Source organism: Podarcis raffonei, chromosome 8 (assembly GCF_027172205.1).
Source record: "Podarcis raffonei isolate rPodRaf1 chromosome 8, rPodRaf1.pri, whole genome shotgun sequence".
NCBI lineage: Eukaryota > Metazoa > Chordata > Lepidosauria > Squamata > Lacertidae > Podarcis > Podarcis raffonei.
The window spans coordinates 48,106,629-49,217,787 of NC_070609.1; the positions used below are offsets into that span (position 1 = coordinate 48,106,629).

General features: G+C 46.8%; 29 protein-coding genes, 4 long non-coding RNA genes and 2 other non-coding genes across 103 annotated transcripts; 12 read left to right on the forward strand and 23 right to left on the reverse strand.

The window, feature by feature from the left end:
• Window positions 1-50,928: 50,928 nt before the first annotated feature.
• LOC128419320 (uncharacterized) lies at window positions 50,929-114,310 on the forward strand. The gene is made up of 3 exons (XR_008331835.1): window positions 50,929-51,301; window positions 113,330-113,649; window positions 114,214-114,310. It is a non-coding gene; the product is annotated as an uncharacterized LOC128419320 (long non-coding RNA).
• An 83,148-nt stretch (window positions 114,311-197,458) lies between these two features.
• On the reverse strand, window positions 197,459-203,882 carry LOC128419319 (uncharacterized). The gene is made up of 2 exons (XR_008331834.1): window positions 203,281-203,882; window positions 197,459-197,797 (listed from the first exon to the last, which is right to left on the reverse strand). It is a non-coding gene; the product is annotated as an uncharacterized LOC128419319 (long non-coding RNA).
• A 147-nt stretch (window positions 203,883-204,029) lies between these two features.
• Window positions 204,030-459,832, forward strand: ZFHX3 (zinc finger homeobox 3). Of its 11 annotated transcripts, none has more exons than XM_053399816.1 (14): window positions 204,030-204,044; window positions 212,035-212,146; window positions 217,786-217,856; window positions 274,607-274,929; window positions 347,599-350,321; window positions 355,175-355,671; window positions 371,348-371,422; window positions 382,685-382,916; window positions 419,909-420,022; window positions 432,401-432,531; window positions 432,854-433,054; window positions 440,160-440,262; window positions 441,206-446,725; window positions 455,589-459,832. In XM_053399816.1, exons 5-14 carry the CDS (start codon window positions 347,645-347,647, stop codon window positions 457,166-457,168), a joined length of 11,130 nt encoding a protein of 3,709 aa, XP_053255791.1. In that variant the 5' UTR covers window positions 204,030-204,044; window positions 212,035-212,146; window positions 217,786-217,856; window positions 274,607-274,929; window positions 347,599-347,644; the 3' UTR covers window positions 457,169-459,832. The 11 variants fall into 11 exon arrangements, with proteins under 11 accessions (XP_053255791.1, XP_053255789.1, XP_053255790.1 ...); XM_053399814.1 differs by lacking the exon at window positions 204,030-204,044 and adding an exon at window positions 209,539-209,641; XM_053399815.1 differs by lacking the exons at window positions 204,030-204,044; window positions 217,786-217,856 and adding an exon at window positions 209,539-209,641.
• Window positions 455,183-455,258, reverse strand: TRNAN-AUU (transfer RNA asparagine (anticodon AUU)). The gene has a single exon. It is a non-coding gene; the product is annotated as a tRNA-Asn (tRNA).
• A 12,744-nt stretch (window positions 459,833-472,576) lies between the features above and the next one.
• LOC128419329 (uncharacterized) lies at window positions 472,577-477,531 on the reverse strand. The gene is made up of 3 exons (XR_008331837.1): window positions 477,127-477,531; window positions 476,804-477,071; window positions 472,577-475,807 (listed from the first exon to the last, which is right to left on the reverse strand). It is a non-coding gene; the product is annotated as an uncharacterized LOC128419329 (long non-coding RNA).
• A 477-nt stretch (window positions 477,532-478,008) lies between these two features.
• On the forward strand, window positions 478,009-563,243 carry PMFBP1 (polyamine modulated factor 1 binding protein 1). 9 transcript variants are annotated; one of them, XM_053399843.1, is made up of 38 exons: window positions 478,021-478,162; window positions 478,361-478,488; window positions 490,633-490,767; window positions 521,114-521,181; window positions 528,549-528,681; window positions 533,757-533,903; window positions 538,546-538,629; window positions 538,920-539,066; window positions 540,675-540,758; window positions 541,076-541,168; window positions 543,633-543,716; window positions 550,295-550,441; window positions 550,934-551,005; window positions 552,144-552,311; window positions 552,636-552,698; window positions 552,904-553,071; window positions 553,264-553,347; window positions 553,860-554,027; window positions 554,360-554,602; window positions 554,685-554,906; window positions 554,996-555,226; window positions 555,306-555,428; window positions 555,532-555,658; window positions 555,769-555,905; window positions 556,009-556,255; window positions 556,494-556,683; window positions 556,967-557,120; window positions 557,228-557,395; window positions 557,473-557,640; window positions 557,727-557,894; window positions 557,972-558,118; window positions 558,209-558,376; window positions 558,477-558,539; window positions 559,692-559,801; window positions 559,925-559,999; window positions 560,264-560,357; window positions 561,933-562,003; window positions 562,945-563,243. In XM_053399843.1, the coding sequence occupies exons 1-38, from the start codon at window positions 478,126-478,128 to the stop codon at window positions 563,003-563,005; spliced, it is 4,977 nt and encodes a 1,658-aa protein (XP_053255818.1). In that variant the 5' UTR covers window positions 478,021-478,125; the 3' UTR covers window positions 563,006-563,243. The 9 variants fall into 9 exon arrangements, 8 of the variants coding, with proteins under 8 accessions (XP_053255824.1, XP_053255825.1, XP_053255821.1 ...); XM_053399849.1 differs by lacking the exon at window positions 557,727-557,894 and having other exon boundaries at window positions 478,020-478,162; XM_053399850.1 differs by lacking the exon at window positions 553,860-554,027 and having other exon boundaries at window positions 478,020-478,162.
• A 172-nt stretch (window positions 563,244-563,415) lies between these two features.
• On the reverse strand, window positions 563,416-575,869 carry DHX38 (DEAH-box helicase 38). 4 transcript variants are annotated; one of them, XM_053399853.1, is made up of 27 exons: window positions 575,768-575,869; window positions 575,168-575,507; window positions 574,835-575,022; window positions 574,625-574,741; window positions 574,235-574,400; window positions 573,990-574,108; window positions 573,826-573,902; window positions 573,325-573,480; window positions 573,043-573,204; window positions 572,832-572,939; window positions 572,264-572,385; window positions 572,024-572,161; window positions 571,693-571,879; window positions 571,298-571,483; window positions 568,741-568,881; window positions 568,524-568,634; window positions 568,320-568,436; window positions 567,436-567,543; window positions 567,240-567,352; window positions 566,861-567,069; window positions 566,115-566,269; window positions 565,838-565,993; window positions 565,613-565,747; window positions 564,549-564,674; window positions 564,315-564,410; window positions 563,711-563,832; window positions 563,416-563,617 (listed from the first exon to the last, which is right to left on the reverse strand). In XM_053399853.1, the coding sequence occupies exons 2-27, from the start codon at window positions 575,494-575,496 to the stop codon at window positions 563,533-563,535; spliced, it is 3,729 nt and encodes a 1,242-aa protein (XP_053255828.1). In that variant the 5' UTR covers window positions 575,497-575,507; window positions 575,768-575,869; the 3' UTR covers window positions 563,416-563,532. The 4 variants fall into 4 exon arrangements, with proteins under 4 accessions (XP_053255828.1, XP_053255826.1, XP_053255829.1 ...); XM_053399851.1 differs by having other exon boundaries at window positions 575,168-575,856; XM_053399854.1 differs by lacking the exon at window positions 574,625-574,741 and having other exon boundaries at window positions 575,168-575,856.
• A 1,916-nt stretch (window positions 575,870-577,785) lies between these two features.
• Window positions 577,786-585,541, reverse strand: DHODH (dihydroorotate dehydrogenase (quinone)). Of its 5 annotated transcripts, none has more exons than XM_053399861.1 (10): window positions 585,319-585,541; window positions 583,120-583,208; window positions 582,698-582,910; window positions 582,299-582,498; window positions 582,083-582,165; window positions 581,477-581,664; window positions 580,790-580,903; window positions 580,064-580,217; window positions 579,816-579,975; window positions 577,786-577,993 (listed from the first exon to the last, which is right to left on the reverse strand). In XM_053399861.1, exons 1-10 carry the CDS (start codon window positions 585,461-585,463, stop codon window positions 577,939-577,941), a joined length of 1,401 nt encoding a protein of 466 aa, XP_053255836.1. In that variant the 5' UTR covers window positions 585,464-585,541; the 3' UTR covers window positions 577,786-577,938. The 5 variants fall into 5 exon arrangements, with proteins under 5 accessions (XP_053255836.1, XP_053255840.1, XP_053255839.1 ...); XM_053399865.1 differs by lacking the exon at window positions 585,319-585,541 and adding an exon at window positions 584,092-585,226; XM_053399864.1 differs by lacking the exons at window positions 583,120-583,208; window positions 585,319-585,541 and adding an exon at window positions 584,092-585,226.
• Window positions 585,542-588,190: 2,649 nt separating this feature from the next.
• On the forward strand, window positions 588,191-593,146 carry TERF2 (telomeric repeat binding factor 2). The gene is made up of 5 exons (XM_053399870.1): window positions 588,191-588,295; window positions 589,536-589,904; window positions 590,565-590,641; window positions 591,545-591,603; window positions 592,287-593,146. Exons 2-5 carry the CDS (start codon window positions 589,552-589,554, stop codon window positions 592,443-592,445), a joined length of 648 nt encoding a protein of 215 aa, XP_053255845.1. The 5' UTR covers window positions 588,191-588,295; window positions 589,536-589,551; the 3' UTR covers window positions 592,446-593,146.
• Window positions 593,147-595,835: 2,689 nt separating this feature from the next.
• Window positions 595,836-601,032, forward strand: TMED6 (transmembrane p24 trafficking protein 6). Its single transcript, XM_053399869.1, has 4 exons — window positions 595,836-597,215; window positions 599,060-599,186; window positions 600,018-600,169; window positions 600,524-601,032. Exons 1-4 carry the CDS (start codon window positions 596,901-596,903, stop codon window positions 600,755-600,757), a joined length of 828 nt encoding a protein of 275 aa, XP_053255844.1. The 5' UTR covers window positions 595,836-596,900; the 3' UTR covers window positions 600,758-601,032.
• Window positions 601,033-601,511: 479 nt separating this feature from the next.
• On the reverse strand, window positions 601,512-604,244 carry NIP7 (nucleolar pre-rRNA processing protein NIP7). 2 transcript variants are annotated; one of them, XM_053399871.1, is made up of 5 exons: window positions 604,086-604,239; window positions 603,318-603,404; window positions 602,422-602,560; window positions 601,849-601,989; window positions 601,512-601,733 (listed from the first exon to the last, which is right to left on the reverse strand). In XM_053399871.1, exons 1-5 carry the CDS (start codon window positions 604,139-604,141, stop codon window positions 601,614-601,616), a joined length of 543 nt encoding a protein of 180 aa, XP_053255846.1. In that variant the 5' UTR covers window positions 604,142-604,239; the 3' UTR covers window positions 601,512-601,613. The 2 variants fall into 2 exon arrangements, with proteins under 2 accessions (XP_053255846.1, XP_053255848.1); XM_053399873.1 differs by lacking the exon at window positions 603,318-603,404 and having other exon boundaries at window positions 604,086-604,244.
• A 110-nt stretch (window positions 604,245-604,354) lies between these two features.
• Window positions 604,355-612,474, forward strand: COG8 (component of oligomeric golgi complex 8). 4 transcript variants are annotated; one of them, XM_053399859.1, is made up of 6 exons: window positions 604,355-604,838; window positions 605,032-605,239; window positions 606,214-607,047; window positions 607,706-607,874; window positions 608,170-608,370; window positions 612,076-612,474. In XM_053399859.1, the coding sequence occupies exons 1-6, from the start codon at window positions 604,486-604,488 to the stop codon at window positions 612,219-612,221; spliced, it is 1,911 nt and encodes a 636-aa protein (XP_053255834.1). In that variant the 5' UTR covers window positions 604,355-604,485; the 3' UTR covers window positions 612,222-612,474. The 4 variants fall into 4 exon arrangements, with proteins under 4 accessions (XP_053255834.1, XP_053255831.1, XP_053255832.1 ...); XM_053399856.1 differs by lacking the exon at window positions 612,076-612,474 and having other exon boundaries at window positions 604,398-604,838; window positions 608,170-608,695; XM_053399857.1 differs by lacking the exons at window positions 604,355-604,838; window positions 605,032-605,239; window positions 606,214-607,047; window positions 607,706-607,874; window positions 608,170-608,370 and adding exons at window positions 609,927-610,025; window positions 610,803-611,395 and having other exon boundaries at window positions 612,064-612,474.
• A 2,023-nt stretch (window positions 612,475-614,497) lies between these two features.
• Window positions 614,498-622,563, reverse strand: VPS4A (vacuolar protein sorting 4 homolog A). Of its 2 annotated transcripts, none has more exons than XM_053399866.1 (11): window positions 622,296-622,563; window positions 619,958-620,069; window positions 618,973-619,120; window positions 618,259-618,320; window positions 617,966-618,085; window positions 617,724-617,880; window positions 617,183-617,331; window positions 616,978-617,059; window positions 616,083-616,302; window positions 615,189-615,329; window positions 614,498-614,947 (listed from the first exon to the last, which is right to left on the reverse strand). In XM_053399866.1, exons 1-11 carry the CDS (start codon window positions 622,314-622,316, stop codon window positions 614,846-614,848), a joined length of 1,314 nt encoding a protein of 437 aa, XP_053255841.1. In that variant the 5' UTR covers window positions 622,317-622,563; the 3' UTR covers window positions 614,498-614,845. The 2 variants fall into 2 exon arrangements, with proteins under 2 accessions (XP_053255841.1, XP_053255843.1); XM_053399868.1 differs by lacking the exon at window positions 622,296-622,563 and adding an exon at window positions 622,055-622,169.
• A 5,876-nt stretch (window positions 622,564-628,439) lies between these two features.
• Window positions 628,440-660,768, reverse strand: SNTB2 (syntrophin beta 2). Its single transcript, XM_053399890.1, has 7 exons — window positions 660,029-660,768; window positions 643,560-643,773; window positions 637,647-637,857; window positions 635,324-635,466; window positions 634,288-634,484; window positions 631,613-631,797; window positions 628,440-631,191 (listed from the first exon to the last, which is right to left on the reverse strand). Exons 1-7 carry the CDS (start codon window positions 660,648-660,650, stop codon window positions 631,099-631,101), a joined length of 1,665 nt encoding a protein of 554 aa, XP_053255865.1. The 5' UTR covers window positions 660,651-660,768; the 3' UTR covers window positions 628,440-631,098.
• Window positions 660,769-667,293: 6,525 nt separating this feature from the next.
• On the reverse strand, window positions 667,294-684,379 carry UTP4 (UTP4 small subunit processome component). The gene is made up of 16 exons (XM_053399886.1): window positions 684,125-684,379; window positions 683,330-683,521; window positions 681,763-681,847; window positions 680,887-680,976; window positions 679,860-680,074; window positions 678,961-679,132; window positions 677,970-678,061; window positions 677,697-677,793; window positions 677,407-677,471; window positions 676,533-676,655; window positions 675,648-675,807; window positions 675,359-675,465; window positions 675,022-675,117; window positions 673,625-673,810; window positions 672,171-672,278; window positions 667,294-668,537 (listed from the first exon to the last, which is right to left on the reverse strand). Exons 1-16 carry the CDS (start codon window positions 684,284-684,286, stop codon window positions 668,421-668,423), a joined length of 2,067 nt encoding a protein of 688 aa, XP_053255861.1. The 5' UTR covers window positions 684,287-684,379; the 3' UTR covers window positions 667,294-668,420.
• An 11-nt stretch (window positions 684,380-684,390) lies between these two features.
• Window positions 684,391-686,708, forward strand: CHTF8 (chromosome transmission fidelity factor 8). Of its 3 annotated transcripts, none has more exons than XM_053399901.1 (4): window positions 684,391-684,462; window positions 684,974-685,011; window positions 685,114-685,231; window positions 685,351-686,708. In XM_053399901.1, the coding sequence occupies exons 2-4, from the start codon at window positions 684,989-684,991 to the stop codon at window positions 685,561-685,563; spliced, it is 354 nt and encodes a 117-aa protein (XP_053255876.1). In that variant the 5' UTR covers window positions 684,391-684,462; window positions 684,974-684,988; the 3' UTR covers window positions 685,564-686,708. The 3 variants fall into 3 exon arrangements, with proteins under 3 accessions (XP_053255876.1, XP_053255875.1, XP_053255874.1); XM_053399900.1 differs by lacking the exon at window positions 684,391-684,462 and adding an exon at window positions 684,481-684,596; XM_053399899.1 differs by lacking the exon at window positions 684,391-684,462 and adding an exon at window positions 684,675-684,840.
• Window positions 686,709-690,010: 3,302 nt separating this feature from the next.
• HAS3 (hyaluronan synthase 3) lies at window positions 690,011-706,358 on the reverse strand. Of its 3 annotated transcripts, none has more exons than XM_053399888.1 (4): window positions 704,566-706,358; window positions 695,251-695,871; window positions 692,603-692,704; window positions 690,011-692,267 (listed from the first exon to the last, which is right to left on the reverse strand). In XM_053399888.1, the coding sequence occupies exons 2-4, from the start codon at window positions 695,869-695,871 to the stop codon at window positions 691,344-691,346; spliced, it is 1,647 nt and encodes a 548-aa protein (XP_053255863.1). In that variant the 5' UTR covers window positions 704,566-706,358; the 3' UTR covers window positions 690,011-691,343. The 3 variants fall into 3 exon arrangements, with proteins under 3 accessions (XP_053255863.1, XP_053255862.1, XP_053255864.1); XM_053399887.1 differs by having other exon boundaries at window positions 702,897-706,358; XM_053399889.1 differs by lacking the exon at window positions 704,566-706,358 and adding an exon at window positions 697,656-697,816.
• Window positions 706,359-707,483: 1,125 nt separating this feature from the next.
• On the reverse strand, window positions 707,484-755,997 carry TANGO6 (transport and golgi organization 6 homolog). 6 transcript variants are annotated; one of them, XM_053399874.1, is made up of 18 exons: window positions 755,903-755,997; window positions 753,722-754,377; window positions 751,797-751,913; window positions 751,545-751,695; window positions 749,851-749,990; window positions 748,580-748,745; window positions 747,723-747,805; window positions 744,527-744,639; window positions 742,917-743,093; window positions 740,477-740,603; window positions 737,818-738,012; window positions 735,962-736,099; window positions 734,553-735,065; window positions 733,497-733,554; window positions 722,896-723,048; window positions 715,073-715,224; window positions 711,760-711,873; window positions 707,484-708,001 (listed from the first exon to the last, which is right to left on the reverse strand). In XM_053399874.1, exons 1-18 carry the CDS (start codon window positions 755,976-755,978, stop codon window positions 707,825-707,827), a joined length of 3,306 nt encoding a protein of 1,101 aa, XP_053255849.1. In that variant the 5' UTR covers window positions 755,979-755,997; the 3' UTR covers window positions 707,484-707,824. The 6 variants fall into 6 exon arrangements, with proteins under 6 accessions (XP_053255849.1, XP_053255851.1, XP_053255850.1 ...); XM_053399876.1 differs by lacking the exon at window positions 742,917-743,093; XM_053399875.1 differs by lacking the exon at window positions 711,760-711,873.
• An 82-nt stretch (window positions 755,998-756,079) lies between these two features.
• On the forward strand, window positions 756,080-758,404 carry LOC128419343 (uncharacterized). Of its 2 annotated transcripts, none has more exons than XR_008331839.1 (3): window positions 756,080-756,173; window positions 756,988-757,080; window positions 757,798-758,404. It is a non-coding gene; the product is annotated as an uncharacterized LOC128419343 (long non-coding RNA). The 2 variants fall into 2 exon arrangements; XR_008331838.1 differs by having other exon boundaries at window positions 756,149-756,314.
• Window positions 758,405-759,759: 1,355 nt separating this feature from the next.
• CDH1 (cadherin 1) lies at window positions 759,760-794,522 on the reverse strand. The gene is made up of 16 exons (XM_053399880.1): window positions 794,334-794,522; window positions 792,970-793,087; window positions 771,322-771,548; window positions 771,015-771,158; window positions 770,382-770,537; window positions 768,978-769,122; window positions 767,910-768,085; window positions 767,449-767,577; window positions 767,037-767,222; window positions 766,640-766,884; window positions 764,705-764,847; window positions 763,921-764,142; window positions 762,934-763,155; window positions 761,788-761,918; window positions 760,754-760,897; window positions 759,760-760,052 (listed from the first exon to the last, which is right to left on the reverse strand). Exons 1-16 carry the CDS (start codon window positions 794,397-794,399, stop codon window positions 759,840-759,842), a joined length of 2,667 nt encoding a protein of 888 aa, XP_053255855.1. The 5' UTR covers window positions 794,400-794,522; the 3' UTR covers window positions 759,760-759,839.
• Window positions 794,523-804,746: 10,224 nt separating this feature from the next.
• On the reverse strand, window positions 804,747-827,981 carry LOC128419333 (B-cadherin-like). The gene is made up of 16 exons (XM_053399881.1): window positions 827,740-827,981; window positions 827,428-827,542; window positions 817,213-817,433; window positions 816,093-816,239; window positions 815,691-815,846; window positions 815,181-815,325; window positions 813,456-813,631; window positions 812,607-812,735; window positions 811,970-812,155; window positions 811,113-811,357; window positions 810,007-810,149; window positions 808,590-808,814; window positions 807,908-808,126; window positions 807,113-807,243; window positions 806,543-806,689; window positions 804,747-805,761 (listed from the first exon to the last, which is right to left on the reverse strand). The coding sequence occupies exons 1-16, from the start codon at window positions 827,788-827,790 to the stop codon at window positions 805,552-805,554; spliced, it is 2,646 nt and encodes an 881-aa protein (XP_053255856.1). The 5' UTR covers window positions 827,791-827,981; the 3' UTR covers window positions 804,747-805,551.
• Window positions 827,982-841,367: 13,386 nt separating this feature from the next.
• On the forward strand, window positions 841,368-848,087 carry LOC128419340 (cadherin-1-like). Its single transcript, XM_053399898.1, has 9 exons — window positions 841,368-841,475; window positions 842,588-842,734; window positions 842,930-843,073; window positions 843,579-843,723; window positions 844,138-844,313; window positions 845,113-845,196; window positions 846,988-847,130; window positions 847,215-847,353; window positions 847,821-848,087. Exons 1-9 carry the CDS (start codon window positions 841,425-841,427, stop codon window positions 847,905-847,907), a joined length of 1,116 nt encoding a protein of 371 aa, XP_053255873.1. The 5' UTR covers window positions 841,368-841,424; the 3' UTR covers window positions 847,908-848,087.
• Window positions 848,088-848,514: 427 nt separating this feature from the next.
• GAS8 (growth arrest specific 8) lies at window positions 848,515-859,461 on the reverse strand. 4 transcript variants are annotated; one of them, XM_053399891.1, is made up of 11 exons: window positions 859,351-859,461; window positions 858,718-858,816; window positions 857,501-857,698; window positions 856,692-856,898; window positions 856,432-856,486; window positions 855,465-855,670; window positions 854,707-854,874; window positions 853,806-853,892; window positions 852,031-852,240; window positions 849,449-849,514; window positions 848,515-848,853 (listed from the first exon to the last, which is right to left on the reverse strand). In XM_053399891.1, the coding sequence occupies exons 1-11, from the start codon at window positions 859,351-859,353 to the stop codon at window positions 848,704-848,706; spliced, it is 1,449 nt and encodes a 482-aa protein (XP_053255866.1). In that variant the 5' UTR covers window positions 859,354-859,461; the 3' UTR covers window positions 848,515-848,703. The 4 variants fall into 4 exon arrangements, with proteins under 4 accessions (XP_053255866.1, XP_053255868.1, XP_053255867.1 ...); XM_053399893.1 differs by lacking the exon at window positions 859,351-859,461 and adding an exon at window positions 859,115-859,341; XM_053399892.1 differs by lacking the exon at window positions 859,351-859,461 and adding an exon at window positions 859,037-859,341.
• Window positions 859,462-862,534: 3,073 nt separating this feature from the next.
• On the forward strand, window positions 862,535-878,397 carry DBNDD1 (dysbindin domain containing 1). Of its 6 annotated transcripts, none has more exons than XM_053399905.1 (5): window positions 862,560-862,838; window positions 870,737-870,889; window positions 871,315-871,461; window positions 874,628-874,814; window positions 874,913-875,549. In XM_053399905.1, exons 1-4 carry the CDS (start codon window positions 862,808-862,810, stop codon window positions 874,789-874,791), a joined length of 495 nt encoding a protein of 164 aa, XP_053255880.1. In that variant the 5' UTR covers window positions 862,560-862,807; the 3' UTR covers window positions 874,792-874,814; window positions 874,913-875,549. The 6 variants fall into 6 exon arrangements, with proteins under 6 accessions (XP_053255883.1, XP_053255882.1, XP_053255881.1 ...); XM_053399904.1 differs by lacking the exon at window positions 874,913-875,549 and adding an exon at window positions 877,078-878,397 and having other exon boundaries at window positions 862,561-862,838; XM_053399908.1 differs by lacking the exons at window positions 874,628-874,814; window positions 874,913-875,549 and adding an exon at window positions 872,328-874,327 and having other exon boundaries at window positions 862,535-862,838; window positions 871,315-871,455.
• A 1,153-nt stretch (window positions 878,398-879,550) lies between these two features.
• Window positions 879,551-893,957, reverse strand: LOC128419334 (AFG3-like protein 1). 3 transcript variants are annotated; one of them, XM_053399882.1, is made up of 17 exons: window positions 893,811-893,957; window positions 892,848-892,914; window positions 892,323-892,382; window positions 891,832-891,947; window positions 891,537-891,686; window positions 891,081-891,149; window positions 890,718-890,842; window positions 890,351-890,621; window positions 889,891-890,028; window positions 889,322-889,475; window positions 888,513-888,620; window positions 887,734-887,859; window positions 886,595-886,705; window positions 884,832-884,947; window positions 883,165-883,365; window positions 882,002-882,196; window positions 879,551-881,305 (listed from the first exon to the last, which is right to left on the reverse strand). In XM_053399882.1, exons 1-17 carry the CDS (start codon window positions 893,940-893,942, stop codon window positions 881,099-881,101), a joined length of 2,346 nt encoding a protein of 781 aa, XP_053255857.1. In that variant the 5' UTR covers window positions 893,943-893,957; the 3' UTR covers window positions 879,551-881,098. The 3 variants fall into 3 exon arrangements, with proteins under 3 accessions (XP_053255857.1, XP_053255859.1, XP_053255858.1); XM_053399884.1 differs by lacking the exon at window positions 893,811-893,957 and adding an exon at window positions 893,447-893,564; XM_053399883.1 differs by lacking the exon at window positions 889,891-890,028.
• Window positions 893,958-895,881: 1,924 nt separating this feature from the next.
• Window positions 895,882-907,779, reverse strand: DEF8 (differentially expressed in FDCP 8 homolog). 2 transcript variants are annotated; one of them, XM_053399896.1, is made up of 12 exons: window positions 907,644-907,779; window positions 904,106-904,240; window positions 903,037-903,137; window positions 902,577-902,726; window positions 901,668-901,809; window positions 900,667-900,831; window positions 899,288-899,415; window positions 899,029-899,142; window positions 898,750-898,830; window positions 898,158-898,298; window positions 896,935-897,044; window positions 895,882-896,804 (listed from the first exon to the last, which is right to left on the reverse strand). In XM_053399896.1, exons 2-12 carry the CDS (start codon window positions 904,227-904,229, stop codon window positions 896,702-896,704), a joined length of 1,359 nt encoding a protein of 452 aa, XP_053255871.1. In that variant the 5' UTR covers window positions 904,230-904,240; window positions 907,644-907,779; the 3' UTR covers window positions 895,882-896,701. The 2 variants fall into 2 exon arrangements, with proteins under 2 accessions (XP_053255871.1, XP_053255872.1); XM_053399897.1 differs by lacking the exon at window positions 899,029-899,142.
• Window positions 907,780-911,419: 3,640 nt separating this feature from the next.
• TUBB3 (tubulin beta 3 class III) lies at window positions 911,420-928,116 on the reverse strand. Its single transcript, XM_053401917.1, has 7 exons — window positions 927,161-928,116; window positions 926,158-926,180; window positions 923,363-923,548; window positions 919,353-919,567; window positions 914,634-914,742; window positions 913,609-913,719; window positions 911,420-912,862 (listed from the first exon to the last, which is right to left on the reverse strand). Exons 1-7 carry the CDS (start codon window positions 928,099-928,101, stop codon window positions 911,787-911,789), a joined length of 2,661 nt encoding a protein of 886 aa, XP_053257892.1. The 5' UTR covers window positions 928,102-928,116; the 3' UTR covers window positions 911,420-911,786.
• Window positions 928,117-934,977: 6,861 nt separating this feature from the next.
• TCF25 (transcription factor 25) lies at window positions 934,978-954,031 on the reverse strand. Its single transcript, XM_053399910.1, has 18 exons — window positions 953,745-954,031; window positions 952,052-952,201; window positions 951,552-951,626; window positions 951,008-951,141; window positions 948,389-948,454; window positions 946,512-946,594; window positions 945,493-945,623; window positions 942,535-942,634; window positions 941,139-941,232; window positions 940,820-940,912; window positions 940,410-940,515; window positions 939,849-940,008; window positions 939,086-939,173; window positions 938,298-938,456; window positions 937,780-937,870; window positions 936,786-936,865; window positions 935,695-935,767; window positions 934,978-935,216 (listed from the first exon to the last, which is right to left on the reverse strand). The coding sequence occupies exons 1-18, from the start codon at window positions 953,958-953,960 to the stop codon at window positions 935,052-935,054; spliced, it is 2,064 nt and encodes a 687-aa protein (XP_053255885.1). The 5' UTR covers window positions 953,961-954,031; the 3' UTR covers window positions 934,978-935,051.
• A 1,307-nt stretch (window positions 954,032-955,338) lies between these two features.
• SPIRE2 (spire type actin nucleation factor 2) lies at window positions 955,339-982,198 on the reverse strand. Of its 3 annotated transcripts, none has more exons than XM_053399913.1 (15): window positions 981,673-982,198; window positions 971,979-972,016; window positions 969,858-970,214; window positions 966,961-967,044; window positions 966,367-966,531; window positions 965,686-965,772; window positions 964,777-964,900; window positions 963,377-963,549; window positions 962,308-962,521; window positions 961,889-962,031; window positions 960,820-960,957; window positions 960,628-960,695; window positions 960,491-960,518; window positions 960,003-960,118; window positions 955,339-958,895 (listed from the first exon to the last, which is right to left on the reverse strand). In XM_053399913.1, exons 1-15 carry the CDS (start codon window positions 982,010-982,012, stop codon window positions 958,691-958,693), a joined length of 2,280 nt encoding a protein of 759 aa, XP_053255888.1. In that variant the 5' UTR covers window positions 982,013-982,198; the 3' UTR covers window positions 955,339-958,690. The 3 variants fall into 3 exon arrangements, with proteins under 3 accessions (XP_053255888.1, XP_053255887.1, XP_053255886.1); XM_053399912.1 differs by having other exon boundaries at window positions 962,347-962,521; window positions 981,673-982,125; XM_053399911.1 differs by having other exon boundaries at window positions 960,820-960,954; window positions 981,673-982,125.
• Window positions 982,199-996,233: 14,035 nt separating this feature from the next.
• FANCA (FA complementation group A) lies at window positions 996,234-1,034,656 on the forward strand. Of its 6 annotated transcripts, none has more exons than XM_053399914.1 (43): window positions 996,234-996,342; window positions 997,847-997,956; window positions 999,017-999,095; window positions 999,499-999,632; window positions 1,000,402-1,000,497; window positions 1,001,397-1,001,470; window positions 1,001,739-1,001,851; window positions 1,002,737-1,002,819; window positions 1,003,559-1,003,592; window positions 1,004,647-1,004,713; window positions 1,006,572-1,006,684; window positions 1,008,235-1,008,311; window positions 1,009,199-1,009,340; window positions 1,010,961-1,011,094; window positions 1,012,283-1,012,393; window positions 1,012,650-1,012,745; window positions 1,012,996-1,013,055; window positions 1,015,416-1,015,504; window positions 1,016,492-1,016,552; window positions 1,016,779-1,016,828; window positions 1,017,485-1,017,561; window positions 1,019,532-1,019,642; window positions 1,020,510-1,020,652; window positions 1,020,909-1,020,979; window positions 1,021,089-1,021,188; window positions 1,021,571-1,021,770; window positions 1,021,932-1,022,028; window positions 1,022,493-1,022,669; window positions 1,023,135-1,023,208; window positions 1,024,311-1,024,442; window positions 1,024,951-1,025,041; window positions 1,026,097-1,026,269; window positions 1,027,016-1,027,121; window positions 1,027,681-1,027,740; window positions 1,028,550-1,028,654; window positions 1,029,295-1,029,407; window positions 1,029,686-1,029,827; window positions 1,029,986-1,030,048; window positions 1,030,540-1,030,645; window positions 1,030,854-1,030,929; window positions 1,032,086-1,032,227; window positions 1,033,217-1,033,309; window positions 1,034,381-1,034,656. In XM_053399914.1, exons 1-43 carry the CDS (start codon window positions 996,306-996,308, stop codon window positions 1,034,480-1,034,482), a joined length of 4,314 nt encoding a protein of 1,437 aa, XP_053255889.1. In that variant the 5' UTR covers window positions 996,234-996,305; the 3' UTR covers window positions 1,034,483-1,034,656. The 6 variants fall into 6 exon arrangements, with proteins under 6 accessions (XP_053255889.1, XP_053255891.1, XP_053255894.1 ...); XM_053399916.1 differs by having other exon boundaries at window positions 1,019,535-1,019,642; XM_053399917.1 differs by lacking the exon at window positions 996,234-996,342 and adding an exon at window positions 998,866-998,911 and having other exon boundaries at window positions 997,896-997,956.
• Window positions 1,034,579-1,047,449, reverse strand: ZNF276 (zinc finger protein 276). 3 transcript variants are annotated; one of them, XM_053399927.1, is made up of 11 exons: window positions 1,047,188-1,047,449; window positions 1,043,557-1,043,866; window positions 1,043,139-1,043,194; window positions 1,041,339-1,041,848; window positions 1,040,323-1,040,401; window positions 1,039,093-1,039,170; window positions 1,038,335-1,038,448; window positions 1,038,164-1,038,239; window positions 1,037,535-1,037,652; window positions 1,036,450-1,036,549; window positions 1,034,579-1,035,379 (listed from the first exon to the last, which is right to left on the reverse strand). In XM_053399927.1, exons 1-11 carry the CDS (start codon window positions 1,047,387-1,047,389, stop codon window positions 1,035,082-1,035,084), a joined length of 1,941 nt encoding a protein of 646 aa, XP_053255902.1. In that variant the 5' UTR covers window positions 1,047,390-1,047,449; the 3' UTR covers window positions 1,034,579-1,035,081. The 3 variants fall into 3 exon arrangements, with proteins under 3 accessions (XP_053255902.1, XP_053255903.1, XP_053255904.1); XM_053399928.1 differs by having other exon boundaries at window positions 1,041,339-1,041,845; window positions 1,047,188-1,047,448; XM_053399929.1 differs by lacking the exon at window positions 1,047,188-1,047,449 and adding an exon at window positions 1,044,817-1,044,841.
• Window positions 1,047,450-1,047,551: 102 nt separating this feature from the next.
• On the forward strand, window positions 1,047,552-1,069,594 carry VPS9D1 (VPS9 domain containing 1). Of its 5 annotated transcripts, none has more exons than XM_053399924.1 (15): window positions 1,047,552-1,047,678; window positions 1,051,623-1,051,698; window positions 1,052,395-1,052,487; window positions 1,052,746-1,052,908; window positions 1,053,076-1,053,187; window positions 1,054,172-1,054,234; window positions 1,056,555-1,056,607; window positions 1,056,730-1,056,817; window positions 1,057,498-1,057,583; window positions 1,059,735-1,060,243; window positions 1,062,181-1,062,310; window positions 1,063,177-1,063,385; window positions 1,063,859-1,063,943; window positions 1,065,462-1,065,566; window positions 1,067,896-1,069,594. In XM_053399924.1, the coding sequence occupies exons 3-15, from the start codon at window positions 1,052,409-1,052,411 to the stop codon at window positions 1,067,987-1,067,989; spliced, it is 1,776 nt and encodes a 591-aa protein (XP_053255899.1). In that variant the 5' UTR covers window positions 1,047,552-1,047,678; window positions 1,051,623-1,051,698; window positions 1,052,395-1,052,408; the 3' UTR covers window positions 1,067,990-1,069,594. The 5 variants fall into 5 exon arrangements, with proteins under 5 accessions (XP_053255899.1, XP_053255898.1, XP_053255897.1 ...); XM_053399923.1 differs by lacking the exon at window positions 1,047,552-1,047,678 and adding an exon at window positions 1,047,685-1,048,260; XM_053399922.1 differs by lacking the exons at window positions 1,047,552-1,047,678; window positions 1,067,896-1,069,594 and adding exons at window positions 1,049,485-1,049,698; window positions 1,066,948-1,067,151.
• A 2,426-nt stretch (window positions 1,069,595-1,072,020) lies between these two features.
• LOC128419351 (uncharacterized) lies at window positions 1,072,021-1,079,487 on the reverse strand. The gene is made up of 6 exons (XM_053399930.1): window positions 1,077,906-1,079,487; window positions 1,077,288-1,077,395; window positions 1,075,656-1,075,795; window positions 1,074,494-1,074,590; window positions 1,073,557-1,073,681; window positions 1,072,021-1,072,481 (listed from the first exon to the last, which is right to left on the reverse strand). Exons 1-6 carry the CDS (start codon window positions 1,077,988-1,077,990, stop codon window positions 1,072,305-1,072,307), a joined length of 732 nt encoding a protein of 243 aa, XP_053255905.1. The 5' UTR covers window positions 1,077,991-1,079,487; the 3' UTR covers window positions 1,072,021-1,072,304.
• Window positions 1,079,488-1,082,929: 3,442 nt separating this feature from the next.
• On the reverse strand, window positions 1,082,930-1,106,990 carry FBXO31 (F-box protein 31). Of its 5 annotated transcripts, XM_053399931.1 has the most exons (10): window positions 1,106,434-1,106,969; window positions 1,095,725-1,095,796; window positions 1,094,953-1,095,039; window positions 1,089,623-1,089,699; window positions 1,089,348-1,089,515; window positions 1,089,121-1,089,195; window positions 1,087,234-1,087,343; window positions 1,086,192-1,086,345; window positions 1,085,256-1,085,644; window positions 1,082,930-1,084,583 (listed from the first exon to the last, which is right to left on the reverse strand). In XM_053399931.1, exons 1-10 carry the CDS (start codon window positions 1,106,810-1,106,812, stop codon window positions 1,084,361-1,084,363), a joined length of 1,734 nt encoding a protein of 577 aa, XP_053255906.1. In that variant the 5' UTR covers window positions 1,106,813-1,106,969; the 3' UTR covers window positions 1,082,930-1,084,360. The 5 variants fall into 5 exon arrangements, with proteins under 5 accessions (XP_053255906.1, XP_053255909.1, XP_053255907.1 ...); XM_053399934.1 differs by lacking the exon at window positions 1,089,348-1,089,515 and having other exon boundaries at window positions 1,106,434-1,106,990; XM_053399932.1 differs by lacking the exon at window positions 1,094,953-1,095,039 and having other exon boundaries at window positions 1,106,434-1,106,959.
• A 1,021-nt stretch (window positions 1,106,991-1,108,011) lies between these two features.
• On the reverse strand, window positions 1,108,012-1,108,084 carry TRNAM-CAU (transfer RNA methionine (anticodon CAU)). The gene has a single exon. It is a non-coding gene; the product is annotated as a tRNA-Met (tRNA).
• Between the last annotated feature and the right edge of the window lie 3,075 nt (window positions 1,108,085-1,111,159).

Below are 1,111,159 nucleotides of genomic sequence, written 5' to 3' on the forward strand. Positions count from 1 at the left end.
GACTGGAAAAATGAGAAACAAAAATAAACTGAAATGGACACATTTGCCCTTTTTTTTTTACTCTCCTAGCCAGGAGTTGCAGGCCGTAGGGGCCCTGTTCAATGTGGCTGCTCCTGCAAGGCACAAGCAGCACCGTGGGGGAAAGCATGAACCTTGCGGCGTCAGGGGCCTTGCACTGCTGGCAGGCTGATCACTTGCGTTGGGGTATGTGTGTGTGTGTGTGTGTGTGTGTGTGTGTCAGTAGTACAGCGGAGTCGTCGGCCAGAAATAAATAAATCATCTACAGGGTCTGTGCCATTCTCCAGCCGAAAAGCTTCTCTCTTTCTCCCAGCAGCAGAAGATGGCTCTTCTACTTCCTAAGGGTGCTGCTGGCAGGCAGGACACTGCAAGGAAAGAAAGCAGGCTGACAGTCCAGAGAGATCCTCCTTTGCTGGCTCCCCATTGTTCTTTTGTTTTCTGTTCCTTTTGTCATCTCATTGTTTTATTCTCTTGCTCACTTTCCCTTCTCCTTACTCTTGGAATTCTCCCTCAATGTTTTATGCTCCCCACCTGACATCTCTTCCTCATCTTCCTTCCCCAAAATCTCTCCACTTGATTTTTTTTTTATGACTTCCAAAGAAAACAATATATATATATATTAGAGAGAGAGAGACAGAGAGAGAGACAGAGAGAGAGAGGAAAGTGACATTGAAGATTCCTTTGTTCCTCCTCACCATCCCTGACACTTCTTACTTTTGTCATGTGTCAGTTCTTTGTGAGCCTATGAGCAAGGACATATTTTTAAAGGAGGAGGGGGCTTAAAAATAAAATTAGAGCCCTACAAGTAAATAAATAACTGTAGGTAATAAGTGCCTAGATACGACCCATCAGGAACGTAATAAAAGAAGTGGCCGTTGTGCAAGAAGAGCCAGCCTGGGCCACCCCTACATTTATAGAAGGTGGGGAATATTCTTGGTGCATTGGGCCCAATAACAGCAGCCAAAGAGCAACAAATAATCATTTATTTTCCTCTACAGATGTGTTGTCTCCAGCTCCCCACAAAGTTGGCGGCTGCCTCTTTGCTGTGTTTTGTTTCCATTCTAGTGATTATTTCCTTGCAATATTTATCCAGCCTTTTGTGGACAAGAGCAGCCCTGTAAATGGCCGTGAGAGAAAAATAATATGTGTGCCATTTCATGACGGGGCCAACTTTCCTCCAGTCTGCCTTGAGGACTCTGGCCAGCTAAGAGCATCCCCTGGAGAGTATCCTCCATACACCATAACAAGAAACTCTGGTTGGCACCAAAGGGGCAGCATTTGAGAAATGAAATATGTAGAAAAGAATAAATGGAGGCACAGAGGTAGGTCTGCCAGTGCCGAAGTCTAGAGGACTTTCCGGGTGCAAGCAAACCACCTCCAAAGGCCACCCTTTTCGGACAGCCTGTCAGACATTTCCAACCAAGCCAGCATTTCAGGGGATTTAACTGGTCGGCCATTTCTGTGGTTTCCTTGGAATGTTATCATTCATGCTGATCATGTTTTATAGTTTCAGATGTATTTTAGAGTTGCAGTTGTTAGCTGTATAGCGCTTACTGGAATATAAGTGGGGTAAAGTTTATATTAACCAAAGGAAACGATTCTGCAAGGCAGATATCTGGTTCTGCCCTTCTCAGAGTAAATGTTTCCTACCCACCAAAAAATCTGGCGTCATAGTTTTCTTACCCAGCGCACAACTGCTTTCAAGCGGTCTTTACGGCTGTGCTGACAGGGGCTGATAGGCGCTGTTGTCCAAACCACCTTCAGGGCACCTAGGTTGCTAATGGGAGGGGCGGGCTGTCTACCTGTTACCTGGATTGGCCTGTTCAGAGGAGACCTTTCAGGAAATCCCTTGTTCCAAGCAGGATAGTGGAACGTTGGACCTGGACTTAATAGGGGCCATACAGTTCTTTCCCCCCAAATGGAGGGTGGGAAGGTGGCAAACTGTGGGCCCTTTGAGTCTGAGTTTGAGGACAAACACGAGGGCCACGTGTGACTCCCCTGCCTCCTTCCTGGCTGCACCGTCTCTTTGGCGTGAGGCCGGCACAGATGGCGGAGACGTCATGAAGTTGCTCCCACGATGCTGGCGCTGCCTGCTGATTGTGTGCCACCCCCACTTCTCCCTACTTGAGATCTGAAGATGAGTGCTTGGAGGAAGGGGGGCAGCCACAAGCCGAAGACTGAGGAGGGCAGCCGCCCACGTGATTATTTTCCTTTGAGTAGTTCTCTTGGAGCTCAACATGCTTGGAAGGAGCTGAAAAGAGAATCTTTAGCTGAGAATTAAGAAGGAAAACACGAGGGGGGGTGTTGATGTCAGGAGCAGAACAGGATGCTTTACAAAGGGAAGTGATGCATACTCCAGTGACTTCTCTTTTACTTCACGTTTGGTGAAGGAGATTGCTAGGCTGGGCATGTCTCCAGCTAATTTTCCAGCCTTTTTGAAATGCCAAGAGCGCCTTCCCAGGGCGACGTACCTCTGCTTTCCCAGTAGATGGCATTGCTGTCTGTTCAGTAAGACCTGGCTCCTATTTTGCCTTCTGTTAGGGCTTATTTTCATTAAATGCTGGCTGTGTGTGTGTGTGTGTGTGTACACACAGCAACATGTGTGTGTTTTTTCCTTGTTACCTGTAACTGCAAGTAGTAAAAGCTACTTTTAATATCTATGCTTCATATGACACCTATATGTCATAGGAGGCCACACATGTATTCAGGCAAAGGGGTGTTTTTTGTTTTGTTTTTTTTAAAAAATTCAGGATTTGTCCACATGAGAAATGGTCTTTCCAGTGTCTTCTGTTCTGGACAGTGCTTCATGGAGTCTCTCCAGAACATGTTTCTTCCAATATGCTGTTGGGTGGACAACTCACTCGGCTTAATTCTGGAGCTTAATTTATTATATTTCAGTTTCTAAGGAGACTTTTTTTTTTAGAGCAAAGGTCAGGCAGGGGATCCAGCCAGTGACAGACTGACTCCTGAAGTGGAATCCATTTTGAAGTGCAAATTATTTGGAGGAGGGCAGCAGGGAAGTCAGTGGGGTCAAGGTCAAATTCAGGCCTCTACCAGTTGTTTCCCCCAGTTATCCCCCCCCCCCCCCGCAATACACTTTCTTGTTTCCCCTCCTCGGCTTGCAAATACCTGATAGAACTGTAAATAGAGGGGAAGTAACGCAAGAGCCGATGTTCTGAGGTAGCTTGGCTGATGCCAGATCTCTTGTGAGTTTAAACACCCATCTCCAGATGGGCTCCCCTGGGAAGGAGCAAAGAACAAATACACACCCCACAATCATGAAATACATAAACAGAAATGCTGGCCTGGCTCTCGCAATCCTGCCTGCTTGCTGCTGCCGCAACTGACTCCCCCCGCTCTTCCTCCCCCCATGTTCCTCCAGGCTTATGTGTCTCCCCCCCACTTCAATGACTGAACCTGCAGTTGATCCTTTTCAAAAACGGAGGTTAGCATAGAGGGTTGGAACAGGAAACATCTGCCAAAGGGGAGAGATGGCACCTTTGCACAAACAGGCCAAATGCTTCCCTTGATCTTCTCCGCTGTGTTTTCACCTGCATTTTCAACACTGCTATGCGTGTTTAATGTTAGTTTTGCAGCCTCTCTAAAACATGTATTTAGCTGCTGTTAATTGAGGACAGCATAAATTGGTTTCTCCAGCTTTCCGCTGAAACAAGATAGCATCCCCATATCAGGATTAAGTTTTTTCCCCTCTGTATCAAATGGCTTAAAAATACTGAACTCAATTCCTTTTGAATTAACTGAGCCTTATTTTATCCCCCCACCCTCCAATATCACCTATCACCATAGTAACCACTAGCTGTCAGTTCAGTTTCTGACATTTTTCTCATTTGCTAAGATTTCAGAATTGCCATCCTCGCTGCCAACATGTCATGAACAAGGAAAAAAAAATTGCATGAAAAATCTAATGGGTGTCTGGTCTGATTGTCCTCACTTGTGGCAGGAAAGACAAAAACTGATGAATTGTGAAATGTATTCAGAAGGATTCAAGAAAAGCAAGAAGGCGCTCGGTTCCCCCTCCCCCCTCCCCTCTGGCAACACCTCCTCGTTTTCATCTTGTTTTGCTTGATGCGCCTTACATGTTTGCCCTGACACTGGGGGTAGGTGGGTGGGTGTCAAAATTTAAGAGGAGCAGCCTTCACCATCACCCTGCTGCTGGCTTCCCTCCCCCCTCCCCCCCCCTTTTAAAAAAGTCATCATTAGAAAATAAAGTTAGCCTGATTTGTTATTTAGCAGCAGCCATTCCCACTCTATTGGTGCCCAACAAAATTTGCTCCGGTCACTGCTTACAGACAATTCTGTTGATTTTCTCAGTTTTTTAAAAAAGCTCTGTGTATTTGTATTCATCCGACAGAGGGGGAACCCCCACCTCAAGCAGAAAAAAAAGGAAATATGAAAGATGGATGACCTAGAAAGGGGCAAAAAGTACCCCTCTCTTTTTAAAAAGAGGACATTGATGAGCACTACATTCCTTCTTTAAATTCCCTCGTGTATTGTCTTTAACAGCCTGCTAAAGAGAAATCACACTTAAACCCATTTTTTAAAAGTCTCTCTCCCCCCCCACACAGAGAATGGTTCTTTAAAACCATTCTTTAAATGGTTCTTAAAAATAAAAGGGAAAGCAACTATTGTTGTGTGGTGTTTCTGTTTTTATTTTTTGCATGTACATTATTTCGATAAAATAATGAAGACTTTTCTTCCACCATCGAAATCAACACATTTGATACTGAGGAGGGATGAGGGAATCCACGTGTCCATTTTCATGCGTGGGCAGCGCTTGAGATACTACCTGTGCCTGATGCCAGCCGCCTTCCCACACTGGCGCTTCGTCCACCGTGGTGTTCGGAAATGCATCCATGTCTCCAACAACTTGTTTGGGGGACAAGTGCAATCTTATCACAGCCTCTGTGTGTTTCCCTGGCTGTCTACAAATTCTGGCTCAGCGGCAGGAACTCATTTCAGAAACATAAAACTGGCTTGATAAGCAGCTGCTGCTCAGCTTGGCTCCTTGAGGAGTCTTGGGGTTGTGATCGCCTCTGCCGAATGCCACCAAATTGTTTCTCTTTCGCATTCCAGATGCTGCTTCTGAAGCTTCAACTGTTGAAAAACATGCAAGCGGATAAAGGGGGGGGGGTTCAGTGGGGACGGGAAGACTCTGAGAAATATAGAACATTATAACAGTTTGCGGGTGCGGTGTGGGAGAGATAAAACAATTTCTTATCGTTGCTCATAATACACATGTATTCCATGTTTCCAGGTGTCGAGTAAAAGAGCAGGGGCCTGGAGACAATTCTATGAATATACAAATGTAAACATCACAAAATAAAATCCACATTGGTATTTTTGGTAATGTGAGATTGGGGTTCCAATTCGGCCACATGCTCTGATTCGCGTTGCGTTTTATTTTTCAGTGTTGACCCTGTGGCTTCTTAGTATTCTCTGAAACGGCTGAGTGCCTGCGGGGAGCCTCTCTTTGCAGCTGCCCACACCTGCATTTGTCAGATTTTGTGCCTATGTGCTTGGGATGCAGGCGGGAGGAGGAATTTGTGAGGTGTAATAATTACTCAGCTTGCCCAAAATTATCAGCGTTTTGGAATGAAAGTCAATAGTTTCTGTACAGTTCCTTGCTTTCCCTGAGACATCAAGCATGATTATTGATTGTAAACTGCCTATTTCACTTTTGGTAAAACAGATGCTGTGTTGATTTCAAGGAGCCAAGAACCTGGAAGCCTGTACACATTTCGATAAGCAGCCGCTGTATGTTACACTACAGCCGCCCCCAAACGCACAGCACGGGCAGAAGCATTTCTAGATGTCCTTCTGGGCTGTAAGATTTCCCCTAATCAGCAAGCCTTGCGAGGTTGGCCATGGCCGCCTCTGCCCTCAAGCCATCACTCCTCTGGTTAATTGTAAAAATTCCACACACTTTGGGAAATGGGAACGCATCATTTATATTCCGCTTCTGTCAGGTGTATAAATATTAAAATATATTAGCCCCAAAATGGCTGATTATCCCTCAAACATTTCGCGATAAATCTCACCTTTTTATGGTGTGGGAGGGGGCTCTCGTGCCTAAATATTTTACGATGTTTGGAAATATTCTTTAAACAACCTGGATTTATTATTAATGGTTTAAACATTTATAACAGCCTTAAAAATTCCGAGGTGCTGCTCACGTTACACTCATCTACCAAGATAAAGTTATTTTTCCATGCAAAATGTATACAGGCAACTGAGATGATAGCCATTTTCTGTGATGTGTGTGTGTGTTTGGAAAACATACCGTGTGGCTACCAGGCAGAGATCGCTTTCAAATATCGAGGTGTTCTCAACAGCAATGCAGCATTAGACATGAAGTCACACAGAAGCACTGATAGTAAATATGTTAATATCTGTGCGCGCGTTTGTGTGTACGCCTGCTTTGTATCAGCCATGCTTACGTTTCCCATTTTGTGTAGGAGCTGCACGGAGCCAGAGGCAGATGGGCCTTTTGGTGCAGATAGGAAAATAGCCTTGGTAGTTGACACCTTGCAATTTTACTGAATTTACCTTTAAATAATAATAAAAAGCCCACATTTTTTCTGTTAGGTTCCAGGGGTGGGGAGCTGGAGCAGACACATGTGTACACAATTTGTATCTCATATAGTATTCGGGACAAAGTTATGAATACATAATGCAGGCAACGGATAGAAAAGAGGGTGATACATATTTATTGACCCCCAACGTAAGTGTGTGTTTAATGAGCAAAGGGCCATCAGGCTGTGCAAAGGGAGGCAGTGTCAGACCAGGGTCTGGTAAATCTACAGTCAAATAAAATAAAATAAAAATAAAAAAAAGCTTCACCTCGCCTTGACAAGCTGACTTGGGGTTTGTGACACAGTCAGTTCATTTGATTCTCAGAACTCAGCTGGGGGTTAAATTGGAATCCAGACATCAAAGAATTCTTCCAGCAGACCCAAATTTTGCCCATATAATTTTTTTTCTTCCAGTTGTCATAATTTTAGCTAATTTCACAGTGCAATAAATTTTTTTTTTTTTTTGCCTTTGAAGTATTTCCCAAACATATAGCACCGTCGTAGGCAAAATATCACAAACTGCCTTTTGCACATACAGGTCTCTTTTCCTAGGCCTTCCTTGCTGGATGTGTGTGCACCCTGCTCTCTTCTTATGTGTCTGTCTGTGTGTGTGTGTGTGTGTGTGTGTGTGTGTTTCACACACGTGTCTGATGTTACCTGAGGATTTCAGCCCCTCAGACCACTGCATCAGCTGCATCATCATCATCATCATCATCATCTCCTCTCGGGGCCTTTCCTGGCTTTTACTTGCTCTCTCGTTGCCCCACAATTGTGGTGTCATAAACCCCTCCAGACACGTGGAGCAGCGTGTGCAGGGAATGCTCAGGCTGCGGCTTGGCTTCTTATCGAAAGGTCAGGGCTAAGGGAATACATCAGGCTGCTATTGGGGATGGTGGTCGCTTGCCATTTAGCCTCCCCGCCTTTTATCAGATCACTTTTGTAACACAGACCTAATAAAAGAAGGAACTGTTGGCAGTAGCGGGGGGTGGGTGGGACGGGGACGGATGGAGAGGAGGAACCAAAGCGGGGAGGAAATCTTGTCCTGGTTTTGCTGCCTTTCCCAGCCCTAACACTACGCAGCCCTTTCTGGTGTGCTTCTGTTCTTGCCTTTGGCCTTTTCTCTGGTTCTGCCTCCTTCACCTTTCTATCCCTTTAATTGTGCTCTTGTGTAAGAGAACTGAAATTTCATTTTGCTAAAATAATCACTCAGGAAGGGGAAAAGACACCCTCCTCTTTTATGTTGTCTTGACATTTTTGGCCAGGGCGGGCAGTGGTCTGGGAGGGGATTAACACAACGCTCTTGGTTGCGAAGCCACCATTAATATTTTCTGCGAGGCTTAGAAGGAGGGGAAAAAAGGCGACGTTCGCTGGGCAGAGGAAGTTTCCTTCTGCATATATTTTATTGTGTGGGGTTTTAAGGCGTCTTTGAGGCTGATCAACAGCCTTGCTATTGCAGAACCATTTGTATGGCTTTGAGGCTGTCCTTTAATTGGAACGCCACAGCCTGCTGGACACCCAACACAATTTAGCAAGGCCGGCAGGGCTGGGGCTGGGCTAATGTATCACTGCATTTACATTCTTTATGGAACACCCAGATGGCTTTTTAGCGGGTAAACTGGGGAGATGAAAGAGAGCAAAGCCCAGTGTCCGACGGCCATCACTTTTGAGCATGCAGGTTGGCGAAAAGGGCAGCTGAGCCGAACTGGTCACATTTCCCGTGGGGTGGGGTAGGGAGGGGGGGCAAAAGCTTGCTGAGACTCGGTTCCTGGTGGATGAATCATCTTCAGCTGGCTCTCGTGTGCCCTGCTGCCTGCCTGCCAGTTGCAATGCTTTGTGGCATTTCTCTTTTCCACGGGGGGGGGGGCAGCCCTCCCTCCCCCCAGTCCAAGCAAATTGCATCTCATTTTATGCCTGTTGATTCCTTGGGCATGAAAAAAGCTTTTTGAAATTTCAAAGCTTCCACATTCTTTTAGTTTCCAGTTTGAAAAGACAGAGGGAGGGAGGGAAGCAGGCGGGGACCTGGCCAGCCAAACGAGGGTGCCTGGCCAGAAGCTCAGCATCCTCATGGAGACACAAAAGGCATCTTTGGACCATCCCTAACTGCCTGGCTCCTTTTCGGGGGGGGGGAGCGGATGGGTGGAGGAAGCCAAGTCTGAACACTTTGAGCTCATTCAGGTAGCTGGAAATTGCCTCTCGCTTCCAGGCAGTTATTAACGGATCTATTTGAGGAGAGCCGGTGTCCCAGCTGTGGTCTTAGCACAAAATGTTTTGCTTATTACTGACTCATGGCAGGAATTTTGTGCCATTCTCCCCCCAAGTGGAGGTGTGTGTGTGTGTGTGTGTGTGTGTGTGTGTGTTGGTGGAGGGAGAGTACACCCTAGTCTGGATGGGAAGGAGGAATTGCCACGTGTCTCTTTTGTTGGAAATAAACGTTACCCTTTCCATCTTTATTACTCTGTTGCCAATTTATGTGACTATTAGCCAACCAAGGTGGATGGCGGCTGCAGAAGCGCCAAGGTGGGTCTGATGGTCCTTGTGGCTATTTCGGGCAATGTCAGAAGCACTCACACAGACATTCTTCGCCCCCCTCCTTTTTTTTTTATTGTCCTCCCAGGGAGCAGAATTTGAACTTAATATTCCATGAAATAAGCCATTGTAATCACGTTGGGTTAATAGAAGAAGTAAAATTGCCTCTCCTCTCACAAGACATTAGAGCCAGACTGCGTTATTAAAGTTTTCTTGCGGACAGGCGCTTTAAAATATAGCCTCAGTGGCTGACACAAGTCTTTTCAGCGGGGATGACAGCTTTTCAGATCTTAATAGGCTGTTCCTTTCTGGCCTGTGCGTTTTCCACATTTCTCCTTTCGGAGCCAGGCTGTGACTTGATGGCTAAAATCTGACATGTAGAAGGTGCTGTGTCTACCGCAGCAGAAGGAAAGTAAAAAAACAAAACAAAAACCCTTATTCGTCCTTAGAAAACGAGATGCCTGCACATTGGCACCAATCAGCAAACAATTAAAACTTAAGAAAAGGGTTCCTTTAAAATCACCGCCTTTGACTCATTTGACCCAAATGCCCCTTTTATCCTATTTATTTATTTATTGACACAGTCCATCTCTCCAGAGATATGGGTGGGTGCTTACAAATCTGAATGGCTTGTCTTTTTGGACAAGAACTGGCCAAATTTGTTGGCAATGTTTTGCTCCGTTGAATTTTATACTAGACTAAACGGAAACGGCAGGTGACAGATTACAGAGCAGCCTCTTTTCTCGAATGCTGTTTTAATTTCAGTTCACTGTTGAGTTTTGGGAGGCAGCAGCGAAGGAGAGAGAAAAGGAGGCTCCCGGACACACTTGGCTTTAGTTTGCGGGGTGTAATCATGTCCAGTAGAGACAGAGTGACTCTCTACTGGCAAAGAATCCTGGGAACTGTAGTTTGTCAAGGGTGCTGGGAATGGTAGCTTTCTTGGGTGCAAACTACAACATGCGGGATACTTTGGGGGAAGCCATGCGCTTTCAATGTACCGTAGTTTTGCTCCAAGCATAGGAGAAATGCAACATCCTGGAGAGGGCTGGGTGAGCCTGATGAGCTTGAGCTCTCTTCCCAAGGTAGGAAGGATAACACTCGTTCACAGGTGGTTCCTGTTGATGAGTTGCCTTCTCCTCCAAAAGAGGAGCTCCCCAAAGGCCTCCTTGTCCACTTACGTCAAGGCTTCTTCCCTGTCTGTCTGCCTGCCTGCCGTGATCATACTGTGTGCATGTTGCCCACATCAGAGCTCATACTTGTTTCTTTTGTCTCTCTGTGTGTGTCCCTGACATACTCTGTAGCCCACTTGTGCCTGGCCTTGGTCCAGCTGCTCCAAGTCCCTGCCAGGACCTGCTCTGTCTCATCTCTTAGCTGCTGCCTTAATGGTGCTAGCATTAGTCTACTGAGCCTTCACCACTTCAATCATTCATTTGTAATTTTATTTGTATGCCATTTTTCAATAAAGAGAATCATGTTCAAAGTGCCATACAACAAAGCAAACAGGAGTACATCTCAAAATCAGCCATCACAAGAACAATGGAAAAGAACATAAAAACCAACATAATAGTAAACATACAAATAATAATAGTAATAATAATAATTCAGTACTATAAATGCAACAGTATGAGGTTAACAACATTACACCTCCTGGAAATAGCAAAAATAACAATGGAGCTTGACAGTTTTACTTTGATCCTGAAAACACCTCTCCCAAGATGTACTTCCAGTTGCAATTGCCTTGGCCCCAGAACCATGGACTTCTATGCAGCAGGGGCGAGGGGTCAAGGGGAGCAGTTCTCTCCCCAGCCCCGCTCCCAGCCAAGAGTCACCATCCCCAGGTTCCCAGCTTTCTTTTCTTTTTTAAAAAAAGGACATTTCTGGCATCTGTAGAACCTGAGATACGGTGCCCAATACGCAGGCTACTATTCACATTTGTTTTGTGAGAAACTCACCTCCCACTTCAGTAGTTTAGCCCATTTGTTTGGAAAGCAGATCTAGCCAAGGTTAGAGTGAGACTCTTGCTACTAGAAGACTCTAGAGAGGGAACTTCTTGGTATGTTTGCCAAAAAAAATTCCGCTGGTGGAGAAGGCATTGCTGCTGCCGCCCACAGAAAACAATGCAGGGATTGGGGGGGGGGGGTTTAGCGCAGCTGAGCTTGGAGGCTAATGTGTGTCAGCTAAAAAACAAAAGGAGGCTGCAGAGGCTCATGATCTTTCTGACAGGTCAGATTTAAGAGAGAACAAGAGATGGTAAATGTTATAAAAATTATTCTACTAATACCAATACAGCCAAACTCCATTGTTAGTATACGCATATATATATTTTTTTTAAATGAAGAAACAAGAAACAGTGCCAAAGCAAATAGTGCCCCCTCCCCTGTCCTAAGCCCATCTCACAATTTAATTTTATTTTTTAACAGATCAAGTCGTATACATAGCTACCCTTTTCTTGAACTATTTTTTTTTACATAACATGAAGTAGTCCACACAAACACCTGAAACATCCAATTCTCTCTTTACCTAAGATGTTAACTGACAGCTTTTTATTTAATTCTTCTTGATAATTAACTTGGCTCTTTAGCATTGCTGACAACTTAATCAAGCTCAGTTGTTCCCAGATCTTTCTGGTGATATCCTGCTTTGTTAGCTCACATGTAATTGGCATAGAACAGCCTTGCAATGGTCAAAACATGTATTATCTGGATCATGTAGGAATACTATATATATATATATATATATATATATATATATATATATATATACACACACACACACACACACACACACACACACACACACACACACACACAGAGACACAGACACACACACACAATAACAAGCAGCGGTTCTAACGATAACTCAACTTGCAAAGCTTTCCCTTATGATTTTAACCACACAGTTCTAAAACCATTTTTCTTTAATACACCCCCAACACAAATGGGAGATATTTCCCTTTGTGGCTTCACAAAACCAACACTTTCCATCACCAGTGCTCCTTATCATCTTTGGGCTCCTGGGCAACTGGAGATGCCATTGGGTAGCCATCTAAATACAGTTTTCTTGGTAATTAGTTGATAGAGAAAAGGAGGATCCTGAACTGAAAAGATGACACCATACTTCTTTTGGAATATTTATTCAGAGGTCTTTATTTTCAAAGAGGTATGGATAAAAGAGTCAGCCATGCAACTTCCTGGGTAACTTTGGGCCAGTCTCTGTATTTTAGCTTAATCTAAATGGGGAGGTGGGTAGGCTTAGTCTCCCTTTAAAAAGCTGAACAACTCTTAGGGTGTCCTTGCGATGAAATAAGGTGGTAATAAAATTGTTGTTGTTGTTGCAATTGATTGATTTATACATCTAAACCACCCTCTCAAGGTAATTTACACATAAAACAATTAAAAACACAAAACAGCAGATAATTAAAACAAAACTGAAAGCCTAACAAATGGACATGCATGGTAAAAACCCATTTATACAGCTGGGAAATCCTGTCAGAACAAAAAATATTTATTATTATTATTATTATTATTTATTACATTTGTATACTATTTTTCATCTGAAGCTCTCAAGGCAGCTCACAGCATAAAATACATAATAAAACCACAAAGTACATAATAAAAACAAGGAAAAAACCAACCAATAACCCCCTCCCCCCAAAATGTATTCCAGTAGGAATGCTATTCCATAGAAGAGGGACAGCTACACTAAAGCAACTGTGACGATGAAGATCAAAATATTCCTGTACTACTTTGGGGGAAAGTTCCATGAGGTTTGCAATAACAAAAATCCAATTAAAACCAGTGTTATGGTAACATAGAAAAGGCAAAGAAAACAATAATGAAAGCAACAAGGAAACAAAACTGAACCTTACTTTTCTACCCCAGAATTTAATTGTGCAACATCAGCTGATATTAGCAGCAGTATGTCTCCCCTTCTAATTCACCAGAGGGGACCTGCTTGCAATCCTGCAACGTTATATCCTTGAAGTGACGCTGAATTGGAAGCATGATCCATAGAAGTAGGCGTGTGTCTTGCAGAGAAGGGGAAGGCCTCATTGCTCTCTGTAGAGATGACATTTTTTGGAGTGTTTCTAAGAAGTGGCTTCTGTTCTTCAGCATCTCCCTCCTGAATATTGCTAATCTTGCAGTATGGGAAACTGAAGAGGTCAGACATGTTTCCAAGTCCAGTTTCATTCTCTGATAATCTGATCCTTCTCCCAACCAGGGGAGCATCAAGTGCTAGCTTCGCCCCTTCATGTGTGAAGATGCTCACATGGGGGGCTAACGAGTCTCATCCAAAGCCACAGGAACATGGGAAGCTGCCTTAAACCGAGTCAGTCCCATCGGGAACTCAGGATAGCCTACACTGGTTGGCAGCAGCTGCTCTCTAGGTTCTCGGGCAGGCAGAGGTCGTTCCCTGTCGCACCTGGAGATGTTGCTTGGGATTGAATCTGGGTGCTCTGCCACGTCATGACAGGCTCTTCCTTAAGGTCAAACACAGCGTGTGAGGAGGACACTTTGGAGGCGGCGGAGAAGACTGTGGTAACCAACACTTAGCCAGACACTCAGCAGTTGTGCAAGGGGGATAAGTGAGAAGAGTGGTTAGCAATGAAGTCCTTCATTCTTTGAACAAGGAATGCCAGGTTGCTACTGACCTGGGACCCTTTCCATCCAGCTCCAACTCTCAGATGAATGGAAACAGGTTGTGGCAACCATCTGGTGAGAACAAATGCTTGTGTGCAGAGGCCCTCTTTTCTTCTACATGTGCCACTTCTTTGAAAACAGGTGTGGAGGCTACGCGTTAGTGGAATTAGCAGCACAGCTGACTGACATTTCTTGCCCAAGTGGCATCTGCGGGAGGAGAGAGGGATGCAGGGTTCACCAGTGGCGGCTGCCGCCTTTGAGATGAAGTAAACATAAAGCAGGCCAGAGCTCTGTTTTGGATCTCCATTCTTCCCTTTCCCTCTTCTTCTGTTTTGGTGCTAAAGTATAAGTGAGACCTCCTTACAAAGCCCCATAATGGGACTGTGAGAATTGCTAGACTAAATGAGTGGTGCCTGCTGAGTATTAGAAACATATGTTGGGAGGCCAGAGTAATTTTCCTCACAGACAAGGAATCTCAAGATGAGCTTGAACAAACATTCTGAGCCTTGCTTAAAAATATCAATAAGGCAGATATGCAGAAGAGCGTTTTCTAAAGTTGGCAGCATTAAATGCATATTCAGAATGCCCAGAAACTGGTTCTACTTCCTGGGATGTTTTATCAAAGCACAATATGTAAAAAGCAGGGGCAGGGATATATAATTTTTTTGTGACCAATTTCAGGGACTTGACAGTTTCTCAGCAGTTGGACTTTTAGAAGGGGATAGCTACTGTGTTTTGAGTCCTGAAGTTTGACTGGAGGCGAAGAGGAATGACTGTTTATTCCCCTTATTTTGCAGCAACCTGTGTTGCATCTTCAGAGGCAAGTGCAATGTTCCACAACTTCTGTCATCAGCTCCCATTTTGCTTTCAATTTTTTACGTTAGCTATCATTGCTGGCACGTTGACTATGGGCTAAAGAAGAAGCTCCTCAAATGAAAATATCATTCTTCCCCCCCCCCCCAAGCCTGCACTGAAATCACATGAATGTTTTGCAATTTTGTATATTAATAAAATCTGAAACTCTTAAATCCCACATGAGTGAAGCTATGGCATTAGTTCTTTAACTATGTGCCTTCAAACATGACAATCTGGCCTTTTCACATGGAGTCGCACAATGTGCTGTGAATTATTTTATGACAGCCAAATAATCCCACGCAGGTGACTAAAGTGCATTGAGACACTGTTCCAAAGGTTGTAATAATGCCTTCTTTTCAGAATGGAAACATGGCACTAATAGAGCCTTCGACAACCAGATACCCTCCAGCTGGTTTGGTCTACAATTCCCATCAGCCCCAGCATCATATGGCCGGGCTGGCTAGGGCTGATGGGAGTTGTAGTCTATAACAGCTGGAAGGCAGCAAACTGGTGAAGGCTGACCTCGTGCAAAAAAATGTGGCTAGAATCCTCAGGAATTCACCACAGGCTGTCTCAGATCCACAGCAGCAAAGGGTGGCGAAAAAGTTATTATTGAAATATCCTGCTAAAAGCTGCTTTTGTCATAGAATTGGATTCTTTCTTTCTTTTTCATTTTTTAGCCGTGTTAGATTAATGAGAGGCAACTCCCGAATCTGCATCTCTTTTGCTGATATTGCGTGGAAACCAACCCTGGCAATAGAGAACTCAAGGAGACTCCGGACATTGTTGCTTTGCCGGTCCTTTCCTGAACGTATTTCATTTCTGTATTATTGTATGAAAACTTAAGTTTTAATACCATACCACAGGACACTAAGGACCCTATTCAGAGACTGTTTGTGTCCCGTGGAAGGGGCTTTTAATGTACTGTAAGTCTGATTTGAAAAACCAGCCCTCCATACGACTCTCTGGCAAACGGGAACTCAGAAAATCGGGCCGTTACTGAGATGGCCTTGGCATTTGTGCCGGCTCCTTTGACGTGCCTGCCGCAAGCCCGATAGGGGCTTCATTGTGCCACTTCCACAAAGAAAGGGAACGTCGCCTCTTTTCTTCTCTCTCAGTGGCTGACATAAGAAGGTTTTCGGAACAAAGGGCAGAGTTGTGCCAAGGAGCAGTCCAAGAGGATTAGCACTTCCGAACAGCGGAAGGCCTCCCTCGCCTACCTGCCTCGTTCCTGCTCTTCACTGCATTTTTGGGTTTGGGCTTATGGCAATTTCAAGTGAATGATGCATTCATTCTCCGCACAAATCTTATTTCTAAACTCTAATTTAATAGCATTAAACCCTAAGCTGCCTTGGTTTTAAGAGATAAAACTCCAAAGTTGATAACTGCATTTAGGAATAGTTCAGGTATTGAGTTTCTAATTTGCTTCCTGAGCATGGAAATCCCTCAGATAGTCAATATTGACGACCTTTAATTGGTAGCCGGAGCCTCCCGCTGAGCAAATGTTTTTCTCTCCAGCAGAAGGAAGAGGTTCCAGGTGCTGGCAAGGCATCCTTGGCTGCAGCTACTCAGGACCACACTCTTCCAGGCAGGTCAGGCTTTGAGCAGGGCATCCCCTCTTCTGCTGCTGCTGTTGATCTTTGCTCTTGCTTCCAGGCAGAGCTGGAGGGGATTGCCCAGAGTAGGGCCAGCAGACACCACCTGCCCTGTGAGGAGAAAGAAGAGGGGAAGGGAGGCAGACACACGCATCAGGCCTGCTCCAGCCACACTGTCTCGCCGCCAGCCAACTTCAAATGCTATACCATTTGTTTTAATCCTTTAAAATTGCAAACCATCTTGGGTGCCTTTGGCAGAAAGGGGTGCATTTGGCAGAAAGGTAGTATATAAATGCAAGGGATAAATAAATGAATGCCTGCTTCTGTACAGCTAAAGGTAAAGCCAACTGCCTTCACTGCCATTCCTTGGGAATTCAACACTGATTCCCCTTTTGTAAGATGAGGAGGAAAGCCCAGCCTACAACCATAGGCTGCTTGTGGGTTTGAAGAGAGGCCTGCCTTAGCCCTGCCCTCTGGAATGTGCCAATCACTGGCCTCCCCCCTGGGTAAGTTTACTTTTGATTATCAAAGCAGCCACTCCCTTGCTAGCTCCTGATTGGCTCCCTGATTATCCCTGCCTATAAATGCTTCTGCAGACCCTCCAAGTGTCTATTTTCCAGGGACGTCCCTAATTTCAAGAAGCTGTCCCAGTTTCTGATTTGATCCCTGAATGTCCCACATTTCCTTGGGATGTCCCCATTTTCATTGGAGAAATGTTGGAGGCTATGGAGTTATCTGACGCCTGAGCTATCCGAAGGCAATCCTGTATAGGGAAGGGTTTTTTTAAAAAAAATGTTTAATGTTTTATTATGTTTTTATATATGTTGGAAGCTGCCCAGAGTGGCTGGGGCAACCCAGTAAGATGTGTGGGGTATAAATAGTAAAATTACCATTATAGAGTGGGACGTCCCTATTTTCACCAGAGAAATGTTGGAGGGTATGCTTCTGTTCCTATCCTGAGACCCTGCATTGCGCATCTTGGCTTGTGCGTGTCTTTGTAGGCTGTGGGCACTGCCAACTTTGCTGGGGTGGGTATTGTTCCTTGAGTTCTTGGATTCATAAAAGGAAACTTCTTTTAGGTGGTTCAATTCTTTTTAAGAGCCGTATTCCATCGAACTGTCTAGTTTTTATTTTATATTTTTGGTGCTGGGAGAGGACCTTTCTTCATCCATGGGATGTCTGGATTTTTTAAAAGTACTTGTATGAAACCTGCCTATAGCCCCTACCTACAAGATTTCCACTGCATCACAAATGCAGGATGATTTCCCAGCTAAAGGGATAAAGGTGTGGGGTTTGTTTTTTAATCAGAAGCAGTTGGTGGTTTTGTTGTGTGAAACCCTACCTGGATGAAACATCTTGAAGGCAGCCTTGGACAATTGTGAATATTTCTCATGAATTGGCGAGGCTTGCTCAGTTTGTATTTTCTTTTGAAAAGGTGTCAAAGGGTCATTCGGAAGTGCTGGCCACGAAGTGGCACCCCAGGGCGCAACTTGGCTGGCTGGGGTGGTAGTGGGGAGAGAATGAAATCTGTCCCTCTCCTGCCATAAACTGTGGGGTGTCCTCTATCAGAGTGAGCTCTACAGGGTCTATAGGCTTTGAAGAGCTGCAAAAACCTACCTGCCTGTCAGTATCCCTTTCTGTTAGTCCAGACATCACAAGGAGCAGCGCCGAGAAGTTAGTGCCTACCTGCAGCCGCACCTGGAAGCAAGGCCCTGACCAAGGAGAAGACCTGGCATAAGGAGCAGCCATCCAGCATCAGCCAAGGCCTGGCAATGGATGCCTGTAAAGACAGAGGGACTCTAGAGGGAGACGTAAGGGCCTTTTCCCTACCTTCAGCCATCACCGCTGTGTATATTAAACATTAGTTCCAATGAAACGTATGTGTCTGTTTCCTTTTTTCTTTCATTTTTGCTTCAGATACAAAAATGTCTTCAGGTCAGAGGACATCCACTTCCCACCAATATACAACTGATGGAAATGGGGACATTATTGGACCACTCCACCTGTTCAAGGGACACATTCTGGCATGCTAGAGCAGGCACCCCCAAACTCGACCCTCCAGCTGTTTTGGGACTACAATTCCCATCATCCCTGACCACTGGTCCTGTTAGTTAGGGATGATGGGAGTTGTAGTCCCAAAACATCGGGAGGGCCGAGTTTGGGGGTGCCTGTGCTAGAGCTATAGAGTGGGTCCTATAGCTCAGAATAGATCCACTGATGTTAATGGACATTACTCAGGTTTATTAATGTCATTCTCCTTCCCCTGGCCCCCACCTGGGAATATCCCTCATTCTCAGGTACTCCTGCTTGTTCCCAGTGGTTGCAAGGGACAAGCAAGGATGGCAGTGCCCTCCATATCCTCTTTCTGAGCCTGATATTATCTTCCCCTCCCTGGCCTCTCCTCTCCAACCCATGATGACTCAAGAAACTTTTGCCTCTTTTGCTCACATCACCTTTCCTGCCCACCATCCTGTTGGCCTGGTCATTGCTACATTATTTTAAACTCCTTTCCCTAATCCTGGAAGAATTCTGTCTGCTGTTGGACGGAATTGAAAGGCAGCAAGGCAGCGGATGGGGAGGGAAGAGGCAATCGCCTCCTTTCTGTCCCCCTCGAGCTTTTGGCTTGTGATGTCTGGAATGTCCAGAGGCCAAAGGGGAGCTGCTGTATGCAGCAGAGAGCAGCCTCCACATGCTCTCCAATTATTCCCAGCTTGGCAACTGAGGGATGCTGCCCTCTCAGCCGCCCCTGAGGGAGGGAGTGTGGCAGGGCTGGAGAGCTTGAACTGCAATTGTCTTTGTGTGTCACTCGCAATCCACAAATGGTCTCAGTGAGATTCTGCAATGCCGGCCATGGGACCTGAAATGACCTCTAGAAATGACTTGGTGGTTGTGGAGGATAGGCTTGGAAGAGGAGGAGGAGGAGGAGGAGGAGGAGGGAGCCACCTCTGCCAAAATATCCTCCTGGTGCATTTTGCTGCTGGACCTGCAAAACCACCCTCAACCAGGAGGGTTAAGAAGCAAAATCCAACTGAAGGGCATCACTAATGACTTCCAGAGTGCTGGGTGTGTTGGGGCCAAACCAGAGATGCCCATCACACGGGCTGATCTGCATCAGGACCACATAAGAGGGCAAAAGGTTGAAGCCCTCCTGTACACACACGCACCAGAGTCCCAGTCCAGATTGGACCCCTTGTCCCTACATCTGCACAACTGCTAATTGCATGAGCGACATCTTGTATAATCTGGCACAACAACAAAGCCTCTCGTAGCACCTTAAAGACTATGACCCATTTCTAATGACAGAAGATTTAATGGGCTAGGCCACAGGGGCAGGCAGAACGCAGCCATTTCACATGACGGTGACAGAGAACAGGGTGCCTTCGGGAGGCCACAGACAGCTGAGGAATCTCCTCCGAGTGACTGGATGATGTCCACCCAGCTGCTGCCAGCTTCATTTTTTATTAAAAGAGGAACGTTTCTAGTCCCGTTTTGCTGCCCCCCTCACGACAGCTTTCCTTCTCCTTAACCCTTTTTGGGGTAGCTGTTTGGCCTATCAGCAGTTGCAAGTGATAAATAGATCAATATTGGCTAATGTTATGATTCACTAGCATTTATCAGATACACTCGGAATGATTTATAGAAGACAGCATTTCAGGCCTGACCCTTGATGGTCTCCAAAAGCACTTAAAAATAAATTTACCCTGGCCTCACTCACCCCATTTCAAAAAGGGTGACAAAGATGAAGTAATTTATAAGTCACACTTTTATTAATGCTTTTAACTTTCATATACTTGGCTTTGCAGCCCTTTGAGTGGCAGAAGTGCAGCTCCTGGTTGCAGGGTAACCTCTGCTACTTTGAGGGGGCCTTTGTACAAATGATCGGCTCGTAAATAGGTGCTGTGCTCCACATTATCCCCTCGTAAATCCCCAGGCCCTTTCTGCCTTGAGAGCGAGAGAAAAAGAGAGGCTCCCACAATGAGGTTTCTGAGCTCCGGAGGGTCTGGGTTGCTGCCCTGTGGAGAAGCAGCTGGCCAGCGGATGCTCTGGTGACTGGTGCTCAATGGCTTAAGAGGGCACCCTGGGTGCTGAGTCAGTGCCAGGTGGGGAGCTGAATGGAGAAAGCAGCACCCTTGCAGGCTGGGGAGGCAGACTCACTTCACATCAAGCAAGGGAAAGTGGGCTTTGGAGCAAACTTGGGTGTCATGCTCTCAGCCTGACTACCTTGCAGGGTTGTTGTGAGGATAATGCCGTGTGGGATGGTCATCTGTGAGGGATTCTTTAGTTGTGAGGCTTGCATTGCAGGGGGTTAGACTAGATGACCGTTGAGATTTCCTTCCCACTCTACCATTCCATGGTTCTATGAATTAATCCCCACAAAAGCCTCGTGAGTAGGCTGGGCTGAGAGACTGTGCCTTAGCTTCTCAGGCCCCAGTCCAGCATGCTGACCACTATACCACCCAGGCAGGAAGAGGGTTAAGGAACTCCTCCCCAACTTATGGAATATGCAGAAATATGGCGAAACTTATGAGAAGAATAAGAAATCAAGATAACAAACTTTTTATAAAAGAATGGAAATTTGTTTAATGAATATTTACAGATAAATTGTAAATAGATAAGAACATTGGCAGCATTAGTGTAATAGCCTGCAGTTTTATAAGAGTATATATTTAAAGTAGCTGAATAAATGAGCAAATTAATTTGGATATGCAGAAGATGTTAAAAATAAATTTAAGGAACCGCAGAAAGAGGGGGAAGGAAGTCAAATTTTGAAATGTTAAAATGATTGTAAAATTAGTGAAATGTAAAAACCTGAAAAGCATATATATATATATATATATATATATATATATATATATATATATGGAACTCCTCCCCTCCCGTTGCTCTTCCACCCCGATTCCTCCTTCTGTTTTGTGTGGCCAGTATAGCTGCCATTTGTTGCCTGGAGGAGCAACCCGACATTGGGATGCCTGGCTTAAATGGAAAGCCAGAGAAATGTCTGCTCTGAGACCAAACACAAACTCTTAACTCATAACTAACCGTAATGTGGAGTTCCTTTCTGTTTGCCCATTCAAATCAATACCTTGCCGCATGTCAGAATGTTAGTTTAGTTTTTTAAAGCTGCCTGTCCTGGGGTTTCCCAGTCAATGCAGGTCCACTGTTAATAATTTGAATGATGAAGTGGACTTGCTAAGAACAACAGCCGTAAAGCAAATGGAGCTGTGGGGAGGAAGGTGGGGCAGGGCATAAATCCACATTCGCCAGATGCTCCAAATGCTCCCAGCACCAGCGTGAGTAGCCAATGCCAGGTGGAAAATGGTGGCTGCTGCCCTCAAGCAGGGGCTTCAGAGCTGCTTTTGCCTCATGCTGTTCAGAGCTGTTGGGAGGGTTGCAAAAGCCACCTCCCTACCCCGTGTGGCTTTCTACTCACCAGCCCCATCAGCCCTCTGCAAAGGTCAGCCCTCAGAGCCTGTCCCCACTTGGGGGGTTACAGGAAATCAGACAAGTCAAGCAAGTAAGCCCAGCTCTATGTGAGGGATGAGCAGGTGAAAGGCCTTCCTCTGCTTTATTTCCATCCAGTTCGAAGGCAACACTCTACCTCGTTGGGCTGCAGTGCTTGATCAATTAACCAGTTTGTTCAGACTTACCCAACCTGGCTCCCTCCAAATGTTTTGGACTACAGATTCCACCAGCCTCAGCATTACTTCTTTTTAAAAACATGTACCGTATTTTTCGCTCTATAACACGCACCAGACCATAACACGCACGTAGTTTTTAGAGGAGGAAAACAAGAAAAAAAATATTCTAAAAGAAATAGTGGATATATGATTTTTGTGGTTCATGCTGTGGCCACAGACATGTGATCTGACAGTGAGTTTGGAGTAGCCCAATGCAAAAATCCTGAGGATCCATGTGGATCCATGCTTTGTAACCATGGAGGAGGGAAGGAAGGGGAACCATGGATCCTCTGCTCACGACTGCAGCAGATCCCCCCCGCCACCCGCAGGCATTCGCTCCATAACATGCACAGACATTTCCCCTTACTTTCTAGGAGGAAAAAAGTGAGTGTTATGGTGCAAAAAATACAGTACATACTACCGTACCAAGAAAAAAACATCAAAGAGGTTTACAGCAATAGGTAAGGTAAAGTAACGTAAACGACCCCTGGACAGTTAAGTCCAGTCAAAGGCGACTTTGGGGTGTGGCACACATCTTGCTTCAGGCCGAGGGAGCCGGTGTTTGTCCACAGACAGCTTTCTGGGTCATGTGGCCAGCATGACTTGACTAAACCGCTTCTGGCACAATGGGACACCGTGACGAGTGCCGGAGTGCACAGAAATGCCGTTTACCTTCCCACCACAGCAGTACCTGTTTATCTACTTGCACTGTTGTGCTTTTGAACTGGCAGGTTGGCAAAAGCTGGGAGTGAGCAAAGGGAGCTCACCAAGTCACACAGATTCAAAACACCAAGAGCCCAAGAGGCTCAGTGGTTTAGACCACAGTGTCACCCATGGCCTTTTACAGCAATAAAAACCATACAACAAGATCATTTTTTAAAAGTTTAAAATCAATTAACCATTGTGGAAGGATGTTAATTGCCTGCACAGGCTTGGTGGAATAGAAATCTTTTCAGCCAGTATATAAAAGCTGGCACAGAAGGTGCCCCCTAAATCTCTATTGGCAGAGTATTCCACATGACTGGGCTGAGGATACTAATGGCTTGGATTCTTGTTGTTGTCAAACACAAACGAGTTAGGTGAATCTTTTGGCCAACAAACAAGCAAGCAGAGGCTCCCATTATTCTGACAGCACCATTTTTGACATGCTACTTTTTAATATAAAAGTTGCAGGTGGTAAAAAGTACCATCTCAATAGAGGTTTCCCCCCTTTTCTCTCATAGTGGAGGGAACCACCTAAAAATAGGGGAAGATTTGCTTTTTGATGCTTCCAGATGTTTTATGAGTCTGGATCCTATCATCCCTGACCTCAGGCCATGCTGACTGCTGGGAGCTGTAGTTCAGCACCCCTTTGTGCAAAGCCTGTGTTAAGATATGCGTCTAATGTGCATAAAATGTAATGTTTGTATGGGTTTGAATTTACAAAGAGAAGTTTGCATTAAGCATGGCAGGTTTCATTCTGGCAAATGTGGCAGAAAAGTTTAGATGTTTCCCTTTCAGGCTTCAGGTTAATTGATGGCTTATCCCAGAAAACAGAGCTGCAGATCTTTCACAGCAGGAAGGTGAAACCTGAGAACACACTGATGAACCAACTTAGGATATCTCTCTGGGATCAGAGAAAGCAAAGTTTAGTGGACTGTATTAAGGACTAAAAAGAAGATGGGACCACGTTACTTGCTCGTTTAACAGCAGTGTGTTACTTCGTATCTTATAACGTTTATTTGTAACTATCTTAAGACTGTTTCCAGTAAAGCTTTGAAACTCATTATTGTGGTGGAGAGCAAATTCATTTCTACTCTGCACAAGGTCCAGATCAGGGATTCCACTGTAGTCTTGTCTCTGCCTACTTCCCCCCCACTGGCCTGGGAAAATTTGACTGTGTGTCACCTCTGCCTCTCCTTCCCATCTGCAAAATGTGACCAATACCTTTCCCCTCTGCACATCAACTGCTTGCAAAGCACTTTGCAATTATTATTATTTTTTTAAAAAACACCCTAAATTTGTGTGAAGAAAAGGAAGCTGGTTGAGATGTCTTAGCCACCAATTCCTGACAATTAACAGACAATGGTTTAGACGAGGGGGGAGGTGCAGCTCTTAGGAGCCTTTTTTGTTCCATTTTTTTGGGGGGGGATGCTCATTAGGAAGTGGGCTGGGATCACAGGTCCCGGAAGCCAACTGCAATTTTGCACAGGGGAGAAACTGCATCATGACAGTATGGAAAGAAAGAAAGAACTGGTAGGGGCTGTGGTTCCCTCTTCCCTTTGGAGTGGGAGCCCGCAACAGGCTTGCTTTGTTGCTTTTTGAGCAACACACACACATGCCCCCAGAAAATGCTCTCCTCTTCTGCCTCATGCTGTGTTGGCTGCTTTGGGAACGACACAAAGGAATAGAATGAACAAGGAAATGAAAAGGTAGCAAACATTTCCCAATTTAGATTCTTGGTGGCATTTCCCAGCTCCTTCCTCAGCTGAAATTTGGGGTGTCAGCAGAAACTGGCTTGCTGGGCTCCTGTGACACACCATGGTGGGTTAGAGGCCCCTGAGTGGCTTCACCAAGATGGACTGGTGTCTTTTCCGTCTCTTGGCAGCATAAAGACATTTGAAAGGAGGCTGAGAGTGGGAGTTAAAAGCACATTTGAAGCAGAGTTACAATTCCCAGCAACCCTTCACAAACTACAGTACCCAGAATTCTTTGAGGGGGGAAAGAGTGCCTCAAGGGAGGACTTGAGGCAGACAATAGTAGCAACTAAGGACAGCTCCTCCTCCCTTCAGTTTTAACCTCCTTCATCCAGATCCCTGGGCACTGAGGCTGCAGCTAGGCTTTCTACCACCCAAGGACAGATTGCCTTCTCTTTTGCACCCTATCAGCATTCCTGGACTACACATTCAAGCACTCCCCACTCTTGATTTAACACCTATTTAAATTGCTCTGCTGCAAGGAGGCAGGCGTGAAATGCCTTTGGAGGACTTTCAGTTGGAGAACCATTTCCTGATCATGAGCAGGGGAAATGCACAGGAAAGTCCACATTTTACTGGGTTCCTGTTGCACACCAGTTCACTTGGTATTTGAACTTCCTTGTTTTCAGGAAAGGCCACAGTTCCACCATCACTCCATTGTGCATTTTGCAGTTTCAAGGCTGCATAAGCATTCCTGCACTTGCATTACTCCATCCCAGAATGTTTAGTGCAAAATAGAATCTGGCAACAGAGCTGACGCTTTGATTCCTAAAGGCTCACAGATCAGGAGAACATGGAAGAGATAGCAGTTGAAAGGTTGCAATATCAGAAGAATGCAGGTATCCCAGGAATATGCAGCATTGATTCATATTAAGAATGGCTTGTACTGTAAGCTGATTTGGGGATGGTCATGAAAAGGGCCCGATCTGCCTTCAGAGTGATAGACTTGCAATTCGCAATCTAAATTTCATTTAGCTATTTATTGCATTTATATCCACTTTTTATCCAAGGAGATCAAGGTGGTGCACATGGTTCTCTCTCTTTTCATTCAGTTCCCACAACAAACCTGTCAGTTAGCTTAGGCTGCAAGTGAGTGAGTAGGCCAAGGTGACCCAGTAAACTTCATGGCTGAGTGGGGATTTGGTGGGACGTGTGGGTTTTGGCTTGACCCTACACCTCAGCGGGGTGAGGAGAAATGCCTGGAGGAGAAATCAGCCTCGCCCTCCTTCCCTTCCCCCCAGTATAAAACTAAGAAGTGCAACCCTCGGCCTCCGAGAGGCATTCTGAGGGATGGAAGCAGCATCTTCAAGGAAGCTTGAGATCTCAGTGACTCCATGTCCTGAAGGCCCAGTCCCTGCTAGAAGAGCCTGGCTGCTCTCTCTTTGTTCCTTCCCAGCTTACATTTAAATACAATATTAGATGCCTTTTGTATTTGGCCTTTTGTGCAATGCAATGCATAATTGGATCAATGTCTGCTGAGGGAAACGTTCCTGCAGGCTTTCCCCATGGACTGGATTCCTCTCTCAGGCAAATGGGACCAGACAGGTGCCCTCCTCGCCTGTGGTGGGGAGAGAGAAAAGGAGCTGGGGAGGCAGCAACCTCTCCCCATCTGTAGTGCCTCTGGTGCTCCCACTTTTGCAGTGGTGTCTCTAGATGTGACTTGCGGTGCTTGGCACTGTGTGAGATGTGTGGTTTCTGAACCTGTGCACCCTTCCTATCACCAAGCCATGGGTGTGCTTGGCCCAGTCCTGGCCAAACAGCAGCTACGGCTGCTCACCTTGTTTTTGTTCATCATCAGAGTTCTCTTCAAATGGTTCTGGTCACATAAGTACGTAAGAAGACCCTGCTGGATTTGGCTCATGGCCCGTCTAGTTCAGGACCCAGTAGCCAACCAGATGCCTCTGGGAAACATGCAAGCAGGATCCAAGCACAAGGGCACTCTCCCCTCCAGGGGTTTCAAGAAACTGGCATTCAGAAGCATAGCTGCTTCCAACCATTGATGCAGAGCAATAGCCATCATGGCTAGTGGTCAATAGCCATGACTTTGTCTAAGCCTCTTTTAAAGTCTCCTGTGGGAATGAGTTCCATAGTTTTGTGCTGTGTGAGTAAGTACTTTCTTCACACACCCCTGCCAAAAAAAACAACAACTCGCTTCTTCCACTCTTGTAATGAATGGCAGTCCCAAGAGAGTCCCCTTCCCTCTCCTTCTCTTGCTGCTCCTGGTCATGTCATTGGGGACAGAGAAGACTCTCTGGTGCATTTGCTGTCTTGGCATTAGGACTGGTGAGTTGGGGGGGTCAGTCATTCTCAAACAGCTTCTAAAGCCAGTTTCTCTGGGCCACCTGTGTTGACCCCCACCTCTGTGACCATCAGCTGGAGCCTCCTTGGCTGCCCTTGGCTTTGGGAAGTCTCACACCAGAATTCCTTGCCCACCCCCCACCCTGTGGGGCTGCGTGAGAAAACTGTGGGCCTGGAGCGTCTTAGTGCCAGCAATGGCGGCGGCTGCCCTTGCGGGGCAACTGGGGCTGGCCTTGACGTTTCATTATGTTGATTTTTACTGGCATGAGGAGAAGTTGTGGACAAGGAGGAAAAGGAGGAAAAAAGGAGGAGGAGGAGGGGAAGCAACCCGTAAATTAAAAGAATAAGAGTATGGGCCAACAAACAGCCCCCGCGTGCCACAAACAAAGTCATTCTGATAAATACATTTGCTTTGATTTACGCTACTGTGGTAATCCTCGGAGTCATCCATTTCTTTAGTTGGTTGTTTTGTGTGGTGATGAAGGACAAAATCAATGTTAGGGCTTTTCATTCTTTTAATAAGGAGACGAGAATTCCCTCCATGTGCTCTGCCAGTCTTGGGACTTGCCTTCAGAACCCATATAGATCTGCAGCCTTGCTGGGCATCCATTGGACAGTCTTCCCTCCCTTCTTCTTCTGGAGGAGGATTTGCCTTGAAATGACTTTGGCTCATAAACCTGCTTTTCTACCGCTAACCTCTTTGCGTCCTTCATGTTTCTGTAAACAGAGTCCATAATTACAGGTCTTTGGTGATCTAATGCTTGGCCATGCTGTGTGTGTATTTGTGGGCAACTCATGATGGCAGCAAGCAAGGGAAGGTGCTGGATAATAAATATGATTTCAGACGAGGAGCAAAGAGGAACTCTGAGCAGGCTGGGAAGACAACTTGGCAGGACCTCAGGGGCACAAATATTCACCTGCCCCTCAGGATAATTTTTTAATTTTTTAATAACTGCTTCTTACCCATATATGATTACCTTAAGCCCAATTTCTAACCATCTCACAGGAAAATTAAAAAAACAACAACCCCTGAACCATGCATTGTGAAGTCTGGCTTTATCTAGTGTTGCTTATATGGACCAGGACCAGGACCAACACAACACATCTTACAGGAATGACAGCCCTTGCGGTTCAGAGAAGTTGGGTGGTCCTGGAAAGAATGGTGTTTCCATTTCTTGCTCCTGTTTGGCAGAGAGACTCTGCAAGGGTTTGTTAGCACCCTTGTCGCTTGGGGCAGAAGGAGGCCACGGCACCCCTCAAAGACCACGGCATCCCTCTGTGGCACCAAGGCCACTTGACCCCATGCTTGTGAGGTGAAGTGCGCTTGGTTCAGAACCAGTTTTTCTGGGACACCCCCCCCCCCCGTGGCCTTTAACCCAGAGAGATGAGTTTTCTCTTACTGCAAGAACAGCAGGGATAAGCCTGAATAAAATCAAACAAATGTTGATGCTGCTGGCGCTGCTGCATTATAAAGAGCCAATCTTGAGCTGTGTAACTCTTGAGTAATGGGCCTGGCCTGTGATGTCAAAAAAGTCCAAGCACCACATAAATAAGTCCAGTCACGCCCCTCCCCCCTAGAGCTCCCACCCAAAGGTCACCCCACGTTGAACCTCTGCTTGCATCTCAAATTAAGAATGTGTTCAGAGTCAAGGTTAAAGGGATGGGATCGTCTTTCAAAAGCCACATGTCACAGTCTCTGCAGAGATTGATAAAGAACATTCAAGATGGGCTATCAATTTTCACTGCCCCCCCCCCCGCCGTGCCTCTGTTGTTGTTGTTGTTGTTGTTGTTGTTGTTGTTGTTGTTGTTGTTTAACCAAAATCTGCTTGAAGATTTTGCCCCTTTGGAATAAGTAAATGCTGCATAGCCCAGCCCAAGGCAAGAGGGTTTTTCCATACACTTGAGACTTAAAGGGGCTCTGGCTGGTCAAGATGCTCATTTGCATGACAAATGCTTCTTCTGCACCTCCTTTTCTGCATGAATCTAGTAGATCATAAATACTCCCAGAGAGGCTCAAAGGCCAATTCAGCATCATGGGTGAAAAATGCCCCTTGACTTATTTCTGCTGCCTTCTTTTCTTTGAAGGAAAAAAAGGGGGGAAAGGCCCAGCCTCAAGGGAATCAGTCCCAGAGCCTTGGTGGTGGCAGCAGCTTTTAAGCCATCTTTACCCATTAGCTTGTATGTTTTGTAAACCCCTTCGAAGCCTGCTGGGCACTGAGCGGTAAATAAGAAAGATTAAAAAGCAAGCAAACTAGGGAAGAAGAAGAAGAGGAGGAGGAGTGGGAGGAGGTGGAGTTTGGACTTGATATCCCACCTTTCACTCCCCTTAAGGAGTCTCAAAGCGGCTAACATTCTCCTTTCCCTTCCTCTCCCACAACAAACACTCTGTCAGGTGAGTGAGGCTGAGAGACTTCAGAGAAGTATGACTAGCCCAAGGTCACCCAGCAGCTGCATGTGGAGGAGCGGGGACGCGAACCCGGTTCACCAGATTACGAGTCTACCACTTTTAACCACTACACCATGGGAGACCAGTGATGACGCCATGAATTGCGCCTTGAGGCAATACCTGGACTTGGACCTAATGCAAGGAAAGTTCGTAGCCCAGGATATTCCAGTCATGTTTCTCCATAGCACCAATTGTTAGATGCATTTCTTAAATCTTCTGAATGGGACAAAAGCACATCCTCACCCACACAACTTCTTGTGGCAGAGAGTGCGAGCAGAGTTTGGGCTCAGTAAGCCAGCCATTCTTTGGGGTGCAGCAGGCTGCCTGTTTGTGTGGCTCTGATGTAGCAGCCGTGGCTTTTCAACTGCCTCTCTGAGTGCTTGTGCCATCCTTTGCCATCCTGGCACCCTCCAGATGTGATTGGATTACAGCTCCGAACAACCCCAGCATCATGTGGCCATGCAGGTTGGGGATGATGGGAGTTGTAGTCCAGCAGTGCATGGAGGGCCACAAGTTGTTGAAGGCTGGTATAATCTCAGCCTCCACCTGTGGGCAACCTGCGTCCTTTGTACGTAATTAGGCCTCCAGGGACCTCCTCCCACAGGCGACTAAAACCTGGTAGGGGCCCTGTGAATCTCTGGCATTTATTGAAGGTTTAGATTTGTAGAATGCCTCCTGTGATTTGGAAATATTTATCTGGCATTGTGCCGTCTGTTTTCACTTCTAATTTCTGAGGCGATCTTTTGCAGCTTTTTGGCATCCTTTGTATTTTTTTTTAATACATTGGAATGTATATTTTAAAATGACTGCTGGGAATGCTGAGTTTAACCACTTGGGTGGAGGTTTTCAGACCGCACAGTTCCAGCTATCACTGAAAGAAGCTCTCAAACCTATTCTTACTTTATTTAAAAAAAAATTTATACCACGCTTCTAAAATGCAGGGACTCGTACAGTGGGTTGCAAATATAAGGGCACATTTCCAACCATTTGCTATTTCCAGATTCTGAAAGCCAACCATGGGCAGAACACCCACATAGGTGAGATTCAATCACATACCAGCAAATTCAGGTTTCAAAATTAAAGTTTGTCTGGCCCTTTCCACAATAAACCTGCTTCCACCCCTGCACCCCCATCAGGCTTTCTTGGGATGAGGAAAGTACCGGAAAACACACTAGAAAGTGTGGGATAGCAACTGTTTGACACAGCATTGTATAACCTCCCCACAAACAAATCAGAAGAGATGCTTAATAAATAACCAGTGATGTTGTCTAGCCTCCCATGAACTTTGTGCAAAGATGCTGAGTCAACACGTGGCCTGGAAGTGACTTGGGTTTTGTACTTTTTGTGTCTGCCCTGTTGGTGTATGTGTGTCATGGAGAGTTCTGCATCCCATCTGTCAGGGGAAGAGGGGCAAACGCTGAGCTGGGTGTGATAACTAGGCCCCGGAATGGGAAATACAGAAGAGGAAGAGCAGGAATTCTGAGCTCCTTCTCGGCACTCTTCCTCCTGCCTCAACCACCACTAAGGCTTTCCTGGTGTACGGGACTCCTGGGGCTGGTGATGTTTTGGGCTGGGTCCTGCTCGCTCCTCAGCCTCTGATTCTGCAGAAGTCGTGACATCTGTTTTGCCTTTGTTCGTGAGGCAAACAGGAGGCGGGGTGCTCTCCGTGGTCAAGGGCCAAAGTACATGTCATATTTCATTACCTTCAGTGGCTACTATAGGGAGGGCAGCTTGGAAAAGGGTTCGTTAACTCTTTAGTAGCCAGCTGCTGCTCCCGACCCTTCCTTTTCTCAATCTGCTTGCCGCTGCGTGATTGAAGAACCGGGCCTCCCTTTCCAAGCTAGGCTTCGCCTTCTTAATGTCAAGGAGGCAGAAAGTTGCTCTCGCCTGCTTTTAAGGGAGCCGCTCCGAAACATCTGGAGCCTGTTAATGAAGGCGCTTATAGGAAACCCAAAAGGGAAAGTGTGCCTAGGTTTAAGAAAACTTTCCTTTTTAGATTTTGGCAGCTGTTTGCTTTGCTTTTCCTGCTATGCATTATTGTTTGGATGTGGGGCTTTTCCAGACATTGCCTCCTCCACCTGGACTTCTGCATGATCATGGAGGCTTTGGCATCCAGTTCTTGCATGGGATCTGGGACTCTTTTCCTCCAGGAAGTGCATGTATTGTGATGATTATTAGTGGGGAAATGTGCCTTCAAGTTCCCTCTTTAGCAGAACAACTAGTAGACTGAGCACTGCAGGGTGCTGCTCATGACATCATGTTGATGTGAAGGATGGACTGAAAACCTGACCCTGGCCAGGCATGTAGGCATTCATTTTGTTCTAACCCGTGGAAATCCAGGGCTGGTTGTGGTTGTCTTTTCTTACCATTTTATCAACAAACTTTAATAGTGGACTAAAAACTGGGAAGACAAGCTTCAGCCTGGAGCAAAGTTTTATGGATGAATTATAAACCCCTAAATATGGGGGTCTGTAGTGGAAATGCTGACACAACCTTAACTCTGGCAGCCCGAGTGCCATGTGAGAATAAATGAGGCAGACCAGCAAAATGCTGCTTTTAATTTATCATTTAGCAGGAAGAAAAGGCTTGTTTACTTCATCTTCTTTTTCATCTTCTTCTCTGCTCCTAAGACTTTCAGCCATTATTTTGAAATGCATTTTATAATAAATCCACAGTGGTTGTGTTGCCTAGGGCTTTAGTGCTCTTTTAACAGAGAGACAGAGACAGAGAAAGAGAGAATTTTTAAGCTGTTCTTAAAGAACGGAAAGTAAACATCTTCTGCTGACCGATTACTTGCAACCTTGCAATGTTTTTATTACAATTGGACTTTTGCAAGATTCTGTTGGGCCCCCATCCCAACTCTAAAATTCTTAACAAATGTGTTATCCCAAATCCAGGTTTTCCCTGGTTGCATTAAAAAATGCAGGGGAGAATTCCTATCTGATCATTCTCCTCTGCACTAAAACCCCGAACTTGTCCCCTAGCCCCACACCTACAGTCTTCCTGCCTAATTCCACCCACAGTTTAAAATACTCCCACTTCCACTTTGCTCTTTCCCACACCTCACTTTCTGTGGCATGAAAACATCATTCCTGCATTTGACTTGCAGGAAACATGCTCAGTTTGTGTAGGATGTAACTTTCAGGATGTCTGCGAGCCTCTGGGAAGTGGCCTTTGGCCTTCTGTACTATCGGGACAGCAGGGCATGTAGTTGTGAAATGTGACTTCTTGTTTCTGTTTGTGCATCTTGTACTCACACCTAATAGTATCACCGGATGAAGTCCTCCTGTGAAGCCATGTTTTCAAAATACAGCCAGGCCTTGGAGGCTGCTCTGAGACTCCCTTTTAGTTGGGAGATGGTGGGGGGCGGCATGCCTCTTGCTGTCAGACTAAGCAGGCTACGCTTAAGGATCACCTGTGTGGTGCAGGCTGCAGAGCCATCCACTTCAACTTTGTATTGGAAAGATGATCACCTGGATTTTGAATCCTGTTTGTGAGAGTCCAAGAACAAACAACAATCTCTCAGATATTTTGAAAACCCAGTCGCTCCAGCACAATGGCCTCATAGGTGACCCTCCTTTTTCCTTTGGAGATGTAGCCATCTAATTTGGAAGCAATTAAGGGCCTGTCCACACTCCTGTTTGTCCTGCGCTTTCCTAGAATTTGCATTGGATCAGTAGCACTGGCCTGAAAGCTTTTCATTTAGATCCCAACACAGGAACATGAAAAACTGCTTTTTCCTGCCTGGGAATTATCACTGCCCTGAGAACAAGACGGAGGCATCTTTATTTCAGTGGTGGAGGAAGCAGAGGCAAGAGAAGGGTCTGCTTTGCATTAAGGCTGGCTGATGAAGCTTAAGCCTGCTCAGTCACTGGATGCTCTTGTGATGTGAAGCAGAGGGCTGGGCCCGGGGAAGCACAAATCTTCCTGACTTGTGCCTTCCAGTCAAGAGAAAGGGCTGCCTTTCTGGCTGCCTCTGCAGACAGCTGGCCCCCCACACCTTAAGAAGCAGAGAGGGGGCTCCAGGCAGGGATATAATAAGGGCCAGGAAAGAAGTGGCAGCATCAAAGGGATGACCTTTATTTGCAATCATAGCTGAGATTTACAGTTTATTACTGATAGCTTTTATAAAGAGCCATTCAGTTCAGAGGTGAGAGGTTTGTCATCTGGAAATGCAATTAACTTTAGCCCACATCCCAATCCCCCTGGTCTGAGCTTGAGAGCTGCACTTCAGCACTATCGGGATTCTGCTTCTAATTTCACCCACCCACTTTTGGTCCAGTGCATCCCTTGAAATTAACATGACTGCATTATTATTTGTGTCTGGGTGTGAAACGTGTCTTGCTGGGTTTTTCTTTTTCACTTTTATTTCATTATTACTTCCTGCTGATCTATAGAATCGGAGGCTTAAAGGAGCTGGTAGTGGGAATAAGGATATTTCTGGGAAGTGGGACAAAGATTAAGAGACCTTATGAAAATGCCATGTCAAAAATCAACTCCAAGAAGTGAAAACCTTGATTTTTCAGACTGTAATCCTCCAGCGACATGTAAACCAGGGTAGTCAACCTGTAGCCCTCCAGATGTTGCTCTCATCATCCCTGACTATTGGCCAGGCTGGCTGGGGCTGATGGTCCAGGGCCATCTGAGAGGTACCATATTAGCTACCCTAGGATTGAATATCTGACTCTGTGTTGCCACATTCACTAGGCCTCTAGTTAATGGCCAGTTAAGGTGGGAATAGGGGCCCCCAGCTGACATCTAGCCATGTTGTCTTGGCAGGTTCTACAGCACAGGTGGCTAATTGGTGACCTTCCAGATGTTGCTGAACAACAGTGCTTCCAGTACAAATGACCAGCTTAAAATGTAGCTAGGTTATTTCCCCCCTCAATTGGGATGGTAGCTAGCTTGGAGGGAAGCACATCAAAATGCAGTATTTCATAAGAAACTACAGGATACATGTAGATTGTGGTCAGCGTCATGTGCACACCATTCATTGTGTGGGGTGAACCCGAAGGTTTATAAACACAATGAAGACCGGATCTAAGCCAAGCTCTGTGTAAGCTTTGTGCAACAATTCAGGATGGAGAAACAGGTTGCCTGAAGGGGACGTACCACTCCCTCCCTCCATGACTAGAGGTATGCCAACATGGACATGTTTTGGACTACAGATCCCATCGGCCTCAGCATCATAGGACAGAGAGCCTGATGGGAGTTGTGGTCCTAAATATCTGGAAGGCACCAGGTTGGCAAAGACTGCCTTAGGAGAATTAGGCTGCTGAACTCTGATGCCTTTTCACAGGCACAGATGTACATCCCATGTGAAAAGACACTCTCACCTGCCCTGCACGTGTTGGCAGTCAGAGACACTCCAGATGTCGACAGGCACACAGGAAGATTTGAAACAAGAATGGTAGACATCTTTGGTGTCCCTGCAGTCTTTGTCAGAGGACTCCTAAAAAGTCTCTTTGTTTCGCAGCATCAGTTTTATAGCCCTCTCTTGCCTGTTAAGTCAGGTCTGTAGGAATTTAAGTGCCAGGCACAAAAACAAGAATTTAGTACATTTGGTTAGTTGGCTGAGGTGCTTTGAAATATAGGGCAGTATTTTTTCCACACAGTAGGCTGCTATCAGGTGGATCGGATCCAAGAGAGCAGAAACCAGGTCAAGAAGTGGTCACCTTTGCAAAACAGACGGGAGAGCGAAAGGAGGAGGGGCTCTGATTAGAGGCCAGTTTGTCATGGGATCCCCCCGCTCAGCCTGCCCTGCCTTCACCTGCTATCATTATTATGTGGCATTTTTACGAGCTTCTTTGAAGCCAGCTTTCTCAGGACTAGTGCATGCACTGCTCAGACCATTGCTGCATACGCTGGGCTCTGATGCAACAGGGATCAGAGCAGCCAACTCTCTCCCCTGGGCTGTGGGGACCAGCCAGGCAGGCAGGCAGGCGAAGAGAATGTGTTGCAGGCAGGGGCAGGGCTTGTCACTCTGATCCCGCCCCCACCCATTCCACAGATGCTCACCATCATCCATGTACAATTGTCCTGTGAGCTCCTCAGGTTCGCCAACCTTTTCAGGCTGATAGGCACATTTGGATTTTTTTAGTGAATGTTGTGAGCCCCATTCCCTCTAGTCACTTCTCTCCCCCCCCCTCCTCCATATCTCCTCACTGCAGTCGGCTTCCTTCATTCTGGTTGGCGCCTCTGCCCTTGTGGGTTCAACATATAGTCAAGGTCAGTAGCTGAGGAAAGGAGGTGGTCCTCCAAGTTGAGTTTCCCTTCACCCTCTCTGGGTGAATTGTAGAGTTGAAAGGGACCCTGAGGACCATCTCGTCCAACCCCCTGCAATGCAGGAACATGCTGCTGTCCCATATGGGGATTGAACCTGCAACCTTGGCATTTTCAGCACCACGCTCTAACCATCTGAGCTATCCAGGCTGACCGAAATAAATGAAGACAAAAGATCTGCCTTTCCACCCCAGGTAATAACAACAATGAAGCTGTAAAGCAATATGCACATTTTTACTGTTGTGGAGTGAGCCTTACGTGTCAAACAGACGTCTTGCTGCAACCAGATCAAATGCTCTTGTTCAGCTGGAGTTATTTTGAGGCACCTCCTATGGTGGCATCTCTGACAGGGACCTGGAGGCAGCATGGAGCTGCATCCTCAAAGACACCTTTCAGGGGTGGAAATGAGTGTGAAGGCAAAGGCGGGGTGCTGCTGCTGCTGCTGAAGAAGAAGCCTCAGCCATGGCAAATATTAAAAATCTGTGACTCTGCGTAGACTTGCTGGTGGGGCAGTGGGTGGGTCGTCCTTGGCATGCATTGTTGTTTTAACCAGCACATCTACTTGCTCCCAGAAAGGGAAAGCTCTTGTCCTCAAGCAGGCTGTTCCGTACAGCGAGAGGCAAACCTTTCCTGCAAAATCAAATGCTCTAATGCATCATTTGAAAGAGCTCCTTGCATGTATTGCAACTTTAATGCAATTGTAAAACCTACTTTGGCAAGGAAGCGCGTATGATTTAAAAATGGCTCTGTGCCACTTTCTGTCCTGCAGCACTGGCAGTGTTTACATTTTGGCTCTGCCCAGCAACTGGTATTCAGAGATACCAGCAGACTGCCTCCGAATGCAGAGTTTCCATACTCAGTAAGTCACCAAACTTTGCCATTCTTTGGGATGATGAGTAGTGGCCCCTGAAAATTGCATCAGGGCCTGGGGAAATCTCTCTTCATCATCTTGATCCACACTGCCCAAGTTGGGAGCTGAAGTCTTTCAATGTTTTGGAGCAATGTCAGGGTGGAAGGAGGCTCCCAGCCCAGCCATCAACTTTGCTCCTGTGTTCTGCACTTTCCTTCAGACATCAGCAGCTCTAATCCAGCAACTGCTGCAGCCAGATTTCTTTGCTTGTTCATACTTACAAATTCAGGGGTGAAACTAGGCTTTATTTTATCTGGATCACAGACCCAGTTTGGCATACACCCCACGTGTATTTGCATACAAACACAAAGAGGCTGGGAGCCTCAATGGTGCCTCTCTAGGGCACCTAGGGCACAAAAACCCGGCTAGCCCCCAAAGCTATGGCACTGACAAAGGCATGGATCTGCCTTATTATTTCCAGTTTGGCACTTAGGATTCCTGGTTCTTCTGGAGTCATATTCCTATATCTAAACAGAATTTGATGCCTTCCCCCCTGCCACCCCACCATATCTCTCCCCAACATGGGTTTGCTGTTAGTTGACAGACAGGGAGCAGAGTGTAATTATGATTAGTAAGGACGAAGAGTATTAAGCAAAGCACTTCAGGGATCAATGCAGGGCCTTCAGTTTATTATTTAACATTTTCATTAAGATCTTGGAGAAGGTGCAAATTCAAATGTGATTAATTTTGAGGTGAAGCTGCGAATGGGAGCCCCTGAGGGGATAAGAGCTGTTGGCCATGACTGAAGAAAGCACTGTGGTGGGATTCTTCTGCTCAGACTCATCCAAGCTCCTGCGCCAAGGAGGCCAGAGATGCCAAGGGCAGCCACAGAGACATCTACATTCAAAACTCTTCCTCTAGGCAAAGGGGACCCCTGCTCTTGAGCACCTCCCATGCACTAGTAGTAGTTGCAGTAGAAGCAGCAGTAGTAATAATAATACTAATAATAATACTAATAATAATAATTTATATGCCATCCATCTGACTGTGTTTCCCCAGCCACTTTGGGCAGCTTTCAACAAATTATAAAACCGCAATAAAATATCAAACATTAAAAACTTCCCTACAAAGGTCTATCTTCAGATGACTACTAAAAGTCAGATAGTTGTTTATTTCCATGACAACTGACGGAAAGGCGTTCCACAGAGTGGGCACAACTACTGAGAAGTCAGTACAGTATTTCGTTTTGCTTTGTTCTGTATTTGTTCAATTCGTTAACCTTCCCTCCTTGGTTAGGATCCCAGGGCAGTGTTCAAAAATATTGTTAATCAATTTAGCCCTAACACACCCATCACTTTAATGTGACCCAAAACCTCACCAAGCCATCTGCCCTCAAACAGCCTCTGCCTCTCTTGTAGGAGTGACAGAAGAGTTATGGATTGAAACGTCTCCAGAAACACACCAGTGAGGGTGACAACCAAACCTCCTGGCGCTCCTGGCATAGGGCATCCCAGAGGGGGGTGACACCACTGGGAAATCCCTGCTTCACATCCCTGCACAACTGGCTTCTCCACTTAATCAGACCTCACCGCCTCTGCCCTCCCCCCCCCAGCAGGTCTCAAAGCCTTGGCGGGCAGTTTGATGGCACCTATGCAAGAGAACTTTCTGGAACATTGCTGCTTTCTTCTCACATTATAACCAGGGTATATTTTTGCTTTTAAAAAGGGCAACCAGGTAGTGACTCAATCAAAAAACAAAGAACAAAACATCCCTCCCCCTTTGCTTCTAATTGCCTGGGTATCAACCTGAACCATTTGATCAGCATTCCTTCTAGTGGTGTAGCAATGAACTGCTAGGACTTTTACAAAAGCCAAGCAGGACCTGGTATGGTAGGACCTTTACATCTTATTCTGTAATGATGCCATCCTTAAAAGTCTGGCCTTTTAGGTTTGTTCACACTGCTTGCATTCCACAGGTTTCATTTTAACATAGGGTAGAACTAGCGTGAACAATTATTCATACATCATATTCTACTTTGAATTACAATCTGATACCCTGTCAATTTATTGATATAATTAAAGATGGATTAGTGGGATGGATTATGGCATTTTAAAAAAGACGTTTGGGAACTCCCTGGCTCGCTTCTCTCTCTCCATGTTCTCAGCTCACTTTTTTATTTTACTACAGGATTGTGCCTGTGAAGTCTGACTATACTTTGTATCCCTTTGGCTTCCCCGACTCTTTTCTTTCCAAAGAGCTCTTCCAAGGATGCTACTGAATAGTTTCAAAGGCCACAGAGAAAGCAAACATGCCCCATTTCACCAAAGGGCCTTGTGACATGGCAGGTCCTTGTGCCATAAATGTGCACTGTATTTCTCCTCTGTTACTCCAGGCAGCAGGCTTTTTTTTGGCTGGGATAGGTCATTGGTGGGGAACCTACTGTGGCCTTCCAGATGTTGTTGGACTTCAACTCCCATCAGTCCCAGCCAGCATGGCCAACAGCCCGGGATGATGGGAGTTAGGGCATATCTGACAACAGGGCTAGGTATAGACTCAATCTGGAACTTCTGGAGTGAACATGGGGTAAATCTGCATCCTGCAACTGCAGTCCAATGAAAGACTTCGAGACATAGCAACTTAATCTGATTTTTAGGTAGTTTAAACATTATTATCATTGCACCTTGAACTTTATAAAGTCAGCTAATTGTGCTTCCCTGCTTTACAGATTTTAAATTGCAAATCTGCATGATGGACTTTAATGGAATTGCTCCAATGTAAGTGGTTTTAGGACTGCAGTCACTTTTTTTTTTTAAAGCTGACACTGGTTATTGACATTTGTTTGTGTTTTCTTGATAAAGCAAAATAAATAAGGAACAACAGCTTACATAACACCTTCTCTTGTGCCGAATGCGCTGCGCTGAGCCTCCTGTTCTCCTTCTGCTTTCCACATAATTCCTTCCCATTGAATAGCTGCTTGAGTCTTTCCCCAGATACATTAGCCTGCATTATCCAGCTTGTAGCTCATTTTATTGCCTGTCAATATTTCCAACTTCCCTGGGTTGCTTTGTATAATTTCTTTCCTCCTTGGTATTTCTAACACTTCTGAGTTCCCCCCTCCCCCTTCCTGCTTTCCACAGACTTCCTCATTACCCTTCAGAGTGGTAATTAAATTAAAGGTGTTAACTAAGGCTCAGTCACCCTGCACCCCTTGCTGTTCATCATGATTGCTGCCTTTTGTTTTGGTGCTTTCAAAACTTGCTCACCAAGAGTGAACACCTTTCCCATTCCACTCCGGTCTAGAAAGAACATGTCCGAAATGGCAGCTGCATTTTCTTTCAGCTTCATCTCAGCAGGATGGAAGGAAACTGCCAAGCTGATATCCAGAGGCGGGTAGATAAGGGATGTGGCTTTGGGACCCAGGAACCTGAAGGAGCACCTGCACCCACCTGCCTGCCACACTACAGCCACTTTTAGAGGCCCCACATGCTTGAGGGGAGGCAAGTGGTAAAGGCCTCTTTAGTTGTGGTGCCTTGGCCATCAAGAAGTTCTCCTGGTTCCTATAGTTTCTGTCCTATAGTTTCTGTCCTTCTAGCACTAGGCAAAGGCTCCCTTTACTTTCTCAGGATTTTTGAAGTTCCTGTGATGGCCTGGGCAGGCCGGGTCGCTGGGATTGACAAGTCATCTGACCCTCACCTGAATCTCATAGCTCTCCTGTAGCTGCCTCTGATTAGTTATCATTTAACTCTTGGGGGAAAGAATTAGCACCACACGTTATGTACATGGAAGTTGCTGAACCAATTAACCAACTAGAAGGATTACTGTTAATACCACTAATTTTCCTGTAATTGCTGGGTATTGATATTGCTGGATAGTTTTGATGAACTGCAAAAGCACTTTTAGTTTGCTTTCTGTTGCCACCCTGGAACTTTTCTTTATTAGTGCCACTTTGTTTTGTATGATTCCTTGCAAATGAAGGAAAACAACTTTTCTGCTTGTATATGTTGATAATATAATTTTGGTTACTGAGGTCAAACAAGATGGTACAAAAACAAGATTGGGTGCAAGCCTGGCCAGGACATAGGTGTCCTGACTGTGACAAAGGTGACCTGTGTGCTTGCTTGCTTGATTAACAGCTGTTGGGAACTTCAAGGTCCCTGCTCTCCCTTCTTATGGTCTTTGTACTGGACCTGGAGACTCCAATAGAGAGCATTCCATGTCAAGGAAGAGGGCAAGTGGGCACTCTTTCAAATGACAGGGCAGGAGTTACACAGAGCAGGTGGTACCCATTGTATGCCTTGCTCTTCTCAGACCTGCTCTCTTTTGGCCTGTATTTTGGAGCTTTATAATTTAGGAAGACTTTGGAAGAACTGGATGACCAGTCTTATCAGTTGCTAGCGTATGAGCGGATTTTATTTGCTGCTATTCTGTGCTTCTGGTGCCAGGATGCTAGAAGTGATACAATTTATGATCTTTCTCCATTATCTGCACAGCAGGGGTGTTCAATCAACAGTGCAAAGGCTGAGTTGAAACATTACCTGCTGGTTACCTGCTTTCAGCAATAGGGGTCGCTGTTTGGTAGTACCCAGTTGGTTAGCTGTCAGATTCTAGAGCTCTCTATTGGTGGCTCTTAGGTAATTCACAAAATACAGAGTCCATTCATAAAACACAGTGTTCATTCATAAAGCAGTAACATAAATCTCCATTGCTACATATTGGGTGTATATTTCAGCTGTTGAACATACAAGTTTATGGCCATGCTGTAGTGTAGTGCTTATGTGACTGTGAATAAAAGGTGGCTGGGCTCGATGTCTCGGGGTTTGGGGGGGAAGAGGTGACAAAACTGATTTCCAATATGTACCCCACCTTCATTTCCATAACAAGTCCTTGAGTCTGTACTCTGAATGGTGACGCCAGGGACCTAGAAGGTGCAGGGCTTGTCAGTCCAGTCCCCTGCACAGTCTCATCAGGGCTGACCTTAAGAAAATTGGAGCAATTGGGTCAAATTGGGCCTCGTAGGCCGCTTCTAAGAGGGCCCCTGCACCAGGGCAATCTAGATGGATTTTATTTGTATATATAAGATTTTGCAGACTTTGGCTGTGAACTGGGGCCCTACAAAAAACAAAAAATCAAGTTGTGCCCCACTGCTTCAAATTGGGCCCCACTGGGTAACCCTAAGTCTAATAGTTGCTGGGCCTGAGTTGCCCTGCCCTTGCATGAAGTCTTGGGTTTACAATTTTGTGAGAGGGGAGACTGCCCGCTGGGGTGCGGGAGGGCTGGCGAGGCCCCCTAGATTTAGAGACCCTAGGCTTCAGCCTACTTAGCCTATACATAAATCCGGCACTGGCTATAGCCCTTGCTGGGATCCTCTTCCTCCTCTTCCTCTTCCCTGTAGTCTTGCCAGTTAATGACACTGGTAGCCTATCTCCTCTGAAGAACCTATTGGTGTATTAATTAAAAAACAAAACAGAGCTAGTTTAATATTGGCAAAACTGAACATTCTCTTTATTCGTGTTGATATATATAGATTTGTTGCACATGTAGACTCTGTCACTTTAAAACAAACAAGTGTATTTTATCACCAGAAATGAATTCCCTGTTTTGAAGGCATATTTTTTCCTGGTGGTTTTAAAAAACATTTTATTTAAAGAGAGATAGCAGAAACTGTCTAATCACAGAGATTTATCAGGGAGGCCAGAGCACTTTGGAAGGGACATCCAGCATCATTTGGAGTGCCAGATGGCAGGGCTGCCTTGACCCCCCAGGGTCAGCAGGGGATACAAGTCAACATCAAATTACCCAATTAGAGTTCCCACTGAGAATCTCTACCTGGGCAGAAAGGTGTAAAAAGAGAGAGGGAGAGAGTATTGAGATGAAGAGATTGTTGCCAAGCTTTGAAAACCATTATTCCTCAAGAAGACACTCCACGTTTTGTGTGCAACACAAAGCCCAACAGCTGGGGGGGGGAAGTATTGTGGCTTCTGCTGTGATGTGGGCCACATTCTTGAGCCAGCTAAATGACAGAGGTTATAATACATTTGTAAGGGAGCAGTTGTTGAAAGTATAAGGGAGGGTTTTAAAGCCAAGCCTCTTTGCCACTCAGGGCTGGCCTAAGAGCTTCTGGGGTCATGGATGAAAAATGAGCTCAGAGAGCTTCCTGATATTGTAAGTGACTCTGAGTATTGGCTTGTGTTTCATACAACAACTAGGAAATGGGAGCAGCAGTAGGCCCTTTGCACTACTGACACGTTCTGAAGTTGCGTTGGATATTTGCCATTGTGCTAATGAGTTTACATTATGGATGCAAATGGACCAAGCCAACAGTAAAGCATCGTGATGATTCAGTCATATTGCTGTTGCATTCAGAAGGTGGTGGAGATGCCTCAGACAGTTTGCTCCAAATAGGAATGGTGTAAGCATGTGAGAGTGAACTGGGCAGCAAAGACCACAGCTAAAGTGGTGCTGCCCCCCGCTTTTTTTGTGGAGGTGTCCCAATATGCATAATTTCTCCTTCCCTCCTCTATCCAGATTGGCGTACGGAGACCGTATTGGGGTCCAATCCAATCCAATTCTTTATTACGGTCATAGACCAGTATAAGATAAAAATACCTCCATACATAAATAAAACATGCTAGATAGACAATAGGGCAACTGCAGAAATAGAGGGTACACATACACATACTCTCAGTTACAGTAGACCAGCATAAGATAAAAACACATTAAACGTGTAAATCAAACCTTCAGTTTTAGACTTGCTGTGTGGCAATACCATCCTCTGACATATGTCAATCATAGCATATCAGGGTTGAATTCCTGACTTTCTGCCAGGGCCTGAAGTAAGTCCAGGCTGGCTTTTTCCTGAAGTTGCCACAGGTTGGGATGGCATGAGAATCCACCCTTTTGCCAGCTCAGCTCTAATTAATCCTGAGTCCTTGGGTAAACATTAGCTCTGCATGAATTGGCAGCATTAAATGATGCCACCTCTGAAGTCACTTGCCCATCAATGATTCCTTGCATTTTCTCTGGTATGTGAGCACTTTGCACTTATCTAAAGGCTACTGACAAATGACTTTAGATAATGAGTGCAAATTAATAACTACTTTTGTACGTCACAAAGGATCATAGTATCTTGATGTTATGCCCTTTGGGTTAACAGATGTGACTGGAGCCTCTTAGAGATTAATGCATAGTGTCTTGTGAGGATTAAATTGCAAAACCTCTGTTGTCTGCATATGGTGACGTCACTCTCAAGGAAAATGTACAGAGCCACACGGTGAGATGAATATTCACAAAGCACAGCTGGCAGGAGTTGGGTGGAGGATCCAAATGACCTGGGAGCCAGGAAGTTCCCCATTCAAATCTCTGCAGGTTCACTAGATGGTCTTCGGTTGTGACTAAGCTTGTGCATAGCACACGCCTCTGCAATTTGGGAACTAGGCTTTCCAGCAGGTCTGCTTTAAGAATGTTTTGAGGCAGTGGGCTTTAAGCTCTTCCACTGAGGCCCCTCTTCATGTGCCTCTCCCTCCACCAGAGGTGTAGAGACCATCTGCAGGGAGATGGGTTTTTGACACTGACACTCTGGTTTTGAAACCCTCCCCACCATAGAGGTTGCCTGGCATTTAGGAGATTTTATGGAGTAAGTTTGAATTGGCCTCTTTTAGTGGGAAGGGATGTATTAGGCCTAGTTCTTTCATATGTATGGATGTGTTTCTAGGTTTTTATTCTGTCTTGATTTCTTATATTTGGTTTAAACGTTCTTATTACACTAGCAGGGAGTGCCCTGTTCTGCCCAGGAACTTGTAGAACCCCTTCCCCCCCAAAAAAACGTGTTGTTGTTTTTAATGGATAGTGTAATTTATGAGATTGGATCCATCACTCCAGAAAATGTGCCAAAGTCACATTTTGCTCTGCCATCTTGAATCAAACAATCTCTCCTCCCCTCCTCTGCCCAGATTGGTCTTATCCGGATTAGTCTCTGATTTTTTAAATTTTATTTTGTTGTTGCCGTTCTTATGGTGGTCCAGTTATTCTTTTGATGTATTTTGGTGGATGTATGTTGTACACTGCCCTAAAATCCTTCAATAAAAGGCAGTATACAAATATTTAAAATAAAGTGAAAGATAAAATGGAACCTCCACACTCAGAGGCAGCCCATCTGCCTCTGAAGATCAGAACATGGGGGGAAACAAAAATGGAATGGTGGCTTTCTCCTTCTTTCTCTGCTTGTGAATTACGGGCCCTGGTCTGATCTGGCAAGACAATGCTCTCCTGTTTCTGGAGCGTCCAGCCGTGAGCGTCCGTGATTCTTGCAGCCTGATCTCCCTTGGCAGGCAGCCTGTGTGTGGAGAAGGTGAGCAACAGCAGAGTGGGGAGGGGGGAGGACAGTGCTGCCTGCCGAATGTGTAAATTGTGGCAAAGCAGCTTGCTGAAGGGACGAGGAAGCCTCTCCAGTTGTCCCCCTTGCTTGCTTGCCAAGCCCCTCCAAAGCAGATGCCCAGGCAGGGGGCACCAATGCAGTGGCGTCTCTCTGCTTTTCCTCCGGGCCTCTTTTCATTTCACACCCTGCAGGATTCAGTTTCACTGATTAAAGCTCCGAGTGGTTTCATGAAAACGGGCCTGTTTCTGGCACGAGCTGTTGGCATCCTGCAGGTGGCTTGTAAAACACAATCCAGGGAGCCACCTGGATTTTAGGGATGTGAGTTACCTGAGCTAAAAGGAAATTTTTCCAGCATTACGGATATTATGAGGGATTTGTTGTGGAGGCCAGAGGAGAAACCGGCTTTACAGATGTTCGGCTTTTGGGCAAATATTCTGTATCCCCCAAGTGTATGGGAACGGTCTTTCCCTTAGTGCTGGCTCCACAGGATCAATTGTACCAGGCACTGAACTTTAATGACGCTTGTCAGAGCCACTGTTTCTGTTGACATGAGTTGGGCATTTTTATTACGTGCTTCTAGGTTTGTGCAGAGTGCCTTTGCTCATTGCCATGGTAGTTCAGTCATTAGAACATGAAACTCTTAATCTCAGGGTTGTGGGTTCGAGCCTTCTGTTGAGCAAAAGATTCCTGCATTGCAGGGGGCTGGACTAGATGGCCCTCAAGGTCCCTTCCAACTCTACAATTCTATCATTTTTTGATTCTGTGCTTCGCGTCTGTAGCTCAGTGGGTAGAGCACCTGCTTTGCATGCAGAAGGCCCAGGTTTAATCCCTGGCAGCATCTCTAGGTAGGGCTGGGAACGTCCCTTGCCTGAAACCCTGGAAAGCTGCTGCTACTCGGTGCCAGCTATGAGCTTGGCACACCTATATTCTGATCCTGTATGTAACTTTCTACCACTTCAGGTTAGAGGACAGCCTGGAGCCCCAGCCCCTTCCTTCTGAAAAAGTGTTGAACTTAAGAAACTGGTAATCCATATTACTGCCTTGAAATTCTGAGCAGGGTTAGTCCTAAAGCATCCTTCAAAACCACATTTTTTAAAAATACGATGTGCAAACGTCTTTGGTGTCACATCTTCAAAGTTCCAGATTGGAGCAGGAGCTTGTTTTGTCTGCTATTCAGGCACCATCCACTTCTAAATGGGAGTCAGGAGTGCACCTACAAGCTGCACATACCCTAATTTAAAAGTATATCTCTGTGAAATGACTTTTTGGAGGCTCTTTCAGCAGTCCCTTCTCTTCCTAACGGGCCGGACACATCTCATCTCTGAAACCTTCCCTCTGTGAGTTTGGGCTTTTTCTCTCCCCCCCGTTTGGTGCCTCCTCAGAGCCACAGTCAATGCAGTTGATTGCCTAAGAATAATATAGTTACTTAAAAGAGATGACTTTGATTGTGTGTGTTTTGTTCCCATCACAATAACCCTTTGCAGGTGATTATTAAATTAGAGATCTTCTTTGTTTTTCTAACAAAAAGAGCCCCTTTTCATGTCAGCACCAATTATGAGTGGTAATTTTTCACATTTTACAAAAGAAATTTCTGTCCTACCTCCCCAAAGCCTCCCCCGCCCCAAATAAAACAGGGCTTTGACACTCAATGACAAGGAAGATATTTTTCCTTTTCTGCACACACTGTGCTTTTGAGTTTTCTTTAAAAAATCTGTTGACTCTATTGAAATGTGACAGGGCAATATTTAACCTGAATGGAGGCACGTTGACTCCTCTTATTAAAACTGACAGTTAAGGACATTTCGCTCTTTATTCCTTCTGATACATGCAGACAAGTCTTCACTGCTAACTAGTATACAAAATCAAAAACAAAAAAATACAGAGTGAGGAGATGAGTACCTTATAAACAATATATGAATGACAATTGCAAGTTTAATCTAGCAAAGAAACCTTTTTTTATCCTTTATGAAAATTAAAGCCCTTTCAAATTAGTTTGAGATATGAAGACAGGCTGACATTGTTAATTTCCAAGTATGAATCCCCTTTTCTTCGTCTCCTCTCTTTTCCAAGGGAGACGTGTGTGCTTCCCCAGAATATTCTGGGTGTTTTTGCACCAGTGCCGATAAAAAAAAAGGGACTACTATGCCTTGACTCTCATAGGGGAGGCAGGGAGGGGAGGCACTGAGTTGGGGCTTTCCCTCTCCTTGGAAGGGACGGGGTGTTCCTGATTGCATGCTGCTGGTGGTGGCCCTCCTATGAGCTGAGCATGGCTTGCAGTTAGTTCTTCAGGAAGGATGTGAGAGGTGAGCTTGTACTCTGAAGTCCCAGGCACCCCATTCTGCAGGGATGAACACCTGCGACTGAAAACACGTGGCCGTCATACTTCCTGTGGGTGCTCAGATATCTCCCAAACCTCAACAGCTGAGGTAACTGCTTCCTTTGATTTAACTTTCCTAGGCAGGGAAGGAATGTGGTGTGTGTGTCAGGAAAGCTTGGGTTATTTGCAGGCCCACAACTAATCTCTGGCTTGTCCTAAAAGCCACTTGCTATAGTTTGGCTGAGATGCTTAGCCAAAGCTGCTGTTGTCCCCACAGCTCACAAGCCCAGAGAAATGCCCAAACCTCTTTTGTCTTCTTATTGTCACAGGTCAGGAAGCTTGTGAAAGGTGTGGTAGATGCTAATTGCTAAGTCTTGCAAGAGTTACCAAGAAGGTCCAGTCCAGCTGTAGCTCAGGTGTGCAGAAGGGTTTGAACAGAGTGTGTATGTGAAGCTTAGCCAGAGACTGAGAGATCTCCAGATCCCTGGGCAGGTGGCTGATAAGCAGCAAGGCCCTCAGTCAGTTCTGTGGTGTCTCAGTTTTCTTGCCCCTCTTATAGTTCAGCTGTTGTTCCTCTGGTAGAGTTGTGGGGGAGGCAACAGATCAATGACTTCTTTCAGATCAAACTTGTTAAGGGTGATGAGTGAACTACATTTCCCAGGATTCTTAGGGGAAGTCATGTGATTTTAAATATGCTGTATGTATGGTGTGTCCTGCAGCCCTGAGATAGATCTTCACAAAAAGACTTCAAGTTTCAGAGGGTTCTACTCTGCTGCAGATTGCTGGGGGGGGGGCTTCCAGATGACCTATTTATTGAGCATTCATCCTGATTTCTTTTCAGGGAGTTTAGATGATGTTGACCAGTGCTTTTTTTCTTAAAAAATGTTTAGGGGTACTCTCATTTTCCTACTCATATTGAAATACTACCCCTCAATGAGGCCAAACTTAGATTCACAAAATGTTTATGGGTATGCGCCCCCCTGCGTCCCCCCAGAAAAAAGCACTGATGTTGACTATTTAGTGAGCCTTCAGCAAGTGTTATTGCATACTCAGGGTGTGTTTGGCTCTTGCTTAACTTCTTGCAAAAAGCCCAATATTTGGGGGAAGCGGGTTTCGTGTGAAAAATCTGCTGAACAACTATAATTTGCCTGAATTTGCCAGTATGTGACTAAATCTCACTTGAAAAAAGTGACGGTCTGGAAATACTCTGGGTACCTTATGCTGGATGCCAATTTCAGGAGGAGGCACAAGAGTCGCATGTGCATACATGACAGAACTGTTCTATTACAGAGCCGTCACAGCCCTGAGCAGCCAGCTCTGGATGACGGGCAGGAGATGTATGTTTGCATTGCTTTTCTGAAATTTTAAAAAATGATTTAACATACTGAAGATGTTATCTTTTTATTGTGCATTTTGAACTACAGTAGTCTGTTGATCCTGAATACTTATAGCTGTTAGGATTATTTATTTTCATTATTATTATTTAATTAAATGGCTGTGTTTCTCCACCCCGACTGAAATGTCTGCCTTTACTGCAATGTCCACTTTCAAAGTCCTCCTTTCCTCATGTCTAACTCCCATCCAGAGGTGTAGCTAGAAGTTGGCCAAGTTGGCCCTCCACTCTGGCTTGGAGTAGCTAGGAGCCTGCTCACCTCTTCGCATGTTCCCTGGATTGCTCCTCCAATGCTCTGGGCAGCCAAGTGGAGTACAGGTTCCTCTGGGCACCTCAGCAGATGAATCCGGTCACTGGCATGGGCCATCACAACATCCATGCAAGGCCTCCTCAGTCAATCAGCAGTGCTATTAGAAATGTGAGTGGAGTGCTCCACGGGGTGGGGCTCGGAGAGAAGAAAGATGGAGAGAATAGGTGAGAGTTGCAGGAGGAGGAAAAAGGGAGGGAGGAGACAGAAGAGAAAGCAGTGAGCGGAGGAAGACAGGCAGATAGGTGGACTGTTGGAGGAGGAGGAGGGGAGGTGGAGCAGAGCAGACCCAACACCAAGGGCCACAGAGGAAGACATCGTGAAAAGGAACAAAAGCAAACTTTTTGAGTTTCTGGTCCATGGTCCCTGCTAGCTTCGGAAGACCTGATGCAGCTCCTTGCCAAGGGCAAAAGGGAACCTAGGACTGCTCCATCACCTTCCTGTCCTCACTGGGAGGGGAACTGTGTTGTTGAATGCTTGCTATCTTTCTTAATGATGAAATGCCCTCCTCTCTAAACATACCAAGTCCCAAATCACTTTGTTACTCCTCTTGCCACTTGCTTTTATCAGGCAACTATTTGGGCCATCTCACAGGGCAGTTTTCACCAGAACCATATTTTTCTTTAAGAGCAGCAGCTGGTCCTAATTCAAGAGTGGAGCCCCTGTAAAGGTGCAAAGGGCTTTGCAGGGGGGGGGGCATGCCTGGGTCACTCCATGCTGCTGACTGGGCAGACCTGCTAGACTTCAGCTTCCAGCCTTTTGAAGGGAAAGCTCTGATAGCTGGATCCTTGAACCCCCATTTTAACTTCTTGCTCAAGGCTCCAGAATGGATATCTTGAACCATAATTCTTTAATAAGAATTGCACTTTTATAGCTCTCTTTGTACTGCTGTAAATTTGATTGGCCAGATGTTCTTAGGTTTAATAAAAGTTTTTAAACAAACCTTTGTGTTCCCCTCCCCTTAAATCTTGATTCTTGGTGAGCCAAAAACGAACAATATGCACAAGAGGCCTTCTCCCTTCTTTCTGTTTGCACTTTACAAATTGTCTGATTCCATTATGTGCCGGTAGTGTTAGCAAAACCCTTGGTGTTGCTTTGCTAGAGGGTTTTTTTGGGGGGGGGCGGGCAGCAGGTTAAGATGGGAGAGGGAAATGGTTTCTGAGGGTAGCATATCTCTAGTGTGGAGACAGTGGCCTGGAGGTGGATTGGGTGGGCCTCGGAGTGGCACAGCTGGTAATAATAATAATAATAATAATAATAATAATAATAATAATAATTTATTATTTGTACCCCACCCATCTGGCTAGGTTTCCCCAGCCACTCTGGGCGGCTTCCAACAAAGATTAAAAATACAGTAAAATGTCACACATTAAAAACTTGCCTTCAGATGTCTTTTAAATGTCAGGTACTTGTTTATCTCTTTGACATCTGATGGGAGGGTGTTCCACAGGGCGGGCACCACTACTGAGAAGACCCTCTGTCTGGTTCTCTGTAGCTTTGCTTCTCGCAGTGAGGGAACCGCCAGAAGGCCCTCGGTGCTGGACCTCAGTGTCCGCACAGAATGATGGGGGTGGAGACGCTCCTTCAGGTATACTGGGCCCAGGCTGTTTAGGGTTTTAAAGGTCAACACTAACACTTTATATTGTGCTCTGAAACGTACTGGGAGCCAATGTAGGTCTTTCAGGACCGGTGTTATATGGTCTCGGCAGCCGCCCCCAGTCACCAGTCTAGCTGCCGCATTCTGGATTAGTTGTAGTTGTAGTAGCCCCACGTAGGCCAAGAAGCCTTGAATTTCTGTCAAAAAAGCCAGTCTGAAGGTGGTGAAGTTCTTCAGAGAGTCCTTTGTGGTCACAATGGACTATCTCATTTTCTTCACCCGTGATGCTTTCCCTGAAAGATTCACTTATGGGTTTTTTTTTTCTTTCCTTCAGCTCTAATTAAAGCTTAATTTCCCATAACAACAATAAGAGTTCCCAGAATTGCATCATCTTAGTTGTGAGGTAAATATTGATTGCTGTTCATATCCACACCACACTCTTATAACTGCATTAAATATACAGAGAATGGTCACATCTAACATCCATTCCTTGACTGGAGGCTGCTGCTGCTAGTGTTTAATTGGATTAAACGCTTCCTCATCTCTTCTTTGATCAGGGTCTCTGAGTTAAATCCAGTAACTCCTCATGGGGTCCCTGGAGCCTTCCCTCACCTGGAGCCCTCTGGTTATTTTGGACTACAACTCCCAGCAGCCCCAATAAGCCAGCATGGTTGTGGGTTCAGGGCAGTATCCAAATAATTTTATTTATTTTTATTCATTAAATGTGTATAAACTGCACTTTCATATAAAGTGTCACATGGCAGCGCAGCTTTTTTTTCAGCCGGAACTCAGTTCCGGAACCTCTCAGGTGGGCACCATTGCCATTATAAGAGAACAAGAACTCAACTGTCCTGCTTTTACTGAGAGATCACATCTTAAAGAATCCGCCCCGGCTTCTGATTGGATCTGGGAGTGTCCCAGGATCCATGCGTTCTCTCTTGAGCAGCTAAGGAGGCCTGCCTATGTGGTGCTGCTCTGCCCAGAAAAGGCCTGCCCATGTAGCACTGTGGCACTCCGAGAAGGCCTGTCCTCACAGTGCTGGTCGATGGAGGCAACAGCAATGAAGAGAGAGTAAGGTAAGACAACTTCCAAAATACCAGTTGAATAAGGTTGATCTGCTTTACTGACAATGCCAGCGTAGCCTCTCCTTGAGCCTTATTAGAAATGTGCTAGAATAAACTTTGGGGAAAGAGTGTGCTCTCTGGATTTTCAAATTCATAGCTTGAGACAGTTATTGGCCTTCAATATATTCCCCATGGGCCATAGATAAAATGGAAACAGGATCATTTTGTTTTGGATCCCCAAAGGAAGCAAGGGGGAGGGGAAATCTTCTGAAAAGCATTGAGGTGTTTCCAAATAATCACATGTTTACCCAAAAAGCGCAGGGAGATTCTCCTCAGAAGGGAGATTCTCCTCAACTAGGTATAGAGCTATAAGGTGCTCAAGGGATACACTCTCTCTCTTTCCCTCTCCTTTTTATGGTTGATTGTAGGACTCTCTGGTTTAAGATACTGTGGTTGACTGTAGGACGCTTTGAAGCCCCTTGCGTTCACCCCCCCAAAGGTGCAGCCCCCCAAGTGCTTTTTTCAGGAGGAAAATGCACAAGATCACGGCTACCAAAATGGCTGCCATTCTCTCGCGATAAAAAAAATGAGATGTCCCAGTTTTTCACTTGCAGGGTATGACGTGGTGACTTCCTCATAGCTATGATGTGACACGTACAAAGACTCCTAGTTTTTTCCTGATTACTGAATGAGTTACAGTGCCAACCATTGCAAGAATTGGCTTCCCCATAGGACCTGGAGGGAAGGAAGCCCACAGGGAACCATCGAGAAAGCCGTCAGGCTGCGTCTGAGCTGAGAGCAGAGTGAACAGTGACAGGGATTTCGGTGGCAGGCCCCAAAGTGATGTCCTCCCTGCCCTATATCCTCTGCATCTCCACCCCCACTGTGGCAGCTGGCCAAATCTGGCTCAGCCGCACCAACATTGTGGATGCCCAGGCAGGCCTCTCATTATGCTACAAATTGTGTTTTGTGCCTTGTTTGAATGCTCTCGAGTTAATTTGTTTTATGTTCATGTTAAGCACCCTTGTGCCACTAACACAGAGGAAACTGCTGCTTGCAACGGCGCCTGGCCTTGTAAAAACCAGGACACTCCGAAAGTTGTTGAGCTTTTTTTTTTTTTAAGATCCAGGACAAATCGCCACCTGTGAAATCCCAGTAATGTCCAGGAAAATCCGGACATATGGCAGCCCTAGTTCTACCTTGTCTTGTGGGTATATTTTTGGATCATGATTCCTTTAAAAAACATGTTTTCTATACTTCCAGCCTTCATTGATCTCCATTAGGTTGTTGCTGTTGTTGTTGAAGCATCAACAAACTTTCCAGGTAGAGGAGGGGGAATGCCTGACTCCACTGGTGGCACAGTTTCTGTGGAGAGCCCAGCTTGCTCAAGGACTCAGCCTTATACTCTCTCACTCTGTCCTTGCTGTCCTCCTCCTTTGCTAATCCAGTGAAGCAGAAGAAGGAAAAAGCTGGAGGCATGAGCGTAGAAAGAACTGGAAATTGTTCCTAAAACACATGGGGAATCTCGCAAGTCCTTGAGAATGTTTCAGGAGGGGAACATTAACTTAGCTTACAGCATTCCCACATAAAACAAGGGGGACACAGGCAATTTTCCATCAGTGGGGTTTTTAATTTTTTGTTACTTTTCTAAGCAACAAAAAAAGACAGTACTCACAAAAAAGAAAAAATGGACATTAACAACAAAATAATATAAATACAACACAAGGAGCTATTCGTGTTAAAGTCAAAAGAAATATAAAATATCAGGAATAAATGAACTGGGTAAAATTACAAAATTGTAAAATTATAAATGGCGTATAAAAATACAACTTACATTATACAACAAAGGAAATGGGGTAGGTGAGAAGAAAGGTCTTGCCTGTTTCCAGATGCTGCCAAATAAAATAATATTTTGAAAGGATTTGCCACCCGTGTGACGGTGTTGTCCTTTATTTAACAAATAACCCCCAAATAGAAGCAAGGAGGTTTTTCAAGCATGCCCAACCTGCCTGCCTCCAGGGAGCTGCTTCCTTTTTTTACTCCTCTCGCTATATTTGAACTGCAGCAGCACGTGGGCCTCTGTTTTGTGTGCACATCTTTTTTCGGGTGTGTGTGCATGTGTTTGAACATATGTATGAATTAAGTGTAGTGGAATATTGGCTCAGCCCGGGAAACACGAGGGAGCCACATGCTCTGCCACAGCGTTGGCTGTTGCTGCACCAAAGCAAAATTCTTCTGCTACAGAAGGCAGCCTGTTTTGCAGCTGACTCATGGCAAGTTGCAGATTCTTGCAGGACAGAAGGTGCACCGACATAAAAGGATGGTGGAGATAAGTTGATTCTCCTACTGGCCTATATCACTGCTGCAAAAATTACTGCACATTTGGCAAAGAAACTAGTTTGAGCTCTGCTTCTTTGCCAGCATTTCTAGGGAGCTTGGAGGAGCTCACATTCTGATCCAGGAAACTATATACAGTAGAACTCGGCGAAAAGCAGAATTGTAGAGAAAATGAGCTTGTTTGTTTTTTGGCTATCTACTTGTTATTTCCAACTGCAGTTTATAGTAACCTCTACACTGTACATTTAAAGCACTCTTATACCGCTTTAACTGTTGGTTCTCTGCCCACAAAGAATCATGGGAACTGTGGCTTGTTAAGGGTGCTGGGAATTGCAGATCTGTGAGGGGTAAGTGATGGCTTCCAGTATTCTTTGGGGAAATCCTTGACCATTAACATCTCTGCCTGGACCAGCAACTCCACAGAGGCTTACAATGAATGTTGCCGGGCAGCAGTGAACACCAAAGGCAATGTCCTCTGGGATTCTCTTCAGGAGACACGGCAGAGGATGCTGTCCCCTGGTATGGCTAACTGCTGATTGGACTGATTCCTGTGTGAGAACCAGGAATAACCAGGAGGGTGTGAATGTGCCAAACCCAGCCTCCTGGTGAGAGGCAGAGGGATGGCAAATGGTGATCTGGTGATAGCATGAAAACTATTCATGAGTACATATGAAGGATACTTGGTGGGTGGTAATATTGTTGAGGGACTGAACAGTTACCCTGCGACCGGGGGGGGCGGTGGGATAATAGCATCATGTGCCTGAGAACAGGGGGGTGGGAAGATTAGAGTTCTAGGGAAGTGGAGGTATGGAATGTGTAGGGTATGCAATATAGAAGAGTGGGGAGTAGACACTTGACACTTGTTGCCTCTGCTCAGCCTCACTGCAACCAAAACTTCAGTAGCCATGCTGGTTTGCTCTCCCAACTGGCGGTGCTGTTACACTTGCTAGGTCAGTCCATAATAAAACAGCCTTTATCCACAATTTGATTGGGCTGATTTGGTATATATTACAGAGACTTAGGTGAGTTAGCTGGAGAGTCCTGATCATACCAAGCTTTACTTGCCTGGGCATTCAGGGCAGCACAGGTCAAGGTTGGAGGGGTGAGAAAGAGGTGTGGCAGAGACAGATCAGGGATCTTGGTGGACCATCCATCCTGCAGTCCAACCACATCCTGGATTGAGCTGGCAAGGGAGGTTTGTGGCATGATGGTGGAGAACCCCATGATATTAGTTCCAGAGGACTTCAGTAAATATTCTGTGAGTGTGCTTGCCACCCTGGGCTCTTTTGGGAGGAAGGGCAGAATATTTATTTCATTTATTTTATTTCATAAAATTTATACACCACTTAGAAGAAACAGCCTCAAAGCAGTTTGCAAAAGATAAAATGGTTAAATCAAGAAAAAGTCACAACCATACTTTAAAACATACAACAGTTAAAATACTAAAACAGGTTTTTAATATGTCAACTTTCTAAGTATCTGGGTCGACTTGTCTAAACAGGAATGTTTTTAGCAGGTGCTGAAAAGTACAGTGATATTGACTGCTTGTTCTCAATAGGCAGGGAGTTCCAAAGTGTAGGAGCTGCCACATTAAACGATTCAAGTTCTTACAAAGGCAGAATGAGTATTATGTGGCACCTGTAGTACTATCAAGCTGTTAAGGGTTTAATAATAATAATAATAATAGCCAGAGATGGGCCATCAAGGTGGAAACAGGGTGGTGATGGTCTTTCCTCAGCCCTTGACTCCTCCATTTACAGATGATGGCAGATGGGGGAAGACTGAGCAATCTTAAAGGGAGAGCTGAACTTTGCCATGCTGAGCACAACGGCAACGCTCCCCACTCGTGTCTCCCAGCAACTGGAATAATTCCCCGGCATTCTTCCTTAGATCCCGGAGCATGTTTGCAAATGCTTGTAACCAAGGTGGTGGGGGGGGGGAGAGGGGCGCTGCGTCCCTTTAAGCGCCTCCCTTCCTCCCCTCCTTCCTTCAAGTAGGGTGAGCGTGGTTTGTCTTTTTGCGACAAGTGCCCTTACAGAAAGCACCACTTGGCAACCAACTTCACAAATTCTTTCCTCTTTGCAGAGAGCAAACTTGCTGCTGTTGCTTTTCAATGAGGCCCTTTGATTGCTATTGAGCCGCTTGCACTGTTGCCAGAGGCGGCCTGGCTTTATGCAAAAGGCTGGCTAATTGTGCTACTTCCCTGGGCTGCCTTTGGAACAATGTCTCTTCCAGCTCTGAAGCAGCGGATCGCTTTTCATGCCTTAATGAGCAGAGGATCTGGGAATTAGATCCAGAGCCAATTCATGCATTAAAGTCTTTCCAGGCCCCCTAAATAAGGTTGTCTTTCAAAATTACATTTGGAATCAAAAGCAAATAGCAACTCCGAACCCCAGCAAGTGCATGCGTATGTATGTTCACTCTGTCAAGATTGGAGCCCCAGAAAAAGCCGGGCAGGATGTAGCACTGATGAATCAGGGAAAGAACACAAATTCCAAACCAGTCTGCCTACAAACTGATGGGGGTGGGTGTTAATTTTTTTTTTTAAGCAAGCATTTCTGTTTTCCTGCACACTTGAAGTAAGGACCCCTGAGTCTTTGCCAGGACACTGGGTACGTTTGGTGGCCGGTGGTAAACTGGGAGTGGAAATTCTCTTCTCTTCCCCCCACAATTGTTCTGTACACAATGGGGGAGCCACAGCTAATCTCTGCAGAGGGTGGGTGGTCTGTATTCAGAAGGGGCTTTAGAGGCAGGCTCCATCCCGCAGATCAAGGATGCTTAATAATTGTGCTCCTCTGCACCTCCACAACACACACACCCTACCCCAAAAGGCAAAGAAAAAGCCAGTGAACGTGTCGGAGGCAGAGTGCGAATGTGGAGAATGGCTGGAAAGTCTGGAAGAATCTCTGCATTAAAAGCAGAAGATACATTCAAACAAAATAGTGGGGGTCTTTACTGAGGCGGGTGGCGGCTCCCTTCTTCCTGAGATGCTTTGAAGCCTCTTCCTCACTCTTGTAACCTCCTGATTTGGCACGAACGTGGCCATTATTTCGTACGGCAAGGTGAAAATAATTTTTATTTCTTTCTCCATCACTGTCCTTTCCCCACTCAGATGATAGATTTGCCTGAGAGAAAATAATGGCCTGCCTTCAGAATCCAGCCTGGCAGTTGGGATGCAGAGAGTGAGCTGGCTGAGCAGGCGGTGGCGGGGGGGGGGGGGACAGGGACGGGGACGACGACACGTCTCTGTACCTATTATGGCAAAAATCGATAATGCTTTTTGTAAATTGCCCCTCCCAGAGGAGTTGAACAAATGCTGGAGAGAAAGGAAGCCGTCCTTCTGTGTGAAGGCGCCTCTGCGTTCGGACCAGGACAATAATTATCAGTAGCCCTCTTCTTTTGGCTTGCTTTTATTCTGAGGGCAGGCCAGGAAAGAGAAGGTCTTCCTTGCTCTTGTACTGCTTCTCTAATTGCAGCATCTGTGGGCGTCTCTAAAATAGGTGACAACCACGGCAGGCAGTTTCCAAGGGGCGCCCTGCAAATGGAAGTGGCTGGTGGTCCCAGAGGACAATCAGAGCTCTCTGATTAATTGCTTTTGACAAATGGCATTTTGATCTGAGACAGGCCAGGCCCTCCCCTCTTGCAGCAGCAAAACTTCTGCCTGCTGAATAGGAAGTCTTTCGTCTTTCCAAACTATAGAGGCAAAGGCTGTGTTTGGGTGAACACAGAAGCTACCAACAAGGTGATCCCGCCCCCAAAGATCACATGCAAAGTACTTTGAAACAGCCACAGGAAAAAGCAATATAAAAATGTTATGATTGATACACAGCACAAATGCATTGGGTGCTTGGAGAAGGCATGTGGTGAGATCAGTGGGGGTGGGACTCAGCTTGTCAATTCTGCATCCAGCAAGGATGTTGTCAGTCAGATCCTGCAGTGTGACAGCAAACTGTAGGGACCTGTAGACACCCATTTGTCAGGCCAAATTCAAATGAGCAAGGAGTCATCAAAATATGTGTGCTCAACAGAACTCTCTGAGTCTGGGGTTTTGCTCAGTTTTTCTCCATCTGTTTCCTTGTTGTTCCTTTAGTAAAAGTTTCTGTTCTCATAGACCTGTGCAGGGCTCTTAAAAATATTTATACCTAAATAACAAAATGCAGCATTTGTGATACTGCTCTGTGTGTGTGTGTGTGCTTGGGGGCGGCGGCAATGCTATATCACTGGTGGGAAGGTCTTCCTGTGGGAAATTTGTGCTAACACAGCAATTTCCTGGGTACAAGGACCTATGGGAGATGCAGTTCCCATGGTTTCTGACAACATTATTAGGACTCAAGAAAAAGAAGCACATTTCCGCTGCCCCTCAAAGAATTCTGGGCACTGTAGTTTGTGAGGAGTTGCTAGGAATTGTAACTCTGTGAGGGGTAAATTGCAGTGCCTGGAATTCTTTTAGGGAAAGAATCTACTTCAAATGTGCTTTAAAGGCAGAATGTATACACAGCCCGAATGGCAGCATCCTGATCATCTGGCTCAGAATCTCATCCTACCAGCAAGGCTGGGGAGCTGTCCACTAGGTTAGGGACCGAAGTGTTTGTGTTAGCAAGGGAACTGTCCAACTACTGAGAGAGGAGCAGTACAAGGTGTTGTATCAGCAACTGCTAGGCACCAATTTAGGAGCTTTATAGCTCTCTGTCCTCTCTCTGGGGTGTTAGTAGGGCCTTGATCCTGAGCACATGTTGGCTCTGCCTCTGTCTTGAGTAGAATGGATACCTTATCCTGTCAGACGGTACTTGACCTTTTGCTCTGGCCTTTCAGATTCACTGGGTCACTGACCTTGGAGAGTCTTAATCTGGCAGAGTAATATTAATGGTAGATTGGATTTCCTGAATCTTCAGCTTCCTCAAACATGGCAGTCTGGGTGTGCCCAATGACTCCCCTTTAGCCCCAGAGGTACAGGGCTAGTGCAGGCATCTGGACTGGTCCTGACATGGCAGTGACAGGTCACAAGGCCAGTCACAAGGCCTCATTGCCACTGCCACCAGGGAATTTTTGGAATGGTGGTGACCTTGCAAAGTCTGAAGTTGTGGTGGTTTCTTTGGGGTTAGGGAGCTCTCTTAGACCTTCCTGTTGTGCTCTCAATGACATCAAAAATTGCAACAGAATGTTAGTGGGGTGGGGGGTTTTTGGGGGGTGGGGAGAGACTTTAATTCCCACCTGTGTCAAATTAAGCCCAAATTGCCTTGTGTGAAGTGAGCCCACATTAAATTTAGATCTAGAGATCTAACCTTGCCAGGCCTTTTGGCTACAATTATGGACTCAGTCTTAAACTGGACCCTTTGCTGGCCTTGTGGCCTCCTGCTCACCCAACAGAAGTATTAGTAAGGGCAAAAGAAGGAGGAGGTTGACATGTAGCTTTATTCACCTTCTCGACTGCTCTGGGGAAAGGATGGGTGGCAGTGCAGCACTGATTGGCTGGTTCCTGTGATATCACAAGCCTACCTTACCTGGGTGACTTTTGCACTTTTGAAGTTTGGAGTGAGATGAGCACCGGCCAGGCATTTAGGTCACTGGCTGCTGCCTCTGTATTTCACATGCAAAGAGAGGAGGAGGAGGAGGAGGAAGCTGCATTCAGTACTATGTAACAGAAGGGAAAAAATGGTGACAACTGTAGGCAATCTCTGCATGTGTAATATGCCATCCTGGTGCCCTCTAAATGTTTTGGATGGCAACTCCCACCAGTACAGCACCATCCTGGGTAGGGGGCAACAGGTTGGTGGAGGTTGTGATATGCAGGCAGTATTTGGAGGCAGCCTACAGGAACTACTAGGCAGAAGTTTTTGCACACGTGATACTCTGCTCAAGCTTCAGAGAGCAACCCACTTCCCAGATCCCTGCCTGCTTCTTCTGTGGAAGGAGAGCAATAAACAAAATTTGGGTCTGGTTTCTACTTATGCTGCGCCTGTTTTCTATGCTGGTACTGAAGCAAAAAGTGATGAGTCTTCCCTATGAATAGCTGTGTTTTGCCTCCTCCTTCAAAAAGAGGGATGGGCCTAAAGACCCAAAATTATTTGTTAAAACCAATAATCATCACGTCATCTTAATGCATGCTGACCAAGTTTGAGATTTATTTTAAGAAGAAAAGAAGGGGAAAATACTTTTAGAATCCATTGATATGGCTTGTGTGTGCTGCCAGCTTTAAATAGCTAATCAGCGGATCCCGCTGGAGCCCATAAAAGAAGGTAATTGTAGGCGGTAGGTAGAAGTCTGGCACCCCAGCGTGCCACAGGTCAGGAAAGGGCAGCAAGGAAGGCAACATCCATCACGCCAAGGGCGGCATTGGCAGCGGCAGCCAGGCCTTTGCTCGCTATGGGCTTCCGCCAGCGGCCGTCATCCGTCGGAGGGGAGGAAAGCCTCTGAAACAAGGCTGTGAATTGGTTTTCATGCTTGCATTGACAGATTGGGAAAGCAGTTTGTTCTACCAAATTTAACAATGATATATCATTATCACAACTTTGGGGGAAATCTATAAAATCAATAAGTTTGTAGCCTGAACAGGATTTGTATCGCTTGCTTGCTGTGCTGGTGTCAGGCGCGGGCATATGGATTGAGTCACAGCCTGAGATCAATGGAATTTGTGGACAGTGAGCTCAATAACAAGCCCTTCTGAAAAGAAATAGATGTAAAAAGCAAATTTACTAGAGTATAAAAAAAAGAGAGAGAGAAGCTAATATCTTTTCCGTGCCTGGCTGTAAAGTGCGATGTGGCTGCCGTCAGCTGCTGCCGGCGCTCTGCAAGGCGGCTTGGGGATGTGCCTGCAATGCTGAGCAAGGCGGGCTGCCGCCAGGGCCTCCTCCTCCTCCTCCTCTGTGGGTGGATTGGGGTCTTTCTCTTTGCAGAGCTTGGACTCGGAAGGAAGCCAAGGAGGGCCCAGGTGGAGGAGGGGGAGATCGCCCTCCGCATTGTAAACTGAATAAAGGCTAAAAACAGTCAGTGTGTCTGCTGGGGAAAGACCATCGCGGCTTTATTTACTGTGCGCTGGCAGGGCTTGCTAATGGAGCAAAATAAAAAGGCATAATTAAATAGTTTAATGAATTCGCAGTTCTTTTGTTTGTGCAGGACCGGGAATGCGTGTTCCAGAAGGCCTCACAAAGAGCCTGGCTGGTAGTGAGTTAAAAGTAGGAAGTGGAGCCTTTGAAGGCATTTTTATACTTCATTATCCCAGCATGTAAAATGACTTGTACTAAACGATGGAGGGTTCCCCGCCTCCCACTCGCCATCTTTCTTTCTCTTCTTTCTTTAAACAAAGGAGAACATCAGGGGGGCTGGGACAGAGTTTCCCTTCAGTGTCCAGCCGCCCACAGATCAGCTTCCCAGCAAGCTGGTGGGTCTCTGCCGCTGCTCCAGCAATGCTAGGCTTTGGGGGGCTACTGTGAGCATGAGGGCCACCTCAGAGCCCCAGAGAGCTTGCAGGGGGAGCACGGCCTGCCTACCTCTTTAATAATAATAAAAAAGGCTTCTCTCTCCACCCCCCATGCCCCATTTCCTGTAAGCAGAGGGTGGCAGGAAAGGGCTTCTGTTTTTTTCTTGAAGAGGTGTACTCCTAGCCATGCCTTGAGCAAAGGTGGTAGAAGAGGGGGTTATTCATGGCATCTTTTGATCTCTGGGGCACCAAGTGATTATATGCACATGTGAGTGTGTAAAGAATTCAACAGAAGCAAACTCCATTTCAGATTTGGATTGGGGATACATTTTACCACTAGTCACAGTGAATGATGCATAGTCAGAAAGGCCATGTTAAGAACGTCAGAAAAGTCCTGCAGCAGCTGAATCAGGGGCCCATCTAGTCCTGCATCCTCTTCTCATATTGGCCAGCCAGATGCCTCCACTGGGAAGCCCCCAAACCAGGGCAGGAGCACAGCAGTTGTGAAATAAGGGCATCCTGTATGTCCTTTAGACCCAGTGCTCTTGTTCTCCTCCTGAATATCCCATTTTCTGTTGCGCTGGCAGGGGGGGCTTGTGGTTTCACAGGAGCAGCACCAAAGAGTACCGTAATTGAGTGAAAGGGCTGCTTGTTCATCCACCTGTGCCTACTTGCAGCCAGTGGCGTCCTTTGATTCCACCCAGATGAGCCAAAGTCTGCAAAGCAAATCACTCGCTGCCCATGACTCAAGCAAGTGAGCCAAGTTACATTCTGCGAGGATGATGCAGAAGATGCTCTCCCAGTTTCAGAGGCAAGGTTTGACAAATCAAATGCATGAGCCAAATCTGTTAAGAGCTGTGCCTTAGCAGAAAAGTGTGTGTTTTGCCCTAGCCCGGGAACCCTGGGATCAGGCTGGCCTTGTTTTGCAGAGCAATGGAGGAGCCTGGCCCACAGAGGCAGCTGCCAGCAGCAGGGGACTCCCCCTTGGGGCCCGGCAGGCCAGCCAGCGGGTCGAGTGCCATTTACAAAGCCGCCTCTATTTCTTTACAGCTTGCTGTGGCCTATAAACAACACTAACTGTTTGTTTCTTGTTAAAATTTACCTCATAAACCAATTTTACTGTGTGAGTTCAAGCCAATAATTGTTTAATCCTGCTTTTCTCATATCCATAATACATTGACTATAAACCTGAGGTTTCCACTTTATAGAATTTTCCCTTTGCTCTTTGGTGCAAGATATAGAGCCAGGCAGGCGTGTTGGCCAGAATGTTATGCAGAGGGGAGCAAAGGGGGGCTGGAGGAGGCTGGCACTCGGGAGCAGCCGAGGGGGAGGAGGAGGAGAAGGAGGACGCTATCCTAAGGACCCACCAGCCATAGGCTTCTTTGCTCCTGCATCACTTTCTGCTGCCACTGCTGCCACCTGGTAGCACAAAGAAGAGGCAAACCTGGGGAGGTGGCAATTGGCACACACCTTTGAGGGCTACCTGGTAATTTGCTGCCAATGTGGACCGAAGCTCTCTGTCATGGTGTGGGGCAGTGAAATGCTGAGGAAGTGACTCTTTACATCAAGTAGCGAGAGACAGAAAATTGATTTCTCTCTTTTGAGGTGGTGAGATGTAGACTTAGTGTGACTTTGGAGGAACAAGTCTCATCCAGTCTTCTAAAAAAAAAAAAGATATCTACTTCTGTGCTCAAAGGAAGCTTCCTCCCCTGCCCCACCCCACACTGCACTCTAGCACAGATACATGCAATACTCCTCCTGCACGGTGCTTTAAAGGAACCATTGCATTTACCGGTACTCAGGTTCCCGCTCAATGGGTTGTGGGCAAGGGTTGCTGCGGGAGGACAATTCTGAGAGAGGGAGAGGGAGAAGGGGAGCGAGAGGAGATATGCACCACTGAACCCCGGAGCAGGGAGTGCACAGCTTGCCGAAACCTTTTTCAGAATTGTAAAAGCCAGTGTTTCTGAAATATATGTTGCCAGTTTTATATTTGGCCTTTGTTTTAAAGGGAGGTAGCATACGCTATCCTGCAGTTTTATGGGGAAAGGAGGAGACCCTGTTTCTAAAGAACAATGTAAAATAAAAGTGAAACAAGTTGCTGTGAAGGTGACATAGCAGGCACAGGCCAATAGGTGCCTTCAACATTTGTGCAATTGCACTGCAGACTATTGTGCTGCTTGGCACAGTGGGGAATGCTTAAGCCTAAGTTCACACAGGTTGTTACCAGATGGGAAAGACACGTCAAAAAACAAAGAGTGAAGAATGTCGTTTTTGTGGTGGAAAGTGCAGATCCAGAAATATGTTATTCTATAGTGACACTGCCTTATGACTCCCATTCAGTGCTATGGAAGGGGGTGTAGCTCAGTGTGGCATCGGCTTTGCATGCATGCTGGGCTCAATCCCAGGCATCTTTCTTCAAAAGGATCTCTGGCGACAGATGGACTGAGAAGGACCTCTCTCTGCCTGAGCCCTGGATAGCCTCTGACACTCATTGTAGACAGTACTGAACTAGACAGGCCAGTGGTCTAGGACACTGGTAGTCAACTGGTGGTTTAGGACCCACCAGTGGGTTGTGGTCTGATCCAAGGCAGGTCACAACAGGAACACTACCCACCATGCAAGTGTACGATAAAAGATTAAGAAATGGTTCCCCAAATGCATGTTTGGGTTAAAAGTGGGTCCTGGGTTTGACAAGATTGAAGGCTACTGGTCTAGGAGGAGAAAAGGCTGCCAGCTTCATACATTCTTAAGAAATGCCTCACCTCTGATGCAGGTTTCCAATGGAAGCCTGTGGAGCTACTCTGATCACGTATTCTAATTACCTGGATTTATTCAAATCACATTCCTACAGATATAATAAGACAAAACAAGCCAACATGAATGTGCATGGTGATGCTTCACATCTGCCATATTTCAAGACTAAATGGTAAATTGAAATTGTGTTGTCCTCATATTCTGCTTATTTACGTCATTGTTTGTTTTGATTTATAATCTGCTTCCATCCACGAGGGCTGTGGGAAGGTGACAGCCTTAATGAGCACTGAATATGACAACAGAAGGCATCAATATACAAATGAGCACCACAAAATAGTTTATTACGTAGATTTAAAAGATAAAATATGCTTATCAAATGGCATTAGTAAACTGCTCAGATAAAAGTGTACTGCTTTATCTCCATGCTTGCTCAAATGCTCTAAACTGGATAATCTTGCTTTACTAGTCTTAATGAACAAGGGCTGTGTTAATTAGCTGTGGCTAGTTAGCCTCCCAAGGGCCACCTGAGCTCTTCGAGGTGGGTCTAACCAGGCACTGGATTTGATTTGACTTTGATATGATTTATTATATTTCTATGCCACTTTTCATCAAATGAACCCCAAAGCAGCTTACAAACAATAAATAATTGTAATATGAAAGAACATAATAGAACATCACAAATACAGCATAAAACTTAAAGAATAATCAACAAATCATCAGTGAAAATAATTACAATCTATAAAACTGTTAACAAAGCAACAACTAAAAAATAAGCTAAACATCACAATTAAAGCAAAAGTCCTTTTATATGAAGCTCAAGTCATCATGTTGGCTTTCCCAAGATGTATGTAGCTCATCTCGGTCAGTTGCCAGCAACATTATTTGAGAAACCTTCAGCAAGACAATTGTAGGGTAAGAGCAAGAGGAAACCCTCTGAAGGCTGAGAGGCCAGCGGGGCAGTTGACCAATGGAGCATACTGATCCCTATCTACACAGATGTGGCAGGTGCCAGAGTGTGGCGTGGACTGACTCCACCACCGCGAGACAGAGAGTCTATCAGATGATGCTTCCCTCTGCCTTGGCCATGCTTGACTTCATTTCCTTTGGAACTGGGCAGTGGAGGAGTCAGCTTGGGGCTACTTTAATTCCAGGAGAACATTGAAGTAGCTGATGAAAATGGCTGGCACCCTCTGGGAGATTTAATTGAAGGGTGGCATAAAAATACTTATTGTAAGAATAATGCAAGGAAGCATTTTATGCATACATTTAAATCCTGCTGATGTCTCACTCCTAAGCAGCAAACGAAGGCAAAGGGGAAACCAGAGCCGTCTGGATAATTCCAGGGGAGGGAAAGTGGCTGAAAGCAGCCCCTCAATGGAGGAAAAAGAGGTGCTTTTTGCCATCCCTCTCTCTGATGAGGGGTCCTTTGCTCCTTTTCAAGGTCCTAATGGCAAATAGGACTGCCGGGGGGGACGGGACACAGGTGACCCAAAGTCCCCTCCCTTTTCTGCTTTCACATCTGATGTGGATATGTTTATTTGGAACTCCAGTCGGGCACCTGCCGTGAGCCTCCTGAGGACCATAAATCTCAGTAATAATCATGAAATGATCCAGGTGGGTGCAAGGGCTCCTCTGCTCTCCATAAGCAACCCCCCCTGCATTATTTTGGCAAATAGAGACCCCCTCTTCTCTTTCCTCTCTGCTCACCCTGACCATGCCACACTCTGTGCCATGTTATTAAATTATACCCCTTGTTTAAGAGAGGACAGCGCCTTTTAATGAGTGCTTTAATGTTGGCACTGCCTGTCGCTGTCTGGGGAGCCCCTATTCTTTTCTTCCTAATGAGGAGCACCTCATTTGCACTGTTTCTAGATTTATGGAGGGACAGAAAACCCTCCAATTTATTACATCTTAAATGAACTGCTCCCAAAGCAAAAACAAAGAGGCAGTAAACTCTCCTCTCTGCGCTTTGTGGTGAGGTTTTTTATTGAACTGTGTAGCTGCGTTCTGACTACTCTCTCAACTAGGAAGAGGAAGCTGGGGCCATAATTATCTTTGGAGAACCCCACTTCCCAATAACCCTTCTGGCCCTGTCCTCTTTGGGCTATTGAACCTGTCACTTAGGATATTTTATGGCATGTGTGCGAGGGCGGTGGTGGGTTTTTTTTTTTATTTGCCTAGAAGGAAAAGAGTCCTTTTCATCTGATACTAGATTTGTGTGAGGGCAAAGCCAGTGAATTTCTTGTCATTTTTTTTCCTTTATGCACCATCTTTTGGGTAGGCTTTGGGGGCACCTTCTTCCTTAATTTTTACTATTAGTTCTACCCTGACTTTCTAAACTGTAGTCAAGGAAGGGGTTGGCTTACAGTTGTAAAAGCAACTGAAAACAATGCCACACCCATACCTACAAGAAACCCAACAGGATCTATAAACTGTAAAAACCGTAGCAACAGCAAAATGGCCACTAAAAACAACCCCCTGGGAGAAGAAGCCTGCAAAAACTAAGCTGGCTTTGCTGCCCATCATCCAGTGATCAGTGAAGAGGCCTGAGGGAGCTTGAGAATGCCCTGGCCCAAAAAGTCTGGGCACTTGTCCACCCACCACCCCTCATACAGTGGAGGAACATGGACAAGGGCAGCTTCATGAGGTGACATCTTTAGGACATGTTTGCCTCATCCCAGGGACAGTTTCCAATCTGCACTGGTTCTGCTCCCAGGTGGTTCTGCCCAGCACCATGTCCCCCACGCCAACCTGCTTGTGTCTGCTCTGTGGTATGGCCTGGACGCAACAGCTGGCAACTACACTGCTTCTTCTTCTGTGATGTAGGAACAGAGGAAGCTGCCTTATACTGAGCCAGATTCCTGGTCTATTTTTTTAGCATGGCTTTCAACATTTGAGGTGTATATTTTTAGGCAGCTAGACTGGTGACTGGGAGTGGCCGCAGAGACCACATAACACCGGTCTTGAAAGACCTACATTGGTTCCCAGTACGTTTCCGAGCACAATTCAAAGTGTTCGTGCTGACCTTTAAAGCCCTAAACGGCCTTGGTCCAGTATATCTGAAGGAGCATCTCCACCCCCATCGTTCTACCCGGACACTGAGGTCCAGCGCCGAGGGCCTTCTGGCGGTTCCCTCACTGCGAGAAGCCAAATTACAGGGAACCAGGCAGAGGGCCTTCTCGGTAGTGGCGCCCGCCCTGTGGAACACCCTCCCACCAGATGTCAAAGAGAATAACAACTACCAGACTTTCAGAAGACATCTGAAGGCAGCCCTGTTTAGGGAAGTTTTTAATGTTTGATGTATTATAGTATTTTAATATTTTTTGGGAAGCCGCCCAGAGTGGCTGGGGAAGCCCAGCCAGATGGGCGGGTTATAAATAATAAATTATTATTATTATTTATTATGATGATGATGATTTTAAGTTGTTTTTAATTGTTTTTAATATTGTGTTTTAATGTTGTAACCTGCCCTGGAACCTCATCCTCATCTACCTGGAGATGCCAACTGGGGACTGAACCTGGAACCTGCTGCATGCAAAGCTACAGTCTCTCCTCTCTCTCTAGCATTTTAAGCAGGCATCTCTGGGTAGGCCCAGCTATCCCACCATGCCTGTAGGCCAGATCAATAGTGGTGCCCTACGGCAGTGGAAATCTGTGTGGGTGGCCAGAACTGCTGCTGGGATGAACAATGCAAAGCCCTTCCTATCTTCCCTGAGCATTCCTTGAGTGGAGTTCAAGGTCCCACAGAATCTCCCATCCCACAAATGTCTGCTTGGGTTTATTCTCTTGTTTATAGTGGGGGGGCAAAGATAATTTGTGTGCACACATGTACATTTTATTGTCCGTTCTAAAAGCCATGTAAATTATTGCAGATAAATTCCACTTACAAATAATTTTTCACCTCTAATATTTTTTTCATAAATCCTAAAACCTCTATATAAAATCTCTGTTTTGCTTGAAAGAAAAGAAATTCCCACATACCAAGTCTCCTTTTTTACACTTCAGAATGTTTGCAATATCTGCAATTTTATCTTTTGAATAATAGTAATAATAATAATAATTACCTCTTATATTAAATTGTAAGATGACAGGATTCAGGATTAGATCCCACCATATTATTCTAGTGAAGGGAATTATGACAGGGGTCATTTTTTAGAATTATGGAGGAGGGCAAAAGGTCCTGGGCAGCATTAGATGGAAAGGCATTTATAATTAAAGTATAATTTAGGCCTATGATTTATAGTTTTCTCATTGAGAAGCCTGGCGCTGCAGAGAGAACAGACTGTATATTCTCCAGGTATTTTCAAGTAGCAAAACCACTCCAAATTTCTTGTTTGCTGCTCTAGGCTCCTGTGGGAAGAAGGGCAAGATGTAAATTCAACAACAACAATAAATGCAAATGTTCTGCCAGTATTTCCATCAAGCAACCTTCAACCAGGTGGCAGTTAAATTCCTAGCTCCTCCAGACACCCTGTTCATTCATCTTTCATCCTGATTTGCTTGCACAATACTTATTTAGTGGTTAGGGACTGATGCTTATTTTGTCTGATTTGTTTGCAGGGAGGTTGTTCATCAGTGAGCATCCATCCTGATTTGCTTGCGTCAACACATTTTCTAGTGAATTATTTATCCAACCCCCTACTTCTCAGTTCTTTTCCCCATCACTTTCCTAACTGCAAAAAGCCTGTTTTGATTTAAAGTTGATTTGTTGTGCTAGGGCAACAGAGCACTCTAATAAACTTTAATTGCAGAAACCTTAAGTTCCGCTATGCACTTGAATCCCTCCTGCAAAATAGCAACATTCTGAAGGTGTCTCTCTCTCCCCCCCCCCCCCCGCCAGCATTCAAGGGCTGTAGCTAGGGGGCTGCTTAAAACACTGCTTTGTTTTAAAATGGTCTCTAAAGTGCTCAGAGGTGCTTAAAACTCAGGAAAAGTGATACTGGAGCTGCATCTAGGGAGATTCAGGACAGACTAAAAGAAGCACTTCTTCAAACCGCACACAGTTAACCTATAGAACTCACTGCCACAAGACGTAGTGATGTCCACCAACTTAAACCATTTTAAAAGTGGATGAGACAGATTCTCCTTCTTGTTCAGACTGATAGCTACTAGGCTGCATCCTATTTGACAGCTTCTTCATTCTCTTTCTCACACTTCTCTCTATTACCTTATGATGAGAGGTCCTATTTAACTATCCTCTGAAAGATCAAAGGAGCAAATATGGCTGCCTTGTTCTTCTCGTTACTAGTTGAGGCTAGAACTCTGTCCAAATTATGTACGTCGTACAATTAACAAGAAGTTTATTATTTTCTTGTGTACAAGCATCTCTCTCTCTCTATGTGTGATTGCAACAAGAAGGGTCTGCTCTCTAACCAAGGTTCACTAGCTTAAACGCTGCTCACTCTGCATACCAAACAGGGCTTCAATAGGTAATTGACCCTGTTCTCCCATTAGACAGCACTTTAGCAATTGTTAAAAAGAAACATGGAAGCTTACGTTTCCACGAAGAATAAAGCATACACGTGACCACTCCATTGCATCTGGTCTTCCCCCTTCTCTCTAACAATAATGAAGAATTAATTGCTGCAAATAGAAATTTTGAGCCCTTCCAAAGGCTACGTGCCTACGTCCCTTTCCTGTGGGGTGGGTGGCTGGAGGCAGCTCCCCCCACCTCTCCACTTCTCTCTGTGGCCCCTTGGAGCCTGCATGTGTGAGGCCAATGTTAAGCAAGGGCTGGATCTGTTTTATTATGCCTTGCACAGCATGGTGAATGGAGCATTTAGAGAAACCCGAGAGGGATGAGAGGCAGGCAGGTTCTTCCGCAGAAGAGCCTTTGGCGGCCGGCTCTGCTAACGCTGCATTCACAGACCAGGAGGGCTTGTTGCTTGAGTGCACTTACTTTAGTTCCGCCTCTCGTCCAACTCCGGGAACTTGAACTTGTCATTATCAGACACGGAAGGTCAATGCATTAAGCCACTGTGTGTTGCGCCTTTCACGCAGCCTCTCTTCCCTCTTGCTGTTTATAGAAGGCTGTGGACACCGTGATACAGTCACACTTGTCATTTTTGGGTCCGGCTTTGCGCTGGGGGCTGGCTTGGAGACACTTAGTGATCCTGCACAAAGACAGACGCCTGCAGAAAGACTAATCGGAAGTGAGTCTTCTATAAATAATAAACAACAAATAGGTTCCATTTAGTCAGATTAACCCCCAAATAGGTCGTGGGCATTGTTTTCGATGCCAACACAACAACCTAGCGAAGTCCCCAGGCACAGGAGTTGATGAGCCTGTGCGGATTTTCTGGACATGGGACCCCTAAACAGCCCATGCCTAGATTTTATGACTTGAAATATTTATAGTTTGTCTTTTGAGATGCTGTTTTAACATGTTGTTTATTATTAAGCAATGTGGTCAAGAACTGTTTGCAACAGAATAAGCACCTCTTAATTTGTTCTGATGGAACTGCACGGCAGTTGAAGGTGATATTGAAACTTGCGCCATCATCAAAAGCATGGTGGTTGCAATTTTAGAATATGTTCTCTTGATATACTGTGCTTTTACTAACTTGAAAGCCTTTCAGGTAACCCCAGAGACTAACTTTCTGGAATACAACAGAACAAATTCCATGCTTGGGAGTATTAGAAAAGGGGCTGAAATGCTAGTCTCAGGGCGGCTTACTCAGGGCGGCCTAAGCTGTGTGAGCACTTTCCGTATCTCAAAAAGGATATCACATAACTGGGAAAGGTGCAGAAAACCTTCCCTAAGAGGAAAGGCTGAAACATTTGGAGCTTTTTAATTTGGGGGAGGAGGTGAAAAGAAGTTGTGTGCAAAGTTTATAAAATTCTTCAAGGTGAGGAGTCAGTAGAACAGAGAAAAGCTCCCCCCCCCCTCTTTTGACACTAGAACTCAGGGTTATACAGTGAAGTGGATGGGCAATAGATTCAGAACAGACAAAAATAATTTAGCTATTTCTTCACACAGCACATGATTGATTTTGGGAATTCACAGCCACTGGATAGCTGAATGGAGCCTTCATATTGAGAAGCAGTCTACCTCTCAATTTGCATTGCTTGGAAGAAAACAGCAAGGGATAGCTGATGCCTTCATGCTCTGCTTGCACGCTCTGTTGGTCTATCCTCTTCTTAGAGTCATAGAATTGTAGAGTTGGGGACTGCAAGGCTCATCTAGTCTCAGCCCCCAGCAATGCAGGAATCCCTGACAGATGGCCATCCAATCTCTGCTTAAGAACCTCCAATGAAGGAGAGTCCTCTACCTTCCAAGGGAGTCTGTTCCACTGTCAAACAGCTCTTATAAGAAAGTTCTTCCTCATGTTTGGTTGGAATCTCATTTCTTGAAGCCATTGGTTTGGGTCCTACCCTCCGGAGCAGCAGAAAACAAGCTTGCTCCATGTTCCATGTGACAACCCTTTAGATTTTTGAAGATGGTTATCATATATTTAAGAAAGAAATTGAATAATTGGAACATGTGTACAGGAGGGCAACTAAGATGATCAAGGGTCAGATGATCAAGGGTCTAGAAGGAACAGAAGGTCTAGAAGCCTTAGGGGGTACACTTGAAGGAACTGGGTAGGTTTAGTCTGGAAAAAAGGAGACAGAGAGGAGATATGATAGTCATCTTCAAATATCTCATGGAGAGGTTGGTGTAGGAAGTACTCAGATGGTGGTGGAGGATGGTGAGGGATGGGGGGTGTGTCAGTGCACATGAATCAGAGCAGCAGGACTCATCCCTGGAGCCAGAGGGGCCCCTGTCTCCACAAACACTCTGAGGCGTAGGAAGCAGCAGGCAGAGTACTCCAGTAGGCTGAGGTAGGCAAGGGCCCACAGCCCAGCTCACTAGACTAGATGATTAGGTGGGGCTTGCTGTCTCTGGGAGAAAGTGTGTGGTTCCTCAGCTGGAGTAGGCTTGGGACAGTTGAGGGTCACATGCCTCGTCAAGCCCAGATGCTGCAATCAGCCTGCAAAGTATAAAAGGGCAGCAGAGCCGAGGTGCTGTGTCTGCTCATGTTGCAGGGCCTCAGTTTGGATGCTCCAGGACCATGCTGCAGTTTGGACTTTGGACATGTGGCTTGATCCCAGATTGGGGACTTGACATACTGACTTGCTGCCAGGTAGGCCAAGAGTTAAGGACAGCTGTTTCGGGGGAGGTGCACCTTAACCTTAGCAGGTGACAGAACCTTGATCTCTGGCTAGGCCCCTGGTGGCTCTTCACCACTGTTATTCTTTCCTTCCCCACTTTAGTAAGGGACTGGTTGATTTTAGAGGATCTACTACTGCTGTTTACCTTTGATGTGTCTTTTCCCTTTGCTTGCTGGTTCCTTTTTTAGAAAGAGGTTTTCATGTGGTCCTTCATTTGTGATTGTGTGTTAAAATTTTAGTATAAGAACCTTTGGAGGCATGTGTGCCAGAGTAGGGGTGGGGGAAGCCCCCTACATAAAATATGATGCGACCACATTGATTGCTGCTTTCGTTATTTATCACCATCATCATTACCATCATCATTATTCAAAGGAAACATGGGGAAATGCTTGGCTTAAAGCTGTCAACGCCTTTGTCTCATTTTGCACTGCCCAAGAAATCTTAGGAAGGCAGCAGCAGCCCAGATCACCTGCAGTTTGGTGAAGGGGAGGGGTAGCTGCACAAAAGGCTGCACAAAAAGGGGTCTCTCCTTTCAACATTTCATTTTCTGGACTGATTTTGTGGGTCGGCTGTAGCAAGTTGCAAATGATGTATGAAATGAAAAATTCCTGCCCAACGCACATGGTGAATCTGGGCCGCCCCTGGGCTATTCATTTTAATATTTCCTGAGATGCAGAACCTCCCCCTTCCCATTTTTCTTTCCAAACTCCAGTGTTCCTTATCAGCAGCTGCCATTTTCCTCCTCCTGCTGCAGCCTCTTCCTCTTCCTCTTCCTCCTCCTCCTCCTCCTCCTCCTCTTCTTCCTCCTCCTCCTCCTCACAAAGGAGCAGAGCTCTTTAAACCACCTTTGCGGCAAATCTCTCTGAAGCCTGACTTCTGTTTCTGTTGCTTTCATTTGTTAACCTCCCTCTCACGAGAAAGTGTCACAATTAGGATGCACACAATTGTCATCTTGAATTAATTTCACTGCTGTGCCCTTTACTGCTGTCCGTCTGATGTGCTTTGTGGACAGCGGTGAATTCTGACTGATCTTTGTGAGCTGCAGGCCTTTGACCAAACGTGTATGTTGACTGTGTGGCTTGTGAAGCGCTTTGTTTGGAAGAAGCAACACCTGACATAGTTCACTCTCTGGGCAGTTTGCCCCTCACTTTGCCTTGCCACCTGTCCCAGTTTCTGAAAACTGTGTGAATGGTCCCACAGTTACGTTAAATGTGTCGTCCATCATGAGCATGAGTGTGCCTTGAAAATGCTGCACAGCCGTTTCTCATCATGCCAAAATATGCACACATCTACTCATGCAAACCTCTCTGTGGGTGACGGCGGTTGGTGGCCCAGGAGGCCCAAAGCAGCCTGGGCTGTTTAGAGGGGACACCATTGTCTGCTCTGTGCTTTTAATCTAGCCATAATAAGAGTGGTGTGATTATGCTCTTCCCAGCTTCCAGGCTTAGGATGCAAAGATTCCCACCCATCTTCTGCATCCTTTGCCTTTCTGCTTGATGCAAGAATGTCAAATGCTCTCCTTGAAGAGAACAAGCAAAATGGGATGGGCAGAAGAGTGGTATGCAGAAACACCTTCCCCACCCCTGCTAAAAAAAACCCAAATCTCTGGGCTGCAAGTGGGTTTCTGTGTGATTTATGATCCATAAGTGGATCGGTCTTATTAAAATCCGCAGGAGCCTTTTGTTCATTTTGTTGGTCTCTGGGCCAGGCACCACTCCTGTCTGTAGCAGGCCTGGTCTGCACAACAGAGTCCTCCCAGTGAGGTTTCGGGTGTTTGTTAAATAACACTGTGGTGGAAAGCAATTAATTATGCTGCTGAAATGCAAGGATCATTGGCAACTGTAGCAGATTTCTGCATATTAGTTTTGCTAGGCTAATTCCCTTTTGAGGGGAAGTTAGGAGGGCAGGAGAAAAGCTATTGGGGGGGGGGAATTATGAACCCTTGTTGTTCGATTCTGTTTACCTGGATAGGATCTCTTACCGTTTAGTGATGCTGGAATCCTTCAGTGCTGTAAGAAGTTATTTGTAAGCTGAATTGCTTTTCTCTTTGGAGAACGGCAGATTAAAAATGGGGAGCACTGCTTCTAAACACCCTGTGAGCCTTGGATGAAGGGTGGTATAGAAATTTAATTAGTAAAATAGCTCAACAACTTTGAGCGATCTCTTAAAAAAGGCTCCTCCCCAGGCGCTAGTGGGGATCGCTGCACCGTTGACCCAGCCCAGAGTCAAGAAATTCTGGCACTGGCCTATTTCTAGGAGGGAGCTCCTGAGCAACCTCAGGTAGGATATTGCATATTTCTGTGTTGTTTTCTTTTCCCTGTCTACCACACTAAGCTTGACTCGTGAGGGTGAGCCTCCTCCACCACAGTAGGACCTCCGCCTCCCTCTCCTGGTGCCCAAGTGGCAAGAAAACCCTGGGTATGGGGCTGTCCATGAGCCCCTTTCTACAGAGCTGCCTTTGGATTTTTGCCTTGAATGGGAAGCAACATGAAATCGTTCTCTTTCAGTGCTGCTTTGTTTTTGACCCCTTCTGCGAATTCTCAGAGGAAAGCAACATATTCCCATCTTTTATAGTAATCAAATTTATCTGGCATCTCTCGGCCTGTTGAATTACTTATGCTACAGTTGGCCAGCCTCGGGAAGGCTTTGGCTGGTTTATTTATTTATTGTTCTAAAGTGAGGGTTTTTGACATGAGGTCCCCACTCCTTCCTTGGGGAGTTCAGGGGGAAAATGGAAAGTGGTTTCTGCCATCACTGAATGGAGGCCTGTTTTTGTAAATGCAAAAGACATTTGGCTCTGGAGAGGGAAGCCAAAGCTTCCAGATCATATCCATGCAGCAGGACGGCTCCCCAAATGGTCTCGGCTTTTTCCAGAAAAAGGCCTGCGAAACAGATGTTGTTGCTGTTTAATTGCAGAGACAGAGAAATGCCCATGAAAAGGAGCTGCACATCTTCTCCACTGGCCCTCGGGGCCTAAGGCATTTTAAAGGCGTAGTCAAACCGCTCCTAATGCTTCTTTCTGTCAGCTAGTTTCCTCATACAGGAGGACCACAGAGTTTGGGTGACAGGAATTATAAGCAGAGGACATGCACAACACAGGTAGTTCTTGCTCACAATTTTTTAGCTGCGTGTTGATGTGTTTGGGGCGCTGCCCATATATAGCCAAGAGGACTTATAGAGAGAAAACAAGAGACAGGGTAAGATCTTGCATTCCCTTGCTTGGTGGAACCTCCAGTTTCAAAGGCAGTCTACCACTGAATGCAGTTGCCAAGGAGAAGCAATGGGAAAGGGCTGTGACCTTCATGTCCTGCTTGTGGGCTTCTCGGAGGCATCTGGCTAGCCACTTTGAGAAGGATGCTGGGCCCACCTTTTTGGTCTGGTCAGTCAGGGCTCTTGTGTTCTTACGCTCCCTTCTCTGCCTGTCCTGCCCTTATCTAATACTTGCATCCTGTTAAGAGGTCCAGTGTGTGGGCCCTTTCCCCACCTCCAGGATCCACCACTTCATGCAAGAACTGAAGCAAATACAAGCCAAAGAAGGTTCTTCTCAAATCCCAGAAGGGGACAGGAATTGACCTTTGTGGATTGCAGGGTTATTCAAAATTTTATGCCTCCAGTTTCCCTGCCAGGCCCAGACCTGCGCAAGCCTTAGTGGTGTGAGATGGGCCCCCTTTGGTCAGATCCAGCTTCAGGGTTCTCCTTGTGTTCTTAGGATTCCAGACAGGGGTCCTTCCCTCCCAGCTCCACCTGTAGAAGCTGAGGACTGAACCCGGGACTTTTGCATTCAAAGCAGATGCTCTACCCACCCAGCAATATTCTCTCTCCCCCCCCCCCCCATGACTTATCATAATAAAACTATGGCTCTTTTTGTGGTAGGTCTTAAATCTGGGGTGAAAGTTCAAATGTCTAATGTTGGCCATAATGATAAATGCTGACAGCTGGACAGCTGCTGTGGAAGGCTTGGCCAGATTTGACTCTACGGAGACAAAAATAGTGTCTCCATTTATTTATTTATTTTTAATGAGACCTTTATGTGAGATTCTCGTCAAACAGCATGCATTTTACGGAGTTACAAACAGAAATTTGATTCTCAGTTCATTGGTGTGGGTGGTGTGTGCCTTCAAAGATGACTTGTTCTTACAGTCCCACTTGCCTTTGGTCTTACACAAGAGGGTTCCAGCTGAAATGTTTTTGCCTGGAGTTCCTCTCCAGAACTAGGATCAGGTGGACCTGAGTTTGTCAGACAACAGCCTTTTGGCTTCCTCCCAAATGTAACATCTCCACCAGAGAGTAACATCAGCTGCCTGGAGAAGCTGAGCATAGCAGGTGGCCTAATAAGCTGGCAAAGGTCTGTCTGAAGGAGGATGTGAAGAAGGTGGACAGAACAGGGAAAAGGAGAAAGGGCAGGTTCAGCAGCTCCGCCCACAAAAGCTGTAGGCTGGAAGAGGAAGTGACTGGAGGGTGATAATGGGCTATTGGGGAAAGTGGAGAAGCAAAGCCTGGGGCAGCTGCAGCCCAAGGAGAGCCATATGTGGCCCGCTAGGGAGAGTCGACACCCACTCAAGGAGCCACATGGTTCCCATCTACCCTGCCCCGCCTGCCCCCAAGGTTTGCCGTAGCTAGAGGAGACCCTGACATAATTCTGCCTCTGGGGGTGATAATAATGAGCGACAATCAGCAAAATGTTCATGCTGTCTGTCTTTCTGGATACAGTTGCCAATGCAGCAGGATTTTATTACACAGAGAGAAATCCAGTCAATCAAATCATTGTCACTAAGGTGCTAATTACTTTCAATAAATGTATGTCACCCATTTAATGCAACGAGAGTTTAGAAAATGATACACCTTTGGTAATTACAGCAACCAAGACGTGTCCATCAATCTAATTGTTTTTATGATTCTGACTCATTTGCATCCCTTTATTTTTATTAAATGAGCTCTCAGTTATTTTGATAGATACGCTCAGTGTTAAGAAAAGGAACGGGGTATAGAGACTTGTTTCAAATTTTGTGTAAAACGGGAATGTGCACTTTGAAAATGATGTGCAAAGATGGCTGATTTATTTTTGTTGATTTTCTCAAATTTCTGCCCTGCTTCTGTCATGGAACAGAAGACAGCTGATGTAGGGCATGGCTCCCACGTGGTCCAGGCACTGACCAGACGCTGGTGGTGTCCTCCTGTGCCTTCTTCAGGCCAGACCCTGGACATGCAGAAGTACCACATGAGCAAAGGGAAGGGGGAGCCAGGAAGCCCTTCTTCCCAACCACACACACTGAAGGTTGTTTCCCATATCATTATGTGGCTGGAATTCTGAGTCTTGGAAATTCCACTGATGAATTCTGCTGCCTGCTGTGGCACTAAGCCTGTCAGTGAAGGGGCCAGAGTGCAGGCCTACCATTGCCCCATGGGCCAAAAGCTGGTAGCTTGGAGGAGCAAAAGCAGATGACCCAAAGCCTTGGTCACTCCCAAATGCTACTGCAAGAGCATTGCCCTGGCTTCCTTTGTCTTGGCCTGGGATAAAGGGGTCACAGGGGCTCTCTGTCCCTCTCTCTCACCAATCCCACGTCTCCTTTTTTTAAATGAGTGGACTGATGGGTGCCCTTTAGCTTCGTTAAATGCCTCTGTTTCTGGCAGCTAAACTTGAATTTATAGTCAGACGCGGCAGGTATGTATAATACCTGAGCACAAGTGGCAGGTGCCCTTTAGACCCCATCCCTGGGATTTAGTGTCAGCAGTTCTGTACACTTTGGTAACTGGAGGCCTGGCGCATTTGTTCCTTTCCGTCTTCAGGCTTGTAAATCCCATCAGCAGCACCGGCATCCTTCCTCTCACCAGTCCTGGAACCTCCATAACTGTGGCAATGGCAGGGCTTGTCCCTCCCTTCTGCTACCACACCATGTTGCCACTTCCTGTCTGTACCTGGGAAATGCCAGCAGGAACAAAGGAGCTCTGGGAGTTGTATTTCTGGAGAGAGCCTGTTATGGGGGGCGGGGGCACTTGTCTCTATGCCTCTTAGACTATTAGCTCTAGTGTTCCATGTGCAAGTTCTCATTCCCTCTTTTTCCAGGGCCAGGAGCTCCCAATTCAGACACAATGCTCCTGCTTTCCTTCTGAGATTGATTCCAGATAACCTGTTCATGGAGCACCCAGCCTGATATGCTTGCTCCAAGTTTGTAGGATATTCGCTGTTTGCTGAGCATTCATTTTTATTCATTTGTGGGGAGGTCTGTCCAACCATTGACATCTCATACTTTCCTGTACATTTCCACAATATTTTCCTTATTACATAAAGTCTGGTTTAAGGGGGAAGCAGGTTGGGTGCCCAAGAAAGCCAAATCCACTTTAATTATGCACCTGGAATTTGTTGCATAATTTGTTGAATCTCACTAACAGAATAGTGATTGCTTGGAAGCAACCTCACTTGGCACACACACAGGGAGGGAGGGGCGGGGCAGGGCGGGGAATGGCACTGTAGCCCATACTAGGCCCTCTGTGGACAGAAGTGTCTGGTTCCCCACCCCTCAGTTTGGGGGCATGTGCAAGGGGGACTATGGTCTTGTCTCCATTGGTATTTGTGCTACACATTGATGCTTGCTAAGGATGCCAACCCGGTAAATCACAACAGCCTGATATTCCAGTAACACTGCAGTTGACAGAACTATAAAATGAGCAAATAATCCCCTCCAAGTAATTGCAGGAATTGTCTTTCATGACTGCAGAGCTTCACTGTGCTCCCACAAAGAATATTTTCTTCTCTGCATGTTTGCAAATTGTAGCACCTCCCAGCTCCAGCCGTGTGCAAAGGCAAGCAGGGCTTTACAACCCTCCAAACGTTTGGCTCCTTCACCATCGTGACCACCAGTAACTGGTTTCTCCAGCCCTTTTCTTCTTTCAGATTGTGTTTGTGCCCAGAACAAAGCGGCAGGCACTCAAGGAGCACTGAGGTGAGGTCTTGTCTTTCCTTGCCTCGTGTCTGGTAGTCAGGCTTAGGAATGTGCTGAGATGGACCCACCTTCCCAACCCTCACTTGGCCGTGTTTGGATTTTGCAGTAATTCAAAGGAACCAACTCTTAGGACTGCTCAGCCTGTCTTTGTCACTGAAGGGAGCCCTCTTTCTTTCAAGCACCATTAAGTAGTTCTTCCATCCAGCGAATCAGGGGGTTGGGCAGTTGCCTTGCTAGATCCTGCCCCCCTTAGCGGCAAGCAAGGTCTTGTGTCTTGTGTGCACCCAGCACAGAGTATCCTGGTCCAGCAATTGAAATCTGCATGCAGAATCAATGTGATTTTTTAAAAAATCCTGATTTACCCAAGAAAGCACTTGAAGGCTTGTGTATGCTGAATGCGGGTTCTTCTGCTTAAAATATCAATATACACCAAGCTTTGACAATTAAATTGCTTGCTGGGGGTTGAACAGAATTTTGTGTGTGTGTGTGTGTGTGTAACTCAAAATCTCTCTGCTCTGCATTGTCCGCTTTGGTGCAGGGCGTGAAATAATTTTTCCATCTTTTTCCATCTCGCCCCAGCGTTCTTGGAAGGTCAGACTTTCAATTGGGCTGTTACTGTCTCGCTGCAGAGTTTCCAAGCCACGTTAATTTTTGGTCTGCCATTGATGGATGAAGCAGTTTGAATTCTGACATGCAGCAGCCTGACTTGAATGACCTGCAGAGGCCGATGTCAGCCTCTTATTTCATGCCCGTTTGTCAGGCTGGAAAAAAAACAAAGACTTTTGGAGTTGTCCTTCCTTTACCTGGGGGGAGGGGGAGGCTTACACAAAGGGGGATCTCTCCCTATCTCTGTCTCTCTCGCTCTCACTCTTGCGCTCCCCACCCCCCACGCCCGGTTTAGGATCTTTAAAAGGGACTGTGCCAGATTAAAGCTCCACATCATCCACCCCTGGAGGTATTAGAACAATTCTCAGACTTTTTCTGTGAACATCTTCTTGGATTGTTAGTGGGAAGGAAATTGCATCATGACTGAGTGATAAGGCAGGGCAGGAGGATACCACTGAGCTGGGAAAGCCCCTGGTGCCTGACCTCTTGGAGGTTTGCTTCTGAGGAATTGGACATAGTATTGCAGCCCTGTCTGGATATGTTTGTATTTGTCTGACAGTTGCTTTATTTTTAAGGAGATATGAACCTACAGTGTCCAAATCAGGACAGATGATTATTATTATTATTATTATTATTATTATTATTATTATTATTATATCCCACCTTCCTCCCAACAAAACCCAAAGGAGTCTTTTCTCATTCCTTTTGCAGTGTGACAGGGGTCATTGCTGCTTGACTATCCCTGTTCTGCAGTGGATTTTTTCTCCACAGGGAACAAATTCTTTTTTCCCCCAAAATGTGGGAGGAATGTCCTTTTTATTTTTATTTTAACATAAACCTGCAAGGTGATTTTTGGCTTTTCAGAGACACGAAGCAGATTCCCTTCCAAACATTAAACGTTCTGGTCTCCAAAGGAAAGCAAGATTACAGGTCAAATAAAAAGCAACCAAAAATCTCGCAGCAGCAGCAGTAGCAGAAGCAGCAGCAGAAGCAGCACAAAACCGGCCTAGTGAGCCTCGAAGTCTGACATGAAAGCGGAGCAGCTTTCGAGGCACAATGGAGAAGGAGATCAAGGTGTTCCAGAAAGAAAGCCAAACTGAATGGCACTTGGCAAGGTGTGAGCCTGCAGAGAAGAGCAAAGGCGAGGGCAGCCGGATGGCAAGATGCTCGCAAAATCCCCTTTTGTGCTGCCTGGATTCAGAAGTCCTGGATGTAGGGCTCTTGCACGGACCAGACTTGCCCACTTGATTGGTTGGGCAGGGCCTTTTATCTGCACCAGCCAACGTGGCTTTTTTGTAGCAGCAGCCCTGGCTCCTGCCTTGCCCATGTGGGAGGAAAGGGGGCTCCCAGCCCTCCCAGCACCTCCACAGGAAGAGCTTCAGGGCCGGGTTAAAAACTCCTCTGGTTTTTGACTGAGTCCAGTGGGGAGAAATAGCCTAAGGATTTGGAGCTGTTTTAGTTCAAGCTTCAAAAATTCCCCCTCCTAAAATCAAGGGAGAAACAGTTGCTCTCCGTTTCAGAGGACTTGACTCAATACTATTTTCTTAGCCAGGTAGCAGGTTAAGGAGCCTCCCAGTCAGCAGGAAATCTACCTGGGTCCCCAAATGGCTCCTAGCTTCCCATGTCTTTTTTTTTATAAGGAAAATGTGCTTAGATTACAACGTGTGCACCCCTGCAACACACCTGTGTATTTTCCTTGTGTCTGCATGCAGGCTTTCTTGCTTAGAGTCCCATTCCCATTCTATGACACATAGAACCCTTCACACAGTGGGAGAAAATCCCGAAAGTGAGAATTCAATACTGATTCTCAGATACAATAATTTCGTGTTGTGATGATGCACAAATGTTGCTACTATGCCCTACTAAGGTGGGGATATTTGTGCCATTACCTTCTTTATCATAACATTGTCAACTTCACATGACTTGCTGGGGAAAAGGTCTCCAGGTTCCAGAATTATATATTTTATATTAGGGCTCATCCACACTTTCTCTTGACCCTTATATTGATCATATTGTGTACTGATTAAATCCCCTGGGTCCAATAGCTTTTCTCGTCGTTCTGCAGCTGTGCCTTGTGAAAACCCGATCTTACCCGCTGAATCGGATCTTATCAGATGCGCAGAAAATCTGAAGAGAGATTTTGCTTAACAGAGTTTCAATTCAGCAGGTAAGATTGAATTTTCACAAGGCACAGCCGCAGAACAATGAGAAAAGCTCTTGGACCCGGAGAAATTAATCAGTACGCAATACAATCAAAATACAGGTCAAGTAAAAGTGTGGATGACCCCTTAGAAAGATTGGTGAAAACTCTGAAGACAGGATCAGGGGAGTCTGCAGGGAGTATCTTGGGCAGGGGAAGGAGGAGAAATGGGTCTGCTTGATCAGGCTCTGGGGTTCTAGGGCAGCGTGTGTTATATAAACCCTTGTCAAGTGCTTTCTGTTCAGGACATCCACCCAAGGTGCCCTTCCAGGGGGACAAAATTGGAGGCAGTGGGACAGGGAGAAGCTTAGCAGTTGTGGCTCACTAGGGTCTCCTGCTTTGGGGGAGAAACTGGCCAGCAGGATGAGTCTTTCACCACTGGATGGTGAGGGGCTCTTGAGCCAAAAGTGAGCATTGCTTCAGCAGCCGTGGCTCAGTGTGCAAATAGTGTCTGCAAAGGTACATAAAATATTCATATGAAATGCCAGGAAATGGAGATACATACGAAAAGCAAACTACCAGCCCTCCTCATCTCCTGTCACTGGAAGAAAAAAAAAAGTAATTCCTTTTTCTCCAAATTCTCTTTAACCCCCCCCCCAAAAAAAAAGAAATGAGAAAAAGGGAAAATGTATTTAAATAACAGTCAGGTTGTTATTTAAACTGATAACAACCAGGAAATTAAAAGTTAAGCCTCCCCGACCCTCCCTTCCTCTTTTCGGCACTTGTGCAAATCACAAAGGGACGCCGTCTCCTCCTGGCTTTCAATTTCCTGGCTGTTGTCATTTTCTGACACTGTTGTAGAAGGCAACCTTCATTCACGTGCAGTGGAGGGCACAGCACCTCTGAGTGTGTGGGGCGCTTAAAGGGGGGGCTTTAGCCCTGTTGCCAGTCTTCTGGGTTGGGGCCTTTTTGCACAAATTTGCTATCCTGGGGAAGCAACACCAAGCTCTTCAGGTGACCGAGGCTGGGTTTGTAGGTTAGCCCAGCTCCAGCCCTAGCAGAAACTACCCCTTTAGTCCTAAAGTAAAGCATAGATGTGGGTTAGCACCAGTGGAGACCACCTGCTGTTGCTCCTGGGGGACTTGGAATTGAGAGGACGGCCTGGAGCTAGAAATGGCATGCTCACCCCTGGGGAGCCAGTGAGGCGATGTAGCCCTGGGGTGCCTTGCCCTTTGTGCAACGGATAAGTACCTAAGCCGTGCTCAGGCATTTGCATGAACACACAAATTCTGCATCTTTGGGTGTTTGGCAGGAAGAGAGAACAGGGATGCTCATGCAAATCCTACACACACACACACACCCCAGCTTTGGTTTCCTAATGATTATGATTTTTATTAGGGAAATGGCATGGGGGAGGGAGTGTTAAACCACCCATTGTTCACACATTTTGGCCCTTGGAGTGATCCTAATAGTGGCACATTCCTCTGCTTGGTGTGCCTCCCCCTCCCCAGCCCAGAGGTCCAGCTGCACAGGAGAAGAAGCCTGAGCATGAGACCCACTCACATGCAGCCCGCAGCCATCAGCTCAGCCCTCTCCCGGCTGCACCTGACAGTTGGGGTGGTGAGGGAGCAGCTCCTCCATGTTTCCCTTCCTCTGGGTGGGCTGCGCTTGTTTTCCTTGGGTTCCCCCTGGGCACAGTTGTTGTTGTGTAGGCTACAAGGAGCAGCCTTTGGGTCGCGTTCTAAATTCACACCATGACGTCCCTCTTTTGGTAACAGATGACGAATGGGCTCTAATTTTTTTTCCATAACAATCCATAACTCTTCTTGTCCCAGGGCTGCTCAGCCTGGAGCCTCTCCCCCCCTCCCCTCCCTCCCTCCTCCCCATCCCCTCCCTCAGTCTATCAGCTCTCTGGCTTGTGGCAGGTGCCTCATTCTTTATTGCTTCGGAAAAACGAAGCCTCGGTTCTTATTAAGCTTGCAATATCTTAAATGAAATTCAGATTTATATGGGGAAATCGCGCTATTTGTAATATGAATCATCAACGTCAGTAATGCAATTTTAAGGAGCCGATTTCCCCTTCTAAGAATCTGTGAATCTTCATGGTTTTCCTTTTACCTGCTCTAAACAAAGGCTCGGCTGATATCACTCTTCACTGCTGTGCATAATTCCAATTCTGCAATGTGGGGGCAGAGTGGAGAAGGGGGGTGCTCCACATCTTCATTTTCTTTGCCTGTTTCTTTTTTCTGACCTGTGTGCATTTTGAACACGTGTGAGAGTTGCTTTGTGTAGATCATGGAAAGAAAGATCTGTCCACAGGTAGACAGCAACTGGGCAAGGGTTCATTTTATACCACAATCTTGTGAGCACACCCACTGTAGAATCGAAACCAGATATTTTTTCTCTTTCAAGGAACTGGGGTGCAGAATGGCTCACATTCCCACATTCCCTATGCAGATGGGCAGGTGGTGGTTGTGCTACAGTTTGCCAAAAGGAAGTGATGAGGCTGTGGGAGGGAAGGAGAGGGCAAATTCCCCTTGCAAATTGTTGCCGATTTTAAGCAGCTGGCCCACAGCACAATTTGGTCCTCAGAGATAGCCGTTCTCTGTTAATTTTGAGGCACCAGACCAGCATCCTTCTTCTTTAGGTTTCAATGAGAGGGGCAGAAATGGTATTTTATTTTATTTGTAATACATGGAGAATGGAGAGCAGCAGCCATGCCATAGGTTATCAAACCATAATGATTAGTGATACAATGAAATGAATTGGGTTTTGTTTTTGTTTTTTGCCAAATGTGTTGCAAACTCGATGAAAATGTTTCCGTTTCTGCCTTGGTGAATGTAATCAGAGAGCCCTTACTATTGCCAGTGCCTTAAGGAATGTCCAGTGAATAAATGAGTTGAAGAGGAAACAGCAAGAAGAAAGCAAATTACAGGAAGGAGGCTGCTGGGGGGGGGGATAATTTTAATTTCTTTGTGAATTTCCTTAACAATGGTGGCCTTTCCCGTTTTCCCAGCCTATGGCTTTGAAATGATAAAGCATCATAATAACAGTATGGCTGACTTTCATTGTTGCATCAGGGCCCTCTAGAGACTGGGGCATGTTTAACATTCCTTCTTCTGAAGGAGCTGATTTTATGAGCGTCTGAACTTCCTTTTGTTTTGTTCGCTTTTTTAAAAGTATGTTTCTGTTGTTCTTGATAGCTGAGACTCCCCCCCCCAAAAAAGATATTTTTTGAGTTTCAAACAGCAGAAAAAGGAAACTCAAAGGAGCTCACCCAATTCCCCATGGTATTATGTAACAAAATGACTTCAATTTATCCAGTCTTAAAAGTGGGGGCCAGATGCCTTCGTATTTTGCAATTCTTAGGGTTGATCATAACACACTGGACACGTCTTCTGTTTGTTAAGAGATTGTAAAGGATTTGTTGGTTTCATTAATCAAACATTTCATTAATCACAGATTAAAAATGTGGATTTCAAGTGGAGCTGCCTTCTGAAAATGTTCCAGCTTTGATGGCATGGTCACAAACCATCTGTATATATCTGTATAATTCAAATAATGCACTGAAGTTTATTTAGTTTGCAGAACCTTCAGTGATATTGCTAGCTTTCACCTGCCTTCAGAAATCCATTCAATCCATTAATTGGGCCACAGGCAGATCATATTTTAGGGGTTTGTGAGTGTGTGTCTCTGTGTTGGTTTCATCTCTTTCTAAACTGGTTTGTGTTTTTGCTGGGGTTATGAGTTGATTCAGTTGCATGTTCCATTGCCTGGTGGAAAAAATGGGATTGTGTTTCACTAATAAACACAGGACTAAAGATTATTTTTCCATGCTGGGCCTTTTCCTAAGTCTCCCTCTATTACAACAATTGTTTGGGGGAAATGAGCAGGGAAGACTAGGCAAGTATCTCCCTGGAGAGACAGAGACCACCAGGGACATTTCTCTACCAGGTTCCCAGCTAGTGGTGTTACAGGGCCAAGGAGGGTTACCCTCAGAAAAAGGCAGCAGCACCGCATAGGGCTGAACTGCAAGGATCTCAAAGACCAGCCTGCCTGCAGCGCAAGGGATGCAGGAGGCACAGGCATGACGCTAACAAATCACTCCTCCTAGCCCAGCCAGGCCCGACGGCAGACGAAAGCCTGGGTTGTGTGCTTGTGGATGCAGACCTCTTCGTGTGACCTTCTGCTAAATTGGATCAGGCTTTTCTTTTGTGGGCGGTGGCAGCAGAAACAACATTAAACTTGCCCATTTGATGAAACCTACACAGAGAGAGGCCATATTGGGATGCTTCTTTTTAAGAGAGCCTTTCATTGTATGCTGAATTCACGTCACCCTGTCAGTTTCCTGTATGATGGGCTTTCTACCACTATTATTTTTTTCGTATCAAATTGTAATTTTTCTGGTTCTCCATCTCCTTCCTCGTTCATTTGCCAGACCTTCCCTTGCTGCAGCCTGGGGCAGGCCTGACCCACCACCTCCATCGTAAGCTTGCAGCATTTGCAGTGCAATTCAGATTTCTAGGTTACGATTGCAAGGTAAACGGCAAAGAGGTCTTGGAAACGAGGCAATTGTGAGGGGGCACTTTTTGGCCTTGGTAGTTTCTGCTATGTGAATTACCTCCCACAGCTTTAAACAAAATGGGTGGGGGGAATCTGGCAACATGTTCTAATTAATAAAGGTATTTAAGCATCCCTTGGACCCATGCAGCGAGTCGTCTGAAGAGATGAGCTTAAAAGAAATCACATTAACACAGAGAGAAGAAAATAGTTTTTTTATACTTGATTTGCTGAGGGTTGGGGGGTTGAATGGATGCAACTAAACACGATCTGAGCTGTCACTTTGCAGCAGGGAAACAAAGATGCTGTTTTGGAATGTTACAAATGAGTCTGATGTTAGACACTCTGTAAACTGGAGCGACAGAGGGAACCATATTTGTAAGATGATTGGTTTATTAATATTTGGTAATTGGAGTCCATCATTTTTAAGGCATGGCAAACCCCAACAAACAACCTCTGCATCACATCAACCGCAGGAGCTTGTCATCTTACAGTGGGTGAGGGGCAGCGTGGGGGATCCAGGCTGTGCCTGTTTGGAGGTTTACACCCTCCTCCTCCTCCAATCCCCCACCTCATCTTTTCAAGAGAATGATTTTTCTCATAAACTAACATGTCAGACAAAGCATCTACATTAAAAAAAAAAAAAAATTTGGCGATACTCCACATGAACATTTGATGTAAACCCTGGAGGTGTATTCCCCAAGTACCTATTACCTCCGTTTTAGGGAAATTACATTAAATTATTAGTGACAAATTTACTTGTCTGCCAATGTGTTTTTCTGGAATTTTACTACAACATCAATACTTGGCTGTTTTATACGGCCCCTCATTTACCTGTCTTTGAAGGCAGTCACCCCTCTGGGAGTGCCGGCTGTCACTAGCATGCAGCTTGCAATACTCTTTCCGTTTTACATTCCCTGTTTTGAATTAGAGGGAGAAATGTGTAGGTTGCGTCAGGTCTTTCAGCTGTGGCTTGTGGCCTTCCCCTGGCTTCCTCTCATGGAAGGACCTGGATCGCTATTGGGAGGATCATGTCCTGGAGCGGAAAAATGAAGGGAGGTGATATTCCAGGAACTCCTGTGACTTTGCTTGTGCCTGAGCACACCTTCCTAGCCCAATGTCAAAATGCCAGCAGTTGAGGCAAAGGTCAGGCTGCGAGCAAAGGTCAAGTGCAGCATTTTAGAGCCCAATTAAGTTGCTATAAAGAACAAACCGTTGTTTGTGTGCTGAAAGCCTCTAGCAGAAGCTGGCCTGTAGTTTGTCCACAGGGAGACACCCTATTGTAGCCCACAAGAGGTTGCCCCCATCCGTAGCCAAATGTAATTCAGAACTGTACTATCTTCCATCTTTATGTCAAATTTAGGTTTGGATATTTTAATGCCAAACCTGTGCTTCTTCAGATCTTGCTCTTCTTTTGTATCTCCATCAACAGAACACCAGGATCACGGTCCTTGCTGGAACCTCTTCCTTCCCTCTTAACAAGCAGCCTCTTTTTAGGAGTAGGAAGAAGAAAGGTCTCCCAGAAAATACATTGGTACCATCAAGCTATCTTTAGAGGGAGAATGAACTTGGTTGGCAAATGAAGGTCATGCTAGCAGAGGCTTGGTCTTCCTTGGGGAAGTGCAGGTCTTTAACAGTGGCTCATATTAGCAAAGGTGTAACCAGTAATCAATATAGGTAAGTTGCCCTTCGTTCTGTACCAGTCCTGCTAATCTAAATGGGTTAGCAGTGGTCAAAGTGGGCTTCATCCCTTTCCTTTGTCAGAGCATGTTGTTTGCAAGTGACCAGTGTCTCCCCCCAGATTGTGAGGTCTGTAAAAGCTCTTACAGTGAGCACCCAGAGTCCTCCTCCTTTGTGCAGGTTGTTTCATTCGCATTCTCCATAGAGAAGATTGCACCGGATGAAAGTGATTGCGAACCAATCAAAAATAAGGGCAAGGTGGGTCCTCCTTCACTTAAATCTAGGCAGAATATCTCCCTAACTCCAAGCACTAAAATATGTGACTTCGCTCAGTTAAGATATTTGGAATTATTAGGACCAAATAAGAATCTGCCTGTGAGAACAAATTACAGCGGTGTCAGGATCTTGTGTCCTCCCTTTGCTGTGGTGGCTGCTCATTTTCTGCCGTTGATTGAGATGCAGGAAGACAATATCTGCTCATGGTGTCTGTGTGTTGTGTATCTGTGTACTGAGAGAGGAAGATAAATGCCTTTTCCAGGGACAAAATACATTGTCTTCTTTCTCCGCCTTCCATTTTCTGTGCATTTCACCTGGTTTTCCTCCTCCCTACACCCTCTTGGATATGGACTCAATTGTCCAATTAAGCCTGCAGCTCTTTCCCAGGCCGTCTACCTTATAAATTATGGCTAATATTATTACCCCCTCCTGATCTCCTGGTGAGGGAAAGGATGCCTTTGGCTCAGAGGAGGGAACGAAGCCCCTCTGCCTCTTGCTTGGCTCCTCACCTCTCGTGCAGCTCAAGATGGAGGGTTTATGATTAATACAGTTGATGCAGAAAATGGCCTATTGCATCATGGCTTCTCCTTCTCCTTCTTTTAAATATCTCACGCTTGCTGCACACAGTCTCTGAGCATCCGTTAGAGGGAAGTGACAGCCGGGCTGACCTTTCTCTTGGAATCACGTGTGTGTGAAAGAGAATTAGCATGATACAAGGACTGTTTAATGTGTTTTTACCTCCCCAGCTTCCCGTTTAGAGGCTGAGGCCAGCTACCTGCACCTTCAGAATTCCCTTCTAGCAAATACCGGGCCTTTACCCCTCTATCCTCTGCATGTCTCACGGTACTGTGGCCTCAAAGGACTTCCCTGGCCCATTTCATGTTCCCTAAAGGTCAAGCTAAACATTTTGCCTCCTTTTGTATCTTTGCTGACAGAGCAGGGGGTGGGTGGGAGCCCTATTCAACTGCTGTAACAATTTTTCGGCAGCCACATCGAAGGCAGTGTCAATGCAGGAAGGTGTTATGGCTTAAATTGGCTCTTTGGTGCAACTGGAGTCCATTGAGTGACAACTGTGGAAAGTCCACAAGGCTGAGTGGTGGTGTTTTTTCCAGTGCCCCCAATTAGTGCCATTAGCGAAACTCTAATACGCCTGGCGTGTACCTGCAACAGCTGTGGCTGATACAAAGCCAGCCAATCACATTATGCCCTTGTCAGCTCTCATTAGCCTGTGATCAATTTCCAGGATCTAAGGCCAACCTGAATGAAAAGTAAAAACACATTGTTACCACAAATTTCATCAAGTAAATATGCTGGATAAGGGAACAGATCAGCTGTGACCTCTTTGACATTTTCAAAATGTTTAAAAGCTGAAGTTAATACTTTCTGATGGGCTTTCATCTTGCGTTGACAATGGAGGGGCCTGGAGTGGTGACAGCCTGTGTCAAACGGGGCTGTCTTATCAAAAACAAGACCCCCTCCAGATTTTCGAAGCCAAATATTCTCATCTAAGATAATTGCATTTATATGTTTTTTGCTCTCTCGTCTCCCCACCCCCCGACATACACCTCAAAGTCTTCTGAGCAGCATCAACCTTTTCATTTGATGCTTCCCACACACACACGAAGAACAGGATTGTGTGTGTGTGTGTGTGTGAAGCATAAAAAATTAAAAGGTTTTATTGCTTAAAAGAAATGCAGACTTTTTCTGTGCCAAGCCAACCAGAAGTGAATATGGCTCAGTGTTACATTTTATCTTTGGGTGTCTGACTTGGGATTTTGTCACAGATGTTGAACGTTTCATCTTCCATGCGGGCTTTTTCAGGGATCACTCATTTGCCTGTCAACTGCTTCCTTTTCCATTTGTGTTCTTTGGTGGGGGAAGAAGACTGTGTTCTTTGCTGGGCATTACTGGTTAGAATTCCCTTCTAATCTTTGCTTCAGTGTGAATCTTTCTGTGGTTAGGGTTTACAAATTTGCTTCTCCCAGTTAATGATTGTTGTTGGCACTGGGAGATTTGCATGAACTGCAGTTCTGTGCTGGAGGACCTTAATGGGTTTGAAAGACATGCTTTTGCCTTGTATTGTGTGGAGAGGGGGATTTCCCTGGAGTCAAAGCTGGGAGAGCCTCAGATAATGCTGGGAAATTGTACTGTACTGCCCTCAATAACACTTTTGCTCCCTCCCTGTTGTTGACCACATTCATTCCGTCTTGTGTCCATTTTGCTTTCCTTTGACTATATTCTGTTTGGACAAAGTTGTTTTTTTACTCCATTTTTGCTGCATTGGAGTGACTGAATTTTTATAACAGATTAGGAAGAATGTTAAAAGATGTAGATAGAGCAGGTAGACAGGAGTTGCTACAGCTGAGTCTGGAGAGCAAATGGTACACAGGAACATAGGTAGTAGCTGCCGTAAACCAAGTCAGGCCTTTGGTCTATCTAGCTCACTATTGTCTTCACTGACTGGCAGCAGCTCTCCAGGGTTTCGGGCAGGGAGTCTCTCCCAATATTACCTGGAGGTTGAACCTGGGACCTCCTGCAAAACAGGTGATCTACCACTGAGCTGTGACCCCTTCCCCTTGTTCTGGTGAAAACCACTGTGTGTTAAAGACACAATTTCTAATAAACGGATGCATGGATTTACTATTCATTACAATATTTTTACCCTACATTTCAGTTTTCAAAACTTCCAGAGCGGCTTACAAATATGAATTGACAATTAATACAACCAAAAACTAAAACAGCAGGAGAGGAAATAATAAAACCAGCAATTGATAATGGAACTCGGAAAGGACTGAGTATTTTAAAACAGCTGGGTAAATAAATGGCATTTGTGTGGAACCTAGAAACAGAGATTTGGCACCAGCTGGAGTTTCCTTCACCTGTGTGGAGAGGTGGCCCCACATAGGCCTTTGCATGACCTAATGGTCCAGTCATTCACTGGTTGCTTTTACCCAGATACTCTTCTTTTTACCAAAAGAAGATGAATTTTCTAGGAAATGTTCTTCCATTTCTATCTCAAAGGTGTGGGGATTTCAGGAAAGCTGGAAGAAGCAAAAGTGCAATGTTGGCATAAAAGTGAGAATAACTCAGCCAGCTGGTGGTGGAGAGGTGAGCCCAAAGGCAGGCCTACCTTTGGAAGGTGTTATCAGAGTGAGCTCCCCAACCCCTCCGATTATTCCAAGTGCCCTGAATATCTATTGGAGTGTTCTGCTTAACTGCAGCTAGTTGAGGATTAGGATAATTCCATGTGGGCTGCCGGAGAACCAGGCAGAAGGGCTTGCCACTTGAAGGCCAGCCTCCGGTTCCTCCTCTCTCTAAAGTTTGGCAAACAGCTGAGATTCACTTGATCTTTGCTCTTCTCACATATTACATGTTGAGGTTTAATTTTTGGTTTAATTGATCCTCCTCTGGCAGCCTCTCCCTCCCCCAGAGTCCTCCTTCTTTTAATTCAACTTTTCAGGTTTTGCTGACAACATAGTTCACAAATTAATAGTTCCTTTAAAACCTTTGCCTCCTTTTCATTTTCTTTCAATATAGATGCCCTTTCTTCACCCTTATATTCTTCTTTTATCTTTTGTGCAATTTGGTTTTCTTTCCTTTCCCCCACTTGACTGCCTTGTCTTGTGCAACTCTTTTGACTGATTTTGGCCTCAGATTCCCATTAGTAATGAGGGGGAAATTTGATGCACTTTGTATTTGCCTAAATCTACCTAAGCCACATTTTCTGAAACAATACAGGTACTAAAACACAACCAGCCTTCAAAATTTGCACTGCTCCGAATTTTGCAGTGCAGTTTTCCAGCCAGGTAATGTGTAAAAAAAATCATATATTTATGAACGCAATATACATAATATGCATTATATTAGGTAATACTGTTACATGAAAATTTGGATATTTATCAAAATTGTACAGATATTTGTATGTTAGGAGAAATTCACACTAAAATGCTGATGAATTTTCCATGAGGTTTTTTTTAAAAAGTGGAAACTGATATGGAAATGTGGAGAACTGAATTTAAGATTGGAAAATTAGGATGAGCTTAAATCAACAGATTTGCCCACCCTGTGATTCCCACCCACCCAAATAACACATATTTATTTACATGCCAGGTGCCCCTCTGCAATCAGTTATACTTAAAAGTGTTTACTAAGAGCTGCATCACTTTGAGTTTTATGCTGTTCTCTTGAAAAGCAAAGGTGAAGCTTTTTCTATTCAGCAGCCTTCAATTTTAAATGTTTGAATTACTTTAATTTTGGACTACAAAAAAACTATAGTGCATAGAATTAAAAAGCACTTTATAAACCAAAAGCTGCTCTGGAAATGGGCAATGCTGACATTGTAATGCTGAACAGAGAAACAATGATTCCAACATTTATTTAATAGCAGTAATATTCCCCCCCCCCTAACAGGCTCAAATAAATAAAGAATTGTGCAGGTTGTCCATCTAAAAGAAATTGCTAATGTTTCTTGGACATTTCCAAGCAAAATAATCAGAACAAGTTAGCAGCTACATTTGGCCAAGGACCGAGTGCAGGATTTCCGTGTTCTCGGAAGCTGTATCGGAGGCGGTGTCCTTCACAATAGCCTCCCACAGATGTCAGGGATGGAGAAGCTGATTCAGCCTTTGACAGGCGGAGCAAAGAATGCTGTAGTATCTTTTATTTATTCAATTATCCACCTGCACATATGGGGAAATAACAGAAAGCTTCCAAAGTTCTTTTGAAATCGTGACGTAAATAAAAGCCTAAGAAATATCACAGGAGGCTGATCTGTTGCTCTCAGATCAGTCTCCGCATGTCATGCAACGGCACGAAATGGAGACCACTTTGTGCAAAGCAGATCAAGACTTCCAGGAATCTGTGCTTGCCGCCCCCCCAATTGCTTGATATCAGTTTGCACCCTGAAGATTTTACCTGTGAGGGGCCCAGTAGTTCACAAGCACCAGGCCAAATTTTGTGCTTTCTGAGGCTTGTGAATCTGAACTGCAGTCCCCCAACCCACTCCAAACAGCCAGATGTTTCTTCTGGGTGGCTGCTCCCAGACTTTGGAACTCCCTTTCTACAGATGCTGGACTAGCTCCCTCCTTGTCTTTCCATTGGCAGTTGAAGACTTTTATTCCAACAGGAACTGACTTTTTATTATTATTAAGTAAAGTGTTTCAGTAGTGCTGTTCTGTTTTTATTATCTGTCTTTTAATAGAATTGTTTTTATATCATTTTAATTCTGTTAGATTTTAATTACTTTCTAACAATTACCTTCTATATGTTAACTTTTTGGGGTTTTTTTATCAGTGCTGTTTTGATTTATGTAAGCTGCCTTGAGTTGTGGTTTGGGGAAAAGGTGGGATATAAATAAATATAGTAGTAATAATAATTGGTCAGTTTTGCTAGGCAGCAGGATCATACCTTGTTTGTCCTGTATGCCACAGAGATGACACCCTGCCTGATTCTATGTGGTTTATCAGATAGCAAGGTGTTTTCAGGTGGAGCCTTCCAAGGGAGCCACAGGTATGTGTCTCTGTGGTATTTGCCAGTAGGTACACCTTTGAGGGTTACGACCATAGAGTTAGAAGTCACTTAGAAGAGTCCAGCATCTCCCAAGGAGGCTGTAGGTTCCACTGTCAAGCCGCTTGTACAGTTTAGAAGGGGCTCCTAATGCTTAGCCCAAATCTGATTCTCTGCCATTAGTTTCACTCCTACCTTCTGAAGCTGAGAGTGGAGGGAGGAGAGTTATTATGACATACATTCTGAAAGCCAAAATAGTTCTCCTTTGCAGGGATGAGGGCTGCTAAAAATGCATTTTCAGAACAAATGCGTGAGGATTCCTGTTTTTAATTCTGAGGGATGCTTTTAAAAAAATTAAGTGCAGATTCTGCCCCCCCCCCACAAACATTGCTTCATACATGTTTGTTTTTAATATTATTATTCTATTATTCTTGTTGTTGTTGCACTGTATTATCTGCCCTTCACCTTAAGGTCCCAGGGTGGGTTGCAACAATTTAAACATAATAATATTAAAAACAGTTCTAAAACACCTTAATATTACAAAAATAAGATGGGCCCTAAAAATTTACATCTCATATGTCAACCCTCAAAGTAAAGAAGAATGTCTTCCTTGCAAGGAAAAGAACCAACAGCTTCCTAATACTATTATTTTATAGTTCTCCACGCTATATATATAGCATTGCATGCAGGATTTATATCATATCATGTTATCGTGTGTGAGGCATACACACAGTGTGCCTGTTCTATTGTGATTGCACATGGCAGGAAGTCACTGCCAAATGAGTCTACCTTCCTGACCCATGGCAAACTGCACCTGGAACTTGCAGAACTTGCCTTATACAGAGTTGGACCCCTGGTCCATTTATCTCAGTATGGTCTACACTGACTGGCAGCAATGGCTCTCCAGGGTTTCAGTCATACCTGGAAATGCGAGGGTTTTGAACCTGGGGTCTTCTGCATGCAGCTCTACCTGGGCTTTACCACTGAGCTATGACCCTTCTCAATGGATGTGACTTCCATGTAAACAATTTACATTGGAGTGAATCTGGCCAAAGAAAATCAGCACTGCTGGAAGAAGGAAGTGGTGGTGCTCTTGAAGCAAACCCTGCACTGCAGGGATTCAATTATCTATCCACTTCAGTTCTTCTCCCTGTTTTTCATTTTTCCATTCTTAAACTCTCCACATTTCTCAGCAAATCACAAAATTTGTTTCAAAAACATCCTCATGAAAGTTCTTCAGCATTTCATTGTGAATTTCTAATTTTGCATTTTTGTATGCATTTTTTACTAACGTGCATTTTTATATTATTTTTGCTAATGCATTTACCGGTACTTTTAAGCACACTTTCTCCTCAACTATGCAATTTTGTAGACACAGGTTGGGGGAGAGCTGCACTGCAAAATTCAGAGAGGTGTGAATTTCAATGGTTGGTTGTGTTTTGGTTCTCATATTATTTCAGAAACTTCAAATATAATAGATTCACCTTGAAATGTCAAATTTTTCTCCACCCCCCTCCTTATCCCTCACTCTCAAAGTGTTAATTGGGTAGATTTCCCAGGCACTGTATGCACAAACCTCCTCCCCTAAATGGGACCTCTGCAAAATTAGACCTCTGTTTCAAATGGTGCTGTGCTGGACAAGAATGGAAACCATCAAGTGTCTCATGAGGATGACCTCCCATTTAAGCTGCCCACATTTAGATGTTAAAAAGTGTTAAGAGGAGAAAATGCTTTTTTTAATTTTTAAAAGCAAGATAAGCTCTTTTAATGTGCTCTCTTAACTATTTAGCTCCTAGTGCCACTTTTTGATTGCTTCTTAGAGGAATTTCTAAAGAGCACGATCCTGGATTGACCACCTTCTGCTTGATAGTGGTGTGGACAGAAGTGCAGAAATTGCAGGTGGGATTGTGTGGAGAGAATGTTGTCCAAGAAAGGTGTGCTGGAGTAAACTCATGGCATGCAATTTGCAAAATGAGAGCAGGTGGGGGCATGATCCAGGAAGCAGTAAACAAAAAGACTCTTCTGCAACACGTTTTCCAGCAACCACATCCCTCTGTACACCTCCCACACATATCTTGCTTTCTCATTGCATCACATGGAGGTTTCGGAGAGGGTGGCATGAGAAGGCAAATTCATTATGGCTTTTGCCTTCCATCAAGGGTTTTTTGTGGTTTTTTTTTTACTGTTCTGTTCTTAAGCATTTCTGAGCTGCGCAAACATTTCCAAGCCCTTTCTTTTTCTTTCTCGGGGGTGGAAGTTTTATTGGCATTCATGGGTGGATAGAGACCTGCAGATCAATAGACACATGCTATCCAGGTAGTCAGAGAGAGATGTACACCTACAGGATATACTGTATATCACACATCCCTTAAAGATGAGCTGCACTGCTTTTTAAATAATAGATGCTTGAGAAGCCAGATTATTAACTGGAGATGTGTGCATAGATTTCAAAATCCATCCCTACAACACCTTTAAAGGGAGGCCAGTCAGAGCTTCTCCCAGTCACCTGTGGAGATTCTCATGCTAGGCTGGAGGGGGCACAGAAGAAGCCCTAGCCTGATGCAAGTGAGTGAGGAAGGGCCTTGCAAAGAAAAGCGGTTGAAGAGAAAAGAGGGCAAGCATTTTGACAGGTTTTTAAAAACAACAGTAACAGAATATTGTCCCTTGGGGGAAAATCATATATCAAAACCTATATCAGGAATAAAGAACTATCTGCACAGCTGCTTTCACCCTGAACTTGGCCTCTGACCCTGATTCTGCAATGACTTACAGCTCCTCCTCCAGTAGCAAAATTAAGCAGACATCTCTTTACAAATAGTGCCTGCTACATGCATTTCACTCCACATTTTGACTCTGCTTAGAGTGGAAATCCAGGCTAAAGTCAATATTCCATTTGTATCCCCTCTTTCTTCTACTCCGTATGTTTGTGCCAGTTGCACCCAACCCAGGCACTAACAAGACCCACACCTGCTTGGCTGTGGCCAAGACAAGACGTTGCATCCTGTGCCTTTAGGCCCCCCAACACTTCCTTAGCATGGGGATTTCTACTTTCTCTTAAGTGTCCTCTTCATGGCTGAAGGGAAAGCAGAGACGCTGGGAAGGTCTCCGATCTGAGGCCACCACCTTCTTTGCAAGACCGTTGATCTGCAAATGCCGCTTTGCTGCAATGACAACAGATCCATAATCAATTCTTACTCACTACTCAGGTCCTTGGTGGTCGTCCCAAGGCCTGGAGTGCTGGCTAAGGGGTAAATATTTGACCATGGCCATAGTGACCCTGCATTAATTAGCAGGGAAATTCAGGGCTTTACCTCTGATGGAATCACAATATTGTTTTTGCAAGTTTATGAAGGCTTGATTGATGTGAGGCCCACTGATTCTTTAAAGGATTAAATTGTATGTACAGGGCCTGCCTGTCATTCCTTAAGCAGGAACTGAAAAGAGGGGGAATGAAATAAAACAAGAGGATATATGCCTTTTAAACATGCTGATACTTCCAGGCTGACCAGGACTTTGGAAGACTTTGGAGCTGATGAAGCTAAACCATGTGTATACAGTGGTACTTCTGGTTACGTACTTAATTCGTTCCGGAGGTCCGTTCTTAACCTGAAACTGTTCTTAACCTGAAGCATGACTTAAGCTAATGGGGCCTCCCGCTGCTGCTGCGCCACTGCTGAACGATTTCTGTTCTCATCCTGAAGCAAAGTTCTTAACCCGAGATACTATTTCTGGGTTAGCGGAGTCTGTAACCTGAAGCGTATGTAACCCGAGGTACCACTGTACTTTTCTTATTTCTATATGGGACTGCCTCTTAGGCATTTGGGATTGATTGAGGAATTTCACATATTTTTCCAGCCTTGGGGAAGAGCCGTTTTGGGTGTCCTATGGCGAAGTGGTGACAGAGTGCACTTATCAGGAGCCCACCCACTCCATCTGGACAGCAACATCGTTTTCAGGAGTGCCAGAGAAACAGCCACACCTGGCCCAAGAGAGGTGCTCTGCTGGGACACCTTGCAACAACACACAAGGGGCTGAGGCCAAGCTTGCGTGTTTCAAGATGTGTCACTTTGGGCCCCTAGAGGTGCAGCCCTGTCCAGACCTACTTGGGATTAATGCAGAGAGGCTTGCTTCCAAGTAAGCAAGCCTAGGATTAGGCTGCACCACAGACTTTGTAGAACTCTTCCCACCCCACAACATGAAAGAGAGTGGGAGACAGGGTTCTCTTGCACTGAGCTCCATGTGCCTCACCTGACACTACCCCAGAGGGTATCACTGGGGGTGGGCAAATCTGTCAACTTCCATTTTTTTCATTTTCCCATTGTTTAGTTCTTTGCATCAATTGGTGATTTATTTATTTTTTAAAGAAAACAAAAATTTTCTTCAGTGAAAATTCTCGTTTTCTCATCAGGATTTTGGGAAGAATTTCTCCTGGTATGTGTATATTTTGCCTCATATACACATGTGTGCAAAGCAATTTTCTCTAATATAATGCATTTGTGTGCAGACTTCTCCCAAGTTGCACACATGACTTGGCTGCAAGGCAGCATTGCAAAATCTGGAGATTTGTGAATTTCAAAGGATGGCTGCATTTCAGGTGCTGCATTGTGTCAGAAAGCGCAGATTAAGTGGGTTTGCCTTTAAATGCAAACTGAGTTTAATTCCCCACCCCCTAGTATCAGAAGAGATTGTTTCAGTGCAACCGCCAGAAATGTCTCAAAATTTCTCATCCTGCTTCTATGATGCACCCCCCCCAGCTCTCTCCTCCTTTCTCCCTGTGCTGCTGATGCCTTCCCTTCTTTCCTCCTCCAGTCTCCTTTACCAGGCGAATCCATCCAAAGCTGAAGGAGCCGCTGGAGGGGCCTGATTGGAGGTGGGAGAGCAGAAAGGGGCATATTCTCTCCCCTTTCTATCCATGGGGCAAATGCTGTAGTTCAGTTGGTTCCCCCCACCCTGGACCTTTAGGCTTTAAAAACTATAATTTCCCTGTAAACCTGTTAAGTTGAGAAATGGCCTGTTCCTATAGAGTCCACGGCGCATAATGAATCAACCCCAATAAAAACCTAAAAGGCACAATAAAAGGAAAGCAAAACTCAGCGTGGTCCCTGCCGGAGCACTTGGCGCTTGCCTCCCCTTAAGTAGCTGTTTAAAATGTACGCCCGTCCAGGACGAGAATTACAGTGGCTTGGATTTACGGTTGCCAGGGCGCCTGCTTGGGAGCATGAGATATGGCCAGGGGTCCCCACCCGTGCCAGGGGTGAGCTCCCCCTGACTCAGGGGCAAGGGGGGGATGGGAGCTGAATGTGCCTTTAAAAGCCACTGAGGGAAAAGGGTTTGTAATAGAACAGCAAGCACATCGCTATCATGGCCTGACATTTCACCCGAAACCTATCAGAGGGAAAGGAGATGGAGACTCTGAACTGCAAGCAGAGAGAAGTGAACTTTCCAGAAGCTCCACATTTTTGGAAAGCAACAATGAGGGCAGGATCACTCTGCTTCCATTAGGCAGCCCAGCTCTCTTTGCATTTGCCGCTCTTTCTGAGCTGTACGGTGGAGCTTATTTGGGGACACACACTGCAAAAACATATTTTCCATCAGGCCTTTCACTTTTACTTATCTGTAGCCTTTTTGCATGCGTGGGATGTTTAATTCGAGGGTGGTTTTTTAAAAAATAGAATTGTATTTTACTCTTTTTTTAAACGCTATTTTCATGTATGTATGTGTTTGCTAAAATTATTGTAAGTTCCTTTGCGTTGCTGTGGCAAATTGTTGACTAATAAGTTTAATAAATAAAATAATAATAATAATAATTTAGAAAGATGTGTATAGCACCCAGCAACCTCTAGGTAGTGCATGAACAGCAGGCTGTGCTTTTTTGCTGCCCATTCCTGCAGCTGAGGGATGGCAGTGATCACCATTATCATTATGATGATGATCAGTGCACAATTGTAGAAGGAACATGGGAAAATCTGACACAGGAATGATTAAAAAGTAGCAAGATATGCATGACTTCTTAGTCACCAACACAGAATGCGACAGCCAAGAAAATCTTGGTACAGGTATGCTGAAGGAGAGGAAGAATCCTTTCCATGGTCACAGGACAAAAGAATGTTATGTTCAAAAGAGTTAGCAGGGCAAGTGGACAGGGATGTGGCCTGGCAGGGAGGAGAGGAGTTCAAGGGCAGAGTTTAGTTTAAACTCTGGTTGCCGTGTTCTCTATTTACACATTGTAAACTGCCTTGCCCCTTAGGGAACAGCAGATCATCATCATAAATAATAATATTTAATAAAAATAACTAGTACTGTATCACACACTCTGGAATATACCTATAATGGAGAGAATTACACATAATTTCAACAAGGCCTAAAACCTCCAGACACATTTTATATGATTTGGCATTCCTTTATTATATATAGAATGAAGCCATCATTTTCAACCCTTGTCACCAGCCTGGCAAATCTGGAACTATACTTGATAATCAAATAATGTTGATAGTCTTTTCATGAAGACAACATTTATTCTCACTTTTTTTCTTTTATGATTTGGACTTTATTTTAACTCACATGTAACTGTGCTTATTGTACATGCCCATTTTACAGTTTTGTTTTTCATGTTTTAATTTTCCTCTGTTATAACTGTTCTCTGCGTTTTATATAAATTGTAAAATGGAGGGGGGGAAACAGCAGCTACTAATAATTATTATTTCCTGGTGGGAGAAATGCTTTGCCAAAAGTGGTGTTTTCACCCTTAGGTAAATTGTTGTTTGATTTCACTTCCAGACAACCTGTTTACTGAGTGTTCATCCCGATTCATTTGCAGGGAGATTAAATGAGGCTGGCTATTTAATTTGTTGCTTCTCTTTCATTTGTGGGGAGATTAGATGATGTTGCATCAAAGCAAGTGTTATTCCTGCATTTTCCAGTTTGCTTTTCATTTTCCTCCTTAAAAGTCTGATCTTTGGGGAGGCTGATTTCTTGCACAAGACTTCCTGAACAACTGTAATAACGCAATCTGAATTTGCCAGTATGTGGTTGAATCACACCTGAAAACAGTGACTGGATTGTCCTCATCAAGGAGGACAATTCCGTTGGTCCAGCCTGGGCTGCATTAATGCAGATGGCTACTGTGCAGAAGGATGCAGGGCTTGCATGTGAGGTGCTCCTTGCGGAGTGTGCCCTAGGCTGGTTTAGCTGCTTGTTGCTGCCATGGGTGCTGGCAGCCGTTGCCCTTTTCTGCAGGTTTTCGTGCTAATCAGGGACCACCCTCCGCTAGCTTTATATGATGTTTAGGAAGGGAATTGCCTTTTGCATTGCAGCTGACCAGGGAAATAAGAGAATTTGCAGAAGAAGAGGAGGGAACCCCGCTGCAGACAGTATTCCCTCCTCTTTTCTGTGTCTGAATTTCTGTCTGAAGGCTGGCCATGGAAAATCAGAGAGAGAGAGAGAACTGGCAGAATCTGATGCATAAAGAGAAAGCAGAGGTTTACCATCCTGAAGAACAACAAGTGTCTTTATTGTTATGTTATTTGTGAAACCTTTGATGTGAGGTTGCTTGGCGGATGCAGTGTCAAACTTTCCCCCTTTCCTGGCAGCCAGCTTCTCGCCTGGTGCTGCTGCAAGGGGATGTTCTGGGTTCCAAATGGCAACCAGTTAATGGTGTCAGTCAGCCGAGTTGCCAGCACAGCTGCTGCTAAGAGAGGCGGCTGGGCTGCCTCTGTGCACCACATCAGGCTCCCTCTTTTTACTGTGGCTCATCTTCTTTTCTGTCTTTCTCCCTGTGAAGTGACCCCTTCAACCCTGGGCTTCTGCTGCAGCCAGCCGAGCTTTGGCCTGCTTGCCTTCTCATGAGCAGCCGCCTCTCCCGTTAGACTAAGCTTGGGATGAAACTCCAGGGGGCTTGCCCTCGAGACCATGTCGTCCACCCCGTCCATTTCCCCCTCTAATCCTTTGTGCCGATTTGGAAATCTTGTGAACCTGCTGCGGAGCCGCCTTTATGGCAGGGGAAATATTGTTCCACGCAGTTCTCTTCGTTAGATCCTCACCAACACAGCTCCCAGTCCTCCCCCTGGGAAATCTTGACCAGGAACAGGGGGCAGTTCTCTGCTTTCTCTAGATGAGAGGATAATTTTGACTTTATTTCCCCCCCTTTTCTGAAATGGTGCTTGTGGTGAGATGCGAGGAATCCATGCACGTGGAAGCAGACTTTAATAACATTTAAAAGAGTAGGCTTGTAACAGTCAGCTTAAAATAGCCCTCAGCTGAATTTTTTAAAAAAAATATTGATAACCAAATATGCAGGGAACATTAGTTACCACCCCCAATTTAATAGATTTTCAAATACACACACACACACATACACCCATCATGGGAGAAATTGCTTCTCTTATGAATCCTGTTTTTATTTTGTACAATAATAGATTTGGCAAATTGTTCTTTCTACTCCTTTTAACTGTCTGATATTTAAGCATGTGTGTAAAAAATCAGAAACGTTTTTTTTTTAAAAAATGCATTTATAATTGTTCAGAATTGCCAGTAACGTTTAATAACTATCAACAATTTCTTAATTGTTTCTTTAGAAAAGCCACCCTTCAGCATGTCAGTCTAAATAGCATCAAAAGAGGCTTTTAAAGAAATCACAAAAATTAAGCTGTTTAACATCTTTTTTCAGATAATACTGATTAGATTAGAGATAATTATTCATCTTAATTTCACTAAAGGGGAAAAAATTACTCCCTTCATTGCTTCTAAATGAAATTACAGATCAGTTTTTCTACAGACATTTCTTTAGAGGAAAAACAAAGCATGCTTACAAATGCCTTCAGAAAGGGAAGACAGACATTTATGTTTTCTCTTAGAATGTCCTTCGTTAAAATCTTCAAACTTTTTAATTCTGTTCTGATTCTTTTTCTGCCAGAAAATGCCTATATGGATGAGGAATGGCAGGTAACCACTGCACTGTTAGGACTGGTAATATTAAAACATCATATGGGCTTGCAACATGTTCTTCCAATTTCTTTCTTTTTTAAAATGTCTCCATATAGATATAAATATATAAAACCAAACCATTTAAAACTAATGGCAATTTCTGTCAATTTGCATTTCTCCCATTAATAGAAAAATGCACTCTCCTGAAAATCGGAAAGGGTTTGGCCAGCGTAAGTACTTTAAAAAAGAGTTCTTAGTTGGGGCTTTTTGTCACATTGTAAATATTTCAAATGAAGTCTTTTAACACCAGAGTGAATAAGGCAGAAAATGAACTCCCCCCCCCCTTAAGAACAGAAGGAAGGCTGCCTGCCTGCCTGTCCGTCCGTCCATCCGCCTGCCTCCTCCCTTGCTCGCTTGCAAGCGGGGATCCAGAATACAGCTGAGAAGCCGTAGGTACTATTAGGAACATTAGAGATGTCATTTTCCGCATTATTTTAATGGAAAGCTTACTTTTTGGTACAACAAGTCCTTTCTGACATGATATAAATGTTTTAAAATAAAAAGACATTGAGGGGATCAGAAAAACATTTTAGCCTTAATTATTCATAAATAGCTACCTCAACTCCATTTTCACAAAATGTCAGTTGACCAAGAAACATGCTTATTTTGCATGAGAAAAAAGAATATTTGTGCTGTAAAAGGATGCTAAATCAATGTATATTTAACTTAAAATGAAATTTGCAAATAAGAGACAACCGTCTATCACAGAAGTGCATTAGCTGGGCAGGGCAGGCCCGGCTGGTGCAGAGAAGCCAAGGTTAACCCTTTCGGGGGAGAATACCTGCAGGGCTTCCTAAAAGCTGCCTTGGGGGCAGGGCGTTTAGCAGCAAGAGCTTGAATGGCAGCAGCAGTCCTGGGTTGTGCAGAACAGCCCCATCTGGCTGCAGAGTCCCTGCCTGAAGAAGGGGGGGGTAGAATCAAGGGTCAACCAAGGGTCATCTAGTCCAACCCCCTGCAATGCAGGAAGAGGTGCGATGGGATTCCTACGCACTTCTCGTGCCCAAGGAGTGCTTTGTTCTTGTTAACTCTGTCGATTAAGGGTAATAAAAGAAGAGTTTGAGGAGTTTACAGGCGGAATGAATGTTCTTCTCGTCCTGACACACACACAGCGCCCCCTCCTCCCCCTCCCCACCCCCATCCATCTTGCGGTTTTTTTCCTCGGGACCTTCCGTGGCTGAAGTGCGTGTTTGTGTTTCCAGGTTCCGTTGGCAGACCTAATTTCAGAATCCATAATGCATGATTTTGAAACCAATTTGTTATTGTAATAAAATAATTTTCGGGATGCAGGGAGGTCCTGGAGAGGCTGGTGTTCAATTATACATGCACTGCGGCCCGGCGCCTGGGCTGCGCGCGGCGCGCAGGTGGATCTCCCGGTGACCTTGGCACCGGCGAGGGGAGCCTGGAATAACAATCAAAGTCGGGGCTGGAATTCTGGCCGTTTCCAAATATTAACAACTTCTGTCAAAGAAAGCGCTGATTTCAGCACTTATGGTAATAGCAGAGGCATCGGGATCTCTCTTTCAGAGAACCTAGAAAGGGAAGAAGCCCCGATCTTAATAGGATTAAAAGCCAGGCTCTTTCCCCCCACCCCCTTTTATTTTAAAAATGCTAATTTGTTTTCCGCGTTTTGTCCTTTCTCTCTGGCTTTGTTATTCAGGTCATCGCCAGCAACCCGATGAGCTGCCGGAAAGCAGCCCACAGGGAAGGCTTCTGTGAAAAGCCCCACAGCAGCGCCCCCCCCCCCTCCACGCTGCCCCCCCCGGCTGTTGCAGGGAGAGGTGCAGGAGCCTCCTTCCGCGCGCGCGGGCTGCTCCGCGGTTTGTTCCGCTCGCGAATTGGCGCGTTAATTAAAACAGCCTGGTCCGCCTGTGACCCATCTTAGAGAGAGATGAACTGATCTCGCCTCAGAAGTTGGGCTGTGAAATTCAAGAGTCGCCTCTTGGCACCTGCCCGTCCGTAATCTGCTTATCTGGCAGGATTTCCCGGGTGCTCCGCGGCTGCTGTCCGTGCAGAACGGGAAGCGGGCGGCGGGGGAGGGGGGAGGCAGAGCAGGGACTCTAATTCACCGTGTAATTTGTTCGGAGATTCCTTTGATAGGTCTGAAAGTGGAAGCATCCTGCCGAGGACCCAGGCCTTGCAAAGGCAAGCCACTTGGTTGCCTGCGTGGGGGGAAGCGGGGGAGGGTGTGTACAAGCCCCCCCCCCCAGCAGGACCCTCCCATGAATAGCCATCCGCCATCAGCAGAGCTCTTCTGTGAGATGGCATCTTCATTGAATGAATGAGCCGCTTGAAACGTTACTTGTATTGTGGGGGTGGGATGTTTGTCCTCAGCCCACCTCAACCCCCCCAGCTGAATGTCTGGGGTGTCTGGGTGGGGGAGAACATGCATTTCGGTGCAAGCTATTTGTTGCATCTGAGTCCTGCCCAGGCTTTGAGCCTCCCCAGCTAACCAGCGGAGCAGCCACTCCCGCCCCCCCCCCACGGCCCTTCCAAAGGCACAAAGGAGCAACCGAAGGAAGACTGAGCTCCACACAGCCAGGATGAGAAAGGATCAAAGGCAGAGAGGGATGTTTCTAATGCGTGTTAGTTGAGTTGTATACATGGTTTTCGAAGGAAAGGAACATAATGGAATTTAGTTATCTCTTCCCAGCTCCACCCCACCCACCAAAAAACCACCACTTTTCAGGCAGGGATTCTCAGGATTCCAGGCACATTTTCCTGATTTCCAAAGGGGTGTGATTTTTGGAAGCCATAACGGATCCTGGGGTTTTTTTTCCTCCTTTCCCATTCCCTACATTTAATTTTTAGATGGTTTTCCTGATATAGAAAGCAATAGATGCACATTCTTGCATGTGTGTCTCAGAGACCCTGGCCTTCCGTACAGCAGCACATTTTTCAAAAAATAAAAATAAAAAATTGCATACACTGTGGGGTGGGATGTGGGGTGTTTGCTTAGGGCAGGGGTCAGCAATATTTTTCAGCCATGGGCCGGTCCACCATGTGGTGGACTATATTTTGAAAAAAATATGAACAAATTCCTGACCCCACAAATAACCCAGAGATGCATTTTAAATAAAAGCACACATTCTACTCATGTAAAAACACACTGATTCCCGGATCGTCCGTGGGCCAGATTGAGAAGATGATTGGACCGCATCTGGCCCCCTGGCCTCAGGTTGCCTACCCTTGTCTTAGGGGGTGCTCTTGCTTCCTGCCCACTGTGGGGAGCTCTGTTTCCAGGGCTTTCTCCCAGGTGTCACATGGATCAGGGCTGTGACATGGGGGGGTGGCTTCTCAGCAGGGGGATGAACAGCAGCCCAACTATCTGGAAGGCAGCCGACAGAAGGGGCCTGGGCCAGCCAAGGTGCCGCTGTTAGCAGAGGTCCCACTGCAGAGAACAGATACCTCCAAGGCTATGATGCAGGTGTGGTTTTGCCAAAGGCCACCCTAGCAGCTCCAGTGGTCTTTGTGTTGCAAGCTCAAGGACCTCCTTTTTGGACCCAAAAACATTACCTGCTTATGCCAGGGAGGAGCTCTAGGTTGCACCTGTGTTGCCGCTGGATTATGAATCAAGCGAATATCATTCTTCTTGAACCCCTCACTTCTGTAGGAGGTCCATTCAAGAGCAATGAGTGTTCCGTAAAAAACAGAGATTCATAACATCGAGACTGACTTTGAACACCATGTTATGACATTTCAAGATTATTAGCTTGATTTCGTAACATTCCTCTGCAGTCTTCATGTACTTTGTCTCCTCCCCAACCCCCCAAGGTACCCAAGGCTGCTTGGTATTTTGCTGCAGAAATGCATCCAAAGGCTTTACAGCATCTCCGCCGTCTGCAGGAAGGATTTTCCACTTATCTGCCTGCAATGGTGTAGCAGCTTTGCTAGGGGGTGGATTCTGAAGTATCACTTAACATCAATCCATTTCCTCGAGATTCTTGATAACATGGTTTGTATTTCACCACTAATAAATAGGCCTGCAGGAATGTCAAACAGGAGCCTCTCTATTGCCCTCTCTCCCTCCCTCCCTCCCTCTCTCCCTCCCTCTCTCTTTCTCTTGGCTGAACAATCCCTTCACAATTTGGATGGCTTTGAGTGGACATTTTGCTTTTTCTTCTGACTTGAGCCTCTGGATTCTGGGGGTTCAGTTTGGAGGACTCGCCCTGTTGCTCCCCAAGGTTTGGCCACTTGTTACAGTGGCGCCTGCACCGCTGCTTCAGTGTGGCACGAACCTCTGACATGCTCATCGTATAGCTACCATTGTAGAGGAGTTTCAGCTGGGAATTTTGGTCGTAGAACCAAAGGAGAGACCTTTTCCCCGACCAACATTTGCTGGTTGTTTCACCCACTTTGAATCCCAAGCTGCAGGACTCAGCCAATTTAAACAACTTGCAGCTCATCCACACTGGAGTTTAATGTGGATTTGGAGCTACTTGTGTGTTTATTTTTTTGTGGCATTCTCCTCAGCCCCCACGAAATGCAGTGTTTTTTGATCTGATAAAGGAAGAAAATCCAATATAAAACTGCATGTTACCTGACTGTGGAGTGCATTGTGTGGATGATCACCCTCCCCCTATGTGTGGCAGGGTTTCACTGGGTGCCGTCTACTGCCACAACTCCTATTTCCATTTTGTTTCCAGCAGCCAAAAAGGTTTTTTTCCGCTGTTCGTTGCTGAAGCCACATTTGCAGTGTGCCAATTTTAAAAGCAGTTCTGCACAAAATTGCTCTTGCACAAGGCAGCTGTATTCAAAATAAAATAAAGTGTGTCCTTGCAGGTACAGGAAGTGAGAAGGGAAATAGGCAGGAAAGGAAGCAGCAGCCTTTCATGTAAGCAATTCCAAAACCTTGACTGGCTTGGAATCTCTCTCTCTCTCTAACACACATATATAATCTGGTATATCAAAAAACCTGGTTTTAATTTTTTTAAAAAGGTGTGCATGCACAGGTAAACAAATGCCTGCTTGCCTGCCCATAATGGACCTCAGGTTTCTGAAGCACAAGTATTTTTGTTATTATTCACTTTTCTTTTGTGCAAATCTAGTAGACTGAAAAACTTTTATTTTGAACCATTTATTATTTTTAAAGGTTTGCATGCATAGATAAACAAACACTTGCATGCATGCCCACAACAGACCTCAGCTTACTGGAATTTATAGTGGATGGGGGGGGGAGAACGGACAGAAAGCAGCAAGACTACATCTCATCAAGCAGCGCCCACTCCTGTGGACGGGAAACATCAATACAGATTTTGGAGGAATAAAATTGAAAGTGTGTGGACTAAGACACACAAGTACAGAGACAAAAACAGCTACCCATGGATGCCTTAGTAGGGAAACAGTCTCAGTCCCTTTTTTTGTTGTTTTTTTTTAACCCAGTCAAGCTCTTCCAAGTTGACTTTACTATGTAGAGAACCATTCACAGTCCGCCCCGGTTTGAATAAAAACCCGTCCCTCATCCTTGCAAATGAACCAAAACAGTGCTCAAGAGCGATGTGCCGCCTTAAGCCATTTGACAGCTGTTGAAACCACAAAGAGACAATAAGGGGAGGTAGGGGAGGTCAGTCTCATTGTCTCAAGAAAGGGGCCAAGGGAGTTGTATGGCTCAGCCCCCAGCCAGGGGTTGGTGGTTGGTCAGGCTGGCCTGGTGAAGAGGCTGGTTGGTCAAGAGCATGGGCCCAGGAGGGGCGCAAAAATTGCACCTCTCCACTCTGGCTTGGAGTAGCTGGGAGCCTGCCCATCTGCATGCTCCCGAGGCCACTCCTCCACTGATCCTGGGCGGCTGGCCGAGGCATGCAGGCTCCTCTGGGTACCTCGTTGGAGAAACCCAGTTCCTGGCATGTGCCATTGCAGCTGTTAGAAGTGCAAGAACCCAGTGGGGCTCCAAGGGTGCAAGGGACTGGGAGGGGTGCATAATCTGGCAGCCTTGCCCCGATTTGTGGGACTTCAAGATAGCACACAAGCCAGTTTCGTTCAGGGTTCAGGAATAATCCGATGGGATGCAGCCAATAATAAGCTTTTCATGGACGGTCTTCCGTGTCCAGAGACAGTCTATCTGTGAATACCAGATGCTGGTGACAAAGAGGCTTGTGATCTTCCAGGTGCATCATTGGAAAGCAGGTGCCTCATCCTGATCCAGAAGCGTAGTTATGGATGCTCATAGCTATTTCTAGCTTGAATTTGGCCCACTGCACAGCGTGTCCTCGCAGGCAAGCAATCTATATCCTCTATGTAAAAACAAAACAAAAACCCTCTTCCCTTTGGGTGGCAAGCAAAGGCTCCCTCCTGCTGCAGCCCCTGGGAGGGTGTGGCTCGCAAGCCACAGGGAGGTGCATTTCCCTGTGCTGCGATTGGCTGCCCGACAAGGCAGGTCAGAGGAGAACAGATTCACAAGTGAAAAGACAATTCTTGACAAGCAAGACCCAGGCACATATTGGGCTTTTCTTTCTCTGGGGAATTCAAGAGATGAAATGTCAAATGAAACAAGCCCTTTTTAATTTCTTAGATTACATCCAGCTTTTAATAATGTGGCGCCCTGGAAATGAGAACAGATAATATTTGCCTTGTAAAACAGAGCAGCCGGGTTCCTGTCAGAAGGCAAATCGCCTCCCCAGGCTTTGTTGTGGGTTTCAGCTGACAAGTTTGCGGATGCTCTGGTTTGTAAGCTAATGGGATCCAGATGTCTATCCAGTGAGGCAACTTTTGCACCGTTGTTCCTCCTACCCCCTCCTGCAGGAGGGACAGCTGTGGCCACAAAGATTCTTGACTCTTTCTCCACATTTCTGAGCATTTCAGATCACTTTTAAGCTCCTTCCTTCCTTCTTTCCTTCCTTCCTTCTGTATGGTGCTTAAAAAGGAGAAAGGAAAGCACAAGACAGCCATTTGTAATGCAGATGAGCATTCTGACCAGTTTCAGGCTTTAGATTTGCATCACAAACTCTGACTGAAGGAATAACTGCTTTAAGGCTCCCAGGATCACTGGTGGCTTGTACAAGTAACACATGGTGATGCACTGAAGGTGCATGAACTTCTTTCTCTGATTAAAATGAGTGGGTCTTGAGAGCTCTTCCCTTTGGCTGCATTGTGCCCCCCTCTGCCACTCTGGCTTCCTTGTAGCATACACAGACACAGGGCAAGGCCAAAGGTATCACTGGGGGCCAAACAGCATGCAAGAGAGGCCTGCTGCTCTGCCCTTTCTCAAATGAGGCTCAAAGTGCCCTCTCTGCTGCTCACAGCACTTTGGCCCCATGGCCCTTTGCATCTCAGCTGAAATACCAGAAGTGGGTCTAGCTGGGAGAAAAGTTCCCAGAGCGCAGGACTGGGGACAGAAATGGATGAGATGAAAGTATGGGTCTGAACCCCCACCCCCTGGCCCTTTAAACAGCACCCTCCCACCCAAAAACATACACACCTGCTTTCAACCTGCACTTGAAGACCTGGCCTTGTCCCTCTCAAGGGTTGTTTGGGCCTGATCCTAGCTGGAGTTCCACATGGAGCCTGGGAAATTGTCCCTCCAGCAAGAGGACGGAGATGGGAGCTGCCTGAGTTCCAACTGCCCAGCTTCCTAGAGGAGTCTGCTTTCTTTCTTTCACTCTTGGAGAAACCTGTTACTCAGTGGGCAATAAAACTGAAAATAAAGATCAGAGCCAGTGGAAATGTCATAATGGCAGGGGGTAGAAGCATTAGACGTTGCCCATAAAATGTGAGAGATTTAGACGTTTGCACCCCATTATTGCGCCAGAGGTCGGCTTTCTTTCTTTCTCCACCCCCCTTCTTCTCCTTCACCTTTTCCTGGTGGCAGGCTGCTTCTGCTACCCCCCCTTCTGACGCACCCCTTTCCATTTACTGCCCATAGTGATAGATTTATATTTTTGCTATGCTGCCCTCCCCATTTTTTGGAACTTAATCAGCAGCATATATTCTCCCTAACTCTGTTCCCAAACCACAGAACCACCTGGGTTAGATTCCCTCCTGCCTGCCCACCCTCACCCCTGTTAACACTTGAAGGGTACTATTGGTCTGATTTGTACATGTGACATTTAGGTGGATTTAGCCTACAACAGGTTCATATTTTAGATAGCTCTATTTTCCCCCAGCCCCCTTTGCGATGGCCTCCACCCTCCACCAAACATTTTATCCTTTGCTGTTGTCCAGCAAACCTTCTCCTTCACCCCATTTCACTGAAGGAGATTGCCTTGCCTGAGAGGAGGTAAGCCCAAATTCACAAATCCACAGTGAAATGAGTCTTTTGTAGGTTCTGCCTAGAGAGAAGTTGAAATAATAATAATAATTATTATTATTATTATTATTATTATTATTATTATTATTTTATTATTTATACCCCGCCCATCTGGCTGGGTTTCCCCAGCCACTCTGGGCAGCTTCCAACCAAATATTAAAAACAATACAGCATCAGACATTAAAAACTTCCCTAAACAGGGCTGCCTCGTAATAGTTAGGGAGAAGGCACCAAACACCCTTTTCAATAAAAAACCTATTTATGGGTCAAAAAATTTAAAGTGTCCATGATACAAAACCCAAATGTTTGGGACTGAGCCAAAAAATTAGATTCAGATTAAAAAAACAAACAAAAATTCAGATTCAGTGCAAATTCATGTTTTCTTTTTAGTGTGGGAATATCTACAACCAGTGCTTTTTTTCTAAAAAAAATGTTTAGGGATAGTCTCATTTTGACTCAAGAAAATCACCATTTTATAGTTCAAATCAGGAAAAAAAATACAGTAAATGGACAAAAGTACAAAGATTCATAAAATGTTTAGGGGTATGTGTACCCCTGTGCCCCCCCCCCCGAAAAAAGCACTGTCCACAACCAAATCCTAACCATTGCATGGGGCAGCCAGGTGGATGTGACTTGGCTCTATCATAATCACATCACTGTGAAAACAGATGGGTAGTTTTAGGGTTTCTTTCCTTCCTTCAAGTTCAGCACAACTTTTATTCCTTTTAAAACATTTTCACCACAACCTATTTCCCACTCTCCCACACACACACTCAATTTGCAATTGAAATAACGCGAGACTCTTCCGAGAGAAGTTGAAGATATTAACTATGAAATTCTGAAACAAGAGCTATATCGTCGGCTTCCCATGAAATGAGAAATATGTTCTCTTCAGCCAACTACATTTGACAGGAGGCTTTTGAAATTAACTCTATGCTCAGATGATCACTTTCCTACTATAATTATCAAGTGCAGTAATTCATAATAGGAGGTGTGTGAGTACATCATGCTTTCTTCAACACATAACACACATCTCCACCACCAATTCAGAAAGCAAAAGGGCCCACTTAAAACAAGCAGCCTCTCCAAGGGCATGTGTGTGTTTGTGTGTGCATGCGCCAGTGAGTAAGGTTTGCATTCTCATTCTCTCCAGACAAACCATCTGCTTACATATGGATGAAGTCACTTTTTGAAACACCTTTCCTCCACCTCTCTGGAGAACAATAATCACATATTCTCCCCGCTTTCGGACATGTCTGGGGAAGGCAGAAAAATGGATGGCAGGCAGGCAAAAGTCCCACTGGTGGAGAGCTCCACAATAGGCCCTTGGAAGTAACTGAAGATAACTTGTATTTTGAGTCTCAACTTCAGGCATGGTCAGGAGGGAGAGAAGTTAATGTTGTGATGATATCACACGAGCCCCTGTTACATATCCATGGGTCTAGGCCCAGGGGATATTCCTCTGGCTTTTCTTTCTTTGGGTCTCTCCTCTAATTCTTGCTCAAGGCTATTGAAGCAATTGGCTCTAAGCTCCATGAAATTTGTTTTTATGGTCTTCTAGTTGTGTTTGCTCCGATCTGAATTTTCTGCGTGTGCAATTGCCACATGAGCACCTGTACCCCTGTGTTGTTTCGGTTTTGATAGTCACAATTACAGTGGTACCTCGGGTTACATACGCTTCAGGTTACATACGCTTTAGGTTACAGACTCCGCTAACCCAGAAATATTACCTTGGGTTAAGAACTTTGCTTCAGGATGAGAACAGAAATTGTGCTCCGGCAGTGTGGTGGCAGCAGGAGGCCCCATTAGCTAAAGTGGTGCTTCAGGTTAAGAACAGTTTCAGCTTAAGAATGGACCTCCGAAACAAATTAAGTACTTAACCAGAGGTACCACTGTATTCCATCATTTGGTGTTCACACGAGAAGGTGGAGGCCAGGGTTGCTAACAGGGAAGTAAAAGGGGTACATATGTACTAAGGCCCATGCCAGCAGGGGGGTTCATACTCATAGCATTCCTTAGGGGGTGAAATAGGTAAATTGGAAATTTCTAAAGGAAGTTATAAATCAAAATGTGGAGATGGCTCTAAGGCTTTGGTACTTGACAGACATCGCCATTGCTAAGCAGTCTTAATGTTGATATTACAACCCACACCCTTTTTTCCTGGCCTGCTTGTCATCACTGGGCTGTTATTTATTAATATACTTTAACCATAAAGCAAAAATAGAAAATTATTATACACCTTACAGCTGCAGCAAGTTAAAATGCCTAGGAGGTGCTCTGGACCCCTAGGGAGCTGCTGCCCTTCAGTGTAGACAACATGGAGTTGGATGAACCTATTTGTTTGACTTGGTCTAAGACAGCCCCTCATGTTCCTCCAGACTCAACTACAGCATCTCCTGCCTGCCTGCTCATATCTGCTCCATCCACATGCATCTATTCTCCCTTACAGAGGCAGCTTCAGTTCTGACTGTGGGCTTCACTGTTATTCTCCTTTGGACTGTCCTTAACACAATCAATAAAAACAGGAATGAAAACAATTTCAAGAAGGCCTCCTCAACATGGAACAGCCCAGCCAGAGAAGGAGAGCCTTAAGTAATTGACTGACAAAGTGAGTGAAATTCAGGTGCCCAGAAACAAGGTTTCCATTTTGGAAGAAGTGGGACCACAGGAAATGACTCTTCTGCCATGAAAACATCCAAGTCTTTTCCCTTTCATGCCTTGGCCTGAAAATGGTACCAAATGAGGAGTGGCTATTAAATGGATCTACATGTAAGCATTCCAAACAAATTTCTTATCTTCTCATCTGAGAAATGGGTTGCTTTTCTCAGCTTTTTATGATTCCATGTTATGATGTGCCTGCTCCCAGGGGGAAGGCAATTTCTCTTTTCTAGAGCAGATATTATAGCCATAGCCTTAAAAAAAAAGCCTTTAAAAACTGGTGCTGTCTTTTGCAGAGGGAGGATGGCACACTGGTACCCAAAGGCTTTACACATTATACTCCAAGACAGAAACGGGAAAGGAAGGGAGCGATGGAGAAATAGAGCTGTTTTTGGTGCATTTAAGTGCTATTTATCAGAGGAGAATTGAAAGCAATACTATTAAGCACTTTTTTTGTTAACTTGAAGAAGTAAAAGGGGGAGATTGGCCAGTCCTGTTCTGCCTTTTTGTTAACCAGGCAAAGTAAAGAAATAGCCACAAAACCTTTAGAAGCATTCAAGTACCTTACTGACTTTCATCAGATGTTTGCTGCAAAAAAGAAAAAAAAGGGAGGGGGAATCGTTCTATCTTTTTATTTTTGCTTTGCTTTAATCTTATTTGATGATGTCTCAACAGGCTGGGGCATGCTTTCTCGGATGGCAATTTCACCGCACCATATGTGTCTCTCACAAGATAGCAGAGTGAAATGAGTCTTGGCAGGAAGAGAACTAAACATATCGACAAAGAAAAGGAAAAAAAATTATTTACTTAACTCCCTCTTGCCTGCCTGCATTTCCTTCCCTTCAGCTGCTTCTGCTCCCAGTCAGCCGGGTAAAGATACAGGCCTGGCTACAGCTTTGCTTTGCAGCCATCTTTGTTAGTTTTAATCCCAAACACTTGCCACAAGGCAGCATATCAGCTCGACTGAGGAGAGCTTGCTCTGTCCCAGAATACCCAGGAGGCAGTTGAGCACAATCCGGCCCTACAGCACCTCTTTGTTGCCACCCTTCCCAGTAATGAGTCTTTTCCCCCAGAATCCTTCTCTATCCCTAACCTCTGGAATACATGAGAGGTACTCTGGAAAACTCTGAGGTGCTTGGTTTGCTGTCCGTTTCCCAGATGTAAAAACTAGACCGCCTAAATCAGTCAGTTACAGATTTCTCAGAGTCCGAACATTCTAAGGAAGAGCTCCTGTTATACCATAGTAGCCAAAGACCATGTCCTCTGGTCTTGTGATGTTGTTCGTGAGGAGAGTCTTCCTTGAGGCTGCCTGTGATGGCGCTTTACTCTGAAGTGCATCAATCACCCAGTGGGGTCCTTAATTTCTGCTTCCAGCTCTCAGCAGACAGGGGGTTAATGGAGCGCGTGCGCTAAGGCGGGGGTGGTGCAAGGTCACTCAGATCTGCTTGTGCCTCACACTTGCAAGGGCTTTGAAAAGTGGAATTCATTTCTGTTTACAGCCATGTCACAGCCGTTTGTATCATACGTACCAGTATTTGTATGAGCTGGATATTTAGGAAGCAAATCGAGGCTCACTCGTGCATTTGTAGGAGAATTCTGTAAAGGGCCGAGTATTTTCCAAGCTAGATTTATCCACAACATATAGGAAAACCTTGACTAGGCCTATAATTAAAAGTACTCATCTTTTTCTTTTCTAACCATGTGAAACAATGGATGATCTTCAAGGAATCCCATCTCAATTAGCAAATGAGTGTTTCACTAGCACTTAGAAGCTACAGAGTGCCTCAGGACGATGGCAAAGGACCAAGAAACCTGGGATGTGCTTTGCAGTGGTTTTGAAAACCCTTGAAAGCTTTACGGATATTTATAGCAGTCTTGGGTGTGGCAAGAAAGACCATTGGGGGCTCAGGGCTGCTGCTGGATGCAGACAGGCTGGAGAAATGCCTCTTTGAGCAGGTAAATTTAATAATAATAATCTTTGCTAGGAGGGCAGCCCTTTGTCGCTTTCCCAAATAAGGTTCTTAAAAATTCATTTATGCAACATTTAGGCTTTCCACTTTTCTTCATTACAGAAAGTAATATTACTTTTCTCTGAGTTATTTCTAAACTCAGACATAGCTTTTTCCATGCCTGACATTTAAGCAGTCGCACATTACCTACTCCAGGGTGCCTGAAAGCAACTTTCCCCAACCTAGCATCATATGGTCATTCTGTTTTGGCGTGCTGGAGTTTGTAGTCCAAAATCTCTGGAAGGAACCAGGTTGGGAAAGGCTATCTTAAATGATTGTCTAGTGTCACCTTGCAGAACCTGGTGCAGTTGTATGTGTAAGCGTGACTAAAAACCTTTCCGAAATTCACTCAGATTGCAAAGAGTGTTTTTCTTGCATTGGTTTGGCAGTGTTCTATGTGCTATCAGAGCACTCAAAGTGCATTATGTTGGGAGCGAAAGAGATGTGACAAGCAATGAAACAAAACAGAAAATGCCCAGTTTCCACGAGTGCTAATAAATCTCAGGAAAAAGCCACTTCCAGAAATGAACTCGAATGTACACAATCCCATTGTACTATTTACCCTCTGTATCTGATCCCTGCCACAAAGTTCCCAGAGTTCAAGAAGGTGCCTTGGCTTGAAGCTTGTTCCATGGGCCTGAAACGGGGCTGCAGGATGAGGGCATTTGTAAGTGCCACCTGTGCCACTTGGACAAATTCTATCTGCCTGGCACATCTGCAGGGGGACACAGTGCCCAGATTTTATATATCTGTATGGGGGTATAAGTTAAAGTCACTTTCATTTTGGAGAGGAGGCAACTTATGAACATTTTAAATAGTAATGCACTTAAGAAAACCTGGCAATATATATTTTGTATTTTTACTCTAAGAAGAGAGAAATTCCATTATTTGCTGTGAATGAATCCTTCAGGTTTGTTATGCCAGGGTGTAAAATGTGCTTTTAGGCAAAAAAATTATCTCTAAACAGTGACAAGTACAGTGGTAGCAACTTTGTACTCTGTTAATGATTGCTCGACGTAAAGATTTATCTGTATTATCTCCTGCTGTGCAGTTCCTTGGACATCATAGGGAACTGTAATGTACAAAAGCGGGAGAGGTTGGTTTTTTTTGGGAGGGGGGGTCCTGCTGCAGAGTCACAGCTTGTTGGATCGCTGAGGTTGCCGGATTTTACCCTACAAAGAGATGACTTTACAAAAGGGTCTTCCGATCTAGTGGGGCTGCGTTTGTTCTTTCTGTTCCTGATCGCCCCCGCCCCGTGCGCGCTCCGCCTGCCTCTGGCTTTTCCTTTTCCTATGATAAAGTTCTTAATCACCTGTTCTCTCTGCAAAAGGCTGCATGGGTACACAGAGAGACAGACAGACATCAGCCATGTGAATGGGAATGCATTAGCCCAGAGGAACAATTCGCTGGGGAGAGGGCGGGATTAGGGGGTGCTTTGCTTTGCCTATCAGCCTGATTATCATTCGCATTGCAGGATAAAAGCGTCGGAAGTGATGATGCCATCGAAGAGGCATTACCAGATTCTTGGTTCGAGACATTTGCGAAAGTGAGAGAGATCACTTTGCAAAGTGCTGGAACTTGAATGGCAGGCATGAAAGGTTTCTTTCCGCTGGGGGTGCATTCCTTGGAAAGCCACAGCCCTCTCTCTCTACAGGGCAGGGAAAGGCAACACCTTCCCTTCCGAGCACTTTAATAGCCACACACTCTTGCGGTGTGATACCCCCACACGTCTGCCAAGCACATGGTTACGGCAGCCTGTGCGTTTGTTTCTGAGTGTTCAGTGGACCGGGGGGGGGACGACTGTTTGAGCCTTTCTTCCTTTCATTCAGCAAGGCAGAGTTCCCATGCTGAGGAGAGGCAGCTCTCAGGCTCTGAAAAATTGCTTCAAAACAAGGAAATGCAAAAGATTCGTGGAAAAACCCGGCTGCTGTCACTGGGGGAGGGGGGGCGACTTGCTGGTGTCCAGCGGTTTTCTGCTTGTTTTCGTCATTGCAACTTGACCCGTGGCTTAGGAGGAGGGAGCTCTGGCGAAAATGCGGAAAATAATGATTTGGATCGAGGCTGAGTTAGATGAACTTTGGTCTCATTGAAAAGTGGGGGATAAGTTGACCACAATTTACAGCACCGCTGATTCCAAGGGCTACGAAGCGCAACTAACCCAATGTAAATTGGGAGGGGGAGAATCACTAAATGAGACAGGAATGGGTTTTTTTGTGGGGTGGGGGGCTTGTCACAAATGTGACTGTCAACTAGCTGACCAGAGCGTTGCAATAGGGTGTGCTGGGTTTGGGATGGGGGAGGAAGAGGTGTTAACATTTCCCCAGTAACAAAATATTGCATGTTTTGAATTGTGGGGAAATGCCATTTCCTTGTCATCGCTGAGTAACCACGGTGCATTCAGCACACAAAAGGGGGGGAGAGGCACCATTGTGTCACGCTGAAAGTGGCTCATTTAAAACAGCCTAAATTTGAACAAGTTGGAAAGGTTACAAGCTGCCTCAGTGAGGACACGGCTGTTTCGTTAGTCAAAAGCTCTTCAGGTTTGACTGGGAGAGGGATGTTTAAATAATCAGAATTATTCTGACATTTTCTTTTGCCGTGCCACCATTAGTTACATGCTAGGTAAAAAATAATATCCTGCAGCTATTTATTCATGAAATATTTTAAATAAAGGCCAGCTTCATTTTCCAGTGAATTTTGCCAAATTCCTTAGCCATTTATTAGTGACTGTTTCTGCTAATTACTTAAATATTCGTTGCAAATCAATGTAATATTCATTACTTGGAGGGAAAATGTTTCAGAAGAGCTTTGCAAGAAATGACAATTTCTCCTAGTGTGGTCTCTGCAAAATTTGGTGTCATTTCCTGTATTAACACAGAATCAGTCAATTCTCCAGAGAGGAGGAGGCAAGGTGGTAAAACTAGGATAAAAGCTTGATAATTCAAGCAAGTACTCTGCAAAAAAAAAAAAAAAGTAGCATCCTTTTGGCTTGTGGAAAAATTGAAACAGCAAATCTTAGTGAGCACCTGGGAAGAATCTGTGCAAATACTAATATATCAGTACATGGATTAAAACACCAAAACGGTCAGATAGTCCCTGCTGCATTTTTATTATTATTTTGGACTAATTAGAGTATTGTATTTGTTCTGCTGTGCCGACGGCTATAAACGTCAACTTTTGTAATTGAAACAATTAGGATTTTAACATTTTAACTAATTCTCTCTTAGGCACTGCCTTGACATTATCGTGTCCCCCAAACCAGTTGATGGGTCTCAGATTTATTATTATTTTCTCCTCTGAAAGAATACCCACTCCTCCTTTTCCTCTTCCTCTCTTCACGCAGAATAGAAGCAACAGCCGCCAAAAGATACCCAAATGCCCGGCCTTGGATCTGGCTGGGGGAACGGAGATTGCTACGGCAAAGGCAGTTGTGTGTGTGGGGGGGGGAGCCGGCAGCTTCTGGAATTTGGCTGCGTTTGCAGCCGTGATTTCCAGGGGGCCTGTGCCAGCCACGTGGCTTTGCTTTGGCTCTGCCTAATCTCCAGTCCCGAGACATATAGTCACCCCCCCCCACCGGGGCAGGGGGCAGTCAGCAGCCATCTGTGCCATCCCAGGCAGGCCTCGTCCTGCAGCCACGTTCAAGTCCAGTGTCCGAGCTGTCCTGGGAAGTTTATCGTCCACTCCATCAAAGGGTCTAATGGTCAGGAGAGAGGTCTTGATGGGTCCCTGGTGACCCGGCATTAACAGAGTGGACTTGTTTAAGTGTTACGGAGGGTGTCTCCGAACGATCCCGACGCCAATCCCCGTTTCCTTCAATGAGCGCTCATTTGGGTCATGGCTCAATAGGACTCTCTCTCTCTCTCTGCTGACCTGGCCGAGCCTGGAAGGGCTCCTCCGGGGGCTGCCCTCCCCTCGGTGACCAGCAGACAGAAGGGCGGATCAATGCCCTCTGACAACAAACGAAACAATCGCCTCCCCCCTCCGCCCCCCCTCCCGCTCCTTCTGTCCAAGTAGCTTGGAAACGATCAAGATAAATGGTTGGGTCTGAACCTGGAGACTCCAGACCGAAGGAGCCCGAGGGCAGGCAAATCCAATTGGCTTTTGCATAACGAAAATGTGAGGTTTAGGGAGTCAATGTAGTGCAAGATTAATCCAGATTAAACTGTTTGGCGGCACTCACTCGGCTGTTCCCCCTTTTGTCCCCTGGAACGGCTGGGGGGGTGTTCTGTGTGTTCCTTCGGCTGCTCATCTGAATATGTGTGCTGTGTGTGTGTAAAGCAGAAAAGGTGTAGCAGGAGGTATTGAAACAGTAAACAATAACAATAATAACAATAATAACAATAATAATAATAATAATAATAATAATCACATTTTATTATTACCTTTTAACGGTGCGTTCAAATTTTTTCCCATTAAAAATAGTTATTTCTGTTCCCCCCTTTCCCTCCTTCTTTAAGAAATTACATTTAAAGTATTTTCCTTTCCTCCACCAGGATAGGAGCAGCTGTTTCCTTATGGAGAACTGTTCAAAGCATATACCTGTAAGTTTGTTCCTTGCTATTCCACACTGTAATAATAATTTCATTTCTCATACAAACATTATTAATTGTCAGATAGCTGTTTCAATTCTCTCTTGAATATTTTTGTTGCACAGTATTTATTTTCTATTTTGTTTTTTGCACCTAAATTTGAAAATAGAATATTTCCCTCCTCTGATCTCCTCTCTCTGCTGATCCTGCACATTTAATATTTTGGGTAAAATTCATACAAAAATGTAATCCCTTCTTGGCAAGGGGTTTCAAGAGATAATTGAAATACTTTTCTCTAAAAATGTATATATTCTGAAATAAAGTTTAAGACAGTACAGTATTAAGAAAAATAACTGCATGGAAGCCTTGTTTTAAATATGCTGACAGGCATCAAACATGTTTCTAACCCAACATCCTATGAGGAAAAAACGTGGAAATAAATTGCAGAGAAAAAGAGCCTAATAATTTTGATATTTAAGATAGTATTTTAGCAAATGTGCCATATATGAATTGGTTTGAATATGTGTGGGATCTCCCAGAGATATATGCATGGTTTAAATATTTCCTTTCTTAAGGTTCCTATATATTAATTTAGCTGTACACAAATCTGTTACAAATTTTCCTAAAGATGTTTAGAAAATGCTTAAATAGGATAATTATTTAGAACTCAATTAAATGGATTTTTAAATATAGAAATACAGTGGCATGTGTCTGTCTATTATCTATCTGCCATCTAACCAGCTAGTTCTAAAGTACTGGAAAGCAAAGAAAAACCAAGTTTAGACACAAAAGGATTTTCCCTCCTGAAAGATGGTTGCAAGGAGCTTTTACTTCCTTCTAGGTCTATCATTGTTGCTTTCTAGATTAGGTGTCCTGCATTTTCTTCTTCAAAAGAGTTGGTGCAATTAAGGTTTTTACAGAATGGGGTGCATTGGAGTGGGGGGTTTGTAAAGTATATGCCATGTATCTTGAAGCGGGGGGGGGGGATCTGATCAGTTGTTAGCAACCTGCATTTTTCTCTTATGAATATGAAATTCCTCCTCTTATGAATGAAGCATACAAGGGTCCACTTGAATATGGGTCTGCCTGTCATTTAAAGACCAGGGAACTAAAGTATGCTATCGTGCTGGCTTTACAATATAAAAGCCTCCCCTCCCACTGCCGCCACAATTCCTACATCTTTGCTGCTTATGTGAAACAGGTGCTTGCGACCCTACAGAGGGACCCCAATGGGTGCAGGTGCTTTGCCTGCCTTCAGCAGACAGCATGACCTATCCTGGGCAAGGGACAAAGTGCACATTTCAGGTGGGTTGCAGTACACAGGCAATAAAATAGCCCAAAGTAGTGATAGTCTCAAATTTGGTCCTAAACCAGGTTGTTAGTTGTTTTTTTTACAGGGTGAGGATTGGAAGCAATTCTCAAACAATTAGGAAAATATTAAAATGTGTTATGACGTATTTTCTAGGCGTGGGGTGAGATGGGGAAAGAAGCCACACACAGGGCCAGTTCACCCTCCCCAGGCCCACATCCTCTTGCCTTCCTGGCGACTGTGTGCCTCCACCGGGCTTCAGCAGAGAGCAGTACATTGACAACAGATTTCAGGGCATGGGGCAGCTTTAGGAATAAATCGGAGGAGGAGACCTGGAGCGCAGAAGCAGGAACTATGTACAGAAGGAAGCGAGGAGGGAGGGGAGGCTGCCTCCCATGAGCTCCCTGGGTTTTCTTTTCTCCTATTTGTTTTGATTAGCACTAAGAATGCCTCCTCACCCGCTGCAAATCAGACCCTTGCAAGGGGCTTAGATGGCAGTTCCCCCCTCCATTTAAAAAGGCTATATTGCACAAAACAGAGAGGGGATGAAGACAAGGGAACAAGGCAAGCAGCCTGTCAAGCAGATGCATGAAAGATGCAGGTTTTAGCATCACAATGTAGAATGCATTTTGCTTTTATGATTTGAATATGAAAAGCCCCCATTTTGCTCTCTCTCTGGCCAAACCTTTGGCCTCTCCTGGATTGTCTTCCCCCCAAAAGGAGGGGGGTTTTATATATTTTTTCCTGTGCCTTGCGTTAACAATGGAAATAGGGAGGAGGGGTGTGTGTGTGTGTGTGTGAAATGACAGAATGAGAGAGGAACACACAATAGGATGACCGTGACTTTGAACAAATAAATAAAACATGCGACTCTGGTGCTCTCTCTCTCTCCCCACCCCCCGCCCTGTTCCAACTGTGATTAAATTTGCTGTGGTCATTTCCCAAATGTCTGCCTGATGAAAATAGCACCCCTTGCCTTTTCTCACACCGTGGCTTTGAGGTAAGGCCCTTCCTGTGGCTCCCAATCTGCAGCCCTGCCAATCACACCCCCTTGCACAGACATGCATGCCTCTTTCATTAGCAGAAAATGCTTCACATTTGATTGCATCACCCCCACCCACCCCACCAGCCCCGTAACTCTAACTCGCCTCCCTTAATAAAGCAGCAGAGCCTCCTCGGCCTCTTGCCGCTCACTGTGCAGCTGTAATGGGGTTTCCTGAATGCCCCCCCTGCTCCCCACCCCCAGCTTCCCTGCAAACTGCCTGGTGTGCAATAGAAAAGAATACATTTTAATAAGCCTTGGGAGGAAGGGGGGAGAGAAAAGAAAAGAAAAGAAAAATGAGGTTTTGCTCTGCCGTCTTGTTCTTTGGAATAAGAGGAAGGTGGGCCCGTTGCAAGGCAGGGAGGGAGGGGGTATTTAATATTGCCAGAGATAATAACAACAATGTTAATATCCGGAATTTTCAATGTACCATAAGTACATTTTGTTTTTCCTTTCAGCACGATTTATAATTAAAGATTTTAATCTGGCTTCACATTGAGTTAATAAGCCCTTTGATTGATTAGGATTCATAAAATTGCCATTTCCCGCTGACGCTTTGTGTTTCGGGGGATGCTCTTTTGAAAAGCCGGGCGAAGGTGACAGGGAAGTGGCCTTTGTCTCCATCAGTTCCGGGAGCTCGGAGCCGCTTGCCTTCCGCCGGCCTCCCGGCAACATCTCCTCCTTGTGCAGACACAATTGGGGGAGCCACAGTTTTGCCATTTTGAAGGATGCTTAGAATGGGGAGGGGGACAACGGAGGAAGAGAGATCAGCATTTTGCACATCTGTGAAATCCTACATGTTACAGCAGCACTGTTCCCAAAAGAAAAGGATCCACACATGACAAAATGTGTTGTATGTGAGCTGCCTCCCACGGCCTCTTTCCTAACTGGCTTCTCTGTCCTTTGTCCACCTTCCTGCCCTCTCCTCTGAACCCCCTTCCATTTTATTTATTTATTTATTAGTGTTAGGGTGGCAGAGGGGTGATGCTCACCTAAAGAGACTACGAAATGCAACAGTCGGTATGAGGATGGGCTGCAGAAGGCACCTTAGAAAGAGCAGGCAACTGCACCGTGCGTGAGGGAGAGGGAGAAACGCGGCATCTGTATTGCAGAAGAAAAGATGCGGGGCTCGGTTTCCCTTTCCCCTCCTCGTCTTAATCAGGGCAAAAAGCGGCCCCGTTTAGACCGAGAGGAGCTGCACAATACGGACAGCGTGAGAGCAAATCCCCTTTGTGTTTGGTGCTCTGAAGGGACGCTCCATTGTTGAGCCCAGGGGCCTCTCGCAAGACCCGGCAGCAGTGCCCGGTTTGGAGCAAACGCTCGCTGGAGAAGACTCAGCTTGTCCCGCAATCAGTACAGGTCCCCCTCCTGCCTCCCTCACCCAAATTTGCTATACCCCATTTTCCTCCCATTCCCCCATTTATGATCACTTGGTCCTTTGGTGAATGAAATAATTCAGGGGTCAGAGGGGTCAGGGTGGCCAGCAGCTGAGGGGAATGTACGGAGGCCGCTGTCCGCCTGCCTGCCAGCTCCAGAACCTGGCTGGGATGAGGCTTAAATGCCACCGGAGGCAGGTTTTAGGGCTTTTGGCTTAGAACTGGATTGGTCTCAAGTGGAAAAATTACACACTTCCTCTCTCTGATTGCCAGAACATTAATATCGGCGCCTAAAGATTTCTGCTCAGATATTTTGCCTCGTCCGCCATCAGTGCCTTGGAGGGTTTTGTTTTGAGATATCTTGTACCGGCACAAATCGACAGTGATGAAAACCTTGCAATAACGCCGGCTTTTGCTTACAAATTGACAAAAATGTCCCCACCAATCCGCAGTAATTTCCTGCATCTCCATAACTGACCTCACGCATTCAGCATCCGAAGAGCTGATTGGTGGGGGTCTTAATGTGAATAATGAAGGACGCAATATTCGGTAGAAGCAGAAAAGGGGGAAGAAAAGGGGAAGGGGGTGGAGAGAATAGCACACACACGCACACGTGCAAATATAATTTCCCACTGATTAATAATCGTACCCAGCCTGACATATAATATACCTCGGCGCCATTACAGAATCGAAATAAATTTAAAGCAAATTCTCATCTTTCCCCCCCTAAAGCAGGTCATAGGCAATGACAGCTGAGCCAGAACAATCCCCGGTTCTCTGCTTTACAGCAGTGAAAGGTACCTTTGAATGGATGAGAGTCAGCATCTCTTTTTCTACCTTTAGTGCTGGCCGATCAATGCTTCATTAGGCCAAATTGTCTTTTACCCACGCAACCTTGAAAACAGACCCTTTAATTACCTGGGAGGAAGTCGGGGCCATTTGCTTGCTCTCTCTCTCCCTCACTTTCTTCTCTCTCATTCCTCCTCTCTCTTTTTCTCATTCTCTCTCTCTCCCTCTCCAGCAGTTGCAGAAGGCTCAGGGAAGTGGGGGTGGCTGGGTGGGGGTCACTTACATTTATTCACAGCCAGCCTGAGTACATCACTGCTTGATAGAGGAGCCGGAAGAAAAGAGAGTGGGGGCAGGGAGTTGTGGGGGAAGAGAGAGAGAGAGGAGTCATATCAGACCCTGAGGTGAGAGGGCAGGGGGTTCAAGTCCAGAGACTGCCGCTGCTGCTGCTACAAATGTATGGAGGGGCTCCATTGCGACAGCCAGCCAACCCGCCAGCCAACCAGGCCTCCTCCTGCCTGGCTTTGTGGCTCTGCAAGGGAGCTGTCCAGGTCCCGGAGCGGCTGCCCCTCCGTCCCAGCCAAGCAGCAGCGAAAGAGAGGCAGCCAGAAGCAGAAGCAGAAAAGCCCTTTTGGGGAGGGAGCTGGGTGGGGGACACGCCATCTGGAACGGCGTTTCAGCAAATGTAGCAATTTTGGTCCCAGCAAGGGCTGCAGAACAAAACGTGCCTAAATGCTCTCATTTATTAAGAACAGTTAAATAAAAACCCTCAGGAAAAAGAAGAAATCTTAATTCAAGGGATTACCTAGCCCATCGAGGGAGGGCACAGAGTATATATTCTGCAGGCGGGGATTTGTGCTGGCCTGATTTTGAAGGAAAATACTTGAATGAAGCCATAGCCTTTTGCAGGAGAAACGCCGGCGTGTGTCTGTCTTTCCAGGAGCCGACTTTGAACCTCGCCCTCCCCAGGCTAGCCTTCTTGGCAACCTGATTATTTAGGGTTTCAGGGCTCTCTGGCGTCCCAGGAACCCAGCCAGTCCACCACAGCCCATAATAATGGGAAGCTCATTTGATGACATCTCTCTCCCTCCTCCTCAGCATTCCTGCTGAACCACTGCTTGGCCTTTGCTGGTCCTTTAGCATTTGCCGCTTTTGATAAAATGATGGAGATATCCAAAAGCCCAGAAGGTAGAAGATAAAACATAAAAGGGTGTGTGCAGGAAATAAAAAGAAAAATGGGTGTTGTTGTTGCTACTAGTATTAGTAGCAGCAGCAGCAGCAGCAGCAGCAGCAGCTTAACAATTAATAACAACCACCACCACCACAACTACTTTAAAAAATATTATTATTGCCATCTCAAAGCAAATAATATATTGTGCATATTTTAATACTGATGCTTTGTGATGCTGTTATGCGATGCTGAAAAGTGAGGTTTCTCCCCCCTGCACCCGCCATCCCCTCCCAGGGCCTACTGGAGTTTCCTCATTCAGACTTGATATAAAAACTCCACCGATTAAAGGCTGGAGCTATGGGCAGATACCTATAGCTATTTGAGCCTGCTGTATAAAAATGAAAATGTGTAATAAAGCCCCCCTTTCACTTTCTTGCCTTCTCTCTCCCCACCCCCCGCCAGCTTACACAAACAGCCACAACACAGCTGTCACCCGCGCTGTGCAACCCCCCCTTGTGTACACCTTGGGCAGAGAAATTGACACACCAACACACACACCCCGCCACCCTGGAGCTGAGCGTCCCACGTTAAGACTGATCGGCAATAAATATCCGACCTCCCTAAATCCCATCATTTGGAAGTGATCAGGGGAGCCGCGCAGCACGGCGAGGGCTCTGCCTAATGAAGGGAGCCGTGTGATGTCATTGCATTAAGCTAAAATAACCACTGAACATGAGAACAAGAGAGATGGGCTGGCGGGGGGGGGGAGAGGCAGAGGGAGAGGCAGCGAAATAGGAGCAGGCATATTACAACTCATGTATGTGGATCACACAGCCAGATTGTGAGCAATCCCTGCGCTCTAAGTATCTTCTTAGCAGCAAAGCGCGAGGGAGGCGAGGGAGCCAGGAGCCAGCCACTGGGAGAGCGCTCCCCTCCATGCGCTGGGCCAGGGTGTCAGAGGGCGTGTGAGTGCATTTTTCATTTCTTAGCCTTTATATGGTCTGCCAAACAAATGGGATTAGAGCGATATTTACATGTGTTTGAGTAACTGTGCTGTGTATTTTTTTTCATCCTGGAGACAAGCAGGCATAACCACAGAGATAGGCGCTCTCTCCTCCTAGACGCGTTGCACATGTGCGTAAATAAGAGAGGCTGTGTGGAAATGCCTGTCCATAGGCTGACAGGACGTAGGTGAGATGGGGCAGCAGCTGCCCTCCCCACTCCTTCCGCACGGCTGGTTCATGCCCTCAAGTGGGGCAGGAGGGAGGGGCGGACAGGAGGTGGACGTGCCCTTTGGTGGGAAAGAAGTCTGGTCTTTGGGGTGTTTCTTCTGATGGAAGGGAAAGTTCTGTTCAAAATGGCAGCCTTTGCCTGACGCGCGTGAGACAAGTCTCTTTCATCTCTGAAGCCCATCCTTCATGGAGGTGCTGCTGCCGGCCATGGTTTAGATGTGCCCTTCTACATGTTTGTGTGCTTTATGGGCAGGTGATTCAGCCATGTGTGCACACTGACTGCATAGGTGTGAGATATGTACATGTTCTGTGGGGCCCACATTTTATTGAGTCTGGCCCTGTAGTCACTACAGGAAGACCAAGCCAGCAGACTCAGATTCAGGGCTTGGATTGAGCCAGTCAACATAAGGACTTTTTCTGAAGTTTTGGTGACAGGCAGTTTCAGGCCCTCATTCTCACGTTCCTGAGGCTTGTTAGAGACAAGACTTTCTAAGTGCAAAGAGTAGAGGGGCTGAATGCCCAAAGAGACAAAGCAGCACCCCAGGGCACATTACAGGCCTGCAGAAATGCCAGCTTCTAGAGTGGCTGTTGCTTTTCAAAAATACACTAAGGGTATATATAAAATTCACTAAGGGGCATGGCGCCCCAAACATTGGGAAACAAAAGTTGTAAATGTATGCTTGATTTTTGGGAGTTGGAGTGGGCTGGAGGATGGGAATGGACAACCACTGTTATGTTGGTGGGGGAGAGAAACAGAGAGAGAGAGAGAGAGAGAGAGAGAGAGAGAGAGAGAGAGAGAGAGAGCGCTGTGTAGCCAAGCTGCAAAGCTGAGAGCAGGCCAGTCATTTTCAGATTTGTACTGAACTTCTTCTGCTGCCGTTCTGCAACCTTTGCTGTCCAAAAGGATGGGGCTGTTGTGAATGGTCGCATCCTCCTTCCCTCCTGTTTCTGATGCATTTGCCCTCAAGAACACCAGAACGGGGCATACAGTTTCTGAAATGATACCTGGGTTGTGGGGTGAGGCGGCTGTTTCTCTGGTGCTGTCTGCAGGATGAAACCCATCCCATGCTGTCCTTGCATCCTCCTTGCAGTTGTGAGATTCATCCTCTGCTCTTGCCTCTCCATCATTAACACCTGCTGGAGCCCCAGCCAGTCCCATCACCTGCCGGTGTGGCTGGGGGCAGGCTGCCTGGGAACCATCGTGCAGCATCACCAGCTAAGGTCAGGGCAACTGCCTGCGCTGATGCTACTGCCTCCTTTTATGGTTTGTGTTATCGAGGAAACCGGAGAAAGCTCCGGCTTTTGATATTTTGACCCACGGTGTTGCTCGCACACTGCCTTGTGGTTTAGAGATTTAAAGAAATGGGATTGGGTGGAGGGGAGAGAGAGAAGAGTTTGCCTTAGGTGATAAACAGCAGTGTAAGGCCAGAGGCTTTATGAGGAATTGAAGGCAGGCGGGGGTGGGGGTGGGAAGAGCCGAATGCTCTGGGGGGCTTTCTTTTTATGCAGTAAAATCAGCATTATCGAGAGTAACCAGAGAAAACGAGGAAGAGAAAGCGAGAGCATAGAACCCTTTTAATACGCCCACGCAGGCACACACCAAATATTTCCTTACACGTCTGCCTACACTTGTACCTCGAAGGGCAGGAAGATCAAGAAATCATTGATATGCGTACACAGATCCAGGCAAGGAACAGATGCAGTGCTGGATTCAGGACTAGCCAGCGGTTGATTTATAAAGAACAAAATCAGCTCGCCATCTCAAATCATTCTTCTCATAGTGGGGAGCCATGGGTGGGCACCCAAGGAGGAACATCCACCCACACCCACCCACCAGGGCTTGCACTAGTCAGGAAGACCCCTCACTCCTGCACGTGCTGTTGGGTGAATGTGGATGTCAGGGGGCAGGGGAGGCCAGAGGTGCAGCCCATTGCACCATTACTCGGTGGCTTTGTTTGTTGCCATTTGGGATTGCACCCATCTGCTCCACTCTATCTCCAACCCCACCCCAAATACAACATGCAACCGATGGTTCAGTTCGAACTGGGAGCCTTTTTCACCAAAGGGTAGCAGCTGTAACCAGGCTCCCTTCACACCTGCAGTAACACCCAATTAAAAGGCTGGAACAGAGGTGGCTGAGCTCTATATCTTTAGAATCACAAATTGTAGAGTTGGAAGGGACCACGAGGATCATCTAGTCTAACCCCCTGAAATACAAGAATCTTTTGCTCAACATGGGGAGATGTGATATTATCCAGACCCCCCTCTTCTGGTTTCAAGGAACCAAGTGCTCGGGTGCACCCATCAGCTTCCACACAAAACTGATTCAGTGTGTGAGTTCACACATTCACCAACATCGCTAGACTCCTCATAATTTGATTATTCAACATGTGCTGAGTGTTGGCTGAATGTGTGCGGTGATTCTACCCATAGACATTTTCTACAGTACTGGAGGTTACTTTAGGTTCTGGATGCCTCATTTGGATGTGCAAGTTGATACTTGAGGGTGTAGCCACCAAGTGACAAATGTGGGTGCGTGAACTGACCCAGCAATTCTCTTACTGCTCTTTCAACCTAACAAGGCGGGTGGCTGTACCAGGCCTGTCAACGATGCCTTTCGAGAAATGTCACATGGTGCCGCCTTTCTTCCTTGGCTTTGAGCAATTTATTATTGCTGTTTCTCGGATGTGTCATTCATTGCAAGTTACTCTTCTGTAGTCCACTGTGAAGCGGGGGGGGGGGGGGAGTAGCAGACCCAGCAGAACACAGGCAGAGAGGGATGTCCCGGTCCTTGCAAAGCAGAAATGAAGTATTGTTTACATCTGATATGTAGTTTTACAAGTAAAGCTGCTAAACCTGGCAAGGGAGGGAGGCCAACTGGTCTCCTGGCCTGCAGGAGGGGAAGGGAAGGGTGAGAGATCCCAGAGAGCCTGGGCCAGCCCTCCCCCTCCCCTTCTTTGGCCCAGCCACCTTTCCTCTCTAGCGCTTCTGTCTAATTAATGTAAGGCCTGCTCAGGCACACCGTCCCTCATTGGGCCTGTCACTCGTTTATCATGCGACCCCCCTAGCCTTGGGTAATGACCTTGAAAGAATATATCAGCCCACGGTGGCGGGAGTGAAGAATTAAAGTGTTTCTCTGAGTGCTTATGGTCATTGCTGACAATTTATATGACACAGCTGCCCTAAGCCGTCCACACTGGCCATGGCAGGGTAATCATTTTCCAGGCAGGAAAGGATTACTGACCGGACAGGTACTGCCCATGAGCCTCTGGCCAGCTGGGCTACTGCTGGTGGGGTGGAAGAAAGCAAAGACTCAGGGCCAGGAACAGACAAACTGGGAGGGAGGTGTTGCTGGATCAAGGGGAAGGAGGCACGTTTGGGCAGGATTGTGAGGATCCCACAAGCAGCTGGGCAGGGTGGCAGATGGAGGAGAATCCAGAGCAAGTTGCCGGGGTAAGAAGGAAGGAGCTATGTCTGAAGTGCCAAAGGGGAGGGCTTATGCAGAGGCAGCAGCCACTGATTCAGGGGCCTGGGCACTCCAGAATGCACAGCCAAGAAGCTCCAGATTGCAGGACTCAAGGGATCAGGGCGCTGGGTGCGATGGGGTGATTGCCATCTTGGCAGCAAGAGGCAGCAGTAAACAGACAGCAATACAGAGGATGCTGGCAAGTTAACTACTGGGGGGGGCAGGGGAAGGTCTCCAGCTTCATCAGTTTCCCTTGGGTCAAGGAATAAATGGGGAGAGTATTTCCTTTGAGAGAACAACACCACTGGACTGAGACTTAGCGCAGTCTGCTTTTCAATGGATTGACTAAAAATTACTGACCACATTCCAAGACAGAATTTGGTGCATTTCAACCACATCATTGCATGGGACTTAAGTATGCCAGCTGCTGTTCACTCCACTGGATTGCAGAGACTGCCTTTTGTTATTTAATTCATAGGAAATTTGTAACACAGTTTTTGAATGGCAATATTCTTGTGACGTCCTCTGGCAGTTTTCCCACCACCAAGCAAGGATTTAATTAAACAATTTTGGAAATACTTTGGAGTAGGGTGACTACAATTCTGGAGGTATTTCTGGAAAGAGTGTTTTGCAGACGACATTATTGGAGACCCCAAGGTGTAATACAGTAGAGTAGTTCTGTTTATTTTATGATGAATATTTATTATTAACATTTTTTAATTTTAAAAATTTAAAATTTTTTTAAAGGCAGCAATGCTCTTTTTAAGTGTTGTCTTTAATACACAGTACTTTTGCTTCTGCTTATCAGAAGTATATTTACAGAAACAGCTGTGTTGCTAAAAATGTTGAAACTCTCATACAGACACAGGTATTTAATTGATTGACTGATTGATTTCTATCCTGCCCTTCCTTCCAAAGTATCTCAGTACAGGAAAAATAAATAAAGATAAAAATAATACTATTTTAAATTTATTATATACATATATACATATATATATATATATATATATATATATATATACATACACACACACACACATATATACACACACACACACACACACACACATGCATGCATATGTATGTGTGTATTAAACATTTCAAAACATTTTTTAAAACCCCTGAAGTCTTTCAGAACATTATATATATATAGAACATATACACACACACACACACACACACATGCATATTACACATACACACATGCATATGTATGTGTGTATTAAACATTTCAAAACATTTTTTAAAACCCCTGAAGTCTTTCAGAACATTTGGAACACCTGGAATCAAGCAATCACTTACTTCTGGTACCTTACAAAACTAAAGACCAAAAGAGTAGCATTTAAAATATCTACAGCCAAAAAGATTATGAAACCCCGATAGACAGTCTGAGAACGATGAGATGGGAGCTGAATTTCTGTTCACATTTCTGTGCTAGACTTTTTAACCAATTATTATTAGAAAATATCAAACCAGTGTATATTAAAGAGAAAAGCAATATATCATAAAGACAAGATAAAAACAATTTCCAAGTGATCAAAATGCCAGCAGTGGAGAAAAATAAAATACGGTACACTGAATTAATATGGGAAGGCCTGTACGAAAAGAATGCTTCTTTAAGTAGATGCCTACCTCATTTGCATATGTTGAAGAGGCTGCCTGCTTCCTGAGGTCCAAATCCTCTGTGTATGAGGACAGCCAGGGAGGCCTTCATGTCCTACTTGTGGTCTTTTTTAGGCTATACACTGTTGGAGGAAGATGCTGGGCAAGATGACTAAGAAGGGAGAGCTCTACATATTTTAGGAGTCTAAACCAGGCCAACAGACCCTCCATCTTCACATGCAGGCATACACCACTGAATGCCTGGTACTGCATTTTGCTTTGTCCTGCTGACAACGTAAAGATTAGACACATACATAGAAGAGGAGGAGGATACATCTATCTGTAATAATTAACCACGACATATAAGTGGAACCTCCATGTTCAGATAACTGGGGCAGAGGGGCAGCGGGCTCATCTGCTTGTGAGCTTCCCAGAGGGATCTGACTGGTTTCTGTTGGGAGCAGGGGAGTTAGGTCAGATAGGCCCTTGGTCTGCTCTGACATGGAAACTCTTCTGCTTTACACTAGAAGGAAGGTAAAGGAAAAAATGCTTGGACCCTGCCCAGCTCAACAGTGACTCAGGAAGTTAAATAATCTGAATGAGCCAATCAAGAAGAAGTTCCTGTTTCGGCCTAACCACTAGTTGGGAGTAGAAGCAGATGAAGCTACAGTGCCACCTGCTGGCCCCGGAGTAGCAGCAAGATGGTGGCTGTTGTCAGGTAAATTACAGGGCTCAGTGGTTCATGCCCCACCCCTGCTCTCACCCCCATTTTGAAAGCACAGACAGGGAAGGCGGCAGTTGTCTATGAACTTATCAGAGGATAGCGTCTGGTTCAAATTCATCACCAAGCTCCTACATCTCTTAACATGGTGGAACCAGAGCTTCAGTCTTCAGTTGTGAGACTCGGGCCATTCCTGAAGGTATGCATGGCTCTCATTCTGTGTGCAATGGCAGCAGCTGCAGATGGATGTGGTAGCAACAGAGGCTTAGTCTTGCACATGAAGGGGCTGGCAGGAGACAAACCTAGGCAGTCTTCTCCAGCCGGTCTTTGCTCATTGTCTACCTGGGTCATCATTTATTTCTCCAGGCTGCTACCTCTCCTGTCAGGAGGGATACTCAGCCGCAGTGATGTTTCCTGGGCGGAAGGATGCAAAGAGCCTTGGAGATGCCGTTGCCTTTGCAATCAGCCAAATGTCATAGTTTGCTGCCATTAATAAATACTTTTTTAAAAACAGCTGGAAGAAGGAGCTGGAGGCTGCCATATCTTTGTCCTCCAAGCATAGCTTTCTGCAGTGACATCTGCTCTCCTCTGAATAATAATAATAATAATAATAGTAGCAGCAGCAGCAGCAATATTTTTAAATGGTTTATCTTGACAATATCAGGTGCCTTCCTCCACAGCATTTGTGTGACGGAGCAATGCCTATATATATATATATATATATATATATATGTATGTATATATATTGAGCATTCTCTCCCCCCCCCACCCGCCACCCACCTCCGCCTCCCCCAGAATGTTCAGCAGAAAAGGCTTGGCTTGATTAATATTTTCCGCTGTCCGGTAACCATGGCAATTGGGTCAGCAGATATAATACTTAATTTAATCTTCCAACTGCCTCCGTGTGCATCACCAATGTCCCGAATAATAGAAAGCTTTTGCCTCTCTCCTTCGCACTCATTCTCCCCCTCCCCCCTCCCTCTTCCCTCTTTTGCTGTTGTCTTGCATATATCTTTGCCAGTGGCTCCCTCACATGACCCTAAAGGTATAAACTGTTTTCTTCGTTCGCTTTACGCAGTTTAAAAAAATAATAATTCTGGCCATCCCTCTCCCCCCCCGCCAGCTGATCCCCCACAACACACATCAGTCCAATCCCCCTCCTGCCTGCCCGCCCCACCACCAACACCACTTCTCCAGCAGCCAATCTCCACGGTATGACAAGGGGAAACGTGGGGAGATTCGGAGAGCTTTCATAGCAGCACTGTAAGGTTTATGAGCCACCCTCTCCAGCCAAATGAACCCATGTGGATTTTCCTGCCCGTTGCAAAGCTTGCATGATTGGCCAAGACGGACGCGATGGCCCGGTCTGCTCTCCAGGTGGGTCAAGCGCCTCGCTTTGTCGCCTTCGACCCCCGCTCACCTATTTCTCATTTATTTCTTGCTCTTCCTTTCCCTTTGATAATTCTCCTCTTGTATTTCTGTTTCATTTTGTTTGTTTAAGCTGCCATGTTTTGAACAGAAAATGAACCCCTTGATGGCGGGGATCTAAGGGCTGGGGAGACCTGGTTGTCTGGGCCTGGGCAGGCTTCAAGGAGGCGAGAGGAACGGGGAGAGGAAGAGGGTCTTTTATCACGTTCAAAGAATTGCTGTGAATTCCAGGAGGCAGGTGAACTGGTGGGTGCCTTCCACCATCCTTCGTGTGTCAGAATTAAAGAGGCGATTCTCCAGCTGTTGGCAAAGCTTTGGTGGGGAGGGTGTGTGTGTTGTCGGGGGGGGCCTTTGCACAGTGAAAGAGAGGCAATAGGAGAGGCTAGTTGGATCGAAGGGCAGGCCTTCATGTCCCTGAGCACATTCCTTTTAAGCAGGAGAGGAGGTGGCTATCCATTTGCTATTCGTATAGACCCCAGGCAAGAGGCCTTGCAGAGCCTGGTCACAGGGTCTCTGTGTGGCTTTGAGAATGACCTGGGTCGTTGCTGCAGATGCTATTACTTGCCCTGAACCAGAGTGGTGAGGAATTGGCTACAGCAATCGAGGCTTCTAAAGATCCCAGATCCCAGGCATCTGGGCCCACCTGACTCCCTGAGAACACAAAGTGACCCTGAGGGAACAGGCCAGGCAGGATATGGGGAGGCAAAGTCAACTTTAGGTAACCCCCGCTAAAGAGGAATTGACTGAGAAACAGATTCAAGCTGGGGAGTCGGGTCCATTTGAGGGAGGCAGAAGGTGTCATTTAGGTGTGTGTGATTCTACCTGTCTTTATAGCTGTGGATATTTGTAACGGCTCAGAGTGGTCAAAGAAGCAGCCACAACATACCAGGGGCTGCTTTGCTTCTCATTTACATTTGTAGCAATGATGCATCACAAGTCCTCCATCCTGCACTCAATAAAATTGTAGGTAGCATTGCAAACAAAAATGTATAAATTCAGAGAAATTCACACTAAAATACTGATGAATTTTCATGAGGACTTCTTTTAAAAAAATCTGCAAAAAAGGAAAAGCTGAGAGAAACCAAAATTTACAGAATCACCCATATTTCTAACCAGTGACAAATCCATCCTCTGAGCGCCCAGGATCATTTAGATTTACACCTGGTTTTGAACGATGCTCATGCAGCTACTTCTGACATTTTTCCGCTTTGCCACGTGCACCCCATTCAATCAGGAAGTGCAGCCGAGGGCCATTTGCATGGCCTGGTTTGTCCCCAATTGGTTAGGGGTCCTGCTGGCAAAACCTAGCCAGAGGCATCATCAAGGGTTTGGGCCCCTGCTAAGATGCTTCAGAAAAGGAGCTGGACTTCCATAGAAGGGCCTGGCCTCCAGCATGGTGGAGTAAGTGGTGGTGGTGGTGGTCAAATGAGTCTTTTTGGGTTTTATTACAATGAAGTAGTATATAAACACTGTATAATAAAACAAACAAACAAAATGAAGTGAGCAGGTGCTTGCTTAAATATATTCATTATACGGATTTGTCAAATTGGTACTGGTCAGAATTAAATGTGCTACTACCCTGTCAGGGGCTAAGAGAGGGAGTGCTCTTCAGGTGATGAAGTGTAAGACTCTGAAACAGAAGGGGAAGGGTATGTAGGCACCCTCTGAAGCATTCCTACCTGAGGAGCCTGCAGGGCCAGTGTCCTCCTCCTCACCCTGCAGCCAGAGGATGCCATTCTCAGGCTTGGAAGGCTCCATGGAGGACTCGTTGCAACCGGAGATTCCACTCCATTGCAGCAAGAGACTAATGGAGAGGGCTGGGCCCTTTAAGCAAAGCAGAACTTTCCAGTGCCTGCCAGGCTTGTGGTTAGGAGACAGCTGTTCTGCTGCAGCCACATAGGGCTGGGTGAGGTTCAGTTTGTTCCCTGCTGAAGCAACATAGGAGCTGTGTGGCCACAGAACCAAGCCAGAGCCCCTGCATTCAGCCAGAACCCATACCCTCCAACATTTCTCTGATGAAAATAGGGATGTTCTATTCTATTCTATTACTGTATTATTATTATTATTATTATTATTATTATTATTATTATTATTCCCCAGCCCATCTGACTGGGATGCCCCAGGCACTCTGGGCAGCTTGCAACATATATAAAAACATAATAAAACATTAAGCAGTAAAAAACTTCCTTGTACAGAGCTGCCTTCAGATGTCTACTAAAGCTTGTATAGTTCCATCTTTGTGGCTTGAGGATCACATAACTCCATACCCTCCAACATTTCTCAGATGAAAATAGGGACATCCTAAGGAAAAGTAGGACATTCCAGGGTCAAATCAGAATGGCTTCTGTAAATCCAGGACTCCCTGGAAAATAGGGACACTTGGAGGGTCTGCCCTCCTGCCTCCACTCTTGCCTTGGCCTGCTGGTATCCAGCCTGAGCCTCATCTCACCTGAGCCAAGAAGGCCCTGATGGCAAGACAAGGCTGCCTCAGGCAAGATGCAGAAGGGGGCAATGGCACTTTTAAGAGATGAGAAGCTAAGAACCTTGTGGCTCCCTGCAAAGACAAGACCACAGTTCTGAGGTCAGGCTGGAGTCCATAGCCAGGGAAATTATCCAAGGGCTGTGGGAGGAAGGAAGCAAAGGTGCTGCTATCTGAGAGGGGAGATGGCCTGATGGGGACTCAGCAAGGAGGGAGGCCCAAGTGCTTTCCAGAGATGCCCTCTGGCCAAGAAGCAACAGTTCTGGCTTTGAAGCAAGGGCAGTTGCCTGGGCCTGGGTCCAAGCCCTGCTTGATGGCTCCCAGAGCAGCCTTTGCAAGCCAGGTGGGCTTCCTCCAAATCAGTTAGCCTTGGAAGGTGCACTACATATGGAAAGAAATGAGCCCCATCCCTGCCAAACCCCAAATAGGTATTCCCCTGATTACAAGGGAGCTCTTCTTCCAAACTTTCCCTAATTAATTCTGAGCACTCATTGAGATTTTCCATTCCGTTCACAGTTTGATTCTTGCTCTGAGGTGTTTCTAATAAGTGCTGTCATAGAGTCTTCAGTAGAATTCTTTACTTTAATGGATCTTTCGAAAGTGACTCCAATTCTGTTTCATTTAGATGCTTCCTCTGATTGTCAGTTTCATCCACGCTATTGGGCTTGATTATCGACTGAGAGCTGTAAATCGCAGACACTCAGAAGGGCATCAGAGAAGGGAGAGAGAGAGAGATTTAAACTGGTTAAATGTTTCATAATGACACATTTCAGGCTTGCCAAGATGCATGCATGTTCCTTTCTAGCAGTAAATCTGATCACGGCAGGCATTCTTTCTACTCCTAAACCGGACCAACTTTGCTGTTCTGGAAACTGCTCTCTTTTTTCCTTCATGGAGGAGGAGCACAAACATTTGAAGTATGAAAGTTGGGTTTTATGGCCCAGTCCATCTTAACCTCAGGGCAGGCAGCAACCTCATATCTCCCTTCAGCTATGCCATGTTAGGAAGGTCAGTTGCTGCTGTTCCTGTCCTGTGGAAACTGGGCTTGTGCAAGCCCCTCCGAGAGTTTGTCTCCCCAGTGGAAGGGTGCCTATTCCTTTCAGATTCAGTTTTAAGACAAATGTGGCTGTTGAACTTGTGGCAAAACTCACCGTTGGGTCTGGGATTCACCCATATAAGCCATGCTGTGACCTCTTTTCCTAGATGTACAGAGGAAGGTTGTAGCTGAGTGCTGGACTGTTGGGTTTTTTTTGTACAAAGCAATCCTCCAAAGCCACACATGGCATCTTCTGCATAGCATCTGACTGGGGATGCATAGCATCTGACTAAGATACCCACCACCCACAATATTCAGCTCATAGCGCTTATGGATGCTGCCAGTGTATAGGGACATATGAAGAGCTAGTCTCTTTCCTGAGCCTGAGTTTCCAGGGAGGCAAGAAGCAGGAGGGGGCTTGTTGTCTTCATGTCCTGCTTGTGGGATTTCGAGGGTCACCCAACTGGACACTATGGAAGAGTAGCTGGACCATTTGCATGATCCAACAGGGTTGCTATTCTGTTCTTATAGGAAAGTCTATCCCTGGCAGAGGGGAGCAGAACTGAGATGCTGCGTAGACAACCACTGTCGGCAGTTCACAGCATCATCAAAAGGTGAATCTGTCTGTCTGCAGATCTGTTTAGGCCAGAGTTTTTAGCAAGCTCTGCCCAGTTTTAAAATGAAGTACAGCATCGGAACTCCTTCGTTTCCTCTTGTACAGGAGCAGGATTTGTGGGCTGTCAAGTAGCTGAATGAATACAGATGGCTGTGGCTACAAAAATTCCCAAAGGAATGTGGCAGCTCCCCCCCCAGCTCCCCCAAGGGGAAACCTGCATTAGAAAACATTTTCCCTGCTGCCATTTGCTACCAAGACTGCAAACCTGAAGGTGTTCCAGCCTGTCAGCTGCCATTCCCCACGACTGTCCCACTTGAAGCGAGACATCACAGAATTACGGAAGACATCCCAGCTTCTGATTGGATCCCAGAATGTCCTGTTTGGCTTCCACAAGATCACAGCCCTCAAAGACACTCGTTTTGGGGGCCCCCCAGTTATCTGGCTCTGAAAAGATGTAAGTTTTTCAGAGCTGTGTTCTTATGCGAGTCACGTGACTCACACGGCATACAGCCCCAAAAGACATACAGCCGGATTTTCCTCTGTGGCATGTTGGAGAGTATGCAGCTGCAAAGCATTTATGGGATAGAGTAGGAGTATCATCCAAGGCCTGGTTTGCTGCTGTTTGTGGGAGGAAGGTGTGAGCAGAGCAGTGGGGAGCTGAAATCAATCATGGCAGGCCCAGGACCTCAGAGCAGAAGAATCTAGGTCAACCATTCCTAGTGGCAATGGCTGCTGAAGAATCCCTGACTCTAGCAGGTAGGCCGAAGAGGCCAGAGAGGCAGTAGGCCGCCATCTCTGCAGTTGGTGGCTGTTGAGTCCTCCCAGCAGTCGGTTGGGCTTGAGAGAAATGCCAACCCCAGCTCATCTGCAGTTTATGAGTGCAGCACCAGCCGTGCCTCTGAATTTACAGGGGACGATAAATCAGTGGTGTGTCCTCAGCCTGTGATAGTCTGCAAAATCTAAACTAATATCTTGCTCCTTTTCTGAACAGCATCATGTTTATGGAAACTTTCCATAAATTGTGTGCCAAATGCCAGCAGCAGCACAATCCCAGAGGGATGGAGATGTACAATTGCAAAACGAATAATTAGTGGGAAATAGAAGAGAATCACTGTCATGGTGGCAGCAGCAGGCAGCGGGGAGCTGGTACTTAAGAAGACTAAACTTAGCAGTGTCAAATGGATAAGCAGATTCTCTCCACCTATGGAAATCTTTGCTGCAGTGGTGGCTCCTTTGTGACCCTTCCTCCCTAGCCAACATGTTGCTGAGGCTAATAGGAGTTGTAGTTCAAAACACCTGGAGGGCATCTCAGTTGGGTGAAACTGGTCCAGAGGTCAAGGAAAGGAGGAAGAAGAAGGAGGAGGCAGTTCAGAGAAGGTTGTCCTGAAATCCTAGAGAGGACGTGAGAAGGTTCTCCTGAGGTCGTTGCTGTGAGCTAGTCTTTCTCGAGGGCCCTCCTAGATCTGAGGGATGTTTATGACTAACTTATTCCTTCTCTTTAGTGACGTTGGGCTGATTCTCACAAGAAAGCACACAGAGGCAATGGGCATCTAGTGTCTTAAAACTGAATGTAAGAAATTCTCATTGCACCTCCCAACCTTGTTCCATCATACTTTTGCTCACCTGCACTGCCACAGAGGAGCTGGGAGTCACCGAGGGCAAGGGGATCCTGTTGACGCTTTCAAAAGAAGGATGTGAGCAGTGCTGCTTAGCATTCTGGGAAATCTTACATGTGGCCAGGACTCGGGTGGAATTTTCTCAAATGCTTCTCTTGTCTTCTTCATCTGGCTAGGCCAGGTGGCCAGGTAGATGTGGGCAGGGGAGCGTGTCTGGTATAGAGTAGCCATGCTGTTGAAGGCGCACCAGAAGGCTTGTTCAGGGGAGAGATCAGAAGCAGGAATCACCTCAGTTCACCTGCCCCACCAAGTAGCAGTGCCTTCAAGAGGCCCACAAGCAGGGATAAGTGCTCCCTGCATGTGCCTGCCAGCAAATGTTAGGAGCTGTATAGGCTAAACCCAGAGCATCTTCCACAGACCAACCATGACAAACAGCCATTGACAGATCTCCCCACTCACCCATGAATCCCTCTAATCCCCCTTTAAACCTCCCTGTTCTTTCTCTCTGTTGTAGGGCTATCACTGCATCCCACAGCAGTGGATCCCATAAATCAATTTTCACACAGCCTTGTGTGCCAAGAGCCCCCCCCCCCCGAAAACCAAGCAAATGAGAGAAAGCACAGCCTGCCATTCTGGGGAAGTCCCTGTGACAGAATACCCAGTTCTCCATCTCCTGGCCTGGCCCACAGGTCGCCTCCAGAGGCTCCCCATCCTTCTCCACCTCAGGACAGGTGGGTGGTGCTTGCCAGGAAGATGGCAGAGAGGTGCTGGTAGGCTGGGAAAGAGAAGCTTTGGTGGAAATGGGAAAGAACCCTTCAGTTAGGAGGAGGTGTGGTGGTTCCTTTGCCTGGAGGTTTGCATAAAAAGCACCCTCTCCTGCTTGGCCTCTGCTTGTGTCCCCCCCCCACCATATGTGAACAACACCATTAGCTGGGAGAACCCTTGGAGGCCCCCTCCCATCCTGCAGGCATTTGCTTTACGTAAACCAGCTAGCAAACCGCTCTCTTCGTATTGATGTAGACATTACCACAAATCGCCACTTAGGGACCTGGAAGAATTGACTCGCTGGTTTCAGATCCAATACACATAACTTGATCAGACGCAAAGTTTAAGTACACTTGGCCGGCGTGCCAACTGCGCCCGACGTGGAAAGTGGCTCCTCTGCCGGCTCCTTAAAGAGGCCCTGAGGGGAAACAATGAAAAAATAAAGATCTGGGGTTAAGACATTGACTGCGGCGGTTTCTATGATGGAGAGTTAGCATAAGTATGAAAAAGTCGAGCATTGTTGTCATTGTGTGAGTGAGCTGTTCCCTTCAACTCGTCTGCACAGCTCATGAAGCCTTCCTGGGTTTGGGATTTCGTAATCTCTTAGGGCTGCCCTGGATTCCTGCAGGAGTGGAGTGGGGAGGCTGACTGCCTGTTACCCCAGGACCTGGGGGGGTTATGGGCCCCCCATCCCCAGGCACAGTTTGTTCCTCCTCTTTCATTCCGCCACACACCCTGTGTCACTTGCAGGATTGTCCTCATGCAGACTTGGTCATCCCAGCATTGTGGGTGCCTCCCTGATTGGTTTAGTGTTGTTTAATGGCTGCTGTTGTGCTGCCTGGTTTGAAATAATAATAAACAAGAAGAAGAATGTAGAGAGGGGAAAGGAATGAGAAAGAGCTCAGGGTATGTGGAGTTCCTCTTTTAGGAAAGACAAAGTAGTGGGTGAACCAGAAACAGGATTCAGGATGAGGTGTGGCCTGTGACGGCTCTTTACACTCCTGCCCCAGACAGCCTCTGTCTTGACGCTCCTTTGAGAGGGACATCTCAGCAGCAGCAGCAGCAGCATTCTCCACATCTGCTCACCTGGTTGAGTTTCATGCACATCCACACCATACATCAGAAGCACATGGCTTCCCCCCAAGAATCATGGGAACTGTAGTTTATCCTTCACAGAACTATAATTCCCAGCACTCTTAACAAATTGCAGTTCAAAGCACAAATGTGACTGCAACAGTTCAATATTCCCAAATCCCTCATTTCCCCTTTTATTGCTGGCTCAGAGCTGCATTCATGGCATCCCCAAAACTGCCCCCCCACCCAGTGCTGATACTGTGTAGGCACAGACCCAATCATCTGGCTTCAGGCCTTTCTCTGGACACCATGCAACAAGGGAACTTTCCAGTTGCCTGGCTCCAGAGCCCTCCAGAGCCCAAAATCCAGAGCCCCCTGGCTGTGTCCTGATGCGACTGGCAATGGCCTCATGCACTTCAGAAGGAAGGAGGGAGGCCTTCCTTGGACATCTGCCTCACATCCTCTGTTCCTATTAGCTTCATCCACAAACCTGAGTGAACCTTGGGCACATCTTGCAGTTTTCTTGCAAAAGGAAACAGCATAGTTGCAGAGCAGGTGGCCTGCTGCACTATGTATGTGAAACTTCTCACATTCTCTGCTACCCCAACCCAGTAGTATGGAAAACCCTCGGGACTCGGGAGGAAAACAGTCTCAGGTGTAAACTTGGGGGGGGGGCTGGGGCTTCTTGAATGTGACATTTGGTCTCCTGGCAGGGAGATCAAAGAGGCCACTCATTTTCTGACTTGCAGTATCTGCACTGTGAGAGGGTCAGCAGCCATTGAAGATGTTGGCAGAGCATTTCAAGTTCTCAGCGGCTGGGACCTTCATCCCGGGCAGGCACATTTGGGAGCAGGCTAGGACCCCCCATTTGCAGCAGGGGAAAGAAGAAGTCATGGGTTGGGACTGTTCAAAGATGTCTAGCCCTTCAGGGACCAGGAAGCACATCCTTCCATGTTGCTGCAGGTCTCAGTCCTCACTCACAACAAAGGCGGGGGCGAAGCAGGGACAAGAACATTGTCTGGATCAGCCACTGGCACTTTGGCTCTGCTGCAACTCCATCTTCGGATTGGATTTTATATTATCCACCATGTGATCTTGCCTTGGAAAAGTCCAGCAGGGGACTGCAGACTATTTTCTTGTTACTAAACAAGGAGGCATTAACTGCACCATCTAGAAATAAAGAGAGAGATTTGGCGTGTGGGGGGGGACAGAGGCAGGCGCCTGCTCTTTTCTTCTTGCTATTATTATTTGCGACAAAGCCCCTGGTCCATTTTTCTTCATAATTTGTAGGACTCCTAATGGGAACCGCACCTCCCAATTACCATGGCTGCCAAAGGCTAATTTTGTTACCCTCAGGATCCACAATAGAGAAACTGTGTCAGCCCTTGGGAGGCATTTGCATACCCTACATCCCAAGAATGCAAAGCAGCCGCCTGGCCTCAGTGCCATGCTGCTTGTGGCAATTAAGGGTCATTAGCTGGGCTGGGCTCCCTCTCCTGCTTTCCTTCTCCTTGTTTTTGGGGATGCCTAGAAACTTCCTCATCTCCTTTGTCCGGAGCTGGTACCCAAGTGGCAACATGATGTCTGACAACTTCTCAGGACTTCATCCCTGCCTCCCCATCTTGATTCTCCTTGGACTGGTGTGTGTGGCGCAGGTGTGTGTACCTGCATTACAAACTCCTTGTGCAGTTAGCTCAGTAAGGGCTTTTCCAGCAATCTCTGCATGAGAGTCCCAGGTGGATTTGGACCTTTGCATGACTGTTTTCCCCACCCTGACAAAGTCCTCCTGATTCAGAGGCAAGAGTGTTGCATCCCTCCTGGCTGAAGGGCAAGAGCTACCTTGCTTGTCCCGTCCCCACACCTGCCTTTCTGTCTCTAGTACCTATCCATTCCACACACACCTCTTTGGGCTTCTTTACTGCCTGTTGCCTCTTTGATGGCTGGCTGGGTGCTTATGAACTGGAATATGTCCACCATCGTAACCTAAAGCCCATTAACAAAGAGCTGGACCTTTGTAGGGAGGGGCACAGCTCAGTCACACTGGCCACCCATCACATAACAAGGGGCATCATCTACCCTACAATGTGCCTGTTTCAGTGTACACACTATACCTTTAGAGCACATTTGAAACACCTTCTTTCGCTGTAGTTTATTGGCTGCAGTTGCAACCCTCTGCAAAGTGCCCCTGTGGCTAATCTGCAGCCCTCCAGATGTTGCTGAACTGCAGTGAACATGGCCCACATTTGGGGGTGATGGAACCTGTAGTCCAGGACCATTTGGAGGGTCACAGCTTAGGTGCCCCTGATGTGCCCCCTCCAGGATTTGGAGTGATGAAATGGCTGGCTGTAAAATGGTGTGAGAGGCCACTTTGAGACCATTTCTTTACTAAGGATCCATCCTGACTCATTTGCAGGCAGATTAGATGATGCTGGCCATTCAGTGAGCATTCTTTCCAGTTTGTTTGAGGGGTGGTTAGATGATGTTGCATCAAAGCAAGTGTTATCCCATACCCTTCAACATTTCTCTGATGAAAAGTGGGGTGTCCTTTTCCATCTCTTCTGACATTTCTCCGATGAAAATAGGGACGTCCTATTGGAAAAGTGGGACAGTCCAGGATCAAATCAGAAACCGTGGCGGCTTCTGTAATTCCAGGACTGTCCCTGGAAGATCGGGACATTTGGAGGGTATATTATCCCAGTGCATTTTTTCATCACTTTCCTGATTGCAAAATAAAATAAATTCTTTTGGAGAAGTGGGTTTGTTGCACAAGACCACCCAAACAGCTTTAATTGTGCAGCCTTCATTTGTTTGAATCCTACTCAAAAATCTGGAAGCGCCCTGAGTTCGTTATGTGGCTATATTCCCCAGGCCACGTCCAGGCCTATTGCCTGCATGGCTTCCTGTGCATTGCTTCCAAGAGCCAGGACTGTGCTCTTGGTGAGGGGGGAGCAAATAACAGGTATAGGATGGACACAGGAGGAGACCTGTGCCAAGTCTGGGCAATCTGAAGCCTTCCTAGTCCCCTCTGCTCCTCACTTTACCCTCTGTCGTTTACATGGAGATGACAGTTTAGCATATGCACAAATTCCTATCAGCTGCTGATTTTATTGACAATGTGGATAGATTGAAAGGCCCAAAGCTTTTTGTTGTTGTTTTGTTAAGGCAAATAAGGAAAGCAGAAATGTAAATTACATCCTCGGGTTCACATTAGAGGTTTGCAAATAATACAGGGCTAATGGTTATTGCAAAGGAAAATAGCGCCGGGATCAATATTCTATACAGTCGAATGCAGTGCCTCCCTCTCCCCTACTCTCTCTCTTCTCTCTCTCTCTCTCTCTCTCTCTCTCTCTCTCTCTCTCTCTCTCTTAATCACTTCATTGCAGAAATGGCATTGAAATCAGAAATCTCATTTTCTCCATTTGTACAAATTGAACATAAATCATGGCGAGGGAGGGGGACGTGGCAGGCAACTTTGCTCTTGGTGGGGCTGCATGGCTAATTAGCATAAGGTTAGGTGGGGAGCACATGCAGGTGGGAAAGTGAGGTTGGTGGGCCTACTGGCTTTCCCAAGCAAGTCTTCCTCTTCCCCTTTGCAAATGCCCCACTTCTCACAAAAACAAAACAGTCAGTAGCTTCTATAAGGAGCCTTAAGCCTTGGATGGGCAGCCGAGAAATGGATCAAGGAGCAATGTAGTGTTGGGGTTGAGGGCCAAAAAAATTGCATCAGAGAAATGAAGGTGACTGCTTATCTTCCAGTGATTTAGGGTGGGCTTCATGTGTGTGGGAGGGGGACGCAGCTCCCACCAACCTGTATCCCCTCAGTAGTGTTTGGCAAAAGAAACATGTGGCATGAATCCATGCATCCAGTGCCCTTTGTCTCCTCCAGTCAGTGGCAGTCAGTGAACTGGAATGGTGGTGGTGGTGAGATCATGGAATAAAGTGGCACCTGTGTCTTTTGCCCAGTAATTCTTTGGGGAGGCGGGTCTCTGGCAGCCATCCAGTGTCCCCATAAGCTGTAACCGGGCCCTTAGTCTTGCCACCTGGCAGCTGCAGGTGCACAGATGAGGGCCTCTCCTAGGCTCCAACTTCCCAACCAGACCATGCTGTGGATCGTGATTTCCAGAACTGGGTTTGAAGATTGTAGCAACAGCATGCAACACAAAGAGAAGAAAATTCTTCTGTTTGGATAATGCAGAATGGAGAACGAAAATATGAAGATCAGAAGATGAGCCTTCACCCAACATTCAAGTCTCCTCCCAGTTGCCTTTGCCTGGGGTTGGGACTGGGGGCAGGGATGGGGGCTTGACAGGCAAGAGCATTTCTTGTGTTGCCTGGAGAGCTCCTTCCCAAACCTTTGGTGGGACCTTCTCGGAAACACCAAGGCTGGTGACCAAGAGCTTTACATCTGCCGCTGCTGCTTGTGGGGCATCTTCCTAAGTGGCCTTGGAAATAATAAGTGGGGTGGGGGGAAGAGTGAAGAGGGAGGCTTGTGGGGGGAGCTAAGCAGGGCCAAAGCCGGAGGTTATCCTGCAACACCCTCTTGATGCCCTCCTGCCAAAGTGCAGCTGCTGCATTAATGCACAGACATTTGAAAGATAATCATGATTCTGTAGATCAAAGCAGCCCTTCTTCTGACAATTACAGTGAAATTGAAGCTCTCCTCCAAGAGCAACTCCAGCCCCCTCTTGTTGTGCTTCTCCCTTAAAAAAAAAAATCTTTATGAGCAAATTGGTTTTTCAGGGCTGTAGAAAGAGCCGATTGGATGCTGAATTCCACCCTCACTGCCCAGAGGTGGGATTCACAGGGTTGGATGTGTAACATCTGAAGGGCCGCCTTAAAAAAAAAAAAGATATCTAAGAATAAAAGAGAGAATAGAAGGAGAAGCTGATCAGGAATGAATAAAGTCTCCTTTTAAGCTGAAATGCACCCCCCAACCCATTTTCCCTCCAGAAAAGCCAGCCTGTAATTGCTTGCAATCACTCGGCACAAATTGTCTGCTCGTATTTGCTTTTTAATTTTGTATAATCTGGTCCATTTCGCTCTCTCTGCCTTTGAGCTTAACCTCGCTCTCCCCCTCCCCCCTCCTCCCCCCTTCCTCCTGCATGTCTTCTTTTTCTCTTGTGCTTTAATTCTTTAGTGCTGTTTAAAAATTAGTAATAATTCCCAGGGATGTTTCTATCTTTCTACTATGGAACAGCAACTTTGGAGCAAAATCCAGGGCCTTTTGAACACAGACAAGGTTGCTGTTTTGAGTATATTCATTAGGTTTTCCTTCCTTTCTTTCTTTCAGAATGCGTAAATACACAGAATGAACTCAAAGGGAGGCCTGGGATTGGTAGGGGATGGTGTGTGAGGGGGCTGTTCTTGCAATCTTTGCAGCAAAAACCAGATTATTATGAGAGAAATAAGGAAAGGTTGCTTTGATCTCTCTCTCTCTCTCTCTCTCTCTCTCTCTCTCTCTCTCTCTCTCTCTGTGTGTGTGTGTGTGTGTGTTTCTCATTGTTACCATCTTATTTCCTCCCCAGTTCGTATGTATGGTAATGGTAATATCCTCTTCTGCATAGCCAGCCACACTCCTTGCTAGTGGTGACTGAAATTAAGAGCCTACAACTCTGAGGCAGAAATGTCGGTGAATGTTTTTGATGTGATATGGGCGGGAGTGCCTTAGGGCTGGATCAGACCAAAGGCCAACCTAGTCTAGCATCCTGTTCATAGGAAGGTGCATTGTAGCTAAATGGTCAAACCTTTGCTCAGCATGCAGAAGATCCCTGGTTCAATCCACAATTGCACCACCACCAATATACAAAGGTTTATATTATTATATTATTAAATTATATGCTTCTGAAAATAATAAAATTAGAAGTGGGGAAACAATGGCACCTCCAGATAGGACTGGGAATTTCCCCTTACTTGAAACTTGGATTGCTGCTGCCAGTCAGTGTTGACAGTGCTGATCTAGATGACCTAATGGCCTGACTCAAGAGAAGGACACTTTCTCTGTTTCCTGCAGCAGTCCCTGAGAGGGAGGGGCCGAGCCCAGAGCCAGCAGGAGAGCAGACTCTGAGCTTTCTTTTCTTTTTTAAAAAGTAAATTTCTAGCCCTTGTAGAACAAATGTTATGAAGCAAGCTGTGCAGGCACTATTCCCCACCCCCCAAAGCCTCATGAAATATGAGCCTGTTCCCACTTTTCAGTGTTTGTAGGCTGTGAGTGATCACCGCTGTGATTGGCAAGTGCTACAGATAAATGCAGAGTGACCCACACATCAGAGAAGAGCACAAAGCAGCTCCAGCATGACCCAGGAAACCCCTTCTGCACACAATGGAGAAGGGACTTCCTGGGTCATTTTGAAGCTCTGTGGCTCAAACTTTTTTTTTTTTTTGCTAGATTCAAAACAACAGAGAAAGGAATGGCTGAGTCTTTTTGATGCTTTCTTCTTCTGTAACAGACAAGTAATTGTTGATCAGAGATAATAATTCAGAAATCTAGGATTTTAGTGTAGCAGTGACTAGGCAGCGGCATGTCCAGCCAAACCAAAAGGGTGCAATGAGGACAGGACTTCATGCTCTTCGTAGCACAGGATTAATTTCATGTGACACCCTGCAAATGGAAATACAAATAAAATCCATGATTAGTATATCCATATTGCACGGAGGATATTATGGTTGAGAAAGCATGGATTACATCAGCCATGCAAAATAGCTCAGAGTTGCTATACTAATATTGCTAAAGTGGGGGTGACGGGAGGATTGAGAAAGAGTAGTGCATGACAACCCTGCAGTGTTGACTAGTGTTGTTATTCAGGCTCATGGTGTGTTGGTTGTTTTTTAAGGGAAATCCAGATGTAGATGCTGATCAGTTGATTGTAGCAGCAACATGGGAGGGGGATTAATTGCTTTCCGGAGGGTAGGTTAGGGAAATTCTTGGGGGTCGATTGTTCTGGTATATACATTAATGTCAAAGCATCAAATCCTTTTTCCTAAAAAAAGTAAAATAAAAGGGCGCCTGCTTGACCTGGGCTGATGACATTGTTGTACTTATTATTATGAGATATAAATAAATAACCAAAGCAAATGCTCTTAGAATGCTTTTTAACAATTTAATCTTGAATTTATGCAAGCACGGGCAGCACCTGAGCCTTGACTGCTGTAATTCTTCAATCTCTTTTGACCCCTCCACCCCCGCCTCTGCCATCTGAAATACCAGTCCTGGTCTAGCACTGAATGTCATATTGCCAGCCTAAGATCAATGGATGCAATAGCTGCAGTAACATAACTGGTTTGGAAGCTCAAGAAATCCACTGGTATGGTTTAAGAGTTGGCAGTGGAGGAGAGCAAGGCTCTTTTACCTTCAACAGCTGTGTGGCAGGCAGAAATTCACTGTGCCCTTCTTTTCAGCATTCAGCTGATAGGGTCGCCATATTTTGAAGAGCAAAAAAAAGGACACATTTGCTGATTTCTACTTTTAAACTATGGATTGCTATGACGACTCTGCTCATGAAAAAGAGGACGTGTCCTGGAAAAAAAGAACATATGGCAACCTTATCAGGATATCTTCACAAATACACCTTAAAACACTGCTTTTTGACTTGAGCAGTGGTAATCCAGCACCTGAGGCTGTTGCAAAGGCTGCTGGCTGTTGCTGTTGAAGACTGTGGATTTGGGTGGCTTTGAATTTGGAATGGTTTACTTGATAAGGTTTAAATGTTTGTATGCTGCCTTTTGAATTTACATTTTGTTTTAATAATTTTGCTTTTAATGTTGTGTGTTGCTTGGGGAAAAATCCTTATTTTGAAAAGCAGCCTAGATTTCCCCCCCCCCGCTCCCCCCCCCATTCCTGAGAAACATCTCAAAGCAATGGGAAATAAAATCAGTAAGTGAAATATGTAGGGCTGGCCAGCTGGAGTTTCCCTTCAGTCCCTGGGGCCCTGGCTTTCAGTAAGGAGAAGGGGATCTTGGGTGAGTCTCTTGACTGACCCTCACTTTACCTTCCTTTCCAGAGTGCAGCAATGGCTGCAGAAGCCACTGGGCCAAGAGTTGGCAGTAAATGGTCCTGGTCAGCCAGAGAGCCATGGGCTGGAGGGGGGGTGCTTTGGCGCTCCTCCCCAGGGATGTTCCTTCAAAACAAATGTCTCTCCCTCAGAGCTTTTCAAAGGCCAGAAAAGTTCATTATAGTTTTAATGTGATTTGAGGGGGGAAATTGAAATAATGATTTGATATACAGACGTTGATGAAAGATGTATTTTTAAAGCAGTAAATTAAAATCTCATTAATATTTCAGTGAGAATATTTTGTGCTTCTCTGTTTCATCTCTGTTTTTGACCTATGGCTCGGAGTTCCCAGCATGAAGGCGATGGTGAAATCTGTTCACCATAAAATGTTAATTATAAGTAAATTGCAGCACAAACGTTCAATCAGCCACATTAATTCTACATAAAGTGAATTATTGTAGCAGAAAATTTTCAAATGTGACTGAATTTTGTAATCTGCTTCCCCCATCCCCTACCTTTGCTCCGAGGGCTCCACTCAGCACGGCAGAGGAGCAGCTCTTTGTGTTCCGGAGAGAGGCTGCAGCCGGCCACTGTCTCCCACTTAGGATCCGTTTAAAAATTCAGAAGTGCAGTTGGATCCATTCACACTTTGCCTCCTAAATGGTTCTTAATTACATCAAATTCGTTGTGCCCAGTGGCAAAGTGTAATGGAAATGTGAGCTGTTTAACTCTTTGCACATCCTGCCTCTCTGCCGCGTGAGACCAAGAAGGCTTAAACGGACACTCTTGAGAAGCACAAAACGTCCTTCTCTCTTTTGGGTGTTGTTGCTGGGACTGCAACAGCCCACTAAAGGCTGGGGGTTGTTGCCTGCAAAGGAGTCTCAGACGAGTACGCACAGCATCTTGTTGGGGTTTGTTCAGCATGGACCTGCAGGCTAGATTAAACCAATTAAAGGAAGAGATAAGAAGCACAGAGTGGCCGGGTGGTTGGGCCCTCTGCCCTGTTCAGGATCTCGCATCTCCCAGGAGAGGTATCTCACCTGGCTGCTGGAGGTTTCATTTTGGTTCTTCTAAACTCTGTCAGGTAGAATCCTCAGGCATTCATGGCTTGTTCTCCATCCTAACTTTTGTCAGAAGCTATTTTGACTTTCAGGTGCACAAAAAGCTTCTGCTACATTGGGTAACTTTTGCATCTGGGAGAAATTGAACAGTTTATGCCTTTATCATCCTTGGGTTCAAAACATGGCAAAACATTATCTGACCAAAAATCAATCTGCATGTTGATTTTTCATAAAGCTTGTAATCCCCAGCATTGACCAAGGGACCTGAGCCTTTGATATTGAAATGCTGGCATTCAAGTGCACAGGCAGTTTGAGTTAAGAGACATGGTACAGGAGTGTTGTAGGACTCCTTTGCTGGCCATTCTGGAGCAGCCCCCAAAGAGCTCCTGAAGGGTCGTTGAACTGTAAGTACCTCCTGATAGCCTGGGACTAGCACTAGCCGTGCACAGCCCAAGGACCAGCTCTGTGCCATAGAAAGAAGGGATCCACCTGGGGTTTTATTTATTTTGTTTCAATATGCAGCTTCCCAGATTTTGTGACTCCTCTTAAAGCCTCAGAATGACCCACTCTTTACAGCGATCTGTGTAAATTATACTTTCTTATTATTAGATGGCCATTAGAAACTGGTTTCCACAACTGCAAAAGCAGTGATGGTGGAAGAGCTGAGTGGGTGCTCTGCGTGACCATTCAATTATTTCACACTCACCTTCTCTGGAAGGCTCAAAGTGGATCCCAGTTGTTTTGACTGATACACCACAAACTGGGAGGAAGGGGGTTTGCTTCTGCATTTGGGGGCAGCCCCCATCCTTCCTGCCCTTCCCAGTCATTGTCCTGCTCAAGCCACCCTCTCCTACAGCCTCTGCTGTGAAGGTGTGAGCCCTGCTACGCTCTGGTTGACATGCCCACCGTCGTCTTCTGTTAATCTCTTTTTGTGAATTACACTTCCCCAACAATGAATTTTCTCCTTAACGAAACGTAGGGACATTACTGTCTAGAACCAACCATTTCCTGAAAAGCCACAGAATTTGATTCAAAATGGTCCCTCTTTCACGAGAGGCATGGACGCTTTCATGGTAGGCAAGGCTGGGACCTAGACACGCATGAAAGGAAGAGGAAACCTCTCCCTAACTAGTGGGTTGGAGGATTTCTAATTTGCTAATGGAAGGAGCAGCTAATCTACAAATGTATTAAGGAAGAGCCAGCAGTCCCAGAGCCCAGTGAGATAAGGTGGGAGGTTGAAATGACGAGGAAAGAGTGGGGAAGCCAGTCCCATTAAGAAAGAAGAAATGGAGTAGGACTGCCAGGTCTTTGTGGGCAGGTCAGATGGATAGCGGTGGGCAGAGGCGGAGCTAGCTGCTCTAGCACCCGGAGCGTCACACATGCTGTGCACCCAGGGGCGGGGCCATGGGGGCGGGGCAAGCATCCCTGGGGACAGAACGAGCATCCTGGGAGCAAAATGCCCATAGGGGGGTGGAGCAAACCACCCCCATGGTGGGCTGCTTCCTGGGTGGTGGCGGCGGGGTGGGGTGGGGAGCCGCACCGCTTTGCCAGCAGCCTTCCTCCCTTCCCTCTTCCTTTTGACAGCTCGGGGGAGGCTTCCCCCCCCAGGAAGCAGCCCGGGAGCAGGGGTCAACGGTGCGACTCCCAAGCCTCCCCTGAGCTGTCAAAACAAAGGGGGAAGGGGGGAAGGCCACTGGCAAGGCAGCGCAGTTCTGCCCCTTCCCCCAACGGCTCAGGGTAGGCTTGGGAGTCACAGGCTGGCAGAGTGCCAATGTCACCCCCCTCATTGATGACACCCAGGACGGACTGGCCCCACCCCCTTCCTCCACCCCTGGCGATGGGCTGGGGCTGTGCTGTTTCTCAATCCTGTGATGAAAGAGCACATTACTCCTGACTGGTTCAGTCTACAGTAGGTCCCCATAGGGATGCTTGTGGGTGCCTGTGCCTGCAGAGCAAACAACATATCTGCTCTTGCAGATAACTGTCCTGAATATGCTATGAGATATTAGCTCCTTCTTGCACAACGTAAGGCCAATGCACACGTTGAGGGTGGGGTTCCTGTTCCTAGGGAGGGAGGGAAGGACCAATTAAAGCCCTGTTCATCCTTGTTCACACAGGAGATGGGACTAAGTCCATCCCATTTCCAGTTGACTTCGTAATGGGAAACCCTTAAGGGCCCCAAGGAAATGGAAACCTCCACCAGCAGGTAGGGTTGCAAAGGCTCGGCAAATGGAAGAGAAAAATGCTGTCAAGCTGCAAATTCCAAGAGGCCTGTTTCCCAGCCAGCAGCATGATTGGCAAGAGGAATAAACACTAACTGGAGGCTTGTGTTATCAGCCTAATTGTATAATTGCATGTTACTTTCTGCGTGGTTTGATGTGCAGATCAGAGCAATGCGATGCGCCCATGTTCCGCTTGGGAATGTTGCTGTGAGGCTGAACACCAAGAAGTGGTTCAGCTGCTTCCTGAGTTCCTGCCAGGTTCACACTGGCAGGAGGGAGGGCAGTTGTAGGATAAGTTCAGCTTTTAGAGTGCAGCTCGCTTTTGTCTGTAGGCCCATCTGCTCCAATAGGAGTTTCCTCAAGGCTTCTCCCGGCTTCCCAAATTGTATGTTATCTGTGCTCTGCACAAGTGATGGTTTGAGTTTGCGTGGCTGGTGACTAGATACAGATTTGCCCTCTCACAGGGTGTTGGATGTTCCCAGACCTTCTCTGGCCGCAGCTGGGCCCTCTTTGCACTTTCCTTTCTATCAGGCCTAGAAATTTGGCCCAAGGGGGCAAAGAATGTAGCAAAATTCCCCTCTGAGCAGAGTATCTGCTTTGCCAAGCAGGCATTCACAGCCTGTAGTGCGTTTCTCCCTCTGTTTCCTAATTTGACAGCTCAGTCCTCAGCATGTTTACTCAGAAGTCCCTCTGCCTTCAATAAGATTGTGCATTTAACGTCTTAATTGCACCGATTACACTGGCATTTTCATTTATTTGTATTAATTTTTGCCAAGCTTTGCTGGTGATTTTTGCTTGTTCGTATGAATGAATTGTGACTTGCCGTTTAATGCTGTCATTACAGCATTGTTACTTATTCTAGTATAATGAATTGTTAGGAACTGAGTGTTTTTGTATTGATTATTGAAATTGTCTGTTCTGTGATTTTGTTTGTCTTGATTATTTATCCTTTTTTTGTAATGAACTTGTTAGGGGATATTGTTGCATTTCTATCTGGAGTGCAGCAATGGCAGGGAAGGGGTATATGAAAAAGCCTGGCCTGAGTTGGGACTTGTGGGTGGTGTGAACATGAAAAAAATATGTTTAGGATTGCAACCTGAACTCTCCTTCTGGTAGCTGCAATCCAGAAACCAGATTAGCAGATGCAGCCTTCAGATTTAAAGGCAATATGCCACTGAATACCACTTGCTGGTGGGAAGTGGGAGTGACAGTGGAAGGGGCCTTTAATTATGTCATGCACGTGTCATGCTTGTGGATCTCAGAGGTATCTGTGCAGTCACTGTGGAAAGCAGAAAACTAGAGCAGGAGGATCTGCCTGGCTTGGTCTGATCCAGCTGGGCCTTTCAGCTGTCCTTCTCCTTGTGAACGCACAGCGCTAAGTCCTATTTCTGTGCATGGGTTTCCTTTGCTGGATCAGGGCAACTGCATAATTCTGCTTGTGCAGCAAGAGAGAACCTTTTCTTTGGAGTGAATATCTTCTACCTGCATCATGAAAGGAACAAACAAACAAAGCAGGTCAATATGGAAATGTCTGGTTTGAAGCAATGAAGCAGTGAGTAAATGACATACTTATTTGCTGTTCTTTTATTAAAAAAAAACTTTCAGAATTTAATGAACAGCTTTAGTGATAATTAACAAATTTCCATATTCATGCTAAATCAGTATCTATAGAGATAATAGTGCCACACTTCAATATTTATGACATTTTCATAAATACAGAAAATTGGTAATTATCACAGTCGTAGAAGACACCTACTCATTAATTCTTTTCTGAAGGCAGCCATCTGCATTCTGTCTTTCTGTCTGGAGCCTCTCAGCATCCCAAACCCTCTTCCAAGACTCTTTTTCTCTCTGGCTGTGCTGGAAGGTCTTCCTGGCCTTCATCTTCCACGGCACTTATTGCTCCAGGCGCAACCGCAAATCCCACTAGGAAGTGTCAAAAGCAACACCCTCCTTCCTCTCTGAACTTTGTGTCCTTCCACTCCAAAGCTCTTACACCACTCGTTGCCAACTCTGCCACCATCGAAACCAAAAGTGTTTCCAGAGCATCATCATTGGACTGGCACAGAAGTGTCATGAAGCCTGCTATTTGTCTCAGTAAAACCATTTCTGACCCCAAGGTACTGTGCTTTTTGCTGAGGCAAGCTAGTTAATATGAAGGTTTAGAGCAGGGTTTCCCAAACTGGGGTCTCCAGCTGTTTTGGGACTACAACTCCTATCGTCCCTAGCTAGCAGGACCAGTGGTCAGGAAGGATGGGACTTGTAGTCCAAAAACAGCTGGAGGGCCAAGTTTGGGAAACCCTGGTTTAGAGGAAGCTGAAGTTCAGTATCCATCTCCCTCCTTCTGGTGTCACTATGGATGATTACATCCCTGGAAGTGAATTCCACTGGAATTTTGGGGCTGACTTCCAAGCAAGCCTAGTGACGGTGGGGGAGCAGCTCTCCTACTTTGCAGAGGATAGGTCTCTTTTTGATGGAAAGCCCAGTCCAAGCCTGGTTTAAAGATAAAGAGTCACAAGAAAGGAGAGCAGAGCAGGGGTGAGGGCTGGAAGTTTCCAGCCAGCAGTAGTGAGCAGCTCCTGGACAATAGGTTGAGCAGTCACACAGGGCCCCTGACCACAGCCTTCTTCCCCACGGTGGTGACATGTATGTATTTCTTTTGACGTCTAGCAATTATTTATGAATTTGCATCTATATATAAAAATCATCATGTGCAAATTATCTATTACCCTCTCTTTTTTATTGCTGGTGTATAAGTGGCTTAAATCCTTGGGGTGAGGCTGCAAGCTGCCTCTCTGTTTTCTTGCATATTTTGGAACTAGAGGTGACTCAGCATCTGACACTCTCTTGAGGGCTAAGTCACAAAATCTGAGGCTGATGGTTTGCAGCTGATTAGTTGATCTATAGGAGTTGTAGTAATAACAGCTGATCAGGTCGGAATGAGGAACGTTTTCCGCTGCCTATTGACAGCTGATAACTACTGACCGCTGGGCCTGACGGGGTCGCAGAGGTCAGGTCAGATCAAAGGCACTGGGGACATGAACAGCATTTCACATCCTGTAATGCAAAGTGGTCCATCGATAATGGAGGCACCTGTAGGAGCCCTCCCGCCCCCGCCCCACTTGCATTCTTGTCCTGTCTCGCACGGACACTGATTACATCCTTCAAACGTAACCTTTGAACTCCCCAAGGTTATGTCCAAGGCAGAGGCTATTCAGCTGGATGAGATCAAAGGATGCCAGGGGCTGGGGGCTTCTGGAAGGGGGCTTTCAGGACACTTTCAAATCTCTGGCCTGGGGTAGGAGCATCAGGCAGTACCAACTGGCTTGTATCCTCCAGAAAATTTCGCCCCCTCCTCTTCCTCATTCAGGACTTGCAAATGGTGTTATCAAGGGAGGGGGACCGTGTCTGCCTGCAACGTTCCCTGGAGGGAAGCCGTGTCCTCTGTTAGGCATCTACAAACCACTCTTGGCAAGCGAGCATTTAATTAAAAGCCTCTCTGAATACGGCGGCCGCGTTGGGCATTGCTTGCTGGGGGGGGGGTGCTGGTGAGTGGGTGGAGGGAGCTGCTGCTTGGGATTTGACTTCGTTGCTTGCCAGGGGGGGTCATGGGGGGGTCTTCCTCACACTGCTTTGTTCAGCTCCACCTCCTCCTGCCTGCCTGCCTGTGAGTGTTGTTAAGACAGTGGCACTTTGTCTACCTGGAATATGCAAATAGTATTCAAATTAGGCCTCCATGTACAGACTGTCAGCACATACCCCAAAGCTCCCCTCAAGCAAATGACTAATGGGAACATGTGTTCTTTCTATTTTTATAAAGCTTGGGGAATAAGGAGGGAAGGTGCTTCTCCAAAGAAAGAGTTTGTTCCAGGAACTCAGCAGCATTTACACACACACACACACACACACACACTCTCACACAAATACTGTTGGGACCCAGTTCTTTGGCTATGACTTACCCACCGTGCACTCTTGCTTCTTTGGGCACTCTTTCATGTTCATGTGCCATCCCCATGCAGGTCAATGAGAACCTTCTGGTGCATTGAAGAGGTCACTGGAGGCCTCACCCAGTTGGGCCAGTGCATTGTGCTCCTTCAGCCCTTGGAAGGCAGAAGGGCTGGCATTGGAGAGCAGCTGCCCATTCTTTTCCACAGTTTGGAATACATGTAAGAAGCAGAAGGCCTGGTTCCTGTGGTTGGCAAGCTTTCTGGAGAAGGGGGACTAACCTGTATCTTTAGCTCTGATTCGGTAATCCTTTAGTGCCACTGGGGCTGGGTGTTGCAGGTAGGAAGTGGGGTGTACGTGTTAATGGCTCACATCAAGGGGGGGGGCTTCCTCAGCCCTCATCAAAACTTGCAATGATCCAACGTGAAATATTCTGCAGTGTTTGGAGAAGGAGCAGCTCCAGGAAACACTGGCAACAAGAGATCTTCCAGCCAGTGAGAATCTTGGCTGGGTTTTGCACAAGAATCTGTGCATCAACGCCCCTCAGTGTGGCATCACCCTGCCTTCTCCACTTCCCTTGCCTGCTGATCCCTGCAGCACTTTGGAGATCAGAGCAAGTGTTGTTTTTAGCCCATGGAGAAAAGCATCTCTAGGCTGTTCTCTACTCAGCCTGCCTTTCTGTGGGGGAAGAGGGATCAGGCAGCCAGAACAAGCAGCTTGCCCTTCTTAATGCACGTGAATGCCAGGGGGGAGGATGCATTTGATAGAGAGGAGCCGTAATTAATATGGCAGAAAGAAAGTGGGGAAACAGACGGAGAGTTCAAGACCAATGTCTGTGCCTCTGACCTTGCTGGGGTCAGGAAAGGGGGAGGGCTCTGGGCATATGGAGCTTACATCTATGGGCAGCTGAAGACAATAGCCCCCATTCCCCCAGGGCTGGAGAGATCTCTGGCTGCATTGCTCCCAATGGCGGCAGGACAAAGCAAACCTACCCTCCTTCCTACCCGGCTTTTGACCGGCTTTCCTGACCTCCAATTTAGGTCTTTTCTGTGCTCTATTGAATGACTCTCTTCCCCGTTTTTGACACAGCCTTTGGGGGTTTGCTGTCCTCTCCCGTTAATGCTAACTAACGGCTGGAAAGGGAAGGCCACTGGAGCAAATGGGCCAGAGGAGCCCCTGTGGGGCAGTCTAGGGAGGCCTGGCGGGGATGCTGTCTCCTTATCTGGAGGTGCACCATAGAGCAGCCTGCACAAAGGGCTTTGACTTAAAGATGTGTTGCTCTTTGCACCTAGAAAGCAATCCCCAAAAGGCATTTCTGTAATCCAGATGACCAGCTTTAACTAAGAGATTTCATCTGATTGCAAATTGAGCATTTTCTTAACCTGTATCATGGGAAACAACCACATTCATTTCCTCTTATCAAAGGAGAATGTGTCCCCTTGTCCAAAGAATTCAAGGATTAGAGAACCTTCACACCTTATAGGAAGAGTTTCCAATGAGAAATGAGCATGCAATGATTAGCAGCACCCCTAGTGATTCATTAATCACTGACAACCATCTCCCACGGAGTCAACATCTGGTTGCATTGTTTTATTTTTGTATTTGTTTTAAAATAATTTATACCCCACTTTTTCTTCTTTAAGGAGATTAGAGCAACGTAGATGAAAAACAGTAAAGAGATATAAGCAGCACAGCTCACAGCAGCCAAAATGCACCCTCAGCTGTGCAAAAGAGAATGTGTGTCCCCTGAAAAATATTCCTCCCATTCCTGCCTAATTGAATAAAGCAAGAGAAACTTTTATTCCCGGAACCCATCTGGGTTTTCCTTCCTTGTGCAATCTCCTCCTGATGTTAAAAAATAGACAATTTGTATCCCAAGTGACATGTGGGCCCCCCCCCGGGAAAGAATTGGGCCACCTCTTCTGAACAGGTGCCTCCCAGTTTGGGGAAAATCCAGGCAACAGTTAACCTGGTGCCTAGAAATCAGAGCAGAATGTCAGGGAAGTGGAAAGTCTTATTTCAGCCCCATTCTGGCGCTGGTGCCCGTCTCCATTAAAAACCTGAAGCTGGCACCTAGGAGGAACTTGATATCTTTCCCTAACTCTGTGGGTGTCCTTTTGGGAGGGAAGAAGCTGCTTTGCGGGGGCTGCCTGTGGAGTGCTTAACTTTCTGCCTTTGAAGCTCAAAGCCCTGACAGGCACAATGCTGGCAAGAAGTCTGGGCTTCCTTCTACAAGGTATGAAAGATGGGCCTCCATTTCCATTAATGCCCACATGCTCACCCATCCTCTGCCCCTTTCCTGACTCTGGAGCGGGTGCCTCTCAGAGGCCATTTCTCCAGCTCCTCTGCTGCTGCTGCTGTCCATCAAGAACTGAGGGGAGTCCTTGGAGCAGAGGCTGAAACAGGGTCAGGAAGGTGAAAAGGCAACACTTTATCCATTAAGCAACACCAGACATTTATCTTTGTGCCAAATCAGCAAACACTAAATCATTATAGCCCAACTGAGGGATTTATTACAGAATTACAAAGATGGTAATTTATTTAAGCTCTCAGGCCAAGGACTTCTTCTCTTTTTCTCTCTGTTGATTTTTATTGGCATGGAATGTTTCATGCTGACTTTTCAATGTATATCACAACAACAGGGGTATTTAGATGATGCTCGTAAGAAGCTCTCTGTCTGACCAAGACAACGCAGACACAAAGAACCCCAGCCTGTGACTTGCTCAGTCCAAAGAACGTGGCTGTAGCTTAACTGGGCTTGTCAGCATCTTTCACTTATCCTAAGCAAGCAGAGAAACAAACGGTTTGAATGAGGTACTGCACTTCTTTAGAAAGAAAGGGGGAAAACTTCTTGTAAAATAATTTACCTCTTGTTACAGTATCAGTTTCTACCTAAAATGGCTTAAGATAAATAGCTAATCAGGAGGCTGTTTGAAAGCTGCACTTAATTTCCCATCATGGGAGATTCAGGGACTTGACTCACACTGTTGCTTTCAATTTTGACCCTGGTTGTCAGTTGATTTCCTGCTCCAAAGATACACACAGTTTAACAAGATTACATTTAATTAGGTAAATTAACAGTTATGCATGTAAGACACACAAGCAGGTTTGTTTTTCCAGTTGTACAGTGGGTGATTTGGAATAATAGCAGGTAGGAAAAGACACAAAGCAAGAGATTAGTTGGAAATGGGAAAAAAACCTGGATGCAGGTGGATTGGCAGGATAGGGCGGCATTTACAAGGTAGTTGAAAGTTGACACACCCAGCAAGTAAGTTGTGGCAGAGCAAGACTATGGCTTTTTCCAGCTCGCTCTCGCTCTCTCTCTCTCTCTCTCTCTCTCTCTCTCTCTCTCTCTCTCAGATCTATGATCTAGTCCAGGGGACTGGAAGAAGATGGATCTCCGCATATTGTTATCCTTCAACTAGTGAGCACCAGTGGAAGCAGAGGATGAGCACACTAGGAGCACATACTTGTGACAGAGAGCAAGAGGGAGAATATGGATGTGTTTGTGAGGAAGTCTGCTCTGTGTGCCTGTGGTATGTTAAAGAGAAAGAAGTGCTGCTGTGTGTGCCTATGTGAGAGTGAGATAGATGGTTTTGCTGCCGGTGTGTTTATAGTATAGTATAGTATAGTATAGTATAGTATAGTATAGTATAGTTAGTATAGTATTTTTCCCACTGAAATGGCTCGTGTAATTTAGCAAATTTGCTTTCATTAAAAACAATGAAGACATTCTAGGACTAAAATATATACATTTCAGTTTTTTAAAAAAGAGTTAAGGAGCTTACAAATTCACTTGTGCGCCAATAAGTAAGGCTCTCACCTTAACTTGTGTGACATGTAAGCAGTAAAGATGCTGTACTCTATAGTACAGATGCTTGTCTTTCACTTGCAGCAGGTTCTGTGTCCCCATGGAGTTTCTTTGGTGTTTTGGTCCAAATCCTCTGCAAGTTAGAGGACCCTAAAGATGAAGTCAGTAATGGGTCAGTCTTTAATAAAACATATGCTGGCAAATTTTAAACTTTTAATTCTGACACCCAACCTCTTGCATAGCTTATCTTAAAATACAGAACTCAGTCCTGCACATGCTTAACTCAAAACTAATAAAGTAACTATTCAAACAGAACGCCAGGCTTGGCTCTGCTTTGCTTGTAAATTCTAAACATTTAATTAATACGGCAAATGTCAATCCCTTTGCATCTCTGCGCACAATGCCAGACTTATCCACTCAGCCTTACTCATGGTAAAAGACAAACTTGTCCCACAGGAACATAGGAAGCTGCCTTATACCAAGATGGACCATTGATCCATCTAGCTCACTGACTAGTAGCAGTGACTCTCTGGGATTTCAGACATGGAGTCTTTCCCAGGTGTAGCTGGAGATGCCAGGGATTAAACCTGGGACCTTCGGCATGCAGAGCAGATGCTCTGCCACTGAGCTACGGCCCTTCCCTGTGCTGGCCTGCCACCAGTCTCATGTCATTCCCCTCCTACCATCTCTCTCTCTCTCTCTCTCTGCATCTTGCATTTGTCATTCTTGGCATCCAACTTGTTGCTACTGAATTGCTCCATTCTCTTGAACCCAAATGAAGCATAAAGGGAAATGTGTAGGAACCATTAGATGTGTTTAGAGCTTCAGTATTCCCCAACCCTGCAAAGGAAGAAGACCACTAGGGCTGAAACACCAAGGGAAAATGTGGCTGCAGTTCTGTTTTAAGTGATGGTTTCAGCTGTGAGGCAAACCTCATCAGTACCCTGGACAGCTCCATGTGAGGCTCAGGCAGGAGACTCCACATGAGCAAAGCTCGAATGTTGTTTCAGCATCTGTAACCCAGAAGCTGGCCCTTAAATATGAGCAACAGCTCTATCTCAGTTGCTAGCTCAGCGGTGAGAGGAACCTCTTCATTTAAAGGGTTTCAACCTGCTTTGACTCTGGCGGAGCAAAGGAGATAGTGGCCCAACCATGGCTCCTGAACTGGAATCCTCTGAGTCAGAGGAGGGGAATGTGATGTCCTTTGGACAGAGAGGTGCTGGCACAATGGGCTCCTCTTGCACAAGTGGTTCCTGTTAGTTACATACATCTGGGACTGGCCTGAGGGCAGTTCCCTCTCAAACTCCAGCTCCCTAGCTTCATTCCTTGAAGAGGATGACTCCAGGGTCAAGATTGGTGCATGGCTGCCTCAGTTGTAAGAGCCTTTTAGTCTCCTTTTAAGCTTAAGGCTTTGAGTAGGCAACAGGAGCAGCACTCAGTGCCCAGATGGGCTGCTATGTCCTCCCATAATGATGTGTTTGGCCACCAAATGCAGAATGATGTTTTTGGCCTGAAGCAGCTGGGATAATTTCTGTAAAACACAGAAATTAAACACACACACAAAGCAATCTTCACCTTTAGGTATGTCCCTTTCTGTTGCCTTCCAAAAATGTTATAACTTGTGCCTAAATATGAAAATAGTTTGTATTTCTTGCTCAACTTTACCCACCCTAGAAAGTGATAAAAAGTAATCTCAAAAGCTTTGAAAACAGCATTAGATGAAACCAAATATTTGAGGTGTCTGTGTCAAAGTCCTGTTGATAATCACTCTCCAGAAGCTACCATTTGCACCAGTGGGGAATTTCCTCCCAATGCAAACCACAGCCTTTGAGGAACAATTTCAACAGGACCACAATTTCAACTCCTCCACACCTGCTATCTTCAGTCCCCACAGCAGTTTGCTACCTTCATTTTTGCACATTAAATGCAAATATGCAAAAAATACTCTAGTTTGAATTCCCATTTTTTGCTCATTTTTATACCTTTAACAATTTGCCCAATAAAGTTCTTCTTTGCTTGCCTAGTTAGCAAGTTGCACTTAAATGATGCCTTATTTTGGCTTCTTGTTCTTGGTTCTTTACCTGCCCTGAGTTCCAGGTTGGGGGAAGAGCAAGATAGAAGAATATTAAGTAATCAAAATAAATAATAACATCACTTTTTTGCCAGAAGTTGTGTTGGAGGAGAGAGAGAGTTATTATTCATCCTTTGCACAATATTTCTGCTTCCTCCCTGCACCCTCATGGCTTAATATACAGAAGCAGGGACCAGTTCTCTTTTACTTTCTAAAGGACACAGGCAGATGGATGGAAGGATGGACACTGTGTCTGTTGATGGCTCCCTGTCTGTTTTCCTTTACTTCCTCCCCCACTTTCTGCCTTTCTGCTCATATCATGGGTTCCCTGTCTCTGATTATGCACTGCCTCACTTATTTTTAAGGATCTGGATCTGATCGGCCCCTTGCCCTGCTGCTTCAGAGTCTGCTGGAACATTAGCCTGTGGTTGTATGTTCGTTTCCCAGAGTAGCCTTCGCTGTCTTCTGTGAGATGCTAATGAATCTGTTTGGAAGGCTGCTAGTCACCCCTCCTACATTCATTTGGCCCTTCTTTCAATTGTGCAGTGGGATTGTCTTCCCTTTGCATCCACTTAGATGCCAGGTACAACAATAGATGCCTCTTTGCTTGGCTTCCATTCTGGCCAAGCACAGCTTAATGCAGCCAGAGCCTGTGGGAGCTTGGAAAGAGCAAGCACATTGTCAGCCTCGGCCAAATTCTGCTATCCATGCAGAAAAATTTGCTACACTTACTGGCTTTTACAGCCTGAGCGCCTGCCCTCCTTCAGCCCTTTTTCCTTGGAGGGAGCTTCCCACCCACCCGCCTTCTGGGAGAGAAGGGGGCATTTTACTCAGCTGTTTTTTGTTTTCTCAAAGCCTCTAGGGCTGACAGTGCGGGGCTGGATAAAAGCAATGCATTTTTTTTGCCACAAAGAGCAATGAAGAGGGCAATGGAAGGCCATTTGTACCATTCCCCAGGCTGTGCGGCTTTGAAAGGGAAGGTCTGGCAAGAGTCTCTACAACCCGCCAACTTGGGAGTGCAGTTCCCATTCCGCTGCTGCATGTGCTGCAGAGCATCTGTGGGCATGAATTAAAGATTAAAGGCAGCTTAACCCATCTCTCATCTCTCTCTCTCTCTCTCTCTCTCTCTCTCTCTCTCTCTCTCCTTTTTAAAGCAGTTCTTGAGTAGGGAGAAGGCCGGCAATATTATTGGGTAAGAAATCACTTATCTGAGCATGGACTGAAAATATGTTTTGCTCATCAAGAGGCCACACCTCTTGGGTTGTTTTCTCTTTGTTACAAGAACTGCTGTAAAATGGGATATGCACAGTTAATGCTGGTTGGCTCTGGTGATAACTGGATGATGGATCCTAAGGTCAAAGGCCTGAGGAGCCAGTGGTCCTAAAGAGATCAGAGGGGAGACCCTCTACCTTCTGTGGCTACAGACAGAGCTCCCTCTTAGGTGAGATAGCCAATCCAGATTTCCCACGTGGAGGGATGGGGCAGTGCAGCATGGAGCAGCTCATGTCACGGCTTCCTCACTAGGTTCCTGGGCAAAGGGCAGAGGCCCTGTGCAGGAGCCATGCTTTCCAAGTCTCCTCCTGAGTTGAGATGTGGTCCCCTCAGTCCCAGAGAGATATTGATAAACAAAGAGGGAGATTAGAGGACAGCAACAAAGGGGATTAAGAGGCCGAAGAGATTGATTTATGAGAAAAGATTAAAGGAGCTAAATACGCATAGCTTGGCAGAGAGACAACTGCAGGGAGGGCAAGGTAACTGTCTGTAAATATTGAAGGGATGCCAACCAGAGGGATGTCCGCAAATATCTGAGCAATAGGGGTGGGGGATAGGATTCCTGCAGGGCAGCTGCATCAAGAGCCCCACTGCGCACCCAAAAAGCAGCTATCTGGTCCAGAGCTTTCCAAACTTTTCATGTTGGTGACACACTTTTTAGACATGCATCATTTTGCGACACAGCAATTCAATTTTACTAGCAAACTTGGAGGTTAAACTAACCCCTTTCCAGCTCCGAGAGGAGTGCGGAGAGTGTTCACGCGACACACCTACACACTAACGTGTCACAACACACAGTTTGGAAAACTCTGATCTGGCCAGATCAGGCCTGCTGGATCTAGAAGCAGCAAAATGAACTCCCAGAGGGCTGGAACACAGAGCAACTTAGCTCTAAGGTCCTTGACAAAAGATCTAGAGAGCTGAAGTAGAAAGGGAAGAGGCACCGTTTTGTCATGTGACAAAACATTTAACTCTGGGAGTGGTGACGGGGTGGGGCAGAGTGGGGTGGGGGTAGAGGAAGATGACAAATAATCCCTTTCAACCTGTTGCTGCTTTTAACAGACCAAACAGGGAGTCCTAAGAGAGTGTAGCTGAAACTGAGCCCAAGAGCATGGTCAGCCGTGCTGTGTTGTTGCTGCTTTGTTCAGGATCAGCCAGGCATGGGCACAAAACACAAGTAGGCACAAGTGTAATTTCAGAAGGGGTTCCCATCCTGTATAATCTGCAGGCGGGATGAAGAACTCAGATTTCCCACTGGGATTAGCAAATGCTCTAGCACAGGGATTATGTTCAGCAAGTGCCTGTTGGAGATGTCCTTTGAGCAGCATCTCTGGATCAAGCTGTGTGTGTCAGAGGGGCAGCCCCATACGGCACACTCGGGCCCTTAGGGCCCCCTGGGGGAGACCCTCTTGGTTGATGCCACAGACTTCTGGAAGGGCACCTCTGTGGCCTTTGCTTCTTTCCCTCTTCCACCTGCTCCATGCCTCTTCACCCTGGCACCTTTAGTGGAAAAGCAAAGAGGCTGTTCTCAGAGAAGGGTGTGCAGCAGTAACTCTGGGAGCCAGGAGAGCACCACCCATGATTCCTTGCATGTGGTTTTGATGCTGTGCACCTATTGTTAGGAGCCACACTATGGGCCGAGCAGAGGGAGGAGAGGCACATGCATATTGCAAAGCTGGCCCCCTTCGTGTTTATGTTTCCAGGTCAGAAGTGACAGGATATAGTGGATGACCAGTCACTTAATGAACCCCTGAGGGACCAGCCTCAGTTACTAACCATTTCTCTCCAACTCCAACTCAGGCAGCAGAACTGCAGCCCACCCCCTCCTGTCTGCAGCCTCTTCTGCCTGAGCTGCCTGCTCACTCCACACAAACACACCAATTAGAGGGAAAGATAGCAATTGGCCCCTTTCTCTGGAAAGGCTCATTCAGCACTTGGCATGCCCCCATCATCAATCAATCAATCACATGCACACACATAGCCCGTTTCCTGAGGACTTGCACAGGGAACGCATGTGTGGAAAGCAAAGGGCGGAAGCATGCAAGAGGTGGACAGGTGCTCACCCTCACACAGGTGGCAAGTCTGATGAAGGGTGCCCAGAAGCAGAGACTCTTCCTGAGCCCAATCTGGAAGGGCACCCCATCTGCCTGCCCTGTGGTGTTGGCCCATCTTCAGTCTGCTCCAAGGCAAGAGCCACTGCAAATGGGCCTCAGCGGAGCAGAGGCCTGGAATCCAAGTCCAGCTCATTCATCCGTGGGCTGATTTCCCTGGCATGAGTCATTGTTCCCTCACGGCGGCTTCTGCCTCCTCCCCTCCTCCCCACCGCCCCATGTAAAGTGGGCAGGAGGGAGCTGACCTACTTGCCTGGCAGGGATGTTGTGGTGGATTAATGAGATAATGATCACAAAACACTCTCTAAACGAGGGAGATTAATACCGAATGTGGCAGGAGTCGCCTGCTGCCATATGGATGCCACTTAGCATCCCTGGAGGGAATCAGTCACAAGTTGTTTTGCATATGCAAATGGAGCTGTGATTTTCGAGGGCACTTGTCAGGCTGCGCTTCCTGCCCCTGGCGCAGAATGAGGCAAGGTTGTGGCTCTGGGTAGGTGGGTGGGTGGGGGCTCCTTTTCTGGGTTGTACCCAGAATGTGGCATGGCAAACAGGTGGTTCCACACTCCAGCTGGTGAGTGGTGAAATCAGGTGCCCCCCTTGTCCCCTGCTGGGCCATAAACCTTCACTGCCACCCTGCCAGCAGTAGACTGCTCTCTCACCTGCTGAGGTTTCTGGGTCAAAGCCAAGTCACGGGCACCCCCCCCCCCGATTCTGATGCAGTAGGGGCACCCCACTTGCTTCTCCCCTAGCTTCCTTCTAACCTGTAACTTTTGCCAAGGCTGTGGGCCTCAGGGAGGTGCCTACCATTTCCATGGATGAGGGACAGTGCAATCTCAAGATATGATCCGATCATGAGGAATTTCTGACCTGGTGCTGAGACCTAAAATCCTACATGCATCCTGGATTGGTTGGCTGGCTGCTGGTGATGGAATGGGCAGGTGAGAGGGGGCCCAGCTAAACTTCTCCTCCTCCTTCTCCTCTGACCGATCCCAGGGCTCCTCCTTCCCACTCCTCCTTCCCCCACACCATTGATAGCTCACTTATTGGTGGCCACATCCAGAGAGCAGCATCCCACAAAAGTCATCCTTCGGCCAATGTCAGAGCAATGAATGTGTCCTCCCATCAGTCAGGGTGGGAGTCGGGCACTTTTGATTCCTGCTTATGTCACTGCAGTGGGGTAGCCACTGCCTCCTCAAGCGTGGCAGGAGATGGACTCGCTGCTCCAGCACGTTACAGCTTGTCAATACCCCTGAATAAACTAATCAACCCATTTGCACCTTTATGAAAATGCATTTCAGAGTCAATGAAATCAAAGCGGCTGACATAGTTCGGAAGAGGTTAGATAGCAGGCAAGGCGGAGGACGGTGGGGGAGAGACAGTGACGGGGTAGACTCCATCTAATAAGCAGAGATGCTTCCCGCTCTGTTTTGCCAAAATGCTGAGTCCCCCTCAGCCATATTCTGGGAAGGACATGACTGGACCTCTGCAGAATTGGGGTCTGGGGTAGTTGGACAGGTTCTCATAGGAGGTCTGAGATGGCACCATGGCTGCATTTTTTTTGTATGATCTGAGATGTTGATGAACACAGAATGAATGCATTGCACCCACTATCCTGGGGAGCCAGTGTGGAATAGTGGCTGGCTAGTGGGCTGGGCTTAAGGTGACGAGGAGCCTGAGTGCCTCTGAGACTGTGTACATTTCATACATTTTAAGCACATGAATTCCCCCAAAGAACCCTGGGAATTGCAGTTTACTCCTCATGGAGCTACAATTCCCAGCACCCTTAACAAACAATAGGTCCCAGGATTTGGGGGGCAGGCATGTGCTTTTAATGTATAACGTGTATGCAGGCTAAATGATCATTCTCCCATTAAGCACCCCTGGAGGACAGCCACTCTCTCCCAGCCTAACCTACCTCACAGGGTTGTGTGTGTGGACCCTTAAAGAAAGAAGAGTAGTACTAATCCAACAGATTTTTAGTTCTTTCCAGTATTTTAGCCAAATGACTTAAAATGTAATATTTTCCACTTGGGAGCATGTGAGGGAGTGGCGGGGAGGATGGCTGTCACTGATGGTATAAAGAAGGGCCATAGTTCTTGGGTTCAGGTCTGGACTCTGTATTGATACTTGACTTCTATGCAGAGGCAGTTCCACAACATCTGGAGGGCAGCACATTGGCTACCCCTGCTCTAATATGCAGGGAATGTGTTGATCCCCTGCTCATCTCTGTGGGTCCAAATGGGAAAGCAGGACCCACCTATGGTGCCACAACACTGGCTTATGTAGCACCAAATCCCTGCACTCTTGTGAGCAACGTCTCTGAGGTTCTTCTTGCTCTGCAGCCTGTTTTAGCAAGAGCATCTCTGGGGAATGAGGCTCACTATAACACAGTTTGAGAATCCCTTATCTAAGCAGATCTATTGATGTTCTGCTGTTCATTTACTCTGTAACTCAAACATGTTTAGCTACATTTGCTATCTGAATAGGCAGTTATTGTGGGAGGGGGAGAGAGAGAGAGAGAGAAAGGGAACCACTTGCCAGCATTTGGGACCTGCCTTTACATACCTGTGCACTCTAGTCAAGAGATGAATCCAGCCAGATGACTCCCACCCCTGCCAGAGAGCCAGAGAAAGTGTGTGGGGGGGGAATGAAACCTAAGGAAGGGGACATTGACAGGCATTTTAACAAGGCAAACCCTGAATCTCTCCAAGGGACAAAGGAGGCACAGAGATTTTCCAGGGACAGTCGAAGCGGATGCTTAATGTTTACTCTGGACATCCGATTAATTGGTTAACAACAAGGGAGCTAATTGGCTTACAACAAATCAAATCTGTTGTAAGCTTACTTAATCACCACTATGTTGGCAATGGGAAGGTAATGAAGCCTTGTTTTTCCGTGTGTGTGTGTGTGTGTGTGTGTGTGTGTGTGTGTGTGTAGATTATCACACCAGCGGCCTCACAGGTTGGGAGGGAGGGACAGGGACCAACCACACAAAGCGAGGACAGGCCATCTGCCTCAGCAAACTTTGACTGGATCACAGCCAGTCTGCCAGGAGTAAAATTCCCATTTTGATGGAATTTTATTGCCACAGATTCCCTGTCCCTTAACGGTGGCTTGTTATTTCTAGCATTAGAGGGCAAGGAAGAAAATAGCCCCCAGGCGTGTGACATGATTCAGAGGACTTTAATGTCAGAAATAATGATCGTGTTCAATTGGAGCTCATTATGATGAAATGAGACCTCATTGAGCCCTCTTTTGGGGGAGCTTCTTAATGAGGTTTCTTCTCCCCCTACCCATAGGTCTGAATTACTGCTATGGGGGAGAAATGGGGGAGGTGGTGCATTTAAAGGACAAGAAATGTGAGCCGCTCGAAAATCGGAAATAATGGATTTTCCACTGTTCTCACCGAATACCTTTGTTACCTTTTGAGTTACAGAAGTATTTTGAAGCTGCTTGGAATTGTCTCTAAGGCAGCTACAGGACTCCTTTAGGGCTCTCTTTCAAGGCAAACTTTCCCTGGGATGTGCACTAGAATCCCGTTCTTTCTCCTCTGCCCCCACTCCAGGTCTGGCCAAATGCAAAAAAGCCTCTGGGGACAATGGGATCAGGAAGGGGGCCTGCTCCAGAGGGCCACTGCAATGCACAATGGAAGAGGAATCAGGCTGAGCTACCAGCTTAGCTGCAAGCACCTTGGGTGGGCTATGCTGCATAACTTTCTCATCCTGCCTCAGGGTAGTTGTGAAGATATTGGAGTCATCTATGGCAAACAGCAACAGCAATTCTATGAGGAAAGGACCACAGCTGACCATATGGGAGTCTCCAAAAGGGATGTCCATTATGGTGTGTGTGTGTGTCTGTGTGTGTCTGAGAGAGAGAGTTTTATTCATTTTACATTTTTACATTACCCCCACAGGACACGGGTGGAGCTGTGGGTTAAACCACAGAGCCTAGGACTTGCCAATCAGAAGGTCGGCAGTTCGAATCCCCGCAATGGGGTGAGCTCCCGTTGCTCGGTCCCTGCTCCTGCCAACCTAGCAGTTCAAAAGCACCTCAAAGTGCAAGTAGATAAATAGGTACTGCTCAGGTGGGAAGGTAAACGGCGTTTCCGTGCGCTGCTCTGGTTCGCCAGAAGCAGCTTAGTCCTGCTGGCCACATGACCCGGAAGCTGTACGCCGGCTCCCTCAGCCAATAAAGCAAGATGAGCGCCACAACCCCAGAGTCAGCCACGACTGGACCTAATAGTCAGTGGTCCCTTTACCTTTAAAGGAACATTTAATGAGTTTGCATGCCTTCCTCGTGCAGGGGCTGTGGTCTCTGTATCCTTCTGATTGTAGTTCATGTGCTGCTGAAGTGAGCCAACTCTGCCCTGTTATGCCTCATGGAAATCTGCCTTTTAAATAAAGTGATAATTGTGAATCCCATGCTGGGCCAAGCTTGGGTACACTCCTTTCTCCCACAAAGATTATAGGAACTTCAGTTTGTTAAGACTGCTAGGTGGTATTGTAACTCTGTAAGGGCTAAACTATAGTTCCCAGAATTCCTTTGGCGGATGTGCTTTAAATGTATTGTGTTTATGCAGCCCCAGGCACAAAGGGGCCACCCTGGTGATACCCAGCAGGGGGTTGCCAGAGTCCTTTCTGGCAGTGGGAGACTGTGGACTTTACAATTTCAGTGGCATCCTGTGCGATGCCAAAATTCAGTGCACCCCTGCCTCTCGCCTTCTGTTGTTTGTCATTGTTACAGCCAGTGCTATTTTTCTAGAAAAAGAACTCACCATGAACACCTCCCTCATTCTTTTAGAATGGCAATGGTGCCTACCAGAGAGGTGCCAGAACCCACCTGTGAGACACTGGAACTGAATTCCAGTGAGTTCCAGCTGAAAAAAAGCCCTGGTTGCAGTGCCTCCAGTAGAACCCTCCCAGCTTGCCACCCAGTGCGGGCAAACCAGCCGCACTTCCCTAAATTCACCTCTAGTCCAGGTACCAACAAACCAGCCATGTTAGGGGGGGGGGAAGCTCCTCAATCTTTTGTTCTAGTCTCAGCATGGCTGCTTCTGCCTCTGTGGTTATTCGCCAGCACAACCCCCTTTTAGGTTCTTCATGTGCAAAGCCTCCCCCCATCCTGTTATCCTGGCCTGACTGTGAGGCTCTCCCTCATCTTTCTTTCCCCCTGCACACTCCCCTATCCTATATCTATGTATTATGTTCCATTGCTTCGAAACCTTTTCTGCTTCTCCCTCCAGATTTCCAGGGAATATTTTAAAGGTGGGCATTAGCTACAGTGACCGTTCCCAGGCTCCTCCTGCCTCCCTATGTGGTGCCGCTCTGGCCTTTGGCCAGCCCAAGATTAGGGCTATAACTTCCCGGGAATAGAAATGCCAGAGACTGAGGGTAGGGGAAGGCCTGCAAAGCGCTGGGCTCAGCTAAAGCACGACATAAATAAAAATGTTTTATGTCGCAAAGGTGAGTGAACTCAGCACAATTAAAACTAACAATATCCCTGAAGAATGCCTAAGCCCCTTGGGCAGAATTACTTCCTTCTCTTCCCACTCCAGGCAGCCTTGCCTGCATCTAGCCTTCACACTAGCTGGCTGAAGGGACAATAATTTGCACAGAGGTCCAGGCTGCTCTGCAAAGAGAGCCTGGCAGACACCCTCCTTCTTTTGGCCATGTGGTTCTGCAAATAATAAGAATAAGAATAAGAATAAGAATATAGTATGCCGCTAAATATAAAAAGACAATAAAACATCAAACATTAAAAACGTTTTATGTGGGGGCCATTTTGTCATGTATGATGTTTTCTGACAAAGTCCTCCCATGTGTGTTTTATGTGTGTGGTTGTGTAGCGTGGATTCTCACCATCATCCCTAAACAGAGGCTTCCCTCCTTCTACCATCTCAGTAACTGAGGAAACACTGAGCATGCCAAGCATGTCAACCCTCATCCCCAGCCTTTTCTTTAGCTAGCAATGGTTTGCTTTTGGCTGGAAAATAACTTTTTATTACAGAAATAAGCTTTCAGGAATAATACATTTTTCCTTTTCTTAAAGGAGCAAGATTGTAATCAGTCCTCTTCATATACATCCTTGTATTCAGAGATTGTGTGCATTGTTGAAGTGTGACTGTGTGTCCATTCCCACAGCAATTTGTTTGCATTTAAAGGCAAACTTACCTAATTTGCTATTTCTACAATTAGTTGTGAATTTAGACATAACTATCCTTGTAAATTCACATTTGTCAAAAAATGTAATGTATTTCTCCAGCCAAAAATGCATATATTAGAGTCAGGTATGCATAAATGCATAGACTGAGGAAGATAACACACCAAAATGATTTATATTAGGGGAAATTGCTTTTCAAAAAATATGTATATTAGAAGACTTGCACACAAAAATGCCAATGATTATTATTTTTTAATCCACACTGATATGGAACTATGGGGAACTGAACTTAAAATGAGAAATAGAGACATAGACAGTTTCACCCATCCCTAGTTGTGAAAAACCAAAGAGAAACTTTTACTCCCTCCATTTTGCTCCTGTATTTCCACTGACCCAGCAACTTCCCTTGGACTCTGAAAATGCTTTTGGCTTCAGTTCCATTCAGCAAATTCCAGCTTAAAGGAAAACAGTGGCTACATTTATTCATGGTATCAAAATGATTCTATTATTTGGTAGACATTTCTTCACACTTCAAAATCTGTTATTTTCGATAAGTGCTGCATAATAAACTAATTGTGTAATTAGCAATGAACATGTCACCCGTAAGAGGGAAATGTCTTACTTTCAACATGAAAAACTACTTCTGTGTTTTGGTGTGTTAGTTTTAAGACTTTTGCCGACTTTAAACAAAAAACAAAAAAAAGGCACTGTTGGGTTTGGTAGATCAGATAAGACTTTAAACTATTGTAACTTCTTACGTGAGATCAGAAAGAGCTGTAGAGAGGGAGCCACAGGCTCTGCTCGGCTTTAATCAGCACAGAGAGAAGGGAGGGCTTGGGCGGCACTTCCCAACAGACCTTTACTTTGGCTGAAGGATCTTTCCCCCACTGCAACCACGAGGCAGGTACATGGAAAGGTGACCCCAACCCCTTTCTGGCCAAGGCAGTGGTTCCTCTAGAGCCGATGGAAACTCTTGCAGAGAAGGGGAGGCTTTAGCTCAGTGGCAGAGCATATGCCTTGCATCCAAAAGCTCTGGACCTCAACCCCAAACAGCACCTCTGGGCAGCAGAAGTGGGATTCTCCTCAGGCCATGCCCCATTCTCCAGGCCACACCCCTGCCCTCCTCCACACCCTCCTTGAGTACTTTTGCCTGGCTTCAGTTGTGTCCTTGGACTGCAATGCTGCCTCCTGCATATTGCCTGGATGGGGAGGTGAGTGTAGAAGCCTTGGTGTAGCTGGAATAGCGTCCATTGTACAAAGACAAGAGTCATGTCTTGGGACCAGTTTGCCTATGAGATCGCGGCACCCTACATGTGCCCACTCGACCAGACTTGGCACTACTGAAGGTGTCACATAATTCCCATTCCGCGTTTGTAAGAACCCAATCATTTAGTATGGCAGTGCCTACGCTTTGGAACTCCCTGCCTATTGAGATCAAGCAAGCACCTTCACTGTACCCTTTTTGGCACCTGCTAAAAGCATTCCTGATTAGACAAGCCTACCAAGATGCTTAGAAAGTTAAGGTAATTTTAATCTGTTTTAATATATAAACCGATGTATGTTTTATAGTAGGGTTTTAAGTTTGTTTTGATTTTACCGTTTTATCTTTCGTAAACCACTTTGAGGGTTTTTTTACAATCAAGCGGTGTGTAAACTTTATGAAATAAATAAATAGTACGACATGTCCATTGCTCTGCCTACTTTTGCACCTGGCCATTGGTCCATGGACTGTGACCCATAAGGGAACGTGGCCCCCAAGATGAAAAAGGCACCCTACCCCTCCAGGTGTGGAGAAGTCTGAGCTAGCTGGAGTGGTGATCTGACTCGGTGTGGGGCAGCTCCCAACATTCACTAGGTCCCAAGGCTCAGGTGGGCATTTGGCTGAGAGTCAAGGGTGCCTTTGCTGGGTGTCACTCAAGGCACCCAGTTTTTCGAGAACAGCTAATTGGAAAAGGGAGAAAGATCCAGAGTGGATGTGCCTGGCTTACAGAGCAGGTCATTCCTTTTAATGGTGAAAAACCATCAAACTGCTCTTCTGATGGCCAGAAAGAAGTTCAGGCCTCCCCACCCCTGCTCCCTCTGCACACACATACACTTGGTCTTGTCTTAGGGCTGCACAAAAAGGCTTACAGCCCAGCCCAGAACAGCCCCCTCATCCAGGATGCCTTCCAGAAATTCAAGGCGAGCCACGAAGGTGCCTTGAGACACTTGGCCTGTGTTTGCCACCCGGCCTCCCCTTGCAATCTGCCTCCTTGCCCCCCGCCCTCTCCTGCTTCCTTGGCATCAATGGGAACAGGCTGCAGGTCCGGTGCTTCCTTGATTGGACATCTACAGATGTCCCGCTAATAGAGTAGGAGGTCAGAAGAACAGCTGCAAGAGACTGTGTCTAATTCGCACCTTGGCACCAGCACCTTGGGGCTGACACGTCCAATTTACTGTGGCACTGTTTGACAGGTGTTGAGACCCGACAGTCACATAGAAACACACACAACTGCAGAATCAGAGAGAGGGGAAGGTGATTGAACATCCTGCAAATGAGACACCCAGGGAGAAAAAAGAAAAGCCACACACACACACAAAACAAGTCAATCGAACATCTGGGCTAATTAGCGCCTGCTGTTGCTGGCTGTGCAGCTTGCCCCTCAAGGATGCCTCGCCTTGGGGGAGTTCAAAGCATGTCAGGAGCCTCTTTGGTACCTTTTGCATGAGGAATGTGATGGCACCTGAGCACAGAGAAAGTTTATTGAGGAGGAGGAGAAGTGCCTGAATTCTCAGAGCAACATGGATACAGTTCAGGACATGTTGGCTGGAACATGTCCATGTACCACAAGGAAGTCCTTCAGACCAGCCAGAAAGCTCACAAGCAAGGGGGGGGGAGTGTCTTCCCTGGTGGTTGCCCCACAATATTTGGTATTTGGAGGGTAGGCTTCCTCTGACTTTGAGGGTTCCATAGAGCCATCCTGAGTGATGTCTAATATCCAGTATTAGACCTCTCTTCCTTGACTGTTTGTAGAGGCCTTCTCATACAATTGCTGTGCACATAGTTGTGAAAATCCCAGCAAGCAATCAGGAGGCTGTGCAGATATCAGAGAAACAAAGTGTGCTTGTCTGTCTGTGTAAGACTTCAGGCTTTGCATACCCCTGGAGCGTGCAGCAGTAGAGAGATTTGCAACAACAAAAATAAAGGAGACCACACGGACCTCTTGTGACTGTTCTGTTGAGCACCATGGAATCCGGGCTATCCTGCATTCAGCAAAGACTGTGGTGCCCTCTATGGCTGGGACATTATGGAGAAGAGCTAGCCCTCATAGGAAATGGGGGTGGTTGTTGTGTCCTGCCACTTTAACTTGCTGGGCTCCCTGTGGATTCTCCCTTGATGTATCCTTTCATGCCTGGCCTGGGATGAGGGAGCTCCCTGGCTTCGCTGGTGGGCAGAATTCTCAGTCAGCCATGGGGGTGGGAAACTGAACCCTGGGATGGTGCTACTGCTGTGTGTGCCTCTCCTCCAGCCACTTACTGTCACCTTTTCTTGGCTACTGTTTACTTAGGGCCTGTTTCTTTTCCTTCAGATTGTTGAGATGTTGCCAAAGTTCGCAATTACCTGAGTGATGCTCAGCTGCTTAATGAAGCAAACAGACCCCATAGGGGCCTTGCAAAAGTGTCATGCCCCTGGCTCCTGGGAAAGTGTCATTACCATGTTCAAGGTGCCTGAGACAGAGTAAGAGCTTACAGAGAGGGCCAGGGAGACACCCCCCCTCAACTGCTGCTACTGCCAGGAAAGCAGAAAAGGGCATTGTTTGGCTGCTGGTGGTGGGGAGCTCACAGAAACTTGAGAGACATTTGGATTGTGCTCCCAACAAAGTAATTGGAAGCCCAACAGTATTCAAATCTCAGGGGTAAGCTTGGGGAAAATAAGTTATGTTCTGATTCCTGCCCCCACCATCCAAATTCCAAGCTGAGTCAAGGTGTACCAATAGTTGCAAGGATGGCACATATGTGGTTTGTGACAGAACCAGACTCTTGCCCAAAGTAAGAATAGTCAGCCTCTTGGGAGGTGAGCTACTTGCAATGTTGTACATCCATGGGACATCAAGCAGGCAGTGCCAAACTCCAACTAAAGGAAACGACCTTCATGAAAGTGATGGTGACCTCAGGATCTGCTGGGAAATCCATGATCTGCAGAGAGAGAGGGAGAGAATGAGGAAGGTGTTTCAATGCTGCCCAGAGACACCCATTTCCTAAAGATGCCACTTGTGGGTTCAAGGCGAAATTGGAAGTTGTTCCTCATGGAATGTGCACCCCACACTCACACCTCTCAGAGATAATCCCGTCATTAAATATTTGTAGGATAACAGCAGAGGCCTAATTTAGTTTTTGTTTCTTTCTCTCTGTGGTTTAATCACAGATGAAAGAGACTAATAGCACTACAGAGCTTTCTGGTGATCAAAGGCCAATCAATCCTCTTTGTGGAGTAATTAACTATTTGCTAAACTTGCAGAATTGATTTCCATTTAGGGCTAAGAGAGGAGATTTTAAATGAAGACCGATTTACCAGGCGTGAGGACGGAAATCCCAGCTCTGATGCCAGGAGATATTCGGGGTGATGAATTGGAGCCTGCTAATTGGAGGCTGAAAAATGTAGTTGGGACCTGGCCCTACTTGCTCCAGCTTTGGGGGAAAGATGGGCAATAGGGAACGAGGCTGAGTGACCAGGGAGCGTCTGTGGGCTGCTGGAACAAGGAGGGCACAGTGTCAGGGCTCATCCACACTTTCTCTTGACCCATATTTTGACTGTATTGTGTACCAATTAATTCCCCTGAATCTGAGAACTTTTCTCAGTTGTTCCATGGCTGGGTGTGTGGACTAAGATGGCCTGGGAGACTAGGGAGGGAAGCTACATTGCACCTGTATGCATACGTTTTATTCATGTTGGATTTTGCAAGTTTGTGGCTTCTTCCTTCCTCTTTTTGCACCCTCTGCCAGCAACATGGGAAGGAGCAGATTCCAGTGGCCTAGCTTCCCCAACAAGCCTCCCTCTTCACCGGGAAATTCTGAGAAGGGAAAGGCAGCAGCTGAAGCATCTAGAGGTGGCAAGGTGGGGGCCAACTGTCCATATGCAGTGGAGGGCAGGCAGAGCCAGCCCAAGTTATTTTGACACCTGAGGCAAACCATAAATTGGTACCACCCTGCCAAGAAAGAAGGGGTGATGGAAGATCTACCCCAAGAACAAGCTGCGAATAAAGATCTGCATTGGGAACAAAGTGGGGAATCAAATCAACCTTATCTGAAGTGGGAATCAAAGGAGGGCAAAGGGGTCTGCTCTGTATTGCACTGGGTGGATGTAGAGCTCAGAAGACCCCAGTGGGCAGCCGCTTCCATTTCCTCCCCAGGGTTGGGAGGAGAGCAGCAGTACCTTCTATTTGCTGAGAGGCCTCTGTAAGGGCAACATTGGGTGAAACCTCCAGAGGGACGCCATTGAGGCTCCCAGCCTGTGTGTGTGAGTGTATACAAATGCGCATGGGGTGTGTGGCAAACTGGGTCTTTCACCTGGGTGAAATAAAGTCTAGTTTTGCCCCTGTGTTAGGTTAGCTAGTGTTGAGGACACAGCTAATGATGGACGGAGGTGCCTCAGTTGGCTATCTTGTCTGTGTCACTTTTACCTGTCTTCATTTATGAATCCAATTCTGTCCCATTTTCGTACCCACCTGCAATTCATATTTAAATGTGAATTAGATTTTATCATAATTTTTTAATTTACATAAAATGCATATCTCAATGTACAGATTTATAAATATATTTCATCCTAAAATGTATTTTGTGCCCTTTTTAACACGTTGGTTTGATATGTTTTTCGACCTGAGAATTGTACTGCAAAAATCAGAGAAGTGCAACATCCAAAGAATAATTACGTCCCAATCCATGCATTAGCCTGGAAGGTGCAAATGAGGTCCTGCATTGCAGGGGGGTGAACTAGATGGTGCTTGAAGATCCCTTCTAAATGAACAATTCTATGATGTAGAAGTTTATTTTGTTAAGATTTATATCTCACCCTTTCTCCCGAGGGGGAGACAAATGGGGACTGAATGAAAGCCTGGATAGCTCCGCTGGTAGAGTATGAAATTCTCCTCTACCTTTAGAAGCATCTCTGTATAATGAAACAAGCCAGGTCTGCTGTGACCCGTGTGCATGTGTGTGCATTTCCTTGCTGTCTATTGTGCTCTTTTTAGAGTGGTGGTTCAGTGGGGCTCAAGAGGGAAGTTCCCTTCTCCTCCACCCCAATTTGCTTGTAGGCTTCCATTAGCAAGGACCGCACAGCCCTGTGCAGAGAGGAGCGGCTGAAGCGGAGGCCGTGATACTAACCTCTTCTTTTGGCTGACCAGGAGCTTTAAATGCAGGGCCTGCCATGAACTGACTCACTGCAGTATAATTACGTTAGGGACCAATGCGGCCCGTTGGAAATCAATTCTGTTGGGCCAGCGTGTTTGTTCGGAAATCCACTCAGCCAATTCTGGAGTATATTAGGCTGCAGGCCCATTGCGGTGACCTCTCCAGGATTGGGGTTGACACCTGAACGAAGGCGTTTGTCCAGTTAAAGGACAGGGCTACCAGCACACTCTTATCTCCCCTAAATTGGATTACTCAGATCTGCTTGTTCTCTTTAAAGATAGCTACTCCAGGGTTTCCCCCCCTCTCTTCCTATCTGTCGGAGACGTTACCTAGTGATTACCATTTAGCGTGCTGTTTTTAGCTATTCCTGGACAGTTAACACTTAATGCAGCCGGCAGCAATTGCTTCCATCGACAGAACTGTGTTGTCTTCTTAGATAGGCTGTATTGTACAAGCCCATTTGGCCGCTGAGCCCTTTGTCTTTTTCTGAAGAGCAGCTTGGCTCTGGAGTGCACGGAAAGGGTGCATCTCTCTGCCAACCGTACTTTGCAGCCTGCCAACCAAAGTGCCCCCTTTTCAGGCACTTAAGTGTGTGGAATAATACTGTCTTCAAAGTTTAGCTTGCAAGCTCAGAGCTCTGAAAGAATCTCGCCAAACTAGGTGAATGGGCAGTAAAATGGCAAATGCAATTCAGTGTAAGCAAGTATAAAGCGATGCACATTGGAGCAAAAAATCCTAATTTCACAGATATGCTCATGGGGACTGAACTGGTAGTGATGACCAGCAACAAGACCTTGGGGTCATAATGGATAGCTAAAATAAGAGATGGGCTCAACCCCCCATCCCTGGAATGTCCACTGTATTGCACACTCATTATGAGTTATGCTCATGCTGCTATTAGGGCAGCTGTGTATGATCCCACTTTCAATACTATTTGCACCTGCAAAAGTTTTGGGGTGGTCATACTGTTTCATTTCCAATGAGTGCATATCCTGTAATGTCTGGCTGAAATCCCATAACTTTTTATACTGCAAAAGTTCTGGTTTATTTTTGTCCCGCTTTTGTTGCACTGCAACCCCTCCATACAACAACAATGTGGTAGCTTTGGGGAAGCACTGCAGAACAACTAATAAAGCAGAATAAATCCACCACTAATGAATGCACTATTATTGTGTCAAGGAAATGTTGCGGAAGACACCCACAATAAAACACCTGTCTGGAGGGACCCTCAGTTTGTGGCAGCTGTAAAAAAAAATGTGAATTCCCATTAGCAACCATTAAGAAAGGGATTGAAAATAAAACTGTCAATATCACAACAGTGTTATACAAATGTATGGCACAACTGGGTACAGTTCTGATTGTCTCACCTCAAAAAGAATATTGCAGAGCTGGAAAAGGTTCTGGAGAAGATTGCTTGATACAGCAGGGTTCTTTTTATGGATTCTCCTTTTGGATCTAGCATTGAGGCAGGTGGTTCCTGCACACTCTCACCCCACTCCGAAGAATGCCTGTGCTATCTACTGTGACTCAAGGGTTGTGCAGAGGTCTAAAAAACTGGCCTGTAGAAGATAAGAGTAAAGGAGAGCACGTGCACGGATACACACACACACTCACTCACTCACTATTAATTTGCAGTATATGAAATATCTTCCATCCTCTTGATTTCTGGTACTTACAAATGTGCATTAGTCTCCTGGCACTACCCATATACATGCATTGAAAACTTTTCTCCTTTTGGATCTAGCATTGAGGCAGGTGGTTCCTGCACACTCTCACCCCACTCTGAATAATGCCTGTGCTATCTACTGTAACTCAAGGGTTGTGAGGAGGTCTGAAAAACTGCCTGTAGAAGATAAGAGTAAAGGAGAGCACACGCACACACATGTGCGCCCGCGCACACTCACTCACTCACTCACTCACTCACTCACTCACTATTAATTTACAGTATATGGAATAGCTTCCATCCTCTTGATTTCTGGAATTTACAAATGTGCATTAGTCTCCTGGCACTACCCATATACATTAATTGAAAACTGCGCCCTTGCGTCAATCAGATAGCAGGTTTGTGCATGGGTGTGATATCATAGTGGAAGACTGTGAAGAGGAAGCCATACCCTTTTCTTATGTTATATTGCATATGCAGGTAAAAAAAGGTAAAGGACCCCTGGACGGTTAAGTCCCATCAAAGGCATCTATGGGGTACGGTGCTCACCTCTGCTTTCAGGCTGAGGGAACCGGCATTTGTCTACAGACAGCTTTCCGGGTCATGTGGCCAAGGATGTCCCCTTCACAACTAGTAATTGTGCCTTGACAACTGAGCAAGCCAGATTCCATTGCAAAGTCCCCCTGCCCTTCATTAGAAAAGGAACATGAACAGTAACATGGCTGGAAAGGATGAGCTGGATTCCATGCAAACGTAATCCTTCTTGTGTGGATGTATTTTGGAGAGGCAGGATACCGCCGCCACCCCCAAGCAAGGCCCTTTGCAAGTTTCACCTGCAAAACAGACTAATCATGGCTCATAGGTTACAGGTGGTAAGCAGAGGCTGCAAACACACCATACACTTAAAGCATATTTCTTCCCCCCACCCCCAAATAATAATGGGAACTGTAGTTTGTTAAGGGTGCTGGGAACTGTAGCTCTGTGATGGTTCCCAGGATTGCAAAGGGGGCAGGGGTGTGCTTTAAATGAATGGTGTGTACACAACCTTAGAATGATTGGTCTGGTCTCTATCCAGAAGTGGAAGGGGTGTGGGGGTGTAGTTAGGGAAAAGGCTCAGAGGGCACAGGTGTGGCAGGGCTGAAAAGTGATAGGGACCATTTCTGATTAGTTTTCAAGCCTGCATAGGTCCTCTGCAACAAGAGGGTATGGCCTTGGATGGCTCATGAAGGGAAGTGCCTCTGAGTCACTTTTGGTTGTTGAACACAAACAGTGCGGTCGAGAACCTTGTGGAATACAAAGACCTCTTAATCTGCAAAGCATAATTAATCCTCTTTTAGCGAGATGCACGGAAGAGCCCTGGTTGTCAATGAACTCTGTAAGCTTCCAGTGGTTGCAGCCACTGGCTCCTTCTCTTAGCACCAGCCCTGAGCCAATACCCCTGCAAAACAGATGAAATTCACAGAAGCCACAGGCCCAGAGAAAAGAGAGTCTCACAGAGCAAATATGGTGGGGTGGCAATCGTGCTTAAACACAACTGATAGCTCTGACTTTCTGCTCAGCTGCCTGCCAATATCAATGAATTTCTTTTTCCAGAGTCCCAGCACCTGCCTTCCCAGCCTCCGAGCTTGTGAAGGATCAGGGAAGCCATAAAAGCCTCAAAGCTATTTGTACTAGGCAGTTGGAATAAGCCTTGCCTGCATGTTGGAGGAGGGTTCAGGGCTTCCATTCACCTGAGCAATACTCGCTGCCTGCCCTGCTCCAAGAGGCCATTCTGCTCTCTGTTTGATTGTCTTGCAGTTCTGTGTGCCAAAGGTGCCTTTGGAGACTCAGGAAGCCTCTCTCCTCCAGGCATGACTGTGGCACCTCTTAGGAGCCTGGGCTGTCCAGGGGTCTGCCTGGGATGTTGCTCTGCCCTGGAGCCTTTCCTGGGAAACTGAATGATGGAAGGCATTGTTTGCTTCTCAGCTCCAGGGACAAGTTCCTACTCTTCTTCCAAGATTAGTCCCAAGCAACAAAGCTTGTCCTCCTAGTGCATGAAGGCTCCTCCTTTCTTTACACTTGATTTCTGCCCTTGCCAGACAGGGAAGCCCACACCTAAGTGTCTAATGCATGAGTAGTAATCATTTGCAGGTAAAGCAGCATTTTCCTGAAGGGCTCTTCAGCTTCACTACTGTATGCTGAAGGCATGGAAGCTGGGTGTGTAGAGAAAAGGGGAGAGTGGTGTATGCATGCCCAGCACGTCAACTGACATCTGCCAAGCTGTGTTAGGAATGATGAGTTGAGCTGCTTCCTGGTGGGGATTGGAGATTGTTGCTTCTTCTACCCCTTGCCTCACTCTGGCCTTGCTCTGGTTGCCCAAGTTAGAGTGGGTGAAAGCTACATGGTGCAGTTCTATATTATTTTATGTCATGGTGTGGTTGTATTCTTATTTATGACTCTTATGATATTTCTCTTGCGTTTCAAGTTTGTAAAGGTAAAGGTACCCCTGACCATTAGGTCCAGTTGTGGATGACTCTAGGGTTGCACGCTCATCTCACTCTATAGGTCAAGGGAACCAGCGTTTGTCCGCAGACACTTTCCAGGTCATGTGGCCAGCATGACTAAGCTGCTTCTGGTGAACCAGAGCAGTGCACAGAAACACCGTTAACCTTCCTGCCAGAGCGGTACCTATTTATCTACTTGCACTTAGACGTGCTTTCGAACTGCTAGGTGAGCAGGAGCTGAGACTGAACAATGGGAACTCACCCCGTCGCGGGGATTCGAACCGCCGACCTTCCGATTGGCAAGTCCTAGGCTCAGTGGTTTAGACCACAGTGCCACCCACGTTCAAGTTTGTAAGCAGCCCTAAATTTATGTGAAAAGGTGGGGCATGCAATGGCAAACAGGTAGTGGAACATGCTCCTTCTCTCCCCTCACCTTGAGATTCATCTGGTGCCAGGTGAGGACAGTTCTTTTTCCTCCAGGCCTTTGGACAGTTTGAATATATTGGAAGCCAGATGATGAATAAATTTGTTGATGTTTTTAATGGTACCTTATATTGTTGTGACTCGCCCCAGAATCATTTCTGATGAGGGGCACATTGTAAATCCCATAAATATATTAAAAATTATAATGATGGTGGTGGCATTAGGCATTTCCCAGATGGAAACAGACTGGTGTCCTTGTGATACTCCTCACCCCAAGGTTCACATACTGTAGAAGGCATTTCTCTGTCTGTTATTTATTTACTCTTCAACCTGAAGACATTTCACCCTTTTTTTTTACCCGAATAGGCAGCTGTGCGTTGGGTGGCAGGGAAGGAAGCAAGGGGAGCAATGTGGTGGCATTTTTGGGCCTTCCTTTACATGCCTTTGTATCCAGCCATCTTGCCCCTAGCCAGAGACTGAACTATTTGAGACACAGAGAATGGGAACTGATACCTAAAGAAAGCCCTTTGGGTGGGAGGGCAGTGATATAAATTTAATAAATAAGCCACCTAGAGTGGCTGAGGCAACCCAGTCAGATGGGCAGGGTACTAATAACAATAATTCATAAAATAAATATTAACAACTGCTACTAACAGCATTTTAACAAGTCAACCCCTGAATCTCTCTCCAAGGACAAAGTGGCCTCAGGGATGCCCAGGGATGGTCGGAACAGAAGTCAGGGAGATGTCCTTCCTGGGTCTTCCAGGAAAACCTCCAACAGTTCACAGGAACACAGGAAGCTGCCTTATAACAAGCCAGAATAGTGGTACCTCTAGCTCAGTATTGTCTACATCGACTGGCAGCATTGGCTCTCCAGGGTTTCAGGCAGGAGTCTTTCTCGGCCCTGCCATGAGGGACTGCACCACCTTCTGCATGCTCTGCCACTGAGTCACAGCCCTTCCCCCTTGAGTGAGTTGCATTGGGAGGCAGAGTTTAGCTGAATAGGGCAGTCCATACAGAGAACAAAGTCAGGAAGGCCTTTGCAAAAATATGAAAGTGGTCCTGGAGAGCCTCCAAGCTGACATGTAGGCCTCCCAAGCACCTCCTTTGTCACTCTTCCCTGAATCCCTTCCCTACTACAGCCAGAGGTCTCCTGTAACCCTGAGCCCCTACCCCTCCTTGCTGAAAGTCAGCCACCGGCAGCATCACACAGCCCCCTCCACTGGCCGCCTCCGCCCTTCTAGCAGGAAAGGCATAATAATAAAAAGAGCTGCCATTGGTCCCAGAAGGGCTCAGGATAATGAGTATGGAAATGCTGCATCCATAATGAACTGCGTGTAGTCTTCCAACTCACTCGTGCCGAAAATTCGCACTTGCCTTTCCCATAACTTGTCACTTGTGGGTTTTCTTATTGTTCGGTATGTAAACAAGGGCGAGGGAAGCCTTTGTTCCTTTGTGTCTGCTTAGATTTGCCCATTAATCCCAGATTCCCCCCCCTTTCCCCCCTTTCCCCACCAATGCGTGCAGGATTACACAAAGCAAAAGTCATTAATTTTTATCTCTGACTATCTGTAGGGTTTTTAATGTGGCCCGGCTTGCTTATGCACCACCAATTACATGTCATAAGTGCTTGTAGATGCTGGAGCCGTATCAGAGGCTGATGAATCACTGCCTTCCCCCAATTAGTATGCGCGGGGCTCCGTCCCTCCTGGAGCAGCTGGCATGACAATGAGGATCTGGCTCTACTGGTCAAGGCATGTGGACATGGATTTGCTTTAATTAAATGGCTAAGCACACAAGGTGCTAAGCAGCAACTCCATGATGGAGTAAAACTTGAAAATAAGGGCGAAGAAGGCCAGGAGGAGGGAGGGAGGTGGGATTGCTTAGGCACCTGTTGCAGCACCTGGAAATTCTCTGCTCCTTGCTGCCTCCTGCTCCTCATTATTTCTGTGCAAGAGAGATGCCGTTCTGGCACAAGAATGCCAAGCCAGAAAGGCCTGGGGGGCGGGGACTTGACTGATTCTCAGCAGCTTGCACCGTGGATGTTTTCACACACCTACAATCATCAGGCACAGGACTGCTTTTGTAGGCTGAAGGCACATTGGCCTCTCTGATGGATTTGCATGTTTGTTGAAAAGGCAAGCGAGCACAAGGCGACGGCAAAGAGGGTCCTTCTCCTTCCTAGGTCTTCTCTCACTTCGTAAACAACTGTTTGTGCAATTTGTCACTCTCCCCTCCATGCCCAACATGTCAGTGACAGGCAAGGGCTGAGCCCTTGGTTTTCTCGCTGCCATCAAGTAGGTGGCAATTTCTGGATTCTTAAAATCCCAGAGACACTGCAGCAGTGTGTGCCTCTTCTTGGGTGCTTTGGTCCTTCAGAACTGTCAGAAACGGCTAAAAAGCACCCTCGTTCCTCAGCAAATGAATTTCCTGTTTTGCTGAAATCTCAGGAACAGGAATCAAAGGAAGCCCCAGAGAGAAGTCTGCACAGGGATGCTTATCACAAAACCTGGTGCCAGGTTAGCATACAGTGTCATCGGTGGTGGTGTGGAAAGTATCTGCAGCCTGGGAAGCCCCAGCTACTGCATCACCTGTCCCTTTGCTTCCAGAGAAAGCAAGAGGATCAGCATATCCTCCTCTGCTCCCCTCCCCGGGCTCCTCCTCTATCTGGCCTCGCTCCTGCATGCGCCGGCACTGAGGGTGTTCTCCGGAGCGCAACCTACGACATTCTCATCATGCTAATAGTAGGCCTAAGGTATGTTGCCATGTGAACAAGTCATCACGTCTCCATAGCAACCAGCCAGATTGCCACACACCAGCCTGAGGAGTGGACTCTTCCCTTCCCCCACTTTCCAGCCTGGGCTCCCCCCTTCCTCCCCCTCCCCTTTTGTTAAATTTGCTGAAGGGCTCACAATAGGAGGATCCAGGCCTGCTTTCCAAGTAGCTTTTCATTTAACCTGTAAGTTGCTGTATAAACAGAGAGGCCAATTGGCCACTAGACTCGCTTTCAAGGAAGACTCAAGGAGGCCTTTGAACTCGAATCCCAGCATGCTTCAGCAGACCTGAGGCAGCCAGGCTGATTCTTGCTTGGCAGGGGCAAGGGGCTTTTCCACCACCCTGTAAAGGTGCAGCTGACAAGACACTCATTGGTAGGGAGAAGGCGGCTCAGCTATTGCTGGGAAATGGCATTTTTCATCCTGATTCATGATGCTCATCACATACTATTTTACCCCAGGAGGATGTGCATGTTCCCCTACAGCTTGCACTGCCATCACTATGTGCGCTGCACGTATTGGCTAGTGCCTGTGATGTCACTGACGACTAGCTGCATAATCTTCACTTCCTCCATGCCTGTGCTGTTTTGAGAACTTTTTTTTTACAAAAGTTTCCATTATTTTTTTCCATCTGCTGCTTTAAAGGCTGGGTTCTCCTTTCATTTGCACTCCAGTCGGAATGCTGATGAGGCTTTAAAATTTTTGAAACAAACCGACGAACAACAATCTGCAGACTCCAACAAGTTTCTCAAAGAACACACAGGCAATTTTGGCCATTTTGGGACAGGATATTTATTTTACTGAAATATATCTTCTCATTTATCTTTATAAATAAACTCAAAGCAGCTAACATACAAATTACAAAACATCCAAACATCAAAAATATAAATTAAGCAAGACAAAAATAGAAGACAGCAAAGCCGCAAAGTGCTTAGCAACAGGAGAAAGTGGTGAACAAAATTATCCGGAAATAGCAGTAGCAAAACAAATGTCAATAGCAAACTAGCAAAAATGATCTGAACAAGTCCAGCTGATTCCAAATGCCTTCCCACAGAGCTGACTTTTTACCTGGCACCTAAAGGCATACAATGTTTGGGTTAGGTGGGTCTCTCTGGGGAGGCTATCCCATAAGGTTGGCATCACCACTGGGAAGGCCTTGCTCCTCGTGGATACCTGCCCAGCTTCTGCCAGTGAGGGCACTGGGAGCACAATCTCAGATGTTGAATGGGTTACATGACCAACTAGCATGAGAACTGGGGTTGTACTACTTTAGCTAGATAGTAACATCTGCTCTATTTGCTTACCAACTGAAAAGACCCTTGGCAAAAGGGGCATCTTCCTAGAGAAGTGCTGAAACCCAAAGGCAAAATTATTAGCCAGGAAAAGCTAGAGTTTGTGGAAGTCTCTGGGATCATTCATGCAGCCCCTGTGCATGATGGTTCCATCAATGGCTGCATGTACATGCTGTCTGACCATTATCAGATGGCTGTGTGCTTGCTGCCCTGTATGGAATCACATTCCCCTTCAGGTGCATTAGAGGCCAGTTTGGCATATAGCAGCAATGGCACATGTTGGTGCTCAGAATAAATTAAAAGCAGCATGCCTCTGAATACCAGCTGCTGGGAATCACAAGTCGGGAGAGTGTTGCTGTTGCATTCATGCCCTGCTTGCAAGTTTCTAACTGGGCCATCTGGTTGGCCACTGTGAGAACAGGATGCTGGATTAGATTGGCCTCCTTTGACCTGCTCCATCTGCAGGCTCTCATTGTACTCCCCTTTTAGTGGCTGTAGATCACATGGTGGCAGGTCCTGCAGGCAGGGACTGTCAGAAGCCCAGTGCCACTTCGGGCCAGTGCTTTGGAGAGGTGCATGATGTGCCTTGGCCTTGGCCTGCAGCATTTTATTCTGCTACAGGCAGAACCTCCCAGCAAAGGACCCATTCCCTTCCTCAGCCACTTTCCTAATTGATTTCTGCAGGGGCTCTGAAAGTTCCATTACCCTTTTGTTTAGCTCAGGGGGCCTGACTCTGTGCAATCCATTGCTGAAACTAATTACAAGATATAATTAAACTGTGACACGAAGATATTATACCGTTAGTTTACTAATGACACCGCGAAGTTGTACTGCCAGCGCAGGACAGTGATTACGCGTCATTCATTATTTATCCTTTTGCTAAATGAGACGCTGACATTTTCAAAAATTACTTTGAGGTTTCTTAATCGTCAGCAGCAGGATGGTCTGGAAGGACCTCTCCTTCCTCTCAGTTACTTAGACAAACCTCAGAAGTATTTTTAGCACAAGCAAAATTATAAATGTAAGGGGTGGGAGGGGCAATAAGGTCTTCTCAGGCAAAGAGCCCTTGAAGTGCTGTCCCAGACTCAGGACCAGGTTGGAGCCAGAGAACTCTCCCCGTGACCTCTTAGAACTCCTGTGAACATCTTTCAGTAGCTCATCTGCTCTCTCAAAAAACATGCACATCAAGCAGCAACCATTCCAGTGGAGAAACGTTGGCAAAGGTAAAGGGACCCCTGACCATTAGGTCCAGTTGTGGCCGACTCTGGGGTTGCGGCGCTCATCTCGCTTTATTGGCTGAGGGAGCCGGCGTACAGCTTCTGGGTCATGTGGCCAGCACGACTAAGCCGCTTCTGGCAAAACCAGAGCAGCGCACGGAAACGCCATTTACCTTCCCGCCGGAGCGGTACCTATTTATCTATTTGCATTTTGACTTGCTTTCGAACTGTTAGGTTGGCAGGAGCAGGGACCGAGCAACAGGAGCTCACCCCGTCACAGGGATTCGAACTGCCAACCTTCTGATCAGCAAGTCCTAGGCTCTGTGGTTTAACCCACAGCGCCACCCGTGTCCCTGGAGAAACATTGGACTATTCATCAATTACTCCTATTCCATGGGTGTTTGTACTGTGCTATGTTCAGAGCAAACGGGTGATGCAGACCTGAGCCTCATCCCAAACAATGCATCCCTCCAGGGCAGGAACTAGCAGCAGAGAAACATATAGATACAGTTTGGGAGATGCTCCACACACCTGAGGTACCAATAGAAGACAATGCTAGGTCATTCTCTCTGCAGGACTCTTAGGCATGCAGTTAACAGTCTAGTGTTGCATCCCGTCTCATTTGACTCCTTTCGTGTTGCCTTTTCCATGGACACAACAGCACCACAGCCAACTGTGTAGCTGAATCAGGTTCCTGAGCACTCAAGGGGTTGTATCAGTGGGGATGAAATCCTGTTGCCAGGCTGGGAGAGACAGGCGTGCACCCTTGCACACTGGTGTGCAAGTACTTGAGAGGGTCTTTGTCTGCCATGCCTGTTTGGGCCACGTGGGAGGCAGTCGGGCGTGTCTGTCCTCCTGGGTTGCATTGGACTGCCCCTCCTCCCCTGAATCCTGCTGCTGTTGCCCCCAGGAACCACAAAGTATTTCTATTTTATTCCTCTTATAAATGGTTGGGAATTAGAGTTTCCTCTGCGAGCACCTGAGGCTGGGATTTGGAAGGGTCTGGTTATTTACAGTTGTTACAGCTCTGTGTATTAACCTTTCTTTATTACACTATCATTCATCACATTCTCAGAACAACAAAAGATTCATTTACTGGCTGCAATCTGATTAGTTTTTGATGCTGTCCCTCTGCCCCTACCCCCACCCCATCTCTTTCCTGGCTCATTGGGGTCAGAAAACGCTTGCCGCAAGGTGCATTTGGTCCTCTCTGGCCAGTAACCTCTCTGTAACCCCACGGGTAATGAAATCTTCTTGTTTTCATCAGAGGCGCCGCTGGATGGCTTAAGACAAGGCTTAATTTCTTCCGAGTGTAATGGCATCCCAGCATCTATAATTATGCTAGTTTCTCTCCTGTGTTGATTAAATACGATTTTCTCAGAGAACCAAATGATGAAATACTTGAGTGGAGGGTGTTAAGTCAATAGATGGGGAAATGCCCACCACAAACAAACCCCAAAGTTGAGAAACGATTGGGGCTTCTGAAAGAAACAAAGATGATTGGCTGGAGGCTGGTCCTCCTTTCTGCTTCAGGGCAAAACCACATGGACCATTGGCATCTCTGAACAGGCAAACCTGACAAAGAGGCAGCCAATGTTTTTTCTGGAGAAGTCTGTCTGACCTGTGGCCTTTATCTGTTCCCTTGAAAACCAGGGAGAAGTCAAACCCAGCTTCTCTCAAGGACAAAAGTCTTCCTGACACCATGTCCCCAGTTGCTCTGTGGAACTCCTGGCCACTAAAATGGTTAAAAGAAAAAGAAGAAAGGATTAGATACATTTATGAAGAGCAGTCTATTTATACAGAGTCAGGCTACTTAGAGTCTTACTACCAGAGGCTGTGAGGCCAACAACAGAGAACAGATTTCTCTATCATGTTCTCCTCCACGTGAACTTTCCTGTAGTGTAAACATGGGTTCTGCTGAAAACAAGAGGCTGAGCTAGGCAGAGCAGTGGCCTAGCCCCTGTTTGCTTACATAGCTGTTGTTTTTCTTACATTTTGGTATATCCCCTTGAGTGTGTACCTGTGTTAGTGTGCACTTAGTGTTTAGGGGAAAGGGTAAAACAAGTCCTCTGAACTCCTGCTCCTGACTGGCAAAGTGATTTGTGAGTAAAATTCCTTGAGAATAAAGCTAACTGCAATGCTGACTGTTCGCTTGCTTATATAGGGTGTATGGCTCATGTGGGGCAGGCACTCGATACCCAAAACCCCCAGGTGGCTGCCTGACACCAATACCCTGGCAAAGCCCCCACATGAGGTAGCTGCCATTTAAAAATTCCCACAATGCTCTAGGGTGTTGGTCAGTCCCAAGGAATATTCTGCGCCCCTTTCTTTGTTGTCCTCCACTGCCTCCAGTTCAGCTCACAGCAGGGGAGGGGTGTGTGGGTGAACCGCGGTGAGCACTTTGCCGAGGGTCTCTGAACTCTTGAGCCAGCCCCGAGGCCACCGATTATAGCAGACGCCAGTGGCAGTGTGTGGGTTGTGCCTGGCTTTGGAAAGCTGCTGTGGTTCAGAGTAATTGTAAAGCAGAATGAATGAGATGTCCAAAGCCGTTCTTCTCTCATTCAGCAGAGCTGCTCTGCACTGCCTTGAGCTGCTGGGCGAGGTGTCAGGCACACAATTCATTCCAGCTGGTGTTAAGGGATAATGAATTCTCCCTCGGCTTAATGCACTGGGCATTCCAAGCAGGCCTTCCACACCAGCATGTGGTTCACTTGGTAATTAAGGAAATTGCACTGCCAAGATCAGAAGTTTAACAAAGATAGGAGGCAGCCCTAGCAGGCAGGCTGGACCCTTCCCTGCTGGGCTAAAAGTGGCCAGTTTTGCATGGCCGGAAACAAACCTAGGGAGGAACTGAATGGGGCTGCCATTCCGACAGGGTTGGCTGGGGGCAGGCAGGGCCATTTACATGCAGCCTCCCAGGGTTCCCACACAGCCTCTCATCAATGCCTTTGGATCTCCTCCTGGGGTCAGCTGCTATTGTTCGGCATACTGGGCACGAGAGCGTTGCCTTCTCCACCCTCACCCTCTTGCTCCCTAATGAAGTCCACCGCTCTAAATATAGGTCACTGTGGGCAATTAGGCGAGAGCCACTGTTTTTGAAAGCTACTCCACAGGCAGGAAGCCCAGTTTCCAAATGAGTTATCAGGTGATATGGTGTTTGGCCTGAGCCAGCCTGATTGACAGGAGGCCTGGGTGTTCGCAGATACATTATTTAAACATGTTGAGATATAAGAGATTTTCTGCACTAATTACTTCGAAGGCTGTATTAATCACAAGACACTTTAATACCCGATCAATACAGGCATTTGTCAACGACCTTGTAAATCACCTCCACTTTCATTCTGCAGCTCGGGGGTGGAGGGACCATTTGTGGTGGGGATGGAGGCAGGCCAGGCTCTACAGTTGCAGCTACTGCAACCCCCCCACCAATGATGGGCGGGGAAGGGAACAAGTCAGCTCAGACTAGGCGGGCCACAGGGTTCCTGCCATGCATTCATAGTCTGCCCCAACTTCAGGGTTCTGTAGTGGGACAAAGGCAAGAGGTGTGAAGAAGGATCCTGTTCTGCCAGTGAACTTGGCAGCTAATTAAAGTGGATTTGGTGCATCTTTTCTGGCAGGGCTTCTGTGCCTGACATGAGAAGTTTCACCCAAGATTGAGGTTCAGCATTGGAGGCTATTCTAATCACTTAGGGACTGGGGGCTGCAACTTTCCTTCCATCTGGGCCAGCTCCACCTGTTCCTTCCATGGTGACTGTTCAGTGTCAATGAGACAAAGGTTAGTTTCAACAGAATGAGCAAGACTTTTTCAAGCATGCATCATGAGCTGGACTTCATGTAGTCCTTGTCTGCCTCAGCTATTGGCTAATGTCTGATTGCCAAATGGGGTCATTTTGCAGAGGGCAATAACCGCAGAGCTGGACAGGACCTTTGAGCCCTTATTTCTCTGTCTTTCTGTAACACCTGCAAGGCCTTTGGGTCAGCGCTTTGTCCTCTGCTTATAGCCTTTGGAGGCCAGCTCCACCCTTCAGGGCCCCAAATGCCTCCCTCTCTGCTAGAGCTATGGTAGCTGCCATTGGGTGCTGTTGTCATCCATGAAGCCGCAGGAGAAGGCTGTGCCGTGCTCTTCCTCTGCTCTCCAGCTATTTCTCCTACACTGCTTTTTTATTATTTTATTTTATTTGTGGTCCCTGTCATTCTGCTGGGGCAAAGGGGTAAAGAGATCTGACACTAAGTGCGGGAAAATGCTGTATCTGGAATCTATCTTCCAGACGGCAAAAGAATAAAAATTCATGGCAGGACAGCGGCTGCTGACACGTTCCCAAAGACATATTGCAGGTAGCGTTATTTATTGTGGCATGGAGTTCATAGAAGTGCTACCTCAAAGCACCCGGAGACATCCTAAAAAGCCCATCTCCCATCAGGTGAGGCAGATTTATGGTGGCTGCTGGCGGAGGGGGTCAGGCAGTGCTGCAGCTGCTCTCAGAGAGCCAGTCTCCCTCTTGATTGGTTCAAAGGAGGGTTTCAGCTAGTAATGCTGACCATAAAATTGCTGCCTATGATAGGGAGGAGCAGCAGGTGGGGATGATGGAGGGGTAGGAGGAGGAGGAGGAGGTCTGCAGGCAGCCTCTTCTGCCTCTTAGGACTTGATTTGCCTGATATGCGGCAAGGCAAAGGTGCAAAACTGCCCACATGCTTTGTCTGTTGTCCCTGCTACACACCCAAAGTCCACTTTCAAACTATTGGCAATCAGTTCAAAAATGTTAGCACCCTCCCAGTCTTTCTTGGGAGGTGGTCTGGGTCTAAGGCATCACCCAGGGCCCAACTGTCCACCACAGAGACTCCTTCTTGCTTGCTGGAACAATGGACTGGACACAAAGGGCTTAGTTTTGAAGCATGTGACACTGGGTTGGCATGTGCTGAGGAATACTTGTCTTCTTAAATTTATCAGATGATTTGCTAGAGTACAGGGGTCTTAAAAGCTTGACCAATATGCTTCATTGCCCTTGCAACCCTCTTTCATTTGCTAAATAGGTCTTTCTTTGTAGTCTATTACTATGCCAATAAATGTAAACAAAACAAAACCCAGAAGCAACAACATTGAGAATATATCTAAGAAAGTGATTTTCCAGTTGGGTTTCCCCCACTCCTATGAGCTTATAGTGGCACACAGTTTGTCCTCAACCTCCCACCCCACCCCCCACCATTTTAGCCTTACTACAAACCTGTAAAGGTTAGGCTTAGTGGCAAACTGAACCTGAGTCTCCATCGTCTAAGTCCAACACAACCCACTTCACTAGCCTTCACCAATCAGATGCCCTGCAGAAGTTGTTCAACTACAACTCCAGCCACCATAGGGAGTTGTAGTCATTTCGAGAGTACCAGGTTGATAAAGGTGACTGTTAATAATGGGTGAATCTGTCAGTGTTGACCTATCTCAGTTTACCAGTTTTTCAATCTTAAATTCTGTTCTTCACATTAGATTGTTATTTTTTTTAAGTCCTCACAAAATTCACCAGCAGTTTAATGCAAATTTCTCCTCACATACACATCTTTGTTTTCACTTCCCCTAGTATACACTTTCTGCACTTCCCCCATATATAGTATAATGGATTTTGTACGTTATTTTCACCACCACATGCATTTTTATGCATACTTTAGCATAGTATATGCATTTGGGTACACATTCCTTGGCTGGAGAACCACATGGCAAAATTCAGAGTAGTGTAATTTCAAAGGCTAGCTATGTTTCTATTCACATATTGCTTAGGAAAGTGTGAATTAGGTAAGTTCACCTTTAAATGGGAATTGCATTTAGCAAAGAAAATGAAGGTACATTCTTTCACCTTTGGTGGACGTGCCCTAAGATTAAGGCTTTCTGGGAAATGATCTATAACGAATTGAAAAAGGTATTTAAATATACCTTCTTGAAGAAACCAGAGGCCTTTCTCTTGGGCATGGTCGGCCAGTTGGTGTCAAAAAAGGATAGAACTTTCTTTATGTATGCTACAACAGCAGCAAGAATACTTTTTGCAAAGTACTGGAAGACGCAAGATTTACCCACTCTGGAAGAATGGCAGATGAAGATGATTGACTGCATGGGATTGGCAGAAATGACTGGCAGAATCCGTGACCAGGGAGAAGAGTCGGCGGAAGAAGATTGGAAGAAATTCAAGGACTATCTACAGAAATATTGTAAAATTAATGAATGTTGAATGATGTCGGATAGAAATCAAGGGGTTTTTAGCTTTAATGCTTTGAGATAAGGATTTGCTGAATAAATAATTTGAATTGGAATACAAGAAGGGGAGGTATGAGGAGGTCAGGGAAATATGTCATTGAAAACTAGGTATTGTGAATTTTATGTGTTTTTAAACTTTTTTGCTTTTTTCTTTTTGTTTGTATAAAAATTGGAAATTTTAATAAATATCTTTAAAAAATAAATAAATAAATGGGAATTGCATTTAATTTCTCGCCCATCTTGGGTGGCTGTACACCGGACTTGACACCAGTTATGCATCACATAACTAATTGAAAACTGCAGAATCTTGGCGCAGAGGACCCTGCCCGGCTTGCAACTAGTCTTTGCAGCCAACTGTGTCTGATTCAGGTGTGTCTCATTACCTCGTCCCCATCCTCCAGTGAGGTCTAAGCAGCCACGAAGGCTGGCAACAGCCTGTGTTTTGAAGCCCTCAACAGGCAGAAGTCATGTTGCAATAGAGGCGGTGGTCATCTTTTGCATCAGCAGGTCTCTCAACTGAATGCCAAAAGCTTGCCAGCATTTCTCCTTGCAAAGTGGGACAGGTGTGGCTGAAGTGCCTGACCCAGGCATCTTGTCACCTTCCTTCTGCACACACACTGTGTCATGGAAGAATGACCTGAAGCTGGCACCACAAGCTGAAGTTGCCACCAGACGTCTTAAATGTTAGCAAGTTGGAGAGGGGCGGGGGAGCTATGTGCTTCCTCACAAACAGTGCGGCAAATGGTCACTGTGTCCTGGACATTCTGTGGTGGTGCCTTAGTGCACTGTTGTTGACCCCAGAGCTCTAGAGCTTGCCCTCATTGACAGAGAAGGGGAGGAAGCTAAGTGAATGTTTTCACAGCCTCCTTTTTTTCTGGGCCAACTGGAGGTTATCAAGGAGGCCAGAGGCTGCCTTCGAGCTTCATAAACCTCTTAGGTTATTCGGAGTCATGATTCTCTTATTCAACTGTCTGTGCTTTTCCTTGGGACGACTAATCCCTCAGCGTGACTGGTGGAAGCCGCAGTATTGATTTCTGTGTCTCTCTAAACCTCAGTTGTGTTCGACGCTTGTTAGACATCTGAAGGAATATCCAGTGGGCTCTGGGGGCAATTTGAGAGCAGAGCTCAATAGGCGGCACTTGAGAGGAGAAGTTTCTGTAAGGTTACTGGGCGAGCCAATAGAAAGGATTATAGTGGAGAGACAGACAGAGAGAATGGGAAGAAAAGCCCCAGCCCTCAGTAGAACTCTTGAAGGGTTTAGGCTATCCTGGCACTGTTGTCTCATTCCCCTTCCATTAATAAAAGAGCACCTTCATTTATCTGGCTCAGGGGATTTGAAGGTCTGCTTAAGGACATGTCATTGCCATCACCCAGGACACGAAGGTTTTTCTCAGATACTCCTGGCATGTTCACAGAGTTCTAGGATGTCTGGGAGCTACAATGGTACTTACTGGGACATGCATGTGTGGAGGGGTGGGGGGTGGCAGTGGTGGCGCAAAGACTGACTATGGGCTGCTCCGGTTTTGCCTTCCATATCAGGAACCATGCATAGAGGCTTGTTAACCCCTGGCATTGTGAGTTGTGAGATCTCAAGGGGGCAGCTGGTTAGAGCATGGTCTGATAATGCCAATGTTGTGGGTTTGATCCTATATGGGCCACCTGTAACAGTGGGTTGGACTACAATAGATGATTCAAACTCTACAATTCTATGATTCCGTGTGCCTTGGGACAAAAGAAGCAGTGAATGCCTCTAGGGAGATACACAGTTAAGGAAACAACTGTTATTGGGTTGTTTTTGTTTATATTTTGATTATGTATTTTGTGGTTTTATATTGTGATTTAATATTGTGAATTACCCTGATACCTATGGGTAAAGGGTGGTATACAAATGTAATAATAAAATAGTATTAGCAAAGGAAACAATTGCTCGCATTTGCGTTCCCTTATTTTATTTTGCACTTAAAATTGACCTAACTCAATGCCCTGTTGATTTTTTTTTTACCATGTCTATATTTGTATTATTCAGTTGTGTGAGTCACGCTACTGCTTCTCGTCATTGTGGAAAATGACGCACCCATCCACACCCATAGGCTTTGATATCACCTTAGAGTTAGAATCATATAACTGTCGAGTTGGTAAGGGATCACAAGGGTCATCTAGTCCAACCCACTGCAGTGCAGGAATCCTGCTTACCCAGCTGCCCCTGGGTGGGTTTGAACCACCAAACTTCTGCTTAACAGCCAGGTGCACTGACCCATTATGCCACTGGGAGAGGTTGATGGGTGGTTGCAGAGGGCAACTGTCTACCTTTTTGTCTTAAAAGTCCCACCTAAGTGGTGGTGGTGACTGAATCTAGTTGGATCTGGTCTTAGGATGTGCTGGAGACTTAAGGAGAAGCCACTTAGCTTTGACTATTTTGGATTTTGGGATGTGATCTTCCTGATGTTGCTGACACCTATCTGTGTGCCACCCAAAGTCAGAGCTGGCTCCTAGTACTCAGGTTATCTTGAGTCCCCAAGAGTCTCATAATGTCACGCTGGTAATCACTTGCTCAGCCTATATAATATACATAAATAAACAGATTTTTACAAGGCCAGCATGAGCCTGCTTTACAATTGGGGCTGTGTGCTCAGGATGAGGATTTTTCTCTCTTTCTTCCCGAAGCATTACAATAAGAGTTTGTCCTGCACTTGATGCCTCTCATGACTGCTCAAACTCTGGAAATTTTTATGGCTTTCTGGCCTTCAGGAGGATGTTGAGGATAGTAGCTGGGCTGGTTTGTATACATAAGTTCAAAGAGACTTTGCCATCCATTACATTTATCCTTGGGGTTTTCCTCTGACTCCCTGCTTCTGCCTCTCTTTCTCTGCATTTTTCTTTTGCTACAGATGAAATCAAAGACAAGGAGATTATATGATCTGCCAAATCCAGAATGTTTCTAGCAAAGATGGGACTTCCATCAGTTGCAATTAGCAATCCCATTATGTGCTCTTCTAATTAATGAGTGTTATTAATCAGCAAATAGGAAAGAGTTGTGGCGGATCTTGCAGCCTGACACTTTCCCTGTGGCTTCTGTGCATCCAAAAGGTAACAACTCCTGGGCCTCTTCAATAATGTGCACTAATCATGGCTCATGTTATTTCCCTGCCCTGATTTCACCTCACTTTCTGCCATTAATAATAGATCCCTTCCTCTTCTAGCTTTACAAATGCCCGCAGGCAGGGTTTCATGCTGCCTGTCAGATCAGTATCATGTTGAACTGGGCACCAGGTTGCAGCATTTTATTTATTTAAAATATTTTAAAGCCAATTTTTACAGCCACACTTTACAAAATGAGATACATATAAAGAAGGAGACACGGGTGGAGATATAGTGGTCACGTTAGAGAAGGGTACAAATTATTCTGAACTTGCTGTTCTGAAATACACAACTACTTTGGGTCTTAGGTAAATGCAGCAGTGAAGAGAATTTCAGGCCTGCCAAAGGCCTGTAGTGAAGGAGCAAGATGTATATCAGTTAGAAGTTCTAAATTAGGGGGACAGCCAGTGAGAAGCCCTTCCTCTTGTATATGTCAAGTTAATGGCAAGCTCTCAAGAAAGACCCCTGAAACAGATATTAGTTTGTTTGTCATCCATCTGTCTCGAGAAACAACGGAGAGTGCCTCTTAAGGCGAAGCCAAATTGCTGTGGCTGCAGGGACCAGTAACTCATAACTGCTGCCTCCAATGTTGTTGTTTTTCTGCGTTAGCAGCATCAGAGGTGGATTTGGGGCAGCACAACTAGTTTCCCCACACAAAGTGCTGAGCCAAGAGAACACTTTCCTGCCTCCTTCCCAAAGCCTAGTTATTGCTCACCCAGCTTTGGGAAGGAGGCAGGAGGGCTCTAGGACCCTGCCAGCACCTTGCTTACTCAGCTTTTGGGAAAGTAGTGTGAGGGCTGTGGGGGTGTCAATTTTTTGCCTCACACAGGGCACCATATTACCAAGGCCTGCCCCTTGCAGCACTGAAGTGATCTCTCCAGGAAGCAAGATTGGGCAGTGTATATGGAGGTCCTGGGCTGCCCAGATGAAAAGACCCCCCTCTTGGCCTTGCAGATGTCATCCAAATAAAATCAGAGCAATACATTTGGCACCAGCTTGGCTGCAGGAGTTGCCGGAAGGAGGATACAAGATTTATGTAGGGTTTATTCCTTAAGCCCAGAGCTTTCCAAACTTTTCATGTTGGTGACACACTTTTTAGACATGCATCATTTCATGACACAGTAATTCAGTTTTGCTAGCAAACCAAAAGTTAATCTAATACCTTTCCAGCCCTGGGAGGAACATGGGGAGCATTCACGTTGCACACCTACACACTGCAGCCAACACGCTAACATGTCACGACACACAGTTTGGAAAGCTCTGCCTTAGCCTTTTCTTTTCCCAAAGATGTCCTACAAGGCAGTGGGTACAGATTTTTCCTCTACAGCATGTACAGTTGCTGCCTTCTTGATTGTTGGACCCACTATTGGTCTAGTACGCTCAATCCACCAGAGCTGATCTTCACATGCAGGAGAAATTCCTAACTCATCAAGGATTTGAGACATACTGGCTATCCTCACCTGGTTTGGCAGGCCAGTCACAAGTCAAACCTGAGTACAGGTTAGGGACCAAAGCTGTATAAACTACTACAGGAGAACAATGTGTCCCTCACCAGAGGTACTACCCCTCCGCTAACAAACACCCCATACACCCCAGATATTAGTTTATGGGCAGGATTATATGGATGATGGTACTACTTTAGATAGCTGGATTCCTGGTCAGGACTTTCAATTGAGCACAGAAACTTACTGGTAATCAATGCAATTTTCATGAATAGGAGCCAACTTCTGGGGGCAGAGAGGTATTTGCTCCGCCCCCCAAAAAATTGAGGGGGCAAGGCCCCCAAAGTTGATGGGCATCGCCATTCAAATTGTGTGCATGCACTGCATCATGTGATCGATTAAACAGGGCAGGGCTTACCTCCCCCCATCTTTTATTCAAGTCCCCCCCCCATTTTCATGTAACTATATCCATAACCAGTTTCACATCACTATCCAGACTGGCTGACTTCTCAACCCATAGAACCACTGTCTTTTCCATATTAAGTTTCAGTGTTTTCTTCCATATTTATCTCAGCAGTGCATTCAGACAGCTCTTCAAGAGTTCCACAGCCTCCCCTGGGATTCTTAGGTGGAAAAGAAAGGTAGAGATGTGTGCCATCTGCCTATTGATGACACTGAAGCCCAATCCGATGGATGAGTTCTCCTAGGAGCTTCATATAGATGTTGAAGAATAGGAGGAATAAGATGGACCCTGTGGCACTCCACAAACCAGAGGCAACAGGGCAGGGTACTGAACTATGTTTTGGTACTGAATTTAAAGAAGGGACTAGAGACATAATAATACTATGCCTCCTAAGCCCAGGCTTGACAGTTCAGACAGAAAGATGGTCATCAATGGTGTCAAATGCCACTGAGAGATGCAGTAAGTAAAATCAAGGTGGTTGCATTCCCACTATCCAGTTCCCTGTTCAAGACATCTATCAAGATGACCAAAGCTAGTCTGGAATTTAGCTTGGAATTCAGGCAGGAATGGAACATAACACTCCCATTTTCTTAGTATAACAGAATTAAGATGGAAAAGGGAGGACCCTTAAGCCCTAAGCAGAATTTATGTTGGAAAAGAGCCTTTCGGGTGGGGGCTCCTTCTTAGACACTTGTACATAAAAACAAGGCAAGAGGAACATCTCCAGGCTCTGGAAGAGGCCTTATGCAGGAGTACCACAAAGACTGCTTCTCGTTTCCTTTGTCCTCTCAAGATGTAGCATGGCAGGATACATTGGAAAATACACTGCTGGTCGATCAGGCACTCTATCTCAGCCAGGATCAAGAGGCAGCACTAGCTCCTCACGTAAAAAAATTAGTGGGATTTGCTGCTGCCACAACATAAATTCTCTTCTACTTGTGACCCCAGAAACCAGGATACAGACATCCAACAAATGAGAAGCCAATGGGTTTCTAGTGTGGGGAGGGCTGGATCACAATCTACACTCTACTGAGGCCAAACAAGCCGTGTCACCAAAGAGCCAAGCCTGGGGAGAAGCATCCCCAAGATGAAAGGTGGGTGCCTGGGTATGTCCTCCCCCTCTCCCCCATTAGCAGCTGGGGCTGTAGCAAGTGAGTGTAATAGGCTAACACTCTACAGCACGAATCAAAATCACACATTTGATTTGTTCACTTTGATGGCAGCGCATTCAGTCATACTCAGTTATCTTGCCAAGACTCTGATCTCCTTTAGCCAAAGGGCCCTTTAAATATCCCATTTCAAATAGGAAGGAAAAAGCGGTCTAAGGCAGCACCTCTCTTCTTTCGGCCTTATTAAGGCTCTGCTCTCTGAATTTCTATCACTCCCCTCCCCCCAGTCTTTCTGAAGGAGTTGGGTTGATTCCATACTTTTGGGACTTGGTGACATTAATGTATCTGTTTTATGTAACATGGAGTCATTATTATCTTCAGAATCCTAGATCATAAAAAAGGTATAACAAGAGGCGAGGAGGGCCCTCCCCCCTTGAAGATAATAGCAGTCCTGCTGAGGAAGAGAAGGGCAAAGGTCAAAGAGCTGCTTTCTGATTGGCTGTTCCTACTCTGCATTGACATTTCTGCAGTTTCATCGGAAATTCTAAACAATCCATGTGAAAACCGAGTGTTCTTTTCAGAATCTCTCTCTCTACACACACACACGCACGCACGCACCCCCAATAAGCCCTTAAAGTGTAATCTTGGTTCTTGGGACCTTTCTTTGTGCCTACACACTTACGCCCACCCCATGGAGAGCCCATGACTGAGCCAAATTATGGGAGCCTTCAGATGCAGATGCGGGGAGGGGCTCCTCTCCTAAGTAGCAAAGCTTAGCTCACTTTTAGAGCACCCAAAGGAGAGATTTGGCTCAGAAATTGGAAAACAGCCCTAAAAAAAATTTCTTACCAGAAAAATATAGCAAATGAAATGTAGCAATTTATCATTTTCTAGTTCTTTAGCTCTATTTATATTCCCAGCAGCTGGATAGTGGCTGGGAACACCCAAATCAATTGACTTGCTAGGCATTTAAATCCCCTTTTATCTCTCAGTTTTTCTGTCAGTAGGAGGGACAGAGCTTCAGTCTTTCCTATCTAAGTAAAACAAATGAGGAGGAAGATAGAAGGAGAACTGCAATACTCATCTATCTTTATTGGACTCCTGCCCGTCCTGCATTAAATTTATAAGAAGTTCTAAGCAATGAAGTAAACGAGATAATAATTTAAAACCATATTATAAATAAAATAATGTTTTAGGAATAAACAACAAATCTTTCCCTGACTAAAATAAAAATATATAATCAGACAGATTTTATACAGTGCTTTCCTCTTAAGTGCTCAAAGTGTCGCAATAATCCTTACAACAGGCTTGTAAGGGAGGCCTATATGTTTATTCCTATAGTATGGAAGCTTTGGAGAAACCCAGTTATTGTTTATTACATTTTTTAACTGACTTCAGTGATCTTAGGGTGGTAGTTGGCTCCCACCACATAATATTACCCTCACAACAACCTGGTGAAGTAGATTAGGCTAAGATGTGGTGAGTGACTCAGGATCAACTCAGCAAGCTTCCTGGCTGAGTGACAGATTTGAAGCTTACCAACAGTCTGAGTTGTTTCACTTTATAAGGGAATGTCTGGATCTTGTGAGAAATCCTTAGGAAATAACAGTGTGAATTGGGATGGTTAGGTGGGGTGGGAGGAAGACTCAGGGCCCAAACTGCACAGTAAAGTTGCAATCCAGTGCACACTTGGGAGCAAGTCTCATTGTTCTCATTACTCATTCCAAGTACTGTAAACACAGATTGGCTCAGACTGCAGGCCTAGTAGACAAAGTAAGCTTTAAAAATCTCTCCGAGATATACCCAGATTAAAGCTATTGTAAGGTTACACGTCCCTCACTAAATTAATTCCTAGCTAGAAGGGCAATTTCATATCTCTTTTTCCTCAAATTTTGAAAGATGGGGCCTGGTATTAGTAGGCATTCATTTATTTCTCCACTGTCCATTGGGCTCTCTCTTATTTAGGTACTGCAAATTACCACACTTTTTTTAATTAAAAAAATCCCTAAATATTTCAGAAAACTACACACACACACACACACACACACACAATGCCTTTGGCCAGACACAACTCTGTACACACCAACTGCAGAAACCATGGAGGAAGGATAGAAGAGACTGTTTGGCTCAAAGCAAGGAGAAGTAGTAGGAATAAGGCAGAAGCCATTTCTTTCTTTCCTTGTTATTAAAGATACAGATTTGCTGCTCTTTACCTTTATCAAAGGAATAAAATAACTGCAGCCATGTTATCTGTGTCAGGCTGTTGTAAAAGGCTGCTGGGATTTGAGGAATTCAAGCAAGGGAGGGGTAAATCAAACTAACAAGGCCCAGGTAAGTGGGCCACCTCTTATCTGAAACAGACATACCAGGGAGCCAATGAGAAGGAGGGTTGAAGGAGAAGAGCCAGTAGAGGCTCCCTCCCCCTTCAAGGTCCAAGAGCTGCTCTCTGAGGAGGGAGAAGTTCTCTGTCATCCTGAGGCAATTCTCTTGGTGGGGCAGGCTGGGGAGCCAGCCATCTTGGCTCCAGCCTGGCTCCAACTTCTAGGCTGCTTGGCTTAACACAGAATAGTGGCACCCGCCATAGTACGCATTAACCCTTCCTCCTCCTCGAGTCCCTCCCTCAGGCTGCTTAAGCAGATGGGAAATATGGCCGCTCTCTCACATCACCCCACACCAACTTGGTAATTATTCCGTTCAGTTCTGAGGAAACAGGACTTGTGGGGTTTGTTATTCCTGATTAATGACTCTTGGTGCCTTGTTCCATGAAGGGACTCTGCCCCCTGAAGGACACCCTGTAAAGGCCTCAAGGGACCAAAGCAAGGATAGGCAGCTGTTTGGCTATTCTGGAACCTTCCATCAGCAACAATAGCAGCAGGATGAGGAGGCGGCTGGCCACTCTCAGCTTCCAGCTAGGCCCCACAATGTGCCAGGCCTATAGGAAGCTGGGTGAGCAAGTGGGTGCTGAAGCCTACAAGTGGTAAGTAGTGGAGGAGGAAGGGGTGCCTATTTAGCACCATGAAGCATTTGGTTTCACATTTATAGGAATTGAGGACCCCATCAAATTGGCACCCCATTGATACTCCTTTCAGCACTGCTCCCCCTTTCCTGCCCTCGTATTAAGGCACTGTACAGATATTAAGAAAACAGCCTAGACCATATTCTCAGGTTTATAATATAATAGACAATTAAAAGGGGATAGGGAGGGAACAGGAAAACAATCCAAATTCCCTTTCCCGTGTTCCCTTAAAGCCAGATGAGAGAAGTGTAGATGGTCTAGTTATCAAGGAAACTGAGGAGCCAACCACTGAATTTGGGTTTGGGCTTCTTGTTTGCTTGTCATATTTATATATATATTTTAATCTGCCATTGGTGACGCTTGCAGCAAATTTAGCTGAGCAAATTATGTAGCTGAGGGAGGTGACTTTTGCACTTCAATTCTCTACTTAAACAAAAAAGGAAGTGAAAATTTAAAATGTTCAGAATAATATTCATTGGAAATTCCTGCATTTTGAGCAAAAGCACTAGTTTTGGTCTCAAAGCATGTTGATGGTTTCTAGAAAGTTGTACTGAAACTTCTCTATCGAAACAGTATTTGGCCATTCAGATAGGAGCAGTTGTCATATTAGCGTCCAACAGTATGCAGATATTTGCAGTCAAAACACCCTATGAGCAAACAAGTGCTGGCCCTTCTTAAATACTGTAAGTACAGTTGGGGGGCTGTGGCACCAAGCTGCAGCAGTTCTTGGCCTCAGGTCTCTAAAACCTTGAAACACTTTGGCTTTCCCGCAAGTGGCTGGCAATGACATTGGGAATGCCATGAACATAGTAGGGAGATGAGCCTCTCAGATACCCACCTTGGATTTAGCTAGTTGATGTATCCTATGCACACTTCCATTTGTCCTGCCACACTTCCACTTCCACTTGTACCGATTCAGCGGTAAAGAGCAGGCTTTCCTGGGGAAAGCAATGGGCCAACCAAAACTGATTGGACCCATGCCTAGAAGGCGCAGGTCAAGTAGAAAACCCTTCGGACCCATGCTTTCTAGGCCTGGGGCAAGTGGAAGTGTGGTTGAGCCCTGAGCCATGACAGGCTTCAGTCCAAAGACTGTTCTCAGATTGGATTGAATGCTATGACTAAGGGCATTTGTGCCATGGCTGTTTCCATACTGTCTGGGATTGCCAGGCTTGCTCCTTGAAGTGCTATTTTAAAAAGGGGGTACTACCATTGCAAAGTGTCTGCAGCAGAATCTTAACAAGATTGTTTCACTTTTAAGAGGAGGGAAAAAATACATTTTTGTACTTTTATTGATTTTCAATATTGTACAAAGGCAAGCCGTGTAAAGCAATAACACAGAAGAAGATACAGCCATTGAAAAACAATTACAGATCAAATGCCCAGTTCCTTTAATCAGACTGTAGAACCAACTGCTTTTGCTGGGTCAGGGAATATAAATGATACAGCCAAATGGAAGAAAAGCCAGGAGTTTAAAATCACCATGTTATCCCAAGGGGCTGTGGTGCATTCTTCATCACCACTACCCTCCCCCTATCGGATTTGCAGTTGGCTTGAATCTGCTGCATTCTTATTTTATACTTAGTTCAGACATCACAGAATGAGCAAGGGGTGGAGGCGAAGCAGTTAGCCAGATTCCCAGGTTTTGTGGAGTGTGTGTTGGGGGAGCAGTTTTAGCCAAGATGAACTTGCTACTTTTCAAACTTTTTGTATCTTTCGCAAAAGGGGGTGTCACTGTTTTGAAAGGATTTCAAGTTTGAGCAGGAAACAAGTTAAGTGTTGTACAGATGCCACTTATTAAAACAAACAAACAAACAGTTGTACGATTGTACATTTACTAATACATTATGAATTATCATCATCATAAAAAATTAGCAGTAAACTACTATTATGTAAATAAATGAACAACACATTTATCCTAGCTTTTTATAACACTTGGGTGATGTCCTTAGCAATCTAATTTGCTCTTCCACAATGTTTCCTGGAGTTATTGCAAGATTGGGTTTCTTTAGTGCAGAGCAAATTCAGAAGGACCCTATCACTTGTGGCACTCACTTTGCCAGTGGTCTTTTTGCACACTTTTAAGAAACTTCATTCTGAAATATTTGGCATTATTCGAGTTATGACCACAGGCTCTGTATTTCATAATGTGCATCCAAAAAGCTACGGTATTTTAAAAAGTAGATTAGCTGACCTAGTGAGTTATGGCAGACAAATGTGTCTCTCAGTGCTGGATTGCTCCAATTACAGAACAACGTGGAGGAGGTCCTTCCTTACCATACCTAGGCCTAATGGGAGATGTGAGTAGTTGGAGGACTCTCCCTCCCTCCAGTGGCCACTCTTCTGCACTGAGAATTCATGAGTGGAACAGTCTTTGTACTGCTTGGCGGGGTGTATGTGTGTGTCTGGCCTCAAGGGTCATTCAAAGAGCATGGGCTGTTTCATTTGCATTGCCCTCCTTTTGTATATTTATAATGTGTTCTATTTTGTCAGAAGTATTTATTCTGAATTTTTGCTCTTAACTATACTGTACAAACAAATTCAAAGGGGCAAATATAGGGACAGAGTTTATTCTTGTGTTGCACTTTCCTGAGACTTTAATGCAGCTGCCAGTTTCACATTACATTTGGGCTGCAGGGCTGTAATATGAACATTTTGGCAGACCCCTGAGTTGACTGTTGAGCATAGTGTGTGTGTGTGTGTGTGTGTGTGTTGTTGTTGTTGTTGTTGTTGTTGTGTGTTAAGCGGTGGTGGGGAAATTTGCTATCACTCATAGGCACTACATTTGTCCTTAGGCAATCTGAGATGGTGCTGGCATTTTTCAGTGATGCCACGGTGATTTCTAGCAAAAAGGAGACCACCAGCTTTGCCATTAGAAACAAAAGCCTAATGAAAGGCAAAGCAGGCGTACCACAGAGCCTTTGGCGATTAGCTGTAATTCTTGGCAGGGAATGACATGCTCTTCCTCTTGAATTAGCACAGGGCATGGAATTGGGCATGGTGCTAATTGTGATTAGACACAAACAGGCTCCTCAGTATGTGGGCATGCAGCAAGACAAAGGCAGATGCCGTGGCTTTTCAGTGTGGCCTCCTAGACAGTCTCACATACAGGACAGCTGGAAGGATGAAGAGGGGTTGGCTGCTTGTCAGTTTGCAAAGAGTTATCCTAGGAGTTGAGTACCAGTGGGGTTCTTCTGTGGCCATGCTGTCCCCTCCCTTTCTTGCCATTCATAGGATGTTGCTGGTACCCACACACTCTGTGGTCTGCATCTATCTATTCATCATGTCTTCTCTGCTGAGGGTTTTGCTTCCCTCTGCTGCAGTGTTGGTTCTCATTGTGTAGGTTGCATTTAGTTCTAGTTAGATTACTGTTGTGCTGTGTTTTAAAATCTGGTTGTAAGCTGCCTTGTGAAGATTCTGTTTCGCAAGGTGGAGTACAAATGTTTAGAATATTTTAAGATGGCTAAATATTTCCATGACACTCATCTTGGGCCTGCACACAGCTGAGTTATCCTGAAGGAACTGGATTGGGTTTAAGGATGTGGTCAGGGTTTGCTGTTTAAGTTGTCCCATCCTCTGAGAACAGCAAAAAATAAAATCAAAAACAACAACTATATTGTGTGAATTGTGCATTCAGTGTAAAGGTAGTTCTGGATTCTTGTGCCTGGGGGTGGAATTATCATTATGGAGAGATGTGAGCTGAAATTGCAAAATGGATACACAAAAAATAGATTACTTCAAGCCTTGTAATGTGAAGCAAGGGAAATGGACATGGATAGCGAGGCTATTGCCAGTTTTTCAAGATTTTCTTCCACACGCCTTACTGCAGCATGCAAAGCTAAAACAAGGAAATGTTTGACTCTTAAAAGTTGTGCATATTTTATTGGACTAGCCCACCATAGAGTACATCAGTTGTATGTTGCAGATGCCTTTTGCTGGCACAGAGCCCAGGTGCTTCTCTGCAGCTTCTATTGCTTATGTTTTTGTTGAAGACTTGTTCAATCCTCCTTGGTGCTTTTTGGAAAGTCCCAGCTTCTCTTAGCTTCCAATTGTAAATAAACACATTTTCTAGCCTCTCTGGGGCCATGGTAACTTTCAATATAACATAAAGAAATAATTTAATTTCTTAAAACCACCATGTGATTTTATAGGCCAGGCTCATAACTCTAGTATGCTTGTGGTATAAGGATCAGAAGCATACAAGGATGTCTTTGTAGCTGCTGTACTGCATACAAATATATGGAGCAGGTTGAAGGAGGCTCTGTTTCTAGCATCAGGTAGACACATCCCAGCTCTCCTTACAGCCTATCACAGGGTGAACCTGCATGTTTGGTGTAAGTGATAGCCAACATGGACTCAAATCATAGACTTATAATTTCCCAGGTTCTCTTGGGAAACTGATGGGATGGGATACAATAATTTGTAATTAAACATTGGTCAGCTGATGATACGATGTCAGTTTTGCACAGAGTACCAAAGGCTATGTCACAACCAGAACCCTATTAATATGTTACCAGGGGCGTCTTACTCATAGAGGCTAGTGGTGCAGGGCGCCATGGCGCCAAGTTCTGGAAGGCGCCAGGGAAGAGGCAGAGGCTGGATGTGGTGCCTCCCGGCATCAGCTCGCTGCCCTCGCCCACCTCTGCCATGCCGCACCCGGAGCCTCCGTCTGTCATGGCCACCGCGGCACGAAGCTGCCAGCTGAGCTGGGAGGCACTGTGTCCAGCCTCCACCTCTTCTCCGCCAGAGGAGCCGCCCTCCAGCCGCTGCCCACCTCCTCCAGCCCTGCCGGCAGCGCCGTCCTCCCTAAAAAAAGGTGGACAACTCTGGGAAACTGGGGCGGGAAGGAGCTTTGCACCATGGTGCCAGATATGCTTAAGGCGGCCCTGTATGTTACAATAAACATTAATAGAAAGAGGGGCAAGAATGTGGCTGCTCCCCTTGCTTCACTCCTGTATGCATTTGGCACCGTGTAGTTATGTCTGTTCAGTCATGAACCTTGAAAAAGTCAGTGTTCCTGATCACACATGCAGTTTGTATGTGCACCATCTCTTTCAGCTATTAGGGGCATGTTTAAGAGGTGGAATTGAGGAAGACAGTGGGTGCAATCCTGTTTCTCCTCTTGTGTGTTCATCATAACATGGGAAGATAGCTTCCGACTTATCAGGGACAGCTGGGTCTGAAAGCCTCATAACTGCTGTGGGGTGGAGCCTGGAGGAGAGATTTTTGCTCATTCTGCAACCTACATTTTTTTGTTTTATAAGGCTGCAGATGGGCCTCTTGTGGGATCATCTTGTGTCTGAATGGAGAGATCAAGGGAGCAAAGGAGTGAATGGAAAATCCACTCCCTGTGGGTGCAGATTGACTTAACAGGGAGACATGTTGCAGCCTTGAAGAAGCAGATTGGAATATTGGCAACAGAAGCTTCCATAACAGTTGCTCTTTGCCAGCATTTTTGCAACATGAAGATTCCAGAGCTCCTCTTCTTGGCTGCCTTTCCCATTTCATGGGGAAGAAGGACAAGTGGCTGGATGAGGGAGAAAGAGATAGAAGAGCCAGAGGTGGGTAGCCTAGTAGCAAAGAGAGCAGAAAATGTGTGACTTTGCTGAAGGAAGAGTGAAAAGTGACTTGGCATATAAAGAGGGGGAACTTGTTCCATCCATATACAGTAGAGCATCATGATGAGGAAGTTTAACAGACTGAAAGCAGAGGAGCTTTTGAGTGGAAAGGATAAGGAACAGAAAGGTGTGGGTTCATAACTGGAAGGACTGAAACTGATCCAGAAACTAGTCTTTAGCAGGGGTCTGAGGTGCATTGAGATTTATTCTCTCCTTCCTCAAGGTGGCAATTTTCCCTTCCTCCATGCAGGTCAGTGAAAAGAATGCCATTCCACTGACTTTTAGGGAAATGGGAAAGGACCTGATTTCCCCGGTCAAGCAGGCTCCCCATTAGTGAAGCTACTGTCCCTTCCTGCTTCAGCTTTGTCTTTCAGTCATGTCTTCATGCTACTTCCTGCCTCTTTCCTATACCAATTTTTTGTTGCCTTGCCTTGATAACTGCATCAAAAATCCAGGGTTAGCTGCACACATAGGAGCCAACTCCTAGGAGCTGATGTCCCTTTGCCCCCCTCCCCCATAAAATATTTGAAGGGGCCAGGTTCCCCATCAAAGGTGATGGGCATTTCCATTCAAATAGTGTGGGTGCACGTCATCAGGCGATTGATTATGTGGGGCAGGGCTTACCCCCCTCTACATATTTTATTCAAGTTGGCACCCCTGGCTGCACATACCCCTTGTAGTTTTATTTGGAAAACTATAAGGGATTGATAGCTTTAAGCTGATGAAGCAGGTGATAGGTAGCCAGCACAGAGAAAAGTAACAGGATCATAATGAGATACAAGGGGGGAAATGCAAATAATACTTATAAAACATTTAAATTTTTCTAATCACTGTAAAAATATTAAATAATTAGAAGGTGAAAGCAATTACTGGATCAGCTGCTCTGTCACTGGCTGATAAATAGGATCTTGCTGATCTACCCCTTGCCATGATGTTCTTCTTGAGAGGCAACTCCCTAACCGTCCTTGGTTTCCTGGCTGGTGGCAGACATTAGAGTGCACCTCTCTTCAGCTTTATAGCCCCAAGGCATAAGAACATAGGAGGAACCCTGCTAGACTGGGCCAAAGTGCTATCAAGTCAAGCATCCTTCTTCATACTGGCCAACCAGATACCTGTGGGAAGCCTGCAAGCAGAACCTGAGGTTATCAGCGGTCTCCCCATCTGTGATTCCCAGCAACTGATATTCAGAGGAATACTGTAGTAACTGACAACTGGAAGTAATAATCCACTGCCAATTGCTATGCCAGTACACAGTCTTTGGGTCTTCTTAAACCCCTGAATCACTGTTAACATCTTTAACATTTTGATGTTAAAATATTTTACTTGGCTCATTGTGGACTTTATAGTGCATGCACACTATAAAATATTTTACTTGGCTCATTGTGGACTTTATAGTGCATGCACATGTTTATAGTGCATGCACACTTCTGTCTCTTGTGATAATCTAGCTGTTATTTGCATTTGGAGGATCTGCTTAATTTTGAATAAAAAATATTGAATTTCCATATAGCCAGATGTATTATACCTGTTATATACATGGATAACTTTGCTGCAGTGCACATAATATGAACGGAAGGGAGATTTAAAAAGAAACTACTGGAAAGGATTACAAATTAAGTAGTTATGTGTTCAAAATCAGAAAAAAGAAAAGCTGTTTTTGTAAAATTGATGAAGAATCTTGTGACACCTTGAAAACTAGCAAGTTTGGTTTCAGGCTTAGGTATCTCTTCCTATTCCATCTAGAGAAATATGAATATCATGATCTTAGATTGGGTGTTATTATTTAATATGCTTAGTTTTTCTATGCCCTGCCTTTAGTTGGATATATTATTAAATTGTGATTCTTGAAAACTAATAAAAATAAACTTTAAAAACCTAACAAATTATATTATTATACTATAACAAAAATACTTTTTGTTGATTTTCCTGCTAAAGCTACAGGCTACGTCTACCCATCTGGAAGCTATTTTTGTTAATATTAATACCTCTCAGCAGTGCTTTTTTCTGGGGGTACGCAGGGGTATGCATACCCCTAAACATTTTGTGAATCAAAGTTTGGCCTCATTGAGGGGCAGTATTTCAATATGAGTAGGAAAATGAGAGTACCCCTAAACATTTTTTTAGGAAGCAAAAAAGCACTGCCTCTTGGGCAGATGCTGGAAAAACCAAATAAAGAAAAACAGAAAGACTAAAGAAAACCACCCAAGTGAAGGTCAAGGAGTATTCAGGGTGGAAGATGACCGACACTAGCACCAAGGGATATCAGGGTAATGCTAATTCATGGCAAATTCCAATTATTCAGAATAATGTCACTGATCTCCTTTTTATTTGTACAGGTGATGAAAGGGAAGAACTTCCACCACCTTCAATAAGGGGTAAGAATAGTTCCTCTCCTCAACTGAGCAGTGCCATGCTGTTGCCACAGCTTTGTCTCAATGGCTTGTTGAGGTAAGATTTATGTACACTAACTGTAATCCTGTGCATATATACTTGAAAGTAAGTCTCACTGAGATCATTTGGCCTTACAAGTAAGGGTGCAAAAGACTGCTGCCTAAGCATTCTAAAAAACCTATTTTGGATTGCTACCTTCATAAATGTATTGACTTGCACAGGAGGAACATCTATGTGGTTTTCAAGCACAGGTTTCTTTGGCCTCTGGAATGTTCATGGTGCTAAGCAAAGGCAAAATGTGTAGCCTTCTTAGAAGACAGAGTAATTTCTGAAACAAACATCTGGTAGCTTTTGAATCCTGGACTCCTAGATACAGTTTCAGTTTCAGAAGCATTCAGTGCTGTTAAACAGAAGGGCTTAAAGCCATCTATGTTGGGTGTGCAGGGTGAATGGAGCAAAAATGGGATTGCTTCAAAGCTGAATAGCAGATCACAAAAATCCCATTTAGATTAGATTAGTTCAGAAATTGTGGGAAATGGTACATAGAAGATGCTAGTTTGAAACAAAGGAAATCAAACTATTGTTGATGAAGGGAACAAACCTCTTTTTTAAATGATTATAGGACAAATTACAGTTGACAGTTTTTGAAAATAATGTTTGTTTTTAGAATGTGGTGAGTAGGAGCACAAGCGTTCTTAAGACTATTCCCTTCCAAGTCACAAGATTTATGCCAACCATCACAACTTCAAACTTGTCTGGGTTCAACTCCAAGTATCTTGCATCTGATATCCACCATAACCAAACTGGGGAGGCAACAGTACTGCATAGCCTGAGTGAGATGAAAAACATGTAGCACTTGATGTGATTACATAAATAAGTGACACTGCACTCCAGAATTTCTCCAAGGTTTCATCTAGTCCCTTGTGTGGTGAGAGCCAGTGTGGTGTAGTGGTTAGGAGCGGTAGACTGATAATCTGGGGAACCGGGTTCGTGTCTCCGCTCCTCCACATGCAGCTGCTGGGTGACCTTGGGCTAGTCACACTTCTCTGAAGTCTCTCAGCCCCACTCACCTCACAGAGTGTTTGTTGTGGGGGAGGAAGGGAAAGGAGAATGTTAGCCACTTTGAGACTCCTTCAGGTAGTGATAAAGCGGGATATCAAATCCAAAACTCTTCTTCTTCTTCTTGTATGGAACAGGGTGGGGGGACCAGGTAGAAACACTTGGATGGGAATGGGAGGAGATGAACAGTTATTCAACATAATCCTATTTGATTTTCCTGACAGAAATGTGTGGTAGTTTGCTAGAATAGCTCCTCCAACTCATACTAGTTCCCCCAGACAAATTACAAACACATCGTGATCTAACAGGATCAACAGGATGCAATTGCCCTTTCAGATTTCAAAATGAAGATCATTAACTGTGATTACTAATGGCAGAAGAATGTTGAAAACCAGATGGGCAAACATTTCAAACTCTCCTAACCAATGCAAATAATTGTCTCATCCAGTCATAAATATTCAGATTTTCATGAAACCAAATTCAACTGCGTGATACGTCAAGGTAATGAAAGACAGAAGAAAAAGCAAATAAAAAGATGTGGCTTTTGGTGTGATAAATGCACATCCAACAACACTCAGTGAATCCATACCAATGTCCATACTGCAGTTGAGATAAATGAGATGCAGTCTCGGCTTTGGTGCATATTTAATGTCATTCTTTTCACAACTATGCTATAAAGAGATCATTTTAGAGGGATCATTTATAAATTTTGTGTTGACCAATTGTGGAAAGTAGATTTATCTAACAGTGCATACTCTCTGTTTCTGTCAAGTCATATATTCCTATACCAGCTGACTTCTGGCCATCGATGATGGACTATGCAGGTCACCTTAAGCAGCAATTGGTGGAAATACAGGATACCAATTTAACAAATAAATAAGTAAATATGTTTGATCTTATTCTGTGAAAAAATGGCATTACAATTCAGCTGAAGTCAAGCACTTCTAAGTTTAATTGACTTTAATGAGAGATATAAGTTCTCACATTGAAATGAACAGAAAAGTGCTTAACTTTTGCACATTTATAATTAGTGTGTTGGCTGTGTCCGTTCCTGGAGATGTCTGATCTGGGGACAGTGATATCTGTTTTAATTACACATCATATATATCACTATAGTGCATAGCTGTCAACGTTTCCCTATTTTTAAGGGAAATTCCCTTATTCCAAATAGGATTCCTCGCAAGAAAAGGGAAAAGTTGACAGCTATGCTATAGTGTGCTGTATGTGGGGCTGCCTTTGGAAAGGGTTCAGAAACTTTAGTGGGTCCAAGATGCTATGACTTCATTGCTGATTAGAGCCAGTTACAAGGAGAACAAAAACTCCTTGTTACAACAGTTCCACTGGCAAATGGTCTGTTTCTGGCACAGTTAGAAGTGCTGGTTATGACCTACAAACCCCTATACAGCTTGGGTCCATGTTATCTGAAGGACTGTTTCTCCCTATATGAGCTTGCCTAAGCTTTAAGATTTTCTGAGCTTTTTCTTGGTCCCGCCACCTTCATGGGCACATTTGGTGAGGATACAAGAGAGGACCTTTTCAATGGCTGCTCCTAAACTGTGGAACTCACTTCCATGGGAGATTAGGCTGGCCACCTCTCTGCTTTCCTGTTGCCGGCCGGTAAAGACTTTTTTGTTTAGAGAGGACTTTTTCTACTAACTGGCTGTTGTGGCAGGGTGTTGTATGGTTTTGTTTATTTGTTTTTTGCTGTTACATTTTAAAATGTTTTTAAGTGTTTGGATTCACTGCTGTTTTAATAGACTAACTTGGTAAAAAAAAAATTATATTGATTAGTGTGGTTTTCGTTGTATTTGTTTATATTCATGTTGTGAACCACCTTGGGTCCTGTACTAGGGGGAAGGTGGGACATAAAACAAATGAACAAACTTGGGCTTGACTTCCAACACTGCAAAGGTCTCTTTTGGATATTGTTGTCATGCTTTGTCTGCTCCACCTGTTCTGAGAGCTTGTTTGTTTTCATTATAGCTATTGGAAGTACAGTGGTACCTCGGGTTACGAACTTAATTTGTTCTGGAGGTCCATTCTTAACCTGAAACTGTTCTTAACATGAGGTGCGCTTTTGCTAATGGGGGCCTCCTGCTGCCGCCGCGCCACCGCCATGCGATTTCTGTTCTCATACTGGGGCAAAGTTCGTAACCCAAGGTAACTACTTCCAGGTTAGCAGAGTTTGTAACCCAAAGCGTTTGTAACCCGAGGTACCACTGTACAACCTTCTCTTCCAGTCTTTTTAAAAAATCAGGAAAGCAAAAATCTCAATGCAGAAGAGGCTAACAAAGGAACAAAGTACCGGTAGCTGTGAGTCTGCCTCTGACACATTAGAGCAAGGAAGATTACCACTTGCTGATTGCCTGGGTTTATCATAACTTGGTTAGTGTGCTACTGAAGCACTCTCGGTTTAACATGCCAATCAGGTCTGTGCAGGCACTCCACAGCATGGAGCTTACAACCAGACTAGTTATGCTGATAATGACTACGGAAATGCCCAAGCATTTTACTTGCCTGCTTTTTGCTTATCTTGTGCTCTCTTTCTTTTCATATACAATGCCACATATACAGCCTTTGGAAGATGGTTCAAGAATGAAATGTTCAAAGGTCTATTGTATTAGTTGATGCTGCTGCCGCCTTAACCCTCACCCATGCCCCCAAAGATTCCTGCTTGCATAGACAACACGGTTTCTTCTTCTGAGCCACCACAGAGTTTGATGGGATAAAATACAGCCATGATGAAGAGAGACTAAGACCTTGAAGAAGAGACTTACTTTGTCCTGCTCTGAAATGGCCATGTTGAACAGAGACTGGAATGAAGATAGCCAGTTCACATTCCATCAGAAAGCTTATTTTTTCTGTATTGCAGTTCCCTGCTTGGGGAGGCATTTGGAGTATTTCCCCCCCCCCCTTTTGATTCCAGGAAGAATTTATACATTTCAGTCCAGCTGGTACAGAAAGTATGTCTAGGCTTCCTAGGTCCTTTATCAAAAGTGAAGTTAACTAATCCAGCCTTCCTGTATTGAAAAGTCATGGTGTCTTCAGGAGATGGAAAAATGTCTACTTCTGTTGTTGAATGGTTAATTTTTAAGACTCTTATCTTTTGTGCTCTCTTGCTCTCTGAATTTGCTTGAGGCTCCAAAAAGGGTTTTCGGCAACCCCCAGTTAATCATTACTTAGCCATCTTCTCCCAGCTCCAGTTCTTGACACCATAGAAATCTCCCTGGTTCCAGGGGCTTTGCCATCCATAGGAAATACCAAGAAACCCCATCCAAGAGCTGTCAGAAACAGCTGGTGCCGTCTCAGGCACTCCAGCCTTGCTCATCTTTGATTTTGGCTGTGATCCAGACTGTTTTCCTGTGATCGTTTCTCTGTCTTTTTTCATAATCCCTTTTAAAACATAACCAGCAATTAGCTGCTCCCCACCCCCCTCGGCTGTTCTCCACATGTATATGTACACCAAATGCCACAACGATCTGATTTTCTCCAAGTCTAAAAAATACAGTTTTGCATTAGCTGGCAAGCAAATTATGAAAGGCTTTGTATTTACTCACTTTGTAAATGATGTTGATCCATTTAAATGTTCAGAAGCGGTGAGATGCTAAAGACATCCAGGATGACTGTGTATTCCTAGGAAGGCAGTAGAAAGCAATCTACTGTTACCTCATTGATTCGGCTTTCCTCCTTTGCTGTCAGTGAGCCAAGGAATTCCCCCAATGTTGTTACGTAGCAGATACCAGAAACATGAGTCACTTCTTATTCCCTGATCAAAAGGTCCACTGCATCTGTGCCTGGAATGGCGATGGCTGGACTGCATGTCTCCCAAGGTGCCCTGGAAGGAACACACTTGCCAGTTGAGACTTTGTCATCTTTCTTTCTGCTGCCCCCTCCTCTCCATGCTTTTACTTGCCTTTGCGTTTTCCTTCCTTTCTTCCCTTCTGTCAGTGCATTGCTGTCAGCAGCAAGCCCAGCAAGAGCGGGGTCCCTCTTGCCTTCTGGGTTGTTGGTTTTTGTTTTTTTGTATGTATGTATGTATGTATGTATGTATGTATGTATGTTGTTCTTTCCTTCCTTCCTTCTTTTTTACTGCAGCAGCCTTTGGCTGCTTACGCCAGGCTGGATCACCAAAGACACATGATTCACTCACAATGAATAATCAATACCAATATTGATCTGTGGAAAATGTTTGTAAATTCCTGGAAAGAAAATCAGGAACAGGGGACAGGGAGGTTTGTGGGGGACGACAGTCAGTTTGCAGCAGCGGCTTCCAGTAATAGAACCATTCTGGGGTCCCAAGCCACATCTGCTTCTCCCCCACCCATTCTTCAGCTGAAATGTGCCTGAACATGCTAACCAGGAAGCTGGCAAAAGTGTGCAAAATGGATAGCAGAGGTAACATGTCTGTCCCACACTGCCTAGAGCATTTCCATGGCCCAGAATCTGGGGGCAGAAGGTCAATGTAAACAGCTATCTGCTACTACCTTACCTACACAGTATGGTTTGTATCCAGCTAAGTTCTATTTAGAGTTGACTCATTGAAATTAATGAGCCTAGGTTAGTAATGTCCATTAATTTCAATAGTTCTGCTTGAGCATGACTAAACTTGGATACAACCCTTCTTCCTTCCCTTCTAGGAAATGGTCCAGCTCTGTGTAATATGCTCTTGGGCAGCCACACATCCTTCTACAGGTTCATGGAAAAACAAGTGAGTTCCTTCTGCTTTTCAAACCCGTCTGTCTGGTTACCTAGGGACAATTCTTATATGCCACAGGGAGCGCACTTGTTTTGGGCTTGCCGATCAGAAGGTTGGCGGTTCAAATCCCCACAGCAGGGTGAGCTGCTGTTGCTCCGTCCCAGCTCCTGCCAACCTAGCAATTTGAAAGCACGCCAGTACAAGTAGATAAAGAGGTACCGCTGTGGCCGGAAGGTAAATGGCGTTTCCGTGCACTTTGGTTTCTGTCACCATGTTCCGTTGCACCAGTAGAGTTAAGTCATGCTTGCCACAGGACCCTGAAAGCTGTCTGTGGACAAATGCCGGATCCCTCAGCCTGGAAGTGAGATGAGCGCTGCAACCCCATAGTCGCCTTTGACTGGACTTAACTGTTCAGGAGAACTCAATAATTATAGGCATCCTCATCAAAGAAAACCTGGTTTTCCCAGAGGCAGTGGTGGGACACAGAACTTGAGTGTGTATATCCCACCAAGCTGAGTTGTGGCTGTGCTAATTTTCCAATACTGTTGCATCTGTGAAATCTACTGTTTGTACATAGCCTACCCCTAAAGCATCAGCTGTCACCAGTAGGAGAAAGGCTGGGGTTTTTTTGTTTTTTTTAAAGCAAACTTCTCTCTGGCTTCTGCTAAGCTCACACAATCCAACTAGCAGAGACATTGATATCACAGGGGGATGAGATGCCCCTGCTCATCACAACTGCTCAAACCCAGTTATTAATTCTGCTGCCACCACATCTGCCCTGTGACATGTGTTAATTCCAGTTCTTGGCCTCCCAAGCAGGGTTGCCAAAGAAGGTGCTTATGAATATTTTATTTATTTATTAAATTTCTATTCCACTGTTCCTCCCAGAGGAACCCAGGGTTACAAACAAGAAAAAATAAAACAATAACAACATATTAAAAACAATTACACTGCAGTTGCCAAATGGGAAAGATTTCTGCTTAAAGGGTTTGTTGAAAGAGGAAGGTATTCTCAGTAGGTGCTGAAAAGACTACAGAGACAGTGCCTGTCTAATATTCAAGGGGAGGGAATTTCAAAGGGGAGGTGCCATAACACTACATTATGTGGAACAGACCTCCCGATAAGATGGTATCTACAAAAGCCCCTCACTGGCAGAGCACATGATCAGCTGGGTATATAAGGGGTGAGACGATCTCTCAGTTATCCTGGTCTCAAGCTGCTTAGGGCTTTATACACCAAAACCAGCACTAACTAACTAACTAACTAACTAACTAACTAAATAAATAAATAAATAAATAAATTTATTATTTATACCCTGCCCATCTGACTGGGTTTTCCCAGCCACTCTGGGCAACTCCCAGCGGAATAATAAAAACACGATAAAACATAAAACATTAAAAACTTCTCTAAACGCCTTGAACTTAGCTAATGGGCAGTTGTTGGCACCCGTCTGTCTCAAGAGACAATGGAGTACACCTTCGGGGGTGAAGTCAAACCAAAGTGACCTCCCTGGGGCACAAGTATGGAGGTCCTGGGCTGCCTTGATGACAACACCCTCCCCTTCTCGGCCTCACTGATGTGGTCCAATGGAAATCAGAGCAATATGTTCGGCACCAGCTTCACTACAGGAGTTGTCAGAACGAGGTGTACAAGGCACCCTCCAGCCATCTTAGTGGCTTCACTCTTAGGGTTTACTCCTTAGCCTTTTCTTCTCCCAAACATCCCCCCCAGGGCAGTGAAGGTTTAGGATCAGGGTTTTCCTTCTCCTAAATGGGCTACCTTCCCAGGTTGACAAGCCCCATTTGCCCCTCACTTCCCTCTCCATCATGTGCAGAAACTGCTTCCTTGACCATTGGACCCACTATTGGTCTCAATCCACCAGTCTGTATTCTCATGCAGCGGAAGTCCCTAACTCATCAAGGGTTTGAGACCCATCAGTTACCCTCACCTGCTTTAGCCAGCCAGTCGAAACTGTTCCTGGAGTGTGGCCACTGTTGCATGTTGACAGCTTCAGTAGCCACAGGTAAGAGTGCAGGGGTGGAGACCAAAGGTGGACAGACCTCCCCGGAAGGAGCATGATGTGTCCCTCACCAGATGCGCTATCCCTCCCCTAACACCCCATGCACCCCTAATGGGCAGTAATACCACAATTAAAGATGAGGGAAAATATGATAGGTTTTCCTTGCATGAAAGTCTGAACAAGGAACAATTATGACTGCAGAGAAGGACTGACCCTCACCTAGAAGACCAACTGTGCCGGATCTGCATGGGGACCCCTCACCGCTCCTTCCTTTAGGGCAAAGGGTCAGTAATCATGCCCCCTGCCTCTGCTAGCATGTAGCGGTTCTTGTACTTGATGCAGAGATTGGGATGACTCCCACCCAAGTTTCCAGTGTTATGTGATGTGCAGATCAGCTCATAGGAATAAAAGCAGAGAAGCAATCATGGCTATCTTTGGTTTGACACTTTTTGCAATGCAGGCTAGTTCATTTTGGCAAAGGCCTTTTCTTGTAATTGGGCTTCTGTCTATATGAATTTTTATTGACACATATCACTGTATCTCCTTCACCAGAATCTCTGATTGCCATAAACAGTACAGTAAACACTGAAAGGAGTGTTTACTTGTCAGAAAAAGAAACAATCAGAAAGTTCTGCCTCTTAAGTTCTACTTTATTGTTGAGTCCTTCACCTTTGCACCACATTTCTCAGTCAGCTAAGCAGGATTCCCTTTCTTGACTGGTAGTTTTATTCTTTCATGGAACAAGCTTGTATGGTGTAATGGCAAACAGAGGGTAGCAGAGGGAATATTGTCAAAAATCTCCCTCTCTTCTTTTCTTTCCCCTTGCTTTATTATCCTCTCTCTTTTTGTCATTTAACTCCAATTATGGGATGCTAAGTGCTTTTGGAAATTTCATTGTTAATATCTTCTTACAGTGCTATTAACGTAAATCAACTTTAATAGTGTCCCAGCAAGTGTAAAAGCAATCAAAAATTCAGTACTCACGAATCATTCTGTAATTTCAGCATAAAATGTTAATAGAAATAATATCGAATACCATAAAATATCAGCAAATTCAACTTTAAATATAGGTGATAAATGACATTTCTGTCCTGAGAAGTTCTGTGGACTTTGCACCAGGAATTCTTTTCCTGGCAAGCCCATGCTATAGTGATCCAGGAACCCTCTTACCCCTCCCTCCCCTTTGGCGCAACCAACATAATTTTTTGAAGAAATTCTGTTTGTGGGAATATTTCCATTTTCAGAATCTAAAGCAGCAGTTAGTCACATGCAGCAGCAAAGCAGTTTTAGTGGCCAGAATGCAGGGTCTGTGTTAATTGATTTTCAAGCAGCAGACACCTGCTAGTACCTGGCTGCCCTCAGGCTGCCCAGAAAAGCTCTAACTTCATTGATGTTGGCTGAGACTTGGAATTTCCCAGAAAAAAGGCTTTAGTTGAACTGGAATTAAAGCTGCAAATATCTATCATCTATTAATTAAGTTTATAAAACCCTCATGAGAGTCCTGTGGAAGCAACATTTTTGTGCTGCTCATAGTGCTGAAGAAATCATTTGAATTGCTGGAATATTCTGTCTGCACAAGTGCAGCCCAAAGGCTTTAGGAAAGTGAATGTGCAGTTCACTCTTAACATTACAGTATCCCACCCTGTGCTTCAGCTTTTCCCTTCTAGGAACCTGTGTTCCTGCCCAAGAACTTGGCAAAGGAGGTGTCACCCACCTGATCATGTTAGATGCAGAAAATGGCTGGGCTGACTCGAGTAGCTTTGAAGTTTGGGAGCACAACTGCCAACATGAAGAAACTGTACTTTATTTATAGCTCAGTTTTGCCAGACCAATATCAGCTCAGGTATCAGAGCATTTCACTATGTATGTTGTCTCATTTCTGGGCTTATCTTAAATTTAAATAATGATTTCTTATAATTCTCATCACTGCTAATATGCTCAAAGTTCTTTGGAAATTCATTTCTAGGCTCAAATGTTTTTCTGTAATGAAACAAGTTGCAGCTTGAGGTGGCCATTTACACCAGGAAAATGCCATAGGTGTGGGAGGAGAGTGCTTTAGGCACTCCCCATGGCTTGTTCTTAAAGAAATTTAAAGAGATGTCTCACAGATCTCTGATTTCTTGTCCAGTTGGACCCCCATGCTTATAGTTGGATGTTGAGTGTTTCCTAATAGTGTGTAATGAGGGGCAGCACCAGCCAGCCTGGGGCACCACCTGGTAGTGATTTGGCTTCTACCACCTCTGCTGCCATTGGAGCAGCATGGTGTGGTGGGATAGCTTGCCGTCAGTCACTCCCCTAATCCCCTCCTATCTGCAGATGTATTTACCCAGCAGTAGAAGTCTTTCCTTTGGGAAGTGAGTGAACACTTGGTTTCATACTGTGATGGTCAACTGTCATATTAGATTCCCCAGTATGAGATGCCTGATGACTTCTTCAGCCATTGCCCTCTACTAGGGTGGTGGTCCTGTTTGAGAAGCCTGTTCTCAGAGCTAGAGGCAATGAAGCAGACTGGGAGATTGCAAAAACACAAGTGGCAGACATCTAGATGTGGATCCAACTAAACTCAGAAAAAGCTCATTATTGAGCTCACTCTCAGTAGTGATAATGGCAGCAAATAATAGACTTTGCCACCATAGTGTCTTTTGGATCCAGGGACACGGGTGGCACTGTGGTCTAAACCACTGAGCCTCTTGGGCTTGCTGATTGGAAGGTTAGCAGTTTGAATCTGTGCAATGGGGTGAGCTCCCATTGCTCTGTCTCGGCTCCTGCCAACCTAGCAGTTCGAAAGCATACCAGTGCAAGTAGGTAAATAGGTACTGCTGCAGCGGGGAAGGGAAATGGCGTTTCTGTGTGCTCTGGCACTTGTCACGGTCCTCCGTGTGCCAGTAGTGGTTCAGTCATTCTGGCCACATGACTCAGAAAGCTGTCTGTGGACAAACGCCAGCTCCCTCAGCCTGAAAAGCAAGATGAGCACCACACACGCCATAGTTGCCTTTGACTGGACTAACCATCCAGGGGTCCTTTACCTTTTTACAAGTGGGAACCTGAGGGGAGCATTAATCAGTTTGCCATTTAAGTGGTTGGGAGCTGCTTATCCTGGTGACAGTGGTGCCCATGGTGATGGCTATTTTCTGCTTTTAAATGTTGTGCCCACAAGAGGAGCAGCAGAGGCAAGCTTCCCTTTCTCCCACTCAGAGCCAAACCAGGGTTTCAAATGGCTAATATGTAGAGAGTGAAAAAACATGATAGTGGCTGGACCAAGAGCTCTAGCTGCAGCCACTTTCATTAAAAACCTGTGGTGGCAGGCAGTGTCACTTAAAAGGGAAAAAAGAGCCATCAATGCAGACTGCTGTTGCTACTAGTGAAATAAGCAGCTCCCTCCCACAAACTGGTTTGACACTCCACCTCCTGAAATTGCCACTCTCTTTTTTTTGGAAATGGCCCCCCATTTAGTGCTAAATTTTGGTATTGTTTCAGGCTTCATTTTGGCACAGAAACTATCTTGTTGCTTGGGCAGATAACCCGTAACGGGAGAAGGACGGGGGAATGTGACCCTACTTATTCTTCAGGCAACGATCACCAACATTTTGGGGTCTAGGGGCACATTTAGAGTTTTGAGAAGGCACCACTCAGAAAATAGCACCAGTAAGAAAATGGCTCCTGCCAGAAGTGTTACACAAAATGGCTGCCAACTCCAAAACAGAAGAAAAAGAAGAGAGATGATAACATTAAATGGTTTAAACACATAAAAAAACTATTTATTTATTTATTTATTGTTATCTGAATATTTTTGGTGGGAAACCTTCTTTTACAGGCACTGGCTGTAACTTTGTTTCTTGCTGGGGTATTGTTGTAGAGCTGGAAATTAAAAGATAGCTGAATTGAGGAATACTTTTGAATTACTATAGCCAGCCATATTTCATATATAGTCACAAATAAAAATACATACTTAATGCTGGTTGGCTAGTCTGAGTTTTTAAGGAATGAAAAAGAATAAAAATACATGGAAAATACACACAAAATACATTTAAAACCTCACCATAGTAGTAGTTGAGCAATACTGGCCCAGGTTAGTGGGAAGCCTGAGGCAGAATGTCATCTACTAGCTCCTCAATTTTAGGGGTGTATGAGGAGATAATGTGACTGGCAAACAGCAAATCAAAACAAATAGAGCAGCAAATGGGTGAATGCAAGGAGTAGAAAAGACAGAAGTACTAAAGTGGAGGGGAAAGAAGTAGCTCTTTAGGGCCCCAGGGATTCCTGTTACCTGGTGTCCAAACAACTTATTTATGAATCACACCTCTGACTTCATGCATAGACTAAAATCACTGAAGCAGTCAGCCAAGTTCATTTCACAGGAACTGCTTAGAAGAGTACCTGCACATTGTGCTTCATAACTTTTTCTCTCTCTAGGAGGGCTAGAGACTTATTTGCAAAAAAATGAAAGCCCAGAGTACAGGGTCCCTGCCTGGGAGCACCAATGAAGATATTTACAAGTGCCATGGCACCCATGGCTGCTTGGTCACCCCTGCTCCAGGCTCTCTCTGTGGATTCAGCTAAGTATTCTTCCAGATAGGGTTTCTGGTTTGGGAGTTGGGGCATGGTGCTTCAGTGGTTCTACTCTTATCTGGAGGGCTCACTCTATTTCATAGTGCTGAGTGAGTTCTGCTTAACTCCATGACGTCTATTCCATGGGAACCCAGAGGGCTTTAACATCTACAGGAATTTTTTGAGTGAGATTATCTGCAGTTTTGACACTCAAGGCATCTCCACAGTTTTGCTGCCGAGTCTGAGATGTTTTCCACTTATCCTGTGCTTTCTAGGCACAGGTAAAAGCGGTTTTTCATTTGTCCTGCTGCTTTCCCTAGAAAAACCCACAGTATACCACTGAATCAGAACAAATGTCAATCCACAGAAAAACCTATTGACATTTGTTCTGATTCATCAGTAAACAGCAGGTTTTCCTGGGAGAAAGCAGCAAGACAAGTGGAGGTGTGGACGAGCCCTCAGTCATAACTAGAGATGACCTTCAGCTCTAGCTCTCCTTTATTTCAGATTCAGATGAAGCAATAGAAATGCTGACTCATTGCCTCAAGGCAGCAATGGACCAGGAAACGTAGTCTTTATGAGATGGAAGTACTGGTGGTGGGTACTGTCCATGGAAGTGGTATTATATCCAACCTGCCCTGAATTAGGTTCCAGATCACTCCCGCTAAAGGATTAGATTTGCAGTTAGGAATTGCTCCAGCTCTGTTGCTAGAGATCCAAGTGGCACAAGAGGGCCTTTTACCAGCCAAGGCTGATACATGAGCTGTGATCCTGGAGAGAAAGAGCTTGGCTACAGATATCCATGTTCTGGAAACTTCCAGTTAAGACTACTGCAGTGAGTATGGGGTGCCTTTGAAGACTGTCTGGAAACTGCGGTTAGTTCAAAACACAGCTACTGTCAGCTACTAACTGGGACCAAGTGTTAGAAACACATTGTGCCAGATAGCTTTGCTAGCTTCTTGTCGGACTAGCTTCAGAACCGTATATGGCCTCGGACATGGACGTCAATGTTACGTCTTCCTCTTTATCAGCTTTACATACACTAAAACTTGCCTCATCTGAAGTGCGGAAGGTGGCTATAGGGAAGAGGGCCTTTTGGGTTGTGGCACCAGGCTTGTGAAATTCTCTCCTCATGCAGACTAACTTGACACCTGTGCTTTAATTCACTAGGCAAAGGCATTCTTATTTTCACAGGTTTTTAACCTTTGATATATTTTTATTTCTGGTCTGATTATTTTTAGTACCACCTTTTACTGTTGTCACTTGTTACTTTATTACTGTTTTATTGTGATTTACAAGCTATTTTAATTTGCCCTACAAATATATGATTGAAGGGCAGAATGGAAACATTTTAAATACATGAGTAAATAAATATATTCAGCTGCTTGCAAGAATTTGATGTGTGTGTGTATGTGACTACTTGAATTTGTAGTTTTATATTATGAGTTTAAAATTTAACTTGCAAAAGCCTTTGGGATGGTCACCTCTCCTCCTGACAAGGACGCTATAGTGGCATGTTAGTCAGACATTCTAGAGGTGAAGTGTGTATTCCTCTACCGTGCATCACTATGCTTCATTTGTTGAATTTCTGCCTGTCATGCCTCTATTAATAAACATAAGTCTCTTTCTCTACACCCTGAATGAACCTATTTCTGTGGAGTATAAATGAAGTTGATAATTAAATGAAAATGGTATTGAATAATCTTTCATTAAAATTAATTAATGGAAAGCACATTATAACCAACAGAACTTTAAGACTTCTTCAAATGTCTCTACAAACACCAAGCAAGCAAGGAAGGGCAAAAGCCTGCATTTGGAGTAGTGATAAGGTGCTTTTGTGCCCTTCTCTCAGATAAAACTCTTATGAAGGCAGGCAGGCTGTCCAATGCAAATTGCAGTCTTAGATCAAACCTCACCAGCAGTGTATTAATTCAGTATTTATGCGTATTTTGAAGTGTTGCTTAAACTGAATCAGACACTTTTTTCTTGTCAGAGCCACCCATATTTCCTCAGCTGTGTTCAGCTATGTTGCATGTGTGTAAAGAGAGAACCTGTCTTTTCTCGGGAACTTCCTAGAAATGTGGAAAATCTTGACAATTGTTCTCTGTTAGTAGTTTTGACCTGTAAACTGTACAAAATGGCTTTTCATTTCTACCTTTTAGACAAGGTAAAGCAGCTAGAAATCCAGGTGAAATCTTTGCTGCATCAGGAAAAGTTACCAGAAAAAGAAAAGATGCCAATAACATCCATCTGAGCAGCTCTTGTAAACTGTTTAAAACTAGCCATTTGGAAAGTACTTGATGGAAAGGTATGCTCACTGCCAGGGAAGCTACTGAAAAGGGCTTTTCAGTCTTCCATCCAGTACTTAGGTTTCCTGTCTTCCTTAAGGAAGACAAGGTGGCATCTTCTGTGCCTGGCTGAAACTGCTGTATTTTCAGGCTGAAAAAGAAGCAATCTTTAATCCTGTCAAAGTTTGATAATATTATGTGTATTGTCTGAAATCCTACAGGGTGGACATAGTGGGCCCTTTTCATTCCCATACCACATTGTAACCTAGCAGCTACCTTTGGAAAGTAACCAATATCAAGAGGCACTTGATATTTGCAAGGATCATGGGGGTCCTCTCTCTTCTCAAGTTCCAAAATTTACAATAGTCTTAATTTAAAAGCTAAGACAGGGATCAGTTGCTTAATCTGGAACTGGGAACCTGGGAGCAGGAGAAAGAAAGAAAGAAAGAAAGAAAGAAAGAAAGAAAGAAAGACTCCTCTTCCCCAGTCTCATATGCCAGTGTGCGCTGACTCCAGCTTTCCCAGCCAATTGTCAAGCGAACTGTTGTCTTGCTTTTAATTAAGGGTATCTGAATCAAAATTGGATAAAAAGGACTGGGAGCGGGCTTCATTCCTGCAGGTGTTGCTGAAATACACAAGGCAGAAGCAGCTGGTAATGAGTTGGTGAAAATGAAAAAGGGACATAAGTAGCTTCTTTAGCAAATCCCCTGGAAATGACACAGAGCCTCTTAGATCGATAGGACTCATCTAGCCAGGGGCTGCTGGACCCACTTACACCTCGAGGGAGAGAGGTGGATGGCTACAGTATTACCTATGAAACCGAAGCAAAGTCTCATTTCATTATTTTCTTCCTTCCCCAGCATCAGTGCACATGAGGGCTTGAGGGAGATAGTGCATAATATAGGGACATTTGATGTAGTCCCAGCATGAGGAGGCCAGGTGCCCTGACAAACTGTTCCTAGAGCACCACAAAGTAGGATGTGGCATTTGAACACAAGTGTGATAGTTCTATTCTTGGATGGCTTATCTAATTAGATTCACCCAATCTAAACAAGGGTGTGTGTGGAATCTGGCAGAGCACCTTCTGGCCATAGGTGCACAGTGGTTGCCCTAATACCCTGATAGACACATCCAGTGTAGCTGGCAAGTCAGGTCCTGCTCAGCACAGAGCTGGAACAAGCACAATTCCCTGACTGAACAAAAAGGCTAGTGGCAACCACTTGTGAAGGCTTGGATTTATGAAGCAGCACAATATGCAGTGAGAGTGGATATTTGCATCTGCTGGGGATGTAGAGAGGGAGCCAAAAAGAAAGCATCAAGGAAACCTGGTAGTGTTGGAAGTGGAGATTAGCCTGGGGAAGGCTTCCTCATAGCTCCTTCCTTCATTTTGCACAGTGGTGTGCAGGGGAGTTAAAAATGTTTTAGTGTGTGATTATCTTTAGGTTATGGTTGTATTTATATTGTTTGGGACCTCACTGTTTAAGGTGATTAATTACTTAATAATAATGCAAAACTGAAACTTTTAAAGCAAAGCAGAAGAGAGAGCATCTGAAAGCTAGTTGGAAATGGAGATTTGAGACATCTTGTCAAGCCAATGTTCATATATATTTATTTAATTATTGTTATTTGTATACCTCACCAAATCAATAAATGTCTGGTTGGACACCGCAGTAGCACCAAGCACTCTGGAACATTGTTCAAATGCAAATGGATTTCAAAAAAGTAATTGATGTGGATAAAATAAAGATAAGATTCATTTTAGGGGATATTTGAAACTTTCTCTATATCAGTTACTGGATTTTGAAACATCTTGATTTGGCAATATGTGGAAATAAGCTGAGCCACTCAGCTGAGTAGCATTTTATTAATTCAGATTTTCTCATTGAGGATTAGGGAGGGCAGTATACTACATATAATGAGGCATACCATCTAAACAAATCTGTAGTCTCTGACAAATAATTCACCTTTGAGGGGGGAAACACATTTCAAAAATTTTCCTGTTTTTTCCCATTGTTACTGAATTTTAAATGGTATTATTTCTTGTTGTGAGACCTTGTTTTAGGGCAGCCTGTTCATACTGTAAATAAATAAATTTGTTGGAATTACTTGTTATATATTATTGCCATTTAGTGAGCTATTTTAGGAGGGAATTTGAAAGCATTCCACCTACCCTTTGGAGGGCACTGAAATTTCAGAGGGTCTGCTTCATTTAATCTGGAGCCAAGGAATAGCTGGCTTTGCTCTGAGAGCACACCCTGCTGGTCAGTGTTAGCGCATCTAATCACAATCCACAAATGGACACCAAAAATTAATGTGCAATAATATAAAATTGTACAAAAGATGAGGTAGGGGGCAGAATATGTTACCAGTAGAGCCATTCATGTTCCCATATGAAGTACTATCACCTATTTTTACTCCTAGGTCACAGAAGAATGACTGAGAGAAGGCTTGACATCTTGTCGGCCTGATGTGGACTATATAATCCATGACTGATAAATAGCATGGCTGCTGCAGTCCTGAAGCATTAGGCTTAACAGGAATTGGACCTGAAGACTTGAAGAAATGGTGTGGTACCAAAGAGAAAGAAGATGCCTAGACGGGGGGGGGGGGGGCGGTCCATACTTTCTAGTGACCAGCAGCTAAACAGAGAAATAAATACAGGTTGTTTAGTTGTCTGAAGGCATCATTATATTACCTATGGCCAATATCAGTCACTATCTGTTACTAATGGTGTTTTACAATCCCCCACATGCCTCTTATAGACCAAAAATACTGGTGCCCCAAAACTATTACTTCACTGTTATGGTACTCTCTCTTGGTTATCCTTTATTTCCCAGAGTCTGGTGGCTTTTAGAGTGGACTCTGAACACAGCCAGTAAGCTGAGCTGAAGCCCTGTTCAGTATGTGACTAGTTACTAGGGTTAGCTGAAAGAATGTGCATTTATTTACTGAAGGTACTTTATAAATCAATACCTTGTTTTTGAACTCAGGTCAATAGGAATAACTCAGAAAAACAACAAACAACTACAGCAGCCCTAAAACAGCACTTTCAGCATATTGATTTTTAGAATAGTATCTTTTCCTGGTATTATTCACACAAACTTGAATATCACAAGTCATAATGAATGTATAAATAAATATATATGTGAAATGAAATGAACAAACAGTCAAAGCATTGTACCTTGGTGGCTCAGCAAAAATTAAAATGTCAAGAAATGTTAGTGTTGCCCTCTCAAAATTGTGCAGCACTGAAAACGTAGTTTAGATTCAAGTATGTCAAAATGCTACCAGTAATTGAGTATGAATATAATTAACTTCCTTTTAATGTGAGAATGATAACATTTACTTTCTTCATGCAATGACTACTAGAACCTTATTGTTAGGCTTAGAATGTGTGTGTACCATGAGAATTTTATTGCTAGCATGTTATTTTAAGGCATATGCAGTTATTTGGGAGTAAGCCCCATTGCACCAAGTGGCCCAGTGTGCATTTCATGGTAAACCATGATTGATTTCTGGTTTCTTTGTTTCCTCCCTGCTAGCACATGAAAGAAACACACCACGACCTCTAACTTAGCATTATGTTCAAACACCATAGTTGTTGTTTTTTTGCTTCTAACAAATCATAATCAGTATGCCAAAATTAAACCTTGGTTGCAGATCATAACTTGCTGGAAGATAAACCCACAACCCTTGGTTTGGATGTGAGAGTGGTCTGTTTCTTCCACATTCTAGAAGGGAGGAGACGAACAGACAAGAAAGGCTTGTTCATGGTAAACCAACAAGGCAAATGATGAAACTTTCTTCTATGTAAATATGCATAGGATTGGGCTGCACATGTGTCAGTGTGTCACTTTCATAGAATCATAGAAGTGTAAGGTTGGAAGAGACCATGAAAGTAAACTAGTTCAACAATGCAGCAATGCGGGAATCTTTTACCTAATGGACTCAAACCCACGACCCTGAGATTAAGAATCTCATGCTTTACCAACTGAGCTATTCCAGACATCTTTGAGCCTCTGTTTGTATATTTGGTGGTGAGGAGTGTACAACACGTGTTCAAATGGAGCTCTGACCCATAAGGTCATTTTCATGGTCAAATGTGGCATATTTTGCAATTAATTTTGGATGCTTGGAATTTTTAAAACTATGCTTAAAGGGAAAGAAAGAATTGTCATTGAGCAAAAATACAAGACATCTTCAAGGCATATCTAGCTTAGGAGTGGTTGTTATTTGTAGAAGCCCATCTCAGCATTCTATGCCCACCCAGGTTGGTCCTGCATTTCTGGCTTCAAACTGGAGGCGATGGGATAATACATTATCACACACCTTCCTCTCTTCCTGCAGGGGTGTTCCCCAGTCATAGCTATGGGTCTAGTGACTTGCTCCAGTTGCCATACTGCACCTTAAGGTGTCAGGCATGCATACATGCTCACTCTCCCACAGCCTGCCCTTCTGAATTCTGCCAGACTCAGTTTATACTTTCTTCTTCTCAACTGTCTGGATCCACACATTTTGACAATCCTGGAGGGAATAAGGTAACCAGGCTAGCCTGTAGCAGCAAATAAAGCAAAGAAATCATTCTGTCACAATACATTTGTAAGTTTTTAAAGTGTGACAAAGCTTCATTCTTTGTACTTCTGAACTAGTCCTTCTGTACTAGGAACAAGTTATATTATTTTATTTATTCAAGGTATACAACTTGTGAGAGCCGGTGTGATGTAATGGCTGCGGAAACCCAGCCAGGTGGGTGGGGTATAAATAATAAATTATTATTATTATTATGGTTAGCCTGCTGGACACAGACATGAGATACCAGGGTTCAAATCTCTTCTCAGCCATGAAACGTACTGGGTAACCTTGGGCCAGTCACTGTCTCTCACCCTAACCTACCTGACAGGGGGGTTGTGAAGAAAACATGGAAAGGGGAAACCATGTACTTTACCTTGAGGAAAGGTAGGATATAATAGGGTTGACATATTTCAAAAATTGAAAATCTGGACACAAAAGTCCAGATTTTCATGTACATTTAAGTAATTTCTGCCCAGACAATGTTTCCGATGGCCGAATCCCAGTAATGATTGGAAAATTCCAGATGTGTGGCAACCCTAGGATATAAATGTAATCACAATGCACAAATAAATAGTTTTTATAGAGTCATAAGTACTTGAGAGGGTATTGCAGGACATCTTGGTTGATGCAGGAAATACCCAACAGATAGATGCCAGCCCAGCCTCTGCATAAAAGACATGCACCTAGGAAGAGTCCACCCACGCCCTTGCTGCCACTCTTGCTAATTGGATCAATTTTTGAACTGTTCTTACAATCAAGACCTTTATCCTAAAGCTTGGACATCATCTGTACTTCTGTAATTGAAGCCCTTTAGAACTTGTTCTGCCTATTTACTGTATTTTTCGCTCTATAAGACGCATCAGACCACAAGACACACCTAGTTTTTGGAGGAGGAAAACAAGAAAAAAAATTCTGAATCTCAGAAGCCAGAACAGCAAGAGGGATCGCTGCGCAATGAAAGCAGCAATCCCTCTTGCTGTTTTGGCTTCTGTGATGGCTGTGCAGCCTGCATTCGCTCCATAAGACGCACACACATTTCCCCTTACTTTTTAGGAGGGAAAGTGAGCCTTATAGAGCAAAAAATACGGTATTTACTTCCTCAGTTGCTTTCCCGATCATTCTTGGCTACACAGGATAGTAACACCAAGGTGCAAACTTGCTTCATTTCTTGTCTTAATCCAGTGATAATTCAGTATGTGGCCTGCCTTGGGCTAGCAGCAACTCCTATTTGGCTACCAAGTTTGCCAATTTGTCATCCTTTCTTGAAACTCTAGTTGTCTACATTTACTGTCTTAGATGAACTCCGTGACCTCACCTTGAGGTGTTAAGAATTGCTAAGGGCCATCAGAACCTGTGTAAATTACAACCACGCAGACAGCATGTTGAAAAATCAATAAGTAATGAAATAGTACTGCAGCAGAGTAGCCAAGAGAGCAATGGGTGGGAAAATCCTGAGGACTCTGTTTCATTTTGTCAAATAGAAAGGAAGATGTTCTGGTGTAATGTTACAAAATTATCCCCACTGGTCAGGGAAGAAATTGAAATACAGGAGAGGTGCGAAGCAGGTGTGATACTGCCTCTCTTGGGCTCATGAAACTCTTTGCTTTCCCTTAAGAATATAGCAGCCTCTACTTAATTCTGCACTGACTTGTCGCTTGCTTTTCTATAATGAGGTAATGAAATGGATTTCTGTCTCCATGTATTCTGGGATTGGGCATCTACTGCCTTCTTTCATCACTCCATGATTGTTGTGAATGATCACCAGCATTCAGATCCACCCAGCTAGCCATGCTGGGGAGGTAGACATATTAGGAAGAATTTGTAGAATGTAGATAATAGAAATGGACAGAACAAAATGAAAAGCAAGGCCTATTTTGAGGCTCAATGCAAAACCATCCACTCACTTTAACCCTTCCAAAGATCAACACAGTCAGTTCAAAGGACAGCTGCACTTCAATCTTCAGATTATTCAAGCAAGTCTCAGAAGAAAATAAGAATAAATATGAAGGAATTAGATTCCTGGAAAAGTGGAGAGAAGTTGGACAAAGAGAGTTTGTTCCACTTGCAGAAAAACATTTAAGGTTAGATAAGACCACTGCTTTCAAATATAAAAAAAGGGGGAGGGATTTCCAGGAAGAGAAAAACTGATCTCCTTTGCAGATTTACATATCAGGAAGAACGTCTTAAAAGTAAGAATTGGAGCAACCTTAAATGTCAGAGAACTAAATAGTCTCTGAATTATATATATTTTGAACATTGATCAATCCATTCTGTGGTCCCTCACATCTACAGTCTGATATGGTAAAGTCCATGAACAGTGTCACCATTTCTGTTCTATCTGTGAAGTGGGCCTCAGCCAGACTGTACCCTTGTTTGTGCTTCTGCCCAAGTGCTCCTAAAGTTTTTTGGGGTGGATGGGTGGCATTGCAGAATCCAAGCTTGTGACTCAATTCCTTACATGTATAGAAGGATTCATAAAGTGTGTCTAAGTATCTGAAGAGAAATACACTCTGACCTGTTCACTAGAAACAACAGAACTATTTCTTTGAACAAAAAACAGGAAATGGAGGAAAATCCAGCTGCAAAACTTCATTGCCATTTTTCTCTTTAGAGCTCTACAATCTTGAAGAACTGCCGTCAAAGCTTTTCTGAATGAGCAAATGAGAGGATTTTTTTGTTTTGGTTGTTGCCCTCCTGGGACTCATTGGAGTAGCAGGATAAAAATTAATTAGAGGCTGTTTGGAGGGGGCTTTGGAAAATCGCCTCAGGCTACACTTCAGTCTGGTTGTTAGAAGCAATATCATCACCGCCTCCTCTCCCACTGAAGAGACCTGCCCGGGTGCGGCTGGGGGGAGCCACAGAATGTTCAACACAGACATCAGAGCCAAGAGCTTCCTCCCATAGAGATTACTTACTGCAAAATCAGTGGATCTACCTGCTGACAGCCCCAGAAATACGTCTTGTTTCATTTTCTGGTGTCTTAAAGAGGTTGCTTATGAAGCTCATAGAACACTGATTAAATATCCACTAAAGAAGATTCTTTCCCTTTACTCTTTTTCATGAATTATGCTAATCAGAAGGATGAATGGAAGGTTCTGGTAATGGAACAGTCTTTCAGTGGCTGGCTTTCTTTTTCTAGGGAATGGACTGACAGTGTGAGGATGAGGGTTACAAATATCTGTCAATCCAAATGATTGTTCATTTGGATAGGAAACTCAAATACTTCCTGGCAATGTTGTCTTCCTTACTGGAACTCTCATGCAAAGCCTGTGTGTAGGTGTAGAGCTAAACACAATGGGACTTGACTGTTGACAAGTGATCCTTGGAGGCTTCTTTGCTGGTGTGTCTGGTCTTCATGTAGTTCTACCCATTTACTGGGTTTGCTGCTTGCTGCATAGGCAGAAACTCTTCTTGACAGACAGGCAGGCATCAGTGTGTGGTAATAGGAAGCAGAATCAGGGGCAGGCAGCTGGTCAGATTGAAGTCCTGCAGGACCTGGGACAGTTCCTAGGGATAGCAGACGCTGAACCAGCTATGGTGGAGGTTTTCAACCTTTTTTAGTCCATGGCTTCCTTGACCAACTGCATTCTTTCTGCGGCACCCCTGTGGGGCTCAGGACCCCAGTTGTGTCACCCCTTGCCTGCAGAGCTGGCAGTCTCTCACTGTTTTTGGAGCACCCTCCCTTGTGGAGTGCTCCCTCAGACTCCTCTCCTCTACCCTCTCCTTGGGAGTCCTCTGGGCAGCCACCACCACCGCCCCTGGTCTCTGAGCCACCCTTCACCCTCAAGAGAGTTGCCACCTCATGCTACCCCACAGGAACCTGGGAAGAGGATGTCCCCAGCCTTGGTGGCCCAACAGAGATTGGCCAAAGGTGAACGTGAGGCCAGCAATGGCAGCAGTGGGCGCTGCTGGGCCTGCATGGCGGAAAGTCTCCCCTTCAGCACCGGGCACTTAGCTCCCAGGCAGGCCTTGCACACAGCAAGTACAATAAAGGCCAGTACCCGCCTTTGGAGCTTATAGTCAAGGCTGCTGCAACAAACAGCTGTGCAAGCCTTTGGGAGGCAGAGATGCAAGAGAGCATCAGAGGAGGGAGGGAAGGAAAGAGGGACAGAGGCCACTGTTGCCCACAGCACCCCTGACCACCATTAAAGGCACCCCAGGGTGCCACGGCACACTGGTTGAAAACCACCAAGGTATGGGCTCCACTGAACCCTTATTTCCTCAAGTAAAATCTGATGACAGCCAGAGCCCCTTCCCCACCTCCTCAAGTGGCTTTTGCCTTCTCCAGGGTGGGGGTGGGGGTCAATAAGAGCAAATATCACATTCAGATCCCTCTTCTGAAAGGTTTGGGCAGCCACTCCCAGATTCAGAGTTAGGTGACTCTGCCTTCTTCTTCAGGAGATATGATTGGGGTCTTCTTCAACTGCTTCTATCTCTGCTGAATTTAGAGGCCATGAGATGTCTTGGGCAATTGTTCCTGGCTCCAGTTCACTACCGGAGTAAATTGAGATCCAGGGACATTTATATGTATGACTTAGATAGGATTATTCTGCCCTTCAAGAAGCATTCTAAGAATCATTGTTGTGTATGTTCAGTTTTGCTTTGCTTTGCTTTTTGCCATACCTTCCTTTGCTAAACAGTTTTCAGGCATCAGGAGACTTAAATTATACCAGTTCCTTGAGAGCACCATTTCTGAGGTCTCCCAGTCCAGCCTGGCCTACTTCCCATTTTTCCACTGAGAAGAAACAGAAGTCATTATCTCATTGCAGCACTGCAGCTTTTTAAGTTCAGTGTCAATAGCTAGTTAGGAAAGGGCAAGGCAGGTCAGGGATTAGGACTTCAACTGTCCTTGCTGTTTCTCTGTGGGATGATCTGCTGTTTTCATCGGTGTAATAAATAAATAAAAAAGATTCCCATGCCACTATCTCAGAAGTGATCAGAAAAGGAAAATGTCAGTTTTAGAACTGACAGAATTCTGATAAAAATGTGGAAGTGTGTGAGTTTTTGTGTGAAAGAGAAATATTTTGCTGCTTTTAAAAACTTAAAACCCCCTATTTATTCTCATCTTTTTCACAAGCAGCTTGGCAGTCCCTTCCTTAGTTTCTTTGGATTGTAACTAACTACTCAGAGTAGACCCATTGATATTAATGAAATTAATCATGTCCTTTAACTTCAGTGGATCTACTCTGAGTAGGACTAGCATTGAATACAACCCTTTCCTTCTTTAAAAAATATTTCTAGAGAGCACCCCTCATATAAATATCAAGGCAGTGTACAACAAAATACGTAAGTACAATAAAAAATAAAATACCATAAAAACAATATTAAAAAATCATTAAAATGACTGACTCATCTCAGAAAAAATGTAAACAACAGAACAGGACTGTCACCATAAAAAGGTCTTCAAGAGATGCCTGAAAAACAGCAGTGAGAATCCCTGCTAAACCTTTGCTAGAAGAGTATTCCACAGTATGGGGCCAGCAACATTACATGCCTGACTTCAAGCTGAAGCCAGTTGGGCTTCTGAAGCATCCAGATTCTGCATAGAATTCTGAGTTAATTTTACTTGGCCTTGTGTCTACTAGCTTTCCATAACCTTTTAATGTCATAACTTGTACCAGAAGTTGCAATCACATCCCTTCTCCCTCCTACAGAAATATAAGTGTATGAAAGAGTTTTCAGAACATCTCTTTATTTTTCTTGAATTACAAAAGTCCTATTCAGTTAGTAGCTTAGGTGATAGCTGTTGCATGAGGGGCATAGTAGGTCTGTGCTCCCTAGTCCTGCCCTCACTATTTCATCCCCTGCTGGTTCCACCATGCTGAGTGGGGAGCCTGCTCCACATGCCAGATTTAGGACTCTAATGTGAGCATGCAGAATAGGCTCCCCAATTCAGAGTTACAATTTCCAGACAGGTTTAACAATCAATCTCTCTTCACATGGAACTCTGGGAATTCTAGCTCTGGGAGGGAATAGGGGCCTCTGAACAACTCTCAGCACGACTCTCTTAAACTACAGCTCCCAAAATTCTTTGGGGAAGCCATGAATGTTTAAATAGGTATTATAGCACTTTAAATTTACAGTGTGAATGTGTCCCAAGACTACACTCCTAAACACTTTTTCTGGGACTAACAGTAAATTATATGGACTTCAGTGACATTGACTTTAAAGTATAAATTGTGTCCAATGGAGCTTATTTGTAGTTTAATAGATTAATTTATGAATAGATAATCTAGTATTTTTTCTGTTTGGGGCGAGGGAATGGCAATCTGAAGGACCTTTTTTATTCTTGATTTTATACATGTTGCTTTTTTATAAGCTTGCTTTCAATTTTAATGTATATATTATAGTCTTTGTAAACCACTTATATGTTTTATTTACAGTTAAGTGGTATACAGATCTTGTTAAATAAATAAATAAATAAATAAATAAATAAATACATACATACATACATACATACATACATATATACATACATAAGCGAATCTCCATTGTTTCTCCAAAACAAGTCCTGCCTGACAAATCTCATTTCCTTTTTTGATAGTTACAAGTTTGGTGGATCAGGGGAATGCTGTGGACATATGCTTTTTACAAGGTGCCCCATGTTATTCCTGTGGAGAAGCTGGATGAGGTTACTGTTAGGTGGATTTGTAGCTGGTTGACTGGTTGACTGACCAAACCCAAATAGTGCTCACTAATGGTTCCCTGTCATCCTGAAAAAAGTGATAAGTGGGGTACCACAGGGTTCTGTCCTTGGCCTGTTGTTGCTGAATGTCTTTATAAACAACTTGGATGCTCATCCAATTTGCAGATGGCACCAAACTGGGAGGGGTAGATAATGCCACAGAAGACAGAATCGGGATTCAAAATGACCTTAACAGGTTGGAGAACTGGGCCCAAACTAATAAAATGAATTTCAATAGGGACAAATGTAAGGTTCTACACTTAGGCAGAAAGAACCAGCTGCACAAATATAGGATGGGGGACACATGTCTTGTATATGTGAAAAGGATCTAGGAGTCTTAGTAGACCACAAACGTAACATAAATCAACAGTGTGATGCAGCTGCAAAGAAAGCTAATGCTATTCTAGGCTGCATCAATAGAAGTCTAGTGTCCAGATCAAGGGAAGTCATAGAACCTTTCTATTCTGCCTTGGTCAGACCACACCTGGAATATTGTGTCCAGTTCTAGGCACCACAGTTTAAGAAGGATATTGACAAGCTGGAATGTGTGCAGAGGAGGGTGACCAAGATGAACAAGGGTCTGGAAACCAAGTCTTATGAGGAATGGCTGAGGGAGTTGGGTATGTTTAGTCTGGAAAAGAAGAGAATGAGAGAAGGGCTGTCACATGGAAGATGGAGCAAGCTTGATTTTTGCTGCTCCAAAGGGTATGACTCCAACCAATAGATTCAAGTTACAAGAAAGGAGATTCTGATTAAACATCAGGAAGAACTTTCTGACTGTAAAGATATAGGAGTTGGCTGGACTGTTGTTGCTTGGGGGCGGGCAGTTGGCAACTCTAGATCAAGGACCAGTGGATGTCCCTATCTATGATGGATTTGGAGAAGGGAGGATAATTTTTCATAGTGGCAGGCCCCCTTCTGCAAGGGTTTACCCAGAAATAATCCTGATAGATGCACCACAGGCTAATTCTGGCCCCAAACCTTATGGGCTATCTGACTGTTTGGGAGGTTTACTAATGTTACCTGACAACCATCCCTTAATCCCAGCACTAGAAATATTAAATGTAAGTATTAAAGGAGCTCAGAAGACAAAGAACTTAACAAAACTTTCTGGAACATTATTAGAACACAAAGGTGTAGCTTAGCATCTGTGGAGTTGCATGTGAGGCATTCAGATAAATTCCTTTTTAAAACCAATGGACTGTAAAATGGACTGAAAAGTTCATGTGGTTTGGAAAGTTTATTTGAGAAAAGTGATGTGAAAATAAAACTGCCAGTATCATAATGCCATTATACATACCTATTAGTGTGACCACACGGGCTTCTGTGTTCACTTCCAGTCACTGCACTTCAAAATGGATATCATAACACTGGGAAAGGGGCAACCAACATGATTGAATCCCCTATGAGGAAAGGTTACAATATTTGTGTTTAGAGAAAAGGCGAGCAAGTGGGGATATGATAAATTATGTGTAAAATTATGTATAGTGTGGAAAAAGTGGATACTGACTCAAGAAAGCTAGTAAAGGCTGTGGCACAACTCTGCCCTTTAAAATTTATTTATTTAAAATCATTTATCTACCACTTGGTGTGCCAAAGCCCAGTCTGTCACTTTTGTATTGCCTGGTGTCTCTAGTCTTCCTGCACATCCAGGTGAAAAAGCCAGGTTTCCTCTCTGAGACACACTCTCTGATACTATCTTGCCTGAGAGGGGTGCAAATCCAGCAAAGCTTGCATTGTAGTAGTTAGCACTGTGGCAGCCCTCCTCCCATTTGTCCAAACGGTCTTAGTGTTGCTTCCTGAAGTACATGGCCATTTACCGTTGGCTGGGCTTAGCAATCTGTCACTCAAAGCCACCTGCGGAAAAAAGCTTATAAATCATCATTTATTTGTATGCTACCTTTCCATAGTAAATTATGCTCATGGCAGCTCACATCAAAATGGTTTACATAATTCACCAAGAGTTACAAAACATAAAAAATTAAATAGTTATATAAAAATGAACTAATGAAAGCATCTCATATTAATAATGAAACAATAAAATTAAAGAATCCACTGATAATTTATAAGAAGGTCTGACAATAAAAATACAAGAATATAACCCAGATGAACAGCAAAAAACCAAAAACAAAACAAAATACATTTCCAAAACCAACTCAAATTTTGGCAAAATAAATGCAAGCAGATAATAAGGGGTACAAAATATTAATAAATGCGGAGCACATCTCTGAAAACATAAGTCTAACAATAATATTTTTTAACATATATTAGAAGCAGGAAACCATCTAAGGAGTTAGTTGGACTGTTGGATGACAAGTGAATTAAAGATGTGCTTAAGAAGGATGATACTTGTGCCTGAGTTCTTCAGGAACAGAATCTGAAAAACTGAGGCAAATAGTGGTGACAATAGATGAAATTCTAAGCCTTACTGTCAAATTAAAATTTTAAAAATTACTGGATCTGCATGGTATCCATCCATCCATCCATTGGGAATTGTAGCTCTGTGGGGATCTCCTAACAATTCTTAGCACTTTTCAGTCCCCAGGATTCTTTGGAGGAAGCCATGTCTGTTAGTGGTATGTAAGTATGGTGTGGGTGTGACCAAACTCAGAAGAAATTAACAAAGAGCAACCATGGTCACACCACCATTGTCAGCCAAAAAAACCCAGTTATGGTTTATTCTTTGTTTGCATCATACTACCTCTTGTGGCAGAGATCAAGCATGGGAGAAGGTGTGTTTACCAAGAGCTGGAGCAGAGCAGCTCATCTATGAGCCATCAAAACAGTATTCCATGGGAAAATCCTTGTCTTTGGCTGTACCTGAACCTTTGAGGGGAGGCGTTCATCCTTTTCCTGGGTAGCTCATAGTTTTCTTGCTTGTGGGTGTCAATTTAAATGTATTTTATTGTTTTGTTTTAAAAAAACAGATCTCACTTTCTTCCAAAAAAGAAATGAAAAAGGCAGGATCTCTGGAAAATGAGTAATGGGGCTCAATTTGATTAAAATGATGATTGCACGTAGAATATATTGAAATCACAGATAGCTGCTTGGTTTAATTTAGAATGTAGAAACACAATGTATCTGACTGTGAGTACACTGTGTGCCACTGAATTCTAGACATTTTCATGTCATGTCCTTCTGGCTTATCTCAATGGTTGTATAGTCAATGTAAGGTGAATATATGTGATGAGAAGCTGAAGCCTTTGTGATATGGGTGGATGACCACCTGTAAAAAAATGTATTAATTGATTATGGGTTGCTGACAGGTTATTCCTGTTCTTTTCATCTTTCCTTGTCAATCTAGGAATTATTTATTATTTACATTGTGGTTATAAATTTCTAAAAAAAAGTTTTTAAAAAGAAAAGATTTTGAAGGTTCCTGGGAAACATTTAGTAGTGCAGCAAGGAGAGCTGTTCCTGATACATAGATGGTTCTGCAAAAAATATTTTCCATTTACGTCTTTGGGGAGGAAGCACATATAGCTGAGTGCTAAAGCAGCTCCTTTGCATGCAGAGGCCCCCAGGTTCAACATCCTCATTGTCATCTCTAGTTTAAAAAGGGATTAGGTAGCAGGCTGTGGAAATTACCTCTTTCTGCCCAAGGAGACCATTCTGGATAGCCACTGCAAGTCAGAGTAGACAGACAGACCTGTTATAAGGCAGTGTCTTTATATGAAAGGAAGTGCTATCAAGTGACCTTTTAAAAAAAGAAAAACTGATAGGAATGGCTATCAGATAAACTTACAGACTTCTGCAGATGTGGGTGGAACCTTGAGATTTATTTACAGAGTTTACTGCATTATAGCATTGACTCTTCAGATTTTTATTTTTTTTACAGTGATGCATGGATGAATATCTAAACTGCACATAACTTTTTTCTCAAGGCTGACAGCCTTTCACAGTACGCAGGAAACAGACAGATATATATTTCAATTGACACTTTAGGCATTAGATGTATTTGCCACTACATCTTTCATGTTGCTGGAAAGAGTTCAGGCCTGGGAGTTCAGCTTATTGACTCCTGCAGAGACTCTTAGTGGCCTGTGAGAATTCTGGAGCAGCCTTTTCCCTCATCTTCCCAAGGGCTACCTAAAGACCTGAGAGCCTTAGGGAATATAAAGAGAGGTGACATCCAGGCAAGGGAGCGTTTGCTACCATTTCCTGAAGAGACCAACAGTGGCCAAAGGAAAACTGGACAAGAGTTGTGACTATGGCCAGAGTTTCCAGGGAGCACAAGTGCCCATACCCTGGAATCCTAAGGAGAGTTGAAATCCAGAAAATTTCTGCCTTGGAAGCAGATTAAGAAACAATTAGTTGACCTACTTCTGAGACAAATTTGACTTGGGTGAGGACTCAAATAGGTGTTGTTATTAGAACCTCCAAAAGATTGCTACTGTCTCAGTAATGTGATAGTCCACCACCACACATGCCTAAACTGCACTGTTGCTTGTCTTGGGACAGGAGGGGAGGCGGCATCTATGGGTGTTTCTGCATAACATGGGGTTGTATAGTCATTCAGCTCAAGCAGCTCTTCCTTAGCCCATGCTAGTTCCCTGCTCACAGGGATGAAGATAGGCAGCTGTAGGACCAACAAGAAATGTATTTTTCTGTTATGCAATGGCCAGTGTAACTGGATATTTTCATGTTCTGTATGGCACCTGCTTTCTCTAGAATACTTCCTCGGATTCTTGTTACAGTGTCAAGTCAGAATTGCAGCCAGCTTTTGTTTGAAAACACGTCAAAGTGCAAGTAGATAAATAGGTATTGCTCTGGCGGGAAGGTAAACGGCGTTTCTGTGCGCTGCTCTGATTCGCTAGAAGCGGCTTAGTCATGCTGGCCACATGACCCGGAAGCTGTACGCCGGCTCCCTCTGCCAATAAAGCGAGATGAGCGCCGCAACCCCAGCGTCGGTCACGACTGGACCTAATAGTCAGCAGTCCTTTTACCTTTTTAAAGTATTTTAAACTTTCATTAGAAAATAATATTTGGAATAGATTCCCTTTCTTTGTTGTTTAGTCGTTTAGTCGTGTCCGACTCTTCGTGACCCCATGGACCAGAGCACACCAGGCACTCCTGTCTTCCACTGCCTCCCGCAGTTTTGTCAAACTCATGCTGGTAGCTTCAAGAACACTGTCCAACCATCTCGTCTTCTGTCGTCCCCTTCTCCTTGTGCCCTCAATCTTTCCCAACATCAGGGTCTTTTCCAGGGAGTCTTCTCTTCTCATGAGGTGGCCAAAGTATTGGAGCCTCAGCTTCACGATCTGTCCTTCCAGTGAGCACTCAGGGCTGATTTCCTTAAGAATGGATAGGTTTGATCTTCTTGCAGTCCATGGGACTCTCAAGAGTCTCCTCCAGCACCATAATTCAAAAGCATCAATTCTTTGGGGATCAGCCAGCTCTCACTTCCATACATCACTACTGGGAAAACCATAGCTTTAACTATATGGACCTTTGTTAGCCAGGTGATGTCTCTGCTTTTTAAGAGGCTGTCTAGGTTTGTCATTGCTTTTCTCCCAAGAAGCAGGCGTCTTTTAATTTCATGACTGCTGTCCCTTTCTTACTCCACCCTAAAACTTATGCACTCCCAGGTGTGACTGTGAATAAGAATAATTAATTAATTAATTAATTAATTGTTATTTACTTATGACATTAGTTTCCTGCTATGTGGTACCCAAAATATTCCTGACACAGCACGTATGGAAGGCATTGAGGCATTGCTACTGGCAGGTGTAAGTTGCCCATGACTCACTTCCATAAAGCAGCATGCTCAACACGCAAACCTGGTAGACCTTCATCTTGGTATTGGTTGTTAGCATCACATTCTCCCATATCCTTTTGGAGAGGCAAGCCATTGCTATAGCTGCCTTACCAATATGATTGTACAGCTCAGAATCAATGAAAAGGTTGCTGGTTATGGTGGAGCCCAGATAGACAAAACCACCTACCACCTCAAGCATGTGGCAGGCACCAGGCCTGTTGGCAGACCAACTCTGCGTTATAAAGATGTCTGCAAATGTGACATGTAGGTTGGCAGCATTAAACCTGCCGTGTGGGAATCCCTTGCAATTGACAGCAGTGCCTGGAGACAGATAGGTTGTGTATCCACAGCAGTGACCAGAGGAAAAATGACCGCAGAGAGGAGCTCAGAGAAAATAAAGGCCATGGTACATCTGTAACAGCAAAACTGGGTGCCTTCATATGCCCCAGCTGCAATAAAATATGTCTTTCCTGTATTGGTCTCTACAGCCACAGCAGGCACTGTAACTCTCAGACGGTTTGACTTTACTCCCAATGGCACACTCATCTGTTATCTCTTGGACAGATGGATGCCAATATACATGCAACATAGATAACATAAGGTTAACTAGGCAACTTACAATGAATAAGTACAAAAGCAATTTAAATAAAAAATGAGACATAAAACCATAACACCCAAAGGAACATAAATAAATACAACAAACAACACCTCACCACACATCCCAGAATATTAAAAAATGGAACTTGCATGTCAACCAGAGCTCTTCCCATATCCAGATACTGTTTCACCTCCCTCTGTGCTATGCTTGGGAAAAGGTGGGAAAATTTCTATAAGTTGTTGTCTGTAAACTCTTCATGAGTGAAAAACGAGAGATGCTGGAGCTGTAGACAGTTCACTAAGTTTCGCTGACTGATGGATCAGCAAACTTGGGAGAAAATCAAAATTATTTGCAAGCAACTTAACTTGAAGTCTACATAGAGAATAGTTAAAAGATGTCAAAACCAAACAGTTAGCGTCATAAAATAAAAGTAGATACTACAAGCTGCGGCATGTCACAGCTTTCAGGTAGCACAGCTCTGCAAAAGCACAAAAGGCCTTCAGTATCGGGTAATGAGGTGCAGCTAGTTACATTTAAGAAAGAACACCAAGACCTACTTGAGAACTCCGCCCTTTCTTCCCAGGGCAGTTGGGATTTAAAGCCGCTATTCAGAAAAGTGTTAGGAATTTTGGGAACAGTATACAAAACACTGCTTTTTCCCATAGCCGGGGTGGGGGAGGGGAAAGGCTTCCTTGTCTGTTCCCTTCCTCCTCCCAAAAGCTCCCATCAGTGAAAGAGAAACAAAAAACCATATCAGGCCAAAACAAGCTTGAGCACCATGAGAAATCAAGGCTACCAGAATGGCATTTGACACTGTCAGGCTGCAGCTGAAGAACAAGGGAAACGTTTTCGTACGACTGTCACTGACCCACAGGCCCTCACTCCTAACCTTGCTCTCCCACATATGTTTCTCATTTCCTTGCTTATAGCTGGCCCAAGCTAATGATCTGTGTTTTGGCAGCCATCCCATGCTTGGCATACTGCCTGCCTTGTTCTCATTGTCCCAGCTACTTACAAAACCTCTGCCCCACCCTCTCTCTCTGCAGCCCATGCCTTTTCTGCACAGCTACCATCTTGAATGCTGTCTCTGCCACCCAAACATATCCCATCAGTAACAGCCTGAAGAAATTGCCCATGGGTGAGGGGTGAGTTAAACACAAAAACAGTGGAAATCCAAACAAATCAGCTCAGCAGAGTCTTGCTGCTATAAATACTGAGGAACACAGGCTATTTTGAGGGATGGTGGCATGGGAAAGTTCTGTCTGGAATCTCAGATCTAGCAGAGGAGACAGTTATTTCCAGTGGACATGGGAAGAGGGACTAACTACTCAGAGTAAGATGGGAGAGGGCATCAAACTTCCTGACTGAAATAGGAATCCAATATGATAACAGATATGATTTCTGTCTCCATAATCAATGAAAGGCTGACAGGGATTAGGTGTTTAACTTTCAACTTTTAGGTAACAAGGCAAGAAGCAAATAATTAAGCTTCAGTCCCTCATTATTAGTAGATCTTTCTATCAAACCAAACAGATTTCTCATATGACTGCCCCTGTAATTTGTCATGCACTATTATGGTGTGAGCCATTATTGACTGATGGTCCTGGGCTGATATCAAGCAATGCAAGGCATAGCACAATTCCCTTTCATGTGCAGTACAAAATGTTAGTGTGGGTGCAAAATGTTCCCACTCACATTTTAGGTGGTTAAGAAGCTTCTCTTGGTTGCTCATGTATGTATGCTTGTATATGGACGGGGATCTTCATTTAATGGGCCACATTATAGCTTTCCAAGATCTGTACCCCCTGCTTTATAGCCATTAGGTCCTGTTCATGTATTAGAGAATAAATGAGGGGATTATTGATAAAAATGCTTGATAGAATAAGTTCAGGAATATGAAAGACCATATTCCCTCATGTGAACCTACCTAGGTTTTGAGATACAGTATTCAGGGGAAGCCCATCTGCCTTCTCAGTGGTTACTCCCAGACTTTGAAACTCCCTCTCTAAAAATGCTAGACTGGCTCCCTCCTTGCTGTTCTTCCACTGGCAAGTGAAGTCTTTCTTGTTCCAACAGGGAATTGACTGCTTTTAATGAGAATTGACTGCTTTTAATGAGAGGGCTTGTGCTGTTTTTATTGTAATTATTGGTATGTTTTAAACAGATTTTATGTATGCCTGTAGTTTCTGTCAATGTTTAATTGTGTTTTAATTATTGATGTTTCTATGTTTTTAGCAGTTCTTGTTTTTATCTGTAAGTCACCTTGAGCCCCATCAGGGGAAAATGGTGGGAAATACATACATTGCTTTTTTTTCTAAAAAAATGTTTAGGGGTACTCTAATTTTCCTACTCATATTGAAATACTGCCCCTCAGTGGGGCCAAACTTAGATTCACAAAATGTTTAGGGGTATGCGTACCCCTACGTCCCCAAAGAAAAAAAGCACTTCATGCATACATGCATAGATACAAAAAACAAACAATACCATTATTGTCCACATCAAGGCTATGTGTAGCTCCTCCACCCAGCCTGGTCTTTGATAGTTCAATCAACAGGTTGTCAGTATTAAGATCTAATGAACCCTCTGAAGATGTTTTTAAGGCGACCTTCATACTGAGTGTTCTGGGTGCAACAGTAACCATGGATATATTTATTTAGGCATTTATTCCCCATCTTTTATCCAAAAGGGTTCTCAGAGACTTACAAGCCTGACCTAAATCTGTGCTAAGATGGTCCCTGCCCTCAGGCTCACATGCGATACAGACATGACACAAAAGGGAAAAGTGGTGAGAGGGAGAAGGGAAAAGCAGGTTCAAGCACAAGTTCTTAAAGGCTAAAAATATGATGCCTGTTCTGGAGGTTGCAAAGTTTTAAACTGCATCCTATCATGTAGAGATGGAGTATATGTCATCTTTTTCATTTCTACATGTTATTCTGCTGTTAAGGACACAACTGCTGGGTAGTTTAAAAGTTGGGAACCAAAACTGGAGTTATGGCAGGAAAAATGCTGATTTCAAACCCAGAACTGGCATCTACATGGTTAAAATATCATCACATTTCATCCATCTTAAATTTCCCATAAACATTCGGCAAAGCAATTTCACTCAATCACACGTATTAACTACTTAAATTCTCCTCTCCAAGGATGTGGATTGTTATTTTATGCCAAATGTGCTGTAATTAAGTTTGACATAAGCACATGGATTAAATATGTGGTTTGGGGGACAAATGGCAGATTTTTTTCTTTCTCTCTCTGTTGTTATGGCCATATGGAGAATGCAACCAGATAATGGATAGATTTCCAAATATCTCTTTCTTGTTATTTTTTTGTATAATAATTGAAAAGGCTCGTGTTAATGCAGGGGTTGCAGCAGCTAGAGGACCAATTATTTTGAGGTGATTTGAGGTGATTAAAAAAGAGGAGAAATAAGATAGGCTTTTCCATCTTACTCAGGAGCACCTTGATAGATGATTTATATATTGCAAGCTTCTGCTACTTAATAATAATAAATTTTTATTTATACCCCACCCTCCCCGGCCAGGGCCGGGCTCAGGGCAGCTAACACCAAATATGAATTACAATAAAACGCAATAGAAGAAACAATAACAAACAAACAAACAATTAAAATACGGCTTAAAATACAGCTTAAAATGCAGCCTCATTTTAGTAGTAGTACTTAAGGTAGGCGATCTCTGTCATAGCAGTGGCAGGCAGAATTTTGACTAGGTACACATTGCTTTGTGCAGGTATTTAGTAAAACTGAATAACTTCACCATATAGTGCACTCCATTTTACATAGAGTCATTCAGGGCACAGGAATAAGTGAACATACCCTGCCCTTCTATTTGGCTACTGGGATGCCAATTTTATTCCAGGGCCAGCCATGTTATCAGTCTCTGCAATAGGGGGTAGTCCTCCATTACATTGCACCTATCAAGTCAACTACCCTGGCCAAAGACAGGTGTTCCTTTATGTTTGGTGCTGGGAAGACAAGGAAATGTGTAGTGGCCAGAAGGCAGGCATCGCTGCAGAGAGATGCTTTTAAGAGATGCTGAGACTCCACAATGGGCAGGGAATGCGGCAGAATATGGTCAAAAGGGAACTAACATGGAGATCAGGGTTAATAGCAGGAGTTGTGTGTGCCTCTGGATGGCTGCCTGATAAGTAGGAATTTAATAGGTTCCAAACAGCTGAGGTCAGCTTTGTGCTGTAACCCCAGGTAACATCACAAATGGTAATTTCACCAGTAGAGGAGGGTCCAGGTAAAATAGCCTTTTCTTGTGCATTTCTTAATTGTAGGGATCTGCCTCTCACCACTTACTATGCCATGTGCCAATTTGCAGAGATATCTCAGTACTTTGAAATGAACTTTGTTGCTATATGTCAATAAATTAAATCTTGATTCAGAGAAGCAAGTTGGATTAGGAGAAACATCACATCTCTTCAGCCCTAGAGTTTTGTGACTTAATACATTCTCTATTAACCTATAGACCTTGAGCTGCTTTTATAACTACCACTATAGGCAGGGAAGGAGCCCTGGCAGTGTTTGCTATTTTTACATTTGCTCTTGTCTACCTGTCCTCAATCTCCTTCTGCGTATTTCCAGATATCCTATCCTTATTAGTTATTGGTTCCCCCTTTTTCATAACTAAATACTGGCAGAATGTCTGAAACAGAGCAGATATGGTGTAACTTCAACTCCTCACAGCAACAGCCTACCACTTCTGCCAGTATAATAATAATAATAATAATAATAATAATAATAATAATAATAATGGGTTCATCCAACTAAGGGCTTATCCATACTTCCACTTGTCCTGTGCCTAGAAAGCGTGGCTCCAAGTGGTTTGACCTGCACTTTCTAGGCATGGGTCCAAGCAGTTTTCTCCTTGCCCTGCTCCCTTCCCCAGAGAAAACCCACCTTTTAATGCTAAATTGGAGCAAACGTCCATCTGGAGAAAACCTGAATTGCTGCTTGCTCAAGTTGAATGCTAAAGAGTGGTTTTCCCTGGGGCGGGAAGCAGTGGGACAAGAGGAAGTGTGGACAAGCACTTAGAATAAACCCATTGAAATTAATGCACTTAAGTTAGGGATCATCCAGACTTGCTTTTGTGCCATGTTTCTAGGCACAGGCCCACACTTTAAAGCTCCATTTTAAAGTGCCTTTTTTAACGCTAGCACTATTCCACTGAATTGCCATTTGTTCCACTTCAGCATGAAAGAGTGAGTTTTCCTTGTGAAAGAGGTGGTGGGGGGTGGGGAGAGCACTTGGACACAGGCCAGGAAAGCACAGACATGTGCCTAGAAAGCACAGGACAGAGGTTAAGTGTGGATGAGCCCTTTGTCACATCCATCAATTTCAATAGGTCTCCTTTGAGTTAGACTAATATTGGATACAACCCACTAACTCCACAGTGAGAGACCACAGTTTTAGACAATAGTTGCATAGGATTGAGGTCGAAACTCGGGTCTCCTATCATGCACTCTAGCACTATGCGATTTTTCAATATATTAGCCAAAATCAGTTTTGAAATCACACTGCGATAATGATTTTGACCTGGCAATATGCAGCAATATATCACTACTTGCTATTCGCATGAGGGAGGGCAGGGCAGCCAATTTCATGGCACCACCGATATTGCACAGTGATCTCAGCCAATAACCATGCTTATCTGAGCTGCCTTCCCTCACGCTGATCGAGAGGCGCGGCCATCACTGCTGATCTGAGTTGCCTTTCCTCACTTGAAGGCACTGTGGCACTACCTTCCCCTAGCACTGAGGCAGAGCAGCTTTTCTCAGTCAGCAGGAAAGCAGCAGTAGCCACAGTGGACACTCACTTGATCTCCATGACTGCTCCTTCCCACATCCCCACGCCTGATCTGCACACACCCCATCTGCACGATCTCTGTGACTGCTCCTTCCCTCATCCTCATGCCTGATCTCTAATTTCAGACGTTGTGATATGGTGGAATATTGTGATGTTTAGCTGCTGATACATCATGATGCTGAAAACCAGATATTGCTCAGCCCTAATGCACATTTAGTTCTCTCAATGGGGAACTTTGATAATGGGAATCTGGGAGAAATGGCCCTTTGCATACAGTGAAACGCTTAGCACAATGCAGCCTGTCTTCATAACACTCATAGGAACCTGAGCACATTGCTAACTTTTCTCTTCCTAGAACTGTAGCAGATACCGTATTTTTCGCCCTATAGGACGCACTTTTTCCCCTCCAAAAATGAAGGGGGAATCTGTGTGCGTCCTATGGGGCGAATGCAGGCTTTCGCTGAAGCTTGGAGAGCGAGAGGGGTCGGTGCGCACCGACCCCTCTCGCTCTCCAGGCTTCAAGAAGCTATCAGCTAGCCTGGGGAGCCCGCGGGAGTTCCCGCAGGGCTCCCTAGGCTGCGGATAGCAGCCTGCCGCCCGGAGTGCTGGGCGCTCTGAAGCAGAGCGCCCCGTGCTTCGGGAAGATATCCACAGCCTGCCGCCTGGAGTGCTGTGCGCTCTGAAGCAGAGCGCCCCGCGCTTTGGAAAGATATCCGCAACCTGCCGCCCGGAGCGCGGGGCGCGCTGAAGCAGAGCGCCCTGCGCTTCGGGAAGATATCCGCAGCCTGGGAGCCCTGCGGGAGTTCCCGCAGGGCTCCCTAGGCTGCGGATAGCAGCCTGCCGCCCGGAGCACAGGGCGCGCTGAAGCAGAGCGCCCCGCGCTTCGGGCAGATATCCTTTTCTCCTCTAAAAACTACGGTAGGTGCGTTTTTAAAAGCTCAGGCTTCCCCCACGGCTGGGGGGGGGATATTTTTTTCCCTTTATTTCCCCCCCCCAAAAAAAATTAGGTGCGTCCTATGGGCCGATGCGTCCTATAGGGCGACAAATACGGTACATCATCTTGGGACTCCGGACACAAACATACAATAACAACCCTCACTCTCGCCAACAACTGGAGCGCCAAGCAGACACATACAGAGCTTGTCTGAGGCCCAGGGCAGCACTCTTGTTGGAATAACGTTATAAACTCAAACAAAAAAGCAGCCAGTGTCTGGTGGGGCCCCCCCAGCCAGTTTAGCTCATTGAGGCACAGGGCAAGTGTACTTGGCTGCTCACTCCCCTGTATGGGCCTGGTGCCAGGATAGAGCACCTCTTACTGGTAAGCAAGAAAGGGGAAACGCTTGCTTCAGAGTAAGGCTGCTGCACCTGTTTCTGAAGTTTCTGACTCCTAGAAAGGCCAAGCTTTGTGCTTAAACATTGCCATGATTGGGTAAACTCAGGAACACCTTTGCCTTACAGAAGCACCTTCTGGATGCCTGTAGTCAACAAGTGGATGCACACACAAAGGGATGAGTATACTCAGTCACTGCAGTCTCTCCCCCCTCCCTCCATGGAGAGGAGAGGCAGAAGCTGAGCTGTAAGCATAGGCTGCACACTGGGGATGGGGGACAGAGCTGGCCCATCTTGCAAAATAGCAGGGGTGGGGGGAGGACACATGAGTTGCCAGAGCAAGGGATGGTAAAAAAGGATATTGTAGAGTAGGAAAAGATCCATAAAAATGATCAAGGGGATGGGGCAACTTCCCTATGAGGCAAGGTTACAGATTTGGGACTTTTTTGTTTGGAGAAAAGGTGAATAAGGGGTGACATGATAGAAATTTATAAAATTATGCAGGATATAGTAAGTGATAGAGAAAAATATTTCTCCCTCACCCATAACACTAAAATTCATGGACAATTATTGAAGCTGAATGTTGGAGGATCCAGGACATATAGCGCATAGTTAAATTATGGAATGAGCTTCCACAAGAGGTAGTGATGGCCATAAACCTGAATGTCTTTAAGACTGGATTAGACAAATTCATGGAGGATAAGATGATCAATGACTACTAGCCATGATAGCTGTGCTCTGCCTCCATAGTCAGAGGCTGTATGATCCCAAATTCCAGTTGCTAAAAACTGCAGGAGGGGAGAGTGCTATTGTTTCGCCACTGTGAGAATAGGATGCTGGGCTAGATGAGCCACTGGCCTGATCCAGCAAGGCTATTGTTACATTCTCGTGTGTCCAAAATGACTGGTTGGTTCCCATCCTTCTCCTTGGTGTAGAGGGGGCCCCATCTTGCCTAGCATCAGTTTGTAGCCTGTATTCAATGCTAGGGCCTCCAGAAAATGAACACCTAGCTCTGCTATAAAACTTAGCCAGTTGTTGCAGGGCCTTGCTGCGACAACTTAGCTGTGGAAACATGGCCTGTGGTTCTGAACCCACACCTTGATTTTCTTTCAAGGTGCTGGCTTTTGCCTTGTCACCTTGCTGTGGAAACTATTAATCTGCGCTTGCTTGGGCCAATGTCCATGCTGTGACTGAGGGGCTAAGGAACTGCTGTGGTCTTTTTGGTGTGGGTTTGAGCTCTGGAAACTCCTTTGCCCTGATATAGCTTGGTTTTCTGCTGGGCATGCCAGCAGGAGTCATTTTGAATTCCTAGATATTGAATTGAATTGAATTCCTAGACATTGTTGCTAGCATAATCCCCGATTGGTGTGTTTTGTTAATGTTCACCATTTGTACTCAGTTTGAAAATTTTCTGAGTGGTGTGCCTTCTCCCCCTTTCCTCTGGCCTAAGCATGTATAGCAGGCATGTCCAGCAGGTAGATCGTGATATACCGGTAGATCACTGGCTCCCCCCAAAGAAGCTGAAGAACTGTGGCTCCCCTAAAAAAAGCTCAACATTTTACCTCCTCCCTGAAAAAACTCAACAACTTTGACCCAAACCCCCATAAAGGGGGTAGATCACTGCCAGTTTTTAACTCTGTGAGTAGATCACAGTCTCTTGGAAGTTGGCCACCCCTGATGTATAGGATATGGTAGCCATTCCACAGGCATAGCTGTGGTGTAATCCCCCTCTCCCCTTGTAGTAATGGGTGTATATAAGATTTCCCTGACAGTGATTGCTCTTGGCTAACACACACCAACTTGGCAGCAATGAGAAACTCTGGGATGGCATTTAGATATCAACATTGCAGTCCTATCTGTCATAAACAGACAAAATATGATTTCCCAAATTCTACTGGGTTTTGAACTATATTTATTGGTGAACAGAAGATACAAAAAATAAATAGTAATGATTTGTTTAGGAAATGGTTTAATCACATGGAAGACATGGACAGAAAAGATTAACATTCAACAGGCCATTCTGGAAGAAAGATTGTCTAAGTCACTGGGTGAATGGAGAAGTCTATTCCATGGGGAGAGCTAGGAGTTAGCTTGGGAAAGTTTATGGCCATCCTCTGTGCCACTATGAATAGCCTTCTGCCACTGCCCTGAACATTCCTTCGTCTGTCCTAAGCTATATGGGAGCTCTACTGGATAGGCAGAGCTCTTGTGAATGCAAGTACTACAGAGTCAGTGTTGCTGCTGTGCCTAATAAAATGGGCAAGGAAAATGAGATGCTGCATCATCAAATCCCTGTATTGAGTCTGAGATACCAAACACATTTTCCTCATTCGTATTTGGAAAACCTGTTTCTCTCCCAGCCTCATCAGATATCAAGTTACTCTTTTAAAATTATAACAATAATAGTACTACAACAGGGGTGTTAGTAAAAAGAAGCAAACCACACACTTAAAACTGAAAATGAACAAACTCATTTATTTTGATGTTAGTGACATTCTCTTAGGTTTATGCACCTGGTTTCTCTTACTCTTAAATTCAGTCCTTCATGCTGCTCACAAGGCTGGAGGGGCCAGGAATGCCCCATAGCACAGAGGGACTAATAAGCTTTCTCAAAATTTGGGGAGTTGCCATGCATTTTTAGGAAAATAAACATTGCTGCTGTGTTTTGGCTGGTTACAGAGCTTTGCACTAATTGGCCTAAGTAACATGTACTGTAGGTAAAGGTTTTTTCTTTGTGTGAGGAAGAACCATTTATGCATTTTTGGATAGGGACACATAAAACAATGATCAAAAATTGTTACCTTGTAATTTCTTGTCTGTGCATTTTATCCTGATGTGATAAATAGTTTTAATAGCTGGCTTGTGGAATGTTCTTATTTCTTGAACTTGGACACAGGTCAGAGTTTGTCTTGTATGTTGAAAACTGAATGTTCCAGACACAGCTGAATTTTGATTTATGTTGGTGGCAACTTTCTTCTTATGTGTGGCTTGCTGTTGAGGGAATTATATGATTGCAGTGTAAACTTTAGACATTGGTGCCAAAAAACATAAATTGATGAGTACATTTTTGCCCTGTCTTCTTACTTCTTAGTCCTTGCTCTGGTCATTGTGTCATTCTGGTCATTCCAGTCTCAGGGAGAATAGTTCTATTGGTCATTTGTAAGACTCAGCACTCAAGCAGTGCACATCTGCTCCATTTCTTCAAGAGGAAGCTGAGAGGGATGAGTAAGTTTCAAAAACATTTACAGCAGTCTAAAATCCAGACAAATAGATCTAGTTATTTGCAGGGTTAATTTTCCAAGTGTCATAAAAAGTCTTGAACAGTGCCATTTTTCTAGAAAAATAGGTGATGGAACTCACCATGAACATCTCCCTCATTCTCTTAGAATGGCAATGGCGCCCACCTGAGAGGTGCCAGAACTGAGTTCTGGTGAGTTCTTTTCTGGAAAAAAGTCTTGAAATGTTTTATATGCTCTTATAATATTTTTCTCTTAATGAATGAATATGTGGAGATAGATGCCTAACTCTCCATGACAGATGGTTGTGTGTGGTACACTCTAAAATGAGAATACTCTTCACCTCTTTAGTCACTTCCATTTTCTTCCTCTTCATGTAAAAAGGAAAGGTGAAAGGCTGGCATAGAGTATCAAAAGGTTGGATCCAGAGGTATCCTGCATGAATAGAAAAACAGTCTTACTGTCTTTGTCCAATTTCCCAAGCCTGCTGCAGCTCCTGCACCCTATTGCATTCAGAGGGAGTGTAGGAGATGCTGGAGCGTGGGGGTGGAAGAGGAGTCAGGAAAGCATCATACCACAGAACTCTGCTTAAACAATCTTCTCTGAATCCAATATAGCAAATCCAAGGGTGTTCCCCAAATGTTTTTTTTTCTGAGGAGTGGATTGCTTGCAGGGATCTAGAAAGACCTGAGTTGCCTTTTTGCAAAGCTGTTTTTTGCTTATTGTTTGGAGCCAGACCTTCATTTCCAAAATGGTTTGAAAGAAGCCAGATTTGCCTGTGACAGTCACACACACAAACCAAGCTCCCCTATAATCTTCTTTGAGAACTGCATTTGATGTGACCTTACCAAGCCTGTGACCAGACAAGATCTTTGAACATCTCCTCAGAACTACCATGATAAGCTCTTTGATTACCCAGCTCAACTGGATCCCCAACCCCCACCCTCCTCCTCAGCACATCCCTTCTTCATGCACAGGCAGCTTTTAGGGGTAGACCTGCCTCCGCCCCTTTTCATTTTCCTACAGTGTTCTAAATCTCAAGACATAGTTAACCCAAATCCAGATTTATTTAGGATTTATCTACTTTATTAATTCCTGTTGTGTTGTGCAAAAGTGCTGAAGGATTCAGATTGCCTATGAAATTAAAGAGAGCTTTTCCAAAATGAAGCATAATTTAAAAAACATTTTTGTTAGCCAAAGCTCAGAATACAGCATTTTAAAGGCTACTTTGGTTGGGAATTGGCCATAATAATTTGATTTTTTTTTCCTTCTAGTAAATACGCTATCAGGCTGTTTCATGAATTAATCAGGGTTTAATGTAGATTTAAACATTTACAATGCAGAATAATTTGGGTTGAAATAATCCCCCTTGATAAAGCTAGAAAGCCCCCACAACTGTCACCATCTCTGACAGCCAGGCATCTAGACCTTGAATATGCAAATCACAAGAAGAAAAATGTGAGCAAGACTTAAGATGGTGCTTCATTTCTACATCTTTGTCAGTTAACTGCTGGCACTAAGTGAGCAGTGGCGTAGTGTGGGGGGTGCAGGGGGGGCCGGCCGCACCGGGCGCAACATCTGGGGGGTTAGGGTTAGGGGGCGCAAATCCACGGGTTAGGGGGCGCAAATCCATGGGTTAGGGGGTGCAAATTACTTGCCTTGCCCCGGGTGCTGACAACCCACGCTACGACACTGTAAGTGAGTATTAGAACAATTCTGAAAAGCAACTAAATACCAACTGAAGCCTGTTCTAGATGGTGAACAGGGAAGCATCTGATTCTGCTCCTGGAGCTGCTCCTCTTCAAATAGATCATTTGTGTCATATGATGTTCATCTGTTGATGAGATTCTTTTCTGCCTTTACAACACTGTTGGGTTCCATGGAGACCCTTTGGGTTTTTAGTTCTCTGGCAGACACTGGCACAGAGATCACCATTTTATATTGACATGGGCCCTTACTGTCCACACCAGGCATATTTGTCATGTGGTTTATTTAAATTATTTATTTGTATAAAAATTCCCTACCAACTATATTTTTTAAAAAGGATGGCAATGAATAACATAAAATCAACAATAATAAACAATAATAAAATTATATCAACAAAACTAACATAGAATACTTCATAGATCAGATTAGTACATCAACATAACTTAATGTACTAATGCAGATACCCCTCAGGGAATGTCTGGGTAAAAAGAAGAGTTTTAAGCAGGAGCCTAAATGCCTACTTGATATTCACTGGGAGTGCATGCCAAAAGGTAGGTGCTTCCACTCAAAAAGCTTTGGTCTCAGTGGACATAAGAGGACATCCAGGAGCATACTGTACTTCTAGGAGTGTCTCTGCTGAGGATCAAAGTGACTGGACTGGGCTATAGAAGGTAGCAAATCCTCAGAGGTAATCTGGTCCTAAGTTGTTTAGGGCTTTGTACCTCAATAGCAAGACCTTAAACTTAGCCTCCTAGCATATCTACAGCCAGTGTACCTTTTTGTCAGTAGGGCATCTCCATATAACTACGCTAGTTGTAGCTTCTGGACCACCTTAAGAGAAGCCCCACATAGAGCACATTGCAGTAATTCAATCTGGAGGTTACCAATGCCTGGAATATCGTTGGTCAGCTATCCTTATCCAGGAACAGATGTAGCTGTCACAGCAACCAAAGCAGAAAGAAGGTGCTTGTAGCTGCTGAAACTCCTCGGGCCTCCAGTGATAGAGGTAGATCAAAGAGCATCCCCCTGCTATGTACCTGCCCCTTTAGAGAGAGTGCAACCCCATCCAGAACAAGCAGCTGACATATTTCCTGGGCCCAGGAACTGCTTACCCACAGAGTTTCTGTAGTTTCAAGCTCCTTTTATTGGCCTGCTTCAGACAACCACTGCATCTAGACACCAGTACAGTTTCTGCACAGCTACACTAGCTTCAATATGGAGAAAGAGAGTTGAAGAGATGTGTGTCATCAGCACACTAATGACACAATGCTCCAAATACCTTCATTACTGCTCCCAACAGCTTTGTATAAGTGTTAAAAAGCATTGGGGATAAAATCGTGCCCTGCAAAACCGCGTAGCATAACTGTCGGGACTGACAAACATTTCTCCAATTATATAATATGGAGCCAACCCTGGAGATAGAAAAAGAACCACTGTAAAACAGTTTCCCTAATAGCCGGCCCAAAATGATACCACAGTCAATAGTAACAAAAGCCAGAGAGAAGAGGAAGAGCAAAGTAATATTCTCATTGACTCTCTTTCAATGAAGGCAGTCCGTCAGGGTAACCAAGGCTGATTCAGTCCCAAAACTAGGCCTGAACTAGAATAGAATGCATGTATGCAATCAGTATCATCCAAGGGTGTCTGTTGTTGCCCCACCACCCTCCTCTCAATTGTGTTAATCAAAAACAGAGTATTTGGGACTGGGCAGTAGCTATCACAAACCAATGGGTCCAGGATGGGCTTCTTTAGGCTGTCTTTTTTGAAAGGCAGCGGGGACCACCCTCTTGCACAAACACACATTAATCGCATTCTGGATCCAACTGACCATACCCTGCTGGCTTGATTTCTTCAGCAGTGTGGGGCAGGGATTCACAGGACATGAGGCTGGGTGTATTACTGCACCTTGTACATGTCATCAGATTGTGTCAGCTGAAACTCATCCCACAACATGGGGTAAGATTAAATACAGGCAGGGACTATTCATCCACTTGGTCACTCTGGGATGTTAAAGATATACATAAGAAGAGCCTCCTGGATCATGCCAACGATTCATCTAGTCCAGCATTCTGTTCTCACAGTGGCCAACCAGGTGTCAGTGGGAAGCAAAAAAGCAGGACCTGGGCACAGCAGCACCCTCCCCTCCTCTGGTTTTCAGCAGCTGGCATGCAGATGCATACTGCCTCTGACAGTGGAGGTAGAACATGGTTATCATGGTTAGTAGCTGTTAATAGCCTTATCCTCAGTGAATTAGTCTAATCCACTTTTAAAGTCATCCAGGTTACTGGCCATCATTACTTCTTCTGGAAGTAAATTCCATAATTTAAGTATGTGCTCTGTGGAAAAATCTCGTCCGGAAAGCTCCTCAACTTTGGAACATTAATTAAAGTGATATCCAGCCAAGCCATGTCTTCCAGGTGCCCTTCAGAAATTCTGCCCTTAAAAGCTATGTAAATGCCCTGCCTTATGGATTGTAGACAGGATCTTATCTTTACCTTTACCGACAGGATCCTTCTGACATTAATAAGATTGCGGAATTCATCAGTAGTTCCGTAGCTACCAGTGGGTAGCAGATTGTCTTAAACAATCCACCCTCCACCCAATAGAATGCATGCTGTCAGACCATACATAACTTCAAAAGTTCTCTGGACAGCAACAGGTAAAGCCATCAATGCATATGGCCATACACCTCAGTTTTTTATAGAATTGTAGAGTTGGAAGTAACTGTGAGGATTTTGTCAACAATATGACTATTTATTGGGTTCAGGATACCTTGGACAGAGGGAAGCACCTTGGAAGAGATAGAATAAAAATGCAGTAAAGTAATAAAATAGCTAGCTAGTCAGCCAAGTGGGAATAGTGGTGATGCAGATCTTGAGATTCTTTATATGAGGAGTAACCAACCATTTATTCATTTATGTTTATTTGTTGGATTTATATCCCAGCTTCCTAATAGAAGGGAACTAAAAGTATCGTATAAGGGGTTCTTAGACAGGCTGTCTTCCAGGCACTGACCAAAGCCACACCTGGTCATGCCCTGAGATCGTTAATAAATGTCATTGTACAGTCAGTCAATGAACTGCTTTTCAGATGGTTATCAACTACAGAACTCATCCTTTTACAAAATCAAGATGTCTTTTTCTGCTACCAGCCACTTCCATCACTTCTGCAACTGGCAGTTTTCCAATAAAGCCAATATCCCCAACCCCAGAGGAAGTTCATCAGTCGGAAGTGGGCACTGTCTGTTTACTCCAGCAATTTGACAACAACATTAGCTTACACTTTATTAGCAGACTACTACACCTTGATCCCTGACCCTGGCAGTGACCACAGATAGCCTACTAGATAGATGCCGATCATTTGAAGCAAACTGGTAACATTTTTAAGGCCAGATATCACAACCAGCAGGCACTGGATAGTTTTAAAAAGGAATGCTCTGTACATTTTGTAAAAAAATGCGAACAGGAGATTAAGCCATCTGAGCAGGACCTTCTTTATATGGGATTTTCAGGCTAAGATTTGCTTGGCATTTGAGGCAATGACTAGGGTGCCTTACCCTGAAGCTGTTTAATGTGGATGATCTCATGACTGGAGTAGCTCTTGGGTGGCTTGGTTACTTTGAGTGCCTGCACTTGAAAGTGGTGGTGAAAAAGCCTTGCACGCAGATCCTTTGGTGCCAGGTCTCTGTGATTTCCCCCTTTCCCAGGCTGTATCCTTGCAACCTGTATGGAGCTTTCTGTCCTGGAGCCAGAAAGGCATTTCCCATCAATAAAAGCATTAGCTCACTAAACAGTCTGATGGCTTTGCTTCTCTGGATTAACCCTTTGGGAGCTAGGATTCCTTCAGACTTGTAAAGATATTGATCACAGATCATGTTTGCTTTTTGTGTGCGTGAGCACATAGGTATGTGTGTGTCTCTCTCTTCCTTTCTTTGTGGATAGTTTCAGATAGTCAGCACTTCTGCTACTTGAGAAAAGGAGGGTTGTGCAACTCCTGTGGTTAAACGGACAGGGAGTGTGGACATCATATTTCTTTGAAGAGACTATTTGGACCCTTAGCCTCAGGAGTTACCTGTTGATTATTTTCAGGGGCAAATGATTATTTCACCTGGGTCAAAGACCCAGTTTTGTACACACACACCCCATGTATGTATTTGTGTACACACACAGGCTGGGAGCCTCAATGGCACCCTTCTGGAAGCTTCACCCGGGGCAAAAACCTGGCTACCCCCCAATAGCTATGGCTCTGATTATTTGTTTAGGTATTACAGTATTTTTTTATTTAATATTTTAATTACATTTTTTTAATCAGTTTTACTTATCTCACAGGGTGGTTGTGAAGGGGGGAAACCATGTATGCTTGAGCTCCTTGGAGGAAATGTTGGAAACAAATAGTAACTTCAAAACAACCACCACACCACCCTAAAAAGGAAAAATCAAAATAAGGAAGAAGGACATGAAGGAGACACACCAAGGTGCTTTTGACCAGATAAACTGGAAATACAAATCTGACCAAATGTTCCCTCATTTTTCATCTTTGCACTCATGCCATTGCTTTGGGTTAGGATTAAAATTGTTATTGCGTTTGTGGAGATCTGGAATAATTTCCCTTACTCCCATCTCCTAAATCAGGATTTCCCAAATTTGGGTCTCCAGCTGTTTTTGGACTACAATTCCCATCATCCCTGACCATTGGTCCTGCTAGCTAGGGATGGTGGGAATTATAGTCCCAAGAAAGCTGGAGACCCAAGTTTGGGGAACCCTGCCCTAGATGTTCTCTTGTGATTAGTGAGCACTGTTGACTATGTCTATGTTGACTATGACTATGTGGTATGCAACTGCCTTTTGTTAAGACTGCTTGGAGGAAATGCAGAAAAAGGCAGTGTGCCTTCTACGGCCACACTGAGACTCTTTGTCCATCTATCCCAGTATTTTCTATTCTGATTGGCAGAAGCTCTCCAGGGTTGTCATTTCAGGCAGAAAGAGACTTTTCCCATCACCTGCTATCTTTTTAACTGGTGATGTCCTGGACCATCTTCTACATGTAAAATAACTGCTCTGCTAGTAAGTTATGCTCCCTCCCAGCGTTTGTTTTTTTTAAGTGTTCTAAGGAACAGGTACAGAAAGACCTGGGAATATTTGAGTGGCTGCAAGTGATTTACAATTTTTATTTAGTGTTTCTTTTACTATTTTTATTATGTTATTTATATTGATAATCAGTGTAGACACTTCCCGTGAGACTGGTTGAACCACTTTTGATCTACCACAGAGGGATGGCATCTATTTCAGTATTACTTTTTTTAAAAAAGATTTGTCTAAGAAGGTTTTCTTTCTACAGAGAAACAGTAGCAGACATGCCTATTGGGGTGCAGATGGATCATGAGCGATTAATTGGTGAAATAGAATCCCACCCAAACTGTACCAAACTGATCTGGGGAAGATTGCACTTCAAAGTGCTGATTTCCAGTGGCAGAATTTCTCTTGGGATACAGTAGAACTTTGCACCCAAAAGTGAAGGCTTGAAGGTCTTGACCTTGAATGAGTTCTCATTAGGAAGGGGGCACTGCCCAGGATGAGGAATTAGAAAGACAGAAGGAAAGAGGGGCAAGGTCACCACATAATGAAGTGGTCAGCATTGGATTTCTGTCAGTCACACTGGTTAAGCATACAATTGAGTTCAGCAAGACCCATTAAGGAAGCAGTAGTAGCAGACCCAAGAGTGACTGAGACGATTTAAAACCAGGAGCCTGATACAGTCATGAATCTTCCACCCAGAGTCTGAGAAAGCATATGGCTGTAAAAGATCCCCACACTATTCCTAGTCTTTGGAATCAGGATCCAAGTTTCCCAAGTCTGCATCATCAATGCCTATGTTCAGTTTCAACACCTAATTCTGTAAAACTGTCCACTTAATAGAAATCTTGTTTGTGTGTGAGAAAAAGAGAGAGAGAGAGAGAGAGAGAAAAGTTAACTTTACTCAAGTCAGAAGAGAGACTTCAGCGAGTGCAGATTATAGAAGAACCCAGCAATTAACTAATTGGGAAGAAACCTGAATATGTTCATTTTCATTTTCCAGTGCATGTAAGAAGATCAGTTCCCAATGGGGGAGAAGGGGGAGAAAATGTGATGATGAATGCTTAAATGTGTATATAATGTGTAGATTATATACATTCTATACAAAACACAATTTGATTTCTGGTTTTATCCCTGATATTCTGTAGCAAAATTTTACTTTTACAGGCTTGCAAGTTAAATGTTAGAACTGTGCAGCAATATCTGTGCTACTCTTTGTGGCCAAATGATACTCCTTCCACAGTGCCTCATTTGCTTCTTCCACTGCCCCTGGGATATGCAAGTTTCATCTCTGCTTAGTGAGCTTCTTCCTCACTTGAACCACACCTCAGATGCACCACACCTTAAAAAATTTAAAAGGGCTACCACTTCGTTCCTAATTCACCCTCATCACCCCTTCCCTAATCTTAATCAAATGCTGTTTTCTCCATTCATGCTCACTCTTGCATTGACTGAGAATTTCAAGGGACAAACCCAAGTGTTTTTGTTGTTGACATCCATCCGTCTTGAGAGACAATGGAAGAGTGCACCATTTGGGGGTAAGGTCAAATTGTTGGAGAATTACAGCACTTATTGTGGCTGTAGCGACAAGTACAGGAGAGACATAGTTTATTGCAGCTGGGGCAGATAAAGGGATCCAGTTTCACTGTTACAGATGGACCATGGCATTTATTCTCTCTGTGCTCCTCCCAGCAGTCATTTCTCCTCTGGTCACTGCCGTGGATACATGACTTGTCTCCAGGCACTGCTGTTGTCTGCAAGGGATTCCTACATGGCAGGGTTAATGTTGCCAGCCTTTCCTGTGTCTTTGCCTGGAAGAAGGAACTCCATGCATAGGTTTATTCAGGCATAGGCAAAAGGCCTGCTAGATGTTTGGGGACTACAACTCCCATCATCCCTAGCTAACAGGACCAGTGGTCAGGGATGATTTGGAGGGCCAAGTTTGCCTATGCCTGGGTTTATTTGTGGAGGCAGTTTCCCCTTTTTCTGCTAGTCCTCTCTGGGAGAGAAATGTTTGCTGCTCAACAGAAAACAATTCAGGTATCAAGGATGTTAATGTAGCTGTGATTGGGCAAAAGATACCCCAAAACAGAACATAGCAGCAAAGATGGGCATTTTTATTTTTATTAATTTGAATATTATTCATATAAAAAAAGATAATTCTCCCCCTCCTCCCAGGAGTTTGTGAACATTTAAAAAATTACCCAGCCAGTTCCAATGCAATTCCCTTTATTATTATATCCATATTGCAGGGCATGGAGTGATGGCTGAGAGAGCACAGGTTATGCCAGCCCTGCAAAGTAGCCCAGTGAGTCCACCCCCTGCTCCCCATTTTGCTGTAGGGAGGTAGAATAGTGTATGCCAAAACTGTGTAGTCCACTGCTGATCCTGGGATATGTGTTTAGGGAAATGCAGGGGGCATAGCTGAGAACTTACTTGTAGCAACAGTAGGGGCTGGAGAGAGTAAAAAAAAAAAGGCAGCAAAATAATAAAGTGTTTTAGTCATAGATGGAAATATATCTGGATTCCAGGTCTATCTGTAGAAGCAAAGTGGGTCTACTAAATGAAAAACAACTGAGGGGTAGACTGGAATGCTTGTTTCTCAGAGGTCAGGTCTGTTTGGGTCTCACCATTGCTCAATCGCCAGAACTTTAAGAAAAGGCAGATCAGCTCTCTCGCTCTGTGTGTGTGTGTGTCTGTGCGCATTTTATTACTCTGGAATCTTTACTTTGTGCCTTCCATCCCAGAAAAAATCCTGCAGATGCCCATGGTCCCATGCTGTTTGCTACCTTTCTGCTTCTTCCCTCTGATATACGCAACAGCAGATTGTGTGGAGCCTACGTCTTTCTCATTCTGCTCAACTGGCCATCACAACTCTTTCTGTGATCTCATCTGTCGATGCCCAGCTCTTGCTTGATGTCTCACTTCCGGAACAGAGGGAAGGCTCTGCCCCCCAAAATATTTAGTTAGCAGCTATTAACTTAAGTGGAATTGACTTTTTATCGGCTTTCCTCTGTATGACTGCCACCAGCGAAGGCAGTTTCCTCCTTTCCTCTTCTCCGCCTGTCAGTTCCCTCTACATTCCTATCGGCAGCCTTTAGCTCTGATCAATACTAACCACTGTGTAACAGCTCACGCACGGCTGCTTTAGTTCGCATCGATCAGACCTCTCTTCCAACAGGTAGCTGGCTCTTTTGAGGCAATGACTTGAGATAACTTCAGGCTAATTCATTACAGAGGATTTTAGGGAGGCCCCATGCCCTGTTTTGGAGAGAAACACAGATATCAGAAACGGAGAACAATGTCCCCTGTGCTTGAGATTCTGTATTTCCTTCCCCTTTCTTTTAGAATTGTAAGTGTAATCCAAATAATGGCATAAGTCATCTCGGCAAAACAATTAGTTTTCAATGGCATGGCTTTGGCTTTTGCCAAGCTGAAGGCCAAATTTTACTTAGAAATCTTCAGGGTAGGACCTCCTACCAGTTCTGCTCATATTTTCTGACCCACATCCACAGTATTCTCCAGAGTTGCTTCTTGTCCTTGTAATTGGCACTTTAACACTAATTAACTAGAGCAGAGGGGTGATGCTGCTCAAGACCAGCATCACACAAGTGCGGAACTTGGTTTGTCAAAGAGCAGCTTGTTTTTGACAGCAGCCAAGGACCAAGCTACCTTAAATGCTTTCCCACAGGTACACAGACCACTTTTGTTTCTGCTTAGACTTTTAGGATTGAGAAGTTAAATATGAAAGTATACAAACCTGCCACTTGTATATCTGCTCTCAATAAGCTTGTTAAATATTCCACAGATCAGTATGTCCACCCACTTCCAGAACTCACAACCCAAAAGGGGAAGCAATTCTCACATATGTTGCTGCCTTTTCCAGGCGAGGACAGAGGGCTGCAGGGCAGCTGAGGTTGTTACAGAATTCCCAATGAAGGGAGTGTTTATTATTGTAGAAGGTTTGATGCAGTCCCCAAAAGGAGCTAATCAACAAGTAATAAGACCTCAAGAGAGCAATTTAGAAACCTCAGCTTTAACTCTCTTGTAGCTGTAGCTAAGAGAGTAATGGTTGCTCCCGCTTTTGGCTGTGCAGCACAAAATGTAGTCATAGTTGGCAAAGGAGATCTGTGGTCCCTCCCAGACAGTCCTTTCTTTCATTTTTACCCCACCTTTCTTCTGCCTTGAAATCCAATGCAGTATATGATGTTATCTGTCTAGCCCAGGACTGTCTCCTGTGGGTGGCAGTGGCTCTCCAGAATCTTTGGCACGGAGATCTCTCCTGGCACCTGCTGCCTGAGACACTCTCCAGGCCACGAGAGCAGTTTTAAAGTGAACAACCCTGGCTTTGGCTCTAAGCCACGGGTGTCAAGCACAAGGCCCGCGGGCCAAATCCGGCCCGCCAGACCTCGTCATGTGGCCCGTGTAGCCAGCAATTCCTGGTGTCCGTAAGGGCCGCCCCCGCTTCCCCCACAAGCCCTTTTATCAATGACAAAGGCAGGAACGCTCCTTCCGCGCCTGTCCGGCTCTGCAAAAGGCAACCCTTTCACGCGCTTGATTTGCAACCCAACCCAGCCACGCGGTGCCCTTTCGGGTTTCTCCCTCTCCTCCTCGCCAAGCCCTGAATCGAGCCCGCCCTCCGCTGTCAAGGCCTGTCTGGCTCGCAGTACCCATTGCGGCACTTGCTTCTGTGAAATGCGGACTGCTTCCCGGCTCTCCACCCTCGCTTTGCCCGTTTGGACGGAGCAAAGCACAGGACACCGGCTGCGCCATCGCGGGGTCCGCGCGCGTAAGAGCCGCTGCTGCATGCGAAGCTAGGGATCCTTCTCTCTCTTCCTCCCTCGGTTCACCTTTGGCCCTGATCGGAGAGGCCTGATCCCGGGCCATCGCTCGCTCTTCCCTCTTGCACGGGTGACTCGCCCGCCCCGCCCCCGCCTCCTCCTCCTCCTCCTCCTCCCAGAAAGGCAGGCTGGATGCGGGAGGGTCGCTGCACCTTTAAAGTCCTGCACATTTTCTGCATTTCAAACACCGAGGTCTAGCCGCAAAGTTAGCAAGCCTAGGCCCTTGTTAAGGTGGGCTTGAGGAGGGTTGGCTCGGAAAGCTGCTCGGGTCGCTCTGTGCGCGCCCCCTCCAAGCAACCCACGCGCAACGGGTGCTGGCTTAGCAAGGTCGCTGCTGCAAAAAATAAATAAAGAGAGCACGAAAGCAAAACCCGCGCACCAGAGGAAGCTTGGCCGGAGGAAGCCGAGCAGCGTCGGCGTCGGCGCCTTGCTCTGCTGGAGAGATGGCAGCCGAAGTTGTGTCACCTGCTGCTGCTGCTGGCCCGAGCCACCTTAAGGGCCGGTTGTTGGTGCTGTGGAGTGGGAGGTTGTCAGCAAGCACATGGGGATATTAAAGCAGCCTGTGCTTTTCCTTTGCAGGCTTGGGGTCCCTGGGGTGCAGGGCCATAAGAGATGGAGGCAGGCTGGGCCCTCTTCCTCCTGGGTGAAGGACCTGCCGGAAGCCTCGTGGCAATCGTCCCCCCCCCCGGCACACGCAACAGACACTGGGGCCAACGGAGCGTGGTGGGTTAGGGTGGCAAACGCCTCTCTGAGCTCCGCAGAAAAGCTGAACTTGCACCAGAGCCGCCTCTGACCCACATAATGGGCTATTGCCAGCTTGTATTTTAGGGAGCTGGTTTCTTGTTTTCAGCCTTGCAGCAGCAGTACCCGACTGCACACACTTAATGTGATCTCACAACGATCTTAGGAGGTAGGCCATGGTTATTCCCATTGTAGAAGAGAGGAGAAACGGAGTGATATAATGCCAGCAGTCGTATAAATATGTCCCCATACATGCACCATACAAATAAAGAGTGGACACATAGTCCTACAGATACAACCGGCCCTTTGAGGGTGACCAAACTGCTGATGCGGCCCCCGATGAATTTGAGTTTGACACCCCTGCTCTAAGCCTTTTCTATGTTCAGTCAAGGTTCAGTGGATCATCACCAGAAACATTTTGAATTGCATAAGATACATTATTGAGCAATAGGTCAAAAATTTATTTTGGGAATGTTGATCTTTATAGCGCATGATGATCAATGTGACAACTTGTGCAAGAGCTACAACACAGGTGACATTTCTTAAGTGTGCATCTAAGATGCTTTAAGTGTACCACATAATGATACAAAAAGTTACTGTGACAAGCATGTGTACCATAACAGGTACATTAATCAGGATTGTCTGCAGCTCCCTGTTATGTTTGTAGCCTAAGTGACAAACCAATGTTTGCCTGTGTGAAACAGTCCTAATTTCTAAAATTTATTGTACTCACAGTGAGCTTATATACTTTGCTTTTCTTGTTCCTTTCATTCTCTCTTCGACTTGCAGTGAATAACTGTCCCTTATTGGTAAAATGAAACAGTCCTGCCCTGCCCAGAAAGATTAGGCTTAATTCAATAGCTTGGGAAGAGGTGAAGAGGTAATTATAATGCTGAACCATATCCTGAATGGCTGTGTGCTTAGATCTCACTGATCCTCAAATTGGATAGTCACCCTGAACCTCCTCAGCAGTGGATATGAACTTTATCCAGTGGTTTGGGGAATCTTGTGGCAACACCACTAATATCTGTATTCTTTAGTTCAGTGGTTTCCAGCCAGTGAGCTGTGGACGCCTTGAGGGGCCATGGAATTATTGCAAGAGGTTTGCAAAGCAGCATTTTTTAAAAATCAGCATAACACAAGAGATTATTACAATATATGAGTTATCCAACACAAGAGTACAATAACTATTTAAAGTGATTGATATTTATTATACTGATATTGATGGAATCAGCAGCTCATGGAAAATATGTTAGGATCATGCATCTAATAGTTTATATAAGTTAATCAGATGCACGTTAGTGAGTAGATGGAAGTTCATTCCAGTGGTGTAGCGTGGGTTGTCAGCACCCGGGGCAAGGCAAGTAATTTGCGCCCCCTAACCCGTGGATTTGCGCCCCCTAACCCTAACCCCCAGATGTTGCGCGCGGTGCGGCCAGCCCCCCCTGCACCCCCCACGCTACGCCACTGGTTCATTCCGACTTCATCAGTCTAGTACCTCCTAAGCTGAGAGGTTTCCAAGTGAGTAGATACCCTGAGAATGCTACAGAGAAGCTCATGGTGGCAGATAAGGACAAACTTTTTATTTCCAATGAGGTTATGCACCCAATTTCACCACCCTTTCCCAAGTACACAGGTGGTGGAAAACTCAGTCCAAAGATGACCGAATGCTTGTTAGGTCACATAACTCTGCCTACCAAGCAGCAGTAAAGGTGGTAAAGAAGAATTACTTTTCTACCTCCATTGTATCCTCAGAGAACCATCCAGCAGAGTTGTTTCAGGTGTTCTGTAGGCTAGTTGTACCAGAAGTAGGACTTCCGGGTTAGCGCCATCGGCTAATGGCGGATTCCCTCCGAGCTCCGGAGGGAATCGGCTCCGTAGGAGTTGGGTCTTGCCGCCGCGGCGACGCGGGGACCCTTAGAAATCACAGGCAGTGAAGCCTGTGAACTTGGTGACTCGGCGGGCACCATTAGCGCCCCCCCGACCCGCGAAGGAGCCTTTTTAAAGGCTACGGAACAGGGGACGGGGTGAGTGGTGCGGTGCTGAGAGTCGACTGCTTCTCCTGCGGAGTGAAGCTGCGCTGCCATGGCCGGAGAGCGCTGACTACTTCTTGTGAATTGGACCTCAAAACAACAACCCGTGAGTAGTACGGAATTTGGATTTGCAAAGAAAATCTTCTTTGAATTAGGCACGATCGGGGAAGGCGTAAACAGGAAGTCCGTCTCCCCGTCCTGTAAACAACCTAAAACAAGTACCTGCTAACTAAGGTCGATTCTTTCTCTTTATTGGGCAAAAGATATTAATTTCACGATTTGGCACTACAAGTAATTGTACTGGAGGATAAGAGCTAATTTTGGGAGCTGAGGTACCACCACCCCCCCAGACCCGGGAGTGATCCGCGAGAGAGCCTGTTGGAAAGGTATTGAAGAATTTGACAGCTGTCAAACTAGCTGTCAAGATGGAAAAAGGGAACTTTGTTTCTACTGCTTCTGCTGGCTATATCTGTGACAATTTGATTATACTTTGTCGAAAATAAGGAAGAACTGATACAAACTAATTTGATTTTTGGATTTGAACTGGAAGGAATACTAAGTAACCAAAATCCCTCTAGAGGGGGTTTTGGGACATTACAAGAATGGCTGAAGGAGGGGAAATTCAAGCTAAGTTGGACAGAGTTTTTGTTCTCTTGGGAAAGCTACAAGGCCAAGTTGATGTTTTGGTTACAAATGTTGCAACTCTGGACTTAACAGTAAACAAATTCATTGAATTTGATAAGGATTCGACTCAGGAAGCTTATGCAGCTGGCCAAGAAGAGAAACTTGAGAGATTTGAGAGTGAGGGGAAAGAGGTATATGTTGTTCCTGAGGAAAAGGAAGGAGGAGCTGCAATGTTGTCAAAGATAAAGGAAGGCCAGAGGCCTGACACGATGGCTACAAAGGAAAATAAGAACTTGATGATGAAAATCTGGTTTGAATTGGAAACTGAAAAATGGAGGGATCTCCTTATGTGGAGATCTGAAGACCTAAGGATTACAAATTTGATTAAGGTGGAAGGTGGAGCTTTGGGGACATTTGGACTTGAAAGGATTAAGAAACAAGATTCAGGCTCCACTTTTAAATATGGAGGTCTGGCTGGAGGAAACATGGACCTTATTGGGCTAGAGCTTCTCCGAGATTTGCTGTTTAATACCAAGGACTACAAAAAAAACCGGCAGAGAGGAATTGAGAGAGAATTAAGAGCCTCGGACGTGAGATCTCCAGGCTGATAGTAGATGGACTGATGGACGTTTGTTGGGGATTGAAACCGGGAAAGGGGGGGTGGAGTCTGGGAATCCAAAGGGTGTATAATTTAACCTGTTCTGTTTTTATTTCGTTTGGATATTTGTATGAAAATTGGGGAAAACGTGGAAGGGAATTTAGGCCGACTTTAGAAAAAGGTTTAAAGAATAAGCAATGATGTATAAATATGAAGTCTATAAGGCAAAATTGGCTTTTTTAAAAGAACTAAATATAAAAAGGTTTAAAAATAGGGACAAGAACTTGTTGAACCAACAATCTGAACTGGAATACAAGAGGGAGAGGTGTGGGGAAGTCAGGGAAATATGTTATAGAAAATAAGGATTGTGAACTTTATGTGTTTTTAAACTTCTTTTGTTTTTTTCTCTTTTTTGATTTTTTATTGTATTATGGTGGAAAATCTTAATAAATACCTTTTTTTAAAAAAAAAATAGTTGTACCAGAAGTAGTGGATGGGTCTCTGGAGCACTCAGCAGCATGCTGTGATCAATTTGCACTACACTTTGAGGATAAAGTAACTTAGCTCCATAGTGCCTTCAATGCCACTGTCATTGGTGTTCCAGCTGATGTGTCCAATGCAGTGCCTTCCTATGCTCTGAGGGATCAATTTCAGTTTATGATAATGTGGACATGACTCTTATAATGATGCAACTGGCTTCTTGCTCTCTTGACCCCTGCCCATCTTGGCTGGTGAAAGCTAGTTCTGGGGAGTGAGGTTGGCTGGATGTTTCCAGGGTATAGTGAACACATGCTTTACAACACAGTGTGATGCCTACTGCCTTTAAACTGGTGGTAGTGTGTCCACTCCTGAAGAAGCTCATCCCAGATTCCATGGTATATAACTACTACTTCCTGGTTGCAAATACCCCTTTTTGGGGAAGGTGGTGACAAGAATGCTGGCTGAGCAGTTGCAGGAGTTCCTGGAGGATATGAATTATCTAGATCTGTTTCAGTCTGGATTCAGGTGCAGTTTTGGGACAGACTCAGTCTTGGTTACCCTGATAAATGACCTGAATCGAGAGTGGGACAGGAGAAGTGCCTCTCTGCTTCTGCCTAATCTCTTGTCCGCTTTGATACCACTACCCATGGTATCCTTATGGACTGGCTCTGTGGGTTAGGCATCAGGGGCATTTTTCTACTGTTGTTTTGCTTCTACTTACAGGGTGTTTCCAATGAGTAGCATTAGAAGATAGCTTTTTTGGTTTAATGGTCTTTGCACTACAGTGTACCACTGCATGCAATCTTGTTCTCAATGCGGTTCTTTCTTTCTATCATCTGTCTATCATCTATTTCAAATTTTTGTTCAACATCTGTATGAAGCCACAGGGTGCACTCTTTTGGAGTTGGGATGCAAAGTGACATCAGTACAAAGATGACACACAGCTCTACTTCTCCATAACATCTGAGTCAAGAAATACTGTGCAAAATCTGAACCATTGTCTGGGCACAGTTGTGGAGTTGAGATCCAGTAAGCTGAGCTTGAACCTTGGGAAGACAGAAGGATGGAGGATTGGTGGTCCCCACGTCTAGGAGATAGGCCAGTTGCCTGTTCTATACAGGTTTGCACTCCCTCTGAAAGAACATGTTCAGAGTTGGGGAATTATCCTGAATCCATCCATGTTGCTGGAGGATCAAGGTAGCCTCAGTGACTAGGAGCACCTTTTACTAGCTATGGCTGGTATGCCAACTATGACCATTCTTGGACAGGAATAGTCTGACTGCTGTGATTCACTCAGGACTCAGTTATTGCTATGTGCTCCATGTGGGGCTACCCTTGGACCTGGTCTGGAGGCTCTAGCTTATGCAAAATGCTGCAGTTAGACTGTTGATTGGGACAGACTATTGCCAACACATAACTCTGGTGCCTGTATGCTACCCAGCCAGGTTCATTGTTCTTATTTACAAGGCCCATAACAGCTTGGACCCAGGATACCTCAGGTATTGCCTGATTCTTCATATTCCTGTTTGATTACTGAAGTATTTGGGGTAGTCACTGTTGGTGGTCCCCCATGGCTCAGATGCACAGATTGCATCCACAAGGAGCTGCCCACTCAGTATAGTGGGCCTAATTTTATGAAACTTCCTTTCAGTTGAGGTCACACAGGGCCCCTTCCTGTTGAACTCCCAGTGTTTACTGAATACTTTTTAAATTAAATTTTAATAAGACTATTTTAAATTAAATTCTGATTTTATTGTTTTAACTCATTTTAGTCTTATTGTATTTGGTTTCCTGTATACCACTTGAGATTACTGTGATTAAGTGGTATATAAATTGTTTAAATAAACAAAATAAATAAATGACAAGCAAAGTACCACAACATCTTACAAGGGTGACTTCAGATGCTATGTAAGCATCAGGACACAGAACATTTCAAGTCTTCTACCCTATGTACAGATTTACCACAATCTTCAACCTCTGCTGAAAATGATCAGCTGCAGGTTCCCCTTCCTGGATGCTGTGATGCCTGCTTAGTGCTGCTGTTGCTTGTTTTCATATTCTGAATCCTGTGCATTCCCTCATGTGTTCCATTAGCTGCTCCAGATCCTTTTTTGGCTGAAGAGCAGGATTAATTAAAAAAAGAAGAAGAAGAAGAAGAAACATCAGCAATCTTGCAGCTAATTGCCAGAGTGCTCCAAAAGCCAATTGAGGCTTCATTCCTGGTCTATACATGAACCCATTCATCAACTGGTGGGCTAAAAGCTTGTAGAACACCCCATCTATATTGCTGTTTGTGTTTAAATATCATAAACATAGGGCTGTACAAAGAACAGGTTTGACAGGTCTCTAGCCAAAGAGGTTTCCAATCTAAAACTTCTTCCATTCACCATCCTTTCCAATAAAGCCTTGTCAACTGTTTTCCTGTATTTTGAATGGAATGGTGTATCCACAATAAGATGCTTGGATTTCCACCAACCATGCTGGAAGCTGTTGGGACTGTGACAGTGCTGATGCCAGATTCCCTCTTGTTTTGAAGATGACTAACAGAATAGCAGCAAAGCACTGAAAAGGCACAAAATGGCATTTGGCCAGTGCCTATGAATCATAAAATGGGATAATAAAATCATGAAAATAATCTCCAAAAGGCAAAATAAATTACCCAAGTTACTGCTTATTTGCATGTACAGTTTGACAATAGAGCCATAACCATAAATGATTTATGCCTGCTTTAACAATGCACTCATTTTACTGAAAGGTGGTCAGCACTAAGACTTCTGTGGCATGGTGCCATTTGTTGACAGGCTAATGTTTCAGCAGCAATACATTAAATTATGAATATCACTATCCTAACATGGAAGGTTATTGGCTCAATATGCTTAATTAACCCAGCCTGAACTATGCCCACAAGCCAGTGTGGACCATCCCTGCAGTGCTAGAATAGGGGACAAAGATTAGAAGGGTAAGAACTCACTTCAGCTTTTATGCAATGAGACCTTAAAAGCTGAGCAGTCCTCAGATGCTCTTCCAGGGACAGTTGGGCTGTATTTTTCAAGTTGCAGCCTGTCGATAGCTGAGTCCTTATTGATAAAACTGCTAATAAGAGGAGACAGTTATTGGATGTCTCAAGTACGAAGTAGCAGAAGGGCTATAAACTAGGCTGAGGGGCTCCAGGAGGCGCAAAAGGGTGGCTTATCGGGGCCACAACCTGGTAAGGAGATGAGTGGCTCTGCTAATAACATTAGCAGGGATTTTTTTGCATGCATCCTAACTGGAAAAATCAGACACTTACCACTTATGGCACCAAAACTTACCTTTCATTCAGTATTTCATAAAATGGAATAAAATTCTGAATCATTGGTCCTTTAATTCAGATTTTGCAAATTGTTCAATGCTTTCAGATTACTGAGGTTCTTGCCTACAACTGCTTCCTTCCTACAGTGCTGGAGCACAAAACATGCTCTATTGACTTTTAGACTCTTCTTTCCATATTCTGCATACTGTTAAACCCCATCAATATCTTCTTCCTGGGTCCTGCACTAGCTGGCTCCCATTGTATGTCCTTTCAGAGAAATATTTTTTCACAGGGAATGCACTGGTCTCAAGTATTATACATATATCCATCCCTGGATAATCTAAGACACATTAGAAATAAAGTTATATGGTAGTAGGGGTCATGGAATGGCAGTATATTATATTCTCAGTGGGTTGAAACATATACTGTAGGTAGGGAGCTGGATTGTAAAAAACTTATGAGCTGTGTTTAGTTCCCATCTCAAGGAGCCAATGTAGTCTTCTCTTATTTTAGGATGGAAGAGTCCTTACCAAGGACCTACCTGGAGAGGAGTTCAATCGCAGACTCTGTGCTTCATCCATCAGCTGGACAATCAGATGCAGAAATTATTTCTTCATCTTTGATTTATTAGACTTTACCAGAACCAAAAGATGCTATGAAACAGTAAAGGGATTGGTCTGAAAAAATTCATACAGAAATTCACCAAAGAGTCAATTAATCTGCAGAAACAAACTGTTCATGCCCACTTGGTGACTCTGGGCCTCCTTACTACCATCTGGATCTCAAAGACGCATGAAAAGAAGAGCCTAGAAAGGAAGTGCAAGAGACACCAACAGGTAGGAAGCACATGGTGCAATTTTCATTTTTTCCTGCTGAGTTTTTAATGTATTGTATCCCATCCACCACCATTGTCATTTTAATAGAAGGACGGTATAACATTTTCATACATATTGTTAGTTATTTATACCACCCTTTCCATGAGTCAAAAGCTGGTTTACAACAGGTAGAGAGAGAGAGAAATCCACAAAATAACATAATCCTTAACAACACCTAACAAATCAGTAAAATACAATTACTAATACATAAGTAAATAAATCATCAAATTTTCTAAAGCAGTAACTCTCATAATACCGTGAGCCACCATTTCACATTTATCCACCCCTCCCACAATTAAATTCATAAAAAAATTTCAGAAGAGGTGTTAGGGTAGAACAGACTGAAACATGAACTCTGTCATTTTCACAGTTAGGGAGGATTGCCACTCTGTCTCTTTGTCGATAACAAGTCATTAAAATGAAGATGGGACCATAGTGCTAGGTCTTTTTACTAATCATGATGGCTATATGCTATCTATATCAAAGTATGCCTCTGAACATCAGTTGCTGGGGATCACAAGTGAGAGAGTGCTATTGCGCTTATGTCCTGCTTGTGAACTTCCCATAGGCAACAATATAGCCATGAGGACAAATCCCTATGGAAAATCCACAAGTAGGACATGAACACAATAGCATTCCCACCCCCACCCCCACTTGTGGTCCCCAGCAACTGGTGTTTAGAGGCATACTGGCTCTGATACTGGAGCCATCATGACTTACAGCCACTGATAGCTTAATTCTCCATGCATTTGTCTAACCCTGCTTTTAAGCCATCTGTGTTGGTGAACATCACCACATCTTGTCATTACAAATTCCATAATTTTATTTTTCACAATTGATATACAGCTTAATTATGATAAGTCTCCAAGCTTACACAAATAAATCAATGCAATGAAAATAAAAATCAATTAAAGCGATAAAATCAGAATTCAGTTAAAATACCCAATGGAACAAAAAGTCTTCATTAGGTGTCACGTACTCAACAGGAAAGGGACCCATCCACCCTCTGTTGGAAGTTCCATAAAATTGGGCCCACAATACTCAGTGTGTGAAGATGCCCTTTCTTTTGTGCATCTTGAATCTTCAGCTTCATTGGGTGGCCCTGAGTTCTATTCCTAATTTTACACATCCATTATGCCCCCTATTACTTACCTTTTTTCTAAAGTAAAAAGCCTTAGATATTGTAACCTTTCCTCAAATAAGAATTGCTTCAAGCCACTGATCATTTTCTTGCTGTTTGCAGCTCTGCAACATCATTGAGGCACAGTGTCCAGAACTGTACACAGTATTTCAAGAGTTGCTGCACCGTAGATATTGACAGTTTTATTTGGATTCCTTTCTTAATGATTCCCAACATGGAATTTGTCTGTTTCATAGCTGCTGCATACATTGTCATTCAGCTATTCGTCACGACATTACGATTTGTTGTCACTGTCGGTTAAGACCTGAATAGTATATATGAAAGTAGGATTTTTCTTACCCCAATTTCTATCATTTTACACTTGCTTACATTGAAACACACTTGCCATTTAATGCCCATTCACCCAGCTTGGGGATATGTTTTAATCACCTTGTATGACTTTGTGTTATCAGCAGAGGGTGCTATGGTAGTGGACAGAGACATCAGGTGATGAGATGGGGCCATACTTGCACTTTGTCTCCCCTTCTGGCCTGTCTTCCATCCCCAATAACTTAGGTAGTGTTACTACTAATGATTGCCAGGTTGGTGAGTGGGAAAATACCTACTGTCTCTGATTTGATTTTGGAAGAATATAACAACTAGGCAGGGATTGGTGAGAACTAGTTGGATGAAAAGGGGTGTGTATGTTTCCCCATTTGGACAAGGTTTCCATTTTCTGAAGGAAGCAATCTTATCTCTAAGAGCTTTCTTGATTTGGCTCATTAACCAAGCTGGCATCCTCTTGGCCTTAGTGATACCTTTCCTGAATGTATTATACATTCTAGCTGAGCTTCTATTATTGAGAATAACCTCCAGATATTTTAGAGATATTTAATCCATTTGACTTTCTCTTTCAAATTCCTTTCTACCAGTCACCTCATTTTTCAGATGCACCTCTTTTGAAGTCAAATGTGATGGTGTTGGATTTTCTTGGCAGTTTTCCACTTAACCATACAGTGGTACCTCGGGTTACAAACACCTTGGATTATAAACACTTTGGATTACAGACTCCGCTAACCTGGAATCAGTACCTCGGGTTAAGAACTTTACCTCAGGATGAGAACAGAAATTGTGCGCTGGCGGCACAGCGGCAGCGGGAGGCCCCATTAGCTAAAGTTGTATCTCAGGTTAAGAACGGTTTCAGGTTAAGAACGGACCTCCGGAACGAATTAAGTTTGTAACCAGAGGTACCACTGTTTGTTGAATTTGATAGTATTATAATCAGTGTTCCAAACCAATTCAATACCACTTGCATCTCACATCAAGTCCTGGGTGCCACTTAGGATTAAGACCAGAGTCACTGGCTGGCTGGCTGGTTCCATGACCAACTGTTCCAGGACACAGTATTTTGGGGTATCTAGAAATTTTCTTTATTTGTAGTTACTCGAACAGTCATGCATCTAATCTATGTGAAGATAATAGAAGCCACCCATTACTATAGCACTTCCTCTTTTGGCTTTCTCATTGGTGTCATGCTCCACCTCAAGTTAATCCTAGGCATTTTTATTGGGGGCACAGTAGTACATCCTCAGTACTAAACTATTTTTGAAGCCTGGTATTACCACCCACAGTGATTTTGTGGAGGAGTCCACCCCTTTTGGGATTTCTAGTGTTGAATTCATATGACCTCTTTGACATAAAGAGCAACACTACCTTCAGCACACCCTTTCTGTCCTTCCTATAGAATTTGTATTTGATGATAACCATGTCCCACTGGTTCTCTCCCTTCCACCAGACTTCCATTATGCTCACTATATTTCTGCTCTCCTCTAAGACCAAGCACTCCAGCTCACTCATCATGGTTCAGAAACTTATTGTATTAGCCTATAAACACCTATAGGGTGCCTCTCCACATCTGCGCAATCATAAACAATTTTACCCTCATTATCCTTTTAGGGCAGATTTGTCTTAAACTGTATACACCCTAGTTCCTGCTGGTTTTCCTCTAGGGATCTGCCACCTTTTGCTTCTTAGCTGGTTCAGCTCTGTTTCATATAGAGCCCACCCATAAAAGCCTAGGTTGTAGTTTAAAGATGGAGATAAATGGGTGTACAACAGTTGAATTATCTCTCACCATATAACCTTGTTTGTCCCTCTTGAAATCCCCTACCCGTTCTAATGTTGTCTTCCTCTTCCTTCCATACCAACCAATGTATTGCCTTCAGGATTAACATTGATTGCATTATATGTTTCCTTGTGGGTATCTCAGCAGTGATAGGAAGTTGTAGTCCTAGCTATATTGCTTTTGGGGTAGATGTATGGAGCACAAAGACAAGATGTACCTCTTCATGTTGGCAGTGTATGTGCAAGATGGGTCTCACAAGCCCCACTGATATTGGATGTAATGACTAATGACCACCAACATTCCACCCTCTTTCTACCAATATTTTCTGGTGGCATTCAGTCAGCACATAGCAGGATGCTTGCTGGGCCCTGTAATCATGATGATTCTGTTAGTGCAGTTCTAAGGAATGCTGCATGAGTGATGAAATGCTCTTCAGGTTTATCTGGGACCTACTCAGGTCCTATTCTTTCAAAGAGTATCAGGATGGGCAGTGAACATCTGTAGACAGTTTTATTAGGCACTCTAATTAGCTGCTATAACCTTTCCCCCAAGAATCTGACTTCTTAGGCTGCCAGCAGTATCCAGAGGCACCAGCATCTCCCTGCCTTTCTGAGAGTTAAAATAAACAGTTTTAGGTTCTTGTGTCTTTTACATTTCCTTTAAGCTGCATGTTTTGGCTGTGGGCCCAAGTGCCCAGGGAAAGCTTCCAGTGCTAGCTCTAAACCTTGCCACATGGTTCCCAGGATAAATGACCCTTTGAAAAACTAAGGTACCTGCATGGGTGGTTCCTTCCACATTCTGGACCTGCTAGGATCCCTCACTTCCTCTGGGGTCTAGAAGTCCCCCTGCACTGCCTGCAGGGAACAGTCACATCAACAGTGAAAATGCTCTTGTTCTGGAGAAGGGCCCCATTTCACCTCAGGTACAAAGTATTACCATCTGAATACTGTAGAAATCCAACAAGCCCACAACAGATGTATCATGCTGAAAGAAGATGTGCATCACTGTGTGCAAGAGATGAGGTATAGGATTTTCTTTATTGCACAAGGAATGGCTTGTGTGATAAAGGAAGCCTTTGAGACCTGAAGTGATTTATCCTTTTGCACATGCAGATAGTCAATACTGAGGGGCAGCCACACTAATAACTTAGTGCAGGAAAGCCTTATGGACAATGATCTTGGTCAGCAGGAATTTGTATGTGCAGATGTGGGGAGCAATAAGAGCAATCTGCAAGGAGGAGGTGATATACATATGTTTTAAATTGTGCATTCATAATAATATTGGGGCTGTTACATGCAACCTGGCTTTCAATACTGTTTGCACCTTCAAATAGTTCAGGGTGATCATACTGCATTGTTTGGAATAGGTGCATGTCCTATGGCTTCCTACTGAAATCCAGTAGCTTTTCATACCACAAATGTTCCAGGGGTTTTATGACCTGCTTTTGTTGTGCTATATTATTATTATTATTATTATTATTATTATTATTATTATTATTATTGATCAAATTTGTATATCACCCTGCATTTGAAGATCACAAGGTGGTTCACAACATAAAAATACAAAATGAGAACACAAAATACATAATAAAAACAAGAACAAAAAACCCAATAACTCCCCTCCTATAAATATATTTGAAAGGACATAGTGTGAACTATAATGCAAGAGTTCCCCTCCAGATGGCAATAACACAGTAACATTGGGGAAGCATTCTACAAATTCTAAAAATAAAGTAGAATTATGTGCAGATGGTCTAGTATATATCCATCACTAATACACTATTATTGCTTGGATGACATGTTGCAGAATACACCAGCAAGAAAACTCCAGTTTGTAGGGGGCCCAATTCACAATCAAAATTAAAAGCCCAAGTAAACAAAAAATCAGATATGAAGACTCCTCTCTTTTAAATGTGGCCCGTTAATTCTGATTTGCATTTTAATTCTTTGCTAGGCAAGATGAAGGGAGGGAGTAAGTGTGTTGCTGGGTAGGTCCATACTTGTAACTAAACACTCTTAGCAGTTTTCCCCAAGGAGGAGGCTGAGGGAAAAGAGGAGATACTTTCAAGCCAGGGAACTCAAGAGCTTGGAGGGCTGCTAAAAGCACTTTTCCTGAAACTCAGAGCATTTTGAGATAAAGGTGTTTGTTCAATACAACTTCAGAACAGGACGATTCCAGGTCCCCAGAGCCACAATTGTTAATGCACCTTATGCTAGAGGCCCCAGCAAGCACCCACTTCTTCATTTTGCCATTTTACTGTCACCTCAGTATTTTCAAAACCCACTGGTTTATAGTGTAATTCTACTTAGAAGTAAGCCCTGTTGAATTCAACAGCATTTACAGTATTCAAGTGAGTAAAGGACTGCAGCTTAAGTCACCAGTGCTCTTGGGTACATCATGGAGAGGTGGCTTGCTGTACCAGGTAGTCCAGTATTGTGAACTAGTAGAGGACCGGGTTAATGGGAGAGAGTGTGCTAGTAAACCAAATGTGTTTCCTGTGCTTCCTTGGATTTCAGTGGAAAGCACAGAACCTTTGCATGTGAAGAATCTTGCAGCATCTTAGACACTGCCAGGCTCAAACTCCACACCACAGGATACATAACAAAAGCAATATGAGACTAACATTCACTGGATGAAAAAAAAATCTCTGCCCTAGATGTTCATTTTATGCTGTTTTTAAATTGCAATTATAGTTAGCTGTTTTTGTTTGTAAATTACCTTGACACTTGCCAAAGGCCATTCATAAATTAATAAATAATTGCATTTTTTATTTTGGGGAAAGTTGATGTAACTGACCTGTCCCACCAACCCACTTCACACAGCCTGCAGCAGAAAGTGCTTTCATTTTCCTTGCTAGATTGGCTCTAGCTGCTGGGTGGAAGTGCAGGAGATTCTCTGAGGCACAGGCCCCAAGGGTGGGAAAGAGTTGGTTATTTTATCCCTCTGTTGCCGGAAGCCACCAACGTGTGACTCCCCAGCTGCAGCACATTTCGTTTCTGAAGCGTGATGCAATTGGATGGCCTGGTCAGCAGTGCTTCCTTAACAAGCCTTTCAGCAAAGCCTTCACATAAAGCTCAGCCAATCCTGTGATTCTGGCAGATGCTTACTCATGCAGACTCAGCTGGGAGACCTCACTGTTCAGAAAGATTCAGTCAGAGTTTCAAGTAGATTGTTCCTCTCTCTCCACTGAGAGACTTAAGGGCTACACCAGGGTTCCCTTTACCATTCCATCCCCCTTTTTCCAGTGTGACTGGGAGCCAAAAGCATTTGCTTTCCCTGCCCCCTCTGGGCACTTTTTCTTATCACCATTCAAACAAGAGGAATAGACATCCCATGTAGCAGATCCTGATGCCTGTGTGTTGCTATCCCATTATGAACACTCCAAGCAGACAGATTCTATTTTGCAGAATGAAAACAAGTGTGGCTGAAGCTTAGTAGCTTGCTTCTGTGAGTGCTGCTCTCTTGATGCTTAGTGTGAAAACCTGATGGCCCTCTTACCCTGCAAGTCCAGTTAAACAAGATGTCATTGTTGTCTCACCACTACCCTGATGCTGGGAGTCATCCAGCCTTTCCTGTCAACCACGGGCAGAAGACCCAAGCCTAGAGGACCAGCAACATATGCAGCTGCTCAGAGTAGGTGCTTCTCATAGGCTCAGGCAGTGAAAAGTGTGAAGATCTCACTCTTCATGTAACTTGCCTGTAATGTATATGAGGAATATAACAACTGAGGGACAGTCAGGTTGCAGAATTGCAGGACCCCACTGCATAAACCTGCATAAAATTCACCTAATAACGAAAAGTGTGCAGTTCTGATTCTTGGGAGGCCCTTTGATGTCAGAGCCTTCCTCTCCAGTGCTGATGGCTCCTCTGAAGCTCTAGCCCACTTGATGTCATAAGAGTTTTTAAAGGGGAGGATTTCTGGGAAGTGGCTGAGATCTAGAGGATTCTAAACCCTCTCACTCCCCTACCATACCCTCAAATTGGGAGATTTAAACATGCTTCAGAGTATGTCTAAACTCCCACCAACCCACCATTTCCCCTTCCATTGGACACAATTAAAAACAACCAGGAAACAGATGGAAACATCATTTGTTCCTCCAGTCTCACTTATGCTAATGGCTCAAGCTCAGATAAGGGCGTTAAGCTACCTTGATAACTCCCACATTAGGATTGCGGTCTAATTTGAACATAACAGTCTGTTGAAGAGAATAGGACCTACAAATGCCCACATTGGCTTTTGAATGAGAAATTCAGTATATGTCCTAAATAAAATTTTAAAACAATAAATATGCAGATGTCTAGTGATGCAAAGGAGGTTAGTGCAATGTCCATAGAAAATTGGAGGCTATTACTAACTTCTGCTTCTATGGTAAGAAGATTTAAATTTTTTTTTAAAAAAAAATTATTTATTTATTTATGGAACACCCATTATATGTGCTTTTCATTTCATGTGTAGTTTACATAGACAATAAAATACCAAAATAGCATTTACAATAAAATAACACTTTTAATATTTAATAAAGAAAATTTACAAAGCAGGATGCTAAACAAAAAACAACAACAACTAAAACCAACAAAACACAGTAGCCAAAACAATTTAAACATGGCATCAAACACAGCAAAAGAGAGCTTGGTGGAAAAATTAGAGCACCTGGTAAGATTGTCATTAAAAGTCCTGTGAAAACAGGAAGGGCTTCTTCACCTACAACTAAAAAATCATGGAGTGTTGGTGCCAGGCAAACCTCTCTGGGGAAGGCATCCCATAACCTGGGGTCTGCAGGAGGTCCTCACCCACAGAGCACAGTGATTGGGTATATACTGGGTATAATATTTCAGGTATCCTGGTCCCATGCTATAAAGGACTTTATATACCAAAACCAAAACCTTGAACTTAGCCCAGTAATAGTTTACAGAGGTGCATTCCACTCCAACCCCCTATCTGCCTTAGAGCTGTCATGTGTACCTCTAATTTACCCTCAGTGGACTGAAGCTTAGTTGACTCTTTCACATTGTGGCACCTTCAATTGCCATTATTCATATTTTAATTAAGAAATGCACTCAGGATTCTGATGTCTGAAATCTATGTCAAGACAAATTAATACAGATCTACAATTTGGCGGTAAAGGAAAGATGGGATGGTGCTCCTGGTTCTGCCTTCTGTAGGGAGACACACTAGCATAGGATTTTTTTTAGCCAGAAACTTGGAAGAGCAATATTTGCCTCTTGAACAAATGGGCAGAAAGAAACAACAACAAAATATTTTATTTCTTACTGTCTTTGAAGAAACTAGAACAGCAATGCCAGGCTATCCCAGAAAGCACTTGTACACACACTCTCCAACCCCTATTGGGAAAAGCAGGCTTTTGAACTATCTTAACAGACAGCTCTGAAGGCACTCGCAATGGATTGGTGGATACTGATAGGATACAGTGAACACACAGCACAGCTCCAGCTAGTAGTAAGCACTTCCAGGAAGAATATCATTCAAGTGTGCTGGCTTAAGCAGCACGATGAGCAAATGTTTTCCTGCAGCATTGGCTCTCTTTTAGGAGAGGAGGAACGGTTAAAGACTTCAGACTTTTTGAGAGGACCTCTTACCTTCTTCCTTCACCGTTATCTCAGCCTGGCAGCAAGAGCATACTATGCCAGGTAACAGGGGTATCTCTGGACTCACACCTTTTAGCTCTATAAGGGCTAATGTGTGTATGGCGTTTGCAGGATTGAGACTTCATAGAGATATGGGAAAAAATATTCAGACTAGGGATCATTAGTCCACCATTCCAAAATCTCTAGCTGTTCCACTAGAAAACTGCAGAAAAGCTTTGGTTGGGAGAGAAGGAAATAGGTAGTACTACTTCTTTAACAGCCAAGACAAAAGGAAAGCCAGGTTCAGCACTGTCCAGACCATAGCACCGGAGTACAGACCAGTTAGGCTTGCCTTTCAGTTAAGGCACCTGGTGAAAAAGTAGCAACACACACACACATGCGCGCAAAATCATTCAAAGACAGACGGGAAGCTGTCCAGTACTGACACAGACTTTCATAAAACTGGTGTGGGTAGGTGGGCATCTCAAAGCTTGGCACCTGCAGAATTCTTGGCTTTGGCACCCAAAAAGCTGAGAAGATGCCACTGCAATCCAGGTTTCAGTTGATCGGAGGAATTGTTGGAGAATCTGGGTCTCTGTAAGCCACTTTTGTAAACATTATTACTCATCCCCCTGAAAAATAAGGGGTTCTGTTTGCAGACAAGACGACTTGCACATACACTTCCTCATACTACAATAAATAAATATTCTCCAAGTTTAATGTTTGTCCAATGGGTTGTGTATCTAGCAAGACTATATTAAAGCAATTCTTGGCCTCATTTGATTTGAGCTTTAGAAATAAGGCTCCAGAGAGAGATTAACATATATGATCATGAGCAAGGTACCTGCAGTATTGCATCTATGAAAAGCTAGGATGCATGATTTTGTGCAGCTAGGTATCTGCATGTCAGGTAATGAAATGAGTGGCTATTAAGAGCTTCCCATAGCAATACATATGTGTAATTTTTTTAATGGTTCAGGTTTTCATGCAGAAAAGCAATAAACCAGGTATTTCCCAGTTGCATACAAGGACAGGCAGGCAGGCAAATATACCCAGGGATCTAACTCCTTTAAAGATTTATAGGATGTCTTGTGTGTGAGACTGTGGTTTTGAAGGTAGCTTTAGGCACGAGGAGGACTCTTTTAAAATATCATTTGATAGGTTTACCAAATCAAGTTATATGAATGGTACTGGGGAAGGGTGACTGCACCTTCAGCCTATAATTCAGTCCTAGGTTTTAATTTAAATTCATATTTACTTAATTTTCCTTAAACAGTGCAAACTCTTAGTAACTGTGCTTATTGGGATAAATTTTAAGTTGACATCAATATAATAATCAGACAGTACCAACTGAAGCTGTGTATAAGCAAAGACTTTGAATAAGAAAGAATTTAGCAAATATTTATACTGATTAAAGTTTTTTCTCCAACAATTAAAAATGTCACATTAAATATAAAATAGTTCCATTGTATTGTCGGCTGTCATACAAGGTCTGTTAGTAACAAATGTTAGTATAACAGGAATATTAGACTAGAAACAATACCCGATTGCTGCCTCTGTACAGTATGATATAGAAAGGTGATGCATAACTTAATTCACTGATAGCCACCCATTCTTATTGACTACGATACTATGTGCGGGGGGGGGGGGAGGTAGGGTGTTCATGAAGAAAAAAGTCTGTTTGAAGAGGCTAGAGAAAACTTCTCTCGAGAAGAAATGTAAACAGGTCTTCTGCTGTCTTTCTGTACAAAAAGGCAGATCCCGAGTCACAACCCTTTAAGCAATAACACACTTGCTGATATAAATCAGCCTTCTGGTTTGAGGAGCTTTGCAACAGTCCATCTCTCTGGCTCCCTTCTTAAGATCCCAGTGGCATTTCTGCATCTCAGCCCCAGAGGCTGCTTTGAATTGCCATTTAGAGAGAAGCAGCCCTCAAGAGTTTCTGATCTGTGAAGCCCTCACATTAATACATCAGCTCTACTTATTTAACAGCAGCCATTTCCTTTTCCTCCCCTGTGCTGTGGAGTTGATTCTGTTCAAACAAGAAAATTTCCAAATCAAAATACAATCAAAGCATTTATAGACTGTGCAGCTAAATTAGGAAAAGAAATGCTGAGAAGGCTGCATACTCCTGGTATTAGGTGTTGATTGCACATATCCATTGCAAAGGAGCAGAGAGAATGGGAATTCTGATAAATACAGTACCTTCAAATAGTTTACTAGTACCATGCCTAACACTTGTTTAGCAGCAACTGTTAGGAACTTTATACAGAAGTAATATATTGCTAGCTTAGTGGCTATACATCTAAGCTGACCCACATTTTCACAGCATTAGATGTGTTTACTTTTGCAAGCTGCATTCTCGCTCCTTTGCTACATTTTCAAGCAACAACAAAATTACTGTACATACCCTGAGGTGTCTTCTAGCAAGGAAGGTTACATTTTAGAAAAGAAGCTCAAGTCCATTGACCCCAAGGCAGTATAACTTTACCATGGCTCAAGGCAACAGGCAAGTTGAGCCAATGGAACTTTCAATCCTGTAACCTCTGGCTTAAGTGTACCCCTCCCCAGTTTAATTCAGATGCGGGGGGGGGGGAGCAGTCCTACTTCTGAAAATACCACAACATTGCAGCATTTCCAATAGCTTTTATTCCACAAGTTACTTCAATGTTTACCGTTTGATCTCTTTGTATAACTCAGTTTAGAGTGAAGAGTCAGTCTCATCCATGTTTGGGACTTTTATGGATCTCCTACTTCAGTTTACAGAGGGGGACTATATTCAGCCAAATCAGTGCTTGGCAGACCAAATGCCTTACAGCAAGAATCCCCACCTCACCTTTTCTATTTCCAGCATTTTTGTCTTAAGAGACAAAAAAAGCTAAATAAACTTGCTGGTTTTCACAAGGTGCTCCTACCTATGTAGCCATTTCACAAAAGAAAAGTTTGTCATTTCTTTTATTTTTCTTTAGGCAAATATTTAATTTTTGGGGGGGTTTTACAATGTGCCTTTTCCCAGTGTTAACGCCACATTTTCTCTGAATGTATGTATTTAGTTCACAGCAGTTATAGTGAGCTGTCTGCTCACCCACAAACATTTCTCTATTAATAAGAGTATTTTTTAATTTAATACCCATCTGGCAAAAACTTCAAAAAAATACAGCAGTTCACAAGGTGTATCAAGCACCTCTATTTGATCTCTGAGATACTATTGAGCCCACATCATTTTGGGCAATTTTGTTCTCTTCTGCGTTAGGAAGAAGAAAGCTTCCAATTTCTTCCATCCTGCCTCGAAGTCAGAGCTGTTCTTCCACCTCTACTTCTGGCACCTGCCAAAGCTTAAGCCCATAGTTAGCCAGGTTTTGATTATCTCCCCTACACCTTTTCCAGAGGCAGCTAAAAATGCCCCAGAGCACACCACTCTTCTGCTACTGCATATTAACCCATCTTCTGCCTTAGTGGTAAAAGCAGCCTTCTATTTAGGCCAACTTAGATCTGGAAATCAGAGCAGAACAAGACTGCAAGGGGGGGGGGGCGAACAGCTGAGAAAGCCAATTAAAGAATGATGCTTGGATCATCGTATTAATTGTACAGACAGATGTGCTTTGGCATGTTTACACTGATAGAATCCACATGTGAGAGGAGATGGAAGGACTGCAGTACACAAGCCAGCTAGCTGGGCTGAGGCACATACAGACAAACTGGGGATGGAAGAGCTGCCCATGATCTCTGGATAAGACACTATTTGCAGCAAGATTAAACACCCTACACCTCCCCAGATGTTCTCTTGCTTCCTTAGTAGAAACCCAAGCACTTTGGTTTGGCCCCCATCCCTGTCGCTTTTCTGCAGAGCTCAAATGCCAAGAGTAGTAGGAGGCATTCCTGCTACACAGATTGATCATCAATTTGGATTTCCTTCCCCAGGGATGAGGGGCACAAACTGTAGTTGACAGTTGAAAAAATGCACCCAGGAGCGTCCAGCACTCTCATTTCTAGAAAAATTAATTATTTTTTAAAAAACCATTTTGCCATCAAACTAAAACAAAAAGAGAACACAAACGTGTGGGTAACAAGTACCCGAAAGCGGTCACATAAATATCTGCAAGGCGGACACGGCACCTCCGCACGCCTCCTACGGATACATTCACCATTATGCATGCTTGTTATTACATACACACGAATAGTGGTTGCAGAATGTCTCAATTAAATACGTACAGTTTTAATCTGTTAGCTAGCATCTAAAATACCGAGAAAGCTCCGCTCGTTCGGTGCATTCGCTGCGACACGTTCTAAAAAGCCACCCAACCCCAAAGGAAAAAGCCGCTGAAGGATGCGTGCCTGTCCCAATTCGGCAGTCCCCGTTTACCGGTTGTCTTTGAGCAAACAAACATGTCCAGAGCCGGCCTCGCCACCCCAGCAGAAATGCAGGAAGCTGGAAGGGGAGGCAGAACGGCGCCCTTCCGAAAAGGGAATCAAAGCGCGGCGGAGGGCAGAAGATCTCCGCTCCAGCGGCTCCCGTACTTCCACGCCAGCCGCCTTTGCCGGACTTCTTCGGCCATTCCGGGGGCAAAGAACTTGGGCGGTGAGGAAGCTTCCTCCAAAGGCTCCAAACCCGGCGGCTGGCCGAAGCGACTCAGCGGGGCACGAGGAAACGGCGCAGCCCGTTACGGGGGCCGCGAAGAAGCGACCTTTGGTGGGGAACGCAGGAATGCAGCTGCTTCCTCCTGCGGCGACGGCACACCCGAAGCCCGAGACGAGCAAAGCCGGCCAACTCGGGGGCAGAGGATCGGGGCCGCGGCCAAGTTGGGCTCCTCCCGCCGAGCAGCAACTTTCTCGGCAACTTCCCGCCGCCGCCGCTGCAGCCCCGTCCCACCGCGGGGGAGGGGACGAGGAGGCGGCCCTGCGGCCGAGGAGCCCGATGGAATGCGGGGGGGGGGGTAGCGGCCCGGACTGGTCCCCGTTCTCTCTCTCCGCCTTCCCCCCTCCCGGTTTGGGAGAGCTTCCTCCTTTTCTCCTCCCTCTGGCCCTCCTGGCTGCCCCGCCGGCCCCCCTCCTATCTCCCTCCTCACTTGCCCGCTCCCTCCCGCGCCTCCTCCCCCTCTCTTCCTCGCCGCCGCCACCCCCCCCCCTTTCCCTGCTTCGCTCGCGCGCTCCCTCCCCCGCCGCCGCCTGGGCTGAATCTTATTGATCCAGAAGGTGGCTAATTAGCCCTTCCCGTCGTGCCTGGGTAATGAGGCACATGCGCACTGCACTAATCAGCCATTTTTTGCAGGAAACTAATTAGCAGAATAAAGATCCAAAGAGTTTTTTTTCTCCCCAATCAGCAGATCTGAGCGCGGGCGCTTCCTGCTCCGGCCGCCCCGCCAGCCCGGCTCTCGTCCGCTCGCCTGTCCGGGCCCCCCGCTCGCTCGCTCGCCCGCCCCGCTTCTTCCTTCCTCTGCTCGCTCGCTCGCTCCGGGGGGCGCCCGCCCGCTCCCGAGAACGATGCTGCTGCTGCTGCTGGGCAGCGGCGGCGGCAGCAGCAGCAGCAGCGCCGGCGACGCAAGTGGAAGCGGCTCCCGCCTGGCTCTGGCCCCCGTCGCTCCTGCTCCGGTCGCCGCCTCGTCCCGTCACCGCCACCCCGGGCTCCTCCTCGGAGCGCGCCGATCCTGCAGCCTTCATGGGATCTGTAGCCCCGCCGCCGCCGCCTTCTCCCGGGATTAACCGCCTCGCCGGAGCAGCAGCAGGAGGGGGAGACGAAGAAGAAGAGGAGGAAGGAGGGAGGACGCCGCCGCCAGCCGCGTAAGTGGCAACTTTTCCGCCGCCCCGCCTGGGCTGCTTTGCATGGGGCTGGCCCGGCCAGCCCCCCGCCTGGATCGGGGCCCCCCCGGGAAACTTTGTGTCCCTCGCCCTCGCAGGTGTTTCCGACCGATCGCAAGCAGGCAGGAGAGAGAGGCGGCCCACGAGGAGAAGAAGGAGCTGCCCGGGCTGGGCTGGCCGCCGGTCAGCGGCGAGGCGCGGAGGAGAGTCCGGCGGGCGGGCGGGCTGCCTCTCCGCTTTGCCTCGCCTTGGCAGGCAGGAGTGCCTCGGCGCTCGGCTCGGCAGAGGGTAGATTGATCGGCCTATCTGCATAATCGATAGGGCAGCGAAGAGGGTGGCCGGGAAATGGCTGCGATGCCCGCCCGCCGCCGCGGCTCCCCTCCGCCGGCCTCCTCGCCGCGCTTCCCGGGGAGGCAGCCCCTACCCCCTGCTCCGGAGGCGGTGCCCAGGCACGCTGCCTGCCGACATGTCACCGGAGCCCCCGAGCGCCCTCGGCCCAGCGCTCTCCTGCCTAGGTAGGGGGCACCCGGAGAGTTGCAAGCAGGAGTCCCCCCCCCCGCGCCCCAGTCCACTCCACCCTGGGGCCGGCCCCCTGTGCCTTGCTGGCTTAGTGCTGAGGAGTCGTCGTTCTGCGCTTATCTAAATATTTGCAACTGCGCCTTTTTCCTTTTTTCTTTTTTGCTGTTTCCTCTGAACAAACCGAGTCGTCTCCGCCGGGAGGGTGGTGGTGGTGGTGAAGAACAAATGTCCGGGGGTTTGCGGTGGATGGTGCCAAGTGCGTCTTTCGCCCAGACCTTTGTTTTGGGTTCTGAGAAGTGCCGGCCCAAACTACCCATGGAAGCCGTTCCGCAGCTCGCCGTGGTCGTCGGGTCCTGCCTTTGGGGACGCCTTCCTCAGGGGCCAGGAATCCTGCCGTTGAGCTGAGCAGGCTGGCAGCTTAGGAGGGGCAGAGGCTACCTAGAGGAATATTTCTATATTTTGGTTTAATTTTTATCTTGCTGCAGGAAGAGGGGGAAGCCCCCCTTCCCGAGCCTTGAAATTTAAGCAAATAAGGTTTGGTTTCCATATCTTGTCACAAAGCAACTTTGAATACGTAGGACATAACGCAAGACCAGCTATTCCAGTTACAGCAAACTTAGAAAGAAAGGAATGTTTCTGTCCTCATTTATTAGAAAGAGATGGGACAGGGGGAACAGGTTTTTTTTCTAAGCTATTACGAATTGAAATGTTTATATAGATCGTAGTGAGCCGTTTTCTGATGTGTATGTGAGCACCCCCCCTTCCAGTTAAAAAACTGAGGGAAGATTGCTGCAAGCAACACACTTTATGTATTTTTGTTCCATGTCTAGGAGGAGTGTTGGCAGGCATTATGTGGTTTTCAGTTACACAATATGTTATCATAGTTTTTAATCACTAAATTATTGCAGTGGTTATAGATTTACAGTCTTAAGGTATTGCATAGAAAAGCAATGAAAGCTTGGTATTAATCTGAGAAGTGTATTTTCTATTCATCTATACTCAAAATACTCCTGTACATTTTTAGTGGTTTTACCTATTTTTATATATAGTAAGTTTTTATATGTGAAAATCAATGTATGTGAGAAAGATAGGTGTGTGCTTTGTGCACATGTATTTCCTCAGCGTTAGGTAGCTAACAGTTCCCATACTAGCCATGGGTATCGCAGGAGTGAGGTTTGGACCCTTTGTCAGGAGGATTATCGTTCAGGAGGCAAATGAATTACCCATACTTTATTTTTCTTTTTTTCTTTTCATAAACTACCTGCATTGAAATCAGCTCTGATTGGAAACAGCTGTGCCCTGTTTTTTGTTTGATGTTAGTGACAAAGTGTGGCCTTGCATTGCTGTCCGCTGCAGCCTCTTTTATTATTATGTAACTGAATACTTGCCAGTATTAAGAATTCAGTATTAACAACCCGGTTTCACTGTCTGGTCCTGTATGAAGTGAAATGCTGGGCTTGGTTTTGGTTATAAACAGCAATATGAACGCAACATCGGCAGAAGGGAAAACTCAGTCGAGGAGAGCTTGCGGCCTCCTCTGCTTTGGCATACTTGTGCCCCCCCCCATTCCGACGATGACAGTTGCAATCCCTTATTTTTATTCTGCTGCTGTGTGTTGGTGCTGTGTTACTGGTATGTTTCATGGCTTTTTGTGAGAGGTCTCTTATGGAAAATATTTAGAAGTTTGTTTTGTTTTGGTCTCTTCTAAACAGGTCCTCCAGTTTGCTGATGTCATTTCCTTTCCTATTTGAACTGTTGTGCCTCCTCCAGTTTTCAGCTGGAGCCTGCGGAGGCATGTGGAAGTGCAATTGCAGAGCATGTTCTGGGTTCAAAGGCTGAGGGTCGTGTGGTGCATTTTCATCACTCTGTGGTCTCAGGGTCTGGCTAAACATTCCAGCATCAACTTTGTGGCTTGTCCTTGGGCCGCCATGTCAGGCAATGATTCATTTCAGTTTCCCTTTCTTTCTTTACATTTTTCCCTCCTCCACATCTTTAATTCTCTCTTCTGTTCTCCTTCTCCACCCTTTTTTTTTTTTAAGGTCCAATGACAACTTCAATTCACTTGCAAATCGGAGGCCAGCATTAGTGGGGCGCCTGCTGTGAAAAGAAGGAAAGTGTTTCAGGGTTTCTCCCCCTCCTTCCTCCACTTCTGTTTCTTGTCTCTATTTGAACATAAAATGCATTTTTTCTCCTTTGCTTTTGGTCAGTTGACTTTCTTTAGAGAGTAAAATCAACTCTGACACTCGGACTATTCTCTGCCTGGAAGTAGGCGTTTGTCGGTAACGAAGAACTGCGGGAAGGAAAAGCAGCTTCTCTTCTGCGTCTGAGAGGGCTGCTTTGTTTTAATTTTAAAAATGTTCTCTTTATATTTGGCTCTGAGGAAGAAGAGCTGCTAGGAAGTTTGCTTTTCTGCATCTGAGCAGAGGGGAAAATGAAGTGGCCTTGACACTTGACTTGATGGGAAAACCCCAGGTCACTTTCCATAGTGCTGGCCTTTTGTTCCCGGGAACTGAGCTAAGGTGCTTTTCAGTCATACCAAAGAAATCTCCGCACACAGCCTTCCCATGGTTATTGTTGGTGCACATTAAGCAGGGAGCCACTTGGTCCCGGATAAAAAGTGTAGACCTTTGTCCAGCCTTTTAAACTCTTCCTCTTTCTCACTTTCTATCCCCCCTCCCCCCCTTATGATCTTGTGGCATTTTGAGTTGAGGGAAGTTAATGGAATAGATTCCCTTAAAGAAGACTGGCCAGTAGTTGAGCAGCTGTAGAGGAACCGCTGCCTCCAAAGCAGGTGCCTGGATAGGGGCCTGCATTGTTGTTGCTCAATTACCGCACTCGCTTTTTATGAGGAATGTGTTGCGTTACAAAGGCATGAGCAGGGTTGTGTCTTAACTTGATTTTAAAGCGCTGGGTAGCGTATGTTTCAACACTGTAATCCCCGATGAGTGCATGTATCCCCCTGTTCTGTCGGCTTGAGATTGGCACTGGAAATTCAAGGAGGCAGCTGTATTATTCTTGGAGTATTTCTGGTGTGGTAACTCAGCATTGATTAGCACAAATTTGGGCTTTTTCAGAAAGACAATTTGGGAGGGAAAACTCAAAATCTCTCATTGATTCTACTACTACAACAACACAGCTTTACCAGTGTAATGGTTGTGGCAATTGAGATGACTGAACAAAGCAAAGACTTATTTTCTCTCTTGTTCTTCATTCCGCATTTTGGGGGGGGGAGGGGGGATGTACATGGGACCCTCTCTTTACCCATATTTGTATTTGGAATTCTCCCAGGAGTGAACTAAGCAATTTATAGTGCCTGCCAGTGAAATCTGAGTGTAATCTGAAAAAAGAGTCTTGCTAATTAAGATAAATTTTCCAGAATGGTCTTGATTTAATTTTGTCTTATTTTCTGAATGCTGTTCTCTTTCTCCCTGATGTTGCAATCCTATAGGCTGTGTTTCTACCCTGTACTTTTGTACTGTGAAGGGAGGGAAAGGGAGCCAGGTGAGAAATTCTTTGTTCAACCAGTCTTTTCAAAACCAGATTTGTTTTCCTTGATTTTTTCACCCTGAGATTGTACATTTCTGAAGTAACCAATCCACAATACAGTTGTTGTTAGATGAACATATCAGGATGGAAGAATAGGGATCGAAACATCTGCATACAGGCCCTGTGCAGTGAATACTCTTGGTTTTGTTTAAGTGGTTTGTCTGGGAAATCCTGATGCTGTGTAGTGCTGGGGTGGGCTTGGTACCACAGTCTGTACCTACAAAGAGCTGCTGGGGTGACACGTCTGTAAAAGCTAAGAAGCTAAGCAAGTGTCTTGTAATGTGATAGTACACATTGTTTATGTATCGTTATCACTCACTTTTTTGTTTTTTAATGATAAATAGCTATAAACTCAATTGTGCTGGGAAAATATACCTAAGAATAAAATTTTGGAGGCTAATGAACACTGTCACCTAGTTGAGGGGCTGTTCTGCAAGTGAGTCAGTATGCACACAGTGGGTGTGTGGAAAAACCCAGCTGGCATCGTTTGAAAAGAGAATGGCCGACCTTCTAGAGAGCTCTTAGGGAAGAGAGGAGAAAAGGGATTGTCTGGTCCACTTGTGCTCAAGTTCAGAGGAGCGCTTTGTTGTTTTGGGTTAGAGTTCTGGCACTGAAAAGAGGCCTCGACCATGGGCACATTTTCTTGCGAATTCCTCCAGGACAACTGTCAGTCAGTGAAGTGGTTATCTCCACAGCAACCACAACTTAAAGCACAATGGTGATAAAAGCTAGGGAAATATTGTATATGTTTTCGTGGGGTGCTGTAATATGCAGCTGGTGCATAGTTTCCCTTTAAACTTTCTTCCACCTTGGGTTTTCAGGCTGGGAAGATCTGCTTTCAAGGGGCAAAAGGATAGCCATGGCAACTGCTGGATTACCCGCTTGCCTACTATAGGAGCTTGCAAGATGCCTGGAACAATCTATATCCTGGAGATTTGGTGGCTATTTCCACTTCTGGCTCTGAAGTGAAAGAAGTGGGTTTGGTGACTTGTATTTGGCCATGCTCTTGAGTTGGGAATTGTTGGTGGTTAGCTTCTGAATTCATCCTTTTAATGAGTTGGGGATCTTGGTCAGCTGTTTGGATAGTGTTGTCAAACTGCAGAAAGCACCTAGTTAACTAAACATTAAAGCTGCACAGTTAAATTTCACATCACCCTTAATTGCAGTTTCGTTCCCAAGTGGCTGAAGAACGTATAGCTCTAATCCTTGGATTTTGTGGTGTGTGTTTTTCAGAAGGCATTTCACTTTGCTAAGGGTTTGGGTGCATATTCTAATTTGGGGTAGGGTTGGAAAAGAGTTCTCAGAAAAATCCTGTAGATTGCTGAATTTCTGGACATTCCTTAATAGTGCTAGTTGTGCCCTGGAAAATCTGTTCTTAGATATAGTCCTGGGTGTTGCTCACTCATTGCCTGAGCTCTTTTTGTGGTCTGCTTAGTTTCCCCCTGAGCTTTCTTACTCCATCAGAAGTACACGAGAGACCTCTGAGAAGAGAATGTAGTGTATGATGTATGTATCAGTCAGCTGGTGGTTAAGAGTTCGTCTCTATTGCTCAAGGTATAAAATTGATGCTTCTTTGAACCCTAAGTCAACTGTTGCAAAAATATACCAGTGTTCATCCTGCTCCTTAAGTCAGGTGCATTACTGGTGTTCTCTTACTGAGTTCTGTAGAAATGGACAGAAACCTGCATTGGATGAATAAGTGTCTCTCCAGGCACAGTAGTTCTTGTGTGTGGGAGTGTGTCAAGAGGCTGGTTGGACTTGTAGAGAAAGGCAAGAAGCAGACTGCATATGACACTGGCTTGCAGAAGGTAAAGTGTCAGGAAAATCCTTAGAGGTCTTCTAGTTTAGCGCTGATGAGCCGTAAGAGCATTTGGGAGTGTCTTCTGAATGGGAGGGGTGAGCCCTTATCCTCTTAAAAAAGAAGGTGGGCAGTGGGCATTCTGCCAATGCAAAATGGGGTGACTGATGCTCTAAAGCTTCCACAACCCCAGGTAAATTTGAGGACTAAATAGGCTGGGGAGACTTGAGGCCCCTTGTCCTGTTTGGTAGAGCCCGGTTGGCTTTGTGAGCGAAAGCACATGCTTGCTGAAGGAGCCCTTGATTGTTGTGTACCCACCATCCTAGTATCAGAGCCCCTCACTGTGCCAGACAGAACTGTAGATGTCAGGCTTTGCACAGCAAGAAGAGCAGGCGCTGAGGGAGAGATGAGCAGAGGAGCAGCAGGGCTGGGAGCTTCAAATTAACCTTCTGCTTTGTTGATGTCTAATGTGATTCTCCCCCCCCCCCATTGCATGCTAGCAAATTGAGAGCCTGATTCAATTTACATAAAGCTCTTAGGGGAGGCAGTTTGGGCCTCAGGAAGACCACACTTGGGCAGCAGTGCTCTCAGGCACATCTCAGCTATATGTTCCACACAATGGTACCAGTCTAGAAAAGAGGAAATTCAGGTGCCAACTTCCAGCTTGTGGTGACTTGGGTGACAGACCAGTCATCAAGCGTGTGTGTGTGTGTGTGTGTGTGTTCATAGCTATAGCCTGCTGCAAATTTGGCTTTGTCAAATTCCTTTTGAGTTTACTCTATCCTGCTAAACTGACACCTTTCTTGTAAATTCTTTTGCCTTCTTACCATTCATATTTTCAAGTACTCATCAACCTTGAAAATTCAAGTTTTTGGCCTTGTCCCTAGCGTGGTTGTTTGGATCAGTTTTAGATGAACGCTTGTTGTCTGTCTTCACTCTGGTGCATCAAATTTCTCTTGAGAAGGTGGTATATTGTAGCTACTGCAGGAACCTGCAGTGGAAATTGATTATGTACTAATAGCATTTGTCTATAACACTACAGGGCTGTTTGTGACGGATGCTTTCACACAACCTGACATTTCAGTTGTCAGTTACTGTGCTGTCTTCTGTGTGTGAGACAGCAGCCCCTGCTACACAGTAAAAGCCCTTTAAAACCTCATTGCCAGCATTCAGCTTGTCTATTTTATTTCTAGCTACTTGCATTCCTGTGAAATTTGACAAATGTGTCTGGGTGGTAGAGAGAGGCTTCACAAGTAGCAGTGCTCATTTCTGCTCTAAGATCAGATGTAATCCTGGACTTGATAAGCCAGTTATTGAAACCTAGCCCTGCTATTCTCCAGTCTGGCATAAGCAGCTTTTAAGGCTGGTGGAAACAGCTACCAGGCAAAGTAGGACCAGGACTGGCTTCACAGTCCAGCCTGTGCATTGGTTGATTGGGAGCAGCAATGGAGGAGGACGAGTTGGGCCATTCTCATCTCTGAGTTCACCGAGGGATGGTATTCCATGTTAGCTGGTCCCTACCAGAGCTGTAAGGGACACGGGTGTCGCTGTGGGTTAAACCACAGAGCCTAGGACTTGCCGATCAGAAGGTCAGCGGTTTGAATCCCCATGACGGCGTGATCTCCCGTTGCTCGGTCCCTGCTCCTGCCAACCTAGCAGTTCAAAAGCACGTCAAAGTGCAAGTAGATAAATAGGTACCGCTCCGGCAGGAAGGTAAATGGCGTTTCCATGTGCTGCTCTGTTCGCCAGAAGTGGTTTAGTCATGCTGGCCACATGACCCGGAAGCTGTACGCCGGCTCCCTCGGCCAATAAAGCGAGATGAGCGCTGCAACCCCAGAGTTGGGCACGACTGGACCTAATGTTCAGGGGTCCCTTTACCTTTTTACCAGAGCTGTTCTCATTTGGAAGGACTGGTCTTTCTGCCCTGCCTATGGGCTTAGTAGCTGTTGATGGTGGTAGTAGTCGTGGCGTTGAATTTGGTGAGAAATGCGTACTATCTTTCTTCTCGATAGCAAGGCTGGCCAACAAAATACAGTCATGCAAACAGCATGCATCTTCCTCAATAAATTTATTCCCCCACTTGGCTTCAAGGGCACATTAAATATGGTTGTTTTCACTTGCTGTCTAAAAGAAAGGGGAGGCAGGTGGTCCTTGCTGGGGTGGGGATTCCAAAGGATAGCACCAGAACAGAAAAGGCCCTTGATCTGGTTACAGACCATGGCCTTTAACTATGACCTCAACACATAGAAGGATCCATATGGGAGTTGGTGATATTTTAGGTATCCTGGCCTTAGAGGTCATCAGCAGTCTAAAGTCTATGCAGTTCTGTAAGTAGGGATCTAACGTATTTTGAGAAGTCCCCACTAACACTCTGACAGCTGTGGTCTGGATCTGCTGTGTGTGGCCATCGCGTAGCTACGGGGCAGGGTGGGGGCTAGCTGGGGGTTTTTTGCCCTGGGAAAGCCTTCAGAAGGGTACCATTAAGGCTCCCAACCCCTCTCTGTGTGTGTGTGTGTGTGCGCGCGCGCGCGCGCGCGCCAAACTGGGTTTTTGACCTGGGTGAAATATAGCCTAGTTTCACCCCTGGTGTTTGGAAACTACTTCTGAAAGCCAGTCTACTTGCATAAAACACATTACCAGTGCATGGACGACTGGTAAAATCTATTCTGTCTCTTCCCCCACTCCTGGGCCACCAACTGTGGAAGCCAGTCCCTGGTTAAGGATGACAGAGAGGTTGTTGGTCACTGGCTATTCTCTCCAGCACGTCATGAAGAGTTGAGTGACTGGAGGGAGAGCCTGTATATTGTAGAGACCTCAGAGCAGAAGGTGTTTCCTGTGTGTGTATTCTCTGTGTGTGTATTGCATTATACAGGCCTAACTTGGAGCCCCTCTCCGGCCCCACTCTTCCCAGTGGGGAGGAAGAGGTACCTGCTCTTATGGGGATGGGTGTTGTTCCCAAGGGTATAGCACTTTATCCCTGCCCCCAAAATAGCTGGTAGCCATTCACATCCATGTAAGAAAATAATCTTTTGAATATTTTAAAACGTTTTAACTTTTTTGTTGATAATTTTGATGTTTTGTTTTATATTTTTGTAAACCACTTAGAGGTTTTCTTACAATCAAGTGTTGTATAATTTTTTGTTAAATAGACAAAGGAATACACTGGGAACTACCATTGGTGTGGGCTCAAAACTGTCCAGAACCTTTGGCTCCACTTGACTATGTTCCCAAGATTGCAGCTAGTTCTCTCTGCCCAAGGAATGTTGTGGGTTCCACTGAGAACCAAGCAAGGCTCCATCTTCAGAGCCCTTTTGTTTCATGGTGATGCTAGGCATAGTGGAGCATTGTGAACTTACTTTTTATAAGCATGGATCCTCAGGTGCCTGGGTTGTGTATGCTGTTGGGCATGAGAAGTACTTCACCTGCTTTTCTTTCTGAAACATTTCTATGCATATGGGGCAGGATGTCTGGATTTTGTAAGGAAGGGAAGATCAGTGGCAGCCACTCTGGTTTCATACATACAACTGAATGTAGTGTGGAATATGCTGCTAGGGATGTATAGACAACCACTCACTATAGTAGACTAGAGCATTAACTGTAGCTACTGTGGTGCATGGGAGAAATTTCCATGACCCAAAGTGTCTGTATATCACCAGTCATGGGTATGTACAACCAGAAATGTGGGATTTTGCAGTGAATTTTGAATAAGAAAAGTTTCTGGTATCCTGTATTCAGTAAACGAAGCTAGCAATTTTCAAGCTGCCAAGCTTGCCTATTACTGTATTTGCTATTAGAATCTATTCATTATCAGTTATAAATTGTTAAATGGAAAATTATTATGAATAGGTAGAGTACATTAGATTAGTTTAGTGTGGGGCTTCCCTTGGGATTGGTCGGGAATAATAATAATAATAATAATAATTATTATTATTATTATTATTATTATTTACCATCCTATAGCCGGAGGTCTTGGGGTGGTTCATAGAATAAAATCAAAATATAAAACCACAAAATACATAATCAAAATAAAAACAACTCAATACCCCCCCACACTTTTTAAGAGGGCATAAGATGATAATCAAATCAGCCAAAGGCCTGGTTAAAAAGGAACGTTTTTGCCTGGTGCCTAAAGGTGTATAATGAAGGCGCCAGGCAAACTTCCCTGGGAAGAGCATTCCACAGATGGGGAGCCACTGCAGAGAAGCCCGTTCTTGTGTTGCCACCCTCTGGACCTCTGAGAGAGGATGTACATGAAGGGCCTAAGAAGGTGATTTCAGGGTCCAGGTAGGTTCATATGGAAGGAGGTGGTCCTTGAGGTATTGCAGTCCTGAGCCGTTTAAGGCTTTATAGGTCAAAACCAGCACTTTAAATTGGGCCTGGAAGCTAATTGGTAGCCAGTGCAGTCGAACCAGGATCGGTGTAATATGCACAAACTGTCTTGCTCTGGTGAGCAACTTGGCTGCTGAATTCTGCATTAGCTGAAGTTTCTGAACTGTCTTCAGAGGCAGCCCCTACATATAATGCATTGCAGAAATCTATCCTTGAGGTTACCAGAGTCCAGTGGTACCTCGGGTTACATATGCTTCAGGTTACAGACTCCGCTAACCCAGAAATAGTACCTTGGGTTAAGAACTTTCCTTCAGGATGAGAACAGAAATCGTGTGGCAGCAGCGGGAGGCCCCATTAGCTAAAGTGGTGCTTCAGGTTAAGAACAGTTTCAGGTTAAGAACGGACCTCTGGAATGCATTAAGTACTTAACCCGAGGTATCACTGTATAGACAACAGTAGTTTGGCTATCCCTGTCCAGATAGGGACGTAGCTGGGCCACCAACTGAAGCTGATGGAAGGCACTCCAGGCCACTGAGGCCTCCTGAGCCTCGAGTGACAGCAAAGGATCCAGGACTACTCCCAAGCTATGAACCTGCTCCTTCAGAGGAAGTGTAACCCCATAAAGAGCAGGCGATCTTCCACCCATCCGGTCTAGGGAACCACCCACTAACAGTGCCTCAGTCTTATCTGGATTGAGTTTCAGTTTGTTGGCTCTCATCCAGTCCATTACTGAGGCAAGACACTGGTCCAGCATTTCCACTGCCTCACCTGCAGATGTAAAGGAGAAATAGAGCTGAATGTCACCAAGCATACTGCTGACAATGTACTCCAAACCTCTGGATTACCCTACCTAGCGGTTTCATGTAGATGTTAAACAACATGTGGGGTTCCGCCGAGCTCAAACCTATCCCCTGTTGAAGGTTCCATGGGGCTAAAAAGCATTTCCCAAGGAATACCCTCTGGGAACAACCATCCAAGCAGGACTGGAAGCACCGCAAAGCAGTGCCACCCACCCTTCGTTCACACAGACGCTCCAGAAGGATACCGTGGTTGATGGTATTGAAAGCCGCTGAGAGTTTGAGAAGAATTAACAGGGACATGTTTTCCTTGTCTCTCGACAGAGGTAATCATACAGGGTGAGCAAAGCAGTTTCTGTACCAAAACCAGGCCTAAACCCCAATTGAAATGGATCCAGAAAATCAGTTTCGTCCAAAAGCACCTGGATATGGTTTGTAGCTGGTGGAGAATCCTATAACCAGGTTGTTGAGTGGGGCACCTGGATGTGCAAATTCCATCTATGCTGAGGGAACTGCAGTGGCTGCCAATCAGCCATGTTCAAGGTCTTCTTGTTAACATAAAATGAACAGTTCTGGACAAGGTTACCTAAAATGTCGCATGTAGACCTGTAAAACACTTAGATTATCTGGAGAAATTCTTATCATGGGTAGTGTACCCTATAGCATATCATAGGGTAGTGACCCCCAAATATGCATTTTCTGCTGTTGCCTCTGAACTACAATATGTGCTTCCCACCTCTGTATATGAAGCAGCAAACAAGAGGTGCTTCAGTTTTCTTGTTAAACACATATCTCTCCCCCCCCCCCGCTTTCTGTGACCTTGGAATCAGAACTTGTTTTTAATTGTTAGAATTCGTCGAATTCCTGTTTTTTTGTTTTTATATGCTTTAAGACTACTGTTTTACCAGTTTTATGCTGTATTTTTGTTTTAGTGATACTGTTTATTGTATTTATGTTGTGGACTGCTTAGAGATTTTTTAAAAAAGTAAGCAGTTTATAAATGCTTTAAAAAAAATTCTATGGAAAAATGAAGCACTGGGTTTTTTTCTGTCCCACATTGCTGCATAAGCCACACTTGTAACTGAGAATGATCCTTATCTACATTTTTTTTTTAAGGGCCCTGCCCATCTCCAGTGACTTCATCAGCTGGAGTTGTAATTCCCAAGATTTCTCCCTCTGGGAACATTTGAGTGGCCTGAAAAAATGGTTTTGGAGTCAGAGCAGCGCAAGTTTCCTTTTTGTATTAACTGTGGATTCTGGCCTCCTAATAAAGGAGTCATGTCGCCCTTCCTCTTTCATCTCTCTAGTCCAGCCACCCTTATTTCTACTGTTATGGGGCTTTTTCAGGGGAATCATTAAGCAAAAGATACTTGAAGCTGTAGTTTAATTGATCTTTTTTTTTGATGGGAGGGGAAGAATATATTTCCCAGCGGTGCTCAAGTCACCTTGGATCACCTTTGTGGTCAGAGTAGCTGGTTCTGGCAATGAATCTGTGGGTTTGTTATGATTAGAGAAATAGGTATAGGTCTTGGGAGCCTTGAGCCTGTGGGCAAAGCTCAAAAGTAGCTGGAGAGCAAATAGGCTATTAGGATGTCTGTTGAATACAGTCCCAAACAAGACAAAAGCGTCTAAACACAGCATAAGAAACTATATACTCCCTGATAAAATGCACCTCTGCTCTTCCTTGCTTTAGTGCTGTTGTGGTTTGACAATTATAGAGTGCCAGTAGGGGACTAGGCAGTCTGCACGCCCTGGCAGTGGCATGGGGTGCATCCAGGTGCACTGTTGGCACTTTTGGGTTCTGTACAATGCATGGAGAATCATCGCTATAATACCTTCCAGTCTAATAACTTAGTTATGCATTAGAAAGCAGGACAGCCTCTATTTCAGTGAAAGATTCTGACATGAGATGATGGAACTGCAAAAATCTTTTTGTTTCTTTCTCCCTGCTGGATTTGTGTAGGTTGACACCTCACACAATCTTGGATCACAAGAGGGAAGTATTGTGAGCTGCAGGACTCCACAGGAACGTCACAGTGAAAAGGGGCCCTTCTTTAGGGGTCTGGGTTAGGTGATTTACCTTTGTGTTGTTCACACACATTTTCCTGCAAGGTGGGTCCAGTGTAATGAAGTCATGTGGCCCTGTTCCAGACTTTGTTGTGCTTTCTCTTCTTAAGTTTTTGTTGAGAGACATTTCATTTGCTCACTAAAAGCAATTGCTACAAGAGAGTAAGCACGCTCCTCCCCCATGTTGGACAGAGGTATCCTGCCAAGTAGAGGTGAGGGCCCTGCTCTTGCACACATGAACATTCTCTTCAGGAGGTATGGGGCACTTCCCCTTAGAGTTTGTACTCTCTTCAGTTTCTCTGAAATGAACATTGGGGGGGGGTTTAGGGGGGGGCAATACATGGCTCTTCTGAATAGAGTGCCCTCATTGATATCTGTTGCCTTAGGTCTCTTGGGAGGGAACTAGCAGGGAACTGGAGGGTAGGAGATTGCTTGGATTGGGTGAGGGCTGAGGAGTGTTTGCCCAGTTCAGCTTGTGGTTGGGGAGGGCAGGGCTAGATGCTATGTGGTTGTCAGCTGCCATGCTTCCTAGATTGTCTCCTTTCTCTGGGCCTGTGTTAGAGATGGCTGACTCAGTGGCTGTTCCTGAATTTTGAAAAGCTTCCTTTTGTATCAGCTTCTTGTAGTTCTCCCCCCCCCCCCCAAGTATATTTGAGAGTTGGGACTACTTTTTCCTTGCTTTACATAGAGGTAAAAAAACTACATTCTACCCCCACAGAAGCAAGCCTTCCTCAGTTTTGTGGGACATGTGGCTTAGTCTAGTGTCAGAGTCAGTCAGGAAGCATAGGTAGTGCTATGTGGTGGCAACAGCAAGAAACCTGCCTTGAGACGTGTCATGTTAGTTGAAACTATTTCTTTGGAGGGTGCAGTTTGAGGTGGGGGGAGCTTTCTAAGAAGGAGAAAGGGCCCCAGGCAGTTGAAAGTACAGTGGTACCTCGGGTTACCTACGCTTCAATACACTTCAGGTTACAGACTCTGCTAACCCAGAAATAGTGCTTCAGGTTAAGAACTTTGCTTCAGGATAAGAACAGAAATTGTGCTCCGGCGGTGCGGCAGCAGCAGGAGACCCCATTAGCTAAAGTGGTGCTTCAGCTTAAGAACAGTTTCAGGTTAAGTACGAACCTCCGGAACGAATTAAGTACTTAACCTGAGGTACCACTGTACCATTTATCTGAAAGTCTGCAAAGTTTATCAATGTGACTTGGGGCTGAGCAACTCTTCTATCCCGCCCCGCCCTGCTGTTGCCCGTTTTTCGAGGGTGGGATACACAATAACTAATGAAATGCCTTTAATGTAAGAGCCTCCAGAGAGGCAGCAGCTTCCTCTGGGAATTTTGAAGCATGTAACTTCTGCATCATTGGGCCTCAGGACAAACACTCTTCCTTTCTGCCTTTAGCCTCAATCAAAGAACTTTCTTTCCCAAAACAATGGGGAGGGGGTGTCAGTTCCCATCATTTCCAGTTATTACGACAAGGTGGCATGTGGGAGGGCTGCCTTGCTTTGCAGACTAGGGAGGACATCTGTGTGCCTGGGAACATCTCATTGGCTGTCTGTCCTAGGCTTGTGCAAGAACCTGATCTTTCTGGGCCTTCATTTGGTTGCAGCACTCTCTTAGCAAAAACGTCTCAGATGTGTGGTTTTGAATGTTGCTGTCTCCTGGAAGGCTGATGCTATGCCAAAAAAAGCTTGTTTGTGGCGGGGGGGGGAGAGCTTGGGCCTTGTCACAGGAGTTGGGTTGGTGTTTATGCATGGTGAAGTGGCAGTAGGGATGGCAGGATTTTCATTTCATGCTGTTTTCCTTTTCTACCCAGCCACTGTTTGCTGCCTCTGATCTTTGATCTTGCAGTTAAATTATCCCCCCCCCCCTGCTTCCATTAGCTCAGTATTGTGGTGGTTCAGACTTGACTGCACATGAGAATTTCAGCTGTGTGAAAGTTGAATGGATGTGCCATAGAGAAAAGTTTTGAAGGGCTTGGAGAGCTAACCAGCAGTAGTTACCGAGACATAAACAAGGACTTAGGGTTGGGTGCATCCTTCTCTATTCTGAGAAGTGAATTGCAGATAAAAAGAATAGAATCATAAAGCTGAAGGAGCCTTGTAGCCCATCTAATCCTGCTCCCTGCTTGTTGCAGGAAATGCAGGGATCTAGAGCAGGGCAGTCCAAGTTTTCATACCAAGTGGGCTGTAATAGTACTTCAACCTTGAACCCATACATGGGGAGTATGAGGCTAAAATTTGACAGGGCCCCCCCCCAGCCCTTCCCAAAGCCTGATAGGTGAGGTGCTGAGCTTTGGGAAGGAGGTGTGAGGCTCTGACAGGGTCCTAGAGCCCTCACACCTCCTCCCCGAAAGGCAGCAGTGTGCTAAGTAGGCTCTCCTGCTTTGTGGAGCCCATTTTGCTCCCTGGTATACTCCAGAGCTTAGAGTGAGGAAACAGGCCTGGAGATGGCTTGAATGTGAGTGGAAGAAAATGCAATCAAATGCTGGTGAAAGCTCATCATCAAATCTACCTACTGGCAATGAGGCCATTGCATCCTCATTGTGCTGTTTGACAGCTTTTCTGGGTAGTATGGGGCCTGTTACAGTCTGGCCTGAAGGAGGCAGTAGAACTGATGGCAGCTTGCTGTGACCTGTTTCCAAAGCATTTTGAGGGGGGCGGAATCACTTGCATCCACTGGGATCTTGACTCCGCTGTTAAAGCAGATGAATATCAAATGGTGTCTAGAGTCCAGTCCTGTTGTGTTTGATGAGTTTCAGTTAGTAAGGCTTGAAGATGTGGACAAGGTGCATGCTTCAGTCAGGGCAACCAGTTGTGCTCTGGACCATTACCTCTCTTGGCTAAAAAAAAACTAGCAGGGAGGGGACAACTGGCTAGGCCAGAGAGGTGATTAATACCTCCCTGAAAGATGGGGTGGTCCCTACCTGTTTGAAGGAGGCAGTGGTGAAACCACTCCTTAAGAAATCCTTCCTGGACTTGGAAAATCTAAAATTACCAACCAGTTGCTAATCTCCCCTTCTTGAGCAAGGTTATTGCATTGGTGGTCGTGGACCAGATCTAGGCGCTTTTGACAGAAACAGATCTAGGCGCTTTTGGTAGAAACATTTCAATCTGAGTTTAGGCCTGGTTTTGGCACAGAAACTGCTTTGGTCACCCTGTATGATGACCTCTGTTGGGGTAGAGACAGGGAAAATGTGTCCCTCTTAATTCTCCTCAACCTCTCAGTGGCATTTGATACCATTGACCATGATATACTTCTGGAGTGGCTGTCCAAGTTAGGGATGGGAGGCACTGCTTTGTGTGGTTCTGGTCCTACTTAGATGGTCATTACCAGAGGGTGATGCTTGGGGAGTGCTCTTCAGACCTGTGGAACCTTCAATGCGGGGTTCCTCATGGTTCAATTTTATACCCTATGCTGTTGAACATCTACATGAAACCACTGAGTGGAGTTCTGGAGTACATTGTCAGCAATGTGCTGATGACATACAGCTCTATTTCTCCTTTACATCTGCAGGTGTGGCAGTGGATGTGCTGAACCGTTGCTTTGCCTGGATAATGGACTGGATGAGAGCCAACAAAACTGAAGCTCAATCCAGTTAAGACTGAAACACTGCTAGTGGGTGGTTCCCTAGACTGGATGGCTGGGAGGGGGTTACCCTCCCTCTGAAGTGGCAGGTACGTTGCTTGGGGGTACTTCTGGATCCTTTGCTGTTGCTTGAGGCTTCAGTGGCTTCAGTGGCATGGAGTGTCTTCCATCAGCTTCAGTTGGTGGCCCAGCTGTGCCCCTATCTGGACAGGAGTAGCCTAACTACTGTTGGCTATGCTCTGGTAATCTCTAGGTTAGAATATTGCAACACATTATATGTAGCTCTGCCTCTGAATATGGTTTGGAAACTACAGCTGACGGGCCAGTTGCTGGTTCCATAAACGTGTCCTCAGTGCCACCACCCTTTAAAAAGCATTATTGAGTAAAGCTGTCTGGACAACCTGCTAAGGCAGAAAATAACACAATAAAATTCAAAACGGTAACAAATAATTGCATATTTATTCAAAATCCAATTAAAACTATTAATTTTAATTCAACAAAATAGATGAACCTGATCCAGTGATACCAGCTTTTTGAAGTTCGATAATCATTCCCTGTCATTCCCTTGCCTCTTGGTGCCACCCTAGGTAAACAAACCGCTCCCCAGGGGGCTGCAGCCCCCACTTTCATAACCCACTGCTCTAAATGGTGGCCTATAAATATTTTTAAATTGTAAAAGTGCAAACAGTCTAGAGCGCCTTTTCTGTTGTGGCGCCCTTGTGTAGGAACCATATTCTGTTTGAGTTACAGCAACCCCCACATTGATAGTATTTCAGTGCCTCCTGACAACTCCTTTGCTTTCCCAAGCTTTTGCTGTCAATTAGCACCATTTCATTCTTAATCTGTTTGCTTTGGATTTACTACTTTATGGTGGTTGTTATAAACATGTTGATTTTATTGTAATTTTACATTGTGCTGTCCAGTTGTATGCTTTGTAATTTTAAAAGGAAAAGTGTTATAAAATATTCTAAATAAATAAATAAATAATAACATATTTTGAAAAAAAAATAATGCAACAGCACAGAACAAGAGCTCCAGTCGGTAATAAACTACTGGAGCTTACAAAAATTAAAAACTAGAAGTCAGCAGTGCTTTAAAAGTTCTTTGCCTAGTGCTGAAATGACAGCAAAGTAGGAGCCATGTAAGCCTCCCTTGGGACAGTTAACGAATCCTGAAAAGCACTCTTTCATTTGCTACCTGCTTTACTTCAGATGGAGGACACATCCAGAGAAGGCTCTTGGATGTACATTTTGGCACACGGGTGTATGGATATGAGAGAAGATGGTCTAGTAGCTACCTGAGTCCTGTACCATGTAGGTCTTGTGTCAGTATTATTAATTGAGCCTGGAGGTGAACAGGAAGCCAATGAAGTGGGTGGGATAAGAACCCACCTCCTGGGTCTTGTTGACATTGTAGCAACTGCATTCTGAGTTAATTGAAGTTTCTATTTTGTCTTCAAGGCAGCCCTACAGAGAATGCATTACAGTAATCCAACCTGGATTCAATAATTTGGCTATTGAGGAATGTGACAGGCTGCCTATTGAAAAGGGCAGATCAGTTTGTTCATATTTCCCCTTCAACTGACTGCCATTTAGTTTCCATGCCCAGTTCAAAGTGCTGATTATGGGTGCTGATTTTCTCAGGGAATGTCTCCTTCCATGTGAGTTTCTGACTCTTAAGATGTCTAAGGAGGTCCAGCTCTTCTTTCCACTACAGTCATACTTCAGGTTACAGACGCTTCAGGTTGCGTTTTTTCGGGTTGCGGACCGCCGAAACCCGGAAGTACTGGAACAGGTTTCGACAATCGCGCGTGCACAGAAGCGCTAAATCATGCTTTGCGCATGTGCATAAACACTGGATCCCAACCCATGCATGCGCAGACGCGCTGCAGCGGGTTGCGGACGTGCGTCCCGCACGGATCACGTTTGCAACCCACTGTATATGAAGAAGTTAGGCAAACCTCTGCAATTAACAGGACTTTTTCTGTGGCGGCCCTGACATTCTGAAACTCTGTTGCAGGAGCAGTTTGTTTCAACCACCTCCGTGCTTTCCTTGCAGAGCCAGTTGAAGGATATTGTTTTCCAGAGTCTCTTTAATTTCTGCTGCTGATGCTTGTTCTACTTTTGTTTTGATGCATTAGATCTTGCTGTTAGTTTTACTAGGATTGGTTTTGTGATTGATATGTTTGTGAGTTGCTAGTTATACTGTGTTAACCTGTTAACTGCCATGACTTTTTTATACACATCTTTCTATATAAGTAAAATTTGTTCAGAGCAAACTAAAACAATCTGACTCCATTTTTTTTTTCAATTTAGCTTTTAAATAATTGCAGTTCAGGACCAAGCAAACTGTATCCTCCTGTCGCTGCCTTTAAAGCAAGGGAGAACAGAGCCCAGGCTTGTGGGATGTACCAGAGCCCCAAGAGCCATCAACTGGAGCCACGTGCAAAAAACAAAGTTGAAATCAAAATAGATGATGCCTCTGTGCAGGTGCTGAGCATACAACCTTGTTTTGTCACCGGAAGTGAGCTAAGCTTACCATCTTCTCACCTTCCAAGCCTCATCCATTTCTACAGTCTAATTTAGGGTGGTTTGGAGTCATTTGTTGCCACTCTTAAACAGGTGGGATTCTTAGCTGAGCTATTGCAAATCATCCAGAAAACTACCAGTAGATCCCAGTCGACATTCTTTCCACTCATGCTCTAAATGGTGGAAGTGATTGTTTCTAGGAAAAACACAGGAGTCCAACACACTCTTACCTGGCAAAGGTGTGTTGTCTTCTGCTGTCCTGACAATAAGCAGCCTTGGGTTGAGGATTTAAAAAACAAAACCTAGAGAACTCAGTGAAAGGCTTTATCATCTGTGTTTCTGTGTGCTTACACTGGTAAGATTATACCAGGTAAGATGATAGAAATTTTGCTTTTTCTGAAAACTTTAGGGCACCCCATCCCTTAAATATCAAGTCTGAAGCAACACTGCTTTTGTGATCAGCACCAGGTTTCCCTTTGGACTGTGAGCTTCATGTTATGCTGCCACCTGCAAAATGGGACCAGCTGTCTCTGGAAGCCTGAGGCAAGGGGTGGGACTTGCCTACAACCTATGGAGAGCTCAGTGAATCAGTAGATTTTGGTGTCTGTGGTCAAAAGGTGAACTTTTTTTTTTTTTTGAAAAAAACTAATCACTTGGGCAAATAGCAGTGATACAATAAAAAAATCTTCAATTGGAATAGAATAGAAATACTCTTACTAGTGATTACAAGATTAGCAAGATTCTGACTGCTTTATTCATCACAGCTTAGCTTTGTCTATTCTTCATGACCACCTTTTCACCTTCTGATGGTGAAATGAATTTGTAGAACACTTTCCGGAGAAACTGCCATGTAGGGAATTCTTGCCTAGTCCTGCCCCAGCAGAAGCTCTCCCAATCTTGCATTTCCTGTTTTTGCAGAGTAGCCTGGCTAATCTGTTGCAACCAAAATAGAAGGGTTGTAGCCGTTCTCAAACCCATTTTGGTGCTTGGTGTATAGAGGCTGGTCTGTTGAGGTATAGAATCATAGAATCATATGTCCCAGCCCTCTTTGTACCGGTACTTTTCCTCTTCTTGGTATCCTGTGCAATTGCCTTGTGCTTCTGTTTGCACAGATGTGAGCCCCTCCCCTTCCCTCCCTCCCTTTTGAGGAAGTTGGCAGGCTGCCTCCTTTCAATGACCCACCTAGAGCTGCTGTCCAGAGTAGATTTGTATATGCTAATGGCCTTGACTTGTCCTAGCTTGTTTGTAGTGATTTGTGACTGCATTTATATGCAAATACTAACAACTTGCTGCTGAGTTAATTGGTGCTTTTCTTTTTGCTTCCTACAGCTTTGGGAAAGGGTTGGTTTCTTTTTATTCCAACCCTCTCTGGCTCTATAAAGATATGTATCTACCACAGTGCGGCTGAGGGTAGATAGGGATAACCCCTGAACACATGAGAGGTGGTTTGCAGGAAGCTCCTCCTGTCACCCTCTTGCAACTATTGGGTGTGTGTGTGTGTGTGTGTGTGTGTGTGTGTGTGTGTTTAACACACTGAGCTTTCAAGCATGGCTGGAGTTTATGGAGGGTTTAGTTTTTGAGAGAGAGAAAGAGTCTATATCTATCCCTCCATCTATCTATCTGTGTCTGTAGTGTGTTGCCCTGGATTAGGAGAGACAGCTAAATGGTTGCAGGAACTTAATGCCTTGGAAAGCATTGGCCTTTATGTGCTTCCTCATAAAAATGGTACATATTATTTAGGGGATTGAGTAGTCCCGTCCCGTTCCCAATCTTTGCTTTGGGCTTTTTTAAAATATGTGTGTATATTCCCCCGCCTTAATATACAGTTCTTCACCCAAAATCAGATTCACAAATAAAAGTGTAAAATATGCAACAACAAATAAAAAATGTTAAATCACAAAAACCTCATTACTTCAGAACAATCCCAAGGCAATACATTCTACTAAATGGGTTCATCTAAAATATTAAAAAACCAAATTAACCAACATCATTAGGAGGTACCAAAATCTTCAGTAAACAGCAAAGCTGAGCTCACCTCCAGAGCAGGGAATTCTACAAGAAGAGTGCCAAGGTTGAGCAGGCATTTACTCAGGTCACCACTCCCTGCCACCCAGCCCTGCTTCCCAATAGTTGGTCCTTGAGAAATGGTTGGGGAGGAGGCAGCTGTATAATTGTACTTTCCCTATCACCCCCAGTTATTAGATTGCTCCCCCTCAGATTTTCTTTGGACAGGAGCAGCTGCGATTCTGAAGCCAATCATGCTGTTTGTTGCTTGGACATGCTTCAGGATTCTTTCAGCATTAGTCTACTTTTGAAAAATCATTGGAAGGGCCTGGAGCATGTGCTTGTGTGCAGAAGGTCTCATATTCCAACTCTGGCATCTCCACTTAGCAGCTCTTCCGCTGTGATACCCTTTTGCCACTTGCAGTAGACTGGGGTGGATGGACAAATGGCTTGCCTCTGTATAAGGCCGGCTAGTGTGCACCTTGAGCATACCTATCATTCTGAAAATGCAAACCTCAGTGGTAGAGGACATACTTTTTGTTGTTCTTTCCACAGGATGTTTGCAGAATATCCAGTTTGCAGAATGTCCAGTAATACCTTTCTTCCAAGTGGCAGAATAGGTTGTGCTTCTGAGAGAGGTGCATCTTTGAGCTACTTCCAAATGAAGATGACTTCTGGCAAAAGTAATTTTTAAAGGAAATGATATTAAGATTGCATGTTTATGAGTACCGTATTTCATTCAGTTTTCTTGTGACTGATGTGTAGAAGGAATGGACTGTTACTTGGGTCAGGATCCAGTTAGGAAGGGAAAACTCTTCCTCCTTTTTTGTTTCCTTTCTCTGCATGGGGGTTAGGAGTCCATTTGCTTTTGCTTGGATCGAAGGCCACAACTTGTATATTTCTGGAGTCCCCTCCAGGCATTCTTTGGCTGGGGAAAGCAATGGGGGACACAATTTTCCAGATAGTCCAAAGTTTTCTGGCTCTTGCAGTTTGTACCTAGAGAGTGTTGAGTCTTCCTCCTATTCTGCCCTGCAGCAAAGTATTTTTTTACAGTTACTGAGTCAGTGAGATTTTTTTTTTAAGCCTTTGTTTTTGCTCTTGAAAAGTAGGGCTGGGCTGTGGCTTCACTGTTGCAGCAGGGAGCAGCAGAGACTGAGCTGGCAGCGCTCTCCAATCTGTGCTGACATGATTCCCCCCACCTTTGTTTGCGAGGGAGAGAGCTACACGGCACACTTTGCCTGTTTGGAGAAGTTTGTGTTGAGAGTGTGAGGGAAAGGCGTGTTTCACTGTCCAGCCTGTTGTGTCTGGCATCTCCAAAGTAGCTCCTATGTCCCAGGCCCTCCTTGCATATGTGGTCAGAGGTACAGGGAGGCAACTGGAGGACTCGGGGAGCAGCATTTATTTATTTGCTGCTCCATATCAAGAGTTTGTGGCTAGAGGGTTGCCAGTATCCTGATCATGACAAGGAAAGAGTGGCACCTATTCCTTCTTGTGGGTGCCTCTGTAATGCTGAGCCCTGCAGCTGGCAGGCACTCTGAAGGAATTTCTCTTCCCTCTCTCTGCTTGTGGTAGGGGCAGACCCTTGAAGGGCTTGGTTTTCCTTCAACATTGTATTTTTCAGGCTCCCACCCTCAAAAACAAAAGAGGTCTGGAAGTACAGACCTGTCCTGCTGCATTCCTGAGCAACTTGGTTTTGATTAACTCAAGGTAGGGGGTGGGGGGGGTTTACCTTACAGACAATAGGGATCTAAGTGCCTGAGGAAGATGCTCTCCACCCCCATCAGAAGCCCAGAGTTTGGCTTTTCACTCTTTCCATTTTGGCAACCTAGGCATATTATATGTTCTTGCTGGGCTTTGTGCAGGTTAGACGCCCCCCTTTCTTTTCTCCGTGAAGAAGCACATTCTTGTGTTAATCCTGCTATAGGAAGAATGCCAGTGGCTCTAATGTTGTGCCTCTGCTGTGGAGGGTTGAGTGGGTAATGGTCCCTTCATGGAAGGGTGGATGCAAGCTCCTCTGATGTGGTCTCTTTTTCTCTCTAGGTGCTCTTAAGTTGAATGTTGACCGGCTGTGGAGGGATTTGACAAAAATGTATTAAAACCAGTGGGAGGGGTGTATGTGGCTGATTTCAGCAGTGTAGCATGGTTGCTGGGACGTGGGGCGGAGTTTGAACAGAGCCCACTGTGCCAGCCCAGCCCTCGCCACCAGAGTGACCCCCCACTGGAGCCAAACTGCAGTGGTGTGGTGGGGGGAGCAGCTGCCAGACCGATGGTCCCGGGTGCACTATTCTGGGGGGCTCTGCACATTTGGCTTCTCACGCTGCCCTGCCAGCCATTCGCCACTTTGGGAGGCTGGAATCTGATCTGAATGATTTGCCGGGCTGATCACTGTGTGCAAGCCAAAAGTCTACATTTCTGCCAGCTTCTGCCTAACATGTTATGGGTGTTGATTGTGTGACCTTATCTATAGCAGACCTGGAACAGATCTCTCTGTGAAGTGCAAGAGGAGATCTATTGGATTCTGAGAAAGTGCTGGGCATTTGTTTGGCTCTGTCTTTTCAGCTGCCACCTTTTGCTTTCTGTCTCATTTCCTAGACAGCTGGAATTCCAGTTTCCTGGAATCAGCTCTTACCTGCTGAAATTTGTCAGACACCTGCCCTTGGGTTTTTAAGTACCATGCCAGGGATATTGTCAAGTTTGCTGGAGTTGCCTTTTCAGCCTACTTTTTGGCAGGTCTTTGTTTGCCATGTGCTGGGCTTTTACATCAGAGACAGAGACAGAGACAGAGAGAGAAGACGACTGACTTTGGCAATAGTGGAACAATCTATGGTACCTTGTCCTATTGAGCTGTTTTGATAAAGAGGTTCTGCTCCACTGTTGGAGAAACTAAGTTGGAGGGTCTTGTTGATTTTTCATCTATTATTCTCTGGCCATTACATTTTTCTGTTGGGGTTTCCATGGTACGGTTTGTTGATTTCTCACCCTTAGGGCATAAGACCACTCCCCTTCCCTGTGGGGGGGAGTTGTGGGAAGGCACCCGGGAAATCACTGTGACCCGGCAGGGGGCGGAGTATTTCCGCCCATGTCATCAGGACTCCTAGCCATGTCACGCCCCCCCGGTTGACCAATCGGTTAGTTAGGGGGTGTGGCTGCTGCTGTTTAAATCGCAGCGCAGCTGGAGGATGGCCTCTTTTCACCTCCTTCGTTGGATCACCCAGCCCACCAGTCCTCTTTTTATGCGTTGCTTGACTTTGGCCTTGCTATGGACTAATGTCGGTCACCTTATTGTTGGGGCCAGGTAGGAATTTTCCCACTTGGCAAATTGGCACCAGCCATTTGGTTTTCACCTACTTTGTAGCAATCGTCACAACTTTGTAACGTTAGGTGGTTAGGCATTGGGTAAGCCTGGTTCATGGGAAGAGAGGTTGTTGCCTCCGCCAGCCATTCTTCATTAAGGGTATCCTGTTAAAGGGATCCGGGGGTGTGGATCCCGTCCGAAGCCTGGGCGTGGGCTAGGCCATGCCACAACCCCATCGGGGGCCCCGGGCATGCTCTTAATTGATGTATATCATAGGGCTCCCCCTACTGGTAGTTGACCCTTAAGAGACTTCCTGCAGGCGTGCAAGAGTCAGGATATAGTCAGTTTCACCCAGTCCCTAAGCCAAACTGCTCGCATCTGTAACCAATAAAGTTGTGGCCTTATTTATCCCATTAACTCAAAATATTTGTATCTGTGTGTTTATTATCTAAGGGGCACTTTGGGGCCCAGGGCATCGCCACACATGGTACTGCTGCATGCTTGGTTTTGAGCCCTTTGCAGATCCATCTGATGGAGTGGGGGCTCCTTGCTTAGAGGGAGGTTGAAGGGGAGAAAAGCCCAGTGGCGCCTGGTCCCTGCTGGGATGAGGAGAGTAGCAGCTGTCGACCTTGGGTGAAAAGTTCAAATCTGCATTTAAAAGGCAGAAGGCCATTAAGGGCTGTGACGTCTGGGGTCAAGTTGAAATGGTTCTTGCGATTTAAGTAATTGAACCTTTCATTCAGGTTTCAAGCAGCTGGATTGCCCTCCAAAATGCTGTAGAGGGAAGTGAAGTTTGTGGCCTTGTGCAGTGCCAGCTTAGCTGCCAGAAAGTGCCTGGGGAAGCCTTCTGGGTGGTGATAGTCCCTTGTGGGAATGACTCTTTGGCTCCTCTCAGAAACTGTGAGCCAGTTGTAGTCAGGTCTTCCCAGTGCCCAGACCTCTTCTTTAATCACTAGGCCAAGCTCTCCACGCTTCCCCAGCCTGATGAATGAATGCAACTGTTTGAGCTCCATGGTAACCCTGTGCAAGATCACAGCCTTCCCCTCTGAAGGAGGTGGAGGGAGATTCATGTGTCCAGGACTCTCGTCTCCATGGTGAGGAGGAAGAGGGTGGGGGAAGGCCCAGTTTCTGAGACCTTTGCATCACGCAGTGAGCACTGGCTCTAGGGAAATTGTTGGCTTATGGGCCTGTACTAGTCTAGAGTCTTTGAGCTTCTCTGCCTTGTGTGGTCAGTCAGTAGTAATAAGTCCAATATTTTTCTGTCTTCTCTCCCCACCCCCAGCAGAAATGCAGAGCCTCCAGGCTCCAAGTCTTTTACATGACAGGACTGATCAGAGATCGAGACATCCCCTCCTCTGCTCTGGTTCGTCCAGTGTGCACAAGATGGCAGTCCCTCCCCCAGTGACCTTTGGTGCTTGCTTGCAGACAAATCAGCATCAAATCTTGTGTTTGTATGGTGATACTGAATGAGAGTTGGCAATTGCAAAGGATTTTTCTTAGAACTTTATTTTATTATCCATTGAAATAATTTTAAACCAGCTCTTTCAAAAATATAGTGCTGATATACAAAAAGCATACAAACAGTACAAATGCACCAAATCCATTTGTGAAAATAGCAGAAACTGATTTGGGAAAAACTATGTCTGGTCCATAGTCTATACTGTGTCATTGACTCCTGTGCTTTACAAGAGGAATTGGGTTCAGTTGGGGGCAAACAGCCTTTGGCAGTACACACACACACACACACACACACACACACACACACTCTCTCTCTCTCTCTCTCTCTCTCTATATATATATATATATATGAAAAACATTTTATTGATTTTCCAAATATAACAAAATGAAGAAAAACCACACAAAACATCATAACCAAATTAAAACATAATTTTTTGATCAACTTCCCTACACTCCCCCTCTTGATTCCATTATAATATACTTGTTCATGCATGTCCATAAAACCTTATATACTTAACAATCCAGTTTTAAAATCATCTTCATCCTATTACAAGTGACTTTTAAAAGTTATACTAATGTAAGAATCTATACACAAAGCTTAAAAATATGCATTGAACAGTTGCCCTTTTTTTTAATTTGTCCTGCATAGTTCAGTAATTTATTTTGCCAATCTTCTTTGGCCAAGTCTTCTTCCTTCCATAGGGGCTGGCTGGTCTTGGCCTGGCATCCAATCTCGCATATCGGAACGAAGTCTTTCACTCAAACAATCCATCAAGTCCTATACATCTCAATATCATAACTTCAATTTTTTTTAACAACAATCATTTTCCACATTTTCCTCAGATCTACCTTTGGCAGTGCTTTTGACAGGCTTTGTCACTGGCACTTTGTCCCTACCATCTGTGATCTAGTTCCTTTTGGGAAAAGGGTGCTTGAGAGCCATTACTGCTCTTGGGCTCCCTTTTACTTGCTCTGGGATTACACTGGGAATGCTGCTTGGAAAGAATGGAAGCTGTTTCCTTTGAATGTGTCTAGGTTGCCACATTGTTCCCAGGTTCATTCTATAGAGGAAGGCTGTCTGAATGGTGGTCTGGTTCCTGCACAAACTTGCACAGATGAATGGTGCAATTCCAGCCTGTTTTCAGCAGGAATTGACTCTGCTGGGGAGGTCCCAGACAGCATCAATTCCAGCAGCTGGGCTTACATTTGGTGCCAAATTTCAAAGGTGCTGAATACAAGTTCTGCTTTCCCAGCAGCAACTGGGAGCATATTTTATGGCTCCTTATGGTTCCTTTGCGGCTGCTTCTTTAACTCTCCCACACTTGATGATATATATTATCATTATATATTATCATTATTTATTAAATTTGGTAGTCACTTTTTGTCCCTGCAACTCAAAGCAACTTACAATATTTTAAGCAAAAACAAACACACACACACAGAGATTAACTCCCTGTCCTAATCTTCTAGTCTCCAGATATTAAGGGGTGGCCCTTGCTGTCCCCTGGACATAGTTTCTCCCCAAGGGGGCAACTTCTTTGGTTTTGTCTAATGATGATGATGATAATTAATAATGATGATTTATTTATAATATACACCACCCATCTGGCTGGGTTGCCCCAGCCACTCTGGGCGGCTTCCAAAAAAGTAAAAACATTAGGCATAGTAAAGCATCAAACATTAAAAACTTCCCTATACAGGGCTGCCTTCTTCTAAAAGTCATATAGTTGGTTATTTCCTTTACATCTGTTGGGAGGGCATTCCACAAGGCTGGCATGACTACTGAGAAGGCCCTCTGTCTGGTTCACTGTAACCTCACTTCTCACAATGAGGAAACTGCCAGAAGGCCCTTGGAGCGGGATCTCAGTGTCCTGGCTGAACAATGGAGGTGGAGATGCTCCTTCAGGTATACTGGGCTGAAGCCGTTTAGGGCTTTAAAAATTAGCACCAACACTTTTAATTATGCTCAGAAACGTACTGGGACCAGTGTTATATGGCCTTGCCTGCCACTCCCAGTCACCAGTCTAGCTCCCGCATTCTGGATTAGCTGTAGTTTCTGAGTCACCTTCAACGGAAGGCCCGCGTAGAGTGCATTGCAGTAGTCCAAGCAAGAGATAACCAGAGCATGTACCACCCTGGTGAGATAAATCGCAGGCAGGTAGGGTCTCAGCTGGCATACCAGCCCAGTAACTGATTTAACCTCAACTCCCCTGGCAGTTGAGCCCAGGTGGGCTCTCAGTCAATCAACAAGGCTCTGCTGATCACAGATGGAAAAATGACAGCTTCCTCAGGAGCAAGGGGTGAGGCAGCTGTGGAACAAGGCCAGTTGATGTCAAGTGTGTGGTAGGTGGGTGTGGCTTGGAGAAAACATCTTTTTGGGTCAAATTAGAACCTCATTCCAGTTCTCATTATGCCTACAAGTTTGTGGTTCGCCAGCACCAGATCAAAAATTCTGGTCCTTTTCCCCTTATGAGTTGGCAGTCTTTTAAGTCAAGAAGATGCCTTGTAGTTTCACACAGTCTTCCTTGATGCAGTTCTGCTGAAAGCACTTGGCATTCGCCACCTTCTCCATGGTTTCTAGCATTATCCTGAGCTTACTGCCATATAGCTGCATTCAAACTGTATAGCATTTATACCTAAAGCCACCACTTGGACATTTTGATGTGACACTTATTTCCAGTAGGCTTCAAGGGCTCTTCAATTTCATTGTAAGGAAGGGTTTATCACTTCTTTGACATGGTAGAGGACTCCAAAATTGAGGGGTTGTGCTTGAGTAAATAAATCCATTTCCAAAAGCAAAGTTCAGTGAAAAAAAAAGGTAAATAAATAGCAAAGGCTCCCCACGACTGCTCTTGTTCTTCCTAGCCTGCCCTGTGGAGAGAAGAGTTATATTAAATGCCCTCAAGACCTCAGATTAGCCTCCTTGCAGCCAGGAGTTTATTTGCAGCTTTGGGTGTGTTGTGTGGAATAGTGGGTAAAGAGTACATCTCTTTGGCAAAAGGGGCATTACAGTAGCTGGAGGAGCTATGTAATTTTCAGCTGCTACTCTGTGCCTGGTGTTTTGGGCTGGCCCAAAGTGAACTTATGTGCCTATGACACTAGGCTGTTCTCTTCTTTAATTGTTTAAGGTTAGTAATATCAATATGAGACCATTTGATTACTATGTATTAGTATGTATTTTATTAAGGAGTGTTGTTATTGCTTGTTTACATGGAAATACTTACACTGTGTGCTGGCTCAATGAGATGCAAAAGGGGGCTGTAAAAGGACTTTGGGCTTGGAGTAAGAAGAGAGAATTTGTAGTTTTCTTTTCTCTCTCAACATCTTGACCTTGTAGTCCCTTTCAGCTCTATGATTCTATGATTATTATTCTATGACATGAATACCTCTTAAGTCATTTTCGTGCAGAAGCTGGAAATCAGCGCTTTGTTGGATGTCATAGTGGTGAAGGAGTTGGAACTTCCCTCATGAACTAGAGGTTGGGAATTTGATTCTGCGCAGTGAAATAGTTGCAAGACTGGGTGTTGACAACTCGCAAGACAGGATCCACTCTACATTTCCGTTAGCTGCTTTAGAACAGTAAAACTGGAGGACTTAATATGCTGTCTTCAGGGAATTGCTGTAGCTCAGCGGCGATAATCTTTTTACATGTGGAAGGTCCCAAGTTCAATCCCTGACATCCCCAGGTAGGGTAGGAGAGAGCCATTGCCAGTCAGTGCTGAGCTAGATGCACCAATGGTTTGACATAAGGCAACTTCTTATGTTCTGTATTCAAGACCAGACCATTTGCCTATCTTGCCCTGTACTGTCTGCCTTGAATTTCCAAGGTGTTGGACAGAAAATAGCCTTTAATATCTCTTGTCACCTGTTTCTAAGATAGGGACTGAATCCAGGACCTTCTGCATGCAAAGATGTTCTACCACTGAGTGGTGGTCCCTCTTCGGGATGAGGTCCTGAGCCAGTACAACATGCCAGGTGAGTTTGAAGGGGTGGTGGTTGCTGCCTGGGGCAAGAGGGGTGAGGCCTGTGTAGCACAACAAACATGGGAAGGGATTTGAACAGGAGTTGGTGAGCTCTTAATCATATTGCTGGTAGTTTGTCGTCTTTGCAACAAATATACCTGCTATTAGAGGCTTAGTCTGGAGCTCCAATTGGGCAGCTGAGGCAAAGCATTGGGTTCCTGCCTGCTTTTTCTTCAAACAATATCTTCTGGCTTCCAGATTTCTGATAAATTGATAAGAGGAATTGCGGGAGTCAATAGAGTTGTAGACACTTTGCCAATATAACCGTAGTGCTATTGATCTGCCAGTAAATTAAAGTCTTACTTAGAGGCTGCCGATATTTCTAATCTCCTGCCTCGCCAATTACAACCTTCCAGCTACCTGAGAGAGACAGAGCAGGCAGGCAGGCAGGCCCAGCTGTTGGGTCCTGTTTAGTCTGGGGAGCTGCCAGGATACAAGAAAATTCATTGGAGTATGAGAGGCTGTGGCTGTCTTACCATGCTACACTCCCCCCTCAAAGCATTTTAGTCAAGGAGAGACCTTTCCCATGTCCTCAAAAGGTCAAGGAGTGAGGTGACAAAAGGTCTTTTAAGTACACAACAATTTTGTTTATTTTTGCCAGTAGTTGGAATGCTGTGTTTGGTGAATCCTTGGTAATTCGTGTAAAAGGTGTTTATGGGAACAAGCACTGCTGTAGTTTTGGTGGCAGATAGCATTGTTATGACTCACCAGAAAGAGGATTCTGTGGCCACAGATGTTCAAGAGTCATTGCTGGTCAAGGAGTAGCATCAGTCACCACTTTGGGTAGTCAGTTGCCTTTTCTTCCTGTTTGCTTCACACACAGGGGAAATCCCAAACTTGCTCTTCTGGGTGTATGTAATTTGAGGGGAGAAAATCTACCGTTCATTTTCCTGACAAAATATTTCTATTCCTAGATAATATAGAATGTGTTAAGCAACAGAATGCTTTAGAGATCTTAAATATAGCCAGTCTCCAGTCTTTTGCTGGGCAGCAGCATGTGTGGGGTTTAGCAGAGTGTTATGATGTGCAGAGGCAAAAGGCCGTGTTGAGAGCACAGGGGGGCCGCCCCCTTTCTGTAGTTCTAGCTTACCCTCCCCCCACCCTGTTCCTGCTTGTTTGAAGCTGGACAAGCAGCTGAGTTACTTTCAGAGGTCCAAGAAAGAACAATGGGATCGTGGAGCTCCCTGCTGGGGGTCCTGTTTTGAGTGATGATGGTCTGAGCAGATTGTTCACCTGATAAGCTCCTTTCAAGTCTCTTTATGTTTGAAAGTCCACAGTCGGCTTTGGGAAGAAATCTCCAGATAAATGCTGTGTTCTTTCTAATACCCCAGAGCAAAAATCAATTGGAGGGATAATTCCTCCCCTTGTCCTACACAGTCTTTCATGTGTATATATCTCCAGCAGCACCTTCACATATGGAAAAGACTTCTCATATTGCCCTTGGATAAAAGCTTCTGCACTGATTGTGCAATGTGTGCCCTCTGGAGGATAGGTGTATTTTCCCAGGCAGAGTTTGGCTCCTCTGTTTTCCTGTTGAATTTGGGTACAAGCAGGGAGAGGAAGCTGAGAGCTACCCAACTGAGCCAGCTATAGGTTGTTTTAGCAGCAGATAGAACTAAATGATAAATCCCCTCAACCTCACACTGAAAGGAGGTGATATAAATAAAAAACCTGCTCCTTTCTCCTTATGGAATACCCAAGAGCCCATATAGAGTCCTTTTGTAGGTTTTGTATCAGTAGGAGAAAATAACAGAGACAAACCACAGAATATTGAGAAGCAAAGCAGCTAGTAAGCCTGATCTTTATTAACTGCTGCAACAGGGTGCTCCCTCACATGCAGGAGAGAGGAGGAGGACCCCCGAGCCATGCGCGCAAGCCCTTATATAGACATTTTAAATTGCCCGCCCTGGAGTCCAAGACCACCCCCAGAAACATACATTACAGAAGGGGTGTAACCCCAGATACATCATACCTACATCACAGAAAAGGCTGTCTACAACAGAAATCTGAGTGCGTTGTTTTTAACCTGTCTGCCAGGTTACCTGTTAATGGTCACTTGATTGGATTACTTGGGGAGCCTGGCCATTCTTTTGTAATGAAAATACTTTAATTCCTGAGCCAGGTCACAGGCGCATCCTATTCACACCTTAAATGTGCCCTTAAGGCAGGATTTGTGAGGACACAGACAATGGGGAGATTTCTGCATTTCCTTCCACCTTGTAGAGCATGGGTAGGCAAACTAAGGCCCGGGGGCCAGATCCGACCCAATCACCTTCTAAATCCGGCCCATGGACAGTCTGGGAATCAACGTGTTTTTACATGAGTAGAATGTGTGCTTTTATTTAAAATGCATCTCTGGGTTATTTGTGGGGCATAGGAATTTGTTCTTTTTTTTCTTTCCAAAATATAGTCCAGCCCCCCACAAGGTCTGAGGGACAGTGGACTGGCCCCCTGCTGAAAAAGTTTGCTGACCCTTGTTGTAGAGAAATATTTGAGGTGACTGAAAAGGTCAAAACGGCTTTAGGACTTTTACTGTGGGTTTTAGACATGTGGTTTATATATTTATATATGTGTTTGCTTGGTACATTTATGAACATTTATTATATATATATAAGACCTAAAAATTCTTATAACAGGAAAGATACTAATATCTGCAACTTGGAAGAGTAAGTCTTGGTGACTGTCCGAAGAGTGGGTGGCCTGCATTATACATTGGCTGTTTCTGTGGTTTATGTGAGTTGCTTTGAACACCTCTGTTTGTGGGAAAATTTGAAAATTCAGATATTCACCCATACTACATGCACAATAGAAAGGTGATGTGAGCATTGGATTGTGTGAAATTAGAGTATGTTAATCCTATTGTTCTGAACAATGACCCAGTGCCCATTCTGGAGTTCAGACCACCTTTCTCACTCTTAACTAATTCAGTGATCTCCAGGTTAACTGGAACTGCTTACTTCTGATCAACTATTTTAAGCTAAACAGACACACCGTGGCAAGATACCTTTTTTTCTGTAAGTAAATCCCAATTATACCCACCAGAGCAAAGATGTTCAGACAGTGTCCTAACAGCTACCATTTCCCCCAAGGCATGCTGGATAAAGATCCCTCTAGTTGAGGAAGCATTTTGGGCATTGGTGGTTCACAACACTGGTGAAAATTCCGGCAGCATCACCACCCTTGTCACTTCTGCAGAATCCAATCACTTTTACATTTAACCCCCTGATAGCTCAGTTAAAGGATTGGAATCCAGGTGAAAGGGGTGTATGTATCCATTATTTCAATTAGCAGAGCATGATTTGTTTTATGTGATTCATGTATATATTTATTTTATTCATACCAATTGTGTGTCAGCCTAGAGGTGCTCAGCTTGGAGCATTTCACTGTAGCCAGTCTGTAAATGCTTACTTTTCTGGAGAGTTGGTGTTACAACTGGTGGGGTGTGTGTTTATGTCTGCTTCTTATTTTTATTTAGGAGCATAACTAGATAAACTTTTTTTCCCCAGCAAGGAGGATCTTTTTGCAGGAATTGGATGAAGTTAGAAACTACTCTCAGCCCTGGCCAAAGCCCATTACCCATGATACAAGGAACAAGTTGGAGAGCTCCAGGCAGCACTAAGCGGTTGTAGTTCTTATCTGTCCCTTAAATGGCTTTGCAGTATTTATCTAGTCTGCAGTGTCTGAGCAAACAGAATTCTGTGGGTGAAGGGGAGCTTTAGAACTTTTTGTTCCCAGGTTCTTCACAGTTAGGGTGTTCTTTCTCCCTACTGCACAGTATATTTGAGCCTAAACTCTTGCCACTTGCCACTTGCCAGTATTCTCAGTTGCTGTGTTGGAGCCATTTTGCTGACTCATTGGTTTGGACTGAGATTTGTCCCGCTTTCATTACTCACCATGGCATCTGTGTTCAATCCCTGTGAAAGTCCTCCTGTCTTCTCTGCAGCCTCCTGAGTCACTTCATTTTTCTGTAGCTTCCACTGCTCTTCAGACATCTTTGCCTGCTCAGTTAGCAGCATTAAAAATGGGGGGAAATGGAGTTGGGATAGCATTTGGAGGAGCAGCCTTAACTGTTTCTGGCTGAGTATGCTGACTTTGAAATTAGCCTTGATTTGTGATTGAGCTCAACCTGAATACATTGCTACGACTCAGTGCAGGACAGGATGGCGGCCTTGACAGCAGGGAGGGGAAAGTGAGTGCACAAGCAAGCAGTCTCCCCTTCCATTGGCATAACCTGTGAAATATTGCCTCTTGTGGCTGTATCTTGCACTCTTGCTGAGCATGATGCCCAGTAGTGTATTAAACACTAGTTGAGTCCAGGAGGGCAGCTGATCACCCACGAGAGATAAGCCAAGTTCTCTGATGGCGGATCAATAAAGGTTAGTGACATCATATCTCAAAGTGAGAGAACCTGCTTTCCACAGAGCCGTTTATCAGATGACAGCCTGAAACACTGTTAACATTTTCCTTGCCAGGGACCTGCTTCCCACTAGAACTGGCCTCTATGATTACTCTGGGCCTTGTCGCTTTACACCTTTGCCTCAACTATCCTCATGTCTGTCCTCTTGTGGGTCTGTCATGAGAGGAAAGTATGCATGTTGTGCTTACCTGCTGTGTTCCTGCATAGACTGAGGTGTCCACTGGGCTTTGCTAAGGATTTGTTTCAATAGGTTTGGAAAAGAGCATTTTAGCAAAAAGCAGACAGAATTCCTATTGAGGCATTCTCATCATTCCACTGGCAGCACAGTGAAAGAGACTTAGAGCAGGCTGAGTAGGTCACAGTGACCAAAGTTCCCTCGAGTCAGCCATTCAGATTGGAAGTGCCCACATCGCCAGATATCTTCATGTTGATTGGCTTGTGAGCTGGACACGGGATTTTGCAGGACAAGACAGGCCTCTATCATAGGAGGGGTTAACTCACAGGAAGGGAGTAACAGCTGGACTTCTGCTCCCTCCCTCCTTCTCCCAAGGCCATTTTCAGAGGACAGTGCCAGTTCAGGGGGAGGTGGGATGATGTCTGTGATCCCAGTCCCAGCTAATGGGCTGGTGTCCAAATGGAAAGTGTATTTTCAGGGTAGAAGTGCTGAGCCGTTAGTGAGGCCTGGATTACTGGGTGATTGTGCTGTCAATACTGCCGTATTGAGTCTGAGCAAGCCTTCACAACACAAGGAAACACTTAGCTCACTGCTCCTGCTTATTGAGAAGCCAATAGCAATTTACTGGCTGACACTTGACATCAGATCCATTCCCTGAGGTACAGTTCCTGCAAAACTATCGTCGTGTCCTCTCTCAACTTACCATTCCTGTTGCCCTCTTACCTGACATGTTGGGGGAGGGGGTGCAGGTGTTTGCCTTTTGTGTGTGTGTGTTCCTCTGCTAGACTTCATGGCTTCTGTGGGGCAGCCACTCATTCCCATAGCATGCAGCGCACATGCTTCCACGTTCAATAAGGGCTGCTTCCTGGGATAAGGTGAAACTTTTGTGTGTGTATGAAAAGACTTTTGCTCTGTATATTTTGGCAGTGAGGACAGGTGAATGTGCTACAGAAGGAGCAATACTAGCCTGAGTTTCTAAGCTGCTTGTGCCCAGGACAGGCTTCTTGGAAGTTCTCCTCCTTTTCTTCTGCTCCCAGTTTTGCCTGTACTTAATGTTCATAGAAATAAATTGTTCATATTTTCAGTGTGGTAGGGTATAATTAAAGTAGCTCTTTATATAGAAAATCTGCAGCAAAATGCCCTAACTTCTAACAGAAGTGTTGTTGTTCAGGGAACGAGCCACACCCTCCCCCAGGATACAGTGGTACTTTGGTTGTCGAACTTAATCTGTTCCGGGAGTCCATTCGACTCCTGGAACGGTTTGAAAAGCAAGGTGTGGCTTCCGATTGGCTGCAGGAGCTTCCTGCTCTCAATCGGAAGCTGCATCAGACATTCGGCTGATGCAAACCAGAACACTCACTTCTGGGTTTGCGGCATTCGGGAGCCAAAACGTCTGAGTACCAAGGTGTTAGACTGCTAAGGTACGACTGTATTCCATTTAACACCCAACCACCACAATTTCTTGCTTTCTTTTCTAACTGACATCTCAACATATTATGGCATGTCTGGTTTTTTTTGGGGGGGGAGAGGGGGAGGGTTCTACAAATCTTGAGGTTCCCCTGAGTATGCTGACATAGCTACAGTGAAACAATAGGGTGAAACAGCTTCACTTCTGTTGACACTCATCACCTGAGTTTACTATTAGAGAGTAATAGGATTCTGACATTTATGGGCATAATGACCACACAAAACATGTTTCAGTCACATTTCAAATGAAAGGACTAGGAGGTTAATCCTCATGTGTAGAGAGCTAGCTCATCACTTATAGCATGCAGTGGTGATGGATAGATCATGGCACAATGGTTTGATTCCAGGGAATGCATCTTCAAATGATTGTACAACATAAACAAGTTGAAAACTTAACTTTTCCTAGTTTTCCAGTTGCTTATGACTTTGGTGTAGGTGCTTTGGTTGCCGTACATCCCTCTTCTCCATATTCGGAGGGCTGGACCCAGAAACACTAGGAGGAGCTAGTGATGTCTCCATTTCTGGATTGCTGTCTTCCTGATGAACTCTGGGCATGACATAGATCTGCACCTCCTTTCTTTCTGTTGGCTGCTAGAAATCCTCTTTTCAATTTGTGGTTATATTGGACATTAGCATGAATGAGAGCATACTGGGCGGTTGGGAGTGGAGCTAAGATAGTCAAGAACAATGTGAGAAGTGATGCTTTGGTCTGTCTTAGTGGCTCAGCTTGCTTGTGGAAAGCTTTGAATCTGGTTACTAGTTCCCAATTGTTTGTGCAAAGTTCAAAATGAAACTCAGTCAGAAAACTTAATCAATTAAAGTTTATGTGTCTCCTGAGCCCCAAAATAAACTTTGGAATACCTCATATCATATAACTCCTTGACTGGGGGACAGTCTCCTACAAGATACACAAAGCTTTTCTCCAATCAAGGTTGTCATGTTTGTGCAACACACATGAATGTGTGGTGACCTCAGATATCAGCAACAAGTAATGATCAAGGAGTGTGCACTCCACAATAGGTTTCAGGCCACAAAAATCTTACACCCCATATCCAGGAGAATGTCCTTTGATATGGCATTTGGTCATATACTAAATGTCAATCATAGTCAAAATATGAAAAAATGAATAAAGAACTTGGGGTGTATACCTCAAAACTCTAATGAATAAATGATGACCTCAGATTAACATGGGTGTATATGTGTCATATTTGACACTGGCTTGTCCTGAAATAAAGCAGTGGATCAGATTTTATTCAGTTTCGTCTTACATGGGATACTGTTCTAGAAATAAGGATGTATCAACATTTACTGTGGATGCACATCACAGCCACACTGGTTTCTTTAGATGCCTCCCACATTTTTTACTTGTTGGAATCATCTGCATTTGTGCCTTCAATAGTTCACCTTTAAGAAGTTCCCATCCATCTTGAATTCTCTTCTCTCTGAGAATTTCTGACCATGGAATCTCACTTAAGCTTTAGAAATCCACCTTCTTAAAAGTCCAGAGTAAATATCCAACTACACTCAGCTTTCCCTTGCTTCTGTATCATGAAACCCAGGAGGACATGATCACTTCCTCCTAAGTTTCCCAGTACTTCCACTTCATTGATCAGTTCCTCTCTGTTGGTGAGGACCAAGTCCAAGATACATGATCCCCTTGTTTCTTCCACCTTCTGGAAAATGAAATTGTCAGCAAGACAGTGGAGAAATTTTTTAGACCTTGCATTCTTGACAAGGTTTTGCGTTCCAACAGATATCAGGGAAGTTGAAGTCTCCCATGACTACTATCTCTCTCACATTAGAATGTATGGTAATCTGCTCTAGGAAGGCATTATCTAAGACTTCAGTGTGGCTTGGAGATCTATAGCAGACACTCAAAGTAAGGTCACTGTTGTTTCCCTCTCTTTCAATTTTTACCCATATACTCTCAAACTGCTTTCCATGTTCCAGGTCATGGATCTCTACACAAGTGTGTATATCCTTTACATATAATGCTGCTACTTCTCCTTTCTTGTTTGGTCTATTCCTTTTGAATAAGTTCTGCCTCTCAATTTCTACATTCCAGTCATATGTCTCATCCCACCAGGTTTCAGTAATGCCTTTTAGGTTATATTTGCAATCCTGTATTGAGTCTTGCTTGTTTCTTATACTCTGTGAATTAGTATAGACAACTGAAGCTATGAGTCATTCCCTCCAGCTGCTTCCTTCTTTTACTTTCCTCCCCTTTAGGAGGTTTCTGGAGCACCATCTCAGTTTTCTGTGTATCAATGAAGCTGTTATCCCCAGTACCAGGTGTTCTCCTCTCATCTGTAATATTGTCTTCCTCCCACTCAGGATTTAGTTTAAAGCTCTCCTGATCAGGTTTGTGAGACTCTTAGCAAACGCACTATTGCCAACCACTGTGAGGTCCCACTCATCTTTTGCCCGAAGTCTTTCCTCAAGGAAGCAGAGACTGAATAAGGAACTGGTGGTGTACACAGTACGATAAGCTTTGGTCCACCACAAATCATATACCCACATCACCAGTACAGTGTCTGCCATATTATATATTTATAAAAGTATTTATCTACTACTAAATCACAACACATCAAAGCAGTTTACAACATTAAGAAGATAATCATGCAATAAAAGCAATAAAAAAATAAAAGCAATTTCAAAGCAAAAACTAAAAACAAGCAGCAATAAACCATTGTGGGAGATGTGCTCTTAATTGCCTGGTGTAATAAAAAAGTTTTCAGCATGCGTTTAAAAGTTGGCACAGAAGGCACCCACTGAATCTTCATTGGCAGAATATTCCACTGGACTGTGCCAAGGACACTAAAGGCTCAGTTTCTTCTTGTTGTCAAACAAGCCTCACCAACTCGGGTACTGATCGATTATACTCCTGCAGGTGATCTCAATGATAGAGCTGGGGCATAAGGGTTCAGGTAATCCCTGAGGTACCCTAAACCTAAGCTGTTCAAGACTTTGTAAATTAATGCAAGAACCTTGAACCTCACTCAGTACGAGATGGGCAGCCACTGCAGCTGTTTTAACAATGATTCCACATGTTCTCTCTGCTTTTTTAAAAAAATAATAATTTTTTTAAAATTTTTCAAATTGTAACAACAAATTTTCCACAAATCTTAATTGAACAATTTATAAATCCATATTTCTCCCCTCCCCCCTCTTTGGCTTCCCCTGTATTTCCATGTTGATTTATTAAACAAATTCTATACCCTGCTGGTTTTACCTCTTATATAGTTGTTAAAGTTTAGTCAAAACCTGCCAATGAGTCCAAATCTTTATACTGTCTTTTTATATAGTTTATAAATGGTTCTCACTCCTTTTTGAAATCGATGTTGTCTCTCTCATGTATTCTCTCTGTCAGCTTAGCCAGTTCCGCATAGTCAATAAGCTTGGCTTGCCATTCTTCCTTTGTTGGCGTTTTCTGTTTTCCATACTTGTGCTAATGAAATTCTTGCTGCTGTTGTCGCATACATAAACAATCTCCAGTTTCCCTCTCTTATATCATGATCTAAAATTCCAAACAGGAAAAATTCTGTTTTTTTAACAAAGGTTTTTTTTCAACATTTTTTTCAATTCATTATATATCATTTCCCAATATTCTTTAACCTTCTTGCATTCCCACCATACATGAAAAAAGTACCATCATTCTCTTTGCAACTCCAACATATCTTACATCCTGTTTTGTACATTTTGTACATTTTGTGATGCAACCAACTTTGTAAAGTATCTTTCAAGTTTTCATAACTTTTTAATTTCAAACCTTTCTCTTCTTCTATTAACAAATCTCTATATGTCAGCCAGTTTCCTTTTTTATTAAACGGTTTCATTGCTATTGCCTCAACTGGAGACAACCACCATGGCATTTTAGGTTCTAAGAAATCTTTGTATTTATTCCATACTTTTATCAATGCTTTCCTTATTATATGATTATGAAACCCTTTATGTTTTTTATCTTTCTCATAGCATAAATATGCATGCCAGCCAAATTTGTTATCATGTCCTTCTAAATCAAGGAGTTCTTCTCTTTCTAATTTTATCCAATCCTTCAATCAAACAATGCATGCCACCTCATAATACAATGTAAAGTCTGGGAGTGAGAGGCCGCCTCTATCTTTCGAGTTAATCATTATTTTATGTTTTATCCTAGGCCTGTTACCACTCCAGACAAATTTTGATAGATCTTTTTGTAACTTCTTGAGGCATATAATATTACCTATTATCAGAATTGATTGAAATAAATACAACAACTTTGGCAAGACGATTCCACATGTTCTCAGCCAGAAGCTCCCTTCAGCAGTCTGGCACCACAGCATTATGTATCAGCTGGAGCTTCGAACCAGACCCAAGGGCAGGCAACCTCATATAGAGCACAATACAGCAATGCAGCCTTGAGGTTACCAACACATGGATGACAGTGATCAGGCTATCCCTGTCCAGGAATGGCCATAGTTGGCGAACCAGAGCTTTATGAGGGCATGGAATAGTGTCTTTCAAAAAAGAAAAAAAGTAGCTACTAAACTGAAAAGGTGAAATTCTTCTTCCTAGGTTTCCACCCACCTGCACATTAAAACTAGCATGCATTTGAAAATCAAGAGCAATCATTTTGAATGCAACTAGGAGTTTTTATGGACTGGTGATTATGGCTGGTGACTATATCTACCTGGAAAGGACAGGGTTTGATCAAAACTTTTCAGAAAGTGAAGATTTATTGAAAATTTATTTTGGGATATTTTGAATGGTCTATGCTATGGCATGAGTTTGTATCCTTGACAGTGTGTTCAGTTCAAAGAGAATTGTGTCCAATGAAGTTCTGTTTGGAGTAGGGCCATTGAAATTAATGGACCTATGTTAGTCAGATCCATTAATTTAATGGCTCTGCTCTGAGTAGAACAACCCTGGATACAACCCAAAGAAAGAGTTTACACTTTCATTTCACAGATAACTGACTTTCCTGTATGTAGTCTATGTCTATATTAAAGTAACATGTCAGGGAGAAGAGAGCAGCCTTATTGTTCCTTGCTCTTGCCTGCATATTCTGGCTACGGTTGACATGTATACACACCCTTGGCAGTGTTTTTCCCCCCAAAGGACACATTTGGCAGTGTGGATATATTATTTGTATGGGCCCAACATTTGTTTGCTGGGTTCAAATCTCACTCTTTTATTTTTGCTATTATCAGTTTGGGTTACAAGCTACTTACAGTGTCTTATACTGTAGGAAAGCATTGGGACAGATACAATGCCATGCCACCTCATAGGCAACATATTACTGGATGCATGGATGCATGATTTATGGTGACCCAAAACTTATTTTGAGGTGAACACCCCCAGTTCTTTCTTCATTTCCTCCTTGACAATGGTTGGTATGAAGGCAAGACATAGAAAGATGGATTTGTTTTTAATTGTTTTTCCCCCCGTTTTTTTCTCTACTGTATTTTGTATTTTTTGTTTTCTTTTTCCTATTTTCTTATTATCTTTGTAACTTCTTTTGAAATTTTAATAAAATATCATTTAAAAAAAAAAACAATGGTTGGTGTGTGGCTGCCATATTTGATGCTGGTTTACACCTAAAGGCCAGAAATGTGAATGTGTGATTTGGCACCATCAAAGTTTACTGTGGGGTGTGCACCCAGAATTTATTATTTATTTATTGTCATCTGAGATCATCACAAATCACGAGCACTGCACATGCACAACAATTTTGAATGGAGAAAATTATTGTGCATCTCAAAAGTGGCAGTCCCCCAGTTTTGTGCAAATAAAGAACTGGAACCAGAGAACTAGCAACCCACTTCATTGTAAAGGAGGCAGGTATCTGGAGACTGTAACCCTTGAAAAGGCCTCTTCCTGTGATCCTTGCAAACCAGCAAAGAGTACTTTTCTATCAAAGAACAATAGCAGGCTTCCTGGCTTAACCTTGCCTGTAGGAGTCCACCTCTTGAAAGCAGCCTGGGGTTGAACACCACGCTGGATTTGAAGCCAGAAAGTCAATGGTCAGCATTTGAGCACTCATGGGCTGAGACATGTAGTACCTGTAACAAGTGGCAACTGCGGCATCTTAAACTGGATTGAGGAGGCTGTGAGTCCTGACTGTGGCCTAGGGCATGTTGCCATTGAAACCTTCAGGCAGAAAGGGAAAGCACTAGAGCAGCAGGCAGCAACTGTTACTTTCTTCTGCCTGTGATATGTGAGATTCTGTAGTCCTGGTCTCCATTTGAAATTAAATACCTGAACTAGATAAAAACCTTTCTGGATCAGACCAGATCTGTAGTCTATGTTCCACTCCATAAAGCTCACAAGAGAGGCAGTTGTTTGTTGGAACTGTCACGGGAGCCTTGGGAGTGCTGCAGCTGAAGGAAGAGTGAAGATTCCCTTCTTGGGAGGACTTCCTTTGGTTTGAATTAACACAACAGTCTGGTGCACCTTTGCGGTTGGGTGTTCTTCCTTCCCTGTATGTGTAGATGCAGGAGTATGAAGAGGGGAGGGACTCAGACACTCCATAGACATAGACATACATAAGCTCCCAGACAGAGACTAGCTTGGGCACATTTTAGAGTGAAACATTTCTCAAGAGCAGGGATGACTCATTACAGCAAAGTTCATGCCCTCTGGAGAAGGAGGGTCAGTATCTGCTATACAGGAAAAGTGCTAATCTTGGGTATTAAATCAAACTCTATGGGACAGACAGCTGAAGCTCAGGCACAGATAGGTAAAGTGTGTAATAAGTCCTTTACATCAGAAAACTCCCAAGCGAGAAGCAGATGGGTCAGTTGACAATTTGCATAGGTGGAGAAGGTAGTGAGCACTGAAGGAGCTCTTGGTGTTAATGTCACAAGGAGCTGCTTGGGGATCTGGCAATGGGAATACCTCTACTCTTCCAGCCCTTTGCCCACCTGTCCCCTTTGGAGCTACTTTATAGAAGAGCACTCTTTGATCCCACATGTTGATAGTTGTGACCACTAGATGGCTGAAATGCTCCACTGAAGCACTCTGCTATGTGGTGATGTGGCATGTGAGGAGGCCATGGCTCAGCAAAGTACCTTAGTTGCAAGGCCATAGCCATCACCTGCCTGGGAGTTTCCTGTAATGATGGTGTTGTTGCTTTGAACTGGAAGGGATGGTCTCTCTCTCTCTTCTACTTGGACTAAGGGCCCCTGGAAGCTGCCTTATGTTGCTGTGTATGACTGGGTTGTTGTCGTTTAGTCGTATCCAACTCTTCATGACCCTATGGACCAGAGCATGCCAGGCACTCCTGTCTTCCACTGCCTCCCGCAGTTTGGTCAAACTCATGCTGCTAGCTTCCAGAACACTGTCCAACCATCTCGTCCTCTGTCGTCCTCTTCTCCTTGTGCCCTCCATCTTTCCCAACATCAGAGTCTTTTCCAGGGAGTCTTCTCTTCTCATGAGGTGGCCAAAGTACTGGAGCCTCAGCTTCAGGATCTGTCTTTCCAGTGAGCACTCAGGGCTGATTTCCTTCAGAATGTGTATGACTAGGCACAGCCTAAGGCAGTGCTTCTCAAAGTTGGGTCTCCAGCTGTTGCAAGCTAGCAAGATCAGTGGTCAGGTATGATGGGAGTTATAGTCCAACAACAGCTGGAGACCCAAGTTTGAGAAACCCAGGCCTGAGGCTTTTCAGAAACACCCCTTTAATCTGCAGTACCCTGCAGTGGCCCAGCCACCTCCTTACGGTGAGCACCTTTGTTGCATCATAGAGAGGGGCTTTAGAATGAGGAAGAGTAGGTACCAATGTTGCCAGACTATATTGGCTGTGGGAAGGAGGGCAGGCACACACCTTTGCCAGATAAGCCTTCTGGGGTACTGGCAAGCAGGGCTATGCTGGAGCTGAGATGTGGCTGCCTTCTTAGCTTGTTCTTCATTCTGACAAAAAGTTTGCATCTTAAGGGCAGCTTTGTTGGAGAATTGGTGCAAAACATATGGTTGGGAGAGGACCACTTAGTGTGCCGCCACAACCTATACTGACACAGGCAACATTGGTTTTGTTTCCCCTTGGTGGTGATTGAGGCCTGAAAGGCCTTCCTGGAAACCCGAGATCACAGCACTGTTAAGAAATCTGAATGGGCCACCAGCCAGCTGCATCCTGCCTTACACAGTTGGAGGTGTTGCAAAGATTGGGAGAAAGCAGATGGCCTGGGGCTGCCTCTGGAGCAGGCAGGTTGCCACCACCTTTCAGGGCTTGGCATCAGAGCAAGGAGGCTTTCCAGTTCCACAGTAGAGTAGCTAGAGAGGCTGGCTGTGGGCCATTATGGCAGCAATCTACCACCTCTTTGCTTCATCTCCACATGTTCGTTCTTTATTTTTGGTGTTGTTCTTTATTGGCCAATTCTTGTATAGCTGAGTGCCTGTGTAACCTGAGAGAGAGAGTTTAAGTTTCGTCCAAGCTGGAAAATAGAGAAGTTGTTTTGAAGGTAGTTGCTACATTTCTATTTCCACCTATTTCTGTGCCCTTTAATATGACTTACATTTTGCTTGTCAGCTTTACACCAGGTTCAGACACTGGCAGAACAAATGGGTGCATTGCAGGGTGAACTGGATAGGATATTATCATGCAGGCTTTAAACTTGAAGGATTATTGAATTCAGCAAGATTGCTGTGACAAGACCTGTGTCCTGCACAGGCACCTGTATGGGTGCTACAGAGACAGAGAAAAAAAAGGTCAATTGCAAACTGGTAGCAAAAGATGGAGGTTGCTAGCATTTTTCTTCCTTATGATAATGTTTAAAAGGATACATTGGAATAATATCCTGTTGGGGTTTAGAGCATAGGCAAATCTTGTTAACGTAATCATCAAAGATATTGGTGGTTGACTGTTAACTCCTGTCTGTTCTGTTTGCTCACTTCAGCCATCCTCTGATCCTGCCTGTTGGTTTCAAGACTCAAAGACTTGTTGCTTCCTTTTTCATTGCAATAAATGGGACTGATTACTGCATTCATAGCAAGGAGCCTTGCTTCCAGCCTTAAAAAAGAAGAAATAATAATAATTCCTCAATTTAACCAGCAGGCAGGTCCCAGGGGAGGTTACAATAATTTCAATTTCAGTGTTAAAAACAGTCAAAACAAATGATAAGAAATGGTGGCAAATGGATTCTCTTCCCTGAAACAGTTTTCTGATTACACTTCCAACTGGATGTACGTTAGTTTGAGAACCAGCTTCATTCTTTTTGGCCCTTTGGAACAACTTCTAACCTTGTCATGTTTCTCTCTCTGTTGCCAGGCCTTGGAGCCAAAAGAAGCAAGTAAGAATAATTTGGTTTTGGCTTCCTTTTCACCATAGATTCATTGTGATTATGAACATTTGGAATGCTTGAAGGTTTCTGCCTCTTGAGATTGATGGTGGTGGTAAAACAACTAGCTCCAAATGTCAAGGAGGAAGCTATGCATTGTTGCCATGGACATGGATGTTCCTTACAGGAGTGCAAGTTTGAGGGTGCAGGAAAGGAATGCCCTGTAGGGCTGTACATTGCAGCTTTCAATTCTACATTGTGGGTCTTTATTTCTTGAGGAGTTACATGAATGGCTACCATGTTGGTCTCAGAGTAGATATCAACAGCTCAGACACTGATCCTTGAGGGAATTTGGTAAGAGTGTAAGTCCTGGATTATTGAGACTTCTGCTGTGAGACTGTTTTGGTTCAGTAAATCTGCCCAGTGGTGGTATTTTGGAGTGAGTTGATCTGTGATTTCTAACAGGCTGTGATCCTTGGGCTATCTAGTTTCCAGTCTGGTGGCTGGGGAAACCCAGCCAGATGGGCGTGGTATAAATAATAAAATTATTGTTATTCTTATTAACTTGCAAAATGGAGACTTTCTCCAGTTGCTTTCAGAACTTTCATTCAACTTTCTTTAATCATGCTGATGTCATACAGAAATGTTGCTGAGCCTCTCTGTTTGAATGCAAGCAGAAGCTTTTGTGTGTGTGCGTTGGGGTCCCCAGCAGGGCACCCTGGAGAATTTTCGCTATCTTCATCTTGCTTAGTTAGAAGCTGCAATTACTGCTCTAGCACTAATTACCTTGCCTAGCCATTAGATCACTTTACATGGAGAGCTTGGAGGCTGCCAGCAAAGGTCAACCTGGGGGCCTCTTGCTAAACTGCCCTCCAGTGACAGCTCTCATGAAAATACATTAACAAAGCAGAGAGCTTGCAAAGGTAAATTTGAGCTGTATCCAGCTACAAAGGCCATGGAGTAGAAAATAGGCAGTGGAGTCCTGTTAGAAGCAAGTGCTGGTGGGAAAGGGGCCTTGACACATCTTTCAGAAAGCCCAGGCTCTAAAGGTGGCTCTGAACAACATAACTTTGCTAACATGTATATTTAGCATTGAACATGTAATAGAACCAGTCAGTGTTGGAGGCCATTGCTGCTTGTGCTTTCTTCCCCGCAGAATTGCAAGTGAGATTCTCATGCAGTGGAAGTTGCTCCCAGTACCAGTCACCACATGGAAGCAGCTTAAGATCCAAATAGTTTACTGTTGCAGAAGATAAGGGTTAGTAAAACAGTTTTGAACGTAGATGTATGCAGCTTTCAGGCTTTTGCAGATGCAGCTATATACAGATGCATTCAGGTACAAAGTATGTCCCCTGCTCTAAATAAGTCCAGCAATTCAAGATGTAGCACTTGACAAGTAACACGGACTAACATACAGACTAACCGCAGACTGACACTACTGAGCTGACATGCATTAATCACAGATATAGTCAGGGTACTGGGTCATTACCATAGCAACAGGTTGGGCTGACCTTGCATCTGCAGTTAGCTTATCCATGGGGTGATTTACGCTCATGAAGGAAATGAACCCCTTCTCATTTTCAGTTACTCCAGCACTGTTTGGGGTCATCTTGTATATTTGAGCATGCTAGCCATTTGTCTTAGCTAGGAGAATTGAATGTAGGGATGCTGAAGAGCTCTGGATATGTGAAGTGTTGAGTCTTGAAGCAAAAAGTTAAGTAAACAGTCATCTGTTCATGTCTCTGGGTCCCACCCAAGCTGTTGATGAGTGGTAGAGATTTAAGTCAAAGCAATTGATTAGTAATGCTGTTGGGTGCTCCCTTCCTTCCCTGTCCCATTTCTATGGATTCAGGGAGTAACGAGTTGACGCATATCTGTACTGACTTTTAGTTGCTACCACGTGCTACTTATTAGATGCCTAGTTGGCTAATGGAAGCAGAAGATGAATTGCCTTGAAGTCTGTGTACCTCTTTGCTGCAACACAGGAGGTTTTCCAGCCCCTCTGCCTTTCATCCTAATGAATATTATCCAAGTAGTCTAGAACCAAGCAGACTGCTGCTTAAGTGGGTTTAAACTGGATCTATTGAATAATCAGAGCAAAAAAGGAATGTGAAAGTGACAATTTACCCAAGAAAAGTAGGGGGTTGTACAAAGCTATTGAGAGTAGTCTCGGAAGACCTTTGAAGAACATGGGACAGCAGTTGGCATGAAACAAGTCAGTTTCAAACAAGCTCCACTGAAAATCAAGGATAGTTCTTGACTTATACCTGCTTTTTGAGACATATGGTGGATCTTGCAGAAAGAGGCCTCTGTAAGTAAAGTACAGAATTGTGTCACTTGCACAAGAGAAAAGATAGCATTTAGACCAGGGCAGCAGCTGCTGCTTATTGTTATTGTTCCCTTTTTCTTTCTTTTTTTAAGCAGGACCCAACTGTCAACTTGCTCGTTTTGGGAGGACTCACTTATAAACTAATTCCATCTTTTGAGCACACTCTCCCTCTCTTCAACATAAAAAAGCAAGAATACCACATCAGTAATTAACACTGAATCAATTTATATTTGACTCTCAAACAGTAATCAGTTGCTACTGGTCTGGTGAAAGAAGAAGAACCTCTTGTTTCACCCATCCAGGGAACACATGGATTCACTATATAGTAGAAATGTCATTAGCGTTGCTATTTTGATGGAGCCTGATATGAAGAGCAAAATAGCTATAGTCCCCCTCCCCCAATACTTCCCTTCTCTCTTAGGGCAAAGGATAGTACGGTACTGGGAGAGAGTGAGGAGCCCAAGGATCTTCCTCTGCCACATGCGCTCTCTGAGAATTGCTGAGGTTTCAGCCAGTCTGACATGGGAGGAATTTCAAGTATTTTTCAGCCCAGAAGGCGGTTTAAGTCTTGGGCTTGTTTGTGTGTGAGAGCTTCAGAAGTGTATCCTGGAATGAAAGCAGCTGATCCTAAGTTAGTGTGGAGGTCTTTCGCTCAGGCTTTGCTGATACCTGGATGATCCTTCTATTACTTTATGCAATGGGCTGAAGGCTGCACTTTGTACTCTTGCAGGGGCTCTGCAATTATCATAATAAACAGTTTTATCATCTGCTTGGCAATCAATAATGTGGCTTATGCTGCTTTAGTATCTCAGTGGTATTGATTACCTTAACAGCTGTGCAACTGCGGTCAGCTTCTGTTAACCCCTGGTCTGCTGCAGGGACCTGTCTGCCCTGAAGGGGCTGGGTGGGAAAATGGGCTATATGTGTGTAGCCCAGGCAGTACTGCAACTTGACAGACAGAAAGCCAAAATGGCCAGCCAGGTGTAACCCTTAGTCCTGAAATACGTGACAGCTGAGCCTGAAGGTCTCAGGTGGCATAGACACTGCCTGGAGCATGAGGATTCTGATCAGACTCTGAATGGGCAGGGGCAAAATGGAACACTCTGCCTACTTGTTGCTTGGACTCCTGTTACTTTTGGGGCCTTGAAATGGCTTCTTCTTGCCCTGGCTAAAATGAGTTGTCCTGGTCCTAGGGACAAGACTTTGCTTCTGGGGTCTTTCCTGTAAGACATAGTCTCCATATCAGACCCCCAAGGCTGGGTTCCACCTACCTATCTGCTTGATGCAGATTTGAACACCTGCTTATGTTGGGCATGAAACATGCCCTACTCTGCCTCATCCCTCAAAGCAAGAATGTATGGGTAGCCCCCTTTTTGTTTGTTTGTTTGTTTGTTTGGGGAAGCTTCCTTTGCCCAGAGAGCTGGGTCTGACGCAGGGGAGGGCTTCATGCCCTTTGGCATTTGGACACTGGGTCTTGTGGCCCCATCCTTCTCATAATGGAATTTCCCATCATTTGCTGCCCTACTGATTTCTGATCAATGAAAATGAAATTGCATCACCTCCTCAGAGGCTCTACATATTGCTGCTGCTTCCAGCTGTTGTCAGTTCTGGTAATATAATCTCATCAGGCGTGTGAGAGGGTAATAAGAAATAAAAAAATAAAGCCCTGCAATTAGCAGGAGGCCAAGCTGTAGGGTAACCATTTCAGTGCTGGTGTCCAGAACTATTGAGAGCTCTCTGCCTCTGCCCATCCCAAGGCCAAAGTAGCTCCTTTCTTCTGGTCTCCCTTGGGCATAGATGAACAGGAGTTGATTCCAAGGAGTGAGCCCAGAAACAATGCTCTGTCCTTGGAGCTGGGTTATCCCATGGAGCTACCCATGAAAGAAATCTTGGGATCACAGTCGGAAACTCACCAGTAGCATATACTTAATGTGTTGCTGCTAATTTGCTTATTTTTTATTTTAACATGGTCTTAGGAAGGAAAAGGGGAAGACTGCTGTGTTGATTTATTCATTGGAATTTATATCCCACCCATACTACCATCAATTAGTTGTTTCCACTTCTCTTACTCTGTGCATGCAGATGTTCTGCTGAGCTATCTTAAATGCTTTCAGAGACCTTTTAGCTAGAAATCATCAACTATCTAGTGGCAGTGAGTTCATGGGGTGGGTCACATGTAGTGTAGTATATGGGGTGACTTCCAAGTTCTACTATTATATGGAGAAGGAGAAAACATTTTTTTTAATCACTTGCCACCTTTTTCATAAGTTTATAAGCTCCAGTTGTATGCTATCTTGTACTTAAAATGTCCCAAGCACTTTGGCTTTTCTTCATCAGGAAGTTGTCCCAGTTCCATGAACATTTTAATTGCCTTTTTGGTGGTGCTTTCAGCTCTACAGAAAAGGGCAGTGAAAATTTTCAGAGCGTGGAGCATGTCAGGTGTGCAGTCAAGAAGGTTCTGACTGTTCTTGACTTTCCTCTATAGAAGCATTGTTCTAAAGATGTGCTCCCAGTAAGCCCATTTCTGTACGTTTATTGGCTGAAGCACACTGTAACCAAATATTTCCCCAGTATTATTAGAACAAAGCTAAAAAGAAGCATTTTCTCTAACATTTATTTGGGGCAGGTAGCATGTTCTTTAGTTGCTTAGACTTAAAACCACTTATTGAATGGCACCTTTTGGCAGAAGGAGGTGTTGTCTGAGAAATCTGGCCTGACCTGGCTGTGTTATTGCCCTGGGAAACTGTTCTCCCTCTTCCTGAGCCAGGGACTCAGACCTGCTGTGTTCCCTTCCTGGGTTGTCAAACATTTGCTTTGGCTTCCTGTGGCTTGGAAATCTGTTTACACTCAAGGGGCTGCCTGAAGATCAGAGGGCCTTGCTGTGCATCAGTCTGCCTTCGTGTCTTGTGCCTACTTAGGCAGGCCGTGTTGTGTCATTCTTGTTAGTTTTGTCAGCTTACCAGTTCCGGCTGCTGGTGGCAAGCCAGGGGGTGGGGGGTTCCTGAGAGGAAAGCCCCCACCTTCCTCTTAAGTCTGTCTTGCTTTGGGCCTTTTCCCCAGTGCTGGATCTGGTAGAGCAGAGGACATGTCCCTGTGTGGTTTCTAAGGAAGCCTCAAACTGAACTTGACCATTGCCCTTCTGGGAGCAGCCATTCCTCCTCTGGCTAGGAAACTCCAAGGCCCTTGCCAGAGATCAGGTCAGGGTAGAGTGGCTGTGTCTGAGGGGAGGGGCTGTGATGTGTTTGCTTTCCTGTGTTTCCTTGCCCTCCCACAACTGCTTAGAGTTGTTTTGTGCCGGGTTTTGCCTCAGCCTGTATTCTAACCGCAGTGATGAGGTTGCTACACAGTCCCTGTACTGGCTGAGTTGGCAGCTTTCAGTTCCAGTCTGAGTTTATATTTGTGCTGGAAATAGCCGAGCTGAGGAAGTTGTGCCTCGCTTCTGGCACAAGGCTGATGCCTCTGGGATTGACCCCACTTAGAAGCCATTGTTGTGCTTGCTGGCAAAGCAGGAGAGAACCTTGTTTGCAGAATAGCAGGTTTTGATTTCTCTTTAAATGTCATTGCAGCAAAACTTTTAAATCTAGTCTGCAAAAGGTGAATTGCAGTTTGAATGCTTTAGACAGTCCACTTCTTGATTACTGAATGTACTGTTGCTTACTGATGGAAAAATAAATGTCTGAGAGTCCACTGCTAAATGTCTTCTTAGAAGTAAGTCTCACTGGGTTAATTGGGACTTACTGCTAGGTAAGAGTATAGAGGGTTACAGTTTGAATGAACCAGGAATCTTTCTAAAATCAGAGCCTCTCTGGAAGCCATTATGTTTTGTATCATGCTTTAGGATCGGTACCATAAGGCACGTTTCTGGAGCTTCTTTCCTTGCTTCCCATTTGGCCAGTAATGGGTTTCATTCCCAGCATTCTGAGTGAAGTTCTGCCCTTGCTTTTTCCATACAACAAGCACCAGTTAAGAGCAACCCAACCACAGATATATTGCTGGGTTCAAAAGGTTTTCTTGCTCCTACACCAGGGGTCAGCAAAGTTTATCTTGCCTGGTCCGGATCGGTCCCATGGAGATCTGTCTGTGGGCGGGTCGCGTGAGCCCGTCCGCCTGTGATTTCTGGTGCCTGCACGTGCGCAGATGCGATTTCCGGCTCATCTCTGAGTTATTTGTGGGGCATAGGAATTCGTTCTCCCCCCCCCAAAAAAAATAGTCCGGCCCACCACATGGTTTGAGGGACAGTGGACCGGCCCACGGCTGAAAAAGGTTGCTGACCCCTGCTATACACAATATACAAAGTACAGTTGCACCATAGAATTGTTTAATGGCATGATGATATTGGCAGTTTTATTTTCTATTCCTTTCCTAGTAATAAAATGGAATCCACAATTTTCACAGCTGCCACACACTGGATCAACATCTTCATTGAGCTTTCTGCTGTGACCCCAAGGTCTCGTTCCTGATCAGTCAGTACCACTTCAGACCGCATTGCTGTATGAGTGAAATCTATATTATTATTTTTTTGTTTTTTGCATGTGCATCACTTTACATTTGTTTACACAGAATTGCATTTACCTTATCAATTTCCAGTTACTCAGTTTGGAAATATCCTTTGAGAGCTTTCCACAATCCATTTTGTTCTAGTAACCCTGAATTATTTGTGGTCATTTGCTATCTTAATGGTCACCCTTAATTCCAGGTCATCAGTGAATAAGTTAAAAAGCACATTTCCCAATACTGATGCATGGAGGACCCAACTTCTTATTCTTTAATTGTGAGAACTTGTCTAGTCATTCTTCCTGTTTTCTTCCTGTTCTTTAACCAGGTAGCTGATCCACAAGAGCACCTGTTGCCTTATCCTATAACTGCCAAACAAGTTCAGGAGTCTTTGATGAGGTGCTTCATTGAAAGCTTTTTGAAATGTTGAGTGTACAATGTTGATTGGATCACTACTAATTATATGCTTAGTTGTAGGGCTGGCCAATACCTGGTTTTCAGCATTGTGATATATCACCAGCTAAACATCACGATATCCCAATATACCACAATGTCTGAAATAAGGATGGAATCTATGTAGAGGGATTGGCTGGCTTCACAATTTTTCCTACACCGTGATTTTTCTCAGCGCCTGCTCTTGTGATTCACTGCCCCCTGCATGAGGTAGGGGAGAGCTGAGGCAGCGGTTTAACGAGCTGCAGGAATCTAGGGAAGCGTTGGCTGACTTCACATTTTTCCTCACATTGTGATATTTGCATAGCACACACACACATACATTATGATTTGCGATATATTGCCAGGTCAAAAATTATGAAACAGATATCATGATATGGACTTCAAACCAGTTTGGGATGATATAACGATATATCGCCCAGCACTATGTAGTTGACACTTGCAAAGAACCGTAAAATGCTAGTGGGACTTATCATTGTAGAAACCATGCTAGTTCTGCTTCAGCAAGACTTGTTCTATATTTTTGGTAATTCTATATTTAATAATGTTTTCTACCTTTCCCCGGCATACAATTTTCCAGATTCTTTTTTAAAAGTGGTGTTGCATTGGCCACTTTCCAGTCTTTCGGTATGGAGGCTGATCTTACAGATAAATTACATATTTTGTAGTGAGTGACTAGGGATCTGTTGCATCTTTGTACACAGGAAGATTTGGAGGAACTTTGGGTCTGCTGTGAACAGTTTGCTTTATACTTTGTGGATAAAATTGCTCACACTTGTTCTGATTTGGACACCACATTTTACTGTTAGTCTGGTTTAAACCTTCTGCTACTTTTATATCTTTGGATACCTTTCAGTTTGTGCAACACAAGGGGTGTGGATAGAATTCTAGCACTCTTCACAATCTACAAAGGGCTTCCTTTCAAGGGCTCTACAACCAATTCATAATACAACTGCCATAATGTTGATTGGGTTGAGCTAAGAGGATGCATGAATCCAATCTTGAATCAGCTTCATTAGCTTTTAGAGGCTTCCATACTCAGTTCAGAGAGTGCTGGTTTTGACCATTAAAACTCTAAATGTCCTGCACCCTAGGCAGCTCAAGGATCCCTGTCTTCCACTTGAACCTACCCAGTCCTCCTGCTATCTGGAAGAAAGGGGAGTGTCATCTGGGGCAGGGCCTTTTCCTGAATGTGGAACTCTCCTTAGTCGAGGCCTGCTGTATCTCTTCTTTATTGGTTTTAGCCAGTAGGCAAAGATGCTGTCTTCCATAGAGCCTTTGGGACCCTCTTTTGAGTTTGAAGGGGTTTCTTTGCTTGACTGGCTTTTGCTGCTGATTAATCAATTACTTATTGTTACTTATTCCAGTTATTTATGAATACATGAGAGATATTGAGCTCTCTTAAGGAAAGGCAGTAGTAAAAAGGTACAGTATGTTTTAAAGACCTTTTGAATGCCACAACTAAATACCACATGTTATCTGGGAGAGGGTTCTACCACTGCCACCTCCCCAAAGTTATTGGTGTTCTCTACTACTGTTGTGTTCTGTTTTGATCACTGTGGTAAGTTATATTTTGATCTTCAATTTTTCACCCCTCTTGGGGATGTTTTTAGTCAAAAGACAGGGTATATATGTTTTTAACATAAATAAGTTGTGGCATACCTTCAAGGTGTAACAGTGGAGACAGGGATTGGGGCCAGAGGGTTCCAGGAGCAGGGATGAATTGAAGCTGGGAAGAGCAAGAGCCTGGGGGGCTGCAATGAGAGGTGGTGATGGTGGGGGCTTTAGGTTCTTAGTTCCATCTCTCTCTAACTGAAGATCATTGATTTTACGGGAAAACATGTTTACAGACAGTGCACTGATCGACCTGACTAGTTGACTTCTGCCTCCTTAAGTAAGAGCTACCTTTTCCTTAATGACTGGCTGATAGAGAGAGATGCAGTAGTGCTGGATGTGTAGAAGGAATTTGGACATGCAAATTCTTTGTGGGGTGAATTTGTTTAAGCTGGGTTCAGCCCCAAGCTGAGATGTGTAATCTCTGTTTTGGGCTATGAGTTCAGACAGAGACAATTCATGGGGCCTATGCCTGCAGCCACCCCATTTCCCTTTAAGTGACTAGAAGCTCTGCATGAAGGGGGCCTGCTCCCTTTCAGCACAGTTTGTGTGACTGGTATTCATGGACCTGGTTGGTTGGCAGAGCATCCTTCTCAGGGCCTTTTGCTGGCATCTGATAAGAGCATAAAAGGGGTAGGATGGTGGCAAGAATACCTTTCCATGGTGTGTTTCCTTCATTGGTTAACTTGTTGGATAGGGGGAAGGGCAGTCAGAGCAGCCGGGAGGCCAAAGAGCCCACCAATTAATTGGGAAGCATTTGCCGGTTTCTCTGGCCTGGCCTGCAGAGGAGATTGGCTTTCCTGTCAATAAACAAGTCCCTAGTGCAGCATCAAAGCCGCAGTCCTTTATCAATCGCAGCCTCTTCTTCCCGCTTGTTCCTGTAACTTACCAAGCATTTATGACATTGATTTTACAATCAGGCTGTTAACCCTCCCGCCCCATCAGCTCTGCCAACCCTATTGGCCCCACCTGTCAATCAGACAATTCACAGCCAATAGGATAAGTTTGCTGTAGTACCTCTGCTGAGAGTGCTAGATTTGTCCTCTTGGCTTTCCAGCTTGAGCAGCCAGTTATATTTTGCCCCCTACCCCAGTAAAACTTTTCAGATGAACCTTCAACACTAAACCCTTAAAAAAGGAGGAATTTTGAGGAAGTTGCTGCTGAGCTTTCTGGTCCAGCAAGATTAGATGCAGAGCTATGGAGATTCCAGACACTGCAGAGAAGTGTTATATTGCCAGAGGAACAGGACAGAACATGTTTGAAGTGGGAGCCAAAAAGGAACTCCTCCATAAAAGATCTATCACTCTGAAGAAGTCTAACAAGGCCACCTTAGAAAGGCTTCTTTCCCTTATGCCGCTGGGGGAAGGCTGCACAGCTGTGAGCTGAACTTCTATCAAGTAGAACCATGGAATGGGCCACCAAGGGCAGCTGCTGACTGGCCTCAGACAGACCTAGCTGAGCCAAGAGAGGGTTACAAGTGGAGATTGCTGTACTTGTTGTTATGCTGTATGCTGCCCTGTGCTCTAATAAGAGATAGGCAGTATATAAATAAAATGAGCAAATATTATAGTTTTTACATCTGGTGTCAATTTTGAGGACTCTGGGTTCCCTTCTAGCCAGGTGGTGTGGTTAGAGTGTTGGATTGGGACCTGGGAGACCATGGTTCAAATCTCCACTCAGCCATGAAGCTCACAGAGTGACCTTGGGCCAATCACTCGCTCTCTGCCTAACCTATCTTGCAAGGTTGTTGTGAGGATAAAATGGGGAGGAAGAGAACTGTTTACACCACCTTGAGCTCCTTAGAGGACAGTTGGGATACAAATGCAATAAGCAAATAAACAAATTTTTGTTAATGCTGGAAATGTGAAGAGAGTGGCAAGAGTAGGAAGTCTTTAGGTCATTCAGGAAATTCCTATGGGCAGTGCTATTTTTATAGAAAAAGAGGTCAGGAACTCACCATGAATGCTTCCCTTGTTGGCAATGGCCACCTGAGAGGTGCTGGAACTGAGTTCTGGTGAGTTCTGTCTATAAAAAAGCGCTGCCTGTGGGCAGTTGACTCAGGCGGGGGTGGCGGGGTGAGGACAAGGGATGCTAATGAGCATCTCAGTTGCTGACAATGGAGAGATGGCAGGAGCAGACTTTGGTGCCCTGTGTGATGCCAAAATTTGGCGCGCGCCCCAGCTCTCGCCTTCTGTGCTGCTCAGTTCACTACATCTTAGTTGTGGCCCCCTGTGGCACCCCCTCTAGGCTTGATGCCCAGTGTGGCAGAATCAGTCACACTGCCCTAAATCAGCCTCTTGAATTGGGAGCTGTTGACAGGCATTGCTGCACTGAAGCGTTGCCTCAGGCTTCCCTGGTTTATTTGACTCCACCCTCTGAGCAGCCCTCAACAGGAAGTAGGAAGTGACTTCTGGCAGACTGGGCAACGACATCTTTTCACTGCTTTTCAGCTGCACTGTGTTGGTGACCTTAGCCTTGTGCTGCCCTGTTTCTACCTGAATTCTTCCAAGCCCATCTATCTGCTTCATTCCTCTTTAGTTACTGCCTGCCTTCAGGCTCCTCTTCCTTTCCCCTTACTCTCAGCAGCTGTAGGCAGAGAGGAGGTATCATTCTCCAGGTAATCAAGCTTGGCTACCATATGCTAAAAGTCCAAAGTGCATTCTGTCAGTCTGTGGAACCCATTAGACTCCAGCAGGTGTCAAGTGGAATTTAAATGTGATCAAAGTGTCTCAAGATAGCTGCCAGGATGATCCTTTGGGGAATGAGGACTAAAACGTGAGAGGTTTGAATGGTAGCAGCACCATCAATGTATATGTTCCAAACTCAGATTGCAAAGTGACAAAATTGCACACTGTTTGAAAAATACTCCCTTTGTCCTCTGCTTGGCTGAACTGGTCATGACTCTGCTGTGAATATAGATGGTGTTGTTAATCAGGCCTGATCCCACATAACAAGGCTGTGAGTGAGAAGAGATGTTTGGCACAACTGACACACCTAAAATTCAGAAACACCTCACTGTAGGACAAGGCTGTGATCTGCATAGTCAGTGCTATAGAACTTCCTCTTTTTTGCCTGCCTAATAGACACATGGCGCTTGGTCTGGAGTACTGCATAAAGAGGCAGTCGTGGATGGCTTTCTCTTGCCATCAGTATATTGCATGTTCATTATTCAGATCCCTCGCTCAGTAGCTTAAACTCTGGAGGCTGGCATACCATTACTGTCTAGCCTACTTCATGTTTTTGTTTTTGTTTTACAAGGCAGTGCATAAAGTGGAGCTACTTTCAGCAAGTACACAGATAGACCTGCTGTGCCCCCCTTGCAGGTGCCAGGGTCCAGCTCCCATTAACAAACAATTTATTTTATTTATTAAATTTCTATACTGCCCTTCATCTGAGGATCACAGGGTGGCTTACAATATAAAAACACAAAAATACATAAAACCTAACCAAAACACCCCCACCACCCCCAGTTAAAGGTCCACAGATTAGCCAAAAGTCTGGGAGAAGAGGAATGTTTTTTCCTGGTTCCTGAATAAGCTTTGGGAAACAGATTTAATTTTTTTATTGTTCGGTACTTGAATGAGTGAGGGGCTTTCCAAGAGCTCCTTCCATGCTGCTTTGACTGCCATAGTGCTGATGGGTTTTAGTGTTCCTGATAACTTCTGCCCATCCGTGCTTTCCTCCCACTATATTTTCCAGGCTTGGCAACAGAGAGTAGCTGCTTTATTGGGTGAGGGGGCTGTGTGCATGTCTCGTCTGCTCTGTGTGGAAATGTGGCCTATTCTTTCTCCTGACTGACTGCTTCTCTCTCTCTCTCTATTTCTCTCTCTCCCTCTTCCCTCTTTTTCTGCCTTTAGGTCCGAACCAAACTGGGTGCAATGAACGCTCCATGCAGGCCTCGCCATGGAAGGCTGTGACTCATCTGTCATCTCGGGGAAGGACAATGGGTGTGCTATTCCTCAGCACCAGCAATGGACTGAACTCAGCAGCACCCACCTCCCCAGCAAACCTTGTAACATGGAGCCATCTGCAGCAGAGAGCCATGAAGCCCTAGACAACCGGCGGGCTCCTTTCAGTGAGCACTCCGCAGAAAGTGTCGTTGCCTCTGGCTCCAGCACTGAGCCAGCCAGCAAGGAGGTCAGCTGTAACGAATGCTCCACCTCTTTCGCCAGCTTACAGACCTACATGGAGCACCACTGCCCCAGTGCCCGTCCGCTCCTCCCTCTGCAAGAAGACTGTGGGAGTGACACTGGCGAGGAGGGAGATGAGGAAAGTGATGTAGAGAATCTGGCAGGGGAGATAGTCTACCAGCCAGATGGCTCGGCATACATTGTTGAAAGCATCAGTCAGCTGATCCAAAGTGGGGGGGTCTGTGGGGGTGGCAATGGCACCAGCAGTGGGACGCTCCCATCACTCTTTATGAACTCTCTCCCCAGTGCTGGGAGCAAGCAAGGCGAGGCAACTTCGGCTGCGCCTGTCTACCCACAGATCATCAACACTTTCCACATAGCCTCATCCTTTGGGAAGTGGTTTGAGGGCTCGGACCAGGCCTTCCCGAATACCTCAGCCCTGACAGGGGTTAGCCCTGTCCTGCACAGCTTCCGCGTTTTTGATGTGCGCCACAAAAGCAACAAGGATTACCTGAACAGCGATGGTTCTGCCAAAAGTTCCTGCGTATCCAAAGATGTTCCCAACAATGTGGACCTGTCCAAATTTGATGGCTTTGTGCTTTATGGAAAGCGGAAGCCCATCCTGATGTGTTTCTTGTGCAAGCTCTCCTTTGGATATGTCCGCTCATTTGTGACCCATGCGGTGCATGACCATCGAATGACTCTGAGCGAGGAGGAGCGGAAAATTCTTAGCAATAAGAACATCTCCGCTATCATCCAAGGAATAGGCAAAGACAAGGAACCCCTTGTAAGCTTTTTGGAACCAAAAAACAAAAACTTTCCACACCCTTTAGTTTCCACAGCTAACCTCATAGGCCCTGGACACAGTTTCTATGGCAAATTCAGTGGGCTCCGCATGGAAGGGGAAGGGGGTACCCAGGTTGGGGCTGCCAGTGGAGCAGAACAACCCCAGTCAGGCCTCTTGGCCTCTGGGGCTCTCTTGAACCTTGGAGGGCTAACAAGTTCAGCTTTGAAGACCCCAATTACCTCAGTCCCCGTGGGCCCACTGGCTTCCAGTCCAACAATATCCTCCGAGGGGAAGGAGGACCCTGGGATAGTAGAGTATGAAAAGCAAGACCTGGCTGACCAGGACAGCCTCTCAGAGAAAATTGAGCCAGCTGGGGAGGACGAGGAGGAGGAAGAGGACGAGGAGGAGGAAGAGGACGAGGAGGAGGAAGATGATGAGGGGTGCAAAGGGCTGTTCCCAAGCGAGTTGGAGGATGAATTGGAGGAAAGACCTCCTGAGGAGTCTGGGGCAGTGGCAGGCAGCGGCAGCAGCAAAAAGGACCTTGCTCTCTCAAACCAAAGCATTTCTCCCTTAATGCCTAATGTGCTCCAGACTCTGTCCAGGGGCACAGCTTCTTCTAGTTCTAATTCTGCTTCTTCCTTTGTCTTTGATGGTGCAAATAGGAGGAATTGTTTAAGCTTTAACAGTGAGGGCAGCAGGAGGCTCGACTTCAGTGATGAAAGTGCCAATAAAGACAATGCCACAGTACCAGAACCAAATGAGAGTGTTGAGGGTGAAGACGGGAGCTGCATTTCCCATCACCAGCATGTGGGGCCCCTATGTGAGCTTGGGGGTGGGGAGTGCCCCTCGGGGAGCGGTGTGGAGTGCCCCAAGTGTGACACCATCCTGGGCTCCTCAAGGTCACTTGGCGGCCACATGACCATGATGCATTCACGAAACTCATGTAAAACGCTCAAGTGCCCCAAGTGTAATTGGCACTACAAGTACCAGCAGACGCTTGAGGCTCACATGAAGGAAAAGCACCCAGAGCCGGGGGGTGCGTGTGCCTACTGCAAAAGCGGGCAGCCCCACCCACGGCTGGCACGGGGCGAGAGCTACACATGTGGTTACAAGCCTTTCCGCTGTGAGGTTTGTAACTACTCCACTACTACCAAAGGCAACCTCAGTATTCATATGCAGTCTGACAAGCATCTCAACAACATGCAGAACCTGCAGAATGGAGGTGGGGAACAAGTTTTCAGTCACACTGCTGGGGCGGCGGCGGCGGCGGCAGCTGCTGCTGCGGCTGCTGCTGCCGCCACCAACATGGGTAGCAGCTGTGGGGCCCCCTCCCCCACCAAACCAAAAAGCAAACCAACCTGGCGGTGCGAGGTTTGTGACTATGAGACCAACGTTGCCAGGAACCTTCGCATTCACATGACCAGTGAGAAGCACATGCACAACATGATGCTGCTTCAGCAGAACATGAGCCAAATGCAGCACAACCGCCACTTGGGCCTGGGCAGCCTGCCTGCTGAGGCTGAGCTGTACCAGTACTACCTGGCTCAGAATATGACCCTGCCCAACCTCAAGATGGACAGCGCTGCGTCTGAGGCTCCATTCATGATGGGCAGCTTCCAGATGGATCCCACCAACACAATAGCATCCATGGCCCCATCTCTAGGTGAGGTGACCTGAGTTCGCCCTGTGATTCTTTGTGGGGGGTTGTGCATAGATATTCTCAGCTGGGGTCTGCCACTGGGAGGAGCCATGGAAGAAATGGTGTGCAAGAGTGGCTTTTCGTGGGTCATGAGATGTGTTCAGGTTTCTTGTTTTCTCTGGGCAGCATGTTTACATCTCTTAGCAAATTTTGTGAGTTTAAGAACATCAAAAAGGTTATGAAGAGGGCAATCTGCCATCAGACTCCTACAGACATGCATATGTTAGATGCTTCATTCTTGTACCTCTGCCAACCTATTCTAAAAGTTTCTCTTTTTACATGAGGGTTAGGAATATGTTTATGAAGGAATAGGGCAAAACCCAGCTTTCAGGTTTGTTCCATGTGTGTGGTGAATGCAGCAGACTTAGTGGTAATGGTGAATTGGCAGGCCTGAATTGCTAGAAACCCAAAAAATAAAGAATAACTTCTTGCCCCCCCCACTTTCTTTAGCATTTCAGCTTAAACCTAGGCTGATATTTATACAGGTGAGCGATCACTTGAACCATGCTGGTTTTCATATTGTCAGAATATGCATATGCCTCCATCCTCCTTTTTCTGGAGAAAGCAGGAGAGCTGTGATTATTACTGCATTCATTAGGAGAACTAACCAGACAGGTTTAAACTTTTGTTATATACTGAATATTTAATATTAAAGTGTTTTCCCACATGGTAATAATGGTAGGGTTTTTTTAGCACTAACATATCACAAGAAAAGCCTATGTTTAATTCTATCATTAATCTGGTGTATGTAACATTTTTATCAACTTTATATGTACTTGGGTGAAGCACTTTTCAGTAGGGGTTGATTGAAAGGGTTCCCCTACTTAAACATATTGTAGGAGTTATTTCACTTCAAGGCCAATCTGCTAGCTCTTTGGATGTATTTTGGTTGGGAGGGCTTAGTTGAAATTTGGATGTAGAAAATGCGTGTTTGTTGTTAGCAGAGTTTGCTGCTTTTAAACAACTGCAGTGGTGCGTGTGTATGGAAGTCACTATTTTTTGTAATCTGTGAAATGGTACAATTCTGAGTGTAGTGGCTCGGCAACTTCTTCCTGGAGTGTGTCAAGCCAACCTCCTGCTGAGACTGAGAGATTCAGGCTGGGGGTGGGGGCAACATGACATCCCCACATTGTTAGCAAAGCAATTTCTCCCCCTCCCTATGGATGCATCTAAAGCTGTAAGAAAGGCCATCCTGTGGCTGCAACCTTGGACTGAGTGGAGGGTGTGCAGAAGAGCCAGGTTTGGCTCCAGCAGACTCGTGACCAGTGTTTTATTGGAGAAAAAGGAGATGGAGATGTCACTTTCTCATTTTATGTAGCCTGTCTTTCACATATCAGTAGATACTTTCATACTGGGAGTTTTGCAGGGAAATGAGTGACTTTTCTTGCCATACAGAAAACAGTGTATAGTAGTATAATCTGCTCTGAAACAGGGCAGGGGAGGGAGGGAGAAATCATGCTTTTAAGATTTCTTCCCCTGAACTAAGCATCAGATACAGACCTGAGAGACCTGCCCTTTGTGTCTTTCTATGTTTGAAGTTCAGAGAAATCCCTCCTTTTGGAAACTGCAAGCTTTTCAGACAACTGTGTTTATAATTTAGCTGTTCTTTCAAAGTCTCTTGTCTCAAACAGATTCTGTGAAAATTCCCAATTTTTTTATTGGGCATCTTGTGAAATGTTTTAAAGCATTGAAAACTCCATTGTTCTATGATATGAGTCCAAACTCAGCATTACTGCTGTTTAGACAATGAGAATTATAGGTAATAGTTGATATAGGAGGAAATGCTACAAAAACTAAGAAGCCATTGTCTGAAGAAGAACAGGTGTTTTAAAGGACTGTGGCAGAAGGGAGATGATGGAAAGTAGATGAGGGTGGCTTGAGAGTGGAAAGATTGTTTTGACTGTGATGTTCCTGCACCTAGCTGTCCAAACAGTATTTTTCTTGTGCAGGATGAATCGAGGTGACTGTGATTTATCGAGGTGATTGGTGCATATGATTTTGTAGAAGTCTGTGCTAAAGTGAAAAACTCTGTGTGTGAGGGTGAAAGAAAGCATTTAAAAGTAAGGCAGTCTATGGGTTTCATTCAATGTAGTGCTAAGTTAAACTCATTTAAATGTATTATTGTTCCACTGGTGAGATGTTTTGCATCAGTGGAATCTTTTGAGTGAGAGAATGCAGAAGCAGGTTGCTGATAGATTTGTTGCACAGTAGATTGCGAAATCTATTGCACAGTATGTGACTGCTAGGACAGCAGTTCCATTGGATTCCTCTGTTGTGCAACATTAAAATTCACCCATCTGCTAGCATCAGTTGCACTTGCGGACAGAGAGTATTGGATACAGCCTTATGAACACAACCTCAAATTCCTCTGCTTCTGTGCTGCATTTTTAATGTGCTGTACTGGTCCCTCATACCCCCGTGAGGGTAGATTGCTTGTTTCCATTTTAAAGGTGGCAAGTAAGCTGAGATGGAAACTTACCCATGACTGAACAGGAAATGGAATAGCCCAGAGTAGGCTATTGTTCTCACTGCTGGACTCCATGTTTGGGATGCTGTTAGTTTGGCTAGAGTGTACAACTGCAGTACTGTGTTCCCTACCTAGTCCCCTTTCCTGAAAATGCAGAATTCGGGTCTTCATCATGCTTTAACAAATGGGCTAGTGGGTAACACTAGTTCATTCACACATCATGCCAAATCATGGTTTGCCCTGATCTTAGAGTTGACCAATTGTACAGCTGACAAATTTTTAGAGCTGCCTGTCTGCCTCTGTTTCTGCCTCAGAGGTCCACCTTCATCTTCATGATGCAGTAAACTCTGGAGGCAGGTCAATGACTATAGCTATGGTTTGCCAATCCAAGCATGATACACTAAACCATAGTTAAGCTGTGGTTTGATGTGATATCTGAATTGCACCAGTGCATTCCTCATGGGAATTAGTATGACTTCCTTCCTGAACTTGTGGCACCCAAGGGCATAGCTAGGGTTGTGGCAGGGGGATTCTGCTTAGAGATGTAAAATTATTAGGCATTTTGAAGCAATGGAAGAAAACTGCTTGTTTGGGGGAGGGGATTTGGGCAGGTGATAGAAAAAGTAAATATATTCAACATTCCTTTTTGTCAGAACCAAATGTCCTTTACTGCATTAAGAACATGAAGTTGCATGGTAGTTTGATATATATTAAATGTAAAAGTACACATTCCTTCACTCTTACTAAAACAATGATAAACCAAAGGTCACAAATGGAACTGTAACTTGTTCCACCATATTGTATTAACTGCATCTATTATTTTGCCAGGTGGGAAAATAGAAATAAATAAAAGCTGAAAATAGAAACCATTAACATCCTAGTAAACAGGGGGGGGGGCTTTTAAATTGAGCTTAGAATCAGTATGTAGCCCTCAGTGTGGGCAGAAAATATGAGAGAGCACTCAAATAGAAAATAACCATCCCTGTAATATAATTAAATAGTAATACTAAATCTGAATATTTTCAGTTAATCTTAATTGTGTCACTGAACTCTTCAATAGTATGTCATCATATGTAGTCAGGCTATAATCCTCTACACACTTACAAGGAAGTAAGCCCCATTAAACTGAGTGGAATTGGATTGGATTGCAGGTGTCACCTTAGCTGTAGACAAAATTTAAATTTAATTTATTTAATTTATATACGATTTCATCTCAGCAAATATATCCTTGAATATACCAGTAGGACTTATTTTTCATCTTAATCAGACTAAATGTCTCAAATACCACTTTTAGCTCAATGGGCTTCAGAAAATTCAGGCATTGAAATGAGCTTAAGTCTGTCATAAATTTAGTTTTCATCCTTGATTTGGGGTGCTAGTGCTGGTTCAAACATTTATCAGTTTAATTTGATTTGATGTAGTACAGGGGTAGGAAACCTCAGGCCCAGGGCTAAATGTGTCCCGTCCCCCCAGGCCTCTATCAGGCCCTCAAAACTTTTCCTGGGCCACACCCCCTCATTGGCCCTGCCTTGCAGCCTGGGTGATTTTGCTTGGCTTGAATGTGTCCTTGAACTCTTAACAATGCCTCTTGCTTATCTGAATGAAAGGCAGAGAGGAAGGTCTGTAGAAACTAGCCTACTGTGCAAAGGTGCCCACTTCTGCCTCTTCTGCTATGGTAAGCGGCCTTTGGAAGGTTGCCCCTTAGGCTCAAAAATGTTCCATAACCCTGACGTACCAGCTGGAGGAATCTGAGGCAAGTGGAAAGATACATTGAGGGCTGTGTTGAGCATAGGCCATGCCACTGTGTTGTCAGGGCAATATGCTTGGAATGTTCTCAATTTAGAGCACATACCTGGGGATGTTCAGCAGTGTTTGAAAGTACTTTTCCAACATCGTGAGAAAGATGTTGCCTGTTGAATAATCTCATCAAACACAGCAACAATGCATATCCCTTGCAACACTCTCTTTGATCTAAGAGAATTGCAACAAATGTGAACTGACAGTTACTTTTTAAAAATATTAAAATATTATTTTAATAATCATTGCAGGGCTGTTTTTTTTTCAAAAATTCTGCATTTATTATTATAAAGGATAAAATATTTATTAGCTTTTCCCCAATTTCCAGTATGTCCATTTCGGGCCTTGGAAACTAAAAGGGGGAAAGTGGGGTTCTGTTTCCAGTTTCACCCTGTTTCTAGCCCAGGTCTTCATGCCTCAAGGTCTGTAGGAGCTTCTTTGGCCAGGACCCTTCTAGATGCACTGCTGTCATGAAGTGGGAATGAGTTGCTGCCCTCCACCCTGCTTGTTTCTGCAGAGCTTTTCTGACTGACTTTCTTCTTTCTCTGTGCAGTGGGTGGAGAGATCCCCCTGGACATGCGGCTTGGGGGTGGGCAGCTGGTGTCTGAGGAGCTAATGAACCTGGGGGAGACGTTCACGCAGACCAATGACCCTTCGCTGAAGCTTTTCCAGTGTGCCGTGTGCAACAAGTTCACCACAGACAATTTGGACCTGCTGGGGCTGCACATGAACGTGGAGCGCAGCCTGCCTGAAGAGGAATGGAAGGCTGTGATGGGGGACTCTTATCAGTGCAAGTTGTGTCGCTACAATACGCAGCTCAAGGCCAATTTCCAGCTCCATTGCAAGACTGACAAACACGTGCAGAAGTACCAGCTGGTGGCACATATCAAGGAGGGGGGCAAGGCCAATGAGTGGAGGCTCAAGTGTGTGGCTATTGGGAACCCCGTGCATTTGAAATGCAATGCCTGTGACTATTATACCAACAGCTTGGAGAAGCTGCGTCTCCACACAGCGAACTCCAGGCATGAGGCCAGCCTGAAACTCTACAAGGTAAGGAAGACCCAGTTTTTCACATGCTTTTGCTGTTGGGTGGGACAGTGCAGAAAAACTTTGGCAGCTTGCCTTGAACACCAGTTCAGTTCATTTATTCCTAGCTTGGCTAAGAGTAGCTTTTCCAGAAGGAATTCTGAGACTGCGTGCCAGTGCAAGGATGTCAGTGGACATGTAACCCACAGAGCTGCTACTCTTTCTATTGGCTCACCACCTGCAGCCCAATTCTAGGAGAGCCCTTTGTTGAGGAGAGGCAGTGTGTGCAGATACAAGAATGTCACTTCCTCCTATAAGGAAGATAATTCTTTGGGTAGGGAATGCACATTTATGTGTGGTTTGTACTAAGGGGTGGGGTGACCTGGCTGTTTATGTTCTTGTGGTGCTGTTGTTTGTTGCTCCCATGCCTATTAGTTGTGCTGTTGCATTTGTATTTTATGCCAGAAATGTGCACATCTCCTCAGCCTTTCTCAATATAGAGCTCCAAGGCACACAGGTGTTCATGGATCACACCTGTCATTTATACATCCTGTACATTGGTGTACCTGCAGCAAAGTGGCAGGCCAGAGAGGAGGGATGGTTGTAATAGGGCTCTGCTGCCAAGCAGGTTTTTCTCCTCCTCTAGTATACCCTCATTGCCTCTGTCTTACCTCTCTGTCAGCTGCTTCTGGCTGCAAATTTCTGTTCCCCCCGCCCTGCCCCCACACAATCCATGTAGGCTAGAAACCGAGAAGCTCTGCATATACAGTAAATAGTCCTTTCACTTGCACGGCAGAATTGCTCCAGACATTTCTATTGATTTTCACTGGACTTAAAGCTTCACCTTTTTCTCTAATCATCCCATAATGGCTTTAGTATGAACAATCAGGTACAAATTGCTATAAATCTAAGCAGCTTCTAAGCAGCTTCACTTCATGTACCTTCCACTCACTTATACATGCTGTCTTACTGCTTTCATCTGTTTTCTTCAATTTTCTGTTCTACTTGTTCTGCCTCTCTCCAGCCCTCCTCCTGTTTGCTAAAGGGTGTTGCCCTCTTGGTGCTGGGTTCACTCTTACTCTCTCTTGGCTGCTTCTTGACTGTCTAGCCCAAAGTTGGCTATTGGCAAGTTTCAGGAGACCAGAGTAACCTGTTACTGAGTATTTGGCCTGGCATAACAGAGCTGCAGGTACTTATGACCCCAAGTAGGCTTTGCTTGGTTCTGAAAATAAACCTAGGCTAAGTGAGTATGTAAATGTTCACCAGGGGATGACCATTGCAGGAGACTTTACTGATGTACATTATTGTGTGTTAAGGGGCTAGTTGAGCTGCATGGGGCCACAGCCAAACTGTGGAGCTATGTCAGCAATGAGCATTACATGGTCTCCCTCCAGGATGGGTGGGAAATGGGAAAGGTAGTTGGGGCAATGTGATAGATCTTCTTGCCTATGCAGCGAGCTTCTGCTGATGTTACCTACCTGCTGAGGATGCTACCCATGTACAAAACTGTTATTAAATCTGCAACTTCCTTCCAAACTCTTTAAGGAATTCACATTTTATATATGTGGAGGCTTCAGGCATTTGAGTCTTCCACTTATATAAAACTGCATGTCTCCAATTTTACCCACAAGGAAGGAGACTGAGCCTGACTTCCATGTCCTTTTAGAAATATCAGGCTTAGTCCTTCCCAGTTTGGCTCTAGTGTTGGGTAGTGTCCCAACCTGGTTAGATGGATTGGTTTGTAGTATTGGTAGAAGCACTGGCATTATTAGGATGATGTGACTTAGTCTAGAACAGGGGTCAGCAATCTTTTTCAGCTGTGGGCTGGTCCACCGTCCCTCAGACCATATGGTGGGCCGGACTGTATTTTGAAAAAAAAATATGAACGAATTCCTATGCCCCACAAATAACCTAGAGATGTATTTTAAATAAAAGCACACTTTCTGCTCATGTAAAAACACCAGGCAGGCCCCACAAATAACCTGGAGATGCATTTTAAATAAAAGGACACATTCTACTCATGTAAAAACACGCTGATTCCCGGACCTTCCGCAGGCCGGATTGAGAAGGCAATTGGGCTGCATCCAGCCCCCGGGCCTTAGGTTGCCTACCCCTGGTCTAGAAGGAGTTGAGTTTGGATATTGGAATCAGGAATGTTGGGAATCATACTGACAACAAATTCTGGCTCTTCATTTGTGTTTCTGCCCCTGTGGCTCAGAGTCTGGGGAACAGTCCTAGGGCCAGCTTTTCTTTTTTCAGGACCTTGAGTTGTGTATTGTAAAATGGAGATTGGTGGGATGTTTTCCTCTTGCTAATGTAATCCATTAGCCTGGCACATGCATAATCAGTTTAGAGTGCAGTTAACTGGATGTAATCGAGTTCTTGCCTCTCTGCTGGAGAAAATCCTCTCCAGATGCTGCCTGGGTGAGAGAGCTCAAGGCTTATCATACTTTCAATCCTCCTTACCCTGCCTTTTTGCCATTTTCCTTTTAAGTTGTTATTCCTTGGCTCCATGTATTGCATAAATGGTGCTAGGTGCCAGAAATGTGTGTGTGTGTGTGTGTGTGTGTGTGTGTGACTGACAAGTATCAGCAGAGGGACACTTGAAACCTTGCTCCTTGAGCAGGTTGCCTAGTGGGTTTTAGTGCTAATGAGAAAGCCCTTGTGGCGCTGATAAGATGTTGGCAAGCACCACCTATGTATAGCTTCAGTGGCAAAGTGGGCACAAAGTTAAGGTGGATGTGTTGGGAAGCCTGGATGCAAAAGGTAAAGAAATGCAAAAGCAAGCCATTCTTGCACGACAGGGAAATGAAAGACTTTTCAAACTAGTATTTGAAACCGCTGAATAATTCAACACTACATTTAAGTCTCCCAAAGAAGTGGACATTTTCATTTATTTATTTATTTGCTCCATAGCTTGTTAATGGCATGGATTCAAATGATGACCAATTTTACCACATTGGCTAGGCATGCAGTAGAGCAAGGCTGAGGAAACGTGCCTCCAGATGTTGCTGAATTGTAACTCCCATCAGCCTTAGCAAACGTAGCCAGTGGCCAGGGATGATGGGTATTGTAGTCCAGTAACATCTGGAGGGACAAAGGTTCCCCACACTTGCAGTAGCTGCTGCTCACGTTGCACATTAGGGTCATGCTGTCAGAATAGATTGCTTGCTTAATAGCTGTTTTTTGGCATTTAAATATTCCTAATTATGCTTTAATTAGTCCCTTAACGGGACTTTCTGCTCAGTGGCTGATCCCCAAAAGCAGTTTACCAGCAAAGTCACCTTTTGTACATGTCAGGGGGCCCATTGGAGCTTGTGTTGGCACTTGTCATTACAAGCCTGAGAGTAGTCCTGTATCTTCCTGACGTGGCAAAACTCTTGGAAAATAACTGAAAGTTGACACAGGTTTGGACAAGAGTGTAGTAACTCAGATATTCTGTGTCCCTTACCTTTAAGCGGTTCCTAAGTAATACTATACAAGACAGGCTTCCTTCAGCAGTTCTGGATGGCCATTATAATAAGATTCCTTATGCAGACAGACTCTGTATTTTTTTGGTAACCCCATTATATGTTAACTTGTCCCCTATACACAGATCCAAGGAGGCACTTCTCTTTGTACAGGATAGTGGGCCCTTCCCAAGTGAGAGGGTTCAGTGTTCGTTGAGTGACAACAATACATTGGTGACACATAAGGTGGCCTTTTTTGTTGTGGCAGCAAAAAAGATCAGGAAGAAGGAACTGGATAAAATAGCCATAAACTATAAGGGAGATTCAGAGTACTAAATTGAAAATCAGTGTAGATGCAGGGGCATCCCTGTTATCAGATATCTCACATATGTTTACTGTTTTTATTTGCCGATGTCTAAGTTATATTTTAAGTTGACTGTGATTGTATGGAATTGTCATGGCACAATAAACTTACTTTGATTTGATACAAGGCAGGCATCTACAGGTAAATAAATTTGCCCCCAGATCTGGGATTGAAAAAGAAACTCCTTGCACTTTTTGTTGAATGAAGCTGGAGAGATGCTGGCTCTGGGACAGCCTGCAGGAGTGTGTTGACTTTTCTTGGTGATGTGTGTTTCTTGCCACTCCATGCTCATGACTAGATGGTACATTGTGGGTAAAAGGAAGCAGTCTCTCCTTGCACCTTCATGTTTGCCATTAAGTTGTCTCTGTGGAACTCTCCTGTATGGACATCTGGATATATCATGCATTGGTGCACTCTATGCAAGTTTTTTCACTTCAGCTGTCTTTCTACTAGCATTGTTTTCAGCCCTTTGTTTCTTTCCCCCAGATTATCCTCTTCAGGGAGGCCATAGCTGTCTGTACTTTTACTGTCATGGCTAAGATAGATATTCCTGACTCTTCCCAAGAGTCAAGCATTGGCTCCTTGGTGAAGCATTTTATATTTGCTGTGGCACATTGGACTTAGTAGATGGCTGAGTGTGCCTACTGAGGTCTGGAAGCCTTACTTGTCCCCAAGCAGCTGAATAGTTCTTTGTGTACCTTGCTCCTGTTCTTCCTCCTCCTCCACTTCTTTGCTATGGCTGTTTGCATTCAGCAGTGGTGTTGTTGTTTCGTCCTGGATGGTCTTGTTGAGACCATTTGACAGCGGGTGAGATGGTGCTCCAAATAAACTTCAGTTTGTGTGCAGAATGAAGATGATAAAAGCACTGGAAATGTTTCAGGAAGCAGAAAGTGAATCCTCTCAACTGAGAGGATGCTAATTACACAGCTAATTAATCCAACAGATGTTGCTCTCTCTTGGTGCAGATCATGCTAGTTAAGTAGGCTTCCTGCACACTCTTCAGAATGCCTTGGCGTACATTCTATGTTTATCATTTTAGGCGCTGGAGTGCCTGGAGCCTCTTTGAGGTTTCAGCCTTTAAAGCTGGGGGCAAAAGGAGCTGCAGACCTTACTGTAACCTGTGGAGACTCTTTCTTCCCTCAGCCTGAATCTTTTCCATCTAACAGATAATGTCCTCTAGGCTTGAATCATACCATATGTGTTTGCATGTGCTCTATGACATTCTTGTTTGCAAGTGATAGTAAAGGCATCAGTGAACAGACTGACACGTGTCAGGGGTTTGAACCCACCTAGGGTAGTAGAGCTCAATGTTCCTTGCATTGCCCTGCTTGCTCTTAAATTCTTTGGAGACTGACAGGCACTGAGCATGTCCTTAGCAAAGCCTTCAGTTAATCAGTCAGTTTACTGTGGTGGTGTTTATTATGAACATTTATATCCCACCTTTCCATCAGAATATTGTCTAATAATAAATAGAAAATATAGGAAAATACAAACTAAAAGCATTTAAAATGCACCATCAATAAAACATACCAAATAATAATATACTTCCTTTAAAAGTAAAGGAAGCATATAAGAGCAGGAGAAATTAAACATCCTATGATGAGCCATCTGAAAAAGAGAAGTTTGCTCTTCATTGAGAGAGGGTATTCCATAGTCTGGGTGCAGCCACTCACAGGTTTCTACAAAATTATCCTCTATACTTTACTGAGGACAGAGCTGACCCATCCATGAAGCAGGGTGAAACAGCTGCCTTGGGTAGCGGTAGAGAAGCAGTGCCAGTATTAACACCAATTTTTGAGATCTTGAAAGACCTCACATATTGTGGGAGATCTCATGAGATCTTAGCAAGATCTTGCCATAAATTGGCACCAATACCGACAGAGATGGGTGGTGTGGTGGTGGTGGCTGTGTCAGTGGCACAGCTGAACAGGATGCTGCTTCCATTTCTTCTCAAGGCTATCCCTGCCAGAAGTGAATTTCTCTTGCATATCTTAATTCCTGAAAGACCACCTGCCCAGGAAGCAAGAACTTCAGGGCATGTTTAGCCTGGAGAATAAAAAATGAAGGGGAGACATGATAGCTCTTCTTCAGATACCTGAAGGTCTGTTATGCAGAAAATAGAGCAGACTTGGGCATTGGAACTAATGGATGGAAATCGCAAAGAAGTGGATTTCACTGAACATTAGGAGATACTAAGCTAGTGGAACAGACAGCCTTGGAAAGTGTTGGGTGTCCCTCCCCCCCCCCCCCGGCGAGGTTGTCCATATGACAGGGATGTTGTAGTTGCAGAGTCCTACATTGCAAACCCTGCACTGAGCAGGGGTTGAACTAAATTTTCTCTAAGGTCTCATCCAACTCCAATCCTCTGTGTCACCTTGGCCAAGTTTGATATCACAAAGAAAAGATACAGTTGGTGCTCCAGCTGAAGTTGCGCAAATGCATTAATGCCAACAGTTGCCACCTGTGTATCCAAACACAGACTAGAATCCTGGAGTAACCCAACTTGCTAGCCTGATTCTTCAGGAGAGAATACTACTCGCTCTAAAAAATCCCGGGATAGTCTTTCTGTGTGGGTTCATGTAGATTAGAAGCTTAAACATCATGGAAAACAGAACAGAACCCTCTGGGGGCACCATAGGGCACTAGCCAAGGGGCCAGACAGGAGCCTCCCAGCACCACCTTTTGGAACCAGCTGTCCAGGTAAAACTTGAACCACTGAGCGACACCCTGGGCAATAATGGTATCAAGTCAATGAAAGGTCCAGCAGAACCAATAGGGATGTATTTCCCTTTTCTAGTTCCTGGCATAGGACATCAGCTAAGGTGATCAAAATTGTTTCAATCCCTTAACCAGGTTTGAATATGGATTTAAAGTGGCCTTGATAATGTGTTTCATGCAGCTGAGAGACCATTTTGTGTTCAAGCACCTGGCCCAGAAATAGAATCTTAGACTGACCAGAAATTATTCAATTGAGTGGGATTCAGGGAAGGCTTTTTCAATAATGGCTTTTTTTAGGCTTGGTGAAACCACACCCTTATGTAAGGAGGCATTTACCACTCTCCTTAATTAGCCAGTTTCTCCTCCTCACTGTTTTTGCCAGTCAGAAAGGCCCAGGGACACACACACACATGGTAGGCCTCACCTGTCCACATCCTTGGGCTGTGCAAATTGAAAAGAACAAGTAGTTGCTCTAGGTACCGCCACGGAACGTACACTAAGACTAGTAACAATAGGTTACTGAGGATTCCTCCTACTCCCCCTTAAGGCTCATGAGGCATCAGGCCCGTGGTTACACGAAATAACTTCGCTGGATGAGACTGCAGGGCGTAATGGCGATGGGAAAGTAAGCTTGCTTTGCCATCATTATTGCCACGGCATAAGTCCCTAAATTGTGTTCTAGTTTGAGTTGAGTTCTGATTTGTCCCGAATGTGCAACTATATTTCTAAATCGTTTGCTGAGGGACTAATGGGATGTTTCCCATGACAGCCTTGCAGTTACTCCTTGAGGTGAGTTCACCTGCTTGCATAAGAGCTGTGCTTCCATGCTAGTGTGGGTGGGAGGGAGGTGCCTCTGCTGCCCCTCTGGACAGAAAGCAGGCCATTGTTGTTTTGACTGAGTATTTATCTGAAGGTGGATTTTGCCTGAGGGCTGTTGTGGCTATGGGAACTGAGTCTCATGGAAAAGAAGGCAAAAGCCACAAACCCAGCAGGTGCTAGTAGCAGAAGAGCCGACGAGAAGCACTTGAAAGGAGCCAGGAGAGAGAAATATGGTCCAAGGCACAGGAGTGCTGCTTGGGGTCTTGGAGTCTCCTGTAAATCACGGTTACTGCACTTGATTCAGCATAATTGATGCGGCCTCGTTGCCCACAGCTGATGAGGATTATATCAGCTTGGTTTAACAGTCTCATTTCCTACTCCCAGTGCACCCTTGTTTTAATGTGTTTCAGTTAATGAGGTAGAAGAGAGGATGAGGTGTTGCCATTTATACACAGCCAGAATCTGCGCAGAGGCTCCACCAGCACAGATACAGCTACTCTTGGGCATTGAGAAATCCATTGCTTGCCTTCCAGTGGATGTTTCTGGCTCCTGGCTGCAGGGGGTCTGTTGCAGGCCCCACCTGAACCATGTATAAGGCAAAGCATTCGGGGGGGGAGTGTTTGGATCCCCTATCCATAAAGCCTTTGTAGCTGGAAGCAAAAGGCTTTGGTGTCTGGGGGTCTCAAAATCAGAAATGTGTGTGGAAGAGTTGAGGCAGAGCATAGCTTCCTACCTGCTCCCCAAATCCTATTATTAGGAACTGCTGCTGAGGTTGATGTTCTGTGGCTGTCTGTGGGGTCTTTGGCTGTGATAAGGGTTTCTTGTGCCAGAGCCTGGGAGGTCTTTGAGTTGTCACCCTTAAAAACTGCCCTCTGCTGCTTTGGTAGGGGGTAGTGTTCTATCTGAGCAGCAGCTGCCTGCAGGTGGAAGGGACACCCCCTCCTCTAGTTAACATTCTGGTGTGAAGTGTCTATAAATAGTTAAGCTGCCTGTTATCTAAGTCCTGGCCTGGTGCCAGGCCTTGGCATCAGCTGGCTGCCAGCACAGCCCTCAAGGCCTGCCTATTTCAGCACTCCTGAAGGCAAAGCTGCTGTTGGTTTAAGCAGGAATTAAATAATTACCACGTCTTAGCTCTCCCCACCTTCCCTGGGCTGACACTATAAATTGTCAGCCTGCTTGTATTTAATGCGAATTATGTCATATGGTATCCCCTTTGATTTTGACATGCCTCAGTTTGTAAATACATGAGCCTCTCAAAGGATTGTGGTTAGCCTCGGGGGGCTGAGTGGGGAGCAAGCACAATGCTTGCCTCTTTCAACAGGCGGAGTAGTGCCTGGCATGGAAAGTGCTTGCTGCTGCTCAGCATGTGACGAAGGGAGGTTGTAGGAGAGCTGGAGAGCCATGGAGTCCCCACCCCCAGCTTGGCGGGGATCCTGTTGTGCGGTGCTGTGGCTGTTTGCCTTCATGAAGCTTCTCCAAAAATGTGGGTTCCCAGGCAGATGTGTGCTGCAACTGTGCAGGCATATAAATGAGCTTTGCATGAGGCAGCTCCTTATTTGGCTTCAGCAAAGTACAGCAGAAACAGTTGGGGCCAGATGTGTGAGATTCTCTTGCCAAGCAAGTGAAGGCTGTCTCTTCAGCATGCTTTTCTGAGCCCTGTTTTCATGTTTGCATTTTTTAGTTGCTACAGGAAGGGGGCTTCTGAAACTTGAGCTTAAAGTAAAATGCAAAGCTGTGATTGTAAGAAACAGTGGTTACAAGCTGGGTGTAAACCAGGCTTCCTCAAACTCTGCCCTCCAGATGTTTTTGGCCTACAACTCCCATGATTCCTAGCTAGCTGGACCAGTGGTCAGGGATGATGGGAACTGTAGTCTCAAAACATCTGGAGGGCCTAGTTTGAGGAAGCCTGGTGTAAACAAATCAACAGGTAGTTAAAAAGTATTATTCTGGGATATTCTCCACAGAAAAGTGGTGGAAACCAAACAAATTTTCTAGACTTGAAACTGATAATAGATTCCTTAAAATGTGATTCAGTGAGTGGTGGTCTACTGGGGTCAGAAAGGGGTCTTTTCTCTCACTGCATGGCAACCACTACAAACAGGGCAGGTTCTTGAGTGACACTGAGATGTACCAAAATCATATTTTTTAATGCCGTGGATCGGAGGCTTACAAAGTAATTCCCCTTAAAGTCAGGTCAGCTGGGCCTAGGGAACCATCTTAAAATGTGACTTGGTTCCTTGAACCTATGAAGAGCCTGGTAGCTGAAAGTCCAGCTTATCTTGTGTCCCCATAAGCAGGGCATGAAAACAACAGCCCTTCCCAACTGTGGCCCTCAAGCAACTTTCATTCAATAGCGACCCATGTCTTCTAAACAAGGAGGGTTCATTTAGCTCTGGTGGCCAACAGCAGTTGATCGGTGCATCCTCCCATTATTTTGCCTAATAAGCTTTTGAAGCCCACTAAACAAGTGGCCTAGGGACGCGGGTGGCGCTGTGGGTTAAACCACAGAGCCTAGGACTTGCCGATCAGAAGGTCGGCGGTTCAAATCCCTGCAACGGGGTGAGCTCCCATTGCTCGGTCCCTGCTCCTGCCAACCTAGCAGTTCGAAAGCACATCAAAGTGCAAGTAGATAAATAGGTACCGCTCCAGCAGGAAGGTAAACGGTGTTTCCGTGTGCTGCTCTGGTTCGCCAGAAGCGGCTTAGTCATGCTGGCCACATGACCCAGAAGCTGTACGCCGGCTCCCTCAGCCAATAAAGCGAGATGAGCGCCGCAACCCCATAGTCGGTCACGACTGGACCCTTTAGGGGTCCCTTTACCTTTAAACAAGTGGCCACCTCTGTATATTGTGGCAGCAATTCCCACAAGTTAATGATGGAGACAATTAGGAGACAACCAAACCAAAAGTTCAAAAAGGAGTGGGAAATTTATAAGGAATATTTAAAAAAACAGTGCCCTCAAATCAAAACCTGGACATGCTTTGATTAATTTTCGCAAATTACAATATGGATTAGAAGTACAGTGGTACCTCGGGTTACATACGCTTCAGGTTACAGACTCCGCTAACCCAGAAATAGTACCTTGGGTTAATAACTTTGCTTCAGGATGAGAATAGAAATCGTTCAGCAGCGGAGCAGCGGCAGCGGGAGGCCCCATTAGCTAAAGTCGTGCTTCAGGTTAAGAACAGTTTCAGGTTAAGAACGGACCACCGGAACGAATTAAGTACTTAACCCGAGGTACCACTGTATAGTATTCAAATAACAGAAGAAACGATGAAATGATTAAAGAAGCAGTTTTAACAAATAGATAAGACAGACCTGCTTTGAGGAAGACAGAAGTCTACTAGGGAAGATAAGGAATTGGAAATGAAGAATATGGCGGCATAAGTTCTTTTGTAAGAACGTATTGATTTTGTTCTTTTTTTCTGTTATGATTTTTGTTAATCTATTGTGTGTGTTAAGTAAGAAAACTAATAAAAAGCATATTTTTTAAAAAAGTTAGTGTATGTGTTGTGTGAAAGAACGTAAGAAGAGACTGGCTGTAGCTGGATCAGGCCAAAGGGTCCAGCCTATCTAGTCCAGCATCCTGCTCTTTCAATGCCCAATCAGATGCCTCTTCTGGAAAGCCCACAAGCTGGATGAGAGCAGAACAGCACTCTCCCCACTCCTGATTCCCAGCAACTGGTATTCTGAGGAATACTTCCTTTTGTAGTGAAGATAGAACATGGCCATCATGGCTAGTAGCCATCAACAGCCTTGTCCTCCATGAATTTGTCTAATCCCCTTTTGAAGCCTTCCCTGTTGCTGGCCATCGCTAGCTCTTGCAGGAGCAAGTTCCACAGACTGCACCTGAACACATTGTAAATAATTACTTTTGTCTGTCCTGAATCTTCAGATTCATTGAATGAACCCAGTGGGTTCTAGTATTATGTCTACAAATTCTAGTAGAATGAAAGAGAGGAGGAAAAAACCACCCTTTTCTTTTTTCCAAAATGTTCAGTTTTATATCTGCTTTCCTACACCACCCCCCATTTCCCCCTCTTTAGGTAAAATTACCCAAACAGTTTAGCTTTTCATTGTGGACTGCAGGCCAAACTTCAAAGACTCTCCCCAAGGGAAAAGGGGTTATTGATGGCTTCCGAAAGCCCTTGATGTTATGGATATGTGGAAATCCTAAATGCTAGTGTGAACCCTGTATGTATGTATGCATGTATGCATGAATTATTATAATATGAAGCAACTAAAATTGCTAGGCATTCTACAAAAATTTAAAGCAAAGGCTCTGCCTGCAGGCTTACAATTGAAAGCATACCATGATGGTAGAAAGGTGTTCTCTGAGGTCAGTTCACACTTTAGTAGTGGAATGCTTTGTGCACAGTAATAGTTAGCTTGTGTATCTTAGCAGGTCATGGATCTGTCCCACCACTTTCTCAATTGTGCACTAGGGCAATATGTTCTTATAATATGAATCTGATGGTGTGCTAGTGTCCCTCATAAAAAAAGCATTGAGATGAAAACCAACGCTACCTTCTTGATCAGCAAATGTAAAATTTGCCACATGTCTGATCTCCAAGTTATTGGCTTACAATTTAACGTTGCCTATGCAGGTGAATTGCTGCCGTGAGTAAAGAAAATAGCCAAGTTGGGCCTTCACTTTAGTTGGATGCCTCTAATTTGCTTGTTTTAGCATTTGCACATCCCTTCTGTGAACATGGTTAATGATAAAACTAGTTGGCTAGGCTACTGAGTGTTTTACTGAAACAATTGCCCCACAAGTAGGGATTGGAACTTGGGTCTCTCCAGGCTCAGTCTGATGCTGTAACTGCTAAAAATCCATAGCATTGATGTTCTGATCCTGGAGGGACCCTAAACCCAAGGGAAACAAGCCAAGGTAAAGCGCTGGGACTAGGGCTTCCCAGAGGAGACTGATCGCGGCAGAGGCCCAAGGGAGACTGAGAGATGCCCCTTCCTGGTCACTTGCTAGGTTATAAGGTACACCTGGTCCCTCTCAGGCTTTTTCTTCCTCCTAAGTAGACTCCTGTGGATGACGTCTCCTGGCGACTAGGGTCACATCTACATGGTACATTTAGAGCACTGTTATGACACTTTAACAGCCATGAAGATTCCTGGGAACTCTAGTTTGTTAAGGGCATTGAGAATTGTATATCTGTGAGGTCAGTACCCTTAATAAAGTACAGTTCCCAGAATTCTTTGGGGGGGGAGCTATGATTCTTAAAGTGGTATAAGAGTGCTTTAAATGTATGGTGTATCGGGTGTGGTTATGACCCAAATGTGAATTTCCTGCCGTTGGCTCTGGATTTCCCACATGGCATGAAGAGGTATAGTTGGGTTGAGGCATAGAGGGGTTTACGTTGAGGACTGGCAAGATGCCTCAGGGTAGCTGAGTACTACCCAGCTACTGGGGGGCTCAGTGGGCTATCCAGAACTGCCACTGGGGGCAAGGACTTTATGCTGGGTCCCAGAACTCCTACTTGGAAGAGTGCCTACTGAATACTTTTGTATTCTAGCACTGCTCTGAGATCACTCCCTATAATCAAGTTCATGCACTCATTGGTAGGCACTGTGCATTTATTACTATCTCATTTCTTAGAATGAGATAGGCCTTTGTTTGGCCTCCAGAATATATGCCTTTGTTTCTGTTATGCACCATCAATTGGTTGCCCAGTGACAATATAGCTACTATATGCATTAAATAAATGACTTGAAGTAAATGTGTTTATTGGGACATGAACAACCCAGAAGAAGATCTGTTGTGCCTTTGACTGAGCGTAGGATGGGAGAAATTGGGACTTGATTCTTTCCAACAGAAGCAAGTCTCACAAAAGTTAGTGACCATAGTTCAAGTGGCCCTTGTTTCCCAGGGAGGGTTGCAGAATTGCCCCCGCTTATGTGGACCTGTTTCAACTTGCATGATGAACCTTTCCGATGTTGTGCTCCTCAGTTGTCCATAAACTAGTGACCCCTTCAATAGGCTGGATCTCATGTGTCTTACATTCTTGGAGCTTATGCAGCAAGTCCCTGGTCTCACTTGAGTGTCCAGCTAAAGCTGCCTTTGTCAGGTGCTTTGGGACTGAGTGGCTCTATGGGCTTCTTGGTATTCTGCCTTTATCCAAGACCAGCCCATTGAAGCTACTCTGGGGTCATTTCTGGAGTGCTTCTGCCTTGGGGTTCCCAGTAGAAGCTTATCTCAGAACAAGCTGTGTGGGCAAGGAATTAGGGGTGTTAGCTGGTTTCTAGATCTAGTTGGCAAAGTGTTCCTTTAGTGAGCACTGGCCACAAATAGGCAGAGCAAGAGAGCACTACCAAGATTTGATTCACACTACCTTTTCATCTCCTGGCTGAACCTCCAGATTTCTAAAGACACAAAGTTGTTCTGATAAAAAGTAATTAATCCATGCAACTTGCTTATTGCCAGATGGTATATAGACAGGAGGTTTGTATGATTCTGACAAGGGTGTTTGTGTGATAGGTAGAAGACACGGTGTAAAACCTTAAGAGCTGAAGTGATGAAAATCTTATGCTGAGGTTTAATGTATGCAAGTGTTGAAGCCAACCCCAGAGCTGAGTCAGGATATCCCAGAGATGAAGCCTTCCTAGTCATGTATTTTTTATTCATTTATTTATTATTTATTTATTTCCTTTTGGATGTATACTAAATGCAAGGATATGCAAGATCGGCAACTTGTATTTTTAAATTAAAAAAAATAGAGTAAATGTGAAGGCATAATACTGTTTCAATAATGAAATACTTTAAAAAAAAAACACCTCATACTCACTCATATTATTCCTGTTGTGTTTTTTTAGTCTGCAATCCTTTTCTTTAAAAATATCCTAGGAAGGAAATTCTACAACCTTTCTAAGTTCTGCATAATTTTTTCCTAATACTTAAATTTTTTGGTAGATGTTGATATCTATCCAAGGTGCCTAGTTTTAACAGAAACCCAAGCTGGTCTGTTTACAGCCTTCCCCTTCTGCATATCCATCTCTTGTGGAATGGATACTGTTGTTGTCTTCTGGTTTACTCATTAGATATTATTAGGTTTATTTATTGAAAGAATTTTTATCCAGAATGTGGTCTGAATTATTGGCTGATGATGATCAGTCTACTACTTCATGAGGTTTTCAAATCCTGGTTAAAGTACAACTCAGTTACTGTTGTTGCTGCTGCTTTAAAGTTCAAGTATAGTTAAGGCTGGAGAGGGGGATTTGTTCTATGGATTGGAGGAAGTCCCTGAACCTGCTGCATGCTCACTGTCTTTTGATTACAACTTCTTTATCATTATGACTCCGGCTTCATCAGCCCCTGGACAGTCCTTTCAGATCTTGATGGTCATTGCAATGGTGTGTGCAGCAGTGATGTGGCACAGAAAATATTTTCACTACTAGAAAATTATCTGCTTTAAAAATTCCAGATCAAGTGGGGGCTGGAATGGATACAATGCCAATCATATCTAAAGCAAAATCTTAATTAACTTTTTCCAGGTGACTTTCACTAGAAAGCACAAATATTTATGCACACAGGTATAACAAAAATAATACGTTAACAGTTTTCAGAGCTTAGTCCCCCTGCCCTTTAAAATCTAAAGTCAGGGATGTGTGTTTCTATTGAGTTTGTTGTGTTTTAAAACACTTTAAAGCATTAATAAAATAACAATAACATTTAAACCATACTTTGTGAACCTTATTGATTCCCCCAGCCCCCACCAGTCAAATATTTAAGTTCGATTACTTTTGGCTATTGGAATCTTTTTAAAAGATAGCTCGGCAGCATTTAAAATTAACATGATATGCTGTAGTTTTTGTTTACTAAATGTGGGGCAAAGAAACATGTGAAGCAGGAAACGCCCCCCCCCCCAAATTCCAGTTCAAATTGTCCTGGTGCTGGAATGGGTGTTGTGTGGGGAAAAGAGGAAAGGGGATTTCCCATGTCTGGATCTCTCTTCTAGCTAGGCTACATGCTTGTTGAAAGCTTGCACCCAAGGCCAGAGGAGAATAACGCTAGCAGGTCATTCAACCTCTTTCTGAAAGAAGTAAGGCAGGAGAGCCCAGCTGGACTCCACACAGCAGCCTATCAAAGAGGTGGCATGAGAAGAGTACAAGTATCCTTATACAGTATTTCTGACTACAGTAATACAGTCCTCGGTTTGTCCTGTCTTATAACACCCACACACTGAACAAAACAGTGAGGTAGAAGGAAACTGGGAGGCATCCAAACTAGAAATTGTAATGAATGGCCCTTTATCTACCCTCACAGTGACCAGCTAAATGTAAATTTAGGCCATGACAATGTGTCAAAATTTCTAGACATGATAAATGATTGTGTCTTAACAGTTAGCCATGGAACCAACAAGAGGAGAGGCGACTCTTGATTTAATCCTATATGATGCCCTGGATCTGGTGCAAGATGTAAGTGTTGTTGAACTGTTTGGAAACGCTGACTACAATGCTAACAGATTCTACATGCATACTGTCCAAAATGTGTTAACATAAATAATTGATTTTCAGAGGAGGAGATGGATGGATGGATGGATGGATGGATGGATAAATAGATAAATAGATAGATAGATAGATGATAGATAGATAGATAGATAGATAGATAGATAGATAGATAGATATGGCTGGGAAAAAAGCGAAAAAGGAGAGAGAACATAGAGGTTTTAAAAAACGTATTATAGTAGAGGCTCCAATAAATTGTATATTGTAAATTAGAATGAGCACAAACCAGTCCAAAAACCCAATGTCATTAAATAAGAGTAAAGGTGGCTGTAAGAGGCAAGAGATATTCCTTTTAAGAAGTAGAAGTCTTGCCCAAATATGGAAAATAAGAACACAAACTCTGTAAATGCAAATATGAATTGTCAATAATGCAAGCAAATAAGGAATTTTGAGGAGCAGTTGCTATAGATATAAAGAAAGTTATAAATAAATCAGAAGTAGGAAAACAACTAGATGGATTTTTAGATGATACACATGTGAAAGGATTGCTATAGGAGGGCTGGAAGGCTGCCAAAAAGCTAAATCAACCCTCTACATCTATATTCAGTACAGATGCTGGAGAAACACCTATATTTGGACCATCATTTTAGGAGGAAGAGGAGGCACCTAACCAACAAACTGTAGTTTTGGTAGTAGTATTGGTTAAATACTGGCAAGTCATTAGGGCTGTATTAGTGCTGAGACACAATAGGTGCGCTTTTCACAAGCAAGCCTCCTCCTCCCCCTTGGCTATTGTTGCACCCCTTCGTGTGACTAGGATGTAAAATTGTTTCTGAGGGGGACATAATCTGGAGAAGAGAATGTGTTCTGTTGCCAAGGCTATGAGGTAGGCCTGATCCAGTTATGCTTGGTTGACTAGTTGGGGCACAACGTGGTGTGTGTGTTCATCTGATTGTGCATCCACTTTCTGTTTCTGCTGGTTGTGACCAGAGGTGGGTGGAGACTTGTTTTGCAGTGCTGGTGGGCAACAAAACTGCCAACATAGCTTGGTAAGCCAGCTAGCATTGGCCAGGCTACCTGAGCAAAGAAGATGTGTTTCTTCTGATGCTGCTGGGGGAGAAGAAAGGAGGGAAAGAAATCATGTGCGTAATGGCTGTGAAAACACATGACAAAATACTTGAAAGAGTAGAAGATAAAATGTTTTTTCTACTATTTTCCACACCTCACAACAAATTGGCATGACACACTATCCTTTAACAGACATATGCAGCATCTGCAATATTAACTTGCCAGGGGACTGAAAGATGCTCAGTATTACACCATGAAGATGGGGGGCAGGGAGTCCAAGGGAAAATGCATGAAATTATGTATTTCTTGTCCTATCTTCCACTTAATTTAGTGGAAAGCATTATAAAGACCAGAATAGCCAAATATAGACTTAGGAGTAGTTGCCTAGATGTTAAATTGGTGTGTGTAGGTATCCAGAGCTGTAGAAGCATTATCTTTGACAATAAAGAGTTAACTGTCTGCTGTGTGCATTCCTTTGACTGGGAAGCACCCTTGAAACATAATATTAGCACCCCAGTGGTCCAGAACCAGGATCTCTTCCCCAGAAGTTCTGTGATTTTAATTTAATTTAACATATTTATTAAAACATTTATATTCTGCCTTTCTGTTGGGGATTCTTAGTTATAAAGTTTAAAGCAATATTTTAAAAGTCATAGATAACAGAAAGAGGCAGGGAAACACAGAGAAGATTTGTTTCAAGCGCGAAGTTCCCCTGAAAAGTCAAGTTTTAGCTGCTTACCAAAAGACAAGCAATGAGGCTAAATAGATAGGTCTGCTTGGGGAGGATGTTCCACAAGTTAGACACAGCAGTCACTAAAGCCTCACCTCATGGTTACAGTCAAATGATGAATGAGTCTGCTTTTGACAGTTCCTGGTGCATTTGGAGATTCTAGAGATTGAACCAGAGACCACTGGCAGCAAAGCATGTGCTCTACCCTTAAGCTATGGCTCCTAATGATGGGGATGCTCTTAAGGATGAAACATCTGTAGTCGAGAGCAGCAGATTGTTTAGCACTTAAATGGGATCTAGGATATCTTAAGGTTGCCCTGAATTGGCACATTATAGGTCTTGCCTCAGTTTCCCCAACTTCCCCAGGATAATGAATTTTGCATACAAAGTTGATGGTATACACGTATTAAATTATAGGGTGAGCCTCAGACGTCTTCATGCCATTAGCTGAGAAACAAGTACTGTTAACTCTGTCTCTGAAGACAGGATTAGATCTGTGCGCTAGGTGTTATTTCTGTTAACTTCCAAGTGAGTGTGTCCATCTTGCAGAGCTACTACACTAGTTTGTGGAGCTAAAATAAATGCTGAATTTTCACCAACAAAAAGTGTCAGGTTAAGCTTCATCCCCCAATACCTTTTCATTAAAAAACTATTTTTATTAATTATTAAATTTCTACCCCATCCTTCATCCCAAAGGTGGTATGGTAAAGTAGCAAAGCAATATAATTAAAATATTAAGAACATCTAAAAATATTTTAGATGTGCTGTTTGCAGCTTGTTAGAAGCTTCTTGGTTCTATGTCAATTTACAAGCTAGGTAGTTTGGGATCGCATAAACAAAAATAATGATACAAAGTCATAATGCAACCAATCGTATTTGTATTGTCATAGAGCAAAATCGGAGTAAGGGCAGGAAGCATTGCCTTCACTCTAAATGGACTGCCTAGTACAGTGGTGCCCCGCAAGACGAATGCCTCGCAAGACGGAAAACTCGCTAGATGAAAGAGTTTTCCGTTTTGGAGGTGCTTCGCAAAATGAATTTCCTATGGGCTTGCTTCGCAAGACGAAAATGTCTTGCGAGTTCCTGTGGGGTTTTTTTCCCTCCCCCCCCTTTTTCTAAGCCGATAAGCCGCTAATAGCGCTAATCCGCTAATCCGTCAATGGGCTTGCTTCGCAAGACGAAAAAAACGCTAGACGAAGAGACTCGCAGAACAGATTCTTTTCGTCTTGCGAGGCACCACTGTAATACCACCTAGCCAATCAGGTGACTTCATGAAGCCAAATCAGAGTGAAGGCAAGGCTTCCTGCATCTCTTGCTGGATATTTTAGCCTATTTTGCAGGCTTCCAGAAAAATTGGATAATGGTGGTAGGGATGGGAACTTTATAAGAGGCATGTTTTTTCATAAAATGTGTACTCCCCATCAGTTCAGTCTTGCTCATAAACATGGCATGATCATTTAGGTGAACCAACCTGCTGTAAGGATTTGTAACTTCTGAGAAGACAGTCACATTTTTATGCTTAGGAATTGAGATTTATCCCAACATTTGTTTTCCTGCCTTCTCTCATTGTGGCCAAAGAGCTGTAGAAGCCCTCACCAAAGAAATGGTCAGGTTCAAGGTACCTTCTGCATACATTCTTTGCCCCCTTTTAGCGTGTTCATAGTTCCATACCATTATTCTGCAAGGAGGCTGGCATGTGCACACCTGAAAGGGATGGTTTCTGCTTCTAGGCCTCTTGATCTTGCTGCTGCTGCTGGCTTCTGGTCTTTCCTCTGTGTAGCCTAAGGGCCCCGCAGCCCAACAGTCTTCTGTCTTTCGGAATGGTTGTAGTGAGTGATTAATTAGGATTCTGTGGCCTGCTGTGCAATTGGGGAAGACTTGCTTGGTCCCATCTCTACTGCTGCGTGTCCACCTGTCCCTGGGGAGGAGGCCGTGTTGCTCTCTGAAACCTGCATGCAGAGCAGCCTCGTTAAGGACTGATCTGTTTAGCTGGCTTGTGCTGCAGCCGGGCTCTTGCCTCCCTCTGGGCTTTAGCCCCTCCTCATTAAGCCAGTTGGGGCTATTGATTGGGCGTTTGTGTTTGGAAGAGTCTTACTTACTCCATGCATTATCTTGACAGATTGATCAGACCTGATTGAGAACCTCTTAAAGGAACGAACAGCTGTAATGGGAAAGTTGGACTCTGTCATCCGTTAGGGTGATTCTGGGAGCGAGAGGAACAAGGCTGACATCTTGGAGCAATTGTATTTACAATTAACATGGCTGAAAACGATTGCCTCTATTGATCCCCCCTTCCTGCAATTACAGCCCCATTGTTTACATTCCAGCACTTCAGTTATAAAAAGGAAATTCAATAATTATTGCATTATTTAAAGTTAAAGTGCCACAGAGTTTGCTGGCTGTGCTTGCTGGTTGATTTAACGTTCAGTAAAATCTATGCTGAGCTCTCCATCTTTAGGCTGAGCAATATTGGCTTTTAATGAGGCTTCAAGGGTGGAGCAAAAATCCACCTGCCGGTCGTGTGTTTCTGTTGTTTATGGGGGATCCTGACAGAGACTCCATTGCATGTAGGTGTTGGTAGAGGAACAAACCTTGGGCCGTCCAGCCGTTTCTGTACTGGAATGGATGGGGGAAAGCAAAGGGGTGAGCAATCTGAAATACTGCCCTAAAATAGATTTGCCTTTTGGTTCTATGGAAGGGGCAGAAGAAGGGTTCAGAGGCCCCAGCAACAGCAGCCTTTTGCTTGCTTCTGCCACTCTTAGCACAGGCTTCACAGAGCAGTTGACCATGGGGAGATGGTTGACTGCTGCTTGCTGCAGTGACAGTTGCAATTTCTAATCTTCCCTGAGATATAAAAGGGAGTTTAACTATTTATAAAACTCAGAAGCCTTCTGTAACAGTGATGTGAACAAGCCATGTATGACTATGTCAGCCAGGATCCATGCAGTGTTGGGGTAGAAGAAGCATAAAAAGTTGTCCTAAAATTTTGGCAACATGAAGGCATCTGGGCCCAATATATGACCTTCACAGAACCTACTGAGTGGTTTTACTTCTATAGGTTGAACCCAAAAGCTTCTCACCTGCCCTCTTTGTCACCCTTCCTCATGATAAGCTAGAATTGGGGAGCCTGTGGCCCTCCAGCTTCCATCATCATTGACCATCCATTGACCATGCTGACTGAGGTTAATGGGAGTTGGTGTCCAACAACTTCTGGTTTCCAAGGAACTGGCTTTTCAGTTCAAATCAGTATGTATAATTCTGTCATTATCCATTGCCTTTAGCCTTCATTGCTTCCTTCTGTAGATTTACCAGTTCACAGTGCACCAATCACAATAGAGGCCACAACTGGCAGACAATACCCACATACCTGTCAACTTCTAGAGTCCAGACCTAGCAGCCCAAAATAGTTTTGGTCTTGCCCACACCCAGCCCAGCATCCCCTAGACCTGCTTTCTCCTTGACTTCAACCCCTGTGTCTTACTTTGTTCTACTGGACTCCTCATCAGCCTTACAAGTGCTGCTTTCTCCTTCACTCCTGAGCTTTAAGTTGTGTGAAGTTTTTTTCACAGCCATTTGCTTGGTTAGCCCCTTTGGGGCTTTCTTCTCTGACATCTTTTCAAGATGCGGCTCACCACCAGAGCTTTCTTAAAATTTCTCTCAGTCATTTTCTGTCCTTAACTGTATAGCAAACCTGTCCCTTAGCAACTGAACACGGGGAACTGTCCATGGGTCTTAAACATACATTTGTGGATTCTTTGGACAGAGGGCTTATCCACACTTCTGCATCTCCCATGCCTAGAAAACACAGGTCTGACCATTTCTTCACTTGACCCACACTTTCTAGGCACGGGTCCAAGCAATTTTCCCCTTTCCTTGCTCCTTTCCCAGGGAAAACCCCAATCTTTAGAGCTAAATCAGAGAAAACATCAATCTGTAGAAAACCCAAATTGCTGCTCCAATAGAGCACTAAGGAGCTGTTTTCCCTGGGGGATAGCAGCGGGACAAGAGGAAGTGTGGATAAGCCCTGAGTCTTCCCCAGCTGCAGCTCTAAGAAACCTTGAAGCCCACCAGTACAAAGGACTCATTCTTCCATTTGCCCTTTTTGAAGTGCCGCTGGGATCTGTTATCAGGAGTTTTGGATTGAAATATGTGAATGATGCATACGTACGCCTCTCTCTCTCTCTCCCTCTCCCTCTCCCTCCCTCTCTCTCTCTCTCTCTCTCTCTCACACACACACACACACACACACACACACACACACATTTGAATTGGGAGAGGCAACTCTGGTGCTAGATTGATGCTTGGAGGTGGTCATGGACTAGATGTGGGCCAGAAAAGAGGATCCCATAAAGAAAATGTATTCTGAGTTCTGGCATACAGGAGCTGGGGAGATGAAGCAGGTCTATAGCCTGGCAGTTCCCCTGAATCCAGCAGTGTTACTGGAGGCTCAAGTAGTCTCAGTGGATAGGAGTGCCTGTTTCCAGCAACAGCCCCTTCCAGACAGAGATGACTTGGCCATTGTATCCTTGGTCTGGTGATGTCTAACTTAGATGATCTACACTATGTGATCTACATAGTGTTTCCCTTGAAAACAATTTGGAAATTTCAACAGGTCCAAAATGCAACAGCCAGCTTTACTAGTCAAGGTTCTATTTAGAGCTCATATAACCCCTATTTTAAGACAACTGCACTGGTTGCTGTTTGTTTTCTGGCCCTGATTTAAGGTGCTCAAAGCCCTAAACCCCAGATATCTGAAAGGCCACCTCCTTCCCTACAAATCTCTCAGATAGACAGAAGAGGCCCTCTTGGTAGTTTCATTGATACCAGAAGTTCAGAGGCTGGCAGCCTGGGGTGGACATACTCCACGGTAGCCCCTAAACCATGAAACACCCTCCTCACAGAGGTGCGTCTATCACCTTTGCTATATCTTCTTATCTGGAACTGACCTTTGGCAGTTAAGATTTCTGTGGGACCTGCTTTCTTGTCTGGTGTATATTTATTTTATCTATTTTCATTTTAGAACTATTTTATTTGGCTTTAACATTACACAGTTATAAATGTTGTCACCTGCCCTGGGACTATATGGTGAAGGGTGGGCAAGAAATCCAGTTAATAATAATAATAATATATTGGATTTATATACCGCCCTATACCTACAGGTCTCAGGATGGTTCACAGGATAAAATCAGAATTACTACGAAGTACATAATCAAATTAAACTACGAAGTACATAATCAAATTAAAAACAACAACAACAACCCAATAACCACCCCCAACACATTTTAAAAGGACATAGGATGTGGGTTAAAAACAATTAAAACACTAAAAAGCAATTAAAAAATATATTTTTTTAAAAAAAACTTAAAAGCAATTTAACAGCATCAGTCCTTTTGAAGCCTGGGTCAGGTGGAGAGAGGCAGGAGTGGGCCCTCAGGCTCTCAGCAGGGTGGGTCCTTTCTGGGCAGCAGCAGTCCAAATAAGGCTGTTGGGTACCACCCTGGTTGCAGATTGCTGAAGTGTGGTGAGGATTTATATACCACTTGGTTGTATTAAAACCTCTTAAGTGGCATAAAAAAGGTAAAGGACCCCTGACAGCTAAGTCCAGTCACGTATGACTCTGGGGTTGGAGCGCTCATCTCGCTTTACTGGCCAAGGGAGCCGACGTTTGTCCACAGACAGTTTTTCCAGGTCATGTGGCCAGCATGACTAACGCGCTTCTGGCGAAACCAGAGCAGCACACAGAAACGCCATTTACCTTCCCGCCAGAGCAGTGCCTATTTATCTACTTGCACCTTGATGTGCTTTCGAACTGCTAGGTTGGTAGGAGCTGGAACTGAGCAACAGGAGTTCACCCCATTGCAGGGATTTGAACCACCGACCTTCCAATTGGCAAGCCCAAGAAGATCCGTGGTTTAGACCACAACGCCACTCACATCCCCCTTAAGTGGCATACAAAAATATAAAATAAAACATTAAAATTCTCAATAAAAATAATTATAAAACAGGTGTTTAAAAGCATTCTAAAGTTTAAAATCAGCAATGCTAAAATGAAATAAAACACATGCAGTTTCTGGATAAAGAAAAATGTTTTAAGCTAGCAAAGGTCCTGTCTGATATCAACAGGCAGGAAGTTTCAAAGTGTGAATGCTACCACACTAAAAGATCAATTCCTTACAAGTATTATGCGGAACTCATAACAGTTCCAGTTCCATAGACTGAAGCAACTGAGTGGGCCTATATGGGGTAAGGCGATCCTGCAAGTAAACTGGTCTTCAGCTGTTAAGGGCATACTAATAGTAACACCTTGATTATCTTGGCTCTGTAGCAGACAGACAATCTGCTTAAAACATATTTTAATGTTTCATTTTATATTTTTGTAAACTGCTTAGAGGTTTTCTTACCAACCAAGAGATATATAAATTTTATTAAATAAAATTAAAACCAGTGCAGATCTCTGAGCATAGGGTTGCATACAGACAGGGTCTCACTGCTGTCAGCAACCGAGCTGCTAAAGCTAACTGCAGTTTCTGCATAAAGTACAAGGGATGCCCCACACAGAGTGTGTTGCAGTAACCCAATATTACATTCAGCAGTGTCTCAACTACTGTGGTCAAGGTTTCTGGTCCAGGAGCAGTTGTAGCTGTCACACCAGTCAAAGGTGGTAAAAGGTGCTTCTAGTCACTGAGGCTCCTTGCACCTCCACTGACAGAGCTGGATCCAGAAGCACCCCTGGACTGGATACCTGCTCCTTCAGAAAGTGCAGCCCTGTCCAGGGCAGGCAGTTGACCAATTTCTTAGGCATGGGAATCACACACCCATGGGACCTCTGTCTTTCCAGGATCTAAGCTCAGCTTATTTGTAGTCAGAGTAATACCCTCCAGCTCTTGTGGACTGCAACTCCTGTCATTCCCAACCATTGGCTATGCTGTCTGCGGCTGGTGGGTGTTGTAGTCCACAACATCAAGAGGACACAATGTTGACTATCTCTTTTCTAACAAATGGTCCTCACTGGACTGAGGAATGCCCTCATTTTGCAGCAAGTTCTAATCCTTTGGGAAACTTCACTTGTGAGGGTTTTTATCAAATGTACTTCAGTGTGTTTCTGCTTTAAAAGTGAAGCTTTGACTAACCATGATCAATATTTTGCATTCCATGCGTGAAGAACCTGATGTTAGAAGCTTCCTGTTGTTGGTAAGGGGGAGGGGAAAGCTGTTGTGCCCCTCCATATTATGGAATTGATCAATGTACCCTGGCAGAAGTTGGTTGGATTTTCTTAGTAGCTAGTAAAAGCCTATATTCTTTAGAAGAAATTACTTCCTAGTGAGACTTCTTGTTTAGCTTTTCCTTTTCCTGTTCTGTATGGATGAGCTTTGAGTAGAGCACATGCTATGCATGTAGAAGGTCCCAGGTTTAATCCCTGGCATCCCCAGGTAGGGCTGGGAGAGACCCCTATCTGAAAATCTGGAGAATCACAGCTCATCAGTGTAGACAATGCTGAGCTATGTGGACCAGTCATCTCTCTTAATGTAAGACAGCTTTCAATGTTTCTTTGTGGTTCTGCCTATTATCCCTGAGAATTGTAAGTTTCTTTTTTGGTCTAGCTCAACTCCATTGAGGGGCAGTCTGCACTAGGGGCTCTCCTAGCATTTAATTCTCACATACCTTTTCCGTAATGAATTGAATTCAGCAGGCTTGTGAAGGGAGGTGCAAACTGTGATTACTGTCCATGGGTGAAGAGGAGTGGGTTGCTGTGAAGCTGGCCATAGATGATCCAATTTGGTTTCTTTCTGTGTTTGCTGCAGTGTTGGAAGGGCAGACTAATGACACCCATTTTTTCAGAGTAGTAAAAACAAAAAAAGGGAATGTGAGGAGCTCTTCAAACTGGACAAACGTGTGTTCAATGGCAAACGTGGTTCATTGTAAGCAAGTGTAAAGCAGTGCACATTGAGGCAAAAAAACAGCAACCCTCCCCCAATTTTACATATACATACCGTATTTTTTGCACCATAACACTCACTTTTTTCCTCCTAGAAAGTAAGGGGAAATGTCTGTGCGTGTTATGGAGGCAATGCCTACGGGTGGCATGCCTACGGATTTTCCTCCTCTAAAAACTATGTGCGTGTTATGGTCAGGTGCGTGTTATAGAGCGAAAAATACGGTATACTTTGTACAGTTCTGGTCAACTCAGCTGAAAAAGGACATTGTAGAACTCAAAAAGGTTAAGAAAAGAGCAGCCAAAATTACCGTCTGACTAGAAGAAGCCCCCATGAGGAAAGCTACATCATTTGGGAACATTTAGTTTAGGGGGAAAGGTCATGATGACTCCAGTGAGGCTGCAGTGATGACTGCAAGTGGAGAGAGTGCTCTTGTTTTTCAGGTGTCCCATTAGGGCATCCGGTTGGCTAGTGTGACAAAAAGGTTCTGGACTAGATGGGTCTTTGGCCTGATCCTATAACTCCCTGTGCCATGCACCTTCAGAGGTGTGGGCAATCACCCAGAGAGACACACTTTTTGATTGCCTATACTCCTTAGAGGCTGCGTTACACATTCACTTTAAGTGTCAGGGAGGTGTTCCAGGGGGCAGACAGGCTGCAGACTAGGAATCTACATGCATCTTTCTGTGGCAACCCCCTTCCCACCCTATTGGGGATTTAGTTTGGAATTTAGCTTGTTTTGCTTGCAAGAGGCACTTCTTTTTGCAAGAGTGATAGGGTTGCTTGTTAGGTGGATTGATTAAAGCCCAGTTTTCCACTGGTGCTGCAGAGAGTTCCTAAACCAACATGCATTTTTAACAGTTGCTGAGAATTGCAGGTAGAGAAAATGCTGTTGTATTCAGGGTACTGCTTGTGGGCTTCCCATTGGTGCCTCTAGTTGCCCTATGAGAACAGAGTGCTGGACTAGATGGGCCTGATTCTGCTACAGGGCTCTTACATTCTGCTATGAATTGCTTTCTTCATCAGGCATGCAAAGTGAGCTCTGGTCCGCAAAAACATATGCCAGAATAAATCTTTTAGCCTTAACACGCTAAAAGACTATTGCACTTGCTGAACAGGCTGACATGGCTAACGGTCTGGTATGCCTTCCTAGCTTTTTGAGAAGAGTGTGTGTGTATTAACACGTGCTTTGCTTCAGCACGAGTTTTAATTATGTTTTTAGCAAGAGAAACTCCTGAATAAAAAGGGGATCCTTTAAAGGCAAGTCATTTTTAGTCTTTTAGGTGACAAACGATGAGTTTGTCTTTGAAATTCAGATTTTAAAAAGATGCTTCTTGTGATTGAAATGAAGGGAGTGTGGGAAAGTCTGCCTTCTCCTGCCCCCACTTGGCCTTTTGAGGACCCCAGGATTTTGACACGCTCAGTTTTGCCAGTTTTTCCCTGGAGTTTGTGTAAGTTGGTCCTCATTGCTGACCTTTTGCTCTCATTTCCTTTCTGCAGCACCTTCAGCATCATGAGAGTGGAGTTGATGGGGAAAGCTGCTTCTACCACTGTGTCCTATGTAACTACTCCACCAAGGCCAAACTAAATCTCATTCAGCATGTGCGCTCCATGAAGCACCAGCGGAGTGAGAGTCTGCGTAAGCTGCAGCGCCTACAGAAGGGCCTTCCTGAAGAAGAGGAGGACCTGGGCCAGATCTTCACCATCCAGAAGTGCTCCGCCCCTGATGCTGGTGAGTGGTATTTCTCACACGAGCAAAGTGTAGCTCTTCTTTCTGCCATTACAGTGAGATGTGTCTGCTTCAGTGACACCAGGGTGTTGCTCTCTCAATTTCAGAAGGTGAGGAACAAGTTGGCCTCCCTTCATGACTGCTGTTGGGAAGGCAGCACTGGGATTGTGACTGGATTTTTGGCCCAGCACTCAGACACTTGTCTAGCTGAATAACGGTTTGCACTCACTTTCTGCTTGCTTGGTGGGACCAACACCAGCCAAGTTGGCTTGAAGTGGATGTGTGCGACTAGTGTTGTAGAAATCTTACTTGCATTTCATTCTCCTGTTGTAAGGAAAGCATCCAGCTGGCCTTCATGAGCTGTTTTATGATCTATAGAGACTGCTTACTGCCTGCTGTCTGCTCCTTTTCCTTTGGGATTACATTAGCACCAACCTTCCTGTGCCATGCCCTGGCAGGTTCCAGGAAGTAAGGATTATGTGCAATGAGTGGGGGTGGCAAGGGAAGGAGGCAGAGGCGTAGGGTGGAGGGATGTCAGGGTGATGGCCTTGGGCGCATTTTTCTGAGGGACGCTGCACATTTGGCTCCTCACTCCGTCCTGCATTGCAAAGCTGGAATCTGATCTGAATGATTCACTTTGTGAGGCTGGGATCGAAGGGCGCCCTGCCAGCCCCAAGCCACTTTTCGAGGCTGGGATGACCCAGGGGAAGGCGATGAAACGCCGCCCTGCTTGGCTCTGGTGGAGGTGGGGTCACATTGGTGGTGAGGGCTGGGCTGGCGCAGCAGACTCTGTTCACCCTCTGCGCCCAACTGCCCCTGGTGCACATGCACATGCCCCTGGGGCTGGCAAAACACACTACGCCACTGGAGGCAATGTATTGGCCCCATACCCACCTCCCATCTAACATGGTAGAGAAGCTCCTTGTGGTGTGTTTTGTGCAGGGACATTAATGAGAGGAGGGTGGGTTAGGTTAATGCTATAGAAGTGTGGGGAAAGCCCCTTCCAATTCAAACTGGCCTATCCTCCAATTTGTTTGTTGGCGCATTTGTTTTATTAAAAAAAATAAAGTTTTCAAATCAGATTTGCTTAGGTTCAATGAGAACCTAAGAGAGAGAGAGTGGCAGAAAACAGATCCAGTGTGCAGCAGCCGTGAAAAGTGCAAATGCCATGTGAGGCATCGCTCAGAAAGGAATTGAAAATAAAACTGCTAATATCATCCAGCTGTTATACAAATCTATGTTGAGATCACACTTGGAGTACTGTGTATAGATAGTACTGGTTGCCTAACCTCAAGGAGGATATTGTCGACTAGAAAGAGAGAAGGCCAACTAGAATGCTCCTCATACAGGAGGAAGGGTTGCAGTGTTTGGAGCTTTTTAGTTTAGAACAAAAGGATGAGTAGAGAATTGTATAAAAAGAAATGAGATATATATTTTTCTATATTTTTCGTACTGCTTGGATTCAGGGCCATCTAATGAAGCAGAAATGTTAGAAGATTCAAGACGGACTAAAGAAAGTACCTCTTTACACAGTTCAAAGTTAAACTATGGTATTTGCTCCCACAAGAGGCAGTGATAGCCACCAACTTGGACAGCTTTAAAAGAAGATTAGACAAATTCATGTTGGATAAGACTATTGATGGTTATTAATTATAATGGCTATGTTCTACCTTCACTGTTGGAGGCTTTGTGCTTCTGAATACCAGTTGTTAGAAGTTGCAGGAGGGGAGAGTGCTCTTGTGCTCAGATCCTGCTTGTGTGCTTCCCATTAGGGCATCTGGTTGGCCACTAGCTGGACTAGATGAGCCACTGGCCAGATCCAGCAGAGCTATTCTTTTGTTCCTATTTGTAAAGGGCTATCAGGTATATCATAGGAATTTTTCAAGAAGTTTTCTCTAGCATCTTGACCGAAATTAAAAGTAAAGGGACCCCTGACGGTTAGGTCCAGTCGTGGATGACTCTGGGCTTGCAGCGCTCATCTCGCTTTACTGGCCTAGGGAGCCGGTGTTTGTCCGCAGACAGCTTCCGGGTCATGTGGCCAGCATGACTAAGCCGCTTCTGGTGAAACAGAGCAGCGCACGGAAACGCCATTTACCTTCCTGCCAGAGTGGTACCTATTTATCTACTTGCACTTGACGTGCTTTCGAACTGCTAGGTTGGCAGGAGCAGGGACCGGGCAATGGGAGCTCACCCCGTTGCGGGGATTCGAACCACCGACCTTCTGATCAGCAAGCCCTAGGCCCTGTGGTTTAGACCACAGTGCCACCTGCATCCTGGCCCAAATTAAGGAGAATCAAATGTATCTTCCTTTTGCTCGACTTCTGAGGCCTCCTTTGCATTTGCCTTTGTAGGCTTCCCTACTCCCTGCCTTCTTTGGCTCAGTTAAGTGCCATTCTCCTTGTATGTGTGACAGAATGCTGCCTTATGCAGAAGGATCCATCCATTTGTCCTAGCCAACCATAAATAGTCTCCCTGATTTCCTCCATGGCTCTGCTAGGAGGGATGGCAGCAGTCCCTTCATTTGACAGCAAACAACAGCCAATTCATTGTGGTGAACATAATTATTTCAGCACCACTTCTAATCACAGCCTGAATCATAAGAATGCAAGAATAACCCTGCTGGTTCAGACCAAAGGCCCATCTAGTCTAGCATCCTGTTCTCACAGTGGCCACCCTATGGGAAGCTCACAAAGATGAGATGAGCACAGCAGCACTCTCCCCACTTGTGATTCCCAGCCACTGGTATTCAGGGGATTTCTGCCTCTGACAGTGGAGGAAGAACTAGTAGCCATCATGACTAAAAGTAAAGGTAAAGGTACCCCTGCCCGTACGGGCCAGTCTTGACAGACTCTGGGGTTGTGCGGCCATCTCACTTAAGAGGCCGGGGGCCAGCGCTGTCCGGAGACACTTCTGGGTCACGTGGCCAGCATGACAAAGCTGCATCTGGCGAGCCAGCACAGCACACGGAAACGCTGTTTACCTTCCCGCCAGTAAGCGGTCCCTATTTATCTACTTGCACCTGGGGGTGCTTTCGAACTGCTAGCCATCATGACTAGTAGCCCTTAATAGCTTTCTCAGTGAATTTATCTAAACCCCTTCTAACGTCATCCAAGTCGGTGACAATCACAATCTATTGTGTGAGTGAGTTCCATAGTTCAAGTATGTGTTATGTGCTTTGTTTTGTCTGTCCTGAATCTTCCAGCCTCATTGGATGGTCCAGTGTTTTAGTATTCTGGAGAAACACCTCTCTATCTTATTTCTCCACACCATGTATAGTTTTATACACCTCTGTCATGTCCTCCCTTACTTGTTTTTTTAAAAAAACCTTAAAAAGTTCAAATATTGTAATCTTTCCTTATAGAAGAGGGGCTGCAACCCCTTGGTCATTTTGTTGCCCTTTTCTAAACCCTTTCCAGATCTGCAAAATCCATTTCAAGGTGAAGCATCCAGAACTGCACACAGCGCAGTCACGCTATAAATTTGTATAAAAGTATTACAATATTATCAGTTTTGTTGCCACTTTCCTAATTATCCTAATTCCTAATTATCCCTAACATGGAATTTACCTTTCATAACTGTCACACACAGGGTTGACATCATAGAACCTCATCAGTCACTGCCAGTTGAGGCTTAAATCAGTGCATATGTAAAGTTACATATTTTTTTTTGCTCCATTGACTATCACTTTACCCTTCCTTATGTTGAATCTTATTTTCTATTTAAATGCCATTCACCCAGTTTGGAGAGTTCATTTTGGAACTCCTAGCAATCCCTTTCTGTTCAAGTTTGTTCGGTCCACATACTGGTTGTCATGCACCGCCTCACTGCTTTCCCTGAACTCCAGGCCATTTATAAACAAGTTAAAAAGCACAGTTCCTGATACTGATCCTTGGGGGCAGGGCACGTCTGCTTCCTATTCTTTAACCAATTTCTGGTCCATAAGAGAATCTGACTGCTAAGCTTACTCAGGAGTCTTTGGTGAGGTACTTTATCAACAGCTTTTTGAAAGTCTAAGTACACAATGGTCATATTGACACTACACATTTAAAGCACACATGGCTTTCCCCAAAGAATCCTAGGGACTGTAATTTGCTAAGGGTGCTGTGCATTGGGGCTCTGTGAGAGGTAGACTACAGTTCTCAGGATTCTTTGGGGGAAGCCATGTGTGCTTTAAATGCATGGTATGGATATGACCAAAATTATTTGGATCATCTCTGTCTATATGCTTGTTTACACTCAAATAACTCTAATGGGTTGTGAGACAGAAATTAGGCTCCCAGAAGCCATGCTGGTTCTGCTTTGGCAAGGCTTGTTCTTCCATATGCTTGGTAATTCTATCTTTAGCAATGATTTCCACCAGTTTTCCTGAAGCAGACATTAAGCTAACTGACTTATATTTTCTCAGATCTCCACTTGATCCCTTCTAAAAAATTGGTGTAACGTTGGCCACTTTCCTCAGGCTTGGAGGCTAACTGTACGAACATAGGAAGCTGCCTTGTCTTTTCTAACTGGCAATGACTCTCCAGTGTTTCCAGCCCTATCTGGAATTGAACCTGGGACCTTCTGCATGCAAGGCAGTTTCTCTAAGCAACAGTCCTTACCCTCCAAGTTACATGGTTTTGTTAGAAGATCAGCAATTTAACATTCAAGTGTTTTTAAAAACTGCCTGGTGCATCCAAACCCTGTGATTTGTTACTTTTTAATTTGTCAATAAGACCTAGAACCTTGTGACTTATTACCACTGTTCGCATTTGTTCCTCAGCCTCCCTTCCTGAGAGTTAGTTCAGGCACAAGGATATGCTTTACATCTTCCACTGTCAAGACAGATCAAAGTATTCACCTTCTCTGAAATCTCCTTTTCCTCCTTTAGTACACCTTTGGCTTCCTTGTTGTCCAAAGGTCCAACTACCTTGTTAGCCTGTCTCCTGCTCTTAATGTACAGTGGTACCTCGGGTTACATACGCTTCAGGTTACATGCGCTTCAGGTTACATATGCTTCAGGTTACAGACTCCGCTAACCCAGAAATAGTGCTTCAGGTTAAGAACTTTGCTTCAGGATGAGAACAGAAATCGTGCTCCGGCGGCGCAGCAGCAGCAGGAGGGCCCCATTAGCTAAAGTGGTGCTTCAGGTTAAGAACAGTTTCAGGTTAAGTACGGACCTCCAGAACGAATTAAGTACTTAACCCGAGGTACCACTGTATTTAAAGAGTTTTTATGTAGCTGGTCTTTGCTGAAAACATAATGTGCTCCTCAAATTCTTTTCTTTCTTTTTTGCATCACTTAATGTCTGTTTGAATATCTTTTGCCAAAGTTTGTGATTCTTTGGGCAAGACTTCTATTTTCTGAAGAAAGCCTTCTTGCCTCCTAATAGTTTCTTGATTTTCCTGGTTAACCACACTGGCATCCTCTTAGCCCTGACCCCCAGTATACATTCTAGCTAACTTCTGTTAGAGCAGAGTGTGTTGGTACAATCCCCAAGCATTCTAGAAACATTGGACCCTCTTTACTATCCTTTTCAACTTCCTTTTTATCAGTTCCCTCATTTTTGGGTAGCTTCCTCTATTGGAGTCAAATGTCACCACTTACATCTCACACCAGGTTCTGGGTGCTGAGGTTTTGGCAGAAGAAGAACTTCATTTGTCCTCATGTGTTTGTGATTTGGGAGGCAAGAGAGGCAGCTGTGCCCAGTGGGTAGAAGAGGTGATGATGAAGGATATGAAGAGCTTAATCATTTTCATTTTCTGTTTTGCTCAAGGAAACACTTTCTCATGCCCCTTGAGGGTGTAGTATAAACTTATACACACACACCAAGCACTGGGTTAATGAAAGTCTATAGTAGGAGCGCCTGGCAGGAAGGAAGTGGTTAGCAGGATTGTGGCAGGCAGAGTGAAGGCATGCTGCAGTTGCTCTGAAACGTGGCAGGAATCTCATAAACCTCCAGCTTGCTCCACCAGACACTTGTCATCAGCCGCTCATGGCTTTCATTAAGCAGCAAGAGAGGAAGCTCCAGCTGCTGACTTGTTCCAGAATGTTTTCCTTGTTCAGCTGCATCCTAAGCCCACAAGGAGCAGCCAGCTGCCAGATTGCTGAGCTGGGAAGCTTGGCAGTGATTTGGGGTCCCTCTGCTGGCTGCTTCTCATCATTAAAGGCATCCCTCCTCCTCTTGCTGCTGCTGCTGCTGCTGCACAGGCCTGGTTCTTTTCACGTGTTGTGCTTAGCAGTCAGCCGCAACATAGGTTTGACTTGGCCTGGCTGGGTCTCTGATGCTATCTTGCCCTTTTGTGCAGAGGCAAGGCCTCTGAAAGCTCTCCTGTCCCCATTGGATGACTTGCCCAAGGAATGCAGGCCCATATACATCTTCCCAACCTGCAGCAGAAACTGCAGGGCACAGAGGGCAGCACCCCACATGGTGGTCACAGGGTTTGAAAGCCTTGGTTGATAGACAATGTTCAAATACAGAATCAGTTCCCCCTACTGCTTTGTAATTTGCTCAGACCTTTGGGAGATCGGATTCAGTATGTGGAGAGGTTGTCGCTCAGTAGTAGACTCTGCTTGGCACATAGAAGGTTCCAGGTCCAACCCTTTAATAAAAGGATCTTGTAGCAGGTGGCTGAAAAGACCTTCACTGCATTAGACACAGGAGAGCCACTGCCAGACAGATGAAAAAATAGTCTAACTTGGAATAAGGCAGTTAGGAAGCTAGCTTATACTGAGTCAGCCCACTGGTCCATTTAGCTCAGTATTGTCTCCACTGAGGGCAGCAGCTGTCCAGGATTTCAGGTAGGAGCCTCTGCCAGCCCTACCTGGAGAGCCAGGGATTGACCTTGGGAACATCTATATGCAAGGCAGATGCTGCACCACTGAGCACAGGCCCTTCCCAATAGTTTCCCATGTTAAATAGGTTCCTTCTGTGCTCCTTCTGTGGTCTGCTACCAGTCAGGAAGCAATTCATGCATCACCTGTTCTCAAGTTTGGGGCTGGAGGCATATGTGCCTGGTGGTGGTGGGGCATCAGGCTTTGATGTGTTCTTTCTGTCTCCTGTATTTGAGATTTCTTTTTCAGCAAGTGTTTCTGGCATGTGGCATGGTTATATTTTCAGCTTGCAAATCCTTTTGAAGTGAGTCTCCTTGCAGTCCAGTGACATCTGAAAACATTTTTAGCCACTTGTAGTTCCAGGCTGTTGCATGCTGGCCTTATCATGCTGGCCAATGAGTAGCTCACTGGATACACCAGGCCAAACTTCCAGAAGCCAATAAATTAAAATATTGGTTAGCTTTGCCTTCTGGTGCCTGACTGAATACAACACCCATATCTGTTTCTTCTATAGCTGATGCTCCAGCCCATGAGTGTCCTGAACATACTCTTCTAGCACATTAGCATATTCACATGAAACATGTATGATTGACCTCTGGGCTCTGTAGGTAAAAGCTGATATCTTTCTAGGCACTACCAGCCTGCCCTAGACCAGACCAAGAAGATTCTCCCTAATTTCTTGTCATTCTCCTCCTTCATCCTTTGGCTTGTAGCTGGGCTGGGCTTGTCCTCTGCCCTCCACTGCTTGCTTTGCTGCTGCCTTTGTGGCAGGACAGTAGCATTAATTCCAGCCTTTGCAGGCAGGCAGTGCCTGTCTGTTCCACTTGACTAGTACAGCTGCCTCTGCTTTCCAGGCCACCTCCCAGGGGCCCTTCCTCCTTCCTTCATTCCTGGTGTAAGGATTCTGGGGAAGGGAAAAGGTGACTGTATGGATTCCAGGATTGGAGAGAGAGAGAGAGAGAGGAGAAGAAGATATAGGCATATTAGTAGCTTATAAAATCAAATCAACCATGCTAGTTTGGCCGCTCTAGTGGTTCTCTAAAACCTAGTGTAGGGAGGGTGCCCTTCTCATTGTTTCCTAGAAGCAGAGGTACAAATAAGTCATTTTAGACCCTAAACATTTAATGGCCTTATAATGGGATTGTGTGTGTGTTCACATTCTGTCCTTGGCCCATTGTAGTTATAAATGACTTGGATGAAGGTATTGAGGGAATGCTAATCAAATTTGCAGACAGCACTACCTGAGAGGAGTAGCCAATGCCACAGAAGACAGAATCAGGATTCAAGTTGTCCTTAACAGATTGGAGACAGTGTATCTGAAGAAGTGTGCATGCACACGAAAGCTCATACCAAGAACTAACTTAGTTGGTCTTTAAGGTGCTACTGGAAAGAAATTTGTTTGTTTGTTTGTTTGTATCAGGTTCTACACTTATGCAGGGAAGACCAGCTGGCTTGCCAGTAGTAAATTTGAAAAGGATCTAGGGGTTTTAGTAGACCACAAGCTTAACATGAGTCAACAGTGTGATGTAGCAGCGAAAAAAGGCTAATGCTATTTCAGACTGCATCAAGAGACGTCTAGTGTCCAGATCAAGGGAAGTCATAGTACCTCTCTATTCTGCCTTGGTCAGAACACACCAATTTGTCCAGTTCTGGGTACCACAATTTAAGAAGGATATTGACAAGCTGGAACATGTGCAGAGAGGGCAACCAAGATGATCAGGAGTCTGGAAACTAAGCCTTATGAGGAACAGTTGAGGGAGCTGGGTATGTTTCACCTATAAAAGAGGAGATTGAGAGGAGATACGATAACCATCTTCCAATATCTAAAGGGCTGTCATATGGAAGATGGAGTTAGTGTGTTTCCTTCTGCTCTGGATGGTAGGAATTGTACCAATGGCTTCAGGTCATAAGAAAGGAGATTCTGACTAAACATCAGGAAGTCCTTTCTGACAGTAAGAGCTGTTCGATAGTGGAACAGACTCCTTTGAAAGGTGGTGGACTTTTCTTCATTAGAGGTTCTGTCAGGGATGGTTTACTTGAGATTCCTGCATTGCAGGGGGTTGGACTTGATGACCCTCAAGGTTCCTTCCAACTCTATGATTCTGTGAGGTGGCTATGTGTATACCTTCATTTGTAAATCAGAACATTACAACTACTACTACATTCCTCTGATGTGAGAGAAAAACTAAAACTAAAAAGTTTTCCAAGCCTGTTTTTTTTTCCTTAAAAAAATTATCTGTCCATGTTCAGTTTTGTATTTTAAACTCACTAAATAGTACCATCATGACTGTAGGAATATATTGGAATTTCCTTTTGCTGCCCTGATGCCAAGTACATTTACTTGGAAATCAGCACCATACTGTGGTAGAAAAGGATAATATATTTTAAAGTAAAAATCACCAGATGAGCCCTGCAACTATGTACATGCCCAGCCAGTGGCTGACTATAAAACGATTAAAAAAGAAAGAAAGCAAAAGACAGAAATGGTGCTGCGGTGACTCTTGTCACCAACCACAGTAGGGCCCTATCAAGCACTTGCTTGGCCTGGTGCTGCTGTTACTGGACTTGGTTGTTGTTGTGCAAGTGGCCTCCTCAACTACGGGGCCCTAGACTTCAGCTCCAAAGTCCAGCCCAAGCTGCAGCCCAACTTGGATGTTGTCTAGGAGAGCCTTGTCATGAAAGTTGATGTGGAAAGTGCTGCACTCTCACAGACGCTGTCGACTCTCTCTTGGGTCACAGAGCAAACCCTCTGTATTGAGGGTACACAAGGGTTAAGGATCCTACCCTCTAAAATATTTCAGTTGAAATTATTTTAACAATTGGGGAAATGTTTGAGATTCGTACAGCGTGTAAAAATTACAGAATGTGCATTTTTAGCTTACTTACTGAATAGACATCAGTCATGCTAAATCAGATCCCAATTGATTTATGATATTGCAATATTTTCAACTAAAACATCCAGTTACAATTTTTCTGAAAAAGTGACATCACTGTATAAGCAACATGTTTCTGTCTACCGTTTTTAAAATGCTAAAAAGGTATTCATGTGACTCCTTTTCATCATAATAGAAATAGAAATGTGTTGTTGTTGCTGCTGCTGCTGTTGTTCCAGGGCTGCAACAATAACAAAATCTGACTGTAATTTGCTTTAATTATCAGATTAATGGGGTGGGCCCTTTTAAAAAAATGGTGTCAAAGGCCAGAGTAAAGAACATACAGTGGAAGCTGTAGAATACAAGAGTACAAGACACACCGTTGTGGGCTCCCAGGCTGCCATCCCCTGCACTTCAGGACATATCCTCTGGCCAGCCCAAGAAAGTCTGCAGGGACAGGGGGAGTCTTTCAGATATTTTGGGCCTAAGTTGTTTAAGCCATTGAACCACCAATGTGAGCACCTTGATTTGGGCCTGGATATGAATGGGAAAATCCATGCAAGCTGTTTTAAAACTGGTTATACGAGCTGTAAACGGAACCTTGTCTGGTAACTTGCCCACTGCAAGTTCCTGAGTTTTCTCCAAGGTCAGCCCACGTAGAACACATTGCAACAATCCAATCTGGAGCACATGTTGTAGCCTTCTATCAGATCTAACAATCTCATAGTTACCTTTTCACAAGACCTGTAACTGCTTCTATTTGGGTTTTCCTCTGTTTTTGTTTTGTTAGCAAAGCTTGGCTGTGAACTTCTTGGGCTGTGTAAATGCCATTTCTGCCAATGATTTAAGAGCAGGTTAAAATGTTAGTTGTCCAATTTGTGCAAGGCAATGCTTCTCCTCAAGTTGATGTTTGGGAAGATGGCTGTGCAGAGAAACCCAAAGTGGTTTTAGATACTGGCCAAAGAAGAGAGCTCCTACTGTTTCTGCTCAGAGGCTGCCTCAGGCCAGGTCACAGGAGCAATTTTATTTTTTGAAACCTTGGCTTCAATGGCAACCTAGGGCTGCAGGTGTGTGAGGTGGGGAACGCCAAATCTGTGGCTCTAGCCAGCAACAAAAGTGGAGTTGTCATCCTTCACAAGCCGTGGCTTGTTGGCCAGGCAGATGGAGCCTAGTTGCTTCTCCCAGTATGTCCACTTTGGCCAATGGAAAAAAGCTTCCTGGAATATGGCAGGGCCCTTCCCAGACCAATTGATGGCTGTGCACGTACATGGCAGCTCCCTCCACCCAGCCTGTGCAAATTGGCAAGTTCTAATCTGGTCATCCTTGGTGTTCTGCTAACAGGCTTCTGCCTCTGAGGGGTAATCATGCAGGCATAAATTCAGAAAGTTGCAAAGCTCTGAGCAGTCTTGTGAGCATTAAAAGTGTCCTCTTTGCCAGAAAGGTCGTTCATAACTTGGCTGCACTGCTGATGTACAGTCAGTGATATTGATTGATTAATGTATAAAAAGCACCAAATGCATTTGCTTCTATGAAAGAGAATAAAGTGCAGGCGAGTCTCTCTTTATTTTCACCTCATCCTTTTGTTTGAAGGACATTCCTCCCCCTTTTTTTGTTTTGCTGGCTTCGTTTAAGGGGGATACAAAAAGCCAGTTTCTGCCAAGTAATGTGTTCACAAAAGGAACATTGATTCACATCAGTGTCGCTTGAGTTACCCTTGCAAAGAAATGGTTCTTACATTAACCCTTCTGTTCATCAAAGATGAACTAAGACTCAGAATTAGCTTTGCCTCTCTCATCATAGAACTGGTTGCAAAAGAAGTATTGCCTCTGCTACTAATTGCTGCAAAAGGGGTCTTCGCCCACTGCACCCAGACTCGAAGATGGCTGCTTTTGCCCCAGCTCATGGCAAATTTTTGCTTCATGGTTGCTTTGCTTTCCTCACCCTGCAGAGTCTGCTGCTTCTATGTCTACTCAATTGATCCTTCTTGGAAGGGGGGTTGACCCCAGTCTTGTTTTCCAATGGATGGTGGCTTTACTATTCAAAAACAGATTAGTCCTGATTGGCTGGTTTTGTTTCATCATGTCAAGCTGTTTCCCAATTCTTTGAAGTGGGACATGAATAGGAAGCAGAGAGAGGGCAAGGAGTGCTTAGTGGAGTCACTGCAGACCTTCAGTCAGCCAAGGCTCCAAGCCCCCACATATGCCTAGTATGTGTTTGTTCATGTATGTTTCTCCCAATGTGTGTGTGCGCACATGCATGTGCCTGCATCTCTTGCAGTGTCGAGTGTGGCTGTAGTATAGCTATCCTTACTGTATACCTCCTGCCTTGGACTCCCTTTTGCAGGAGGGAGCAGCGTGGATTTTCCCACATGACCCTTAGTTCAGCACCCCGTTAGAAGTATGTAGTGCCAAGAGCAATTGGGCACCTTTTCAGTGAATCCTTTTGGGTGGGGTCTGGCATTACATTAAACTGAATATGAGCTGGGGGGCGGAGGCTGTTTCCGATTCTGTACTCAGCAGAGCAAAACCCTGCAACCAATTTGTTTCCTTGAGGGCTAAAATATAAGACGCCCACTCCCCCCACCCACCCCCTGTCTCCAGGAGGAGCTTGATTTTTCTACAGCTGCTAGGAATGGCCAAAAGAGGCAAACAATGAGTTTGAAAATCTGAGGATGATGGGGGTTGGATGCTTTGCAGTCAGCCTGCTGAGCGTGAATCCATTTTCTCGCCTCCCTCTCTGCAGAATAAATTAGAATTTGCCTGATCTAATAAAATGGCTCCATCTCTCTGCCATCTTTCCCTCCCAGCCTCCGCTGCCTAGCCATAGTGCAGGCTGTTTGCCTCTTGTTTTCCTCTTACTTGAGCCTGCTGGCTTGGAATGGAGCTCATGAGCATGCACCACAGATTGGGGGGTATGGCTGGGCAGGACATTTGTTACAGCAGCCTCTCTCTTTGTTTATTGTCAGGCCTGTTAGGTGTTTAATGGAGGTGGCTGCCAGGCTGCCAGAAGAAGCCCTTTTCTGTGGCGTGTGGGGAGATAGCAAAATAATAGTTGTGGATAACAACTGAGGATGGGCAGGAGTGAAAAGTGCCAGTCAAACTGACTCAACAGCCCTGTACCCCTGTTCCTTATCCCATCCCATCTCACACTTCATGCCTTTGCTACAGGCTACGGATAGGCCTCTTTTCCCTTTGGATTTTGATTTCCTAAATTCTTTCCCCCTTTGCAGTGTGTCTTAGGATTGCTTGCTGCTGAGAAGGATCCTGCTAAGTGTTAAAGACCTGTTTTAAAAATAGACCAAACAATATCTTTGAGACTTGAGCAGGCTGTCCTCAAGGTAGCTTTCATTTTTTGAACTTTCTGATATTTTTCTTTAAATTTGGTGCTAAGCAGCTATTTTGACTCCTCCTCTGTGTTAATCTCTGGCTGGCAGTGCACATAGCCTAGCCTGGGGCAAACCTTTCTCCATACTCCACCAACTAGATCACTAAAGCAGTTACTGATGGTGTTCTATGCCAAAGGTATGCTAATTTTGAACACTGCAGAGAATATATAATTAACAGGTTCCTGGTACGTACGTGTGTGTGTGTGTGTGTGTGTGTGTGTGTAAGTGTAATCATCTGACAAAAATGTGTCGGTTGCACAGGTAGAGGCCTGGTTTGCACATATGTTAAGGCAAATTGTAGCTAAGTGTAAACAAGCGTGTGGGTGCTTGGAGGAATATTGTGGCTACTTCACTTTCCCCCCAGTCTTTCTGTTGCTGTGCTACTTAGAGCCAAGCCATGGTTTGGCTTAGCATTACAGCCAATTCCAAACTCCTGATTTGCTTCACTACACAACCGTGAGCTGTAGCCAAGGTTTGTTCTTGGCTTACCGCTTTCAGTTTGGTTTGGAGAGACAACCTGTGAGCCCAGGCTCAGACATAACAGTAAGCCAAACTAAGGCTTGTTTCCAGGTAGTACAGTGGCAGTAGGACCAGGGAAGCAGCTGTGATTTTTCTTCTGAGTACCTGAACACTCGCTTGTTCACACTTAACCATGGTTTGGCTTGGTATTACATATGAACTGCGTCACATTTTAATGTTTAGCATTGGATTGCATATTTACACCAATAAAAAATAAGGCTTTCTGTCCAAAATAAATTATTCAAACCAGTAACAAATCTGTAGTGCCACACCCTGTATATACGTTCCCTGTGCAGATACTTTATTCCAAACTCCAATTTTTAAAAAGGAATTAAGGGGATATGCTTGCTTGTTTGTTTGTTTGTTACAAAGCAGTGGGGCAGAAAGGGAGATTTAGGATAAAGGATGAGTGGTAGGGGAGTAGTGGGAAATAATGGTGGTGTGGTGGAGAGCCATAAGTTGTGCAGGACACAACTGGAGCCGCTGCCCTTGAACACTATGACTTTTTGCTTGCAGTTGCTTACCTGTTGTTCAAACGTATCTTCACAAACAAAAGTCTAGCAACACATGCTTAATTTTTCAAGTGAAAGCCGAGATTTTCATGATTTGATGCCAGTTGTCAGATCACATGAGCGTAGGAGTACGGCAGCCTCCCTTTGTGCAGCTGAGGGTTCTCAGATTTGCGGTCCTCTGCCACATCATGCTGTTCCTTTGTAGAGAATTGCTCGCCACAGGCAAATGCTGTAGGAGGTGGCCAAGCCCAAGGATCTGTATGTCTCAGTTGGGCTTCTGCCTATATGGAGAGCAGGGCTCCAGATGGAGTCAAGGAGGAGAGGCTCTCTTCTTTATGCGATTACATTTATGGCAGAGAAGAAAATGCTTGAAGCAATCAGCATGAAATTCTTAATTGCTTTGCTTACTTCTATCCCCTTGTGGGATAGATTGTGCAAATGCAGGAGCTGCTGGCCCCTCATGGCCTTGCCTTCTACACTATTTTTAACCAGTGCTTTGTTTTGTAAAGATGCGCAGAGCATCCCTCTCCCGGATGCCACAGAAGAGCAGGAGGGAAGCACTTGCTGAGAGCTCCTTGAGTTGATAGGCTGTTGCTGCTCCTGCCAGGTATTTGTGGCTGCTCTGTCTGGCTTGACTGCCTCTCCTTTCTCCCATAGCTTTGTTCAAGGCTTCTGCTTTGTTATCCCCCCTCTCTCCCCCCCCCCCACCAGCCACTTCAATGTGGCCCACATCCCTCCCTCAGATGTGTTTCTTCCTTTTTGAGTTTCCAGCACGTGTCTCAGGAGGATGTGAAATCCAAGAACCAGATCTCTGAGATTTCAGAATAAAATAAAAGTAAACTCTGCTTGAAAACACTTTAGCAGGAAAGCCAGGCTAATTGTAAATCAATGAGTCTTAAAATGCAGCATTGATCTCCAGTTAGAAGTTTGAAAGGGAAAGCGGTAATTACTGTGCTCCAAAGGTAGCTTTTTCTCTCATAAGTTCTGGGCAGAAAGAAGGCTCATTAAGGGCAGCAATTTGGAATCTGGGTAATTAGTTTAAAAAGTACTTTTGTGATGTGATTTCCTGAGTTGGAAATGACTTGAGTCTTCCCACCTTTATAGTTTAGCTCCAATAAATCAAATCTTGTCGATGGCTTGTAGATCCCTGGAGGTCCAGTCTGCTTGCAAAGCTGAGGGCAGCCGTGGGGCAGCACCCCTTCCAACACCTTCAGCCTTCTGTATTTGCGTGGAGTCAATTTCAATTGTTCTTGGGCCAAACAACTTGTAAGCACTGTGTTCCTTTGAGGAAGAAAGCTGGGAAGTGGCTGAGAGTGATCCAGCCACCCTTCCCAGATCTTCAAATCAGCTTATTTTCCTCCTCACACTCTGTCTTGTCCAGGAATACAAAATAAGATAGCAACAGCCCTCAAAGTGTTTTCTTTCTATTTAGACACCAGGCTGCTGCATGGGTGGGTGGGCAGCCACCTAGGAGGCACTGAGCCCATCACCAGGGGTGCCCCAGACCGGAGCAGCAGCAGGCAAAGCCCCACAGAACTGATAGCAACTGTAGCAACCAAATACTCAGAGGAGGAGGAGGAGGACAAGCCCCTTTCCTCCCTTCTCCATATCCTCCTCCTTTGATGAGAGAGCTCCTTAGCCACACACAGTGGACACAGAGGCAGGAACAGGAGGATGCATCTTTGCCAGGACAAGAAGCCAGCTTCCAGGTGCAGATCTGCCCCCTTGGATAGGGAGGGAGGTGAGTTGTCGCCGGACAAGGAGAGGAAGGAGATAATTCATCCATACTTTTCCTGGGCCCAGACATTAGACAGCTCTTGGGGAAGGTGTGCAAGCATGACAGTGAACCTCCCTTAATAGGTTCCAACAGGCTGAGAAACAGCCTCAGGCCTCAGACAATGGTTTGAAGGCCTTCCCAAAGCACAAGGCCATCAAGAGGGTTTTACCCTTCCCGGAAGAATTTGAAGAGAACATTTTGAATGAATGGCAGATTCCTGGAGTCTCCAAGGCAGCACACTCTGTCATGAATTGTCTATCCCTTTGATAAGCATCCCCTGGAGTTGTTCAAGGTCCCACTTGTACATGCCCCCCCTTTTAATTTCACATGGGTTTATGGTGTCCTGTGATAGGGATGACTTCCCCAAGAACAAGAGGGAAGAAGTCTTGCTTGCATGAAGCCTCAGCCTTTGCCATTAGGGTCTCAGAAGCAGCCTCATTCATGGCCAAAGCTTTACTACATTGGGGTTCAGGCCATGCTGAAACGAGCCCCACTCTAGGCCATCTACCTACATCAAGGAATAACAAAACTTTCCAAGCCATAGTCCTACATGGCCGATGCCTCAGCAGATACCTTACAATTCTCTGTGAAAGCCAAGACAACAGACTTGGCAGTGCACAGGCAGCTCTGGCATAAGCAATGGCATATAGATGCTAAGTCAACGGCCATCCTGGCCAGTGACCCCTTTAAAGGGAGCCAGCTCTTCAGGAAAGGGCTGGAGGATGCCCTGGTAGAGACTAGGGACAGAAATAGGGCACTGCCCAATAAGTAGTTGAAGAGGAAGGGCCAAAAGAACCATTACTCTTCCTTTTGGAAGGGCTCCTTCAACTGCCTCTTTGACATACACCGTGCTGCTCCCTCCAACTGGGAAGGGCAACATACTATGGGGGAAATACCCCAAGTCTCCTGTAATGCAAAGAAAAGGAGGTGGAAATTCTAGCCAGCAGAGGGGAACCTTTGATCCATCATCCCCTTCAACAAGAATGGCCAATGGTCAGGCATGATGGGAGTTCTAGTTCAGTAATATCTCTGAGTTCCCCCACAATAAAGTTTGTAAGTTTCCTGCCCTAGGGTTTGTAAGGTAACTGGTTCCCTTTCTCTTTGCCCCCGCTTTTCTGAGTCCAGCAGTGTGCTGCAGCAGCTAGTGTGTGTCATTCACTTATGGAAGAGTAACCACAGCTAGAATACTGACAGTCCTGGGCTTCTCAAAAGTTTTGCTGCTGCTCACAATTGGGTGGTTTGAGTAGCATGTGGACTTTGAGCTCATCATCATATATTTATTTATATCCCACCTTTTCCCCCAACAGGGACTCAAGGTGACTTACAGAAAAAAATAAGAACAGCTAAAAACATTTTTTTAAAAATCATTAAAAACAATTAAACATTAATAGAATTAAAAGCTATAAGATTTATTAAAACTTATACAACAAAAACAGCACAACACCAGCCCTTTCATTAAAAGCAGTCAGTTCCCAAAAGTCTGTTAGAATAAATCCCCACTTCCTCATTAAATAATTTGCTAGTTTCTTTTTGAGCTGCTTCTAGCCTATGAAAAGTGACATTTGCATCCTTAAATGTGAACTTCTTCCCTCAAAAAGATCAGCATCACCATATTTTTCTCCCTTTCCTCACCACCCTCTGGTGTATCTTGTTTTGTGGCCTCATCACAGCACCATTTCTACCCCCTCCCCAGCTGAAGTCGTTGAATACCTTGTACCCATTGACTGCCCATGCTATAACTCCCCTTTTCCCATTAGAATTGTAGATGAAACAAGTAGAGCTTCTGGATTTCCCCATATTTATTAGCAGTTTGCTCTCATGTCTGCATATACAGTGGCTTGCATATACAGCACTCAGAAAGACCCACAAGATGTTGCAGTCTTGAGTATGCATCTGTAAGAGGATGGGTAATATATTTTCTGGGAGTGCAGGCCTTGCATGATTATGGATGTCTGTACTGATGGATTTCTCATGCACATGTGTATGTGTATAAGAGAGAGCAACGAAAAGGTTGTGTATTGTGCAGGAGAAGAGGTGTTTTGCCATACAGACCCACACATGGCCAATGAGGGCCTGTGGGGAAGCTGGCTTAAGAAGAATGAGAAACCCTTGCAATGAAAGCTTCTTTGCTCTGCCTTGAACTCCCACCTTCTAACAAACAGGGAAGCGAATGGCAGCCGCTGGCCAGAAATTGATTACATAAATTGATATGCCAATAAGAGAGCTTGTTACATCTGCCATTGGTTAGGCCAACTAACAAGTCCTGCTGATCAATGAAACCAATAAAGATTTCATCCATTAATGAGCAACATGGTAATTAATGTTATCCATAAACCAATTAGCCTGGGTAGCTAATGTGCTTGTTAGTGCAGTGAATGGCAGATTGTGGTACATTTGGGGGAGGAGGGCATCAGCTGCAGTCATGAGAACAGTCCTGTTCAGGTTTGAAGGAAACAGGAATAACAGTGGACATTACTTGGGAAAGACAAAGTACAGAAAAATCCACTGTGAGGCTCTCCTCAAGGCCCTTTCCTGTTAAGCAGCACCCAGTTGATGAAGATCATCTCAGAATCAGCTGGTTGTATTTCAGGGATGCAGCAAAATTCTTTTGGAGGGGAAGAAAATTGAAGTAGCCAACATTTTTTGTTCCCCAGAAAGTCCTGTTCTCAGGTTTTGGTTTAATTTTAGAACTGTCAGTTTTTTTACTAGTCACTGGAGGCCACCATTATAACAACATAATAACGGCCCTTCTGCTACGACAGGCCAAAGGGAACCATCTAGTTCAGCATGCTGTTCTCACAGTGGCCAAGCAGATGCCTCAGTGAAGCCTGCAAACAGGACTCTCCCCCACTTGGGATTCCCAGCAGCTGACATATGAGACATACTGCCTCCGATACCAGACAGCATTTTGGTGTACTGTGCTTAAATATGTATAGAAAAACACACACTCTTTACAGAAGGGTGGGCCATTCCTGCAAGCCCAACAGCTTATTTAATTTGAGAAGCACAGGGCTAAATACACTTCTGAAGAAAGGGCAGAGGTTGTGAAAATAGATTGTCACTTTGTGCCACTCCCTGAAACTTTATAAGCCTGTATTACTAAGGAAAACTTTTTTTGTTTCTTCATTACATTTGTAGTTCTCTCTCTCTCTCTCTCTCTCTCTCTCTCTCTCTCTCTCTCTCTCTCTCTCTCCTGCCTTGCAAAAATCCAAAGATTATTTATGCAAAAGTGGCCTAAAAGTTTAGAAAGTGATCCCATGCCCCCTTGTTTTTTCAGATGTGGAGGAGGAGGAAGTGGAGCTTTCTAGAGCTTGACTAGTTAAAAGTGAGCCTTGTAGAGTTCATTAGGACTTATTCCTAAGTACATATGATGATGAATCGTCAAAATGATTTGGAGAAACGAAGTTGGGGATAAAGTCAGTAGCACAATTTGAGGGAAGTGTTTGGGCCTCAATTTCACAAATGTTGCGCCAGCTCTGGCTTCTGCTCAACACAGTTCCTTTTGTCTATGGAGAACTGTGTTTGCTCAATCACATTTCTTCTCTGCTCCCTTCTTAGTGCTCAGAGAGACCAATAATTTTAAAAATACAACACAAAGCTGGTGAGGAGAAATTAAATTAAAATGATATTAAAATTGTCCTAAGCCCCATCCCAAATTTATTTCATAAAATTTATGCACCACTTGATTGTAAAACACTTCAAAGTTGTTTGCAAAAAGACTAAAACAATAAAATTATCAGTAAAAATAGTTTAAAACAATAATTTAAAACATTCCAACAATAATTAAAATCTACAATAAGTTAAAAACATGTTAAAGCACATATAAACTTTCTACAAATCTGGGTAGGCTTGTCTAAGCAAAAAAAGTTTAACAGCCACCAAAAGGAGTACAGGGAAGGTGCCTGTCTAATGTCAACAGGCAGGGAATTCCAAGTCGTAAATGTCTTTTGCCCCTCCTCCTCTACTTCAGCCTTGGACTCTGAACTGCTCCCTGTCACTGGCTCTCCCTGCTCACCAAACCCTGTTGCCTCTTCAACATCCAGCCCCTCTTCCCAATCTTCTCCCTCTGATCTCTCCTCAGTGTCCCACCACCAATCCCCTGGCTCTGAGCTGTCCTCCTTTGGGGGTTCCTTGTCTGGTGCCTCCCATGACTCATCTTCAGCCAGCCAGTTCCTGACACCATAGCTGTGGTGTCAGTCACAGCTGGGAAAAGGTGTTTCTAACCGCTGAGACTGACCTGGGCCTCCAGTGACAAAGCTGAACTCAGTAGCACTTCCCAGACTGTTAACCTGCTTATTCAGAGCAAGTACAACCCCATCCAGGGTAGGCAATTGACCAATTTCTCAGACTCAGGAACTGTTCATCCACAGTGCCTCTGTCTCACCAGGATTCAAACTCAGCTTTTTCTTCTCATCCATCTCGCCATTGCATCCAAGCATTGGTCCAGGGACTGCACAGCCTCTCCCGATTCTGATATGGAGACACAGAGCTGAGTAACATCAGCACACTGCTGACACTTTGCCCCAAAACTCCTAAGGACCATTCCCAGCGGCTTCATAGAAATATTGAATAGCATTTGAGATAGGATAGTTTCCTGTGGCACCTCATAACATAGCCTCCAGGGGCCAAAAAGCACTCTCTTAATGCTGCTGTCTGGGTTCAGTCCTGAAGGTAGGTTTGGAACCACTATCACACAGTGCCCCCATTCCCTGGAGTCTAGAAGGATGTCATGGCCAGTGCTATCAAAAGCCAACAAGAAATCAAGAAGCAAGAATAAGGTCATACTCTCACTGTTTTGCTCTCCTCAAAGGTCAGCCATCAGGGTGACCAAGGCCAACTCAGTCCTGTGGCTAGGCCTGAACCCATTTTGGAAGGGATCTGAACAAGCAAGTCTTGAGTATTCATGGAACCACTTTAGGGCTTAAACTTAGAAACACAGCTCGTAGAAGGAAGTTCATTGTGGTTTAGTTGCTACAGTGGTGCCTCTGTATGCCTGTCCTGTGTGCTCCATGTGGTGGAACATAAAGCTATGTTTAGGGAGAGGGGTTATGCTAAGAGGATTTGGGAACATTGCTGACTCTCCCCCACCTCCACCCCACTTGTCAGGAGGTAGGCCATCATCTTCTGTGCCAGCTGGCTGTCTAATGCTTGTCTTAACACTTTGTTTAAAAATCAACATATTTATAAAATTCGTTTGAGCCCTGGCCTATTACCAGGACTGTCTTTGCAGGCAGTTGCCCCCCCCCTCCTCCAGAGAGCACATTTTAGAGATCTAGCTTCAAAGTAGCTGCAGTCACCAGATTTGGAGTATGCTTCCAGCCACCTTGCTAGAGGGACTTGATGAAAGGCATATATAGTCATTGCTACTTCCTGGTGTTTCAAGCAGAGCAGTCAACTGTTAAGATTCTGAACCTGAGATACCAGTGAAGCCTAAACACCACATCCTCTGTGGGTCCCTGTCATCTCCCCTCCCTCCCTAGCCACGGTTCATAAGACTGTGTGGCATTGCCACTTTGGTCTTATTTCGATTCAGCCTCACTTGGCTCATCTGCTTCCTTGTCTTCGCAAGTCCTTGAGTGAGCACAGACTCTGCAGACTTGGGCCAGATGAAAAAAGGCGGACTGAAGTTTTATCATCAGTAGAAAAAATGCTGAACACTAAACCATTGTATGATTTCATTTGGTGGCCTTGTATACACAAGGAAGGGGATGACATGAAGAAAACCTGCAGGACTCTGCCAGGAAGGGTCAGTTTTCTGTTACAACCACTGTGCTTTTCCTGCCAGAAATGAGCACAGCCCCTCCACATCAGTTTTATGAGAGATTGCTCAGTGCCACAATTAAGTTCCCAACCCTCATCAAAACAGCAACAGTTTCCAGAGATTGCATAGCTGGGGCTAGGGCAACCCAGTCAGATGGGTGGGGACAAATAATAAATAACAATAGGATGTTAATCTGGTGGCCACCTGCTCTCTGCCAGTGTACTCTACCCCCCTTCAGTCAGTGGAGCAAAGGTGGTATATATATGTAGCAGGTAAGTATTGCTCTGAGAAGGAGGTGTGATTACCCTTCCCCACCCTAGCCAGCACATAATAAGGCAATAAAAATGTGGAGGGGCAACCTAACAGTATATTATGGGTTAGAAAGAGAGAGAGCATTTATGCGATAACATGGCTAGTCTGGAAGGGGTATAGGGCCTGAGAGGGCCCAGAATGATGAAGATCACTGGAGGAGGGTGCACATAAAGCAATAACAGTGCCTCCAAATGCCTAGCCCGATACTTGGTTGCCAGCAGTTCCTTTGCATTGTTAGGAATTGACCCTAGGAGACCCCTTGTGGATTCCCTAATTGAAAATTAATACTAGATCAATGCCATGAGCAATTTGCATATTGATCATAAACAACTTTGAAGGCACCAAGTGTGTGTCAGATCAATAGGACTCTCTGTAGGCTGCAGCGGAAGTGCCTCCTTTCGCCTCAGTCTGCACTCCACATGCAGTTAATGATTTGGGGATGTCTTTAAGTGCAGAAGAAGAAAGGGGAACCAGTTGGGCATGGTGTGGATGGAGGGTGGCAATGAGATGTGAAGCAGCTTAAGACTTGGCAGCCTTTGAGCAATGCTCCCTGAGTGAGGAAGTTGGTAAGCAACAGTTATCCTAGTTTCTGGTGTGAAACTCTTTAAAGAAGGACTTTGAGGGTCAGTTGCAGGAGAATGCAGTACTATATATCTTTATTACATATCTTTAGGTGTCAGGCAGAAACACTTCTCTTTTCCTAGACTTTGGCTAGTTAAACAATATATGGTCTTTAAAATGAGGGGGTATTGTTTTTGTTTGTTACTATTGTTTATATTTTTGTAATTTTATATTGTAAACTACCTTGCGATTTTCAGATGAAGGGCAGTATAGAAATTTAATTTAATAACCCCCCCCCCATGTGAGTTGCCAGTAGGTTCAAGAAAGTCCCATGCATCTGATTACTTCATTATAGAGCCTTTCATTAACTTGGCTGTGCTGTACTGTGCTGATGAACTACCACTGGCTGCAGGAGCACATAATTGAGAGAATGAGATTCATAGTGCAGGTGTTTTAGAGTCAGCTGTTGGGCTTGGGTGGCTAGTCCTAGGGCACCTGACATGCTGTTCTACATCTCTTGGAAGGTACAGCAGGGTCCCCCTTTGTGGAAAAGTAGAGCTTTGACTTACTGTCTCTCGTTTCTTTAGAGTCTAACAACAGGGTCTTCAGGAAGCTAAATTCTCCTTTGCCAAAGCAATTACAAGCATCTAGCTGGTTTTGCTGCCCAAGCTGGTGATGAAGTTGCTCAATCTTCTGCTATCTCCAGACACCCTCCAAAGAGACCAGATGCTGGGGTTTATCACTAGGGTTTCTAGATGACTGCTCCACCCATTTGGGAGCAATAGCTACTGGCTCCCATGGCAGTGCAATTTTACTTGTTTTGCCAAATTACAGTAAGTGCTTGGGCCATGCTCTGAGCAACTCATCGCCCCACCTGGATTTGCTTTAGAGAAAGACCCAGCAGCACGAGGTGGTTAGAAGCAGTTCAAGGTTAAATGTCATTCTCTATTTATCTAAGGAACATGCAGTGAGGGGTATAAAGCCAAGGCTGAATTCAACAGCAATTCTACATGAGTGTGAGGTATTGGCAGGAATGTGAGGTACTCACTGTGTGTGAGGTATTTGTTCAGTGCAACGTATCAGTGGTGAAGCTGAAGGTTACATGTTATATGGTTCATTGGTTCAGTATAGCATGGTGAGCTGGCGTGGCAAAGTGCTGGTGGATCTCTCTGCAAACTTGTTTCTTTACAATGTTTATTTCTAAGACCAGAATAACTGTATTAGAGTAGATTAGTTCATGAAGTTACCAGCATCTTTTTAAGTTTATGTAGCTAGTTTGCTTATGATTGTATTGTGCCATGAGATAATAAACACTTTATACTTTGAACTGAACTGAATAGGAAATGTGTTTTCCTAACTAGGAACTCTGGAAAAGGCTGACTACTGGAAAGCAGGAAAACTCTGGTGTTCTGCTGGAAGACTGCTAGAACAGTACATACTCTTGCTGATCACATTGGTCAAAGTGTGGTGTAGTATCAACAACAGATGGTGGTACCAAGTCTAATAGTTTATGGGCCAACTGACTTCAAACAGTCTATCCAAAGGGAATCATTGATGGTGCAAATCTGAAGTATATTTGCTTGCACTTCTCCTGCAAAAGCAAGCTTCTAGCCTCTTGTGACCATAGATAAATCACAATGCCTTCTTGGCAATTCCTGCTTCATCTGGGGTGGGGGCACCTTTGTGCAGCACTCAGTTGCTTCACATTTTCCCTGACTCATGAATTTGTGGCATGCCGGACTGTTAGGGTGTAATGCTGTGCTGCTACTATGACTGCAAAGCCTTCTTCCTTATGATGCTCACACATTGGCTAAGAGGGTACATATGCTTGTGCCTGCTTGCTTATTGGGTACCTGTAGAAATCAGTGGGACACCATCAAGCATGATTCACATTTTGTTGTGAGAGTTCCTGATTACTACCTGGCTGCTTCTCTGACTTGGTGCCTTGAGATGAATGTCTACCTTTCTACCTTTCTCTGTCTTCTCTCTGTATATAATCTAAAAGCAGCAGACTCTATCAAAAAGCAATATAAAATTACCTGCAGAGATAAAACGGATTAAATTTAAAGACCTGGGAAAAACAAGGAGGCCCTCACCTATCATGGAAATAACATCAAGGTAGGTGCCTGGCAGGGTTCTTTGGGGAGAGCATTCGAAGAGCAAAACTCCCTGGTAGCTACTTGCCAGACGTCAGACGACTGATGATGACGGTGATGATCTTAGTGTATAGACAGGCCCATATGGAAGATAGCTATCCTTCGGGCTAATACAGCTAATTGTGTTTCTAATTTGATGATCAGTATTTGGGTTTTATAAGGTTATTATCTGTACTCAGCCTCTGTCATAAAGGGAGAGCATATAATTGAAAAAAGATGAATTGTTTTGTGTAGAGCCCTGCTAGGGGTCAAGCCATACACCCCCCTCTTCCTACATAGTACTTCATTGCCTAAGAGGGAAATGTTGTCTGCGGGAGAGGTAGCCTGACCCATAGCTCTTGTCTGAGAGGCTCAAAAGGTAGGACAGTTTTGTGAGAAACAATCTCTCCCTCCACCACTTTTACCAGGGTCAGCCCAAAAAAACGTGGTCACGCTTCCAACGACTGTACCACATAATCCAAAGAACCCTGGCCAGAATACTTTGCAATTAATGCCTTGGGGTTACTAGGACTCCTCTGGATATGGCTACAAACTATCAGATTTAATCCCATTAGCAAGGATTCAGCTGGCATCTTGCCCTTAAACAAAACTTTTGGGTGGCACTGAGTCTGCCTTTGTGGAATGGGGGTTTTGTATGTCCTTTCTTCTGTTCTTGTCCCTTTATAAGCCTGTGGCTTCTAGAAGGTTGTCTTTGGTGGCTGCATTTGGACTACCTGAGAGTATCAAGGTATAAATACCTTCTGGGTATTCCAGCCAACCTTTGGGTGGCTTCTCCTTCAGGAATTGCTCACTGGTGTTGGGCATGTAGCCAATCTGTACTTGGCCTGAGACCTGTATTGGGGGGGGGGAGCAAAACACTGTGTTTATTGTAGAATACCCATAAGGCCTCTCTTCTGCACACCTACGCTCATATGCATAGTGAGCCAAGGATAGATGCTCTGATTTCTGTTTTTTAAAAAATTCAATCTTTATTTGGTTTATAAACGACACAGATACACATGGGGGCAGGGGGACCCCACAGCACACAACTTACAAATCAAAAAAAGAAAAAAAAGAAAACAGTACAACGCGAAAACAAAAATATTTCAGCCATTGACTTCCGACCTCCTTGGTGTGGTGGGTTCTTTGTTTCCTTGTTACTTGCCCCTATTTTTCAATAAACTTAACTTGTATTAAATCTTATTTATACCTTATGCAATTCCGAGAGTTATTCAAAGCATTCTAAAGTTTTAATGTGGGGGACAAATTTTTTTAGGTATTGCCTAAAATCTCCCATTCCTTTTTAAACTTTTGGGTCGATCTATCCCTGATCTTTTCCATCATAATCGCTAGTTCCATATATTCAAGCAGTTTAATTTGCCACTCCTCTTTTGATGGAATTTTCTCTCCTTTCCACCCCTTGGCAATCAGCATCCTCGTTGCCGTTGTTGCAAACAAAAAAATCCTCCTTTTCTCTCTTGGGATGTCTGATGCCATAATGCCTAAGAGGAAGGCTTCAGGTTTTTTGATAAACGTTATTTTAAACAGTTAAAAAATAATAATCCCCAAAACTCTTAATTTTTTTACAACCCCACCACATGTGGTACATTGTTCCCTCTAGCTCTCTACACCTCCAGCATAAATTTGAGTTTATTTTGTACATTTTGGCCAATTTGCTGGGGGTGAAGTGCCATCTGTATACCATCTTCATAAAGTTTTCTTTTATAGTAAAACAAGCTGTAAATTTCAGTTCCCTTCTCCATAAATTTTCCCATTCCACCACCTGTATGTTATATCCAAAGTCCTTCACCCACCGCACCATAACTGATTTTACTTCTTCTTTCACTTCCCAGTCTAGCAATAGTCTGTACATTTTGGAAAGTAATTTGTCTTTATTTTTTAATAGACCTTTCTCTTATTCCGATATTTTTATCGCAAAACCAATTTTTTTATCTACCTTGAAGATGTCGTTCAATTGGTGGTATTGTAGCTAGTCTGTGAGATGAGATGACTTCTAGATGGCTGGCCTAGGAGTTCAGAGTAAGGAGGAGGGGTGCTGTGGTGTCAGCTCCTCCAGATGGATGCAGAGTTCTTGTCTCCTGCCCTGTGCAAGATCCAGGCAGGTCTGACCACCTGGTATGTGAATCTGACAATCTGGCAAGTAAAGACTGGCTTGGTGTTACCTGCCTTCTACCTGACACTGTTTTCTTGACAGGGGTAGTCAGCACTTTGCTGCAAATACGCACCGCTATCCCTGCATTTCTTTTTCTTGTTTGGCCCATGCCCTCTTTGGAGCAGGGGCCCATTTGTACAGCACAAGGTGCACTACTGTCGATTTCGGTGGCAATAAAACTGATAATGCAGAAAACGTGATTGAGCAACTTTCACAAAGAAAGTGTACACCACTTTGAACCCATTCTCCACCTTGGGCCTGGGGGCGGGCCCTATACTCCACCTCAGCATATAAGGCTCCAAGGAGGCCTCGGGACATTGCTGCTGCCGCTCTGCTGTGAGTTTGTGGGGAGGGCTCTTCCCCCTGCAAGCCCATTCTCCACCTTGGGCCCGGGGGGGGGCGGGGCCCACACTGACCACCGCCACAACTTTAAGGACACTGGTGCTGCTGCAGCAAAATTTTAAAATGTTTTTATATATTTTCAAGTGTTTTAAAGGTGTTTTTACTTTTTACTTTGTTGTACCACCATAAACAGTGGTTTTATCCATGTATTTTTATTTTGTTTTGTTTTATTTTGGGTTGGGGTGGGATGGTTGTTGAGTGGGGTGGGGATTGGTTTTGTTTTGGTGTGATTGTTTTTTGTTTGTTTGCTTTTATATTTTGTAAATGGAGGCGAGGATGAGGCTTAGGATTCCTACTGTGGAGGGGCGAGGGAGGTATGGCGGTGGGGGCAGATGTCATAGGCGAAGGGGATCGAGATACGGATATGCTCGTACCCCTTCCAATCTGCGCCCCATCCCGAGAGACGAGGGTAGGGTGAGCAAGGATTACTCACCTCCGTCACTGGTGTTGTGCAATGCCAGGTCTATAGGCAACAAAACTGCCACCCTGCGAGATTTCTTCATCTCGCAGGGGGTCGACCTGGCTTGTGTGACAGAGACCTGGGTGCGCGAAGGGGATACTGTTACCTTACGAGAGATGGCGCCCCCAGGTTTCTCCGTCCTCCACCAGTCGCGGACTGTGGGCCGGGGGGGAGGGGTGGCATTATTAATCCGGGAAGATTGTTCTTTCAGGGCTCTACCATCGCCATCGATCCCCGGCATTGAATGTGTTGGCCTAGTGTGGGGCTCCGAGGTGAGCTTGGCTGTCTGGCTGGTGTACCGGCCACCTAGCGCACCAGCAGCCACCCTGTCAGGCCTGCTGGAGGCGGTGGCTGGCTGGGCCTTGGAGTTCCCTAACCTATTGGTATTGGGGGACTTCAACATCCATGCTGATGCCACTCCCTCCTCACAGGCTCTGGACCTGGTGTCTTCCATGGCGACACTAGGGCTCTCCCAGTTTGTTTCGGGCCCCACACATCAAGCAGGCCACACGCTGGATTTGATCTTTGGCGTCGGTATAGATGTGATCATGTTTCCTTCGATGAAGGTGCCATGGTCTGATCACTACACTCTGAAAGCCAGGATTGACGTTCCACCCCCACCCTGCTTAGGTGGCGAGCCAATTTGGGCTCGCCCGCAGAGGCTGATGGACCCTGATAGATTCCGTCAAGCCTTGCGGGACCTTTCTCCCCCTGGCGACTCATTGACTGAGCTTGTTGAGGGCTGGAATACCCAGCTCCTGGCAGCCATCAATGAGATCGCACCTAAGCGCCTCTGCGACCCTGCAGAAACCGGGCTCCCTGGTTTACCGAGGAGCTCCGGAAAATGAAGTGGGACCTCAGACGGCTAGAGCGAGTATGGTGGGGTGCCGGTGACGGAGCTTCAAGAACATCTTATAGGGTTTTTATGAAAACCTACGAGATGGCAGTGAAGGCCGCTAAGAAGTCCTACTTCTCGGCCTCCATTGCATCCGCTAGCTCTCGCCCGGCGCAATTATTTAGTATAATTCGGTCTTTAACGTCCCTCGAAGGACAGCCAAAATTAAATAACAATTTGACACACAGCTGTGAGGCATTTGCGAGCTTTTTTGCGGAGAAGGTCCTGTTGCTCCGCCATGACCTCCCTGCCAATTTGGATACAATAAAGGAACTGGAGGCCCCTCGACTGTCCTCGGGTCCAGTATTGGACCACTTTGACCGGATATCCCCAGCCGATGTGGACAGACTCCTCCAAGCTGGAAAGCCCACCACTTGTCCTCTCGACCCGTGCCTGTCCTGGCTGATTAGAGCGTGTCCAGACGAGGTGCGGGCCCCCCTGGGGGATATCATCAATTTGTCCCTTGGCACCGGGACATTCCCAGGGGAACTGAAGGAGGCAGTGGTGCGCCCGCTTTTAAAGAAAACATCATTAGATCCCTTAGATCTATCCAATTACCGCCCGGTTTCGAATCTTCCATTCCTGGGTAAGGTGATTGAGAAAGCGGTTGCGGAACAGCTTGGTAGGTTTCTGGATGAAACATCGGCTCTGGATCCATTCCAGTCCGGCTTCCGCACTGGTCATGGGACCGAGACGGCTCTGGTCGCCCTAACAGATGATCTCCGCAGGCAGCTGGATCGAGGCGGGTCGGGGTTGCTGATTCTTCTAGACCTGTCAGCAGCCTTCGACATGGTCGATCACGAACTCCTGGACCACCGCCTTGCCAACATGGGGATCCAGGGCACAGTCCTTCAATGGCTGCGCTCGTTTCTCTCTGGTCGGGGACAGAGGGTGGCGCTTGGGGGGGAATTGTCATCCCGCCACTCCTTGGTGTGTGGAGTGCCCCAGGGTGCGATACTCTCCCCAATGCTTTTTAACATCTTTATGCGCCCCCTCGCCCAGCTTGTCCGGAGTTTTGGGCTGGGCTGCCATCAGTATGCTGATGACACCCAACTCTATCTGTTGATGGATGGCCATCCTGACTCGGCCCCAGACACACTGATCAGATGCTTGGAAGCTGTGGCTGGATGGTTACGTGGGAGCCGGTTGAAGTTAAATCCTTCGAAGACAGAGGTCCTCTGGCTGGGACGGGACGATATGAGATTGAGGGGGCAACCCATCTCTTGCGGGGGTGCAATTAGTGCCAGCACCGTCCGTTAAGAGTTTGGGTGTAATCTTCGATACCTCCCTCTCCATGGAGGCGCAGATTGCAGCTATAACAAAGGCGGCATTTTTTCATCTCCGCCAAGCTAAGCAGTTGGCTCCTTACCTCTCTCGCCCTGACCTAGCCACTGTGATCCATGCGACGGTCACCTCCAGACTGGATTATTGTAACTCGCTCTACGTGGGGCTGCCCTTGAGACTGACCCAGAAACTCCAGCGGGTGCAGAATGCCGCAGCGAGCCTCCTTACGGGGTCTTCGCTGCGAGATCACATTCATCCGGTGCTATACCAGCTGCACTGGCTCCTGGTGGAGTACAGGATCAGGTTTAAGGTGCTGGTTTTAACCTTCAAAGCCCTATACGGCCTAGGACCCTCGTACCGCCTCTCCTGGTATGCCCCACAGAGGAACTTACGGTCTTCAAATAAAAACATCTTGAAGGTCTCAGGCCACAGAGAGGTTAGGCTGGCCTCAACTAGAGCCAGAGCTTTTTCGGGTGCGGCTCCAACCTGGTGGAATGCTCTGTCGCAAGAGACAAGGGCCCTACAGGACTTGACATCTTTCCGCAGGGCCTGCAAGACAGAGCTGTTCCACCAGACCTTTGGTCAGGGCGCAGCCTGACTCCCTCCTTTGGCAATCTTTACAAAACTTTAGTTTATGGTTGCCATCAATTTTTATTTTAATTAATTTTTATAATGTTTTTACAATGTTGCACTGTTTTAGTGTTGTTAGCCGCCCTGAGCCCGGCTTCGGCTGGGGAGGGCGGGATATAAATAAAATTTATTATTATTATTATTATTGAACATGACAGAGATGACTTCCGTGCTGAGGAAATGCCATGTGTGAAGTGGGTCTGGCTGGAAGCAATGTTCAGGGAGTCCTGGTCTGAATGAAGCTGCTGATCTTCTCCGCTTAAAGAGTATAGGCCATTTGTTCAGAACTTGGAATAACTCTTGGACTGTCCCTCCTTCCTGACTGTTAACAGGAAAGGCTTCCATCTGTCCTCTAGGTTAGAGCCTGGAGCAAACAGCATCTTCAGTGCTGATTTATTTTGCGGGAATAAATGAAACCACAGCTCAGAGTTGTCTTTGTTGACTTGTCCAGTTTCTGTATTTATATCTGACATTTCATTTCTATCCAGGCTTTTTCAGACAAGGTGCACTCAGAAGTAGTTGGCGCTAGGGTTTCTTTGAAGATGGGTGTGTGTGTGTTTGTATGTGTTTGCATATCTGGGCCAATGACCTGGCAGTCTCAAGCTATTTGTCTCTACTGCTGCTCTCCTCATGGAGGTTCCCAGTGTCATTCCTGCTTCTGACAGTGTCATTTTAGAGGGTGAAACCTAATTTTTGCAAATTTCTTCAGTGAGGGGTCTTGAAAATATGTTTTGGGGTGAGAAATTCAAATCTGCTAATATTTTTGTGATTAGACAAAAATATTGTCCAGTGGTAAGTCCTAGCTTGGTAAGTCTACATTTGATGAGGAAGCACATAAACTGTTTTTGGAAAACCAAAAGATTTTAATTTTGTCTTCTGTATATGTCAGGTATTGTGAAATAACAATAAATAAGAATAAGAATACTAATATGTAATATAACTGCAAGCACTTGGCAATCTTTTAAAATGATTTCTGTGCCATTTTACACACATTTTACTTACCAAGTAAAATTAAATTATATTAGTTTAACCAAAATATATTTTGAATTCCCAAGTCATGTTACAACTTTTAAGCACTCCTTATTTTTGGAAGTTAAAAGTTGAAAAATTCAACACACCCTTATGCCAGGGCTGCAGCCTGCTTATTACTGTCCAATGATGGGAGCAGTCTCTTGTTGAGGCAGTGGAGTAGGGGGTGACATAGTAGGAATTTTTCTTGCTAACGGGGTGGGTGGGGGTGGGTAGGTTATCCTTCTGTGTTTCAAAGAAGCAGCCTGTGTACAATTAAAACTTGTTTCTGGTAAACCTCATTCCAGGAAGATGAGCTTTTAACAAAAGGCTTTTGACAGCTGCAGGGTATTTCAATTTTTTTTATGCTGAATGAAAAATCAATACATTTTTCTGGGTTATACATATTCAGAACAGGCTGGATATTTCCATTATAATGGAAAATGGGTGTCTGTGCCCATCTCGCCTGTCAGAGCTGCACCATCGCATTTTCCAAGCCACTGCTAAATATTTCAAACCCGATTTGATTGTGGTTCGTGACAGCTAATGTTTCTCGGCTCTTGAGTCTACTGGAACGGGCGGGAGTGGGGAGGCAAACATGCTCTACTTCCCTCCTTTCTTGTTGTCCTTTTCCACCCCAGACCCTGCAAGCCCTTGAAGTGTTTGGACGAGGGGGCTGTCATTTTGTTAAGGGAATGGAGAGGGGGGAAAGGCTCTGTTCGCCTGGCTGTTTTCCAGATGGAAGTGGGTGGATTGTCCATGCAGGGCTTTAAGGCTGTCCGTCAGGATGTGTGAAGGAGCAGGAGTCGTGGGGCCTTTTGTCCTTTGATTGGAGGTGGGGGCTGAGGCCCATTTTCTTGACTAAGCTTAGATTGGAAATTCTGTGCACTTCACCAAGGGCCGGGAGGAGATGCCTCCTCTTGAGAAATAGGGTTTGTCTACAACGTTTGTTTCACCAGAGGCAAAAAAAAACCCCTCTGACTTGAGCCTTCCTTTGTGGAGAACTTTGAGCAGGACAAGCATGAAATTATTTGGATTTCCAAGTCCCACAGCTAAGGAATGATTCAGGGGGGTCAGCAAGTGCATCAGTTGTCTGGGGAGGCGCCTGGCTGGTCTCTACCAGACAACTCCCTGCAATCTGTCCTTTTTGGTTCACACTGATCAGACCTTGCTTGGGACATAGGAACATATCCTGTCTCAGCAGCTACATAGCCTGTCTGCCAAGTTTGTAGAAGCAGAAGAGACAGGCCCTGTGGTCCATGTGGGACCCAGGACACTTTGCAAGAGCTTTGCTCACCCTTTGCTTGCCCCTCAGAGGTCTGTGGGTTTTTTGTCCTTCCTGGCCAAAGTAAAAGTGTTCCATTGGTAACTTGGGGCTGGGATAAGGCATTACAGTAAGGGCCTAAGGATAACTTGTGAGACTTAGGCTCATTTTGCTAGCTAGCAGAATTAGTCCCTCTCCAGGTGATGCTTCCCCTTCCCTTTCAATGCTGGTGGCCTCCTTGAAATGCTTATTTGGAAAAAGACACCTGGGTGAGGTGCCTACAAGGGGAGGGGGTAAAGACTCTGGGTTCTGCTGCTGAAGCATGAGCTGAGCCCAAGGATTGAAGGTGGGAGCTTTACCACATGGGCTCTTCTTTCTTTTGTTGGGAGAGTTCCCAGTGTGGTCTAGGGGAAGGACCTCAGCTCTAGGAGAATGCTATGGGTCTGTGTTTGTGTGCTCACTTTATGTTGGAAAGGTTGGGATTAGACTAGTGACACTCTGCCTTCCATTCTCTGTCCCCAGCCACAGTGGTCATCCATCACCACCCTGTAGTTGCCTATGCCTAATGCTCTATTTGTAGCTGCTTTTTAAAAAAGAATTTCCCCTAAAGAAATTGCAGTGGAGCCCTGGCAGGAGGCAGAGGGGCATCTCTCCCGCTACACATGAAAGGCACTGCTGCCACTGTATAATGTTTTTAGGGAATCCTAGAAAGAAGGGCTCTTGAGTGCCTGAGGTCAATGCTGAGCTGCTTCCCTACCCTTCCCTTCCCACCCCAAATAATGGGCTTCTTCTGCTGTTATAACCAGTGTTGTCCTCCTCCTAACACCCCCCCTGCCCCCCATTTGCAGGTTGGTTCTTGAGAGACAGTATCTCCTTTGCAGGGCTAGCCAATAAAACAAGGCAGCAGAGCGGAGGAGAGAAATTTGCAGTGTGTATCCTTGTTTTTTAATCATTTTTCTACCTTTATTGGTATTCATAGCTCACATTTTCCTGGTTACTGTCAGCCTGGGCTTTCATCCATTTTAAAGAGCTATTTTCCCCCTTGTTGTTGATGATGATGGTATAAAGACAGATGGTGTAACTGCTTATGAATGTCCTATTTTATTTCCTCTGAACCAGACAGTTTGCTGGAAGACGTATATTATTTCCACATGCTTCGGAGGGGAGCCCAGACAGTCCAGTCGCAAGTTAGCAGCCAGCCGGCTGGCCAGCCAGCCATCCTTTGCTTGCTTTGGAGAGGGTGACACCTCTAGGTGGCTGCTGGGACTGCAGGGGACCTTCAGCATGGCTGGGCCAGAAGGGGCTTGGTGGGCATTTTCTTCCTTTGAGGAGCTTTTTCCAACATTTGGCTGGAGGAGAAAGACTGCTCAGGAGGCCCACATTTTCTTCTTGCTTAAAGGTGAAGCTCAGATGGAGCCAGTAGTCCCTAGATGAAACAGCCACCAGTCTTAACAGTAATTATTATTAGTATTATTAGTATTATTATTACCCCACCCAACTAGTAAAAGCATCTGCAGCTGGAAATTGTTTCTCCAGGCTTCACCACCAGTTCAGCCTCTATAAGCTTGTTTAAATAAGAGCAAGTAAGGGCATGAATGTCCTTCCTCCAGCAGTGCAGTGTGGTACAGTGGTTAGTGTGTTGGATGCTCCCTAGAGCACTATGGGTTCAAATAACCATTTGGTCACAAAGATCACTGGGTGTCCCTCAACCTAGTCTACCTCATAAGTGGGCAGATCTCTTTAGAGGAAGGTTTATTCAAAGCCATGGAGCTGCTCCAGGCTTGGCCCATATGCCAATAAAGTACTTTGAACACTCAAGCATTTTATAGACGTACTAAGCATTACTACATCTCCTCCTCTCCTTTCCATAGAAGATGCACAATCAGTGTGTTTTGCATCCCAGCTAGCTTTATGCTTTCTCTGCTGATAAAGCGAGGAAGGAGATTCTTCTCCTGCCAGGAGGCCAATCTTAAATTCTCGGGGCTTACATCACTAGTTGCTTCACTGCCTATTGGATCCTTGAGGCACACACAAATTTTGCTTTGTGCTCATGTGAGGGTCACAGAGTGCAGACAGTGAATGGCACGAGAATGGACAGTACTGCTGCAGCTTCCTCTTTTTAGGAACTTTGCAACTTATACTTCAGTGGGTGTTTTGGTAGAACTCCCCCACCCCACAAAAATATGTGATATCAATACAAAGCAGTTTGGCCCCTGATGTTGTGCTGTGTGTGTGGTACAATGTTTTTGATGGCTACCTAGTGCTAAAGAACAGGTGTGACTATCTTTCCTGGGTATTCTGTTTACTGCTTCAGGCACAGATGGGATGTCTTACTCTCACTATTCAGTCCAAACAGACTGTCCAAACATAGGACCCAGAGGACAGGGCTTTGGGGATACTGTGTGATTTCAAGGCAAGTTTGAGACCTGACAGCCCCACGGGTGCAGACTGACCGCCATGTGGGGCCATTTCAAAAGCACTGCTGATGGCCAGACCCCAAGGTACACATCACACCCATTTTATCTGCTTGACTAGGTTGGTTGGACTGAAGAGCCAAGTGGAATTATCAGGTGTATACTAACTGATGATGACTACCTGTTTGCTTCCAAATGCTTGTGAGCTGATTGACTGATGCTTTATTCAGGTTGCTTTCTAACACGGTGAAAGTTAGCTTTGTCACCTTCCCCTCCACAGCCTTGGTCAGTAACTAGCATGGGTTGTCAGTTTTCAGAGCTTTCTACCTGCCTTCTAATCTCTGGTCCGATTCTGTCCTCCCTTCAGCTGCATACCAGCCCTGTCAGCAGTGTTTTTACCTGGCTGGAACATGTCCTTGAACTCAGACAGAGCCCCTATCTTAGCTGCATAGAGGATAGAGGGTTGTGTGAGTCTGCGTAGAAATTAGCCTACTGTACAAAGGTGAAAATGGCGTTCTCTCCATCCACTTCTGCTTCTAGCACTGCCCACCACTGGCATGTGGCCCCTGGAAAGTTCCCCAGAACCATACACATCCCCCAGGCTAAAAAAAAAATGTTATCCATCACTGTTTTAAAGCTACAAATGGCTTGGGGCCAGGTTACTTCAAGGATCGCCACCTCCTGTATATACCTGTATGGACCCTGAGATTCCAGGTTTCCCTGCCTAATGAAGTGATGTGTGTAGTTGCTAGGGACTGGTCCTTGTTGGTGCAGCCCCAGTTATGGAATGGGCTGCCTAGAGAGGCTCTTTTGGCACCCCTGCTAGGTGCCTGGTGAAAAGGCCTTTTTCTCTCAGGACACCTAACCACAATATGTACATTCCCTTGACAGTTTTAAATTGGTTTAGCTCCTGTGTATGTTCATTCATTTGTATTTATAGTCATAGTTTGTTGGTTTTTGGGGGGGTTGTTTTTGTTTATTGTTGACTTACTTTATTTTGGGTTTACTGTTTTGTGAAAAATTGTGGATTGTATTCTGTTTTTCGATGTTTGCAAACCATCCAGAGCATTTGGTTGTGTAGGTGGCATGCAAATGAAATACGGTAAATAAATTTGGAGGCCAAACTAAAGCTCTTCCCAGGAGATTTAGGGGATTATCCAGGGAAATAGATGTAAATTGAATCCACAGACTCCTAGCCTGAGCTTTGTATCCAGTGAGCTTGTAAGCAGTGTTAGAAATTAGCCAGGTGCCAGGTGTGTTTTGTGTCTGGTGTGGGTTCAATTGTGAGCACGTGGAGATCTCTGGATTCCAGGTTGGTGACTTGACATCTCCATCTAGCTGGCCTCTCCAGCTTTCTTAAGCAGGTAGGCAACAGAGTGTAATAATAAATCCCATTGGGGGAAAATGGTGCCTAGACATACCGTTGTGGTGACCGTAACCTAGGTTTAAGGTGCCATTTGGCAATTAGGTTATATATCTGAGTTTCTAACACTGCTTGTAAGAAGCAGTGGCCACAATTTCTGTTGCTCCTATAGCACCTCCTGCATGCCTCCCTGCCATGCAATTGCCAAGGCTTCTCCACCAGGACCCCCTTTGGGTCCCTTTTCAGCCGCTCAGTTTCTGCTGTGACTTGGAGTTAAAGGGAGCATGTATTGGGGCTGCACCTGAGGATTCCCAAATGAGATGGGAAACAACCCAGAGTCCATTGTAGGAGCAAATGTGGGAAGGTAGAAGAAGTGACTTAAGGCAACATTGCTGCAGGTGTCAAGTGCAGTTTTTACCTCTTTCTTTTCCTTCTTTTTCTTCTCCCATTTCAGAGGAGTTGATTGAAGATGCAGAAGGGCCTCCTAGTGAGGCAGCTGCCGATCCAGAAGAGCCTGTTAAAGATGCAGAGACTGCTGTTGAAAAGGATGAGGGCAAATGGGCGGCAGGTGAGTGATAGTCAGTGGAAGCCGAGCTCTGGTTCTCTCTCACACACTTTGCTAGAGTGAAAGTTTTCCTACAGTGGGTTTGGAGGCTGTTCTCAAATTTGTCTTAATCATTCTCTCAGTCAGAATATTCCCAGTCAGTCTGCATTTTGTATCCCCTTGTTGATCCTGTTTTGTAAGAGCAGCAGTACATATTTATATTAGGAAAGAGGTGTTATATAGAGTGAACTTGCTCTGTTTCTATAAAAAAAAAAAGTGAACTTTGAAGATGAAAGGATTTTTGTGAAATAATGCAAAATCTAGAGCAAATTCTAAAATTGCCTAAGCCTGAATGTGAATCACTCTGAACAGTTGAGGTGGATGTTTACCTCCTACGAACCAGAAGACTATGGCAAGAGAAATCCTTGGGCTAGTTCTGTATGGAGCTGATTCAGAGACAGAAGAGACAAAGAGAGGTCTGACCCTTTATCCAGCCAATCGTACGAATAATTTTTCTTGTGCTGGTCTGGTGCATCAGTCCATACTCCACAGTTTGGGTCTGTATTTGTCCAGCAGCAGAAGACCATCTCAAGTCATAATAGCTGTCAAAATTTTCTCAGTCCTTGAAGTAAGATTTACTTGATAAGCAGGGGTTGTATCAGAAAGAAAAAAGATTTCTTAGACTTTGTTTTCAAACAAGGAGACAGTGAGCCTTTCAAAGGTGAAAGTCTTGTTCCTTCTAGTCTGGACAAATTAGTCCCAGAGCAGATACTGCTGCTTTCCTAAGGGGTGTGGTATGGGGTTTTATGTAGGAAGTTAAAAGATTTGTGAATAGTTTACAACTGTGATGCACAAAGTCACTAAATGATTAAAAAGACAAAAGAAAATCTTGGTCCAGAAACATTTCATGTGTTTGGCAGCACTGGAACTCACCCTCAGCCTTCACAACAGGAAGGGATAATGAATTAAGTAAGCAGTAGTTGTGGCAGACCAGCTCAGAGAGCTTTTAAGTGCTCCCCATTTTTAGAGATCGGCAGGGCTCACCTAACGCAGCAATCAGTGCAACAGAGCATCCGTAATTCGCACCCATGGCAGATTGCTATTAGGGGAGGTATTAATGGGCTGCCAAGGGCTGGGAAATTGTTGCAGAAAAGTGTGTTTATGGAGTAAGAGCTGGCAGGCATGATTGCAATTGGGTTTGACATGTTTAACATAAATGGCTACTGCACAGCTCTTGCTGTTTATGAATAATTCCTACAGGCCCACTGCCTTTCTAATTGCAAAAGTAGGGAAAGGGGGGGGGACCCAATTCCCTCCCCCCAAAAAAACCAGGCCAAGGCCATCCTGACTGAACTTTCCCCTGATTTTCACAGAAAGTCATGTTTAACCAAGTCTCATCAGATGCCCTGGATACTGTGATGGGGAGGCCTGGGGTGAGCTGTGCCTGGAATCTGTACCTACTGTTCCTTCTCAGTGCCTGAGCATGAGGGACAAACTGAATTTATTAGTGTTGCCTGGGAAGGGCATGGGGAGCTTTGTCTGTTAAAGCCCATAGGTCTGGGTTGCTGATGATTTCTTCCTGCCCACTCTGTATCCTCTGTGAAAGACATGAGGTACAGCTCTCTTTATCCCCCAATCCATTGAATCAGAAGTGGAACAGAGCCAATATGGCTCCAGTCCACCTCCCAGTCATGCAGCATTCTGGCATCTCTTTAGATATTTGGAAAAGGTGGGTAACATCTTCCTGCTTTTAAAATTCTCTACTTTGGCTATTTTCTTCTTTCTGGCTCCTAATTCATAGCTCTCTTCCTTTCAGAAGACACTGTAGCCTAGTTGTAGATTACTCCCTCGCTAGCTTTTTGTGGGCCTTGTGTAGAACTCTTAGTTGAATTTACATTTTAGCCTCATTTTCCAGCTTACTAGGATAATTCTGAACATTAGTCTATTGGTTGCATATTTTGTATTATTGGTAAACTGCCAATGCCATTGTCTAGGTAATTGAAGATGCACTGGACCCACCATGATTCTGCTCCTCTCCAGTCAATATCTCTTTCCCAAAGTGCTGCATACCAGCTCCTACTCCTTGCCAAAAGCATGGTCAGCATTAAAGTGGGGAGGCAGCTTTATTAGCTAGAGGAAGTGTTTATTAATTCTTTTTATCTTCCTGTTTTTAACAAGTCTGCCTCTGCAACTTGCTGCTTACCCTCCCTTAGGGGCTGTTGGGGCCCAGCACAGCCCTCATGCTAAACTAGTGGCTACTCTTGGACCTCTGTTTTCAGGAAGGATGATTGTCCCACTTTGTCCACATTTCTTTATGGAAGTTGGTGAGGCACAATAATTCCTTCTTGCTTCCATAGCTGAATCACTCTTTGGCATCTGTTTCCAAGACTTCTTAGTGTGCTTGAATTTCCACCAGCCCTTTTTTGAGGTGCCTTGCTTGGGCTGTTTTCCTCTCCTGCCTTCGTGGGTTCATTGGCTGCTCCTGTCTTAGGGGGCACAATATAGCCTCGGGGTGCTGTGCAAATCACGCCAATGGTCCACTGGCATGAGCATGGCCCACATAACAGCACCAGCAGCTCTTGAGTCTCATTTCTGCTTAACATTCATCACAAGGCCTCCATCAAGGAGTCCAAGTGACCAAACCACATCCTGTGTAGTGCCTTTTCCATGGTTCCAGCTTAACCAGGAAGGGTGTCTTCAAAGCAGGCCCACCCCATGTCATGCCATCAGCCACCTGAGGTGCAGCATTGCCACATGGTGGAGCAGAGGGACCTACCTGGTTGGAGAGCTGGGCTTCAGGAATGCTGGCCGGCTGCTGAGCTGGTATGATCAATGGAGAGAGCAAACGTCAGTGAGTCCTGCTGTAAATTTCTGGGGCAGGTGGCGAGTTGGTTTACGGAATGCAGAGAGATGAGAACCCAGCTTTACGGAAAGCAGCATGAATTAATAATCATTTAATTGGCTCCTCCATTATGCTGCTGGATTAGTAGATGGAAGTTTAGATGAAGGGGCTGTCAATGGTGCTTTAGCTCAGAGAAACTGATGACTGGGGGCAGGGGAGAGGCAACTGTCTTTAGTCAGGTAGAGTCCATCCTCCTCAGTTCTCCTACCCTGGGCTGGGCTCTTTGAGCTTCACCTCTATGCTGCTTTTCACAGCTCATGGATGGAAGGAGACACTTTCTTCAGTGTTGAAAATTTGAAGCAGTAGGAAGACTTTTTTGGTAGTAAACTGTCTGTTGCAGTGAGCTATTTCTTAGGTGAGGGATTCATAGTGCACTTCAAAAGGTATAAAACAATTTCCAGGGTCATTTCATTGTATTGGTGTGAGTGTAGCCTTCACTTTAAGGCTTTAAGCCTCCCAGAGTGGCTGGAGAAACCTCTCTCTCTCTTTTGAGTTAACTGGTAGGACTCTGGTTCCCCAAACTGACTTTGCCGCTGAAACAGCCTTGCTGTGACTAGGCAGTAGGATGGTGAGAGAGCAACACTTATTCCCTTGGAGATGGTGCCAGAGAATCGCAGCTGGCAGATACAGTGGGTTGATAATGCCTTAGATATCCCTGGAATGCCAGCTACTTTGGACATCCCTTCTCCTCATCATCTCCCCTCTCTATCCCCAGTCTTTCACTCCTCCTTCCTGTACATTACCTTTGTGCAGAGCAAGCAGGGCAGCTAGCTTCCACTCCGCCTGATAGTCTCTCACATGATAGGGCCTCAGGAAAAGGTTTCCCATCAGTTGGCTCCTTATCTTCTCCTTTCGGTGCTTTAGCAGCTATTCCATGGGTGGTGGTGGTGATGATGATAAATAGTTTATTTATACTCTGCCCATCTGGCTGAGTTTCCCCAGCCACTCTGGTTGGCTTCCAACAAAATATTAAAATACAATGGTCTGTTAAACATTAAAAGCTTCCCTGAACAGGGCTGCCTTCAGATGTCTTCTTAAAGTCTGGTAGTTTTGCTTCTCTTTGACATCTGGTGGGAGGGCGTTCCACAGGGCGGGTTCCACTACTGAGAAGGCCCTCTGCCTGGTTCCCTGTAACTTGGCTTCTTGCAATGAGGGAACCGGGCGCTGGACCTCAGTGTCCGGGCAGAACGATGGGGGGTGGAGGCGCTCCTTCAGGTATACTGAACCAAGGCCATTTAGGGCTTTAAAGGTCAGCACCAACCCTTTGAATTGTCCTCGGAAACGTACTGGGAGCCAATGTAGATCTTTCAAGACCGGTGTTATGTGGTCTTGGTGGCCACTCCCAGTCATCAGTCTAGCTGCTGTATTCTGGATTAGTTGTAGTTTCCCCACATAGAGCGCATTTCAGTAATCCAAGCGAGAGAAAACTAGAACATGCACCACTCTGCCGAGACAGTCCGCAGGCAGATAGGGTCTCAGCCTGCGTACCAGATGGAGCTGGTAAACAGCTGCCTTGGCCACAGAATTGACCTGCGCCTCCATGGACAGCTGTGAGTCCAAAATGACTCCCAGGCTGCACACCTGGTCCTTCAGGGGCACAGTTGCCCCATTCAGGACCAAGGAGTCCTCCACACCTGCCCTCCTCCTGTCCCCAAAAACAGTACTTCTGTCTTGTCAGGATTCACCCTCAATCTGTTAGCTGCCATCCATCCTTCAACCGCCTTCAGACACTCACACAGGACCTTCACCGCCTTCACTGGTTCTGATTTGAAAGAGACGTAGAGCTGGGTATCATCCGCATACTGATGAACACCCAGCCCAAACCCCCTGATGATCTCTCCCAGCAGCTGCATGTAAATGTTGAAAAGCATGGGGGAGAGGACAGAACCCTGAGGCACCCCACAAGTGAGAGCCCAGGGGTCTGAACACTCATCCCCCCACCACCACTTTCTGAACACGGCCTAGGAGGGAGGAGTGGAACCACTGTATAAGAGTGCCCCCAGCTCCCAGCCCCTCTAGACCAGTGTTTCCCAACCTTGGGCCTCCAGCTGTTTTTGAACTACAATTCCCATCATCCCTGACCACTGGTTTTGCTAGCTAGGGATGATGGGAGTTGTAGTCCAAAAACAGCTGGAGGCCCAAGGTTGGGAAACACTGCTCTAGACAGTCCAGAAGGATATTATGGTCAATGGTATCAAAAGCCACTGAGAGATCCAGCAGAACTAGGAAACAGATCTCACCTTTGTCCCTAGCCCACTCCTGGAGATGATCGACCAGTGCGACCAAGGCAGTTTCAGTCCCATGATGAGGCCTGAATCCCAACTGGAAGGGATCCAAATGGTCCGCTTCTTCCAGGCGTGCCTGGAGTTGTTCAGCAACCACTCGCTCGATCACCTCGCCCAAAAATGGAAGATTTGCGACTGGGCGATAGCTGGTCATATTGGCCGGGTCTAAAGATGTCTTTCTAGAGAAGATCAACCTGTCTCCCAGTACTTTATCAAGAAGTCCCATTAGAAATGGAAGGAACGCTTGCTAAGTTCTTGTTTTCATGGGCCTGTTGAGGTCAGTGACAGATCGTGAAGGTTTAAAGGCTTGAGCTCCAAGAGGTAGTGAGTGACTTCAGGAGCTGTTGCCTTTAATCCAGAGCACTGGCTTCATTTGGCCGCACCAAGTTTATAAAACACAAGGAAAGGATTATTCTGCAGGTAGTTCCAATGTACTGGGGTACCCTACATAACTAGCAATGCCCTCATTTTCTATGCTTTTATAGTCCTCTTAGATAAATATCTAACAACCCATATATAGATAAATATTGGCCAGAGTCTTTCCTCAGAGATGCCAGGAAAGATGATCTCCGTTCAATGGAAAAGAAAACAGTTGAATATCCATTCATGCTCTCACACAGCTGAATACCTCTGAGGAACCGGCCAGCATTATAAGTCCACCCTCTCCTCTTTCTTGTCTACCATATTCCTGGTTCCATGATCCACACCAACTCTAAGAATCCTCAATGGCTCTTCTTTATCTTTTGATAAGATCTGATCTGCAATGTCCCACCCTCAAGACTTCATCTCCTGCAGTGATAAAATCAGAACTCTCCACTATGGAATCTCTTCTACTCCTTCAATATTTTCCTGTTGCATCCACCAACATACCGTATTTTTCGCTCTATAACACGCACCCGACCATAACACGCACATAGCTTTTAGAGGAGGAAAACAAGAAAAAAAAATATTCTAAATGAAACAGTGGATGTATGATTTTTGTGGTTCATGCTGTGGCCACAGACATGTGATCTGACGGTGAGTTTGGGGTAGCCCAATGCAAAAATCCTGAGGATCCATGTGGATCCGTGCTTTGTAACCACGTTTTAAGTGGGGAGGGAAGGAAAAGCACTCAAGGGACAAGGAACACGCGTGGGGTGGGTGGAGAAGGATGCTGTTAATAATGCAGAAGAGGGGTATAAGAGGAGAAGGCTCTTATAAGAGGAGTGGGGAGGAGAGAGGGACAGAGCCTGCTTGCGAAAAATTTTGCTGCTATTTAGCGAGTGGGGAGGAGAGAGGGGCAGAGAGCCTGCTTGCTTTAAAGGAGCCAACTGGACAGGAGCCGCTTACACTCGTGTAAGCAGCTCCTCTCTTCTCCCGCTTTTCTCCTTTAAAGCAAGCAGGCTCTCTGTCCCTCTCTCCTCTCCACTCAGTGGCTCTTCTCCCGCTTTGCTGTTTCAAAGCGAGCCACGGAGGAGGGAAGGAAGGGGAACCATGGATCCTCTGCTCACGACTGCAGCAGATCCCCCCGCCATCCGTAGGCATTCGCTCCATAACACGCACAGACATTTCCCCTTACTTTCTAGGAGGAAAAAAGTGAGTGTTATGGTGCAAAAAATACGGTACTTAATGAGTTGACCAGTCTGCTGTCCTTGACTTTTCCCTCATTTGTGTCCCATTGATACTCTTTACTCCTGACTCTTAATAGGCATCTCTCCTGCCATCATTACATCTCTCAGCCACACAGCCAACCTCTCTGTCACCTCTGCCTTGATGCATTCACACATGTTGCCATTTCCTCAACTTCTAAAACCTCTCCCTTAATAAATTTTCATTTCCCAGATACTGCCTGAGTACTTGTCTGTTCTTTGCCTCCAAACTCCTGGAGTATAATGCTAGCCCCTGCATTTTTTACGTTCTTTCTTTAAACTTCTCTCTCTTGACCACTTACAATCTGGCTTCACTCTCTGCCCTTCACTGAAACTGCCCATACCAAGCTCACTGGTATTCTCCTTGCTGCCAAATGTCCATGACCACTCTGCCACTCAGGACCAGATTTCATTGGGCTCATGGCATGACACCGCAATGACTCCTGCCCAGTGCCAACCTGGTATTGCAGCTGCCTCTGCATTGCCATTAGAGCAGGCATGGCCAAACTTGGCCCTCCAGATGTTTTGGGACTACAACTTCCATCATCCCTAGCTAACAGGACCAGTGGTCACGGATGATGGGAATTGTAGTCCTAAAACATCTGGAGGGCCAAGTTTGGCCATGCCTGCATTAGAGTCTCTTCATAGTGTGTCTGTAGGCTGTCTGCTGTTGTTGCTATTAGGTTGCATCCAGTGCTAGTCCTGCTCAAATCAGACGCATTGAAATGAATGAACCCTAGATAGTCATGTTCATTCACTTCAGTGGGTCTCCTCAGAGTAGTACTAGCATTGGATACACCCTGTTGTTGCCATTTAATATTATGTAGACTTGTTAGTTGCTTGTTACCCCAGGGTTTATGTTTATGTTTCTAAACATAATTACATTATCTGATTAACAAATTCATACAGGAAAACAGCTGCAATTATTTAAAATAAATACACACACAATGCCCCCCTCCCCACAAAAGCCACAGGAAGCTTTGGCAGCACACTAGTAACAAAACAACATAATCTCAGTCCATCAGTAGAGTGGGGAAAAGGTAAGTCCCCTCACGAAGGAGAGCTTTCCGCATATAAGGAACCACAACTGAAAAGTAACTCTGCTTACCCCCTCCTCTCTACAGACATGTTTACCCAATGTTGACAGCATTTAGCTCTGTGTTGCAGCAGGCAGCTGACATGTTTAAATTCCCCAATATGTGATGCCTGGATTCAACATTGGGTATTGGGGAATCTAATATAGTAAGTACCCCATAATATTATGGAGTCAAGACCTGGCTCAGCTCCCACAGTCTGTACTGCCGCTGCTGGGTAAGCATCTGTAGAGAGAATAGGGGGATGAGGTGAATGAATGAGAACCACAAGCAGCCACAAGGGGCAAGGACTGTAGCTTAGGAGGGGCACACATGCTTTGCATGTAGGAAGGTCACAGGTTTAATCCCCGCCATTGTCTCCAGCTGGGAAGGTTCACAGCATAAAACCCTGGAGAGCCACTGCCAATCACAATAGACAGAACTGAGTTAGATGGGCCATTAGTCTGACTTGGTATAAAACAACTTCCTATGTTCCTAATTGGAAGGGACGCGGGTGGCGCTGTGGGTTAAACCATAGAACCTAGGACTTGTCGATCGCATGGTCGGCGGTTTGAATCCCTGCGGCGGGGTGAGCTCCCGTCTTTCGGTCCCAGCTCCTGCCCACCTAGCAGTTCGAAAACACGTCCAAGTGCAAGTAGATAAATAGGTACCGCTTTTTAGCGGGAAGGTAAACGGCGTTTCCGTGTGCGGCGCTGGTGCTGGCTCGCCAGAGCAGCTTCGTCACGCTGGCCACATGACCCGGAAGTGTCTCCGGACAGCGCTGGCCCCCGGCCTCTTGAGTGAGATGGGCGCACAACCCTAGAGTCGGACACGACTGGCCCGTACGGGCAGGGGTACCTTTACCTTTTTATGTTCCTAATCAGGACCAGCCCAATACATTTGGCACTTGAGGCAAAGCCCAAGATGGTGTCCCCCTCCCCACTAGGGATGAGTGGGTGGGTGAAGATTGACATCAGGAATAAGGGGTTCCTTTGATGGCAAGAGGGGCGCTGGTCGGGTGTCTCATTGGCAGCAGGATCAGCAATGGGCCTTTCTGAGTCCCTGGGGAGGTGCCTGACCATGCCAGTCCCTGGTCCAGCCCTGCTGCTATCTACAGGTGAACTCTGCTTCCTGCTTGACCCTGGCAATGTTCTTCTCTTCCTCAAATGGGGTTTCCCTTGTTCCTCTGTGATTCTTTCTTTATACACAGTCCCTGAGTGATCTTGTACAATCCTATGCCATTCAGTACCACCCATAGGTTAATAACACCCAGCTCTTCCTCTCTACCCCAGGTCCCCCTGTGTCTCCAGTGTGCTTGGATGCTTCATCACTGTCTTTAACCCATTTTGTCCCAAACCTAACTTCTCATCACTCCCCAAAAACCCTCTCCTCATCCTCCTCTACACTCCATATCCATTGACATGTGCTTGATCTTTGACTCCTCGCTCTTCAGCCTTTTGTCACGTCACGTCTGTTCCACAGTTTACAACATCACAAAAATGTGCCCCTTTTTCTCTGCCTTCTTGGCGAGAAATCTGACTCTGGCTCATGCTGTGGTCACGTCCTGTCTTGGTCACAACAGCCATGTCTCAGCTTTTATCCACTTTACTTCTGTCCAGAACTTGGAGCACAGACTTGTTCAGCTATACATACATCTTATACCACCATCCTAGCTTCCTCTATTTTTCTAGATCCACCACAAACGCATTGGGCTTACTGTGCCCAAACTCTCTGATCTTACATATTATTTATTGATTTATTGTGCTCATAGACCACTTTTTGTTGCATCATAACCCCAAAAGCTTTTCCAATACCCTTAACAAACAACATGTCATTAAAATACACGAAACACGGTTAACATTATAACCCATTTCTTTCTTTCCTTTTAGAAAGATTTACAAGTCACTTAATCACTAAACTCTGTAATATAATAAATAGTAGAAATATAATATTGATAACATTATCAATAAAACACATCTAAAATTGCAAAAAAAAATTTGAAGTATTGATTTAAAAAATCTCAGATAAAATCAGTAAATCTTTTAAAACCAACCTAGATTGCAGAATTAATGACTGAGTTGACTTGATGAAATAACTTCTCATCAGAAGTCTAATGAAATATAGTGTGCACCTCTGTATTTTATAATATATGCAATTATTGTAGCAGTAACAGCCCAGCAATGTATATCCTGATATTTTCCTGCCTGTAACCTTTGTTCCTCTATTGCCCCTATCCTTAGCTCAAAGGTCTCCTCCTTCTGCAAATGGCTTCACCCTGCCTCCCTTGCTAACAGGGATGGTGATAGTGGTTAAGGCAGTAGGAGTCAGGCTAATTTGGGGGTGGTGTGTGTGAAATGTTGGCATAGTTGTGGAGGAGCCCCAGTTCCCTTATCTGGTTGGAGGAGCAATGGGGTGACTCAGTGGTGCCTTTGGGAGCCTTGGTTTCAGGCCTATTTAACTTTGTGCAGGGTCCTCTTTTGTGGCTTTTGAACAAATTCCCCCATCAGAATCTTCCTTGCATCTTTTGGGGGGGGGCTGGGGGGGAGCAAGCCAGAAGCGTTAAACCGCTTAGTTAATCGGCAGCCAATCCATCATGTTAAATATCCAGCTGTCATATATTACCTTTCAAGTGAAAATGAATAACTCCCATTAAGGGTGAAATGGGTTTGAAGTCGATTCGAGACAGATTAAAGTACTGTTCTGAATGTGTGTGTTCAGGGGGGCTAGGTGTAATATGCTTGTCCTTGTAGTTTTTAAATAATAGATGCCCTGCAGATATATGTGCTCCAGGGTACAGAGTTCAAAGGTCATAAGGCGGGCATTCTGGGAAGTGCATCAACTTCCTGGAACACACCAGAATGGTGTTCATTCTGCCTTTCTGGTGTTTCTATGGGTATGTGTGACCAGTCTGGCCAGTTTTGCTATGTTCGAAAGAGACATAGAGAGGAAATGGTGAGGGAGCTTATCTTGGCATCTATGAAAGCCTGCATGCCTATCTCTAAATTGCAGCAGGAGGTATTTATTTTTTATTTCAGCCATTTGTATACCATGTAATCAGAGTCTTCTCTGAGCAGTGTACAGGAGACTAAAAAGGAGTTTAAAACTATAAAATAAGAATTCAAGCCTGCTGGGGGGAAAGTCTTCCATAAGTCCTGGAAGTTCAACGGGGAAGGGGCCTGTCTGATCTCAATGGTGATATCAAAACTGAACCCACAATAATTGAACCCACAATAATGAATGCATTGCTCCTTGTGGTTATGACCCATGCATCCACACCATGGGGGGTTATGTGGCTCCCACAAAGACATCAGAGATTGAGTGAGAACATAAGGGATCAGGTGGTCCCTGGGGTATCCTGGGCCCAAGTTATTATGGGTCTTGTAAACTGACACAAGAACATTGAAGCTGGCCCAGTAGCGTGCGGGCAGCCAGTGCAAGCTTTTGAGCACTGGTGTTGTGTGCATGTTTGATGCAATGTGAGGTAGATGATGTGATTGTCTTGTGTGTCGTCCCCCCCACCATCCCAACTACATGGGGAGTCTGCCATGCCCTTCCCTTTGTTGACTCAAATTGTATTAGAAATCCATGTCGTGTTTTAGCTTTGCTATGTTGTCTGCCTGTGTTCATTCACCGGAGTAATTCCAAAAGCACTAATGGACATCAGTGTTATCCTGGAATCAGACTTGGAGAGTGATTATTGACATGGAGCATGCAGGGGTGACTGAAGAGTAAAGTTGTAGCATGTGTGACTCAGCTGGGCTCACCCACAGTCTGGCTGCATTGGTCCATGGAAGGAAAATGGTTCTTAGTCAAAATGGAAAGGGACATTTTTTGAGACATTTTCCTCCCCCTAAAAAAACAGTGGGGAGATTAGAATGTTGCAGGGGCATTGCAGGGAGAAAGCACCAACCAGCACATATTTTATTTTATTTATTTAAAAGCATTTACAAAGCACTTAAAATTTTAAAATCTCCAACGAACCATATCATTAAAAACGCAACATAAAACTCACAAAACAGTAGTACAAAAATAGGAATTTGAGGGGATTCAAGTAAAAAAAAAGTGCCTAGAAAGCCTGGGCCAAATGGCCCTTTTTGAATCACTGCCCTATGATATTCTCTAGGGTGCGGTACCATAAGTAGAATTTCCCCAGGTGATCTAAGGGCTTATACAGGTTTATTCAGGGATCTTCAGGTAATCCAGTTCATGCTGGTTTCGGGTTTTCCACAACTGTAGCACATATCTGGCATGCAGGCACTGACCCGATTTTGATGATGATGATGATGGTGATGATGATGATGATGTTGATTTGCATCCCAACACTTCAAAAGTAATTCAGAATGAAGATTCAGAGCATGTTTGTGTAAAGGAATGGAATTGAGGAGCAGTGCAGAATGGGAGGCTTGGCCATCTGTGAGGAATTCATAGCTACCGTTCTTGCCTCCAGGTTCTTCCAGAGCTGAGGTGTCACATAGTCATGCAGTTGTTTCTGTCCCCCCCTTTTTTTTTTGCAGCACATGTTACCCCAGCTGAAAAGGAGCTGACAGAGTCCCCAGCATCCTCTAAACGTATCTCCTTTCCGAGAAGCTCTGAGTCGCCTGTCACCAAATGGCCTAAAACATCAGATGAGACCAAGCTGGAGCAGGTGAGGCACTGGAGCAACTGGCACTTGCTTCTGCGAAGTAATGGCTCAGCTTCCTTCCTTCCTTCCTTCCTTCCTTCCTTCCTTCCTTCCTTCCTTCCTTCCTTCCTTTCTTTCCATCCATCCTTCCTTATATTCAACTTTTAAATCCACTTGGGCCCACAAGGCAGTTCATAGTGAAATTGTTTTTTTGATTATTCTTACTGTGGAAATGGGCAGTGTGTTTCAAAAGGTGTTAAAAAGGTGGAGGAAGACACCTGTCCTGCAGCCTGACCTTATCAAGGCTTTATTCTGCCAAAGCTTGTGATGTCTTCTTGTCCTCCAGGTATATCAGTGCCCATATTGCAAGTACAGTAACACTGATGTCAACCGGTTGAGGGTCCATGCCATGACTCAGCACTCGGTCCAGCCAATGCTTCGGTGCCCTCTCTGCCAGGACATGCTCAGCAACAAGATCCACCTGCAGCTTCACCTCACTCACCTCCACAGCGTCTCCCCGGACTGTGTGGAGAAGCTCATTTTGACGGTGAGTCCCTATATTGTGGGTGGGCAGCCTGCACCTCTCAGCCAAAGAAAGAGAGGCAAGAGGCAAGGAGGAAGGAAATAAAGTCCCCTGCGAGCAATTGGTTTTGACTTCTTGGAAAACCAACCCATCCCACCCTGGCAATCACCTGGGGAGGTGGGAGAATGAAGAGTGGTGGTGGCAGAAAAAGCGGGTGACCCCACCCACTGATGGACGTGACAGATTACCCCCAAGAAAATGTGGCCCTCAATGGGAAAAATGTTCCCCACCCCCAGAAGGCCTATCTTGCCTGCATTATTTCTTCCCTTCCTCCTCCTGATCCTGATCCTCCTCTTCAGTGAATTGCCCAAATTCAACACGCCTGCCAGTAGGCAAGCAGATGCCAGGCACTGTTGAAATGCCACCTCTTGAGTAGTGACCTGGGTCAGCAATACAAAAGTAGGAATCAGGCCTTCCTTTAGCACAGTGTGCTACAAGTAGGGCGCAGCAGGGAGACAAGGCTGAAGCTTATTGTGACATCACAGGCCAGGGGAACACATTTTCTTACATGCAGAAGGTATCCCAGGTTCAAACCCTGGGAATATTCCTTGCCTGAAACCCTGGAGTGTTGTTGCTGCTAGTTCAAATAGACAATACTGAACTCAGTGGACCAATGGTGTGACTTGGTATAAGGCAGCTTTCTAAGCTCCTCAGGCAAGGCAGCTGGTCCCACAGGACTGAGGCCAGAAGAACTGCTTTGATGGATAGGACTGGGGTCCTTTATTGCCAAGCCCACTTTCTGACACTGACCACCCAGATGCCTCTGGAACCTCCAAGAAGGGCATGGAGCTTTTCTCCAGATCTGGTATTCAGAGGTAGACTGCCTCTGAACATAGGGATTCCATTCTGCTGGCATGCCTAATAAAAGAGGCATCCTCCATGCATTTATCACTTTTTAAAACTATCCAAGCTTAGTGTCCACCTGTTACCACATCTTTTGGTAGGAAATTCCACATGCTAATTATGTATTAACTGATGAGGTGCTTTCTTTTGTCTTGTCTAAATGGCCTACACATTTTTTGTTCAAAGTTTTTCTGTTGCACAAACTTGCCTCTTCCTGTTAAGTCCCTTTTGCTGATTCTGCTCTGATTGCCCTTTGCCTTGACTTTGCCTTCCCTTTCCTCACCAGTTCTTTCATCTCTATTCAAAATCCAGCAGCAAAGTACCATATCCAGGACAAGTGTCTTGCCTTTATCTTTAGAGCTCTCCAGGGCTTTCCTTCTCTCGTTTGGCTTAAGTCCTTACTGTGCACACACCACTACAGGGAATCCCAAGTAGTACATGTGACTGTCTCTGTGTGTCTTCATCCACTCTGTCCCCAAATTCCTCCATGTTCCCTCTTGTTGAAATCCACGTTCTAAACCTGTCCCTTTGCGTTTGTGACTGTTAGGTGCCATGCCCACTGATGGCACTATTATAAACAGTTGAGGGGGACCTTACCTAGGCAGCAGAAGAGCTCTCCTCCCAATCCCATAAGCTGCTGCTGCTGCTGACCCAGCCTTGGCATGAAAGAGCCTCTTTGCTTCCAGGGCTCTCCCAGAATGTCACTCATGATTGCTTGAAAGCGCATTCTGATCTTTGCCCCTGCTACTTGTCGTCTTGAGTTTTTCCTGACATCAGTCTGCCCAAGAGATTGGCAAGAGGATGCTGCTCCTAGAAAGGCAGGGTCCCTTCAGAGCTCTTGTGAGGGCCCCTCTCTGGCCTTTGCACTGGGGCTGGGAGAGGCTTCTGTTAATCTTACTTAATCATGTGCCTTTCAGGAACCTGCCATGTTTAATATGACTGTTGCCATAGCAACAGCTACTTGCTGATACCATGGTGTGCCGTGTATCTGGGTATTCCACAATGCCCCCCTCTTTCCCTGTCAACAATAGCAGGGGAGCCCTCTCCCCATTTCGTCAGAGGCCTGTTGTGCTGCACTACTGTCTGTGGGGCAAGGGCAATTATGAGAGGGGTGTTGTACACCAGCTGACCAGCGATTGGGGTTGGGATGAGGTTGTGAAGACCAACGGTTGCTGCTGCAGTTCTGATTGGGGATGGTGTGTTGCCTTCTCTATGCTCAGCACTGACTTATCCCCCAGCTTTTAGTGTTGTGGCTGATTCACTTTTTGCAGGACTGTGTTGATTTGGTAGAATCATCAGAGGGGCTGAAGGCAGTAAAAAAGCTCTTTTTCTTTCTTGCCTTCCATCATTCATCTGTCTTTCTTCCCCAGTTGCATTCTGGTGCTGTTTCTCTCCCTACTTGCATCTTCTCCTCTCCCCATTGTGTCTCTCTCTCTCCCTTCCACTGTCATTCGGTCATCCTCTTTTCTCCCTCATCTCACCCCCCCCCCCGTCTCATTCCCCATCTCGGATGAAGGTAATGAAAATAATCGGCCTTCATTAATTCTGAGCCCTGTGAGATGATAGCCATTTGGAGCCATGTTTGCCAATTAGATGGTCTAAATTAGAAGTGACCTTGGTATAGTGCCATCGCTTTGCCTCTCTGAGCCTAATGAAGCTTTTCTCTCCAGCACACACACTCCTGCCCACTCTCCCTCTCATTCTTTGTAATGGAAATTGCCTCCTTTGTCTGGCTCTGGAACCTCGTCTTGTACAACTCCCCCCTCCCCCATTGCACGGACAGAGGAGATGTTAATGTGTCTTCTCAGTCAGACTCTTGCTGGAGGTTTCATTTTGGACCAATTAGATTCCAGCCGTTGTAGGGGGCAGGGAGTGCCTGAACTGACAATGGGGTCTGATACATGAAGATAGTAGAGGAATGGGCTTCATTCCTCTCTTTCTTCATTCCTCTCACTACCTAGGGTGGTATCTCTTTTCGGAGAAGGCATAGGGGAACACCTGGGCTGGGTACCAGCTGACATTTGGGATCTTGCAATGCTCAGACCCACACTGGTAGCTTAAACTACAGGGCATTGTCAAGTAGAAGGGGCAGGTGGACATGCCACAATGCTGCAATCTGTAGTGCAAAAGTGGGCCACGGGCAGAAATTAAGGCTCTTGCATGCCATTTGGAAGCAACAAGGAAGGGGCTGCACACTGGTTTGCTTTCCACCAACTTGGCTCCCTCCAGGCATAAATCCCTTGATGCCATTGGTGAGCAAAACAAGGTTAAGCCAGCTTTGGTCACCTCTTCTGAGCAGAACTGGTGCTCCTTGTTAAAAGGATCTGTAGCTCTCCACTCATGACTACTGCTTGCTGAGGAGCATGTCCTTGAGGGAGCTGAAATGACACCTGGGGTGTTGCTCAAGTCACTTCTTAACAGGGCCCTTTGGTCCTTGGGGCATCCCTCCCCATCTCAGCCTCCTGCCTTTAAATGCTTGGGGGGTGGGCAGTATGCCACCAGAGAAAGGGAATGAGTTAAGCACACCTAAGGTGACAAGGAAGGAAGAACTGGTTGGCTTGCAGCAGCAGATTGAAATGCAGAGGAGCACGTGAGGTTGATGATTATATTTCAGGGAGAGTTAATTGACGGAAGGTGAAGGCAGACAAAGAATCGCTGCTTACTGCCTTCTTGAATCCCAATCAGGAATTATGATTAAAGACGCGGCAAGACAACAGACGCTTGATGAATTGGTGTCTCTCTCTCTCTTTCTCTCTCCCTCTCTCTCTCCCCCTCCCTCTCTTTTTGGTTTTGCCGTCATTCACACTTGATTGACTTCAACCTTTCAAGTGCAAAAGCCTCTCTTTCCATTATTATTCGTAGCCATCTCAGTTTTTCTAATTAAAGTGTATGAAAACAATTACTGATCCATCGTACTGAGTCTGGTAGTGGGGGTGGCTACCGTCCTAGTTTTGTGGGGAAAGACCATGATTTGCTGTAATAATGTGCAACTTAGGTTAGATAACATTATTCTTTTTCTACTCCGCTGGGCCTTTCCCCCACACTTTCTTTTGAATTATTTTCATAATTTCTGTAGAGGAAGAGAAAGTGCCTGTCCTGTTGATAGTGCTAAGAGTGGCACTTGTTGTTCCTTCCTGCTGTCTTTCCTCTTCCCACTTCCTTCATCTCTCAAATCCTACCCTCGGGGCTACTCTGAGCCCCATCTCTCCATAGGGGATGGTACAGCCTTGAAAATAGACAGGAATGCTGGAGGGGACTTGCTGTGCCTCCTGGTTCATCTCCCTCCAGAGACAGGATTTGTTCATTCCTGTATGGCCTCTACATGGTGTGTAGCCAGGATCCCTGGAAAAAGCCCTCTGTGCAGCTTCCCAGGTCCACTGACTCCAGGCCTCTTCCTTCTCATCGGGCATTTACTTATGTGAATTTGCCATGGGTATTACTAGTCAGTGGGTACTAGTAGTGCCCTTCAGTGGTTGTCAAAGCCAAATAGGCAGAACAGTTACAACAGGAATATACAGAAACCAGTTTGAGGGAGAGCATATTGGCCTTTAGGGCAATTGTACTTGAGACAAAAAAAACCAAACAAACACTGAAGAGAAGGATTAGAGCTGTTTCCTTTCTACAAAAAGTAAAAATTCTAGGAGAGTAGCTGCCTTGTTGTGTAGCAGGAGGAGAATGAAAAGTGGGGTGTCTCTATGTAGCCTGTGTAGCCCAAGTCAGAGCCCTGAGGCACCAGCCAGTCTTTGTAAAGCAGAGCACTTGCTTTTTCACAAAAAGGGGGGAAAGTCTTCCACTGGATCAGCTTTGTGTCCGTCTTTTATTTTGTGCTCAAGCAAGCAAGGAGTTTCTTGTTCCCAATAGTTTTCGTACTCATTTTTCCAAATTGTGTGTGTTTGGAGTGTGTTTCATAAAGTAAGACAAGAATGGACTTCTGCATTCAGGTCAAAGATGAAAAAAGTTGGAATGATAGAAAAACAAAGACACTTTACAGATGAGGAAAAACTAATCTGATGTATGAAATGATTTAATATAAGGTCAAAAGATGAAAAGAGACAATATGTATGTTTCTACTTTGAAAACAAATAAATACATATTGTCTGTTTTTAAATTGTCTTTATACCTTATATTAAATAATTTCATACACCAGCTTTGTTTCTGCTCACCTGTAAGGGTTCAGGACACCAGCCATCTTCCCATAATTCTTTTTCCAGCTAGTTGCCTGTAGGAACTCGAAGCACCCTCGGGAGAAGGCAGCAGCCATCCCTTGTTCACTGCCACCCTTTAGTTTGCTGCTGCCTCTCAACCACCACCATGGACAGACATACAGACACATCCCGCTCATGAATTCATTTAATGCTTTTTAAAAAGCCATCAAAGAAGGAAACATTGCTACATCGTGAGGCTGTGAATTCCTTCAGCTCAGTAGGTGTTCTTTGAAGAAATACTTCATTGGTGTCAGTTTTGGACCTATTGCCAATCAACTTGAGAGTATGACCCAGATTTCTAGAATTTTTTGGTGGGTGGGGGAGGTTCCCCACCCTATCATTCATTACCCGTATCATGTCACTTGTGATTAGTCATCTTCCCCCCAAAAAACTAAAAAGTTGAACGTTTTAGCAGCCTTTCCTTAAAGAGACTCTGCTTCTCCGAGCCATTATATTATTATGTATTTTATTTTATAATTGATATCCTGTAAGAAAGGCGAGCTATAAATATACTGAATAGTCGTCATCATCATCATCATCTTTTGGAGTCAGCCTACAATATTAATATGAGCCAGGTGCTTTGATTGTACTGGTTAAAAAACAACAACCTTTAAGCAAGTCTACAAAGACATATAATTTAATTATGTTCATTTGTTTTGTTTTGTTTTGTTGTTTTTTTAAAAAAAGTTCTACGGTTTTACCTATATTTTATTTTGTTATCGTCTACTTTTAAAATTGGTTTAATTACTATTTTTATTGACTTCGTTACATGTTTATGTAAACCACTTGGAGATTGTTTTTTATTAAGCAATATAAAAATTTTGCTAAATGAAATAAATACTAAATGTCATTGGACAGGGGAGAACTTTACATAGTGACTTTAAATATGGTTGCAGCATAGATTTATTTAATAGCATAATGGTGCCTATTATTTTATTTTCCAAGCCCATATATAATGATTTCTAACTCTGGATCTGCTTATTCCCATCACCAATGCAGCCTACAGAACTCTTGTTTGAGTGAGCAAAATGGCTGCTGTCCATTCTGGTAACGTTTGCTTTTGAGTGCCGTCTTGTATGTGTGCCACTGATGCTGTCGGCTGAGGCCCAGCAAAGGCACTACTGTTCGCCAAACAACCGGAGATGGCTGCTGCTAGAAATTAGCACAGCTTCCCTTCTGCAGAGGTGCATCATCAGAAGGCAACCATTGTGGCCATCCCATCTTTGAACTCCACTTCATCATCAGCATGCGACAGCCAATATTTTCAAGAGTACATGATGATTTTTGCATGCCTGTGTAGGGACCTACATTTGCTCCTAACGTAGACCCTTTTTTATCATCATTTATGGGTGCCTATTCAGTTTATTGTATTCTTTTCAGCCATAACAAACGTGGATGGCTGTGTGTTTTCCTCAACGTTGACCTTCCGGCCTTTGCTATCAAGAGATCTTGCTTGTTCTTTGAGCCCAAGTGAAGAGGAGGGCTGTGCTGTTGCTGCTTTTTCTGTTGATGTGCAGAAAGGGAGACTGAAGCTTCTTCTTTGCCTGCCAAAGACAATCTGCTGTCCCTTCCATTTATCTTTCTCCTGCCTCCCTTGACACATCTCTCTTTCCTTTCTAGCTCCTCCTTTTTTTGTATTAAGCCATTTTGAAAATAGTGCTACTACAGCCCTTCCTGGTTCAAAACTGCAGTGAGGTTTCCAATATGTGGTTTAATTAAGAGCTTCCTTACTTTTTCAGCCACTTAAGATGGGCCTTTCAACATACCTACCTAATCAGTTGCGTAAGAACTTTCACAGCTATGACAAAACATTATCAATGATCAAAGACTGAGCTGAGCATAAAGGAAAATATTAATAATACTATTCTTTGAAAATGTGCCCCTAATTATGTCCAAAATGTAACAGTGGGAACGTTTGGGGCTGATTTAAACACCAGTCTGTGTAGGGCCTCAAGACTGACAACATATTAAAAGTTTTAAAGACATTTTTGTCTGTCTTCTTCTCTTTTGGGTATCTACAGGTGACAACCCCAGAGGTTATGATGCCTAGCAGTATGTTTCTTCCAGCTGCAACACCAGATCGAGATGGGAACACCAGCACGGATGAGTCAGCCAAGCAGCCTGGTCAGTACCGACTTTAATAGCTCAGTTGGAGGCACTTTTTCCTCAGGGTTTTCAAATGCTCCAGAGTCTAGAAGTGATTCTTGGCATGTTTGAGCTCTTCTGCACCTTCTGTTTGGGACTCTGAGTGGGTGATGATACTTAGCCTGTTTGGCAGCAGAGGCGAGTCTTTCTGTGGTCTACAGGCCCAAATTGAGTTTCTGGTGCTTGAGCCAAAGGCAGGCGGAACTCTGTGAGTCTGGTGCATGACCAAGGGTGTATCAGTGCCATATTTAGGGGGTCAGGTGGTTCCCCTGCACAGGGCATCAAGCCTAGGGGGTGCAAAATCGAGGTTCCATTTGGGAGCACCAAATTTTGGCCTTGTACAGAACACCATATTATGAAAGTTTAGCAAGGGTCGCCTCTGGGTGTATGTTGGGAGGGGAGCTTTTAGTGCATTCAGATCTCCATCATCTAACCGGGAACATATTTGTGTTTTCCCACACACAATGAAAAATGACCTGGAATGCCCTTCTTGCTCTCCTTCTCCCTCATGCCCCTTCCCAGCAGTCTTAATTGCAGTATGGTTGACATATCACTAGGTGTTACATTCTGCCAGTTTGGTGCCATGCATTATAAAACGCTGTTGAAGAAGCACCACACATTCATAGTGTGTGCATAAAGGCAGCAGAAGTGGGTGAGGCCTGAGCTTTGAGTGGGAAGAGAGAGGTTCATGTGAAGGCAGAGCCAAGACAGAGGATAGCGTGAAGGAGAGCATCTTGTTCTTCTGGTGAGAAAGGGAGAAGGTTGGGGTCTTCACCCTTGATCCATTTGAGAAGAGTCTGGTGAGAGGTCCCAACATGTCCAGATGAATAGCATATAGCTGTTGACTCCTTAAATAGCCCAGAGGATGTGTCTATGGCTGACAAGGGCTCTCATGGTCTCCTCTTTGTTTCTTTCTCCACAGAGACTTCAGAGGACTTAGGCAAAGGCCTGCTACTGCCTTCTGAGAACACAGGGGAGCGTGGGGCAGAACCAAAGCCTGCTCCGCCTGACCAGGCCTCTGCCAGGGATGATGCTGGATTTCTGTGCTGGAAGAAGGGCTGCAGCCAGGTGTTCAAAAGCTCCACTGCCCTGCAAGCGCATTTCAATGAGGTCCACACTAAGCGGCCCCAGTTGCCTGTCTCTGACCGTCACGTTTACAAATACCGCTGCAACCAATGCAGCCTGGCCTTCAAAACAATCGAGAAGCTCCAGCTGCACTCCCAGTACCATGTCATCCGGGCAGCTACTATGTGTTGCCTTTGCCAACGCAGCTTCCGCACTTTTCAAGCCCTCAAGAAGCACCTGGAGACAAGTCACCTGGAACTGAGTGAAGCTGACATCCAGCAACTGTACGGTGGGCTTCTGGTCAACGGAGACCTCCTGGCCATGGGTGACCCTTCGCTGGCTGAAGACCATACTGTCATAGTAGAGGAAGACAAAGAGGAGGAGAGTGACCTAGAGGACAAGCAAAGTCCCACAGGAAGTGACTCTGGGTCTGTACAGGAAGACTCTGGCTCAGAACCAAAACGAGCTCTCCCCTTCCGAAAGGGCCCAAACTTCACCATGGAGAAGTTCCTGGACCCATCCCGCCCATACAAGTGCACAGTTTGCAAAGAATCCTTCACACAGAAAAACATCCTTTTGGTCCACTACAATTCAGTCTCTCACCTGCACAAGCTGAAACGTGCCCTCCAAGAGTCCACCTCTGGCCAGCCGGAGCCCACCAGCAGCCCCGACAACAAGCCCTTCAAGTGCAGCACTTGCAGCGTGGCCTATAGCCAGAGCTCCACCTTAGAGATCCACATGCGGTCCGTCCTACATCAGACCAAGGCACGAGCTGCCAAACTGGAGGCTGCAGGGGGTAGCAGTGGCAGCAGCAACAGCAATGGAGCTGCTGGTGGCAGTGGTGGCAGCAGCAACAGCATCTCTCTGGGCTCTTCCACACCCAGCCCCATCAGCACAACCACCACCACCTCCTTTGCCATGACAAACACAAGCACTGCCAGCACAGCTCCCGTCTCTAGCCTGCTCAGCCAGGTCTCTTGCGAGAGCACTGGAATCCCTTCTCTCAGCAACCCCATCAGTACCAGCTCCACCCTCGCAGCTGCTGCAAGCCCCTCTGAGCCCAAAGAGATGAACCGTAAGAAACTGGCTGACATGATTGCTTCGCGGCAGCAGCAACAGCAACAGCAGCAGCAGCATCAAGCGCACACCTTGGCGCAGGCACAGGCGCAAGTACAGGCGCAGCTCCAGCAAGAGCTCCAGCAACAAGCTGCTCTCATCCAGTCACAGCTCTTCAACCCTGCTCTCCTGCCCCACTTCCCGATGACCACAGAGACCCTCCTCCAGCTCCAGCAGCAGCAGCACCTTCTCTTTCCTTTCTACATTCCCAGTGCCGAGTTCCAGCTGAACCCCGAAGTGAGCTTGCCTGTGACCAGCGGCACGCTGACACTGACTGGGACTGGACCTAGCCTTCTGGATGACTTGAAGGTGCAGCTTCCCCAGCCAGGCCACCCACCACTCCTGCAGCAGCCACCACAGCAACAGCTGCCTCAAGGTCAGCTGTCACAGCCACCTCATTGTGTTCTCCTCCAGCAGAGCCAACACTCAGAGAAGAAGAGCAAGGCTTTTGGGAAGGAGAAGGAAGTCCAAAGGGAACAGGAGAGCTTTGAAAAGGGGGATGGCACCTCTATCTCTAAAGACCTCCTGCCTGACACCCTGAAGTCCAAAGACAAGCCAGAGTCGGCAGGGACAGGATCGGGCCCTGCAGAACCTTCTATGTTTCCTCCTCGTATCGCATCAGATGCACGTGGGAATGCCACAAAAGCCTTGCTGGAAAACTTTGGTTTTGAGTTGGTCATTCAATACAATGAGAACAAGCAGAAGGTGCAGAAGAAAGCTGGGAAGACAGAGCAGGGTGACAACTTGGAAAAGTTGGAATGTGAGTCATGTGGGAAATTCTTCTCCAACGTCCTCATCCTGAAGAGCCACCAAGAACATGTCCACCAGCATTACTTCCCCTTCAAGCAGCTGGAAAAGTTTGCCAAGCAGTACCGTGAACACTACGACAAGCTGTACCCACTGCGGCCTCAAACTCCAGAGCCGCCCCCTCCCCCGCCGCCACCGCCCCCTCCACCTCTTCCTCCTCCTATGCCTGCTCCACCTCCACAGCAGCCTTCTACACCTACCATTCCTGCTTCGGCTCCATCCATTACATCTCCCACCATTACACCAGCCCAACCATCGCTGCCCCTCACTCAACTTTCCATGCCTATGGAGCTGCCCATCTTCTCTCCCCTGATGATGCAGACCATGCCTTTGCAAACCTTGCCTGCCCAGTTGCCGCCGCAGCTTGGCCCCGTGGATGCTTTGCCTGCAGACCTAGCCCAGCTGTACCAACACCAGCTCAACCCAGGCCTTCTGCAGCAGCAGCAGCAGAACAAGAGGCCACGCACACGGATCACAGATGACCAGCTCCGGGTCTTGAGGCAATATTTTGATATCAACAATTCCCCAAGCGAGGAGCAGATCAAGGAGATGGCAGACAAGTCTGGACTGCCACAGAAGGTGATCAAGCACTGGTTTCGGAACACACTCTTCAAAGAGCGCCAGCGCAACAAGGACTCCCCATACAACTTCAGCAACCCTCCAATTACCAGCCTGGAGGACCTGAAGGTAGATTCTCGACCACCCTCTCCAGAGCCTCAAAAGCATGAGTACTGGGGAAGCAAGAGGTCTTCCAGGACTCGCTTTACTGACTACCAACTCCGAGTGCTGCAGGATTTCTTTGATGCCAATGCTTACCCCAAGGATGATGAATTTGAGCAGCTCTCGAATTTGCTCAACCTTCCAACCCGTGTGATAGTGGTATGGTTTCAGAATGCTCGCCAGAAGGCCAGGAAAAACTATGAGAATCAGGGGGACGGGAAGGATGGAGAGCGACGGGAACTGACAAATGACAGGTACATCCGGACAAGCAACTTGAATTACCAGTGCAAGAAGTGCAGCCTTGTCTTCCAGCGCATCTTTGACCTGATCAAACATCAGAAAAAGCTGTGCTACAAGGATGAGGATGAAGACGGGCAGGATGACAGTCAGAACGAGAATTCCATGGATGCAGCAGAGCTGCTGACCCCAACCAGTTCCTCCTGCAGCACCCCAATGCCTTCCCAGGCCTACAGCACCCCCACGTCTTCTGCAAACACAGCCTGCTCTTCCTCAGCTTTCCTACCACAGCTCACTGCTGAAGCAGACGATGACTTCGCCATCTATAGTTCTAAAGCAGAAGCTACAGATGAAAAACCAAAGCAACCTGAACCTCCAAGTACGCAGCAAAACCAAACTCCAGAGAAGCAAATGCAACCAAAGCAGGAGGTGCAGCAGCAGCAGCAGCAGCAGCAGGACCCAGGCGAGCCAAAGGCCAGTTCAGCACACCCAAAGGCCTCCCCACCCACCCCACAGCAATCAGTCCAGCCTCCTCCACAGTCTGTGCTGCCACAGTCCAGTCCTAGCCCCTCACAACTCTCTCACCTACACCTCAAGCCCCTTCACACATCCACCCCTCAACAGCTGGCCAACCTGCCTCCTCAGCTCATCCCCTACCAATGTGACCAGTGCAAACTGGCATTTCCCTCCTTTGACCATTGGCAAGAGCATCAGCAGCTCCACTTCTTGAGTGCCCAGAACCAGTTTATCCACCCCCAGTTTCTGGACAGGACTTTGGATATGCCTTTCATGCTCTTTGACCCCAGCAACCCCCTCCTGGCCAGTCAGCTGCTGTCTGGTACGCTCCCCCAGCTGCCCATGAGCTCAGCCACTTCACCCTCCACACCAACATCCACCATGAGCACACTGAAGAGAAAGTTGGAGGAGAAAGCCAGTGCAAGTCCTGGCGAGAATGACAGCAGCACTGGCGGGGAGGAGCCCCAGAGGGACAAGCGTCTCCGAACAACCATCACCCCAGAACAGCTGGAAATTCTCTACCAGAAATACTTACTTGATTCCAACCCTACCAGAAAGATGCTTGACCACATTGCTCACGAGGTAGGCTTGAAAAAACGTGTGGTGCAGGTTTGGTTCCAGAACACTCGGGCCCGGGAGCGGAAGGGGCAGTTCCGGGCAGTGGGGCCTGCCCAGGCCCACAGGCGGTGCCCTTTTTGCCGGGCCCTTTTCAAAGCCAAAACAGCCCTGGAAGCACACATCCGATCGCGGCACTGGCATGAAGCCAAGCGGGCAGGGTACAACTTGACCTTGTCAGCCATGCTTTTAGATTGTGATGGAGGGCTCCAGATGAAGGGAGACCTCTTTGATGGAGCAAGCTTTGCTCACCTGCCACTCACCAGCAGCGATAGCCAGGGCATTCCGCTCTCCCCAGTGAGCAAGTCTCTGGAGCTCTCTCCTCGAACTCTGCTGAGCCCCTCCTCCATTAAAGTAGAAGGGATAGAGGACTTTGAGAGCCCCTCTATGTCCTCTGTCAATCTGAGCTTTGACCACACCAAGCTGGACAACGATGACTGCTCCTCTGTCAACACAGCCATCACAGACACCACCACAGGGGATGAAGGCAATGCAGACAATGACAGTGCCACGGGGATCACCACTGAAGCCAAATGCACCTCAGGGCCAGGTGAGGGCCTGACCAAGGCTGCCATGATAGCAATGTCAGAGTATGAAGACAGACTGTCTTCTGGCCTTGTCAGCCCAGCTCCCAGTTACTACAGCAAAGAGTATGACAATGAAGGTACTGTGGACTACAGTGAGACCTCCAGCCTGGCAGACCCTTGCTCACCCAGCCCTGGCACAAGTGGCTCAGCGGGCAAGTCTGGAGATAGCGGGGATCGGCCAGGGCAGAAGCGCTTCCGGACACAAATGACGAACCTCCAGCTGAAGGTCCTAAAGTCCTGCTTTAATGACTACAGGACTCCAACCATGCTGGAATGTGAGGTCCTGGGCAACGATATTGGGCTGCCAAAGAGAGTTGTTCAGGTCTGGTTCCAGAATGCTCGGGCCAAGGAGAAGAAGGCCAAGCTCAGTATGGCCAAGCATTTTGGCATTAACCAAGCAAGTTATGAGGGACCCAAAACAGAGTGCACTTTGTGTGGTGTCAAGTACAGTGCCCGCTTGTCTGTACGTGACCATATCTTCTCTCAGCAGCACATTTCCAAAGTGAAGGACACCATCGGAAGCCAGCTGGACAAAGAGAAGGAGTACTTTGACCCAGCGACTGTCCGTCAGTTGATGGCGCAGCAGGAGCTGGACCGGATCAAGAAGGCCAATGAAGTTCTCGGCCTGGCTGCTCAGCAGCAAGGCATGTTTGACAGCCCCCCTCTGCAGGCTTTGAACCTTCCTTCCACCTACCCAGCAGCACTTCAGGGCATCCCCCCTGTCCTCTTGCCGGGCCTCAACAGCCCATCCTTGCCTGGCTTCACTCCCTCAAACACAGGTGAGTTTCCACTGCATTCCCCCCCGCTTCTTTGGTACATGTCCTGGGGAGGAGGGATTTTGATGCACCGTGAGCCTCACAGGGTCCCTGAAGGAATTTCTGGGTTGCTACAAGCAAAAATGGCCTTCCTCAGATCCACTTTCTGACTGACCTCGTGCACAAGTGCTCAGCATGCAATGGCAAGGTTCCTGTTTCAGGTGGATGGTTCTTGGTTGCTTGAGAACCAGTCACCACTGTCATCAGGAGTCGAGGAAGCAATATAGGCTCCTTCCTCCCTCCAAGTCCCAAGGCCAACTCTATTTTGTTTTTGTTTTTATTCTTATTCTGCTCTTGGACCCTGCTGGTAGCCCACAACTCTGACAACGTAACGTAAGCATTAACAATGACGTTTATAGTTAGATCCAACAGCAAGAAATACAATTCACAACACTAATTTGATTAAGTTCAAAATGTCATTTAATCGTCTGGAGGCCGCTCCTCATGCAGTAACTACAGAGGGGAGAAAAAGGGCTAGAGCTTCCAGTTAGCAGAAAAAAATGGCACACGGCCTTCCTGTGACAACCCTTCATGTCCCTCCTGCAGAGCAAGAACTGGCCTCAAGCAGGTGGCTTCTCAGTCCTTGGCTCCATGCCTTGAGCACCTTGACCCTTGCTCATTTGTTGGCTTTCATGCAGGCATTTCCAAGGCCCCTGTTTGGCCTCTCCTGTTTAGTGGGCGCTTCTCTTACCACAGTGGGATGTTAATCATCATGATTTCTCACAACCAGCTTTTCTGCAACCTGAATTTGTTTGTTCATTTTCTAAACTACTTTACATTACATTTGCTCCCAGTGTGGTTTACAAATAGAATGTCTGAGCGTTAAAAGTATGAAATATAATACAAAATTGAAATCCCAGCAATATCATACAGCAGATGGGCATAATGCAGTTTCAGCTGGTCCATACTGAACCACCCCCAAGGCCTGGATTAAGAAGTACATCTTCAGTTGGTGCTGATGAACCAGATAGGGCCTCAGGGGGAAGGGGACTCCATAGCCAGGGTGCCACTGCAGAGAAGTCCTACCACGATTCACTGAATCATGGGCTGCTTAGCAACAGGACTGCCAACAGGGCCTCCCTTGCAGGCTGGTATAAGGACAGATGCTCCTTCTAGCATTGAAGTCTCAATTCATTTAGAGCTTTATAATTAACTTGGACACCTTGAATTGGGCTTTGTAACCTACAGGTGACTAGCGCAGATCCTTGCAGAACTGATGCTCTGTAGTTGCAATTAATTCTACCACTTAGCACTGAAGTGCCACTTTTTGCACTACAGGGGCAATTCAGACTTTCAGAGTCTGCCTGGGACTCTCCCATCAGAAGGCAGACAAAGGGGATTGTTTTTGTGAAAGCACCTCAACGTTGAATTCTCTTCCTGCAAAGCTAGCGTGCCAGAGGGAAGGCTGTGCTGGAATTCAGCTTCCTGGTGTGCTGGACTGCATATAAAGCTGCTTTGTGCACTCAGGCCATTGGTCCATCTAGTCCCCTGCTTTTATCTCTGGCTGCTATGTCAAAAGCAGACATAGAGGCCTTTCCCAGACATATTAGCTGAGATCACCACCAACTTGGATGGCTTTAAAAAGAGGATTAGACACATTAATACAGGAGGAGGAGAAAGTTATCAATGAACACTACCCTACCAACCTTCCTGAGGACGGGAGCTTTCTTGGCAGTCCCTTAGAATTGCTGGATGCCCCCCCCACACACACCCTAAGTGTGTGTGTGTGTGTGTGTGTGTGTGTGTGTGTGTGTGTGTGTAGTTTGCATTTTTAATATGGAGACAAAACACACATTCCACATCCTCTTTCCTCCACTCCCCCAATTGTACAGCTTTCATACCAATCCCTACATACAACTAAATATCTGGTGACTCCCCTTCCACCCTTTCCCTGGTTTCTTTATTTTCTATTAAGTCACGTATTCCAAATTTTTAATCTTCGAATTTCTTCCTCTGTTAAATTCTATTAACTCCTATTCTGCTGGATTTACTCAAGACCTGCTAAGTTAGTTATTTGTTTATACTGGTCCTTATATTCTTTATCCTCCTTTTCTCTTACCCTACTCGTTATGCCGGCCAATTCAGCATATTCAGGCATTTTAAACCACCACTCTTCCTTGGTGGGTACCGTACCCATTTTCTACTTTTGTGCCAATAAGATTCTGGCCACAGTGGTGGCATATAATATTTTTGTTGTTGTTGTTGTTTTTAGGGACTTCTCTTGTTACCATTCCCAAAAAGAATGTCTCGAGCTTTTTTGGGAAGGTTCTTTACAATATCTTTTTTAATTCATTGTAAATTACTTCCCAGAATTCCTTGATTACTCTACAGGACTACCACATGTAGAAAAAGAATCCCTCTACTTCATTGTATTTCCAACATTTACCGTTTTCTTTTTTAAACATTTCCGCTAGTTTGGCAGGTGTTAAATACCATTTGTGGGTCATTTTCATCATATTTTCCTTTAATGCGTAACATGCCATAAAATTCGTATTTACTGTCTATAAATTCTCCCACAGCTCATAATCAATGTTATAACCCACATCCTGTGCCCACTTAATCATACTTGATTTCACAAATTCCTCTTTTGTATCCTACTCTAGCAGCAGTTTGTACATTTTTCTATAATACTTTCACTTTCATATCTAATAAATCCCTTGTGAATTGGGGATTTTCGTTCTGCAAATCCAGTGTTTTTATCCATCTTAAACAGTTTGTTTATCTGATGTTTCTGTAACCTATCTGTTAGTAATTTTTTTTAATTCCTCGGGATTTTTCAACCTTGGTTCCTGTCCAGAAAGATCTAAGATTTCTTTATATGTTAACCATTGTTTGTCCATATTTGTTCTTTTCTTGCAGTGGCTTCAGTCAGGGATATCCATATTGGTGTTTTCTTTTCTAATAGATTTCTGTACTTTTCCCATACTCTGTATATATATTTATCTGATCACATGATTTGTAAAGGTTTTATAAATTTTAGCCTTCCCATGCCATAGACAGGCATGCCATCCAAATTGTATACCATGTCCTTCCAAATTTAAACCTCTGATGTTTTCCAACAATATCCAATCTTTTATCCACCATAAACATGATGCCTCAAAGTAGATTTGGAAGTCTGGTAGAGCGAAGCCTCCTCTTCCGTTCATATCAATCATGACTTTGTGTTTTATTCTGGGCTTTCTTCCCTGCCAGATAAACCTTGATATATTTTTCTGCCACTCTTTGAAGCATCTAGGGTTGTTAATTATTGGGATATTTTGAAATAAGAGTAGCATTTTTGAAAGGACATTCATTTTAATAGCCAAAATCCTGCCAGTAACGATATTTTCATTCTTTTCCATATTTCCAAATTTCTCTTTATTTATTTCCAAACCCTTACATAGTTATCTTGGTAAATATTATAGTTGTTCGTTGTTAACCAGATCCCCAAATATTTAATTTTTTCTCTTTACTTTTCACCCATACATGATTTCTAGATCGTTTTTTGCTTGGTTGTCCATATTTTTAACCATCATCTTGGTTTTTCCTTTATTTAATTTTGAAACCAGCTAGTTTTCCAAATCTGTCTCTCTCATCTATCACTTCTGGTATGCTCTCATTCGGATGTTGTAAAGTTAATACTAAGTCATCCACAAATACTTTTAATTTATAGTTTTGCTGTCCCACTTTTATTCCAAGTATTCTATCGTTTTTCCTTATATTTTATGCCAAAACTTCTAATATTAATATGAATAACAGCGGAGACAATGGGCAGCTCTTCCTCGTCCCTTTGTGTATCTTACATTTTTCTAAAATATTATTTACTATAATATTTGCTGTTTAGTCTTCATAGATTGATTTTATACCCTTTAGAAAGGTTTTGCCAAATCCCATCTTTTCCTGTAACTTTGTCATAAATAGCCAGGAGACGTTATTGAAAGCCTGCTTTTCATTATGGACTTCTCAGTATTCCAAAACATTTATAATGTTCCTAACATTTTCTTTCATTTGTCTACCAGGAAGAAAACCCGTCTGGTCTTCATGTATCAAATTTCTTAGAGTCATTTTAAATCTATTTACCAATATCAACGTAAAATGTTGGTAATCGTTATTTAATAATTATATCGGTCTATAATCTTTAGGTTCCATTAGGTCTTCATCATATTTTGGTATCAGAGTTATATATGCTTCTTTTCAGGACTCTGGTATCCTTCTTGTCTCCAGTACCTTATTCATAATATCTTTGAGTGGAAGCATTAGCTCCTCTTGAAATTTCTTATATCCTGCCGACAGACCATCTGGCCCTGGGGATTTTCCTGTCTTACTTTGGCTTAGTACCCTTTGCATTTCCATCATTGATATTGGAGTATTTAAAATCTTTGCATTTTCTTCTGATATTTTGTCCAGTTTACATTCTTCCAAATGCTTCTCAATCAGTTCTGAGCTTTCTTGTTCTTTCTTATAAAGATCTACGTAGAATTTAACAAATTCGTGTCATCTCTTTTTGATTGGTTGTGGGGGTTTCATTTTTTTAGCAGACCATTGATTATCCTTTTTTCTTTTTCTTTCTTCAATTGCCAAGCTAATAACTTCCCTGGTTTATTTGCCAATTCAAATCTTTTTTGTTTTATCACTTTAATTTTCCTTTCTGTAATTAATTAGCATAGAGTGTTGTGCTAATATTTTAATTCTTTGTAATAGCTCTTTCTTACCTGGTTTTTTACTGAGCTCTTTCTTTTTTTGTTAGTTCCTTTAATACCTCTTGGATCTTTGCCTCTCTTATTCCTTTTTGATGTGCATTTTGTTGGATCATGTATCCCCTCATGACCGCCTTACCTGCATCCCACATCACATTCGCATCTACCCCTTTATTAAGATTGAATTCAAAATATTCTTTTAGAATCTTTTCCCCTTTGGTTACAATTTCTGAATTGTTTAATAATTCCTCATTTATTCTCCATCTGTAACCATTTTGTTTCTCCCTTAATATCTTTACTGATATCAAATTGTGGTCTGAGATCATTCTTGGGTGTATCTCCACCTTTTTCACCCTCATCCCCAAATCTTTGGAGACCCACACTACAGTGGTACCTCGGGTTAAGAACATAATTCGTTCTGGAGGTCTGTTCTTAACCTGAAACTGTTCTTAACCTGAGGTACCACTTTAGCTAATGGGGCCTCCCGCTGCCGCTGCACCACCACCATGCGATTTCTGTTCTCATCCTGAAGCAAAGTTCTTAATCTGAGGTACTATTTTTGGGTTAGTGGAGTCTGTAACCTGAAGCATCTGTAACCAGAAGCGTCTGTAACCCGAGGTACCACTGTATATCTATTCTACTTGATGAATTTTGAGAACTTGAATGAAATTTGTACTCGTGTTCTGTTGGATGTTTAAATCTCCATAAGTCTATTAGGTCCATGTTTTTTATCATATCAAAAACGGAATTTGGCAGTTTCCCTTCCTTGGATCTTGTTTCTCGATTTGCCCTATCATATTCCAGAGATGTGACCCCATTCAGGTCCCCCATTATTATTTTTCCATCATATAATTCAAATAGACTTTCCTCTGGTTTTTAAAAAATAAATATAGAAGATTCATTTCTGTTCATTTGGGGCATATATTTCCACAATTATCCAACTCTTCCCTTCCACATTGGCCCCCACCACTATTATTCTACCTTCTTCATCCCACTGTTTAGGCTCTAAATTTGGACAACTCCTAAATGGTGGGCCTCTGTCCCCTGCAGAGGAGCATCTTCATTGCCCAGCTTTTGCCATAAGGTGAAGATGTACCTTTTTCACCTTAGTTAAAAGTATTTTGTTCTGTGGGACCCACCTCATTTACTGAATTTATATTGCTCTCTTCAATTTGGAACAGTTTTATATGGTCTGTCATTGTAATGTCTTTATCTGCTTTTATAAGGATAATAGAAATAGATGGCCTTTGGCCTGATCCAGCAGGCTTTCCTTACATTCTTTAACAGGAACTGCCTGTGGGACCCTCTGCTTTGCCAATGAGCAATGGCCCTTCCCCTAGTTTTGCACATGGGGCCCCTTAAACCGAGAGAGCCTTTTGAAGAGGTCTGGATAGCTCTGGACAGTTGGCATTTGGCTATTTGTAGCAGGATAGGTACTTCTGCTTCTAGTCATGGCTGCTGCAGATGCTCTCTTCCTTCTTCCCCTAACTTGCCCAGAAAAGGTGTCCAGAACATAGCTGGAAATGGCAATAGTTCAAAACCAGACATTGTCATGGGACATATTCCATCCTTCCTTAAGAGCCCTCCAGCAGCTCTCCCCGTTCCTTCTCCGCACTCCCTTGTACCCACAATGAGCAAGAGGAAAACATCACAATTTATTTATACATTGTGTGTGGACTTGTCCTTTTGACCTACTCACAAAACAGGATATAACTTTGCATACAATTTGCCTATACTTAAGTGTCATATACAAATTTGTGTCCTCTTTTGCAGGTGAACCACCACCACCCCACAAGTAAATAGGTATGAGTAACAGAAAATCAGCAGATGAGGCTTCTTCCATAATTTGCTTCCTTACTAGAAAAGGCTTGATCTGTTGAATTTCTGCCTACCACACAGCTGTTAAAAGTACAAGACCCTATTGCCAGTACTAAACCATGCAAAGAACTCCAGTTTATTGAGCTATAAACCAGTTATATTCTTGTAGTTTGGGGCAGGGAATCCTCTCCTAGCCGGTGAGCCAGATTCTTATTTCTCCGTGCATTAAATTTGACAGGTGGATGGAGCTGCCCACCTGTCCATCACCTGACATCACAATGACATCAGGTGACACTGTTTTTTATTTCAGCACTGGCTATTTGAAAACTCTTTTACAAACAGCCACACATTGCTCTTTGAATATCCAGAAATATGAGGTTCAAAGAGCAGTGCTTGGAGGGAGAATCTGTTGCCACTGAATTTGCTGCTAAATTGGAGATCCCTCACACACATGGTGGAAGCCACTTCCCCCTCCTGAAGCATGACACGCTCCCACTGCAGATCAGCTGATGGATCACGAGAGTGTACTTTTCTCCAGCAAAGGAAAATTGGGAGCTCACTTTAATCTCCCAGTTGTACCTTCGAATCTCTGCCCGTACCTGCTTCATACCTGATAGCATGTATGGCATCAAGTGTTGGGCAGGTGAGCACTGATTATCATTACCCAAAGCATCCTTGCAGGCCAAGTGGGGAGACTTAGCTGGCCAACATTAGCCCGCAGGCTAGAGGTTCCCCACTTTCTGTGGGTTAGGTTGGCAGTACAACATTCAGTGCAAAACTGATATTTCAGATGGCGGAGGGGAGAGGTGGTCAAAATTGGCTGAGGGTTTACAGTGGCATGTTTAGATAGAGTCAATATTAAATTATTTAAAAGCAACCAGTGGATTCTAGGAGCATTTGTTATTATTCATTTATACCTTCTAGTAATTGCAGCAATGTTCAAATGGCTTCTTTTTTCTTTATTTTTTAACAAAGGGGGCATGAGCCTTGGAAATGAAGCTGCCATTAATTTATATTAGCAGCAACTATCCACCCACAATAATCCCCCTACCCCCCCTTCCCCCATCCCATGTTGAACAATGAACTTTACAACCCTACCCCACAACTGGATTCTCCCAAAAAATAATCCCAATCCAGCACACACAAAAACTGTTTAACCCTGAACAACACCATAGGATTGAGATCTATTTCTCTCTCTCAGCCTCTGCTCTAGCAAAATTAACATAGCAACTCTCAGCTACTAATGTAACCCATGCTTTCTTCACCACAATATTAAGATGGATTTTATTTGCACTTGTGTTTGCATTAACCCAGTAATTTTTTTAATGTAAACAAGCAGAATAGGCAACATTTCTGCATTTTAAAAAAAGCTGAGTTAGAAAGAGCATGAATTTCTGCCTTTTTGCTCTTTGGTGGCCATGCTGTTGCCCAGTCACAGCTGGATTTTTCAGTTATTTTCTCTGGACAAGAATCACTTCTCTACTAGGGAAGATGAAAACATAGTTTCAAAATGAACCAAAAAGTCCCTTCCAAATGAAACTGGCAGTCCTTCTCCATTTCCTGAATCTACAGAAAATCTAGTGTGACACAGGTACCAAAGAAGGCTAAAAATGACTTCAGAATGATTCAGGAAGTCCCTCCAGAAGGGACTTCCTGGGTCATTTTTAAATTTTATTTTTGGTCTTCTGTTGGGCTTGTGTGACTCTGAATATCTCTATATCTCTATACTGATTTCACTCATTAGCTAAAATCACTGAAAAACAGGAGCAGGTTCATATTTCACAAAATTATTGCTTGAGATGATGCCTCATAATTTTGCTTCATAATGTTCACTCTACATTTTTTATTCTTCTTAATGAATAGAATCATAGAATTACAGAGTTGGAAGGGACCATGAGGGTCATGGTCCCCTGCAGTGTAGGAATCTTTCACCCAACATGGGGCTCGAACCCATGACCCCGAGATTAATAGTCTCATGCTCTACCGACTGAGCTATCCCAGGAATACTAGTAGTCTGGGACCCCTTGCTGCCTCTGGGCCTGGTACAGCAGTACTCTCTGTTGACACCCTTGGTGCTATGGCACAGCGCTCACTGAACTGCCCTCCTTTGGGTTTTCTGCATAGCCTGAGCCCTCTTCTCCAAAGGGGGAAGTAGCTTTTCTTCTGTACCACCACCACCACCAACAACAACAACAACAACAACTCCTCTCTTTCTCCAACCAGAGGCAAAATACAGGCCTTTGCCTTTCTGGGTCCATTGTCCAGCTTAGGAACAGGCCTAGCTACCTGTCTCCCACCTAAAACTTACTTTCTTTCTGTCCCTTTCTTTCTAGCTTTAACTTCTCCAAAACCCAACCTGATGGGTCTACCCGGCACAAGCATCCCCTCGCCTGGCCTTCCCACCTCTGGATTACCAAATAAACAACCTTCGGCCTCCCTGAGCTCCCCCACCCCAGCACAAGCCACAGCGGCCACGGTTCCACAGCCACAGCCACCGCAGCCTCAGCCACCGCCTCGGAAGGACAAAGAAAGTGAGAAGACAAAAGAGAAGGACAAAGCACCCAAGGGGGGGAAGGGGGATTCCCTGCTGGCACCCAAGAAGGACAAAGTGGAGGTGCCTGCCCCAGCTGCCCTCTCTGCCACGCTGCCTGCCATGGAGTACTCTGTGGACCCCACGCAGCTCCAGGCTCTGCAGGCAGCTCTGAACTCGGACCCCACAGCTTTGCTGACGAGCCAGTTCCTCCCCTACTTTGTCCCTGGTTTTTCTCCCTACTATGCCCCTCAGATCCCAGGGGCCTTACAGAGCGGGTACCTTCAGCCCATGTATGGCATGGAGGGGCTGTTCCCTTATAGCCCTGCACTGTCACAAGCCCTGCTCGGCTTGTCCCCTGGTTCCCTGTTGCAGCAGTACCAGCAATATCAACAGAGCCTGCAAGAAGCGTTGCAGCAACAGCAGCAGCAACAGCAGCAGCAGCAACAACAACAACAGAGGCAAGCGCAACAGCAGCAGCAGAAATTGCTGCAGCTGCAGCAGCAGCAGCCCAAAGGAAGCCAAACCCCAGTCCCCTCAGGGGCTGCTACCCCAGAAAAAGACCCTGCCAAAGAATCCCCCAAGCAAGAAGAGCAGAAGAATGCACCCCGCGAGGTGTCCCCCCACCTGCCCAAACCCCAAGAAGAGCCTGAAACGGAAAGCAACAGTGCCGTGGACTCCCTCTGTGACCCCTTCATCGTTCCAAAGGTGCAGTACAGGCTGGTCTGCCAGAAGTGCCAGGCAGGCTTCAGCACCCAGGAGGCAGCCACCGACCACCTGAAGTCCCTCTGCTTCTTCGGCCAGTCTGTGGTGAATCTGCAAGAGATGGTGCTTCATGTGCCCACGGGCGGCAGCAGCAAGGGCAACAGCTCGTACCAGTGTGTGGCGTGTGAGAGCACGGTGTGCGGGGATGAAGCCCTCCAGCAGCATCTCGAGTCTGCCTCGCACAAACATCGAACAATCCCAAGAGCAGCAAGAAACGCCAAAGAGCACCCCAGTCTATTACCTCACTCCGCCTGCCTCCCCGACCCTAGCACCGCATCTACCTCGCAGTCTGCCGCTCACTCAAATGACAGCCCCTCCCCCCCGTCCTCAGCTTCCCCCCACACCTCCAGAAAGTCTTGGCCTCAAGTGGTCCCCCAGGCTCCTCTGGGGAAGCCTCCTCCTCCTCCTCTCTCCTCATCTTCAACGGTTACCTCAAGTTCATGCAGCACCTCAGGGGTTCAGCCCTCGATGCCAACAGATGACTATTTGGAGGAGTCTGACTCGGATCTTAGCCAAAAGTCCAATGGACCGGCTAGCCCGGCGGAGAGGCCTGAGGAGCCAAGCTGCCCCAAGGACGGTGGTCTCACTAGCCTAGAAATGGACACCTTTAGATTGTAAGCTTTGAAGATGAACAATTAAAAAAAATGAATTAAAAAAAAAAATTAACAAACCAATTTCAAAAATAGACTAACTGCAATTCCAAAGCTTCTAACCAAAAAAAAGAAAAAGAAAAAAAGAAGAGAGAAGTGTGGGTTGTTTTCCCATATACCGATGCCAGCAGATTTTCCATTGCTTTCTTTTTGCATTTCGGCTGTGCTGTGTTGGTCTGGAAGGCCCAAGCCCCCTACCCCACCCTGGTTGCCTCTCCGGGGTCTTTCTGTCTGTCTGTGGAGCCCCAGCCCCCCCCCCCTTTGAGAGCACAGCAGAGGCCGGCATAACTGTATGGGAAAGCAGACCACCTTGTTACCGTTTTAAATTTCTTGCTATCTTAGCATTCAGATACCAATGGCTTGCTAAAAGGAAAAAAAAAAGAAATGTAACGTCTTTTTATTCTCAGGTCAATCGCTCACACTTTGTTCGGTTTTCAGAATCATTGTTTTATATAAATATATATATATATAATTTCTTTTTTGGTTTTGATTTTTTTTCCAAGAAAAGGAATTTTTTTGTTAATTTAAAAATGGGCAGAAAGTCTTCAAGAGACAAACAATGTGAACTGTGTTAGCTTTCTGGGGATTTTAAGGGTAGCTTTTCTGCTGAAGCCAATTTCAAGGGGAAAAGTTCAGCACTCCCACTTTTCAGAAAAACAAACAAACCCAACAACACGCAAAGAGTGTTAAGGACTTGGAGCTTAAAAATAAGTTTTAAAACAACTGACTTTCTGTATTTATGATAGATATTACCATTTTTGGTGTTGAGTAGATTGTTGCATTGGAAATGAACTGAAGCAGTATGGTAGATTTAAAAGAAAAACCCCTTTTGTGTACATTTAGCTTTTGTATTGGTCCAGCTGACGGCTTCTCATTGGATGTTGTCTTGTTCATTCCTAGCCAGCTAGATTACAACCCATCGATTCGCTCGCCGAAGCTTCCCCTCCCCCTTTGTACCTTGACTCCCTTCTCCATCCTGTAATCTTCCACTTATGGTCACTGCCTTCATTTCTTAGAGGGCAGCTGCAGAATTATTTTATAAAAACTAAAGAAAAAATTCAAAGGGTTTCAAAGGGGGTCAGTAGGATCCCTTGCAGAATATTTTTGTTGGGGGTTCAAAACTTTTTAAGGTGTATACATGTCTGTTACCCTTGTGCACTTAACTCTGTCTTCTTCTTTTCTTTTTCTTCTTCTTTTGGCTTCCTTTCCTCATTTTGTAAATGCTTCAAAGGCTCCATTTTGGAACTGTAGGCCTTTGTTTCTCTTTGGGTAATTAGGGTGCACTTCTTCCTTTTTCCAAGGACTTTTTGTTATATATATGTGTGTGTGCTTGTGCGTGTGTGTGCGCGCGTGCATGTGTGGGTGGGTTTTGTTTTGTTTTTCTGTTTTGTTTTTCTTTCCTTGAAAAGAAAATTCATGCTTTAAATAAAATCCAAAGACAAACCCTTTTCACCACTGGTGCAGAATGAGCAAAAAGGATTCTTTTGACTTGAGGATTTGTTTCTGATTACCGCCACAAGAATCAGTTTAAATAAAGGAACTCATAAAGAAAAACATGCATGTAGGTTGTTCTCTGTGCTTCTTCTGCAAGCAGAGGAGCAACCCTTCCTGCAACTGCAACAAACAACACGATGCTCCTGCGTTGTTAGGGTGGTGTCGCTGCTAGTGTCGTGTGAGCCCCAGAGGGGCAGGCAACAAAAAGCATTTGGGGCCTGGTGCAAATCTCTCTCTGCTCCTGGTGGCATCTTCTCTGGTCCGGACATTGAAAGGAAAACTTTGTGCTGCTACAATGTAGAGTTTGGAGACAAGCAGGCCTTGCATGGTCACATCCTAGCCAAAGGTCAACATTCCCTTCTCCCTCCCTGCACCCACCCTCAATAGTGAAAGGCCGCCTCCTCCTCCTCCTCTTCCTGACCATCTTCCTTGTGTTTCAAAAGGGAACTAGACTGTGAATGGGGGGAGGGGGAGGGGAGGGGCACTTCTTTCTCCTTCAGACTTCTCTTCCCTTCCTCCCTTCTCCCCAGCCCGCAAACTGTGGAAGCTGCCAGAGCCCCTGGGTGAGACTGGTGTGTTCCATCCCAGAGAGGAAGGGCGGGTGGGCAGGCAGGCAGGCAGACTGACCAATGGACAGCAGCAGCGTCGTCCTCCTCCTCCTCCTCTCTCCTTCCCTCCCTAAGCCAGGACTCTTCATGCCTTTTTTGTCTTTAGCTTAATGGAAGACTCAACCTTGAACTGGTGTACATATTTCTGACTAGACTGATGCACAATGCAAGTTCCTTTTTTTAATTTTTTAAGTAGACCGTACTAAAAAGAGTACCATTGAATATTCCTGCCAGTATCCAATTGTAGCATAAGGTGTCAAAAGCGGACAAAATGTTGCTGTTTTCCCTTTTTACAAAAATCCTTGTATTTTTCCCTTGCTTGAGATGAACATTTTTTAAATTTTAAAGTTGTACAGTTTTTGTTTCCATTATTTTATCTTGTTTGTAATTCTATGAAAAATATATAGATATATATATATATTTTTTGCCATTTAACTTGTATGTTACTCTGTATCATATAGAAGTTTTTTGTTTTGTTTTGGTTCTCTGTGTGGTATAAGTTGCCAGTTAAACACTAGCTTTACCTGTCAGGTTTGCGTGGTCTGCTTTGAAATCATTTTGTTTATTTCCCCTTCTCCCTCCCTCCCTCCCTCCCTCCCCCTTCCCCTGCCCCACTCCCGTAGATTAATCACACAGGGTGCAATCTTCCTCCTCCCACTCCAAATAGTGTTTCAGTGCATTTTCTGATAACTCTTCCTCTGTGTGGGGGGAGACACTCCCAGTCTGATGAGAGACGTCTCTGTCCTAGAAGGGCAGAGCAGCCTCCCCTGCTGCCCCTCTCCTCTCTCCTGCTCCCACAGCCAACATGGAGTTCATAGAGCTCCCTGAGCCAAGCAGCCCCTCCAAGCCATCCTCTGCCTCCTCCCACCCTGCCATTTTGGGTTGTGTGGGTTGGCACTTGGGTTCTGCAGAAGCTCAGCAGGGAAGGAGGAGGAGCTGCACTAAGCAGCACCCAGAGTAGTGCTGGGAAGTGGGGGTGGGAATGAGGCCTCTGTGCCAGCCAGTATTTGGTGCCTGGGCTGCAAAATCCTCCAGCCTCTTCTTTCCCATGGAACTGGCCTCTTACCTGAGCCACCGTTCACACTGCAGAGATGTCATTTTGTTTTTAACAGCTCTCCCTTGATGCTGGAATTTAAGCCAAGTGATAGAACGGAAAACACAAGCATGGCATTATTGAGCAGAGTGTTCTGAAGAAGTGGAATGTTGCTGGCTCTGGTTCCAACCAAGACCGTGCCAGGTAGGCAGGCAGGTGATGACTGAGGTGCAGCAGGGCCCCTGTGCAAGCCAGCACAAAGGGTGGCAGTCTGGGACTCTCTTAAACAGAAGGAGAACATGAGATATTTGGTTGGATTGATGGCGCTGGAAATCCTGCCCACTGTGAAACACAAAGTTTTTGACTATTTTTCATTTGTTTGATTCGGGGGCGGGGGGTGGGGACAAGTCTGGATAAAACAGAAAGCATAAATGAGGTGAAGAGGTATATGAACAGCCTTTGCAATGTACAAAAACTAGAGCAAGTGAAACCAAAAATGATGTTCTTGGTGTTTTTCTATAATGTAGTCTTGTTAGCTTTTTTGTTACTGTAACAATGCTGATCTCGAACTGTACCAAAATACATGGAGACGGACAAAAACAGAAACCACACGGAACTCTTAAAAAAAAAGATTTTGTCACAAAACACTTTGTTGTCATAGTTAAGTTGATTGTAGATGGTAATTGAATATACTCCTTTGAAAATATTTCATCAAGTATGTTTCCTGCTCATTGTGATACATTAAAAAAATGAGCAAAAGCTGTTGTCTCTGCTGTCCCCGGGTATGTGTGAATGTGAGTGCCTGTCTGTCCTACGAAAGGGAGCACTTTTATGCGTGGGGGACAGAATGTGGGAAGAATGTCTGTGACAGCAAATCCCCTGGGTAAGTGCATGAGAGCTGCTGCCTCTTGTTCAAGTGTGTCTTAGCGCCCAGGTAGAGTGTGTGCTACAGTTCTGTGAAGCCTAAGTGGCTCTGCAGGAGGACTTTCTTACCGCTAATAGGTGACACAGTTTGGGGAAGGGTGGCATTAGCTCAGTTTCTTGCCTCTGGGAAATGAAGTGTTCCAAAATCAGAATTTCCCCAAGTGCCTAAGAAAGAATTCCCAGCCCTTCCGTTTCACAGATTACTTCAAGAGACTTAGGAGCATGCTGGGTGAAAGTGGAATGAGGGGACAGTGTCTCCATCTCCTCAAGTGCAAAGCAAAGAGGTAAGTGGCTGATTTGCTGCCCCGTCTCTTTTGGCAGGGAGGGCTTAAGAGATGTGCAGGTTGGTAGCTGATCCTTGGCTGGTCTTATAGTATGGGAAAGCCCCATAGGCAGACCTCTGAGTTCTTTCCTATCTCAAAGCCTAGAATTGTCCAGCCACCGTAAGAAGATAGACACCTGTGCACCATTTTTTCTTGTTTTATGTATTTCATTAAATTTATATACCACTTGATTTTAAGGGGAGGGAGAAACCTCAAAAGCATTATTTTGCTGCATTACTGTGGCCTGTAGGATAGCTCAGTCAGTAGAGCATGAGACTCTTAATCTCAGGGTCGTGGGTTCAAGCCCCCTCCCCTTGCCCATTGGGCAAAAGGATTGCTGCATTGCAGGGGGTTGGGCTAGGTGACCCTCATGGTACCTTCCAACTCTACAATTCTTTTATTCTATTATTATTAAGAATAAGAACAACCTAAGAAGAGCTTGCTCAATCAAGCCAGTGGCCCTTCTAGTGCAGTATCCTGCTCTCACTCACAGTGGCCAACCAGATGCCTGTGAAAAGCCTACAAGCAGGACCCAAGCACAAGAGCACTCACCCTTCCTGCAGTTTCCAGCAAATGATACTGAGAAATGTACTGCCTCTGACCATCAAGGCAGAGCGTCACCACTGATAGCCCTTTTTTGTCTAGTCTTTTAAAGCCATCCAAGATTGTGGTCTTCACTGCCTTCTATGGGAGTGAATTCCATGACTACACTGCATGAAGAGTGTCATTTTGTCCTGGATCCAACATTCTGTTTCATTAGTTGTTCATTAGTTAGTGGTACCCATTGCTTTCATGCCATGCATAATTTTATACACTTGTATACACTTGGTATCTTACTCACCTTTTTAAAACTGTTGGAGCCAAGTCTTCTAGAAAAGGGAGTTGATCTATAAAAGCTGTGAATAGGGCAATTTGGGTGTTTTCCAAAAATTAGCATCCAACCAAAACAAAAAGCCCAAAAAACCCCCACCCTTGAAGGATTCATCCCAGTACCACCACCCCTCTATTTTTCATACACATGTACGTAACAGGATGCTAGTCTTCCATCCACAGAGTAGTGAGCCTCCTGGGATTGGTAGACATCACCTCAAACTGCTCTATCCACCTAAGGTAGCAGATGGGGGGGGCATTTAAGGACTAGCACATTTTCAGCTGTTTAATATGAATATGCTTTTGGCATGGGGGTGCGGCTGTGCTTCCTTTGGGTTTTCTGCTTCCAGCCCGAAAGGATCTTCATCTAGGGCTGCTTTATAAGGAATAGTCATGCAGCTGCATTGCTGCTTGCACTGAGTTTCTGTTGCCCCTGAAAATAACTGCTGGTACATATGTATTTCTAATATAAACAATTTGCTTTTTAAGCAGCATTTGCAAAAGCTGCAGAGATTTCATGGAAGAGACAGAAGGGGTCCTACTTTTGCCAAGAAGCCATCACTCTGCTGCTGCATGTTGAGGTACGAACATTTCCAGCAAGGGTGTCTTCTTGCCCCTCAGCCAACTAAAAACAAGGCAGTCTCAGTGTGTAAAAGACATTGCTTGATAGGGCCAGGGATGCTTGAGGTGCTGAATGTACCAGTCGCTGAGTAAATGGATTCTCTACAGTGTATGAGAAACCACTTCTTCTGTTCTCTCTACCCTGCCAGCCCATCCTGGCCTTCATAGCTTTTGTTTGTAGTGTTATAAAAATATGGGAAAATTTGCTTGGAACAATAATGAATAAACACAGTTAGCAAAGAGAGAGCCATTTTGATTAAAGTTGGAGAGATGGAAGGACAGTGGCATGCAAGCCATCAACTTCAACATCAACTCCCTGATGTTGCTGGGGGGGGGGGTATACAACAAATGGCACGATGAGTGTCCCTGGCAGCTTCCTCTCCCTTTTCCACAGCTGAAGGCAAAGTGGGCAGAAGTGAGCAGCCAGCCAGAGACCTACAACATGTCTAGGGCAGCATCCTGCATCAGATGGCACCACTCTGCCTCCTCTGGATTCTTTTGAAGGATGAGAGGGCAGCATCCTCTCTGGCTAGGTTGTTCTCTGGCTTGTGTAGCAAAACTGTTGCTGCCTCTGGCTCATCTTGCTCTGCCTTTCTCTGCTTCAAGTCTTAAACAGATATGGTGCTGAGCAAGGAATGGTTCACTGGATACCTTCTTTTTCTTCTGACAGTCCTTGAAAGTTTTCCCCTTGTTGCTTTGTAAATTCTGAGACGCAGACACACTTAAGGGATGTGGAGATTCCATTTTCCAAGTAAACCAGTGGAGCTTTCTCTGAGTTCTTCCCATCCCTTCTTGAAATGCCCAGCTGCCCTACCAGCTTCATAAATTATTTGTCCTCACATTCAAAGAACTGCAGTCCTTGTGCCATTTACCTTTCCAACAAGGTATGCATTCCTTTTCTGTTTTTATTTTTTTATATTTTTTGTGATTAGATCCTTACTGAGAAATCACACTCAAGCACCTTTGCTTATTAGGATAGTTGAAAACCACCTCTAATATCACCAGTTTGTGACCTTTAGGCACTTGGTTAAATTGTCAAATGCCACTTAGTCTTCTGCTCTGAAGTAGATCATCCTCCTGACACACCTGCTGTTACCCCTCCCCCTTTCTTGCCAAAATTACAAGTTTCCCATCATCTTCCTCCTGTCTCTGTCATTAAAATGAATTCTCATCTACAAGGCTGCTTCACTCTGCTTTTTAATCCTCCCCCCCCCTAAATTCCAGGGAAGCAATTCTCAATATTGGCATTCCAGTTATGTCACGAGTGACTTGAGAGCTATGCAATATTCTTTGTCCAAGGCTTATTTCAACTAAATCTGTGGTGGTCATGAAAGTTGGTCTGGACCCAGAGTCTGCGACTGCAAGGTCACCAGATGCGGAGGCTGAGCAGAAGTGGATTTAGGGAAGCACAGCTGGTTTGGTTGCACTGGGAGTGGAACCTCGAGGGCACTGCAACTATGCTTTAGAATGAGGTTGGAGGGCACCAAATTTTAGCATTGCACAGGGTGCCACTGAAATTTGAGACACCAAGGTCTGCCACTGGGCCAAGTCAGGGCTTAGATGACTGGAAGATAGGGAGGTCATTGAGGTGGTTAGACAAGAACTCCAGGAGAAACCTCACAGACCACCGGGGCCTATAGGCCCAGAGCCTGGACCCTTACAGACACACTTCTCATTAAAAATCCCCAAAGTCAAATAAAAAAAAAATGATAAGACCATATAAACATGTTAAAAATAGAGTTAACAATGCAAGTTTGCTACTGAAATGCCCAGGAAAACAAAAATGTATTTGCCTGGGACTGAAATGTTGACAAAGTTTGCCTCTCTGGGGAAAGCACCCCGTAAATGGTTATGGTATGCCATCCTGACCTCCATTTTGGAAGAAGCGTGGGATCTAAATCTATAAAACATATGGGGGAAAGGCAATCCTTTAGGCATAGAGGTTCCAAGTCGTATAAGGCTTTAAAAGTTAAGAACAGCACTTTGAATTGGGCCCAGAAACAAATAAGTAGCCATTGTAGTCAGGCCAAAACCTGTGGTATATGTTCATGCTTTCTTGTTTCTGAGAAGCAGATATATTCTGCATTAGATGTAGTTTCCAAACTGCCTTCATTAGCAGCCTTACATACAATGCAACGTGGGGATTACCAGAGCTGAAGCCAGACTATCCCTATAGGACCACATCTGGGCTACCAGCTGAAGCTGATAGATACCTTTTGGTGCCACTTATATGGATGGAGCTTCAATTTATTGTCTCTTACTCAGTTCATTACTGAGGCCAAGCACTGATCCATTATATCTTACTTGAGCTTTGAAGGAAAAGTAGACTTGTGTGTCATCAGCATATTGATGACCCAGTGGCAGTTTCAGGTGTTAAAAAAGCATGGTGGATAAAACTAAACATTGCAGAACCCCACATAAGAGGCTCATGGGGCTGAAAACATCCCCAAACACCACCATAGAACAGTAGAACTATTGCAAGACAGTGCCCCCTGTCCCAACTCAGATAGTCCTCAAAGATGATGTTTAATGGTATTGAAAGTTGCCAAGAGGTCAAGGAGAATCAGCGAATACATCATCTCCCTTTCTTGTCATTATATAAAGTGGCCAAGGTGGTCTTAGTGCCAAAACAGAGCCTGAAACCCAACTGAAATGGATCTAGTAAATCAGTCTCATCCAAGAGCCCTTGGAACTAGTCATTGACCACCTACTCAAAAATAGTACCCAGGAAGGATACATTTGCCTATAATTCTTCACGTATTCTGGGTCACAGAGGTTTTCCTAAGGATAGATCTCACTGCTGTCTTTCAGAGAGCCTGGGACCACTGCCTCTCTCAGAGGGATTACCTCCTTGGTCCAGTTGGTGGTCTCCTCCTTGCCAGATATCAGCCACAAGGGTCAAGAATGCAAATGGTCAATGCACCAATTGAATTACTTTATCCACATCCTTGAGCCCTATCAACAGAAACTCGCCCATGAACAGAAACTGGAAATTGACCTGCTACAATAGCAGGTACCAATAGATACAAGCAATTTTACCCTCGAAGCACCTTGCAGATAAATCACAGCAAACTACTGAAGGTTCTACCACCTTTAGGCCAAAACATGAAAGGCCCTGTGCCACTCTAAAAGTGGTTCTGTTGCACAAGACATCAAGGATGCAATGGAGGCAGAGAAGTAGACTCGTCAATGATCACACCATTGAGTTTGATTGTGTTTTGAGTCCTCTACAACTTGCATTCTTGCTGTCTTCCAACCTGCACAAAGGTAAATATTACCAACCCTCAGTCTCCCATGGCAACGTAATGATGCCCTGCCAACTTCTTGGCCATCTGCACTACAAGGATGTTGGGAAATGTACACACACACCACAATCATTTTCTGCTGTCTGCAGCTTAGGACAAAATCAGATGCGATTCCAGAGAGCCACAAGTGGACCACCCAATTCAACCCAGGTGAGGGGTGTCATTTAACTCCCCTCACAATGTTTATCAGTCTGAATATCCTCCCCCTCCCCCCAGTAAAAAGACCATAGCCAATAATCTTGCTGGAGAGAGAGAAAGGAGTACAGGAACATACCCTTTCTTCCATATTAGGTTTAGTAGCAGCTTAGGTCCTGGGGATTGATATTTGCAAATGGCCATGGGGGGAGGGTGAAAGATCCTGCTTCCAGTGCTGCAGCTGCAGTCAAAATCAGAATGTGCACAAACACACACAGCTGCTTTTTAGCTTAGAAAAAATAATGGGCAAGGTGGTGTGAAAAATTATGCATGGAGGTTTATCTCCCTTTCACAACACTAGAACTTGGTGGAGGTTGTCCAGTATTAGATGTTTCAGAACAAGCAACAGAAAGTTCATACTGCAAATAGTTAATGATAGAATTCATGACCACACAAAATAGTAGTGGCCACCAACTTGGACCACTTTAAAAAGGGCATTAAACAAATCATGGAGGATCAGGCTACGTCCTACCTCTACAGTCCAACACAGTCTGCACCAGTTGCTGGGGAGCACAAGTGAGCAGAGCACTAATGTTGCACTTAAGTCCTACTTGCATCTGGTTGGTCCCTATGAGAAGGGGTGGCTGGACAACTAGATGGGCCCCTTTGTTCTGAACCAGCTGCAGGAAGGCTCTTCTGAAGTTTCTATATTTTAAATGAGTCGATTGACTTAAGTATCTCTTCTGTGGGCCAAAACTTCCTTTATGAGGAGCCCAGCTGTTTTCCCAATTCCCAGCTATCTTCACAGTGTCCACTGCAGAATAGAACAATGGTGGGTTGAAGTATTGGGGGGGGGGGAGAGAAAGGAAAGCTTGGTGGCTCCTTCCTTTGCATGCCCAAGACTTTCTCTAGATCCACCCCATCTCATATGAAGAGCTGGCTGGATCAGGCTAATGGCTCATCTAGTCCAGCATCCTGTTCTCCCAGTGGCTAACCAGATTGTTGTTGTTGTTAAAATATGTATACTGCTCTTCATCTGTAGATCTCAGGGCAGTTCACAACATAAAATTACAATATAAAAAACACAAAATACATAATAAAAGCAAGAACAGGAAGAAAACAAACCAATAATTTCCCCCTTCCACCAACATATTTAAAAGGATATAGGATGTTAATCTGTCAAAGGCCTGGTTGATGAAGAACGTTTTCGCCTGGTGCCTAAAGGTGTACTGTATAACAAAGGCACCAGCCGAACCTCCTTGGGGAGAACATTCCACAAGTGGGGAGCCCCTGCAGAAAAGGCCCATTCTTGTGCTACCACTCTCCAGACCTCTCCTGAGGAGGCACACAAAGATGGGCCTCACAGGATGATCTCAGGGTCTGGCTGGGTTCATACAGAGAGAGGTGGTCCTTGAGGTATTGTGGTCCTGAGCCGTTTATGGCTTTATAGGTCAAAAACAGAACTTTGAATTGGGCCTTGAAACTGATTGGCAGCCAGTGCAGTCAGGACAAGATCAGTGTGAAATGCTCAAACTGTCTTGCCCCGCTGAGCAACCTTGCCACCGAATTCTGTACCAGCTGAAGTTTCCAAACTGTCTTCAGAGGTAGCCTTATGTAGAACACATTGCAATAATCAAACGTAGAGGTTGCAGTGATCTAAGCAAGTGCCTGTGGGAAACCAGCAAGCAGGATTCAAGCACAAGAGCACTCTCCTCTCCTGTGATTTCCAGCAACTGGTATTCAGAAGCATTGCTGCCTCCAACTGTGGGTTTCATTTTGTTTTCAAATGGGGCTGCAGAAGAATTTAAAACCCCTACTAAATGCATAGACGGGTGCTGGCAAAGAAAGTGCCTGCCCTCCCTCCCACCTCTCAGGTTAAGAGCTGGAAGTGGAGAGTCAACTTTTCAAGAAGGGTTTCCCATTTCCCGTCTTTGATCAGTGAGACCAATGGAGAAGAGATGAGGATGCTTATGAATAACTTCCACATGAAGCCGGGAAAGGGAAGGGCTGCTGGCAGCATCACCAGGGAGCTCTCTGTTTGACTCCAAGGGGCTCTTGTTCCAACACCAGCTTTTGCTCCCTCCTTGTCAGACAGCAGAAAGATTAAAGCTGCCTTTTTGATTTAACAGCACCTCTTGTGACAGGCCAGGAGAGGAAGGAGCCTCTGAAGCATTGGGGTGGGGGTGGGGAGCAAGGAAAGATCAATGGAATCCAGATGGATGTGACAGGAATTATGAGACTAGGTCTCTAAATGAGTTTGTACTTTTTCCTGGACCTGCAAAGTAGATGCTGACCCTGCCAGTATAGCCAGTCTCTCATTCCTGTTTCGGGGAAGATGGCATGCCCCCTCACCCTGATCCAGGCACTTGTGTGGGGAGGGGTAAAAGAGGTACTTCTATCATTTCTTACTGGAATACTTGGTCTGATATTGGAGAGAGAAAAATTATTTTCCAGACATGGTGAAGCATGGATGGTGATGGTCAAAAGGCAAACATTTCCAATATAGCCATGAGCTGCTGAGAACCGCAGCCTGGCAGATCTCTGCCCTCAGTTTCTCTTCACTCTTTTTTTTAAAATAATATTTATTAAAGTTTCAAAAAAGTTACAAAAATGTGGGGAAAAAGATAAAAAGGGAAAAAAAGAAACAGAGAATACAAAATACAGAAAAATAAGAACAATTAAAAACATTTCCATCTTTCCATGTTCTGTCTTTCATTTACTTATTTATTTTCATTTACTTTACCCTGACCTCCTCACACCTCACTTTTTTGTATTCTAATTCAATTAAATATTTCAGCAAATCCTTTCCAGCTTGGTTTTTATCCTAATAGTTTATCTTAATGTACTATAATTTTACATTCTCGTCTTTCAGCAGTTAAAAAATAAATTTTTATCTAATCTTTTATATCATTTCTGCTAAAACCACATTACTTCATTCCAACATCCTTCCAATATTCCAGGATTTTACAATGTTTCTGTAGATAAACTTTAATTTTTTTCCAATCTTCTTCCACCAACTCTTCACCTTGGTCTCGGATTCTGCCAATCATCTCCCCCAGTTCCATATAGTCCATCACTTTCATCTGCCATTCTTCCCGGGTGGGTAGATCTTGTGTCTTCCAATACTTTGCGATGAGTATTCTTGCTGCTGCTGTTGCATACATAAAAAAAGTTCTATCCTTCTTTGGCACCAATTGGCCAACCATGCCCAGGAGAAAGGCCTCTGGTTTCTTCTGAAAGGTATATTTAAATACCTTTTTCATTTCATTGTAGATCATCTCCCAGAAGGTCTTGATCCTTGGGCACGTCCACCAAAGGTGAAAGAATGTACCTTCAGTCTCTTTACATTTCCAACATTTATTATCGGGCAAATGATAGATTTTTGCAAGCTTGACTGGTGTTATGTACCACCTGTATATCATTTTCATTATATTCTCTCTTAAGGCATTACATGCCGTAAACTTAATACCTGTGGGCCATAACTGTTCCCAGTCAGCTATCATAATATTATGTCCAACATCTTGTGCCCATTTAATCATAGCTGATTTCACCATTTCATCCTGAGTGTTCCATTTCAACAGCAAGTTATACATTCTTGACAAATTCTTAGTTTTAGGATCTAACAATTCTGTTTCCAATTTTGATTTCTCCACCTGAAACCCAATTTTCTTATCCAAATTATAAACCTCCATTATTTGATAATAATGAAGCCAATCCCGTACTTTGTTTTTTAGTTTTTCAAAACTCTGCAGCTTTAATCTGTCTCCTTCTTGTTCCAATATCTCCCAATATTTCGGCCAATTGGCCTCCATATTGAGCTTTTTCAGAGCCTTTGCTTCCATTGGTGACAACCACCTTGGAGTTTTGTTTTCAAGCAAATCCTTGTATCTTCTCCAGACATTAAACAGTGCTTTCCTGACAATATGGTTTTTAAACGCTTTATGTGCTTTGACCTTATCATACCACAAATATGCATGCCAACCAAATACATTATTGAACCCTTCCAAATCCAATACATCAGTATTTTCAAGAAGTAGCCATTCCTTCAGCCAACAAAATGCAGCTAACTCATAATAAAGCTTAAGGTCTGGCAGGGCAAATCCACCCCTTTCTTTAGCATCAGTTAGTATTTTAAATTTTATTCGGGGCTTCTTGCCCTGCCAGACAAATCTAGAAATATCTTTCTGCCCCTTCTTGAAACATTCCATTTTGTCCAAAATTTGCAATGTTTGAAACAAAAACAACATCCTTGGCAATACATTCATTTTTATCGCAGCAATTCGGCCTAGCAATGAAAGCTTCAAATTTGACCATATTTCTAAGTCCTTTTTCACTTCCATCCAACATTTTTCATAATTATCTTTAAATAGGTTCACATTCTTAGCAGTCATGTTAACCCCAAGGTATTTCACTTTCTTAACCAATGTTAATCCTGTCTCTTTCTGAAACCTTTCTCTCTCAATCGGTGTTAGATTTTTCTCTAAAACCTTAGTCTTCAACTTATTCAACTTGAAACCTGCTACCTGACCAAATTCTTGAATCAATTCCAATACTCTTTTAGTACTAGATTATGGCTCCTGTAATGTCAATACCAAATCATCCGCAAATGCTTTCAATTTGTACTGTTTAGCTCCGACTTGTATGCCTTTAACCAATTGGTCCTTTCTAATCCTATTTAGCAAAACCTCCAGGACCGATATAAAAAGTTTCTCTTCACTCTTGGCCATAGTTTGACTCTAGCGGTTTAATTGAAGCCCACACACCATCTCACCCCCCACAAGAAAGACATTATGAGCAATATGGATAATTCTTAATTTGTTTTTTGCTCGCTGATATGCTCTAAACAAACATATATTTAGCTTATACACAGTCAGCTTTATGTGCTTAGCAAAAATAAAGGGAGCAGGCATCCCACCCACCATTGCAGCCAGTGTGTTTTGACTATATGCGATTTTGGCTTCAGGTGCTATCCATAGAATGTTTAGAGGCTTTGCAAGGAGTGGATACTTTGAACAATGGCAATTCCAGACACTTCTGTAGCACTAATATTCTTGCATCATCAAAAACCTGACTTTTCTTTCCAACATCTGGACCTAGTATGTTGCCTACTTCTGAAATACGGACTGTTAGTAGTATAATAGTGCAGGAGCACAGACAAGTTGCTCTATTCCATTATCATGGTTACTGGCAACTGGAGAGTATCCTCTGTGCATGCGGAAAACTCCTTTTCCTCCTACCATGGAGCAACCTCTGCTTGAGTGATGGAAGGGGAAGGATATCAAGAGGCTGTTCAGCTTTCAACACATAGTCTAAATTTATTTATTTAGACTATTTCTATGCCAGCCAATGTATATATAAATATTTCTTAAGTAATATATAGCAAACTAAAACAAACAAAAAAGTTAAAAAAATACATAATAAAACCATTAATGCAAATTACAAATAAATACTGATATAAATTCCTTCTTCTGATACACTTCCTCACTCAGCACCTCTCAGCCCCCTGGCTTTTACCGAGGACTCCACCCATCTACCCAGGCCCCAAACAAACTCTCAAATCACCCCCAATATCTCACAACAAAGAAGGTTTCTGGGACCTGCTGACATCACCCTCGCCTCTCTCTCTAGGCTTGCTTTTATGGGCAGGCACCAAGGCTGAGGCACCTTCCTCAGGCTGTCCACACCAGCAGGTTTGAAACTGGTTGTATGCAGTGCAGTGGATCGAGTGCTAAATGTGACAGAGCTGCAGAAAACATGAGGAAGCCTTCATCCCTGCCTATGAAAGCAAGCCCAGCGATGGGGCACTAAAGCAGCTGGAAGAAGATAAGGGGTGTGCGGAGGCTGGAGAAAGATATTGCACCCTACAATAACCATTAGGAAGGCCTGGCAACTTCCTTCTCAGCACGGGGTAAAGAGGGGAGGGGAACAAAAGGAGTTGTTTGACTTAAGAGTGCACACACGTGTGCACACACACATGCGCACACTGTAGCGGGGAATTCTCAAAATAAGCATTGCCTACAGTGCTGGGGGTTGCTTTTTGTTTTACTTCTTGATTTGGTTCTGGCTTCTGCCCTGCGGCTTGTTGGGCTTCAGTGTCTGGATGCAGCCTCTCGCCTCCTCTCCACCACCTTAGGGCTCAGGGGAGCATGACTGTCTGCGTAGCTCCAGCATTGCTGCTCTTTTTAAACAACCAAAATCCATTGGAATCTAAATTCTTGAATGACGCTTCACTTGTGCCTTCAAGAGCTGCCCCAAATGAAAATGGTGATGATGTTCTAGACAGACTCTCTGGAGGGAGCACCATGATGAGAGCCACTCAAAGGTGCCCGGGGCAAGGGCTTGGTGTGTACATGGAGCAGGGGATAAGAGCTGAGTGGATGCTCATGCCAGAAGGGCCTCCTGGGTCTCTTCATGGAGTCAGCTTGAGTAGCTGCCCATCTCGCCTTGGAAATGCTTTCTCACTTTGTTCAGAATTGGCAGTGATCTGATGGCTGAAACTCCCTGTGTGTCCAGTGACTCCACGGAATCCAGGAGGGAAGCTCTGTGAGCATTGTTGGGCTGTCCTGTCTTGGGGTGCGAGCTGTCCTGGACAGAAATTCCCTCAAGAGAGCTTGCCCCTTCTCCTCAAGAGCTCCAAGAGCCAGGCTGCCAGAAGACCCATCAATGGACCCTCTTCTGTCCAGTCAAAGCCAAGGAGTCTGCCCCCTGTGGATGCTGCTGTCCCTCCTCCCAAGAGGCCTTCTCTGTGCACTCCCTTCTCAGGAAGCTGCATTCAGCCATTCCCATCCAGCCACTTAGCAATAAAGCAGACAGAAATTCAAGTTTCAGGCCTAGCAAAGTGACTCTGCCCATCTGTGCCCCACCCACCCCCCATTTAGAATACAGCAAGGCAAAATTTGAAACTGCTGTTGGTGAGGCAATAGCAACATGCATATTTGATTTTTATGCTGGATGTAAATTGCTGAATAAGGCAATGGCATAAAGGGAGGCTGTGGCTTCCTGCCTGTCATGGGCAGCCAGCAACAGCAGAACAAAAGCTCTGGCCATTAGAAACACAGCAGAGAGGCACATTATATAAATGACTTTGCCTTCCTCACCCTCTGCTCCCCACTGGGGCAGATAGGACAGAACTGGGGCACCGGATTCTTGTATGTATTTCCTGTGTGAATGCCCACCCGCCATTTTTTTTTTTAGACTTACCCCTGACAAGTTGGTTGGGTTGAGAGGCCAGGAATTGGCCCCACAGTGAGTACGGCAGCTGAACTCAGGATTGTACCAGGTGCCTCCAATGGCATAAGGCTCCAAGACTCTGTTTTCCTGGCACTGTCAAAGGCAGGGCTCTGCTAGACAGATGAGGGCAGTTAATGTACTTGTTATGATCCCCAAAAGCGCATGGTTGCTTCAGTGCAACTGGGAGCAGTTTGGTTGTTTTGCAATTGAATTTGTAGTTACAGAGCAGTTCTGGGGCACATATCCTTCCTTAGAAAGCCAGTCCCAGGAGAGGAGTTGGGTCCCCTGCAACAGAATGCCAGATGTGAAAGATGTACAGGCGCAGGAGACACCTGTCATTCTACTGCTTGCCAGAGGAGAATGCCGCTCTTAATCCTGATGGGAACTTTTCTGCCTCCCTGAACTGGTGCCCAGCCCCAAGTTAGGTTGTGTTTTTTTTGCTGCTAAGTAGCTAAACTGAGATGTTGTGTGTAAGAAATGGAAAGTGACAGGATATGACCAAGGCATTGGAAATCAATCCAGACTAAATGCGCTTCTTAACTATAAGTGAATAGTTGAAAACAATCCTCTTTTATAGCCGTGGAGATAAATACTCTGTTTTTATTAGGAAAAAATGGCTTTGGACTGAATAAAGTCATTTGATTAACTAGTCAAAGCAGATGGTTTATTGATGTTTCAGGAAAGAGTTTACAAGGTCTGTTGAAAAAAGAGACCCAGCTATGAATTAACAAATGACCCTGCCGTGGGGGACATTGACAGTTCACTGTAATAGATTTATGGGCTTCAACTTGGTGTTTTGTCCACATCTGGTTTATTATGATAAAATGTTGAGGCTTGACTAACCTATACCCTTCTTGCAATCTACTATATCGACCCTTGAACTCTAGGACTCTGAGCAAAGCTGGGCATTAAAATCCAAATTTGTCTTAATCCAGCAGGATCAGTTTCTGTGTTGTAGTTTATTTTTAGTGTCCATGTATATACACACTCCACAGTGGAAGGGTAGATTACATTGGCTTGTGCCCAAGCTATTTATATCTTATGGCAGTGGATTTAAAGTTTAAGAGATGAGATCCCAGATGATTTGTGTGATCTCCAGGAACTCAGCTGTGCCCCTAGAGACCTGGGGCATGGATTTCTTGGAGACTGGCTTTGAGTTTCTCAGCATTGCCACTGACAGACAGCTATTCAAGGCCAGGCAAGAGGCTGAGGGCTGGAGCTCAGGGACAGAGTAGAAGATCCAGGTTGGTCCTCTTCCCTGAAGGAACAGAAAGGGGCTCTTGGGAGCAGTGGCGCACCAGAGTTGATGCTGCAGGCAGGGTAGGACAGCTGTTATGTTTCCATTGCACCCTCTGCAACTTCCACAACAGATACTCTGGGTATAAGAATGTAAGAGCAGTTGTATGGGATGAGACAAAAGGTCCACCTAGCCCACTACCCTGTTCTGACAGCAACAGCCACCTAGGTGCCTCCAGGCATCTTATGACCAGCAGGGTTTGAGGGCAAAGCTGTCTTCTTTGCACTGCCAAATCTTTTAGGGCAGATCTCTTAACTTCTCAGCCCCTCAGTACCAGAAGCAACCATGCTTCAGTATGATGGAGGGGGAAAGCTGTGTCACATTGCCACAATAATTCATAGCAACTGTACAGCCCCTTGGCTGTGCTGCTACTGCTGCTGCCTATGACACACTCTCCTTTCTTCACCCCCATCCCATTTCATACCCTAAGAATTCTTTTTTCTTTCCATCTGCGATGGGGACCAAAGAGGAGAGGAGGCAGGAGCCATGGAAATGGAATATATATCTCCTGTGGGAAGCTATGAGAGGAGGAAGCCAGCAAGGGACTCGTATGTGTTAATTTGCCCATGTTGTGAGCTCTGCTAACCACTATCTGAATGTAGCTGAAGATGACAAAGTGATGAATGGAAGTCGAAGGCATCTTTTATTGCCTCCACCAGGCTTGTGGGCTATATATGCACTTTCTACTTTTTCATAACAGGTCTGGTGGGCAGTTGGCTGCTGGAATTCCGGGTTGTTCTGCAGCCGCTTCTCTCCTGTAATAAGATCTGCAGAAATAATTTAAAAGAGCTGAAAGGCAATTTAGAGCCCTCTTTCCTCCCTCCCTCCACCCCAACATACAATAGGAGCTCGCCAGGTACCCTCCAGATGAACTAAGCTGCCTCCTAAAATACTTCTTCCCCCTATTTCTGTAATTTATTAACTGCCTACAATTTTATTTACTGGGGGGCTCTGGATTAACTGAGAACAGTTGCTGTCCAAGCTTCCCCTCAGTCTCTTTTGTGTCCTTTCTCTCTCCTCTGTTCCAGAAGAGTCAGTCACTGTCTGAGCTTCTGCTCTGAAAAAAGATTTTCCTGTTTCTCATCCTCTGAACCAGCCACATGCAGAGGATTTGATTTCTACCCAGCCCCACTCACTTAACAGCATTTGGCCTTCCTTGGCTTGGTGAGATTCCAGGCGAACTCGTTGCACTGCACTGAAGAGCATACACAACTCCGGTTCCTTCAGGCCACATGCCAACTGTTGTGCCCTCCAAGCACAGCATCACATGTTCTGTGGCACAATACAGCTGAAGCTGAGGAAGGTAAAGCAGAAGGCAGCTCAGCAGGGAAGACTTGGCATTGTTGTCAGAAGGGCCCAGGACCTAGACTATCAGCATGGCAGTAAGCAATGGGTAGCAAATTTAATGAAGAGAGTTTGCCTATTATAGGATGTAGAGCTGCACATACAAAATGGGTTCCTGCATGTGCTGCTCCTTCAGCTGAAGTGAATGGGTTCAGTGCTACTCAACCTGCTTCTACACTAGGCTTTGGGAACCTTTGGATGCTGCTAAACTACAATTCCTTTCAGCCCCAGCAAGCATGGCCAATGTCTAGGGATGATGTGAGTTGTAATTCAGCAACATCTGGAGGGCCAGAGTTCTCCCCCACACCTGCTCTACATTGTCCAAGAGCACTAAACCAGCTCTCTCCTGCTAGCTATAGAGATTTAACCTGCTATCAGTAGGGCTGACTAAACTTGTCAGACTACAAATCCCATCATACCTGTTCATTGATCATGCTTGCTGGGGTTGGTAGCAGCTGGTCATATTGCTGCTGGTGGCTAATAGTCATGATGACTGTGTCTAGGACCTCTAGGATCAGAGGTGTGGTGCCTCTGAAGGGCAAGGTCTGAATGCAGTATTATCTCCACCACTTGGTAATTCCTGTGAAAAGCAAACTGCCTCAATTTGTAGAGGAAGAACTTGGTTCTCCTCAATGCTAGTAGCTAGCCTCATCCTCTTCCAGGGTTCAGGGAGGTAGCTGTGTTGGTCTGACGCAATCGAAATATATATATATATAAATGTCCAGTAGCACCTTAGTTTTACCCTCTTTTAATGCCTTCTGCATTTGCATCCATGACTGCACTTGGTAGGAGCTAAGTGGGCATGCCAAGGAGATCTCCGGCTGCTTTGCGGTTTCCCAGCTTGGCCACAATGGGGACACTCTGAGACTGCTGAGCAAGAGGCACCAGTGCAGAGAAAGAAAGCGGGCCCAAGTTTTCCTCCTCCTCTCATATTTGGACTTTACTTTTGCAGGGGGGGTTGTGATTTGACTGCGGGTGGCCTTAGATTGAATAAGAGGAAGCGCGCCCCCCGCAACACCCACACCCCGCTGCCCTCATTGGGGCGGGACACCCACCCACATTAAAAGAGGAGGCGGAGTTCCAACCCCGCTGCTAGGCATGGCATCTCAATGGAGCCTCCATGGCCAATGGCAGTCTACTTCCACACAACATTATCCTGCCTGCCTGGCGGCGGCTTCACCGTCCAAGCCCAGCAGGCGCTCGAGCAGCGGGACCTGAAGCCCCCCAGAAAGGCCGGTGCCTGTGTGTGCCCCCCGCGGGGCTGGAGTTCGCATCCACGGGCGCCTGCCCGAAGGTACCGGCGCTTCGCAAAGGGCAGGGCAGGCCCTTGACTTGGGGCGGGGAGGAAGGCCGGGTTGCCACACCGGTGAAATTCTGGCCTGTAAGACAAGGGGGCGTGTCGCCCCCTCGCAGTGCCTCTACCGCGCGGTCGCCATGGTGATCGGCGGCCGCTCTCCCGTCTGCCGAGCTTGCCTGCAATACCTCGTTCCTTATTGGCCGAAGGGAGAACCAAAAGCCAATCGCCTAAGCCGCTTTCGGCCTTCCAGGTGCCAGCAAGGTAGAGCGACTCCAGCTCGGAGAGGTCCGTTGCGCGGCTCTCCGCCCCAGGCAGCGGTGATTGGGTTCTGACGGGGGAGAAGGCGGGCCCAGATCTGGCACTCCAACGCCGTTGGCCGAGCGGCGTGCCCATCGCTTAGTGGGCGGAGAGAAGGACTAGCGGCGGCCCCGTTTGAAGCAGGAGATGGAGATGGAGGCGCCGGAGCGCGAAGAGGCCTGCGGTGAGGAGGCCGTGGCAGGGAACGCGCCCCTTGCCCCCCAGAGAAAGCCCCTCCCCCAAAGGCATCCCTCGCGGACCCCTCCCATCCCCCGCCTCGTGTACACCGGGGAACAAGGGCGGGGTCTGGAGGAGGAGGAGGCGCCCCCACCCTCGGCTCGCCCCGTCTCCCGGTTCTGATGGCCGCCTTTCTCCCCAGCAGAATGCCTGGGCCGCCCTCCGGCCTCCCGTGCCCTGAAGCGTCTCTTTGGAGAGCTCCGCGCCCTCTACCAAGAGCGCCTGCAGTGCGTGGGGATCCAGCTGGAGGAGAATCCGGAAGGCGCTCGCAAGGTATCTCCCCTCTTTCCCTTAATTGGGTCTCCCTTTGTACTAGGAGGTGTTCCCCCGAGCAACATCCTGCCCCCTCCTGCCAGGGTACTGCTGGCTCGCCCTCCACTGCCCAAAGGGAGTGGGCGCCCGACACACACATACAGGGCGGGATTTAGCTTTGATGAGGCCCTAAGCTACTGAAGGTAACGGGGCCCTTTATATGTCCAGCTGTCCTTTATCAACAACAAATTGTCGCTGTTAGAAATGAGCAAACCAGTGATATTTTAGAGAGCAGGCTAGCAAGCGTGGCCCATTTCTTACATCATAGGAGCCTACAAAACACAAAACACTGTTGCTGTATGTAGGTTTTATTTGTTTTTTAATCTTATATTTTGGAAATATACATCCAGGTTTTTTTCCTTTAATTTTTTTTTTTTTGGGGGGGGCAAGAGACTGGGGTCCTAAGCTATAGCTTGTTTAGCTTAAACATAAATACAGCACTGCACACATACCCCCATGACTGGTATTCCTGCAAAACTAGCGGCTGGTTTCTTAAATGGTTGTAACTGTTTGCTGTTTATCTCACAGCTTTATCAAGTTTGCAAGGTGTATCTGGGCCATCAGCTGCCAGACATGTTGGCACCATTGAGTTCTTGGGTGATCAACCCACTCAGCCTCTTGGCTATCTTCTTTCTGTTTGCATCCAAAATTAGATTGAGGTTGTGCACCTGTGGAAGCAGACTGGGAAATCCACATGGGCCTGGCATTTTCTTGCAGTGTTTTTCACAGCTGCTCTATTTCATGGAAAAATGAGGCCTACAGGCTCACCAGGTGTCCCTGGGGATCAGGACTAAGGCCCCTTGGAAACTTACCCAGGGTTAGGGTTGAGGGCACAGGTGGGTTGTTATGCTGATCATGTGCTGTGTTGCTGGAAAGTAAAGGGGCTGTATCTGGATGACTGAATCAAGCTCTCCAAGGAGTCTTGTTTTTAAAGGAGGACAAAGTCCAGAACTGACTGTTCCAGATAATGGATGCAGCTCTGCTCAGGTACTTCTGCCTTTGTGGACTGTTTCTGACAGGCTACTCTGTGTGGTGGAGATGCACAGCAGCACATTGGCTGACAAATTGTATCTGAGTGCAGCAAGCATAATAATAATTGATAATTTTCCCCAAGCCATGAGCAACCCTATAGCCAGGCCCCTTGATCCACTTCTTTCAGAAGTTCTGCCACTGAGTGCTGACAGGGCAGCTGGAACTTTCCACAAGAGCTCAGACTTCCTTCTGAGTTGTCTGGCTTGGCACACATAATTACCCAGATGCCATTTTTGGCACTTTTTTATATATTAGAAAGTGGGAAATGGAAAGAGATAATAAAGGTAGCTATATTTGGTCCATAAGTAAAATTTTATGTGAGCAGCCAAAATGTCACAAAATAACGTGCAAGTTTCCAGGTCTCTAGAACACTTCTTCAGGCTGGATGCCAAGCAGAACAGGGTAGAGGCAAAGAAAAGCTGGGTTAATGTTGTAGCACTTTAAAAAAAATAAATAAATATTTTTTATTAAGCTTTACATAACAAATTTCAATATAAACAATTCATTCACCTTCACGTTTAGGATTCTCTGAATGTTGTAGCACATTTAGTCAAAGTCTTATAAAGTGATATTCACAACCTAAGAAGTAGAATATAGTATAATGCAAGCCTCAAAAGAGTGCAGCTTTTAATATTGCTAGGAGTTATTAAGAATGAGAATAGGCAAAGTTACAACACTTTCATAAACAATGGAGAAAAAATACAACTAAGGATAGGATTGTTAATACTCCATCATCATTTTAGACCACATATACAGGTATTAATAACAACTATTAACTACATAAGGAGAGCAAAAGATCCTGGAACTGACAGCCAGTTCTGCTCTCAGCCTCATTCCACCTCCTGGTGAGGCCTCCATTCTGCAAATATGGGATTTTTGTATTCTGCATGGCTCATGTGCTTCCTCTGTCACTAGTAGGAGTGATAATCACATGGTGAGTTGACTCAAGTGCTGCCTTCACCCCACCAATACAGCTGTAAACAGCTGCCTGCCATTATGGACTTGCTCAGCAAAGGAGAGTCAAGAAAGGGTCAATGTCTCTGTCATGTTTATGCCAGTGTGGTCCTGTTGACCAAAGCAAAATTTAGGTGACATTTATGTGGCAGTGGGCCCAATCTTATTCTGGCATTGGATGCAGTTGTAGTTAGTGCTGAAAACTGGGTAGTGTGGGTATCTCTGGCAAATATTGTAGTGCTGGCCGTGTGATTATGCTGGCCTGTAAAGAGAAGGATGCTCCTTGGACATGGTCATTGTTTCTCTCATTTATCACCCTTGCATATGAGGTTTTGTAACTTCATGTTGCTGTGTTTTAAGGAAAGGCTTGGGTCCCATTGTAGATTGTTTGTGCTCATGAGTTCTTATGATCTCGCTGAGCATCCAGACTCCCAAGTGGCTCCTGAGCAGGGTGCTGGAAGGTGAGGGATCCTAGAGTCTCTGGCTGGGTGACCATTGACATTTGCATGTACCTCGAACCCTCTTCATCACTCTTTCTGTGTAGAAACCTTATCCTTCTACCTTCTTTTGTTCAGATAGGGAATATTCCTGGCAAATAATGACCAGTGTAGAAACTAACTAGCCCATTTCTGAAAAATAAGGTGGCCTTGTATGAAGGGCATATTATTTGTGTTGGCTTTGGTAGTTGGTCTTGGGGTGCAAAAATATTGAAAGGTTTTGCTCTGTGCCTGCATGACAGCCATCAGCCTGTATTGAATTCTACAAATAGCATACGTGAAAGGTCTTGGAGATGGGGAGACTGCCCGTTCCCTCCCCCGCTGGTATTTTTAGCTGGATGAGAGAATTAGAGTGCTGGTGCGCTCTTGTCCAGGGTTCCTACTCACCCTTCATTCAAGCAGAGTAAATGCAATCTCCAATACCGTTCTTAAAAAAAATCTCTGAAGAGCCAGAGCACTGGAGGGCTTCAAATGAGCTGTGGAATAGAAGCAGTTCATTAGACACTTAGTTTCTATCTTTGGAAACTAAAAGCCTAGAACAAAACAGGAGGCATTTCATCCTCTGCCAGATCGGATGAGAAATGTAGAGGGGGTAGTGGTTGTCAGATGAAAGATAGGGAGTGAGGCAGCATGAAAGTGGAACTACCCCCAGTGAGAGCCAAAACATTGCCACTTTAGAGCAGGGTGTGTTCCTGAGAATGGGGAGCAAAAGCCAGCCCCTGGTATGCGTGTGCCTTGAATATTGTGGCTTCTGGAAGATCATTTGGGGAGCTTCTGCAATGATGAAAAAGGGCTGTGTTTGGCTTGCCTGTGCCTTGGCCAGGGGCTCCCTTTTTCCAGGAAGATGCCTCTGCTGTATGGAGGGGTATAACCCTAATGGCTGGTTGTATGCCATTAAAAGGTATTGTACACTCATAAAAGAATGACATTTTGATCAATGCTGTTATAAGAATTACTGTCTTGACACAGGAAAGCTTTCCTGTTGCAAGTTTAAAAATATGCATTTAAAAGCTTTTTATTGAATACCTTTGCAGCATCCCTGAGAAATCAGCCGTTTTGGTGTGAGGTTGCTCTGAAGTGCTCCTTGGTGTAGCCGGGGTGCAAAGCTGCTCTTTGTGACTGGAAAGAAGAAGGGATTTTGGGCTCAATTATTGCAGAGGCAGAGGGGGAATCTCCTTAGGCACATACCCTACAAAATCAAAATTTGCTACTTTAAAAAAAGAGAAAAGAAAAAGCACGTACTTAGTTTTATTTTTTTACTTTTGGACAGTTACTCCACCAGCCCTCTTTTCCACCTTTGGGCCTGGAAACTGATCAAGAGTGCATTTGCAAAGGTGCGTGGACTCAAGCACCTCTCCATCACATCCTCCTGCTGCTTAATTGTAGATGTCACATGTAGTTTGATCCTTGTTTGTCTTTGCAGGTAAAAGCTTTACCTGTTGAAGGGGTCTTGATTCCAGTTGGCCTCTCAAATGTGTTTGTCAAACCCCTTCGCAACTGAGTCATTGCAATAACTATCCTGGCAGTGCTGTGTCAATCCAAGGATTTTGTATAGATGCCTGTTGAGACTCCAGCCCAGAGTGTATGCGAAGGAACATACTCCAGAGAAAGAGAGCGCGAGCGCCTGTGGCAGTTGACCTGCACTGTATAACTGATCCTGCCTAACAAGCAACCTGTTGAGTGACTGAATGGTGGGGACTTGTGTCATGGCAGGGACAGCCTGGATCCAGCTGAGTAATAGCCACAGGAGCCTAGAGCTTGGGGAACACAACACAAGCCCTGGGAAATCTGGGCTTCTGCTCTGAACTGGCATTGGTTCATCTGAAGCTTCTGAGTTCTGGAGCGAGCTAGTGCACAGAATGTCTTTTGTCATCCCTTTGTTTCCTGTTGATCCCCTGCCCCCAGTCAGATGCCAGCAGCTCCTTTTTTTCATTATGCTGTCCTCTGTGCAGGTGCAGTTAGGAGTGCTGTGTTGGTTTGAGGGCCTCATCCTTTGGACTGCTTTGCAGCTGTTGTGTTTAGGCCTTACAGGGGGGAAAACACATCACATTCAGAACAGAGGCCGGCCTTTGTTTTGTTAGTGGGATGCGCCCTGATTTTAACAGCAAAAGGGATGCACAAGAGGAGGGAGTGGAACTCTAAGCCTGTCCTTGCCACCTAACCACATGGCCTTGCAAAGCCTCCTTCTTTTGCCTGGTCTTATTGTTTAGTTTCTCTGTTAGGGGTTGACCCATGACAGAGTCTTTTCATTGGTGGTTCCCCATTTGTGAAATGCCCTGTCAGCAGTGCTTGTATTTACCAACAAATTTTAAAACCCCAGTGACAAGCCCCACTTGCCAAGAAACAATCAGGAGTGCACTTTAAGTTTCCCAATAGTTCCACACCTAATGTCATAAGTGGATGAGTGTGACTTGGGGCGGAAAAGGCCTAGGAGGCAAAATGAGAACTGCTGCTGTGCCTAATGAGTGCCCCACCGCCAGGAGGGCCAGAGATTCCCCACAGTTGGTCTTTGTGGGAATTGTTGCAAGTAAAAAGTGTGTGCACAAAGATTATTTCCTGCAAAGCTCCACAGAAGTCTATTTTTTTTTCTTAGCTAGTTTTGGGATCTCTGTTAGGAAAGTGCTGAAAGATTTCCTCTTCCACCACCCCACCTTTCTCTAAACTGGCTGCTCCTGCCTTGGCAGGTGTTTCTCTGTGTGAATACTTGGTTGGGAAAAGAGATTCCTTGGGAGGGTTTGCTATTGCTGTTTTACTGTTGCTGTTTTGGAGAACATAAAGGCATTCTGGCAGCTTTGTGTGAACATATATTACTTTTCTTTTTTAAATTTGAAAATTTGTAGAGGATTTTGTTAAATAGCCTATTGATGATAGCCCTGTCTTCAGTGTCCACACATTGTAGGATTCTTATCTGTGGTGTCAATGTACTGCCCCCCCCCACATTTCTAAGCATATAATACTACTTCCAACTAATACTTCTAACTCTGCAAAGTTAGTCTATATAGTTAAACTGCTATGGAGCAGAAGGCGATGAATATTCACAAATTATTTTGGTGAGCAGCAGGATTGAAATGTGCTGGATGCCGTGAAAGCTTTTCATTTCTTGAATTACAGTTTTTATGTAGAAATTTCTCAACCAGTTTATCTTGGAATCGCTAGAATGTGGAAGGCCCACCAAGGTCTGGCTTGTGTAACCTGTTTTCTGTAGAGACATGTTTATTGGCAAATATTGCTTTTGTCCTCCTCCTTCCAAACCAAGTCTGATCTTGGTGGATTGTTTGCTAATGTTGCATGCTGTAGCTACAAGAGGGCTGTAACTCGATGGCAGAGCACACAAAGCTGTGCACACTGAAGGTTCCAGGTTCTGTCCCCAGCAGCATCTCCAGGAAGGACTGGGAAAGACTCCTATCTGAACCTCTGGGAAGCTGCTGCTGGTCACTAGAGAAAATATTGAGCTGGATGGACTGACTCAGAAAAATAGTTTGCTGATATTACAAACTGTTTGACTGAGGGGTGTTGCTTCCTGTGGCGCATGCATGTACGGTATATTCCTTTTGTTCTGTCAATTTATTTTCAAACTTGTTTTGCAGGCTTTGGACACACTACTAAAACCTGACCAGAGGGAGCAGCAGACAAGGAAAATAGAGATCCAGAATACTGGTTGGGTCTCTTTTGAACCTTCTTTTTGTCTGCATTGGGGCAAAATTCAGCCTCTGTTATTTGGTGGAAAGTAACAAGGGTGATGAGGGAAGGCTGGAGCTCAGTGGCAGAGCACACCATTGATCATGTTGGCTGGGGCTGATGGGGAACTGGAGTCCAATAACATCTGCAGAGAGAGGCCACAGGTCTCTCACCCTTAGTGTATACCCTGCCTTTCTATCAAACATTTACTATAATCACAAGAAAACAAACAATAAAAAACCCAGTGATACAATCCCAACAAGATGGAGATACTGTTTGTGGGTGGTTTGCTTGCCCAAGGAAGTGATATTCAGCCAGTTCTGGCCTGATCTGTCTGCCTGCTAAATATCAGGAGTGCAGTTAGAACTTGTATATCCAGCTTTGACTCGGGAAGCGCTGCTATTCTCAGTAGCTCTGAGTACTTTTCACCAGCTTTGGTCTGTGGCCTCCTACACCCGCTTTTTGCACTGTTCCCTCCAGTCATCCAGGCTCTGGAAATCTCAAAACAGTATTATTGTAATGTGTTATAGTTGAGGCTGTCTTTGGAGACAATTTGGAAACTGTGGCTACTTCAGAACACAACTGCTGACCTGGGCTGGGTGACAACATTCTCTCTCTCTCCCTCCCTCCCTCCCTCCCTCCCTCCCTCCCCCCAAAAAACGTTAAGACAGTCCCACTAGCTCTCAGTTAATTACTGAGCTCAATTCAAGGTGCAGGGCCTTTTTTCTTAAATCCAGAAGGGTTCTTCTTATGCTCCTGTGGCTTTGAAATTTCTGAAGAGCTCCATTGTTTGGCCACTGATGGGCATTCCAGGCTGATTTGATCTTTCCGTAGAAGATTACTTGGATTAATGAGATCAATCAGGCTCAGAGACTCAGCTGCAGTTGGACTGACGATCAAGCTGGATATGTGTTAGCCAGGCATAGAGCTCTGTACTGCCAGCACATTACTTCCGTTGCCAAGAAGTTGTTGTCTCTTTTACACACGCAGAGTGAAACCTCTGGTTTCTGAAAAGGAAGGCTAGAATAGTATTAGTGTGTTGTCCCACATTCAGCTTGCACAGCTGCCCATAGCTCCAAAGGCTGTCAGGAAGATCTCTGTGCCCTAGTTAGAGAAACTGCAATAAGCCATACTCTTCTGACGCTCTTGGCAAGTGGCTGTCGCAGTCCCTCGTAGTTTTAACAAGCTGTAAATGTTTGGTGGGCAATGCTGCTTTTGGTTCTTGAGAGAGGAGGTCTTGAAGTTCTGGCTCTGGATGTTGCTACTCTTTAATGCTGATGATTCTGGTGTCTCCTTCTGACCCTCTTCTTTTTTGGCCCTCTTTCTCAGCAGCACATCAGCCTCGGTTCCCTCTCCCTCCCCACTCCCTTGCTCACAACACACAGACTCTCCCTCTCATGTCCTTTTCTCCTCCTCACTGAATTCATCTTTGGCTTCCTTAGTGAAAACTGTGCTGTTCTTCTCCTGTTTTTAGATTAATCTGCCTCTGTAGCTGGAATTTTGCAGCAGCTCATCCAGTGGCTGGGCTAACAGGATCCAGCATACTTAGTTTTATCTCTCTTCCATGTGGTGCCAATATCTTGTTTCACAAGTAGATTTCAGAAGCTGGTGCTCTGTGGACTCTTGCTCAGCCCCCAGTATGCAAAACACTGGAACTATCTGCATCCCTGGTTTTGGTCACTGATGGGTGCTGGGGAGAGGGGGCGCTGCAGATTTTCCAGTTCAGCTTCCTTCTGGATTGGCTGCCACAGATCCCTCCCTAATGCACGCCCCCTCTCATTTGTGGGTTTATTTATTTGTTTCATTTTTGGAAGGTATGGGCTGCCCTTCAGTATAATATTTCCAGGATATCTTTCAAATAAAAAGGAAAAAAAAAATACATAAACACCAAAACCATAAAATCAAAGGGCATCTGATAAAAGCAATGTAAAATAGCCACAATGATTTGTTAAAAGATCTACGGAAGCAAATAGATCTCCATCTGGTGCCAAAATGGCATTGAAGTTGGTGTAGAGTGAGCTGCCTTATAGGACAGCGGTGTCACCACCAAGGAGTCCCTCCCTCTGTGCCCTGTCCTCGTCATCCTCTGCATGGAGCACTTTCTGCCCCACCCTCTCTTTCTCTTCTGGAGAAAGTGGAGCAATTGGAGTGTCTTTATGTAGAATCATGGCTATACCATTTTAGTTTGTGGGGTGGAGTGCAGAGGTGGATGCTCAGATCTGCAGAGTGCAAAGTCTTTTGCTCCACCCCTTGTTGACCGCCCAGTAGCCTGGCTTGGACTTGTCTGTGCTGATGACAGTCTAGACTGCGTTTCACATTTGCACTGTAATTACTGGTAGTTAATTATTTTTAATAATTATATTCCACCTTTCCTCCAAGGAGCTCCAGGTTACTTAAATGGTTCCCCCTCTTACAACAACTTTGTGCTGCAGGTTAGGCAGTGGAAGAGCCAGGATTTGAATTTGGGCCCGTCCAGTCCAAGTCTACTATGTCACATCATAAATTATAGAGTTTGAAGCATCCCTGTTGTTTACGACTTACATATGAGTACTAATGCCTGGGAATTCCTAGGGATTCCCCTTCAGTTTCTTGGAGTTCAAGGTTCCATATCCAGCTTGTTCATGGCTGTCATTTGCATGCCAGAAGGATCTCTCCCTCCCTCAATTCTTTTGGGGAAGCAGCACAAGTCCAGGAAGAACAGCTCTCTCCATTCCTTCTGGTGTGCTTACTGCAATTCTGGCGCTCTTGTTCCCAGACAGTTTCCTTTAACAGTCTGCCCTAACTCTGCAGCTCTGGATTCTGTATGGGAGAGGGGGAGGCCTTTCTCTTCCCACCCTCCCACATCCAAAGTATCTGGGGACACTTTGCTTCTCTTTCCAGAGATTTTGACATGATTATTGTCATAGGGAACCTGAAGCCATGGAAGTTAGCCCCAAAGTTTGCAATACTCAAGGGACTCTTGTGAGTCTTAGTCCTCCGAGCCTGAGGTTTTCCTCCCCACCCCCTAAAAACACCTCCTTTTAACATCCCTGGGGGCATATGTGGAGTTTCTGCTGAAGCCAAGAGTAGCTTTGCTTTGCATGGGTAATTAACTGGATCATGTAACAGACAAAAATGTTTTTCCTGTACTGCGGTAATAATAAATCTGTTGCTACTTCTGGCCTGCTGTGTTTTGACCATAGTTGGAGATGTCTAATGACCGAGTGATTTTTCTCCCACAAAGTTCAAATAACAACAAAGAACCTGCTTCATTCCAATAGGACTGGCAGGCAAGAATAAGGAACTGCCAATGCCTCCATAGGATCAAGTGAGGAGCTGCATCTTTTTCTCAGAGTTTGGAACTGTTGAAAGATGTGGCAAAGTTCAGGATTCTCCAGTCATGCCTAACCTGTGGCAGAGGCTTTGCATAGATTTCCCCATAGGCCAGATTCTCCCCAATTCCAGCTCATGGTGCTCAGGTGCTTCAGCACTCCCTTGCAGATTAAAAAACACACATGTAATATTGTGTTTCTGTCATGGGCCGTCAGTAGCACTGATTGAAGGTTTGGATAAAAAGGTGGCGATATTGGAGCCTTTTTAGTTTGGAAAAAAGCTTGAGTTAAGGGAAGATATGCAGGAGGTATATTGGATAAAGTGAAAAAGATGGATTTCACTTTTAGCAAAGGCCATTCAGTGAAGCTGAATGTTGGGAAATTCAGGACAGACAAAAGGAACTACTTTTTCACACAGCACATAGTTAAATGATGGAATTCCTTGATACAGGATGTAGTGATGATGATTGCCACCAACTTGAATTAGACAACCTCCTGGAGGACTTATCCAGTACTTATCCTACTAGCCATGATGGCTGTGTATTAATTACCTTCAGTGCCAGAGGCAGTATGCTGGGAATCGCAAGTGGGCAGAGGTCCTGCTTTTGGAGTTCCCATTGGGCCATCTGGTTGGGCCCTGTGAGAACAGGATGCTAGACCAGATGGGCCTTTGACCTGATCCAGCAGGGCCAGTGTGGTGTAGTGGTTAAGAGCGATAGACTCTTAATCTGGAGAACCAGGTTCGCTTCCCTGCTCCTCCACATGCAGCTGCTGGGTGACCTTGGGCCAGTCACACTTCTTTGAAGTCTCTCAGCCCCACTCACCTCACAGAGTGTTTGTTGTGGGGGAGGAAGGGAAAGGAGAATGTTAGCCGCTTTGAGACTCCTTAAAGGAAGTGAAAGGCGGGATATCAAATCCAAACTCTTCTCTTATGGGAACATACATTGATGCTGAATGTGTGGGGTGTCAATTATGTATTTATATTTATCAGTAAGAGACATGAAGGAGTACCCTTGGGGAGGTGGGCAACTGTCAAGGGGGCTCTACAAAATGGAGTGTAGAAGCAGGGTCGCATCTTCTTCCTGCCATTTCTGCCTGTGATGAGACAAGTAGCTATGGCTTCTAACACCACAAATATTGGGCTGGCAGGAAAGGTGAAGGCAGTGAGGGAGAGTTGTGGCTAGACAAGAAATGATTCTGTGGAGGCTGTTTTCCATTGTACTTTAGCCTGCCTTCCAAATCACATGTTTGCTTATGCACCTGAACTTATATAGCATCAACTGCATCAGTATTCCTCATTTTTTTGAAGGTGTAACTTTCCTTGCTCACGCACTATAGCTTTGCTCAAGTGACCTTCTACACATATCCTATCTGTACATTAGCACGGCTTAGGAATGTGTTTGTCTCTTCTGTCTAAAAATACCCAGCTGGTAGGATTCACGATCCATGAAGGCTAATTGAAACAATTTCTCTTCAGGTTTTGGCAGGTGATGCATGCATCTTAAGCATTAATATCTATAAACTGAATAGTTAATGAATCTAGGCTCTAATAATGAATTAGAAACACTGAAATTATCAGGATGTGGAGGAGAATTTTCAGTCACGTTTGCTTATTAAAAGCTTGCTACTTAATAAGCTAATCACTTTATTTGACCCCAAAGGAGTAGCTTGGCTAATTAGGAACAGGTTTCCATGTGCCAAAACTTTACTAGTGAAGACTTCTGGGTGAACTCCTTCATTTTTGGTAGCTACTGGGAAGCACAGTTTTGCTGCCCTCCTTTTCCTTCTCCCAGCAGCTAGAAGGGAAAGGTGGCTGCCTATCTTGGCACAAGTGAACTTGCAAACCCACTAGGTGAGCTGGCGCTGGCTTTGTCTCATGGCAACATGGATTTGGTCCCTTCTGCTGTTCTCCAGCAGGGAATTGGCCAGGGCAACTGCCTCTTTGAAGGGCTAAGAGGGACATCCTGGGAATGGAGACATGAGTTAGGGACATTTGTGGCTTGGTGCTAGGTCATTTTTGGCCTTTCTGTGGCCGAAAAGCTCAATGTTGTGATTAAGTCCCTGTACAGTCAAAGACTATGGCACTGTGAGGTGACACCCCTGATGGTTTAAGATGAGAGGTTCTGGAAAGAGCAGCTAGAACCCTCTCTTCATTTATTGCCTCTTCCTCCCGCCTACCTGCTGCCATTCCCACATATCCTTCTCTCAGAAAAGAAAGACACACTTGAGTTGAAAGAGATGTTCTGGCTGCAAAGTTCTGCATAGGCTGCCTGAAGACAGTGGCTTCCTAAGGTTACTAAGTGATTCTGGTAGGCAGAGGGCCAGACCCAACTGTTTCCTGCAAAAAGTAGCTCCAGCTGCTTCCTGCAAAGGCAAACAAGACCTGGATAGGAAGGCCCTTTTCTGAAGTTTGGTTTCTCCCCCACCCCTCCAGGTGGACTAGGAACATACTCAACTCCACATTCTGGGTCCTCATGGTGGGGTCTGTCATTGTTGTCGGCTGGTTTCTGAGCCAAACCACTTTCTCAGAAAATGCCCTCTGGGGTAGACCCAGTCTGCTGTCCTTGTTTCCTAATTCTCAACACTGAGTCGGGTGTCTGAGGCTCTACTTTTTCTCTCTTCTCCATGTGCAGATGGAGGTGAGGCTTCTACAGGCCTACATCATAGATCTGAGTGACCAGAACACCATCTTGATTCAGACAGTGGAGGAGCTGGAGAACCAAATGCTTGACCTCATGAAACTGGCTGCAGCTGAGGACAAATTTCAGGTATGTGTAGGGGCTGGATGTGGGGTCACAATCCTGGGTTCCAAGGCACAAATTTCCTTGCTGATAGCTGTGGGTCTGCCTGTTTAAGGCAGCGACAGGATGCCCAACTCCATTCACTCTGAAAGAGACACTTCTACATTAACTGAAGTTGCAGCACCGTGTTAACCACAGAAAAACCTTTGTGTCATATTTTTGTGCCTTCTGAGTTAACTTCCTGTTTCTTTTAGCACCCCTGGTGACCTTTTCGCTTCTCTCCATCACTGTAGGCCTTTCAGCTCCCATCTTTATTAGCCCTCCCTTGAAATTGTTGATTTTCTAGCAGAAATATATAAGGGTTTGTTAAATCATCCAATTTACCAGAGGCTATTAGAGGGTAGCCAAAATAAATCTAATTTATTTATTTTAAATATATATTATGGAGGAGGCCAGAAATTACAGGCTTCTTAGCCCATTGTATAAGTTGGTGGAAAGCACAATTGAAACTTGAATAATTACCGTATTTTTCGTCCCATAGGACGCTCCGATCCATAGGACGCACCTAATTTTTTGGGGGGGGAAATAAAGGGGGGGAAATTTCCTTTATTTCCCCCCCAAAACCAGGTCGGGGAACAGCGGGATGGCGGCGCTGCGCCTCCCCGCTGTCCTCCGAGCTTGTGGGGCTGGCCGATGTCTGCCCGGCGCGCGGGGCGCTCTGCTTCAGGGCTCTCCATGCTGCGGATGTCTGCCCGGTGCGCTCTGCTTAAGGGCACTATGTGCGCCGGGCGGCAGGCTGCTATCCTCAGCCTAGGGAGCCCTGTGGCAACTCCCGCGGGCTCCCCAGGCTTGCTGATAGCTTCCTGAAGCCTGGAGAGCGAGAGGAGTCGGTGCCACCGATCGCTCTCGCTCTCCAAGCTTCAGCGAAAGCCTGTATTCGCCCCATAGGACGCACACAGCTTTCCCCTTCATTTTTGGAGGGGGAAAAGTGTGTCCTATAGGGCGAAAAATACGGTAAACATTTAAAACAGCCCCTCCCTCAATGTGGTACCCCCCCCCCAGATCTTTTTGGACAACTGCTTGCATCATCCCTGAGACTAAATATGTTAGATGGGGCTGATGCGAGTTGTAGTTAGAAACATCCGGAGGGCTCCAGGTTAAGGAAGCCTGGAACAGAAAATACAAGCCTTTCAGAGGAAGAGTTATGGGGGGGTTGCCGAGGGGAATCTTGCCTTGCCAGCCTTTCTGGAGTTCTTTGAGAGGGTTGGTACACAGAGAGATCCCAGTAAACTTTTTGTGTTTGGACCTCCAAGTGGCTTTTGGCAGACTCCATCCCCAAAGGCTTCAGTCCTGGAATAAGAGAACAGGCCTTGCTTTGCTATCAGTAACTGCTTAGAGAGACAGCATAGGAATAAATGGACAGTTTCTGCAGTAGAGGCAAGGAGGGAGTGGGGTCACCTGAGGACCTGTTTTGGAACCAGGCTATGTCACTGAGTCACAAATGAACTGGAGGCTGGAGTGAATGGTGAGATGACTAGTTTGGCAGTTGACTCCAAACTACTTCAGGAGGGTAAAGACTTGCACAAATTGCAAACAACTCCAAAGGGAGTGCCTGCCAGCTATGCAGAGGTGCCATTTAGTGTAAGTCAACCTGAATTTCTGTGTATTAGGGAAAAATAATCCTTAATGTTCATATAAGACCCTGATAGGGTCTTAAAGTGGGGTCTTAAGCTGACTTTCTAAGGAAGTATTGGGACTGGAATGGTGTAAAGTTCAGTGCAAAATCCAGTTCTGTATGTAGCTGGGGTGGGTGGGAAAGGAAAATTCCAAGCTGGGGCCTGGAAAGGTGGTGTTCAAGGAGCTTAATGGCTCTATGTTCATCTCTGGCACTGCTGCAGTTGTGCACCTTTCTGGTTGTCCCTTCTCAAAAGAATGCAGCAGAGCAGGAAAAGGGCAACCTGAGTGATCAGGAGGTTAGAGCACCTTCTCTATGAGGTGCAATTAAAGCCTTTAATGGTTTTTAGATTAGAAAAGAAAGAGCTTAATAGAAGCTCATTGAATTATGCATCATGTGCAGAACATGGAACAGAGAGGAGTTTTTCTCCCTTTCTTATTAGAACTTGAGGCCCACCAATGAAAGGATTAACAGATGATGGTATGTCTTTACACAATGCAGTTCACTTGTGGAATTCCTGAAATGGGATGCTGTGGTAAACGCTGGTTTTTTCCTAGCTTGAAAAGTGGATTCAGCAAAGTCTTGGAGTTGAATTCTCTGGGTGCTGTTCAACTAAAGTTTACTCAGTATTGACCTGTTGAAATTAATGGATCAAATTTACCATAGTCATGTTCCTTAATTTCAGTGGGTCTACTCTGAGTAAAGCTTAGATGAATACTACCACCCCCCTCTACAACTCTTGGTCATTGCAGCTCCATGTTCAGAGGCAACATACCTCCAAGTACTCATTGCTAGAGAGCAGAAGGAGGAGGACCCCCTCTGTTTGTGGGATAGTAGGCTTGGGAAGACTTGCCTTATTCTCACATCCAGCAAGCTGTGCTTCTCTATCAACTCTGCTTTGTCTCTTCAGCTCATTGCACATGCCCTTTTCCTCTCTTGTCCCATCAGTTACTGTGCTTTTCCCCTTTCAGTTTCCTTGCCTTTCCTCCCAGCCAACCCACTGCAGAAATTGTTTTCTGTCCCACTAGCATTCTGGGATCGCCCTCAAACCTACAATAACCTCCCTGGTTTTCCTTTTTCCTCTCTTTTCACAGGTTCTTCTGAATCTCTCTACATCTTTTCCCTGTTTCAATGGGTCTTTCTGAATCCCCTTCTCTTGTTCTACAGGTCTTTTGGCAAGCCTCCTCCCTCATTTCTCTTTCTTCCGGTAGCTGTCAACTCATGGGGGGAGGCATAGAAATTAGCAGGTTAACCTTTTCACATCATGAAGATGAGTCACTTGTACATCAAATTACAGCTCCGATGACCAATGGAAAAGCTGGAAACCCTACTCTTTCCCCACCAGACAGGACTTTCTCTCCTTAGAGCTCTCAATTTCCACCCTTTCTCCCCCCCCTTTTTTTTTTTTTTGCTCTCTGACCTCCACTCCACCTTACCCCTCCTCCTCTTCCTCTTTCCTGAGTTTGGCAACAAAGGCAGCTTCCCCTTTCCCAGCACTTAACCTGGTGCAGGAATCTCTGCCCCAGTTGAACAGAACCACTGGCCTTTTCTCTGCTACATGCCCTTAGGCAGAAAAAAGGGCAGCCTGTAGTTGGGCCTGTGTGTGTGCTGGCCCCACAGATTGTACTGCGAATGAGAGGACCCATGGGCCAGTCTTCCCATCTCCCCCTCTTGAAGAATCTTGTCCCTTACTGCAGCAAGTGGCTGTTGCCTGATTCATAAGGTTGGGAGAAATGCGAATCCAGGTTGCAGGGTGAGAGGGGCCAGCAGGGTGTTCCTGCTCTTCCCAAAGCTTTAGAGTGCTAGGTAGACCATAACAGATGGCAAACAGAAAACTGAGCTAAGAAGAAAATGTGGGAAAGAAAACTCAAATTTGTTGATTGCATATATGACAGAGATATTGTTTAATTGCGTGTGTGTGTGTGTGTGTGCGCGCACACACACACACACACAATGGCCAAACACATACTGACAAATTCTTCATCGGTAGCCTTGTGTCCTTTAAAAACATAATAGCTGGACAATTTGATAACTGCTTATTGGTGGAGGACCAAACCCTCAACTGCAACCATTTGTTATGTATAGGAATTCTGAATGAACACTTCAGCCCCCTGCTGACGTCCTTTATTCTATGCATTCCTGGTTATTTGTGCTGCTGATGGTATAGGGGTGCTTATCTACCTGAACCTGCTTTCAATATCTTTGTGCCTGCAAAAGTTTTGGGGTGGACATACAGCTTCTTTTCCAGACAGTGCATGTCCCGTGGCTTCCTGGTGAAATCCTGCTTTTGTTGCACTAGAACACGGATGTATCCAGATGGCAGTAATGCAGCAACCCTGAGGAAGTGTTGCAGAACAACCAAAGTAGAATGATGTGTGGTTGGCCCAGTATAAATCCACCACTGTTAGGCTATTATTGTGTCAATGACATGTTGCATAATACAGCTGCAAAAAAACCATCGGTCTGGGGTCCCAAAACTGTTCCTCAGCAGTCACCTAGAGTTGTCCCATTCTCTTTCCATGGCTCTGGGGAAAGGAGTGTGGGACAAGGGCTTTTAGCTTCCTTGGGTGTCTGCTGTCTCCTTCCTATGCCACAAGGCTGCAAGGGTAAGGGCAACTCCAGACAGGCTTGAAAAGTGCTTTGTTTGGTGGTGGTGGTGGTGGTGTGTGTGTGTGTGTGTGTGTGTGTGTGTGAGAGAGAGAGAGAGAGAGAGAGAGAGAGAGAGAGAGAGAGAGATATGGTATAGGATGGTCAATAGTGGGTGCATGGCCATGCGCTCAAAGAACCTCAGTGTTAACAAGCACCCTCAAATTAGTCATCTAACAGAAAACAGACAGCAGCACATTGGCATGTTTGGAGGCCACATCTTGAATCCTTTCTTTAGGGTTTGTGCAGATTTTAATTTGGCCTAAAGCCATAGAATTCCCCCTTCTTTCATGCATTTTAAGCCTCCCTGTGCTCAGGAAGATTCTGTTTTCTCTAAGACAAGGGCAATCTTGTACTTGTTTTCCACTTTAAATAGTTCATTGTTTCCTAACCAAACTGTGGGGTCCATCAAAAGCTGGAAAGTGGGCAAAGGGCAGTTCATGCTGCTCTGCCTACCGAGGCCCCTTCAGTCAGTTCTGGCTTTCTCCTCAAATGAGTGGTTCTGTTGGCATCTTGACTTGCATTGCAGGGGTAATGAGCTGCTCCTGCCCAGGAGCCTGCTTGGCCTGGCCTGCAGACAACCATTTGCCCACTCTCTCCCAGGTAGGCAGCACTGGGTGAGCTCTTCTCTCTTCCCTTCTGTGCTTAGCTTTGCCTGCTGGCGCAATCCAGGATGTGGGGAGAGGCTGCACAGAGCTCCCTGGATTCCCAGAGCTACAGAGACACCTGCTGGGCAGTGCTGGGAGTGGCAGCAGGTGGCTGGAGCTGTATGCGCATGCCTGGCTCTTGCTTGGGCCTCCATCAGCTGGGCTTGTTTCTTTTGCCAAATGCCCACTTGGACCTATGACGGTGAGGGCAACGGCTTCTGAATGGCAGCTGGCAAGAGAGCCTTCCTAACGCTGATTTGCAAGGTGTTGGCAGCAAACTCTGCTTTGTTCTGTCACAGATGTCTGCTGGGATGGGCAGACCTTCACCCCAGTCTGGCCTGGCAAGTCCTGTGGCCAGCTCTCCCAGCCCTGCTCTGCCCTGTCAGCCCTGCCCTGAGGAAGCCTCTTTCCTAGTATGTTCTCTCCGTAGCTCTTTGGGTTTCAACTGCAGGACCAAGGGCTCATTGGGGGGGGCAGGTTTCAGCTTCTCAGTATGACTGGTGGTTCCTTGAACCAGTAAGAGAAGTGTGGGAGTTCAGCCCTTTTGGGTTTTTTTACTTTATTTTTATTTTCCCACCTCTGTGCTAAGGAGGAATAATAAGCAGAAAATTCCTCTCTACCTGATTATCAAAGTAGCAGAATAGCTGTCCCCTTGCAACCCCAGGGTGTGGTTTGTCTGGGTAGGCTTCTCTCTTGGGGGGGGGGAGGGCAGTGGGCCTGCACCAATTTGCTTGTGTGGACTGAAGCAATTGCCTGAAATGGCAAAGGGGAGGCATGAAAGGCACCCCAGTGGTTTCTCTAGCTGAGGAACTGGTGTCTGGATTGGTATGGGGGGGTGGGGTGCCTGTATGAGGTGGCAGAAATGCAATTTGGGCAGAAATTGAATTCCTCTGATAAGGAATTCAGAAGCAGCTGCCGCCGCTGCCTCATTCACTCAGCAGCCGAATAATCATATGCGCTTTAATAATCTTTATTTTACAGGAGTATGTTGCCAGGGCAACGGAATGTAAGCAGCAGAACGGCCCCTTGCCGCTCTCAAAGGCAAATCTGCAGAAAGAGATTCTCTTGCTGCCTCTTCTCCCCCCCCAGCCCCCTCTCTTTCAGTGTAATTATGGCTCTTATTTTTCATGCGCTGATTTCATAATCGCCTAGAAGGGTCCCTTTCCCCGTTTCCTTTATTTATGTCTGAGGACAGGCCTGGGCAGATGCCTAGAAGCATCCCAGCTGTGTGGGGAGGGGGGGCATCAAGCAAGCTATTGGGCTGGGGAAGGGGGGAATTAATCAGACAGCCTCTTGCTATGCCTTTCCTCCCCGGTGCTGTTTGCCTTCCACACAGCCCTACCAGGTGATTGTCGGGGTCAGGGAGAAGTCAGGAACTGATTGCATTAATTGAAAATTATTGGCTAGGTGCATATTTGGTGTGTTGGGTTGGGAGGGGTCTTTAGAACAGGGCAAATTGAATCACAGTCAGGAGAATAATGAGGCCCCCAGGCCGCAAGCTCTGCAAAGGGCGCCCTCCTTCCAGAGTGTTTCCTATAATGGATTCTGCTCTCTTGCTGGAAAGGTGACGTTTTCCCTGGCTGCCGCCCCCTCCGCCCGCCCGCCAAAAAAGACGTAGGCATCTTGATTAGGTGATCTGGGAAATTGACTGGTTTGGAAACATTTAAAATGTTGGGTCCCTGGAGCTGTAGATCCCCCATCTAGACAGCCGATGCTGCGGCTGCTCATCAGTCTCCTGCCTGCCACTCCAGGTGCCAAGGGCCAGGCTTTGGATTCAGAGCCAGTGAAAAAGAGTCAGGCCCTGCGGAGGAAGATGAAGCTTCTGCCCACGTGCAGTTGGTGGGCTGGAGCAGAGGTCACTCTGCTTCCCCTGCGCTGGAATCATGGAGTCCAAAGGGATCTTGGAGGTCATGATGTGCTTCAACCCTCTCCTCAATGTTCTTCCACTATCAAGCAGCTCTTTCTCTTAGGAAGCTTCTTCTGATCTTTAGCCAAAATTAGCTTCCTTGCCATTTTCACTCATGAGTCCCTGTACTGTCCTCTGAAGCAACAGAGAACAAGAGTTGACTGCACCTTCAAGATGTTTGAAATACCTGCTGTCACCTGCCTCATTCACCTTCTCTTTTCCACGCTAAGCATGCCCAGCAGTTCTTTCAACTGTTTATCGTAGAGCTTTGTTCTCTTGCCACCCTTCTCCTGACACACTACAGTTTGTTCATGCTCTCCTTAAAATATAGTGCCCAGAACTGTACACATTACTCTAGATGCCGGTCTGAGCAGCACAGAATTCAGCAGAACTATGACTTCCCATGATCTAGATCCTATACAGTGGTGCCTCGCAAGACGAAATTAATTCGTTCCGCGAATTTTTTCGTCTAGCGAATTTTTCGTCTTGCGAAGCACGAAATCCCATAGGAATGCATTGAAAATCAATTAATGCATTCCTATGGTCAAAAAAAGTCCAAACAAAGCCAAATTTGGTACAACAAGAGTTTATTAAGTGCTCTTTAAAGTAACACATACTGTAAAGAGCATTTCAAAATTCAAACCCAGAATTTTTTTAAAAAAACAGCAGAGTGGCCCAATGGTCACAGAAAATCATAAAAATGCAGAAAAAAACCACAAGCTTTCAGATTCTTGCAAACCCCTCCCCAACTGTTCCCCCACCCACCCACCCAGCACACAGAAATTCAAATCCAGATTTTTTTAAAAAAAAACAGCAGAGTGCCCCAATGGTCACAGAAAATCATAAAAATGCAGGGGGGAAAACCACAAGCTTCCAGATTCTTGCAAACCCCTCCCCAACACCAAGTCCTTGAATTCCAAACACCCCAACCCAAAATCCAACCCCCCCAAAAAAAGTTTTAAAAGCTTAACTTACCAAATGGCTGCAAAAGAAGTTTTGGAAAAGCTTCAAAAATCACCAAAGTCTTTAAAAACCTCAAAAAAGCTACTATGTACACTGCGTTCTATGAGTTGCTCCTCGAAGTCAAGTTGCAACTGTATTAACGGTGTTAAGAAAAAGGAAACAAACTTGCAAGACGTTTTCGTCTTGCGAAGCAAGCCCATAGGGAAATTCGTCTTGCGAAGCAGCTCATAAAACGGAAAACCCTTTCGTCTAGCGAGTTTTTCGTCTTGCGAGGCATTCGTCTTGCGGGGCACCACTGTACTTTCCCCTCCATTGGCCACTTAATAATATTTCTGCCCATTGTAACAATTGTAATGCACTGTGCTAGATGCTGTGTGGGTTTTTTAATTGTATTTTTATTGCTTGTTTTTTCTTTTATTATATTACAATTTGCATTCAATAAAATTCAATTTGTAATTCAATGGAATACAATATAAGAAATGGAAGTAGGAATGTAAATTCAGTTTAAAATTAATATAAATACTTAATGCAGACATGCTGTGGACCACAGTTTGGGAACTCCTGACCTAAATGTGATGCTTTTATTAATGCAACCTAGGCCTATGTTTGCTTTTTTTAAGCAGCTGTGTTGGGCTGCTTGCTCATTTTTGGCTTGTGAACAGCCTCTGTACCCAGATCCTTTCCGCAGATCCTGCTGCCAAGCCAAGGCTTCCCCATCGTGTTCATGTTTCTTTGATTCTTTTGTTCTTAAGTGCTGGACTTCACGTTTATCTCTATTGAATTTTCTCTTGTTGGTTTCAGCCCAGTGTTCTCGCCTGTCAAGATCACTTTGGATCTGGCATCTGTCTTTTGTGCTGATGTCTCCCTCCCAGCTTTGTGTCACCTGCAAATTTGGTTAGAGTCCTCTCTACGTTTCCATCCAAGTCATTTGTAAAAAGGTTGAACAGCCTGGGGCTTTGCAAAGAGCCCTCTGGCACACCACATAAGACCTCATTCCAGTCTGAGGCAGAGCCATTCATGAGCCCTTGCTGGATATGGTTGCTCAGCCAGCTAACAGAAGAGAGGCAGGACAGAGCAGCGGTACAAGTGGGGTGGGGTGAGGAGAGCTCATGTTTGGCTGATTGTGACCCGTTCTAGGGTAGAACTGCTCTCCCCAAGGTGCCCTGGCTGTGGGCCAGGGCCTCTTGCTCTTTGGGCTTTTCGGGGAATCCCTGCTTGGAAGCCTTCTAAGCCCCCCGGCCGCTTCTGCTGCTGAAAGGATATCCTCCACCACTCTCCCCACATAGTGCTTGCAGCCCATCTGATTTGCTTAAATGCTGTGGGGAAGAGCATTAGCACATTTTCCATGCCAGATGTGCACCTGAGCCTATCTCCTCTTTCCCAGGATAGCTGCGTAACTAAACTGAGGTAGGGAGAAGGTGGGAGGCATGATTTGTGCTTTGCTCTAAGCCTCCTATTCTGTCTCCTGGCTTCTGCTGTTCTCATTGTTCCTCTCCAGTCAAATGGTAGATAGCAGAAAAGCACATTACTTGTGAAAAACAATGAACTGTAACATTCAAAAGCGGGACATGGTGTGTGTTGCGAACTACGTTTGCCATGACTTGGAATTTTATGGCTTGCCGAACTGCACTCTAAAATTCTGTATGCTCCTGAAAAGCTACAAAATATAAACTGAATCACAGTTTAAAACAAAGATGATTTTTCACAGTTGCCACAGATCAAGAACTGTATTGGAGTACTATTAAGCTTTTTGCTTGAAGTCTCTGATCTCCCATCCAATAATTGGTAGCACCTTCTTTGGCCTGAATAGGGTGACTCAGTTGTGCTCAACTTGATCCCTCCCTCCCCCAAACCCAGCAAGTGTTCCGTGTTTGCTCACTCTGCGGTGGAATGCAAATCCAAAGGCTGTTTAAATCTGCCACTCCTAGAGCATTTGTGGGGAGGTTCCTGGTTAGCCATTGTGAGGTCACCTTGCTTGCAACAGCCTGTCCAGTACTGAGGAGATATTTCCTCCTGCCTGTGTAGCAATGGCTGCTCTTTTTTCCATTTTGGATTAGAGGCCTGGCCAAGATCAGGTGTGAACGTGCAGACTGAGCATAGAGCCTTCTCTTCCTCGCAGGCCATGTACGTTGGAGCATGGCTGTTCATGGCAGAGCGAATGAATGGCTTGGTTGGGAGAAGGGCATCTTTCACCAGCCCACCCTCTTGAAGAGCCAGTTGTGCTCAGAGCAGCCTGGGCTTTGGAGGGTGGCTGTTCCATTTCCTTCCTCCTCTTCCACTTGGGAGCTGTCTTTGCCTCTGGAACATGGACCAAGCAACTTAATAAATGAATTCATAAAGCTGAAGCTCAGCTCTTCTTCAAAAAGGCTTGGCGACTCTTCATGCCTCCCATGCTATTTCCAGCAGGCCCTCGCAAGTCAGGGAATCCTGCCAGCAACATCCTCAGGCAGGCAGAGCCCTGGGATCCAGCAAGAGGAAAGCCCACCCTGAGTGGCATTTAATCCCAGTCAGCTAATTGCAAACCATGGTGTCTTACACACGTTTCCAGTAGGGAAAAATTGAGTGGTTCTCAACTGTTGCTGAGTTTGATTACCAGGATCAATAAGCCATAGGATGTTTCGGAATCTGGAGCTGCAGGAAACTATGAGGTTGCACAAGCTCAACGAGAATTGTTGGGCATCTCTTCCAGGCCTGACCTGCCATACTGAGGCAAGGCCTACTGCGTGGGGCAGTTCCTCTTGTCTCCAGCAGCACCCTGTAGACTAGTGTGTGGGCCAGGTTGCAGGGGGAAAGGCGAAAAATGAGTGGCAGGCTGGAAATGTAGCTTTTGCCAGGGAAAGTGCTGAGCTTGGTGCCCTATTGTCTGAAAGTCATGAGCCAGGTGTGCTCCTGATGTGGTGCTGTGGAATCTGTGGCCCTTTGAGGTGCCCTACCATCACCCTGCCATTTATGGGGCAATGGAGTGTAAGAAAGTGGCTGTAGCCTCACCTCTCTTTTGCTGTTGTGTGCATGGGCCAAGAGTGATGCTCATAAGAGGGTCCTTGAGGCCATCATGTTGAGACTTGGCAAGGCCTCTCTCCCCTCCACTTACTTTGGAACTGTTCAGACTTTGTGTAAAGCAGCATGTTCAGTTGTGGGCCAGAAAGTCCAAAAAGAGAGAGGAGAGAAAGCCATTGAGATTTGGAAGGGAGGCAAAAGCAAGGATAACCAAGAGTCTGGAGCACAAAGTTTGAGGCCTGGCCCAGACCCTCCTGTGAACTTTCTGCCAATTCTGTTGGTCTTTTCTCTAAAACTGTTCTTTCTGGTGGGAGGGGTGTCACACCACTTCTTTTATTCTAACTGCTCTTTCTTCATAGTCACCTGGTGGGCAGGATGTCACACAGTGCTGCTTCCATCTCACCACTTATTTTATGTAGTAGGCATTGCCTCCAACACTTGCATCTGCCGCCTCCACTGTATGTGTTTTCTTCTCTCCCTGCACCCTGCTTGTGGGCACCACTGTGCCTTTCTCTTTCCTGCTATGCTGGGTACAGAACTGGAGCTTCAGAAATGGAGGCCGCCCCCACCCACCCCTCCTACCACACAGTCCACCAGCACAGACCCCTCTGCTTAATGCCTGTTGAATTCTGTGCTGTGTGCTAATGGGAGCCTGTACTCTGTAACAGGGTCACCAGGTGGAAGCGAAACTGCCCCTGAGCCCTCTGCATAGAGCTGGATCCAAATCAGAATACTGAAAAGCCTGGATGGTGTTTTTTAAAATAATAATAATAATCCTTCCTTTTTAACAGCTTCAGAGCAAATCTCCCAAAGCAATTCCGGCCAAACTTCTAACATTTTAGATACATAAAAATTTTAGGGCTTGTGGTAGTGGAATTTGAATATTATTTATGGGTTTTCATTTTAAAGAGAAGAAAAATACAAAACTTTTTCCTTCCCCTTTCTCTCTCTGCCCCCCTTTTCATTCTTCATCTCCACAGAGGAGTTTAATTTTAAATGATAAATGTCGAAATTAGAGACCATCGAGAAAATCCAATTTAGTGAGGAGTTTTAAAAATCCCATAATAAACGCCGAGTGAAATGTATGATTTAATGCGGGGCACCAATGGCTGCTATTATGTGCTATTAGCAAAGCGGGGCTGAGAGGGAGTCTTTATCACTGGCTGATGCTGGCTGGCCCGGCCTTTCCTCCTGCTATTGATTTGTAGCCGCTTGTCATAATGACATCGGGAAGCAATGAATGGAAGATGGGCTTTTGATAGGGTTGAGGGGGGCATGGGGGGGAGAGCAAAAATTCAGCAAGTTTTCTATCTCTTCTGCCTGATTAGATTTTTTTCTCTGTTCTTTTAAGAGCTTTCACATTCCAATAAAAATGCTAAACCAGGTCTGAAGCAGAATTGTTAGGGAGTAAATAGCTCATCGCTTTTAAAGGGGGAAGAGCAACATCTCGACAGCTCTGCTGACCTCACAGCATTTGAATCTGAAGAATGCTTCTCGTCTTGTGAAATGGAGGTGGCTGCTGGAGGCATCTTCGCCAGGGGCTTGTAGGCAGATCTCATAAACGTGGTGGAGAGGGAGGGGCATTATCTGAGAAACCCAGCCAATTGCCCACAAAACGGACAAGGGGCCCTCCTTTAAAAAGGCTGGGCACTTCCAAGGCATTGCAACATGGGGAAATCTCATGTTTACGTCTGCTGGGGAGAATATTGAACCCTGGGTTGAGAAAAGCAAGAAGATTCTTGCAGCTGTAGCTTCACTTGTGTCTTCAAGAATATAGTGGTGCTGCCTCTGCCAGGAGGTGCCTCAAGTCTAGCTGTGGAGAGGAAGGGGCCACTGTGGGCTGGCTGTTGGTCTACAACTGAAGCATGTCCCGCATCATTTGCGAATGGATTTGAGATACTTTTGCGGACAGAAAGCCAAGACCCAGTGCTTTCCTGCAGCTTTGAGATAGTCTTGCACGGAAGAACTGATTAAATTGTGGGTGCTTCAGGACAGATGAAAGGGAGGTTTACTCAGCACATAGTTAAACTATGGAATTCAGTTCCTCAGTATGCCTTAATGGCTGCAAACTTGGATTGCTTTGAAGGGGAATTAGATACATGCCTTGAGGGTAAGGCTCTCATGGTTACTTGTCATGGTGGCTGCTTGCCACTTCCAGGGAGGCAGCCTGCCTCTGAACACCAGTTGCTGGGGAGGTCAAGTGAGGAAGGTACTCTTGGGCTTGTAAGTTTCCCAGGGAGAAGAATGCCAGACTAGACGGTCCCCCTTTGGCCTGATCCAGCTTCAGGGCTGCTCTTAGATGCCCTTTCAAGCTGCTTATGTCATGGCCTAGCCAGGACATGGCTCTAAAGGGCATTACTGCTACATTTCCAGTTCCTTGAAGCCTGCTTCCTTGCCTGGTCCCCTGAGACCCAGGCCAGTTGCTATTTGACATGTCTGTCGTAAAGCAACTGGATTGCTGTCCTCCTCCCATAAGGAGCAGGTGAAGACCACATTTTGCCACCTTGCCCACAAGGATATCATGGGGGAACATTGTCAAGCGCTTTGCTGAAATTAAGATATGCTTTGTCCACAGTGGTCACATGGTCTGCCTGTCTAGTAATTCCATGAGAAATGGAGATAAGGATGGGCTTGCATGGCTATTACTCTATAAAACTCACATTGGCTTCTGTTATACAATGCAGTTTTATTTTCTAGATACCCCAGGCCTACTGTTATAGCCAGACTGTGGTTTCCTTTCTTCAGGTCATTCATTATTAGACTAAAATACTTGTATTCTGTTGCTCCTGTTTGGCATTGTGTGTGTGTGTGTGTGTGTGAGAGAGAGAGAGAGAGAGAGAGAGAGAGAGAGAGAGAGAGAGATGCATCACAAGGTGGGGACATGGGAGCTCCCATTTGGAGAGGAAGTCTTTTGGGCTGTGCAGCAAGCCCAGCGCTCAACAACCGTGACTCTTCTCTAGCCCTTTTCGACTCCATTAGCAGCAGTCAAGGGAGGCTTCCTGCAGTAACCCAGATAGGCTCCTGCAACTCGGGGGCCTCTGCTGCTGCTGGCGCAGTGCTTCTCTCACACGCTTGTGTTCTCCATACTTGATCAATCACTGACAGCCTCATTGTTTTATAATGCCCCTCTCAGCACGCTGTTTTCAACCCATCGCCCTGCTTGCTTTATAGTCTATAAATATTTAATTCTTTAATAAACTGCTTATGTGTAACACCAAATGACAGGTGTGTGTCGTTCCTCTCTTCCATGGTGCATCTGTTTGCAAAACAGTGTTCTGCTCTCTCTCGGCAAGAGCCACAATGCCTCTTAGCCATCTGCAGCTTTGCTCTTGGAGTCTGGAGTCTGTTGGCCTTCAGAAGGTGGTGCTGGGCTCACTTCTGAGCATGCTTCTACTTAGGGAGGGGTGTGTGGAGGGCCATTTGCTCTTGCCCCAGATTGGCCTCTATACAGCTTCTGTCAGCAGCTGCTGCTGCTGCTGGGCTTTCTGTAAATCCCCCACCTCCCTGTTCTTTCTACACTGTAAGCTATGCGTGAAGGAGGCCCTATCCAAGGCCTTTGTTACAACCATTTCCTTGGTGCTGCTGTCGCTGCTCAGTGTACTAACATCTAGACAGCCAAGTTTGGGGGCCCTGGCCTCACTTGTGACACCTGAAAGACTAACATTCTTTTAAAGGTGCAAGCTCTTTTGGACTATCCTCAGTTGCAAGGGTATGTACATGTGGTTTCCGGGGGCAGGATTGTAAATAGTGAGGTCAGAGTGAATTGAGATGCAGAAAAGTACAGAGATGCTAAAGCATCTTTAGCCAGTACTGGCAGCTCCAGGGTCAGCAATCTAAATCTTTGGCTGAGAAACAAGCAGAATGGGCAGCAGACCCTCCAGTTTGGGAAAAACAAAGCTGCCCCCCACCCCCACCACAGTTAATCCTGATTGCCTTTATTGCTGTCTTTTGACACTGTCATCTGTTCTAGAGCTTTTTGTTATATACGCACTTTATCTATAAAACCTCTTACTAACCTAAACTTTCTGTTTGACCCTGCCTTATTTTAAAGGGTTTCCTTTTTGTGTCTATGGACACCTCAAAAGCTTTTGATGTGTTTACATAAGTTTTCTCTATGAAGAGGAGGTACTCATACCTGATGTATTGGGTGATATGTAGGGAAATCTGGAGGATCCCTGAAGCCTGCTTTTAACCTGAGACCTCCACTGGGTGGGGAGGCAAGATTGCAGACAAAGCCCTACTGCCCATGAAAGAAGCTACACAGTGGATGCTGAAGCCAGGCCTGGGGCCAGTTTTGCCAGTACTTAAGACACACCTTTTCATCCCAGCCTTCAGAGCTTTTTGATGAGGCTTTCAAGGCGGCTTTTTTACAGAGTAGTCTATTATTAATATAATAATAACATACTGATGCTGATATTTAGAGCTGATGAGCTGGTTGTACAGTACTGTTTTTGATTAGCTGTTGCAGGTGAGGTATTTTGTACTATTGCTTGTAAACTGCTTTGTGATTTTTAAGAAGAGGGGTATATATGTGGAATAAATGGAAACTTTCCTCCACGTTGGCAATGCTTTTCTGGAAGCATGAAGAGATGCTGTTTTCTGCAAGGGTTGTGGTGCCTGGCTACAAACTTGTTGTTGTTGTTGTTGTTGTTGTTGTTGTTGTTGTTGTTGTTGTTGTTACTATTACATTTATTTATAACCCACATTTCCCCCAAACTGGGACTCAAGACAGATTACACAAATTAAAAGAACACAAATAAAATACAAAAAGCTGAAAACATGTAAAAGATAATTGTTAAAAATTAGTTAAACTCTAGTAGGGTTAACCTAATATAAAAACAAATCTATTAAAATACAAATAAGAAAAACAGCACAGCACTATTAAAACCCACCCTTTCTTTTCTTTAAAAAAAAGCAGTTTCCAAAGGCCTGTCTGAATGCAACAGTCTTCACCTGCCAGCAGAAGGACAAGAAAAGGGAGCCAGTCTAGCTTCTCTAGGAAGGGGTTTCCAAAGTCTGGGAGCAGCCGCCAAGAAGGCCCTCTCCAACATCCCCATGAAGCATGCCTGTGAGGGTGGTGGGACTGAGAAAAGAACTTTCCTCAAAACTCTCAGAGCCTGGTCAGGTTCACAGGAAAGAATACAGTCCTTCAAATAGCCTGGGCATAAGCCATGGAGGGCTTTATAGGTCATAACCAGCCATTTGAATTGCGCCCAGAAACAGATGGATAGCCAGTGGAGCTGTTGTAAAAATGGAGTTTTATGCTCCCTATAATCAACCTTGGTCAACCATCCGGCTGCAGCTCTTTGGGCCAGTTGAAGTTTCCAAGCACTTTTCAAAGGGAGCTCCATGTAGAGCATGTTATAGTAATCCAAACTGAAGATGGTGCCACCTCTCATCCCATCTGAATTAAGATGCTGTAGAACTGAAAAAGGCAACCAGGAAATATGTGGGAGTGGTCAGAGCCCCTGTCTTGGGAAGAAAGGCCAAAGAGATTGCATCTTTTTAGTTTAGGGCAGGGGTCAGTAAATTTTTTCAGCAGGGGGCCGGTCCACTGTCCCTTAGGCCTTGTGGGGGGCCAGACTATATTTTTGGGTGGGAATGAATGAATTCCTATGCCCCACAAAGAACCCAGAGATGCATTCAAATAAAAGGACACATTCTACTCATGTAAAAACACGCTGATTCCCAGACCGTCTGCGGGTCGGATTTTGAAGGTGATTGAGCCAGATCCGGCCCCTGGGCCTTAGTTTGCCTACCCACGGTTTAGGGTTAGTAGGGCTGGAATGTGTTGCTGTGAAAATCATGCCTTTCCAGTCACCAGTTTCATATAGCAGAGATTTATTTTTTTATTTAAGGTTTATTTTATCGCACCCTTCATGATGTCAAATTTCAGGACGATGTGCAACATACATCAAATATAGAAATACACTTTTAAAAGGCCTGTAAGACTTTAAAACAGAGTAAAACTTTCACATGTTTAAGTTGTGGGCATATGGAAGGTTTCAAATTGCCCAGGGTCACACTTCCATGCAGCTCACCTTCCATGGCAGCTTGCTGGGTCAGTCTATTATATCAAATGCTAGAGTATTCCAGCACCTAGTCCAGGCGGGGGATAATCTCCATCTTGCTTGACAGGCATGGTCTGCCAGGCTTACCCATTTGGCCCACCAGACTGTTTTGGGAAAGTCATGCCCACCAGCTCTAAACCTGATGTCGTAAAGCTAAGGTGGGGCTTGGCTGACAGGGAAGAGTTTGCCCTAAACCTGCTTTTTGCAGCTCTCCAGACACCTGACAACTACCTGGTTATCAGGAGCCTTTGAAGCACTGGACTTCCCATGAGAAATCATGGCTGTTTAAACATTTCCTGACAAGGTTCCTGGTTACCTGGTTAATTATCAGAGATAATTAGGTGGTGTTTAATGATAGCTATTGCCTATTGTATTATCTCTGAGGAACAGAGATAACAGGGTTTAACTTCCAGTGTTCTGGAAGGACTGTTCTCCCATCGTGAGACTGAGAAATCTTCAAGGTGAATGACCAGGCAGCAGCAGAACTGCAATCTTGCCCAAACACCACTTAATAGCCCTAGGTGTCAGTCCTTAGGGCAAAGATCAGCTCAACCTCCCTTTCTTCAATCATTTCTGAAACTCCTATAAATTACTATAGAGATTCTCTCTGATCCGATAGCTGGTTTAAGATGAGATGCCATTAAAGGGCTCAGAACAAAACAAAAAAGCATGCTCTAATCCATGGGTAGGCAAACTAAGGCCCAGGGGCCGGATCCGGCCCAATCACCTTCAAAATCCGGCCTACAGACAGTCTGGGAATCAGCATGTTTTTACATGAGTAGAATGTGTCCTTTTATTTAAAATGCACCTCTTGGTTCTTTGTGGGGCCTGCCTGGTGTTTTACATGAGTAGAATGTGTGCTTTTATTTAAAATGCATCTCTGGGTTATTTGTGGGGCATTGGAATATGTTCATTATTTTTTTCAAAATAATGAACAGTAGACTGGCCCCCTGGTGAAAAAGTTTGCTGACCCCTGCAAGTCTAATCATACGTCCCAAAGAAAGTTGTTAAACATCTAAGAGATTCCCCAACTCAACAAAATTCATCTTATTTTATTCTATTCTTAATCCTCAGCTTGACTGGTGAATGAGCTGCTTGTAATGTGAAACTATGTGACAGCTTGTTCTGAGAATGGAATATTAAGAATATCATTTCCTGATAAGCAAGGACTATGGATTTCGGGGAAAGCACTCAGTATAGGAAAAATACTGAAAAGCACCCCACTGACTATTGGTGTCATGCAACAATTATTGAAGGAGCACTGAAAAGAACTAAGAGTGGAGATGCAGAAAATGGTAAGTGGAAAAGGATTGGACAAAGTTGAGGCTGGAGAAAATATGCATCCTTTGAGAAAGAATACTGGTGGAGGTTTGCCTGAGCAGTAGAATGTAATAGTTAAGCTTGAGGCTATGGATGATGAAATTGAGAGGACCTCCACATGCCTGACGGAGCTAAATTTTGGAGATGAGGAAGGGAACCACGGATGGAGCAACTAAGAAGTATTCTGAGCTGGCAGAAATAGAGTTAGGAAAGAAATGACTATAAAATTTGAACTAAATCTAGAGGAAAAAATTATTAAGCCTCTCGCAACATTCTTGGAAAAATAATGGAAGAAGAGGAAATGGAAACTATGTTTTTTTAAAAAATAAAGGTTAGGATGGAAAATGATGGCCAACAGAAAATAGGAAGATAAGGATCTGGGTGTGAAATAATGATTATACACAAGTAAATAACTATGGATCATTTTTTCAATATATGACCACAGGAAAGAGACTCTTGAAGGAATAAAGACCAAGGATTTACTGTTTCTCAGTACTGGAGGTAAAATTGTTATGTTAGTCTGGAAAACGACTATTATTGACTTTTATCAATAGTAATAATCGAAGAACCTCTTTTGGACTTTTTGGAATTAAAAATGAATGAACTTGAAATGCCTAGACTTGAAGACTGGAAAAGCATTGCCTAGCAAATGGAGTTACAGGTAGGTAGCCGTGTTGGGCTGCCGTGGTCGAAACAAAATTTAAAAATTCCTTCCAGTAGCACCTTAAGGTAAAGGTACCCCTGCCCGTACAGGCCAGTCGTGTCCGACTCTGGGGTTGTGCGCCCATCTCACTTAAGAGGCCGGGGGCCAGCGCTGTCCGGAGACACTTCCGGGTCACGTGGCCAGCGTGACAAGCTGCATCTGGCGAGCCAGCGCAGCACACGGAAACGCCGTTTACCTTCCCGCTAGTAAGCGGTCCCTATTTATCTACTTGTACCCGGGGGTGCTTTCGAACTGCTAGGTTGGCAGGCGCTGGGACCGAACGACGGGAGCGCACCCCGCCGCGGGGATTCGAACCGCCGACCTGACGATCGGCAAGTCCTAGGCGCTGAGGTTTTACCCACAGCACCACCCGCGTCCCTATAGTAGCACCTTAGAGACCAACTAAGTTTGTTATTGGTATGAGCTTTCATGTGCGTGCAGACTGGGGAAACAGCTGGATACTACCCTGGAGTGAACATTTGAAAATTTTGAAGAACTCTTGTATATACAGCTGACAGGTGCATAGCTGGAAGTCCTTTTTTACTTATTTCTTTTTTTATATTCTTTTATTGTTATTTTTTTGGGACGCGGGTGGCGCTGTGGTCTAAACCACTGAGCCTAGGGCTTGCCGATCGGAAGGTCGGCAGTTCGAAAGCACGTCAAAGTGCAAGTAGATAAATAGGTGCCACTCTGGCAGGAAGGTAAACAGCATTTCCGTGTGCTGCTCTGGTTTCGCCTGAAGTGGCTTAGTCATGCTAGCCACATGACCCGGAAAAATTGCGGACAAACACCAGCTCCCTTGGCCACTAAAGCGAGATGAGCACCGCAACCCCAGAGTCGTTCACGACTGGACTTAACTGTCAGAGGTCCTTTACCTTTACCTTTTGTTGTTGTTATTTTTTACTCCTTTAGTATTTTTACCTCTTTGTTATTTTTTGTTTCTTGCTTTGCTTTGGCTTCTGCTTTGCTTTGTTTCTTTGTGTTTTTTTTATCATCTACTCAGGGTTAATGAGGGCTTTGCATACAGATGAAGGTGATGGATGGTTGTTGAAGGACCCTGTGTGAGAGGCAGGGAAGGGAAGATCTCCTAGGGTGGGAGGCTGGGTGAAGAAAGGGAAGCTCCCGGGAAGAGCTGGGAGGGTTCACCTTTTTCTGTTTGGGACAATTTAAGATCTCCCAGTGAGAGAGGACTTTGCATTCTTCTTTTTCTCTTCCTTTGTTTTTGTGTCTTATTAAATTCTTACGGGTGGTGGGGAAGAGGAACCTTTGAAGCATTGCACAAAGGAGAACCTAGTGCGAAGACAGGATCATTCTCCTTTTACATCATCCATTGCAAAAGGGAGAGCAATCGTCCTGCTTAGTGCTGGGCTTGGTTGCACTTTTCTGTTATGCAGGCAGGGGAGTGGCACCCACTTAAAGGAGACTGCTGCACACCCACTTAAAGGAAAAGCAGAGCAAAATACAGTTTGAAACGGCTTCCCCTCTGCCAGCTTAACAGAAAAGTGCAGTGTACATGTACACACACCACACAATGGCTCTCTCATTCCTCGGTGTTACAATTTGGAGACATCCACATTTGCAGAACTGGTCTGAAATGCAGTGTCTTCCATTCATCCTATGTCTTCATGTGGATAACTTTTGGTGAGCGGTTGTATTTATATTTCAAGGGGGTGTCCATGATGCCATATGTGATACCTATGATAATAGTGTCAGATTGTCCTCTGGTTTTTGTAACCTGGGGAGGGGGGAAATGCCCCTAAAGGCTGGATTAAATTTAAGGAGCATGGGTGAACTACCATCTTATTTTAAAATACAAGGTGGCCATAGGTTTCTCTCGTTTAAAAGCGAAATAAAAAAGAGAACCCCCAACTACTTCATATTTAAAGCTAATATAAAAAATGACCTTCCCGAGGAAAGGTGTGGCATATCTACCTCTCCCTACTTAGTGGTTGGTAGTGATGGTGAGTGATCCCTTTAGAGTTGTCCCAGCTTGAGAGCATAAGGCTGGTAGGGTTGGGCTCTGTCTAGCTCAGCAAAGAGAGGTTTGGGGAATATTCCAAAATATTCCTATAAAGATGCAATTGTCTGTGCAAGTGGCCTCAGTAACCCTAGAGAAGGGGTTACCCTAGAGAAGACTATGTAAGAGAAGATATCTTGGGTCATTTGCCAACTTTGGGATACATATTACTGACTCCTGCAATATGCAGCTGATAGTGGAGAATGTGTGGTTTTGCAGATTTTGCATCATATGCATTAGATGGTAAAAGTACATAACAGGTTTATTCATGGTGTAGAGAAAGCACACCCTCATAATATTACAACTGGGGGCCATGCAGTGAAACTGACTGACTGGCATAGCATTTAGGACAGCTGTTGTCTCTCCACCATTCCAATCAGTATAGGTTTAGAATCTATGGAGATTGTCTTATTTTGTCCTCCCAACAGCCCAAACAAATGGAACAGGGACCAAGACCCCTGAGGGGTTTGAACCCAAGACCAGTGTTACCTAGAACCACTGCATCATGTGGACTGGCTCCTTCACTCTGGATTCCTTTTCAGTAGGCTTCTTTTTGGTTTAATGTGGGTTTTTTTAAACTTATTTTAAAAATAAAAAAGGAATCCCTTGTAATCTCAGATATTTCTGGTGTTTGTGTGGCTAGATAATGGGTGGGTGGAGAAGCTTTGGCCCTTTAGCTGTTGCTGAACTACAAGTCCCATCACCCTTAGCCATTGGCCATGCTTGCTGTGGCTATTACAAATTGTAGTTCAACTTCCGGTCGGCGCCAGCGACTAATGGCGGGTTCCCTCTGAGCTCCGGAGGGAACCGGCTCCGCGAAGCTTGGGTCTGGCCGCTGCGGCGAAGCGGAGACCCGAAGAAATCACAGGCGGTGAAGCCTGTGAGCTTGGAGACTCGGCGGGCTCCATTTGCGCCCCCCCCGACTGCAAAGGAGCCTTTTTAAAGGCTTCTGAACGGAGCGGGGGTGAGAGGCGCGGAGCTGAGAGTCGTCTACCCTCTTCGCGGGGTGAAGCCGCAAGCCATTGTCGGAGAGCGCCGATTCCTTTCTGGACAATTGGGACTGAAAGCAACTACCCATGAGTAGGAGCAAGAAGCTAAAACTTAAAAAAAAAAACCGATTTAAATTTGGTACCGAAACGGGAGAAGTATAAACAGGAAGTCTGCTTCTCCAGGCTTGTAGATAGAACAAAGCAAAGAGATTGTAAAGCAGTAACTTTGAAAGATGTTTTTCTTAAAAGATCTTAAATCCACCACCAAAAAAGAAGTAACCCGCTCCTCTTAGCAGGGGTGGAGGGGAGAGTTTTGAGCATTAATTTCCTGCAAGGACGGTGAGAAGTAAAGTTTTATCTGCTGCCTCTAAAATCTGGGAACGGACTGTGTTTGACAGCTGTCAAAGTGTTAAGGGTAAAGAATATTGATACTCTGTGAAAGGATACAATTGCTTTCAGAACGGATTTGGACTTAAAAGTAACTTTTGATTGAAACTGTGTATATCTAGAGAATAAAGGGGATCTACTAGGACTTTATTTGTTGCAATTGAAATTGGAAGTGTGTCCCCCTAGAGGAGATTATGTTGTAGCAAGTACCAAGCTACTAAACAACTGAGCCTGGTAAATTCCTTTCCAAAACAAAGTGACTAGGCGTGAGACTGACCTTGGACTGTTTATGGAAGTGCTATGGCAGATGAGAAGGGCAAGATAGAACAGACGCAGGAAAAGACTCTCAGGTCTGGTAGACAATACAAAACAGATATCGCTCAGCAGAGAAGGGCCTCAACATCCGGAGCAGTAAGTTCAATAGGAGCTGCGGCTTCACAACTAAAGCCAAAGGCTATGTCATCACAAGATCTATTGGCTCAGGCACTTAGTAAAATTAATGCATCTCTGGAAAATCTAGCTAAACAGGTTGCAGAGACAAATAAACAAGTAGCTGAGGCTTCAGCAAAAATTGATTTGAACACTACAAGTATAATTGAACTGGGAAAGAAGGTGAATTCTAATACACAGTCTATTGATAAATTATTGGAGGAATCGGCCTCGACTCGGAAGTTAGCTGAGGAAGCGAAGGAGATTGCAACTGCTGCCCAGGAGAAGATACTACCGGTATACAAGAAACTTGAGGACCATGATTTGACATTGTCTATGATCGAATTGCAAGGGAAAGAGAGGAATTTAAGACTCAGGGCAGTACCGGAAAAGGAGAAGGACAATTTGGTGGATTACCTTACAAAGGAATTTACAGACTTCTGGCAAAAAGACCTGGGGAAGGAAGAATTCAAGATAGTGAGTGCATTTAGGATTGGCAGAAGACAAAGAAAGAACAGAGCAAGGGACTGTCTGATTACTTTAAGAACAAAAGAAGAAAGAGATAAAATTTTGAATCTATAGTATCAAAGAACCCTGGAAATTGAAGATTCTTTTGTGGAGATTTTCAGGGACATACCTAAACTTATACTGGATGTTAGGGCCCATTACAGAGATCTTGTGGGCCTATTGAAAAGAAATAGAATTCTCTTTAGATGGGAATTCCCCCAAGGCCTATCTTTTAAATTTAAAGGAAGGAAAATAAGAATAAGGACAGTGGATGATAAAGACAAATTTTTGAACGACCTCGAGGAGGATCTACAGAAGGGGGTGGAAGCTGGAGAGGAGCCAACTGCATCAGAAAAAGGAATTGGGGACATAGCAAACTTATCATTTGGACTTCCTGAACCTGGGAAAGATACACCACCGACAGAAGAAGAACAACAACTTGGTGCAGTTGGTGGGAGGAGCAAGTAACTCACTATGGCTCTGCAACTTCTAAGTTGGAATTGTAATGGACTTAATTCCCCTTGAAAGAGAAAAAGTGTTTTTCACATATTAAGAAAAGAACAATTTGATTTGATCTGCCTACAGGAAACACATGTAATGAGGCTACACAGGAAGATACTTATTAACAAGAGATTGGGACAAGAATTTATTTCATCTGATAAGGTCAAAAAAAGAGGAGTTGTGATATATGCAAAGGAGAAACTTTCACCGAAACAAATCTTTAAGGATGAACAAGGAAGATATTTGGCTATTGAAATTCAACTTCAAGGAGAGAAATTTCTGATTGTAGGGGTGTATGCACCGAACGAGGGGAAATCTGAATTTTTTAAGAAGTTGCATGAAGTTCTTCTGGACTATATGGACTATAATATAATCTTAATGGGAGATATGAATGGAGTTGTTTCCACAAATATGGACAAGGCACAAAGACAGGTAATCACCAAGGATGGTAGATTACCAAAGACTTTTTTTGAATTGACTGACAATATGGACCTGATTGACATTTGGAGAACTAAGAACCCCCTAGGGAGAGAGGGAACTTTATTCTCTGAAGCTAAAATGACCTGGACTAGAATTGACCAAATTTGGATTACTAGAGGAATGGCACCAAAGATTAAAAAAGTGGAAATCTGCCCTAAAACTTGCTCAGACCATAATGCAGTAAAGATGGAGATGAAGCAAATGACACCCGGCTCTTTTAGATGGAGGATGAATGACACTTTATTTAGAGATGAAGAAGTATATAAAAAGGCCCAAAAAACCTTGAGAGATTATTTTGAAATAAATATGACTACTAATGTTGAAAAAAAGAGTAATCTGGGATGCCAGTAAAGCCGTGATGAGAGGGTTCCTGATTCAACAGAATGCAATAAAGAAGAGAAGCCGAAATGAGAAAAAGGATAAAATTCTGGAGAAAATAAAAGAAGGAGAGAAAAAACTGAGAGTAAAGCCAAAGTCACAGGAGATCTTGAAAGAAATAAAGTTATTTCAGGTACAATACATGGAATTGATGAATCAGGAAATAGAATGGAAAATTAAACAAATGAGACAGAAGACATTTGAATCAGCGAACAAATGTGGGAAACTACTAGCTTGGCAACTGAAAAAAGACAAAAATTAAATACTATTACAAATTTGGAAGTAGAAGGAAAAGATATACATAACCCAATTGAGATTAGAAACTGCTTCCAGAAATATTTTAAACAATTATATGCACAAGGGCCACAGAACGAAATGGACATAGACCGATTTTTGAAGATAAATGGATTACAAAAAATTTCACAAGAAAGCAAACTTATGTTGAACTGTAAAATATCTGACCAGGAGATAGAAGGTGCCATTCAAAATATGCAAGTAGGCAAGTCTCCAGGACCGGATGGGTTGACTTCCAGCTATTACAGATCCTTGAAAGAGTGGCTATTGCAACCATTGAAGGAAGTCTGCAATGAAATCTTGGAGGGGAAAAGGGCACCAGAATCGTGGAAAGAGGCCTATATTACACTAATACCAAAAACAGAGACTGAAAAGACTCAACTTAGGAACTACCGTCCCATATCCTTATTAAATGTGGATTACAAAATCTTTGCTGACATTTTGGCTAAGAGACTGAAAAAAGTACTGATTGAGGAGATTCATAAGGACCAAGCGGGCTTTCTTCCGGGAAGACATCTTTCTGATAACTTGAGGAATATAATTGACATTTTGGAAAAGCTAGAAGTGAACATAAATACTAAGGCAGTTTTGATATTTGTGGACGCGGAGAAAGCCTTTGACAATATTTCTTGGAGTTTTATGAAAAAGAACCTGCAGGGTATGGGGGTAGGCCATGGTTTTGAGAATGGTATAGGTGCAATATATTCAGAACAAACGGCCAAATTAATTGTAAATAATGTGGTTACGGAACAATTTAAGATAGAAAAAGGGACACGACAGGGATGCCCAATTTCCCCTCTGCTCTTTATATCGGTCCTGGAGGTTTTGCTGAATATGATTAGAAGGGACCGGATGGTTAAAGGCATACAGGTCGGAGCTAAACAGTTCAAATTGAGAGCATTTGCAGATGACCTAGTTTTGACACTACAGGAGCCAGAATCTAGTACTAAAAGAGTTTTAGAATTAATTCAAGAATTTGGTCAGGTTGCAGGGTTTAAATTGAATAAGTTAAAAACTAAGGTTCTTGAGAAAAACTTAACACCGATTGAAAGAGAGAAATTTCAGAATGAAACAGGACTGACTGTGGTTAAGAAAGTGAAATACCTGGGGATTAATATGACAGCTAAAAATGGGAATTTGTTTAAAGATAATTATGAAAAATGTTGGGCTGAAGTGAAAAAAGATTTAGAGATTTGGTCAAATTTGAAGCTTTCCTTGTTGGGTCGAATTGCAGCTATAAAGATGAATGTATTGCCTAGAATGTTGTTTTTGTTTCAAACATTGCAAATTTTGGACAAAATGGATTGTTTCAAGAAGTGGCAGAAAGACATCTCTAAATTTGTCTGGCAGGGCAAGAAGCCTAGAATTAAATTTAAGATATTAACTGATGTAAAGGAAAGGGGTGAATTTGCCCTGCCAGACTTTAAACTTTATTATGAGTCAGCAGCATTCTGCTGGTTGAAAGACTGGCTGCTTCTTGAGAATACAGACATTTTGGATCTTGAAGGTTTCAACAATGTATTTGGGTGGCATGCATATTTGTGGTACGACAAGGTTAAAGCACACAAAGCTTTCAAAAATCATATTGTCAGGAGAGCACTGTTTAATGTTTGGATTAGATATAAGGATCTATTGGAAAATAAAACTCCAAGGCGGTTGTCACCAATGGAGGCTAAGGCTCAGAAAAAACTTAACATGGAGGCCAAATGGCCAAAATACTGGGAAATTTTGGAACAAGAAGGGGACAGACTGAAATTGCAGAGTTTTGAGAAATTGAAAGATAAAGTGCGAGATTGGCTTCATTATTACCAGATAATGGAGGTTTACAATTCGGACAAGAAAGTTGGTTTCCAGGTGGAAAAAATCTAAATTGGAAACAGAATTGTTAGAATCCAAAACTAAGACTTTGTCAAAAATGTATAACTTGCTGCTGAAATGGAATACCCAGGATGAGACGGTTAAATCTGTAATGATTAAGTGGGCACAAGACGTTGGACACAATATTATGTTTGCTGACTGGGAACAGTTGTGGACCACCGGGATTAAATTTACGGCATGTAATGCCTTAAGAGAGAATATTATGAAAATGATATATAGGTGGTACATGACCCCAGTCAAGCTTGCAAAAATCTATCATTTGCCCGATAACAAATGTTGGAAATGTAAGGAAAATGAAGGTACATTCTTTCACCTTTGGTGGACGTGCCCTAGGATTAAGGCTTTCTGGGAAATGATATATAATGAATTGAAAAAGGTATTTAAATATACCTTTCAGAAGAAACCAGAGGCCTTTCTCTTGGGCATGGCCGGCCAAGTGGTGCCAAAGAAGGACAGAACTTTTTTTATGTATGCTACAACAGCAGCAAGAATACTCATCGCAAAGTATTGGAAGACGCAAGATCTACCCACTCTGGAAGAATGGCAGATGAAACTGATTGACTGTATGGGATTGGCAGAAATGACGAGCAGAATCCGTGACCAGGGAGAAGAGTCGGCAGAAGAAGATTGGAAAAAATTTAAGGATTATTTACAGAAATATTGTAAAATTAAGGAATGCTGAATGATGTTGGATTGAAATTGAGTGGTTTCTAGCTGTAATGATATAAAGGAACATGGATGAAAAAAAGGGTTTGGATAGAAAATAAGGTGATATTATAAGCTGTAATGCTTTAAGTTAAGGATTTGCTGAACAAAGAATTTAAAAGGGAATACAAGAAGGGGAGGTATGAGGAGGTCAGAGAAATATGTTACTGAAAAGATTGTATTATGAACTATATGTCTTTTTAAATTTTTTTTTGCTTGTTTTTTGTTTGTATAAAAAATTGAAAATCTTAATAAATATCTTTTTAAAAAAATTGTAGTTCAGCAGCATCTGGAGGGCCTGGAGGTTCCTCACCCCTGGCGTAGTTCTAATATTCTGTCTGTTCCAAAATAAGCTGTGTGGCAACCCTGCTTTGGACTCCATGGTGCTGCTTCCATCCCTTTGGACTTGGTGGTGCCATCCCTGCTTTGCAATTTCTTTGCAACTTAAAAACAACAGGTGGGCCCTCTGAAGGGACTTGACCCTAACCCCATTTTACTCCCTTTGGTTTCCTTTCCTTTCCAGGGGCACTATATAAGTCACTTCCTGCTCTGTGTGGGCCTCCTTTTTTCACCTTGAGCAGGACAGTGACCCCCAAATCCAGGTGTGGGGAAGGATGATGGGGGTCTCTAGTTCAGCCCCACTTGCTAGCTTCCTTGGTCCACCTCTGGGGAATCTGCTTGCCATGGGAGTGGGCAGAGTTCTCAGAGGTATGGCTCAGAGTCCTCAGAGGCATGGCCCCAGCTTGCCTCCTTTCCAGCAGCCACTGCTGGTCTTTGGCCTGGTCCAAGTTTCACCCTCAGCAGCTCCTGTGGAACCAGTGCTGCTGCCTCATCTCCCTTCTCCTTGTGAGGCTTCTCTGCATCCGCTGTGGAAATGCCAGTCCAGGCTGGAGCAGCGCTGAAAGTCCCTTGCCCAGGAATGCCCCCGGAGCCTCCCAGTGAAACATGTGACTGGAAATGCAGCGCTGTCTCAGCTGCCTTCTCTCCCCTGCCTGTTTCTCTGGGCGTGGCAGAGAGGATCTTCCTCCCCTTGGCACATTCAAAGTTGGCCTGCACTCCATGTGACTCATGACTCACCATCTCTTCCCTCCTCTCCACCAGTTCTGTTTCATTTGAATAAAGATAATTTATGTGGACATTCCTTCAGTCGGGTGTCTGTCATCACTCCTCCCCCTCCCTCTGTCCTAACACTGTTATTTCATTGATGCTTTGCGCCCCAATGGGGTCGTTATGCTTTTGCATATCATTATGTTTTTATGAAGAACAACAGCGACATCTGCATGTGCCGCAGCGCTATGGGCACAAGCAGAGGAAATGCAGCAAGCCCCCCCCCAAAAGACGGCGCCTTCCTAGTTCTGGCTGCCTTCAACTCCCTGTGCTGCCACCACTGCCACCAGCAGCTCCACTATCAACGGCACCTTCCCATTTCAACTCATCCGAATATTCATAGTTGCCCAAGAGGGAAAGCTGGGAAAGGAGGGGGGTAAATTCTGCTATCTAAAATTCTCCAGTCAAGTTCTGCTTCTGAGCCAAGAGCATGTCACCGTATGGCAGCTTGTGAAGCTGACAATGGTTGTTCTGCTGGCAGGAAAGCCCCTCCACCCCCAAAACCAACCAGCATCCGATGAAAAGCCAAAGGGAGCAGTGACAATCCTGCTGTTGTCTGAGTGTGATAAAAGCCCCCAATTAAGACGTTGGCCATGTCTAAGAGCCACAAAGAATCCCCTGTATTCAGCTGCAGCTGCCGCCACTGGTGCCTTCCTTGGCTGGCTAGTGCCAGGGCAAAAGGATCTCAGCCGGCAAGTAATTGATGAAATGACTGAGTGGGGACACCAAAAGAAAAGCAAGCAAAGGAGGAAAACAGAGGAGACCCAACTGTTTGCTAATAAGAGGGTGGGCTGCAATTCCCGCATGGATATCCTTGCCCCACCCCCACCCCCTTGACATCATCTCCAGAATTAATCTGATCCCAAATGCCTGTGAAGAAGGGCAGACCTGCCAGGGCATTCCCCTGGAGCCAGCGATCCTCCTGTCAGCGCAAGTCAGGCTTGGCCTCAGTCCCCTCTCCGAAGGCTCCGCTGCTGGAATTGGAGGTATCCCAGGTTATATCCCACTTTCAAAGGTTTCCAAATGGAAGGCGGACTGAGGTCTGGCTCCTGGCATCTCAGGCAGATAGGCAGGCTTCTCGTTGCCCCCAACCCCCACCCCTGCCCGCAACATTGCACCTCTCTTGGCTCACCATCCCCCTGTAGTTTGCCTTAATGATATGCAAATGAAATATGCATAAAACCATTCTACTGTGTGATGATTAAACACTGGAGACATTAAGAGCAGGTGATGGTAATCTTCCCCGAATATCCACTTTGCGGAGTTTGAGAAACCCAAGCTGCTGCTGGCCGGATGTGTGGAGGCTTGAGCGGGCACTGCGGGTGACCCAGCACCCATCTCTCGGCTGCTTCTTTTCCAGGAGGATCTCCCACCCCCCTTTTCGTCCTGCATTCCGTTTGTAATCCAGCCACGCGACTGCACCGGGCGATTAACAGAACACCCCTCTTTTTTCTTAACGTTTCAGAGCTCATTAGCAAAATGATTATTCCTCATTAACCGCAAAAGCTTGTTCATTAGAAGAAAAAAAGATGCCCAAAAGATGCCATTGCTGTTAATCCTGATCTCTGCCGCTTGGCAGTAAATCCTGTACCAGTATTTTCCATGCAAAAGAGATGCGTGCCAATCTCCGCTTTTCTCTTCAGTGGGTTTCTTTTCGGACGAAGAGGGAAAACAAACCCCCATTTAGCATATTTTGTAAATTCCCGTTAAGTGAGAAGCCAATTAATATTCCCGTGGCATGACTTTATTTTTGTGTCTTCCTTTTGTCTCCAGCACCCGTCCCTGGCTCAGCGCCCGATGCCAGCTGAAAGCCTTTCAGGATCCACAACAGCACAGACAGTGTAAGTAAGCAGCTTTGTTTTTCTACAAAGCAGCCCCAGAGAGCCTCCGGCGCCACAGAGTGGGACTCTGGACCTGGCCTGTCTGGTGTGCCACCTGGGCGTCAGGAGTAGCACCTTCCAGATCTCGCTCTGCTTTCAAGTTGGTGCAGATCTTAGTGGTATATATTCTCTCTCTCTCTCCCCCTCTTTTTCTTTCCCCCCCCCCTACACACACACACACACTCCATAGTGGATCTTGCAAAGGGCGTCCCATCGGCCCCATTCATCTCCCTGGTGATAGCAACGCATGGAAATAAATCTGCTACTGCTTCTGAAGAAGGGTGGGTGGGTTTGTTTGTTTTTTCTGGGTGGAGGGGGGAACATCTGTGTATACCTGGATTAAAAGTGGCAAGTGTATACACGGGCATTCTCTCTCTCACTCGCTCTCACACACTTGTACTTTCTAACTTACACACGTGCACATACACAGGCATCAACATGTGTGTGCAAGCATGCACACATGGATAAAATCTGAGTGCATGCTCAAACGAGTGGGCATACAGGCACACCCGCCTTGTACATACCTATCTCTGTGTGTGCCAGTGTCTGTGCCTTCAGGTGCGCATTCACACGCAGCAGTCACGCGTCCATAGAGAAGCATTGCGAAATGTTCTCTCTCCAGCCCTGAACACCCAAATAATGCTCTTTTCTGCCTGCCTTCAAAGGTCTTACGGGAGACCTTCCAGCTCGTCCTCGTCCACCCCCGCCCCCCAATCTCCTCTCTCTCTTTCGCTGCAGATTTGGCATCACTCTCTGGTCCACTGACTGGCAGCTGGTATCAGCCAGAGCCTGCGTTCATGATGCGTCCTGTGGCATCTCTTCTTCAATGGTGGCTGTCTCCAGTTAGCTGGTTGTTGACTGGGCTGGAGTGTCTTCTCTCTTTCTGGTTCTAGCTATAAATGAACCTGCCTGGCGAACAAACCAACAGCTTGCAGCGAACAACCCATTTGCGTGCCTTCTGTTACGCCGACAGATGCCCAGTTGCCCCTGGCACAGCAACGCAGGAGGGGCAAGCAGATGGGGGGCTGTTTTTGCTCTTGGCGCCTCCTTCTTTTCCTTTCTTCTTTTAAAGGATCAAGGATGCCAGCCTGGGCTTGGGAGTGGCATCATGGCGGAAATGGCGGCCTTTGTCTTCCGTTGCGCTGGCTCCACTGCAGCAGAATGAAGCTGAAATGGCGGAGGGGTCCAGTTGGCGCCTTGCCTGTGGGGGAGCCCCTGGATCTCTGGAGTCCAAGGGAGAGGCGAGCTTGCCCTCCTCCTCCTGGCACCCCGTGCCCTCGGCTGCTGCTTGTTGTCTGCTCCCGGGCTCTGGCTAATCTCCCTTCGCTGCTCCGCACTGTCTGGCCCACGTACAGGACCCCCAGAACATATGCCCGCTGCTGCTCTTATCACACGAAACTGTGGCGTTGCCACTGAATGGATGGCACCGTGCCAACGAGTCTGCCATCCGCCCTTGCAGGCAGCTCTTTCCTTTCTTCCCTCCCACCCACCCACCCTCTCTCTCTCTCTCTCTCTCACTCTCACTCTCCCCTCCTCCTTCTGTCGACTTGACGTTAATTAACACACGGATTAATTGATTTTAAAAGCAAAAGAATTACAGTCAACTTTTCCCATAGGGTGCCGACGCCAGCCGCTTGGCACATTTCTGCCTTTCACAGGGGGGCAGGAGGGAGGCGCCCACAGCAGCGCAGCGCAGCGCAGCCAGCCCCTGCAGGAGAAGTGAGCAACGTTGGCTGCTGATGGAAGGCGAGCAACACCCTCCCATCTCATCCTTCGCAATGTGTTGCTATTACAGTTCGTTATAAATAATCAGAGGAGCCCCTCCTCCCATCCCTCTTCTAAAAAACGAAAGCTCTTCTGAGCTCTGAGGAGACAAGAAGTGTCCCCCACCCCCAGCTTGGCTTATTATCACCAAATACAGAGATAGTCTCTGTTGTATATAATTAAGCAGTTAGGAAGGGAAGGATTTCCCACCTCCAGCCATGCTAGCAATGACGGAAAACGTCTCCGTCTTTCCCTGGTCTTGCCTCCTCATTTCTTCCTCCCTAATTGGCTCAGATGTGTGGCTTCTGGTGAAGAATCTCAACCAGGTCCAAGTTGGTGCGTTGCAATTAAGGGCAATATTTCTCATGCCAGGGCTTAGGGTGCTTTTGCCTCCCCCCACCCCACCCCCTGGAGGCAAAGGGCCAAGCAGACGAGGCGGTGTGGCCAGCTGGAACCAGCCTTTGCCTTTTATTTCGTTTTGTTTTTTTAAAAAAGAAAAACACAAAGCAATTGAAGCGGTGACTGGAATCCATTATGCAAATCAGGAAGTATTTGCATAATGTTTCATGACTGGAATATGCAAATGAGTTGTATAATTTATGAGTGCCAGTGTCTGTCTGTGAATTTGTCCTGTGCAGAGACTCCCTCTTAACACCAGTGAAAGCCCCTCCCTCCCTCCTCTCAACTCTTTCCTTTCCCAGGCCAGACCTGGCCCAGTTTGCTCTTCCCACCCTGGGAGGGTGTTGCTCAGGTTAACTGCAGCAGCAGCAGCAGCACCACACAACACAAAGAGCGGTCCTCTCAGGGTGGGGTGAGTTGGACTAGGCAAAAGAGGGAGTGGAGCAGGCACATTCCAGGCCCCTCTTCGTCCAAGGCTTTTCTGAGGGGTTCACGGGATCCCCCCTGCTCATCTCTTTCTTTGACTGAAGGGTCTGGACAGTGCAGTGTTTCATGGACTCCAAGCACTGGGCTTCTAGCCCCACGGTGACTGATGTACATCCTGAAATGGAGCAGTTTTTCTGTTCTGACTGCATGGTAGCTGCATGCAGCCCTTGGAACAAGAGCCAAACATTCCTTTAAACTCTCTGCTCTGGAGGTTGACCAAAGCTTGACTCGGAGCATTCCATGGGAGCATCATTACAACTTTGTGATGACTTTCCTTAGGTGGCTGGCGGTAAGCAGGTAGAAGGTAATGTTGATAACTCTAAGTTGGTGGTATTGTGTCTTGTAAATTTAAACCGCTTCTCGCTTCAGTAGGAACCATTTCCTGGTTGGCTTCCAGCCTTTTGTAGTAGAAGGCTATTATTTCTATGTTGAGGTAGAGTTGCTCTTGCCACAGGAACTGGCCTGGCAGCTCAACCCTTTTGGCAACTCTGTGCTTATTGCCTTCCACAGCCATTGCTGGGCAAAGTGCGCAAAATCTTTAAATCTTTTAACAAATCTTTGATTAATCCCTGCTAAGTAGATTAAATCCCCCTGTATACTTTCAGCGGAAGGAATTTGCTCGGTGTCTTTCAGGGCACTACCAATACAGCAAGATACTTTGGTGAGCCGCACAGATTCCCTTAGCACAGGCCTCTGAATCAGTCCTGCCATTGAAACGTGCTATGGTGTCTGAGTACCAGCTAGAGTGGATTTGATTTAAATCACTAGTCACTGAGATTTGATTTATTTTTTTTTTTTTTACAGAAAGACATTCCTGCTGGTATAATCTTAATATTTACAACCAGATGAAGGTTTCATTTTTGGAAGAGTACATTTTTAGAGTAGTTTTTACAGTTATATCAAAAATTACTGATTTGGTTATACTATTAGAATTATGAAATTATTGTGAGGTTTAATAAGTTAACTGTTTATATTTTGACAACTTTTCTGCTGTACTTTATTGGAAGGAGAAAAATAATCACTTCCTTAATAACAATTTAAACAATTTATTTAACTAAAACAATAACGTTGTAGCATATATATCCATGTTTGTTAACTGATGTGGTTAAACTTTTTTTTTTTAAACCAACTTAGACTGAGTTTCAGCACACATGAAAAACTTAAAAGAAATCCTTATTTCCTGATGAATAGCCTTTGGACTACTATGTAACTTAAATAGAAAACTCTTTAGAAATATTATTCCCCCCAAAGCATTTTATTTTAAAAATCCAATCAAAATCAAAATAAATCAATTTTTTTTAAATGCTATTTAAATTTTAAAGGGTGGATTTTTATCCACCCTGGTACCAGCTAGACTCTCTGCCTTGTCAGTGCCCAGAAGCAGAAGAACTTGGAAGCCAGAGCATGGGAGCCTGCACTTCCCTGACCTGACATCACAGTTCAGAGGCTGGCCACAAAAGGCTGCATGGCCCATTCCTCCATCAGACTGCTAGCAGCTGCTGTTTCTGAATGTCAGTAAGCTACCTTACATCAGGTCCATCTTGCCCAGTATGGTTCAAGGTCTTGGCCAGAGAAAGACTTTTGGTGTCACCTGATGCCAGGAGGTGCCATTGGGAACTCAGCCTGGGCCTCCAGCATGACAAACAGATTCTCTGCCACTGAGTTCTGTTCCTTCCCATATTGTGCCAGGGAGGAGATGCCTGGTTGTAACTGTGTGAGTGAAACTCAAATGTCTAAAAAGATCACTACTCCCAGCCTTGGCATGATCCACCTTGCAGATGCACTTCACACATTTTTCTTTTATTAAAGTGGAGAAAAAAATCCATGTCTGGAAAAACCAATTGTCACATTAAAGATTCAAACCTTGTGTGAGAAATAGAATATGCACAAATGTGTTTGTTTTGCATACAAATTTTAAATTTCTGTGTTTTTATTGTAAACTCAGTGTTTGACTTCTAGGAGGATTTCGCTCATTAGTTTTGCTTCATGGAGGTGGCTGGAGAAGTGAGAGGCAAGCCCACAGGGAGGCAGCCAGGTGTTGAGTTTTTACCCAGAGCACAAATCATTGGCAAACCCTAATTCTGCTGTGCTTCCCCAGCCAGGAGAGTGAAAAGGCTGGGCAGTGGCCGTGGTGGTTTCTCCTCGGAATAGAAGCTGAGGTTCTCAAGGAACAGCCACAGTGACCAGATTGTGTACTGGTAACCCAATTCCATGTGCACAGAAATCCCTCCACCAAAGAACTTTTTGTTCTCCTTTGGGGCTGCAGCCCAGCCTTGCTGCTTCCCATCATTCACTTGCATTCTTGAGTTTCCTTTTGAGCTTTTCCAAATTGCCACACATGGTACTCCTCTTTTCTTTAATGATCAGCCCTCCTCCATTTCAGGTCATTCAGTCCATCTTGTATCACCAGCAACAATTCTCTTCAATTCCTCATTGAAGGCTTCAGGGTCCTGAGCTCCCCCCTTCAGAACCCCTCCCGAGAACTCTAGTAATGTCTCTTGGGGCTCTCTCATGTGCCAATGACAAGACTTAAGTTTGTTCATTACCTCTTGGGTGTTCCAGGGGTTGGCTGGCCTCAGAACAGGAGATATAGATATAGATACCCCTCTCCCTCCCACCCAAATCAGCCTCTTTGCCCTGTACTCCAGTCTGTAATAGATATCATTACAGGGTCCTGGACTCCATATTTTAAAGCACTGGCCTTGTGGTAGAATTCCTCTGAGACATCTTCTGGGCCTCCAATATCCTGGAAAACATAGTTAAAATATTATCTGCCTTCCTGCTTCAGCCAAGAGCTTCCAGAGTGGTTTGGGCCATTAGATTAATGCAGATGCTTTGTGGCTCTCCACGCCCTTTGGCATAGATCTCTGCCTACCAGTGTCATCCCTGGTTTCCCCTGGGGTCTTCATCCATACTTTGTGACGTAGTGGCTTGATGGCCTGCTTGGCTTCTGACTTTAATGATGAAAAAACTCATATTCTTGACACAGGCTGGGTGCAGTCATGTGATTTGGTCATGTTCACTCTCTTTACAGGAAGCACCAGCCAAATTTGCCACCAAATAATTGTTTTATCATTCTGCCCGTTCCAAACGTCTGTCTGCGAATTGCCTTCCTTCCTATATTAAGTTGCCTTGCTTGCCTCCTTCAGATGATTTCAGGGAGCAGTTAATGCTAAGCTCTGCTCATCCTCTTCCCCCAAATGCGGCCCTTTCTGCCCCTCTGTGTTGCCTCCGGGTGCAATAAGTAGGTTAATACTTGCTGTAGGGTTAGCCTGAGGGTTAAGAGTTCCCAGTGGGCAAACCAGCATACTGCGTGGGAAGTGTGCATGTGCGTGCCCGCCTGTGCATACAAGAGAGAGAGAGAGGGGGGGGGGCTTGTGAACAGAGAGGTTTTCAAGGTTAACACACACGTTCCATTCCCTTGTTATGCCACCTTCAGCAGAGGTAGCTAAACTTGCAAACCATTTCCTCTTTTTAGAAAATGCAGTGTTAGGTATACCTTTGCAACCTGTTTCCCCCCCTCATTTTTCAGAGGCAGGAAAACTTGGGCTGTGTCGGTGAGCTCTCTTTCTTTCTCATCTTTCCAGAGGCTGCTAATGCCCTCCCTCTGGAACTTGAGAGGCAGGATTTTCATCCAACCGAAAGGCCTGGCTCTTGTTCAGGAAGGGGAGATATTACCCCCAGTCCCAAGTGGAGTCCTATCAAATGCTGTGAAAATGGGAATGTCCCTTCCCCATCCTGTTCCCTTCCAACAGAATACAAAGGACTTGTCTGAAAAAAAAGTATTCTTGGAACTCACAGCAAGTGGAAGATGCTGACATCTCTTCCCACAGACCGAAATAGCTATACATATATAGATAGGAGCTGCCACCCCCACCCAGTGTGGGGATTTTGAGAAGCCAGAGAGCCTGGATTAAACTTCAGCAAGGATCCTGTCGGGGGGGGGGAGCATCTCAGGCATTGCTTTGATGAGGTGGTCACAAAGCCTGCCGGTTGGGGCTCCAGAGGAAAATAGAAAGCTGCCTTTGTCTGCTGAGTCAGACCATTAGTCCAGCTTAGCTCAGGGCTAGCAGTTGCTCTCCGGGGTCTTTTTCATCCTAACCTGCGGATGCCGGAGGTTGTGCCTGGAACCTTTTGCACGCCATGCAGATGCTTTGCCACTGCACTGAGACTCCATAAACCTTTCCAGCCAAGCCCTTGAGCCCTTTCCAGGCCACGGCATGCTCATTGGTGACTCACAGGGGCAAATAGTGCTAGAGCTGCAGCCATGCATCATGCTTGGAGGTGACCATTCAGGGTATACAAGGTATGCACACAGCAGCCTCTTGAAAGAAACAACCATTGGGGTTGGGGAACACTGCTTTCCTGAGTGTGTGAGTGAGTGAGTGGTCGGTCTAGATGAGCAGAGGGAGAGATGCCTTTTACCAGGACAGGCTGTCTGTCCACCCATTTGAGGACAGGTCTCTCCAGGGTCTCCAGCAGAGAAAGGAAGACAGTTCCTATCACCTGGTCCTTTCCTAGCTAGAGATACAAGGGATTGAGCTAGAAGCATTCTGCATGCCAAGCAAAGCTACAGCAGACGCTTCCCTAAAACCAATTTGTTTGTTCCCTTTCCCCAAATTCTTCTGTGCAGCCTTTGTACCTTTTCTGACTGGCCTTCCCTTCCTCCCTTTGTGTAGGTACTGTCTGCCAGGACAGGAGATGGAGCAAGCAGAACTGAAGTCTCTTTGGGGACTGAAAGAGCACTTTACTTGTGAGCTGGATCTTCAGCTGAGAGACGCTGGTTCCACCCAGGAGAAGGTGAAAACAGAGGTAGGGTTTATCTTTCTTCTCTGGAGGCAGCTCCAGCAGCACAAGCAGACACTGAACTAGCTGGGCTAGCCTGCCTGGGAGGAAAGAAGGACGATCAGAATCCACTTTGAGGCCAAGAAAGGGAAGGAGAGCAGGAATGCTTTTGCCCTTCGTTTGCCAGTAGCTGCCCACCTGTGTGGCAGTTCTGAAAACCTTTTCCTAAAGCTCTGGTGAGGTTGAGCAGGCATTTCCATCTACATATGTATGCAGGGCCATGATTTATAAGGGACAGTGTGCTGGCTCTCACTCAAGCAGGTGCTGGCTTCTTAATTTCTTCTGGCCTGTGAACTTTAGATGTACCCATATACATGTGAAGATTTCCATTCTCTCTTTCATAATAAATTGTTCTTCAGGGCTGCCCTTGAATCTGACCCAGAAACTCTAGAGGGTGCAGAATGCTGCAGCGAGGCTCCTCACAGAGTCTCTGCCATGGGAGCATATTCACCCAGTGCTTTTCAAACTGCACTGGCTCCCGGTAGAGTACTGGGTCAGATTTAAGGTGCTGCTTTTGACCTTTAAAGCCCTTCACGGCCTAGGACCTTCGTACCTACGGGACCGCTTCTCCTGGTATGCCCCACGGAGAGCCTCAAGGTCCATAAATAGCAACACCCTAGTGGTCCCGGGCCCTAAGGAAGTTAGATTGGCTTCAACCAGAGCCAGGGCCTTTTCAACTCTGGCTCCGGCCTGGTGGAGCGCTCTGCCTCATGAGACCAGGGCCCTGCAGGATCTGATTTCTTTCTGCAGGGCCTGTAAGACAGAGTTGTTCCGCCTGGCCTTTGGCTTGGAGCCAATTTGATTCCCTCCCTCTCTTTCTTTTTTCCTTTCCTTCTCCTCCTGCGATGAGGCTACATTTTAATATTTTAATGTTTCAATATTTTAATGTTGTATTTTAATTTTGTTTTTAAGTTGTAATCATTCAACTTGTTTTTATTATTGCTTGTAAGCTGCTCTGAGCCCGGCCTTGGCTGGGGAGGGCGGGGTATAAATAAAAATTATTATTATTATTATCATTATGTTTGTACATCCCACCGTCCTTCACACACACAAAATGCCATACCAGAGCAGGTCACTTCATTGTTTTAGCTTTGCTTCTGCTTCATCCAACTTCTGTAATAATGCAAACTGGGAACAGCCACCCAATGAAAGCTTGAAGGAAAGTGCAGTCACCATCTGCTTCATTCTTGAGAAGTGCATCTCCCACATCTGGATCTTCTGTGCACTGGGTTACCATAGCAACACCAGCAAGGTCAAATGTATGACTTGCTGAGTCATTCACCCTCCCATTGGTTCAAGAATGTAGAGCCAAGTATAATAGTCTCTAGGGCATTGATTTCATCATGCTCCTGTCTTTGATGGTTGTGTCCTGTTGCAAAACCTGCTGCTATCCTATTTGCTGTCAGGGGCCGACTCTGTGACAATCAAGGGAAGAGGCTGTAGGTTATACACAGCAGTGTTAGCTAGCATGGTGATAGTGTTAGTGGATCTCTGTACATATGTATCTTTACTTCAAAGACCAGAGGAATTGTATATAGCAGATAGTAGTGTTTAGCTTTGCTTGTATCTGGAGGCAATAAACACTTTGTTAGTTTGAACGGCATGGGAGAGGAGTTTTCCCTTTAACTGGGGACTCTGGAAGAAGCTGTTTTGCTGGGAGCAGGAAATCTCTGAAGGTTCTTCTGGGACTCTGCATACTCTGCTGATATTTCACCCTGGTTGAGGTGTGGTGAACTACCAGCGGACTTCCACAAGTCACCAACAATGATTATTCAGGACTCTGGAAATGGGTTCATTGTGGCCCAATTGCTGTAGGTTTCTTGGGATGTTACTCTTGCTGCATCTTGAAACTGTCAGCTATCAACATCCCAGTGCTTGTTTGCTTCTGAGAATCCAGGAGAATCTCCAACAAAAAGCAATGCTGTTCTCTCTCCGAGAAATATCTGCCTTCTGTAGCTGAGAGGAAGTCTCTAAATCTCTTTCAATGCATTCCTCACATCCTCAGTCAACTTCCTCGTAACAGGCGGGCTTCTGCTTTGGCATGGGAGCCATTAGAAAAGAATCAGAGGAGGAGAGAGGTACAGTGGGGAAGCCAAGAGGTCAGGCATTACTTCTGCCTCTCAACAAGGGTAGAGGCTTGTCAGTCGGTCACAAAGTCTTGGGCCCTTTTGCTCCAATCTGGAGCTCCAACAAGCCACTTCTTACTTCCATATGTGGAAGTGGAACAGCTGGAACTGAAGGGCCTGGTACAACCATGAAGGCTTGAGAGAAGAAGGCAGGCAAATGAAATGCAGTCACGCCCTTGACTTCCAGGAGGAAAGATGGCAGACTAGACATCTCTTGTCGGCACACTGTCGATGGGGATAATTACATGGTGATTAATGATAGCCAAACCATAAATCTTGTTTATCTCATTATCTCTGGGAAAACAGAGATAACAGGGATTAACCTCTGATACTCAGAAAGACTGCTTTCCATGCTTTAGGACTGAGAAGTTTTTGAGGGACTCAGACAAGGGTGAGTGACTGAGAGTGAAGGAAATCATAATCTTGCCCAAACACCTCATAATAGTCCTAAGGGACATAAGGTTGGCGAAATCTACCTTTCTTTAATTATTTGTGAGACTTTTAATAAATTATGACTGAGGGAGGGGAGCTGCATTCCTCTTCCTCTCTATGAGGATTTAACCCTCAGCAGCTTCTGCTTCAGTGGTGCTGCAGATGTCACAAGAACTTGGTTCTCAGCACAGAGAAGCATTTATTGGGAACCTTGGGCCAGTCACACTTCTCTGAAGTCGCTCAGCCCCACTCACCTCACAGAGTGTTTGTTGTGGGGGAGGAAGGGAAAGGAGATTGTTAGCCACTTTGAGACTCCTGAAGGGGAGTGAAAGGCGGGATATCAAATCCAAACTCTTCTTCTTCTTCTTCAATCCCAGGAAACTGAACTCCTTTCCATCCTGTGATCCTGTGCAGGATCCTTTGAGCATGAACCATTCCACACAAAATGCTATAGGTGATTATTCCCAGCCCCCTTAAAATCAGACTTGGGACCAAATGAAACAAACGGTGATGGGTGAACTGGGTTTCTTTCTGCCAGGGTGCCAACGGCCAGGCTCTTCTGAGCGGGGCATGGGAGGTCTTCTTAATTTGCTCTGGTTCCAGCCTACGTACCCTGAGCCTCCAGCACAGATCAGGTCACATGTGCAAATATGCTCACCCAGCCCTTTTGTGTGTGCTTTGCATGGAAAAGAAAGTCTGCTTGTGGAGGAGCCGCCAGGAAGGGCTTTCCTCCCAAGCTTCTGCAGCTGCTTCCATTTCAGGCTCTCTTGCCCTCCATCCGCCCATGATCGGTCAGCCCCTGCCTTCACGGGAGCGCTCCTTTCCTTAACAAGCACAACAATGGCAGCTGCAACGGCCTGCCGCTGGATCTTCAAAGAGGAAATTAATTCCATCTGCAGAAGGGTCAAGTGCTGGAAAGTGCCGAGCAGTGCAGTTTGCATGGCAGGCTACAGAGGCAGCGATGCTAATAAGACTATGTTGAGAACAGCAGCCTGGCTCTGGGGAGTCCGATGAAGGCTTCTACAGATTTTGAAAGAAACAGTCTCCCACACCTAATGATGTCTGCTTTCCAATTCATTAATAATGTGGAGCGGGGAGATGGGAGGGAGAGGCAGGCCTGGCTTTGAAATATCAGAATGGGAGAAGATGGGGATTGCTCCCTCCTCTCACTAGAGGTCATAAAGCGAGAAGCAGCTGCAGCCACAGGGCCACCAGAGCTGGGACCAAGGACCATAGCATTGCAGGAATAGTTCCTGTGATGGGCTGCAGCAGTAGGAATTGGAAGAGGCCTTGAAGCGCAGCCCAAACAGGCCTCGGCCTTCAGGAAGACAAGTCATCAGGTGATGCCTAATGAAGGGATTTCAACTCCAAGCAGCTTCCTCTAGGATGCCTGGACACATTGTCTGACCTTGCTGCTTTGCATCGTTAAATTTCCCCATTCCCAAGATGGTGCTTAAGGGAATTGTCATTTTACCTTCATCTTTCCCCTTCCCAAAACCAATTGGAAATGTCGCTCCCAAAGCAGGTGTGAGCCGCTCTTCCTGGGACAAGTGAGTTGTGAGTGAAACTGTTCTCTGTTTTCTTGAAAAGCGCTTCCTGGGTCCAGTGATGTGGTGCCTGACATCATCTCTTCCCTGGCACTGCCAGGGGGATGGGCTATATTCTTGGACCTCACTCTTCTTGCAATGCACAGAGCTGGGGAAGAGGACACAACTACTTGCAGCCTTCCCAGCTGTTTCCATTTTCCATCAGGCTGACATTTCTTGGCTTTGACATGCCTGCTGGAAATCGCTCTGTCTCCATGTGATTTTTCTGCATGGTTTCAGCAATTCCACACAAATGTTATTCCCTGCTGGGAGAGACAGTGCTGGCCGGGAAGCTCTCTGTCCCAGGTAGGAGCTCTCAAAGCAGAGAATTTGTGTCATTTTATCCCCTCCCCTGACTCGATGTAACTTAAAGGAAGATGGTGGGAGGTGCTTTTATTGGGGCGGAGAGGGACAACATTCTCTGATGCACAGCTTTTTGTCCTTCCTTGGTATTTTCTAAAAGCAATATACATGTTTTTTTACTTTTTTATTTTGTAAGCTTTTGTAAACTGTACTGGGAATGCTGGTTGACCATTGAAGGGTAGGGCATACATTTAACGAATAAGTAAATGGGGAATAAAAAGAGTCCAGTGAGGTTGCCCAAGTGTGGAAACAGAATGTGAGTTTCAGCAGGTGTGTTCAAGAGCAAGGAAAGAAGTCTGTGTTGGAGGCCCTGGTTGGTGCCTCCTCAGCTCTGAAGTGTGGCCTGCAGGTCATTCCTGCTGCAATCTGCCAAGCTCCAGCTCCAGCCCCAAAATATCTTGTTTCCAGGGTATGTTATTGCACTGCTCCCCTTTTTGTGTCAAAAACTGGCACTGCAGAAGCACCCGACCCTCTGCCGCACCCAGAGCAGACTGCTTACCAAAATCCAGGTACATGATGGGTTTGTGCATTGCAGGTTCTGGAGAAAGCAGCTAAAATTAAAGAACTGCAAGAGATCATCACAGATCTGCAGAACGAACTCTCCCAGAAAGACTTGGAGGTGGCGTGCCATCTGCAGGAGGAGCTCCTCCTGGAGTCACAACTGAGCTCCCTGCCGCAGCTGGTAAGGCTTGTGCTGCGTGTGGGGTGGGCCCGCTTGCCACTTTTGCCTGAGGTTTCTCTCTGTCCTGAGTAGTAGTGACAGAAGAGGCACAGTTGAGGGCTGGCCACCAGTACAGTTTGAAGGCAGTAAGGCTAATCAAAAGCTTCCTCTTGTTTTAACTGGAGGGATCCTGGGTGGGTGGGTGCTGGTAACTGAGGGGTTGTAAGAGGCAGGAGCTTTTCTTGTGCATTTGCTTTCGAGCCTGTCTGGGGGCCATGGCTCCTTGGATCACCTTGACGAGGAATTGGTCCCTTGTTGCTGACTTGGGACCTAACCTGGGATCCAAGCAGTGCCAGAGAGGCAGGAAAGAAACACAGGCAGAATTTTCTGGGTGCCCTTCCCTACTGGCTAAGCATTGGCTGCAAAGTCTCCTCTTGGGTTGATCTCTCAGCAGGCATGTCTAGAAGGCTGCTCCTCAATGCAGCCTGCACTTGGTTTAAGCCAGGGGTCAGCATACTTTTCCAGCAGGGGGCCGGTCCACTGTCCCTCAAACCTTGTGGGGTGCTGGACAGTATTTTGAGGGGGGGAATGAATGAATTCCTGTGCCCCACAAATAACCCAGAGCTGCATTTTAAATAAAACCACACATTCTACTCATGTAAAAATGCTGATTCCCAGACCATCTGTGGGCTGGATTTAGAAGGCGATTGAGCCGGATCCAGCCCCCGGACCTTAGTTTGCCTACCCATGGTTTCCAGCCTTTCTCAACCTGTGGGTCCCCAGATGTTGTTGAACTACAACTCCCATCATCCCAAGCTAGCAAGGCCAGAGCTGAGGGATGATGGGAATTGTAGTCCAACAACATCTGGGGACCCACAAGTTGAGAACCGCTGGTTTAGGCTGTAATCATCCATATACTGACCAGATACAATTCACATTGTATCAGTTGGACTTTCCTCTGTGTAAACATTGTTTGGACAGAGCCAAAAACCTCCCAACATTCTCTGAGCGGGATGGGGGTGAAACTGTGGGGGAACGAGATGTAACAGAATACAGAAAAGAAAAATACAATGAATGTCCTTTGTATACACTTGGACAATAATTCACAAAGCATTAAATGTGGATCAGAAGGATTCTGCCAGGTAGCAAAGCACCAGTGAGAGAACTCCCATCATCATCAAGCCAGCTGAGGCAATGGAAGATGAAGTCCAACAACATCTAGTGGGCCACAGGTTCCCCACCCATGGCCTTCCTGGGTGATTAATGCCCCGTGGTCAGCTGCTTGCTGGGAGAGGTAGTGCTGGTGATACTTTTTTCTCAAGACAGATGCAGGCAAAGGAGACTTCTTGGCAGCTCAGGCCAAAGAGGAGGCTCGTTGGGTGCAGAAAACTCTCTGATCTGCAAGGATGGATCAGGAAAAGCCCCAAGCATCCAGGTCCCTGGTAGGATGGACTCTCAGCCCCCACCACAGAGGAAGCAGGAGGATGGCTTCCAGTCAGGAGTGGTTCTTGAGGTCACTATTGGCATGTCCCTTCCAAGGCAATGACTCCTCCTTTCTGAGTGGGTAGAGCAGAATAAGCACAAACACACACTCCACACACACAGACCCTCGATGTGAGTGCTGCGTGTGGTGCGCTCCTGCTGGTGCCAAGCTCTCCTTGCAGGAAACATTCTGGTGTGTGAGTGGAGAAGGAGGAGGGAGAAGCAGCCCTGGCAACCCCTGGGGGCAAGATGTTTGGCCTGGGGACTCAGCAGCTCCTCGCTCAGCCTTCTGTCCCTTTGTGTCTGCTACTCCTGCTCCTCCCCTCTCCTTGGCTTGTTATTTTTCTTTTGACCACTCTTCTCTGCTCCCAGGTCAAGGGCTTGCCCTGTTACAAGAGAAAACTTAGCCGAAAAATTAAGAGGTTTAATCAAAGCTTCTCTAGGTAGCACGAACAATCAGAAAACACTGCACTGGACAAAGTTAACTGCCATTCAGAGAGAAACAGCCAGGGCTTTGCCGTTTCCTGAACAAAGGACTCGGAGACTGAGCCAGAGTTGTGAATGGAATTGCCAGGAAAAGCAGGCGGGGGAGCCATGCAGCACCGTTTCCCTGTACAACTCGCACGCCGGCCATTTTCCTTTCAGCGACAATGTGGAGAGAGGCAGGGAGGTGTCCACAAAGCCAGCTCCCCTCCCCACCCACAAAGGGAACAGATTTTTCTGTCTGAGAAAACAGCTAATATTTCAGGCTTAAAGGAGGGAAAGGAAGCCCTGGTCTCTCCTGAGGCATCCTTTGTTCAGAGGGGTGGGGGATGTATGTGCTTGTTTGTGGGCATTGCCACTGCTGCTTCCCCCCCGCCAGACTGAGTGCAACCTGCTACACCCAACCCAGCTGGCCTCTGCCTACTGAACCTGTAAAGCAGAGCCACCCAGCTCTTCTTGACTCATTAGGAAGCCATTATTGTGCTTTCTCTCTGCATGTATATGTGGCAAAAGAGATCCAGAGAAGGGAGAAGGTTGGAAGCGGACAGCTAGAATGGGAGTGGCCAAGGATCAGGCCAAGGAGTAGAGGGGAGGGAGAGGCAAAGGCAGGATCTGCCTGATCTTTGCCACGTGGCAGAGAGAGGGTGAGGAGGCAGGGCTGATGTTCTCCCCACTCCTTTGGCACATGGAAGGGGCTCCTCTGCCAGCCTGGCAACCTCCTCCAGCTGGGGAAGGTGCTGGCTCTCTGCTCACTGGGGGTTCTCCAAGCCCCCCCCCCCCCCGGTTTGAGTGTGCACATGGGCTGATTAACAAAGAAGGCAAGGTCCTGGTGGGGCAAACTGGCAGCATCTCCCCTCAGCCTGCTTGCCACCGCCGGGATCCATGTTTCTGCATTGTGGCTGCTGCTGCCGACTGGCCCTGTGTGCAGAGCTTGGAAGGAAGGAGGGTGTGCACGCGTACCTTGCAAGACAAGGAGCAGCCATGTGCGCAAGGGAGCCAGGGGTATGGTTTCAGCTTGGCTAAACAATTAAACTCTCAGAGCCGAGGGAGGAGCAGTAGGGCCGTGATTTTCTTTTCTTTTGCAGTAATTGCCTCAGCAATCAGCTTTGATCATCCAGGAGCAGAAGAGACGTGTTGCAAGTTGACATCCGCGGTTTTAATGCAGCCATTTGCATACAGGCGCAGAGCAGAGCACACGGCTTTCTGTGGCGTCTTTGACCTGAAACCGCAGCAGCTTCATAGACACCTCATTTAATTTAATATTTCGCCTCCACTGCAGAAGCCATTGGGGATGGGGGTGGGGCGGATAATCTGGCTCTTGCTTTCCCTGCAAATGTCTCCAGAAATGACATGAAAGTAATTGCTTCTGAACAGAACAGAAAGGAAAAGAAAAGAAATAGCAGAGTTGATTCTGCTTAAATAGCATGGGGATTCGCCCCAAAGATGCTGCCCCCTTCTTTACAGCAGGAGAATGGATGCATGTATGGGGAGCTGGGGACAAGGGGGGGGGAGAGAGATGACCCAGCCTACTTGTCAGGAGGAGGAGGCATCTTCTGTACTGCCATGGCTGAGACTGCCTTTCGCCCCACCCTGGGGGTGGGGAACTTCCTTGCTCCTGACGATCTGGAGGCTGCCAACCACTCTGCCCCTGTTGTGGATGGAGAATCCTGAGGGACATTAAATGGATGGTTTCTCTGCCAGGCAAGACGTAAGAGCCCTGCTGGACCAGGTCAGAGGCTCAGGTGACTCACTGTGGCCAGCGAGAATGGGAAGCCCACAAGCAAGACATGAATGCTCTAGCCCTCCCTTGCAGCCCATCTCACTGCCTGGCCTCTGAGCCACCTTGGCTCCTGGCCATGGACAGACCTCTCCCCTTTGTAAAGTCACAAAATGGGTGGGAGCTAATTCCCTTTGTTCCGTTTGCATCGTAGGCAGTGACCCTCTGGCTTTTTCTCTTCCCTGGGCAGCTACTGTGCTCCAGCAGCTGGGTCCTTTGAGAACTGCCTCTCCTCATCCAGATCCACCAAGCACCTGAAACTAGAGCTAAAGATCTTTGGCCATCAGCACAGCACAGCCCCCACCCCAAGACAACAGGGCCTGGGTGATTCTGACTCCTCAGAGGCTGGAGAGGTTCAGGGTGCCCATTTGACGTGGCGACTCAAGCTTGGAGTTCTTTGAATTTCTACAACCCTGTCCAGCCCCTTTTTGGGTGTTTTAACCTTTGAGGGACCACCTGGCAAGCCCTCTGGCATGGGGTGGGGATGGAGAGGCCACCAGGAAGAGCTTTTTCTTCTAGAGGCCAGAGGAGCACCATTATCCCCACCACTATGCTGCTATAAGGTATAAAGAGGGTTAGGCCTGGCATTGCTGCAGCTTGTCTAGCTTCCTCCAGACAACTGCCCCAGAAGCCAGGACACAATGCTCACCAGCTCCAGTGGCAGGACTGTCACAGCATTGGCTGATGCCCACTTGGCACATTGCCAGGTCCTCCAGGCTTCCTCCTCACACCCCTTGGCCTCTGCCTCCACTCTGTCCTGTCTGGGGTATCTCCCCCTCCCTTCCCAAGGCTTTTGGGGCTGCAGCAGCACAAGCCGCTCTAGCAGATCAATACCCTGAGTCTTGTCGTCTTCTCCCTGCTTATTGGTTGACATTCACAATCCTCTCTTCCTCCCTCCCTTCCTGTATAAACCCCTTTCAGCTGGAGCAGCAAGCCGCAGAGACCCTGAGGCTTCGGAGCCAGCTCCTGCTTGGGCAGGATGAGAGAGACAGCCTGGCAGACAAGGTACCCGAGACCCCTCTCTCCCCTCTCTCACGTGGCGGCTGCACAGAGGCAACGGGAAGGTGTCTTGGCTTCGTGCCCTCCTTGGGCCCCGGCAGAACTCCTGGCCTGCTAATATTGGTTCCCCCCATCCCCACAGGCAGGCAAGCAAGCAGCGCTTCCCTTTCCCACCTGCCCACCCAAGGTCTGTGCTTTATGCTGTTTTGTTAAAGCCCCTTTAATACTAATTGATTTCTCTCTTCCTCCCCCCTCCCCCCCAATTTCTTCCCTTTCTTCCCTGGGCGGGTCAATAGCTGGATGCTCAGGAGCAGAAGATCTATGAGTTGCAGAGCAAGCAGAGAGAGGCACAGGCAGAGCTGGAACAGAGCTGCATCCGAGTCCTCCAGCTGGAGCGAGAGCTGGAGGCCAGCAAGCAGCAGCAGGAGGGATCCCAGAACCAGGTACGGGAGTGCCAGGGAGGAGGAGGAGGAGAAGAAGAAGAAGAAGAGGGAAGCCAGCCAGGGCAGCAGCAGGAAGAGGAGGGAAAAGCTGCTGCCGCTGCTGCTGCTGCTGCTACTGCTTAGCAGGGTCTAGCCAGCCCCTTGTTGAGGCTGCTGTAATGGAGCAGATGTTCGGTATATTGATCTCCTCTTCCTCCTCCTTGCTGAGCTTGCAGTGAGGTGACTGGAAGAGAGAGAAACCATGGCAGAATGAAGAGGACGGACCGTCAGGTGCCTGGATCTGGGCTCCCCAAATGGGTATTGTCTGGTAGAGACAGGCTTGGTGCCAGCCTTCCAAGTGCCCCCCTCATCCTCCCTGGCAGCATCTCCTTCCTGCCACTGGCTGTGCCGCCGTATAGATCTGCGGGGAGGAGGAGGAGAAAGAGAAATGCCCCTGGAGGAGCCTCAGTCATGGCTGCTACTCTTGGACTCCGTTAAAAAGCTGGGCTGGGATTCTGCCCTCCAGGCCAAGGGACGTATTGGCACCTTTAGGTTTTGTCTCCAGAAGCTTGAGGGTGTTGGCAGCTGGGGTGGCCTCTTGCTCTGGAGTGTGGATAGTGGATCTGGGCTTGGAGTGTGCCCCCTATAGCAGGTGTGTGTCCACAGGGGAGCTGCTTGAATTGCATGTTCCTCACTTGCCTTTCCCCCCTGGCAGCAGAGTTAAATATTTTTCTTTTGTTGCCGGGGGGGGGGAACATCTGCTGCCCCTGGATGAGGGCCTGATGGAGCTCCCAGGCTCTGTCTTGTGTTTGACCTGAGATGGCGGATGCTCAATCATGCAGGGGAGGTGTCGAAAACTTGACCCCTGGCTTTTGGCTGCAGTAAGTCAGGTGCATATGGTTCCTGTCCCTTTTCCTTTTCTGGACAAGTCAGCTCTGGCTTTCTGCAAAGGAAAGGTGGGTGCTGTTCTCAGGTGGTGGCACTCCCCCCTCCCCACCTCTGGGTTTAGAAGGCTGCATTGGAAGAATTATTGAGCTTAGGGACGTCAGCCCGTATTTACAGCTGCTTGTTTGATGCTCTGGGGGCCCTTTTGTGACTGGCACTGCTTGCATGGTACTGTTCCTGCCCTGAGGACTTTTAACGGATATGCTCTTCAACTGCTGCCTGATGGGTCTTCTGGTTTCCAAAGTCCCCACGTATCTATTATGTTGTGGCCAGAATCTGCAGAACAGCATCATAGGTGCCGGTTGGCTTCCCAGGAGGTGGTCCCCTGTGAAATGTGGAGAGCACAGGGCACAGAGTGCACACCAGGCACTGCCCAGTGGCTGAAGCAAAGCCTCCTTCCCTCAATGTTTGTATAATCAACATTCAAAGGCTAGAACATGGCAAGTTCAACCACCGCAGTGGTATATCTGAATGCGTGCTCCTGGGGGTGGGGGAGCTGCGGTTGTCCCCTACTGTCATAGGCAAGGTTAGGTGGAAAAAGTTGAGGCATTGCCTGGTATATTATGGAGTGGAGTCCAGCCAGAGTGGGTGGAGTTTTCCACCTGTTCTCCTTTCACTAGCCTTTACACAGGAATAGTCCTGCAGCTAACGTAGGTCGCTGTGTGTGTGTTCCATCTTCGACAGTTCAGTGAGTGTCGAAGGCAGCTGGCCCAAGCAGAAGGTGAGAATGAGGTGCTGAGAGCCCACAAGCTGGAGCAGATGTTGGAAGTGAGCAAACAGTCAGGCGGGATGCCAGCCAGCAGCACAGCTGGCCGTCTGACCCCCACATTCCCTTTCACCCCTCCTCTGGCCCCTGACAAGAGCCAAGGTTGTGTTTGAGAGGAGGATGAACAGAATGAAAACTCCTTCTCAGTTGAGGTTGTAGCTGATTCCTCTGGGCTTTTCCTTCCTTCCTCCCTCCCACAGGAAACCCTCAAAGCTCACACACACCCCTGTGAATTCTTTGGAGTGCATTAGGGACAGGCACAGGAGGGGCCTGGGGGTGACGGAGGGTCCCTCTAATCTGCCACCTGCTTCCCTACCAGATTGAGAAACTGGCGTCCAGCCTCAAAGATTGCAAAAGGAGTCCATGCTTGGAGATAGAAGCAGCCCAGAGGAGCGGCAAGGAGAAGGCGCTGGTAGGTTTGACTGGACAACAGGTAAACTTCTGCTCCTTGTCTCATTGTGATCTCTTCTTCCATTGCAGGAAGAGCTGTTCTTTTGTTGCATTTGTCTGCGTCCAGAAGACCTGAAGGGAGGATAGGTGGGATTGTCCTGCTCTTTACTGAGAGAAGGGGGTGTCAGTGGGTGGCCATGCCAAGACAGGAGAGAGGATGGCTCTGCACTGTGCCCTCCTGGGTTCACTGCCAAGGCCGCTTCCAAGTGTGCTGCAGGCCGACACCACAAAACAGAACAATGCAGGCAACACTCATGCTAAGGGGGGAACCAACAAAAGCAGAAGTGCCATGTGGTTGCATGCCTTGCCCTCCACCATACTGGCCACCATGTTTGGCCTGCCCCTCTGCCAGGCCCTCAGACAGGCTGGGCACCATATCTCTGATGCCATACTCCAGGCAGGCAGGTGGTTGGGTGCTTCCAGGTACGCAGCCCAAAGTGGAGCCGCTGCTGCTTACAAAGCAGAGCCCTCCAGAGAAGCCCCTTGGGAAAATGAGCTGGGATTCCACTGCATGTTCCCTTTGCTGCTGCTTGAGCCCAGCATCCGGTCATAGAGCCATGGCATCCAGGGGAAGGCAGAGCTGCCAACCGCAGGTCTCCTCTTGGGGCAGAACAAAAGTGCTGTTTCTTTCTTCCTTCAGGCATTTTTCTCAGTATCATAAAGTACCTGGCTGGGTTTTTTAATTCTGCTTCAGTTGAAGGCCCTTTAGTTTTGTGTGCTGGGGTGGGGAGCAGTAGTTGCAAAGGCTGCCTATGACTCTTTGAGCCCCGCTATCCCACCCACTGATTAATTACAGAGAGGGGAGATTTTCAAAGGCAGGACCCTGGAGCAGGACAGGGCCAAAGGCAGGAGAGGGTCAGAGGAGGCTGCCTGTGAACCAGGCTCTTGCCTGCCCATCACAGAGGTGGAACGCTCTCCCTTAGGAGGTTGTGTGCTCTCCTTCATTGCAGGTTTTTAGGCAGAGGTTGGATGACCATCTGTCCTGGTTGCTTTAGCTGAGATTCCTGCATTGCCGGGGGTTGGACTAGATGACCCTTGGGACCCCTTCCAATTCTGTGATTCTATGTGGTGGATAAGAAAGACAGTTCTGCATGTTTAATGATGTCTCTTGTGAAACTGACTCTTCTCTTTGCATGTTCTTCTCCAAATCAGTTTTGGTAGATATTCCAAGTGCAAAAGTGTGTTTTGAGAGAAAGAATAGTTTCTATTTATTGCTCTACTTTCATAATTTTGTAATGCCACCCACTGAATTTCTTGTCTAAATGCTTTTGCCTTTTCTCATCGAGAGAAGTGCTTCAGCTTCCTGATCCTTTTCGTTTCCCTCTCTGCACATTTCCTTTTTGGGATTGGTGGCCAGAGCCACCAGCTATATTCTAGTTATTGGCCCCCTATGGATGCTATGCAGTCAATACGAAACTTTCTCTTTGGTAGTCCTGCCACCATTTTCACTGGCCCAACACCCAGAGTTTCTTTTTTTCAGGGGTGCTTTCCATTGGAGCCTGCAGAACTCTTTCTGGGGTAGACAATTTATGTATTTTTTTTCCTCCTGATGTGAGTCACTGTGTTATACTAAATGTCACCTGCTGATCAGTTGGAGGGATTCGTTTCAAGCACTTTCCAGGCTTCTTGGGATTTCACAGCCCGTTATAAACCTGCTGACTTCGTTCTTCACCACTGACTCCAGATCATTTATGAATTGTTACACAGCTCAAGTCCCAATGTAATATGTGAGGAGACTTTTGGCTTGATTCCATTCTTCATGAAAATCCTCTTGTTTTTCATCCTCATTAGTATATGATCTAAACAAGAGGATTTTGTCCTCCGGCCCCATGACCCATCTTGGTAAGCAACTTCATCAAAGGCCTTTTGAAAGTCCAGGTACAGTGAGCTGTGGTTGAAAGGTGCTTGAAGCAGGTATACTCTTTGCACAAGCAATGCTGATCATTTCTTGGCAAGGCTTGTTCTTCCACACGCTTGTATTGCCAGCCTCATCATGCTCCCCCCACTTTACCTGGGACAGAGGTTAGGCTTACAGTTCTGCAAGTTCCTCACCCCTTTTTTTCCAAAATTGGTATTGGCTACCTTCCAATCCTCTTGCCACAAGGTTGATTTTCAGTGAGAAGTTACATATTTTGCTAATAGCCCAACAATGGTGCATTTCCCATTCTTTTGTTCCTCTTACCTCCTCCTCCGCCGCCTCCTCCTTTTCATGGCTTCCTGGCTTTAACCAGGACGCGACTGGGCACCTTAGATATTTTTGTTTAGCAGAATGACAGGATACAAAAAAAAGTAATAGCAACTGTGATGTGTGTAAATCTGGAATCATGAAGGGCAGAGGAGGCTCTCAAGGGGCTTCACTTGCCCTCGCTGCTCCCAGGGGGAATGTGAGCCTCTTTACCAGCTGTGTGTCTGGTCTTCTCTTTCAGACAGAAAGAGCAACAGCTCGGCTGGCGGCACCAGAAGCGGAAGCAGTTACCTGGAGGAGCAAATGCAGCTTGGCCCTCTCAGAGGTACTGTGGAGGCAAAGGGTTGTGAAGGGCTGGGGTGAGAGAAGGACGCTCCAAGAGCTGCCAGCTTGTCCACTAGTATCAGCTCTCCTTGATGCTTGCTTTCAGTAAGGCATGAGAAGAAAGGAGTTCTTCAGAGAGGCAGGTAGGGGCTAGCCTGATCACTAAGAGGCCATGGAGTTGCCCTTCAGGGTTGGAAGGGTGCTTGAGCAGCTACTCTTCTGCCTTCCTGCCTGCCTTCCACCACATGGTCATGGTCCTCACAGCACCAGAAGCATTGAGCTGGGGTTATGTGGTGCATCAGTCAGTCTGACAGAAGGAGGGAGTCGAAATGTCTGGCACTGAGCACATCTGGCTTGCCATGCCTGGACTGCTGGAGTTGCTCAGTTCCCCACCCTCTCTTCCTCCTCCTGTCTCTGAGCACCAGCCAGGGGGTGTGTCACTGTGACTGCTCAAGGCATGCACTTGCAGCCAGTGTGGCATGGCAGAGGTGTGTACATGCCTGCATTCAGAACTGCCTGCCATTTCCTGCAAAACAGAGGTGCCAAGTGTGAGTTTTGACTGCTTCCCCAGTCAAGGTTTCCTTGAAGCTCCCCAACCCTGGGAAGGAGGGAGGGCAATGGGACAGGCAAGTGCTGGGCTTCTACCAGGAGGTCCAGTGGCTGAGAGGATGAGCCCTGTTTTGTCTTCTGCCTCTGGTGAGGAGACTCTGCTCTAGGTGGGAATGGAGCTGCGGATGGCTGCCTTTTATTCTGTGCCTGTCAGCTGCTGAATTTGCAGGGAACAACTTGCCGTCTTTTCTTTCTGGCTTTTGAGAATCCACAGATATGGGGCAGCATTGCCTCTTTCCCCCTCTCCCCACAGCATCCCTGGGAGGGTGTGTGTGTGTCAGAATCTGTGTGTGTGTGTGTTTAATTCCCTGCTTTCAGAGGAACACAACTAGCAAATGATGGGATCTTTGACAGAACAAAGGTATTTTTGAGGGCTCTGTAATAGACACTGTTAATGCGTCCCGTCCCTCATTGTCTGCTGTCTGATCCCATCCCTCTGCCAGACAGTCACTGCGGGATGAGTCACTTCTCATGTCTGGCAATCAAGGTGAATTTTCAAAAAGCTGCCATTTTGAAATTATGCAGTAGATGCGGTGGGGTGTGGGGGAACGGCCGAGGCAGAGCTTGCAAAGGCTGAGGGAGACCCCTGCTGTCCTTTTCAGGAACTCCAATCCTCCCACCCCCAGCATTGCCAATGTGCAGGAAAGGACGGGCAAGAGTTGTATTAATTACTAACTGCAGCCAAAATGGAGGCAGCTACACACAGGTTCCCGTTGCTTTTATGACTCTTGGCCAGGGGTGGGTGAGATGTCTACATCACCTGCTGCATCAAACAGGGGCCCTTGCTAGGAAGATTTTTTGCTCCACAGGGCTTCCTGCCACCCTCCACCGCTGTAGCTGGGCCCTGAAAATGTTCTCCAGACACCAACCAGAAGTGAGCAAAGGGTGCCAGAGGCAATGAGGGATTATAGGTGTGTGGTTGTGGTTGTGCTCATAGCCCCTTAAACTTCTTTCTAATCTTACTGCATTCCTTCCACCCCCACCTCCAGTGGCCTGAGTCTCAAGCACCCCTTAGTATTGGATTTAGTAATAAATAGCAGTTCTTTGGCCCTTCAGTGCTAAGCTGCCAGCGCTCTGGGCCAGCCATGGTGGTCCACAAAGTAAGGCAGGAAGACGCTGAGATCTGTGCTCAGGGCTTCTCTGAAATGACACTGCTGACTCCTTTCCTTAGGAAATGCTACCTGATCATTCCTCCCGTCCACCTCTTCTCCTGGTGCATTACGATGGAGCAAGACTTTCACCACAGAATGAAATCTCATCCAGCTTAATTCTGTTGTCTAGATGTTTGCCTTGGACTTACTGGATTCCTCCTCAGTTTTCTTTTGTTAAAAAAAGAAATATGGGTGCTGTGTTTGGCTGTCTTCCAGTCCCATTCACCTTTTGGGCTGATGCCACCTGACCCCAGTGCTCTGTTGCGAAGTGTATGCTTAATTAGATAGTTCGTTCTAATTCCTTTTTGAGTTTAATGTCACCTCTTCAAACACTCCTTCAGTGGAGACTCTTCTGCCATTTCCTTCCTTTTGCATTGTCCTCCTCTAACACTCTGCCTGCCTCTCTGGCAGCTGCCTGACTTTTGAAGTACAGAAACGACTTCATCATCAGCTCTTCTCTTCTTGCTTTGGGTACTTGGGGTGGCTGCCAATCCTGGGTTGGGGTGGGTGAGAGGGCCATTCTGTCTTCCTTGGCACTCAGTCAAGCCTCTTCCTGGCACAGGCAGCTTGCTCCTCCTTGTGCTGATGCTTCCGGAATTCTTTAAACTTTGCAAGAGCCTCTGAAAGCCTCAGGTCAGGCTGCAGTCCCGAGATGGGCAGGAAAAAGCCTCCTCCAGCCTGTGCAAGGGCTATGGCCAAGGGCCAGAGTGTAGGATTGAGCTTAAGGACAAGTTGCCTCCCTTCCTTCTTCTCTGACTTGCGTACCAAGTCAGCCAACAACTTCATGGTATGCCATCCCAAGACCCATGGGGTGCCCAGAGGATCGTGTGCTTCTCTAGACTGTGTGGGAGTTGCTGTACCAGGGCTGGTCTCCCGCTTCCTGCATCAAGCAGTCTTTGGGGTTGGAGACCTCTGAGACTTGTTTTACAGATCTTTCAGTAACTGACTTCCAGGAGAGCTGGGAGGGGCCTGAGTGCAGGACAGAGACTCTTTCTGTTCATGTTGCTGGGGTAATGTGTTGCAGCCCAAAGGGCTGGGAACCCCCTTCCCTCCCTGCTGTGTGGTGGGCAGCTGGTATCTCTGCTCAAATCAGCCCCTGATAGCTACCATCTTGGGGGGGGGGCTGCTCTCCACCAGCCAAGCCTGATTCTTGCTGCCCTTCCCCATCTCTGCCCATCAGCCCCTCGGATGGACTAAAATCTGGCCGGCCTTTGTTGTTTTCCTAATTTCCATTTTGTATCCTAAAATATGCACTCTGAGTTCCGCTCGACAGACACCCCTAATCTAATCTCCACGTCTGCTTTCTAATTTTCGCAGTCAGGGTAAAACAAATTGGCCGGCGTTAATTGTCTGCACAGCAGCCCGGAGCTTCGAGCTGTGATTTACGAGCTCAGAGCAAGCGCTCTGCAACACATTTTTCTTAATTTATTTTTAATGAGTCTCTCAATTAATTTTCTTGGAAACATCTTAATGATGTTGGAGGCGGGTGTTAATGAGGTCTGTGCTCATGCGTCATTTTGCATATTTTGCTGTGCTGAACAGTGCTGTGCCTGCCAGGCCCATTTGTGGAGGAGAGGGGAGGAAGGGGGTTCTCCTTCCCATTTTTGGAGACGAGAGGAGTAGCAAAGGCTCAGGATCCAAGTCTGTTGTTGAGACCCAGGTTTAAGAGGAGCCTGGCTGCTGGATCAGACCAATAGAGGCCTCCTGTTCTTAATAGTGGCCAGCCAGATGCCCTGTGAGGGATGTACACCTGAGGGCAACAGCATTCTGCCTGCCTGGGTTACCCTGTAAGTGGTATTCAGAGGCTTCATACAGCCTCTGACACGGGAAGCACACAAGGTCCCGGGTGGGATCAGCCCACCATCTAACCAGCCAGCTAGGTGCCCCACACCCTTGTCCTGGGCTTCTTTTTTCATCTGTCTCAGGGGTTGACAAAGTTTTGTGGCTTGGGTCGGTTCACAGTCCCGTAGATGCCTCAGTGGGCCAGAGCGTTCATGCACATGCAAACACTATTTCTGGCGCTCCTTCCGGTGCGGAGGAGGCGTGCGCAGCTTCACAGAAGGCGGTCCCCACTCTGCTCTGCGCCAGTTCAGCGCGGTGCATGGGAGCCGACCGAGCGGGCGGTGGGGGTCCGTGGGCTGGTTAAATGATCCCCATGGGCCGCTTGTGGCCCATGGGCCTTAGGTTGCTGACCCCTGATCTATCTCTTTCCACACAATGGTGAAATCCCCAAGCAGACAGCAGTACACTTTCCTCACCCTTCAGCAAGTTGTGATCCTGTGAGCAGGCCCTTGAAGGCCTTCCTTGTGTGCTTTCGCCCAGAAGCAACAGATGCCCATGGCAGACGTGAAAGTGCTCCCTGTCTCCCTGTGGGGCCAAGTGGGGCCCACCGAGCCAACAACTCAGGGTGGGACTGCCCAGACCAAACAGAGCAGCAGCAACCTCTCAGGCCAAGGCCAAGTCAGGAGACTCCCTCTTGCCTAGGTTAGACACCACCCCACTTGCCCAATATGCTGGCTAAGTGCCAACAGGGGAACCCCTTCTAGTAGAAAAGAAGAGGCCCAGATTGGGGTTGACTGGGGATGTGAAGAGCACTCAAGGTCAGGCAATGAGTGAACCACACAGGCTCCGTCCTCCCAAGAGGACACACCAGGGAGCGATGGCACAAGCCAGCAACAGCACACCTGAGGATGAAGTTCACAGGTCTGTGCCTGGCATGGCAAGCACAGGGCACCTGGCACTTGCCACCTGATACACCCACATCTTTCCTTAAGGCTGGTGGTGTGTTAAGAGCTGCCCAGAACTCAGAGGTAATGTGGTCTGTGCCCTGGGGGTGCGGTTCCAACCGAGGGATGCGGTTCTTTGGGGTGGGGAGAGGCGGCCCCCTGCTCCCTCCCCACGCTTTGTTGGCATCTGGGAAGATGTGAGCCGTTGTTGTTTTCTCACCGCGTGTCAGTCTTCATTAAATCACGAAGGAGCAGAGCAGAGACAGCTTTTGTCCCAGCCAGAACGTGGCAGCTGTTTAATTTCAATTAACACAGCCTTGAAAGGAATAACATGAAGGCAGCAATTAAAGGGAGGCGGGATTTCCTCGGTGGCTTTTTGCCGTTGCCTGAGTCGCTCCACAGCAAGGGGGTGGGTGGGACGTGCCTCCTGCTTGGCGCTGCAGGCTCCTCCAGGTGCCTCCTGCTTTCAGCATCCTTCTCCACAAGTTGCAGTGGCAGTGCTCCCAGGTGACACACCAGCCTCACACAACATTGCCTGTCCTTTACCTTGGACTGGTCCAGCCATACAAAGCATGAGAACTAGGGAATAAGATGCCTGGGGCTTGGAGCCCTCCCTGTGGAAGGACGTGATGAGGAGGATGTTGTTCTGCCTCTTCCTGAGGAGGCTTAGCTACCCATCCCACATGCTGCAGTTCGGAAAAGTCCAGAAGATGAAGTAACTCCTGCAGCTCCTGCAGCACTCTGGACTCAGGATCTGGCCCAGAAATGAGACCTCATGTCTCTTTGGACCCGCTGGGTCTGAAGCAGCCAGAACTTGCGCTGTGATTCCCAGTGGGCGCATATGGCCAGCAACCACTCCTTGCCTTTGGGCATCCCAATCAGCCCAAAGACGCCGGTTCTTTGACGCTTGTTCTTTCGTGCGTGGAGGGAGGGGAAAAGGAGGGGAAAGGCTGCTATTGATCGGGTGCTTTAGGAGGGAAAGGGATCTCCTTGACTGTCTAAACACTATTGATCCTCTGCTGGGCCTGCAGCTGGCAAGGAGGAAGGGATTAAAACCTCACTGCCGACAACTTCTTCTTTGGTGGCTGAGCAGAGAGAGCAGGAGGGCCACAAAAGGGGAGCCAAGGCAGCTTCCTCCTCTGCTTCTGGAGTGGCAGAGGAGCAGGGAGGGCCCCGGTGGAAAGCGGTCGGCCTGTCTTGCATCTGGCAAAGAAGGTTAGTGCTTCCAAGAGCCACAACAGGTCCATTTCCTCTAAAGGCTCTTTGGATTGCATCTGTTTTGGCCACTTCCCTGGCAGACCAAGAGGCTTCTGCCAGGACAGGTGGTCCTCCGACCGCTGAAAGTGGGTGGCCTCCATCTGCATTTATGGCCTTTGCTCAGGAGGTTGCCATCATCCCTGCCTTCTCGGCCCCTATGGCCTCCTCGCCCTTCCTCCAGAATGACTGTATTCATTTTGCACAGGAGTTCATGGCTGACCCAAGCCTCCTCTACCTGTAGGTCATGAGAACTGCCCCCGAGAGGCATGTGTGTGAATGCAAGAGTGACTGTGGGCTGCGTGGGCTGGGAGTACCTTCCCTGCTTCTTCATTGATGCTCCCAATTAAGGCGAGGAAGCATTCCCATAAAGAGGTCTGTGCTTCTTTCCAGTGGGGTTGCCTCTCACTGACCTTCATTTGAATATTGCACTGAGATACGCAGTCAGAATTCCCAGCCCTTCATGAGTGAGGAGGTGGCTCTTCAGAACAGAAACAATAACATCATTTTTTTAAATGCTAGGTTGAGACCAGCCTGATGGTGTGCTGGGCTAATTTTTTTTAAAAGGTCTCTGCTTGGCTCCAGAAAGACATCAGATGTGGCCCCAGGCAAGCTTCCCTGCAGAGGGTGTTCTGCAAGTGGGCGCCCCTTTCTCTTCTAGCCCCTCCACATCTGAGTCCCAATTTCTGTTTGAAGAGGCAGTCCTGCATTGACCTGGAAGGGTGCCAGGTTTGCCCAGTGAAGTAGTCAGGTTCAGGGCTGAGGCAGGGAGCTCCTAGCCCTGCCAAAGACCCAGAGGGAGTGGGAGGAGGCCCTCATGCCATTGTGTTCCCTTCCAGGCTGCGGAGCAGAGCGAGGCACTGCACAGACTCCAGGAGACCCACAGCGCCCTGCAGCAGCAAATGACCGAACACGAAGGCCTCATCTGCCAGCTGGAGATCCAAGTCCAGGAGCAGCAGGAGGACCTGCAGGGAACCAGGGAGCAGGTATAGAGTGCTGGACCACCTGGACAGGGGGGTGCATGGGAGTCCCCCCCCATCCCCAGAATGAAGGACTTGGGGGCAGGCAGAAACCTGGTAGAGTGGCAGGCAGTGGGAGCCACAGAGCTTGTTTTATTGCCACCCCCTGTGAGCTGCCATCCCATCCCACAGAGCCATGCTGGGGGCCTCGCCCAAGCCTACGCTCCTTCCCCCCAGGCATCTGAATGCAGGCAGGCTGTGCAAGAGTTGGAAATGTAGCAAGCCCTAGTGGAGGAGGCAGGCCTGGTGCTAGAGAGAGCAGAGAGCCAAGTGAGCAGGACGGAAGGCTTGGAAAGACCTCCTGGGAGCCCATTGATGGCTTCTGGCATTCACACCTTGCTTTCCCTGTCTGAAAACCCTCATGACTGGCTGGCCTGCCTGAGGATCCCCTGAGCTAGATGCTTGCTTTCAGGCCATGGCTGCCACGAAAGAGCCGCAGGTGCCCAATTTGTCTTCCAGATCTGGCAGCAAAAGCAGCAAATGGCGAAGCTGGCAAGAGCTGCAGCTGATAGCCAAGCAGCAGAGCAGCAGGTACCATGTGTCCCTCTCCTGGCCCTAGTCCAAGGTGCTTGAGGGAAGGAGGTTTGTCCCAAGAGGACCACAAGCCCTTCTCTTCCCTGCAGTCTCTGGGCATTTGGGCTCTTTTGATTTCTTTTAAATGCTTCCATCCCTGGGTTCCTCCCAGAGGCTCCCAGTGATAACGATGTAATGCTAGAAGCCTCTGAGACCAGATGGATAAGTTGGAGCTCTTTGTCTTAGAGGGGAGCATAGATATTGTGGGCATAACTGAAACCTGGTGGAAGGGAAAGATCCAGAGGGAATACAGATACACACTCCAGGAAGGACAAAGATGGCTGTATTCTGGCCTCAGAATTAGTAAAACTTCTGGATCCCAGTTGCTGGGAATCACAAGTGAGGAGCGAAGCTAATGTATTCTCGCCCTGCTTGTGGGCTTCCCTTTGGGGTCATCTGGTTGGCCACTGAGGACCAGATGGGGCTCAGCAGGGCAAGGCCATATGCTTTTGTATGCCCGGGTGACACAGGTTCAATTCCTGGTGGCATCACTAGGTGGAGCTGGGAGAGGATTCCCACGGGTTGCTGCCTGTCGGGTTACAAATGCTTTGGGTTACAAACACTTCGGGTTACAAACTTCGCTAACCTGAAAGTAGTTACCTCGGGTTGCGAACTTTGCCCCAGGATCGCCCCAGGATGCGAACGGAAATCGCAACGCGGCAGCAGCAGGAGGCCCATTTAGCGAAAGCGCACCTCAGGTTAAGAACGGTTTCGGGTTAAGAACGGACCTCTGGAACGAATTAAGTTTGTAACCTGAGGTACCACTGTATAAGGTAGCTTTTTAGTGGGGCTGATCCAGCAGGACCCTTCTGACCTTATTAGCAAACAATAATAACCCATTAAATAATTTTAAAGCCAGGAAATCAAGAAAAGCAATGCCTGTTAAACAAAAAAAAAAGGCTCAGTAATTCCCAAATACCCTCCAAAACCTTCATCTAAAAACTGATATGGGGTGGCGGGTGGGAACGACAGGTCTCAAATCCTTTGCCACTGCTACTTTTTGGAGGAGGGGGAATTCTGGGGTTAACTGAGCAGCAAAGCCTCTTTGCAGGGTTCTTCTGTGCTTACCTTGTTTAAAACGCTGTTGCCATGGCAGGTGCAGCAGTACAAGGACATTATCCACCAGCTGCAGGAAAATTTGGCAGCCTCTCGGGCTTCCCAGGCTGCCTCCGAGTCCAGAGTCCGCAGCAGGGAGGAGGAGATCCAGGACCTTCAGCAGAAAGAGGCCTTGGCACGTCACCAGCTGAGGATGCTGCAGAGTGAGGTACAGCCCAGTGTGAATTGGGAGGGGCCAGAGAAACCCACCCACTCAGGAGCTAAGGATGTTTTTTTTGGCCTGGCCCTTTTTTCCTGGGACCAGGTGGGTTAGCAGAAGGAGCTGCTGAGCACACAGCAGCACACCTCCCACATCCTCTGCAGACAGGAGGAGCTGCAGACAGACAGACCAGGAGCTAAGTGCCCTGCAGAAGGTTGTGTGTGAGCAAGAGGCACACTGGAGGGAGACGGCTGGGCAATTGAAGCTCAAAGTCCCTGCCAAGTGCTCAGGGGTTGAGGCCTCTGCTCAGCCCTTCTCTCTCTTTCTTGCCAGGCCCAGAGGACCAAGGAGCAGCTGGCTTCCTTGCAAGAGCAGCTTTCTACCTGCCAGACTCAGGTGAGCCTTCCTCCTCCTCCTCCTGCTCCTCTCTCACTCCAAGCCCAGAGAGACTCTGTTCCAAATCCCAGCCCAGCTTGCCCCAGTTTCTTCCACCTCTAAACTGGGACTTCTGTGTGTGGCGGACCTCCCCCTGGTGTGCCTCTCTGCGGCCTCCTTCCCTCCACATCCTCTCACGTGGTGCTTTGCCTGGCCTTGGATGCAGCTGCAGCAGAGCGAAGAGCGGGCGGAGCAGAAGGAGGCCGACTTCCAAGCAGCACAGGACGAGCTCTCCCAATGCCAGGAGCGGCTGTCTGACGCCCACGCAGAGCACCAACAACTGGCCCAGAGCATGGCAGCGCTGGTGGAGCAGCAGGAAGCCTCCAAGCGAGAGGTAGGCTGGCTAGCTGCTGCAGGCCTCCCAGGCAAGACTCTTCCTGGCCCAGCAGCCTCCTTGCTGCTCTTTCTGCCAGAGGGAGAAGGTTGCTGCAGCAGCACCCAAGGAAGGTTCCAAGTTCTAGGCATTGTCTCTGGAATCCCCCCCCCCTCAAGCTGCCAGTTCTTAGTCAGGCCCTTCTTCCCCCAGGTCGATCTCCGTGACCAGACGATTTTGAAACTTCAGAGATGTCTGAAAGCAGCTGAGGAGGAGCGGGTGCAAGGGAAGGATGAGGTGACATTTTGGGGGCGGAGAGCCTCCTTGTCGCAGTCTTGAAAAAGTAGCGCACAAAGGGTGGAGCTCCCAAGGTGACCAGCAGCCAGGCCCTCCTCCCTCCCTCCCTCCCCAGTGTTCTCTGAGCAGGGGAAGAGTCCCAAGGACAGCAGACTCTCCCCCCGCAGAGGATGAATCACCAAAGGGCAGGTCACAGGAGGTGCTTGTGTGTCCTCAGCAGGTTGTTTGGAAACAAGCAGGCAAATCACAGGGCAACGCACAGTGAAGTTCTCTGGGCTCTCATCTGTTCCAGAAGCTGGATTGACTATAAGTCGGCAGCTCAGGATCTATCTTGACAAGCAGCAGTTGGGGCCGTAGTGCAAGGATGAGCTTCCGGGGGGCTTTGCCTCACATAGCGCAGAGGAAAAGAGCCAGACCAGGGGTGGGAGAGAAGGGGCAGGATGAGATGGTCTGAATGTGTGGATTGCCCGGCAGCCTCCTGAGGATGCTCATCTGTCCCCTGGCACTGCCAGCTTGCAGGTAAAGAGGCCGAAGTGAACCACCTCAGGGGGCAGCTCCACCACCTGCAGGATGAGCTGAGGATCCTGCGAGACTCTTGCACTGAGCAGGAGAAGGCAATAGTGGAGCAGACTCGGCTCATCTGCCAGCTCCAGCACGAGAAGGAGTCCTCCCTCAGCAAGGTCCGTGCCCTCTGGCGGGGGGTGGGGGTGGGGAGTGGTTGCAAACTCAGTTAGGCCCCCATTATTATTATTATTTCCCTACAAGCTGATCTCAGTTTCCTGCCACCCCCTAAAGTTTGAGTCCCTTCCCTTCAACGGTCTTCAGCCTCCCTGCATCCTTGTGGGCTGCCTCTCCTCCAGGTGCACACCCAGAACCCCTGACTGCAGGGGGAAGGAGCCAATTTGGGGCCAGATCCATTCCTTGCTGCATGGGGAAAGAGAGGAGACCAAGCTCCAAGGCACCCCTCCTCTTACTCACATGACAACCCCCCCCCCGGCTGTGCTGTTTGCAGAGCCAGAGCAAGGCCGCCGCCCTGGAGCAGCTGCGGGGTGAACAGCTCTCTGCCCAGCAGGACCACCAGGCCAACATGGACCAGCTGCAAGACAAGCTGCAGCGCCTGCAGCAGGAGCTGGATATCTGCAAGGGGCGCAACCAGGAGAACCTCAGCAAGCTGCAGTCCCGCGAGTGCCGGATCGAGAAGCAGGCGCTGGACCTGGAGATGCTGCTTCAGCAGTGCCAGGTCCTCAAGGAGCAGGTGAGTCCAGCCAGCTGGCTGCACCCCACACCCCACTCCTACCCTCCCACCCAGAGTTGCCTACCTCCCTTTCCCCCCGCAGCTCCTTTACTACGAGGAAGTGACCCAGAAGCAGGAGCGGGAGCTGTCCTGCCAGAGCAAGCGAGAGCGGCACCTGCATGAGCAGCTGGGCCAGGTGGAGAGCAGCAGCACCCTCCTGGAGGGCAGCCTGGAGCTCTACAAGAAGAAGTTCCAGGCCTCGCTGAGCAGAGCCGGGGAGCTGGAGTGCCAGTTGCAGCGCCTGGAGGAGGAGGCCGCCTGCCAGGTAGGGGCCCCGGTTCAGAGATGAAAGCGGTGGCAATGGGGGCCTGGCTGTTCTCCTGGCCCTAAGCTGCACTTGCCCTGTTGTCGCAGGCCAAGGAAAAGGATGAGGCCCTCTATAGGTTGCAAGCGGAGCAGCAGATCCTGCAGGAGGAGCTGAAGGGCAAATGCTGGCAGGCCAGCCGGGCAGAAGACACCGCTGAGCAGCTGATGCGGGAGCTGCGCGACACCCAGGTGGAGCTGGCCCAGAGCCGGCAGCTCGCCTGCCATTCTGAAGAGACCATCCAGGCGCTGCAGGAGCAGTTGGCAGCCAACCGTGTCCAGGTGAGCCTGGCCTCGGCCCCCAACCCCACGGGCAGCGGAAGAGGGAGCCACCTCTGACTGACTGCTGTGTGCTCTTCAGCTCCTAGACCAAGAGGCGGCGCTGGCCACGTTGCACAGGGACTTCGCTTCTTACAAAGCAACTCACAGCTGCTCCAACGGCAGCTATGAAAGCCAGATAGTCGCCACAGAGACCCTCAGGCAGGTAGGCCCTGTTCTCGGGCCACAACACTTGTTGGGGGGTGCTGGGGGGAGCCCTGGAGATGTAGGGCTCCAGGCTGAGTCGTGGTTCTCTTTGTTCTGAGCAGAAGCTGCTGAAAGAGGAAGAGGAGAGCTCTAAGCACCAGCGGCAGGCTGAGGAGTACCAGGGCCTGGTGCAGGATTTAAAACTGGAGCTGGTGAGGGTCACTGAGCAGAAGAGCAGCGCTCTGAATGGTAGGAACGAGTGGCAGTAGCAAGGACGTAGGCCAGGTCTCACTCTTGGCCTGGGCAGACGTCGGGCTGGGCTCGGCCGGTGCTGAGCAAGAGGCCACCTTTTTTTCCAGACTTGGCTCACCTGGAGCTGAACTTGCAAAGCCTGTATGAGGAGGCAGCAACTGAGAGGGACAAGCAGCAGCAGCAGGTCCAGCAGCTGCAGATGGAGCTCAAGCAAAGCCGCAAGCTGGTTGCTCAAAGGGAGCAGGTGAGCACCTCTGCCTTCCTTTGCTGGGAGGCTTGCTGGGGTGTGTGGGTCCTTGTCTGAGGCTGACTCCCTCTCTGCACTCTGCACTCCCTCCCTCCCACAGGCCATCCAGAAGCGAGATGCAATCCTGCGGAAGTCTCAGGTGGAGATGGTGCACGCCTGCAGCACCCTGCAGGAGAAGGGGCAGGAAGTGGAGCAGCAGCGTGCCCGTGCCCATCACCTGGAGGCCAGCCTGCAGAAGGCCCAGCAGGAGCTGGAGCACAGCAGAGCGGAGTGTGCCACATTGTGTGCCGAGGTGCAGGCCCTGCGGCGGAGCTTGCACGAGAGCCAGGAGCAGCACCAGAAAACTGGTGAGTGGGGCCAGGACATGTGAGGCTGGAGGCCAGAAATTCCTGTCAGTATCGTTGAGACTAGAATACTGGGCAGCGGCAACAGTTGGAGCAAAGCAGCAAAGGTGGGAGTGAGAAGCAAGCCGAGGACCCACCTCCCCAGGTCCTTGTGGGATGCTTCAGCCAGCCCACCTGCTGGTTTCTTCTGCTCCCCTTTGGGGCTCCTGCCAGCATCTCAGACCCTCCCTCCGCCCCACAGCCCAGGAGCTGGCGCAGCAGGAAGAGCAGGTGCTGCTGGCCCAGAGCAGCCTGCACAACGCCCAGGAGCAGCTGAGTGAGCGGCTCACAGAGCTCACACATCAGACACAGGCTGGCCGCCGGCTGGAGGCAGAGCTCCGGGTTCTCAACGAAAGGCTCTCTGTTGCTGAAGCAGAGCTGGAGCAGAAAAGGTAGCAGCTGCAGTGGCAAATGGCAGGGGTGGGGGTCTCCTTAGGCCCTGACATGAGTCTCTATGGAGGGAAAGGATTGCAGAAGAGGAGGGGCGCCTTCCGTGGCTACTAGTTGTGAAGGATCAAAGAGCGGTGGGAAGGGAGCTGTTGTCCTCAGGTCCCGCTTGGGGCTTCTCTTGAGGCATCATGATGGGCTGCCTGCTGTCAGCAAGAGGAGGCTGGTCTAGATGGAACCACTTTGACCCAGTGTTTTTATTCTTGCTGCTGATTCTGCCTCCCCCAGAGAGCTGTTGGAGCAACTGATGGGAGAGCTGAGCCAGTCAAAGCAGCAGCACCAGGCAGCCATGCAAGAGTCCCAGCAGCACCAGAAGGAGGCATCTCGGCTGCAGCAGAAGCTACAGAGCAGCCGGGAAGGGCTGAAGAGCCTGCAGCTGAAGGTGGGGAAGGGGAAAGTGGAAGGGCTTGAAGGGCAACTGCCATCTCAGCCAAGCCAATTGCTTCTGCCTGGTGGCAGCCTGAAGCTTCTGGTATGTGCCGCCCACAGGTGCAAGGGAACCAGTCGGTGCTGGATGAGTTGCAGGCAGAGTTGGGCCAGCAGAAGCGCCAGGAGGAGGAGCTGCAGCGGCAGCTGCGAAGGGCCAAGGAGCAGGAGAGCCAGCTGGTACAGCAATGCAAGGAGCTGCAGCATCAGCTCCAAAGCAGCCAGTGCAGGGTGAGCCACTGGGCAGGGCTGCAGGGAGGAGGCGTGTGCCAAGTCTCCCAGGAGCTGACAGCCCCCTGGCCTTGCAGTTGCAGGAGGAAGAGTGGAAAGCCCAGAGCCTGCACACCTGCGCCACAGAGCGGGAGACAGAGAGCCGTGTTCTGCGTGAGCAGCTGAAACAGCAGAAGACGGAGCTGGAGGTGCTCCGCAGAAAGTATGAACACGCCCAGTTGCAGCTGCAGCAGGAGACAGCAGAGGTGAGTGCTGCCATTGCCACCTCCCCCCGCCCTCGCCTGTCTTCCTGCAGGTTGACCAGGCTTGCCTCCCCCACCCCACTCCACAGGTGTTGCGCCAGGAAGCCACCCTCTCCCAGCTCCACACTGAGCTGCACACTGCCCAGGAGAAGGAGCGCCAGAACAACCAGTCCCTGGCTGCAGCCAAGAACATTGCCCAGGACCTCCGGCTGCAGGCCACGTCCTGCCAGGCCAGCCAAAGGGAGGCGGTGGAGCAGGTAAGGCCAAGCCAAACCTGGGCACCTTTTGGAGGCCAGCCAGCCGGGAGATGACCTCTACCCTCCCTTCTTGGCAGCTGGAGCAGAGAACCCGGGAGGTGTCCTGCCTGCAGGCGGAGTTGCAGCTTGCCCAGCATAGGGCAGACCATCTGGAGGAAGAACTGAGCGGCTCCCGAGAGCAGCTGCAGCAGCTGCTGGCCATGCAGAGGGAGAGGGAGCAGGAGGTGAGCATCCCTGGCCCAGGGAGGGAGGGCTGGAGGGGCCTTCTTGCTCAGTCCAAGCTCACCCAGCGGGCAACTCCTCTGTCTTCACAGGCCTGTGCCTCCGAGGAGCGGCTGAGCGCCCTGGGCAGCCAAGTGCAGCACTGGCAGCAGGAGCACCGGGCGGCCGAGCGGGCTCTGGCCGAAAAGGACGAGGAGCTGGTGGTGATGAAGGTGGAGCTGGCTTCGCTGGAGGAGAAGTGTCACCAGGCGACAGAGGAGGTGACGAGGGGCTCCCTGCGGGGTGGAGGGATACACAGCCAAGTCCTCCTCAGGTGGCTGATGCTTTTCCTTTGGTCCTCTCCTGGGGCTGCTTTGGCAGAGAGAAGAGCTGCAGAACGAAGTCAACGTCCTCCGGCAGAAGTTTGTGGTTTCCAGCCGGGACGTAAGTAAAGCTTGGGGAGGAGACTCATCCCCCGGACTCCCCAGGGGCACCATCCACCTCTGCTGCCCCTAGGAAGAAAGCAGATCCCAAGTCATTGGGGAAGAAGGCCCTAAGCGAAGCATCCAAAGAGAGTCTTTGTGGCTTCTGGGTGGCACATTCACAAGCTGAGGTGACAACAAAGGTCACAGCAGGCTGGGCTGGTTGCCTCAGGGAGTTGTGAAAGCAACAAGCCTGTCTAGCCTCAAAGCCAGAGCTGGTTGCACCCCATGCACTGAGGTTGCCCAGCAAATACTCTCTCCCTCCCCTCCCCACCCTTCAGCCCCTATAAGCCTTGGTTTATTCTTCTCTCCAGAGTTAGAGCTCAGCTGATCTCGTTCTTTCTCTCCTTTCCTTCTCTTTGTTGCTCAGCTTCCTCCAGCTTTGTCTTGTCCCTCCCTTCACCTGCTGCTGCTCTCCTCCAGCCTTTCCTCAGGGCCGGTTGCCCTGCCAAGTTCTTGAGCATCTCTGATACTCTCCTTTGCATCCTCTTCCACTTGTCCACATCCTCTCTAAGGTCTGGTGCTGTCCTCAAGTGGAACTTGACCAAGGTTGAGGTTTTGCTGGTGGCACAGTGAGACCACCCACTGAGATTGGGGGGCAAGCAAATGAATTTGCAGAAGACCAAAGAAGGTTCCTTTTCACACAGTGTAGAACTCGATGGCACTCACTGCCACAGGGTGTGCTGACGGCTGCCAATTAGAATGGTTTAAATGGGGGAGTAGACAACCTCAAGACAAAGAGATGTGCCAGTAGGTGTTGGCCATGATAGCTTTGTGGAACCTCCTTGTCCAGAGGCAATCTACCTCTGAATACCAGGCACTGGGAAATGTTCTAGACCTGTTCCTCTGCCTTTGGGTTTCCTGGTTTGGACCCCCAGATGCCGCACCAAGTGGAGCTCTGAGCCTGCTGCAGCAGGACTCTTGGTCTGTGGCTCACCAGAGACCTTGTGGTTGCCATTTGGGAGTCTTGTTTGCATCTGGCTCTGCTCTTCATTCTTTGGCCCTTTCAGAATAGTTTAGGGGCAAGAGAGGGGAGGAGCCAGTGGAGGTTGCTTTGCGCTTCTGGAACCATGCAAGGGTGACCTTCCTAGACTGCCCTCTTCTTCCCTGGCAGGTGGAATCCCTGCAGACCTCCCTGGAGACAGCACGGGCCGACAGCTACCGTCTGCATCATGAGAGTGAGTTGGTGGTGTCCAACGTCAGCCAGTGGGTGAAGGAGCAGAAGTGAGTTTGTGCCACCTGGCTTGGCCGCCTCCTCCTCCTGGGGTGGGTGAGAATGGGCTCTAGCAGTACTGCTTACCTTTCCTTGCCCCTTGTTACTTCCTCCCAACTGGTGTCTTGTTGCAGGCAGGTGAACGAGAAGTTGGGCGACAAGATCCGGGACCAGATCAAGCAAATTGCTCAGCTGACGGGCGAGAGGGAGTAAGTGCAGCAGGCTGACACGGGGGGGGGGGCTCCTCCAGGCCTCCCACACTTCTGCTCTTCCTCAAGGGGTGGGCAGCAGGCTCACCTGCGGGTCCCAATTTCCCCTGCCTCTACCCTATATCTCCAAATATTGTGCAGGACAAGAGGTGTTTTTAAAATTCAGGCGCTCCTCCTTTCTTTGTCCTATTATCCTCATGTGTAAGTCCAAAGGCTGCTGCATGGCTGTTAGTTCCCCTTTGCTAAGGCAGCTTCTTTCCACAGCCACCTCCATGGGCTAATGGAGAGACTCCAGCAAGAGAATAAACGCTTGAAAAGTGAAGTGGATGAGCGGCGTATTGAGTGTGAGCGCCTCAAGGTAAGTGGAAGGCTCGGTAGTGAAGGGCCAATAATCCCAGGGGTCCAGAAAGTGACACCCTGAGGCACTCTCAGTAGGCTGCCTCAGTTTCCCAGCAGGGAAGGTAATGAGTGAGTGGCAAGGTGTTCTGTGAGCCTGCAAGGCAGGCATTTATTATTTGAAGTAAAGTACTTCTGGAACCCTAAACCCACAAATGCAGAGTGGGCCAATATTGCCATAACAGGAGACATGGCAGAAGATGGGACAACCCCAAGGATTCCCCAGACCACCCACATCATTTAATGAGAAGGCATTGAACAAGTGCTATTGTGGAGGTTTTTGCAGTTCAGCAGCAAGAGCACAGAGAAGTAGGCTTCCAGCATCCAACCCACAAGGAGTGCCTGGTAGTGACCACAGAGCCTGTGTGTTGCGCAAATCCACTCCTTTAAAACACAGGTCCTCGGACTGCCGGAGGAGGAACAGCGGATGGTTCACCAACAGAGATGATTACGTAGTGATTCATGATAGCCAAAGCCATAAATCTTAGCTATTGAATTTATTTTGGAAAAATAGTGTGAAAAAGAAAAGCTGCTTTCCATGTCTGGAGACTGAGCAGCTGAGAACCCAGATGGAGGTGAGTGACTTAGAGAAGAATTTTCATTCTGCCCCCAAACCACATAACACCCTCAGGGCATAAGGTCAGCAAAGCCTCCCTTTCTCCAATTACCTTCAAGACTACTATAAATTACAACTGAGAGGTTCTCTGTCTGCCAGTTGAAATTTACATCTGGTGTGTGAGCTACCTTCTTAAGAAGAGTTTATCATTTAATGATCAAGGGTGTTCGGATTGTTAGAAATCTTTTATTTTAAATTCTGTTTTTTTGACAAAATTGTTGACTTCAAACTGAAAGTATTTTTTCTATGTCACTGTGGGAAAGAAATGTGGTTTGATATGGAATGCTGTGAAGACCTTAAAGTCTTAAGTTTTTAAGATGCGTATTGAACTGTTAATAAGATTAAGAACACTCAGTATGGCAAATACATTGTTGGACACTCCATTGACTGTCGCCATCTTACAGCAATTATTGGATGAGCAGTTAAGAGAGATCAGAGCTGAGATTGATGAAATGGTGAATGAAAATGGACCAGAGAAGGATGAAATGGAAAATGGTATTAAAGAGGGCACAGAGACTTTGGAGAACAATATCAAAAAAGGATTTCCAGAACAGGAGAGTGAAATAGTAGAGTTGGAGGTAGCAGATAATGAAATGGAGAAGTCCTTGCACCAGTGCCTAGAGGAATGAAACACCCAAATGGCACGAGTTATGATGTTGAAGGAATGGAATGAAGCCATGGACATCCTGAGCTGGCAGAGACAGAAAATCGGAAGTCCCTTTCACATCTCTTTTCCTTTTATATTCCTTCCTCTTTTTTCCTTTTGTTTTCCTTGTTGTCTTCTACTCTGAGACATTATTGAGATTATTCTTTCTCTTTTCGTTTTTGTTCATTTTGTATTGTATTGTATTACAAAAAAAAGCCTTAATGAAATCTTAAGGGAAATAACACACACACAAGGTCTCCTCTTTCTGGTTGCAGGCTTTTCACAGCAGTGATTTGGACCCAGGTGCTGTACTACCACAGCCTTGGCCTACATTCCCAGCGGATGAGTAAGTGCTTCTGTTCTCCCCCACTCCTCTCCTTGGACAATGCCAGCACCAAGGCGCTTCCCTGCCTTCAGGGGACTTGCTGACTCACAACCTCCTTCAGTGACGTGAGTTAACTTCCAAGCCAGGGACTGCCTGGACCAATCTTTTGAGGCAAGGTAGGATGCCTCTGATGGCAGGAAGGCACTTTGCACAAGCTTGGCTTAAAAAGTTATTTTCTTGGCTCACACATGCAGGCTGGGGCATCATAGCACCCTACACAAAGCACCAGAAACCTCTGAAAAGCCTGCAAAAGCAGTGTGGTGAAGCCTCTGTAAGGAACTGCCTGGTATAGGCTATGGAGTTCTGTTATACAGCAATCTTTTTCCAGCAGCCAGTGAGATGGGCCCTGGGCAAATACCTCCCCCCCCCCCGCCCCACAGCTTTCCTGCAAGGGTGGGGAGCTTGTAGCCCTCTGGCTATTGTGAAGTTCTGGCTCCCCTCACTCCTGGCAATAGTGGCTGGGGCTGATGGAATCTATCATCATCCAGAGGGCCACATGCTTAAAGCCAGGGGCCGGTAGGAGACCAGGCCACAGTTCCCCAACTGACCTCTAATGGAGTTACATACCAATATTGGGAGGGAAAAGTATTTAAATAAACTCTTTATCCAACATTATGTCTAGAATTGACTTTAGTCCTTGGGTGTACAGAAGCCATTTCCACTCCCTTTCAATCATTTATGGTGGGTGCAAACATGCCCTTTCTTAAGAGGACCAATGCTTGTGTACAATAGTCTAAAATGAAGTAATAGCATTCAAATAGATGCTATCTTATTTTCAGTCTCCTGTAGAGATTCCCTGAGCAAACTGATTGTTAGTCAAGTCAAGCAGCATGGATGTAGAAAGCCATTCCTGCTGTATCTCCCCCCCCCCCCCAAATCATCATTATTATTACCATTTGCAGCTCTCACTGCTTGAGCCGGAAACAAAGCAAAGTGCTGGCTACAAAGTGGAACCTGTCCTAGCCCCGCCACGGCTGCTGGATACCTACTCTTCGCCACACATGCTGGCCCCCTCCCTGCCCAGCAGAGGACACACCTTGGTGCCTGCCGCGCCAGGCTCCAGTGAATATTTGGACAGGGACCGTCCGATTGACTAATCATGTGACTTCTGACGCAGAAGAAGAAAGAAAGAAAAAAAGAACTTGTGCAGATACTAAGCTAATAAATGGGGTAGCGCTGAGCCACTTTCCCCAAAAAACCACATGTTGTGCTGTGAGCATGTATAAGGCAAAAGGGAGGCAGGTGGCAGAAAGCAGGATGGGCCGAGAGAGGACAGGGCTCCCCACAGGTACCCCAAACACACCCTGCTCCAGCCTCACCCCCAACCTTGCACCAAGGTAGAGGCCAAACAAAAGCAACTGCTCAAAATCAGGTCAGGAAGCAGCAACATTTATATAAACAATAAAATTATTTTTTCCATGTCCATCCAAGGTGGGCTCTGCCCAACTAAGCACAGCAGGGTCTTCTGTACAGAGCTGGGAGGGCAGGGGTTACAGACCAAAGCGAGCTGGTGTGTGGCGTGGGGTGGCAGGCTGGCCTTGCTCCTTGCGTCCCGGCGTGTAGATCTTGGTGGACCTAAAGGGAGGGGAGGAAGAAGATGTCAGACTCACACTGCTTGGCCCAACCACACACCCTCCTCTTTACCCACCCCTACTGAAAGAAGCATACCTGACGCTGCCCACCGGGTTGCGGCGCTCTTGCTCCTCTCGGCGGGCACGCAGCTGCTCTTCGGCCAGAGCCATCTCCTCCTCCATGGCTGAAGCTTCCTCTTTGGCCCTTCGGCGGCTCTCCTGGGGCAGAGCAAGCAGACTGAATGCAACTGAAGCAGGCAGGAGCTGACCTCACCCTTCCGACGTAGCACTTTTTTTTACTGGAATATGTTTCAAATTGACAAAGCAAGAGTGCACACTCAGGATACCCCAACACTTAAGGAACAGCTACGCTAGCCTGAGTTAGGAGAGCCCATGACATGCTTTCCTGGATTAGACTTAAGCTCAGTGCTCCTTTGCGGAAACTGGCCAGGCAGCCTTAGGGAAGCCACAATATGCCTTTTGCCCCTCCCTGCTATACAGGACAAGTTTAGCTATGGGCACACAGAGGAACAGTCCCCTTGAAAGCTCTTCACCCCATCCGCTACTTAAGAAAGGAGGAAGCCAAGCTCAGTCTGCTCCTCAGCATTACAGCAGCAGAAGAAAACACCAACCTTGAGAGCAGCTACAAAACAGGAGGACTGGTTCTGCAGCCACCAGCAGCTCCAGCTCAAATCCCTTACCTGGCGAGACTTGCCAGCATGTTTGATGCTGTAGAACATGGGTCCCAATTCAGCCAGCCATTCACCATCCACTGCAGTGACACACTGCATGTACTCCTGTAGGGGGATAGACAGGAGGGTTGGTCAGCCCATGGGGAAGCTGAGAGACACGCCCCCTCCAATGACTAGGAAAGAAAGACCACAGCAGAGCTAACGCCGTTACAGGCAGCCCCTCACTCACACACACAAACTCACCTTAGTGGTCATTACAAGCTCATGGTAGACGATGTAATCAGGTGTGTAGCCCATGCCAAAGAGCGAGCTGGTTGGGTGCAGGTGGCAGGGCATTCCAGTGCGGACATTGACATACTCGCCAATCCCCTGAAGCAAAGAAGGAGCATGGTAAGCACAGTCCCAGCACAACCACCCACAGGCTCTGCCCTGGCACAATTGAGGAAGCTGAATCAGTCTAAGGGTGCTTAGGTAGTCCAGCATCCTGTTCTCATAGGGGCTGACCAGATTGGAAGTGGGACCCAAGCACAACACCAACTCCGATGCTGGTGGGGGTGTTAGCCTTCATAACATATACCTTTATCCTCCCTGAAAGATATTTCACACCACCTGCTACCTGATTCATGTTTGCTGGGGAGTGAGCCAAGGAGCATCTCCATCCAAAGCAGGCACTCTACCATGAAGATGCTGCCCCCCCACAAGCATCTTATAAATGACAGAACCAGGTCGGGGGGGGGATGAAGCAGAAGGAAAGGGGAAAGGGCTTTAAAAGGGTTAGGGGCACAATAGTAAAACGAGGCTTCCAAACCTCCTAATGGAAAAGTGTGAAAGGCTAGACTTCTTTGCTGGTCTGAATCAGACTGGTGGTTTCCCCCCACCGCTGCTCTAGACAATCAAGAAGCAGCCTTTCAACGGACAGAAACCCAGCTAGAAAAGGGAGAAACCACTGCTAAGCTAGAAGGAGCGATAAGTAATGAGATCACTATACAGGAATAAGGAAAGGGATAGCATGGCCAGGGATGCCTTGTGGGCTGAAGCAGAAATTGGCTCTTAGGAGTCCCTACATCAAATCCATAGCAGGATTGACTGATTACAGGAAGAGGTACTAAAGCTGAACTCAGGTAGAACCAAGAGGGAAGATAAAGGGGGGGGGCCTGGCTTTGAAGCACAGATTAAAAAACTCCTCTGGGTAGCGCCATTGTTTGCAACAGGGAGCATGATGTTCCTTAAACCCACTCACTTGTCTACCTACCCACTCCCTTACAAAACCCAACCCAAAACACACCCCGGTGCAAGTTCTTGCTCACCTTCAGTTTGGCAGCCTGGTGAAAGTAGGCAGCACAGATGCACTTGCGAACAATATCCCAGTCAGTGCCACAGGATGCCAGGCTCATGCGTTGCTGCACCATAATGTCCTTCAGCTGTGCTCGCACCTCTCGCACCTGGAAGAGCAGCAAGAGCCGTCAAGCCTGGAGCCCACAGCCCCCTTCAGGTCCTTGCCCAACCCACTTTCCCCCTCTCCCAGCAGGCACCTTGCGCATGGCCTTGGCATGGATAAAGTGCTCGTTGCACCAAAGTGTAGAGTAGCTGTTGTTCTTCCATTGCAGGTAAACGTTCAGGTAAGTCAAGTGATCACTCTCAGGAACAGCAAACTTCTCCCGCACCTGGTCACTCTCTTCCTCCCGGCCCTGCAGGGAAGGCAACAGGAAGGTGAAGAGAGGAGGAGGGAAGGAGGTGGCAAGGCAGCCTGGCGGTTGCTAAGGTCCCAGGAACTGCCCAGCCCCTTCCCCGCTTTGAGATCAGGCTCACCTTGGGCCGGTAGAAAATGGCTGGAACAGAGAGCATGGAGACAATCAGCAGGATCTCCGAGCTGCAGCCCATGTCACAGGAAACGATCAGCATCTTGGAGAGAGCCGGATCAAGCGGGAACTCAACCATCAGACGCCCCGTGGATGTCAACCCACCTAAAGGGAAGGCAGCACTAATGAGACAGGCCTCCCAGCTGAGTGATATAACTAGAAAGGAATGTAAGCTCTTTTTATATGCAATAACAGCAGCAAAAATATTACTGGCCCAAAAATGGAAGCAAGAAGAATTACCGACAATTGAAGAATGGAGGATGAAGTTAATGGACTATGCAGAACTAGATAAACTAACAGGAAGGATTCAAAACCAGCGGGACCAGAAATTCACAGAAGACTGGAGTAAATTTATGGACTATTTGAAAAGTATTTGTGAAGATCAGACGATGTTTGTAGGTTTGCAATAAGTTTTGTGAGGAGTATTATTGGAAGTATTGCAAAAATGGAGAAGGGGAAGGATGATTTGTTAAGAGATGTAAAGGCAATATAAAGTTAAGAAATGCATAAGTGGTTAAAACGGTGGATCATCAGAGGTGCTGATGGAAGTCTAAAAAGATTGTATAAGTGATATGTTTTGTGGTACATTTTATAATTTATATGTTAAAATCAATAAAAATTATTTTTTTTTAAAAAAAAGAGACAGGCCTCCCAGCTATGCCACACCACATCACCTCACCAGGTTGCACCCTCTACCTGTGTTGTCTAGTGCCCCAAGGATCCACAACTGGTACATGGAGTTTAGCATATTGTCTTCAGGAGGGGGGTCCATGAAGTGGAACTGCAGCAGGTCCTGCACACCCAAGGACTTGAGGAGCAGCACTACATTGGCCAAGTTGGTGCGCTGAATCTCTGGGACTGTGGTTGTCAGCAGTTCATTCTTGTATGCACTCTGGGTGTACAGCCTGTCCAGGAGAGAAAACAGCTGCTCAGATGGGGGCAGCCCTGGGAGACCTACCACCCCAGCAAAGTTAACTTCCGTAGTCAAAGACACACCCCTGCAGCTCCCACCCAACGTTGGCAGGAGGGATGGCTCACACACACACACACACACACACACACACACAGTTCCTACCTGAAACACTGACCTGGGCCCGTCCTTCCAGCTCGGCCCGAGCGCTGGTTTGCATTGGCCTGGCTGATTGGGTAGATCTGCAATGCATCCATGCCAATTCGTGGGTTGAAAACCTGGGGCAAAAGAGGTTAGATGAGCCACGGTTTCAGCCTAAACCTGCAGGCTCCAGGGCTCTGCACAACCCAACCCGCTTCACCTTCAGCTTGCAGTAGCCAGAGTCAATCACAAACATGATCCCATCCACCGTCAGTGAGGTCTCTGCAATGTTGGTGGCCACAATGCACTTCCGAACGCCATCTGGTGCCTGCCAGAAACACAGGTGTCAATTGCAGAAGGTAACTTCCATCTCCTCCCAGGCCAAGGGAAGCTCTTTGAGCTAAACGCTTTGAACTCTCTAGCTCTCCACTTTAGCAAGTCTCTCAGGTCAGCACCAGCCAAGGGTCAAAGTCTCCTGCCTGGTCTTATCCACTGGTGCATAATACTGGGTGCTGATGCCCCGCTGTCTGCAAGACGCTTCCAAGTCTGGTTTCATTCAGGTTTTCACCTGTTCTTTTCACTCCCTTGGTGCATGTTCAATGCTCTGCTCTACGGCCTTTGACCTGCTCTTCCATGACTCCAGTCTGCAGCTCCCCAGGTTCCAGGCCTAATTCCAGTTCTAACTGCTCCTGGCTGTTCATTGATAGCACTCTACTTTCCATGATGCTTTGGAACCAGTTGCCTCAAGACACCAATGTTGCTTCGGGAAAACTGGCAACTGCACTGCGACTCCGCTACCTCTCTCCTTGTGCTTGGGCTGACCTGATACAAGCTCCCAAATAAGACAGCCTTCCTCTGCTATGTGTTGGAAGACACATGGCAAGAAGTCTCTGTACAAAGAACAGCAGCAGTTCTCAAGCCTTCCAACTCATGTAATGCAGAAGACAAAAGATCAAGCAACAAGCTTAGGGGCAGGTGCAATTCTTCTCCCCACAGAAACACACACCACCCCCTGCTCTTCAAGCACAGATGGGAAATCTCTCTCTCTCTCTCTCTCTCTCTCTCACACACACACACACACACACACACACCCCAGTTCAATACCTTCTGGAAAATCTTGGCCTGCAGATCAGATGGCAGCTGGGAGTAGATGGGCAAGACAGCCAGGGCAGGTGCATTCTCCAGCTCCTCCAGGTGCTCCACAATCTGTTCCGATGTGACCTGTGATAAGAAAGGTGAGAGTGAATTGCATGCAGGAGAGAGAGCAGGGCTGGCAACTCAGGGGTTCTTTCACTCAACAGTATGCACCTCAATGTCCTCCTGGCCTGGCATGAAGATCAGAATATCCCCTGGGGCACTTGAGAGGTGGACTTGCAAGGCCTGTTTCACGGCTGCTTCCACATAGTCTTCTTGCGGGGTCTGAAAGAGAGAGGGAAGAGACTTAACACACCCTCCCGGCCATGGTCCACAACCCTCCCAGAAAGTAAAAAGCAGACAAATCCCTGCTCCCCTGATCTCTACATACCTTACTAAAGAGGACATCCACAGGAAAGGTGCGACCTGGAATGTGGAAAATGGGCACATTCCCAAAGAAAGCAGCAAACTTCTCTGCATCCATGGTGGCTGAAGTAACAATCAGCTTCAGGTCTGAGCGCCGGGCCACAACCTGTAGGAGGAAAAGAGGGCAGGTGTCACAAAAGGAAAGATGGGAAGATTCACCTACCCACAGAGCAAGAGAGAAGACCACAAGGCATATCTTTCCAAACATTGGATGCAGAAGTAGCCCATTTCATCCCCCTCTCAGAAGGAAAGAAACAAAGAGAAATATTCCTTCTTGTAACAAAGGGATTGTACTTGGCTGCATGGTGCTCTGTGTCAAAACTCTGCTTCCTTGTTACAAAAGGCAAGAAGAGCTGCCTGAGTGACATAGGGGCAATGGGCACAAACGACAGGCTTTGTCTCAGTTCCATCAACAAGTGAGAACAGCAAACCTCTTACTGTATTGCAATTCAGCAGCTTTACATCACAGGCTCCCTCTCTCTGCTCCACAATGGCCACTCTCAGGTCATGTATAAATTGTTTCTTGGGAGACTAAAACAATTTCCCACCAACTTTTGAACATTGCTTTTATGATGTAAAAATTGTGTCCCTTTATTCCTTTTTGTTTTCTCCAAAGCAGACCGCAGTGCCAACTCTGTCTCCATGTCTACTCTGGCACTACTAGGGTAAGGCCTGAAAACATCACCCCAACAGGCATTCATTCACCTGCTCACTTCAAATGTGATCTATGCCACCTACTGTCAGCAGCTAGGAGCATCAAAACTAAACACTGGAGAGACATGTCAGGAGTGAACATGAACCACTGATACCAAACTGTATGGGAAACAGCCGTACTAGAAAAGCTAACCAACAAACTGAAATTAGCACAGGGACATACAAAAGAGGATGCCTTCATCCTGGTGTGTTTCCCCTTTATTACATACACAGGCCAATAACTACATAACCCACCCACCCCCGACATAAGACAACAACATACCCCCCCCCCGGTGACAGCACAGAAATTGATATGGCTAATTTGACCCAACAACTCCCAGACCCTCACACACAGGAACAAAATTCACTGCAGCCAACCTAAAGCAACCAACCATGCTCTGGGCTCCTCAATCTCCTGCACAGTCAATGAAAATAAATAAATGAATAGATAAAGAACCTATCCATGTGATGCCGACACAAAACTCGACATGTACACTTTGCAAAAGAAGGAAATAACACTACCCCCTTCTCTCTCTCACCTCTTCCCCACCCCACCCCAAACTCACAATGTGTACAATACCAGTATCTCTCACCAAATGTAACCGAATTGTAGAAAAAACTCTGTGAATTGAAAACAGAGGTGCTATATGTACCTTTGTTATCCGTGAAAATCTTTCAATAAAAACAATTTTTAAAAATGTGATCCATGTTCATCACCTGCCAGAGAGGTCCTTCTGAATTCTACATAGGACAAACAGGCCAGTCTCAACACAAATGGCAAAAAGATCCAGTACTATAACTCCTGGACTGAACCAAGACAAAGCATTTTTAACCCATTTTATGTATTGGATTATAAATGTGAATTAATTAGGTACTTGCAACTGCCTTTTCTGTATTTCACTTCATTTTCACACTGCTTACAATACCCCTCCCTTGCAAGCCATGTGTTTCTGCTATAGCTGTAGATCAGAATTTTTAAATTATTATTTTTATTTAACAAAACTTATACAGTCAAACCTTGGATCCCCAACGCCTTGCGCAATTCGAACATTTTGGCTCCCCAAAGCTGCAAACCTGGAAGTGAGTGTTCCAGTTTGCAAACGTTCTTTGGAACCCGAATGTCCGACATGACTTCTGAGGCTTCCTATTGGCTGCAGGAACTTCCTGCAGCCAACTGGAAGCCATGCCTTGGTTTCCAAACATTTTGGAAGTTGAACGGACTTCCAGAATGGATTCCATTCAACTTCCAAGGTACCACTCTATACTGCTTGGTTGCAGCAGAACCTCCAAGAGGCTTACGAGAAATAAAAATAATTAAGAACAAGCAGGTAAAACATTTAAACGGCAACTAACAGCAGCAAAGCAAAAAGAGAGTAACACATGACAAAATATACGTGCCTGGATAGGCTTGCCTAAACAAAAATGTTTTAAGCAGGTCCCAAAAAGAGTACAGCAAAGGTGCCTGCTGGATGCCAATAAGCAAAGAGTTCCAAATTGTAGGTGCTGCCACACTAAAAAAATTGATTCTTTACAAGTGTGGAATGAGTATTGTGTGGCAGCTGTAACAGTGCCCATTCCATACATCAAAGCAGTCAAGTGGACACCTATGAGGTAAGGTCATCTCACAAGGATAACACTTCATTCATCTGATGTGAGATGAGTCCATGACAGCTTATTGTGCCATAATAAAGGTGCTAAAGGTGTCCTAAACTCTCTTGGCTTTTTTCTGCACAAGACTCAAACAAGGGCTCCCCTTCTGGGACACTGCACTGTATAAGCAACTGAAGTCTAAGTGAATCCACCCACAGTCCCACCAAGCAAGTACTGACCTCACGCAGGAGGCCGAAGAGCACGTCTGTGTTGAGCGAGCGTTCATGCGCTTCATCCATAATAATAGCACTATAATGGTCAAGGTCGGCTTCGCGCAAAGACTCACGCAGCAGGATCCCATCCGTCATGTACTTGATCACAGTGTTCTCTGAAGTGCAATCCTCAAAGCGGATGGCATAGCCCACCTGAGAGATATCGGGGGTAGGGAGAGAAATATGTGAGAAGAACTTAACAAAAGCCAACAAGCAGAGCACATCACGCCACGGGTACAGTGATGAGGGACCATCTTACCTGCAGCTGAGCCAAACCAAAACCTGCCCACCCTCACCCCCCAGCACTGCCAAGACAGGTGCTTCCTACTGGCCCCCTCCCCCCTCTGCCCTTCTGTGCTCACCTCCTCACCAAGGCTCACGCTCATCTCCTCACTGACACGCTTGGCCACTGACATCGCTGCCACCCGGCGGGGCTGCGTGCAGCCAATCAAGCCATAGTCCGTATAGCTGTCCTCGTGCAGGTACTGTGTCAATTGCGTGGTTTTCCCGCTGCCTGTCTCCCCCACCACAATCACAATGCTGTTGTCCCTGCAAGAAGAAGAAGAGACAGGTTCTGTCACCAGCTCCCCAAAGTTAGGCCCCTCGCCTGGACCCTGAGGTCCCTGCTCACCCAGTAAAGCAGAGAGAAGTTGCTGCTGAGGCTGAGGGCAAGGGGCTGGGGAAAGGTCTCACCTAATGACTGTCAGCAGCTCCTGCTGCACAGCAAAGATGGGCAGATACTGCCTCTGCTCCACAATTGACTTCTTCTTGGCAAACTCACTGCTCGCTTCACTCTTCTCCTTCATGTGATCAGCAAATTTCTGTTCTGTCCTGAAAGGAGAGTTCAGGTGTTGTGGTCATCGCCTCACAAGGCCCATCTTCCCTTGGAAGCCCTACTTGCTGCTGTCATCCTGCAGCAGGCGAGGCCCCTACCTGTAATCCACAGTGCCATCCTCTGCCAATTTTTGGTTGGGACCCTCTTCCTCTTCCTCCTTCTTGATGCCCATGATGTTCCCCAGTTTGGTGCCTGCCAACTCCCAATGCTTGTGCTGGGCCTGAAATGACAGCAACCACACACACAAACACACACACACACACACAGAGAGAGAGAGAGGGGGGGGGAGATCCATGAAAACTATTCAGACTTTGGCATGCTACATATAGTTCACTCATCCCTGCTCTGAATGGTAGCCACACCTGCCCGTTAAACGCAGCCTCTCTGCTGCCTCTTCTCAACACTAAATTGCAACTTGACACTAAACTGCAACTTACTGACCCCTGCAAAACCAGCACAATTCTGGACTTGACTATTGTTGTTTTGTGAGGAAGGGTAGAATAGAAACATTTTCAATCATAAAATAAAGTCTCAAGCAGCTGCAGCTACATTCCTGCTTGGAAAGACAGTTTGCCCCCAGCAGGCAAGTTCCTTACTCAATGGAGATTAAGCCCACAAGAAGGGGGGGGGGGTGAGAGAGAGACCCAACAGAAACTCGGACTGTACCTTTTTGCGCTCCTTCTGTTCGCGGTGCTTGCGCACCAACTGGCTGCCTTTGCGGGCGATGATCGCCAGGTCGGAAGTAGCATCCTTGACGGGGATGACGGGCTCAGGCTAGAAGGAAGCAAGAAAAGTGATCCACAAAGGAACAGCCCTGCCCCAACTTCAACTCCCCCCTCCCCATTTGCTGCCACCACTTGTTTAGAGTCTGGCCTACCTGCTTCGTGAAGACAATGCGCCCATCCAGGAAGGGAGGCACCAGGTTGTGAACCAGGAGATGAACCTTCGCAGCGTTATCCTCCTCAAAGTCCTCGTCCACCTCCAGTCGGTGCACCACGCCGCTTGTCAGCATGCGGTTGGTCTCCCAGCGCTCATTATCCTACCAAGCAGAAAACAAGGTCAGGCCACTCAGCAGCCCTCAGTTTTAAGGGAGCCTTTCCAGTGACAATGGTCATGTGTTCACCACCACTGGGCGCCACCCTCTCCAGCACTCCCCTACCTCATTTATCTGCCTACGCTGAGCTGAGATGCGCTTCTGCTTTTGCTTCTGCAGGTGCTGTTCCCGCTTCCTCACGTACTCCTCTGATGAAGAAGCCAGGGGATTGTGGAACTCGTCGTAGCCCTCATCCATCATGTACCAGTCCCTGTCAGCTTGCTGGGGGGGGGGGACAAGAAGAAAGTTTCAGCAATGCAAGCCAGAGACACACTCTCACCAATCTTGTTCATTATGACACACCTCACTGGAGCTGAGCTGGCACTTTGGAAAAGGCAGCCTTCAATGGCCACCAAACACAGCCATTACCCACACAGGGCCTGAGCCCAAGAACACTCACATCTGACAACCACCAAGCCCTTCTCCTTCACTTCCAGCTCTCCCCAAAGAGAGAGCCAAACAACTCTGGGCACCCTCACTTTCCAAGGTACAAGATGAAGAAGATAAATAACCCCAGTGAGGGGGTGTCTGTTTGGGATCGAGTGTTAAAGAGTGCTGCACACTCACCCGCTGGTCATCTTCCCACTGCTGTCGCTCCTCCTCAGTTTCAAAAGCAATGCCATCCTCACCATCTTCACGCCTTCCTAAGAATGGAAGGTATCATGAAGGCCTGATTCTGGCCCCAGACTACTGAGTCCTCCTCCCCCACTTCAGCTTTCCCAGTCCCTAACCTCTGCCTCTGGAGAGCCAAGGTGTTGCACCGGAGTGTCTTTGATGGTCAGCCCAATCATTGTATTTGTATGAAGGCGTTGGCAATGGGGTGTCCTCTGGGTACTTGCTCCTGACAGACCTGTGAGAGCAGCCAGGAGAAACATAGTCAATGCAACAGCCCAGAGGGCAAGGACTGCTTGCTCCAGCCAGGCTTCTTCAATCAGCCTCATCCCCACACCCCCAAGTTTGATTTGCACCTCCATACCGGTCACGATCACGCCGTTCGCTATCCCGGGAGGCAGATCCCCGGTGACTTCTCTCTGAGTCCCGGTAGGAGGGCGTGGGGGAGGGAGACTCCCACTGGGAACGGCGTGAACTGTTGTAGCCACTGTCCTCTTCCTCCCAGCTGGAGCGGGAAGGCGTAGCTGCATCTAGGCACAAGAAGGAAACCACCAGTTGGTTTGGACTGCTCCCCCTTCTGCCACCCCAGCACCCTTTGCTCCCAGGGTCCCAGCACAACTGCCATGAAGATGTGCCACAGCCACGCATAGCCCAGCAGTTGCTCACCCAACCCCCTACACAGAGGAAGAAGAAGGCAACAGTCTACAGACGCTCCCCATCATCCAGGTGGAGTGGGCAGATAGAGAGAGGGCACCTTTGGGTCGGTGGCGAGGACTCTCTGGTTCGTTCTTCCGACTACTGCTGCTCCTCTCTGAGGAGGCCTCTCTCTCTGAGCGGCTGCTGCTGCTGCGTCGACTTCGGTCCCGCTCATCTGTGGAGGCAACCTATGATCAACCATGGCCCACCCAGTGAAAAGACCAGTGGCAGTCCTGGGGGAGCGGAGCTACTCATGAACAGGAATTACCTCGGTCGCGTTTGCGATCATATTCCCGCTCCCGGCCGTGGTCCCTCTTGCGCTCTTTTTCCTCCTTGGAGGAGGCATAAACCCCATGCTCACGGCGTTCCCTTTCTCGCTGCCGGCTGCGCTCCCAAAACTCCTCACTGACTCCTCCAGTGTGAGATGGTGTCTCCACACGGGCTGAGCGATAATGCCTGGAAAGTGGAAGAAGAGGAGGGCTGAGCTGTGGGGTAATCACCCACTTGGGAAGTTTCCACCCCAACAAGTTCAGCTCTTGCTTTCTTCCCTAAGAAGCAGCTACCGTTGCAGAAAGAGCAGTTTCCCAAGCCCTCCCCTCACCTGTCCTTGCGGCTGCTGCGCCCAGCTGGGTCGCCGTCCTCTTCCTCGCCGGCAGCGCCCTCGTCCTTGCCCTCAGCCCAGTCCTTATAGGAGGAGACCCGGGACCTCTTCCGGTCCTCAGCCCCGTTGTCCTTCTCTTCCCGCTCGCGGCGCTTCTGGGCGGCCAGGAGGTCCAGACCCAGCAGGGAGGTGCGGGGCGCCGGAATCTTGAAGACGTGCTGCTCCTCGGCGGCGCTTTTCTTCTTGATCAGGAGGCCGCCGACCTGCGTCTCCGGCGCCAGGCCCTCCAGCCGGTGCAGCGACGCCTCTTCCGCCGGGGTGTCCCCCATTGCTGGGCTCTCTGCGGGGAGGCAATGAGGCACGCGAGTCAGCGGGACGGGGACCGGGCGGCAAGGGGGGTGGCGCCTAACGGCGGCGGGGGGAATCGGGCTGCTGGAGGGGCTGCTCGGCCGTTCAGAGTCCCGCGGGACGCGCTGCCACTGGACGACACACCGCGCTGAAAGCGGCAGCAGCAGCAACAGCGCCGCCCAACCCGCTGCCCGGCCTCGCTTCGCCTTCGGGACAGAAACGGGGGCAGAGCCCTGCCCGCCTCAGCCTCACCCTCCGCCGCCGCGCGGCCGCCGCTTCAAGGCCTGACCCTCCGCTTGCCGGGCGCCGCCATTGCCCGCCCCACAATGCCCCGCGACGGCAGCTGCGACGGCCTCTCCCCACGCCATAGAGTCGTTATAGAATGTGCAGCAGCGCGGCTCCTAGACCGACCGACCGAGCCCTTGTGCGGAGGCGGAATTTCCGGATTGCAGCCGCCTGGAGGAGGGAACGTAAAAGCCGCCCACAGGAAACTGCGCAAGGAACTACCGGACTTCCGCACAGCTGGAACGGAAGGCGGCAGAACTAGTAGTTTCCCCTCAGAAGAGGAGGGGGATGCCGCTCCCTCAGACAGCTGCGAAAGCAGTTCGAGATCGTGGGCGGGAACGGGGCTAATGCAGGGATGGGGAGCTGTGCGGGGACATTCATGGCCCTCCAGGTGCTGGTAGAGACCGCAGCTCCCAGCAGCCAGTGTGGCCAGAGACGAGGATGCGAATTGTAGTCCATCCATCCTCTGCTGGGCCGGAAGTTCCCCAGCCATAGGTCATAGAATAGTGGAGTCGGAAGGGGCCGCAGGGGTCATCTGGTCCAAGTGGTGGTGGGGCGAGACCCGCTTGTGGGTCACGGCCTGATCCGAGGTGGGTCGCAACAGCAGCGCCACCGCTGTGCAATTGTGTGGTAAACGATCACAAGATTGGTCTTCAAATGCATGTTTGGTTAAAGGCGGGTCCAGAGACTGAAAAGGTCTAGGAAACTTGCAGCCCACAGAGGGGCAAATGCGAATCCCACGCTCTCTACCCAAAGCAGCTTGGATTGCAGCCGGATGGGTTTTCAGGAGGCTGAAAATCCCGCGCACCAGAAGGGCCGCTCTTACCCTTTCTTATGTCTAGGGTGACATAACCCGTTGCCCCGGCGACAGACGAGCCTCTTGGACCGGGGGCAGGGCTTCTCCAGGTCCGCTTCCTCCCGCCCTTCCTATGTCAGAGTTAAATCAGCCCCTCTTCCCGCTGCTGGATAGTCTGGTGGGGTGACTTACGCTGTTCGCGCCCTTGAGAGTCACTCCTTGGGTCTGACGCCTTTTGCGTCCAGCTGCCCCCCTTTTATTCTGCATGAGTGCAATTCCTAGGATAATCTCCCAGTCACTGCTACAAAGCCTGCATCGGGTGCCTGGGCACAACCCCCTTACCACTGAAATACAAACAAACTGGGTCTTCAAAAGATGCCCCTCTCCCCTCACCAGAGCTCTCAGGACTCTGCAGATTTACCCCTGGAACTGGCACCTCTTCCTCAAACCACGGTCCGAGGGCAGCTGCAGGGGCCTTCTCCATGAGAGAACTTCTACCCTTGGGAGGTGCCTGTGCCTGGCCTTAGAAGTGAAACAATATGCTCTTCTTTAGATTTACTTTTAATAATTAAAGAAAAGTCCCACCCACCATTGGCAATGTTTTTTAACCTTTTGTACGCTGATCTCTATCATAAAACAAGTGAAATGCACTTGTCATATGGCATTGTAATACCAAATTTAAAAACATAATAAAATAAAATAAAAATAACAAGTTTAAACAAATAAACAAAAGCTTTATTGAAAGACCACCCAGAAAAAGATCCACCTCCCGCCGAAGGCAAGGCAGGGAACAAAATCCCACAGCCCCTCAGAGCAATGCTGATTGTGCCCCCATCCTCTTCAGCGTCCTAAGATCAAGAGTGGGGCTCTGGGATGAAACAGAGAAAATATTTCTGCCATACTCCCATTTTACTTAATCCCACCTGAATTACACTGCAGACCTGACTCTGTTGGGTCTCAGCAGATGAGGGGAATTCCTTGACTTTGTCTTGGCTGAGGATACACACAGATCCTGGCCCTCTGCGTTGCTTGATAGTTTCTGATGAAAGAAGCCAGCCCCAGCCTGGCCTATTTGACTCAATGTTTGCTCATCCTGTTCCAGGGACACTTAGTACTTGCTGGACTGCAAAAGTTTGCATTAAGAAGTACACTGTGAAGCTCTTAAGGGAGGCACTTTTTTGTTCCTTGCTGGAAGCCCCCCTGCCCTCATGTAGGGGAAGACGAGGGGGTCAGCAGGACTACAAGCAGAAACATGATGGATGCTACCATGGTGATCTGGGCAAACAAGCATCTCTGTGCCCACAGAGTGCCTGCTGTCACACTAAGCCCATGCCAGGAGTCCTCAGAGGCCATGATCTGCACCCACAGCATCCTGCACGCTCTGGAATCCTTGCTCCCTGCACAAAGGAGAAAACAGCACAGAGTGAGTAGACCAGGTAGCTGTCTCTGGCCCTGCAGTCTTCTTGGCGCCTAGAAAGATAAAACCTCAACCCAAGCAAAGTCCTTATTTGCTTAAGATACCAGCTCCCCACTTGGGTCCCCACCTCCCTCCCCAGCTACAAAAGTTAACCAGAAAAGCTTATGCCTGTAGAGCAGAACCTTGTACTTTGTGGGGAGGGGACTTGTGACCTGCAGGCGAGTCACAGGAAACCAAGGATGTGAAATACCCACAGGATCAAGACCACTTTCTCCTCTACGTAGTACATATATGATTGTTTGGATAAGGCAACAGATGCACGGGTATAAAGAATAGAAAGTAAGGTCTGTCATTTGTTTTGGGACTACTGTTGTCCCAGACATCAACTGCTGTAATGCTGCCAGGGCTCCACAGACCACAAAATGACACAAAGGAACTGTGGTGGAGAAAAGGTAATTTGTCTTGGTGGAGGTGGAAGGTAATTTGAGACTGGAGATAAGGGACAGGTGGAAGAATAGGCAGCAGCAGGGGCTTCCAAGAGGAGATGTGCCAGGGGCTAGGAAGCAGATCTGGAGGAAAGGCAGGCTGGCTGGCAAGCAGAATGTGGGAGTGTCGCAGGAAACACCCCCCCAATCATTCAGTTTGTACAAACTCGACACACACACTCACACTCACACACAACATACGCTACGCTTCTATTATAAATTCATAGAAAATCAACCATACATCGGATCTGCACCGTTCCACTTTTATTTTACTCCATGAAGGAAGGACTAAAAAATGGAGGTTTGATACAGGGCAGCCATAATCCCTTGAGCATACCAGCACATACACAGGAGCCCTGCCCAGCTGCTATGCCAACCCTGATGGTCCTACACAGAAGACCATCAAGGTCACAAAGAACTTGCATATAGGAGTGGATTCAGCACGGGCTGGAACAAAGGACAATGATCAGCTCTTCCCTCTGGGGGCAGGAAACTGCAAACTCCCCTTTGTCACCTGGAAAGTACTTATGAGGAGGGGGAAAGGGGGAACCAGCCAGCTGACGGGACACTCAGATTACCACCACAACTCCTCCCTCAACCCCTTCTTTTTGTGATGTATCAATGATGTAGTTGTGATGTAGTTTTAGGGGTGTAGTTTGGGGGATTAGTAACTAATAAAAGTTGGAGACTTCTTTTGCTCTGGACTTCCATCTTGCTTCATCTTGTTGTGGGTGGGAGTCCTGTCGCAACAGTTTCCAATAAAGGCCAAGCCTACAGGCTGCTGTTTTGCTCCAAATTGTCCTGGTTGGTGTCTGTTTTTTGTCCAAGGGAGCCCTCAGATTCCTCCATTAACAGGAGGAAGAGAAGGAATGGGTGTAAGAGGCAGAGCGAGAGACACAGAACATCAAGCAAGGAGGACCAGGTACTTGAAGCTGATGTAAAGAGTAACAGGGATCAGCTTCTTGAGGTGAAAATGGAGAGCATACATGCAATAAGGAGCCCAGCATGACAACCTAGGTGGGAGACAGACAGTTTTGTGGTCTGGTCTGCTCAGCTCCCTCTACAGCCTAATCTCATGCTAGCAGCAATCTCATTCTGCTGTGCTTTCTTAATCAGCACAACTTTGCTTGAATCTGAAGTTACAGCATAATGTTTTTGTAACACACAGCTGGATTGAGGGTCCGTTAGGTGCACCCCTCCTCTCTCTCTCTCTCTCTCTCTCTCTCTCTCTCTCTCTCACACACACACACACACACACACACACACACAAACACTGAGTTTGGGACATCAAGAAGCTGGGCCCAGCCTGGCACTCACCTTAACAGAGCCTCCAGCTCCTGTTTCACAGCACCCACCACAGGTGGCCCACGGTAAGTGAGGGCAGTGTACATCTGCACCAAGGAGGCCCCTGCACGGATCTTGTCCAAGGCATCTTGCCCGCTGGAGACTCCACCGACACCAATGATGGGGACCCGTCCTGGGGGGCAAGAAGAGGCTGCTAGTGGGAGGGATTCTGGAGTCCCTCCCACTTGCATCCCCTCCCTCCCTCCAGCCCGTCTCCTTACCTTGGGTGAGAGAGTACATCTCGCTGACCAGCTGAGTGGAAAGCTCTCGCAGGGGAGCTCCGCTTAGACCCCCAGCCTCCCCACGAAGAGCTGCACGCAAGGTGCTGGGGCGGCTCACAGTGGTGTTGGTGACCACCAGTCCATCAACGCCTAACTGGGAAAAAGGGAGCACAGTCAAGCCTCAGAGTCACAGCTTCCTCCTATGCGCTGCCCTCCTTCCCATAGCGGTGGCCCTGAAAGTCTAGCCCTACCCCATTCTCACTCTTATTTAAGGGAAATGCATAAGACCACTTAATCAAAAATCTATATATTTCCCAAGTAGCGTACAAATATAGCGTAAGCTAAAACACAGCTGAAATCCACAGTTCAGCTACCTCAGTTCAGAACAACGATAAATTCAATAAATATTTAAAACTGATATAGGTGACTAAATTACATGTCTGGGTATGCTTGCCAAATGCAATATGGTGAGGGTGCCTGCCCAGTATCAAGAGGCAGGGAGTTCCAAGTGCTGCTATGCTCACAAGATTGCTCTTGCAAGGAGTGCAGAGTGGCGGGTGTAAAAGTGCAAGTTCCACAGATGGAAGTGATCAAAGAGGCCCACATGGGGCAAGGTGATCTCTTAAGGGAGCTGCTCTAGAACAAGGCATAAAAGGCCAAACCAACGAGGCATAATTGAGGCAGCAGCCAGACAGAACCACTCCTGCCCACCCACCCCTGCATCACCTCGGAGACGACACTGGCAATGTCCTTCTTGTCTTGGGCCGTGAGGTCTGGAGCAATTTTCACCAGTACAGCCGGCTTGTGCTTGCATGCCAAGGCGTCCCTCTCAGCCAGCACCTGCCAAGAAGCACACAGCCATTGGCCAAAGATCACATTCACACTGCTCAGAAGGGCATAAGTTTCACACTGCTCAGAAGGGCATAAGTTTCACACTGCCCAGAAGGGCACATGATTACAAGCCATGGAGCGCAGCACAACACGGCTGGGAGAGGGGAACGGCCCCTGCTATGAACTAGGGACAGAAGCTGAGCTCTGCAGAGCAGGAGAGGCTCAACAGCAGGATCCAAAGGGCAGGTATGGAAGGAGGGCGAGATAGAAGCAGCCTCCTGTTGGTCCACCACCAACATCTGGAGGCAAGGCTGCCGCACTTGTACAAGGTTCTCAATCAGGCATGCACTCAACTCCTGCAGTAGGATTTGTGAACAATGTACCAGCAAAGCCCTGGCCTTCTTTTGCCAGGCACTGTTCAATAAATGTGAAATGGGAGCAGCAGGCGGCTCCTCCTTTGCTCCAAGCAGCTGCTGCCCTCGGCCCAGAGAGCAGGCGCTGAAATGTGTGTCAGAGGGCGCCCTGGCTGCTTACTGGAGGGGACCGAGAGGACAGGAAATGCTCTTGGGGCAAGAGACCCACCTTGGCCAACAGGAGGCGCAGCTCGGCTTTGCCTTGAAGGGCCCGCAGTCCCGGTGTGTTGGGGCTGGAAACATTCACTACCAGGTAATCAGCCAGTGGGCCCAGCACACGCACACCTGCCACGTAGTCGGCTGCTGCATCCACAGAGGCCTTGTTCTTGCCAAGATTTATTCCAAGAGGCATCCCCGCTAGGAAGGGAGAGGATGCACAAACAGAAGCCAGTTGGACAGGGAAGGCCAGAGCAAAGATGACTGCTACATGAGGAATCCCTGATGAGGGGGCAGACACATAAGAGATTTCCCCAGGGAGAGCACAGGGCCACGGTGGGCCTGTTAGGGCTGGGTAAAAGAAAGCAGCCACTGGCACTCAGGCAGGCACCACTCCTGACCAGAGATGCTCTGGGAAGGGTCCAGGGCAGGATCCAGAAATCCTCCACTAATCAACTGCAACATTATTTGCTCCTTGCCACTCTTCACGTTCCCTGAAAGCTCCTCTCCAGATCTGACTGCCACAAGCATGTACTAGTACAGCAGCAATTGGGTGGGGGGAAGAAGGGGGCCGGGATTTTCCATGGCTCATGGGCAGGGAGGACACAAGCCACCTCACCTGAGCTGAGCTGACGCTGAGTTTCTTGTCGGGCTCGAAGTCTGTGCTCCACCACTGCATGCCCATGGCTGTTGAACCCATACCTAGAAAGTTGTGGACACAGCTCAGGTGAATACCACCACCCCTCTCTTCCCCAATGCATCACCTCCTCCTCCACTGCAGGAGAGGCTTGTCAAAGGCTCATCCTCGCCACCCACCTCTGTTCCAGCCTCCTACCTGTTAATAATGGCCTGGTCCTCTGGCAGCCGGAAGACACGGGGCCTGGGGTTCCCCTCTTGGGGCTCTGGAGTGACACTCCCCACCTCCACAAAGCCAAATCCCATCTTGTAGAGTCCATCTACAGCCTCTCCATGCTTGTCAAAACCAGCAGCCAGGCCAAGAGGGTTCCGAAACCGGCGCCCAAAGACTTCCACTGCCTGGGAAGCCAATTAAGCACCTGTTAACCAGCAGAAAGCCTTAGGCAGCAGAAGAGACAGGCAAGGCCCCATCCTGTCGCAGGAGAGAAAGGGCATGGTGGGCCCACAGGAAGGGATTGGGAGCAGTAGGATGCGAGGCAGGGCCCAAAGCAGGAGCACAGCAGCCTCTGACCGCCAGTCACCTGCATAGTTTACGCACCAATGCATCCGAGTCAGCTTGGCTTGAGCAGGGCAGGATCCCCAGAGCCACAAAGCGCACAGCCAGCCTGTGGGCTGTCTCAGGGCCCACCACTCTCTGCAGGAGTGGCATCAGCTGCGCAGCGTAGAAGTGCTCATCTCCCTTGACCACCAGGTATGAGGTGAAGATCAGGCTGCCCCCACCGAGAATCACTGTTGCCTCCTTAAAGCGTCGCTGGGAGAGCAAAGAGAGTGAGATACACCCCCAAGCCTACAGCCCACCCAACCCCTGGAGAACGGGAGGAGGAAGGTCTACCACCTTGCTCCACCCTAACACACCCACAGAACTCTGTCTGGAATATCTGGGTTAAAGCCCCAAGTTGGCTTTGGCTAGACCTGGCCAAGCTACCCTGCCTCATCACCCCAGTCGGGATAAATACTGACCCTAAAACTGAGAAAGCAGCTGGTCCACATGGGGCACTCTGAAAGGGCTAAACGCAGCAGGAATCCTGTTGAAGAGCTGCTGGTACTACCTGGGATGGCAAAAGGGGAGGATTTCAGATGCCAAAACACAAGGAAGGCATAGCTTCCAATTACTACTGGCTCCTGGCAATGGCTGCCCGGATCTGACAGGAGACCTTTTGGTAAAGCAATCTGCCTCCCGCTCTTCAGCAGCTGCATGGCAGGCAGGCAGAACCATTGCTGCTCAGCAAAGGCTGCACCCGCTCAACCTCTGCTTGCCTTGGCTGTTGCTCCAGCCTACCCCAAAGGAGCAACACACGATTTGCTCTCACAGCTGGCCACTGGAGCCCTCCCAGCAACTACGTTCAAGCTGCACGGTTCACTCAGGAATGGCAAGAAGCTGCTTCCCGCCCCCGCCCCCGACAGATTTTTGGACCACCTAGGTCAGGGCTGCTTGCTCTGACTGGCATCGGCTCCTTCCTCTCTCGAAGGCATGATACCTGTCCTTCGCTTAGTCCCTTTCAAGCAGTAAGAGGAGTTAAGCGCTTTTATAGGTGTCACAGTAGTGAAGGAGTTGCAACTTTCCCCTTGAATTGGAGGCTGGTATCCTGTTTCTGGGCAACCACAGCTGCAAGACTGCATATCGTCCTACAGAGCATCTAGCCCCGCCTCAAGACAGACTAATCTACTCTGCATTTCCCCATTAGTTGCTTCAAACCAGCAACACGGGTGGGTGGGTGGGTGCGCGCGCGCAGAGCGCTGCGGGGGGCAAATAATTTGCCCATCGAGTATCGCCTGCTCTGACTGGCAAAGGCGGGCCTCCCTCCAGGCTCTCCCCGGCAGAGCAAAGGCACTTTCTTCACAGGGTACCTCGACCTGCAAAATGCCTGCTCTGGCACGAAGCTACGGCCCTCCCTTGAGCCCAGCGCCCGCCCACTGTGCGACCTTCCTCACCCAGAGCGACGCGCCCGCAGCTCCCGCCATGGCAGCAAAAGGAGGTTGCACATGGGCTCCACTTCCGGCAGAGAGCCGGAAACTGAGCTACAAAGAAGCGCGCTGCACTATAAACAGGTAAGAGGCAAAACTTCCGTCTTCTTTTATAGTCTCTCAATTCCCGAGTTTAGGGGCAGCCTCGATTAGATTCTGCCTCCCCCCCCCGGAATGATCCCAGTAGGGCTGCAGATCTAGCGCTCAGGGGCAGCCCAAAGCCGTGTGCATGCCGAGAAGTTGCGTTTTATAGTATTTAAAAACCGCTCGCATTTCCCATGCAAAATAAAACCCTTTTAATGCAGCTTCACTCCCTTTGGTCTAGTTTGAATAGTTGCCCATTGTTTTTTCGCAATGTTGTGTCGGGTGCTAAGACTTCGCAGAGTGATATGAAAAGAAAAGGATATCAACAACGGAAGAAAAATTATGGGTAGCCCGAAGTCCTTATGGAGCCCAGCCCCATATGCAACCCATCTCCTGACCCAGAAATCGCAGGTGGGGCTTTACCCCACCGCCTTCATCTCCAAGTCCCTTCCTCCAGCCAACCAAGCAGGACCGATCTCCGGGACCCGTTCCTCAGGCTGCCCGAGGCAGAGGCGTAGGGCGCCTTGCTGGAAGGGGCGAGGCAGGCCGGATAGGCGTGAAGGAAGCTGGCCAGCATGAAACGAGAGAGGGAGAAACAGCAGCTCCCTTTGATTGGCTGAAGAGGCACAAGAGACAACACGGGAGCATCTGGCAACTGCTGCAGATGATCCCACCCCCCAGCCGTCGGGGCATCTTGATCCCCCTCTCTGGTGACTTCGGACGTGCAGCGCAGCTGCAGCAGCAACCATCACCCTAGAAACCCCCTGCCAGAGACAGTGTCCCGGACTCGGACCTCGTGCTCCGTCCTCTATCCTCCCCAAGTCCGCTTTCTCTGCCTCTGTCTGTTGGAATCTGCCCGGCTGCCCCCTTGATTTCCCTGGGCAAGCAGCGCCACGGCGAGGGGCGAGCTGCCCATAGCCTTCCCTTCCACCCTCTGCGCTTTGTGGGCCTCCAGGCAGAGGGGCGAGCAGAGAGGGCACTGCTAGGACCGGGACGGTGCTGAGACTACAGAGTCCCATGCTCTGAGCCAGCGCTGCTCTCCGCGGTCCCCCCTCCTGACCCGCCCACCGACTACGTCAGGGGAAGGACCCGTGAAATGTCGTCACTTACGCCAACGCCCCCTTCCCGGCGGGATGGCGCGCGGGAGAGGGAAGATGGCGGGCGGCGGCCCTGGAGCGTCTCTTGCTGCATCGCCCGAAGGAGCCGCGGAGGCTCGCGAAAAGGCCTTGGAGGAGGCGGTGAACCGGTGGGCCATCCTCTTCTACGCCCACCGGGCCCTTCAGGCTTTCCGGGCCGGCCGCAGCCAGGACTTTCGCCAGCTGCGCGACGTCATATACAGTGAGGAGACCAGTTTGTTTTACGAAAGGGGCATTTGGGGAACATTCTCGCTGGGTTAAATAACTGTATTTCCTGCTAAGGAACGTGAGTGTAAATAACTAATAATAATAATTTTATTAGTTATACGCCGCCCATCTGACTGGGTTTCCTCAGCCACTCTGGGCGGCTCACAGCACATATCAGAACATACTAAAACATCAAGCATTAAAATATGTCACGTAATAGCCCTGGTTCCACTTATGTCACTGTTACTTATTTACATTTATATATTACATTTAATAGTCATTAGGTGTTTTCATTTAAGAAATAATGAACCTAAAGCAAATTAAAATATAATACAGTCTGTGTCCCTGGAACGTTTGTCATTTGCCTTTAGAAATTAAGGGAAATAATAATAAATTTTTATTTATACCCCGCCCTTCCCGGTTCAGAAAACCGGGCTCAGGGTGTCTAACAAATTTAAAACAATTGTGATACAACAAAAAAACAGCATAAAATACAGTATAAAAGCGTGAATAACAATTCAAAGTTCTAAAATCAGTTTAGGGGGAAATTCATCCAATAATGATTTTTAAAGAAAATGCACCAAGTACAACTAACCAACAGCACAGAACCCAGAAGGTCGGTCTGAAAACAGCCAGCTGTGATTCTCAGGAAGATGGTTAGGATACATACATGCCCCCTTAAATGAATGCTTCCCAAAACCCATCACAGATGGTCAGGATCCCCCTGGCCCCCGCCCCCGGCTGCCTTTAGCCTCCTAAGTACCTGAAAATTTCAGAGCCCTTTTGAAATCTATTTCAAATTGGAGAATGTTGATGTGTGTATTAAGAGATTGAGTTTAATGAGCTTTGGGTGTGGGCTGTAGTTGAGTGTGCTGGTTTCCAGAAGCCAACCGTTAAGAATGGCCTAGCACCTTTGGAGTGTAGTTCTAAGAATCTCAACTATTGTACTTTACCATTCATTTTCTTACAGTAATTACTTCTGTGTAAATAAATAAAATCTGTACATACTGCATTTCTGCCCCACAAAACGAGCCCCAGCAAGATCTCTCACCACAAAGATTAAGACACTAAAAAAAAAAAGTATTTGTGTATATATAGATACTAAAGGATATTGTAGATCTCACACACAAAAAAAACAAGCAAATGCAAAGTGACTCCTGGGCCAAAGGAGCCATGTTGGGATGAAGCCGTCTGTCTGTATATGGCCAGGGATACAAGATATGGGACAGGGCTTTGGTGCCCTGGCCCAAGCCTTGTTTTGGTTTGCTGAACTATCTGATTTTGCTTAGTGGCTGTTTTGACTGTCTTGTTCTTCTCCAGCTGTGCTTGCAAGGCCCCTAGTGCTAGAGAAACGCATTGGCATTCAGCTGCGGATTATCCAGCTTCTGTCTAGGATTGAAGAAGATTGGACCATTGATACCAAGACCAAGTTAACACCTCTTGAATATGCCCTTGTTCTTTTGGATAAGATGAAGAATGAATTGGACATAGGCATTGATATAATAGAAGAAATAAGAAATAAAATAAAGGAAGCAGTAAGTGTTAGCATTTCCTCTTCTGTAGGCACTGATTACTGTTTCTCAGCCTAGTTAGTATGAGGACAGCTGTCTTGAGTTTCAAAATGCAGTATATTTAGGAAAGGGTTTAATTAAGGTGCTAATTCAATGCCAGGATTAACTCTTGCCTGTTTTTCTCCATGCTTAAATTGGACTTTTAAATAAGTTCACAAAAGTTAATAGAAGCAAGGAGGCACGATTCCTATATGTTGGGATCAAATGAAAGAGAAATGTCTCCTCAGAAGCGCCTGAGTTTATTGGAACTCAGCATGTTTTGAAAACTTGTTTCCTTCGGGGGCAATCCAGGAAAAGCTGGCTTCTTGACATTCCTAAGGCATACATTATTTCAATGTTGTTAGCCTACAGACATTTAAGTAACTTGCCTTACTTGAATTTTTTTTTAATTCTTTAATAAGTGGCCTAATATTACACAATGAAAACACACTGGGTTGAAAATGTGAAGCAGATCTAGAAAATTGCCAGAGGGATAGCTCTCGAACAGTATCTTCTTAGATTAGGAACATTCCCCCAAAGTCTTCCTTGCAAACCATTATTTTGTCTTTCTTCTCCAGGCTGTTATAACCTGTCTAAAAAACAAAGAATATGAACAAGCCAGCAAGATCTTGAGGAAACACATGTCAAAGGACCCAAGTTCCCAGGTGAGCTTTCAGCAGGTATGAGTTCATGTCGCTGTTGTTGTTGAAATGTGCCTCTTATAGAGTCATTTTACTGCAAAGCAGAGTCATGGTTTGTCCTTCCCACATTCTCCAATTCAGTGAGTGTCTTAAATACTTGAGAGTTTATTGTCCCCCTTACGCAATGAGAAAAATTGCATCCACAAGCAGCCCATGTTGCTACAGATTGTGGTCCACATCTCTAGTCATCATTACTTTCATGCATTTTTGACATTACCTAGACTGCTCTGGTGGTTTGGCTTGTTTTGTTTAAACTTCTAATGACTGCAAAAATTGCTTTTATCTCTGCCCTGTGCTGCAATTTGCTTGCAAGTACTAGTACTGAAAAACATTTCCCCTTGCTTAGAAAATGAAGTCGATGTTCCAGAGCATCATCCGAGAAAAAAACTTCGCTCATCCAGCCATCTGGAACTTCTCCTATAAAGCTTTCCAGCAGAGAATACTTCTGTATTTAGAAAGCTGCTTGAGTGACTCTGAGCCCTTTCTCTTAGAGGTAAGCAAGGGTGTGGAGTGCTGCTTGATTGAGATGTGGGACGTTGTAGTGGGAGTATAGCTTAGTAGTCGAACATCTACTTTGCATGCAGAAGGTCCCAAGTTCAATCCCTGGGATCTCTAGGGAGGGCTGGGAATGTCCCCTGCTTGAAACCCTGGAGAGCCGCTGTCACTCAATGTGTGGTGATAAGAAACTATATGAACCATTGGTCTGGCTTGGCATAAGGCAGCTTGCTTTCTTCATATATTTCTGTGTGTTGCTGGAGCACTTGAATATCACCCACATTGCCACAGCAGAACTCTTGCCGTCTAAACACTGTGATCAAAAAAGTACATTCAGCACCTGAGGCTTAAGACAGAAGCCTCCCTGGCCAAACTAGTATGTGTTTGGGAAATATTTTGTGAAGAGCAAAGTAGTCCACAGCAGAACAGCACAGGGCTCCAATGTCACATTTGACATATATCAAGCTTGTAACCTGACAATGTTTTGGACTAGCAATTCCCAACAGCTCCAGCATCATGAGGCCCTACAATTAGGGGATTTGTAGGTAAAGCATCTTCAGGGCACCAGCTTGGGCATGGCTGCTGTATATAACTAGAAAAAAGAAAATAAAGTTGAGAAGTGTTCTCTAGTAACTGTTCACATTCTCTGTTTAAGATGGCAAAAAGGTATTCGGATGATCAGATAGAGACCAGGCTCAATCCTTTGGAAATGGCCAGCAAGGAGGAAATGGTGAAAGAAACCTCAGAGGTGGCAGCAGCAGATAAACCTGAATCTGTGGGAAGATCTGATGAGACTTTGGAAGAGCCCCGGCCTGAGACAGGGCCTAGAAATACAGTGGAAGAACAGCCAAAGTCTCTGGCGGGAGGCCGTGAGACAGTTGCAAAGCCTTTGATGGAGGCAAAGGGAGCTGTTTTGGAGCTTGCTAAAGTGGTTGATGAGTGCCAGGCAGCTTCAAAGCCAGAAGAAGAAACTAGTGGAGCTGCAGAGCCTGCTGTGGTTTCTGTTGCCACTGTCTCAGCAGTTTCCAGTGACTCTGACAGGTTAGCAGCCTATGGCCTCTTACAGTTTTGACTCCCTTTGCCATGCTGGGCAGCTGTTTTGCCATACAACTTCTGGCTCTCAGCACTTAGACTCAAATTGCACCTGCTGCCAGGGGAGCAAGGTCTTGGGGGGGGGGTCAGCAACATAAATTGGCAAAACTTGTGGAGCAACCTTCTGATGTTTCTTTATTTTGCAGATGCTCGCCTAAGAGGATGGGCTCGTATGGGTTTTCTACTCTGAGGGATGCTTTCAAGATCCTGTCCAATTCCACAGATGCAGATGAAGAGTTTTCAAAACTGGACAAGTTGAACTGGACTTTCCCCAAGCCATGTTTGGCTTCTGATTTCCACGCAGCCAAGTGCCAAATGGAGAAGAACCGTGCTGCCTCCAGGCCGCACCCCAGTGAACGCTCAGTGTCCATAAGCACATTGGTTATGGGGTCAGAGAGCTGGAACCCCCCAACTTCCTGCCAAGTTCCATCCAAGAGGCCTGTGGCAACTTTGGTTGTCCGGCCTGCACAACCCCAAAAACCCACCCAGCCTGATGATACCTCCCGATATCCCAGGTAAGAGGCTATGAATGCTGTGGGGTCTGCTGGGGAACTGGCACAGCATGAGGCATTTGCTGCAACTTTCACCTTTGCAAGGAATCCATTAGAAGGCCTTAGGCCTCAGCCCAGAAGCTCCAAGGAAGGCAAAGGTGGTTTGCAGTGGTAGGGTTGCATCGCTGTGCATCTTCTCCCCCAGCTAGTAGAAGCAGATTGCGAGAGAATCTGGTTCACATACCTTGTCTTAATTTTTATTACTCAGATTGCAAAGATAGCAAAATTGACAATACGGTCTCTGGCCCCATTAAAGATTGCTAAACAAATTTATTGTGACAGAAACACCTGTGCCGGACTCTGCTTTGTCAGATGCCTGGAATGTTAGCTTCAGTTGCCAGACAGAAGGTAGAAAACGTTATTTCTCTCCCCCCTCCCTCCTTCCGTCTGTACCAAGGATAAGGGTTTGTATTTCTGCCACCAGCTATTTGCTCATATTTAAGCTGCCATAGGTCTCTGCAGTGGTGTGTTTGCTGTGACAAATTAACCTCGCTCCTTTTCTGATACTTAACCCAGCATCTCCATAATCCTGGTTGTGTGCGACATTAATTGATGCAGCTCAGTCCCGTCTCATCTCCTTGTGGGGAAGGTCTTTCCTTACTTGTGTTTCTCTGTTCCATTCAGATTAGCAAAGAGGAGACTAATTTGTTTAAATCGGGATGAAGAAAAGGAGGTCTGGAGTGATGAGGATGAACTTTTTGGTAAGCAGCTAGTATCCTGTATACAGTAAGCAGAGGGATTTGGGGGCACAGCTCTTGGATCAGAAAAGTAAAATATTTGGACTACCTACTCCCAAGTGCACAGCAGCAGCACTGACAAAATTACTGCCTTTTGCCTCAGACTGGCTTCTTGTTCTGCATGATGCTCAATTGTAGCTCCATGCACTCTTCTAATTAAAGCAGCTGTGCAGTTTTGATGGCTTCTCACATTGCATTACCCAGTGACATCACAATGACATGGGGAAAAACATTGCCAGCATGGCAAGCAAAGAGAACTGTTAACTGCGGTCCTTCAGGAGGCTTGCTTAGGCAATTCCCAGACTAGCTAAAAGCAAAACTCTCAAAACCTGGTAAACATCTTGCAAAAAGTGATAAATTTTGTGAACCGTGCTAGAATGAGATGGCAACTGTGAGTGAACATGGATGACTGTTTGCCACATAGTTTAGGGTTGCCATATCTTGAAGAGCAAAAAAGAGGACAGCCTGAGCCAGGGAAGGAAGTGCACCTACATTCTTCTTTTCCCAGCTTGGGCTGGCGGCAGCAGTGGTGTGTAGAGTTGGCCAAGCAATAAATGAATAAATAACCCCTCCCTACAACCCTGGACATTTCCTTTAAAATGTAAAAATCCCCCTGGATGGGCCTGTTGGCCCCCCAAAAGAGGACATGTCTGGGATGCCCTGGATGTATGGCAACCCTAACATAGTTCCATCAGTAGTTGACTGTACACATCATGCCAAAGGCTGGGTGGAATTTGACCACTACCCTGGATTTCTGATGAGGTGCAGTAGTGGTAAAACCTCCCAACTGCTGAGCCAGTAGCGATAACCAGCTTACCGAGTGGTTCCATGCATCCCATAAAGTTTGTAAATGAATTTGTGTTTCAGAATCGAAGGAAGAAAGCAGCAGCAGCACCAACACTTCCCTCTTTGGTTCGAAAAAGAAGGTAACCAAGCCTACACCCAGTCTGGAGCTGAGCACTCCAGTGGGGAGAAATAGGCCTGCCTTGACAAGACCCCTCTAAATGGAGGCCAGTTGATGAGGACCCCCTCTCCCAAATGAAATAACTGATGAAATCCCCATTAATGGGAACATAGGAAGCTGCCATATGCTGAATCCTGGTCCATCTAGCTCAGTATTGTCTGTGCTACAGGGTTTCAGGCCAGGTGTCTCTTTTGTGGCTCTACCTGGAGATGTCACAGGTTTGAAGCTGGGATCTTCTGCATGTTCAACCACTGGGCTAAGGGGCCTCTCCAAATTAATTAAATAAGCAAGGGTCTTGGATACCCAGGTGTTTCAAAGAAGCCTGGGCAATCTCAGCACATTATATCTGCTATCGTTGATGGCCTCTTCAACCACACTTTAAGGAGGCAGAATTTTATTTTTATTACCCACATATTGCAGAAGGAGGACTAAGTGTGCCACCAAGTTGGGTTTAATGTCTTGAAATAGGGGCTGGATATTTGCCTGCTGCGAGTTACTGGGCTACATCCCATGTCAGTGGCAATCCTCTGTTAGCAACAGCCATGGAGCCATCTCCAGAGGGTGGGGTGTCTGTCGTTCTGACAAGGGGCACGTCTTGCAGCACTTGATGGTTGCTCATGAGAGCCTATGCTCTCTTCTTTCTAGATCTGGACTTCAGAGGAGTCTCAGTGGATTAAGGAAGGCGTGAAGAAGTTTGGGGAAGGGAGGTGGAAAGCCATTTCCCAGGCATTCCCCTTTAAGAACCGCACTCCTGTGGCGATCAAGGACCGATGGCGGACGATGAAGAATCTGGGGCTCTTGTGACCCTGGGGGCAAGTGCCTGAGCTCCAGCGCTATGTGGACACGGTGGGCCAGAGGTGCTTTTGCAGTGTGTTGCATTGGGCCAGCAGGCTGGTGGCCACAATCTCTTAGCTCACTGGAGGCTTCTCCCTCTGCTTTCTGACATAGGCTCTCCCCCTCCCTCCATTTTGTTTCTTTTTTCCCCCCTTTTAGTTTTCAGTACTGAAAATACAGATTCAACCTTGTGTAAACAATTGGTATGGAAAGTGCACGTTTTACAGTATAAAAAATACGTCATTTCAATTTTTTATTTTGCCATAATCTTCTGGAGTACAAATGCTATAAATAAGGTTAAAGTAAAAAGACAGTAGAATAAGATATGTTCTATCCACAAACAGGATGACATCATCTTACAGTCTCACAATAGGCAAACATTCTTATTTACTTGTGGAATCAAGTTACTTCAATTAGTATTAATAACATACTATATAAAATCCCACCACACTGCACCAAAATCCATAGCTTATGCCTCAACTTGAATTAATTGAAAACTAAATGTAATTTTTGCTGAAATTGCAGTGTTGTACATGTTTTTATACCACAAAATATTTCCAGTGTTGGACAATAGACCGCCTTGCTACAGTTCGTAAAGTGATGAGTTCTTTAGATAGTACTTTTTTATTTATACCTTGGAACATTGTTAAAATAAAAAGCTATGGAGTGAATTCAGTTGTTTTCTTTATTAGTGCTATTAGTTCTATGTGAACCAGGGACCAAACAACTTTTATTCAAAAACAAGTCCACCATAAATGTATATTTGTCCCCTTAGTGTCACATCCACGCCAACATAAGGGGCTTATAGTTGATGTGATGTTGGGATGGAGTCCTATACCATCTGTGGAAGATTTTGAGTGAAAGTTCTTTAATATTTGCAGACACTGACTTAAAGGGTTTCTTCATGCATATGCCTTTCCAAATTGAGTCTTCCATTGTTACTTTTACATCATATTCCCATATTGATTTTAGGCTAGACAAGTCCCCAAATTAGTTCTGTACTAAGTAACCATAAAATTTTGATACTACTTCCTTACCTCCATTACCTAGTGGCACCTTGGATCATTCAAAATTAGTTGCATGTAATTTAACTATCAGATCCTTTAGTAAATGTTTAATTTGTAGAATTTGAAGCCTCTTTAAAGTTAATTCCCATTTTTGGTACATTTAAAGTTACTGGTCTTACTTCTGTAAAAAAAAACACAGTCTGAAATAACCCAATTTTACCCTTTTCTTTATTTTAGCTTTTAAAGTATCATCTTTCAGACTGGCATGTGTCTGCAGAGAAGTGAGTGGTGAACAACCTGGGGAGAGTCAACTTCCATTTTTTCCATATCCTCAATTTAGTTTGTAATTTAGTTATTCATTTGGGTGATCATTTTAAGGTTTTTGAAAGATAAAGCACATAGCAGACCTAGGGCTATTTGTTTTTCTTCCAAATTGATCCATTTCTTACCATCCTTCATAATCATGAAAGCCTGCTGTCTCAATTGGAACGCATCATGATATACCGAGAGGTTTGGTAAACCCCAACAACTTTGATTTAAAAAAGAAAAGAAAGTAAGATTTCATGGGCAACCTTGAAGACTTATCGTGAAATATGAAACAATATTGGTTTGCCATTTGGACGTTGGAGAAAAGTAAGGAGGACCTGAAAGAGGGACAGAAAAGGGGAATTAACATGATATGTACTGCTGCAATAGAGCCTAAAAGGGAAAGGTTAAATTTGTTCCATTTTTAAAAGTCCATGTTCATTTTTAAAATAATGGGATAATTCAGTTTAGATTCATGGTTCATGTTTTTTAGAATTGGCACACCCAAGTCTCCAAATGCAGAGCAGCACATAGGTGGTTTAAGAATATGACAAGTGCGTATTTGAATCAGTGGTGGAAGACTGAAAAACATCATTGATTTTCCAGTGTTTATTTTTAAGCCTGCCACTTCAGAAAAAGATGTTAATTCTTCCTTTAATGCACAGGCTGACCCCTTAGGGCCTTTCATCATCACAACAATATCATCTGCATACATTGTCAACAGATGCTCTTCGCCCTTTCTCGAATATCCTTTTACATTTGGATTAAGACGTAAGATATTAGCGAATGGTTCAAAAGAGAAGACGAGGAGCAGTGGCCACAAGGGACAACCTTTTTTGTCCCCCTCCAGATTGCAATTGCTGAGGAGTCCATGTTATTAATTCTTAGAGCAGCTGAATTATTTGAATAGCTATTGCTGTAATAAGGTGATTACCTAGTTGGCATGTCCGCAAAATGTTAAGAGATAACACCATTCCAGACCACCAAAGGCTTTGTAAATTTCTAAGGAACATAAATCCAAGAAGAACAGTCTTATGGGATCCAAGATATGCCCAAGAGGTATGTTTCGTCTGTATGGATTAAATTCCTAATTATTAGATTTAAATGTGCAACTAAAATTGAGAAGATAGTCTGGTCCTGATTCAATAAGGTAATTGGCCTGTATGAGCACACCTGTGCTTTATCTCTGCCTGGCTTTAGAAGGACAGTTATTCTGGATCAATGCCTATGTATCAGCGCCTGATTGCTCTTGCCAGATGGATAAAGTTGACAAATATAAAGTGTGAGTAGGTCTCTGTATTTCTTAAAAAATGTGTTGCCAAGCCCATCGGGTCAAGGGCTCATATACAGTATTTCAGTCATTTTAATAGCTTGATCAATTTCTTCTGCAGAATGTTGTTGTGCTTTCTTTATGAAAGGTTTGATAACACATCTTCTCACTTAATTTTTTTCAGGTAAAGGGTTATTTGGGTTATATAGCTCTTTATAAAACACTATAAACATATTGCTAATCTGATTTTAGTCATGAGTGAAAGTTCCATATTTAAAGTAATTATTTAAATAAATTGCTTACTTTTGAGAGCCCTGGCTAGCACTTGGAATGTTTATTACCATGTTCATATAATTTTTGACTCACAAAGAGCATGGATTTGCCTATTCTCTCCATATATAACACTTCTAATTCTGATCTTTTGTGTTCCAATTTTCTAAGGATTTCATTAGAACCTGTTTCAAAGTGCATTTCCCCCCTAACTTTTGTATTTCGTGTTCCTTTAACAGGCGCTGCTTCCCATGATAATTAAAAGGAATCTCCACCATGCTATTTGGTTTGGCACTAGCATTCCATGTGTTCTGGGACAGGACAAAGGTGTTGCTAGTTGTTCTCCCATTGGGGCAGACTGTTCCCGTCACCACTGTTTTTCCTGTTCTTTTTTTTAGCTGGTAGTACTGCTTGAACTTCAAATGTGTTGGAGGACATGCTGGCTTCTGTGAGTCCAAGAAGCGGTTGATTGTGTAGCGTGGATGGAGCCATGCACCACGTGCCCCCCTGTCTTATCTCAGCTGTTGGGAAAACTTCCTCCTGCAATACACACTTTGTCCTTCAAGCACCAGCTGCTACAAGCAAGCAGAGTTTGTGCTTTGGGAGAACTTTTGAGTAACAAGGAGACAAGAAGGATTTGCGCTGAAGTGGGTGGAATGGAATGCAGCCACACTCTGGGCAAAGAAAAGGGCAAACTAGTTAGGGCAGTTTTTCCCAACAAAGGGCTTTAGTAGGAAAGAGATACTATTTAAATCAAACTGCAGTCTTGGGACTTAAAATGTAGTATGTGTGAGTTGCAGTAATGAAAGTGTGACCTGCTTTACCCTCTAGTATAGCAGATTTGATCGCTTTGTGCTTTTTGCTGTTGGGTAACCTGCCTTCATCTAAGACAGAATAGATATGAGCATTTCCTGTTGCCTTTTAGCATAAAAGCATCAGAAGAGCCCTGCAGCAGCTGAATAATCTGGTCAAATAGGGGCCCATCTAGTCCAGCACCTGGTTTTCAAAGCGGCCAACCAAATGCCCCAACAGGAAACCTGCAGCAAAGAGTACCAGTGTGGTGGTTGAATTAGCCAGAATGTCAGGCTATGAGGGACTGGTTCCAGCCAGGTTCAAAGCACTGAGCAGGAAAACTCCCTGGGTCAGCCTGGTTCAGGCACCCTCTCAACCTCACAGGGTGGTGGTTATGAAAAAGATGGTGTTGGAGGAACCAGGTATGCCACATGGAGATCTTAGGAGGAAAGGTGAGGAATCAATGTTCTGTCTGCCCCTTGGCTGCCTCACCTGTACAGGACCTAGTGCTCTGCTGCTCAACTGCTGCAAGAGGCTTGTGCTTGAAGGAACACTTTACCCCTGCCTGCCCTAGCCTCCAGATCTCTTGGACTACAGGTTACATCAGCACAACCATCTGAGACTAGGGCTGATGGGAATTGCAGTCCAAGAAATCTGGCAAGCAGCAGGTAGGGGGAGGAACTTCTTTCCAGTGAGCTCACTCCGCGTGTCCTTAAGGCATTGACTGCTTCCTTGAGGAATGAAGAGTTGATTCAGCAGCAAGCTGTACAAACACAGGGCATGAGGGTGGAGTTAATGATTACCAGCTGCCAGCATGCTGGACTCCAGCTCTGGCACTTGCCTCCAACCAAGCTCAGCTACCTTCCCTGTGGCAAGATGCTTGCAGTGTTACCTGTGGCTGCAATGGTGGGCTTGTTGGTGGGGGGGCTGGAACTTGCCCAAGCCCGCAAGTCTGAACCTCTGAGTAGTTCCAGCGACCAGCCTCTTTTCCGTGGGGCGGACCAGTACAACTTTGGCATTGTCATCCCTGCAGGCAGCATAGAGTGCTTCTGGCAATTTGCCCATCAGAGCGGCTTTTTCTACTTTAGCTATCAGGTGGGTGCCGGTGGAGGGGGTGCTGCACAAAATCCAAGGGTTGTGCTGTGGTCAAGGGGGGACAGTAATGAGCAGACAGATTCTCTAGTAGCAGCAGAACCAGGGAAAGGGATTTGGCTTGGGGAAGAGCATCTGCTTGGCATATAGGTCTCAGCTTCTACCCCTGACATTTTGAGGGAGGGCTGGAAAAATTTCCCTGGATGAAGCCCTGGAGAGCCACTGTCCGTCAAACTGAGAGAATAACAAACTAGTTTGGACCTATGATCCAATTTAGCATAAAGCAAGTTCCTATGTTTGTAACCAGCATCCCCCAGAATGCAAACTGGGAATCTTGCATTATCTTATTGGTTGTCATGAACCCCTAAAGTATCAATAGTCAAGCCAGATTCTTTCATTGCACCTTAAAGAGCTTGCTCAGGTTTAACTATCTTGCCCAGTTGAGAATACCCAGCCCTAGCCTGCATGATGGAAGGGCTGAGGGGCATTGTAATCCAAAACATATGGAAAGTACAAGGGTTACATGGACGGGGAAGGCTGGTGGCATTGCTGAGTGTGCTTTTTAGATTCTAGATTTTCCAGAAGTGCCATTTATCCATAAAGATGATTTAGGGACTTCCTGAAAGGAACCTTCTCTCACTCTTGGGTTTGCCAATGCTGAGGTCTCTGCCAAAGACCTCCCTTCAGGTGCCAGCTATAAAACTGGAGCCTTCCTGCTTCTTAAACTCTTTACAGTGGTACCTCAGGTTACAAACACTTCAGGTTACAGACTCCACTAACCCGGAAGTAGTACCTCAGGTTAAGAACTTTACTTCAGGATGAGAACAGAAATTGCGCGGCGGCAGCGGGAGGCCCCATTAGCTAAAGTGGTGCTTCAGGTTAAGAACAGTTTCAGGTTGAGAACGGACCTCCGGAACGAATTAAGTTCTTAACCTGAGGTACCACTGTACTTCTAAACTGCCTTGACAATCCAGCCTCAATGGTAGGTCAGCACAAGCACCGTGGCAGTCTCCTGTCATGGCACTTGTCCTCAAGCCAGAAACTTTCAACTCCACTTTCCTCTTGGTAAACTGGATTGCTCTGAAGGTGAACAAGACCATGACCATGCTGTAAATCCAGTCATGACGCAGGAGCTGGAGGCAGGAGTGTGATTCAGCTGGCACCGTGACTGGTTGATTCTAGTTGAGATTGGAAGGAAGAATATTTTTGTTTCTTAGCAAGGATCTAAAACAAAAATGTGGAGTTATTGCATGGGCCAGTTTCAAGGAAATAGCTCAGCTTCCTCCAGGCACAGCATCCAAACCCTGAAAGTGGGAGGGTAAGGCAATCGCATATATTTGCCACCCACCAAGTCAGGGTTTAAGGGCTACCAACAAGAAGTGGGTTGGCTGGTGGTGGCAGGTCAACTTGCTAGTTGCCCACTCCTACACTAAGTGCACTGGGAACTTTGTAGACAACTGCAATTCCTGTCTCATCATCTGCTTGTAGAGGTTTGTGGAGAAGACACATATTCAGCATGTAACCTGTTGCCTTGAGAGTCCAATGACTAAACTGTTTTGTCTGAATCTTTTGTGCATACTCTCTCATGAAATTGCTGCTTTTGCGAGAACTCTCCTTGCCGTGTGTGTGTGTGTACACACCAGCAGCATAACTGATAGGTACATCATGCCTTCCAATATGGAAATAGCAGCTCCATTTGCCTTCTGTAGCTGAATACTTGCACAGATCAGCTCTTGCATCTATGAAACCAAAAACAAGAAAGTGGCAGGTAACATGGTTATAGCATTACCAATGCCATCCCATTTCTTGTCGTGGCCTGTCCTATCCCTATCCTATCTTGGTTTCAGGTGCAGTGGTCTTCAGGTCTTGGACATGACCAACACATCCTGGCAACTGCAAATGACCCCAATGGGGTCCACCTTGGCACCTCCCAGGATACACGGGGACAGATCAACTTCCAAACCAAGGAAACAGGTGCCTCTCTCTCTGTACCCACAGCCATATCAAGAGTGCTTTCTAGACTCCCTGAACTGGCCCAGGTGCAGCCTCCAAGCAAAATAGGTGATCCTGAACATGCAGTGAGCACGTCCCCCATTGCGGACTCTCCTCCCATAAAGCCACCTTGAAGTGGGTGCTCAAAGGCTGGGTTCTGAAATAGAAAACCTCTGTTTAGTTATAACCTCACAGGAGGAAAAACCTCTGGGCCCATGGCTCAGCAGGAGAGCATCAGATTTGAAGACCCAAGATTCAATTCCAACTATGTCTAGACAAGTTTAGACAATGCTGAACTAGGTGGTCCAATGGTCTGATTTGGTGTAAGGCAGCTTCTTATATTCTATGAGACACACCTACCACCTTCCCCAAAGATATGGGGCTAGTATAACTATGAATGATGTTCAGAAAGCACTCTAGGAATGACAGGCTCTTTCTCTCTCTGGACCACTTCATATTCCCCCAAAAGGAAGTTGAAAGCAGATTGGTTAGATGGGCACAAGCATAATCTCCCTTGCTGCCTGCCACCCCATCTTACTCCTCCATTTATGTTTTCTTTTTAGAGGGATGGACAACAACCAGGGAATCCCAGAAAAACTTTGACTGTAATCGGATTATTGCATACGAGGGCCAAGCAAGCTACCTTTAAATGACACAGCTATCCCTTTTAAAATGTAGGCTATCTTCTCAAGAAAGGGGCACATTCAGTCTCTCTCTTACAGACCTGAACTCAAATTGTGTTGCTCACACCCAACACCAGAAGGCCTTAAATGCTGCTGGTTCACCTGGCACAAGTTTAACTCTTTCTTGCAGGCTTCTATCAGCTCTGTCTGAGCAATCGGTACAACCACTTTGGCTCCGTGCAGGTCTACCTCAACTTTGGGGTCTTCTATGAGGGCTTTGATCTACAAACTCCACAAGAAGCTGAGAGGAAAAGACTTAACGACACACTGGATGCAATTGAGGTAACTTATTAAAGAACTAAAAATAAATAAGGTAGCAGTGATAAAGCTGGGAGCTATTTGGAACCTCCAGGGCTGGGGAGAAATGGGACAGATATGATCTCCTTCATGCTTGATGCAGCCTGGATATTTTACTTAATTTTTTACCCACCTGAGTCTGACAGCTGTTAGGGAGAAGGACAGGCATCCTTTCCTTTCAGGCTGTGAAGGAAAAAGCTCCCCATGGTTGGCCAGACAGCCGGTTGCCAGGAGCAGCAATCTGTAGCCTAAGTGAAGTATCTGTTCAAAGCCACAGCAGGGCCAAGGACAGACATCTGGGACTGAATAGCTTTCCCTGCTCCACTCTTTTGTTAACAGGAGAGCACCAAAAAACTGATGAATGGCATTTTCCAAATGTGGCGCCACTACACTTTTAGTCGGATGAAGAGCACCTCAGACTACTTCCTTCTGGAGTCCAATTACAACTACGTGAACTGGTGGTCAGCGGCCCAGAGCCTGGCCATTGTTCTCTCTGGTGTCCTGCAACTCTACTTCCTCAAGCGCCTCTTCACCACACAGCCCACCACAGCCACCAACAAGCCACGGTGCTGAGGCTGCTTCAGAAGGCTATTTATGCCAGGCTGAAAAGCCAAACTGCTCTCTCCTTGCCACCCTCTTAACACCCAACCGACTAAATACCTGCAAGCAGCAAAGGAGAGCAAGGGCATGTCCCCCTGCTGGTGCAGCTTCTTTTTTGGTGGGGGGAGGGGTGTTGGCTGAAAAATCCAAGTATTCTTCCAGAGGAGCCACAGGGGGTTGGTTGACTTGAAACTGCCCCAAGTTAAAATAAACATGACTCAAAATGTGGGAGTCCTGCTGCAACCACAGCATAGGTATGTGAGATTTTTACATTGATCAAGAGGTACATTAAGGGCATAGTTAGTAAATGGGGGTGCGCATGCAGACACACACGATCTCCACCACCACCAAACACAAGATTCCTTCCTCTTCCTTTAGAGGCAGCCAGCTTGGAAGCAAAGGCAGCTGCAGCAGGGAAGGTGAGAGGAAAAGAGAACTTCTAGCTTTTGGTTCTCCATGGCTTTGTAAAACACCTCTGGTTCCCCAGCCCCAAAGCCCAGGGCAAAATAAAAGAGGCTTTAATGTAATCAAGTTCCATGAACACCAGATGAATCAAGACAATGAAAGGAGAAAAATGAAATAGCTTTACTGTGTCAGAATTGTAGCTGTGTCCCTAGAACTGCCAGGCCTGCAACTACATCCCAGAGTTTTGTGACTCATCTACAGTCTCACTGTGGCCATCAGGAGGTAGACAGGTATTTTGCTGGCAGTTTAGCAACCTACACAGTTGCGCCTTCCACAGTCTGCATGAAAAGGGGCACAGGCTGGTTGAAAGCCTGCAGCTTCTATCTGAAGGAAAGTCAGTCTTTGGGGCTTTCTGCCCTGCCATTTATGTCAGCGTCTCTTCATGCCGTATGTATTCTCCAATATCCGCTTGGTGAAAAACCACGATCGCCATGGGGTCCACTTTCCGGCACTCCTGGGTGGACTTGGCTGCCACTCCAAAGCCCTAAGAAGGTCAATTGGAACAAGGAAGGCATTAAGACCTTGGAGGGGCATTGTCTTAACTTCAAATTCACTCGGGTCCAACCATCCAACCCACCTACCCACTAGGTGTCACTCACCAGGGGGACGTCAGCCATGGAATATACCACCACACCCTGGTACTGGGCAGTGCTCTCTGTGATGCGCCCCAAGCCAGACTTCAGTATGTGGTTCCCATAAAGGAAGGACTGCTCTGCCCCAGGCTTCACCCACACTTTGTACTGCATGAGAAAAAAAAATGAGAGATATCCTCTTTGAGTTACATTAAATGTACCACTACACGGGTTCCCTTTCTTGTCCTCCTTAGATTAGCACAAGGAAAAAAAATACCCTCCTTCCCAATAAACAGCTAGCAGGTCCCCACCCCACACAGCACTAGAGGTGTTTTGACATTTTTGGAAGGCTAGGTAAAGATAAAGGGACCCCTGACCGTTAGGTCCAATTGCAGACGTCTCTGGGGTTGCAGTACTCATCTCGCTTTATTGGCCGAGGGAGCCGGCGTACAGCTTCTGGGTCATGTGGTCAGCATGACTAAACCACTTCTAGCAAAACCAGAGCAGCGCATGGAAACGCCATTTACCTTCCCACCAGAGCAGTACCTATTTTGGTAGGATAGTGCCCCTCAAATAAATGGTCCTCTGTGCCATCTTTACCTTGGCGTAGGGAGCAAGGTAATCAAGGGCAGTGATGTGGAGTCGGAACTTCTGGCTCTTGGTGAACTTTCCAAAGCAGGTGCCGAGAGACACCAGATTCTCCCGGGGGATGTTTGTAGCAAGCTTCAGAATCTTCTCACTAAGAAACAGAAAGCAAAGACTTATCATTAGGACTCGGTCTCTCCAGATTCAGAAGCTCCAAAGTCACCATCAGAGCATCACTAAACCATGCTGTGGCCTGAGGCACACTCCAAGTACCTGCAGCCAATATTGTGGCTTTTTGGTCATATGCTTCCATAGGGGAGAGGAGAAGCTTTAAGGTACCTAAACCAAATTGGGGATACTGAGATGATGGAAAGGCAGGTTTGGGGATTTAATCCAAGCAACCCTAAAACAAGAAAGACCTTATAGCCACTCCTGGTCCCCAAATACAATGTGGTGCACTTGCACTGGAAGTGATAAAATGTGCCAAAAACTGGATCAGACAAGACGGGAGCTCAGAGTTAAATTATGAGACCAAGTCCCTCCTCTCTGTCCTTCATTTGCATATGAAAGACTGTCCATGAGTACAGCTTCCCTTAGTTCAGTTCTGCTCCTTTTACATCTTTTGCTCTTCTGCTGCTAAAAACACAAGGGAAACAAGATCTCTTTCCCAGCACCTTGCAGCTCTGTAGTGAGAACAAGCAGCATCTTACAAAAGAAAACAGGCCCTTTCCTTTCCCCCATAGATGCCTCTACTCTTCTCCCCACTCACAAAGACGTGGGTACATTCTGGAAGAGGAAGAGAGCCTTACACATGTTCAAAGATCCATCCTTTTATTTTTACTTAATGTGTGTTATGGATGAAGGTGTTAACGTTAATAACATGCCCCAGGGTGTATGTAGGGCCTCCTCACCTGAGGTAATAGACACGGTCCTTGTGCAGGCGGAAGCAGTAGGCACCATCTGGCCGGTCAACCAGGAGCTGGATGTTCTCACCAATACTTAAAAAGGTTGGAATAAAGAGACACACTGTCAGCCAGTCCCCAGAAAACATGAGAGCAGCCCTCTTATGCTAGATTTGACCAAATGCCCAATTAGTTCAGCCTCCTCCTCCTGGCAAAAGCAAGTCAAATGCCTGCAGGGGGCCAGCAAGCAGGGTGGAGAACAGCAGCCATTTCTAAGACATACTGCCTCTGTATATGAAGACTTCAATTTTAAACTATTATACTGACTTCCCTATAATCCCTGTAATTATTTTTCTGCATTAAACACGACCCATCTAGTTCTCCTGCTGTTGTCTCCCAGCTAGTGGTATTCCGTGGAAGATTAAGAAGAGCTATTCCACACTGGTACAGTCTGTATGGGAAGGTGGGTGTCCCCTTCCTCGCAGCAGAGCATGGGTTGCTGCCTGCCTATAATGTTGTGATTCTCTACATCCATTGGGGTGGGCTAGATTCTAGAGGACCTTTGCGGTATCTTCCACCGCTATGGTTCAATGACGCTTCCATTTTACTTTCTGGGCCAACAGCAAGAGACAGACTTCCCCTCCTTCACTGATTTCTCTAATTCCCTCTGTCCATTGGGTGGGGATCCGGATATCTTGTGTCAGTGAGTTCCATGGGTTAATCATAAAGCCTAATGAACCCAGAGAACACAAATGCCACCACAGCCACCCCGCTTACTATTTGGAGAGCTTCTCGAAGAGCGCGCGCGTTTCTTCCTCCGTGAGGGGCCGCATCGCACCTCCCGAGACAGACGCCGGAGACCCGCGTGGTTCCAATTCAAGGAAGCCTCGGATCAAAGACGTGAAGCGGAAGTTGCAACATCAAACTAAGTTCGGGTGTCCCACACTCATAGGCTCTTCCCTCTCTAGGCTGACACACAGAAATATGTCTATGGTCACAATAGAGTGCAAGTGATCTTCATGTCGGAGCGTGACCTCCCGGTCACGTCATACGAACACAGAGGTTTCGGGCAGAGCGGCACCCGGATCTGCCACGGAGGACTAGCCTCCGCCTCTGGCTAGCGCGGCCTCCCGGTTGCCATAGCGATCATTTCCTGGTCCACGTCGAGGGAGGCCCGATGGCGGCCCCGGAGCCTTCGGCGGACCTAGAGGAAGCGAGCCTACTGGCATGGCTGTTCCGCGGGGCGACCTCGCCGCTGCCTCCGCCCCTGGCGGCGGGGGACGCGGAGCTGGCGACCTACCTGTCGGCGCTGGCGGGGCTGGGCCTGGAGGCCTTGCGGAGGGAACCCAGCCGGTTGGCGGAGGAACGAGCGCAGCTCGGGGCGCAGACGCGGGCCTTGGCCTTCGCCCACTACAAGACCTTCATCCGCTCCGCCGAATGCACCGCTGAGACGCGTCGCGGCTTCGGTGGCATCGAGCAGGGCCTCGACCGCCTCTTGGGCCGCCTCCCACCCTTCGCCGAGGCCTGCCGGTGAGCAGGAGGAGTTGGAGGCCAAGGCTGCCGCCACACTCCTTTTGGGGGCAGGAATAATCCTGGGGCGCCCCACAGTTAACTTATGGAACTCACTGCCATTGGAATGGGTGGGTTAGAGGGGGCTGGCTGGCTTCCCCCTTTGCTTTTCCTGGCCTAACCTGCTTTCTTCTTCTTTTGCTCCTGCCTCCAGGAACTTCATGCAGGAGGCTGAACAGATCGCTCAGAACCGCCGTATGAACAGCCTGACTCTGAACCTCCACACAGAGATCCTGGAAGTGCTGGAGATCCCCCAGCTGATGGACACCTGCGTCCGCAACAGTTACTACGAGGAGGCCCTGGAGCTGGTGTCCTACGTCCGCCGCCTGGAGAAGAAGCATGCCACCATCCCTGTCATCCAGGTGCAGACATGTTAGAGCCTGGCAGGTGCCAGAGCTGCCTTAAGCCATACGGTGATAGTAGGTCCCAACCATTTGCTACTAGAGTTTCAGGACCTGAGCAAAAGCTTAGCGAAGAAAGGCATCTCCAACCCTTTGCCTTTGTTTTCTCTGCCATGGCTCACAGAGGCAGAGGTAGTGTGGCTTCTGTGCTGGTTTCCTAAGTTTGATCCAGGTGATACCCGAGGCCCACAATCCTGGGCCATCATGAGCTGTCATGTTCTGTTTGTAGAAGCCAGAATATTTCTGGATCTGAGGCTTCTTCTCTTGTTGCCTTTTTTCTTGACTAAGTGCTTATGTTGCTTATTGCAGCCAGGGTTTGTGCATGTGCTGTAGGGATCTATTTCTTTGATTTTAAACAAGAGCAGGATACAAGCAACTGATCTCTTTAAGTGCAATCTGTAAAGCAGGGATAGATAGAAGGTAGATCACACCCCATCACTGACTAACAACTCTTGGCTAATGTCTAATTTGCTAGTTGCAGGGATTCTTGTACAGAAAGCTGAGATGAGGCAGGCCCTGTTCTGATCCAGTAAAGCCCTTCTTCCATCTGCAAAGAAGAATGCATTCTTAAGGTCACAACACTTTATTTATTTACCACGTTCATATCCCACTCTTCCTCCCAAAGGAACTCAGGATAACAGCAAGTTATACCTCTTTAAAAGTTCCCAAAAGTACACATCATTATAACATGCAGTTACCTCATACCAGGTTTGACTGTGCACTAAGCCCAATATTGTCTACTTTGGCAGCCAGAGTATATCTAGTATATCAAACAGGTATATCTACCAGTGACCTGTAGACCCTTTCTTAAGTGATCACATGGATGGACCATAAGGACTCTAGTGAAAATAAAATAGTTTGTGCAGTATTGAGATCAGCATGGTTTGGGTACCATGGGTAACAGAAGTTTATTTTGTCTCTCTTCTCCTTCCCAGGGCATAGTGGCAGAGGTGCGCCAGTCCACACAGCTCATGCTTACGCAGCTGATCCAGCAGCTTCGCACCAACATTCAGCTGCCAGCCTGCTTGCGCATCATTGGCTACCTTCGCTGCATGGATGTCTTCACTGAGGCTGAGCTACGAATTACTTTCCTGCAGGCACGGGACATCTGGCTACGTTCTATCCTTGCTGCTGTTCCTGGTGACGACCCCTATGTGCATATTACCAAGACCATTGAGGCCTGCCGCGTGCACCTCTTTGACATTGTCACGCAGTACCGTGCCATTTTTGCTGACGAGGAGCCGCTGGTGCCTCCCCCTGGGCAGGACACCCTCAATGAAAGTGCCATCTTCCATGGGTGGGTCCTGCAGAAGGTCTCCCAGTTCCTGCTGGTGCTTGAGCGTGACTTGCAGCGCGGTGTGGGCAGCCGCCTGGACTCCCTGCTGGGCCAGTGCATGTACTTTGGCCTCTCGTTCAGCCGTGTTGGAGCGGACTTCCGGGGCCTGCTCATCCCCATATTTCAGCGGGTGGCACTGGTCACCTTCAAGAGAGCCATGCAGGAAGCTGTGAACAAATTCCAGGAGGAGATGAACTCCTACACGCTAATCTCTGTGCCGACTGCCTTGGGCAGCAGCAGCAGCACCATCCCTGTAGCAGTGGCTCCTTCTGCCCAGCCAGGCACCCTCCAGCCCCCCATGGTGCTGCTAGATTTCCCACCACTTGCCTGCTTCCTCAACAACATCCTGGTAGCCTTCAACGACCTGCGCCTCTGCTGCCCTGTGGCTCTTGCCCCAGACGTGGCGGCTACCCTGGAGGATGCACTTGGCCAGGTGGGGCTCTCTGTTGCTCATGTGCACCAAGAGGCTGGATTAAAAATGCTCCAGATGTCTAGGTGACAGGACAGAAATTTGCTAGCAGCAGAGTTTTAGCTGCTTGCAGCCTTATCTTTAGTTATACTCCTTGGAGTTTCCTAGCCCTTTTCAGCAACTTGGCAGGTCATGTTTGTGAGTTTATGCTTGTTCCCTCTGATGTTGCTGCTGTCTGTCTGTTCAGGGATGGGCCTCTGGCTTATTTCAAGAGGCCCTTTGCAAGCAACCAGTTCAGGCATCTGACAACAGCAATCAGTGCTTGCTTTGGGTGGGCTGGAAGAGAGAGAGAGAGAGGAGAGAGAAAGTGGTTGACCTCGCCTGTTTTGGCTACTGAACCTACTCACCACTAGCTCTAACCCCAGCCATAGTCACCAAATGGCCCCTGCTGGATTGCCTGCCAGGAGACTGTGGCACTTGAGAGATCAAAGTTTCTTAGTCCCTGCTCTATAAGGTAGTACGTGACATCTTGTCACTCAGCTTCTGGGTGTGTCCCAGACCGATTAGCTGGGCTTTTATTTTGACCATTTGATGAGGCTAGCATGCTAAGTAGTACTGCAGTCCCTTCCTTCCACTTGGACACCAAACCAAGAAATTCTAGCTTCTCTTTTTCTCTTTGCAGGTGACAAAGGTCATTCTGGTTTTCCACCGGGCAGAGGCTGTGGCCTTCAGCAGCCGAGAGCAAGAGCTGTTCATTCATTTCTGCATGGCATTTCTGGAAGACTTGGTGCCCTACCTCAACCGTTGTCTGCAGCTCCTCTTTCCCCCAGCACAAATTGCACAGACTTTGGGTATGGCTGCTTGAATACTTTTGGTGGGGAAGGAGCTTGCAGCTGAGCCCTGGCCTGTGGTGGATGAGTGGCTTCTGCTTGTGACTTTGTGAACAGCACATTGGTGGGGTGGGGTTGCTTGGTGGTGGTCCTTGTAAGCCTGCAAGTCATTGAAATCTGTGCTCAACAGTTCAGGCTACTGCCAGGGGAAGGGAGAGAGAGAGAATTGGCAGTAGTACAAGGAATGTTCTCTAGCTTAGGGTTGATGTAAGATTTTAACTTCTCGTTTTAATATATTTTCTTTTTTTACTGCTAGGTGTTCCCCCAACACAGCTGCACAAATATGGCAGTCTTGGCTGTGTGGATGAGCAGCTGATTCAGGAGCTCCTGGCCTCAGTCCTGCCGGAGAAAGAGACTGTATCTCCCTTGTCTGAGGAGAAAAGGCTGACTGAAGAAAGCCTAGCACCTCCTCCATTGGACTTGGAACTCCCTGATGCCAGGCAGGAGGCAGATCCCAGTGCCCCAGTCCCTGTTCTGGAAGCAGAAGAGAGCAGTGCAGCTTCTGGTGATGCCTTGCTGCTGAGTGCTCCTCTAGAATAGTTTTCACTGGATTTTGCCTGTTTTCCGGGGTTCCATGACACTTGAACCTGACTGAGGAGAGACTCATTCCTGCCATGGGCAGGCACAGCTCTTGGTTTTGGGTTCTACTTCAGCACTTCAAGGACAAACTGAGTTGAGCTTTCATTGCTCTGGTGGGAAGGAAGTTGGGTGTGGACACTGGGAGGAAGGAATTTTGGTGAAGGTGGATCAGGGTTTGAATAAACTTGATTGCTTGTTTGGTTCTCTGTGTTGTACCTCACTATGCTGTACTGTGAAGAGAGTGGGCCCCTGAATCTTCTCTCCCGAGGCTAGTTGCTTTAGGTATCAGTCAGTACCAGTTTTTTCTGGGCCTCCCCATTCACCAAAAATGCTCGTCTGTCATCCTTATCTTCCTCTCCTCTGGAATTGCCTGATGCCTTAAGCTGCAGAATAAAATGTGTGTCTGCCAGCTTTCCCTTGATGTCTCAGACTAGGTATGAATTTCTTCTTTGGAAAGTCCAACTTGCTGAGTGTGGGAATCCCACTCTTCTTACCAACTGCTTTGGGTTGTAGCTGTCCCTTCAGACGAGGGTAATTACTTTAGTTGGTGCTACAGGAAGAGGAAACCTGCTAGCCAACACCAAGATCATCTGCAGTTGAAGTCCAAGAAATGAGGTTTAAATAATAATAATAATAATAATAATTGTATTTGTACACTGTCCATCTGGCTGGATTTCCCCAGCCACTCTGGACAGCTTATAGCATATATAAAACATAGTAAAACATCAAACATTAAAAACTTCCTGATACAGGGCTGCTTTCAGATGTCTTCTAAAAGTTCTGTAGTTCTTTATCTCCTTGACATTTAAAGGGAGGGCATTCCACAGGGAGGAGAAGAGTTTAGATCCTAGTTTCTCTGAGCTTTAGTAGACGTGAAATAAACAAATTTAAAACAACAGCTCCATCACCAGGGCAAGTTAAAATGGCCCAGGAGAGCAAGTGAGTGAGATTTTGAATGCTTCAAAATTCTCGGGGGGGTTTTTTTTGGGGGGGTGGATTTTAAGCAAAGTGGACAGGAGGCAAGGAGAGAAGGATGGACTGTGTCTAGGAGTCCTAAAAAGGTAGCAGGTAAGTGTGAGGGAGTCTTAATTGGATTACGTCTCTGCACAGAAAAGGCTAGAACAATTTTTGTCTAGATTGGTTGGAAGGATTTCCCCCCCTAGCAGGTAGTTGAGGGGTGCATCTGTGGAAATGCAGCAAATATTCAGGGCTAAAACTTGCTGGTGTTGACTTTAGCAGCAGGGCTGAGGTGAAGCAGATGAGCCTGAGGCAGCTGCACCAATGATATGATGGGGAAAACCTGTCACTTTAAGAGGGATCTTATTCTCCCCTTTGCTACACAACCGCATCCTCTTATGGAAGAAGCTGACCTAAAGCGTCTGCAAGGACCCCGCCTGCCACGGAGTGGTACCGTTCTTTGTTTTGAGAACTACATTTCCCAGCATCCACGGGCACTTCCGGTTTCCTCTCTCCGCGTGGTTTGGCAAGACAGGAAGTTGGGCGGCCTCATTGAAACTTGAGACTTGGAGTCAGGTAGGGCTGAGGTCCTGGTTGCGGGTGGGGAACCCACATTTTGAAACCCTCCTCGATGTTAAAATAAATTAGAACGAGCCTCCCTGCAGGTAGAAGCCCAGCAGCAGAGTTCTGGCCTTTTGCTGGTCAAGAGTGCATTGGGAGAGCTGAGTTCAAGTCCTCCGCTCATTCCTATGATGCTCACCGGATGACCTTGGACCCTTCATTCTCCCGCAGCATATCCCTACCTCACCGGGTTATTGGGAGAATTAAAATATCGGTGGGAAGGAACCATGTGAGCTGCTTGGAGGGAAATAAATAGATGATGATAATATATACAAGAGAGGTATCCAAAATTTAATTGGAAGGGGTACAGAACATTCCGCCTCCTAATTTTGCTGCTGCAAATCTTAGAATCTTTCTGTATTTCTTTTGCAGAGAAGCCCGCTTTTTCCATCTGCAGAGTCACAGGACAATGCCATACGGAGTAGACAGATCCTTGGTCCATCTAGCTCTGTATGGGCTATGCTGATGGGCAGTAGCTCTCCAGGGTTTGCTATTGGGTTTCTGTGTCTCTCTTCCAGCCCTTACTGCTGGGTATTGAACCTGGGACCATACAAAAGCCAAGCGGATGCTCTGCCCAAGCGCCAGCCTCCAGCCCTTCCCCTCCCAGTGATCTTAGCTAGGCCACCCTTTGACTCTAGAATCTTTCCAGCAGTAACCCTTGGGAGTGCTTGCACCTGTTGTCTTTGCATTATTTTTATTTTCTCATCTTATATTTATTTGTTCTTTGGGCAGATGGCTTTGTGGCTGAAGCACAATTATGGCAGTTTGTAGGCTAAGGCCTGGCTTGGCCTGGATGCTGGACAGCCTCCTTTGGAACAGAGCTTTCCTGGCACCTTTACCATGCAGAAGTTGCAGCCACACTTGTTCCTCTCCGGCAGAGAAGCAGCGCACCTATTGGCAATATCTGCGGCGCAAAGTCTTGAAACCTCCCACCCCACCCTACAGCCACGTCTGCCAGGTGGGGGACCCCATTCTGCGCTCCCTGGCTGCCCCCGTGGAGCCCTCACAGATTGCCAGTAGTGAGGTGCAGACCCTCATCCGTACTCTGGTTCGCGTGATGAGGAAAGAACAATGTGTGGGTCTCAGTGCTCCTCAAGTAGGTGTGCCACTCCAGATCTTTGTGGCGGAGTTCCCTGAGAGGCTCTTTCATGAGCACACCCCCAGCATGCGCCAGGCTTGCCAGATGGCCCCCTTCCCCCTGCATGTGGTAGTGAATCCATCCATGAGGGTGCTGGACTCCCAACTGGTCTCTTTCCCTGAGGGCTGTAAAAGCATCAGTGGATTCTCTGCTTGCGTTGCCAGATACCAAGCCGTGGCAGTTTCCGGTAAGCTGGCAATGTTATTCCTTGTAGCTTTAACACACTTGGATGAGGTGTGAGTTTTGGAGCTGGTATAAGTGTGTGGCGAGCCTCAGGTGTTCAAACTTGGCTCTATGTTGATCTTATGAGGTGTTATTAATGCAAACGGGAATCTACATTATGCATTCCGATTGTGGGAACGTAGCTAAGTACAAACTCATGGCACCAAACAACTTCTTCCCACACTGCCTGTCAAAATGTGCATGTTTTTATGCCAAAGCCTTTCATCAGTAGCACACTCACATGTTGCTTTTCTGTTATTTGGTGTGACTGAAGACAGGAGGTGTAGCAAGGGACAATTTATGTATGAAAAATGGAATGGGGAGAGTGAGTGGGTAGAACATCAGGAGCATCAGTTTCTCCTGCTTGCTTACGCTGTCCTGCTGTGGAATCTTTCCTAAGTCTCACTTTTCTAATTTTTGACAGGACTGAGGGGGACAGCTGGTTTCAATAAGTGCCAGCAAAAAGCAGGGACAGGTAGATATTCTCTGGGTGCAGGGAGCCTGCACTGGGCCTACAGCTTGGGGAAAGTTCAGTCAGATATACATGTTCCTTTATGGGGAGTGAGTCATTAAGGCATGGCAGGACTCTAGAGCTGCATTTCTCACTGGAGTTACTCTTTTCCCTTTCCCCAGGTCTGAATGAAGTCGGGGAGCAGTTTAGCTGGCCGGCAAGTGGCTGGGCAGCCCGCATCATCCAGCATGAGATGGACCATCTGCAGGGTGTGTTGTATATTGACAAGATGGACAGCAGAACTTTTGTGAATCTGCAGTGGGAACAGCTAAATGAGTGAAGGACTGGCCCCAGGGGGGCGGGGAGAGAGAGGCCACTTTTTCTCTGCCTGCTGTTCCTAAGTATGTCCAAACCAGTGAAAGCGACAATAGAAAGAGAAGGTGGACACTTCCAATGTGAGGGGGTTCAATGATGTTTTTACTGTTTGTCATCTTTACTTTCCCTAATTGTGGCATGAGGAGTGGAAGCTGGGCAGGTAAGCTAGACATAAGCATGCCCTGCCCCCACCCCACATGGTGCTGCAGGAGTTTGGGGGGGGTACTAAGAAAGCAGAAGCTGTTAAAGGGTCGCAATTCAGTATCTTTCAACTACTGCATGCCACTCTCTTGGCCAGTGCACTGTACAGTACCTTGAAGAAAAATGGCTTTGTCCAATTTCAGCCAGTGGAAGCTCCAAATAGAGCCTCTCAAAACCAACCCTAAACAACTTGATCATCCACTAATGGGGCCTCTCTCCAGCTGCTCATTTTTGGGGGGGGGGCAAAATTCAAGAAGAAAAAGCAAGGCTGATCCTGTGAGATGGCCTTCTCCAACTTCTACCTTGACTAGTGAAGTAGCATGTGGGAAGGTGGGCAAACACTTGTTAAAAGCAACAGACACCAACTAAAACTTCATAGCAATTCACAATAAAAAAGCATTGACCACCTCTTCACCTGTAATACCTCGCCATGTTTTACTTCACAACATAATACGTAACTGTATTTTAGTAATGTTTTAAGTTGTCTGTTTTTGCTTCAGTCTTCTGTACACCGCTTACAGATATTTTTAATAGATTAAGCAGTATAGAAATTAAACATAGTCAACTCATAAAATAAACCTCTTGATTTTAATAAAACCTCTTAAAGAGATTTACAGATTAAATGCACCTACAACCTCCTCCTAGCTAGCTAAATTGTGCACAGAGCTGCTGGCCTCAAGGCTCTAGCGCCTTCAGCTTGTAGGGATGTGGATTGCATCTGTGGTGTGGGAAGGAGTTAAGACTAAGCAGAACAAAGGAGACTGCCTCTTCTTTCATCTCCTGTAGAGAAACTGTGAAACAAATTGTACCATTGTATGTTGCTTGTAAAAAATCAGCTGAATATATAAGAGACAAATAGTTCAACACTTTATTCTTCCATAAACTGTCCCTCCCCACACTGGAATCAACTCAAAATTATGTACACATGACAAGAAAGGGGGCAGGGGGTGTTCAGGCCGCTAAACCCCTTGACAGTTAAGAGGTTCTCACAGCTATTCACTTGAATTTCTAGAGACCAAGAGCTCCCACCCTCCCCTACATGCCTTCCTCAGTAGTACTAAGACAAGAAGACTAAAGCACAGGAAGATAGCTTTAGTGGCCGAGAAAGGTGGATTTGTTGAATTAGAAATCAGCAGTTACCTTCAGGGAAGCAAAAACCCTGCTGTAAGTAGAAGCCTATGCTTTAGCATTGCCTCCTCCTCCACAAGAGCCATTGCCTAGAGCCAATGGGGTGGAATAAATGAGCCTTTTGCCTCCCCATGGCATGGATTTTTAAAAAAGACACTCTAGAGCCCCAGATTGCAGCAGAGACACACCAGCAGAGGCCCAACCGTGAGCAAAGGAGCCATGGGGGGGGAATGGGAGGCAGATCTCCCACATGCTGCAGCTGCAAAGGTGGGAAAGCTCCATCTCCTTTGCAGGACTTTGCCAGCACCTGTGTGCTCACAGGTGCCCAGTTTGCATTCCTTAGTATGTCACCTCTTGTGCCACAGCTGGAAGAGCAGACGTCATCCCTTTCTGAGAAGCAGCAGGCTTGCTGGGTTGAGGCTGAGGCTGAGGGGCTTGGAGCTGCAGCCCTCCTCATCCCTGTTCTGCTCCCCTTCTGCTTTTTCTGTGCCACACATGCAAAACGCTACAGAGCTGAAGGGCAATAAATTCTGCAGCAACACAGCATCCTGTGGGGCAGAGCACATTTTCAGATACCGTACCTCAAACCATGCAACAGATCAGGCCTTGGCAAGGTAAGCTTCTTGGACAGCACTTCCAACATGAGTACCTCAACTCCAGGAGAGAGCTGAGCATTAGTTAAGCCTTGGAGTGTATTTCTCACTTGGAGAGCTTCCTGCCACTTTGGCTGAGCCAGAAGAAGGCCACACTCTTCAAAGTTCAGCTCAAGCTTGGAAGTGCAGCATTTCAGATTTCAAGGAGTAAGCAATGGCCTTAGGTGAAGCCAGTTCGGTTTTCTCTTTGGGGTGGCACCAGGTGTTGCTTCCACAGGAGCTGGAAGGGGTCTCAGGAAAAAAGGGTTGCGGTATAGTGGAAGTTTCGGATTGTTTTTATTTGTATATAAACAAGCCAAGCAGCGTTAGAGGGGGGAAATGAAAGAGCAACCATGAAGGCAGGGATGTCTGGATGGGAAAAAACCAGAGTGGGCTGGGCTCAGCCTTCTCCCCTTTGTGTCCATCTCCCAGAGTAGCAATGGAGGCTGTGTCACCTCATCCTCTTCCTTCCCCAGCCAAACAGGTGCCCCAAGCAGAGACAGATTCAGTAGTAAGCTGGATGCTAACCTCTGCTTGGCACAGTCCACTGTCAGCACAAAGGGCCTTGTCTACACACATGTCCGTGGTAAAATGCCCCCCATCACCGCTGCTCCTCATAGGCACAGCATTAGCCCTCCTGGCCAAAGTCTTCAGTGAACTTCTTCACCTTTAGCAGATCCTCCGTATTCACGGTGGGGCGGGTGGTGGCCAGTGAGCGCAGCATGTCCGACTGCAAAAACAGAATAGGACATTCAGGGATGGGGTATACATGCATCTTGGTCACAAAAACCACAAAGGTTTTAGGAGCTGAAACTCCTCACAGTCATGTGGAAGGGGCATTTCCAAACCTGCAGCTGCCACCCATAGCTGCTTGGCGCACATCAGAGTATGTATCAAATACACAGGAGAACAAGCCTGGGACTCAGAAAGAAGAGGGTCCAGGCAGGAAAAAGTCAGGGGACCTCACTCACCATGCAGACTATAGGCTCCAGAAGCTTGTCCCCAGGTACCTCCATCCATGTCATTTCAATAGCACCAGGATCTCCCGGGGAACAAGGGGTTAACAGATCATCTACCACCGTGCCAGGATTGGTGCGGGATGGTCCACGGACCTGCAATAAAGACCCAGACAGCACACTGATATGGCAGATTCCTGGGGGGTGGGGGCAGGCTGAACACAAAACTCTTAGGTCCTGGTAGGACAGATATAGTAGCAATGCAAGACAGAAGCAGGTGGAAAAAAGAGTCAGTCCCCCTGCAAGTACACTAGTCACTCTGTTTGGAAGGTACAGGTAGGCCATCCATCCAGCAACAGCCATCTGAATACTGCAGGGACACTTGTCAAGAGAAGCACAATGCCAGTCCCCAACATCACATATTACGTAATCCACAGCAACTGGAGAGTCAGAAGTCTCATTTGACCAAAAGCGTTTAATTTAATCCTCTCAAATATATTTATGAAAGTTGCCGTGACATTATTAAAGCAGAGGAATGCCTGGGAGCCCCTCAAAAACTGCTTGAGTATTCTCCCAAAACAAGAGCAGGACGTCCATGTAAAATAATAAGCACCAGGTACACAAAAGTGAAGAAGAACAAATACAGAGAGGCAGGTGCAGCTGCTCGGATACTGGGTGAGGTAGGAGAGGAACCAGGGAGGAACTGCCTCTGCCTGCCCAGGGCTAGACAACAATGTCACATGACCCTGCCTGGGAAAGGAAGTGGAGCAGCTGAGTCCATTGAGAAGGTGGAATCTTCTGCTGCTTCACTCCCCAGAAGCCTTGAAGCAACAACAGGATAGGCCAAGCAAGGGGAATCTACCTTCCAGCCTGCCCTGGCACAGCCCTTGTAGGAAATGCCGTCCTCACCTTTTTGAAGTGCGTGGCTGACTGCACCTTGCGGACAGGCTGCATGAGGGCATCGCGCACAATGATGCTGATGTCAGCCCCTGAATAGCCGTCAGTCTTCCGGGCTAATTCGTGGATGTTGGCTTCTGACAGGCTGTGTGGCGTGTTGCCAAGGTGCAGCTTAAACATCTGAGCCCTGGCCGGCTCCTCGGGAAGCGGGATGTAAATACGTTTCTCAAACCTATGTGCAAATGCAAGCGCACATGTGACAGTCCGTCCCCAAAGGGAGAGGGAAGAAGTTGCTGCCTCCCACGCCTATGAAGCTTCTGCTTCGATTCAACCATGTGGAGAGGTGAGGTGTATGGCAGCCTCCCCCCAGCCCCAAACTGATTGGCTATGTTGTGTCAGCTGAAAACATTACTATTTGCACAGACTTTTGATGAAGATTAGCACCCTTTGATCAGATTTTTTTAAATGTTGTTTTAAATATGTGTGGTTTGTTTGTTTATTTAGATTTGTGTTATGTTTTGCTGACAGCATGCAGTTGTGGTCTGAGGAGACCCTGAGATCAGATCCATACTCAGTCATAAAGCTCTCTGGGCCAGTCACTATCTGCTCAGCCTAACTTCACAGGGTCACTGTGGGGATGGAAGTGGGGGCGAGAAGAACCACGAACACCCCCTTTATTCCTTCAAAGAAAGACAGGATATAAATGTAATAAAAATTAATATATTGCTGGTTTTAGTCCTGTTATAAGCCCCTGCAGACACTACAACTGATGAAACAGAAGTATTCCTCAACAAAATGCAAACAGCCCTTCAGACCAGGGCGCAGAGAGACCTCTTGCTGTTTTGGAGGCTACAAGACTGTCCATGTGGGCAGCAGGAGCCCCAGCAAAACCTGCGGCATCACCCACCTTCGCCGAATGGCAGCATCTAGCACCCAGGGGATGTTGGTAGCACCCAAGACCAAAGTGCCATCATTGTCATTCCCAACGCCTGTCAAGAAAAAAAGCCACAAATTGTCAGTCCACACTGGGGAAGGCAGTGAGGCAGACCAGATGCTCCCCAGTGCAAAGGGTCCTCTTGGGCAGTCTCTCTCCTGTCGCTCTGTCTACCCACCTTGCATTTGTACCAGGAACTCCGTCTTGATCCTGCGGGCTGCCTCACTCTCATTCTCATTGCGAGAGCCGCACAAAGAGTCCACTTCGTCAATGAAGATGATGGAAGGCTTATGCTGCCTGGCCAGCTCAAATAGGTTCTTCACCAATCTAAAGGAAAAGGCACAGCAGAAAGCTCAGGGAAGGGCCATTGGAGGCCACTGGCACATATGACAGGAACCATAAAATAAAGACTACAAACCAAGCCTGTGTCCAAACAACTGTGGCAAAATGCGGCAAATCTAAAGCCTTCCATAGACACCCATTTTGCACAGTTCTAGCCCCGCCTCTATCTGTCTCCCCACCCCAGATACTTTGGGGCACAGCCAATGGTCAGGGATTATGGTGAGCTGGAGTTCAGCTTGGGTGGGTGGGGCACTAACCACCCCCATCATACGCTAATAGGAACATCTTATTCCACTCCATTGACCAAGCCCCACTTTCCTAAGTGAGAGAGATGGTTCTCTCCCTCCCCCACTTCCCCCATGGATTTTGTCACTCACTTTTCACTCTCCCCTAGCCACTTGGACATCAAGTCTGAAGAGGAGATGGAGAAGAAGGTGGAGTTGCTTGCTTCAGTTGCTACAGCCTTGGCCAGGTAAGACTTCCCAGTACCAGGAGGGCCAAAGAGGAGAATCCCTCGCCATGGAGTGCGCTTACCTGGGGCAAAGAGAGAGGAAATGGACTCATCCACCCCTCACAACATTTAGCATGCCCAGGGGGACAGAGGTGCCCAGATTCTCACCTGTGAATAAGTGAGGGAATTTGATGGGCAAGATGACCGCTTCCTTGAGGGCCTCTTTAGCTCCTTCCAGCCCAGCCACATCATTCCACCGCACGTTGGGCTTCTCCATCACAATGGCACCTGGAGAGGGAAAGCAATTTGCCCAATAGAGCCCACTTGACTCCCTCCCATCCTGCCAAGGAGGGGTGCATTAGACCCTCCTGACACCTCAAGCCCACCTTCAGAAAGCTGCACTTGTCTCTACAGAGCCAGCAACAATCACAGGGACCAGGGGCTGCTCAGAACTGGCTTACCCATCAGCTGCTCTTGCAACTTCTTCTTCTCAGGATTGTCGCCCTCACTGTCGCTGTCACTCCTGAAGAGAGAGAGGCATCAAATGATATGGGGTGGGCAGTGCCATCAGGGGCAGGAGGACTCCCCAACTCATGCCTACTCCAACTGGTGCTTATTTGCAAAGTTTGCATGAGGGGAGGATGAGCAACACAGAACCACCTCCTCAGAGAATCAGGTCTCTCCCAGTTCCCATCAGACACCTGGCCTCAACTACACATGAAATCAAAGAATATCCTCATATCCTCTCCACCTTCAAGATAGGACCAGCCACACATCAGTGTCACCTGCAACCCAACCCACAGTGCTCTACCAGCAGGGCCTGGGATCAAGCAAGAGCAGAGCTGTTCCACATCACCTAAAGGAGGTTGCTGAGATTAAGGAAAGAATTGTTTGATGGATTTTCTCTTAGTTGATGATCTGATCCCATTCCCACCTTCTGGGGCAAGGCAGGACACTGAACCTCCCCTTCCCCTACCCTCTGAGATTTCATTTATTCTTGTATTAACTCCTAACCTAACTGTACCTAACTTATCTGCACTTGCATAAACACACAAAGACACAGAGCAAAGGGCAATGGAAGCAAGGCTGGGCTAACAGTGCCTCTATGACTTCCTCACCCAATCTCTTCCCCCCACCCACACCGTACTTTGAGGAGCCAACCCTTTAAGCCATACCCCTTGCTGTCATTCTGGGCTTCTTTGACAGGCTTTTTGCTCTGCTTGTCCTTGGTCCGCAGATAATCCTTCAGCTTCTCAGCCCGGTCCAGGTACTGTGCACACTTTGCCCGGATGCTTTCCTTGGCCTTGTCACTGTGAGCATCATCTGCAAGGGCAACAGGCAGCGGTAAGGAAGAGCTTCCCTGGACAGCCTGCCCCCATCCGACTAGGGTTCCCTGCAGCAGCACTTTCCAGATTCAGTGGTGGGGAAACAAGCTTGGAGGCTCACTTATCCTAGATGCAAATTGCTCACAGTAGCTACCAGCTACTGACTGCATGTCACAGAGAACTTTAAGTACATAAGAACAGCCCTGCTGGGCCATGCCAAGAAAATGTCCATATGGTCCAACATCCTGGTTCCCACACTGGGCAGCCAGTTGCCTCTGGGAAGCCCACAAGCAGGACTGGAAGGGAGCAGTCCTCTCCTACTGTTGCCCACAAAGAACTGGCACTCAGTAGCATATACTGCTTCTGTCCCTAGAGATTCCACAGGATCATCACAATAACTGACAACCATTGGTGGACACTTTTCATCCCCAGTGGCTTTGTATAACTTTCATTTAAAACCGTCTAAACCAGCGGCTATCACCAAACCATTGCAGGTAATTCTAAATATGGATTATACCTCTAAACGAATAAGTCCTTCCTTTTGCCTCTCCTGCCAATCAGTTACTCTGGAGCAATCCCTGAGCTCTAGCATTAAGAAAGTGAGAAAAACTTACTTCTATCCACTTTCTCCACACCACTTTGTCTTCAGATTCCCTGATGTCATCACCCAACAAATGGGCTACCACCACAGAGCACTGAACAAGCCTGGGTCTCCCCTGACAGCCGCACAGCAAGCAAAGCAAAGGAAGCTGCTGCTCTGAGCAAGGTCCTTGTAAGCACTCCCAGTGTCACGTAAAAGCTCCCACTAAGCCTCCCACCCCCAAGACAGACTCACACTTGATGGCGTGAAGGAAGTACTCCACCGCATGCTGGTAGAGACGCAGAGCCTCTTCATAGTTCTTTGCTTTATCTTCCTCTGTGGCTTTTGTGACCAAATCAATGGCTTTCTGGAAAGCAAATGCCTGGCTCAAGTTTCATGGTGGCACATCAGAATCACAGCTAGAAAAATTCACAGCACTGGGAATTCCAGGAGGCTCTAAGTTTGGTACTAACCCCTAAGACTCTTAAATGCTTGCTGAGGCGTAACCAAGAGACAGGAGAAAATGGTGCGGCAAGGACTAAGTACCTATCTAAATATTTAAGGTGGGAGAGAGTTAGAAATTTAAGGCATGTGCCTTCTTCTACACATGTTTATTGTTCTTGCAAACTGGTGAGCAGTACTTTGTCATCAATCGCACAGGGATTTAACCAGTCTGAGGACCATAAAGCAAGCAGTTACTGAGTAAGATAGAGATGGAGGCTCTGGGCCTTTGAAGAGGGGTTTGATTAAGATGCTAGGCCTTAGGAACCAAGCAAACAGGGTGGCCTGTCTGGATTTAAACCAGTCCAAATTCCACCACAAAGAAGCAGATTTGTATACAGTTGTGATTGCCAGCAGGTGGTATAAGGCATTGCCTGCGTGCTAGATGCTGCGGAGCAGGGCAAAGGTCACAAGGAGAATGCCAGTCTCCTGCGCTGTTTTATAGCTTAGAACTGCTGCTGACCCCTAAAGGAGTTTGGGCAGGAATTGGTACTGCACAGCAGCTGCTGAAAGAGTCACCTTCCCACTGCAAAGAGGAAATGTGCTGGGTTTATTTATTATTACATCTATATCTCACTTTTCCCCCCAAGGAGCCCAAGATGGTATACACATTCCCTCCTTGCCTATTTTATCCTCACAATAACCCTGTGAGGTAGACTAGGCTAAGAGTTGGTGACTGGCCCAAGGTCACTCAGTGAGCTTCATGGCCAAGTGTAGAATTGAACCCTGGTCTCCCAGGTCTTAGACCAACACCCTAATCACCATACTACACAATGTCAATATTATGAGGGAGTGAATCTCACACAGGGGTGGCCTTGTGGACTGTTACCTCACCCGCTGAACATGTCACCTGGGAAAGAAAATCATCCAAGCCATAAAAGACAATAAAGTCTTGTGTGCTGCTTCTAACTGGCTGTTCCCAAGGACTTCCCGGGTATACTACAGATACTTCTCCAGTTGATGTCTGAATAAGCTAACTAAACAGGGTACTGAGCTCCTTTCAGTTCCGTTTCACCTCCCACAAATGGGCTACAAACCACACCCTGGATGAAGCACTTCTCCCAATTTTGTCAGAATGTCCCAATAATACTGTTTGATACCTCTGGGTCCTTAGGTTCTTCCCAGGAAGATATGTGCATCAGCACCCAGCACCTTCCCTACAGAACAAGGCAGCAGGATTTCCCTTGACAGAAAGTAGGGCCAGCCTGGAAATACCTGCCCACTACCTAAAAACCAGCCTCTGCTCAGGACTGAGTGCATTTCAAAACTCAAGGTTTCAGAGATTTCTAGCCCTGGAAAATACAACTTGCGATGCATCTTTTGATAGAGGGCAACTATCTTTCTATAAATGGTTATATAACAAAAACACGATCAGAGGGGTGGCAGTTAGTTTAGGAAATAGGCACTGAAGTGTGTGCATCATTTTGATGACTTATGCATATGCATGTAGACATGGGTTACGCCCAAGGCCTTCTCAGAGTAAACCCACTGAAATAAATGGGCCTAAATGACATGCGCTGAGTAAGCCCAACAGGTCTACTCTGAGTAGGACTAAAGTTGTGTGCCTTTCCTGGTCTTTGCCTCCTCTGAATAACTCACTCTGCCTTACAAACCAAGGCAGCTCCCCCAGCCCCCGGTGGAGGCTCCAGGCTTCCCTCCCCACCTGCTCAGGTGTCCAGGAGGCCCCTTCTCTCTCCCTCCTCAGCGTCCGCTCACAAAACAACACATTCAATTAGCAAACTCAAACGACCCTCCCCTTCTATTCCCCTCTCCGAGTGGATGAGAGCAACAACGCCCACGGACCAGATATTTTGGGGAGCGAGAGGGGTTGTCCCCCCGCTCCCTTATTACCAAAACAGGGGCCATTTTGGGAGCGGGGCGGGGGAAGAGTCCGGAGCTTCTGACCAAAAGACCCTCCGCTTCCCCTCAGCCCGGCTTCCTCGACCGCTTTGCCGCGTGGACCCCTCGGGGCGAGAGCCCCCTCCTCGCCCCTCAAGGCCCGCCCCAGTAGGCCCGGTAGGCCGCAAAGCCGGGGTTCGGCGTAGGCCGCAGAGCCGGGGCGGAGCGCGAGGCAGCTCGGCGCGGCCGGTACCTGCAGGGCGGACGTTGTCATCGCATCTCCTCCCGCTGGGGCTGGGGTGGCGGCTGTTGCTGCTGCGGCTGCCGAGGCTGCTGTGCTTTGGTTCCCTCCTCCGGGCTCGTACGAGGCGGCCACCGGGAGCCCCGCTGAGGAGAGTCGGGCCGGTTTCTGGGCTGCCGCCTGCAGGCCGCACCGGGAACAGCAGCAGGCGAGGCGGAGGCGGAGAGGAGGGGAAAGGGAGGCCCGAGGAACCGCGACGCCATGCAGGGGCGGGATGGAGGAAGAGCCCGGAGGTGGTCCGCCCTTGTCCGCCTCCCACGAGCCCCTTTCTCAGGAGGCCGGCCGGGCTCTCCCTTCTTCTCTTCGGCTTCCCGGTTGTCTTGGCTGCCCCCTCCTCGGGGGCTGAATGATGGCCGAGTTATGGCTGCATTATCAAATTTGCGGGGAGTCTCCTTTTCTGACCTTTTGCTTAGAGTAGCAGGAAACAATAACACATATTTGGGGGGGGGGGATAGCTTAGAGAAAAGGCCAGTAAAATGTGATCGAAGTTTACAGATTTGTGCAATTCATGAAGAAAATAGAGAGGGGAAATTATCCCTCTTTTATAGCACTAGATAGACGAACCCGTGAACAACCATTGAAGCTGAATAGTGGAAGATTTAGGGCAGGAAAAAGGTAGACTAAAGGGATAGCTCGGTCGATAAAAGCATGAGACTCTTAATCTCAGGGTGGTGGATTCCAGCCCCCATTGCAGGGGGTTGGACTAGATGACTCTTGTGGTCCCTTTCCAATTCTATTGACTCCCAAGTACTTTTTCATGCAGCATAGTTACAGAACTCACTCTCAAAGGAGCCAGTGATGGGAGCCAACTTGGATGGCTTTAAAATAGGAATAGACAAATGGATGGAGAAGTTTATTGATGGCTACTAGCCACAGCAATGCTTCTGAATACCAGTTGCTGGAAACCACAGGAGGGGAGAACTGGTCCACAGGAGGAGAGATCTGGGTGGCTACTGTGAGAAGATGCTGGAATGGTGAGCCATAGGCCTGATCCAGCAGGCTTTTCTTGTATTTACTTATAATTTATAATCCACACTTTCATAATAACCTATCATAAGAGTAAAACCAGCAAGAAACATTCAAAGAAACATAACTAAAAACAACAGTAGGTGGATTGAAAAAATAAATTCATACTTTAAAGTCCTGCCTAAACAATGCAATTTTCTGAGATGTCTGAAAGAAGGCAGGGATGGTTCCTGCCAAACCTCAACTAGCAGGGAGTTCCACAGGGCAAGACCTGCCATATTAAAGGCTTGGCCCTAGTGAAGGCCAGTATCAGGGGCTGCGTGGAGAACCACCTGAAGAAGAGCCCCATCAGAGGATATCTGTGACTGAGGTGGAGCTTACTCTCAATTGCACGCACACAAAGTACACAATTAAATAGCAGCAAAATCAATCAAGTTTGTAGCACTGTAAAGACTTTTAAATTTGGAACATTTCTTGACTTCATAAAAGTTGTGAAGGGGTGTGTGTGTGTGTATACAGAAGTTTTTGTGGACTAGAGACCATTCCATCATGAATATATTAAATTTCTGTATTTGGGTTTTATATATTTATTTTTATGTGTTGTATTACTTTGAGGATTATTTTTATGCAGTACATTTCTAAACACCAGTTGCTGGGAACTGCATGTGCAGAAAGTGCTTATGTGCCCATGTGTTGTTTGTGGGCTTCCCCTAAAGGCATCTGGTTGGTCATTGAGCTTTGCAAATCTCATTTGCTTTTCCCTACAGGCAAATGCTTAGCAGTAGATGGATGTTAATTTGAGAGCCACTTTTCTCCTGCTGAAATACTTGAACAACATCAGTAGCGCAAGTTGTCATTTCACAACCACTGTCAAGTTACTATAAAGTGTAACCCCATCAAGAGCAGGCAACCTCCCAGCCATCCAATCTAGGGGACTATCCACTAAAAGTGCCTCAGTGTTATGTGGAATTGAGCTTTAGTTTGTTGGTTCTCATCCAGTCCATTACTGAGGCAAAGCAACAGTCCAGTGCATTCCCTGCCATCTTATAATAAGGTGCTGACTTGTGTCATATTAGGCTCCTTGTTTTCAAACACCAACTAAATCTGTGCACTTGTAATTCGGAAGTTTCATGGTGTTTCCACCTGGTAGCTCAAGCCCTGAATGCAACCAGACCACAAAGCCACAGTTTCCCTCAGTTTGGCACTAAAGGAAATAAAGGTCTGTTAATTCTTCCGCTTTTTCGAAGTACAGTAAACCCAATGAGGCATCCACCCCCAAAATAAACTATTTGTGCCCCAAACACAAAGTATCAGCATAACCATGTTCACATATCTCAAGTTAAAAATAAACTGGCAAGTTTCAAATGTTGAGACAAAACACAGGAACTTGGTTTGGAATGGGATTCCTCTGAAGGAGCAGGTATGTAGCTTGAGGGTACTTACAGATCTTTTGCTGTCAGGTGAAGCTCAGGTGGCCTCAGTGGCATGGAGTGCTTTCCATCAGTTTCAGCTGGTGGCCCAGCTATTTCCCTATCTGGACAGGGATAGCTTAACTACTGTTGTCTATGTTCTGGTAACCTTTAGGTTAGATTACTGCAATGTGTTATATGTAGGGCTGCCTCTGAAGATGGTTCAGAAACTTCAACTGGTGCAGAACTTGGCAGCGAGGTTGCTCACTAGGGCAAGTGGTTTGAGCATATTACACTGATCCTAGTTCGACTGCACTGGCTGCCAATTAGCTTCCTAGCCTAATTCAAAGTGCTGGTTTTGCCCTATAAAGCCTTAAATGTCTCAGGACCGTAATAGCTCAAGGACCGCCTCTTCCCATATGAACCTACCCAGATGCTGACATCTCCCGAGGCCCTTCTTTGTGTGTCTCCTCGACGAGAGGTCTGGATGGACATGTACAGGCGTTTTCTGCAGTGTCTCCCCATTTGTGGAATGCTCTCCCCTAGAAGGTTTGGCTGGTGCCTTCAATATATACCTTTAGGCACCGGGTGAAAATGTTCCTGTTCGACCAGGCTTTTGGCTGATTAACATCTTATCAGTCTCTAAAATTGGGGAGGGAGGTTTATTGGTTTGTGGTTTTTTGTTCCTGTTTTTATTATGTATTTTGTGTTTTTATCTTGCATTTACATTGTGAACCGCCCTGAGATCTATGGATGAAGTATGGGTACACAAATTTAATTTTAATTTAAAAATAAAAGAATATGTTCCAGTTAGCTGAATACTCCAATGAAGTTTCTGGTGTCAGAGGTATCTGGTCCAGGATTATCAGAATATATTTCCCCTAAGAGGAAAGGTCACAATGCATTTGGGTTTTTTGGTTTAGGGGGAAAACGGAAATCAAGTGGAGTGCGTGTTGTTTTCTCTTGTAGAATCCAATGGTGTCAATTCAATAAAGCCAAATGTGATAAGATTCAGGACTGACAAAAATAACTTATTCAAAAAACCCACAGTTCAGGTATGGAATCTGATCTCACAAGATAGTGTGACCCCCAACTTGGATGGCTTTAAAAGGGATTAAACAAATTCATAGAAAAGGGTATCAAAGGCTGCTACGTTATGATGGCTGCATTCCACCTCCACTGTCGGGAGGCAGCATGCCATTTACTGGGAATCCCAAGCAGGGAGAGCACTGTTGCATTCAAGTCTTGCTTGCAGGCTTCCCACTAAGGCATGTGGTTGGCCACTGTGAGTACAGATGCTGGGCTAGATAGGGCTTTTGGTCTTAGCCAGCAGGGCTTTTCTGATGTTCTTAAAACTTGCATTGCCCTAGAAGGATGTATTGAAAGAGGAGATTCTGGGGAGTTAAAGCAGGCGGGAAGGAAGGAGGATGCCCCCTCCCCTTTTCAAAACTTGCCACCTTATCTGTGTCTGTGACCTTAACCATTAGGTCATTTCCTTTTAAGTTACTCTGGAATCCAACTCACTAACATATATTTTTGAAGTCTGTGTTTTCCCACAAAGACACAAGCCAATGAATTAAAACTAAAAGCATAAACACCTTTATTATACACAACATAAAGGTTACAGTCGCCCTTAAGTCACATTTCCATTGTAATGTACAATACTATACAGTTAGCATGTAACTCAAGGGCTGGAGGGTGTCCATGTATTCTCTAGAGAGAGCACATTCCTTTGCTTGTGAAGAGCATAAACTGCCCACACCACCACTTGTTTTATATGGATTTGGTAACCTGGAGACTCCCAACATTTGAAATTAAAAACTCAGAAAAAAAGAATTTGTTCTTGTATAAATACCATTTACAAAGAATACAAAAATAACATCAGTTGTACATTTTGGATTCATTGTGGCAGTGTTACTGGCTGTGCCTCAATACCCAAGGTTAGATTCTATCAAACAGTGTGCACACAAACACAAGCACAAACAGACCTTACGCAGGATAAACACAAACATTTATTTGTAGTGGTTTCTGTGCAGATTTCTTGAAGAGATCTTTCAAGAAGTCTCATCTTTGGCACTTGGGGCCTTAAAGTTGCATTTGCCCAAACTGTAAACTCCTGACTGATGTCTATAGCAGAAGGGGAAACCCCAAAACAGGAAAACCCCAGCTGCAGAACAAAGGAAACCAGAGAATGGGGGGGGGGGTTGCTGATGGGGGAATAAAATTGCCATAAAAAAAAAAATACTTTTGCAAGAATCAGGAACCACCATCCTTTTACACAAACATAATCTAGTCACTGGGATGGCAAAGTGCAACTCCACAGGGAATTTGATCGTGTGCTTCATGCCCCAATGCTGAAGGGTCAGGAGCAAATGAGGTCCAGGCAATGAATGCAAAGGTTGTACAGACCAAACACCTGTCGTTTTATCGCCACTGCTCAATGTCCAGATCACAGAAGTGGTTAACATGGCCCCCACCCCAGCTATGGGAACTATACCTGGTATAAAAAAAACCAGAGTGCTATACAACTTTGAGGGAAAGTGCTATTAAAAAGGAAGTGTTCAGAGTGGGAACTGCAGGACTACTTAGGCTTTTAATAATTTTGTTTTTAAAAGCCCATCTTGGTGTGTTTTTTGTAAGGTCACCTTTCACTGTGATACCAAAGCACCATTTTAAAAAGTTCTGTTAAGGCCAGCCAGAGTATCTTCTGTTTATGACTGTGTGTGTTTGGAAACCCCAGACACACATAGCAGCATCTGGTGCTGTCCTGCATCCCGCAACAGTCATGGTGCAGCTTTTGGTGCAAAACACAAGTGTTGGCAACCACCAGAATCACACTGAATGAAAACTGGGATACCCAAGTGCATTCCAAAGGTCAGAGTACAAGAGATTAAGAAGCCATTTCTGCTCAGAGTGTGCCACTAACCCCAAGTACAGCTTTGGTTGCCTAATGCATATGTGAATGTGCAGGAAATTGTCTTGTGATAATGCCATGAATGGAAGTGAAGTCAGTATTTGTGAGGTGGTGAGACACACTCTCCAATGGAGGTAACTTGTCTGGGACAAATAAAAAGCTGGTTTTCATTGAATTCAATTGTTTCTATGTAAGCTGGAAACAATTCCTCTTAAAATTGAGCACCTAAACTATTAAATAAGGAGAGAAGCCTAATATGCTTGTTTGAGTGAATTTCAAACATACAGAAATGAATGCTTCGGTGTCTGTTCTACCACAACCCAACTGCTATTCTCACACCTATGCAAGAACTACGGTTGTCATCTCCCCACATTGTTGCATTGCCCTTAGGCTGGCACCAAAGGTGAGCTCCGTGAAATCTACTTCCCCGCTCCAGCCAACTGGAACAACTGTCAGACAGCCCTTGCTAATGTCGGGGTAAAGGTAAAGGGACCCCTGACCATTAGGTCCAGTCGTGGCCGACTCTGGGGTTGCGGCGCTCATCTCGCTTTATTGGCCGAGGGAGCCAGCGTACAGCTTCCGGGTCATGTGGCCAGCACGACTAAGCCGCTTCTGGAGAACCAGAGCAGCGCACGGAAATGCCGTTTACCTTCCCGCCGGAGCGGTACCTATTTATCTATTTGCACTTTGAGGTGCTTACAACCTGCTAGGTTGGCAGGAGCAGGGACCAAGCAAGGGGAGCTCACCCCGTCGCAGGGATTCGAACCGCGACCTTCTGATCAGCAAGCCCTAGCTCTGTGGATTAACCCACAGCGCCACCTGCGTCACCTGTCGGGATACATACTTTTAATTTTTCACAAGCACAGGCAATAACTGCACTCCGACTGATTTGCTGCCCATAATGACACAAGAGAGGAGCCTTGAAAGTGACCCAAACCCTGCTTGCAACTAAATTCCAGCACACATGCACACTCTAAACCAGTGGTTCCCAGTTAGCCAAGTACTGTGGACTCCCTGTTTTTCAAAAGCCAAGCCGTGGCCCCTCTAATTGTGAATTTTTTGTTAGCTCTACAGCAGCTTACATTATGTGAATGGTGCCACGGACTCCCTGGGTGGGTTACCACCAATTGGGAACCACGGCTCTAAACAAATACGCTCTTTTCTACTGTTCTGTGGGACCATAAATGACAAAAGAACAGATTTCTGCTTAATTATAAAGCTCTGTGAAGCTGTGACTAGCCTTGAGACATCATCAGAATAAAAGTGCACAGGCCTAAGAGGATTTAGGGAGGGACTGAAGTCCTCATCTGTAGCCCCTTTCCAATGTCTCTAAGGCCCACCTCCCGCAACACTAGACCACACTTCCCTTTCCTTTCTACCACAGCACATCCTTCAGAATTCTGCCAAAACACCAAGTCTGCAACTCTACATATTCGGTTGGGACTTTTGCAGGCAGAAGCCACCTTGCTGGGAATAAGCACTCTTTATACAAGAGCCACCACACACACAACCTTTTATCAGATACTCCTCCCAGTCAGTCCCTCCCAAACCTGAGGATGCTACCTCCTCAGAGGAACCTCAACTCACAGAAGCACCTGGCCCCCTTCTTGCAAAATTTGGTCCGTGGCCAGCTGCTAAGCCAAGCATGACTTGCGTCTTTTAGGCATTGCCCCATGGCTAAATGAGCTTTTTTGGAGCACAGGAACACACACACACACTCCCTATCTCTCTTTTTCGTGTCTCCTAAAGCCTCAGGCTCAAGCATTCTCAGGGGTCTGTATTATGAACAGGGAAAATGGTTTTCCCTCTCTCTTCCCTGTCCCGCTCCACCACCTAGGGGAGTGGTTCCCAATTAGCTAAGTACTGCAGTCTCCTTGTTTTTCAAAAACCAAGCCACGGACCCCTACTTTTGGAAATTTTGATATCTCTATGGCAGTTTTAGTTATGAGAATTGGGAACCGCTGGTCTAGGGCTTTGGTAAAAGGTTTCTATGTTATCAAACAGGGCAAATGGACCACCATTCTGATCTCCTAGGCAATCACTGCAATCCTTGAGGCTAAGCCCCCCTCTGTTAAGGATGCATGCGGCTCTACTGTGCCCTCTTCTTCACCAACCTCTATGCTTGACCCCAATGCTTCTCCCCACCGCTGCAATGGGCTTGTGGTATGAGGGGCGCCCAGCTGGGTTTGCTGGGAATAGCTGCATGTTCCGCAGTTCCATCGATTGAAAAATAAAGTCCCTGGCCTTTATGGCAGCAAAGATCAGGGCGTGTGTGACCATCACATGGTAGAGTTTTGCAAAAACTACAAATGGGGCCGAATAGTGCTTCCTTTCATAAGGCTATTATGTTCTGTTTCACACTGTCATGAATTCCTTCCTCCCCGAGAAGTAGTAGTAAGGTGTAGTAAGGAATGAGGAGAAAGGGACACTTGTTTCGTAAGGGGGAAAGGGGGGAGCATCACCCTCACCACAGACTTCTTTGCTCAGCTTTGGTTTATAAACTGCTGCTGCTCCTCCTCCTGTTGAGGTTAGCTGTTTCCCATTACCACCGTCTTGATCTGCACCACAGCCCTGGGGGGCGAAGGCATTCCAGATTTCACAGCACCCAAACCCCGCCCCACCTGCCCAGAGGAACACAGTCCTCTCAGCTTAGCTCAAAAATGTCGCTGTTTGGCCTGAGCAGGGAACCTAGAACAAAGTAAAGCCAGCCTCCATTACTGCTCCAGGCCTTCAGAGTCTTGTGGCTCTGAAGTGCATATGCTTCAGTTCTTCAATCTGAGCCGAGCCCTGCAGCATCCCAACTGCCAGAACAAAAGGACCAGGGGAGCTCGCATTTCCAGCCCGGCTCTTGAGACCCATGCAGAGGATGCAAGCTCCCCCCAAGCTACAAGGCGGGGTTGCCCGACAAGACAGCATTTCTGGCCCAACCAGGCAAACGGCCCAGGGTCCAGCTTGCCACTGCTGCCATGACTGCTCTCCTCTTTCCTTTCTCCACCAAAAGGCACAAGTGGCATAAGGGATATGGGAGAAATGGCTTTGTAATGCCCCAGGTCAGGAGCTGCTCTATTGGCCTGGCAGAACCGCCTCTCATCTCACCTGCCTTTCGTACGGGGCATGATCCTGAATGGCAAGGTGCCAAGACAACAGTGGGGTTTTCAGAGCAATGCCGAACTCGAGGCCGGCAAGGGGATTGACATGCAGCCTCCCTGGCCGCCTCCCTCCCCCCATCTCACTCCTTTGGCCGCCTTTCCATCCTTCAGCTGCTTCTCTCCTAGGAAGGCAGTTCATGCAAGAGCTGCAGCATCCAGCCGAAGCTCATCCAATGGCCTTGTGTCTATAATGCAGCTGCCAATCACAAGTCTTGGTCAAGGCACTGATGCTGGAGAACATCGCAGAGGCAGGACTGGGTGCTGCTACTGCTGTGGTTCGCTGACACTGCCATGTCACCAAGGCCCCTTGGCTCCTCCTACACGAGCAGCCCCAGGCGAGTCACTTTGGCCGACAAGAACGTGTGCAACACAAACACAATGGGTTTGGGGCAGGAGTGCAGCTCCAGAGTCTGGGGGAGAAGAAGCACACAATGAGGTCACTACTTTGCACATGAGATAAGGTGAACACATGGTTTTTAATTGCAAGTTTTTATTATTTTTCTATTAATATTAATTACTATTAATATTAATAGAAAACTTAATAGAAAATAGTAATTAGTATTAATTATTAATTAATATTAATGAAATATTACTCTTTCATCTATTAATCATTTCCCATGAAGCCACCCCCAGCAATTTATTATATGATTAAAAAATTACTTAAAATTGCTGCATATACAAGAGCATATAAAACACGTTTTAATAGGTTTTTTCCTATTTTGTACTTATAAAAATTAATTTTATTTTTTCAAAGGAACCTTGAAGTACATAGATCCAGCCCATTTAAATCCTCTGCCCTTACACCAGCTGTGGCCCAGGCCCTCTACTCACCAGTTCCCCTTCCGGCCCCCCAAAATCCAAGTAGAGGTTCCTGATGCCATCATCCGCAGACATTCTTAGCCTCTCGAAAGGGTATCGGAAAAGGACACTGGCAGAGCCTGCCTCTTCCTTGGAAATAATGAAGCCGTTTTCATAGTGGATGATGAGGCGGACCTCCTGGGCATTCAGGACACACCCTAGAACATGAAAACGCAAATTGTCATTGGACACAGGCTGGCACACGTCCTTCCAGGTCAAGTTGCCTCCCCAACACACACACAGAGCGGAGCAGAGTTTCCCCCTTATGTTCTTCCATCAGAGCCAGCAATGATGTTCAGCTAGACGGTGGCAGAAGACAGCTTGCTTGTCTTGGTCTGGGTCACCCAGGTTCTGATTTTATCCCATTCTATATGCTTTTAGGTTTGGTAAGTCACTTGGAGACTTCTTAATATGTCAAGGGACTAATAAACCAAATTGAATACCGTATTTTTCGCCCTATAAGACGCACTTTTCTCCCTCCAAAAATGAAGGGGAAATGTGTGTGCGTCCTATGGGGCGAATAAAGGCTTTCGCTGAAGCCTGGCGAGCGAGAGGAGTCGGTGCGCACCGACCCCTCTCGCTCTCCAGGCTTCAGGAAGCTCTGCGCAACCCTCGGGAGACCGACGCACCTTCGCGCCGGGCTCCCGAGGGTTGTGCTGAGCTGCCTGGGCTCCAGGGCTTCCCGCAGCTCCACGCAACCCTCCGGAGCCCGGCGCGAAGCTGCGCCAGGCTCCCGAGGGTTGCGCAGAGCTGCCTGCACTCCCGGGCTTCCCGGAGAGCTGCCTGCATTCCGAAGCCTGGGGCGCGCTGAAGAGCGTGCCCGGGCTTCGCGCAGCTCTCTGCAAGCCTGGGGAGACCGGCGCGGCTCCCTAGGCTTGCGGATAGCAGGCTGTTCTGGGGGCTGGGGTCGGGGGAAGCTCAGGCTTCCCCCGTGCCAGCCCCGTGCCTGGGGGGGAAATAATATTTTTTCTTTATTTCCCCCCCCAAAATAACTAGGTGCGTCCTATGGGGCAGTGCGTCCTATGGGGCGAAAAATACGGTAAATAATAAAATTATTTTGCCATCAAGCTCACCAATTCCCATTCATGATAGATCCCTTGAATTTTTGTTTCTTGCTCTTACAAGGTTGTTCTATTGGTTTTAGGGTGCATTTTTGTTTTAATGATGCTGTTTGTTTGTTTTAAATATTAAGCTGTTGATAAATGCTAATAAACAAACAAATAAATTACATGCATACTAAACCACCCCAAATATAGTGTGGACCTTCTTACTAACCCAGGGGTGGGGATCTGAGGCCTCTTCAATTGTTGCTGGACTACAGCAACTCTCTTCATCCTTGACCAGGCTGGCTGCTGGGAATCAGAAGGCCAACATCTGGAAGTCCACAGATGTTCCCATCTGTTACATACTTCGCAAAAATGAAGGCCAGAAATGATGCATGTCAAAACTGCTAAGTGGCATTTCACAAGTGATGAGGGTCACAGACCACTTGCTGCAAGCCAACAAATGCCTGAACTACGCATGTTGTGTCTGGCAGCAAATACTGCAGCTAGGTCAGCCATGTGCTCCTAAAAGCAGTTACCTCTGAAGTTCCACTTGACTCACTGACACAAAATCAGATAATGTCGGCCAGCTATCACCAACCGGGTGCCCTCCAAAAGTTTTGGACTGCGATTCACATCAACCTGGCTCATGGAAGGCTCCTCATACCACAGTCAGGAGAGTGTTAGCAATGAAGTATTCCTGTGCAGAATGGGTGCTGTTCTCTTACAAACTCTAGAGGGAGCTTGAGACCTGGGAATCAGCTCTGAGAGCCTTCTAAACAAAACCGGAGAAACCAAGAGCCCAAAGAGTTCCCTGGGATCTTCCTCCTTCAACAGCTTGCAGCGCCAAAGCCTGGCTTTTCAAAGTGTTCTGGGACAATGCTTATGCAAGCCTGAGCTATATGACTCCTCTTTCCTCTGTTCTGAAAGCATCAGGAACAAAAGCTCCTCTCTCCCAGGTGCTCGGCTCCCTCCCAGCAGATAGAGTTACAGGCGTCTTCATCTTGCATAAGTGGGGTTGAGCCAAGGCGTTTTCAAAGGCTCAGACTAGCTTACCTGACAGCAGAGGATTACATACACACCTTGCACACCCCAAATATTCTGAGATCATCCAGACTTCTACCAAGCAACCAGTGCAACCATCAGCCTTCATCAACGCAAACAGCTGTACTCTCCTCTCCCTAACCACAATGGCTCTGTTCTCCCACCAGCTGCAGGACGCCTCTGCGTACCATTTGCTGGAATCATGAGTTGGGAGAGCACTGCTATTGCACTCAGGTCCAGCTTCCTTTTAGGCATCCTGGCTGGGTACTGTGAGAACAGAACCTTAGATTAAATGTGCCTTTGGGTAGCTCTTACTGGCACCAACACCCAAATGATCACATTTCAGCCTGGCTTGAGCATTTAAGTTTTGCCTAGGAAAATGCACCCTTCAAGAGCAAAAGAATCATTCTCTTCTCCTGTTGAGCTTGGAAGACAAACACTGCAAGGCCTGGGTTCCCCAGCTGCTCAAGGCAGCGAATGGGCCAAGCCTCCACCCTGCCCAGCAGCTCAGGCAAGAATCCCAAACCAGGCTTCAGAGAGGCAGGGCCGCTGGCCACTTACCTAAAGACACCTCCTTGACCAGCTCTGCAGCAGCATGGCAGCCTTGCACCAGGATTCTGGTCCAGGAGGAGAGGTCCCGATGAGTCTCCACGCGGAAGATGTGCATGGCAATGCCCTGGCGGCAGCCCGTCCGCGTGGCAAAGCTGAGGTCCGATCCCATGCAGGGTGATCTGCGGCCTGAGCCAGAATGCACTAGCCTGCAGGAGGACGGGGGGGTTGGTCAAAAGAGCAAGCAGAAACCACACCTGTGAAACTCCCCCCCCCCAAAAAAAAACCCCTGGAAAGCCATCCAGAAATCCACCTGACAGACTCAACAAGTGGCTGCAAACCTGGCACAGGAGAGAACCCCCTACAGTTCCTGGATGTGGGGGGTGGGAAAGGGCCGGATCTGAAGCTGCAGGGTCTGAGGCCTGAGAATCTCTCTCCAACCAGTTTTGGCTGGAGGGATGGTTTGGGAGGGACCCTAATTGAATCCAGCTGCTGCATGCTGCCAGAAACCTCTGCCAGCAGCCACACCTCTTGGGGGCTTGCAGGGGAGGCTTCCAACGGGTGGCGGGAATACAACTAGCTTGGCGGCAGCAGCTGCCAGGGCAGGCAATGTGGCAGGAGCCTGCCCAGACAGGGAGAGCCTCTTGCAAGTTGTCAGCCCACCCACCCCTAACTCTCCAGCAAGATCACAGAGCTGCCAAGTTTTTGTCTCAGCCAGCCCACCCCCGATGGCAAAAGGCCAAGCATGGTAGGGGCAAGCCAACTCTCTCCTCAGATCTCTCCCACCCCCCACCCCCAATAACCCTTGGTACACACACACAGCTTGGGCTCACACTCAGGGTGGTATCAACATGATCCATTAATTTCAATGGGTCACACTTTGTTGACTACCACCCTTGGACTTTATACATCAGTCAGTTTGTTGATTTGTTTGCAAGGTGGTCTTAATCTGCTCTTCCCCTGGCATCCGGTCTCAAGGACATCTCTATTCACAGATTGGCAGACTCCACAGTCTTCCTCTTACTGAGTCACCTGTTTGCTCCCTTACCTGGTGGCAACAAGCGGGTAGTTGTGACACGGGGAGGCCCAGGCATCTCTTGTCCATGGCATGCAGTCATAGAGCAGCAAGTCCTTCTCCGTCACGGCCAAGAGAGCAGGCCGCCACTGCTGCCGGCCTCCATCCAGCCGGGCCTATGGGAAGACAAGAGGGAAAGGGGGCGGGTTGTTGGCAGTCCATCTCCATGAGCAAAGCAAGCAAGGATTTGGGGGAAGAACATAAGGGGTGGAGAACACACCCTTCTGAAGGGACCTGCCAGGAGGGAGTGCAGGAGTGCAGGAGGGAGGTGACGGCCTTGCAAGCCTATGAGGAGCTGTAGAGACAGGAATATTTTGTTCCCATCCCAAGGCCGGATCTGGATCCTGAAAGTCACTCTCCCACACGGCTCTCAGGCTTTGAGCACACAGGAGCCTTTTAATCAAAGCTCTGCTCCCTTTTTCCCCCTTTTACTTCATAATAAGGAAATGAATTGCAATCCTGTGTCAAACGTATCTTGCAACACAGGGAGCTGCCTTCTGCAGAGTCAGACCCTTGGGTCCATCTAGCTCAGTACTGCCTGGCAGCAGTGGCTCCTCTGAGTTTCAGGCAGGGAGTCTCTCTCGGTCCTATCTGGAAATGCCATCAGGGATGGAACCTGGGGCATTCGGCATGCAACGCTGATGGGGCGGGGCTCCTTTTACTCACATTTCCTCCCTGCCCCAATCTTTCAGGCACTTAAAAGCTGGCAAACAGAAGGCACAGGAAGTGGAGGGTACCCTTGGTGTTTGCATGTGTTCCATACCACCACCACCCCAAGCTATTTCTTGTGCTATGGGACAGAAGACCAAGAACTGGAGCTGCTGTGCTAGGAACTGCCAGTTGCTGCTAGCAGAATGCAAGGCAGCCACAGAGCCAGGATTTCACCCTGCAGCACCCAAGTACCAGCCTACCCCCTCCTCCAGTCTAGGCTCCTATTTCTCTCCCACTGCCTGCCAGGCTCTCCTGCACCTTCCATGGCACAGGTCAGACGTATCCCAGGAAACAAGCAACAGGTCTCACTTCATTGCAAAGCAAGGCTGGGCCCTGCATGTTGCCCTTGGCAGGGAGCCATGCCTGGTTGGACAGGAAGCTGGGGCTGTTGCTGCCTCTACCTAGGTGCGGGAATCCAGCCCTATAGAAAGGCTAGATCCCAAGATGCTGACAGCAGATTCCTTCTGCAGGGTTCAAGCAGCAGTGGAAATAATGGGAAGGATGAAAGCTACCACAAACCACCCTCCGCCCTGCACAACAATAACTTGAAGGACACAATTCTGCACGTGCAAAACACATTTAAAGCTCCATCTGCAGTAAAAGAAGAGTGTGTTGTTGTGGCATCAGATTATCCAAGCAACTGCTTACTTTGTTGACTGAAGGTGGTGGATGCGAGCACAAAAACTAGGGCTGGGGCGGCTCAAAACCAAGAGGAAGACCCAAAGGGGAAGCCATGCTAACTAGTTGCAGCAAAACACCTAGAGTCTAGTGACACCTTAAAACAGCTTTCCCCAGCCTGGTGCCTTCCAGATAGTTGGGGTGACAACTCCCATCAGCCCCAGGCCAGCAGGGCCATATGACCCAGGGGCTGATGGGAGGTGGAGCCCAAAATTGACATGCAGGCTGAGGCTCCTGAGAGCCACCAAGTCAGCAACGGCTGTCCCAGAGGGTCTGAGGGGCCAGGGCAGCGCTGGGTCCACCTACTCTGCAAAGGGCAGAGACAGACGGGTCCCCCCCACCAGCTCTCCTCCCCCAGGGGTTAACAAGCCTAAGCGGGGAAACAAGGCAGCAGAAACAAACTAGAGCAAGGTGTGCAAATGTAACAATACTGAGACAAAGTGCACAGAGCACAGCAGCTCCCAGACTCCTTTCAGCCTTGAATTGATACATCCAACAGCCTGAATACAGAACAAGGGTTTTCCCACCAACTCTTCCGCGCACCCCACCCTCCACCCGATGCATTTGTCAAGATCACTGCAGGAGGAAGCTCAGCCAAGGACTTCTGTGTTGGGCTGGGCAGAGAGGAGAAGACTGTTCTCCCCTCACAAGCACCATGGGCAGGAGGAGGTACCAGATATTACATGTCCCCTCTCCGGTCACCAGCTGACATCTCTCCTAAAAGGTGGGAGGGAAGCAAGATAGGTTGGCCACCGTGAGACCATGATGCTGAACTAGATGGGTCACTGGCCTGATTCAGCATGCTCTTCTTATGTTCAGGCCGTCAATAACGCCCCACCGCAATCCCAAAGAGCTTTTGAACCTCCACTGCACAGAGCCGCACAGAGCTTCCAGTCTCCTGGCCCACCTGTTCCGCCAACCACGCGATGTGCTTGACCTCCTTGCTGCTCCCCGGCGTGTTGCTGGCAGCCAGCATGGCGTTGAGCTCGGCCAGGACTTGCGGGAGGAGAGCCATGATGTTGGTGTGGATGGCCATGAACCAGGAGTGTGCTGTGGCCGTGTCCTTGCAGCGGAGGATCAGGGTGTTCCGGCTGTCAGGCGAGTGCAACTCTATCAACCTGCGCAGGGAAGGAAGGAAGGGCCGGATGAACTTAGTGGGGAGGCTGCCAGAAGAAATGGTCTGGACTGCCAAGCGCCAGCAGGAATCTGACTTCTACCAAATGCCACCACTGGTCCATCTATCTCAGTACCGCTTATGCTGGTATAGTAGCAATGGTCTTCCAGGGTTTCGGGACAGGGAGTCCTTCTTTCTCAGCCCTGCCTGGAGATGCCAGGGATTGAATCTGTGGCCTCCTGTATGCACAGCACAAACTCTGCCACTGATCTCCAGCTCCTTCCCCAAAGAGGACCCATCCTCACAGGAGAGCTGAGCAATTGGAGTCAGCACAGAATCAATGGTTAAGTAGTCAAGGGACCAAATGCAGCCCTCTAGGCCTCTGCACCTGGCTCTCAAAACCCTCCCCTGGCCAGGCCTCTCATTGGCCCTTCTTCACTGTGTCCTCAAGAGCACTTGCCTGGCCAGAAATGTGTCCTTGAACTGTGGGAATGCCTCTTTCTTGCCCAGAGCTAGATAGGGGTGTGCAGAAATGAGCCTACTACAAAAAAGCAACACTCACATTTTTTGCTCTCCCCACTTATGCCTATGGTTTTGCCCACTACTGCCAATTGGCCCTCAGAAGGTTGCTCACGAGGGAATGTGGCCCTTGGGCTGAAAAGGGGCTGCAACACATTTGCTCATGATTGCTAAAGAGTGTCTAAGGAGAAGCAACAGTCCCGGTTAGGAGGTGGTGGCAGTAAGGCCTCAGCTCCCAGTCCTGCGAGAGGCAGAATTAGGTGGAGCGTGGCCTTGAGCACTCTGCTGGCTTCTTCTTGAGGGCAACGATCATGCCCAGGCCCATCCCTGGCTACACTCACAAATACCACCAAAGAGAATGGGTGCCAGGCATCCAGCCTGCCCTCCCCCACCAGAAAGTGACAGCAACCTTGCTGCTTGCTCTACCCACCTCTTGGCAGATGGAGAAGCTGCAGCCAGAGCCCTTAATGGCAGCCTCCACCCTCCAGCAGACCCACCTCTTGGCAGCTAAAGCAAAGTGGAGAAGGCAGGAATTCATGAGCCGGGTTTATTCACTTAACTGCTGCTTCCTTCAACAGCATAGCCTAGCAGAGGGAGACCAAAGACTCTGTCACCTTCCTTCTTCCCCCAGCATTTGGTGATCTGGGGCATTGGAGCTGTGTAAAAGCCTTCTACGTAGGTTACTTCTCCATGAATGAGTGGCTGCTACGGGGCTATGTAATTGATTTTACACTTTGCACACAAATAGGAAGAGGCGATAGCTTGTCTGACCCGACGGGACTTGCAGCAACCTGCAAAGAGAACTCTATTCACTCCTCCCTTTGGCCAGGTAAGCTCCAAAGGAGAAGCTACTTTTGGCTCAGGCTGCAGAACATGCTTCTCGCAAGCAGTTGCTTCTGGGTGACTGCCTGCCTGTCCCACTCGGAACATAGGAGGGATTTCGACTGGGCCAAACCATCTCCCAGAGTCACTGTTTAGGAAAAAAATGAAGTGCGGTACACACAAGAAAAAGGCGGTAAGACATGGCAAAGTCCACTCTCCCTGCATGGCCTCCAGAGATGTATCAGCTGCTGCGTACACCTCAATCTGCCAAGGGAAGGTGTTAAGACAGCACTGCAGCACTTTGAGGAGGAACATGCTACAAGGCGGGCAGTTTGAGGGACTTAATCCCAGCCACGTGGTCCAACTGCCACTATGGATCCGTCAAGCATTATGACTGCCCAAGGAAAGCCAAACACTGCATCCGTGTGGCAAGTGAAATTTTTGCACTTCCATTAGTGGAATTTAGGATGTGCCACCTGAAATGCATGGCAAACAGCAGGAGTCAAGGAGCAAAAATGGTCAAAACTGTTTGGGGGAATTTGTACTATCTAGGAGCCAAAAGCCTAGCACCAACCTTCTTCAGCCTATTAAGAGATCTGATAAGCCAAACTGGAAATGTTGCAAAATCGACTCTGCTCTCCAGATCACTGGCAAAGGCTGCAGCTGCTTCTCCAGCCCAGTTGGAGGCCCTGGCCTGCTTCCCCCATCCTCGTGTCAAGCTAACCTCCTGGGGAAACAGATTTTGCTTGCTCCACCCCAGCTCCACCCACAATAATTTCACTCCTGTTTGGGTTGATTGGATAAAGGCAAACACAGCAGAAAGGTAAACTCTTCCCCTGGGATTATTTTGCTAATCCGCCAACAAGGTTGCAAAAGACTCTCTCTGCTCTCTGAGCAATCTCTCCAGACCAAGTGGGGGGGGGGCAGGGAAGATGAGAGGGGCACTCTAGATGGTTCAAGATGGTTGACCCTCCCCCCCCCCAAGGAAGAGTAGCCACCCATCACAACAGGAACAGTTGGCAGCTTGTGTGACGGGGATGCAATTAAGTGCTTTCGTTTATAAGCAACAAACATTTTGCCTTTCAAGTGAAGACCAAAGGTGTGCAGATAGAAAGGCAGGTAAAGCCCCAGTCAGGCACCAGAGAGGAGCTGAGTAGGACTTGCCACAACCAGGGACTTGGGCTGCAGCCCCCAACTCTGCCTCCCTACCTGCCACACACACCATGGCTGATAGAAGCAGAGGATTCTGCATTGCATATCCATTCCGAAATGAATCACTGATTCAGCTCACAGAATCCAGCCCTTTTTTGGTGCAGAAAACGCAACCTTGCCTCTGCAGCCTTGCAGTTTCAACTGCTTCGCTGTGCACACCTCTAGAGGAGTGAAGATCAGGGTAGGGAAGCTACAGAGGCAGTGGGAAAACAAACTCCCCCAGCAGCCAGCACAGCCAGTGGTCAGGGATGATGGGAGCACCAGCCCACCAGCACTAGGAGGAAGGTCACAGCCTCTCTCTAACCCTGAGCTTAAAGGAGCCATCCTGACTGCCCTCCACTGCTCTCCGACCCTGAAGGCATCACCGACCCTGAAGGCATCATTGCCTTCTTACAGTCAGCGTTACAGGGCTGTCATCCACTGGAAAGATCTGGAGCAAGTAAGGCCCATGCCGTGAGAGTGTCAGGGACAAGCTTCACTTAGAGGCTCTGAATCAAGATGGCTTTTTGTACCCCCAGGGAACACGCAAGCAGCCTGGAGTCTGCAGAGTGTCTGGCTGCTTTGCAAGGAAGTCTTTTATTGGAATCGGAGTGTCTTGGCTGCTTTCTTGAGGCAGGGAGAGTGTGGAAAGCTGCCCACGTACAGCCCAGGCTCAAGAGCTGACAGGAAGTGACTTGCCCAGGTGGTAGCAGCTGATGCCAAACAGAAAATGTCAAGGGAAGGAAGAATCTGCCATGCAGGTAGGCTCTACAAGCTGCAACCTGCCTACTTTCAAAGCACTTGACCTCAACCATGAAGCATCAAAGGAGGGCTGTTTCCACAAGAAAGCATTTGTGGAAACCAAGCTCTGGACATCTGCCTCTTTCCATCTCCCCTGCACTCAAACACTGCATATCTTTGCTTTTGGGACAATCAGTGAGCTGGTTTTCTAAGCTCTCCTTGCTCATGGCTTGGCTGGGCTCCAACTCACCATTGCCCCACCATAATATGGCCCTGGTGGCTGGGGCTGCTAGTCCAACACCTGGAGGGTACCAGGCTGAAAAAGGCTGCTACACACACCAATTAAGAACCAATTCTGCGGAGTCCGAGCATTAAGCTGCAGTAAGGCGGTATATAAATGCAACAAATGAACAAATCACTTTTATGCTAAATATTGTTTTATTCTCTTCTTGGATTTTTTGGACAGCTATGAATGTCCTCCTGGACTAAAGAGTGTGGGATGAAGCACATGCTCAGTTAGGTATGAGAAGTCTTCAGGCTTGCGGGATCTATTTTGGATTTTGAAAGGATCCCAAGGCTCACCAGTGACAGCCAGGTGTAAAACAGTGGCAGCAATGGATGGGATGGGGGGGGAGAGACATGGTCAGGAAAAGGGGGGCCCACAGGGGCTATACCCATGCTTTGCTTTTTGCTGTCTGTACCAGAGCTCAGCTCACAGCCCTTTCAGGCACAAAACCAACAACCCATTCCTGCTTTCCCTCCCCCCCCCACCAACTTTTCAGCCTCTCTTTGTTTTAACAGCCTAGTTTACAAGAGGAAAAACCTTTTTGCTGCTGTTTCTTATCCCCTTTTTTAACATTTGCGACTCTACTTCAAGTCATCCAGAGATCCTGACCCTCCTGCTGCCTGTTCTGTCTCCAAATAAAAAGAAGAACCTTCCGGTGAGAGACTGGGGGAGGAGGCGAAAGAGAAACAGCAGCCTTGCAAGGGCGGAGGTGGCGGGGTGGGGGGAGGACATTATCTGTCTGCCTGGGTCTGCCCCGAGCAGGGCTTTCTTTGCCACTCGGAAGAGAACCTTCCATCAGTCAGCGGGCCGTTGCCTAGCGCTGCAGAAAAGGGTGCAAAGGCAACCTGGAAGGCAGCCAGGCCCCAGACCGCAAGCGGAGCAGGGAGGGGGAAGCGGCACAGCGTGGAGGTCCCTGGCAAGCCACCCAAAGGCCAGGAGTTTCCTGCAAAGGGCACTTGCAATTAGTTGGGTGAATGAATCAGGAGCCTGCGGTCTCCTCTTTGCGGCCTGCCTTGCCCTCCCCTTCCCCCTCCGCTGCTGCAAGAGCTGCCCCAGCCAGCTGAAACTCAACACCCAGCAAAGGAACGTGAGGATGAACCGACACTTCCTCTATGGCCTGTGTGTGTGTGTGTGTGTGTGTGAGAGAGAGAGGGGGGGGGGACTCCAGCCCAACTTTCATCTCCCCTCCGTGGAAGGAAGCCAGCGTGCGGATTAGATTTGCATCCTGTCTACGCCCAAAGCAAACATATCCTGAACTTCCAGCAGGGACAGGTCGGGACAACTTGCAATAAATAATACGACTGGCCTCTTGAGCTCAGGACCCCTCCAGGCCTCACAGCTCTGTGTCCCCCCTCCTACCACCACAAAAGCAACCAGCAAGAGGCATCCAGAAACCCACAAGAAGGGCATGATGGCACCTGCCAGTCAGAGGCATGCCCCCTTTGAACAGCAAGAGGTCCTCTCCAGGCAAATAGCCATCTTCCCAGTGAAGTCATTGCAGACCTTAGCTACAAATGAGGAGCAGGGCTAGGATGTGGAATTAGCAGGCTGCCCTTCCCCTCAGTCCCCCTCTATGGTGGGGCCTCCTGGGCTGTGAAGCTTTCCCAATTATCACTTGTCCTCCTGCCTGTCCCCAGTGGGGACAGGATCGCTGGACAGCGAAGGGGTGCAGCTTTTCCTCTGCCACTGTGGCACTAAGGAGAAGCTACGTCAGTCCAAGTTCTTCTTCTTGGCCACATAGGGGCGTCTCCTCTATGGAAATCTGGCAGCCCAACCTGCAGGCCCCCACCCTGTCCCTTGACTCCTACGCATAGCCCTCCTTGCTTGTAAAACAGAAACCAGAATACTCAACATTTCTGGAAATCTGCATAATCCATCCCGAACAGCACAGCACACTTGTTTTTCTTGGCAAAAAGAGCAGCGAGCACTCAGCCTTGCTCATTATTCTCAGGGAATGGCTGTGGCGCTGAGCAGGGTGGGATATTAGGAAAACCAGGCCTGGGAAGTCATGAGCGTTTGGGTCTCCCTCCAACTCATGCCACTGGCTCTTCATGAAACCAAAGGAAAAAGGAAAAACAAAACTACAGCACCACCATTGCAATTTGAGATGCTTCCCCTCCTCCTCCTCCTCTTTCATCTGGGCTCACCTGTTCTCCAGATCCGGCATGCACAGGTTCCTTGCAGCGTAGCACATCTTCAAAGGGATCACCTTACGGTCCTTGGCAGCGCCATGGTGCTTTGGGGAGCCAGAATCCTCGCTGCCGCTAAGGCTGGGCGACTGCGGAGCTACCCCATCCCAAGGCAAATCCGACACCAGTGACGGCTTCTTGATATAAGGGCTGGCTTCCCGCATATACTTCACTAGGAGCAAACAAACAAAAAGATCCAAAGGCAAAGTGAGCTGGCTTATATGGAGAGTGGAGGAGTCCCTACAGCAGCAATGTTGAGGGTCGCTCAAGAACCTGAGCATAATCCATAAAATGCACCAGTGGGGCAAGAAGGGAGAAACAGCAGCCCAGCACCCCACAATCAGGGTGGTGGGTTAGAATGGGATGCCCTTCTACCACCTGGCCTGTTGATGGGGCTCAGCTCTTGCCGGCTGGCCGGGGCCTTTTCAGCAGCTCATTTCCTTTTACTGTTTTGTCTACAGGCTCCTTGGGAAAAGCGGCAAACACGTTTATTCCACAGGAAAAGGTGTACAGATGGAATAGGATGAGTCACAGGAAAGCTCTCCTTCAACAGCCAACACAGAGGAGATGGGAACAGCTTGTCTCTGGCCCAACAAAGGTCAGAGCTCTCTAAACTCTGAAGGGCCCAGGCAGGCAAAGAGCTGGGAAGCTCAAGCATGGATGAGGACTATCAAAAAGGAGAAACAGGTGGACGATGCCTCCACTCTGGAATTATTTATTTCTTAGATTTATTATAACCCCAGCTATCCTTCAAGAAGCTGAGAGTGGCACGTACATGGATGGGGCTACCCCACGCCCCCTTTATCCCAGCAACCTATGAGATGGGCTAAGCTGGAGGTGTGTGACTGGCCTAAGGTTGCCCAGTTCCCTCCTCCCATCCACTGTGTTCAGCATTCTGCCCACTATAGCACACTTGCTTGCACAAGATTCTTAGGCAGAGGAAGGATCTAGCAATATCAGCTAATCAATCTTTTGGTTAAGTTCTCAGATCAGCCATTAGAATACCATCAAACACATATAAGTTTACAGTTTACAGGCAAAATACTTTATGTAGCAATATCTGAACAGCCAGGAAGTTGCAAGCAACACACAAAGTAGGTGCCCTGGCCAAGGGATTGTTACCCAAGTCAATATTTTATTTTATTTATTTATGCATTATCCCACCTTTCCTCCATGAAGCTCAAGGTGGCATATGGGGTTCTTCCCCTTCCCATTTTATCTCCTACAACAGGCATACGCAAACTCCGGCCCTCCAGATGTTTGGGACTACAATTCCCATCATCCCTGACCACTGGTCCTGTTAGCTAGGGATGGTAGGAATTGTAGTCCCAAACATCTGGAGGGCTGGAGTTGGCCTATGCGTGCCCTACAACAACCCTATGAGGCAGGTTAGGTCAAGCAACAGCAATTGGCCCAGTGTCACCCAAAGAGTTTCACAGGTGAGTGGGAACCTGAGCCCTGGTCTCCAAAGTCCCAAGCTCTAATCACTACACAACATTGGCTCTCTAAGAGATTTACTTGGCCCGTATGCGGATCAATCCTGCAACCTTGGCATTATTAGCAGCATGTTCTAACCAACTGAACTAACTGAGCACTAAGAATCTACATGGAACATATTCTCACACTACTGAGAAGTTTCCTGTGCTTTATGTTTACTGCAAAAGTCGATTAGGGCTGTGCAACATTCCTGGGGGAGACCTGCCTACTTCAGGACCCCTCCTAAACCAACTGAAGCACCAGCCAGGTGCAAAAGACTAACACAGCACTTGAATTTCCCTAGAAACAAATCTGAATACCAAATTGTCTGCTGCTTTCCAGAACACCTGGAGTGTCTGAGATGTTCCCTTCTTGTGCTAATCATTTCTGAGCATCAGCATTGCCCCCCCCCCATGCAGACTTATACCTGCTTCTTGAAGGTGACAGGTAAGATGGGTTTGTGATAGATATAAGGACCGCATGCAGTGCTCTCACCAGGGGAGGCATGCTGCAGGGATCGAGAGCTCTGCCCTTTGGCTTTCAGGAGCAGATTACAGCAAAAAGGCTTTGGGTTTCTAATCCCTGCTTGCAAGAACGTGCCCTTTCCTCAGTAACAAGGCCAGGATCTCCTAGCCCTAAGAAGCAAAGCTAGAAGCTGCAGCAAGACTCAGCAGGTGTGTGCCAGAGAGACAGCTGGTGTTTTTAGACAGGGGTGGTGGCAAAGTCTGGCTTTCTCTACCAAATGCAGACCCAGACCACCCCACTACAAACATGGGCTCAAAATGGTCTCTCTCTCTTTCATGCTGTGCATAGTTCTGTCCAGTGAGATTTAGCAGCACAATACGCTGAGGCAACCACTTTCCACTGAGTGGGGGAGTGGGGGGGGGAGTTACAGTTTCCACACCGGAAATTCAAAGTGAAGTTCAACACTGGCCATGAGTCATCTGCTAAGAAGGAAATGCAAAACAGCTGACTGATGGGGCTCTTGCAAACGATCTGCCTGCTTGGCAAAGGAAGGAGACAGCAGCACAGGGTATCAACCGGGAAAAGCAGAGCCCTTGAAAGGCCGCCATCCTCTCAGCAGTGGGCATCCTACTCAAGGCTGAACCTTGGTCAGCTCTGTAAGGCATCCTCATTCTCCCAACTTGGTGCCCTCCTGGTGTTTTGGACTACAATTCCCATCAGCCCTAGCCAACGGATGCTGGGGCTGAGAGTCCAAAACACCTGGAAGGCACCAAGTTGGAAAAGGCTGCCCTACAGCATCGCTGCCATTAGGATCAGACACTGCCAGCTGCCTCTTCTGTGCAGAACGTTGTCTCTGGAGCAGCTGGTTCTATGTCCTGTTTCAGCAGGACTGAGAAACCATAGAACCACAGAATTGTAGAGTTGGAAGGGACCATGAGAGTCATCAAGTCCAACTCCCTGCAATGCAGGAATCTGCAATGCAGGATGTGGAGCTCAAATGCACCATCCTGAAATTAAGAGTCTCACGGTCTACTAACTGATCTATCTCAGGAGTCAGGACCCCCCCCCCCAAGAGCTTGAAACACGAGATCCTGTTTTATGTTAAAGAAGTTAAAATGAAGAGAGTATCTTCTACCAACTGTAGGCAAGAGCAACAGAGAGCAATGCCTGGCCTCTCTTCCACCCACAATTTCCTTCAGTACTGAACCATCCATTCACACTACCGCTGATGTGCTGGAACAAAACCTGCCCAGGCCACCAGGCTATACTGCAAGGGAAGAAGCCATTTTGGTGGAGCTGATTCCAACCATTCATCCCAAAGTCAAAACATGGGCCATTCGCCACAGCCACAAGGCTTTCAGCAGCTGGTTCCCAGAAACCACTAATTCTCTATTACAGTACAATGTGATTACCCACTCTGGACAAGTTCTGCTTGTATTAGTGCTCTTTTCAACTTAAGAATTTGCCTAATACACTAGGAACTAAATAAAAAAATTTTTTCCTTCCAGTAGCACCTTAAAGACCAACTAAGTTAGTTCTTGGTATGAGCTTTCGTGTGCATGCACACTCACTAGGAACTGGCAGGTTTTAGGGTGGTATTCAATTAAGTCCTGCTCAGAGTAGATGCACTGAAATTAAGCAGCTTGTATTAGCCATGTCCAGTAACTTCAATGGGTCTATGAGGAGTGTTGGCATGCCACCCCCATCCCCAGCAATGCCACTTGCTCCATTTGGCAGAAATTCTTCGGGGCTCCAGCCACTGGAGATTTGGGGAGCTGAACCCAGGACGTCCCACCATTGAGCTGCAGCCTGGCTTCTGCTACAAGAGCCGACTGCATTCCCTTCTGAAACTGCAAGGGATCCACTGTGCCCCATCCAAGTACACAGGCCAGATCCCCCAACTCACCTACACCATTGTGCATGTGAGGCTGACATGAGAAGCCCCCGAAATCCCACTTTTTTGATTACAACTCCCATCACCCCAGGTCAGCCAGCACAGCATAGTGGTACCTCGTGTCATACACCGTCCCCCTTACGAATGCTGCAGGTTACGCGCTCTGCTAACTTGGAAGTAGATGCCCCTTGTTGCGACCTTTGCCCCGGGATGCAAGCGGAAGTTGCGCTCCGGCGGTACGGCAGCAGTGGGAGGCGCCATTAGAGAAAGCGCGCCTCATGTTACGAGCCGTTTCCTGTTACGAACAGAGCTCCAGAACGGATTAAGTACGTAACACGAGGTACCACTGTGCAGAAAACTGGGGACACACACTTCTCTTGAGGATCACAGCATATCATCCTAACAGAGTGCCCTGCAAAGTTATTTCATGGACACTTTATGGTGCCTCGACTTTTCAGCATCACAACTGAAAGTCACTCTGAGGTGGAGAGAAGCACAGGGTATCCCAGCAGGATCTGCTTGTGTACTCTAGGGCAGCAGGTGTTGTCCAACACTGTCCTCCTCAACAACCGTGCTGGCAAGACACCTGTCAAGAGAAAGCAGCACAGCAGACTCTGGTGGGAGGAAGGGAAAGCAACCTGCTTATGTTCTAGGGCAGCCTTTGCCAACCTGGTGCCCTCCAGATGTTTTGGACTGCTGCTGCCATCTGCCACAGCCAACAGGTTGGCAAAGACTGCTCCAGAAAGTGGAGCACCCCACCCATGTCATTCACTCTCTACTCCTGCCCTGTTAGGGCTAGTTAGTTAGTTAGTTAGTTAGTTAGTTAGTTAGTTAGTTAAATTTACATCCCGCCCTATATCTGGTCTCAGGGCGGTTCAGCTCACATTGCTGGAAGGACAGGAAAGGAAGTGAATGAAGCAGGGTCAACACTCTGGGGCTCTCTTTGCAGTCACTGCAGGATGCCTGATCAAAGATTTATTGGCTAAACTTCTCCAGGAGCAGCAGAGAAAACAAAAGCTTCTTTCCAAGGCCAGAGGATGGACAACAGAAAAACAATCCTCAGGCAGGCAGGCATTTATCTCTCACAAATTAGTCAATATTCACTTTAATATATGAGAGCTCGTTGCTGTCTTTCGTGGCTTTTCTGGAAAGGAAATCTCTCCCCTATCTCCATGGTGGCTAGAGGGACCCTGGAATGGGCCCCGCACAGGAATAGAGGTCCACACACCACACCCTCTTTGCAAAAACAATGTCATTAAATCAGCCTCTCCCAACTGGTGCCCTCCGGAAGATTTGGACGACAACTCCCATCAACCCCATTTAGCACAGCATGACCGTGCTACCTGGGGCTGATGGGAGTTGTAGTCCATAACATTAGAAGGTTGCCAGATTGGGGGAGATTGCATTTTATGATAAAAGGGGATCACAGCACAATGAAAAAGACCAGTTCCATACAAAATAAAAAGAGAAGCTCACAAGGGGATCCTGTGAAAAGTAGCTGTTATTTTGAAAAGGACTCCAGATTGCTATATTGTTATGCCGAATGCATCATCTTTTCATCAGAAGCATCTAAAAAACCTGCTAAAAATAATTCAGATGTGCACAAAAATGTATTATCTTAAGACTGTATGCAAGCATATTCCGCCAATACATTTTGATGTATAAGAAGAGTGCCTTTGGGACATATTTAACGCACAATATATTAAATAGTATTGGAAGAAAACTCTCCAAACCCCACTATTCCATGAATTTTTATGGTGATAAATTTAACAAGAAGAATCTTCCGCTCCATAAACGGAATCCTTTGAACAAACAAATATGCATATCATGGAAAGAAAAGACACTTTTAATTATCAATAAAAAATAAATTATTTTGGGGCAAGCAAAGGTTCTATTAAAAATTTCCTCAGTAAAGAAAAAGACCTGCTTTACTCAGTCACCTTTCCCCTCCCAAGTCCATACAGACATACAGGTAACATAAGCAGGGAAGAGGTTGTTTCATTCAAGCAGAGGAAGCCGGCAGGTGGAATGCACAGACCATTGGAGGGGAAGAGGCAGAGCCAAGGCGGGCCTGGGTTGACCTATGGCCAGTCACTGAGATGCTGCTGTCAGCACAGGAAGCTGCCCAAACTGGCTGGGTAGCACCTTGGCACCCCACATTCTGTCCCTCCCTCCACATCAAACAACTTTTTTGGTTGGCCTCCGGTACAAATCCAGCAAAAGGAAATGCCACCTTCATTTTTGCTCTTGCAAATGTAAAGTGATCCCTAATAAAGTATGAGAACAAGTTTGGCATAACAGGGATCAGCTTGCAGTTTGAATGAGGTCTGACCTATCTAGGCGGTGGAAGGAAGTGGCTCCATTTCTCAGCTGTACAAGACTGGTGGGCTGGCCCAAATCCTTCCCCCTTCAGAATACCCAAGACATGCTTCCCCCTTCAGAATACCCAAGAAGGGCAAAAGCTTGAAACATAAGCCAACTCCACAGAGGCAGAACACACAAGGGCAGGGAAGGTCATTTGTCCATCTAGCCCAACACTGCCTACACTGACCGGCAGGTGCCCCGCCAGGGTTTCTTTCCCTTCACCTGCTGCTTTTAAATCGGAGGTGTTGGAGACTGATCCCAGCACTTCTACAAATGCTTTATCACTCGACTACAGCCTCCTCATGCAGCAGATAGTTAAAACTATGGAATTTGCTCCCACTAGAGGCAGCGATGGCCTCCAATTTTAAAAGAGGATCAGACAAGTTTACTACTTGCCAGGATGGCTATAGTTTACTTCCACTGTCAGAAGCATTATATCCCTGAATGTTAGTTGCTGGCAATCACAAATGGGGTAAGTGCTGCTGTTGTGTTCAGGGCCTGCTTGTGAGCTTCCCATGGGGGCATCTGACTGGTCAGTGAGGATGCCAGACTAGATGGGCTCTTTTGGCCCAATTCAGCAGGGCTATTGTTATGTTTTTAGCTACAGTACTGCTAAAGGTTGGAGAGGGAAGGTGGTACTTAACTCCTACAAAACTAGCAAAAATGTATAGGACAAGTTCAAATATCTGCTGGAAATGTAAAGAAAAAGAAGGTACGTTTTATCACATGTGGTGGATTTGTAAGGTGCTAAAAGCTTTCTGGGAGATGACATATAACGAAATGGAAAAAAATGTTTAAAATAACTTTTGTTTAAAAAAACCAGAAGCTTTCTTATTAGGAATTACAGGTACTGACATCCCAAAGGAGCAGAAAAGACTTTTTAGGTATGGAACAGCCGCCCGGATGTTACTAGCCCAGAGATGGAAAGAAGACAAGGTCCTGCCAGAGAGGAATGGCAAACCAAGCTGATGGACTATGCTGAAATGACAAAACTAACCGGAAAACTCAGAAACCAAGAGGACAAAAACTTTATAAAAGAATGAGGAAAATCTACAAGTTATATAGGAGAACACTGTAAGCAGATGGAAACATTGACAGGATTTTGATTTCACTTGTAGTGTAATAATTACCATGGATAATATGGATTGATAATAGAATTTGGAAGAATATGCAGTTTCAAATGTTTAATATAGGACCTCATGGAAGGGTGGGGGGAGGTCTCGAGATTTGGAGTAATCTCTGTTTATGGATATATATTTGGGGGTTTTTATATATAACTTTCTATTTGTAAAATCAAATAAAAATGATTTCCAAAAAAAGGAAAAAAAGCAGAGCTTTGAACTGTACACTATATGTGGTTTTATATACATATATACATATATAAAGTTGGAGGGGAAATAATATCCAATGCCGCTCACTGTCAATGCTCCTTGTGAAAAGACTCTTCTTATGTTCTTATGCAGCATATATATTTAGTGGATTTGTGGGTGCTGATGATACCATTCATCCTCCCTTGAAACCTCTGTACGGAAATACCTTAAGGCCATGGAAAATGCCAGGAAGTACTGAGATGAGATCTGTAGTACTTCTGGCAGACTCTGATCTAACTGTGCCTGCCTAACACCTTCATCTTAATACAGTGTCCAACTAGAGGCTTGGGGTTTCCATGCCAGGTGCAGCCTTTGCCTCCACCCTCACCCACCCAGCCCATCAGCTGCCTTCCTGTTTTTCTTGCTCACTCCTTTGCTGCATTTTAGTCGGTCCAAATAAAGGGCCAACTGATTCCACCGTGACTTTTTGATTTGTTTTGCAGAAATGTTCACTGCATGGTGCTGCCGTCACAGCAATACTTATTCTCTAATTACTTCTTCTCTAGTTGCAAGCAGAATCTGAACTATCCAGTAGTGAGATGCTTCACAACCCTTGCAGAATTCCTTCTCAGGTCAGGAGGCAATCTTCCAAAGTAGTGTTCCCTAACCTGGTGCGCCCTTGAAATGTTTGGACTACAACTTCCATTAGCTGCAGCCAGGGCAGCAAAGGGTACTACAGAAAGTCAATTAAACAGACTGTATACTGAAGTGCAGGAGGATTTAGTAACCTCCACAATCCACACAACAAGTGCCAGGTCCAGCCCTTTCCAGGGATGTTAGTCATCCCAATGCCTTTGGTTTGTGCTGCTAGGCCAAGCTAGGCGTTTTATAAAAAAGTTCATACACAAGTGCTATAAAGGGCCAAACCAGCTGGTCCAAATGACAGTCCTGTTAAACAAGACGTCAAAGAGGTGACCATTTAATGAACATACACATCTGTCTCTATTTTGGAAATGCAGCTTGCAAGATCTCAAAGGAAGACAACCTGTGTTCCAGCAGAGAGGAGGTGCCTTCCCTCTCTTCCTGCCTCCAGTGAGCCTCTGAAAAGCCCAGATGTTTCAGGTCTCTCAATTCTAAACAGCCACAGTGCCAAGTCCAAAGACATTTTTAGCCCTAAAAGGCAAGAAAGCAGAGGAAACATTAAAGACACAGTCTCCTGAGTAGTCCTGGTTTCGGCAGGGTGTGGAGGAACTCTCCTCCTGCAACACTCTTCACCAGCAAATTCAGAACAAGCAGATTTTATGCCAGAAATACAGCTGAATCCACAACAGCCAGCTAGCTGCCTGCTCTGGAGTGCTTGCTCTTGAGTCAAACAGCAGACAAGCCCACAGTCCAACTGCAGCATCCAATATACTCTTTACGGAAAGTTATGAAACTAATTTCAGCCTGGGAACACCCATCAGCTCACAATAAATTAAGACAGAGGGGGGGAAAGCAAACAGCAGGCAGCAAAAGACAACACAACTGTTTATGTCCGGTTAGTGGCAATTCAAAGGAGCCATAAATGTCTCATTCACTCCAAACTCTCTTCCAGAAAAGCTCATGAAAGCCCCATTAAACAGCAGCTAAGTATGCCACGCTCTTTCCAGGCCCGCCTGGGCACAATAGACAATGTGCGCAACTAACGGAAAACAGGCCGCGGCCACATTCGGAGACCGTGAAGCAGAATCATTGGCTTTGTTTCGAGGTGGAGGGTTTTGGCTCCAGCACAGACTTTCCCACCGTCTTTGCAAGAGGGAGGTGGAGTGTTTGCCCAGCTGCCTCCCCTTCTCCCTGGCTCTTGCTCCCAACCTTTTGGGTGATGCCAGCTTGCTTATGAGGACCACGCAGCCCCCACTGAGGGGCCCATTCAGCGCCTTCATAATGCAAGGAGAATGTCAGTTGCTTTAAGGAGGGCACGGGACACACTTGGAACCAAGCCCCTTCTCCTCTTGCAGAAGCACAAAGGCTTCCTCTTCTAGGAGCCCAAACAGGAGTGCTGCAGGGAAACCTCGCATCAAATCCTCCAGACTTTTAACCATGGAGTGTTAATGCTTTAATGGAGCTGCAAGGGTTCCAATGACAATTGAGAATTGTCCCAACCTTCTGCCTGTCCCATGTTGTTTTCTGAGATCAATATAGCACCCCTCTCCCATCTCCATAACCAACCATGCACCACTGGGGGTGTGGCGGTGGGATGTACCTATATCAGAGCACCGCAGCAATAAAACTGCTAGCACATTTGCAAAGCTAAGCAGGGTCTGTCTGGTATGGTTTTCATGTCTGAATTTCATCCCAGCAGACCTCAAAACAGCTTGTGAGGGGAAAGAAAGGTCCACACCCGGTGGATTTAAACTAATAATTTTTAAAACTAAGACCCAAAACACCAGGAGATTCTCCCCTTCTACCTTACATCTGTTTGGGCCCCCGGACTCTACATGACAACTTTCTGCAAAGTCTCAAGTCCTATCTATTGCTCTCAGCAGCCTCCCAGCTAGAAGACTAAGTGTGTGAAGAGGATACCCAAGCATCGTATAGTTATGGACCACCATTTCTACACCCACAGCCACCTTAATCAAGTTTTGGAAACCAGCTCTGCAGCCAAGCTGTAGCCACATCCCCCTATCTCTCCCCAGTGTGATACTAGGAGAGCTCAAGGTGGGCAAAGATGTTAGAAGGAAGCTTGACAGGAAGAACACTATGCCCACTCAGCGCCTGGCATTTGGCTGCTCTGCTAAATCACGCAGCTCGTGCCCAAGGGTGTATTAAAGGGTAATCCTCATGCAGCTGCTGGCTTGCCCTTCCTATCTATCTTGGCATTTAATGTCCCACGGGGCAGGCAGCGAGATATACATTCGACAGAGGCAAGCCAATGACAGAAGTCAGTATGTCAAAAAGGAAGAGTCAATGGGGGGAAAGGAAGCCTGATCTGGTTAACCTGAGCTTCACCAATCCCCAGCACACAGTTCTCTTTGGTCAAACAGCTTAGCAGCCAGGGCAAGGCTGGAGAGAGCCACAGCAGGGAGACCGAGTGTTTAATATTAGCCTCCTGGAGGCAGAGGGCTTATCCCAGGATTACACTCATCCCCCTCCACCTTTAATCTGCTCCTCTCCTTTTCTGAGGATGGGTGGCTGAATGCAAACTAGGGAACCTGGATGGGGGAGAGGGAAGAGGGAAGTCCATTTCCTCTGTGCACAATTCAAACTGAGTAGAAAGCAGTGCTGCCTCAGCAGTTAAAATGAGCTACACAGCTGGCTACCAGATGTGGACCAATTAGCACACTGGTCCAGAAGTTGCTTTCTAACAAGGTCACAAAGTTAAATGTTCCCCTCTACACCAAAGCTGAAATGCTCCATGCCAGAGCAAAGACTCCAGAGGCAGGCGACTGATAGTTTCAGGAAATGGTTGCAGGAACAGCTGACCAACTTTTCAAGCAGCAGCAAAAAATAGCCTGAGAAGGACATCCCATTGTGAAGTGCAATAGCTGAAAAGTGTTATTCCACCCACCCAGAGGGTGGGGGTGGGAAGGAACCTTGGGAATGAAAAGTGCAACCTGATTATTCCGTGCCAGAAGGCAAAATATGTAAATATCACAAGAGATTAAGAGCTGGGAGCTTAAAGTAGCCTCCAGAGAGTGGCTGTATTTAGGGTCAAGAGGCAAGGAGGGTTTGGAAAAATAACAAGACAAATACTCAAGCATGCTGGAGGGATGGCCAGAGGACACAGAGTTGGACTTCTGAAATCTAATTAACCCAGGATGTATTTGAGAAAGTTAGTGGAGAGCAAGGCAGTGCTGAGGAAGATGGAAAAGGCCCTGGAGGAAATTCTGAACAGGCTAAAGGTAGATCCAGGGTGCTGTTATTTGGTCTAACCAATGAAGCCTTAGTCCCAGCTAGTGCTCTGCCCAACCCAGCCCTTTGGTTCTATTTGCATAGGATGAAGACCAGATGCTTCTATGGAGCATAAAAGGGAGAAAGGAGCTGGAGGGGTTCTGGCAATAGCTTAGAACAGGGGTCAGCAACCTTTTTCAGTCATGGGCCAGTCCACCGTCCTTCAGACCATGTGGTGGGCCAGACTATATTTTGAAAAAAATATAAACGAATTCCTACGCCCCACAAATAACCCAGAGATGCATCTTTAAATAAAAGGACACATTCTACTCATGTAAAAACACGCTGATTCCCGGACCATCCGTGGGCCAGATTGAGAAGGCAATTGGGCTGCATCTGGCCCATGGGCCTTAGGTTGCCTACCCCGGCTTAGAAAAAGCCTCCATTGCTGATGCTGGATGCCAGACACTGGTCTGGGAGCCCTGGAGGTAATTTCTAAGTAGGGACAATAGCGAAGCCTCCCCATACCTGGTGCCTTCCAAATAGACTACAACTCCCAGCAGCCCCAGCATCATACGGTTATGATGGCTGAGGCTAAAGGGAATTGTAGTCCCAAAAAACTGGAGGGCGCCAGGTTGGAGATAGCTGGATGAGCTTTAGCTGAGGAAGCCACTTTTCTTTCCAAGTCAGTTCTGGGACAAGGACAGAAGCTGAGGGACTGTTTGTTCCAAGCTCCCCCACCCCAAAAAGATAACAGCCCATAACTAACCCTTCGCTCCCAGGAGAACGCTAAGCTCGACTCATATCCACTCATCAAGAGAGAAGGGAAAGCTGCATTTGACTCAGCAAAGGCCAAAGCAGCTGTTCAATCTGGCACCAGTAGGGCTAGGAGAGGAGAGCTGGGACACTGGTGGGTCAGGCTCCAACCTCACAACACTTTTTGGCACAAGAAGACAAAGCCCCATCTCACAATCTCCTGCAGTCGCAGCTAGAGCATCACTCCCACTTCAACCAGGCTTTATCCAACCATGTAAACACTGGTAGGCCAACCAACTTCCTTGTTGCAGGCACACCCTTCTTTTCTGAAATGGATTCTCAAATTTGGGATTGCCACAAGGTTAGAACTCTTGCCAGGTTTTTAGCTGTCCGGTCCCTCCTACATCCGGAGGTATTTTTAAATAGCTCTCAGGAGCTTCAAGTGTCACTTAAGGGTGACACAAAGTTCCTGGCCAAAGCAGTATCTATATGCTTCCTTTCTGGGAGGCAAAACCCGCTGAGAATCTCTGCCCCACAGGCTGAATGTGGCCCTCCATGTCTCTAGGTGGCCCTCAGGATTCTTCCTAGGTCATGCCCCCACACTAGCACTGCTCTGTGCCCTTAAGAGCCTTTGCCTGGCTGGAATCTGGACCTCAGGCTCCAAAAACTAAGCACTATCAGTGCTGGAAAGCAATGCAGATCCTTTTCATCTGGCTGGATACTGGTAGAGCTTGTGGGTTACAACCAGAAAGTAATTATATGTTTGTGGCCTAGGCTATAGCTCAGGCATAGGCAAACTTGGCCCTCCAGATGTTTTGGGACTACAACTCCCATCATCCCTAGCTAACAGGACCAGTGATGGGAATTGTAGTCTCAGACATCTGGAGGGCTGAGTTTGCCTATGCCTGCTGTAGCTGGTCCACTTCCCTTAGCCTACAGGAACTCTATCTCAGTCTCAGCCATTTGGCAGCATCAGCATAGACAGATTTTGCATGCCATGATTTTGGATAAGGTTTAAGATTTTCCTTTCTTCCTCCAATTTAATTTTAGCCTAGATGTTGTCAATTCTAATGAGGCTAAAATTAAGCAACAAGGAAAAGTCTCTGCTCGGAGAAGCCTTCTGAACATTTCCTGCAAAATTCTGCTTTTGCATATTCTCGGGGAAAGGAAACACACAGCATGGGGTATCTCTGGAAGAAACACAGCTTGTTCCAAGCCTACACACCTTTCAGCTGTGAAAATGGAAATGGCAGAAACACAGAAGTAGGAACGCAGAAGCAGCTGAGGCCCAGGACCAGCACCATAAATGGATGGTGATGAGGCCCAGGCAGAGCTTTGAACTGGGACCAGAGCTCTAATCTCCTTACAGCCTCATCAGAAGCCATGTTTACTATGGAGCATTGGAGCTGTAAACCCGAATACAAACCTTGGTTTCAGTTAGTGGTTTCTCTGGAGAGAGCTAAACCACAAGCCCAGGTTCAGATGACACTGAAGTCAAACTGTGGCTCATCTTAGCACAGCAGCAAAACGACCAGACAGAAGCAAAATGATCGTAGGCTCCTCTCTGAAAGCCCATGCTTTGTTCATTTGCACTAAGCCATGTTTGAGATAGTGTTATGTACAAACAGGATCAATGAGGTCCCTTCTATATATTTAAAGCAATATTATACCATTTTAAGCAGTCATAGCTTCCTCCAGAGAATCCTGGAAACTGTAGCTTGTTAAGAGCGTTGAGAGTTGGTAGGAGACCCCTATTCGCCTCACAGAGCTACGGTTGTCAAACGTTGCCTGAGAAGAGGGATTGTTAAACCACCCTGAGAACCACAAAAACAACAATATAGAACAAGTAGCAAAGCAAAATATCAAGAAATCAGAATTTTAGGCAACCCAGCAGCAATCAGTTAAAACCATAAGCCTGGGAGAAAAACTGATGCGTTTTAATCTGGTGCTTAACAATAGATAGCGTAGGGGCAGCTGGATGTATATGGGGAAGGAATTTCACATCTGCTGTGCCACAACGCAAAAGGCCCTGCTCCTCTAAAGGGACACATGTGGCCTGCTCACCTCCTTCACAAACCTGCAACGTAGGTTAGGCTGAGGTCACCCATGGAGATTCAGGCATGAGAGGGAATGTAAAACTGGCTTTGCTCAGCCCAGGATGGACACCCAATCCCAGTGACATTTGCTAACCAACCCACACTAGTATACGTACTGTATATTCTGACCTCCATTGTGTGGTCTGAGGTCCCAGCCACAGACCAAACAAAAGGCGCAGATGTACAGGGGCTGGATACAAGAAGTAAAACACACACCCTCCCCCACTGCTGAGAACCAAAGCTTGGGAGCAACACTCTCCTCCCACCAGTTTTTCCTTAACGAAGGGCACTTAAAAACACGACTGTTTACACTGGCACAGAAGGTGGCAGCAGCACTTCCCACTGACTGGCACAGTCAGTCATCTGCAAACCTTCTCCCCCTCCACTTCACATTTCCAAAATACACATTCCAAGTGACAGAATCACACCCCGGCATAAGCAGGGAGCCTGTGCTGTCATTTCTGCTTAACCACTAAGGCAGCATAATGATTAAAGACACTTTAAAAATATCCCCAAGTTTTTGTAACTATGCACTCAATCGACTTCCCCAAGAGCTCCCCCCCCCCGAAAGAACTTATCCCGAGGTTAAATTAACTGTACTATCGCATCAAAAAAGCACATAAATGACAGCCTGTCTACAGGTCCGACAAACCAGGCAGCTAAGATGATTATGGACAGGCATTCTCAACTGATGCTGCTTTCCAAGCAAGCCTCTTGCAGAATTTGGCTATACTGCTTGCCAGCTGGAAGTCCACCATCTCTTCCCTTCAAGTTTTAAAAGCCTAGTTGCCCTGCATTCCTATGAAATCCAACCATTACTGTGCACTCACATTTCCTTCACACTGTCTTCCTAGAGTTAGCACACAGGCAAATTAATGGAGCCACAACACTTGAAGAAATGACCAGTTGCCTATTAAGTAAAAGTGACTTTTAAAATGTTGTTTTTAATTGCTGCTCTGCATTGAAAACTTTCATGTAACTATAGGCTGACTTTGGTAAACTAGCATAAAAATCCTTTTGACAAATCATGTTTATAGAAAACTTACAGCGTTAAAGTTAAAATAATCCACTACAATTTCTTTTAAAAGTTAAATTAATTCACCATCACCATTTGCTAATTTGCTTTTGTAATTAAGTATCAGACTGGCTCTATTGCTTTTGTTCTATTAAAGTTATGCTTTAGAAATACTTGATGCATATTCGACTAGTTAACTGCCCAACCTTAATCATTATGAACTGTTAACTTCCATGACGCTGCTGCCTCCCATGCTTCAGTTTCCAGTGACTGACCTCTTGGGCCACACTAATCCAAAAGTTTTCCAATAGTGCGTCATGTGCTAGTGTCAAGGGCAAAAAAAGGAAAGTGGGGACAAGTAGACCAGGGTTTTGCTATTTTATTTTAGCTCCTAACCAAATAGTCAAACAACCCCCAGGACCACACACAGTGCTCCAGGCTTTGCAAAGCAGCTCCACCCTTACTGGTTATGACTCCTGCAGAACCAGACCTGCAAACTGTTTCCACGCCTAGGGACCAAGTCTGGGCTCATGAATATAAAAGCGAGTGTCAACGGATCAGTCCAAACAAGCCCATCCCACACTGAGAAAACACCTGCTTACACCAAGGGGCTTGCCAACGGAGAGAATTGGATCATTTTGATGTCGGGACCAAGACAGATGCACCCAGGGACAATGTTCGCAGGAAGTTGAGGCATGAAAAGCAACATTGCCTGGGCAAAGTTACCCGCGAAGGCTAGACTTGGAGAGTAGAGCACACAGTGGAGCTTGGGTGAGGGAAGAGTGAGCAGTGCAGGAAACGATTCTGGACAAGCTCCCCAGGAAGAATAGAAAAACTTTACTCCCAGGAAATCAGCTGTTCCCATCCACACCAAGTCTCAGACCCCCCCCCTTTTAAAATGCTTGCACCCTGCCCCTTCAAGCAACTTAAAGAGTTCAGAATTGTGCCCATTTTGTGCTCCCAAGAACCCTGCGAGGTAGGCGCCAAATTTAAGCGAAAGCACAGGTACTTCCCCAAGCGAGCTTCGAGGGCTCACTAACCACCCGCCCCCCGCCTTGTTTATTTTGGGTCCCATCCGCGGCCTCGAGGAACAGGAAGCAGCGGGTGGCACCAAAAGCAGCGGCAGCGGCGCCACCCCCTGAGCGCGTGCAGAGCGCATCCCACCAGAATCCCTCGCCTACCTTCCAGGAGGACCTCCCTGCCGGCCCGCTTGAGCGCCTGCACGGCCTGATCGTGGGTGGCGTCGCGGAGGTCGGTGCCGTTGACGGAGAGAATGGCGTCTCCCAGGCGGAGGGCGCCGCAGCGCTCGGCGGCCAGCCCCGGGAAGATGCGCGAGATGAGGACGGGCATGCGGTTCTCGCGGCCGCCCTTGATGCTAATGCCCAGCCCGCCTGCCTCTGCCTTCACTACCCGCACCCGGCGCACCCCGCTCGGAGGGGAGCCCGGAGGCGACGAGGAGGAGCAGGACGCGCCACCGGGCAGCCCCGGCGGAGGGGAGAAGGGCCGGCCGGGAGGCGAGGAAGGCGGGTGGCCGGACGCCGAGGGGGGCATCTCCGGGCTGCCGCTGCCCGCTGCGCTCCGCCCGCCCGGGCTGCCCGCGGGGCTCCGCGCTCGGGATGCTGCCGCTGCTGCAGCCGCGACGGGGCTCCCCCACTCGGCGCCGTTGGGCAGCCCGTTGACGGGCTCCGGGTCGGAGCTGAGCACCAGCGCCTCCCCGCTCAGCTCGGCAAGCGCCCGCACCCAGCGCTCGCGCACCAGCACCTCCACCAGCCCCGCCTTGCAGGCGCGCGTCCACACTGCCATGGCCGGACCGGAGTCGCGCCGGACTCACGCCGGAGCAGCAGCGGCTGGAAGAGCCGCAACTCCAGCAGTGAGGAGGAGGAGGAGGAGAATGGGCCGCGCGCGCCCGCCGCCCGCCCCCTATAAGGAGGCGGATTGGGAACCCCGGGAGACCCCGCCTCTCCCCGCCCAAAGGGGCGAGGCCGGGCGGTGTGAGCGCGGCTGCGGCAAAGCGGATTTGGTGGAAGCGGGAGGCGGAGCTCCGCCCCCCCTCCACACACACCATAGAGATAAATAAAAAGTTAGAGTGACGACACCCCTGGTCGGGATAGGGGAATATCGGGGTTCGCATTTAGAGAAGAGACTTTTTTAAAGTTCAGTTAAAAATTAAGGACGAAATCCAGTAGCTCGACAAAACAACAGCAGCAGCAAAACCATAACCTTTTAGTTTTAAAACATAAAAAGCCCTACCAGTGACATAGTCCTAAAGTAAGTCCAGCTCTATATTAATAGTGGCACCATGTATTATAAACACCGCATTGTAGGTTGGCGGGTGCATGTATCGGATACGACAGCCCCGCAGTGTAGTCTAGAGAAAAGACTGCAGATTAGAGGTGAAGGCGAGTTGAGGTTAGTTCGGATTTTTGGCCAGAACTCTCCATTGCTGGGGGACTCCTTGATTTGCTGCTCCTGGACTAAAGTCGTGGTTTTCTACATGGCTCTCACTTCAGGTGGGGGAGACAAACTTCCTAAAAGTTCCGGAAGCGAAGACCTGTGTTTCCTTCTACCTCGAAGTCTAAGCCGATTTTTCAGCCACGGAGAAATAGAGGGCGTGGCCCGGACCCAAACTCCAAGGAGAGTGACGTCGGGTGGCTGCGCCCGCCTGGCGCTTGGCGGGGGGGGGGAGTAGGGAGGATGCGGAGGAGTGAGTAGTTCGTCGACGATTGCTCTGGATTTAGTTACTCCGAATTAATACGAAGCTAATCCTGGCCATCCTGCGCAGGCGAGGAAAATATTTGTCTCACCCTCCATTCACTTTCCAATGCTCACTTTCAGGTGCAGTGAGTTTTTCCGATCCGTTGTTGTCCCGCGCGGAAAGCTGCCCCTCAGCGTCAGTGCATCAGCTTTGCATGCAGAAGGCTCCAGGTTCAGTCCCTGGAAACTCCTGTCCGGGCTGCAAAAGCCTTCTGCACAGGTACTAGCCAACATAGTTGGGCATTCCAAATGCGTTTGGACTACAAATCCCATCAGTCCCAAACAAAAGTCAGGAATGATGGGAGCTGCAGTCCAATTATGTGTGGTGGGCACCACTTTGGTTACTCCTGGACTGTAGATAATGCTGTGAGATCGTCTTACCCCATATATGCCCTCTAAATTCCTTTTACCTTCAAAACTGGCTCTGTTACCAGTACCTCATAATATCTGTTCTGCATCTGTAATAAATCAGTCTTTAGCGTGGCTGCACCTACACTTTGGAACTCCCTGCCTATTGACACCAGGCAGGCACCTTCACTATATTTTTTTGGGGGGGGCCTGCTAAAAACATGTTTGTTTAACTTCCGGGGTGGCGCCTTCGGTAATGGCTGCCTCCTTCTGAACTGGAGGGACCAGCTCCGCGTGAAACGGGTCGTATCCGCTGCGGCGAAGCGGGGACCCTCTTAAAAATCACAGGCGGATGAAGCCTGGGACCATGGGACTCGGCAGGCACCTTAGCGCCCCCCCAACCCACTAAGGAACCCGCCAACGGGCTCCGAAGTGAAGAGGGGGAAGCGGCGCGGTGCTGAGAGTCACCGGCTATTTCCGTGGAGCGAAGCCGCATTGCTGTTGCCGGAGAGCGCTGCCTTTTTCCTGGAACAATTGGGACTTTAAAACAACAACCCGTGAGTAGTACGGAAATTGGATCTTTTAAATATTCTTAAATTCGGCACTGGTCGGGGAAGGTCCAAACAGGAAGTCTGCCTCCCCTTTCTGTAAATATTTTAAAGCAAAGAACCTCCAACTAAGGTCGTGGAGAACTTTACTTTTTATAAAAGATTTTAATTCCACCGATTGAGATTACAAGAGAACTTATTTGGAAGCAGGGGAACCTGCGGGAGAAGAGCTAAATTTAAAAACTGACGTGCCACCCCCCCCCCCGACCCGGGAGTGGTCTGTGAGAGCCAGCTGAGGAGTAATTGAACAATTTGACAGCTATCGAGTTAGCTGTCAAGATACAAAAAGAGGACTTTGTCTCTGCTGCTTATATTGGTTACAAATTTATGTTTTAAAAGAAGGAAGGATTGCTACAATTTAACGTATGGAACCTTTGGTTTTGTGCTGAAAGGAGTAAAAAGAAACTTAAATTCCCCTAGAGGGAGTTTTGGGACATTGCATTAAGAACCAGCTGAGAAATTGTTTTCTGACCTTGATATGTTTAAGAATGGCAGTTGGCGAAGAAATACAGTCTGAACTGAACAAGACTTTCTTTCTCTTGGGAAAGCTGCAAGGTCAAATAGGTGTTTTGACTACAAATGTTACAACTTTGGGCACAAGAGCCAGTACTAGTAATGAACTTGATAAGAACTTGGTACAGGAATTCTACTTAACTGAACAAACAGAGGAAATTGGGAAGGAGAATAATGTTGCCTTTGAAGAGAAAAAAGGGGGGACCCAACCCTGCAGAAGCAAAAAGTGAGCTGTAACCTGAGGCTGGACACGATGGTAACAAGAAGAAACAAACCTTTGAAGATGGAAGCCTGGCCTGAATTGGAAAATGAAAGATGGAGAGATCTCCTTATCTGGGGATCATATGACACTTGGATTATAAATTTGACTCAGTTGGAAGTTGGAGCTATAGGGACATTTGGAATCCTAAGGAGAATGAAACAAGATGTGGAATACCCTATAGGCCTTATTTTCAAGTACGTAGGCCTGGCTGGAAGAAACCTGGATGCTGCAGGGCGGGAGTCCCATCGAGATTTGGTCTTGAATATTAAAGACTATCAAAGAGACTGGCAGAGGGGCCATGAGAGAGACTTAAGAGCCTCGGACATTAGATCACCGGGTTGAGGGTTTTATTTTGAGATCTGTTGGGGACTGAAACCGGGAAGGGGGGTGGGTGGAATGAAAAATGGGAATTTAAAATGTACATAATACAAGTTGCTCTTTTGTTTAATTTTTTTTGTCTTATTTTTAGGAGAATTGGAAATTTGTGGAAGGGAACTTTCTTTCGACCTTAGGGAAATGTTTTAAGAATAAGTACCGTTATATAGATTTGGACGAGAATTAAGTCTGGATAAAGTAAAAAAGTGGCTTATATAAAGAAAAAATATGGTAAAATTAAGGTCTTTGTGATAAGGACTTGTTGAACTAACAATTTGAACTGGAACATAAGGATTTGTTGAATTAATAATTGGAATTGAAATACATAAAAGGGAGGTATGAGGAGGTCGAGGAAACTTGTTAATGAAAAATAAGCATTAGAAATTTTGTGTGTTTTTAATTTTTTATTCTTGTATTTTTGTTATTTCTTTTTTCTTTTTTTCCCTTTCTTTTTGATTCCTTTTTTGTATTAATATTGAAAATTCTAATAAATAGCTTATAAAAAAATAAAAAATAAAAGCATGTTTGTTTAGACAAGCCCACCCAGATGATGAAAAGCTGGTGTGTTTTTAGTTTATTGCTGGTTTTAATTTTTTGAATTTTTAAATTGCTTTTACTAATAATCTTACTGTTTTATTCTTTCTGTAAACCTAATTGAGGTTTTCTACAATCAAGCGGTATATAAATTAAATGAAATGAAATGAAATGAAATAAATGCTGCACACTGCAGCTCATCATTTTAGGGGAGCAGCGAGTAAAAAAAGGAATAAAGATACAGTACTAAAAAGTTGAAGTTCTTTCGTTTTAAAAAATAATGAGACTAACAGGAGGACTTGAGAGCAATTTCATCAGAGAAGTTAAATTGCAAAAGAAAGAAAACCCTCAAAGAAAGGCTTCTGGCAACATTACCATGAAGAGGGAGCCAAAGGGTTAAGTCAGCAGCCTTTTTTCACTCAAGGGCAAAGGCAGCAGATCCCTCCAGCCACCCAGCTCCTAGCAAGGTGCCTGCCATGTCCTCTCACATGCCACTAACAGCACATCCATTTGCAGATGTGTAATTCAACTGTCAACTTTACATTGCTATAGCTGCATTTAAGAAGTGCTAGATCACCAAGTAGGCAGATTAAGCCATGTTTAGAGCACCAGCAAAGCAGGGGCAACCCCTCCAAAATGAGTTTAATGACATTTGATATTTCAAAAAAGCATTGAAGTAGAAATCACGGGGGAAATCAGAACTTTGTGAGGCTTCCTTACCCTCCACTGCATGCTCCTCTCCCATTTTTCTGTTCTCTCTTTACTACTTATCTCCAGGGGTGAATGGGGTATTAGGAGAGGGGTAATACCTCTGGTGGGGGACAAGTCATGCTCCTTCTGGGGTAGTTTGCCCACTTTTGGTCCCCACCTTGCACTCAGCTCTCACCTGTGGCTCCTAGAAGCTGTCAACATGTGACAGTGGCCACACCATGGGAAACAGCTTCAACTGGCCAGCTAAACCAGGTGAGGGTAGCCAATGGGTCTCAAACCCTCAGTGAATTAGGCTCTTCCCGTGTGCAAAAGTGAGCAGATGAGACCAATTGTAGACACAATGGTCAAGAAGGCAGTTTCTGCATGGGCTGTAGAGGGGAGGGGCAGATGGGGCTCATCAGCTTGGGAAGGTGGTCCATCAAGAGGGGAAATCCAGTGCTCAGTGCCCACCCACTGATCAAGGGTGCAAGCAACAGGACTGGCCACTAACTATGAAAAGAATGGCCTGGAATCATAAAGAGACTGTCTGAATTAAACAACTGGATTGAGCCTGCTGTGGTGGGAACTATTCCAGGTTAGAGACCACTACATTAAAAGCTTTGTGAGCCTGTGACCTGGTGTAGTGGTTAAGAGTGGTAGACTCGTAATCTGGGAAACCGGGTTCGCGTCTCCGCTCCTCCACACGCAGCTGCTGGGTGGTGACCTTGGGCCAGTCACACTTATCTGAAGTCTCTCAGCCCCACTCACCTCACAGAGTGTTTGTTGTGGGGGAGGATGGGAAAGGAGAATGTTAGCCGCTTTGAGACTCCTTCGGGTAGTGATAAAGCGGGATATCAAATCCAAACTCTTCTTCTTCTCTACTGGAATACTAAACAGGGCTGAAGTTTAGGCCGGCTTCCCACATCCTGGTGCCTTCAGATTTATGGGACTACAACTCCCATCAGCCCTAGCCAGTGGTAGACCCAAACATCTGGAGGGCACCAGGTTGGGGAATCCTGGCCTGCTCTGCTCCCTCCAGGGACTTGTTAAATCCCCAGTGGGAGCTGCTCCACATGGGCACAAGTCTTTTGTCAGGTTGTATTTCCTTCAGAGCAATTTCAACTTGCATCACCCCCGTTTCGCTTGAGGAAAAGGCAGCCTGGATTAAAAGAGGATTTTGCAAGCTTATTACACAGGCCCAATAAGGCAGACCTGCAGCTAAGATTTCTAGCAGGTTGAGACAGACGGATTTGGTTCAACTGCAGCCCCAAGTGCTTGGCGTTAATTTGGCTGTAGGTTCCCACGAAGGGAGCGAAGCCCTCGCGTGGCCCAGAGTCCTTCTTGATGTCGAGGCTTTGCGCTGATCCTTGGGCTGTGGAAGGCTATTTTTGACATGAGCAGACGTAATCAGCAGTGATCCCGGACTCCTGAGGACATCTCTGTTAAGGAATAAACTCTTTGCGGCTCCAGCACCTTGGGGACAGGAAGGGATGTCCGTTGCAGGAATAGCCAAATCTTCTGCCTTGCCCGAGTTAAGCTAAGCAGCCTGCCTCCACCTGCTCCTTCGAGTCTGGGTGGAACAAACAGTGCCAAGTCTTAAGTCAGAACACAACTTCGGCATGAGGCAGAGCTCTGTAGGGGGCCCAGTGTTCAACGGTCGAATATACATTCAATATTGGCACCTGCACCTGGAATATTTGAAGAAAGCAAATAACCCTGGACCTGCTGAGATAACAAGGCATGGCTTCCAAACAGTGTAAAAGCCACACAATGTCTCTTGTTAAGCAAAATGGCTATCTCAGTGAAGATTTAGACTTTACATGGTCCAGTCTGGGCTTAAGGCCCACCCTCTGCCACAGCATTGGGTAAGTTGTACTCTCAAAGCTTCAAGTCCCCCATCTATAAAATGGGAACAAGACCAACTTGTTTCAAAAGGGCTTTCATCGGGAGAGTCAAGCACAACAGACCATAAATGATTTTGTAAATTTGTTACAGAAGCTGCTCTAATAGACCTTTGTATTGGCCTCATTTTTATTAACTAGGCCTTCCCCCCATTATTTGAAACCCCCCCACATATTTGTGAACGTATGGAATTGTCTTTATTTAAAATAATAATTTCTGAATTGTAATGTTCTTGTGTTAAGAGAACAAACAATTCAGTATCTAATAAGCATGGTTTGTTTTCTTCAAAATGGCCACTGGATTTAAAAACAAACAAACGGGCTCAATCTATGCAATAAATCTATACAACAATAACTACAGTGCCATGACTACAAGACCGTCATCTGACACACAGAAAAGAACATGAAGGAAAACAGGCGAGGGAGGAAAGCTCACAGCTGGAAGAGAGACGGCACTCGAGTCAGGCCCATCTTCAGTCAGATTTATTTTGATTATTTCAATTACAGCGAAGGACACAGCAGGCTATCAGTCCAACAGCTTCACCCAGCAGCATAATGCTACTCTCTCCTCACCCTCACCCTGAAACTAAAAACATATCATTTCAGCCCTGTAGCCACTTCCTTCTCACCCCCTCAGGAATTCTGGAAACCTAGGACCATCACCGCCCCCACTTCGGGGGAAACACAGACGTCAAGGTCAGGCAAAGCATTGTTCTTCCCCACTGGCTGGACTCATGGTTTCTGCTTGATGGGGCTGAAACCAGTTTGCCTAGTCTGGGAGAGTACTAGAATTTGCTGCCACCATAGCCATTTGGAGGAGCAGAGACAGGCACATGGTAGACCGAGACTAGGGAGGACACCTGCAAGAACACTCGCTCTAATACATGCTCAGCCTGTGCAGCAGCCAAGAAATTGAGTGGAAAAAGTTAGCAAGTCCCCCATTTCAAATCTTGCCACGGCGGTGCTAGACTGGCCTCCTCTGTCTCACCTTCAGCGATACTGACCCACCTTCCAAGGGGCATTGTGTAACGTGGTTGAAGCACTTTGAACACTCAAAAGCCCTGTACAAATGCCAAGTACTCTCTTTTATTATTAAAAAGGGACAAACAAAGGCACCGGCAGACGAGTCTCTTCCATAGCAGCCTGGCCCCTTCTGCTGACTTCCACCCATTCAGGTTCAAAGCTACTTGTGGAGTCTTTGCTGGTATCTTGGAGGTTAATCATTGACTGAGAAGAACATTCTCAGTCTAGATCCCAAGGTCAAAGCCAACTTTGTCAGCCTGATAACGCTGCGGAGGAAAGGAGCGAGCTCAAGGGCCCAGAGGAGGGGAGGAGGAAGGAGGCATGGGAGTTGGCCGGGTTCCCAAGACCTGCTGGTTGTCTCTCCAGTCATTCACTTGCTTTGGATCAGAAGGGAGGAGGAGGAGGAGGAGGAGAGGGGATGCTTTCAGCCCACCTGAGCTGTTGCTTCCCTGGACTATCGCAGTTGGGAGGGCAACACTGCCGCCTTGCAGGTTTTCGCTCTTTTCCTGCTTGACAGTCCTTGCATGGAACAGCCACAGCCATGGCAGGGCTGGGACAGGTGCTTTTACGTGCCAAACTTCTTTAGATAGACAGGCGGGGGCAGCTGTGCCTTGATGTCTGCCAGAGACCGCTCCACCACCACCAGGCAATTCTTATCCAACAGGTCCACAAACAGCAACGGCTGCCAGGGGGAAGAAGAAATGAGGAGAGTTAGAATAAGCAGAGGTTGGCAGTTGGCAACCTTTGGACAGAATTGGTTCAAGGTAGGGTGTCATCTTGTGCCCAACACATGTTGCCTGTGGACATGCAATTATTTTCATGCTACAAAATATCAGCTGCCCAGATAGGCCAGCAGCAAAAGCCCTTCTCACAGCCATTCCAGGACACTCGCATCAATACCTAAAGAGAGCCCTGTTGAATCAGACCAAGGGAAGCCATCTACTCTGGCATCCTATAGCCTACAGCGGTCAATCAAATGCCTCTCAGCTTCTCTGTTGATACTCCCTGGTGTTAAGCAACAAGCTGCCTCTGAACAGGAAGGATGGTGCTTTTAGTAGCCACTGGGAGACTTCTCCCCCTTGTGTTGGAGATAGAGTCTTGCCACACTCACCCTTTTTGCCTCTGCCACCCTTGTTCAATAAATCAAAGGCAGTGGGCTTACGATGCCTGTTGTTTCCGGCATTTATTGCTCTCTCATTGTGCTCAGTCTAATGTGGGACTGACACACCCCTCCTTGTGCCGTGTGGCTACTTGGGATTTGAAAAATAGGCCGGCAGGCTTAACAGCAGCCCTGCACCTTATGGGACACCTGGATTTTCTAGCAACAAACAGCTCTGCGGCCTTGGCAATGAAGCTGTACTTCCCTGCCACAGATGCACCTCTCTCTGGCACCAGCTTCATTGCCAAGCCAACCGGAGCATGGCTTGGAGTAGTGATGGCCCCAACGTGCCTGGCTTTAAAAGAGAAGTAGGCAAATTCATGGAAGAGAATAAGGCTATGTTCACTGTCAGAGGCAATATCCTTCTGAATAATGTGAGGAATATAATTGATATTTTGGAAAAACTAGAAGTGAACATAAACACTAAAGCAGTTTTGATATTTGTGGACGCGGAGAAAGCCTTTGACAATATTTTTTGGAGTTTTATGAAAAAGAATCTCCTGGGGATGGGGGTAGGCCAATGTTTTGAAAATGGTATAGGTGCAATATATTCTGAGCAAAAAGCTAAGTTAATTGTAAATAATGTGGTGACGGAAGAATTTAAGATAGAAAAAGGGACACGTCAGGGGTGCCCAATCTCCCCATTGCTTTTTATATCAGTCCTGGAGGTCTTGGTGAATATGATCAGAAGGGACCGGATGGTTAAAGGTATACAGGTCGGAGCCAAACAGTATAAATTGAGAGCATTTGCAGATGATCTAGTACTAACATTACAAGAGCCAGAATCTACTACCAAAAGGGTTTTAGACTTAATTCAAGAATGTGGTCAAGTAGCAGGATTTAAACTGAACAAGTCAAAAACTAAGGTTCTGGAGAAAAATTTAACAGCAATTGAAAAAGAGAGGTTTCAGAATGAGACAGGTTTGACTGTGGTTAAGAAAGTGAAATATTTGGGGATTAATATGACAGCTAAAAATGTGAATTTATTTAAAGATAATTATGAGAAATGTTGGACAGAAGTAAAATAAGATTTAGAAATTTGGTCAAATTTGAAGCTTTCCTTGTTTGGTCGAATTGCGGTTATAAAGATGAATGTATTGCCTAGAATGTTGTTTTTGTTTCAAACATTGCAAATTGTGGACAAGATGGACTGTTTCAAGAAGTGGCAGAAAGATATCTCTAGATTTGTCTGGCAGGGCAAGAAGCCCAGAATAAAATTTAAGATTTTAACTGATGTAAAGGAAAGGGGGGGATTTGCCCTGCCAGACTTTAAACTTTATTATGAATCAGCAGCATTCTGCTGGTTGAAAGACTGGCTGCTACTTGAGAATACAGATATTTTGGATTTAGAAGGTTTTAACAATATTTTTGGGTGGCATGCATATCTGTGGTATGACAAGGTCAAAGCTCACAAAGCATTTAAAAACCATATTGTCAGGAAAGCATTGTTTAATGTCTGGATCAAATATAAAGACTTGCTGGAAAATAAAACCCCAAGGTGGTTGTCGCCAATGGAGGCAAAGGCTGTGAAAAGACTCAATATGGAGTCTAAATGGCCGAAATATAGGGAAATATTGGAACAAGAAGGAGACAAATTGAAATTGCAGAGTTTTGAGAAATTAAAGGATAAAGTGCGAGACTGGCTTCATTACTATCAGATAATGGAGGCTTATAAATTGGACAGGAAAATTGGCTTCCAGGTGGAAAAATCAAAATTGGAAACAGAATTGTTAGAACCAAAAACTAAGAATTTGTCAAAGATGTATAACTTGCTGTTGAAATGGAATACGCAAGATGAAATGGTTAAATCAGATATGATTAAGTGGGCACAAGATATTGGTCATAACATTATGTTTGCTGACTGGGAACAGTTGTGGATCACCGGTATGAAATTCATGGCATGTAATGCCTTAAGGGAGAATATTATGAAAATGATATATAGGTGGTACATGACCCCAGTCAAGCTTGCAAAAATTTATCACTTGCCTGACAATAAATGTTGGAAATGTAAAGAAAATGAAGGTACATTCTTTCACCTTTGGTGGACATGCCCAAGGATTAAGGCTTTCTGGGAAATGATCTATAATGAATTGAAAAAGGTATTTAAGTATACCTTTCTGAAGAAACCAGAAGCCTTTCTCCTGGGCATGGTCGGCCAATTAGTGTCAAAGAAGGACAGAACATTCTTTATGTATGCAACAACAGCAGCAAGTATACTCATCGCAAAGTATTGGAAGACACAAGATCTACCCACTCTGGAAGAATGGCAGATGAAGGTGATAGACTATATGGGACTGGCAGAAATGACTGGCAGAATCCGAGACCAGGAAATAGAGACGGCGGAAGAAGATAGGAAGAAATTTAAGGACTATCTTGGGAAATACTACAAAATTAGTGAATGTTAGAATGATATTGGTTAGAAATTAAGTGGTTTTCAGCTGTAATGATTAAGAAAATTGGGGGGGGGGAGAAAGAAAGGTTGAAAATTAAGTGAAAATCAATGGTGAGGATTTGCTGAATTAATAATTTGAATTGGAATACAAAAAGGGGAGGTATGAGGAGGTCTGGGAAGTAAGTTAAAAGAAAATAAGTGAATGGAATTTTATGTGTTTTTAAATTGTTTTTAATTTTGTATTTTTGTAATTTTTTTCTTTTGTTTGTGTTTTTTTATTATTGTTTTTGTATAACCTTTGAAATGTTAATAAATATATTATAAATATATATATATATATATATCCTTCTGAATAATGCCTGCTGCTGGGAACCACAAGGGGAGAGGGCTGCTGTTGCACTCAGGTCCTGCTTGTGGGCTTCCCTTTGGAGCAACTAGTTGGCCGCTGTGGAAACAGGACAATGGGCTAAATGGTCTCCTTTGGTCTGGTCCAGCAGGGCTGTTTTGAGGCTCGAAGCACTCTGCTTCTGGTCAGGCCAGGGTTAGCCTTCAACCATGCCAGCACCCTGGTCAGGGCATTGCTGGTACTCCCCAAACGTTTCTCCATGGATTTGTAAAACCCACTTTCAGAGTCCTCTCAGCCAGCTCCAGACCTGATGGCAGCTCCCTGCATCCCTGAACCATGCACTGTGTTGGGGGGGGGAGTGTTTCGTTTTGCCTCTCCTGGGTCCAGTGGGGTGGGGTGCAGATGCACAAAGACGAACCTGGTATTTTCTGCAGAACTTGAAGAGCCTGGAGCCACAGGGAGCAACCTTGGAGAACTGTGCATGGGACTGCTGATCATTCAAGAAGGCAGAGTCATCAGGCTGCGACTGGAGAGAGAAAAGGCAATGTTACTGAGGGCACAGGGAAGCTGTGGTTGTCAGCTTCACAGATGTTTCAGATCATATCCCGTTTCACAAAGCTGTGGAGAACAAGCAGTGCAGCTAATTTGCCTCGGAGCTGTGTTGCACTCTCTGCCAGGACAAAAATGACCCAGCTAAGTCCCCCTGCTGGAAGCAGCCTCCAGGTCTACCTATTGTATTATGAGCTGGAGCAATCTGTAATCATCTCCAGACTCCCGGAGCCTTTCTTAGACATGTCAGCCAGCTTTGCGCCCCCACCTCCCCCCAAACTTCCATGATTGTAACCTACAGAAGTCTCCCTACCAGGACAAAATGGATGTGCCATCACTGACCCAGAGGTGATGTTTGAACCTGTGATGGTCCCTTATTCTAACTGATGGTCCACCTGTCTATTATGATTGGCAGCAGCTCTCCAGGGCATACAGAATCATAAAAGTTGTAAGGGAGCTCAAAAGGTCATCGTCCAACCCTCTGAGGATGCAGGAAAGCCATGCCCGTGGCATCCTTGACAGGTTTCCATCCAGCCTCTGCATAAAAACCTGTAATGAAGGAGAGCCTGCTACCTCCCTGCTGGTTCCAAACAGCTCTAACTGGGTGGTATTCAACTCATGAGTAGACATACCTAGATTAGTCATGTCCATTAACTTAGTGTACCTATGAGTAGGACTAATGTTTTAATACCACCCACTGCTAGGATGCCCTTCCTAACATTTAGCTGAAAGAACATCAACACCATACCCTTCAAGCACATTTAAACCATGTGGATCCCCCCTCCCCAAGAATCCTGGGAACTGTAGTTTGTGAAGATTGCTGGGAATTGTTGGTCTGCGAGCAGAAAATTAAAAATATTTGCGGGAAGCCATGTATGGTGTGGATGTGACCTAAATCCTCTTCCTTGACATTTGAACCCACTGGTTTGATGGATCACCTACTCTGAATGGAAAATCTTCCCCACTCTACACCAGCCCTTCCCAGCGCTTTCCTCAAAGGACTTTCTCCAGGCCCCTCGCCACTTTCACCACTCTCCTCTGTCACATTCCATCTTTCTGTAGCAAATTGTGGTGTCCAAGAATGGGACACAGCGACTCCAGGTGAGGCCCGACCAAAGCAAGACCTCTCAGTACCTGCCACCTGATCCTCTTGTAATGCAAAGCACGTGCTCTGCCACTGAGCTTTTGGGCATTCCTCACCCTGGTACCCTTGCAGACAAGTCTAGGAATGGGCTGGATGTGACCAGTGGCTCAGACAACAGCAGGTGCTGTGCACCCTTGTGTGGCAAACTGCCAATGGTCTGGTGCTGGAACCTTCCTCACCGTGGACCTATCCAGGATGCAGAACATGAGTGTGTCATGCAGCAGAATGTGGGAGGCCTGCTGGGGGCTGAAGGCAATGTGGGTGATGGGTGTCTCCCGCTTCAGCCAATGCTTGGGCAACCCGAGCTTCTGTATCTTCCGGCTCCAGGGGGTGTATTCTTTGTTGGTGATGCTGAACTCAAACATCTGGGAAAGAGGAAGACAAACAACAGAGGGCTGGAGCAGCAGCTCTGTTAAGCAGGGGCTCAGCCCCATAAAGCACGACATCAGGCTTCACCAGTTGGTGCCTTGCAGAGATTTTGGGGTACAACCCCCATCCGCCCCAGGCAGCATGGCCACAAGATGCTGGAGCTGCTGGGAGCCCAGCTGTGCTGCCTTGGGCTGATGGGAACTGTAGTTTAAAACTTCTGGTTGGCAAAGGTTACTCTAGAGATGGATCATAGAAAAAACAAAAGTGAATCGCCCCCGCCACCTCCGGGATGCCAAATTATGGGCTTCCCTGGAATAGAAACACCCTGGCCTGTAGCTCGCCTTCAATCATAATAGCAAAGAACTGGTTTTTGTTGCAGAACTGCAAATAATATTGATCTAGACACACTTAATCCGGCTTCCCACCCAGATACAGCACCAAAACTACCTTGGTCACTCTGGTGGATGATCAGAAGAGAGGCTTTCGAGGGGGCAGTCAGTGAGAGGGCTTTCCCCGTAGTGGCTCCCAGGCTGTGGAATGCCCTCCCCTCTGGGGCTTGTCTCTGTGCACTGCATGCTTTTAATTGATTAGTTAGGACACATCACTTGACCCAGGAGGCCTTTGGCTGAGTAGACGTCTTCCCTCCTCCTGCATCGCTATGTGCTGCAGTTCTATGCTGACTTCTGTTATTTTGTCATCACTGTTTTGTGGTTCTATTTTATTGTTATAATGGCAAGCTGCATTTGTTTTTAATTGTGAACTTAAAAGAGCCTGACTGCTGGATCAGGCCAAAGGGGGCCCACCTAGTCCAGCATCCTGTTCTCACAGCAACCAAACAGATGCCCCAAAGGGAAGCCCCCAAGCAGCACCTGCCTGTAATATTTCTCTAAGCCGCTCTGGGACCCTTGAAGGGTGGGCTACACACACAAGTAATAAGCAAAGAGCAAAGTAACCTCTCCAGTGGAAACAAGACATTTCACCTGCCTTGGATCCAGAACTTACACCGCTGGCGGTCCCTACACCTGTACCAGGGAAACGATTCCCAGGTTCTTCCCACCACTATCCTCCTTGTGAGCAATTGGGACTGACTGCAATAGCGGGGGCAAAACTCTTCTGCACACAGATGAAGCAAACTCCTCCCCCCCCCCTGGGATTCTCTGTGTGCCTAGTGAGGCTTGGGAGGTGAAGTTGGCTGTGAAGATCTTACCTGCTGATCTGAATGGACGATCACAACATTATTGGTCACTGGGTGAATGGCCAAAGCAGTCACCAGGCAGTCATATGCAGGCACCGTGCAATGAGGCTGGACAAGAGAGAGAGACAGTGGGGTTCACCAAGCCTTCCTCCCACCCAGGTGGCCCAGGCTGCCCCCTTCCCTTCATCTGGGGCCGTATCATTGCACAGCAGGAGCCCAGAAGGCTCTCATAACTCTCAATCACCCTCATGGCGAGGATGCAGCAAAGAATCCTGATGAACCTGCTTCACTTTTTCAGACCAAGCAGTTTCATCCTCTCACCACTGCAGGCAGGTTCTGCTTGGCTCACCTTGGCATCTTCCAAGTTGTAGATGTTGACTGCCCGATCACCACTAGCTGCAGCTAACCACTGGCCGTTGGCACTAACCGCCAGCAGGTATGCAGCTTCTGACGTCTCTGCAGGGATGCATGAGGAAAGTGGCTTTCAAAAGTTTTAAATGCATGTGTATTAATATGTGTATCTATAGACATTTTTTTTTTACCCTGGCTTCACTTTAAAATATCACTTCAAAAGCCACTCATCTGCCCTAATCCCAGTGCTGGTAAGTATGTCCTGCTCTCCAAAAAGCCAATCTTACCTGAGCTGGGGCGGAGGATGTGCAGGTGTTTGCAGACTCCTGACTGCAAGAGCTTGAGGATATGCACAGAACCTTGGTCCGATGCCACAAAGAGCCTGGTGGAGTCCTCAGAGAAAAGGAGGTGGTGGGCTGAGTGAATCCCCTTTGGAATCTTAGCAACCTTTGGGAAGGCAAGGGTTAAGGATCAGTGTGGCCAGCTCTACACTGAGGCCCCACCTCACCCTCTCCCAACCCCCTTTCCCCCAGGGAGACTCACTTGGAGAAGTCTAGAAAAGCATTTCCTGTTCCTTCCATCAACTTATAAGAATAAGTTACAAAATCTTAAAAGAACGTAATAATTTTATCATTTAATCTGATTTTTACTTTTTTTGGATTGGATCCGTGTAAACTGCTTAGAGACTATTATACTTAAGCTGTATCTAAATTGCTGAAATGAAATAAGTAACTAAGAGTCCTAGAGCTGGATCAGTCCACCTAGTCTGGCCTCCTGTTCTTTCAGGGGCCAATCAAAGGGAAGAAGACCACAAGCAGGACCAAGTGCAACATCCCTTGCTCATAATCCCCAGCAACGTGCCTTCAAAGGTAGACTGCCTCCAATACTTGGGGGGGGGGTCATGTGCACAGTCATCATTGCTAGTAGCCATTCATAGCCTTATCCTACACATATCTGACTGATCCCCCTTTGAGACCATGGAAGTTATTGGCCATTACTACATACTGCAGCAGCCGACTCCATCATCTACCTATGCCCTGTGTGAAGAAGTTCTTCCTTTTGTCTTTCCAGAATCTCCCAACATTCAGCTTTCCCGGATGACCTCTTGCTCTAGCATGCCCCAGACCAGAACACCCAGGCCAGAGTCTCCACCCTGCAGAACTCTCACTCACCCTCTTGACAGCAATATGGTCGCTGCTGAGCTGGACCTGGTGCAGATAGAACCTGGAAGTTGTGGAGTAGGCAATCCAGGAGCCACAGGGTGAGACGCAGCTGCTGGCAATGTGCTCAGGGTCCTAGGAAGGAATGCAGATGAAGGGAGAAGCTGAGCTAGGTTCCTCCAAAAAGATACAGGAGACTAAGAGAAATGAAAGGGTGGGACTTGCTACCTCTGGAGACTCAGCAAAATCAAGATGTTGCAAGATTGCCTTGAGTTGGCTTGGGAACAACTACAGTTAAGCAGATGTAGGGGAACCATAGCAAGCAGAAAAGCAGAGGGGGAAGCACCAGGGTCAGCTGAACAGGCAAGAGACAGTCTCTTGTGCTCCCTGAAATACGATGTTTATTTAGTTCAATGTGTTTCAGAGTTGAAACTCCTTCACCAGGAGCTGTGAATGCTTGTAAATTCCTTGATCCTTAAAGAAACAAAAACTTACTCTGTACAGTATGCCTGAACTAAAAGCAGTTTCAAACTATGATGCTGTAAGTTGTTTTCTTTATTTCTGTATCCAGAAAGTCTTGTAGATTTTTTGAAGCTCTTTTCAGTTCAGGTGTCCAGAATAAGTCTCTTTAAGGTTCAAGGAATTTACAAGCATTTGCAGGCTCAACTCTGAAATGCATTGAGCTAAATAAACATCTTATTTCAGGGAGCACAAGAGACTGTCTCCTCTTTGTTCTAATGCTAAAAAAAACCCCATAGCCTGCTTTTGCACAAAACTGTTTGTATCTGAAGTGGAGATATTTCCTGCACAATTCATGCCCACAGGGCATGTTGAGAATCTGAAGCATCCACAATCAAGAGGGGACAATAAATCATGGCTCCCTCACCTTGGCCTTGAGCTGGAGAAGGTGTTCTGGGGGACAGGAGACAGGCAGGACTTCACCAGCCTTTCCTAGAACAAGAACCAAGAGCATCTTTACACATCAAGTCTCGCTAGGATGTCCTAATATGTGAGGGGACTGCCAAGCTTCCCAGCAGCCCAAAGCTCTTGCTGCACCTGCTGGAAAGGGCAGCCTGGAGCTCAACACAGGCCCAGGTGACCAAGGGACATGTCTCCTCTAGGGGCACCTCAAACACACCAGACCATCAAGGCTCTGAAAGCAACGTTTGCTCTCACCTGCTGTGTTGGTGGCTCCAAGTCGCCAAAGCTCCAGGTGTTTTGGGTATTGGAAGAGGAGGAGGCGGGCTATCCGGGCACAGGAGACAAGGCACCTCTGCAAGAGGGAAAAGAAGTGGCAGGTGAGAAGTGGGGTGGGGGAGCAGAGTTTGCATGGCTTGCCCCTGAGTCCTTCTAGTGCACAGGACCACTGCAGGAAGGAAGAAGCTATGAGAAGCCATCTGTGAGAAGAGAAGGCATTGCTAGATAGCAGGCGCCAATCCCACTACTCACGTGAGGGAAGGTGATTCTCTGGAGGGTAGATTCATGAGACTGGGGATCCAAATTCTCCATGAATTGTCGGATCACAAGTTCCCCGTCCAGACCTAAATGAGAAGGGAAAAGGCCAGGGTGGTATAGTGGTTACAAATCCCCACTCGGCCATAAAGATCGCTGGGTGGCCTTCAGTCAGTCACTATCTCTTAGCCTAACCTACCTCACAGGGTTGTTGTGAGGATTAAATGAGAAGGAGAACCAGATGCACCACCTTGAGCAACTTGGGAGCAAAAACTGGGATATAAATAAAATAAATAAATAAATGGGGATGCAAATCAGGTCAAGATGCAACAGATCACAGTACCCTCTATAGGCGGTATGTGCACACATCAGATCAGACTACCGGTTCTCCTAGACCAGTCATTTTCAACCTTCTCAGACCAAGAACCTGCTTTTAACCCAAATATGTTTTGGGGACCAATTCCTTAATCTTTTGCCATATACAGTCATACCTCGGGATGAATACAATTCAGCTTAAATATTTTCAGGTTGCGCTCCGCGGTTACCCGAAAGTAACGGAGCATGTTACTTCCGGGTTTCACTGCTTGTGCATGCACAGACACTCAAAATGATGTCACGTGCATGCACGGTGAAATCCGACCCGCGCACGCGCACCTTATGTTCGCTTCAGGATGTGAACGGGGCTCCGGAATGGATCCTGTTCGCATCCAGAGGTACCACTGTATTTGCATAGTGGAAGTGCTCATGTTGTGACCCACCTTGGATCAGACAGTGACCCATTAGTTGAAGACCAGTGACTTGGACCAATGTTGTCTACTTTGACTTGGTCTCAGGAGGCAGAGGGAGGCCTTTCCCATCACCTCCCACCTACGTGGTCCTTTTTAAATGGGCATCTGGGGATGGAGCCCATGAACTTCTGTATGCAAAGCAGGTACTTTACCACAAAGCAATCAAACACACACACACACAAGATTGCAGTGAACTCTACCTCCAGAGATGAATGTTGTTGCAAGATGTGCTACTGTCCGCACATCATGGGTGTGGTGCTTAAAGGGCCTTGTTCGCACCCACTGGAGCTCAGCACTGTCTAGCTTAACTGGTAGCAGCTGGAACTGATATACCATCCCCTCCGAAGTGCCAACCAAAATACTGTCTTCTGCCTGTGGAGAAAGTTGGGCAAGCTAAAGGTTTGCAGGGAGGAAGTATTAATGGCAGAGAACAGGTTGATGCAGAACCTCATGCAATGAAAATAAGTGAACTGACGCACACTGAAGTCACATTACACAGACCAAGGGCTGCCATGTTGGCTCAGACCATAGATCCATCAAGCTCAGCCTCCTGGCCACCAACACTGGTCAGCTGGATGTCCCAGTCAAGCTCAGATTCAGCACAGAACAATGTCATTTCCCTGAATGGCCACATATACACACTCAGGTTTTTAGAGGCTCTGGATAACACACAAAGTGCTTTTATCTGCCACAAAGTCTTGATTTAAATGAATTTCTGATAGCTAGCATCATATCATCACAGGGCCAAGAGTTCAAGAGCAACCTGCGCCAACCTGGGACCCTCCAGATCTGGTGGACTACGGCTCCCATCAGCGCCACGGGTGGTAAAGGCTGCTTGGGAATATGCTTCCCTCCAATGAGGACTCTGCTTACACAATCCCCTAGGACAGCTGTCTATCTCCCCCTTAGGAGTAAGAAAGTTTGCCTTGGGTTGCAACTTTCCAAATCTTGGACTGTTGTTATTCTGCAGTTCAATTTCACACTCCCCCTGTTCTGCCACATAAGTGACTCCTGCTTTCCTTTCTGCTTGTCAAGCTCAAGCAAACGCTGCCACCCTCCCCCGCCCCCAGTGCTGCTCTGCCTTTAACATGCAACTTACCTCAGACCCAGCCAGGCAAAGCACGGCTGACTTGCTGACAGGGTGGCTCCACAGCAGCGTCCCCATCTCTGAGTCCCAGAACTGCACCTTCCCAGCAGAGTCCGCGCTGACAATTGTGCCATCCGAAAGGAAGAGTATGTCCCACACTACCACAGGCAACCGCTTGCGGGACCCTTTGAAGCACCGGTCCACGAGGATCCGCTGGACAGCATGGCCTGCAAAGGAGGCACCAGGCTCGCTCAGGGTCTGCTTAGCCTCAGCTGCCAACAGTCACCCCAAACCAAACAGGCCTTTACAAGGTGTTAAGGAAAGCCCCTTTGCTCAAATGCTTACAGGGCGCTATGGGGAGGGTCACCAACATGGCACCAGTGGGTGCACCTCTGCCTACCCAGGGTTCCTCCTCCTGCTGAAATGAGGACTGAAAGAAGCACCCTGTTGTAGCCAACAGAAGAGGTGTGAGGAAACTCTGGCCCTCCAGATGTTGCAGAAGTATATCTCCCATCACCCCCGGCAACTGGCCATGCTAGCTGGGGCTGATGGGAGTTGTAGCTCAGCCACATCTGGGAGGCTAAAGGTTCCCCACACCTGCAACAGAATATGCTACAGCATGTATATGATGCCTGCAAGAGTTTCTGCAGTATGCAAATATGCCCACAGGCCCCCAAAGGCTGGCAAACCCTGCTCTCCAGGCAGAGCAGAGGCTCTTTCCCATAATGGGCCATCAAAGTGGAGGTGCCAGGAATTGAACCTAACATCTTTGGATTGCAAAACATGTGCTCTTTCACTGAATTATGGGCCCCTCTCTAATGGAAGGGAGTTCACCAGCTTTGGGCAAGGCAGCCAGTATTGCCCTCTCCTTGCCACTGAATCTGGGTGTATGGAAGGGACACAGTCAAGAGGGTGCAGTCCTTGATTCTTAATGGCCACCACAGACCAGAATCATGAAGGTGAAGCTTGTTTGGACGAGCTGATGACATACACCATATTCCTGGCCCCAGCATAAAACATGCCTAACTCCAGAACTTACCTGATTTGACATCAAAGACACGGATGATGTTAGTGGAGCCAGCTACGATCTTGGTCCCTGATGGATGCCAGGAAAGGGACAGGGTGCGTCCTGTAAGGTAAGGTGGGGCAGAAGAGGAGAGTCTCAGTTATAAGACGTACCAAGACTCAAACTCATTTTGGGGGTGGGGGCAGGTAGGTGACGCTCAGAGGAACATGCAAATACAAGAAGCTGCCTTATACCAAACCAGACCACTGGTCTTTATAGGTCCTTGCTATCCAAAATGACAGGCAGAGGCTCTCCAAGATTTCAGACATTCCCAACCCTTCCTGGGGATGCCAGGGGCTGAACTTGGGACCCTGTGCATTCAAAGCATGCGCTCTACCACTGAGCCAAGTTCTCTCCTTGCATCCTGAAGGGGCTTTCCTCTGCAAGCAACAAGAAATCAGGCTCCCTACCCCTCCTGCAAGGGATGTGGGTGGCGCTGTGGGTTAAACCACAGAGACTAGGACTTGCCAATCAAAAGGTCAGTGGTTCAAATCCGCACGGCGGGGTGAGCTCCCGTTGCTCGGTCCCTGCTCCTGCCAACCTAGCAGTTCGAAAGCACGTCAAAGTGCAAGCAGATAAATAGGTACCGCTCTGGCGGGAAGGTAAACGGCATTTCCATGTGCTGCTCTGGTTCTCCAGAAGTGGCTTAGTCCTGCTGGCCACATGACCCAGAAGCTGTACGCCAGCTCCCTCGGGCAGTAAAGTGAGATGAGCGCCTCAACCCCAGAGTCAGTCACGACTGGACCGAATGGTCAGGAGTCCCTTTACCTTTACTCCTCCTGCACATGGACTCAGAGCTCATCCTGTTGGTGATCATGACCCCCACATGCACCCCCACCCACAACCAACCTTTCTGTCGGTCCAGCTGCCTCTCAAACTCGATTCTATCTGGTAAGATGTTGAAGAGCTTAATGGTTCCATCATCACAGCCAAGCTGCAAGAACAAGAGAGAGGGTCAGTAGCCTGTTCAGAATCCTGTCTGGTAGACAGCCAAGAGTCCAGGGCTTTGCCCAATAATTTGAGCTCTGACTGACCAAACTACACAAGATTATCAATAACACAAACACAGAAACAGATGCCAAGCTGGTGCTGGAGAAGCACCTTACTACTCACAAGGAAAGAATTTAAGCCTCAGGAAGCAGGACACTGAGTGAAGAAGAGAATGAAATGCAGAAAATTGAAGAGCTGGAGGGAGCTTTATAAGCTGTTTAATCCAAACCCCTGATTGATGTTGGAAATCCAGAGAGCAGGAGCATCCCCTAGAGAGAGATGGCTGTCTAGCCCCTGTTGGAAGACACCCGAGACAAGGGAGTGCCCACCCCTGCAGGTAATTGATCCAATTGTCAAACTGCACTAACTGTCAATAAGCTTCTCCTAATGTGCATGTGAAATAAACCCTCCTGTCAAAGTGTATATACCAAAATTACTAGTTATTACAGATATCAAATGATGTATAGTAAAGTGCATTGCTTAGATTGGTGACCAAAAGTAAAAGGTATTTTGTATTAATAACAATTAGAATTTATAGGAAAGGGAGGCAGGGGAGGTGCAAAATTAAAATATGTACTTAATGCACACCAGACTGTGCTGTTAATTAGTTGTACCATATGCCTCATTATTTGTGTAATCAATAAAGTCATACCATACTGATAAAAAATTGTGCTTCTTTTGGCCTCTTGCTACTTCCAATTTTTTGTGTCAATTTTTCCAATAATGCTGTTTGTTAAATTGCATTATACCATTGGTCCATAGATAATAATTGCAATGATTTTCATGTCCTGGCAATAGTTGTTCTTGCAGCAGTTAATGGATGTGTTATGAGTTCTTTGTTTCTAATTTGCAAAATATTGTGACTATACACCCAGTCCTGGGGTGATGTGGACTGTCTGCCTTGCAATAAAATATATTTCTTTAAATACATTTCCCCAGAATTCCCCCCACCCCCAGTAATCCATTCTATTAACATCATTTGGGGTTTTATCACTGCCTTCTGAGAAGCCGGCTCGCTTTCTGGTTTTGCATCATCTATAGATGTGGTGAAATATTCCTTATTGAAATATACAAAAAAAAAATTGTCCAGTAGCACCTTAGAGACCAGCTAAGTTTGTTCTTGGTATAAGCTTTTATGTGCATGCATACTTCTTCAGATACACTTCTTCAGATACTTCAGATGCACACGAAAGCTTATACCAAGAACAAACTTAGTTGGTCTCTAAAGTGCTACTGGACAATTTTTTTATTTTTTAATATATTTTGACTGCGTCAGACCAACACGGCTACTTACCTGGATCTACACCCCTTATTGTTCTAAATCATCAGGTGCTATTCCCTCCTCTAATGGATGTTCTCTTGCTAGCACAAGACTTCATAACCACATTTTCAAGCTGCCCCTCTCTGGGATACTAGGGGCACCTACCGCCAATTGAGTCCCAGTTGGATCAGCCACCATGCTCCAGATAGGACCTCCAAAAGCATCCAACGAATATTTGACATTCAGCGTCTCCAAGTTGTATTCAACAATTTCCCCACTGAGACCTGCACCAAAGAGCCGGTCTCCTGCTGCCCAGCAGAGCGCCTCTGAGATCCTCGTATCGTGGCCAGCAATGACCTGGAGAGATAAGTCACAGGTAAGGGGAAGGTGCAGAACCCCTAAACCAAGAGGCAATCCTGAACAGTTTTCTGGTTGAAGGAAAGGTGTTTCTTGTAGGCTTTGGGTGTCAATGGCCTCCTTTTAACACACATACACAAACTTTAGCTGGGAGGAATCACACAAAGGATGAACCTGTGCTGGGCTCAGACTGGAGAACCCCAAACACTGATATACCTCCTGATTACAGAAGTAAAGTACAGAGAGGCTTGGTGAGTCACCTGTGCCACCCACCCTCTTGCCCCAAAGAATGCCCAGCAAATAGCTGTTTAGCCAGGGTATCCCCCAGGGAAACAATTCTTTGGGGGTCCAATTCCCAGCCTCAGTGGAGCCATAGGGCTCTCTGTCACTGTGAGCTCAGCTGTGTCTGGATAAGCTAGTATTACTTTACGGAGGAAAGAACTAGCTTGTGGAACTCAAGGCCACAAGATCTGGGGTCAGACAATGGCTAAGATGCCATTAAAACTTCACAGAGGTGGAGACCTGTCAAATAGGTGCCAGGTGGAGCCCTCATGTGCACGGGCAGTCTACCCTGAATGCCAACCACTGGGGAGCCAGAGTCACCTTCTCCTGGAACATGTTGGCCTGCAGGTCGTAGATCTCGAGGGAGCCGTCGAGGCGGCCCACTGCCAGGCGGTGGTGAGAAGGGCGGGACGCAGCCACGCACCGGATCCCGGACGGCACAAAGGCGAAGAGCCGTGCGCGGTGCACCTCGAACTCGACCATGGCAGGCAGGGAATAGCACCGGTCGAGCGTCCGGAGAGCGCGGAGACAGAGCGAAGCGAGCCCGGTTTCCACGTGCGCGCCGCCCCTCTAGGCCCGGAAGCGGAAGTCATCTAGGGGCGAGGGGAGGGACTTCCGGGGCTTCGGCGAGGCGGGAGGTTCGGGAGATTCTGAGTGAGGTGCGTGGCGGAGCTGGCGGGGGGGGAGAGAGAAAGAAAAGCGGCGAGCGCGCTCTTGAGCACGTGCACAGTGTCGCTCCCACAGAGGCGCTGGGGCGCGGAGTTTCTGGATCCCCCGGCGTCCAGGGATGAGAGTGAATCTGAGCGCGTGCAGAGTTCCTGTCTGTTATGTACTGAGTTGAATAGGACCAACTCAGTACATAACACTGTCCTTGGAACAAGCACAGGGAAGCGGCTCGCCCTATTTGCTGGATGCTGCGGCTGCGTCAGTTTGCTCGTCTGAGGCTACCGGACTGGCCACCGCCCTCGGCATCGCAGGGCCAGGAAGAGGGGGGCCCGCGGGCAGGTCTTCGTAGGAAAGGGGGATCTCTGCCCGAGGTTGGCAGTGCTGCGGGTGGGGGACTGCTCCTTAGCTGCCTCTGGGCCGGGAGCCCCGCTGGGGTGAACGAGGGAGAATCTGGGTCTTGCCCATTCTCTCCCCGCCTCCAAACCCCTTTTCTCCTTGTTGCAGAGGAACCGTGGGACGATGGTGCAGCTGGTCGTGTCCCGGTGAGTCTGCACTGGCTTCTAGCGGTGATGGTTCAGAAAGGATCTCTTTGCTACACCTCGTGACCTATAACAGCCCTTCCCTTCCTTGTCTTTTCCTTGCAGCGATGGGGTTGGAGGTCTGGCGGAGTGGGTGCTGATGGAGCTCCAAGGCGAGCTGGAATCGCGATCTGGGGCTGGCCTAGCAGGGAGGCTCTTGGGGGACCTGCATTACACCAAAGAGGTGAGGGACTAGCCAGGTGCTTGCAGATGTGGGGGGAGTTCTTGGCTGAGGCTGGCTTCCTTCTATACCACTCTCTCTGCAAGGTTTGAGTGTCCCCACTGTCTGATCTCTCTCTCTAGGGAGTCCCTGTGCTCATTGTGGGGCACCACATCCTGTATGGTAAAGTTGTGCATCTAGAGAAGCCCTTTGCCGTCCTTACCAAGCAAGCAGTGGCTGGGAGCGAGTCAAGCTTGGGACCAGGCCACTACTCAGTCACTGCCCTGATAAAGAAGAAGCTGCTCTTCAAAACCCGCCCCAAGCCCATCATCACCAATGTGGCCAAGAAAGCGTGAGGATGCTGCAGCCCACCTCCAAGCACACTGGTGCCTCGTTCGCATGGAGGAAGGTCTGCCTACTTCCTTGCAGAGTGCCAGGGACTGTGCCGAAAGCGACAAATCCTGTCCACTAAGCCAGCTTGTTGGAATTCAGTGCCTTTCGTTCTGGGTTATGCAGTCTGTTATGTGAACCCAGCCCTTGGGAGAACTGCCTTATCTCAGAGGCCAGCCTTTGTGGGACTAAAGCCAGTGTCTGGGACAATCCAGCACCCATGCCCAGTATGTTCAAATAGCCAGTGCTTTCCCCAAGAGCAGCTCAGCTGTGGGATTCAACCCGGTGTCTTTGCTAAAGTGCTGAGCCCCTTGCCCCAAAATCCAGAGCCCACTGAACAAATAAAAGTTATTGGGACACCTGAGTAATATTAGCCAGATCTTCATCCCAGGGATGGAGGACTCTGCTCTGGGTTTCTGCTTAGATCCTTTCCCAAAGGCTGGTGACCATTGCTAACCTGATGTCCTCTGGACTAACACTCCCACCAGTTCTAGTCAGCACTGTTGACTCTCTACAGTTATCTCCTGCAGAAACTCAAGCCTCATTATGGTCCGGGCTGGTCACTTAGTTCTTCCAGGGTTCTTGATTCCATTCTTCAAGGAGCTCAGCACTCTTGGAGACCATAGCATTGTGCTTTTTGCCTTGGGTTCCCGGGGTGGGGAGCTCAGCTGTTGCTAAAGTGCCTTTTGAGAAATGGGGTTCTCTTTCTCAGACACTAGGAGATGATTAGGTTCTGTTCTGCCTTTATTTTCTGTCTCTAAGACATTTTGGGGGAGGGGGGTGACTATTGAAATCCAGTTCTTTGGGGAGGTCTTGTTGGCAAATAGGAAATCAGAATGGCTGAAAGGGAAATAAGGCTGAAATTTCCTGCCGATTTCAGCTAGCTTAGACCTGGTTCTTTGCCCCTGCCAGTGTCTTCCTCCCACCCCACTCAGATTGTGTGCACGTTGGTGAAGGGAGTGGATGGGCAGAAAAAGTCCCAAATATACTCTAGACCATCTTGTTTGCAAGGTATTTTTTATTGTAACAAATGCATCATAGTAAAAAAAACCAAACAACCTTTATAAAAAATATGAAAATGCAGGTAAAAAATAAATAGGTTTACAAATAACTTTAAGCAATCAACTAGTGTTTGTTACCAAAGAGTACAAAAAATTCTACAAATTTCATTTTAAATAAGAGAAACCCAAACGGAGTAACATAGAAAAAGGGATGCAGCCCAGAGCAGGGAATTGAGGGGGAGCAAAGCCTGGCACCCTACCCACCCATCCCTCCACTCTCATGCCTGGGACCAGCGCAGGCCGCAGAGAACAGCACGGGCAGAAAGCAGCATTTCCAGACATTCGCAATTAGGAAGGATGCACAGCTGGAAAGGGGGACTTGAGGAAGCTCTCCATCTTTTGCCACAGTGTTTCTTGGGAGCAGCCTTTAAAGGCCGTCAGATACTCATGCACTCTCAACGCTGATCAGCCCTGTCCATACAACAGTTTGATTTGGCAGCTCTTTGCAGGGAGGCATCTGCCTTAGGCAGGTTACAGAGCAAGCAGTTACTGTTTCACATGGCTCCCCCCAACAGGGCAGCCTTTTAAAAGGCAGGCTCTAGTGTGGGCTGCAAGCTCTCCTAGCCTGCAAAGCAGCCATTCTTTCTTGCCAGAGAGTACCATACGCTCCCCCAGCCACCCAAAGAATTGCTTAGAACCATTCTTTTTGAAGCTGGTTGGGGCCCCTGGGAAACAGCTAGGCAATCAGCCCTTAGGGTGTGAGGTTATGCTGAATCCAGAGCGGGGGGGGGGGCGGGGGAGGGCAGACCAGCCCTTTCTGATGGCAGTAGTGGAAGGAGACATCTATCCCAGCTTCGTTTATGCAGTCAGTCCCCAGCATAGGAAAGTTCTTCACTAGTCTGTGCCTAGATAAAGGGAGCTTGCAGCCCAAGAGCCATTATTGCTTTCTTAGATGGCAGTGCAGACTCCATCTGCCTTCCAGAGGTGGCAGGACAGAATCGGCACTGGTGCCACTTCAGTCTTCCTCCCAGCCACATGGGCCCATGGGAGTAGCAAGCTGCCCTTTGCCCACTCATGAAGCAACATGGCACCTTGGATAGCATTCAGGACCTTGTGTGGGATGGGCAGAAAGAAAGCAGCAGAGAGAGAACTTGGAATTGGGGCAGTGGAACCCCTAGCAGCAGCAGCAGCAGCAGCAGGACAAAGTCAGACTCAGCTTACTGGCCTGAGGCAGAAAGGAGTATAGGAAGATGGGCACTGGTAAGGCTCCTGAACAGCACCAAGGCCAAAAGATAGATCAGGTGCCCTCTGTTCCTAGGAGGGGGCATGGTCATAGCACAGAATATTACAGTGGTACCTCGCAAGACGAAATTAATTCGTTCCGCGAGTTTTTTCTTCTTGCGAGTTTTTTGTCTTGCGAAGCACGGTTTCCCATAGGAATGCATTGAAAATCAATCAATGCGTTCCTATGGAAACCGCCTTCAGACCAGGTCCAGGGACAGTCTGTCCCCCGACCTCTTCTGAAGGCGGGGGGGGGGGGGGACAAGGGCTTTTCTTCCCACCGCCAGCCTTCAGAAGGCTGTTCTGAAGGCTGGCGGTGGGAAGAAAAGCCCTTCTCCCCACCTCCCGCCCCGCAAGCTCCGGGGACAGGAGGGCTTTGCTGCCGACCGCCAGCATTTTAAAAGCCCCCGGGACAGCGGAGAAGTCTCCGCTGTCCCGGGAAGGCAGGCGGGGGGAGCAAAGACTTTTGCCCCCCGCCGGCCTTCAGAAGAGGTCCAGGACCTCTTCTGAAGGCCAGCGGTGGGCGAAAGTCTTTGGTCCCGACCGCCAGCATTTTAAAAGAGGTCCCCGGAGATTTCCCTATGGGCTTTCTTCTTGCGAAGCAAGCCCATAGGGAAATTCGTCTGGCGAAGCACCTCGAAAAACGGAAAACTTCTTGTGAGTTTTCCGTCTTGCGAGGCATTCGTCTTGCGAGGTACCACTGTATTTTGGTACAGAAGTCTCTTGTGGAATCCTGAGAAGTTGCTTGGTTTTGTAAAAATCAGGTGTCTAGCCTCATTGCTGATGGGCAAGTTTTGTATTTGGAAAAAACAAAAATCCAATACACTAAAAGACTGTGTGCCCACCTCCCTCATACCCCCCAAAAGCATATCTGGAGCAAAAGCATCCAAGTTACTTTTGCATCCCAGGGATTATTCAGCTCCCTTACATAGCAAGGAAAACAAAAGTTGTTGGAGCCTGTCCAGTGTGTGTGTGTGTGGTGCGCGCGCGCGCACACACACACACACACACACAACACCCTCTTTAGTTTGGAGGTGAAAGGTAATAATAAATATACATCTGCTCTAATCAGAAAGTTTCTTCACTCTGCTCCTTGTCGACCAATTGGATTCACAGTGCCTGTGGGGACCAGGAAGTTGTGTGGCCAATGTCAGCCAGTCTCCAGCATACAGGGCCTTCTAGTGCTTCTCTTGAGAAGCAAGAAAGAGCCAACTTTGGAATACTGCTGCTCTAAGCAAATTCTGCAGCAACCTGTTTTAATTTTTTGCAAGCAAACAAATTTTTGTAAATCAAGGTCCACACAAATATGGCTAAACAAAAATGTGCCTGCCTTATTTGGCATCTGTTTTATAACTGTTGAATTTAGAACCCCCTTTTTTTTCAAGAAGCAGAGTGGAGGCCAAAGGAACAATACAAGTAAGCTACTAAAGAAGCATTCCTACTCAAAACATCTCTGAGATGTTTTGCAAATATTGCTTATACATTTTCAGAACTTTTTGTAAAAATACGAACTGTAGAAACTTGGTTTGTTTTCTTTTAGCCATAAAAAGGAGGGAATCTGAGATTTTTCAGACCTCCACATTCTGCACGAATGGAATTGCAGAAAATCTGTGCCTTTGCCTATGCTGGAAGCATGGAGATGACAGTGGATTTACTACAGCAAGTGCCTAAGCACTTTGTTCCCATGCTGACCTGCTAGCTTAGGAACAGGCAAGGAACAACTGGTGAGCACTTCCATCTCAGCAATGTGAGTTTGGCATAAAAGCTGCCCAGAGCTTGTTGCCAGCTGAAGCTGGGAGCCCCCCCCCCTCCCTTTCAGCAAGAAGGTGCCTGTGTTGAAAGGGAAGGGGGGGTGTCCCAGCTGGAATGAGTTTTAAGGGCTGGGCAGAGATGCAGATTGTGAATCAAGAAATGGCTTTTAGACTGGGTGGCAGTGGCCTCCCAAAAGCAGCACCACTGTCCTCCGTTTCTCCCCCTTCTCTGAGTTGGAAGTGTAACGTGGCCATGTTGGCAGAGCACCAGGGGGAGAGGAGAAGCACTGTAGGAGAAGCACCAGAAAGTTAGGAGGCCCAGTCTAAGCAGAAGCCAAGAGAGAGAGGCTGGTCCAAAGGAAGATTTCCAGACAGGCAGCTCTGTTCACAGCATTAAAGTATTTTAACACCCCTACCCAAGCATAACAAAATATGGTCTAGAACACTGGTCTTCAACTGGTGGGCCATGGCCTGCTCTACCACCATGCAGATATTGTGGAAGGTTAAGCAATAGATCTTTACATGCATGCTTTGGTTAAAAGTGGGTCCTGGGACTGAAAAGGTCCAGAAAGGTTGAAGATACCTGGTCTATAGCAGCCTTCCCCAAGCAGATGTTGTTGGACTCCCAGCTCATACCAGCTCCAGCCAGCAATGTCAGGGATGACAGGAGTTGGAGTTCAATAACTGGTCAGGGAACTGGGAGTCCCTACAGCATCTATCTGTAAGGCCACTTGCATGATCCGTAGTCCTGGACTAAAAAGGGAGGTAGCAATAGGTGGTCCACCCCCCAAAACTCCAGAAGGAGCTGAAGACATTTGACCAATCCAGTTTGCAACCTGTTTTATCGAATTCACAGTAGCTGTGGCTCATGCTGTATTGGGCCAATCTGGGAGCTTTCAAGTATTTTATGTTTGTTTAGAAATGGGCAGCCTAGTCATTTGATGTATTCTTTGGGCAGCAGCATGTTCCCGCTATGGCCCAAATGTAGTTTTTTCTACTGCCAGCCTTTCCCTCTCAGTAAATTTCCCTCCAGTCCTGCAGCTGCAGTGATTACAGGCAGAAGGGAGCCCCTCTTGGAAGGAGCACATGTTTTGCCCTGTCACCCCACCTCCTGTGGGGCCTCTGCCTAGAAAGTAACCCCTTGACGTCAGTGGCTCAAGTCCCACTTGCTTCTCCCATGAACAGAGAATAACCCTTACAAACTCCTTAAAGCTCTTCCTAGGGAAGATCAAAAACCTATTGATGGTCTCTTCGCTGGGCACAGAAGGGCCCCTTCTTTAACAGATTTCCACGAGATTATTATTGCTCCCTGTAAAAACTGCACCCCCATCAGCTACAATGACTCTTGTACCCTGAACCGGCCACAGAGGTCATCCCTGCCACATTGGTGCTATTCTGGGGAGAGGCAGTGTCATTTGCATAGAACGACAGGGACACCTGGTGGTGGAAACTTTTCCTAGGAGCTGTTGAGCTTTCTGCAGGGGCAGGATCCAGAAGCCCACCGAGCAGGATCCGTTCTGCGAGGCTCTGGCTTCCTTCCCCAGTGATGCACTCCTGAATCTGCCAATTTGCTTCCAGGATGGACATTTCAAAACTGGATCAGGTCCTGAGCAGGGTGGGGGGGCCAGCCCTCCTGAAGCCCCACAACTATGTGGGGAAAGGTTGCCAGTCCTTTGCCATTATTGCACTCCCCGCCCCCCACCTTCACCCTCATCACACCTCCGCAAACGCCAAGCTGTACTCCTCCTGGGGCTTGCTGCAGCGCCGGGCCACAATTGCCAGGTAAAGGGCGAGCAGCGCCACCCAGTAGCAGGCATAGAGGATGGCTCCCGAGATGAGGAAGACCAGTTCCGTGTCTGTGAAGAGGTCCTGGTAGTAGGCAGTGTAGGCCAGCCCACCCAGCAGCACTGACACCCAGACGGAGACTGGGATGAGGCCGATGAAGTTGACCACGATGGTCTTGCGGCCGGAGGTGCCCCAGCCGGACTTGGTGATGGTGGCGATGGCAAACATCTTGGCCGGCAGGAGGCTGGACATGTACAGCAGGGAGTAGAGGGACATGAAGATCATCTCGACGTTGCCGCGCAGGAAGCAGGCGTAGGTGGCCTTGATGACGCCCACCAGCTGCACCGTCAGAAGGAAGAGGAGGATGTTCCAGACGCGCCCGCGGTAGAAGAGCTGGATGACGGTGGCAATGAGGAAGAAGGGGAAGAAGCCCGTCACCACCGACTCGTAGGTCATCCACAGGTGATGCTTGTGGAACCAGAGGGCGTTGTAGAGCCACTCCCGGAAGTAGGACTTGCTCCAGCGCGTCTGCTGGTTGAGCCAGCGGAGGTACCTGGTGGGCGTCTCAGTCAGGCACTTGGAGCGGGCCGTGTACTTAGTCCGGTAGCCCAGGCTCAGGACCCGGTTGGTAAGGTGGCGGTCATCCCCGAAGCTGCACTTGCTGCCCAGGAACGTCTGGTTGTACCAGTCCTCCAGGAACTGCTGCAGCAGGGCATTGCGGTACATGCCCAAGGGGCCGCTGATGCACTGGACACAGCCAAAGTAGGACTGGCAGGCCCGCTCCACGTTGAAGGCCATCCAGTAGCGCACGCTGCTCAGGAAGGAGATCCATGAGTCGTACTTGTTCAGGATCTGGGGGGAAGAGGCAACGCTGAGTCATGGGCCCTCCACAACCCTCCCTCCAATGGACAGGTTGGCTCCTGTACCAGTTTTCTTTACCCACAGATGCGTATCAAGCTGACCTGTGGCTGACCCCAATTATTGAGGGACAGAAGGCCTCCTCTTCCAGCTGTTTTGGATTACCATGCACCCCATCCAGCAAGCTGCAAGACACTGAGCCTGATGGGAGTTGTAGTTCAAAACAGCTGGAAGAGGACCAACTCTGGGAAGGCTGCCCAAAGGAGCCATCCCCGTGAGCATTATCTGAGCCAGACACTCTGCATAGCCATGTGCTCTCAGGTCCACACCTGGACATCCCCGCCAACTCCCCCGACGCGAGGATCCTCCTCCATGATGCGCAGCATCTCCACTGTGCAGGCTGGATCGAGGACTGTGTCAGAGTCACACACCTGCCAGGGAAAGAAAGATACCCTGTCAGGACACCCTTGTAGGTCCCTTCCCTTAAGGAATGTTCACACAAATAGCAGCTTCTTTTTGACAAATATTACACTGTTTGTATGGGGAGAGAAAGCGTACATATGGACGTTTCCTTCAAGTGGAATGCACGCCCCCACCTCCTTCAGAACAATTTTGCATGTTGCCCCTGGGGGACCCTGCTCCACACCTTCCCAGGGAGTAAAGGGCTCTTTTGTACTCTGGCATGCAGGGTGGAGGAGAACTGCAACTTTCCTGAAGCTCCAATGAGAGGTGGACCAGGGGAGGAGAATGAGGAATGTACTCAGATCTCTGTGCCTGTGCATATTGAGTGTGTGTATTTATACATATTTGTGTGTACACACACACACACACACACACTTGTACATACATACACATAGTATGTGTTTGTATAACTGATGCAGTCATTGGAATATTGGTTCTATTACGGTTAATCTCAGAATTTTATGTGAGTTTGCACTTAATGTATTTTATCATTAGCCTGCATCATCCTGAGAAAGCAATTAACAAGTTTAACTAATGATAATAATAAGTGTAAGTGTAAGTGAATGATAGAGAAGTGACACAAACTCTCCTGGACACTTCTTCATGTGAACACAGACCGAAAGTGGCAGGGAGGAGGATGTCACACCAGGTACAGACGAGAGAGGGAGCCGGTCTCCATTGCCAAACAGGTATTGTAAGGTCCCCAAGCAGGTGAAGGCAGAAGAATCACAGGGCACCTGCACCCAAGAGCATGTACGGTGTAGGGCTTTAGCTTAGTGACAGAGCACCTGCTTTGCATGCAGAAGGTTCAATCCCCAAGGGCATCTCCTGGTCCCCTACCTGAAACCCTGGACATGTATGATAATAGTGAACTAGATGGACCGGGGTGTCTTGACTGTATAAGGTAGCATGCTATATTGAGGTGGCAGCTGATACCTGTTTAGCAGCCATGCAGGCCAGAGAAGGGGGATCAGGCCCAGCTGAAGAATCCTGCATTTTTGGAGGGCAGGGAAGCAGAAAACAGAAGCAAATCCCAAAATGAGAGATACAGTATGGGCATACCCTGCATCTGCCTCCTCTCTTATGCAAGGAGCCCAGAGCTGGTCTATTCAGACAGCAGAATGAAATGGAAGAATGGACTGCAACACTTTTCACCTTCAGGTCCTGTTTTGAATGCCTCCATAAGTTAAAACCCCCTGTAAATGGAAAAGCAGAGCACCTAATGAAGGGCTGAGGTACTAGCTCTCTCCTTTGTCTGCCAGTTTTCTGCTTGCAAAGAGGTCCCCCAGAAGGTGCTGAAGGCACATTAGGCCATCATATTGCTGAAATGATGCAGGTCTGGGGCTGGTCAGCACTTGGATGAGATTGCTTGGGAACCATGCTTGGGTTCCATAATGAAAGAAAGGGGGGTGTATATATGGAATATATCAATATATATATACCCTCAATTACATTCTGCCATCCCTTTCTGCTACACCTGCTGCTCAGAACTACAGTGCATGAGTGGAAGGGAGCAGAGGAGAAGCCTCTGTGCTTACACCAGGGTGAAAGAAGAACTGTTTTTCTGCTGTCAGATTGGAGGCCGAGTTGTCAACTCAGGAGGAACATTGGAAGCTGCCTGGATGCATCTAGCTCAGCGTTGCCTGCACTGATCAGCAGCTTTCTGTGGTTTTAGACAGGGGTCTCTCCCAGCCCTACCTGGAGATACTGGGAATTGAACCTGGGGATTGAATCCACTGCTTTGCAACTCAATTGTGGCCTTTCCTAAAAAAAAATAAATCAAGATTCCAGTCCTCAAGATTCTATACAAAGGGCTTAAGGAACTGGGGAAGCTGCCTTATACCAAATCAGACCCATTTGTCCACCCAGCTCAGTATTGTCTACAGTAGCTTTCCATCCTTCCCAAGCTGGAAATGTCACTGGGGAGTGAACCCAGGACCTTCAGCATGCAAAACAGGTGCTCTAACACTCAGGATCATAGAAAGCTGTCTTATACTGAGTCAACCCATTGGTCCATCTTGCTCAGTATTGTCTCTACATTGACTGGCAGCGGCTCTCCAGGATTTCAGGCAGGGGTCTCTCTCCCAGCCCTCCCTGGAGATGCCAGGGATTGAACTTGGAACCTTGTGCATGCAAGGCGGATGCTCTACCACTGAGCTAAGGAGAAGCAACCAGCTGCTCCAAAGAGGGGCTGATTACATGTTCAGGCCCCAGAGTGTGAAGAAGCAGCTCATTGTAGCCCTGCTTCCCTCTTAAGCTCACAGCACCTACGTATCAGGGTGCAGGGAGACAGAGAGTTGCCCTTTAGGGCTGTGTTTACTATGGGGGCCAAGGAGCCCAGACCCAAGTCTCTCTCCAAATCATTCTGCATGTAGCTAATACTTCCCCCTTCCTTTTTCTGCTTTCTGACAAGTGCCTGGGTTGTGGGATGAGCATGAATGGGAAGACACAGAGAAGGAAGAGCAACAACAGGTTAGCAAGGGCAAGGAGCAGGGCTCCGCCCCCTGACACCCACCTGCACGTAGTCAACAGAGTCTCCAAGGGCACAGAAGGCTGTGTACATCACCTCGCGCTTCCCGCCCCACTTCTGCATGATGCAGGTATAGGTATTGTGCCGTACGAGGCTCTGGATGTGGCGCATGGCCCTGCGGTGGCCAGCCTCCGACTCGCCCTTCCCCCGGGCGTGGAAGTTGCTCTTCCACACGTAGCAGCCTGTCCGGTCGGAGCCCATCACCTCGTTGAAAATGTCCAGCATGTAAACATCGTCCTCCCCGTTGCCGTCCACCACCATGACGACCTTGAGGTTGGGGAAGGAGATGCGCTGGATGGAGCGCAGGCATTTGCGCAGGTAGTCGGGGTCCTCCTGGTAGGCGGCGATGCAGAGGGCCACTGAGGAGCGCAGCTTCAGGGGCCGGCCCTCCAGGCGCATCTGCCGGTGCTCCAGGAAGGCAAAGAGGCTCTGGATGAAGAGGTGGAGGCCCAGGATGGCACCATAGAGCCCAAAGGATAGGTAGTGCTTCTCGGTGTGGATGAACTGGTAGCCCGTGACGTAGGCAGCGAGGATGCCCCCCAGCACCACCACGGCAAAGAGGCTGGTCCCAAAAACACGCAGGGCTGTGGAGAGCCTCACTGGCATCTGGAGAGGAGGCAGAGAGGCCCGGTTAGACTGTGGCCACAGCAACAGACGCAAGAGCCCTCCCTGACTCCTTGGCGGTGGCGGTGTACCTTCAGAGGGTGTTGGACTCCAAATCCCATCAGCCCCAGTCAGCATGAGGAGTGGTGACCGGAGTTGAAGCCTAACAACTTCTGGAGGGGTACCCCAGCTTTTCAGATCTTATTGCATTACAACTCAGAGCAAGAATAGAGAAAGGCAAGGTGTCCTATACAGAGTGGGGCAATTATTGACCCATCTAGTTCAGCAATGTCAACCCTGACTGGCAGTGGCTCTCCAGGGTTTGAGGCTAGGGGCACTCCCAGGTCCACATGGAGATGCTGCCAGGAGGTGAACCGGGGACCTTCTGCATGCAAAGCAGATGCTCTACCACAATGCTGCAGCATTTCTGCATTAGCACTATGGCCGACAGTCGGAGGTCACCTGACGGGTTGTGTTTTTACCCAGCCTTTAATCTGGCAGGATCCCAGGGCGGTTTACAATTAGTGCACTAAAAACAGCAATAAAAATAACTGTGGAACAATACTTCAAACAAAGGATGCAAATAGGCAATCAAACAAAACTATAGCACTGTAGGAAACAGACAGTTCTGCTTTCAGCTGCTCTGGCTCAGGCATTTTCAGTTGCCCCCACCCCAGGACTGGATAAAAAGCTGTTGTAGTTGATGGCAGTGGCGGAAGAGCCACATGTTAATACATCTGCCTGGCAAGTACTACACGCGCACCCCTCTGATACTCTGGGTGCAGCAGGGAGCCTGGGAAGTCTGTGGCCCACTAGGTCTTCTTTGACTCCCAACTCTCATCATCCCCGAGGCCGGGCCACGCTGGGTCCGCGGGATGTTGGGAGTTGTAGTCCAGCAACATTTGGAGGGCGCCAGGAGCGCGGGGATGCAGGAGTGCGCCGCTGAGCCAGGCTGTCGCTGCGCCTTCTTGCCACGGAACCTCGCCAGCAATCGACTCCGAGAACCTCGTGTCCGCAACTGCAAAGCGCGCCTGATCCTGCCCGGCTAGGAGCGGCCCTGCACTTCCACAGCCTGACCTGCTGTGCGCGCATGAGAGCAAGGAGGGCAAATGCACCCGGGGCGCCTCTGGTGTCCCGGTAGACTCGCAGCCCCTTAAGTTTGGGGTGGGGGCGTACAGGGCGCAACCCCATAGCACCCTCTTTCCCCCATGCCGCCAAGCCTGGACTCCGCGGAAGCCCCCTTATTCTTCTTCACCATGCATGCCCGGTCTTGGGGAAAGAGAGAGAAACGGTTAATTTGCATCGCCCAGTCTCCGTAGGAGCGGAACCCAGGCTGGCGGGAGCAGGCGGACCCGGCAGAGAGATGGGTTCTTCGCAAGGGCGGGCGGGATTTGGGGGGGCGCCTCTACCGACAAAGGCAGAGAGGGCGGTGATGGTGGCCCCGAACCGAGCCTCGCAGGAGGCAAGCCCGACGGGGCGGCGGAAAGCCCTGTAGGAGAGGCTGAGGCTCCCCGGAGCCCAGCTCAGCCCGAAGCAGGAAAGCAGATGAGAAAGCCTTGTTCCTGTCCAGGGCCAGCCTGAAAGGCTGAGACCTTGGTCCAGAGAAGTGTCCTCCTCCCCTCCCCAGGTTTGGCTTTGGAGCGAAGGCGAGCCCACCGCGGAGCATGTGCAGAGCGCTTTCCCCCTCCAGCAGCCCGAACTAGCACATGCGGCTCCTGCTCCTCGGGGAATCGGGTGTGGCACGTGTCTTTGCCCTCCCGCACCCCGGCCAGGGACCTCGGACTCACCGTGCCGCGGCTTCCCCCCGGCCGCTCCCGCCTGCTCAGCTTGGCGCGGCGCTTTTGATGAGGAGGGAGGCGCCCAGCACAACCCCAGCCTCGACGGGGCGGGGGAGGAGCGCGCAAGGGGCAGAACCAGGCCTGCCCCCCTCCCGAGGTGCCACCCACGCGCCGCCGCCCCGCTCGAGCCCCGACGGAGCCCACGCCTGCCCCACTCAGAGGCTGCACAAGCGGAGTCAGGTCGGGACTGAAAGAAAGGTCGCAAAAGGAAAGGCAGAGTGGGGCTGGGTAGCCTCCGTGCGAAGCCCCCAACTCTGGTCATGTCACGTCCAATGCCAAGGGTCGGTTGGGAGCCGGCTGGGGGAAGGGGGGACCGGCTCAAGACGGGGTGTGTGAATGTGAGTGAGTGAATTGAAACACTCGTGAATACTTCCCCAAAAAGTCACCCCATCCGCGCAGGCTGGAAGTTGGTATTGCCTTTGCTAGCCATACATCTGGAGACATACCTCTTTGAAGAGCACACTAACACAGAAGTTACTCCCCACCCCTAGCTCGCATGGTGCTTGTGCCCAGCATGTGGAGGTTCATTGCAGCCTAAAGACCAAAGCGGGGTGGGATCCTGCCCCTTTCCTCGTAGGACACTGCCAAGCCACCCTCTTTCTCAGCCTTCAACAGCCCTGTGCCCTCCGGGAGCTTTGAACTACAACTCCCATCAGTCCCAGCCAGTACCTGGCTGAGTCTGATGGGAGTTACAGTCCAAGACATCTGGAGGGCAGCAGGAGGACTGAAAGGTTCCTCCACATGCAGACTGATGGAGGCTCAGGTTCTTGCACACACACTTATTTTCCATGCAGGGACCTGAATAAAAGATGAGATTTCCACTGAGGCAACTCAGCTGCCCTTGCTGGTGGCCCCTGGCATCAGAGAAGCAGCACAGCAAGTCTGAGGACCAGGGAGAGGGGGAAATCCTCAAAACCAGAATCGTGGGGTACCCTAAAGATTTATTCCGGCAGTAGCCTTCCTGGCCTGAAATCCACTGCATCGGATTAGGTCCCAATAATTAGAAGCATCCTTTGTGCATTGGATGAAACAGTCCACAAGAGCTCCTGCCATCCTAAATCTGTTAGCCTTTAAGGTACCATAAAAGTCTCTTGTCAGTTTTGTTGCTAAAGACTTGCAGAGAGTCTTCTCCAGAAGGAGCTGCAACAAACAACTCCCATCACAGCGTACCCAGTCTTTTTTCTGCCAGTCAGTATTAGGGGCTGCAACGTTTCATTGATTAATCAATTAAAAAAGCTTTTAATTCACTACGAAGCTGCCTTCAATAAATCAGGAAGCAGATTTATTTCAATATATATCATTTCCAATGCAAAGATTTGTAACAAGTGCAAGTGGCTAAGCACAATATCAGAAGGTACATTCTCCCTTCTTCCTAACAGATGAAATGCATTTTCCTAGAGAAGATCTGCTGTGAAACATGTACGTCGATTGTCTAAAAACAAAGCAAGCCATTTGCTTCAAAATTATTGTTTTTACTTACACAAATTTAACCAACTAAATCCAAACAATAAATCAACAACAGTCCTACTCATTATACAAATGAGAATCACCTTTTTATTTGCTCTTTTTTCAGTGTCTCTGGCTGAGCAGAGTCAGAACATCTAAAAATATTAAGAAGAAGACTTAAGAACTCCTCCACCTTTATCACAAATATATTTTTCTACAGCCTCTTGACAAAGGATAGAGTTATCAAAAATGTCATGAAAAACACCAGCTTAGCTTAGGCTGTGTACACACTTCCATTTACTGTGCATCCAATGCACTCCCACCCTGCTGGTGTGGGAAGTGGTATATACACCAAGTTAGCCACAATCCATATCTATCCTGTTGTTTCTTAGGAAATACTGCATTCTGATGCATTTCCCCCCAAACCACCTTCGATCCACATTGAGAAAAATAACAGCCTGGCTGCATTTCAAGTTGGTGATGTATACACAGCCTTAGGTGGCTTTAAAAGTGGGGAGATTAAGGGTACTGGGAGTAGCTAAAGGGAAGGATAAAGAGGGTGATGCTGTCAGTGGCTGCTAGCCAGGATGCCGACATACTACCTGCAGTATCAGAGGCAGTAGTTGAGGAACATGTGCTAAGAGGTCCCCATTTCCTACTTGTGAGCTTCCCATTGAAGCATCTGGTTGGCCACTGTGGAAAATGAGATGCTCAGATAGATGGGTGTTCTTAAGCATTTTTAGTTTTGGGTGATATTGGGTGATATCTATGATCATTTTGTTCTTGTGTGAGAGAGTTGCAGTGAAGCCACTTATAGTGTGTGTGTGTGTGTGTGTGTGTGTGTGTGTGCGCGCGCACACACACACACACACACACACACACACACACTGGGTTTGGCCTGCCAAACTTGATTGTGCACACAATCCTGAATGGGGATAATAACTTTATCAAGAGTCTTTGTAGGGAAGAGCACAGATGAGAACTAAGGAATCACACACAAGTCTGTTTCTTAAGAGAATCTTGTCGTCACTTGCCTGTCACCTCAACACACACACACACACATGAATCTCACACCTCCTTGCCTTCAGATGCATGTGAAATATAATACCCTTCTTTTTTGTTAAGTTAAACTTAGCAAAAAGGGTTGGGTGTTTGCAGAGATTTCCAAGGAAATTACAATAATTAGAACATCAGTAACACTACAGTGGAAGGATTTTGTAGAAAAGAGAATTCCAAAATCCAATCAAGCAATGAAGTCCTTTATTAGAATTCTGGATTTTTCCTAACGGCAAATAACCCTTTTACCCCAGGAAAGGCTAATCTGTTCCCCCGCTCCCAATATTGTTAGATTCCAATTCCAAACAGCCCCAGAAAACATGGCTAATAATCAGGGATGATGGGAGTCCAGTAACATCTGGAAGTCACAGAATAGCCACTTTACCTAGTTTAGCGGCTGCATTAACTAATGCAGAATGGGCTCCCCAAGATGTGTCCAAGTTAAAGAGTTGGCTTAAGTGCACCCTTCATTAGCAATACCGTTGAGTGATCTTATAACATTGTTCCCCTTGAGTTATTGTTCATGATACCCAAACATTCACTTCATAGCCAATTGTTACTGTTCAGATCATTCCTCTGCTGCTGATTTTAGCAACTTAATTTAGGCTTGTAAACAGCCGCTATGCTGGCCACTGGTGGCAAGTGAATTACCTCCAGGCAAGGAATCTTTTGCAAACTGGATTTTCTCTCCCTCTTTCAGGTTAGGCTATCACATGTATATTTGGGAAGTCGATCTGCTGAACATACTTATGGACCAGCACAGCCTTTGCTAGCCTGGAGTCCTTCTGATGCTTTGAACTACAACTTCCCATTGGCCTCAGCCAGCACACCTGAATGATGCTGAGGTTGATGGAGTTGTAGTCCAAAACATATAAAGGGCCCAGGTTGGCGAGGGCTGCTTTAACTGATAATGTAAGCGAAATGAGTACAACTGGCTACAAAATCACCTGCGTTCAGAAACCGATTGGCAACTGTGGAGGTAAAATAATCAGGTCTGCATCATGGGATCCAACCCACCTCAGGTGGGCGCAGTGCTCAAATTAGAGGGGGTCTGTAGTGGCCATGACTCCCTTATCTTGAGTGATGTCTCACCCAGCTAGTCTCTTTAGAAGGCTTTTCAGGGAGGCAAGGGTGCAGGGAAGATTTGGTACAAATTATGGGGAAGCAGGAGAGCGAGATTATGGATTTCATTCAGCTCTCCTCTCATCTTTCCCCAAATAACTGAAACATTGTGTGGGTAGCATTCACTTTGATCCCTGACAGGTGCACCTGAGTCCTGCATCCATTATATTCTGACAACAAACAAAAAGGTTTATTTGGGTCCTGAACTGAAGAGGGAAGGAAAGTCATAGAGATGCACTATTTTGCCAGGGCCTCTTCAAAAACATGTAAAAACTGAGAGAGATGAAAGTGTGTGTGTTTGTTCCTAGAAGAAATTTGCCCAGAGAATTCTGTAGTCAGCAAATGGCCGGTGGCCCAGGTACCTTTGTGATTTCCTTGAACTCAAAAATCCAGTTGTCAAGATAAACTGGCATGCAAGACTTTAGGACAGAGCTTTTCAGGTTGTTCACTTTTTAGACATGCTTTATTTCGTGACACAGTAATTCACTTTTAATAGCAAACTGGAGGTTAAACTAACCCCTTTCCCAGCCCCAGGAGGCGCGCGGGGAGTGTTTGCACGACACACCTACACACTGCAGCTGACACACTAACATGTTGCAACACACAGTTTGGAAAGCTCTGCTTTAGGATTTCTTCATATACTATACCACAAGCCTATCAATTGCAGAACTTAAGAGTTGACCTGCCTGCTTAGTACCCTCACGGCTTCCCCGCATCCATACACACATACGCATGCCAGAGATTAGCTCAACATTAATGACCCTGTTATTCTTACAAAAACTACTGTAAAACAACTAACAACCCTTACTTGGTGCATATTTAAGGAACTTCCATGACTTATGAGTCCATTAATCCCTTCCTAAAATCATGGAGCTAGAAAAATAACAAAAGACCACCTAACTGCATCGGATAAACCCCCTCCACTCATCTTCATATTCACATATATCACACACTGCAGAATCTGGACTCTGCAACTCTGATCACTAGAGGGACATACACAAGTCAGGGAGATGCTGGCAAATTCCAGGTGGCTCAAATCAAGGCACACGCTTCATGGGAAAGTACAGACCTGATCCCCCACTTCCAAAGTCACTAGGCAACCTGAGCTTGGGCTCACAGGTTCCTAGCCCTGAATACAAAGATCCCTGAAGGCAGGAGCAAAATCCTAGCCACCATGTCATAAAAAAGCATGAATGGGTCACAACTCCACACCACCCAACATGCTGTGCCTGCGTTGACTGTCCCTAATGCTTCAGAAAGGTGGGTCTCTGAGGGGACCTCTGAATCTTACACAAGGGAAAAGATTCCACCACAACTATCCCCAGTTCCCTGGTTCACTCTATGATAGGCCAACTGAAGCACCAGAACAGAAAATTTAGGATACCTTGAGCAATTTTCTCCACCTCTGCTTTGACCTCCATCTGGCTTTTGCTCCCTCAACAGGCCCAGGAAGGTTTTTCAACTCTGGTGGTTTATGGTCTCCTAACCCCTTCCTAAAATCACCGCCCCCGCCCCCAAGTCCAGGCACACACACAAAAAGAAAGTAAATAGGTTTTAAAAACTCACAGTTAGGAAATGGCTGGCCTGGCTTCTAAAGCTCTTGATGTAAAATCCCAGAGAGGTGGAAGCTCCCTGGTCTGGTCCTGCCCCAGAAAGCCTGTCTCTGGGAGGGGAACTTGAGGCAAGGGGTGGGCACTGCCAGGGGCTGAGGAACATCAGATGGGAGGGGGCAAACTGCAGGGCTTTCAGGAGAGAGTTCAGAGCTGAGCCTTGCCTCGCTCTCAGCGATCTCTTTAGACCCCACAGCTGTGCCCACAAGCAAAAGCAAACACAGGGCAAGTCCCATGACTTCCCCCCAAAGAATCCTGGGAGTGATTTTTAAGTTTTGCAAGGGTGCTTCTCAAGAGGCCTCCAAATCTCTTTGCAGCACAAAACCCTCTTGGACCTTCAGCTTCCTTGGGCGAGGCTGGTTGGAAAAGTAGGCCTGTCCTTCATTTCCTTTCCCTTGCCAAGCCTCACAAGCATCCCTTTCAATACCTTCAACCATCCAAAGCAAGTGTTATTTTTTAAATAGGGGGCCTTTGAGAGGTTGACAGTTTGAGGAGCTACTTTTCCTCCGGGGCCTTCCTGATCCCCCCTCTCCCTATTGCTCATCTAGGCCTTTCCTTCGCCCTCCACACAGTCTCAGTGAACTTGTCTAAACAGCAAGCCATTTAGGTTCAAAAGCAACAAAAGTTTGAAAAGGCCTTCTGATCACAAAAGTTACAAATAATGCCCATAAGCCTTCTTTAGGCCTTCTGGTTTACTGTGGAGCCATAACACACAACTTAGTTGCTCAGAAGCACCCAGTTGATGCTATCCCACCCAAACAGACACAACTGTTCCAGAGGCACCCTGCAACCCACTAGCCAGTCAGCTAGTGAAATGATTTACCTGTTGTTAAAAACAGCGCAAGAAGCTTACAGATGTTATGCTGCTTTCCCTTACAGCCACCCCATAAGATCACTGTGGTGCCCATTTTACAGATGAACAAACAAGCAAGTCCCACCAGACGACAGTTTGCCCAAGGCCACGCAATGAGCCCATCAAAGAGCCAGGCATCCAGATCCATTTCTTCCCTGCCTGCTCTCACTGCCTCCCACTTGTCATTCAGAGACAGTCTGGAAAAGACGCTGTAAGGGGATCCTCCATTTACAGGACCACACTTTATGCAAAAGGATTAATACAAGCTCACTTGCACCTTTTCAGGAACTGAAGGCAGTGCCTGGGGCTGAGTTTCAGTGTGTGCCACCCTGGATCCAGCGGAGGCACTCAGAGAGCACCCAAAGGGTCAAGCGCACAATGGCCAGGAGTGATACTGCGAAGGGGGTCCCTTTGGGGGACACCCTCAGCAGAAACGACACTTATAAGAGGGTCCCTTTCGGCATGCCGCAGCCGCAAGACACACCCCCTTGGCCCCCTCCCACGAGTTGCCGGGGTCCAGTATCTAAAGGACAATGAGGGAGCAGAGAAAGGACTGCTGTGAGCTTAAGGTTTCCTCTCCTCTTTGCTAGACCAGCTGCAGCAGGAATTGCCCCATGGCAAACCACAGGTGCCTGGCTGAGGCTGGAGCAGGGACAAGAGTGCCCGTTGGGGACCCCAGGCAAGATGCACACCCTCCGCCCAGGACTGTATCAGCAGGTGCTGCCTTTCAAACCCACTCCATTGTGGAACCGCCAGCATTGCAACATCTTACCTTTTGATGCAAAGGCAGCTCCCAGGCACGGCTTCTCGCTCAGGGTTCTGTGCCTCTTCAGGAGAAGGGGGGGGAAAACCCTGCTTTTCCAAGGTAGAGAAGCAGCTTCCCACCCCCTCCTGCACAGGAATCGCCTTGTTTGCAGAGGCGGAATTGCAGCCAAGAAGAAAAGAGACTTTTCATTCAATAACCTTTGGCTGGAGCAAGCGTGGAGGGGCGGAGGAGCCAGAGCCCAGGCAAAATCATCCCAGGGCAGGAAGGTACCAAAAAAGAAAGGGGAAAAAGCCCAAACAGTCAACCTTCTACCTAGGCAAGGCTGAACCCTTTAAGGGACTCTGGGGACTGCAGCCCCCTGCCCTGGGACAGAGAAGGGCACAGAAACCGCCTACCCCAGGGAGTGGAACCTGCAGCAACCCGGCACTCCCCCTGCAAGGACAATGACAGTTTCTGAGCTGCTGCTCCCCCCCCAACCCCCCTTTCCTCCAACGCACAGACTGTATAGCTATTCCTGGAGTCTATAAAAACCATCTCTCTAAACACCCCCTGGCTGTAGAAATAGCTTCACCAGGGTTGCTATTCTCAGGGACGGCTTTCCTTGCGTGATCCAGGAACTTGGGAAGAACAATTGTCTTCAGTTCGCTTTTCCCCACCCCCCTTTCTCTCCTTTTTTTTGTTTTGTTTGTTAGCCATCAGCTGCTGGTCCTTCTCCCTGGAACTCATTATTCTGCAGTGTGCTGGTTCCTCGCAGGCTGCGGAAGAGTCACATAACAACTGCCAGCAGAAGTGCTGGTGGCACAACCTGAGTTCCTAGCATATCCATGACGCCCTATAGAAAGCAGCCTCTTTACCTGAAGCCATGGTAGGCAGACAGATTTCACCCCTCTGTGCTTGCTCCCCCAACCCAGCACTGGTGTCTGTGGGTCTTTGGAGCACCCCTTCCTTCCTGATAGACACCTGCTGGATGTTAGCACACACTCTGTTCACAGACTGCTTGAGGGGTCACCTGGGGACAAGCAGACACCCTCCAGCAGGACTTGCAGAGGAGAAAAAGGAAGGGGCTGAGAGCAGGGGCTCAGGGATTGGGCTGCTCCTTACAGGGAAATTGATGCTGGTTCTTCGGAAGCCAGGAATGGGGAGACGAAGGCAGGGCAGCACTATAGTGGGCATTGGTACCATTATGCCCCAAAGAAGCTACCCTTCACCTTTTCTTCTCTATAAACCTGGAGCAGGAAACCTGTGCACCTCCTTGCCACAAATATTGCTGGACTGCAATGCCCAACAGCCCAAGCCAGCATGGTCAATGGCAAGCGATGTTGAGGGGCCAGGGATGGTGTGGACTGATGCTCCTCACTCAGTCCTGTCCTAAACTCTCACACACTGTTCAGGGTCAAGGAAAACACAACAGAACCACTACAGAATCAGCTTCAGTCAGTGAATCCAACACAGAATCATAGAATTGTAGAGTTGGAAATGATCCCAAAGGTCATCTATGCAGTAATAGTTTGGGGGAGGGGATTATGAACATCCTGGTACTGGCCTCAAAGTGTTATTTTATCCCTCTTTCCCAGGCCATACTCTCTCCATTTCAAGTGGCCCATGCCAGGTATTCCTCATGCTCTTTAGCTTGGCCCTTTAATCCTCATACCTAACAAGAGTGGAACTTAAGTACATTCAACTTTATTTGCCTGTGTTATTTCATTCCTTCCTCTTTTCTCCATTGCATGCCCCAGACTGCAAGCTTTTTGCCTATGTGTCTGTGTGAGCTGAAGATATGAAGTATTTGGCATTCCAGATGTTGTCCATCATCGCTGGCCATGCTGGCTGGGGACAATGTGACTTCAGGAACATCGGGGGCGGGGGACAGGTTAGCAATCCCTGGTGGAAGGCTCCATGCCCACAGATTATACACTATTCATGCAGCTGCTACTACTCCCGATGAGTGTTAGGATTAGTCAAGAGTGAAGAAGCATTTCAATGCATCAGCAAAGTTTCCAACACACAACAGGATATTTCAATGAAAGTAATTTGTATGAAGTAGGTTTGAGCGTTTCCAGGTTGTCAAGAATGCAATTGCAGCAGTCAACATTGTTGCATAAGATGACTAGAAGAAGTGTTTCCCTTTAATGCTCTGTGGCACCTTTTTTACTCTAGTTCTCAAGAAAAGGGTTGGAGTGGTGGAAGGCCTTGCCCAGCAGCTGCCATTCCATACCTTCCTTTTATTGTATTGTGTACCGAAAAGGTGGACATACTGGAGTTTGCCTTGACTGACTCTTTTTGTTGTTAGAGCTAAGCTATGAGGCTGCACTAGGTGAAGATTTTGGGGAGGACTAATCAGTCAGCCAATGTGGCAGTGGCCTTGAGTGTCCCTTTCTAGCCACCACAGAAGGGATGGCTGAGGACTGTTCAAGCTCCATCATGCCATTCTGAGGTGTGAACTTGTTCCCCTCCTGTTATTTCTTTAAAATACAATTTTTACAGAATTTCCAAAGTACAATTAGGTGTAAACTCGTTGAGCTGACTTCCTATAACTGAGTCATGCAGGATTTTTAAAAAAAGAAATCTAGAGAAACTTTCCTCTGCTGCATTTACAGTCCAAAACAAAAAGCAAAAGGCAGAATGGAATGCCCCAGTCAAGGGCCTGTGAAGGACGGGACCACACTTCAGCTTCATTTCTTGCAAACAAGAAACATCCCATAAAAAGCAAGGAAGAGGATACAAGGCAGGAGTTCACGTAGGGCCAGCTGGTGACTTCACAGCCAACCAGGGATTACAGCCAGGGACTCTGTGATTCATGATCATAGCCACTCCTCTTATACCTGCTCTAAATTTGACTCCCTCTCCACTGGACACCATCTGCTACCAGCCAGGTGGGGTATGTGAACCCTGGTCTATGAAGGCATGCACACTTTCCACACAAGAAAGTTTTCCCCTATGAAATTTATTGCATTGACTGATCCCAGCAGCAGTCCCAAGACAGTCCTTCCCTCCTAAGGGACATGCTTGAATAAGTGTCAAATTTCTGCAAAATCTGCCCATGGGAGCAATGTTCTAGGCAGGCAATGGCCCAGTCTGCTCTCAGGAGCCACAGCTCAAGGACCAGCCACTCCCTCATTGCAGACTAGCACTTCTGAGGCCACAGGGGTTCAAGAGCCCAGCTGGTCGGCTCCCAAACCCCATTTCCCTGAGAGATCCTGATACAGTTCTGAGGTTGTGCTGCACAGTAGCAGGAGTCCTCTGATCCACTGGCACTTGTGCTTCCCTAAGGAAGGACCTCAATCTTTTTCTCAAGAGTTTGACGGGGAAACAGGAGCTCCCTCATGATGCCATCCAGCTCCTCCAAGGCCAGCTGTGCATGAAGTACAGTGACCTCATCCTGTTCGCAGCGCACCACAAACTTCAGCAGATGGTAGAGTTCCAGCAGCGCATCCTGGAGAACCTGGGGGGCGGGGCAGGGGAAGAGGAAAGAGAAAGTTGAATCAGGGTTGAGTGTTTGGGAGTGAACTATTTGGATCCCTAGTGCCTATAATGCACAGGCAGAGTATGGGAGAGTGTTCTTTCTGAGCATCAAACAAAGGCGAGACTGGCCTCTGCTTTGTCTTGCAATGCTTTCTCAATAGTTTCCCACCTTTTTCTGAAGGATCTGAGAGCCAGAATATTGTCAGGATGAGGTTCAGGGGGAGGGGGAGAATACCTTTCCAAATTTCTCTAATCACGGTCTACATGTGGGACAGCCAGGTAATCCCACCCAGACAAGCTTCTCATTAATGCTCAACACATTTTCTGCCTCCTCCACCTCCCACTACACCAAGAGAGTTCTGGCCACTGAGCTCCTGCAGCAGGTGAGCTTTGCAAAGCAACAGAGGCCTGTCTTGCATCTTGCAACAAACAGGCAGCAGCAGATTCTGAAAACAGAAACTTTTATAGACAGGGCTTGCTGGAGACTGCCTGATGAATGCTCACTTCAGAAATAAGGCAAAGCCCTGTGGCTTCTTATGTCCACATATCCACCACAGCAGATCAAAGCCTGGCTATGGGAACATAGGAAGCAACCTTATATGGAGTCAGACCATTAGTCCATCTAGCTCAGTATTGTCAACGCTGACTGGTAGCAGCTCTCCCAAGTTTCAGACCGGGTTTCCTTCCAGCCCTATGCAGAAATGCCCAGGATTGAACCTGGGACCTTCTGCATGCAAAGCTGATGTCCTACCACTGAGCTCAGGCACTTCCCCAATATAGGATCGGTAGCCTTTGCCCCTGTTGAAGGTGTGACACCACTTCCTTTTCTGCAACACCATAGGAAAACACCTCCAGCAGGAAAGCATTGAATCAGTCTGGGAGATCCCCTCTTATTCCTAGGAACAACTGAGGTCATGATAGTGAGCTGTTAGAATGCTTATTCTACACCAGGAAAAGAAACACCCATTGGAGAGGCAGAGTTATGTGCAATGTCCAAAAGAACCTTTCATGCCCCAGAAGCCATTCAGCTGTCCAACCAACTGAGGTTAAAGGGCTCCCTTTGCAGCTGCCTGTCAGAAAATACTTTTGTCTAGATCTGTGCTAGAAAATTCCGTAAGCCTGATCTGGCCCCCAGAGCAATGTTAGCTGGCCCCTTGTAGACCTGTCACATTCTAGTCAAGGTGTGATAAAATGTTTATAACAGGTAAGAGCGAGGAATTAGTATACACCCATCTATCATCTTTTGGATTCTGAACCTAAGGTGCTACCACTCTGCCTCCAGAGGTGTGCTCTACACACTCTTCTGCTTTGCCCAGGCTTCATTACAGACCCTGAGCACCTGAGATTAATTTGTGTAGTGAAAACACACTGCTGACCCTTGTGTAGTGAAAACACACTGCTGACTGTACAGAGCTACCTGGTGGCAGGTAATGGAGCTTGGAATGATCTAAACAGAGTTGCCTTGCTGCATGACACATTGAGAAAAGATAATGGTGATTTCCCAGAACTTTCAATGTTGGGAAAGTGAAACAGCAAAAAAAGAAAACGAAAAAAAGCCAGAAAGCTGCAGATGGGAATCTGCACCGGGTCAAAACTTGCAAAATTGCAGCCATGATCGTGCTGGAGGTGAGAAGGCAACTCTTGTGCTGGTTCGGTTCAAATTTGGAATGAGGGCTCCTGTCCTCATTTGCTCCTGAGGTGCAGAGCTCTCCGGAGCCCAACAGGAAGGAAAAGAGTCCACTGGCATGAGGATGCAATGGGGTCACAAGGCAAAGAGTTTTGCTCAGCCTGAAAAGTTCCCAATTTCAGCATGAGCTTGTACAGGGGCATTTGATGAGAGAGCCACAAGAGCAACCAAATTGTGGGCCTGGCCTGCAAAGGTGTGTGCATTCGCAGAGGGCTGGATTTCCCCTCCCCTTGAAAGGCAGTTGGAGAGTGACTTGTGGATAAATGCCCTTTTCATTTTAGGTACCTGGCACTGAGGCTTCTGCCTGTCCAAAGGTAGAAAGAGAAGCAGCCTTGCCAAAGAAACAGCACTGCTGTGCAGGAGAGGCAGAGAGTCAAGGAGCTTCTCTTAGAGCCCAGCATGGCTAATCCATCCCCACAGGGCTTGGCCAGGAGCGAAGGTAGAAAGGAGCAGGAGGAAGAAGACACAGTCCCTGGGCTTCCTGGATGGGGCACTCCCCAGTGTCCTGCCAAAAGAGATCCGCTGGTGGCAGCTTGCCCAGGGCTCCTGGCCTGCACCTGGCCAACCATGCCAAGGCAGCTCCACCTGATGCTGCTGCACTTTGAAACTCAGGTGGGCAGCCTGTAGAAGCCGCAAGTCCCAGCAGGCCTCATTCACAATACACAGCCTCAATACAAGGAATACATCCCAAAACCCTCAGCAGTTTGGCAACTTGCTTATCAGCTTTGGGAAGTTTGCTGATTGTTTTTGAATTTTATTATTAACCATGCAGAGGCTCTAATGGAGTAACATTCATCTCCTATTCTTAAAAGGAAGTGGCCTGTGACACCATTATTGGGTTGGGGGCAGAGAGAAACTTGGAATAAAAAATGAACAATTTATGTTGTGGAATAATGGGGAAAGGGATTAAAATCCAAAAACCCTCCCCCAAAATACTCCTGCTCAATGAAGACCTGAAGATTTTCATTTCTCTGCTGCTACTCTGCAAATGTTTTATACCTGTTTGACAATGTCAGGGAAACTGCATGTATATTGTATTTGAGCTCCAGTGATATAAATTGGGTTTGGTACTGGCAGTCTAGTAAATACTAAATACTAAAAAATAAAAATCCAAATATTTCCAAATGTCTTTTCCCTTTAAAAACTGCAAGGGGGATAATGTTTCCTATGCTTTCAAAACTTTAGGAAGTGCTTCCACCTCCCATTGTGCTGTTCATTCAAGGTCACTTTCATCCTCTGTAATAATCAAGGACAAGAGTGCAACAGCAGCAACAAGCTGAGAATATGGCTGGAGAGAAATCCTAGCAGGAACAGAATTTCCTGGGCGTGGATGGTGCTTCTACTGCCCTTTGCCTCAACTTGGGAGGCAATTCACCTTGGAAGGGCACCAGGGCAGTTCTAGAAGGCCACACCTTTCATTGACTGCCTGCAGCAACAATCAGATGAACATGATTCTTGTAATCTTTTTTCCAGTGAGTCAATGGTAGTTGCAAATAGTTGCAAATGAAATTCCCACTGCTCAGAGCCAACTTCTGGGATAGAACCAGCTGTGGCCGTCTGAGCCTTGCTGCAAGGATGCTGCCCACACAGGAAAAGGGAAGAGGCAGCCTTCAGTCTGCTGCCAGAAAGCTAGTCCTTTATTTTGTGAAAGTGGCTTAATGTGTTCAGACCTTAATGGGTCTTATTCTGAGTAAAAGACTGTTTGCTCTTGCGTATAGGCTTTCACTTTCAGTACTGAAAGAGGTTCTGTTGCTAGGCTATAGAGGAGAGAAGACCTACAGTTGAGACATGATGGGCAATTTTCACAACATAAATGGTGGCTTCTGGGCACCAGCTCAAGGTGCACCTCTCCTTTTACTTTTTGTCCATTTTCTTTGGTGTTGCCCCCACTCCACTTCTCTTCACACAGGGCACTTGCAGGGCAAAGCACAGCTCTGGCCCTAGGGGGAGTGGGGAAAAACTTTTACCTCCAGTCTCAACCATAAAAGCAGAGGAGCCTGGGCTACAGGGCATCTCTCTTTTGGGCAGAATCAAGAAGGGAAGCAGCTCACCTCCACCGCTCTCGTGCTGAGGCCACGCAGCAGAAGCACCACCACATGAACGGCTGCTCTTCGCACTTCAACCTGACCATCGGTCTTCGCTATTGCTGTCAGACATGAGGTCACCTGTCAGACAGATAAAGTCATAGGCCCTATTAGGTCAGGCAGACTACTTTGCCCACCTATGATGGTCTGTGGGCTGGGGACTCAGGAGTGCCTGCACAGCAAACCTGAGCGCAAAATCAAAGCCCACCACACCAGAACAGTCAAGAGAATAGGAGGTTGCGAAAATGATCTTTCCAGCCCCACCTAAAGACTGAACCTGGGACCTTCTGCATGCAAAGCAGATGCTCTGCCATTGAGCGACAGCCTTTGCTCTAAAACCCCTTGTGGAATGCTGCATAAGGAAACTTAAGTGAGAGAGGAAGAAGTTTTCTTCCCCATCTTGGTGGGAAGGGTCAGTATTGCAAACTCCTGAGCAAAGGCAGCTGCTCCGTCCTTGGAGCTTATTCACATTCGTGGCATGGAAACTGCCACCCAGCTTGTGGTGAGTGGGCAGAACTCCTGTTTCCTGGCCTCCAAGGAGGTCCCTGCTGCTGGTTCTGAAACTGGCAGAGAAGCCTCTGCCCTGCACAGAGTTCCCCACTGTAGCCTCCTTCCTTCAGCTCAAGGGCAGCATTTTCCCCTCCTCCTCTGCAGCAGCTCCTGCTGAATCAGCTGGCACCTGGCCCGCTGCAGAGCCAGAAGCATCCTTCTCTCTCTCCCTCCTCACACATGGAAAAGTGCGGCTTGAAATCTGCACCAAGCCACCCACCTCCTCCCAGTGTGCTGCCGTAGATGCATGGGAGCTATAGCAATAGGCAGCAGCAGAGCTGTCATGCACAGCTCCTGACACCAAGAGGGCATTCACACCTCCTGCTATTCCAGCTTCAGCACTGCAGGAAGGAGGAGGGGAAGCAGCTGCTTTGCATGCAAAAGGCGCCTTGTTCAATCCTGCCAGGTGACACCTCTCCAATTAAAATAATCTCACATATGTAGCAGGTGATGAGCAAGCTTTCTCTTTTTGCTCAATACCCTGGGAGAGCCTGCTGCTGTTCAGAGCAGACACTGCTGAGCTAGACAGACAAAGGGTCTGACCTGCTACATAAGGCTGCTTCCAATGCACCCAGCAGGATTCTTTCAAACCTTTGTGGGAATGAAGCTTATGGTCATTTTACCTAGATACTCCATAATGTGTTTTTTTTTAATGTATAAAAAACCAGCCTATTTTACTCACAGCTATTGAGGACAAAGGTTGTGTACGCACTATTGTCTTTAAGGCACATTAAAAGCACACAGACCCACACACCTCAAATAAACTTGGGGACTGGTTTGTTAAGGGTTGCTGGGATTTGTAATACTGTGAGGGGTCAATAATAGTGCCCAGAATTCTTTGAGGGAAAGAAGGTGATCTGAATGTGCTTCAAAGGTATAGTGTGAACACAGTGGTCCAATTATGGACTTCTTTTCCACCCCGTAGCCCTTTTCACATATACGTATGGGTGGCTTGCAGTTTCTCACCTGTGGTAGCAAAATTAGGATGTCATTCTGGTTTAACTAAACACCAAACAAAAGGCTGCAATATGTAGTGTGTGTCTCTGCAGATTAGTTAACCCTGGACAGAGCTTCCATCAGGTTTCTCAACCCAGCAGGAGGGCCAGGGTCAAGTGACCCTGAAATGGCACACAACATGCCTCTGAACTTATTATCCTTGGAGGTGGCCCCCAAAAGCATTACTGTGCAGAATCCAGAGAACTGATCCCTCCTGCCTGTGAATACCAAGGTGTACCTGCCTGGTGGGCACTATTTCCATGGCACCCATCTCCATAGCACCGAAGTGCATCATTGGACGCAAGAGCATTCACAGCCCTGCTCCAGCTAGTTGTTGGAGAAGTGGCAGAGGGCAAATGGAAAACACAGACTTCTTGGCTGTTAAGAGTCCATTCAGCAACCTTCCAGGCAGCAAAAGGCACACCCTAGCTTCCAGTAAGCCTTACTTACTAGGTCAGGGGTAGGCAACCTAAGGTCCGTGGGCCAGATGCAGCCCAATCGCCTTCTCAATCCGGCCTGTGGACAGTCTGGGAATCAGCGTGTTTTTACATGAGAATAATGTGTATTTTTATTTAAAATGCATCTCTGGATTATTTGTGGGGCATAGGAATTTGTTCATCCCCCCCTCCCCCAAATATAGTCCAGCCTACCACATGGTCTGAGGGACGGTGGACCGGCCCACAGCTGAAAAAGGTTGCTGACCCCTGTACTAGATACTTAGCATTGTGCTTGGCCTGTGGCTCTCATCTCTGCAAAGGAAGCTGCCTTTTACCAAGTCAGATCATTGGGTCCATCTGGCTCAGTCCTATCTGCAGTGAATAGCAGAGGCTCTCTAGGTTTCAGACAGGGACATTCCCAGCCCTGGCTAGACCCCAGGGGTTGAATTTGGAGCCCTTCTGCAGGCAAAGCAGATGCTCTACCACTGAGCTACGGAGGAGGAGAAAATACAGATACAAAAACCCAGGAGAGGTTGGGGAGACTGAGGTAGGGTTGTGACTCATTGATAGAGCATTGGCTTTGCAGGCAGAAGGTCCCTGGTTCAGTTCCTGGCGTCTCTTAGTAGGGCTGGGGACGTCTCCTGTCTAAAACCCTGCAGAGGTGATGCCAGTCAGAACAGACAATGTTGAGCTAGATGGGCCAATAGCCTGACTCGGTATGAGGCAGGTGTTCCGCAGCTTGACACAGAAATGCACGGTTGTGAGTGTTCTGTCCCTGGAGCGCCCAGTTGTGGCTCTGATGGACTTAACCTTGAAAGACACCAGTCAAACTGCCCGTGTTTAATGGAAGATACCCAATTATCAAACAGCACAGGACAGTGGAGAGTGTATTAGTGGGCAGAAGGCGAAAGGCACTGGAAAGTGTTACGCTGTCTGAAAAAAAGAAGTCTGTGAGAATGCCCTACAGCGGCCTTCCCCAACACAGTGCCCTCCAGATGCTTTGAACTGCAACACTCATCTGTCCCAGTATCACATGACTGTGCTGCCTGGGGCTAATGGGAGTCTAAAACATCTACCTGGAGTGCACTAGGCAGAGGGAGTATGTCGAAGGGGCTCTCAGAAGTCAAAGAGGCCAAAGGAATTCATAGCATAGGGGGTATATACCAGCACTAATCAGGCCACAGGTTTCCATTTGGGAGGAAGTTATATAAGCCTCCCCTTCCAAGCATGCCACCCCAGTAGCCTGTCATGTTCCAGTAGCAACAAAAACTTTAGAGAGGAGGTGATGTGGCCAATACCTCATGGACCACAGAGCCCAGCTGAAAATGAAGTATCTGGCACAGCTCTCCCAGATTGGACAGGCTGCTTGCCCTAAGAGTGCCATCCAGATCTCTTGCTCCTCGCAGAAAGGCGTGGATCAGGTTGTCTCGGTATGAGAAGGCCATGTCTCCTGTAAGAGTGGGGGCGGGGGAGAGAAAGGTTCCGATTATTTAAGTCACTCACCTTTTGCAGAACAGAGCTCTGTACTATGGAGAAGAAGTAGACAAAGAGATAGAGAATGTATTAAACTTATCACCCATGAAAAATACATAAAACTCTTGTTAAGCAAGAGCTTTGGCTGGGTGGGGGCCAGCACTGTTGATCTCTCTTGGGGAAAAGCGGCCTGCTCCATGGAGGACACAACGAGATGGGCAGAGATAAGGAGCCAAGGACAAATGGAGATCCCAGGCTTTTGGTGTGTTGCCACCTCCCTTCCATCAGCAATGATTTTCCGACTCACGTGTAAACCACCAGACAGTGCAGGTGGTTGGCAGAGGATAGCTCTGCTGGAGGTGGCAGCGTCACACAGCCTGGACAATAAAGCTGTGGTGGTTTAAATTGAAAACTTATCTATCACATGGCAATGAGCTACAGCTCCAATCTAGAAGTCACCTTGGCCAGTGGTGCTCTGCTATCGACCAGTCAAGATCACACGCTTTGGTGAGTGTTCACAGCTGACCAGGCGCCTGGCCCATCTGCACACACCCCCCCTTCTTATGCAACCATCCACTGGCCTGTGGCTCAGAGTGGCAGCTGTCAGCATGTGTGCCCATGGGCATCTACAATGTGACGCCAGTTTTCCTGGACTCACCTCTGACCTCTGATCTGTGGGCAGCCCAGCCTCTTGTGGCTTCTGTGCAGGAGGATCCCCAGCCAGTCCTAGCTAATAATCTAGTGATTTTTGTTCCACATTTTGAGCAGGTTCCCAGGATGGCTGGTCAGGCAGCCACCTGTTAGGAAAGGTGATGCTTCTTATTGCCCCAAATTCCTCTTCTCTGCCCAGAAGAGGAATCCTGAAGTCAATTCTTGCTGACTTGGGAGCAGATTTTTCTCTTACTGAGAGAGAGAGAAAGAGTAAGTGTCTGGGACTTTGCAGTGCTGCTCACCCTGACCCAACAAGCAGCACTACTAGCAGATACATGAACAGCTGCTGGTGCAAAAAGCTCATTCTTTTCAGGGAAGAAGTGATGTGAACTTCGACCCGGAAGGATGTTTTCAATTCTGCTCTCACTACTGCTTGCCCTTACTTCCCCATCTATAAAATGGGAGGAAGGACACTTCCAAAGTGACTCTGGTTACAGGGGCTGAAAGGCTCTGGTCCAGCCCTCTTAATCTTTGCAGTCAGTTCTGGACCACAATGCTGCAAAAGTCCCTGGGATTTTGTAGTGAGTAGTGAGTAGGGCTGTGGGTGTGCAAGTAGCCGTATTCCTGTGCCTCAAAATGGTTGCTGTTAAGATGCCCAAACTCAGAACCATGAAGAACCAACCCATGTAAAAAGAATCCAGGGGTCTTCATAGACCACAAGCTTAATGTAAGTCAACAATGTGAAAAAGGTATCACAGTTTAAGAAGGATATTGGCAGGCTTGAATGTTTGCAAAGGAGAACAACCAAGATGATAAAAGGACTGGAAACCAAGCCTTATGAGGAACACTTGAGGGAGCTGGGTATGTTTAGCCTAGAAAAGAGAAGCCGTTTTTAAATATCTGAAGGGGTGTCACATGGAGGATGGAGCAAACTAGTTTTCTGCTGCTCCAGAGGATGGGACCTGAACCAATGGATTCAAATTACAAGAAAGGACAGCAAGAGCTATTCAACAGTAGAATGAATTACCTCAGAAGGAGGTGGACTTTCCTTCACTGGAGGTTCTAAAACACGTTGGGTGGTCATCTGTCAGGCAGCTGAGATTCCTGCATTGCAGGTGGTTGGACTAGATGACCCTTGAGGTGGATCCCTTCCAATTCTACAATTCTATGATTCTAGACGCATGCAACAGAATAGAATGTGGCTGTCATGTCAGTCCCAAGGGGGTCAGGCAGAAGGTAACATCATGCCTTTTACTAACAACACCAATTTAATGCCAGTCTAAGAGTACGCCAGCTTTCTTTCAAGTTTCACAAAATTATTCATCAGAGAATGGAGAGGAAGCAAATATACACAACTGGGATTTCTGTTTGCCCATTCAGAGGCCACAGCAGACCAAGTGCATTAGTAACAGCAAAGCGTGTGAAAACTAGAGTGAGCAATCCGATTGTGCTCCTTAACCCATGACACAGAACAGCAAAGGGCAACAAGTCTAAAAGGAAGAGCCAGAAGACATTTGCTCTGTGGCAACTGCTCCCCCACCCGCTGCCGCTGTGACTAAGTAGAACCAGTGGGGTGTGCAAACTTGCTGCAGGGTGGGTGGGGGGAGCACGATGAGGCAGGACTGAATGTGGGTTTATTCAAGCACTCAGACAAGAACAAGAGTTACATGACAGGCCATAAGCACTTCTGCACTGGATACACCCTGGCGCTTCCTGCCACACTGTCAGACAGGCACAGGATGAAAGGGTAATCCCTTAATTTTCATTAGCCGCCTCTCTGGTTCCCCCTGAATTCCAAAGCATACAAATCCCACCCCCACTGGTCTTTGTCTCACCTGCATGTCAATGGGACAAAAGGCACACACATATGCATCTGCCCTGAAGGGGCTTCAGCCATGGAGGAGGAGTGGGGGAGGGATGCCAGCTGAGGGTACCTTTGCTGCTGCACAGTTACAACCTTTGCTCTGTTTTCTCAACTCTTAAGCTAAGAACCAACCTCAAATTCTGTATCTTGAACAACTTGTGCACAGTAAGCAGAATCTTGTAGATATCTTTATTCCACAAAAATCTATTTTGGCTCTGTGACCAGAACAAGCCCGGCTTTGGTCTCAGGTACCAGCTGCCTTTGCACACATATTTTCAAGCTGTAAAGTCTATAGTGGTAGTACTTGGGGTGAGATGGGGAGCTGTCTACTCTGCTGAAGGAAATTAGCTTGCATCCCTCGTAACTGTTAACACCCCCCTTGGTGGGATGCAAGGCCTGCAGTGCACCAGCCCACCCAGGGTGTCAGAAGCATCTCCCTCCCAGGCGCCCCTAGACAGCTGAGGAGGAGGAGGAGTTCTAATTATTATGACTCTTGCCTACGAAAGCAGCACTTTTCCTGGATCAGGAGCTGAATGAACAAAGCAGGTTCCCTCCCAGCCCCCTCCCCCATGCAGTGAATGATCCCTGAATAAGAAGAGGAAGTGTCTCAGCTGACATCCTGGGGGAAGGTTTAATGTGTTTAAACTCAATTGATAATGCAAATCCTTCAGCAATGCCTGGAAGGGGGAGAGGAGAAGCACCTCTTTCCTCCCCACCCCAAGAGAAGAAAAATGAGACTACACAGGCACATATAAGCCACAGTTCTAGCTGCTCCCCCCCCAACTCCTGAAGTTACACACAACGGGGGTCAGGTTGCACAGATTCCCTTTCCTTCCTTAACCGTTCCAGCCAGCTGACAGATCTCAACTTGTCTTCAGCTTTCTGCTGCCTGAAGAAGAAAATCTGCTTTCTAATGAGGGCTGACATGAAAGCAGCAGAACTGTTGCAAACCAGCCGCTCCCTCCTGGGATGCAGGCGGTCTGCTTGTGCAGGAGTTGTCCCTTTGCAAAAGGCATCCCAGAGCTTAGGGTATTTGCTGCAGTCAAGACCTGCAGGGCAGGGTTTGCCTAGGCACCCCACCTCCCATCCTCCTCCTTCCCAGAGTATCACTGGAGTCCTTCTCCTCAGCAATAAATGCATCTGTGCCATGATGGAGCAGATGGGTCAAAATTAGGCTCCTTTTGCTTCCAGCAGTAAGTCACAGTTCCACAGTTGCTTCCAGCAGTAAGTCACAGCAGTAAGTCACAGTTGTGCAACTCTCGCTATTACACTGCCACAAAGGCAGAATAACCAACATTACTTTGGAAAAGTTTTCCTCCACACCAGTGATACCAATATCCAGAGGTGCAGAAGGGTTTTTGCCACAGCCAGCACTCCCTGCAGCCGTTTGGAGCAGAGACAACCCCAAAGCAAAGCAAATTTCAGAAAAGATTAGCAGCAGGGGGTGGGGAAGGAAATCCAGTGATTTTTAAGAATAGAGAGCACAGTCTTAAATAGTGCTGTAGTGTTGAAAAATGTGAAGACGTACAAAACACTTTGGTTTAATTTGGTCTATAAATAGACAGACTAGTTGGTGCATGCCAAATAGGGGGCTGTGCTGACAGCGGTGCAAGAACCAGGGTGGGTAGGAGTGGCAGAGGCCGGGAGTGAAGTATGACACCTCAGCAGCCTCAAGGGACCCTCATTCAGATCAGCAGCCCCACACCCATAATGTATGACCAAGCAGTGGGAGAAGCCACAACACACACAGCCTCATAGCTGCAGTCCCCAGGGGTGTTGGTGTGTGTGTGTGTTTGTGTGTCAAAGCCCAGGGCTGTTGTCGGGGGTCAGGGGGCTTGAGCTCCAAGTCTTTTGCCCTGGGGTGGATATCTCCTGTACCTTCTCCCCTTTGTTTATTTTTTTTTTAAATTACTCCCCCTCTGAAGGGATGCGGGTGGCGCTGTGGGTAAAAGCCTCAGTTGCCTAGGGCTTGCCGATCAAAAGGTCGGTGGTTCGAATCCCCGCGGCGGGGTGCGCTCCCGTTGCTCGATCCCAGCGCCTGCCAACCTAGCAGTTTGAAAGCACCCCCGGGTGCAAGTAGATAAATAGGGACCCCTTACTAGCGGGAAGGTAAACGGCGTTTCCGTGTGCGGCTCTGGCTCGCCAGAGCAGCTTCGTCACGCTGGCCACGTGACCCGGAAGTGTCTCCGGACAGCGCTGGCCCCCGGCCTCTTGAGTGAGATGGGCGCACAACCCTAGAGTCTGTCAAGACTGGCCCGTACGGGCAGGGGTACCTTTGCCTTTACTCCCCCTCTGAAACTTAGCCTCAGTTTGCATTAGCACATGCAGATTTGTATCATGGGCCTGGGGCCTCAAAATAATTTTAAGTCAATCACTGAGCACCTAAGTGGCCAAAGTGCTTCCATTCATTAAAAAAAACTAAAAAACTTCTAGAAGATTAACAATAAAAAGCAATGGGAATAGGGCAGAAAGATAAGAAAATTGTGACTGGAAAAGCCTTCCTGATGTTTAGCTGACTAGGAAGGACAGGGACCACCCCCCTTCCCCAAAAAAGCACTCTTGCTGGGGGCAGGGAAAGCAGGAGGGAGCAGCACCTTGAAAAGGAAAAGAAAGAAAAGAAAAGAAAAGAAAAGAAAAGAAAAGAAAAGAAAAGAAAAGAAAAGAAAAGAGAGGAGGGTAAAGCCCTGACACACAGGGGAGCAATTATGCTATTATCTTTAAAGAAAGGGCCCTTTGCCAGCAGCAACTCATCAGTGAGCCAAGAGAATTTTCCAGCAGATGAGGTGTCTGAGTGCACCTTCTTTCTACCTGCAAGAAGAAAAAGTAGCTCCACAGACCAGGCACAGCAGTGGGGAGCGGGGAGTAGAGGGTGCGCCAATCACTGCCAAAAGGGCAACATAGCACCAAAAGGGGCCACATGCTCTACCTTCACAATTGGAGGTAGTATATGTTTCTGGAGGACCTAACCAGAAGCCCAGTAGTAAAGGTGGTTGTGTTGCCATAGAGAAGCTCCTCTCCTCATCCCTGAAGAGCAGCAAAACCAGAGAGAGGAAGGGGGCAAACAGGTGGGTAGATTCATTCAGGAGATCTGAGCTGGTACCAGCTGGGCTCTGTTTGAAGGCAGTTTTGCAAGAATCCAATGCTACGTATGCCTGTGGGACAGGGTTGCTTGTTTGCCAGGCATCGATGTACCTGCTCATAAAATCACAGACCTGCTGAGGAAAACAAACTCTGGCATTGCTTTTGCACATGTGTGAACTTCAAGGAGTTACTTCAAAGAGCCATTGGGCTGTATCCAACTAAGTTATCCTTGGACTAGATAAGATTAATGGGCCTAACTTAGCCATGCTCATTCCTTTCAAGGGGTCTGCTCCAAGGAATGCTGGGCACAATTCATTGTGCTGAATGCCAACAGTTATGTTGGAACAAGGCCTATAACCAGGTGGTAAATTGCCAAATTTCACAGCCTGGAGCCTTGTCTCTTCAGAGGCCCCATTCTTTGCCCAGAAATGCTAAAGTCTCTTAGAATATGATTTATGCTTGGAGTGGGCAACCAGTCACTCAGAAGAAGCACACAATATTCCGATTTGGTCTGAGTGAAAGGGCAGTCAAGGTAGATGCAGCTTAGCCCACAAACAGGAGTTTTCAATCTGGGGGTGCATGTTGTACTTTGGAAGCTTATCAGAAGATCAGTATTAATGGCAGAGAGGCTTCCTCACCACCACAACCACCCCTTTCTTGCAATGCATGATCAGATGGAAGTGTCAGGAGTGTTCTAGGTCACCTGTTCAGTACATAATGGTCAACAGCATGGCCCTGGTGCCTGAGTGTGCACATGTCCCAGGATCCTTTACATCATGCAGGGCTTCTCAAGCAGACAAGCTGATGTCAAATAGGCCAGTTCCCTCAACGCAAAAAGCGTGAAAACCAGAAGAGGTCCTCACACACTGAACATCTGTTTGAGAAAATATTTATTTAGCTGCCACAGAAGCCAAACCAAGGAGGAAACCCTGTAATCCCCCCTCTCTTTTATCAAACTAAAAGATTTAAAAGCCAGTCTTTTAGCCATTTTCTGCTTCAGACAAACAGGTGGGATGCACAGATGGAGAAACATCTGGGCCAGATGGTAATTTAATGAGTTAGGCTCAACATATATAAAGCACAATAAGGCTAAATTGGCCAAGCAGGATTTGCAGCACAGAGTGCAGGGAGCAATCTGTTTGCTGGCAACAGCAGCGGACAAAAGACTCGAGATGGCTGTGGTGGCACCATCAAGACTGGCTCGTGCACCCTGCTAAGCTGGCACCTGTCCCCCTGGACCCCAGTTGTGTAGAGGAGCTTGGATGCCACCAAGAAGCAATCACTTTAACAAACAAAAACCTTTAAAGAAAGGCCTAAGTTCCAGAGAACTCAGCCACTGTCATGCCCAGACAAGTCACAGGGCTCCAGTCTTAGGGAAACAGCAGGCAATGCAGCCAAGTTTTATAATGGTGCCTTGTAACATGCAGGAAACTGGTGGGCAATTCCTGAACTTCCATTTATGGGGAAATGAAGCAAGGAGAAAATTAATAGTGCCGTTAAATAGCATGCACAGATTCTAATACAACTTGAGGCCTAGAAAAAGGAGGTGACTCATTCCCTTAGACATGCCTAATTTTCCTTTGTAAGGGCAGGGCATGCTGTGTTACTCCAATCTGTGCCAGAGGACGTGACTCCAAAGCCAGGGGAGGGTGACCTGGGTGGGTCCCAACAGTAGCTTCCCCTGCTGTCAGTTTGGTGCTTAGGCACCTGAAGGCAAAGATGCTGTTGTGGAAGAAGGAGCAGGGATCTCTTCTAGCACGGCTCTGTCCAGGTGGAATGTTCTGCCCACACACTGAACAGCAAAGCTAGAGGCATCTGTAGATTGTGAAGGCTGGGTACCAAGCTGCCAAGGAACATCAATGCTGTTTGGCACTCTGCACTTAGTACAACCAGTTGTGGGTTTTATATCAGTAAATGAGCATTACTCAACTTCCTGGACAAGCGTGATTATAAAGCCAGCATAGGCCTCCTCAGAGAGCCACATGTTCTGGTGCTCCACACGCTGCTGGAGCAGCTCTGGCACAAAATTCCCAGTGGGAGCTGCAAACTCACCTAGTGCCCGTGTGATGCGCATCAGGGCCTCCCCCACTTTCATCCTGGTCTCTACCGTCTGTGCTTCCTGTGTGCCTGGATGAGCGCTCCCATATTGGGCCAGCAGGTAGGGAAGGACTCGCTCTGGGAATGCATCCGACAGCAGCACAACACCTGAAGATCAGGAGAAAGATGTTAAGTGATTAAGTTAACTTTATGAGAATATAGGTTTTGGAAAAGCGTTAAAATGATATACACTGAAATTCAACCAAGGGGACATGAGGAAGTCGCTTAACAATGTTAATAAGATTAGTCTTAATAAGGTTAGGATTTATGTTTGTTTGTTTGTTTATTTGTTGGTGTGTTTAAAAATTTGTGGAAAACCAATAAAATTTATTTGGGGGGGGGGGGACACCGGAAGATCAGGAGAAAGAGAAGCACCAGGGAGTGACATAGAAGGCAGGCATTGGCAACTGTGTGGACCGATGTCCAAGATGCTAGTGGGGATACTTTGAAATGATGGCTTTTTGAGCCCTTTCCCAGCTCTCCAATTCCAAATCCAGAGGGGATAGCAGAGAAAGAACTGCCTCAAAAGAAAGGAGGAGAGATTGACAATGAGATTCACACAGAGGACTTGGAAGGATTGAGCAATGTGCCTAAGAAAGGTAGAATAGTTTTAAGTGATCTTATTGCCCACCTGGATAATTATTCAGATTTTTAAAAAAAATTTTAAAGATATTTATTGAAGTTTTACAAAAAGAAGAAAATTACAGAATAAAAAGAAAACAAGAGGGGGGGGAAAGGAGAAAAATACAAAAAATACAAAAATACATAGAAAAAAATATATAGAAAAAATTAAAAACAAATCAATCTTTTCATATCTTAAATTTCGTTTATTTCCCCGACCTCCTCACACCTCCCTTTTTTGTATTCCCGTTCACATGGTAAATTCAGCAAATCCTTACCCTCTTTCATTTATCTTAACTCTATATCTCAACATATTATAACTATATATTTTCATCTGTTATCAACCCATTTTTACATATTCTTATTGACCTTGTTACTAAGGCCGCTTAATTTCAATCCAACATCATTTTAACATTCGTTAATTTTACAATGTTTCTGCAAATAGTCTTTAAATTTCTTCCAATCTTCTTCCACCGACTCTTCTCCCTGGTCTCGGATTCTGCCAGTCATTTCCGCCAGTTCCATCACCTTCATCTGCCACTCTTCCAGGGTGGGTAAATCTTGTGTCTTCCAATACTTTGCAATAAGTATTCTTGCTGCTGTTGTAGCATACATAAAGAAAGTTCTATCCTTCTTTGGCACCAATTGGCCGACTATGCCCAGGAGGAAGGCCTCTGGTTTCTTCAGGAAGGTATATTTAAATACCTTTTTCATTTCATTATAGATCATCTCCCAGAAAGCCTTAATCTTTGGGCACGTCCACCAAAGGTGAAAGAATGTACCTTCATTTTCTTTACATTTCCAACATTTATTATCGGGCAAATGATAGATTTTTGCAAGCTTGACTGGTGTCATGTACCACCTGTATATCATTTTCATAATATTCTCTCTTACATGCCGTAAATTTCATACCTGTGGTCCACAACTGTTCCCAGTCAGCAAACATAATGTTATGTCCAACATCTTGTGCCCATTTAATCATAGCAGATTTAACCGTTTCATCCTGAGTATTCCATTTCAACAGCAAGTTATACATTCTTGAAAGTATCTTTGTTTTGGGATCTAACAGTTCTGTTTCCAATTTTGATTTTTCCACCTGGAAGCCAATTTTTTTGTCCAAATTATAAGCCTCCCTTATTTGATAATAGTGAAGCCAGTCTCGCACTTTATCTTTTAATTTCTCAAAACTCTGCAATTTCAATTTGTCTCCTTCTTGTTCCAAAATTTCCCAATATTTTGGCCATTTGGCCTCCATATTGAGCTTTTTCTGAGCCTTTGCTTCCATCGGTGACAACCACCTTGGGGTTTTATTTTCAAGTAAGTCCTTATATCTTATCCAGACATTAAACAATGCTTTCCTGACAATATGGTTTTTAAACGCTTTATGTGCTTTAACCTTGTCATACCACAAATATGCATGCCACCCAAAAACATTATTAAAACCTTCTAAATCCAAAATGTCTGTGTTCTCAAGAAGCAGCCATTCTTTCAACCAGCAGAATGCTGCTGATTCATAATAGAGTTTAAGGTCTGGCAGGGCAAATCCACCTCTTTCCTTTACATCAGTTAATATTTTAAATTTTATTCTGGGCTTCTTGCCCTGCCAGACAAATCTAGAAATGTCTCTCTGCCACTTCTTGAAACAGTCCATTTTGTCCAAAATTTGCAATGATTGAAACAAAAATAAGATTCTTGGCAATACATTCATCTTTATAACAGCAATTTGACCTAACAAGGAAAGCTTCAAGTTTGACCATATCTCTAGATTCTTTTTCACTTCTGACCAACATTTCTCATAATTGTCTTTAAATAGGTTTAAGTTCTTAACAGTCATATTAACCCCCAGGTATTTTACTTTCTTAACCAATGTTAAACCTGTCTCCTTCTGAAACCTCTCTTTCTCAATCGGTGTTAAGTTTTTCTCAAGAACTTTAGTGTTTAACTTGTTCAACTTAAATCCTGCCACATGACCAAATTCTTGAATCAATTCTAATACTCTTTTAGTACTAGATTCTGGCTCCTGTAACGTCAGTACTAAGTCATCTGCAAAAGCTTTCAATTTGTACTGTTTACATTTGTACTGATCATATTTAGCAGAACCTCCAGGACCGAAATAAAAAGCAATGGGGAAATTGGGCAGCCTTGTCGTGTCCCTTTCTCTATCTTAAATTCCTCTGTCACCACATTGTTAACTATTAGTTTAGCCTTTTGTTCTGAGTAAATTGCACTTATACCATTTTCAAACCCTTGACCAACCCCCATCCCCTGAAGATTTTTCTTCATGAAACTCCAAGAAATATTATCAAAGGCTACAAAAATTAAGACTGCTTTAGTATTAATGTTCACTTGCAACTTCTCCAAAATGTTAATTATATTCCTCGTGTTGTCAGACAAGTGTCTACCCGGGAGAAAGCCAGCTTGGTCTTTATGTATCTCCTCCACTAATACTTTTTTTAACCTTTTAGCCAAGATATCTGCAAAAATTTTGTAATCCACATTAAGCAGGGATATGGGGCGGTAGTTCTTAAGTTGTGTCTTTTCAGACTCATTTTTCGGTATAAGTATAATATAGGCTTCCTTCCACGACTCTGGTGCTTTTTTCCCCTCCAAAATTTCATTACAAACCTCCTTTAGTGGTTGAATTATCCAATCCTTCAAGGATCTATAATATTTTGAGGTTAAGCCATCCGGCCCTGGAGATTTGCCCAACTGCATATTCTGGATGGCACCTTCCACCTCCTGTTCTGTTATTTTATAGTTCAACATTAACTTACTTTCTTGAGAATTTTTTTGTAGTCCATTTGTTTTTAAAAATTGGTCTATATCAAAGTCTTTCTGTGGCCCTTGTGTATATAACTGTTTAAAGTACCTCTGGAAGCATTTTCTAATTTCCACTGGATTCTGAATATTCTTTCCTTCCACTTCCAAGTTGGTAATGGTGTTAAGTTTTTGTCTTTTTTTCATTTGCCAAGCTAGCAATTTTCCACATTTATTGGCCGATTCAAATGTCCTTTGTCTCATCTGTTTAATTTTCCATTCTATTTCCTGATTCATCATCTTCATATATTGAACTTGATATAACTTTATTTCTCTCAGAATCTCTTGTGACTTTGGTTTCGCTCTCAATTTCTTCTCACCCTTTTATTTTTTCCAAAATTTTGTCTTTTTTCTCATTTTGAGTTCTCTTCTTTATTGGATTCTGTTGAATTAGAAACCCCCTCATAACTGCTTTGCTTGCGTCCCAGATTACTCTTTTTTCGATGGTGGTGTTCATATTTATCTCAAAATAGTCTCTCAAGGTTTTTTGGGCCTTCTTGGTAACCTCTTGATCTCTAAACAAGGTGTCATTCATCCTCCATCTGAAGGAACCGGTTGGTGTTAATTTCATCTCCATTTTCACAGCATTATGGTCGGAGCAAGTTTTAGGGCAAATTTCCACTTTTCGAGTCTTAGGTGCCAGTCCTCTAGTTATCCAGATTTGGTCAATTCTTGTCCATGTCATTTTGGCTTCAGAGAAGAAGGTTCCCTCTCTACCCAAGGGATTCTTTATTCTCCAAATGTCAACCAAGTCCATATTGTCAGTCATCTCAAAAAAGGTTTTTGGTAGTCTGCCATCTTTGGTAACTACCTGTCTCTGTGACTTGTCCATGTTTGTAGATACCACTCCATTCATATCTCCCATCATGATAATGTTGTAATCCATATAGTCTAACAATGTCTCATGCAACTTCTTAAAAAATTCAGATTTCCCATGATAATTATTCAGATTTTATTTTTTGCCCTTGTCCAAAGGGTGTTTATAATAGCCTTATTGCCACATTGCCTTATCCTGGGAGTGGGAATTCCCTAGATGTTGTTGAACTCCATCTCCCATCAGTCCCAGCCAGCATGATTAGCAGGGATGGGAGCCATAGTCCAGAAACAACTGAGAAACCCTCAATTCTTCAGCCCTGTTGGCAGTGTGAGAGCTTTGCCAGCTTAACACAGCTCTCTTGCAAGGCAAAACAAACCAGAAAAAGCCTCAAAAAGGGAATTCCCAACACGTGGGAAAGAATTGTCTCCGAAGCAGAATTGACCTACAGGAAACTAGAAACCCCTGGCTTGGCAAAGCACCACACGACTTTGCTAACCTGGTGCCTGCCCTGACTGAAGCTGATGAGAGTTGTAATCCAAAATAAATGTAGGGCACCAGGTTGTCATAGGCAGCAACAAAAGGTGCCAACTTAACCAGCTTCAACTCTGTCCTGATGGTGGCTGTGCCAAAAAGACCACATTCCCAAAGAGGTAGCTGCATTCATGTGCAGCAACAAGGTGGCAAAGATCTGGATGTCATCAGAGATGAGCTGGCAAAGACCGGCTTCATTAGATGCCATCCACAAATCACAACAGCAGAAAGGTGCTACTTACAAAAGTTCATGTCATGTGAGTCACTGCCCCTGGAAGAGGCAAGGGCAGCACCAGGGAATCAAGCCTAACTCTGGCCCACTGAAGAGAACTAGAATCAAGGTCTCCCTTCTGAGTGTGCTCCTAGAAGTGTTGTGTGTCCTACAGCCTTGCTCCAAGAAGTCATGGCAGCATTCTACAGTCAAGCCAGAGTAAACAGTGGGGAGGAAGCACGCTTCACTTAACTGCAAGTTCCATCACAGAATCATCAGAGCTGTGAAAACAGCCCAGCTCCTACTGGGCCATGCCCAACACCTTCAGTTCAATAGCTGCTTGCATTTGGCCTTGAAGGCCCAGGTTACGACCTCAACCCTTTGAGATGATGCAGATGCAGCTGTCTTTCACATCCCTTTGATCTCCAGTTCCAGATCAGACATGCCTCTGGGCACAGGAAGAAAAAATGGAGGAGGAGGGAGGAAAATGCCCTGGGGATTAGAAGCAGCAGGTTGTTGGGAAAATAGGTATTATGGGATTGTTACATCTGCTAAGGGCATTGTCAGCTGGTGGCGGAGTGGGATGACTAGGCTCCATTTGGGAACTCAAGCACCTGTTGCTGTGCTTGACAGAGTTCCAAGGCTTCCTATCCCCATGCTAGGTGGCCTGCCTCTCAGCCTAACCTACCTCATAGGGTGGTTGTGTGGATTAATTGAGGAGGAGGAGAACCATGTACACCACATAGAGCTCCTTGGCGAAAATGTGGGTTATAAATGCAATAAATAAATAAATGAGAGTTCACAGCCTGAAGAATCGTATATGATATAATTACCTGGACTAATTTAGAAAGGAAAAATAATGTATCCCCTTAGTCCAGGCCTCCTGGACCAAGCCAAAGTTTAGCCCTTAAAGCTTCTGTCTGAAAGGGCAAAAGGAAAGGCCATGGACGGGAGCTTGTTGCAGAAAAGGTTGGCATAGGAGGCAGCACTTCATCTTTACAACACACATGGGGATATTTCCACCTTAAGAGCTGAGGCTGGCACACGCCAGAGCTTGCCCAAGGCCTCCCCGGGAACAGGGCTCCAACCGCCAAGTTGCCCAAGCCCAAGGCCCAAACTGACAACAAAAAGCTGTGTGGGAAAACCCACATGAAAAAAAACGGAACAGGGAGCTCTAGGGCAGAGGGGAGCAGAATTCCTCTTTAAAGAGTTGGCTTGAAGAAGATGAGAAACCTCCTCCTCCTCCTCCAGGAACAGAACCATGGAGAGGAAAAAGGCTCCAAGGAGGCCATTTGAGGTAGCCCCTAAACTGGCTCAGCTGGAGCTGCCTATGGCTCTAGGGCACAGGTGGCCAACTTCCAACTCTGAGGCCTGATCTGCCGCCCCCCACCCCACCCTCAAGCTTCAAGCAATTTTTTCAGTCCCCAGCCAAAACCCCACCAACCTTGGCAGTGGGGTCAAAAGTGTGGGGAAGTGAAGCAGACACAGTGCTGGAACAGGCAATACTCTGTGCTCAGGAACAGATGCAAATTGCCCCCTCCTTGGTCACCACAACATTAACAGAGGGGGCAATAAGCCCCCTTCTGCTGATCCAGAAAGATTTTCATTTATGTAGGGCTGTAAGGTGGTGGTTTGTCCTGGATCCTAGGCAAGTCAATTGAACAACTGCATTTTTTGGCCTTTTTAGAGCTCAACAACTTTCAGGGTGTCCTGGTTTTTACTTTTTGAAATATGGCAACCCTAATTTATGTATTTGTTTAACATTTACAGTGCACCAAAGGATCTCGGGGTGGTATACATGGTTCTCCCCCTCCCCATGTTATCCTCACAACAACCCTGTAAGGTAGGTTAGGCTGAGAGACCGACTGATGCAAGGTTACCCAGCAAGCATCTCATGGCTGCATGGGGATCTGAACCCTGGTCTCCCAGCTTAGTCCAACACTCCAATCACTACAGATGGGGCAGGGAAGGCTGTGTGTACATGAGAGTGTGCAGCGTGGCTACACCCACCTCTGGCCCTCAGAGAGTGTGGCCAAGGGTGAATGTGGCCCTTGTGCCAAAAAAGGTTATGCTGGAAGTGAAATGATCCTGCCCCCTTTTTCAGTTGTTTAGGCTTGCTTTCTTCTGCAGCAGGTAAGGTGCGGCAGCGGGGAGGGGGGGTGTGCTTTCTCTGTGATACCATCCGCCAGGGAGTCTTGAGAATCACAGAGGACTCTGTCCCCCACTCTGGGTGCAGTAAACAGTGCTCTGGACACTTTAAAGCTCTAGGGGCTCAAAGCAGCGTAAAGCAAAATTCCGCTTCCAAGTTTATTTTTTAACTGTGGGTCCATCGCAAAATATCCAATACTGAATACATGCGAACCACACATTGTCAACAGCAGGTTCAAGGACCACATCCAAGGTACAATTACAATTTCTTCCTGTGGCTCAGACTGGCTGAAACCTGCCAATATCCTGGTTCTGTGCTTCCCCCCGCCTTTTCTTTTGAGAACAATCATGTTACTCATTTCCGGCTTGTAAAGCAATGGGCTAGTAAATCTGCAATGAGACAGCAATACTTTTATGTGGGGGGTGCGGGAGGGAAGACTGTGGGGCCTGGAGCATCTTTGGGGATGCCAAGCAGTGAGTCAGTGGCAGAGGCTACCTGGCCAAGACTGAAGTCTCTCCTGCCCTGCTTATTTTCAGCTGCTTGTCTAGCTGGAAATGGTAGGGAGATGTATGTTCTGGAATGGGGTGCATGTGTGTTGGCAGCCAGATGGTTCTTTGGGGGAAAGGGCAGCGGGTAAGATGTGACAGCTGCCCCACATCTTAGCCTCTCCCCTACATCATCGCAGCCCTTTTGAGGCAATGCCGACGTGACTCTCAAAGCTGAGCTTAGCACTTTGCTTCTGACTCAGCCCCCCTGGCAAAGTGGGAGGGTTCATCAAAGCCATCGCAAAGTTGCTAAACGTGCAAGGATCAATGCTTTCCATGTCACTGGTGGGAGTGGCAAGATGTCTTTCGCCTGCAGGGCACACATGAGCCCTTCACAGGCTCAAGCCAACACAAGTACAGGAAGGAAAAGGCAGGCCAAGGAGGTTCCCCCTTCAGCTCTTTGGCTGTTGCAGCCAGAAGAGCAGGTCCTCTTTATTCCCTCTCTCCCACCCTCTTCTACCTGACAGCAGTCTGAGCCAGGGGCTTCCTGCTGGGACTTCCCAGGTGCCCTATACAAACTGCATAGAAAAGGTGCAGCATGAACTTTGCAAGGGTTGAAGACTTCCTCCTCCTGAAGCAACTGGGAGATTTTTTTATCCATCCATCACCTTATTTATGGGTCTTCCTGCCCAACCCCACAGTACTTTAAATAAGTGTTTGTTACTCATCCTGAGCCCTTAGGATGTTACTGGGATAAAAATCTGAATTATTATGAATTGCACTGCACAATGAGGAAAGGGAGCTGGCTCGCACCCAAATACCTCCTTACACTTTGAGGGTGCCAAGGAATCCCGAGAAGAAACAGTGAAAAAATCCATCGGCCCAGAAAGCTGGTGGTGGATACTATTACTGTCCCACTTTCCTCGCCTCTGTCTCTATGAAAAAGAGGTGGGAGGCCTCTTTCAGCCTCCATTTAGCCCAAAATATATGCTACTCTGCAGTGAAGCTTTCAGGACAGTTTTCAAAAACAAGATAAAAAGCCCACAACACATAAATACATGGGAAGAGGAATCCCATACCCCTGTTATGCTAGACTGCAAGAGGAGTTTGGCTCTTGGATCAGGTTAAAGGCCTATATAGTCAGGTATCCTGTTCTCATAGCAGCCAACTAGATGCTTTTGATGAAGTCCGCAAGCAAGCAAGCCTGACTGCAACAACTCTCCCTGCTTGTGATTCCCCGCAACTGGTATTCAGAGGCAGACTGCCTTCAACACTGGAGGTAAAACACAGCCATCAGGATTACATGGCTACACCAGGACTGGAGGTATGGTGCAAGTGTGCTCCTTCCCTGCACTGCCCCTGGCTCAGACCAGCAGAATGGCCAAATTGGGGTGATGTTCTGAGAAAGTTCTCTCTCTGGTTGCCATCTGCCTTAACAGGGCAACTGGTGAAGAGCCACTGAAGTTTGACTATACCAAGGCAAAAAGGTGGACTCCTTTTGCTCCAAGAAACCACAGCATCTCAGACCTCCCTGTGTGGCAATCTTGAGTTCAGCCTAGAATGTTCCTCTTTCCTTCTGCACTATCTGTACACAGCAGCTGATTAATTATGGACCCGGAGACAAACACAACATTCATCCAGCGCCCTGCTACCACTGCCAACACACAAGTATAGGGGCTACCTTGGAACGACTCCTCCAGGACACACTGTACAAAGGGATGAAGTAACAGGGAACACAATTCTGTTGAATACAGGATGCCACAGTGCTCGTTTCCTAAGAAGACAGCCAGGGACACTGGCTACCAGCTCAATATTTGCATAGCATATCTGCCTGGCTTATACCAGATCACCTTGCTATTCTTCAGAAGGAAGCTAGTGAGAGATTGCTTTGTTCAAGGAATTAGTGGTGGCTTCTTCCAAAAGGAGGAGAGCAGAGATGCTGCCAATGGACAGGAGAGGAAGTGAGAGTTGATCGGAAGGACGATGTCCAAGCAAATTGCACAGACCAGTATAACTGGCAATGAGACCAGGCCAATTCCAGTTTTCAGATGACCAAGAAGAATTCAGGGAAGAGCTGTGGCTCTGTGGTAGGGCACTTGCTTTGCATGTGCAAGGTTCCAGGTTCAATCCCCACATTTCCAGGTGGGGCTGGAAAGGAACAACTCCCTGCCTGAAGCCCTGGAGGGCTGCTGCCAGTCACTGTAAAGGCAATCCTTGGCTAGGTGACCCAATGGACTGACTCAGCATAAGACTATGTACCTGATGTCAGCTGATGCTCTACTGTGCTCACATGCCCAGCATCTTCATGCTTAGTACCTTTCCAGAGAAACACTTAACTGTCTCCCAGCCACTTCTGGAGAACAAATGCCTCCTTCACCTGGGATAAGGAAAACAGCATTTGCTCAGCAGAGCCACTGAGCCGTGAAGCAGCATTTGAATTACTAGAGAGTCTGGGGTGTGAGGATACACACTTTTCTTTTATGTCAGCAACTTTAGCTGATTTTTAAAAACGTAACCCAGTGGACAGGGCTAAAACTGGAGGGAATCAGGTTGTGGGGCTTCTTGATTTTATTAATGGCCACCCCTCACTCCTCTTCTTCCAGTAAATTGAGTAGTGTTGTGAAACTCCACATCTCAACACACAAAATTCAAAAGTGGAAGCTGGGCAGAAGCAACCTCTCAAACACCTCCCATTCCTAGGAGTGAGGGTGGGAGATCTTAGTGCCCCTAAACTAGAGAGGCTTTCGGCTTGATCCAGCCAGGTGATCTGTCCTTTTTTTTAAATTCATGTCCAAGCAGCACAACTTTCCACAGACAAGGAGCTTGGTGTTGGCCGCTACATAATTAGTCTGGCTAGACAGCAAAAAGCTTCTATTTTCATTCTCAGCAGAACTCAACACAAACAGCCAGATTCTGCCTGCTTACCTTGGATAGCAGAAAGATAAACAAAGGAATCCTCATGCTCCAAATTTTCCAAAAAAACCTGGAAGGATAAAGTCCAAGAATCACCCAACTTGCATTCAAGTAGGATAGTCTTCACAGCCTCAGTGCTGATGCCTTCCCAACAGAAGACAGTATCTCCTACATCCCTCATGTCACACACACAGTTTTTGCGACAGTTTTTGCTAACTGAAAACAGTCTGTGGTATAGCATCTGCTTTGCAGAAGGTGTCCCCAGGTTGTATCCCTAGTGGCATCTCCAAGTATTGCAGGGAGAGACCCCCAGCCTAAAACTGTGAGATGGACCAAGGGTCTGCCTTGTATAAGGTGGCTTCCTATGTCAGCTGAACTGGCAATTGACGTCTAAGCAGGGAAGAAGGAATCCTGGAGGTTTTTGGAACCCATCATGGATTTGACTGTTTTGACAGAGGGAAGGGTCAGATGCCCATGGTTAGAACTGGCTTCCTCAACCAATGGGAGAGAGGTGTCTCAGCCAGCATGTGGATGATGCCCCACCATACCAGCCTGTGTTAACTCAAGCTAGAAGTACTCCTGGCATGATGTACCAAAGGAAGAAAAGAGAGGGTCACACCCCACCAAATAGGAGAAGGGTCTCCCTCCCTCATCTGTGGGAGAGCAAATGCTAGTGACTTAGAAATTCAACTTCCACATTACCCTCCCCGTGAAAAAAGGCATGCAGGTATCTAGAAGTGGTTACAATAGCTTTTGCCAACCCAGTGCCCACTAGATTTGGACCACAACTCCCATCAGACCCAGCCAGAACAGCTGAGCTTGCTAGGCCTGATGGGAACTGTAGTCCAAAACATCTGGCACACAGCAGGTTGGCACAGGTCAGGTTTACTTAAACCACCAGCAACAGCCTTGCCTGTGCCAGGGTTTCAAAGTGAGTTCTTCCATGCAGGAACACCCTTAGTTAGACAGGCCATCACTAAAGGCAGTATAAAAGCAATGAAGGCGCGCACGCACTGCAGCCTCGTGGGTGTTCTCAGAGGGCTGACAAAGTGTACTCTGAGTGTCTACCTTCAGCAGCTTCTCTTGAATCTTCAGGGCTTCAGAGTCCCTCTGCTCTATCAAGCGGGAAAGACTACGCAAGGCAGCTGCTTGTGCTGGAATGTCTGGGTCATAAACTGATAAGAGAAGTTCTTGCAGGTCCTGAGATCCACAGCCTGGCTCTGCAACAGATTCCCCAGTCAGAGGCCCTCTTGGCGGGTTGGAAATGGGGTCTGTGCCCGAGCTGCTCTCCATGTGGTCCTGTGGCAGAGCCGCCTCGGGCTTGGAGGTCTCTCTAGGGGGCCTTTTGGTGAGGCCTTGTCTTACGGGAGCTCTTGGTTTGACTGCCACTCCTGCATCACTCTTGCCCAGGGTACTTTGCGCAGCAGAGTTGACTGTCTCCGTGGAAAAAGCTCCGTGGGTGCAGATGGTGATACGCAAGTCAGCAGCAAGCTCCTGGATGACAGGCTCTGGATGAACGTGGGAGAGATCCTCCAGCAGGGGCACCAGCCCCTTCAGGGAAGCAAAGTCGGCCGGTTTCAGCTGCAGAGAGATCATCAAGCATGTTAGTCCAGCCACAAAGAAAGACGGAATCAGGGCTTCTCCTGAGAACTTTCCCCAGGGCTGAAGGGAGGCTGTGTCAGGGGAAGGAACTGTAGGAAGGAAGCCTTTGCTGTGGTTACCGTTATGGGTGTATATGAAGGATCTGGCAGGGGAGATAAGATCATGCCCCAAGCCTACAGGTGCAAAGAGCGGATGGGGTGGGAAAGGAGCCGCTTTCTGGGACTCGTGCTAAGGGCCTTGGGGAACATCTCAGGTGGTGGATTGCAAAGTAGCTGAAGAGCAAGCCGGGATGGGCAGAATTCACAGTACATATGCTGGAAACTGTCCACTTGAAATCTGGACAACCCACTGCTGCACCCAGCATTGTTACCACACCAAGAACCATCTGCCCCCCCCCAACAACTTATTTTTAAGCAGCTTCTTAATGTGGCATTATTATAGTAGTATGTAGATTTCTGCAATTTGCCTTGTGTGTTAACCAGAGTGGAGGAAAATTATGTAAATAAGATCATCTTCATCACTCAAGCGTTTTCTGGAAACCACATCCGACTTCAGCAAGAGGTGGTGCAAGTTTTGCTAGGGCCAGTGTGGAAAAAAAAGGCTATGGGAGAGGAAAGAATAAATTGATGTCTAGGACCAGACCCACCAGGCAGCGACTTTTAAAACTTCCACTGTCATCTAGCAACAACCATTCCATCAGGATATGACAGAGGGACCCAGGGCCTGGCTCCACTGGCTCAGCTAGCCATCTTTAGGTCTTTCCATTGCAGTCATCTTTATGCTACACATACGATGGTCTCTCTGTCACAGGGATGAGAGCAGGGGCACAAGAGCGAACCAGCCCTGATCCCCCCCTGACTGCCCCACAGTCTCACCTGCACTGCCCCTCCTAGTATGGCAGCTACCAGTCCCATAGCCATACTCAGTGTCTGGGCCTCCACAGTGCTACCCCCTGAGCTGCAAGTGAGACTTGCACAAGCCCGCTGCAGAGTTGTTGCCACGAATTCCACAATCTAGAGAGAGAGAAGCAAAGGGAGATTATCATGTCATTCGGCTGAAAGACTGCCAAGACCTCAAAGACACACTGTACATCTATCTCAACAAACTCTCCAGAGTGTAACCAGAAGCTTGTTTATACAATCAAAATTAAGGACTCTTATCCTGAGGTTATTACTCAGAGGATTCTGGGGGCATTTCAGCTACACTCCATCACTGACAACCTCAGGCCACTTCACAGGCCACTGGGTTTCCGCAAGGAACTGCAATGTCAACATTGGACCAGAAATTCTCCTTCTGCTGCTATCTGCCTGGATTTGCCCCTTGACTATGGAAACAGTACCAGCAGTTTGGGTCTATCTTAATAAAGGTATTGCCTATCTGTGGGTTTTGAAACCATGTGTAGTAACGACTTGGAACCTCAGAGAGTGGGTTTAAAGTGCAGCAATGTAGGACTCTCTAGACATGCAAACAGCCATGTAGCAGAATGCAACTCACAAGGGCTTATTGTCAGGGATGGGGAACTTGTGACCCTCCACATGCTGTTGGACTACAACCCCCCTCCCCCATCATCTGTGACCATTGGCCATGCTGGTTGGTGCTGCTAGATCAATAATCTAGGAAGCTGCTTTATGCCAAGTCAGACCAATGGTCCATTTAGCCCAGTACTGTCTACACAGACTGCCAGGGGTTCTCCAGGATTCCAGACTGGGTACATTCTCATCCCTATCTGGAAACATTGGGGATCAAAACCACGTTCTTCTTCCATTGAGCTATGTCCCTTCCCAGCAGCTACCCAGATGCTTCTGGGAAGCCTTCAAGCAAGGTGCGAGGGCCATGGTTGTCCATCATTGTATGCACCTCTGAACATGAACCTAGGCAGCCCTCTGGCAGGGAAGTCAAGGTCCCCTTGAATTTATCTACCCTAAATAAAATAAAACCCTCAGGGAGCCAAGAGATCTCCCCTCTCTTTCTTAGGGCGGCAGCATGGCAAATTACTGTTAGTATTGGTTCCCTTTGGGCATTGCACCCATCTCTTTTTCTGATCTCAGAACAGGCAATTTTAAGCCCGGGCCCAAGCAAATTCTCCCTGCCAGGTGTGTCTGGTACCAGGTGTATCTGGAAGGCAAAGAGGGAGGTGGCGGAGGGGAGTTTAGTAACTAAATCCATTAACCAGCCGCCTCCTGGGGAAAACAAACTCCTTTGGGTTTCCTTGACACGCTTGTCTTTTCAACAAACTGCCTAATTATCCACGTAAAAGACAAAGGGAGGGAGGAAGATTAGGTTTTGTGCACTCAACAAGTCTGTTTTTGTGGAAGACTATTGGATACTTTTGTTCTTTCTAGGTCTCAGAAGAAAACTTTGCACTCAAAGCAGCTTCTCTCACTTGACAGTTTTGCTTTCCCCCACCCCACCTGCCACCACCAAATCTGACAACCAGGCATTTTGAGCAACCTCCTCAGCTTTCCAAGGCTTGAAATTAACACAGCCCTTCCCCCACCCCTTTCTGCTGGCCACCTAGCCTAGTGAAACTGGTGCAGCACCTAAGGAAGGGGGAGGAGAGTCTGCTTCCGCTGTGACCACCCAGGCTGCTCCCAAGAATCACTTAGCCTGGGGTCTCAAAAAAACCTCTGCTGGCCCTGAAGTCACCACCAATGGGTGACGTGGCAAACTCCCCTCCCAATCGTAGACTTCTTGTCCAATTGCAGCTCGGGAGACCACAGCCTCAACGAACCTGTGAGATGTCTGTGAACAGCGCATCAGAGACCCTCTCGCACATCATGCCAACCAACTGCAGCACCTGCAGCTGTCTCTCCTGCTGCTCAAGGCCAGGGCTGCAGCACTGCTCCAGGTCCAGAGGGCTGTTGCAGGAGGAGAGTGGGGCAGAATCCATTTTGTAAGCACCCTGTCCAGCCATGCGTGTCAGCTCCTGTCAGAGGGAGGGGGGCAGAATGGAAGAAGAAAAAAACCCCAGGCATTTAATCAGAGGAATGCACATAGGAAAAGGCACATATATATTGCTTTGGCATGTTAGTGCACTTTGGCCAGCACATTGCTGGTCAATGGGAAAGGATGAGATCTACAAGGAAGCAGAGGCTTAATTTGTTCTATGAAGACAACTTTCTGCTTTTTCTTAGGTAGACAAGTTGCTTTGGGAAGAAATTTCTGAGACATATATACATGCACATATGAAAATGACAGCAGCATGCGTGGTTGGGATTCTTCATCTGTGGCAAAAAGCTAACCAACAAATCCCTTGCTTCATCCCCACAGACACATCACAGTTCATTGAAAGATATTGCAGAAAAGGCCTTAGGAACCTTATACTGAGTCAGACCATCTAGCTCAGTATTGTCTACACTTACTGACATTGTTTCTCCAGTTGCAGACTGCGGTCTTTTCTAGCCCTACCTGGAGATGCCAGGAAATGAGCCTAAGACCTTCTGCATGCAAAGCAGGTGCTCTGCCACTGAGCCACAGCCCTTCCTTGTGCCTTGCAGAGGCAGGAACAGGTCTAGGACACAGACAGCAGCTGAGGCAGCAGCTTTAGGGATGATTCTAAGCTATTTACCTCCATTTTTACATGCTATTTATAGAGCAGTGGGGCATACTATGAATTATTAAGTAAATATTGTTGAATAGTAAACACAGAGAACAAGTAGAGGAGGGCTGGATGGACACCCACCCACAAACAGGAAGCCCCCTCCCCCCTGGAGAGGGATTATATCCATAGCTGTGAAACCCACAATTACACTTCAAAGATTCTCCTGTTGTCAAAACAGCCCCAGAAGGAACAGCAGTTAACCCTTTCCCACATTGACATCCGCTGTGCAGGAGGCAGACACAAAAAACCCTGCCATTAGCATCCATCTGTAACACTGCAATATTTCCAGTTACAGATAGGTAGCTGTGTTGGTCTGTCATAGTCAAAACAAAAAAAATTTTTCCCTTCCAGTAGCACCTTAAAGACCAACTAAGTTAGTTCTTGGTATGAGCTTTCGTGTGCATGCACACTTCTTCAGAAATATTTGTACCAGCAAAACTTCACTGTAAGGAGTATGCACATACTTTAATCAGCTGCTTTCACTCAAAAGGGGCTCCAGCGAATTTCCAGAGCATCTTTCTTCCCAACTATATGCCCCACACAAAATGACTAGAGCCATTCCTTGCTTTTTTGCATTTCAAAAGAACTGCACAATAAAGGAAGTTCACAACTTTCAACAAACAGGCCAAACCTCACATGCTTTGCATCTCCATCACTGACTCATCACTCACCAAAGACTGCCTCTCACAGAGCTGATGCCTGACTGTCTAGTTGCATCATTTTGCCTCTTGCATCCCTGAAAGTACCTTTGAAGGGTTGGTGTTGGAGTGGGAGAACAATCACTCTGCATTAGTTAAACAGAGACTTGAGGAGGAGTTGAGGAACCCACTTTAAGTTAAAGGGGTTGTTTTCTTTTTTGCAAAGTTCTTAGTTTCTTCTCCAATGTTGCCTGCCTAAGGGTGGGGGGTGTCCCTTAAAACCACAGAAAGGGTTAATAGTAGCTCAGTGGTGGAGCATCTGCTTTAATGCAGAAGGTTCCAGGCATCTCCAGTCCCTGGCATCTCCAGGTAGGACTGGGAGAAACTTCCTGCTTGAAACCCTGAAGAACTGCTATCCATTAGTGTAGCCCAGATGTTTTCAACCTTTTTGGGTCCACGGCTCCCTTGACCATCTACATTCTTTCTGTGGCACCCCTGTGGGGCTCAGGAGCCCAGTTATGTCACCTCTTGCCTGTAGAACTGGCAGCCCTCACTACTTTTCGAACACCCTCCCTTGTGGAGTGTTCCCTCAACCTTCTCTCTTCTCCCTTCTCCTTGGGAGTCCTCTGGGCTGCCACCCCTGGTCTCTGAGCAGTCCCTTGTGCCCCAAAGAGAGGTGCCTCCTCACACTACCCCACAGGGGCCTGGGAAGCACCCCCTGGCCAGCCCCAGAGGCATTATTCGCCTGGGGAGCTTATAGCCAGGGCTGCTGCAACAAGCAGCTGTGCAAGCCTTTGGGAGCCACAGATGTGAGAGGACATCAGAGGAGGGAGGGAAGGAAAGAGGCACAGAGGCCAGTATTGCCCACAGCACCCCTGACCATCATTCAAGGCATCCCAGGGTGCCATGCACACTGGTTGAAAACCAGTGTAGCCACTACTGGGCTAGATGGGCCAGTAGTCTGGCTGGGTATAAGGAAGCTTCCTATGTCCCTATGTTCAAGCAGAGAAGGATCTTTCCCACCACCTGTGGTTACCTGATATATTTTTTTAACCTGGAAGAAAGACTCCTGCACCTCCTGCAAATACATTATTAAACAGCCAGAAGCAACTGCCAAGATGAAGCAGGCCAGATGCCAGAAGCCCCCCTACCTTTAGGCAACAGAGGAAGAAGTCTCCGGCTAAGCCACTGCTCTGGCAGCGAGAGAGCAGCTCCACAAGCTGCTCCAGCTGCCATTGCTCAAAGGACACCTTCTGGTAGAGAGCCTCATCTTCATCGCTGTGAAACAAAAGGCAAAAGTTTCACAAAGGGGAGCCACAGCTTTCCTGGCAGCAACTCTGAGCATCTTACATTCCTCTTCCATCCTTCTGCAAGTGACCTCAGGCCAGCTCCTTAACAGAGGGAGGATCTTTTGAGCCACCAAGAGCAGGCAGCTGTGTTGCTAATCAACAATCTTAAGAAGCACTTGAACAGCTGATTTGAGAGGGTAGTCACCCAAAAGAATGCCTGTTCTCCCTCACTGTGTGCAGGAAGATCACAGGCCTGTTGACAGCAATGCTCTGCAGCAATGCTCTAACAGCATGCCATGTGAGCTACTTACTGGGAGAGGTTTTCCACTCCCCACACTCCCCGCTACCTTGGTTAACAGGATTAAGTTTTGTGCTTTGACTAGCACAAGATGCCCAAGTTTCCTCAGATAAATTTGTGGGGCTAAATATACGAACATTGGTTTTTGCTGCCAGGTGTTTTTTGTTTTTGGTGGTATTGGCCACCCTGCAAGATGTATGAACAGCTATCTTCAGTTGGCAGGTAGGGGTGTCAGGAGTGGGGAGGACAAATGTGAACTGGACACCAAATGGCTAAGAAATATAAAAAGTCCAGTCTGTGACAATTATGTGCAAAGTGAAGTTACCATTCATTACACCAGTAATTGGTGAAAACACCACCACCATAACATTATGAAGTTAATTGGCACCTTCAGCGAGACAGGAAACCACCAGGTAACACAGGAATGGTTGCAAAAAGACAAAACAAAAATAACCCCAGGTTATAAAACACGGCGCCCATACACGGGCTTGTGAGTGGGAAAATCTGACATTGAAATTGGTTGAAAAAGAAGGGGAAAGGGGGGAGCTTGCACTGCACACTTGGGAGGCCAGAGTGCACCTTCGCCCTCTGATTCTCAAGGGTTTGATTCAGGGTGCTGTGGGAGCCAGAGTGGGCCCCTTCAGCTCAGTCACATTTGCTGGGGTGAGGTAAGGGAGCAACTTTGACATTCTGTTCTCAGCACAGAGCAGCAATAGAGATCTGTAAATGTCTCCCCCCACCCACCTGAGTAGCACTGCTGCACTGAGTAGCAGCATGGCCAAGTGATAAACTAGACTCCAAAAACAGGGTTCCCCTTCTCTCCTGTTAGGGTTGCCATATATCCTCTTTTTCCAGGACACACCCTCTTTTTCACGGGTAGTGTCATAGCAATCCATAGTTAAAAGTAGAAGTTGGCAAATGTGTCCTCTTTTTTGCTCTTCAAAATATGGCAACCCTACCTGTAGCCTGCCATTAGCATACTGGGAGTGTTTACCATCTGTGCATGCAGCAGTCATTGGGGGTTCTTGGGCTTAGAATTTGAGCTTTCGCTTCTGTTCATTTGCTTACTCCTCAGAGCCAGCCTTCCCCACAGCCCCTGCAGCTGACCACTTTGTGGTTTTCAGTTTCAGTTACATGAGCCTCTGGCAAGGAGAACTTTGGAAGTCCAAGATAAGGCCCACAAGAGCTCCAGATTCCCTTCTCTTTCCACTTTGATGAGTCTTCCATTTCCTTCCAGCACATCACTCCCCAGTGCTTGGGGCTTCACACTGTTTCATCATTTCGTCATTACATTAGCACTTATTCACACAGAAATGAGAACATCAGAAGAGCTTAGCTACTGAATCAGGCCAAAGGGGGCCATCTGGTCCAGTACCTGGTTCTTACAGGGCCAACCAAATGCCTCAGTGGAAGCCCAAAAGCAGGACCTGAGCACAGCAGCACTTGTGCCACTTGTGATTCCCAGCAATTGGTAATTCAGAAGCAGACTGTTTCTAAAAGCAGAGGGAGAACGTAGCCACTGTTAGCCCTATCCCTTTGCGACCCTTCTGCAAATTGGCATGCGCATACTGTACACACAACTGCTCTTAAGGACACATAAGTGAAGCAACACCTCCATACGTCCTGTTACTTGCTCAAAGAGCCAGACAGAAGCACTCACTCCACTTCACAGTCTGCAACCACTTATACATGAATGCAAGTGACACGAGTCTGCCCAGCCTCAAGAAAAGCTGTGGCCCTCTTCCCCCAGCATGCCACCTGTGCCAACGAGCCTGAAGCTTCACAAGCACCTTATCTGAAAGATTCACATTTCCAGAAAGGTATTTTGAGGTGGTGGAGCTTGCTGTGCCCACTTCCAGAGAAGACATAGGACAGGCAACCCTGGAAATCAGACAGCCACAAGGCTCCATCTCCTCTGCTTTGAGAAGACCACCCCAGAACAAGCTCAGCCACAACATCAGCCTGCAGCCACACAGGACTGGAAAGCCACATGCAGTTTCTCACCTGATAGTCTCTTTGATGGTGACTACAGCGCCCCCTTCACTGCCTGCCTGAAACTGACAGAACGGATGGAGCAGGTGGGTGGCTCCTCCAAGCCTTGCAAATCCTTCCAGGACGGATAGTGCAATTTGCCTCTTGCATTTCTCCAAGAACCATAACAGGATCTCTTGGCATGGCGTGCTACAAGGAAGGAGATGTGGAAATGAGTGACTGCCAAGCAGTCCAAGGGAGAACAAGCATGTGCCAATCTGAACCTGGCAGGGTTGAAGAGAAAGGGCAGGTGAACCTGGAAGTGTCCTAGAGGCTCCAAATCAGGCAGTAGACTTCTCCATTGCTAGAATGGGATAGACCAGAGGCGTCTTCCCTCACTGCTCTAAACTGCTGCATCTAGGCAGCATCAGGGAATCCCAGACGTTAAAGGAAGCTGATTTAGTCCATACCTTTCCTTAACATGAGGCCCATGTATCTCAGGAGAAGGGATCCTCAGGCCTGGGGGTTGAATGCAGCTCTCCAGGCCTATGTATCTGACCCTCAATACTCTCCCTAGGCCCCCTCTCACTGGTCATTTCACATAGGCCAGGCATGTTTTTGCCTTGCTGGAATGTGTCTTTAAATTCTGATAATGCCTCCTGCTTGCCAAGATAGAGGATAGAGAAGATTGTGCAAGTATGTGCAGAAACTAACCTACTGTACAAAAGTAAAATTTACATTCATTGCTCCACACACTTTTGCCTTTGGTCATGCCCACCACTGGCCTGTGGAAGATTCCCCAAAGGGAACACAACCCTTGGGCAGGAGGAGGTTCTCCACCACTGCTGTACCCCTTGCAAGAGCTCCCTAAGCATTTGCCCTTGCACCATTAAGAAGTGCTGGGCTCATCAAGCACGTTCCGAGCTGCAGCTGCCAACATTTAAATCCCATTTCCTGGACAAGTCCTGAAGATGCCTCTCTCTCATGAGAAGCAGCATCCAACTCCCTCAGATATGATCTGCCTAACTGCATCCCCAGCTTATATCAGCCTCAACTCCTTAGAGCAGGAAGTCTGGTCTCCAGGTACTGCTGTGCAGCACAAAACACTGCCTTGTTGTCTGTGAATAGAAAGCAAGCCACACATACACACACAAAGCAGCAGCAGTATCATCATCATCACCATCAACTTTATTGCACTAGCCAAAGGCCATGGCATCATTCACAAAGGAAACAAAAAGAAAAGCAACAATAACCATAAAAACCTTAAAAACATCAGGCACTGCAGACACAATAAACCATGATCACGTCTCCTAAGAATTATATTGTTGCATACGATAGACTATCAAGGAGTTCTCAGGTAGAATGTGCCAGCTTACCGTAAATGTCCGAATCAACTTTGCAATTGACCGCTATTTTATCTAGTTCTTTTCTCCTGATCTTCTTAGCTGCCAACGCATATAGTGCTACTTTATAAGTGACGAAGTCACAGCAGCATCAGTAAGAGAGAGTCATCTGCCTGTCTTTCATGTCCTTGAAACTGCCCCCATAAGAGGGATGTTTCTCCCAAGATGCAGTGGGAGAAATTTTTTTGAAATCAGATGGTCTTTGACTGCAGAGCCCTTCCTCTGAGCCACACACCTTACCGTAAGAAAGACACGTTCTGCTTCGTAAAACACCAGAGGGAGAAGATGGTTCCTAGCACAGGCTGCAAGGAGTCCAATAGGAAAGCTGTGGGTTCATTGCCAACCACGTACACCTGAGACAAGAGAGGAAGCACCATGGAATGAGTGGATGGAGAGAGACAGGAAGCACATGCCTGCTTTGCCTGTGGACTATGACTCACAGAAACACAGAACAAGGCTGGGCACAAAAATTGCCATCACCTTGAGAGGCACTGCTCTCTGCAATAACCCTTGAGAAATGAACATAAAGGTTATAGATATAGAAATGGGCTTGGAAGTGCATGGGCAATGAGAGCTAGCAGAGGTGTGATAAACCTGGACAAGCTAGGACCTATGCAGATTTCCATAACTGAAAGCTCATTTCTTTGCTCAGAATTCTGATGTATTTATCTAGAGCCGTACCTTGGAAGTCGAATGGATCAGTTCCGGAAGTCTGTTTGACTTCCAAAACATTCAAAAACCAAATCGCGGCTTCTGATTGGCTGCAGTAAGTGCCTGCAGCTAATCAGAAGCTGCGGAAGCCCTGTTGGACATTCAGGTTCCCAAAAAATGTTCGTAAACCAGAACAATCACTTCCAGGTTTGCGGCGTTCGGGAGCCAAAACATTTGAGTTCCAGGGCATTCGGGATCCAAGGTACGACTGTATTTGTGACGGTCTTGGGTAAAGGTGTCAGACTGCTCTGAGACTCTTTTTAGAACTACCATGGCCTGAAGGAAAGGCTGGGAACATCAGTGGCTGCCATCACCCCAACCACTAGCCATGCTGGCTGCTGGGAACTGGGAGTCCTACAACATCTAGAGGGCTACTGGTTAGTCACATTGTCTTAGACCTTCATGGTATCCCTGGTCCCAGCACGCACATGCACGTGCAGACACAAAAGCACCTCTGTGAGAAAGAGATTTCCTTTATAAAATATGGCCTATTATTTCCGCCTGAGCTAATCCCCCGTGGAGCCACTCATCCTCAATGAGCATTATTTGTACTCGCTGCTTTCCTGCTAAAGTCCTGAGATGAGTTTCCCACTCTAGCATCAGATGACACTTGGGAGGCAAAGCCCCAGAAACACCTTCAAGCTCCAATCTGCCATCTTAATCTCCCCTCTGTCAGGGCTCTAGCACTCTGCCATTAGCAATGGATCCACCCTGTGCTCCCAGGCATTTTCAGAAGGAACAGCGGCCACCGTGCGGCCTCTGGGACCCGTTCCTGCCTGCCGGCTCATTATAACAGATCATTACTGCCCAAGACGCTGTCGAGCAATCACAGTATTTAAGAGCTCAGACTGCCAAGGTGTCTGCCAAAGATCTCAGTGCTGCTGGCTTGTGGCTTGGCTGCCTGACGCATGGGATTGTGCTGCTCAAAATGTTGGAATCTGACCAAGGCAAAGCAAGCTGACCTCCAAAGAAAGAGAAAGATTGCTTTACCTGTTGTGTCCACAACTGGCTAACCTGGATAAAGCTGAAAGGCCATGCTGTTCCTCTTAAAAAGGACAAACTTCATCCAAGGCGGATCTAGGGGAACGCAACTGGTTCAGTCGCACTGGGCACTGAGCTTTTGGGGAGCCTCAGCAATGATGTCCAATTGAAGGCAAGAGGCCACCAAGGTCTACCACTGACTGCATCTATCCATTTCATCAAGACTGAGGGGTTTCTAAGCCCCTCTTCAAGAGCTGGAAATCAGGAGCTTGGGGGGGAGACCCTCATCCTGCAGCATCGGCTGCAACATGGGCTTTAAAAGACAGGCAGACAGGCACTGGACCCACCGGGCACTGAGAAGGCAAAGGGGCTCCAGTTACCTTCCTCCAGTGATCTCTGCTGATTTCCCCTGCCCAGGCCGGAGTGTGCAGAGCCACAAGGCAGTACAGCCGCTATTCGTTCCAGTGATTTCTGCTTGCTTGGCAAGCCACTCGGTCAGATCCCTATCCATCTACTTTAGACTGCTGATTGTCCCATGCAGAAATTGCAGATTCTGATGCAGGCTTGCCAGTTATTATATTGCTTGGCAATGAATTGGAAAAACGAGCAAAAGATTATGCTTCCAAAGTGCTGGGCTAGCACCACCATATGAGAAGGGGAATTACTCCTAGCCGAGCAGAGCATGAAGGGCAAAGCTGAATGCACACGCACACACATACACTGTGATCCTAAGCATGGAAACTGTGATGCAGAAGCATAACTGAAGTTAATTGCCACCAGTTCTAAAGTAAATGCACTTATAAACTGATCAGGTAAAAAGCATAGGTGAAACAAGAGGCCTGCATTTGGCAGACCAGCATGGAGCAAGTCCTAGGAGATGGAAGATGAGATATGGGGAAGAAGGGAAGCAAGATTGCTATGGGGCAGCAGGTCACCATCAGTGTTCAGGACTTGGAGGTGTGGGTGCTCTCAACAGCTAGGAAGCTAACATAACCGCATCAGTTTTGGTTTTGGAAATACTCAAAAGGGCAGCTCAAGGAAGATAATCTACTCCTTCATGGTCTCCAGCTGCAGCTGATGCTTCTTTTCCTTTGTCTCCAGGACTTTAGCCACTGAGTGCAAGCACCTCCTGTTGCTCCTTGAGCACCATTAGTGGCATTCAGCCTTCCCTGCCCTGATGGCTTGGACTACAACTCCTATCAGCCCCAGCCAACACAGCTGCAGTCCAAACCATCTGGTGGGCTCCAGGTTGGCGAAGGCTGCTACAAGGTGTTTGAAGCACCTGACTGGGATGCCAATGAATAAGCTGCCTTTATATACAGTCCCACATCAGAGGCAGAGCAAGGAAGGACACAGCAAGGATGCAAGTCTTCTACTCAGCTCAGCTTCTTGTGCAAGCACTGAACTTGCAGCAGCATCCAAAGGAGGCTTTGCTTCCTGAGGGAAGGGAGGCAACAGGCAGCTGGACCACCTCTGTGCAAGGAGTCCATGCATTGCTTTTGGAAGGAGGTCACAGGGGCATTGTGGCATATGACCCATCAGTTGACTCTCACTGGGGGCACCCAGCTAAGTTCTTTAAACTGCTTAGACACAAATTTTGTTTCCCCAGGGAAGGGGTGGGAAGCTGAAGAACCATCTGTTCCGGTGGTCCAATTGAAAAGAGAACTTCTTGAAAGGGTCGCTTTCCCTGCTTGCAGTATTCAGTTTTAGCAAGGTATACAGGAAGCAAGGTTAAATGATGTACCTTAAGCACATTTTCCACACACTCACTGAGCTCCTCCTCTTTCACCAACACAGTCCCTGCCAGCAGCTCTTTCAGCGGTACTTCTGAACAAAACAGAGAATAATAAGATCATCAAAACCCATCAAAACAGGGGAGGTTGACATTGCAGGCTGTGTCCAACTCAAAAGCATTTTTGTGGGGTGGGAGCCTTCAAATATATCAGTTATTTGTTTATTTATTTATTTATTTTATTAAGGTTTTTTCAGACTGACTGCTCCCATGGATCGCTCACTATAATAATGCCAAAAGGTTCATTAATGACGGAGGATTTTAAAAAACAAAAAACATAGTACAGAATAGCTGATGGGACCCCCGGGTACAGGGCAGTATATAAAGTCAATAAATAAAAATAAATAAAAGTCTTTTGAAAGGCAGATCTCACCATGACCACTTTCACAATTCTCCCCCTGGAGAGGTCACTGCAGCCCTAAAAGGGCAACCCACCCCCTGTAATCATGGTAGGGTGCTCAATGCATCACGCTTTTATGGACTGCTCCATTTAATGCAACACAATAATGGCAACTGAATTAAACAGAATGGTCCATAAAGTACAGAATGAGTTACTTGGAGCTCTGCCCAGTTTGTAACGGGCTGCTAGGAGAGAGCCCGCCAGGCTTCTGTCACTGAGGTAATGAGATATCCAAGAATCACAGAGCAAATGATTCCAAGTAATGAAGTCATTGAACAAAATAAGAAACAATTTTCACAGCCTGAACCGATGATGCAGGACAGGTACAAAGAAGGCGACCTGCCCCTCTCACAGGGGCTGCCAGATTCCTTAGTCTGGTCCAGGTGGTCAAGAAGAAGGAAGCGGTTACCTGTCACATCATCTGAGCAGCGCAGGAGGGGCTCCAGTATGGGACGCAGCAGGTGCTTCTTGGCTTGCTGGGGGTGTTGTCTTGCCATGGAGAGGACAGTCGTGGTGGCAACTCGCTGGAACTGATGGGCTGTCAGCTTATCCTGAATGAGGAACAGCTGCAGAACCTGGGAGAGAAATGGCACACAGACTGCTCTTTAGCCACTGCTGGGGGCTGCATTTGCATTGCTCTCCAGTGCTGTTTATTCCTCGGTCGCTGATCCTTCATTAAACAGTGTTTCTAAAACCATGCGTGTGCTTCTCATTGTTAATAGGCCAATAAAAAGCAAATGCAAGTATGCCCTTCTTTAGTAATAGGCCTATAAACAATGAGAAGCACACGCATATTTCATATTAGGTCTCTTCAGCCTGGCCTTTGACAGCTGAGATGTGTGTTTTCAGGACTTGCCCTATTCCTGTGACTGTCCTCTGTTTTAACTGTTTTTAATTCTGAATTTTACACTGTTGTAACCTGCCCTGGGACCTACTGGTGTAGGCTTGGTAATAAATGTAGTAAATGTAGTATGTTACTACTACTATTGCTATTACCATTGTTACCACCACAGTTACTGCACATGCTGTAGAGGGAAATGAAGGGCAGGTGGAGCTCATCAACCTGGGAAGGTAGCCCATCTAGGAGAAGTAAAACTCTGATCCTAAACCTCCACTGCATTGTGGATATACTCATTCATGAGAAAGGTTTCAGGAGTAAACCCCGAGGAAAAATCCACACCCACTGCCTTGTGGTACATCTCTGGGAGAAGAAAAGGCTAAGGAGTAAACCCTACACAAATCCACTGGAGTCCCTATGACAGTTGGATGGCATCTTATACACCTCCTTCCAGCAACTCCTGCAGTCAAGTAGGTGACAAATAGATCGCTCTGGTTTCCTTTGGATCACGTTGACAAGGCCAAGTGGGGGGGTGTCCTTGTCATCTGGGCAGCCCAGGACCTCCATACACACTGCCCAGGCTTACACTCTGGAGAGGTCACTTCAGTGCTGCAAATGCAGCAAAAACAATGCAGGAGTTACCAGTCTCTGCAGCCACAGCGGGCGATGTGATTCTCCAGCTGTTTGAGTTCACCCCAGAGGTGCATTTTATTGTCTCTCAAGACAGATGGATGCCACCACCAGTTCCTGCAGGAATGATGCCCCAACTGGAAGGCCCTGCACTACAGGCCACCACAGAATATAGATAGAATAATGGAGAGGAAGGTGGAGGAAGGACATACCTGTGGGCACACCTGTTGGCAATAATCCTCCAGGGACAGAGACTGCTGAGGACAAGTGGAGAGGATCCTGGCCACAGCGTCACACTTCCGCCAGTCAGCTGCTGCTGCTGCTTCGGCACTGCTGCCACCTGTAGCCCCAGCTGGAAGGCACAAAGGCAAGATAGACTCTTTGTTAGGTTCTAGGATACTATGAACACTCCAGTTGATGCTCATTCTGAATTGCAATACATTCTGATGACCTGCTCTAATCCCTAGGGTGCCTGTATATAGGAAGGTACCTTATACAAAGTCACACCATTGGTCCATCTAGCCACTACTGTTGCAATTGACCAGCAGGAGCTCTCTGAGGTTTCAGACAGGGCCTCTTTCCCAGCCCTAACTGGGGGTTGAACCTGGGACCTTTTGCGTGCAAAGTAGGGGTTTTCAGGAAAAAATTCTGGTAAGTTTTTCCATGCAAATAAGGATAATTTGAAAAGGTAATTTTCATTTAGCATTAGCAAATTTTCTAATGCCCTAGAGAGTGAACTCATTTACCATATCATATTTTATTTCTTATCTAGTAAACAAAGCTAAAATAACAACAACTAAAATCTGGGGTGGGGGTGTGCTCCAGTCCATTTTGACACGCTAAGTTTGTAAAGAGGAAATGAGGTGATCCCAAATGTTCCTCAATAAGCAGCTGGCACAAAGCCATTAAAATGACAGCTTTTATTGGACTAACTTTGGTAGATCTATGAGTCTGCAAGCTTTCAAGTTTCACAGACCTCTGTCAAGCAGAAAAGCTGATGGAGAATTCTGCAAATCATTAAAAATCAACATACACCTGCAATAACCAAGGATGATCCATTTGGAAGAGTGTATTTTATGCCTCTTGTCATCCAAAACCAACTGAACTGAAGCAGTGAGAGGCAAAATTCCTCAAACACACTTAAATAACCTTTGAAGAAAAGAGTCACAGAACTCCCAGGTCTCAATATGCTTTCTCACACTGGTTAACAGAATTAGCGGGATTTGTGGCAATTTACTGTTGCAGGATATAGGGGCCACTGGCTAAAATGACATTCAAAGGAGATCAGATAAGTTCATGGAGGACAGGATGCCAATAGGAAACCTCCAGGCTCAGAGACAGTCTACCTCCGATTGCTCACTGTTAAAAAACGGGGACATCTGTTGCTTTCCGATCCCTGCTGGTGAGCTTCCCGAGGGCCTCTAACAGGCCCCCCTGGGAAGAAGGCTGGACTACATGCACCTTCAGTCCACAAACAAAGGGCACCCATCTCTTCCGCATCCTGTTCTCACAGTGTCCAACCAGATGCCTCGGTGGGAAGCCCACAAGCAGGACCCGAGTGCCATGGCAACTCTCCTCACTTGCAATTCCCAGCAACTGGCATTCAGAGGCCCACTGCCTCCAACTGTGGAGCTGGAACAAAGCCATCATGGCTAGTGACCACTGATAGCCTTAATCTCCATTAATTTGTCTAATCTTCTTTTAAAACCATCCAAGTTGGTGGCCATCACCATGCCACAGGAATTTTCCCAGCATTCAGCTTCACTGGGTTCTAGTACTATGGGAGGGGAAGTAAAACCTATTTTCCATCCATCTTCTCCCATGCCAGGCATAATCTTATACAGTTCTACTGTGCCCCGTTCTCCATGCTTACTCATAGCTTTTCTTATGTTATCATCTCACTCACCTCCTGCTCCCTCCAGGATGCCACAGACCACAGCCTGAACACCACCCGGTCTTATCAGCCTCTCAGAGAGCAGCTGCCCACAGAGACGCCGGAGCCAGGCTGGGGCTGGTGCCAGACCATGCTCACTGCTGCGTCCACTGGAACCAGAGCTCTGGAATGGTCAAGAGGGAAGAAGAGGACAAGTAATGGGTTGCAGAGCCACACCAGTGAGCACACTTAGACTCCCCAGGAAGCAGGGTCCACCTGCAGTACCTGTTTGGGTCCACCTTGCAGCAGCAGCAGTTCTCGAACCACCAGTGGCTGGTAAACTCTGTTCAAAAGGCCTTGCAATGCCTCCCTGCAGCTGCTTCGCTCCTCTTCTGTAAGGCCCTAAAAAAAAGTTTGCATAAAACAGCAGCAGCAGTAAAATTAATTGTACAGTATGGCTTTGACTCCCTCTACTGGGTGGTCGGCAATGTGCTGAAATCTTCCACAAAGGTCTGCATTCCTAAGCAGACACTGCACAGAAGACAGAAGATCAACCTCCCCACAGCTTGCTATTCTTTGTTCTTCTTTTCTGAAAGGCAGCTGCAAAAGGACAGCAGTCTGAGTTAAGAGATGTTAACCCTCTTCCTTTCTCCAGTTTTACACCAAATCACCATATTTAGCTACTTTTCTCTCAAAAACAGCCCTTCAGGTAACTTAAAACCAATCAACAGACTGTTCGTACTCCGTGAGTAGCATCTAGTTTGGCTCTCAGGCTAGCAGGCGGGTGCCTTGGGTTCATGAAGAGGGTTATTGCACTGATGCAATCTTGTTTGCACCTTGTGGTCTGTTTGACACAAACTTGATGTTGTCATTCGCAATGTTCTGTTGTGTCAACATTATCTCAGTGCAGAGAGAGACCTTGTTGATGAGGACAAGTTTGCACATAGTCTTACCAGGCCCATGTCCAACCTGAGCAAAGTGTTACATGATGTCATTCCAATGTCCCATGCTGCTGCAAATGACCGAGTGTTTGCTGAACCGCTACTGCTTCATAGGTTGCATCCCTCAAACCCAGACACCATCACTTGTACCAGTCCAATGTTTGAGTTGCACAGAAGGTTCCAGTGGGATCATGAGGATGAAGAAAATAATAATTTCATACTGTATCATTTTGATGGTTCCATTTTCTTTTGAGCCTATGGCCTAGCTAAACTGAAAAGGCCTGTGCTTGCCTGCTTTTACAGTACAGAACTAGCTGCTTTTACGTACTGCATGTAGCGAATGTCCATTACAGAACACTGAAAAGAATAAACTGTTAGAATCTATGGTGGCCACTGTATGCATGAAAAGAGAATTAGCTAGGCATGGCAATTGTGATTAATCTTGAATTGTTTTATAGACGGATCAAATAGCATATTGGGAGACACTGAATGAATAGGACAATCAGTCAAAGTCTCAGTAAAGAAAGACACTGAAAAATGGTTATATATAATCACATGATATTATAATGAGGGCTGATCTGAAGAGCCAAATTATTTTGATTGGTTCAGAATGGTGACATTGTTTTGCAACTATTAAGACTGCTGCGATCCTTTGATTGGTGAATAGAAATTATGAGTATAATCTGGAAGTATAAAAACATTGCTTTGGATGTGGTTCTTCACAGCCTCCTTATTTTTAAAGGCTGTTCCTATTTGTATTTCAATAAAGGCCTGCATCCTTTTCTTTTGGGTTTTGGGTTTCTGGGAGGAACACCTCCAATCCAGGAACCCCTTTTAAATTTCTCCAACAATGTAAGACACTCTCTCTTAAATTTTCTAAGGAGACGACAGATTAGGAAAGTTATCAAAATTTGGAAAGTTATCAAAAACACTTTTCATCATATATAAGTGATGCTCTATAAAAATGTTGAGATGCCCATCCTGACTATTCGGAGTTGGTAACTGGTGCTAAACAAAATACACTCTTTATGCCACAGATGTGCAACCTGTGGCCCTCCAAACATTGCTGGATTCCAACTCTCATCATCTCTGACTACTGGTCATGCCAGGGAGGGCTGATGGAGTCCCACAACATCTAGAGGACACCAGGACGGGGAAGACTGAACTACACGCATTTCCCATCACACCAGGGGCTGATGGAAGTTGGAGTCCAACAGCAGCAGAAGGCCACAGAAGGTTCCCAGCCCTGAATCCAAGCTGACAACTCACCATCTGCTCCTCTGAGGGCTTGGCTTCTTCTTCATCCTTCCTTCTTGCTGGACAGAATCCGAGCTGGCACAGCCCTGCCAGGAGATCCCCCAAGTGACGTGTGAGAATGAGTCTGCTCAGGGACGTGTGATCAGCAACCTCCATTAGGAGAGTGCAGGTTACAAAAAGCCGGCGTGTGGCACTGGAAATGCATCTGGGTGAAGCCACTTCTTGAACCAGGGCACTGAATTCTGTCCTGCTTCTCAGGGGAAGCCCAACGCCAGGAAAGAGATACGGGCAAATGCCCAAGGTCACAACAAACTGTAAGGCCACCTGCACAGTTTTCTCCTGGGCAATGCTGAGGGTGTCAGGACTCAGAGGAGGTGCAGCTTCAGCTGTCTTGGGGTTTGGCTGAGGTGGACAGTAAGTTGTTGCTAAGAGAACCATGCACTGCTTGAGACACAGCAAAAGGAGCAAGACATGGCAAGTAAAATTCCAAGGCACATCCGGGCAGGACCCCAGGCACTGAGCCTGCTTAGAGACCTCAGTTCTCAACCTCTGCAGTTCATCCCATTGCGGGTCCTGGGCAAACTTCTCTTCCAAAATGGATACATTAAAGCGCAACGATTCCAGCAAATCGACATGCTTCGTTGACTGCAGAGGGCCTGAATCTGTCCCTGGAAAGAAAGACCGACAGGCAGTTGATCACATGCCGCAAATATATCTACACCACACTCTAAAACGAGTTTGAAATACAACCCCCTCCCCCAAGAAACACTAGAAATTATGGTTCTGTATGCAGACTAGGGATCTCTAATAAATCCACAACAATGAGATATTTTGCTCTATTTGATGAGAAGATTTAAAGGAGCATGCTGCTCTTTGTGCCAGAAATAGTCCAATTTTATTTCTGACTTTGTTGGAATGGTTTTTTTAATGTCAGACAATAATGTTGCTGAACACATTTGGTTTGGAGTTGCATCTTATTATATAGGTATATTCGGACTCTTTGCCAGATTAGAGCCTATCAAAGTGTTCGTTCCTTTCTTAAATCAGCCGAATAATGCCTGGCCTACGTTGCAGGGTTGTTGCCAGGACAAGACAGGAAGTAGTGAAAAGACAAAGCATGCAGGCCACCATTTGCTTCTGGAAGCAGAATGGAAGACTTACAACATAGTCAATAAAATAGGAAGCTGCTCTGCAGCCTTCAATGCTTCGCAGATGAAATTAGGGTCACCCATCACAACAGTTGCTGGGGAGCAGGAAAGAGCTTTTGTCTGCAAGCCCTGCTTGTTCCTGCATTTCTGATCAGATCTAACAGAACTCTTATATTTTTCCCATCCCAAAGTTTCTCCTCTCCCTTCTGGGTTACAGCATAATCTTAACCATGTCTACTCAGAAGTCAAAGGACATGGGGCATATTCTAAGTGAGGCTAGGACTGCAGCCTTTGTTTTTCTGAGAACCTCGAGTTGTCTTGCTCTGGCTTCTGAAGCAGCCAGGCCATTCAGAAATGTCCACACACCCCGCCGCTTTTTGGACCGCCCCACTTTTTACCATTTCATGGGTTCCTGTAGGAAGGTGCCAGAGTAAGACCATTAGTTCAGCTAGCCCAGTACTGCCTCTACTCTGACATTTTGTTATTCTTTTAAGTTGTGACAAGCCCTTCTTAGTTGTTCTGACTGGCAGAGTAACTCTCCAGGGATTCAAGTGGGCTGTCTTTCTCCACCCTACCTGCAGATGTTGTCAGGGATCAAACCTGGGACACCTTCTGCACATGACACATGTGCTCTGCTACTAAGCAGCTACTACTGTGGCCGTTCCCCTAAAAACGAAGCAAGCTTCCAGTCCTCATGGTTCTGGATGAAGGGCTGATTTAAACAAGAACATAGGAAGAAGCTACCTTACACTGAGCCCATCGCGACCAGTACCGTTTGTCAGCGGGTTTCCAGCAAGGAGGGGAGGGTGATAACTTTGTACAGTATATCGCTTTGAGCTCTTGGGATACAAAAGTATAAAAATAAATAAAATAAAATAGCCATACGCGGCACACCACCCCCTAAAATTGGCCAGAGGGCATTCCCTGGAGAGACGGGTTTTCAATGAGGCCGTTCAGCTGCGGGAACGACCAGGCCGCCTGCAGCCTCCCTTGAACCGCAAAGGTGCAGGAGCCCTTGCCTCTAAGGCCCCCACCCTCTTCTCACCGGCAGCTTTGGCTGTCCCCAGTAGCAGCTCCAGCGCCTCAATCACCCGTCTCAGCACAGCCTCGCTCCCGGCCATCGCGGCTGCTTCACGCTGCGCTTCTGGCCGCCATCTTAGGAAGGTCGGATAAGCCGAGACAGTGCTGTCATTTTAGGAAGGTCGGACGCCACATTTCGCCATCTTGGGAAGGTCTGGAGGTACGCGAGCGAGTAGTATAAGGAGCGGCCTTCTTGGGAAGGTCCTCGCCCTGAAGCAGGCTGCCATTATGGGAAGGTACGATAGATGAGGGTGCGTCTCCTCTGGACTTCAAGGGCTCTCTTACTTGCTTCTGGGTTTGGGATCTGCATCAGTGCCGTTTTTTATTTCAAAGGAAGTGAGTCCCGGATATCTCTGGCAGGCGCTGAACAGGCTCAGGTAACATCCGCACCGTATTGTGGCTTCCCCCAAAGAATCATGGGAGTTGTAAAGATGCTGTGAATTGTAGCTCTGTAAGGGGGTGAACTACAGTTCACCAGATTCTTTGGAAGACGTCGTGCGGTTTAAATGTATAGTGTAGATGTATTTGTTCAGCGTCTTTCATGTTCTTCTGCGCCTTCAGCGTGCACGCACCTAAACTTTGTACAGTACAGTATAGTATTGTGAAGTGTTCAAAGTGATTCACATGCATTACCTAGTTATAGCCCTTACACCAACCCTTCAGGGTGGGCCAGTATTATTATCCTCTCCCCATCCAGTACCCTATTACAAATAGGAAGGCAGAGGCTGAGTGGGACCTGCACTTTTATTAGGTGGATTATTAATATATTTCATATAGAGAGAGAAATTTATGGGCTTCTCTTTCTGAGGTGCCAAAATAACTTGGCCAACCTTGGGTGTTAAGCACCTTAACCCGGAGCAGCAACATTTGCTGTTCCACCTCTGCTGAGTTCATGGCAAAGGGGAAAGATTTGAACTAGGGACTTTCTGGCTCTCCTGCATCTTTACTCCTTAATTTCACAGTATTTTAAAGCCACAAATAGTCCTACATCCCCTTGGCATGGGCTCAGCATATACTGTAATATGTAACAGGTTCATTTATTTATTTTAGCTAGCAAACCAATCCTCAGCTTGGAATGACTGTTTCCAGCAGAAGCCTCTTGCAAATTACACACACTTTAAACTCAGCCTTGACTTGGAACAGGTAGGTCCTCTCTTGCATTTATTATTTTGGGCACAATAGGAAGACTGAGCAAGGGATACTCAAATAAGTTATAGTTTAGTACTTTGCTGGAACTGACAGAGCAACCTTCTCCCATGGGGGAGGCCACCTGTTATATTCCATTCCCAAGGAGACTTGCATGGTGCCACTACTATTATCCTTTCAGCACCAATCATCTTATTGTTATACTATATCGGGGCTTTCTAGTTTAGAAGAAAAGGACACATTCTTATTATAAAGGTGTGTAGAATTATGCTTGGTATGGAGAAAGTGGATAAAAGTTTTATCCCAGTCAGAATACTAGACACTGGGGCTAGCCAGTGAAACTGAACAATGGAATATTGAGGATGGACCAGAAGTACTGAACACAACATGTAGTTAAACTATGGGATTTGTTCCTACCAGATGTAGTAATGGCCACCAAACTGGATGGCTTTAAAAGAAGAGTTAAACAAATTCACGAAGGTTAAGGCTCTCAGTGTCTACTAACAACACTGGCTATGTTCTTCTTCCACTGTTGGGCATAGGAAGTGGGGAAAGTGCTGCTGCATCTAGTCATCCAATGTGAATAGGATGCTGGACTAGTGTTATATTGTAAAAGATCCAAAACACTACAGACAAATGCTGCAGCTTTTTTTATTTCAGGAACTCACTCAGAACTGAAATTAAAGCTAACTTCACTCTTTTTATGTTCCTCAGGAATCCTTGTTATGCTTTTGACTACAAATCCCAGTACACAGTTCACCTACCACAATACCGGAACTAGAGGATCTCTGGTCTGATCCAACAGCGTTATTATTATTATTTTAAAGTTTTCTGATCTTGTTTTTGTAAGGAAGTCCTGGAAACTCTACTGAAGGGCAGCTCATAAATAAATAAGGAATATGGCTGATACATTCTAATACATTTATTCTGAGTCAGGAAAATATTGCAAGTTTAAGCGTTTGACCAATTTGAGAAAATGATGTAGAGAAATCCAGCCACAAACAAAAAGACCATTTTTTAAAAATATGTTTTTATTAAAATCTTATTAAAAAGGAATCACATAAAATAAAGGTATAAATAATGGCTTTTAAGGCATGTTCCCCTCCACCTGTCTTCTAAACATTACATATTCGAAAAGGTAAGCTAAATATACAGACCTAAAACCAGAGAAAGCCACTTTAAAAAACAACAACCACCCTATCAATTGTACAGTAATCATATAAAGCAGTTAACTCTGAAAAACACTTGGTAGGGGAAAAAACTGGCACCTTCACCAGAATGTCCACCTAAAATTAAAAATGGATTTCTTGGCTGAGAAATGCATAAAAAGAAAATGTACACCTTATTCAACTGCATTTTACACACACAGAAAGGGACATATATGAACAACAGTACACAAAAAGATACAATCCATGGCATAAAGGACTGAAATTAGGTTTTAAACATGGTTAGAGATAGCATGAGCATATGTCTGCAATATTATGGGAGGTCCAAAAGGTCACCAAGAGAATGGTCAAGAGGTCAGTGCTAAGGCTGCAGGGCAAAGGCACTTGGTATCAGCTGAATCAGGGACCCCTAAATATTGGTCTTCCTCCTCTGGGATTTCTTGTCATCTGCTCTCTCTTAAATCTTGCTACTGTCTAGGACTGCAATCCTACACACATTTGCCTGGGAGTAAGTCAATGAACTCAAAGGGGATTATCTAGGAATTGACACATATAGGATTACACTGTAAGCATTTGGAATAATCACAGCTGTTTTAACTGCACTAAAAACAGCACTCCTATAAACTACCAAAATCCTGCACCAAGGAAAAATGAATTATGCAGTGTGCGCCACATATATCTACAGATAAACCCTGTATATTGGGGGTAGGGAAACTTTCTGATCCATGGGCCAGATCCCAACCTTGCAGGAAAAATTCAAATCCCTGGCAGGCCAAGTTTGGCCCACAGCCCAGAGATTCCTCACCCCTCTGCTCTACAGCATATTCTCTTCCTGCTTTTTTTAGGAAAGGGCAAAAAGATTTGCACCAAAAGCCTGCTTCATTCTCCATATGCTAGAAAACCTGTCTCAGCTTCCACTATGTTAATCAGAGACCATCCATCTTTGCAGCCAATTGCCCTCTGAAAAAAAGCCAAGATTCAGAGGCTGAAGGTTCTTCCCCGAGTTCCAAATTTCACATTTGTGTTACACTTGTACAGAACTGCTAGATACACTCAGCAGCCCTGGGAATAAATCTTTGGTTAGTGCTTTGGAATGACAGTGCTAGAAACACCTAAAGTGCATTAGTACTAAGGGTTCCCAAAGAGTTAACAATTTCAGACCACATAACTTGAGCTGCATTTCACAAAACTGCTAAGTCATCCCTAAAATATTCCTTAAACCTTAGCCTATGCATTAGAAAACAGTATTCTATTATTACTGTATTAATAAATCAAGTATGTTTTGCAAATTGCCTCTGATAGTGATAAAAAAACATCCTTGAAGTTTCCATATAATGTATGCTCTTGCCTATATGGAAATCATAATCTTTGGTGAACAAGGGTGGAATCATGAAGAAAATGTGGTCATCTGAATGCACCCCAAGAGGGGCTAATATTGGGAGTAAGGCAAGTTTTATGCAGCATTTTGGCAACTTGCAAGAAAGAGCAGCAAATTGGACCAATGGTCAGCTGCTGGGAAAAGTTGATGATAAGTCGATTTCATTTCTGTCTTTCCACACAGAGGTAAACCCTACTTAATCCCAGTGACATCTAGTCTTCTTCCTCGCCCCCTCCATACATGTCAGCCAGCTTCTTGAAACGGTTGCCCCAGTCATTCAGATAGTCATAATCTTGGTCTCTGTCACCATTGGAGGAATTCAGAGAACTGAGGGAGGCTGCTTCAGAGCCACTACCCTCATAGTCAAACACAAGCAGAGAGTCGTATGGGGGTGCCGTGGGGTCTGTATCTGCTGCCTTCAAGTTCTGTAGGAAGGGAAAGGAAGATGTGTTCAGTTTGTTCCACATTAGAGCAAGTTGATTGTGGCAATAGTGGCCCTCTGCTTTAGAGCAATGAGATACCAGCTCTCTGGAGAAAATCATGACCTCTGACCCCAAGGCCACATCTAGAGACATGACTTTGGAGGACACTCTATGACCAGCTACTGGGCAGATACAGGGTAATTTTCTTCCCTGTTATTAAGCATGCTCTTCCTCCCACCACCACCACATTTGTATTGCATTTTTTCATAGTAATATAAAAATGAAAACATAAATCAAAATATGACTGGAAAATATAACATACATATAACCAAAACTGAAGATTTGTCATTAATTGGGACAGATCTTCACTGAATTATCAGTCATGCAAATGGATACAGTAATCAATTTGTTCCAAAAAGAATTGTAGTGACTTGAGAAATGTTCTATAAAAGAATTCTTTTTCTTTCCTAAACAGACTTAAACTCATCAATAACAAAATCCAATTTTGTTTGTCTATCAGATGCCCAAACTTCAGTTAATTGGTCAATCAAAGCTAAACCGTTTACACTTCAGTACCACTGCAGAAGTGTATTATCATCATCATCATCATCATCAATTTATGAGGAATATCCAAACATATTGCTAACAGTGACAGCAAATGTTATGGGACTCTTTTGTGTGGCTCAGCTGCCAGTTTCACTCACCTCGTCAATGAAATTGCCAATCTCATCAGGGTTGGCAGGCCGTGGGCGGTATTGCGGAGCTGGCATGAGAGTCGGAACAACATCATTGCGGGTGATTTCAGGGCGGGAATCCAGGCCACGGTGCAGCTGGCTCATGTCATAGTCCTAGGAAGGGTAGAGAGACACATTCAGAAAATAGATGCCAGAGGTAAGTAAGATGATCCAGGGTATAAGATGCCACCATTTCCACTCATCGCTTAAGGCCTTTTGCAGGACATAACATTTTTAGCTAACAAGGATCAGGAAGATGGTGAGAGATGGGCAGAATGCATCTTCCAGTGTAGAAATGAATGTATATAAACACATGCTGTTTACTCCCTTGGGACATCAATACATTTCTTAATTTTTTTAAATATATGGCTGGTCAGGCCAAAGTAAATTATGAAGTAAATTTATGGGAACTGCTTGATCTAAGCCAGGCATGGGGAAGCTCAGGCCTGGGGCTGAATGTGGTCCCTTCTGTACTTCCCCCCACCCCAGGACATACCTCTTGCTAGCCCTGCTTTGTGCTTTGCAACCTTCTAGAGTGTTTTAGCCTGGCGGGAATGTGCGCTTCTTTGTTCTATGATAATGTATCATATGCCTGGATGAACAGAGGGGGAGAGCGTGTGCGCGCACATGTGTGTGTTTGAAGCCACTTGGGCTTATAGCCTATGTATAGAAGAGCCCCACCCATTGCTCCACCCACTTTTATTTCTTGCTCCATCCTTCACTGGCATGTGGCTTCCAGAAGGGAATGTGGTCCTCAGACTGAAAAAAGTGTCCTATCCCTGATCTAAGCAAAGGCTCAAGAGATGTGGCCAGCTTGCAATGTGACCTCGGCACTATCTTACTCTACAAGTCAGGTGGCAAGATGTGACGTTCACAAAAAGAACAAAAATGTGCAGGGGAGGAAAGAGGTGGCATGACGACTTGCAAAGCAGGGCAGTGATGGCTTTTGTGGGCAACCCACAGAAGTGGCCCCATCCCTCTTGGGCTAAGACTCAGCAGCTCACCTGATCCTCCTCTCCACCACCCTCTTCGTCATAATAGTAGACGTTGTCTCGTGTGTCATCCTCTGGTGGAAGCAAAGGCTCCTTCACTGCCTTCCTCCTCCTCACAAACAGCAGCAGCAGGAGCAGGAGGACTGGAAGAAAATAAAGTTGGAGAAGCAACTGTGAATGCCAGCCTGGACTGTCTGCTCGGCTGATTCAGGGAGCTCTAAAACAGAGCGGGATCTATTCTGCACTTCCACAACTACAGAACAGGCAGACAGGTGTATTTGTCTCAGCTTCAGGCATACCTCTTCCTACAGCAGTGCCCACCCAGAGCTGCAAGCCATTTATCTGCCCCTTTTGGCAGCTTGCAAGCAGATCAGCTCTGCAGCACAGCAGTATGGTTTTACTCAAGGTAGACTTGTTTAAATTAATGGATGCACAGGAGGAAGTGTTATCTGCAGATATCTCAAACACACCCCAAAGTTTCAATAGCTGGCAAAGGAGCGTGTCCTTTAGGTCCTCTTCTCTCCCACTCCTCAGCACTCTCCCACACTGGCCAGCTCTACCGTTTTCCACTGGAAGCTCTTGATATTAAAACATCTATCTTCCCATCACATCTTGGAACCAGATTTCTAGGTATTGCTTTTCTTCATCCATTGCATTTAGCTAGGGCTCTAGATACTACTAGTGCAAAGTTAGTCTTACTGGAACCAGCATTCAACATTAATTTATTTCTACAAAACAATCGTACTGGTTTTTTGTATGGCTTTGGAAAATGGACAGGCAGGAATGTCTGGCGAAATCTGAGTTGCTGGGAAGAAGAGGACCCAGAATAACTTCCACCGATTAGCTTCTATGCCTTGCATTTCTCCTCCCTGCCACTGCCAGTGCCATTCCGCACAAGTGTCAGAGACAAAACACATTTATCTCTGCAACTGCATCTGTGTGCATGGTCTACTGAAGTTGCAGAATCCATCTATTATTATTTACTACATTTGTCAGTTGCTTTACAGAACTGAAGAAGTCTCAACTTAACAAATATATAAAGAGAGGTGTGTTGGTGTCAGACATAAAACGGACAGAATATATGAGAAGGGGGCTGGATCACTTTCCCATCCCCCTGCACCTTCAAGGGCACAATGAGACCTTGCAGGAAATACTCACTCAGGAAGCCAAGGATGCCACCAAGGATGCCCAGAATGGCTGGAATCCCCATCCCGCCTGCGATATATGCCCTCTTCTCGCAATTCTTGGCTGCCCCCTCACAGTCACACACTTGGGCTTTGACTGTTGTTGTCTGGGACACTTCCCCGGCATCCTGTAGCTCAAGGGCAATGCTGTATTCACCTGGCTCCAGCTGCTTGGTCAATTCGAGGACCAGTTTATCTATGAGGTAACATAAGGAGAGAGAAAAAGCAGGCTCAGGGCTTTGCAAAGCAAGGAAAACAGACTCTGCTCAGCCTTTTTCTATCCTAATCATGAACCAACTTGAATATTAAAATGATTCTGGAAAGGGACAGCAGTAGATTATCTGGTTAACACACGTGCAGATTTGACAAATGCACATTGTCTAATTTTTGTCTCATTCTCACAGAGCTGCAGCTGAGGTGGGAAACTTGAAATTTGGACAGTACCGCTTTCAAAACCCCACTCACCCCATGGCATACTTTTCCATGCAGGAAGTAGAGGGGACAGGATAATTAGTAAGTGAGGTAGAAGGCTTGATTAGAAACCTCCTTCCTGATATTATAGTTTCCCTGCATGTATTATTATAATAAATATTTATTTATTTATTTATTTATGCACTGCCTTTTCTCCTGATGGCACTCAAGGTGGCTTAAAGATAAAAACAAAGAATACTAGATATATATAGAAAACTAGATACCAAGAAGGAGGATTCTACTAAAGCCTTCTACTTGCCTTACTAGTTTTCTATGCATGGGAAAGTCACACAAATCCTGTTCTGCAGTTTAAAGTAACACAAGCGGTGGCACAGCTTTGCCACCTCAGCTGCTGTTCGTGAATGAGGCCTCTTAGGTAGAGCAGAAAAAGATGTCGCTGGACAGCTCAAGGCTAGGCAGTCAAGCAATTTCCCACCACACATGCATACCGGTCCGCAGAGTGCAGACACCACCCCTCCCACTAGCTTACCTCCGTTTACTTCGACCGTCCAGTTGGCGCTTGAGCCCAAGAGCAGCATTGCTTTGAAGGGTTGAGTGTTTGGAGGAAGATCCTTGTCCACAATGTTCAATTCCTTGCGTTCAGGGCTCCGGTTGCAGATGTCAAAGGATCGTGGGTCTGGCACTGGCCCATTGTCATTCACATCCTCCAGGTACAGGAGAAGAGTTCCTGTGCCTGTGAGCAAAGGCATCCCTAAAGAGAAGCAAATGTATTTAAGTTAGTAAAAATAATGTGCAAAAATGCAGTATAATAGGACTTTTTGTTTGCAAAGAAGCTACAAATATTAGGGAAAGCTGATTACAAAATTTCAGTTAAGGGGAAATTGCAACAAAAATATACCAGAAGAAATTGTTTGTGTGTGTGTGTAGATTTTTAAACAAACACAAAATGGTGCAACCGTGAAGAAATAAGAAACTGAAATGGATAGGTTATTAACCTGCTCTATGCTTTAGAAGTTTTCATTGTTGTGGCACAGTATGGTTTCCTCTCAATCTTTGAATGCTTAGACACAGCAATGTACATGTTTTTCAAAGATAAATGCGAAATTGTGAGATGCAGAAATCTCAGGAGGAACTGGCATCAAAAGGATAAGATGGGCACTCCTTGGGTCTTGGGATATGACAGTTAAACTCCTCAGATTCCAACACTTAGCACAACTATCCATCACCGTCACTGTAGCAAGTGCCTGCTCCTGCCTGGGACTTGGAGGAGCACCTGACCCCAAGGAAAAGGGCTAAAAATGTGTCCCAGTTACCATTGTCACTCGCCAAGATGAGAGCCGTGTAGGTGTTGTCTACCACAAATTTAGACTCCCTGTCCAGAGGGGCTTTCGTCTCTATGATGCCATTTTCAGGGTTAATCTTCAGCCACCCTGCTGGGTCGCTCCCAATAGAATAACTGCAAGAGAAATGAGGGTGAGTGACAGCAGCTCTGACATTTTGCCGGTCAAAACAATTGAAGGTTCATCCCTGTAAGTCAGGGATGGGCAACCTGCAGCCCAAGAGTCACCTGTGGCCTCATTACTTGCTGGTAGTAAAGCCCAAGTCGGGGGGGGGGGGAAGGGTGGATGGAGGAAAAAATGGCCAGAAAAGGAAAACAAATTGAGCAATGGAAGGGTCGAGTGAGGGGGTGAAAAGCTTTGCAGAGATAATCTGAGAGCTCTGGGCAGGGAGAGAGAAGGAGATGGCAGAAAAAGAGAGGAAAATGGAAAAGAGAGACCCCACCCATTGGGCTCTGGCCCTGCCCACTTTCAGCATGTCCCCCCTGCCCCCTGAAAAATGCTGCCCACCTTTCTCTAACACACCTTGGCTATTACAACAGATATAGATAATAAGTGCTCATTCAGCTGAGTATACCTAATGGGCCAAATACAGAGGGGGAAGGAAGCCAAGCCTATAAGAATACACTCACAGAAACCTCAATAAGAGCTTGCCATCTCTCCTAGGTACGTGCCGTCCAATGGAACACTTAATTTGTGCTGCTAAGTGGTGTGGAGTGTCATTTAGCTATTACTGCTTTTTATTAACGAAGTTATACCTTGCCCGGAATTAAACAAATTTCTGGGTTGTTGTTGTCATTTTTTAAATCAAATTAAAAGTTATTATTAAAACACCACAAAAAAACCTGCAGTAAAAACATTCAGGTCTAGAACTTTTTTTTAAAAAGCCTTCATTGTTGCCTTATTGTATGGGCAGGATGGTGTGAAGGTCACAGTTCCTTTCAGTATCCTGGGCCCTAAGCCATAAATGGCCTTAAAAGTCAAACACCAGTGCTTTGAATTGCACCCCGAAAAACAGATGAAATGCCCCTGCAACTGTTTAAGGACTAAAACAAAACCCCTGTGTTGCAATACAAAATAATCTGCTCTAATACAGCCATAACACGTGGCTAATAAGTATGGAAAATGTATTATTACTAGTAGTCAGAGTATAATCCAAAATTTACAAATCATAAACATCATTATATAATGTATGTAGAAGTCCATAAACAAGAAAGAGTCAACGTAATGATACTTATAGACCAGTGCTCACTAACCAGTGTAGCCAACAGTTGGCTACACTGGTTAGTGAGCACTGGTCTATAAGTATCACATTTACCTGAATGGTAAATTATTTGCTGACGAAGATACATCTTCAAAACAGTTGACTTAATCCGGAAACACTGTTCTGCTTGTTTGCTGTTCATTACTGAATTCTACACGTTGGAGCACCCACCACTACAATAGTGTTGGACATTATCTATTGAAAGGCATTCTACCTGCGTCGTGGTGTACCCTGACAGCAATTCATTACGTTGACTATTTCTTGTTTATGGACTTCTACATACATTATGTAATGATGTTTATGATTTGTAAATTTTGGATTATATAGTCTAACTACTACTAATAATACATTTACCATACTTATTAGCCACATGTTGCGGCTGTATTTGAGCAGACTGTTTAAGGACTGACAAGATGATGTTTCCAAGACCTACTCTGAGCAACCTTGCTGCAGTATTCTGAACTACTTATGAGATTCTCCCTTGGCTTCTCCCTCTTGTACACGCTTCCTTGCTCTTTCCTGTCCCCTTTAGCTATCTGACAGCGGAATGAGCTCTGCTCCTGACCCTTCAGCTCTGCCCTGAGACTCGCTCCCTTGCTAACCTGCTCACCTAGCACCCTTGCAAAGCATTCGAACCTTTCCTGTACCTGACCGTCTGCTTTTGATTTGTGTCGGGGTCCTGAGCGGTATAGGTAGTCACCAGCTGCCCAGCAGGGAGGTCTTCAGACTTCGTCACAGACTTTTCAGGGGGGTTAAAGATGGGGGCTTCATTCTCATCCCTTACGTTGACAGTGATTGTGGCCGTGGATGTTGGGAGAGTCACCGAGAAGGGAACTTCATTCACCACAGTAACCAGAAGGGTGAAGAGATCCTTCGCCTCAAAGTCCAGACCCTGGAAAGGAGGCAAGAGAGGGAGAGAGAGATGATGCAATAAGGGGGTGCCAGTAACATCCACCTAAACACCAGGGCAAAGCATGAAGTCCCAGCAGCTTATGAGGCAGGAAGCCTAAGAGGACTGCAGCTCAAGGAGGGACTTCGGCTTACCTTAATGGTTGTCAGGAGACCATCATTGGTTTGGGGATCGGTAGCCACTTCAAAGTTGCCTTCCTCGTTCCCTTTCACAATGGTGTACTTGGCTTTCCATGCTACGGTCCCTGGCTGATCTGCGTCTTTCACCAAAAGCCTGGCAACTTGGAATCCCACCTTGTTCTCTGGCACAGTTGAAACGTACTAGAAGACAGAAGGAGGATGTTGACTTAGGCCGAGTGTGGCTTTGCCTTGCTGGAGTGCAGAGGCCCAGCTCAGTGAGATGCTATGATGATGCTATTCTGGAACTTCCCCAGGGCCTCCCCCTCCTTTTCTGGAGAAGGCAGGATGAAGGGACAGAGGATTTTGGCAGGGTAGGACGCGATTTTCAGACTGGTCAAGGAAGACGTAGGAGAAGCCTCAACATTACCGTGAGTGGGTCAAATATTGGCTGGTTGTCGTTCGTGTCCGTGACAGTAATCACTGCTTTCCCTGTAGTACTTAAGCCTTCTCCTAACATGTCTCTAGCTTCGATGACCAGCGTGTACTGGGGGAATTCCTGAAAGCAAACCAAATAACCAAGTTATGTTAACATTACAGAGAGAGAATTCTCGATGGGGAAGGGGGGCTTGCGTGTGAAAAGATTAGCCTAGATTAGCCACTTCTTATCATTATCATTACAACAGTTAAACTCATACAACATAATAAGTGAAGAGGTGGCTTCAAATCAGCATTTGATCAGGTGCATACTTATCACTGCTTCCAAAAGGGTTTAAGTGCAAGTGATTCATTGCAAGTGTGCAGACTTGGAAAGTGCTACAGGTGTGCTTGATAGTGACTGACACCCTCAAACATTGCCCGCCCCCGCCTGCTCACAGCCAGGACATTCACCTCTCGGTCAAGGCCTGTTGTGATCACACTGATCCACCCTGTTTCATTGTTGATGGTGAACATCTGACTGTAGGGCTGCTTGGGCTCCTGGCTGATTATGAAGTAGGTGATGACCCCATTGTAGGTATTCACGGCATCATCTTTGTCCGTCGCAGACACTTGCATCACTGGGGTACCTGGGAATACATAAAAAAGCATTTGAGAAGCAGAAACGGGGGGGCGGACGGCGGACCTGCCTTGATGCTAGTTAGGAAGGCAGAACAGATTCTGTCCCCCAGACAGCTGTTTAAGACGTGCCATTCTCCAAGTGAATGCAACTCACTCCAAAGTTCAGGAGTGAGCATCTCATCCCCAGCATCTCCAGGCAGGGCTGACAGTGCCTTTCCAAGGTTTCAGCATACTTTCTGTGCTGTCAGCAACCCTGAGCTAGGTTCCTAAGCCACATAGCACCTGAGCACAATACATACCAGTCTCATGCCAGTCTGCATGACAGCTGAAGGGATCTGTGGGCTCCATTACCTGCTGCATAATCTACGTAAGGAGGTGGAAGCACAGCTTGGCCTGAGCAGGCTTTGTGGACAATAAACTAGAGGGGGGCAGTGAAGTAGTGCCATGCACATAAATCAGGGTTGGGGAAGCCGTGGACCCCAGGCAGAGTTGGACTCCATTTCCCATCATGGGAAAATGGTCAGCATGGTCAATGGTCAGGAATGAGAGGATTTGTAGCAACTTCCCATAGAGGCTGGTCCATGAGGACAAATGGGGCACTGGACCACAAATGTCTGTCTGTCCTCAGCTAGCCCAGCCACTCTGCCCTCCTTGTTAAATGCATCCATTCTGGAGGGTGAGGTGCAACTGGCTGCCATCTTCCTTCTCCTTTAGCCTCAGTGTTGCCCTTGTAGAACTCAGCAGGGCAGGGGGACAAAGCTAGAATTCATTGGCTCTGCCTCTCATTGACTGCAACCCTACCTACAACCGGGCTCACTGCCTTCCACCCAACCAGTCCCAATTGGCACCACCCACTGATGGCCTTTACTCACATATATGCAATTACACACGCACACCTACCTGGCTTGGCTCCTTCTGCTACAGATCCTTCAAAGACGCTCTGGGTGAAAATGGGCTTGTTATCATTCTGGTCGCTGACCTTGATGATGATCTCCATGGGGTCCTCCACAGGCTGCCCATTCACAGACACAGCATGAGAGAAAAGCTGCAGAGGAGAGCCAACAAAGAGCCATTAATTCACTAGTATGGACACAAAAATAGAAAAAGTGCTCTTTTTCTACTTTTAAAGGAAGGAACCACAGACACAGAACGTTTATTACTGTTGTCAGCAAAAGTCATATGATAGGGACAGCAGCAAAGGGCTTCTGTCAGTCCCCCTGTCACAGCCGCCTCCTCCTTTGCACCTTAACAGCTTCACTCCAAAAAATAGCAAGACTCAAGAAACAGGATGCCCAGCTTTTAACCCCTAAAGCTTTACAGGTTTCATGAGGCTTTAGAGATATCCACCCAATATTTTAAGAGGAAATTTCACTACAAAGAAACTTGAGACAGCCAAGACACCTCATGGGAGTCAGGACATGCTCTCTCATTTGCCAAATGGACATCATATTCTCAGACTGAAAGTTCCTGAAGGAGAACTGCAACTATCTTCTGTGGTAGGGGAGTGAAAACAGGCAGGTAGGGGGGCCTTGTGGAAGGGCCATTGGTTTGCATGCCAAAGGACACAGGTTGAAATCTCCACAAGACCCTGCTACCAGTTAGGGCAGGTAAGACTGAGCTAGATCCATCTGATCCTTTACATCCCTGCTCACTCAGGTGAGCCACTGCTAGTTGCACAGGTTGTCTCCACCAGAAGCCTCATGTTAAGAACTATGGGGGCTTCCAGTTGAGGTCAGAAAGGCCCCACCCCACCCCCATTGAACTAGATGGAAACTTTTTATTCCAGCAGGCTTTTTAATTGAACTCAGATTTTATGTTTCAAACTAATTTTTAATCTTATTATACTGGGTCTCCTGTATACTGCTTAGATATGACCACAATTAAGTGATATAAATTATATGTGGTATAAGTGGTAAATTATAAGTGGTATAAGATTGAAATAAATAGATGTGCTAATAGTTTGGTCCGTTTAGGGCAGCTTCATATGTCTCTAATCTACAACGCAGCTTTCACTAATTTGGCAGCCTCCATATGCTCATTGGAGCTGATGGAAGTTGTAATACAAACTATCTGGAAGGGGTCAGGCAGGGAGAAGCCAGCTCTAATGAAACACCAAACAGCTTGGCAGCTACCAACAAACCCCTAGACAGCACCCAAGGGAGACTTTTGTCTCACCTATGTCTTCTCCCATTCCTCCCACCCACAAGAGGAGCAGCACCCAAGCACTGGATGCTGCCAACAGCCAGCTCCAACCCCTGAAAGAAGAACCTGAAGCTTGATCGTGAACAGTGCACAGGGACTCACCACGTATCTGTCCATATCTTCTCTGTCCAGTGGGCGGGTCACCTTCAGCCAGCCAGATTCCCTCTCAATGGTGAAGACTCCAACAGGAGGAGTGTCAGCCCCCTGCCCAGTGATGCTGTAGAAGACTGTCGTCTCTTTATTCTTATTAGATTGGATCTGGTGGAGAAAATAATCAAGACGATGACAGGTATTGAGCATTAGGTGGTCAAGGCTGGTTGAAACATGCCATATCCCTTTCCCTGACGCATGTCATATTGCTGCCCACCAACAGAGGAGATGCACCTGCAGCTCATGAGCCCAGCAGACAGCTTCCAATGATGCACAGCCCACAAGATGTAGTGATGGCCACTAACATGGATGGCTTTGGAAGAGTCAACCTATTGATGTAGGATAAGGGTACCAAGAGCTACTAGCCACAATGATTATGTTCCCCTTCCACAGTCAAGAGGTAGTATGCCTCTGCATGGAATCACAAGTGGGGGTAATGTTGGAGCACTCATGTTCTGCATCTGGGCCCATCTAGTTCAACCCCCAGTGACCCTGCGACATTACCAACTTGGGCATCAAGGAAAGTAACTTAAAGGGAAGCAGGCCCCTGCAGGGACCCCAGGAGATGCTGCCACCTCAGCTTACCTGCACCAGTTGCTTGGGGAAAGGACCTCTCTCGTTCTCAGAGCAAACAATGGGTGGGATGACCCAGTCTCTCTTCTGCCTCCTCAGGCCTGGGCCGGATACTGGGAAGGTCAGCACCTCTCCATGACCAAGGGAATAGGGCTCCTGCAAAATAAAAATAAACGCACCTCTAGCTCAGCAAGGAATGAACAAAGCAGGGCATTTCATCATGGAAGCCTTGGTTGGTACCTCTGGAAGGCTCCCTGACAAACAAAGAGGGCAAGGGAGGCTGGCAAAGGAAGGAGGCTCTGAACAGAAGGCTCCGTACCGCGTGAGGATGCTGCTTGTGGGATCCATGGCCATGACTTCGCAACGTCACCTTGGCAGAGTGTTTCTTGCCAGCCCCGTCCCAGGCATGGATGAAGAAGTGCCACTCGTGAACGTGGAGTTGCACAGGCCTTTTCACCACCACCACGCCATCCGAGCGCACCCTGAAGCGAGTGTCGTCCGAAGCGAAGGGTCGGTGTGTCCTTTCTGAGCATCCCTCAAAGTTTACTGCATGAAAGGGAGGAGAGAGAAAGATTGGGGAGGGGCGTCAGAGATTCAGCAATTAGGGAGTAAGAGGATGGACTGGCAGGTGGGCTTTTACCAAAACAAGCTTTCCCAAAGATGCTGCAGCCAGGGGGCGCTCACACTCCAAACATATGGGCAGAGGAAGCACCTTTTCCAACACAAACAAGGTAAGTTTCCACAATCTTTCGCCACTCCCAGGGTGCGGATTCATCAACTGTGCACGCAGCTAGTAAGTGTTTCAGCCGCTCCAGTTTGGAAATGGTTCACTTTGGGAGAATGGTGAGAAACAGGCTAGCGGCTGAAGGGCTTGGTTGTGTGGCAGGTAGGGAGAGACACAGTTTGGGGCTACCCCTTTCTGCTTACTTAGTGTTAACGCAAATGTTGCAGATGATAGAAGCAAAAGTTATTGAAGCCCATGCAAGGCTTGTAGGAGTTTTGTTTCTCTCCCTCAGCTCTCCTGGTCTTAACTTGACTACAATGGTACATCGGGTTACATATGCTTCAGGTTACAGACGCTTCAGGTTACAGAGTCCGCTAACCCAGAAATAGTACCTCAGGTTAAGAACTTTGCTTCAAGATGAGAACAGAAATCGCATGGCGGCGGCGCAGCAGCAGCAGCGGGAGGCCCCATTAGCTAAAGTGCTGCTTCAGGTTAAGAACAGTTTCAGGTTAAGAACGGACCTCTGGAACAAATTAAGTATGTAACCAGAGGTACCACTGTACTAAGATTCTGCAAGAGCGCAATGCCCACAAGATGAGGATTATCAGGCCTTCAGGCTTTGATTTCTTTTCCCTTCCGTTAGTGACCACAAACAAATCCCCCAACAACAACACCCAGCCTGGAAAAAATACACATCCAGCCTGCAAGAGAGCAACGTCCTTGGACATTTTATTTTATAACATTAACCGATCCTGATTGTTTCACTATTTCTATGTAAACAGCTTTGGGAGGGGCACTATGTAAATACCTTAAAGTAAATCAAGCAATTCCTTTGGAAGGCATTTCAGCCCTTGCTCTTTGTTGCTACACAGCAGTCCCCCAATCCACCTGTATATACAGGGCAGCATCAGAACAGAAAGTGGGTTTTTTTGGTACACCGGCCTTAGATGCATGGACAAGACGGGAACAACAGTACAAACCTATGGATGTTTGCTCAATAGTAAGCCCCACAAATATTTAGTTTGCTAGCATCATAGCACAGAGAAAGAAGAGGAGGAAAAGAAGGGTAAAGTGCAAGGCACAGGGTTAATTAAGCATACTCAGACTCCTGAGAGGTAAGCAAAGCTCTGCAGACCAAGGGAGCAGAACATGACCCAAGACAGTGAGTCAATTATCCAGCACAAACGCCAGAGCATCCTCATGGGTCCCAGGTCACTAATGGGCTTAGAAGCAGCTTTTCTTCTACAGGCAGGGCCTTGAACTGATTTCCACACAAGTTGTTTTCAGAGACTTTCCTGTAAGCAGAGCAGGGCAACTGTAGGGCCTTCAGTGTTTCTCCAGTACTGTATCATTTTCAGCCCTTTAAGCTCCAGAAATAACCTCCCACCCCACGGCCTGTTGTTCTCCTCCGCCTGGTCAGAACAGGAGAAGCAGGTAAGGATTCTTTTGCAGCTGTCCCAGCAACCCATAATCCAAGCAGATGCTGCCAGAAGATAATGCAAGGAATGAAGCAGAGGGCTTGCTCACAATATCTGGCATTCAAAGGTATACTGCTGCGAGATATGGAGGCTGGGCTACTGGGTATGCTACTACAACATAAGGTTATCTGCCATGAAGATGCAAAGGAGTCATTGAGATGGATGCTGAACCCCATTCACCCCAGAAAGTCACTGGTGTTTGATTGCTGGAGTTGGGCAGCTGCAGTGGCATCTCTCACTAATATGAACATGGACAACGGTAATAGCAGAGGCCAAAATTGCAGAGGAATGCACTAATGCAGAAGGTGGTGGGAAGGGCCAGGCAGAAGAATACTGGCCATAGTCAGAATCCAGAGAAAGGCCTGGCCAAACTCCAGGAGCCGCTGCAGGCTCTGTGCCCTCCTCCAAAGCAGAGGCTGGGCAATCCTGCAAAAGCTCACTGCTGGATAGGTCTTTCAGGGTGACCTTTCCGGGTCAAATCCTTCTCTTCCAGACCGCTTTCCCCAAGCCACACACCCCACTGGCCTTGGTTCTCTGCATTGCAGGGAGTTGGCCTAGATGACCCTTTGGGTCTTTTCCAACTTTTTTTTTTAATTGGGTTTTATAAGCAAGAATAATGTTATACAAACAAGTACAGTATACCAAGTTTTTTCATGTCATTTGCATATCACAAAAACAGCATAATGTGGAAAAATATCTACAACATACATTTCATTACTAATGGTCAATGTATAAGTTCTTGGTTCATGAATTGGTTCAAACAATTAGGAAGAAGAAAGAAAAATGGGATCGGGGGATAGGGGAATGGTGAGTCGAGTAGGGTGGTTATGCTTCTATTATTCTACTTAGTGTGGAGGGAGTTGTGTCAGCGTTACTTGTATGGGCTCTCTTATTAATCACTTGTTGTATTTCCTTGGTGGTGAGAGAGGCTGGGGGTGGCTTAGGGTGTCGGTTGTCTTTGGTTGGCTGTAGTGAGAATTGTTTTTGTGTGTGAGGGGTGTGAGTATGCATTTTTGTTTTTTTTTATAATATTTTTTATTACGTTTCTTTCCAAATTTTATACATTACAAACAAGGAGTTTACAAGAAACCATTTTTTTTTTTTTTTTAACAAAAATCCCAAATTGAACTTCCCCACCCCTTCCGATTCTGCGTTCTTTATATTAACAATGTCAGCAATTTGTTACCTTATGTCATACCTTATTGTAACTTTTACATGTTATGTATCTATATTCAATATATTATGTCAGAATTTTTATACCTTTAAAATAAACATAACATGTTCAATTTCATATTATCTCCTTTTCTCTTTTATCACTTAGTTTACTATTTACTTAATCATAATTGCTAAAGCGTATCATTTTCAAATCATGCACCGCCTTAAGATTCATACAGTTTGTAATACTTTTGCAAGTAGTCTTTAAACTTTTTCCAGTCCACCTCAATTGTTTCTACATCCAAATCTCGGATTCTGCCGGTGAGTTCAGCTATCTCCATGTAGTCCATCAACTGCGTCTGCCATTCCTCCAGCGTGGGTAAATCTTGTGTCTTCCAGTTCTTTGCGATGAGTATTCTTGCTGCTGTACTAGCATACATAAACAAAGTTCTGTCCTTCTTTAACACTTTCTGGTCTACCATGCCCAGCAGGAAGGCCTCTGGTTTCTTGGGAAAGGTATACCTAAATACCTTTTTCAACTCATTGTAAATCATTTCCCAGAAAGCCTTAACCTTTGGGCATGTCCACCAGAGGTGAAAGAAAGTCCCCTCTGCTTCCTTACACTTCCAACATTTATTTTCAGACAGGTGATGTATCTTAGCTAACTTGACTGGGGTCATGTACCACCGGTATATCATTTTCATAATGTTTTCCTTCAAGGCCGTACTGGCCGTAAATTTCATTCCGGTGTTCCATAACCTTTCCCAGTCTTCAAACATAATGTTGTGTCCAACATCCTGTGCCCATTTAATCATAGCAGATTTAACTGTCTCATCCTGTAAATTCCACATAAGCAGCAAGTTATACATTCTAGATAACAGCTTTGTCTTTGGTTCTAACAATTCTGTCTCTAGTTTCGACTTTTCCACCTGGAAACCAACTTTTTTGTCCATTTTGAAAACCTCTTGAATTTGAGCATAATGTAGCCAGTCTCGCACCTTATTTTTTAGTTTGTCCTGGCTCTGCAACTTCCAATTGTCTCCAATTTTTTCAGTCAATTCCCAATATTTCGGCCAATAGGCCTCCATATTGGGTCTTTTTCGGGCCTTGGCCTCCACTGGTGATAGCCACCTCGGAGTTTTACTCTCTAGTAAGTCTTTATATTTCATCCAGACTGCAAAAATTGCTTTTCTGACAATGTGGCTTTTAAACAATTTATGTGCTTTAACCTTGTCGTACCATAGGTATGCGTGCCATCCAAAAGCATTATTAAAACCTTCCAGATCTAGGACATCGGTGTTTTCCAACAAAAACCAATCTTTCAGCCAGCAGAAGGCTGCAGCTTCATAATACAACCTCAAGTCCGGCAGGGCAAACCCCCCTCTTTCTTTCGAATCTGTTAATATTTTAAACTTTATTCGGGGCTTTTTGCCCTGCCAGATAAATCTAGATATATCCTTCTGCCATTTTCCAAAGCAATCCACTCTGTCCACGATCTGTAAGGTTTGAAACAAAAATAACATTTTCGGCAACACATTCATTTTTATAGCTGCAATTCTTCCCAACAAGGAAAGTTTCAATCTTGACCAAATTTCTAAATCCTTTTTAACTTCCAACCAACATTTCTCATAATTATCCTTAAATAAATTCAAATTCTTGGAGGACAAATAGATCCCAAGGTATTTCACTTTTTTAACCACATTCAGTTCTGTTTCTCTCTGAAACCCCTCTGTTTCTGTAATTGTTAAATTTTTGGTCAGAACCTTAGTTTTTTGTTTATTCAACCTAAATCCCGCCACCCGACCAAATTCAGATATAAGTTCGAGAACTCTTTTTGTACTGGATTCTGGCTCCTGCAGTGTCAAAACTAGGTCATCTGCAAAAGCTTTCAGTTTATATTGTTTCACTCCGACCTCTATCCCTTGTACCAACCGGTCCTCTCTGATCATATTCAATAGCACCTCCAGGACTGAAATAAATAACAGAGGGGATAGAGGGCACCCTTGTCGTGTCCCTTTTTCAATTTTAAATTCCTCCGTCACCACATTGTTCACTATTAATTTAGCTTTTTGTTCTGAATAGATTGCATATAATCCATTCTCAAACCCCCGTCCCACTCCCATCCCCTCCAAGTTCTTCTTCATAAACATCCAAGATATATTGTCAAATGCTTTCTCCGCATCAATAAAGATTAACACCGCCCTTGTGTTCCTGTTAGTCTGCAAAAGTTCTAAAATGTCAATGATGTTTCTAGTGTTCTCATATAAATGTCTACCAGGGAGAAAGCCAGCTTGGTCTTTATGAATTACTTCATTTAAGACTTTTTTAAGTCTATTTGCCAAAATGTCTGCAAATATTTTGTAATCCACATTTAGGAGTGAGATGGGACGGTAGTTTTTAAGCTGAGTCTTTTCAGATTCTGACTTAGGTATCAATGTGATGAAGGCTTCTTTCCACGTTTCTGGTGCCCTCTTCCCATCCATAATCTGGTTACATACCTCCAACAAAGGTTGTATCAAATAGTCCTTCAGAACCTTGTAATATTTGGAGGTAAGTCCATCCGGGCCTGGAGATTTGCCTAGTTGCATATTCTGAATGGCACCTTCAATTTCCTGTGTGGTTATTATAGAGTTCAAGATTGATCTTTTATCTTGAGTTATTTTTGATAGTCCATTTATCTTTAAAAATTGATCTATCTCTGATTCTTTCTGGGGCCCCTGTGCATACAGTTCTTTGAAGTATCTGTGGAAGCACCTCCTAATTTCTTCTGGTTTCTGTACGGTCCTTCCATCAATCTCTAGATTTGTTATCGTGTTTAGCTTTTGTCTTTTTTTCAGCTGCCAAGCTAGCAGCTTTCCACATTTATTTGCTGATTCAAAAGATCTTTGCTTCATCTGTTTTATTTTCCATTCAATCTCCTGATTGATCAATTTTGAGTATTCTGCTTGGTGGAATTTAATTTCTCTCAGCACCTCCTTGGACTTTGGTTTGGTTCTCAGTTTTTTTTCTCCTTGGTGTATTTTCTCCAATATTTTGTCCTTCTTTCCGTTCCAGAGTTTTTTCTTGATTGAATTCTGTTGTATCAGAAACCCTCTCATAACAGCTTTACTTGCGTCCCAGATCGTTCTTTTTTCAACTGTAGTATTCAGATTTATCTCAAAATAGTCCTTTAATGTTTTTTGGGCCTTTTTCACAATCTCTTGATCTCTTAGTAGTGTGTCATTCATTCTCCATCTGAAGGAACCGGGTTGAGTTAATCTAAGTTCTATTTTCAAGGCGTTGTGGTCGGAGCATGTTTTTGGGCAGATTTCCACCTTTTTAGTCTTGGGTGCCAGCCCCCTGGAGGTCCAGATTTGGTCGATCCTTGACCAAGACAGGTGGGCCTCAGAGAAAAAAGTTCCTTCTTTACCTAGGGGGTTCTTTGTCCTCCATATGTCGATCAAATCCAGATTGTCAGTCAGTTCGAAAAAAGTTTTGGGCAGTCTGCCATCAGATGTTAAGTTTTGGTTGTAAGACTTATCCATATGTGTAGACACCACTCCATTCATATCTCCCATCATTATGATGTTAGCATAGTCCAGATAGTCCAGCAACGTCTCATGCAGCTTCTTGAAAAATTCTGATTTCCCGTCATTTGGGGCATAAATTCCTAATATCAATATTTTTTCTCCTTGGGTTTGAATTTCAATTGCCAAAATTCTTCCTTGTTCATCCTTAAATAGAAATTTGGGTATCAGGCTCTCCTTAGCATAGATCACCACTCCTCTTTTCTTTACTTTGTCAGACGAAATAAATTCTTGGCCTAATCTTTTATTTACCAAAACCTTCCTGTGGAGCCTGGTCACATGGGTTTCTTGTAGGCAAATAATGTCCAATTGTTCTTTCTTCAATATGTGAAATAACCTCCTTCTTTTCTCCGGGGAATTTCCGCCATTTATATTCCAACTGAGTAGCCGCAGAGACATCCTGAACTATTCTGCTACACCTAGAGCGGTGTATCTTCTTTCTCCTCTGGTTCCGAAGGTGCAGGTATTGCTCCACCTGGGTTGGGTATAGGCCAATTAGCTGCTGCTTCTTTTTGGAGGTCTTCTCCGTGGTCGTGCTGGAACTTTTGTAAGTCCTCTGGTGATCTTATTTTAACCTTCTTCTGTTTGTAAGTGAATGATAGCCCTTGTGGGAACTCCCACCTATAAGGAATTGTGTTGAGTCTCAGTAACTTAGCCAAATCTGAGTAGGTGGCTCTCAAGTCCAATAACTGTTTAGGAATATCTCGATAAATTTCCACCCTTTTCTCTTGTATCACAATTGAGTTTTTGAAGTGTAGGCCTAGTATTTTGTCTCTCTCCTCCCTTGATCTCAAAGCTATTAAGCAGTCTCTGGATCTATCTTTTCTTACTAATCTTCCCAACCGAAAAGCCGATACAATTTTAAAATCAATTTCTTCTTTTAAGTCCCAGAACTTTGTAAACTCTGTTGTCAAAAGTCCTTTCAAATCTTCTTGTTCAATTTCTGGGACTGCCCTTAGTCTAAGGTTGGTCTCGCGATTTTTCAATTCCACCAACGAGAGATAGGTTTGTTGGTCCCCTATCTGTTTATGAAGAGGCTTGACTTCCGCTTTAACTTCCTCGACTTCTTTTTTAGCTGATGTTGCAATTTGAACGGCTTCCCCTGCCAGTTTACGATTCTCTTCTGTTGCTCCTTGCAATTTTTCAATTGCTTGAGTATGTTGGGAAACCTGATCTGTCAATTTCTGAATCGAGGATGTTGCTTGGTCAATTTTTGTTGATTGGTTATCAATTTTTTGATTTATTGCTGACAGTTGTTCCAAAACTTGTTTCAGTACTGCCTCAGCTCCTCCTGCTGCCATATCTTCCTCTTCAGATTTTTCAGGCTTTTCGGTTTCTACTTTTTGTGTCGCAAGCACAGCTGGAACTGATAATCTACGTCCCTGAGTTAAAGTTGTTTGCAAAAGCTGTGCTTGCTTTTTTGCTTTCTCTTTCTCCTTAGCTTCCTTAGCTTTGGCTGCTCTTGTCTTTCCTGTGCCACTCATCAGTCAACGTTCAAGGTCAAGTGTTGTAATCCCATGGGAAAGGCAAGTCCAGAATTAAAAACAGTCTATTGAGAGAAGGTAAACAAAAAAAACTTTCCCAGGCCTCTGTATTCCCAATGTCCTCTAGGGGGAGTGCCACCAAAGTTTTAGTAAGAAGAAGGTAACTTTCCACAATTAAAGTCTCTTTGTTCCAACTTTAAAAACAATTTTAAAAGCAAATTAGTTCCAGCACGCTAAAAAAAAAAAGTCCTGCAGAGCCCTTTTCAACATATAACAAAGTTCCAGCAAGGTGCCTGCAATTGTATCCACTTCAGCTAGATGAGCTCAAAAGTTACAAAAGTATCTGGAAGCTTGCAACAGTTCCGCAGTTTAAACAACTTTACCCGGCCACCCGGGAATTTGGGGTTAGAGTCTTCCCTTGCCCTTGGGGTGTCCGCTCCAGGTCAATTTTATGCTGTATTTATTCTTTAAAAGTGAAATTCAAATGTGCACGAAAGTCCCGATTTAAAGCTTCAAAGCTTCCCTGTTCACAGCGCTTTCCGCTCTTTAGACCGTCTGCTTTGATCTTGAAAGCAGTGTCGGAAGACGGACTTCCTCTTTCTCGTCTCCCGTTTTTAGCCAAATTTTCCGATTTAATTTGTAAAGTCTTAGGTCCTTACTCACGGGTTTGATGTTTCAGCCCGATGTTTCTTGGAAGAAAGGTCAGCGCTCATCCGTGACAGCCGCGCGGCTTCGCCTCCGCAGAAAGAGCGATGAACCCACAGCACCGCTCCCCCTCCTTCACTCCGGAGCCCCTTACGGGGTTCCTTTTGTGATTTCGGGGTCGCTCCAGGTGCCCGCCGGGTCCCACGGCCACGGACTCACTCTGCCCGTGGTTTATCTTGATGGGTTGCCGCTGCGCCGTCGCGAGCAACCCTTTTCTGCGGTGCCCCTCTTCAGAGCTCGAAGAGGTCCGCCATCACGGTTTTGCGCCGCCTCCGGAAGTCCGTGAGTATGCATTTTTGAATCAGGTCTTTTTCAACTCTACAATTGCATGTTTTTACAATTCACGGAGCTTCCCTTAAGTGTCTTTCCCTGGCTGGAATATGTCCTTGAACTCTTGACAATGCCTCTTGCTTGTCTGGGGGTGGGCGAGTGATGTAGGAAGCAGCCATCTGTGTATTTGTTTCTCTACCTATTTTTGCCCTTGGCCCCACCCACCAATGGGCATGTGGCCCCTGGAAAGTTTTTCAGAGGGGAAAGTGGCCCTTGAGCTGAAAAACATCTCCCACTGTTGGCCTAGAGACAGTACTAAAAGCAGTGATATCGTGCACTTAATGGAAGGGGCACTGCTTCTTGTGAACTGCGCTGAGATCTTCGCATGAAAGTTGGTATATCAATTTTAAGAAGAAGATGAAGATGAAGAAACAAACATGGGATAACAGGGAGGAAGCTCACACAGCTGGCTGTTCTGATTTACACATGTACACAAGACACAAACTGACTCAATCTGCAATCTTTCAAGGGGGAGGCAGGGAAGCTACACTTTTGGAACAGAAAAACAGAACCACCCACCAGAAGTGAAAACTATTGCGGGATGTTGTGCAATAACCTGGAACAGCTGCACCCTCTGCATGCCCCAAAAAGGAGTTGGGGTTTTTCAGCTGCAGAGGCCATATGCCCTAAACACCAGTGCCTCCTTAAAGCAGCCCAGCTAGAACAGCTGTAGGATGCTGGACCTGAGATGAGTTGTAGTCCAACAACCTATGAAGGGTACCTGGCAACTTTAGCCAAGGATTCCATAGATGCTTTTTTACTACACACTAGCAGGGGCTGAGGAGAGCTACAGTCCAAAACATCCGGAGGGCACCAGGTTGACCAAAGCTGCTTTAAGGAAATGAAAGCAAATGGAGGAAGAAGGTTGAGAAACCACAGCATTAACGGCTTGATGTAAAATAAAATTTCCCATTGCAAGAATCTGAAGTTGTTTCCAGCATCAAATATGCACGATTAAGGATGAAAAACAAACATCCACTAATTAACTAGAAAGTAGCAATGACCACCCTGCAAAGCTGCAAGAGCCATTACAAGGAGCTGTTGCCAGTTCAGCACCATCACTCTCTTTATTAGCTGGGCAGCCCTTGCAGGTGAGGCTGGCAGGGCTGACCTGCTCTCCCATCTCCCAAAGAACCACTCAAGTTCCACAGATCCAGAAGCTGTGGACTAAAACCGCCTCTGCCCACATCCATGAAAGGAGGAAGCGATCAGAGTTTAGTATGCAGAGTACTACCAGGAACTGAACTGTGGACAAAGTCTACCACAGTCACAACTGGCAAGCAGGAAGCTCGTGCCACATTTGACTGTGGGCTAAGCAAAGAGGCTGCAGAGGGCCCCGCAGATGCAGGCATAGTACCCTACAAAGGTATGCAAGCGAGAGCTGCAATGGGCTGTCAGCAAGGCTCCACTTGCAGCTCAAGCTCCCTTCACTTTGCTACAGCCATGACATCCCAAATCTTGATTGCAACCACCAGAATTGGTTGGTGCCCTGGTTTTACTGGTGGAGGGAGGTGATGGGTAGCATCTGGGATTTTTTTCCCTCCGGCACCAAGACACTCAAGGGCAACTTTCCCAAAACTTTGGTACCCTCCAGATGTTTTGGACTACATCTTCCATCAGCCCCAGCCAGCACTGCTGATATCCACCATCCCAGACAGAGAAAGTTCTGCTACCTGTGAAGTTGCAAACTGGACTTGGGAACATCCTTTGCTATGCAAAGCAGGTGCATCATCATCATCATCATCACCATATTATTATTTATATACCACCCATCTCTCTGGCTTCCCTAGCCACTCTGGGCAGCTCCCAACAAAATATAAGAAACTCAATAACCATTGAAAACTTCCCTGGGCCCACAGCCAGGCCTATTTGGGAGTGCTGCTGCTGGGGATGATGATGGTTCTTTCCTTTCTTCTTGGAGACAGCTTCCGAAAGAACATCTCCCTTCAGCATGTTAACCCTTTTCTAGATCATATGTATTACAAGGATACTTTGGGCACCCTGGGGAGAGCTGTTCTGCCCCAGTTCCTATTAAAGGAATGGGGGCTTGTGGAAGGACAAAGTGGATTGTGCCAGTTGTAGATTTTTCCAGGGGGAATCTCAGTCATGCGACTTGTTTTGTGCGTGTGTGTGTGCATGCTTGTGTGTTTGTGTTCTCTCCCTCTGCCCCACTCAGCCTCTGGGAAGCTTCTCCTTGCTGGCACTTTTCCTTTCTTTTTTCTACAAAATGCATTTCTATTACAAAGGTGTGGCTGTTTTGAGGGACACCTGAACACTCCTTTCTCAGTGCTGCCAGCACCCCAGCAGCTTCCCGGTTGGAAAAAGATTGCTGCCCCTGGAGGCACTCAGGACCAAGAACCCTCCCTTTGCATGCAAACTTGGCTCCAGCGCTAAGCCTGGGTGCTAGGCAATGAGATAGAAGACATATGTGATGGATGGCATATTCAGCATCAGCTTTGAATGGACTCCACTTTGCTCAGAGGAAGAGAGCAGCGCTAAGCCGGTTCCTCCAGCTGCCCTACTTCTGAAGCAGAGCACATTCCTACTGAGCCATGCCTAGGCAGGATCCGGCTGGCCCTGAATCAGAGGCTGTCACACTCCCCACCCAGTGGCTCCAAGGACGCACTACGAATAGTCTGCATTTGCTAGAGAGCGTTAAAAGCAACACCAGAATCCCAGCACAGAATCTCTCCCCATATTTATTGGAACATCCAGGCAGAGAAAAGAAGAAAGTAGGGGAGTTGTCATAGCTCAGTGGGAGCGTTGCAGGTGGGAAATTCCAAGTTCAATCCCTGCCTGGCAGCATTGCCAGGTTCAAGGCACAATAGGGCGGGCAGGTGATGGGAGAGAGCCTCCTCTGCTAGAAACCCCAGTCAGAGGAGACAGTGCTGGGATGGACCAACAATTGGACCTGAAATAAGGCAGCTTCCTCTAAAAAGGTGGGGGGGGTGAGAAGGGCTGCTGTTCACTGACAGAGCACCTCATGCAGAAGCTCCCGTGTTATCTCCATTCAGAAGTACGTGAACCAGCACATGAGAGGTTCCAAAATGCATGTAAACCCCTCTGCAAAACTGAGCCAGTTTCAAAGCTTTCCCTCGAACTCTGTGCCCCAAGATCAGACCATACACTGGCCTACACTAAGCTGCACAGCAAAGCCTGCATGAAACAACATGAAATCATTGTCTGGCGCATCTGCAAAGAATCCAGAAGCATGTTTTTAATTAACAAAATGTATGGTCTTAACTGAATTTATCTATGTGTGTAGAATATGGTGGATCTTAATCATGATTCTCATATTCTCATGAATATTTTTAACAAGTATCACACGTCAATTGGTAATCTGCCGACCGAGGGCACCTGCAAATATGGCTATGTTTTAATAGGGATTGCTTGATTGTGTAGTTTGATTCTGGGTGCTTATATTTTACTGCATGCATAATGGTTTTTATACTTGTAAGTGGTTTACAAGCCAATTTTGGCATTAAGTAGAGTATTATTAAATAAATAAATGAAATAATGTTCTACTAATATGTGCCCTTCAGGGTTTGCTGGAGAAAAATTTTATTATTATTTACTAGATTTGTATATTGCCCTGTACTTGTAGATCTTAGGGCGGTTCACAGCATAAAAATACAATATAAAAGCACGGGCATTTGCCTTCTTTAAAATGAATAGGGTTTTGTTTGTTTTTTTGCATTTCTATCCCAACTTTTTCTCCAAGAAGCCTGAGGTGGTGTACATGGTTCACCCCTCATTTAATCCCCACAACAACCCTGTGAGGTAGGTTTGGCTGAAAGGCAGCGACTGGGCCCAAGGTCACCCAGGGAGCTTCATGGCCAAGTGTTGATTTGAAACCTGGTTTGTATCATGATGTAGCAGTGAACAAATTCAAAACCAGATCTATAAGGATTTAGTAACTACAAAAAATAAAACCAATTATGAAATCACTACCTAAAAGGTTTTTTAAAAAAATTAAATTAGAATATTTTTACAGATATATACATCTCTCTTGCAAAATATGTCGGGCTGTTTCCAGTGTTAGTTCTATGCTGAGTTGACCCGTTCAAATTAATGGACATGACTAACTTAGGTTCCTTAATTTCAATAGGTCTACTCTGAATTTCATAATTCTGAAATCCAGAAAGGCAAAAGTTGTGAAAGAAAAGCATCTGGGCATCAAAACACGACAGCATTATTTCCTCCTCAAAAGGGAGCAGTTTGGAAATAATTACACTGCAGAAAGAAAAAGAAGCCTATGGTATCTTCATGACACCAGCTTCCATTTAGGACGGAACCCCTTAAGTGCTTAATGGAAGGAGAGCGTCCCTGTTTTCCTAAAGAACTGAAGTGGACACCACAGTAGCAGCACAACACACAGGTCTAACTAGGACTGGGCACCTCAGGATGTTTATGCCTCAAGCAGCTGCCCCACAACATCCAAGGGAGGCTACTCTATTATGACCCTTGGCAAGATGGCGTGTGTGTGCACCATTGCTCCCCCTTCTCTCAGCATCCTCCAGACTGAATTTCTCTGCTGTGAATGATGGATTTGCAAGAACAGCTGGCCTGGCCTTGAATCTCAGTCCATTTTCTCAAAACAAAGTCTGGAGACTCAGTGTGGATATTTTGGCGGGGTGGAGGGGTGGGGAGAGAGAGAAAAGGGAGCAGCCATGGCATACATTATCAGGGCCAAAGTTCCCATACCTCTGCCCCACGCATGAAATAAAGACCTTATCTTCGGTTCATTGAGGGCTAAAATGACTCACTCTTCTTTGAAAAAACAAACTTGCTTCTTGGGCCTTCTGCTGCTCTGCTCAGGAAAAGAGAATGAGGCATTCACCGAGTTTTAATTCCTCTGGTATGGAAAGAGAAAGCCCCAGCAAATAATAGACAGCAAGAAAGCAGACCCATGCCCCTGGTTGTGGCTTGTTATCAGCTTCAAAGAACACCCACACCCGAAAGCATTAGCTGTGGCTCCTGACTGTAAATGCCTGAGAAACCAAGAATTCTTTCACACAGCACCGAATATGGGTAGCACCACCCTGGAGAATCCCACTCCCTGAGGAGAGTCATCTCCCCATGTCCCCAGTCCAGGATGGGGCACCAGAAGACGACAGGACCAAAACAAGACTTCACTTCCCTATGCACAGAATCAACAGTTTCCAATATTATTTATTCATTTATCCAATGCCTTTCTATCTCACCTTTCTCCCAAACTGGGATTCAAGGTGGTTTACAACATATTTAAAATGTCCTCGTAATGTACAAAGTAATAAAAACGAGTCAAAGTAATGAAACTGAGCTAAAAACAATCATTAAAATACTGTACAATAAAGCACATTTAGAACCAGCACTAAAATACCAGTCATTCCGATAGCAGCGCAGTGGTCAACATCACCTGCACCTAGTTTCTATAGGCCTGTCTGAATAGGAAGGTCCTAAGCGTTGTGGTCTAAACCACTGAGCCTAGGGCTTGCCAATCAGAAGGTTAGCGGTTTGAATCCCCGTGACAGGGTGAGCTCCCGTTGTTCGGTCCCAGCCCCTGCCCACTTAGCAGTTTGAAAGCATGTCAAGTGCAATTAGACAAATAGGTACCGCTTTGGCGGGAAGGTAAATGGTGTTTCCATGCGCTGCTCTGGTTCACCAGAAGTGGCTTAATCGTGCTGGCCACATGACCCGGAAGCTGTCTGCGGACAAACGCCGGCTCCCTCGGCCAGTAAAGCAAGATGAGAGCCGCAACCCCAGAGTCATCCGCAACTGGACTTAATGGTCAGGGGTCCCTTTACCTTTAAGCTGCTGGCAGAAAGATAACAAGGGAGCAACTCTATCCTCTCTTGGGAGGAAATTCTACTATATCAGAGCAGCTACAGAAAAGACTCTCATGTCACCACTAACCATGTTTCCAATGTTGATGGGAGCCAGAGAACGTGCTCATCTGAGGAACTCGGCACCCAGGCAGGTGTAGAAAAGGAGAAGTGATCTTTCAAGTAACCCAGGCCCAAGCTATAGAGGGCTTTATATGTCATAACCAGCATCTTGAATTGTGCCCAGGGGGAAACATGCTTCCTGTATCCAGCCCCAGTCAGCAGACTGACTGTAGCATTCTGGACCAGTTGAAGCTTCTGGACCAGTTGAAGCATCACTGTGGCCAGATCTGACATCTCAAGAAACAGACATAGTTGGTGCATGAGCCATAATTGTACAAATGCACTCCTGGCAACTGCTGAAAGCTGGATAACAGGTTCAGGGCAGAATACAGGAGTGCACCCAAATTGCAATGCTGAGTCCACAAGGGGAGCTGAAGCCCTACTCCCTGATCAATCTTCCAACTGACCAGGAGTACCTCTGTCTTAAATATCAACTTATTTACCCTTATCCAGTCTGTTACTGCCACCAGATACTGGTTTAGAACAAAGATAGCTTCCTTATAAGTTGGAGTTCTGCCCATCTCTGGAGCTCAAGCACTTAATACAACCAAATCCAATAAGATCCAATAAGATCTCACCTGGCATCTGTTGGGACGCCAACTTGTAGCATCAGCTGCTGCATTTCAACCATGCATATCTCTGTGGTTAAATTCTATACTCAATGGCAAAAATACAGACTCCGTCATCTGAAATGGTCGATGAAGGAAGGAGGACAGACAAATGGTGTGACCAGACATGGTTGCCCCACTCTCCTCTTGCATCGAGACACAGGCTCTGTGTTTGAGCAGTGACATCACCCTGGAGTTTCGCCATGACTTTGAAACTCACAGAACAAGTGTTTCACCTGAAAACTGATTCAGGCGGCTGTCATGTTTGAACACAGACAGAAATTCAGTGGGTGGAAGTGAGCCATCAGGGGCTCGGAATCTGACGCTCTCTAGCCTGGGAAATCAGTGACTCTCTCCAAAGTCACATGAATCCATTTTTTTGGCACATGTCATTCCAGATCAAAATCAACAAGGGAACAAAGCAAAAGGGAGGGCCAGAACCTCTCAGGGGATTCGAGGAAGCTCACTGGACAGGTTTCACTTTTACACTCCAGGACTATTTTGTTCCTGCAGAAAGGACCAGGAATGCATTTTCCTCTCCTCTGAATCTAGGACACAGTTTTAATCTGAAGCTGCTGGTGGGGGGAGTTTGTCATTTGAGCAGGGCTGAAACTTGCACCAAGGCAGGAAATCTGGCTGGCCAGGTGAATTTTTCAGCCCCAGAATCCTACTCAAGTTTTGGGGAGTTACTGCCACCTTCCACTACTTCCTGGGGGAGCACACTTTAGTGCAAAACAAACAGTGTCAGCTGTAGTCGATCAGTCCCTTGATTAAAAAAAGGGGATAAGTTTCCAACCCAGTCAGAGAAGTTCCTCAAAATACAAACACACACTCTCACTCTCTCTCTCTGTGCGAACAGGGCTCTTTAAATTAACCAGTGTTACAACCCTCAAGCTGAGTTTAGCTCCAGCTGGGTGACAGAAACAAGGAAAGGCTACACAGACAGAGACACACACCTGCTGAAAAAATGCACACAAGAGAGATAGAGAGATTATTGCCTAATTACAGGCCAGTTTGTTAGGCCTGCGGAAAGCCCTTTGCTCCAATCAAGGGACTTTGAAGTGCAGCACCTCTGAGGATTAGCAGGGCTGGGGGATCTCACCCTATCATCAATCCCTGTCTTGGCTGCCACATCTGAAAGAGCTCGGTCTAAAGGGCTGCCCAGGTGCACCCCTCTGGGGCTTAAGTGCTACTTAATTTAAAACCCTGTGCCCAGCCAGTGTGTGCACCAGATCCCAAATAGATTAGAGTTTACTCGCTTTCACCTACTCAGTGAAAGGAGAGAGAATATTGTGGATACCACATCCACCACCCCAAAAAAGATCATAGCTCTTCGGGAAAAGCTCAAGGTGATACAGAATTATGCAAGCTTTTAAGTCACACAGACTTCATCAGACAATTGCCCATGTACATCTCAAAGCTTCCACATGCCTGCTCAAATACTGGCTTACCTGTTCTGTATCTCCACCCTGGTGGAAACAGTGCAGCCCACTGCACAGAGCAGCAGCTGCTGCGGGGGAGGCACTGAGTGTTTTGCCCCAGACAAGAACAAAGGGACACTGTCCATATTTATTTCCACCAACCAGCAAATACAAAGATGTCTGGAGGAGAAAAATCCAGTCCCCTCATACCAAAAGGCCTCCTACAAGGAGCAATACACCTTTAGCTACTGTTGTCTTACAACTCTTGTTGGAGGACAAACTTAGAACCCAGCCTTGTACTTTTTCACATGCTTTGAAATACAGCTTCCAATAGCCGCAGCCGATGTGCTGGCTGGGACTGGTGGAAGCTGTAATCCAAAACATATGAAAGGCAGGCACCAGGTTGCCAATTACAATTGGAAAACAAAACATACATTTAAATATCATTTGCATACACTAATTTATATGCATAGATGCACAATTTTAAAATTCCTAACTATAATTTAGATAGCAATACACAATCGAAAAGGCTGTTCCCTGGGTGCCCTGCATGCCTGTTGTCTGGCCGCTCACTGTTGAGGAAGGGCTGTGGCTGAGCATCTGCTCTGCATATCAAAAGGTCTTGAGTTCAATGCCTGGAAGAATCATCTCCAGTGAGGACTGGGAAGGTTTCCTGCCTGAAAACCTGGACAGCCATTGCTGCCAGTCAGCATAGACAATACTGAACTAGATAGGCGAATGATCTGAAGCTTCCAGCTTCCTATGGCCCTAACTTCAACTGGACAGCCTTTCAAATGGGTTCAGCAGTGGACCTTTATCTTGGGCAGCCTTATCAGGAGTTGGCCAAGGCCAAGGCGGTGAGCAATAAGGCTCTAACTCACCCACAAATACCTAGACAGATCTTTCAGGCGCCATCTGGCAAAAAATGCAACTTCACTTCCATGGAGCTTCCTAGATTCCAGGGAGAGTTTGGGGTGCTTTCCTAAACGTAACTGTTTCATTGTCATGTTCCCTTTCATCAAAGTGGGAGCCTTAAAAACCTCTAAAGTGGTACCATTTGGCTCAGGTCAGCATCACAGTATCTCATGCAGGTGACTCTCAACTTATGATGGGGTTACATTTTGGGGAAAGCACCTAAAGCCAAAACTCATGTATAGTCAAAACACACTGAGTTCAGTGGTGGGTGGGATTGTCAAAGTCTTTTTTCCCCCCAGATGCCTGCCCGCTTTTGAGCCCCCTGTTTATTTATTCATTTTAATTTACCAAACCCAAATGTGCTGAATGCGCACCAGTTAAATGTGCCTGAGCTGTGAGTTACCTGTAAACACTTTGTATAGTTCTTTCAAGTGCACAAAGTGCTTTGCAGGCACTATACAGCAACCCTATAAGGTAGATCGGTATTATTAACTCCCCCAATATTGCAGATCGGGTGACAGAGACTGAGCTGGAGCGGACTGCTAACCATTAGAACATAAGAACCACCTGCTGGCTCAGGCCAATGGTTCATCTAGTCCAGCATTCTGTTCTCACAGTGGCCAACCAGATGTCTGTGGGAAACCAGCAAGTGGGACCTGAGCACAAGTGCACTCTCCTGTCCGACAGTTTCTAGCCACTGGTATACAGATGCATACTGCCCAAGGCAGCCTAGTGAGTTTGTAGCAAAGCTGAGGTTCAACCAGATTACTTCCTTGGTTGCATCTCAGTCCTTTCACCACAACGCCAAGCAACTCTCAGATTTGTTACCATAGCAGGAAATCACCAGCACTGACTCACTGGCAACAACCCCCAAAAGCCTGTGATAAGCAGTTCAATTGTGGGAGGCACAAGTGCAATTTACACACGCACACGCACACGACAACCTGACTCAGCTTCCCTCTAATTTTGCAATACAAAAACAAGCAGGAAGTATTGCATGCATATTCACACGCAGAGGCATTGTGTCATCATCGGTAGGCCACCCACTGTCCTCTTTAACTGGGTGAGGTGTGGGGGGAGAAGGTAAAGGGCAATCAAGTACATCCAAATAGGTAGTGATATCCTTCGATGTCCTGATGAAGAGTTCTGCGCAATTCAAAAGCTTGCAGAATCCTCCACCAAGTAGCACCATAGTATGGCACAAAACAGAGACACTCACTTACTCTTTAAGACTATTAAGGAGTGCCTGGTCCTGCCAATTCTGACTGGCAGTGGTTTCCCAAGGTTCTTCCTAGCACTACAAGTTGGCAGTGCCTGGGATTGAAACTGGTACTTTCCACTTGCAAGCAGGTGCTTTTCTACTGAGCGATGACTGCTCTAGTTCCAGGATCAATACAGCAACTCTTGCACCCTGCACTAAGATACACTAAAGACGATATTAATGAACAAAAATGCTTATAAACAAAAAAGATACACCATTCTAGCAGAAAGTGGGCAGTTGTTATTTACATATCTGGCTGCTAAACATCCAGTGTTCTGCCATCAGCTATGCCAATTGTTGGTTTCCTTCAGGACTCATGTGCCTTTTAACAGTCTTTACACTTTCACAGTTAACCACAAACAGGTTTCCAATTCTGGAAAAATGTTTCAGAATGCCAGAGTCTCTGGTCTGTTGGAAGCCAATAAAATATTTTCTAAGCTCATGTCATTAGCTTCATTGTGATGATGAGCAATATGTGCATTTATACAACTTTCTCTGCTTCCCCCTCTGCCTTATCCAACTTAGCACTAAGAACGAAAATAAGTATGTCTCTCCCTCCCACTTTGTCTGCATTTTGAGACAAGTGTGCTAACTCCACTTTGCAGTTAAGATCAACTGCATTGGGTGTGTACCACATTCTTGCCAAGAACCTGAGTCAAGTTTAGCTTGCTTACCTGAGGCTTAAATCTGTCCCTTTAAAATCAGTTAATCACCACTGAAAAAGTGAGCCCTTTCCCTTTCACAGGAGCAAAGTATGACCTTCACAAGTCTAGATGTTTTGGACTACAACTCCCATCAACCCCAGACAGCACCGGGCAGCCAAAAACCTGTGTTGCACAACATCTGTGAACGCTTTGTTCCACTGTCCCCACATTCACTAATAGTGTTGCTATGATCTGAGTCTCTATAAGAATGGATTTTAGTAACTGGCAAGAAAGAACATGGGGAAGGGCAAGACTTTCAAAAGCCTCTCTTTTTTAAATTCTTGACATTACTAGTAAGATCTGTTACTTAAAAGTTTGGCTGTCTTAACCTTTATTTGATTAAATGCCAATAATAAAAGCTGCATAAGCATGATGATGATTATTATTTCAGGGGTCTGGCCTTGCATTCAACCAGGGTAAGAGGACATGGAGAGGAAGAGGTCAGGACATAGGATAGCGACCTGCAAAGCCAGCTCAAATTCAGGATTATTTCATGATCACCAGCCAAGGTCAACGGTCAAGAGCCAATCTTTTTCACAGCAGAACGGAAAATAAGACTCCAAGCCGATTCCATGTGAAACAAGGTAAATGATTCACAAAGGATTATTGACATGGCCCGCAGCCCGCCTCGTCATGCTAACGAAACTACGATAAGCAGAAAAGCAGGAAGCCCCTGATTGGGCTGCCAGGTAACCAGTCAAGAGCGATAGTCAAAGTTCAGATGAACAAACACAAGCAACACACCCAGCAGCTGCGGGTTGGAACAAGTCAGCGTCTCCCTACCATCAGGCTCCACCTTGAATCGCTGGAGGGGGAAAGGGCAGGTTTGAAGCTACCTGAACTTCTTGTTAACACTTTGGTGGCTGAAAATGCCTCCTCCCGTCTCTATAAACTACTTAGGTTTATACCAGAGGACTGAAGAGCAGTCTCCTCCAGTCCAGTCACAAGCAGACAACAGCAGTGCTTCAGATTAAGGGACAAAAACCTGGTGCCATTAACGTGCCCCAAATATGAGAGCTTCAGAGCTTCTTAGGTGGCAATCTGCACTCCCAGCTGGACACATATTCATATGCAGCTGAGCTGAGAGTCTAGATTCACCAACTTTCTTCCATTTATCATTCATAAACTTGCACTTTTTGTGCTTTGCAGAATAGCCTTTTCATTATCCCTATCACCTTGAAAGGCAAGTTGTTATACCCATTTTACAGACTAAAGAATAGCTTGCCCAGCAGTCAATCAGTTTCCCCTTACGGAAGGAGGAAGTAATCATCCAGTGAATCTACAAGTGAGCCGAAGCCCGGGGCATGTAATTTCTGTTATTATTTGTATTTACCTTATGGGTTCTACAGCCTGTTTTTTCTCACAGGATTGTTCACACTTATCGCTTGTGAGTCATCCTTCGCCAGAAGAATGAGCTGCAATAACATTAAGGAAACAGGGCACTTTCTTGTCCCTGGAAACTCCCAGATAGTGACATCACAGCAGGGGGCTTGGGCTCTGCTCTTTAGCATACTTAGCAGAATGATGAATCCAGCCCCCTAAATACATTATTGTGTTTTAAAGAAAGAGACTGGGCTACGCAGCAAATTTGACAAGGTTATTCTGTGATTATGGACAAGTAAAGGAAGAATGCCCCACCCGCAAATGGAAATCTTAAGGAGAGAGGGAGTATTAAGAAATATCTCTTACCCTTGCCCAACACACGATATCTTTCCAAGTTAGACCGGGGCACATTGAAAGTGTAAGCCTGTTGACTGAAGCCTGGTTGACAATGGGCTGCCGTCTCCTCACAAAGCCACCTTCCAGTCTAGCATGCAGGAAAAATAAGGATGAATCAAGAGGCAGCAAAAACCACCTCCCTTGAGCTTCAAGGAAAGCAGCCACTTTTAAGCCTGCCTGATAGAACTTTTTTCGTGGTGAGTCAGGGAGAGCCCCCAAATCCTTCCACCTGCGATAGTTAAGCATTTTGCCCATGTCTCTTTCAAACTTTCTAACCAAGGCTACTCACATAACTCTTTAGTATCTATCTTGGTTGGGGCAGGGGGAATGTTTTTAGGGGCCCCAATGACGGTCAGAGGGTCTCTTATGATACAAGAACAATGAGAGGCAAGTTTATGAACAATTACATGGGAAAGGATCCTTTCATTTCTCTCCAACGAAAGTAAAAGAGCATTCATTTAAATTGGCACAAACGTGGTACCGATTCCTCACACCTTGATAACTCATCTATTGTGCTGCAAGAGGGGGGGATCCAGGTACATTCTAACATATGTGGTGGACATAACCCTTTAATAAAGGGGTTCTGGACAAAAGGTTTTTGTGAAATTACATTAAATACAGGACACACTTTAGCACCAGCCCCTTAATGGCTCTTTTATACATTTTCACTAAGGAAGAAATCACAATAGGTTTTAAATAATGTCGATTTCACTTTCTGGTTTCTCTTCAAATCATATGAACCTTTCTGGCACGTACAGTGGTAGCAAGAAACTGGAAACAAGCAAATTGTAACCTGAAAGGAGACAAATCTGAACCATTGCCTTGACTGACAACTAAGTCAAATAAACCTTCCACAACCAAAAATATAGTTTTCAGAAGAAGGTGGATTGTTTTATAATTCATGTGGTCCAAAAAGAACATGACTGCAGCCCACCACTGACTCCTACTTCCTTCTGGAAAGTTATTTTGGGATAACATATAATAATATCTTTATTGTACCACAGCTTCAGAGAAGGAAGATGTTTGAAACTGTGACCTTTATTTCAAACTGTGGGATGCAACACTGCAAGCTTATGTTCTCTGCACAAAACTTCCCTGCCCGTCGCCCGTTTACTACATTTTATTATTATTATTATTATTATTATTATTATTATTATTATTATTATTATTATTTGCTATCTATACATATATCTGTACACTACACTTAACCCAAAAGTTTTAGCAGAAATAGTTTGAAGAAAGGAGAAATGCTCCCTCTTTGAGAGCAGGGTGGGCTTCGGCGGCAGCGGGGAGGCTGGACGTACCCCGTGAGCGCCCCGTGAGGCCCCTCTTACCTGTAAGAGCAGCAGGAATAAGCAAAGCCCCGACGGGCGTCCCGGCAGTGGCAGCAGCATTGCCATCGTGCAAGCGCAAGCGTCGAGCGCTAGGCAGTTTCTGGCCCTGGGCGCGCACTCGGCTCAGGCAGGTGCGATGCCCCGCCCTAAAACGAGGCTCCGCCCCATCTGTGAAGAGGGGCGGGGCTCCACGCCAGCGTCACTCTTTTCCTCAGGCCAAGCCAGAGCCCCCATTGAACCCGAAGCGGGGGAGCAGGAGAGGGAACGTGCCGGAGTGTTTCTCTGCTCCTTGCAAGGAGAAAAGTAGCGGCGTAGCGAGAACCCTCCCTCTGCAACTGCGAGACTAGCTTTCTGCTTACAGGCAATCTTGCCTTTTCCTCCTGAATGGGGAAATCCCCTCTGCCGTGCTTCACGTGAAGGGGTGGGGAGGCGGGGGGGCTGTGGTGCCTTTCTGCACGAACCCCTTTAAAAGCGCGGGCGGGCTCACTGGCGCCTCCCTTCGGCACCAGCACGTCCTGAAGCTGTACTCCTCGTGGAATCGCTCGGAGTGGGTCTCCCGGGGTAGCGGCACTAATCCGAATTAAGCACCCGTGCTTCTAGTATCTGGGTAGCACCCCCAAACCTCGCCGGATGGGCTATGCCGCATTGAAGTTCACCTTCCTGCTCCCATGTTTCCCATCCGGAAGCCCCTCATACCAGTTGCTTCCCCCTCTTTCAGCTACGCTGGGGAGAAAAAGGTGGTGAGAGCGATTTTCTCTCGAGGAGGCTCTGTGGGGCGCTCGCCACGTCTGAGACTAGAGAGCAGGGCTACATTTGTAACAGGGCTCAGCCTGGGCTCCTATTGCCAAGGACAGGGCAAATGGGGCACTGCCCACCGACCTCATTCTATCCTCAGCCACCCCCGCCGGTCTGCCTGCCTTTCTCACTTGCAAACTGGTCCAGGGGGTGGCACCCCCGGCCAGTTGACGCCTCCACCTCAGTCCTGCCCTTTCAGAATTCAGGAAGAGAGGAGGAGGCGGTGGAGGCGGGCAAAATTAAGTGAGTTATTAGCCCTGCCTGTCATGGGCTCCAGATGCACTTGATGTTGGGCAGCATCACATTTAAGATTTAGGGCAGTGTGGGTGGCTTCCCTGCACAGGGCGCTGAGCCAAGGAAGCACAAAATTGAAAAATAGTTGAGAAGATCCATTTGGGGGCACCAAATTTTGGGCTCCCTCAGGGTGCCATATTACCAACGATTACCAAAGGCTGCCCCTGTTTTGGGTTCCCTGCCTTCTGCTTCACCAGTCCCAATGGTTTACTCTCTAGGAAGTGTGTTTAGCATTGCATATTTAAACATAGTCTAGCTCAGTATTGTCTGCAATGACTGGCAACAACCCTCCAAGAAATCAAGCAGGGGACTTTCTGGTTTTTTTTTAATAAATTTTTTATTAGTTTTCCAACATGAATTAAACACATTACAACTCACAATACATAGACAAACAAACATATAAACACGTATAATTTCATAACCTCTTTTTCTTAAACCTTATTTCACCGACTTCCCCATGCCTCCCTTTTCTGCATCCCTGTTTTAAAATTTTCCAGCAACCCCTGATTTCAATTAACTTATAATTCACTTTCTTTAATCCTTCTTCTCTTACCCAATCATTTACCACTGCAATTCTGTTTTACATTACCCATGACATTTTAGCACTCATTAATTTTACAACAGTTCTTAAGATAAACTTTATATTTCTTCCAATCTTCTTCCACCGTCTCTTTTCCTTGGTCACGGATTCTGCCAGTCATCTCAGCCAGTCCCATGTACTCTATCACCTTCGTCTGCCACTCTTCCAGCGTGGGTAGTTCCTGTGTCTTCCAATACTTTGCTAAAAGAACTCTTGCTGCTGTTGTAGCATACATAAAGAACGTCCTATCTTTCCTTGACACCAAGCAGGGGACTTTCTGAGCTCTACCTGGAGATTGAACTTGGGGGTTTCTGCATGCAAAGCAGCAGCTCTACCACTAAGCTCTGACCCTCTCTTCAATACATTGCTATGACAGGTACAGGCCTCACTGTTTGTAATTGTCCCAATAAATATGTCCTTGGGGCAGTGGCGTAGCGCGGGGGGTGCAGGGGGGCCAGGCACAACATCTGGGGGGTGCGCGCGAGAGTGTTAAAATCCACGGGTTAGGGGGAGCAAATTACTTGCCTTGCCCCGGGTGCTGACAACCCACGCTACACCACTGCCTTGGGGAAAGCATTTCTGGTGGATGCTTTCAGCCTATAGAGCTCTCTTTGCCCCAGAGGAAATCTGAGTGTCTTTGGAAAGAATCATGACACCTTTTTATCTAGGAAATAAATTATAGCTAGGGATAATGGATCCTTTCAAGATCAGGCTTCGTTATTTACTTAAAACATTTTTATCCTACTCTTCATTCTCCTCCTGCAAAAAAAAAAGGTGGTTTAACTAATTTCGGTGAGAAGACAGTTCCTGTGCTAAGCATTATGATCTAAGAGGCATGATACAAAAGGAAAAAAGGACTGGAGGAGGAAGAAAGAAAACACAAGCATTCTTTCTTTGTTTAAAAAGTTCTTGTAATGAGGGAGAGGCACTACTGTCTCATCCCATCTTTGTCCCACTCCTGACAGAATGGCCACTGCTGATGACAGTTGAAGGAAAAGCCCAATGGAGTTGGGCTTTAGCTGAGCAGATTTTAACATTCCTAAAATTGCTTTTGGGTTACCGAACACGTTTTCTGAATATTAGCATGACTGGGACAGGTGAGGCTTCAAATACACCTGCACAGCACTTGCCCTATGCTGCCACCTGCTGAGGAGAGGGATCCACAAAAGCTACAATAGCCTTGGGTACAAGTCTCCAAGGCTGTGTTGTAAGGGGCGGGACTTCCTCATCTCTGTGGGGGCTCCAGACTATGGCAGGCTGATTGGATAAACCCTTTTGCTGCCACAGTCAAAGTCTGCCTCATGGACAGCCCAGCTGCACAAGTAAACTAAGTGGTATTAGGCACATCTGTGCCACCTTGACATCCTTGGAGGAAAGGTGGGATATAAATGCAATAACAAATAAATACAGCGAGGAGAACCATGGAGGGTAAGCCCAAAGGGCCCCACAAGGTTCTGCCCTAACCAAATTGACCTGGCAGGTTGAAATCCAGAGCCTAAGGGAGAAAGGCAGTCTCTGCAGTGTAACCTCCTTCCCAGAAGGAGTGCTCTGAGTTCAGGGTTTGAGCCCACCATTCCTCTTATCCCAGCTGATTATACATTCTATGGCTGTTAAGGAGCCTCATTCAGTGCTACTATTTTTTTATTTTTACTGATACTTCTGCAAACCTGAGACTCCTGGCCAACCCCCCATGCATGTTGATATTACCTTCCTGTTTGGGAGTTCACTATTAGAAAAGAGTTGCCTCCTTGGAGGTTGCATTTGCCCAGGGCCACCAATAGCTAACTGCCTGCCCACCCATTTTTGCTTGTCAGCCCAGCAGCATTCCCTGTCATTTGGATCTGCCCTCAGCCTGGCAGTCACCCATAAACAGATTAAAAGAGAAAGGAGGGGGGAATTCGTTGAAGAAGGAAGAACCTGCCAGGTGAGAATAGGGACTGGCGATTGGCAGCAGGCCCATGTGCCCTGAAGCAGGCAAGGCTGGAGAAGAGGCAAAGCAAAATGGGATGGGGTGGGCAAGATCTTTTCATCCTAGCTAATCTGCTGCCCCACCCACTCCCCCAAAGGGACTACTAGATTCAGCCAATTCCCTCTTCAGCTGAGCTTCCAGAGGCAGCTGTTTCTTGGAATTTACCCCCTTGAGTTGCAGCCAATATGGCCAATGATCAGGAATTATGGGAGCTGTATTTCAACAACTGGCATAAAAGCAATGATGGTTGAAAAGCAATGACAAACCTAGACAGCATCTTAAAAAGCAGAGACATCACCTTGCCAACAAAGGTCCGTATAGTTAAAGCTATGGTTTTCCTGGTGGTGATGTATGGTGAGAGCTGGACCGTAAAGAAGGCTGATCGCCAAAGAATTGATGCTTTTGAATTATGGTGCTGGAGGAGACTCTTGAGAGTCCCATGGACTGCAAGAAGATCAATCCTATCCATTCTTAAGGAAATCAGCCCTGAGTGCTCACTGGAAGGACAGATCCTGAAGCTGAGGCTCCAGTACTTTGGCCACCTCATGAGAAGAGAAGACTCCCTGGAAAAGACCCTGATGTTGGGAAAGATGGAGGGCACAAGGAGAAGGGGACGACAGAGGACGAGATGGTTGGACAGTGTACTCGAAGCTACCAGCATGAGTTTGACAGTGGAAGACAGGAGTGCCTGGGGTGCTCTGGTCCATGGGGTCACAAAGAGTTGGACACGACACGACTAAACAACAACAACAGTTCAGCAACATCTGGAGAGTCACAGGTTAGCCCCTTCTGTTTTGAAGTTTCATTGGTTTCAGCACATAATGCTAAAAAGCTGTGGCTTTTTAAAGTGCTCAAGTTATGACTGCATCATGCTGTCATTTATTTTAATTTTTTTTAAGTGTTTGGAAGAAAATTCAAATCCTATACCCACTTACAGGGGAGTAAGTCTCACTGAACTCACTGAGTAGTGTTATATAGTGTTTCACCAGACAGGTCCTTGCCCTGAAAGGGTTACAGTATAAAATGCAGGAAAAAGGAAACAAAGGGGAAAATTTCAATTCAAGTATTTAGCCTTCAATTCTATATCCACCTAGCTAGCAGTAAAATCCATTGAACTTAATGGGATTGTTTCACAGTGGACATGCACATCTGAAATCCTTTCAGCCATACCTCAGTCATTGTGTCTCAGCCTAATCTACCTCACAGGACTGCTTTAGCATCTTGCTTGCTTATTTTTGAGAACTGTAATCAGGAAGTGATATGGTCTGACCCTCCAGAAAAGTCATTAAGCATTTCATCAAGACCATCAGCCATTTTACAAGTGGTTCATGAGAAAAAATGTTTGGGAACTGTTAGTCTAGCCCACACTACAATCAGTCTGTCACAATATCACTCATCAGCCAGAAGCTGATACAACTTCAGTATTTCAAGTGGGAGGGAGGGAAAGTCACACTTTAGAAAGAGAAGAACAGAACCATTCACCAGAAGAGAAGACTTTTGTGGGATGTTATGTGATAATCCAGTGGTGTGGCTGGGGGAGGGGGGATGGGGTAGTGGCCCCAGGCACAAAATTCTGAGGAGGCACAACCAGGTGTCTCCACACAGGTGCCAGCTTCCCAGGGGCGTAGCCAGGACTTTTGTAAGCGGGGGAGGGGGCTTAGGAGGCAGCGTTTCTGATCAGGTGGTGCTGGAACTCCCAGCCATTTCTGCTTCAAGAAATCCTAAGCACATCCATTCAGAAGCAAGCTGTGCTGAGTCTTCTCTCCAGGAAGTTTTTATCTTCAGGGGGTTTTCTTTCCAGGAAGTGTTTAGGATTGCATACTTAAGCATACTTCTTCTATCTTTCCACAAGGGCCAACACTGATGCCGAAATCCAGCATTGCCTGAGCTCTGCGAGTGCAGCTTTCTCCTGATTGAAGTGCAGAGTGTTTGAGGACCAGGACATTCGCAGGGAAACCAAAATGTTTGTTTACAAGGCTATTGTACTACCAACCTTACTATATGCTTGTGAAACATGGACCACTTATAAACGCCATCTCCAACTCCTCGAAAGATTCCATCAACGGTGTCTCTGAAAAATTTTACACATCACTTGGGAAGACAGGCTAACTAATATCAGTGTACTGGAAGAAGCAAAGGTCTCCAGTGTTGAAGCAATGATTCTTCAACATCAACTTTGTTGGTCATGTTGTGCGGATGCCTGATGATCATCTTCCAAAGTAACTACTCTATTCCAAACTTAAAAATGGAAAGCGTAATGCTGGTGGTCAACAAAAGCAGTTTAAAGACTGTCTCAAGGCAAATCTAAAAAAATGTAGTATAAACACTGACAGCTGGGAAACACTGGCCTGTGAACGCTCCAGTTGGAGAACAGCCTTTACCAAAGGTGTCATGGGCTTTGAAGACACTCAAACTCAGGACACAAGGGAGAAATGTGCTAAGAGGAAGGCACGCTTGGCAAATCCACACCATGATCAACTCCCGCCCGGAAACAAATGTCCCCACTGTGGAAGGACATGTGGATCCAGAATTGGCCTCCACAGTCACTTACGGGCTCATTGTTAAAACCGTGTTTATGGAAGACAATCTTACTCAGCTACGAGTGATCACCAAAGAAAGAAAGAAAGAAAAAAGAAACTTAAGCACTGTCAGGAACTCCTCTGCTGACTCAGATTGGCCGCTGTTCCCCCACCCACAAAACTGAATGGTTTTGAAAGCACCCAAGAGCTTTATTTTCCTCCATCCTATAGACACAGATTGATGGTGACAGAATCTCTTCTGGATCAGAGCCCACTTGCGATACTGGGAGTCAAGCCAGCTGAGTGGCTTTAGGATTTGGAGATTTACAATGTGTTTGTTGTTTTCATTATGTTTGTATTTTATTGTGTTTTTCTTCTCCCCTATTGGGCTCAGCAGCAGCAGTGACAGCACCAGGAAAAAAATTGCAGGGCGAGGGACAGAAAGCACAAAGTACATGTCCAAATGGGTGAGATACGCCCACAATAAAACTGCCATCCTAAACATATTTTTTCCTGAAATAAGTAATTTAGGTCACGTTTTTTATATGGTATGTATTAAGAAATTTAAATTACAGTAAGGAGAAAGGCTTTCAAAGAAGGTAGAGTCGCTCCACAAACATTGCCTTGATATACTGTACAAATTAGACAAGCAGAACACTTTCTTCAGGAAACAGTTCCTTTTGAACCAGTGCAGGCAGAACCAGGAATGTAGATTTGGAAGGAAAGTAAGAGCAAACTGAGATATCTGGGCCCTATACAGCCAAGAAACTGACAGCACGTTGTGTGTCTAAAGAGCAGTCTGTCTGTTGTCACTCACTGAGAAGGAACTGCACTGAGAAGGAACTGAGAAATATGTAGATATAAAATAGTCAAATAGGCTGATTTTTATGCACTTTTGATTAAAAAAAATTAAGAGAAGAAAAATCCAGAGTCTCCTTGGAAGCATTGGAAAACCTGAGGCTTCAAAATGTGGAAAAATTTGTTGTTCTGACATTTTTGTATACCATGGTACCTTGGTTTACAACCATAATCCGTTCCGGAGGTCCGGTTGTAAACCAAAACAGGTTGTAACCCAAGGTGTGCTTTCACCAATGGGGCCTCCCCACAAAAAATTGGTTGTAATAAATAATAATGGGTTGTAATCCAAAAAAAGGGACACACACTTCCGGGTTTGACGTGGTTGTAACCCAAAACGGTTGTAATCCAAAGCGGTTGCAAACCAAGGTACCACTGTATTCTGTTGTTCTTGCCTCCTGGATTGTGTAGTGGCATAACTCTGGTGCCAGCTTAATGAGATCATTGGATTACTTTGCCCATTGCCATAAGATCCTTAATTTATTTAGCAAACTTGTTCAACCAAGGACCCCTGGTCTGTAGGCTGCTCTGGCCAGGAACCTCCTTTCTTCACCTCTTTGCTCAGGCAACACCTCTTTTTGTTACCTCAGTATGGTCACTAAACTTTGGTGTGTGTTGATAGTGTAAGTCAAGGACAAGGAACATCTGGTGCCCTCCAGATGCTGCTGGACTCCAGCTCCCATCATCCCTGACCACTGGCCAGGCAGGCTGCTGGGAGATAGCAGTCCAACAGTAACTAGAAGGTCACAGTTGTTAGTTGTTCCCCACCTGCAGATAAAGGTGTCAGGTTTCACTGTTACAGTTGCATCATGGCATTCCTTCTCGCTGCACTCCTCCCAGTGGTCATTTCTCCTCTGGTCACTGTGGATACACAACCTGACAGTCTCCAGGCACTGCTATCATCTGCAAAGGAATCCCATACAGCTGGGTGAATGTTGCCAGCCTTCATGTCACATTTGTAGATAGGGCCATCTTTACCAAGGGGTGCGGGGCACCCAGGTGCTGAATTCTGGAGGGGGGGCCAGGCGCCCGCTGCTGAAGCTCTTAACTATCTACCTGTTATGAAATAATTTTGATCAAGCTAGAAAAACAAAATACATATATACCTAGGTATTACCGAAATGCATACCTACTGTTTCACTAAAGGACTTTCGATTTTGTGCGCTCATTTACCAAAGATGCACCGTGCCAGCAGCGGCACTTGTCAGACTCAACAATGGCACTCATTATTCTCAACTGTGCCGTGTACACAAAATTAACTATATTTGGGGGCGCTGGGTAGATCTTTGTACCCCGGCAAAGCATATGCTAAAGATGGCCCTGTTTGCAGACATCTTTGTAACACAGAACTGGCCTTCCAAAAGGCCTAGTGCCTGAAGCCAGCTCTCCTCAAAACACGTCCTTGAGGATCCTGCCATCTACCAGAGAAAATGGTACTTTATCTTAGGACATGTTCCCATCATGGTTTGCCTATCAGGTTTGTGTAAATAGATAGATATACCCAGTGCTTTAAAAAAAAAAAAAAAGTTTAGGGGTACTCTCATTTTGACTCAAGAAAACCACCATTTTATAGTTTAAATCGGAAAAAATAAACACAGTAAGTGGACAAAAATACTAAGATTCACAAAATGTTTAGGAATATGCGTACCCCTGCATCTCCCCCAGAAAAAAACCACTGGATATACCGCTGCTTGATGTGATTCTAATAAAAGTTATCCATCTCACTTCCTGACACATTTGTCTTGAAAGCACTCCACTACAAGATGGTGAGGACTGGGGTGTAAAAACTGAAGTTAATTAGATATATTTTAAATTATGTCATTTATATCCCACCAAGGAGTTCAAAGTAGCATATTGGGTTTTCCCCAACCCCCCTAAACATTTCATCCTCATAACAACAATGTGAGGTAGGTTAGGCTAAGTGAGAGTGACTGGGCCCAAGGACACCCAGTGAGCTTTGTGCTGACTCTGCACTCCATGGCTACTAAGCAGCCTCACTCACTCAGTGCTCCCTAAGGCTTTTTAAAATAAAAAAGTGAAAAACCTCTGCAAACGTGAGAACATTCACTACAGTGGTACCTCAGGTTAAGAACTTAATTCATTCTCAAGGTCCGTTCTTAACCTGAAACTGTTCTTAACCTGAGGTACCACTTTAGCTAATGGGGCCTCCCGCTGCCACCACCACATGATTTCTGTTCTCATCCTGAAGCAAAGTTCTTAACCCGAGGTACTATTTCTGGGTTAGCGGAGTCTGTAACCTGAAGCGTCTGTTACCTGAGGTACCACTAGATTAGAAAAGAGGTTGTGTTTGCCCAGGGCCACAATCAGCTAACTGCACCCATGTATCCACCTTCCCTCTCTAGGCACCCCCTTCTCTGCTTGTCAATCTAGGAGCAACAGCAGCATCCCCTGGCATTTGGCTCTGCCCTCAGGCTTGCAGTCACCCCTATAAGTAACTTAAAAGGGAAAGGATGTGGGGAGGGGAGGTGTTTGGAGCAAGAAAAACCTGTTGGGTGAGTATGGGGACTGACAGCAAGCCAAGGGGCCCTGAAGCAAGTAATACTTGAGAACGAGCAAAGTAAAAGGAGTGGGTGGGCAAGGTTTTTTCAGCCTAGCTACTCCCCCACCCTTCAAAGAGGGACTCAGGTTTCAACAGAGAGCTGAGCTTCCAGGAGACTGTTGTCCAGGAATGTGCTGGAGGCAGATGGTTGCCACTGGGGAGGGGGGATAGTGGTCAGCCTGGGTCTCCCACAGGGCTTCTATGAGGCAGGGTGGTGTATGCAGCTGCACCAGTGCCAAGGAAGACACCTGCACCCCCCCAGCCCTGTGCAGCACCTCCTCCCCAGAGCAGCTGTGCAACCCTGGCAGCCCTTTCCTGCCAGCTCCCTCAGGAGAGGTTTAACAAGGACAAAAACACAGTTGCAACTGTTAAAAAAGGCAGGCCTCCTAGGAAGGTCGAGCAAGAAGGCAGGGGAAGCAAAACTGAGTTTGTGAAGATGCAGTCAGGGATGGTCTGGGAAGAGATCACGAGAAGGCTATAGAACATGGGTAGGCAAACTAAGGCCCGGGGGCCGGATCCGGACCAATCGCCTTTTAAATCCGGCCTGCGGACGGTCTGGAAATCAGTGTGTTTTTACATGAGTAGAATGCAGTTGGGTGCAGAGAGAGTGAGGATGAGAGAGGTAGGTGGGAAAAACTGTTAGAGGGTCAGCCCCTCATAGCTGGGGCTGATGGGAGTTGTAGACCAAAACATCTGGACAGACATAGGCTGGTGGGTTTGTTTTTCTCCTGGATACATTTTACTTTTCAGTTCAGGGTAGGCTCTGGTGCTCCGTGACATCCCTGAGCAACTCTTGCTCTCCCATCACGCACCCCAGGCAGGCTCAGAGAAAACACCCATGTTTAAAAAAGAAAATCCTTTATTAAAACTTTACACCCTGATTGTCCAACCCTTTAGCTTAACACCAAGTCTATTTCGTACCTAAAAGTAGGAAAGAACTGACCTAGGAGCACTTAGGAGATGCTTATTTAAAAAAAAAAAAGCAGCCAAAAGTTTCTAAGAGGACTGCTGGCACTTTGGGGGCTGAGCCAGTGGGGAGCAGGTGCCCCAGCTGATCGCAGGAGTCTGGGCAGAGCTGCTGCTCCACTACAACACACACACAGCTACTACATCCCCATGCACCACACCTGCCCCATCCCACAGTCCATCCATGTATCTTGTACGGGGGCACCAAATGGATATAGGCGGAACACACATCAGCTCCAGCAGCAAGAACTGGGCATCTTCTGACATACACCCTCTCTTGGAACCAGGGTACAGAATGCAGACCTCCCTGAATGCTGACAGGTTCCTTGGCAAGGGATGACACTTTCATCAAGAGGCACTCAGAGGCAGGTAATGTACAGCATCGCTCATCTGGCTAGAAAGCCTTCGCAGACACATTCATGAAGGCAGCCTGTGAGTTCAGAGGAAGCCAGACACTCTGCCAGGAAGCTGCTGGGTCCTTCTCAGGGCTTCAGGTGTTGCCACCAGGGACCCAAGGAGGAGATGCAGTGTGTTTGGCATTCGGGCAGGAGCCGGTGCAATGCAAGGGAGGCTTTGCTGGGAAAGAGGAGCATGTGGTTCTTGCAGAGATCCCCAACGGCAGGGGTGAGAGCCAGCCACGACCACCCAGTCTCTGGGCTGCAAAAGTCCACCCATGGCTCTTAGTCGTCGACGCCCCCACCGTACATGTCTGCCAGCTTCTTGAAGCGGCTGCCCCAGTCATTCAAGTAATCGTAATCCTGGTCCCGGTCAGAGCTAGAGGAGTTGAGGGAACTGAGGGAGCCGGCCTCGGAGCCACTGCCCTCGTAATCAAACACCAGCAGGGAGTCATAGGGGGGCGCCGTGGGGTCCGTGTCTGCTGCCTTCAGGTTCTGCAGGAGCAAGGGGAGAAGCTGCCTTTATAGATGTAATAGTTTTATATATGTTTTCAGTATATTCTAAATAGCTTTGGGAAGCCTCATGGAATGTGATTCTTAATAATAATAGTTTCAGCTGTATAGAACAGCCAGTTATCTCTCTAAGGGTCAAGAGGAATTTCACATTTTACACCAGAGCTAAGAACCAACTGTGCAGGAAAACTTTTTCTCAAACTGCAGTTCTCTTAAGAAATAAACATTGCAATCTGGTAGAATGGATAGTTATTTCTGAATGAACAAACATTCATGTGAGAGATGTGGGGTGTAAAATCAGTCTTAGTTGTCTGTGGATTGCAGAGTCTCCAGCAGCACAGCTGGGAAACAGAAAAAAAGCTGCTGCCCGTCAATTTCGATGGTACCAAACTGAAAGGACACAGACTTCTAGAAACTATTTAGGGGTTGAAGAACAGTATGAAAAGACAAACTAATTAATAAATTAAATAAATAAATAAAAATTATTATTATTATTATTATTATTATTATTATTATTATTATTATTTTATTATTTATACCCCGCCCATCTGGCTGGGTTTCCCCAGACATGCACACTCAAGCTTTAGCCATTGGCTTGCCTTGTGCAACAGGGGTGGCAAACCTGTGGCTCTCCCTACAACTTGCCATCCTTGACCACTGGCCATACTGGCTGGGTGCTGGGAGCTGGAGTCCAACAACATTAGGATATGCAGCAGATTGCCAACCAGCGTTCCCTTTCAGCACCCTCCTCCTCCAACCTTACCTCATGGATGAAGTTGCCAATTTCATCTGGGTTTGCAGGGCGCGGGCGGTACTGTGGAGCTGGCAGAAGGGTGGGCAGGACATCGTTCCTGAGGACGACTTCTGGACGAGCATCCAGGCCCCTGTGGAGCTGGCTGAGGTCATAGTCCTTTCGGAGGAAGGGGAAGAAGAGGAGAGAGAAAAGATGATGCAGAGGCTCTGCAGCTTGAAAACTGCAGAAAACAACAGGGCAAGGAAGCTGCCTCTCCTTCCTTGCCATTTAGATGTTGATGGTAGGCAACTGGAGGTACTGGAACAAAATGGGGAAGACACTTGGAGAGGATGAAGACCAGGTCACAACACCACCTGACCCATTGTGGGCTGTAGAGGGTGGACAGCTGTACAGGATGGAACATGTTTTTCAGCAAAAGACGTTGCTTATCTCTGGGAGGAGAGTCTTCTGGGGGCATTGCATGTATTGAGGATACTATAGTCCCATCAGACATTTGCAACACAGCACATCCTTTACAGATGACACTTCCTCAATTGCCTCATGTCCCTTTTAATTGGATAGAGTCGAAGGGGCACCCACCTGGTCTTCCTCGCCACCTCCCTCTTCACCATAGTAGAAAATGTTGTCCCGGGTATCTTCCTCTGGGAGCAGCAAAGGCTCCTTCACCACTTTCCTCCTTCGCACAAAGAGGAGCAGCAGCAGCAGGATAACTGGGAGAGAAACAGAGACTCAGCACAGCCTCTTAGCAGGTGCTTCTGCACTCATGTCAGAGGAGCAAGCCTTTCCCTGTCTGGTGCCCCCTCCTGGTGTTTTGGACTAGAACTCCCATCAGTCCCAGTCAGCATGGCTATATGAAGCTGGAACTGATGGGAGTTGAGTTCAAAAGAGAGGGCACCGGGTTTTGGAAGGGTGAACTGAGATTCTACTGGAAGCAGGCGTCTCTGCCTCCCAAAGGCTTGCACAGCTGTTTGTTGTAGCAGCCCTGGCTACAAGCTCCACAGGCGAATTATGCCTCTGGGGCTAGCCAGGCGGTGCTTCCCAGGTCCCTGTGGGGCAGTGTAAGAAGGCATCTTTCTTTATGGGGCAGGGGATCAGCTCAGAGATCAGCAACTGCCCAGAGGACTCCTAAGGAAGGAGACTGAGGGAACACTCCACAAGGGAGCATGTTCAAAAAAGGATGAGATGCTGCCAGCTTGGCAGGCAAGGGGTGACATAACTGGGCTCCTAAGCCCCACAGGGGTGCCTCAGAAAAAATGGTCAAGGGAGCTGTGGACTCAGAAAGGTTGAAAACTTCTGGTATAAGGAGTTGCCCTCCATGGTTTCACTCCCCCACTCTGCCCACAGAGACAGGAGGACAGTGACCTGCACACTTACTCAGCACAGCCAAAATGGCTCCCAGGATGGCTAAGATGATGGGAGCCTCAATGCCAGTCCCCTGCGGACCCGGGCACCCTTCTGTATGCCCCTCACAATCACAGACAGTTGCCGTGAGGACCGTCAGCCGCTCCATGTTCTGGTTGTCAAAGAGCTGGAGGTAAACTTTGTACGTCTCTTGCTTCAAGGGCTGCAACAGTGTCAGGGTTGCAATTTCTCCTGCAAAAGGAACAACCAGAGCATAAGCGCAATAAAACAGGAACAGAGTCGGCTCATTGGGAATGGATTACGGCCACCGAAAGAAGCATTCCGTTAACACTCAGCTAATGAATTCTCTTCAGCTGCACCTGCTGAAAAGGAATGACGGCCACACACAGTGTAGGACCTTACCCAAGCAGACTGTCTTAGAAAAAGGATTTCCAAGCATGTGCAGACAGAGGAGCTCACCCCAGCCAGGGCAACTGGCTTCCCTGGGATATTCCTAAGTCCCAAAGGGAACAGGGAATAACCATCTCTGGCTGGCTAAGACCTTGTGGGGAAAGTGGGGAGGAGAGAAGGGAGAACTAAGAAGAGGGAGTCACTTGGGCATTGCTGCCAAAGGAGAGAAGATTCCTGTTCCAGCACAGACCATGGACAGCTATTCTGGAAAGGCACCCCATTTCCTCCCCACTGCTCACCCCACCTTTGTTGTCCATCTCGACAGCCCAATTTTCTTCCGAGTTGTGGAGAAGCTCTGCACGGAATGGGGAGGTGTTGGGGGGAAGGTCCTTGTCCAGGATGCGCAACATTTGGGGCACTGGCTTGCTGTTGCAGACGATGATCTCCCGCCGGTCGGGTTCGGGGCCATTGTCGTTCACATCCAGCAGGGTCAACAGGAGGGTGCCCGTCCCGGTTGCTGGAGGGGTTCCTGTTTGGAGCAGGATGGAAAGAAGGTGCCTTTAGAAACAGAGATGAATGAGGAAGAAGCAGGGCTATAGTCTGGCCCAGGCTCACTTGCCACACCTTCCCAGACACAATTCTGCAGAGAATGCCAGGAGCCCGGCATTCAAATTATGTCCACAGGTTTCAGAGCTTTTCTAATGGATATGGGTCAGAGATAGGCCTTAATAAAGGCTGGCAGTGTCCCCTTACAGTCCAGCATGCAAATGATGGAGCTTCTGGGTCTTGTATAGCTACAGACCCTCTCTCGTGGCTTCCTGCTCCCAAGAGTTGCTCTTTGCAAAAACAAAACAGAACCAAGCATAAAGGAATCCAGAATCTTACCAATTACAAACAGCAAGTTCAGAATGCACAGAATGAGGACATGTGCAAAACATTCAGGCTTGTGCCAACTATCTGCATTAATGTAATTTATTCTGAGGATCTGTGTTGTGTATGATTTCTTGAAGTAAAACATGCTTAAGTATGTCAAGTCAAATAGGCTTTTTATTTAAGATTGATACTCAAACTGCCACAGCTTATATATTCCATTTGCTTTGGCTTTTGAAGAGCATTAAACCCTCTTCAAAATGCATGCAATGTTGAGAAGAGCATGCTTAATTCAGCATTAATCTGCACAATGTGGTTTATTAGCCTACTTTTTTTTTTAAGCACAGAATGTGAGACTTTTGCATAGTTGTGGCTGTGGTGCTGTGCATATCATCCCCAAGTGAGTCCTTGCAACACTGTTCTTCTCAAGAGAAGCAGAAAGTGGGGTGGGGTGGGGAAGGGGCAAGAGGTGTCCCAGATAATATGTGGATGAACATTTTCCTCCTCTTCCCCATTGCCATCCACTGTGGCCTGTGGCTGCATCTCACTCCCATCCTCGTCAGCCAGCAGGAGGCTGTCTGGGACCCCTGATTTGTGTCTTCAGAAGGCCTGGGTTGCACCCACCTCTGCCCTTGTCTCCACTTCCTAAACAGATAAACAGCCAAGGTCTGGGATGTGGTTTCTCGTGACAGGCTGTGAGGAGGCTGCAGCTCCATAGCCACGTGCCCCTCACACGGGAAGCTCCCAGGCGGCTGATGCACAGGCCAACAAAGAGTCCTTTGATTCCCTCCCCCCACAAGAGATGGTGACCCAGGGCAGGGGACTCGTCCCTCCTACCACACAGAGCTTACCATCATCCTCCGCCAGCACAATGGCCATGTAGGTGTCGTTCTTGACAAAGTGGGACTCCCGGTCCAGGCTGCCCTTGGCTGTGATGATGCCGTTTTCCGGGTGGATGGCCAGCCAGTCAGCCGGGTCATTCCCCATGGAGTACCTGGCAGGAGAGAACACGTTTAAATCCCAAGGGACCACAAAAGGAGGAATGTGTCTTATAAAGCATGCCAGCAAGAAAGCCCCTGAGAATTTCAGCTTTGGGGCTAATTAGCACACACTGTTTGCTACAGCAATGTTAGGATGGGTCCTGTTTCGGGATGCAGGTGGAGACATTGCTTCATTGCTCTTCTTCCTTAAAAACTGCTTGTGAAGACTTAGCATGCCAGAGAGGCTGGCTCAAGTTTCTCCTCCTCCCTCATCTCCCAGTTTTTCTGTGCGCACAAAGATCTTAACCATCTAAAATATATACCTCCCTTGTTTTTTTAGAACAATGCATCACAAGTGAGCCACATAGAAAAGGGTTGTGGGGCAGCGTACTTTTTTTGCCCCATCCCCAGCGGGAAAGGTAAATGATCCCTACCCCCCGAGACACACATCTTTCAAGATGCAATTTATCCTGCTTTCAATCTTTTCTCTGGATCAGGCCAACATCATGCCTTTGACTTCAGCACAATGTGCTTGCTGCATTGAACTCAAAAGCAGATAAAATGCAGCCTCATTTGACCAGCTGCTATTGATCCAGGGAGCCTGCATGCCTGCTCTGAAACTCAAGACTGACTTCTCCTTACATTCTGCGGCACTTGCACATTTCTCAACACCAACCTGAGCTGGTCCATTAAGAGGTATCACTTTACCTTCCCTGCATTTCCTGCCCTCCCTTTCAAGCACCCAGGGCTCCATTTATTAAGACGGAGCCACTGAGCATTGATGGACACCCCGTTCTTGGAAGATGGAAATGTTTAGAAGCAACAAAGCCCAGCCTGATGTGGCTTTGCTATCGTCGACCAGCCCCATTGATCTCCACCCACCTCTCATCAAGCCATTAAGCCAATGCTGCCTGCCTGTTAACACTATTCACCCCACTAGGTTCAACTCCTGGCCAACCAGCAACAGAAATGCTTACTTGATTTTCTGGGATTGCATCTTATCTGGGTCCTGTGCCGTGTATGCGGTGACTTTCTGCCCTATTGGGATGTCCTCTGAAACCTCTGCCTTGTGGATGGGAGGCGCAAAGACTGGGGCCTCATTCACATCCTTCACGTTGATTATCACAGTAGCTGTGGAGGTTGGGAGCTTCACCACAAAAGGGGCCTGGTTGGTGACGGCTACCTGCAGCAGGTACTGTTTCTTTGCTTCAAAGTCCAAGCCCTAAAAACAAGGAAAAGACCAGACATGTGGAACTGGCATATGCTGGGGCTGAAGCAGGAGGAGTGGCAAAACCAGGGAGGGCAACTGCAGCAACCACTGTTGTGAACTAGAGCCAAGGGCATTTGCTTTCCTCTCCCTTGTGTGTCTCTTGGACTAGGCAAACTACCTTACTACAAAGACAGCAGCTGTAGGCAACAGCAGTCTTTGCCAACTGCCAGATGTTTTGCACAGCTGGGCTACAGCATTGTTGTAGTGTCACAAAAATTTTTTCCACATTTACAAGGCATTCATCTTTTAGAGTTGCAGCATTTGTTCTCTGGAACTCCCTGCCATTGATATCCAACAGGCACCTCAATTGGACTGTTTCTGACACCTGTTAAAACCTTTTCCACATAGGGAAGCTTATCCAGGCATGCTGTTTTATTATGTATATATTTTTAATGTTGATTTTATCTATATTCTGATTTTATAATGTGTACTGTTTTTAAAGCCTGCTTTTATTCCCCCACCCTACCCATAAATATTTTGTACAACTCTTTGCCAACCGCTTAAATGATACTTTAAATTTGCTAAATAAAATAGGTGTACAAGCACACACATTCCAGCACCTACTTTAGCCGTTTTCAAGATGCCTTCATTGGTCTCTGGATCAGTGGAGATGGTGAAGGAATTCCCCTCATTGCCTTGCACAATGTTGTACTCTGCAAGCCATGCTGGGGAGCCGACCGCATCCTTGTCAGTCACAGCCAGCCTCACGACCTCCAGCCCTGCTTCGTTCTCTGGTACTTCTGCAGAGTACTAGGAGAAGTGGAACCGACCTGTTAGCTGCACGGATAGGGAAATGCTCCTCTCTGCTTGCAAGGCACAGCCCCATCATGCATGCACTACACAACCCAGCCACCCACCAGTCCCCAACCCCTTCAGCTTAGTATGCAAACTCCTAGTGGCCTTGCCAGCAGCAGTCCTCAGTCTGCTGGAATTATTTGTGCAGCCAGGGGTGCGCCTATCCTGTTGGGGCTTTGGGATGAAATTTCTGACCCACATAAGCCAAAGGCCATTTTGCAACCAGGAAGATCTAAAACAATGGGGGTTGCTATAAGCAGCAGTTGTCTACACAACAGTTACAAAACCCTAAGCGTTTAGAGGAGCTGCTGCATTGTCTCACCCCTTGAGACATCCCAAAGTCATGTGCAGATCCCCCCAAGCCCCCCGCCCCCTATAGTTGCTCCAAAGAATGCAGGATTGCTACCGTTGGCTCCTTGAACTCTGGTGCGTTGTCGTTTACATCTGCAACTTCTATCACGGCCACTGCGGTGCCAGTTAACCCATCGCCATCCAAGTCTGCTGCTTGCAGGGTCAGTGTGTATTCGCTCACTCTCTGGAAGAGGCAAGTATTGTGGTTGGTATTAGTGACGGATTGACAAAGGCTCCATTTGAATAAAAGCGTCTCTTCCTTCACTCTGTAGCCTGTGGAAAAAGTACGCCACCCACTGCAGACATTCTCACACGCAAACCAGGTCTAGAGCCTTGAAACCACACCTCCTGCCTGGATTTGTGTCTAATCTGGGAGTAGCAAAGCAGACCTCCCTGGGCCTCCCTAGGCCTACAAGTCACCTGAAAATGAATCCATGTCCAGGATCCTGCAGTTCTCCGTAGAGAACTCCTGAGGACTCCTGAGGTTTGAGAAGAGGGTTAGAGCTAAAACTCTTCTCTGCTCCAGCGGTACTTACTTCAGAACAGAAAGACAGCCCTAAAATGGAAAGGCCCATCTACTCCAGCATCCTGTCCTTACAGTGGCCAATCAGATGCCTCTTCTGGGAAGCCCACCGGGAGGACATGAGCAAAACAGCACTCTGTCCCCACTTCAAAAACCAGTTGCCGGGAATCACAAGAAATACTGCCGTATCACAAGAACACATCCCTCCAGGAATTTGTCCATTCCAAATTGCTGGCCGCCACTACCTCTTATGGCAGCAGATCCCAGAGTTTAACTATTCACTGTACTTACTGCAATGCTGCCTTTTCCCCCAGGCAGCCAAGGCCCATTACCCACTCCACCAGTTATATGGCTCCCCCCTCCCCCGTGCTGGCCTTTTACCTCTCGGTCCAGGCCACTGGCAATCACACTGATGGCCCCTGTTGCCTTGTTGATGGCAAACATCTGCTTGTGGGGCACCTCGGGAACCTGGCTCAAAATGGAGTAGGCAATGACACCGTTGAGTTGTGTTATGCCATCGTCTGCATCAGTAGCGGTGACCTGCATCACGGAGGTGCCTGGTTTGGTGCCAAAGGGGATGGCAGAGGAGGAGGGCGAAGAGGAAGAAGAAGGGGGTGGGGCGGGGAAGGAGAGAGTGAATGTAATGCCCAACATATGAAGCAGCAGCCTTAAAGACAAGCAAAATCTGTCTATTGAGCCTATGACTGTTTCCGCTTGAAACTGGGGTTCCTTGCAACTGCAACACAGGTGCTCTGCTCTGGCTGCTATAGCCCTCCCATAGCTTGCACCATCATTCACCAACCTGGTGCCCTCTGGGTATTTTGGATTACAACTCCCAAAATGCCAAAAGCTTAAAAGGGTTTGAGCCAATCGTAGTGTCCTTTTTCTCCTGGACAGGATATTTTGTTTCAAGGGCTTCTTGGTCTGGACAGTGTCATTGGCTGGAGTAAAAAATTAGTTTTCAATAACCAATTTAAGAAGAAGAAGAGTTTGGATTTGATATCCCGCCTTTCACTCCCCTTCAGGAGTCTCAAAGCAGCTAACATTCTCCTTTCCCTTCCTCCCCCACAACAAACACTCTGTGAGGTGAGTGGGGCTGAGAGACTTCAGAGAATTGTGACTGGCCCAAGGTCACCCAGCAGCTGCATGTGGAGGAGCGGAGATGCGAATCCGGTCCCGCAGATTACGAGACTACCGCTCTTAACCACTACACCACACTGGCTCTCATCTAATCTGCTACTGCGCTAGATTGAGAGATTCAGAAGCACATGGCAAGGCTTGCTTATATTTTAGAAAACAAAAGAGCAGGTGGCGTTTTGAACACCTTAGGGCAGTTTTCTCTTATTTTATTGCCTCCAGATGTGGGTGGACTACAACTCCCACTAACCGCAGGAGGCTTGATCAATGGTTAGGAGTGATGCGAGCTGTGGTCCAACAATTTCTGGATGGAAACAAGTTGGGTAAGTAGAATGAGGATGCCTCTTTTCAAATCTGACACCACCACATACTTGCATAATCAACCACTGAAGTATACGTAAATCTCCACTTCAGCCATAAGCATCCAATGAAAATGGTCAAACCCGTCCACTGTATAATCAAGGCTTAGTTTTGGAAATATAATCTGCTGCCAAAATGAATAAGCCAACAGAATTAGTAAATTTGCAAAGTGGATGTTTGATTTATCTATCAAGAGGGGGACTTTTTCTTCTTTATTGAAATAAGCATTGTTATAGTTCCCAGTTACAAGAGACATTTATATGTGTGGTGGTGCCAGACTTTGCTTTATTTTTAATTTTACAAGCATGGGGAAGTCCACCCACTGTTGCAGCCAGATAGCAAATAGGAGAAGACAGATAAGCCATGCCAGGGGAGCTTAAGTTCAAGCAACCACAAACAAAATCCTACTGTTTCTTATTTATTAAACTTATCTCCCGTGCCCTACATCCCAAACGAGATCAGGGTGGCAAATGCACAAGCAATACAAACAATCCCATTACAGATGCAGGCTGGCGTGTGCATAACCAGGCTAGAGGTGCCCCCTCTTACACCCCACCCCCACCCGCACAATGCCATTTGCTCCCTCTTCCAACCCCTTCCCCTCCTTACCAGGTGTCACCCCTTCCAAGACAGACCCTCTGAAGACCTCCTGGGTAAACTCAGGCCTGTTGTCATTTTGGTCTGTGACTTTGACAACGATATCCATGGGCTCTTCCACAGGTTTGCCGTTCTCAGACACAGCATGGGATAAAAGCTGCAGGGAGACGGAGAGCCACATTTAAAGCACTTCTGTGGCCTGGAAGTTTCCTTCCTCTGCTTCTAATTTGATGGGAGGAACATCCTTCCAGCCTAAACGCCTGCAGACAGACTTAAACCCAACAGGGGGCCTGGTTTATTTATTTATTACATTTATATCCCACTTCTTCCTCCAAGGAGCTCAAGGTGGCATATATGGTTCTTCCCTCCCCGCCCCCCGCCATCACTTAGTCCCCACAACAACCCTGTGAGGTAGGTTAGGGTGAGAGGCAGTGACTGCCCCGAGGTCACTCGGTGTGCTTCAAATCCGAATGGGGATTTGAACCCTGGTCTCCTGGGTGCTAGTTCAAAGAGTTCCCTTACATGGTACTTGTCAATCTTCTCCCTGTCCAGCGGCTGAGTCACTTTCATCCAGCCTGTCTCTTTCTCAATGATGAAGACTCCTTCAGGAGGGCTATCCGCACCCTGACCGGTGATGCTGTAGAAGATCTTGGTTTCTTTGTCCCGGTTGGATTTGATCTGAGGCAGGGAGAGAAAGATAGGAGGTGCTGCAGAAAGCACTGGATGCTCACTTTCTGTAAAGGGCTGCTGGTTCGGGAAGACTGAGCACCCTTCGCTATCCGAAAAGCTCAGCCACCTGCAGCCTCAAGCCACATATTATAAAAGGGCATTAAGCACAGATACCCTGGGAATGAATCCATATGCCCTTGTTACCTCTGGGGCAAGGCCCACAGACACCCCCATCACCACAGGAATCTGCCATACCTGAACAAGGTTCTTAGGGAACGGGCCCCTTTCATTTTCAGGAACGGATATGGGAGGGATAACCCAGTCCCTCTTCTGCCTCTTCAGGCCAGGCTTTGCCGGGGAGAAATACAGCACTTCTGCTTGGCTGGCAGGCTCAAGCTCCTCCTGTAAGAAGGGACCAAGAGTTGTAGAGACCTCTGCAACAGCAGCTGCCTTCCCTAACCAGGTGCTGCTCTCCAGGTGTGGGTGGACTGCCATCGGCTCCAGCAGCTGGGAGCCCACAGGTTGGGGAAGGCTGAGCAAAAACAACAGAGCAGAGTAAGAGGAGCTATTCTGGTGCCTTGACTGCACCCATATCCTATCCAACTATCAACAAGGAAAGAAGGCAGGTGGCAGGTCTGTTAGCGCTGCAGGCTGCAAGGCCAGCAGTGTGGGGAGGTCGCTGTCAATTGCTTTGAGAACAGCTGACAGCAGCCCCCCCCCCATAGCAGTTGGCCCAGCTAAGCCTACCGGCAGCTTCAGAATAGGGAATTTTATATACAGTGGTACCTCAGGTTAAGTACTTAATTCGTTCCGGAGGTCCGTACTTAACCCGAAACTGTTCTTAACCTGAAGCACCACTTTAGCTAATGGGGCCTCCTGCTGCTGCGCTGCCGGAGCACAATTTCTGTTCTCATCCTGAAGCAAAGTTCTTAACCTGAAGCACTATTTCTGGGTTAGCGGAGTCTGTAACCTGAAGCGTATGTAACCTGAGGTACCACTGTACAATTCTAACCCTCCATGGAAAGCCAAATGTCCTCCTCTGGAGAGCAAGTACCCATCGAAATTCTCTGCAAAAACCCAGAAAAGGAGCCAGTTTTGAAAACACCAAAAAAGAAGCTCCCAAGAGCAACAGAATTAGAAGCTAGAGCAAATGAAGGCTGTGGGGAAATCCAGAGTTATTTCTGTAGCAGGAAGAGTTTCCCTCCTTGTGGCAAACGGAGCCCCTCCTCAGAGAGGTGCATTCCACCTGCAGAGGTACAGCCTTGCCCTATTAGCATAGTTTCCACCACAGCAGCCATTCTCAAAGGACAAAGGTTGCCATGGTGCCTGCCACCTGCACTCCCCCGAGGCCCCTGCCAGCTGCTTTGCACACTACCTTTGGAGAAGGAGGGCCTTTGTTCCGCACCAGCACAGTCACCAAGGCAGAGGAGGATCTGGTACCCGTGGAATCCCAGGCATGCACAGCGAAGGTCGTCTCCTGCTCATGGAGCCGCGTTTGGCGCTGCACCAGGACCGTCCCATTGGGCAGCACCCGGAAGTTGGCATCCTCTGTTGTGTACAAGGCCAGCTTCCATCCCTGGCAGTCTGCAAACTGGACTGGGGGGTTGGGGAGGGAGAGGGAGAAGGAAAAGAGGCTGCGTCAGCCTGGATCCTAGCCTAGCAGGAAAAAGCTCCACTCAATAACATTAAGAATTAAATCTTACCCCTAGAGGAGAGGTATTTTGGCCCTGACTGATCCTCCAGGCCAGCTGCAGCTCACAGTCCAAGTTATTTAGATCCCCTCTGAGCATCAGCAACCCTTATCAGGGCCAGCCAAACTTTGACCTGTCTCGGCACATGTGCAAACAAGTTTCCTAATTGAGGGGGCAAGAGTTTGGAGGAGGAGAGTTGGAATGTGCTGCTGATAAGCCATCGCCCAGGAAGGGAAGCACTGAAAGATCTCAACTGCATTCAAGAGAGCGTCTTGCAAATGGATGGGAGGGGTCTTGTTTGCCCTTTAATGGATTGGCACTCGAAGAACATTGAATTGCTTGCACAGCCCCTGCAGAGCAAGGGGGTGTTTGAGCAGCACCGGCCAGAGCAACAGCAGCAGCAGCAGCAGCAGAAATCCAGGCTTAGTCCAGACTGATTAGAGCACTCTGCTCTGCTGATGTAGCAAGCAGCCAAGCCCTCTGTGCGTGCCAGAACAGATCCCACTGACTGGCCTTGGAAGCAGAAGCCCACCACAGCTTAAACAAAATATGCCAGGGGCTCCCCTCTTGCACAGGACTGAACCCACACCCAGTCACAAAGCAGGCCGCTTGTCATCAAATTATCTGGATTTTCACAATGCAAACAACAAAGTGTCCACTTTGCTCCCAGTCCTGGCCTCATATTTCAGCTGCAGCTCATAAGATGGAGACCCCACCATACCCCCAAAAAATAATGGTCAGGGAGTGATAGCAGCAGCATTTGCATCAGTGTAGACAAGTTGAGAAGCCTGATTGTCCAGCCAACAGGAGAACAAAATATACTTTGCACCAGTTCCAAGAAATAGAAATTGGATAGCTATTAGGGAGGCTCTAGTGTGTACAACTGAATGTACATGCACACGCCTGGCCAAACTGTATTCCAACGTCTTGGTGCAGGAGAACCTCAGGCCAGGGCCAATGTGCCCCCCCAAGCCTCTGTCTGGCCCTCAGAACTGTCCTGAGGTCACTGCCCCTGCTTTGTACCCTCCTTGAATATTTTTGCCTGGCTGGCAAAACTCTGACCGTGAATGCCTTGGGTATGGGATGCAGGATAGAGGAGTGTGTGCAAAAACCAGCCCACTGTGAAATTTTCATTAATTACTCTGCCAGCATTTACCACTGGCCCTGCCCACCTCTGGCATGTGGCCCTCTGAAGGTTGCCCAGAAGGGAATTTGGCTCCCTGGCTAAAAAGGGCTTTGCACCCTGTACTTAAGACAAGAATATTGAAGCATTTTGAATTCCGGGGAGGTCAGATCCAAACAAAGACAACATAGGTTTTGGGAAATAGTAGAACCCCATAAACAACAAGTCAAAATCCCCATTCCACCAGGATGCCACTACTATGTCTCCCACTTTGCTTCAAATGTTGAGGGGGACATGGTGAGGCAGTGTACCCACCTCAAACATTATTTGCCTCTCCCCATATTCTTGTTTCCAGCCAACTAGCAAAGCCTCCGAACACGTTAATTCTGGTGTCATCAGTGCAGGCATCCGCAACACACCCTAAATCGACTGCAGCAGCAGCAGCCAGGGCCTTGGCTCTGGATTCTGGGAAAAGAAGCCCTTCCCACCAGGAAATTGTGTGGCAGTATTAGAGGCATGATGCACTTCCTGAGACTTTCCATAAAAGCCCAAACTAGTTTCACTGCCTCTTTATAGCCCCTGCTTTCAATCATGTGGCTTATGAGTCAGTCATAGGAAGGGATAAGTATTTGAGCTTGTTGCAGAGAAGTTCCTCTATGCCCTTTCAAGGATGAGCTTCACTGCCCACTCTAGACCAGCCTTTGGCAGCCTGGTGCCCCCCCCCCCAGATGCTGTGGACCATGACTCCCATCCGTGCTGGTTGGGGCTGATGGGAGCTGTAGTCCAAACCATCTGGAGGGCACCAGGTTGACGAAGACTACATTAGACCCTTCTCTTGTTCCTTTCTCATTGCTTAAACTAGACACCCAAGATCCACCAACTGAAGTCAAATAGTCCAGAGATGGGGAGATGGTGCCCTTTCTCCAGATATTGTTGGACCCCATCTCTCATCAGCCCTGACCGTTGGTCATGCTGGCTGGAGCTGACGGAAGCTCAACAACATCTCCAGAACCACAGCAGGTTCCCCCTTCTGGGGGGACCAGTGGGGTAGGCAAACAGATTTAAGCGTAAATGGCACTTTTTCTGAGTGCATATGCTCAGCCCAGGAATGTGTTTTCAGTTCCTTACTGAGTCTCAAGCTTTTTCCACACAAAAACCAACTCCTGTCTTCCCTCCTCATTTCCACCCGCTCCCTCAAGACAGCCGAATTTAGAAAGAGGCTTTTAGTTGCTGCTGTTGTACCATCTGGAAGAAGCAAGAGCACTTTGCCAATGTACGGCAAGTGACCCCAGAGATCTACTAATAGATCCAGCGTCTGCCTACTCCTGTATTATGGAACCTGGATGAAGACTATCAAAGGAGATGGGCAGGCTGGTTTCCCTCTCATGCTGTCCCAGGGTATGGGCTGAAGCTGCAGAGGAACATAGGTAGCAGCTGCCTTACACGATGTCAAATCAACAGTCCATCTAGCTCAGGATTGTCTGCACCAGGCACCCTCAACCTGTGGCCCTCCAGATGTTTTGGCCTACAACTCCCATGATTCCTAGCTAAAAGGACCAGTGGTCAGGGATGATGGAAACTGTAGTCCAAAACATCTGGAGGGCCAAAGGTTGGGGATCCCTGGTCTACACCAACTGGCAGCAGCTCTCCACCATTTCAGGCAGGAAATTCTACCTGGAGTTGCTGCTGGGGGTTGAGCCAGAGACCTTCCGCATGCAAGGCAGGTTCTTGACCACAGAGGCCACCACCTTGCTGAAGCTAAGCAGAGCCTGGATGGGAAGCCCGTGGATACAGCTTTTAGTTTCACGAGGAAAGGCAAGCAGGATATAAACACAGTTCTACCTTGGTTCTCGAACGCCTTGTGACTCGAACGTTTTGGCTCCTGAACGCCGCAAACCCAGAAGTAAGTGTTCCGGTTTGTGAACGTTTTTTGGAAGCTGAACACCCGACACGGCTTCCAATTGAGTGCAGGAAGCTCCTGCAGCCAATCGGAAGCCGTGGTTTTCAAACGTTTTTGAAAGTCAAATGCACTTCCAGAATGGATTCTGTTCGAAAACCAAGGTAAGACTGTATAAGGCAACGAAACAAAATGCCAAGCAGGAGATGGGGTGTGGAATGGCCCATGGAAGCTTATGAACCTCTTACCCTCTGTATACAGGCAGAGCCAACAAAGAAAGCACCAGCTGCACCAGATTTGACCTTATTTATTCTTCTTTTATTAATTAAATTTATATCTCAAGCTTCTTCCCAAAGGTGCTCAGAAAAGATCTCAACTTACAATTCTTGTCAGAAGAGGAAAATCTTCAGTAGGTGCAGAAGAGACAACAGGGACTTTGCCAGTCTATTATTCAAGGGGAAAGGATTCCAGAGGGCATGTGCCACAACACTAAAGGCCCACTTCCTACATTCTGTGGAATGGACTTCCTAAGAAGAGGGTATCTGCAGAAGGTATCTGCAGCATGCAGTGATTGGTTGGTTGTATAAAGGCTGAGACAATCTAAAGAAGTGGGTCCTGACCTATAGAAACTGACACCACAATAAGCCTGCTAAGTCTTCAAGGTGCCACACACTTTGTTGTGCTGCAGGGAAACTACTAGAGAAACTACAACAGCCTCCTCCAACCTGGTCCTTTCCAGCTCCTTAGAACTATGACACAGGCATGCTGGCTGGGGCTGAGGGAAACTGCAGCCCCCAAAACATCTGGAGGGTACAAGAGGGGCTTGAACAGCTCTAGAATGACTCTGAGATCAAGAGAATCCCTGATGACAATTAGTGATAGTATTATACAAGTGACTTTTTGCAACTACACTTATCTGACTGTTGTTGACAAGCCCTGTTGAGAGACAGTGAAAAGCCTGCAGTAATTAGCAGACACCATTAACAACCGTGAGGCTCTGAAGAGCAGAAGGGCTCATGAGTCATGCCCCATCAGTGAGAGTATCTAAAGCCACAACTGAAATGAGACCCTAAATGAAACAATTCCTTTCTTTATTGAACTAGAGAAAGCCATTAATATTCCAAGAGAGCTTTCAAACCACTGATGGCAACAGCCAGGACTGGCCCTACTGTTAGGCAGAGGGAAACAGTCATCTCAGGCGGTAAATGCTGATGGGTGCTGAGTGGGCAGAGCTGTGTGCTCTATGAGGTTGCCACTACATTGCCTCGGCTAGCCTCCTGCCTTCAACTGCAGTAATATAATAATAATTTATTATTTATATGCCACCCATCTGACATGGTTGCCCCAGCCACTCTGAGCAGCTCAGTAGAAAACATGGCCCCATTGCTCTTGAAGATTCAAGTGTCCATCTGGTTGGTTCTGGCACCTAGAATGAGAGGAGGCACCATCTTGTCCTTTGACTCAGGCAGCAAAATGTTTTGGGGCCAGCCCTGGAGGCAACGCTGCACAAAACACAGAGAACCCACAGAGCCGTGTGATGATGCCATCAGCAACTGCGTGTGAAACCCATGAATAGAAGTACCAAGTTCCAGAAAGGTAGCAGCTGTGTGTCAAGCCTGCTGCAGCAAAAACAAGTAGTGTTGTGGCACCTTAGTCAGTTATGGCAGAAGTGCTTGAGGATCAGAATTCAATAAATCAGATGCAAAATGTGCGTGACAGAACATCCATGCATCTGGTCAAGCAGACTTTCCTCCATGCAAAGCTATGCCATAACAAGCCTGGAAACACAAATACCATCTATTACTCAACAGTCTGGAGGCCTCCAGGCCCTTGCAGCAACTGAACTTGAGTCAGCAAACTGGACATTTGGATTAGATTTGGATTTGGATTAGATGTACTGAGCTATATGTGTAAAGAAAGGTGGATGTATGATGGTTCTTGTATTGTCAACATGAGACGCCCTTTTTGTTTGCTGTTGTTCCCCCCTTAACCCCTCTTCCACTTTTTCTTTTATCTTCATTAATAAATTTGCACACACCAAAAAAATTGTATGCCATAACAAATTTGCTTATCTTTTAAAAGTACCTCAAGACATCAAAATCACCCTGTACTGGTCCTAAAATGCAGAGCAAAGACCCATTGCCAACAGTGACATTCAGGACTATGAGTTGCATTCAGCTAAGTCCTACTCAGAGGAGACCAACTGAAATCAATGAGCCTGCCTAAGTTGCTTGCATCCACTAACTTCAAAGGGTCCACTCAGAGTAGGACTAGTGTGGAATACCAGTGGGTAATCCCCACTGCAGTTCCTCCTCCCAGCACGGAGATTTGTGGCTGCAGAGATGCGCCTGCTTAGCCGCGACCTCTCTGGAACAAGCACCAGCATTTATGCTGGGAAAGAACAGACTCTTCCAACTCTGTGCACATCAGACATGGAAAGGTTTGGAGGTCAAAGCCATCTCAGTCCATCTCTGAGCTCTCATCACTTAGTGGAATCTGACGCGCCCCAAAGCCATTAGCAGAGACCCCTCCGTATGCCATTACTGGAAATAGCTTCCTTCTTCCCTTCCCCAAGAGGCTTTGGCAGCAGCAGAGGAGAGCAAGTGGGTTGCCATGCCTCCTTCCACAAGCAAGGCAGCTCCTAATGGTCACGTGCGCATGCAGGGCTGGAACCAAAAGGTCTGCTGGGGCCTCTTAAGAGCGCACAGCAGGGGCTGAAGAGGCAGGCAGGGCCCCATCACATCCTGCAACCTGCCCCTGAAGCCGTAACTCAGCCATTGAGTCAGTGCAATCACTGGAGCAGTTAATCCCCGGCCAGCCACACCTCAACAAAAAACGAAGGAGTTAGCAATTAACCTCTTATATTTCACTCGGCTCTGGACTGGGGCTCCAACTCCAGCCCTCCAAGGAGCTGGGCAGTAGGACAGAAGCTTGTTCTGCCTCTGAGGGACAGAGGCACCCTTGGTGCTGATGCTGAGCCCAAAGGGAGAAAGAAGAGAAGGCACAGGGGCTCCTTCTGTGCCCACATGGGCAAGCATTTTTCGGCCCACTTCACAGCAGGTAACAGGGGAACAAGCTTACAGTGCAGCCCTGCCCCCCACCATGACCTCCCCCTTTCTCCAGCATGCATGGAATTCGCTCCCCCCTCTCTCCCTCTGCATTCTTATCTCAAGGCCCTTCCATTATGGAGGTCAAGCTGTGCAAAGAGGTGAGGAGAGCTGCAGCTACAGCAGATTAAACCCTCTTTCAGTAAACTCAGTAAACACCAGGCAGATTCTAGAAGGGGCAGGGAATACAGCCAGGAACCCACCAAGGTTCCTTGTCCTATGGAGGACAAGGCTGAACAGAGCCACCTTCGAAGGAAGGTTTGCAACAGAAGGCAAATCGGCATAACAGCTTTGATAAAACTGGGGGGGGGGGGGCGGCGGAGAGATGCTGCAGTAATTTCAGCTAATCCACTCGCAACTGCCAAAGTGTTCTGATGAGTTTCCGTCAGGTATCAGTTTACCCTGGCCCTTGGCATCATACACACACATTCCAGGACCAACTTGGTAGTTTGTTTAAAACTCTTTACTGAATACTGAATTGCTGTAACCTACCCTGGGAGCCTACGGTGAAGGAGCAGATAAGATATCATCACCAGTATACAAAAGAAGACTTTAGAGCGCAAAAGCATAAAGAGGAATCTGTTTGTAGCAGAAACATACAGATTGCACAGCAGCTACACTGACCGGCCAGGAAGTCTTGCTACTGAGTCTCAAATATACATGCTGCAATTATTTAGTTGAAATTAAAATGTACTCTGCACATGAACAAAAGCTCTAATTACTTTGTATGCATCATAGCCAAGCCCTGGCTTTAAGTTACACCTTAGGCATGGATAAGGAGGTATTCCTGCCCTATATGACTGGAAGTTGCACTCTGGAGAGTAACAGACACTTTCAGGAGCTGTAAACTTCCTCCTCCTCCAAGTTCCAGAGGCTACCATGAGCAACAAACAATGAAGTCATAATGCTATACAACTTGGACCATCTCCCTGGGGCAGCAGAGAAACAGAGGCCAATCTAGAGAGATTAAGTCAGCCAGGATTTCCTCGTTGTGCTCTAGCACTGAGCTGGCACATACCGGTAATCTGGCAAATCAAGAATTCCCCACCATACAGAGGGGAAATCAGATGAAAGTTTTGTGAACTCAAAACTGGGGCTACAGAGCCTCCCACCAAACTATGCAGGGAGCCCAGGTTCCGACCTAAAGGACACAAACATTTGCATTGCAAGGCCTTTTAATTGGCTTTGGGTGCCAGCCAGCAAACTGTGTGCAGGTTGGATTAGGCCACGGCTGGGTGAACAGGTCACTTTCGAACACTGGAAGGTCTTGCTGAGCGAGGACGGCCAGCTCCAGTGTGCCAGTACTCTTTCACCGCTCATGCCACTGCCTTTCATTCCCAACCCCAAGGCAGGTGGAAGGAATTCTGTTTGGGGAGGCGGAGGCAGGGAGAGCTGGTTGCTTGCAGCAGAAGGGGCAGTTTCGGTCTCTGGGAGAGTTAAGTCACTGGCACAGAGAGAGTTAAATGGATTCCTGCTCCTGGCAGGGGTGACCGAGAAAAGGAGACAGACCAGCCTCTGTTCCATGCACAATGTCCCTGTTTCACAAAACAACTAGACACACATTTGCTGGCAATTAGGATGCCATGCCGAACAGCTAGGCCAGCCTGCCTCCCCCCCCCCGCCCCCCTATCAACATCATCTGGAGCAGCAGACCTCAAGAAAGATGGAGGAGGATGGAGAGAACTTCAGTGGCATCATGCAGCAGGTGCCTGGGGGGGGGGTCTATCACGAAATTTAGGTAGCACCCACCTTCAGGAAAGAACACAACGTTCTCATCCATCAGTGGGTGGAACAGAGGAAGCCGTAATGTGGGACATCAGCCAAGCCCAGTTCTGTTGGCCCAAAGGCTGCCAAGGCCCATCTGCTCCTTGTTACAGGAATTCAAGTGGGGCTCAGGGAGATCAGCCTTGAAGGCACAACAACCTCCTCTGGGAAAGCTGCCAGAGAGGCAGGGGTGGTGCAGTGATGACTGGGGAATCCTGGGTTCAAATCCCCATTCAGCTGCAAAGCTCATTAGGTGAGCTTTTCACTCTTTCAATCAACCTAGCCAATCAGCCTCACAGAGATGTTGAGAGGATAAAATGGGGGGCAAGTGGCCAGGACAACTTATTTGAAGACAGGATAATTACAATATCAGTAACTATTATTAATGATATCAATAAGTATGAAGAGTAATGATAAGCCTCAGTCCCCATAGAAGCAAAATCCACGTTGTCCCACTGTAAGCTTATACCAAGAAGCAAAACTTGGCTGAAGCTTATTCAGGCAATGGATTTGGTGGTGCCTATGGAAACAGTAAAACAATTTAACTGTAGAATGATGGAGCTTCGTTTCATTTACAAATTCTTCAGAAAACCAAAGGACAGTTCCAAAGATTTATACTGATTTGTGGATCATGTAATGTGTTATATAGATGTATAAGTTATGGTGTATGAGAATACAAGTTTTCATAATGTATTGGGGAGGGGAATTCCTGGGAAAATAAACTGATTTTTAAAAAATTAATGTAATTATTGTTTTTGCTGTGTACAAACAACATTGGGGATTTATCCCTCAGATGTCAGAATTGCAAACCCTTTGGGCCAACTTCCACCAAAGCACCTCCAACTTTTTTGAGGCTAACTGGTAGCGGGGGGGGGGGGGTTCATTTCATGAGCAACCTTTGGGGGCCTTAAGCACAGAAGGAAGAAAAAAAATGGACTAGAGAGAGAAAGTTGGGCAAATGAGAGAGACTATGCTAATGCCAAAACAGCCAATTCGTGGTTATGCTGGGATTTGAATTGCAAAAAGGCAAGACAAGGGAGGGGGGAGGTTATGAGAAGATGGGCTAGGTAATAAGGGTCTCAAGAGTTATGGGAATCAACACCCAACTACTGAAGTTCCTTTATTGCCTTGCCAGGAATTCCATTCCTTTGAGTTGGTCATTTCCAAGCCACACCTTGTGGAAAACCAACTCATCACCGACCCCCGCCGACAGCACAGCTTGACAAGCACCTGGCGGGGGAGGGGAGAGCACATGGCTGCGCAGGAATAAGCCCTACCCCGCCCCCCAGGCCCAACCAGGTGCCCATCAAGGGCCATCAGCCCAGGATTATCATGCAGAATGGCTGGGGACAAAGCATCTCACCAGGAGTAAACAGGAAGGAAGCAGACCCGCACCCCCCCCCAATTCCAGGACACCTCCAACAGTACTGCCGCGCCGGGCGGAGCGCGGCCACCTCAAGGGCCAGAGGCCACAGGCGAGTGGCGCTTGCCAACCCCACTCGTAGCTCTCAGAAACGGCGGGGTCGGAGAGGCAGTGGTCAGCTCGCAGTCCAGTTTGCAAGAGTCGGAAAAAAGACTAATCCCGTGGATTAGAAAAGCGGCGCCCGGGGCTGCAGGAGGAGCCCGTCGCAGCCGTCGAAGGCGTCTCTCCTGCCCTGTCGCAATCTTCAAACCGGAGCCCTCGAGGCGCTCTGCCGAGATGGATCTCACCCCCGCCCCACCCCATAAACTATACTACGGGAAATCGAAATAAACACCAACACAGGGAAAGGATCAGCCAGGAGACCTCGACGGGCAACAAAGCCCGAGGAAGACCAGAAGAAGGGACAGCCAAAAAAAGACGCGAGCGCGCCCAGACGCCACGGAGAGGGGCTCACTTCAGACAAATACTCGAAATCGTGCAATCGCCTCCCCTGGCCCAGCACGCAAAGCCCCCAGTCCTCTTCCAGGTCCGGCAAAGTCATCAGACGGTACCCCCCTCTCCCCGCGCGCGCCGCCGCCTTCTCACCTTGGCCCAAAACGTGTCCCCGGGGCAGGTCTCCGTCCGGCACCTCGAAGGTGAAGACTTTGGAGGTGAAGCCAGCGGAGCAAGGTTGCGTCGGGTCCGCTAGCAGAGTCCCCACCTGAGAGGGGCAAACGGAGGGACAGTCAGGCACCTGAAGCCTCAGGGAAGCGGGAAAGGGAAACGTGACCCCGTGGCCCCCTCCCCTCGAGGAACAACATCTCGCCCAAGGCACTGATGCGCCCCTTCGCTCTCCTTCCCCGGGATCTGCTGTTTACCGACACCGTCCTTCGGGGACCCGCTTAGTTAGGTACTCACCTCGAGGAGGAGAAACAAGAGGGGCCGCAGGCAGCTCCGCGGGAGCCCCATCACCGCCACGGGAAGGGAAAGCGTCGCCGTCGGCAAAGAGAAACCTCGCCGGAGCTCCGGGCGCGTCCCGCGTTGCGTCGCCTGGAGCTGCCTGGGCTGAAGGAGGCCCCCTCGCGTCGCCCGCCTGCTTCGCCTGCTACTACCACTGCGGGGCTCCGCCCGGCCTGCCCGGCGCCTTTAAAGCCGCCGCGCCAGGTGAGGCTCCGCGGGCGGGGCTCCCGCTGCCACCGCCCCGGCCCCTCCCCGCTCGCCCGGGTCTGGCAAAGGCGGCCAGGGGGCCAGACCGGCTCCGTCGCTGCAAGGGGAGGGGGCGGACCTCTCTCTCTCAACACACACACCTGAAACTTGGAGTCGACGGCTGTGTTTCGGTTACGCGGGGGGCGCTTTTCTAGCAGGGGGAGCCTCCCTCTTGATTCAGCACCCGCTTCCAAATTGCTTTCACCTCCCTACATCGCTAAACGCGATTTTAGCTTTCTGCATTTTTAACGAGGGTTCAGCTGGAGGCTGCATTTTTCAAAATAAAAAGTACCCAGAGAAGGAAATAAAACTTTTACAGTGAAGTTCTCAAAAAGGGATTGTCCAACTCTCCCTTTGGTTTCTCGCTCCCACTTTTGAGTCCCACGCCTTTGAGTCCCGTCCCCAGCCCCCCACCCCGTTGTTGCAACTCTCCATGGGGCTCGATCCTGCCCATCCCTTCCTCAAGGCTTCTCCCACTAGGAGCCCCGGACCCCAAGGCACGAGCTCTCCAAGGTTGTGGGAGCTAAGATTTGCAAGGGCCTGGTTGTAGAACCCCAGTGGGGGAGCCCCCAGTGCAGGGACCATCATTGCCCAAGTGGTAGAAGATCCTGGAAGGACTTTGTGCAATTTGGGAGACAGCGAAATATTCCAGAAGATGCTGGAAAGCGTCTCCAGCAGAGAGGCGCTGGGATTTGAGCTCCCATAAAGATTTAAGCTAGGACCCTGAGTTCTCATTCCTGTTTGAAGGTACCTGTGGACAGCTTCACAACAGTCAGAAAAGGCCCTTTTGCCATGCTCAGAGGCATAGCTTCCTTCACCTGTCAGGCTTTCCCAGCTAGAGATGAGTGCCCACTTGCTAAGGTTTTAGACTAGTTTTAAATTTATTTGTGGTTTTTGTGTGGTTTTAACTCACTTTTAATTATCTTATGTGTAAATTACCTTGAGGTGGGGATTTAGAACATGATTAATAAATCAGTGATGATGATATTAATAATAAAGACACAAAACCCTAATCAAATCAGAAGATCCACAGACATTTTTTAATTTAAAAAACCAGAATGCCAAAAACATTATTTAAAGGTCACTTGTATTTCTTCTTAAAATATTAATGCTCTTTAATCAGTTTTCCAATGAATAGGCTAAAAACAGGTACTTGGGTAATATGAAACCACAGCTATAATATATGCAGGTAAGTGTGTTATGGAATCAATAGTTGGCAAAAGACTGAAGGACTTTGTGTCCAGTTTGGGCATGAAAATGGGCTCTTAGCAGGCTCAAGGCCTTTACAAGAATCATATGAGGGATGAGGAACATTGTGGCCCTTTGGACTTCCAGCTCCCATCAGCCTCCCAGTGCAATCAGTGACCTGGGCTGCTGGAAGTTGTAGTCCATCTAAATCTGGAGAAAGCCCACAGTCTCCCCAAGCCCTGGATTAGACAAATTCGTGGAGGAAGAGCTACTTGCCTGTGACTGTTGTTGGCCATAATCACTACATGAAAACCTCCATGTGCAAAGGTAGTCTGCCTCTCAATATTGGTTGCTAGGGGGGCAAGCAACTGGGGTGAGGGCAGGGAATGGCCCATTGCTTTCTGCCTCACTTATCTGCCTCCTAGAAGCATCCAGGGGATTGACTTGGAAATCAGGAAACAGGAAACTGTTCTACAATGACAGAACCATTTAAACAAATCACATCAGGGAGAGAGCGGGTGACGCCACCACTATGCCAAGAGAATGGCCTCCATATAATATACTCAGCCAGGTGTGAGGCAAACCACACACACAACAAAGCATGAATGATAGCCAAACCATCCTGTGGCACAGTCAGCAATGACCCAGGCCACAGCAGGAGTGGTTAAGATTTTAGTGTTTTACTGTATTTGTCTGCTGCTTGGAACACCCAGCATGGGTGGAAGAGGCTGGATATCAATAAAAATAAACAAATATTTAACAGTGAGCCCAGCTAGTTTAGCACCGTCTATTCCTCTCCAGGATTTCAGAGAGAAATCTCTCCCAAGCCCTTCCTAGAGATGGTGGGGACCATCTGAATGGAAAGCAGCTGCTGTGCCACTAAGCCATGGTCTTTCCCTTGTTCTCACACACTTAAAAAAAAAATCTCAACACATGGAGGGGAAGCAGATGAAGCCACCAGGACACACAACCCCTTAGGAGAAAAGGAGATACAGCCATTCCTGGAGGAAGGGTTCAAGACCCACTGGGGGAAGGAGAATCCAGCAGGGAAAGAGGTTCATTCAGGGCAGGCTATGAGGGAAGCCAGAGACACCTGTTTGACAGAACCAGCTTCCAGTAACAACCTGCGTCTAGCACTTGGGTCTGGCAAGTTCAAGCTCCCTTGGGAATATGGATTATCCTCCTACTCTAACATTTTCCATATCTGGCCAACATCAGATTGTATTAGAGGAGGCAAAAGAGAGGATGTTCCTGGGAGCCACTGCAAGCTAAACAGGGCATCTCTCTAACCACCAAGCCACAGCACCAACAGCTGGCAATGGCACCATGGGGTATAGTCAAGAATAAGAATAAGAATAATAAATAATTTATTATTTATACCCCACCCATCTGGCTGGGTTTCCCCAGCCACACTGGGGCGGCTTCCAACAAAATATTAAAATACAATAGTCCGTCAAACATTAAAAGCTTCCCTAAACAGGTCTGCCTTCAGATGTCTTCTAAAAGTCTGGTAGTTGTTTTTCTCTTTGACATATGGTGGGAGGGCATTCCACAGGGCAGGTGCCACTACCGAGAAGGTCCTCTGCCTGGTTCCCTGTAACTTGGCTCCTCACAAGTGAGGGAACTGCCAGAAGGCCCTCGGCGCTGGATCTCGGTGTCTGGGCAGAACGATGGGAGTGGAGACACTCCTTCAGGTATACTAGACCGAGGCCGTTTTGGGCTTTAAAGGTCAGCAAATCAAATCTGCTACATATCTATTGCTGGAAAATTACCGTAATTTAAACATTAAGTGATACTAGAGGACAAGCAAAAAAAGATTCATTTTCAAAGCATGCGGCAAAAATACTGCTTATATTAATAATGATAACAGTGTTCAAATGCCCCCTGTGAGATATGCTACTATTTGGAATTAGTAGTAATGTTTCACTTTTAAGTGAGAATATCATAAGGCCTTGAGGTGAATATTGTGACCTTTAAAAAAAATTGTTACTACCACCACCACCACAACACAAGTAAAGATAATTATTTTTCCCAGAGGATGTGAACAAAACAACCCAAATTTGGTGGTGTCTCTTTCTCTGTGTATTTAATTTTTATTCAGTTCTGTTACCTTTCTTTTATCTTATATATTATTGAATTATTTGTTCTTGTTTCAATAAAGGGGGGGGGGGAGGCAGCTAGCACAGTTAAAAGGATTCTATTTCCCATTAGTTCCTGAGTGCTTCTGAACGCCAGTTAATATGGCAGATGGATTTATTTTTTTTGTTCCTGTAGGACTATGCAAGCTTTAAAGTTACACAGAACGGTTCATCAAGATGGATAGGAAGGTAAGTGACTCTCAGGGCTGTGCAAAGAGCAAGGCTGTTGCTCCTATAATGTTCACATTGCTTCAGCTGCCTTATGTTTAACCTGGGAGATTACACCCTCCAAGTGGGCAGGAATGGGCTGAAGAGAGAGTGTGTAGAAACTAGCTTTCTGCATGAAACTCATTGCACCTCCCACTTTTGCCTCAGGCCCCACCCACCCCTAGCATGTGGCCCTTGGGAAATTCCCCACAAGGGAATGGGGCCCTCAGGCTAAGAGAGGTTTCCATTGCCTGCTTTAAAGGTCTCTAAGGAGATCCTGACAGGAGAACCAGGAGGGTGCCTTTTCATGGCAAGCTGAGCTTTCCTTATTTGGGCACAGAGGTGACACCTGAGGCCTCTCTGTGGCACAATATCCTGATGGAGCTCAGCTTTCATCAAGTTGCCACCTGCCAACTATATTTCCAGAGAAAGCATCTGACTTCCTCTCCCACACCTTCTGATCTGCATTTCCTCGTCCATGAAAGCAGGGTAGATGGGCCGGAATGCAAACAGAAGGTGCTTCTCTCTTCCCTCAGCAGGCCAGAGGGAGCGGTTTCGGTTGTTTTGTATGCAATCCCTCCCTTCCCCCACCAGGGCCTGTCCGTTGGTTCATGAGTGATTCCATCCCTTTGGCATTTGCAAACGCAGCCTTGATCTCCTTTTGCTCACAGCCCACGAGTCGGCTGTTCATTCCGGCTCATCCATGCATGGCTGGCAGGATAAGCTGGGAGGTTTCCAGGTCCCTTTCCTCCCAACCCCCACCGGGCCACTGCAAGGCCTGCATGCAGCCGTCCCAACTAGGTGTCCTTCAGGTGCTTTGGACTACAACTCCCATCAGCCCCAGCCAGTATGGCCATATGATGCTAATGGGAACAGCTGCATTGGCAGGGGCTGGTGGGAGTTGTAGTCCAAAACATCTGGAGGGAAAGGCTGCTTTGATGACAGGGTTGAACTGCAGTCTCAACATGATGGTGGGAGCCAGTGTGGTGTAGTGGTTAGAGCATTGGATTAGGACTTGGGAGACCGGGGTTCAAATCTCCACTCAGCCATGAAGCTTACCATGTGACCTTGGGCCAGTCCTTGCTACAGACATCCTTCTTTCAACCAACCTTTCAAAAATCCTTATCCCAGTGGTTATCTGTCCTCGATTTGAACTGATGCTGTTATTTTAAACTGTATAGTTATTGTTGCTTTTAAAAACTCCTTTAATATGCAATTGTTTTTGATTGTCAATTCACCCTGGAAATAGCAATGAGGTCCTTACCCTTGGACGTGCCTGGTTATTATCATTTGCGGTAGTAGTATTAAAATTATTTATTTTCTTATTACCCACCCTTCATCAGCACTGTGAGATGTTTTAGTTATGTCCAATAACTTGGAGAAGACACTCTGAAGCTTCCCATTCTCCCTGCTCTCTCCCCCAGCCTTGCTCTGTATAGTGACTGAGGCAGCTTGCACTTAAAGCTAATTATTATAAGAATCATAGAATTGTTAAGTTGGAAGGGTTCCTGAGGATCATCTAGTCCAACCCCCTGCAATGCAGGAACCTTTTGCCCAATGTGGGGCTTGAACCCACAACCCTGAGATTAAGAGTCTCATGCTTTACTGACTGAGCTATCTTTGATGATGGTGATGGTGATGGTTTTCTTACCCAGTCTTCACCATGATATTCCAGGAGTGGTAAAGGTAAAGGGACCCCTGACCATTAGGTCCAGTCGTGGCCGACTCTGGGGTTGCAGTGCTCATCTCGCTTTACTGGCCGAGGGAGCCAGCGTACAGCTTCCGGGTCATGTGGCCAGCATGACTAAGCCGCTTCTGGAGAACCAGAGCAGCGCATGGAAACGCCGTTTACCTTCCCGCCTATTTATCTACTTGCACTTTGATGTGCTTTCGAACTGCTAGGTTGGCGGGAGCAGGGACCGAGCAACGGGAGCTCACACCGTCGCAGTGATTCAAACCGCCAACCTTCTGATCGGCAAGTCCTAGGCTCTGTGGTTTAACCCACAGCGCTACCCGCGTCCCTTTCCAGGAGGGTTACAACAACTTAAAATAAGTTAAGGCAACTGCGCTCAAGAGACTAAGGTGGGTCCTAAAACTTATATCCTCAACCTCAAAGGCTTGGCCAGTGAGTTGCATCTTCAGTACAGGAGGAAAGCTGCAAAAAGGTGGTGCCAGGTGGGGAGGGAATTCCACAGCTTTGGGGCTGCCATAGAGAACCAGGCAGGTGGTGGAACTACCAAGAGCTCCTGCCAATCTTAATGTCCAAGAGGGTCCAAATATAAGGTGGCTGTGCTTCAGATACTGGAGCCTAAGTCGCTGAGGGCTAAATAAGGGAACTAACTGCTTCCACATAATGGCATTAGCAGGTAAATGGATCAGGCAGACCTGGAACTGCAATTTCATTTGTGCAAAGCCAAACCCTCCTCGCCCCTCCTGGTATCATGCATGGTGAATAGAGAGTGGGGTCACTCACTGTCCCCATCTCCCTCTTTTATCACAAGCGCATTTTCAGCCTCTGTGATATGTTCTGACAGAGTGAGGTCTATGGCAAGTCTTTGCGCAGCCAAGCCATCTGCTTCCCATCCTGGAGAGCAATGGGGCTCCAAAGGACAGTAAGTGGGGGGGTTTAAATTTTTTTAAAAAACAAAAACTTATTGTATTTATCTCTCACCTATTTCTCTAGGGAAGTTAAGGCATCATAAACCTTTTAAGTGGGGATCTTTATCCCAGTCTGCATCTCTACTGGAACTATTTTTAAACACGGAATTGTGTTGTTGTTTTTTAAATGTGCATTGTTTTATGTAGGGAACTGTTCTGTTTGTTTTGTAATTGTATGTTTTATTGTTGCGAGGCAACCTGGAGCCTTGTGGTAAAGGACGGTCAAGAAATCGAATTAATTAATTAATTAAATATTGTTGTTGTAAGGAGGGCAAATACAATTAATATGCTTTGCCATTGGAATTTGATCCATAAAACAAAAACCAACACCGCCCACCCATACATAAACTAGATTGTTGCAGGAGACTCCAAGGCCCAGCAGGCCTTCTGAGGAAGAGCAGACTGAGAGAAAAACTCTTTGACATACTCTGTCTTTTCTTGTTTAATGTTCCTAGGAAGAGTAGAAAGATAAGAAATGAGGGTTTGGGGAACAGATATCACAAATGGAGAGAGATCTGTTGGAATGTAATGTTAAAGTGCTGTCTAAAATGTATCAAGTTATTATTGGACTGGGAAACAAAGGATGAGCAAGTAAAATCTTCAGTGATACATTGGGCAATAGATATTGGTTATAATATAGATACGGAAGCATGGGAACGATTGTGGAACACGCATATAAAATTTACAGCATGCTATGGTTTCAGAGAAAACTATATGAAAATGTTATATAGAAGGTATCTAACACCGAGTAAACTGGCAAAAATGTATAAATCTAAATCAAATAAGTGTTGGAAATGCAAAGAGAAAGAAGGTACTTTCTATCATATATGGTGGTCCTGGTTAAAGCATACTGGGAAATGATATATAATGAATTGAAAAATATGTTTAAAATAACATTTGTAAAAATAAAATAAAAACAGAAGCTTTCCTTCTGGGAATTATAGGGGTCGAACTACCTAAACAGTATAGAAATTTATTTATGTATGCGACTACAGCGGCAAGAATGTTATTAGTCCCAAAATGGAAAGAAGTCCCAATGAAAGACGACTGGATACAAAAACTCATGGGCTATGCAGAAATGGCAAAACTTACTGGAAAAATAAGAAACCAAGATAACAAACTTTTTATAAAAGAATGGAAATGGTTTACTGAATATGTACAAATAAATTGCAAACAAATAAGGACATTGGCAGGATTATTGTAATGACCTGCAGTTTCATAAGAGTAAATAATTAAAGTAGATGAATAAAAGAATAAGTTAATTCAGAATATGCAGGAAATAATAAATGAACCGTAGAAAGAGGAGGAAGTCGAGTATTGAAATGTATATAACTGAAAATGTAAAATGTCGTTGTCTGAAGACTATCCCTGCCTCCGGGTCTGGCCTTGACCGGATGGATACTGGAATCAACAGGGGAAACCTACATGACCTGAAGGTGTTGCTGTGTAATGCCAGGTCAATGATGAATAAAACCACTGCCATCCACGACCTGATTGTGGATGGAGGATTTGACCTGGCATGTGTGACGGAGACCTGGTTGGAGGAAGCAGATGGGCCTGTCCTTGCCGCTGCTTGCCCACCAGGTTTCTCTTACACACAGCAACCCAGGTCATGTGGGCGGGGAGGGGGGGTTGCAGTGATTTTTAGGAAGTCACTAGCTTGCACCAGGCGTCCTACTGGGAAGATCCAGTTTTCTGAGTGCATGTTCTGGAAGTTGGGCAATAGGGGCAGTACAGGATTCCTTTTGGTGTACCGACCTCCCCGCTGCACCAAGGATTCCCTGTCTGAGCTGCTTCAGGTCGTGGCGGATTTTCTCCTGGAGACACCTAGTTTGGTTGTCCTAGGGGATTTTAACATCCATGCCGACACGACCTTACAAGGGGCCGCTCGGGACTTCGTGGAAAGCATGGCCTCCATGGGGCTGTCCCTGAATAAGTTTGGCCCAACTCATAGTCATGGACATGCCTTAGACCTGGTGTTCACCTCTAGTGACGTGGGTGATCTGACACTAAGTAAAAGTGAAACAAAAGAAGTGCCATGGTCAGATCACTTCCTGGTGCAACTGGACTTCTCCGCGACCCTTCCCCTCTGCAGGGAGGTGGGACCAATTCGGATGGTCCGCCCCCGCCACTTAATGGATCCAGATGGTTTCCAGAGAGTGGTAGGGGATGCTTTATCCCATGTTGATGGCCTTTCAGCTGATTCCCTGGTGGCCCGCTGGAATGCGGAGTTAACCAGGGCTATCGACTGTCTGGCTCCGAAGCGCCCTCTCCGATTGCATGGAGCCCAGACAGCCCCGTGGTTTTCTTCGGAGCTGAGGGCGATGAAACAATCGCTGAGACGGCTAGAGCGTCGGTGGCAAAAAACTCACTCCGAATCTGACCGGACACAGGTTAGAGCTCAACTTCGAGCCTACCAAGTGGCGATAGCGACGGCGAAGAAGACTTTCTTCACCGCCTCTATTGCATCTGCAGAAAATAGTAGCAGGAGACTCTTTCAGGTGGTTCGCAATTTAACGGAACCACCTTTACCACCGGGGCCTTGTAAAGACCCCAAGATCTCCTGCAACGATTTTGCAAAGTTTTTTGCAGATAAAATCACTCATATTCGGAAGGAGCTAGACACCACCGTGGGAGCAGGGCTGGGGCGGGAGAGTGCTAGAGCTCTGTCTGGTCAAGTTGCATGGAATCAATTTCAATCCGTTACCCCCGAGGATGTGGACAGGCTGCTTGGACGCGTGAAACCAACCACCTGTCTCCTTGATCCTTGCCCATCCTGGCTAATAAAAGCAAGCCGGGAAGGGCTGGGCGATGGGCTCTGCGGGGTGGTGAATGCTTCCCTCTGTGAGGGAACATTCCCAGATCCGCTGAAAGAAGCGGTCATTAAACCGCTTCTTAAAAAACCATCTTTAGACCCGGCCAGTATGGCCAACTATCGCCCAGTCTCAAATCTTCCATTCTTGGGCAAGGTGATTGAGCGCGTGGTTGCTGAACAACTCCAGGCACGCCTGGAGGATGCGGACCATTTGGATCCCTTCCAATCAGGATTCAGGCCTCATCATGGGACTGAAACTGCCTTGGTCGCGCTGGTTGATGATCTCCGGCGAGCTAGGGACAAAGGTGAGAGTTGTTTCCTGGTTCTGCTGGATCTCTCAGCGGCCTTTGATACAATCGACCATAACATCCTTCTGGACCGTCTAGAGGGGCTGGGAGCTGGGGGCACTGTTATGCAGTGGTTTCGCTCCTTCCTCCTGGGCCGTGTTCAGAAAGTGGTGGTGGGGGATGAGTGTTCAGACCCCTGGGCCCTCACTTGCGGGGTGCCTCAGGGTTCCGTCCTCTCCCCCATGCTTTTTAACATCTATATGAAGCCACTGGGAGAGATCATCAGGGGGTTTGGACTGGGTATCCATCAATATGCAGATGATACCCAGCTCTACCTCTCTTTCAAATCAGAACCAGTGAAGGCGGTGAAGGTCCTGTGTGAGTGCCTGGAGGCAGTTGGAGGATGGATGGCGGCTAATGGATTGAGGTTGAATCCTGACAAGACAGAAGTACTGTTTTTGGGGGACAGGGGGCGGGCTGGTGTGGAGGACTCCCTGGTCCTGAATGGGGTAACTGTGCCCCTGAAGGACCAGGTGCGCAGCCTGGGAGTCATTTTGGACTCACAGCTGTCCATGGAGGCGCAGGTCAATTCTGTGTCCAGGGCAGCTGTCTACCAACTCCACCTGGTACGCAGGCTGAGACCCTACCTGCCCGCGGACTGTCTCGCCAGAGTGGTGCATGCTCTGGTTATCTCCCGCTTGGACTACTGCAATGCGCTCTACGTGGGGCTACCTTTGAAGGTGACTCGGAAACTACAACTAATCCAGAATGCGGCAGCTAGACTGGTGACTGGGGGCGGCCGCCGAGACCATATAACACCGGTCTTGAAAGACCTACATTGGCTCCCAGTACGTTTCCGAGCACAATTCAAAGTGCTGGTGTTGACCCAGTATACCTGAAGGAGCGTCTCCACCCCCATCGTTCTGCCCGGATGCTGAGGTCCAGCGCCGAGGGCCTTCTGGCGGTTCCCTCATTGCGAGAAGCAAAGCTACAGGGAACCAGGCAGAGGGCCTTCTCGGTAGTGGCGCCTGCCCTGTGGAACGCCCTCCCATCAGATGTCAAAGCGATAAATAACTACCTGACATTCAGAAGGCATCTTAAGGCAGCCCTGTTCAGGGAAGTTTTTAATCTGTGATATTTTAGTGTATTTTTGGTTTCTATGGAAGCTGCCCAGAGTGGCTGGGGAAACCCAGCCAGATGGGCGGGGTACAAATAAATTATTATTATTATTATTATTATTATTATTATTATTATTATTATAAAAAAAATAATTAAAATGTTCCTGGGAATAGTGTGGAATCATCCCCTATTCAACCTGCCTCATCTGTGACTCAACAAAGGAGTCACAGGAGAAGATGTTCAACTGAACAGAGTTATCCTTCCCTCTCCTTCCCTTCCTTCCTCTCTGCCTCTCCTCCTCCCCCTCCATCTTCTTCCGAATTTGATGCCCGATTTCCTCTCTGGTCAGGGTGATGAAACCTCCAGGAACAAAGAAGTCTAATAAAAGGATGTTCCCACATTTTTTGTATGATATAATTTATTCAATTTACAGTTTTTTACCTCATATATCTGAAATTTGTCCTACAGTGTGTAATGGGTTTCCGTTGCTTACGCTTAATTTGTTCCCACATATCATAACACATTATTAGTAACTTCTTAGGATTAGCTCCAAGACTCCCTATTTTTTTCAAATTTATCTAATTCTAATTTAAGCATTGATAAAGCTTTCCATTAATTAGTTTACATGAATACCATATAACCAGCACAGATGCTTAATAAATGTTATTCTCCCCATGCCCAGTAACCCTTCATACGTGGGCTTAGATGTAGTGCAATTGCTAATGGTTACAGGGAAAGGGGGGAGAATGGAGGGAACAAGAGGCAACCTCAATTTGCTCCCCTATGAATGTGAATAGGGTTTTAATTCATGTCGTTTGTGCGGACAGAGGCCTAATGAAAGGTGATGACAGGCACAGCATCTCTTCCTGGTTTTGGTATAACAATTATTTCTGATGTGGACCAAGCACTTTGGAAGGATACCACTCCTCAAAACGTCATTTAACAGCAAAATTAAAGAAGTCTCCTGAAAAGCTTTATCAAAAGCGCTAACAAAGCCGCCTGGTCCTGGTGTTGCCTTATGCCCCATTCGAATTCCTGAGCGATGTTGGGTCTGAGTGTAAGTAACAGCTTATTTTTGCCAATGGCACGTCTTCATTGGCAGACGTTGCTTGGCGTATTTTGTCAGTGGCGTATCTCAAGTTCCACTGGCCTTGGGGGGCTTCTGACAAATCCTATGGCCACTTGGCCAGCAAAACCGAAGTAAACGATTTGGAATTTTTCTTGTTCTTCTACTTCCTCTTTCCTTTCATGCCTCTTAACTTATAAGCATGAGAGAAGTGACAGCTCCTTCTAAAATCTTCATAAAAATGCAGAGAAAATTGTAGGTCCAATAAATAATAGCAACAATTTAATCTTTATTACACTTACACCCTGCCTTTCTTTCAATTATTATTCTTTATTCCATTACTATTTAAAATTATGCTGACAGGAATAATAATAATACCTTACCTGTTTTGCATTGGCCTGGAGAAGTGCTTCCACCAGATCACTCAGTCTGGGGTCTTTTACTTAAATACCACTCTGGTGGTCGAGGGGGGTGAATAAGTGGAGGCTGAAACCTTTCTGTATACTCACAGTGCCCTCTTGTGGGAGCCAAGGGCAGCGCTTCTGCCAACCATGTTAGCTTGAAACCAGTTTAAAGCAACAAACCTCGTTCACGAGTTGAATGGTGGGCAGCCGGTTATGTGGAAAACCTCCGCTGCTGCTATCTGCACACCAGCTTGCTGTTAACAACTTCATGGAGAAATCTCTGCTAAAGAGAACGTCAAGACAAATGAGGACCAGATCCTGGTTAGTCTTTTGATATAATACAGTGGTGCCCATGTGTGAGGGTCTGCTTACTCTTGCAGCACTTTCTCATGCTCCAGGAGAGCACCTTCCTCCAGGGCTGGGGTCTCGGTCACAGGAGGGTAAAAAGCCTTTACCAAGACACTTAGCCAAGAGGGCAGAGTTCCATAGGTCCAGCAGACAGAATCTGTCTGGGTCCAACATGCGATGCAGAAGCAAAGTCAGGAAATGGTCCACAGTCGATCACACAGGAAGTTCAGGGGAGTGGGGGCGCCAAAGGCAGGAACAAGGAGCCAGAGATTTGTGTTATTTCTGGCAACTGAAAGGCTCAAAGGGTGTATATAAGGGTCTTATATACTCTAGCTTCCTAAACCACTCTCTAACCACAAATGCTGGCAGTGAAGGAGCATCAAGGCTTTCACATTCACAAGTAGACTGGGGGCTCTGGTTCTATAAAGGCAAGCTGTATCGTTGCTCTTCAATCTGGACCAAAAGCTTTTGGCACCGGTGCTTTTGAGGACTGGGGCGGGGCAGGGGGCACTTTCACCTCCTCTGACGGCTCCAAGGGTTCTTAAGCAGGTATCTTACCAGGAGCCTCTGCCTGCTCCTCAAGGCCCTCAACCTGTGAAGCACCTGGTTTGCCTTCTGAGGAATCTATGTATGCCACAAGGTCAGGACTAGGCATGGCACTCTCCTGCTACTGTGAAAGGCGGAGTGGACAGACCCTCCTCTGTTTCTGCAGAAGGAAAGTGGCTTCCTCTGTTTTCATAACAACACCCTCCTCCGCTCCATGTTTTATTGCAAATTTCTGCTCTGAATCAAAACAAAGGGGGGAAAGCCATAAAACTGAGCTCTGATATTCGAAAGAGCTTCAGAGGGTCGAGTCCGGAGAATACCTGCTCCCAAATGAACCCTTACCCTGCCAGAATAAATGAGACTTGCACAATGGAGGGCAGTGCCACCTGTAAGATATCTTCCTAGGGCACAAGCACACGCCCTTCACTTGGTCCCACATGCTGAATCAACTGTGGCCTGCTTCCATGTGGTGTGTCAAAATACCCCAGGCCTGCCCATTTGCCCTTAACCCTTCCCCCAAAGGGACTTGCCAGGCAGACTTTGCTCTAGCTTAGTCAGCTGGGTTGCCATCCCTTTGCCAGAGTTTTGCAGAAGGCAAGGAGCAAGAGCTGAAGCAGGACAATGTGCTTCTTTAGGGTCAGCCTCCTGCTCTTCCTGGCTCTTCACTCTCAGGTAGGATTGTTCTCCAGAGAGCAAGCGAAGCGGGGCAAGTATCTTTGGTGTTGTAGAAGGATCTTCTTGGCATTAATGGTGGAGGGGCTGGGTTAAGGGTTTTGCAGGTGCAGAAGAGGTACCAACACATGAACCAACCTTATCACACCAGGCCAGGCTCTTCGTCCAACTAGTGTTTATTAGTAGCAATTCCCCAAGGCTCCAGGCAGTGATTTTGCTGTGCTGCTGAAACCAGAAATCCTTAAGGTGGCAGTGGCTGGGTTTGAATCTGGGAATTCCTGCATGCAAAGTACAGGTGCTGTCCCCAAGCTGTGTTGAACTTGTGGAAGAGCTGGGGTGTGGGGAATAAAGATGAAGAGGAGCATGAACAGAGTGTGGGGGAGAAGTGACCACCGAGTGAGCATGGGGATGTTACTGGGCTGAGGAAGGTTTCATAATATTGGGCTTGTGTCTCTCTACACTGCACTCTACCGGCAGCATAGTTGTTCAAAGCAAATAGGTTTCGAGAAGATAAGAGCAGTTGCCAATGTTCCAAACTAATGTTGAATCAGCAAACATGCATTTCCTTTAAAAACAACCACCAGGGAGCACCAACCTTTAAACTGTAAACAGGGACCTTGAATCTTCCATGGGCTGCAAAGCATCTAGCCTTGCAGAGGGATCAGATAACACAAATAAGGCTAGCCCAAGGGGTCAACAAGATGGTGGCCATGGGTGTGGGAGCCGTGGCAAGGCTTCTTGGCCCATCTCCACTCTTATCAGCTCTACCCTTGACTACTGCTCAATAGAGGCTGCAAAACAGACTGGTTGCTACCCGTGGCAGGTCCATAGATGAAGTGAAAGGACTTCAGGTAAATAACAATAATGCAAACTCAATACTGACATTTAAGATAGAAGGAAGATACTCTTGACATAGAGGTGTGTCCAGATTCCAGGACATGTCTTCCTTCACATGTTCCAGGATGGAATCCTGAGGTCCAGCACTATCCTGTCCCGACATCCCTAGAAATCTTAAGGATTCTAAATCACATGGAAGATGCCATGGGATTGGGCTCTGAATGAGGGTTTTTTTTTTAATAATGCCATAATGCCACTCTCTTTCCCCCTTGCAGGTCTCCTTCCTATTTGCTTGGGCAGAAGTGCTGACCTTTCCAGAATCCAGACTTGATCTGAAGAGGCAGAAGAGGGATTTGCAACTTCTGCCTCCAATATTGGTCATGGAGAATGACATCGGTCCCTACCCCAAGCGTCTGCTGCAGGTATAGACAGAGAGGGCAACTGCCTCTTTCTCTTCATGTGCCTTGAACAGCTCAGAACCACTATGCTTGGAGGACTTCTTTTCCTCCTATGAAACTGCTCAGAATCCCTCTCTGTGTTCTACCTCTGAGGGAGGCATAGAGGGAGGCAACAAGAAAACAGACCTTCTCAGTTTTGACATGTTCATTTGCTACCAGGTAGGTAAAGATGGCATGACTTTCTACAGTGTCACTGGGACTGGTGCAGACAGACCTCCTCAAGGCATCTTCATCCTTGAAAGAGAGACCGGCTGGCTGATGGTGACCACGCCATTGGACAGAGAGACCAAAGACAAATACATTGTAAGTCCCTTTGTGCTAGTTTCTGCCACCCTGGAACCTCCCAGCACCTCTTAAAACTTCCTTTGCCAACCTGGTGCCTTCCAGATCCTTTGGACTACTGCTGCCATCAGCCCAAGCATCATATAGCTGTGCTGGCTGGAGCTGATGGGACTCGTAGTTCAAAACTTCTGGAGAGCACCAGGTTGGGGAAGGCTGCTACGTGTTATGGGGCAGGGAAAGAGTGGAAATCACATGTTTTCTGCTGCTTTATGTCCGTTCTTGGGGAATCCCCGGGAAGCAATAGTATTAGCAACCATTATTTATGGGAAGGAGGAGAAAGTTCAGCTTAGTTTCATTTTTGAATTCTCGGCATACAGTATCTAAATACTTTTTAGCCCCTAATGTAAATTCCTGGGTGCTCTCGGTGTGAAGAGAAGGACAGCTCTACACTCTTGTGGGAAGGTTTCTGGGAGGGTGAGAGGCAGCTTTGGGGAGTGTCTCAATTGCTACCCTGCTTGCTCTGCAGCTCTTTCTTCACGCTGTAAGTGCAACTGGGCAGCCTGTGGAGAACCCCACAGAGATCGTCATTGAGGTGCTTGATCAGAATGACAACAAGCCCCGTTTTAACCAGAGCATCTTCCATGGCTCCGTAGCAGAAGGAGCCGCGCCAGGTACGTGTCTGTCTGTCTGGTTGCACGTGCATGAACTGACTGTATGGAGACCCCTACAATTTGCCTCTGACTGTGCACATCCTTTGCCCATTCTTTATGGAAGGAGCACCCACAAAGGGAGAGGGTATAATATCGTGTGCAAAACCCAGACCCCTAACTGTGCTTCTTTCTACCTGTATGGCCTGGGCAGTCACTACTGAGCCCACCATAACTTGCGGACTGGCATAAAAGCAGTGCAGATCGCACCCAGCTGCTGCACAGTTTGCATTCACTCAGAGGCTAAGAGGTAATTTTGGAGCTGTCTGGGACAGAGTCAATTTGACCTCCAAGCTGGGATGATCTGACTATGTTGCGGGTATGTGTGTGATGCACTTCAGAAGCTGAACTTTGGACTTTTGTGGCACACACACCCAGGTACCTTTGTGACACAAGTATCAGCCACTGACATAGATGACGCTGTGAATTCCTACAATGGGGTAATCACCTACTCCCTCGCTATCCAGACCCCCACAAAGCCACAGAGCCAAATGTTTGCCATCGATAATAAAACAGGGGTCATCAGCTTGAACAAACCAGGACTTGACAGAACGGTAAGTGGCTGGGTCCTGGCTGTGTAGGGAGAGGGCATGATTAAAGATGCCAAATTTCCCCTTTGAGGCAACCCTTGGCTCTGCTGCTGTGCTTCACTCCTAGTGGAAGCACTGGGCCATAAGGCACTGGTGGATGAGAGGCTAGCTGGAGGGGGACCAAGCAGGATGGGGAGGAGCTTGCAAGGGATTTCTGAAAGAGAAGAGGGAAGGCTTTGAGTCTGGAGCAGATGAACAGCATGACTGCCGCCTTCCAATATCTGGAGGGCTGCCCTACAGAAGATGAAGTGGACATAAGCTGGACACATTTAAAGCACATGGCTTCCTCCAAAGAATCCTGGGAACTGCAGTTTGTCAAGGGTGCTGGGAATTGTAGCTCTGTGAGGGGCAAACTGCATTTGCCCAGATCCTTTGGGGGAAGTCATGTGCTTTAACGGTATGGTTTGCAAGAATTAAGCATTTTCTTTTCACATTTTCCTAATAACAAGGGTGGTCTAGCCACAGGCATAGGCAAACTTGGCCCTCCAGATGTTTTTGGCCTACAACTCCCATGTTCCCTAGCTAGCAGGACCAGTGGTCAGGGATGATGGGAACTGTAGTCCCAAAACATCTGGAGGGCCGAGTTTGCCTATGCTTGGTCTAGCATAACAGCTGTGTCCCATTTCAGTTTGCTGTATCTGAAAGTACCTTAGTGAGTTTGAAGTTTCCTCGAGTTGCTTTGCCAGTGGGGCTCTCAGGATCTTATATAACACTGCTTTGCCATCCCCTCTGCCCAAATGCTCATGGAATTATTTGTTTACAGGTAACACCCCAATACACTCTGATCCTGCAAGCTACAGACTGCTTAGGAGAAGGTCTTAGCACTACAGCAACAGCAGTGATCCAAGTAAGGACTGGGAACTCACAAATACTCCCGGGTAACCATGCGACTACTCCTGTATCTTCCTTTTTGCTCTTGCTGGGGCATGACAGTATTTCTGGTTCTCCCACAAAATGCTTGCTGCATTTTACTCCAGTGAGAAGTCCAAAGAACTTCTAATGTATATTTTACAGATTAGGCTGGGTAGAGATGGAGATGGAACCCTCCCCCATTGCCCTGAAATGAATTGGGCCCCTTTCTCATGTTTTCGGGACGCGGGTGGCGCTGTGGGTAAAAGCTCAGCGCCTAGGACTTGCCGATTGCATGGTCAGCGGTTCGAATCCCCGCAGCGGGATGCGCTCCCGTCGTTTGGTCCCAGCGCCTGCCAACCTAGCAGTTCGAAAGCACCCCCGGGTGCAAGTAGATAAATAGGGACCACTTACCAGTGGGAAGGTAAACAGCATTCCGTGTGCTGCGCTGGCTCGCCAGATGCAGCTTGTCATGCTGGCCACGTGACCCGGAAGTGTCTGCGGACAGCGCTGGCTCCCGGCCTATAGAGTGAGATGAGCGCACAACCCTAGAGTCTGGCAAGACTGGCCCGTACGGGCAGGGGTACCTTTACCTTTACTCATGTTTTCAGGGGGCACCCGATTGAGCCTGCCCTCGTGGCAACAAAAGGGTTAAGACTTTCTGCTGAGTCATGACAGGCAGGCTGCCTGCCAGTGGAAGGCAAGTAGGAAGTGGAGTTAGAAGGGGCTGCATCAGAAATGCCCCAGAATGGATGAGAGAAACCAACTACCACAGAGGGACGGAGGAGGGAGACCCCAGGTGGTGAGAGATCCTAGGATGGTGGGTGGGCTCAGCCCAAGAGAAGGGACAGCCTTCCTGCTTTGGTGTTTCATTGGGAAACTTGGCAAGGGGATGGGAATGTATATTTCTTGCAGCTCATGAAAAACAAGAAGCTTGAATGCCACACTCTTGATTGTCTTGGGGAGTTTCATGGCATGTGCCAGAAAGTAAAGGAACTCTGTGGCCAGGGATCAAATGTTTAAGAAGGCAATGAAATCATACATGGGACAGGGAGCAGAGCTGCCATTGTTCAGGCCCACCTTCTGGGTGGAGAGGGGTCATAACTCAGTGTTCTTAGGTTCATCCCCAACATCTCCAGATAGGGCTGGGAAGGACCTCTCTTGGAAACCCAGGAGTACTGCTCCGCCATGCTTAAGAGCAGAGGAATGCACTTGTCAGGCAGGGCTTCTGTCAAGAGGCTGGTGTTGTAAGGCACCTGCCCAGGCCCATCCTGACACAGCCAGTGGGGACCACTGCTGACCTTCATTGCCCCTGAACCTCCTCTGCACCTTCATTACTTGCTCACCTGCCCTCTCTGTACAAACAGTGGCAGGCACTATGTCAAGCTGCAGGGCTACAATTTGGGCAAATGAATGGGCACTGCGGACATCAGAAGGCAAGCAGGGTCTGCCGAGGGCATCTTGTCCTTAACCCACCCACCCCCAACAAAACCCCTCACCCAGGAGCCAGCAGAGTTTGTGTTTGAACACACAGCTGGTGAATGGGTGAGAAGTGGGTGGGGTGGGGTCCTCCCTCTCTCCCCACAACCACAACACCTCAAAGAAAGCCCCCGTGCACACAGCACCTGGGAGAAAAAGCAAACATTTAAAAACAGGAAAAACTGCTGAGGGCAGCAAGAAAGAGCTTGGAAAATAAGGGCCTGCTGCTGAGGGTGGCAAGGCCATCTGGGAGGGGGAGGAACTCGTACAGAGGCTTTTGCTCCACCCGGCTCTCCATTCTGAATCCCAGGTGGCTAGTTCCAATGAGGTCCACCACGCTTTCCTGACTGTCCACGCACTGAATGTGCTCACCGGCCTCCCTGCCCAAGGCCTGGCCATGCACTTCTCCAAGCTGGAGGATCCCCAACGTCCGTGGGCAGAGCTCATGAGAAGGTAGGAGGGGATGAAGCGGGACAATCTCCCTCCCTTGGTAGGGCTGGGGCCGTTGCAGTTTCAGCCTCATTTATTCTGTTCCAGCAAGACAAACCCTGATGGGCGCTTGGACAGAAACAGCCCGATGCCCAGGGAACTGAAACCTGGCACCTATAAGCTGCGCTTTGAGACGAGGGAGTACTGGGAGCAACAAGGATACAGCAGCTTCTACCCTTATGTGGAAGTAAGTTTGGTTCCCAGATGAAACTCACACCTGGAAGGGGGGGAGGCTTCTTCCAACATAGGGAGGACTGATGATGGCAGGGACCACCACTCATTGCCCTTTGAGGGATGTAATTCCTGGCAGCAGAAGCACAACGTTGGAAAATGGGAGAAATCAGCATAAACTTCACATTATGAAGGCTGCACGCTGTGAAGTCCCTCAGAAACCTGTAGGAAGAGGCCCAGGTGGTTGGTAGGAGAGCTAGATGTTGTGCATGGGACATCCCTGAAAGAGCACAAAGCCAGAAGTGTGCCAGGACTGTGCACTAGGGGTGCTCCGGACCAGGCATTTGGGCCCTGACAAATGTCTTCTCATGGGCTAGGCCCAGTGCAGCGAAGAAAGGATCTCAAACCAAAGAGCACTACCAACCTCCTGCTATTCCCCCCTCCCTTGTCTTTACGCATCCTCTTGCTTGTCTCTCTGTTTAGATTGTCTTCACCATCACAGAGGAAGAAAAAGTGCACATTCCCTTGCTGCTCAGCCCTTATTCCTACACCACCTACAGGGGAAGCTAGTGGGAGACCGGCCAGCAGGAGGGGCTGCTTCAGCAAACCGGGGTGCCTGTTCTGAGAGAGCTGGCACAGTCCAGCGGATGGAGAGCTGTGGTTACATCCACAGCCACCTCTGGCCCAAGCCTCAGGCTGGGGGCTTGGCCATGAGCAGCTGCCTCGTAGTAAATGTGAGAGTAATCTAAAGACTGATACTTGTAAGCCTCTTGTTTTAAATTGGAGATGCTATGAATTGGGTCTGGGTCCTTGACATATGTGTGCTCTACTGATTAGGTAGGGCTCCCTCAGTTGCTGGGGAACATGAGGGGGGAGAGGGTTGCTGCACTCACGTCCTGATTGTGGGCTTCCCAGAGGCATCTGCTTGGCCACTGTGGGGAACAGGATGCTGGACTAGGTAGTCCTTTACCCTGGATCCAGGAGCCAGGCTCTTCAGAGGTTCTCACATTGGATGGTGCTTGAGTTGACACAACATAGGTGTGGAGGACTTTGGAGGCTCTAGATAAGGTGGGATTAAGTAGTCCATGGGCTCATTAATCAAGAGGAGGATGCTTTTCAAGTCCCCAAGCTCTGCCTTGACGTGGGTGGGAAAGAAAAAGGGAGGCTTTGCAGAGACTGAAGACTGAATAGCCCACCACAGGGCCTCTTTAATACAAATGAGGGCTGGAGCAGACGCAATCTCATTCCAGGGGGCTGCTCTCTCCCTCCCTGCCTCCCCTCTACGGCCACAGCAGGAGCGGGACAGAGGCTTGCTTGCACACAAGGCTTAGGCTGAAGGCATTCCAAAGTATGATGTCAGGCTGTGCTACGTGGGGGTTGAGACAAACCCAGCAGGGCCCTGGCCCAGCGTGTGGCCGATCACGGAGGTCTCCAGGGGCTTGAAGCCCAAATTGTCCAAAGGGATCCCAAAGGCTGTGAGCTTGGCCTCATACGTCCGCAACAAGTCATTGTGGGCCTGCAATGGGAGGCAATTGCAGGTTGAGGAGAGGGATCAAACATCACATACCATAACACAGACACCTAAGGCAACTTCTCTTGTCTATGCTCTGGTAATAGCCAGCCCGATACACCCATGGCAGTGGCGGCTGCATCCATATTTCTCCAAAAGGATGCAAGAGAGCAGGAAAAGGCCAACTAAAATGGTTGCAGGCGAGACCATCTCAAGGAACAAATGCTTAGCACAAACTTGTTAACTTAGAAAAATGGAGCTGAAGGTGAATATGATGCAACTTGGTAGGTCAGATGGAGCGATGGGTAGTACATTTGTCAAACGCATCAGCCGTTCACTGAGATGGGTAGGCAGTGGGCATTAGAAAAGACAGAGGAAGTACTTATTCACACTTCTTGGCATTAACCTATGGAACTCACTGCCCCAGGATAGTGAATTCCTGCTAGCATAAATGGCTTTCAAACAAGGCATAAGTAAAAGCCAACTGCTAGGGAAAATATATTTCCTTCCTGGGTTGTGTCTAAAGAGACCTGCTCTCTACATTTTGCTCCAACAGACATTCAAGTACAATTACTGGGTTCTCCTCAGCTGGAGCTCTTACCTTGCACACTCTGGCTAGCTCATACTGCAGATCCTTGATGGCATTGTTTTTCGAATCCAGCACATCCTGTGAAGGAAGGTTGTTCAGGTGTTAACACATCAGGCAAGTGAACTGGTCCACAAGGGGACTAGTCAAGGCCCAGCCAGAGCTTCTGGCCATTTCTTAATGGGCCATGACAGGCCTATGCAAAGTTAGGTGCCCTTCTGCAGCACAGTCTTGTGCTTGGCTCTTTTCTTTCTGTAAATTCTGCATGCTGAAAGTCCTAATCTGTCTGTGGTTGGCTTCCGTGATTTCATTAGGCAGTGCCATCGTATTTCCAAGCCTCTCTACAGCCATGAGGTTTAGAAACCTGCTTTTACAAAATCAGGTAAAACCCAAGATTCTCATGGGTGCTGAATTTTGTATACAGTACTGCATCCCACACTTGGCATAGCAATCACAGTGGAGCACTCCATCTACAAACAGGAGCTAATGCGCCTCTTGCCTCCCTGCACAATTTCCTCTTTGTGACTCAAATTAAGGCTCATCTGCGTTGCCCGCCAGTAATGGGAGATGAGAGCTGTGGGCTGGCATTTCTGCCACCAAGCCATTTTTTGCCCTATTTGGCACAGGATCTGGTGCTACAAAACCCAGGGAATCCCCTGTGGATGTGCCTCCTGCGCAAGCAGCAGCTGAAGGTAGGAATGTGGGAGGCCTGCTGGAAGGAGCAGCTGCCTCTGGGAAGAATCTCCAGTTACTGGCGCCAGCCGTGCTTGGAATGTGGAAGCCACTAACTAAGCCCCCTTCCCAGGCAGGCCAAGTCACGGGAGACAACTCTGTTTCCATCCCATCAGGCATTTCAGAGACTGGACAGGACAGGAAGCCTGAAGAGTGAGGAGGCCACAGAGGTCCCTATGGTGGAGAGCCTCCCTTGGCTCTTGGGGCTGGAAACACAGAGGGGAGGGGCCCTGGCAGCGTGATGGGCAGCCCCTGCTCCCCAGAAACAACTTGACGTGCCAGGGGAATGCTTTGAAAGTGCAGATAGCCTTGCTGTGTACCAAGGCGCTGTTAGAGAGAACCCAACCTTAGCAAAGAAAGCGGGCAGCTAGGAAATCAGCAACCAGGGAAACCCCATGGAGTGGAAAGAGTTGAGAGAAAGCTGTGTGGCAAGCGATCCCCAAGCCACACTTGTGTGGCTAGAAGGTTCTGACAGTCCCAAGTGGCCGCAGGGAGAGGAGGAGGGAGGCAAGGAACCGAGAAGGCAGCCAGGAGCTCATTCTCTCTCTCCCTTTCCATCTCCGTTGGAGACTGAGCAGCAGAGCAGGAAACACCGCCCTGGCAACAAGGGCACATTGCCGCTTCAGTTCTCACAGTTCTCATGCTGCAAAGGGGCACGTGTGCTCTGTGTACTGAACGGATTCTGGGACCAGAATAAATGGCACATAGGTTCAGCAGATTTGCATGTAGAATCTCTTCCAACTCCACCAGCCAGAGGGAAAAGAAACTGAAGTCTCTGACCACTGGAACTTCCCCTTTCAGTCTGGCTCCTGCACATTTCCCCAGGCACAGCACCCTCATGCCAAGTGTATTCTCACAGCCAGAAGCACAACAGACACTTGCTGACTGCTTGTGCATTCTATGTCCCAAGAAAGCACCAAAGAGGCTCAGGTCAGATAGGAAGGGAAAGCATTCCCCAGTAGAGCAATTCACCCCACCACTGGTTCAGTCACTGCTGCGAGGGTCCCTTTTGCCCACAGTACTGCCCATGTGACTGACTTCTATAGCTGCTGCTGGAAACAAACACCTCCTAGCTACTTCTAGCTAACCCGAGGCAACTGGAGGCCAGTTGTGTGCGTGTGTATTCAGAACCTGCTTGGCAAATGGAAATGTTGGTACAGTGGTACCTTGGGTTATGAACTTAATTCGTTCCAGAGGTCCGTTCTTAACCCAAAACCATTCTTAACCTGGGGCGTGCTTTCGCTAATGTGGCCTCCTGCTGCCGCTGTGCCGCTGGCGTGCAATTTCCGTTCTCATCCTGGGGCAAAGTTCTCAACCCGAGGTACTACTTCCAGGTTAGCAGAGTTTGTAACCCAAAGTGTTTGTAACCTGAAGCGTTTGTAACCTGAGGTACTACTGTACATGCTCTGATTGTTTGGAGGGCTGAGGCAAAGGCTTTTCATGCTTGTGGGCCTCTTGTGCACAACTAAGGGCAGCTCCTCTGAAATACTGCGCAGGCTACATTTATTAATTGCCCCTGAATGAGGGGGAGTGCTCAGAGAAAAGCTAACTTCCCATTGTCAGGTTGGGCAGAGTCTCTTATTATAGGATGGCTCCCTGCACTTGCCCACACCTTGAGCCCCTGGCAGCTCCCTTTTAGCCAGTGCACCTTTCTCCTGTGCATTGCAAGGTTTTACCTAGATCTTGCCTAATCCATATGAAACCCAGGGACAAACCCCATCTGAAACAGCAGCAAGAAGGAATCTGACCAATTGTTCTCATCTGGCTTGGGAGCTGTTTGTTTAACTGAAGGGTATTAGAAAAATATCTATAAAAATATCTATAAACTTTCTCTATAATCCCCATGGTGATTAGAAGCACAGTACCTCCAGCTTGCGGGTGACCACACTGAGAGCACCGGGATCAAGGTTGGTGGCAGCCAGGACCTCGTTGAGCTGCACCTCCTTCTTCTCCAGGATGTTGGAGAGGCCGAGAAGCTTCCGCTCCAGCAACAAGTTCTTAAAGCCAGTTTTCTGCTGCACCTCGTTAATGGCTTTGGTAAATTTCTGGTACAGGTCATCTCGCTCGTCCTGCACCTGTCAGACAACCATCAACCCCAGAGTCAAAGAGAGCACTGCTCTGAGCCTTGGCACAGACTGGGTGCTCCATGAAGCCCCTAAACCAGGTATTCTGTCTGTTAATAAGGGGCTTTGGGTTTTGGTGTGTTTTGCTTGTCCACTGTGAGCACATGGGAAAGGCCTGGAGATCAGTGGTGGAGCACATGCTTGGCATACAGAATGTCCAAAGTTGCATCCCACACATCTCCAGGGAGGGCTGGGAAAGGTGAAGCCTTGAGAGCCACTGCCAGTCAGTGCATAGACAAGACGGAGCTGCATGGACCAAGGATCTGGCTGTGTATTTAGGCAACTGTCTATAGTCCTAACATTCATGCGTAAAAGTCTTCTTCCAAAAATAAAAAGCCAGCTACCCAATGACAACAGCTGCCCACCCCCTCTGTCACAAACCAGCACAGATGAAAATATGTTGCAATGATTCCAAAAGTTGGGACTTTAGCGAGTCACAGAGGGAGGAGCAATGCAGAGCTCTGAGGCAGCCCCTCAGGCTATTAGGGAAGGCAGTGGGAGCTGGAAGACAGGGCTGGTGGTGATTAGGTTTTTATCAGTTAAAACCATCCTCTTGCATTGTGCTATATGTGCATGTGTGTGTGTGTGCGTGCGTGCCATGCAAATGCCCACCCACTGCCTTGCTGTGCTCCCATATGCTGACCTTTATCAGGAAGAGTCAAGCCCCTGTTTTCAACCCCCGGTCTTGCAGCAGTCACAGAGGGCAGCTCCACAGAAGCCCCCAGCACGCTTGCTTGCCTCCTCCTCAGGAGCCAGAGAACTGAGGAATCTACAGCAACCTCTTTCTTCCATTTCAGGAACAGAAACAGACCACCCAGCAAGGCATGGCAGACTAGGCCATGGGCTTTAAGCAGCCTCAGGAGAGCAAGAGAATGATGCCTTTGGGGACAGAAAGGCCTCCTTTCTCTCCCAACGCACTTTGCAAGGATCTGTGGGGGAGGAGGGATGGGAGGCAGCCTGACCCAATTCCTGTTAGTAAGAGACCCCCTCATTAAGATAGGACCACTGCAGCCAGTTTTCAAAGGCAGCTAATGAGGTCTCAGATCAATGCTGAATGGCACGCAAACCTGTCCCCATGTCTTAATGAGTTATACTGAAGAGAGCCCCTCCCTTCCACCCCCCCTCTGATGGGAGCTGCCCCTCTCCAGTATCACAGTCCCCACTTCTTTAAGTCATACTGATGACCAGACCAGCCCAGCAGTAGACATGCTGCTGTTCAGACAAACACAAAGTCCAGCTGCTCACAGCTAATTTGGAGATGACAGGGAATGTCTATTGCAGGCAGTTTTGGCTCAGACTTGTCCATCTGCTCTAAAGGTCTCATCAAGAAACAACCAGGACCACAGAATTCTCAAGGCCCAATGGGTGGTGGGTGGGTGGCTATATAGACCTCTCTACTGGATATCTACAGAAAATGGGCCCATCTTTTTCATCTTGTCCCACAGCCCACCCATCAAATCCAACCCTCTCCCAACTCTAAGTTAAGCCACAGCACAGCAGTGATTCTTGATCCCTACCCTGATGAACCTTTGCTGCAGCACTTCATGTTCCCACTGGAGATCCTTTAATTCCTTCTCGGTGACTTTCAAACGGGCATGTGTGTGCTGGAAAGGGAAGAGAAGGAGGTTAAAGCAGCCGCACAGAGTTCCTAGGGCACAGAAGGGACTGATGAGTTTTGACCTCCAAACTAGACAGTGCAAAGGAGAAACTGTAAGAATGGGAAAGTACTATGTTCCTCTATCTGCTCCACAGGGACTGGGCATCATTCAAGTCCCTCATCCTGGAAACATCAGCTCAGGGGTCTCTTGCCCCCAACTTCCAGCATGTTTCATGATCCTTATGGCCCCCTGCCTTCCTCTTCACATAGTAACTCAATTGCTCTGCAGTTGTATTTTGAATGTAGTTGAGTCTATTTTTGATTATGGCAAAACTGTTGTGCGTTCAGACACACCAACAACTTTGGTGGAGTGTGCGGCATCAGAAGGGAACAAAACCTAAAAAGACATCTCTGGTCGTGAGTACGTGGCTGCATGTAAAATCACGAAACTCTCATCTTGAAACACTGATAAATATAAAAAGCAAAGTGCTGGACAACAACTAGAATAGAAGGCGCAGTAACATTTGTCTAGACTCTAAATGACCACTGTTAGCACTGAAGGACATCACAGAAAGGGTGGGGCCTATTTCACACAGTACAAATTTCCAAACTCTGGAAATAAAGGGCACATGAGAATAGAGACAATGCAAACTGCTACCAAAAGTGGAAATAAAAATCTGTGGCATGAAAGTGGGCTGGTGCAAAAATAGCCCAGTGCTGTTCACACCAAACTAGCAGAGAGTCAGTCCTACTAAGTAACCCAGAGTTCATTGGCCAGGACACTCAGGAAGCAAAGGTGAATGCAGAGCCCTGGGACTCACATGCAACATGGCCTTGTCCTTTTCATAGTGCGCCAGTTTCTTCTGCAGCTCCGCCACCTCTTCACGGGCTCGTTGCAGTGGCTCCACCAGCTTTTTGTTCTGCAGCAGCACTTCAGCCATCTCCTTCTCCAGATGGTCCTCCTTCTTCTTCATCTCCTCCATCTGCTCCTGTACTCCAAGACACACAGAGAGAAAGGAGGCTGTGTGTGCCTCAGGTCCTCAAAAACAGGCAGCAAGCCCCATCCCACCAGTCCTGACCACCTGTCTGGCACATGCTTCCTCAAACCTCCCATGGGACCCACCACCACCAAGGCAAAGAGAAACAACAGCTCTGAATCACCTGAGGATAACCAAGGCTGCACCCTGACTCATTTGACGGGCCCACTGAAGTGAATGGAACAAATTTCCAAACAAACAAGGTCGCGGTTGACATATAAAATATAGAAACAGACTTTCCCCCCAAACCAGAGTGGTTCATTTCCCCAAATGGGAAACACATGACCTTCAACTACAACAGGGGTTGGTCCATAGTGAGATGCACAAGAGAGGAGCTCCAGGACTCAAGGTATCCACAATGGCAGAGTAAACAAATACAACATGTAGTGGCTCTAAAGCAATGGCAGTACAGAAATCAGCCAAAGCAGAACAAAAAACAAAACATAGAAAGCCCAATGAACACCATCCACTATGACCTTCCACTACCTGAATCTGGCAACAGGCTGATTTGGGGATGGTGTCGTGTGGTGCATGTCTTTTACCTTGAGGGTGTTGATAAGTGCCAGGTTATTAAGAGTGACATCATTGTAGTAGTTCTTGATGTCGCTGAAAGCCTTCTCGTGATTCTTCATCAGTGTGTTGATCTGTCCATTCTTCCTCTCCTCAATCTCATGGATTTCAGTTTTCCTGCGCAAGTCTAGCTCGTCGCGTAGGACCCGCATCTTCTTCTCATACTTGGCCTCGATCTCTGGGGAAGCGGCACCCAGGGCAGACTGAGTGCTCTACTAGGCAAAAAGGTGATAAGGCTATGCATGCCTCTATCTGTGGGCTGTTCCTCTATGCTGTGTAGAAGAGGAGATGGGGCAAAGTGTTCTCCAGCTCCAACAAAAGGGCAAAGCAAGACTCTAGGCTGACTGGAAAATGTTGTCACCCAAAGGCACTGGGAGTGCTCAGACTATATCTAAACAACTCTGAGCAAAGGATGGGCCCATGGAGCCTGGCATTCTACAAAGCTCCCAGCAGAGATGGAATTCATAGAAGGCCTAGCAAATGGCACTTCTGTCCCTAGCTATTTTGACACATTTAATTTGATGAGGAGCTTAGAACTGCTGTCATGTTCCACCTTATAATGCATGTGGCATTTCAAGGAAGCCTCAGGCCCCTCCCTCGGAATGACTGCAAAACAGACAGGAGCTGGTATGGAAGACAGGCCCTACACAAATCTGTGCTCCCTATCAAACTGCTACTTAGCCTAATTTACACACAACAAAGGGCGGACTCATGCGATGGGCCTTACACACCATGGCTACAAAGTCACACACATACACCTTCCAGAAGAGTGAGACTGTGCTATAAGGAAGCAGCTCCCTTGTCACTGCATGCATGTGAGAAATAGTCCCCAAGGGATGAAGTGACACTGTGGCCCACTGATCCTTCCCTGGGCACAAAGATAGCCTTCCCTTCCGAACCCAAACCCTTCAGCTTTTGGTGGCGAGCGCCAGAACTGACCTTTCACCTGCCTCTCAAAGTCATTGCGCAATCGTGTTATGTCTTCTTGTTGTTTCTGCCAAGATGATGATACTGGTTAGTGACAGATGTTGCATATACTCCTCCTAGCTCAGAAGCAAAGCCAAGGCTGGTTTGCTCTGGAGGAACAACTGAGGTTTAAGAACCACCACCCCTCTCCTTCCCACCCACACACCATGCACTCAGCAGAAGTTGGCCTGAGCCCAGCCCAGCAGCCAAGTCTGGCATTGCTTCAGACATACCAGCCGAAGGTTCTTCACCACCATCTCGTTGGACAGCTCCTGCTCTTTCAGCTCCACCTTCAAGGTGCGCATGTCCTTACGCAGCTCCATCTCCTGGGACCGGTGATCCTTCTGGGCCAGCTTCATAGACACAGTGCTCTCTGCCTTCAGCTCTGTGATGTTGTTCTGGTGCTCGTACAGCAGGTGCTTCACCTTCTGCTTGTAAACCTGAGACAAAAGGAAGACGAGGCAGGCGTTGGCCCTCATCGGCCAAGGTATTCTCTTTTGCAGAGGCCTGAGTAAATGAGAGGCACTTGTGGCTACTCAGGGGAAGGGGATGGAAGTCGGGTGAGGTGCCCCAGCCAGGGGTGCCAGACCAACCAAGCTGGTGACCAACTCTGTCTGCACTGCCGTGGCTCCAAGTTCATCAAGTATCAGGAACTGAAGAAGATTCAGGAGCATGTGAGCCTCTATGTCTTTATGCTAAAAGAATAGACCCTTCCACTGCCATAGCCATTTCCCCACTTTCCATCCACAACATTGTGGGGCTGGCCAAGCCAATATCTAGCTGCTCAACCACAAGTGGAGGCACCATGGGTCAATTGTTGCAGCGAGCATGTTTCACAGGCAAAAGGTCCCTAGTAAAAGGTTGTTGGGTTAGTACCAATGGGAAATGTTTTATTTTACTTAAATACATACGCCATACAAAGCAACTCATGTTTTTATCACTCACCTGTCAGGGATGCTTTAGCTGTGATTCCTGCACTGCAGGGGGTTGGATTCCTTCCAGCTCTACAGTTCTGTGATCTGTGAAGTCCACAGGCTCTTACCTTGATCTCCACCTGGTGACGCTCTTCGGCTTCCTCCATCTCGCGGTCCTTGTTGCGCAGTTCAGCCTTCTTCTCATCCAGCTGCCGCCGAGTGATCTCCCAGAAGGTGTGGATCTTGTCTCGCTCCAGCTGGAAGTAGTTGCGTTCTTCCCGCTCACGGTCCAGCTCCTCCCGAATGCGGCCCATGTGTTCCTCCAGCTGCAAAGCCAAGAAGAGGGTCAGCCAACAGTTGGGCTGGAGCCGAGAGGAAGGACTGGGATCCCACCATTGCCACTACTGGCATTGTGCCTTTTCTGACTCAGTGAATTCCAAAGCTTTTTCTTTTCAAGCCAAGGCTATCCTGTGAACTGGCATGGGAAGCATGGCTAATTCCAGAAAGGGTGCAACTGTTTCATTTCAGAACGCACGATAAATAGGTGGATGAATTATCTGGTTAGAGAGAGGCTTGGCTCCATGAGTCTGTTGCTCTCTGGAAGTGGATAAATCAGCTTAGAATGTTTAGGGCAGTCTTTGCCAACCTGGTACCTTCCAGATGTGCTGGTTGTCATCTACCATCAGCTACACTGATGGGTTTGCTGGCTGGGGTTAATGAGAGATGCAGCCCAAAACACCTGGAAGGCATCAGGATGGTGAAGGCTGTTCCTGTGCAATATTCTCACAATACCTGTACCCAAACTGTAAAATTGAACTGTGAGCTTAGCTATACTGAAGAGGTGCCTAGTTTTGCTACCCTATGGAATGCAGAAAGGTGTAGTAAGGAACAACATGGACCCGTGGCAAAATAGTGGCTTCTCCCAATGCTGGTCCTCAGTGCTGTAGTGAAGTGTCAGAGGGATGGAAAGAGTGTACCTGCAACAAGCCAGCTGAGGGACTGCATGACTCACACTTGGTCTTACTCCTAGCCAGGAAGGTCGGAGATAATGAGGGTAGGCCAAGCACCCCATACATCACTCCACCCCAAAATGAGAGACATCTTGACCATTCGCTAATGTGATACAGGCCAGGGGTGGGAAACATGGGTGGCCTGCAGGGTGTTGCTGGACTACAACTCCCACCATCCTGGGGTTGCTAGGGAATGGAGTCCCCTAAATAACTCTAGGTAGATTGGTTTCCCTCTTGTTGGCAAGAAACCACTTTGCATTGTAGTTTCTATTTCCCATCCACACATTTTTAAGAACGTACCCTCTGTTGCCACTGCAAAGTGACCCCCTTCTCACCTGCTCTTTGGTCATGCCCTCCGGGGAGACGGCATCCACCACAGGGCTTTTTGCACCTTTCTTCTTGCCACCTTTCTTTTCTCCTTTCTTTTTGGGAGCCTGAACAAATGCGGTAGTGGGAGAGAGGGCAAGAGAGGAGAAGAGAGCATCTTCAGTGTGATGGATGAAGTGGGGAGCCAAAGGAAGGAAGGAGGCTGTGAATTCATGCTTATAACTCCTTTGGGCAATGATGAAGTACCGTTTTCTCTAGGAAAGGGATCCACGCATCCCTCCCTCTCTCCAAAGGACAAATGGGTTCTGGCTGCCTTCACCTACTTGCCTGTGCAATTGCTCCATGGCGTTGAAGAGGCACACTTGCAAAATAGGGGTTGGTGGTGGTGGTGAGAGCAGTGCTTACCAGGGCTCAAGGCTTATATCAGGGCTTACTCTTGGCACGCATAAGGAAGACTGACGAAGGAATGAGTGCCCCTGAGCATGTGCAGAGTTCGGTCTGTCGCTGAGCACGTCCAGCCCCCGCACTTCCGGGGTGGAGGGTCGGGGCCTCTTGGCGGGCAGGAGCCCCAGCACCGCCCCGGTTTTGGGGGAGCCTCCCGGGGCCCCCTCATCGCAAGCGCGCCCCACTTCCGGCCTCACCATGGTGGCGACTGAGTCCCCTCTCCGGCTGCTGCCCAGGCTCGGAGTCGCCGCGTCTCCGAGCAACCGCCGCCCTGGCCTCGCGAGAGTTCCGGCTCCGCCGGGCCCGCCCCTGGCAACTGGCCCCAGCCCTAGCAACGGAGGCCCAGAAGCACCACCCCTTGCCCGTTGTCAGCCTCATCCTCGCTTGCAGCCCATGGAAGCTGAACTGTTCCTTCTGACTTGGGAGTAAGCCCTATGGGACTCTATGGGACTCACTTCTAGGGCTGGGAAATGATGGAGGCAGACCTTGCCAGTGATGCAGCAAAACAAGGAAGGCTTATAACTCAATTGGCTACGACGACGACAATAGCAATAAGAATTCATTGAGGTCTAGTAAGGGCAGCTGCCCACCGCCGCCGCCACCTCTGCGGGTTTCCTTGCAGTTTTAGGTGGTGAGCTCTGTGGAAGCAGGGAAGCTGCCTTCTTCGCCTGTGCAACCCTACAAGGCACCATGGAAGATGGCACAGTATGCATAAATGTATAAAGCAAGCAAGTCGTTTTTATTGCTTTTCATCACAGTCCATTGCAACGAAATACAGTGACAGGAATAGGACAAGTATCAAAATATTAGAGGTTTAGATCAAGGAATTACCTGGACCATTTGCAGATGCTTATTGAAAATATTCGCCCATTGCTGATTTTGCTGCAACTGTACTTTAGAACTAGGGGACCTCCTGGTATTGTTGTCTCCTTCTTGCCTTGCCTTTATCCACTGACTATGTGTGACTGGGACTGATGGGAGCTGCAATCCTGAAATATTTGGAGGGCCACAGATTCCTCATCCCTGCCTTATGCCCCCACACCCTCTTGAGTAACCACCAATTTGAGTCTGGGATGCTGGAGCTCAGCCCAGAAATATGTCCACTGAGAACAAGGAAAATGCTTCTGGATATGTGCAAAGCACATTTCTTTAACCACTAGGTAACCTGTTTCTCAGTCGCAATCTGAGATTAGGAGGGGCTATCACCAAACTGGTGGTAGGGGGAATCAGGAGGAGGAGCAGAAAGTGTCTGAGCCAGGAAAGAGGATGATGAGTGATTTAGGCAGAGGCAATGAGAGGAGAGGCAGGTGGAGTCCAATTACAGGCCTCCTCAGCTTTGCCTGCTGAGCTCTCGAAGTTTGTTTTAATCTCCAAGGCTGAAACAATGGCTTCACATTTAGCCTTGACCCCAATGGCCTTGTGTTAATTACCCAGAAGCCCCATCCTCTAGCTAAATTGCTTGGTTGCACAGGCTAAGAGGCTCTGTCCACTTTTGCACCCCTAGCCCACTGGGGGGGGGTCGTCTGTCATGGCATTGTCCCTTCTGGTTCTGATGGTAGAAGCTATTTGTGTACTGTACACAGCATGGACCACTTTGACCCCCCCAGAGAGGCCAGGGACATGCAGCTCCTGCATTAGCCAACCTTTCCAAACCTGGATTAAAGCTCCCATCACCTCCAGCCAGCAGAGCTGCAGGATGCTGGGGGTGATGTGAGCATAGCTGTGCTGGCTGGAGTTGACAGGAGGTGCAGGTCAAAATATCTAGAGGATCCAAGCTGGGGGAGGCTGGTCTTGACCCTAAGCGAGTAACATTTGTTGAGATTCATGTGGTGAGAAGGAAGGAAACGGGTAGGCAAGCAAAGTGACCCCACCAGTGAGAAAGGGTGACCTACTGCTTCACACAGCTATGTGGAGAGCACTTCTGACAGCGTGCAGAGTGCACCTGCAGGGTCAACTAATCAACCATTATTTTATTGAGTTATTTGATTTGTATTTATTCTATGGTGGAACTAAAGGATTTCTGACAGAGGCTGCATTCCAGGAAACATTGGGACCCAGTTGCCTGGCTTAGGATGCTATGCATTTCCTATGGCACATTGATTCCCACTATTCACTTTCACCCTGAGCCTGCTAGAGCAGTGTTTAGACTTCTGCCTTCTGCTTCAGTCCTGCATGGATACCTTGTTCCAGGAAGACAACAGCCAGGGGGTTTCTCCTGTTGGCATTGCTTAATTGGGGCTTTCCGCTTGGATTTGCGCCTGGATCTGTTTTTAGAAGCTCTTGCTTGGGGCGGGGTGGAGTAGAGTGGGGTGGGATAAAGAAAATGGAGGTTTTGTAGCCAGAGACTGGAATAAAAGCCTAGTGCAGCTCAGCTGGCAGAGATGCCAGCTTCCCTCCACTCCCCGCTGGGGACATGGGAGGTGCAAAGCACGACTGATGAGAAAGAAGCTTCTCTGTGGCTCTTCCAGAAAAAAACAGAAAAGCAAATCTCCATCTGGGCTTGCTGGTTCCCCAGGGATACTGAGCCTGGTGGGAGACAGACGGTTCTTAATGTCTACACAGAGAAGTGGTGCTGTCCTAGGGAGCCCAAAGATTTATTGGGGGTGCAGTAAATTCATAATAGGAACCTTGCTGGATGAGACCAAAGGCCCATCTACTCCCACATCCTGTTCTCACAGTGGCCAGCCAGGTGCCCCAATGGGATGCCCAGAAGTGGAACATAAGTACAAGAGGAGCTGTCTCCCCACCTGTGACTCCTATCAGCTGCATCTGATCCTGTACAAGGCCATCATGATCAGCAGTCCTGGTCAGCCTTATTCTCTATGAATTTCTTGCAGTGCTCAGTCTGATTCTCACAGGCATCATCCTCGTTCCACCCTCAAACCCACAACTCCCAGCCCTCCTCTGCTGTTGCCCCACCCAGCAACTGAAATGCTCTGGTAGACTGCCCCTGAAACTGGAGGTTTTTCCTTCTTAGCAACAGACTTCCCCATAAGAATGTCAAAACAAGGCTCAGGTTCTGGGTCAGACCAAGGGCTATCTTCACCCAGTCTCCGGTGTCCTCACAAGAAAGGAGTGAAGGCCGCGCAGCGCCCTCTCCCCGCCTCTCTGTCTCTGCTCCTCCCTAGCCATGGGTCCAGCTGCCCCGCTGCAAGCCTGCCACCCCTGACTTCAGCGGGACGCAGATTGCGCCGGGAACTCTGCACGTGCTCAGAGGCGCTCGCCTTTTCGACGTTCCAGGGTTTCGCGAGGCGGTCGGGGAAGGTTCCGGAGGGAGCCGAACGCCCAAGTCAGCCCAGCAGCCCGCTGGGTGAGCCGGTGGTGCGGACCGGCGGGCGGGCCATTCGCTCGCTGGCGCGGCCGCCTCTCGCGCACCCCGCCCCCGTCCCCTCCCCTCGGCCAGTGCCTAGCGGCGCTCCTCGACGGCCGAGGTGGGGGGCTGCCGCCGCGGCCGCCGCTGCTCTGCTGCGCCTGCCTTCCTGCCTCGCCCCCCGCCCGAACCGGCCGGCCGGGCCCGCTCCTGCTCCTCCCCGGCGATGAGCGCTCGGGCTGCTGTCGCGGCTGGTGCAGTGACCAGAGCGGCGCGCACGGAGGCGGCGACGGCTCGTCAGGCGGAGGAGCGCACGAGCGCAGCGGCTGCAGCAGCCCGGACGCATGGAGGGGCCGGGAGGGGCCGCCACCCCGGGTAAGTGCGCCGCTCGCGACGGAGGACGCAGCCCTAGCGGGTGCCCTCGCTCCCTCCCTTGGTGGATCGCTGGAGCAAGTGGGGCCGCCGCCCCGCTGCCGCGGTGAGGGGCTCCGTCTCGCCTGCAGCGGGCGCTGCTGCGCAGGAGCTGCCCGGACTGGCAGGAGGGCGCCTCGGACGCTCCGAGGGGGCAGTTGGACGGGGCCGCTATCCTCTCCCTCCCCGCGCTGGCCAGGAAGGGTCCCCAAGTGGACTGACCAGTCCCCGGCCGCGAATCATAGGGATCACGCGGCCGGTGGCTAGTTGGTGGTGACTCGGGCGGAGGGCGCCTTGGGGATCCCACCGCGCGCCCCCAACTTAGGCGAGGCGCCGCGGAGTGTGTCCGCGGAGGATGGATGGGGCGCGCAGTGGGGTGTGACCGGAGTCTGGACCTCTGGGCTGGGGAGGGTGTGGCTGCCTTGGGCGCGGTGCGGAGGTCGCGTTTGGGCAGGTTTGTCCATTGCCGCTTTGCAAGAGGCTCCGGGGTGATGCGTGCTTGGAGGGCCCGATGGAGCTGGCTGCCTTGCGGGGCGCCTGCTTGGCACTTGGGGCTGCAAGTTGCCTGGCCGGCTGCTTTGAGTGGAGCGGGAGGGAGGCAGCAGTTCCAGGGGTCTTGCCCAGGGCAAGTAGTGTGCGCGCTCTCCACTTTGCTCCAAGCTGGAGAAAGATCTCTTCCCTATCCCTCCTAGAAGCAGGCAGAAGGTCTCTCAGCTGCCCCAGCTGTGGCACCCCTCGAGGGTATCGTCCCTGTTCCACATCTGGAGCCCAGCAGGCGAGGAAAGGCAGCCCAGCAGCCCGATGCCCTGGCCAGATTCCCCTGACCAGGGCAAGCCCGCGGGCAGGCTGGTTCTCCGCTGCCGGAGGAAAGCGCCTCCTTGCTGCTGCCCTGCCGTTGGGAAGATGCTGAGACAGGCCCAGCATCGGAACCCGCAACGAGGGCCCCCTTGTGCTTCACAAGCGCTCAGGATGAGGCGAGTTGTCCCAGGACCCCGCCGGGCTTTGCTTGTTTTTAATTATAGGCCTCGCTAGAGCGCCCTTGAGCATGTGCAGAGTTCTTTCCTCTTTTCGCTGAATAAACTCAATCAGCGCCCTCCCCAGGGCTTGAGCTGCTGATTGATGCGTGTCTTGCCCTTTTACCCCAACTCTCTTGGCCACTAGCAGGGGGCGGGAAGGGGTGCTGAATAATATTGGAGAGACAAAGCGTGGATTTCATTCAGGCCCCTGCTACCTTCCTCTTTCCCTCACTCCACCCCATACACATTTATGGAAAGGCTTCCATCTCTGACTGGCCTGATTCCTGGCAGCTCTTGTTTTGAGTATCCGCAGCCAGCCGTTTATTCCCCGTACCAAACGCGCAGCTTCCATCAGTCCAGGCCTGGTGACCTGGAGCGCCTTTCACGTAATATGAGTCAGCAGCAGTTGTGAGAATCTCCACACGCCCCCCCCCTCCTCCAAGCCCCCTTCCTTCAGCTGCACGAAGGATGCTGGAAGGGGCAGGCTGGGAGAAGAGCTGAGATGATGGGAGTTGAGAGAAGCAGGCAGGCTCCCTCCTTTTTGGGGGGAGGATGTAGATTGGGGAGGGGGCTGCAGGGGGAAGGGGCAGCCAGCGCAGAGCAACTGGGGTGATTTCCCCAGACAGCTCCAGTCCTTCCAACTCAACAGTCACCAGCAAATTCTCCTAATTGGATTCCCTCTCAACATTCTCCGTTAGGGATGTTGTCAGATTTAGGAGCCTCAGAAGAAAGATGCAATTTCTGAATCTGGCAAGCAGATGCTTAACATTAATGCATCGGCATGATTTTAACATTTAAAGGCGCACACATTTTCAAACCTGATTCCAAGATCTGGCCAGAGGCATTTCATCAGACACCCAGGGATGGCTCTAGTATAGTTGGAGTTAGCAGAACCTTTCCTGCTGGAGTCCAGCCCTGGGGGGCCACTTTACATACACAAGGGCTGGTGCAGACCAGCCTCCTATTGGCACGGTGAGGAATATATTGAACAGGAGGAGTCCAGGCATTCATTGCCAGGAGCAGCAAGGAACTTTTCTCTCTCTCTCAAGGCAAGGGCCTCCTTCCCTAGGGTGATCTGTGGGGTCTATATACTGTTGGTTGGCAAAACAGATAACAGCACTGGGTGGGGCCAGGGTCAAAAATGGGCAGTGACATCTCCTTTTCTTTCTCTCCTTGCTATCCATTTTCCCCACTGCTGCCTATTTTCTCTCTCACTTTTAGGCAACCCTTCTTCTCCACCTCTCACTATCTCCAGCAGCCCCTTCTCCCCTCTCCCCTGCCTACCACTGTCTCTTTCTGGCACCCTTTGTTCTCTCTGTCTTTTTGACATCCTCCCCCCCCCGTCTTTTTCTGACACCCCTCCTCTCTCTTTCTGACACCCCTCTTCTTGCTTCCTCTCCCTCTCCACCCAGCAGACTGCCAGGGGAGGAACAGATTCTTCTTGTCAGAGGCCTGAACTGATGGCTTACAGAGCGTTTTTGCAATGAGCCTGAGAGCCGCAGGTTGTCCCTGCCCCTGCTTTGCAGCCTACATTTCTGACACAGAGGGAGGGAAGGGAGATGGAGACTGGTGGGGTAGATGGGGAAGGATATGCATTCATTTCAGAGGAAGCAGAAGAGATCATAAAAGCAGCAGGCACATGAGAATATAAAACCTTATCTATAACTCTTTCATTGGAGATAGAAACCACTATGAAGGAATGATTTTTGCATTACGGTGCTCCATTGGGGAGCAAGCAGAAATAAGATCCTTTAACACAGCATCTCCCTTCTTTCCTGCCCCCCCCCAGCAGCAGGAATGACCCAAAAATTTCCTTATTAACATTGCACACCCTCCTTTAGAGAAATAAATCTGACATTTAGATGTGGCTGTTACTAGTGACCTCCTGAGTCTGGGCTATTGTGTTTGTTTTGAGCCAACCAAAAGCATGTCAGTGATATTTCAAAAAGGAACCAAGGCTTAAGGATGAGTCAATACTGTAAAGAAGAAAAGAGGATCCTGTCTCAGACTGGCAGCTTCTGCTCAGCAAGAAAAGTTGGGGGGAATTGTTGTCCTTTCCCCTAGACTGGAATAACATGTGAATCTATATAATAATACACATACACAAGCCAGGAGTTGGCAACTTGGCACCCATGAGCACAATGGCACCCTTGAGGTCGAGCTTGGGTGTCCACAAAGGCTTTTGGCCTACCCGCCCCCAGTCACTGTCTTATTGCCCGTGAAGTTGTAAGGGGGGTGGTCCTACTTTCTTCCCCTTGAAAAGTGTATAGCTATAGCACTAAAGGAGGAAGTTGGAAGAATGTTGCTCTTTCCCACATCCTCTTTCACTTCTATGTGTTTTTCAAGGCTCAGATTACGTATTTTATTTAGATCCTTTGGAAAAGCAGAACGCATATGTGTGTGTGTGTGAGCATTTTCACTCTTTCTGTCTCTCAGGTTGGGGGCTGTTCTAGGGAGAGAAGAGATCAGAGGCATTGGCACTCCCTCAAAATTCCAGATGTGCCCAGAAAATGGTTCCCATGCCAGTTTTCAGCTGCAGAATGAGGAACATGTTCAGCACCTCTGAACATGTGCAGAGTATATTTTATTTACCACTGGGATGCCACAAATCCCCAGATACTTAGCTGGTTAAACATCTGTCTTAATTTTGTTTAGATTGTTTTTTATTGGTTGTTAAGACGATTTTAAATGATTGCATTGGTGGCCACTTTACCAGGAAAGCAGACTACATATGCATGCAGAAAATTAACCAGCAAAATCAACAAACCAATGGGGGTGGGTTTCAAGACAAACTGTAGCCCTGGTACTTCTCTTTTTTGGAGGAAAAAAGCATTCCCTACTGGAGCTGTTTGTAAGGTGGAATCTGCTGATCACCACGAGCTGCTGCAGGTTAAACAGGCAATTCTGACTCAGCAAGGAGTTCTGCAACCTGCAGAATGGGTTGGATGAAATGCAAAGAGTTTGGACAGAATCCAGACACAGTTAAATAAACAGCTCTGTTTGGGCTAGGAGAAAAGCGTGTTTGTTCTGTCTCTGCTGTTGGAAAAGGACAGTGGATGCTCTTGGATGTTGGGGGCCTCCTTTGAAATGAGCATCACCCCTGCTGGCAGTGCTGTACCCCCAAAGCCCCTTCATGACTCTTAGGTTAAGAAAGAACCAGATTTTTACCCACACTAGTCCATATATTCCCTGGGGCCCCATCATCCCAATCAAATAGATCAGAGCATGCTGACTGCAGAACTGGCGAAGAAGAAGAAGAAGAAGAAGAAGAAGAAGAAGAAGAAGAAGAAGAAGAAGAAGAAGAAGAAGAAGAAGAAGAAGCAGCAGCAGCAGCAGCAGCAGCAGCAGCAGCAGCTTTGGATCCATGGCTTGATTGCTCACAACTTAGTTTGGGAGGCATTCTCAAACCCCAAATGTTGTCAGCAGCTCAGGAAAAGAATATGTTGCTCTCACTGAAATTCCCCCTTTCACTGCCCTTGCTTTGAGCTGACTAAATGGAGACTTCTTGTTCTCTCTGCTCAATGCTAGTAGGTTCATTGCCCAAGGGCTGTGGGCTCCCTTTCCCCTTAGCTCCAGTCCATTAGGGAATATTGCCCCTCGCTTCATTCAGTGCTGCTAGTACATCTCTATTGGGAATCAATGCCCAACTCCCCCACCCTCCTCCTGCTGGGCACATTGCGCTGCTGCTGCACGTCTGTGGATGAGAGGAGGAGGCATGGAAATTAAAGAGCACTTTGTTTTTCCAGTGTGATGCCACAGCAAAATTCTGGAAGTGCACACATACACACACACTTGCAATCATGTAAGGGTACCTGGAGGACTCAATTTCAGGACACAAGTGCTGGAGGAGGGTAGTTTTGTGGGGGAGAGTGATGTGAAAAATGAGAGCAGCATTGACCATGGGTCTTCCCAGCACATCAACATGCATGCTTAGCTAGCAGGGATTTGCATTTATGTTTCGGATAACAGCACCAACATCCTGCCTGTTAATGAGCGGGTAGGACCAAGCCTGCCAATCATTTGTGGCACAAACCTTGTGTGCCCCTGTTGTAGGGTGCCAGTTGCCTGATAGCTGGCACAGTGCTGGGGCAGTGCCTGTGTGTGGCCTTGGCACAATGGACGAGGCGGAGAGTGATTTCCCAAGCTCAGAGGTTCTGCTTTTCTGTGTCTCTCTAGCTGAGCCCTTTATATGAGTGGACTGTGCAGACACAGCCTTTCTGGCACCAGCCATGATGTAAAGAGGGAGAGGGGGCACACATGCAAAGTCCTGGCACCTGGGGAGGGTCATGTGTACCACAACAAGCCCCTGACTTAGCTGCCAACACTGGGCAAAGTGAACGTCTCATCAGAGCATCTGGGGAGACCTGAGCTATGACCTACAGGGAACACCAAAGAATAGGATTTACTACAGCAGCCTTCCCCAACCTGGTGCCCTCCAGCTGTTTTGGACCACAATTCTTATCACCCCCAGCCAGTGCTGCTTATGGGAATCATGCACCAAAACAGCTGGAGGGAATCAGGTTGGGGAAGGCTGCTGGCTCAGAGTCTCTCATTGTGTGACTGTTCTAGACTCTTGTGCATTTGCATTGCTGGGATTACCTGCACATACAGAAGCCAAGGCTGCTGGCATGTTTTCCACCCCTTGGGTACAAAACTGATGGCCACAGAGTAGGGGGTCAGTGGGGAGACATCTGAGCACACCCAGCCCATGGCTCACAGGCAGGACAGTAGCTCTGGTGGCATCTTCCTTCCTCCTGACAGACCAGCCTTTGTTCTGGGTATGCCTGCCGGCCTGCTCTCAAACAGACCAGTCTTTTGTCATTGCAACTCCCAGCAGCAGCTGGTTCCTTAGCAGGAACCCCAGGTTCTTGGTACCCATCTGTAAATTGCCCTGGGAGAAAGTGCCAACCTTTCTTCCTTTGCCGCTCTTCAGGCAAAGCCAGCTGCTGCTCTTCCTGTTTTGTCCCACACCTCTCTGGGTAGCTCTAGGAGTCCTTTTAGAGTTATGAGGCAGGGGGTGCTTAATACTGGGGAAGGGGGAGATAAGGCCCCTCCCCCTTTCCTGGATGAGCTCTTCATCCAAGGCTGAGCAAACAGAAGAAAGGGCAAGGAGAAGGAAGGAAACAAGGGCTAGGGAGGCGTGTATCAGGTGTCTGCCTTTGCAAACACAGCCCCTTTGTTAATAGCCTCACAGCTGCAAAGAGCCTCTTGCTGCAGATTGCACAGCTTTGCTCATTTACCCCCTTTTTCAGTTTGGGGTGCCCATCCTAGAAGAAAGCTGCGCAATGATGCTTTGAAGCCTGGATATTTCAGTTGGTTAGAGCGTGGTGTTGATAATGCCAAGGCTGCAGGTTCGATCCCGGTATAGGATAAGGTTACCAGGTGTCCCCGTTTCCCGGGGACAGTCCCCGGATTTACAGCTTTCTCAGCATTCACATGTACATAGCAAGATTTATTTTAAAAATCTGGTAACCTTAGTATAGGACAGCTGCCTATTCCTGCATTGCAGGGGGTGGGACTTAGATGATCCTCCGAGTTCCTTCCAACTCTACAATTAGATGATTCTAAGACCATGAGCCTGCAGAAGTGCATCTGTGTGGCTTGGCTTGGCCTGAACGGGAACCACGTAAAGAGGGAAATGGGAAGGGAAGATGAGAGGACAAAGACCACAGGGGTATTGCAGGTTGGCATTCCTATTACGTAAAAAAGAGGGCACAGATTTCCATATGAAATTTTATATGTATGGCTGTATAGCCAGGCGTCCTTTTCTCATGGTAGCTACCCAGATGCCAGTGGGGAACCGTCAAGCAGGAGCTGAGCCCAAGAGCCCTCTCCTCACTTTGATTCCCAGCAACTGCTGTTCAGAAGCAGGTTGCCTCTGACTGTGGAGGCAGAGCATGGCCATCGTGGCTAGGAGCCACTGACAGACTTACCACCCATGAATCTGGAAGGCCTTTGGTTGGCAGAGGCTTGGTTAAGGGCTTGGAGTCGAACAGAAAGCTATTAAGGAGTGAGGCCACAGGAGGAACCTGCAGGAAGAGCAACAGCAAATATCTTAAGCTGAAGTTTAAGTGGAAGAACCGTGGGAGACGCTTTTGACATGGTGCCAGTCTGTGCTAGATGCAAGGAGGGGATAAAAAAAAAACACCACACACACACACGGGGGAGACAGCCAAGCTGCAGCTAGACATGGTTGACGCAGCAGGCTGGATTAATCCTTGCAGCCGAATTCAGCACAGGAGGGTGAAGAAATGCAAAAATGGAGAGCCAAAGGAAAGAGGAATGCTGTACCTCAGCCGAACAGTGACCCAACATCTGAGCTTTGGTAGAAGTGGGAGGTGGAAGTTGTTCCTTGGTTTCTCATCTGCCATGAATAAGTTGCAGGAGTGGCCTGGATAAGGAGCTGGAGTTTAAGGACAGAGAAGCATTAGAAAAGCCTGTCCAGCATTCTGTTCCCACAGTGGCCAATGAGGTGCCTGTGGGAAACCCTCAAGCAGAACCTGAGTGCAATAGCACCCAGAAAGTGGTCTTCAGAAGCATTACAGCCTCAGACTGTGGAGGCAGCACCATCGTGGCTAGTAGCCATCCAGGCTGGTAGTCAGTTTAGGGTTCTGTTCCCAGAATTCGCTGCAGAAACAAAGGGCAGTCCCACTCAGCTCCCTTCATGCCAAATGGGGGGGGGGAGGCTTGTATGGGAAACAGGTCTCTCCTACCTGTTGGCCACCAAGCCTGACTGTATCCACCTGAACTGAAGAGGGATGCTGATGCTGGGTGGGTCTGATCAGGCCTGCGTAGTGATTCTCCCTCTGCTCTCCTGTAAGCAGATGCAACCCTTTGTCGTTTCAGAGCTGATTAAAGGGGCCCAAACGCCAGAGCGGCTGGCCCCCATTATTGTACCCATACATGGACTGGTGGAAGAGCCCCACAGCCCCCCTGCTGAGGAAGAAGGAGGGATCCCAATCCCCACTTCCGGGCTGCTGCAGGTTGCGGAACGCAGGCGTAAGTAAAACCTGGAAGGAAGGAGTTGGCTCTCTGCTGGCTGTAGGAGAAGGCATAGACCTTTCTGGGCCCCTAGCCCAGCTCAGCAACTCCCCCTGAGACCCTGGACTCCCTTACAGCTGCATCTTCTGGGAGCTGCAGAAAGGCCCATCTGGGAGCTTACCACAAATAAGAAGCATACTTTGCATTCATTTAAAGTGCAGAGGCTAAAAGGCTGAGCTACAGAATCAGGAAAGTCCCTGGCTCAAATCTTGCCTCTGCCATTAACCCACCAGTGTTCCCTCTCAGGCCTCAGTCTGCAGACCATCTGCAGTGTGGGGAGGGCATGTCCGAGTCCAGGACAACTGACCCTATCAGAGGGCCTTCTCATCTGTTCCCACACTGCCCAACTGGTCATGGTTCTCACTGACATCTTGTCTCCACAGAACCTTTGAGCAGCGTCTCCTCCCTCGAGGTGCACTTTGACCTTCTGGACCTAACTGAGCTTACAGACATGTCTGACCAGGAGCTGGCGGAGGTCTTTGCTGACTCCGATGATGAGAACACAGGCAATGAATCCCCTGCTGGTAAGCGTGGTCTCTCGATTGAATCTTAAACCAATTAATCATGCAAGCTTTAAAATGGAGGAACTAATTAGTCAGTTCCAACTGCATACATCTGCATAGACCTAAGATAGGTTGGGGGAGAAACACGTTGGGATTCAAAAGAGGGATCAGCAAGCTGTGGCGCTTGAAATGTGGCTGGACTACAACTCCTATCATCCTTGACAAAAGAGTGCAAGACGAGACTGCTGGGTCGAGCCAACGGCTGCAGATCTGATGATCAATGTGGCACTCATCCTGCTCGGCAAGTGGGGAGAGGCAATGTCACATAAATTTGCTTTGCAAAGCAGCTAAGCAAGTGCCTTATGGGGGGGGGGGTGTCAGCTGACACCTTTCCACCCATCCCACCCTCTAGTAATCTCACTTGCAAGTGTGAGATTACTTAGGAGAAGTATATCTGGAGAGGTGACTCTGCTCTCCAGTTTTGATCCTAGAAAATTTTCTAACCACAAACAAAGTTGCCGTTTCTGCAGCTTCTTAGAATGCTTTCCTTTTTATACCATAGTTCCTGCTGGCCGGGATTAATGTTGTTACCCCATTCAGTAGGATTTTATTGATTTCAGTATAATTCTGGTCTGTTGTTCCCCTCCCCAGGCTTTAGGTTTAACAAGAAGCAGTTCAGACATGATGCCACAAAGGGCCTAAACATCAGATGTATGCCCTGAGATCTGTTGCGATCCAACCTGAAGCATATTCAGTTGCAAAATGGCAACTCTGTATGGTGCCTTACGGCTCCGCAAAGTATGTTTCTGTACTCAGGTGCCCTAATTTCCTTTTCCTTTTTCGTCATGCATCTAATTCTCAAAAGTACTTTTTAAAAAACTGTTGATGTTCAGTGCACAAGAGTGAGTCTATGAGGCCCAATTCTTGCAGCGTAATCTTATCCATCTCTAGCCAGAGGTAAGTCCCACTGAGTTCTATGGTGCTTACTCCCAGTTAAGTGGGAACAGGATTGCAAACAGAGTAAGATGCTTTTAATCAGCTAGGCAAGATCTAGGGCACAAAGACTAGGGCAGTGGCGGGGAAAAGAGTGCCTGGCAACTGCCTTGTGGGGCTTGCACATCACTCCAGGCAGAGCTGCTGCGGCAGAAAGGTCACCTGAGCCAATCAACCCCACCTGTGATGATAAGGAACCTAAGCATGGAGTGACAGTGTGAAATCTGCTTAATCAAGCATGCCGGTAGGGGTGTGTGTGCGCCTCATTAAGCAGCCCAGCTGTGCCAAGAGTCTCAGAAAACAGATAGCATTTGACAGGTGTCTCAGAAAGGGAGACACTTTGGCTTAGAGGATGTTCTCTTTGATTGTGGAAAATATCAAGCTTCTCCCTGGGGCAAGCTGGTTCTCCTCTGAGTGATGATGTCCTCATTATCTGCTTGAGGATGATGCGCAAGCTATTGCTCTAGGGAGGGCTTGTGCACTGTGGGGGGGGGGGAGGGAGGGCTCCTCCATCCCATGATTCCAGGCCCTCTTCTCCTGCCCCTCCCAGAGCAATGGCACGATGAGCAGCTGTGCTGAGAGGGGTATGAAGAGGGTGTCTGCGATGGTGCCTGCAGAGGCAGCAGCTGCATCCCAGTGACACAGATGGAGTGGAAATGCAGATCAGCCTCCTTGGTGGGGAAGTGTGAGTGGAATTAATGAGGAGAGTTCCCTGCACTCTCGGCAGACAAGAAGAGGCAGGGAGGGAAATCCAGGCCGCAGGTCGGCTTTTTGATTTGTTATTATTGGCCATCATGTGCATGGATCACACAGAAGGAGGCGAGCAGACTCTCAGGAGATCTGCTAAAAACACCCAGTGGATCCCACACCTCTGTTCTACTTCTTCACAGAAAATGCGGGGCTCAAAGTCCTCCCTCTTTCATTCGGAGGCTGCGTCTGGAAAGGGAGCTTCTTTGATTTTGAGCAGGCCTTGCAAACTGTATTGGCTGCACAGGCCGCAAGTTCAGCAAGGGAGACTCACGTGAGCTGCTCATCAAGGCCCCATGGAACTAGCTGGATGTGTCCTTTGATGTGGACACAGCTGGGAGCTGGCGTTGCGCATGACCAGCTGCCCCTCGCCGGAGAGGGAGGACTTTGTGTTTCTCACTGAGAATTTTAAGTTGGTTACTGTTTTAATCTGCTTCTCTTCTGCTCTGCTGTTGTTTTATCTGCTTTGGATATTTGTTTTGTTTTTATTGTACATTGCTTCAGATAGCTGCCTTTGAGACCCAGTATGTGGAAAGATGGGTCATAAATTAAGGGCTCGTCCAAACTTGACTTGTATTTTGATTGCATTGTGCCCTGATTACCGTACTTTTCTGTCTATAAGACGAGGGTCTTTAATTTAAAAATTAGCTTTAAAATTATCCCTCGTCTTATACTTGGGTAGTGCAGAGTGGGGTTGGGTGACTGGTCGCAGCTGCGAGCAGGAGATTCTCAGCGGCGATAGTGCTGGTGATTGGTGGCTGTGACAAGGGCTGCTGGCAATTGGCCATTTTCCATTTTCGTAATTTGGAGTCCCCCAAAATAGGGGGCGTCTTATACATGGGGGCGTGTTATACATGGAAAAATACAGTAATTCCCCAGGGTCCGAGAGGTTTTCTCATTGTTCTGCAGCTGTGCCTTTTGAAAATCAGTTCTTACCCACTGAACTGGACCTTCGTAGATGCATAGAAAATCCGAAGAGAGATGTTGCTTACCAAGCTATTGAGTCAATGGGTACAATGGATTTTTCTCAAGAGACAGCCACAGAACAATGGGGAAACTCTTAGACCTGGGGGAATTAGTTGGTACACGATGCAATCAGAATACGGGCAGACGAAAGTGTGGCTGAGCCCTGATTTTTGCAAAATCTCAAAGAAAGAAAGAAAGAAAGAAAGAAAGAAAGAAAGAAAGAAAGAGAAAGTTTTGAGCTTTTTAAAAGAGGAAATTTGCCAAAAAAACCCCAACACTTCCAATGTAGGCTGTCATATACCTGGATTTTCCCAGACATTCTAAACGATTTCTGAAAATTCTGCTGGACGCTATTTTGGCAGACAAATCCCCAGATATGTCTGGGAAATTCCGGACATATGGCAGTCCTAACGAAAGGTCTGTCGGTGTGAGGAAGCAACCAGGTGTGCTGGTCAGTCCCGACCTGCCTTTCTTTCTCTCGGCATAGGTCTGCACCCCCACCCTAACCCCCGGGCCGGCTACCTGCGCTCCCCATCCTGGACGAGGTCAAAAGGTGATCAGGGCCGGGAGAAGAAGCACCTCAGCGACTCGGAGCTCCAGGCCAGCAAAGCAGACACTTTCCTTACTGTGGAGAAGCCGAAAGAAGAATAACAAGAGCCAGAAGCCAGACCAAGGTGCCAACACTCACTCTTGCACTAACCACAAATTCCAAGCAATTTGTGACCTTAAGAGACATTCATTCTGCCTCCTCCTCTGCCTCCCTCCCTCCCAGGTCAAGACATTTGCCAGTCTTGCTGGTTGTGTAAAAATCATTTCGCTTAGCCCCTGGCCATGAGTTACATTTGCCCATCAGGACCTTCTCTGCATCGCCATCAACACCAAGCAGCAAATGCCATGTCTAGGGGAGACGGCTGCAGCCCTGTTTCCTTTAGGCACTTTTGAACCTTCTGCTGCTACCTTCTCAACAAAGCCAGTGGCGATGAACACACCAAGAGGCTACCTTGCTGGGGACGAGTAGAAACGGGAGAGGGAGAGCGGCTTGAAGCACACAGCAATAGAGAAAAAGTTCCCCTTCTTCAGCCACGTGCCTTGAGCAATGGTGGGGTGATGGGAGGCAGCGTCTCAGCCAGGGAAAGGAACCTTGTTATACCAAAGGAACCCGGGGGAACTCAGAACCATTTCTACAACACTTCCAGGATATGTGATGAAGCCAAAAGGCCAGCTGCCAGGAGGACCTGCTGGGAAAGGGTGGAACCAGCTCTCACTTCCAATAGCACATTTTCTTCCCAGTGGCCTTAACTCCCAGCTGCTGCTTTGGGGTTTTGGTCTTCTTAGCACACAGCATCCACAGGCTTGGCCTGGCTCAGCATCAGGGCAGCTGCACACTTCTCCTCCTGCAACTCTGTGCATTCTCACAACTGCTTTGAAGCCAGGAAGGAGCAGGACCGAATTGAGCAGCTAAGTACGTCCCCTTGTGAACTGGGGAGGCCTCTTTGTGCCAGTGGAAAGAGGCACGCTGCTGAGACTGCTTCTTGCCCTGTTGTGCATTAAACCAGAAGCTCTCAGCCAAGTGCTGGACCCAGCTTGTGTTTTCCCTAGTGGTGGCCCTCTGGTGCCTGAATGCCCTTGTAGCAGGGACAGGGAGTTAGTTCAGTCTCTGGGGTCCCCTTCAGCACAGGCTCCTTCCAAGGCTTACACACCCTCTTGTACCCTATTGAGGTTTGGGGGCCTCAGAAACTTTGGGGGCCCACTGTCCAGTTTACCTTACCTTCCTCACCATGGCTGGTCAGCCACTTGGTGTTGCCGCTTGGCAGACTGGGCACCTGTTGTTGGCACCCAGTTAGCTAGACCCAGAGGGTTGCATCCCCTCTCTCCCCCCCCCTCCTCTCCTTCTCAGGATGGGAAAGCCAGGATGGGGCAGGAACAGCAGCTTCTCTCTCCCAGCCCGACACCATTCAGATCATGTTGCTCCATTCACTTTGCAAATGTGCCGCAGTCCTTACTGTGTTTGCTATCGAAACATGCCTGTCAGTGACATTGAACCGGAGGCTGAGAGGTGGCGACTTGCAGCTGATGCCATTCAGTTAGGTGGGACCACAGGCCAGAGCTCAGCCCAGCCCTCCAATCCATCAACCACACTGACTCTCCAGACCTCCAACAGAGACGGGGGCACCGCACAAGCCCCAAAACCTACAGAGTAACTGCACAGCCCTGTTCTGGGTGACTGCATCTTTTTTGGGGAGAGAGTAGGGGGGCAGAGGCTCCACAGCCTGAGACACCGCAGTAGCCATGGGCGAAGGGAATGCTGCATTTCTTTACAGCCACCAAGAGAGGTGGTCTGGGCCTTAGTTTAAAGCCGGTTTCCTTGCCAAACAGATCAGAGGGCGACAAAATCTTCTCATGCATTCCTGGGATGAGTCTGTAGCAAGCAGCAGCCTCCATCCTCTGCAGCAAAATGCTGGCATCTTAAGGCAAGAGGGATTTGTGTCAAGACAAATGGAGCTGCAGATGCGTTCCTTCCTCCTCTTTGGGAATTCAAAAATGCACAGCCCTCAGCCCTCTCCACTTTGCCTGCCATGCCAGAGGAGATAAACTTTCAAGCCCCATTGTGGAGCGCAGAGCGTAGATGACGAGGACTCTGTGGCTTGTCCAGAGTTTCACGGCTTAACAGATAAGCATCTGCTGATTGCAGCACAAGCCGATCTCGCAGCCAGCTGAAGTGGAAATGCTGGTGTATCATGATGCCCAGATGACATATGAGCCACCAGGGAATGTGTGTGTGCATGTGCCGAGAGGGGGCTCAGGGAGAACAACAGCTGCCTGCTTCCCAAGTTGATCCTTTGCTTCCACAGCCAAATTCAGCTGTTTGCAGGGATGCTCTCAAGTGCATCCACACCCTTCCAGTTCACGAAACCCAGTTTGTTGTTTATAACACAGGAACCAGAAGCCAACCCTGGAACCCTGAGTCCCTGTGCCAATTTAAGCTGGATCTAACTGGGGCTTGTGGCAGAAGAGGGACATCACCGAAAAGAAGCCTCTTCTGGAGGACGCGAGGCTGGTTTCATCCTTGCTATGATCTGAGGAACAGTCAGCTTTGTTGGCCAAAGTGGAGGCAGGAAGCTGCAGCAGGGATACCACTAGAACAGCACAATTACAGAGGCCCAGAGGCAAGGGGAGCAGGGGAGCCAAGGCCACACAGCTCTGCTTGGCCAGGACAGACTTCCCTGGCGCGCTGCATTTTTCTCACTTGGCACAGCGACAGCATCAAGGCCACTTGAAAGCAAAGGCCACAAAGCTCTTCCAGGTGGCGAGTTCAAATTTCCATCAAGTCCAGCCCCTTCATGCTTGGAGACTCACCTCTGGGTTGCTCACTCTTGGCAAAGCACAATTCCTGTGGCCTCGCATTGTGCGCAGGTGGGAGAAGGCGGCCTCAATAACCCTGACAAATCACCCCTGGGGTCTCTGCTCAAGAGCTGCTGGAGGCTGTCCTTCACAGCAATCAGGGTTTCTTAAAGCCACAGAACCAAATTTTCTAGGAGCAGCACCTAGAATGACCCATACCGTTCTCTCGCGCCCTCCTTCCTCATGCCAACAGATCCAGCCAGTTGCTTGGCTGGGGGCTCCTTTGCTCCCTCTGAAATACTCAGCACACACAACAGTATTTACCTGGGCACAGAGGACCAACCAGAGCTTTTCTGCAGGCACTCAATGAACAGGGGTCAGGAAGGCAGGAGGTGGCACTTCCAGATACTTCTTGCCCAGCTCTTGGCCTCTCACTGGGCAAGGTGTAAGAGCTGGCAAAACAAAGTCTCAGTTGCTCTTGCTCAGGCAGTGTGACAGAACTACAGATTTTACAGGAGCCAATCAGAAGTGTGCTGGATATCACCTAACGATGACCCAACGTGTCCTTTGCTGTTCTTGGGGCTGGGCTGCAACTTTGACTCTGTCACACAATCCATTTGCTGGTGCCATGAGCAGGAAAACTGCCCAATCGACCTTGCAGACCCAGGTCTGACCTTGATGATGCCCTGCACACCACTGTCTTGTCATTCACCCAACAGACGTGTATAATCCAGGTTTCTGCACTTGGGGTTTGAAGTTTGAATGTGCCCAGTTATGGTTTATTGCTGCCCCCCTCCAACCCCTGGGGTCAGACAGCAGTGGCCTCTAAAGCTGTGGAACAGACCCAGCAATAGATCACAGGGTGTGTCCTGTCCTGGCAATGTAGTCTGAACCATTAAAGCAAAATCATTGCTTTTTCTGTTGTTTTGCTTTGTTCTTATGAAGCAAGGAAACAAACAAACCCACATGCAGAAGAAAACAGGCTGTTTATCAAATAAATACACTTGCATTCCCAAGTCCAATAGATTCCTTCCCTAGTCCTTGCATGGGAGGAAAGGCTGCTGAAGTCAGAATCCACAGCACATTGGAAGTGAGGTGGTGGGGGCTGCTGTAGGTTTCCAGCCAGCAGCTGGAAAACCCACAAAATCTGCTTTTGGCAAACTGTGTTTTCTTGCTCCCTACTGATAACACTGAGGCTCAACTGGGGGTGACTTGTGCCCAACCTGATTTGTTCCCCCTCATCAGTGGCTTTATCACAATCTGCTAATCCTGCCCGCCTCCTTCAGCCTCCATATACTTCCCATTTTACCTGAGATATATATTCAGTAGCGTCCACACTTACACATCACACCACTGCTATCTGTAATGTTCTTGGTACTTTATCTATTGCTCCTTGTTGCCCTCCCTGCCGATCTGCTTACCAAGGCTTGCACATCTGCCTTTGTTTACAAAAGATACACATTTCCCTCTTTAGAAACCTGGTTGTCTTTTGGGGGCTGGCTTTAGCGTTTCATTTTTAAATTAGGTTATGCTTGCACACACTTCAGCAGCACACTGTCTCTCCTTCTATACAGGGCTAAATTTATGGGATGTGCGCAAAAAGCTGAAGAGGAGAGAAGGGGAAACCTACTGAACTGAGTGCAAGCCAAGAGGTGTCTCAGAGGTGCCCACAATCCATATGACCTCTGCTCAAGACCCTGGAGAGGTGCAACAGTCAGGGGAGGCCGGCCTTCCCCAACCTGGTCCTCTTCAGATGCTCTGAGCTGTTTTATTTATAAGATTTGTGGCCTGCTGTTCAACCCTAAGGTCCCAGGTCAGGTTTTAACAACAGAAAAGACTATAAAAACAGACAAAACCATTACAATTACTACAGCCCCCATCAGCCCCTGTTCTGAAACATCTGGTGGGAAAGGCTGGGGTATGCAGCATTACTGGGCAAGAAGGACACATAAGTGTGACCTATACCTATATGGTAGATGTGGGGCACCTTTCATGTGAAAATGTGACTCCCTGCAAAGGATCTCAAGGACAGGGAAAGAAAAAAGCAACTCATCATGCAGAAGACGGCTCCTATGCTGGACTCCTGGAAGAAGGTGGTGCCCAAACTTATTTTGGTCTTTGAATGTAGCAAATATGACTTTCAGTAAAGCCAGCAGTTTTGCTGAGCTAGTCAGCGTTGTTTCTGCTGAGTCACTTTTTCAGAAGCTGGTCGGTCAAATGCTTTGGAACGGCCAGCATTCAAGTGAGTAAACAGCAGAAGCAGCTAGCAGTGGGGGTGGAGTGGAGGCGGGGGGGGGGCAAGGCCGACACACAGGTTTTACATGGGAGGCTTTGCCAACGTGAGGCAGGGGGTTCAGGACGACTTCTGCCCAGTGGGCAATACATGGGCAAATGCCAGGTTGATTTGGTTCCAAAGGCAGCAGCTACAAGAGAGTTGGCACAACACACCCAAATCAAAACCCTCACAGGTACGGATTCTAAGCCTTTTGGCAACTGAGCACAAGGTGCCAAGAAAGGAGTGCTGGAAGGGGTGTGTGAGTTGGGCTGCATATCCTCCTGCCCTGACTGCTCCAACATTGATCTAGGAGATAGAGCCCCGAAGCCACTAAGATGTCTTGCATGGAAGCCCACTGGTTGCCCACCATAGGTGACATTTCCAAGGCAAAAGCAGCAGGAAATAAAGGGCCCAAAGGGGCCCTGAGCTGCTTCTTTGCAGGGACTCGGGTGAGACTGAAGTATAAACTGCCTAAACAACCAGGAGGGAGTTCCTGCACTGCTGCCCTCAAGACAAAGCTGCCTCTGCAGAGAAGGCATTTGGTGGTGAGAAACAACAGGCACTGTGTAAAGGAGGTTGCTCCGCAGGCAATGGGAAAGCAGTTGATGTTGCACACAGGACAGCCATGGTCTGGAGTGGCCCTATTGGATTTGCTTGGGGCTCCTGCCCCCTGGATCCTCTGGGGCCCCTTTTGTCAACAGAGCTAGAAGCTAAGGATTCAAGTAGCACCATTTAAACTAGCACCATGTTCCTATTCAGACCTATTCACTTCAACCCTTAGATAAGTCCACGGGGTTCTCAAGGTTCACAGAAATTCTTCTGCATGGACTTCTGCTGTTCACTCTTGCCCATTTGCAAGGCAGGCTGGCAGGGGAGGGGAAGGGAAGGGAAAGCAGGGGGGAAGCTGGAGTGAAGGCACTGAGCATAATAAGGCAGCCCTTGGTCCCTTGAGCAGAGCAGTCTCCTGGAAAGGATACTCCTCGCCTGCTCTTACCTTCCCAGACTGCTGGGTCTGTGTGCGTCAGGTGGTCAATGAGCTTACTGGAGGCACAGAGGCTGTTTGTGGCACCTGCTTTTCTCTGCTCCAAGCAACCATCCCAGTTCATGTCCTTCGTTGGAGGGGGAGAACTGAAGAAAGGTTGCTTGCTGCAGACAGTGGTCCTTGAACATTGTTGCTGGTCCTTTGGTGGAAGGGGAGCCTGACAGTGTCCCATGATTCCATGGCAAAGTGAGGCTCAGCTGGTCTCTCGGCAATGCTGCCCCCAGCCAAAGAAACAGGCCTTGGTGCTTGCCCAATGGACAATGTGCCATGCATTTCTTTTCAGGCTGGCCCTGCTTTCCCTAAGAGGCCTTCTCCTGGGCTGTCTCCTCCTCCTGCTCGAGATTCCAGTTCTTCAAGCCCTTGGGGAGGGAGGTGTCTTCTTCCAAGCTCCCGGTCCCCTCAACAAACTCCTCATAGGTGGATTTCTCTGCAAAGGGTCTGGGCCCCAACAGCTCCACCATGTCTGCCTTCTCCAGGACTTCCTTCTCTAGGAGACGCTTTCCTACCTGCAAGGGTCAAAATAAAAAGTAAACAGGTCACTGGACTCCTCTGGAGCTACCAGCCATGTGACCAACAACACCTGATGTAGGCATTGTGGGAAATTAAGATGGTACAGCTACCTGGAGTGCCATGGCAGAATCTTTTATGAGGAACAACGTGTCAGTAGTAAGACCTGCTGGGCACTGGGAGTCCTGCAGGTGCTCAAGGAGGCTGGCTGCTAATGCCAGCCCAGCAGATCAGCAACTTCTGCTATTTTTCTTAGGACAATGGGTGGTAGTCAACTAAGTTTTAGTCATGAGTAGACCCACCAAAACTAATAGCCCTAACATAGTCATGTTCATTAATTCCAATGGGTCGATCTGTGTAGAACTTAGCTGAATATCACCCAATGAATATATGGCTATGGAGAGCAAGCAACACTACAGAAGCCCATTAAGAAACAAAATGCTAATTAAGGAGAGAAGCTACAACTCTCATTGTGCATTCCTTCCTGCAGCAAAATTAAACTGTTCCCCTCAAGAGTAGTATCCATGTCCTTCATTGCTTCTAATGGTCCCCGCTGTGCTGCCCCCATTTAACCTGCAATTGTGTCCCATTTCAACGTCTTTGAAATAGGGGTGGCACGTGGGCTGTGTGCTGCAAGCAGACCCAATTTCAAGTGCAGGACAAGTCAGCAGGGAGCTTCTGCCCTGGCTCCGTACCTTCTCCACATGGTCACGGCACTGAGTCAGCAGCTCCAGGGTCTTCTCATAGGCCGTGTTGATCAAGGCACGCACCTCTTCGTCAATCAGCTCAGCGGTGGCTTCGCTGTAAGGCTTCTCGGGCATCAGATCACCCTGCCGCGGAAGGTCAAAGGAGACCTGACCCAGCTTGTCACTCATGCCAAACTGCACCACCTGGAAAGAGAGCAACACTCCTGAGCCAGCAGCAGGACCGGGGGCAGCGGGGGCGGGGAGTGGCAGAGACAATGGGGTGCCGGGTTATTTCTCTTGCCCCAGGACATCCATCTTGAGCTGCCCCAATTTCCCAAGAGTTTCACTGGACGCTGCACCCACATTCCCAGGTCGTGGGAGACAGAAACTTGCTTTCTGCAAAATTAGAAAGGTCCAGAGTGAAGCAGAGGACAGACAAGGCAGCTGGCACCAGCCTGGGTGCATGCAAAGCTGTGAACACAGAGTCAGATCCCTGGATCCTACAAGTTGGTGGGGAAAGGCAGGGCACAAATTTAACAGGTGATAAACCTCCCCCCCCCCCCCTGCTCTGACCAGAAGACTGACTCTCTGACATTTCTTTCCCTCTCATCCTTTCCTGTCCAAGTCTGCCCTTGAGAGGATTAGAGAGATTCCTGGCGGATAAAAATAAGGCTACCAGCCAAGATGGCTATGTTCCACTTTGACTATTGGAGGCAGTATTCCTCTGAATACCAGTTGCTAGGAATCATAAGTGAGGTAAGTGCTATTGCACTCAGGTCCTCCTTGCAAAGCTCACAGAGACATCTGGTTGGCCACTGCGAGAACAAAATGCTAGACCAGGTGGGTCTCCACTGGCTCCTTCAGCAGGACTCTTTCTAAGTCACATGTGGATGTGTGTGTGTGCACGTGTGCATGAGCATAGAGCTCTTCCTTGCACATGTGTGTGACTGAGATGGGGAGCAGGTAAGCAGTTCCAGTGCCTTTGCAAAAAAACTAACCTCTGTTTCTGAAGTAAGAAGTCAACACTTTGAATGAGCTTTCCACTTATCATCTACCCTTGGCTTCTAAACAGGGCATCTCTAACAAAGCTGCTGCATCAGATAAAGGGCTCTCATTACGTCCTCACACCCAGGGCACCCAGCAGCACAGGGCATGTCTTGATGGGGCATTACCTGGGCATAGGCACTCTGCGTCACCTTCCGGAGGTCATCCTGGGCACCGGTTGTGATGCGGCCAAAGAAGAGCTGCTCGGCAACGCGCCCCCCCAGCATCATGCACATGCGGTCGAAGAGCTGCTCCCGGGTGTAGAGAAACTGCTCCTGGGGCAGGTACTGCGCATAGCCCAGGCCCTTGCCCCGGGGAATGATGGAGACCTGCCAGGAACATGCAGAGCCAAGGTCAGCAAGGCAGAGCCCAGTCCAGCTTGGAGTCAACAGGAAAGTGGACCCGCAGGGAGCGGAAGACACTCACTCACCTCCCCACAACCCATGCAGAGTCAGTTAGACATTTACTGCATCACCCAAAGGTTGCTGCAGTTCCCTTGAAGGGCAAAGATTTACATGCAGGGGAAAAAAAATTCTATTGAAGGGACCTAAATTACATAGAGTGATTTCCAAAACAAGGAACGCCAATTGCTCTCATCAGCTATCATTTGCAAGTACAGCAGTCTGTTACACACACAACTATTTCTGGAAGGAGAGAGCAATTCGCCCCTGCTGGGAATGGCAAAGGGAGGGTCTGACTCAGCTGGGCACTTTGGGCGGGGGGGGGGATCTCTGTTTTGGGTCCAACCCAGCTGTAATAAGTTGCTTTATACCGAGTCAGACCATGGGTCCATCTAGCTCAGTATTGCCTACACTAACAGGCAGCCCTTTCCCTGTATGCTCCCTTGCTGCTATCCTGCTCCAAATCAGCACTGCCATATAGGAGGATTTTTCTACACCATCCTTCCTTTTTTTGCCTCTGGACTCGGCCCCTGATCCAGCAACAATGCAAGTGAAGTCAAGGACCTATCCTGCATTATGTCGCTCCTAGCTTAACAGGAGCATTCTGGGGTGCTATCCTGCAAGGAACACCCAGATCCTGTTTCCTCATTCAGAGTAGTTCAGATCTGCCAGGAGGCACTTAGCATGTGGAGCCAGAACCAGGGAGGCTCAAGGGGACGGCAGACCCTCTAGGTTAGCGGGATGAGGCCATGAAAAAGTGACCTCAACATCAGTCACAACTGACCCTGGTCTGGAAGCACCTCTGTGCCAAGCAGCCCATCTCACTATCACCTGAGGAAGTCACACTGTCACTCTCTTGGTAAGAGGACTCCCACCAGAAGCCCCCGTCTCTCCTATTCCATTGGAGCCTACAGGCAAGGCCCCTTTAAGGAACGGAGGCTGCTCCCAGCAGAGGCATAGCTAGCCGCCTGGACTGTGCTGAAGCCCTGCTCAGGCCTCCGACCAGGACGGTTTGCAGCTGAAGCAATAATGTAGCTTGCTTGTATGAATCTCCAGCTTGTATGAATCTCCCAGTGCTACTTGGGACTTTACCTTTCCAGGTGCTGGACTTTGCCTTGCTTTGCTTAACCAAAAAGCGGACTTCGCCTAAATTTGCTTGGCTTGCTGGAACCTGAACTCTTGCCTGGAACCTCATTCTGGGGCTGGAACCTCATCTGACTGAGACCACCACCTGGGACAGAACAACCCTGTTGAGTCTTCTGAACCAAATGGGGACCTTCACTGAGCTACCTGGCCCTTCGGGAAAAGAACTGGAGCTCAGCTGGCTTTACCCGCTCCATAACCTGCTTTGTGTTTATGTTAGGAGAGCTTCCGCTGGCTGTGGGGAGACGCACCTTGAGCAAAGGGTCGGCGTGCTTTAAGAACCAGCCCACCACAGCGTGCCCAGCTTCATGGTAAGCCACTACGGTCTTCTCATTTGGCTGCAGGACCTGGGTCTTCTTCTCAAGCCCTGGAGAAAGAGGGAAGCAGGAGGGTGGGGGAGAAGAAGGAAAGTGCAGTGTTTGTCGAAAGCACACACTCCCAGCAGATACCAACCCACTAGAGAATCCACACAAAACCTGCAGTTCATGATGGAAAATACGAGAGCTCTAATTGCAAGCTGTTAATGCCAAATTCTTGCCTCCACAGAGAAGATCAAAGACTCGCTTCTTTAGCTCTGATATAGGAAACATTCTGCAACCAGAAGCTGTAAGGCAATATGGTCAGCTGGTTCACCCACAAGAGGCAGAGCAAAGCTCCAACTGTAGCACAGAAGCCACTAAGCCTCCGCTTCCCTTAGGGAAGCTTTCTCCCTGTCCTGCTTCTCAATTTCCTTTCACTAACAGTTTCCACAGCAAAGTATCTGCAACTGCAGAGGACTGCTCAAGGCCGGGTCCCTCTGGGGACCACTTCTCTTTGGGTTGTTAAATTACTGGGGAACTGCAAATGCTTCTTCTCCACCCACACAAAACTCAGCAGGGCTCTGTTCAGCTCTGCTCTTCTCAGGAGCAAAAGGCAGTAGCTGAGGCTCCTGTTGCAGAGGCACATAAACCCAAGAACAGGAGTCGGCAAACTAAGGTCTGCAGGCCAGATCAGGCCCAATTGCCTTCAGAATCCAGCTTGCGGACTGTCCATGGGTATTCTGTTCATTCGGGCTGCGCCATTTCTCCCCGTCCCATTGCATTCCCCATGCCGCAGCAGCGCCTCCTCCCTCCCTCCTCCTGGCTTCTCCCTGCCCTGCCTAGAGGAGGAAGGGGGCTGGGCTGAGCTGGCTGAGCGCCATTTTAAGCAGCCCCTCTCTGGAGCCAGCCCTTTCGTGCCGCTCATCTTCCCTCCGATGCCACTGCCGCCGCCCTGGTGCTCCTGTGGGCCAGAGAGCGGAGCAGACAAGCTCACTCTGCCTACCCACGAGAAGCAGCAGCAGCAGTGGTGGCAGCAGCCCCTGGGAAGGTGAGTGCAGCAGCTGGGGCTGGGGCTTGGGGCGGAGGACTAATTGCCCCCCTCGCCTCTTATTCCAGCCCCCCCCCCGGTGCTGCTTCTCCGGCCTGCCACAAGGTCTGAGGGACAGTGGACCGGCCCACGTCTAAAAAAATTTGCCGACCCCTGCCTAAGAAGAATGTTTGGAAATCACTTCTGCAAGATGTGATGACAGCCGCCAGCTGAGATGACATCAAGAGGAGGATAGGCAAGTACTTGGAGGTCTAGAGATGGCCATAGGTCACTGGGAAGTTGGGTCAGGCCAAAGGGGCATCTAATTCAGCACCCCATTCCCCACAGTGACCAGACAGGCCTGGGAAGCCTAAAAAGCAATGTGTGAAAGGCCTGGGAAAAACAGAAGAGGCCACGTTCAGTGGCATATCCACCAGTAAATCAGCAGGAAGCTGCCAGTGCAATCGCACCCTGACTTGCCCCATTGAAACTGGCAAGATTTGCTTGGAAATAAATGCTCAGGATCTGACAGCCTGCCAAGACATCTCCTTATCAGGCCACAAGCCCAACTAAACCAGCATCCTGCTTCCCACGGCAGCAGAAGTCTACAGGAACAGCTTTCCCTGTGCTCCTGTTCCCCAGCAACTGGTACTCAGAGCTGGCATGGTGAGCAGTCAGGGACCCTCACCCCCAATGACTCTCTCAATGGCCTGTTCAAAGTGCTTCTCGTTCACAGTGGGACTGGCGTGTCGTGCGGCAATGAGGGCAGCCTCATTGCAAACGTTGGAGATATCGGCACCTGGAAAAAGAGACAGAGAGAGATAGAGAGAGAAAGAAAGGGAGAGAGAGGGAGAGGGAGAGAGATGTTAGTGCAACAGCTGAAGGAAAAGGGAACTTGGCGTCTTCAGCAACCTTCTGTTTGGCAGAGCTTTAAGAAGGTCTGAAAGCTCCTTCAAGCACCTTCAGAGCTGGCAAGACATTTATTTATTTATTATTATTCTATTTCCTATATTTACATGCCACCTTCAAGAAGCTCAAGGTGGTGTATATGGCTTTCCCCTTCCCATTATGTTCTCACAACAGCCCTTTGAGGGGTGAGGCGGTGGCTGGCCCAATGTCATCCAGTGAGATTCCTGGCTGAGTGGGGGATATGATCCCTGGTCTCTCAGGTTCTAGCCTGACATTAGATAACAATTATACCACACTGGCTCTCATGAGAACAAATCATGAAAGGCAGGGGAAGGAACATCTCCTTCCTTGGCATTCCTAAGCCAGCGTGGCAGGGCAATGCCCTTTTCTGTTTCAACTCAAGGTGGGGTGGGAGTGTCCATATCCCTGTGCCTTTTTCTTTCTCACTGAAGCTTGTTGCCGCAGACTCTGCAAGCTCTTTTCCAAAGCAGATGTGCTCCTCCACAGCTGCCAGAGACTCTCCTGTGGGGAAGGACCATTCCCCTCAGGCTACCCAGTTCCACTTAGACCCTAGGCCAAGCAGCAGGGTGGGGCAGGAAGGCTCCTCTGAGAAGATGACAGAGGCCCACAAAGTAACAAATAGCACCTGACTGTGTCAGAACTGGGGCTCCTGCTGCTGCCTTTCTGTTGCAATCTCTGCTTCCAAAGAAACAACACAGCCAAATGACTGAAACAAGGAAGCCATGCCAAGCCCCACAACAGCCTTTGCCGTGTGCTGGGCTTATGGGAGTTATAGTCCAAAACATCTGGAGGGCGCGAGGTTGGTGAAGGCTGCCCTACAGGTTCCCGCTCAGGTGCCCCCTCTGACCAATAACACTCCTGCTCCATCCACATGCTGGCATTCTGTCCACATCTCACCTGTGAATCCTGGGGTCCGGGCTGCCATCTTCCGAGCCAGAGTATCTCTGCTGATATCTGCATCCAGTTTGAGAGGCCGGAGGTGGACTTTGAAGATGGACGCTCTGCCTTTGATGTCCGGTGGGCCTGGTTGGGGAAAGAGAGTTAAAAGACACAGTCCTCAGAAATGAGGAGTTGAAAGAGGCCAGTCATGCTCCACAATAATTATTTAATAATAAATTTATATGCTGCCCATCTGAATGGGTTGCCCCAGCTACTCTGGGCAGTTCCCAACAAAATATTAAAAACACAATAAAACATCAACCATTAAAAACTTTCCTGAACAGGGGAGCCTGCAGATGTCATCTAAAAGTCAAATAATTTTGATCAGTTGACAATTCCACCTTCTTGAGAGATTGCCGCTTCAATACCCCAGGAAACCTCCAAAATATCTCATAAGGATCAGAATGAGAGAGAAAAGCAAAGGGCAGAAGGAAATCCCCCTCTGCTCCTTGGAGCCTCTTCCAAGCAGGTCACGTCAGGTCATGAAAAGTCAAGGCAAGTCTCTCTGAAGCTCATCAAGACTCTGGGTACCTCCCAGTAGGTCCTGCTCACTGAGCAACAGGAGGATGTTGTTTCATTGAAGAGCTGGGGCTATCTGAGGCAGAGATATGCAACCCTTTTCAAACCATGGGTTACATTCCCTTCTGAGCAACCTTCCAGGGACAACCTTCCAGTGGCGGGCAGGGAGACCGGCAAAAGTGGTGAGCACAACTAAGACTAGACATGGCATCTGTTACCAATATAAATCTGCCGATCAAAGCGTCCAGGTCTCGTCAGCGCCGGGTCCAAGACATCAGGTCGGTTTGTGCCTGCAAGCACTACGACATTTGTGCTGCTGTTGAACCCTGCACAGGAAATGAGAGAAGATCAGCTCCGGGGGTGGGGTGGGGGTGGAATGCCTCTTGCAATTTTGTGCACAGAACACATTCCCCAAACATCTTCCAAGCCTTCTAGTGGAAGGGAGCGGAGCTAACGTATTCGGATTGAAATACAGTGCTTTGCAAGAAAATTCAGAATGTAACCTTCTGTAGAGTTATGAAACTAGGTCACTAGCTAAGCCCACCAGAATGGTTTAAAAGTAAACTAAAAAGACCCAGTTTAGAACCCATTTTAATGCCCCTTCCATTCTGCTAACACAAACTCTCCCTTATCCCCAGCCATGCAATAATTGTACACGTTAAAGCAGCCTTGTCCCTGGGCTTGTGCCCTCCGGGTGCTCTCATCACCATTAACCACTGGATGGGGAAAGTGTGTGTTCAGAGTCCAGCCACATTTGGTTGGGGCACCAGGTTGAGGGGAGGGCTGTCTATGAGCGATGCTCTCACTTGATCTTAAAGATGGTGATGGGGCAAAAGGAGCAGGGGGCACAGCTGGGAACAGCCAAGCTATCCCAGGCAGGAACCATGTTAAAGGTCTGGAAACATTAACACAGAAGCCTCTGTTAATGCTAAGAAACAGGGGTGAGAACTTCAGATTGCTTGTTTCTCCAGGGAGACAAGAGCATGCCAGCTCCTTCCCTTCTCAAGATGCCTCTGTTCCAGCTCACCATCCATCTCTACCAGCAGCTGGTTGAGTGTGTTCTCTTGCTCGCTCTGGCCCCCGAAGTTCCTGTGGCCCCGCTTCCTCCCGACGGCATCAATCTCATCAATGAAGAGGATGCAAGGGGCATTCTTCCGTGCCAAGGCAAACATATCCCGAACCTGAAACAAAGATGTTTCCCCAGAGTTGATCCACCCACTGGGAAGAAAGCAGTCTGGTTTGGTGAGCAGCTGAGGCAGGGTGCTAATGATGGGACTCAAGGTGGGAGAATCCCGCCCCTTTTGGAGGAGAAAGGGCAGGCTCAGCTGAGCATCTGAGGGAGATATGCAAGCAGGCGCAAGAAACAAGAGACTCCCCTGCTCAGGCACCAACCCAAACACTGAGCATCTGTTTGGAGCATCAAATGGGCAAAGCTGAAGCCTGGATGCTCATGTCACTTGCCAAAGTCTCCTAGACTCCTTTCTATTATCTCCCAGGAGGTATAGTTACAAGATGAGTTCCTGATTTTGGATAACCACCCTTTCTGTTTAAGAAGCTTGCCAATGCAGAACGTTTTGCGAGGTTCCCCAATCTCACCCTTGCAGGCCCAACTCCGACAAACATTTCCAGGAACTCAGAGCCGTTCACAGTGATGAAAGGGACGTTGGCTTCTCCCGCAGTAGCTTTGGCCAAGAGGGTTTTGCCTGTGCCCGGGGGCCCCGTGAGCATCGCTCCCTGCAAGAGACAAGAGGCTGGCCAACACGAGGGAAGGTGGGGCAGCAATACGGCCCAATGACATGCAGTCCCTCCCTTAACTAGTCAGCCAACACACATCAGCAGCACCTCAAAGCCTGGAATGGCACAACATTGCTGGGACTCAGAGGTCCCTCGATTCAGGAAGATTCACTTACAACCCTCCAAGCTAACACTATTGATGGGCTTCATTTATGGTGGTCTTGGACAGCCAACTGCTGCCTTCACCTCTCCTCCAAAAGCACTGGCCATTTGGACTTGTCTGTGTAACCTGATGAATTAGCTACAAATCAAAAGTGGGCACCTTTGGAATCTTGGCCCCAAGATCTTGGTACTGCTTTGGATTCTTCAGGAAATTCACAAACTCCATGATCTCCAGCTTGGCCTCTTCGCAGCCGGCGACATCCTTGAACTGCACTTCAATGTTGTCCTTCAGGACTTTTGCTGTCGTCTCTGCAACACTAAAGATCCCTCCTCCTCGCCCTCCGCGCCCACTTCCCATTGGTCCACGTCTCAGAGTGAACAGCAGGAAGCCCAACAGCAGAAGGCTAGGCACCATGCTCAGGAGAAAGGAGCTGGAAGAGGAGAAGGTCAGAAGGCCCGTGAGCTACAGCAGGTGGCACCTGGGCAGTTTTAGCACAGCTGCTTCTGATCTGGGGCCTGTCACTCACCCATCACTCTCGGTGCTGTAGACCACAGACACTTGTTGGGCGCTGCTGATCCCCAGCTCCAGCTGAGCAGCCTCTAGGTTTCGTTCAAAGGTATCCACACTGCCAATATTGAACCAGATGTGCTTCTGTGGCAACCAAGGACAGGTGTTGATTTTTCATGCCCCCTGGCATACGCAGAGCCTTCTCTTGCTTCAGGTGTGAAAGGGACCTCTATGGACCCAACCCCCTTGCCACCAGACTGCTGTGCCTTACACACACACACAGCTTTAATTCCAAAGGTCTAACCGTGGCAGACTGGAGCAGTGATTGTGGGCATCCCCTGTCTTTCTCCAGCTCATCCCTCTGTCCCCTGGAATTATTTACCTCTGAGGTGGCGCCAGGGATTGGGAACACCCGGACAAACTGCTTGTTCACCACTTCCAGTCGATCCACCTTAAGGGGAAGGAAGGAAGGAAGGAAGGAAGGAAGGAAGGAAGGAAGGAAGGAGAGGTCACATCTACACCATATATCTTTTTTGGGGGGGAGGGGGGAGAGCTGTGACTGTTAAAGTGGTATAAGAGTGCTTTAAATCTATGGTGTGGACAGGGCCAGAAAGAGTGAGAGTGAATCTTTCTGGGTGCAGCTTCACTTGAGTACAAAATGGTATGTTGGGGCCACAGAGAACTCCTAGCAAAGGGCAATCACCCCCTATTCACTCTCCTGCTCCTAATGCATCCTCCAGGTGCCTACACTTTACTGCTAGAATAGAATAGGGAAGAATACATACATGAGCTGCCCTCCGCCCCCAGCAAGTGGATGGCCTGCCACATATTGCCTCACCAGTCCTTTGGCCAGGTAGTAATGCACAAAGTGCTTCCAGCTGATTTCTCTGCCTGGATCTCGGTAGTAGAGGTAGAAGAACCCTGTGAGGATGCCAGCTCCCATGACAATCAGGTACCGGGAGTCCTTATTATCCCAAGGGAACTCTCCCTGGGGGCAAAAAGTAGGTAATTAATATGGCTGCTATCATTGTGTCATTTTTCTTTTCTGCTTTAGCCATCCCCGATTCCAGCAGCTTTAGGTGGCTAATAGGACATTTCAGTGACATAAATGCACAGAGAAAATGGTCACATACCTTCTGCATGTGATTCCACCACCCCAAATCCTCATCTTTCCGTCCTCTCTTGCCTTCTCCACCACTGCTTCCCCAGGTATTTTTGGGAAGACTGGGATTTTTGGAGCCAATAGACTCTAGGAAGAAGAGAAAAAATAGAAATGCTTATACGTTAGGCTTTAAAAGGCTCCTGGCTGCATTGTAGAGGGGGAGCAGAACAGGTTGGGGAGAGTTATGAGATATGGACCAATTTTCGGAATGGGAGGCATTCAACAACTTTAGGGAAGTAAATGAGGGGGAAGAACACAGGAACAAAGGAAGCTGCCTTGTACTGAGTCAGACCACTGAAGGTCCATCTCACGATTGTTTGCTCCACTAGACAGTGGCACTCTGGTTTTGTGCAGAGAGCGTCTCCCGTCCTACATGGAGAATAAAGCCAGGAATAAAACCTGGGACTTTCTGCATGAAGAGCAGATGCTCTATCACTGAGCCATGGAAAAGAAGGTGCTTACCTTTATTATCAGGGGCTGCCTCTGTTGGACCCTGTCTCTTTTCATTTTTCTTCTCAAAGCCTGCAGGACAAAAACAGATCTCACTGTTGACAGCTTCCGTCTTGTTCTTTCCAGCCTCTATATTACACAACAAGGTCCCCACCGCTGCCACAATGCTCTACTTCCCTAACGCTGAAATGACCAAAAGTGCCTCAATATCAACCTTCTATGCCCACACAATACACTTTAAGCTTGATAGGAGGCTGGTAAGTCAGTAAGTATAAACCTGCCTGAAGAAAAGCTTCAGTGATGACGGCTGAGGCTGTCTATCATGATCAACAGCAGGCTTCAAGGGCACCACCAAATGTTTTTGCCAGCCTTGCTGCCTGAGATTATTTTAAAGGGATGTACCAGAAATGGAAGTTGGGACCTATTGTATGCAAATAATGTGCTCTACAATTAAGCAGAAAAAAATCTCATGATGTTCTTCTTCTCAACAGGGCCACAAACAAGAAGCGCCAGCCCTTTTCTGCTGGAGTCACATACCTTCAGGCTTGGAGCACAGCCAGTGATGGAATGACATGCCACATCCTGGATGGACTCTCTCACACCACTGAAAAGAGCAAAGGGCGGCATTGGTTTCCTGAGGGCCAGCAAGGGTCCCTCCCCCTTTCTTTTGAGCAAGGTCAAAGGTACAAATATGCAACACAGTGGCCAGAAAGGCCTCAAAACCAAGTATCCATAAAGCTCTGTGTGCAGAATAGTTAGTGCCCCAGGAGTTCTAAAACCAGAAACTGAAAACTAGCATTATCCCAGGAAAAGAACCTATCACGGCCCATGGGAGGGTCAGTTTAATACCCTTCTCTGTCAGTGTGCAGCCTAGGGTGAAGCTGAGAGTGGCTTGTGCTAGTCCTATAGGAAAGGCTTTGTGCCATGATCCCCATGGTTCAGGGGCATTAAAGGATAATTATTCCCATGTCGAAGAAGGAAGACAGCTACGGTTGAGATAGGGGCATGTCTTAACAGGCATAAGATATTCTCCTTGCTATGTGGCCTGCTATTGCTGAGCAGTGGGGAGCTCAGCAAGGGCGCGTGGTCCATACTTAAACATCGGCATATTGCGCACGCAGAAGCGCACGGCTAACCTCGGGATCCTGTGCGCTCAGAAATCAACCCTACTTCGCTGAGCAGCTTTACAGCAACCCTGCAGTGTAGCCCACTGACTGCTATCCAAAACAGTTGCACACATCTCTAGCCAATCCGCAACTCTAATGTCACTATACAAATCACGCTTCTCCTTCTCTGCCAATCCAGAGCCCGGGTTACATGAGGCGCGTTCTGACCACGCCCACTGAATATGGCCTATACCTGTCATGGAAGCGCTGGCGCGCGAAGATGACATAACCAGCGACCACCATTCCTAACTGAGACCATTCTGGGGAACAGAGGGAGGGCGCCGTTGTATTTACGACAGTGCAACACACAAAACAGCACCCGCCTTTTCCTCACCTGCCGGACCGGTACCAACTTCGCAGGTCCGCGGCTGTGGCCTCTCCACAAGGCGGCCAAAGGGGGCGATAAAACCGCCGCCGCCAGCCGATGAGCCATTATTGTCCTATCACTCAGGCTCCCTAAGCGCATGCGCTTTTTGTTTATTTTACGGGCTTGCACTGCGCAGGCGCTATACTCGTTTCTCACTACCGTATAGGAGGTATGTGAACCAACTTGTGTAACCAGGAAAACAGGCTGCAGCACCCTGATGTGGCGACATGTAGTTCCGGGATTGAATTTGGCCGCGTATCCCAGAAAATGTTGTCAGAGCCCAGCGGATGAAAGGCGAAATAATGGCTTTAGTACACGTGAAATGCAAATTACTTGAGGCATTTTACTGGGGTGAGGAGTACATCTCTCCACCCCAAATCTATTTATGCAGATGTGGATTCAGGTAGGTATCCGTGCTGGTCTGATGCAGTAGAAATATATATTAAAAATATTTAAAAATGTCCAGTAGCACCTTAGAGACCAACTAAGTTTGTTCTTGGTATGAGCTTTCGTGTGCATGCACACTTCTTCAGATACCTGAAGATCTGAAGTGGCAACCTTTCTAATTATGACTACTCAGTATTCAGGGAAATTTACTCTGCAGCTATGCAGAGGCAGATTTTTTTCATTAATTCAAATGGTCCAGGGCCAGCCTTGAAACAGAAAAGATCCAAGGCATAACGAGCATTCCCTAACCATCAGCCCTTGCTCAGGAATCCCTCTGCTTGGCTTCTCAGTCCAGTATGTCTTTCCATCTTCTTTTTCCTGTATCAACTGGAGATACAGCAGCACCCACATTTTACCCTCACATTGTCAGCCAGAGATGGTACAACCCCCAGAATATGAGGGAGGTTGTGTCAAGAATGCTATGAACTAGGAATCCAGTACATAGGACTTTCTCAGAGATATATAGAATTAAGATCTTCTGCCTCGTGTTACAAAAGCTCTCACTGTTCACAATTCAGTGTGCTTTAATACTATAGAATCTGCTAGCACAAGATAGTAGCAATAGCCACCAACCAAGATGGCTTTGAAAGCAGATTAGACAAATTGATGGAGAATAAGGCTACCAGTGGCTACCAACAATTATGCCTGGGGGCTAGTCCAATACTGGAAGTGCTCAGCCTCTGAACACCAGTTGCTGGGGAGCACAAGTAGGGAGAGTGCTCTTGTGCTTATTTCCTGCTTGTGGGCTTTCAAGAAGCATGGAGTTAGTTACTGTGAGAAACTATATGATAGTCTAGATAGCCATTTTGTCAGTTGAGAGCAGGACTCTTTGGTTCTTACCTGGCTGCTAAATCTCATATGTACCTCGTCCCTTCTGCCCTAGTATGCCCAATAGGTTGTGGTAGGGCAAGGAAAACTTTTTTGGTAACACTGTGTTGTGGTATCAAGCCAAAGGGAGCAGGACTATTGTGGTACCTGCTTGGCTGAGCCTAGGATAATAGCAGCTTTGTGATGTTAAAATAACTCTGTTCAACCAGCTGATAGAAGTTGAAACCCATGTTTCCTCTTCCCACATCCCTCTACAATCCATCTGAACTTGCACATGCCTACTTACCAGCTATGGACTTACATTTATGAAACAACTATAACAAATCACTTGGAGCTTTCAGACCACTGAATAAAATCATGTTACAGTTAACACAATTTACAGGCTCAATTGCAAGTTACTGAGCTGCACACATACCAAAGATGAACCCGTTGTATTTGCAACTTCCTTGCACCTGAAGCTCCTTAGTTCAGATAGAGACAAAGGGGCTAAGGGCACCCCAAGAATGAAAAGCAGATAACTACCACATATGCATCACATTTTACAACATGGTCTCTGTTACTTGGACATGTGATCTCAAGTTAATTTATCTTAATAAGTAATAGCACTAGCTATCTGCCCTCACGTTATGTTTGGCCACAAACTGTCTTGAATATCTCCAGAGGATGCAACATTGAAGCCTTCCAGGAGAGGAAAAGGAAGGTAACATATTTGCAGAAGACAAGGTCTGTGCAGGCAGAACTTAAAATCATAGTAACGCAGCCAGAGTTTCACACGGCTTTATTTAAAGTGATTTTAGTGCTCGTGATAAATTACTGTGGTTGAAGTGCCCCACTCCAGTCTCTTCTCACTGGCTGTTGGGGCCTGTTCCAAGTTCATCATCCATCCAGTCCTTGTGTTGCCATCACCAAAAGCCATGGGGATGGTGAAGAAGAAAAGGGCATCTTCTCTTCTCTCCCACATACCCGATCTCCAGCACAGATACTTTATGCATCTAAGTTAGAGGGAATGAATTCTAGATATCATATCATCCCTAAGCCCACCTGCCTCGGATCATCTTCCATGCTGATGTATCACTGTCAAAACGGAAGCCACAGGGGCACTCTCAATGTCATGTGCCAGCATAGAGCGGTGGCGTTAATAAGCAACAGCCGAGGAAAGCTGCTAGCAAATGTTTCGCATCACAGTCAGTCGGCCCTTTCTCCAATGTTTTTCAGCCTAGCAGGATCTGCCATGAATAAACCCTGGCCCAAAAGCTTGTCCTCCTCACACCCAAAACCCTGTGTCCTGTGAGGACAGTGCTCTCTTGAACCCAGTCTCATGATTTCAGGTAGGGAGAGTCTGCAACGTCTGATGTGCTGAGCAGTCTCAAAGGCTCTTCTAGTGAGAGAGAATCTAGGACACTTGTCCTGCAGCATCATTTCCCGGAACCTTTAGAGAAGCAATTCCCAGCTGCACTCCTGTGAAGGTTCTCCTCCTTGCCAATCTGGGTTGATCTCCTCCCAGGCAAGTACAGGTGAAACCCAGCATCCTGGGCTTGCCATGTTCCTTTGTGACATCTCCCTCCAGCCAAGGAAAGGCACCTCTAAGCCTGCAGCTCCACACTGGGGTCTCTGAGCAGCGACTGCTTTCTCAGATTTAGCCGAGCACACTTGGGACACGTTGTGGAGTTGTCATAATAACAGTCCCTGCAAAAGGAGACACAAAGGATCGTCAGTTTTGTTCATCTGGATGAGAGGCAGGAGCTACCTCTCACTGCCTGACTTGAACCCACACATTTAGCACTGGTGCAAGCCAGATCATAGCTCTGGGGCTCACCTGTGGAAGACAGCTGAGCAGTCCATGCACATGGAGGTGTGGCTGTCAAAGGGAAAGAGCACATCCCCCTCTTTGCAGAGCTCACACACAAAACCCTTTGCTTGGCACCGCTGTAAAAATGAGAAAGGAAGGCCAGTGAGTCAGTTTCAGCTTCTACTTCCACTGCCAGTGAACAGAGGTTGGGTGGAGTTGCTGGGCTCATAATGACACCATAGAGGTTTCCTGCTTGCTACTGGGTGCCTACAACACTAATACAACCACATGGGTGTGCTAATCTTGCAGAGGGGGAACTGCATTTTCCCCAACAGCAACATATTCTGGGGAAATGCCATGTACTATAAAGTGCTGCATTGAATGAAGAAGACATAGTGGGGGTAAAGATTTATCTTTAAGATTAAGCAAATTATAAATATTCTTAAATAAATAAAATTATAAGATTATATATGAAAGAAACAAGTTTTCCTTCCTCTTATAGACTACCTGTCAGTAATGTATTTGTGTAATGCCAAAGGTCAGTACAATGTCTCAGAATATTAGAACTTGGGATCATGTGATGAAATTGATTCAGGGCAGACAAAATATGGTCCACCATCATACAGCATATGCTGTAAGGAACTCCACTACCACAAGATGGGTGATGATGGCTATCAGTTTAGAGGGCTTTAAAGAGGGTTTAGACAAATTCATGGAGGTGGAAAACGGGCCTGTCAATTGCTAAGAATCACAGTAACATAAGAACACCTCTGCTGGATCAGACCAAAAGTGTAACTAGTCTAGCACCCCTTTTACTAGAAGCCAATCAGATGGCTCAAGGAAGCACACAGACAGGTCAGGAGCACAACACAGCACTCTCCAACTCTTGTTCCTCAGCAACATGCCTTCAGAGGCATGGTTCCTCTGATCCTGGAGATAGCATAGAGCCACCCTGACTAGTAGCTAGATGTGGCTTGAAGTGAAAGAGGACAGGGCTCCTTCACTGGGCATTTTAGGAGATGTATGTTGTCCTACATAATGTTAAAACTGCTGAGGGATGACCCTTTTTGCACCTGACCATCCTGCTACTGGCCACTGCTAGCTTTGTCCATGAATTTGCCCGATTCCCTTTTATCACTACTTCAATTGGTGGCCATTGCCATTATCCTGTAGCAGTAAATTTCAGAGTTTAATAATGCACAGTATAAAGCAACACCAGTACTTCTGAATGCCAACTGCTGAACCCTCACCTCACAATCCAGTTTGATGTGTTTGGCAAAGAGCGTGTGGGTCTCAGTAAGGGAGCAGCTGAGGCGCCCAGCATTGATGTCAATCAGGTCTTGCAGTGAGTACATGTCGTCGTTCTCCACAAAGTGTTGCCGATCCTGCAGCTGAAGGGAGAGCACGATTGCTTATTGTCCGCCACAACCGGATGAATTTGGGGCAGAGGGCAAGACAAAGCATGGAACTGCAAGTGGGGTATGAGTAAAGAACTCAAAGGCTCCTCTGTTTAATGGTTGTCCCTTGAATGCCTGCTGAAAACATCCCAGCCTCCCCAAGCATTTTTAGAGTTAACGTGGTTCAGTTTTGGTCATTTGTTCTGTATTTTAAGGCTTTACCATTTTTTTGAGATTTATTATATACCACTGATAAATATTTTTTGAATGAGCAGGCCATTTAGAAATATGCTTATAAACAAATGAAATCCTGAAGCCACCTGGTTTTATGTGTAAGGGAGGCTAAGCACATAAACGCCCAACGTTTTGTAAGTGGTCCCCTATACTGGGCTTAAAATGGACATAAGAGAAAACTGCAGCTGGCTGGTCCATCTCTCCTCCTGACCTGGAGCAAGAGCCGAGCCTCCATAGCTTCCTTGCAGGTGATGAAGTACGGTTTCATAAGGAGAATGTCCTGGCGCAGCTTCTGCAAAGGGAGAGGGAGAGAAAGACTCCCTTGAAACACTTGGCCAGGCAGTCTTTCCCCAGTAATGTGAACCTCTCTTTTGGGTGCTAGAATATCAGTACAGGACACATCTCATTCGAACCCCAAATACTTCCCCATGCACACATCAAGAAGAGGTTTCAGGCCAAGTGTACCCTCTCAGACTCCTCCTATGCTCACCCGGATCTCCACCAGCTCCTCAACATAGTTGAACAGAAGAGGGTTAATCTCACGCAGTTTGAGTACCGGCCGTGACACCATCAGGGCAAGGTAGCGCATGCTGCACCGAGATACCTGGAAATCACAGTGACCAATTAAGGATGGACAACAGTGGCAACAGCAATGGGGTTCCCCATCCCTGCTCTGTCCTCTTCTAATGCCACTCGCTACAACTTCTGACAACAGAAGGCCTTTGGTATTGGGAAACTTGAGCACAGACCTTGCGGGGTTCAAAGTCCCAGTTGTGGATGACCCTGGCAGGGATGACAGCTTGGTCGTTCCAGTGGCAGTTGCTACAGTAATAGAGGCCAGTGTAGTCACACTGCCGGGCCTCACTTGGAACTCCCCCTGCAGCGGGACAGAGGGAAAGAGGCAGGTCAGTCGAGGTAAGCAGCACTATCTTCAAAACTCCCAAGGGGTTGGGCAGAACTCTGGCAACAAATGGCCAGTAAGGTTTAGAGCCACTAAAAGCAGTCCTGTCTACCCTGACGGGCAGCAATGCAGCTCACAGCTATAGGGAGGGGGCTTTCCAAGCTTTCTGCTCCTGGGATCTTTTGACTGGAGGTGCCTTGGCTCACAGCTGGGACTCCTGACATGCAAAGGATTCACTCTGTTCCTGAGCTGCACTTCCAGCCCACTAAATCCTGCCTCTTTGGAGTCCTTGTCCAAGCAGCAGAGCTCTGAGCAAAACGACTCAGCCATGCCTGTATGAACCAGCAAAAGGGTAAGATCGCACCATTCATTTAAAAACAAAAACAACCCTGCATGAATGTGCACAGGTCATACCACGGACTTACAGATCACTGTACAAGTTTTCTAGGTGAGAAGGGAAGGGAAGGCAACCAGTAGTTGCCACTAAAATGCATGCCAAATCTTAACTGGAGAATTCACCAACTTACAAAATAATTATGGGAAAACATGGGTCAGATTGACCTCCGTTTACTGTTTGACAACAACTACCCTCTGTCCCAGCGTCAGACGGCAAAGCTGGCTGAGTCATGGGAGTTTTAGTCCAAGGCTGGTTTAAGTCCTCACAGCTAGTGCCTGGAGAGGTTCCAGAAGTGGGGTGGTGGGTATCTGACCATGACTCATGGCACTTTCCCTCGGTCCATGTGGGCATATGGAAGGGGCAGAGAAGGCACCCTACAGGCTCCAGAAGGTTTAGGTCAGAGCTGGGGAACTGGATCTGCCCAGCAAACCAGACCCTTTATATCCCCTGCTCTCTCACAGCAAAGTTTGAAAGGGCAGGCAAGGCCACTCACCCATCAATCATCCAGCATAACAGTGATGTCAGGTGGCCCTTTTTTCCTGCATGGCCAAGCAGCTGATCGTTGGAGCTTGCACAGTAATGCACATGGAGTTATGCAAAGCCCAACAATCAGCTGCTTGTGGTCAGCTGCAAAATACCATGCAGAGGGCTTTGCAGGCGCTGCTGGCCAGCTGTTTGGCCCACAAAACCCCTCTGGACCAGCCACATCTTTACCTGCCCCACACCTGACATCAAGTGTCCTACAGGTGGGCCAAATTAAGCCTGGTGAGCCAGGGGTTCCCCCTTCCCCTGGTCTGGATAGCCCCAGCCAGTCTCGCCCCAACACTTACTGAGAGAGATGGGCACCCGGCACTCAGCACAGCGGTAGTCCTGGCTGTCCAACCCTGTCTCTGGGCAGATGCTGAGCTCATACTCAGCCTGGTGGCTGACCTTGGAGCGGACACATGGCTTGGTGATGAGGTTCAGGCACTTGCTATGGCAGCGATAGGAACAACCTGGGGAGGAAAAAGAGGAAAGCATGAGGAAGCCACAGGGCCCCAACAGCAGCAGTCCTCCCCCCGTATCTCCTCTCTAAAGGTCTCTCCGGGGACACTTCACAACAGGACCTCAAGCTAATTCACAGAAGGCTTGAAAACTCTAAGTTGTGTGCCAGGGAGTTCCACAGGACATAAAAAGACAGTACTGCATAAAAAGAGACAATATCCATGGCAGGTAGAATAAGATTTAGGCCCTACAGGATCTTCCCCACTGAGCCTAGGAAGAACTCACAGTGCTTCTACTTCCTGATAGGCAGAACAATGAGGAGGCCAACAGGAATGAGGAGGGAGAGTAATATTTGTGCCCTCCTAAAAGGATGAGGCCAGAACACTTGTTGGTAGGTATTTTTTTACTGCACTGCAGAATCCAGGCCATGCTGCAACCAGAATAAGACTTTATTTCAAGCATCTGCTTTGAATTTCTATCCAGTTCATGCAGACAACTTTCTTCTGGCAACAGAGCCTCAAAGTAGGTAGTCTTCCAGGTATTGCTGGAGTCCAACTCCTATCAGCCCTGGTCAGCATGGCCAATGATCAGGCATGATGGGAGCTGTAGTCTAGCAATATCTGGGAGGGCCACAGGTTACACACTTGGTCCTTTTCAGCCATGTCTTCACCTGCCCTATATTTGGGTGTGGCTTGGGGGAAATGGCCTCACAGGACCCCTGCCCCCTGCCACTAGGCCAGAGGTTCCCCACCGCTGCTCTGGAAGGAGGAACAGCAATTGATCTCCCATTGGAGCTCCTCCTACTCCTGGTCCCCAGGGGAGGGGATGTGGGTGTGTGGCTTCTCACCTGTGCAGGTATACCAGGTCTGAAGGAGTCCCCAGATGATGGTGCTGCACTTGTCACAGGTCTGCTTCACACTCTTGCTCTTCTCCTTGTAGAAGCGATGCTCCAGAATCACCCGGATGTTGGGTTCATCCTCACTGGGATCCTGCAATAGGGAAAGGCAGGCCACATAGGGATGTTCAATCATGGCCCCCAACAAGGGCCTTGTGATTTTATCCTCCCTCTCTCCCCACTTCTGGAAGTCCAAGCCATGCTGTGCCCTTCCCCACTGCCCAAAGGGCTGCAAAACAACTACAAAAAAAGGAGAATTATTTAAAGCAATTGTGGGGTGGGGAGCCAGTGGCCATTTAAGCATTGCTGAACTCCAGCTCCCACCACCCTTGCGCTTTGGCCATATCAGCTGATAGGGCTGATCAGAGTTGGAGTCCAACAACAACAGCTGGATGACCCCCATAGGTGTTCCACCCCTGGGCTCACCCTGTAGATAGCAATAAAGATATCTTTAAAACAGCTAGATCTTAAACAGAAAGCCAGCATGGTGTAGTGGCTAAGTTGAGATTTGCTGCGCCTCAGCCTTGCTGGGGGCTATGCCCCCTGATCTAGAAGCCCAGAGATGCAGGGTGGGGGACTGTCTCATCTCAGACTGAGGCTTTTGAGCAACATGGCTGAGCAGAGATTCAGCTGGTGCATCTGAGGTCCACAGCAATCTTGCATCCAGTCCAGCATGCTGGCTCTCATGATCATACGATGCACCTGCAAGTTTGCCACCCACTACAAATTTTGCACCTTGAACTAAAGCAAGAAAGAAGTATTGGATTTCTCACTCCTCTGGCAGAAAGAAGACGCCAGAGCTCTATCCCTCAAGCCCATCCTATGGTGAGGACATGCCCCTCTACAAGCCTGTCTGTGCACCTTCAGCTCCTGGAGTTTGAGCCGCAGATGGATGAGCCGCACTACGGCATCTTTTTGCTTCTCCGAGTTATCAGGGAGCTCCAAAATCCTCTGCTTGCACTCTTCAATTGCCTGCCGCAGCTGCTCGACATCAGAGGCCAGGAACAAGCCCTGCAAAGGAAGAGCAGATCACCAAGGGACTGTCAGTGCAGAGGCAGAGGGACAACCTCTGCACAACTGCCCCCACAGCCGAGTGGTCTAGGCTGGCCATATCCTTGTGGCCCCAGTGATCTGGTGGAGCCAGAGAGGTGGCCTGCTCTCGAAGGTCGGGAATGGTGGGCTGGCTGTTTAATGTTTGGATTGGCATCAGGGATTTTAAGTGCTACTTTTCTCCAGATACATAAAAATCTTTAGGTACAATTGGGGGGTGGGGCAGCAAGCCCAAGGCCAGAATGCAGAAGCGTCCCTCCTTCCTCCTCACCACTGGGCGCGAGAAGTGATCCTCTGCCAGACCCAAGTCCATGGTGCGCTCCGAACAGTGGAACTCAGCCTCCTCCTCGGGGGACAAGCCCAGCTTCAAGCCTACAAGGAGCAAAGAGAAGCAAAAGTGTCAGGAGGGAAGAGAATTGCAACATTCCCTCCCTCCCTCTCACATACAAACATCGGCTTGCCTGGGTCTCAGAGGGTGCCTGCCTCACAATAAGCCACCCAAAGCTGTGCAAGGGAAACTCTGTGTCCAGTTTCTTGAAAGAATGTATGAGGAGCTGCTACGCAGTGCCATGTCTCTAGCCATGGTGGTCATGCTCTGCCGCCACAGCCAGAGGCAGCAATGCTTCTGAATACTAGTTGCTGAAAACCACTGGGGAGTGTGTGTGTGTTGCTCTTGTACACAGATCCGGCTTGCAGGTTTCCCCCAGGCATCTGGTTGGCCCCGTGAGAACAGGATGGTGGACTAGATGAGCCATTGGCAGGTTCTTTTTATGTAGACATCAGACCTACCTGCCTAGGTCCAAATCTGTTCTTGCCCCCTGCCTTTCCTCCAGCTCCTCTTTTTCTGTGGCTAGGAGGTCCATGTCAGAAAGGGGTCACCTCATTTCTCCACCAAGGGAAGGAAGTAGCAGGTCAGCTTTCATAGAAGTTATCTGGAGGGTGAACCATGTCCCCTCCTACTCACTGAATTTGAAAGGCCACAGTCTCCTGTCTTCCTCTATGCCCACGAGACCAAAAGGAGTCTTGGTGACTGTGGTGTTGATTCTGAGGTTATACAGGGCTTCACTTGAACTATATATATGAAAAGTACCAGATATTTACATGCCAAAGGGCTTTAGGTACAATTCTCGGTACCTGCATTTCAAAGGATTGTAGGAAGCAGGAGCAGACAAGGCCAGAGACTTTGGACAGCATCTGTAAGCCTGAGCAGATGGCACTGGCCCAAAAGACGCTCTGCACATACACAGATGTCCCCTCTTCTTAAGTGGGTCTAACTTCAAGCTTCAATATTACGCTCTTATGAGCCCTACCCAAGGGGAGAACTCAGCTGCCTTACTCACCTTTCTGCTGAAACTCCTCTCCAGTCTCCCCAGTCTTCTGGTCATGCTGGCTTTGCAGCGGGGCCTTGTTGAACGGGTTGAGGTGGCCCTGCCGGAAACGAGCCAGCTTCTCGTCATATTCCATAGCAGTCCGACCTGCCAAAGCCACACACAGAAGCCAAGGTGAGGGGCTAGAGGTGTCACACGTTAGGACTAGGCAGACCCCACTCCTGGTGTAGACAAGTTGGCTTGTCTGCTCCTCATAAGGGCCCAGACCAGCCAGAAGCCACTCTGGATGGTGTCTCCCATATGGCTCCTGCCTTCATAGGCACCTTCTCAGGCTTGTTTGTCCCCCAGATGGTAGTAAAGCCAGTTCTGCAGCCTTTGATGGCTACACAATAACTGTGCAGAGTCATGCAGGCATCCAGCCGGGCAGCTCCTGTGCATCAGTCAGGTGTCATCCCTTCCTGCACAATGATGTCACTGCCAGTTCCTTCCTGGAATCCCCAAGAACTCCAGTGGACAGCACAGCTAGGCAAACTTTGGCCACTTTGAGTCTATATCAAACTTCCCCAACCTGGTGCCCTTCAGACATCTGTGGTCATATTTGCTACCACTCTTACTCACAGTAGGCCCCTCAAAGTTAATGGACATGACCACCAATTATAATGGGTGTACTCTGAGTAGGGCTTAGTTGAATACAATCCTTTGTGCTGTGCTGGCTGGGACTGATGGTAGTTGTAATCCAAAACACCCAGAGGCCACCAGGTTGAGGAACAGGGTCTAAAATTAGCAGGGCACCAGGCGTATTTTGCACCTAAAGATTCCCCATTTGCAAGCACTCAAAAAGTCTGGGTGCCATTTTTTGTGCCTGGCTGACACTCAAGGATTACAGAAATGTATGTGCTTTGAAGCCTTGAAGTATATGTTAAGGATAGACAATATGTTAAGGAGTTTAACAATAAAGGGTAGAATATTTTGAAAACTGAAGTACGGTACCAATATTTTTATTGTAAACCCCAAATTAAACATATATTAACAATTTCTGCTAAAATGTTATATTAACAATGTGTCACTTATGAGAATTGCATATTAGTTCATGCTTATCAAAATAATAAATTAAAAGTGCCCACAACCCAGGAGCCATTTGGCTCCTAAGTTTTCTATCCCAGTTTCTAACACTGTTGACGAAGAGTAGTTCACATGGCCAAGACCACCCCTGATGCATACAACCACACTTGCTTGAGAGACTACTTTTTATATGTAACCATGCTTAGCCTTCCTCTTTGGGAATTGGAGCCTCCAACAATGGAGTTGTCCATAACATCACATGACCACTGATGGTTATCTAGGGACCCTCAGAGAAGGGCTAGTAAGAAAGCCAGCTAAATGAATTTGAAACCAGCATGACATCAATCAGCCTTGTCTCATTGTCCCTTGATGGCAAGGAATCAGTTGGTGGGGTGACAACCACACAAAAATTATTATCATTATTAGGATAACTATTACCAAAGAAATACAGATTTCCAAGCATGTTATTGTACAAATCTCTTTTTACCATTCTGTTCCAACTTCCCTACTGAGATTTAAGTGCATATATGAGAACCTTCCATTAACTGCTCTTCCCTTCTGTCTCATGCTCTAAGGAACCTTTAAAATGACATCATCTTCACTTTGTTGGGCTATTAGCACCTTCCCTTTACTAACCACCGGAAACAACTCAAATAGAATCCAAGAAGCCTTTTTTTCATCATGAAGACATAGATAATTGAGCTCTAAGGTTGTCCACATCACTTTAGAAAAGTGATGTTTGCTTTGTGTTAAGGCATTTTTTTAAAAAAGAAAAACCTCCTGCTTCCAGCTCAGCTTTATTCTGCTGGTTGTTTGTGTTGTTTTTTTAGATGCTGCTATTTTAGTTTTCTAGGTGTATAGAATTTAACATTTACAACCTCAGGGTTGTATAATTTTGTGTCTTTAATATGATGTGAACAGCCTGAAAGGCAATCTACAAATAGTGAAATAAACAAAATAAAATATAAGCAGCAGGGGGGAAAATCTGGCTGACTTTAAAATCTTTTTCTTTTTGAAAAATGAGTAAACCTGATGAAATACCTCAGTTTGTGCTACATATAACATTATACTTTGAAGAACACATTAAACCAGCCTTCATCAACTTGGTGCCCTCCAGATGCCCGCAACAGCAGTGCTCACTGAGGCTAATGAAAATTGTAGTGCAAAACACCTGGTATGGCACTGTTGGTTGCACGCTTATAGGAATATACAAAGGAGTAAGACCATTGGTACATATGGCTCAGTACTGTCTACACTGACTGGCAGCTGCTATCCAAGGGCTCAGATTAAGGAGCCTTTTGCATCCCTCCCTAGAGATACCATCAGGGATTGGACCTGGGGTCTTCTGCATGCAAAGCAGATGCTCTAACCACTGAGCAGATGCTCCTGCCAAAGCAACTGGTGGGCTCTTGTCTTAGCCTACTTTTCTGTAAATGGCAAGGCCAGTGTACTGTACCAGCAAACCCATTACCACAGCTAGAAAGCATCCTTTGTCCCACATTCTGCACCTACCGATCACATGAGGCTGTTAGTGTCCAAGGTGCTCACCACATGCACACATGCACACTTGGTGCAGCAGCAAAAGCTGGCACAGAGGGCATTTCCAGGCACCCAAAGCAGCATGAAAGAACAGATGCAGAAGGCAGAGAGGCAACTGTGGAAGTGCAGAGAACTGAGTGTCTTGGGGCTCCTCTGTGAGAATCAGGGGAGCAGAAATGGGGAACTGCAGAGCCAAGAGAGGAGCCCCAAAGGCCACCCCCTCCTGTCACCTGCGACCAGAGTGTATCTGGATATTAAACCACACTTTCAAGGCAGGGAGAATGAGGTTTTTCAGCCCTAAATGGCCTTCCACGTCCTTTCTCTTTCGTGTGGCGTACGTTTTGAAACGGGTTTTCACAGGCTTTGCCTTTCAGATTTGTGCTTTTTTGGAAGAGGCTGCGAGAGGCCTCGGGCGGGTGTAAACAACGAAAACAAGATCAGAAGGGGCCCATAACTGAATTATTATTATGGGGGGAGAGAGAGAGAGAGAGAGGCGTGAAGGGCGGTCCCAGAGGGAGGGCACGACCAGGAGCGAAGCCAGAGGGCTTCAGCAAGTGAGCCAGGCTGCACGCTCAAGACCTGCTGTGTCCCACCGGGCGGCGAAGTCTCTTGCCGGGTCGAAGGAGGGAAGAGGGTCCTGCGTGGGGAGCAGTAGAGCCAGAGCTCGAGGCGCGGGAGGGGAAGGAGGTGCAGGGCTTTTTTCTCCCACTTTCGAGGGTGGGGGTGGGGAGCCGCGTCCTCAAGCAACCCCGAGCCGCTTCCTACCCCGCCTCAATCGACCTGAAAGGTTGGCAGACGGGGAAACCGAGGCACCCCGGAGACCCGAGGCGACGGCGAGGGGCGCAGCGAGAGAGGGGAGCACCTAACACCCCCCACTCCGCGACCCCAGGGACCCCCTTTCCCGAGGGGGAGAAGCCCGGAAGAGCCCCCTGCGCTCCGCGGCCCTTACCTGCGCGCCCATGGGGGTGGGTGGGGGGGATGCGGCCTGGCCCGGCCCGGCTGCCCGCGCCTCTGCCCGGCCCGGACGCGCCGTTTCTTCGGCTCGCTACATGGCAACTCGGCGGGGCGCCCCCAGCCAAGCCTTGGCCAGCGACGAGCGCCGCCTAAACAGGCCCGCGCGGACCTGCCCGCTGCTGCCCCCGCGCGGCGTGGAGGAGCCGCGGCACGGCGGCGCCTCCAAGGCCCGGGAGGGGGCGCCGCTGCAGAAAGGCCTGCGGGTCCCTTTGCAGGGCCCGAGACAAGCCCTTGTAAATTGAAAAGGAGATACGCTTCGCAGAGGGAAGGGGGCTCGGCATCCTGGCTCGGAGCAGCCCGCTTCCCTGCAGTGCAGACCGCGCAAGCCCTGAGCAAAGACAGCTGTCAGTCCTCCCTCAAACAAGACCTCGACTACGGACAGTCTTTGACTAATGTAAAAACATCAGGGCAGAAGTACTGGGAGCCCTTGTCCGCGGCCACCGCCCCATTTCATTTAATTGATTTGCACGATGGGATCCCTTCTGACTTTTCTTGAGAGGTCCTGAAAAAAGGGAGTGAATAAAAGTTCTAGATGTGTAGGGAGTCTGTGTCTGTCTCGCAAGAGAGTCCCGAGAGAGCCCTTCCCAAGGATATGCAAGGACAAGGAGAAAGGAGGATGGGATGGTCTTTGTGGCTGGAGCATGACCCCCCGGCAAACCCCGAAGGTGGTCCACGCCAGGCAGGGCCCACAAAAGGCAGGGTGCAAATGCCAAGAAACAAGCCGAGGCTCCTGAAAGGTCCTGGTGCTTCTTGCGACCGGTAAAGGGCAGGGAACATGTCACTCTCTCTGCTCAAAAGTCAGCCTACCAGGCCGTCGTTACATTGGTGAACAGCTTACATAGCAGTGGGGGCACTTGTGGTTACGTCAGATATCTTTTATGGCTTTGAGAAAGGGTTTCTCATTTTGCTTTCTTTTGTTTCTATTCATGTTAAGTAGTAAGATTTCACTATATAAGCCCATCCTGTTGCAGTGCATTTATAATACACAAATTATATATGTATAGAAAAATAACCTAAAGTGGTAGGTAGAAAGTTCCCCTTTACATTTCGAGTTGGGGCTAAAACCTCCATGCATGAGGAAGGTAACAGGTTCAATCCCTGGTGTCTCCAGGTATGGGAGAGAGATTCCTGCCTGAAATCCCAGAGAGCTGTGAATCAGTGTAAGCAATATTGAGCTAGATGGATCAATATCCTGACTCGGTATATGGTGGCTTCTTGTGTTCCCTGGGGAAGTGTCATAAACTTAGTGGTAGAGCATATGTTTTGCAGGCAGGCAGCCTGTGCTAGGCCCAGGAATAAGCCAAGTAACGCGGTCCAGGTCTGGTCCCAAATCCAAGGGTTCCGCGAGGAGTCAGTTTGACAGGGCCAAGGCAGGACACGAGGCAGGAAACCAGGCAAGGCACAGGATCACAGGCAGGTTCTGGCAAACAGCAACGTTGCTCCCTCAACCTGGGGCGGGGTCCAGCAGCCTTTTATCTCTGTCGGGGTCCTGATCCCCCAGTGACTCACCTCCCTGTCTCGCCCAAAGGTGCGCACTCCTCCTGTGAATACTCAGGTCTCTCCTTCTCTCAGACCTCAGCCTCTGCAGCTTGGGAGATGTCGATGGGTTACTACATCCAGAGGCCGCCTCAGCCTCTCCTGACCCAACTGGTAGTGGAGCAGCTGTAAGTGATTGCGCAGCTGAAGGCAATGAGGTAATCCCTGCATCTGGAGCCAGGGCAGGCTCAGGCCCCTGACTCAGCCCAGCTGGTGCTTGTTGCAGGGGAACCTGTGCAGACTGGGGCTCTTCAGAATCAGGCCCCAGACTTGGTTCAGATGCCACCTGAGGCAAAGGATCTGGTGTGAACTGAGACTCCTCTGGCTCTGGCTCCAAGTCCCAGGCCATCACACAGCCTGAGGTTCAATCAGAAGCATCTTGGTGTCTGGCAGGAAATAAACGCCTTGCGTCTGAAAACCTTGGGAGCTGTAGAGTCTACAGTGCTGAGCTAGATGGCAGAATGACTCAGAATAAGGCACCTTCCTGAAAATGCCAGTGTGGCAGGTTAAAGGGTGCAGAATACACCATTGGACCTCAGCAATGTTGGGTGGGTCCCAGGAGGCATCTTTGATATGGTGCTGCTGAGGGCCATCCTGCAGGACACTGCTCAGAAGGAACTTCCAGAAAGACTGCCCTAGTCTGCAGCAGCAGGACCATAGTAAGGTAGAAAAGATGAACTGCTATCCTAGAGTCTTCAACCTGGTGGTCTCCAGATGTGGTTGGACTAAAGCTCCCATCGGTGCTATGGGAGTTGTAGTCCAACAATGTCTGGAGACCACCAGGTTGGTGAAGGCTGGTTCAACTGGATTCCAAGAGTGATCATAGCTTCAGGTTATTCTGTAGTAAGTTACATAGGTGGTCCACTGTTGCAGCAAACATTTGAATCTTAGCAGTTGTCATTAGAGGCAGGAGTGTGTTCTTTCCAGTGCAAAACTATCTTACTATTTTTGGGGTAAGGTCTGCATTCTGCCAGGTGTCATTCCCATCAGCCATGTAGGTGGAGTGTTAGAATAGGCTGTTCCACCACCCTGAAGACATCTGGTGTGCTGCACACATCACTGAGCCAATCCTCACTTTAGGATTCGCCCCGCAGATCACAGCTGCTGCCAAGAGCCAGCCTTCTCACTAGGCATTTCTTGAGGCTCAGCTAACTGAGGGGCCCATTGAGAGGAGTCACACCAGTGTCACAACACCCGCAGGCTCATTCCTAACCATCTGCCACCCAAGTGGAAAGCTGCACATTGTCTCTCTCTTGACCCAGTCCCACAAATCCTGTGGCACAACTTATGGCCTATATAAGCACATTCAGGTGAGAGGGGGGTTCTTGGCCAAAGGCTCACCATGTGCTGAAGCCAGCCCTGTGAGTAAATCAGTTCTTAAGCAGAGCCAGATGCGCAGCTACCTCCTGCAGCAGTGGCCATTTCATAGCTCCTCCCAGCTTGACCCCAGGATCTGGGAGGCAACTGTTCTAAGCATAGCAGTGGTGTTAAATCATTTTAGATGCTGGACTTCATGGCCCTCCTGCTCATAGAGGAATGTGTTACTTACTTTCCAATTATGGCAAGGCCATTCCATTGCATGTAGGGGACCTCCCACTCATTCTGCTGATAAGAGGGGAGGCCTGAATTTCTATCCCAAAGCGCACCCCTCTTTGAATATGAAGCTGTTTTCATTAGTAACCACTGATTGGCCTGCATGAAATTGTCAAAAGTTGTTGTTGTTGTTGTGCATGTTTAAAGTGACCACCCCAAGTGCAATTGCTGAATTTCTCTGGTTGGAAACATTGCAAGGTGTATAGTTCAAAAGCCAAGCCTGGACCTTGATGCTTGCCCTCAGTTGCCAAGCAACACTGTGTTTGATTGACTTCCAGCTGGTGTTTGCCTTCTAGTCCAGTGTTCTTCAATCTGGTGCCCTCTAGATGTTTTGGATTCCAACCCACATCACCCCTGACCCGTGACTGTGCTAGCTGGGGCTGAGGGAAGGTGTAGTCCAAAGCACCAGGAAGACACCAGCTTGTGGAAGGCTGCACTAGACAGACACACACCAACACTCTCCAAGGGAGTGGTTGTGCCACACCACAACATTCATTCAGTTCCTTTACCCAGCACTCCAACCCCTCCCCACTTCACAAACATGCTCCCCTATCCCAAATGAGAGAAAGGGGACACCCGAGATGCTGGACAGCAATAGATTTATTAAGTATTCCAAAACATAAAAATAGACACAGACCAGTAAAAAATAAAGACCAGGGCCCTTGAAGTTATCAAAGTCATGGACAGAGGGAGCTGCACTAACTTATAAGACTTGGGGGCAAAGGAGAGGGAATATAGGGCGGAGGAGGGGAGAGGAGGAGGAGGAGGAAGGGGGTTAAATACTGAACAGCTTTTAAGTTTTGGAACCCTTGAATCAGAAGCAACTAGAAGCTGGTTGTCTACAACTCAGCAAATGAGTAGCAAAGATGGACGGCGATGAACGACAGGCCCATGTCACTGCTTAGCTCTCACTGGGAGGAACCCAAGCGCTGCCTGTGGCCCCAGCCCTTCACTTGGCACCCTGGGCTTCCGATTCCTCCTCGTCATCTTCATACATCTCTCCTTCCTCTTCGGCTGTCGCATCCTGGTACTGCTGGTACTCCGAGACGAGGTCGTTCATGTTGCTCTCGGCCTCTGTGAACTCCATCTCATCCATGCCCTCACCGGTGTACCAGTGGAGGAAGGCCTTGCGCCGGAACATGGCCGTGAACTGCTCCGAGATGCGCTTGAAGAGCTCCTGGATGGCTGTGCTGTTGCCAATGAAGGTGGAGGACATCTTGAGGCCCCGGGGAGGGATGTCGCACACAGCCACCTTGACGTTGTTGGGTATCCACTCCACGAAATAGCTGCTGTTCTTGCTCTGGATGGCTAGCATCTGCTCATCCACCTCCTTCATGGACATGCGGCCCCGGAAGACGGTGGCCACCGTGAGGTAGCGGCCGTGGCGGGGGTCGCAAGCGGCCATCATGTTCTTGGCGTCAAACATCTGCTGGGTGAGCTCGGGGACAGTGAGGGCTCGGTACTGCTGGCTCCCACGGGCCGTCAGCGGAGCAAAGCCCGGCATGAAGAAATGGAGGCGAGGGAAGGGCACCATGTTGACGGCCAGTTTGCGGAGGTCGGCATTGAGCTGGCCTGGGAATCTCAGGGAGGTGGTGACGCCGCTCATGGTGGCAGAAACGAGGTGGTTGAGGTCTCCGTAGGTGGGCGTGGCCAGCTTGAGGGTCCTGAAGCAGATGTCATAGAGGGCTTCATTGTCAATGCAGTAGGTCTCGTCCGTGTTTTCCACCAGCTGGTGGATGGACAAGGTAGCGTTGTAGGGTTCCACCACAGTGTCAGACACTTTGGGGGAAGGCACCACACTAAAAGTGTTCATGATCCGGTCGGGGTATTCTTCACGGACTTTGCTAATGAGGAGAGTCCCCATGCCAGACCCCGTACCCCCACCCAGGGAATGAGTGAGCTGGAAGCCCTGTAGACAGTCGCAGTTCTCACACTCTTTTCGCACTACATCCAAGACGGAATCCACCAGCTCAGCGCCTTCTGTGTAATGACCCTTTGCCCAGTTGTTCCCAGCGCCACTTTGTCCTGTGAAGGAAGAGACACCAACACCATCTTGTGTAGCAACCAGCACTGATCTGTGTGCCCTGTCCTGTCAACTGGGGAAGGTACAGATCTACTCATCCCTATGGCATAACATTCAGGGACACCCGTTACCTTTTGACCAATCAGAGTTTGAAATTTTTGAAAGCCCACCAGACTTAAGTAAAAAAAAGAAAAGTACGCGACAATAGCTTGCTGTGCCACTTTTAACTTTCTCCATTTGTAGCTCTTGTAAGATTCTCATTAATTGGAGACTTAAAATGCCCAGAGAAATGGGGCAGTGACTGGCACAGGAAGAGCCTATAAAGCAGGAGTTGTGTGGGGAGCACAGAGGTTAGAGGCCAAGCATACAAATTAGGTGTGCATGGAGTCTGCTGAAGATGTTTGCCTTTTGATTTTAGCTTATATGTTTGAAGCACCTGTATGAGCCTTTAGAAATAAAGATGTATTAGGCAGCAGCAAGCTGTGATCAAGGAGTGGAGATTCTCTACCCTGGAAAGAATCTGACCTAACCCTTTCCTTAAAAGCCAGCTGCCCCGTCCCAAGATTTCCAGCCTTCCTTGCCTGCAGCTCCAAAAACCTCGAAATACTACAGCTTAGTATTAGTTATGCAAGTCTGAGGTCAAACTGTGCTATTTCTTTGGCTTAAAACTGGATGACATCTGAGAGAAGCTATGATAGAGAGAAAAGGGAAAAGAGTCAGGCAGCAGAAGAAAGCAGAGAAACAATACCAAAGATGAAGTTGTCTGGTCTGAAGAGGTGCCCAAAAGCACCTGAACGAACACTGTCCATGGTGCCAGGCTCCAGGTCCACCAGAATAGCACGAGGAACATATTTGTGAGCTGGAAAACACAAAGGAAGATTTGTCTTCATTGCAATCAGCCAGAGAGACAACCTTGCTGATTTACAACAGGAACTATTGTGTTGGGGGGGTGTGATTATAAGATTCCTGATCTCCCACATCATCTCCCTTCCTTGTACCCATTTGGCAGGATGCTCACCAAAGCCAAAATTGGGCACTGCCCAACATCAGGCTCCCACCTAGCCTTTTCAGATGTTCTTGCCCAACAATCCAGGGAATCCTTTACCAAGGAGACTATACTGTGGGGCTGAGCTTCTTTATCTCTTCCTCTAAACTAGGGATGGGGAATCTGTAGCAACTCTCCGGAGGTTGTTGGACTCCAACTCCCATCAGTCACAACCAGGGTAGTCAGTTGTCAGAGCTTATGGGCATTGTGGAGTATCTGGAATGCCACAGGCTTCCCCACCATCACTGCTGCCTTAACTCATTCTCCTGTTAGTGTTATGCTTAAAGGATGCATGCTCAAAGCAGCCTGCCCTTGACCCATGACCAGAGAGACCCATGTCCCCCAAGGCAGTGTTCAGTACCAGCCATGTAATTTCCAGGCCTGCTATTCAAATCTGTAGCGTTCTGCCTCAAAAGAGGACTAGGCTGGTCAACAAAGGCGACAAGGAAAAATACCTTTTGCAATGTTGCTGCAAAACTGGGTGTGATCCAGGATGAGAGTGGCAGCCCTGGGATGCTTTCCCCTCACTCGGAAGGAGGTGGCAGATTGGATGGCATACTCTATGCTGCTACAAGTGCTTAAGGGAAGGGCCATTGTCATCTGCTTGGAATGGTGAAAACCTTCCAGTTTCATTTCTGAGAGGAAGCCAGGAGGAAGTTTCTTGGTATACCAGAATATCCCTGCCTATCAGGAAGAGCAGTCAGGTCTGGGGTAGGAGCACAACTTACAAGAGGCTTCATTGTAATAAACGCTGATCCTTTCCAGCTGCAGGTCAGAGTCACCGACATAGTTCCCACTGGGGTCTATACCATGCTCATCACTGATCACCTCCCAGAACTGAAAGAAGAGTGGAGAGGGGGAGATAGAAAGAATTAACATTTCTACCTGTTAAGTCAGCTAAAGAATTGGACATTTTTGTTTTATACCATTAGAAACAAAGGAAATTCCCACCCGCATTGGGCTGTTTAGCTTTTTCATTATCCACACTGAGGGAAAGCATTCTGAGTTGATCTGCTGCTGGAGACATCATACTGGGCTAAGTGGAGCACCGACCTTATCCTGTAAATCCTATCCAGTATGCCACTCCTTGTGTGAGTGCAAGCAGTTCTTTTGGATGTGGGGGGTGCTTAACTGAATGACATATAGATAGCCAGTGTGGTACAAGCTGTTAAGAGTATTGGACTGGGACATGGGAGACCAGGGTTCAAATCTCTGCTCAGTCAGGAAGCTCACTGGGTGATCTTGGGCCATCACATCTCAGCCTAACCTACCTCACAGGGTTGTTGTGAGGATAAAATGGAGAGGAGGAGAGCCAAGTACATCCCTTTGAACAACACAAAGATGGGATAGAAATAAATACACAAATAAATTTGATTTGCTACTCACAAGTGCCAAGTAGCATTGCATCAGCAGCTGTAGCTGCGTTTGGTAGTTGAAGGTTGCTAAGAGCCCTTTCTGCAAAGCCATCCTTGAGAGGGCTCTCTCACCAGCCTACAGTGAGACCCAGAGCAGAAACGCTTTGTTCTTGCAAGCGCTGTGTGCTGTTCTAGGGATCTGGCCATGGTGCTGAAACCATGACCTCTTGCTACCTTAAAGATACTGCTTTCCTAGCTTTGTTTCTTGGAATCTACACTGCAGTAAAGGAGACAGAGAAGCAGCCATTTGGCTGAGCTTTTAGTATTTTAAGGCTGCTGAAAGTGAGAACATTCAGACGGGGTATTGCCGCACGTCAAAACTCCTGCCCTCATCTGCCGTGTTTAGCCATGAAGACAAAGGTAGAGGCAAGAGTTGATCAGGCTGTTGTACACATTTTGACAAGCAACACAGCATTTTGCTTTGGGAATAAGCTACAAGGAAAAGCAGCTAAATTTGTGCAGAGTCATCTCACCGGCAAATAAGCACATGACTTCGCACTGCTGCTTATTGGTGCAAACTTATTACGAGCCACAGCACTACGCAGACTGCAGCAAGAGCACTCTATCTCCCTTAGGAGGGACAGCTGCTAATGATGCATTTTCCAGAACTTTTTACCTTGGAACTAATTGCTTCTTGCAAGCAAGGGCTAAGCTGTATTCCTAGAGGACGACAGAGAGGGCTTCTTTTTGTGGAGCTTTTCACTAACTGAAGGACTTTCTGTTTTAACAAGGCAGTGAGGAGGACAGGAGAAAAAGGCTTGTTTACAGCAATCTATAGGAGACTGCTCAGTCCTTGCTAAATTAGTTTGAACAATGCGGGAGGGGGGGGAGAGAAAGGAAGATGCATGTCATGAATGCTAACCATCTCCAGTGGACAGAGCTTTAATTACCAGGGAGCTCCCATTACTAAGAGGACAAATTGAAATTGATGGCAAGGTCAGGAAGACTGTAAACACAATGGCGTCAGCCACATGCCACAAGACTGATCCCCCCCGAGCCCAATGCAAAAAGATCTGCCTTGAGAAGGCCTCTTCACCAATGAATTGTTTCTAAAAATGAAGCAGATCTGGAAAGTGATATAATCCTATACATGTAGAGGTGGCCCAAGGTTACTCAGTGACGGAAGTGAGACTAAGCCCTAGGACTGCAAACAGATGCAAGGGTCAAGCCCTGTTGTCAATTCATTTGGTCTCATTTGACTTGGAACAGGCTGAGTCAAATTCAAATCCCTGGCTCAGCCATAAAGCTCACTGCATGTGTCTTACAAGGGTCCCCCCCCCAAGCCTGCCATACAAATTTGCTGAGAGAATGAAATGGATAACAATCTGCCGTACTCTGCCCTTAGCTCCATGGAAGGGAAGACTCAGATGTGAAAAAGTGACTGTCATCTCTTTTTTTTCCAAATTAACTCCTGCCCATATTCTGAGAGGTTTCAAAGGAACACCAATGCATAATTAAGTGAACTGTCCATCTTAAGGAATGAATAAAGCATAGTTCTTTGTCGTGGCGCAGGCATTGCTTAAGAGACGGCTTCTGAAATCAACACCCTGGATTTGGCAGCAGAATTCTCTGGGGCATACCGTATCTAGAGTGATGCAGGAATCCAAATAGGTTAAATAAAGTTGTTCTTATTTTAGAAAAAGAGAAAAAGAACAATCCTTAAATATCTCAGGGGCTGCCAAGCCAGGCTTCCATACCAAAGCCAGCTTCTATCCTGTGTTGATCAGATGTGTCAATTACAGAACCTGTGAGTTTACAATGAATTATTCATGCAGATTAGCATATGCATGAGTCTGCTTAGGTAAACTATGCAGAAAGCTAGCCTCCAGCATCACCGCCCCAACTGATGATTGCCTGTCCCCAAATCCCTGACTCAGGAGCAGCAAGATAGTGGAGAACCCTATTCCCTTGCCTTAGTAACCCAGTTTCAGGGAAGATTGCAACAGAACCCAAGGTTGTCTCAGATCATGTGAAATCCATTCTTCCTTTGGTTTTCCACAGGATTCCACGTTCAGCATTTGAGGGTGTAGGGTAGAAAACTCCCTGTGTCTTCTTCTTTTTTTTTTTTAAGAGGAGAATGTTCCTTTCTGAGAATCTCAAGTACAATCCTGGGCATTTTGACTTCCTTGCTGCAGAAGGTGTGGCTAACCCACCTCTTCCTCAGGAGACATGTGGCGAAGCTGCCACAGACTTGGAGCTCTGAGTGGTGGTGGGAAGAGACTGGCAGTCTTTCAAGGTTCATTATTCAGCTTCTTAAATAGCTTACTGGCTGTGGGTGAGTAGCAGGTGCTCTTCATACCCCTCGCCCACCTCCCTGCATCCAGCATAATGACCAGACTATCCCTCTCTCCTAAGTGGGGTGGGGGAGAGGCAAGGGAGCTCCCGGCCCCAGCTGCAGAAGAGCTCCAGAGGGCTGATTTGATTTCAGCCTGCTGTGCTGCTACCCTGCCCCACGGGGATAGAGCATTAAGTGGTACAATCACAGTGCAGCAGGCTGGCCTTCCTTTTTATTCGGAGCAGGCACAGATGTCTGGTTTTGAAGGGTGGAGGAGAGAAGAGCAGGGAGAGAGCGGGGGGGGGGTTTGACTTAATGGATTATTAGCTGTCTTTGTGACACTAAGTCATGGCAGCAGGTGTCTCCTGGGAAAGCAGAAACTGAAAACCCATTTGAGAGACCCCCTATTTTTGCAGGATTGTTCATTTCCCTTTGGACATTTCCCCTAACAAACAAAAATAAGACCATCCCTTGCTGCCCAGAGAGAGGGTGCTCCCTGTTTCTCTCCCTGGCCCAATTGCACCAGCCAAGAGCAGCCATTTCACTTAACAAATAGTTAGGAAAAAACTGCCCCATCAAGAAACAGGAGGGGATCCTGTCATGACATCAAACATTCTGTTTGTTTCATATATCAGAAGATGCCACAGGACGCTCAGAATCCCCACACCTCTTTGTCTCCAGGAGTGGACAACTCTTCACCATTGTGTCCTGCATTACCTGAAGCTGCAAGGGGAAGGGGAGGCGAAGATGCTTTGTCCAGGGGTGGGGGCATCACAGGCTGAAATCTGTTTACCTTCCATCTGTCATCCACAGAACCACTTGGCAAAGGGAGGAAAAGGCTCCTGAAAGTCTTTAGGAATAGCCATTCCCCTGAACCCAATGGGACAAGGAGACAGGGCAAAAAAAGGTGGCCCCGCCCTTCCCCTGCAGAAGCAGGGCTGAAATGTTGCCCCATAGCAGACTGAAGGAGGGGAGAGAGGCATTACCACTCCCCATAGAGAAAAGGTGGGAAAGGAGTGTAAACAAATAGCCAGATCGCCCAAGTTGCCTCCTGACCTAGCCAAGGTTACAGCAGGAACTTGCAAGGTCACAGGCAGAGGGAAGGGTTTCTTTGTTCTGAGAGAATCAGGAGGGTCCCCTGCTTCCTGGGTGTGGCAGCCCCCTTGCCTGGATGGGCGTGGCGGAGGGGGCGGGAGGAAGACCACTCCTTCCTTTTGTCTCCCATCAGAAGCGCCAACAACAAAGGGTGACCACGGGCCTCTGACAGCCGCGTCAGGATGCCCAGGACGGACTTTTTAGGAGACGCTGGCCTGGGCCACCTACTGGCTAGCCGCCAAGAAGGCAAAGGAGTGCCTTTCCTAGGGAGCCGGAGGGCACTTTCACCTCCTGCAGGAGGCTCTGCCCCGCAGCCCTGGGGTGCCTCCACGCCCACAGCAGGGTGGGGGAAGACTAGGCCACAACAAAGGCGCCGCCGCTGCCAGCGCAGGGCACGCCCCACCCCGGTCCCAAGCCAGGGAACCGGCCCCACCGCCTTGGCGAGATGACACCTGGCTACCTCGCCCGGATCTAGGGCAAGGGGAGCGGCAGAGCAGCCGGGCGCCTCGTCGGCGCAACGCTTGGCTCTTTTCCAGGGGGCCCGCAACGTGCCGGGCAGGATCAGCCAGGGAGCCCCCAAGTCCCGTTGGAGGAGCCGTCGGGGGGCGGCGGGGAGCTCCGCAGCCCCAGCAGCGCGCGTCTCCGCCTCCCCATGCCTTTACCTTGGCTCCGATCTGGTTGCCGCACTGGCCCGCCTGGATGTGCACGATCTCCCTCATGCTGCTGCGGCTGGTGCTACGGGGGGGCGGCTGCGGGCAGGCAGGCGGGTGGGTGGGCGGCGGCTGCAGCTGGCGGAGCGGCTGGCGGAGGCGTCCAGGCTGCTGCCGGCGGGTTTTATAGGCGCCTCCCGCTGCACCCAGGCCGGGGCGCTGACGTCAGCGCCGGCGCCGCGGCCAATCAGGAGGCGCCGCCGCAAAATACTGCAACATCCCTGCAGCATCAGCACCAGCAGCGCATCCCTCGGCGCCGGCCAGAGCCGCGCTGCCTGGCACAAAGCGGGCGGCCAGGCTGGGGCAGGGAAAGGCCCGCGCTCCCTCCGCCCCGCTCCGCCCGCAAGCCGGCATCGAGGAAAAGGCCCGTGCAAAAGAAAAGGCCCAGGGGAGGCGGCTGATGCAGGAGGCATCCCAGGCCGTTGCCTGAAGCGACTTGGATGTTCACATCCCAGTGGGCGGGTGGGGCCTGCCTTCGTGGGCCGCTGCGGTACCTCGGGGTGCGTGAGGGGGAGAGCCACTTTCCTGGGATGTCTCTTGGGTGGGGGGCATCTTTGTTATCAGGTCTCAAGTTTCAGCCTCGCTCCAGCCCTGCATTTGCCTTTGATGGCCTCGGACCGGGTCGCCAAACCATCCTTCCTTGGCGCGCCTCTTTCCTTATTCCCCAGCCAGACAGTAGCGCTCTGCTTTGTGACTGGGGGCTTCTCCGCTTGTCTTGATATCACGCCCGCCCACCCAGCCCTTTGAATACAGATATATATATATATTTCAAGGGGCCATCCTGCATTGAAGCTCTGTGTATTTTGCTGACGTTGGGGTGCTTTTAACAATCGGTTTTGAACACGCGTGTTTCCTTCCAGTGAGGCTCGGGTGATGGGCGCTTCCTTCGAACCTTTTGCCGCTTGGCCAACTCTTTGCCCGCAGCTTCTGTGCTCTCCTGCTGCTGACTAACTGCCAGCTGAGCGAACCCCCCTGACTCAGCAGTGCCCAGCCCGCCCCTGCCCGCTGGGTGGGGCCTCGTCGTGGGTCTCTCTTCCTCGGCTGCTTGCAATTTGCAAGGGGCAACTGAAGGCCATCCAACCGGGAACAAGGGCGGAGAGCTATGGGGGCTACGGGCGATGGGCTATCGCCTAAGTGGGGGGAGATGATGCGGGTGGTGGTGGGGAAAGTCGGCAGAACAAAAGCCCCTTCGCGGTCCCAGGTGCGCAGGAGGAGAGAGCGAGGAGGCTCCCCGCCCGCCTCCCCTTTGTTCAGCCAGCTCGGGCAGGAAGCTGCCTCTCCCTACTCTCCCCCTTTTCCTGGGTGGGGAGATGGGGAGGGGCCCCACAGATCTGTTTCCTGTCATTTCCCCCCTACGCCCTCCTTTGTGTCTGGGTTGTCGTTGCAATTCCTGGGGGAGAACAAAGGCCTGTGGCGGGAGACTCTGCTGACCTCTTCCCTAAGTGGGGGGGGGGAGGAAAGGCTGCCCCCTCTCTGACAGGCGAGAACCGCAGCAGGAAGAACAACAGGCTGCAAAAAGCAGGAACTCCTTGCCAGGAGAACGGGTGGGTCCCTTCGGAGGCAAAGCTCTCCTAGCTCCCCCGCCAGTGCCGGATTTAGCTATAAGCTAAACAAGCTATAGCTTAGGGCCCCACTCTCTTGGGGGCCCCCAAAAAAATTAAAGGAAAAAACACCTGGATGTACATTTCCAAAATATAAGATAAAAAAGAAATAAAATAAAATAAAACCTGCATACAGCAACAGTGTTGGTGTTGTGTAGGCTCCTATGATGTAAGTAATGGGCCCCGAAATAGCATATATTCAACACAAAAAACAGTGACAATTTGTTGTTGACAAAGGACAGCTGGACATTTAAAGGGCGTCATCAAACCTAAATTTGGTCCTGCCCCCACCAAGGTCCACTTCACCTCTATACACCTGAAGGCGGAAAGGCCCACAGCCGCTCACTCATTTCCCCTGCCCGAGGAATATGTCGGTGCTGGAAGCAGGGAGGTCGACAATTGGCCTCGCAGTGGTTCAGCGTCCTCCCCGCTCCCGTAGCCAGTATAATACAAGGAGAGGGCTGGTCGCCAGCAGCCAGCCTAGGCCTGATGATATCTTCCTCTCTGCAAGCCCAGCCCTTAAATCACAGAGGGATGCCGGGTGCTTGGCTGGGACCTCTTGGCAGGACTCTGTACGTGTTCAAGGCCACCCAACGCTTCTTTGAGAGGATTTCACGTGGGCTCTGTTACTGGCAACATGTCACAGGCAGGGCTTGGATCCTGGCTGGCTCAGGGTTAAGTCTTGCTGTCCACCAAGGCAAAGCTGCTTCTCTCTTTCCTGTTGCTGGACACCAGCGCCCCCCAGTGGCTGGTCTAGGCTTCCCATCTGTATTGACGTCCCTCCCAATCCACAAGCGTCTCCACCCCAGAATTATTCTCTCAGAAAGCAGGAAGAGACAGGGTCCAGGGAGGAGGGAGAAATCTCATTTATTTCTTTTTCAAAGAACAATCTAGCTCCTTACTGATAATCCCTTATTCGCAAACTGCACGCACACAAATAGTTCCCACTGGACAATTTTTCCACCTAATGCACAAAGGGTCAGGAAACCAAGCCTCATGAGGAACGACTGAGGGAGCTGGGTATGTTTAACCTGCTAAAGAGGAGGCAGAGAAGAGATATGATAGCCATCTTCAAATATCTAAAGGGCAGTCACATGGAGGATGGAGCCAGGTAGTTTTTTCCAGCTCCAGTGGGTAGGACCGGAACCAATGGTGTCAAGATCCAAGAAAGGATATTCCAATATCCAACTAAACATCAGGAAGAACTTTCTGATGGTACTAAGAGAACAGACTCCTTTGGAAGCAGTGCCGGATTAAATCCTGTGGAGGCCCCTAGGCTGTTGAAATATCACCACCACCACCCCCGCTCTAGAGGGATAGCATTGAACTAAGAAGTCCTGATTGTAATTTTCTTTCAAGATCAAATCAATATTATTTTACCTGTTGTCGTTGGGCTCCTAAAAGGCATGGGTCCCATAGACCGGTGCCTCCTCTGCCTATTTGGTAATCCAGCATTGCTTGGTGGACTCTCCTTCCTTGGAGATTTTTAGGCAGAGCTTGGATGGCCATCTGCCATGGGTGCTTTAGTTGAGATCCCTGCATTGCAGGGGGTTGGGAGAGATGACTCTCAGGACCCCTTCTAACTCTATGATTCTATGAAAACATTTCTAGCTGCAGGTTAGGATAAATTCTGCTGGCCTCTAAGCCCTTTTCCACCTCTTCTTCAGGGCCTGTTCATGGTCATCCCATGCCAGCCTCTCTGCCAGGCTTCCTGCCTGCGAAGTCCCTCCTACATCTGTAGTGGCAGTAAAATGCAGCCAAGTTCCTAGCAAGGGAAAGCACTCTGAGATAATTCCCCACAGCAGCTGAATTCCCAGAATGGTGGATGTGGCTGCTGCCCTAGGGAGTAGCCTTGCCCAGAAAGAGGTCTCTCTCTTTTTGCAGAGTGAGCAGCAGGGAGCAGTAATCAGAGATGACAGAGCTTGGAGAAAGGGCTTGCCTGAAGGAGAATCACATCAGGCCTTGGAGAGAGACAAAGGAACTCAAGTGTGAGTGTGACTGTGCAGTGGGCAAACAGCCAGTTCACCCTCTTTCTCAGGTAAAGCACCTGCCTTGGCAAGGAATGGGTACACCGAAAACCATCTAGCCTTAGTATTGTCTGCACTAACAGGCAGCAGCGGCTCATCAAGGTTTCAGGTAGGAGTCTTTTCTCAGCCATACTTGAACCCAGGCATTTCTGCATGCAAAGCTTCAGTTATTTTAGCACTGAACTTAGGTCCTTCCCTAACAAAAAGGTTAGCCACCCTGCCAGAATAATATGAAGCTGCCTTATGCTGCATCAGATGATTGCCAGCTTAGTACTGTCTCACTGACTGACAGCAGCTTTCCAGGGTTTTAGGCAGGAGACATTCCCAGCCTTACCTGAAGACACCAGAGATTGAACAGGGGAGAAGAGGTCCTCTATCACTGAGCAATGGTGCTTTCCTGGATGGGGACATAGAACCAGCTCAGGACGTTTGCCCAAGAGGACCTGAAGGGCAAAGGCAGCAAACACCAGTGCCACCTCCAGGCAATAGATGGTGCCCACATTCCAGAACAACCAGGCTGCTGCATAACAAGGGGTGGGGGGAGGGAATGCCGCAGAACATGTATGTGTCTGCTGCTCAGGAGCTTGTGAATGGAGGGAGGGGTAGAAGGGATGCTCTGGATTGCCAGCCTGCCACATGAGCGACAGACTTGCACATGGAACTTTTATGCCATTGCCAAGGGATGCTCCATATGCATGATACATCAGGTGCATGGGCAATGGGTAGGCATGTGAGGCAGAGGTGGACATGCAAAGGACCCTGTGATTTTGTTCTGGTGCCTCAGCTGCAGCCCACTGACAGGAGACAGGAGGGAAATGAGGCCCTCTTCCCTCCCAGGGGGAGTGGCGAGTCAGAGACTAGTCAGACTGCTGAATGGCTGGGAGTAGAACCCAATTTCCCCCCCCCCCCATAGGCATGACTCATTGTGGCAGAGCTCAAACAAAACAAAAGCCCCTGGTCAGATGGAGCTCTCACTTCTTAGAAATAGTTCCAGCCCCCTCGCAACTTCCACTCCCACACAGAACCTGCTAGCTGAACATTTATGCCACATGCACCACAAAAACCTACAAAATATTGTGTATCAGATAATAAGAAGGTGGAATAAAAGTGCCGTGTGCTTCTCCCCGGCATTCTGTATTTGTGTGTTTGTGTCTGAGAATGCACACAGTTGGTGCATATGAGAAAGACAACACCCCACAAAAAATACCCACTGAACTTGCTTCTTATACAGTGTTGCAAGTGAGTTGTTATGCTCTCCGGAATACACCTTCTAACAAGCCATTCATCTCTCCTTCTGTCTCCCTCATCCTGACCCATGATTTGTATTCTGCACAATGTGGCTTAGCGCAATGGTTCCCAAACCACTCAGGCCCTCAGAAAATGGTTAATGGTGTTGTCTGTCTGTTGAAGCAATTGTGTTGTGCTGTACTAGATGCTGTGTGATTTTTAATTGCATTTTTAAATCACATCCTTGTATTCCACTGAATTCAAATTGTAATACAATATAATAAACAAAAGAAGCAATTAAAATGCAGTATGAATCTTTTATGCAATAGATGTGCTGTCTCTTGCCTTTAACCACAAATCCACAGAAATGCCGTAAACCAGTTTGGGAACTCTTGGCTCAGATGCTTTTAGAACCACAGCATCAGATAGGACTTTGAAGGCTGCTTAGCCCCACCTCCTGCTCCTGCCCTACGGGGCCTGCAATGCAGAATATAATTACAACAACCCTGTGAGATGGCTGCTCAACCTCTTCTTGAGTGAAGAAGAACCCACCAGCTCCCAAACCACTGCTGAACAGCTGCCACTATCTGGAAGGCCTTCCTCATGTTTCATTGAAGTCTACTTTTCTGCCTTTTCCAGCCACTGATTCTGGAGCAACAGAGAAGAACTATCTTCTGTGTGCGACAGCCCTTCATGTGAATGGGAGACAACTGTCCTTCATCGGACTTGGATTTCCTGGTCACCCACTTCTGGTGGGCATGCTCCCAGAGGCATTTGTAGGGTCCCTTGCACCCTTGGCAAGGAGCTGTATTGATGCCGCCCCCATCACTTCACTGCACACCTTTGTGCCATGGTGTGAGAAGGATGGGAAGCTTCTCCCATGTTTGATCTCACTGTAACAATGGTGTTGCATCACCACACACATGCATGTCATACACTCCATAGCCAGATAAGTGATTTTTGTGCACCTGCCCAGGCCTGTGCCCCAGAGGGGGCCAGTTTCACCAACCCCTAGGTACACCTGTGCATACTTCAGAATACACATTCCTGAAGGGAGGGAAGTCTGACCAACAGCTGCTAGCCAATGGAGGCTGTGTGTAGCTTCCCTGTGCATAAAGTCATTGCCATCTGGTTGGCCACTATGGGAGGCAGGATGTTAGAATACAGGGCCTGTTGGGTTCCCAGCAGGGCTCTCCTTGTGCTTTTAGGAGTTTGCTCCTGCTATCTTAGGAAAGAACCTCAGCTCAGACCTACAGTATGCTTTTAAGAGCAAACCTTAAGATCAAAACTGGCAATGCCACTGAAGTTTTTTATTACGTGGCACGGAATAAGAGTTTGCCCAGTCGGTAAAGCTCTGGATGTAAATAGCAAGGCTCTTTTCTGGATTTAGAGTCATTTCTTTAGCAGGGCTATGCTACTGTCCAATCTACTAGGGGTGATGCCTGGAATGAGCTATTGCTTGTCTTGTTTTGCATGGAAGCATCACTATGGCACAGGTCCGGACAGGGATATGTGTGAGAGGTTCCTTAGAGGCAACTCCCATCTGTGGCATATGATGCAACACTAGGAGGCTCCTGTGCTTTGGGCACCATGAATCCGAAGACTGACTCCTACTTCAATTAGCATGTTCTGAAAAGGAACTACCAGTAACTTAGATAGGATTGTGAGTCCCTGATGCTTCCTCCAGGCTTGCCCCAAGGTAGCGCAGCCACCAGGTAAGGGATGCTACAACCATCTATTGCAGGACCTAGAAACTGAAACAAGCAGAGATCTCTCTGGGGATCCACTCAGAAAGATAATCTCACATAAGCACTCAGGCCTATTTTTCAGTGAAAGGACAATGTTGTAAGAATTCTGGACAAAGGGTTGAGATACGGGCAGAGGTACCATTTTGCAACTTACTGAGTTGCATTGATTTGTAGAGACTGCAAACATGAAGTCAGAAGATGGAGGGAGGGAAGTCCACTGAAACACAGTCAGAGGCTGCCAGTCAGGTCTTATGAGAATGCGGGAGGGAAACATATTTGCAGCATCTGAAATTTTAGGGCGTTTCCTTCCCAGTGTTGAAATGGCTTTAGGAAAAGATGTCCACATCTCTAAACTGGACCCCCACCCTGTACTCCTAGACTGGTAGAGCCCTCCTGCAGTTGCTCAGTTCACAAGGGGCACACATACTCTGAAACATTCCTCTTTATTACCCTGCAAAGCTCCTTGACATACAAAACACATGTTTAGGCTGTGCACACATAACTGGCTTAAAACACAGTGAGGCCTTATCTTTTCACAAGTCAAATCAGAGCTGGTTTGGGGGGCAGGGTGGGGAATGCATCAAAACACAGCATTTCCTCAGAAAGGAGAGGATCAATATTGATTGTGGTTAACATCACTTGTAAGCCACTTCCCAAACCAGAAGCTGTGCACTGGATGCAGCGCAATTGGGAGTATGTACACAGCCACACACACACATGCTTCCTTCTTCTACATTGGGAAAATGTTGCTGCACCTGCCATTGTCATTCTCGCCCTCTGCTCTGCACACCTTGACGGAAACGGGCTGGAGCCCTCACAGAGAAAGAATTAATGGCTTCCCTAGATCACTAGCAAGGAAATAGCAGAGTTATACAACATCTCAGCCATGCCTCTAGGCTGAGGGCAGTCAGGAAGCAAAAGAACATTCCTCCCCACCACACACACACACACTTTGTTTCCTCCTTCTGACCATAGGATGCGGAGAACACTGGCTGGCACCTCCTCCCAGAGGCTTCCTCTGCTTGCCCATCCCCAGTGCCACCAGGGGGCGCTGAGCTCCCAATTGCAAAGTGGCTGCCTCTGCTGCCTCTGGGGAGGGCAGGAGAGCCCCAGCTGCTACTTGCACCCTCAGACCCCCAGTGCTGCCTGCTCCTTACCAAAAGCATAAGACCACCTCTTTCAAAGTCCTCCTGAGCTCCTGGCTCCGGAAGGCGTAAATTATGGGGTCCACCACAGAGTTGCAAATGAGGAGGATGAGATAGAGGTTGAAGTATCTGAAGTACCAGTTGCAGGCGGGCTTCTCAGGGCAGGTGAGGATGAGGATCAGGTGAAGGAAGAAGGGGCCCCAGCAGATGAAGAAGACGCCCAGCAGGATGGTGAGGGTGATGGCCCCTCTCATGCTAGTGAAGTGGGGCGCCGACTGCTTCCTTTGCAGGCTGGAGATCCTGCGGGCATGTTGGTGAGCCAGGCTGAACATGTGGATGTAGAGGCCCATGATCAGGGTGATCATGGAGAGGAAGAAGATGACCAGGCAGAGGATGACCGCCTTGCCATCGTAGGCAATGAAGATGGTGCTGGAGATGCTGCTGACCACCCAGACAACCACGATGATGGTGACAGCCCTCTGGATGGTCATGATGCTGTGATACCGCAAGGCGTAGAAGATGGTGATGTAGCGGTCAATGGCGATGACACCAAGGAAGGAGAGCGAGGACATCAGGGAGCTGCAGATCAGCATGTCCATGGCGTTATCCAGGTGCATCACGGTGGTGGGCTGCACAACCATCATCTCATGCTCCAGCAGAAGCATGAAGAGGGTCTCCACTAGGTTGCTGACGCTCACCAGCATGTCTGACATAGCCAGGCAGCAGATGAAATAGTACATGGGCGAATGCAGGTTCCGGTTTTTGACAATGGCGGCCACCACTAACAAGTTCTCCACAAAGCTCAGGATCCCCAGGGTCAGGAAGAGTTCGCCAGGGATCACTACCTGCTGGCTGCTTGTGCAGAATGTCTCATTGGTCTGGTTGCTCACGGGAATGCCGGCAGTGGCATTCGGGGGGCTGGGCAGCACCCTCAGGGGTGATGGCACAGACATGGTGGCACCTTGGTGGGAATGCTACAGAAAGACAAAGGAGACCTGCAGGATTTTGCAACAGAGTTTTCTCTTGGGGGAGAAGTATATAGTTAGCATGGTCCGGGAACTCACCTGTAGGCTGCGGAACCTGAAAGAAACTTCTGGGGCCACTCTTCCTCCAAGGGAATAGATGGATAGATGTCTCAGAACAGAGCTGTGAGACCAGACATGCTCCACACAAAGTTTTGGGGTGGCAGAGTCAGCAACACGCTTCCAGTGACCCTTCTTTGGCACAATACGCTGGAGAGCCCAAGACCCGTGTCTTCTTGGGTTCTGCTCTCCTGTTCCTGGTTTCTTCCTTTGGGTCTCTGTCCTGGAAAAAGAAAAGGGCAGAACTTGCCAGCTTCTTTCCGCCTCTCCCGGCTCTGGATTCCCAAGTCCTATTTTCCTTCCAAGGGTGCCGTTGCTTGATTTGCCTCTTCCCCAAAGTAAACTGATTAGCAGGAGTTCACAGCAAAGAAAGAACCCTTTATCTCCCTTACTTTTAAAGGAATATGCCCAGCTTTCCCATCAGCAGAGGGGCGGAGGGTGATGCGCATGATAACAGCCCAGGAGGCGAGGGCGCTGAATGGCAGGGAGAACTTATGAAACTGCCCTTAAAGCCTGGCTGAGTTTTCCTCTTCATTAACATCCTGGTGGCATGATGCCCCCCTCCCCATGCCAAGCAAAAGGGGGTCCAGCAGTGAAGCATTACTCACCATCTCAGTGACGTCTTCAACTTACATTTATGCAAGTACAAAGGAGAAGGGTTGCATATAGGCGGAAGAAGAGTCAAGTTTTCCCAAATATAGCTTCACCCATGTTTGACACACTCCGGGTTTTTTCCCCTGCTGCAGAAGATTCCCCACCAACTTCTACTGGAGGAAATTGTCCAGCTTGATTGACAAGACTCAGTTATTGCAATGCTCTCTCTGTTGGCCTGGTCTGGAGGCTCCAGCTTATGCAAAATGCAGCAGCTAGACTGTTGATTGGGACAGACTATTGCTAGCACATAAGACTAGCGATGGAAAGCTTGTGCTGGTTGCCCATATGCTACCCAGCCAGGTTCATTGTTCTTATTTTCAAGGCCCTTTAACAACTTGGGTCCAGGATATCTCAGGGATCACCTGATCTCTCATTTCTCTGCCTGACCTGGCCAAGTAGCATATGGGCAGCCAGTGCAAACTTTACTCTGTGAATATGGTCTGGCAAAAAGTGTCTGCCTTGAGGAATTTAGAGGAATGGCAACTTTCCTGTGCAACCAATACAAACAACAACAGCCAGTAGAACACATAACAGCATTGCAGTGGCCATAAAACAAGAGGAGCTACTTGGAGCCTTGTCTGACTAAAAATATTCCCCTTTAGGAGAGGGTCATAGGTCAGTGGTGGAGCATCTGCTTTGCATGCAGAAGGTCCCAGGTTCAATCCTTGACAGTATCTCCAGGTAGCTGAACTGGGAAGGTCCTTTGCATGAAACCCTGGAGAGGTGTTGCCAGCCAGAGTGCAGACTATACTAGGTTAGAGGGGCCAAGGGTCTGGCTCAGCAGAAGGCAACTTCCTATGTTCTTCCTACTGACAGAAGGTAACCAGAGGCTACATGGGCCTCCCTTGCAAGGAACTCTAGAGTTTGGGGGAAGCCACTTGGAAGGCCCTGCCTTAAGTTCTGCCAAACATGCTACAGATATTGGCAGGGCAGAAAGAATGGCCTCTCCTGAAAATCTTAAAACATAGGGTTGTACAGTTCCCTCCAAATCAAAGCTTCAGAGTCCAGTAAGTTCCCTAAAACTGTTGATGCAAGAATGTAAAATGAGCCTGATGGATTAAGCAAATGGCCGATCCAGCCCAGCATCCCATTCTCACAGTGGCCACTCAGAGGCAAATGCAAAACCTGGCTCTTACTCAGCACAAATAAGTTCCATTTCAGAACTTTCCTCATTTCACCTATTAGACGATGCACAAGCATCACATTTCCATGACACTACAACATTTGTGCATGCTAATACTTCCTTGCCTTGGTCCCATTTCCCCCAGCTCTGGGTTAGCAATTCCTAGTAGGGCAGAGCGTGCAAAAGGCAGTCAAGCTCGCCCTGTAAGCAGCACAGTCTGACATACAAGTGTGACTTCTTATGCAACTATTTACGTGACATGCCGTGCGAGGCACAAACAACTCACTCTGTGGAGAGAGCATTGCATGTTTCACTGGCTGATTTCACAAGATACTGCTTACGTAATTCAAAGCAGCGTGGTACATCATGAAGAGGGGCCTGCTTCTCCTCGCTAGGAAAAGATGGGCTCTTTGTTTTGCAAGACAGAGAATTTATGACCCTAAAGGGGTCATATTTATTTCATTTGCTCAAAACAAAATCAGTGACTATGTTCAAGATCACTTTTTTCCAGTTACCTTTACAACAGTTGGAGGTTTTTAGTTTAGACACAAGGCGAGTAAGGGGAGGACAGAAGAGAAGCCTTTAAAATTGTTAGGGGTAGAGAATGTTGATAGAGAGAAGTATTTCTCCTTTTCTTATAATACCGGTCCATTGAACGAAGCTCAGTGTTGGAGGATTTCGTGCAGACAAAGAAAATACTTATCCACCCAGGGCTTACTGTAGTTAAAGTCTGGAATTTGCTGTATTTATTTATGTATTTATCATGTACTAAATTTGTATACCACCCTTCACCCGTAGATACAAGGGCTATCACAAGATGTAATGATGGCCACCAACCTGGAGTTAGCAGGGCTGGCCCACCCATGAGGTGAGGCACTTCCCTCAGAGTGGCAGGTTCCAGAAAGCCGGGAGAGTGGCCAATCCAGCCTCCATGGAGCTTGCCCTGCACTTGTCAGCCTCTTCCTCCGTGTGCCTGTGTACTGCCCAGTGGCTGGCAGGTGGCAGTAGGCAGACATGTGATGCCGTGTGGGTGCACAGTGGTGGGTGGGCAACAGAGGAAGAGGTGGTGACAGGGCAATGTTTTCTCTTTTGCCTCTGGCGGCAAAACATCTGGGGATGGCCCTGAGAGTTAGACAAGTTCATGGAGGATAAGACTATCTATGGCTACTAGTCATGATGGCTGTGTGTTACCTCCCATCTTGGAGGTGGTAGGCCTCTGAATACCACACACTGGGAACCACCAGTGAGCTGAGACTGCTGAACTCAGGTCCTGCTTGTGGGTTTCCCACTGGCAGGGATGTGGGTGGCGCAGTGGTCTAAACCACTGAGCCTCTTGGGCTTGCTGGTCAGAAGGTCGGCGATTTGAATCCCCACGATGGGGTGCACTCCCGTTGCTCTGTCCCAGCTCCTGGGAAGCAAGATGAGTGCCACAACCCCATAGTTGCCTTTGACTGGACTTAACCATCTAGGGGTCCTTTACCTTTACTCCCCACTCCCCACCCCCGGTATCTGGATAGCCAGGGTGAAAGCAGGATGCTGATAAGATGAGCCATTCCAGTAGAGACTTCTTATATTCCTAAGGTATGGGGCAGGTTTTCCTCTTTAATAAATATGGGTGAACTTTGGGTACAAGAACAGGCAAACCCTTGTGACAGCCCCCATGATGGGAAAACAGAAACCAGGTGGGAACTACTTGGACAGCAAACTCCATTTTTTACCTATTCATGCAAACATACACTTTCATGTAAAAATGGCTTGAGAATAACTTGAAGTCATTTCATATTTTGTGGACAATTAATAGACAAGCTGATCCTTAGAGTGTATCTGCCATTTTGAAGTGTTTCAACTTGTCCTGGGACTTTAGAGTGAAGGGCGGGGAGGTAAGCAAGCAATCATATACTCCTGCTGGCTCTGCTCTACCATCCCATTTCCTGACAGATCCCAGCTCATGATGACCCCTATTCTGCTAACCACTTTGTGCTGGAGATAAGCCGCAGCATTCCAGGGTGAGTGAGGTAGTTTGCTTTAATGACTCTGGGTTTTGAATTAAGGTAGAAGCATTTTTAGCCTGCCCAAAGTACGTGGTGATGTTCTTAAGATGCTAATTCAGAGAGCCAGCTGCAAACATTAAACGCATGGAGAACACTGAAAAGGTCTTGCTTTTACTTTTATAATAAGGGTCACTGGGAATGAGGATCAGGATTGCAGCACACAGGGAAGGGAGTTTAACACTTTCACCCCTGTATCACAGTCCCAGTTGATATTCTCCCCTGACAAGCTGGTATTCTTCCGGAGAGAGAAGCTGCCCAGCAAACATGAAAATGATCCCAGGTTGAAGCAGAGCACACAGGGACAAAGCGGCAACAGCCACTGTCCCTCTGAAAATGTGAGCGCAATCATCTGGATCAAGCTGTAGCACTAACCAAACTACTTCAGTCCTGTGCAAGGCGGAGGAGTAGAATAAAGACATGGGAGCTTTTATGCTCATTCCACTTATTGTTTGCAGTCTTTGCAAGGAGAATCCCTCACCAGGCATGTGGTGTGTGTAAGAAACAGCTGCAATTTAAGCAGGCCCTTGGACTCCCATGGGTTCAGTTGGTTGAGGCGTGAGGTTGGCGCCCTGCCCTTTGGAAGCTGTACAGACACTATATCCCCATAAACATGGCCTGCTCTGTAACTCACTTCCCCCTACACACACTAACAAAGCAGTGGTGCACTAGACCAGCTCCCAAGTTCCAATTAAACAGTCCAAGCTAACCTCCTCTATCAGCCCACAAAAGGCCAAGCCAAATGAAATGTTGATGCAAGAGCATTCTGATCCTAATTCTTCCCCAAACCAAAGAGGCTGCAGCTGCCAGTTAGAGTCATTTCATTGCTCTCGCCCTTCCAGTGTCAGCCCCCCCTCCTGAAGTCACTATTCATAGCAGGGGCTTGATGTGCTTTTAAATAGAGAGGGTATCTGCCAGGCACTCCGGAATGAGTCATACTGAAAACCAACCTCTGAATGTCTGCAATGAAAAGAAGTATCTTTATCATGAATAAGTAACATTAAAAAAAATACTTTGCCTAATTAATCAGGTGCCGTGTTTTCAGTCAATCAAAAGGTTTTTAATCAGCTAATCAACCACTTGGTGCAGCCCTAAAACACTGGCATGGAGTTGCCTGGCTGGGAGCAGAGCCTGGTGGCTGAGCCGGGAGAGAAAATACGTTTTATAACCGTCCTCTTTTTGGCGGATGTCTTCATGCCTCTAAGCCAGCAACCGGCCAAGAGTTCTATTTACAGCTTTATCAATGAGGCCTTTGAGAGTCAAGCCAGAGGCAGCACTTCAAAGTGTGAAGAGAGGAGCAGATGCACCATGTCTGCCTTGATGCCAAGAGAGGCAGGCAAAACACAGTCCCACCCCCTGCCGCTCCCACTCAGGAGGCGTCAGATCCGAGGCTGCAAAGCCAGGGCCAATAGTCAAGCATGCCCAGTGCAGAGGCCAGCCTGCTGGAAGGTTTGGTTGCCACAGCAGAACTCAGTCAGAATGCAGCAGACACTTTTGCTTCTGCTGCAACTACTAGGGGAGCAGAAATAATGCAGAATAGCTCCAGAGTATGGTTTGGGTGGGACTGTGGGTGCTGGTCCCTTGAAGAAAGAAGAGACTTGGGGTTTGAACCCACTAGAGGGGGATGCCAGTCACCCACTCTGCTGCAGGAAAATATTGAGGGGCTCACACTGATTAAGCTCCAGGGCAAGTCTGTGGACATTCTCTGAGGGTAGCGGCAGCAGCAGCAGCAGCAACAACTTTATCCTCATTATGTTCAGTAGAATCTTGTATTATTTGGTCAAACTCAGAGCATGGCAGCCGCTCCTGCTCGTGTAAATTGCATTATCCAGCTGATTTGTGATGTACCCTTTAAAGGCAGGAACAGAGTAAGAGTCTGGGTTGCTAACACCCCTTCTGCCAATCCTACAGGTCACAAGCACAGGTGCCCAGAAAAAGCCAAATGACAAAAGATGTCAGCAGATGTCCCAAAAGCATGTTAAGGGCAGGTATGAGGACACATTGGATCAATAGCACAGTGCTTGAGAAAGGCCTAACCTGCCCCCATTTTCACAATCCTCTCCTTCCCCCTGACAAATACACTTATTAATAAACTTGGGGCGTCATGTAGTGGGGAAACAAGACAGCTACAATCTGGGTACCCGTCTTTTCCCAAAGGAACTAATAACAGCTCTGGGTGGGCAATACGTTCATGAAAAAGGTCAGGAAGTGAAAAAGTTTAAACACTTCCTCCCCAACATAAAGTTTGCTCCAGGCAGCTATTTTTAAATGTTGAATAACAACACGAGGAGACACAGATCTTCTATATCTTGCTTACTTTGATAGAGCAAGTCACTGACACAGAATTTCTATATCCTCCCTCCCACAAAGCATATCTGAATTGCACTAAAGATCCTTTCTGATTAGCAGAACACCTCCAAGCAACTTTAAAACACATCCACTAGCCCCATGGCCTTCAACCTTTCCAAATCCAGGATTTGTCTTTCACCAGAACATGCATTTGGTAACACATCCCCCCCCCATATAGTTATATGGTGGTGTTGCTGCTGCTGTTGCACTATCCCACCTTGGATCAGGCCATGACCTGGTAGTGGGTTTTGATCCAATAGTTGAAGGCTGGTGCTCTAGCCTATGTGGTTTCACTGGCAGGAGCCACTGAGAAAAGGAAGGCAATTGACACAATAAATCTCTCAGTGAAAGGAATTGAGATGGGGGCATGTGTGCCTCCCCAGCCTACTGCTTGCAGCTCCTCTCCTTAGGTAGGACAGTTGCATGTTAGCGAAACATGGATCTCATGAAAGCAACTGTGTGCAGCTTTCAGAGCAAAGGGCCATTTCTGCCCTATCAGTTGTGCCAAGATGATAACCATGCCCTTTTTTCCTGGTGTGTGCATGTTTAAGGCACAGAGACACTCTACCCCTCTGGCTTATGATTGTTTATTTTGTGGCAAGGGAAGTTACAGAAGGGGCGGAAAGGAAGTTCTGGGGTGCAAGGGCCTAGTCCCACTCTCCCCCATCCCCCTCGGGGTTGTCGTCCCGTGGTGGCTCCTGGAACTGGATATTTGCCAGCATGTCCCGCATGGCTGCCATCAGTCTGTTCACACCCTGGTTCAGATTCTGTCCTGCACCGGGCTCTTCCTCTCCACCAGCTCTGACTTCTCCCTGAAACACAGCACAGGGCAAGGAGTTATACAAGGCAGCTTGACTGGATGAGGTGCTGGGCACTGAAGGAGAACCAGCCCAGTCTTTGGGGTCCTCAGAAGAAATGCTAGAAAGAAGCTCATCTCGGTCTCTTTGCTGAAAATTCTCCACTTCTGCTTCTGCTCCTTACAAATACCATACACTTAGGGAGGAAGGCATGGACACTCCAGTCTTCTCGGGGGGAGAACCTGGCAGACTGCATTTGTAGAAGCATACTTGATGGGGCTGATAGGAGTTGAATCAAGCAAAAGGGGGACCATCTAGTCCAGCTTCCTGTTCTCACAGTTGCCAACTTGGTGCCCATTATGGGAAACCTGCAGGCAGGACCCAAGTGCAAGAGCACTCTCCCCTCCTGCCGTTCCCAGCACCTAGTACTCAGAAGCATGCAGCCACCTGCATATCTGCCTTACCTTGGCCAGTCATTTCACACTCAACATACCTGCAAGTTGAAGTTTGGCAAGAGTGAGCGAAAGAAGAGAGATAAAGTGCTTTCATTGGCTGGATGGGTTGCCCTGGGAAAAAAAAGAGAAAGTCTGGTCACAAATGGACCTCTTCCTCTTTCCTAGGAGAGCAGGCACATCATGGCACTTCATGAGCCAGGGAGCGTGCAATTTTGGACTACTATCCAGAAAGACAGTCTGATGTAACGGATCTTAGTGCTGGACAAAGCTTAGAGTCTGGTTCCAATCCCCACTCAACTATGAAACTCACTGGGTAAACTTTGACCAATCACAGGGGCAAAGGGCAGATTTTATGTCATCTGAACTGCTTGGAGGAACGGTGGGATACAAAAGGCAATGTAAAAAGAATAAATATTTGGCCCACTGCGTGGGAAGAACAAAGTGACATGGGGAAGGGTGGGTGGGTCTTTGATGCACTGAGGAAGAGATGGACCACAGCTTATGAGCAATGCATGTACTCTGCAAGCCAAAGGTCCCAGGTTCCATCCCTGTTATCTCCAGTAGGAGGCAATGGGAAAGAACATTCTCTACCTGATTCCCCAGAGCACCTCTGCTACTCAGAGAAGACAATAATGAGCACAATGGGCAGGTAGGCTGGCCTGGAATAAGGCAGCTGACTGGTGTCCATTGGGACTAGTAAGCAGGGAGACCAAGAGGAGCCAGAGTTAAGTGAGAGGTGGAGCCAACTAATTCTAGCTTTCTAGTTTTGTCCCCATCCTTCTCCTTGCTGAGTTCTACAAGGGCAGCATTGAGGCTGAGGAGGAGGAAGCTGATAGGCAGTGATACCTGCTGGGCTGGTTGTAAGTAAACGGGGGAGATTACTGAGGGAAGCAGGGCCTTCAGGGAAGACTGAGATTGGTGGAGCAGTGCCCCATTTGCCCTAATGGACCAGCTTCCACTGCCTGTATAAAAACTCGTAAGCACAATGCATGTTTAAAAGATTCAGAGAACTGGACCACTTCTGGTCCTTCCTGGGGTTTTTTGTCTACCCCAGGCTGACACAGACCTAAATAAATATCCAAGCTACTGAATTGGATGGAGGTATGCGGGAAGCAGCAACAGGTGGTACCTTTCTGGCCTTGTGTACGAAACAATGGAGTCCAGAGGTGGCAGGGGGTCAAACCCCATTATCGGCTGGGAGGTCACTTCCTTGAGAGAGGGAGGGAAATTGAATCCAGGTCAGAACTCATCACCATCTTTGTATTTAGTTGTAGCATTTTTTTACCCTGCTTTTCAGCAAATAGGCTCCTACAGGCTCTTACAGAAGAGCAGTAACTAACAAGACAATCCTTGTCAGTAGGCTTACGATCTAAAATACATGTCCCCAAAGGGAAAAGAGAAGCAAATTCAGGCATCCCTTCTTAAAATTAAAATATTTGTTCCCACAATGGCAAGCTTGAGTGGAAACAGTTCAGGGAGAGGTGCCTGATGTAGCTGATCTCTGGGCAGAGCCGATGGAGTGGCCCTGCTTCGCTTCCCTCCCTTTGCTGCTTCCTACTGGATTACTTATAAAGTGCCAAATATGCACTAGGTGCTGCACAAACAAACAAACAATCAAAACAAAAAAAACGGGTTCCTGCCTGTAGGCTTACAATCTAGAAATATGAGACAAAAGGAGAAGGGAGCTTTGTACAAGCTGGGAGAACTGTGAAAGAAGAAATATGGCTGCTCTCAAGGTGGTGGCAGGTGCAGCCCTGGGATGGCTAGCAAGGCCTCTTGTGGGTGGGAGGGGCCCACCTGGCAGCAGAGCTGTTAAGCTTCCTATACTGACGAGAGGCACAGTGCACACTTGCCATGCAGAAGGTCCCAGACATTCCCATTAAATGGTATCAGGCAACAGTGCTGGGGGAAGCCTCTGCTCTCCAGCTAACAACACTGTGCAGGATGGGCCATTGGCAGCTCAATGCCAGCCAGCTCCTTATGCCCAAAGAACTGTGATATGGGAGCCCAGAAAGGCCATATTGAGCAGAATCAGAAGAAGGAAGAGATACCGACCGGATATGCTCCCCATAAAAATAGGTTTGTGAGGTGCAGCTATGCCGCTGCCCCATCCATTCTCTCACCGGAGGCAATGCTGCTGTGGCTTCCCTTATCTCCGAGAGGATCACATGGCGGTAGACATTCCTGGGAGCGTTCTGGTACCTTGCCTTTCGCCTAAGGGCCAAAAATATTTCAGAGAAGTGGCTCTAATTTGCTATATGCATCCCTCAGAGCTCTCTTTCCCAGCCACACGTAAGCAAAGGCCTCCTCTGTGAAACATATTGGCACCCAGGGGTGCTCACAGATTGCCAGAATCCCCCAAAAGTAGCTGCATTCAGTCAGCCCAGTTAGCAGTTCTTGATAGCTTCAAAAAGGTTTCTTTCCCAACCACCCTCAAATTAGCTGGCACATCTAAGCAGGCACCAAGCACAGCCCACTGTCCAGCTATGTCTCTCCCCCACCCCCTGGTTGTTGAATGCTCTCTTCTCTCAACAGGAGGGTAACAGGTGCAGGAGTCAGCAGAATATGGCAGGGAATGCTTGGAGCCAGAGTGGAAATGAATTCTGCCCGCCATCAGCCTGGAGCAGGTGCAGAGACTCACTTCTGCTCAGCCTCCTCCAACATTGGGTCCTTGGCATCCACCATCCGCAACACCTCATGCACGTTTGTTTCGAGCCAGGCCATGACAGCCGGGTCCTTCCAGAGGGAATGGGTCCTCCCAAGATAGAGGGCAACCAGCTGGTTCAGCACAGGGGGTGAACTGCAGAGGGAAAATGAGACACCTTTAAACATGGCAGCTTAAAGCACTTTGCTGCCTTAGAGGTAGACTTGTGGACAACTCAAAGGAAGAGAAACGAGAGCAGAAGGCCTCAGTTCCAGTACTAGGCATCAAGGCTGATGAAGACTTTCACTTTTAGCAGGGCACAACACATTACACTTTTATCCCGCCCTTGTCCTGGGGGAAAGGGTCAGACACAGAGGTCATCCTTATGTCCATTCCATAGACTGTGACCTGCCCCTCCGACACTGTAGCAACAACAGACCAGACAGTCTTGAACCAGAAACTTGCCCAGCCTCTTTGCTGTAGAGATCCCTTGATGCTTGCTGAAAGCATTAGAAGAAGCTTCTGCTCTCCTGCTGACTGCCATTGGCCCCAGAAACTGACAACATGAGCACCCTTGTCAGCAACCGATTCTCAGTTTGACCTCACGTTGCTGACATGCAATCCTCTGGTTCTGATGCTTCCCTTGGTATTCTGAAAAACCTCCCTCCAATCTTGCTAGTACTCAATAAGAAGATTCAGCTGCTGACACCACAAAACGCCTCACTCCATTCCTGTAAGACTTGCATGTTCTTGGACTGCAAAGAGCATTTTCACACACTCCTTACCTCAACTGGGCGTCCAGTCCAAAGAATGCATGGGATGCTACTGTGGAATCTGGCTGCACACTACAGCGATCCAACAAAGGCATAAGAACTGGAAGAGGCATGAAGAGAAAGAAATGAGAGGGAAAGACCTCCAACCGCCACAAATGCTGTTGCACGGGTACTCAAAATGGGTCACAATTTTGCTCTGCCTCTTGTTTTTTTATTCTTCCCACCACAGAAACAAGTTCTGAATGAAATGGACTTGCAAGGAGTGAGGTGCCATTAAAACCACACAACAGAACTTTTTCTGGCCCCTAATTATTATTTTTAAGGGGTTTTGTTTGAAGTCGCTGTGAAGGAGCAGAGAGGGTGTGCCTTGTCATGGGTCAGCAGCCCAAACTGGACTCCCTTTGTTTGCAGCAGAAGACATTCACTGCTCAGCCATGCAAGGCTGTCTTGGCAGACCTTATATCCCTTTGGAGCCTGGGGCTGGAAGGGGAAACTGGGCAGGCCCCTCCCAGGGACCAGGCAGTCACAGCATGATGAAAGGCAGGACCCATGTGCTGCTCCTGGCTAAAGCGTGACAGTGTCTTGAAGGGAAAGCGTGGAAAAAGAGGAGACGACCAGTCACGGGAAATCTTGATTAAAGCAACCCAACCCCCCTCTGAGGTTTAGCATTACTGCCCTCCCGGAGCCGCCACTGCTGAGGGAATATGAAGGGCTTTATTCACAGCTGCGGCCTTCTGTACACCCATCTTTGAACATTTTACACAGACAGACTCACCATTCGGGAACATGACCAGTGACTGCCGAATGAGGCTGGCAGCTCTTTCGTGGGCTTGGTTGATCTCCGACTCTGGGAGGTCTTCCTGCTGGCTCAGAAAGAAATATGCCAGAGGGACCGAAAAGGCAAAGTTTGGGAGTTGAGACAGGTTCCGATGACCCTAAAGGTGGGGGGTGGGAAGGGGGGGGGAGAGAAGAGGAAGAGAAGCTATGTAAGTATCTGCTTGACAGCTGAGCTGATTGTTTAAAAAACTTGTATCCCATTTTTTGACCGTAGATGGGGCCACAAAGAAAATTACCAATTAAATGCAACACATTAACAGTCCATAAAACCAAACACGGAAAGTCAACAGTAACTCTAGTGGTAAATTGCATTATAAGAGTTGCTCATGAACAGGCTGCAGTTACAACCAGCTCCAGAGGAATCGGAAGCACCACAGGCTGTGGCCAGAGTGACTCACACCTAATTCTTCCGCAGGTGGTGGGGTGACCTTCTGGCAACTCAGCCAGACTCTTCCGTTCTCAGAACGCTTCCTGCCAGGGCCACCCACTAGCAACTCACCTCCCACTCCTGAAACATGCGTGTCAGAAAGGCGTACTCTCTTGCTCGTAGCGACAGCAAATCAATTATCAGCAGTATGCACAGCGGGTCATTCTCTGGATCAAGGCTTTGGAGATGGGAGTGGAATGCAAGGGTGGGGAGATTAGAAACCGTGTGAGTCTATTGCAAAACCAACCAGCGAGAAAGTCCCTTTACCTCAAGGCCTACCAGCAAATTAATCAACCCTTCTCCATGTCTACATAAGGGAGTTAACTGCCCTCTTAAAAACTTTTAGAGAAATTAAGGGCTCAGTAGGTAAACACACTCCTGCTCAGAGCAGAGGTGGGAGACGGGTGTGCTGGTCAGTCCTCCCAACAAGTCTAAAAGACAGACCAGAGGCCTAAAGCTGCTTTATAAGAACCAGTAGTTACCTCAGAATAAGTTTGCAGAACTCCAGGGCGGTGCGAGGACAACCTCTCCTCTCTAGGAAAATCATATGCTTGAACAGAGCCAGATAGAAGGCTCTGAGAGGGACAGCAAAAAAAGCAAAGATTAATGATTAGCAATATAACAACAACAATTCAGTCTGGGCATGGAAAAGGGCATAAACAGGCTTGATCAGCCATGAAGGGCAGCACATTCTGGTTCAACTCCTTTCCTGGCTTGTGCAAAAAAGTCATCTATCTTTAGAGTGAGAAGTCCTGACTGAGCAAGCAAACTCCCATTTGGCACTGTCAATGGGACTCTTACCTGTTCTCTGGCCTCCGGTAGTCCAGTCTGCAGGTCCCGCTGGTGAGGCTGAACATTGGGTGAAAGGCGCACTCCAGGGTGTAGAGGGCTCTTTCTGCAAAAGAGGCACCAAGAGTGGGGCATGGCTGAGTCGCCTTCTGTAGCCTTTCATGTACTGATTATATTCTTCAAAAACAAGGCGAGGTATTAAATTTTAATACTTTAAGCCCATATGGCTTGGGTGCAGGATACCACCTCCCTACCAACTTGCATGCTGCTTAAGATCATAATAACTTAAGAAGAGCCGGCCGAATCAGACCGATGGCCCATCTAGTCCAGCATTCTGTTCTCACAGGGCCACCCTATGGGAAATCAGCAAGCAGGGCTCAAGTACAAGAGCAGTCCCCACTTCTGTGGTTTTCTGCAACTGGTATTCAGCTGTGGTGGACATGCCTTCCTCCATTTCTAGCACCGACATAACAATATTGTAGATTTTTAATGAGACTGTGATTTGAACTGTTGCAAGCTGCCTGAGTGATGCAAATGTATTTGAAGCATTAGAACAGAAATCTAATATATACACTATGCAATGTAAACAAACTATGCAATACAGATTTAATAACACGCAGTAAGCAAGTTTTAGTGTTGGTTTTTGCTGTTGTGGGTATCATGTTTAGGTGGCAGCAAAAAGGTCAGGCAGAGGTAGCCACAAGAGCAATCCCACTCTGGTCCAAGCTACCTAGGAAATTGGTGTGTGTGTGTGTTCCCTCCTGTAGCACCAGAGCAGGGGTAGCTAACATGATGCCACCTGGATGTTGTAGGCTGCAACCTCCATCATCTCTGACCATGGTGATGCTGGGAGTTGTGGATCAATAACATCTGGAGGATGCTATATTGGTTACCCCTGTCCTGGAGGCAGGAGACACCACTCATCTTTGGGGTTGTTGTTGTTTTTTTTTTGTTAAAATATTGTTATCCCATTTCTCAGTCAAATCAGCATTTAACCCAGGTTCCACTAAATGCTAGAAATACTAAAATTAGTACTCTACTGTTGTTGAAATGGCTAGAGTGGGAACATGATGAACTGAAAGGGGACTTCATAGATGAGGTGCCACAAATGAGAAGGCCCTGTTCCCTTCAAGTCTGACTCTAAAGAGGAAGTGGAAGGTGCTTCCTAATCCAGGTGTCCTATGAAACAGTTGCATCCCAGGGAGTGAAGAGCAATGCTCTGGATTACTAGCTGGTGACACATATGGCTCCCACAATCCCCTATTCTGGAAGGCATGGCCCTCTTTAGAACACATGCATCCTTCTAGACTCCCTCCTCCGTTTTGGGGAGAACCATAATTCCAGGAGTAGCTCAAGCAACACAGCACAGCCCTCCCAGCTTCTACTCTGGCTGCCCTCAGCTTCTTACCGACAAGGTCTCTGGCCATCTCCTGGTCCTCCTGCATCCGACAGACGTCACTGAGCTGTAAGAGTGAGTCTACATGCGAAGGGTTCATCTGGAGCAAAAGCTGAAAGCAGACAGATGAAGCAAGCATTTTGAAATCTGTGACATGGCCATTTCCTTCTCTTCATATTTTATTGATCCGGAGGATGACTTTTCATGAAAACAGTCGGCTACATAATAACAGGCTAGGGAACAAACAATTACTCCAAGATGTGAAACATTCAGTTCTTTGATTGCTCCGAAGTGGTGTATTAAGTGAAATTGCAATGGGCTGCACTTCACCTTGAATGAACTCCCAAGCCCATCAACTGTGAATGGTGCAAGAAAACAGATATAAGATTAGAGAGGGATCTCCGGGGTGGGGAGGGGCTGACCAGGATCACTACAAAGTTTTCAGTCAGCCTGATTAGGCACCACCATATGCATACGAGACAACTAATTTCAGAACTTGTACTGTGAGGCAGTTGATGACCTGAGGAGTTACACTAGGACATCTTGACTAGTCAATTGGTCAACAAGGGCCTAACCCCTTGGAGCTGAAGGAAGCAAAGGTAGCTGCAGTGTGGTGTGGGGGTGGCACATGCTGGTGGGACAGGACAGAACAGGGTCGTACCATGCCTAAGGGGCTGCACACAGCATAAGCTTTGATGCCTGCAAATCGCAACCTCAACCCACCCCTATCCCGATCACAATTAGCTGGGAAATAACAGGACCACCCAGCTCTAGCTGTGGGGTATCTGTCTGACCACTTGTAGGCCACAGAATGCTGAACTCAGCAGACATTTGGTCTGACCATGACCCACTGTGCCAAGGCTTGCATTGCGACAACTGTCATCTGAATTTGCAAAGCTGCAGCTTCTAGCTGCTGCCTTCTGTTTTTCCCCAAGCCAAAGACACCCATCAAGCACAGATCCCATGCCCAAGCAATGAGTGGTGAGAGTGCAAAGCGTGAGTCTTCCCTAGACAAAGGGTCTTCTATCTAAAAAACAGAACAGTGAAGTTTCAAAGAGCCGTGTTTGCCCTCATCGGGGAAGGGGAAGGCGGAGGGAGGCTGGGGGTCTCCAAGCTCAATGTCCTGATTATGCTAATATTAGGCCAAGAATGATTTGCCTGCTTTGTGTGTACCATCAAAGTTGTTGCCCAACTTAATTCACCAGGATATGGTCAGTAAAGCCTCAAAGCAGAGCCTGTTCTGCTAAAGTACCAAGAGAAATTAGGCACTCCTTTCTTCAAATCTGGAAAAAGAAGTTTAAAAATAGCACAGCTGCCTATTCAAATCTTGCTTGTTAGAATCCACTCAGCGCTCTCTTTGCTCACCCCCACCTTCTGTCCCAGACAGGAGGGGCGTCCTCAGCCAGGGGCTTGCTTTATGGATGAGTTCATCCAGGTCAACAACAACGGCTGCAAGCCCAATGTGGAAATCAAGTTCCTTTATGACAGGCAGGGCAACCTCTGCACTGCAGGAGAGCCTTGTTCCACATCAGATTTCTGCTCCATAGAGTAACAGAACAGATTGCCTCTTCCCGAACCAATGACTTCAAGTTACAAGAAAGCAGATTGAGACTAAACACCAGCAAGAACTTTCTGACAGTAAGAGCTGTTTGACAGTGGAGCAGACTCCCTTGGGAGGTGTGGACTCTCCTTCAATGGAGGTGTTTAAGCAGAGGTTGGATGACCATCTGTCATGAATGCTTTAGCTGAGATTCCTGCATTGCAGAGGGCTGGACTAGATGACCCTTGGGCTTTCATTCCAACTCTATGATTCCCCACAGGACCAGGAGTACAGACCAAAGCGTCAACGAACATAATTATATCGCAATCCCAAAAGTGATTTTTGAATTTTCAGAAAGAGAGATACAAAGGAGGAACTTCCAGCTACCCTCCCACAAAATACAGAGTCAGCCTTTGGAATTCACTGCCTCAGGCTGTTGTGATGCTACCAATATAGCTTGCTTTTGGAAAAGGATTAGGTGAAAACATCAGTCACTAGTAGCAAAATCTTCCAAGACACAAAAACATGGCAGCAGATAATGCTTTAGACACCCACCACCATCAAGGGTCTCTTTAGTCACTGAACCCTTCAGTCCAAATCTTACAAACATGGGCAAACATTGTGCATAAGATCTGGACAAAAGGATGCAGGATCTGTGACTATGCTATGTACTGCGAAGGACTAGAGCCCAGAATGCAGCAGGGTTTGCCATCTCCATGTAATAACAAACTCATTGTCCTGTACTCTGAAGACCAAACTAGACAAGACATTTGTCATGCAGTTTGTTTTCTGCTGTGTTTGAGTTTAAAAACAGAAGGGGAAGGAGCCTTCTTAACCATTTCCCCCTGTCACATTCACAACCAGAATCGCTCACCCACCCATGCCTACAATTCAATTATTCTGTTTGCTGATGGGGAATACCAATGGAAGCTCCCCTTCAGGTTGTGCAGGGAGAGGAGAAATTATGATCATGACTGTGGCTATGGGGCAAAGGGCTACAATCTGACTTGGCTCCCTGCCCCTGAAAACGATGGCAAACTACGTGAGCAAAGAAACATCTCATTTGGTCCCAAGACATGGCACTTCTTGCCCACGCTGGCCGCAACCACTTTTTCCAGCTGTCCGCCTCTGACCACTAGAGTGTAAGGACATCACAGTATACATGCCCTGCTTGTGAACCTCCTACAGTGGCCACTGCCAGTCTTGGGTCAGAGCAATTCCACAGATGGAATGCTGAGCTACCTGGACCATTGCTCTGACACAGGAGGGTCCTTCTTGTAAAACGTTCAACACGCAATCGCCTGATACAATACAGGTTGGCAGACTGCTGGATGTTCAGAGACCAGGTACTGGCAACAGCAAAAATGGCTGCCATTCTTACAGGTGGGTTCTGATCATTGCAGCACGGCCTTGTCCGATTGAGAACCTACCACCAGATTGTTTGGATCCATGGACTCCACGGCATCCAAGAACTTGAACTGCACCTGCTGGTATTCTCGATGGTGCTCAAATGCAAAGTGTTGTACCCCTCGCTTTGTTTCTAGCAGCGCCATGGATATGCCTAGGCAGAATTGGGGATGGAAAGGGGAGAGAAAGAGGGCTGTTAATGCACAATGCAATATATTTACAGTGCCTATGGGAACATGCCCAACCCAACAACTAGTTCTGTTAGCTGACTCTCTAAAGCAAGTGTGGGAAACCTTTACATCAGCCTTTCTCAACCTTGGGTCCCCAAATGTTGTTGGACTTCAACTCTCATCATCGCTGACCACTGCTCCCACTAGCTAGGGGGAGTTGGAGTCCAACAACATCTAAGAACCCAAGGTTTAGGAAGGCTGCTCTAGATGTTGCTGAACCACAACTCCCATCATTCCTGGCTACTGGCCATGCTTGCTGGGGCTGATGGGAGTGGTAGTTCAGCAACACCTGGAAGGTCAAAGGTTTCCTGCTCTTGCGCCAAAGCAAGGATTCTTGCTTTCTCCAGGCTTAAAAACAAATTGAGGCGCCAAGCAAGCACACAGGCAAAGAAGCGTGGGCAGTCAGGGTTATAGATACTTGGGTAAGGAGATAAATCTTCCTTTCCGACATCTTCCAGAAAGCTAGACTGTGCAATGACTCCAGGCACAGAAAAAGAGACCTCCTTTTGGTCACATAAAGAGAAATGTGGGTGGAGTAACATACAAACACTGCTCAGCACATGCGGTCCTGCTACTTGACATGTGAAGATGTACTTCCTCACACACAAAATAAAGCAGCCTGCCCCAAATTGGCTGGGAATGATGGGAGTTCTAGTCCAAAACATCTGAAGGAAACTAAGTGGAAGGGGAAGATTGCACTAAAGTAACATCTATGAAGATGTAATCAGCAACCAGGCATGTATTCCCAATGCAGATGTTTAAGCCAGTGGGAGTGCACAGAGCACCTGAGGGAAGCAGGGAAAGCCTCTCACCTGTTTTGCTATGGCGTGGCCAAGTGTTCTTAGGCACTGTCAGCCACGTGCTACGGACATACTGGCGCTGCCTCTGCCGTGGCCTGCAGAAGAAACAGAACTTGGAGACTGAATGCAAGACCAATGAATACCACAAGGTTTACCACAGTGACACAGACAGAGACACATACACAAACAAACCGAGACACTCAGGCAAAATAAAATAATAACAATAATAATAATTATTTATTATTATTTATACCCCACCCATCTGGATGGGTTTCCCCAGCCTCTCTGGGCGGCTTCCAACAAAATATTAAAATACAATGTTATTTTAGCTGAACATACTGATGAAAATTACTTATTATTTATTTTATTTATAAAATTTATATCCCATTCTTTAATGCAAACAATCTCAGGGTGGCCACATTCCAATAAAACAATAAAAATACACACAGTAATCCCCCCACAATAAAACATTAAAAACAGAACAAAAAATGCAATTTTCAATCTGCTCCATATGATGGCTTAGCATTTCATTTCCTATCCAGATTTCCAATGAGCCCTGTCTTAAGGGGCATTTATTTACCTGAGCCCTTATCTAATTTCCAGATTGGTCTTCTAGTCCACATGGCTGATGGCTTCATTTGGAGCATTCTTTTACCATGAAAGGACTCTGTCATGTGACTGACCAACCCTGGCTTCCTCCTGTGGTTACCTGCTTGTGTATCATAAATATAATCTGGTACCGGCCACTAATAATGAACCATACATTATATATATTACTGCTATTTTTTAATGCTATTTTTGTGATATACAAATAACATGAGAAGAAAAAAAATGCAATCTGGTCTCTCAGAATTAGGAAGGTCAGATATCATCTCCTTCCCATCTAACTAGAAAGCCATCTTTTTCATTAGCAGATTTCTCTCTGTTTCAGCCTTTCCCCACCTGTTGTCTCCCACAACCCCCATCAGCCACAGTCAGTACAAGTTTGCTGACTGGAGCTGATGGGAAGTGTAGTCCAAACCAGGGCACCAGGTTAGTGAAGGTTGCTCTACACTTTGCTGTGCTCTGCCAGTAGTTGCCGCTATCTTGCTGAAGCAAACAGCACTATAAGCACCAACTACTAGCACAGCACAAAAAATTACAAAATGCACCAAAATGAAGCAAATACCCACAAGATCTCCCACGCAGAGAGAAAATTTGTTTAACTCCGAAGCTGCAAGCTGCTCACGCGCTCTTTGTAAACAAACCAGAGAGTCATATGTAGTGCCTCAGTAAATTCAGCTGATTAATTGATACTTGGGGAATGGCAAGGCGGTGAGGGAAAAGAAGCTCAACAGGACAGGTATTTAGGACAGCAGCACGCTACTGGCTTGCGCCTACCAGAACTGGGACCATGCCTCCTGAACCTTCAGATATCTATGTCGGCTCCCTGCCTTCCTGAAGAAATTATAGGCTGCTTCCTGCACTTGGAACAGCAGCATAATCATGGTTCAAAGTCACCACCATGTCCTCTTTCCTACCACATCCTAATGACCTACAAGTACTTGTCCGCATCCAGGCACCTCACACTTGTAGGCTGGGCTTTAAAGAGATTGTTTAGATTAGCACAAAGGGTTAAAAACTGACACTATCTCTAAGGAAACACTGAAGCTATTGTGCTGATGTCCCATTTCCCTCGTCTTCAGCACTCTGTGATGTCTGAGATCTCCACAACATCCCTTGTCTCAGAGACAGTCTAAAAGTGGAGTGTTAAGCAAGAGGCATTCAAAGTTCCTCAGCCTAAGAGGCTTAAGCAAAAAGTATGTTTTTATAGGACAACTGGCAGATGCTTTAGTCTCCCACAGGACCTAACTAAGCACATGCTTCACACTTCTTGAGTTTGAACTTACCTCTGATCACCAAGAACTGCTCGGGCCCCAAAATATCTCTTCAGCTCTGTTTCTGGATTCAAGTTCCTGGAAAAAAAATGTAATACAAATCCACCTATTTATTTATTTATATTAATTATTTCTATTAATTATATACAAAGAACAAGAAACAGGTCTGTGCCCTGAGAAGCTTACAATCTAAAATTCAGCAGCAGGTGGGGAGAGCGCTGTTGTCCTCAGGTCCTGCTTCTGGGCTTCCCCTGGGCATTTGATTCGCCACTTTGAGAACTAGATAGGCCTTTGGCCTGTTCTAAGAGGGCTCTTCTTATGCAACAAGAGAAGGAGCAGAGATGGAGCCAGAGGCAACCGGGTGACAAACACCAATTTGTTTCAGTTTGCTTAGGCGTAAGTCAGGGACAGGAAACCCATGGCTCTCCAGATTGCTGGCCAATGGTCATGGATGATGGAAGTTGGAGTTCAGCAACATCTGGAGGGCCACAAATTCTTTTATCCCTGATGAAGATGTTCTGGGAGACAGAGTCAAGCTTACAGGAAGGGAGACATGGCAGAGGCCCTTCCCAAAAGGTATATTCAGCAACCCCTTTGCTGAAACACCCTACCTAGCCTTACATTTCTTTCCATACCTCTTCTGAGTGTTTCACTTATCTCTACTACTGGAGGAGCAGAGGATATATTTAAAAGGGCAGAAGCAATAAGGACCACAGTAAACAAACACAGCAAGAAGCAGGGCAGCTTAATACGGTATTTTCATCTCACCACTCCTTGCCCTTTCAGTATTGCTACAAAATAGCTTCGAAACAGAAAGTGCCAATACTGCCCTCTCTTGATCAAAAAGTGCAAGACATCTAACACACCACTAAACTGCCAGCAATCTTACAAGCAACTGTAAACAGGGCTGGAATTTAGTTGCACTCTCTGAAATACGGTGCAGAATTCTGACCTCTCAGAATGCAACTCTCTGTTTTGATCCAAATATATTTCTGACCCCTGTTGTGGAGAAAGGTTTGAAATACGCAGGCAGGTCCACTACCCCCCCCCAAGTGAAAGGAGGGCTTAAGGCAGACATTTCAATGGTTAGAGTGAAAACGGTGTGTCATTCATGTAAAATGCTGCAGTAATAATAAACTGAGGGAAGCTTGTAATTTGATCTGCCCTTCTACATAACGCATGCTACTTCAAAAGTTCAGCTTTTCATACACTAAGTAGAATAGAAACATTGCCACCTGATCCCACCCCCCCTCATCATGCCCCCCTCCACCTCTCCCCCCCTTTTCTTCCTAATGTTACACTAATGTCTCAACAAATGAAACTGATCTGTAGAAAATGTAACTGGAAAAAAGAGACATTGCACATAACTTTTGTAAACCAAGAAATCCTTAATAAAAATATGTTTGTTTGTTTCTTAAAAAGTTCAGCTTTTCCACAGACTTTTGAGAAGTTTTACCAATGACTAGTGGGAGGACTATTGAGAAGTGCATGGAGTCTGAGGAGAAGCAAAAGCTGAAATAGGAAGAGGCAAGACAATTTAGCCACCAGAGTAGGTGAAGAAGAGATGCTCAAGTTCCATTGTTCAATTATTGCCTACCACAACCGCTACCACTTTTTGAGGATAAACCACACATGTATGATTTTAAAAGACAACAATTCATTGTATTTGCATTGAGCTTCCTGTGAGGCATGCCTTATTTTCTGGGAGGGACAAACACAAACACACACACAGAGAACATCTACTGAGCTGCTTCAGCTCTCCCTTCCCAGGTGTAACTTGACAGGCCAAGGATTTGGAGACACCGTTGTAGCAGCAGCACAGGAGGTGCAAGAAGTGCTGGTTGGTATGGCTGGAGGACACGCCGTTAAGTCAAGACTATGCAACATGGTGCCCTCCAAATGCTGCAGACCACAGCTCCCATCAGCCCCCGATAGTATGGCCAATACTCATCAAGATGCTGCAGTCCACAACATCTGACGGGTACTACCTTGGCTATAATATGCTGCCATCTAGCATGGACTCCTACTCCCCACAGCAGCAACCAGATCCTTCTCCAATCTCTTTAATAGTTAACAAAGCAGCAACTGGGAAAATCTAAGGTAGGTGGCAAAACATGCCTCAACTCCCAGACACGAGTTGCTCACTGAGCCTGACTGTATTCCCCATTCATCTTTGGGGAAGACATACAGTCTGCATGCTTGAAGGTACTTTGTTGGCAAATAAAGAGCAAGCTCCAGAAACCTCCACAGCACACAGAATACATGTGGATGTGACAGTATAAAACAGGGACTTTATCAGGAAGATAAAGGACTTCTGTGAATGGTGTCTAAATGCAAAACAAATGGAGAAAAGGAAGCAACAAAAGCTCTAACAACACTCTCTAAAGCAGAGGAGGAAACTTGTGACCATTGAGCATGGCCAATGGTCAGGGATGATGAGAGCAGTAGGCCAGCAACATACGGAAGGCTGCAGCTTAGCCACCTCCGTTCTAAAGCAAAAGTACTTTTGTGCAGGAATTTTGGTTCCTCCCACAAATATTCCACAAGCCACAGACTTCACTTGGTCAACTTGCTCCCAGTCCCAAGTGTCCCTAGGTTAGGAAAACGCCTTCGTAGGACTTGGCTTCTTACCTGTGCTCTATGTAGAGCAAAGGCCGATGGTCCGTGATAACTGTGCTCTGGCTCTGGCAAGGTGGCCCATTGGAGTTCTCAATCCTCACAAGGATGCTTTCAATGTCTTCTGCATCATCCTCATCTCCAGGGCACTGTTAAGAAACATGAAAGTTTACAAGGAAAGCTGCAATATTCTGAGATTCAGCCCCTGATAAAGGAGCTGTCTTTAATGCCTTCCATGTACCCAAACATACTGCTTTAACTTGTCCTAGCACAAATTTCTTCACCCTCTTCTACTAATATGGTGTGGCTGTGTATCTGTCATGACATCTAGTCTCTGTTCACTACATCTAGCTGGTCAGCTTTCACTGGGGTTGGAATTACGTTCCCACCACATTTTAAAGAGCCAATCCTACACAAGGGTATATAAATATTTCAAATCCCAAGGGGGCCAGGAGGATGGGATTCATCCAGCCCTGTCTTATCCTTCCTATATGCATTAGCTAGCCTCACATGGCATCCCCCTCTGGGTGCTAAACCCACAAACCTAGTTCATATTTACCAGAGACTCGCCAGACGCATTCTTCTTATTCTTTCTTTTCTTCTTTTTCTTTCGTGATTTGTTATTTGAAATAGGCTTTTAAAAATAAAAGTGAATGGTACAATTAAGATATATATATTGCAACATCAAATCAGAAGCAGAAACATAACTAAGGGATCTAGCCCTGAGAAAAACTTCAGCATTACTTCAGCATTTCTTTTTAAATAAATCATCTCTTGATTCACACATTCTAACACACAGGACACATTTGCATAGTGGCTATCCTAGGAATTAGATGCAATCATGTAGCACATCTGACTCCTGAAAGTAAAGTTTGTCAGGAGTTTATGTCACAGCAGTCTTCCTGTCCAGGAAGCAGAATCTATACAACCTCACATTATATGTATAAGGGTTTCCCAAGGAAAGAGTGCCCTGCCTTTTCCAGGGATACATCTGGGGCACTCACTACTCTTTTGCACAGTTATGTGTGTTACTGTCCCAGCTGCCTACAGGGTACTTGCCATCTGGTCCGGTTGCTCTGTCTCGTCTCCTTCTCTCTGCCTGTCAGTCTTGAGACCTTCTTTGTTCCCTGTGTCACCCTCCTCCTGCAGCCTGGAATCATCTTTGTCCTCTTTAGATGCTACATCATCCTCTGCTTCTTCATTGGTTATCTGTGCAGGTAAAAATTAGTCCAGTTGAACAAATAGGACACATTCCCTAATCATTCCGTGAAATAAAAGCACAGGTTATGTTTGTTTTATTTTGCAGAATTGCAGAATAATGCAGAGGTATGGATTCTTTCACTTATCATATAAAAGGGAAACACCACAGCCTGGTGATAAGTCATGCTTTGATAGAGAAAACCACAAGTTCAATTTACTGTAAAACACACTTTAGAAAGCAGGGCCAGGAAAGCCCTCTGGTTTGATGCTTCAGAGAGCCACTATCACTCAGACATTACTGGGCTAGACAGACCAATGGCCTGATTCTATATATGATGGCTTTCCAAGTTTATAAAACGGGGGGAAGAAGAAAAGAGATTAAATGGGCCCATTTCTTTCTCTCTCCCTTATAATATTAGAATGCAGGGCCAGGAAACAAAGCTGACTAGCAGCAGTCACAGGAAAGTGCATTTCATGCAATGGAGAAATTAACTTCATGTCACCACACAATATTTGCCAATAGCTCAGCTTGCTTTAAGAAAGCAACTTCATGGCACATTAGACAACTTCATGGCACATAGAGCTTCCCAATACAAAGTCATTTTTTTGGGGGGGGAGGGGGACTTTAGCCTTCAGGTCCTACTTCTAAACTTCCCAAAAGCATTTGCTTGGTCACTATGGGGAACAGGATGCTGGACTACATGACCTTAGGGCTGATCAGTCAGGAAATTCTGATTTGCTATGACAGCTAGGGACGCGGGTGGCACTGTGAGTTAAACCACAGAGCCTAGGGCTTGCCGATCAGAAGGTCGGCAGTTCGAATCCCCGCGACGGGGTGAGCTCCCATTGCTCGGTCCCAGCTCCTGCCAACCTAGCAGTTCGAAAGCACGTCAAAGTGCAAGTAGATAAATAGGTACCGCTCTGGCGGGAAGGTAAACGGTGTTTCCGTGCGCTGCTCTGGTTCGCCAGAAGCGGCTTAGTCATGCTGGCCACATGACCCGGAAGCTGTACGCCGACTCCCTCGGCCAATAAAGTGAGATGAGCGCCGCAACCCCAGAGTCGGCCATGACTGGACCTAATGGTCAGGGGTCCCTTTACCTTTATGACAGCCAACAGTGGAACCTCCACATACTGCGAGGGTATTCAACTGAATACCATTTGCTGGGGTAGGGAGAACATAAGAAGTGCCTAACTGCTGGATCAGGCCAAAGGGCCATCTAGTCCAACATTTCTCTTTTCACGATGGCCATCAAGAGGCCTATGGGAAGCATGCAAGTAGGACCGGAGCTCAACAGCAACTCTCTCAGCTGGCATTCAGAAGCATAAACTGCCTCCAACCGTGGAGGATAAATAAAAAGCCTGCTGCCTGCCATCACGCCCTGCCGCTTCTGAGCTTCTTGGAAACATCTGCCAGGCTACTACGGGAAAGCAGCGGAAGGTGAAACGGGCGGCGGGCCTTTGCCTCTTCTTCTCCTTCTTCCTGAGCCATTATGGCAAACCTCCTCCCGCTTCAGGGCCACACTGGCGGCAGCTCAGCAGACCCGACCCTCACCAGCTCGAAGAGGTTGGTGACCCGACCCGCCGGCTCCTGCCGGGGCCGCCTCTTGCTGCCTCCAGCCCCCGACAACGACGGCACCTCGCCTCCTCCTCCACCTCCTCCGTCCTCTTCCTCCTCCTCTTCCTCGCCGCCGCCTCCCACATCGAGGCCTCCCAGAGGCGACTGCCCCCGCGATTCCCCCCTCAGCCTCCTCAAGGCCCGTCGCGACATAATAGAACCGTAGCACCCCGGGCAAGAGAAGCCGACGGACCGGAAGCCGCCTGGAGGCCCTGAAAGAGAGCAGAGGCGCTTCTTCGTGACGTGTGCGCGTCGCTGCCCGAGAGGACGCCTCCGACGAGTCGGACGGCTCTGAGCATGCCTCGTTTGCCTGCGCAGGTCCTTATATTTGATTCCACCAGGACCGTGCGGCAATAAGTCGCGGCTGCAGAGCAAAGCCTTCGCCTCGGGCTGCGTGTCCGCAGGTCCTCGATTCCAGCTGGAATTAAGAGCGAAGGAAGAGCCTCTTGGATCCGGCCATCTGGTCCCGCATCCAAGCTCTCGCAAGCGGGACCCGAGCACCAGAGCGCTCTCCCCTCCTGTGGTCTCCAGCAACTGGTATTCAGAAACATCGCTGCCTCCGACTACGGATAGGAAGCCCAGGCGTCGTGGCTCGTAGCCGTCGATAGCCGCGCCCTCCATGAATGTGCCTAATTCTCTTTTAAAGCCACCCAAGTTGGGGTGGATATTGAGCTTGAGGAAAAGAAAGGAGCATCGTTCTCTTGTATCTGGGCCTTTGACTGCTTGGTTTAATGTGGTTAGAACTGCCATTGTGGAAAAGATTACTCATCAACTGAAACGCAGGCAAGGTCAAACAAAACTAGACTCTATACCCTTTCATTTGGCCTTTTATTAATTTAGTTGGCTTTCCAAAGAAAGTGCTCATTCAAGCTTGGGAAATGTAGAAACATGTATAAATACCACAGTGATCTTGTATATTCTGTTGTTGTTGTTGCTCTTGTTTTTCCCCCTGAGCTACAGAGTGCAGTAAATTGGGTGATAGGCACTGTTACTTCATTTAGAAGTGTAAGAGAAATAACAGCGATTTCTATTTTATCAAAATGCTATTTCAGATTTTTGCTATCACACTCCTTGTAACTGGGAGACACTGTAAAAAGGAAAATGGCAATAAAAATATTTAGGACTAAGAATAGAAATTATCTGTTTGGATTATTGCTTTTTTATTCATCCAGGACGTTGTTGCATATATAGGCACACCTGGAAGCCACTTCTCAGTTTCTAGAGAGAAAGCTGTCACTCAGGTAGGAGATCTCAGCCTCTGACATCATGAAGGTGTGAAAGAGAACAACAGAATCTGGCAGTCTTGGGTCTGGAGCTGGGAAGAGATGTAGAGGCCTGACTTGCTCACTGAGAATCCAAAGTTACGGTATTGTGGAACAGGATTTCTTTGAGTCTTAATGCTCCCACTCAACCCCTTATATATGTACAAATATATATATCACGGAAAGCACCATCAGTCACCACTAGAGCTGGATGAATCTGAAACCTCTCACTGCCCAGAGGTGTTTATTAGCAAGGCCACACCACCAGATCAGTTTCACTTTACATTTTATTTACAACTCTTTACAATACAGGCTGCGTATAAAACATTGGTTGAGGGGGAGAGTAAGTGCAGGCAGAACATACAAGAAAAAGGAGGGAGCACACACACCCCTTTTGACACAGAGTGCAATGAATTATTGCAAAGAAGGTGAGCAGGGTGATAAGGCATGTTGAACTCCAGAGGCAGCAGCCAGCACGATGCAGCCAAGGCAAGACTCCAAGCAAGCAGATTGGCACAAACAGCAATAGAAGCAGCAGTGGCAGTGAAAAGCACTAGCGGTTCCTATAGCTGGATTACCTTCCTTTCTCAGCACCGAGGAAAAACAGGCTTGAGCAATCACCTGCAAACACCTGGCTTCCTCTTTGACCCTCATAACACTCCACCTGATTTGTTTCTACAATGTCCTCTCTCAATCCCCTGTGTAACTCAGTCCTTGCTTTTTCCACTTGCATCATGTGCAAATTGACAAGCACTCAATCCTCACCCCATAACCGACTGGTTGTACAAGTAGGTATTTGCACATCCAGCTGTGCACCTGCAGGTACACAGTCTGTTCCACTGTAAAGCACCGACTGCATGAACTGTATATTTGGCGTTTGCAAGTATTGGCAAGATACAAAATGTGGAGCTCTTATGGTGCTATACACAAAACTAGTGGCATTTTAGGAAGCAGTTACGTCCCCTGGGGCAGGAAGAGGAAGGGGGGAGAGAGAGAGTGTGTATGTGCAGCTTTTGAGACTGTGTGCAGGCTTGGCAGGAGATGGTGCTAGTTCTGAGCCACAGAAGTGGTCCAAGGTTGTCTTAAGTGGCCGGTTGAGATCCTGAGCAGCAGAGTCACTGTGGGTAGGTGACATGCAGGAATGGAGCCATGGAGGCTCTTGCCAAACCCAAGTGGCAGTGCTGAAGCCCACTTTCTCAACAGGACAAATGGGCAACACCAGGCTGGCACCTTGCAGCCCATGGCACATGCCACAGAATAAAGCCCAGAGCTACAAGGCTAAATATAACCAAAAAAATAAAATAAAAAATAGTGTCCTGTGGCACTTTGAAGACTTCATTCATTATGGCATCAGCTTTTGGGGACTAGAAATCCACTTTGTCAGATGCAGTGGTCCACTAGTCCATGAAAACGTATGTTGGGGTACCTTTCATATGTGGTAGACTACAGTTCTCATCATTTCTGTCCATTAGCCATGTTGGATAGGGCTGATGGGAGTTGTGGTCCACCACTCCCAGAGGACACCATGTTGTCTACCTTTGGCTTATACCATAATAAATTGCATCCTTAGGGAGCCACAGGGTATTGGCTGTCTTTGCTGCTCGGAAGACTGAATGGTTCACTGGTGGAAGAAAACTGGGCTGCCATTGCTAGCAAGGAATTTAGCTTATCCCAGCCTGGTCTCACACTTGAACATTCAAAGGCAGATCTGTCATCATCCCTGGCAGAAATAAGCAGACCAGAGACGGCAGAAGTGCTGCCTTCCAGGTTGAATAAAACCGATCCAGGGAAAAGACAAAAGGGTAGGAGAAGCAAGACCCTTTTCTATCCACCTGTCAAAGATAAATTGATCCACTCCCCATTCCGCTAGCCACACTCAATAGTCTCTGGCCCCATCTGCACTATACATATGAAACAGTATCATACTGCTTTAAGCAATTATGGCTTCTCCTAAAGGACCCTGGGAAGTGTAGTTTGTCAAGGGTGCTGAGTGGTATAAGACGACCTGCATCCCACCCCCAGCTACAGTTCCAAGAATTCCCTGCAAAGGATTGGTTGTTAAACAATGCTGGGAATTGTGGCTTTAGGGGAATGGGAGTCTCTTCAGAACTCTTAACTACGCTTAACAAACTACATGCCCCGGGATTCCTTGGGGGAAGCCAAGACTATTTAAAGTAGTACCATAGTGTTTTAAATGTATAGTGCTGACGTGCTAATTTGGCATACTAGGGCTGTGGATTTTGCATTTACAGCCTCTGTTTTTGGGGTGCTTCCAGGGTTTGGAAATTAGCTATCAAGGGAAGATGAGCTCAGGATGCCATGGCACAGCCAATTTACATGTGCCGGCCACCACAGCAGCAGGTTTGACAGGGAAGGTGGTTGAAAGACTCAGGGGCAGCCCTGCATATCCCAATCTCCTCTCTCCAAATTCTCTTAAGGGCAGTGGCAAGACTCACCCTAGCCCAGGCCTGGCATGGGCTGAATCTGGCTTTCATTCTGTCCTCACAGGGAGAGCTCCTTTGTGCACCTCTGTTTTCTATTTTCAAGGCAATCCTGAATGGAGTGGGGGAATGGGACATGTGGAAATAGACTGCTCATCTTATCAGCTTTTGGAGAGCCAGAGTCCTGTTCTGCATGAGGAGACATTGCCTGCAGGATCCTGCCACACACAGCTGATACTCTTGTCGGTGCCTGGCTCATCCCTAGCAGCCATGCAACCCCCCAACTGTAGTTCTGGCAGCCACACAAAACCCACTGTGTGGGAAATGTTCAGCCTTTGTCTAAATGATTACAAAAATTACCCCTTGCCTCCTAAACCCAAGGAGCCCAAAAAAACTAGGGATTAGAAAACAGACAATGATAGTCTGAACACATTTTAAAAAGCACCTCCTGCTGCTTGGTGCTGGGAGGGAGCAGATAATCAAGACATCACCGAGAAGGGTGGGGGGGGCAGAGAAACAGCTTGGAGGAAGATATTGGAAAGCAGCAGACAGGTCATGGCACAATGGGCCTGCTTCCCATAAGACTAGAAGCTGCACAGGTAAGACATCTCAGAGAGAGCTTCTCTTACTAGTATGACTGAAAGGGCAGAGCCCTCAAGGGAACAAGGTCATCCTCTGGGGTGGCTGCATCTGGGATTTCAAGGTTGCATTTGCAGCAACTTAGATGGCCAGGCTTCCAAACACTCTGGAATTATCCTGCCCCAAATCCGTCTTTCTTACAATCCAAAAAAGGTGGGTGGTTGGGAAGACTTCAGCAGAGTCCTCGTTTGCCAAGCAGGGGCATTCCCAGACCAAACGTAGCCCATGGACCACAGCAGCTGATCGACAGATATAAATATAGTGTCTCTATAAGGTTATGTATATATGTACACACGCACGCAGGCCAGGCAGGGGATGTTCATGGGAGGCTGGGATGGAGGGAAAGGAGGAGATGGGCTGGACAGAGAAGCAAGGAAGCCAGGAGGCAACAAGTCCAGACAAAGCCAGCTGAAGCTTCCTTGGCCAGAGAGCACTTGCATCCTCCTTGCTGGGGGCTGGGAAATACAGAGGATCAAAGAATGAAGGTTGGGTGCAGAGGGCAGGGGGCTTGTGGAGGAGACCAGCAGCAGAGGAGGGTCATTTAACTGGAAGGGATGTAAAGGGACTGGGTCTTGCGGCTCCTGCACGGGGTGGTGTTCAGGATGTCCATGCTCTTGCGGCTGGAGCTGACGACATCTGTGACGAACCCGGAACAGTCGCTGCAAACATCCTTGAGCACAGAGCCATGCGCATAGATGTACGGGAATTCCTCCTCCACGCTGCGCCAGCGTGTGCCCTGCAAGGAGCTGGAAAGGCAAGTGGGGTGGGGGCAGAGGGGGATCCGTCACAAATGCCCCAAGAAAGACAACTAAGCCTGGTGACTGACAGCCCCCTGGCTGAGCTAGGATAACGACACTGACGTAGCAGCTAGAACACTGGGCTGGCAGGCAGGATAAGGGTTCAAATCCCCACTCAGGCATGAAGTGCACTGCCTAGCCTACCTCTCAGCCTAGTCTACCTCACAGGGTTGTTTGTGAGGATAAAATGGGGAGGGGGAGAGCCACAAAGTACCCCAATTTGAGCTCCCTGATGGAAAGGTGAGTGATGATGATAATATTGATGACAATTATTATTAGGTGGATTTGTGCTAAGGCAATAGTTTCATTGGCGTAAGCATTTCCAATTTCATGGTGGAATGAACTCCACTCTCCTCCCATCATGCACTATTCTGGTGGTACTTTCAACCCCCCATGGCTAATTTGTGGGGGAGGAGCATGGAAGGAATGCCCAGTTGCACTAGTAAGACTCTCTGTGCTGGCTCCCACTAGTGCAACTATTTAGTTCAGTCCATTAATAGTAGTAGTAGTAACTCATTTCTAAAGCCACCTGAATCCCATCTTGCAAACAACCCCAGCCTCCTCAGCTTTCAAATGTCTTCATGATTTCAAGAAGACAGAGTGATGGTACCAACTCCACTCTATGCAGAGCTCTGCTGCTCAGCTGTATCAACTCTCAGCCCCCTGTAGCTCAAGTAAGACCTCTGCAAACAAGCTTACCCCCATAAATAGTAGAAAATTTATTTAAAAGAAAACTAATCCAGTCTTTTGTGGTGTATTCATAGAATTGTGAGCACACAAGTGCCCTGGGAGAAACTTTGCCACCTCATATCCTTCTTGGACCTGGCTAAGGCCACATAAAATTTGCAATGGCAAATTTCTCTCCCTAAGCATTTGCAACGAAGTAAGGCCTGTTGTCTCCAATCCTGGATGAAAGAGGAATGGGGGTTGAAAAAAGTTGCACTGTTCTATTTAAGGCCCTTAACTCCACCAGGAATCACACAGAGCACAGTGCCTTCATGAATGAACTGAGGGTGGGGGAGACAGTTGCAGAGAGTGCGCGGGGGTCCTACTTACTGGAAAGCCTCCCTCCTCCGGAATGGAGGTGCCCTTGTACCCAACGAACCTGGAAGGGTCTCAAAGCCCAGGGCATAGACAGGGATATGGGCAAGCTTCTTTGAAGGCATCTTGATCTAGGAGGACATAAGAAAGAAAGGTTCTCAGCAAAGGTGAAGAGCAGGAGCACTGAACATCACTGTCATGACAGGGAATCATCACCACAGCAAGGGCCTGCACTGTATCCTACTGTATTTTGAACGAGATGTTTATTGTAGGTCAGGGATAGGGGACCTGTTTTCAATCTACAGCTCCCATCATTCTTAGCCATGGGCAATACTGGCTGGGGCTGATGGGAGTTGGAGTCCAATGACACCTGGATGGCCCTTATCCGGTGTAGATCTTCAGAAGATGGGAGAAAATCATCTTCTGAGCCACAAGTGGGCTCAACTTTTGCTCTTGCACCAGGGGGAATATTCCTGTCATGGGCAGAGCCAAGAGTCTCTTACCTTTAGACTACAGGAGCTGCAGACAGACCTAAAACCAAAAAGGGGAAACCAACATCAGATCAAAGGAAGGAGCCCCTTCAGCAGCCATCAACCAACAACACTCCCGAGCCTAGACCACACAAACAGAGCTTGCTCACCTCTTGCAGAACAGGCAAGTTGGGGGCCAGGAAAACAGAGCAAACTTGGTTTTGCAGCAGCAGCAGATCTGAGTGGTGAGAGGGGAGGGGGAAAGGAGACACTTGAGCTTCCAAGCTGACTATTGTTCAATGCAAGAGGCCCCTGCTCAGCAGCATACACAGACACCCAATCCCACATCCTCCAACTCTCACCTTCCCTTTCTTCAGGCTGCTGTACAGCTCCTTGCTCTGCAAGAACTTCTCCATCTCTGCTTTCACCAACACCCGCCGCACATTGATCATCTCCTCCACAGTGAGTGCCAGGCTCTCCACAGGGTGGCTGAACTCCTGCTGGAGAGAGGAGAGAACAGAAGGACATAGGAGCCACCTTTGACCACCAGGCTGTTGGTCCAACTAGCCCAGTATTGTTCACTCTGACCAAGTCTTTCTTCCCCTGCTAGCTCCTTTTTAACAGGAGAGCAAAACTTGGATCTGCACCTATTACTTCAGCGGAAGAGCCCTTAATTGAGGGGTGGCTCTAAGTATATGACGCTGTTCTTTAAATTGTTTCCAGCAGATTGAAAAAATGGGAACCTGAGAAAACTGAAACAGACAGATCTTTCCAGGCCCCATAGTGTGTATTCAGACCACCCACTGGGGTGTTGATAAGGCTGTGGAGGAAAGGGGCTCAGGCTCCAAAACTTTTTCCTGAGTGCCACAAGCATTTTGGTGGTGTAATATTAATTGGAGGAATACATTAATTTAAGATGACTTTATCTCTCAATGTTTTGGGGCTAATGAATGAACTAAATGAAGGGGACTATCTGGAGCAGTGTCCATAAGGAAATTAATTAAAGGCAGAGGAACCAATTTGGGGCTGTCTGGGGTGGGAGGAAAAGGAAGAACTTATTTGGAGTGATCTGGAGCAGAGATATTGTCTGGTTTGCTTTTTGTGACATATTTAACTTGTAAATCTGTATCTATACATATAAATTAGCATAAGTGTATTTTAGGCAAATCTGAGTCTCTGGGCCCATGCTCCAAAGCTTACAGGTACCTTGCAGTTCTCCCTCCCTTCCACCCATGCCATTCATTCTAGGCAAGTTTTCATCCAGGTTGTGACAACATCTCAGCTTACTGCACGTTTGGGGCATGCCAGACTAAGACCGGGACAGGGAACAGGTCTCCTTCCCTGTCCAGCCTCACATCAAGAGGCTGGGAGTTTACCCAGTGCACAGGAACACCACACTCCATGAGAGTTTGATTCATACCGAATACTTACCAGCCACAAATATTTCAAGTTGACATCTGAGGCAGTACTGGAACCAGCCTCTGACTTCTCGTCCACAGAGCTGAGGACGCCATGCTTGGGGGGGAAAGGACTGGCACCACAGGGAGCCTGCTGGTAGCTGGCTGGAACCGAACCTGGAGGACGAAGACAGAATGCCAACAAGACCAGAGTCAGTGCCATCTTGGTATATGTGCACGTTGAGAGACAGACAGAGACACACTTGCCCATTTCCTCCACATTGGTCAGTGCAGGACTCATGCTATTTTAGTGCAGAGCTGCTGGGTCCCTTAGGTTGCAAACACACCATGCATTTAACCAACTTAGAACCAGAGTGTCAGTGTGTGGAGAGTTAGGAAGAAAGGCTTGGGTGGAGTTGGAAAGCGGGGGTGGGGGGTGGGGAGTGCACTTGCCCGTATTTTCCATGCTGGTCCATGCAGGGCTCTCGGTACCTGAGCGGGGTCTCGGTTCAGACCCGCTGGGTCCCAAATACTCTGAGTCAGGCTGGCCACCACCGCTTTCACTCTGAAACTGGGCCAAGTCTTGCTCCGAGAAGGAGCGGTCACGCTTCAGGGGCATCAGTGGACCTGGTTCCTGTACAGCCTCGGAGCTTGGAGAGTCTTCCTCCTGCAGAGGAAAGGGAGCAGGAATAGGTGTATTCATCAATGCAAGAGGTCACACTTGAGGGAATGGCTTTTGACCCCAAGAACATCAGAAAATCTCTGCAGCAGCTGGGTCAGGCTGGGGGGCGGGCGGGCATAGCATCTACTCCAGGATCTGCTCTTACAGCACCCAATCAAACGAGAAGCCCACAAGCAGGACATGAGAACAACAACACTCTCAAGTTTGTAATTCCAGAGCCTGGCAGAGATGGGTGAATCTGCCCATTTCAGTTTTCTAATTTTTTCCACATTTATGCAGCAGTTTGTGGTTTTTAAATAATATATTTTTTAATCCTCTTGAAAAATCAGCATTTCAGTGTGACTTTCCTTTCGTATGCCATTTTGACTAATATGTACACCTCTGCAAGCAATTTTCTCTAACATAATGCATTTTTGTATGTTATGTATTGCAATGCTCACTTCCCCTTCATATATGCATGACTGTTTGGCTGGAGAACTGCATTGCAAAATTTGTAGCAGTACAAATTTAAAAGGGTAATTATTTCGGTTCAGGAAGTGTGCATTAGGTAACTTCTCGTTAAAATGCCAACAAAATCTAATTTATCCTCCATCCCTACTGCCAACTGGTAACATCAGGCAATGCAGTTGAAGGCTGATTCCACAGGCACCACCACAAAGTGCATCCCCACCATTTCCAGACACCTCCGGGCGCCATGTGCAGTACAAGGCAACATGGTGGCTGGGACCAAGGAGCAATAGGGTGGCAAAGGGTCTCCATTGCAGCACAGCACCAGTTCCTGCAGGCTAAAGAACTCTTCTTCCTGAAGGTGTCAAGAGAGGCAAAAAGCTTGGTTCTCACCTCCGAGGTCAACATCTCCTCCATCTCTGCCAGCGTGGGAGCCTTCAGCAAGACCCTAGGCCTCTGGCGCTGGGGCAGGGCATTGGCGTCGGAGACATCTGAGAGGTTGATGCAGGAAGTTGAGGTCACATTGCTGGAGCAGGCATTCAGGATGCAGGGGAGGGAGCCAAACCCTGGAAGAGGAGAAGAACAAGGATGGCAGCACCATGAGGGCCCAGTAGCAGCACAACAACTTCTAGAGTTGTGGCCACCTAAATCCCATTCAGAGAAGACCCACTGAAATTAATGTGCCCAATTTATTTATATCCCACCTCTCCACCCAAAGAAGCCCAGGGAGGAAAACAGCAAGTGATGAAACATCTTTAAAATGCCCATTACTTTCAAGGGGTCTACTCTGAGTAGGACGAACATTGGATACAGCCCCTTTCTATCTATAAATTGCTAGACATATTGAATATTTTGACATTGCTTCTCCTTTTTATTAAAAAAAAATCTATCTGGAGTTGAATACTAAACCTATTGAAATTACTTAGTCATGTTCATTACTCTGAACAGGACTAGCATTGAGTACCACCCTTGGAATACACTGGGCACATGACTGACATTTCTCCTCTCATTGGAGAGTGTTTTGTGTAACTAACTCTACTTCCCTAACCTGGTGCCCTCTGTATGTTTTGGCTGATCCAAGACATTCAGACAGCTTCAAAGCCATCTTCCACCAGCCCCAGTAACAGCTGGTTCCACAAAGCGGAATCTCTGCAGTTGTTCCAGGTTTTTTGATCACTTAGACATTTCTGAGATTTGCACTGTTGAGTTCAGAGTTTCCCACTGGACCCAATAACTTAGGTCCCAACTTTTGCCCCTCCCATTTCCCACATAATTTCTGGACCCAGCATCAAAATGTGAATGATAAGGTAAAGGTACCCCTGCCCGTACGGGCCAGTCTTGACAGACTCTAGGGTTGTGCGCCCATCTCACTCAAGAGGCCGGGGGCCAGCGCTGTCCGGAGACACTTCCAGGTCACGTGGCCAGCGTGACAAAGCTGCATCTGGCGAGCCAGCGCAGCACACGGAAACGCCGTTTACCTTCCCGCCAGTAAGCGGTCCCTATTTATTTACTTGCACCCGGGGGTGCTTTCGAACTGCTAGGTTGGCAGGCGCTGGGACCGAGCAGCGGGAGCGCACCCCGCCACGGGGATTCGAACCGTCAACCTTTTGATCGGCAAGCCCTAGGCGCTGAGGCTTTTACCCACAGCGCCACCCACGTCCCGATATGAATGATAGTGGCATACAAATACCTTATACAAATATGGCCTGAATGGCCCCATGTACTTACTGATGAACATGTTGCACACTAGCATTAAGGATTCCCCTTAGCCTTTCTCATCATCGCAGGCTTACCTTTCTGATTCTGGTGCCGTGATGCCACAGGCCGGAGCTTCCTTTCCTGCTTGATCTCCTCCAGGATTTTCTCATGGAGCGTCCTCTGTTTCTGAGGAATGGGGCGCAGCCTCCGTTCCGAAGCCTGCAGCCAGGTCGGAAGGGCAGTTTTTCATTTTCAGAAGGGCTATATAGTTAATTGCCACCTTCCTTATTAAGGATCCATAAGGAATGTTGATCCCACAAAACTAAGGTGACAGAGTAACCAAGGTACAGCAACTGCACAAGAAGTTCCACATGTCCAAGTATAATCCCCATCGGTCAAGTTGCAGGGCACACGCTCTCAGCTTACAGAAGAGCCCCAGGATCAAGCCCTGGCACAGCCAGTTGAGACAGAGGTGGCAAACTGTTGGCCAGTGGGCAAGGTCTGCCCATCCCCACTGGCATTTATTTGCCTGCCCAACCTGAGACCCCTCGTGATTTTGCCAGTGGCAGTCACACAGCAGTGGCAAGAAAAAAGTAAATAGAGTTTCACAGGAGGATTCTCTTTCCTCGCACAGCACAGTCCCCCTAAGAAGAAAACACCGGAGGGACCCAGAGTGTGACCTAAGATGCCCATTCCTCTCTTGCAGACACTGTGTAGACACACCTTAGGTGGCCATGCCCACCTTGACCACACTCCTTATTGGCATGAGGTTCTCAAAGGGTTTCCCAATAGTTGAACCACCCACAAATTAGATGGAGATTGCAAAACAGTGGGTAAATAACCGGGAGAGTCCCCTGCCAATCTGCTAGGCTAGGGAATCAGCAGCCTCTTAAGTTCATAATGTTTGGTTCCCCGGATCCAAAAGCAAACCCCTGCCAGGCTACAGGACCAACCCAAAACGGGGGGCAGGGGGCTTCTTCCTGAGAATAACCTTTTCCACCTACCTGTCTCAGGGGCGGCCGAGATCTTATGAAGTCAAGGATAAGCTCATGTGCATCCTTCTTCACCTTGGGAGGAATGTCACCGTCCACCTGGTAGATGCCCCAAAGAGGAAGAATTAGCAGCTGGATGCTATCCAAGTGTTCCTCTTTCCCAGCACCTGTCCTGTCCCCAGTTTTGCATTTGGTGAATGCCGTATGAAGCTTTGAAAGTGTGAACAGCTACATGTGTGATCCTACCAGTTTTAGCTCCCTCCCGAGAGGGTCTCTGGAAATATTTCCGAGCATGATGGATGGATTCGGTCTATGGCCCAGACATGGGCAGACGAGGCTTGTGGGAATCCCCCCTGTGAGTGGGTCCATCAGGGGGAACCAAAACAGGTGGCTCAGGGGGCAGAGCCAGTTACCTGCTGACTCCCAGGAGCCACACACTGGGAAGGTGCTTCCAAGCAACCTGTTTATTGAGCATTCATTCTGATTTGTTTGTGGGGAGGTTAGATGGCACTGATGTCAAAGCAAGTGTTATCCCACTCTTTCCAGGGCATTTCCCTGTCACTTTACACAGTCCAGCAGGACCAGGCTTTGGGAGGTGTAGGCAGGGGTAGAGACAAAAAGGAAAAGAAAAAGGGGCCCTATTGCTGCAGTGATCAAAGCAGCCAGGGACACCTACCCACCCACCTCACTCACCATGACCTTGCGGAGCTTATAGTTGCGGGCCCGGATGTCCTGCATCAGCATCTCAAAGGGCGTCAGCTGGTACTCAGTGGGCAAGGGGTTGAACTGCTTCTCCTGGACCTTCTTGAGCTTGACTCCATTGCGGAGCTCCCTCATTAGCTGGACCCACAGCCGAGCCTGCAGCAGGCAGAGAAATATCAGTCGCTGACGAAAAATGGCTTGGCATGAACCTCGTGCCCCTTCCTCCCCCAGAAAGAGCCTCTGCAATCCATCTTTGGGTCCACCTTGCGGAACTCTACCTAAGGCCATTGTGCCACATAGCCCCCCAGCACACACACACACACACGGCCCATACATTCCCTCCTTGCAATCTCCCCCAGTTTGGAGCAGGTGAAGCTGGAGTAGCAATTGATGCCACACCTAGCAGGACCAGCATGCAGGGCGCCTCTCCTGGCAGCCCCAGGATTAGTCCAAGGAAAAGAAACTGAAGTTCACTGGACAGCTTTGAAGCTCTTGCCATGGTTAGCCCACTGGGGCTAGCCCAGAGCCACAAGCCATTTATCCAGGTGACAGTCCCCCATCCCACCCACCCCCATCACTCTGTACCCAGTCTGTGTTCCTCAGGTTGTCTAGATCTGCAGCTGTTCGGTCCATCAGCTTCTCGTCCTCATCCTTCAGCTTCGTCAGCATCTGCACACCACAAGAAACAAAAATAGGCTAGCTTTTCCTTCTGCACAGGCCACTCAGCCATCTCCCCAGAGAGTGTCACCAATGAGAGTGGCAGTGGAATACAGGCCCTTTGACCAACAGCCCAGGGGGACTTGTTAGTTTTTCTAGATTCTGTCAGGATGTGAAATCTACTGAGATCCATCACCCAAAAAGACACTAATTGACACAGGGCCATATTTTTGGCGTCCTACAGCCACCAAGCTGCTTTACTGGGATGCGATCGTACAAACAGTTATTTCCACTTAACAAATCTGCAATGCATTTTTGTCAGCTCCCGCTAGAGAAACCCACATCATATTTCTACTGCAGACAGATGGAACAGGCAGAGGCCGTGGTAAACAAGGCATTTATCTTATTAACCACTAGGTCCTCTAACATATTAATAATAACTCCCACTGGGCTGATGGGAGTTAGGCATCTAACAGCAACTGACAGACACACATGTTCTCCATCCCTGATTTAAGGACAGTCGCTGTGAAGAGCTGTGTTACATTTCATCCCCATGAAGGGCAGGTATGGCCAGACTTCACCCCTCCAGAGAGACAAAAATGTGCCAGGAGGAATTCTGGGTCTCCATGAAATCGTTTCCTAGAGTAGCTCATGATCCCTTCTGAACTGTTTGGCTGTAGAGTTATTAATTAGCAACGAGTTAATTAGCGTTAATAGGTTTCTGCCCATGAGACAAGCCCACAAGGATGTCACTTATTATTTTGTGCTGGAAGAGCCAGGTAAAAGCATTGCCTGCCTGCCTGCCCTCCTTTATTCCTCCCAGGAGACAGGTGATGTCTCTTTGCAGGTGTGTCATTTAGAAGCTTTGGAATGAGAGGAATGCAAATTGCTGCTCCGCCCATTCCCAGAAGAAAAGCTTCCCTGAGATTCTAGGAGGTCAGCTCAGTAGGCTAGAGGTTGCTGCTGATCAGAGATACTGGCCAGAAGGAGGTGCTGTTGCTGCTGGTTTTTTACAACAGCCCAGCAAGTCTCTACAAGGAAACAGCTGAAGGAAGTAGGGAAGGTGCCTAATTCTCATGGAAGGATCTCTGTTTACACAACTGGGATGGGCTGCACGTGAGAGACCAGGAACTGGGTAGAGAAGGAAGGACAAGTGGTGCATCAGGATGTGGCCCACTGCCTACTCTCTCCATCTCCCCTCCCTCCCCTGGAATTATTGCAAAGTCTGCGCAAGGTGGGCAATGTCACTGTTCATTAATCAGCAAGCTCAGTGACTAAGGCTGTGTACACAGCATACTTTTAAAGCACAGTTCCCCTACCCAACCAAAGAATCCTGGGAGTTTGTTAAGGGTGCTGGGAATTATAGTTCTCTGATGGATAAACTACAGTTTCCAGGATTATTTGGGCAGGGGGTTGTTGAAAGGGGGGATGTGCTTTAAATGTATGGTGTGATCACAGCCTTAGATTGTTAACTATCAAATTCCAAGGACTTAACCAGGATACCATTGCTTTAAAAAACTAAAAAAGCCAGGGAACCCCAGACATTTTAAGAAAACTGCCCCTTGCCAGCAACTAGGAATTGCAACATGCATCACCAATGCACGAGGATGTAGGGAAGTCAGTCTCCACTGAATCCGTATTCCCCAGCCCAGGTGCCGTTAACTACTCGGCCACCTCCTTTGTGCTCCAGCCCAGATACAGCTTCCCTTCTCTGACACCCACAGGATCATCATCCCTATCTACCCTGTTCTGCAACTGCCACCAGAACGCCCCCTCTTCCCAGCTTACCCATCGCAACTTAGGCAGCCTGCACACAGACCAAGCTGGGACACACAGGTGCCATCATCAGGCTGACAGGCAGAAGGAGCAGCCTCATAAGCTCAATGAGGCAGAAAACAGCCTCTTTAACAACAGCTGCAGCTCTACAGACAATTGATGCCTCCCCTTCCCAGAGCAACAAGGTCACTGCTCTGCAGATACAGGTGGGTGCAGGGTTTGGAGCATCCTTATCCTTCCTCTAGCTGCTGTGTAGGAAGTTCATCCATGTTGCAGCTTCAGGCAAAAAGCAGTGAAGCCGTAATCCATGGAGTGCATCTTCCAACAAAGCTGCAATGCTGTCATGTATGGAGCATGTCCTTAACTCCAATCAAGCTAAAGGCTTGTAGTTTGTTGTTTACCCCAAATCTTCCTTTCCTCCCTTGACTCTCCCTTTCTCTGTTTTCCCTACTGCATTTTAAAAACTGCTAGTTTCTTGCAGGCAGAGACATGTCTCTGTGTAACTCTCCAAGCTGCCATGTGAATAGTAGGGATGCAAGAGGGCTACGTCCCACCCTACATTCATCACAAGCAGCACTGCTTCCTTTCTGCTGCAGTTTGTTTTCTACCAAAAACTGCATTATGGGTTTCACTGTCGGTGGTAGCAGGATTATGTAAATTATGCAATTGATTACATAAAATATATAAGCTGTATAGTAGTCACATTATTCCAGCCCATTCATCTCAGTGCAAAGGAAATGCAATGTAAATTGGGGTGGGGGAGAGTAATAGACTATGCATCATTTGTGGACTGGAAGTGCCAGTAGTGAATATAGACTCTATGCCATAGTTTGATTTCCATTCTGGGCATGGGACAAACAAGAGAACACCAGCCACTTCCACTCCTGTTTCCATTTCCAACAGAAATCTCTGACAACCCTAACAAGCAGACAACATGTCACAAGCGCACGCATGCTCCTTCCTGGGGCCAAGCAGCGCTGATGCTGCCATGCATGCCCTCCCATCAATGCCCATGTGGCAAGGACAACACAGCCCACTGCAATGCTCACCTCCTTGGCATCGCGAATCTTGGCCAGAAAAGCCTTCAGTTCAACCGTCTCCAGGAAGAGGGCTCTGCAGACAGCCTGGTAGTGGGCCTCAGCTTCCTGGGGCTGGGTGAGGCGCATAGCACAGAGCCGCATGGCTTGGCTGAAGGTGCACACGGCCCTCAGGGTGCCCTCTGCCTCCTCTTCCTCCTCCTGCCCGCCATAGCCTTCGTCTGCTGTGGCACAGCCACTGTCCTCTGAATCGCTGTTAGCCATCAAGTCAATAAGCCGCTCCAGTTCAGGGCTGAGCTCTCGTTCCTCATTCTCATCCAGACCCCAGTCCAGCGCTCGGTAGATTGCAAAGCCGAGAGACTGCACCATCTGCAAGCAAAAGGACACAGGTGGTTAAGGCAAAAAGGTTGTTTAGGTGAGATTATGCCATTAAGATACAAGATTAAGTGATGGCCACCAACTTGAATGGCTTTCATAGCGGATTAGACAAATCAACAGAAGATGTGGCTACATGTAGCCAGTGGAGTCGCAAGGGGGGGCGGGGGGCAGTGCGCCCCGGGTGCCATGTCGGGGGGGGAGTGGGATGCCCTTCTCAGAGGCAGTATCTGGCTGGAACTCTGAACAGGAGCACTCCTTTTGAGAGGGAGGATATACTGCAACACTTAGTTGCAGGTATTGTGTTGTATACTGTTCTTGTTGTTACGGTTGGTATTACAGTGGTACCTCTGGTTACGTACTTAATTCGTTCCAGAGGTCCGTTCTTAACCTGAAACTGTTTTTAACCTGAAGCACCACGTTAGCTAATGGGGCCTCCCGCTGCTGCCGTTGCACTGCCAGAGCACAATTTCTGTTCTCATCCTGAAGCAAAGTTCTTAACCCAAGGTACTATTTCTGGGTTAGCGGAGTCTGTAACCTGAAGCATCTGTAACCTGAAGCGTATGTAACCCGAGGTACCATGGTATTGGAGATTTACTGAAATGATTTTTTAAAGCAATTCATTTTATTTCCCAAACAAAGATGTGCATTCCGGCCCCCCTCCTGTTTTCCTTGCTCTCTGCACCATGAACACCAGGGCTCCATTATCTAGAAGTCAAGGGGAACATGAGCCCCCCGCAGGGAACAGGGTTGATGTAGAGAGCCAAGAGTCTCTGAGCAGAAACAGAAGCTGCACTGTTAGCTGGCTTCCTTCCCCTGTGGGAAACTTGAGTGGGGGGTGGGCAGCCATAAAGGGAAGGGGTGTACATTGATAGAAGAAAAACAAAGATACTGTCATGTCAAGTTGAGCTGAGCTGTGGAGGCCAAGAGGAGGACGTGGGGAAAGAGGGAGAGGGAGACACACATGTTCAGGGTGTGCAAAGAGATAAAAAGGGCCTAAACTCCACCCTTGTAAGATCTCCAAACCAGATCCGGCAGGTGCATGGCACCTGCCAAAGGATCTCCCTTGCTGGCTGCTTTTGGTTCCTGGCCCATCTGAAGCCAAACTACCCCAGTCTCCCAGCTACCATTTTGGCCATTTCTAATGGGATCAAGGAGGGACTTGATTTGGCCTGGGACAGCTCATTAAATATAGTTATGCTTCAGCATTTGTGAATTATTCATTGCTTGAGCACTGGTCCCTGGGCTTAGCTACCAAGGCGACAGGCACCCAGGAGAGATGGGCTGATGGTGGAGCTGCAGCTGCTTTGAGTTTGGGAAGGGGGGGAGGAAGGGAGAGGAAAGAGCCTCTCCCAGAGGTCTTCTCAGGAGAAGGACACAAAGAAATCACTCGGAATCAGAAGGGTTCTGTTTGCACCACTTTAAAGCGCTTTCCATAAAGTTGGAAAGGCATGATAGGAGCTTTAAAATGAAATGCATGGCCTGCAGAAGACATATTTCTCCCTCTCTCATAATACCAGAAGGTGGGGTCTTTCGCCTGATCCAGCTCCAGAGCTCTTATGTTCTTAGCAGACTGAGGTTTTCTGCACTGATCTCTTAAAATCTATGCTGTCTTTCAACTGGCTGAAGGCAGAATGACTTCACCCACATGCTGAGATAAAAGCTTTTTAGCAGGTCACCAGAATGATCCAATAATGCTGGCTTTCGGGGGCAAGTTTCAGTGACCCCTTATTTCCTAGGAGGGAATCGACAACGTACCTGTGCTTCAGCAGAGGGTGTCAAGGTCAATGGGAGCTCTGCAAGAGGAAAATGACACCATTAAGATTGCTGAAGTATCCCATATTGTCAACTTGGGGTTGTTATATCACCTTGTTGTTCATATGCCCCACATATACACACATTCTTCCCAACCACAAGAGCCAGGCCAGACTCAAAAGACACAGATTCACCTGGCCACCTTTGTGGGATTCCAAACCAGCCTCCTTCCCTTATCAAAGCAGAAGCCCATATTCCCTGCTACTACAGACCAGACAGAAATACAAAGGGTGCTGTAGACACTGTCCAAAGAGGCCTACAGGACAGCTTAAGAACCAAGTCCAAGGGTAAGAGATTAATATTTCAATGCATTAAGGGAGGTGGTGCCAAAGCCACAGCTCTCTCAAAGATAATGAATGGCTGGCTCAGCTACAGCACTGGGGTGCTCACAGAAAGCCCACTCAGCATCATGCATGTAACACATTACCTGATGAAGGCCAGACTGAACCACACCGACATAAAAAACACTCACATCTCTTATGGTCAGAGGGCAACGAGTAGTATTCCCCTTTCCCCACAGCCACAGTTTCTCTGTCCCAAGCCAAGCTGATTTAAGACTGGGAAACCCTATCCAAGCCAACTGCCCAGTAATGCTTCTTCCTCTCCCCAAACTCTTTAAAACAAAAACTAACTTTCAGTGGCTATTTTTATGGGGACTTGAGATCTCATCAGATTCCCCTCAAGTCTCTTTTCATTGGTCAGAAGAAAAGAAATCTTCTCTCTTTTCCTGTTCCTTTAGTTTTTATTCTATTGGTGTTTAAATGTTTTTAATGACTCTCTCACCCTGCTATGTTTTTAGCTGTTCCTATGTTATTTGTAAGCTGCCTTGAGTCCCTGTCAGGGAAAAAGGTGGGGTATAAATAAAGGTATTATAATAATGACAAACTCCGTTTATTCTTGCTTTACCCTCCATGGTGAGGTAGAACTATGGCTTGTCATTGTACTGATGATGATTTTCTGTTTTATACACCAGCACACACTACTTCTTCTCCAAGCCCAAATGTGCCTTTTAAGTACTGCCTTCTTCAGTCCTGGCTGGCTGGCAGTGAATCATCATGGAGAGTCACACAGGTAAAGAAGGGGTGGTGGAAGTCTGCATGGCTGAAAGTCTCTGTCTGCTGCACCTGTAGGATCAGGCTCAAGTGTACACATGAAACATGAACAATCAGGGTTTGCCTATAAATATTAAAAGAACAGCAGCAGCAGCCTCCTCCTCTTCTGCAAGGGACAGGCTGTGAACTCCAAATATCAAGAGGTGGGAGGGGAAGAAGCAAAAATGCACGAGTTGTGGGAGTTTGGAAAAGAAACAAAACAGAAAAAAAGACACGTGGCAGCTGGTGCACCAACAGTCAAAAAGGCAAATAAAAGGCTCTCTGGGGCAGAAAGTGGTTTTCCAAGTGCATCTTTGGCAAGACAGAAATTAGCCCTGAAAAGGCAAGCCATTAAATCACCCACTTGGGGACACAGTCCTCAGAGAATCTGCCATTTATGAATGCAGAGCCTTATTTTTTTGGGGGGGGGAGGGAAGAGCACTAAATGGAGCAGGTTTTCATTCCCAGGCAGGGATAAAGCAGTTAAGCCAGGCTCCCCCTGCTCCATTTTCCATAATTGTCCGCAGTGCTTCAGAGCCACTTTGCTGTCATGCCCCCTGTGACCCGAGGGAGCTCAGACCCCCATTTCCTGCCATTTCCCCAATCAATGAGCCACTTATAGGCTGCCCTGCAGAGAGGTCAACCTGGCCCGCACAAGTGCCTCTTGTCTCTAGTGACACTGAAGGGTGAAGCTCTCCTTCTCTCTTAGCACGCGTAGCACAGAGGTCGAGGATGCTTTCTGCAGGGCTGCCCAATGCTGTTTAGACTGGTTTGGGGTTTGTTTGGTTGCAGGTGGTGGAGGAAGGGTAGTCCTGGTGGTGGTGGTGGTGGCAGAGCTTCTTACAACAACAAAAAGTTGTTTTTACTGTATACTGAAAAGGATTGTAAGCTGCTCTGAGGAATATTATGGGCAAAGGTGTGAGGATATAAATCAGAACAATATAGCCTATTGTTATTTCTGTTTAAGTGCCTTCCCATCATCGCTCTGTCCAAGAGGTGCTGGGGAAAGAAGGCTCAAATAAGCCATCTCTATTTAGAGGTACTTCCATAGCCAACAATCAATGCTCTCAAAATTTTGCAAATACTACAACCCTCCTCAAGCTGGTGCCCTCTAAATATTTTGGACAACTCCCATCATGGCTGAGAGATATTATAGTAGGAAATGGCTGTCCTGGCTGGGGCAGGTGGGAGCTGTAGCCTTAAATACTTGGAGACCACCAGATTGGGGAAGCTTGCCCTACTTCTAGGATGTGTGGGGGGAGGCAACATGCTGCCCTCCAGATGTGGACTGCACAGGTCCCATCCTACTTGGGGATGATGGGAATAATCCTCCAAAATATCTGGAGCTGCACCAGATTGGCTGCCTTGCATTGGAAGAAAGCTGAGCATGGCTTCATACAGCCACATGAATGGAGCAAGTGTCCTGTATTCCATTTATCAGCAGGACAACAGGAGCAAAAGCTGTTAAAGAGGCATAACTTGCTAGGGCAGCCACATCAGCAAAGCGCAGTTTAACAGACTCAGCAGATTCTCAGCAACTCCAAGACATTTCAGAGAAATTAAGGCATCGCCTAAACATCTCTGTAGGCAGCACCACACAGCAATTCTGTGGCAGAAGAACTTTTTAAAAACCCAGACACACAAAGAAAGAAAGTAGCAGCAGCAGCTCAGATTTGCATCCTTGTAAAAGGGGCACAAAGTCAGCTGGTGAATGGATTTGCCTCTCTCTCAGTTCCTAGTATCTCTCATATATCACAATTCACCCTTGACTCCAGTTCCATTATCAACCAGTCCCTGAAAGAGGAACTGCAGAGGCCAGGCAGGAAATATTTCTCTTTGCATTTGGCATTAAAATGTCCCTAACATGGAAATCCAGTCACTATAGTTTCTCTGTTGGTCTCAAAAGGGCAGGAGACAGTATGTAAATAGTATATTTAAATTAGATTGAAGTAGATACAAGTAAGGTTTAGAGCTTTACACAACTCTTTGATGGACAAAGGAAAAAAGATAAGGGGTGGGGAACCAACCCAGTCATTTGTAACAGAGTTTATTTTTGATTCTCAAACTATCTGATGTGGCAGACCAGCAATTCCTACCCCCCGCCCCCATGTGTCAGGAACCAGTACCATATTGGTCTCTGGGGCATCTCACCCAACTTGAGTTGTGATGAGGTTTTCATAGACTGGCAGCTGATGGCTTATGGACTGGCACTATTCTGTGGACCACCACTTGGAATAGCCTTTTTCTAAGGCCATGCCCCTATTTCCATTTGCTCCTTACGTGAGCACAATCTGCAAGCATGCCTACATTCCACAGACTGAAAGCACACCTGGATTTCAACAGGAAATCCTCTGGATTTCAGAGGAACTGCTCTCTCAGAATCTCCACACAGAACATGCAGGGGATTGCAGCAGAAAGTGCCATACATCAAGACTTAAAAACACTTCGCAAAATTATATGCTGGTCTTGCACAAGATTCTTCGTTCCAGTATTTAATTGCTGCTTTGTTTTGGGGTGGGCTGAGGAAGGCAGGTGGTTGTGTTGTTAATGGTTACAGAGGCCTACTGGGTATTATTATTATTATTATTATTATTATTATTATTATTAGATATTGCTTACCCATCACACCTTCACCAAATCAAACTGCAGATTGATATAACTAAACATTGTTCTTGTGCAAGGGTTCACCATTAAGATTATTTTTTAAATAATGGGGAAAGTTGCACCCTCCTCAAATGCACAAGTCTGCATTTTAACAACTGTTAAGTGTGATAACTAAAGGCTGGTTACATTTGGTCTTGCAGACTTCCAGTGGGTTGTTTTTTTCCAGAAGTGCACACAGATGCAAAAATACCTGCAGGTGTGTCCAAAAGAGTCAGGACTTATTCATGCTGTACATAGTTAAAACTATGGAACTTGCTCCCACAGGAGGCAGCGATGTTGTCCACCAGCTTGAATGGATCTCAAATAGTATTAGACAAATTCCTGGAGGAGAGGGCTTTCAGAGGATACTAGCCGGGATGGTTATGCTCTGCCTCCACAGTTGGAGGCAGAAATGCTTCCAAGTAACAGTTGCTAGAAACCACAGGAGGGGAAGATGCTCTTCTGCTCAGCTCCTGCTTGCAGGTTTTCTGCAGGCATCAGGTTGGCTACTGTGAGAACAGGATGCTGGACTAGATGGGCCCCTGATCTGATCCAGCAGGCTCTTCTTATGTTCAGAACAGAAAAGGTAGAGGGGGCAGGGGAGGCATGGCAGAGAGGAGGAGCAAAGCAGCTCAGCACAGATACATCCCATCAAGCTCTAGTGTGGAGGGGAAATTGTGGGAAGCAAAGTGCGACTCCCACACACGTAGAAATCAGATCTGAACTCCCCATATATGATTTTTAAGAAATGTCCTTCTGGAAACACCCCTATCTGTATCAAGCAAGGTTTTCAGGCTAGCATGGATGCTGGAAAGTAACATGCTAGGAAGTGATCTTCTCTCTACTGCAGCAAAGATTCCTTGCTATATACTGCTACTGTTCATCACCGTGTTCCTTCAGGGACCATTAAACTGATGCAATTCTTGGCCTCCTCCCCACTAAAACATCAGTGGTGCCTGTGGGCAGAGAGAGAGAGCTCTTGGGCTGGAATGATTTAAATGCACCAAAAGAGTCACCTTCGCTTTGCATCGTTGGTTGAAGGTCAAGAAGTCAGTGACCCTTTAGTAGCTGCTGACAATCATAGGCTAGGCTATGTATAGCCCAGAACCGGGCAGACCAGTTTTTAAGGCACTCCGTGCAATGCTTCTAAGTAAATATTATCAGAACAAGCAGATCAGCAATAGCTACTCCTGCAGACTCCAACGCAACCAGCTGCAGCCCCTGCAAGGACAAAGGCAAAAGGTTCCATTCTGCTTTGTCCCTCCAGGCATCTCTTATTCTTTCAGAGTTTTCATACATGACAAAGAACATCAAAACAGAAAACAATTACCTTCCCCATGCATTCCTTCCAGTATTTCATTCTCTTGGGATTAGCAGGAAAGAGTTAGAGTTTTGAAGTAGAATTGCTACCTGCCTTTGCAGACACCAGAGAGATGTCAAAACATGGGGGATTGTGAAGTGCTTTCTGGGGGATGAGCACAGTGGAAAGGATTTCGGTGCCTGTTGGTGAGGATCGGTAAAGTAGCAGCAGCCAAACTGACTCAGATATATGAAGCTTAGGACAATAAGGTTGTCAAATTTAGACAACAGGACAGTGGCTTTGAAGTTGAAAACATCTCAATTCTTCGCATGTAGGCACATCCTCATTGTTATTTCTTCAGCTGCACAACAGGAGAGTCACACACAAAAGGGACATATACACACACATGCACAGAGGAAGTCATGATATTGCTGCCTTAATTCTTTTTGAATTACTATTAGGAAGCTGCCTTATGCTGAATCAGACCATGGCATTGGTCCACCTAGCTCAGGATAATCTACATAGACCTGGTTCTCTGGGGTTTCAGGCAGAAGACATTCCCAGCCCTACCTGGAGATGGTGAGGAGAGGATGGGACCTGGGGCCTTCTGCATGCAAGGAAGATGTTCTTCCACTGAGCCATGGCCCTTCCCTCTTGACACAAGTTCCGTACAAAGCACATGAGTGTCAGACAGACATGCTCATCCTGCCTCTTGTTTCCATCCACCACAGACCTACCTTAAGTGGGGAATGGGGCTTCGGGGGACAGAGCACAGAATAAAGCTGTGAAGTCAAGAGCTTTTGTGGACAACAGGATTCATCCGATGCATAAAGGGAACTGAGGGGGTGGTAAGTATATATATGTGCAGCACACACATAAGAACATAATAAGATCCTGCTGGATCAGGGCAATAGCCCGCCTAATCCAGTATCCTGTTCTCACAGTGACCAGGCTGATGCCTCTGGGAAGCTTGTAAGCAGGACCTGAGTGCAACAGCACCCTCACAACTTGTGACTCCCAACAACTGGTATCCAGAGCAATACTGCACCCACCAATAGCGCAAGCAGAACATAGCCATCGTGACTAACAGGCATTGATAGTCTTTACATCTGTGAATTTGTCTAATCCTCTTTCAAAGTCATCCAAGTTGGTGGCCATTGCTGCCCTTGGTGGGAGCGATTTCCATTACTGTTTTAACCATGTGCTGTGTGAAGAGGCACTTCCTTTTGTCTGTTTCGAATCTTCCAACCTTCAGCTTCCTTAGAGACCCTCTGCTTATGGGCTGAGAACACCAAGTTAACAACGTAAGAACTCAGGATGCCAAAAGGAACAAGTTGCTGCCTGATAGCTGGAGCCTAACTTCAGGACACATTCTTAAAAAATATAAATAATTACTGGCATGGCTAGATAAAGAGCAGTAGCTGTTTGCAGAGATGGAACCTCCTTGGTTTTGTTGAATTTCATATTCAAGCAGCAATTTGCCTCCAACAGGAAACATGGCAGGATGCCAACCTGCCCAGAACCTGTAAGTCCCCAGCTTGTTTGAACTAGGCAAGAAGTGCATTTTTTCCCCACTGAGAGAGATAAGCAGCTGAAAGAGAACCCAGGGTACATGCATGTCAGTTTCCTCCATTCATTTCACTGGTAAATCCAACATCATCCATCGCTAATCTGGTGCCCTCCAGAATTTTTGGACTGCAACTGTTATCAACCTCAGTCAGCAGACAATGGACGGGGTGATGGGAGTTGTAGTCTAAAACCTAATCTCAACACCTGCCTGCCCATACTCCAAGACAGGAATTGGGAACCTGTGGTCCTCCAGATGTTGGACTACAGCTCCCATCAGCTCTGATCATTGGTCATGCTGGCTGCTTAGAGTTTAAGTCTGACAACATTTGGAGGACACCACACTAGATACCCCACTCTAAGACCTTCAGTAGAGGCTGTCCTTTGGCTGCCCCGTCATCTAAGGTGTGTCAACAGGCTGCAGGGGAAAGGGCCTTCTTGCTGGTGGCCTCCTGACTGTGCAATGCTCTCCACAGGCTTCACTGACGTCATTTCAGTGCTGCCAGTCAAAGCCCCCCCCTTCCCCCTGGGCTCTTTAATTCCTTTTTCATGCCTCTTTCATGTCACACACATCCTGTCTCTTTCAGTTCTGCTGATAGCTTTCATATCATGTTGTTTTTGATGTTTTATACATATTGTAGCTTTCACATTTGATTCCCAAAACCCTTCGGTGGGTTTCCAGGTTAAATGTCTACTGCAGCTCTTCCTGCCTGCCCCAAGCCTTGAGATGCATGCAAGAGCGTAAATGAATGTGTGCATGCATTAGTTATGTGCATCGCTGGTGGGAACGTATCCTCTGCTGCATTTCAGAGAAGCCACAAAGGGAGCAGCTTTGCAGTGATTCAATACACAATTCTCTCATCACCTGCTGTGTGGTTGGTGACTGTGAGATGCTAAGCACCCAAACATTGATGTCCCTGAGGCCACACAGGGCCTGGCTCACCCCTTGGGGCCAAAACACTTCCCTACCCTGGAGACAGATAACAAGGCAGAATCTATAGCTCTTAAACATCTACACCTGCCTTGCATGGGTGTACTAAATGATGAAGGCAAGCAGCGTGACTCAAGCACTGAATGGCTTGTGTTTATGCTAGCACATGAGAACACTCCGCAAATTGCAGCAGATTTGTGTTGGCTGTTGGTGTAATTACACACATCATAAACATACCAAGGATGTGAAGTGTGCCCTTGGGAGATACTTTGATCTCTTTGCTCACACATGAAAGATAATCCAGGACTTACTACAATCCAGGATCCCCACCCAGTTTGCAGGTGCACAGGGAAGCTTAGACTTTGGACTTGCGTGACAGCAGGCAAGTGGGGGAGGGGTGGGCCAGGGAAGAGGTTTGCTTTAAAAGAAAAGCATGCAAATAGGTTGGGTAACACCTAATAAAACTATATAATTAATTTGGATAAGGATTTGTTAATATGCTGCTATATTAAGTCATGTTATCACAATAAGTATAGCTTTAATTTCCAAATAAAACAGTGCTAAAACTTAAAAAAAGGAAAATGTTCTTCTACAGCAATGTGTGGGCGGTCCAAGACATTTTGCTGCCTGAGATGGCCAAGATTGCACCTCCCCGCCCCCGCGTACAAAAGTCAACCAGACTGACAGCTTTCTTAGATTTCCACAATTGCACTCAAAGGCAGCAGGTTAGTTTAAGCAGGCTGTAGGGCACACACAGTTCTGCCCACTCCATATCATTTGCCACCTGCAGTAGTTGCTTCATCTTCCCTCATGTTAGCGCTGGCCCTGGGACAGCCTTGCAGTGCTTAAGGCAGTTGCAACATACCTGGTGGGTCTTCCATTAGGAGGCTTGTTTGGTTTGGTTTTAAAGCATGATGATATTGTATCTACCTTCCTGCAGTTTAAGTGCCTTTCACCTTCAAGTGGAGACCACACACACACACACACAATCTTTTGATTCATAGAAGTGAGAGCATGTAGAAAACAGTCCCTTCAGCTTACTTAACCTGCATTAATTCCTCTCTGCTTCTCAATTTCCTTTCCAAAGAATTAAGTTTTGTCTGTTTATATGCAAGGATCAGCAGGAACACAAAATGCACAGACACCAACTCCTACAAAACAGGATGTCCTCAAATGCCATCACATCTGACAGATTGATGACTTTAGGATTCCCTCTGTCTACTTGGGAACAGGCTGCTTTCAGGCTCAAAGAAAACAGCTTTAAGTTAGCACATGGGGAGAGGCTGGCCCCATCCACAATTCACCTCCAGTTCTTCCCTTGAGATATTCAGAACCAACCAAATTGTTAAAACCTTTTGCCCTTCAGAAACAACAAGTCCAGGTGGTTGTTTTTTAATGGAGAGTCTTTACATGCCCCTTATCTTGCCAAAGGAAGATTTCACTTCCCACCATAACACTTTTTTGTTTACTTCTGGAACACATCTTAGGCTCAGAAAGGGGGGGGGGGAAACCACACACACATACATGCTTAGATGTACTTGGAGGGCTTCACTATTATATTAGTAGATTCTAAAACAGGAATCACAAAAGCAAATCACCAATGAATACTTCCAGACTTTTTTTTTTAAAAGGAGATGAGGGTGAAAGGAAAGTAGGGTACTAGCCCGGCAGTTCAGTTGTTGGCTCTTCCCTTGCCAAGGAATCGTCCCCCCCCCCACCTCCCCGCTATGTCTAGAGCTCTGGACACACCCGCCCACTAGCCTCTCAGGTAGGGACCGGCAGGTGAAGAGGGGGGTGGCTACGGGACTGCGGGACACAGAAGCCCTCTTTGCTTCTCCCCCCTCAAGCACTCGCGGTGCGTTTAGCTCTAGCTAAAAGCTCCCCCCCCCAACTTAATCCCTGCGGGCTGAGAAGACGGGGGAGGGGCCGAGCGCTCAGCCGCAGTCCCTCCAAAGCGCCTCCGTCCCTAAAGCTTTTTCCCGGACAGCCCAGCAGAAACCGACGAGAAGGTTGCTTTGCCCGAGTCGGGGTGGGGGGGCTCCCCTCGCTCCAGCCCCGCCGCCGCCGCCCTTGTGGGTTGTTCGGCCCGGCTCACGCCCCACTCACCGGCCACGCCGTACTCGCCGCAGGCGGAGACGGCGCCGTCCCGGTGCAGGCGGATGTCGGCGGTGTCGCGGATGCGCCCGGCGGGCCCCCAGCGGCGCGCCTCCTGCTCGGGCGCGCCTTCTTCGACGGGGCCGGGCTGCAGCAGCCCGCGGCAGCACTGGAAGCACACGGCCCAGGCCTGCTCCTCGTTGATGGGCTGTTCGTAAGACTTCAGCACCTCCTCCAGGGACAGCTCCGCCGGCTCCCCCGACGGCCGCTCCTCCGACGCCGCCACGGCGGCCCCCGCGCCGCTCCCGCCGCCGCCCTCGGTTCCCGCTGCTCCTGCCGCCGCTCGGGCCATGGCCGCTGCTCCATCATCGGCTCCTCCGGCGAGGCGGGCTGGTTGCCATAACAGCGGCGCTGCTGGGCAGCCTGAGGAAGAGGAGGAGGACAAGGAAGGGGAGGGCTGAGCTGGGCTGGCCGCCGCCACGGCTGCTTTGTCATCCCTCCAGCCCAGCCCGCCGAGGAGGGAGCCCCGCAGCCGCAGCCTATGGAGGGGCCAGGTGCGGCCAGGAGGTGGGGAGACACGCCCCGCGGGCCCGCGCCCGGCTCCGCCCTGCGGAGGACAAAAAAGCCGAGGGCGCCCTCTCCCACGCTAGGCTCAGCTCCGGCACAGAGGTTCAACGCCAAACCTCTGCCCTGAAGTGCTTCGAAGCAGTGCTTCTGAGCGCATGCAGAGAGTGGCTTTGTAAAAAAAAAAAAAAAGGCCTCTGAGCGCATGCGGCTACTAAAAAGTGCCCCTGAGAGCACGCGGAGCGCATGCAGAAAGTTGCCTTTTATTTTTTAAAAAAACTCCTCTGGGTGCATGCAGCGAGTGCCATTTTTAAAAAGTGTCTCTAAGCACATGCAGAAAGAGACTTAAAAAGCAAAATGCATCCAATTGGTCACTGTGGAAGGAAGTGGGTAAGATAACAAGGTAAACGACCCCTGGTCCAGTCAAAGGTGACTATGGGGTGTTGTGCTCATCTTGCTTTTCAGGCTGAGGGAGCCTGCATTTGTCCACAGACAGTTTTCCAGGTCATGTGGCCAGCATGACTGAACCGCTACTGGAGCACAGAGGACCGTGACGAGTGCCAGAGCGCACGGAAACGCCATTTACCTTCCCGCTGCAGTGGTACCTATTTATCTACATGCACTGGCATGCATTCGAACCGCTAGGTTGTCAGAAGCTGGGACAGAGCGATGGGAGCTCACCCCATCGTGCAGATTCGAACTGCTGACCTTCCAATTGCACTGTGGAAGGGGATGGGAGGGACTAGGTGGACCTTTGATGAGATCTAGCGGGGCTGCTCTTAAATAGCCAGAGAGCCCCCCTCACCCTCTTCAGTGTTCAATCAGAAACAAACTGATAATTTTGTACATGAATAGAGCTCGAGAGAGAGGGGGGGGACACACACCAAGAAATCAGTATTTTGAAAAGGGAACACCAAGGCTCAAAGGGGGGGGAGAGGAAGAGAGCACATCTTCAGGTCCCTGGATGCCATATAGATGTGGGGCATCTGGCTGCAGCAACTCAGGAGACTCACAGAGCTTGAAGGGACCTCCAGAGGTCATCTACTTCAACCCATTGCCCTGTGGAAGGCCTCTCATAGAAGATGCTGCTGCAGCACCCCTGACAAGTGGCTGTCCAGCCTAGGCTCAAATGCCTCTAGCAAAAGAAGAGCCCAGCTCCCCTCCAAGGTATAAAGTGCACACATGGGCCAATAGCCTGCCCCCCTGCCTCAAGAGTAGGGAAGGAAAGACACTCTGTTCATGCTCTGAAGCACTGGTATATCTACTCATGTTTGAAAGAAGGGGTTTTAGAGCCTTTACCAAAGACTTCCGTGAAGCCCTTCTGGCCATCACCCTTCCCTTGCAAATTCCCAGCCACTGGGAGACAAAACAGAGAACCGCCATCAAAGGCAAGCATAGCAACACAACCCTACAGGATCCTGATGACCAAGTATAGTAATTTAATCCTAACCTAGTTAATCCCTTAAAGCATTCACAGGGAAGGGAGGGCTCTCTCCAAATAAATTGCATTTTTCTCTATCCAGCTATTGCAGGTGCCCTTGAACAACCCTTCAGGAAATCTTTTTATTTTCTTTTATTCAATGCAAGCAAGGGAGGGCACATCACAACAGCCTTAGCAGAGGAGCTCCCCCTGCCCCCATACAGTAAATGCAGTAATTGGTTGTAGATGGCTCAGGAGTCTTTCCCTTCACTGCATGGATGTCCCCCCCCCCCCAGCACTCCAAACGGTAATATTTTTGTTCCTCGGGGAAGAGACATTTCTTACTCAAGCTGCTAGTATCTTAATTGCATGCGGTGCAAAATGCAGCTGCATGATACCTGAGAGCTGGCGACATCAATAGCAAGCAGTGGGGTGTGTTTGTGTGAGTTCCTGCATGCAGGCACACCTGTGTCCTTTTGTAACTTTTAGGAGTGGTTTTTAAAAAGAAGCCTAAGAGCAGGAGTGTTGTTGTGGAGCTCTAGAGGCCAGAAGCAAAGGTATCTCCACTCATTATAGAACTGTTCCTTTACTTTAGGATCCTTTTGCTTCTCTTCAACAACTAAGAGTTATCTGAAAGCTGTGCACTTGCCCTTTTGCAACACGAAATTATAGAAGACTGCAGCTGCTTTTCCAGACCTGAGCGCTGAAGCTGGTGGAACCTACACCCAAGAGAGAGCGCTGCCAACTACCATCCCCTTAGGTTAGAGAGGGGCACACTTCTTCAGCCAGAGAGACCCATTCCCTTGCCAGGCAACCTCCCAAGGGCCAACTATGTTAATAGTCGGTGGGGCCAGGGGCAAAAGAGGGCCAGGAGATGTGATGTGTGACTCATCTTCGCACAGTGGGTTACATGCCAGCTATGCAAAAGCCAGATTTCTACACCCCTCTTATGTGTCTCTCCAGCCACAAATGCAAAAGGCATTCCTGCAGTTCAATGGCACATTCTGACTAGGCGAAAGCACATAGTAGGAGGGCACAGAATAGCACTTGTGGGTGCATTGTTTGGGGAGGGTCCAGGACCAGAGAGAGAAAGGCCTGAAGGCCATAGACATACCTCACTCCAGCCATAGATATTCATATGCAGTTTTAGGAGATTAGGAAGCTGCTTCATACTGAGTCAGACCATTGGGCTCTCTAGCACAGCATTGTCCACACTGACAGCTCTCCATGATTTCAGACTGGAACAAATTCCCAGACCCGCCTGGAGATGCTGGGAATTGACCCCAGGATCTTCTACATGCAAAACAGATGCTCTGCCACTGCAATGAGCTGCAGCTCATTGGACACACCATGGTCTGCAAGATATACACGAGATTTTGATAAATCCCACCTCTAAGAGCACTTGGGAATCATTTTCAGAATGTAAATTTGTTTTTCAAAAACTGTACTGTTTTGCCATTTTGTTTGCTGCCCTTGGCTTCTTTGGGAGAAAGTGGGGGGTAGAAATTGAAATGATGATAATAATCATAGACAGTTTACTGATGGGACCAGACTATTAATAGTTGGGAGCACAGGCAAATACAGGCATATGAAAATAAATAATTAGAATAAGCCAACAAAAAGCAAAGTCCTTTGTCAGGCAGAATAAGGAAGTAGGCCATTGACTCTCTATGTAAAGCAAAGGTTGAGGAAAAGTAATGATGGCCAAACGTACTATCCAAAGAGCATTTGGCCTAGAACTGCATGATTACAGACTGTTAACGATGCTACATAACTCAAAAGTTTGTCTAGATAAATTGGCCCAGTAAAACATAAAAGTAGGATGAACTTGGAAGCATTGCAACACTTTTCCATACCAGGTGGTTCTCCTGGGCTCAGCTGAAAACACAGCGTGATAATACATACATACATACATACATACATACATACATACATACTTTGTGGGTAGGAAGGAACACAGCAAAGTAACCACCATAATAGCAGCACATACCTACAGACTGCTCCATTCCAACACAGTTTTGCAGATAAGCACCATATCCTCCAACATTCCTGGAGGGTTTGGAACACCACCTCAAGTTGTCTCAGCTAATCCCTCCCATCAAAATGAAGGTAGGACATTAACGAGCAAATGAAGTTCAGCTGGTTAGCAGTAGCCAGGTTGGAATGAGGCCACCATTTTTAAAGAACCAGGCAGCACATGAAGTGTGAAGTTGGGCAAGTTAGAAGGAGCAAGAGTTGTACAGCTCTCCAATTTGAAAGCTCTGGGTGGTGGTCACCACAAAAGGAAGGTAGAAAGATGGTGCCAAATCCACCCATCTGAGAACTTGGGGTGCTGACAGGGAGGAGATAGGAAGTGGCCACTCCTCTAAGGAAGGCAAATTGCCTTGAAAGACAAGGAACCAGATGGAAGCCTCATGCATCTGTTCCCAAGTAACCTTTTGCTATGGGGCCACCTGGGTAAAGTCTAGCCTCAGAGCTGCTTCACATATTATAAGATGACTGAATGTGCACATGTTTACCCATGGTGTGCCCCACAATGTATGAAGGGGACACACGGGTAGAGCATCAGTTCAGCTTTGCACGCAGAAGGTCCCAGGTTCAACACCTGGCGGCTCCAGAGACCTCTGCCTGAAACCATGATGAGCTGCTGCTTCCAGATGTAGAGCTAGTGGACCAATGGTCTGGCTTGGCATATAAGGCAGCTTCCTATGTTTCTATATTCCACCTTGCAGTCAAATGACCATCAGAGCTGTTGACAATATATTGTAATGGTAAAAATGCTAGGGCCGTGGGCCATGAGCTGACTGTTGCGGGGTGGGGACAGGGACTCCCTGCAACTGCTCTTTCTCTAGCCTATGGGTGGGGCTAGGCTGGTGATGTTCTGGGAGCTTCATGGTGTATATTGCCAGCAAACCTTGGTCTCCTAGCCAGCAAACAGAGTTAAAGAATCAGAGTTGGAAGGGACTCTGCGGATCATCTAGTGCAACCCCCTGTAATTCAGGAATATGCATACAGGGTTCAAACCTGCAACCCTGGCATCATTAGCACCACCATCTAACCAACTGAGCTATCCAGGCACTATGTGCAAATACCAACGTGATTGACCAATAACTAATCTTTTGTAGAGGAGTACCTACATTAGTCTGTTGAAACAAGTACAACAAAGAGCTTTGTGGCACCTTAAAGGCTAGTAGATTTATTCTGGCAAAACAGACCACACAGTCTCTCTGTATATATTATATTTACAAAGGAAGAGTACATACTCAGGATCTTTTTAACAGTTAATGCATAACCCCCCCCCCCCCGTGTTGACTGATTCTGAGTCTGCTGTGGTCTTGCTTAATAAGAACATGAGAAGGTGGTTTGTTGAATATTATAAATAAAAGTTGATAGTCTGACTGGCTAGCATTCTTTGCAAGAATCCCAACAACCAGGATGCTTCAAATGGTCCATTGGCTAGTGGTCAATAGTTCACTGATGGACTGTGGCCTATTTTTTAAACCAATTCCGGCATGACATGCTACACCAAAGGTAAGCATGGTGTGTGTATTGGAGCTGGGAGGGGCCTCGTATACAGTGGCAAATCTTGCCATGAGCTTTTATCCAAAGTTCTGTATGAATGATGGCCACATAAATCTACGAGCTGGAAGTAATACGTGACAGATGGCAGAATGAAATAACATGTTGATAGGACTCACTCAGTGGTCTGCTGGATACTGTGAATGGTGCCAGACATCAGGTTCCTTTTCACAGAGGTCAGGTCTCAAGAAATAACAGGGAACATTCACCTTTTCCCACAGAATTAACCACAGTAAAAACAAAGCTCATCTGCTGTGCTCAGGGAAAAAAAAGAGGGCAATGTTAAACACCACCTTCATATTGCAATTAGAGATGGGTGGATATTTCAATTTTAGTGTCTCTCAATTTCTCATTTTTCCAGTCTTACGTTCACATTTCCACAAGTGTTTGCATTTTTTAAAAAAATGCTCATTAAGATTTATAAGAGATTTTTTAGTATGAATGTCTCCTACATATTTTTGTATATCATTTTCTTAATATACACATTTTTGTAGGGCTGATTTCTCTAATATAATGCATTTATTATGCCATTTTCACTAATATATGCATTTATATGCACATTGGTATATGCATTTTAGCACACATTACTTGGCTGGAGAACTGCATTGCAAGACTTGGAGAAGCATAAATTTCAAAGGATGGCTATGTATTCATGGATTGTTTCAGAAAGTGTGAATTTGGTAAGTTTGCCATTAAATGTGAACTTAATTTTTAAAAAATCCCATGCCTAACTGTAATAGATGTCTTGGGGCATGGACAAACACCCAGATACATGTGTGTTTATCAGAAGGGGGAGACTGGTGCAAAGAACAACAGGGGACAGGTGAATCTGCTCCAGAAATGTGGCTTTTAACAACCAGCCCTGTGTCAGTTGTTGGCCTCTGCGGGGTTGGGCCAAGAATCCTCCAGAAACAAAGACGGAAGCTGCAAGTAGTAAAAATTCCATCCACATGCAGAGTTAGGTGCGCCTAAGGTCATTGAAGTCAGTGTTTAAGTGCACCTGAAGCTGCAGTCTTAATCCCACTTACCTGGGTATAAGCTCCAATGAATTCAACAGGATTTATTTCTGAGCAGATATGAGCTGGGATTGTGGTTGTGCTGTTGGTCTGTATAGGCTGTCTAGCTCCAGTCCAATGCACAACCAGTGGGAATTACTTCCAAGTAAACAGGCAGGGGATTCTGCTGCATGCTGACTGCATACTGAACACAGGGAGCTGCCTTATTCTGACAGTTCCTTGGTCCATCTAGCTCAGCACTCCTACAGTGATTGGCAGCAACTCTCCAGGGCTTCAGGCAAGAGGCATTTTCTGCTGCACCTGGAGATGTCAGGGATTGTACCAGTGAGGTGAGGTTTTGGGAACAATGTTTATACAAATTAGGGACATTTGCATTGGGAAACTTCCAAACTTTCAGGTGCCCTACAACGTGATCTAATAAAGCATGTTTATTTGCTTAATTGTATTTGGTAAACAAAGCCAAAAAGCATTAAAACTGTTAAGCTTGCCCAGTGCTTTTTTCTAAAAAAATGTTTCAGGGTACTCTCATTTTCCTACTCATACTGAAATATTGCCCCTCAATGAGGCCAAACTTAGATTCACAAAATGTTTAGGGGTATGCATCCCCCCAGAAAAAAATCACTGAGCTTGCCTAATATTGCCACTGATTCATTATTACCAACTTCCACCCTGCTAGATTGAACCTGGACCTTTTGCATACAAAACAGATGCCTTGTCACTGAGCTACTTTGCCAATTCCTTCTTCTGCTGGCTCTGGGATCTTCCCAGTCCTGATTGCCTTCTTCCCTTTTAGTTGGCTGGGAGCTGCATACAGATGCTTTCAAATCAGGTCAACTTCAGTCCCAGATGTTACGCATGAGGTTTGCCAGGAAGCAGACAGGGCTTCTAATCTGCCACCTTTTTGCCTTGCTGATCAATAACTTTCAGATTTGGATCCTGGCTTCCATTTACCCAGCATTGTTTGCAGCTTGGGACAGACCACATGCAGGGTTGGACTAGATGATCCTCAGGCTCCCTTCCAATGCTTCTATGAGCTATCTGTGATTTCACATCGCAACTGCCAGCCCTCCAGACTTCCACTGGGGGGATTCCTGACCATCAGCCCCTGCCAGTGTTGGCCCTCCTCACATCTGACTGGAATCTTGCTGCTCACTCTTCTCCCCACACCTCCCCATGATGCATCCTGGTGTGCTAAAGGAGAAACCAGAGGTTCATTCTCACCCAGTCTGAAGCCTTCTGGGGAAGGAACCAACACAATAGTAGAGCAGGAGGCCCATTGATCTGCTTGCAAATTGGAGCAATCAGTGACATGCTTTTGTGTCTCCAATCTGCCACTTGGAAAACGGGGAAGCAGCATGCAGTTGCCAGTTAGCGTCACTACTTCAAGGCTAAACTGAGAACTCTGCAGAATGGGCCCTCTTCTTCAGTCCCCTGCACCACCCTGCAAGGGCAGCCTGAAAATTATGTTGCAGGCCTCTCTGATTGGCTTGTGCTTTATATCCTCCTTGCCCTTGCGTAAAAGCCTGTAAAAAGGATGCAGTGCAGATGGGAGAACGGCTCAGCAGATTATTTCTTTTTGCAGCTTAGCTGCGGGGCTGTGTGTATCCACATATGTGTTTTACTAGTATCCTCAGTAACAGACTGCCAAGATACTTAATTTCTCATGCAATGGGGGAAACAAAAAGTTCCTTTTCCTCTTCATTAATGTTTCAGTTAAAATAACCCCCGATCCATGCTATTAATGTCAGCATGCATTAACTCAAGAGTTGCTGGCCTTTCATATGCTTCGTGGCCTAATAGCAACCACGTTGACCAAACAGGCTGAGGAAAATTGCAAGTAAAATTAAAAAGAGATGTCCTGTTGTTAGTGGCACAGAGAGCAAGAAGAAACAGTTGCTGCTTCAGTGGGGACAGCAGTCACCTAGGGAGCAGATGCGACACAGGTAAGCAGCAAAAGGTAAGCAAAAGGTAAAGAAGGTATCCCTGACCATTAGGTCCAGTCACGGACGACTGGGGTTGCGGCACTCATCTCGCTCTATAGGCCGAGGGAGTCGGCGTTTGTCCACAGACAGCTTCCAGGTCATGTGGCCAGCATGACTAAGCCGCTTCAGAGCAGCGCACGGAAAAGGTAAGTAGCAAAAGCCAAATAATTATCCATCACAGAATTGCACAAAAGAGGTTGCTGCGAAAATCAGAGCGGAGCAACCTACTTTGTTCCACTTTTCTGGCCTGGCAGATGACCAGGATCCAGTTTATCTCCTGAGAGATTGAGCTCCAGAAAAAGAAGGGGAAAGCCCACTGCTGCACGCTTCTTCCTTTGCCAGAGAGGACGTATGCCCTGCTTCAGGCAGAAACCATTGTATTCATAATTGTATCTGCATCCTGTTCTCCCTCCCAGGAGCTCAGGGCAACATGCACAGGGCTTGTATGAAACGATGAGAGGTGTATAATATTATAAATGGTGTGGAGAAATAAGATAGAGAAAAGTTTTTCAACCCTCTCATATTATTAGAATGCAACTGAATGTCGGAAGATTAAGAAGAGACAAAATACAGCACTTTTTCACACACATAGTTAAGACTGGTATTTCCTCCCACAAGATGTAGTGATGGCCACCAACTTGGATTGCTTTAAAAGAGGGTTAAGACAAATGTAGTATAACTGGCTACAAATGGGTACCTTGCTAGGAATCAGAGGTGAGATAGTAAGAGCTGCTCACCGGTGGAACAGACTCCTATGAGAGGTGGTGGACCTTCCTTCCATGGAGGTTTTTAACCAGAGGTTGGATGGCCACCTGCCATGGATGACTTAGTTGAGATTCCTGCACTGCAGGGGGTCAAACTAGATGACCTTCAGGGTCTCTTCCAACTCCACAGTTCTATGATTCTACCCATGTAGCGGTTCCAGTCACCACACAGAGGCAACTTAAGGTCCAAAATAGTTTAATGCTGCAGAAGATCAGGCTTCAGTAATATGGTTCCAGACATCGGTCTACACATACAGCTTTTAGGCTCTGCAGATACAGATATATACAAGTAGGAAGTGTTTCTGTTGCTCCAGCAATTCAAGACTCTTGAGACATAACGGATGTAACAGACAGACTCACTGAATGACTAATAAGCTGACATGCCTTACTCGCTTATATACATGGCACTGGGCCATTGCCATAGCAACTGGCTGGTTCAAATCCCATATTCCATCTCCTACACTACAGTGGCACCTGAAATTGAAGACCCTGTCCATTGTTGGAGCAGTGCAAATCCATGACATGACAAATATAATCCTAGCCAGTGGTCAGACTTGTTAGATATAGGGATCAATAAACAGCCATTCCCATCTATCTGGAGTGCCTCTGTGCTGTTTGATGTGGCAAGGACACGCGGCCCCGATCCCCAAAAGCTTGCTTCGCTTTCCTGCAGGGCTCAGCCCAGCTTGCCTTCTCCTTGCTGCTTCCACCCATTGGCCCACGTGATGAAATTCCTTTCTCGTTCCATCATCATTATTTGCGGCTGCTAAATATTTGCCAATACTTATCATCTCCTCCCAACCATTGACATAATTGCTTTGCCAACCTACACAAAATTGGGGGCATTTTCTTTTATGAGTCAGGTCCAGGGATTCCAGAACTCTCCCTGGAGCAGGGAGGAGAACTAGGGGTGGCACTTCAGGTGTTGTTGGCCTCCAACCCCCATCAACCACTCCCTGTATGGCCAATGGGCAGGGGTAATGAAAGCAGGGAGTCTAGCAATATCTGAAGGGCCAGAGGCTATCCACCTCTGCCCTAGACCTTTCTTCCACTTTCCTTTTAAATGACTACATCCAAACCCAGGGTCTTTCTGCAGCTACTCAGCAAGGAGCCATCTGGGTTTGTTGCTCCAAGAGTCGTGGTTTGTTTCTTTACCATCACTATGTTCTCTGGGTACATAAGGAGCTGCAACTTCTTCATCTAGCTCAGTATTACCTACACTGACTGGCAGTGGCTCTCCAGGATTTCAGACAAGGAACAGTCCCAACCTTAGCTGCAGATGCTGGGGATTGAATCTGGGACCTTCTGCTTGCAAGACAGATGCTATACCACTTAGCTATGGACCTTCCCCAAACTGCAACGAAATCTTATGTAGCTGCAAATGCAGTTGTGTGCATCATCACCTTTTGCCCTTGTCTCTCCTTCCTCTAGTCCAGCCTTTATCAACTTTGGGTCTCCAGATGTTGTTGGATTACAACTCCCATCATCCCTAGCTAGCGGGGCCAGTGGTCAGGGATGATGGGAGCTGTAGTCCAACAACATCTGGAGACCCAAGGTTGCCTCCTGTGCCACACTGTGGTTGTAAGTTACTGGGGCAGGAAACAACCTTTTTTTGCTTATCCTCCAAAGCACCATGTACAGCTATAACACCATATAAACAGCTATAAACCCAAGTGAGACAGATTCTTCCTGCAAGAACGAGAACGATGAAGTAAATGGATACCTTTTATTACTAAGTCAAAGTTTACTGTCAAGTTTGTGGTAACAGCATTTTTATTTCAGGGTGGGGGGGCGACCTGGTTGTCACCTGTATGACATGGACCTGGGCAGTTCCTGATATGTTAGCGGGAAGCACAACAGGCAAGAGTCTCCAGCTCCAATCCTAACCTCACGCACCTAGGAGTAAGTCCCATTGAATTCAACAGGACTTACTTCTGAGTAGACATGGTTAGGTTTGTGCCGCCAGGTTAACTTTGCTTCCAGTTTCAGAAAGGAAGACCCACTTCAATCTCGGATGCTGACAGCAATTATTATTTTTAAATATTTTATTTTCTAAATGCACAGCAACAACCAAATAACCGTCAGCAATTCTTCATGTCCCTTTGGTCTAATCCAGCAGGGCTCTTCTCCTTGTAGCGGACATGTCCCCAGGCTGAGCCAATGGGGTTCTTGATCTTGCCTATTCACCCTCTCAAAGCCTTAACAGCAAGGAGCTATTTGATCCATGCACACTTCACGACTGGCCCAAGCCGTAGCAGAATATGTGCTTCTCCTGTCCTTCCCTTGCCAGCTGCAACGTCATATTTTGCTCCTCTGGAGGAATAACACTCAGGGGGCAAAGCTGGCATCCCAAGAAATCAAGTTTCCTCCCAGCGCTCCCTGAGGCATGCTTTGACTGGGCCAGGAGATGGCAAAGGGTCAAGGCAAATAGGACAAGGGAAGAGTCAGGGAAAGGCAATTAAAGTATCTCCTGACAGTTCCAACAGAAGCCAGTTTTCTTAATTGGTCTCTTGGAAAGCGAAACCAAGCCTGTGCTTGCTCCTCAGGACATGGTCACTGGGTTTTTCACTTGTTTGGCCGGTCACAGGCTCCAAATGAATTAGCAGGACGTGGCACTTGGAATGAGGAACTGCAGCAGCTAATGGGCACTTGGGCCAACCTGAACACATTGCAGATGGGAACCCAGCCAGTCCTGCTGAGAGAAAAACCACAGAAGTTATTCCTGCTAAAGCAGCACACTGTGCAGTTAACTACCTTATGGCCTCTTCGGCAAAGTGCCAGAGGCTTCTGCTTTTTCTTTTGTGTGTGTGTTGGGGGGGGGGTTAAAGAAGAAACCAGCTACTGCAGTTTTTGCCAAGCTGTCCCCCTCTAGATCTTTTGAACCAGCGATGGGAATGGTGGTCCAAAACATCTGGAAAGGGCCAGTCTGGCAAAGGCTGAGCTACTGTAAAGGGACCCTTCTAGGCCAACCAAACTGCAGCAATTGTGCTCTCTTCTCCTGCCTTTAACACACTGCACATATTTTCTTTTTTTTAAAAGAAAAAATATATACTGCTTGATTACTAAAAAAACAACAACCCTCCATCACTCAAAACAGTTAGAAAAAAATAAAACATTGAACTTTAAAAAATGTTAGAAACAACTATTTAAGATATTAAAATAATAATTAGATTTAGGAATAAGATAAAAATCAGATTAAAACACATATCAGCGTTCTGCTTATCTGGATAGGCTTGCCTACACAAAATTGTTTTTAGCAGGCACTGAAAACAGTAATGGAGCCTGCCTGCCTGATGCCAATAGGTAGGGAGTTCCGGAGTTTAGGTGGTGGCACACTTAAAGATCAATTTGTTACAAAGGGCGGAAGAGTGGCGCCTGCAACAGTGCCAATTCCGCATACGCTCAAAGGGCTTTCCTTCCACCCCCGTGCATATTATGTGGTTCTGAGTGTCCAGGCCCATAAACATTTCTCTTATAGGGAGTCACCTTTCATTAAACTAACACGCACAAGCAGCAGCCTCTCTTTTTTTTTTTTTTATAATATTTTTATTGAACAATTTTTTATATAACAGAAACAAAACATACATAAACAAACATTCAACAGTAATAAAACATAAAACAAGTACCATTTCATAACCCAATTTCTAAAACCTTACTTCCTCGACCTCCTCTTACTTCCCGTTTCTGTATTCCACTATCTTACAGTTATTCAGCGAAATCTTACCTTATTTTATTATAGATTTATGCTAATCACCCTTATTCTCTTTGTCATAACCATTACTGATAGTAACCATTTGTTTTAATCCAACATCATTCTAACTGTCTCCAATTTTATAATATTTCTTTAAATAGTCCTTGAACTTTTTCCATTCTTCTTCCGCCGCTTCTCTTCCCTGGTCTCGGATTCTGCTCGTCATCTCTGCCAAACTCATATAGTCCATCACCTTCATCTGCCATTCTTCCAGTGTGGGTAGATCCTGTGTCTTCCAGTACTTTGCAATAAGTATTCTAGCTGCTGTTGTAGCATACATGAAAAAAGTTATATCTGTCTTTAACACCCCCTGGCCGACAATACCCAAGAGAAAGGCCTCTGGTTTCTTGGGGAAAGTATATTTAAATACCTTTTTCAGTTCGTTATAAATCATTTCCCAGAATGCCTTAATCTTCGGGCACGTCCACCAGAGGTGAAAGAATGTACCTTCCTTTTCTTTACATTTCCAACATTTATTATCAGGCGAGTGGTAGATCTTTGCAAGCTTGACTGGGGTTATGTACCACCTATAAATCATTTTCATTATATTTTCTCTTAAGGCGTTACACGCCGTAAATTTCAACCCGGTGGTCCACAACTTTTCCCAATCAGCAAACATGATGTTATGACCAATGTCCTGAGCCCATTTAATCATACTTGATTTTACCATTTCATCTTGTGTATTCCATTTCAGCAGCAGATCATACATTTTTGACAAATTCTTAGTACTGGGTTCTAACAGTTCAGTCTCTAATTTTGATTTTTCCACCTGGAAGCCTATTTTTCTGTCTAGTTTGAACACTTCATTTATTTGGTGATAATGTAACCAATCTCTCACCTTCCCTTTTAATTTTTCAAAACTCTGCAGTCTCAGTTTGTCCCCTTCCTTTTCCAAGATTTCCCAGTATCTTGGCCATTTCGACTCCATATTTAACTTTTTAACTGCCTTAGCTTCCATTGGTGATAACCATCTTGGAGTCTTGTTTTCCAGCAAGTCCTTATATTTAACCCAGACATTCAGCAGTGCTTTTCTGACACGCACAAGCAGCAGCCTCTCAGGCAAGGCGTGCAAATATTTGCACACACCCCTAATAACGCAGAGGTGGACGCCCTTTTGATAAATGCAGCTCCAATTCCGAAAGATGCAACAGATCTTTGCAACAGATTCATAGGCAGAACTCTCAGATAAACCATAACTGGGGTGGGTGGGAAGCGGTGCAATCTTCCGCCCATGCCGGAATTAGTGAGCCTTCTGCTATCCCAAGGCGTCTGTCTTCTACCCGCCCCGCCCCGCCCCTTCCAAGGCTCGCTCAGCAATGACAGCGGGACGGGCGCGGCCTAACTCTTCTGTGCCGCCACCCCAAAGATGGCGCCTCCCCTCCCCTACCTTCCTCCCCGCCACTCTCAAAATGGCCGCAGCTCTGCTTTAGGAAACGGCAAAGGGCATGCCTCCAGTTCTTCTTCCCATTGGGCAAAGGCGCCCTGCTGGCAGCCAATGAGGGCATAGGGCGCGCTGGTTGGTTGGTGCGCGCGCGCGCGCGCGCACGGAGAACCGAAGGGAAGGAAGCGATGTCTGCGGGAGAGAGAGCCCTTTCTGCGCTCCTGGGTAGGTCGTAGTAGTTGCACTCTGTGTATGCTCAGAAGCTCTCCTTAGAAGGGCTGCAGCTCTTGCCCAGTGTGTTTGTATCTCTTGTTGTACTTTGTATATGCCCAGAAGCTCTCTTTACTAGGGAGGCAGTGTGGAATGAGCCCTGCTCTGTGTAGGAAGAAGTACTTTGTGCATGTTCAGGGGCTGTGTTGACTGTTATAGAAGAGGTCCTGTGTTGAGCCTCTGGCACAGAAAGCTGATCTGGGGGCTGAACCTGAGAGCAAACTAAAGTTTAACGTTTGTTATGCAACCTTCCAACAGCTCAGAGCCTTCTCACAACCACCCTGAGAGGTGTATTAACCTGTAAGGTGAGCATAGGAAACTGTATCGTTATAAAAGGTTTGACAGTTTGTTCATGTAGCCCAGTACTGTCTATTCCAAAAATAGGGAGTGTGTGGTTCTCCAGATGTTAGCTGGACTACAGCTCCCATCATCCCTGATCTTGATGCTGCATCCTGAGCTTTTTGAGCCTCCGCAGTGATTGCTACTCACCTATGGAATGCCCTCCCCAGGGTTAGTAAGGCTCTCCCTAATAATGTTGGATTCAGGTAGGTAGCTGTGTTGGTCTGAAGCAGTCAAAATAAATGGGAAAAAAATAAGAAAAATTGTCCAGTAGCACCTTAGAGACCAACTAAGTTTGTTCTGGGGATAAGCCTTCGTGTGCATGCACAAAAAGGTATCTTGGTTGGTGGCGCTGTGGGTTAAACCACAGAGCTTAGGACTTGCAGATCAGAAGGTCGGCAGTTCGAATCCCTGTGACGGGGTGAGCTCCCATTGTCCGGTCCTTGCTCCTGCCAACCTAGCAGTTCGAAAGCATGTCAGAGTGAAAGTAGATAAATAGGTACCACTCCGGCGGGAAGGTAAATGGCATTTTCGTGCGCTGCTCTAGTTTGCCAGAAGTGGCTTAGTCATGCTGGCCACATGACCCGGAAGCTGTACGTCGGCTCCCTCGGCCAATAAAGGGAGATGAGTGCCGCAACCCCAGAGTCGGCCACGACTGGACCTAATGGTCAGGGGTCCCTTTACCTTTACCTTAAGGTCCTAATAATGTTGAATAGAGGGGGGTGCTGGGAGAGGGGAGGCTTGCCCAAAATGGGACTTGGATCCTCAGAAATGTTAACTTTAAAAAACTTATAGAAGAAAAGTTCTCTGTTCCTTACTCCAGCAGCTTCTACAACACCCATGTTGTTCAGGAGGGCCCCTAGACCTCTGGACAGGCTACAGAGGGAAAGAGAGAATGGCAAACTTTCCTTCTATGAACTTCCTTAGGTTAACTTAGGATCCCATCCCTCGTATTTAAAAGTGGCTACTGGAAATGGAAATATTTTCCCATTCTCCATCAGGATGCACAGAGTTCAACTCAGCTTGAACCAATTACCATTCCATACCACCATAGCAAAATTTAGTGGCATGCCTTCTTGGACTAAGATTTCTTTGTTTCTCCCTACCCCTCCCAAAAAAGCTGGAAGATCCAAGAAACAGAAATGTGAACGTAAAAATGAACAGAAGCTGAAGGAGGCAGCTCTTCATATTTTGAGTTGCCATCACAATTTGGGTGACCTGTTGCTTGAGGTAAGAAAGTAGCAGTGTTGACTTCCAACAGCTTCCTGGTGCCTGCTTCGCTCCCATTGAACTTCAGTGTTGTGTTTATGTTCCTGGTTTAAATTGTGCTACTGGACAGGAGTCATCAGGATGCACTGGGGGGGGGGGTAAATACAGATGACTAAAAATAAATATCTGGAGTTGATTCTTATTGGAGAGAGAATAGTAAGTCCACGGGGAGCAAAATTGCCTTACAGTGGCAGTCCTAAGCATGCTTACTCAGAAGTAAGTCCCACTGAGCTGAGTAGAGCTTACTGCCTATTTATTGTTTGTATTTTATGAGATGTCTCAGAAAATAAACTCTTTAGGCATTATACAAGAAATAAAAACAGCAATGAAACCATACTTCAATAAAAACCCACAATCATCTTAAAATACAAATGGCTGCATAAAAGCCAGATACAAAAACAAAAAACAGCTCCGTAAGATACCTTCTCTAAACTCCGTAGTAAAAATATAAATTCCCAAGAGGAAAGTATGTTTAGGATTGCAGCCTTAATTTCTTATGAACATTTTCCATACTACTACCTGTTAAGTTTCCTTTCATCATAAAATGATTGTCCTTTAAAAAAGAAAATGTGTGGATAAATATCTGAAACCTGATGAGGCCACTGGGTGTTTTTCCTGCATTCTACTTCCTTTGCACATCATCTTATCCTATGAAACAAGAGAAATTATTTGAATAAAGAAATGTGCAGATTTGTTGACTGAGTAAGTCCCCTATCTGTGGAATGTTCTCCCTTTCTCTTCACCAACCTGTTTGCCCTCCTGATGTTTTGGACTACAACTCCCATCAGCCCGGGCCAGCATTGGCTAGGGCTGATGGGAGTTGTAGTCCAAGGCACCTGGAGGGCAACAGATGAGTAAATTCCATTTCAGAGAATTTTGGCATTACCTTCTGGACTCCAAAATGTTTGCTGTGCAAGTATGCCCAAGCATTTTGAGGTTGCATCTGGAATAGGCTAGGTTATATTTGATAACGTAAGTAATAAGTAAGATGAACATGTCTCTCTCTGTGTTATTTTTACAGGTGGGAAGTTCAGAGTGGAACAAGCAGCTACTTTCCTTTAGTCCAGCCAATGAAGCTTCCGTTCCAGAACAATTTGTGGGTGGGTGCAAGAGATTATCTGTTTTGCCAGAGGGAGCTGCTGAAAATCAAGTTAATCTATTCAGAAAGATAAAAATATTCAGATCAACATTCTGTCTAGTCTGGTACTATCAACAGCAACTGGGAGCAACAACTTGCCAATTTTTGGGACAATGACCTTTCCTAACCTTGTAGCCTGAGCCTTTTTTTTTTTTTTTAGCTTGAAATGCTGGAAATTTATCCTGGGAACTTTTAAGAACAAGTTGTGTTTTCTCCCTTGAAATATATCCCCTCCCACTTTCTGTTTTGGGTGTTATTGTTAAGGTGCAGGTGCAAGAATAGATAAGGCTATATTGCACAATCTGTCCTTGCTAACCCTGTTTCCCCTCTCTTTTCACACTTCCATCTCTGATATTACATTCTAGTCTCAGCCTTGCAGGATCAGGCCTTCATGTTGGGTGTGCCAGTGGAAATCCTGTCAGCCAGAATAGCTGCTGGAAACATTGAGAAGATCTCTGCTGAGTCTGGTCAAGCTGTGATGCTGAATGCAGAGCAGAGAGTAAGCAGGAGGGAATTCCATTTCTGGGCATGGCAAGAGTGGGAGAGAAGTGCACCCCCCCATCTTGCTGCTGTTGTCTCTAAGTATAAACTGTAAATGTTTATTAGAGGAACTAGAGGCTGAGGTTGGCAACCTATTTCCTCACACAGAATGTCACCTCAATTAGAGGGTCTGCAAACAGGAATTATGGCATTCATTTGGGTTTACCTGCAGTTCCTCTGAGATGAAAGTGGAATATTTTTAGCTCATGCTTCATTTGCTGTGGTCATGTCCAGATGTTTTGGACTACATCTCCCATCAGCCTCAGCATCTTATATCTATGCTGCCTGGGGGTGATGTGAACTGTAGTTTAAAACATCTGGAGGGTATCATGTTGGGGAAGGCTGTTGGGGGCAGCTTGGCAACTTCCTTCTGAGGTTTCTGTGACCTACTGATGTCTGATTGGCCTCTGGGAATTACAATAGGTGAGCTCTCCCTGCAGTTCACATGGGATTTCACCCCCCTCCCTGAAACTGAGAAATAGCTCAGCTCATATCTAAGGCATTTCAAATGCACTGAAACCCCCATGAGCCCCTCTGCACTGCTTTCCTTGTATGCTGCCCTCTTATAGTCCATTTACTTCATCGCCCCAAATCCCTTCACTTTACCTGTCTGGTACAAGCAGCTGCAAGGAGAGGGGAAGGGCGAGATAAAGAGTCTGCACCCTTGAAAGCTGCAGGCTACTTATTATCATTTTTTAAGTAAACAGCACCCTTTTCTTCAATTACAGAAAAAGTTGTCATGCTTGCTTCAGTCTCTGAAGGATTTGTTAACGCACAATGCTTTCTGCCGTTTGTGGTTCGCTCAAGAAACCTGGAAGTTGCAAGTAAGAATGCTTTAGAAATATGGGGTGTTAAGAGGGAAATGCTAGATACCAGGTATGGGGAACCTGCAACCTTCTGGACGTTAGTGGTACAGTAGTACCTCTGGTTAAGAACTTAATTCGTTCCGGAGGTCCGTTCTTAACCTGAAACTGTTCTTAACCTGAAGCACCACTTTAGCTAATGGGGCCTCCCACTGCCGCCGCGCCGCTGGAGCACAATTTCTGTTCTCATCCTGAAGCAAAGTTCTTAACCCGAGGTAATATTTCCGGGTTAGCGGAGTCTGTAGCGTATGTAACCTGAAGCGCATGTAACCCGAGGTACCACTGTACTCCAGCTTCCATCAGCCCCAACCAGTGGTCAGGAATGATGGGAGCTGTAACCCCACCACATCTGGGAGGGTCACAGATTCCCCACTCCATCTATAGACACATGTGCTGGAAAAACATTCCTCATATAGCTTCACTCCTCTTTGATGCCTTAATGCTGACAAGTGCCTTTACATTGTTGGGGAGAAATGCAGGATTCCTCTTCTGATGCCAGCAAACAATTTAAGTAGCAAACTTAAGAGCACAGGCCTCTTAATAAACTCTTAGCATTGTAGTACTTAAATAATACTTGGCCCTTGCCAGCTATCCTATTGCCTCTGAGATTTATTTATTTTTATTTATTCATGCAAAGTATTTATATACGGATCTCTCACAAAATGTCAGGACAATGTCTTCATAGCTTTCCACAGCTGAGGCAGCAAATGGGTTGTGGTTAGATGTGGGCCTTCAGCAACTACGTGGGCCACACTAATCAGCTGTTGAGCCTTAGCCAAGTGGCTGAGTTATTTGGTTGTGGGTGCTTGGCCATACCTCTTTGCGGCTCCTGAACTTCATGGTAGCGTTATTTCCCCCAGAGCCCACTCATTCTGGAAGTTGCATGGCGGTTACACAGAGAGAACATTGTCAGCCTGGAAGAGCTGCTGGAGAAGTAAGTAGAGGCTGCCAAGACTCGCTAGGATTTTGGGCTTGACATGAAATATGGTCAGCTCTTTGGCCTCCTCGTCTGTGGCAGCTTGTATTTTACACTCATAAGATAAAGGTGCATTTGACAAGGCTGCACATAGAGCGCTAAGCAAGATTTGCAGTGACCCAAAAGATTTGCAGCTTTAGGGTGTGTGGGGGGACTTGTGGGTCAGGGAAACAGTCCCTAGAAAAAGATAATATTGGGAACTGCAGTTGGTGTTGTCTCTTCTCAGTAATCCAGATGCTCCTGCGTTGGAGGAGTGGTTGTGCAGTTGTCTCTGTCGTCTTTGCCATCAAACACAAGATCCTTCCTTGGACACAGAGGCACTGGGGTCCATGCTTACAGGCAAGCTCTGATTTGGAACACAGTTGGTATGGGGCAGTCGGTGGGGTGGGGGTTGTTAGATGTTGGCTCCTGTGGGGACTAGAAGCAGGTTCCTTTGTGTCTGAAGGCAGTGGCTATTGCACATTGGAAAGCCCAGGAATCCTTCTGAGGGCTGGAAGATGCCAGTCCATCTCTGCCTTCTGTTGGGTGTTCTAGGCCAGGGCTGGGATGGCTTGTGGCCCTCCAGATGTTGAATTCCAGCTCTCATCAGCCCCAGGAACATGGCCAGTAGTTGGGAGTTTTACTCCAGCAACATCTGGAGGGAGAAAAGATCCCCATCTCTATTCTTGATTTTCATTCCTTCCCTGCATAGTCCTTTAATTGCCTGGGAATTAAACAGAACCTTCCCTAGCGCTGCTGGTCTTTGACCCAGAATATCCTGACTAAGACAATTCAGGGTCTGATGATTCTCCTCATTAACAATTTAATTTTTATTTCTTCAGTGATTAAACTAATAAACCAAAGGTGAACCCTGTTCTGTACAGAAGGGATTTCCAGACACCATTTGTTGCCTCCAGCCTTCCTTTGTTCCCTCCTAACTTCCCTCTATTTATTCATTGGATTTATATACCACCTTTCTGCCGAGGCACTTAATGTGGTTTACAATTTAAGCACTAAAACAAATGCATTTTGTGAAATGAAGAGAGGGTCCTCTCCTGCCAACTGGGAACTGATGGTATATGTGCTCCCTGGCCTGAGCTTCCTTGCTTTTGCCTTCCTTCAGGGCATGCAGGTCTTCAGCAGCCCTCAGGGAAGATGGGCAAGGAGCTGCCCTTTTAGATTATCTTCCTTTCCTTTTTGGTATGCTGGGAGTATGCTGACAGTGGATTTGCTCTTAATTTGTAGACTTTGTGACTGTGCTCCTTCATAATGGATTTCAGAAAACGTTTGAGATGGGAAAGAAGCTGCAGTTGCAGAAAATCTCCAAAGTAAGGACAATGCATAATCACTAAGTGTTGTGGTTCTTAATAAAATGGTTTTTGGCGCACCAGTGAGATGAATGAAACTAGAGTCTCAGCAGCAAGAGCTTAGTTCTCCCTTCATCTTCAGGTAAGACTGGGACACACCCCTCTCTGAATTTCTGGAGATAGGTTGCCAGTCAATGTAAACAGTACTGAGCTGGGTGGATCACTGCTCTGATTGGTACATATGAGGCAGCTTCCTGTGTTGCTAGCTTGCAGCCCATAGACAAGGCAAGTCAGCAGTCCTAGCCCTCAACAGTGAATTTGTGGACCTTGGGAATTTTTCTGAAAGCTCATGCAAGCTTCAGGACACAAGACGATGCTCTCCCAGAGTCACTGCCTTCTATTCAAAAGCCTGCACTTGCTTCCTCATCCTTGTTTCTTTCCTCCATGAGGAGAGGAAGTAAGTTTTGGCAATTCCTCTGCCGCCATGTCTTCCCAAGAGAGTTCCCCAAACCTCTCAAGTAGCGTATGGGAAAGGAGGAGGGCCTATGGGGAAAATGACCTCATCCCCTGTTCTACTGACTGATGCCTTCCATCAAGGAAGGGGGCAGCACTGCATTGAAGCCTGTGCACTTAATTGATTGACAAATTTATTTCCCTTTACATTTGAAAGAGGCAGAGCATCTTAGAGTCTGTTATGTGAACATATCTGATGAAAAGCTAATAATTATTATATTTTTTTGTGTGTGTTTTTAAAAAACAGGTCTGCTGTGCTGTACTTGAGAGAATGTTGACATGTAAGTGGTGCCTGTAGAAGTAAATTGCATTGGGATCTAAATTATAATTACACCTCAGTAGAGATACTTCTCCCTATTCTGACGGCTGGGGGTGTTGTTGACATGCTGGAATGTGTTGTGTATGTAATTAGCCTTTCCAGATACCACTGCATTCGAAGAGAGCTGGGGATTGCTAATAAAAACGAGCTGTAATGTGAAAGAGGAGTAGCTGGAATGATCTCATGTTTTGACTGCTGCCTCGTAGTTGGCACTAATTCTTTTCTAAATGAGCATTTATTATCTGCTGGAGTTTGAGAACGAACTGCAAATCATCATGTTGCACATTTCTATGAATTGTAGTAACACCCCTGGGACCAGGGTTTCATGCGCTGGTGGATGGGGGTGAATTCCAATGTCCCGCAACGGGGTAATCCAATGCAGCATTTGTGCTGCCGGAAACTCATCGCACAATCTGTTGTGCAACAAAGTTACCAGCAACCTGCTTATGTATTTTCTTGTGCAACAATGTTCTGCTGGTATGAAACGTTTGGCTACCTGAGCAGTTGTACCACTAAGTGAGTTTTAAGTTAGCGACTACACTGCATCTGTTATTTGTTGCCATGTGCTTCAGCTGTTTCTTTGCACGGCAACAGGAAGGCAGGAAAACCTGTAAATCTTTGGGTTCCAGGTCACCTGCTGCTTTTGTTTGTTCTGATTGCCTTTCCCCACCTGCTCATGTGCAGCTCACGTTCATTTTAGAGGCACTTGGCACAACAAATCTTCCTGCCCCAGTTACTTCTGGAGTATAAACATTAGGGCAACCTTTCAGAGCTAAATCCGTGCACATCAAACCTCTTAGAGTGGTTCAAGGTCAGGGTTAATTGTTTCCAAGTCTTTGCCTCTTAAAAAATTGTTCATAATAGCTTCAACGTGAGAAGAATTGTTCCTTTCCACCACTCTCCTAATGAGGTCATCTCCTTAAATGTGTGCCTCCCAAACGGCTTCTTCCATATTGTGGGTGGTCCTTTCCAGCTGTGTTTCCCACTGAGGCTACTTTGTTTTTGTTTCTCTTTAGGGGTGCTCGATGCTGCGGCTGAAAAAAAGCAGGAAAAGGCCTCCACACTGAAGGCAGTGAAGTGCTGGTAAGGGGCCATGCCCCACTCTAGAGGTTTTGCAAAGAACAACGGGTTATACATGACTATGAGAGCGGTGAAATGGTCAGGGGGAGCACTTTTTAACTATGCAAGCACATCGTTTAATACAGGGCTAGGGAACTGGTGGTCCAGCAGCCCCACCCAGCATGGCGAGTGGTCGAGGATGATGGGTTTTGTTCTCCAACAGTATCTGGAAGGCCAGAGGTCCCCCACCCTAGGTTTCATGGAATGTGGCCTGCAGTTTCAGTTCCCTCCTCACCCTAAAGATACACGAGTCATTTGTGTTGTGTGATAACCTCCCTAAGAATAGAACCTCAGTGTCCAGCAGCCGTTCTCTGTAGACTCCATAGATGGTCCACTGTTTTGCTGCAGTGTCCCAGTGCTTATGTTCTTTATCTGTCAGTCCTGGCCAATGTGCAGCTTGCAAAGGAAATCCTAGGCATTGTTTTTGAAGTCCACAAATCATTGAAGCAGTTGTGACTGGTGATGTTTACCTTGAGCTTCCTATGCTAGCATTTCTCTCCAGGCTGCAAACTGCTGATTCCACCTGCTTTCTCTCCTTATCTGCCTATTTATAGCACCCAATTAGTTCAGTTCCTGGAAGTTGGTATGTTTAAACCTTTTCCTGATCATCTGCATTCCTTCCGAGTTCCTTCCCTAACCCCCATTCTTTGCTTTTGTGCAACAGGGTTTGTGTGTATGTAGTGGGGGAATCTAGTGTAGATAGATAGATAATTTATTACGGTTGGAGACCAGCTTATAAAACACACTTGGGGGTACAATCCCAGAAGGAAAACAAACATTTAAAACAATGTACAACAGTAAATTTAAAATTTAAAAATGCGATAAGTGTATAGACACTTAAAACTTTAAGATAAGCTACCACAGAGAGATGACCCAGAATCACCCATAGAACCGAGTTTGGGGATTTTCTTAACGAACTAGTTTGAGTCGGGAGATGGTCTGTGCCTACAGATCTGTACACAGAATCTGGCGACCATCCGGGTCGTCTTATGATCTTTGCCTAACAGGAAAAGGTCGAATTTTTGCTTTTCCGGGAGGTCAGTGAGCCTCACCAGCAGGGGATCAATGGTCTCACTCCATGCCTCTTCATAAAAGGGACATCTAAAGAATAAGTGCTCTGGGCTTCCTATATCCCCCAATGAACAAGCCCAAAGTCTCTGAGCATATGGGACTTTTTAAAAGGATCCTTTCAGGACCGGCAAGGGCAGAGCTGAGCTTCTGGAGAGTGTAAAAGCCCTTCTTGCATTTTTGGATACAAGAAAGAAGAGATATGCTGCTGGTGCAGCTATATCTCTCTCAATTTCTCCAATTTTATAGTCGGGGCACCTTGAGCAGTCCTGTTGTCTCTTGGTGTCTATGATTCTTTGCCTAACCGTAGCTTTTGCTTGGCCAAACCCCAGACTTAGAAGGGCTTGAGGGGCAAAACCCAGTTTCTGAAGGGTGTTCAGGACTGCTGTCTGCCAGCCTGACTGGAACTGGTCGCAGAGGATCAGTGGGGCTATCCCTCGGGGGAGCAGATTCAATGTCAGCCATTTGTAGATTGATGTTAGGCAGATATAAGCTTCCATTCTCATCATCCCCATTTCTAGTCTAACCCATGCGTTAGGAGAGCTCTAAGGTGTTTGGATTGCACTCTTTCAAGGGGGGAATCTAGTGTATTTTTTCTGCATATGTTAAAATGGATAAATATTTACATTCATTTTGACAGCCCTCCTAGTGAATGTCTTTATACTGAGAAAATTGGAGCCATTATCAGCAATTCACCTCTGATGAGTCATTGTTCTTGAGCACTGAGACTTAGAGGTTCCCTTTCCATTTCCAGGCTCTGCGTATTTGGCATGACGGCATCCCAAGGCACAGTCCCTCCGGAGTCTCTGCATCAGTTCTTTAGTCACACCTTGACCCAGGTTCTTACTTACAACGCTCAGCTAACAGGTGGGGCTTCCTATCAAGGGAACTGGGAAACAGACCTATAGAGAAGATGGGTTGGGAAGTCAGTGCCCCAGTTAGCACTGAGTGTGAATTTAAAACAAAGCTTTTATAAATGGATGTTTAGACACGCACCCTTCCCTTAAGATTACGCCAGATTTCTCCATGAGTTAATGGCAGTAGTGTTGGCATGGTAATTTTGTCTGTGTGGACTTAACTCTCATTTGTTAGAAATGCCGCAAAATTAGGGAATACTGGAAGTTAATGTTGACCAGTGTACAATATATGACTGGTTACATATTACGTACGTTGAGAGTAATTATTAAATGATGTAATGATAATATGTATTGTTGATGTCTTTGGTGATGTATTACTGGTTTTAGAATGATTTTAGTTTAGTTTTTTTTTTTAAAAAAAGCTAGGACTCCATGGATGAGAGAGGAGTTAATCATACTGGGCATAACTCTTCATATACCTGATGTGGAGCTGGCTGGTGATTTCAGGAGGGTCTGCTTTTCCTTCCTGTCATGCAACCAGCAACTCCTGAAGAGCCCCCACCCTTTGACCCAGGCCCTGCTACTGTCTCTAAAATGCCACCCCTGTTTGATGAGGTCTTCAGAGATAGGCTTAAGGCAGGGGTGGCCATGCAGCTCCTTGCGTAAGTTCATGTGGTCCTCAGCCTGGTTTCAAAACTCCTCTGCCCAAGCTCATTGGGCAGGGGAAGGAGGAGAGAGTGAAAAGGAAGGCTGGCTCCCTCCATTTTGGGCTCTGACCCCACCCACTGCCAGCTTTCATCCCCTGACAAATTGTCCTAAAGGCAGTGTAGCCCTCAGACATGGAGAGGTCCAGGCCAGAAAACATGAAGCCAGAGGCACGTGGGATAAGTTGGGACTCCGGTGGTAGTTGGAAAAAGAACAGCTTAGGCTTGAATGTTCTCACTCCTCCTCCTTAGTCTTTAAAAATTGTATTTCAGACTTCTTTTTTTAAAACCATTTCCCAGCTAAATAAGCCAACCAACTGGCTGACAAAAGCAAAATGCACATTGGTCTCATGCTAACAATTACTTTTCACATACTGTAAATGTTACAGTATGTTACAGCCTCCAGTAGAATAGCTGGCTATTAATCAGCCAGGGAGGTTGTCGCCATTTAGCTCTTCTGGAAGATAGCAGAATTTCAGGAGTCACCTGCACGCTTACTAAGCCACAAGTCTGCCCTCGGAGCATCATGCGGATAACTTGCTTTTCACTCATCCTATGTCGTGTATTTCTTGAAAGGCAACCCTCCATTGCCCTATGGAAATGCAAACACCTCCATCCCTGTGAACTCACAGCTTTTCACTCAGTGCCTTAGCAATGCAGCGAGCAGCGTGTGCAAGAGAACCAGTGAAAGAGGCCCTGGGCTTAATGGTTTTAGGAGTTGCTAGAAACAATTGACCTATTTTGTGAGGCATAAGCAAGGGAAGCCTTTGATATTTTCTTATCCTTTGGCAGAATTGCTCTTACTGGTTTGTAAAGTTAGATTTTCCCCCCTCCCCTTTGTCTTCTCTGAACACAGCTTTCGAAGCCATTCATTTACAGAGAGACTGGAGCTTTGCAAGAACCAGCTCGGTGCTCATCATGCTGTACCGCAAAGTATGTCTCTTCCTTGTGGGATCTGACCAGGAACACCTCACATTTTAGCACAACCCTTGTTTATTATTATTTCCTGAAGCTCGTGCAGCTTACTGGAACTGTACCCTTTGGTACAGTCCCTGTAACATGATATGTGCTGCGTCTGGGCTTTTCAGAAGTAGCATGCTTCAATTATAGCAAAATAGGAGCCTGCTCTCTTTCACGGAACAAAAAAATAAAAGCCAATAGCTTTGTAAGCTGAGGCCAGGAAACCAAACAATGCATTGGGGAAATGTTGTTTGTGCCAAGAGGCTTGCGAAACAGAATGGGGATATCAAAAGGGGATGTGCAAGCAAGGAGGAGTATTCAGGGTGTTTTCTTGCTTCCTTGCAAGGAAGGGAAGCCATTTGGCTCTGGCCTTAGAGAGGATTCATCTCTCCAGGGCAGAAAGCTTGGATAAGAGTTCTTTTCTTAGTTCTGCTTATATATAGACACTCCCCTCCTGCTGAATAGCCTCACGGGCAGCTAGCTTTGAAGGTCCTGCCTGACTCACCATCTTTTGGGAGAGATGCAGAGTGACACTGACCAGGAAACCAGGCGGTTGGTGTGGAGAATTACAGTCCTGGGCAGGGAAGTCTGGATCCAGTGGCTCTTCAGGGGCACTGGCAGTACAGAGATCTCTTGGTGGAAGTGGGAGTTCCTGCTTCCCCAGCTCCTCTAGGTTGGGTTTCAGGTCTGGAATATAGGAAGCTGCCTTAGGATGAGCCAGACCATTATTCCACTTTGTTTAATACTGTCTAACACTGATCAGCAGTGTGATGGTCAGGATTGAAGCATGAATGTGTTCTTCGGTGCTCTGCCCCAGCTTCCTTCGATTCCAACAGGATTTCCTCCTCCTTCCCTTCTAGTTGTTTGTGGTGTTCAAAGCAGAAGAGCTGACGCATCATTTGCAGCTGGTCTTAGAGACAAGCGAAGTGAATTGGCACCATGTCCTTTCCTGTGTGTCTACATTGTTAGTCTGTCATCCTCAAGCACAACACTTGATTAAAGGTATGTTTGGAGAAGATGTCTGGGCGGCTGCTGGTCTTTCAAGCGCAGAACCAACAGACATGAGAGGAAAATGGCTGGTGTGATCCAATGCTCACAGCTGTTTGTTCAGTGTTTTAGAAATATTCGCAAATAATATTGGCTTCTCTGCCAAATATTATCAGTTTGACTTGGATGGCTTTGCCAAGTCTCTTCTCTCTCTCTCTCTCTCTTTCTCTCTCTCTCTGAATTTTTAATTTAGCTGTGGGTCATTATGTTGACGCAGGTGGTCAACATTTAATTTAGCTGTGGGTCATTATAAGGGACGCGGATGGCGCTGTGGGTTAAGCCACAGAGCTTAGGACTTGCCGATCAGAAGGTCAACGGTTCAAATCCCTGCGACAGGGTGAGCTCCCGTTGCTCGGTCCCTGCTCCTGCCAACCTAGCAGTTCGAAAGCACAAAGTCAAGTAGATAAATAGGTACCGCTCCAGCGGGAAGGTAAATGGCATTTCTGTGTGCTGCTCTGGTTCTCCAGAAGCGGCTTAGTCATGCTGGCCACATGACCCGGAAGCTGTATGCCGGCTCCCTTGGCCAATAAAGCTAGATGAGCGCCGCAACTCCAGAGTCGGTCATGACTGGACCTAATGGTCAGGGGTCCCTTTACCTTTACCTTTTACATTATGTTGAGACTATTTAAACTGCTATTAATTGCAGCTTAAACTGCCACCTGGAGGGGGCATATGCTCATATGTTTGCAGTACGTGCCAGGGCCCCATTCTGCAGAGAACGGCTTTTTCCATTACCTTTGGAAGGCTGGAAGTTCATGCTCAGGTATGAGCATTAATATATAGAGATTTAAATGTGGTTGTATAATGTTGGAGCTTTAAAACCCTTTAAGTAGTTATGAGATCAGTACTGTATGAGTTTGCTTACTTTTAAAGAAAATACACATATCTGGCTCTTCTGAAAACCGATCCAAAACTAAAGTTAGCGAATAGTAAAAACAATCAAATCAAAATGCTCAGTGAAGATTTAAACTTAAAAGCAACAACACTGTAGCAGTAGATGTGATAGGAGTCTGCAAGAAGAAGAAGAAAAGGACTTCCCATATTGTAGTAGCAGCATCAGCAAAAATCAGTAACTACTCTCCTGAGAGAGCTGCGTCTTTACCAGGCAGCTAAACATGTTTAATGATGGTGATAAGCAATTATTCCACAATAGCCATATCACAGCAAAAAAATGACCTTTCTTTCTTTCTTTCTTTCTTTCTTTCTTTCTTTCTTTCTCCACACATCTGTCAGCTGAGGGATATGACACAGGAGCTCTGGTGTTGATCATTGGACTAGAAGGGAGACCTACCTTCAGATCCCCATACAACAATGAAGCTCATTGGGTTGCTTTGGGCCAGTGGGAAAGAGTAGCACATTTGCTACTGTGGCCTGTGAACTGAGACAACAGGGTTGTCTGTTATTGTCTACAACAATTTCCTTGGCATTTTTTAATTGCAAAAAAATTATAATACAAGAGTATTCAATATCTTGTTTGATCTTTGAACAGAGGGTTACCTTTTTGGTTTTTTTATTAGCATCCAGGTTTCCCCATAGGTATGTAATATTTTGGAGATCTTGCTGTGCTTCTTCTAGACCTCCTGGATCGCCTGTTGAGAAAAGCCTTTGAGGACTATGACCTGGAAAACATGATCACCGCATTCATAATAGTCCGCCAGGCAGCCTTGGAGGGCCCTGCGATATTCATGTCTTATGCAGAATGGTTTAAGGTAAGAGCAAATGGAGGACGCTTCCCCAAGAAACTTGTTATGCCAGAGACAAGGATGGTGTGTGTGTGAGTGTGTGTCTTGAAGGATAGCCAAGCCTCTACAGGAGTGAGCTACTGTACCAGAAACCTGGATTTGAAGGTGCTTTGCATTTGGCTGGCATGGGTCTGAAATAAAAATGGAGCAAGGCTGCATTAGCACAGCAGGAATTTGGCACTGCTGTTCAACCCACACCTTCATTTATCCAAATGGCAAAGGGAATGCGGAACAGAAAACTCAAAACGTAAAAACATTATCAATCAAACTTGGAGTGAAAAGTGGCTGGACCAGCGCTGCACAGAAGAATCCCAAGAGTGCTGGGGGGACAGGACCTGTGGCCCTACAGAAGATGTTGGGCTCTAACTCTTCTTGGACTATGATGCATTTTGAGTCCAGCAACATCTGGTGGGCCACAGGTTTGCACACACACACACCCCCGTTATAGCAGATTGCAAGTTTCCTACAATGGCCCTCCAGATTATTTTTCAGCCCACAAACAGGACATAAGAGCACAAGCCCTCTCCTGCTCTCTCCCCATCCAGTTGGAGAAGGGCCATAACTCAGTGGTAAAGTATCTGCCTTGCAAGCAGAAGGTCCCAGGTTCAATTCCCAGCATCTCCAGGTTAGGGCTGGGAGAGACTCCCGCCTGAAATCCTGGAAAGCCGCTGCCAGTCAGTGTAGACAATACTGAGCAAGATGGACCAACGGTGTGGCTTAGTATAAGGCAGTTTCCTAGGTGGTGTGCAGTAGTTCTAGTCCTACAGGTAGCACAGTCATTGACACCTTTTCTGCCATGCATTTGCCTTTTCTCCTTTTAAAGCTGTCTAAATTGGTGACCGTCACTACATCTTGCAGTACAGTGGTACCTCGGGTTACATACGCTTCAGGTTACAGATTCCGCTAACCCAGAAATATTACCTCGGGTTAAGAACTTTGCTTCAGGATGAGAACAGAAATTGTGCTCTGGCGGCGCGGCGGCAGCAGGAGGCCCCATTAGCTAAAGTGGTGCTTCAGGTTAAGAACAGTTTCAGGTTAAGAACGGACCTCCGGAACAAATTAAGTACTTAACCCGAGGTACCACTGTAATGAATGCCCTTGTCTCAGTGATGTGCATAGTTGAACAGTCTTCTGTGTGTTGCTGTCGCTTTCCAGGCTGCCTTTGGGAGCAGCAGTGGCTTCCACAGTAGCAGTAAGAAGGCCTTAGTCTTCCTCTTCAAGTTCCTGTCGGAGCTGGTGCCCTTGGAAGCCCCTCAATACCTGAAGGTGAGACATGCGACAGGATCTTGCCACCTATTTTTAGATTTTAACTGCTGCTTGAACTTCTAGGAAGTGTAAAGTGCTCTATGCTTTTTTTGTTTTGTTCATATGCATACAAAAAGGCAGCAATCAGTGTACCTGTGTGCAATAAATCTTGCATCTGTTCTCTGTAGCCCTTACCTTGGAAAGGAAAACTGCTAGGGGCATCCAATGGGCACAGTGATGACTCTTGGCCTAACCTTGATTTGAACTGTCTCTCTAGGTCCACATCATGCACCCGCCGTTCGTACCCATCAAATACCGCCCCTTTCTTCTGGAATACATCACTCTTGCCAAAACCCGATTGGCTGATTTCAAGGTCAGTGAAGGGCTTCTTCCATTTCCGGGGCTCAGCCTCTTAAAGAGGGAGGTGCAGGGGCTCAGTCAGCTACCTGGAAACTGCCTCCTCTCTTGCAGATGTGCAGGGGGTGCAGGGTAGGAAAGGCAAGATTAGCCCCGGAGCTGTCGGAAACCAGTTCTAGGGATGAGTCTTGTTTTGCACTAAGCCCCCTGCCCTTTTCCACCACCATGCCTTCAGCTGTGCTCCTTTTTCTTTCAACTCTTTCCAGGTAGCAATAGAAGACATGGGTCTCTATGAGGATTTGTCTTCTGTCAAGGAAGCTGTGCAGGTACACAAGAACCACCTGGACTGACCCCATAAGTATAATTTCTATGACTTGCTGCTGTGGTAACTTCTCTCAAGTGTAGACTTGACCTTAATAATTGGTTACATGGGGAGAACATTAACAATATGACTTTACAATGTTTCTTAAGCCTTATGACTGCTACCATGATGCATCTTAAGGTTATAACATGGAGAACCAACGTGAGGGCAGGCAGATGTTGCTGGACTACAACTCCCATCATCCCCCCTGGCTATTGGCCATGCTGGCTGGTGGTAGTTGGAATTGGGTAGCATCTGAAAGGCATCACATTGGTTGCTTCTGAACTGCAACACTAGTACTGCAACATGCATGCTGGACTTGGGGGTGGAGAGGGGAGTAAAAAGGCTCTGTTGAAGGGTAAAGTGGGCATGTATTGACTTGGACAATTTCTGTTCCACCCTTCCACTATTTTAAAAGCTGATATTCAGGATGGCTTATCTTAATTTCTATTATAATTTTATTTATATTATTGCTTGGTTGCTCTGTAACCCTGCACTTCCACAGGTTTTCGGGGCAGCTTACGAAAAGTTAAAATCACAATTTAGATAAAAATTAAAGCAAAAACATTAGGGCACCGTAATATAAAAGGAGCCAGTGTAATTAAAAACAGACACCAAGCAGCATAAAAATGTAAATGAGCCAAGGGTTAAAAGGCCTGAGAAAATAAAAAGGACTTTGGCTGGTGTTTAAATGACATCAAACACAAACAAATTAAGCATTGCTGTAGATAAGACCGGCACAAAGTAGCAGGATCAGCCATTTTGCACTAACCAGGCAAATTAAAAGCCTATCTGAAAAAGGAAGTTCTTAACTTGGGAGCAGAAAATTGAGAGAGTGAGAGGGGCCAGCAGTCCTCCTGAAGAGGAAGGGAATTGCACGATTTAAATGTGGTCAGAAAGAAGTTGCTCTTGTGAATCCCAACCAAGCTTGCCTCAGCGACAGAGAAGCACAGAGGGAGCGAGGCAGCCCTTCAGGTAGCCAGGAGCTAAGCCAAGAATGGGGTCTCTCTGAGCACCATGAAAACTACCTTGCATTATCAATGCCCTTCTTCAGCTTGACATCTGATGAGCAATTACCAAATGCTGAAGCAGGCAAACCCTTTTACTAATCAGAGCTCAGGGTTGTTGTTTTTTTGTGGTTTTTTTTTTTGGAGTGGGGGCACATTCCTCCAGGGCTTCTGCTTCAGTTTCTGAGGCTTCCCTTGGGGTCTTTGAAAGGCCTAACTTGATCTTGCAGTCCCACCCATTCTCACCTCCCTTTTCCCCTGCACTTTTGATGCTCATTCCCTACTCGGAATCTCACCTCTCCTGACGCCTGCAGGGCTTAGAACTCATGGCCTTACTTTGAAAGGAGGCAAAAGCTTTAATTACACACGGTCAGGGGAAAAAAGGGTGGGTGACAGCAGCCTTGTGTTTGAGCATTTGCTTGGTAGCTGTAGGTGGGTAGGCTCTGCATGCAGGTGATCTGCGGTGCTCAGCACTTCCTCAGCACTCAGCACTGAAACAGAGGAAGGAAGCCCAGTGTGGAAATACAGCTGGCAGATGAACAAGGCATGTAAAATGTTTGCAGACTGGTAACTTTTGTGCAGTTACGTAAAAGGCAGACAGAAAAGTGTAAGTGAGTCCAATTTTAATCTCCATGACAAAAACGAACCATGACATTCCGGTTCGTTTAGTTCGGACCAATATTATTCTATTCATTTATTTCTGTTTTAAGTCTGATCAGAGATGCTGGAATTTACTGGTGGAAATGCAGCATAACAAATTTGGTCTTTTTCTTTTAAGTGTGATACATAAAAGCTGTTTGCTATAGCTATGTTTGTTTTCAGGGAGTTCTTATTTCAATTTCTCAAGTGTATCCTGCAGGAAAGGTTGCTTTTCATTCCTCTTATGTCTCTGTTGGGCCCTGTTGAATGTCACAGAATTGATTCCTCGGCTCTTGCTGTTTCTTTGCAGTTTTTATTGTGGCTGCTCATTTGTGCCAGACCCAAAACAGCATTATTTCTGCCTGACTTTACCCAGAGCAGCCATTTACACGTAACAGCAGAATCTTTAAGCCCCAAAGCGTAAAATATATGAAATTTGGAAGATACACTTGAGTATCTTTTACCTGATTGTGATCTTATTCTGCTCCTGTTATGCTGTCTTAGTTCCCCATCACCAAGTATTTGTTATGCAGCTGAACTGGCCATGTCTCCCATGGCACAGAAAAAGCAGTCACAAAGCACAATAGAGCAGGAAAGAAAGACTTGGATCAGTTGTGCAAAAAGAGATAAAAAACATTTATTCTCTCCTCTGTTGCTTCTCTCTGTGTGTGTATGCCAGCCACACTGCCAGGCACTTCATGATGTTGAAAAGGCCATTCAGATATTTGAAAACACTGGAAAGATCCCAACTAGTGTGATGGAAGCCAGGTATGATATCTTCATCTCTCAGCTCCCCAAAATATTCTGTTTCAGGAACATATGAAACAATACGGTCAGGGGAAAAAGGCTTTAAAAGAAGAAGAGCCAGAATTGCTGTCTAAAATAATAATAATAAAACCTATTGGTAGCTGTTTGTAGTGTTGCCGCTGCATGTGGAAAGAACGTGGAAGGAGGAAAAGAGCCGAACACCCATGAATGGTGGTTCCCCAACTCCGGTTAAAAAGGCATCCTTTGGAAACATCCCCCCAGGAACATAAGAAGAGCCCTGCAGGATCAGGCCAGTGGCCCATCTAGTCCAGAATCCTGTTCTCACAGTGGCCAACCAGATGCCTATGGGAAACCAGCAAGCAAGATGGTTGAAGTTTCCAGCAATTGGTCTGGCACAGTCCCCCTCTTGTGCATTTCCTCTTTTGTTTCAGTGTAGCTCGCTCAGGGCAGGGGGGAAATTGTGGGGCTTGTGGCCCTCAGATTGCAGCTCAGAACTTGCTTGTTCTGTTGCCCTTGAATGGACCTGCTTGCCTTGAGGAAGCTGCCGTGGGCTGCAGCTGCGGGTGGGCCTGACTCCCTGTGAATGCCCCAATGAAGGAAAAAATGTTGCGCTCAGGTCCTGCTTGTAGTCTCCCTTGGGGGCACGTGGCTGCCCACTGTGAGAACAGGATGCTGGAGTAAGATGGACCCTTTTTAGTTTGATCCAGCTGCTGCAGGGCTCTTCTTAGATTCTTATTCACTGGGTTCTGCAAAGGCTGCTTTGTGTTGTGTAGTCCTTTCTGTGGTGGAACTGCCCTATAACTAATCATATCAATGGGTTATCATAACAATACGCCCACATGCTGTGTTTTTGAAGTACTGTTTTTCTGTGTGGTTTTTTGAAATAAAAACCAATAGGTTTGTTTTAAGGCATTCCTAAAAATGTCAAGATGCACTTTGTGTTCCAGATGTGATTAATTCTACCGCATCTGCCTTCCTGTGTTTCAGCATCTTCAGACGGTCCTATTACACTTCACGTTTTATTCCTGCTTTACTTGCGCCACGTGTGGTGAGCATCCTTCTTTTCATTTCCTCCAGTTTTGGGCAACGAATGAAATTTTTTGAAAGTTTTGGTTGTTTTTCTGTTTTATTTATTCCTAAACTTGTAAGCTACTGTTCTGTTAAGCACATTCACACTCAGAATGAGCTGCAGCATAAAAAACATGTGCATCTAAATCAGCAATGTCAAAACGGATATTAAAACACTATTTTTATTTTTATTTTTTTAATTGCAGCTTCCTGAAACTCCCGACTCCCGCATGGCCTTGATAGACTCCCTTAAGAGGTAATGAAGTGGATTCTGTAAAGCTGCAATTGTTTTTTGGCATTAGAGGCTTCATACTGGGGACGTTTGACATCACCTGATGTGATGTCCCATGATGCTGAGTTATCTCTGCACCTGCAGCCACATAACGCAGTGGTGTTATGGTCTTACCACACTTCTGAATGCCCACAGACCTCTCTGCCTCTTGGGTCCACTGTTCTTGGTCTCCAGGTTTCCTTTGATTAACTGCATGTGCAAGAAAATATTCCCGCGTGGCACAAAATGGTCTTTATCTCTTTGGTTGCTTCCATACTGGAGCCATTTTACACCTCTTCAGCTGTTCTTTTCTGCACTTATTGAGAAGTGGGATGACAGGAGAGGTTCCAGACAGCGCTTTATAACCAGCAATGCCTTTTCCTATGGCCAACATCCATCTACATAATCGTGATCAAGTTCTGTTCAACAAAAAGTTTTTTTCCTGATATTAATTGAAAGCTTCCTGTTTGTAGCTCTGGCCCATTCTATTGCTTACTTGGTCAGCCAGTAAAAGGGGCAGCCACCTGCATGCCCTGGCTCACTTTAAAACATTGTTTGCATGTGACATGCCAACTGCGTCATGATGGTAACTGGAGGCTGGTTCGGTGGTGGCATAAAAATGTTTCTGTCTCCTAAAACAGGGCTGAGAAAATTCCTGTGAACATGTACGTCACTTATATTGAAGAATGCAAAGCTGTTAAAGAGAAGCTCTTGCAGGGTGAGAAAGATCTATTTGCCTAGTGGTAAGAATGAAGCAAAACAAATGCTGCTTCTTTGCTCACCTCCTCCCAGGTATTAAAACAAATATGAAACGTTGGCATTTCCCCAGGGATAGTGCCTCTTTTGTGGTTGTGTAATGGGGAAATGCATTAAGGAGGTGCTGGCATTTTCCTTGCTGCAAAGAGAAAGGGGGGATGCTGCTGCTGAGCCACAAAAGTGATTCAGTGTGGAGCTTCCATGCCTGTTAATCTGCAATGTGGGCTGTGCAAGAAGCTCACTGTGTTTTCTGGTACAATTCTGACAAAAGATGAACTGGAGCTGATGCGTCCTGCTGCTGCCTCTAAAGAACTCTGGACCTTTCTACTTAATGTGAAAACTCAGATGCTGTTCTCAGGCTTGGGCAGCTTGAGGTCCTGAGTGCCAGAAATCAAGGGTGAAGTGATGCTTTTTAGCAGCTTGGAGCAATCAAAAGGAATGATTTGTGTTCCAGATAAATTGGGGACACTGGCCCCTAGTGGCTGTTCCATTAAATTCCTGGTCCTGTAGCAGAAGTGAATAAAACGATTTAGCCTGCTTTTGTCCTTTAATGCAGCTGGCTTGATATTGATGGAATTGCATTGCCTGTTAGCTCTAAAACGATCACTGTCTGTTATATGTAGCCTTGGGGCATCACGCCAGTGAAGCAGGATTAATGAACGGTGCTGCTAAATTAGCCTGGAGACTTTGATGTGCTGAGCTGGCTTAATACTGATACGTATGTGGAGATAAATTTGTTCAATTGCACAAATTCCAGTCCATTCTTTAGGTTGAGTGCCCTAAACCAGATCTAGAGAGGTGGTGCTGTGAGTCACTGTAGGTCAATAATCTGTATACTGTCTAAGAACCTCGTTACAAATGTGGGCTGTTACGCTTGCAAATGCTCTTTTGAGGTTGCTCCATCAAATTAGTGGGGCTTCAAGTTGACAGTGTTTATATTACAGGCTGAACTAAAATGCACTTCCCAATGGGAGGAAAGGGTAGCGAGACTATAACTCATTGGTGGAGAGCACATACTTTGCATACAGAACATCCCAGGTTCAACTCCCAGGCATCTGTGGTTAAAATGGGATCTGTTTGCAAGTGCTGATGAAAGACATTTCTCTGCCTGGGATGCTAGGGATGTGAAAGGTTAAGGACTTTCTATTGGCCCAGGCATTTTGAATGGAATTGTAATTGGAGCTGCTGCTTTCTTTTTCTTGTCCATAGTTTTTAAACATGAGTTTTTAATCTGCTTTTTCATTTTGCTGTTGCTTTTATATTGCATTTATATTTATTTAAACATTTTAAAACTCAGCTTGCATAAAACTACAACCAGGTGGTAAACGCCATCCAAAATTACAGTAAGAATGATAAAAACATCACTAAAATACTGATTGGCAAAAATAAATTCACATGGCTTGTCCGAATAACACAATTTTTAGGAGATCTCTGTAAGTTGGCAGGAATGATTCCTGCCAAACCTCTAGTGGCAAGGAGTTCCACAAAGGCAGGGCTTGCTGCGCTAAAGGCTCAGAGGCTGACCAAACCTCTGTGGTGTGGGGAACCCCAGGAAGCGGCCCATCAGAGGATCTCTGTGATCGAGGTGGAGCATAAGGAATCAGATTGTTCTTAAGGTACTTGGGGCCCAAGTTCTTCAGGGCTTTGTGAATTAGCACAAGAACCATGAACCTGGTCCAGCAGCAAATTGGCAACCAGTATAGCTCTCTCAGCAGAGGAGTTACCATCAGCCTGCTCCTGTAAGCAGTCTTGGCCATTCATATACAGTATCACAGTTTGTATGTTGGGTAAATTGCCTGCACCATTTTGTACGCTGCCCTAGAACCTTCTGAAGGGCAGGTAAGAAACATTTTAAATACAATAGAAAATTCTAGGCTAACTTTACAAATAGCTTGATCCTGGCATAAGACAGCAGCAGCTTCTTGTGTTCAGCAGATGAATCAATGGAAATTGAGGCAAGTGGTCTCAGGGAGCCCTTGGAACTTCTAAAAGCCGAACTTGACACACTGAGGCTGCTTATTACAGACCAGAATAAGCATGATGGTAAGTGAAGGCAATCGGGTGGCAAACGGGGAGAGAATGGGGACGAAACAGCACAGGACACGCCTGCAAAGCTGCTTTGGCAGATGACGTGAGCCTGTGTCGTACGTGTGAGATGTTTGTGGGCCTCACGCATCATCAGCCAACTTCAGGGGTAAAAGACAACCCCAAGGGGGAGACTCTGCAGATCCCTGGGGTAGCTGGTTGGGCAAGGGGAGATGAACCAGGCATGGCAGTCCAGAAGGTGCAACCTGGCCTACTCAGGGGGTGGCCAAAGGGCAAATGGAACTGCTGCGGTGGAAACTGTCATGCAGCTCCAAGTGGCCACAATGGGAAGAGGTGTTGCGAGGACTCCAGCAGGGTATTATGTCATCCCCTTTGACTTAACATGGCTTGTTTTGGTCAGTGGGCCAAAGCAAAGCCATTGGGAGAAGCAGGTTGGAGTTGCATCTTGGACCGGGGTGTGTGTGTGTGTGCGTGCGCACACATAGTTGTCTGATTCACTTTAATTTTCAGCATCTAGTATTTGGCAAATGTTGTGCTTTTTCTTGGCTGAAAAAGACCCGCCCACTTTTTTGGCTTGTTAGATGCAGGCCTGGCCTAATCTGCTTTAGATGGCTCAAGGTCTGTTTCTAGTTCTCAAGTGCATCACTTAAACCTGGTCGCTCCCTTGCTAATGTTATTGCTTGTTAAAACTTCCCACTTCCTTCAGATGGAATCAAACGCCACATATGCCGGTGGCACTGTGTGTTCAGGGTGGCAGAACAATTTGCGTATGAGGTTTTAAAATAAATTCCTAAGGAACTTCAGCAGCTGGATATACCCTCGCCTCCTTTGTCAGCTGTTCTGTCATGTTGTTCTCTGTTGCAGAGGTGCCAGCTCAGATTGCTGTGGTCTCTGATAAACTGGTGGGCGTTCTGGGACGTATGAAAGACGAGGATGAAGCCGCATCCCTGAGTCTTAGGATCAAGCTAAACCTTTCCATTCCTGAAGTTGAACAGCAGGATCAAGGGGTGCGTACAGAGGTGCTTTGCTCGAAGTTGCTTCACTGAAACAGAATCATTTTACGGAGATAAAATGTTGGGAACCCATCCAACCAATGAGCCATATTTTCAGTATTTGTTGCGGTCCTGTCAGACAAAATATGAGAATTGTAGCTCTCATTTCTTCATAATTGCGTGGTAGGAGCTTGTATTTCTGCCTGCTAGATACCAACACCAGATACAAAGGCCCTGGGGTAGAAATCAGCAATCAGCCTCTCTCTTTCAGGCTATTGATCTTCTTCTGACATCGTTCTGCCAGAGTGTAATGGCTGCCTCCTCCTTCCTCCCTCCAGACAGGTAAAATAACATTTGCTAGGTACTTAAAGTTTCTGGAATGTAGTTAAACAGAGATAAATAATTTTTCATCCTGGCAGCAATATGATGGCATGGCTTGTCTTCCTTACAGACAAGGGGCCTGGCCCTCCCTCTTTGTGAAAATGGTTTGTGGGCACCGCCGACTCTTGCCATCCTTGTTGGGCAGGCTCTGCCAGCTTATCTATCATCAGGTGGGTTTCCCAATGCGATGAGCTGATGTCTTAATGCATGTACCCCTCTGAAGAACCGGAATTTAACTGGCTCCTTCTGTTGCCATCACAGAGTGTTGGTCTGCTTGAGGTCCTGAGATAGGCCTCTTTGAGTTCTGGGCTTTACTGCAGGGATAACCTGTGACCTGTCAGATGCTGCTAAATTCCAGCTCCCATTAGCCACAACCAGAATGGCCCAATGGTCAGGGATTGTAGGAACTGTAGTCCAACGGGATTATGGGAACTGTAGTCCAACAACTGATGGCCTGCAAGTTAGCCACTCCTGGTTTACTGAAACTGTTTGTCATGGATACAAAATGTATTTTCATGTGCTTTGATTGGGGTATGTTTTGTCTGTTTGCAGGGGCCTTCTCTAAGTGATGCTCATATCATTGGCCTGGCTGTCTTTGCAGTCCACTTAAATGAAGCCAAGTCCTTAATTCCTGAGGTGGACATCTGCTCTTGGCTTCCTCACTCTGCATCCAAAAGATGTCTTTCAATTACTGAGCTCTGGGATTCTTTATTGGTGTGCCGGACAGGAGAGTCCGTTGTCTTCTGCATGAGGTAAACTTCTTTCTCCAACAAAGGTTTCATCTGTTGTGAGAGTAAAATAGGTGGTGGGTATATTTCTCTTGGAGGATGGGATAAAAATACAATAGATAGTATTTGAAAGGGGACCGGTGAATGACCAAACAAAATAATACTTTTTATCTCTCTCTCTGTAGGTTTTGTACAGCTGCTCTTTCTTACTACTTCTGCAAATTTCCTTCCCTTTCCAGTGCTTGTCTGTGCTCCTTACTTCATCCTGGTTTTGTAAAAAAGGTAACTTTATAAAATATATATTTAAAGCAAACGACCGTTATCCTGCACTCAGAAGTCAAAATCCGAACACGAATGCATCTTTCCACTGCAGTTATTTCTGCTCTGTTACTCTATAGTGAGCTAACCTGCATGTTTATCCAGGATTCTCTCTAGATTGATTGCTCAGCATTCTGTGAGTGCAGCGTTTTCCAGCCTTCTTTTCTCAGAACTTGTGGTTTCAGATTTTATTATTATGCTCCAACATTTTTTTTGGGGGGGGGAATACATCAATGCTGTTTAATAATTTGGGGTCATATTTGTGATGAAATCAATAATGTCAGCAAATATGAAAACCTTGTTATTCTATAAAGTCAACTTGTGGATTTGTATACCAGATATAGGAATTTGCCTTATACAGAGTCAGACCAGTAGTCCATCTAGCTCAGTGCTATTTATATTGACAGGTGTTTTTTTCTGTTTTGTAGCTTCAATATGTTGTTCCACGGCTCAGCTTAGAGGTTCGAGGAAGAGGCTATGACGGAGCCCCAGCTGAGATTCCTTGGAAAACTTTATCTCACCCTGCTATCTGTTACCGGAAAGCTGCCCTCTGCTTGTGGAAGCAAACCCAGTTCAAAGAGCTCTTGCAGGAGAAAGAGTTCCAGGTAAATTCAGTGACTGTGCCAGGTTCTTCCCTTGCCCTCTGGCAACTATGTCTCAACGTTATCTGTAGCAGGTTGAGTCTTCACTGTTGGGGTACCAGTTAAGCAGGCATAAGTGCTGGGCTCAGTTTAGCCAGAGCTGAGCAGCCCTCTGAAAGTTTGAGTGAAGTGTAGAAGAGCTCTTAATCCATTACACATGAAGGCCTTGTGGTAGTAGTAGGATAGGTTATTGTTGCTGCTGTTAAGCAACAGGGAGTCAGAAATCCTTGCCAGTCTACTTCAAATCATTGAGAGCTCTGCTGGTAAATCCTGATTTCGCCCTGATTTAAGAAATTCAATGCTATTAGCACTTCAGTTTATGCCTGAGGGCCAGAGCAAATGACCTAATGCTTAGCACGGAGGAACAGGCTAAGGTGTCTGGGGAGCTCCTGTTGATGTTTTGTGTACAGAAATTTATCTGTCTTGTAGCTGACCCTCCAAGAGTGGCTGCTGATGGAGCTAGGAGTCCAGCCTGATGAAGACGTTCTTTCTCCTTGTGAGAGGTGAGTGCTGCAGGCTGGCTTTAACTTTAGTTCAAGGTTCAGCCTTGACCAACTGGATGCTCATCAGACATTTTGGACTACAACTCCCAGCAGCCTCATATGGCTGTGTTGACGGGAATTGTAGTCCAAAACATCTGAAGGGCACCAGGATGGTGAAGGCTGATTTTCATTCATGTGAAGAAGCACTTTTGGTCACCTGCAAATGAGCCCAGAAAGTGAAAATTAACCACTGAGGCCGGTTTTTCACAAGTTGGAATATTAGGCGGGGGAGGCAGTGGTTTTAGAAGGGTTTTTTTTTTTTTTAAAAAAAAGAAACATAGTGCAGGTGTTGGTGATGTGAAAAACAGTGATTTGTATGTGAAAAATCACGCTTTCTCAAGCACTTTTTGTTGCTTATTCTTGGTCTACTGTGTGATGTGTGTAGCTACGTTTTCTGAAAAGCATTATAGAAATATTTTAATAAATAAATAAAATAGCCCCTTAATCCTTCCAAAGGCAGAGCACAAGACCCTGACACCCTCCTTCCTAAAGCTAAAGTCCAGAGAAGGATAATTAACTAAAATAATTCATGGTTTAGTCTCTGAAATGGTTTTGCAAAACTCTCACCCTCTGTCTGTCCCTTTGAGTCTGAGCTTAAAAGCCTTCACTTCTATGTCCAGCCTTGCGCACCGATGATAACCGTAAGAAGATTTGGCTCAAGGTCTTTCAAACGCATCCATTCTTAATGAAATCAGCCCTGAGTGCTCACTGGAAGGACAGATCGTGAAGCTGAGGCTCCAGTACTTTGGCCACCTCATGAGAAGAGAAGACTCCCTGGAGAAGACACTGATGCTGGGAAAGATGGAGGGCACAAGGAGAAGGGGGCGACAGAGGATGAGATGGTTGGATAGTGTTTTTGAGGTTACCAGCATGAGTTTGACCAAACTGCGGGAGGTAGTGGAGGACAGAGGTGCCTGGCGTGCTCTGGTCCATGGGGTCACGAAGAGTCGGACACGACTAAGCGACTAAACAACAACAACTTTCACCCCCACCTTCTCTCTTTTGCCTTTTGATTTGCTGGCAGAAGATCTGAGCTTTTTCTGCCTGTCTCTCCTACATGCAGGCAGGAATTCCATTACTGGGCTTTGTATCAGCACTTTCTTCCTGTGCCTGCTGCTGCTGCTGGAGGCTGTGATGGAGACCTGAGAGAGATGTGTGCTGTTCTTATTGGCACCATCCTGGATTTCTGCCAGAGGTAAGAACGTCAGAAGAGCCTCACTGGATCAAGCCAAGGCCCGTCTAGTCCACTGTCCTTTTCCTGCCAGCCAGGTCCTCCTTCTGGGAAGCCTGCTACCAGAACCTGAGCACAACGGCTGGTTCCCTTTGATTAAAGGTGCTGGTTAAATTGCTTCTACAGATGAACAAAGCACCAATTGTTTTTCCCACCCAAATTCTGCCTTTCTCCTCTGCCTGTGATCAGCTGGGTGAAAGGGTGTGTTACTCCTACAACCTACGCAATGCTGATAAACATCTGCCTTAATTGAGATTGTTCCTTCCCCCTGCCCAGGAATGCACTCTTTTAAAATAGTTCTGGTTTATCGATAGTGTGTTTCCGTGGCATGTTAAAGCAGGTAAAGATGCAAAATTAGCAGCTTTAGGACATGCACATGTCCCTCTCCCAGTTTCTCTGGCAAATGCTTCTCTCTGTGTTCAGATATTTCTGGGCCCTGCAGTAGCTACTCCTCCATTGCTTTTGGTTCCAGGTCTGAGCTTGACAAGCCCAACCACCTAAAAGATTTGAAATGCTCCATATCCCATGGGAGAGGAAGCCCTGATATCTACTGCCGGTTGCAGGTGATGCAAATGTGCATGCTATGTGTTTTCTGTTTGTACTTGTCTTCTTTTCCTCAAAGATTTTGCCACTTGCTGGGGTTGGTCTTCTGATGCTAGGGATGATATGACAAGTGCAAAGGTGCTTTCCAACCCGTAAAGCAACGTTCAGTTAAATTGCTGGAGAGTCAGCCAGTCTTGTGGCTGGCCGTCTTGTGCATTGGCTTCTAGTGATGGCTAACGATGACCCAGTCTCAGGTACCATGCTGATAATAGAACATGCAAATGCATGTTCTCCTGTGCAGCATTGTTGCTAAATACTGCAGCTTGGGCTGGAATGCCTGTGGCCACTACAGACCACTTAGTATAATGCACTTAGTATAATGGTCCTCCAGGGCAGATGGGAATTGTAGTCCTAAACATATGGAGGGCACTGAGTTGGAGATGATTGCTCTAGACTGAGCTTATGATAGCTTTATGATAGGTGCCTGCCTATCTGCAAGGCTGTTTTAAGGATAAGGGATGTATGTGAAATGCTTTGAGGGAAAATGAATATATAATAAGTACTGGGTATTTATTACTATGGAATACCACTATTTTGATCTTTGATCCACTGCTGTGAAGATATTCATGTTTTCAGACATTCTTTTTTAATTTTTATTTATTATTTTCAAATTTATACATTTCAATAATTTTACAATCATTTCAGTATTTTGAAACTCAACTTTCTTTCCCCTCTTTCCTTAAATTTATTTTTTATATTTTCTGCATATTCCAAATTAACTTAACTTACTTGTTTATTCACCTACTTTAAATATATACTCTTATAAAACTGCAGGCTACTGCAATATGTTTTTAGACATTCTGAACGGTTTGAAATGTTTTTAGGCAGTTTAGAATTTAAAAAAATATATATTTTTATTGTTGTTTTGAATTGAATTGTTTTACATTTTTGATGTTTTCTGCCCAGGGCTCCTTTGGGAAGAAGAGTGGGATGGAAATTTAATAAATAAGTAAACAAACAGGAGTTGAAACGCCATCTCCTGCCCTCTACTAACCGGCTGCTGTCTCAATTTCAGGAGATGCTGCTGGAGCTGGAGCTGGAGCGCAAGAAAGCCCCACCTGACTCCTGCCCCAGAAGGGAGGAGCACTTCCTATTCAGGGTTTTCCAGGAGCGGCAAAAAGCTCTGGGCAATGGGCCCTCTGTGGGTGAAAGGCTACTTCAGCAGCAGGAGCTGCTGCTTCAAACCAGGTAAATGCACCATGGCTGCCAATGAGTCCAAGTGGCTTTGGGGATAATTAAAAGCACTGCTGCATAGAGGCCAATGGAAGGCAAGATTTTCCCTTCCTGCTTCCTCCTGGGTTATGGGACATAGGAAGCTGTAGATACCCAAGACAGGGCATTCCCAGTGGTGGCACCCCAGCTGCGAAAGTCCCTCCGAAGGAAGACTTGCATTCAGGAAGCATGGAAAGACACTGTTTCCAGGCCTCTGGCTACCAGGTTTTTCACACTGCTGGTTTTAACTGTTGCCTCAATGTTACAGTGGTGTTTTTAAATGGGTTTTCATCTAATTTTATTATGTTTTGAGACCCTCTAGGCTCCCTTTGGGAAGGAACGTTGGCCAAACATTCAAAATAATAAAGATACGGAGTCAGGCCATTGCTCCATCTGTCTCAGCATTGTCAAAACTGACTAGCAGTAGCTCTCTGGGGGTTTTGGAGTGGGGGTGGGGGTGTTTTCAGGCCTCCCTGGTGATGTCAGTGGGGATTGAACCTCGGGCATTTTGCATGCAGAGCTGGAGCTCTGTCACAGAGCTACAGCCTTCTCTGCTCTCGTGAGGGGCAGAGGGAGGGCTAGGAATAGCCTGGTCTTGGCCCCAGTTTTGCGAACGCTTACATTCATTGGCAATCTGAAATCTTGTCCACAGCAAATCAGACACTACTCTTAAACCAGAATGAATATGGTTTTTACCCTGAAACAAACTGCTTCTTGTTCAGGATTCTTTTAGGTCTCCCTCCATCGGTTCTCATATCAACACAGAAGAGAGGAAATAAAATTGCTCTGGATTGCGAAGACTTCTTCTGTTTTGCAAACACGGAACTGGTGTGTATCCTGTCCTAAAGAACTGCAGTGCTCTTGATAACTGTTCCTGGCTTTGTGTTTTGCTCTCTGGGTGTGCTGTTGCTGAATCTTCCTTCTGGGGCTTAAAGCAGCCTCAGTGAGAGAGCAGTCTGCTTCAGCCGTCCTCAGCTTGCTACTTTCCAGATGTTTTTTTGACTACACAGCACAGTTTCATGATGATAGGAGTTGTGGCCCAAAACTTCGGATGGAGCCACATTAGGGAAGGCTGGTCTACCGCTTTTTTAAAAATGCGGCCCTTATGCTCGCTTGCTGTTTTTGGGAAGATCGCTGCCCTTGGAAAGGGACCTGATCCCCTCTCTCTGTGATATCACTCTGATCTCCTGCCTGCTAACTTGAGAGGAGGAGCAAACCCCAAACAACCTGTGCTGCCAACAGCCAGAATAAAACCATCACAATCTTGGGTGTGGGCACCATTGAGTCAGGGCACACCTACATTTATGTGCTGATTTTGGAGTTACTATCCAGATTTCTTGGGAATGCTTTCCTCACTCTCTGAAATTCCTTATTCACATTTTTACAGAGGAATATCTGCTCCAGAGGCTGTGTGCTCTCCTACGACATCACATCTCATTTCTTCAGGGTAATGTAACTGCTAACTCACCTCTTGTCTTCTGAATTTCCCCCAACAATTTGGGGTTGCAGGGAAGGAATTTAGTCCCCTGGCCATCCTATGTAGTGTCTCTCTGTGTGAGTGCTGTGTGATCCATTTAGAATGGGTAACGAGACAGTTTCCTATGAGGGCTGAATGTCGGCTTGGAGTACATTTTTTAAAATCCTCTCAAGTGTTGTTTCTCCACTGCTCCCACTCATGCCAGTGGAACACCTGAGGGACATGGCCTTTGTGCTGCCTACCACAGCCTGATTCCCCCCTAGTGGTTTTTGACAGCAGCCCTCGGTATCAGGCTGATGAGAACTGTAGTCCAAAGCAGGGGACCAGGTTGGCTTAGGCTGCCTTAGTGAAGCGCCTTTGCTACCTTAAAGGTAAAGGTAAAGGGACCCCTGATCATTAGGTCCAGTCGTGACTGACTCTGGGGTTGCGGTGCTCATCTCGCTTTATTGGCTGAGGGAGCCGGCGTACAGCTTCCGGGTCATGTGGCCAGCATGACTAAGCCACTTCTGGCGAACCAGAGCAACGCATAGAAACGCCGTTTACCTTCCCGCCGGAGCGGTACCTATTTATCTACTTGCACTTTGACGTGCTTTCGAACTGCTAGGTTGGCAGGAGCAGGGACCGAGCAACGGGAGCTCACCCCGTTGTGGGGATCGAACCGCCGACCTTCTGATCGGCAAGTCCTAGGCTCTGTGATTTAACCCACAGTGCCACCTGCTTCCCTTTGCTACCTTAGTGCTCTGAAATCTACCTTAGTGACTGTCCTTGCTGTCCTTCAGGGCTTGCTGAGCGCCAGCTTGGAGTGTCACAAACCTGCGCAGGAGGTGACTGCCGTTCTCACCTTGTGTCAAACCACGTGCCCTATAATCCTGTGTTCTGCAGCGGTAAGAGGCCGTGCTGTTGATTTACCTTTCTATATGTCTCCTTGCAGTTCCAAAAGCTCTTGGCTCAGCTGGTAGAGCACAAGACTCTTAATCTCGGGGTCATGTGTTCGAGTCTCACATTGGGCAAAAGATTCCTGCATTGCAAGGTGGCCAGATGACCCTCATGGGTCCCTTCCAACTCCACATACAATTCTATGATTCTGTGATAATATGATGCAAGTTCTCTTAAGCAGGAGCTTGATCAGCCAGGGTGCTTCTGGAGATCATAGAGGTATACTTTTTGGGGGAGGGTGGGGCGTTTCTAACACCATAATAGCCCATCCTGAGCAAATACTATGCCGAACTACTCAAAATAAATTCTTGGTTTAAAATAGCAATATTAAAACAGGTGTGTTTGGTTTTTTAAAGCATTAGTCCTAATTCTGCCTGCAGATATTTAGGTCACACAAGAGCCTTCTGTATTAATAACAATAACATTTTTCTGTTATGCCTCATGAATATTCCACTTGATGATCCTAATGACTTCAGATGCATCCTTAGAAAAGTAGGAAGCCCTATGTAAGAGTGGCATGTAAACACATGGCATTGATGCAATTTTAAGAAGTGGCTGATTTGCGCTCTCTGTCTCGACTCCATGAAGTGCTGGTGGCAGAGGCTGGAGCCCGTGCTTTTCTCGGAGTGGAACAGACTCTTTGGCGCTCCAGTCGCACCGGGATTGCAGAGCCTCAAGGAGTTGCAGACCTCTGTCAGCAGGTAACTCCAAGGAAGCAGCTCACACCTGAGAAGCTGTTGAGCTTCTGTGTTCCCTTCATGTCTCCCACTCCAGCCATGAGAAGAGATGGGGAGGGGTTGCATTCCTATTACCCTTTTAGCTCTCACCTTGAAAAACTTGGTTTTGGACTTCCAGGTGTCTCTGCATCATCTCTTCTCAGCCATGTCACACACCTGATTAAGGAGGGTTGTCATCTATGAAAAGGAGCCCGCTGGCCTTTTAACTGACCACTGACCACTGTTTTGTCTTTACCACTTAGGTTCCTCTCACTGGAAGCAGCTTCCCTGGTCTCTGACATTCCATGGATCTCTGCTGCCTTTCTACATTTCACTGTGCAACGGCAAATGGTGCATGAAAAGATGGCTGAAGGGCTAAAAAGGCTGGGGTCTGAAGCAGAGCAAGTAAGAGATTACATTTTGCATTTTGCTTTACCATGATGTGTCCATGATGGCACAGAGGGTGACACTGGCTTCTGCAGACTAGACCAGTGGGTCGACGTCAAGCTTGAGAAACTCACTTTGTGTGGTGCATGCATTTATTTTTTTCTTTTACCTGACAGCTCTTGGTGAACCTCTTCTTCTTTTCAGTCGTGGATTTCATCTCAGCGAGAATAACCCCACAGGTAAGTAGATTTCTCAAACTGCCTGGTAGACCCAGGGCCTTCATTTGTCGCTGTTCAACTGTCACATAAACTTGCAAAGGTGGAGTGGAGGCGGATAGCTCAGTTGGTTAGAGCATGGTGCTGACAATGCCAAGGTTGCAGGTTCGATTCCCACAAGGGACAACTGCCTATTCCTGTATTGCAGGGGGTTGGACTAGATGATCCTCAGGGTCCCTTCCAACTCTATGATTCTACGAGACATAAAATTCCTGTACTTTTAAGTATGTGATGATTGTTACGATCTTTGCCTGCCTGCTGCTTATCCTGAAAGGAAGCCTGAGAAGTAGGAAGCTCCTATAAACCTGTTCTTTATAGATGGGTAAACTCATGGAGAAAGGTAGTGGAGTTTGCTCAAAGTGACCCAATGGCTGTTCCCAGTGGCTCTGGTAATGCCTCCAGGGTGTACCAAACAGGGGCGGTACGTGTGTGTGCTTTTCCCCTGTAACTTGCAGGAGGGCGTGGATGCTCACAAAGCCTTGGATTGGAGCTCAAAGCTGCTTCAGGGCTTGGAGGAACGAGGTGCATCCTGGCTGGCCATCTTCAGTTCAGCAGTCAAAGGTACGAAAGCTCCTTTATAAGCTACAGCCGTCTGAGGGTTGTAGCCAGCTAAGTACTGCTCAGGCTAGACCATTAACAGACAGAACTTCCGTTACTTTCAATGGATCTAGTGGAAATGAGTTGGATACAACCCCCAAGAAAACAACTGTGAGAAACGTTTGACTGAAAGCTGGCGCCCAGCTAAGATCTGTCTCTTTTGGCATTGCAGACCACAACCCTTACCAAATCCTGCATGGTACTGTATCACATCAACACTTGAGGCTGTTGCCGGTTGCCTTCTATAGGTAAATTTCACAAATGTATTCTGTGTGTAATGAATATACTTGCTGAGAAAATCAAGGGTACCAGAAACTTGTCAGGGCCACTTTATGCACTTGCTTAACTGATACATCCAACCACCCAGTAATCCCAAGTTAAGAAAGAAGCACCATTAATAGCCTGTATTTTGTGGAGTTTCTGCATCCTTCCTCCCGCCTTCATTTTATTTTTTCATTTTGATGTTTTAGTTGTGTTCACCAACCTTGTGCCCCCCCGTCTTTTGGACTATAGCTCTCATGCCTCCCAGACAACATGGTCTGTTGGGAGTTGTATATGGTAGGAACCACTTGGGAATTTTGTTCTATGAAGATAAAGTGGGATGCAAATATAAGCTAGAGGCTTCCCCTGCTGCTTTTTAGCAGGACATCACCACAGCCTCCTTTTTTGCTTTGCTGTCCTGACTCTGGGCAGGGGGCAGTGTCTGTTGCCGAATTCAGAAGACAAGAACTGCCATTGTGGGCCTAGTGAACAGTCTCCTTTCAACACCCCACTACCTACCTCAAATGGGCAGAAATGCCATGAAAGTTACAAGCAGGTCACAAAGGCACACCTCAACCAGTATCTGAAGAGTGGCCTTTTGGGCTATCAAGGCCAAAATCTATCAAATTTGGCTTTCAGTTTGTCCTCTAGTCCTTCTTAAAAGGCATTTGTGCTAGTTATACGAACCAGCCCAGATCCATCAGAGGCCCTTCTCTGTGTGTCCCACCTGAGAGGGGTGTGAAATTGGTCACACAAGACTGGACCTTTTTCGGTGGTGGCCTCTTATCAGTGGAGTGCTCTCCCCAGGGAGACACACCTTGGGCCATTCTTGTCAGTCTTTAGGTGTCAGGCTAAGACCTTTTTGTTCACTCAGGGTTTTGTAGCGTTGCCTTTTTGTGGTGCATTTTAACTTGTCAAGTCACGTAGAGACTTTTCATTGTGTTGAAGTGACTTGATACATGTAGGTAAGTCATCATCACCATAAAACCTAAACTTGTCTTGAATTTTCAAGACAAAAGACACGGCCGAGTGGCTCGGCTGCAAGTCTGCCTGCAGACGTACATCTATGCAAAGCAAGGAGGGAGCCTGACCTGGTCACACTTGTTGCCTGCTTGGTCTGCTAACTTGTTCTTTCTTCTGTAGCCTCGTCGTCACCTTTGAACCAGGACACCTTATTAAGGAGCAAACATTCCTATATGTTGCCATTGACATGTACACACAGTTGCTGCAGCTCTTTATGGATGGGACAACAGCAGTGGGACCAAGCCTGCATTCCATTGAGCCTGTGAGCATCTCATCCCCTTCCCTTTCATTTGTTTAGATCAGCCCCTCTGCTTCCTTCCAAAGTATGGAACCATCCTGTTCCCTTTTTGGCTAGCCGCAGCCTTTATTTGCCTATTGTGTTGACTCTATGAGTCATTATTTGGGCAGCACCCACCTCGTACCTGGGAGCACCTGGAACAGATTAGGGCTCAGTGATGAAAGGGGGATGTGTGTGAGAGAGAGACTGGAGCTGTTCTGATAAACAGCCATGTCAGTCAGCTTTGCATTTCTGTCTTTGCTGGCTTCTGGCAGTATATGTAGTTTTACCTCCAAGCAAAGTCACTCAAGGAAAACCAGTGTGGTGTAGCGGTTAGTGTGTCGGACTGGAACCTGGAAAAACCAGGATTCAAATCCCCAATCAGCCGTGAAGCACACTGGGTGACCTGGGGCCAGTCACTGCCTCTAAGCCCAACCTACTTCACAGGGTTATGGTGGGGATTAAATGACTTGGGGAACCACTGATACCACCTTGCACCCCTTGGAGAAAAAAGGTGGGATATAAATGCAATAAATAACAGTCTGAGTAAGATCAGTCTACAGAAGTATTATCCACTGTTTCCATTCTGAAAATGTGTTCAAAGCAGAAGATTTAGCTTAGATACCAGGAAGATGTTTCTAACGGCTGGTGGATTTCAGTACCAGTGAAAACTGCCCATGGGCGAGAATCCATTTGAGAAAAGCTACACCAACCAGGAGTTACAACAGGGATGGGGAACATCTCAGCTGTTTACCGGCTCAACCCTGTTGTTGGGAAAGCGGAATACAAATATTTAATCTAGATCTCTGTGGTCCTCAAGATGTGGTTGAATTCCAGCTCCCCTCATCCCATGCCATGCTAGCTGGGGCTGCCCTTGGATTAGATGAGTCGCCAGCTGCATCCCTTCTGGTTCCTGCAACTCTTAAGCTGTGGCTTAGTTGCAACATTATTTGAACGGTGCCTGTCCTTCCCAGGAGGAGTCACTGGCGCTGATAAGAAGAGCACGGCAGTTCCTGCTACGTGCAGTCCCCCAGTGTCCTCAAGGGAGCTTTTCCAGCCTCCAGCAGGTGGGTGAAAGGTCTTTCTGCTACCTCAAAACTTGGGAAATCCAGGGCTGCTGGCAACACTGTGGATTGTCCTGTTGATCCATCCAGCAATCAGTTCAACAAAGCCAATGGCGACTGGCTCAGTCTTTCAGCCCTCTACTTCACGCTTCCTTTGCAAAGATCTTCCTATTTTATTTTATTTTATTTGGATATGGCTTTGTACAGAGGTCATATCCAGCATTTATTCTAGGAGAAGGGGACAGAAACTCAACTTCGCCATTTTAGAGGGGGCGAGCACAAATTAATAGTAGGACTTTTGAGGAAGAAAAAGCTGAAATGTGCCCAATATTGGTCTGGCTGCACCCAAAGACTGGCCCTTCCTCTGTATCTCCTAAAGGCCTTCTTAAAGTGGAGGCGTTTTCCAGCCCATCTGTGGGTTCCATTTACTGGAAATGCTGGGATTGAACCCAGGCCTTAATGCTTTGCATGTCTGGCTCTGTACCTGAAGCACAAGCCCCTGAGTAGGATTCTCCGAGGCTCTCGAGCAGTTATTTCCTATTCTCCAGTCCTCTGGTTGCTTCCAACCTCGTGTTACTGGCAAAAGAAGGGCAAGGAAGACCGTGCCTTTTAAAACTTAACAGTCGTAGTGGGTAGGAACCCTAGCTCAGTGGTAGAGCACATGCTTTGCATCCTTGGCAACTCCCAAGAATAGAGCTGAGAAAGGCCCTTTTCTGCCCAAGAACTGCCAGCCAGTCTGACCTGGTATCCGGCAGCTTCCTCTGCTCCTAGCTTTGCCACCTGTGCGCTCCAAGCAGGAAGCAGCTGTGCCTTGACTCTTTGCACACCTTTGGCTCCTGCTGTCCACAGATGTGGTAGATTACCAAACACTATGACCTGTGTGCTCCTAGAAATGACATGGCCAGGCCAGAGATCTGTCTTTTCAGAGTGCTGCTGGCTGACTGCAGCAAGGCTGAACGGGTGGCAGCCTTTCTTTACAAACTTGACGTCATCGTGCTGTCTGCGGACAGTCTGCCCAAGGATTTAGCTTCAGAGAGGTAGCAACGCTTGACACCAGACTCTTTTCCTTCTTAGCTGATGAGTCTCTGTGAAGACTTGGACCCAGAGATGAAGGCTGCCCTTGTGAACTCCAGTGATGATGGGGATCTGCTTGATGAAGAACTTCTCCTTTTCTGACAGCGGAAGTCCAGGCAGGCAGGCATGGGGCGATTCCCTGCCCACCCAGACAAAATGCATGGACAGGGAAAAGTGGACACGCCTGCAAGGGCTTAATCTGTTCAAAGTATGGTGTAAATAATTTATTACAAGCATGACCATGACTTTGTAACAATAAAAACCATGTTACAAATATTCTGGTTCGTCTTTCTTTTTCAGATTGGCTTTGGAATTTAATTTAAAACAAGTTGTCTCGGACTTAAACTGGGCTTTCCATCAGCTTGAGAGCCCCTAAAAATGAGCCTGTGCCTATGGCCAACACACCTTTATAACAGGTGCGATACCTTTTCTGAGCTCAACCAATCGCCACATCAGAGGGAAGGCAGGACAGCCTGCTTCCTTTGGCGAGACGGATATGGCTCTGTAAGACACTGCTACGGTCTTGGACACAAACACACACACGGAGAATAGTCACAGCAATGGAAAGCTTTTCACCAGCAAGCAGAAGCGAGTCCCCACCCCTTTCTGTTTTTTGGAGGATCCGTTAAAACGTATGTTTAAAACCCCCACTCAGTGTTGCTTTATGCAAAGCTGGATCAGGGCTCCCATCCAGGGCTCTTTCAGGTGGGCTCCTGCTGCACGCTCGGTTCCAATTTTACAGGATGGTTCTCTGCAGTCTCTGAAGCCTCCGACAGAGCCTCTGGCAGAGCCTCTTGCTCCAGCTCAGCAGCCTTGGCTTTGTCCTGAGTCTGGGTGAGGGGATGCACCATGGACATGTGGACGTTGAGGTTGTGGGCCTTTTCAAAGCGCTTCCCACATTGGTCGCAGGCAAACTCCAGCTCAGTCTCTGCTTTGTGTTTGGTCATGTGGTACTTGAGGGATGCTCGCTGCCTGCACTGGAAGCCACAGATTTCACACCTGCAGGGGGAAAGCAGAAAGCGGACCTCAGGCCTGCCACCTGGTCTCATCCCCATGAAGGAGGGGGAGCAGCAGCACAGCCTCAGCCTTGGAAGAAATATATCAGCTACTCTCAGACAGGTGAGAGGATGCTTCCAATAACCAAGTGTCTTTTATCTACTAAGAACCCTGAATACTGAGCTGCACTTGAGACCATTGCTGGGGCGGGAAACATGCTTCCAGATTTTAGTTTGGATGTCCCGATCAAAAATCCAGGACGCTGGTGGACGCTGTGTCCTCTCTGTGGGAATGGAATATCCTATAGGAGAAGTGACAGCTTAGCTCTTGCTAGAGTCAGACACTGCAGGGTCAGACACTTGCTAGAGTCAGACACTCCTTATAGACCGGAGCCAGCCCTCTGTTAGGAACTGGTGCTTTAACAAGACAGACTTGTATGGCAGCAGCACTCCTTAATTCTGAAGTGCAGGAGAGGCCACAGTCCACCAAAAGAAAACTGAGTGCTGCTCTCCACTATGACAAAATGATCAGTCACATGTACAGTCGTACCTTGGTTGACAAACACCTTAACAGTAGAACTTTCTGGCTCCCGAATGCCGCAAACCCAGAAGCAAGTGTTCCAGTTTGCGAACGTTCTTTTGGAAGCCGAACGTCCAGTGGGGCTTCCAATTGGCTGCAGGAAGCTCCTGCAGCCAATCGGAAGCTGTGCACTGGAAGTCAAATGAACTTCCGGAACGGATTCTGTTTGGCTTCCAAGGTAAGACTGTAGTTCTGCATTGAGACAGATGGTTTTGCAGGAAATGTTTCCCAAACCAGTCTTAGAATCATCATTTCCCACACTACTGGACGTATGAACCAAAAAACCAATCCCAGGACCCAAAATGTGTGTGTGCGCGCTTGTGTGCCACATCTTAATTTGGAAGTGTCATTATTGGCGCATCTGCAAGGGAGATGACCTTTCTTCAACCACGTTAGGGCATACTAGTTTTCAAATTCAGCTTTGAGTAATCTAAAGATGCCCCATGAAGGCAACACAGCTTATCTGTAAAAGGCCATAGGCAAAGTGTGCTTACTGGAGAGGCTTTGCTCCTGAGTGGCGCATCTGGTGAACGGAGAGGTGTTTGCGTTGCTTGAATGTCTGGCCACATTCGTCACAGATATAGTTCCGCACCTCTGCAATGGGAGAAGGGAACAGGGTTGAAAATCACAATGACTTGGGTGGCCATAAAAAAAGGGGTTTAGGAGAATTCATGGAGGAAAAGGCTATCAACAACGAGTGCAGTACTAACCCCCCAACCCCAGCATCAAAGGCAGTCTACCTCAATACTAGCAGCTGGAGAATGTGAAGAAGCCTGATGCAGGCTTTCCCTAGGTATCTGGCTGGCCATTGTGGGAGCTGCAAGCTGGGGATGCCCCTCTGGCCTGACACCAGCAGCCCAACCTCTTTTTATGTTACTGGGACTCTCTCCATCATTGACACTCTTGGAAGACTTTGCTTAGGGGTTTACGATTGCATTTTGTGAGCCTCTTAAAGAGACTTCATTACATTAAGCAGTAAATAAGTAATGAAAATGAAATGAAGGAAAAGAATGGCGGCAGAGGATGGGAATAAGATGGCAATGTTTTCTGCAGTTTTTCCCCAAAAGTAACTAGAGCACTTTTCCAGTGTTTTCTCTGTGATGATACAGAGGTCTGCAGAGTTTGTGGGCAGGTTAACAGAAGATCCATGAATATCATCATTATTTTTATTTTTTATGTTTCTTAGTTGCTTCATACAGAACAGCCTGCAAACGACCTAACTTAACAAAATGAAAACAGATAAAATTAATTAACAGCCAAATTAAAAACAATAAATTTGCAATTCAAAAATTCCTAAAATTTTCTTCCAACAATACAGGAAGAAGGACAGTTTTTGTCCTATCCAACTAAAAGATGAGCACCACAGTAGAGGCTAACTTAACCACCAGAAGCCTGGGCTAAATAAAAATGTCTTACAATGATGGTGCCAGGTATGTCTCCCTGGGGAGAGCATTCCAGATGGGGGCCCACCACTGAAAAAGCCTGTTCTCCTGTGCCATCTGTGATGCCTGATTCTGGCCAGGGCATTTCTTTCTCTTCCATGCAAATCCTCCATCATTCTCTCATAAGCGCAACATACCTGTATGAATGAGCTTCACATGGCGCTGAAGGTACCGGTCAATCATGAACACCTTGTTGCAACCTGGATGCGGACAGGGCCTTTCTCTGACCTCCTCATGATGCTCTTTGATGTGCTTCTAAATCCAAGAAGAGAGATGGAGATCGTCACACAGAGCCACCCTTTCACTCCATGCAGGGCAGTGACAATCTGACCACCTATGGCAGGCTTGGCTAACGGGGGGCCCTCCAGAGGTTTTGGACTACAAGTCCATGTGCTGGCTGAGGCTGATGGGGATTGTAGTCCAAAACTTCCTAAGGGCAACTGGTTGGCCAAAGCTACTCCACAGCAGCAATCACGTGAACAGAATGAGAAAGGAGGACACTGCATCCATTTCCTCAAACTGGCAGCAAAATCTGGATCATAAGCTTTTCTCCTTGTTTTTCTCTTGTAAACTAGGGTTACTCCCTCCCGTTAGGCAGGGCTGTCAATCATTACAACCTGGCTTTTGATTGGTTCGCTTCCACCCAAAGGAACCGGGGGGGGGGGTGGAGGTAGCAGGGAGAGAGATACACTTGTTCCAGAAAGTAAAGTCCCGCTGTGGGTCTGACGACTCCAAAGCTAAATGTAACTAGTAGTTATCCACATACCTTCATGCCATCTGCACCTCTGTACACAGCTGTACAGCCCTGATAAGGACACTTGTAAATGGTGGGCAGCTCTTCCCTTAAAAAAAGCAGAAGAAAGAGGAACTGGTGAGAAGGCCGGACCATTCTTGGGGGTAGGAATCTCACACCTTGGAAGCTTTGGGTATATAATACCTTTCACATTTGATTTTCTTTTTCCAGCCAGGTTTGGGTCCTGGCTTCTTCCTTATTTTGGGCTCTTCAAGCTTCTTTGCTTCTCTGCTTTCAACTTTCCTGTTGTTGGATACCCTAACAGAGGAGGAACAGGGAACTGTTGCTGCATGTCAAGTGAAGTTATAAAACAGGGGGGAACGACCTCCCTACCCCTGTTGAGGGCTGCATCTCCCTATTTCTGTCCCCCTCCCCAATGCCTACATGAAATTAGGCCAGTGCAAGGCTCTCAGGCTGGCCACCCGTTAATAAATGCAAACATCTGAAAGCCTTACATAGAGACTAAATTGTTGAAATAAAGAAAAGAATCGACATCACCCATTTCAACAGCACAAAGATTTGCACAATGGAACATTCCCACCCTCTCCTTCCCCTGCGCTCTCAACAAATCTGCTTGGAGGGGTTGAGGGAGCCACTAAAACAGATTGAAGGGGGTTTTAGGGGTCAGGAGAATATTCCATTGTACAAACCCTTGCACTGACAGAGCGTTTGCATAGCTCTACTTAAAATACAATCCTAAACAAATGGATGCATTTGCGAGGAGGGTGAAAAGAAACCTGCTCACTCCTCAGAAAAGAGAGAATGTGCGAATGGGAGAGGAATGGATGTGGGCCTTTGCCCACCGAGAGTGGAGGAGGTTGCAACAGGTCAAATGCATTCGAGAGAAAGAAGCTACCACTCCTGTCTTTTGCCACAGCGAAAGGACAAGAAAAAGCCCTCACCTCTTTTCTGGGTAAGGCTCAAAGTAGTCGTCCGAAGACTGCGCTCTCTTGTCGTTCTCGTCGTCACTCAAGGAGTACCTGAGAAAGTAAACAGGCCCTTTCACTAAAGCAGAAGGCAGGTGAAGTCTCATTGGGCCTTTATGTTGACAGCGGGGGGGGGGGGGAGCTCAAGAGAAGTGAGCTTTCCTTCTTCAAGAAAACAACACACTCCAGACAGTGGCCGAGATCCACTCAATGTAAAGACCGCTATGCTACAAAAATGTGAGCAGAGAAACTGCCCTGCCATGTGGGTTCCTGGGCATCAAATAATTGGAAGCCCAGCCTTCAGAATCTTTTAAAAAGCAAGTGCCCAGCTCTAATCAGTTCCATGCTTAAAAGCTGAAGGTGGTGCCTGCAAAAGGTTTCAGGCCAAAGTAATGTAGAGAGCTGCCTTACACCAAGTCAGACCAACGACCCATCCAGCATGGTATTATACACTGACTGGTAGCAGCAGCTCTACAGAGTTTTAGGCAGGGGGCATTCCCAGCCCTACCCGGAGGTGCTGAGAATTGAACCTGGGACCTTCTGAACGCAAGGCAGAGGCTCTACCACTGAGCTATAGCCTTCCCCCATAAGACCACTTGCTAAGACTCTGTCTAGGCACCTCACCTGCCCACTGGTTGTTGTTGTTTTTGTCAGCTACATTTCTGTAAATCACTTAGAGGTGCTTTTTTTCAAAAAACAAACCCCAAAAACCCCAAAACCATCAAGTGGTATATACATTCTATTAAATAAGTAAAATAATAAGACTGCCCCAAGTGACATCCTTTGGGATCACTGCCATAGGCAGTGTGGATTTGTACCTATCCACATTCTGGCCCATCAGTGAGAATAATACATTCATTTTCATAAAAAACACACAAATACTTGGGCATCATTTATAACCTTTGTGAAGAACAAAGGTTATAAACAGAGATAGTAACTGCAACAATTAATTTGAACTAAACTTAAGGTAGTATTAAGGAGTTGTTGTTACAATTAATAATTTTGTATTTTTACTATTGGACTGCATTGCTTGTAATAAAGGCCACAAAAACTGCCCTTTGTGCTGTCCTGACCCCTCCCTCCACCCCCTAAACAAGCCGTCTCCAGTGACTGGACCCTCCAGTGAGGAATGTGATCCACTCCCGCCCCACAATCATTGTTCATGCTTGCAAAGGTGACATTTGAATCCCGCTCTTCTTCTCTCACCCCTCAAAAAGGTCACTGAACTCGTCTTTTACCCGCTCATCCGAGGCTGCAGAGGGAACCGGCTTCTCACTCAGTGGCCCTAGAAGACGGAGAAGAATGCGTGTTGCAAAGGGCGCAAAGGAAGGCACAATAGTCATCAAGGCACAACAGTCCTGCGGCACCCGACCCAGCGGAACATAAGAAGAGCCTGTCTGCTGGGTCAGGCCCACCCAGCCCAGCATCCTCTTCTCACGGTGGTCAGCCAAAGGATGTGGGCCTGAGCTCACCTTGGCAAGAGCCTGCTTCACTATGAGAAGACGTGAGTGTGTGGGCACGCTGGCTGGAGGGAAAGCCAAGTTAACGGGGCGGAAATTAAAAAACAAGAAGAATGCAAAGGGCACGCCTGGTTCCAGACAGCTGAGCTATAAATCAGAAATGCTGCCACTCAGCTCTGTGAACACACTGCTTCCACACAGGCTTGAACAGCTGAACACTCAGAAAGTAGTCATCATCATCATCATCATCATCATCATAATAATAATAATAATAATAATAATAATTTATTATTTGTACCCCACCCATCTGGCTGGGTTTCCCCAGCCACTCTGGATAGCTTCCAACAAAGATTAAAAATACATTAAAATGTCACACATTAAAAACTTCCCTGAACAGGGCTGCCTTCAGATGTCTTCTAAATGTCAGGTACTTGTTTATCTCTTTGACATCTGATGGGAGGGTGTTCCACAGGGCCGGCGCCACTACTGAGAAGGCCCTCTGCCTGGTTCCCTGTAACTTGGCTTCTCACAGTGAGGGAACCGCCAGAAGGCCCTCGGCGCTGGACCTCAATGTCCAGACAGAACGATGTGGGTGGAGACGCTCCTTCAAGTATACTGGGCCCAGGCCGTTTATGTGTATACTGTGTATATGTGTATGTATATATGTGTATATCATGCAAAGAAATGTGCAAAGACCTGTGTGGAGTTGTGACCCGCAATCCCCACGACATCCTGGAGATACATCCTTGGCATGCCACTTACCTGGACTGCCATTCAGAGGGCAGTCCGGCTGCGGCAGGCTTTCCTCCTGCAAAGGAGCTTCTGAGGCATCTTGGAAGGAAGGCAAATCCTGGCTCTCTGACACCCAGCTTTCTGTGCTAAGCACAGGCGGAGGAGTCCCGCTTTTTGCAGGTTGCTGGCTGGCTGCCGTACGAGTGGCGCCACACTGGGGTTCTGGCAGTGCTGCCGCAGCCACAGTACAGTCAGCCCCCACCCCGTTGCCCGTCACATGCGCCTGCTGCGGGGCAGGGTCCTTGTTCAGTTCCCACTTGACGGACAGGGCGTTGTCCACCAGCAAGGTGCTGCAGTCCGAATCTGTGCTCATGACATAATCATGACCCTCTTCACAGCCCCACACGGCCTGGATGATCCCGCAGTACTCCGAGGACAAGACGCCTTGCAAGCTGGGAGCAATCTGGCAGCTTTCGGCGTGGTTGTGGGTCCACATCACTAAGCTGTGGAGGCACTGGGGGCTGGATGTGATCAGGTCTTCTGTTGGCAGGGAGAAAGACAGAGGGTAGCAGAGACCAGGCATGCCACTGAAACACCTGCCCCGCACCATAAGCCCCAGAATAACTGGCTGGCATGGACTATGGCAACTGTGCTAGGTAGTAACACACACACACACACACACACACACACACACACACACACTCAAGGTATTTTATTTATGGAATTTATAGTCCACCCCTCCTCCTGAACACTGAACACATTGCTTTCTGTTAGGCAGAGTTACCTCTTGAAATTACACCACCTTCAGCTCCTTGGAGGAAAGATGGACTAGAAGTGTAATAGATGAACAATAAAGCCATGCTAAATACATGCAGCTTTGAATCTGCTGAAGGCAAGGGATGATAAGCTGCTGCTTCTTTATACTGAGCTTGGAAGAAGGAAAACCCTACTTGAATATCATCCTGCCTAATACTTGGTTTGCAGAGAGACTGACAGTGGCAAACAGTTGTGTGGGGCTCCTTGTGCAGAAGGGTTTATTTAGTGTGCTGTGACTTTGTCTCATACACAAATCAGGGTTATGCACTGCAACATTGATCAAAGCCTTTCTTCAGATGATGGATCAGAGACCAAGTACAAACTGTCATATTATTATGAAATATACAGAAAAGATCCATGTTCCCAACAGATCTTAGAAATATGCTTGCCTACACTTAAAAAGGAAAAATATTATTTACTTTGTTTATTCATATTCCACCCTTCCTCCTGAATGTTGCACACATTGTTTTCAGTGAGTAATTGCAAGATGCAACTGTGTCTATTTTATTTTGTTGTTTTTGTCTTTATTATCTTGGAAATAAAATTCAAGAAAGAGAAAAAGAGTTTGCTTGAACCTGTGATCTGGCAAAAGAAGCTGGGGAGCCTTAGCTAGAATTGCACATAGCTGGCTCATTGGCACTCAAAAGATGAGTTTTCCCTTTCTGTAGCTGACGCTGAGTTATTTTATTTTGGATCGGTGTTTTACACTGTTTTTATTTTAGATATCTTTGGGCTTTCATGCTGACGGTATCCTGCCTTGGGACTTCTCATGAAGGGCTGCTAACGGATGTTTTAGATAAATAAAAATACTAAATACTGCCTTCCCAGGCGGACACTGGAGCCGGCCCTAGAGTGCAGAGACCACCCTGGTCCCCACTAGACATAGGGAAATTGCCAGAGACTGAGCACCACATCAGCTATAAGCATAGGCAAAGTGGAAACTGTGGAAGCAACAGGGCAGCCACAACTGACATCAAGGAGAAAATTCAGAGGAGCCAAAACAATCCTACTTACCTAGAGAGGGAGCATCTCCTTTTGCAGCAGGAAGAGGAGGTTGGGCAAGGTTGTCCCTGTACACAAAACAGACGGCAGAGCAAATCAGATGCCTTCTAGGGAGGACAGACTCAGGCAGCATGTGCTCTGGTCTCAAAGTGGCAGTTTCACAAACAAAAAATGTGCACAGGCAATTTCCAGCTGCTGGAAACTGGAATTTTGGCCTTGCAAATAAGGCCACATACATTACGAACCCACAAAGTATTTCCCTAGCCCTCTGTACGAAGTGCAAGTCATTAGTGGGACATCAGCAGCCTAACAAAGTATTTTGTATACAGCTCATAAATGTCTGCCTGCTTGGGGGCCAAGTCTTGGTGGCTACCGAGACAAGCCACAAGCAGCCCAGCCTCCCGCGAGTGGAGAAATCCGCTCAACCTACTTTCCGTGTGGCTTGAGGTGGCCAGTGGGAGACAGGTTCACCTTCTGGATGAAGGCCTTGAGGATGCTGCGGCACTTGTAGAACTGGGCGTGGCACTTCTTGCAGACAAACTGGGGGAGGGCCGGGTCTTGCCGGACAGCCACCCCCACCAGCCGCTGGAAGTCCGTGAAGAAGACCTGGTCCATGCGCCGCTGCTTCTCGGAGCTCTCCCCCACGACAGGGACCTTTCCAAAAGCGTTCCGCAGGCTCCGAGAGGAAAACTTTCCGTGGCAAAGCCGGCAGTAAGCGGTGCTCACACCCCGGCCGAATCCTGCAAGGATTTCAGGAAAGAAAGGAGGTCACTCTGAGACTAGCATTGCCTTTAGAAGCATAATGAAGGTACAAGGCAGGCAGAGGGCCTTCTCGGTAGTGGCGCCCTCCCTGTGGAATGCCCTCCCTCCAGATGGCAAGGAGATAAAGAATTACACAACTTTCAGAAGACATCTGAAGGCAGCCCTGTTAGGGAAGTTTTTGATGTTTTGAGATATGCTGTAAGTCGCCCAGAGTGGCTAAGGAAACCCAGCCAGATGGACGGGGGGTATAAATAAAATTATTATTATTATTATTATTATTATTATTATTATTATTATTATTATTATTATTACCATTGGTCTACCTACCTCTGTCTCATCTACAGTAACTGGCAGCAGATCTCTGGGGTATCGGGCAGGTAGCTTTCCCAGCCTTGCCTGGAGATGCCATTGGGGATTGAACCAGGTGCCTTCTGCATGCAAAGCAGGTGTCCTACCACTGAACTGCAGCCCTTAAAAGACTCCTGGGCAGAGCAGGATGGCAGGAGGCAGGACAGAGGAGAAGCAAGCCCAACCGTTGTGTGAACTAAATCCCAGAGCATGTAAGTGGGTGGCAACCAGAGAAACACTATTAAATGGTCCTTGCCAAACACCCAGAAACATCCTTTTGGGACCTGGGGGGTTGAATTTAATGTATTTGTCCTCCGATTCCATCAATAAAACTTTCCATAATCACAACACCTAAAAGTGACATCCTGCATCAAATGCATAACTCAGCATCCTAAAAATTAGGAGTTTCTTCGAACACATCCAAGGTCCTAGTCCTCATGGATGAAAACATAAACTGTGTTAGTGAACACAGGAGCAACCTGAGCGGGAGTAAAGCATCAAGCTGAGTGTTCACCCCTGCTGTTGCAACCAAGAAAGGCAGCCCTGGTCATATTGTCACTGCCCCCCACTCCAGCCCTACCTTCTGGCATCCCTTCGCCTTTTTTGTCTTCGCCTCAGAGAGCAGTCCTTGCTTTGAACCATCCAGCTCCTGCTTTGCCCAGAACTGTGAGAGAAACAGGAACCAATTTCTTTTGTTTTCCTGTTTGCTTTCAAGCAAGTTCTGCTGTCTGTGCAGGGACCTGGTTTACAAACTGCCCACAGCCCCTCTGCAGCACTTCCTGACTTGGAAGAGCCACAGAGATGATGTCAGCAGTCTTTACTGTGGCACTGGCCAATCAGGCGACTCGTTGACTCAGAGGCATAGCAAGTCTCCTCTTGATCATGGGTGGTGGCCCACCTCAGCACTCAGGACCCTTTTTCGTCCAGGACCTCCCTCCCCAGCCACCAATTCTATGAGAGAGCAGAGCTGATTATTTTAAGGTAGAGAAGGCAGACAAATGAAACTAAGGTGCTGCAAATCAGGCCTAGAAAACATAAAGCATCAGCTTTCTGTATTGGTGCTGGTCTGCACATTTTCCAGGGAACCAAGATACCTGTGATTTCTTTTCATCCCTGCAAAAAGGCCCTCCAAGCAGCACAAAGGTTTTCTCCTCAAACCCTCAGCCTAGACTTCCCCAGAACCGTCTCTGCTAAGCTACACTAAAAAATCCATTCACCGATCAGCTTTCCCATGTAATAGTAAACACACTATACTTTCAAAGCACATTCCAAACATCTTTCCAGGCATTGTAGTTTAAGGGTTGCTGGGAATTGTAACTCTGGGAGGGTAGACAACAGTGCCCAGAATTCCCTCCCTCAATAACAATAAGGAAAAGTAGGGGAGCCTGCAGTCCTCCAGATGTTGCTAGACTACAACTCCCATCATCTGGGACTACTGGCAATGCTGGCAGCTTGAGACTGCTGGGAACTGGAGTCAAAAGACAGCTAGACTGTGCCCGGTTAGTGAAGGCAATGGAAAATTTAAACAGGCACATTTAACTGATCTTAGGCCAAGAACAAGGGTTACAGATTAACACGACACAAAACAGTCCAACGTTTCAACAAGTACATTAAGTACACATGTGTTTTTGTTATGGGTATGGAGGTGCAATTGCAACCCACGACCCACATGTTGGCATATGAACTGTCAGTGAGTGTGGGACTATCTCCACGCTAAATCAGTTCAGCAAATGTGGAACAAGATGGTCCCAGGTTATTACATCTGTAGAAACCATTATCCCACATCACACCTGGTATAAGAATGTAACAGGACAGATCTATGATTTATAGCTCCCCATAAGGCCTCAGCTTGCACATCTCTGCAAGGGAGGGGGGAGTGGAGACCAGAACATGTGGCTACTAGGTAGGGGAAAGCTGATTGATTCCCTGATTCCCTGGTGTTGGGGAGCAACACCATCGTTGTCTATCTAGCAGCATCAAATATGTATCATCTTCCACAGAATTATCAGTAAAAGATAAATTTTAAAAATGCAAGTTCCTGTTCTTGATACAGGGAGGAACAATATATGAAAATGGATGAGAAACTATTTGCTGCTAAGGAATCTGGGAGCTGAAGTCCATCAACCTCTGGAGGAAGGCCGGAGGTTGGTGTCAAGTCCTCTTCCTGGTTCATCCACGTGGCACCTCTCCATGCCTCTGATGGGCACTGATGGCTTCAAAATGGGAAGCCAGAGCCTCTGTCACCCCTGCTAGGTACTTGTCAGCTCAATGGTCAGGGCCTACCCACTGCACGGACAGCCTAAGCAGTGAGATTTAAGGAGGCCCAGCTCAACCAGCTGCCCCAGCGCCCTCTACATCTCGGCAGTTGCACGATGGTTGCGACTACAGCTACCCGGGATGGTAAAAAGTTTTGGGTGCGCCTTGGGGGTGGCGGAGCAGTTAACCTAGGTTGTGCATGGAAGCTCTACAAGAAATCCACGTGACTGGACTCCAAAGCTGCCCACTGGAGAGCTCCGGGTGGCAAAAGGCAGGGGCTCCTGCAGTTAGCATTTCAAACGTGACGGATTGAGAGAGGAGAGCGTTGGCTGTTTGCGCGCTCGCGCCTGCCTGCCTGTCTGCCTGGCGCACATCAGCGACGGATGTGCTGACCCAACGAACAGGAGAAGGCATTCTGCACGCGCTCTGTTGACTGCTTTTCACATCTTAAGGCCCAGCCCCGGCACTGGAAGCAGAGCCAGCCTAGCCCAGCCCAGCTCCGCCGCCACCCGCTGGCCAGTCCAGCCCCGGTGCCAAGGCGCCTCCCGAGCGCGCGCGCCCCGTCCGATCCCTGCCCGGCGCACTTCCCGCGGGGAAGCACGGCTTCCTTCCGAGCGCGCACGCGGAGGATCGGGCCGCCCGCCGGATCCCCGGAAGAGCGCGCTGCCGGGGTGCCCCTATCCGCCTGCGCTCACCCGCTGCCGCCGTCTCCGAGGCTGGCGAGGCCCACTGCTCGGGCTCCGGCTCGGGCTGCTGTTCCTGCTCCCGGGAGGTGGCGGTGGGGCGCCCCCGGCGGGCCCGGACACTCTTGGCCTCGACTGGTGGCGGCGGCGGTTCTGGAGCGCCCCTGGCCGCCGCGCCCGCGGGTAAGAACCGGCCGCGCCGATCCCGCTTCATGGCCGTGCAGAGCCCGGCCCGGCCCCCGCTCGGCAGGTTCTGGCTGCGGCTCCGGCAGCGCCTTGGCTCGGCTCCGGCCCGCAGCGCCCCTGGCGGACGGAGGAACCTGCCCGGGTAGGAGCTCCGCCCGGCGAGGGGCTCCCGCTCGCCTGCCAGCGGGTGGCGGACCTGCTGCGAGAGCCGCTTCTTCTCGCCCGGAACGCGTCTGTCGCGGGCCTAGAGACGGGCTGAAAGCCGCTTAGTCGGAGCCGCGCCGTCTCCGCTGCCCTTCGATGGATGCGCCCGCAGGGTAGGGAGGGCGGCGGTGCGTCTGGAGAAAGACTGCTGGCAGGGGCGGGCACCGGAAGAGTTTTGCCTTTTAAGTCTAAAGGCTGTTTGGCATCAGGGCAAATAACGAGCCCCAACTTGATTAAAATATTGGGGTTGGGGCAGGTAGGTCCTATCCCGCACAATTGATCACAAGACATGGCACGCGCACACTATTTGAATAGCAGTGCCCATCAACTTTGGGGGACCCCAGTTGGCTCCTGCGATGGGCGCAAAGTTCTGGTGTTATGAAAGAGGGACAAAAAGTTTTCTCTATCCACTTTCTGAGCTTTCCTGAGGAGAGCATTCCAGAGAGAAAGATGATGTTCACCACCTAGTTCACTTAGGATAGTGAGCACATGAGGTGAGGAGGCTCTGAAGACGGGCAGGGTCCTGTAGAGAGTAGATCCTGGATCTACAGAAAGTAGATGCCATTGTGATGCTGGAAAGGAAGCAAGCAAGCAAGCAAGCAAACAGACAGACAGACAGACACTCCTCAAGACAAGCAACCCATCCTTTACCACTAGACCCCCGCTGTTATTTAAAGAAAAGCCTCTTTGCATAGGTAATGTTGTTTATTATCACCACTGTATAATAAATATTTAATTTACTACATAAGTAGTCAAAACAAAAAAATTTTTTCCTTCCAGTAGCACCTTAAAGACCAACTAAGTTAGTTCTTGGTATGAGCTTTCGTGTGCATGCACTTCTTCAAGGTATCTGAAGAAGTGTGCATGCACATGAAAGCTCATACCAAGAACTAACTTAGTTGGTCTTTAAGGTGCTACTGGAAGGAAAAATTTTTTTTGTTTTGACTATGGCAGACCAACACGGCTACCTTTCTGTACATAAGTAGTGTACCTTCTAAACTGGGCAATTTTACCCCAAAATCCGGGGGGGGGGTAAAGCATTGGTGGCATAATAAAAGTGCCTCGGAGTGTGTTCTGGGTGTTCTATGCATGCTTAGGGGTAATAAGGAACCTGAGAAGTGCAAAGGATCATTTTCTTACGTATTGCGAAAAGTGTGGGTTTTGTAGGTGCATAAGCATATTTGCTATGGGATTGCCTATGTGTATTATTTGTAAGACTAAGGCTGCACACACCAAACATTACGAATGACTTCTCACAAAGAATCCTAGGAACTGTAGTTTACTCCTTGCAAAGCTTCAATTCCCAGCACCCTTAACAAACTAGTTTCCAGGATTCCTTGGGGGAAACTATATTTTTAAAATGTATATTGTGTATGCAGCCAAAAAGTACGCTACCACCGCCAAAATACCCGTTGATCCTTTTGTGCTCTCCTCCCAAATATTCTCATGCAACACCCCCACTGCAAGGGGACCAGCCTGCGATATTCTTGCTCAAATGAGCATAATGCTAATGTGGTGAGCCAATGCAAAATTAGGCTTGCCATACGTCAGGAAAATTCCTGACATGTTCTGGTGCTCGAGTGTAAAAATGGTGTCATGGGGGAATTTTGCCGAATCGGCAAAATTTCAGGAAAAACCTAGATGTATAGCAACGCGATGGAAAAACCAGCGGAAACAGTTTCAAAAGCTCAGCAATGTTGGGGTCCAACTTTGCGGGTGTCAGGCATTTTACTTTTTGAAATATGGCAACCCTAGCAAAATCCTTAACAACCAAGGCCTCAAAGGGTCTTTCGGAGCGTCTTGCGAGCCCAAAGGTCGCGCTCGGGAAAAGCGACGAGTCTCCCTGCGCGCTGCCGGCCAATGGCAAAGCAGACGGTGAGCGCTGCTGGCAACAGCTCCGCCCACTTCTGACCTCATCTGCCCCGGTTCCGGTGCTCTAACTCATCCGGTTCTGCCGTGCCCGTTCTCTATTCTTCCCGTCCGGGCGGTGCTCCCTAGAGGAAAGGTTCCGGCCCAGCCATGGCCGCCTCGGCACCCGCCCCGGCAACCCCGGAGCCAGCGGCGAAGCCGCTACAGGGCGCCATGAAGCTGGCCAGGGGCGCCCTCGAGCTGGACGCCGGAGACCGGCCGCGGGTGAGACGGGATGGGGGAGGGGCGGCGAACAGCTCCCCTCCGGCTTTACAGGAGAGGGGAGGTTTTGCTCGGGTCGGGGTACGTGTGAATGCGCATTCCGTGTTTGCTGCTGCCGGGGGTTTGGCATGGCTTTGAAGAGAGGGGAGGGGTTGAGGTGCCTTTGGATTGAGGTGCCCAAGCCCCTCTCTGCCCGACGTCCACGGGCCCGGGCGGGGTGGGGCTCTTTCCTCTGCGGCGGACAAAGACCCTGCGGGGCATCCCCCTCCTTCTGCGCCAGCGGCCCATCCAGTGGTCAGCGCTGCCCAGCTCCCCACTTGGCGTCCGGCCCCCTACCCTTGCTTTGGAAGCGCCCTTGCACACGCCTCGCATCGCTTCAAGCTCCGTATTGCAAATGCCGTCTGCGTCCGTTGCTTTGTTCCACGACTAGATTGCTGTCTTTAAAAACAACAACACAAAAACGATTATTCATGTGGTGCCATCAGTGGGTTTCCTTTACTGTTTTCCTTAGGAGAATTTAAATGCACCAGGCTGGTGCCTTCCAGATGTTTTGGACTACAACTCCCATCAGCCCTTCTTAGGGGCTGATGGGAGCTGTAGTTCATAAGACGATCCTGCTGGATCAGACCAATGACCCATCTAGTCAAGCATCCTGTGGCCAACCAGATTCCTGTGGGAAAGCAGGGCCTGAGTGCAAGAACACTCTCAGCAAAGTGCTTTCTAGCAACTAGTATTCAAGAGCATAGCTGCCTCCAACTGTGGAATTCAAAACATCTGGAGGGTACCATATTGGATCAAGCTAGGCCATGCCCTTTCACAAACACTCATTTATTTGGCTTTAGGGCCAAGAGTAGCATTTCTTTGTGGCCAACTTTTCAGGTGTTACATGTCAGGGGTGGGCATGGCCAGAGGCAAAACTGAGCAGAGCAACAGATGTGGCGTCATTACATTAAATGTTCCTGTAAATGGCCAATTGCCAAGAAAAGCCGACATGGCCACATTTTATTTCAAAAAAGGAAACTTCTCCCAAATGGGATTGGTAAAAATAAAATTGAAAGGCAAAGTCAAGAGATCCAAATCATTCCAAAACGCTTGGGAGATGTTTAAAAACATAATATTAGAAATTCCACAGGAGTGTATACTGCAGATCAGGAAGGTACCATGAGGTCCAAGAAGATGCCAGTGCTGTTAGAGGCAAGGAGGCTTCCTTTAAAAAGTGGAAGTCTTGTCCAAATGAAGGGGACAAAAAAAAGCACAAACCTTTGCACAAAAAGTGCATGCAGACAGCAAGGAATGCTAAAAATATATATTGAGCACATTGCTAAAAGCATTAAGACAACTACAAAGTAGTTATTTAAATGTATTGGTAGCAGGAGACTTTCTTGGCAGGTGGTTGGTCCCTTTGGCACATGAGGGAGTCAAAGGTGTGCTAAGGGAGAATAAAGAAATTGCAGAGAAAGCAAATGAGTTATGTGGGTCTTGTCTTCACTATGGAAGATATAGGGCAGACCCCATGGCCTGAACTAACTTATGCAAGAGGGGAGTATGAGAAACTGAGGCAGATGACAAGCATTTGAATCCTGCTTTCAGGTTTCCATAGGCATCTAGTTGGCCACTGTGAGAATTGGATGCTAGTCTAGATAGATCTTTGGCCTGATCCAGCAGACTCTTCTTATATTATTACCTCTGCTCTATAGCACCCCAAGTGACAATATTTTCAGGGCTGACAATGCAAATAGCACACTGCCCGAGAGAGCTGGCACAACATCCTCTGGGACAGGATTCTGACTCATGCCTCCCAAATTGTTGCACTCCAGCCAAGCATCTTGGACTGGTCTTGAGGATGGGAAGAGGAGGAGCTGTGTACCGATAGTGGGGACTTGCCCTGCTGAACTGAATTTCTCTCCTGTCTCCCTCTGTTTGGCAGGAAGCCTACGTGGAATACCTGAAGAGCATCAGCTACATTTCCCAGGTCCTGTTGGAAGAGGCGGCAGCAGGCAATGGTGTGTCTAGGGTTTTGCTTTGCAGCTTAAGTGGTTGCTCTCCTGGCTGGTTTATGTTTCTCGTGGCTGGAAGGTGCCACTTCCCAAGGTGGTGATGGGTGCGTGTGGATTGCTGAGCCCTTAGGCTGCCTCCGTGGCTCTTAAGAATGTGTTCTACAGGGGACTAGGAGGGCTGTTAGGAATAAGCAAACACGTCTGGATACTCAGGACCATAACAAATATTTGTAGAGCTCAGAGATAACAACCAGTGTATTTGCTTAGTGAGTTGTGAACTCTGCTGTGCCCCACCCCTCCAAGTTTCCCTGCTAGTCAATAACTTCCCTCCTCTCCTGGATAGTGAAGCTGGCTGGACAAAACTGGGCAGATTTTATGGCTCCATCTGGCATGGAGTCTTCAGAATGTCGAGATGGAGGGACTCTTGAGAAGGCCCTTTGTTAAGCTGCTGTTGGCTGGAGGCACATTGCCAATTGCTGCAGTTCTTGAGTGTGTTTGTGGAAGGCTTTGGGGCTGCTCTTTCCTGATGCGGTTCCTGCAAGATGGGCCAATTGTTGTGGAAAAGTATGGAGACCGTAGCCTTTCTGGCAAGATGGGGGCAGGGAAGGTGACCTTGTGGTTGATGATAGCGAGCCTGAGGATATTTGACTTCCAAATGAGATGGGGCTGAGGCATTGCACTTTTTCTGTCCTTCCCTTACAGCGGATAGAAACGACATGACACCCGACACTCCCAAGATGCTGAAAGTGGCAGAGCAGTGCCTGGAAAGAGCCAAAAGCAGCATTGCCAAAATCGGTGAGAGGTGTTCCTCTCTCTCTCTTGCTTCATTTCTGTTATTAATTTTGTTGCTAAAATGTGACTTTGGGCTGAAATTCCAGGATGAAAGCTAAGGAGGGGGGCTGCATGTTTAATATTCACATCAGTGAATTGTTCATAAATTGCATAACAAGTTATAACAGCTCATCGCAAATCCTTCCAGGGATGGGCCAGGGAGGCTCTGTGGTTCCTTGCTTTGCCCAACGCTGAGCTGTTGTCTTTTCTCCCTAACACCAGGAAAAACTAAGCTGAAGCTGGCAGCAGCGGAGAGGATTTTGGGCCCTGCTCCTGTCTCCCGCCACCGCAGGGTCTTCTCGGATGAAGGTGGGAAGCTGTCGCCTTTCCTGCCTCCTGAGATGTTCCAGAAGCTGCAAATTACAGAAGTGCAGTGTGCGAAAAAGTAAGGGGAGCCTTCTTGGTGTGCTGGTGGCTTGACTTGGGGGGTAAGGGAAGGGTGGTGGCTGAAGCTCCCAGCCTTCTGCTGGAGGTCCCTGGGATAACCAGTTCTGGGCTGAGAGTTTCCCCTGTTTCTGCTGACCCTTTGAAGCGTTTCTGCTTCCTGTGCAGGGAGCTCACCCCTCTGGAGGAGGCATCGCTGCAGAACCAGAAGCTGAAGGCCACCTACGAGGCTCGGCTGGCCCGCCTCAACCCCAGTCAAACCATGCAGAAGACATCGCTGGCAAGTGGGGTGCAGTGGGTGGCCTGGAGGATGGGTCCCAGTAGGGCTGAGTACAACACCCCACCCCACAGTCCGATCTGGGGCCCCTTCTGGCACCTCAAATCCATCCTGATCCTGCCCAGGACAATCTGGGGCCAAGCTGACCCACATCTGGGCCCTGAATTGATTTGGGCGTCAGCCCATATGTTTAATTAAACGTGGTTGGAAGGAGGAAAAAGGAGTCCTGCTGGGGGCTGCTTCGCCAGAGTGTTCCCTGCAGGGAAGTGCTGGTGAAGCAGACCCCTGCAGAGAGCAGGACTGAACCTTCTGCTCACCAGCTGGTCAGTGGAGAGTTCAGCCCTGCTGAATGCTTCTTTGCAAGGGGCAGCCTGCCTCTCCTCCCTGCTCCCTGCTCCCCACTGCCCAACTGCTGGCTTTTCAAGAGCCCTGGGAATGGAGCAGCATAGGGATTTTGGGAGTGGGAACCTCCTTGCACAGCCTTGAAAATGTGGCACTGGGTTGGTGGTGGAAGGGGAAGTTGCAGCTCCTCTTTCTGGCTGATCCCTAAGTGCAGCACAATGCAGAGCAGACCCCTACATTGTCCGTCTGGCTCCCCCACTCTGGCCACGGCTGTGGGCTACTCCCCTGGAGGTGCTTAGTTGCCTTTTGGTACCCTGCAGGCTGTGCCTCTGCCATTCCTGTTTTTTAAGAAGCTAATTTCAAGGGAACGACCCACCTGCCACCATAGCAATTTCCTAACAGTAGTGATGGTGGTGTAGTTGTGCATAATGAGTGCACAACACCATCCATTGACAAATTGTTCCAGCAGTGACAACATTCATGTGAAGCTCCAGGCTACAGAGGTGGGGGATTTGGGGCCCCCACAGTTTCTGTGCTTGCTTTGTGGAGGAAATGTTTTTGGTGTCCTTGTCCTTCTTCTTTCCCCACTCCTGGTCCAAACAGTTCTGTGAAGTGTAGCCTCAGTTCCATTTCTTTACCCTACAGACTCTTTCCCTTCAGCGCCAGATGATGGAGAACTTGGTGATTGCAAAAGCACGAGAAGAGACAGTATCCTTTTCTGGGGGAGATGCTTAATTGCTCTTCAACCATCCTTGGAGGTGGCCAACTCAGGGGGCCATGACAGTAAGACAGGGACAGTTCCTTTCAGGTTCTCAGATCTGTGAATGGGATTAAATCATACCTGTCTAATTTTTCAGGGGTAGCCAACCCTGATTCCCTCCAGGTGTTGCTAGACTACAACTCTCGTAGAAACAGATGACTGACAGCAATGGTTCTCCAGGATTTCAGGCAGGAAGACTCTCCCAGCCCTACCTAGAGAAGCGAGTGGGAATTAAACCTGTGACACCTTCTGCATGCAAAGATGCATTGCCTCCCTCATCATTCCTAACTGCTATCCATGTTGGCTGGAGCTGAGTCCACAATACATGGAGGGCACTGTCTAGACTTTCCCTGCCCTAGTTATTCAGGGGCTCTGCTCTGAGTGAAGGTCTGGGTCTTTGTGCAGGAGATGATGGTTATTACTGGGAGATCAGCTTTTGTGTCTCTGCTTTACGGAGATTGTCAAGGTGGAAGAAGAATGCTGGCAAACTGGAATGCCTCCAGGAGCGAGCTGCAGGGCAAATTATAAAATGACAACCAGCTGGAGAGGTCTGGGTGCAGAGAAGGAGGAGGCTGTTACTGGGCCTAAGGGTGCGCAGAATAGTCCGGGCCTTGAAAAGGGAATTAGGAAGGTGAGCCACTTCTTGAGCAGAATGGCCAGAGAGTAAGCCAGGAAGTGGGGCTGGCCAGCTCTCACCAACTTGGTGCCCTCCAGCTGCTTTGGACTACATGAAGCCTGAGGTAATGGACGCCACAGCACTGTTGGGATCGGGGAAGGAAGGAAGGGGAAGGAAAGGGTAGAGAGCTGAATTGTGGGAAACAGGGTTGGAGGAAGCAGGAACCTCCCCTTTCCACCCCGATTTCAGTCACATTGGAAGGGAGAGCAGGGATGCCATCTCTTCCCCCTTGACCTTCCTGCGAAGCAGAGAGCCTCAGTGGAAGCTAGGAAGGGCTTTAATCAGCCAAGGCAGGGGGAGAATGACTGAACAGGAGTCAGAACCAGGCCCCTCCTTCACAGATGAGAGCAGACCCAGCTGCCCCTCGGAGCCTGCACTTGCATTCTTGACCTTCTCTTGAGGCGAGAGCATCTCCTGAGTGCGCATGCCACAGTTTGGCTTTAAAAGTGTGGCAAGAGGGGCGGGCAAACTCGTTGGGACATCTTTGTTGCTTACACTTGCTGCTGAACTTCTTGCCTTGCTCCTGAACTCCTGAATCATGACTTATGAGCCCTCATTCTCCTGATGAGCCTTTCCCGCCACCTGCCTGAACAAAGCTCTTTTTCTTACGTCCAGAGAAGAACCTCTGCCTGCATATATTGTGGGGGAGCCAGGTTGCCCAGCTAACATGGCTGTACAGTGACAGGCCTGATGGGAGTTGTAGTCCAAAACAGCTGGAGGGCACCAAAGGCTGGCCTAGTCTAGTGTCACATCTCCTGCAGTGAGCCAGGCAGATGCCTCTGGGAACATCACAGTCGGGACCCAGAGGCAGCAGCCTCACCTGTTTCTTTGTGTAGTGGTTAAGAGTGGTGGACTAGTAATCTGGTGAACCAGGTTCGCTTCCCCGCTCCTCCACATGCAGCTGCTGGGTGGTGACCTTGGGCCAGTCACACTCCTCTGAAGTCTCTCAGCCCCACTCACCTCACAGAGTGTTTGTTGTGGGGGAGGAAGGGAAAGGAGAATGTTAGCCACTTTGAGACTCCTTCGGGTAGTGATAAAGCGGGATATCAAATCCAAACTCTTCTTCTTCGTACCCAGCAACTGAGATTTAGTGGCTCTGACCCTGTAGGTCAAATCCTCCCCCTCCGTTAATAACCAGGGACAGACCGTCACATTCTCCTCCATGGATTTGTCTTGCTAGTGGGTTGCAAACCTCTGCCCTGATCTTCTTCTTTTAAATAGCTGAAAGCAGTTGGACAATCCTGCCATTGTCCCCGTGTCTTTCCCTGCCCCCTCTTCCAGGCTAGGCATGCACACTTCACCCAGACTCCCTGCCTTAGATTTACCCCCAACACTGTTTCCTTCTCTTGGTAGACTTTGGAATCTCCCCCCGCAACCAGGCACTTTGTATGGATGTCTGTGAGGTCAGATGCTGGTGGCTGGGCTCCTCTCTTCCCCTCCAGTGGCTCCCTTCCCCCCTGACCAGGAGCTTGTGATGCTTGCAAATGGAGGAACAGGCCCCTTGTTGGCCTCTGGGGAGATGTGGTCACTCTGGCAGAGGCGGAGGAGGAGGGAGTGTTACATTGTGAAACCTTAACTCTGCTTCCCTCCAGCTCCAGAGGAAGATGGAGGAGCGTCGGCTGAGGCTGCAGGAAGCGGCCAACAGGCGAGTCTGCCCTGTGGGGGCCAAGCAAAGCCTCCTTGTGCCCCCAGATCTTGGCTTGGAAAGGGAGGCCTGGGTGCTCTGCTCCCCCACTGACCCCAAGCCTTGTGCTTGCATCTCCTTAGGAGGTTTTCCAGCAATGCGGTGCTGACCCCAGAAGAGCAGGAGCAGAGGGCCATTTACGCCGCGATCCTGGAGTACGAGCAGGACCATGTACGTGCGAGGCCAGCGATGGGTGGTGCAGTTGGTTGCGACAGCACAAAACCAAGTGTCTTCTACCTGGTGCCTCTCAAGGTCCAGCTCTGAAAGGATGCGGTCCTTTACTGGAAAGGGCAAGGGTGACAGAGAGCCACCGTGGGGGGTCTGAGTCTGGAAATGGGGTGGAGAGGCTAAATCCACCCAGCATTCTTGGTTGTGCTTGGGGGATTTAAAGGGGAGAGCTGCAGCTTGGCGGGAGAGCATGTTCTTGGCATGCAGAAGGGCCCAGGTTCAGCTCCTGGGGTTGTATTTGGGGCTAGGAAAGGACCCGCTGCCTGGAAAAACCTGGAGAGCTGTTTCCAGTCAGTGTTGGCAATACTGAGCTGGGTTGACTTGGCCAAAGGCACCTTCCTGTGCTCTGTTCTAAGCCTTCTCTTTGCAAATCCAGAATCATAACAGGAAGGGAATCTAAGGTCCCTTAATGGGAAGTCTTCCCCCCTCGCCCTGGCTGAAGGCTAGACTACTTATCCACTTGCCTAGGCGGGTCAGGCCCCTTAAGGACATCCCCCCAACACACACACAGCAGAGGGTGGGGGGGAATGGAGGCATAAACCAGCACCATGTTTGCAGCTTTTGGTATTTGCAAAGTGGAAAGGGTGGCTGACCCAAGGTCATGGTGTTCTCTGCTCCCACAGGAGTGGCCAAGGTTGTGGAAAGCCCAGCTGAGGAAGAGCCCCAACGATCTGTCCCTGGTGCCCAAGCTCATCTCCCACCTCCTCAGGTAAGGAACAAATGGTTGTAACCTGTGTGTGCTTTGCTAGGAGGAGAAATTACTGCAGTGTGTAATATGTGAGACTGCCTCTGAAGATGGTACAGAAACTTCAGCTGGTGCAGAATTTGGTGGCCAGGTTGCTCACCGGCGAAAGACAGTTTGAGCATATTACACTGATCTTGTCCTAACTGCACTGGCTGCCAATCAGTTTCGAGGCCCAATTTAAAGTTCTGGTTTTGACCTATAAAGCCATAAATGGCTCAGGACCACAATACCTCAAGGACCACCTCTCTCTGTATGAACCCAGCCAGACCCTGAGATCATCCTGTGAGGCCCATCTTTGTGTGCCTCCTCAGGAGAGGTCTGGAGAGTGGTAGCACAAGAATGGGCCTTTCTGCAGGGGCTCCCCACTTGTGGAATGTTCTCCCCAAGGAGGTTCGGCTGGTGCCTCCATTATATATCTTTAGGTGCCAAGCAAAAACTTTCCTTTTCTCTTAGGTCTTCGGCTAATTAAACAATCTATGTCCTTTTAAACTTTGTTTGACAGGTGGGGGGTATTGTTTTCCTTTGTTACTATGTCTGTATTCTTGTATTACATTGTATTTTTGGATAATAGTTTTATTAGTTTTCAATTAAAGGTAAAGGTACCCCTGACCGTTAGGTCCAGTTGCGGGCGACTCTGGGGTTGCGGCACTCATCTCGCTCTATAGGCCAAGGGAGCGGGCATTTGTCAGCAGACAGCTTCCGGGTCATGTGGCCAGCATGACTAAGCCACAAACCAATGTAGCACATGGAAACTCGCTCATTATAGAAATATCAATTTATAATACAATTCCTAATGTCAATTGTTCAAATACTGAATTATATAATTTAGATAAGGTGACCCCCTTCATGCTAGAATTGATGGTTTTCTCTTTCTGCATTCCAAAATCTTATTAATTTCAATTATAATAATTATTATAATTATAATAATAATAATAATCCCTTATAACAATGTAATAACTTACATTGTAAACTTCTCTGTGACCCTCTGACGAAGGGTGGTATAGAAATTTAATAAATAATATTTTTTAAATGGTGGTAGATGATTGTGGCCCAAGCGGGGATGTGGCCTGTGAGTGCCCTTCTCAGCATGGCCCATGCTCCTGTCATAAGAGACGGCAAGGGAAAAGCATTCATCAGCTGCTGGTGAACTCTCTGCCCCATGACTGTCTTCAGACAAGTCATTGCCTGAGCATCTGTCAGAAGCTTTGGAAGGACTTTTCAGGAATGACTTATGAGGTGCATAGTTAAGTTGTTGCGTAGCCTGGATTTTCAGCCAGCTAATATTTTGGCTTCTAGCACATAATCAGACATCTGCTCTCCTCCCAATATGCCTTGCAGAATCTTTGTGGAAATAAACTGGGGGCACCCTGAGCTCTTTGGAGGAAAGCTGGAGAAATAAAGGCAGAGTTGTCACCACCTAACTTCTACTGAGAGTAGACCCACTGAAATTAATAGAACTAGCACAGTAATGTCCATTAATTTCAGTGGGTCTGCACTGAGCTTCACTAACAGTAGATACAACACAAATCATTTGGGTTGGCTGCACATGCTTACTTGCTTCCAAATGATCTTGCCAAGCAGTGCTGGAAGAGCATCTGTGGGGCCCTCCAGAGGTTGGTGGGCTCCCACTCCCCTCTCCCCCAGCATCTGGCATGGCCAGTGGTCAGGACTGATTGGAACTGGAGTCCAGCAACATCTGGAGGCCCCCACAGATCTTCCCTGCCCCTGCTGTGTAAAGGGTCTGCTGCAAATTTCTTACACCTACAGACCCCAAACCTTTCAGGAGGCAGCTACTTCAAAGCTTTGATAAACGACGGTAAGGTTGTGACCCTGCACAGACTCCCCTGAGGTCATCCCTCCTCTCGCCTGAGGGTCTTGTGTTCATTTTATGCTGTCTTGAGATCTAGGAACCTTAAACCCTTCTCGGTTAAAGTCCATGTCAGCTCTTGGGCAGCTGACTTCTCTGCACCTGTTGGCCAAAGGTGGCCTCCTTGTTTTGTTCTGCCCCAAGAAAGCGAGAGAGAAAGTGGTGCAGCCCCCAAATGCAATGGGTCCGTGGGTGCGGGTCCTTCCTACCATGATTCTCTAACAAGTCCCTTGTTTCCCTGCCTCCAGCTTTGCGGATCACCCCATCTGTCAGCTGCTGCGGAAGCTGCAGTGCTCGGCCTACAGCCGCGTCTATCCACTTGTGAGCTGGGGCAGAGCAGACGCTCGAACCGTTGGGAAGGTCTCCCGAGGCCTTTCCCTCTCCTCCTCTCTGGACGCCGAGGCCTTCCTCTCGCCAGCCCCCGAGGGACGGAGGCTGCGGTCCTCCCAAAGCATGCACTCCATGTTCTCCGTCCAGGAAAACAACAAGCTCAACCTGCGGCACAGTGTTTCCAGCAGCCCCCTCATCGAGGACCCCAGCCTGAGCACCCCGGAGCGGAGCCTGCCTCGTGAGGAGCCAGCACCTGCCCTGGCAGAGAAGGAGAGTTCCTTCGAAGACCTGGAGCAGTTCTTGTCTGCCTCTGAAGCCTGGCCTTCAGGGCCCCTGAGAGAGCCCCAGGGCCCGCCGGCCGGGAGGAAGCTGTCGAGCCAGCAAGAGCAGCTCAAAGCAGTCGTGAAGGACATTCACAACTCCATTGGTGAGAGCAGCTTAATTTGCTTGCAAGAACGAAAGAGCCTTTTGCATTTATTACGGAGTAAGGCTTTTGTGCATTAGATGTCTGTTTCGTCCAATGCATGCAGTTTCATCTCGTGTTGCGAACACATATTATATAGATTGGGGCTGTAAAAAGCAAAGTAAGAGGGAAATGAAACAACGAGCAAATCAGCAGTGGTGGCTCACAAATCTGTTTTGGACGACGCAGACATCCTGGCATCAGTACGCCAGTTAACACTCATAACTTTAAAAAAAAAATCCTGTCTCTTGGTTCAGGTTTTTTTAATGTAGAATACCTTCTATCTATAAGCTCAGAGCAGCTTACAAAAGATTTTCACAATAAAAACCACCACCAAGTCTTTTGCATCGGACACAGGGCAGGCAGCCATGGCAGGGAGGGGTGACCACTGACCTGGGGGGGGGGGTGCTGTGAAAGTAGTAAGGATGTGCCAAATCCTACAAAGTTGCAATGGACAAGTATGTGACAATTCAAAGTCGAGGATTTGCCTTTAGCTTCACCCACCCGCTTCATCATGCTCTTTTGATTTTTTTAAAATCAAAACCAGCAAGCGAACCTTGGGACGCTATCCCGTCTCTGCCAAGAACATCAGCAGAGCAAGTCCTCTTCTGAAACCATCCAAGACAGCGGGCACCATCCCCACTTCCTGTGGTGGCAAATTCCATCAATCAGCCTCCCTTCTCTGCCTAGTTTATTGCCCTCCAGTTGTTTTGGACTAAAACTCCCATCAGCCCCAGCATCATATGACCATACTGACAGGGGCTGATGGGAGTCGTAGTCCAAAACATGAAGGGCACCAAGTTGTCAAAGGCTGCTTTGAAAGATTCATCTTCTGTGGCTCCCTGGGCACCACCAGAAGAGGGCAGCACTGCCTCCTTGGAATCCTTGTCTCAGAAGGCTGTAAAGTTGCTGAATCTGTACCTTTCCCCTTAAAAGGGGTTTCTTGCAGTCTTGACCACTACCATCTCGTTTTCATTAGCTGACTGGTCTACAGAACCTACAGTCTGGGGTGGGGGAATAGAGAAAAATCCACACACATGTGCTGAAAATGTTGGTTCACTGGTGGCTGTTGCCCATTGGGACGGGAGGCAGGGAGACCAATAGAATGCCAGAGCCAGGAAGCTTCCTCCTTCTACACAGGCAAGACTTGAGATGGAGCAGGAGGAACCTGCCAGCCAGTTCACACAGGCAGGAGCTGGCTGAGGGCAGACGGAGATTTTTGGGGCAGTGCCCCATATGGTGCCCCCCAATGTTTTGGGGTTTTTTTAGAGCTCAGCAATATATATATATATAATAAAATGGATCTGCTGCTACACATAACAGGATCTCATTTCCTTGCATAATTCTGATATTTGATATTTGCCTTGCAAGCAGAAAGTCCCAGGTTCAATCCCCAGTATCATCTCCAGCTAGGGCTGGGAGACACCCCTGCCTGAAATCATGGAGAGCCAATCAGTCTGTAGGATACTGAGCTACATGGACCAATGGTCTGACTTGGTATAAGGCAGCTTCTTGCGTTCCAGTAATCTAAGTTAGCAGAAAGAGAACAATGAAATGGGAGAGTGTGGAGTGCAGTGTAAGAAAGTTCTGACTTTCCCCATGAGTGCTGCTGTTGTTGTTGCTGCTGCTGCTGCTGCTGCTGTTGTTGTCATCAAGTGTCAATTTTTAAAAGAAAAATCATTATTTTTAGTGTCCCTGCTTTGCTGGTGCCCCAAGGGCGTGCTCAGTCTGCCTTATTGGCTAATCGAGTGCTTCCTTACAGGACCAGCCTTCACTGTGTTGGTTTCATTTGCTCACCACCCTGTCAGTCCACCTCCTGGGCTACCTTGTGGAAGTGTCCTGTGCCGGTCAGTCTCTGGAGCCTTTCTGGCTGGCTCTGCCTGAATTGTTTCTCTCCCCAGACAGGCTGCTCTCCCTGACTTTGCTGGCCTTTGAGGGCCTGAACACAGCGGCCTCCAAGGACCAGTGTGTGGCACGCTTGGAGGAGGCCTTCTTTGCCCCCCTCTGGGGGCCTCTCCTGGCTGTGTACAGGTAAGGGGGCCAGGCCTTTTCTGGTGGAGATCCTTGTAGCAGGACTTTTCGCAGCACAGCAGGCGGGGCGAGAGCCACCGGTTGAAAAGCCCTGCCTTGTGGACAGTTGCTTCCATTTGGGAGGGAGGATATTGGGCCACCTAGCTGGTGGAGGGGCTGGTTTTGCCTGCAGTGACTTGTATTGATATATTGTTTATTTCATAACATTTATATGGCGCTTGATTGTAACCCTCAAAGCGGTTTACCAGAAAAGCAATAAAACCATAAGAGAAAAACAGCTATTGAAAAACTTTCAGATGGCTATTAAAATCAGTGCTACACTACAAACAGATTAAAGCATATGTAAACATTCTACCTATCTGGTTAGGCTTGTCTAAGCAAAAATGCTTTTAGTAGGTGCCCAAAAAAAGGGTCATACACTGAAGGTGCCTGCCTGATTCAATAGGCAGGGAGTTCCAAAGTATCTTATGAGTGTGGAGCAGGTGTTATGTTGTACCTGCAATAAGTGGTGGTTCAGATTAAAGCGGCTAAGTGGGCTTGTATGGGGCAAGGTATTCCCACAAGTAAACTGGTCCCGGTTAAGGGCTTTGTATACTAACACATTGAACTTGGTCCGGTAGCAAATGAGTAACCAGCGTAGGTTTCTGAGCACAGGTGTTGTACACTGAAAGGGTCCTCACTCTCTCATCACTCGTGCTGTGGCATTGTTGTCTGTGACTTAGCAGCCAGAAAGCTGTTTGCTGTTGAATTAAGGGTAAAATGCATTTTCTTTGGATCTGGGTTGGGGCCTGTGAGTTTGGGAAACCCCACAACGTCCATTCAGGCTGTTCCTTTCTCTCCCCCTTTGCTCCCCACCCCACACACAGGAATGTCTACAAAGCCCGGGAATCAGCCCTTTCCAAGATCATGGAGCTGCAGAGAAATACACCCCCCTCTGAAATGGGGATCTCTTCCAAGCTGCTCCCCCAGGGGAATGCCACCTGGGGAATCGGATCCTACCCGTACTGTGCCGCTGTGCAGGAGCTGATGCTGATTCCTCTGGGCAGCTGCCCTCAGAAGAAGCTGGAATGCATAGGTGAGGCTCCCTGAGGCAAGTGAGGAGACCTGTGCAGAATCCAGAACCATCGGTGCATTAAACACTTGGCAGTCTATCTAGAGTGCTGGTGGGGAAGAAACCTAGGAACAGAGCTGGGCCTTTGGCCCATCCAGCTTCATGCTGTCTTACACTGACTGGCAACACTTCTCCAGGGTTTCAGGAAGGGGATACTCCCCCATTGGGGGCTGAATCCGAGCATCACAGTGCTCTCCCCTCCTGTGGCTTCCAGTGACTGGCACGCGGAAGCATCACTGCCTCCAGCCGTGGAGACAGAGCACAGCTTTTGTGGCTAGTAGCCACTGAGAGCCCTCTCCTCTACGAATCAGTCCATTCCTCTTTTTAAAGCCATCTAAGTTGGTGAGCTGCATGGACCTGATAACTGACTTTGTATTGTGTTCCTATGGCACCTCTCTTTAACACACCCACTGTCTTTTGGCTGCTGTTCCCTGCAGTGCGGACGTTGCGTGTCATCTGTGAATGTGCTGAGGAGTACTGTGGGGGCCGGGAGGGCCGGCCCCAGCCGGCATCGTCTGCCATGTAAGTACTGCAGCCCAAGTCCTTCCTGTGGGGAGAAGCAGGCAGAAACCGAGCCCTGGGTTGGCCCTGGGTGGCAAGAGGCTTCCTCTGTCTTGGAGCCTGCCCCTTCCTCGAGGCGTGGGCTGCTGCTTCTTCCTTCCTTTGCACAGGCCCTCCCCTCCCCTCCTCTGCTGTCTGGAGCTCCCGGCGCTGCCATTGACTCACTCTCACTGGCTCCAGGCTTTCCGCTGCCCAGACACGCACCCAGCAAGGGGGCTCGGCCGTGATGGATCCCTTCCGACAGCGGGGCTCCCCGCTGTGCCCAGCCTGAGTGCCGGTCCCCGCGCCTGTGGACCGAGCCCGAGTCTGCCAATTAAGGAGCTTGGATCTGTCAGAGGGACTTAGCCCGCGAGCTGCAGAAGGGCAGCGGGGAGGGAGGGAGGGGGGAGCGGCTTCCCAGCCAAGCAGCGCTTAGCCAGGCAAAGGGGGAGGGAGGACTGTCAAAAGAATTAAAGTGGGCGAGGGCAAGACAGCCCAAGGGCTTCAGGGGCAGAGCTCCAGGCCAGGCAGGAGGGGCCCTGAGTCTTGGGACAAATCTGCCAGGCTCCCCGCTGAGCAAGGGGAAGGAATGCAAGGGTGGCTGGGGCCTGCCTCCAGGGATGCTTTGTCTTGCCTGTTCCCCACATTCCAGGGCTAGGCAAGTGGGGAGCTGCTTCCTCTCCCCTGGCTGACTTGCGTCAGAGCACCTCCGACCACCGGCTGCTGGGGAAAGGCCCTGGCATCTGGGCAACAGCTGGCAAACTGACCAGCCTCTCTATCTCTCTCTCTCCCACAAGAGTTACAACTGTGGTGCAAAAAAAGTCTTCTTAGGTTGTATGAGTAGCTTGTTTTGCCTGCCTTGGGTTGGCTTGCTTCCTTGCCCTCTTGGTCCCTCCCCTCCTCATTTCCACCCCACAGTGTTGTTTGCTAAAATGCATTCTAATTCTTTTAAGTTTGCTTTATTGTTTTCTTATAGAATTGTTATAGAATTGTAGAGTTGGAAGGGACCCTAGTCCAGCCGCCTTCCATGCAGGAATCCCAGCTAAAATGGCAAAGCAAGAAGCAGTAGTAGAACTTTCCACGCTTTCCAAAGATGTGAGGTCAGAGTGCATCCCTTAAGTTGTGCCAACATGCATTCTGTCCACCTTTAGCAAGGAAAAGCTGTGCCCATGATCAGAGCCTTCTCGTTAGAGGCCCCCAGCAAGAAGGGCTGCCTTATCCATTCCCTGACAGGTGTCTTTCGACACAGCCAGACAACTATGGGCTTGCAGTGCATTTCGGGGGACTCTCATGCATTTTGAGTTCTCATGCACTCCGCCCCCGCCCCCCCGCAATGCTTTGGCCGTCACTAGTGTGCTGGGTACTCCCTAGCTGCCTCTTGCTAAGCCAGACCAAGCACCTCTGGGCACTTCTTGTGGTCAAACTGCCACCTGTGGGACCCCTGAGCCAGCCCTCCCTGCAGTGTGGGCCACAAAGCTGATGTGGAATTTTGTCTTGCAGTGGTGCTGATGATCTCCTTCCCATCCTTTCCTACGTGGTCCTCAAGAGCAACCTGCCTCAGCTGGTCTCGGAGTGTGCTGCGCTGGAGGAGTTCATCCACGAAGGGTAGGCAGCAGGGAAGAAGCGCCTCTGTCGGCCGCTGTGACAAGCAGGGGCCAACCTCTCTCTCGAAGAGAAGGCAGGCAGGCAAGCATATCAAAAGCATATCCCAGTTGAAACCTGCACTTAAATCTTAAGAACCAGAGGCCAAGTTTGGAGCTCTCCTGGACAAAATCCCCATTGGAACTTTCTGCATCAGGCTCTGTAACCAAAAAAGATGTGGCTTGGGCTGTAATTTAATGGTTGGCTGATTCAGAAGTCATGCTTGTCCGTTTCAGTTGCAGACTTGTTTTTAGGTGCTAAATGCATACTCTGCAAGCCTTATAGCAAGTCAGACCACTGGTCCAGCTAGCTCAGTGTTGTCTGCACAGACTGGCAGGGCAGTTCTCTACAGGTTTCAGATCATGCCTGTGTGTATAATATTTTTTCAGCCCATCCTGCAGAAGTTGAGGACTAAAGCTGCATGCAGAGCGAGTGCTCAGCCACTGAGAATAGTTGAGGGCATTTCCTGCCACAGCAGCTCCTAGTCACTGGGCATAGTTCTGCTCCCCATTCCCTGGGTGGTTTGGGATGGATTCCTTTGCTCCAGAGGGGATCTAGTGCCTCACTCCATCCCCTTCTCCAAATTTCTGGAGCCATGAACCTTCAGCCACAGGCCCACCCAAGGCAATACAATCTGGCGGGCGACAGACACAGACACCATTGCCTAAATCTGGCCGAGTCTAGCTCTGCCCACCCACAACCTCCATGCCGTCTGCCTCCGCATGGGGAAGGAGTCCCTCCACCACCACCTCAGGCTGTCGGCTCTGCTTACACGGCCTGCCAGCTTTGGAGTCTGAGCAAGACGCAGCCAGCATGTGGGTGAAGCAGCCAAGGCATAATCAGACTGGACAGGCGCATGGGGATCGCGGCTCGGCTCTGAAGCCTCTCCTCTCCAACCTTGCTCTGTTTTGACTGGGAAATGTCCCCATTTTGAGCCCAGAGGCCTCCACAGATAACCCAGAAGCTGCCTAGTGGCCCGGTCACAGCCAGGCATGCAGCCAATTGCAAACTCCAAAAAGCTCTCTTTGTTTTTCTAACTTCTCTGTTTTCAGTAGATACTTCTGTGACTTGTTTTTTGTCCCTGGAGGGACTCAAAGCCTTCCTAGCTGAGCTTGTTCATTATCTGATTGACTGTCTTTTTGGTTTATGCTGCTTTGTCTCAAAAGACTGCAGGGATGAGCACTGAGAACAGCACCCAGCCAGCATAACTTTACCGCCATTGTCTCATTTCTGCTCTGTTTAGGCTTTGAACATTTGCCATGAGTGCAGAAGAGATGTGGGTGACTCCAAAGCTTCCTCCAAGCATCTTAATTATGAATCCATCTTTTTTTTCTCCTTAAAAAAGTTTTGCTCTTTCCTGCTGCCTTCAGTAGATGAGTCCTGCAGGTGGCTGAGACCAGGATCGCCATCTAGTTCATCGTACCCTGTCCTGCAGTGGCCAGCCAGACGTCCCCATAGGAAGCCCACACAGAGGAGAGAGAGGAGGACAGTAGGCCTTCTTTCCTGAACATTTCCAGCATTCAGAGCCAGACTGCCTCTGAATGTGGAGGTTCCACCTGATTGACACAGCATCCTCCATGAAATTGGGCAGCACATTCAGGACAGACAAAAGAAAGTACCTCTCCATGCAGTGCATGGTTATATTTGCTCCCACATGAGGCAGTGATGGCCACCAAGTTGTGGGGCTCTAAAAGAGGAATAGACCAATTCACAAAGGATGTGGCTACTCCACACGATGGCTATCCTCTCCCTCCACTGTCAGAGCCATCTGCCTCTGAATGCCAGTTGCCAAAACCTCAGGAGAGGAGAGGGCTGTTGTGCTCAGATTCAGGTTGCAGGCTTCCCATTGGGTGGCCTGGGGGTCACTGTGAGAACAGGATGCTGAATCCGAGGGGCCATTTGCCTGATCCAGCAACAAGGCTCTTTTTTGTTGTTGTCGACACTTTCATTGTCTTTTCGCATATTACCTTGTTTAGTCAAGAAACACAACAGACTGCAACAAGAATATAAAAACAAAACATGCATAGTTTGGTTCTCTTCATATGTTTATTTAAAGTCGCCCAATTCCATACATTAATGCAGGGTTCTTGCCCATCCTAATATGATGGGAGAGAAAAAAATTACATCTCATTTTCTTGCTTGCATTCCTTCTACTAAAGGTGTTGCCTGTTGGCTTTAAGGCCCTGAGAGTTTCAGCTTCTCCAGCCAGTCACTTGGACATTGCCATCTGCCTGATGTCTCTCCCTGCAGATGCTGAGCAGATCTTTCTCTGACCCTCTCGTTTCCTTGCCAGGTATCTGATTGGCGAGGAGGGGTACTGCCTGACCTCCCTGCAGAGCGCCCTCTCCTACGTGGAATCCCTTCGCCGTCCCATCCTGCAGAAGTAGCTGAGCTCTGCCCTGGGGGGCCAAGGCGACGGCCTCCCCCTCTCTCCTTCTCCCTCTGGTGGGGACACTCCTGCCCCCCTCCTCCAGTCTGCAAGATGACAGCTTGCGGTGTTCTCCAGAGGGGCCCCCCTTTCCCCCCTGCCTGCAAAAAACAAACCTGCTGAGGAGGAGGAGGCCTCCTGCCCCTCCCTGGACTCTGTGCAATATTGGCAGGGGACATCTTCATAGCCTTTTGTATTAGCCTGAAATGTTGGAAGGGGGTTCCTGCCTTGCAGCGTGGACTGGATGTAGGAAGGGGGTGGTATCTGACACTACCCTGGCTTTGGGGGAGGTGCCTCTCCTGAGCCTCGATTTGCTGCTGACTCTCTGCCTAGATGCACTGGGGGGGACAACGAGAATCAGGCTGTTTCCTTCTCCTGTTTCCTTGGCTAAGGAGAATCCTCTGTTCCTGTCCCTCCCCAGATCCATTGTATTTGCTGCTGGGTCCAAGGAAGCCAAGCCCCTCTGTCCATCGTAATGCGGGAACTCCTTTTAGCGTCTGCAGTGATGGGCACCTGCCTAGGCCAGCATCTCCTGCCACCACTTCCACCACCACCCAGCCTGCATGCTCCCTCTTGCGTCCTTGCTTTTGCTACATGGGTGCTCTGCGGTGGGGAATCAGGAAAAAGGGGGCAGGGGGCAGAGATCCTGCTGGGATTCATACTGTGAGGTAAGAGAGGGGAGTCTGATGTTGTGTCTATGTGTGTGAGAGAGGCGTATGGCTGTTACGTGCATGTATGCTTGGTGAAGCAGGGTAAGACCGGTTCTTATCCACTCCCACTCACTGAAATCATGGGATCGGTGCAGTTTTTAGAGGCTGTTTGCACTGCCTCCCAAGTGCATGGATTTCAGAAAGGAGTGACTGTGTGTGAGAGAGTGTTTGTGTGCGTGTGTGTCAGAATTTGCACGATCTACTGAAGATAAGCTTTGGGCCAGAGTGGAAGCAAAGCCCTGGAGCATTTTGAGGCCTCTGGATGAATTTGCACAAAGCCCCTGCAGGTGTGTTGCCTGAGTTGCAGTTGAGCCACGCACTGGCAGGACTTCCCTCTGCTACGTATTCCGGAGGAGTCAAACGGGACTTTGGGAAGGGAGGCCCTGTGATACCTGCCTGAGCCACACCTGCGCTGTAAGCCCTTCCAAGCTGGGGGGAGGTTTCGACGAGCAGAATGGGAAGAACGGGTCTGATGGGGGTGATCTTCCTCCTTCCTCCTACTGTTGTTATTATTGTGAATATTTATTTATGATCACACTCCTCACTCTTTCCTCCAAGGAGCTCAAGCTGGCTTACGTGCTTCTTCCATGCGAGCCTCACAACAGCCCTGCGAGGTTGGCTAGCCCCTCTGCTGCAAAGACACATTGGCTGCTGTTAAAGGCAAGGAGCAGCGACCATTGTAAAGCAACGGGGGTCCAGCTGCTGCTGTTCATGCTCAGCGCTGCCTCCTCCTGCAGTGCCCCTGCCTGGCCAGCCATGACTCCTCGAGCCTAAATTGCTGGTTCCTTCTCTTTCCACTTGTCCAGCTTTGCTCTTGGTGGGCTGTAATAAACACACTGTCTTCTGGCTGCTCAGTGAGTTGTGTTTTTTTTTAAAGCAGGTAGGGAGCATTGACGGTTGGGTGGAGACATGCTTTTATGAACTCTTCCCCTCCACTCAACGTAGCATCTCTCCACATTCCCCAATTCAGTTTTCTCCCCACTCTTTGCTGGGTTCCACAGAAATGGTAGAAAGGATGGTCCTGGCTTCAGGATGTTGGGGAGATGCAGGGCTGAGAGAGAGATAATATGCAAGGAGAAAGGGCAGTGTTCATTGCCCTTGGGTCCTCAGGTGTTGGACTACAATTCCCATCATCCCTGACTAAGCCAGCAGGGGATGATGGGTGTTGTAGTGCAACAAAAGCTGGGGACTCAAGTTTGAAGAGCACTGGTCTAGAGGAAGAGGAGGTGTAGGCAAGGTGTGTTTGGGGGTTCAGAGATGAAAAGTGGGCCAAAAGAGACTTGAAACCCACTGAGTTAAAATGGTAACAAAAGTTCTGTTGCATACACCCAAATCTCCAAGCAGCAAAACTCCAGGGGGTTCCTGTGCTTACCTAGGGTTCTGTTTCCTTTGAATGAAGGTCAGCGGAGGCTGCAGTGTTTTTCAAGAAATACGGTTTTATTTAACACTCCAGCAGGTCTTGCTTCCTCATTTGGCTTCCAGAGAAGCCCCAAACTTTGGGTCCAACACAGAGCAAGACAAGCCTCTATGTCTCCAGCTTCCAATATCAGCTGAAACACACACCCAGCCCCACCCCACACCTTTCTCCCTCCTAGGATGGCTTGGCATCCAGCCAGGTAAGGTGAGAAAAAGCCCACCCATTTGTGTCTATGGCATCAAGACAACCTCTTTGGGCATGTAAATGGCAGTACTTAGCTAGCCAGTTAAGACCATTGCCTTAATGAAGGAGCTGTCACCTTTCTCTTACCCCGCAGACACAGAATCACAGGTTTGGAATGGACCCATGGGTGTCATTCAGACTGAACCCCCCCACCTTCAAAAACAACCAAACCCTATAAGAGTTCTTTGCTGCTGCAACTGAAACAAAGCCACATGGCCCTCTTGAATGTAAATGTGATTTGAATGGTTCTGCCACCATTGAGCTGGACCAGGGCAGGGGACAGAGGCAATTTACAGTGAGTCTCAAAGAGAAGTTTATATTCATTTAAGATCTCTCTCTTCATAGGCCTGTAAGAAGGACCTTAACAAACATCTTGTGGTAGCTTAACAAGGAGGATGTGTTTTCTAAGACAACAATCTGCCCTCTGGGTGGGGTTTTCCCGACTCCCCTCCAACTTCTGCATGTATGGCCCCTTTGTTCTTCGATAGAAATCGTTTAACACAAAAACTCCTGCCCACCAAAAAGGGAGATGAGATGCTTCTCATTCTTTTTTCTTTCCTTGCAGAAAGGCACGTACTTTCTCTGGAAAGGAGGGGGCCTTGGAAAACAGCTAGTGGGAGCCAGGCAGGGACCTTCGGTGCTGAGCTCTCCCAAATATGATTGCATTGCTGCAAAATCCTTGCTTTGGAATGGGTTGGTTCATGTGGATTGAAAACGTGCTTTGCTTCATCTAGGAGAGGGGTCCGAAATGGTGCCTGATTTCTGCCCGGATTCAAAAGGGTCCTTGCAACACCCCCTTCTCCTCAGTGTTAACCCATGCAAATATCAACTAGGGCTGCTATTCATTGCTACTTTGTAGTCACCCACCCCAGAAGGCAGATGCCCAACCAGCACCCCCCCCACAACGCCTCCTCCAAAAGGCACTTAAAAGAAAGAGGGAGAGCGAGAGAAAGGAAAGGAAAGCACAATAGATAGTATTAAGGGTTTATTAAATATAATACAATGTTTAGTGAAAGGCGCGAATGAACATGGCAAGACGGGGACAGGAATGTGCAGCAAGTGCTTGGCTGTTGGCATCTCTGTCTCTCTCTTGCACCCTCCTCTCCAGGCTAGGTGGGCCACAGGCCATTTCCAAATGCTGGGCTGCACTTACGATGGGGTGAGGGGGGAGATAGAGAGACTCAAGGGCAGGGTGTCTTTAGCTCTTCAGAGCAAGGAAACTGGTGCCTTGGAGGTTGGAACCATCTGCCTGGAAGACAGGACATCGTCAAGGTAGTCCAAAAGGGTTGGGTGGGCTTGTAGGACACACAGCGAGTCCCCCAAAGCAGGGGTTGCCTGGTAAGCTGCTCATAATTTTGCAATGGTTGTTTTATTTAAAGGCAAATCTAACACAATCCATCTTGTTTCTGGGATGAGAGGGGCCCCTCTGAACCAAGCCACAAATGCCCAGCATCCCCCCCTGGCCTCCTTAAACCCTCTTTCACGACCACTGGGACTTGATGTTTCTCCTTATCCCTGCCCAATCTTGCAAGCCCACCCACCAGAGGACTCTCCGGGCAGGCTGTTGATGTGCTGGAGGCAGTATCCTTCTGAATCCCAGTTGCTGTGTTGATGTGGGGAGGGTCAGGTTTGGTTGCTCAGAGGAGCTTCTCCCTCTCTCAACCAGATCCACCACCAGATGAGCCACTACCTCCCTGAAGTGGCTCATGCCGGTTTCTATGTGTGATGTTGATGCGCCCTCTCTGTGCACATCTGGCTCTGAAGAAGGGCCAGAGCAGGAGAGAAGGAGCCTCAGGGCTGAAAAGCACCCTTTCCCTACCAGTCAGGCACCAAGGAGAGACACGGGGTGGCATAAGGGGAGGGACTATGGGTGGGTATGGCTGGCAAGTCTCCTAGCCGGCACCTCAAAGCTTCCCTTCCAGCGCCAGGGTCTTGAGGTCAGCAGGCGAGCTGGCACTCAGCACCGTATGTGAGACGATCCTCTTGTCCACCAGGGAAGCCACGGCCTCTCCCACCTCCAGGTGGCTCACGTACCCGGGGCCCAGGCGCTCTGGCGTCGTCACACCCATGTTGATTTTCACCTGCCGGGGAAAGCCAAAACAGTGCCAGAAGAGACATTGGGGGGGGGAGGCTGCGCCAGGCACCCATTGATCCGCACACAATTGGGAAGCCCCCCAGACATTGTTGGATTCAGACTCCCAGCACCCAACACAGCCAGTGGTCAGGGATGATGGGAGTTGTAGTGCAGCCACATTTGGAGGGCGACTGATTCCCCATCCCTGCTGGATGGACCCTGCCAGCCAGAGACTTGCGGCTCACTAGGATCAATTAAAGTCAGCACAGTGGCCATTTCATTTATCCCAGACCCATGGTGAACCTCTAGCAGCACAACTCGGCACCTTCAACTGCCCCACCTGCAGTCCGCCATTGTCTACTGAGGCAGGCAGATGGCAGGAATACCCTGCCTAATGGGGTTGCTTTGATCTCAGTCATTCCGAAGGTGTTCCCCAAAGTTCTGAGTGAGTTAAAGGTTCCGCGGAAGATCTGCTGGGTTTGGTGCTAGAAAGAGGCTTGGAAGGAGCTGTAGGAGGAGCACTGAGCATCAGGGTTGAGTCTGCCTGGGGACTATTACACATACACATACACACACACACACACACACACACACACACACACACTTCACAGAGAAACCTCAAAGCCTCCAGCTCTCTCTCCTGCAAGGGAAACCACAGATCAGTAGCCAACATGGACTACATCCCCATCTTCTCTTATTATTGAGCCATGCTGGGACTGATGGGAGTCAGGACCCAACAGCATCTCCTGGGTGCCACATTGGCTACTCCTGCTGTTGATCTGGCTACTTGCCATGCTGGCTACGCTCTGTCTCTATGGCTGGAGGCAGTATCCTTCTGAATCCCAGTTGCTGACAACCACAGGACAGGAGTGTGCTCTTGGGCTCAGCTGCTGCTTGTGGGTTTCCAGTTGGGGCAGCTGTGAGAACAGGATGCTGGACTAGGTGGGCCTGTGGCCCTATCCAGCAGGCTCTTCTTATGTTCTTAGATGCTGAACACCCCACTAATTACAGCCCTGGGAGGGCAAAATTACTCCCCACGTGGGTAAGGAGCTGGCTGACCCATCAACAAACCCAGCACTGACCTCATTCAGCTTGCAAGGAACGTCTGGGTACTCCTCACGGACCATGAGGGAAAAGGCCAAGGCCCCCGCTGCCCCCAGTGTCAGGAAGCCTGTGCCTGGCATGAGGAGGCGCTCCCCAGCCCCTCCTGAAACAGAAAAGCTGATTTAGCTGAGGGAAGGAAGGAAGGAGCTGCCATCACCACCAGTGGCTGAGTCAGAAGGTCCAGGGTCCAGTCCTCGCTCTTTCCATCTAAAAGGATATGTTAGCAGCCAATGGGAGACCTCCCAGACAACTTTGATGATGTAGAATATCCATAGCTGTCAACTTTTCCCTTTTCTTGCGAGGAATCCTATTTGGAATAAGGGAATTTCCCTTTAAAAAAGGGAAACATTGACAACTATGAGAATATCTGCTTTGATGAGACATTTTCCAGTGCATTTCCCCATCAATTCCCTTACTGCAAAAAGTCCAGTCTTTTTTGGGGGGGGCAGGTTTGTTGTGCAAGACTTCCTGGCCAACTGTAATTGCGCAACCTGAATTTGTTGGTATGTGATTGAATCCCACCTGGAAACAGTCTGGAAGCGCCTTGAGAGCACTGCTAGTCTGAGAAGGCAACACTGGGCTAACAAGTCCGATCTGGTAAAAGGCAGCTTCTTCCCATGTGCCTTGGTAGCTCTCAACAGGGCAGCTTTTGTGCCAATGATGGCTCAGTCCCTGCCACCCTAGCCCCACAAGGCACAAGCTGCTGCCCCACAAATGCTGGTCATCTGCCCACATGCTCAGGCATGCGGGACTTAATTGGAGGGAGGGTATAGAAAGGTAGAAAAGCAATGAGGGCCTGCGAACTGAAACAAAAGGTGCATTTCTATTGCTACTGGGCAGGAGAGGCTGACCGAAGCCCCAGCAAAAGTTTTCTCCCCAAAGTTATCTTCTGCAGACCAACCCAGCTCAGCTCACCAGTGATGAAAGTGTAGGTTCCATCTGCGTTGTCCTTCACAAGGGGGAAGAAGGCCTTCCAGGCAGTGAAGGTGCTGAGAAGGAGGGTGTCCAGGACCTGTGGGAGAGGACACAGAGGGACACCCGTGTTCATTGTCCCAGCTGAAGTATCCCAAGAGTCTCCAAAAGAGGAGATCCACATAATCACACCTCTTCTGAAAATGTGATCAAGTTACAGTTTTCTTAAAATTAGGAATCCACCTCTCTGCCACTACAAACCATGATCTGTGGCCAGTTATTCCTGTCCCAGCTTTTTGCATTGCTTAAAAGCACCGCTGCCACTTCCGGTGTTTCTATCAACATTCTACCTGATGGCTGGCCTTACCCCAAAGCCCTCAACCCTGGCATGGCCAGCATCAAGGAGGAAGTGCTGCTCCAATGGGCAGAGAGGTGTTGTTATTAAAAATGCTATAGCACTTTCCAGTATATAATTGCAGATTGGCAACAAGACCAACTCAGGGGAAGAGTACCGTTATCATAGAAATGGCCCCAAAAGCCAGCAAACAGAATCTATCCATCAGAGAGAGGAAGAAGGAAAGAGAATGGGAGAGGGTTGATCTGGATAACTTTGGGTTCCTCCAGACAATCTGTTTTGCTTGCACAAAGCTTACACAGAAGTTATTACAGTGTCCTATCTGATTTTCTTGCTGGCAGGTCATATATGAGCATTGAACCTGATGTTCTTGTGGGGTCTTTATGCATCTTCCCATTCATAGGAGCCAACTCCTAGGGGCCATGGGGGCTTTGGCCCCCACAATAAAATATTTGAGGGGGCCGGGCCCCCACAAAGTTGATGGGCATTCCCATTCAAATGGTGTGTACACTGCATCATGTGATTAATTATGCAGGGCAGGGGCTTACTTGGGCCCCTACAATATTTTATTCAAGTTGGTACCCCTGTTCCCATTAATGATTTGTTCATCCCACACTTTTCAATGCATTTCCCCACCACTTAATTTACTGCAAAAAAGGCCAGTTTTCTAAATTTAAAAAAGTGGATTTGTTGTCTTAGGGTGACAGAGCCAATTGCACAAACCTACATTCCTGGTATGCACTAGAATCCTTCCTGCAAAACAGGGACAATCTAGGGGCACCCCTGTTTGTGATCTATTTCCCTGCTCACCCGGTGCAGCTCCTTCAGGGTCTGAGTGAGAGGGGGACCCCCTTGCCACCAGCTGAAGCCCAAGGAGGACACCACGTCCGTCACCTTCCCAGTGCTCTTCAACAGAGCCTCCTTGGCTGCCTCTGCACCTTCCTCAGAACCTGGATGGATGGGATAAATTTAGGAGCAGAGATCATGAGACCAGGTGGCTGCATCCCCCAGCATTATCAATCTGTACTCCCAAACAGCCCAGAGCCTTTCCCCTCCTGCCAAACTCATGGAGGAAGAAAAAAAGCAAGGTCACCCAAGGGTCTTCACCTACAGGTGGCCTGCCAATAACAGCATGATGCCTGTATCCTGCAGATAGGATGCTATGGCTGCCTTGCAGGTGTAAATGGTCCATAAGGATTGCAGCGTCAGTGACCCAGATTACATGCTGGTGCATCCCACGGCCACTGTGACATCCTGTGCAGGGGCAGTTGACCAAGGGACCCCAGTTATTTGGTGGAGAGATGACAGCATACTTGGATCAACTAAAGCTCCACTGAGCATGCTGGGGATTCATCTTCAAACCTCAAAAAAGAGAGTGAATTGCCCTCAACTGTCAGGGCTTCCTTAAAAAGAAAAGAAAAAGCAGGCTTGAGTTTCCTTGCAACAATTGGAATTTGTATTTTCCCAAGAGAATTCAGGTACTTTCTCCTATTTCTTTTCTTCTTCAACAATGTTCCCAGTTATGGACCATCACCTTCCTCACTTTTTATTTATAAAGTACCTGGAATTCTAAAGGCTATAGGATTGTATGTGGGTGTTTACTGCAGTGCTGCACATTGCTGATTTAATTTTATCACAATATCTTTTGATGCTGGCCGTCAAAATGCAAATCCTGAAATGCTTTCCCAGATTCACGCAAAGGCTGCCTTTGGCTCTGCTTTTCTGAAGGCAGCCTTGATCAGCTCTTTGCTAGAGAGGCGTACAACCGCCTGCAGCTTGAAGGCTGCCCTGTCTGCTGGGCGCCTTCTGCCTTCACTTTTCCAAGCTCTGGACACCTCAATAAATTTGTGCCCCCTCCACCATCCAGCCCGCCGCCTCCCCGAACATTATGGAGATACCGTTCCAGCAGGGATGGAAGGACCTGTCTGTTTCGCTTCTCTCGGTTTCTCATTCGTCTAAACTTAAATTCAATTCTCCACATTTTTGCAGAAATTTGAGGGCTTTTTAAAAATCCTTAGGAAAATTCACCAGCATTTTAGTGTTAAGTTCTCCTAATAAACACATTTTTATATGCAGTTTTGAATAATGTACACTTTTTTGCAAGCAGTTTCCCTCAATATAATTTATTTTTTGCATCTTGTTTTCTGCATTCTAATGCACACTTTCCCCTCATTCTAGTAAACATTCTTGTAAACACAGGTGGTTGGAGAATTGCATTTGGATAAATATCAGCTTCGAAGAACAGTTGTGTTTTGGTTCGCATATTAGTTCGGAAAGTGCAGATTTGACAGAATCACCTTTAGATACAAACTAAAACGAATTTCTCCACCATCCATACATTTCAGCCCCCACTCCCTCTGCCCAGTATTTTCCCACAGCAGCCCCTCACTATCCTCAATGGCCCTCAGAAGCACCGCAGCCGAGTCTCACACAAAGTCTTACCTACGTCCCCAACCAGGGTGTGCAGGCGCTGGCAGGCTGGTGGAGGCAAAAACTGTTTCAGCTTCTCCAATCTGCTTCTGTCTCGAGAAACGACAGCAACCTGGAAGCCTGCACAGATGACAAAGGATCAGAGGAGGCAACGCCCTGGGCACAAGGAGGGGGCATGGATGCCATTGTATCAGTTCCTATGTCTGATTGATGGCAGAACAGCTGATGAAACGGAGCTCAGCCTGGACTTGGCAACTGTTTTTAATGCTAGGGCTCAGGCCTCGGGCACATGAGTTAATGAGAGAGACACAAGTGGCTTCTGGGTGTGTGCAAAGCGCTTCCAAAAAGCACAGTAGTCACAGATACTGTCCCCCTCAACACACACACATGCCTGATGTTAGAATATTAGAACTTCCATGATATATTTGGGGCTCATCAGCACTTGGTAGAAACAAACAATTGGTAGCAGGAGTCAAACAGATCAGAACACTATGGAAAGATAGTTGAATGTGCAGCTGCTGGGCTCAAACAACCCCATGCATATGCATTCAGGCAGACACACAGAGACACAGTCAATGAATCTCGACCCAGGCTTTTGCAAGATGGAAGGCACGTCAATGTAAGCCTTACCTTTCTCCAGCAGCGCCTTGACAATGCCAGAGCCCACCGTGCCAGCTCCGCCAAGCACCACCACTACCCGGTCCGATGCAGACATCCTGGCAACGAGAGGCTGTTCAGAGGAGAGTCGCCAAACGACAAGTGGGGCTGCGGTTTCCACGCAGGAGAATAAGTAGGGAAAGCAGCACCTAGGAGTCCCACCTCCAAGGAAGCAGAGCCCAACCCACCATCCTGTATCTCCACCTCCTGGTCCTGTTCATGCTGCACATCTTGAGCCTCGGGTCCCACAACCTGACAGGCAATAGATCCTTCCCCGAGATGGTCTTGATGAAAGAGATTGCCGGCCTCCCAGTGTCCCACGTAAACTGAAGTCGCTTTGGCTGCAGTTTGGGCTGGTTTCATAGGTGATGGGCTCAGCACATGGCTTGTGGGGTGTCGTGTGCCATCGTCTCCATCCTCAAGATTATGGCAAGCTAAGGTGAAACGAACTTTCCCAAGTCTCTGATGGAGGGCTCAGCTGGCTACATATGTCGTCTTTGACTTGAGTTCAAAGAATGGAAGAGAATGGGGACCGTGTGGGCAGGCAAATGTTGATATCAGTGGAGGAGGGACATGCTACAAAACAGACAAGTACATCACTGCCCTCTTGCACAGTCAATCTACGCAGTGAAGAGAGCCACAGATTGTGTTCAATAACCATCCAAATATTTATTGCGGGGAGGAAGGAGTTTTGATCCTTCCCTCTAACTCCAGCTCACTCATGATTTAGGAAACTCCATGGTTCTGCAGTGCATGCAGAGGCTATTCCTTGCACTAGATACCCCTCATTCCTGCTGGCCCTCTGGCAGAGTGGAACCAAGCTAAGCATTGCAGGCGCTGAATTATTGGCCCAAAGCAAAGCACCAGGCCATGTGTATTGCAATAAGTGAAGATAAGCTTATAAGTGAATGCACAGAACAGCCTCTCTCTGAGGGGCTGACCAGGAGAGGTATGGGGTAAGGTTGGGGTACATTGGAAGAAAGCACTTTGCTCATGAAGATTCGCAAAATGAATGCAAAATGAAGAGCACCAGGCCTGACGTGGCCAGATGTTTCTGTGGTTTGAGTTGAACTGCAGTGGAGTGACAGGAAATGTGAGTTGGGAAAGGCATCCGTGATAGAGCACCTGCTTTGCATGCAGAAGGTCTCAGGTTCAATCCTCTTCAGGTAGACCTGGGAGAGACGCACGGCTGAAACCCTGGAGAGGTGCTGCCAATTATTTTTGACAATACTGAGCTAGATTGACCTGCGGCCTGACTCAGTATAAAGCAATTTCCTGTGTTCCCGTTTCCTGGGATGGGAAGTTCCTGGTTGGGCAACGTAATAATCTGGTGGCAGCATCCCTGCTTCCCTCCCTGGGACTGTGGCTCAAGAGTGCCACCTTGTGTTCTTAGTTTGAAGCAACACCACTGCAGGGGCCAGAACTGCAGGAAGACTGTAGGCAAGGTGAGGAGTCATTGTGGGGGGAAGAAGAGGCAGGCAGAAGCAACTTCAGTGCAATCTGGCTGCTGGCTGGGGGTGCCAGGAAGAGGGTAAAAGTTGAATCCAGGAAATTAAAACCAAATCTCCAAAACCATCAAATCACTGGCCACACCCACCTCTCTACATCCTGAATTTGTTCCTATAGCTTGGAGTTTGCAAAAGCAAGGGGGGGCACATTTTTTAATGTCACTGGGTGGCATGGGGCTCCTGCTGTAGGTTGCTTAAATTAGACTGAAGCCAGTGGGAAACAAGTGTAGAGGTTTTGCTCCTATGCACAGGTGACCTGCTGTTGGATCTCAGTAACTAGATAGGGTTTAAATGCAGAGTTGTTAGGGAGTTACCCTGCCTAACTGAACACAGTGGGTTTCCATATAGTTATGCTTTGCAGGCAGAAGATCACACCTAAAATCCTGGCAGGCCCTGCTGGCTTCAGGGATGGAGTGATGGGCGGTCTCAGCTAAAGCCCTGGCAGAGCTGGTGGTGCCTGTCAAAACTACACAATATTGCTCTGAATGGAGAAATTGTTTGACCTGGCCTGAGGTTCTGAATTCGCAGTGTCAGAGAACACGAGTCTCAAATTCGCAAAAATCTCTTTTTATTGTCATCTGAAATTGGAAAAGGCTCCTTGGGAAACAATAAGCAGGTTGAAAAGGAATATGTAGACATGGAGCTTGCATATCTGCCACCCAGAAAGCAGTGCAGGCTGGGCCACTGAAGCTTCATCCCCACAGCATGGAAGGGATGGGAAATTAAAGTGGGATGCCACCCCTGGAGGATAAGGTGCCAGGCCAAACTTTTTGTACATGGCTGGAAGGGATGAAAAAGAAGTTTTCAATATTCTTCCATTTGCCCACCCAGAGCAGGGAGGCTCCTTGGCACATCAACCTCTGCACAGACAGCTGCAGTACCAAGGGCATGGGTCACACACACAAGGTCCCGCTAACTTCAGCAGGCATACTACGCCGTGCCACAGCCTATGGCAAAATGAATCCCCTCACACACATTCAGCACAGAAACAGCTGTGGCCTCAGGAGGTTGAAGGACCAGCTGCTTTAGAGCAATGGCCATTTTTCAAAGGGGATAAAACAACAGCATCTATTAGTACAGGCAGCTGAAGGACTACCCACATAATAGTGCCTGAAACAAGATCCAGGACTCATTAGTAACTGAAACAAAGCCTAAACATCCAAGACTGTAATTTGCATGTGTTCAGTAATGCTCTCAGGGCAGGGGGGAGCCCCAAATGCAACAGGGCTGAGTAGAATAATATACCCTGCTATCTAAAGTGCCCCCCACAAAGTCCAGAGTCTGAAGTTACCTAACTGCATCATGGCATCTACTCTATTCTTCTCCTGCTGCACTTGTACCTCATTTGTGTGTCACTTCCCTTGCCTACTGAAGCATAACTGTGAGGTCCTTGGGGCAGGGACCTGTGTCTTGTCTCTCCTATTACAGTACTCTGCAATGTGCCAAGGACACAGGTGGGCATTGTGCAGAAGAGGCAGCTGCCAACGTTCTGTTGTGATCAGGAAACAGAACACAGGCCAGGCCTGGGCAGGGAGAAGCGGGCAAGATTTTGCATGGCTGCATTCAGCTGGGGGCAGGGAACAGATTCAGTCTCCAGCCCATGTCAGTGCAAAAGAGTGAGAGTGTTGTACCTGGAGGACCTGTGATGGTGTGGGCAAATCCAGACCCGACTCCTGTCGATGCTGCACCACAGAGAGTTGCAAGCATGCACACACGTGTGTCTACACACAGCTGTAAACATACACACTTACCCGGATTTAGCACCCCCTGCTCTCATTGTACCCATTTGACAAAGATAAACATTACATATGAATTTCACTTTATTGTTGCTAGCTCATGGTCCTACCTGACTCACCTGTGGACCTAGCTATATAGATCTGTATGCTCCCTCCCATTTCCTGGCATGTGAAACTGCAGAATCAGCCTCCTTTATCCACACATCAGCTCTCACAGAAAGACCAAGCTACGTAAAATGCTCCATTTGCAAAAGGTTCAGGCAAGGACTGAGGAGTCAAGACGCCAACTGCACACATACTCTAAGAGCAGCTTAGTAGTCATGCCTGGGTTGATCAATAACAACACAACTGCTACACATCTTTAACAATCCTTAATCAGGATTGGTGCTCATTTATAATGTGAATTAACAGGGCAGCTACGGGAGGCAAGCAAACACACCCACACCTTCCTCACCACTTGTACAACTTGCTGAAATTCAACCAATTTGTATTTCTGCTACAAAGTTTGGAAGACACTTTCTGGTTTCAAGCAAATCATTTTCACACCTCCCAGTAATCTCGTCTTGTGCTTCACATTGCCCAGTCCTGTTCCTTTTGCACAAGCAAACCTCTAAAGTGCAGAGGACAGAATGTTGAAAAGGAGTGAAGAAAGTTTACAAGAAACCAGGACTCATGGGCAATTCAGCCTATGGCAGAAGACAGAGGTTTCTTTCCCACGCCCTCGCAGAGCACACGTTTCTGTCTCTATAGCCAATGCCTGTTCCCTACCAAGTCTGCACAGAGTATATAAAAACCTCTTGCAGCCAACCTGCATGTTCAGCAGTCTCTAATGTGCACGCAGATTCCCTTCTGCACTGATATGAAGATCTCAAGAATTCTAGCCTTGTCCCTTGAGGCTCTCCTTCCATGCTTTTTCACCTCCCTCTTGTGTTTCCCCAGACCTGGCTACCTGCTTCATGCATTGTCGATGAAGGCTTTTACCTGTTTCCAGCAAGATCTGGCTTTCTCTTCTCTCCTTACCACTTGCAACACCCCCCACCCCACCCCCCACGGTCGAGACCTCAACCTCCCTTTCATCCTCTTCTCATCAGTGGATTGAATTCATGAGTTTAAATATGGCTCCAGTGTAGCTTTGAGACCCTGATACTAATGGATTTATTGCTGTTGGTGCTGTAGGAAATGAAGAAGCATCTCCCCTGAGAAAGGGTTATGTTGGACCTGCCCAACCACCCTCCTTGCTCATACAGAAAGATTACAGTTCTCCCTTTGTAATGCTACAGCAACTAGACATGCATTATATACAGTGATTACAATGCTGCCAAAAAGCTAAGAGCAGATTCTTCCCTCCCAGTGGATAAACCTCAACAATGGGCATGGAAAGATAGCTTTTGTTGTTCATGTTATAATTCCTGTAATCCTATGATTAGGGATACCCAAGGGATTTCTGCTGGAGCATCTTCCAAAGATACCCAGGAGGATTCCAGAAGAAGTTGCATGAAATGTGGTATGGTAAGAGTGTGCAGTGGTTGATGTATTGCTCCTTCAAGGTCTGAGTTGTCCGTTTTGGACACTCTCTGTGGCGATTTCATGGGAATATGGTGGTTGGTCATTCTTCTTTCTCAGCTTCCCTTCCAGGTGGCTGAAGGACTTGAATATTTTGCAGAGGATGGGTGTTAAGAAGAGCTGGAAAGCTTTCCAAAACTGTAACGGTGGGGCAGAGGGCAAAGGAGAAAGAAAGCAAGAAATACAAAGATTCTGCAAATTAGACATATATTTGCAAGCTCCAGCTGCTTAAAAGAAGGTTGTTCCCATGAAGGATCCCTAGGTAGAGTAAAGGGAAATTACAGAATAAATTCTAGAATTGCATGAGAATCACACAGCTTCTCATAAGGCTTGTAGAGGGTGCAAACCAGAATGAGGGCACCGGGTATTAGTTGCATTTTGTAGTGCATACATGGCATGAAGGGGGAAACGTTACAGCTCCCAAGAATAGGTGGCTTGGGCCCAAGTAAGGCCAGAACTTGGCAAGACCCACTTAAAGTGCCCAAAGGTGGGCAGCCATCTTGATTTCCATCAACAAAACCCCAGCAGCTTTTCCAAGGATCTACTCCTTAAGCAAATGCTGAGCAGCAGGAGAAGGAGGCCAGGGCACCAGTGTCAAACCCTCACACAAGAGGCACAGTGGCTGAACGGCATGGGAAGGGAGAGAACAGGAGAGAGCATCTAGTGTGTTGTGGAACTTATAATTTTTCAAGATATAAAATAAATAATAATCATCATCATCATATCAACAGGCCTGAACCTGCAGCCACAAAATGCTGTAAAGTTCTTATCCAAGTCACATGATGGGCTCAGAGACATGGGGGGAAATAAGAGAAAATACAGCAAGGGTACCTCCTACTCAACTGCTCCAGAGATCTCTTTGCCTACCCTAATTTCCTGCTATAGCAGGTGGAAAAGAAAGGAATGCAAAGGAGCCTGTGAAAAGGTTAGGAAAGAGGCAACCAGGCTGTGTTTGTTGTATGGTCTCTCTCCCTTTCCCCGCATACCCCACTCACACAGACAGAGTTGCCCAGTCAGAACTCTCACATTTAAAGGAAAGCTTCCTGGAGAGAAGCAAAGGGGCATACTAACATCTGAATCTCATGGCAGTTAGCCACAGATCACAATTTTTAACATGATTCTTAAGTGAGAGAGGCATGTTCAGAAAATAAGCCTGGGGCTACAGAGCTGTGTTGGAGAACAGCTTCCTGGCTCAGGGAGGATACCGAGTGGCTGCTCCTCATGTAACACACACACACACACACACACACACACACACACACACACACACACATTTACACTGTCTGCAAAGTGCTGGTTTTGGTTTGTCCCCACTCAAGCACTAAACTTCAGGGGGGAAGGGAAGGAAAAGCAAGCATGCTAAGCTGCTACTACCTTGGCCAGCTGTCCTCCAAATATACAGACCTATGTTGCAAACTATGCATAACATACTGTGGAAGTTTCATTCGTGTGTTAAGCTGTGTGTGTGTGTGTGTGTGTGTGTGTGTTTTCATTTTGGTAAAGAGTCCTCCTTGAGAAGTGCATTATGTCTCGAGCTCTCGTGGCTCCAAGGATGAGTGCTTTGCCCTCAAAATGGAAAACGTGAATCCCTCCCCCTTCCAGCTGCCAGAAGAAGCCACCATCATGATGTAAGTAACTGGATGTTCTTCAACATTTCATCGAAAGCCTCCTGCGAGGGAGCATCTGCATTCTGGAAGGAGTCCTTGATGCGGCTGTAGAGACTAAAAGACTGCAGCTCCAGCCAGATGAAGCCAAAACGGTCGTCATCAAACAAAACAAAGACGCCAGGTGTTCGCTCAGGGCTGGTGAAGCCATGGCCAGCTATGAGCCCCGTGCCGTAGAAACTAAGAACAAAAGAAAATAAAGGATGCAGTGATATACCTTCTAAAGGAAAATCCAGGCATCACACACCTTGCCCCATCAAACAGAACTGCCAGGTTACCTGGCTTCCATGTGGACACAGAGATTTCCAAGAATTAACATGTCCTTGCAAGGCCTATGCTATGTGACTTCCAGAGTTTCAAGCTCCCTGTCTCCTCTAAAAAGCATTAATCCAATATATGCTAATAGCTCCAACCAGAAGCTCCTCCCTGCTTCAAACCCTGATAAAGCAGCAGCTCTTTCCTTGGAAAGATTGGATCTCCTGGAAAGGGCTGGAGGTGGGGTTATTTCGTGTTTCTCTTTCTCTCTTTTCAATAATATTGTATCTGCTGCATTAAACAGTTTTTATTTCCACCAGATTTTTTTTTAATTATTTTTAATTGTGCTTTATTATTGCTTTGTTATTTTCTTTTTAAAGGGAAGGACAGAAATCATAATCATTGGAGCTTCTGTCATACATTGAATTAAATAAATGAGGGGAGGGGAGAGAATATTTTCTTTTCTGGGAGCAAATACTTTATAACATATTGGGTCTGGCTGAACTGGACAGAAGCCCAAAGGATATTCATGGGCAATTTGCTCCACATCCTCCAGGGATGCCCCTTGAAACACAACTCTTGGCTTTTCATATTTACCATGCTCTGCAGGTCCGAGGGTAATCCTCATTCCTGGATGCAATGCCACCAGGCAGCACAAAAGGGCATGCGGCTGGGGGAGAGCCCTGGGCCGTGGCTCCCTCTTCAGTTGCAGGGCCTTCTGCTCCTCTGCCTGCTTCCTGCTGAGAGGGGCCTGGCTGTGGCTGCTCCTCCTCCCCTTCCTCTTCCTGGGCCTGCGGCTGGTGCTCCTTTTCACGGCCACCCTCCTCCTCCTGCTGCTGCTGCTCTCGCCGCACCTGCTCCTGCACTTCCAGCACAATGCGGGAGAGTTCGCTGAAATTGCTCAGGTTTTCAATATCAGGCAGCTGGATGGGATGCGCCAGGTCAATCTCCACTGTCTGCTGGCCAGCTGGGATGTTAGGGTCACCCTGGAGGATAGGCAGGAAGGAAAGAGAGCGGAATGACTTTGCTATGAATGCTAACGGCCACTGACTCCATCCCATTCCAGTGCCTCAAACAGCCTCCTCATCCTTGCCAACCAGTTTCTTCTCGTTCCCTTCCCCAGACCCTTATTTGAAACAGAACACACCCTGAACTACTGTGCCTTGCCTTGCCTGTATATTGTGGTACTAGCAAATCTCTCTTCTCCACTCTGTTCATCACTTTCAGTAGGTCTTGCCCACTTCCTTTGCCCTGCTAGTCTAAGAAGCTGTACTATTTGTTTACTCATTGAGAGCTGGTGTGATGTAGTGTTTAGTTGTGATCTAGAACTTGGGAAGCCATGCTGTACATTATGCTGTACATAATGTTATAAACTTCTATCTTGCCACCTCTTACTCTCTTTTCCCTCAACTAAAAAGTCCCAAACGGTGCAACCCTTTTCCTCAAATGGGAGTTGCTCCACTCCCTTGATCATTTTGTTTGGCATGGCAACAGTGACAATACATACTTGAACAGAGAAAGCCAGATGCTCACTGTGATTTTAGTTCCTTTGGCCTTTTTTCCATGGAAGCTGAGCATGACTATTTCAAGACCATGGCTCCCATATGTCCCCTTGAAAAGGCCTGGCTTGATGAGATCAATGGCACTCCGTGGAGGGAGGTAGATGCGTCTGTATGTCAAGCAGTTGCTGGAATATTAAAAAGAACCACAGCTTGATATAATGCAGGTAGGCCACAACCTGTTTGGTGCAATCTCTGAATCACTGACAAGGCATACAGTTTAGCATCTGACTAGATCACCTTCCCTGTTTTAAAAGCAATGATGCCTTCAAAAATCAAAACTCTAGCTCTCTTGCATGTTGAATGCAGCTTTGCCATGCATGAGCAGAATCTGAAAGGGACTCAAATTAGCAGAGTGAGTTTCTGGTGGGGAGATGATTGAAAACCATGTTGCTGTGCAGCTTTGGCCTTCCCTCTGTACCCACCATAGCTACTATTTCTTAGACTCAAGACCCACCTGCTCCCTCCATTCCTCATTGTTATGGTCTCCATTCACTGTCATTCCCTTGCACCATTCCAGTTCTTGCCAAAGGCATCTACAGCTTTTGAAGATGGGGAACAGAATTTGCCAAAACAAACCAATTCATGGTTCTAGCATTTATTTATCTGTAAGCTGCCTTGAGTCCCACTAGGTAAAAAGGTGAGGTAATAATAATGATAATAATAATATTAATACTTCTGCAAACCTTTGGGCTCGCCCAAGTCTGCTGATACCTCCTGATCTTGTGAATGGATGGTACTGTTTAGGGTACATAAACAATGGCAGAAACCAGAACATTGGAACTAGAAGGAATTACGATGATTACAAAGGCATCGTAAGTCTCCACTGTTCTCTGAAGCAAAAAGCAACCACACCTAGATAGTGCACCCCTTCCCTTTCAAATGTTATCACTGTTTGGAGAGTTTGCAACTGTACTACTTTACTTGAACAATTTATTCTAAAAATACAGCTTTTTCTCTCTCTTGTTGACTGCAGAAGTAGGAGGATGAAAGAAGGGTCCTTCCCCGCCCCTTACTCATATTGACTGGTATAGATGAACTTCATCAAGATGAGCTCTTGCATGTGCTCGTGGAAGATGTCTTCCAGAGTCCTCCCCCACTCCTCTCGCAGCCATGTCCGGAACTCCTACAACAGCACCCCAAAGAGAGAAGCAAAGTCAATGAGTTGCAATTGCCTGGGACCCCTTCCTCCAGTAAGAAAGCACAGGTAGATATGGACAAGAGACAATTGCTTTCCTCTGCTTTCATCAAGCTGCTCACCCCTTCCTGTTACTGGACTCCAAATTCTAGACTTCCAAACAGATGATCCATAAACTGATCTGTTTGCAGAGCCAAAGGCAGAATGATTTCACTCATTTAAACACAATAACTGGGTGCTTCCAGACACAAGCCTTCTTAAGGCCATTGTTGGCTGTGAAACCACAGCAGATCTTCCAGACTATTGTAAATGAATCCCTTGCCCCCAACAACTGTTTTGTTTGTTTGTTAGATTTTCTATGTTTCAGGTGGTGGAACAGACAGATGAAGGAAAAGGCACATAGTACTTTCAAAGGAATGACAACATCATGTGGAGTCGCAGTAGAAAACACTGAACTGTGGAGAAGCCATCTCTTACACACATTTCCAAAGCTTTGTTTCAAGCATTTGCTTTAAGATGGAAGAATATAAAAAAATCTTGTTCTGCAAGCATGGTGTCGTTTTAGTGTTACAATACGCATTGAACCCTCAGAGGATACAGATAGCCTAATTCATCCTAATGATCTTGCTGCAGACAGCATGATTACTTGTCAGCCGTGGAAGAGGCTTTCTCACCCCACCCCCACAAATTCCCAGCCCTGCTTGCTTCTTGACAATGAGCTGCTCGATCATGAGGCATATTCGTGCCAGAGCACAGCAGCAGCATTTCAGCATTAACTCTGCTTTGCCAACTGTGACTTTAATCCCCAACCACAGATAACTGTCTCTTCCTCCCTAGTCGATACAGGGCAACAGAGCCTAATTCATCAAGCCTCTCTGTGTGCCTGTGAACATGCCTAGGCCTGCACATGTGCAGTAAAGACCGAAATAAAACATTATGTGAGCTAACTTCCTTCCCAGTGGCACTAAATTACCACATATGTTGAAAAAGCCCTATCTCAGATTAACAGTTGCTGGTGGTAACCTTTGCTAATGGCCAAGTTTTCAGTGCTTACATCAACAATGTTTATATAAAGAAGACATCGGAAGCTCGTCTTGGAGCAGGTCTCCCTTTTCTTGGAACCTTCGTCTCAAGGTTTTCCTGGGAAAGGTGGAACAGCATTTTCCTGCCTTCTCTATTTTAAACAGGAGTGCCCAAAGGTCACACCAGAGGTTGTGTGCAATCTCTCTCTCATTCCTCTGCTCCATTTTCAGAAGCAGCCTTATATTATTAAATGAGGTGGGGTCAAGGCATACCACCACCACTCCTTGCAAACAGATAGTTATGTTCCATGTGCATTTCTCCCATAAGCTTTGAAAGTTGTTTGCCAGGCAGTATGGGGAGAAATGCACATGGAACATAGCTTTCTGTTAGCTGCACAATCATTTGGATCGTGTCCAGAGCAATAAAAGTTTCAGTTCTTTAAGAGCCCAACTCAAGGAAGCTATAAGTCACTCCCTGGCTAGCAATGCTAAGCATAGACCACACTGAATGGCACTGGACAGCAGCTGACAGTTGAATCAACAAGTGACCTTTGGCTTTCAGGTGCTGGGGGAAGAAATCTAAGTCATGGGTAGTTTACTCAAGAAACCCTGAATCCTACCCCTGCTGGGGCTAAGGGGCATTAGAGTATACTATATGGGGGGGGCCACAACAAGTTGACAACACCTGGTTCATCCAACAGGCTGAAAAGCAGCTCAGGGTATCTTCATTACACAGGGCCTACCTCTTGCCTTCCTCCTGACATTCGGTGGTGATCCGTCTGGTTGCACTTTGTTGAAAACTCATCCTTTTTCACAATCTGTACATATTAAACAACAGTATTAAGCATTACAGGGCATAAATCCTCAATGAAAACAGACCCACAAACAGGCTAAAAATTACCCTGGCACAGAAGACCTTAAAAAACAAGTGTTTATTTTGCATGTGCGGCAGAGTGGATAGGTAGCTCACCTGAATATGCCCACTGTGGGGTCCTTTGTGGCCATACATGCACTCCACTGTGGCACTCTTTCTTTCCATTAAGTGGATCCTGAAGAGCGGCTTGACTCTCATTGGATCATCCACATGAGGGTCATGTGGGGGTAAGTACATCCAGCCAATAATGAACAAGCCATCTACCTGTCACAGACAAAGTAAGGAGAGTCAAAACCTGCTTTCTTTTCAGTCACTGTAGCACCTTAAACAAACCCCTGCTCTATGCAACATGGCAGAGCCTCTATACTCACCACTACGTTCAACAGCCCCCCATACGGACCGATGTCTGGCTGCCAGAGTCCCAAGATGTGCCTGTATCTGTGGAGCACTGGAGAATTGAAGAAAAAGCAAGAGATAATCAAAAGGCACACAGAAAGCTAAAGGGAGGGGAAATACTGAAGCAAAGGGAGAGTTTCAGTGGTGTCAAAGAACTCCCTGTACAGCAGGGCTGTGTGTACTTGGCAATAAATCCAGACACCAAGATTCTATGCCCTGGGTGTATCATACAAATTAAAGAACCCTTTGCACCTATTCTACTCATTTTGTACAATTTACTCTACTTCTGCAAAACACAGGGAAGAGGAAGGACTGTAGGACAGTCAAGACCTCACTTCAATATTAATGAGAATCTCAGAGATAACAAAGGTGTATCCCTCAATTTAAAATGAGAACTGAGAAGCAGCTTGGGGAACAAACTGGATCAGAGCAGCAGAGTGTAGTGGTGGGGAAGAGGATTTCTTAAAGCCCATCCCTCTATATCATTTCCCTGGTTAACCCTTCCCTCTGCTAATAATTTTGCTGGGTGTGTAAGAGACAAATACACAAATTTCTCTTCAGTATGGCAAATAGCAGTTGGGTGTGTGTGTTTGATCAGAGAACATCCCCTCCCACTGTGCTCCTGCCTTTACCTAACTGAGCCCCTTCCCCTACCACTGCTTTTAAGCTTTGAGAAAAGCCATCCAAAGATATGGTCCTGGATTTCCCAACTTCACGCTTTTCTTTTTTAGCCCCTGCTTTGGCTTCTTCAGCTCTGGCAATGGGAGAGAAACATTGCACCAGGGAACCTTCCTGCTTTTCCCTCTCTTTGCCCCAAATTCACAGCTTGTAGCACTGCCCTCTTCAGTGGTGCTGACTGCTGCTCTTTCGTCCTCAGCCATGTCTCAGGCAGGGAGAAGGGTGCTGGCACTTGATCCTTGTCCATATCATCTCTCACCTGCCTGTCCTGCAAGCTGGGGGAGGCTCCACAGAGAGCCAACACTGAGAAGAGGAAATGGGCTCCTCCCCTAGGAGTTTAAAGGGCCTTCAAACTATGCTTCCACCCCCAAGGGAGAAATCTCTAACTAAAGTAAAAGTAAAAAAGGTAGAGAAGGCTCTTTCACCACCACTGCAGTCATCAGAAACATATTCTGCATTAAAGAGGTCAGGGTGTTAACATTACACTACTCAAGGGATATGCCAGTTGAAGCAGTGCCTTGGTCAAAATAAGGGACACTTAATGCCACCATGCCCTTTGCAAGGGAGGCCTCTGCAAAGGAAAAGGCTTTCACCAAAGGGGTGTTTATGAGCTGCTTTCTAAGAAAACTGACAATCCTCACAGAGAGGGTTTGCTCAAGACAATACGTTATGTCACGCAAACATACCACTGTGAGTATCAAGGTCCCCCTGAACTTTTGAGACACTTCACTGAAACTCTCCCTCTCACAGCAGAATGGAGTTAAGAAGGAAGGGGTTATCTGGGGCTATTCTGCCTAAAGTTAGGGAGGAATGAGAGGCAGCTGAACACAGGACAGAACACAGTTGTAGCTGTGGAAATCAGAAGCACAATTTCAAAATAAAAATATTAACGTGAATGAGACAATGCATTATTTTGATGAGCACTCTGTTTCAATAGGTCAGCAATCATCTGGGCAAGGCACTTCTTTCTGTTTTTATTTGGGATTCCCAAGCTGGAAGAAGCAGCTGTCAAATACTAAAAGCTTTGCTTCTAGCATCTGTAATGCTCATTGGTCAAACAGAGGCAGGCCCCAACTGCTGTAAAGCATCCACTTTGCATGCAAAAGATCCTAGGTTCATCTCCAGGTACAGCTGGGAAACCCTGAAGAACCACTGCCAATTGGTGTAGACAGTAATAAGTGAGAATAATGATCTGATTTGGTATAAGGCAGCTTCCTATATTTCTGAATGGTGACTAGCCTCACTTTCCAATTCCTTGCAGGACGTGTGACTGAAGAGTCACTGGAATGTAAGTCTACTCAGAGAAGACCCACTGAAACTAATGAACCTAAGTTAGTCAGGTCTATTAACTTCAACTGGCCTATTCTCGGCAGAGTTACTACTGGATGCCACCCACTGAGTCAGAATAGTTCATATCCCCATACGACTGGGGGAACTAAGCAAGACTGAGCCTTAGCACTTTTAAAGAAATCAAAAACTACCCATGTAAATCAGTCACTAAGCCAGAGGAACACCAAAAGAGTCTCCTGTAGCGCACCCAAGCTCATCCATCCCATTGCTTCTCAAGGGCAAGGTTGCCACAGGACAAGGTTGCCACAGGTTCCCAGCCTACCTGCTTTGCAGCCCAGTTCAGAGGCTATCATCAAGCCAAAAGCAGGCTCACTTCAGAAAACAGCATTCCAAGTATGTTCCTGTCATGCGCACAACAGTTTAGCTTATGTCATAAAGTAAAAAGCCCACTGTGCCATTGGAATAGCTCCCATTCATAGAAACATAGGAAGTTGCCTTATACCAGGTCAAACTGTTTTTCCATCTAGCTCACTGTTGTCCACTCTGACTGGCAGCTGCCTCTGGCAGAGGTCTTGCCCTCATCTGCTTTCCTAATCTTTTTTTTTTTTTTTACTGGATATTGCAGGGTTTGAACCTGGGCCCTTTGGCATGCAATGGTGGTACCCTGACACAAAGCTTTAGCTCAGCCAATGTCAGGAATCTGCTTCACACAAAACTAATGCACTGAGCAATCCAAGTTTCAGATATACTTTTGCAATTATACCTATAGAGCTTTAAACAGCTCAGGACCGCAGTACCTCAAGGATCACCTATTTCCATATGAACCTACCTGGACTCTGAGATCATCTTCTGAGGCCCTCCTTTGTGTGCCTCCTCCACAAGAGGTCCAGAGGGTGGCAGCATGAGAATGGGCCTTTTCTGCAGTTGCTTCTCATTTATAGAATGCTCTCCCCAGGAAGGTTTGTCTGGCGTCTTCATTATACACTTGAGGCACCAGCCAAAAACGTTCCTCTTTAACCAGGCCTTTAGAGCTGACTGACATCCAATGCCCCTTTAAGATGTGTTGCGGAGTGGGGGTGTTATTAAGTTGTTTTTGTTTTGATTATATATTATATATTTTGTGTTTTTATATTGTGATTTCATGTTGTAACTGCCCTGAGACCTACGAGTATAGGGCAGCATACAAATTTAATAAATAAGGCAAGGCAAGGCAAAATAAAATAAAATAATGTGGTCAGGGGGATAAATGGCAGAATAAAGGGTTAGGAGCTTGTGCACTTCTAAATGGGACCTTTTACAAGAGCACATCTGTCCCTCTGCACAGCTCTGATGCATTTCAATCTTACTGGTAGTGTTTATTTCTTTAAGAGGCAACAATTCCAGAGACACAGCCTTTTCCAACATTGCATTTCCAATCTGGGGGCAGCTGTGTATGTTAAATGGTTGCCCGGCTTGCAGCTCTTCCGTTACCCAAAGCAAAACCACAGACTATTCATCCTGAGGGTTAATTGGCATTTTGGGGAACCCATGACCTAGAAGCATGTGAGCATCACATGGATGGAGCAGTGTGAATATACGGTAATGTGGATTTCTGAGCAGCTGCCCAAGACAGAAGGAGTTGTTTTCATAAAATAAAGTTTCTATTTCACAGTGTCTAAAACCTCCAGACTGTTTAGACTGTGCTTCTTTCCTTTCACTATTATTTTACAGAGCTGAATATGTAATAGGCAGCCTCAAGATCCATTTTGGACCAAAATGAATGTACCAGCAGTGACTCTCAAAAACCCACTGATTTATTTTCCAATCAAACTCACACAAGAACCTGATGACTCAATGAAGAACTCACTGAATGAAAGCAGCTTACCAAGGGCTAGGAACACAGAGTTGCTGCTCAATATTTTTTTCCTTCTGTTCTTTGGTTAAAAAAAAAAAGCTACATGATTTCCACTAGAACAGGGGTGGCCAATTAGCAGATTGGGATTCAATTTCAGAACTCCAGTTTATGTTTTAGGGACTGCTACCCTTGCTGAAATGGAAAAACAGCACACACTTACATGGGAAGACCATAAGTTTTTTGCTTCCCAGCATGGATGTCACAATTTCCCAGTGCTTTCTCTGCTGCTCTAGACGACCCTGAGTTACTCATCTATATCCCCTTGAATCTCTTTTTGGGATGGCAGAGATGCTTTGTCAGAAAGGAACTGCTTTGGGATCTAATTCAAAAGGGTATCATGCTAGAGGTAACGGCTCTTTCCTCTGAACTACAATGGTACCTCGGGTTAAGAACTTAATTCGTTCTGGACGGCCGTTCTTAACCTGAAACTGTTCCTAACCTGAGGTACCACTTTAGCTAATGGGGCCTTCCACTGCTGCCACACCGCTGCTGCACGATTTCTGCTCTCATCCTGAAGCAAAGTTCTTAACCCCAGGTACTATTTCTGGATTAGCGGCGTCTGTAACCTGAGGTACCACTGTATTGGAGACCTGATCAGAAGCAAGAAGTTTTCTCACTTGGCTTAAAGACAGCAGTATTCTTGCTACAGCCAGGAAGCAACTGGGAGGGACTTCCCAGTCAGGGGTCCTCAGATGCTGGCTTAGCTTACTTAGGTAGGCTCTTACTTCTGGTCCCATCCCCTGGCAAGGAAAGGGGGTTTGGGAGACAGGCCAGGTCTTCTCTCAATTGTGCAAGGTAGGGAGAAGGTCAAAATCAGCAGCAAGACTCCTTTTTCACTGCTCAGAAAAGGCTCCTACTATATCTTACCTGCTTGAAAAATGCAATGGAGTGAGGTCTCTGAGGTAGGGATCTACAAGATGTTAGGTGTCCACCTTGCCAGAGGTGTGGGCAACCTTGCCCCTCGTGAGTAGATTTGTGGATGCCTTTCCCTGCAATGACCTGGCAGGTAATTCTATCTAATAGCTCCTGACTTGATGCTTCCTAAAAACTTCAACTTTTCAGCAGTTTCTTTTGAGATGCCAACATTTCATCTTCCTGGGTCTCATCCCCTTCCCCTAGTGTTGATACAAAACTGTGAGTGGGACTACAAGCCTCTATCCAAACTCTATCCACTGCCATCTGCTCCTCAATGCACTTTTATAGCTCCAGAGACCCACAGCTACTGCTACCTTATTTGTTTCTAGCACTGCTTACTCCTATACCTTGACATAGCAGTGGTGGTTAGCATTCTTTCTTAGTCTGCTGGATTTGGCACCCGCTGCTCTCAAAACATATCTGTCCCCCAAATGGCCCTGGGAAGCTTAGCTTGTCAATTAAGTGGTGAAGCAGGCACACTCCATGCTAACACAATGCAAAAAACATTTGCCAACGGAAGGTACATACGGCAGGTGTAAACATCTCTGTATTCCATGTGCTCGTAGTCGGGAAGGATTTTCATAAAACGCCCTGATTTCACTCGTGGATTTATACCTGAGCAGACACAGCAGGGTGAGTATGAGAACTCTGGTCCTCTTTTTACCACCTCTTCTTACCACCACACCACCAGATGTTTTCAAACTTGGCATACTATTGTAGAAATGGAGGGTGGGAGAGGCTGGTCTGAAATAAGGGGCATCAGGGATGATCTCTTGCAGAGTTGTGTTTTTTTTAATGAAATAACAGGAAATACTTTTAAGGGATTCTCTTTAAATCAGCAAAATATGGCTCACAGGATTGACTCCTTCAGCTCATGTTGCCAGTTGAAGGGTTGGGGATATTCAAGGATCTATCCTCCAGACAGTAAATTCAGTGTGTGTCCCTACAATAGAAGCACCAGACTTATACATCACTGGGGAATGGGGAGCTGCTAAGCCTGCTAATCATAAACACTCATGTATAAAAGAGTCACACAGAGTGCTGATGCCTTTTAAAAATGTATTTAAGTTTAGAGAGATGGGAAATAGAGGTAATGCTGCTCTAAATCTTGACATTTCTGGAGTGCATGTAAGTGCTAAATGAACTAATCTCAATATGGATATACAGATAAGAGAAACATTGCTGTTGACACACAGCTCTGCTGTGGTCTAGACTATTGAGTTGCTCAAGTTAAAAATTCACTTACAAATTCACTTTCAACAATGAAACTCAAAAAGGATCCCAAGCGCTTGACACTTACGTTTGGCATATACATCTCGACAGGACACTCCTGTGATCTCCAGCTTTCGCAGGTTCTCGCAGACACCATATTCTGCAATTAAATAGGTCAGGTCATACCATCTGCTGTCCAGAGGTAAGGATGTCCAGCAGCCTTCTCCATTAGAATCCTTGGAGCTTCCACTTAAGAAATCCCTTGCAAGCTTCCACCTTTATTTTTAATCACCCTTGCACTATCAGCTCTAGAATACAGTCAAAAAGCAACAAGAAGACCACCATCTCCATGTGTTTTTCAATCTCTGTCCTAGCAGTCATATTTGTTGTTTTAAATCCAGAATATAAATTCAACTTTTAAAAATGTTTCCTAATAATTGCTGAAAGTGTAAACAGGTAGATGGATTTTTTTTTCCATATGTGGTGCACTTGCAAGAAAGCGAGGGTATTTTGGGAAGTGATACATGACAAAATAAAAAAGATGTTTAAAATGAGTATATATATATATAAAAAAAGCCCGAAACATTTCTGTTAGGAATCATAGGGGCAGAAATCCCAAAAAATGTTGAAGTTGTTTATCAGCAGCTAGGATTCTATATGCGCAGAAACAGAAGACATTCCAACCAAAGAAGAATGGATAAGTAAGATAATGGACTATGCAGAACCGGCAAAATTAACAGCAAAATTAAGAGAATCTAATGATGAGTGTTCTATGGAAGAATGGATGCCTTTTTTGGACTATTTAAATAAATATTATAATATGATGAACTTGCAAGTAGGATTTGAGCTATGAGCAACAGAAGTAATTAGATTATAATATTGTGATTTAATATATAGAAGATAGGGTGCAGCAGAAGGGGAGAAACAACAACTCCATGGAAAACGGGGTGGTGCAAATGCTGTGGAGACAACATGAATTGCAAAACAATATGGAACTGGACAGGAAATGGACACTGGCTTGGAGGAGTGTAGACTGGAAAAGTGAAGATGAATAATGACTGAAAGGTGATGGATGGTGGAGAAGATAGACACAGATGGCAGCACACGCAAGATGAAAAGAAAGGAAAGCGGCTTGTCTTTGTTGTTATGGGAAAGTAAGGGTTCACAGGGGTTTTTTTGAATCACGTGTTAAGGAAATCACTATATGGTGTATGGGATAAATATGGGATAACCCTGGTGGTTATCTCCACTTGAAGCCTTCACAGGAAAGAAAACAAAACATGAATAAGAATTGGGGAACATACAAAGATTTATTAGAAGAGGATAAAACCCAGCTAAAACTGAAAAAATCTTACAGGTTAGTTACAATACCACCAATTGAAAAACTTTAAGGCTGATAAAAAAATAGGTTTTGTGATGGAAATTTTGGAATTAGAAAAAGGTTTATTAAAAAATAAAGAAAAACAACTTTCCAAAATGTACAGATTATTATTAGATTTGGAAGTAAAGGAAGAAGAGGTAAAATCAGTCATGGTTAAGAGGATGAAAGATTTGGTTACAATATTCAAATGGAGGAATGGGAAAATTTATGGAGAAGGGAATTGAAATTCACGGCCTGTTCACTATAAAAGAAAATTTTATGAAGATGCTATACAGGTGGTACATCACCCCCAACAAACTGTCCAAAATGTACAGAACCAACTCAAATTTATGCTGGAGGTACAGAGAGTTAGATGGCACGATGTACCCCATGTGGTAGGGTTGCAAAAAAAATAGAGAGCTTTTGGGAACTTATATACAATAAATTTAAAAAAAACTGTTCAAAATAACGTTCAATAAGAAACCTGAAACCTTCCTATTAGGCATAATGGCATCAGACATCCCAAGGGAGAAAAGAAGGATTTTTTTTTTAATGCAACAATGGTGGCAAGGATGCTGATTGCCAAGGGATGGAAAGGAGATAAAACTCCATCAAAAGAGGAGTGGCAAGTAAAAATGCTTGAATACATGAAACTAGCATACTGTAGATGACAAAAAAGATCAGAGATCAATCAACCCAAAAGTTCAAAAGAGAATGGGAGATCTATAGACAATATTCAAAAGAACAGGGTCCCCATAAAAAAACTTTAGAATGCTTCGAATAACACTCAGAATTGATTAAGGTATAAAGAAGTCAAACAATATTTAATAAAGACAGAGTTTATTGAAAAATAGAGGCAAGTAATTAGGAAAACAAAGAACCCATATCAAGGAAGTTGGAAGTTGATGGTCGGAACATTTCTGTGAATTTGTGATGTATTGTTCTACTGTTTTTTGTTTGTAAGAGATGTATCGTGCTGCTTTCGTCTTCTTTCCTTTTTCTTTATTCCTTTTTGCAAGCTTTTGTTGTGTGTATGTTTTGATTTTAAACCAATAAAGATTAATTTAAAAAAGAAAAAAGAAAAGAAAGAAAAGTTAATATAGAAGTAATAAGTAATGCTTTAAAGTGGATAACCTCTTTTGTTCTTTAAGGGAATATGTTATTGTTATGTAAATATATGAGCAGGAATTGATCAAATAATAATTAATAATTGTAAATTGAATATAATGTAATTTCAAGCAGCAATGGGGGGGGGAAGAGGACACACCTAGGACGAAGAGTGGGAAGTCAAGTTTTTGGGGAAATTGTATTAAATTTGATGTAATTTGGCACTGATTTATTAAAAATTGGGGAAACTACCGGTAATAAGAAAAGAAAAAGAAAAAGAAAAGGGAAATGGGGTGGGATGTTGATAAAAATAAAGAGAAAAGATGAAATTGCATCTTGATTTTATAGATTAAAAATATTGAAACTTAATAAAACTCATTGGGAAAAAAAGCTTTTAAAACTGGGTTATTCAGCTTCCATTTCCACTTCTATAAAATGACATTAATGGCATACCAGTGCATTTGGAACAGACTCTGCCCGCCCACCCGCCATGCTACTGACTCCACGTGTATATGACTTAATGTCTTGTTTTACTATGGCTGCCAAGATTTGCAAAAAACAAAACAAAATCATGGCGTAGCAGGGTATGAGAATGTTAGGCCACAACACATGGCTAGTGAGCTACAGTTGACTTCCAAGGGAACACATTGTGGCAGCTGCTCTTTACTGTAAATTTAAACAGAACTTGTTGCGGGGGGGGGTGCGTGATCACATTTCTAACCCCCAGCATCAAAATTCTAAGCATTCAGCAGGATTGGTCCCCACCAATCCCATGTAATGAAGGATCCCTGAGTGTTTTGGAACATGGGCACAGTGCAGCCTGCTCCCTTGCCAATCAATGCCACGGCAATGGCACCCTCTCAGTTTATTGCACTGCGTATTGCTGGATGTTTCTAACTATAAACACACACAAATGGCTTTTGCTACATTTTGAAAAAGAAAAACAATTCACAGGAGTTAGGTCAATTTACAAAACTAATACAACCACCCTGGGGGAGGAAATAAATGACAAAACGGAAGGCACCCACAGCCACTACAGACCACATGCCCATCTACCAGTACCAAGAGTCTATTTCTTCCAGGCCTTAGATGTACTAGTTAAAATCAGACCAGATTTCTAAAGTAGAAGATTTAAACTGCAGCTTTACCCTTCTAGCACCTGCTAGACATCAGACACCATAGATCTTCTGACACAAAGCTCATCCATAACTATAGTGGCTGAGGGTTTACCCATTTCTAAATTAGTGATCACAGCCTCTGACTTACAGAAGCCCTTTCAGGGTACACCATATGATGTGTTTATTTGCACATACCTCTAAGAGAGACTGTCACACACTATTTTAAAGAGAACCTGGGTTAGAAACGGAGATATGAAAGCTAAGAGCTAAATGGCACCTTAAACCTACGTTATGGAAACAACAACGGAATGTCTAGGTGCACTTTTTTTTATAACAATACCTGTAATGTTGTTGTTGTTTAGTCATTTAGTCGTGTCTGACTCTTCGTAATACAAAGCTCAAAATGAATGAATCGCAGCTAAAATATTATGTCCATTTTTCACATGGTCTAGTCCTTCCCCTGCTCACCCCCTAATATTCTTAAGGGGGGGCTCTTCTCCAGTCTTCAGAGAGAAGCTGGAAGTGGGGAGGCAGAAAAAGGTCCTCCTTTCCTTCTACTCTGCAGTTTTAATCTAAAATCTTAGGGGCAGTACTGTGCCCAGAGCTCAGAAACTGCTCGCACTAATGAAATTCCCTGTCGCAAAATGCGCCTAGAACAATGGGAGATTCAAACACTGAGCAGAACTATAACACAACAAATAGGTTTCCAGTATAAGGGGCAAAAGACTTTTAGATCTGGGTGCAGGTTAAGGCAAGCACTCTGGGCATTAGTGAGTAGGTCCCTTAGCAATGGCTGGTGAGAGGAACAATATGAAGTGGAAAAGGTCAATTTTTAAAAAATTGTACCAAGAAGCTGATCCAATCAAAGATCTCTCAATAGGCTCAAATGCACACAGATCACCCTTATATCTGAAAAGTTACTCCTTTAACTCACACCAAATTAAAAAAACAAAAACAAAACCTGTATTTACACAAGAGTGAGCTATCCAGTTCCAAGACAACAGTCCTCAGGCTTTGCCAATCTTGCTTTCTCATGATTCAGATTTGCTCTGATAATTCAATAGCTACAAGGGCCACCAGTATGGTTAACCCAGCCCTATTTTATTTTTAGAGTAGTCAGAAGTTTAACTGAGCAATGCGACTTCCAGCTGTGTGTACAGGATTGCAGCCTTAATTAATGTACGGCACATAGCAGTTTTAGACATGTTAAAGCAGCCTTTTCCAATCTGGTGACCATTACTGTTTTTCTACTATGCAGGATTGTTGTAAGGTTTTAGTGAGATAATGTATGTTAAGTGCTCTGAATACTGTAAAGCCAAGTATAATAGTCATTTATTCTGGATACCGGGGGTGATGGTGTGGGGACTGGATACTGGGGTAAAAAACCTCAGAGTATTTGATATAGCTACAGACCTCTAGAAAAATCAATATCCTTTTTGCTTCTTACAATAGGCTGTTGCTTTTTTCTGTGAGAAATACTGCACTGTTACCCTTAAGGCTATTAAAACACACAAACAACCACTCTCGCTGCTGCAAATCACCAGAGAAAATTAAATATTAAAGCTGTTCTATGCAGATAGAAATGTATACTCCTAGCAACAAACAGAAACCACATACTACAATCTGGACATCTTCTGGGGAGATTAGGGTTCAAATCCCCATTTTGCAAAGAAGCTCACTGGGTGACCTCGGAGAGGAGAAAAATACCCTCTTCCTGAGCTCCTTGGATGATAAAAATCTGATTAAATTAACAAAATTAGAGAAAATAGCCATGCTTTAAGTCTATACTAGCAGGAAAGGCTGAAAACACCATGTAGTTTAACTCCCTGTTAAAAGGCAAGGTTACCCACTACTCCTGCCATAGTCCGGACCCTCCTCTGCCACAAGCAGGTGCCCAACAGAGATACTTGCTCAACAAGTAGCTCCAGATAAGTCAAAGTGAACACTGCATACTCGGATGGGATGGGCAGAACACACCCAAAGTCACTGCTAGTCTGATCTGGAGTAAATTCCTTCTTGGTGTGAGGAAACACCTTTGCTTATCTACTCTACATGAGCCAAGGTCTAACTCACTAGGGAATGGGTAGGCAAACTAAGGCCCAGGGGCCAGATCTGGCCCAATTGCCTTCTAAATCTGGCCCACGGATGGTCCGGGATTCAGCGTGTTTTTACATGAGTAGAATGTGTGCTTTTATTTAAAATGCATCTCTAGGTGGGGCATAGGAATTCGTTCATTATTTTTTTCAAAATATAGTCCGGCCCCCCACAAGATCTGAGGGACAGTGGACCAGCCCCCTGCTGAAAAAGTTTGCTGACCCCTGCACTAGGACTTCCCTATTAGCTATCAGGTGTGGGCCAGGCTTGCTCCCTCCATTTCAATGAACAGCAAAGTGCTTGCGGTCAGGGTGGAACAGCTGGTTCAACGGCAGTCTAATCCTAATAGCTTCAGTCACCCTGTCTTGCATTCTAAAGCTACAGGAATCTGCAAAGCAAGTTGTTTGTTAGCCATTCATGCCCTCTGTTGAACTCAAGCCACTATTCACTTTGCCAGGAGGGCTCACTGACACACCCTGGACAATTTCTTTTAAAGACAAAGGTCAAATCACTTAGCATTTAAAAACAAACAAATGGAGCTTGGAAACTGTTGATTAATCAAGGTAAGCTGAGCTACAGGGAGGATGGGGAACAGTCAGTACCACCTATTTATAGCTTTGCCCGAAAAGTGAATTGAAATCCACAGCTCCATAAAAATTGCAGAATCTACTTACTCGCAAACTCCAAAAAAGTAAAAGGGAACAAACACACAGACAACGCAAAGTAGGCAGTTACCAGCATGACCCACAAGTGTACTCCAAGCCGCTCTGGAATTGCTGCATTGAGTGCCAACTGCCATGGTCTAGTTGCCCACATGTGCTATGAATCATCTAGTCAAATTCCCCACAATGCAGGAATAGGTAGCTGTTCCATATGTGAATCAGACCTGCAACTTTGGTGTTATCAGCACCATACTCAAACCAACTGAGGTATTCAGGCTAAGTTGGACATGCTTGGGGAAATCTCTCTCTTCTTGATGAACTACAAGAGAGAAACAAAATTAAAAAATTCCTTCCAGTAGCACCTTAAAGACCAACTAAGTTTGTCATTGGTATGAGCTTTCGTGTGCATGCACACTTCTTCAGATACCGTAACTAAAAGAGAGAAAGGCCATTAAAAAAACTTGTAATTTCTGACACATGGCAGAGCTTGGGTTTTTAAGGAGGGAAACCCTCTGAGAACAAAATAAGGCCATAATAAGATGCTGACACATTTAATAGTGGGCGGTGGTGAAAAAGAAATAAACATTTCTGTCTTGGTGATGATTGCAAAACTGACTGCAAGGCTTCAGAGACAATGCTACTGACTAGGGGGCTTCAGAGACAATGCTACCTGCATGAATGGGATTCTGTCATAAGAAGCAGAATTAGGCAGCAACATGTTGCTTCTATATAAGCACTTATATTAGTGCCATAATACAGCAATACAAAATGCTGTATTGAATGGCTGTGAAGATGGTAAAATCACATTCTTTGTGGCTAAAATATTGAGTTTGATCATCTCACACTCAAATATGTGTTTCTAAATGGAAAATAAACAAATAAATAAACATGCACCACACTGGATGGCAACCATGTCTTATCTGACTCCAGCAGCTTGCATGCCAGTAACCCAAAACCTATTATCCCACTGTCTGGCATCTTAGCTCTGACGTCAACCCAAACCAGAAGTTAAAAACACCAACTCCACCACTACCAACAACTGTGCAATATCAAAACTCTCTAGCTGAACCTGTGGTTTGGGTCTGCCAAGCATGGTCTGTTTATGTTTATTTGCTGCTTTCTTCATTATTTTCTACATTGGGAAAAACATACAACGATCCAAGCCTTTCTCATAAAAGAAAATGGCTGATTAATTCCAAAAAAAGGGTATAAAATTATATCCAAGAACAGACAATCCATATTTAACCATAAATTAGGTTATGGTTTTTGTTATCTATTTTTTCCCTAGCTCCATGCAAGCAGGTCATTAAATAATAATCTGTCTTGGCAGGGCAGACATTAAGACCCTTGAAGATTCAGACATTCTGTTTTATGGATGGGGGCTATATTAGATTTAGACAACCAGGAATATCCCTTCCAGCTATAGAATAGGCTTAAGGAAAACAGAGCTTTGTACCCAATTTAGAAAACTGATGAGGCCTCTGTGTACAACTGCCATGACATTCAGTGGCACAAAGAAAGATGCCACCCCTTTATTTTCCCCAATAACTGTGATGGAACTAAGATGGCACTTGCCCAAAATCATGCCAGGCAAGAAAGAATGCAGCAAGCTGAGGCAACATGATGCAAAATCCATTTAAAGTGTGTTCCAAGCCTATCCACAAGGATGAGTCAATGTTGGCAAATATCCTCAAATGAGGCTATCAAACAAATTAGAAATAAGTTCTTGCAGCTGCAGACAGCATTCTTAATCTACCCAAAGTCTCCAGCTCACCCAAATGCAGTTGCTGGCTGCACTCAGATGTCCAACCCCAAAGTTCTTCTTGGCAAGGCCAAAAAGCATGACTTCATAGCTGGCAACAGATACAGCTGGTGTGGGTCCTCACTAATGGGCCAGAGGGCATGAATCCATTTGCAATATGAAGAAGAGGAACAAAAAGTGCATGGCAGGATGTGATCTTGCTGGGAAATGTTCAATAGAGCACCAATCACAGCAGGCAAGTAATCGCCTTAAATGTATTGCGGTTGGGGTTCCCAAATTTAGCAGTGCGGGTACAAGATGCATGAATGACACCTGCCATCAATGTATCCTTCATACCACAAACTTCACCCTAGTCTTTGAACTCTCAATATCATCTTGGCCCTCGTATTTCCCAGGTGAGCACAGCAGCACTCTTCATCCCAAGTGCTGATTTGAGAAAACCGAGGAGCTACTACCCATGCCTGGGTTCATCACTCTCAATCCAATAGCAAGCTAAATAAATAAAAGCTGACAGGATGGACCTTTTAACATGTAAATAACATGTATAGTTGCCTCATGTTTTGCCAACTTGCAACTCACCAAGCCAAATGCCTCCCATCCAGGGACAGCCCAGGACATTTTGCCACTAGAGGCAAAACAGAAAATGCTGCCACTGCATGCCTGTTGTGACCCACCTGAGTACCCACTGCCACCCTGCGCCACTGGGTGGGTGTGCAGAAGCAGGCACACAGGGAAGGAGGCAGCAGCTGGAGTTTGCCACCCTGAGAAAACTGCCTCATGGGCAGGTTGGCCCTGAAGCTACTGAAGGGTAGCTTCCTTGTGTTATTTGCCACCTATAGTAAAAAAAAATATAATTGGGGAGATGGCCAAGTACCCAACAGTTCACAGTACATAGTTGCTGGGCTGTTCTTAGCTTGCTGCGACACAGTTGTACAGACCTAGTTTATGTCATTGGTTTGTGATTTACATGTATTCGTACCTCATAAGACTGAAGTGGAGTTCTATACATTACTAGAGCAATCTATAAAAGAGTTGATGTCAAAACTAGTCTCTATCTATTTTCTGGATAACTCAGTATTCTATCAGTATTTTTTTATCAGCAATTTTTCTTCTACCTCAGTTTACAAGCTAGATACAGCAGAGCCTTCCTCTGGTCTACTTCACTTCGTACTGAAGCCTAAGTTTCTAGACTACTTTCTTTCCCAGTGGCTCATAGGATTTGAGATCCATGTTTTTGAGAAGAGCGTCTCCTGAACTTCCTGAATTCTGTCTTAACTGTACTTCCACTAAATCTTCCCAAATCCACCTATGTTTCCATTCCTGCTCTCTCCGCTCTCGTCTAATTTAGGCTGCCCATTTTTAGGCATGCGCCATGCTGCTGATATGCTCAATCTCGAAACATAGATGTGAATGGTATTACAAGAATTACAGAATCACAGGATAGGGAAAGACCTGGAGGTCATAAATCAATCTACTATGTCAAGGCAGAATTCTCCATGCCTCAGCTCCATTATCCTTTTAAGTTTGTGTGTTGCACAGTTGTTATGCTGTAAACTGTCTTGCAACCTTCTGTTGAAGAGGTGGAGTAAATAATTTCTAAATATCCCTTCACAAGTTTCAAGGTAGGCTACATTCAAACAAACAAACAAACAAACAAACAAACAAACAAAGCTCTGGTACTTTAAAAGATAAAAGGTCACAGTGCAATACACTCCTATGCCTCAAGTCTTTTAAGCAAATTTCAGCTGCCCTGCTTCTAATTCAATTACCCTGATGTTTTTAAAGCTTTGATTTTATGGGTTTCCCAAGTTACAGATAGTCCCTTTCTTTTAGAATGCCTTTTTGTCTGGATAGTAAGAACTTCAGAAAAAGTAGCTCTGCCTGTTGTTTGCACTGCAAGAGGCAAAGACTCCTGCAGTACTTTAAAAACTAACAGATTTACTGTGGCAGAAGCATTTGTGAGTACCAGCTTTTGATGTTATGAATTCACCTGTAGCCCATGAAAGCTTTTGCCACAATAAAAATCTGTTTGTCTTTAAGGTGCCACCAGCCAGCCCTTTGCTGTTTTTTCCATCTGAACTACCAGCATTCATTTCCCAAGCAAAAACACCAGTGCCACATGGTATCTTCTTCTGTTGGCATCATCTGACCTACCCAGGCTGTGAACATACCATATATTTAAATCACATTCAAAGTTCCTCCCTCTAAGAATCCTGGGGACTGTTAAGGCCGGGTATTGATAATTGAAGATCTGTGAGGGGTTAACTACACTTCTCAGGATTCTCTGGAGTGGCAGAATTTGCTTTAAAGGCGTAGTGTGTATGCAGCCCATGACTCCCACCATTGTTTGGTGAGATAAATGAACTCACCAGATTTAAGGCTTCCAACTCTCTGCAACTTGAGCCTTATTTTCCTCTATTTTGAGGCTTTGCCTCCTTCCTTTAACCTGCACCCCTTCTGCAGCTCCTCCACCCAAATCAGCTCTCTTCATTACTGCTTCCTCCTCCCACCTTAAACTTCTTCATACCAAGCCTTGCAGAGATCCAGGTCTGCGCATCTGTCTGTGGGCATGGACAAAACTCCCCTTCTACTCCTGTGCTATATTGGGGGGGAGAGAGAGATGGGGAAAGAGGATTCGGGTCGCCTCAGAAATGGGAGCGGGTTGCTACCTACACACGGAGGGAAGAAGCTCACCTTCCTTGCACCTCCGGCGCCAGATGGTGTCGGTGCGGAGGATGCGCCTGAAGGCGCTGCAGACGAGGGCCAGGTTGGGCAGGTCGGTGCCGGGCAAGGAGCCGAATATCTGCACCAGCAGCTCCGGTGGGAGGTCGAGGAGTGAGAGCGGAGCCCGGCCGCGAGGGCTGCTCTCGGCCAAGGCCGCCCCCTCGATGCGCTCCTCGGCAGCGTCGTCGTCCTCCGCCGCCGCCGCCGCCTCCCCGCAACCGCCGCCGCCTCCCTCCTCAGGGTCCGTGTCTGGCTCGCTGCTGTCGCCCGCCGCCCCCTTTTGCTGAGCCCCCCGCCGCCGGCAGCCCCGCGCCGGGCCCACGCCGCAAAGCCGAGCGCAGACCGCCATGACGGACCAAAGGGGCGAGCGCCTCAGCTGCGCTTTCTCCTCGCTCGCGCTGACAGTCGGGGGGTCGCCGGCACGCGTCGGGCCCCGCCTCCCAGCCAATCGCAGGCGGGATCCGCCCCGTGGCCTGCAGTCCTCCGCCAATCAAGCGCGCCCTCCCCGCGCCCTCATTGGCTGGGGCCTTTCGCCAATCAGGGCCGCGTTCTTCCCTATCCTTCAGGCTCCAGCCCGGACAAGGCCGTCCCAGCCCTTTTCCCTTTCCCTTAGCCTCCCTACTCGGTTGTTGGCTGTCAACGTGGCCACGCCCTCCCGAGCTGCTATTGGATGAAACGCAGGCCCGCCTGGCTACGCCCACCCGGCCGTAATAGATGCACTGCAGAATACGCCCGCAAGTAGGGAATCGAAAAGCCCCGCCTCTTTGGCCTTGTAGCTCCGCCTTCTTTGTTTACTCATACGGCTAGTCCTGTTCTTATTATCAATGGAGTTTTTAATTTTTTTTTGCCCGAGAGGCAGAAAGTGAAAAAGCCGAGAGGGAGAGAAGGCCCTGTAAATAATCGACTTTGGATCATTAAAACCTTTCATTTAGTGATCCAGTGCTAACCTGTTTTTGAAGCGGAAAAGATGGCCAAATGGTTGAAGGGCGGGGGGAGGTGGAATTAAAAATAAACTCGGAGTTAATATTTCTGCAATTACCTAAATCCAGAGCATGGTTAAGTAAGTTGATGTCCGAGTAGCATCGCCGTGTGAACTCTTTCTACGCAAAATGGCACAGCCCCAGTGCAGCCTATTCTGCACCTTTGCGCCACATCGTATACATAGAATCATAGGCGCATCGAATTGTCGAGTTGGAAGGATGGGCGTAGCGGGGCAGAACCTCTGTTAAGTATTTTTATTGATTTACTTGATCGGGAGGAGCAGGAATCACAGTTAAGCATCCGTGCTAAGGTTATGTGTGCTTGTCGTCTTCGTGGAACAGTAAATTCTCCTTTGCAGTTGCGCGCTACAAGGGGTGGGGCAATATAGAGGCAACAGTTAAAATGTCGCATTCTTCTCCTTTTTACGACTCTCCTCCATAGTTACTTCTTACCATGAATGGACGGCAGCGTTTGCCACCCCCGAATCCACCAGCATTGGTGGCTAACGGTAAACTGAACGAGTAGCTGTTACGGGTCAGAAATAAGGGGAGAATAAAAAAGTAGGCTTGCCCCGTGTGAGGCTCGAACTCACGACCTTCAGATTATGAGACTGACGCGCTGCCTACTGCGCCAACGAGGCTCCTGCGAAAAGCGGCTCGACAGAACCTTCTTGTTAGCCACCAGCAAAAAAATAAAATATGGGTGAGTTTTAATCCTTGTGTAGCTCGTATGGGTTTCGTCAAACCTCTCCCCCGAAACTCCAAGGCATGTAAAAGCGGCATCCGGATTCACAGCTCTACACTACAAAACAGTTGTCATTGCAAATAACTTTGTGGTTTGAAAACCTTTACGAAATCCCTGACCAGGCAAATAATCACCATTTTCTTCTTACATGGCGACATGGCTCAATGGTAAATTATAAAAGTTTATATTTATAATACATATCTGCATATAAATAATATATTTTTTCTTTTTTAAAAAAACCCCACACTTTAGAAAGATTAGTTGCAAGACTTTTAAAATATTGACTAGCTTGGTGCGGTACAGGTTTCCTCTGGGAAGAACCAGCACACCACGATAAATAATGCAAGGAGAGAGAGAGAGAGAGAGAGAGAGAGAGAGAGAGAGAGAGAGAGTGTCTGTATATGTATGTAAACACACACAAACAAAATAAACTATATAGATATATATCTAATCTCTGATATATAACTGTATCTCTATTATCTGTCTGTCTGTCTGTCTATATCTGATACAAAATTAAACAAGTAATAGTCATTTATTAAGGTTCAGGGCGCAGGTGTCCTATCAGAGATATTGTTATGAGTTTGTGGGTGCTAGACCATTATAATCTCTTGAATAAACTAGTGTTAGAAATTAATCAATGCTTGGAGTGTTAAAACCAGGACTCATGCGTATTATGCCAGATCCATGTGTATTAAGCTGTGTGGTAGACAATACTTTGAATCAGCAAGTGTTAAAAGCTAATTAAGCAAGGCTAACTTCCTCATGCCTGTTGTCTTCGTCCATGGAGTTTTCTTGGCAGGGATACTGGAGTGGCTTGCCGGTTCCTGCTCTAGGTGGATCACGTTTGGTCAAAACTCTCCACTATGACCTATCCATCTTGGGTGGCCCTGCATGGCATAGCTCATAGCTTCTCTGAGTTATTCAAGCCCCTTCACCACGGCAAGGCAGTGATCCATGAAAGGGATCACTGCCAACAAAGGTCTGTATAGTTACAGCTATGGTTTCCCCAGTAGTGATGTATGGAAGTGAGAGCTGGACCATAAAGAAGGCTGATCGCCAAAGAACTGATGCTTTTGAATTATGGTGCTGGAGGAGACTCGAGAGTCCCATGGACTGCAAGAAGATCAAACCTCTCCATTCTTAAGGAAATCAGCCCTGAATGCTCAGTGGAAGGACAGATTGTGAAGCTGAGGCTCCAATACTTTGGCCACCTCATGAGAAGAGAAGACTCCCTGGAGAAGACCCTGATGTTGGGAAAGATGGAGGGCACAAGGAGAAGGGGATGACAGAGGACGAGATGGTTGGACAGTGTTCTCGAAGCTACCAGCATGAGTTTGACCAAACTGCGGGAGGCAGTAGAAGACAGGAGTGCCTGGTGTGCTCTGGTCCATGGGGTCACAAAGAGTCGGACACGACTAAACAACAACAACAACTTCCTCATGAGGCGATAGCCTGGGGATGTGCCGTTAAGAACAACAAAGGACCACAGAACTCTGCCTAAAAAGGCAAATGAATGAGGCCTCTCCCTCCCCCTACAGATAAAGCCACACAGCTAAGAGAGAGTTAGCAGTTATGTGAGCAAGATGCTAAGCAACAGGCAGAGCCATGGCTATTGTCTGTTTGAATCCAAGGCTGCACATATGGGAAAAGCAAGACCCTCATGGAGTGTTAATGTTGTGAACCACTCCATTGTAGGCTCAGGTTATATGTGTAAATAAGCCATGTATCATAAAAACACCACAGTCTCCACTGTGTCACCTTTCCAAAAGGAAACACAGACCCTGGGTAAGTGTGCCTGGAAACCCTGGAACATCGCACCACTTGGCGATTGAGTGGCAGGCAACAATATTATACAGTGTGGTTCTATATGACGGTATACTCAAGTAGGTCCTACTGTAATCCAGGGTGCTTGTTCCTAGGTATCAGTGTAAAGGAGTACAATATTGGAAATATCTAACCCTGCAATCCTATGCACATTTACCTGAAAGTATGTTGCACTGAATTCAGTAGGACTTACTTCTGAGTAAAATTGCACTGCAAGGTTGCTGATATTATCTAGTTGCACAAGCAGTCAGCAATCCACAAGCCAATGGCTCTGAGTCAAAGCATTTAAAAAATCAATATCCTTTAAAAATTTACCACATGGGAGACAGTCATAATCACACTCATTCTCTTGGATGGTAGCTTTACTCATCATTACTTGCTTACCCATCTGTAATATGGGACTTCATTCTGAGACAAAACTAAGCTCAGTGCAAACTAGAGAGGTTTCTATAAACTCACAGCCTCCTCGTTCTCAGGCTTGTCTGAAATGGGTGCTCAGTTTCTCAAATCATACAAAGGAATACATTTAACCAAGAGAGATTGAACATTGTACAGTAGTTTGCCTCAATGTATTACTGTTAATGTGCTGGAGGTTTTTCTGTTATTTTTATTTATTAAAAAGTTTATAAAGAGCCAATTAATTTTTTAAAAATCACAGTGGGATACAATAAAATCTAACAAAATTATAAAATACAGATTGAAAGACTAACAATGAATCAAATTAATTATTTAAAGGTAAAGGGACTCCTGACCGTTAGGTCCAGTTGCAGACGACTTTGGAGTTGCGGCGCTCATCTTGCTTTACTGGCCAAGTGTATAGCTTCCGGGTCATGTGGCCAGCATGACTAAGCTGCTTCTGGCGAACCAGAGCAGTGCACGGAAACGCCATTTACCTTTCTGCCGGAGCGGTACCTATTTATCTACTTGCACTTTGATGTGCTTTCAAACTGCTAGGTTGGCAGGCGCTGGGACCACCGCCAACCTTCTGATTGGCAAGCCCTAGGCTCTGTGGTTTAACCCACAGCGCCACCCGTGTCCCTTAATTATCTAAAAACGCTTGGCAAAACATACTGTTTTCAGCAGGCAATGAAATATCAAAATTGTAGGTGCTTGTCTGAATTACCTAGGAGCAGTGTTCCAAAGGGAA

What these genes read in the sequence shown, in the direction of transcription:
- SNTB2 (XM_053399890.1), bottom strand. Translation starts at nt 660,650, where the DNA reads ATGGCAGTGTGGACGCGCGCCTGCAAGGCGGGGCTGGTGGAGGTGCTG. An exon ending in CAGGGAGGTCCTCCTGGAAG is followed by an intron (nt 643,774 to 660,028) that starts GTAGGCGAGGGA and finishes GTTTGCTCCTAG; the next exon opens with TGAAGTATATGCGGGAAGCC. An exon ending in ATGCCGGATCTGGAGAACAG is followed by an intron (nt 637,858 to 643,559) that starts GTGAGCCCAGAT and finishes TTCCCTGCGCAG; the next exon opens with GTTGATAGAGTTGCACTCGC.
- GAS8 (XM_053399891.1), bottom strand. An exon ending in CACTTATCAACACCCTCAAG is followed by an intron (nt 854,875 to 855,464) that starts GTAAAAGACATG and finishes CTTGGAGTACAG; the next exon opens with GAGCAGATGGAGGAGATGAA. An exon ending in AGGACAAGGCCATGTTGCAT is followed by an intron (nt 853,893 to 854,706) that starts GTGAGTCCCAGG and finishes TTCCCTTTCCAG; the next exon opens with CACACACATGCCCGTTTGAA.
- CHTF8 (XM_053399899.1), top strand. Translation starts at nt 684,715, where the DNA reads ATGCTGCGGCTGCGTCAGTTTGCTCGTCTGAGGCTACCGGACTGGCCA. An exon ending in AAGGGGGATCTCTGCCCGAG is followed by an intron (nt 684,841 to 684,973) that starts GTTGGCAGTGCT and finishes TCCTTGTTGCAG; the next exon opens with AGGAACCGTGGGACGATGGT. An exon ending in ACCTGCATTACACCAAAGAG is followed by an intron (nt 685,232 to 685,350) that starts GTGAGGGACTAG and finishes CTCTCTCTCTAG; the next exon opens with GGAGTCCCTGTGCTCATTGT.
- TERF2 (XM_053399870.1), top strand. Translation starts at nt 589,552, where the DNA reads ATGGGCTCGTATGGGTTTTCTACTCTGAGGGATGCTTTCAAGATCCTG. An exon ending in GATACCTCCCGATATCCCAG is followed by an intron (nt 589,905 to 590,564) that starts GTAAGAGGCTAT and finishes TGTTCCATTCAG; the next exon opens with ATTAGCAAAGAGGAGACTAA. An exon ending in TGATGAGGATGAACTTTTTG is followed by an intron (nt 590,642 to 591,544) that starts GTAAGCAGCTAG and finishes TTTGTGTTTCAG; the next exon opens with AATCGAAGGAAGAAAGCAGC.
- TMED6 (XM_053399869.1), top strand. Translation starts at nt 596,901, where the DNA reads ATGAGGGTGGAGTTAATGATTACCAGCTGCCAGCATGCTGGACTCCAG. An exon ending in TTTTCTACTTTAGCTATCAG is followed by an intron (nt 597,216 to 599,059) that starts GTGGGTGCCGGT and finishes TCTTGGTTTCAG; the next exon opens with GTGCAGTGGTCTTCAGGTCT. An exon ending in CTTCCAAACCAAGGAAACAG is followed by an intron (nt 599,187 to 600,017) that starts GTGCCTCTCTCT and finishes TCTTTCTTGCAG; the next exon opens with GCTTCTATCAGCTCTGTCTG.
- LOC128419340 (XM_053399898.1), top strand. Translation starts at nt 841,425, where the DNA reads ATGTGCTTCTTTAGGGTCAGCCTCCTGCTCTTCCTGGCTCTTCACTCT. An exon ending in ACCCCAAGCGTCTGCTGCAG is followed by an intron (nt 842,735 to 842,929) that starts GTATAGACAGAG and finishes ATTTGCTACCAG; the next exon opens with GTAGGTAAAGATGGCATGAC. An exon ending in AGACCAAAGACAAATACATT is followed by an intron (nt 843,074 to 843,578) that starts GTAAGTCCCTTT and finishes CTTGCTCTGCAG; the next exon opens with CTCTTTCTTCACGCTGTAAG.
- COG8 (XM_053399859.1), top strand. Translation starts at nt 604,486, where the DNA reads ATGGCGGCCCCGGAGCCTTCGGCGGACCTAGAGGAAGCGAGCCTACTG. An exon ending in CCCTTCGCCGAGGCCTGCCG is followed by an intron (nt 604,839 to 605,031) that starts GTGAGCAGGAGG and finishes TCCTGCCTCCAG; the next exon opens with GAACTTCATGCAGGAGGCTG. An exon ending in CAGGCAGGAGGCAGATCCCA is followed by an intron (nt 608,371 to 612,075) that starts GTGCCCCAGTCC and finishes GTCTGAATGAAG; the next exon opens with TCGGGGAGCAGTTTAGCTGG.
- HAS3 (XM_053399887.1), bottom strand. Translation starts at nt 703,046, where the DNA reads ATGTTCCTCAGCCCCTGGCAGTGCCCACCCCTTGCCTCAAGTTCCCCT. An exon ending in AGGCCAGCCATTTCCTAACT is followed by an intron (nt 695,872 to 702,896) that starts GTGAGTTTTTAA and finishes CCTCCTCTCCAG; the next exon opens with ATGCCAGTGAGGCTCTCCAC. An exon ending in ACTCTGTTGACTACGTGCAG is followed by an intron (nt 692,705 to 695,250) that starts GTGGGTGTCAGG and finishes TTTCCCTGGCAG; the next exon opens with GTGTGTGACTCTGACACAGT.
- LOC128419333 (XM_053399881.1), bottom strand. Translation starts at nt 827,790, where the DNA reads ATGGGGCTCCCGCGGAGCTGCCTGCGGCCCCTCTTGTTTCTCCTCCTC. An exon ending in TCCCTAAGAACCTTGTTCAG is followed by an intron (nt 815,847 to 816,092) that starts GTATGGCAGATT and finishes TCCCTGCCTCAG; the next exon opens with ATCAAATCCAACCGGGACAA. An exon ending in CAGAGTTCAAGGAGCCAACG is followed by an intron (nt 812,156 to 812,606) that starts GTAGCAATCCTG and finishes CACTTCTCCTAG; the next exon opens with TACTCTGCAGAAGTACCAGA.
- NIP7 (XM_053399871.1), bottom strand. Translation starts at nt 604,141, where the DNA reads ATGCGGCCCCTCACGGAGGAAGAAACGCGCGCGCTCTTCGAGAAGCTC. An exon ending in GACCGTGTCTATTACCTCAG is followed by an intron (nt 602,561 to 603,317) that starts GTGAGGAGGCCC and finishes TCTGTTTCTTAG; the next exon opens with TGAGAAGATTCTGAAGCTTG. An exon ending in CCATGGCTGACGTCCCCCTG is followed by an intron (nt 601,734 to 601,848) that starts GTGAGTGACACC and finishes TGACCTTCTTAG; the next exon opens with GGCTTTGGAGTGGCAGCCAA.
- ZNF276 (XM_053399927.1), bottom strand. Translation starts at nt 1,047,389, where the DNA reads ATGAAGCGGGATCGGCGCGGCCGGTTCTTACCCGCGGGCGCGGCGGCC. An exon ending in CACCTCAAGCCACACGGAAA is followed by an intron (nt 1,043,195 to 1,043,556) that starts GTAGGTTGAGCG and finishes TTTTGTGTACAG; the next exon opens with GGACAACCTTGCCCAACCTC. An exon ending in TCAGGAGCAAAGCCTCTCCA is followed by an intron (nt 1,035,380 to 1,036,449) that starts GTAAGCACACTT and finishes TTCCCCCTGCAG; the next exon opens with GTGTGAAATCTGTGGCTTCC.
- DEF8 (XM_053399896.1), bottom strand. Translation starts at nt 904,229, where the DNA reads ATGGAATATGACGAGAAGCTGGCTCGTTTCCGGCAGGGCCACCTCAAC. An exon ending in AGAGGAGTTTCAGCAGAAAG is followed by an intron (nt 903,138 to 904,105) that starts GTGAGTAAGGCA and finishes TGCTCCTTGTAG; the next exon opens with GCTTGAAGCTGGGCTTGTCC. An exon ending in CCGGGTGCCCATCTCTCTCA is followed by an intron (nt 899,416 to 900,666) that starts GTAAGTGTTGGG and finishes GTCCCGCTGCAG; the next exon opens with GGGGAGTTCCAAGTGAGGCC.
- PMFBP1 (XM_053399843.1), top strand. Translation starts at nt 478,126, where the DNA reads ATGGAGATGGAGGCGCCGGAGCGCGAAGAGGCCTGCG. An exon ending in AGGAGGGATCCCAGAACCAG is followed by an intron (nt 539,067 to 540,674) that starts GTACGGGAGTGC and finishes CATCTTCGACAG; the next exon opens with TTCAGTGAGTGTCGAAGGCA. An exon ending in GCGGCAAGGAGAAGGCGCTG is followed by an intron (nt 541,169 to 543,632) that starts GTAGGTTTGACT and finishes CTTCTCTTTCAG; the next exon opens with ACAGAAAGAGCAACAGCTCG.
- DBNDD1 (XM_053399905.1), top strand. Translation starts at nt 862,808, where the DNA reads ATGGAGGGGCCGGGAGGGGCCGCCACCCCGG. An exon ending in GGGAGGGGCCGCCACCCCGG is followed by an intron (nt 862,839 to 870,736) that starts GTAAGTGCGCCG and finishes TTGTCGTTTCAG; the next exon opens with AGCTGATTAAAGGGGCCCAA. An exon ending in TGAATCCCCTGCTGGTAAGC is followed by an intron (nt 871,462 to 874,627) that starts GTGGTCTCTCGA and finishes CTCTCGGCATAG; the next exon opens with GTCTGCACCCCCACCCTAAC.
- SPIRE2 (XM_053399913.1), bottom strand. Translation starts at nt 982,012, where the DNA reads ATGGCCCGAGCGGCGGCAGGAGCAGCGGGAACCGAGGGCGGCGGCGGG. An exon ending in CTCGGCCGCCCCTGAGACAG is followed by an intron (nt 964,901 to 965,685) that starts GTAGGTGGAAAA and finishes ACCTGGCTGCAG; the next exon opens with GCTTCGGAACGGAGGCTGCG. An exon ending in GCAGCTCCTGTAGTCTAAAG is followed by an intron (nt 960,119 to 960,490) that starts GTAAGAGACTCT and finishes ATGTCCTCCTAG; the next exon opens with ATCAAGATGCCTTCAAAGAA.
- DHX38 (XM_053399853.1), bottom strand. Translation starts at nt 575,496, where the DNA reads ATGGGGGACACCCCGGCGGAAGAGGCGTCGCTGCACCGGCTGGAGGGC. An exon ending in AGTGGGAAGATGACCAGCGG is followed by an intron (nt 573,481 to 573,825) that starts GTGAGTGTGCAG and finishes CCCCCCCCCCAG; the next exon opens with CAAGCTGACAGGGACTGGTA. An exon ending in AACAGAAGGAGCGCAAAAAG is followed by an intron (nt 572,386 to 572,831) that starts GTACAGTCCGAG and finishes CTGTCATTTCAG; the next exon opens with GCCCAGCACAAGCATTGGGA.
- VPS9D1 (XM_053399921.1), top strand. Translation starts at nt 1,049,585, where the DNA reads ATGGCCGCCTCGGCACCCGCCCCGGCAACCCCGGAGCCAGCGGCGAAG. An exon ending in AAGCAGCATTGCCAAAATCG is followed by an intron (nt 1,052,488 to 1,052,745) that starts GTGAGAGGTGTT and finishes CCCTAACACCAG; the next exon opens with GAAAAACTAAGCTGAAGCTG. An exon ending in TGGAGTACGAGCAGGACCAT is followed by an intron (nt 1,056,818 to 1,057,497) that starts GTACGTGCGAGG and finishes CTGCTCCCACAG; the next exon opens with GAGTGGCCAAGGTTGTGGAA.
- TANGO6 (XM_053399874.1), bottom strand. Translation starts at nt 755,978, where the DNA reads ATGGCCGGGAGCGAGGCTGTGCTGAGACGGGTGATTGAGGCGCTGGAG. An exon ending in TGTTCACAGACATCTCACAG is followed by an intron (nt 736,100 to 737,817) that starts GTTCGTTGAGGC and finishes CTCTCTCTCTAG; the next exon opens with ATTGTGGAATTCGTGGCAAC. An exon ending in TTCAAGAGAAGCTGCTGAAG is followed by an intron (nt 733,555 to 734,552) that starts GTAGACACTCAG and finishes TTATCCTTCCAG; the next exon opens with GTTTTTTTGGAAAATTTGGA.
- UTP4 (XM_053399886.1), bottom strand. Translation starts at nt 684,286, where the DNA reads ATGGTCGAGTTCGAGGTGCACCGCGCACGGCTCTTCGCCTTTGTGCCG. An exon ending in TTCTCCAGCTCAAGGCCAAG is followed by an intron (nt 676,656 to 677,406) that starts GTGAGGGAGCCA and finishes ATTCCTTCCTAG; the next exon opens with GACCCTGAGCACATTGCCAG. An exon ending in GCATCCTGGATAGGTCCACG is followed by an intron (nt 672,279 to 673,624) that starts GTGAGGAAGGTT and finishes TTCTCTCTCCAG; the next exon opens with TCGCAGCCTGATGACTCTGC.
- CDH1 (XM_053399880.1), bottom strand. Translation starts at nt 794,399, where the DNA reads ATGGCAATGCTGCTGCCACTGCCGGGACGCCCGTCGGGGCTTTGCTTA. An exon ending in ACAAGCAGCATCCTCACGCG is followed by an intron (nt 771,159 to 771,321) that starts GTACGGAGCCTT and finishes TTTATTTTGCAG; the next exon opens with GAGCCCTATTCCCTTGGTCA. An exon ending in AATCAAAAGCAGACGGTCAG is followed by an intron (nt 764,848 to 766,639) that starts GTACAGGAAAGG and finishes TTTCTCTTGCAG; the next exon opens with TTATTCTATTGGGAGCGACC.
- TUBB3 (XM_053401917.1), bottom strand. Translation starts at nt 928,101, where the DNA reads ATGTCTGTGCCATCACCCCTGAGGGTGCTGCCCAGCCCCCCGAATGCC. An exon ending in CTACAAATCAATGCAACTCA is followed by an intron (nt 923,549 to 926,157) that starts GTAAGTTGCAAA and finishes CTTGTTATGCAG; the next exon opens with CAGCCTGGTTGTTCTGGAAT. An exon ending in GCAACCAGATCGGAGCCAAG is followed by an intron (nt 914,743 to 919,352) that starts GTAAAGGCATGG and finishes CTCTTCTTTCAG; the next exon opens with TTCTGGGAGGTGATCAGTGA.
- FBXO31 (XM_053399931.1), bottom strand. Translation starts at nt 1,106,812, where the DNA reads ATGGCGGTCTGCGCTCGGCTTTGCGGCGTGGGCCCGGCGCGGGGCTGC. An exon ending in TCGAGATGTATATGCCAAAC is followed by an intron (nt 1,095,040 to 1,095,724) that starts GTAAGTGTCAAG and finishes GTGTCTGCTCAG; the next exon opens with GTATAAATCCACGAGTGAAA. An exon ending in CCTCGGACCTGCAGAGCATG is followed by an intron (nt 1,084,584 to 1,085,255) that starts GTAAATATGAAA and finishes TTTTGTTCTTAG; the next exon opens with TTTCTACGGCACGGGGCTCA.
- ZFHX3 (XM_053399816.1), top strand. Translation starts at nt 347,645, where the DNA reads ATGGAAGGCTGTGACTCATCTGTCATCTCGGGGAAGGACAATGGGTGT. An exon ending in CCCTGGATCTGGTGCAAGAT is followed by an intron (nt 371,423 to 382,684) that starts GTAAGTGTTGTT and finishes TCCTTTCTGCAG; the next exon opens with CACCTTCAGCATCATGAGAG. An exon ending in GTGCTCCGCCCCTGATGCTG is followed by an intron (nt 382,917 to 419,908) that starts GTGAGTGGTATT and finishes CTCCCATTTCAG; the next exon opens with AGGAGTTGATTGAAGATGCA.
- LOC128419334 (XM_053399882.1), bottom strand. Translation starts at nt 893,942, where the DNA reads ATGCGCTTAGGGAGCCTGAGTGATAGGACAATAATGGCTCATCGGCTG. An exon ending in AGTTGGTACCGGTCCGGCAG is followed by an intron (nt 892,915 to 893,810) that starts GTGAGGAAAAGG and finishes TGCTCTTTTCAG; the next exon opens with TGGTGTGAGAGAGTCCATCC. An exon ending in GCCGTGACCATGTGGAGAAG is followed by an intron (nt 881,306 to 882,001) that starts GTACGGAGCCAG and finishes TGACCCTTGCAG; the next exon opens with GTAGGAAAGCGTCTCCTAGA.
- TCF25 (XM_053399910.1), bottom strand. Translation starts at nt 953,960, where the DNA reads ATGTCGCGACGGGCCTTGAGGAGGCTGAGGGGGGAATCGCGGGGGCAG. An exon ending in ATGCGTCTGGCGAGTCTCTG is followed by an intron (nt 951,142 to 951,551) that starts GTAAATATGAAC and finishes GTTTCTTAACAG; the next exon opens with TGCCCTGGAGATGAGGATGA. An exon ending in GCAGTTCTTGGTGATCAGAG is followed by an intron (nt 946,595 to 948,388) that starts GTAAGTTCAAAC and finishes TTTCTTCTGCAG; the next exon opens with GCCACGGCAGAGGCAGCGCC.
- DHODH (XM_053399860.1), bottom strand. Translation starts at nt 583,356, where the DNA reads ATGCAGCTGCTGAAGAGCGGGAGGCAGATTGCTTTACCAAAAGGTCTC. An exon ending in GCTGCTTTCTCAGTTTTAGG is followed by an intron (nt 582,911 to 583,119) that starts GTCAGTATTTAT and finishes TTGCTCTCCCAG; the next exon opens with CGACGCTTTAAGGAGGCAAC. An exon ending in TTGCCAGTGTCGTCTCCGAG is followed by an intron (nt 580,218 to 580,789) that starts GTGATGCAGGGG and finishes CCTTTTTCCCAG; the next exon opens with TTAGGCGTTGATGGACTGGT.
- LOC128419351 (XM_053399930.1), bottom strand. Translation starts at nt 1,077,990, where the DNA reads ATGTCTGCATCGGACCGGGTAGTGGTGGTGCTTGGCGGAGCTGGCACG. An exon ending in CAAGGCGCTGCTGGAGAAAG is followed by an intron (nt 1,077,396 to 1,077,905) that starts GTAAGGCTTACA and finishes TCATCTGTGCAG; the next exon opens with GCTTCCAGGTTGCTGTCGTT. An exon ending in TTCCTTGCAAGCTGAATGAG is followed by an intron (nt 1,072,482 to 1,073,556) that starts GTCAGTGCTGGG and finishes TTTCCCCGGCAG; the next exon opens with GTGAAAATCAACATGGGTGT.
- FANCA (XM_053399914.1), top strand. Translation starts at nt 996,306, where the DNA reads ATGTCTGCGGGAGAGAGAGCCCTTTCTGCGCTCCTGG. An exon ending in TCATCATGCTGTACCGCAAA is followed by an intron (nt 1,008,312 to 1,009,198) that starts GTATGTCTCTTC and finishes CTTCCCTTCTAG; the next exon opens with TTGTTTGTGGTGTTCAAAGC. An exon ending in TTGCCGGTTGCCTTCTATAG is followed by an intron (nt 1,030,930 to 1,032,085) that starts GTAAATTTCACA and finishes TTTCTTCTGTAG; the next exon opens with CCTCGTCGTCACCTTTGAAC.
- VPS4A (XM_053399866.1), bottom strand. Translation starts at nt 622,316, where the DNA reads ATGACAACGTCCGCCCTGCAG. An exon ending in GTTCCTGGTACAAATGCAAG is followed by an intron (nt 617,060 to 617,182) that starts GTGGGTAGACAG and finishes TTTTCTTGACAG; the next exon opens with GCGTTGGGAATGACAATGAT. An exon ending in TGGAGCCTATAGTCTGCATG is followed by an intron (nt 614,948 to 615,188) that starts GTGAGTGAGGTC and finishes CTGTTTTTGCAG; the next exon opens with TCGGACATGCTGCGCTCACT.